This window comes from Pleurodeles waltl, chromosome 8 (genome assembly GCF_031143425.1).
Source record: "Pleurodeles waltl isolate 20211129_DDA chromosome 8, aPleWal1.hap1.20221129, whole genome shotgun sequence".
Taxonomy (NCBI): Eukaryota; Metazoa; Chordata; class Amphibia; order Caudata; family Salamandridae; genus Pleurodeles; species Pleurodeles waltl.
In genome coordinates this window covers 1,171,174,705-1,172,328,137 of record NC_090447.1, presented here as the reverse complement: position 1 = coordinate 1,172,328,137, position 1,153,433 = coordinate 1,171,174,705, and the positions used below count along the sequence as shown (strand labels likewise).

At 43.9% G+C, this 1,153,433-nt stretch overlaps 2 protein-coding genes across 2 annotated transcripts; one reads left to right on the top strand and one right to left on the bottom strand.

The window, feature by feature from the left end:
• The first annotated feature begins 244,395 nt into the window (after positions 1 to 244,395).
• Positions 244,396 to 1,142,035, top strand: GTF2F2 (general transcription factor IIF subunit 2). The gene is made up of 9 exons (XM_069205408.1): positions 244,396 to 244,610; positions 336,554 to 336,627; positions 339,230 to 339,248; positions 439,217 to 439,361; positions 558,954 to 558,989; positions 777,346 to 777,427; positions 1,014,531 to 1,014,630; positions 1,048,885 to 1,049,028; positions 1,140,932 to 1,142,035. Exons 1-9 carry the CDS (start codon positions 244,542 to 244,544, stop codon positions 1,141,049 to 1,141,051), a joined length of 789 nt encoding a protein of 262 aa, XP_069061509.1. The 5' UTR covers positions 244,396 to 244,541; the 3' UTR covers positions 1,141,052 to 1,142,035.
• Positions 726,899 to 728,710, bottom strand: KCTD4 (potassium channel tetramerization domain containing 4). Its single transcript, XM_069205409.1, has one exon. The coding sequence runs from the start codon at positions 728,387 to 728,389 to the stop codon at positions 727,616 to 727,618; it is 774 nt and encodes a 257-aa protein (XP_069061510.1). The 5' UTR covers positions 728,390 to 728,710; the 3' UTR covers positions 726,899 to 727,615.
• Positions 1,142,036 to 1,153,433: the final 11,398 nt, after the last annotated feature.

Below are 1,153,433 nucleotides of genomic sequence, written 5' to 3'. Positions count from 1 at the left end.
GTCCCCCTCCTTCTCTTCTCCCTCCTCCCTCCCAGTGTCGTCTACACACACACCTGCATGCACCACATCTACAGGAACTAGGACTCGCACCAGGACACCCAGCACCACAAGCCGCTCACCTGCACTCACCACCTCCACTGCCATTTACACGTCCCCTGTGTCCTCTCCCAGTGTGTCTGTGATGCCCCCTCCCAAAGTACCCAAACGCCGGCAATCACTCACCCAACATCCATCCACCTCACGACAGCCTCCAGTACCTGCACCTGCACCCAAGACACCTAAAGTGACACCTCCTACAACCACCTCCTCTACTTCCACTCCCAGACCCCCTCCAGCTACCCATCCCAGTGTCCGTCAGAAACTGTCCCTATGTCAAATTGACCTGTTTGCCCCCACCCCCTCCCTCCAGTTCATCAGTCCCGTCAGGAGGGCCCAAGTATCGTTACTGGTCAGGAGACCACCGCCCCAGGAGGGCCCAAGTATCGTTACTGGTCAGGAGACCACCGCCGGAGTCACAGCCCAGGAGGGCCCAAGTATCGTTACTGGTCAGGAGACCACCGCTGGAGTCACAGCCCAGGAGGGCCCAAGTATCGTTACTGGTCAGGAGACCACCGCCGGAGTCACAGCCCAGGAGGGCCCAAGTATCGTTACTGGTCAGGAGACCACCGCCGGAGTCACAGCCCAGGAGGGCCCAAGTATCGTTACTGGTCAGGAGACCACCGCCAGAGTCACAGCCCAGGAGGGGCCAAGTATCGTTACTGGTCAGGAGACCACCGCCGGAGTCACAGCCCAGGAGGGACCAGGATCCCACAGCCCCGCTGGGCAATGATGGAACGTCAAGCCACACACCAATGTCCAGTGTGGAGATCGTCATGCCACACACCAATGTCCAGTGTGGAGATCGTCATGCCACACACCAATGTCCAGTGTAGAGTTCGTCATGCCACACACCAATGTCAGTATCCGAACCGCCATGTCAGAGCACCGCTGAACAGGGCAAAGACTGCCATGTCAAAGCACCGCTGGACAGGGCCAAGACCGCCATGGTGAAGACCGCTGAACAGGGCAAAGACTGCCATGGCTAAGCACCGCTGAACAGGGCAAAGACCGCCATGTCAAAGCACCTCTGAACAGGGCCAAGACCGCCATGGTGAAGACCGCTGAACAGGGCAAAGACTGCCATGGCTAAGCATCGCTGAACAGGACAAAGACCGCCATGTCAAAGCACCGCTGAACAGGGCCAAGACCGCCATGGTGAAGACTGCTGAACAGGGCAAAGACTGCCATGGCTAAGCACCGCTGAACAGGGCCAAGACCGCCATGGTGAAGCCCGCTGAACAGGGCAAAGACTGGCATGGTGAAGACCGCTGAACAAGGCAAACACCGTGTGGGTATGAATAGTCCGCCACATCAGGCATCCTTATCCCATGTGCAGCTTAGACAGTGACAGGACATGAACTTTCACAGGGAGACTCATCCTGTCTGGGCACCAGTCCCACCCAGTACCAGTAGAGAACTGCAGATACTTGCAAAAATGTAGCTTTGCATTCCCCAGGATGGTCTAGTGGGCAACCCACCCACTGTAAAGACTTGTGAGACTGTGGCTTTGAACTCCCAGGATGGCACAGTGGGCAACCCACCCACTTGTGAGACTGTGGCTTTGCACTCCCCAGGATGTAACAGTGGGCAACCCACCCACTTGTGAGACTTGAGAGACTGTGGCTTTGCACTCCCAGGATGTAACAGTGGGCAACCCACCCACTTGTGAGACTTGAGAGACTGTGGCTTTGCACTCCCCAGGATGTAACAGTGGGCAACCCACCCACTTGTGAGACTTGAGAGACTGTGGCTTTGCACTCCCCAGGATATAACAGTGGGCAACCCACCCACTTGTGAGACTTGAGAGACTGTGGCTTTGCACTCCCCAGGATGTAACAGTGGACAAACCACCCACTGTAAAGACTTGTGAGACTGTGGCTTTGCACTCCCCAGGATGTAACAGTGGGCAACCCACCCACTTGTGAGACTTGAGAGACTGTGGCTTTGCACTCCCCAGGATGTAACAGTGGGCAAACCACCCACTGTAAAGACTTGTGAGACTGTGGCTTTGCACTCCCCAGGATGTAACAGTGGCCAAACCACCCACTGTAAAGACTTGTGAGACTGTGGCTTTGCACTCCCCAGGATGTAACAGTGGGCAACCTACCCACTGGCGAGACTTGTGAGACTGTGGCTTTGCACTCCCCAGGATACATCAATGGGCATGGAGCCCCGTCGTGGATCTGGCTTCGCATTCATCTGGCTGAGGTGCCCCCCCCCTTTCCTCCCCCCTGAGATGCCTGTAGTGTTTCTATCTGATGCCCCGGCAGTGTTCTCTCGGATTTTGGTCAGGTATCTATTGTGGGCCTCGCCAATGCATTTTTGGACTGTTGGTGCACGGACATTGTTGTGTACATATCTGCACTACTTCTTGTATTGTATATATAATTATGACAGATTTCGAGATATATATCAGTATTTTTTTATATGACATGTATATTAGCACATTACAATGTTTGACCGCAATTCGCTTTGTCTTTGCATTCTTCCGGGGGGATTGTGGGTTGTTCATGTGATTTTTGTGACTGCATTGGTGTGTATGTTGTGATATGCGAGGGTGGGGGTGGGGGTGTTTGGTGGGTGTCCCCCTAACTTTTGCCTCCCCCTCCCCCGTGTCGTAGATGCAGTACTCACCGGTATCTTCTGTGCCTACGTCGCTGTTGGTCGTAGAGGAGCAGAAAGACAAAGGCAGGTAGGATTTGGAGTTCCGGCTCCATGGAGTCGTCGTTCCTCGTGGAGTGTGTTAAGGTGAGCGTTTTCCCATAGCAAAAGCTGTTTCCGCCGTGTTTTTATCCACGGAGAATCCGCCCCGGAAAAGGTGGCGGATTGGCCTGTCATAATAGTGTGGGCGGTACATTGTCTCCCGCCTGTCTGTTGGCGGTGACAGCCGTGCTGTTTGTCTGTACCGCCGTGGCGGGCGATGTGTTAAAGTGGCTGTCTTTGTTGGCAGTTTCCGCCAGGGTCGTAATTCCCTTTTTTGTCCGCCGGCCTGTTTGCGGTATTTCCGCAGGTTTAACACCGTCCGCCAGCGTTGTAATGACCACCTATGTGGTTAGTTCTCTGCTAGGAACCCCACAAGCCCCTGACTTGAGATCACAACTGATCTTACCCCCATTGCTGGGACACTACAATTGCAGGCAATGCAAAGCCTGTGAACTCACCATTGAGAGAAAGGACTTTACCCACTCCAACCACAAGTATGCATTCAAACACCAGATGAACTGCAACAGTACATATGTGTTATACATAATCAAATGTCCTTGTGACAAGTTCTGTGTTGGTCAGATATGCCAAAAGGTGAAGGCCAGAAATCTCACGCATTGCTACAGGATAAGATATTGGTTGGAGGGAGTACCCCCCGACCCCCAGTCGAAAACTTTCATGCTATGGAACACCAAGCTGATAGTCTGAGGTGGTGGGTCTTAAAATCAACAATTTGCAATTCCAGAGGTGGAGGTTCTTTGTCCACCCTAAGTTTAAGAGAATGTAAATGGATACATACATTTGATTCTGTAAACCAAGGCCTCAAATATTGAATAATGGTTGAAGCTTTTTGTTTTCAATGCATATTTATGATTTTGATGTTCATTGACTTTCATGTACAAATGTATGTAAGACCTTATTAATCAATGATGTAAGCTGGGTGTGAGCCCTTTCATGTATTCCTGTATTACTACGCAAGTGTGTGGAAAGCCTTAGACATCATCTAGATTATTACAAGTTGAATTGTTCAAATTATGTATGTCTCTCAATTGGTTCTTGAAATGTTCAGCTAATAAGTAGGAATGATGATGAACAATGCACGCTGAAATGCCACGTTGTGTAGTACTTTGCTTTTTGTACCAGACGATGTAACTGTGTGTTGGTTCAAGATCTAGCTGCTCGTCTTGTTTTTAATTCTTAGCAATGGCTACAAATAGGAGAGTTATCACATGTAAACATTCTACTGATGCTAAACCTTATGTTTATAAGTGATCCAGCAATTTGTCAGTCTTATTGCACAAACTAACACACCACCGACTTTCTGGAGCAAGTCTGTAACGAGCGCTGGCATTGTAATGTGCGTTGTTACATTGAAGCTAATCCTTCACAAACAACCTAAGGATGTTTCACTCACGCTGACCCCAAGCTGGCAAATGCAGCTCTGCAACTCTGCAAAAGCAACTGTGTATCAAGTTTGAAGTATTCATACTTAGAGGGACAGCCCATGTCCCAACCCTGGTTCGTGCATGGATGGACCATTGTGTTCCGTCACAATGTAGTAAGCCTTTACCTCACTTAGAGATTGACTCTGTGACCTGACTATTTGTAGGTAAACCCCTATTTCAATTTGTAATTGTGGCTCACACTTACATTTACTAGTAGCCACAAGCCTCGCAACTCTAACTAGACCGCTACTTCCCGAGTGGCCATCTTAGTGTTATCTCTGTGCATGCTCACACAGCGGCCACCGTCCCCCTCTTGTCTCTCTCTGTCTGGTCTCCTCTGCCGCATTCTTCTGTGAACTGCAGAGGCTACACCATGCTTAAGTTAGCTGTCTATTGAGGTGAGCACAAGGGTTTGGGGGGCGTATTAGACAATCATTAGTGATTGTACTTTGGCATTTATAATTGCTGAAACCCACTTTAAAAATACTTTTAATTTATTTATACAGAGAATTTCATGTGGCTCTTGATGGAGTATTGCAGTTCCCGCTATCTCCCAACAGCCAAGGATTAGTAGTAGCTGCAACTTAAGGTAAGCAGCGAGATTTATGGCTCTTGGGGACAATTTGAAGGGATTGCTCTCTATTATGTAGTTATTTGCACACAACTGTCCCATTAGGATCTTTATGGAATTTTGCACTTTTTGTAATCCCCACACAAGTAATAGCAATACATATCTACATATCCCAGCGGTCCAAGATAGGGAGGGCTGCTTCATGTTAGTGCTTTCTTTTTATGACTATTCCTTTACTGGATCTATTGCACATGTATTTCATGCAGAATTGTGGACACAATTGAACCATTATCTATACTCCATCTCAACCAGGAGGGGTCCAATTTGTTCAAACACAGAACACCAAGTAATACACTGCTTGTTCACTATCTAGGTGAGTTGATTTTTTGCTCTCCTGTGACCTCCACACACACACTAAGAACAACACATAGGGCCTCTTTAGAGTTTGGCAGTTTCAGTCTCAGGACCGCCATGTTGGCCGTGGCGGTCATACCGCCAACAGGCTGGTGGAGACCGCCAAAGTATTCCCAACAGAATACAGCCAAATCACCACCTGCACCGCCACTGCGGTCAGACTGCAACAGACGATGGAAGGCACCTGCAAGCCAGAGGATATCCTGTGTCCGCCAGACAGATTACGAGACAGCACACCACCAAGGTTTCTGCCGCGGTCGCACCACCACGGAAACCCAGGTGGAAAGACACTGCATAAAAAGAGACACTAACCTTCAGGAAGCCAAACTCGTCTGGAGCCAACATTGGACCAGAACTAGACGTCATCCTGCTGCTCCTGCTCGTAAAAAGGCTATGGAATCTTCGCCGCCGCCGATGACAGAAACTGCAAGTACACGTGCTACTACACACTGACAGACACACTCACCTCACATACAGCCACACACACACCCGCACATACACAGTCCACACACTTCGGCCAACACACACACATCAAAAACACACACTTATGCACGAAAACACAGCACAGGCCCAGTCACACACAATGACACACATCACCACAACATGTCACAATAACACCACAACCACACCGTCGTCAATATATTGGCACGCACTCACAATAGACACTATACAGGGACACATCACACATACACCAAAACCAACAACCAACAGGAAACAAACACACACAATCACAAACCATACAACTTACCAATCGACATACACATCACACACAGCAGATCTTATCTATCATACCATGCACTAGTGCTTAATTTGTGCTTGTGGTTTCCAGTGCAGCGCACCAGCAATTATTTTTGAGGACCAGCTCTTATTTTTCTGCCTCAAGCATTTACTGCGTGCAAAAGAGAAATATGGGAAAGACGGAGGAGGAGAGAAACGAAAACGCATCACAATGGTAGAAAGCAGAAAGCTCCAAGAGTGAGCTGAACGGGCATGGATTGTCTTTAAATGGATTGAAGAGGCCCGAGATGGCTTCAGGAGTACGCTGCTGCAGTATTTTGTGTTCACCCATTTAATTGCAGAAGCCACATGTTTAAGAGGAGGGCCTTGAGCACTGGCACCTTTTTATTTACAAATTAAACACTACCATGCACTAAACATGCACACTGTCAAAACACACCAAGCCACACAACACAGCAATAAATGCATGTCAACACAAACACCCCCCAATAGCATGACAGCAAAATGTTTCGAACAAACACATTCTCATCACACAACACACACCCTATCACTGTGAGGCAAAAGCACTGCACACAACCTCAAATATTGCCCAAACAATACAGGTAGCACAAGCACCACACACACACACAAATACTGACACAAAACCAATGTCATCCAGGAACAACTCCATACTAGGAAAAGGAATGCATGACAAAGATGTAACCATTAAACCAACAACAGATTGGTTTTAAATGTATAAATAATTCTGAAATGGGAAACTAGGCCAGTCCTGATACAAACGTTGGTATGCACACAATGCACATATTTGTGCCCGAACTTGACCCCTGACTGCCATATAACCTACACAGGTAGGAACATCAACGGGGCAGGCAGGCACCTCAGGGATTATCAGAGGGCGGTGGCCGACGGGTGTGTTTGGGCTTAGGTTTGGGAGGGGGTCCTTTAGGATGTGGCTTGGGAGGGGGGGTTTAGCTTTAGTCTTAGGGGAGGGTTGGCTTTTTTGGGAGGGGTAGGCTTCTTGGCAGGGGGGAAAGCATGGTTACTTGCAGGGGGCAGACAAGGCCTTGGAGGTGGAACGGACGGACTTGGGGAGGGAAACAAAACATTTAAGGGTCTCACAGGGGAGGAGTAGGGAAAAGGGCAAACTCCAAAAGGAAGGCTTTTTTTGACACATGGGGACGGTCATAGCAAAAGGGTTTGGATGTGGAGGGAGCGGGATTGGTTGTAAGAGGTGTTGGTGTGGATGTCATGGGTGCATGTTTGTGCGAGGTATGCTTGTGGGTGCTGGGTGTCTGTTGGGTGGGTTAGCAAGGGCGTTTTTGTGTCTTAGGATGAGGGGGTGGAGGTGTTGGGGGTGCCATGTCAGGTGGGTGACTGTTGGGGTGGGGACTGCATGTAGGAGTGTCAGTGGTTGTGGTGTCTGTGGGTCTGGTGACTGGGGTGGATGTCTGAGGATCTGTTGTGGTGCTGTCTGTGAGTAGGATAGTTGTAGTGGCTGGATCTGTGAATGTTGGTGTGGTGTCTGCAGGTGTGTCAGATGTGCTGTCTGTGATGCTGGAGTGGTGGAGGTGTCATTGCAGGTTGTGACTGTTGCTGTGTGTGCACCTGAATGTTGCTTGTGTGCATGCCGGTGGTGTGTCTTGTGGTGCTGATGTCTGTCTGAGCTACCCTTGGGTGTGGAGGTGGATGCATTGCTGTCTGTTTGTGTGCTTTGGCTGGGTCTGGAAAGAGGGGTTTGGGATTGGGAAGAGGAAGGTGGAGGGGGGACGGTGGACAAAGGGTGACTGGCTGCCGTCAGTGTGGAGGCCAGAGCCTGAAAGGATCTCTGTTGGCCAGCTCGTGCAATGTGAATGCCCTCCAGGAATGCATTACCTTTTTGGATTCAAGTTGCATTCATAATGGTCGACTGATCCACAGAGATGGACCTCAGGAGGTCAATAACCTCCTCATTGAGAGTAGCAGGGCTAACAGTGGCTGGGGCAGAGGTGCCTGCGGCAAAGGAGATGCCCACCGTCTTGGTTGAGTGGGCACAGCCAACTGGGTAGGGAGCCACAGGGAGAACAGTGGTAGAAAGGGGGATGGGGGACAGAGATGGTCCTGGGGTGGTCCCAGATGGGTCCGCCACCACCAGGGAGTGTCCACTGGAGGAGGAGTCCGAAGATAATGAACTGGATCCTGTCTCCCCCGTGGCACTTCCCTTCGCCTACGGGTCACTGGGTCCCTCAGAATCAAGCTGTGCCACACCTCCTTTGTCTGCTGATGCTGAAACTGGAAAACAGAAAGAGAGGTAGGGTTATCATATTCTTTTCAAATACAAACATCACACTGTACACCTCAATCACATTACAACCACTTGTACTGCACCTCCAAGTAGAACCAGGTTAGTGCCAACATCATGTCACAACTAGATACCATCTACACCCCTATATTACAACAATGTCACACACCAGCTAAGCTACTTCTAGCACACCTACTATACCATAATACACAGTTGAGACATCATACTAACCATTCCATGGCAACCTGACTTGCTAACATGAATGTGAGTCCCGATCCACAGCAACATAGTCAACCAACAACCAAGCAATGGGAAATAGTGGTAACATTCATTTAAGCATATCACATACACAAAATCCACACATACCTGCATATATAGCTCATGTAATGTAACAGGAAAGGAACCTCAACATATGCCAAACTCAAGACAGCATGTTGCATACCAGTCAAAACCATATCATGTCACAGAGTCCACAACCTTCACAATTGACATTTGGAAACATGCCACAACTATATTTGCCTTTTCATATATTGGAGTGTGATAGAGTCTAAACACGTCACCAACACATCTCAATAGTCATGTAGGAAAGGATGAGACATACTTTGTGGAGCTATTCATCTTAGTCATTCTCCACCTGTAAACAAAGTCAAGTACACTTATAGGGGCCAGCTTAACACACATGATTTACCCACAGACAACCCCAGGGACCATATCAACACCTTAAATACAATGTATACCTGTCATGTGCATGAAGGCAACATGCAGTACAACTAATCATGATGAGTGGCAACATCAATAGCCCATCATGCAAGTGCCAACATCACTATCCACACTTCTGACATGAGCAATCTTACATCTGCATATGAAAATTACAATGCCACAACACACTTCTGACCTTAACATGATCGAGACATACACCTTGAGGCAAGCCAAATGACTGACTACCCATACAATTCCAACAACATGTGAAGGTGAGCTGCCACACCTGCAACACATTTAAGTCAGTACTAACAATCGGATTCCGTACCAAAAGCCTACAAAACGTATCCACAATAGCAAAAGTAAGTATGTTTATGTTGCATCACACTGTTGATATATGGCTGAACCTTCCATTGTACACATAATGTTGGCAAAAACAGTGTAGATTGTACCTATTACTAAGATGTCTCGGTCTATTTAGCATGCCCACAACACACTGGAATAGGAAATTGCTGTGTAGCCACTTACCATCTAGGGAACATGTACATGCACTAATATTCTGAGCTCTCATATCAATGATATGGGTTGCAGTATACTATCATGGTTTAGAATATGCAGGATGTCCATTCTGATGAAACATCATAGGTGCCAATGTTTAGTCCTCACTTACCAATGTGGACACCTCCTAACAGGCCTAAGTAAGTGTAGCAAGTGTGGCATGTGAAATGTCAGATTGAGATCATAGCCTCACAATAAGTTGACGCTCATTGGAAACCTCAAGAATAGTAGGTATGTTCTCAACTTGTCAGACTCTATGTTGCACATAGAGATAGACGAAGGGGCATTGGAATGGACAGAGGGCAAAGACCAGGAGAATGTACCATCAGGATATTGGGAGTATGGATCTGTAGGTAGCAAGGAACAACCTGCAGGGTATTAAGAGCAGTATAGTGGTACACACATGACACAGACAATGTGCATCATCATATGCTACTGTACAGAAGGCATGACATAGGTGAGTAATATGTCCCTATACACAATACAATGTGAACACCTATGTACCAATTTTTAAGGACTCTACATCTAGGTGTTCCTAGAAGACATTCAACCTTTTGCACTTATCACATTGTCACAGCTTAGAGTCTTTCACATTACACACTGACCTTGCAGAGGAATGTAAATTACTTTAGTTTGTACTCACCCCCTTGTGGCTGCTGTCCTGCTCTCAAATACCCATCCAACTCAACGTAGGCTGCCGCCAATATGAGGGCCAATAGAGGGGGTCGAGGTCCAACAGGCACCCCTTCCTCCTGGGGAGGACATCCCCAGCTGGGCCTCAGCAGTCTTACCGGCCCATCATCTCAGGTCCTCCCACCACTTTCTACAGTGGGTGCTCTGCCGTCTGTGGACCCCCAGTGTCAGCACTTTCTTGGTGATAGCACGCCAGATCCTCTTTTTCTGATGGGCGTTGACCTGCATGGATGACACAGAAAAGAGGAGAAAGTCATGAACACATGCTCCATCCCAAAACAAGTATGGTGAACAATCAAGCTGGTGCAAGTAGTCAAACATACCCTTCCTCACACTTCAAACTCTTTTTTCAAGTCACCCTCTCCAGTCAGGTCATGTGTGAAGTGGAGTCAGGCATACAACATGCATATCCAGAACCAGGTTTGGGCTAGAAACATATGACCAGACCACAATTATGTCCTTATAATGGTACATCTCTACAACTATTTGTCACACCAACATTGCTGTAAATGCTTTAGTGTACATATATGGATCAGGGCACATACATCACACACTGCCTACTATTTATCTGTGGTAACAGTCTTTCTATGCACATGTGCACACACCCATCTACCCATACATGATAGCTCAATCCTTCATTCCTTCACATTTCATCCACATCATTATACACTCTACCTTTCACCCATTGGTATTGCAATGGACTCACCTGCTCCTCTGGTGCACCATATAGCTGTTCATACAGGGGTAGGACCTCCTCCACAAGCTTGTCCAGCTCTTCTGGAGAGAAGGCAGAGGCCAAATTGCTCCCAGAGGCAGTACACAGCAGCACAAGTCATGGGGGTCTTGCTGGCAGCAGTGTCAGGAGTCAAGAGAGGGATTGTGAGGAATTGTGCAGAAGATGGTGGGCACGTCCACCACTTACATGACCGTCACCATCGGCAGACGTTGCCATTGGCCCAAGTCCACTAAAGGCAGCAATGTCTTCCAATGGCAATGGCAATATCCACTGCGGTTGTAACCGCCTACCGTCAGGTCACTTCCTGATGTCCTGTACAGTAAGCCAGGCAGCTGCCATTTTAGGGCTCATATATGTATGATGAAGTTATGAAAGTTGAGTCATTTACTTATATCTATGACAATGTGTTAAGTGCTCGCTTACTGTTTACAAGTATCAACATGCATGTCATTAGTAGAGGAAGTGAAATGAGGAATTTTGGGTTATGTACATGAAACAGTGTTGTCACCATGCAAATGACAATCAGAAGATGGTATAGGTGCAACAAATATGTGTTACATGTCAATTAGGTTGATGTAACTTCCACTGTCAGTGACATGTATCTCCATTTAGAGAAAATGCGAGGGTTTAGGAGATTTGAATCCGGTACACTTTCATATTTTGCTTCGCTATGTGCTGAATACCACATATTCACTGTTTCATGTGACATGATTTTTTAGATATATGTGTGACATTGTTGTGATCATACTCATGATGTATAGATTGAGTCATTCACATACATTCTTGTGTTGTCCCACATAGTTACCCAAGCCTGAGGAGAGCAAGACAACCTCCAGTGTACCGTCCACTAACAGACCTGCGGACCATGGAGGAGTGACATGTAATCTAAATATATTGCTTGTACAGGCATACAATTATGGGTCTATGTTGTCAGTTGGATGCCTGCCATTCTCAATCCCAATAGCATACCTCCCATCATTCAAGTCATGTCAGTGCTGCACTTCCTGGCCACTGGGTCCTTTCAGAATACAGTGGCTCTCAGAGCAGGGATGTCTTTGCCCATGTGCAGACTGGTTTTAAAGGCTGTACTGTCTGCATTGTTAAAACACCTGGATAGCTACATCAGATTTCCCCAACATGAAGATTTGGCCCGTGTGAAGGCAGATTTCTATGCTTTGGGACACATTCCACATGTGACTGGAGCTATAGATGCACCCCTGTAGTCTTGGTTCCCCCACGTGCTAATGAACAAGTATGTAGAAACGGGGAAAACTTCCACTCCATAAATGTCCAAGTGGTCTGTTTGGCTGACCTATACATTTCACACATTTGTGCAAGGTATCCAGGATCAGTCCATGATTCTTTCATCATGTGGAATAGCAAAATCCCACTGTTGATGACACGACTATACACAGAGAGGGCCTGGCTGGTTGGTAAGTCATATATGTCATGTGTGTCTGTAGCTTTTATCCAGCTACCATATCCGTGGATGTCCAAGAGTAAAGTTTGGATTGGTGTAACTCTACCTTACAGGGGACTATGGCTACCCAAACCATCCTTGGTTATTGACACTAGTGAGGTACCTAACCACGCCAGGGGAAGTCTGTTTCAGTGAGGCCCACAGAAGGACAAGGAGTGTTGTGGAGCGTACATTTGTAATCCTGAAGGCAAGATTTCAAAGCATAGACAAATCTGGAGGAGCCCTACTCTACTCACCCTACAAGGTATGTCAAATAAGTGTTGCCTGCTGCATGCTCCACAACCTTGCCCTGAGACGTCAGATAACATTCATACCAGATGAGGGGAAGCCAGCAGATCCTGTGGGTGGTAATGCAGATTTGCCAAGTGAGGATGAGCATCATGAGGATGAAGCTGGATACATCAGGGCAGATGTCATCAATCAGTACTTCAACTGATGCTACAATAGAGATTCCATGGGATATGGTTGAGGTTATGCATGTCATGTAATGTTGTTTTTACCACCATCACTGGGGTCTTAAGTGTCTCACAAGCCCATGACTCGGAATGTTACTTGGAGTTGTGTACAGAACTATTATGCGCATAGTCTATTGTTTAGAAAATGCACTATCAATGTCAGATTTGTAGTTATGTATAGACAATGTGATGTATGTGTTCCACTCTGGCCTATACTTTATCTTTGTCAATCAAGGATTTGCAGATTAGCTGTTTGGGTCATTCTATTTGGCAATCTCAGACAGTGTCACAGGCAGATCGGATTTGCAGACTGACATGAGAAGTGGACATGGATTAAACTAGGTACTGTTTAGCATGATATTTGTTGTGTGTGAGTTATATGCCCAGACTGTCAGGACAGTGGTTTGGAAGTGTCCTTTTCCACAAAAAAGACCTTGGTATTGGAGGTTGCTCATCTGGTGCCATGTGTGTGTCCATGTGTGTCTAACACAAGTCATAATGTGGTATCCAGACCCTCTATCATCATTATGGTTTGTGTTGTATGTGACTTAACTTGTGAATAGCTGTCAGTGTGTTTCCTCATTGCAGACCAATGTGCATGTGTCTGAAGACTGATATAGGTGAGTGGCATGCCTACAGATACCATGGTAAGTGGAAGGTTCCATGACTGGGGAAATTAGTACTGACCTCTGTCTGTTTCATGGGGTAGGGTCATTTTGAAGGATACGGTATGGGTATTTGATAAGGCTTTAGCTGATGATACATTGAACCAATCTGTCTGTCTCCTGGGATGGTGATGGTCTGACACGTGCCTAACTTCTGTATTCTGTGGGTTGGTAGTGAATGACACCTAAGCTGAAACACTGAAGTCCACAGCATGACTTCACAATGTGCTCATTGCAATTCTCCAAATAAATATGTGGAGATGTACAATACAGGTGTCTATGTTACAATCCCAATGCAATATGTATCCTGCTTGTCCAGTATATGTGTGATGACCATAACAAAGGTATAAAATTGAAGAGGAACATTTTGGTACAATAGTTGTCACGCATAACAGTTGTATATGGTTGATACATCACACTTGCACAGGATATGTGGATAGGTGGTATTTATTGGGGAGTGCACAACAAAATGAGTGATTGAAACGGAAATGACAAAAAGTTAATAGTGAAGGGTTCAGTCACAGTGGATGAAATCATCAGGGTAGTTGCTACACCATTTGGAAATACAAGTCCAGTGTCCTGCACCATAGGAAAATGGAGTTAGGTATCAGAACAGTCAACAGAGCTTATCAGTGATAGACAAGGGGAACCAATCAGGAGAGGTTCACTTCCTGGCAGTGGGGTTCGTCTTGGCATCTGCTCCTCCTGGATGTCTGGGTGGATGTTCACGTTTGCGGGGTGTTCTTCTGCTACAGAGGGTGGGGTGTCTGAGGCATTCCCTTCCCCTGGTAGGGCCTCCATTTCACCAGCAGCCACAGATGTTGAGGGGCCTGATGTCTCATTGCTAGTGGAAGAAGCCTGATGTTGGGTGCCAGACCTACTCAGGGTAGTGTCCATGTCCCTCAGCTACCCAGCAATGGAAGCCAGGATGGCATTTTGGGCCTACCACTGCTGCATGGCTTCCTGTTGGTTGTCCCTCTGCAGCTGTCTGATCTCCCCCATCATGCCTTGTGAAATTTGGTAGGCTCCCAAGACTTGGGAGATGGTCTCCTGGTCAGTTGTGTCCCTTGGAGCCACCATCCACTGGCCCACATCATCCCTCCCATTCACCCTATCCCAACGTACCTGTGCCCCTGGCACAGTGTGCCCACTCCCACTGGTGGCAGGACCATTATTGTCAGGGATGATATTAGGAGACTCACGTACCTGTCCCTGGGGGCACATGATGGAGGAGACTGCCCTTGGGACACAGGTTTGAGGGTGAATGTTTGCCTGTGATGTAGCTGCAAACAGAGCTCGGAGGAGTCGTTGTGGGCAGGATGAGGCTGACAGTTGTTGACTGACCAGTTGTCCCTGATGGGCCAGCTTCGCCCTCAGTGTCCAGATATCCAGGGGTGATTTGCTCACTGGGGCCTTCATCCTGAGAGGCAGTGTCAGTCTCTGTTGTCCTCTCCATGTAGAGGATGGCAAGGTTACCTGTAGGAGAAGTGGAACACACAGTTGGTGTAAGTGATGCAACAAGTGATGTATAAATTAGACACCTAAACATGGTATATGAGATGCACACACTGCCTTTACATGTTCCCCTGAAATGGCAATGACAGCTGCTACTTAATCTGGGTTAGTGCAATGTGGGACACAGAGATTTACAACTGCATACAGCATGCACCTAGCTCCTGGAATATGTTGGTGTTTAGATGGCTGATAATAGAGCCATCTGAATAGAGACAGAACAATGTACATTTCTCTCCTAGTAAGGTGTATGGCATCATTGAGTCAACTAGAAGCTGAACAATGCACAATGGTGTCAGAGCTGGCACACAATATAGATGTTACAATTTGACCTGGGCCTCTGGATGTACTGCAAGTGTGTCCAGTTTGCCATTTAGGTGATGCCCCCCAGGTGAGTATATGACATTATTATGGAGCTTTTCTCAGAGTCCAGTTTGGTATGGGACACAGCTGTAGCTGTTATTTGCTTGTAATGGTACTGATAGTGGGCCATTGCATAGCTGTCATTGCCATGAACTGTTAAATAGTGAACCATTCAGGATGGATTACTTTGATTGTTAGTTTCACCCGCAAGACATTTCAAATTTAGTGCACTGGTCTGGTTTTGTTAATGGTGGAACAGTGGGAGTTGTAGTGCTGTCAGTTCCCAGGACTTCACACGCCCTTCCCAAACACTGTGGCCCAAGCTGAGTTTACTTGACATGTGGCATGGCCGTGAGTGGTATTTGGAGATTTGAACAGAGGGGTGGTGGGTGGTTTGGTCATTGTGGTGGGGAAAGGAGATGAGTGAGCATGCAAGACAAAACTGTTTTGTGACATGAATGTTGTTGTGACTTACCCAACTCCACTCCCCAGGTATTCCTGACATGCCCTTAGGATGTCCAACACCTTCTCCCATGATGTTAACTGTGGAGGAGGAGGTGGGGGCCCACCACTATTCTTGAGGACCACCAGCTGGTGCCTGGATGCCATGGAACGTACCTTCCCCCAGAGTTCGTTCCACCCCTTCCTGATGTCCTCCCTTGTGCGTGGATAACTGCCTACTGCATTCACACTGTAGACTATCCTTTGCCACAACTCCATTTTCCTGGCTATTGATGTTTGCAGGACATGTGCTCCGAATAGATATGACTCTACCCTGACAATTTTGTCCACCATGAGCCTCAACTCATCATCAGTGAAACGTGAATGTTTTTGTGGGGACATGGTAGTGGTGGTAAAGACGGTGAGGTAGTGAAAAAAGGATGAAAAATGTTTGTGATGAGGTGTGGGTGCTGTGATGTGAGTGGGAGACTGTGGTTGTGTATTGTGTGGTTTTGAAAATTGTGTGATGTGTATATTGTGCAAATGTGGGGTGTGTGCTGAGTGTAATCTGTAGGGGTGCTTATTGTTTGTTTAGCTAGATTTAAATTTCTTTGCTAGTGTCTGGCGATGAGTGATGGTCTGGTTGCAAAGTCTTGTGGGTTGTGTGGGCATGTGTTTTATAGTGCAGTGTGTAGGTGTGTTGGGTGTGTGAATGTGTGTCAGGTGTAGGGTATTCGAACTATCCATGGTCTAGTGTTGTGACCGCTGTGAGTTCAGACCGCCGCCGATTGCACTGACAATGGTTTTCCACCATAGAAGAACCCCTCTTGTGATTTGTGGATCGTAATTTGATTGTTGATTTTTGTTGGACTGGCGGTGCGGGTGGTCGAACCACCTTCTTTCCGTCCACCAGTGTCCTGGCGGTTATGGGAAATTGGCTGTTTTTTGGTGGGCTGAGTTGTGTGCCTTCTAAGTTGGATGACTGCCAACATGGCGGTCTTTTGGCAGTTGCCACTGCGGCGGTCCTACCGTCAGACCGCCAAACTCATAATGAGGCCTATAGCCTGATACTGATTTTACCAAATCATTTGTACATGCATTATGTTTATGTCATTTGTTGTTAGTTGTTGCTAGATTCACATGATCATGTTGTGTCACAGTATCACTGAGTCACTTGTATGTTCCTTTTGTATAGCAGCCTCATTTCTAGACTTTCATTTTTATACTATTACATAACTTCAGTGTATGAATATACATATATACTGAATAACTACAGACTTGTGTGTTGTGTCAATCATTTATTGATTTGTTCAGTCATTTGATACGAGCATCATATTTTTTCAAAACAAATTAGTCTTCTCAACAGAGCTCACTGTAGCTTTGTAATATGAAATGCTAGCACCAGCATTTAATCCACTAACTATTCAATGAGTGGTAGAGATGATCCATTATTGCCCTTAAAAACATTGGAATAGGAGAATGGAACATTAATACTGAAAAGTATTTATATGCACCTAAACCTTCAACTAGAAATCCAGGACCAAACTGAAAGCATAAGCAGCAGACAACTGATAGTTATGTTACTGAAGGATGGTTTATGCTTTCACCTAATATATCCCCATTGAATTTCATTTATTCATGTTACTCAATCAATCAATCAATCAAATAATGCTTTATTCAACAAAGTAAAAATACTATCAAAGCACAAATAACAGTCATGTCAATAAATATTACAATATAAGAATACTGAAATCAAATGCATTTAATACAATGTCTTAGAACATTACCAAGGTACGACAAATAACCACATTTCTAAAAATACCTTATTGCATAACAAATGTTTAAAGTAGACAGCATCTGTAACTGCATTAAGGCGGGCTGCACCTGGTACAACCACATGCTTTAAGCAACAGAATTAAAAATCTGAAGAAAGAAAAAACTGAAAATGTACAAAAAAAAAGATAACGTGCAAAAATGATTGGGGTGAAGTTATGTCACATGGACAAAACAGATGGCATCAGAGCTGAGTTGCCTCTTAGGTAAAAAAAACGTGCAGCAAATGGAGCCCAACTTTAAGCAACAAAGGAGATGCTTCTCCTAGGGTGAAAAACTCCTAAGTGCCAAACGATTCCTGCAATAAAATGTACAGGAACCCTGTTTTATCTAACTTAACAGTGTTCTCTGGGTTAGAAAACAGAGACAATCGGCAAAGGTTGGTTAAGGAAGATTTACTAAATTTCAGCCACAGAATTTTACGTGCATTAGGGGAGCTACCTCAATCAATATTTATGGTCTTGTTAAGAGAGACTTTAGGGTTAGACCAAATTGATAGCTATAATAATACAGGAGTTAGCAAAATAAGACCCTTAATGTATGACAGGCCATGCTCCTTACAGCAAAAAATATGTTAAAAGGCAGAACATTTAGCCTGTAGTGGAAGTGATGTTCTTCTTGTTGTAAAGATAAACCCTAAATACCAGCATCATTTCACATACTAAGAACACACTTCATTTTGTACATTAGTAACACCTAATCAAGAGGTTTCTATCCCAGTTTAAAGGTGAAATTACAAACAGCCCCTGCAAAGTAGGCTAATTTTATGCACCCATGATTATGGCATGGAGACCTAGTACTAGCAGAATCAAACACAACTCTCAGATATGAGAACAGATAAACAGTCTTAATGATTTTGTTTTTAATATATAGAGTCCTCCTTTTAGTTATTTTTGGCCTACAAATCATCAAATAGGTTTTAGAAAGATTAGCATCAAAACCTAGGTTATCCATAAAGATGACAGAAGTGTCTACACTGTTTTTCAGACAGTTAGCAGTATGCAAAAGTAAAACAGCATAATTTCCATAAAGTAGTGTCGGCATAGCTCTATTGCCATTGTGAGGAGTATATATTGTCCTTTGAAGATTAATAAGGTTTAAGATTATTTATGTACAAAATGAATAATATTGGGGCCAAAACACTTGTTTAATCTAAAAGATTCACAGCATTCACCATTATCTCCAAATTTAACAGTAGCAGAAAAATCGGTATATAAACAGGGAGACAGTTAATAGGTGATATATCAAGACCTATAGAGACTAAAACCTGCCATACCTTAGCTCCATTAACAGGATCAAAATAATTACTCCAATCCATAAAAGCTAAATGGATAGAAGCCTGTTTAACACAGTATACTTGATGAAGATGAATGCAGACTATGACTTTGATACAGAGCCCCCAGGCTCTCCCTAAAGTCATATTTGACACCAGCAAAAATTTTATTTGAACATAATCAATTACTGAGATGGGTCCATGGCATTTTAGATCACTTTGAATACCCTTAATTAATCAGGGACAATAACTGAATTAGTCCATGGATAATTGGCAGAGTTCAAGATATTGGTAAAAAGTGGGTCTCAGAGCTCTGTGTTGGATTTAAACAGGGCCATGGGAATGTCACCTCGTCCAAAGGATTTACCAGACAGACTTTCAGAAATGGCAGCTACCATTTCCTCATATCTAAAGCTAAAACAAATGCTAACTTTTAAGGTCAAAGGAGAAAATGAAGAACGGTAGCAGCCAATGTTATTATAAACACATCTTCAAGAAGAGACACCATCCAGTTTCTTTGGCAGTCGTGTACTACAGACCTTTTTGCAGAATGCCTCATGCTCTCTGACTCAAGGCCTTTTCTATGCTTTATCTGCTTGGAATGTCATAATAGAAACTGATTTTGACCTTCTTAAAGCAAAGTAGCTGATTGAAAACAACTGTACGCAACACAAATATGCATGCTAGTGGTCACCAAACAACTAAGATTGACACTTTTGGTAATAAGAAGGTTTTGCTAGAGGTTAGAAAAGAGAGAAGAGGGTTTCATCGTTCATTGTTTTGATATAATGAACACCATCTGAAATGTTGCAATTTGTTTTAATATTTAGTTTAATCACGTTGTATTATAACGTATGTCATTTTTATAGTAACACCTCTTCATATTCTCGGCACTAGATCAGGGCATTCATTTTTAGTAATCTTTTAGATATATATTGTAGATATTTTGTTTGTTTTGACCCATGGGTAAAAGAGGCCCGGGAACACAATAATTCAAATATCCCTGTAGACTCACAGGACTTATCGTTACTCTATTTGCACCAATCTCAAGTAATGCATGAGAGATTAGTAGGTTACAGTCTGCCTCTGACATCCTGGCTGAAGGTGGGAGTTGGCTACGTCGGCACTTTCCAGAAGGATTTGGATGTCTACAACTGGGATGCATTTGTTGGTAAACCTGCAAAACATATTATTGCAATACCAACATGCACCATTCATAGGGATAGATTTCAGAGCCTCAGATTCATAGGCACCTTTCAACTATGTAGTTCTTTCATACCCATTTTCATTCCTTAGATTTTAACTTATAACTAGATGTGTGGTCGGTACACAATGAAAAATAATTACAGGCTGCAGCTCAGTTCTTGGCGCTAGGTATTGCATGTTTTCGTACACCAATAAAAAGTATGAAGCTAATTTAGAGTTTGGCTAATGCTTACGGCCCGCCATAAGCCTATTTTCCCATCCGCCACCACTGAATTGTGTCAGTTGGATGTAGAGTATGGAGGTCTGATTGTCAAACTCTATCAAACCTCAGTTACTCTGTAGTTTTTTATTCCTCTGTTGATGGAGTTACATTCCACAATGATGGATGGATTAATCTAAGCTGTTAGAAAATGGGTATCTAGTTGGCAGAGGTATGTACCCTTTCCAAGTAAGGAACAAAGGCCCTCATTCCGACCCTGGCGGTTTCAAACCGCCAGGGTGGAGGGCAGAGGAAGCACCGCCAACAGGCTGGCGGTGCTTCCCGGGCCATTCTGACCGCGGCGGTAAAGCCGCGGTCAGAAAAGGGGAACCAGCGGTTTCCCGACGGTTTTCCCCTGGCCCAGGGGATTCTCCATGGTGGCTTCTTGCAGCGCCGCCATGGGGATTCCGACCCCCTTCCCGCCAGCCTGTTCCAAGAGGCTGGCGGGAACGGGTGTCGTGGGGCCCCTGGGGGCCCCTGCACTGCCCATGCCACTGGCATGGGCAGTGCAGGGGCCCCCTAACAGGGCCCCACAAAGATTTTCACTGTCTGCTTAGCAGACAGTGAAAATCGCGACGGGTGCCACTGCACCTGTCGCACCCCTGCAAATCCGCCAGCTCCATTTGGAGCCGGCTTCCTCTTTGCAGGGGCATTCCCGCTGGGCCGGCGGGCGATCTTTTGGAGATTGCCCGCCGGCCCAGCGGGAAAGTTGAAATGACCCCGCGGTCATTTGACCGCGGTGCGGTCTTTGGGCGGTTTCCGCCCGGCGGGCGGCGCCCGCCACCCCCCGGGGTCGGAATTACCCCCAAAGTCTTAGTCAGGGTAAGTCACATGCACAACCTAAATTAACCTGTGCTAACCCTCTGGTAGTTTGGTACAGAGCAGTCAGGCTTAATTTAAGAAATAATGTGTAAAGTATTTGTGCAAGTCTTAAATTACAGTAACAAAGTAAAAAACTCCACAAAAAGACCCCACACCAGTTTAGGAAAATAGAGAAAAATGATCTGAGTAAAACAAGACCAAAACAACAAAAATCCATTCAGTAGCCCTCAAGATGTGATTTTTTAAAGAATAAACTGAAATGTTGTGCTTTAAAATCAATAGCACTAAAAAGGCTACTTGAGGTTATGTTAGACCGTGATACATCCAAAGTTTGGGCTGACTGCAATGGAAGGTAGACAGGCTACAGGACCTACGCAGGGCCTGTTGAAAAAGTACCTTGGATAAAGCAAGCGTTGGCGTTGAAGACTCCATGAATCAGTTCTATTTCATGCAGATGGATCAATGCATCATAGTCCAGCCTTGCAGTTGGGCCCTGCATCGGTGTTGAACCCCTTTTGACGCAGGTGCTGTATCGGCATCGACCCGTGCAGCAATATCTTCAGAACAGCGCTGTGTCATCATCGAACCTTGCAGTTGGGCCCTGCATCGTCATTGAATTGGCACTGTGTCAGCATCGAAGGGAACTGCGTCAGCACTGAGCAGTACAATGGACTCAGTGCATCAATTTTAGAAGAGAAACAGCTGCAGAGTCCACTCTCAAGGCCTAGGACTGGAATGCCACCTCTTGGCAAGGCAGGACTCACAATTGCAGAGTCTAGCAGCTAAGGCAGGGTCGAGGGAAGTCTTTGATGGCCCTGAGACTTCCATAACAGGAGGCAAGCCAGCAAGCCCTTAGAGTCACTTGGTTCTGTAGAGGATATAGAGAGTTAAGTCCATTTGTTCTAATTCCCAGGCAAGTGGCAGCAGGCCAACACTACAATGCAGTTGAGTAGAGTGGCAGTCCCTCCTGGCAGCACAGCAGGTCTTCTTCCTGGCAGAATGTCTTCAGATCCAGAAGTGCACTGATTTGGTGGGGTCTGGGGTCCATTTCGTATACCCAGTTGAGCCATTAAGGGGCATATTTATACTCCGTTTGCGCCGATTATGCGTCAAAAAATTTGACGCACAATCAGCGCAAACGTTGCCCCGTATTTAAACTCTGACGCCCAAGCCCGCGGACGACAAATTTCTGCCGTGTGCGTCATTTCTTGGATGCGGCAACCCGCCCTGCGTTAATGATATGCAGGGTAGGCGTTCCCGTCCAAAAAATGACGCAAACGGCCGTGCGTCGTATTTATGCTTTCGGGCAAAAATGACGCACGGCTGGGAGGCGGAGCCAGAAAATGACGCACAGCCCGATTTGCGTCAAAATTTAATGCCTGGGTCAGGGCAGGCATTAAAATGGGGCAAACACACCTGTATTTAATCAGAACACACAGAACAAACAGCAGAGCAGCAGAGCATCAGAGCAGCAAAAGGGAGACATGGAGGTGATTCTTATCCAGCGTGCACTCAGACGCAGAGCCCAGCAGCAACAACAGCAGCTACCACAACACCAGCAGGGACCCCAAAGGCAGCGCAGAAGGCAGGAGAGGATATTCCGCCCAAGAACAACCCTTAACGGCCTCAGGGAACACGACGTCATACAGAGGTACCGGTTGAACTGGCAGGCCATTCAGCAGCTGCTGTGAAACATTGAACAGCAGTTGGCCCCCACTTTGGTGACACCCCACACCATACCAACAGAAACAAAGCTGCTTGCCGTACTTCACATGCTGGCAAGTGGCTCATTTCAAACAACTGGTGCCCTGGTTGGCGGAATATCACAACCATCATTCTCCGCATTACTGCCAAAGTACTGGATGCCATCATTCGCCTGACACCCCGCTACATCTGCTTCCCTAACACACTGCAGAAGCAGCAGGAAACTAAACAGGGGTTCTACGCCATCAGTGGCTTCCCACACGTCCTTGGTGCAATCGACTGCACACATGTACACCTTGTGCCACCTGCTGCAACTGAACACCTCTACCGCAATAGGAAGCACACACATTCAATCAACGTGCAGGCCATTGTCGATCACCAGGGATTGATCACCAACATCGTGGCTAAATATCCTGGGAGTGTCCATGACTCATTCATCTTCCGTCACTCTACCATCAACCAACACTTCCAGGATGGACGGTATGGCAATGGACTACTTGTTGGTAAGTACAAAAACCTACTTATTTACACACTGCACAGCAGCCCTCTAGAACACACAACACATACACCACAACAGCAACATCTAGACAGGAAGACACTGAGGTTCTGACATCACTAGCCATGTTTCTTAAGTCACCATTGAACCTGTCACACATCGGAATTTACTGTACAGCCTAATGTGAAGACATTAATGAGTGTGGTAGCCGAAATGTCACCATGCAAATTGTAAGTGTCACAATGACCTTTACATTAATACACTGCCTAAGTCTAAAGGTATGGGATGTCCAGGGTACTTTCATATGAACGTGCTAACAACACTTATAAATTAAACTCTACATTGAACTATCTACTCACCCCAAGTGAAGACACAAGGACACCTGTATCACAAGTCACAATGTTAGGGAGGGCACACTGCACTGAAAATCACAAAACATACTGATGACAAACTGTTAGCAGACAAAAACGTGCTCAACCAAGGTAAAAACACAATGCAGATGGTATAGCCTACAAGTATAGGATGTCACATTAGTACACTAAATAGTTACAGACAACACAAGACAACTACTGCTATAGAAGGTCTTTTCAATAGTGCAAGCTACATCAACATGATCCCATTCTTATTTTCTTTCAGCTGATCAGGGTTATGGCATCCAGCCATGGCTAATGACACCATTTGGCAACCCGAGTACTGCTGCAGAGCGGGCATACAACGACGCCCATAAGAGGACACGCAGCATTGTCGAGAGGACCTTCGGCATCCTCAAGTCAAGGTTCCGCTGCCTCGACATCACTGGTGGTAGCCTACTATATTCCCCCGAGATGGTCTGTAGGATCATACTAACATGTGCAATATTGCACAACATTTGTGTCAAAAGGAACATTCCCCTCCTCGAACCAGACCCATACATGCCTGAAGACGAGGAAGAGGAGGATGCTGGCCTGCAACAGGAGGGGGAACAACCAAACACGGCTGCTGGAGTGCGTAGGCGCCAACACATTGTGAACAATTTCTTTTCATAATTATCACCATCACCACTTAATGAACTATTGTAAATAAACACTGATAACAAACACCACATCATGGTCTGGCCTATTCATTTCTGCACACCTTTAGCTTTAAATATCAGAAGAAGAATGTCGTCTCATGGAGCAATAATGATATAACAATCAGGACACAGAAAAACACACAACAAATGTAATGCCTATCATACAACGGTCACATACACACACAATGTAAATGACTGACATCCTGTACAGTTCACCTTTGAAGGGCAATAGCTGAGGACCACACATATTACACACATACATGTAGGAAACATGGTTCATCACAGCAGATGGCACACAACTAAAACACCATCACTCAACTAGGGGAAAACAGGTCTCATACATCAGGCAGTTGACATGCTTATGCTTAAGGAACTGGAATGTATTACCAGACTCTTGGCAGCAGTAATTCCAACTACTTACAATCTTTGCAATGACTATCTGTCACTAGAGTTACACATAAGCAGAACATACACACCACAAGTGCCACACATATGACAAGCATCCAGCACATCACATCCCATCTACATGTCAGCCTTACACACCCATGCGGCTGGTCACACCCCACCTGTCTGAAGAGGTCCCTGGAATACAAATATGTGTACCCTGAGATTCCCTCATCTACATACACACACTCACAAGAGTCATCCAGTGTGCCACACCCTTTCCTATGCCTACCATTGTCATAGTACCATCTCACTGCATGGAACTCAGCTCATATAATACACTGGCTTGGAGTTTTGAAGGCCTGGTTTCACCTGTAGATAGATTCTCGTGTGAAAGGTACTGTAGGCCATTTTAAGCTAATCTCATCCGACGGGACTTGTGAGACACTGATGGAGGCCACACCAGTGATCCCCTCCATGAACCCCACCCAAATTTACATGCCCCGTCCGTCCCTGCTGATGCCTCCTACAGCATTGATGTTGACATTTGGGCAATCACACCATTACGCATTGCTACTAATGTTGCTGTGTAACACTTTATCAGGGTTCATGTGTTACATTCAAGACAACACAGGACATACACAGTGTGACATGTCAACAGTCTACTCCTCCCTCTGACCAGTCCTAGTCAGACCACTGATCATGTAATTTGTGAAAGAGCTGGCTCCTGATTGACCCAGCATCCTGTCAGCATGACTGGCACCTGGCCGTGGGTCACCCTAAAGATACTCAATTTGCTTCCATGGGCCTGCTGCCAATGGTTTAGCATTACTGAATTTGGGAAAAGCCTGGATAAAGTTGCAAGTCAGGAACAGCAAAGCCCAGGGTGCGTGGGGCCTAAGTCCCCCTCTGCTGCACCACAAATATAATTTTTTTATGCACATGTGAAGCACACACATGCATAAGGCGCATGTGTGCCCTACATGTCAATAGTGAAACACATTTTAGATACATCAACACGTAAGTAGGACATGGTTACCCCCAAAAAAGGTTTAAGCGACAATTGCATTACCTAATTGGCCTTAATGCAACTTGAAATAGCTTGATACATGTGCTCACAATTTTGCTAAGGAATACATCCAGGTATCTCTTTCATATTTAGAAATTTACAATCAGCAATTACCTACATATGTGCACAATTATGAGTAATATCCATTCTGGCCAATCATTACTATTGCACTGTGAATACCTTCTATACATCCTATAAGGGACATTTGCTATAGCTAACCCCAAAGTTTATCACTTAGCACCATTTGGTCATGCAAAATTACATTACTCAGTTGGACAAAGGAAATACATATTTTTCATAATGCGTCATATTTTCACGCATACAGCTTATGCGTCAATATTTTTGACGCACAGGAGTGCAAATAATGCAGAGTCAATTTTTTTTTTCATAAATAGATATCATATTTGGCTGCGGCTTAATTTTCACCTCTAGAACTGTAAATTATGCCGCAAACAAATAGTATTTACCAAACATGAAAAATATTTTGACTCTGCATTATCTGCACTCCTGTGCATCAAAAAATATGACACACAACCTGTATGCGTGAAAATATGACGCATAATGGAAAAAAACGGCGGCCATTTTATGCAGGATGTGATGTAATAGGATATCCTGTTTACAGAATCTGTACAGTGGGTGTACTTTCACTTTCACTTTGCAGTCTCTGGTTATTCTAGACTGTGTGGCTGTGTGCAAAGTGTTGTCCTGTGTATTAGTGCTTTTGTGTCCAGTGTGCCATCTCACTTGTTGTTTTGTCATCATTATCTTGTTGTAGAATACTGTCTGAGTCTGTGTAATAAAAATTTGTCAAGTCCAGTGTCGTATATATTGTCTGTGGGAGTCTGTTGTGGGTACTGTGATATAGGGGATAGTTGGGCTCTTCTATTTGTTAAGTTTTCTTTGTATTTCCCCACTCTAACTTTCCCCATTTCCCCCTTTTCTTTTTTTCTACTACTTTTTCAACATTTTCAGTGCTTAAATGTCTGGTAGGCCACGGCTTTCCAGGATGGGTGAGGATGAATTGGGGGGGTTTATATGGCTTGTTTGCCATTTCCTCCCACTTATGCTGGAGGCTGGGGGTAGGGTGATACAGGGGTATCACACGGAGGCCCGAAAAGTCCGGTGGGGGAAGGTGCGCCATCACTTGGTGCGTCTATATGGGAGCCAACGGAATGACCATCAATTGAAGCACCGCTGGGCTGACCTGATCTCCAGGGAGCAAGATCTGATGGACCACCTGGGAATCAGGATTGGTGGCCATGTTGGTGAGTACAGATCATGTAAATGTGCACAATTTAAAGCTGTGTTGTGACATGTGATGATTGTTACCCAATCTGCCAGATAAGTAGCTGACTGTGTGTAATGCTAGGGAAACATACAGGGTAATTGATGCACTATGTGAAGGATGACAAATGCTAGCAGTCAGGCAGCTCATGTTTTCCATACATACAGGTTGCTTGTAGCAGAATGTAATGTAGTGCCACCTTTGTGTAGGACAAGTGACACATTAATGACGCAATCAGGACTCTACAGGTCACAATAGCCAGTGAAGTATGGATGTAGTAACATAATACCTACATATGTTGACGATATAGCTAGAATGATATTTGAAACCCTACATGATGCTGAAAATGAGTGCTGCCTTCACGTCAATTGAAGTTAGCAATGTGGCCCACACATATGTCACATGTTTGTCTGGTTAGTGTGTAGGGAAAATGTTCACGGAAGTGCCATGCCTTGTCGTGATAAATGTGCTCCTTCACATTTTATTGATACATGCCAGATCTGAGGATGAACCATATTTGTAAAGGACTCAAGTGCCCTCAACTAACAAATTAGACAGGTATTTATTGTCACTTGTGCCAAAATCAGAATAGGGATCGCAGTCCAAAGGTATGGACTAGGGTACAAACATCTATGTTTGGTGCCAATCACCATTGTTTGGAAACATCAATTTATGAAACTGTAACAACATGAGGTATTGCCAAAGTACCTGGCGCTCTGTACCATGTACCTATCTGTCACAAATGTGTCATGACCACATAGGCTGTTTGACAGGTCATGCAGTCCTCAAGTAACCAGCTTTTGGATGTCTCTCTTGGATGCACATGATGAGATGAATGCACACCTATATTGTTGCTGCATACTAATGGAGGTGCATCTTTGCCACCACATGACAGTCCGGGCCACTGCATGTGTGTAGAAGTGTGTGTAACTGTAGCAGGAGACCCATCCTATGTAAATGTTGCACATGAATATTTCCATGCAGTATGAGCATGTGTGAAAGTGTTTCATTACTCATGTCATATTATCACATTGTGTTTGTATATGAAATTGTTTGTCAGTGCACGGATTCTGAGTATATTCTTCCTTCCATGCTTTACAGGTGGACCTGCACCGTACACAGTGGGAGAGGTTGGTCATTCTGAGGACCCCGACACCTACAGTGAGTGTTGCATGTGTGGTATGTTTTGTGTTTGCTGGTGATGTGTGATGGACTACTGTGTGTTGAACACATTGCAAGGTTTGATGCGCTGCCCAATCATTAGTCTTGTTCTATTAGTGGGATTTCAGTTGTCACTTCATTTTGAGTTGACCTATGCTTATCCATTTGTCTGATTTTAGGTCTGTAGGCCATTCCTGTAGGGCCCGTTATAGGAAATGGGGTGAGTCATGTGGAATACACTAGTTAATGTAAGAGTTGCACTGGGACTCGTCTCGGACTGAGTCTGCATGTCAGACTGACATTCTCCCAGATAGCTTCTGCAAATGGCTTGTCTGAAATCTGCTGCTTCCCTAGTAACCGATGTACTGAGTACACTTTAGGTTGGATCTTCCGGGTGCATGTACTTCCACAAGTTGTACTAGACGTGTGTGGGACTAGAGTGCAATGGCCTAGGTGTGCATGCTATTCATGATCGTGGGTGTTCTTGCTCCTCTGTGTCTGTAGAAAAATATGCCTCACTGTAAGTATGTGATGTTGGCCTAGGTCAGTCCATTTTGACATGTGTGGACCTTGGATAGGACAAGGTTTAGCTGACTCCAATTTGTTGATAGCCCTTACTGGTGGTGTGTGTGTGGAGGCAAAAACATGTTGAGGTTTCTATCCACTCCTGGCTGTGCATCTATTCTGGGATTGTTGGTTGTTCTTCCCACCCCCCCCTTCAAAGACAGGCATGTGTTTGGGAATAGGGTACCTAGGACTGAAGCAACCAGTATGTTACACATACTTGTGACCATTTGAAACTTTGTTTTGAACCTAGTGTACACACTTGGTTATGGCACATGAGTTCTATACTAGCAAATCCCATTACAAATTGCAGATCTTGAGGTTTGTGATTGTTATCACATACACTGACATACGTAGTCCAGGCATTAGGCTGAGGAGATGCAGCATGATTGTTGGCTGCAATTGTAATTTTTTTGATGACAAGTTATTGGCAGTTGTTACCCATCATGTAGGTTATTGTATATGCTATGTGTGAGATGACCTTTGTATGCAGGCTTCCCATGTACTTCCTCTGAGACTTTCAATGATCTATATGGTGATATGAGCTGTTACAAGTACAGTAAATGTATTGTCAGATTGACCACTTGTGCTATTCCACACAATGCAGTTCCTATGGTAAATAGTTGCCCTTTGTCTTCACAGCTGCAAACATGAGTGCCGCACAGAGGCATGAATTTGAGAGGCGGGCCATGAGGTACCAACACATCCTGCAGGTGCAGTCGGGGTTCCGACGGATGGCCCGTAAATACCAGTCGGATCAGGCCTCCGGAGCATGGTGGGCTTCACCACAGGGTGGCCCAACGTTGCCCACTACAGCCACCACCACCACAACCACTGGTTCTCCCCAAGTGGCCCCAGCCACAGCGGGGACAGTTGTCCCTGCCTCTGCAGCACAACCAGGACCCAGCATTATGACAGCTGCAGGACAGTCCAGTGGGCTAGGCTCAACACCCACACAGAGCACCTCTGCCGGGACCCAGACAGCAGCAGCACCTCCAATTGACCCTGCGGCATTCCAGGCTTTGGAACGCAAAATGGACAAATTTATGAGGAAGGTGGACAAGCTGAGCCAGGATGTAGCCTACATCAAGAAGCGGGTCAGGTCTATCAGACGGACCCTCCGGAGGGCCAACCTCTAGGACTGATATGGTCAATGTACATAATTCCCTCCCCTCCCTCCTCTTTCCTTGTTATCATGATTAGTGGGCTTGGGAGATTTGTGTTAGGTTAGTATAGGTTGTTAGCTTAGTTAGTGTTAGGGAGGAGGATGGGGGGTCCTGATTCTTTCTACTTTTCATTATTAAGTGTGTGGGTGGGTGGGTGGGGGTCAATGTTGGGGTTCCTGTGTGTTTAAAAAATAAAAAATAAAAAAAATAAAAATAATAAAATTCAAAAAAACTTACAAAAAAATATATGATTGTTTAGGATAGTATAGTATGTGTGAAGGTTAGTATGTGTTGTCCTGCATGTGTCCTGTCTCATAATGGTGGGTGGGGGGTTGATGTTTAGATCGATTTGTTATATGTGTAGAGTAAGTTTAGCTTAGGTTAGTTAGGGACAGTTGTGGGTAAGGAGTAGTCAGGTTAGATTAGTGTAGGTATGACTTTTCCCTTAGTTGCCTCTGGTGTGATTACTTATGAATAAATATATAGTTAACCCTTTGCATTATGTGTTAACTGCTACTTGATCATGGCCTTGCCATCAGTGTAGGTGATTGATGTTCTATGACATTTGTGTCCTATGCTACAAACCAAAAAAAACGGAGCTTTAAAATGGCAGCTACCCCTGTGCTACCTTGGTAAGTATCCACCATTTGATAGAACCACCAATTGGAGCTTAAATGGATCACAAAGGATTTGTGTCGATGAGTATGTTTTCAACGGCACAAAGTGTGCTTCAAGACTTGGTATTGTGGGGAAATTTTTAGGTCGGACTGCAGTGTGATGTTCAGGGACATCTTTGAAGATGAGGTCTTGTTAACACTCTTGTCTTCTTGTCTTCATAACTGACATAGATCATTTGTGCAAAAATTCAGCATGATTACCTATTTGGATGTTTACTCAGAAAGGTTGATTGATGCTGTGTTTAGTTGTGTTTGCTTAGATTAGACTGCATAATTCAATGGGTTAGTATTGCATGGTGACAACATTTATCAGCCACCATTAGTTGACTTTGATTTCTCTTGATGAAGCATTATTCTGTCCAACACAGCATGATGGTGTGTGGTTTCTCACTTCATCAGTTATTCTCCTCAGGATGGGCAGGCTATGATGCAATCTTGGCCACTGCACAGATGTATCTGACTACATGATGTCAGGACAGTTGTATTGACAAGCTACATGGTTATCACACAGGCACTTTTGTGTTATCTACTGCACAGTTGATGTGTCAAATTACACAGAGACATATTTGGTGTGCAAGTGCTATTTATTGAGAGGTGCTGTAGTGCAATATGTACATTGTCCATGTTTGCTGAGTCCTTTATAGTTCAATCTTACATGGTGATCCTACAGAAGGGGTGTGGATAATGCTCCTGACATGCTGGGGTGATGTTACAGACAGTGCAGAGGGACAGGATTTGCCGATTAGTAGGAGAGAGACATTCACTGGCAATGCTGACAAGTTATACAGTGGTTAGCAGAACAGTCATTGAGTATAGTTGTACTGAGACTGGCATTTGACAAAACGTAGGACCTTGGTCAAAGTAGGCCATGGTGCAGGGACTAGTGCTTCCGGGTACTCTTCCTTGTGAATGTGATCTGTTCCATGTCTTCTTCTTCTGATGTGTGGGTTGCCTGCTTCGTCCTTGTTGTTGTTGGTTGTGAAGGGGCAACACACACCTCAGTGTTAGAAGACGTGGAGTCAGACATCTCGGTCGCTGCTCCCTGTGAAGGTCTTAAGGGCAGTACTGCAGCAAGGAGGGTCTGCTGGTTTTTGGGAATAGCAGCCACATCACGATGGTAGGCAGCCAGGTCGGCCCTGAGGGAGTCATGATTGCATTTGTGCATGCAGTGGAAAGTTTGGGGTGCGAGGTGTTGTGGCAACTCCCTTACTGCAGTTGTGAATTCCTTGACAGTTTCTTGTAGTCCTTGCAGTTTGGATGTTAGGGCTTGCATAGCTGCTGCCTGATCTGCAGATGACATCATGCACAAGCGCACCCCCTCAAGGCTGGCTGCCATAGTTTGCATCCCCACCCGCACCTCCTTGGCCAGCTCCCGCTGTACTCCAACTACAGTTCTTTCAAAGCTGGTGCCAGTGTCGCCAGAGTCCTCAGCTGTATAGGAGCTGGCAGGTCTTGCAATTGGGGTGGTGGGTGGTTCTTCTGTGATGGCTGCTTGTTCTGTGCTCCTCCTTGTGACTGAAGGTGGGGAATGTTTATGGGCTCGTCATCCATGTCATCAGGGAAATCTGGGACAGGCATATCGGCAGGAGATCCATCTTCCTCTGCAATGAAACAGGGTACAATTAGTGTGTCTGTGTTGTGACAATTTTGACGTAACGTGCCTGCCTTTTGATGAATTCACTTTGTGATCTTGTTTGGTATTGGTATCTGCTGTCCTTCAGATGGGCATTGTTATAGGCCTATGGCCCACCTGTGTGTCACATGTATGATATTGAGTTATCAGACTTGTCTGCCTAATCGCCTCTAGGTGTTGCTTTATACCAAATAGAGAATAGCCACCTTTTTGTCCTACTCGACCCTCCGTGTATATCCATTCTCATGGTGAGACCTTTCACTGGCTGTGGGTGTTCTGATGGTCCTGGCAGCACAATTGCCTCTCAGGACCTGCCCCAATCCCTGATTGTTCACACTGACTTAAATGTAATTGACATGTAGCATATCCTATGCATGGCAATGTTATGATGTGATATGGATGTTGATATTGTTAATGTGTCCTGCTGATGTTGGGTAATGTGTGTTACATTGGATTGCCCTGATTATCGTATCAGTGTCCTATTTCCCCCTCTGACTGTGCAGGTGTATTTCAGTGACCAGTTCCATGTGTCCCCTCCTCAATGCTGTTGTCTGAGCAGTTTGACTTTTGTGATGTTGCCTTGTTTGCCAGGCACAGGATGGACCCTGGCATATGCAGCATGGGTGTGTCCTTAGTGCTGTGTCGCTCCATTGTTGTTTACATTGGCTGATGTTTGCGGCAACTATGGGCATTGACATTTGAGTGTACTGGGGGCTTTGTCTTGTTTCAGGAGATTGTTGCAGCTGTCATCCTCACCCCCTAATTTAGGTATGTATGTTCCATGGGGAGGTTACTGCCATTGGCTACTTGAGCTGCACACAGATCAGAGGTGGTAGTGTCAACTGTTGTGGCAGTTACATTGCAGTTGTCGTTTTGGCTAGAGGATTGCTGATAGGGCCCTAGTTAATGTAGGAGATATGTTGGCTGACGAGTGCCAGGATGTAAGTTTGACGTAGTGGCCTTCCCTCCTGTCCAGGCTTTCCCTTTGCTCCATTGTTGGCATGACAGCATGCCCCCAAAGGACTGTTGTTGGTGTAGTGTGATGTTGTGCCCCAGCTTCTGTTTGTGCAGGGCATGCCCCCCTGCAGTACCCCTTTACCCATGCCACTCCATGTATATGATGACTTACATGCAATGTGTAGTAGGTATTTCCCCCCCTGCTTACAGTCAACATTATTGTATTTTAATTCCCCATGCGACTTACCCTGCATGTGCGTTGTCTCGTGGTAGTCTGCGCTGTCCTGTCCTTGAATCCCTGTGACGATCTCCTCAGGGATGACGGCTGCTACCATCTCCTCCATGTGGTCCAGGGCCTCCTGGTGTGCTGGACTCCCACCTCCAGTCTGCAGTGCTGCCTTCTTGTTCCTGGCCATGTTTTCCTTTGTCCTATGTTTGCAGTCATGCCAGCGTTTCTTACACTCGGTGACTGTCCTGAGTACTTCAGCCACACTGTTAATCTTGTCAACAATTTGTTGCCATATGGCCTCTCTCCTACTGATTGGCAACTTAGAGGTGATAAACAGTTGGTGCTGGTGTTCCGTCATCTCTTTAACCAGGATTTCCTGCTCCTCCGCACTGAAGCGACACTTTCTTTTCTTTCTATAAATGTCCTGGTTCTTGTATGGATCGTCCTGGCTGGTTCCTGGTCTGCTGTCATCTTCCTGGGGTCTGTAATGGCATCTGGGATCCATTTTGGCTCTCCTCTGCTGAAATGGCAGTGTTTGCGGGTATTTTTTGACGCTATTGCGTCAAAAAAAACGGCGCATATCCGGGTTGCGGTGTCGTAAATCAACCCACAGTCATTTATGCCACGTTAACGTCGTTTTCCTTTACGACTTGACGCCGCGATGTGCGTCAAAAATAATGACTCCCACCTGTTGATTGCGCCGCCGTGCGTCAAAGTATAAATTTGACGCCCGCACGGCGCTACGAAATGGCGTTAGCCGGCGGTAAAAATTTTTCCGCAAAACTGCGGCGCCGCAGTTTTGCGTCAAAAAGTATAAATATGGCCCTAAATGTGGGAGCCTTCAAAGAGAGGCCTTTGAAGTGCACTAGGTCTCTGCCCTTCTTTCCGTGGTTCCAGGCACTCTACAGGGGGTTATGCAGCTCTTTGTATGAGGACATGCACAGCCCTATTCAGGTGTGTCAGCTCCTCCCTCTCATCTAGCCCAGAAAGTCCCATCAACCTGGTGATGGGCTATCAGGATGCAAATGTCACACCCCAGCTCCATTTGTGTGTGTCTGACTAGAGGGAATGCACAAAGACTAGCAGTCACCCACCACAGACATATAAGCAGAGGCAGGCAGAGGCACAGAATGGTTAAAGTAAGAAAATGCCAACTTTCTAAAAGTGGCATTTTCAGACTTAGAATTTAAAATCCGACTTCACCATAGGTTCTGATTTAAAATTGTGAGCCCGGAGACACCAAACTCCAAATTTGTATTTTTTCCCAATTGGAAGTTACACTTAAAGGATGCTTCAAGGTAACCCAATGTTACTCTATGGGAGAGATAAGCCTTGCAGTAGTCAAAAACGAATTTAGTAATTTTTCACTACCAGGACATGCTAAACTTAAAGGTACATGCCCAATTTCTTAAACACACTGCACCCTGCCCATGGGGCAGGCAGATCCTACCTTAGGGGTGAACTATATGTAATAAAAAGGAGGGGTTGGGCCTGGAAAGTGGGTCCACTTGCCAGGTCGAAATGGCAGTTTAAAACTGCACACATAGGCTGTGCAGTGGAAGGCCTGAGACATGTTTAAAGGGCTACTGTAGTGGGTGGCACAATCAGTGCTGCAGGACTACTAGTAGCATTTCATTTACAGGCCCTGGGCACATATAGTGCACTTTATTAGGGACCTACAAGTAAATTAAATATGCCAATTGTGGACAAGCCAATATCACCATGTTTTAGAGTGCAGAGCACCTGCATTTTAGAAGTAGTTAGCAATGGTAAAGTGCACAGAATCCTAAAGCCAGCAGAAATTAAGTCAGAAAATCAGAAGATCAGCAGGCAAAACATCAGGGGAAACCACATCAAGAATGCCATGTCTAATACAAGCCATAATTCCACCTATCTTATTTAGAATTAGCTTTCTATCAAGGTAATCATGTTACTTGAACCTCCACACCTGAGGGGGTGGAAAAATGTATAGATAGCCAAACCCTAGACAAAACGACCATTAGAGCGAATAAATGGTCCTTGCTCCTCCATGGTGTGGGTCTCTATCTGGCACTGCTAGATAAAGAGCAATGCAATCCCCCACAAAATTAACCCGTTCTGTGCCCAGGACGTAATGGTTACGTCCTGAGGCACAGTGCTGCTGTGCCCAGGACGTAACCATTACGTCCTGGTCACAGAGCCCAGAGGGAGCGCTAGCGCTCCCTCTGTGGGGTTCCCCAACCCCCCCCCATGTGACGTCAGCGCGCGAGTGCACTGATTTGTCACAGGGTCTCCCCCATCGCGCTGGAAGCTCTGCTTCCAGCGCGATTGAAAGAGAAATGCTCAATCCCGTGGGGGAGGCCGGGAGAGGCTTCAAAGGGAAGGAAATGAATTTCCTTCCCTTTGAAGTCTCTCCCAGGGTGCTTTTGAAACCCCACTAGACACCAGGGATTTTTTTTTTTGTTGTTGAAATGGACATAAGGGAGCGACCCCAGGGAGGCATTTTTCTGGGAAGGCCATTTCTGCCCCCAGGGGGGGCAGAAACCTCTAGGTACCAGGGATCATTTTTTTTTTTTTTTTTTTTTTTATGTTTATTTTTTTTTTTAGGTGGGGAGCGACCCCTTAGGCAAGGGTCGCTCCCCTAGGGGGCAAATTATATTTAGGCCATTTCTGCCCCCCTTGGGAGCAGATTGGCCTATTTTGATGAGGCCAATCTGCCCCCAAGGGGGGCAGAAACCACTAGGCACCGGGATTTTTTTTTGTTGGCGCCAATGTCACGCAGGGGGAGCGACCCCGTAGGCAAGGGTCGCTCCCGGGGGGGTGAGGGGGGGCAATTTTTTTTAGGCCATTTCTGCCCCCCCAGGGGCAGATCGGCCTATTGTTATTAAGCCGATCTGCTCCCAGGGGGGGCAGAAACCTCTAGGTGCCAGGGCAAATTGTTTTTTTGTGTTTTTTTAATGTTTTTTTTTTTTTTTAGAGATGGGGAGCGACCCATTAGGCAAGGGTCGCTCCTCTGGGGGGCAAATTGTATTTAGACCATTTCTCCCCCCCTTGGGGGCAGATTGGCCGATTTTAGGTCAATCTTCCCCCAAGGGGACAGAAACCACTAGGCACCGGGGATATTTTTTTTGGCGCCAATGTCATGCAGGGGGAGCGACCCCGTAGGCAAGGGTCGCTCCTGGGGGGGATTTATTTTAGGCCATTTCTGCCCCCCCGGGAGCAGATCTGCCTATTGTTATTAGGCCGATCTGCCCCCAGGGGGGGCAGAAACCTCTAGGTGCCAGGGCAATTTTTTTGGGGTGTTTTGGTTTGTTTGTTTTTTTAGAGATGGGGAGCGATCCATTAGGCAAGGGTCGCTCCCCTGGGGGGCAAATTGTATTTAGACCAAGGGGGCAGAAACCACTAGGCACCGGGGATTTTTGGCGCCAATGTCACGCAGGGGCAGCGACCCCGTAGGCAAGGGTCCCTCCCAGGGGGGTTGGGGGACAAATTTATTTTAGGTCATTTCTGCCCCCCGGGGGCAGATCGGCCTATTGTTATTAGGCCAATCTGCCCCCAGGGGGGGCAGAAACCACTAGGCACCGAGGATTTTTTTTTTGCGCCTATGTCACGCAGGGGGAACGACCCCGTAGGCAAGGGTCGCTCCTGGGGAGGGTTGGGGGGGTGGGGGACAAATTTATTTTAGGCCAATTCTACGCGCCCTGGGGCCGGCTGAGCTAGAGGCCAGGTAGGCACTGTTTTCTATGAAAAAATGTGATGTGTCCACGTTGTGTTTTGGGCCATTTCCTGTTGCGGGCGCTAGGCCTACCCACAAAAGTGAGGTATCATTTTTATCGGGAGACTTGGGGGAACGCTGGGTGGAAGGAAATTTGTGGCTCCTTTCAGATTCCAGAACTTTCTGTCACCAAAATTTGAGGAAAATTAGCAAAACAAGTGTTATTGCCCCTTGTCTTTCTCTACATTTTTTCCTTCCAAATAAAAGAGAGTGTGTAAAAAAGACATCTATTTGAGAAATGCCCTGTACTTCACATGCTAGTATGGTCACCCCGGAATTCAGAGATGTGCAAATAACCACTGCTCCTCAACACCTTATCTTGTGCCCTTTTTGGAAATACAAAGGTTTTCTTGATAGCTATTTTTCACTCTTTATATTTCAGCAAATGAATTGCTGTATTCCCGGTATAGAATGAAAATGCACTGCAGGGTGCAGCTCATTTATTGGCTCTGGGTACTTAGGGTTCTTGATGAACCTACAAGCCCTATATATCCCCGCAACCAGAGGAGTCCAGCAGACGTAACGGTATATTGCTTTCGAAAATCTGACATTGCAGGGAAAAGTTACAGAGTAAAATATAGAGAAAAATTTATGTTTTTTTCACCTCAATTTCAATATTTTTCTTTTTCAGTTGTTATTTTCTGTAGGGAACCCTTGTAGGATCTACACAAATTACCCCTTGCTGAATTCAGAATTTTGTCTACTTTTCAGAAATGTTTCGGTTTCTGGGATCCAGCATTGGTTTCATGCCCATTTCTGTCACTGACTGGAAGGAGGCTGAAAGCACAAAAAATCATAAAAATGGGGTATGCCCCAGTAAAATGCCAAAATTGTGTTGAAAAATTGGGTTTTCTGACTCAAGTCTGTCTGTTCCTGAAAGCTGGGAAGCTGGTGATTTTAGCATCGCAAACCCTTTGTTGATGCCATTTTCAGGGAAAAAAACACAAGCCCCTTTTTCCCATTTTTAAAAAAAACGAAATTTTCACTGTTATTTGGCTCATTTCTTGGCCTCCTTCTGGGGAACCCACAAAGTCTGGGTACCTCTAGAATCCCTAGGATGTTGGAGAAAAAAGGACGCAAATTTGGCGTGGGTAGCTTATGTGAACAAAAAGTTATGAGGGCCTAAGCGCGAACTACCCCAAATAGCTTAAAAAAGGCTCGGCACAGGAGGGGGAAAAGGCCTGGCAGCCAAGGGGTTAAAGGCAACATTCATCATTTTTGTTTTATGCGAGCACAGTGCTTAATATCAATGCTAATAAATGCAAAGCTAAAAATTAAAGTTAACAAATTACAAAGTAGCCAATAATCTTGTATGGCCACATGTTTCATGTTGCACACCCATATCAAATATGTATCTATGTTATTTTTACAACTCCTCATGCCTCAAGTGAATTTGTGAAGTTACATTTTTATTAAGATCTAATGTTCACAATAACATATTAATGTATATATGTGAAAAGGTATTACTTTAAAAACAAAAAACCTAAAAAAAATAATAATCCACTGTAGGTATGACATGGAGCACACACATTTAAAAACCCATATTATGACCGACACATAAAAATCCATCACTATACAGACACACACACAAGTCCGCCAGCCCAAAGGTCAGTGATAAAATGGCAGTAGCAAAACCCACACCGTTACGCCATCAGAACTACGCCCACAGCATTATAACCCACAAATCACTGCGGCGGACATTCAACCATGGTAAACCATTGGTGGTACATACCGCCGCACTCAAAATACACATACACATACAAAACAACACCACATTGCACAATTCAAACTACACATACCTGACACACATACACACACCACACCCACACAGCCACCAATATAAAACACACACACACTACCCACAACCCTTTACGACTAAACAAAAAATCTACAACTGAGAGAGAGAGAGAGACACCAAGAGCTCCCACAGAATCAGAGCCACAGAACACCATCACCCATACACCATCCACGCACCTCACAGCACACATCCCAAAACATCAACCCACACACCCCTCACACTACACCCATGGCACCACAACGACACCCCAGGTTCTCTGAGGAGGAGCTAAGGGTCATGGTGGAGGAAATCATCCGGTCAGAGACACAGCTATTTGGATCACAGGTGCAGCAGACATCCATTGCTAGGAAGATGGAGCTATGGAGAATCGTGGACAGGGTCAACACCGTGGGACAGCACCCAAGAACAAGGGATGACATCATGAAGAGGTGGGATGACCTACGGGGGAAGGTGCGTTCCATGGTTGCAAGACACCAGATAACTGTACAGAGGACTTGCGCTGGATCGCCACCTCCTCCCCCACAACTAACAACATGGGAGGAGCAAGTCTTGACAATACTGCAACCTGAGGGCCTGGCAGGAGTAGCAGGAGGACTGTACTCTAGTAAGTCAAATCTTGACTACTTTCATCCCCCCTACCTGCATGCCATCACAAACCCCCACCCCTAACCTCACCACCATAACTCCACCACCTCACATACACCCCACCATCACAACCCACTCATCCGAGTGCCAAGCCCTGCATGCCCCACCAATGCATGGACACCCATCACAGACCTGCATGGACAACCATCACCACTGCATGCACACTGGAGACAATCACCTAGCCCAACAAATAACAACTCTCACTAAGGCCAATCTGCCATGACAATACCAAACATAGAGAGCAACGTACCCATGCACAAGATGACACATGCAGATACCATAACACTGCATTTACATCCCCACAGGTCCCCTATGCAACGTCACCAGAGAGGAGGTGCCAGCAACATCTAGTCCCCCCACAGAAGAGGCCCACAGTGATGACAGCAGCTCTGCACACCTGGATCAGGATGACCAACCTGGCCCATCAGGGATCTCCGGACAGTCGGTTAACCAGCCACAGTCCCATACCAAAACAGAGTCTACCCCCTTTGAAACACCAGCTTAGCACCCACCCACTTGGCCCATACCTCTGTCCCCAGGACACGTCAATCAACAGTGTGTCCACCACTACAGGGACCCCAGGACACCCCACAAACCCAGGACCATCAGGGACCTGGGGTCAGCGGCAGTGGCCACACGGTTCAGGGGACAGAGGCACAGGACAACAGGGAAGCTAGGAGGACTGCTGTGTGACAGGGGGAGGACAGGCCTAGGGAACTAACTCTCCACGAGGCACTCACCAACATCCTGGGACATACCACCATTCCCAGGAGACTATGGGCCAGATACTGGCAAGTTGCAGGAGACCCAGCGGCTGCAGGAGGGACAATACCTGGGGATCAGGGATAGGGGTGCTGGCTGACATGGCCAACACCGTGAGGGAGGCAGTGGCACACCAACAGGCCCCTGACAAAAGCCACACCAATGAACAGGTCTCCACCTCTGCCAAAGCTAGTGGACAGGAGGCTCCGCCACAGGAACAACAGGCCACCAGCACCGCACCCCCTGCAGAAGGAGAACCGCCACGCAAACAGTCCCTGTGATCCAGGCAGAAGCCAGAGAACATTGCCAAGACCCCCGCCAGGAAATAAGACTCCTGAATGTCAGCCTTGTGTCCCACTCTGTTACCCTGTCCACATTGAACTGCCATTGCTCCCCTTCCTATGCCCCATTGGACAATGCACCTGTGATACAAATAGACTGAAATCTATCCTGGACTTTCCTCCATCATCACCCTAGCCCATTGCACATCCCCATTTACTTCTCAGCACTGAAATAAACACCCTCTTAAAAGAATACAAGTATGGAGGTTGTCAAATGATTTAAGGATGTATTAGTTTAACAATCTTTAGACATTGCAATTAGACTGTACAGTTATGTATACATAGGGATGACCTGTAATGTGCTGCAGTCAATACACCAGGAGCCAGAGTAGGGCAAAAAGATCTGTGAATAGGCATGTCAAAGGGTACAGTGAGTGGCCATAGTAGTGGGAACAGCAGCCTGCCAGAGAAAAATCACTACTCAAAACTGCAATGGAAGGTGAAGTTACAGTGTCTTACCTGTGTGTCACTGGAAGTACTGTTGTACGATAGTTGTTCTGTTATCCACATCCTCATCCTCTGCCTCTTCTTCATCACTGTCCACAGGCTCCACAGCTGCCACACGCCCATCTCCAGCCCCATCCTCCTGCAGAAAAGGCAACTGCCGTCACAAGGCAAGGTTGTGCAACCTGCAACATGCCACAATGGTCTGGCACACCTTCTTTGGTGAGTAGCACAGGGATCCACCTGTCAGATGGAGGCACCTGAACCTGGCTTTCAGGAGGCCAAAGGTGCGCTCAATAATTCTTCTTGTACGCCCATGTCCCCTTGTCCTAGCATTCCTCACTGGGGTCAGTAGCCAGGAGAGGTTGGGGTAACCAGAGTCACCTGCAAATATCGAGGGATACTTGTTAGCCACACACTCACCCTTAGGGCCAACCCGACACCCAGATACCAACATCTACTGGGTGGGGACCAGGGCTCACCTATTAGCCACACCCTGTGCCTCTGGAGTTAAGCCATCACATTTGGGATGCTGCTATTCCTCAGGATAAAGGCATCATGCACAGACCCAGGATACTTTGCATTTACATGGGAGATGTACTGGTCCGCAAGGCACACTATCTGCACATTCATGGAGTGAAAGCTCTTTCGATTTCTTAACATCCTGTTCATTTCTCCGGAAGGGGACAAAGGCAATATGTGTACCATCAATTGCTCCAATGATTTTGGGGATATGTCCCATTGCATAGAAGTCAGCCTTCACTGTGGCCAAATCCTCCACCTGGGGGAAAACAATGTAGCTGCGCATGTGTTTAATCAGGGCAGACAACACTCTGGTCAGCACTATTGAGAACATTAACTGTGACATCCCTGCTGCCATGGCCACTGTCACTTGGAAGGAGCCACTTGCCAAGAAATGTGGCACTGATAGGACTTGCACAAGAGGGGGTATCCCAGTGGGCTGACGGATAGCTGAGATCAGGTCTGGCTCCAATTGGGCACCCAGCTCTTGGATTGTGGCCCTATCAAGTCTGTAGGTGAGGATAATGTGCCTGGCCTCCATTGTTGCAAAGTCCACCAGGGGCCTGTACTCAGGGGGATGTCTCCATCTCCTAATCATCCTCAGCGGTTGTAATCTGGAGGGCAAAACGGTGAGCAGCTGGTCATTTTCAAATATATCCTCAGAGTAAAATGCATTGCATGTTGTGACAGAAACAGTATGTTTACATGTAGTCCCAAATGTGCATATGTCTGCTGTGACGCAGTTATGTGCCATGGCCTGCCCCCCCCCCCCCCGAAATGGCGACGCCTGTCCTGTGTAGAGGGACAGGTGGAAATGAGGTAATTCCGCTGATGTTGTGCACTGTTGTGGGAGGCGTTGAGAACCGCTGTGCAACTCCTCAGTGGTTATCATTGGGCCGTATGGGGTACAGTAGCCAATGGCGATGTACACCGGCGGTGACAGTACGCACCGCCGCGGACGTGACCGCCATTTTCTATCTGTTCACTCACTTGCTACCTGACCTTCAACAGGAGAGGACCTACACTGCAAGTGCTGCTGTGACCTGTGTCTGGAAGCGACCATGGCACGAGTCTCTGGGGAAAGGGCCCCAGCTTTCACTTCGGAGGAGTTGGAGAGACTGGTGGATGGGGTCCTACCCCAGTACCGATTGCTTTATGGGCCTCCAGACCAACAGGTGAGTACACTGTGTGCACGAGTGCTGTGTGTGAAGGCCTCGAGTAAGGGGGGGCTGGTTAAGGGGTCCTGGGCAGAGTGCTGCATGTATGGTGGTCAATGTATGTGCATAAGGGGATGGAAGGGATATGGTGGGCCATGGGTGTAACAGGCCGGACTGTATGACTGATACCTTTTTTCTATGTTTATTTGTCTGCAGTTCAGAGCCCATCAGAAAAACGGTATATGGCGTGCCATCGTCAAGGATGTGCAGACCCTGGGGGTCTACGACAGGCGGAGCACCCACTGTCGCAAACGTGGGAGGGCCTGAGACGCTGAGCAAGGAAGACGGCGGAGGCCCAGCTGGGGATGGCCTCCCAACGAGGAAGGGGTGCCCGTCGAACCCTGACCCCCCTGAGGTTCCGCATACTGGTGGTGGCCTATGCAGAGTTGGATGGGTGCTTGAGGGCATCACAACAGCCACAGGGGTGTGAGTACAGTTTCCAAATCTGTCAATTGCGCACGGTGGGGTGTTTTCTGGGTAGGGGATGTAGGCCTGTGGGTGCCCTTAGTCCAGGTCGAACATTTCAGGGTAGGTTCCATGTTGGGCAGGGTCTGTAGCACTCCACCCCCAAACATGCTAGTGGGCATCTACTACTGGGGAGGGTTCTGTGGGTCCCATGTATGCTGCTATTGGCGTCAGGCATTATTCTCCCTGGCCTGGTGACTAGCATTGTGACTGGTAGTGCATCGCCTAGTGCATAGGACTGTTCCCTGTGTGTTGTGTACGCCAACGGTGGTGTTGTTGCTGGCATTGATCAAGTGTATCCTCTGTCTCTTCCCCCCCTTATTGTTTTGTCACCCTGTCCTTACGTGCATTAGCATCATCTGGCGGAGGAGCAGAGGCACAGGCAACGGAGGGAGCTGCATCCCACAGGGCCCATGAGGCCAAATCCACCGACGGTGAGGGCACCAGTGGGACGGAGGGCGAGGGGAGCACCACGGCGGAGTCTGGAGGGGACAGTTCTATCAGTGATACCTCCTCAGATGGAAGCTCCCTGGTGGTGGCGGACACCTCTGTGGCCACCCCAAGTACAGGTACAGCCGCCACCCCCGTACCAGCACCACCCTCCCAGCAGCCCCTCAGCATGTTTCCCGTGCCCGCTCAACCAGGGGGGTGGACATCTCCTTCGCCCCAGGCACCTCAGGCCCTGCCCCAGTCAGCCCTGCTGCCCTGAATGAGGAGTCTATTGACCTCCTGCGATCCATCTCTGTTGGGCATTCAACCATAGGGAATGCCATCCAGGGGCTGGCAGGGCATTTGCAGCAAACAAATGCATTCCTGCAGGGCATTCACTCTGGCGAGGCGGCCCAACAGAGATCATTCCAGGCTCTGGCCTCCTCCCTGATGGCAGGCATTGTCCCTGTTTCTAGTCTCCCCCTCAATCTTCCTCTATCCAGTCCCATTCCCTCAATCCCAGCCTATCCCAAGCACACCATCAGACCAGCATGCACCCAAGACAACACACAGGAGTGGCTCAGGCAAACACAAGCACCACACATCATCACACAGGCACTCACACAAACACCATCCAGAATCAGACATGCCAACATCCACTGCCTCCACTGTGTCCCCCTCCTCATCCACCTCCCTCCCACTTGTGTCTCCACTCACACCTGCATGCACTACATCCTCATCCACTACCTCCATCACCATCACGCCTATCACTACACACCCCTCACTGGCAGTCACCACCCCCACATCCATGCACATGTCCCCTGTGTCCTCTCCCACTGTGTCTGCGCACCCACCTCCCAAGGTACATGAATGCAAGCACTCAGCCACCCAACAGCCATCCACCTCACAACAGCATTCAGGCCATGCACCTGCACCCAAACACAGCAGACATACACCTCCAACCACCACTCCTTCTTCCTCCACTCCCAAACCGTCACCCTCTTCCCCCCCCAGTGTCCCTAAAAAGCTTTTCCTCTCCACCCTTAACCTTTTCCCTGCCCCTCCCCCCTGTCCTTCACTTTGGGCCAGGGTGGGCAGAACCCAGTCCACGGCCACTGTAGTTTCGGCAGCTACTGCAGGTGTGAGCAGCTCCAAGGAGACACCCATCAGCACTGGCAGTGTGCCTGCACCAGCTCCCAAGGGTAAGGCCAAGGAACAACCACCAGCTGCCAAGGGCAAGAAGGGACCACCAGCTGCCAAGACCAAGGAGGCACTACCAGCTGCCAAGGCCAAGGATGCACCATCAGCTGCCAAGGCCAAGGATGCACCACCAGCTGCCAAGGGCAAGAAGGCACCACCATCTGCCAAGGGCAAAAAAGCACCACCACAGGCAAAGGGCCTGCCCCTTCTGGCAGGAGGGACAGGAGGCCTGGTGCAGTGACAGGATCTGAGCCCCCACCACCAACCATGCCGCTTCAGCTGACCAAGGATGCAGGGGAAGGGCTGGAGCCTCCCCCCACCACTGGCAGCACTGCCACCAGCACCGCCAGCAGCACCTCCAGCAGCACCGCCACCAGCACCACTGGTAGCAGCAGTAGCCCCAGTGGGCAGCCACCCGAGGCTGCAGGAGAAGGGATGGAGCCTCCCACCACCACTGGCAGCACCGCCAGCAGCACCGCCACCAGCTCCATTGGCAGCAGCAGCAGCCCCAGTGGGCAGCCATCTGAGTCTGCAGGGGAAGGGATGGAGCATCCCCGCACCACTGGCAGCACCACCACCAGCATTGGCACTGCCACCACTGTGCAGCCATTGCCCCCGGCAGATGGAATGTAGTCCTGCCTCCATGGAGTGTCATGCATCCTGTGGATCTGACACCCAGGTGAGAGACTGTGACCTTGCACTCCCCATGTGCTGCATCACAGGGCACAAGAACCAGTGGAAGAAGGCATCCACTTACCCCCTCCTTGCCAGGATGAAGCACATTGGGCACAAAGCCCCCACCAAAACCAGTGGAAGAAGGCATCCACTCACCCCCTTCTTGCCAGGATGAAGCACACTGGGCACAAGGCTCCCTCCAGGACCATTGGAGAAGCCACCCACTTGAGAGACTGTGGCTTTGCACTCCCCAGGACCAAGCAGTGGGCAAACCACCCACTTGAGAGACTGTGGCCTTGCACTCCCCAGGCCATCGCAGAGGGCATGTAGCCCCCTCCAGGAGCAGTGGCAATGTACTATCTTCCGGCTGAGGAGCCCCCCTTCCCCTTCCCCCTGAGGTGCCTGTGTATTTTCGACCTGATGCCCCAGCAGGGTTCTCTCTGTATTGAGGTAGGAGTCAAGTGGGGCCTTGGCCTATGTGATATGGCTCTGTGGCCCACGGACATTATGGCCTGGGCAGTGTCCCTTCATTTGTATATCTGTAAATACTGTTTTGATTTTTGAGGACATATTTCTAGTATTTTATATTATTACACTCACTTTCTTAAAATCATTTTGTCATTGCATTATTCCTGAGGGGTGAATATGTAATGTTGTTGTAACTGGTTGTGTGTATGTTGTTGGGGGTGGGGGGTTTGCGTGTTGCGTGTGTGTGTCACTCTCTTTTTCCTTCCCTATGTGGTAGGCAGCAGTACTCACCGTGGTCGTCGTCGCCGGTGTTCGTATTCCTGGTGTAGGAGGAGGTAGACCAGCATGGGGAACACCTGCAGTTCGGACTCCATGGAGTCGTGGTTCTTCCTTGAGTCTCAAGAGGTGAGTCCTTTGCCTTCTGTGTACTGTTTCTGCTGTGCTTTTGATGGCATTGGTACCGCCCCAGAAAAGGTGGCGGATTGGTGTCTCATAATACAGTGGGCGGAACCTTGTCTTCCTCCTGGCTGTTGGCGGTTACCGCTGCGGTGCTTGTTGCTACAGCCGTGGCTGTCTGTGTTGGCGGTTACCACAGTAGTCATAATTCCATTTTTTTACCGCCGGCCTGTTGGCGGTATTACCTCCACTTTATCATCGACTGACAGGATTGTAATGAGGGCCTAAGTGTTAATGATAGTCTATGAAAGCGTTTGACTTGGACCTAGATGCCAGTTACAGCCAACCGCAGAGGAGCCCTGTTCAGATACACCAAATTGATTGGTCATAGTGAAAGCTTGGAAGTTAAAAACTGTAAAAAAGGTTTCTAGGTCTCAACATTTCAGCCTTCTTTAAGCCACTCATCAGGGTCACCTCTAAGGCTCCCAAGACCTCAGGGACAACAATTATGGGTCAGGGCTTACTCCAGCAGATATCACCTGCAAGGTCCAGTCCACATCCAGTTGCAATTGGTCAATTGGTCCCTTGAAGAAAAAGGACTTTTACCTATTTTACTGTCCCTGTACCTATACAGGAGGTCATTCAACTGACCATTGTAGTCCAGTTCTTTGTCCGGGGTACAAGAGGGAGCACATCCACTCATTCAGGTCTCCTATCAGGTCACAAACACCAAGTCAAGTCCTCTTTGTTCTTCTGCAGGTCCAGAAAATGTTCAGAAGAGGTGCCTGAGGGGGCCACGTGCATGCTTGGATCAACTAGTGATTGGCGGTTACTCCTGTCTCTTACATAACCAGTGGGGTGAATGTTCCTGGGGAATGATGAGGTTTGGGGGAGTGTTGAGTTTGCAGAGAATCAAAGGGTTTTAGAATCTGGAATTGTTTTGGGATATGTGTTGATTTTGATGGATGGGAAATTTTGGGAGTATTGGATGATGTATGACCATGGGTAAGTTTGGGAGTATGTGAGGACTGAAGTGGATAGGGGGCTTAAGGGCATGGGAGGATGTAGAAGCAGGGGATGGTTAGGGGGACGGGGTGGATGTAGGTAAAAGGGAGTGTTTGGTGGTATGGGAGTGTTTGTGGGTAGGAGAGAGTTTAAGAGTTTTAATTGGGCAGGTGCAATATTGGTGCAAATTGTAGAGATGGTGTGGGAAGGTGAGAATGTGATCGGATGTGGTCCGTGTTTCTGTGAGCTCTATTAGAAATGCTGGAAGTGGGGAATGTGGCTAGCAATGATAGTAGGGACAGATGTGAGGGAAGCACTGGCATCAGAGGAAGCTTTTGGAGTAAGTAAATCTTTCTCTGAGACAGACAGGGTAGGGTGCACGCCCTCCAGGATGGTGATAACTTATGTCAGTTGTTGACTGACACCCTGCATGGCATATAACAATGCCATCTGCCCTGCATAAAAGTGCTTTAACACTTCAAGGGCCTCTTCTGAGGTGAGCTCTGGGTTAATGGTGGCAGGAAGACCACACAAATAGACATTATTAAGGATCTCAATACAGTTTGGGTATACTGATTGCAGATTCACAAATGTCAAGGATGTGCTGCTACCCTCATTATAAGTCTCTTAATAATATTCTACCTATATTATTTTGAGAGGATTTATGTGACATTAGTGATGGAGAAATTCAGCAAAAGTTACCCCCTACGTTTAGAATTTTTTGTACCTCTGTAAACGTTATCCTAGCTAACCTTGAGTAAGGTGGCTATGCTGCTTTTTAAACATGAAAATACTGCTTTTTTCATTACTGACACATTTAAAATGCTGATAAGTCCTTAGTATATGGTTGTGAAAATGCAGGCTGGGCATGGACGTTAACAGCCACTTCTGGAGGGCAGCACCAATTGTTCCAATTGACGAAGCTTTTCATTGTGAACCTGTAAAGTCATTAAAGTATCATGAGTTCAACCTCTGTAGTAGGTATGACAATTAGCAGCAAGCTTTACTTAAGGCAATGTATAAATCTTTTAAGCAGGAACTGTAGGAGGCTGGTCTGGCTTGTAGTGGGTACCAGAGGTACTTACACCTTGTGCCAGGTCCAGTTATCCCTTATTAGTGTAGAAGAGGTGTCTCTAACAGCTAAGGCTGATAGAAGGTAGCTATGGCAAAGCACTTTATTTTTATGACAATATGCCAAAAGTATCTCAGTGAGTACCCTCAGTATGAGGATAAGATATATACACAAGATATATGTACACAAACCAAAATTATGCAGATAATAGCAAAAGGAAGTAATGCAAGCAATGTAAAGTTACAGTAGATTGCAATAGGAGCACATAGGTATAGGGGCAACACAAACCATATACTCCAAAAGTGTAATGTGAACCACGAATGGACCCCAAACCTATGTGAGCTTGTAGAGAGTCACTGGGACTGTAAGAAAACAGTGAGGGTTAGAAAAATAGCCCACCCCAAGACCCTGAAAGGTAGGTGTAAAGTGCACCTACTACCCCCAGAGAGCACAGAAGTCGTGGTAGGGGGATTCTGCAGGAAGAACAAACACCAGCAATGCAACAACAGTGGATTTCCGGACCTGAGTACATGTAAGACAAGGGGACCAAGTCCAAGAGTCACGACAGTGTCAAGAGTGGGCAGGAGCCCAAGAAATGCCAGCTGAGGGTGCAAGGAAGCTGCCACCTGTTGGAAGAAGCTTAGTGTTTTGCAAGAACGAAGAGGACTAGGAACTTCCCCTTTGGAGGGTGGATGTAACACGTCGTGAAGAAGCTTGCAAGGGTGTTTCCACGCAGAAAGACTGCAAACAAGCCTTGCTAGCTGCAAGGGTTCTGGTTAGGGTTTTTGGATGCTGCTGTGGCCCAGGAGAGATCAGGATGTCGTCACTTGGATGAGGAGACAGAGTGGGTGCCCAGCAAGTCAGGGAGCCCTCACAGAAGTAGGCAGCACCAGCAGAAGTACCTGAACAGGCACTTAGAAGAAAAGTGAACCGGAGTCCACCCGAAGTCACAAAAGGGAGTCCCACGACGCCGGAGGACAACTCAGAAGGTTGTGCACTGCAGGTTAGAGTGTTGGGGACCCAGGCTTGGCTGTGCACGAAGGAAATCCTGGAAGAGTGCACAGGAGCCGGAGCAGCTGCAAATCACACGGTACCCAGCAATGCAGTCTAGCGTGGGGAGGCAAGGACTTACCTCCACCAAACTTGGACTGAAGAGTCACGGGACTGTGGGAGTCACTTGGACAGAGTTGCTGAGTTCCAGGGACCACGCTCGTTGTGCTGAGAGGGGCCCCAGAGGACCCGTGATGCAGTCTTTTGTTGCCTGCGGTTGCAGGGGGAAGATTCTGTCGACCCACGGGAGATTTCTTCAGAGCTCCTGGTGCAGAAAGGAGGCAGGCTACCCCCAGAGCAAGCACCACCTGGAAACAGTCGAGAAAGCTGGCAGGATGAAGCGATACAAGGTTGCTAGTAGTCGTCTTGCTACTTTGTTGCAGTTTTGCAGGTATCCTGAGCAGTCAGCGGTCGATCCTTTGGCAAAAGGTGAAGAGGGAGATGCAGAGGAACTCTGGTGAGCTCTTGCATTCGTTATCTGGTGAGATCCCCAAAGCAGAGACCATAAATAGCCAGAAAAGGAAGTTTGGCTACCTACGAAGGAGGATTGGCTACCAAGAGAGGTAAGAGCCTATCAGAAGGAGCCTCTGACGTCACCTGCTGGCACTGGCCACTCAGAGCAGTCCAGTGTGCCACAAACACCTCTGTTTCCAAGATGGCAGAGGTCTGGGACACACTGGAGGAGCTCAGGGCACCTCCCCTGGGAGGTGCAGGTCATGGGAGCGGTCACTCCTCTTTCCTTTGTCCAGTTTCGCGCCAGAGCAGGGCTGGGGGATCCCTGAACCGGTGTAGACTGGCTTATGCAGAGATGGGCACCATCTGTGCCCATCAAAGCATTTCCAGAGGCTGGAGGAGGCTACTTCTCCCCAGCCTTCACACCTATTTCCAAAGGGAGAGGGTGTTACACCTTCTCTCACAGGAAGTCCTTTGTTCTGCCTTCCTGGGCCAGGGCTGCCTGGGCCCCAGGAGGGCAGAAACCTGTCTGAGGGGATGGCAGCAGCAGCAGCTGCAGTGGAGACCCCGGAAAGGCAGTTTGGCAGTACCCGGGTTCTGTGCTAGAGACCCAGGGGATCATGGAATTGTCCCCCCAATGCCAAAATGGCATTGGGGGGACAATTCCATGATCTTAGACATGTTACATGGCCATGTTCGGAGTTACCATTGTGACGCTGTACATAGGTAGTGACCTATGTACAGTGCACGCGTGTAATGGTGTCCCCGCACTCACAAAGTCCAGGGAGTTTGCCCTGAACGATGTGGGCGCACCTTGGCTAGTGCCAGTGTGCCCTCACACTAAGTAACTTTGCACCCAAACTTCACCAGGTGAAGGTTAGACATATAGGTGACTTATAAGTTACTTAAGTGCAGTGGTAAATGGCTGTGAAATAACGTGGACGTTATTTCACTCAGGCTGCACTGGCAGGCCTGTGTAAGAATTGTCAGAGCTCCCTATGGGTGGCAAAAGAAATGCTGCAGCCCATAGGGATCTCCTGGAACCTCAATTCCCTGGGTACCTCAGTTCCATATACTAGGGAATTATATGGGTGTACCAGTATGCCAATGTGAATTGGTAAATTTAGTCACTAGCCTGTTAGTGACAAATTTGGAAAGCAGAGAGAGCATAACCACTGAGGTTCTGGTTAGCAGAGCCTCAGTGAGACAGTTAGGCATCACAAAGGGAACACATACAGGGCACATACTTATGAGCACTGGGGCCCTGCCTGGCAGGGTCCCAGTGACACATAGACTAAAACAACATATATACAGTGAAGTATGGGTAGTAACATGCCAGGCAAGATGGTACTTTCCTACACAACCCCTCCCCCCCTCAAACGAAGGACGATAAGACTAGCCATGACCTGATGAATCTTCATTGTCTAAGTGGAAATATCTGGAGAGTCCATCTGCATTGGAGTGGGTACTCCCAGGTCTATGTTCCACTGTATAGTCCATTCCCTGTAGAGATATGGACCACCTCAACAATTTAGGATTTTCACCTTTCATTTGTTTTAGCCAAAGTAGAGGTTTGTGGTCTGTCTGAACAATGAAGTGAGTGCCAAACAGGTATGGCCTCAACTTCTTCAGTGCCCAGACCACAGCAAAGGCCTCCCTCTCTATGGCAGACCAACGCTTTTTTCTAGGGGTCAACCTTCTGCTGATAAAAGCAACTGGTTGATCCTGGCCCTCAGAATTCAGTTGTGATAAGACTGCCCCTACCCCTAATTCAGATGCATCAGTTTGAACAATTAATTTCTTCGAGTAACATGGGCTTTTTAGGACAGGTGCAGAGCACATGGCCTGTTTGAGCTCCTCAAAAGCTTTCTGACAGCTAGCTGTCCGCAATACCTTTTTAGGCATCTTTTTACTGGTGAGATCATTAAGTGGGGCTGCGATGGAGCCATAGTTTTTAATGAATCTCCTGTAATACCCAGTGAGGCCTAGGAAGGCTCTCACCTGGGTCTGTGTTGTAGGGGGAACCCAATCCATGATTGTCTGGATTTTCCCCTGAAGTGGTGCAATCTGTTCTCCACCTACCAGGTGTCCCAGATAAACCACCTTTCCCTGCCCTATCTGCCACTTTGAAATCTTGATAGTGAGGCCTGCCTTTTGCAGGGCCTCCAAAACTTTTCAAAGGTGGACCAGGTGCTCATCCCAGGTGGAGCTAAAGACAGCTATATCATCTAGATATGCTGCACTAAAAGCCTCCAACCCTTGCATGACTGTGTTCACCAACCTCTGAAAAGTGGCAGGTGCATTCTTCAAACCAAAGGGCATCACTGTAAATTGGTAGTGCCCTCCTATAGTTGAAAATGCAGTTTTAGGTTTAGCATCCTCAGCCAATTTGATCTGCCAATACCCTGCAGTCAAATCAAAGGTGCTCAGATACTTGGCAGATGCCAGTGTATCTATGATCTCATCTGCCCTGGGTATAGGGTGAGCATCAGTTTTTGTTACCTGGTTGAGACCTCTGTAGTCTACACAAAACCTCATCTCCCTTTTTCCATCTTTTGAGTGAGGCTTTGGGACAAGCACCACAGGACTCGCCCATGGGCCTTCAGAAGGTTCAACCACTCCTAGATCAAGCATTTTGTGAACCTCTTGTTTTATGCAGTCCCTGACATGGTCAGGCTGCCTATAGATTTTACTTTTGACAGGCATGCTGTCTCCAGTATCAATTGTGTGTTCACACCAAGATGTGGTGCCTGGCACAGTTGAAAAGAGTTCAGAAAACTGTCCAAGGAGATTTATGCAGTTGGATTTCTGTTCTGCAGTAAGACAGTCTGCCAAAACTACTCCCTCCACTAAAGCATCTTCTTCAGTGGATGAGAAGAGATTGAGGGAGAGGGTCAAACTCTTCTTCCTGTCCCTCATCTGTTGCCATGAGCAGGGTGAGATCAGCCCTGTCATAGTGGGGTTTTAGGCGGTTGACATGAATCACCCTAAGGGGACACCTGGCAGTGCCTAGGTCAACCAAGTAGGTGACCTCGCCCTTTTTTTCAACAATTAGATTGGGTCCACTCCTTTTGTCCTGGAGTGCTCTTGGGGCCCAGGCTCCAATACACACACCTTCTGTCCTGGTTGGTACTGGATCAGAACAGCCTTCTGGTCATGCCATTGCTTCTGGAGCTCTTGGCTGGCCTGAAGGTTTTTACTGGCCTTTTTCATGTACTCAGCCATTCTGGATCTTAGGCCAAGTACAAAGTCCACTATGTCCTGTTTGGGAGCTTTTAAAGGTTGTTCCTAACCCTCCTTCACAAGTATTAGTGGACCTCTTACAGGGTGTCCAAATAGCAGTTCAAAGGGGCTGAAGCCCACTCCTTTCTGGGGTACCTCCCTGTAAGCAAAAAGGAGGCAAGGTAACAGGACATCCCGTCTCCTCCTGAGTTTTTCAGGGAGTCCCATTATCATACCTTTGAAAGTTTTATTAAACCTCTCTACCAGTTCATTAGTCTGTGGATGATAAGGTGTGGTGAATTTGTAGGTTACACCACATTCCTTCCACATAGCTTTCAAGTATGCAGACATAACGTTGCTACCCCTGTCTGATACAAAACCTGGAAAAGATTCCCAGGAGGGCTTTTGCCACTGCAGGTGCTGTAGTGGTCCTTAGAGGAATTGTTTCAGGATATCTTGTGGCATGGTCCACAACTACCAAGATAAACCTATTGCCTGAAGCAGTAGGAGGGTCAAGGGGTCAACTATGTCAACCCCTACCCTTTCAAAGGGGACCCCAACCACAGGTAGTGGAATAAGGGGAGCCTTTGGTGTGCCACCAGTCTTGCCACTGGCTTGGCAGGTCACACAAGACTTGCAAAAATCTTTTGTGTCCTCTGACATCCTAGGCCAGTGAAACAGGGGGACAAGCCTTTCCCATGTTTTGATCTGACCCAAATTCCCAGCCAAAGGAATGTCATGTGCCAGAGTTAGGAGGAACTCTCTGTACTGCAGAGGAATGACCAATCTCCTGGCTGCTCCAGGTTTTGGGTCCCTTGCCTCTGTGTACGAGAGGTTTTCCTCCCAGTAAATTCTATGTGAGTCACTGACATCCCCATTTTGCTGTTTGACAGCTTGCTGTCTGAGACCCTCTAATGTGGGACAGGTTTGCTGTGCCACACTCAGCTCTTCCCTGGCAGGCCCCCCTCCATCCAAAAGCTCAGCAGTGTCTGCTGCCAGCTCATCTGGTGAAGGTTCTGCACAGGGAGGAAATTCTTCTTCCTCAGAAGGAGAATCATCTGTAGAGGGAGGGATAGTGGGTAGGGATTTATCCTTGCTACCCCTAGCTTTATGGAGCACTTGGTCCATTGTTCCAGGATCCAAGTTACCCTGCCCTTTTTGCTTTTTGGCCTGAGCCCTTGTCAAAGCACAAATATGCCCAGGAATGCCCAGCATTGCTGCATGAGCCTCCAACTCCACTTCTGCCTAAGCTGATGTCTCTAAATCATTTCCTAGTAGACAGTCTACAGGTAAATCTGAAGCAACCACAACTTTCTTTGGACCAGTAACCCCCCCCAGTTGAGATTCACAACAGCCATGGGGTGGCTAAGAGTGTTGTTATGAGCGTCTGTCACTTGGTACTGCTGACCAAGTAGGTGTTGTTCAGGGTGTACCAGTTTCTCTATTACCATGGTAACACTGGCACCTGTGTCCCTGTAGGCCTGAACCTCAACACAATTTATTAGGGGAAGTTGCTTGTACTTATCCATATTAAGAGGACAAGCAACCAAGGTGGCCAAATCAATGGCACCTTCAGAGACTAACACAGCCTCTGTGGTCTCCCTAACAAGACCAACCCCAACTAAATTACCAAAAGTGAGCCCAGCTACTCCCTTGGATTGGCTATTAGTAGGTTTGCTCCCACCGCCACTGCTATTACTAGGGGCACTAGAATTTGCAGTAGGGGTTGTGGTAGTGGGAGGTTTGGTGTTTTTCTTTGGACAACTGGCATCAGTTGTTCAATGGCCTTTGACTTTACACAAATAACACCAAGGCTTTTTAACTTGATTTGAAGAGGATTTGGACCCACCACTCCCACCAGAGGATTTTTGTGGGCCTGCTGAAGACTCAGATTTACTTTTGTCCGCACCCTTGTCAGAAGACTTACCATCCTTCTTCTTGCCATCCTTGGCACCCCCTGTATGAACTTTTCTGTTCACTCTTGTTCTGACCCATTTGTCTGCCTTCTTTCCCAATTCTTGGGGAGACGTCAGATCTGAGTCCACTAGATATTGGTGTAACAAGTCAGACACACAGTTATTCAGAATATGCTCTCTCAGAATAAGATTATACAGGCTTTCATAGTCAGAAACTTTACTGCCATGTAACCACCCCTCCAAGGCCTTCACTGAACAGTCAACAAAGTCTAACCAGCCTTGTGAGGACTCTTTTCTGGTGTCTCTGAACTTAATCCTGTATTGTTCAGTGGTTAAACCAAATCCATCCAAGAGTGCATCCTTCAAAACTGCAAAATTGTTAGCATCACTTTCTCTAACAGTAAGGAGCCTACCCCTACCCTTTCCATTGAAAGATAGCCACAATATAGCAGCCCGCTGCCTTTGAGGGACCCCCTGTACCATACAGGCCCTCTCAAGTGCAACAAACCACTTGTTGATGTCACCCCCCTCCTTGTAAGGGGGGACTATCTTGTGCAGATTCCTGGAATCATGCTCTCTAACAGGATTACTATCAGGAATACTGCTATTGCTGCCACCATGGGGTCCAAACCCCAATCTCTGTCTCTCCTTCTCCAGGTCTAGGGATTCCCTGTCTAGAGCCAGCTGTTGCTGTTTAAGCTAAAGTCTGGTCTCTTCCACTCTCAACTTTTTGATTTCCCTTTCTAACATGTTGTCTTCAGGGTGGGTGGGTTGGGAATGCTTGGACACAGAGGATACATTGGAAACAACAGAGGTAGATCTGTCCCTAACTGACTGGACTCTAACAACGTGGCCTCCAGGAATAAAAACATCCCTACTATGATGTGAGCTCCTATTACTACCAGCATTGCTAGGTGGTCTGCTAAGGGGCAGATTTGGAACAGAACCCTCCCCACCTCCCTCAAGGTTATCCCCTGAGTCAGAATGGGAGCCATCTATTAACTTCTCATTTGAAGTGCCTGCTAGGGACTCATCATTCACAATCAGCATGTTACATAGAAACTCTTTTGTGGGGTTCTTTCCTATCACTAAACCTCTATCTAAGCAGAGACTCCTTAGGCTCTTGTAATTCAAATTATCATAAGTAGTATTGACCATTTTAAGAGCAGACTCTGCATCAGACATGATAGAAGAAGGTTTAGAGACAGTGAGAAGAAAGAAAAAGTTTCAGAACTTTTTAAAGAACAGAGAAAAAACTTTTTCTAACTTTTTTGGAAACTTGTAAAAGTTTTAGAGTACTTTTCAGCACTTAATAGAAAGTGTAAGAGGAGAAAAGCAAAACTTTTTGGTTAGGTGTACATACACTGAACTTGTTTTGTATATTATTCTCTTATGAAAAGTACACAATGACAAAGTGGTAAGTAGTTACAAGTACTTATCCCACCGCTGCACAACCAATGTAGGAGGCTGGCCTGGCTTGTAGTGGGTACTAGAGGTACTTACACCTTGTGCCAGGTCCAGTTATCCCTTATTAGTGTAGAAGAGGTGTTTCTAGCAGCTAAGGCTGATAGAAGGTAGCTATGGCAAAGCAGCTTAGGCTGAACTAGGAGACATGTAAAGCTCCTACTATACCACTGGTGTCATATGCACAATATCATAAGAAAACACAATACACAGATATACTAAAAATAAAGGTACTTTATTTTTATGACAATATGCCAAAAGTATCCCCGTGAGTACCCTCAGTATGAGGATAAGATATATACACAAGATATATGTACACAAACCAAAATTATGCAGATAATAGCAAAAGGAAGTAATGCAAGCAATGTAAAGTTACAGTAGATTGCAATAGGAGCACATAGGTATAGGGGCAACACAAACCATATACTCCAAAAGTGGAATGCGAACCACGAATGGACCCCAAACCTATGTGAGCTTGTAGAGGGTCGCTGGTACTGTAAGAAAACAGTGAGGGTTAGAAAAATAGCCCACCCCAAGACCCTGAAAGGTGTAAAGTGCACCTACTACCCCCAGAGAGCACAGAAGTCGTGATAGGGGGATTCTGCAGGAAGAACAAACACCAGCAATGCAACAACAGTGGATTTCCGGACCTGCATACCTGTAAGACAAGGGGACCAAGTCCAAGAGTCGCGACAGTGTCGAGAGTGGGCAGGAGCCCAAGAAATGCCAGCTGAGGGTGCAAGGAAGCTGCCACCTGTTGGAAGAAGCTTAGTGTTTTGCAAGAACGAAGAGGACTAGGAACTTCCCCTTTGGAGGATGGATGTCCCACGTCATGAAGAAGCTTGCAGAGGTGTCCCCATGCAGAAAGACCGCAAACAAGCCTTGCTAGCTGCAAGGGTTGCGGTTAGGGTTTTTGGATGCTGCTGTGGCCCAGGAGGGACCAGGATGTCGCCACTTGGATGAGGAGACAGAGGGGGCACCCAGCAAGTCAGTGAGCCCTCAGAGAAGCAGGCAGCACCCGCAGAAGTACCTGAACAGGCACTTAGAAGAAAAGTGAACCAGAGTCCACCCGAAGTCACAAAAGGGAGTCCCACGACGCCGGAGGACAACTCAGAAGGTTGTGCACTGCAGGTTAGAGTGTCAGGACCCAGGCTTGGCTGTGCATGAAGGAAATCCTGGAAGAGTGCACAGGAGCCGGAGCAGCTGCAAATCACGCGGTACCCAGCAATGCAGTCTAGCGTGGGGAGGCAAGGACTTACCTCAACCAAACTTGGACTGAAGAGTCACAGGACTGTGGGAGTCACTTGGACAGAGTTGCTGAGATCCAGGGACCACGCTCGTCGTGCTGAGAGGGGACCCAGAGGACCGGTGATGCAGTCTTTTGTTGCTTGCGGTTGCAGGGGGAAGATTCTGTCGACCCACGGGAGATTTCTTCAGAGCTCCTGGTGCAGAAAGAAGGCAGGCTACCCCCAGAGCATGCACACCTGGAAACAGTCGAGAAAGCCAGCAGGATGAAGCAATACAAGGTTGCTAGTAGTCGTCTTGCTACTTTGTTGCGGTTTTGCAGGCGTCCTGAGAAGTCAGCGGTCGATCCTTTGGCAGAAGGTGAAGAGGGAGATGCAGAGGAACTCTGGTGAGCTCTTGCATTCGTTATCTGGTGAGATCCCCAAAGCAGAGACCCTAAATAGCCAGAAAAGGAGGTTTGGCTACCTAGGTAGGAGGATTGGCTACCAAGAGAGGTAAGAGCCTATCAGAAGGAGCCTCTGACATCACCTGCTGGCACTGGCCACTCAGAGCAGTCCAGTGTGCCACAAACACCTCTGTTTCCAAGATGGCAGAGGTCTGGGACACACTGGAGGAGCTCTGGGCACCTCCCCTGGGAGGTGCAGGTCAGGGGAGTGGTCACTCCCCTTTCCTTTGTCCAGTTTCGCGCCAGAGCAGGGCTGGGGGATCCCTGAACCGGTGTAGACTGGCTTATGCAGAGATGGGCACCATCTGTGCCTATCAAAGCATTTCCAGAGGCTGGGGGAGGCTACTCCTCCCCAGCCCTGACACCTATTTCCAAAGGGAGAGGGTGTTACACCCTCTCTCAGAGGAAGCCCTTTGTTCTGCCTTCCTGGGCCAGGGCTGCCTGGACCCCAGGAGGGCAGAAACCTGTCTGAGGGGTTGGCAGCAGAGCAGCTGCAGTGGAGACCCCGGAAAGGCAGTTTGGCAGTACCCGGGTTCTGTGCTAGAGACCAGGGGGATCATGATCAGAATGGCATTGGGGTGACAATTCATTGATCTTAGACATGTTACATGGCCATGTTCAGAGTTACCATTGTGACGCTGTACATAGGTAGTGACCTATGTACAGTGCACGCGTGTAATGGTGTCCCCGCACTCACAAAGTCTGGGGAATTTGCCCTGAACGATGTGGGGGCACCTTGGCTAGTGCCAGGGTGCCCTCACACTAAGTAACTTTGCACCCAACCTTCACCAGGTGAAGGTTAGACATATAGGTGACTTATAAGTTACTTAAGTGCAGTCAGTGGTAAATGGCTGTGAAATAACGTGGACGTTATTTCACTCAGGCTGCACTGGCAGGCCTGTGTAAGAATTGTCAGAGCTCCCTATGGGTGGCAAAATAAACGCTGCAGCCCATAGGGACCTCCTGGAACCCCAATACCCTGGGTACCTCAGTACCATATACTAGGGATTTATATGGGTGTACCAGTATGCCAATGTGAATTGGTAAATTTAGTCACTAGCCTGTTAGAGACAAATTTGGAAAGCAGAGAGAGCATAACCACTGAGGTTCTGGTTAGCCGAGCCTCAGTGAGACAGTTAGGCATCACACAGGGAACACATACAGGGCACATACTTATGAGCACTGGGGCCCTGTCTGGCAGGGTCCCAGTGACACATAGACTAAAACAACATATATACAGTGAAATATGTGGGTAACATGCCAGGCAAGATGGTACTTTCCTACAGGAACAAAACAGTGATAAAGTCAAATCGATAATCTGCAAAAATCCCAAAATATTTGTAATAAATATGTTAGAAATGGGGTCTCTAGTTGGCAGAGGTATACACCCTTGTCCAAATAGGGACCACAATCCTAGTCAGGGTAAGTCACACACAATCTAAATTATCCTGTGTCCACCCTCTGGTAGCTTGGCACTGAGCAGTCAGGCTTAAAGTGGAAGACAATGCGCAAAGTATTTGTGCAATAAATAATACAGTAACACAGTGTAAACACCCCAAAAATACAGCACACAGGTTTAGAAAAATATATGATATTTATCTGGTAAAATTAAGGTCAAAACGATAAAGTTTTAATAAGCACAATTCAAAATATCACTTTTGCAAGATTAAAAAGAGTATTAAATCTTAGAATTCAACAGTTGTTTCTTGTTACCCCAAAGTTCCTAGTTTGCATCAAAATTATCACACACGAAGACTGCAGAGGAGGAGATGTGTGGAAAAATAGGGTGTGCCTCAGATTTTTGGGTGCGGCACAGACTGTGCAAAGTTTCTTTCCATGCTGCAAGGGGCTTTGCATTGATTTCCGGTGCACAGACTTGGTTCCTCACTGCGATGCAGGAGACTTTTGATGCCCAGGTAAGATGCAGGGAAATCCTGGGCATGAGGGATGAAGTCACAGGCATTACGTTGATCCGGTATGGCAATGTGTCGAATTTTCTGTTGCACGGCAGGCGCTGCATCGATTCGTCACTCAGTAGTTGGGCTGCATCGTTCCTGTTCGGCTGTGTGTCGATCCGGTAGGGCTGTGCATCGCATTTCCGGCCTGAAGGCAGGCGCTGCGTCAATTCTTTATTCGGAAGTCGGGCTGCATTGTTGCGGTTCGGCTGTGCAGTGATTTTCTCTTCGCAAGACGGGCTGTGCGTCGTTTCCGGCAGGCTGTGCATCAATTTTCAACGCACAAGGAGTTCCTTGAAGAGATGAAGTATTTTTGGCCCTGAGACTTCAGAAAACAGGAGGCAAGCTCAATCCAAGCCCTTGGAGAGCACTTCTAAGCAAAGTCAGAGGGCAACAGGGCAACAGCAGTGCAGCGGTCCTTCACAGCAAAGCAGTCAAGATGGGTCCTTTGGGTAGCCAGGCAGTTCCTCTTGACAGGTCCAGGTACCGAAGTGTCTGACTTGATGGGGTCAGAGACCCAGTTTATATACCCAAAGATGTCTTTGAAGTGGGGGAGACTTCAAAGAGTGGTCTTGAAGTGCACAAGGTCCCCTTTCAGTAAACTCCTGTCTGCCAGGGTCCAGTAGGGGGTTTGGCAGTCCATTGAGTGAGGGCAGGCCACTAGCCTTTGAAATGTAAGTGTCAGACCCTTTCACCCTTTTTTTACATTCAGATTTTTTGAATAGCCAAAAAGTAGTAAACTTACTCAAAAGTCTAAACTACTCATCAGTCTAAATTACCTTTGTGAATCAGGCCCTACATTTTTACAAAATCAAAAAGATAAGAAAAAACAAATATGTATCTTTAGAATTTGATTAAACAGGTATGGTGTATGACAGAGGATAGTTGACTCTACAAAGAGTTAGATCCCTTTTCCAGGCACCAATCCATGAGTGGACAGCAAAAGTTGGGAAAGAAGGTGGATAGGATGATTAGTCCATGCATTGAAAGAAGGATTTTGTTCTTGATTGTGGGTTGTTGCATGTTGTCCTCACTCCCTCCCAAGGGCCACTGAACAGCATGAGTGAGTGTCACCTTCAGAGGTGATGACAAGTGCTCCATTGTCAACAGTGTCCCCCTTTCTGTGAAGCTGACAGCTGGATATGATTTTGGAAACAAGCTGGTAGCAAATGTAGCTTGAGCATGGAAATGGTCATCTAAAATGAACCATGTTGCACAAAATGACCAAATGCTATCTTGTATCAACCCAGAATGTAAAGTATAGACACTTATGCACAGCTCCAGTAGATCATTTGGGACCCTCTAAATCTCATCCTGCAACCTCCGAGGTAATACGGAGGTCTTAGAAGTTTTATAATCTAGTCCAGCTTTCCCTCCTGCAATGTAGCAGCATCTACCAGGTTTTGGCCAGTACAGGTAGCATTTAAAGTTGCACCTGAGCCTCCCACCGTGAAGCAAATCCTGCCTCAGCCCTGTCAAAGCATCCCTGTGACCTTGACTGGGTGTACACAGGTATTATCTGCCTTGGCTATGCAGCAGTATTATTGGCTGTTGTTGTCACAGGAGTGAGGACAGGCATGGCCACAGTTGATGGTAGTGTGGGGATACAGGGGTCTGGTGGAGGCATGGTTCAAAAGTGGACAGGACTTTTCTGCCTCTATTTTGTTTAAAGTTGTGATGGAGGAGGGTAGGCGTAGTCACATAAACCTAATGGGACTGGTTGCTATTCAATTGGCAGCAAAGCTGCTCCACCTGAACGCTACAGATAGTATTTTTGTATGGCAGAGTGGATGTGAGAAATTAGGTTGTTGGTTGACTGGGGTGTGAGCCCTGGTCAAGCAACAACCACAATAGCTTGCAGAGTGAACCAGAAAAATTAACCACTAAGCCACTAAATCAACCTGTGCTTTAACCTGGGTAGCTTGGCAAAAAACTAGGTCAGGCTTAACTTAGAGGCAATGTTTAAAGTATTCATGCAGCACACAAATAGTAATAATTTAAAACCACAACACAAGAAAAATCTCAAACCAATTTTAAAAAATTACGTTTTGATACATTTTTAACACCAAAATGAAAAAATTGAATCAATAGAGTAAAGTTTAACGTTCAAAATAGCGCCTGAAAGTTTAAAGCCCCAACCACGCACATCTGGTTGCGCAAGACCAGGTTAAAGTTGAAAGTTAAGGCCAACCACGACGGAGCAAGGTTTAGATACAAGAAGTGGATTTAGCCCAGTCAGCACTAACCTTCGGAGTTAGAAAAATTTTGAGAGAAAAATTTGTGAGAAGGTAGAAGTTTAGTAGGGCAAGGCTGCAGGAGTGTTGGTCCTCGGATGGCCGTGGAGTGAAGCCGCAGTGAAAATTTGCACCTTCGGACTTAGGGCTTGACTTTGACCCCGTCCACTGTATTACAAGTTCAATTATATCCTATGGAACTTGTAAAACGGTGGGCTTGATATCCGATACGTTTATGATGGAGTATCCCATCCGCCAAGCCCTTAGTTGTAGAAATGGAAATCAAAAATCTCCAGCGGGACAAAGCATAAGGCCATAGTCAGAAACAGTTCCACAACGTCAGATAAACCTTTGGTGAAGGACTGCTGAAACGGATTTGCTGCTGTGGACAAAAATGTAGCGGGAGGAGCAGTGAAGTCAATCCGACCAGCAACGCACCTTGGGCGGATAGGCGAGTAGGTGGTCTCAGTCTCCTCCTTGTTCTCAGGGCACTTTTTGGCCAACTCCTCAGTCCTCAGTTGTGAAAATTGGCCATCTGGGCACCTTTAGCACCACAACCACGGGTCCAGAAGTGTATGGAGACCTCTTTGGGGTTCAGGACTCAATCAGGCTGGATCCAGGTGTGGATTCATGGTAGAGTGAGCCAGTAATACCCCTGTGGCTCTGAACATGTTGTGAGCATACTTGGAGTCACTTCTGGTAGTCCTGAGTGCAGATGTAGATGCAGTGCTCAATAGAAGGCTGGCCTCTGAGGATTGAAGGCAGGCTCTAGCCAGCAAAGCAATCCTTCCAGGTACAGCAGCCGTCTGGTAAAGTGCCCAGCAGGTCACAGCAGGCATGCAGTCCCCTGAGACTCCTAGAGGGTAGGAGAAGTTCCTGGAAAGGTTCTGTGAAGTTCTTGGAATTTCTTGAGTCATCTACCCTGGATCCAAGCTGGCTGCAGTGACAATACAGGTTTGTTAGGTCTACTGTGAGGAAACAGGACACAGCCTATTCAGGTGCAAGTGCAGGTAAGCTCAACGCTGCCCCCCATCCTGCCAGTTGATGGCCAATTGAAGCTCAGCTAATCCCATTATTGTGTCACTACCCTTATTCTTTTTTTAACAGCTGGACCATATTCCACCTCTGATGTCCAACTTACTAGTGCCCCTCCTCAGGTACTTGCTCCCCAAAATCCCCCTCGGAATGCCAGTCCCCCCACACATTCCGTATCTAACCCCAATCCTGAAGTTTTACAAACTGATGCAAGCATTCATGGGATTTCTTGTTCCAATCGCTTCTCTGTTCTGGAATCGCAAGACTCTGATAACGTCCAACAGATTCTCTCTGTACCATTGCTCCCTGAACGTGTCCCCCCCAGAGAAGACCTATTAGCACTGGTGTTTAGCTTAAAGAGTGAAGTAGGTGAGCTGAAGCTTCTACTGTCCGAAGTTCTTAGGCTGCTTAAGAAGAAGGACCCACCTCCCTCTTGCGAACCCAAGTTAATTCCCTTGCCAACCAATCATCTTCCCGCTTCTGGGTCACCGCAAACTGGTTTGTCGTTGAACTCTGAGGTCCTTCTAGGTTCCAAACATAGGACTTATTATAGTAGACCTGCTGCGCCCCCTCCCAAAAAGGTGATGCCTCCTCTTTTCAATGCTGACTTAAAATGGGATACCACATTAGTACCCAGCCGGAGCCTTCATATGAACAACAACAATTGTATCTATATGTGCAATGTCCCTCTGCTTTCAACAAAATCGCGGGAAAACAATCTTTCACTTATTAACAAGGTTTCTTATTGGATTCGCCATGACAGAGGCTGTGGTTCAATTATCCATGCTGACATTGTATCGGCTGAATGGTTAAGCGGCCCACCCGCAGGGCGGGACACCATAAAACGTAATCTTATAAGTCCCCATCTGGTGACGGGCCTATTGCATACGGATGTACGTAATCACACGAGGAAGGAACATGATATCTTTTTTAGCGATAGTTGCCCTGTTCCAGGAAACATGAGGCCGAATTTTCCATCATGCATGACTATGCCGGTACCGAATAACGATACAGGACACCATGCCTCTAACAGGCCAACACCTGGCGTAGTTACTATGATTGACATGGGTTCTGTTCCCAAAGGTATCAATGAATGCGATCTTGAGCTTCAGGGGGCCACCTCAGATGTTGACTGACTACGCTCCCCTAGATCTTGCAACTCTAGCATTAGAGTTGACTCATCAGCCCCCTCACATTCAAAAATCTCATTGAGTCCAGGAGTTGCACTTTCATGAGAACATCAATCTGCTTTTACTACCACCCTCAAATCTGCATTCATGATGAGCAAACTAATAGCCACCACTTGGATGTTACATCTAGCGAACTCAATCATCACTCCGTACATCCAACTGGGAAGCTTCTGTCCTGGAATGTGGCTGGCATCAACAGTAAACTAACCGACTCTGAATGGGGGGTTTATGTTGATGATTTTAATATTTGTATGTTTCAGGAAACATGGGTCATGCACAATGTGTACAGACAGGGGTACTGCTCTTTTATAAAAAAGTTTTGCAGCCCTCTCCAGGCAGAGCAAAAGGGGGATTATGTACCTGGGTAAAAATTACAGAGGTGGGTGAAGTAAAGGAGATACATGTAGATTCTCCTGACATTTTAGTTATAGCAATACAGCCAACCTTAGGCATCCCTGTTTTGTGTATAAACATCTACAATAAACCAGGCCCGTTCAACCAATGGTCTGCCACCATAGATCTTCTGAACACTATAATTCTAGATCTCCGCACTAAATATCGCATTATTATTGCGGGCGATCTTAACGCGCCAATTGAACTCAACTCTGCTTTTATTGAGGCTACACAGACTGAGGATGAAGCATGAAGTATCCCTCCTCTTTTAACCCACCCAGTTTTATCTTCTGTCTGCAGTAGGGTTTTGCAGATAACAGACCTCATGATACTTCATGGCCTTCGTCTCGGCAATGGCCGCTTTCCAGCTGAAACCCCTGCTAGGCCAACTTTTTTTGGGGATCATATTGTAGTATCCTGGATTATATCCTCCTAGATTTAAGGGTATGGCATTATATAATAGATGTGAAAGTGGGCCATCCGTATACCAGCGACTATGCGCCTCTTCAAATTGTATATGACAGAGTCTTTTTATCAGGAGCTGTGTCTTTCCCCGCTCCGGAATTTCCTGCGGTCTTGAAGCAATCTAGCAATAGGCGCACAGTGAGATGGGATTCTTTTACAGAGGTCTAACAAGTTACGGAACAAACTCCGTGTATTAGTCTCTAGACACCAGCTCTTTGACGACCACCTTCTACTAACTCCGTTGGAAGTCATGTCCTTCCATTCGGACCTTTTTGTCGCGCTCAAGGAGCTGTTTTTTAAATCTGTTAGGAATCCAAGCAACTCTTTTCTTCAAACTAGCAGTAAGTGGTTTGACAAGAGGTGCAGAGAGGCTAAAAGTACCCCGATCAAAGTGTTAAGATCTAAAGATAGGTAAGACATCGCTAAGGCAAGAAGAAATTATGTCTCCATATGTAAGATGTGTAAATTCAAGCATGAGGAGAGACTATGGGGTGAACTGGCAGAGGCTGCAAGGGCCCATGATTCTAAACAGTTTTGGTTTCTGGTTGCTGAACCAACCATTTAAGTTAGAGTGCCACATAGCCCCGGACATCTTCCTCTCTCACTTTAAGGAGCTGTATGGCTCAAAACCTGACCTTAATGCCATCAGCTTTGGAGAGACGTTGTTACTCCATTCAGCAGCGATTCCTCTGCCTCCCCTCACCTTAAACAAAACTGAGTTGGCAATCATCGCTCAAAAAACAGGGAAGGCTCCTGGTCCTGACGGAATCCCCTCAGATTTGTATAAAACAGACTTGAATAATTGGACGTTGTATGTAAATAGGATCTTGAATGCTGTTTTGACTAACAGGTCCTACCCTGACTCTTGGAAGGAGGCAATTATTGTGCCAATATTCAAGAAAGGGGAGAGAGGTCTACCAGGGAACTATAGACCCATCAGCCATTAGATAACTTACAAAAAATATTTTGTTATCATCTATTAAGTAGGCTGAAGAAATGGATAGCGAACAATCAGGCACTAAGCCACCTCCAGGCAGGGTTCAGAGATAAGGTCAGCACTATTGACCAGGTTTTCTGTTTTACCACTATAAAGTGGAAGACTGTAGATGTGGACTCAGGCCATCTTTTTGTGGCATTTGTAGACCTGAAATCCACTTTTGACCTTGTCCCACGCCATAAACTGTGGGAAGTTATGAGTAAAGCAGGGGTTCCCTGTTCCATGTTAAATATAATCAGAGATCACTATACTGGCATTCGTGCCAGAATTCGTTGGGGACCGGAAGGTGAACTGACTGCAGAGTTTCCCACAGATCGTGGCGTAAGACAGGGCTGCGTACTTGCGCCCACATTGTTTCTCCTATTTATTAACGCATGTATTCCTTATCTTTTGGATTGCTCTAGTGATGCCCCAAAAATGGGAGGGCAGAAGATTCCATGTCTTTTATTTGCTGATGACACTCTGCTAATATCCCAAACAGCCATAGGCCTCTCAAACCTGCTTGCGAGGATGATGTACTTGTGCAAAGATCACGGTCTGGAAATCAATTCATTACGAACGAAATGCATGGTGTTTGGAGACAAAAAGCATAAGATGAGAAGACCTGTTTGCTTGGAGGGTGTCACATTGGAAAGAGTGGGCACCTTTGATTATCTAGGCCTCAAACTTGAAGACTCACACAAATGGCAAGCCCGCCTTCAGAAATCAACAACGTTTCTGAAACAAAGGGCGGGTGGTATTGTGAGATTTGCAGCTAGATCCCCAGATTTGCTTTGACTCCTGCAATTGAAATATGCAAATCTCAAGCCGGGCGGGGGGGCTTTATATGGGGCTGACTTATGGGGCCATTGCAATCTGGAGGATTTGGTAAGGGTGGAAAACTTGTTTTTAAAGATGTTGTTAAGAGTTCCTCCAAGTACCCCTTCCTTGCCCATTCAAATGGACTTAAATCGTCTCCCAATTAACCAGATTGCCGCCCTAAGGCCTCTGTTGTTTTGGATTCGCTTATGGTCACTAAACGCTCTTATTCCATTCAGATGTGGGCTTACTAATTTGGTGGGCTCTAACTTTACTCCTAGAATTAAGTGGTGTGCCTATGTTGAACAGTCTTTATCTCAACTTGGTTTGGGGTCTTATTGGACGGATCCTTCCTCTATTCTCAAAAACGGCGCTCAGATTTTGAAGGACGCATTCTGGCTTAATGTCCAAACTGTGCAATTGGCTGAACTCGCCCTTCTCTATGACTGATAGTTTTCTTCAAATCAAATGCCATTATGAGTTTGAGTTCTACATGGATGTAGTACTCTCTCCATTTGCGCGTGCCCTTTACACTAGATTTAGAATAGGGTCTCTTCCTCTGCGCACCCTAACTTATAAATGGTCCAACATAAACAGCAGGTCCAAGCTATGTCCGAAGGGTTGTGAGAATGAAGAGACTGCCACCCATGTTCTTTTTCAGTGTCCTGCATGTCGCAAACAGAGGGCACTCTGGATTATCCCTTTATGCAAACAATTGGGCTTTAGGAACTGCTTACCTGCTTAGAGAGTACTGAAGTCTGACTCATCTGCACAAATTGTGTGCCCTTTGGCAAAATTCTTTGAATCTATTTGGCATTTTAGACTTGGGATTCAAAAGAACAAAACTCAGTAGTAGACACTAGAACCGAGCACAGCAGAGCATAGCTGTAATACATAAGTGCATGGACACCAGCTTATTGCATTTATTATCCAGCTGAGGTTGCATATTTCCTCCATATTTTATATTCATGGGGAAAAAAAAATGTTAGCTACTGTTTTATCTTGTCTTAAACATCCCTGATTTTAGAGTTCGATTCCAATTTTACTTATTTTTATTCCTATTTTACTTCCTGGATTGTTTTGTACTGTGCTTTTATGGTATGTTTTTACCGAAATAAAGTGATGATGATGAAATAGCATAACAGTCATACATTTACAGCCTTCCTTAAACTTCACACTGAGACAACACAATTAAATCAGGATCTCCTCCTGACATCCTAAGAAAAGGAGGGAGCATTATAATAGTTGAACTGACAAATGCCCTCAACTAGTCACCAGAAAGCAGCATGGTTCCTTCAGCATGGAAACATGCAGTAGTAAAACCTCTCTTGAAAAAGCCTACCACCAGTCCTTTGATGGTGGAAAACTACTGCCCCATATCTGTCATCCCTGGCATGATTAAGGTTCTTGAAAAAAATGTGAACAAACTCCTCTCCACCTACCTGGAAACTCATTTGATTCTGCACCCTACCCCGACAGGGTTCAGACCAGGTAATAGTATGGAAACAGTTATATTAGTTGCAACTGAAGAATTAAGATCCGTCCTGGATCAAGGTGGCTCAGCAGTAATGATTTTGCTGAACCTGAGTGCCACCTTCAATATGGTATCCCACCCAGTCCTCATTCAGACAGGGAAGGAGGCAGCAATGCATGGAAATGCTCTCAAATGGCTTTAAAAGCCAAGAAGCTTCCAAGTCCAGGTGGACTCCGTCTTATGTAAAACCTTTGCATTAAAACTGTGGAGTGGCTCAGGGATTCTCATTGAGTCCCACTCTTTTTAACCGTTAAGTATGCCCTCTAGCATAAATTGTGCAAACACATGGGTTTGACCTTGTTTCATATGCAGAAGACACTCAGGTTGTCGTTTTGCTTTCTACAAATATAAAGAACACCTCGCAGCAGCTAAACGCTTGTCACAAGCATGTTACTAGCTGGATGACGGATAGTCATCTAAAACTGAATGGAGACAAAACAGAGGTGTTGGTGGTAGGAAACAACCCCTCCCTCTGGAATAAACTTAGCTGGCCAAATGAGCTAGGGCTGCTCCATGCACCTGCTTCCTCTGTGAAGGATTTAGGTTTCCGGATTGATGAAAGGCTCACTATGGAAGGCCAGGCAAAAAGTTGGCAGCATGTTGCTTTGGACTGCTTCGTGTCTTAAGAAAGTTTTTGAGCTGGCTTCCTATCAGCCCGAGGAGAATAGTAGCACAGGGCCTCATGGGAACTCCCTTTGCTTAGGCAGTCCTAAATATGTTAACAACTGACTGCAGATAATGCAGAATGCAGCAGCACGCATGCTTTTTAGAATCCCCAAACGCACCTCAGCTGACCCTGCACTGGCAGCTCTTCACTGGCTGTCAATCCAGAAAAGAGTACAATTCAACACCTTATGCATGGTCCCTCGAGCTGTACATAGAAAAGGAGCCTTGCCAATTCAGTGTCATGCCTCTCCCTATGTCTCCAAACGAACCCTATGTTCTGAAGGTCAAATCTTTCTCTGGGTTCCTAGGATTAAGAAAGTAAGGAGAGGTAGAAGCTCTTTTAGATTTCCATCTCCTAAAGTCTGGAACTGATCCCTTCCCACATTAGACAGGAGAAATCAGATATCTCCTTCAGGATGCTACTGAAAACCCATTTATTTTAGTGACTCATAGATATTATTATACAAAGCGAAAGTCTTACCAGTGCTGGGAGGCCCTTTGGGTAGCCAGCCATACGCTATATAAATCCTGGAAAATAGAAATAGGAGCCTATTTACCCAGTAATACTGAGGACTGAACAATTGTTAGTTTCATAAGACCACCATAAGAGACCAGCTTCATCATCACTCTGACGGGACCTACTCCCTGGGAACCCCTTCATTAACCCAGCCCCCACATCTTGCTGCATGCTGTTGTGGTAGTGGATCTTCTGATTTTTGCATTAAGTTTGGGATCTCCGATTTCAGGCTTACTACCGTTGCTCTTAGTCATCAGAGCCATAGATCGCGGTCTAGCAAAGGTCTGGACATATAGAAAGAGGAGACAAAGCCAAAGCAGGGGAGAGAATTAAGGAGACAATTATCAGACTTCATCTAAAGGAGTGGAGAAAATCTAAAGACCGGTGCTTTGAGTTTTTCACTGTGAAAAACAAGTTGTAAGTGGAATGGAATAAAAGATCAATTTCAAGTACTATCTACCTATACCTTATTTTAATAGTATGCCCTACACATCGACTTCACCTACACAGTGACAGTCAGTGTCTTTCCTCCCAGATTCGTACTCACCGAATTCAACATAAAATATTGTCATTATAAGACAAAACATCTAGATCCAAGCTCATGGCTTTATCCATGCTTGTTCAAACTTTACTTTGGTATCATTTAGCTGGTGGACAAGTGTAGCTTTAGCTTTCACATGTTTTTGAAAGGAATAAATAATGACATGAAGGGTCACCCTTTCCTTATGGATGAACTATTATTATTCATTTTGATTACAGGCATTGTAATAATTTTGAGCGACTACCAATCAAATTAAAACTGTTTACTCTTTGATGTATTTGTTTTCTTTCCTTCCCATCTTATCACAAGCACTTCTATTCAGCAATCCACTTGAGCACTAAGGAGAAACCATTGAATTTCAAATGTTGTGTGTGGATTACTGATTTCTAAAATAATTCGAATTTGTTTTCACATTGAGTCATTTTTTCCTATTTTGTTTCTCTCCTGTTGCCATTTGATTAACTTTCTGGCATTTTTTTACGGTTTTAGTGTGCAAACTAATCTGTGCATATTGGGTGTATGTTTCATGGGACTGCTGTGTTGCATGTATCACATTTAGAACCTTAGCATGTTCCGGCCCTTAGCCCTTTTGTGCCTGCAACCTGTCTATGGTCACATGTCAGTTAGACTTTTTGAATTCCTTTCACACAATAGAGGGATCAGGTGTGCCTTAATGGGCCACCTGGTGATAGGGTGGAGGGGTGGAGCTGAGCCTGGCCAGTTTGACCCTGAATAGCTTGTGCTCTGCCTTGACACAAAGGGCCTAATGACCCTGTATTGTTCTTTCAGTCAGCTTGGAGCAAGGGCAGTGGAGTCAGGAAATTCCAAGGCCTTCACGGGACCTGTCCAGAAGCTTCTCCCACCTTCCAGAAAAAGGGTATTAGGGTATAAAAATAGGACCTTCAAATCCACTCTTCAGTTCACAACAGGACCTGCAGAAGGACTATCAGAGCACTGCCTGCCGGTGTGACCTGCTGTGTACTCTGCCAGACTGCTGTTTTACCTGGAAGGACTGCTTTGCTGCCTGGAGCCTGACTTCAACCCTCAGAGGCCAGTCCTGCTGTTGAGCCCTACATCTTCACCTGCACCCAGGACTACCAGAAGTGACTCCAAGGACTAGCTTGCCAGCCTCCTGTTTAGAGCCACATGGACATAAAACTCTCCCACCATTTTGCACCCACACCTGAACCCAGCCTACGTGAGTTCGGGATCCATAATAGGTGTCCCACCAGTGCTGGACCCTTGGTTGGGGTGCTAAAGGTGCCCAGATGGCCAAAAAACAAAACTGAGAACTTCGACAAACTTTGGTTCAAAAGTGCTCTCAGAACCAGGAGGAGACTGGGACCAACCTGCTCACCTATCCGCCTGAGGTGCATCGGAGGTCGGATTGACTTCACAGCTTTTCCCGCTACATTCTTCCCTGCAGCAGCAAATCCTTTTCAATGGTCCTACTCTAAAGGGGTATCCAACCCTGTGGAACTGTCTTCGGCTACAGCCCATTTGCCTCATCCCACGAAGATTTTTGACTTCCATTTCGGTGACTAAGTCCAAACATAGACATTTTCACCACAGCTTTGACCCAAGGCCATTTGACATCAACGCAACCACCTTGAACACCTCCTTCAGCCCTGTCCCGCTGTACTTTACTTTCTCAGAAACTTTTTCACAGAATTTCTTCTAAGTCCGAAAATAAGCACTGGCCAGGCCCAGCCCATTTCTTGTATAAGACCATGCTCCATCGAGGTCCACCATATTTTTCGACCTTCAACTGCTCTCGCGTGACTAGATGGCTGTGGTTGTCACTTTGATCTTTTAGGCGCTAGTTTTCAGTAAAAATTAAAAAAAATCATAACTGTGTTATACTGATTGGATTTTTTTTGTTTTGGTGCCAAATAATTTATTTAAATTGACTCTATTTTTTTAAATTAGTTTGGAATTTTTCTTGTGTTGTACTTTTGCTTTATTACTGTTTGTGTGCTTCATACATACTTTACACATTGCTTCCAAGTTAAGCCTGATTGTTTTTTGTGCCATGATACCCAGGGTTAAGCACAGGTTAATGTAGTGGCTTTTTGTGGTTAACTCTGCAAGGTACTGTGGCTATTGCTTGACCAGGGTTCACACCCTAGTCAACCAACAAGTTCTCACAAAAGCAAAGACCACAAGGGCAGAAAAGCTCAGAGATATTTTTGGGGATGCTTGCCACTATTCCTGCTTCATAAATGTGGTCCAACAAAATATTATGAACATGCACCAGGATTCCAAATAAAATGTAACAATGCTGCAGTCATTACAATTAGTAATTTTGAGCACTTCTTTATACATCTTTGTTGTCTCCTGTATGGTAAAGAGACATGTTTCCCTGCATTGAGTACCCGACTGCATGTATCTGATATCCTGATTTTATATTTTGGCCGTAGTTTAATGAAAATATAATGTAAGCACTGAGGCCTCAGTCTGTCCTTGATATTGGGAGGTCCTGGAGTTTTCCTGTGACCTAGATGAATGCGTTTATCAAGTAGTGCAGTGTGGCATCATACCATGCTCTAAGCATTAGTATGACCAGACCTTTTTACCTGAATCACTGAAGTGGAGCCCTACTGGCCCACTTGTGTAAGACTTTGCTTCTACATGCCTGCCCAGTCCCTTGTACTAAAATCCTGAGTGTGTGTTTAGCATGTTGGTTTGTATGACTTTTGTGGTTGCATGCATTGAATGTATGAGTGAGCCAGAGTTATGGAAGCCAGTAGGATCACCTGACCTGGCATTGCACAATATTGAGGATGAGGACTGTGCTCTTAGAAAGTGTAAGTGTATTGCTCATGTTACTATAGCTGGAGTGAAGAGATCTAGGGTCAGATGTACGTAAGTATGGGTTTGCGACTCGCAAATTGCTAGTCTGAGCGACTCACAATTTGTGAGTCGCAAACCCAGATGCAGGATGGTGTCCCTGACACCATCTGCGAATCAGAAGGGGGTTGCAAAGACCCACCTCATTAATATTAATGAGGTGGGTCGCAATTTGCGACCCCCTTCCGATTCGCAGCACTCACAGGGATGGTGGCCTGCTGGAGACAGCAGACCACCATGTCTGTGACTGCTTTTTGATAAAGCATTTTTTTTTTTTTTTTTGCAACCCGTTTTCCTTAAAGTAAAACGAGTTGCAATAGACACGAAAAAATGAAACATTTTTGTTTCATTTTTTCAGAGCAGGCAGTGGTCCACTGCCTGCTCTGAAAAAAATGTTTTTAGAGCCAGTCACAAAGGGGAAAGGGTCCCATGGGGACCCCTTCCCTTTTGCAAATGGGTTGGCACCCATTTGATATGGGTGCTAACTGCGAATTGCTTTGTGACCGCGTTCGCGGTCACAAAGCATTTCTACATCGTGATGTGAATCGCCTATAAGAAGGGGAACACCCCTTCCTATTTGCGAGTCACATTCTCATTTTGCGAGTCGGTAAGCTGGTTACCGACTCGCAAAATGGGAATGAACTTCGCGATATGTGTTTTGCATGGCGCAAACAGCGAAATTCACTGTTTGCGCCATGCAAAACGCTTCCTACATCTGGCCCCTAGACCCTTAAAATAGAGGAATAGAGACAGGACTCCTTTGGATATTCTATGCAGTCTTTCGATTAGCAAGGAGTTGCTGATTAGCCTTCCTGTGCACTGCCATTTGGTGGATGGTAGGGGTGAAGGGTGGGATTGCAGATTCTCAGTGAAAGGTGAGGAAGCTTTCAGGTGAGGACTGCCCTTTTGTCTTTTTCTAATTAGGCCCATCTGCTGAGCTGACGACAGGTAGATGAAGAAACTTCATACAGTTTTGTGCCTCTGTTGTGGATGCTTCAGGATGGACACAACTGTACTGTGAGAAGCATCGTTCTATACAAAGTCCTCTCAAAGTCTGTGTCTGGAGGGCAACCTAGAATAGACACTTGAAAAAAGAACCACCTCAACAAGTTCTAAAGGTTGACACAGTGGATTTGTCGTAGGGGTCATACCATGGAGGTAAGACTGTTGGTTTGGGTGGCAGCACCACCACGTGTAGGTGACTGAGTCAGTCCCACACCATCTGGTAGCTATCAGCCTAACCCTTTTGTCTTGCTAGCAGCACCTCACCCAAACCTAGAAAGTAAAGATGATTTGTGGCACCCTGCGGCATGACACTTTGACTCCTCAGGGAAGTCGTGGTTGGCAGGTCCTGCCTCTTTCTGTTGTTAGCACAGGTCTCTCACACACACATAGGCAGACAATAGATGCAGGACAGTTTTCATTGTATTTATTGAAAAGACTGCAATCTATGATAAACTTTATGAGCTGCAATTATTAGGAAGATGAAACATAGCACAGTTAGAATTGTTACCATAAGTGAAAAGCAGATAAACAATCCCAGCATAATGTAACAAACCTGTGCCTAAAGACTCCTACCCGCACTTTCTATTGCCTACATAAGAGTTTAGCAGTGATAACCCCTCTCTGCCTGTACTCAGTCCATTGAAGGAATACCCGCCCCCATACCTCAAAAACAGGGGTCTGTCTGCCATCTCCTCAGGTGGCTGTGGAGACAGGGTTGAGGTCAGCAAAGTGGCAATGAAGTGGCATACAGCATAGGATGGCTCCTCTGGCTGGAATGACCTAACCTTCTTTGGCCTTTATAACCAAAATGTGTTGTATTCTGAGAAAAAGGCCTTGCGTGGTAATGTGCTTAAGTGTTGAGGTTGGCTGCGGACTCCTGTGGTAGTAATACTAGATGGATTATCATGTACAGCCTAGGGAGGCCTTAGGCAGAGGTACACAGTGACATGTCGTGCAAAGAAAGTGCTAACAACACTTTTGCAGAATAGCAGCTGACTAAAACATCCACACTAAAAGCAAGCCATGCTAATATAAATTAAAATGAATACATTAAATGAATCATGTAACCAGGTAAAAGGGCACAGGCCTAGGCTAAAATATGTGTGCCCAAGCAAGACACTAAAGTGAACTCACAACAGATTTACATTGTTAGACTGCTAGTTGTGTATAAAAGTGTTATTCTAACTACCTCCTTTGTTTCAATTATTAGTGCTCTATGACCAAGGAAGTGAGTGTACCGTGCAACCAGAGCTGGTTTCTGCCTGACAGTCCCCCAAATGAGAGGGGGCATCACCAGACATCTGAATCATGTACTAAAGTAGCTGTGAACCTGTCCTAAAGCACCGAGATACATGTCTGCCTGCTGAGAAAGGGAAGAAGCTTGTCTGCTATGTAGGTGGAGAGGCTGTCTAGGAAGGAGCGAGGTACAGTGGAACTTTGGTAACTGTGAGGTGCCCAGAAGAAGCAGAAAGCTGGATGGTGTTCCAGGAGGACCCAGCTGACAGAGAAGCCTTCAGACACTCCCATAGTTCTAGATGCTACAGCATGGTTTCATCAGAGCGATTGGGTTGAGATTGTGTGTTTTTAATTGGCCCTTTTTATGTAGCGAATTGCTGATTGGCCCATTTGAGGCTGCATCTGCCAAAACCATTGCTGACTCATGTGGGGCAGCATCTGTTGAATCTGTGACTGACCTGATAGGGGCTAGATCTACAGAACTCTTGTGCAAGACTGCACCTCATGAATACACAACTGGCCATCATAGAGCTGTATATGCTGAATTCCTGATCAGTTCATGTGGAGCTGCATCTGCTGAATCCATTACTAGCCTGTACAAGACTGTGGGGGTTATTCTAACTTTGGAGGAGTGTTAATCCGTCCCAAAAGTGACGGTAAAGTGACGGATATACCACCAGCCGTATTACGAGTTCCATAGGATATAATGGACTCGTAATACGGCTGGTGGTAAATCCGTCACTTTTCCGTCACTTTTGGGATGGATTAACACCTCCTCCAAAGTTAGAATAACCCCCTGTATCTGACAAATACCTGATTGGCCTGTCAGATGCTGCATCTCCGAATCCATGACTGCCGAGGTGTAGCTGCAACTACTGATGTGTCAAAGGCCCTGTTTGGATGGGTGCTGCATTGTCTCGTGCCCGGTCTGTGAGGAATGCCTCCCACGTTCCATGTAGGTGGTCAAGGGGTAGAGGGGATACTTTTATGTAAGAGGTGGACGGCTCGCATTCTGGCTGGCAGCTCTCTCTTCTTATTGGATGAACTCATGAAATAAAGAGTCTAACTATAACCTGGCCATCCTTCTTTCACTGGTGATGAGGAGGGCCAGTGGAGAGGAGAGCATCCTATTATAGGAGCTGGCAGTGGATAGCAGTGCTATTGACAAGGAATGAAGTTCCTCCAAGTTGAAGAAAATTGCTGTTTCTGCTTGTGGAGTTATGTGCAGCAGTTGAGACGGAGAGTGACATCCTGTGATGAAAATAAATGAAGGATGAGGCCAAATTCAGCAAAGTGATGGAGGGGAGACACAAGTGTGCACAGCTCATGCATAACTGTAAATATAGATTTTGCTCTCAATGCATCAAGTGAGCAGTGTCAGTCTTGTAGGCAGCTCGCCCATGACTGTAAACATTGATTTTGCTCACAATGCACCTTGTGAGCAGCGACGATCTTGTGATATGTTGCCTAGCAACATTGTGTGCGCCACAGCTTTTCTGTTGTGCTGCTTACGGTGACCACGGCCTCTCTCCAGCTGAGCATTTGCCAATATTGTGCAACCTGTGATAGTGAACTTGATGACATTACATGCTACTTATGCATGAATAAATAAAGGAGGAAAAAACACATAGAAAAACAGAGAAACATCCATTGAAATATTATTAACATCCTGACTAGCTGGAATTTTATTACAAGACCAGAGGATCTTATTATGTGTTCTTTTCTTACTTTAATAAAACTGCAGGCAAGAAAATCTACAAATCCCAGAACTCTGGGAGAAAAACTACCATATTACATCATAATGGAATAACCAATAACACGTCAAGTATGGACATAACTATCTTAACTGAGAGCAACAAGCCCGCTTTTGTTGCTGCTCGCAGTCAAGATAAGTATTCTGCTCGCCATTTCATATTTCTAATGTATTTTATTTGATTTGTTATGATATGTTTACATTGTTTATTCTTTAATACTGTATACTTTTCATTTGCGGTGAGCCTCGCGCTCTTCACGTTTTTTTCTGAACGTTTGTTAATGTTGGTTTTCTGGTTCTGGGGCATTCTCGCCTCGTCAGTGTTCCGGTGTGGTGTTTATTTTTAGCGCTTCCGCGTCCTTTGCACTGGGTCTTCTGCTTGGGCATTTCCCGACAGTTCAAGGCTCTTCTGCCTCATTACTGCATGTCAGCACAAGCAGTGAGGCTTCCCCAGCCAGGGGCCTTCTGTTTGGCTGGTTTCCGCCTCCGAACACGCCCCTTTCCAGACCCCTTTTCTCTGGCCCTCCCCCTTAGGATTTCTTCTCAGAGTTAACCCTTGCTTATCAGGTTTTCTCTTCTTGGGAAGCCTATTTTTGTTATTTCTACCATTTTCAGTCAAAGTTTCCTTATTGATTTAATTGTTTTGTTAGTTTGACTTTAAAAAACAAAAAATTATCTTTTATTATGTCTGGGGATGAACAGGCCCAGTCTTTGAAGGATAATTTAAAATTCTTCATCAAAGACTCTGTTCAACATGCTATTTCTGCATCTACGCTTGGCATTTCAAAGAACTTAGAAGCCTCTTTATCCAAAATGTTACAGAGCCTTAACGATGTTCCTTCTAAAAAGGAATGAAACATGCGGCACCCTCCTATGTTCCTTCCAAAGGGGTTTCTAGTAAATTTGGGCATCCCACCCGAGAGGCGGATCCTTCGGGGCTCCCTTCCTCCCCCTTGACATCCTTAAACTAAGGGACACTGACAGTGATGGGGATGATATTTTGGATGATGTCGCATTTTGTTCACATATTAATAATAACATTTCTGATTTTGGGCCTTTGGAGAAAAGATGGAAAATGTCTCCCTCTGTAGATTCACCCCATTTATTGTCTGATGATCTGGTTGACCTTACATCTATTCACCACCCTAACTCTCCTGAGTGGTTCCTTTCTGGCCATGTCTCTGACTATGTGTTGTTTTTTTTAGACATGCTCTAGATAAATCCTCTAGAAGCAAATTAAAATCAGAGTGCCTAGACCATCCCTTCCCTTTAAGGTGGCTGATACCCCCACTATTTGGGAAAGATCCCAAGAAAGGGGTCACTAGAGCCTGATCTAAATGCCAGGACAGACTTCTGGACCTAGTTGGCCCTTTAACTAGGATTTTGGATTTGGCCGAGGAGGCAAGAATGAAGGGGAACCAAGTGGACCCTGAAGCGTTTTTGAATTGGGTGCAGAGAGAAATCTGCATGCTGGGTAACGCTAATGCCTCCATCTCCCAAGAACGCAAAAGCCTTCTTTTTAAGATTGACCTGAAATTGAGTTTGTTGGCAACCAAAGAAAAAGGTCCCGAAGCAGAAGGTCTTCAGAGACTCAGAGACTCTTTTATTAAAGAAATGAGTAGATATGTTTCCACCTTTGCTTCTATTGACAAGGCTCAGTCTTCTATGAGGAGAATTTATTCCCAGCGTGTTTTTGGCAGGGCCGGCAAAGAAAGGGGTCGATTTGCCATCTGCTATTCATCAAGATGGCAATCCCTTGGCAGAGCTCCTTCAATCAAGGCTCCCAGCAGGATTTCTACCAAAGTTATAAGCCTCAGTTCTTTCCCCGACGCCTCCATGGAGCCCGAGCAGGGGATATAGATCCAAGGGAGACCAACTCGCAGGTAAGAACTTCCAATTCTGGCCTTCCTCCCGTAGCAGGTAGATTGGCAAATTGTTTAAATGCTTGGTTATCTCTCGCTTTGTATACTTGGGTTATTCAAACTGTCCAGGGTTACTGCATAGAGTTATATCAAATTCCTTTTCAGACTCATCTTCCCCAACCTCTTAATTTTTCGCAGGATCAGTTCCTTCTGGTTCAGGAGGTGCAGGCTTTACTAACGAAGCCAGCTGTAGAATGATCTCTTTTGACCCTTCACCATTCCTCAGTACCATCTTTCTTGTTTGGAAAAAGATCAACAAACATTGACCAATTATAAATCTAAAACTCTTCAACAATTTTGTGGTGTTCCACCATTTCAAGATGGAGACTATCCTTCATCTCAGGGTTCTTCTGCTTCAGAACGATTGGTTGGTCCGTGTGGACGTCCAGGACACCTATCTTACGATAGCCATTCATCCATCTTATAGGAATTTTTTTCAGTCCCAATGGGAGACTCTTTCTTCCAGTTCAAGACTTTTCTTTTCGGTCTTTCATCAGCCTTTTGGTGCGTTACCAAGATTCTCAAGCCTGTGGTAGCCTTCCTCAGAAGTCAGTGTGTCAAACTCATAGTTTATCTGGATGATTTTCTTATCATGTAACTGGACAAATCTTGCCTCTTGACTCAGCTGAATCTTTTTCGAGACATTTTGTAAAGCCTGGGTTTCCTCAAAAACCCTCAAAAGTCGGTCCTCGTCCCTTCCCAACGCCTCGAATTTCTGGGGTTCATAGTAAACATGGTCAATTCAATTCTTCAACTCCATCAACAGAAGGTGGATTTTATTTCAGAAGAGGCTGTCCAGTTTATCCAACAATCCTGGGCTCCAGGCACAACAAAGGTCTACAGGTCAGCTTGGTTGGCCTGGTGTAGCTGGTGTTTGGCCAGGGAAAATGTGACCTTGGTGGTAAATTTTCTTGCTTTCTTGTCATCTCAGGATAAGGCTTATTGTACAGTTAATACTTACAGATCTGTAATCTCGTTGGAACATATATCAGAGTGGATGGAAGACATGTTGGTGAACACCCGTTGGTTTGTCAACTTTTAAAGGGAGTACGTTTTACTAAGCCTCCAGCTCTTAAATGCAATGTTATGTGGGATGTTAATGCTGTACTTTGCCTTTTTATCACATGGCCAGATAATGCTGACTTATCACTCAAACATTTGTCGGCCAAATTGACTATGCTTTTGTTTTTAGTTTCTATCAAGTGTGTATCTGATACTAAGGCTCTGGATGTTTTCTCCTTCCAATATTCCTCTTTAGGTGTTTATTTTTAGGTCAATAGGCTTACTAAGACTAATTTATCATTTGTAAATTACCCTTTCTTCCCCTCTCAGTCTAAGTTGTGTATTGATAATTGTTTAAAGACTTACGTTTCTCGAACTGTAGATCTCAGAATTATCGCCTCTTCCCAACAGCTTATTTCCTTTCAGAAACTCCACAAACCTGTGTCGGCTCCTACTTTGGCCCACTGGGTTAGATGGCTATTGTCCCTGGCTGGTGTTTCTACCCTTTCTTTTGGTGCCCATTCGGCGAGAGGGTCTGCGGCCTCTCAAGCTTTCTGGGCGGGGGCTAGTTTACATGATATTCTCAGATCTGCAGATTGGTCAACCGTTAACACGTTTAGAACTTTTTATAGTAAACCTCTTGACCATCGCATAATATGAGCCTCCGATCTTGTAATAAAATTGAGATTTTCCTAGCCTTGGTGTCTGAAAGGCTAGATTTTAATAAAGACACGGAGGCGAGTATTATCCCACCGCACTTACATTAACCCTCCCTGTTCCTTCTTTCTGCAGTTCCTTTGCCTTCAACAAGCTCGGCTACATCTAGTTAATCCACATCCAGTTTCATCTTATTTGACTTCTCCGTGCCAAATTTCCTGGTGGCCATTTTCTCCTTCTACACTTCTTATGGACTCCCTTAAGGGTTTCTTATCCGCTTTATTGACTTTGTATATAGTTGTTATTTTGCTCTCTGAAACCTCTTCTGACTGAATCTCGCAAGAAAAGAGGGCTTGTTGCTCTCAGTCAAGATATTTATTTCCACACTCAACGTGGTATTGGTTATTCTATTATGATGTAATATGGTAGTTTTTCTCCCAGAGTTTTGGGATTTGTAGTTTATCTTGGCTGCTGTTTTATTAAAGTGAGAAAAGAACACATAATACTAGCCTCCGTGTCTTTAATAAAATCTAGCCTTTCAGACACCAATGCTAGGAAAATCTCAATTATCAACTTCCCTCATTGCCACAAAGATATTAAGAACTATTTTCTAGATTGCATAAATACATTTAACTGTAGGAAATATATTGAAAGGCATGATGGAACTTGTACATTTGTTGGCTCAAAATCTGTTGATTGAATTTCAAAGTGGTAAAACACATACATGGTAAAGCCAGAAATTGTAAGCATTTGTAACCATTTGGTTCTGCCAAAGACAAATGTAGAGACCAATTGCATATCATACAGTAAAACGAAAGGTGCTATAATGAGGTCAAATTGATTCAATATATAAATCTGGAAAATGCACTGTGCCACATTACAGAAAAGGAGAAACAAAAAACAATTAACAAAGACATGAATATGAACTACAGGTGATAGATTCAGGTTATAGGTGGGTATGCAGGGTCAGTATCTTATCACAGCATGCAAGATGTACTCCCCCCATTTGAGCAGTAGCATGGACTATGGTAAGGTAAGGTGTCCAAAATAAGATCAGTCAAAAAGCAGGAGTGCTAGCAGCTTATGGGTGGGTTAATGCATGTGAACACAATACAGGTAAGATAATATATCAGTGGGCACCAAACACATTGGAAAGTAGCCTTCATTCCAGTTAAATTATGGGAAAGCTGTTCCACTGCTAAGATATGCCGCAATTGGGTAAACCATTGCACCATTGAAGGAGGGGCTGACTTTTTCCATGTCAACGCCACAAGTTGCCATGGCCTTTGAAGTAGGTAGCTAATAAGCTTCCAGTGGGCATGGGTCATAGCTTCAAGGGCCAGGGGTCAGATTCCCAGGATGACTGTGAGATTTCAGGGGGCGGAGGGGATATCCTACAATGGCTTTTATTTGGCCCATGATCTCTTTCCAATAGGTGGCGATAAGACGGCAGGACACCAGATATGACAAAAGTCTCCATATGCCTTTCTGCATTGCTAGAAGAAAGGAGCAGAACCAGGGTTGATGGTGGAGAGGTGAGTTAGTGTGCAGTACGACTGAAACCTCAATTTCTCAATTTATATGTTGTCTACCTAAGAGAGAGACTACAATAGGTTTTGGGTATGTCCTGCCACAATATCCCACATTATTTGGGTGTAATGTCTTTCAGAGTAGTGCCATGTAGACTGGTAGGTGTAGTCGCAAACAGGTGCATATAATAAGTGTTAGGTATGAGGCCTCGTGAGCCATCGAATGTCCTTAAAAGCTTCTCAAAAGAAGTTTAAGGGCGAGTAGCCTCAGGGTAAAACAAGGGGTGTAAACCCAGTGTCTCAATTGGCAGTATTGAAGTCTGGCTGCCTTTCAGAGCTAGTATTCTGCCTTGCATTGGTCAAAGGACTTCATGGTGTCCCCAATGAAAAGATGTAAAATTGTTCTACAATCGCCAGTGCTTAAGTTGTGGAAAGAGATGGGTGACAGCGCTGGTGCAAAGTCAGGGTTCTCCGTGATAGGAGAGTTCGGGGAAGGAAAGGTAGCAAGGCATTCTTGATCATCACCCTGTCCCATATGTTCAAAACCATCCTGGTGGGAAGCACAATGTACACGCCGCATGGCTGGGCATGTTTGGGGAGCCAGGCTAGGTCCCACAGGGCTCAACAAGCTACTGTTCAATCCATATGGAACCAGTGCTTCTTGCTTTCCTGGACCACCCTCGCAGAGACTTAGTGCAGGTGAGCTGCCCAATAATATTAAAGAAGATTAGGGCGGGTCACCCCTGTCTCAGGGTTATATTAGTAGGGCGTTGGAAATCAGAGGTAACTTCCCATTGCAGATAAAAGTGCAGATATCTCTTTGCAGGCGCAGTATGTCATTTTGAGGGATCGGAGTAGGCAGCATTTGAAACAGATATAGAGCCGGTGAAAGCACTTTCATTTTTATAACATTCACGTGCCACAACCAAGAAATATGGACATGTCTCCATCATCACATGTCCACTAGGATGGAGCGGCGAAGCTGCGGCCAGTTGATTCAGGCCCAGGATGTTAACAAGTGGGTAATGTTGAGGCCCAGTTACTTGATTGCTTCTTGGGCATATGAATTTTAAAACCTGATACTGCCTCGTAGGCATGTAAGCATCAACTACCACCAGAAGACAGACCTTAGGCTGAGTGAGTGTGAGCAAGAGATCATCAGCAAACAAGGTGATCTTATGAGTCCGGCCCCCAAAGGGGATACCCATCACCGCCTCCGTGCGGTGGATAGTAATAGCAAGGGGCTCAACTGCTACAGAGAATCAAAGAGGCGAGACCGGGCACCATTGATACGGGCCCCTGAGGATGGTAACAGGTTCCGTAGTTTGCCCGTTCACACGTACAGTGGCCATGGGTGCTGCATATGAGGCCATAATTTTGGAAATTATACCTGAGCCCAGTACTATTTTACCCAACACTACCCTGAGGAAAGACCAGTTTAATCTATCAAAGGCCTTCTCTGCATCATGCAAGAGAAAGCATGCTGGGATTTTGTAGTGGTGCACCTTTTCAACCAGATGTGCTATACGGGGAACATTATCTGCCCCCTGCCTGTGGCGGATGAAGCCCACCTGGTCTGGGTCTATGAGGCCTGGGAGGTAGCATTCCATTCTTGTAGCCAATAGTTTGGTGAAAGGTTTGACATCTGCATTAAGAAGAGCTTTGGGGTGATAAGCGGAGCAATAGGTCAGAACTTTGCCAGGTTTGGGTATAAGAGAGATTTCTGCTGCTGCCACAGTAGGTGTAAGACTAGTATCTTGCATGAAAGAATTAAACAACTGCAGCAGATATTACTGCAGCTGAGGCAAGAAAAGCCTACAAAAGTTAACAGGTACACCATCAGGCCTTGGCATTTTGCCCAGTGGTAGGTCTGGGACAGCACTTAGCTCCTCAATGGTAATCAGTTAATCGAGAAGGGGGTCCCACTCGCAGGCATCTAAGTAAGTTTTAATCAGGTTGGGAGGAGAATCATCACATGGATATAATGCCTGATAATAATACTGGAATGACTTGAGTTTGTCCTTCTTTGTAATTGCCCATACAGACTCTCCCATCCGCAGCTTCGCAATGTGTGCTTTGGTCTGTGCCTGTCATATCCTGTGGGCTAAAACCATGCCTACCTTGTTGCCTCCTTCGTAATATTGTTGTTGCAGTACTAGGAGTGTGCACTCCCCCTTTCTCATTCTATGCACACATAGTTACCCATGCAATATAACTAGCTGCCATTTATTACAGCCAAAGGGGGTTACTTTGTCTTGCTGCTCCATCTTTTTAATTTCTGCCATCAAATTAGTTTCCATCAGACTCACTTCCCTTCCCCGTGCTGGGTATCAGCTTTGAATCCATCTCAAAGTATATGGAGGGGAGTTTCTGGCAGAGGAGTCACCCTCGTGGGGTGCAAGTCGCCAGGGTCTGGTCATCAGGTGGAGTTCAGGGTCGGAAGTTGGGGGCTAGGCAGTGAGTCTTCCCAGCACCCCCGGTGGCCCAGCACTGCAATCAGAAGAAGGGGAGGTAGATGGATTAAGTGTTATCATGTGTGAGTAAGCGTATCGAGATGGGACGAGATTCCTGCAGTCCCATTGATCCCACGATGGAAGGGGTTGGGGAAGTGTCTTTTCCCAGATTGCGCAGGTGGACAATATTGTCTTGTATTGTATCTTGCGTGGATGCTTCCATCTGCTGCATATCGGGGTCGGCTCAATTTCACCTTGGTCCAGATGGGTCATAAGTCTTCCCTATGAGACTCTATGGAGAGAGATCTTGGGAGTCTGCAGTGAATCCCAGTAAGTGTTTTGCCTCAGTTAGTGAGTGTATTGAATGGTGTTTGCACTCCCAGGTGAACAAGAGAGAAGAGGGGTGACCCCATTGGTAGCATATTCCCATCTCTCGTGACCTGTCAGTTACAGATTTAAAGTCTTGCCGCTTTCGCAGAGTAATAGGGGATAGGTCCTGGTAGAGTTGGATGGTATACCCCTGGCAAGTCATCACTGCCGTCTGCGCCTTTAGGTACCCCATCAAATGCGTATGTTGTTGTGGCGACTTCTATTTTCTAAATCCTCCTGCTTTCTCTGTAGTTCAATTTGCTGTTCTTCGATGGTTGTCGCACATCGCCACAACATCTCCTGATCTTCAGACTGAGCATCCACCATACGTTCAAGATCATCCACACGCCCCCTATCTCTGAGACATCTCTTCTGATATCACGCAGGCAAGCTTTAAATTCTGGTTTGAGTAATTCAAAGTCAGAGCAAATTTCTTGGAAAAAGTGATCCATGTATGCCTGCATGATGGGCACCGGGAGAGGAGTCTCCGATTCCAGTGGCTGGGGCGGAATCACCAGCAGTTTTAGAGTCTGTAGAAGAGGCCTTGTTCCAGGGAGATGTCACTGGATTGATTTTTGCAGATTTAGAACGCAGCACAATGGCTGCACTTGTTTGATCCACTATGAGGGAAAGCAGACGTTTCTACCCTTCCACACCATCTAACAGTTGGGTAGTGTAAAGCCAAAAGATACAGTTGCTAGTGCAGTCCCGGAGGGATAATGTGTCAGGTAAAGGCACTGTAGGTGAATGGGGTCCGAGATCAGTATGGGGGGGCATTTAGTATGAGCAGGGGCCCAATAGAGTCTGAAGTCACACAGAGTCAGAGTACCAGAACAGAGGTGTAAGGTTTGATTCCTTCCATAGCTAGTGTCGCAGCAGAGGTTGTGGAGTGCCGTGCTGCACAGAAGCTCAATCACCATGCAGGGGTGGGGTCTTCACCAGTAGTCACTACATAAATGGCCAGGTGATGTGTGCCATGGAGCGGAGTATAAATCTGCCTCAGATTGCTTCCAGGTGCAGAGCTGCCAGGAAGGTAGCAAGTGATCCACAGAGAGAAGAAGAAAAGATGGCAGGCAGCTCCTAGCACAGCAGCAGACATCACACCACACCCCTGCAGCAGCATGGCAAATAGGCAATGTCTCAGAGGTTGCCCAGCAGGTCAGCCGTGAGTATTGTTCAGAAAGCAAGCATTCAACAGCTGGCCTCAGGCCTAGTGGCAGCGTTATGTTTCTGATCACTCGGGCAGCCCCCTGTGGGAGTCAGGGGTCAAGTTTCTCAACAGTTAATTTACTCCACCAATTAATTCTCAGGAATGCCCCATTTACCCAGGTAGGCTGTATCCATCGCTTGTGGCTTTCAGGACAAATTCAGGCTGCCAATGCAACAAAACTAGCTCATGAAAAGGGGGCTGTGTGGCTTGTTCACCTCTTCATCTGACTCCCCGCTGATGAAGTCCTATTAAGGGAGGTGTAAAAACAGCTGCTGAAGGCCCCCTGCTAATAGGAGGGTCTGGGCACCAGCTGGCAGTTCTGTGGCTTACATTGGCCCTCCTGTAGCAAGCAGGCTGTGTAGTCTATTCAGGGCAGCTCTCACACCCCCCTGGCCTGCAGTCAGCATTGGAGATAATATATCCCCTTCAGTTGCAGGTAAGGATCACTGCTCCCAGCTTCAGGGCTAAGCGTTTCGATCGTCGCCAGTGCAGCTCACCACTTTCGAGAGGCCCTCTAGTGTCCATGCAAGGCAGTGGTACAGCAATGGAGATTGTCTCGGGCCGGCCTGTAGGGTTGTCTTCCCTCTGTCCTGGGTGCAGGGGGTTTAAAGTTGGACTTCCCAGTCATCGCCTCAATGAGTCCTTTAGAAGTTACAAGCTCTAACACAGGGTATGCAGGGCTGGATATCAAGTGTTGCTGCAGAGCGCCTCTCAAGCCGGGCAAAGTGGCAGCAGAGTCCACTATATTATTGCCTGAGTCAGGGCAAGGTGTGCAAATGTTCTCTTGCTAGTTGCTAGAGGCTCAGCTACATTCCACTGTCCATTACCAGCCTCCTTGGCAACTCCGGTGCTGTTGATGGTGCTGGAAGGCCCACAGGAGCCAGACAGCAGTAAATTCATGTCCTACTCCATTCTCATCTAAGCCTTGCCCCTCACCTGTACATTTTTTAAATATACCGGCCAAGCCTGTTACCAAGTGGGAATTTTGGAAAGAACGCTTTCAGGTGTATGTTGAGGCTGTTGGTGGAGATGTATTTACTGCCTCTTGTAAACTGGCCATGTTAAAACATTGTTTATGGACAGAAAGGCATTGAATTTATAAATATGCACCACCATTACCGGAGGAGGATGATGAGGAATCAGATAATGATTTTTATGAAATGGCAATGAAAAAATGTGGACTTAAACTATGGAAAGAAAAAGAATGAGATGGTGGCTAGATTTAAATGTTTGCAGAGAGCTCAAATGCTAGGAAAATCCATAGATAATTTTACAGTAACGTTACGAAAATTAGCATCCATGGGCAATTACCAAGGCTTCGTATATGAAATACTATGTGATCAACTAGCACATAAATTTTGCAACAAACGCTCACAAGAAAAGCTTCTGAACACTGAAAATGTGATGAAAGTGAAAGATATAGATATAGCAAAGAGGGCAGAGAATACTGAAGAAGGATTCGAGGAATGGCTTTGAGCAAAACAGGAAAAGTGGAGGCGGTGAAAAGTAGTTTACACAGTACTGCTAAGGACAAAATAGAAGTTATGGCTTCTTTTAAAAAACTGGTTTAATAGTGAGAAGAGTTATTCATGTTGCAAATGTGGGTTAAAGGGGCATTTGGCCAATGATCCCAATTGCCCGGAAATTGATCAAGTGTGCAGGAAATGTAAAATTAAAGTACATTTTGCTAGAGTTTGCAAAGGGAAGTGAGGTAATCTTCCTAAGTCAAGGGGGTTGGTTCACATTGTTGGTGAGGAAGGTTCAAAGGAAGAATTTATGTTACAAATCAGTGAAATTGGTAGTGCTGATGATAGGGTCCATCTGTATTAATCCAACAAAGTTGACACTTTGATTAGTAAGGAGTCTCTAAATAGATTTCCCAATCATGAGTCGTGTGCGTCGGACATCAAACTTGTGGCTTAAGTGTGGCCCATAGAGTTATTGGGATACCTTGAGGACACTTTGGAATTCCAAGGCAAAAAGTAATATTCCAAGGTATACATTGCCAAGGATGGGTCATGTCTGATGGGATAGCCACAACAAAGAGATTTATTGATAAAACTGGACCCCAATCATCCTGATCAGTTGAATTATGTGAAGGTAGTGTGTGACGAAAATAGGCAAAATAAGTTTCCCAATGTGCTCAGATGTGAGTTGCGGTTGCTCAAGGGTTTTGCTCACAAAATAGTGTTGAAAGATGGTATGTGTCCAAAGGTGCACAAGCCTCGGGCAGGGAGCCTTTAAAGAAAGAATTGTAGAAGATATGTGAAGCAGATATTATCAAGGAAATTAAAGTGTCAGAATGGTTAGCCCTACCATTCCGTGAGTTCTGTTGCCGTCCCGTAGGATGGCTGGGCCAACAGTCCTTCACAGGTTGCACTTCTTAATGGCTGTTGCAGCTTGAGCATATGTACAGCTGCTGAACATTCAGGTTCACATTGTGTGAGCGTTTTCCATGTGGCTTTCTGACCTTTTTTGCTGGAATTTAGCGGGCATGCTGAGGAGAACATCACACCCACCATTTTGATTTTTTTTTCTGATTTTGAGTTTGCTCGCCTCACACCATGTTACACATCGCTCATTTTCCACATATTTTCATCGCCTGATTTACTGCAGCACCTTTTAATAAATCATTGCTCCAAACTGTGACTCATATTAAACAATTGGAACATGTGTATTATACTTCTAAATCTAAAGTATGTTTGGATGAACTGATACAACCTAAATTTGCCTTTAATCAAAATTCAACAGAAATTGCCAATTTCTAGCTCCTTAAATCTAGTGTGAAGTATTATGGAGAACAGATTAAATCTGGAAAATTCCTTGCTAATCATCTAAAATTTGAAAAAGAAAAAACTAAAATAGAATCTCCCTCTCTGAAAATAACCTAGTTTATAAAAATGAAGATATTTTATCAGAATTCAATAAATATTTTATTATTCCTTATACTCCTGAGCCCCAGCTTCCAAGGAGGTGATTCTTCAATATTTATCTCCCATCAAAGCACTTCACCTTTCTGGTATAAATTTTTCTTCCCTAGACGAAGACCTTCTGCTATACGTTTAATCAAAAAAGGGAAGGCACCAGGACTAGATGGGTTTACTACAGAATTTTATTTGCATTTTTCTAGAATGTTAACTCCCACACTACATCAACTCTTTACTCATTTTATATCCTCCAAAATGTATTGTCCCCAAAGAGAATAAAGATTGTAAAAAGTGTGAAAATTACAGGCCTATATCTCTTGTTAATCTGGATTAGAACATTTTTGCTAAAATATTTGACTCTTTTTCCTCAGTGAATCGGTAAGGAAGAATTTGGATTTATTAAATGAAGACACCTTTCTGATAATACAAGATTATTCTTTAATGTATTAAATAAATCTAAACCGTACAAACGTTCTTTGGCAGCCATTGCATTTTATGAAGAAAGGCATTTGGTCGGGTCGATTGGTCCTTTGTTTTTTCCCACTCTCTCCAGGTTTGGTTTTGGTTCAAAATATATTAATTTAGTCTTGTTAATATACTCTTTTCCTAAAGCCTCCATTATTGTAAATAGACGTATATCCTCACCTTTTGAACTTCTTTGTGGTGTGCGTCAAGGATGCCCTTGGTCTTCCCTTTTACTTGTTCTGGCCCTGGAACCATTTCTAATAAAACTTAGTTTCATCTCAGTCATCCAAGGCTTCAAATATGGACATGATCAGCTAAAATGTTCTCCATATGCGCACAGCAAATGTCTTTACCGGCTTTCCTAATGGAAGTTGTCAATGATGTTACTGCCTCAAGATATACATTGAACAAGGAAAAATTAGAAATACCCCCTTCAAAAAAATATGTTTCATGCAGATTTTACTTCCCATTTTCATTGGAATCCAGAGAAGATCAAAAATGCTTTAATGCCAATAACAAAGATTACGTTTCAACTAATATGAAACAGATTCTTACCACTATGACTTCTCTGACGTCCAAATGTAACCCTTTATTTTTATCTTGGTGGGGTCGGTTATATTATATATGAAGTTAGTTCCGATAATACTTTTTTATCTATCAACTATTCCCATAAATATTTTTTGCTTTTATTTTAAAAAGATTTACTTGATCCTGTCCTCCTTTTTATGGAATAGCAAAACAAAACATCTTGTCCCTTGAAAACGTTCAACACCCTAAACCTATGGGAGGTGTAAACTTTCCAGATTTTAGTTCATACCATACTGCTTTTTTTCCTCAAACAAACCCCCTTTTTACTAACCGAAGGTGAATCTATTATTCCTCCTCTTTGGGTAAATATTGAAAAGTCTCTTCTTCATCCTTTTCCCTTCGAGAATTTTTATCTTTTACCTAGGAACTTCTCTCTGTGTCCTTCCCTATTCTAAAAAACACATGTCAACTCTTACGCCCCAGTTTTGTATTACATAATACCATTAAGAACCAATTTCTTCAGTCCTCCCTTTGGCACAATAAATATGTTAAAATCAATAATAAAAAAACTTTTGGAAATCTTGGCATATTAAAGGCCTGAAATTGATTTATCCGTTGTTTTATAATGATGATAGTCTTATTTGTCAAACAGCTCAACATCGATTTTCTTTTCACTCTTCCTACTTTACTAAATATCTATCATTAATCTTCAAGCACCTCATAACTAGCTCCATCATGACTCCAAGCCTACCTCTCCTAATGCCAAATTGGTCACAGCATTACTATCCTTTCCTTCAGCATCACAAATTTACAATACAGGTATTGCTTCTTCAGATGAATGAGACAAATCTGAAGTGTGATTCAAATGGGAATGTGAGTAGGCTACATCATTCTTAATTCCCTTATGGAAGACAATTTGGCTTAAAATACATAACCCCTCTAGGGCAACACATACTATTCAAACCTGATTCTTTATATATTACAGGTTATTAATTACCACAAATGCTTTACCCAAAATACATTCAAATCTCCCCTCCTCTTGTAGATCTTGTAACTTCTCACCCTTTACCCTTAAGCATATGTTATTTGAGTGCCCACCTACAAATTCATTTTGGTTGTAAGTCTGGAAACAAATAAATCTAATTTTTAACACATACATTTTTTTTAATTTCAAAAGCATATTTTTAGGCGGGCTCTTAGAGGATTGGTCTCTACATCCTAATAAGGTTGATATTGTTGGTTTACTTCTTGCAGTTGCCATTCAGCAGAGCACCAACTCATAGAAGAACTCTTCTAATATATTGTTTCAAGCATGGTGGTATGGTGTTTGCTGTAATCACAGGTTAGACAAAACATAAGTTAATCCATTATTTCTTGCTTTCAAAAGAGATCTCCTTTGGCTACCCCTGACAACTTTCTTTGAATCATCAACAAAATATGCTAACACACATAGGGGGTCATTACAACCTCCCCGCCGTGTGGAAGACCGGCAGTAGTGGCGGTTTGCCGCTCGGCATATTATGACTGTTAGCTGCTCTCCGTCGTTTTTCCAACGGAGAGCCGCCAATAGCCATACTGGCGGGCGGCGGGGAAGTGGAGGTTGCTCCACCGCCACGCCAACAGAACACCGCCCAGTGAATCACGTCCTGTGATTCGGCGCGGCGGTGTCCTGTTGGCGGTGTGGTGTCGGCGGAGCAGCCCCCATGGCTCCCGTCCCCTCCCGGAGGATCGACGGAACAGGTAAGTCGATCGTCCGTTAGGGGATGGGGGTGGGGAGGTGTTGTGTGGGTGCATGGGGGTGTGCGTCTGTGTATGTAGGGGTGTGTGAGTGCGTGTATGCTTGCGGGGTGTTGCGTGTTTTGGGAATGAGTGCATGTATGTCTCTAGGTATGTCTGTATGGATGTGTGCATGTATGTTTGAATGTGGGTGTGCGTGTCTGACTGTGTATGTGGATATTGGCATGTATGTCGGTGTGTGTGCGTGTATGTGTGTTGGTGGTGCCTGCGTGCGTGTCGTGTGTGTGTGAGTTATGTGATGTTGGGGGTCGGGGTGGGGAGGGGGGCCCTGTAGGAGGCTGGACTGGCTTGTAGTGAGTACCAAAGGGTACTTGCACCTTGCACCAGGCCCAGTTATCCCTTATTAGTGTATAGGGTGTCTAGCAGCTTAGGCTGATAGATAATGGTAGCTTAGCAGAGCAGCTCAGGCTGAACTAGGAGACGTGTGAAGCTACTACAGTACCACAAGTGTCACTTGCACAATATCATAAGAAAACACAATACACAGTTATACTAAAAATAAAGGTACTTTATTTTTATGACAATATGCCAAAGTATCTTAGAGTGTACCCTCAGTGAGAGGATAGGAAATATACACAAGATATATATACACAATAGCAAAAATATGCAGTATAGTCTTAGAAAACAGTGCAAACAATGTATAGTTACAATAGGATGCAATGGGGAAACATAGGGATAGGGGCAACACAAACCATATACTCCAAAAGTGGAATGCGAACCACGAATGGACCCCAAACCTATGTGACCTTGTAGAGGGTCGCTGGGACTATTAGAAAATAGTGAGAGTTAGAAAAATAACCCTCCCCAAGACCCTGAAAAGTGAGTGCAAAGTGCACTAAAGTTCCCCTAAGGACAAAGAAGTCGTGTTAGAGGAATAATGCAGGAAAGACACAAACCAACAATGCAACAACTGTGGATTTCCAATCTAGGGTACCTGTGGAACAAGGGGACCAAGTCCAAAAGTCACAAGCAAGTCGGAGATGGGCAGATGCCCAGGAAATGCCAGCTGCGGGTGCAAAGAAGCTTTTACTGGACAGAAGAAGCTGCGGTTTCTGCAAGAACGAAAAGGGCTAGAGACTTCCCCTTTGGTGGACGGATCCCTCTCGCCGTGGAGAGTTGTGCAGAAGTGTTTTCCCGCCGAAAGAACGCCAACAAGCCTTGCTAGCTGCAAATCATGCAGTTAGCGTTTTTGGATGCTGCTGTGGCCCTGGAGGGACCAGGAGGTCGCAAATTGGACCAGGAGAGAGAGGGGACGTCGAGCAAGACAAGGAGCCCTCTCAGCAGCAGGTAGCACCCAGAGAAGTGCCAGAAACAGGCACTACAAGGATGCGTGAAACAGTGCTCACCCGAAGTCGCACAAAGAAGTCCCACGTCGCCGGAGAACAACTTAGGAGGTCGTGCAATGCAGGTTAGAGTGCCGTGGACCCAGGCTGGACTGTGCACAAAGGATTTCCGCCGGAAGTGCACGGAGGCCGGAGTAGCTGCAAAAGTCGCGGTTCCCAGCAATGCAGTCTAGCGAGGTGAGGCAAGGACTTACCTCCACCAAACTTGGACTGAAGAGTCACTGGACTGTGGGGGCCACTTGGACAGAGTTGCTGGATTTGAGGGACCTCGCTCGTCGTGCTGAGAGGAGACCCAAGGGACCGGTGATGCAGCTTTTTGGTGCCTGCGGTTGCAGGGGGAAGATTCCGTCGACCCACGGGAGATTTCTTCGGAGCTTCTGGTGCAGAGAGGAGGCAGACTACCCCCACAGCATGCACAAGCAGGAAAACAGTCGAGAAGGCGGCAGGATCACCGTTACAGAGTTGCAGTAGTCGTCTTAGCTACTTTGTTGCAGTTTTGCAGGCTTCCAGCGCGGTCAGCAGTCGATTCCTTATCAGAAGGTGAAGAGAGAGATGCAGAGGAACTCGGCTGAGCTCTTGCATTCGTTATCTTAAGTTTCCCCAGAGACAGAGACCCTAAATAGCCAGAAAAGAGTGTTTGGCTACCTAGGAGAGAGGATAGGCTAGCAACACCTGAAGGAGCCTATCACAAGGAGTCTCTGACGTCACCTGGTGGCACTGGCCACTCAGAGCAGTCCAGTGTGCCAGCAGCACCTCTGTTTCCAAGATGGCAGAGGTCTGGAGCACACTGGAGGAGCTCTGGACACCTCCCAGGGGAGGTGCAGGTCAGGGGAGTGGTCACTCCCCTTTCCTTTGTCCAGTTTCGCGCCAGAGCAGGGCTAAGGGGTCCCCTGAACCGGTGTAGACTGGCTTATGCAGAATTGGGCACATCTGTGCCCAACAAAGCATTTCCAGAGGCTGGGGGAGGCTACTCCTCCCCTGCCTTCACACCATTTTCCAAAGGGAGGGGGTGTCACACCCTCTCTCAGAGGAAGTTCTTTGTTCTGCCATCCTGGGCCAGGCCTGGCTGGACCCCAGGAGGGCAGATGCCTGTCTGAGGGGTTGGCAGCAGCAGCAGCTGCAGTGAAACCCCAGGAAGGGCAGTTTGGCAGTACCAGGGTCTGTGCTACAGACCACTGAGATCATGGGATTGTGCCAACTATGCCAGGATGGCATAGAGGGGGCAATTCCATGATCATAGACATGTTACATGGCCATATTCGGAGTTACCATTGTGAAGCTACATATAGGTAGTGACCTATATGTAGTGCACGTGTGTAATGGTGTCCCCGCACTCACAAAGTTCAGGGAATTGGCTCTGAACAATGTGGGGGCACCTTGGCTAGTGCCAGGGGGCCCTCACACTAAGTAACTTTGCACCTAACCTTTACCAGGTAAAGGTTAGACATATAGGTGACTTATAAGTTACTTAAGTGCAGTGTAAAATGGCTGTGAAATAACGTGGACGTTATTTCACTCAGGCTGCAGTGGCAGGCCTGTGTAAGAATTGTCAGAGCTCCCTATGGGTGGTAAAAGAAATGCTGCAGCCCATAGGGATCTCCTGGAACCCCAATACCCTGGGTACCTCAGTACCATATACTAGGGGATTATAAGGGTGTTCCAGTAAGCCAATATAAATTGGTAAAATGGTCACTAGCCTGTTAGTGACAATTTGGAAAGAAATGAGAGAGCATAACCACTGAGGTTCTGATTAGCAGAGCCTCAGTGAGACAGTTAGTCACTACACAGGTAACACATTCAGGCACACTTATGAGCACTGGGGCCCTGGGTTACCAGGGTCCCAGTGACACATACAACTAAAACAACATATATACAGTGAAAAATGGGGGTAACATGCCAGGCAAGATGGTACTTTCCTACACAACCCCCCCCCAAACGAAGGACAATAAGACTAGCCATGACCTGATGAGTCTTCTTTGTCTAAGTGGAAATATCTGGAGAGTCCATCTGCATTGGAGTGGCTACTCCCAGGTCTATGTTCCACTGTATAGTCCATTCCCTGTAGGGATATGGACCACCTCAACAATTTAGGATTTTCACCTTTCATTTGTTTTAGCCAAAGTAGAGGTTTGTGGTCTGTCTGAACAATGAAGTGAGTGCCAAACAGGTATGGCCTCAACTTCTTCAGAGCCCAGACCACAGCAAAGGCCTCCCTCTCAATGGCAGACCAACGCTTTTCTCTAGGGGTCAACCTCCTACTAATAAAAGCAACAGGTTGATCCTGGCCCTCAGAATTAAGTTGTGATAGAACTGCCCCTACTCCTAATTCAGATGCATCAGTTTGGACATAGAATTTTTTAGAGTAACAAGGGCTTTTCAGGACAGGTGCAGAGCACATGGCCTGCTTCAGCTCCTCAAAAGCTTTCTGACAGTTTGCTGTCCATAATACCTTTTTAGGCATCTTTTTGGAAGTGAGGTCATTAAGAGGGGCTGCAATGGAGCCATAGTTCTTAATGAACCTCCTGTAATACCCAGTGAGGCCTAGGAAGGCTCTCACCTGAGTCTGTGTAGTAGGGGGAACCCAATCAATAATTGTTTGGATTTTCCCCTGTAGTGGTGCAATCTGTTTCCCACCAACAAGGTGTCCCAGATAAACCACCTTACCCTGCCCTATCTGGCACTTTGAAGCCTTGATAGTGAGGCCTGTCTTTTGCAGGGCCTCCAAAACTTTCCATAGGTGGACCAGGTGATCATCCCAGCTGGAGCTAAAGACAGCTATATCGTCCAAATATGCTGCACTGAAAGCTTCCAGCCCTTGCAGGACTGTGTTCACCAACCTCTGAAAAGTGGCAGGTGCATTTTTCAAACCAAAAGGCATTACAGTAAACTGGTAATGTCCTCCAATGGTTGAAAATGCAGTCTTAGGTTTAGCATCTTCTGACAATTTGATCTGCCAATACCCTGCAGTCAAATCAAAAGTGCTTAGATACTTGGCAGATGCCAGTGTATCTATGAGCTCATCTGCCCTGGGTATAGGGTGAGCATCAGTTTTGGTTACCAAGTTGAGACCTCTATAGTCTACACAAAACCGCATTTCCTTCTTTCCATCTTTGGAATGGGGTTTTGGTACCAGTACCACAGGAGAAGCCCATGGACTGTCAGAGTGCTCAACCACTCCTAGTTCTAACATTTTCTGGACCTCTTGCTTTATGCAGTCCCTGACATGGTCAGGCTGCCTATAGATCTTACTTTTGACAGGTAAACTGTCTCCAGTATCTATAGTGTGCTCACACCAAGAAGTGGTACCTGGCACAGTAGAGAAGAGTTCAGAGAATTGATCTAGGAGGTTTATGCAATTGTCTTTCTGCTCAGCAGTAAGACAATCAGCCAAAACTACACCTTCCACAAGAGCATCTTGTTCTGTGGAAGAGAAGAGATCAGGTAGAGGATCACTGTCTTCTTCCTGTCCCTCATCTGTTGCCATGAGCAGGGTGAGATCAGCCCTGTCATAGTAGGGTTTCAGGCGGTTGACATGGAGCACCCTAAGGGGACTCCTGGCAGTGCCTAAGTCAACTAAATAGGTGACTTCTCCCTTCTTTTCAACAATTGTGTGGGGTCCACTCCATTTATCTTGGAGTGCTCTTGGGGCCACAGGCTCCAAGACCCACACTTTCTGCCCTGGTTGGTACTGAACCAAAACAGCCTTCTGATCATGCCATTGCTTCTGGAGCTCTTGGCTGGCCTGAAGGTTTTTACTGGCCTTTTTCATGTACTCAGCCATCCTTGATCTGAGGCCAAGTACATAATCCACAATATCCTGCTTAGGAGCTTTTAAAGGTTGTTCCCAACCCTCCTTTACAAGTGTGAGTGGACCCCTAACAGGGTGTTCAAAAAGAAGTTCAAAGGGGCTGAAGCCCACTCCTTTCTGGGGTACCTCCCTGTAGGCAAAAAGGAGGCATGGTAGAAGGATATCCCATCTCCTGCGGAGTTTTTCAGGGAGACCCATAATCATGCCTTTGAGAGTTTTATTAAATCTCTCCACCAGTCCATTTGTTTGTGGATGATAGGGTGTTGTGAACTTGTACGTTACACCACACTCCTTCCACATGGCCTTTAAGTATGCAGACATGAAATTGCTTCCCCTGTCTGATACCACTTCCTTTGGGAAGCCCACCCTGGAAAATATTCCCAGGAGGGCCTTTGCCACTGCAGGTGCTGTAGTGGTCCTTAAAGGAATAGCTTCAGGATATCTTGTGGCATGGTCCACTACCACCAAGATAAACCTATTGCCTGAAGCAGTAGGAGGGTCAAGGGGGCCAACTATGTCAACCCCTACCTTTTCAAAGGGAACCCCAACCACAGGCAGTGGGATAAGGGGTGCCTTTGGTGTGCCACCTGTCTTGCCACTGGCTTGACAGGTTTCACAGGACTTACAAAATTCCTTTGTGTCCTCAGACATTCTAGGCCAATGAAACAGGGGAACAAGCCTGTCCCAAGTTTTCATTTGTCCTAGATGCCCAGCTAGGGGAATGTCATGTGCCAGTGTTAGGAGGAACTTTCTGTACTCGTGAGGAATCACTAATCTCCTGGCAGCTCCAGGTTTAGGATCCCTATGCTCAGTGTACAAGAGGTTGTCCTCCCAGTAAACTCTGTGAGAGTCACTGACATCCCCATTAGCCTGTTTAACAGCTTGCTGTCTGAGACCCTCTAATGTGGGACAGGTTTGCTGTGCCACACTCAGCTCCTCCCTGGCAGGCCCCCCTTCACCCAAAAGCTCAGCAGTGTCTGCTTCCAGCTCCTCTGGTGTAGGTTCTGCACAGGGAGGGAATTCTTCTTCCTCAGAAGTTGAATCCACTGTAGAGGGAGGGATAGTAGGAAGTGGTTTGCTTCTACTAGCCCTAGCTTTAGGGAGCACTTGGTCCATTGTTCCAGGATCCAAGCTTCCCTGTCCTTTTTGCTTTTTGGCCTGAGCCCTTGTCAAAGCAAAAATATGCCCTGGGATGCCCAGCATTGCTGCATGGGCCTCCAACTCCACATCTGACCAAGCTGATGTCTCCAAATCATTCCCTAATAGACAGTCTACAGGTAAATCTGAAGCTACCACAACTTTCTTTGGACCAGTAACCCCCCCCCAGTTGAGATTAACAACAGCCATGGGGTGGCTAAGTGTGTTGTTGTGAGCATCGGTTACTTGGTACTGGTGACCAAGTAGGTGTTGTTCAGGGTGGACCAGTTTCTCTATGACCATAGTCACACTGGCACCAGTGTCCCTATAGGCCTGAACCTCAACACCATTTATTAGGGGTAGCTGCTTGTACTTATCCATATTAAGGGGACAAGCAACTAAGGTGGCTAAATCAATAGCCCCCTCAGAGACTAACACAGCCTCTGTGGCCTCCCTAACAAGGCCAACCCCAACTAAGTTACCAATAGTGAGCCCAGCTACTCCCTTGGATTGGCTATTAGTAGGTTTGCTCCCACCACCACTGCTATTAGTAGGGACACTAGGGGTAGCAGTAGGGGTTGTAGTGGTAGGAGCATTGGTGCCTTTCTTTGGACAACTGGGATCTGTTGTCCAATGGCCTTTTATTTTACATAAATAGCACCATGGTTTCTTTTCCTTGTTCTGATTAAAAGAGGATTTGGACCCACCACCCCCACCAGAGTGTTTTTGTGGGCCTGATGAAGACTCAGTTTTAGATTTGTCCCCACCCTTGTCAGAAGACTTACCATCCTTCTTTGTGTTGCCATCTTTGTCACCCCCTGTATGAACTTTTCTGTTCACTCTTGTTCTGACCCATTTGTCTGCATTCTTTCCCAATTCTTGGGGAGAGGTCAGATCAGAGTCCACCAAGTACTGGTGCAACAAATCAGACACACAATTATTAAGAATATGCTCTCTCAGGATCAAGTTATACAGGCTGTCATAATCAGTAACTTTACTGCCATGTAACCACCCCTCCAAGGCCTTCACTGAATGGTCAATGAAATCAACCCAGTCTTGTGAAGACTCCTTTTTGGTCTCTCTGAACTTTATCCTGTATTGTTCAGTGGTTAAGCCATAACCATCCAGGAGTGCATTCTTAAGAACTTGGAAATTATTAGCATCATTTTCTTTCACAGTAAGGAGCCTATCCCTACCTTTTCCACTAAATGATAGCCATAGGATAGCAGCCCACTGCCTTTGAGGGACATCCTGTACAACACAGGCCCTCTCAAGTGCAGCAAACCACTTGTTAATGTCATCCCCCTCCTTATAAGGGGGAACTATCTTGTGCAGATTCCTGGAATCATGCTCTTTTGCAGGATGACTATGGGGAATACTGCTGCTGCCACCATGGGTTTCTAAACCCAACTTCTGTCTTTCCTTCTCTAGTTCAAAAGACTGTCTATCCAAATCCAGCTGTTGCTTTTTAAGCTTCAGTCTGGTTTGTTCCACCCTCAACTTATTGAGTTCCCTCTCTAACATTCTGTCATCAGGGTTGGTGGGAGGGACATTCCTAGATACAGAGGTATGATGGGAATGAACAGAAGGAGACCTGTCCCTTACAGAAGCCACCCTAACAGCTTGGCTAACAGAAACATTACTACCAGTATGGTGAGAATAAATGCTTTTGCTATGATGTGAGACAAAACTATTTGTATGGTGTGGCTCATCATCATTACCAACTATGCTAGACTGTCTAGTAATGGGCAGGCAAGGAACTTTCTTTCCTGAATCTTTTCCTGGGGGAGTCCCTGGATCAGATTGGGAACCATTTGCTACTTTTTCAACAGATGTGGCCCCTATGGCCTTATCTTGTTCTCTAAGCATATTAAGCAACAGTTCCAAGGAAGGATTCTTCCCTACACTCAAACCTCTCTCTATGCAGAGACTCCTTGCTCCTTTCCAGCTAAGGTGATCATATGCAAGTTTGGACAGATCAACATTTTGGCCTGTGCCAGACATTTTTAGAGAGAGTTAAAGTGATAGAAAAGAGAAAAAAGTTTTCAGAACTTTTTAGAAAGACAGAAAAAAACTTTTTAAACTTTTAAGAACTTTTTGAAAGTTTAGAAGTAATTTTCAGCACTTAGAAAAGAGTGAAAAGAGGAAATGCAAAACTTTTTGGCTATGTGTATATACACTGACCTTGTTTTGTATATTTTTCTCTTATGAAAAGTACAATGACAAGAGTGGTAAGTAGTCTCAAAGCACTTATCCCACCGCTGCACAACCAATGTAAGAGGCTGGACTGGCTTGTAGTGAGTACCAAGGGGTACTTGCATCTTGCACCAGGCCCAGTTATCCCTTATTAGTGTATAAGGTGTCTAGCAGCTTAGGCTGATAGATAATGGTAGCTTAGCAGAGCAGCTCAGGCTGAACTAGGAGACGTGTGAAGCTACTACAGTACCACAAGTGTCACTTGCACAATATCATAAGAAAACACAATACACAGTTATACTAAAAATAAAAGTACTTTATTTTTATGACAATATGCCAAAGTATCTTAGAGTGTACCCTCAGTGAGAGGATAGGAAATATACACAAGATATATATACACAATAGCAAAAATATGCAGTATAGTCTTAGAAAACAGTGCAAACAATGTATAGTTACAATAGGATGCAATGGGGAAACATAGGGATAGGGGCAACACAAACCATATACTCCAAAAGTGGAATGCGAACCACAAATGGACCCCAAACCTATGTGACCTTGTAGAGGGTCGCTGGGACTATTAGAAAATAGTGAGAGTTAGAAAAATAACCCTCCCCAAGACCCTGAAAAGTGAGTGCAAAGTGCACTAAAGTTCCCCTAAGGACAAAGAAGTCGTGTTAGAGGAATAATGCAGGAAAGACACAAACCAACAATGCAACAACTGTGGATTTCCAATCTAGGGTACCTGTGGAACAAGGGGACCAAGTCCAAAAGTCACAAGCAAGTCGGAGATGGGCAGATGCCCAGGAAATGCCAGCTGCGGGTGCAAAGAAGCTTCTACTGGACAGAAGAAGCTGCGGTTTCTGCAGGAACGAAAAGGGCTAGAGACTTTTCCTTTAGTGGACGGATCCCTCTCGCCGTGGAGAGTTGTGCAGAAGTGTTTTCCCGCCGAAAGAACGCCAACAAGCCTTGCTAGCTGCAAATCATGCAGTTAGCGTTTTTGGATGCTGCTGTGGCCCTGGAGGGACCAGGAGGTCGCAAATTGGACCAGGAGAGAGAGGGGACGTCGAGCAAGACAAGGAGCCCTCTCAGCAGCAGGTAGCACCCAGAGAAGTGCCAGAAACAGGCACTACAAGGATGCGTGAAACGGTGCTCACCCGAAGTCGCACAAAGAAGTCCCACGTCGCCGGAGAACAACTTAGGAGGTCGTGCAATGCAGGTTAGAGTGCCGTGGACCCAGGCTGGACTGTGCACAAAGGATTTCCGCCGGAAGTGCACGGAGGCCGGAGTAGCTGCAAAAGTCGCGGTTCCCAGCAATGCAGTCTAGCGAGGTGAGGCAAGGACTTACCTCCACCAAACTTGGACTGAAGAGTCACTGGACTGTGGGGGGCACTTGGACAGAGTTGCTGGATTCGAGGGACCTCGCTCGTTGTGCTGAGAGGAGACCCAAGGGACCGGTGATGCAGCTTTTTGGTGCCTGCGGTTGCAGGGGGAAGATTCCGTCGACCCACGGGAGATTTCTTCGGAGCTTCTAGTGCAGAGAGGAGGCAGACTACCCCCACAGCATGCACAAGCAGGAAAACAGTCGAGAAGGCGGCAGGATCAGCGTTACAGAGTTGCAGTAGTCGTCTTAGCTACTTTGTTGCAGTTTTGCAGGCTTCCAGCGCGGTCAGCAGTCGATTCCTTATCAGAAGGTGAAGAGAGAGATGCAGAGGAACTCGGCTGAGCTCTTGCATTCGTTATCTTAAGTTTCCCCAGAGACAGAGACCCTAAATAGCCAGAAAAGAGTGTTTGGCTACCTAGGAGAGAGGATAGGCTAGCAACACCTGAAGGAGCCTATTACAAGGAGTCTCTGACGTCACCTGGTGGCACTGGCCACTCAGAGCAGTCCAGTGTGCCAGCAGCACCTCTGTTTCCAAGATGGCAGAGGTCTGGAGCACACTGGAGGAGCTCTGGACACCTCCCAGGGGAGGTGCAGGTCAGGGGAGTGGTCACTCCCCTTTCCTTTGTCCAGTTTCGCGCCAGAGCAGGGCTAAGGGGTCCCCTGAACCGGTGTAGACTGGCTTATGCAGAATTGGGCACATCTGTGCCCAACAAAGCATTTCCAGAGGCTGGGGGAGGCTACTCCTCCCCTGCCTTCACACCATTTTCCAAAGGGAGAGGGTGTCACACCCTCTCTCAGAGGAAGTTCTTTGTTCTGCCATCCTGGGCCAGGCCTGGCTGGACCCCAGGAGGGCAGATGCCTGTCTGAGGGGTTGGCAGCAGCAGCAGCTGCAGTGAAACCCCAGGAAGGGCAGTTTGGCAGTACCAGGGTATGTGCTACAGACCACTGGGATCATGGGATTGTGCCAACTATGCCAGGATGGCATAGAGGGGGCAATTCCATGATCATAGACATGTTACATGGCCATATTCGGAGTTACCATTGTGAAGCTACATATAGGTAGTGACCTATATGTAGTGCACGTGTGTAATGGTGTCCCCGCACTCACAAAGTTCAGGGAATTGGCTCTGAACAATGTGGGGGCACCTTAGCTAGTGCCAGGGTGCCCTCACACTAAGTAACTTTGCACCTAACCTTTACCAGGTAAAGGTTAGACATATAGGTGACTTATAAGTTACTTAAGTGCACTGTAAAATGGCTGTGAAATAACGTGGACGTTATTTCACTCAGGCTGCAGTGGCAGGCCTGTGTAAGAATTGTCAGAGCTCCCTATGGGTGGCAAAAGAAATGCTGCAGCCCATAGGGATCTCCTGGAACCCCAATACCCTGGGTACCTCAGTACCATATACTAGGGAATTATAAGGGTGTTCCAGTAAGCCAATGTAAATTGGTAAAATGGTCACTAGCCTGTTAGTGACAATTTGGAAAGAAATGAGAGAGCATAACCACTGAGGTTCTGATTAGCAGAGCCTCAGTGAGACAGTTAGTCACTACACAGGTAACACATTCAGGCACACTTATGAGCACTGGGGCCCTGGGTTACCAGGGTCCCAGTGACACATACAACTAAAACAACATATATACAGTGAAAAATGGGGGTAACATGCCAGGCAAGATGGTACTTTCCTACAGGCCCTGCCACCTTTGGGGGTGCCAGGGGTGGTGGGGGGTTTAGGGGAGGGAGTCGTGGTGGGGGGTGGGGGAGACCCCTATCAGTGCCAGGGAAGGAATTCCCTGGCACTGATAGTGCTTACCGCCATTGATTTCATGGCGGTTCCTACTGCTGGAAATCCACGGCGGTAAGCTGGGTCAAAATACCAGCAGCGGTATTGTGATGGCCGCCGGGCTGGAGACCCAGGTCTCCAGCCCAGCGGTCGTCTCCGCACTGGCGGGCGGAACGGAGAAGCGGCGGATGACCATGGCGGTAACTGCCATGGTCATAATACTAAAAAAAAGATCGCCAGCCTGTTGGCGCTCTTACCGCCGCTTTAACACCGTCCGCCAGGGTTGTAATGACCCCCATAATCTTCAGATTGAAGCGGTATCCAAACCCCCATAATTTATTTTTAATGTTATGTACTATTGTAATAGAACAAGATATTTATCTATATTTGTATTTCATGTTTAGCATGAGAGCATATCTATTCATTATTTATGAGATATTCAACTTTTTCCCCCTGACCTATCTATGATAATTTTAACATTTCTCTTCCAATTGCATTGTTTTATTTTACTGTAATCTCAGTAAATGTTATATATCAAATGTTACTAAACTTTAACCTTCAAACTTAAAAAAAAAATGGTTGTGGTTTTGGCAACAAAAAAAAACAAATTAATTAATCAATCCAGGATTTGTATAGCGTGGCTAATCACCCATAGGGTCTCAAGCTGCTGAATGTGGGCATGCTGCTCAGTCAAAGAGCCAGGTCTTGAGGTTCTTCCTGAACTGCTTCAGTGATGCAATCTGCCTGAGATTGAGAGGTAGTGAGTTCCATTTCTGGACTGCTAGGTAGGACAAGGATCTTCCTTCTGATGTATTTTTTGGGATCTTGGGGGCGGCTGCAGAGCGAGCTGGGAGGAACAGAGACGTCTGTTAGGTACGTAGAAGTTGAGGCGATGGCTGAGGTAAGCTGGTCCTATGTTGTGCAGTGCCTTGAAGGTGTGGATCAGGAGTTTGTATGTGATGCGCTTGTTCACTGGGAGCCAGTATAGGTCTCTGAGATGGGAGGAAATGCGGCTGTGTCGGGGGATGTCCAGGATGAGTCTGGCTGCTCCATCCTAGACTCTTTGAAGTCTTGACTGAAGTTTCTTGGTGATACATGCATAGAGTGCATTGCAGTAGCCCAGTTTGCTGGTGATGAGTGCGTGGGTGACTATCTTTCTCGTGTCGGGGGGAATCCATTTGAAAATCTTCTATAGGAGTTGGTGAGTGTGGAAGCATGATGTAGAGATGGCGTTGACTTGGACGGTCATCGATAGAGAGGAGTCCAGGATGATGCACAGGTTGCGTGCCTGGTCAGTGGGGGCGGGGGCGTTACCCAGAGCGGTGGGCGACCAGGAGTCATTCCAGGCAGAAGGGGTGGAGCCGATCACAAGGATCTCTATCTTGTCCGAGCTGAGCTTGAGACAGCTGGACCCCATCCAGGCGGCGACTGCTCTCATCCCGTTGTGGAGATTCCTCTTGGATTGAGCAGAGTCCACAGATAGGGATAGGATCAGTTGGGTGTTGGTGTCGGTGTAATGGGGAGCTGAGGATGAGTGTGGATCTACACATTCTTAATAAGGGCATTTGGGTGGACAGACGTTCCTTACTAAATATTGGTGAAATGCTGAGAGCCATCAAGGGAGCAAAAATATTCTCTACCTTGGATTTGGCAATCTGACTCAAGACACCTCACATCATTTGTCACCCCAGAAGAGGCGTTCAGGTTCAAACAAAAGCTTTTTGGTCTGGTGTCAGCTTCAGCTGTGTTCCATAGGGTTTTGCACCATCTATGGGGGGAGGGAGAACAATGTAACCTATTTCCAAAATGGTATATTGATTTTTGCAGAGAGGGGGGAAAAGCTTGTTAAGGTTTTGTCCAAAGTGTTGAGGATTTTGCAAGAAAAGTTAGAGAAATGTAAAATTGTAGTCAAAGATGTTGAATATCTTCGACATTGGCAAGATGAGAGGGGTGTGTCAACAATGTTGAAGCTGGTAAAGGCCACTGAAGATGCCCCATCAGCAAGGGACAAAGATTAGTTGAGGTCCTTCTTGGGGCTTGTGTAGTACTATTCACAGTTCATCCACATGTTTGTGAACAAAACTGAGTGCCAGTGCATGTTGATGTTGAAGAATGCTAGATTTGATTGGTGTGCTGAGTGTAAGCGAAAATTTGAACAACTGAAGAAAGAAATTGCATCTGCTCCAGCACTCAAGCCTTTTGACACACATGACAGGAGAATTGTGTGCATGGATGCTAGTGCCGTAGGTTTGGGGGCTGTCCTTTTGCAGCACAGCTTACGCTTCAAGAATGTTGAGAAGTGCTAAGCATACATATTCTACCATCAAGAGAGAAGCATTGGCATATTGGTGGGGGGTGAATCACTTCAAGAAATAAGAACTGATTTCCAAATTCGCTCAGATCATCACCCCTAGGTTGAGGTGCTTGCCAATAAGGGGATGAGTCAAGCTTTATCCAGAATCTTGTGCTAGGATCTAAGAATGCTGAAATTCTCATATACTATGGAGTATATGCCTGGCAAGAAGAATGTTGAGGTGGACTGTTTGTCGAGGTTGCCAATGAATGACAAAAGCAACGAGGATGATGGGAGTGAAGAGATGATTGCTAGCATGTGCATGGTTATATAGGGCCACATATCTCATGAGGAGTGGTTGAAGGCTGTCAAAGATGACATGACTTTGCTGGAGGTTGTGGAGTATATCACAGTTTGGTGGCCTGCTAAAGGAAAAGCTTCAGATAAGGTGGGGTCATTCCAAAATATAAGTACGGAATCAACAGTGGAAAATTGAGTCTTGTTGAGAGGTGAGCTATTGGTGTTGCCAGAGGTGCAAAGAGAGCATATATTAGTTTTGGCTCATGAGGGCCACAGTGGCATGAGAACAACCAAGCGTAGAGTGAGAGCAGAGTACTGGTGGCCAGGGTTAGACAAGGATGTGTAGAGAATGGTGAGAGAGTCTTTGCCATCTTCTTGGAGCACTAAGGGGGTCATTCAGACCCCCGCGGGTATTCTGGGTTTCCCACTGGGCTGGCGGGCGACCGCCAAAAGGCCGCCCGCCAGCCCAGTGGGAAACACCCCTCCATGAGGATGCCGGCTCCGAATGGAGCCGGCGGAGTGGAGGATGTGCGACGGGTGCAGTGGCACCCGTCGCGTATTTCAGTGTCTGCAAAGCAGACACTGAAATACAAAGTGGGGCCCTCTTACGGGGGCCCCTGCAGTGCCCATGCCATTGGCATGGGCACTGCAGGGGCCCCCAGGGGCCCCACAACACCCCTCACCGCCATCCTGTTCCTGGCGGGCGGAACCGCCAGGAACAGGATGGCGGTGAGGGGGTCGGAATCCCCCATGGCGGCGCAGCAAGCTGCGCCGCCATGGGGGATTCCCAGGGCAGCGGAAAACCGGCGGGAGACCGCCGGTTTTCCTGTTCTGACCGCGGCCAAACCGCCGCGGTCAGAATGCCCTGCGGGGCACCGCCAGCCTGTTGGCGGTGCTCCCGCCAACCCCGGCCCCGGTGGTCCTTGACCGCCGGGGTCGGAATGACCCCCTAAATCTCAGAGGACTGAGGAGTACCCTCCTGTTGTTATGAAGAAGATGGATGCTCCATGGAACAAAATTGTTCTTAACATTTCTGGGCTGTATAATGTGTTAGGTTCTCACCCCAAGTATGCTATAGTGATTGCTAAGTTTATGGATCAAGTGACAACACAAGATGTAATCAGGTTTCTGGAGGAGCTGTGTGAGAGAGAGAGAGTTTTCCAGAAACCACTGTAACTGATAATGAGGTGCAATTTGTATCACAGACCATGAAGGATTTTTGAAGGTTGAATGGGGTGGAGCATATCAGATCCCAGAACAACAGCCTTTTGGAAAGGTGGAACAGAATGGTAAAAAAGATATACAGTTGGGTTTGTGTCATGGTGGATGGTGGAGAGATGCTGTGAGGAAATTGGTGTGAGCATAACCCCCCACGCCCAATAGTGTCACTGGTAAGGTACCATTTGACGTAATGAGGGGAAGAAAGGCTAGAACGATGGTGTTGAAGGGCGTAGTGAGAAAAAAGGAGAGCAAGGGTAAATCTGAAGGATCAAAGGGTGTTGTCACTGTACGATTCAAAATGGATAATTGGATGTGTGTGAAGAAGGAATGGAAGGAGAGTAAAAGGCTATCAAAGTATTCTAAACCTCTTCAGGTCAGGAAGGTGAATCGGTATACTGTGTTATTGAGCAATAGCACCCACTCCAGAGCCCCCACGGACACTTTCCCGCACCACATCTAGAGAGCCAGCACATCCATTGCTCCCGAGCTCCGCAACACGAATAACTGCTCTATCAACATTGCCACCTTCCCCGAGGACTTGAAACACGTCGAAGTACACTCCTCCTGAAGAAACCTTCGGCTGACCCATCAGAACCAAAGAACTTCCGGCCCATCTCACTGCTACCCTACCCAGCCAAAGCACTGGAGAAAGACATCAACACACAACTACGAAATTTCATTGAGGTCAACAACTCTCTGGACAGCTCCCAGTCCGGGTTCCGCAGCGACCACAGCACGGAGACAGCTCTTCTTGCAGCCACTGACAACATCCATCACTTCTAGAACTTGGCCACACTGCAGCACTCATACTCCTCGACCTCTCAGCGGCCTTCAACACGGTTTCTTACAGCACACTGTGCACCAGACTCCACGACATAGGAATACACAGAACAGCCCTGAAATGGATCCAGTCCTTCCTCTCCAGAAGGACTCAGAGGGTCAGGCTTCCTCCCTACACATCTAAACCCACAGGAGTCAGCTGCAGAGTTCCCCAAGGATCCTCTCTGATTCAAACTCTTTTCAACAAATACATGACACCACTCGCAGCCATTGTCAGAAGCCATGGAATGAACATTGTGTAGCAGATGACACACAACTCCTCATTTCCCTCACTGAAGACCCGGACATGGCCAAAAGGAATTTCATCTTTGGAATGGAAGCCAACACCTCTTGGATGAGAGAAAGCTGCCTCAAGCTTAACTCTGACAAGACAGAGCTCATCATCTTTGAAAATGCCACCTCAGCATGGGATGACTCCTGGTGGCCCACATCTCTCAGTACCCTGCCTTCACCGACTGAGCACGCCCACAACCTAGGCATCATCTTCGACTCCTCCCTACCTATGACCCGACAGGTAAGCTCAGTCACCTCCTCCTGCTGACACACCCTCTGCCAACTCCAGAAATGTTTCAAATGGATTCCAGCAGACTACCACAGGACAGTCACCCACACCTTAGTCACAAGCAAGCTTGACTACGGCTACACTCTCTACGCCAGCACCACGACAAGAAACATCAAAAAGCTGCAACTCATCCAGAATCCAGCTGCCAGACTTGTCCTTAACCTCCCACACCAAGAACATATCTCCCAGCATCTGAGTATCCTCCACTGGCTCCAAATAGAAAAACGAATCACCTTCAAGCTACTCACCCACACAAAGCCATACACAACGTCGGACCGGCATACTGGAACCACCACGTGTCCTTCCACATCGCTGCCAGATCCCTCCTCTCTGCTCAACTGGCTCTGGCCACTGTCCCTTGCATTCAAAAAACCACCCCTGGAGGATGATCTTTCACCTACATCGCAGCAAAGAGCTAGAACAACCTGCCCCTAGACCTCAGACAAAGCCCATTGCTCACAATCTTCAGGAAGAACCTCAAGACGTGGCTCTTCGGATGAGGCTCCACCCTCCCCCCGATCCCCAGTGCCTTGAGACCCTCACAGGTGAGTTGCCGTGCTTTAAAAAAATTGATTGATTGATTGATTGTGAAACAGCAAAAAAAGTATTGAAGATGGCAGATTCTTTGTTGAGAGAAGGTGAAAGCAAGGATGACTTGGAATTCTATGAAGACTGTGAGCAGGCAGTGGTAAGTCAAGAAAGGATTTGCTGTTCCCTAAGATGGTTTAATAATTACCTAATGGATTGGTGATGGTGATGGGAAGGAAATTGATTCATTTTTTTGTTGTATGTTTTTAAAAGGAAAAATGTTTGTTTATGAAATAGTTCTGTTTTATTAATTTTATGTATGGCACATTTATGCTTAGTGGTTTAGAATGTTATTTCTTTCTGTATTGTACTTTTGGGGAAAGGAGATGTGTTGTATTGTCTTGTGCCTATTCTGTGTGGAATGCCTCCCACGTTCCATGTAGGTGGTCAAGGAGACGGGGAATAGTCTATGTGAGAGGTGGTCGGTTGGCGTGCCAACTCCCTCTTCTTATCCGATGAAATCATGAAATAAAGAATCTTACTATACAAAGGCCGTCGTTCTTTCAGGGAGCTACACTTGTGGTCCAGCCAGCCCTGGTATGGGCTGCAAAAATCGACTGCAAGACCACGAATGATGTATACACCAATGGCCCTGGTGGAACTTCCACATCTTAGAACTGTTGTTCTTCGAGCAGCGACAAAGAAAAGGTTGAGTGGATGTCCTTCAAAACATAAGCCTGTTTGAAGGAACTCCTGAGTGTCTGGGCGCACCGTCCAAGGACCAGACACTAAGCTGTTTTGACAGTTGGATTGTGTAGTATTGAGAGCAAATGTGTGATTTTAGTACTTTCTTTCTTACAAAGATATGCACTGGGCTTGACATTCACTTTATTGAGTCTGTTGCTTGATTGTTGAGCTCCAAGTTCAAGCACTCCCAACCTTTCTCTGTGAGAAGACTGTGGCTGCTCGCCCTCACTACCCTGAAAGTCAAGAGAAGAAGGGTTGTACTAAGACCAGTTTGCAGAGCCATAGTAGGATGGGCTGTGGTCCATAAGAGGCAAACAACCTCCACCGACAAAGTCGAGGCTCTGTAGCACCCTGCTCGCCCTGTACCCCAAACGAGTTCTGACAATCTTCATTTATTTCACTTAGTAAATACAAATAGATAACACTGCTCAAACGAACTAGGTGGTATATAGGGACACACAATCAGAATCCCTCGGCTTTTAGTCAAGACCAATGTGCTCCTACGACATCATAAGATGCTCTTAGGCAAGGGTATACCATCTTTGAAACATTTGTCATATGCAGTTTCTACTATTTTCATTTTTGTTTTGCATATAGCATTTCGTTTCTTTCTACTTGTCTGTACCAATAATCATTGTGTGTCAAACAACTAAATGTAACACTTTCATTGGCAAGATGTAGTTTTCCTTGCATGCTGGAAGAAAATTGGCATGACCCTTAGATCGGAAAATATGCTGAGATATCACATCATTTGCTGAGAAAAATAATCCTGAAAGTAGAAAACATACTACAGTTACCAGGAATAATAAGGCAGGCAGTAATTAATCAAGTCTTTCAATCTTGCATGCCATGTAAAGGTCGCATTTTCTGACAGTTTTCATTTCATCTAACCAAATCTTAGGTCAGCAAAAAAAAGATATTTAGTGCAAGAAATATTTGAAAGAGCATATTCTAAAAGAAATACACGTCAACATTCAAGAATGTAAAATATATATTGTGGCGTCACTATAGAATGATATTACTAAACACAAAATATACATAACTCTATATTTTGTCAAGGTTACATACATACATTGACAAGGTTGGACCTCTTATTTTGTCCGACCTCTCCACAGGGTTTGACAGCATTGATCATGCAATATCCTAGACAGAACCAACATTTTTGGCTTTGCATTTTTTCTTAGGAGCCAAAAAATAATTACGTTCCACTCTACCCTATATGCAACCCTCCTTGTGTACTGGAGGGGTCTAGGAGGGTCATTATTATCCCTTCTGCTTTTCAGTCTTTACTTGGTCCCATTGGCATTGGCGTTAAAGGATAAGGGGGTGGCTCTATTCCTCTATGTACACTGACGATATATAAATGCTACTTAAACTCCATTCTACGAATGGCAATTACTCTTCTTTTCGTACGGAACTGGATGGCTTTTAATTTTCTTAAGTTGAATCAAAATGAGGTATTTGTCAAAAGAATCAGATAGAGAAATGGCAACCATTTTTATGGTTTGTAGTCAAGCAATCGATCAATCAATCAGCTTTATTGTTTCAGCCTGAAAGAACAGGCCATACAATATACTACACCGAAATCAGTTATACGATTAAACTAAAACATTTAACAATAATTGAATCTCCGTACACCAAAGTTTAAAAGAATCCTCCCTCTCAACCACCAATAAACCCACTCCTGTCTAAAAACACAGCTAATTAAATGTTCTTGTTTATAAATACAGCCGTGTAATAAAGTGCTAGTTTGTATCACAAGCACATAAACGACTACCTAACCAAAGTGCCATCTACCTGACTTGCTAACCACAAATAGGAACACATAATAAGTGCTGTATTGAACTAGGGCTTAGGGAATTCAGTGCTGGTAAAGTGCAAGTGTTGTTGCTTGGAGTGGTCAAACCAAGTTGTTAAAGAGTTGACCGGTTACTCTTTACAGGAATATTCCACCGCATTGAATCAGCACATCAAGATGTAAACATACACATAATAGCAACTGCATGATGGAACTTGAATGATGCAACAACATAGCCAAGAAAAATAAAACTCATAAGCCCAAGATATCAACTCTTGGTGGTGGCTTGCAGTCTAGTGGCCCTACTCGCTACATATATCTACATAAGAAGAAACCTAGTTGAAAATTTTATCAGAACCTGCGCACATGTAGAAAATCAAAGCCTCCTTACAAAGTCTATTGTTGTGAGTGATAAAAAGAGGGCAGAGGTAAGATCTTCTAGCATTCGAAGTAAAAAACCAAAGCATCATAAACTGAATGACAAATTCTACTCTCAAAACTAACAACTGTGGGTGGGTGGGCTACTGTTGGCATTTTTCCAGTAAATGTAAAACGTTTCGTTGGCAAAATGCTTAGACTAAATTCTGAGTAGCCTATAGCATTCAGTGTGACTACCAAATGATTGTATCAAGGTAGTTTTACTGACTTGGCACGAGACCAAAGTTCCCACATGATATCCAAATAGTTCCTCAGCTCAAGTTTTGTCCAGCGTCCTATCCACTATAGAAGGGTTGTAGTGCTACATGCTGCACAACAGATTTAAGGACCAGGTCAAGCCTCAGTGCATCCATTGAAGTCCAAAATGAAGGAGCTGGCATAAAAAATAGTTCTCATCTCTTGCCAGAGCCTTGGCCTTATTATAGGGCCACAACTCTGCCCTACAGGACCCCGCTGTCATGACTTGTACTCAGTATGCCTCAAGGGCAGGGCCTATTAATCTATGGCTCTGACTTTTAGCAAAACGGAGAACTCCGCTGGCATAGTGGCTCAGCGTGGCCTCACTTTTTAGTAAGTGGATGAACCACAACAACTACACGTCAAATTTCACCCCAAGGTAGTCATAATGATCCACACTCTCTAGAGCAATTCCATATATTTGAAAAGTTCTCCTAGGTTTAGCACTACCCTTTAGGATCATACATTTTGTTTTTTGAGGTGTGGTACAAAGCGTCTTGATGTTAGAAAATTTTTCAAGTGCCTTAAGGAGTTTATGCATAACGATCTCACTGCGTGACAAAAGCACTGCACATCAGCAAATAGCAGGATTGCCATTTTTTGAACCCTACTCATTATCAGCTCTGCTCCTACTCTTGTAACACTAGTAAAAGATCTGGGAATGTTGCTAGACTTCAAGTCTACTTTTACGCTGCAGATGAACTAGGTAACAAGAACCTGTTTCTGGCAGCTCAACAGCCTAAGGAAAATTCTACCATTTATTTGTGTGGATCTCTACAACCAAGTGGATACTTCTTATATCTAATCACAGTTAGACTGCAAAAACTCTTGCTTTTTGGCCTTACCTTAAAAGAGTTTGCAGCCAAGCTATACCAGGCTGATGAACCCTAACTAGGCAGAAACCAATCCTGAGTTACTTGTGCTTACTTGGGGGGGTCTGGCCTGACAGTTCTGTCTGGACTCTTCCCACTAGAGCATGGTCAAGACTGATTTGCATATGGCTGGGTCCCAACTGAGGTAGCATGGTGTGGAAAAGAATGATGGACTGGAATGCGGCCCTGCGTAATAACCAGTGGCTGAGATTAATTCAGGCATTCCATCCATCACTTTTTGTATACTGGTATGATATTAATTTGGTGCGTAAAAAGGTGCATTCTGTGCAAGTAATTGAACAATGTGTACAGAATTTGCATATTTCTGGGCCCCTTATGCACGTGTTCCTATTCCCCCTCCCATTCTTTATCCTTAAACTGTCTCCCAATCACTTCCTCCCACTTGTGGCACCGAGGCAGCAGTCCCTCAGTTACCTCCCCAAGTAGCATCAAATATAGCCAGGAGAGCAACTTCCTATATCCGTCAAACGTCAGTAGTACCTGCAGAAACTCATTTGTGGTTGGTTCCTGGAATGCTTCGCCCCATAAGTGTCTAATATTTCGGTCCAGCGTCCAATATGTCGGGAACTGCACTTTAGGTAATACATCTTCTTCAACTATGTTTTGTAAGTCCCTAAGCATCCCTTCAGCACAACAGTCCCCAATTGGTTTTAGGCCTGATGTGCTTCGTTCCTGCAGCTGTCTCCGTGCGAAAATTCTCCACTCCCAAACCCCTCGGGCACAGGTAAGCCTATCAACGAAAGGGCTGGTGCATTCAGTGGACCATCTGTTGTCTTTCGAGCCTCTGCATCCCAACAGCGGAGCGCTACAGCCGTCAGTCTTGTCTGCTTCATCTGGCAAAACCAAGCCCCCATCATTAGCACTATCAGTTTACCTTTATGTCTCCATGAACTAGTGTCCTCCATCTCTTCCATATTTATCCCTTCCAACCACCTTGCAAGCCATTGTAGCTATGCCACCAAAAAGTATAGCTCATAATTGGGATCCTAAGGCCAACATTTCTAGAGGGTTGTCTCAAGGTGACAAATGAAGCTTTTTGTCGACCTCCATCCCAAATTAGTTCCTTCAGGAATCAGGAATTATTCACCCTTGTAGAAAGTTTAGCAAAACAGTATAGTATCTTTGGTAAGAATATCATCTTGGAGAGGACTAGTCTAGCCATCATGGGTAACTCTGGAATTCGCCAAAAGGCAACATTCTTCGTCAGTGCTCTCAATGCACTTCAAGTTACCCTCCATGATGTCCCTATCAGTGTGATCGATATACTCCCAGATATGTAAGTGTAGTGGGTACCCATGTTATCCCCATATGCATTATGATAGCGGGTTTCCATGATCATCACGTGCAAGTGGGAGTGCACTTGTTTTTTTTCCCAGTTAGTACGTAATCCTAACCATTCCCCAAACTCTTCCAGAATATCAACACTATTAAGCTCCTGTAGTTGTACTTCTCAAGCATAGCAGCACATTGTCTCTGTATAGGGAAATCAGGTGCCCTGCATTCTGCAGAGGGACTCATCTTCGTCAGCTCACCACTCTTATCATGCTAGCAAATAGCTCCATTGCCAAGGCAAAGAGCATCAGAATGATTGGGTATCCCTGCTTTGTCCCTCTGTATATTGGGAAGGCCTCAGAGATGGATTGACCAGTCCTGACTGTGGCTGTAGCACACTAGAGAGCCTTTTCACAAACTATATTTTGCTGTACTTTAATAGTAGTAAAATAGCACTACTAATGTAGTACAAAACGCCTAAGTGTGGACGTCTATGCTTCTGTCTTTCTTAACTTTTATATGCGGAGATCTCTGCCCGAATGCAGAGATTTCCACACATTTAAGTATACATTTTAGTAGCTAATGTGGGAGGGGCAGAGGGAAGTAGGTGGACTATGGGTAATACTACTGAATGAATAGATTTAAGGGAGGAGAAAAGAGGAGTTCATAGACGGTTAGGAACGGGTTTATGTTGGGACATGCACCAACCCACCCACAAAAGAGTAAGCCCATTGCTATTTACAAACTGCCCCTCTTTAATTACTACAGCCAAAACAAGACTCAAAACAGTTGTAAATGTACTCTAGCTTAGTCCTAGTGTAAGTCCAGAACCACACAAGACCAGCCACTTGTATGGCAAGACCCTCCCATAAAAAGATAAGAGAGGCAGGAACTTCAAATAAAAGCCAATGGGAACCAGTGTGAAGTTGAATTGACTTATTTAAACGTTTTACATATAAATAAACTTAATTTAATATTAGAACATTATATATAAATACAGCTTGAATATTTGTGCATTTAATGTTAATAGCATTGTTTAATAGAAACATAAATGTAATGTTATCATTCAAAAATAATTAAAATATGTTAAATTTATTCTATACATAATTTTAAATAACTTTGTTACATGATAAATAAATATAAATGTTATACTTAGTTGGGATTTTGTTTTTAAATCTTAAGAAAAGTCATTGTAATTTAATTCACTATATTAAAAATAAATATTTAATTAAAAAAGTAAGTTACCAATGCTATAGCATTTTTTATTTTGTTCTGCATTTCAAATAAGTATATTAAATTAATTAACATTAATAATTTACTAATGTAGTTTCTTCCCTATACTTTACAACAGGGAGATCTCCGCCTCAGTGGTGGAGACCTCCGTCTACATATGTACAGCTATAAGCAGAAACTTTAGACTCATAAATTAGGCTCCCCCCACCCAAAATTCAGGGGGTGAGGACATTTAAGTCATGCTTTTGAGTAACTTTAGATTCATAAATAGTGAAGAGCCAAAGTAATACTTATACGTGTAGATTCATTCATATGTAAGTTTGCCTTTGTGAATAACCGCCTATGTCTCTAAAGACGGATTTAGTTTACATGCTTTTCTACTCCAGCAAACAACTGAATGTCTACTTCAAGTCTTACTTTCAAAAGTAAATAATTGCCATACCATATTCACCTGCTCTTTTCATTACCATATGTATTACGATTATTATTTTCTCTATTTATTCCCCTGCCACACTATTTCAATACATTTGCAGGATTGGGTGCATTAATAAAATACCTAAAATAGATAAGTGTCTCTTCTACTTTAACAACTGTTAGAAATTGGTTTATTAGTAAGGGCAGCGAGGTACCTACACTAAGGGCCCGATTACGAGTATAACAGTCCTAGGACCGCCATACCTGCGGTAGAAGTCCGACCGCTGCACACTTGATGGTCCAACCGCAAGATTAGGATGCTTGCGGTCAGACTGTCACAGGACTGCCGCAACTGCCAGGATCTTGGATCCCATGGCTGTGGCGGTGGGGAAAGCTGTGGTCACAATCTGCCTTTCCAGCAGCCTTTTCATGGTGGCAAAACTGCCATGAAAAGGCAGGCGAAAAGGCAGAGATGGGGCCAGATGGGGGCCCCTGCAGGCCCATGGCTATGTTTTGGGCAGTGCGGAGGCCTCCTGTCAGCACAGTTGGAATGCGCACTGTCTGCAATGGTAACAGTGTGCATTCTGACTGTGATGGCGGAGCAGACAGAGCAGCGGCATTGGCCCCAGCTCTCCCTTAGAGCCAAAGTCAATGGCGCCGCACTGTCTCTACTGTCTGGCCTTACGGGAACATCTTAACACGGCAGTGGGGAGTCCGCTGGCTTGGTAGTGTCCTCTTCCCTGCCACATTGGCAGTCGAGTGTTCGAACAGAAAATTTCATAATCAAGCCCTTAGAAATAAAGACACAATCAGAAATGAGGTCCATTCAAGGTCTCAGTAAAATAATCTTTACTCAACCCTTGGTAGCTTGGCCCACAAGCAGTTAGGCTTAACTTAAGAGAGAGGTGTGTAAAGCATTTAATATCAACCATACAGTAAATAAGTAAAACACAACACAATGAAAATTCAACACCAAATGTATACAAATAGGAAATATTTTTATCTTTAAAATGACACCAAAACTACAAAAATTCAAAGTAAGGAACCGGGGATATGAATTTTTCAAAAATAAATTTAAAAGTGCTTTATAGCGCTTAAAAGCAAAAAGCTCTAACTTTTGCTATCGGGTCACACTGCACCAGGTCAAAGTCAAAGCTTGAGGCCGACTGCGGTGGAGGCAAAGTTGAATACACTGAGCGGTAGGCATCGGTCAAACTGTTACCTTCTGACTTAGGGCCTGATTTAGATCTTGATGGTAATAGCACGGCAGCAGTCCCACGTACTCTGTCAAGCTGATTTTGTTCCGACCACCGTATTTAGATCTATGACTGTTCAGTTGCCATCCACGTCGATGGAGTGGACTCCGTTGTGCTAGCTGTATCCCGCAGCCGACGTGTCGGACTCCAACGCTGGCGAGTATTACTCCTTCACCGTTGGGACAGCAGCATACTGCCAAACATATTTAAATAACACAGTTCTGCTGGTGGTGTACCAGTAGCAGTCCCATGACGGTGGAAGTCCGTTGTGGGACCTGTTCAGGATTGTATTATGGCTGTGGCTACTGGATGGATGTTAGCAGCCACACCTGATGTATATTGGACAACTGTGAACACCTGCAAAACACAGTATGAAACACACTCCATTTCAGACCATGATCCTTTGCTATTCCATGGCAGCAGAGCATTTTGATGCAGATTTTGCCACAAAGGACACATTTTTTTCATTTCTTTTTCTCCCTCTGTATTTATTTTACTTTCACACAGCAGTTTTATTTTACATACATTTTTGGGGCACATGTAAAAAAAATTATACATTCACTATGGCATGGAGGAGGAATCCACATTTTACAGAGTGAGAATTGTCAGTCATGGTGGATGAAATTATTAGAGTAAAGCCACAATTGTTTGGAGCACAAGTACAAAATTCAACCATAACTCAGAAAAGGGAAATGTTGACCAGAATAGTGAACAGTGTGAACGGTGTAGCTAACAATCTGCGCACACAGGAGGAAATTAGGAAGACATGGAACGACCTGCGGGAGAAAGTGCGCTCACTGGCCTCCAAGCGTCACGTGGAAGCCCAGAGGACTGATGGACTCTTACCCTGGGAGGAGAAAGTCTTGCAGATCCTACATCATGAAGGCGTGGTGGAGTGGAGACTGGTAAGCTGAACTTTGTACTAACTCACTAACCATAAATTGACTTTTTGCACTTACATTGGCTGTTAAGAATGTTCAAGACCCTTGCCAAAACTTATGTATCTAACCTTGAGTCTCCGAAATAGCTTGTTTAATCCAAATTACTAGCATCATGGTAGTATCTCTCATTTTAACAATAAGCAATATGTTTTGTCAGATTGTGTGTTGTTCTCCATGGATCATCCCTTTGCATTTGCCTAGTCCCTTGGTTTATCTTGATGTGGGTTGTTGTACTCCAAAAAACAGGTTCCAAAATCTATCTATTTGCACATGAAGACATAGTGCTTGTAGGTGATATTTTTACCTATTCACATTATATACATGTGTGTACACATTTAAATGTGTGTTAATTTTCACTGTAGTAATTTAAATAGGTATGTGTAACCCACTTTTCAACAATGATTTGGAATGGTGTTAGCAAATGACTACAACTACCAGGATGCCCTGCTCTTGTCTCTGGAAAACATAAGTGCAATGTGATGTTCCTCGACCCTCCTTTTCTTCCATATATGCACAAATGTCAAAGTTTTATACATTGGTCATTCATCATTTCATGGTGTATATAAAAAAAATCATCTGCTGTGTTGATCGAGTATGTTGTCATCTTCTTACTAAATGATTTGATCTACTTGCTTGCATGAATCATACTTTGTTGATTCAAAGGTTTTGAATCATATTCTGCAGCATGCCGAGTATAAGTAGTATTGATACGCAATTAACTTTGCAGTGCTCATATGATGACCATTGCTATTAATGTTAAGAAATTTTATTATAGTTTGTAATTTAAATGTCTCAGCTTTCAAATCTCTCCTCTTCTGTGTTGAGTTGCAAGTCTGGTACATGTAATGCACACTTTCTAAATAACATTTTACATTTCAGGACATCACTCCATCATTGTTACTGAAGTTTGCATCTGTGTAAATTAACCTGCACATGTAAAAACTTAAAAATCACGCAAAGGCCTAATCGTTCAATTAGTTATATTTTTCTTTTTTTTGATTGCTTCATTTGCAGCTGAAGACACATTTGATGTAAAATACCTTTAATTTCATTATGTGTGTAATTCATCTTAGGTCCAAAACCCAGGGCCAGCGGACCAACCTCTGTAACAGAAGATACCTCCACTCCAGACCAAGATCAAGACTTCAGTGAGAACACCACCCCTGCAAGTCCAGAGGATGTGGATATGCCTGGTCCATCTGGTCTGTCTGGGCACAGGGCTCCGGTTAGTCACACTCGGCCTATACCTACATCTCACACCCCAGCTGCTACAACACCTCAGTCTCAGTTTTCTGTGTTCAAAGGAATATAACAACCAACTTGTGCCCCCCAGTCCTGGCTACTGTTGGGCAACCATCACCTCCAGCTGTGCCAAGACCCAGTCGGATGGGCCACACTGCCTCAAATGCACAGGGTAGTGGGGGTTGGGGTCATGGGAAGGAATCTATGGGCCAGCAAAGTGAGTCCACTGGCACCATTGACACCCAGACCACCGTTGACCAAGTCTTGGGAGCACTACTACAGTCCCAAGACATTATGGGCCACGTCCTAACAGAGATCCAGGACATTAGGTACATGCAGAGGAAGCACACTGCTGAGATGCAGAGCCACAATAAAAATGTGTGCTCCATATGTGCAGGGTTTTCCTGTATCATCAACCCCTGCCTGAGGTCCTTCAACATCAGGACAAAATACACCTACCTCAGACACAGACAGGGAGTCCCTGCCACAACAGGAAACTGCTCCATCCACCACAGTCCCTGCACATGTCCCTCCCCCTGTGTGTGTGGGGGGGGGGGTTCATCCGGGCCACCAGTGGAGGATGGCAAGACCTCCACCACCTCCTAGAGACACCAAACCTAATTTCCTGTCTACCTTCCTGTCTGTGTGTGTCTGCCAGTTACTCTGTGGACTATTTCATGGACACATTTACCTTTTTTGAGGACAGTTGTATTTTGTACATTGGACTCCAAACTAATTTTACTCAAGAAATATAGGGCCTCATTTACAAGCCCCTTGTGCTGCTGCTGCAGCATTTATTTTGACACAGCAGCAGTGCAATCAGTGCTCTACACTCCTCAGTATTTTCAAACTGACACATTGGGCCCAATGTGTCAGTTTGCAAAACCCTGCGTCACGTTTTACCTGTGCCAAGTATAATGTATGCAGAGTAGGCATTTCCATGTAAAAAGCCAACTAGAACCAACGCAGTGAAAGGTACAACTTTTCACTGCGTCACTCTACAACTTCACTACATCAAAATGTTAATGCTTTTCGCAGACCAGGCATATAATTGAAGCAGGGCTTTTTACAAGGGGACTCTCCTCTGTTTTGCGATGCATTCCTGGAGTTGGGTCAATTTTATGATGCAACTCCAGCAATGCATGACTTTATCGCCAACAGATGCATCAGAATTTCTGTATTGTAAATACTGCGCAACATGGCATCATTAGGGGATATGCAGCAGGCGCATAAAATCTGACACATCGATGCAGATGCGTCAGTTTCTTGTAAATGAGGCCCTTAATTTTATCCACCGTGATAGACTTTAGTTTTTTATTCGTGTTCTTTTTCATTCTGGTTTCAAAGATATTGCACTCATTTATTTTTTCTATGTCTTACCCATCCCTGGGTTCATATGTCTGCATGTAAGGAAAACAAACTGTCACTTAAAATAGTCACATAATATTTTCACAATCAACATACATCTTTTTGTGTCATATATGTCCACATCATTTTAAAAAGATTTTGCAACTTCAAATCTAAATTTTTTACATCTGACTTTTTTTAAATAAATAATGTGTAAATAAAACACTTGAAATTTATTATTTGCACTTTATTATTATTTGTTTTTTAATTGCCGTCAACAGAAGTATAACATACACCGATGTACTAGCGATATCAAACACAGTAACGGTACACTTTTTAATATGTCATATTTTGGCAAAAGCAGTGTTGTACGTATCTGACATTGATATACAAACTAGCCACCATTTTGAGTGCTGGTGACACACAAACAATTTAAAAATACACAGTTTCACATCCTAAAATGTGGGTGCCTGACCTTACCGTCAGGACATTGGCAATCAGGAGGCCATCAGCGGAAGTTGACCGCATAGTAGGTGTACCACTCCACAACGGACATTGACAGAGGCTAACGAAAAAAACTCACTTGCCTCCTAACACTGCTGCCCACAGAACACCTCCTCAACTTTTGCTGCTGCTACTGACCTCTGGGAACCAAGACGCCGGGCAGAGCAGGTGAGAGAGCCCCTAGCTTCTCCACGGAGGAGTAGAAACTCCACCATGGAGGTCCTGTCCCTGTAGAGCCAGCTCTATCGGGACCCAGAGGAACAGGTACATGTTTGAATGGGGAATGTTTCTCTAATTAACTTTTGTATTCTTCATAAACAGGATGGTATGTCCATTTTTGTACACATGTGAAGTATGGTGATTGGAGTGTAGAAAACAGAATAATTTAGCAAAGGACATACTGATGTTTGTCGATGTTTTAAATGTCTGTAAATTGAAATGGAAAGTCATCTGAATAAATGAGCTGATGTTTCAGTTTATTCTAGTCACAAATCCAGATTTTCATTTGACAACCTCCAAGCCCCTTCCTGCCAGTGGCCAATAGACACTGTACCAGTAGTATGGGTGGAGAATACAGACAGATGTCGTAATGAGATTGATGTATAGTGCAGGAAGAAACTTTCAAGTAATTAAGTAGTCTGATTTTTATGATTTCAGCTCAAACTGCATTCCATTTTCAGAATTTGAGTATATGTATGCTTTAGGCTTGTAAAGGTGCCATATAGGGGGCAAGGTATTAAGGAAACAGGCTCTCAGTCACCCAGACAAGTTTGTCCCATGACTACACACACACTTGTTCATATATCACCCAAAACCATGCTTTCAATTGCACAGATGGTGGCCTTTACAAACTGTCATTGTATGTGTATAAAACCATTGTATTTGCCCCTAAAAATGTTTTTTGCATTAGGCCAATGTAGCTGTGCATAGGGGTGTGTGCTAATATTGTACAAGTTGTTTATCCTTTAGTAGCTCACAATGTTTTTTACTGGTCAGGAGTGGCTCTCACTACAGGAAGGCTCTCAGACCCCTGGCCTAGATGATGTTTGTGGGCTGCATTGGTAACATGAGTATATTGCAACTGTTGAGGGTACTCAACTGGTCACTACAAATTTGTATACCCTAGGAAAACTTAAGTATTTCTAAATAATATATACTGACTTGCAAGAATTGCTTGTGGGTGGTGTGACAAACTTTTGTCACAGCAATACAGATAAACAAAACCTCCAAAACATTTTCTCTATCTTTTTTCTCATCTATACAGGTCAATGCCCATCAGAAAAAGCCGACATAGGAGGCCATCGCCAAGAAGGTGCGGACCCTGGGATCTAGCGATGGCGCAGCGTCCATCATTGCAAGAGGTGGCAGTACCTACGACGCTGGGCCTGAAAGTCATCTGAAGTCCAGCTATGCCAGTCATCCCAATGTGAAAAGCATGTGCGTCGCACCCTGACCTTCTTAATGGCCCGCATACTTGCAGTGGTCTTTCCAGACCCTGAAGGGCAGTTGAAAGCCTAACAGCAGCATCAAAGGGGTAAGTTCTAGTGTAAGATCAACATGTTTAATAACTCATGTTTTGCAATAGCCACTAATTTTGCAAATAACATTAAGGCTGACGTCTGTCCAACACAGATAGAGAGTCCTTAAATATGTACGTTTTGGCCAAGGTCAATGATGATGTGATTTGTAGGTTATATTTTGCTAAAAAGATGCCACCTGATTTGTGTTACCTGCCAAAGGACTGGTTTGAGCAGAGACATGCCTGCCTAAATAATAAATATACATCTGTTAAATTGATGGTATGAGGGACAGTGGTACTAGACAGGACACTGGTCTTGATTGTGTGAGGTGTTATGTTCCTTCCTTATTGTGAAAGATGTTACATTGGCCCTATGACAAGTGGCTTAGCAATACATGCTACCGTGACACAGTGGATGATGCAAATGTCACCTTGGTAAGTTGGTTCAATTGACACACAAGAGTAAACATGTGAGTCAAAATGACTATTGACATCAGGATAAATGGATTTATTTATGAATCCAAACATAATGCAGATGTGTTTTTGAACCAAAATACTTTTAAATTCATTTAAAAAATGACAGATTTGCATAATGAATTACTCCTTCAGACATATGCATGCAAGCCAGTCTGTTTGATAGGCATACAATTTTTGGTACAATACAGATAGGAATGTGTATTCATTGTTGACAGAGTACCACAGGCCCTTAAACAATTTTCAATATCCTTTGTTGTTGACAGATGATGTATCAATGATGGTGACAAAATGGGATACTTAAAGGGACTTGTACATAAGGGAGGTTCCAGACCACACATGTTGGAGTAACTCATCTTGAAAAATCAATATCAGGACCAAAACATGGCTCATTTTGTAAATATGTAAATGCAGCAAGGTGTCATGTGTAGCCTGGTAAACACTCTGTACAAATGTGTTTTTGTTTTATATCCCCTTTGGTGACTTAAGTTCACTATTCTACACAATAAAGGCCACCCATTCAGCGGTGTCATACATTTCTTGCAGAGAACTCCAAATGAACATGAGAGTCAAGGTCACACATAGGATGGGAGATATAATGGGAAATGACTAAACTGTGACCAAATGGTTTCTAAAAATGTTCCTCACATGCATGAGATAATGATGATAAGGAACCAAAGTTTGATAGCCTTGAAGCAGGTGAAATCTGGAAACTTTGCAAATGTATTTTCATGAATGATCATGAAAACTGTTGTATTTCTCATTTCAGCATCATCTAGGCAAGGCGAAGGGGACCCAGTGGCACAGAGTGTGGGGTCTGACACGGAGGAAACCAGCGATACATCATCATCTTCAGAGGCCTCCACAGAAAACCACTCTCTCGTGGTGGTGGACCCTACTGCAACATTACAACCTGCATCATTGTCTGTCACCCACAGAACCATCTCCATCCTCCTGCTTGCTCCCCCTGAAAGGGGTGGCATTACCTTCACTGCAAGCACTTCCCCCATGCCCCTGTCTCCCTGGCTGCGCTCAGGGAGAAGGCTGTTGACCTCCTGAGAAAAATCTCTATAGCTCAGAATGCACTACTGAATGCCATCCAGGGCCTTAGTGGCCCAATTGCACCAATGCTATGTTACCCGGGTGGCATTCACAGTGCCTTGTCCAGCCTATAGAGGTTTATCCAAGGTCTAACCATCTCATTGACAGCGGTCCCCCCATCCCAAACTCGTACCCCAACTCCCACCCCTTACCCATCCCAAATCCCTTAGAACCGGCCCTATCCAAATTACACTCACTCCTTTACACACACACACTCAAACACACACAAGCAGCACATCCACACATAAACACAGACACAGCAAAAAACATACCCATACAAATACAGACCCCACACCCACGTTCACAGCCACCACCACCACACCCCCAGATACCACATCCAAATGCACAGCCACCACCACCACCACACCCACAGACACCACACCCCCTACTACACAAACATGCCCAATCACCACCACAATAGCAGAAATCACATCCTCCACACACAAACATACACAACCACCACAATCACACATGCAGACACCACACCCACCACCACACAAACATGCACAACCACCACCACACACAAATGCACCAGCCCATCTACAGGCACCACAACTACACACATCACCTCCACAGCACACCCATCCACTCACACATACATTAGACATTACACACGCTGTACACAAACACTCACCCGAACAGACACCCAGAAAGAAACACAAAACAAAACTTACACCACATCCACCAGACCAACAAGCAACTGCACCATGAATGGACACTTGCACATCACCCACTGTCACTCCCTCTACTTTCCAATCCTAACACCCTGCCAACCATCTTACCTATTTTGCTAAAGAAGACCTTTCATTTGCCCTGGTCCTGACCCCTTCCACATCCCATGTCACTCCTCCCAAACGTATTACCAACCCACACACTCCAATCCACCTATCCCAAACGCAAATCCACCCCTCTCAAATCCAAACCCACCTCTCCCAAATCCAAACCCATCCCTCCAAAACCCAAGCCCACCACTCCCAAACCCAAAGCCCCCACCTCAACAGCAATCATTGAGGTGCCTGCTCTCTGCCCAATAGATGCACCTTCCTGAGAAGGTTGTACCTGGTAGTGAAATTAGGAGGCAAGTTCTGGGCCTGCTGTCCAGGCTTCACCTTGTGGACTATTTAGATCATTTTTTACCAAGTTTAATTTCTCATTCTAAATATATGAGAGAATGAAATATCTTTTATTTGCAATACCTTTGTCCTGGCAATATTGTTTTATTAGTAGTAATTGTTTGCTGATAACATTATTTCTGCTCATGTGTGTGACATGCACTTTCTCATTTCTGACAGTGACAAGCACAGGTTTTATTTTTTAGATATTTTTTTATAATGTTTTATAATGCATGCATTTGCTTTGTACATTTGTGATAGACATGTTATTTTTGTTGCACGCATTCATCATGTTCCTGGACACTTGCACCAAAGTTGTAAATGTTTCTCTTATTGTGCCTGGAGAATGCATGTGTGTTTATTATAACACAATGTGTTACTAATATACACATGTGCATTACACAGGGAAAATTACACTTTAGAGTTAAAACATATCTAATGTTTGACAGAAATTACACATACCAAGGGGACATGTGACCGTACATCTTTGACATATTTGGAGTTTAAAGCTAACATTAGTTGTATATTCTGTGTACACTCACTTGTGGCATTGTGTAGTGCAACTGCTACTTTATATTGGGTTTGTCATTCACATTAAGGGGGTCATTCTGACCCTGGCGGTCATGGACCGCCAGGGCCAACGACCGCGGAAGCACCGCCAACAGGCTGGCGGTGCTTCTGGGGCCATTCTGACCGCGGCGGTACAGCCGCGGTCAGAAAAGGGAAACCGGCGGTTTCCCGCCGGTTTCCCGCGGCCCCAGGGAATCCTCCAGCGGGAAATTAACAATGACCGCCGCGGTACGGTCTTCTGGCGGTTCCCGCCGCTCGCGGGGGTCAGAATGACCCCCTAAGTGTCCTGTTTATGTAAAGGTTATGTTGTTTTTGGTAAATTATTGCACACACCTGTAAGGACACATTTCTAATCAGGATTTATGTGATTTTTTGTTTAGGTGTCCATTGCCATGGAGGAAGTTAGTGCCAGATTGGTGGTTGATACTAATATATTGAGGTGTGTTTTTTTATTTGTATCAAACTATGATGTTACACACACATATGCCTTGAACATCATTGTGCTATTGCTTGCAAATATTCTTTGAACATGCACAAGTCCAGCACTAATGTACACTGACACCTTCTGTTCCTGCGATGACTTGGTCCAGGAGCAGCAGCAACGATAGGACTTGCATGCTCGGGTTAATGGTTGCAGGAAATGAGAAAACTCAACAAAAGACAAGTGTTGTGCTTTTATCCCTCTCAATCCTCCAACTCAGGTGTGGAGCTTTGGCTGCCACTGAGATGGTGGCAGTAAGCCACATCGCAATTGGCTCAGCGATAAAAGTGGCTGGAATCCCGCCGCCAGCCGCTTTTGCCTACGTCACCGTCAATGCAGCTGAAGATTCAAGGCGGTGAGGCCAGTTTGTCTGCAGTCTTTCATCTATGGGACTGCCAACATCTAAATTGAATGGGGGGACCACCAAGGTGGCGGATAGAAATCCGATGGGAAATCTGACGGAAAATCGATGGCGGGACCGTTACCGCCAAGATCTGAGTCAGACCTTTAGGGCCTCATTACGAGTCAGGCGGTCACTAGACTGCCAAACTTGCTGATGGTGATCGGACCGCCACAATACAACCCTGGTGACCGGGTCACCAGAGAACCGCCAGCTCCACCAGGATCAGAGATCCCAGTGGTCTGGAGGTTGGTGGTGGTCATAATCTGCCAGGGCAGCGCTGCAAGCACTCTGCTCTGGAGATTACAACATCATTCTCCGCCAGCCTTTTCATGGCGATAGCACCGCCATGACAAGGCTGGGCCAAGAACGGGTGCAGAGGGCCCCAGGGGGGCCCCCTGCACTGCCCATACCCTTGTCATGGGCAGTTCAGGGACCCCCTGACCAGCACCATCGCAATGTTCACTGTCTGCGAAGCTAACGCACCCTGCAGGCTACAGCATTGCGGCCGGCTCGATTAGGAGCTAGAGACAATGCTGTAGCCTGTTTCCCGCTAGGTCAATGGGCGGAAACTCTTAATGACACCGGAGGGGAGGTCGCTCCGAAGGCGCCGCCCACCCTGTTGGTAGTTTGGTGGATGAGCTTTCCCATCCGCCAACTCGAAATAGAGCCCTTAGTCTCTTTTTGGTTTGTTTTCCCCTCAACATCCAGCAGGCTGGCTTGTGGTTCGAAGATCGTGGCTTGCTTCAGCGCGAGGCCTCGGTGAAATCTCGGAGGTCTTGGTTCTAGTTGTCAACAGCAAAAAACTCCAGAACTTCAGTGGGGCAAACCTGAAATTCAGGCGGGGTCGCGGTTCGACGTCGCTGGCTTGACTCTCAATGACAGGTCGGTCACCTAATGGAGCTTTTTTTCCCAAAATGCTCCAAATGTCTCTAAACTTCTAGATCTTCTTCCAGAAGGTTGTTTTGGGGTCTTGACAGGTCTACAACACCAGCCAAGGTCCCAGAAGCTATGAGTTGCTCCATAGAGAGTTGGGACTACAATTTCCGCAATGCATCTGCTCAAATCCTTAAAAGTCCACTGGACGCTGGTCAACTGGGCTCTTCTTGCAAGAGATGTTGCATGAGTTCTTGCAGGAGTTGGGACTCTTGGTAGCTTATTTGTAGCTGTTGCTTACAGGGAGTCTACTCCTGGATCTTTTGAAGTAAGGAAAAGTTGTTTTCATGGCGAAGCCCAGAGTGTGCAGCAGGTGCAGTCCTGCAGAGTGCAGTCCTTATTAGTCCAGATCAGTGGTTTATCAGTGTGACACTTTTAAATGTAAATAACGCCTTCCCATGTTAGCGTATGGAGCTAATGTACTATAATGGGGGAAATTAAATTTGCAGTTTTCCCCTCACCAGGCCTTTATAATGTCCCTGCTTATAATTACAAGGTGCCCTACCCTTGGGGAACCTGGGACAGACCTTATGGGTGACTTGAATGTAATAATAAGGTAGTTTGAGGCTTTGAAAGTATTTTTAATTCCAAAGTCTGCAAGGCAGGGCTACCTTTAAAATGACAGCCGGCAACACAGCAGTGCACCCATAAGTGCCTTAATTCCACTGGGGTCCCTAAACCTACATGCCCTACCAGACTTACAGATAGGTTGTCAAAGCCAATTATAATTATGCCTAATTACCATGTAGCTTTTAAACAGAGTACTGGCCCTAGGCCTGGTTAGCAGAGCCAGGGGCACAGTCAGAGGCTGTCACCATCAGTATCAGTCAAAAAATGGGGGTGCTCAGGGCAAAAAGGATGACTTTCTCACCACAACATTAGGGTCACCCCTTACTCTGGAAAAACTACTTACCACCTGCCTTGCATCTGGTGTAGGAGTTATACATAAGTGTGTACCTCAACCTCATGGACTCACTAGCACATTGTACATTAAAATGAATTGAAAATGAGAATTAAAGTACATTTGACAATGTATTAACAAACTGAAGGATTAGTTGTTGGCAGGCCTTGTAAGATCCATGAAAATTAATAAAGTGTCTTTGGAGATATATCAGATATGTGCAAGGACTTCCAATCTAATTCCAATACTGAGACTTAGAATAAAGGTATGCAAGTAGTATAGCCAAATGCCACAACTCCTGTGGCTCTTCAATTTATCCTGGGTCCCCCTTAAGAGTCACTTGAAACACCTCTTAATATACCCTCATAGGTTCTACTGTTACCTACTTTTATCCACTAAGTCCTCATTACCACTCACATATCGTACAATAACATCCTATCCCTTCATCCTTGGGAACACTGGTGTCCTTACAAATCCAGCACCTGAGCCCCTCACACAGACTGTCAGGAGGTACCCTTCAATAATACTATTCCATCATCCCCATTCTACTCCCTACGGCAATGAAAAGGATTATGCATTAAATGGTGCCTCTGGCATAACTAAATACATTTAGTACAATAAAGTCACATTGTCTGGTTGAATTGCACATATTATCTGTCGTAATGATTCACTTGCTTTCTTGTACATGATTTGACCCAAATCACCTAATATTTTGTATTGCATTTTCTGTATTCTAATGATCATGTTTTCAGGCACAATAAGCAAAGCTCTTTATTTTCCTCAAACTGCACACATGGTGGATAAAACGTTCAATCCAGGAGGCAGAGACAAAATGCATACACCAACTATTTCCCAATCTCCAGTGTAAAGAACAATGGACACTCTCAGATTCTACCAACTTTATTGTGCAGTTTGACTTGTTGGATGTAATCTCAATCACTGTGAGGCATTATTAAATTTAGTTGGGCATATTTACTGTCATATTTAAAGAACCTCATTGTTTATCTTATTATCTGTTGTTGGCATTTGTATTTAGTGTTTTACGAGAGTGTGTCCTCTGTCTTGTACTGCAGAATTGGTTTGGTTTAGATCTTTTTTTTTTAAGAGTCCTTCTTAGGTTCCCTGCCTTTGTGTAGAGAATGATTCCCACAGCAGGTAGCATTAGGGATGGCTCTAAGCAAGAGTACCCACAGTACTCATCTGAACATCCTCTTAATTTCAGTCCTTTGCATGCCTCATCTCTCTGAGCTCAACCATCTCCAAAGTCAAGTATATGTTCTCCTTGATCCCTAGTATTGTATTTCAGAAAATTGGCCACGTCACACTTAAAAAATTACAACCACTCCTTTAAAAATCTTTTCCCTGCAACCCATGAATACCTAATTTCCTGTAGCTCATCTGTTTATACTGCCAGTCATTTACATGAATTCACATACCCACTGCCAATAAAGATCACACATAACTACCACTAAAATTCACACCTAACTCCCAATAATTGAATCTACCACATAGAAACTGGAGTAAATGCATGGAATGGTTTAGAGCACAAGACTAATCCAACAACCAACAATAGCCACTTAAAAAACACTAACCTTGGGTTCCGAAGCAGCCTGCTGCCCAGTACCAAGTGTTTCAATGCCTTGTCATGGTAATAAGTGCTGTTTTAATGCAGTTACAATACAATACAATATATTACTTTTGTGGCCCACATTGATAATAATACCAAGCATTCAGCAGTCGGACAGTTCATAAAGGCTCCATAATAATTCCCTTATACTAGATGACACTCTCACAAAAACAAAACTTCTATGGGTCATGTCCATCACCAAGTATTGTACCAGTCCACAGCAATAAACCATCCATCCAATCACCAACTGAAAAGCCATGGAAAAAACTGAAGGAATCTGCTACATGCTGTTGGCCAAAGGTGAACTTTAATTTAGTTCACCACTGCAGGTCGTAACAAGCTTTGTATTATGACTGCACCTTGACTTCTCACAATGACAGATATGGGATGATATTAGTAAAGAACATTCCAATAGACCCCTTCACCATGTCTTCCTCTAACTTATGTTTGCTCAATAAACTTAAAGAACATATCTCATTCCATTGCAGTATGCAGTTTGGGGGGTGTGATCATAAGAAATGCTATAAAGGGCCCTACAAAGCCGTTCAAAGCTACTACCTAACTGAAAGCCATAAATTGCAAGTTCTTCTCCCATACCTCTTCATCCATCACACTGCATCACAAAGACAGCACACTTACAACCCCACACCCTACAAGGTGTAGCATGTTTCTCATGTAAGCAAAGGTTTTTAGCTCCCCCTCATAGGGGTAGTTAGTGCTATATAAATATTGCAATACAATACATTGATTTGAAGGTGAGGCTCCGAAGTGTAATGTTTGCTGTAGATAGACCAATTTTGTAAATCTACTTGTGCTGTGTGTTTGTATTAAAGAACTGACAGTACTGCATTGCAGAACTACATATTTCTCGCTGTAGAAATGAGGCAAAGTAAGGAATGGGATGCAAAGGGCACTATGTTGTTGCTGATGCAAAATCTTTTTAAATAGGACAGTGATTGCATGGGCCTGGAGACTGCAGTGTGCCGTCTCCCAGTAAAACTAATTTGTTTATGCAGAGGCCAACGACTGGTTGGGCTTTGATATTAGTCATTCTTCTACTATGAATTTCATTTGATCAGCAAAGAGTAAAACAGTAAGCGGACATGAAACCTACCTCCATGCATCTGTTTACCATTTTGTGTTTCAGTTGCCCCTTTATTGCTTACTACGTGCCTGCTTGAGTGCTAGTTGACATTATCAGTTTTTTTCAGTATTCCCCAATTTCTGAAATTCAATGGTTATAAGTATTCATATATACTTCCCAAAAATTAGCTAAAGACTGTTTTTCCAGTGATACTAAAGACAATGCAGAGAACTTCACATTTACCATTTTTATTGTAGCAGGGCAACAAAGTGGAGTCTCTCCAGTTAAGCTCCCCTGGAATTTCTGGATACTCAGCCCATAAAGATCACAATAGAATTCTACAACCTGACTGTCATGACAACACAGTACACCCCTCCCAACAACTCTGTGACTCATTATCTGACTACTTCCACAGCAAGATTGCCAACATCTACAACTTTAACCATCAACCCACTTCGCTCTGCCTCGATAACCACTTCCAACCAGCGGACCCCATCCCAGCCATAACCACCTGGTCCCCTCTCAACGTCCAGACCACTGCTACCATCATGTCTTCCATCCACTACAGGGTACCCACCCACCCCTGCCCCCACCATCTCTTTAACCTTGGATTCAACATAATCAGCACTGAACTAACCAACCTCCTAAACGCTTCCATCTCCATAGCATCATTCCCAGACAGATGGAATCATGCAGACCTGAGACCCCTATAAAGAAGCCCTCAGCCGACCCCCCGCTGACATCACCATATCCCCCAGACTCAACATCATCTCCTATGCCAACGACACTCAGCTCATCCTCTCACTCATCAACGACCCCTCTATCACTAAAACCAACTTCTGCAACGCCCTGACTTACGTAGCTGACTGGATGAGAGACAGCTGCCTCAAACTGAACTCTTACAAAACCGAGGTATTGATCTTTGGAAAAGAACACCTCTGCCTGGGACCACAGCTGGTGGCCGAAAGAACTTGGACCTATTCTCCTACTGACTGACCATGCATGCAACCTCTGCATAATCCGTGACAGCCAACTGACCATGAAACAACAAGTCAATGTAGTTGCCTCCTCCTGCTTCCACACCCTCTGCATGTTACGCAAGATCTTCGGATAGATCTCAGTAAACACCAGAAAGATCATCGCACAAGCCCTCATCACCAGCCGCCTCAACTAAAGCAATGCGTTCTACACCGGTGTCTCCTCCCAGCTCCTCAGAACACTCCAGACAATGCAGAAAGTTGCAGCCAGACTCATCCTTGACCTCCCCTAGTGGACCCACATCACTCCTCACCTTAGGAAACTCCACTAGCTACCTGTCTAGAAAAGATGCCAGTTCAAGATGCTCACACATGCCTACAAAACCCTCCACAAACATGGATCGTCCTACATCAACCATCGGCTGAACTGTCATCACCCCTCAAGACACGTGTGCTCCACTTCACTCACCCTCGCACATGTCACTTGCATCCATCACACCTGCAGGGGGGCCACGCATTCTCCTACATTGCCACCAAAACCTGGAATGACCTCCACCTCCGAATGCCACCCTCCCTGGCAGACTTCAGAAAGAAACTCAAGCCCTGGCTTTTCAATGCATACTCAGCAAACTCAGTGCCCAGGTACCCCTAACGAGTGATAGGATTGATTGATTGATGGAGCTGCTTGCAACCCCCAGCTCTCCCTGCAGACTACAGCTGCAACTCTCACAAGCATGTTGACCACTGGATAATTGCGATGTTCATTATCAGTTACCATTAGGTCAGTGTCCCATATCTGGCATTTCAGACAGCTGCTTGCCTAGAGCTCTCCCACATCCCCCAAGAGCCAATTTGCTGAGAAGGCACCAATCAAACAGAGCAGAGATGCAGGCCCTTTTGAACTGAGTTTCACTGGTATTTGCTGCCCTTGGCAAAGGAGAACTACTGCACCTTGGACCGTCTATGACATTGATGAATTTGAAGTGGCATGACTGGTTTGTTATGCTCAACTAAGAATAATAGATTTTAGAGGGTATAGCTGTGCCTGCTCTGTAGAGTGAATGATGATGCTGCCAGAGTTTTAATCAACCTGCTGCGCCCGACCCACCTTAGGCTTTGAATGAAGCAAACCAGCACTCCTGCGCTGGCTGTGTGCCCATATTAGATTTGCGATCTGGCCATTATTTTACCAGCAGCAACAATAATTTCAGCGGGGATGCTGGTGCCTGGAATGTTTAAAGGCTGGCAAATCCTTTGCCTTGAATGTTATTTTGCGCCAGAGAGCAGAACTGGCAGTATTTGTTGCTATCTGACATTGTTTTCATAGTCCAACATAACCCTTTCAACATATTTTTGAAAATGGTATAGCACTGGGTAACCACACTGCGGAGGCGCCTTGCTGAAAGGTGGTTTTGCTAATTAAAAATCACCTACCGGCTGCTAGTGTACTTACGTTAATTGTGACCGTGGCTGCATAGGTGTCCATTGCATGATGTTAAACATAGGCCTCAAAATGCATGCCTGAAGTGCTGTGTTCTACCTGTACTCTGACTTTCCAAGTACCCATGCCCTCCTGCAGAATGAAAAACCACCTGTAGTGAGAGGAGACCAAGAGAGCTAAGATTTGTAACTGAAGGAGAAAGCAGTTACATTAAAAGAGACTTAGGGAGCAGTGAATGGTCTTTAAGACTACAAGGTGCTGGCCTGATCTTTGTAAAAAGGAAACTTACACTGCTGTTGCCGCGCAGTCAGTGGTGTCTCTAGAATAGTTTTATAAAGGGACTCACAAGAGACAGATAAAACTGGTGAGGCAATCGCATGTAGGGCAATCATGAAGAGTATGATGTATGTATTTCAGTAACTTTGGGTGTGGGTGAAGTGAGATTGCATATACCCAGCTCCATAAAGTATTAGCTTCCCACATTGTCACTTCCAAACCCACACTATGATTATTTTACAGTTATACTGAACATATGTTGATGGGTAGGTTACTCTACCATCTGCAAGAGGGCAGGTGTGTGTGTGTTAGTGTGTGTGGATTAGCCTCCACATCTGTCTGATCTTGGTCTTTCATGCCGGCAGTGTGGTCTTTATAGAACATAATAAAACATCTATAAATTATGAAAAGAACAGCATACTTCTTTTCAGACTGAGGAGATTGTATGTAGAGAAGTGAGATCAGAGCAAGGGAAACAAGGCCACAGCTGCTTGATTCGTGCATGTGAAATCTGTGCAAATCGTGCCTTGTGATACAAAACATTTGGTATTGTCCTGTATTTTTAAAAAGATGTCTGCATTTTACTCTGCCAGTTCCACTTACTTCATTAAACCTGTCCTGGAAACACAGTGTTGGGTGTATTCTATTTTCACACTGTGGCGATGTTGCACATTTCGGGTTTGACAAAAATAACCTCACATTGCATTGTCACAGTTAAATAATTACAAGAGGGGCGCACTAGAAGGTACTTTATAGTTAGGCAAGAAAGCATCAGACCTCTAAAAGGACTTACAAATCCTCTTTGCACTGTTGAGAAAACTGTTGGTTCAATAGCATTGTGCTGCGAAATGATGACTTAAAAAAACAACACTTAATAATTAAATCTATGCAGCTGTCAAATTTTCTGTCTTCACATGCTCCACATTGACTCCATTTAAGCAAAAATAAGAGTGCATAGCTCACATCCTGTTTTCAATCTGTGCCCTATCTTTAAATCTTAGAGAAGTAACCTTACCAAGATGCAGTAATAAAGCTCACTGGGTATATCAATTAGTGCTTAGATCCATGTGTGATTCAAATTCTAGCATGCTCAATTCAGCATCTCATGCTTCTTGATTTTCAATTGAGATGAGGTAACAGTATTTCATACAGAGGTGTCCCATGTAAAGTGCTTTGGACAAAAGTTCTATATAAAGAAAGTTATTGATACAATAAAACTTTCAAATATTCTTTCCACCTGCTACGTGTAATGTTTTAATTTACTGCTGGTATTTTTTCCTCAAGACACACAAGAAATGTATTTCTCCTTCACAGTCTTGCCACTCAATGATGTTGTGGCAGGAGGTAGATTCTAACCTCCTTAAAGTCTGAAGACGGTACGCAAGCTGTTAATGATGGTAGAGTCACTGTGCACTGTGCAACCTGTTTCAAGTACTCAACGATGTACATTTCGATATGCAAAAATGGCCCCAAGTTGGTTTAACTAGAAATTTATATAATAGTTTTAAAATTCCCATGTGACACTGCCATTGCTGCTGTAATCCTGGAACATTTTGTGAAAAAATCTTAAATGTACTCCAAATATAAGGGTAAACCAAAAGAAGAAATGCTACCCAATTCGGGGACTACTCACAGAGGTAAATTTGCATCTGGGTGAATCTATACTTGTTAAGATTACTCTTACACTTTTGAGGTACTTCAATACTTTTTCTTATTCACCACTTACAAGTGTAAAGTTGCTTAAAAGTGTAGACTTAACACATCTCCAGCCCCTGAAAAAGGGGACAGGTCCAAATATACAAGTGAGAAGTTACTACAGCCAGAAGGAGAAGTAGTAAGTCCAGCACCACAGATGGCAACAACTGATACTGCAACACCCTCCCATAGAAAATAATGGTGGTAGGGACTTAAAATAGAACCCCACAGGAAATAATGTTAAATTAACTTATTTTGACTTTTTAATTATATATAACATTAATTTAATGTAACAAAATGTAAACATCATTAAAATGTAATATTTTATGATAAACTATTTTAGTAACTTTTTAAATTTAAATATAAATGTAACTTTAACTTGTAAAACAATAAAACAATTTAAGTTAATTTCATATGTAAATGTTTGACATTTTTAATACATAATACATTATTGTAAACATTTTCTTTTAAGCAGGATTTTTTTAAACAAATCTTTAAGAAAATCTTTAAGGAAATATTAATTTCATTTATTATACAAATGTTAATTTTGTTATAGCATTTTTATTTGGTCTACTTTAAAGAATAAGTATATAAAATTAATGTAGATTAATATTCAACATAACAAAATGTTTACAACTTTTTCAAGTTTAATAAACGTTTTACATGTTTTCTATATTTTATCACAGGGAGATCTCTGTCCTGGTGGTGGAGCTCTCAATATGGTTAAGTACAGGAAAAGTAAAAAGGTTTATTAAACTTGGAATATATAGTAAATATATTTTTATGTTAATAAATAAAATAGTTATAAAATTGTATTTTTAATGTAGAACAAAATAAAATGTTACAGGATTAAGAACCTAATTTAAATGTACAATGTAATTATTTTATGTATATTAAATTAAATTAAAATACTTTTTCTGAAGTTTAAATTCTAAAAACAATTCCCAGCTAAAGGAAAAATGTTCTGAATAATAGTTATTACATATGATGTATGAAATTAATTAAATGTAATTTTATTATGTTTAAAAATTAGTGTTAAAATATTTTTTAAATGTTAAAAGGTTTTCAACATATGTTCATATAAAATAAAAATGTCTTCTTTTTAGATATTTTTAACAGTAAATTAAATTGAATTAATGTTATCTTCATTTCCTATGAATCCCCACCTTCATTATTTTCTATAGGAGGATGTTGCAGTACCAGTGGTTGATTATGTGTGGTGCTGAACTTACTCTAGGCTGAAGAACATTTACAATGTTTTGGGTTCTTTTTGGCTGTAGTAAATTTGATGTGCAGTTTAAGAATAGGAATAGGCTTATTCTTTTGCTGATGGTGCACTTCCCTTTCTAAGCACCTTCCTTAAAACCTTCTTACTTCTCCAATAACTCTACACCGTTAGTAGCAAGGATTCCCCATTTTCCAGCCACTCCTTCCTGACCCTCCCACATTTACCACTAAAACATTTACTTACATGTGCAGAGACTCTGCAGCCACAAAGGAGATCTGCGCTCTGAAAAAGAGGGGAGGCAAAGGCGGGACCTTCACATGCAGGTCTTGAAATATAATTTTGTAGTTTAGTAGTACTATTAAACATACTACAAAATGCAGTTTATGCAAAAGCCTTGTAGTTTGTCATTTGGGTCTTGTGCTCACTTCCTTCTCATATACAGTTACTCAATCTATATTATAATTTTCATAGAAAAGTTGTATAAGTGCTGTTGAGCCAAGAGGGGCTACAAACCCGAACTCCAACTTTTAAATTGTGTGATTCTGTGCTAATTAATGTATCTTCATTTGCCTAGGTATTTTTGTCTGCCGCAAATAAGAGTGTGTACAAGTGATTCAGTTTGAGGCAAGTGGGGTCTAAGACCATACCCATACTGCAGTAAGCCATCAGGAGTCTGAATGTGGTGGGTTATTACATCACAAAAATGATAGACATCCTGCTTGCCATATTTGAAGTGTCATTGGATATAATGTACTTGTAATATGGAGGACGGGATATCAACCACAGACAGATATGCATGTCTCTTGTAAACAAAAGAGGCACACAGCAACTGCACAAACCTGACTCCAGAAATAAATACATTATTGCAAGCAGTGAAGGAAATTTTGTGCATAGCTGTATTAGATATTCAATTGCTATTTACTGCCTTTTTAGAGTATTTTAATGACAATAACATTTAAACTGTGAATCCCAGAAGCCAACGATATGTTGATTAAAAGCCATGACTAGATGAAGATGTCACTTAAGATGTGCGTGTGTGTGTGTTGCACAGTTCTGAGTCATAAAACTACTGTGCACACTGTAACACAATGTATTTTCTTTCTCTCACACACATACACAGACTCGCCTCTCTCGTTCACTCCCCTCTTTCCCCACGAATATTGAACATTCTTAATTGGAATGCATTCACTTTGAATATCCTGTGACAACTGCTTAGGAATGGAGCTTAATTAGCATTTGATTAGTGGATGCGTTTTATTTTCATGATAGTGTACTTTCTCACCTGATGAAATCAGCAGTCACACTGGATTACAAGTGGCAGGAGTACATGATGCTCAGAGAAAGGGGAACACATACATTTAAAAAGTGGTACGGCATTTTCAATGCTAGGAAACAACAGGAGTGCCTAGCAAACAGAGGGTTAGTAACATGGACATAAATGTACCCTTGCCCTTTGCTCAGCAGCCTAGTACCACACTGTGTCAAATTTAAAAGCCTGACTTCTATTACAATAACCTTCGATTTGGTCGTACATCAATCTGATGAACGTTGTTCAATGACAACTGTATTTTTGACAATTTTTCACAGAATGGTGAGCCCCAAGTCCCATCTAAAAATGACTTGTGTTTACAAACCTTGTGTCCTCCAAAGTATCTTACCTTGTCCATATAGACATCTTACTTGGTTGCAGAAATGCTTTGCCTTCTGTACAATTATTTTGGTTATGTAAAGTGGGGAGTGAAGCAGAGGTTTTCAAAATATCTCACATTCAGGAGCTAATTAGCATTGAAGGGATGGCAGAAATAACAGGCAAAACCTCAGCCACTGGTTCCACCCTCTGAACCAGTACAGGAGGCACAGGGGTGCCTTGTAAGAGGCAGGATCCACAATGTCTGCACATTTCTTTCTCCATGGGTGGACACCTGTGAGGATTGTCAATTTTCACAACATATTGGTGATTACAAAATAGAGCGCCATCTACAATCTAAGGGGCTGATTATGAGTTTAGCGGTCTGACCGCCAAACCTGCAAAACTGCGGCAATGAGGCCGTCGTCAAGCCGACAGCCTCACCCCCCATCGTATTACAATGTTTCCATGGGGCTGACCGGCGGAAACATCGAATTATGACATTTCTGTTGGTCAGCCCTGCGGAAACAGTGTGGCGGAATTGTCCTGGGCTCCCTTTGGGAGTGCCATCGCACACCAGCACTCTCGGAATGTGCAGTGTCTGGCAAGGTCATGGGCAGTGCAGGGGCCGCCCTGTGGCCCCCAGCACTGGCTTTCCACCAGCCTTTTTATGGTGGTGACCCCACCATGAAAAGTTTGGCAGAACGTGGAATCGTGATTAGCACGACGGTGCCAAACTCAGCACAGCTATGGCTGACCACAACTCTATCTGCCGCTAACCCATGGGATCTATGATCCTGGCGGTGGCAGCGGTCTCCTGGCGGTCTGACTGCAAGGAACATAACCTGGCAGATGGACTGCCAGGTATGCCAAACTCGTATGGAGGCCATAAGTATTAGTGCATCTAGGGAGTCTATGATGGGTCATGTGAGTCTTTCAGGGTAGTTGCTCTATTGTCTCCAAAAACGTCACAGGTAAGACCAATGAGTATGGCAGCTACATGAATGCACCACATATACAACATATTCAACCTTCTTTACTTTGGTGGTAATTTCCAACAACGTGGGCTTGAGAGATAATGAGCAGTCCCGAGGGTAGCCCCAGTGACATTCATGCCTGTGTCTCCACTCTGGCCCTCATTAAGAGTGTGGCGGTCTTTAGACCTCCACACTCGTGGTGGTGGTTTAACCACCACGGACCTGGCGGTAAAGACTGCCGCCTTACAGGTCTTGCAGTTTGGCCAAAGCCAAACTGCCACCAATCCCACCGGTCGAGTCGGACCGGTGTGGCCGGTGGTGAGCTCTCCGAGCTGCTGGCAGGCCTAAGACCGCCACCCGATTAGGAGGCAGCAAACCGACAGGCTTTTTGCAGCAGTCGCCCCGCCACGAAAACACTAGAGGTAACGCACCCGGAGACAGGAATCCCCATTCCTGTCACCGGCACATGCACCCCCACACAGTCACACACTTGCAAACACCCCCCACTTGTCCACACACTTGCAGACACACACCCCCACCCGTCCACACACTTGTAGACACACCCCCCCACCTGTCCGCACACTTGCAGACACATACCGCCACTCATCCACACTCTTACATACAAACACCCCCACTTGCTCTGACACTGACATAAAAAAGGCCCCACTCCCTCTCACACTGGCATACAAACACCCCCACTTGCTCTCACACTCACATACAAACAACCCCACTTGCTCGTACACATACGCACCCCCTTCGCATTCATGCACACCCCCACCCCTTCTGCATACATTCACACACTCCCCCTTCACGCACACATACATGCACACACTCCCCCTTCATGCACGCATACATGTACACAATCCCCCTTCACACACGTATACAGTTACACACGCACTCACTCACACCCCTACCGCTATACATACACATACATGCACACACCACACACATGCAGACAACACACACCCCCACCACCCCCTTTTTGGATAGTCCACCTACCTGACTGAGGGAGGTGGTTGTCCGGGAGGGGATAGATGTCGGCGTTTCCACCACCAGTTTCACATCGCTGTGCAGGAAACGCCTTTTGGCATGGCACTGCTGGTGGTGGAACCGCCTCTCATCTGCCGTGGGTAAGGTCAACGGTGTCGGATTTCTGCCCTTAAATGGGCAGAAATCCTTGGGTGAGTCCTAATACGGCGGTCTTCAGACTGCCAAAACTGGTGGTCTTTGGGCGCCCGCAACATCGGCAGTCTTTCCAAAAGACCACTGAAGTCATAATGAGGGCCTCTGTGTTCTTTGCACCCATATAAATTAACATGGTGATCTTATTTACACCACAATGGCATTAGCCTCTCAGTGTTGACAGATGGCTCCTGTGTGTTATTGAAACCTATTTCAGATGTATTAGTAAACAGCAGGATAGTCAGCTATGGTAGGTTCAGATGTCTCCTTCTACAATTAATTTGTCTTTAGATTATATGCACAGTCAATGAAGGTCCCCTTCAGATCCAGCCATATGCACTGATTTTTAGCTACATCATGCTGACACCACCTTTCCTATACTGCCTTGATTTTTAAAGACATCACAGTGATCCCAAAGTTCACTTGAAAGATACATATCCCACTTATAACCCAATGGAACTTTGAAGTGAAAATGGTAGTGTTATAACAGATGTATCCATTGATGTCACTAGGTTGAGCAGGCTACAGGTGCACTATTTAGAAGCCCTTTGGCAGGAGTAAAGTCTCACATTTCTTATTAAAACGAAAGAGCTACAGTAGTTACAATCAATATGTTCACAGGTCCCTCTGAAAGCGGAGTACATGGGAACACTATTTTAATTTCACTTCATTTTTGATTTTTTTTTTATACCACTGGGTCATAACCAGGTTACAAGAAACAGAGTAAATGCTAGATTCATTTAAATAACATGTTGTAAGGCACAATTTAGCAATTAATGGAACAAAAAATCTAGAGCTGATTTTTCATTTACCACATTCAGTGTCGTACAAAAATAACACCTTAACATACTTTTTAGTGGGAAGTCAATTATATTCTGACTGCCATCATTGCCCCACATGCCAGTCAAGTTCATGCAATCTACCCAGCTAACATCCACATCGTCCAGGCAGTTAGCAGAGATCTGAGATTTGACTGTCAACATGTAAACTACAAAATCATTGATAAAATATTGTAGACCAGAATATCGTTAAAAGACGTAAGTATATTGAAAAAAATAAATATATATATATACACTGAAAAAAACAAATGTTACAGGGATGTTATATTTAGGTTCTGAATTTACTCCCACAGAACCTTACAAATTCAGCAGTTAGAGTTATTTGAAGTAACTATAACTCGCGCCATAAGGTAACTATAACTCACACCCTCGCCATGCACAGTTTTCTGATCAATAATTGTATTGAAAATGTTGCAGTGATAATATCAAAGATAAGTGATATAAAATGTGGAGTAATTAGCTGTGCATGGTGTAGGCACGAGTTATAGTTAGTTACCTTAGGGCGCAAGTTATAGTTACTTTAAATAACTCTAATTATAACTGCTGAATTTATAAGGTTTTGTGCAAGTAAATTCAGAACATAACTCTAAAGTCCCTGTAGCCGTTATTTTTTCCAGTGAAGTTCTGTGTTTTTTTTTAGCATGCACAGACATGAATATATGCAGTGCCGCGCACGGCCGGTGGGGTTTGGTCACAGGGCCTGGATGGCCTGGTCTGGCAGCCAACCCTTCTCCCAAACCCAAGCAGCGCACGGCATGAGTTTGGATACAGTGGGTGTTTTTCTTTTTCATTTTTTCTCTGGATTTGCAAAGCCTCAAGTGGATTCGCGAATCCAAGATGCGTGGGTCCATCGGTGGATCAGCGGATTGGATTGAAAAAAAAGGGCAATTTATGCCCACAGGGGGTCCCCAAAGGACCTCTCTATGTGTCTTATTAGGCTGGGATACCTGTACCCTGACCCCTTATGTGTTTTTTCTCTATTCTTTTCCTAACCTGAGCAGATGCGATGAACAAATTGGTGACCGCAACTTTTCTGTCAGGTTACGGCCAGCCAATCATATTCTTCGTGTGGTGCGTGGATCCGTAGATTGATCCACGTAGGATCTGCATCCCTAGACCTCTATTTTTTTGTCTTCAATTACTCCGCAACTACTGAACGGATTTACTTGAAATCACAAAAAGCGTGATCTGCGCAACAGAATCTACCTTTGTGCCAAATTTGGTGTAATTCCGTTCAGTGGTTCGGGCTGTAGGTGTGTCTAAAGGTCCTATGGAAAATTTATGGGGAAAATGCGCTTTTGAGACCCCACCTTTTTTCTCAGCCCCCGCTTGTCAGATCACCCTGAACCTTTCAAGACAGAAGATGAACTTAGCAAAGTATACGTTTTGAACATTTCGTGAACATTCATCAAATAGAGACTAAGGGCCAGATGTACGAAAGGATTTTACCCATTCTGTGTCTATGGGAAAAAGCTTTCGTACATATGGCCCTAAGTTATTAGCAAAATAAAAAGCGCTTTTTCCATAGAAACTAAGGCCCTAACCACAAGTTGGTGGGCGTAAAAGGCCGCCCACCAAACTCCAGCAGTCAGGAGACTACCAGTGCAGTCTCCTTCCCACCTGCACTATTATAAGTTTCCCGCCAGTTTCCTTCCACTGGTTCAGTGGAAAACACACAACAACATTGATGCTGGCTCATAATAGAGCCGGCGGCAATGCTGTTGTGCAGAATTTAACAGACTCAATTAGCAAGACTTCATATATCGTAGGAGGAAATTAACATTATTAATCAGTGAGTGACAGCACAACAGAAAGACAATACATACAAAATTAGAGCATGTTTCTAATGGCAAAGTTGTTTATGCCTCAATGGTTATCTCCTGTGGCAAGTGAGTGAATACATCCAAAACTGGAAAATATTGCCCAAGTGGACGTAATGGCAGCTGAGTTTACAATGTCGTTCAACTCTCAAAGGTGGCTTGAACTTATGACTGAACTTGTCTCCTGTGTCATGTACATACATGTATATAAAATAAAGGTGTACTGACAGGTCAGCCAATATCAAAATAGACAGCGATACTCCTTACAGAGTGTCCACCGAACCGGTGTACCTCCCAGGTAGGCAATCCCCTAATGCGCAGATAGGAGTATATCTAACGAACCCTGATGGCTCAATTACTCATAAGATGGTAAGTCTTGTATGTCACTATGTAGATCTCATAACAAGCTTTAAGATTTGTGTTGATTGCCTCCCATGTGGGCACCACTAAGCAGACCTGATTAAAATACACAAAGACGTAAGCAAAGTGGAAAAGCAAACTCAAAATCAAACACTCATGTTGCCAAACAACAGATCTTCTGCAAAAGAGTAGGGTTAGGCACCCATGACAGGACAGCCTCTCCGCCTCCATGCAAAGCCAGGTTTGGAGAGTCCCTTCCACTCTTCCTGAAAAGTAAAAAGAAAAAAGACATTAAAAACCATAACTGTCTACATTTGTCAATTAAAAGAACATTTCATCACAGACCTTAAAGGGAAAAACAGCTACACACAATAGAAAGGTCAGTTTAGTTCAAATGAATACGTAATTCTTCATCCAAGTTCAGTCCATGAGAAGACTTGGTTTTCAAATCAATTATGTAACACGATTCTCTCTTCCTGAGCTTGAGGATCCTGTTGTCCCTACTTGGATCAATCTCCACCTTCTCAACACCATGAAACTTCAGCAAACTCCGATTGCTGATGTGAAATTGCTCAAAATATTTAGCAACTGGGTAGTGCTTGTCATGACTTGAGATGGCTTGCATGTGATGTAACACTCTCTTATGTAGAGGATGGTCTATGCTTCCTATACCTTGGTGCGCATGGACACTGTAACACATGTAATTAACTGTGTCATTTTTCTTTATGTCTTAGTGTGAGGGAACTCATAATCTTTCCTATTCATCGAACTAGGACAAGACTGCTGGTTTTGGGCAGCGCCACCACTGTGAGTGAGGGACTGAGCCTTATCCATATCGTATGATAGCTGTTGGCCTAACTCTTTCGGCTAGCTAGCAGCACCTGACCAAAACACAAGATTACAGGTGATTTGTGGAAGCCTGATGCATGACACTAAGACTTCTAAGGAAAGTCGTGGTGGAACAAATCTTTGAGTGGATGGCTGAAGATATTACGCCAAAGACAAATTAAAAGATGCTGGCAAAACCGTAACCAACAGCCTTGAAGAAATGTACAGTGTTAAACGCATTGAAAATGTGACCAATCAGTTCACTTAAATGTTTTAGAAAGTTGGTATTTAAAAGGAATTGTATGTCTGCGGATGGCCTGGAGATCATGGGTCTCAAGGGCAGAGATGTAAGCGTTGCATGTTTTCGAAACGAAAGAAGCTTCAGTCTTCTCAGCTTCTTAAAATTTACATTTGAAGAAGCAATATGAAGCCATATTTCTGTTATTTTTTATCTTTCGTGTAGGGGGAAGCACGTTCCTGCAAAACGTCACCATTTGGGGGACCAAAACCATGTAGGCAATTCCCGCTCACATACCACAACAGCTTTCATCGTTCAGCATCAAATAACTCCCATTCGAGAGCACCTGGAATGCAGGATGAATCAAAGGTATAGGAACACCCTTCAGATAATGCTAAAATCTACTGAAGCATTACATGCTCCCTGCAAGGACAGCTGTTTGCAAATCATCGAATGGCTCACAGAAGTCTTGCATACGCTTCATGTAATTGAACCACTTGTAAGGGCTAGCTCCCACATTTCATGAATGTAACTATCTACTAGCGGCTCAAATCTGCCTACTAGAACGTGTTTCAAACTCAAGATGAATTGAAATGTGCAGATTAATAACCTCATGTATTAACCAAACTGCAGATGGTATTTCCGTCACAGTAAAAGGCAACTTCTCTAACTTTTCCATATTAAGCATGATGTAAAGCTTCTTTCTTAGCCATTAACTGTTGCTTTCCCGTCAAATTAAAGGGGCAAATAGGTAGTTGACTTATTGCCAGGGCACGCAACCGCTTTTCAGAACTTGTAATGTCTGACCTAACTGCATAATGGACCTTAGTTGACTGTCCGTGATGTAACATATTGTGTTGAATAATGCCAATTGCAAATAAAACAATGTTGTTCAGTGTGTAAATGCAGTTGTACAATGTGCTCATACCATTATCAACAATGGCCAGAGCTTTCTGCAAGTTTTCCCATCAGCCTCAACCGGGCCGCAGCTTTTTCTTGGGAAAACTTCCAAATCTCATTGTATATTGCACATTAGAAGCGCTTTGTGCGTGATTTTCTAAGACCTAATTTAAAATAATAAGACTCAGCATTTTCAATATCATGTCCACTAACATACAAGAACTTTTCTACATATGTTTTAGAACTCCCCACTGGCGGAGTCGGACAATGTTCCGATTGCATGTAATTATAAACAGTTCTGGTAGTGCTGGCTATGTGCAGAAAATAATGTCTGTCATGATGGGAACAGAACATTTCCCCATAATTCGCAGTCGTTTGATAAACATCTTCACTTTCAAGCATAGTATAATATTCAAGCTCAGAAAGCATAGAATAGAATCAACTGTTTTTACTTCCCAGTCATCAGAAACAACCCCTGGTGTTATAATATCATTCATAGAAACTTTGAATAAATATGGAATTTGAAAGATTTCTGTTGGCCTAAAGATATCGAAGGGTACTTTATCCCAACCATCCCATCTGGAATTGAAATAGCTGAAATGTTCACAAAGGACAAGTTTTTTCAGACCCTATGTGCGGACAGGTAATGTTTTAAAACCTCACCCACCAGTTCAATAGCAGAACGGTTAGGGAGATAATGACCATGTATCAGCAAAAAGAAAACAATGAAAAAACCAATCCAGAGAAGGAAGGCACGCAAAATGAAAAGAATCCACAGATAGTTCCATGGACAAATTAGATAGTTTTAAGCCAGTTGAAAAGCATAGGTGCTCTTGACACAGGTGCTGCAGAATGCACTGAAGAGTTAGAAAATAAGTTGTTGATGTCGGCGAAATATCCAGAAGCAGTTTGTGCAAATACCGGAGCAGATGTTGATGAAGGAGAACTGGCAGATGTATCCCTTGGTGGTTCATAGTAAGCAATTGCATTCTTTTGAGTTAAATTTGAATAGTATAATTTAGATCTCTGGACATTTCTTGTCCTAGATGTAGTGGCTAGGACTAAAAAAAGTTCATTTTCCACGCTCCCCAAGCTCGGGGAAATTTCTTCACCTTTGTTTAGTATTTGTACAGGCACATCCGGATTGGCAGTGGGAGGAGTGCAGGAACTACCCAGGAGTCCTCGTGGTCTACTGTACAGGACTGGCCACATGGTGTATCCTGACGTTGTCAATTTAAACATAGCAGTTTTCTTTAGAACCAGGCAGCGATGTTAGGGTGACAGTTCTGGTATCGTGTAATCCCAGGACTGGAACCAATGCTCTATATGATGGACCAAATTCCTTTTTCATAGCACTCTTTTCTCACAATAGATCCCCAACTTTTGGAATCCAACAGGTTGGTGTTGTTGGCAAATGCCTAATTCCCAAGGTGGCAGCACATGCAGATGAATTTTCATCACAGAACTATATTACTTTCTGCAAGACAGTGACACGTTCATTTATGTCAAAAGGTGTTTCTGCCACCACCCCCAGAGCCATCATGATCTGGGACATACACAGGTATGCTGAACAGAATCTTGTATGGGGTAGGCCCTTCCCAAGACCTTCTGGACAAATTATTTAGTGTTCTCTGGACTCCATGCAGGTGGTTAAGTCAACTACAACTAGTACCTAGTATTCTCACTGTTAAGGATTGCTTTAAATCTCGTTTTTTATGTTCGATGACCATGTTTCCCTCAGGATGGTAGGGAGACGAGAAAAGGAGTTTTACATCCATCGTTGCCATGGTATCCCTGAATGCTCTGGAGGCAATGGCAGGGCTCTGGTCCAAATGGAATGCTGCAACTGCATATATCCTGCGAAGACTTGCAAATCTTTAATAACATTTCGAGCGTCAGCTGATCATTGTGACCATACCCATAGAAACTTGTAGAATTGATTAACAGTGACTAAAATATATTTGTATGCATCATCAGGCGTTAAGGGACCACAGTGGTCCAAGTACACATACTGTAGTGGTTTGTTGGAAATTAGGAAGAGTGTCTGTTGTGGGCGTTTGACGGTGGACTCTTATTTGTTGACAAATGTCACAACTAAGGACATACTGGTTGGTCTGCTCATGCAGATCTGCCTATCTGTAACCTTTTTGGAGTAAGGAAATATTAGCTGCCACACCTGCACGGGCAGAAGCAAGTCCCTCGCTGCTTTTATGAGATCTAGTCTCTGGTCCTGGTTGGGGATTGCACGATCACCCACCCCTGGTACTGTGGCACATGCAACGTTTTGGGCACTTAAGTGGTAGGAATATTTGGCAGGATATGCCTCTGGTAAGGGCTTGCTGTCAGCTGAAGCCTTCACAGCAGCCAGTGTTTTACATTCCAATCTTGTATGAGCACGAGTAATCTCAGCAATATAAGCTGTAGGTACTGCTGATTTGAATGTCTCATCGGCAAAAAGTGTTTCCTACACTGCGTACTCCAAAACGTTGGTGCCTCAATATATGGACTATATGGACCTTTGGTAGCTTGTCTTTCAAATCTGCTACCTTTCCCAACAAAAACTTGTGTTTGATGGTGTTCTCTTTTAACTCTCTGAGCCCATTTGCGCGTCAATAATGTAGATAGTCATTGAAGGTCTGGACACAGTAGTATGAATCACACACAATCAATGTAGAATGTTCAGGATCCATTCCATTCAGATGTTCCAGTGCCAAAATTAGAGCCTTAAGCTCTGCAGGTTGTGCAGTGCAGTCCCCTAGGGTCTCTCTGTAGGTATTTGTAGGAGGAATTTGCCATCCCTCATTACCCTGCTCACCGCGGCAGAGTACTATTTGGTACCTACAGCTGGTTGAACTAAACCATCAGTGTAAATTAATATTTGGCATTGATCAAGAGGCAAGATGTTGGTAGGTATTGAGTATTCAAGTTCATACTGAAGTAATTCTTGGGGCTGAAGTTTTGGATCGAAAGCATAATCAACATCAGTGGCCATCAGAGATGTTGCCCATTGGATCCAACATGGATGTAATGTTTTTGTGTTTGGAACGCTGCTTTTTGTAACCGCCTCTAAGTCTCGTACTTGGGTCACAACAATAATGCGTTTTCCCTGGGCTAATGGTCTCTCTTTTTTGACAAACACCAGTCAGAATTTTTTCAGTGGGAATAAAAGCGTTGTTTAGCAGTGGAATACAAATGTGATTTTTATGCAATTGGGACGGTATTGCCTTCATTGAACGTTACTTAGGTGAACCTGATGGCACCAGCAATTACTCTAATGACCAACAGTCCGACCAAATTACATTCTTGGCGGGTGGACCCGCCTAAAGACCGCCATCCCCACCAGTAACATTGTTCCCGATGTGGTGATGGTGGTCGGGTTATAACCAGCCAGGGCGGCGCTGAACTCGGCACCGCCTGGCTAATTATAACCCCACTTTCCGCCAGCCTTTTTATGGCTGGGACCCCGCACAGGGGAGCCCCTGCTTTGCCCATGGCATGGCGTGGGCAGTACAGGGACCCCCTGCGCAGCACCTGCACTGTCTGCAAGTGCGCATTGCAAGGGTGCTGGTGGGCCCCCTTTGTGCTACAGTATAGGACTCGGCTCCCTTAGGAGAGCCGAGTCCTATATGGTAGCACTGTTCTGGTCAGCCCGGCAGGAACATTATAATACGCTCGGGTGAGACATGAGTTTGGCGGTCTTGCAAAATCGCCAAAATCATAATGAGGTCTCAAGTTTGTTTTGTTATCATGTGTGTGTAAGTGTTTTGCTTAGGGTATGTCCTGTTGCAATGTTCTAAGAATGCGTGTATGTTCAGGTGTCCAATGTTTGCCTGAAAAATCTGGACGGATTAAGTCATAAAGTGGTTTTATGCATTGTGCATAATCTGGAATGTGTGTTCTGCCAAAACTGAAAAAGCCCAACAATACTTGTAGCTTTCTAACAGTATCTGGTGGTTGTAACTGTGCTCCCTTCTCTAGAAAGTGGGGTGCTAGGCTCTTTCCCTCATCTGATAGCTCATACCCCAAAAATAGAACACTGAGGAGAGCAATTCTTGTTTTTCTTAAAATTAAATTTGTACCCCAATTCAGCAAATCCCAAAACAATGCGATCCACCCATTTTAGGTGTGTCCTGAAGTCATCTGTAAGGTTGATATCACCGACATAGGACAACTCCTCAGTGTCCATATTGTGTAATATTGATGTCAGATGTGCTATGAACAGTCTAGGACTGTTCTTATACCCCTATGGAAGTCAGCAAAACTTTCTTTGTGAGCCAAGTGCACTGAAGGTGCTTAAATCCTGACTTTCAGGCACTAGATTTTGTCAGAAAAAGCAATTGGAAATATCCAATGTTGTTTTGCATTTTTTTGTGCACTAAATAATTAATAAGTTCTGTGTGAATTTTGTATAGCAAATGTGTGTGTGTTACTGTATAGCTGTCTGTAATCCAAGACCATTCTATATGAATGATCCGGCTTAGCTGTGGGGAACAAAGTGTTGTTCATTGGTGATAAGTTACAATCAAGCTGAGCACACTGTTCCTAAGAAGAGAGAAGATGCATGGGAACTTCTAAATTTAGAAGCTAGAACCCTCACACATCCATTGGATGTCATGCTTCATCATTGGGTCTGCTCCTCGTCGGGCTGGCGCTCCAATGCCCGATGGGCCCCTGCAAGGTGGCTCTTTGCCAGAGATCTTTTATTGTAAGCGTGCCACGAAGGTAAGTAAGAGAGAAATCAGACCTACTATGAAGAACAGAGAGAACTAGAAATAAAATTTGGCTCGGGAACCACCAAGAGTCAGATTTATTAGGGATGGTGGACCTCAGACAAGATTAAATACACAGGGAGAGTAAGGAAATTGACGTTCTTATACTCTAACCATTGACATAAGTGGTATAGAGGACATTGGCTCTCACCCTAACTAGGTCAACATGTTTCACGCCTCAGCTGTCCCTAAGGATCAAATGGCGTTCGGGATCAGTACCACAAAAACCTAAGTTCCTCTCAAAAAACAAAAATGCACATTAGGCCAAAGAGAAACAAAAACGCACATGAACACCTACGCAAAAAAAGCCTCAGTCGGCGTAAACCCTCCTCAATTTAAGGAATGGGCACCATGGGTCAAGTGCTGGCCAAAGGACTGTGTCCCAAAAACGGACAGGTGCCACGTTGGAGCACCTACCCGTGCCCGCACACCCGATGAGGAGCAGACCCAGTGATGAAGCATGACATCCAATGGATGTATGAGGGTTCTAGCTTCTAAATTTAGAAGTGCCCATGCGTCTTCTCTCTTCTTAGGAACAGTGCGCGTAGCTTGATTGTTACTTATTGCCCAGGGAGACTGCACAATGGACCTGTTCATAATACTCCCGGTCCCTCATTTCTTGATATAGATGTTCATTGGTGATACGCAAGGTTCAATTACTCCCTGAGACTCAAGTTGTGTTAGTATTTCTCTCACTGGTTTTTAGCATGTTTAATGGGGTACTGTGGTTGAACCTCTGGTGTTGATTTAATTGTTATCATACGGTCAGGAGTCTCTTTATGCCATCATAAATGGTTGCGATACAGTGCTGGAGCCTACAACAATGCCCAATCTACGGTGTAAGCTTCTTTTAGTGCACCTGGAATGAGGACCGAGAAAGGTGACAAAATAAAAATGTTCCCTCGTGGGAGATTATGGACAAACTCAGGTGGCCAATCTTTTTCCGCCAAGAGAATATCATACCTCAATGTTAATCTTCCCCAAAATATTACTTTTATTGTGTGCTCTATGTCTCCCTCTGTTTGTATTTACGCTTTGTAAACCCTGTCTGGGGGGGAGACGCGCCTGTCCGCATTTTCAACTTCTAAAAAGTTGTTTGTTGTTATCATATCCAGAAGCTTTTGAAGATTCAGATGAACTATTGAACTATTGTTAATGTCAATGCCATGTCCTGTTCTTCAGCAAAGTTCTCAATATGTGTGGCATTTTTAGCTGAAATTGCTGCCACCTTTTTCTTTTTCAAATTGGGGTTTATATTGTGGAAGTTTCTTTTCCTTTATATTGAAACTTCAAATAAGCGCTGTGAATCTTTTCTTGGTTTCACACACTTGTATCAGTGTTCTGAATGCCCTCTTCTCTCACTGTGTTTATTCGATGAGTCCTGAAAGGAACAAGATTGGTGTGTGTCAGTATATTGATATCTATCAGGAGTTTTTAAAGTTTCCGTATTTTTTAACTTATAGCATTTTTCAAAGGTCTCTAGAGATTCTCCTCATTGGTTTGGACTAGCTATATCTTGTATTTATTTTATCCCAGCGTTTCTTAGAACCCTTTGGTGCTTGTTTGGTAGAATCCTTATTGGATTTACCCAGTAGTTGTGGTTTACCTAGTCTGGCTCCCAGACTATCCGACCTGTACTGGTATGGGTCTCAGATATAATCTTTGGTAGCTTGCGCTATTGATCCTGTTCAGGAACGTCCCAGAGCCTCTGGCGTACTGCCAATGCTACTGCCTCCCCTTTACAATTACTTAATATTATAGAGGATACTGTGACAAAATTACCCATTAATTGCATCCTCAAGTCTAAAGCCGGGGCATCCCTGTATTCGTCTTGAATCTGTTTTAACACTTCTGGAAGATTCGCAAGTGTTGGTGTACCGTGTGCAGCAGTGCAGAGTGCAGCAAATACTGCACCTCAAGTGGTACAGTTGTCCACTGAGGGAACCAGCCCAAATGGCAAGCACATTGTAAACATTCTGTGTTTATCTTGGGGTCCTTGATGGGGAAACACTGCTTCCAAAGGGCTTATTTTTTGTGAGTCAAAACAAAATGTCTTTCTGTTTGATGGAGACCTTACCCATTATTGAATGCACAGTGGCAGGATTAATTTCCGCTGTACCCACATGTGGTTGCTCTGGAGCAGCCCTTGCTGGGGCGGAGTTTAAAGTTCGCATTACAAATTGTATTATGCGTCTATATATTTCTACTAAGTTAATGAATGTGCACCGTGTGTCCACCACTGCCATGCTACCTGCATTAGGGTGTGGTGTATAAGTAGCAAATTCTGGTCATATAGGACTGTCATTACTTAAAGGACCTAGTCTAACATTTTGTAAAAAGTGTTGTAGGGGGCCATCAAGCCAATTTTGGTGTTCTTGATAAGCTAGTGGTATTTCTAAATATGCACATGGTCTGTGTTGTGTAGGTGTAGTGTAGTGTTGAAATGCATGCCATCTGCTGGTGTAATGGTGATCCAAGAATAAAATATTTCACTTCTATATGCTTCATGACCCTCGACACCAAATGTAACTTCTCCTCCCTCATATGTGAGGTCATGATTTTTTAAATGTGTTGTGAGGGGGAGCCTCATGTTTGCTGCAATTGCTACCCGTTGACGGTCAGTCATTTTTAAAAAAAATGGTCAGTTTAGAGATAGAAACACAAATTTGGGAAGATTCTTTTTTAATGTTCAAGCTTGAACAACCTACAGCATCAAGTTGGTACTACCTATCTAGTTGAGGAAAATATTCTCTAATTCCACGGACGTCTCCGTATAAGGTAGTTAGGGTGTCTTTATCACGTATGAGACAGAGATACTTAGAAGATCCATAATGTTAGTGCCTAACCAACGTTGGTGACACCATGTCATAGGATTCTCGTCATGGAGATGAAACTGCTGGTTTCAAGTGGCAGTGGGGGACTGGCCCACTCCATATGATAGCTGTCAGCCTAACCCTTTCGGCCAGCTAGCAGCACCTCACCAAAACACAAGATTACAGGTGATTTGTGGCTGTCTGACGCACGACATTCTAAGACTTCTCAGGGAAGGCGTGGTGGAACAGATCTTACTCCTTTCTCTCAGTTACATGAGTCTCACACATGCACAAGACATACAGAAGCAAGATTAGGCTGAATACATTTCATTGAAGAAACTGTATTCTTTGTAAAGATGCATGAATTGTGATTATTAGGATGATAAAACACACTATTACTGTGTTGACAAGGAAAGTGAAACAGATGAAAAGTCTCAGCCTTCTATATGAATCTAAATAGTTAATCTAAAAATCCCTACCTGCACTGCTAAAAATCTACACGAGAGCAATAGCAGTGTTAGCCCTAATGTGCCCGTCTGGTCTCTGCAAGGAAACCCAACCCCCATGCCTGTACAGTAGGTAGAGAAGAGGTCTGTTGGTCTGCTGGGAGCCCTCCCACATGGATGAAGAGAAGACGCAGAGTTTCACCAGAAACAGCGACAACAAGGTGCAGCATAAGTTAGTTGGCTAGCTGGATGGAATGTTCCCTCTGATTTGATGTGGGCAGTGTGCTGTTTTATAGTAAAATATGTTGTTGTTCTAGGAACTGCCCTGACATGACAATATGTGTTTTTTTTATTGTAGGGTAGACATTGTACTCTTTGGACCGGCAATACCCAGTAAACTACTGTGTGCAGCATTAGGTTGAGCCCAAGATGAAATGTTGCACAAAACTAATAACAAATTCTGCATCGAAGGGCAACTGATGAAAATAATAAAACATCTCCACTAAAATTACGCTCTAATAAAATAATAAGAAGAATAAAATGACATGTAACTAGGTCTTAGGGCACAGGCCCAGAGCTAAAATAAATGTGCATGTGTAAAATGCTAAAATAACCTCACAACAGAACTAGACTTGCATTTACCACAAACTTGGAAACCAGACATGTCAAGGTTTTGTTAGTCAATCTCATTTGTCACACAGGTTATGTCACTTTGCACTGAGAAGTCCCTCAATTATCTACTCCTATGATACGCAATGGCCGGTCTACACCCTATAAGGTTACCTCTCATAGTATCATGCTTTAGTAAATTCCAGATTTTGTACAACAACAATCTTCAGGCACACATTTTTATCTTAAGTCCAAATCATATCAAAATCCTTCATTCCGGTAATGTCACATATCCAATCTTTTATTGCTTTGCTGCTCACGGCCTACACGTGTTTTGTCATTCAAGTGTCTTGCTCCATGACTTCCTCAGGGCTAAAAACAGAAATAACATATTTTACAAACATAGGGTCATTCAGAAAAGCTACCACCTTGTGATAAAAGAAAAACATAATTACCACATCAAATTCAGACTAGTAGTCAGTGAAATCCCAACTAATACAGTATAGGATTACAAATACACAATCATGTCCATTTTAGACAATCATTGCATGATGCAAGAGTAATATACATCCATTGTGTCAATTATAATATCCACCTATACCACCACCAGAATAATAGCACACTTCAAGTGAACCAGATATGTGAGCAATCTCATCACAATATCTTGCAGGCACATGCCACCCCCACTGTGTTCAATTAATTCTCTCCAGAACACCACATATGTGTCAGACAACACACAGAGACTACATCTCATCGGAACGCCATCCATGTCCAGTGCCATTATATCTCCAAGATGTTATCATAACAACCCAAACACAAAACAAAAGATGGACAAGGAACCTTCCCCATTCCAACAGTCGCCATCTTAGAATCCTCATCAACCTATCATAAACGTTTTATTCTATACTTAGAATATCACAACAATGACAAAACACTAGCTATGCCCTCATTTCTGTAGCATTTCTCTGCAAATATCCAACATATGTATTATAGCAAGAACTTTTAAGCAAAAACTAAAAACAAAACCGACTAATTTTGCCATAATGTTGTTGTGAATTCCTCAATATCAAAAAACTCAAACCTATTTAAGCACATATGTTATCCATAGGGAGAATTCATTCTTAAAAAAGTGACTCATACAACAAAAATTCTAATTAAAGATCTATCCTATAACTAATGGGAACCTTTCCACATAACCTATATTGGAGAGGTGGCAACGGTACTATACATTATTATTACATGTGGTTTACACATATGTCACCCTAAAAAAATTCTTACGTAGACTCTATAAACTCAGAAAATGTCTTCATTGTACAAACAGGACGTTATAACAGATGGAAAGGCAATAACGCATCCATTAACATAGAAGAGGTATGAACCCCAGAAAATATTGAAGTTCTTGATCAACATTTAACCCTCTCTCCACAGCTTTTAGTTTCATAATCTATATGGCCTCACGTTGACGTAAACGTCTCTGTTGCCACCATTGGAGTCCCTGGTCACGTGATCAATACCATAAAATTAAAAACTTTTATATTATCTCTGTGTTTCACACTCCAAAGCATGAACAGCTATAGGGTGTTATGTACTGCCTAATTTTAGTGCTCGCATATGCTTGCCAACCCTATCTCTCAAAGCTCTCATTTTACTCCTCACATACATGCGATTACATATACATGCTAATAAATAAAATATGAACTTAGTGCCATAATTAATATTTATAACAATCTCAAATTCATCAATACCAAAACATCTGGTCCGGTCTTGGTCCCAACTACACAGACAACAATGGCCACACATAAAAAATCCCCCCGCCTTGTCCATCAACCAATTTGTCTGTATCTGCTGCCTAAAATAGCTCGGACTAAAAAATACTCTTAAGGGATCTTCCCTTCCGCAAAGTGATTTCTGGCCGGTCAGAGATGAACTCTCTCAGCCTTCTATCCAATTGCAGCAAATGCCAATGTCTTTGCAAACATTTCCGAAATCTGTATGAGTTTTTGATCCATTTTCAATATTCTATTTTTAGCTCTATGAATCACATATGCATCATACCTATATGTTTAAAGTTCATTTCCATGTCATCGAAGCATTCTCAAAATTCATGTTCCTCACTACAACATGGCCCTCGTCTTCTCTCCAAAAAGAACAGCATTTATCTGATATCTTGTGTATGAACTAGTTGCATGTAGGATTGAATTACAAGAAGTCAGCTTATGGAATAGCCTACTATTGATCTTATTATCCCTAATATAAAGCTCAACATCCAAAAATACAATTTGTTCATTTACATATTGCTATGTAAATATCACCTTAGAGTCATTTGTGTTTAGAGAATCACAAAATTCTTTCAAATGACTCTCATACCCTGTCCAAATCAGAAAACAATTGTTCATGAAATGTCTCCAGTAAAAAATCTAGTCACTCCATCCTGCACCACATGGACCCCAGATCTGCCCATCCTCCAGCCACCTCATAAGGAGGTTTGCATAAGAAGGGGCTAATCTGGAGACCATTGCTTTCCCCTGTAGTTGTCTAAACCAATAATTATTAAATAAGAAAACATTTTACTTACGTATAATCTAGGTCATTTCTAGCAACATTTCTGTAAGTTCCAATATATCTATTTGTCCACTGTCAATCATTCAGTTGTGTGTAAATCTCTTCATCATAGTCTGAACGATTCATGACTACAATGTTCCCCCCTTTTGTCCGCTTCCCTGATCATTAAATCCTGATCACGTACCAAATGCTTCAATGCAATCCATTCTCTTGGACTCAGATTATCTCTGCCCCTACCACCCTCATCATTTTCTTCTTATCCCATCGCTCTAGATCTCCAATCACCAGTTTATGAAACAATTCCAAGTTATTACCACTCATTGATTGCGAAGTCCACTTAAACTTACTCTTAAGCCACTGTCAATGATACAGTCTGTCGTGACATCCAAATCATCAAGGTTCTTAGAGAATGTAACTGGGGCCTCTTCATAATCAGTAATAGATAGTAATATAACTATGTCATAAACATCCCGAGTCATCAATTCAACCTTTGTGCTACACGGTTCATAGCAAAGTATTTTTTCAGTTTTAATCACCTTATAAATTTAAACAAATCAATTTTCACAGTACACAAGTCTCCACTCTTCCCCGGGCAAAAGCCCATCTCTTTCTTCAATAATGATTGCACATCATTATTCAATGTTTTGTTAGACAGACTGATAATAGACGCATCCAGATAGGTTGAATCCAATTCAGCCCCTATTTTGTTTTGTTCCAGGATCTCGTCCGAATCCCTCTTCTTTAGTTTGCCTGTTCTTCCACCATTTCTACTACTTTTAGTTTTCTCACATTGTCCATTCTCATACTCAGATGTTGGTGGCCCACTGTGATCCTATGCACTTTTCTTTAAAAAGTGCTACCACTGAAATTTTGATTGGAAGTACCCTGCCCCGCATCTAGTTCTGCATCACAATGAGAAGGATTACTTAAAGAGGTGGACCTCCGACTAATGGAAGATAATTCTTGGAACCTATTAGTTTCATCCTTTGTAATTAGATTAACATATCTCTTGGCACACGTAAAGACTATACCATTATGGTAATCAATTTCATCCCTTCATAACTTTCTTGCTTTCCTCTGTTTAATGTCTTCTTGACATTTGCTCAATATGTCATTCAAAATATCATAAACCTTTCTGGTAGGCTCCCAGAGATTCATCTCCTTAACCTCTAGCGCCAAGGTCCGAATATCTGACAGTAGTTTAGATACCTTTCTTTTAGCATTCTATACCAAGATGCCCATCAAATTCATCAAGCTTGTTGTGAGCTCCATTTCCCACTTTATAAGTAGGCCCTCTTCCAAATCATCATAAATTGGTAAGATCTGGGACCTCCGACTTATGGGAATTCTCTTCAATTTTAGATATTTTCTAAGTGTGGTACTATCCCACCATTTAGACATCTCATTTTCCCTCAGTTTCTCCAATCTGAGAAATTCTTCTCTTAACCCTTTCTTTCTCTGTGGGTTTCCACTACTGACCGCTTGTCCCATATCAAGGTTCCTAAATACATCCTCTGCTGTCTTATCTCGATACTTCCAGACACTCTTTTAGTTATGTTAGTTCTATAATCAGTCTCTGCGTATAAGGAGGTGCCACTTCCTGTGCAATAAAATCCAACAGGGGTGAAAAGAAAATTGTTGGCACTCACTAATCTATCCACACAGTATATAAATGACATAAATCACAAATGCCACAGTGCTCGTGGGGAGGGTGTTCACTCCACACCCTCAATCCACCCAAATTCCAGTTTTTAGTCAGGATATTTTCTACAATAGTGGATTCACTATTGAAGTTGGTGATGAGTCTTACTGAGGCTTTAGTGCTGGGACTAAATGATTTTTCATTTCTCAAACTCAATTTGACCTTCTGGACCAGCCTGTTCAGAACCCGAGCATTGTTTGAACATCTCAATCATAATGTTTTGCTCTATAAGAAAGTCTCATTGCTGCAGTTCTTTTTGGCTCTGACAAGTTCACCATAGGTTATACTCCACTTTAACTGGTTAGGGTGACTGCTCAGGACGCGGAGGAGACTGTCACCAGATGTGGGGTTTTCATGTAATTTCGACACCAATTAGACATTTTAGAATTTTATGGTTAAAGATCTCTTTTATAGATTTTGAAGAACATTACAACATCTCCCACCTACAAACATTGGCTGGTGGGGGGGTACAAAAAGAAGGAAAGATGAGAAGGAAGAGGAGTGTAGAGGGGGGACACACCTTATTTCAGTGGTTTGCTGTTGTCAGTCATAAGGCCCATCCAGAGCTCGGATTATCTGACGGAATTGTTGGTCAGGGGTAAGTCTATTGGTTCAGTCATGAGAATCTACTGTCCTTGTCAGCCACAGGATGCAGATGTATGAGGGGCTGGCCAGTTCCCTAAACTCTGCTGACATATATCTAAGAGCCGAGCCCCATGTTTTATCGAAGAGGGGTACTGTACCGGTCTCTGCTGCCGTCAGTTTTTCCATGCCCATAAGTGTCCACAAACTGTGGAACCAGTCAGTGTGAGTGGGGATGGACCGAGCCCCAGCGCGCCTGCAGTAGCTGCTTAGCAGCTCCCAGTGCCAGAGTAATAGCCCGGCCCCTAGCGGAGCTGAACGGGTATGTTTGGGGGTTGGGGAGACCCAGCAGAATATAACTAGGAAACTGTGGTATGTTAGTGTCGTAAATATCGCCTATTGCTTGGAGAATCAGGCTCCAAAAGGAGGTAACTTTCGGACAGTGTCACAACAAGTGAGTGAGTATGCCCTCCAGTCTGCATCCACGCCAACACCTACCATTTCTCCGCACCCCCCATTTAGCCATTCAAGTGGGAGTATAATACATGTAGTGGGCTATTTTTAGGAACATTTCTTTGATGGTTGTGGTGTGGACTGTCACTCGTGCCCTGTGTAAAATATCCCACCACTCTCGATCTGTAAAGCTGCGCTTGCATTTGAACTCCCATCTGCGTTTGCCTGGTGTGGCTTGAAGCGTGGTCGGCGTAACCAAAAAAGGCATAAATATCGGACAGGAGTCATTTGTCCATTTTCCTAGTTAGGAGCCACTGTTCGAAGCAAGTTAGGGGTCTGCTTGCATGCAGACGTATTGCGGGGTAGGTTACCCTGTGATGGACAGCCAGATATTGCCAGTACAAAAACATTCAGGGGGTGCACCACCCCAAAGCATCCAGCAACCACAGTGAGCAGGAAGAGTCCAATGCTGTTGAAATGATAATAAAGCGAGGCTTCTCTCAGTTGCCTTCTGAAGATATTTTATTGATGTAAAAAGCTTGTTGTAACGTAAGGTTCATAAGGAAAAAGCAGCCAACGCGTTTCTCCCCATACAGATGGACTTCCTCAGGGCTGGTGGTTCTTTGTGGGTTGTATCATTCCTTTATGATGCAGGGTAATACACTGGTGGCAGCGCAGATGAAAGATTAGCTCCCATCAAGCTGGGAGCTCAGAGTGTTTTCAATGCACCGCCAACTTGGATTCTGAAGCGGCATGTGTTCTTTTTTTCTTCCCTCGATCAACAGGTTCTCTAAAAACACTTGCTCGTTCGTAGGAGGGGAGTCAACCCACTAGAGGGAGGCCACTTAGTCCTTCCACCACTTGATCATATCGCCCAACCTCAAAAGAGACATCTGATGATTTTCCCGGCTCCTGAGGAGGGCACTTTGTCTGAACGCCACATATTGCCGGTATGCGTTGTCGGGGAGACCATACTCTACCTGTAGTCTGCTAAAGTCCATGACACATTTTTTCATCAAAGAGATCCCCGATTCTCTTGTACTGTGAGTCCTGCCATGTTAGATAAGCTGGCTCCCCAGTTGCGGGGGGAAATCGGGGTTGCCGATAAGCGGTGTCTGGGGGGAGATCGGCGTGGACAGCCCCTTTGCCGTCTGTACTCTGTCCCATGCTCCCATCGCAACCCACAGGACTCAGGAAACATACACTCCAGGCGGTCGGTACCTTCTAAGTAGCCATGGCACCTTCCTTATGTGCATATGTGCATTCCCAATACCACCTGGTCGATAAAACACCAGTATTCGACCATATAGTGCAGCTGAGGTGCATAATAATAGCTAGGCAGATGCGGGACACCCAGGCCTCCCTCTGTCTGAGGTAGGTATGTCTGGCCCTTCAACATTCTAGCCCTCTTGCCGCTCCAAATATACTCCCATATCAGCGCCTGCAGCTTGTCTGGCAGGTGGGGGGTGGCTGCAGCGGCAGTGTCTGCATGAGGTAAAGTATTTTAGGCAGAAGAGTCATCTTAATCGCAGCTATATGACCCAGCCACGAGAGGCCGTAGGCCCTCCATTTCGTCAGTTCAGTGTGAGCAGTATCTAATATCCTAGTGTAGTTACATGCTTACGTCACTTACGGCGTGGGATGTATTTTCAGGCCCAGATATGTGATTTCTTGTGCGGCCCATGAGAAGGGGAGCCTCGCCTCTAGAGAGCACCTCTCCGCCTCTGGGATAGTTACTTTCAGTATCAATGATTTGGTGAGATTGGTTTTAAAGCCTGAGACTTTACCAAATGTTATCAGTTCTGTCATGAACCCTGCCAGGGAGATTTGAGGTTGAGAGAGATGGAGCAGCACATTGCAAATAGGGCAAATAGTAGGGACGAGAGGGAGGCAGCCCTGACGTGTGGCCCTTGAAATAGAAAACTGCTATGACAATCTGTCAATCACAGATACTATACCTCTAGGTTTATCATAATTGCAGCGTATCCAGTCCCGGAATCTGGAACCAAGTCCGAAATGCCTCAGAACCTCATGGAGTTACTTCCAGTGGACCCGGTCAGAGGCCTTTTCTGCGTCAATAGAAAGAAGAAGAGCTGGGATTTGGGCACGATTTACCTTGTCCAGTAAATGCCATAATCTTTTAGTATTATCGCTACAGGAGTGCTCAGGGTTGAACCAAGTTTGGTCCGGGTCGATCCGGCCCTGCATGTATGGGTTCAGCCTGTGGGCCAGGACTCCCGTAAAGATATTAGCGTCCACTTTCAGTAATGTGATGGGTCGGTATGAAGAGCACAGGCGAGGGTCCTTCCCCAGCTTAGGGATAATGGTCACCACACCTAGTTGCATTGTGGGAGAGGAAGGGAAGCCGTGCTTATAGTATTGTATAATCGAGCCAGCACTGGCACTAGCTCAGAGGCAAAGGACTTATAGAATTCTGTTCCAAAGCTGTCTGCACCAGGCGCTTTACCCGGTTGTAAACTGTGTACAGCTGCAAGGATCTCCGCTGTGGTGATGTCCCTGTCCATTAGTTCACTGGCAGCAGGGGGGATTCGGGTCAGTGGGACGGAGTTCAGATGGCCTTCCACTCCCTCCTCATCAAGTTCTTTGCTGTATACAAGTCGGAGTAGAAATGCTCAAACTGGTGTAAAATGTCCTCCTCTTGGCAGGTCCACGTGCCATCAGGCAGTTGGAGCTCCGCCACACATCGTCCCGCAGCTTGCACATGGAGTCAGTGAGCCAGTAGGCAGCCCGCTTTATTACCTTCTGCTCTGCGCAGTATTCTTATTAGTCCGTAATAGGGTGTATTACGCCTTATCCCCGTCTAAGGTTCGTAACTGCTTACAGAGAGTGGTACGTTGTCTCCTCATTACCAAAGACCCGGTCCGGCCATGGGTGACTTCCATCCTCTAGCTGCTGGCGTTTCTCCCGTCAGGCCTTATTTAGTCTTGCCGCTATTGCTATAAATTGTCCCCAAATAACTGCTTTAAGAGTTTCCCATAAAGTGGCAACACTGACCTCAGGGGTATCATTTGAGTCTAGGTAATGTTTATCGTGTCCTAAATTTCCACTAGTGTGTCCTTGTATGTTAGGAGTCTCGTATTAAGGTGCTAAAGTTTTGCATCTGGGGTGTGCAGTGAAAGGGTGGCGAGCGACAGCGTGAGCGGGGAATGATCCGACAGGGATGCCACCCAAATCTTGGTCTTGGTTACCCGGTTGGTAACGCGTGGTGAGGTAAAGGTCAATGAGTGCGTAGGTCTGGTGCACGGCAGAGAAGAAAGAGTATGCCCTCTCCGTCGGATGCTGCTTGCGGCAGACATCTATGAATCCTGCCGCCCCCACCCACTCCCGGAAATCATTTGGGAAGGCACCCGTCTGGCCATATTTCTAAGCTGATCTGTCAAGCTGGGTGTCTGCCACTAGGTTAAAGTCTCCCCCCACCACAATGTCTTTGTCCGGGGTAGCCAGAACCCTCCCCAGGGAATCTCCTAAGAATCGTTCCTGCTGTTCGTTCGGACCGTAAATGGTAGCTACCGTCAGCCTATGGCCTCGAAGATCTATGTGAAGGGAGAGAAGTCTCCCAGGAATCTCGGCTTGTCCCCTAAGTACCCGTCCCGGGAACTTGGTGGCCAAAAGGATTGCTACTCCTGCCCGCCTCCTGTGGCCTGAGAAGTGAAATTGTCTGTCAAACCAGCGTGATCTCAGCCTTTTCCAGTCTGAGCGAACTAGATGAGTTTCCTGTAGCAGGCAAAGATCAGTCCTTACGTCTCTGAGCTGTATCAGTAGTGCTTGACGTTTCACAGCTGCATTAAGGCCCCGAACATTTAGACTAAGGATAGTGGTCATGGGGAAGGTGAGGCTTACCACTACGGTGTTGATTGAACCCTTCACCCAATAGGAAAAAGACCAAGGTATGTGTACCTGTGACTGGCTAGGGAGTAAGGTGTGGCCCCTGCAAACTCAGGATAGAGGGATAGGGAATAGGGAAAGAGAGAACAAACAACAAGGTATAAACTTGAGAAGTGTTCTCCGCCTGGAAACAAACGTAGATCAATCTGAGGGTGAGCCCAGTCCTCATTCAGTCGTCAGGTGACCACCACTCTTGAGGGTGATTGGCGAGGGAGTAAGGTGTGTCCCCTGCAAACTCAGGATAGAGGGATAGGGAATATGGAAAGAAAGAACAAACAACAAGGTATAAATTTCAGAAGTGTTCCCCGCTTGGGAACAAACGTAGATCAATCTGGGGATGAGCCTGGTCCTCATCCCATCGTCAGGCAACCACTACTCTCGAGAGGATTGGAGCTCTGCCACATGGCTGTCTCAATCAAGTGTCCCTTTGCCTTCACCAGATTGTGCTCTGCTTCTCTAACTGCCCATCGGGCCACAGTTCTTTGTCAACAAGAGAAATGTATGTGGATCTTGTGGGTCTTCATTGGTCCGAATCCACATTCGAGATGCTGTCATGGCTGCTTAGGCTTCTAAGTAATGCCACCCTCTCTTTTTGGCTCTCTGCCGTGTTGGGCTTATGATGTTTGGTTCATCTGGCCTGAGTTTTTGAGCACCCCCCCATCAGTTCGCGGTCGCTGCTCTCGTTCCCTTGGCGACTGTGCCATGTCTCCGAGGCGGGGTGGCATTCCCTCCATTGCCTTTGCCTCCTTCAATGTGCGGATGCTGCGAGTTTCATTTTGCCAGACGAAGTGGCGGCGGAAAGGATGGCCCCACTTATATCTAATACCACTTTCTCTTAGGAAGTCTGTTACAGGTCGGAGCGCTATACGACACTGTAGCGTCAGCGTCATCAAGTCCTGGAATAAGCCAACTCTAAAGCCCTCAAAGTCAATTAATGGTTGGTCTTGGACCGCTGCTATTATGATCTCCCTTTGTTTGTAGTGGTACAGGCAGGTCAGTATGTCCTGAGCTTGACCTGGTGAGCGGGCCGGGCGGCCAACCCTGTGTGTTCTGTCAAGCACAAGAGTCTGATTCTTTAGGGCCAGTGCCACGTGTTGGAAAAGGTGCACCACAAAGTCCTCTAGCACTCCCGGCACCGTTTGCGATGGTATGCCCTTTATTAGAATATTGGAGTGCTGTGACCTATTCTCCAAGTCCTCAATCTGGTATTACAGTTCTTGATTTTTGTCCTGTAGGGTAAGGAGCTCCCTCCTGTGGCAATCCAGTTCTTCCTCTTGCGCATCACGGGCTTGTTCTACTGTGTCTACTCGTTGCCCCAGATCCACAACTTCTTGCTTAAGTTCTTTGACCTTCGCCGCTATTTGTTGTTTCATGGTGGCAAAGTCTCCACTCAGGGACCCAAATAGCTGCTCCATGAAGGATCTAGTTAAGGGTGCTTCTCCGTCTCCCTGAGTTCCTTGGTCTACCAACTCTCCACCTTCCGTCACCGAGGGCTCAACTGGATGCGCCTTCTTGGCTGGAGTTTTATTGAAGAGGTCCTTGAGGGAACCATCCTTCTTGGTATGTCTCTGGGACGTCATCGCCGCTGTCCCATGAGCGATCACTGACCTTATTGGAAATATAGTCCATCAGCTGCATCCTCGGCTTGTTGAGTGTCTCTGTACTGTTGCTGATACCTGAGTCGTTAGGTCAGGTGTCGGCCCTTTGTTCAGTCTCTTGGCCATGCAGAACACCTCTTTCCTAGTTCCAAGTTTGCCCCCAAATTTGGCCTCTGTCGCAGTTCTTGTGCTGGGGTTAAGGTGCCCAGGAATGCCCCACGTCATTCACCTGCCTCGCTGTTGGTGGCCAACCACAGCAGCAGTCACGTAGGTCTCTGGGTCGGGGAGTCCGCTCACCCCTCCAGGGAGCTGGGAATTCTCTGGTCCAATCGGTAAGCCGTCCTATCCCAGATACTCACGTGGAAGGCCGGCTCGCGTTTCCGGTCACACAGTGCAACCGCTCTTATTTCATGTCTCCCAACTGGCTTGGTGCTCCCAGGTGGCCATGGACCTGTATTATGTCCCAAATGCTCCTTTCCTCGCCGAGCCCCGACCTGCTCCCGCTCTTTGCCATTTGATCACGCCACCTCCTACCTGCCCAGCAGCCACTCAAGCACCCACAGGCCCGTCTTGTCCTTCCTTTAGGCCAGCGCGGCTCCGGTGCATCTCCTTCGCCCGACCGGCGATCGGGGGCCGGTCCGACCACTCCTCAGCGTCAGGTTGGGTCTCGAAAGCCCTTAGAAGGCCCTGCGTCACACGCGGTCCTCCTCAGCCCACTTCTGCAGGCAACCGGTCAGCACCCCCAGCTGGCAGCGCCACACAAGGGCCCCCCAGCCCCAGGAGACACCCACCAGGCTGATTGGTCGTGCACCGTGGGGCGCTCGACATGACGTTCTCCCCGCAGACCGGGCCTCCTCACCCCTCCGCCGCCGGCAGGGACCCAGGAGGCCTCCGCCCAACTCACGACCTGCCTCGATCCCACTTTTGCTATCCGCCGGGCCACACTCCGGTTCTTCGGCTCATCTCAGGGGCCCTCACGGCACTGAAATTTTTGAATTTTAGGCACCGACTTTGAATCTGAAATGTCAGTGTCAACATCTCGAAAAATTATACTGGTTTTCCAATTGCTGCATGTGAATTCCAGATTATACTCATTGTCATTAAGCAGGTCTACCACTGAGCAGCCTTTTCTTCACTGCCCTACCAGATTAAAAATAAGTTGTCTATGAATCTGACCCACTTCACCACCCTTTCGATATCATTCATACATTCCTGAGCAAAGAACTCCTGACTCTACCACTAGCTCATCAGCAAGTTGGCATACCTATGAGCAGAGCAGGTGCCCATGGCTGTCCCCTGCCTCTGTTCCTGAGGGAGAAATCCATCATCTGCATAATCATCGTTGTGTAGGCATAGTAGCAAATGGAACGTGCCCTCAAAATATGCTTGCATGCTGCAATCCCATCCCTGTGTTAGATATTAGTATATAATGATTTTATATCTAATGTCATCAGAAGAAAATTATTCACCCAATTGAGGGAAGCTTTATTATCCTCAGTGTGAGAGATGACGGCACTGACAAGTTGTATCAAAACGAAATCAATATAACAAGATGTATTCTCCAGGACACTGCCTCTAGATTACACAATAGGTTGCCCAGGAGGGTTGACTAAGGACTTGTAAATTTTAGGTAACAGGTATAGCACTGGAAGTCTGGGATGTGAGTTTGAGAACTATAAATATTCCTCCAGTTCAATAAGACCCATCTCCTTCCACACATTGAGAGAATCACAAAATTGTAAAATTGCACTCTTGTAATCAGACTGGCTAATGACTTTGTAACAGTTGGTATCAATCAATTGTCTATGGGCTTCATGTACATGCTAATGGGCAAGATTACAATACTACCCCCTTATCAGGTGGTCTGATGATCACTGTCTTATCATTAATAAGGGATTAAAGGCTGTACACTGATACCAAGTGATGGACATTGTTGTGTGAGCAAGGCCATGGTGCCGAAATGCGTTGCATGAGCTGGTGTCTCTTCCGTTAATAAACAACACGTTTTTTGCACTCCTGAGTGCATGTATATTCATTCATATCCAGGCCATCTGCAACGTATCTGTTTGGTTTTGTCCACTCCCAGCACTACAAATACGCCACCTCCGCAAAATGGAGCAGCTATCAGCGGGCTTGTTTCTATATCCATATCTATCTATTTTATATATATATATATATATATATATTTTCTTTGATACAAATGCTCACAAATGAGCTCCAAACGGCCCAAGAGGGGTGGTGCAGCAAAAAAAACGGCAGAGCACTCCGGTTAATCTCCTTTCAACAGCAAAATTATAAAACAGCAGCACTCTCAGGAAATCAAAAGGAAGTAAATTTATTTAAACACAACGCGTTTCGGCTGACTAGCAGCCTTGATCACGTGAATGAGCCAACCTATCCATACACCAATATATACTCAGTGATCATGGTCATAGAAACAGGACTAAATCATGTATTCTTACAATTAATATAAATTTCAAAACATGACCATAATTAACAAGTTAGTCTAAAAATATGAACATCAAATTATACGCAATACAGAATATATACTATATTCATCCATATACACCCGTCTCTCATCATATATAAATAGAATAAATGTGATACAAATCAATAAATATATTATAAATAGATATAAATGACTTTAGAAAAAATTTATTAATTATGTATACTCCCATATATCGAAGGACAATAAATCTATAAATACATAAATAGTTACATAATTGTATAAATATAAAAGATATATACATATCCATATATATATGTAATGCCTATAAATCAAAACATAATTACAATTCAACCACCATCATCATCATCAAACAGACTTTATTCGGCTTTCAACAGGCCATAAAAGTATCAAGTAATAGTACATTGATAAATATGTAAAAAAAAGAAAATATTTTTTTTTATAAATAAATAGGGAAGATAATAAAACACATCGTTAATTCATTCAAGGACAGGTATATAAAACTTGATAAATTTACATCAGTGCAAAATCGAGTTCAATTACAGTATTTTCTGGAGAGTGAGGAGTTTACCGGAAATTCCAAATTTTTCAAATAAAATTAGTTCAGTACGCCCATAGACTTCCTTACAGAGAGTACTGTACATAAAAAGTTTGCTAAAATTCCACACATTTCAATAGAGGATAAAATCTGTAAGCTAAAATACGCGTCGCGGCACTGACGCAAATTAGTCGATCTTAAAAAAGGCAATAAAATACGTTTTCTTGGAATATCATAAAATTTACAAAACAGGACCACATGCATTGTAGATTGGGGAGCTTTTGCATCACATGGACATACTCTTAAGACTGTACTCCAGTCGCACATAATCGGAAAGGTTACTAGTCGATGGAAGATATTTAAGCGGAATCTTGTAAGGACAAATCGATGTCGGGGATTTGCCACGCTTACTAAGTAGGGCTGGACTGCATCCGTCGACAGAATTAGTTGGTTAGACATTACTGTAGATTTTTTTGATTCCACTTCCCATCTCTGTTCATCCAAGTACTTCAAAGTCGGGGCCCTCAGATCTCTCCTGGTTATTTTTTCCAGTGATTGTGGGTTTCGGTAATATGCTTCGCAGCCCATATTTTTAAAAAAGGTCATAATATATCTTAGCCAGGGAACTCTAAGCGAGTGTGTTAGATTCATGCAGTCGGATAGTATGGCCTGGCTTAATCCGGTATGCTCAGAGGTCCACACTTTATGCCATAATAATAGAGGCTGTATCTTAATTAGATCAGTTACAAAGTGGACCCCTAGTTCCGAATGGCTAATATATGATGACGTGCTATTTGGTGCCATTAGCAGGTATCTCAGGAAGTCATTTTCCACCAACTGAATCGCATGGCAGTTCGTATACCCCCAGATACATGCTCCATAAGTAGCCGCCGGGATACATTTGGCCTTGTAGATTTTTACCATGTTTGACGGGGAGATCCCCCCTAGTTTTTTGGAAAACATCTTCAAGGCCGCCGTTGTTTTAATAATCTGGTCTTTTTTTGTTTTCACGCAGTGTGCCCAAGTGGCCTGTTTATCGAACATTATGCCCAAATATGAGAAGGTGGGAGCTATCTTCACCTTGTCCTCGTGAATAGTGATTTTATAGGACTTGCTCAGTTTCCTGCCACAGTTCATTATGAACGTTTTCGAACGGTTGACTGTGAGGCCCAGGGCTGTCATGTAATTTATACAAGTGGTTAGGAGTTTCTGGAGGGCTAGCGGTGTCCTGGCCATGAGTACTGCATCATCTGCGTAAAGGAGTGCAGGGACGGGGCGATTGCCTATTTGTGGAAGGTCTTTACAATTGCTTATCAATTCACTTTCTAGATTGTTTATGTATAATGAAAATAGAAGTGGTGCGAGAACGCAGCCTTGGCGCACCCCTCTGTATATGCCAAAAGACTTAGGCCCTCATTCTGACCTTGGCGGTCTTTTCGCAAGACCGCCGAGTTACCGCCGCGGTGAAGACCGCCGACCGCGGCGGTATGCCGCTGTGCGCATTCTGACCGCTGGGAGCGTTCCGCCGGAAAACCGCCAGCAGCCACACTGGCGGTCGGCGGGAAAGTGGAGACTGGTCAACCTACACCGCCACGCCAGCAGAACACCGCCCACAGAATTACGACCCACATTTCTGTGTGGCGGTCTTCTGTTGGCGGTCTTCTGTTGGCGGTCACCTCCCCATGGCTCCTGTCACCTCCCGGAGGACCAACGCACAAGGTAAGTTGATCGTCCGTGAGGGGAGGGGGTGGGGGGGTGTTGTGTGATGTGTGCGTGCATGGGGGTGTGCGTGTGAGTGTGTAGAGGGGGTGTGTGAGTGCGTGCATGCGGGCGGGGAGTGCTGCTGTGCCTATGGGCAATGTGTTTAGTTCGGCGGGTGCGCATGTCGGCATGTATGTGTGCGGGTATGTGTCCCCGTTGTGTATGTGTGTGTGTAGGGGGGGTGTATATGTGCATGTTGGGGGTGTGTGCATGTCGGGGTGCGTGTATGTGCATGTCGGGGTGGGGGTGGGGAGGGGGTTCGTACCACCTCTGGGGGGTGGCAGGGGGGTGGAGGGTGTGGGGGGAGGACTCGGGGGGGCAGTGGGGGGTGGGGGAGACCCCTATCAGTGCCAGGGAAGGAATTCCCTGGCCCCGATAGTGCCTACCGCCATGGTTCGCATGGCGGTTCCCGAACGCCAGAAACCGCGGCGGTAAGCAGGGTCATGATACCGTTGGCGGTCTTGGGTCGACCGCCGGACCGGAGTGCGCAGACTCCAGCCCGTCGGTCATGACCGCCGTGGCTGTCGGAGTGGGGAAGTGGCGGTCGGTCGCGGCGGTGACCGCCGCGGTCAGAATGCCATTTTTAATACCGCCGGTCTGTTCGCGGTCCGACCGCCGCCTCTCCGCCGACCGCCAAGGTCAGAATGAGGGCCTTAGTGCATTCCCCTCTCATCCCGTACCTTACACTTGCTCTGCACCCAGTATACAGATCTCTTATGAAATGGACAATCGTTAGTTCGACCCCCATGCTTATTAGGATATCCCATAACTTTTCATGCAAAACACAGTCAAATGCTGAGGACAAATCTATGAAGGCCAGGTGCAAATTTCCCTCTCTGGTCTTCGTATACTTCCCCACTAGGATAGTTAAGTTCAGAGCCTGTTCCACTGTACCTAGTCCTGTGCGGAAGCCATACTGCACTGGGGATAGAATGTTATTTTCTTCCGACCATATTTGGAGTCTATTTAGGATTATTCTCCCCGCTAATTTGGCTGATGTATCGAGGAGAGAAATTGGCCTATAACAGGCTGGGTTAAGGCGATCCCCCTTTTTGTATATGGGTATGATGATAGAGTGGCGCCATGTTGATGGTGGGCCTTGTGTGCTAATGGCCCTCAGTACCTGCGTCAACAGAGGGCCCCATAAGTCGGTGTTGGTTTTATATAGGTCAATTGGAACACCATTGGGCCCTGGCGCTTTCCCGGCTTTGCTAGTGTTTATAGCTTCTACTACCTCCTCTAAGGTAAACTGAGGTGATACTGCTAGGTGTCGATCTTCCTCAGAGTCTGAGACTTTTGGAAGGTCCAGAGGAACTCTGCCATTGGGTTGACAGTATATCTTAGAAAAGTACGTGATCCAGTCCTCTTCCGAGATTGCAATTTCCATTCTAGGGGTATTATTGTCCCCTAGAACGGGAGTATTTATTATTTTCCAGAAGAGGGCATTGTCTTTCGTCAGACTAGCTCTGTGTAGATTGTCCCATAACTTCCCTCTCAAAGCGAGTTTCCTCTTTTTTGTGGCTGTCTTGTATGCCAGTCTGCAGGTACGTATTTCGGTCTGACATCTTATGGGGGCACTTACGGCTTTTTTTAGTCTTGTGTGCGCTTTCGTACAATCGTGGTCAAACCAGCCGGTTTCCCTTTTCTTGCCCCCTGCCCCTCCTGTCCTAGACGTGAGGGCTTTTTTTACGGCATAGGTTATCTGTTGGAAAGCACTTAGACATTGTCCTGGGGCCGTGTCATCACTAAGGCAATCAAGGAACACTTGGGTATGTTCACGTAATATATCTTTTAATAATGCCTGAGGGTGAGTCTGAGTCCATCTCAGTATATAACCATTACACGGGGCTAGTGTAATATCATTTACCATCGTTGCCTCTCTGGCTTTGGCCTGTGTGGCAGGGATTAATGAGAGTTCCAGGCTTTGAGGGAAATGGTCGCTTATTGCGATGTCGTGGATTATGTAATTAGTAAAATAGTGAACAAAATGTGTTGACATTAAAATATAGTCAATAACTGTATTTGCGCCCCTTCCATTAAAAGTTGGTTTAAGCTGTAGTTCTTTGGGAAATAGTTCATTTACAAGAGACAAATTATGTTTTTGGGCCACTGAATTCATTGCCTCTCCTTGAATGGTATGTGAAAAGTGCGGTCCTACGCCGATGTCTTCAGTATCCCAACCACACACCTTTCCTGTGGGTTCCTTGCAAAGATGTACATTAAAATCGCCCCCCATATAATAAGAGTCTCACGTCTGTTACTCGCACATATTTCCTCTAGGTCCTCACCCATCTCTGTTAAAATTTTGGGGACTTCTCTATGTGTTGCATTATTATAGAAGTTGATGAGTACTAGGTGCGTGTTATGATCCAAATTGCATTCAATCATTTGATAATAGGTTTTTGTGATTTGCATTTTTGGGTTACGTAGCCATGCCTTGTTTGAGATATATGTGCATAGGCCTCCCTTTGGCCTGCCGTGATTGGTCTGTACAGCTGGTGTATGGAATGTCTTGTACCCATTTATGTGGACTGGATTTAATGTCCAAGTCTCCTGAAGACAGATACAAGGAAAATCCTCAGTGAAATTCACCCAAAGATCGTTATTGATCTTATTAGTTAGGCCTGCCACATTCCAGTAAAGTATAGTTGTTCCCATATATTGATAGGGCAATTCAACCATATCATCTAACACTATTTTCACTTCAATAAGTTGATTATCATAGATATATATGGAACCAATATCATATTTTGAAAAACGAATTTATACAAGATATTTCATATGTATCATGCATAACATGAGCATGTTCTTAATCCCGAAAATTCAATAAAGTATTTGTTCCCTTATCTATTTTGTATAGTACACAAATAATGGAAAGAATACTTAACACTGTTTCTATAGGTCCAATATCCATCACCCTGTGAACAAACTAAACCATAATCACTAGTCAATACACAAATCTGGAATCCAACCAGACCCCATCATTCTGTAAAAGACATAAAATATAGAACAAAGCACATCATACTTAAAAAATTATTGAAACAATCACTTGAAAAATACATTAGGGAAAGAAATACACAATAAGAGAAAATATAACAATTGATTAAGACCAAGATCAAGTAAGCTTGCTATTCATATTTAAACCGCCTTAAGATCAAATCTTCGAAAATCACCAATTCAATATATATGGTACTTTATCATAATCACTGTCTCAAATCTCAAAATAGGTGAGTACATAACTCTTCGCCAATATTTAATCCATTTGGTATTTTAGTTTCTAAATCAACAATATATATGGATTCTTTTTTCCTTAACATCAACTCTCTATTTCCACCTCTATGATGGGATGGTACATGTTCAATACCATAGTAGGATAACAGGGTTGAATCAGAGTTGTGTTTCTCCTGAAAATGTCGCACTACAGGGTAATGAGAATCTTTTGTTGTAATAGCACGCATATGCTCTAAAATACGTTTTTTTACTACATGTTTCGTGCTTCCCACATACCTAAGGTGACATGGACATTCCAATACATATATAGTAAATGGAGTACTACACGTTATAAACTGTTTGATTTGTCTGTTAACTCCTAATTTACTCATAGGATATTCTTCTCTAGACACACTGTTGCGACAAGCTTTACAATGACCACAAGGAAAGAATCCCTGTAGGTTGTGCTCTTTTATTTGAGCGATAGAGGTTATATCATTAGATCTAAATCTATCATGAATATTACGGCCTCTTCTAAAAGTAATTAAGGGCCCCCTCTGTATCTCCTTACCAATAATGGGATCACTTTTCAGGATATTCCAATGTTTAGAGAAGATCTTTTTAATCTGTGCCGTATCCTCATTATAGGTTAAGATCAATCTGATATCATCGCCTTTCTCTTTTTCCTTTTTCTCAGTATTATCAAAAAGTGTATGTATTCTTTCCACTTTCTTGACCTTATCCATAGCCTTTCTGATTACCCAATCTGGGTAACCTCTTTGTTTGAACCTCTTAGTCATATCCTCCTGTTCTCTCTCAAAAGTCTCATCCATATTACTGATCCTTTTAGCCCTTAATAGTTCTCCATAGGGAATGCTCCATTTTAATTTATCCGGATGCCCACTGGTGGCATGCAGTAAGCTATTGCCTGCTGTAACTTTACGGAAAAGTTCAGTGTGGATCTTCCTATCCTTGATCTTAATCCTTGTATCCAAGAAATCAATCGAAGAGCAACTAATATCATATGTCAATTTAATATTGTACTCATTCTTATTGAGTTTCTCGATGAAACACTTAGCCTCATTCTCAGTACCTTTCCAAATTATGAAAAGATCATCGATATATCTAAGCCATAGTATGGCCTGATTGATTTCTGGATATTTATCTTCATCTTTGAAGATCCCTTCTTCCCATAAGCCCATAAATAAACAGGCAAAGCTAGGCGCAAAGCAAGTTCCCATTGCAGTTCCGAGAACCTGTTTATATAGCGTGCCATTAAATAGGAAAATATTATGCGTCAAGCAGTATCTTATCATCTCTATTAACATGTCCGTATGTGCCAGATATCTCAGAGATCTTGTCTGCAGGAAGTGTCTACATGCTTTTATACCCATCTCGTGATCTATAATCGTATATAATGAATTTATATCTAAAGTGACCAACAGAAAGTCATCTTCCCAGACAATAGCTCCTAGTTTACCTAGGAAGTCTTTGGTATCACGGACATAAGAGGGCAAATTCATAACAAATTCCCTCAGAAAAAAATCTACATATTTAGACACATTTTCTAACACATTCCCACATGAGGAGACAATTGGTCTCCCAGGAGGATTCTCTCTGTCCTTATGAATTTTGGGGAGAATATATAGGATGGATAACTTTGGATAATCCCTTTTCAAAAAACAGTATTCCTCCCATAATAGAAGGCCCTTGTCCTTCCATTCCATCAATAGGTTCCAAATTCCCATGATACTATTCAAATAGATGTCTTTGGTTACAGTCATGTAAAATTGGGAATTACTCAATTGGCGCATGACCTCATCAATATATCTCTGTTTTTTCCAAAGTACTATATTGCCACCCTTATCAGCAGGACAAACAATGGTGTCAATGTCCTCTGCTAATGATCTAATAGTTTCACTTTGGCTGAATGTCATGTTGCCTTTAGATCTAGGTTTAAACCATGTACGATGTCGAAAATGTGTCAAACTGTGTACTGCCATATCGTGAAAAGTGTCAATATTGTCATGTATCATATTTGGAAAGAAAGTGGACTTAGGTTTAAAACCAGATGGAGCTGCCAAGTCGTACACAATATCCAAATCATCTAAAGTTTGGTATAAATCTTTCTCATTAGTCAGTACTGATTGGTCTTGTTCTAATTCGTGAAGAGTTAGTAACGTATCAACATCACCTATAGATAACAGAGATTCATCTCTGTCTCTAATAGTAGAGGATTCCGGTCCATTACCTTTCAATTTAAACCATTTTTTTAATTTCAATTTCCTTATAAATTTAAACAGATCTATATGGGTTTCAGCATAATTAAACCGTACCGTAGGACAGAAGGAAAGGCCTAGACATAATGTTTTTTTATCATCCTCTGTTAACTGATGATCTGATAAATTAATAATAGTTTTATTCACCGTTTCACTATCCATTATGTCAATAGCTCGGAGCCATTCCTTGTTTTTCCCACTTGCTCCAAGTTTAGATCTCTTCTTAATACGGTTTCTGAGTCTCTCTCTCCTCTTTTGATTCCTGCTCGTCTTCCTCTTCGGCCCCTTGGTCTGCCCCTGTAATTCGACACTTCTCCTTTTTGTTTGTGTGAAACTTGCCTGCCGTGTCGTAGCAGGCGATACTCGTCTAAAAAAGTAGCCGGCTTGTTGGTAATTTCAGTGTTGGAAATTTCACTATCTGTTGAACTCAAGGAATCAATTTCTCTTACATTTTCCAATTCACTTTCGGAGGTGGAAGGTTGAGCTACAGGTGTAAGGTAACTTGACCCAGCCTTATATAGATGATCATATTTCCTGCTAAAGGTCAGAATTCTTCCACTTTCATAGTCACCTAGGTCTCTATGGAGTTTTTTGTTGTTTTTTTGTTTTTATATCATCTTCATATTTTCTCAATTTTATCTTCAATGTTTCATAGAAACCAGTAATCAGTTCTTTTTCAGATCTTGAGGCAAAATTCTCCTTCATTTTCTTAATATCTGTTAATAGGATTTCCCTATCACGCCAAGCATATTTCACCAAAATTTCAAGCATATGTTTGGAACTTAATGCCGAATTTTCCGCCCACTCTTTCAACATATCCGGATTAGATGTCTCATATGCTGGTGTAATAAAGATTCTTAATCCTCTCTGGACCGTATTTTGATCAATATAATTTTGTAAGGAAGTAGCTTCCCACCATTTAGATATTTCTTGTTTACACATTTTCTCCAATTTATACAATAATGTGTTTAAATCGCTGTTACCACTTGCATCATTCCCGAGTAATTTTCCTCTCAAAGCAGTCTTATATATATATATACATACACACATACACATACACACATATAAATATTTTCTTACAAAACCAAAGGTTACAGGGAAGTTGTAGTTAGGTTCTGAATTTACTCGCACACAACCACAGAAATTCAGTATTTATTGTTAGAGTTATTTCAAGTAACTATAATTCGTGCCCCAAGGTAACTATAACCCACGCCGACAGGGGCCCGATACCCAAGGAGGGTGGAGTGCACGCCACGGGAGCACCATACTGGCAAAGAAATGTCAATTCAACAAAAAATAAATGCACGCTCACTCAAAAAGCAGTTGAACAAACCTTTACCCCAAACACAGATGCGTTTCAGCTATCATTATGGCCTTGATCACTTAACCATCCTTGGTGTACACAGTGTATATAAACATAAAAATCAAAGAAGGACACTCATAATACCCCATAGTGATTTCATAGCGGGAGCCATATTGGAAGGGGAAATACAAATGGGAGAACATACATCATATTACAATAATATTAGGTAACAGACTAGACTGTGGATACAAACAGTAAAAATATCAACACAGATGAATAACAGAATTGTTTCTTAGATGTATTAAACATGAACTCCCAACTGCCCAAAGCCACATCTATCCTTATACAAGTAGTATATTCAACAATGAATCTACAATAAGACCAATCGGTAGCACGCACTCCCAAGTAAGATGAACCCCACGTTACATACCGTCTGCCCCCCTATATGTAGTAAAAAATAAGTGGGAAAAATATTTCCTCCACATGTTACATACCAAACATTGTAAAGTGCACCACTCAGTCAAGTGGGCAAATATTGCACAGGAAAATACCTCCACATTTTACATACCAAACATTGTAATGTAAAGCACTCAGTCAAGCCCTAGTGGGCAAATATTGCATAGAAAAAAGGATTCTGAGGGACTGTGTATGAGGTTAATGGAATCATACATAGATACAAAAGTAGACTTCACAGGATTCCACAAAGTAAGTGCACCTCAATGTATATACCTACACGATACTAAGGTGGAGGGGGGAAGAAAAAAATATACAATAAATATTCCAGGAAGACAGCGGCTTCTAAACACAAAGAAATACAGATCAAAGATCAATAAAGATATATGAAAACATGTGAAATCATTACATGGAAGAAAATACCCTGCAGTTCCAGACAGGTTTCCTAATAGCATACAGGTGTGAAACCCCTCAATATACAATATCCTTGGTGTCACAAGTCCATATACATTAAAGGCACTCTACCAAGCACCTGCTTCCCCCTAATATAGGCACCTACTGCACAACACCCCCTCTACCCAGTGCAAACAAAAGCAAAGTCGTATCTGAAAAGTAGTGCAGAACCATGTGTACTTGAAAAATGGGTAGAGGAACTCCTCCTGAGATTTCAGTGCAACCAATGGTGCCCTTTCCTTTCCTCCTGTAAAACAAAAGCACAATGAAAACACAACAGAGTTAAAAAGTGGTACTGTAGGTAAAATTCCCCAAAAATTCAAAAAAATCTTAATAGATCCGAACTACAAAATACCAAGTACAGAAATACAGAAACAACATAAGAGGACCATCTATATTTACTTAACTACTATTCAGATGTATACTAAGTTCCTCATTGAGGTTGAGACCCCCAGGACTCATAGACTACAGCAAAGAACCTCAACTTTGAGCGGTCTCCGCTGTGCTTCTCCTGAAAAAACCTGATATTTTTCATCACACTTGTCTATGGCCCTCAGGTGTTCAATAACTCTTTTCTTAACAGCACAAACAGTGATGCCTACGTAACAGAGGGCACATGGACATATCAGGATGTAATTAACAAACTGGGAACTGCAGGTGAGTCATTGTTTGATCTTGCGTGTTTCCCCCAATGGCAACATACTACTTAACAGACTGACTATTTTTACAAGCCTTGCATTTCCCACATGGAAAAAAGCCTTGAAGGCCATACTCTGAAGCCCTCCGTAACGATGACATCATTGTGAATGAGCTAATCTCTAAGGGTCTTGCCTCTCTGAAAGTAATGTAAAGTCTTTCTCCAATATCCTTACCAATAATGGGATCAAGTTTCATGATATCCAAATGCCTAGCCAGTGTGTTTCTAATCATTTTGGAAGCGCCATTGTAAGTCAATAAAACTCTTTTAACCATTTTGAGTATTCACCTTCTTGTCAATCCTAATGGTTTCTCTGTTGACTTGGGACACCCTTTTAATGTCCTTATTGAGGATCCATAAAGGATATGCTTGTTCCCTCAAAGGCACCGAACAGTCTTCTGTTGCTCCATGAAAGATACCTCTGTACTGCAATTTCTCTTAGCCCCAAGGAGTTCCCAGCAAGAAATACTCCATTTTGGGATCTCTGGGTGGCCACTCCCGCCATGGAGGAGGCTATTACTTGCTGTTGATTTTCTATGTAACCGTGTCCTTATTTCTCCCCTAGTTATCTAAACCAAAACATCTAGATATTCAGTTTGACTGTCACTGATGATATGTGAAAAGGACAGATTAATGGAGCTCCTATTGAGTTTAGCTACAAACTCCATCGCACTGTTCTCAGATCCCTTCCAAATGATGAAAAGGTCATCAATATACCTGAGGCACAGGATCAACCGTTCAAAATCTTTGGACAAGGTATCATCATTAAAGACCTCTTCCTCCCACCAGCCAAACAATAAACTCACAAAGCTGGGGGCGAAACAGGTCCCCATCACGGCCCCTGAACTTGTTTACAGAGTGTGCCATTAACCCCTTTGCTGCCAGGCCTTTACCCCCTCCTGTAGCAAGGCAGTTTTGGCTATTTGGGGTAGTTCGCGCTTAGGCCCTCATAACTTTTTGTTGACATAAGCTATCCACGCCAAATGTGCGTCATTATTTTCCAACATTCTGGAAATTCTAAAGGTACCCAGAGTTTGTGAGTTTCCCTTGAGGAGTCCAAGAAATTAGCCTAAATACAGATAAAATGTTGTTATTTTGAGAAAAATGGGTAAAAGTGCTGCAGAAGAAACCATCTGTTTTTTTCCTTGCAAATAGCATCAACAAGGGTTTGTGGTGCTAAAGTCACTATCTTCCCAGCTTTCAGGAACAGGAAGACTTGAATCAGAAAACCACATTTTTCAACATAATTTTGGCATTTTACTCGGACATCCCCATTTTAACTATTCTTTGTGCTTCCAGCCTACTTCCAGTTAGTCACTGAAATGGGTGTGAAACCAATGGTGGATCCTGGACAGCTAAACCTTTCTAAAAAGTATCCAAAATTCTGAATTCAGCAAGGGGTCATTTGTGTACATCCTTCAAGGTCTTCCTATAGAAAAGTAACAGTTGAAATAAAAAGAAAATTGAAATTGAGTTGAAAAAAACAGCCATTTCTGTGTATGTTTTCTTCTGTACGGTTTTCCAGTTCCGTAAATTTTTTTAAAGCAATATAGTGTTATATCTGCAGGACTCTTCTAGGTGCGGGGATATACAGGGCTTGTAGGTTCATCAAGAACCCAAGGTACTCAGAGCCAATAAATGAGCAGTACCTTGGAACGGGACTTAATTGTATAGCGGGTATACAGCTAATCATTTGGTAAAATATAAAGAGTGAAAAATAGGTATCAAGAAAGCCAAAGCATTTCCAAAATGGGCACAAGCTAAGGAGTTCAGAAGCAGTGGTTATTTGCACATCTATGAATTCGGGGTCCCCATACTAGCATGTGAATTACAGGGCATTTCTCAAAATGGCTTCTTTCTTAAACACGGTCTTACATTTGGAAGGCAACTATGTAGAGAAAGACAATTGGCAATGACACTTGTTCTTCTATTCTGTGTTCCCCCAAGTCTCCAGATAAAAATGGTACCTCACTTGTGTGGATAGGCCTACTGTCCGCGACAGGAAATGCCCTAAAACACAACGTGGACATGTCACATTTTCCAAAGAAAACGCACATGTTTTTTGCAAAGTGCCTAGCTGTGGATTTTGGCCTCTAGCTCTGCCGACACTTTGTGAAACCTACCAAACCTGTGCATTTTTGCGAACTAGACACCTAGGGGAATCCAGGATGGGGTGACTTGTGGGGCTCTCATTGGGTCTGTCACCCAGGATCCTTTGCAAACCTCAAAATTGAGCTACAAAAACACTTTTTCCTCACTTTTCGGGGCTGAAAAGTTCTGGAGTCTGAGGGAAGTCACATACTTCCTTCAACCCAGCATTCTCCCAAGTCTCCCAATAAAAATGGTACCTCACTTGTGTGGGTAGGCCTAGTGCCTGCAACAGGAAATGCCCCAAAACACAAAGTGGACACATCACATTTTCCCAAAGAGAACAGACATGTTTTTTGGAAAGTGCCTAGCTGTGGATTTTGGCCTCTAGCACGGCCCGCACCTAGCCTAGGACAACCTACCAAGCCTGTACGTTTTTGGAAAGTATATACCTAGGGAAATCCAGGAAGGAGTAACTTGTGGGGCTCTCACTGGGTTCTGTCACCGAAAATCCTTTGCAAACCTCAAAATGGGGCTAAAAAAACACTTTTCCTTTTTGGTGCTGAAAAGTTGAGGAATCTGAGGGGAGCCACAAACTTTATTCCACCAAGCGTTCTCCCAAGTCTCCCGATAAAAATTGTACCTCACTTGTATGGGTAGGCCTAGTGCCAGCGACAGGAAATGCCCCAAAACACAACTTGGACACATCACATTTTCCCAATGAAAATGGATGTGTTTTTGGCAAAGTGCCTAGCTGTGGATTTTGACCTCTAGCTCAGTCGGCACAAAGTCAAACCTACCAAACCTGTACATTTTTGGAAAGTAGACACCTAGGGGAATCCAGGATGGAGTGACTTGTGGGGCTCCCATTGGGTTCTGTCACCTAGAATCCTTTGCAAACCTCAAAACTGGGCCAAAAAAACATTTTTTTCTCCACATTTCAGTGCTGCAAAATTCTGGAATCTGAGGAGAGCCACATACTTCCTTCTACCCAGCATTCCGCCAAGTCTCCCGATAAAAATGGTACCTCACTTGTGTGGGTAGGCCTAATGCCCGCAACAGAAAATGCCCCAAAACACAATGTGGACATGTCAAAGTTATCCATTACAAAACTATCTATTTTTGCAAGGGGGGGCACCTGCATTTTTGTTCCCAGGGTCATCTAGTGAAACCTACCAAACCTAGACATTTCTGAAAACTAGACACCCTTGGGAGTTCAGGGAGGTGTGGCTTGCATGGATTCCCCCAACATTTTCTTACCCAGACTCCCCAGCAAAACTCAAATTTAGCTTAAAAAAAAAAAACATTTTCCTCACTTTAAAGCCACATCACGGCACCAACCCCTCTACAGTCCATTCATATGTGACAAGTACAAGACCATTCATGCCGCCAGCCGCGGACCCAGCACATTACAACACTCACATCAACAGACACTGCCATTCAAGGGCCCATCACTTTCATACGCCCAAATGCCTGACACAGCAATCACACCAACTGACGGAGTCTGCGGACAGGCGTTTGTCTTGTAGTGTGTTGCAGTGGCCAACAGCAAGTCACTATTTACGCCGCCAGCCAAGCGCCAGCTCACACACACTGTCAGCCAAGAGCCACTCCATGCACACCGACAGCCAAGCGCCACTACACGCACACCACCAGCCAAGCACCACTCCACGCACACAGTCTGCCAAGCGCCACTCCACGCACACCACCAGCCAAGGGCCACTCCACGCACACCACCAGCCAAGTGTCACTCTACGCATACCGCCAGCCAATCAGCACTCCACGCACTCCCCCAGCCAAGCACCTTTTCACGCATATCACCAGCCAAGCGCCACTCCACGCATACCACCAGCCAAGTGCTACTCCATGCACACCACCAGCCAAGTGCCATTCCATGCAAACCACCCGCTAAGCATCACTCCACGGACACCGCATCACTTTTTTAACAAAAAAGACAACACTAACTAAATACAAGTAAATCAAAACTACAAACACAAAAGCTCTAACTACATGCATGACAATAATGCCAACCGTGAAACTGAACAAAAAATATAAATCAATATAGAACAGGCAGTTCACTTTTACAATATTTCCCAATAATTCTTCTGGGTGTGGGAACTTCCAAAACAGCGGGCCACATACAGCCCAGGGTTAGAAGGATAATCGGGGCAGTATATACAAGTCTCCCTCCGGATACCTCTTCGGGCACAGACTCTACATTTCTTAACAGAAAAGTTTTTTTGGGGCATGGAAGGAATGTGATTAGGAAAGTGGCGTTCAAACCAGCCACATCCTCCACCACTGCTTCTGTATGAACAATTGCCTGTTCCACTACAACAAGGCTCTCTATCACAGACTTCTGAAACTTAACAAATGTCATATTTGACTCAGGAGAACAATCTTTGAACACAACAAAAGGATTAAAAGTTGCTAAATAGAAGAGATGTATAGCTAACTTCTTATACCAACCATAAGCCTTACGTACAGCAGATAAGGGTCCAACCTCTTATCTACTCCATCTATACCACTCATGTATTTATTGTAGTCTAAAATGCACACAGGTTTGCGCACTTCAGCAACCTGACCCCAAACAGTCACAGGTGAAGTACGCTCATCATAGATGGTAGTCAGCATGTAGACATCCCTCCTATCTGCAAATTTCACAGCTAGCATTTCAACATTTCAACATTACGCAAGGCGCTGCACTGTCCCCTCTCAAGTTTTTTACACACAAGCTCCCTTGGATAGCCTTTACAGTTAGAGCGGATTGTGTCACAAGCAACAGTGTCCACTTTGAACAATTCCCTGAACAATTGCACACCAGTGTAGATGTTATCTAGAAACAAATGGTGACCTTTGTTAAATAGTCATCTACCAAATTCCCACACAATTTTCTCACTAACTCCAAAAGTGGACGGACAACCAGGGGAGGTCAATACTGGAATCCCTACCAGTGTAGACCAAGAAATTATAGACATATCCTCTACTGCTCTCAGACAGCATATACATCTTAATTCCATTACGTGCCCTCTTACTCGGAATGTACTGCATAAAATCCAACGGCCCTTGAACAGGATCAAAGACTCGTCCACAGCTATTTCTTTCCCTGGAACATAGATTTCTCAAAACCTATCTATAAAGTGATCAAGGACAGACCGAATCTTAAAAAAACTGTCACAATCAGGGTGATCTTGTGGCAATGCTAAAGCATTATTAACAAAATGCAGAATCCAAAGATGGAGCAACTACCGATTACAACTCATGGTTGCAGGAAACATAGCCGTTGCCATCAAGGGACTAGTAGACCAATATGAAGACAGTGACGGCTTTCTTATCAGCCCCATCAAAAAAGTTATACCCAAGAACTTCTTTAACTCTTCCAGGTTTGTGAGTATCCACCAGGTAGCTCTAGAGTGTGGCCTAAGTCTGGCCTTGTTGTCCCTCAAATACTGTTCAGCATACGAATTAGTCTGCTGAACAGACTCTTCCAAAAATACATCGTCCATAAATAACTGAAAGAAATTGATAGGCAAAAAGTTGTCCGTATTCACTCTACACCCCGGGAGACCAGTAAAGGCAGGCAAAGTCGGCTGCTCCATGTTTGGGGCAGGCCAGAGTTCAGGTCTTCCAATGGGAAGCCTTTCAGCCCCAGGCTGCTGCACTATTGGCACATCAGTGTCCTCCTCTAAAACAGGCACTTCATCCGCACTGAGAGAGGCTTCATCATCAGATGATTCCTCTCAGACAGGAAATTCACTGCCAGAATCTTGCACTTCCTCCTCTGCTCAGATGCACAGTCAGTCTCATTATCATAGTCAGAAGAAGACTCAAAAAGCAAACCAACAACCTGCTGAGTGGTCATCCTGCAGCTAGGCATCATCCTTTTAAATAAAAGTAACTTGACAAATACACCAACAACAACCAACACTGGGTAAATTAAGTAATAAACAAAGTGTGGCTTTATCACAAAGACCTATTCACCCAAAAACGATACTACTCGCTTGCCTGAGACAGCTAGACTCACCAACACCTACTCTGCACAGACACAGCAAGCACCAATAATATCCCACTAAAAAGGAAAAACCATACAAAATTACACATAAGACAACACAAATATCATCATGCACAAATAAAAGGGCAATTTCACATACAATGAAACATAAGCTAATAGCCTGCATGTAGTACACCATTTACAAAAAAATCATTCATACATGGAAACAATACTCATTTGGAGTGAATAGTCCAAAAAGGTTTTCCTTAACAAACACATGAAACTACAAAAACTGCATATCTACCACTGCACAACCGCAAGGAGTCACAGCAAACGAATCAAAAGCTTTGACCTAGAACAAAAAGGAGAAATAAAACATTATGATCACAAATACTTTGCCAGTCTACAAACACCCCGCCATCAAACATTTACAAACTTTTAAATAATAGAAATAGGCCGATCTACTCCCAAAGGGAGCAGAAATGGCCAAAATGAATGCCCCCCCTACAGGGGGCGACCCTTCCCCAAGGGGCCGCCCCACCAAACAACAAAACAACACACACAAAACATAATCCCTGGTGCTCAGAGATTTTTGCCCCCCTTGGGGGCAGAGAGGCCTCACAAAAATAGGCCGATCTGGCAGAAATGGCCAAAAGTAATTTACAAAAACAAAGAAACAAAGAATACACAGTTCCAATACAGAAAGAAGAAGTGCGGTCCCTGCAGAATCCCAGCGGCAGGAAAAAGAGATCCCTGAGGTCCATATATACTGAAACAAGAGCCCTCATTCACCAATAGGTGACATGCTTCATCATTGGACTATGCTCCTCATCAGGCCGGCACTGCAATGCCTGATGGGCCCCACGAAGGGGGCTCTTTGCCGGAGTTCTTTTATTGTAGGAAAATGAAGGTTGATGTGTGTTGTATTGGTATAGAAGGAAGATGCAGTTAAAAATGGCTAGAGGTAAAAATGATAATTTATTAAGTACTGAACCTCTGTCATGATTAAAAACAAAACAATAATGAGGGGAAAAGAGGATAAGGTCTCGTCTCCCCTGCTTCAATCAAAAATCGAAACTACGCTACCCTAAATTCTGGGAGTGCAGTGTAAGCAAGTACAGGAACCCCTATACTGCTTCTACATGAAGGTCAACATGTTTCTCGCTACATAAGTCTATAAGATCTAATGCGATTCATCAGGACCAGAAAAAACCTACCTAATTCTAATTGTCACAGTACCTACAGTGTGTATTGCAGTATTTCGCAAGAACCCTCCTCGTGTGACACTTCCGGGAGCCTCGAGCTGGGTAGGCGACAACGGCCGCTGTGGCTGTCTAAGAAACCTTTTTGGACCACAGTAACTTGTTGCGTACCCGATGGGGCCCATCCCCTAATACGAGGAGGGTTCCTGCTTAACCCTTCGGCAGTCTAGCACAAAGCAGTCAAGCTTACCTTGAAAGCAATGTGTAAAGTATTTATGCAGCACATAAGCAATAATAAAGTGAGAACACAATACAAGAAAAGTCCCACACCAATTTAGAAAAATAAAAATGTAATAAATTATTTGCCACAAAATAGAAAAATACAATCAGTACAAATGGAGATATGCAGTTTTAAAGATTTAAATAAAAGTAGCAGAAAAACGTGCAAAGCACCAACTGAGGGTATCAGGTCGTGCTGGATTTGGACAAAGTCACAAGTTCAGTATAACCGCAATAGAGCGCAGGCTTGGCACAGTATCAAGCTTGGCTCGCTGAGAATTGTACCTTATGTCCTTGGAGCGAGGTCTGCTTTGCCTTGCTTTACGGGGCTTTGCATTGTTTGAGCCGACTTTGGTGGAAGCTTCAGTTGGGCTGGTATAGCATCTTTAACCCCACTTCCAAGGGTCCAGGACTTGAGTGGGCACCATTTCGAGGATCAGGACTCAATAAGGCTGGGTCCAGGTGAAGGTTTCGGATGGTTGGAGCCTATGGAGCCTTTTTCTGTCCCTGAGGCTCTATTCAGGATGCCAGTCAGATAGCCCTTGGAGTCACTATGGTAGTTCTGGGTGCCAGCAGATCTCATCTCAAGCAGCAGGGCATTCCTCTGAGGACACTAAGCTGGCTTCAGACAGCAGGCCTCAAACAGCAGGGCAGTCCTTCCACATGCCCGGAAGTGAACTGAAGAGTGGGTCTGAAGGGCCTTCTTCTATACCTGGTACTTACTAGCTTTGAAATTAATGTATGATGGAACAAGGCATGCAAGCACCACGTATTGTCTTAACAAGGTGGTCGGAACAACAACGTGTTGTTTCCACGCATGCCTTTACCACGCATGCCTTTACAACAATTTTTCATTGTAAAAGCATCCCTAGTAAAGGCATGTGTGGGAACGGCATGCATGGTTCTATCATTGCACCCCTCCCCACCTGCCCTAGGGCCCAAAAGTACCCCACTACTAATACTTAAACTACCCCGACCCCCACCCGCCCTAAAAACAAAACTACCTGACCCCCCAACCCCACCCCTAAAAACAAAACTACCCCAACCCTCCACCCGCCTTAAGGCCCAAAAGTACCCCACCCCTAATACTTAAACTACCCCAACCCCCACCTGCCCTACAAACAAAACTACCCTAATGCCCGCACCTAAAAACAAAACTACCCTGATCCCCCACCCCTAAAAACAAAACTACCCCAACCTCCCACCTGCCCTAAAAACAAAACTAGCCTGACCCCGCCCCTAAAAACAAAACTACCCTGACCCCGAACCCAAACCCCCACCCCTAAAAACAAAACTATATCAACATCCCTCTACCCTGAGCCCTAAAACCTTCCCCAACCCCCCACCCGCCCTAAAAACAACCGCCCCCCCACCTTCCCTAAAACCAAAACTACCCTGACTCCCAACCCCACCCCTAAAAACAAAACTACACCGACCCCCCACCCCTGCCTCTAAAAACAAAACTACCCCGACCCCCCGCCCGCCCTAAGGCCCAGAAGTACCCCACTCCTAATGCTTAAGCTACCCCAACCCCCACCTGTGCTAAAAACAAAACTACCTTAACCCCCCCACCCTGTCCCTAAAAAAACAGAACAACCCCAACCCCTCCACCTGTCATAAGGCCCTAAAGTACCCCACCCCTAATACTTAAATTAGCCCGACCCCCCACCCACCCTAAAAACCAAACTACCCGATCCCCCACCCCCACCGCTAAAAACAAAATTACCCTGACCCCCCCACCCTAAAAACAAAACTACACCGACACTCCCCACCCTGAGCCCTAAAACCTTCCTGGACCCCCCACCCTCCCTAAAAACAACTGACCCCCCACCTGCCCTAAAAACAAAACTATCCCGACCCCCCACCCCTAAAAACAAAACTACCCTGACACCCCCCACCCACCTTGAGCCCTAAACCCTTCCCCGACCCCTCCACCTGGCCTAAAAATAAAACTACCCCACCCCGCTCCTAAAAACAAAACTACCCCGACACCCCCACCCAACCTGAGCCCTAAAACCTTCTCCGGCCTCCCACCTGCCCTAAAAACAAAATTATCCCAACCCCCCACCCTGCCCATAAAAAAAATAACCCAATCCCCCACCCCAAGCATTAATCGACCCAAACCCTAAACCTAAAAACTATCTCCAACCCTGCCCCAGCAGCACTTACCTGACTGCTCCCTCTCCCGATCCACACAAACCCCCCGCCCCTAAAAAAAAGTGGCCTAAGCCCTTTTTCCACCCCACCCATAAAAACTACCCCCAACCCTGCCCCAACATCACTTACCTGACCGCGTTCTCTCCCAATCCACTCTGCATTTTTCTCTACCTTAACCACGCATATACGTAGTTCAGCACATGCGTGGTTAAGGCAGAGAAAAAGCTATGTGTTGTTCCGGCAAGCGTTGTTATGCTGCGTGGAAAACGTCTGTGTTGTTTCCAATGCGTCGTTCAGGACGTTTTCCCTCTGGAATAAGAGAAACTTCTGGAATTTTCTCTCTGCAGAGGTGTTTGGATTTTCCTTGCTCACTACTCTGTCTGCTGTCACAATAGGCTACTGTGAAGTTCTTTGTGGGTGAGCTAAGTAAGTGTCTTTGAAGTGCAAGGTGACAGCTCCACCTGCCTCATCACGTCAGGATGGCCCATCCTGCCATCTTTCAGGCCCTCTGTTGTAATTTTGTCTGGGAGTAATAAACAAAGGCCATCTGCCAACTACACCTAGTCATATGATTCAGGAAACAGGTTGCGGGCACCAAATGGTTAGTGCAAGAAGATGACAACTTTCTAAAAGTGGCATTTTCAAATTCGTGACTTAAAATTTGACATTACGAGTAAAGAAGGGTTTAATTTACAATTCCTCAGACAGCAAACATGACCTGCTCCCACACAAAAGTTATCACGTATTAAATGTAATAAGGTAACCCAATGCTATTGTATCAGAGAGGTATGCCTTGCAATAGTGAAAAAGAAAATTGAGAGCTTTTCACTTTCAGGACATGTAAAACTTAGAGGTACAGGTCAATTTTTTCAAATCCAAAACACCCTATCATATGTTAAAAGTACATATTCAACTTTTTAAATAATATGCACCCTATGCCTTCTTTCGGGCCTACACTGGGAATGACATATGTGTATTGAAATAAAATAAATGTTTAGGCCTGGCAAAACGTTTATTTTGCCAGATCGAAATGGCAGTTTAAAACTCCACACAATTGCTACTGTGGCGGATCTGAAACATGTCTTAAAGGGGTACTTAAGTAGGTGGCACAATAAGTGCTGCAGGCCCAATAGAAGCATTTAATGAACAGACCCTGGGTACTTGCAATGCCACTTTACTAGGGGCGTACAAGTAAATTAAATAGGCCAATTAGGTGTAAGTCAATTGTACCATGTTTAGAGGAGAGAGCACAAACAGGTTAGCACTGGTAAATTGTGCGGAGCCCTAAAACCAACAAAAAACGGGTTAAAAAAACAGGAGGGGATGAGAGAAAAAAGTGTTCAGAAGTGACCATGCAGAGAAGGCTAAGGCGAACAAACATATTTAAAATAAAAAGGTATTCATCATAGATAAATACAATTAACAGAAACTGAAAAATAATAATTTCATTTTAATTAAAAGAAAGAAACTGTATCATTAAATAACCTGGTCACCCAATTAACAGAAATACAACAAAAAATGAAAATGAGTAATATATCAAATATGGTAAACAGATAAATAGCAATTTACAAAAAATAATTAAGATTAAACAATGTCCTCCCTAGAAACCATGAAACTGATACTGATGTAAAAAATACTAATTGAATTATTAAAACAAAATAAACTTCATATTCAAAAATACAAACTATACTAAAATGATTAAAGTACCACAATTCACTTTTTAGGGGCTTTTCCAGTTGTTGGGACATGGTTGGCTTCATTACTTTGCTGCCCATGTGATGGGGGTTTCTAAGCAGTCTAATAAGCACTTTATGCTGTTTTGCACAATGTATTCTGTTTTTAAAAAGCAGTTTTTACGTCCTATTTTTAGAGAGAAAAGTTTTATAACACATCAAGAGGGCTTATTGATTGTACAGCTTTTAGAGTCACCAAAAATATGTTTTGCAGTTTTGAACTTCATTATTCAGACTTTGAGGCTAAGCAGATGATATGCTTAATGATTTATGACAGGGGTTAAATCACTGCTGTGTTTGTCACCAAATGATTTTATGATATTGCTGTATTGTTTTTATACTTCTTTTTTAACCTTGTGCTTTTATGGTTATACATGTAACCAAATAAAGTATGTTTAATTGATTAAAATAGCAATTAATCAGTTAAATAATTTGCATAATTATCAAATAAGAACTTAATTAATATAGAAAAAATAATGGGAAATAAAAAAACAAGTTATATTTTAAATAATTCCGCCCTAATCCCCAACAACTCGTTACTTTTCAAAATTACTAATTACATTTTTTTAAATTTCACCTTGAAAATTACAAACTATACTAATAACAATAACAAATGTTATCATAATACTGATACCATATAATAATACAATCACTAATATATATTAAATCAATTTAAAAAAACATTTTATACACCTATATTAAAGAAAACAATATTAGATACGTAAAATGGATACCCTTACCTTATATATTTTGTCCCATTATATTTTTGAGTTGACAACATTTTTGACACATTATTCTTGTATCACAGTTTTTCTTCCAAATTTTGGCAGAATGCAGTTCTAGTTTACTTGTGAACATTAGCAACTACAATCGAGGTTCCATATTCTACTGTTGCCTTCCAGGTTCCTCGCCTGCGCTATTATTCATCTCACCGACCCCCCTCGCTCTGATAGAAAGTAAAAGACAGAGTTAATAGAAAAGAAAGTTACTAACACTGTGGAGCTTTACCATGACTGAAAATGTCGTACTACATCTGTAGGGAGTTCTGCAACCCACAACAGCAGTCTCTGCACTCTCATACAAGGTTTACGCTTTTATGTACTCTCACATTTCCCCATAGACACAGAATGGGTAAAACCCCTTGATATATAAAGCCTTTAGTTCTCAGTAATACTATAGGGGCTGAGGTAATTGCATGGATAAATGTCTCTGAATTGGCATTTGAGATGGAGAAGCTAATTAAGAATGGGAAAGAGCCTGCTATACGGAGTAGACTTCCCTAGTGGCAGATGAGGTAGTAACGGGAATAAATATCAGCAGCATAAACAAGTGTGAATGTCAGTAAAATGCAAATATTGAACAATTTGAGCTGACCCTGGTTCAGTGCTACAAAATCTTTACATGTTCAGCCTTATCCATTGTGAACTGGGAGACATTAACACATGGTATTTATAAATGTTTGAATGTGTACGTGAAAGGGGAGCAAGTGACAACATTTGCGAGTTGTTTCAGTTGCTGCTAATTGAGCCTGTAAGGGGTGTGACCAGTACCACTACATCAGTATTTGTCTGATTTGCATATCAGGGATCCCATGGAACATTCCGCATGGGTGTACAAGTGCACAGCTAAATGGGCAGTAAATAATGACTAGCCAGATGGCAAAAGGCCACGATAGGCAGAGTAAGTCCAAGAAGACCCAAACCTTAAAAAGCAATTACAGTAATTCAAAGATGACTCTGCTAGAGAGAAATAGAGCAATGGGTTGATACTTCCAGGAAGATTACCACCAGCATGAGAATGCTGAAGGGAGGCAAGAGGTGATACAGACCAAACCTAGACACGGGGAATACAATAGTGGAGCCAAAGACCAAGTAAAAGGTGTCTAATTTATTGGTCTTCCTTGATGAGGGCTACTTTAGCAGGCCCTTCGAGGTTTTGTTAGTGTCAGTAAAACACTGGATGGCCAAAACAGTCATCAAATCTCAGATCTCTGCCAACTGCCAGGACTATGTGGATCTTTGCTGGGTAAATGGCACAAACTTGAGTGGCATATGGGAAAATGATGGTAGTCAGAATGGGATTGGCTCCCCAAAACAAAACGTATGTAAACTCTTTATTTTTGTTTCCAATATTTTCAACACAATATTACTATGTCACAACATTTTGTTAGACAATAGTTTGTAATATGACCTACTGGGACTGCTCACAGCTGATAAGCAATGAATGTGGTAAATGAAATATCAGCACTAAAATGTGCTGTGCCATTAGTTTCCAAGATCATGTTTTACATAATTTGTTCAAATCTATCTAGTGTTTGGCCTGTTTGATGTTAAGTGGTTTGAGCCAATTAACGAATAAACAAAGAAAAATTTACTGAAATGAAAATAATGGGCCCCATTATGAGTATGGCGGATGGAAAACTCAGTCCGCCAAACTCGCAACAGAGTTGCTGCCACCGCCTATGTGCGACCTCCCCGCTGAAGCTATTATGGGTTTTCTGCTAGGTCAGCGGTTGGAAACCTAAGTTTCCACCTGCTGGCAAAGCAGGAAACAGGCTACAGCTCAAATGTGTCTGGCTCGTAATCGAACTGGCGGCAATGCTGTAGCCTGCAGGGTGCACCAGCACCCTCGCAATGCTCATTGTCTGCCAAGTGCAAGGGCAGTGAAGGGGCTCCCCTGAGTCTGCCTGCACCCGTTCTCCACCAGCCTTCTCACAGTTGTACCGCCATGAAACCGATGATGGAGAAGGGGGTCGTTCTCCGCCAAACATATCACAGTGGCACCCCAATGAAACCCCTGGCGGATTAGGACCACCACCACCTCCAGACTGCCGGAATCTGAGATCCATGCAGAGCTGGCGGTTCCCTGGTGGTGCAACTGGCAGGGCTGTAATGTGGCTGTCGAATGAGACTGCCACACTAGTAATAAGGCCCTAAGTGTCCCCACCCAAAGTTGCCCCTGGAGGCTTCTTTTACAGCATCACTACACCTGTGGTTGTGTTTGGAAGGAAACCATATTGGTTCCATATATTGCTCTTTGAAATCAAAAATGCCCCAAGGGAATTTAACAAAATGATGGTTCTGTTAGTGCGCTTTTACATTTTTCAGGCATGGTGCATTGTCCTGTGCCTGGACAACTGTTTTTTCCATGCTCCCTCTAAAGAAAAAGCCCTTGATGATTTGGATGCCATTCAAAGGTGTCTAGAGTGGCACTGATTACCCACCAATCATCCAAAATATCAACTGACTGCACATCAGGACTAAACATTCAGAAGAGCCCATTTCAATCAATCAATCAGTGCTTGTAAAGCGCAACTACTCACCCGTTAGGGTCTCAAGGTGCTGGGGAAGGGGGAAAAAGAGTAGCGTATACCGGTGAGGTGCTTATAAAAAAAACCTTGTCTTCAGTTTCTTCGTGAAGCTGAGGAGGGAGGTGGTTTGTCTGATGTAGAGAGGAAGGGCGTTCCAGGCAGTGGCTGTGAGGTAGGAAAAGGAGCTTCCTCCTGTTCTGGTTTTCCTGATATGGGTTACTTCTGCGAGAGAGAGCTGGGCTGAGTATAGGGCCCTGTGGAGCACATGGAGGTTGAGTCGCTAGTTTAGGTAGGCTGGTCCGGTGTTGTGGAGGGCTTTGTGTGCGTGGGGGAGGATCTTGAAGGTGATTCTTTTTTCCACTGTGAAGCACGTGAAGTGTACGGAGGTGTTGCAAGATGTGGCAGTGTTGAGGTAGATCGAGGACTAGTCTGGCGGCGACATTCTGGATGTTTTGTAGTTTTTGGTGAGTTTCTTGTTGATTCCGGTGCGTTGCCATAGTCCAGTCTGCTAGTGATCAGGGCGTGTGTGACGGTCTTTCTATGTTCGAGGAGGATCCAATTGAAGGACTTGCGTAGGAGGCAGAGGGTGCGGAAGCAGGTGGAGGTGACTCAGTTGCTTTGCTGGTTCATGCTGAGGTTAGAGTCCAGGATGATTTCGAGGTTGTGGGCCTGGCTGGTGGGAGTGGGCGGATTTCCGAGTGTGTGTGGCCACCAGGAGTCGTTCCATGCGGTGGGTTGAGGGCCCATGATGAGTATTTCTGTCTTGCTTGCATCCCAGGGGCACTCCGCAGGTGGTGGGTCTGGGGTCTTCAGAAAAGACTTGAGGGTAGTATTCTTTCCAATGGAAAGAGCAGAGGAATAGGACTGGTATTTTCATCTTTGTTATCCTGATATCAAGCTCCAGCATGTCTTTAGCTAAAGGTTCATGAGCAAATGGCTGTGTGTGCTTCTGGTGCATTAAAAAGTATTTTATCGTTGACCACTTTTGGTACATCTGCTCATATATTTAAATGCTGCCTGCCTAAACTTTGAGAAACTAATTCCAATGCTATATTCAAATATCCATTCTTCTACAGTGGTGACTGAAACCGCATTCATTAGCCAGAGGCCCACTTTTCCACTCAGGTCTACCTCCGGGAATAATAACAGATGACAGTACCAAAGGATGAGGTGCAACCCTTCAGGAGCTTGCCATTAAAGGCTAATGGAGAATCAAGTATAGTTGGTTATCTTTGAACAGGAGTGTGAAGGGTCAGACCGGGCCGACCCGCACATCAGGAAGACTTGTGCTGACGCTGCCATGAATAGCACGGAAGCAACTCAGGACGCTGCGTTCTCGATTGGCCCCCAGCCGAAATTGCGCGGCTCAGAGACAGTTAAAGGGGTGGGACCACCCACTCAGGAGGTGTGTGAAAGGATTCCGTGGTGGACACCGAAGGAACCGGAGAAGGAATCGGTACAGCGGAGGACGAGCGAAGAGGGCAATCCGAAAGACGCCAGGACCTGTCGCTGACAACCTGGGGAACTGCCGAAGTCCGGAGTCGAGTGGATGCAACAGCGTAGAGAAGAGATCTGGCCCCGGGGAGCATACGAACGAGCCTGCCACGCTTCAGAAGAAGCGTGGCCGAACCAGGTACGGGAACTCGGGATGGGGGAGGAAGGAGCGGGTGAGGAAAGGGGACACGGGCACTGCACATAAGGGGAGGGGAGGGAGGTGGTGGAAGGAAAACACAGAGTGCACATAAAGGGGGGGGGAGGAAAAAGGGCAAGAAAATACAAGAAACAGTAACGTAGGAATAAGATATACAGAGAGCCAAGAAATGGAGCGTAGTAAAGACGAGGGAAAAGGAAAAGACGAGGAACAAACCAACGAGGAAGGAAAGAAAGAAAGAACAGTAAAGAGACATGTATGTCATACCCAGAATAGACCAAGAAAGGAAAGGTGATAAGAAGTAACCGAGGGAGAGAGACAAGAAAGAAGAGCAAGGAAGCCCACCAGCGCAAGACAGAGAGAGATAGAGAAGAAAAGGAAAACTAAGGGACTACAGGCATAACCAAAAGGCGGAAGGGAGAGAAAGCGGAAGAAGCACACCTGTAGAGAAATCCCCATTGTTAAAAGACAGAAGAGAGGAAGGGAGTAATAGAAAGGAAGTATGTAAAGAAGAATAAACGAACACTTACCACCCCTATTTCTTCTTCTATCCCCACACGCTTCCCGTGAGGCCCTTGAAGAAGAAGAAAGAAGCAGACGAGAACCCTGGACAAAGGAATACAGAGAGACACTAATATCTATCTACAAGCTAACCACCCTCAACCCCGTTAAAACTGTATAACGAATAATAAAAAGCACTTTATATATTACTCAATCCGGGCAGTCTGGTATATTCGTTCGGCCAACCTGTTACAAGTGGTGTCAGAAGTGGGATTCGAGGACGGCCTGCATATAAAAATAGAGGACAAACCCACTATGGTGGATGTTATAGCCCAGCTGGCGGAGGGACAACAACATCTCCAGTTGATGTGGGAGCAGAAGATGAAGGACTCTAAAGAGGAGCGTGAGGCCTTAAAAACCGCCCTTAAAAGTCAAGCCACAATCATGGCGAACAACCAACTCGTTCATGAGACTGCACTGAGTAAACTCACAGAGACCATCGCTCATACAAAGGTGCACCTCAATGTACTGAGTAGTGAGCTTCAGAAATTTCAGGATCAAGACGATCCAGACTCCTTCTTCCTGAATTTCGAGAGGGTAGCCAGTTCTGCCAATTGGCCCGAGGACAAGTGGGGTCAATACATTGCGCCACTATTAACATGACAGTTACAAGCAGCGTACCAAGCTGTAAACCCTACCGGTACTCTTCCGTATAAAGAGATTAAAAAGACCATATTAGAAAGGGTGGGACTGGACAGTGAGAGTTATAGGTCACGGTTCCGACATATGAAGTGGCTCCTGCCGGAAAGCCCCTGTAAGCTTTATTATCGGGTCCAACATGCTGCTGGGCGATGGTTGCATCCCACTGAACGGTCGAGGGAGGAGATGTTTGACCTCGTAGTATTAGAGCAGTTTTTGGATGCCTTACCCACGTCCACATGGAACTGGGTTCGCCAACACCCCGGCTTAAGCAATGAATCGGCTATTGAACTGGCCTGTGCCTTCCATAGGAGCCCTGATTTTAAGGCCATCCCCAGTAGACACCCGGTTCCCCCTCCTGTGCGTCATAATTTAAATAGAGGACTAAACCCACGGTCTCTGGGGTCCCATGAGCCAGAACGAGTGTGTGTACCACATCCGCTCCAAACCCCACTTCCTGCAACAGGACCTCAATGTTATCATTGTTCAGAATGGGGACACTTCGTGCGATATTGCCCACACAAGCAAAAAGATACTGAAGAACCAATGGAAATCGGTGTCACTAAACGGAGGGTGTTCTGGGTAGGTGAAACAAAACCTGCATACATCCTCCCCATCCTACTTAATGGAAAGGAGAGGATAGCATTGGTAGACTCGGGTTGCAGCCAGAGTGTTATTCGTAAAGACCTGGTGGAGCCTAGACAAAACATACCCCAGATTCAGGTCTTGATCGCCTGCGTCCATGGAGACCAAGCTTATTATCCGATGGCTACAATTATGTTTCAGTGGAGGGGTGAAGAGGAAAATCTCAGGGTAGGGGTGTTACCACACCTTGAAGAAGACATTATTATTGGGACAGATTATATTGCCTTTACTGCCTTACTGAATAAAGCAGGAGAGGAACATATGCTACATAAATGGTGGGAAGAAGTACCATACGACCCGGAAGTAACTGAAACCCAGTCACCTAAGGATCACTTAAGTAAAAGAAAGAAACGAATTCAGAAACAACAATACTGGGAAAAACCATGTGAGAGTAAGGAGACCGCCCCAGGAGACATCAGCAAGGTATATACGGTAGCCGGAGACTTTAGACAGAGTCAGAGGGATGATCCCTCCCTAAAGCATGCATGGGAGAGGGCATTGAGTAATGAGGAAACCCGGGTGGGACCAACATTTTACATCCATAACCACCTGTTATATAGCCTACCCCAGTCTAGGGATGATAGGCTAAAACAATTAATAGTCCCGTGGAAATACCGAGAACAGGTCTTGCAGTTAGCACATGGGGATCAAGGGGAGGGACATCTCGGACAAGAAAAAACCGAGGAGGCAATCCTCCGGAAATTCTATTGGCCTGGAATCTATGGGGATATACGCAGATACTGCCTAAATTGTCAGAAATGTCAACTTTATAACCTTGTCACCCAGCCTCCGGCTCCATTACAACCCCTTCCGGTCATAGAAACCCCATTCACTCGGGTGGGCATGGACCTTATCGGTCCCCTTACTCCCTCCAGTAGAGGAAGGCAGTACGTTCTTGTATTGGTGGATTATGCTACTCGATATCGCGAGGCTATACCCCTCCCCAGCATGCACACAAAAATAGTAGCCCAAGCAATGAATGAATTCTTTTCAAGGGTCGGGTTCCCTAAAGAAAGTTTAACTGATCAGGGCACCCCATTCATGTCAAGACTGATGACAGAGGTCAGTAAAACCTTGGGCATAAAACATATCCGAACCTCAGTATATCACCCCCAAACTGACAGTCTCGTAGAACGCTACAACAAAACTATTAAATCCTTACTCCGGAAGAGTATAGCTGAAGACGGAAGGGATTGGGAGAAGAAACTACCCCTTGTCTTATATGCAATACGTACCCATACTCAGACATCCCTTGGTCACAGTCCCTTCGAACTGTTATTTGGCCGACCACCCCGCACTCTTCTCGACATGTTGGTCGAACAATGGGAAGAGACAGATGAGGAAACAAAAGATCTACTGACCTATACGAAAGAATTGAGGGAGAATTTACACTCGGTCTGGGAAAAGGCCCATACCAGTCTCTGTGAGGCCCAAGATAAACAGAAGAGGGGATATGACACCAGAAGTGTACTTCACACTTTTAATGTAGGGGACAAAGTATTAGTCCTTCTTCCCACAAGTGAGAATAAATTGTTAGCCCGCTGGCAGGGACCATACGAAGTCTTGGAGCAGATTAACCCCACAACATATAAAGTAGCCCTTCCACATAGACACAATAGAGAACAGATTTATCACATCAATCTGTTAAAAAAATGGCATGAATCCGAAAACATAGAAAGGGTCCACCATATCACCACTGACCTTAGGGAAGACATACCATATCCTTCTTTCCCCTCTTCCATAAACCAAGAGGAAAGCAGTCCACAAATCAATAAATCCCTGTCAGAGGGACTTAGAACATCACTCACGCAGACAGTACATTCTTATAGGGATGTATTCTCTCGCCGACCTGGTCACACCCACTTAGCTGAACACAGTATCCGTACCAAGAATGAGGCAATAGCAAGACAAAGACCATATCGAGTCCCCGAGGATAAGAAGATTGTAATTGAGCAAGAAATTCAAAACATGTTACAGTCAGGAATTATCGAGCAATCCAACAGTCCCTGGTGTTCCCGTGTGGTATTAGTACCCAAACCAGATGGAACCACTCGGTTTTGTGTGGATTACCGGAGGGTTAAAGACCTCACATATTTTGACGTATATCCGATGCCTCGTATAGATGAGTTGTTGGAGAAATTAGGTCAGGCCAAGTACATGTCCACTTTGGACCTGGCGAAGGGATATTGGCAGATTCCTTTAAAAACAGGGGAGAAAGAAAAAAACGCTTTTGCGGCTCACTCTGGGTTATATCAGTTTACTGTCTTACCTTTTGGGTTACATGGGGCTCCTGCCACATTTCAGAGGTTAATGGACACGGTCCTACGTCCCCACCAAGAGTACGCGGCAGCTTATCTAGACGACATTGTGATATTTAGCACCACCTGGTCAGAACACCTCAAACATCTAACGGCAGTCCTACAGGCATTAAGAGAAGCCCGGTTGACTGCTAACCTAGAGAAATGTAGACTGGGGTGTACCACCATTAGATATCTAGGTTATGTCTTAGGTCAAGGACAGGTCCGTCCGCAAGTAGAAAAGGTGGACGCCATTCAACAGATCCTGGTACCGACCTCAAAAAAAGAAATATGTGCCTTTCTGGGACTCGTAGGGTACTATAGGAGGTTTATACCCCGTTTCTCAACCATAGCCGAACCGTTAACCAACCTGTTGAAAAATGACCTTTCTAAAACGTTTTCCTCACTACCAGAGGCCAGCCTACACAGTTTCACCTATCTCAAAAATGATTTGTCTACATACCCGGTGTTGTGCTGTCCCGACTTCACTAGAGCATTTTATTTACAAACTGATGCCTCAGACGTAGGGCTGGGGGCGGTGTTGTCCCAACCACAACAGGACGGTTCCCTCCACCCCGTTTTGTACATCAGTAGGAAGTTGCTTCCACTGGAACAACACTATCCCACCATTGAAAAGGAATGTCTGGCCATTAAATGGGCCATTGAGTCCCTACGTTATTATCTCTGTGGCCGTACCTTCACCCTCTTGATGGATCACGCACCCCTCACCTGGCTCGCTCGCAACAAGGATTCCAACTCTCGAGTGCTAAGATGGTTTCTCTCATTACAACCTTTTTCCTTCCAGGTGAATCACTCCCCGGGCCATCTTATGGAAAACGCGGATTTTCTCTCGCGCCACCCTGTTCCCGAGCGTCACCACCTGACGCTCTCTAGAGGGAGTGTCTGTGACGGGTCGGACCGGGCCGACCCGCACATCAGGAGGACTTGTGCTGACGCTGCCATGAATAGCACGGAAGCAACTCAGGACGCTGCGCTCTCGATTGGCCCCCAGCCGAAATTGCACGGCTCAGAGACAGTTAAAGGGGTGGGACCGCCCACTCAGGAGGTGTGTGAAAGGATTCCGTGGTGGACACCGAAGGAACCGGAGAAGGAATCGGAACAGCGTAGGACGAGCGAAGAGGGCAATCCGAAAGATGCCAGGACCTGTCGCCGACAACCTGGGGAACTGCTGAAGTCCAGAGTCGAGTGGATGCAACAGCGTGGAGAAGAGATCTGGCCCCGGGGAGCATACGAACGAGCCTGCCACGCTTCAGGAGAAGCGTGGCCGAACCAGGTACGGGAACTCGGGACGGGGGAGGAAGGAGCGGGTGAGGAAAGGGGACACGGGCACTGCACATAAGGGGAGGGGAGGGAGGTGGTGGAAGGAAAACACAGAGTGCACATAAAGGGGGGGGAGGAAAAAGGGCGAGAAAATACAAGAAACAGTAACGTAGGAATAAGATATACAGAGAGCCAAGAAACTGAGCGTAGTAAAGACGAGGGAAAAGGAAAAGACGAGGAACAAACCAACGAGGAAGGAAAGAAAGAAAGAACAGTAAAGAGACGTGTATGTCATACCCAGAATAGACCAAGAAAGGAAAGGTGATAAGAAGTAACCGAGGGAGAGAGACAGGAAAGAAGAGCAAGAAAGCCCACCAGCGCGAGACAGAGAGAGATAGAGAAGAAAAGGAAAACTAAGGGACTACAGGCATAACCAAAAGGCGGAAGGGAGAGAAAGTGGAAGAAGCACACCTGTAGAGAAATCCCCATAATTGAAAGACAGAAGAGAGGAAGGGAGTAATAGAAAGGAAGTATGTAAAGAAGAATAAACGAACACTTACTACCCCTATTTCTTCTTCTATCCCCACACGCTTCCTGTGAGGCCCTTGAAGAAGAAGAAAGAAGCAGACGAGAACCCTGGACAAAGGAATACAGAGAGACACTAATATCTCTCTACAAACTAACCACCCTCAACCCCGTTAAAACTGTATAATGAATAATAAAAAGCACTTTATATATCACTCAATCCGGGCAGTCTGGTATATTCGTTCGGCCAACCTGTTACAAGGAGGAAACTGTTTGCTGTTTTTGATTCATTGATTAACTTTCCGTCTTCCCTGGAACATCAACATGTGCAGTTTCAGACAAACAACCTAGTGACCATGGCTTATAAGGTATCTCCTGCTGAGAAATCAAGAGGAGGCAGCACATGTGATAGCATAGTTCTCTCGTTTTCCGATTGCTTAATAGAGAAATTTCCATGGCTTCAATGTGAGTATGACTGACATTCCATTACCTAATGTGTGACACTTTTAGTGGCACATTAAAGCGAATAAACCAAGCTATGAAGTTTATGTGAAGAGATAAACGTCACAAATTACCCCCTTTTTGGGGAATGTAAAGCTGTAGAAAAAGCTTTAAAACTGCTGCAACGCTCCTGAAATGGAAGGTCACTAACCTAATTTCCAACATGATTTCGCATGGTAAGCAATTATGGCACCATCATATTGAACAATAAACAAGTCTGTCATTGCTGAGGATCATGACTCTACCATCAGATCTTTACAGAGGGGGCTAGTCAATGGGGGAACCACAGACTCTCACAATAAGACATCCAAACCACCCAGAGGCCCTTGCGCAGGGAGCATTTGCAGAAAGTGCGGCACAAGTCCCAGCCTCTGATGCTACTGTCACAGAACATGACAGGGACTTCATTGAGGGGGTAAAGAGTGAACAAAGCTAGCTGCCTTTCCTGCTGAGGACCGTCCCATGAGGGTTTAATTAACTCATCTGGTTTCTGCTTATCTTGCGCCACATGTCTTAGGCCAGCGTCCCCAAAAAATCCCCCTCCTGGAATCCATCTCCCTCTTGAGGCTGCAACTCACAGGAGTTCACTGAGTGCCACTAGCTTCTGTCAATTCATTCATTTATTGTTGTAACATGCTGCCCTCATCACTCTGCGCAGCCACTCCTCCACCCAAAAGCTTCCATCTATTCATACTCCTACTAGGACTGAGTCTAAATAAATGTGCTGTGCACACTGAGAGTTAGTGAACAACCCAGCACTCACTGACTTACAGAAAGCTTCTGTTAAAAATAGGGTTCCTGCTTGGCTAGAATAGGCACTTCAGCCAGGCAGGGACCACCACTTTAGTCAGGGCAAAAGAGGTACAAACCCAAGATAACCCCTGCTAACCCCCTCAGTAGCTTGGCACAAGCAGTCAGGCTCATCCCAGAGGCAATGTGTAAAGCGTTTGCACAACACACACAACACATATGACACAATAAATACACCTCAAAGGAAACGCTATAACAAGTTATATAAAAATAAACTGTATTGCATGAAACATCATTAGACCAAACATGACATGTATCAGTAAAACCCTGCTACACAAGCAGTTGTCAGAACATCACATAGGTTACTAGTACTCTGTGAAAGCAAGCAGTAGTCAGGTGAACATATAGGTTATTGGTATTCTGCAACACCAGCAGTAGTCAGGTTGTCCTTTTCTCCAAAAATGCACGTCAGAATAACCATATTATCAGAAATGCCAAGACATCATCATGAATGCATATGAATTGAAACATTCCCAGGAGACAACGCCTTAAGGCATATGTCGTAACAAACACACCCTCCCCCTGCATGCCAGACTGGCCCTGACCCTAGGTACGTCTCCCCAACAGGGCAAAGACAACATAAAACGTAACCTCAGGTCATAAGATGCAGGAAAAATACAGAGGGTTAGAAAAAACACATTATTCATCATCCCTGGAGTACACAACTCGTTACTGTGATCATTACACACCATTGGTATTCTCAGAGGTACCATGACCTTGCATGAACCCACAGATCCAATGCTCCTCCACCTCTAGTATACATTGCATGGTAATGGTCATCAGCCAGAGGCTGCAGGGTTCCTTGCACGCCGTCTAGGATGATTACGGTTACTTCGGGGTGACTGTGGGGCACTGAGACATCTGCGCGTCTCCCAAAGTCATTACTGTAATGCTCAGATCAAACTGGCAGGATTAAAAATCGTCCCCCCGTCTACACCGGACCGCAATGAGCTCCCCAGCCCCATAGGCTGGCATCCGACTCTATGACAACATCTGGACTGGAGGTAAAAATCGCTCTGCCGTTCCAGGCGTCCATGTGAGAGAGCCACCATGACATCTCTGTCTTGGCTTCCTCTGACAGGGGAACCAACTCTAAGTACTGAAGACCCTTCTGAAGATGGAGAATCTTCAATCTCTGAAGGGCTCTGTAATGTAAAGGGCCTGGGAAAATCGCTTGAATGGACGATGCCAAGAGCCCGACTAGGCGAGCTAACGTCCTCAATGATATAGTTGGAGAGGCAAGCGCTCTCCTCAACTCTTTCTTGATCAAACTACGTTTGTTGGCCGGAAGAATTAACCAGGTCCTTATTGAATCTTTTTGAAATCCTAAAAATTCTATATTCTGAGTTGGGATTAAACAAGATTTCACTGAATTGATTACAAATCCAAGATCCTGTAACAATTGCATTGTCCAATTTAGGTGAAGGAGAACTAGCTGTTTGTCCTGAGCCATGATAAGTATATCGTCTAGATAAATAATCAGACGCACCTCTCACTCTCTCAAGAACTGGACCACTGGGCGCAGAAGTTTGGTGAAACACCAGGGAGCTGAGGAGAGACCAAAGGGAAGGACTTTGAACTCGAACCATTGGGAGCCCCATTGGAATTGCAGGAATCGCCTGTGAGGAGCAAAAATTGGGACTGAGAGGTAAGCGTCTTTGAGATCTAGACGTACCATCCAGTCTTTGTCTCTTAGAAGATCTCTGAGAAGGTGAATACCTTCCATCTTGAAATGACAATATATCATCCAAGAATTGAAAAACTTGAGGTTTAGGACTAACCTGGAACCCCGCCTTTCTTTTGGACTAAGAAGATTGTGCTGGCGAACCCCCGAGGGTGCGGAGAAGTTTGCACGATTGCCCCTTTTTTTAATAGAGAGATAATCTCTTTTTCTATGAATTCGCGATCTGCGAGGGAAAAAAGGAAAGGCATAGGAGGAGTCTTCTGAATGGGGGAGGCGTAAAACTCCACCTGAAAACCCTGAACAGTTTGAAGAACCCAAGGATCCTGAGAGATTTGCTGCCAGGCTGGAAGAAATAAATTGTATCCTGCCCCCCAAAATGACCTCCGAAGGGGAAATAATTCTCACCTAAGTTTGAGGTATCTTGGTTGGAACCACCTCCGCGATAACCTCTGGAGGAGCAACCACGCCCTCTGTAGTGGTTGGAGTAGAAGTCTTATTGATCTGCCGAACCACCTCTGTTACCCTGAGAGGCGTATCTGGAAGCCTGATACCTGCGGCCTGACGCTTGGCCTCTGAAGCGCCCGGCCCGGGCAAAAAGAGCGTTGTTGAAAACTTTCTTGACATTGGACTGGGCCTTGTCTAGAGCTGTAAATGTGGCCACATATTTGCTTAAATTGGAAATAAACTTGTCTCCAAAGAGCATACCATTGGCTGAAGAGCCCGCCTCATTAGTAGCCAATTCTGCCAATTTTGGATCTAAGCGAATAAGGAAGGAGCGTCTGCGCTCTGTTGACATGGCGCAATTGACATTGCCAAGAAGACAGATAGCCCTCTAAGCCCAATGCAATACCGCCTCCGTATCTATGGGCATATCCGATTCTTTAGATTGGATTGCTAAATACAAGATCTTAGTCGAAGGGCCGGAGACGTCCAGCAATTTGTCCTGGCAAGCTCTCCATGCCCGATCTAGACCTTTCTTAGGGTCCTTGGCAAATTTGCGAAGGAAGGTCGCCATGCTGGGGTCTAGTTCAGGCGTACCCGCTACTTTCCCCAGTAGAGGGGGACAAGGCCATTCGGATCTGAGGGTGTTGCGCACCTCTTTCTCAAAACTTTTACGCAGTCTGTCTTGGACATAGTTGGCCACCTCCGGAATAGGCACCCATTCAGTGGAGCATGGGTGAATAATATCTTCAGGCGTGAATAAGAGATTCTTACCCGCTGGAGGAGTGGCTTCGGACATAGAATGTCGAGACTTACCTTTCTTTTTACGTGGAAGGGAATCTGATTGAGATTCATCTGAATCTGATTTGGATGAAGAGGGATCTTGATAACTGGATTGGGAAAACAAAGATTGTTGGAAATTTGAGGATGCATCTTGAGAAGGAGGAAAACCCCCATAAGCGTGGTCGTGCAACACCGAGGTTGCCATTTGCGCCAATATCTCCACAGAGGAAGAACCTCCTGACCGTTGCAGAGGGAGTCCCAAATTCTCCTTGGGATCTCCTGATTGTAAGCAAGGTTGTTGACTGTTCTCGCCCAAAATCTCTCTTTTGGCAAAATTTGTCAAAGGTTGGGTAAAAGGCTTGAGGGCTTGAATCAGAGCCCAATTCACGGAGTCCTGCACATGATGACCAAGTGCCTCCACAAGTCTTTCCTCCATTTCATGCTCCAAAGGCATCTCTTGCAGCTCTTGGTACTGCTCGTCTTCATTGGCGTAGTACGTCATGATATGTATCTAAAAGGTTGTTGGAGGAGTTAACAGGGGAGGCAAAAAACCCTGAGCAGGTGAATAGTGAGTTCAAACAAAAGAAGCTAAAGCTGTATAACCGGCAGAATTTTAGAGTGGAGGGAGCCACCTGCTAATCAAAATTCAATATCTGGTAAGACACCAAGATTGCCCCCTGAGCAGAGCTCTAATAAGTATTATTTCAGCCCCTACGAGTGAACCAAGGCCGTTCAGTAGAGATTAGATGCCGATCGGTGCACATGCGCTGAAAACCGGCCGGAAAACCTCCGATCGGCTTACTGCGCGTGCACAAACATCGACATAGAAAGAGGACTGTGTCCTCTTTACACAGAGCGAACGCTCGTTTACTGGCCTGCTCCCGCTCCACACCGGTAATTAGGGAGAAAAAGGTACAATAAAATACAATAAAATTAGCGGAGCCGAAGCTCCGAAATCGCATTGAAATACACTGAAAACTGAAGCGCTAAGACTACGCGTGCTCGTTTAAACCAAACACAATAGCATAAACATTTAAGCACTCAGCACGCGACACTTAACTGGCTGCTGGAGCAGCAAAGAAAGAGGACGGACTTTGGCACACAGACTATTTATGGTCATCGTGGGGCTGTGATTGGTGGACTTAGCATCATGGGAATGGTAGTTTTAAGTTTTAACATTCATTATTGGCTGCTGTTTTTTGTCAGTAAAGTAAGAGAAAGCATAATCCGAAGCCTCCAATCCTGACATAGAATCGGGGTCTCCGATGAGGAATCCTCCCCGTCCTGCCTGCAGATCCATATAAAAATGTCCCCACAAGGTATGCCTCTAATCGGGGGGGGGCGTCCACCACAGAAATCTGCAGGGAGACCTCGCAGGGACTTCTGCAGCGCCTCCTACGAGCCAGGTCGGCGGCCTGAGAATGAGCACGCAGCGACCAGAAAGGCAGATTGCCCCATGGCTCCTGGGCATAACTGCAGCGCGTCAAACTTCTACAGACCGCTGCGCACGAAGACCAGATCCCCCCTGATCTCCTGTGGTCTCCAGCAGGACAGCTACTTCCCGCTGCTCTGCTTCCCCTCGCTGGGCCGCCCGCGCAGACTGCGCGGTCCCGGCCAAAAAAAATCAGTGAATGCTCAGATGGGCAGTCTCCCATGTTGGCGAGGAGACCCCTCAGGGTTTTACCCTCATGGGATCCTGTCCTTCGCTCCCACCATGTACCTGCAGGTGCTATGACTCAATCCCGCAGCACCTCCTCTGGGCCTTCGTGCTCTCTGCAGCTCACGCAGGGGTTTGTCTGGGTCCTCCGCCACGGCTGGATCTTTTACTCTTGGCGGCTGGGCCTCAAGGGAAATCCCGGGCCCGGCGGTGAAGTTGCTCCCATATAGATGCCGGCTTATGCCCTGGGGGCACCTCTAAGAGCGCACCTTGGCCATGCTTATTAGGTCACTACCAGCATCTCTTTTCCACTTATTCTGCGCTGGGTGTGCGAATCAGTACAAAGGGGTCCGAGCGTGCTCCACTTGTGCTGCCGCCCCGACCAGAGGGATAAAGTAGGCACTCCTCCGGCCGGCCACACCAGTAAATAACAGTGTGCTTTGTGCACTGTAACTGTCAGAAATAAAGCGCTCTCTCAATGCTAAAGCTCCGGAAAACAGAGCTTCCTTTGCGCTGGGAAAACAAATGATAAAAGCGCCCTTCCTGCGAATGAGTGAGGGGAATTGCAAGGGAAAAAGGGGACACACCACCCAGCCCCCTGGCAACAGCAGTGGGGGCACAGGGCTGCAGGGCCCCAGCAAGAAGGCCAGCACAAGGGTTCAAAGACAGTGGTAGTCCCTCTCTGTGACCTAGCAGGTATCAGGTCAGCACAACAGCAAGGCAGTCCCAAGGCGGTTCCTGGTGAGTCCTTCCAGCAGTATCCAGTGTCCAGTTCATTAGCCCATGACTGTCTAAAGATGTTGGGGACAGCCCCCTGTACTGATACTCATTTTGTGCAGCTTCCACAAAAGGGCGTTCCAACCAGCATTAACCAGTTCCAGGAATGTATGTATGTATGTATGGGAGTATTTGTAAAGCGCATTCCGGCCCGGGGGCATCGAAGCGCTAACTAAGGATAGGCAGCAATGTCAGTGAAGAGAAAGGTGCAGGCTATCGAGGAAAGAGCCAGGTCTTAACCCGTTTCCTAAAGATAAGATAATTATGCTCTTTTCTGAGATCCAGCGGGAGAGAATTCCAAGTCTGAGCGGGCGCTACAGTGAAGGCTTTATCCCCCCACTTCACCTTCTTAGTGCGGGGAACCTGGATAAGAAAGGTACTGGCAGATCGCAGCAACCGTGAAGATCGGTACCACTGAAGTTTAGTAGCCAGATACTTGAGCCCAATCGCGTGTGTGGCTTTATGAGAGATACAGAGAGCCTTAAAGGAAATCCGTTGGGCTATAGGGAGCCAATGAAGATTTCTAAGGCTTTCCTTAGCGGAGGCAGATCGTGGCAGATTCAATATTAATCTAGCAGCTGTGTTCTTCATCAGCTGCAGTTTTTTAAGAGACTGTTTATCCAGGTTAAGCAAGAGGGCGTTACCATAGTCCAATCTGGACATGACCAGAGCCAGACTGGCAGTAACTCTCCACTCTTTTGATAGATAGGGAAAACATTTCTTCAGTTTCCCTAGAGTCCACATGCAGGTTTTTATGGTCAGATTGACCTGAGGTTGAAAAGATAAGTGGTCATCGAAAAGAAATCCTAGATTCCTAGACGTGGAACCCGGTAGGGGCAAAGTGCCACACTCTTTAGGCCACCAGTTAGAGAACTTCGGTCTTATCACAGTTCAATTTTAGCCAATTGGCCTTCATCCAACTGCTATCCGCCGACATGCAGGCGTTGAACCGAGCGGCGACTATCTCCACATCTTTATTGATAGGAATAATAATCTGAGTATCATCTGCGTATGAGGTTGGGGTGAAGCCAAAAGAACGTATTAGTTCTGCCAGAGGGGCCACATAGACATTAAATAAAGTGGGGCTAAGTGATGAACCCTGAGGAACCCCACAGGGCAGAAGGTAAGCAGGGGACCTAAAGTCTCCGCTGCTTACTGTAGACCATCTGTCAGTAAGAAAGGACTCAAGAAGCTTCAGGGCCTGGTCCCTGATACCCACATGATGTAGACATTCTAACAGAATGTGGGGGGCAATGGTGTTGAACGCAGCAGAAAGGTCCAATAGGACCAGAACAACACCCTGTCCCTAATCAACCAACCTCCGAATAGTATCTGATGAGGAGATGAGGGCAGATTCCGTACAATGGGACTTCCGAAATCCATGTTGGGAAATATCAAAACCCTCTGAAGCTGACAAAAAATTGACCAGTTCTCTGTTGATAAAATTTTCAAACATTTTAGCCAGCAGAGGAAGCAGAGCTATGGGAAGAAGATTGGTTAAATCATCATGTTTCCCTGTTTCCTTCTTTTTTAGAGGAATAATAGTAGTTTCCTTCCAGGCAGAGGGATAGATGCTGGAAGTAAGAACTTCTTGGAATACGGGGACCAGCGCAGATGCCACCAACTCCAGGACCAGTTGCAGAATAGCATAAGGGCAGGGGTCTAACGGCGACCCAGATTTGCATTCGTGAAGCAGCTTGCAAATCATATCTTGGGATGGAATATTGAACTTGGAAAGTAGCCTATAGTTGTCGAGTGTGGCTGAAGGTGGAGCGGAAAGGAGCCAATGCAGGGTGGTGGCCGGGAAGGAGAGCCCCTGAGTCTTAGCTATGGTAAAGCTGGAGTGAATGTTTAAAATTTTGTTTTCAAAGAATTCTGCAACTTTATTGCAAATATCTTGAGATTTGCCCCCTTTCTCCTCCAGTACTGGCTCCAGAAATCAGTGGGGGGTAAACAAGTCCTTTGTGTGAGGCCAGGGCACAGCTTTTACAGATGCATGTATGTCCCACCTCTACCTCTCCCATCCCTGGAAGACCATTCAGTATGTAGATGTACATTTGTGACACCTCCACCCTCTCTGTGTACAGGCTGTCTGAGAAGTATGAACAAAGTTCGTCTGTCACTCTGCCCCAGACATGGATTTGGAGTCAAGGTGCAAAACACCAGAGTCAAAAGAACATGGAAATGCTCACTTTCTAAAAGTAGCATTTCTATAATGGTAATAAAAAAATCCACCTACACCAGTAAGCAGCATTTGTCACTACCATTCCAACCATACCAAACATGCCTAGGCCACCATTCATAGATCAGATAATACCACTTAGACATATGTTAGGGCATTTCGAATACCATCCTGTGACAGAAGTAGCACTCACAGTAGTGAAAAGCTAAATAAGCTCTTTGTCACTACTAGGACATGGAGTACATAAAGACATATGTACTACCTTTTATATACATAGCACCCTGCCTAAAGGGCTAGTTAGGGCCTACCTTAGGGGTGACTTATTTATAATAAAAGGGGAGTTCCAGGCCTGGCAAGTAAATTTACATGCCAGGTCCCTGTGGCAGTAACTCACACGCAGGCCTGAGACAGGTTTGAAAGACTACTTTTGTGGGTGGCGCAAGCTGCAGGCCCACTAGCAGCATTTCATTTACAGGCCCTGGGTATGAGGGATACCACTCTACAAGGAATTTACAGGTAAAATTAATATGCCAATCAGGTGTAAGCCAATCATACCAAGTTTAGAAGGGAGAGCACATGCACTTTAGCACTGATCAGCAGTGATAAAGTGCTCAGAGTCCTACTTCCAACAAAAATAGGTCAGAAAAATAGGAGGAGAAAGGCAAAAGTTTGGGGATGACCCTGTAAAAAGGGCCAGGTCCAACAGCTACAATAATTAAACTTAATTTTACACAGAGGTGGGTGAGACACTGAAGGCTAGCCAGATGCATGGTTACGGCTCAACCTTCTCGGACCCTTGAGCCAAAAATGAGCAGAGCTTTCACACTGTAAGCTCATGCACCAAGAATTAAAGATAAAACATTAACTTTTGATGTAAAACAGGAGACAGAGAAAGAGATGCCACTTTAGTGCACATTTGAAACCAAAAAACCTGGGGTCAATCACGGCTTCCACACTTGAGCAAACTGCTTGGCCCTAAGTGAATATTTTATTTCACTGAGCCTCCTTTTCCTTCATTATCACTCATTAGAGAGCCTTCAAATATGTGAGTTCAGGGTACTCACTCCAGAAAAAACCCTCTTTTGTTTGATTTAATGGAAATAATGTTGCTCCATCTATAATAAGAAACAAAGCCACATACAGGATACAGACAACCAGTCTCCTCTGCAAGTGTGAGGCTTTAGTGACTGCTGCAAGCCAAGCCCCATGAGGGATCCTAGGACTGTAACAGCCATACACGGGGCATATCACAAGCACCTCATTTATACCAAGTTCAGTAGAGTCTCAAATGTTTATACTGTACTGTGCTGCAGACATGTAAAAATAAAGTTAGGAGGCAAACCCAAGCTGTCAGCAGATGCATGACAACCTCTCCTTTTTTCGACAAGGGAGGCTCTGTTTGTATGCCGAGCCGCTGCAAGCTGGCAGTTCACACTACGAATCACACAACAGTGCTGTGAGAGCCTTAAACAATTCCGAGAGGCAGAGAGGAGCTGTAAATGCGTGACTAATGAATTTCAGTGCAGTGATGTGGGAACTGGCACTGAAATGCGTTTGTTTCACCTGTGATGCGTGGCACTTCGCAGGTCTGTGATAATGGTCCTTTACCTACGGCCTTGCAGACAAATAGCTCTCTGTTCTGTAATCCCAGTCTGTCTGTCTGTCTCTCTCTCTCTCTTTTGCCGACTTGGAGAATTCCATTCTTTCCCTTTCCTCTTAGAGGATCAGGGTGCTTTTCTCTTCCACACCTGTGTGTATCAATGTGGAACTGAAAGGATCATGCTCCAGAGTAGAGCCATCCGAGTCCATTTTACAAGAGGCATACAGAGATCTGAATGTACTCTACTCTAAAAGAAATGTGCAAACAATGAGGAAATTTTCAAAACTGGCATTCCTCTTCATATCTATCACATACTAACTATAACCTTTCTTCTATCCTACAACTTAATTGTACGGAATTTGAGTAGGGTTTGTTTGTTCTAATTCTTTTTGCTCAAAGCAAAGATGCCCATACCGCTCTCAGAGGGACTTCAGGACAGCAAATGGGCCCACGCATGGTACTAGAGAAATTAAGAGTGCAGGAGAGAACTGCAGAAGACCATGCATGGAAACACCCACAGATGTGCAAACAGGTTGTGGGGGTGCTTGTGCACATGGTGCTACATCAGAGGGTGGGAATCCCAGAAAGAGAAGGCCCACTGGATTAGCAGCGGCACAGAGGGACAATGAACACATGAGGGAAACACACCACACACACCAACTGGCATCGGTGTCCACTTAGCCAGGTTCTACAGGAGCAAAGACTATCCATCCTATCCCCAGTTGGTCCATCCTCAACACGTGAATTGAATAAAACAAGTATTGGCATTTCCCCCTTCAGGGGAAAGGAGGTTGGGGATAAGAGGGGTAGACAGATGATTTAGAGGGTCTCGGAAATCTACCCCGGGATTCTGATTGCATCAATGGGATTCTTCTTTGGTTCTCTGTCTTGTCTGTGAGGCGATCTGCCTGCTATCTTGTTTCTTGTGTGGCACCTTCATTGTACACTGTTGTACACATATGAGGAAACAAAAATGACATCAGAAGCATGCATACATCACAATACAGTTAAACCACACCGCAGCTCATGTTTGACAGCAAGCTTACGCCATAAGTCACTCACCCTTGTATCTTACAATATTGACTGGATCAGTGAATCTCTATTCAAGGCACAGATTACACTTGAGTTGCTCTAGCAACAGATGTCCTCGATGAAATCTGAGACTAACAACAAATCACTTCTATAGTCTGAAAATTATTTTTGTCCTTAAATTGGGAAAATTCCAAAACAAAGTCAAAGTCTATCATCTTATGGGACTAAGGTACAGTGCACTGACCTTGCGTGTGTTGATTGTTCCTTTGATTGCTGAGTAATACTACCTTATCTTTGTCTTTTAGGTGCTGTGATGAGGCGTTGCGGATGCCAGAACCGGAGAAGATGAAGATACTCACTGAGTACTGGAACAGAATGTGGCAGGTGAGAAAATCAGGAAAACCATCATGCGGTCTCTGGAGCACTGGAACTAGGCTGCTTGGCTCCTGTCTCTGAGATGGTCAGTAAGCCAATCAGCATCCTGGAGATTGAGCGCAGTATTTATTTACTGCACCCCAAAATGGCTGCAAAATCTTGTGAGCGCTCATCTCGAGCCTTGTTCTAAACCTTGAATGAACAGCAGCATAAGTCTGAAAGGAGACCTACACAGCAATAGGAGTGGGATTCGGAAATGGCTTTGGTGACCATGTTTTTAAGGAGTAGCGGTTAAGGTCTGGAGGGGCATTTTGATATCCTTTCAGGGGTAGAGGCATGGAAGATGTTGGGGGGCATTCAGTATTCTATGTCAATGACAAGATACTTGGTGATAAATGTTGTGCAGGGATATCAAAGCAGATGAATCGATATGCAGGGGTTTCTGGGTTTCCTCTTGTAGAGAACATAGGCAGAGTAGATCTTAAGACTTGGGGCAAAGGAGGTATGCAGCAGTAAGACAAGACATGCAAATACAAGGACACATGCTTTTAAACTGTTAACATGGAATATAAACTGACTAAGGAGACCAATTAATTGGGGTCGGGTGACTAAAGCCCTGATAAGATATGCAGGTAATATGGTATTTCTACAAGAGACACACCTAAAGTGCTCCAAATGTGGACTCCTGGGAAGAGGGAAGTACACAGTAGTTGACCACTCACCCTACACCACAGGATCCAAAGGGGTTGCAATCCTAGTGAAGAAACAACAGGGTTCCATGTAACGCAGGTCAGATCAGATGATGTATGACGATATACGGCAATCCTGGGAAACTGGGTAGGGGAAACATGGGCATTTGTGAATGTGTATGCACCACCAGGACTACAGGCTGGCACCCTACACCATGTGGGAAGTTTGCTCCTTGATCTGCCACAACCATACTAAGTGGAGATTGTGATATGATTGACCCCACACATGGGCAGATCCAACATATCACTTGCATGTAGACCACTGGCTGGAAAGCTAGAAACTTCACACAAGCAACTGGATTGGGTGATAGCTGGAGAACATTGCAGGGGCACACAGAGGCTATTCTTACTACTCAGTTGCTCATCTTATGTGCAGGTGTTATGCAGTTTGCATCTATTATTGTCTGGTCGCTATAAAGATGTGATTGCAGCAGCTGGTGGTGCACCCCAGAGTTCACTGTCACAATTTTTCCATGCTTTCCTTGATTCTATGTTAATGCGAATCAATTTCCACATATATTTGTCTAGAAATAACCATGAACTGCATACAACCAAGCTTCATTTTAACAGGATAGCAAAATTCCTAAATGTCATTGGATTGTAGATAGTATGCATGTCAATCTGCCCACTCTCCACCATAGAGTATTTATTCCGCACCAGGAAAAATACTCAATCTTTGAATATACAAGATCTGTGAAATGCAAACTGTGTGATCACAGACATAGTAGCATGCTTTGCTGGGAGCACCCATGATCCATTCATTTTCCAACACAGTGGCATCCATGCAAGGCTACAAAGTGGAGTTCAATGACTGATAGATTTTGGGTAATAAGCCGATGTTACTTTTTTTTTACAAAATGGAACATTGGTTTTAATTGTGATCTGTAACAGTATACATTGCTATTTTGGGCGAAAGTGTATATGCCATACACCCCTGGATAATGACTCTATTTATGATTCCCTCCACATGCAGTGGGCGTTGCTACAATGTGGTACATAGGAAAACCAGAAGTGTGATTGAGAGCACTTTTCAAATCCTGAAAAGTATATTCAGTTCCTGCACAAAAGTGAAGGTGCCCTACAGTACTCACCTGATATTTTATGCAAGATTGTTGCTACATATGTAATTCTTCACAATGTAACACACAGAGGTTTAACTGTTACTGTATCAGACTCTGAAACTGATGAGGATGAAGAACAGCTACCACCACATCTGCAACATGATGAATGGGGCGCAGAAGAGGGTCGAAGGTGCTGTGCCAACATTATTGAGAATTGTTTTTCTGTGTGAGTGAAATCTTGACAAACTAATACTAAATAAAACTTGAAGCTCCTTTATGCAAGTAACAAAAATTTTTACTTTAATCCTAATTTTTACTAGGACTGTAAGCATAGAAAATTACATTACTTCATGTCACCAGCATTACAGAAACATAACTTGACATATTTATGACAAACAGGATAATTAACATAAGCACATGGATATCAGACTATGACTTCTGTTGGTACAACCAAAAGTGCTGGCACCCAGATTTTCAACAGTATGATACTTGGTTTTACGCACACTTATGGTGTCTCTGACAGACATACTACTCACAATAGAGTGGTCCTTGCTCTCAGGATATACTACCTGAATTACACCTGCTAATTGAGTGTTTTGCAAGGTCTCAACAGCATTTGTGATCTGTACCAGTCCATGGGCCACATCCCCTCTGTAGTGTCCCATTTCAACCTTGAGGTTGACAGTATGTCTTGATAATACAGATGTTGCATGTGCAAGTTTGTTTGCTGCTCTTATTAAGCCATTCATACGGGCAGACTACTGACGTTCTCTATGTCTGTGTTGTATATGGTCTGCATTGATATTAAGACATAGGCCCTCATTATGACATTGGCGGTCAGCTGACTGCCAGGCCGGCAACAGCGGTAGTCCCGTCGCCAGCCTGGCGGCGAAGACCACCAAATTTTGACCATGGTGGTGATCCCTCCCATAGACAGCCAATGTACCACCCATCCCGCCAGTACGGTCCGTCCACTGACCACGGAAGTTGCCACCTTCAGGCTGGCTGAATACAACACACCGCCCACCAAATAATGACATAGCAGACTGCCAGGATTTCCGGGGCGGGACCACCGCCACCAAAAGCCTGGCGGTAACGAATCATATAAAAGGAGATATTCACCTCCAGGGACACAGAGGAATCCTCGGCCACCATGGAACCCGAACTGGAAGTCCTGCTATGCTGTATCACATGCTGGCAGCCCAGGATCAGCAACGCCGACGGAGACGAGGACGGTGAGGACAGCCACCTAGCACACAAGGGAGGGAGGGGAGAGTGACACACACAAACACAAACACACAACACACACCATACACACATACCACACACCGAGAACTATATGTAGAGAATTCCTACACCAACACAAGCCATGAGTAAACAAAGCCAGGACACATGCATTTTGTCCAACCTCTGTAATTCGGTAGACCAGCGCCCACAACTGAAGAGGCAACTATATACAAATGTCCATTGGCCAGTCCAATGTCAGGCAAATGCCACAGGGCAACATCCAAGGCCCAACTTGACTCCTGACAGCTCAAGTCACCCCACTGGGCAGGGCCATCATGGTGATGGTAGGCAGGCACCTCGGGGGGGTTTCTTCTTGAGAGGGGGGGTCCTTGTGGGCGAATGTGGTTGGTTGGGGTGGGGGCCAGTGTGCCACCCTTTTGTCCTTTAGTGGCAGGTGTAGCTGCAGGGGAAGGACCAGGAGTGGACTGGGAGCTGGAGTAACTGGGGTGGGGGAGCGGGATCTTCCTCTTAGGGGCAGGATGGGGGAGGGGAGGAGGGTAGAGGTTTGGGAGTGGAGTTAGAGGGAGTGGTTGTAGGAGGAGTAGGTGTGCTGGACCTGGTTGCAGGTGCATGGACAGTGTGCTTGTGTGAGGTGGATGGCTACTGAGTGTCTGAGTGGGAGCATTTATGTGTTTTTGGAGTAGGTGGTCAGACAGGGAGGGAGAGGACAAACAGGACGTGTGTATGTATGTTGTTGTGGTCTGTCCAGCATATTGGGGAATCCACTGACTAGAACTTTGCACCCTAACCCCATGGCAGGCAACAACATTTTAATACCACACAGTATGTACTCACCCCATTGTGGCTACTGTGCTGCTCTCAAGCGCCCATCCAGCTCAGAATTGGCCACAGCCAGTATGCGGGCCATTAGAGGGGTCAGGGTCCCACAGGCACCCCTCCCTCATTGGGAGGCCGTCCCCAGCTGGGCCTCCGTGGTCTTCCAGGCCAGGCACCTGAGGTTCTCCCACCGTTTCCTGCAGTGGGTGCTCCGCCGGCTATGGACCCCCAGGGTCCGCACGTACTTCTGATGGGTGCTGACCTGCATAGGGAATACAGACAAATGGACACCATGAACTCAACACTCCATTCTGTTACAGATGTGGGTTACATATTGCATCTATCCCACATTTTGAACACACATGACCCATACCTCTGCATACACATTGCATGCAGCCTACACCCCCCACAAATGACAAACTGCTAGCACACACATACATCTTCATGCAGCCATGTCTCATCCAAAGTACCCATGATGTACTCACTTGTTGGTCTGGAGGACCATACAACTCCCCATACAAGGTAGGTTCCCATCCACAAGCTTCTCTAACTCCTCCGATGTGAAGGCTGGGGCCCTTTCCCCTGTTGCACGGGCCATCACGGGTTCCAGACACAGGACACAACAGCACACACAGTGGAGGTGTTGACCTGTAGAGAGTCAGGAATCAAGTGAAGTGGCACAGAGAAAATGTCGGTCACGTCCGTGGCGGTGAAAACCGTCTCTGCTGGTGTTGATCATCATTGGTCCCTGTGCTCCATAGAGCTCCATGTTGGCAAATGAGGAGTTGCACAGCAGTGCAGACCGCCCACTGCCATGACGCCAAATGCCGGCGGAGTGAGGTAACTTCCACCTGTCCCTGCACACAGGACAGGCAGTTTTCAATTCCTAATGCTGGGACTCATGGTGGACAATTTAATGTGCATCATATGTATCGATGGTACACACCAAGACAATTCCAGTCAGCTACATACATACATACTCTGTGTACTATGATAATATGTGTCCATACTTCCTGTAGAAACACACATCTCATTTTTGGTTTACTTAGTTATCTACCACTGCGGAGGAGAAGGAGGCTAGCACCCGTGTACAGACCCCTAGTGGACTTGGCTACACTGGAAGAACACACACATCATAATTACCTATCGTCTGGACAGGGCCACAATTACTGAGCTGTGTCAACAATTGGAGCCAGATCTGATTCCTTGTAACCGTAGCACTACAGCAATACCCCCTGCAGTACAGGTACTGTCAGTGCTCCACTTCCTGGCAAGTGGTTCTTTCCAGATGACGGTGGGCTTGGCTGCAGGAATGTCACAGCCAATGTTTTGGATTGTGTTTAGAAGGGTTTTAGCTGCCTTGCTCAAACACATGAGCAGCTACATCTCATTTCCCCAGACTGAAGATTTGCCCACTGTGAAGGCTGCATTCTACACCATGGGACATATACCACATGCGATTGGGGCCGTTGACGGGGCCCATAATGCCTCGGTCCCTCCCATGGCAAATGAGCAGGTCTACAAGAATGGTAAGAGTTACCATTCTCTAAATGTCCAGGCGGTGTGCCTTGCTGATCAATACATCCCGCACGTCACTGACAAGTTTCCTGGATCTGTCCATGATGCCAATGTGTTGAGGAGTAGCAGCGTCCCACAGGTGATGGCACAACTACAGAGATAGTGTGGCTCATATGTGAGCTTGAGTCTTCACCCAATGTATGTCAGTGTATGCCAACTGAAGTTGTACTCCATGCCATTGTACATGAGTAATGTGTGTGCCTCACTACTTCCAGGTAACTCCGGCTCCCCAAACCTGTCCTGGCTGTTGACCCCAGTGAGGAATCTGAGGACAGGGGAAGAAAATCAGTACAATGAAGCACATTGCCATAGCAGGAGGGTTGTTGAACGCACATTTGGTCTACTGAAGGCCAGGTTCTGGTGCCTCCATTTAACAGATGGATTCCTATACAAGGCCCCTAAGAAGGTCTGCCAGATAGTCGTGGCTTGCTGCATGATGCACAATTTGGTCTTCAGACGCCATGTGCCCTACCTGCAGGAGGAGGGGGGAGACAATGCACATGTGGCAGCACAGGCCACTGTAGACAGTGAGGAGGAGGTGGAGGGGGGGATGTGGACAACAGGACACATATAATATAGCAGTACCTCCAATGACACTCAAGTAAGTCTGTACTTCTGTTCACATCTCCATTACAGTTGAGTGCTGTGTGCCTGGAGTGTTGTGCCAAGCACTACCTTTACTTTTCAATTAACAGTCACTTATGCTTTCCCTTTTTGCAGATGTTGGTGTGGTCACAACTGTGTACTGATGTGATGACTACAGACTGCTTAAACACATTTGTTGGATGGATTCACACATTACAGGACATTTGCACAGGATAATGCAGTTCAACACATTGCAAATTGGAGTATAATAAACCCCACTTAATCAAGTTGTGTTCGAGGGGGTTTATTTAGGTGACCTAAAAGATGGGATGGTGCAATAGAGTGTGGTGATGGAGGACAAAAACTTCAGTGTAGGGGCCCAGTTGGTTTGTAGCACAGGTCCATTATCCGTGGTGCCATAGGAAAAGGAACTCTGGCAGTCCAAAGTAAACAAGGTGACTCAGTGGCACACAAGGGGGACATTCTGGAGGGGCTCATTTCCTGGCGGTGGTTTTGGTGTCTGTCTGGGTCACAGGGAACGTTTGCGGGGTGGTTCACCTTCTGCAGGGGAAGGGGCGCTGGTGGCCTGTGAGTGGTTCTCCTGTCCAATAGCTGCAGTAGATGTTGTTGGCTGGTAAGTGGACTGGCTAGTGGAAGAGGCCTGCTGATGTGCTCTGTTCTCATGCATCGTGTTGGCCATGTCACCCGGCACCCCTGCAATGGAGGCCATGTTGGCATTTTGGGCCTGTAACTGCTGCATGACCTCCTGGTGGTGTGTCCCCTGCAGCCGCTGGTTCTCTTGCAATATGGTAATCACCTGGCCCATCCTGTCCTGGGATTGTTGGTATGCCCCCAGGACATGTGTGAGTGCCTTCTGGGCAGTTGGTTCCCTGGGTCTGGCATCCCCCTGGTGCACAGCTGCCCTCCCACTGGCCCTGGACCCCTGTGCCTTTGTCCCCTGAACAGTGTGCCCACTCACACTTACACCAGGACCTTCATTGTCTTGCCTGTGTGGTGTCAACTCAGGTCCCTGTACAGGTGGGCACACTACTGATCAACATGTCCTGGGGACAGAGGTTTATGGACATTGGCTGGCTGCTGTGGTTTTGAAGTCGGAGGGGGGTCCTGTGGTGGACTGGGTGTGGATGTGGGAGCCGACTATCCAGTGGTCCCAGATGGGCCACAGAGTTCATCCACATCGGGACATCCTGAGTTTGTGTCATCACTGAGGGCATATTCTGGTGGGAGGCTGGGTTGCTGTGGCACATCCTCACTACTGACATTGGCTGGGGCACCTGTGGGCATGTAAGTGATTTTTTTCAGTCATCGTCACATATTGCGCAATTCTGGCTTTTCATATGGGTTTGGTGTTGTCCTCCCACCTTTGGTTAGTGTATGGTGATGGATTGTGGGATTGGTAGTGCTACATGCTGCCCAAGCATTGCGATTGTGTGCATGCAGAGCTGGGAGGGGTGGGCTTGCAGTGGGTAAGGCATGCAGGGGTACACAGTTGAGGGTGTTTTTTGGGGTGGTGCACTGTATGGGATGGAGTGGGGTGTAGGGAGTCAGGGTGAGGGGGTGACATGACATGCAGATATCGGTTTAGGTAGGGTAGTAATGGTGACTTACCAGTGTTCAGCCCTCCAGTGACTCCAGTGAGGCCCTCGGGATGCAGGATTGCCAAGCCTTGCTCCTCCTATGCTGTCAACTGTGGGGAATGAAATGGGGATTCACTGCCAGTCCTCATGATGGCGACTTGGTGCCTAGATGCACTTGAACTCACCTTCCCCCGCAAGTCGTTTCACCTCTTGCGAATGTCATCCCTTGTGCGTGGATATGTTCCCATGGAGTTCACCCTGTCCACGATTCTCCGCCATAGATCCATCTTCCTGGCAATGGATATCTGCTGGACCTGTGCACCAAACAGCTGTGGCCCTACCCTGACGATTTCCTCCACCATCACCAGCAACTCCTCATCTGTGAAACGGGGATTCCTCTGTGGTGACATGCCTATTGTATGGTGAGTGTAGTGTGTGTGTTGTGCAGAGTGTGATAGGTGTTGAGGTATGCTGTGTGGTGTGTGATGCGTGAGAGGTGAATAGGTGGCTGTGATTTGTGTGTGTAGTTCTTGTATTATCTTATTGTTGGGCAAGGAGTGGTTCGTTTTTCGTGTTTGCAAAGGATTGTGGGTTGTGTGGGGGGTGTTTTATACTGCTCTTGGTGGGTGTGTACGGTGTGTGTATATGTGTCAGGTGTGGGTTTTTTCATCTGGCCAATTTGGCTTCTGTTGGGTGCCGAATTCTACTGCAGCGGTGTGCACCCCCAATGGCTGACCGCCATTGAGTGTCCACTGCGGTGATTTGTGGTCCATTATTTGGAGGGTGGTGTGTTGCTGGTATAGCAGGGAGGGTGGTGGGTCCAACAGTTTTTCGCCCAGTGGGGTCTAGCAGAATTGTTGTTGTGGCTGGTTTTTGCCAGTTTTTTGTCAGATTGTGTTTGTGTGTCATTATATGGCGTGTCTACACAGCTTCTGTCAGGTTATCAACCTTAGCATTCAAGTTCTGTTGATTATCAGCTAGAGTTACTGCAATGTTCACCAATTGTGTTGCCATGCTATTCTCAATATTAGTAAGTTTGTTAATAAACTGCTTAAATCCCTTCTGTTGTGGGCACTGAACTTTCAGCATCGATGTCTCCAAACCACCAAACACTGTAACATTTTGTGTGATGTCACCACTTTCAAGGTTTGCAGGGATGGATTAGTGAACACACGGTGAGTGCAATGTCTACGTCTGCCCCAGTGTTCTCACAGCCTGACTACAGGTTACTGGCTCAGTCTGAGTGAGTCTTGCACCAAATACATTGCATGACTGTGATTGTACTTTCACTGTGATGCTCAATTGTGGAATTGTGTCTCCACTATTATCAACAAGTAGCACTTCATTTATTCTATTTATTTATTATTTATTTATTTCATTATTTGAAAATGAAATAAGTATTATTTAACGTATTATGTCTGTGTTATATGAGTTTAAGCCTATAGTGTTGTTATATTAAATTTTTGGAACTTCACAGCAGCCTTTTGTGAATGCACTACATCTCGCATGATGCACTGCTCATGAACAAGGATATTTAAATCACACTGGCATTTATGTGTCAGCCACATATCATATGAATTTGGTATTTAATATACAGTTTGTGTTAAGAGAGACCACTTTGAGTGCTTTATTAGAAAAATGGAGGCGGTGGAGGCCCCAGGGGACAGGGCCTAAGTGGACGGAGGAAAGAGCAGAGAGTGCAGATGCCAGTATAAGGACAGAGCAGACCATAGTGTTAAGTTGTCATCAGTGATCAACAGTATGGCAGCATCACATTAATAAGCATGTATCAAGTATGCAATCTGTATCACCCATAAACAAATCTATTACTATATGTTAGATAGCTACTTAAGGATCATATAAGCAATGCATTAGGATGTGAATTCAGGCTGGTACCAAAGTGATGGTATTAATTACCAGGTGTACTATAGTGTGAGATATACATTCTCGAAGTTCATCAATTATGCACTATAATTTGCAGTATCATCTAGTAATATCCCCTAATAACTATTGCTAAACATCGGTGAGTAGAGAATGGATAACTGATTTCACCAGAACAGGCATTTCCCGGGAGTAATAAAATGTAACCTCAACATTCTTATAGTTCAGCAAATACAGGCACTAATGAACAACATCATCCAAACATATCCAATATATAATTATAGCCAATGGTAACTATTAGTAAACATCATTGAGAGAAAATGAATAGGTAACCTCAACAAATCAGGTATAACTATATGTAAATATATATAGATAACGCCTTAGTTGTTAAGGCATTGTCAGAACATTAGAAAATAATGTTAGTGAATAACTATATATTGAGGTCTCAGGTGATAATTGTCAGTAGACATTAGTTGGTTAGTGAAGTTACTTACATCATTGATGAAGTCTGGTGATTCAGGAGGCAAGACATGTTAGTCAAGGGTGTTTAACTCATTTGTTAGCTTGGGGACTAGTGGGGTAGCGTATGATAGCTAACTGAAAGAAAGAAATATCACATTTAGTGACACTAGGTGCCCATATACTTTTGTGAGTGGTTGCCCAGGAATGTTTCCAGCTCTCTTGGTTCATAGAAGTAGGATGTATTCCTATCCCTTGAGATTCTTATTTTTGCTGGGCACGTGAAGGAAAAAGAAATGGTCATTGCTTTCATTCTGTTCCTCTGAGCTAGAAATCCCTTCCTGCGATTGACTGCATCTTTCACATAGTCCTGTGACATGCCGATTTTGTGACCTTTCCATGTGAGTGACTTTATAAATCTTATTTGATTTAGGATTCAGTGGTTGGGGTACTTTGAGTTGGTGGAAAGTTCTGGTTGGGACTCTATGGGCTCTCTCAATCGCTAATTTTCTTTTAAAATACATTTTTAGAACTTGCAGTATCCAGGATTCTAAGGTCACACATGAATCAAATTTGCTCTCAGCTTGTTCAGGTAGACCAAAGAATCTAAGGTTTCCTCTTCAGTTTCTGTCCTTCAAGTTTGTGATTTATTTTTTGAGGATTGGTATCTTTTTTAGGTTGAGCATAAGAACTCAAACTTGTGTATACTTTTAGTATACTTCTTATGGCTTTAAGCGGATTCATTTGTTGGTTGTAGTGTATTCTTGCTCGCTAGTGGTCAGTTCTACCTTTTTCTCCCTCCTTTTTCTGTTTCAGAGCAGTTACCAACTACTGTATTATTCCACTTTGGTTTCTTTATCTGTTGCTGTGACAGATGTTTTTGTTATTTCTTTGTTGCTGCCCTTTCACTGTGGGTGTTTTAGGCTGGTAGCTGCCTGTTTTATTGCAGCATTCCGTTCCTCCAACCTCCTCCCATGTCGCTGACATTTGTTTTGGCTTTATTCCAGTGATGTCCTCGTTTACTTCTTGCTCCTAAAATAAGCTGATTTTACAAAAGAAAAACACAGTCGTTTAGCTCACTGCTCACGAAAGCCACAATATGCCCTTTCTGGTAGAATGTAGCTAAACCTAGAAGGAATGATGTGAAACTTGCCTTGCCTCAGAGTCTCTCACTCCAGGGCCTCTCCCTGCCAGCACTCAGGACATCACACACAGGGCATTGCTTATCTCCTTTATTGGGTTCATAAATCTTCTCAGGCTGCTCTACTATTGTTAACTTCGTCAGAGCATTGTTGAAATGCGAAGCAAGAACTCTTGCAAGACTTTTCATTGTGATTAAAAAACAAAAATAAAAAAAATTCCAGCCTTATTTTCCAATTTCTGTTCAGAGGTTTCTGATGCGAGTAGCTGCCAGTGGCCACCAAAACATGACAGGAGACAAAATTATGAGACAATATTGATCAATTTATATGGCAAGAAAAGTCCAGTTCCGTATTTACAATGCCAATAGCTCTAACTAAAGAAAATACTAGACCTATTACATTGCAAATGCTCGTTTTCATTGGCGCTGAGTTTTTTTCAGAGAGAGGAGGTCTGGTCTTTAATCCTACTGACTCTAGATTCAGCTTTGTTAACTCTGAGAGTTATACTTTGTAGTTCTTTGTTGAGCTCATGCATATCTATTTGTGGGATGTCAGTGTTATTCTTGGTAGAGCTTGTTAAATCATGTAGGGCATTCAGCGTCTCTAAAATAAGATCCATGTTTGCCCCTGATTCTGATCTACTCTTGATTGGCGAATCCTTGGTTGGGGCATTTTACTTTGATCTTTTTTTGTCCTAGCTTATGTTCCCTGCTATCTTTGGGATCTTTTTCCTTTGTTTTCTGGAGTCGGGGTCAGTACGTAATATGTATTTGGTGTGGTCATTAGAATCTTATAGTACACTTGCCTTGAGAGATACCTAGAATCTCAGAAGTATCAATAGTTCTGAAGCCACTGCCTCTGGCTCTAACATTGTTTCAACAAGTTCCTCAAATGTAGTGGTGATGGCAGTGGTGGGGGAGGCCTCCTCCAGTTCCTCTGGCCGCAGTTAGCAGAGTTGCAAGTTTTAACTTTATTGTGGATCCTAGGTCGTACCATCATTTTCTAATGTCTTCAATGGACCTCTGTGTGACTCCCACTGCATTTATTTTTTCCTGCATTCTCTTCAATATTTTACTTTTTTGGGAATCAAGCACAGTAAGGGAGGTTTCCCCAAACAGCTCATCGTGATGGGTCATACACTCCTTTGTCAGGATCTTCAATTCCTTTTCCAAAAACTTTAATTTCCGTTTTATGGCCCAACCCTCCTTGTCGGTGTCCTTATGTGGCATTTTCAGCTTCTTTAAGGGTGGATGGCAAGCCCTCAGGGAGATTGAGAGTCTCAACCATGCTTCCAACAGCAATACTTTCCAATGCTCACTGGTGAACTGCTTCCTGGATGTGATGTCATCCAGGCTGGGCATATGTAGCATTTGCTATGTGAACCAATTAAATAACTAATCGGTAATACCACCCAACCAATTTCTTAAATTCAATATTGGGATTACCTACTTACGAGACACAAAAACTTGGACATAGGTAATCGCTATTCTACTATTTCATACATATGCCCCTTTGCTTCACCCTTTAGATGCCAAGAGAGCAGTTTTGGTATATGCAGACAAAATCAATTAATTATTGCCATGGGTTTGTCAGATACTCCTCTTCGTGAAATATTTAATTGCATATCTTCTAGAGATGTTGCATCATCATGTACAGAGGTTTAAGGTATTTATTTGACAGAAATGTGTAGAGGATCTTCTTGGGCTTCTCCACATACTTTTGTCAACCATCATCATCTAATGATTAAGGGATGGAAGGTAGTTTCTCTGTACGAGTGGTTTTGAGTTCTGTTCTAGAATGTATTATTTTTTCATAATTTTTTAGCCGAAATACTAATAAATTATTTGATTTGGCATTATTAGTGTTTTTGTATAACAATTCTTATTTTGATCTTTGAATGCACTGGCTTTTTTATACCTCGAAAGTAATGACTCGGACGGGGATGAGGAATGTAGGTATAATGTTTTAATTACTTAGCGCTAATCTCCATTATCCTTTGTTGTTTCATTCTCATCGCAGTCATTATGACCCACCCACCAATCCTTGACTTTTGGCCTTCATACGTGTTTGTTAACATCAGGAAGAATGCTCAGTACGTTATATTTTTATAGTGCCCAGATGGATGGCAGGTTTACTTTAACATACTTCCTGTTCGTTCTCCTGACCAGAGGTGACATCGCCTCTAAGGTAATGACTGTAACCAGAACAAATCGGAATAAATATTATGAAAAGTACTAGTATGTAATTAGAATGCAAGGAAAAAACAGGACTTGAAGAGCACAGAAATATCAATTACATCTGCTGTAAAAACAAATGACATGATGTACTTGAACAGAAAACAACATTTTTACAGTATCAAAGTGTATCAGCCACAAAAAAAATTAAGTATCCTAGGACCTAACATAACTTCAAAATTCTCACTTTGTACCTTGTCAGGTGAGAAGTCTATTCAGTCATATTGTTTACATTGTATTCTGGTATCTGTAATTTTGCAGTTGTTGTATTAAACATACTGCAGGTACCTGTTTCCAAAGAAAGGAACGCAGGACATAAATAGGCAAAGTGCTGGTGGCTAAGCAGTTTCTCAACAGTAGCGTAATGCAAAATAATGAGGCCAGATTGCAGAATGTGAGGATAGGCCCCTGAGTCTTCCATATCTCACAGATGTTCAGTAGGTTTGAGCTTAATAGGGCGCCCATGAGGGGTTGGGACCCCTACAGGGTCAGGACCTCCTTTAGGAGGCCTTAACCCTTCAGGGGGGTCCCATTCAGCTCAAAGTTGTTGAACATCTGCAGGGGTCTGCGCCATGCCCATTTCCCAATAGAAGATAAGAGAACCTTGCAGGTCACTCACACAACACCAAAACGCTTCATACATAGGCACACTCATTGAGAAGCCCAATTTAACCACCCAGTCCCGTATGATTTGGTGCACCACCCTTGGGCCAAGATGCGCAATATAAATGTTACAATACAACACATTCCTGCACATTTCTTGATCAGCTGCTCATGATAAGGTGTCATTTAAGAATCAGTGACGCCTAAGTCATGCAAGCATCAAAGACCCTTGTCAAAAAGGAAGATCTTTCTTGAGTCATTCTGAAGTCATCTGATGACTTCAGCTGGGTTATTCCTGTAATTACCTGGTGAAGTCATCACAGGCCATCCTGAAGTATGCCTACAGGGTGAAATATTTAAATAAGATGACTCTAGAGTCTACTGTAGGATGGTGTTGTGATGACTTCAAGGTGATGATCATTTGCCACTGTAAGATGGCCTTCTGATTACTTCAGTGGAAAGCATGTGATGATCTTTTACTATTCTGGGATGATTCCTTGATGACTTCAGGGTACGCTAGTATTACTTCAGGATTATAATAGAATGATCTCAGCATGACTTCAGGAAGGAGTGTTACTACACCAGGCTTACTCCCTGATGACTTCAGGATGGAGTTTTATTAATCTAGAATGATAGCATGATGATTTAGGGAGGAGGCTGTTACTACTTCAGGGTGGTGCCCTGATAACTCCTCGATGTAGTTGTTTTATTCCTCGATGGTCCCATACTGATTTCAAGATGGGGTTGCTATGCCAGGATGATCTCAGAGTATTACTGGGTGAACACTTTTACGAAAATTATAAAACCTGTTTTTGTGTGAAAAGAGTGGATCATGGTCACAGAAACACCAGAACTGCTTTGTAGGCAAACTAGAAAAAGGAGTGAAGTCCCTTATTTCAAAATATAGGAAAACACGTCAAGCTGCCTGCATTACCTTGTGCTGCAAAATGATCCAAGAAGTCACTGGCTACCTACTATTATTCTGAAAAGTTTTCCAGTGGCTAATCATAACTATCTAGCAACAAATACCTGTACTGATTGGTTGATGGGAACCAATTTGATGTGTATAAACAGTAAGCAGTGCATTTGTTATACCCTTGTAATAAGCTTCTCAGAACCCATTCATAATAGCTCTTTTGCTACCTGCTCATTCCATCATGTAAACAATCTTGCAGCAACTCATTGTTCACTAGGGGATATAATTGGCTGTTGGTGCCTTTTCTGTGCATCATAATTGGAGGAGGAGGAGACAGAAAATAGCAGGTTCCCACTTACTATGCAAACTTCATCCAGACCCTCTCATGAGTACTGTAAGACATGTACCGTTACTTCAGGATGATTTGACAATTGCTAAGATCTATGACTACCACTCATCCTATTACAACATAAACGCAAATAAGTATTGTTAAGCTAATACACAGCAACAACCACAAACCCACATGTCACTTTTCCACTCCTTGTAATCCTGCCACCATATTGTTCTGTGACTCCTTCTCGTAGTAGTGGAAAGGCAGGTGGAAGTGAGTGATTGTAAGTGCCTGCGATAATGCAACAGGTGGAGCATTTGTGTGGGGAAAGTCAAGGTATGTGTATCTGTGTGATCAGGATTTTGTGACGAACAGTGGTTGATGCCTGTAACTGAGCTTCAATGTAATATTGGGAATGGCAAAGCAGGCTACTGCAATTAAATGGAGTTGGGTTTGAAGATATTGTAAAAGATTAATGTCAGTGGTGGGTGATTGGTGTTGTGGTGTTGAGTGGTTGGCAGTACTTGATGAAAAGTGGCTTGATCAGATGATGATTTCTGTGGTTCGCGATCATACAAGTGAGGAAAGAAGTGTTGGTGTGACTCAAAGGTATGTAGAGTGGTTTCAAAAATATAGTGTCAGGGAACTTTCATACATAACTAAGTAATATGGTTGAATGGCTGAATGCTGTGAGAACAGAGCGAGCCTCTGAGTATCTTTGGAAGAGTGGACATTGGTAGAGAGATGAACAGGTAGTGTTGTATGAAATGGTGGGTGTGCTATGAGTGGATGATAAGGTGAGATTTAAATGACTATAGTTTTGCTGTCGGGTTAGTCACAAACATGAAGGATATCCCGACCACCGTATTATGATTTCCCTAAGCTATAATGGAATCGTAATACAGCGGATGGGATATATCCGTCACATTTGTGACTCAGTAACTTCATCCTCCAAACTCTAAATCAAGTCCTAAGTACGATTACATGGTGCATGTGAGTAAAGGCAAAGCAAGTAATGTTTTGAGTGGATGGTGCGAGTAACTGAGCATGTGTCTAATGCAACAGTGTTGCTTTGTGAATCTGTATGAATGGTGTGGGTAACATAGAGAGCATTGAGTGATACAAGTAACACCGAGTAGTAGGAGAGGGGTTTGAGTTTATACGGTCTGGGGCCCCCCACCCAGAACTACAGGGGTCAGAGTTCTACCCCTTTGCCGAAAGAAGTTCCTCAATACACCATTAGAAATTAGAAATCAAGTTGGACTGCAACCTATACACAACCCACTGAACAAAGGAAGTGTTTCTGGTAACGACCAGCCCCAAAAGATAGGTTCAGCGACACAGTGGAAATCCAAAACCTCTTCCGTAAACAAATAAGACAATCACAAAAACACGAAGAAACAATACATGTATTTTAAAATGTTTATTTTAAAATCCAACCCAGTGCACAAAATATGAATGGTAAACACATAGGATGCAAAAACGAAATGCAACTAACCATGTCCTGATCAGCAAAACCAATACGAAAGTCTCTAACATGGATGTTTAGTTCTTTTCAACCTAACACCCTTAAGCTATTGCTAAGCGCTAAGCTAAGATGTAAAGCTGTAAATAGCTAGCCTATGTTCACGTTTTTTTAAATGGCTCACACAGCATACCCATTTTCATTAATAAATAGCAACTCAGCTATTCTCTACTGCAGCTTATTCTGAGCTTTGGTATAAACAGCGACTGGCCCAAGGCATATTCTTCTCCAGTGTTGCTTCAAATTGAGGCTGGTTGGTGTTGCAAACCAGTGTGACCTCTGATGTGATATGTCTGTAGGAAGTCCCTCTCCAACTATGGTCCAATATCTGGGTTTTTGTAGCATCTGATCCCCTATTTTATCTTATTTTGTTAAAATAAATGCAAGGCTTGCAGACAGTAAAGTGTCATGCTCCAATATTGTTGAAAATAACTAGAAATCACTAAGGCGGTCATTCCAACCTCGGCGGTAAAAGGCGCTTACCGCCGGTCAGAAGACCGCCATAACACCGGCGCGGCCGCGGTAAACCGCCACGGTCATTCTGACCCGCAACAGGCAAACCGCCAAAATACCGACATCCACAAAAGTCCGCCACACCAAAGGGCAGCGAGAAACTGGTGATGACCAAACCTCCACCGTCACGCCAACAGAAATACGCCCATACCATTACGACCCACGAATCCACGCGGCGGTCTTTCAACCGCGGTATTCCATTGGCGGTACACACCGCCACGCTCAAAATACACACACAGCTCCAAAACACAGCCACATTGGACAATTCAAAATACACACACCTGATACACATAAACACACCACTACCACACACTCAATACAATATAAAACACACACCCACGTCACCCACAAACCCCTACGACCACAAATTCAGAAAGAAGGCCAGAGAGAGACACCACCAGCTAGTACAACAGCATTCACAGGCACATAACACCATCACCCACACAACATCCACGCACAAAACACCACACACCACCACACTCACCACACTCATCACCACAAACACCACCCCACACCTCATCCACACCACCCCATGGCACCGCAAAGACACCCCAGGTTTTCAGACGCTGAACTCAGGGTCATGGTGGAGGAAATAGTACAGGTAGAGCCACAGCTATTCGGGACACAGGTGCAGCACACCACCATTGTCAGGAAGATGGAGCTATGGAGCAGAATAGTGGACAGGGTCAACGCTGTGGGACAGCACCCAAGAAATCGGGACGACATCAGGAAGCGGTGGAATGACCTACAGGGGAAGGTGCGTTCCATGGTATCCAGGCACAACATCGCGGTGCAGCGGACTGGCGGCGGACCCCCACCTCAACCCCCAGAATTTACAACATGGGAGGAGCAGGTCTTGGCGATCCTGCATCCTGAGGGCCTCGCAGGAGTATCTGGAGGAATGGACTCTGGTAAGTCAAATCTCAACTACTTCATCCCCCCCACCCACAAGCATGCCAACTCATACCCCCACCCTCCCCCCCACCCCCATCACACATCCTTCTTGCAAATGTCTCACCATCACAACCCACCCATCCCAACACCAAGCCCTGCATGCGACCACAAACCATGGACACCCATCACCTAAGCATGGCCACTGCACATACCCATCCCCCCCCAAACCACTGTCACAACAGCCCCCACAAGGGAATGCCAGCACTGGGGTACACGGGCACCCACCCATTGCACGCTATGGCACACACAGAAGCAATAACCATACTCTTATACCCCTGCAGGACCCGAACGCCACGTCACCGCGCAGGAGGGTCCACAAATGTCCACTCCACCCCCAGAAGAGGCCCACAGTGATGACAGCAGCTCTGTCTCCCTGGATCTGGATGACCAGCCCGGCCCATCGGAGACCTCGGGACAGTCGGTTCCCCTCAGACAGCCACAGGCCACAGCAGACCTACCCCCTTCTGGGAAAACCAGCACAGCACCCACCCAGCGGGCCCATACCTCAGTCCCCAGGACACGTCAATCAGCGGTGTGTCCACCACTACAGGGCATCCAGGTTAACCCACCACCCCAACAACAACAGGGACCTGGGGGCAGTGGGAGTGGACACACGGTCCAGGGGACAGAGGCCCAGGGAAACAGGGGAACTGGGAGGGCTGCTGTGCAACAGGGGGGGACAGGCCCAGGGAACCCACTCTCCACGAGGCCCTATCCTCCATCATGGGAGCATACCACCACTCCCAGGAGACGATGGTGATGGTCCTGGCCAGGTTTCAGGAGATCCAGCTTCTGCAGGAGGAACAGTATATGGGGTTCAGGGAGGAACTAAGAAACATCAGTTCCGCAATGGGCACCATCGTAGTGGCTCTGAATCAGGTAGTCACCACATTGCGGGACACTGTGGCACCACAAAGGGCCCCTGTCACTAGCATGGACCAAGAAATGCCTACCACCTCCGTCGGCGCTAGTAGACAGGAGGCCCAGACACAAGAACAACAGGCCACCAGAACCCCACCCCCTGCAGAAGGAGAACCACCCCGCAAGCGGGCCCTGAGATCCAGGAAGAAGACAGAGTAAGATGCCAAGACCCCCGCCAGGAATGGATACCACCCTGATTGTCATCCCACTGTCCCACATTGTCACCCTGTCCAACCTTAAACTGCCCCTGCTCCACTTTCCACAGGCATTTGGACAATGCACCTGTGAGACTGATAATCTGGACTCTGCCATGGACATTCCTCCACCATCACCCCTCACCCCTCACTGAATGGCAAACACTTACCAATTTAAAGCACTTTAATAAACACACTTATTGCACAAAACTATCTGGAATCTGGCTGTAATTTTGAACAAATGTATTAGACATAACCGTGGCAAATTGTTCATTTACATTGTGATGACAACATACCACTGTCACACAGCTGTAGTCCATGGGGAAACAAAGCAGATGTCACGCAGTGGGGCCCACATCTCTGAAATCGGAAGGGAAAGTCACAACTCAGTTACCATACACTGGGGGAAAAGGTCAGACAGGAGAGAGGTAGTAGTCTTAAAGTAAATGTAATATGCTGGGGTGGATTCTTACCTGTGTGTCATTGAAAATACTGCTGTATTACTGTGTTCCTGTTGTCTATGTCGTCCTCTTCGCCTTCCTCCTCTTCACTCTCCACAGGCTCCACAGCTGCTACAACACCACCATCTGGACCATCCTCCTGCAGAAAAGGCACCTGGCGTCGCAAAGCCAGGTTGTGAAGCATACAGCCGGCCACGATGATCTGGCACACCTTCTTTGGTGAGTACATCAGGGATCCACCTGTCATATGGAGGCACCTAAACCTGGCCTTCAGGAGGCCGAAGGTCCGCTCGATCACCCTCCTAGTACGCCCATGGGCCTCATTGTACCGTTCCTCTGCCCTTGTCCTGGGATTCCTCACTGGGGTCAGTAGCCATGACAGGTTGGGGTAACCAGAGTCACCAATTAGCCACACTCGGTGCCTCTGGAGTTGACCCATCACGTAAGGGATGCTGCTATTCTGCATGATGTACGCGTCATGCACTGACCCAGGGAACTTGGCATTAACATGGGAGATGTACTGGTCAGCCAAACAGACCATCTGGACATTCATGGAATGATAACTTTTCCTGTTCCTGTACACCTGTTCACTCCTGCTGGGGGGGACCAAAGCGACTTGTGTCCCATCAATGGCACCTATGATGTTGGGAATATGTCCAAGGGCATAGAAATCACCCTTCACGGTAGGCAATTCCCCCACCTCAGGGAAAACTATGTAGCTCCGCATGTATTTCAGCAGGGCAGACAACACTCTGGACAACACCTTTGAAAACATAGGCTGAGACATCCCTGATGAAATGGCCACTGTTGTTTGAAATCACTAACTTGCTAAGAAATGGAGTACTGACAGCACCTGCACTAGAGGGGGGATCCCTGTGGGTTGGCGGATGGGTGACATCAGGTCTGCCTCCAGCTGGGCACTCAGTTCCTGTATAGTGGCTCGGTCAAGCCTGTATGTCAGTATGACATGTCGTTCCTCCATTGTTGACAGGTCCACCAGCGGTCTGTACACGGGAAGATTTCTCCATCTCCTCGCATGTCCCAGCGGACGGTGCCTATGAAGGACAACAGCGAGCACAGAGTCAATCAACCCACAGGTACGTAACCACAGCTTGCACATAACACGATTTCCAATGCATTGAATGGGTTGTATGAGTGTAGATGCAAGGCCTAGGTATGTGTGACGCAGTAGAAATTAAGCCATGTGGGCCATTGAAATGGCGGCTGCCTGACCTGTGAAGTGCGACAATGGGATGTGAGGTCAATGCGCTGGCGTGGAACACCGTGGCGGTAGGCGGTCGAATACCGCGACGCAAAGCAGCATTGGTTAACATTGAACCCTATGGGTTTCAGGAGCCAATGACGATGTGCGCCGGCGGTCGCGGTACGCACCGCCGCGGGCGTGACTGCCATTTTCTATCTGCTTAATCACTCGATACCTGATCTTCCACAGGAGAGGACCTATACTGCAAGTGCTGCTGTGACCTCGGTCTGGAAGAGACAATGGCTCATGCGACTGGGGAAAGGGCCCCTGCCTTCACTGCGGAGGAGTTGGAGAAACTTGTGGATGGGGTCCTCCCCCAGTATGCGCTACTCTACGGTCCTCCAGACCAACAGGTAAGTACACTGGGACCATGCTTAGTGGGCAATGCCTGTGTTGAGTGGGGTGGATGAAAGATGGGGGGAGGGGACCGATTGAGGCATGCATCAAACGACAGATGAGAGCATGTGCCACATGGCAAGGGTGGGGATGGGGGGCCACTCACATCGAGCATGCAGTAGTTGATGACTATTTTTCTTCCCCTGTACATGTCAAATAGGTCAGCGCCCACCAGAAAGTCGCTATTTGGCGTGCCATCGCCAAGGACGTCCGGACCCTGGGGGTCCACAACAGACGGGGCACCCACTGCCGGAAGAGATGGGAGGACATCCGACGCTGGAGCAGGAAGACGGCGGAGGCTCAGCTGGGGATGGCCTCCCAACGTGGGAGGGGTGCCAGTCGTACTTTGAACCCCCTGATGTCCCGGATCCTGGCGGTGGCCTACCCCGATTTGGATGGGCGCGTGAGGACATCACAGCAGACACAAGGGGGTGAGTACACTATCATTCAGCTGACTTGGCGCGCAGTGGAGGTGTCTGGGTGGGGGAGGAGGGCTGTGGGTATCCCTAGGCCAGGGCGATTTCTGTAGGCTAGGCCCCTCCGTAAGGCATGGCCCTGTGCCCCCACCTCTGTAGGGTGTCAAGTACAGCTATTCATGGCCCTGTGTCATCTATGTGTGCAGTTGTCGTCCATAGGCTTGTAGGCCATGTCCCACGGATTGAGTAGTGGACCCCAAGTGCGCGGCGTAGTGCAGGGGGCTTCTGTGTCTGTCCTCTCCGCCAACGGTGTCGCCAATGCATGCACTCAACATGTCTTTAATTCCCCCCCCCCCTTTTTTGTGGTCTTCCTGTTCATGTGTGCATTCGCATCATCAGGCGGAGGAGAAGTGGCATCGGAGCACGAGGGAGCTGCATCCCACATGGCCCTGGAGGGCCATGCAACGGAGTCCGAATACACCATTGGGACGGAGGGCGAGGGGAGCTCCACAGCGGGGACTCGCGCAGACATTAGTGACAGCGACTCGTCCTCTGAAGGGAGATCCCTTGTGGTGGCGGCAACATCCGTGCCCCCCACAACAACAGGTACAGCCGCCACCCAGCGCACCAGCACCGCCCTCCCAGCAGCCCCTCAGCGTTTGCCCCGTGCCCGCTCACCCAGGAAGGTGGGCATCTCCTTTGCCCCAGGCACCTCAGGCCCTGCCCCAGTCATCCCTGCTGCCCTCAGTGAGGAGGTCATTGACACTCCTGAGGACCATCATTGTTGGGCAGTCTACCCTTTTGAATGCCATCCAGGGTGTAGAAAGGGAGGTGCACCAGAGTAATGCATACCTGGAGGGCATTCATTCTGGTCAGGCTGCCCATCAGCGATCGTTCAACGCTCTGGCCTCAGCACTGACGGCAGCCATTGTCCCTGTCTCTAGCCTCCCCACCCAACTTCCTCCACCCACACCCTATCACCTGTACCTCTGCCTATCCCAGACACACCATCAGACCAGCCTGCACACACCTCAACACCCAAGGGAAGCTCATCCAGACATAAGCACCACACATCACACAAGCATTCACACAAGCAACATCCACATTCAGACATACCAACACCCACTGCCTCCACTGTGTCCCCCTCCTCCTCGTCTCCCTCCTCCCTCCCTGTGACGTCTCCACCCACACCTGCATGCACAACATCTTCAGCCACTACGTCCATCACGAGCACACCCACCAGAACACTCCGCACACGTGCAGTCACCACCCCCACTACCATTTACACGTCCCCTGTGTCCTCTCCCAGTGTGTCTGTCACCCCCTCTTCCAAACTACACAAACGCAGGCAGCCACCCACCCAACAGCCATTCACCTCACAACAGCCTCCAGCCCAAGCACCTGCACCCAAGGACACCAGACTTCACACTCCTACAACCACATCCTCTTCCTCCACTCCCATACCCATTACACCTACCCGTCCCTCTCTTTCTAAATTGCTTTTCCTTTCCAAACTTGACCTCTTTCCAACAACTCCCCCACCCCGTCCATCTCATAGGACTCCAGTCAGCACCTCAGCCACCACAAAACCGGGACCTGTAAAGACTGTTTGCCATGGACTGTGGAGTCCCCCACCCTCAAGGGCAGCCAGTTCAGCTAGGAGCCAAGGCACGACCAGCCCACCCCCGGTAAAGCACCCGAAGATTGCCAGTGCCTGGCACAAGAGGCCAAAGACACCAGGGACCAATATCCCTACCATGGCTCCGGCAGGAAGTGGGGTGCCACCTGGCACACCGCCAAAGGTGGGAAAGGGCCAGAGGCGACCAGGGAAGGGTGGGAAGGGCAGCACGCCCGACAAGTCCGGCAGCAGGCCAGCTGGCCAGGAGGGCCCCACCAGCCCCAACCCAGGTGTGCAGGAGGACACCCACAGGCCCGGTACTGCAGCCCAGGAGGGCCCCGCAAGCCACATCCCAGGTGGGCAGGAGGACACCCACAGGCCCGGTACTGCAGCCCAGGAGGGCCCCGCAAGCCATCCGACAGATGGGCAGGAAGGCCCCGCCAGCCACATGTCAGGTGGCGAATGACCTCCATGCCATGGCCGGATCCGCTGACCTGGACACTCATCTCAAGCACCGCTGAACTGGGCCCTTCATCTCAAGCACCGCTGAACAGGGCACTGCTGTCTCAAGCACCGCTGAACTGGGTACCGCCGTCTCAAGCACCGCTGAACTGGGCCCTTCATCTCAAGCACCGCTGGCCCATTGGCAGAAGGGGCAGGCCCACATCTGTGTCGGGCAGGGCTGCACGAAGCACTCTGGGTACCAAGCCCCCTCCAGAACCAGTGGAGACTGTCATCCACTTGTGAGACTGTGGCTTTGCACCCCCCAGGATGTAACAGTGGGCATGCCACCCACTGTAGAGACTTGAGAGACTGTGGCTTGGCACTCCCCAGGATGGAACAGTGGGCAACCCACCCACTGTAGAGACTTGAGAGACTGTGGCTTTGCACTCCCCAGGATGGAACAGTGGGCAACCCACCCACTGTAGAGACTTGTGAGACTGTGGCTTTGCACTCCCCAGGATGGAACAGTGGGCAACCCACCCACTGTAGAGACTTGAGAGACTGTGGCTTTGCACTCCCCAGGATGGAACAGGGGGCAAACCAACCAACGTAAAGAGACATGAGAGACTGTGGCTTTGCACTCCCCCAGGAAGGTACAGTGGCCATGGAGGCCCCTCATGGATCTGGCGTCGTGGACTCATCTGGCTGAGGTGCCCCCCCTTCCCTTCCCCCTGAGGTGCCTGTAGTTTTGCTATCTGATGCCCCTGCAGTGTTCTCTCCGTTGGAGTCAGGTATCCTGTGTGGGCTTTGCCCATGTGATTTGGGCCCAGTGGTCCACGGACAATGCCTGCAGAAATTATCGGACTTTTAATATTTATGTATATAATAGTTTTAGATGTGTGATATATTTATAAGCCAGTGATACAATATATTCGACTGTTTATGATCATTTCCTTTTGTCTTTGCATTCTTCCGGGGAGGTTTGGGGGGTGTAACTGTGATGTATTACTGTGCATTGATGTGTGTGTTGTAGTGGGTGAGGGTGGGGGTGGGTGTGTCGCGTATGTGTGTCCCCGTAATATTTTCTCCTCCCCCCTCCCCTGTGTCGTAGGTGCAGTACTCACCGTAGTCTTCTGCGCCGGCGTTCGTGCTCCTGGTAGAGGAGCAGGAAGACAATAGCTGGGAGGATGTGGAGTTCGGGTTCCATGCTGTCCAGAATCCTCGTGGGGTGTATGGAGGTGAGTGTTTTCCGTTCGAAATGGCTGTTTCCGCCGTGTTTTTGTCAGCGGGGCTAGCGCCCCGGAAAAGGTGGCGGATTGGTGGGTTGTGATAGGGTGGGCAGTACATTGTCTCCCGCCTGTCTGTTGGCGGTGACCGCCGCGCTGTTTGTTTGTCCCGCCGTGGCGGTCGGAGTGTTAAAGTGGCGGTTTCCGCCAGGGTCGGAATTCCATTTTTTTTACCGGCAGCATGTTGGCGGGTTAGCCGCCGCTTTAACACCGACCGCCAGGGTTGGAATGACCCCCTAAATATTTGCAGATGAATCATACTGTGAGTGAGAGATGTTATAAAAAGCTGTGTGGAGAGGCAGTGAGTATGAATACTTGCAAGAGGTCCTAGGTGCAGGCTGTGACAGGAACAAGCCAAGTAGCACTTACCCTCCTCTATGTTGATATAAGGCACTGGTCATGTGCTGTGGCCACTTACGCTATCCAAGGTATCCCAGTCCCTGCTCTCTTGAGGCACACAGCTCTGCACTCTGTCTTTGAATGTTGCTTTGTAAAGCTCGTTTGATTTTGAAATGCAGCTTCAGCTTTGTATACAAATGTGCTGGAAGAGGAAAAATACTTTAGATGGTGACAGAAGTACATTATAGGTTTTCTACAAATGAGCATTCTGTACACCAAATCTTGTCACGATTACTCCCCTGATTACACACACCATCCTGTAAACAATTACACAGACTTGCTACATTTGTCTGCTCAGTATCTAGAATGACATCCCTAGCGCCATCAGGACCACCCCAACCATGCTTCAGTTTTGGTGACAGCTGAAGACACACCTCTTTAAAGAACACTACACCATGACAATAACAGTCCACCTCTACTGCCACAAGCAAGCTTTTCCTCCAATACAATCTTTTGACTGTATTCTTGCCTTTGTGCTATCTAAGCTTCACATATATATATTACGCCTGCAAGAAATTTGAATTACAGTGACATAATTCACTTAATTTTGGAAATTATGGGGGTCATTACAACCTTGGCGGTCTTTTTTAAAGATCGCTGAGGGACCGCCGTGCGGAAGACCGCCAGTAGTGGCGGTTTGCTGCTCGGCATATTATGACCGATGGCAGCTCTCCGTCCTTTTTCGGACGGAGACCCGCCAACAGCCATACTGGCGGGCGGCGGGGAAGTGGAGGTTGCTCCACCGCCACGCCAAAAGAACACCACCCAGCGAATCACGTCCTGTGATTCGCCGTGGCGGAGTTCTGTTGGCGGTGTGGTGTCGGCGGAGCTTCCCCCATGGCTCCCGTCCCCTTCCGGAGGATTGTCGGACCAGGTAAGTCGATCGTCCGTGAGGGGAGTGGGTGGGGTGTGGGTGCATGGGGGTGTGCGTCTGTGTATGTAGAGGGGGTGTGTGAGTGCGTGTATGCTTGCGGGGGTGTTGTGTGTATGGGAATGAGTGCGTGTATGTCTGTATGGATGTGTGCGTGTATGTTTGAATGTGGGTGTGCGTGTCTGCCTGTGTGTGTGTATGTAGGCATGTATGTTGGCGTGTGTGCGTGTGAGTGTGTAGGTGGTGCCTGCGTGCGTGTGGGTATGGGTGATGTGATGTTGGGGGTCGTGGTGGGGAGGGGGGCCCTGCCACCTTTGGGGGGTGGCAGGGGTGGGGGGGTAGGGGAGGGAGTCGGGTGGGGTGAGGGGTGGGGGAGACCCCTATCAGTGCCAGGGAAGGAATTCCCTGGCACTGATAGTGCTTACCGCCATGGATTTCATGGCGGTTCAAACCGCTGGAAATCCACGGCGGTAAGCCGGGTCAAAATACCGCAGGCGGTATAGTGACGGCCGCTGGGCTGGAGACCCAGGTCTACAGCCCGGCGGTCGTCTCCGCCCTGGCAGGCGGAACGGTGAACCGGCAGATGACCATGGCGATAACCGCCATGGTCAGAATTCCATGCAGTAAGACCGCCAGCCTGTTGGCGGTCTTACCGCCGGTTCTCCGCCTTCCGCCAGGGTCGTAATGACCCTCTATGTGTTATGCTTGCAACACGGAATTGCACCTACAATTGATAACTTGGAATCAAATTATAACATTTTGAACATTTTATCACAATATACATTGTTAATAGAAGTTACTATAAATAGAAATTATGTAATTTGTGTAAAAGAAAAAAACTAAAATAAATTTACCTATGACCTTTCTTATATAGTCTTATGAACACACTGTATTCCAGTTTACATTAAAAAAACGGATTTAATACCTATATAGTGTTCACTAAGTAGTAAGCAGCAAAAACAAAAAATAACATAGAGCAGGTTGGACCTTTCTGCCAAAAATGAAACCAAATAGTGGGCATATTCTCGGCAGGGTAATCAGCAATCAGCCTCAAAAAACATGAGGAGCAGTTTCAGCACGTTAAGAATAAATTATGCTTGTGGAATCATCAGATGTTTATTTTCAAATCATCCTCAAATCATCAAGAATAATTGGATCTGATGAAGTAATCAGATACTCATTTTTAAATCCTTTTAAATCAGTGGGAATAGTCACACCTTGTGAAGAAGTCAGATAGAAATTTTAAATCATCCTGAAGTCATAAGGAATAGTCACACCTTGTGAAGTAATCAGATACTCATTTTTAAACCATCCTGAAGTCATCAGGAATAGTCAAACCTTGTGAAGTAATCGGATACTCGTTTTTAAATCATCCTGAAGTCATCAGGTATAGTCACACCTTGTGAAGTCATCAGATACTCATATTCAAGTCATCCATAAATTATCCAGCACACGTTTCTAAACTTTGTTGATGACTTCCAGAGCTTGATGATGTCTGATGATGTGAAAATGACTTCTACAGTAGTTAGATGATCCTCTGATGACTCTGGGATGGCTTCCAAAGTAATCCTATTTGACATGGGAAGTCCCAGAGGAAAACACTAAAACGTCAAAGCAGGTGTTCTAAAAAACAAATCACAAACAGAACATGCTAAAGATTTGCCGGCTACAAACAAATGCAAATAGACCCGATTCCGACAGGAGAAACCATTTTTGAACCTAAAAATGGCTTTATTTTAGGTGTTTTCCACCTAAAATGGCCTCTCCTTCTGTAAAAGCCAATGGTGAAAATACATGATTCCGCCAATTTTCTTTCCAATATCTTGCATTTCCCAGTTTGAAAATGGTGACATGCATGCATAACAGATGGCTTTATTTTATTTTGAAGAGTAGTTGTTATAGAGGTCGTGCTGGTGATTAGTCTGGGACTCGTTTTAGGCCAATGAACCTTTTAACCCTGACTGGAGACACCTTAAGACGAGATCCCTGTCCAGCATGTCAATCAATAGATCAATCGTCTCATCAATATTCACATCAGCAAATCAATCAAATTAGTTAATCACATCAATATGAATTTGAAACGCAACGTGACCTTTCAGCCATGAATAACCAAACAAATTTAGTAAATTTTATGATATTTATTCCCTATTGGTTACACTCTACTAGCAAGTTTATTAGTCTCAACACCAGAAAACACATCAACAGTGTTATAATGTGGCAACTCGAATAAGATTTGAGCAAAGCGATTATTATAAACATTAGAACAAAACACGGCGTCAACATGTATCTATTTAGCAGAGTATCATTAGCGCATCTATTCAACACAGCAAAGATTCAGTCATTTTGTCTGTTTGCACCCAATATTAGTGAACTCCTTGACTAACCTCGAATTAGCATCAGCATGTTGGGCTTCATGCAAAACAATTTAGTAACACAAATTTGGAAAACGTCTGACTATGGTCTCTGTCAAAAGCAGTTGGTACCTAGAAAGGAAAGGCAAACAGACAATTACAATTTCATTATCATATAGTTACCCTCCGTAATGGGTCAGCATACAGAGTCAGTCTTAGTCCTCAGGACAGTAGTCGATCCGCCATCAGCCAGGATAGAACAGCAAAGTCTCAGCTAACGGGGCAGAAAGTTCTTCCCTCTTAAGGAGGAGAAGAAATAGATATCAGGCAAGTCAAGGTGAGGATGGTTTGAAGAATCAAAGCAGCAAAGGTAAAGATGGAATGCCAGAGTAACAACAGGGATGTCCCTCCAATGGCTGATGTCTCCTTGTGACAAGACATTAAATTGAATTTGCCAGACAAGTCTCTAATTTCCCATTGGGCGGTATTTGGTGCACCACTATCTCTATCCAATGGTTGAGTGGTCACCTTACTAGAATTTTCACCTAAGACAGTTCTAATACAGTTCATTGGCTCCTGTGATTTACATCTTCATCGGGTGAGATGGCAGGTAAGAAAAGTTACACGCACGACTTCAGTCAGTAGCTCCATTGTGTTTAGAAGTTCAGGCGACCTTGTGCCTGCTGTGAATTACACTGTTGCATTCAACAAGAATGTCTCCTTGAGCAAGTCGGGTCTCATTAGAAAGAATTTACTACGGCTACACACATCTCTAACTTCTGGAAAAGTACAGCTTTATGTCCTTCAGGAAGACAGCACAGTGCAGGTTAGAAAAACACATTTAATATGAGACCAAGCAGCTAGGCCCAGACTCTTGCTAAGGCCTAATGATTTATTCAGCAAAACCTTAACACATAACTCTTAATGCTAAAATAGAATCATACATTAGTACATTAATAATTCATTATTAGTTAATTTCATTAATCATTGTATACATTGATGGCCACTCCCGTGGGCACATTTCGAATGCGTACATTAGAAACATATTAATGCATTTTCTATGCAGCTTAATTACACCTTATTTTGCAAGCAGTTCATGTTAAATTTTGATTATAAAAGCTACACTCCAACAATCCTTCCTCTGATGAACCAAACCCTAAGCAACACAGAAGTGAATGTCATGTTTTTTTCTAAGCAAGTCTTAAAATCATCCGGTTTCAATTTGAAAAGCAACAGCACATCATTTTCATTCTTTGATGTAAAGCGTCACTCTATTGTTGCCAATGAATTGTGCACTATAAAAATAATCAGCACTTTGGGCTTCACAAGAGGTTAAAAATCGATATACAAATACTACCATACTATTTGTTCGGACATCCTTTCTTTTAAAAAAGACCTGCGTTTGTTTGGCCACCGTACAAACGCACACGGCTTTAAAACTGAAAATGTTCTTCGTTTCATGGTTCGCCGCATGTAAACGGAACGGCCATCTTGGGATGGCTGCTGATCAGATCAACAGACGTTTGAGAAAAACCCAATAGACACGTACTATTTCAGTGTTTTTGAATAATGAAATTTGTGGAAATATTTTAAGATGTTATCATTTTTCCTCAATTTAAACATAACAATTAGATTACTAAGGTTGTGAATTATTAATAAAAGTCATAATTCGAGTTCTTGCATTAGTTTCAATTTATATTGAACTCAATGTATAAACGAGCTTGCCTCGTGCTCAATTCTGAGGCGCGTGATATAACATCGATTGGTTTGATTCCAGTTCTACTACGGCACTTGAAATACATTCGAGTAGCGTCATATTCGTCCTTCTTCAATGTCCGTGGTCACAGAGGCTGTTCTCATGTGCCGGCGCTTGTACAACTCACTTTGTAGACCACATCCTAACTCCTACTGGGTGAACAGAAACGTGTCTGAACTCTTGCTTTCCCGGAACAACGAAACATTCACCCCAAAACACTGGGAGCATGGCAGAGAAAGGCTGGGAAGTGGACCTTACCGGAGCCAAGCAAAATACAGGGATGTGGCTCGTTAAGGTAAAAAAGACCAAAAGAATTATGGGTGGCATGAGAATTAGGAGATGGGGAAAAAAGGCACAAGTACCCAGGACCAGTCATATTCTGATGCTAACCGTGGATATCACATCAAGACCCGTAGTGTTAACATCAGCATTGACATTAGGACCTGGAGAATGGCTAGGAAGACGAGGGACAGACCACGGGAAGAGGAGCGATAAGTAGTAGTTGGGCGCTTATGCACAGTGGCAAGAGTTGGCCAGCTTTCTGTTGCCGCTCAGCAGGGCACGTTACTCTAGGAAAACACTTTGTTCGTACAGCGACATCAAAAGCATATTTTTTTTAAGGCGAATCAGCAAGAACGCTTTTTTTTTTTTTAAACTTTAATTGCATAATGCGCTTATTTAAATCAGTCCTGTCGTATTATTAAGAAATATTGCTGTAACAAGATATTGAGTTTATCAGGTATGATTACTAGATCATACTGTATTTGAGTTCAGTTCCTCTACCTCATGGAGTATCATTTGACAGCTCTCAAGTCGCTATTGCTATTCATTATAAGCAGGAGTTAAAAGAGAAAACAATGGGGCACCTTCCACCCAAGCGGCAAGTGTACAAAACGAATAACTCGGTTATTCCGTTGGAATGACAGTGTACCTTGGGGCCTAGGACACCAGTGGTAAACAATATCTGCCATGGCTACTGCAGAGAATCCACTTACTGCCCAGGACTCGAGAATGTCATAAATGTCATACAATACATGTATGTTTTTATCTCTTTATCTGCAGACATTTGAAGTACTTAGAAACGTCTCATGTGGGGTTGTGAATGCTTAAAAACCATTTACCGGGCCCAAACAACGCGGGTCATTCATTTCCACCGCTAATATATTTGGTATAATGGGTATTTTATGTTTAGCTATGGAGCTATGAAATATGACCTCTATGCTCGGCCGTACCTCTTTTCCAAAATGTCCATGTAATAAATATTTTAAGAGTATGCTTAGAAACCCTCCCTCCGTCCTTAACAGAGTGGTATTTCCCTACAAGGCGCAGTATTACGGCTCTGCCATTAGTACCAACCCAGCTCTTTTGAGGTCTAGTAGGCAAATTGGAAACTGGAATCCGAAGACATGGGATTTAATCCCAGCCTCTCCAATTTTGTAGTCTTGTCTGTTCACTTTGTTAAACTTTTCTGCTGGCATGACAATCCATCCACCTTCTCGCGTCTTAGCAGTTCAAGTATACTGACACAGCCATTTTATCGTTGTGGTTACAGTTTGGGAATGTGGAAGAAGTTAAGAGAGCTGGAAGTTAAGATACTGTAAGCATGCACCTCTGAATAATAATGTGCGAAGTTATATCGTTATGAAGCAGCATCACTAAATTGCTGAGATATATTGAAATGCTGTCTCGTGAGATGTTGAAACTTTATATGATGAAAACGCAATAAAGTTAAAAAAAAAAAAAGTTTGTGACAACTTGGAATCAGGCCCAAACATTGCCAGTAACTGTGTATTAAAGGGTCGGACTGCAATACAAATTTGATATTACCTTTGGGGAGACAGTGCTCAGCCTCAAAATCTAGTTGCTGAAATGTGCAATGCTATGAAAATTGAAGTAATTGGAGCAGTCATTACTGCTTTGCAATCTTGGTTCTCCTACTGTGAGCTAATCATACTCTCCCCGTTCACCTGTCCCCATATCTGCCAGTTTTTAAAAGCTTCAACAGTTCCTCAATTAAGGAAATGCACACTAAAGATGTACTAAAAGAACAGGCTTCCAAGAGGATTTCTTTCACCTAACATTTACATAGCCCAGAATTTGTGGTTGATAAACAATGTCCACCTGACCCCGAACCAAAACTGATTGATGAAGCAGCATCTAGTGTCGAGTTCTTGAACTTGAGAGTAACCTGAGACTTACTTGCTATTCTGTTAGATTTACATGTGTGAAAACATCGAACTTCTAAGACATTCTATTAGTGGAAAAATTGATTCCAGACTAATTCACTTACTTAACTCTGATCTCAGGCTATTTTTTCCAGTGATGATTGTCCGTTATCCTATCTGATTATTGCAAGACAGTAGGCAGCTCTTCGGTGCTAGTCCCTTGGTGGTTCTGTATATTTGTTCAGAATCGTCATTATCGTCTGTAAAAGTTAATTTGTTCCTGTTTTGATTGTACATTGCATCTTCTGTGCTTCAGCTACCCTTCCCAGTTACAGTGGTCCAAGATAGCCACATTTTTATGTTCTCAACATGTAGGGCTTAAGGACAAGAAGGGGGTACGTTGCCAAGCTTTTCAGCACATCACACCCTACCGATGAACGTTTCTCTGCTGAGACCCATGTGTGAATAGCAAAAGGTGTGAAATTTGGCTTGCTGCAGCAGTTGACTGAGGAACATAGATCCCACAGAAATCTGCATATTGGGTACCCCAGCAGTGGCGGCTGCTGATTTTACAAACTGATGGGATGTACATTTCCAACCAAAATTTGTGGAGCAAGCAAGTGCAGCAAAGGAGCATAGTCCTCAATGGTGGGGATGTTTTCTTTTTTCTTCAGGCCAGGCGGGGGAAGCATAGCAGGTACTTCTCTCTAGAAAATATTGTATGCTAAACAGCATATTTGATCACATGAGCCAAAAGAGCTCCAATCAAAAGTGTTAGACTTTATAGACAGTTACGAAAGTTTCTTTTCTTTAATTCCAATCGAGAAAAACAAATATTGTACTGGAGTCTGTCTGCCAGTAAATTGAGTTTTCATTAGTAGCATTAGATTCTGCTCAGATATGTCTCAATTAACTTTTCTTCAGAGTCCAAGGCTGTAATGTGTGTTGCTCTAGTTAGCTCTTTTTTGCTTTCTAACTCCACACAGTTTGTCTGTATGCCCAGGATCAAACAGTCTATTTTCCCCACTGTCCTCACATTTAAATTCTATCATACAGGATACATACACTGTTTCAGGCTATAGCCTTATGGGTGGTTTGTTTGCATCGTTTCAGTATGGCACATTGTGCAACTGGGTGTCTGCGTTAGCTACTACATTTTGTACATACAGGTATTTTTCTGGGAGAGAGGATAATTGACTTTTTTCACTTTAACTCTCGGCATATGTTTGGTTGACCAGGTATGTGGGAAATTAGGCCGATGCTTTGAATGAATAATCCCATATTCACTTTCTTTTTACCGTAGAATGCTTATGTTTGTGGGATTGGTAAAGTGAAAACTGTTGCCTTTAATTGGGGTATCATGGTGTTAGGCAAGTAAAGATAAAAACTGTTGCATAAAAACTAAAGAGCTCAAAAGACAGATCCAGCTTCAGCAACATATTTGCACAAATACCAAGGTTTTAAGGGCGTCCCCAAATCTGAGCAGATAGTATCTTTTCTAGGATGTTCCCGTAGTTTGTTCCACCTTCAAGTTGCAGGAATGGAAAAGTCCAAATAAAGCATCATTTTCTGATCTCAGAGACCAAGAAGGATGATACCACTTAAAGTGCTATGACAAAATAAAACCACTTGTAGGACAAACTGCCTTGTGAAACAGTCTTAACAGTTTATAGATAATATGCTCCTTCACAGACAGCTTATGGAGAAAGACCAAAGCACATGAAATGTGGTCTCTGGCTCTTTAACCTAGTACACACCAGCATAATTTTGGAATGGTTGCATTAGTGAATCAGGCAATTGGTTAACTAAGGATAAAAGGTGTTACAGAAATTTAGATGGGTTATTATGAATGCATTAAGGATCAGCACATTCTGCAAAAAAAAAAAAATAGATAAAGCATTATCTTCAAAGTTCGAAACTGCAATACCCAAGTGTTGACTACTAATTCGACCTGCTTACAAAGAGTTAAAGCTGAAAACAGTTTAAGTGTCTAATCTATATTTTAGAAGTCAGGGCGTTGTTCTATCAGGGCAACGGATTAAATACCTGCGCCGCTCTGGTAAAGGTCCTGACCACCAAATTTATAAATGACCGCCAAGCTGGCAGTCATTTGTAAAGCATTTACAGGAACCACATAACGGGCGTTCGTGTCAGTGCAAACCATTGTTTGGTTCAGGGCTATGTCAGCATTACACAACCCTGCACCAATTTTTTTATATATATATATATATATAAGTCCCAAGACAGGATTTTCTTTTTGAAATTAAAAAAAGTAATGCTCCCCTTGCCATGAGAGTCCGATGGTGGAGGTAGCATTGTTGCTTTTTACAGTCCGTCATTGCCAGGGTTGATGAACAGTGAAAAAATGGCTTTGTGTTTACCCATCCAGATTGGGAGGGGCGGAGGTGGAAGGGTAGGTGTTTCTCTGATGGCCCGTACTCTGTCTGAGAGATTTGACTTTGGTGCTGATGGAGTAATTGCCACTGTAGCCAAACCGAAGGTCCACCCGAATTTAAATCAGACTAGTTGACCTTCATGTTGGTGTGAGTATACTCTGTCACTGTTGCTACGAAGTGTACATACTTCCAACATATTAATCAACCCAAAATCAACAGGGAACTGGAATATGTTTTGGACCTAGTGGGGCAGACCAAAATGAAAGATTCTAAAATGGAGTAGCTGTTCAAGGGCCAGAAATCTCAGTTTTGCTGCCATCACCTTTTATTGATGGTTGGACATCCACTGTTTAACCTGTGGTAGGCAGGAACATTTTTGTTTTGCAGCTGTGCCAAAAAGCTCATTACAGAGCTTCAGTATGATCAGTGTGTCTTTTGCATACAAAATGGTGAAACCTGTGTGATTGAAAAAGCTCAACTAGCGGAGTCATATATAAGTTGAAATAAAGAGGGGACAATATTGATCTTTGAGGGATCCATCAACATATTGTGTAAACTGTAGATTAATTGGTGCCCAATCTTATTTGTAAAGGTCCACCCAATAGTAAACTGCAAAACCGTGGTCTTTTATACTGACATTTTTTTGGTTCAATGTTGAAGGCTGCTGAAAGATCTAACAAATAAATTGTTGGTCTCCACAAAAGTCGATGCTTTATGGAAGACTGTTCTTTTCAGCAGCTTTGCCAAAAAGGCTGCTGTGAAATTAGGCGATTATTAGAAAGGTCGTTGGCATCTAAAGATGTTTTTCTTTGAAAATGGTGTTACATAGGCACCTTTTGCGGCTACTAGAAACAACTCCAGAAGATAAGGAGGCATTGACAGTGGCTGTCAGGTGATAGTCAAGATGCAGTAATGCTTTAAAGATTCTGACTAGTAGAAGGCCTATGGGTGAACCAGAGGGTTTGCTCTCAAACACCAGTTTGAGGAAGTCCTCATCTCCTGGCTGAGCAAATTGCTGCATGTGACAACTAGTCTAAAATTTTGGACTGAAAGGCTGAGTACTCAGATGAAAAGAAACATACTGTGACATACTCTCCAGAATATTAAATATCTTATTGCCAAAGTAGTCAGCCATGTGTTTGTTTAGGCTGCGTTCTGCATTTAAGCTTCGTCTGCATTCCTTTGCCGTTTGTGGAATCGTTACTTTCTTGCTTTAAAAGTGCAAGCTTTTGGATGCATTATACTGTTGTTAGTGAATCAGTACTATTCCTACTATTCAAGCCTTCTGATGTAGTAGAAATAAGTAGAACTACAAATGCCTGTGCCCTGGACACAGTGCCCTTGTTGTTTATGACCATAATGTACACTGGTAACCTAGCATGAAATCCAGTTTTACTTTTTCAAAGATGCTTTAATGTTCCCTATTAAATTTCCACCTTTTTTAAATACAATTCAGACTACCAATCATAAGTGAATTTAGGATTTAAAAAATGTTATAGTGTGACGATACGTTCATATTTTCAGTGTCTTTATACCACATGGTATAGATTTATGTGCTTCCTGGGGTGCAGCATGCATCAATCTCTGTATAGCCAGAGTTGCTCAAAGTAAAACCAAATAGCACTTTACCAGATTTCTTATCAGTTTAGGGTAGGATCCATCCTTTTCCAATGAAATCAAGTGGACCATGATTGGCAAATCACTTACATTCCAATGAACAGTGGGTAACATTTGCAAAGCAGCCCATACTAAAGGAACCCTTTACAGCTGATGGGCCAGTAAAACAGTAATAAAGGTGAAATTATGTCTAAGCACAAGAAAAAGAGCATTCCTTAGATATTTTTTTTTTATTAATGATACAAGAAAGTGGGAACACTTATCACTCTTGAATTTTTAAAGGTTTTCCAAACACCGAAAAAACCCACCATATTTCGCAACATACAGACACTGAAAACACAAAATGCCTACCTGTAATGTTTCAGGCTTGTGGCATTGGTGAGGCAAACACGTAAAGCAACGTGTTTTTGTAATTGAAAAATTAGGTATTTCCAAAGTTCTGCACTCCACTAATCGGGACCATTGACAGCTATGTTTGTAATAAGGTGATAAATATCTTCCAGTCCACAATTTCACATAATCGGCTTTGTTGCTGCAACTGCAGTTAGCGTGGCTGCCTCTGTGCGTGCAGACATACTTTATTTCCACTAGCACGTTGAATACTATTGGCACATGTCAAAGAAATACTCACATAAATATTTTGTGGCGGGAAAGTGAGACATATTTGTTGTAACCTGCACATACAACAAGTAGCTCAGTTAGTTCAGAGGGATGACAAGGCTCAGAATCTGAAGGGGCACACACTGTGAACTTTTGCGCATGTTGACTCATTTTTTTCTTCCATTTGTAACAATAACAAAGGCCAACTTGCACTATGTCTCTACCCTCAAGTCATCTTTGCAGTTCATTTACTCAAATAATCACCGTTCCAACAAATTGAAATGGTCCAACACCAATATAGACAAGTTGCAGGTGCTGAAGAGAGGTGACATGGGAATTAAGGAAAGTGGCATGGCACTGGCACAAGAACCAGGGCCTGCGAGCCAGAAGAACCGCCACAAGCAATAGCTCATAAGAATCTTGACCAGGGAAGGGCCAAATTACCCTGCCTGAGATCCTTCTTGCCTTGTGTGAGGCCGACTAAGATCGCTAGACCCATAGTGAAGTTGGAGGAATTTGGATTTATAGATCCTGATATACTACCTCAAAAATTAAAGTTGGGAACATCTAAAAATAAGTCAATATACTGCCTGCAGAAGTGTACATGAAAATTGCAGTGATTAGACTTTCCTATTATGTGACTATTGTGTGGAGGCTAGAAAGCATTTATGGGCTTGTTGTATTTAAGAATACCCTCGGAACAGGTACGCAATTAAAAAATATATATTCTGCTTCATAGTTGCACCATATAGTGCCTTGTTTATCTGATCATGGTGACTATACTGACAACTGATATGATCGATTTAAACCATTTAGATGAATGAAGTTGCAGACAAAAGCGGTCATTGAAACCATGCCCACACATAAAGGCTACAAGGCTCAACAAATATAGATGTACACATAACCCATGATGGCATTGTGGACCACAGAGAAATGCCTGATCATGCCTACCTTCATGCTCAAATCTTGTCTAATTCCCTATTTACTTGCACACATAGATGAAGATGGTATCTATTACATTTTGCAGATTTCTGCCACAAATGGAATGTTACTACTACAAATCACCTAACATATGCTGAGACAGCAGTACGTTTGTGCAAGGAATGGTGCAATTTCACTAGGCAAGCAGAAGTGCATCAGGTAAATCAAACCGTATTGATGTTGGAGGGACAGACTCATCTTGGAATTACAAAAGATGATTGTCTACTGAGCTTAATCATGAGGCTACTGGAGTAAAAATGGGAAATTGATCTAGGTTATGCCGTAGAGGAATCACGTTGGTACAAGATGTTCAGTTCCCCATACATCTATTTTGAGAAGCACCCGATTTAAGGTCATCACTATTACACATCATGCCATAAGCAAATGAAGAAAATAGTGAACAACAGTCTAAATGTTCAACTGAAGCGGAAACGTAAAGATGTATGTAGTGAGTATGTCGTACATTTAGGGCAGAATTAAGAAATCATCTGAAGTTACTCCATAGCCTGTAGCCACTTACCCCATTTGTGTGCGTGGGTATTTATATAGCTGGGTAGCAACGGAGCACTATATATCAATTAGGTTTTCAGACATTTTAATTAGTCAGCAACATTTGCATTACATTTCTCTGTATTTACAATTGCATTACATTTCACGTGTAGTTTTAGGCACAGCAATCACAAAATTCACAGTAAAGTGCAGGCACCGGGATTGGACCCCAGATCTCTAAACAACATCTGTTTGTACAGCACTCCACAAATAAAAAAAAAAAGGTGAAACAGGTAACAAAATTGATATTAATGCGGACTGTGTTTCAAAAGCGATATATAGCTAAGTGCCGGAAGAAGGCAGGGGTCCCTCATTGAAAATGTAGACCTTGATTAACATTTTACAATTTCCTTTAAATAATATGCTGCAGTGATGAATGCAGGTTCAGTGTCATGACTTAATAATTACCTTTATCATGCCCAGAACTAATATTGAGTGAAGCAGTGAGCAGCTGCTAATTCCTGTAATTCCTGTATGTGTTTTGAAACAAATTACTGTTCCCTGACCAGTTGGGCTTATGGTTGGAGATAGGCTTTCTCTCCTTCAACTTTAGTTTTGTATGTACTAAAACACCAGGAATATGATTTATATATAAATAAAAAAACTACATCAGCCTCATATTGTGTGCCGCTATTGATTGAATGCCACATCAAATCATGCTAAAAAATGTTTTTAGTGATGAAAGCCATCTGTTTATAAAGGAGTTTTGTAGAACACTGCATATAGTGTTAGGGCTACATCAGAGCACTATGTGAGTACATAGAGAGGAGCCAATGGTGTAAAGAGAAGTTAGAGTCTAATCATTGAGGAGAGACCACAGGCTGTTTGATGCAACCCTAATGGTAGTTCAATTCATTAATAGGTTATGAGAAAAATTATAGTTTTTGCTTCTTCCTGAGCACTTTTAGTTCGGATGCCAGCTTCCAAAATGGTCTGGCTGCTTTTCCCTGCATCATGCCACACATTCCAGGGTCTTCCTCCATGTTTCAGCTATTTTCTAGGATGTTTGAGAGTTGAAGTGCGCAGTGGCTGATCGTTGACCCACCTCTGGTGAGGTACAAACATTATGGACTTCATTACGAAGACCACCAGGGCTGCGGTGGTGGTCGTATGGCCGCCAATGTGGTGGTCTGACAGCCACATTATGACCGTGGTTGTTGCGCCATGGTCGGACCGCCACTTCTCCTCCACTGAAGGGGCTGGCCGTGCTGGTGATCTTAATCCGCCAGGGACGTGCTCCCCTGGGGATTAAGAGTCCCCTTTCCATCGGCGATTACATGGCGGTAGCCCCGCCATGTAAAGGCTGGCGGAGACGGGGTGCAGGGTCACTTGGCATGGGCAGTTCAGGGGGCCCGCTGGCCAGCCCCATCATGATTTTCACTGTCTGCTTTGCAGACAGTGTAAATTGCAACGGGTGCTGGTACACCCTACGCATTACAGAATTGCCGCCGGTTGTTATGAGCTGGCGTCAATGTTGTAGGCCATTTCCCACTGGGCCAGCGGGAAACTCTTAATGGGAGGGAAGGGGACTGCACAGGCAGTAAACTGACCATAGGAGTTTGGTGGACTGCCTTTTCGGCCCACCAAACTCATAATGACCCCCTATGTGTGTAGGCTGGGCCCTTGTCCTGTTAAGGTCTGTGCACAGCATCGAAGATCCTGAATTTAATTCGTGACTCCAGTGGGATCTAGTGTAGCACTTTAGGAGCTAGTTTGAAATGATCGTCCCTGTAGTTTCAAGCTCCTTCTGCAAGCTAAAGTCTGGAGCCCTTTCATCCTATTGAGGAGCTTTTTGGGAGACCAGCATAAATGATATAACAACAGTCGAAGCATGTTATCACTATGGTTGTATTCAGTTAAACTCAGTAGTCTGTGAGGAGAATCGAGGGAATGTTCCAGAGCTGTAAATTGAGGCTCTTGGTCACTGCATTTGCTTGAGGGATGAAAGAGTTTGCAGTCACACAGTACTCCCAAGGCCCCCTATTTTTCAGCTGTAGATGTAATTGGGCTTATGTGAGGTTATCTGGGGCAACATTTCTGAATTACATGACTTCAGTCAGAGCTTTGTAGATGCACTGGAAAATGTATTTCATCTAGAAGAACACATTGTTCATACATGTGATGATGCTCTCTTAGTTAGATGGCTTATTTTCCAGATGAAAGTGGATTTGTGTGTCATCAACATACAACCAGAGGTTCACCTTGTATTTGTCTAAGAGCTAGGTACATGCAAATGTTAAATAGGAGGCATGACAAGACTATGGAGCTCAAAAAGGTATTTGTTCAGGAGGAATACTTCTCTGATTCTAAATTACTGGCTCCTATTGAATAGGAAGGATCTGATTGACTCAAAGGTGGTTCAAAACATATCGTCCCATTCCTAAAGCCTGCATATGAGAAATGTGGTCTGCCATTCTGTAGGCAGCAGATAGGCTGAGGAGTATGAAAACTGAGTTTTTGTTTTCATCCAAGGAGAGAATAATTTCTTCTCTGATAAATGCTCTGGTGTTTTGGTGCCTCCTTACAACCTGAAGTGAAGGATGTTGTTTTGTTCCATGAATGTTGGATGCTGTCATGTAACGTCCTTCTCCTTTATCTCGCTTGAAAAATGTAGGTCAGAGATTAGGTTACTATTTGTCAGCTCTTTTGAGTCAGCTGTTGATTTCTTCTGGAGAGGAGTGATAGGTGTGTGCTTCAGGAACTTTGATACAGTACCCTCATGCTGGGAAGCATTAATCTCAGCTGTCCTTAAAGTGTTTAAAGATAGAAGGAAGCCTTTAAGGTAAGTATCTGGTTGTGGCTCCATCATTATGTTGGAGGCTTTAGTATTGTTGGCTAGGATTGAAAACTCCACCTCCATTGCATGTTTAGTCCTGTGATAAAGGATTGATGGGAGGGTAAGGTAATGGGGCTGCAGTGCACTTGATGGAGACCAAAATATTTGTTGTTTAAGATTTTAAAATGTCAAAAGATTCTCAGAGGTGCTGTTGGGAAGTGTGTGTGTTGTTTTTAATGGCATCCAGGTTGATTGCTTTGTGGTAGATTTCTTTTATCCGATGTGTAGCATCGAAAGTGTGTTTGGCTAGATATTGCTTTTTGGTTCTTTTGATTGCACGTTGGTAACTCCTACAGAAGGTTTGGACAAGAGTGTGTCTGCTTCTGATTTGTGCCATTCACATTCAGGAGCGCTTTTTATTTTGTGGAACCACCTATATTTTGTTTCCTAATTTTGATCTGTACAGAGTTGAGGTTGTACCCATACGTCAGATATATCTAAGTTCTGTGTAAGCATGAGGTCCAGTGTGTGGCTAGCTGTATGAGTTGAGTCTGGCACGATCTCAGTGAAGCCTAGGCACTGCATACTCTTGACCAAGTCAGATGCTTGGTTGAAATCTCCTTTGTCAACCTATACCTTGAAATCACTTGCATTGTCTACAGTTGCAGCTTGAATTTGAGAAATGTCTCTTTGGAATGAGTGGTACAGTTCAGGAGGTGGTTGGTTTTTGCAGTGGGAGACAGTCTATTAAAAGGAAAACAATTTTCTAAACCTTGATACTGGAAATCCGCTATTGCTACATGCTTTCCAGCAAACAGGAAACAAAATAAAAGTGTAGAATCTTAGGCTAAGAATGCTCACATCATCAATTTGTCTTTAATGTTGATAAACTTGTTTCAAAATGATGTTCTCCTGCAACCTTAGAAGCCATAAACTGCTTTAGACCTACCCACAAATGGGCACGAAATCACAAACTGTGCCACCAAAATATGTAGTTCTTAAGAAACACTGTCTACAAACTCCACAAGTATCCTACTACATTTCTAAAACCTCTGCACAGCCTGTTGCACAGTATCTGCAATATTGCAAACCAGTTGACCAGTATATTTGAAAAGGTAGGAGTCAAGTGCTGTGCAGAGAGAGAGACGTGAGAGGTGCAAAAGCTGAGCGTGACAGCAACGTACAGGGAGAGAATGCTGCAATGACAACTATGCAGGAAGGTAACCAAATTCATTATCAACGAGTATTCATTGCTTTCCAGACTGGTTTGGCTATGTTTTAGGAATTCTGTGAAAATTCCAGTGAAAGAATATTTCTGATATTTTAACTGAGAGTACTAAGGTAATAAAATGTGGCTAAAGTGGTTCTACCTTTCATATGTAACAGCAGCATTCTTCCTTTATGCCTCCAACCTAAACTCAGTTGCACAGCACACATTGTTTCATTATTAGCACAGAGGAGAAACCCATCTGCTGCCAGTGCTCCTCTAACTTGTGTAACTTCCACTTCTATATTCCTTCCTTCTCTGTGACCCATACCCACCCACGTGCCAACTGTGTCTCTGCCCACTCAATTTTCTACCTTTTCCGGCTTGTAGAGCAGCTGCTAACCACTCACTATCTATTCCAGGTGCCTTCCTAATGCTCCATTCCTTCACTCCCAGCTCTTTTCCATCCTTGCCTTTCTGTTTAGGTCCTGGCTCTAGATGACATGCATGCACAATCTCGATCCGATGCATGCTGTATCTACAGTTTGGGCTTCAGCCCACCCACAGGCTGGCTCCACTGTCACTCTCCCATTGTTTATCACCATTTGTGCGTGGCATGCATTTGGTATTCCTCTTCCTCTGTTTACTTTTCCTCGAGAGCAGGGACTAAGTGCACAATCCCTCCACTATCCCTTTTTGTTTTTTTTTTTTACCAATTTAAGGGCTTCTTTTTTTCTTCGTTTGACAGCCCTCCTCAAGAGTGCTGGGGTTTAAATTCTCTCCATTTGCCTTTAAAAAAAAAAGAAAAATGAATTATTCCTTCCCGTTTTCTAGTTGCTTTGTTAAATATTGGCTGTGCATAGGGAAGGGCGGGGGCAACGGATTACGGCAGTGGTATGGTTTCACAATGGGAGTATGTCACACAGCGCAGTGGCATGGATCAGCTAAGGCATTTCTCAGCTCTTTCTTGTTTACTTTTATAAATAGCATATTTGTTTTCCCCATGGAAGAGCCCCATATCGCTTTAAAAATATTTAATAATTAAAAAACAAAAATGCTTCCAAAACAGCAGGTGCAAGTACAAAGCACTCCCCTCACCCACAGCTCACGTCCCAATCTGGCCTGCAGAGACTGTGCTAGGCATCACAAGAGCCACATAGGCCCGTCACCAGGGTGTGCGAGCGCACCAGGATTGAGCCCTAGTCTCCAATTCCATTGCATGCCCTTGTGCACTTCAAAGAGCTGCCGCTGTGCGTGACGAAGACCCGTATAAAGGGATAGGTACTGCCATAGGTGGCTGCTCAGTGCAGTAGGTACACAAACAATCTCCCCAGTAGTCATGTACTTTTGCTCTAGAGCGGCTATTGTTCTCACGGCACTCCAGGGTATCAGGGCATGTGGGTAATATTACCTGTGTATATCAGCATAGCTTCACCGTGTCTCTTTTCCAAATCTTTTAAACCTATTTTCTTCAGCATGTTTACTTACCTTTTCTCAGGTTACATCGTAAACATCTCCACTCCGTCTTCAGTCTGCCAAATCTGCTATGTCTCGCATCTCTGCTTATTTAATCACTTAGTAATGGCAATCAACCCTGCTTACCTTCCACGACCTACTGGCAGTTTTAGAGTGGACTGTTGCTTATCACTTTTGCAGACTTGGTTCTCCTTCCAGACCTCCAGGCATTTCATTTCTGCCTCGTAATGCTCCTCCAAGTCCTTCTGCACACCGCTTTTATTTGGTTTTCCCAAGGGGAGGTTTGGGGCCCTCTTCTCACACGATGCTCCACATCAAGAACTCCTTCACTCCCTTTACTCTTGTCACAGTAACTTCCACCGAGGGGGCCAATAGGACTCGGCAATCTGTGAGCTATAGGCGCTGTCAATGTTAATGCATTTGTGTATCAATAAAAACAGCCCCGAAGCTGTACACACATACATTTACATTGCCAACACCTATAGCTCTCAGATATCCGAGACCTATTGGCTTTGCCAATGCTTGTTTTATCTCTGTCTGGGCCTCTTCATTTACACCCATGCTTGCGCTCGCTGAGCTAGCAGTGGTGTTCCCCTGTTATGAATTTCACTAATCACTAGATTAGAGAATGCTGTGGTGAGTTCACTGGATTATTCCTGCATTCAGCTTCCACTGCTTTGATGAAGAATATAGACAGTAGTGTTTACGTAAACAGAATAACTTAGGCAAAGTAACTGTATTTTAGATATTTAAAATCCAAGTTCAAGGCTTTCCCAATGTGGAAACAGTTTCCCTAACAGTATTGGAGGGACTCTTTATCAGATGGCATGCAGAAAAAATGTAATGGTCTTTTTGACCACTGTACAGTATTTGATATTACTTCTTAGTGCTTGAAATTCTGGTTTCTGAGTTGTAGGATGGTGGGGAGAGGCTAAGCACAGCTGAATCATTTTAAACCAACAGTTTACTAGGTATTCTCTTGCATGACTGTAGCCTAACAGCGTTGTTTCCGTGTCCGTGCTTATACACTTGGGGCACGAAGTAGGAGTTGTGCCCCGAGTAGGAGTTCTGAAGAATTCAATTTGGAGATTCCATGGCCTCGAATTATCTATATTAGCCTGAATCTGTGTTTTTAAGATTCCTGCAATTAGGAGTTACACACCTCGAATTCGGGAATAACTACTTGGACCCAGATTTACTGGGCATAATTTCAGGAGGTATTCCAGACGTTATGAGCAGGTGGCAACTATTTTTAAGACACCGGGCCTGAAGTGAGGGCTGGGGATGGTGGTGGATGGAGGAGAAGAGCAGGTTGGGGAAGGGTAGGGGAGAGTGTTGTTAGATAGGGGTTTGCTGAGGATTGGGGAGGGATAGAAATAATGGGCTCAGACTGCAAAGCACCCCTTTCTTAATAGTAAATGTCTTCATATAACTCTTATGCCCTTGATGAGGCATTGAAGCGCTTCTTTCAGTGATTAGCATGCTACTCCAGAACCCAAGATAAGCGTTTTAGAGGCCAGGTTTTTTGGTGGTATATTTAGATCTGATTTTCACACACCCAGGACGTTTGGGTGCTTGAACTCTGGCCCCTTAAAGTGCATATTAGCATTCTACTGATAAATTCTGTCCTGTACAAATCATAAATGGGTCCTTGCTCTATAACAGCTGTAGATGTTCTGTATCCGTTTCTAGCTTGTTTGGCGTGCAGTGGGCTGATTGTACCCAGCATTTTAAAACAGTCACCGTGGACCACAACCATTAGCTGACTGTCTGAGATTTGTAGTCCTGTTAAACGTGCATCAACTGCCTGGCCCCAATTATTACAAGAGTGCTAGTAGGCGCAAGCCCAAATGGCTAGTCTTTAATGTGCTGATTTTTTACTACTGGAGTCCTGGGTTTCCCAGAGCAGGGCTGGGCAGGAATACAGGTCTTCCAAACACTTCGCGAATACTTGGTAGGGTTAAGTGGAGTGAAAGAGTGTGTTGGTTCTAAACACTTATTTAAATTTATAAAAAACAACAACAACAAAAAAACAACACAAAGGTAGGTTTATCAGTGATTGTTTTGTAGCAATGTGAGCGTTTCCCTGCAATTTAATCTTCAGATTCAATGTGTAGGTATGGGTTAGGTCTGAAGACTTTTCTTCTTTAAAAACAAAATCATGGTAGGATCATGTTGTTTTGTGGTTTAGTAGCAATGTGAGCATTTTCTTGTAACTGCATTTCCTCATTCAGAGCTAGAGCCTTCCCATGTACAGTCAGCCTACATTACTTTGAACACTCCATCTGGACTGGGGCTTTTAGGTGCATACTTTAAGTTTAGTTCCTCTTACACCATCAACATCACAATTTAGACAGTGAATGATGGCAAACCACCATACAACCTTTTACCACTTCATAATACAATGTTATGTATTGTTTTGTGGGTGCAAGTGCAAAATCCTTCACAACAGATACACAACTTGAGTAGTCCTGTTGCACGCAACACTACAATATATTGATAATATGAAAATGTATTTTATAATAAGATTGTGTTTGGGCAAGTTAATTGATTTCTGTATTTTGATGTTCCAAGTGTAAATTGAATTTCAACATTTTTATTTTAAATGTCATTCATACTTGAGGTGGCTTCCTGAGGGGGTGTACATTAACTTGATGCCGTACTGCAACTGTTTTTAAACAGAGCAAGTACTGCGTATGTGGTTTTGAGTTGCAAATCTCCGGGTAGTTTCAAACTTCAAAAAAGATTTTCCTTCTTGCAATAATTAAGGGAGAAATCGTGGAGAGTTAAAATTTGATTCCCTTTACGTTGCCTAGTTTTTACAGCTTCGGGTGATAATTCCTGACTGAAAAACTTAGAAAGTGTGACAAAATCTGTCTTGGTGGGTTAGTATTATCTTTGATTTTTCCCACTCTAGTGTTCGTTTCAAGTTCAAAGTTTGGATTGTAGGTAGCAGTTTAAGATTGAGGCAAAATTCTGAGATGAATTGATCTATCATTACCTCTAAATCAAGGTCAACAAGGCCAAACAAATATATTTTCCACTGATCCTGGGAGTTCATTGAATCTTAGATAATTTTCTCTAACTTTGCAGCTGATTAACTGACGTTTATCAGAAGTCTTTGCAGAGTCTTGCTTTTTCCTTTAAAAGCTTTATAATTGTCTTTAAAACCAGCTTCACACTTGGTTTTCTTGAACTCTTGTCCTTCAATCTAACTGTCCGATGTTTTCATCTTTTCTTCAAATATTAAGTATAAAGTTTCATTCCTTGCCATTCTGATGTTATCTTTTGCTTAAGCATAGTTTATTCAATGCTGATTATGATTTATGAGTCCATATTAGTGAGTTGAGAACCACCACCTTCCCCCTCCGGAGCGCTTAGCATTTTTTTGGCTATTTTGGGTAGTTCATGCTTAGGCATCCATAAATTTGTGTCCGCATAAACTATCCACGCCAAATATGTGCCTTTTTTTTCCCAACATCCTGAGGATTCTAAAGGTGCCCATGGGTTGTGGATTCTGCCACCAGGGACAGAGGAATTAGCCAAATTATAGCGAATTTTTTTTTTTTTTGGGGTTGGGGGGATGCGAAAAAAGTACTTCAGGAGAAAGTGTCTATTTTTTCCCTGCAAATGACATCAATGAAAGGTTTGCGGTGCTAAACTCGCCATCTTCCCAGCTTTGAGGAACAAGCAGACTTGATTCAGAAAATCAAATTTTCTAACACAGTTTTGGCATTTTACTGGGAGATAGCCCATTTTTCCTATTTTTTGTGCTTCCAACCTCCTTGCCAGATTGTGGTGGAAATGAGTGTGAAACTGATGGTGGATCCCAGAAAGCTATACATTTCCAAAAACTGGACAAAACTCTGAATTTAGCAAGGGGCCATTTGTGTAGATCCTTCAAGGTTTTCCCACAGAAACTAAGTCTTGAATTAAAAAAAATATTGAAAATTAGTAGGAAAAAATGGGCATTTGTGAAGTTTTCATTTGTGACTTCTCATCATGATGGCCAGTTCACAAAAGATATATGCCATTACATTTGCTAGGCCTTTCTGGTTGTGGGTACATATAGATATATAGAATTTATGGGTTTTCCAAGAACTCGTGGTACACAGAGCCAATAACTGAGCTGCACCTTGTCGTGGGTTTTCATTGTGCACCACGTATAGAGCACTTCATATGGTAAAATATGAATGGTGAAAAAAAGGTATCAAGGAAACCTATGTATTTCTGAAATGGGTACAAAATATGGAGTTTAGAAGCAGGGGTTGTTTGCAGATCTCTAAATGTGTGGGTAGTCATTCTAGCGTGTGAATTTTAGAGGGTATTTCTCAAAACTACTTCTTTCTTACACATTGTATTAAATTTGGACGGTGCAAATGCAGAGAAATACTATTGGTAATAACACGTGTTCTGCTATTCTGTGTTCCCCTTTGTCTCCCTATAACAAATGGTACCTCACCTGTGTGTGTAGGCGCGCTGTCCGCAACAGGAAATGACCCAGAACACAACATAGATGCATCAAATGTTTCCACTGGAAAGTGGGTAGCTGTTGTTTTTGGGCCCTAGCTCAGCTGGCATTTAAGGAACCCTCACAAACCTGTACATTTTTGAAAACTAGACTCTTAGGGAAATCTAGGATGGTGTCACTTGTAACACTCTCACCAGGTTGTGGTACCTAGAATCCCTTGTAATCCTCAAACCTTGAATTAAAAAAAAACACATTTTCCTCACATTCCTGTGATGGAAAGTTCTGGGATCTGCACAGAGCCACAAATGTCCTTCAACCAAGTGTTCTCCTAAGTCTCCCAATACAAATGGTACCTCACTTGTGTGGTGGGTAGGCTTTTTGCCCACAACAGAAAACAGCCCAGAATGTAACATGGATACATCAAACTTTTCCACGCAAAATAGAACCGTTTTTTGCAAAGTGGATAACTGTGTTTTTTGGGCTGTAGCTCAGCCAGCACTTATGGAAACCAAGCAAACCTATATGTTTTTGAAAACTAGATACCTATGGGAATCGAGGATGGGGTGACTTGCATGGCTCTCATGTGGTGTTTTCACCCACAGTGCTCTGAAACCTCAAACTGTGCCTGAATTTGTGCATTTTCCTTACATTTCTTGTGATGAAAACTTCGGGAATCCACAAAAGTCTTACCACTCAGCATTGCCTCTCTTGTGCCAATACAAAATGCTGTGCCACTTGTGTGTCTTGGCCTAGTGTCGGTGACAGGAACTTATCAAACATGGGGTAATGGGAACCCTTGCGCGGGAACTCCTAAAGACACCCATTGGATACGAAAGAGAGACTGTTTCCATTTTTTTTGGGGGGGGGGTTGGGTGCATGGCTAAGCAGCCCCCTCCGATAATAATAATAAAAAAAAAAACTAATCCCTGTTGTTAAGTAGGGTTTCTGCCCCCCCCTCCAGGGGGCAGAAAGACTGTTTCCCTTTTTTGGGGCGAAGGGGCGGCATGGCCATGATAGGCAGCCCTCACAGATATACAAAAGTAATCCATTGTGTCTAATGGGCTTTCTTTCTACCACTGGGGAGGGGTGCGTATGGGAGTAGTTGCCCCCATCTCCCACCCTGGGAACACAAAGATGGTTTCCCTTTTTTTGGGGGGAATGGGGGGCATGGCCATCCCCATGCTGGGCAGCCCCCACCAATACACATAATAAAAAAAGGTAATCGCTGGTGTTTAGTGGGCTTTCTGCTCCCCAAATCCCTTGGGTACAGTGGGCTGTCACACCCTCCCCACCTTGAGTGGCAGAAAGACTGTTTCCCATTTTGGGCAGAAGACTGGGGCATGGACATTCCCATGCTGTGTAGCCCCCATCCTTACAAATAAAAAAAAGTAATCCCGGGGGTATAGTGGATTTCTGCCTCAGCCTAAAAATATGGCCGATCTGGTGAGAGCCAAAAGAATCATCCCATAACGGGGAGCGGCCCTTGCCTTAAGGGCCACTCTCCGCTATACAAAGAAATCCCTGATGTCTAGTGGAGTGGGTCCCTGCTTAGGGATCACCCTTGTGCGATCCCCAAGCAGGGATCCACTTGTGAGAGGAACCATTGGAAATGGGAGATTCGCCCCTTTCCAGCGGTACTGCTCCTGTGTTATTTGTGCTCTCAAGCACCAAAGCAGTGAAAGTGAAATGAGCCGATCAACTAATTTCACTTTGTGTAATGACGTTAGCGCGCCATGCGTGTGATCGTCATTACATTGGAACACAAAATGCACCGGGCGGCTTCACCAGCTCCCAAGGCTGAAAAAGGAAATCCCTCTGCTTTGGACAGCAGAGGGATTTGGTGGTCGTGTACAGAGGATGGAAGGTTTCCGTTCTCAGCACATGCCCACCATGGTTGAGGATGGAACCGTTCCATCCTAAGCATAGAAGGGAATACATTATTTTGTAATGGGAATGTAAACCTGAAGGTCTTGAGCTGATCGAGCTCTGTGCTGCTTTGGTAGTCAAAAGTGCTTCGAGAATCGCTCAACTGTCTTTTAAACCATCTAATGAAATACCTATCATGTAATTGAAAAGTAATAACTACTGAAAGGAATCTGACATTTTATTAATGTTAAATAAGTGTTTAAATGTAAAATAATTTCTCATTTAAAAAAAATAACATAGGATCAGATCACTAACATTAATTTCAATTTAATTGTGGTAATAGAAAACTATTTAACCTAATATTGTCATTGGTTTAGTTTGAAGGTTGTGGGATTGCTGATTTGTTATTAATTTAGGTAAAGTGTTTTATTTTCTCTTGCATGTATTCTTATGAAGTTGTAAGCATCCTTGAGGTCTAATTTAGAAAACACTCAGGCTATTTATATTTGAGGCAGAGATTAAGAGGGGCAGATAGCAATCCTTTTAGTGAGTGTATTTAACTATCAATATTTTATTTAGAGACATCCTTGCTGTTAAGTTTCAGTCTGAAGAGAATGGGTGGCTGTCAGATGAATTTCTTCTTTATATTCTGCTCCAAGTATTCCTACAGGATGGCATGTTTTTTGACTGTGAGAGAATAAACCCTCTCATGAGGTATGTATGTATGTATATAGCATTTATATGGCGTGAACCTGCCAAAAGGCTGCGGAGCATGCTACAAGGTCAAAGGCAAATATAAAGTCAACAAGTGTTAAGAGAAGCCATTCCACTAGGATGAGGGAACTAGATGGTGAAAATAGCTAGTTCGATGGCATCTGTCGCTGTAGATACACATGGTATGCATGAGCGCTCGCCATCTGGTGTTGGGTCGGAGTGTTACAAGTTGTTTTTCTTCGAAGAAGTGTTTTCGAGTCACGGGACCGAGTGACTCCACCTTCTGTGCTCATTGCGCATGGGCGTCGACTCCATCTTCGATTGTTTTCTTTCCGCCATCGGGTTCGGACGTGTTCATGTCGCTCCGAGTTTCGGAACGGAAAGATAGCTGAAGACGGAAGATTTTCGACGGTATCGTTGCGATCCGGTTAGAGATAGACACATACGACGACGCGTTGAACATCGAAGCGCTTCGGTGCCCTTCGGGGTAGATTTCGGCACCCCGTCGGGGCCTAGTCGGCCCGACCGCGTGGAGGACAACGCCGATGGATCGGACCCCGTTTCGATTCTGCCCCGAATGCCACAACAAATATCCTTATACGGACCTGCACTCGGTCTGTAATCTGTGCCTGTCACCCGAGCACAGTGAAGAATCCTGCGAGGCCTGTCGGGCGTTCCGGTCCCGAAAAACTCTGCGCGACCGTCGAGCGAGAAGACTGCAGATGGCGTCCACGCCAAAAGAGCGTCGGCAGTTCGAGACAGAAGAAGAACAGGAGGAATCCTTTTCCATCCAGGATTCAGACTCCGACGAGCTACACTCTACAAGAACTGTGAGTAAGACGTCGAGATCAAACCTTAAAAAAGGAAAGAAGGCCCAGGGGACGCCACTGCCAACCGGCCATGGCTCCACCCAAATTCTCGGTGACCAACAATCGGCACCGAAAAAGGCCCATTCAGTGTCGAGATCGTCCGACTTCGGTCGAGACACCGGCACGCAGCCTCCTCGGGACCGAGAGAGTGCTAAACAGAAGCAGCGACACCGAGAGTTCGGTGTCGACACCGATCGACGCCGAGACAGTGGCGCCGAAGACCATAGAGGCCAAGAATTTTCGGCACAGAAAAAGAGGAAGGTTACCTCGGAGCCGAAAAAACAATCGACAGGGCTTTCGGAGCCGAAAAAAGCGACACCAGACCCTGTTTCCGGCTCCTATACCGAAGAGCATTCTATGTCTTCTCAAATGAAGAAACATAGATTTGAACAAGAACTGCAATCCACTGACGTGGATCACACGCAAAAGCGTATCTTTATTCAGCAGGGGACTGGGAAGATCAGTACCCTTCCACCTGTCAAACGAAAGAGAACGCTTCAGTTTACTCCTCAGCAACAAACAACACAAAAGGTAACACCTCCTCCCTCGCCTCCACCTGTAACTCCGGCTTCGCCAACTTACACCCCATCACATTCGCCAGCTCACACCGCCATGAGCCACGACGACCAAGATCAGGATGCGTGGGACTTGTACGACGCACCAGTGTCTGATAACAGCCCAGACACATACCCAACTAGGCCATCACCACCGGAAGACAGCACAGCCTACTCACAAGTGGTGGCTAGAGCAGCTCTATTCCATAATGTGGAACTACACTCGGAACAAGTAGAGGATGATTTTTTATTTAACACCCTCTCCTCAACCCACAGCTCCTACCAAAGCCTGCCGATGCTCCCAGGCATGCTACGCCATGCAAAGGACATTTTCAAGGAGCCAGTTAAAAGTAGGGCAGTGACGCCTAGGGTGGACAAAAAGTATAAGGCGCCTCCTACGGACCCTGTCTTCATCACCTCTCAGCTGCCACCAGACTCTGTGGTGGTAGGGGCTGCCAGAAAACGGGCAAACTCACACACTTCTGGGGATGCACCTCCCCCAGATAAAGAAAGTAGGAAGTTCGATGCAGCCGGGAAGAGGGTTGCTGTCCAAGCAGCAAACCAGTGGCGCATCGCAAATTCACAAGCGCTGCTAGCGCGATACGACAGAGCCCACTGGGATGAGATGCAGCATCTCATTGAACATCTCCCAAAAGATCTGCAAAAAAGAGCAAAACAGGTTGTTGAGGAGGGTCAAAACATTTCCAACAATCAAATACGCTCCTCCATGGATGCAGCAGACACGGCCGCAAGAACCATTAATACGTCGGTTACCATCCGTAGGCACGCATGGCTCAGAACGTCTGGATTCAAGCCAGAAATTCAGCAGGCAGTGCTTAACATGCCAGTAAACGAGAAACTTCTGTTCGGTCCGGAGGTCGACACAGCTATAGAAAAGCTCAAGAAGGACACTGACACTGCCAAGGCCATGGGCGCACTCTACTCCCCGCAGAGCAGAGGATCTTATAACACCTTCCGCAAAACACCTTTTAGAGGAGGGTTTCGGGGTCAGGCCACACAAGCTAGCACCTCACAGTCCGCACCGCCCACCTACCAGGGACAGTACAGGGGAGGTTTTCGGGGCCAGTATAGAGGGGGGCAATTTCCTAGGAATAGAGGAAGATTTCAAAGCCCCAAAACCACTACCAACAAGCAGTGACTCACACGTCACTCACCCCTCCCACACAACACCAGTGGGGGGGAGGATACATCAATATTACGAAGCATGGGACAAAATAACTACAGATACATGGGTCCTAGCAATTATCCAACATGGTTATTGCATAGAATTCATGCAATTCCCTCCAGACATACCACCAAAATCACAAAATTTATCAAAATACCATTCACAACTTCTAGAGATAGAAGTTCAAGCACTACTGCAAAAAAATGCAATAGAATTAGTACCAAGCACACAAATAAACACAGGAGTTTATTCACTGTACTTCTTGATACCAAAAAAGGACGAAACACTGAGACCAATTCTAGACCTCAGGGTAGTAAACACATTCATCAAATCAGACCACTTTCACATGGTCACACTACAAGAAGTGTTACCATTGCTCAGAAAACACGACTACATGACAACCCTAGACCTCAAGGACGCATATTTCCATATACCAATCCATCAATCACACAGGAAATATCTAAGGTTTGTATTCAAAGGAATACATTACCAATTCAAAGTATTGCCTTTTGGTTTAACAACCGCTCCAAGAGTATTCACAAAGTGCCTAGCAGTAGTCGCTGCACACATCAGAAGGCAGCAAATACATGTGTTCCCGTATCTAGACGACTGGCTAATCAAAACCAGTTCGCTCACACAATGCTCAAACCACACAAATCAAGTCATACAAACCCTCTACAATTTAGGGTTCACCGTCAACTTTGCAAAATCAAACATTCTGCCAAGCAAAGTACAGCAATATCTAGGAGCCATAATAGACACGACAAAAGGAGTAGCAACGCCAACTCCACAAAGGATCCACAATTTCAACAGGGTCATTCAACACATGTCTCCAAACCAAACAATACAAGCAAAAACAATACTACAGCTCCTAGGCATGATGTCCTCATGCATAGCCATTGTCCCAAACGCAAGACTGCACATGAGGCCCTTACAACAGTGCCTAGCCTCACAGTGGTCTCAAGCACAGGGTCACCTTCTAGATCTGGTGTTGCTAGACCGCCAAACTTACCTATCGCTTCTATGGTGGAACAGTATAAATTTAAACATAGGGCGGCCTTTCCAAGACCCAGTGCCACAGTACGTAATAACAACAGATGCTTCCATGACAGGGTGGGGAGCACATCTCAATCAACACAACATAAGAGGACAATGGAACATACATCAAACAAAACTGCATATAAATCATCTAGAATTATTAGCAGTTTTTCAAGCACTAAAAGCTTTCCAACCAATCATAACCCACAAATACATCCTTGTCAAAACAGACAACATGACAACGATGTATTATCTAAACAAACAAGGAGGAACACATTCAACGCAATTAAGCTTGTTAGCTCAAAAAATATGGAAGTGGGCAGTCCACCATCAAATTGGTCTAATAGCACAGTTTATTCCGGGGATCCAGAATCAGCTGGCAGACAATCTCTCTCGAGATCACCAGCAAGTCCACGAATGGGAAATCCACCCACAAATTCTGAACACCTACTTCACACTCTGGGGAACACCACAAATAGACTTATTTGCAACAAAAGAGAACGCAAAATGCCAAAACTTCGCGTCCAGATACCCACACAAGCAATCCCAAGGCAATGCCCTATGGATGAACTGGTCAGGAATATTTGCTTACGCTTTTCCTCCTCTCCCTCTCCTTCCTTTCCTAGTAAACAAATTGAGTCAAAACAAACTCAAACTCATTTTAATAGCACCAACGTGGGCAAGACAACCCTGGTACACAACACTGCTAGATCTGTCTGTAGTACCACACATCAAACTGCCCAACAAACCAGATCTGTTAACGCAACACAACCAACAGATCAGACACCCGGACCCAGCATCGCTGAATCTAGCAATCTGGCTCCTGAAATCCTAGAATTCGGACACTTACAACTTAGCCAAGAGTGTATGGAAGTCATAAAGCAGGCCAGAAGGCCATCCACTAGACACTGCTACGCAAGTAAGTGGAAAAGATTTGTTTGGTACTGCCATCATAATCAGATACAACCACTAGAGGCAACTCCAAAACATATAGTAAATTACTTGCTCCATTTACAAAAAGCAAAGCTAGCCTTCTCTTCTATTAAAATACACCTTGCAGCAATATCTGCATACCTGCAAACTACATATTCAACTTCCTTGTATAGGATACCAGTTATCAAAGCATTCATAGAAGGGCTTAAAAGAATTATACCACCAAGAACACCACCTGTTCCTTCATGGAACCTAAACGTGGTTCTAACAAGACTCATGGGCCCACCCTTCGAACCCATGCACTCTTGCGGAATACAATTCCTCACCTGGAAAGTTGCCTTTCTCATCGCCATTACATCTCTAAGAAGAGTAAGTGAAATTCAAGCGTTCACAACACAAGAGCCTTTTATACAAATACATAAAAATAAGGTCGTCCTACGACCTAATCCAAAATTTTTACCAAAAGTTATTTCTCCATTCCATCTAAATCAAACGGTAGAATTACCAGTATTCTTCCCACAGCCAGATTCTGTGGCTGAAAGAGCACTACATACATTAGATGTCAAAAGAGCATTAATGTACTACATTGACAGAACGAAGAACATCAGAAAAACTAAACAGCTATTTATTGCATTCCAAAAACCTCATGCAGGTAACCCAATATCAAAACAAGGTATAGCCAGATGGATAGTTAAATGCATCCAAATCTGCTACCTTAAAGCAAAAAGACAACTGCCCATTACTCCCAGGGCACATTCAACAAGGAAAAAAGGTGCTTCAATGGCCTTTTTAGGAAACATCCCAATGCAAGAAATATGTAAGGCAGCCACTTGGTCTACGCCTCACACATTCACCAAACACTACTGTATAGATGTGCTATCCGCACAACAAGCTACAGTAGGTCAAGCTGTATTAAGAACTCTATTTCAGACAACTTCTACTCCTACAGGCTAAACCACCGCTTATGGGGAACTAACTGCTTACTAGTCTATGCATACCATGTGTATCTACAGCGACAGATGCCATCGAACTGAAAATGTCACTTACCCAGTGTACATCTGTTCGTGGCATCAGTCGCTGAGATTCACATGGACCCACCCACCTCCCCGGAAGCCTGTAGCAGTTCAGAAGTTACCTTCAATTTTGTACATTTGTATATATATTACTTAATCCTTTAATAGGTACATACTTACATTTTTCATTGCGCGGGCACTATTACTATAGTACAACTCCTACCTCACCCTCTGCGGGGAAAACAATCGAAGATGGAGTCGACGCCCATGCGCAATGAGCACAGAAGGTGGAGTCACTCGGTCCCGTGACTCGAAAACACTTCTTCGAAGAAAAACAACTTGTAACACTCCGACCCAACACCAGATGGCGAGCGCTCATGCATACCATGTGAATCTCAGCGACTGATGCCACGAACAGATGTACACTGGGTAAGTGACATTTTCATTATAGCTTATAAAATCTTTAGTTGCTTGTCTCCTTGTCAGGAACCTTGTCTCGGCGGCCTGTTTGGTAAGCCATTTTTAGATCTCGCTAAGGCAGCCCCATCGCTGTCACTTGCGAGAGCTATTGTTTGCTATGAGGGGCTTAGAACTCACCCATTGCTCTCCATTCATTGGCTTCACTGTCTCTCTAATCTGCTGCTTTCTGATCAGTCGGAACATGCCAGTTTCATAACCTCCTCTTTTGTTTGGAGCATGGACCAAGTTTTGATTGCTTTGTTTCGATTATTGTCATTCCTCTGCTTGCACTGTGATTAAGGTACTCTTTTTCTTCCTTATTTCCATTGTCTTGCTTCTTCCTTCCCACACCAATTGTCAGTGTTGTACTAAAATCGTCCAACACACTCTTGTCCCTGTTGCATGAATACTGTTCCACCCCCTTTGTCCGTGTTGCTATGGCCACATCAGATTGTTTTTTTTTTACCATCCTCTTGCCCACTAATGTCTCTCCCATTGTGTGTATTGCCCACAATTAGCTGCCATAACCCCCCCAAAAAAAAAAAAAAAGGCCTATGACTCGGCCAGCGCTGTCTGCGGCATAGCACTTTTTTAAAACTTTCAGCCATGTTGCACAGCTGCTGCACTGTTGTACAACATGGCTAAAAGGCATTGTGAGAGACAATAGCTCTCATTGGCAAAACCTATTGCTTTTGCCAATGCTTGTTTAAAAATGGCTTGGGACTTTTCTAAAAATTGATCATTATTTGTGAGTTGTGGATCAAGGACTCGTATTATCAAAGGTGTAAAGCACAATAGCATTTTTTTGTGAGGTGTGAAAATATAAAAGTGATCTTTCCTGATCTGTTTAAATGAATGAGGCTGGGGAAAAGAAGTGTAGATTGGATTGTACTAATAATGAAAGGAAATAATGAGGATCTCCTGCAAATTTAACTGGTGATACCAATCTCATTACATAGGTTGAATCTCCTCCCCCTTTACTATCTTAACTATCAGTCCCCTCTAAAGTGGAGCCAAAACCTACACTGCCCCTCCCCATGCTACCTGAAGTGCTGGTCTGTCCCTTGTACTCTGCCAAAAGTTTATCAATTATGTGACAGTTTGTAAGAAGAAAGTTATCAAGAGTTCTACCCTTAGCATGAATGAGAATGAGGAAAGAATAGGTCTTTGACAAAATATGGGTTAATGGAGAAAAACTGGAGGCAGCTACTTCTCATCCAACAAGACTTCCCAGTCTTCAGTACAGGTTAGATGTCGGTGTGTCAGCCAGCCTGCTAGCTAAGGGAAGAAAAGGGAAGAAACCATGTGGAACCGAAGATGGGAAAAATCAGGTGTAGGTACATATAATCCGGTGTAAACTAGGTCAGGAGCAGAAAGGTGCATTTCAAGAGCTAAATGTTTGCCAGGTGCCTGCTTCCATGTGCAATTATTACTGGTACTGCCTCTTTCCTGGCTGACACAGAAGTGGCTTGTGTGACCTGCATTCCCAAGCCCTGACCATCTGATCCTCCTTAGCCACCACAAGCCCCTCCTCTAGACCTCCCACTGTTGCTTTATCTGTAGCTGTCTTATGTAAAAAATAAAAATGGAATGTGTTAGTATGTGACCTCCAATAGATGAACATGGACTTCACCGCCTGTAGTGACACACTTGCTTTCTGCTTCTGTAGGGTATCTCACATGTAACTGATAAACAAAGCCTAATTAGAATGTCCCTGTAACCTTTCGTTTTTTCAGTGAATAACTTTTTTTTTTTTTTTAATTTTTTTTTTTACGTATAGTAATTTTATTACTATAGGTTAATCCAACCACTGTCGCGTCAACCCCTTAAAAGCACCCAACTTTGCACCATGCACGCCTTTGCCCGTGCACAGCGGAGGTTGCCCACAAGACCTAGCCTGCAGCCAGACACTGTCACCAACCCCCCTTCCCCCCAGCTACCCAACTCCATGCTGTGCACAGCACTTTGGCTGTGCACGGCGGGAGTAGGCCGCAGGCCCTCTGGGTGTAAGAATAGGTGTGGGAGGGTGAATCTGCGGGGGGGATTGTCTGTCTGGGTGTGATAGTGCATACATCAGTGTTTTAGTGGGTGCTTCAGTGTGTGCGTGGGACTGTGAGTGGGTGTGTGAGTCTGAGTGAGTCTGTGAGTGAATGCGTAGCTGTCTGAGTGGGTCCGTGAGTTGGTGCATGAGGCTCTGAGTGCGGCTGTGAGTGGGTGCACAATGGGCTGAGTCGGTCTGTTAGTGGGTGCGTGAGTGCCTGTGCAGGTCTGTGAGTAGGTGCGTAAGTATAAGTGGGTGTGTGAGTGGGAGAAAGATTAAAAGAGTCAGAGGAAGCTAGAGAGTTTTTATTAGGCTTTGATGTGGGGTATACTTAGAATAAGATATTTCTGCACAATTTAAAAGACAAATACATTTTTTCTTTTCAAAAACAGTAAGATCACCTTTCAGTATGAGCCTTTAACATTTGAATAAAACAAAAAGGAAAGAAAGGAAGCGACCTTCACACCTGAGCTATTTCTTGTGTTTCATTTTTTTTTTTTTAGGCTTTTATGGGCTTTCTGGGACAATGGGGGGAGGCTCAAGGCGGTCCCTGTCCCGGGTGTGGGCACTCCGGGACATAGCAGGAGTCTAAAGGCCCACTGCAGGGCTTGGATCTGTATCCCTTGTGCTGATTCTCATTGACCAGGCAGCTGGGCTGACGACTACACAAGGCAGGTCCGCTCCTTTTCTTTGAGTGGTCTACAGCTATTCTAGTTTCTTTTCCCCACCTGGAAGGAAGCCAGCAATCAGATATCCTGGTTCGGGTGCTCAAATAAGTCACATTCAGCCTGCTGGGTGGATTTGGTCATTGGTTCATAAGAATACTGGCTCTCAAATCGCCCCTGGGACCAGTTTCAGGCAGCTCTTGATATTTTATGTGTCCCTTCCACAATGGTCAAGCCACAATGTGTCCTATGCTGTCAACAGGAAGAAGTGGTAGGAATGGAATCTCCTAATCTTGGCGACATAAAACAAACTCGGAAGTGGCAATTCTTCTTCTCTTGGCTACCTCTCCAAATTTTTGGGTTAACACTGCAGAAGATTGAAATAGGAGAGGAGCAGGTACTGTCCAAGCGCTTCAGAGGGGCACCCGTCTCCCTCCTTCTTTTCACAAAAGCTTGATCTGCTTTTAAAGACCTTGCAAATGTTCTGCAGTCTACATTTTTGTCTTGCCTGCTGTCTCCATCCTCCATCATGTATATGACCCATACACAGGAAATCCAAATTGGATTGCTGTCCACCATACAGTTAAACACACCAAATGCACTCTTTATTCACCATAATCAACACTCTGACCATGTACAGTGCACTCTTACTCTCCATACCATTCCCTCTGAAACATACCGAGCGCCACTTACCTTAGCTGTCCTTATGCAGTGGGCCTTATGTTGAAAGAAAGGTCCAGCCTAAAGCTTTAAGATTATGAACAATTAGTTTGTTACATCAATGATGTAATGCAACACAAAGGATTATGCAGGGGAACGCATGGTTCTTTTGTGTTGATAAAGGTAAGGTAATACCGATCTATTAAGTAAAATCACTGGTGCAGGCTCACAGTGGAAAAAATGAGCAGGTTACTGCATCTGTGATCTGAACGTTAGTCTCTTAACGGTGCCAGGGACTGTATCATGAGTATCTGTGCTGGCTCAGCGCTGTGCAGCTCATTTGTTTGTGTGAGGTAGGTGTCTAACGTTTTTAGGTATAATACAGAAATTCTCTACTATTGCATGCAATGCAGACAGCACAAGTCAGTAACAGTGAACAGACATTGCTTCTTTCTGGCGTTTGTGCATTTAACCCAAAAAACGTTGAGTTTTATATGTATGAACTTTAGACACCTCATTCATATTAGCAGGTGTTTTGCCTTGAACCACAGCAGCTCTTCATGATACAACCCCTTGTGTTGTAATGATTAAAAATTGGGCCCACATTCTCAGTTATAAGCCCCATGTGTGTGTGAACAGTAATCAGGTAACATTTACCTTCTCGAGTGCCTAGGATCAGGCTCAGGATCTACGTTGGATCAGCTTTTTGAAATGCCAGTTGAGCCGCAGATAGTATGGGTTTTCAGCATGGGGTGGCTGCAATCTCCAGTAGTACAGTTGAGGCTTAGGCTCAACCCCCCAGCCCATATTGTGAAGATCGACCACAAACAGGTCATTGGTGAGTTTGTCATGGACCTCTGTGTATCGGAGGTCTGGGGTGGGACCAGCACACATCCCAGTACTTTGTGCCACATTAGGAGGAAGACTGAAGAAGGTGGTCAGGATTCTCTTTGTCTGCACAGCAGACCAGATTCATAGGAGGAAACAAGGGGCCCCACTTCAGCTCTCAGGTTCGGCCTTCATGAAGTTCTCCTGTTGGGTGGGTGACCACAGGCAACTGTCACTGGATCATTACAGAGTGCACCAGGCTCAAATGTGGGAGATGCAGGGAGACCTACTCCAGCGGTTCTGCAATATCCTTCCAGTCTGTCTGCTCCTCTGGAACTTTAACTGTTCCAGGTTACTGAACACAGGCTTCTCCTATGGGCGGACTTCCTGCTGCAGAGGTGCTCTGCGTTCCCACCAGGCCAGATAGACTCTTTCAAGGCACAACCATAGGTGCCTCCACCAAGCAGTTGCAAGCTCTTAGGGTATGTCCCATTACTTCTGGGAAACTGGCTGCAGCATCATCAGTCCTGTACCTCGAGGTTTTCCCTGACTTTCTGTAGTGTCACCTTACTGGTAGATAAAAAGTCAGGCAACCATTTGAAAGGTTTCCGGCTTTCTTTTATGGTCCTTTTCCAGGCAAGGAATGTTGATTCCACTGTCACTTTTCTGGAACTAGTTTTGAGATGGTTCACTCAGTTCATGGTATCTCTCCTCTCCAAAGCATGCAGCCTTCGCCTTCAGGTGATTGTCCCACAGTAGGTAGTGGTTTGGGACGTGTGTTTCCAAATAAAGCACCCAATGGCACAGTAAGGAATGATGTCCAGGCATGAGACAGCCATCAGACCTTTTAGTAGTTCCTCTTGGAGGGACAGAAGGCAGGCCATGGCAGAAGGTTCCACCCTGCACTTACAGAGGAGACTGCTGTTTTTACATCCCCACTGCCTTCATCTTTGCTAAGTGGGAGTGTTCAGGAAGTAACAGTCAGACAGGCCAATGCTGAAAGATTGCTGCTACATTTCTACAGTAATAAGGAACAACGGTCCCTGACTAACAGTAGAGTAGACAATACACTGGGTGCAAAAAAATAATGTCCATGTGGTGTTGAATCCACAGTGAAAACCAAGTTTATTGTGCAGCACTTCACAAAAATAAATATACAGGGGAAACGTCCCTACAGGGTAAACCAAACACGTTTCACCACATACACAGGCAAAGTTTGCGTGGCACAATGAAAAAATCAAGATCAGTTTTATAAACACTAATGTATTCTTTGTCAAATCACAATCAATATTCGGTGTCTGAGTGTTTTAAATTTGACGACAGCTCGATCCTTTATTAATAAGAGGATAATCAGCAGGACAAACAATTGATTGTCTTTGAAAATAGATCAGCTAAATCAAATAAAAATATTTAATCTATAATTAACAAACCCTCTGTAGGTAAGTCATGAGAGCAGGGAGTATAGGGACCCCATAAGTACGAGGAGTGGGTGTGTTCTAGAATAATGAGAAGCATCCCTATTTAAATGCCAAGGAGAAACTAATCTCTACCAGAGAGAATAGGTCGGGGAGAGTTATCCTGGACTGCTAGGGTCACTGAGTGCCAGTATTAGGAGTTCCAAAACAGTATGTATGAAACCGATATGAACAGCTGTCACGATTCACCGCATGACTGGCCTGGTTGATAATGGTTGGTTATACTCTTCTCCTTGCACTGCTACCATAGACTCAGGATGTCAGCAGTGGACATACTCACTAAACTTTAGAGAGCGAGGCCAGTAGGCTTCTTGCTAGCAACTAACGACAGGAGAAAGTCTTGTCTGGTATTAAAGGTTCAAAAACCGAGTGCTGCCCCACTGCTAAGTGTCAACAAACTGATACATAGAATTTTTTTAATGTAAAAAGGAAGGCATGTGTGGTGTGCCCCTTCGGACAGTTGACGCCCACTGTTGGTCTTCAGTACCTTTACACATACACGGCTTGAGAACCTGTTAATCTTAAGTACTCTGGGCACTAAAAATAAAAAATGCAATAAATACTTGCAGATGGGTATCTCAGAGCATGGGTGCAGGATCCCAAAACCATGCATGGTACATTCCCATCCCAACGCCATGTTTGTGCACTTCCCCAACACCTCTGGTCTCTATCATAGTATTGGAGTATTTTTCTGTCTGTGTTTCTCTTTTTCCTTGTGTCTGTGTCTCCCTGACCAACGTACATTGAAGTTCCAACGCAACGTGTGCATACTTATGTTTTCTTTTAAATGTCTGTGTGTTTTGGTCCTGATGTCTAATTTTTCAGCCCCAATCTGGAACATTCCATTGGATCTGGACAATTGTGCTCTCTGATCACAGACTACGAGTCGATGTGATCCCTCGCTCTAATCTTTTCCCATTTCAAAATGTGTACCTCCTCTCGCCCCGGTGTATATCTCCCAACTCAAGTGAATCATTATCCTGGTTTTGTGTCTTTTGCCCACCAAATTTATTCATGTAGGCCTGTCGCATCTGCTCCCTTCTCCCAGTGCCTGTATTTTCCTACCTCATGTTGCTGCGTTGTAATATGGTGATGTCACAATAATCATGTACCTGTATTGTAGTGTTGGTGTATTCCCTGTTGAAGTTCCATTGGTTTCTATCTTCCCCTAGGTATCTATTTGCTCCGGTGCATGGGTCTTTTTCCACCAATAGGCTCTCCCTTTCTTAAATAACTGTGCTGCAGTATTCATCTTTACCTTGACCCAATGACAGTATGTTAGTTTGAACTTTTGACTGTGAAGGTACGGTCCTGTGATTGTAATTCCTTACTCCTTTGTGTATATTTACTGCATGAACTCCTCCCTGTCCTTTCGTTGTGATTCTTTTCTTTAGCTGTTACCTCTTATGTTACCTGATAAATCTGCGTGCCTTCTGAGCCAGTATCTGCAAACTCTTTTCATGTATGAGTTTGTTCCCACCAATGTCATGTCCTGACTAATGTATGTGACTGTTGTTCTGTTTCAGGGCCGGCAGCTCATGTGTCCTTTAACCGATCTGTACTCGTAGTACATTTCAGCAAGTTCTTGTTACTGCTGTCAGATTGGTTCCCTCTCTCAACATTTTCGAGTTCCGCGTCCCCCAGTATCACTTGAGCTGAGTTATTACCTGGCCCAGATTCAGAGTTTCTCCATCCTGCTGTGTTGTATTGCTGTTGTCGTCCTTAATTGTTGTGTTGTCCCCTCTGGTGCCTATAATATTCATAATGGCAGAAATCCAATGTAAAGGAGAAGAGTGATGACGATTGACACCGAATTAATCAATACTTGTACTTCACGAGCCCAGATCTGAACAGAGGCTGAAGGGGTAGTCCAGGGATTCATTCAAAGGTGCAGAGTATAAGAATTGACAAAATGTGAACCAAACGTGTTTGTGATGAGGTAAATGTCTCTGAGGGACTTTGTTCACCTTTCTTAAGATTTTATTATGCTTAGTTTTTTCTTCAAAAAAAAAAAAAAACCCATAAAGATGCGGCTTTTACGCACTTAAGTTTTCTGTACATTAACCTTCCATGAAAACTCCCGTTCCTTGCTTTGGTAGTATTAATTTAAATATTTCCCTAGATTTCCCTCACCTCGCTGATTGCTGGCTCTTACGGTTTTTTTCTTCCAAAAGAGGCTCACTAGTGTCGAATTAATTTGAGCCTTGATGTTCACGGCCTCGTCCAAATATGCTCTGTATTCTTTGTTGAACAGCACCAGATTTTCTATACCTCCGGTAACCATAGCACCCACAAGTTATATCAGTCTTTTAGCACTTCATATACACGCATTTTTTTTATTTTTATAAATGGCTGTTTGAAACTGTTTTAGTTTGTTTCAATTAACACCTTCTAAAGGCGTTTCTAGATGAGCAATGCTTGCACATTCAAGGTCTTAAAGGAGTAAACGCGCAAGCACATTCACTCTGCTACCCCAATATTTTTTAGGGTTGGGAAGAGCGGAGAAATAGGCTCTCGTTTCAATAAAATTCTCAAGTGTGTGCAGGTAATTTGGAGAGTCGATGTTTAAAAGAAGACAAAGGTGTGTGTTCTGAAGTGGGTGCAGTCCCTAAGAAGTCATATTTGGTATTGTCAGTAGAGTCATAGCCTCTTGTGAGTTCTGGCCTTTAAAATAAAAATTCAGGAGCTAAATAATTCACAAAAGGTACATGCCCCAAGGCATTTGTACTAGCCTAATTTCCAAAAACATTTTCTTCCATGCCAGATTTTACCAGCACCGCAAAATAAAATGATGGACGGAGTGTTGAAACTCTTCAAACGCTCACCTCCAGTCACAGAACTGGTTTTGATCCATCGTCATTTTGCTCACCACTTCACCCCAGTTTGGACTCGGCCAAATGCAAATCAGTCTTGACCCTGCTGTCCATGGCAACAGTCCAGCCCGAACTGCCAAAGCAGCTCCTCCTTGGATCAGAAATAATCACCCTGAGACCAGTTTCAGAGTATCACCCCTCATTGGTTAGGCAAGCTTAGATCCAGTGGCTCAGCGAGCATTGGACCGATGTCTCGGCATCCCCTAGCCACTGCTAATGCACCTCGGAATCCTAGCTATTATCTGCAGTGAATAGTGGATTCTGCGCTAGAGAACGATGGATCAAAGCAACATAGGTTTGAGGGGATGTCATCAATGAACGTCGTGAGTATCAACAAATGTTAATAACAATCAATATATTAACCTTTTTGATGCGGGCGTCGGCCACTGGCCGACGCCCACACACCCTCCCTGGTGCGGGTCACGACCAGTGACCGACACTAGGAAGGATATTAATAAATCCTCGGGTGCGTCGCACCTGAGGATTTTTTTTTTTTTTTTTTACCTTCCCCCGGGAGACACAGAAGCTTCCGTGTCTCCTCCCCACCCCCCACCCGCCCCTTTGTGACGTTTCAAAGGTGTTTTCCCCATCAAAGCAGGAAGCAGCCTTGCGGCCGCTTCCTGCTTTGATGGGGAAAACGGCCTTTCCCACGTTCGGGAAGGCCTCGTAAGAAAGGGGAGACTCTCCCCTTTCTTACGAGGCCTTCCTGAAAGTGTTTCCTGGCCCCCAGTCGCAGCTGTGCTGAGATCGGGGGCCAGGAAACACTTTCAGGTTTCCTGGCCCCCCGATCGCAGCACAGCTGCGATCGGGGGGCCAGGAAACACTTTCAAAAGGTCTCGTAAGAAAGGGGAGACTCTCCCCTTTCTTACGAGGCCTTCTGAAACTGTTTCCTGGCCCCGATCGCAGCACAGCTTCCAGGGGATTTTTTTTTTTTTTTTACCAAAAAAAAATAATAAAAAAATAAAATAAAATGACGGGGTCGCCCGTGGGCAGGGTGACCCCCTGTGGGGGCAATATTTTTTTTTTTTAGATGTTGTAGGGTTTCCCTGGGGGCCATTTTGGCCCCCAAGGAAACCATACAACAACTAAAAAAAATAGATGTATATATAGATCTATATATATATATATATATATATCTATGTAGATATATCTATAGATATATATCAATGTACATAGATATATCTATCTATGTAGATAGATATATATATATATATATACATATACATATATATATATATATATATATATATATATATATATATATATATAGAGGTAGATCTATATATATCAATCAAAGATTTATAAAGCGCGCTACTCACCCGTGAGGGTCTCAAGGCACTGGAGGGGGGGACGGGGGAGGGAAAGGGGCTGGGAGGTTCACTGTTCGAAAAGCCAGGTTTTGAGGCCCTTCCTGAAAAGAAGTAGGTTTTGGGTCTTGTGAAGGTGGGTTGTGAGGGCGTTCTAGGTTTTGGGTGCAAGGTAGGAGAAGGATCTGCCCCCGGTGGTGGTGTGTTTGATGCGGGGGACAGAGGCGAGAGAGAGGTCAGCTGAGCGGAGGTTTCGTGTGGGGGTGTGGAAGGTGACTCTCGTTGAGGTAGGCAGGGCCTGTGTTGTGGAGTGATTTGTGTGCGAGGATGAGGATCTTGAAGGTGATCCTTTTGTCAGTGGGGAGCCAGTGGAGGGATTTGAGGTGTGGAGAGATGTGTTCGTGTCGGGGGAGGTCGAGGATGAGTCGTGCTGCTGAGTTCTGGATGCGCGTAGTTTGCGCTTGAGTTTTAGAGTGGTGCCGGCGTAGAGGGCGTTTCCGTAATCAAGCCTGCTGCTGATGAGTGCGTGAGTGACAGTTTTTCTGGTCTCTGTGGGGGATCCATTTGAATGTTTTTCAGTATACGGAGTATGTTGAAGCATGAGGAGGGCCTAGCGTGGTGGGCCACCATGAGGGGTCGCAGGTGTTTTTGTGTGGGCCAAAGAGGATTATTTCGGTTTTGCTTGAGTTGAGTTTCAGGTGGTTGGCTGTCATATATATATCACTTTTGTCAATATGTGTGTGGTTTCCCTGGGGGGAAAAGGGTCCGACTTGTCTAGTGGCAGTTTTAGTGCCATAAAGAAGCGCAGAAGGCTTATATGCCTACTGCAAAGAGCAAATCTGTATTTTATGTAAGTAGCTGAGTACATTAGTAAAGTCAGCCATTACCTGCGCTATAATACCAATGAAATGTATGTGCGGGGTGGAGGGCGGCTATGGAGAGATGAAGGGTACTTTTGCTGGGTGGTAATGAGGGAATCCGAGGAGGAGGGAGTGGCAGCACCAATAATGATTGTTGGACTGGGCGCAGGAGGTGCTAAAGACTGTGACGAATGGTATGTGACAAGGTGTTTTTTGAGTGTCTTGAAAGTACGTGCTGATTGAGGGAAGAAGCGCAGGTAAGGTGGCCTCTACTGTTGCAAGTATCTCACACACACCTTCGATTTTGTGACTGTCTACGTAGGCTAGTGTTTTAGAGCAACAGTTTAGCCAATAGCAAAGATGGCATCTTGATGGATGACTGCTGCCTGCACTCGGGTTACAGAGGACCGCTCTGACATAGGATTAGAGACTGAGACATCAGATACTGAGACAGCATCTGAGGGATAGGACAATGGCGCAGACTCTGGGAGTGATTTTTCAGTCAGAGGAGTCCCATTCGATAACTCCTCTTCCAGTACATTATGAGGGAGGTGATGAGGACAGTCCTGCTGTCCCTTCGCAAGCTGTTTGTGCAACTGGGTAATAGTGGGTTAGGCCAACCCAGAGAGCAGGTGAATGCGGCGGCAAGCAGAGAGAGAGAGAGAGAGAGAGAGTGCTCTCTTGGGAGCTCCCCAATTTAGTTCAGCCCCAAATTCCACCACCCAAATCATATTGTGGAGACATCAAAATTATCTATGGCAAAACAAACTGGTTTTGTAAGGCAGGCACCTGTGTTTTTGGTCCTGGATTGGCGGCCATATAGAGAAACACACTAAACCCAAACATTTCTGGAAACTAGACATTCGGGGGAGTCCACAGAGGTGTGACTTGTGTGGATTCCCCAAAGTTTTCTTATCCAGAATACCCTGCAAAGCTGAAATGTTGGAGAAAAAAACTCAATTTTTCTTGCATTTCTGTCACACAAACTACAGGAATATGCTGGGATCCACAACATTCCTACCACCCAGTGACTCCTCACCTGTCCTGATAAAAACACTACCCCACTTGAGTGCCTACACCTAGTGCCTGTGTCAGGAATAGATCACCCCAGCGTCAACAGCTGCCTCACGTAAGGACCAACATTGACCGTTGTGTGATCTATTCCTGTCGCGGGCACCAGGCCTAACCACACAAGTGAGGTATCATATTTATCGGGAGACTTGGGGGAACGCTGGGTGGAAGGAAATTTGTGGCTCCTCTCAGATTCCAGAACTTTCTGTCACCGAAATGTGAGGAAAACTTGTTTTTTTTAGCCACTTTTTGAGGTTTGCAAAGGATTCTGGGTAACAGAACCTGGTCAGAGCCCCACAAGTCACCTCATCTTGGATTCCCCTGGGTTTCTAGTTTTCAAAAATGTGCTGGTTTGCTAGGTTTCCCCAGGTGCCGGCTGAGCTAGAGGCCAAAATCCACAGGTAGCCACTGTTTTCTATGAAAAAATGTGATGTGTCCACGTTGTGTTTTGAGGCATTTCCTGTCGCGGGCGCCAGGCCTACCCACACAAGTGAGGTATCATTTTTATCGGGAGACTTGGGGGAACGCTGGGTGGAAGGAAATTTGTGGCTCCTCTCAGATTCCAGAACTTTCTGTCACCGAAATGTGAGGAAAACTTGTTTTTTTAGCCACTTTTTGAGGTTTGCAAAGGATTCTGGGTAACAGAACCTGGTCAGAGCCCCACAAGTCACCCCATCTTGGATTCCCCTAGGTCTCTAGTTTTCAAAAATGAACAGGTTTGGTAGGTTTCCCTATGTGCCGGCTGAGCTAGAGGCCAAAATCTACAGGTAGGCACCTCGCAAAAAACAGCTCTGTATTTTGTCAACAAATGGGATGTGTCCACGTTGTGTTTTGGGGCATTTCCTGTCGCGGGCGCTAGGCCTACCCACACAAGTGAGGTATCATTTTTATCGGGAGACTTGGGGGAACATAGAATAGCAAAACAAGTGTTATTGTCCCTTATCTTTCTCTACATTTTTTCCTTCCAAATATAAGAGAGTGTGTAAAAAAGACGTCTATTTGAGAAATGCCCTGCAATTCACATGCTAGCATGGGCACCTCGGAATTCAGAGATGTGCAAATAACCACTGCTCCTCAAAACCTTATCTTGATCCCATTTTGGAAATGCAAAGGTTTTCTTGATACCTCTTTTTCACTCTTCATATTTCAGCAAATGAATTGCTGTATACCCAGTATAGAATGAAAACCAACTGCAGGGTGCAGCTCATTTATTGGCTCTGGGTACCTAGGGTTCTTGATGAACCTACAAGCCCTTTATATCCCCGCAACCAGAAGAGTCCAGCAGACAAAACGGTATATTGCTTTCAGAAATCTGACATCGCAGGAAAAAGTTACAGAGTCAAACATAAAGAAAAATGACTGTTGTTTTCAGCTCAATTTCAATATTTTTTTATTTCAGCTGTTATTTTCTGTAGGAAAACCTTGTAGGATCTACACAAATGACCCCTTGCTGAATTCAGAATTTTGTCTAGTTTTCAGAAATGTTTAGCTTTCCGGGATCCAGCATTGGTTTCACACCCATTCCTGTCACTAACTGGAAGGAGGTTGAAAGCACCAAAAATAGTAAAAATGGGGTATGTCCCAGTAAAATGCCAAATTTGTGTTGGAAAATGTGGTTTTCTGATTCAAGTCTGCCCGTTCCTGAAAGGTGGGAAGATAGTGATTTCAGCGCCAGAAACCCTTTGTTGATGGCATTTTCAGGGAAAAAACCACAAGCCTTCTTCGGCAGCCCTTTTTTCCCCATTTCTTTGGAAAAAACGAAATTTTCACTGTATTTTGGCTATTTTCTTGGTCTCCTCTAGGGGAAACCACAAACTCTGGGTACCATTAGAATCCCTAGGATGTTGGAAAAAAAGGACGCAAATTTGGCGTGGTTAGCTTATGTGGACAAAAAGTTATGAAGCCCTAAGCGCAAACTACCCCAAATAGCCAAAAAAGGGCTCAGCACTGGGGGGGAAAAGGCCCAGCAGCTAAGGGGTTAAACTCCAGTCAATAACCACACCAGTTTTATTAAGAAGAATTCATAGATTTATTTCTCTATATTAACAATGCTAATGTCACGAAAATAACTCTCAAACACAAATGATAAGCATATAAGATCAATAGTGGTTGGTAAAAGCATCTTGTATATCTCAATTTGATCAAGACAATTAAATCATCTCCAAAAGAATCACACTTATTAATAATATTAATAATACAAAGACCGATAATAATGGCAAAGTATACATTAGTTAAGCATCAAATGATTTCAAAACATGCCATTTCAAAATTAGTTCCCTCACTAACCACAAATTAGCATCAACATGTTGGGCTTCATGTGAAAAGAATTTAGTAACACAAATTTAGAAAAAAAAAAACTTTTTCTCAGTTAATGATTAAAAATATATTGTTAATATGCAGCAATTAAGTCATAACTTGCAGCTGGTACCTAGAAAGCAAAAGAGACACATATTACAATACAATGACATACATTACCAATGGTAAACGTAGAAACAGCAAGTAGCTTGCTTCAGCCTGGAGACACCATCATTTATGGCCTAACGTCAGCTAACCCACTCAGCCAATACGAACTTCATCTGCTTCAGTCTGCTCTTCAAACTCAAAGAATTCTACTCAAGTTGTTATAGTAAATCCTAATAAGCTTATGATTGGTCAGTCTATGGGATGGTTTCATTTCAGCCTATCAACAACCAAATTGATGACCTAAAACACAACAAATCTACGTTAACTATAACATTTTCTTCAAGAATAACTTTTCTTCTTCCGTCTCGTCTGTAGCTCCATTGTTTTACCGCCTCTTGAATACCTTGTCTCAGGTAGAAACTTTTACTGTTTCAACTCACTTCCATCCTCGAGGAAAGACCTTATATTAGTAACATTCTCAAACAATAGGATATTTCAACTTATTCAATGCTTGGTTAAAACCTGACCTTGTAAGACATAATGCAGCAACCCACTAGGGGTAGCTATGAATACATCTACACAACCTTCAAAAGCACTTTAATGTCTTTTGAAATATGGAAAATAACCACAGCTTTTAGTTAGATTTTCACTCAGCTAAGAACTGAAAAACAAAAGTTTTCAAAAGTCACTCGTTTTGCACGTTACTTCATTACACATTTTAGTATAAAAATTATTAATAAACATACTAGAAAATCCTCACCCTCACACCACTTAGGGCGCACATAGCAACACCACAAAAGTTTGTGGTGTGGATTATTTTACCAACCATGTATAAGCCTACTCTGTGTCTCACATCCTCTAAGCTGATCTTCTGATGGCCAGAGTTGGCAAGTTGTTGTTTACCTAAATAGAGACTGCAGCTATTTCATCTTAATACTTTTTAATCAAATGCAGTTATCTCACCATTTTGCTGGGTATTTGTTTGTCAGTATGCAGTGACTACACATGGCAGGCCAAGTCTGATGACAGCTTACCCCGAGCCATTGGAAATTTGGGTTCCTTGAGCACCTATACATTTGTAGAGCCTTACCAGTTCTCTCTGTTCTGGATCATCACTTGAAACTTTACCCCCTAGGATTTGGAAGTAGCTATCAAATTACCTAACCATACCTTTTCAAACTTTACATATCCTCTTGATATCATCAGGAGTTGTACATTCAGACTGGAAAAAAAGCAATGGTGGTGTCACTGCTTAAAAACCCTTTGTGAACCCCTCTGTTTCCAGCAGCTTGACACCTATTTCCCTTCTCCTTTATGGAGAAACATGTCAACAAAAGTTTCTCCACTTTTCTTGAAGACTGCTGCTTCACAGATCTCACAGTCCGCTCTACCTGACACAGTCTGCCTTCTGCCTGACTCACAGCACTGAATCTGCTTGGGTAGCCGTGCTAGATGACCTTAGACTGCCTGCAGGTAAGGGCCATTTCATAGCCTTAGTGCTATGTGACTTGTCTGCTACCTTTGATTCAGTAATTCTTGACATTTCGCCGTGAAGGCTAAGGGCAGTTGGCGTATTGGTGTAAATCCTACCATAAATGCAGAGCTCAAGCGGTCCATCGTCTGCCTTTCCAATCAAAGTTAAGGGAAGTTTGGGAGGGGGTGTCTCAGACAACAGGCCTCTTCACTACTGTCATACTCTGGTATGGGAGATGATGTCTTTCCAGGGGGTCCTGAAGGGCGGGTTAGGGCTTATCCTGCTGTGCTCTAACATAGAACATCAGTGGCTTAGGTAGGAATCGCACATCTTGTATAGTGACAGTATGGTGGGACTTTTCTTGGGTTTCACTTTCCTTGTTAAAATTCTGCTCCTAGTATATTTTATCATCCTAATTATCCAGTTCAAGTTATTTTATCTCAGACGCAGCTGATTCAAAAAAACTTATTGAACCATTCCCTGCTTCTGTTTGTCTTTATATGTATGGGACTGAGAGAAAAGGATGAGATCTGATGCACCACAATTTCCCAGATATGCGCTCAGTTGCCACAAAATCACCTCTGCTCTTGGGCATAGGTGAGGCGCTGCTAGCTGACTGGAAACAGATTAGGCTGGTAGTTGGCACATGGTGTGGGATCGAACTCAGTTCCCCACAATTCAGGTGATGCTGCTGATCAAATCCAGCAGCCTCATTAGTATAATGAGCCAACGTGACATTCCTATCTATCTAAAACCCCTGACAAAACTGCTCCTTAGTCTTGGAGTTAATTGTATGAACTACGCTGATCACACTCCTGTATAATTTTGTCAGTTGATCATTCCAGCCTTTTTCTACTGGAAGCCTTCGCAATAGCCTATGGGGCATCTCACATTGGTTATGATTGGACTTGCTTAAATTTAACAGGGTGAAGACGGAAATTCCTTGTTATGCTATAGTCAGACCGCTAAGCCCTTCATCAGTAAACTTCTAGCTGCTAGCCAGCAATCCGACACCTTAAGCTTCTACAGCGATGTGGAGTGTTGGTGTATACAAGAGCACAGATCTCTCCTTCTCCACTCAATCAATCAGGATTTATAAAGTGCAGGTAATCACCCAATAGGGTATCCAGGCACTTGCAGGTCCCAGAGGCTTATTTGAACAGCCATGTCTTTAGGGCCATTCGGAATTACGGACGTTAAGTTATGGTCCAGAGGTGCTTGGGGAGGCTGTGGGGAGGCCCAGGCTAATAAGCTCTCAATTTCCTGTTTTTCTTTAATGCGGCTACTCTGAATAATTTCACCATTTCTTTCTAATCCACACCACCCACAAGTGGTTCAGTCACTAATTTGAAGTCTGTTGGACTACAGCAACTCCTTGTTTTTTTTACATGCACCCCAGTCTCCACTACAGGTTGTTGTCAGCATCTTTGGAAAAACAGCATTAGCTTCCAATGCCCAAAAGTGTAAAGTTCAAGAGTCTGTGTTTAGTTCACAAAACTAAATATTTGGTTGGGGCTCGTTTTTTGGAATCCATATTTACTTGCTGCAAGCCTACCTGCATGCTTTGCATGACCAGCTCCATTTTGCGTATAGTCCCTAAAGTTGAAAGGGTACCAATTGGTGGCCGTGCATTGTCTGTGAAGGCTACACAGCTATGGAACTCTCCCTCCCTTCCCTTTCTCTTACACTCTACCAACAATCAAATTTCCTTCAGGAAGTACTTCATTGTATACTCTTTAGGCTGTTCTTTTCTTTCCGGTTTCAGGTTGGGTTTGCCCTACTTTAAGTAACATTAGTGCCAGGACACCATAGGGTAATGTTTGTGCTAGCTAATGGAATTAATAATATTAATTCTTAATTGAAGAGACTGGGGAAAGGCCGATATGTTCCATTGTGATTTATTGAAACAATCATAATCTTGCATAGAGGGAATGAGCTGCCATAATTCGGCAGATGAATCAAACCAAGGTAACCAGCAATATAAACATGGCAAGACAATGAATAATCCAACTGTTACGTGGTTCCTATTAAAGAAATAGGACTTCCTGTTTATGACAGCAGAATGTCAGAGTGTGGGAGACTGAGTCCATCCACACCATTAGTTATTGTCGGCCTAACTCCTGGCTATCTCAGTGTCCCACCCAAACTCTCAAAACCCGCCGGGGTAGAAGGTGATTATGGCAACCAGAACATGACACTCTGACTCCCCAGGGGAGCCGTGGAAACAGATCCTACCCCTTTCGTGTTCTTACTCATGCATGCCAAGGTGAGACATATAAAATGGAAGTTACGTTTTCAATACATTTACTACAGCAATCGCAGCCTAGCATATAAAAAGTGAGCTGCAATAGTTAGGCAGATGAAACAAAGCAAAGTATTCAGCATTACAAACATGGTAAAAAAGATGAACAATCCAACCATGGTGTATGTGGTTCTAGATGTTCCAGAGGTTCCTACCGAATCTGAAGTTTATTATGAGAACAGAGCCGTTGTATCCTGGCTGATCTAAGCGATTAGTCGCAATCCCTTACCTGGAAAGAGTGTCAGGAGTTAGTCTGATGTAGATAGCAATCCTCTCAGAGGGCTGGTAGATCATCGCCTGCCAAGCTGCATGTGGCACAGCCCGTCCCAGGATAGTCGTGGCCAGAATTCCCCCTTCCCCCTCTGGGTCAACGCACCTTTTGAATAATAAACCATACTGTGTTGGAAGTACAGTTGCAATGCAATGCTGTGTTTAGGTGTAAGAAGCTGTCTCCTAAACGGCAACACAACTAGCATATTGTATACAGTGTTCTTTAGCCTTGGACAGAAAGTACTGATCACATGTTGTGCAAAGGCTAACTCAACAAGCAGCTTGTTCCACATCTTCTTAGAATAAAAGCAAGCTGATAAAAATATGTCAAAATCGTCGCTAAAAAGCAGCCTTACTAAAATGAATAAAATATGAACTATAAGATGAACCTAATACAGGGGTGACCAACTGGGATTATAGAGGTCCTCACAACCCAACCATGATAAATACATTTCAGATGCTCCTACCAACCATAAGACTATACTAAGAGCAGGGCCTCAGTCCCCTACCTGGAAATGGAGTCAGCCTGTAGTGTGGATAACAATCCTCTCAGGAAGCTGGTAGATTAGCACTAGCAAAGCTGCATGCATAACACTGCATTCGTCCCAGGATGGTTCCACCTGGAAAGCCCCTCTGCCCCTTCCAGGTCGCTGCATCAATCATATAATAAAACCACACTGCTTTGGAAGCACAGTTCTGATGCAATGCATTGTCTTTATGTTAGAAGCTGTATCTTGAACTTGCAACACAAGCAGTAGGATATCATTTACTGTGTTCTTAGCCTTGGACAGAACATTCTGATTATATGTTGAGAAAAGGCTAACTAAAGCAACGCGTATAATATATTCCTAGACTAGTATCATGCAAACAAAATGAAATAAAAGTGTGTAAATGCCATTTGCTAAAACGTGTAATATATGAAATCTAAAATTAGCTAAGAAACAGGGGGAAACCAACTAGGGTTCCAGAGGTCCTCACGACAACATGAGATGGAAACACTTCCCATCGGTATTAATTTGGCTTTATAACATTATCAATCGTCAAAATGTTTATAGAGTTTGTGCGGTGGAAATGTTCAGGAAAAAGGCAGAGTAGAATTTTGTTTAATATGGTATTGACTGTTCATCATCTAAAAATCTAGCTGAAAACATGTTTTGCGCTTAAACAAAATACAACATGGTAGAATGTAATTTAGTCAATAGTGGTGCAAGATATAATCCAAAAGGAATACTCAAAAATTAGTTTTGTTTGGCTTAGTGTTTTCTTTCTTCCAGAAAAAAAATATAAGCCCATCAACTGCTTGGTCCAGCAACACTGCCAAAGTCTGAAAGAACTGGATTGTAAATCTGTGCCTCCTCCAACCCTGCCACCAATCCTACCAATGTGGCAAAAAAGAAAGAAGGGAGGAAGTAGCTACTTTGTTTTTAATATGAGATGATAGTAAGCTTTACCAAAAGCCAACATTTTTCCTAAAAGAGTTAAGAGAGAAAGCAAACTGGGTATGTTTGATTTACAACAAGCTTTCTTTTATTTAAAAAAATATTATGCGTTGGTAAAATTTGGATCTAAGAAAATGTGTGTGGACTACATCTTGAAAATTGTAGAATCACTCTCGCTTGTGTTGTCCCAAGCAGGTCGAATTGAAAGGATAACAGCTTCTTTTAACATGTGGCCGGTTTGTCCTGATTATTCTTGCTTTCACTAAAAGTAAAGGGGATAGCAAACCATAATTAGTCTAAAAATGGATACATTGAACCATTACTCCAACCTGGTGCATGGTTGGTGGATATGTGCAAATATGACCTGTCATAGTCGATTTCTACAAAATCCATGAAAATGAAAATAAAAACGTAAGGTAATCATCTAATATGTAATGCACTTATTGCACCTTACAACAACCTCTCACTTCCTCCCCTTATCCTTCTTTTCAACTTGACACAACTGCACTATATCTGATAGATGTAGGGATGTTATGCAATTTATATTAATGATCTATATATACATTATTAAAACTCCGGGCACGGATGGGCTGCCAGTCGAGGTCTACTCTATGTGGACGACCTAGCTCTTAGATTGGTATACTGTTACAAGGCAGCTAAGGAGACGAACTTGTTGCAGTCTTCTACCCAAAAGGTCATGATTGTGCCTTTATTGAAACCAGAACCAACAAAGCCTACCCACAATATGAAAGCTTACCGTCCGCTCTTGATGCTTAACATAGATTATAAGATACTTAGTAGGGTTTTGGCCTCTCAACTTCTCTGCCACATGCTGCACCTTATTCACTGCTATCAGGCAGGATTTATGCCTGCCAGCATATATTCGCAGGCTCCTTACGCGGTTAGAGGAAAATACATATGACGAAGGGCGAGCAGCAGTGTTTGCAATTGATATCGGAAAGACTTTGGGCCTACCTCTATAAGGTGGTGACATTGACCGTGGAAAGGACTTTATATCTTGGACCTGATTATTGTACACGGATCCATTGGCCAGAGGTTTCACAGTCAGGTTATATCACAAGGTTATGGAGTGGAACGGGGTACGCAACAGGGTAGCCCTCTGTCGCCTCTGTTCTTTGACCTTGACTTGTCATGCCAGGATGGGAGAGGTATACAGATGTATAGTGGTTGGAACTACAGAGGTATAGTGGTGGGAACACAGGAACACTATAGTGCATTGTATGCTCATGACCGCCTATGATTTCTTCATGATGTGGAGGAAGCGCGGAGGGGGCCTGAAAGCTTCTTGGATGCTTCGGCTCCCTATCTTGACTTGCAGTAAATTGGCAAAAATCATGTCTGTTCCCTGCCCTGGCTTGTAGGCAGATTACAATGGAAGCCCCACTGCCTGCCGTATCTAAGAGTTCAGACCTATTAGAGTGTAATGTAGGTAAGGCCATCAGAATGCTTTGTTCCAGTGTAGAGTTTTGGAAAACTGCTACCCCTCTCGTTGGTGGGCCGAGGTGCCCTGTTGAAAATGGTGGCCCTCTCTTGGTTGCTGTACTTTTGTGTTGTATTACCATTGTGGCTCCCTCAAGCCTTTTTTGGAGAACTCGACAAGTTGGTGACTGGGGTTTTGAGGGAATCTGGGCGTCGGAGAGTGGCACTAACTACACTTTAAAGACCGATGGAGGATGGGTTGGCTATTCCTGACTCCGAAACCTATTATTTAGCGGGCCAGCTGCAGTAGCTGACTCAGTGGATAACAGACAGGCTCACGCCTAACAGGGAGGTGGGTCCTTTTTGTCCCTGATAGCCATAAACTCGCTAAAGTACTCCTTAAACTCCACTGGGGGGGAAGACACCACAGAGCTGAAAGTGCTATGCCGGGTCTAGATCCGAAGCCTGCGGAGGGTATGGGTGAAAGTACAATATTCCCCTAACATCCCATTAAGCTTTCTGTAAGAACTCCCACATGGAAGAGACTGCTGGAGGTTAACGGACTGGGTGGCGGTGGGGGTGACGACCCTGGGGCACTGAGCAAGCAGTCCCCCGCAGAGCCTGTGCAGATGAGAATAGGAGGAGCAGACATTTATGAGAGACTGGATACGGTGTGCAGGGATAAACGGGACCACTTCCGCATGGCACATAATATTTTGAGACTTGGAACCGCTTAAGGCACGTAAATGGGAGGAAGGAGGAGGTTAGAAGGCTGGCATTTTCTAATATATATTTTTGTTATGGGCTGAGGGTGGACTACGCTATGAGACCTCGAAAGGTCAGAGATAACGCTCTGCTGTCGTAGAACATTCTTGACCCATTCCTGTCAAATTTTCTGTCAATTGAAATGTCAATAACATTTGTTCAAAAAACAAATGATCTATGTTTACATTTTGTGCCCATGATTTAAGACCTAGAACACTGTTTCCAGTTATAAATAAATGCGTTGGATGATTAAAAACAGAGAGATGAACAAGTAACAGACATCCTGTAATACATAATGTAGATTTTCTTAGTAATTTATGAAGGAAAGTCTTAATTTTATTAAAGACACGGAGGCGAGTATTATGCATTTTCTTTTCTTGTTTATTAAACAGCAGCAGTCAAGAAAATCCACAATTCCCAGCAGGCCATACACAAACAGGCCAATGACAGACGAACAGTAGTCCATAGTATCCACCAATCACTGGCCAGTATACTCCTAAATACCTATCTTGACTGTGAACAGCCCTCTTTTCTTGTGCGAGGGTCAATCAGTATGAAACAAAGGTAAAATGGAACAAATTATGCAAAAGGCCATAACCGAAGACAATAAGTCTTGACAAAAGTTGAATAACTGGACCTCGGAAGAGGAAAGATGGCCATCCAGATGGAGATGGTGATACTGTAGAAGAGAAGTAAACGGATATGAGCAGTGACGATACCCTGCAGGATGATGATCATGGTGCAGCCTGTGAAGGAGTAGCTGATGCTGAAAGGGAGGGAAAACAAATATAGAATTAATTGTTGAGGCAGGATAATACTCGCCTCCGTGTCGTTAATAAAATTAATAATTTGCTTAATAAATTACTAGGAAAATCTACATTTTATGGCAAGACCAGAGGCTCATATTATGCCAGTTTAAAGCGAATTAATAACATCTAAAGCAACATGTTGTACTGGTATGCAATAAAAGACATTAAACACATTATCATTAGACCAATCAGCCAATTTGAGAATATCCTCCAAACGAGAGCCAGCCCAGAAAGCTTTGGAAGCCATGGCACCTCTTGCAGAATGGGACCCGAAAGAGGAAGTGTCAATATCTGCTAAGGACATAATCCATTTGACCCAATGAGCTAGAGTTGGGGAGGAGACTGTTTAAAAGGTTTTTTGAAGGAAATGAGGAGTTGAGAAGCCGAGGATGATCTCAAATCGGTTGTTTGTTGTTCATATATCTTCAAACATTGACCTACACAAAGTTTAGGGTGGTCAGGAAAGTAGGGATAAAATACTGATGTCAAATTAGTTTTTGTACATCTATGAATATTAAATAGAACCCCCGAAGGGGTAAAATGACGGGCAGTGATATCAAGAGCTCTAACATCAGAAAGGTGTTGAAAAGAGACTAGGCATAGTAACAAAGCTAACTTCGCTGACAGTTTTTTCAATGAAAACATGACGTTATCAGCCCAAGATAAAAATAAATTAAAAACATTAACATCCCACAATTAACTGTATTTCGGTAAAGGAGGATTGGAAACTTTATTCCCTTCAACAGACGACAAACCAGAGGATATTCTCCAACCGGCTTACTGTTGATGTAAGGATGGTGGGAAGAAATTGACGATCTGTAAAGATTGATAGTACAATATGACTTACCTTTACTAGCTTCCGCTGCAAGGAAATTAACTCTAAACGTTACATCTGCTGAAAGGGGATTGATGTTTCTTCCCACGCACCAGCTATGCCATAAGGAGAATGCTGAGCTATAGGCCTTTTTGTCCCCCCGTTGCCCAGGAATGTTCAATGAAGTGGGAAGCTTCTGCTGAAATAGCCGGGACTGGTTGGGAATTCCCGACAATTTCCACGCTGAAAGGGAAAGCAGGTTGTCTAGAATAAAGTTGTGATGGAGACCGAAGGGATTGGTGAGAAGGTCCGGAAAGGAAGGAAGGAGAAAAGGGAAATCTATTGACAACTCTAGAAGGGAACCACAATTGAGATTGCCAAAAGGGAGCGATGAGGACTACTATTGCTCGCTGACGTCTGATGTGCGCTACGAGTCTGTTTATCATGATGAAAGGAGGAAAGGCGTAGTTCAGATATGCTGACCAATCCTGAGAAAAAGCATCGAAGGCTAGAGCTGACGGATCTGGACGCCAGATGAAGAATTGGGGTAACTGAGTATTGAGACGGTTTGCAAAAAGATCTATCTGGAATGGACCCCATTTGCAAGAAATAGCCTGAAAAATTGCAGGATGAAGTCTCCAGTTGCTGGAATCTTGAAGATAACAAGAATGTCAGTCCGCTATCTTATTGAGTTTGCCTGGGATGTATTCCGCCTGCACTGAAATCCTTCTTTGAAGACAAAACTCCCAAAACCCTTTAGCCAATTCCGCTAAAGGTTTGGATCTTGTTCCTTTCAGATGGTTGATATATCTGACTGCTGATATGTTGTCCATTCTGAGAAGAACTGAACAACAAACCCGGTCTCTTGCCAGGCTTTTGATCGCAAAGGAGCCGGCGAGTATCTCTAAACAATTGATGTGCAACTGTGACTCCTGAAGAGAACATAGGCCTCTAGTCGAGACTGTACCACACTGGGCTCCCTAACCGGAAAGGCTTGCATCTGATTCTAATACTAGATCTGGGGCTGATGTAAATATAGTCCTGCCGTTCCAGGCGTCTAAATGGTCTATCCACCATTGATGTTCTGCGCGAGAGTCTTGATCTAAGACAATATTGACCGTGTAAGCAAGACCTTTTTGAAGATTACGTATTTTGAGCCTTTGAAGGGCCCTGTAATGAAGAGGACCTGGAAAAATTGCCTGAATGGAAGAGGAAAGAAGGCCTACAATTTTTGCTAAAGATCTGAGGGAAATAAGGGACTTACGTAGAGTTTGAAGAATCTCGGATTTTATAGATTTTACTTTTGCGGAAGGAAGATGAAGGGTAGCTGAGACAGAATCCACGAGAAAACCTAGAAACTCTTATGCGTTGTACTGAAACTAGAAAATACTTTTAGTTGTTTATGAGGAGGCCCAAATCAGTGAGAAGGTTGCAAGTCAAGGGAAGGTGAGATTGAAGTAAAGCACGGTTCTGATTCACGATAAGGATATCTATCGTCTAGGTAAATGATTAGTTTGACACCATGAGCTCTGAGGAAAGCTATGACCGGTCTCATGAGTTTTGGGAAGCACCAGGAAGCTGAAGAGAGACCGAAAGAAAGGGAGGAAAAATTATAAGATTGGTTTGTCCATTCGAACTGCAGGAATTTCCTGGAGTCTGGGTCCATGGGAACTGACAGGTAGGCGTCCTGAAGGTCCAAACGAACCATCCAATCGTCTTGAAGAAGAGAATCTCGGAGATGGAGAATAGTCTCCATTTTTAAGTGGCGATAAACGACAAATTGGTTGAAATGTTTCCATTTGATGACTGGGCGCATCTTTTTGTTCTTCTTTTGAACCAGAAAAAGAGAACTCACGAAACCTGTGGGGTCTAACTGGCAAGGAACAATGGTTTGTTTCTGAAGAAGAACCTGGATTTCCGCCAAAATCGCCAAAGTCATCTCCTGAGAGAATTTGGGAGGCTGAGGAATATAAAGCTGAATAGGCTCTGAGTAGAGCTCGATAGTGTAACCTTGAACGGTGTTCATAACCCATGGATCTGATGTTATCGACTGCCATTTTGGAAGAAACAAAAGAAGACGACGCCCTACAATAGGAAGGCCAGAAAGATGACTTACCGGTTTGGGATGTGAGCCTGGAAGCTCGGTTGCCTTTGTTGCAGAAACCACATCCCCTTCCTGGATAAAATTGTGGCCTGTATTCATGATAGGAGGTGTTGAAGGCACCACGGGAACTCTGGTTGCTGTAGGAACGGCCGGCAAAGCAGTTCCTGCCTCTGCCGGCCTTGGAAAAAACCTGACTGTTGAACATATTTTTAAGAGACTGTTGTGCTTTATCCAATGAGGCAAAGGTTGACACGTATTTACTTAACTCCTTGATGAAGGAATCTCCAAAAAGGAGGCCTTCTGCTTTGATGTCTGGGTCCGATACTGCCAGATTGATGAGTTTAGGGTCAAGTTTCAGAAGAAGGCCTTTCCTTCATTCATAGGTGATTCCAGCATTGGCATTACCTATTAAACAAAAGGATCTCTGAACCCATAACAAGTCCACTGGATCAATGGGACAATTGTCCAGAAGGGCAGCTTTAGCCAAATCGAATATACAAGTGAGAGGACCCACAACATCCAAAAGCTTGTCCTGACATGTGGACCAGGCTTTGTCCACCCCCTTGCGTGAGTCTTTACCGAACTTGGTAAAGAAAGTAATAAGAGAAGGGTCAATTGCCGGGGTGGATGTAATTTTGGAAGGTAAGGAAGGTCGAGGGCATTCAGAATGTAGTTTGGCCCTGGTTTGCTTGTCCAAAGACGTGCATATTCTGGAAGCCACATAATCCCGAACGTGATCCGCAGGAAATCATTCCGTAGAGTTAGGGTGGTGAATATAATTTGGGTTAAACATAGGAACCCCTTCCGTATCAGATATTACCAGAGGATGACTAGCCTCTTGCGCCATAAGCTTTGGTTTCTTTGGAGGAGGAGGAAACTCAGAATCTGCATCATCAGATTTGTCCCCATCAGAGACAGAATCTGGACCACCATCATCATCAGTATCCGGGATACTGGAAATCACAATAGGCGCCGAAATATGTTTGGATTCACTGGAACATTTGAGAGACGATTTAGGTTTTATATTTGACAAACCCTCCTTTAAAGAAGCCTTGTGAGGAGCAGCGACCTCTGTCTTTTGTGAAGAAGCCTCACTAACCAACGCCTTTTTGGGGATATTTTTTGAGATAGGGCGTTTTCTGCTTTCCCCCGCAGATTGGGCCAAAATCGTTTGAGAAACCAAACTTAAAATTCAGTTTTCCAAATTTTTTGATAGTTTATTAATAGAGGCTGAAACAGCCTGCTCCACAGAACACTGAATAAAATCAGTCAATTGCTCATTTATTTGCTCATCCTCCTCAGAGGCATTCTTTGTCAAAGGGGAACCCTCCATTTCCCTTGTATATAATTGAAAACAGGCAACAAAAGGGTTAAAATTTCCTCAAGCAGAGGAAAGACCAACTTGTCTCCGCCCCCAGGGCAGGTCCCGGAAAGGATATTGAAATGACAAAGCCCAGCGTGAAGGCAGCAGGTAAAACTGAGATTCTCCGTGAGGGAAGCGGGTAAATACACAGAAACCGCCGTTCCTTTCAAGCGCCGACGAGCAATGAAGTCGCGCTTGAAAGGAAACGGCAGTTTAGAATGCCGAAAGCATAGCGCGCGTGAGGAAAGACACGCTCAAACTAAAATGCGGCTACGAGCTGACTAGAAAAAGGGGAACATCAAACTAAGCGTTGTGCGCATTAAACACATTAACCAAGCTAATAAAACAGAATAACATTCGCAAATAATACATAATGAAACAAGCCGAATTGTGCAATACTTATCTTGACTGCGAGCAGCAAGAAAAGAGGGCTGTTCACAGTCAAGATAGGTATTTAGGAGTATACTGGCCCGTGATTGGTGGATACTATGGACTACTGTTCGTCTCACATTGGCCTGTTTGTGTTTGGCCTGCTGGGAGTTGTGGTTTTTCTTGACTGCTGCTGTTTAATAAACAAGAAAAGAAAATGCATATTATGAGCCTCCGGTCTTGCTATAAAATTTTAGTATGGTCCTCTTAGCTATAGCTGCGGTTGTTTTATTGATATGTTGAACCACTGAAACGATGGTCTGATACAGCAGAATGTCAACAGTGCCTTTTTTTCCAAGCGTGATTATCTGGTTTGATTGTAGGCAAGTTGCATGGCACTGAGTAGTGTGCCATTAAAACTTTCAACATAATGTGGACTCACCTCTTACACCGTGTGTGAAATATTACTTGGATGCCACATGCCCTCAGAGGCTAACAATACTAAACGTTTAGGATGGACAGTCTAATGTTAGGGAAAAGTGACACTTGAAACATATGGTGTATCGATTGCTGTGTTTGATTTGAGATTTTAGAGCCCTTGTAAAACTGTCAGAGATATGGAAGACGGAAAACGAAAACAAGGGAAGGGCGAAGTGCAGGAGGATACAGTGGAAAAGTGAAAATAGAAAAGGTGAACTGTCATCAACACTGTTTAATGATTTTTTACGAGCTTCCACGCAGAGCATATTCACTCGCTAAATACTGCTTATGGAGTTTATTTTTAATTACACACTTAAACTTCCAACAAAATGTCTGAAAACAAATTTAAACATCTTTTTTCTTTTTTACGATTTATTCTCGCGGTACACACTTTAGTAACACATTTCAGGGTGACTACTAACCTGTCTGCTTAGCAGGGAACTCATGTCCCCTGACCCTCGGCTTTCAATCTAGCTTTAATAGGTTGGAAATGTCATCTGTGTTTTTTTTTTTTTTTTCCAAACAAAAATATGCTCTTCTGACAAAACATTTGCAGCATACACAGCCACAACGTTTACAGCAGATTTTGCCAATCACCGTTTCGAGCAACATATTAATAAACAGGAATAACTACATTGAAGGTTGCAGAAACAAACTCTCACTCATAAAAAATGTTTGCCTTTAAAAATTTTGAAAAGCATGAAAATCACAAACTGAAAAATGTAAAACAAGCTTTTCCGCGACTTTATTCATACCACTTAACCATCAGCTAGCGGTAAATAGTTTAGACCAGTGGTTCCCAACGTTTTGACTTCTGTGGACCCCCACTTTATCAGTACCGGGGCCCCCACTGTATCATTATTGGAATCTGGGGACCCCTCCCACCTCCAATAAGTCATTACTGAAAGTAGGGGACCTAATATTTTAATATTATTAGATTTTCTAAGCAGCCGCGGACCCCCTGAGGAGGCTTCGTGGACCATCAGGGGTTCCTCGACCACAGGTTGGGAACCACTGGTTTAGACTATTCCCAGAGACATGTTAACTCTTAATTGATACTAATTCCAGTGGGGGCGGAGGTCTTGCCTGCCACCACGCTTAGGAATTTCCTCCCTGTAAGCAGCCCTCTGCATGGTAGATGTTTGTGGTCTTCTGCAGTTTGGGTGGACGTAGGGCACCTCTGATGTCCATGCAGAGGATATATGTGATTAGCTAAACTAATTTCCGAAATTCTCGCTAGTTGTGTATGGCAAGCAGAAGCAAGGGAAAATCGTTTTTTTTTTTTTGTTTTTTTTTTTTTTAACTCGTAAGGCAGCATGGAAAATTAGCGAAGGCTCTGCTTCCTTGAAGAGCAAGGATGGGGCCTTGTCGCAGGGCAAAATAGCGCAATTCAAATCCATAAATGCCTTGCACAGCAATATGCAAAAAGACTGCCACCAGTAAGTTCTCCCTGAAAGAGGTTAAAAGAAAATTGGAGGGTCTTTCAGGCAGGGTACTGGAAGTGTAGCAAAGATTGGACCGAGTCGATAGAAAGATGCACAATCATGAGGCTTCGGTGAAGATTCTAAATGAGTGATTCAGGGACATTAAATCTTTTGATGCCAAAGCTGGGGGTACCCACGTAACCTTGCAGAACAGAACTTAGATCATAGGCAACGTAAGGAGAGGTTCACTCATCAGAATTTTGTGGGTCCAGACCGACTAAGGGCACAAGTACAATGGAACGTGGTGAACCGGGGAAGCTGCAAGATTGACACTATTTTCTAGACTGGATACTACAGACATTGGCTAGGAAAAGAGCTCTTGATGATCGATGTGAGCTGCTAAATGGAATGTTTACTATATCGGAGGCTGCGGATTGAGCAGCATGTGCAGCATTATTTTTATTTTTTATTAGAAGCATGGATTCTCTTATGGGCTGGGCTCTTACGTGGCTCACTATGTACACATCTGCGATAGCTGTACATAGGGGTGAGGGGTGTATTCGCTTTAGGTGGCTGTGAGCTGAGGTATAATTGGACTTTCAAGGAAATAGTTGTGTTGAATTCCTTTGTTCTTCTGCATCCATTTCCATTCACCTTTCCTAAGGAGTGCTGAGATATTGTCAATATTCATTTCATTCTGTACATTAATCTCTCTTCTTCTCTACCCGTGCATACCCTTGTGATTTGTCCTTAATTCGGATGGGATTGTTTGGTATGGTTTGTGGTCATTATTTTCTGATTGTTTTGATATTCTGTGTTACTTTCAGACTTGTTTCAATCTCAACAAAACAGATTTAAGTCTAAATAGAACAAAACACAGTATCCCTATATTTTACATTCCAAGCACCATGGACCTGGGTGCAACAATAATGTGTACGAGGTCACATTAATTTCTCCTACTGAGACTAACAACTAAATGTTTCCCGAATTAGTGTGGGGCTACGGGTTCACTAAGGAGCTACACAGTTGTATGGCACAGCAAACAGACAGCTGTTAACGTGGCATACACATTTACATATTAAGCCCTGTATTTGTTGTAGTCTGTTCAAGATCGGTATTTATGCATTGTAACATATCAGATAGAGGTCAAAGTGATGAGGACAGTGTATGACTCTCACCATGGAGGTGGGGGAACAAAGTGTAGTTTAAGGCATAAACAAACATCAACAAGCTTTGGCACAGCGAATAGATCTGACTAAAATGAGTTTCCAGGGTGGGCATCATGGCTCGGTGCTTGTGATGGCTCAGGGGAGTTTTGACAGGCCAGCAGGTGAGACTAACCTGGGGTTATTGTGCCATATATCCTAGAGTCTGACCTGATATTAAGGCCCCCTCATTTTAGATTTGGCAGCCGTAAGCTTATACAAAACATGCGTAGGCAATTGATATTGAGAAGTCGATTCAACATAGAACACACTCACAATATGCATTTTTACTCAGTACAGAAAGAAAACATAATAGTAAGAGATCACAACAGTTGTTCAAGGCATGCATCAGTATGGCTGGGTGCACCAAAATGTGAAATCATGCCTGTGGCATTGCCATTGTAAATGCATAACTGGAGTTTATTTTGCCACATTAATTCATCAACCCTGCAACATACTCTGGTCCTTTCTGCCACATAATTCCAGTGGCCCTGCATATAACTAAAGGGCTAGTAGGCCTACTGGAATAAGTTTTTAAACAAGGCCCTTAAAACACAAACTACCTCCAGGTGCAAAACATATTTACTCAGCAGTTGGTACAGGTGACATTGTCCGCAGGGCAATGAATAAATAATGGTACTCCAATAATGCGTTCTTACTGGATAACTGCAGTCTGGGAAGTTGAACAAAACACCCAAGATTTTTCACACTCTTGAAGAGAGCCACCTCACATGACAGTGATGATCCTCAGTCAGTCTTGAACTGAAATATTAGTTATAAAATATTGACCATTGTACGGCATAATCAACTGTAAGCTCTCCTCGAGGTTAGTTTTATAAATACTCGAACACACAGCTCAAGTTTCACAGACTCAAACATCTGTAGTTCATCCGGTCATGTTTCTGCTTTGTATTTGCAGCTTGTTTCACATTATGAAAATAAAAATACAAGTCCCAGAATGCTAAGCTAAAACAAACTAAATGAGCAAATCACGCATTGAACTAGGGAGCTGGACAGCTTTACAAATACTACTCCAAGGGCTGGTTTCCAGCTTGTATAACGTTATAAATACAAAACTACAAGTCCCAGAATGAATGTGTGTTGTAAAGAGCGTTTACTAAGCAGGTGAGAATACATACCATACATATAATGTAAAAATTTCAAAATAACTTTGGAGATAGAACGTACGTTTGTTAGTGGAAGTCTGGGCTCATTATAAGATAGCGCAGAGGCTTAATGTTGTTTCTGTAGAGAGAACAGACTTTTGTCTAGTGGATTCTTGGACTCATTATAAGGTAGCACAGAGGGTTAATGTGCCTGCTGCAAAGAACGTGTGCTAGGCAAATCACAAAGTGCATATAATGCAAACATGTCAAAATAACTTTGGCGATTTATGGTCTCTCTGGAGAGAGAACGTACTTCTGTCTAGAGGAAGCTTGGATTCATCATACAGTAGTGCACAGGGTTAATATGCTTGCTGCAAAGAACAGGTTTAAAGTATATCAGAGTGCATATAATGTAAAACGAAACAACTGATCGAGTTCGCACTTTGAGCGCTATGGCAGCCACAAGAGCATACTTTTGTCTAGTGAAAGCTTGACTTCGTCATAAGGTAGCGCACAGGGTTAATGTGTCTCCTGCAAATAACGTGTACTAGGCAAATCACAAAGTGCATGTAATGAAAAAATGTTAAAATAACTCTGGTGATTTATGTTCTTTCTGGAGAGAGAATATAGTTTTGTGTCGTGGAAGCTTGGCATCATCATAAGGTAGCGCACAGGGTTAATGTGCCTGCTGCAAAGAATATGTACTAAGAATATCAGAGTGCATATAATGCAAATACGGTACCGCCGATTGAGATCGCTCTGTGAGCGCCCTGGCAACCACGAAGCGCAGACAAAAGAAAAAAATAGTTTGTCCACACTGAAGTATATTGGGAATCGTGCAATTATTCCTGTCACAGGGTCAGTGTCCAAGGTGGCAACAAAACCGCCCCAAGGCGGGACAAACGTAAAGCATTTATCAGTGACATCAAGTGATTTTTGAAAGGCAAGCCCACAAACGAATGAAAGTGATGGGAGTGAGGTAGGTGTGGTTAAAAGCCCACAATACTTAGAACAGGTCAAAGTGTTTGCAAGCTCAATCTAATGACATCACATTTGGTTGCCAGCACCTGGAGGTGTACTATCATGCTTGCTATAATATCAACTTGAGAGTGGAATGCTTTTAAAAGCAGAAATCACAGATGTACATTCATTTGTAGGTACAAATCCACACTAAGGTGCAAAATAAGTAGTATGATGAAACCACATTCAAGTGCAAAATCATCACTGTTACCGCAATCAGCCTTGGTACAACAACCATCAGAGGTGTGGAAACCTTTGTGACTACAAATCACATTTAAGAGAAAAACACATCAAGAAGGAATATTATCACTGTTGCGACAGCAAAAAAGTCTTGAAACACCTTTATACGTAAAAATGTGCCTCTGTAGTAACGCATGGCTGCTTCACTGTCCATGAACTACAATGGGAAGCACTTTTTAAGCAGGTAGAAAAGTCCCAAAAGAGCAAATTGATGATCTTGAAGCACTCCTCTGGTCAGATTAAAAGCTCGAATTACACTTTTTCCCCAAGCAAAGAAGAAGGGGCTGACAAAAAGGTACCAATGTTTGAACACAGCTTACTCCAAAGCCCATTTCGGTGTATGTTTTGGGTGCAGATGACATAAGCTATAGTAAACTACAGCAGTTTGTAGCTAAGAAACGATCTGTGTAGACTGGCTACCTTGCAAAACCCCTTGAAGCATCACCAGGAGAAAACTCAGCTGTTATGTGAAGTGTTTTTACAGATCTTCATAAGTAAGTTTCTTGCCATTACACTTCACCTAATTATCTTTTACAGAATGTTTTCGCCATCCGCTATACTGCTATGCACATATAAATCCCTCCCTTTCTATCAAAATAAATGTTTCAAAACGGTGTGTAAGAATGTATTGAACACATCTTTCTTGCATGCATGAGTAATACAATGAAAGTGTGAGATCTCTTTCCATGACTTCCCTGGAGAGTCAAAATGTCATGTTCAGGTTGCCATAATTACCTTTCTCCCTGGCATGGTTAGGGGTGCAGGTGTGGCACTGTGAGCTAGCCAGGAATTGGACTGACAGTTTCCGATGGTGTGGAAAGACTCAGTTCCTCACAGTCTAACGTTCTGCCATTCTAAATATGCAGTCCTACTATCTTGGTAGGAACCATATAACGTGGTTTCTGAGTTAGCCTCCATTCCTCAAGCCCTTGTGACCAAAATCCTTCTGTCAGACAGCAACCTTTCAGAGCCTAATCTTTGGCACATACATTATGCTGGAAGTCCAAATAAATGATGTAGTCATATTGTAAAATTTTCAATTATGTTCTCTAAAATGGCTTTTTCTTCTACACACACAAAAGGTTTGTTGGATCTATTCAGAATTTAATTACTGCAGGTGACTCTGTTAATCTTCACTTGAAATGAATTTCAAAACTATAAAGAATTACAGATACTAGAGTATTGTTCTTGGGATGAGAGGAAGTGGGGGCCTTTGGAGATTTGTACATTGGTTACCTAGTGATGCAGCTGTTTAATAGAAAAGAATGCTTTTTACAAAAATATCTTTTTGCAGCTCTTGAATTTGCCATATTTTATTTGTATCACCGCCACACTATGGAACAGTCACAAAACATCCCAAGTCCTCATTCATAAATGCACCAGTTTTAAAAGTATAACACTTTTAATTGATTTGCTCAACAAAATCACCAAAGATAGAAATCTGAGGGTTCTACATAGTAAAGGGATAGGCAAGTATATGGCCCAGTGCTAGAGGAGCACAACTAGGATACCAGATACACACATGTGCTATTGATTATACAGAATTAATGTAAAACACTCTTCTTATGGACATCCTTTTCCTTGAATAATCCACAATTACATAATAATTATATATTATGAGGGACTAAATCATATGCAGACATTTACTTATCTTAGTTGCTTATGTCCTGATTAGGATGATAAATAGTCATCATTCTTAAATTTATCATTTCAGAATTAGTAGGTTCAATGACATAACAGATCAATTTAGATGAATATTAACATCTGACGTATGCCCATAAGAAGAATGTTTTATATTAAGTTTCTAGAAACCTGAACTTGTTAACTAGTCATAACAAACATAGCCCCTCATTATGACATTGGCGGGCGGCGGAGGCTGCCCACCAATGTCATACCACCATCTGGCCACATGGACGGCCTGAACCCCGCTGGCCCTATTTTGAGTTCCTCACTGGGGAACAGGGCCTTAACATTGCAGCTGGCTCCTAATGTTCCCCAGGAGCCGGCTGCAATGTGGGGGTGCACCAGGTGCAGGAGCACCCGCCGCGCATGCCACTGCCCGTAATCCAGGCAGTAGAATGCACGATGGGGCTGTGCATGGGGGCCCCTGCACAGCCCATGCCAAGTTTATGGGCTGTGCAGGGGACCACTAGCGCTGCCCTGGTGGATTACAACCACTGGGACCGCCAGGCTGCAGGCTAGTGGCAGCCTGGTGGTGTCGGCGGTTGGACCGTGGCGTTCGGACGACAAAGGCAGTCCAACCGCCACAGTGACCCTGGTGGTCTGGTGACTGCCAGAGTCATAATGACCTCCCTAGTCTGGGAAGGACCTGACATGATATGATTTGTGCTAAAATACCAGGGTAAAAACAGCTGATTAAATGGACATTTGCTTGACTCAAAATTGCCTTTTTCTAGTTATGTTATATATCAATGTACATATTTGATTAATCATAATATCAGTCTAAAGAATAGTAGTAGTGATGGGGAGCATTTGCTCCTTGAATAATTACTTTTTGTTGGACCTTCCCAATGCTGCATGATTTAAAGCATAGCTTTTACTGAGTACCCTGTAGCATCTTGAGTCCAACCAACTGTGTTTTGTTTTGCCGGTGCAAATTGTTAAGCAGGCCTGTGATTGATTGTGTACAATAACAGATCAATTATGCTGCAGTTTATGCTTGGTCATGGGGATGGTTGTTACTCTTGCTAAAGTACTACTGTCTGTGTATCCCCATCATCCAACAGAGTCCTGTGATTAATCTCTAAAAATGTGGATTACCTGTGGGCCTACCAGGAACACGAGTACACTGCACAGAAAAATATGCCAGGTTGGTCAGAATGGGAAAAGGAGTAGCAGGATGGGACCTTGCTACAGAGCCAGATTTGGTGGAGCCACCTGGACCTGAAGTTGGATGCATCTTTTTAAGAGCTCATGGTAGAAGTTTAATTCTACTCTTTCTTCAGCAGCAGTGACAGAATATGCTGTCGTTCGTTGGACCACCTGTGTGGTGACTAGTAGATTTCTGCTGGGTGGTGGGGAGCTGCTAAGTTTTGGGTGAAGATTACCTCAGCTGTCTGAGCCGCAAGGCATGTACTCATGATGGTCTTACTTTGTGGAGCTTGCCTCTTGGAGGTTGCTTTGTGTAAGAGCTGGAGGCAAAAAATGAATGGTATGGCTTGACAGAGGGCCAATAATACCCCAGTGAGCACGCTGGCTCTGTGGAGTAAAATCGGAGCTCTGATGGCAATTGAAAATATCTAAACTGTCAAAAGATGCATCAGTGGCAGCCAGAAGGATCTCTCACCTGGTCTTTAACATAAAGAACATAGTTGTCGTTTTTATTTCTCAACAGCTTGTTAGTGACAGTGATCTCTGAGGTCACATCAGGGAAAGTTGCAGAGCAACATCCTTTGACCTAGAGGGTCCAAATCATAATGGACTAAGGGATTGCCCTTAGAAAATTTAAACACAAAATGCACAAGGAAAGATGAGAGAAATAACACATACAATTTAAAGATCTGTGTTTAGTATTGAGATTAGGTAATATTGGAACAGCACAGTGAGTCTTTAACTGTCCTTGCAGTCATGTTTATGTAAGTTTGTCTCATTCTGTCTGGAGATTTGCTCACCGTTAATATGATAATAGAGATTTGGTAGTGTGGGGTTAGAATATCTGCATATAGTACTTCACCAGAAGACCATTCAGGCCTCAGGTTTTGCTATTTTCCAGATGTTTAACTGTGGTGGTCATGTATTAGTCCTGTGATGGTCCACAATGTTTGCTTGATGATATTATGGTGCTGGATGTATTTGTGAGGATGTGTTGATCTTTTGGGAAGTTGCGAGGCTTACAAAGTCTTATAGTAATTGTCAAACATTATATTTATGGACTTTTTGTTCTATTATATCCTCTATAACGAATGTCTTCATATACATAATAGGTTTTGACAGCTACATATGTATAACATGGTGGATTTAAACTCTCCCAGATTTATTTCCAAACTCCCAAAATATGTATTATTTTTTTATGTGCAAATATTGGCTTTCAAACATGTATTTTTTCAGTCACACTTGGTATAGGGTTTTCTTTAGACCAGGAGTCCCAATGTATTCTCACTCCAAGATTTTAATGTGGTCTTGCAAGTCTCTTTTTAAGCTGCTGTTCTTTTGCCTTTCTGTAGGACATTTTCTAAATGATCAGTCCTCTGATTATGTCAAATGCACATATTTGCAGATACTTACAAATGCATTTACAAAGGAGTTTTTGACACGGAGAGCCGGAGTGAAAAATCAATGACCAAAGGTCTGTTTATTTTTGCTGCAGCAAAGAGGACAGGTTTACCACTGGCATCCCAGGCCCGAAGTAAAGTGTGCTAGCATAAAGCGTTTAACAGTGATATTTATACTCATACATCAAAGGATACATAAAATGTGTAAATAATGATATACGTCATACAGATATTTTAAGGAGTTAATCAGTTTCCACACACCGGTTCCATTCCCAGCTTTGTCCTTGCCTCCCTTCTGCAGCTGCCTGACTCCCCACATTCTTGAGACCTTTCAAAGGATTACGTGGTTCAAAGGTATAAATATCAGCCTTTCCCTCCCCAAAATACCACAGCCGAGGTCAGTTAGTTATTTGAACACACAATTATAATGAGTACAGTGCCCCAGTTAGGGAAAGAAACCAGCTGCAAGCCTATGGCATGGAACCAGGCTTATTTTACCTAAACAAATATACATAAGATAACATATGTGATAGACAGTGCGTTCAGAGACAACAAAAGCTCAAACTTACACGTGTAAAAGGAACGAAGCAATTCAAAATGGATTCTAACAATCGACCCTTTTTGAGTTTTTTTTCTTCTGAACATAATCAACGTTTGAATAGTTCTAAATTTCCTCATATATGTTGAATTTTACTCCTACTTCCTTGTAATTTGCATTCATGGGGACATAAACAACCGATGGGTATGAGCAACCAGTATCTGTAGTGAGGATAGTGGGGTCAATAGCCATTAGAGAATTTATCTCTTCTCTCTGCATCATAGCTCGATTGGTTTCTAGTATTTTCACTGGCGGAAGTTTACACAATTTTAAACAGGAACAGAGAGCAGGTAAGCACTGTACTAATAAACAACTTAATACAATAGCTATTATTATAAAAAGTATGTCTTTAAACAACCAGCCCCACCCCCCAAACCAAGACCATAACCATGATAAACTCAAATCGCCTCCTTCATATTGGCCCCCCTTTTCAAATACCTGTACTGCTTCTTTTATTTTCCCAATATCCAATTCTATCTCTGATGACTTGTTGACAAAATAACAGCACTTTTGCTGGTACTGATGTTGGATTAAAACACATACTCCTCCTTGTTGTACTGTAATCAAGTCTAGGGCAAGCCGATTTTGTATCGCCAATTGGGCTGCAGAGTTTATCTCTATCTGTACACTTCCTATGGCCTCCCTGGTGGCATTAAATGCAATGGCTAATTCAGCTGATATATTCATCATTGCCAGTTGTAAATCGAAAATTCCAAATCCTGGAATAAGAACATGTAACACTTGAAATACCCAGTTCTTTCGCTCCTCCAGTATGGGTGTCCCTCGTTTGTACCTATGTGCAAAACTCCCCATGTTAAGGGGCTGGGAAGATGATATATTTGATATCACAGTAATGTTGGGTGCCAAATATGCCAGTGAACATATCCCTTCCCAGTTTAGAGGTAGTACTTTATATGCAGTTCTTCCACATACGAAGTACATGCCTCCCTGGATTTGTGAATTTATAATGCTGTATTTTATTCGGGGCAATCCTACACCCTCTGGGAAGATTACAAGTATTGCAATAATTCTGAGCATGACACCCCAGATTGTATTTAGCAATGATACATTTGCCCAGGGTGCAACATATGAACATCTAGCCGTCCAGAGGGGGCCAAGGAAAACCCGGGACAATATTACAGGTGAATTTTTCCCATTTCTATCTTGTTCTCTGGAGGGATCATATAACAATCCTTCTGGATCTACTAGAATCTCATTTTCTCCCACAGTCAGGTTCCAATAATTTACAGTGTAATTTTGATGAGTCCCATTAATTAACGCTGTCCAATTTCTGTCTATTTTCTCCTCTCCTTCAAGATCCCAATTCCCTGTTTTTATATCAAATAACAAAGTGTAAACACACTGTTCAGGAGGGATCTTTCCCATGTATTTTGCCTCTGGGTTTTGCCCATAAAAATAGGTACCAAAACATATGGGAAACATTTTAAGTGTGGCATTCTCTCCAGGCATCGGGGAGAGCTTGTATTCTGCCTGGGTATTAGGGAGCACCGCACACCTAGGGTACCATTGATATTCTTGTTGGTCACATCTCCAAGTGGTATTTGGTACAAGACACACTTCCCCTCTTTCATATTCGCTTGGTGATACTGGTACTTCATAAAGGCCTATAGGATCCTCGGGGTGTCTAGACAAGTGCCGGCAAATCCAGCAGTCAGTGAGACTTAATGTCTCCGCTAATTTTCCATGAACCTTTATCAATGGATGTAAGGTAGGATTTTGCAACAATGATGCAACACCACTGGACATTATACATATTAACATAAGGGTCACTAGGTACTTCATTGTTGTTTTGTAGAAATAGTTATAAGGCCACTCTTCCCTATTCTCTAGAGGGATATTTGTCCTGCCAAATGGATATATTTTCATAATTTTATTGTGCTCTCCTCCTTGGTCCTACAACCTTTCTATGATACCGTTTTACTCGTCTCAACCGCCTACGCGTGTTCAAAAATATACCCACACAATTTCCAAATATGTAAATGCAAAATATTGATATCACTATACTAATAATCATATACGTATAGATACAGATAAGTAAATTTTCCTTCAATGTTCACACCCACTAGGGTTCAGCACCGCCGTGCTTTCCACTCTAGCAGTTAGGCTGCACTGGTTGGTCCATGAACAAGTTTTTTTTTTCAAATACAGGACAATAGATGTTGGCTTGATCCTAGGTCCCTTATCTTCTCCTTTTCGAGTTTTAACTCCTGGTGAGTCTCAACTCCCAGTGAGTAAGTCGCGATACTTCAAAGTTCGTCTTCAGTATAGTTTGTCAGTTTCGTTCAGTGTCTCAGCAAAAATGAGGGCGGAGGCCAGCAATTTTCAACCAAATCAATGATGTGCTTGAGTATTAAACAGAAAAGGGCACCTTTTTTTTTTTTTACCGCTGGGACTACAAACCGCACCAACCCTAATGGCTGGCCGCTTCCGTAGAACTGGTACTTGGTTTTTCTCGCCAGTCACAGAACTGTTAACTCCATTTACCCACTGCTTTTAACACAGATAATAGCGTTGCACAAGCTGCATCCCACTATGCTTGTGTTCTTGTTGAGACAATTGTTCTAACCAATGTTCTGGTGTCGTTGCACAGGCTAGTCACCCGTGTTCCTGTTCATGCTGAAAATTTAGTCATCACAGTCATTTACAACCTCGTCGCCCAAAGTGTGCGTAACAACAGTGAGGATAGCTCGTTTTAATTCTGGTACATCAATGGCATCGGAAATGCCGGTGGCGGTGAAAGCGGGGAACTGTATTTCATGAAGGCAGGCGTGCCGTATTCTGCTGAGCAAAGGATTCCTTGGCCATTCAGAAAAAACCTCAGTTTGTAATTCCAAGCTAGGAGCTATCAGGGTGATGTAAATGTAGCTTTTCGTAGGGGTCACCACCTTACGCACCTTCAAAATTCTGTTCATTTAGATGGGCGAGGACGCAGGTTGTATCGATGAGTTTGTTGATCTTCAAACAGTAACTCTTCGTCACTGGGCTGCTGTGTCACCTCAGGAGCAGAAGTAGCACTTGAAACCTGTGGAGGTGTTTCCTGTCTCCCTACTTTTCTGTAATCAGGAGACAATGGTAATTCTGCTGTTAGAGTACTTTGTAGTGGAATTGGTGCACGCTTACAGTGGCTAGCATGTATCCAGTTTTTCCTTCCTTCCACTTTCACCGCTGTCTGTGTTGCAAGCAGTACCTGGGCTGGCCCCCGCCACCTGGGCTGAAGACTGTTGGTTCTTTGAAAATTCTTTGTCATAAGCCAATCCCCTGGCTTAAATGGGTGACCAGGGCCTTCAAGAGGAGTCGGTAGGCTGGCCTTGACCTGTTGGTGGATCAAACGCAAATCTTTAGTCAATTGTTTACAGTAATCTACAAACAAAGGATATTGCACTTCAGAAAGCTTCTTCAGTCGTGGTACCCCCCAGATATTGGCTGGCCTCCCCATGACAACTTCATAGGGGGATAATCGTGACTTGCTACTGGCAGTCATCCTGATGGACATTAATGCTAGGGGCAAAGCATCTGGCCATTTTAAGTTGGTCTCAGCACAAATCTTAGCTATTTTGCTCTTCAAGGTGTAATTATACCTTTCTACAAGGCCCGCTGATTGTGGGTGATTTGCAGCATGAAATCGATGTTTGATGTTAAGGGCGGTACAGACCTTCTCCATTACCTCATTAGAAAAATGACTGCCATTGTCACTCCAGACTAATCGTGGCAATGCGTATCTAGGAAAATATTCTTTTAGTAATATTTTTGCGGTAGAGAGGGCACCATTGTCTTTTAATGGGTAGGCCTCTATCCATTTTGAAAACATGCATACTACCACTAACACGTATTTCAGTTTGTTACACGGTTCCATGTGGATAAAATCCATCTGTATAGCTTCAAAGGGGAGATCAGGAGGGGCAAAGTGGCCAGGGGGCGTAGGGGTCCCTTTTCCTGCATTGTACACTGCACACACCATACAACTTTTAACCAGGTTATTAGCAGCTTTGGATATCAGAGGATTACTCCAAACATGGTCCAAAGTTGTCTTGATGCCTTGGGCACTGATGTGTGCAGGACTGTGGGCCATAGTAACCATAGCGTGTACATAACAATTAGGTAACATCCATCTTCTTCTGTCTGTGTCATCTGTGTAACAACCCTCACTGTCTAGTCTACCGTTCTTCTCCCACTGTTCCCTTTCCTCTGCTGTTGCTTCTGCTTGAATATCTCTCACACACTGCATGGTATTTTCTAGTACTTCGTTCTGGGGCTCTCCCTTGATGCTACTCTCAACATATGCATTGTCAAATGGTGCTCGTGCTGTTGCTTTCGCTGTAGCATCTGCAAAAGCATTTCCTCGTCCTATATCATCAGTAATTTTTTTGTGGGCACTACACTTAATGATTGCGACCTGACGGGCAGGCTGAGAGCAGTCAAAAGTGTCACAATCAAGTTGCCATGCTGAATGGTAGTGCCATGTGACGTGATAAAGCCTCTATTCGCCCAGAGTCGCCCAAAATTATGAGCTACTCCAAACGCATATTGGCTATCAGTGTAGATGTTAACACTAAGATGTTCACTTATTTCACAAGCTCTGGTGAGGGCAATTAATTCTGCAGCCTGTGCCGAATTTTGCGGGATTCTATGAGATTCAACCACTGTTTTGACTGTGGTGACGGCATAGGCTGCAGTGGTCGTACCATCTGGTAACTTGAAGCAAGACCCATCTACAAACAGCTCTCCCTGTGGGTCAGATAGGGGAGTGTCTGTTAAGTCTACCCGTCCCTTGGTTTCTTCCTCAGTGCAAAAATGCAATTATGATCAAATTCCACATTGTCCTGAGGGAGGGGTAGTAACGTAGCTTGGTTCAAGACATTGCACCGCTTTAAAGTAATATTTGGACTGAACAATGTTAATTCGTAACCCGTTAGACGAGCACTGGTGAGGTGCTGCGTCTGTGTCTTGTTTAACAAAATATCAACGGCATGAGGAACCATCACAGTGAGCGGATTGCCACCAACAAACCCTTCACTTTGTTTCACCGCAGCTGCTGCAGAAACCACTCCTCTAAGACAAGTAGGCAAAGCTTGCGCCACAGTGTCCAAGGTGGAAGAGAAGTATGCACAAGGGCGTTGTCTCCCACCTTGATCCTGTGTCAAAACAGACAATGTACAGCCATGCTTTTCATGCACAAATAAAACAAATGGTTTGCTGTAATCCGGATTACCCAATACAGGAGCAGAGCACATCGCCTTTTTTAAATCTTGAAAAGCCTCCTCACATTTGTCAGTCCAAGGTACAGGAGAGGGCACATCTGAAAGTGTCAGAGCAGTCAATGGTTTTGCTATAAGTGAAAAATTTGGAATCCACTGTCTGCAAAAGGATGTAAATCCCAAAAATGCTCGGACTTCAGAAGGGGTGCTTGGTGCAGTCATTGTATGAACCAGTTTAATTCTGTCTGGATGTAATCTCCTTCCCTCCTTAGAGAGGAGGTGTCCTAGATAGGTGACCTCCTCTCTACAATACTGCAATTTTGGAAGGGACACCTTATGGCCCAGAGGTGCTAAATGATGTAATAATGCAACAGTATCAGTCTTACATTGTATCATGGAATCTGAGGCAATTAAAATATCATCAATGTACTGCAACAATGCAGAGCCTGAAGGTGGATTGAATTGGTCTAATTGACGTTTAAGACATTGACTATATATGCTCGGGGACTCAACAAATCCCTGAGGAATTCTTGTCATCGCGAATGATCTACCAAAAATCGCGAAGCTAAACAAATATTGAGATTCTTCGGCAATTGGAATGCTGAAGAACGCATTCTTCAAATCGATTACGGTGAAAGAACACGCAGAGGGTGGAATCATGGTGAAAAGACTATTCATGTCTGGGACCACGGGAAACTGGGGAATTACTATTTTATTAATTTCTCGGAGATCAATAACTAATCGATATACTGTGTTATCAGTAACTGATTGCTCACCATCTAATCTATTAGCATCATTTTGTTTCTTTACAACAGGAAGGATTGGACTGTTACATGGGCTGCTCACTATTTCCTTTATGACACCTGCATGCACAAGATCAGATATGACTGCCTTGAGCCCTTTTTCGCTTGATTTAGGTAATTTGTATTGAGGAACACGAGGTAACCGGGCACCTGGTTTGATTTTTATTACAATAGGGTCGATATCCATAATGCCTACATCATTCTTGCCTTTGGCCCATAAGCGAGGGTCTATTTCCTTTAGCTCTGGGGGTAAGTCGTATTCCTGTGAGAACATGCACCGAGTAGGGGAAACACTATCCATAGTTACATAGACACCATCCATTGAACAGTGAATAACTGCATTTAATTTCTTTAACAAATCTAATGCAAACAAGTTTTCATTGCAACCTGATGTTAAAGAGAGTGGCGTGTGTACTGTAAATGGGCCTACAGTTACTCTCATAGGTGTTGAGATGGGGCTCACCACGGGGATCCCAGAAATCCCAATTGATGTGGTATGAAGCCCAGACAGGGGAGCCCCGGGGACTGCAGAATGTGCAATAGATGTTCTGGTGGCACCAGTATCTAGAAGAAACTTATGGCCCTCTCCTTCGATTTTTACATCAATGTAGGGACCATTCTGATCTACAGGAATACTTACTCGCCCCTGGCCCTGTCTGTGGCTGTCCTAATAATTGTAGGATTCAGAAAATAAATCATCAGCATAATATTGTCGTTCAAATGCATTGTCAAAAATATTAGTGTTACGCGGGACCTGATTCTCATTCTGCGAATTCTGATCAGTTCTACCTCTTCCTCGTCCTCGTGCATTACCTGCCGCGTTCCCTCTATGAAATGACATACTTTGTCTTCCTTCCAGTAATGGGCAAGTATCACGCCAATGTCCATCCTGCTTACAGTAGGCACATTGGTTGATATTTAATCGGCGGTCTTGGGGTGGTGCAGATGCACCGCGGCCTCGACCCCTTCCCCGTCCCCTTGGTGGGCCACCCCTTTGCTGAGGGGTTGTATCCCGCTGGGGGTATGCCTGCTGTAATAATACCTTTTTCTTCAATTCTTTTACTGATTTCTCATTCTTTTCTAATTCTTCCTTGTACCTGCTCTCATAGTATTGTGCCATCTGTAAAATCTCTGCCTGTCCCTTCGTCATCCACGAACTCTCTGTTGCTTTTAATTTTTGTGATATTTCAGGTAGAAGACCATTAACAAAGCGTTCTACAAATAGTGTGACACCTGTTACGGTGGCGAGGTCTTGACCGCTAAAATCTATGAAAGCTTGTTCAATTCTAGTAAAATAATCTGGGACATCTTCACCTATTTTCTGTTTATAAGTGGCAAGTTTTCCCCAATCCACAGTCTGAAGAGGTATAACAGTTTCTAACTTAGTCAATATCCGGTTAGGTAAATCTAAAATATCCTGATGCGGCAGGGTTCCTGGTGCCCTTTGTGCTTCCAGTGCTTCTAAACCCCCCCATGTATTTCCCAAAGTAGGTGCATCATCTACTCTTCTAATTTTATGCCAAACTTCAGGACCCAATAAAACACCAAAAAAATAGTCAATGTCTTTGAGTGTCATAGTTGTGGTGGAAATGGCAGTTCTAAGGTCCCGATAGAATCCAGCTGGATTCTTTCGAGGATCTGGCAAGTCTTTCTTTATAGCCATTACCTCCTCCCTTTTCCATGGTATATGAACAAATTGGGCCACAGGCACGGGAGCTGGTCGTCCGGCGGCAGCTGCTGCTGCAACTGCAGCTGCAGTGGGCATATCAGGGTGCACTTCCCTCATTGGGTACCCCTTGTCATATCTATTTAGAACATCTTCCCTGGCTATGACACAAATGCGTACTCCCTCATTTATGCTGTTACTATCAAGAATACAAGCCACACTGTCCCGCCATAATTGGTATAATTCTTGTTCATAAGGGAGAGGGGTAGAATCTGTAATACAAGACTTCCAATCCCTCTCCAATTTTTCAATCATATACAGCAGTGCTAATTGCTGTCCAAAATGTGACATCTGTTGTATTGTGCCCATAATATCGGTGTGGGTGTAAATAGGATGTGACATCCAGTTCTCTGACTGATTCTTGATAACCCATTTTTCCCCATCCCCAATAGTGGAGCGGGTACTAGGGGGCGAAATCGCCTTAATAGGTGTGCTCCATATGGGTGAAAGTGAGTGTGTGGCTCTGCACTGTCGGCGTTGTCCATTTGGGGTGTTAGGGGCAGGGGACATTATTGGTAACCTTGCAGTGCTGGCTGGTAGTGGTGGGGCAGGTGGCGGAGGGATTAGGACTTGGGCTATTGGGGTAGCTTGGGCTAGAGGCTGTGGTGGTTGTGGCACATGCTGCTGTAGTGGTGCACCTGGATTTCCCAAATTGTGCCCTTGCCCTTGCTGCTGTTGCTGTGCCCCCATGATAGGTTGGGCTACTGCAGGGGGTGTGTAAGGTGGAGGTGCAGTAGGGCTATTATCTAATAGCTGTAGCATTACCTCATCTTCCTCTAATGCATGTTTGGTTTCTGTTGGCTTTGATACATAACTTCCCTCCACCTGGGCCCTATGGACTCTATCTTCAGATTCAATCCCTTTCTGGGTTTGGGACTGGTGATAAAGGGCGGCCTTCTGCATGATGGTTCTCCTATTTTCCCTCTCTATCAGTTTATCTGATTTAATTTTTCTTTTATTGGCCTCCATTTCCCATTTTCTGTATACCTCAAACATATGTTGTCTAGCCTTTTTATGAAACAAACATTCCTGTAGGTAGGTTAGTTTCTTTAAATCAAAAGACCCATCCTCTGGCCACTGGAGGTCAGGACAATGTCTAGTATACCTGCGCCATATACTATTATACAAATTATTCTCTAAACCATAATCCTTTAACATGTCCCACCCTGGTGTTCCCTCTTTTGGGATCGGTTGCTTTTTATCTAAACGTGGCACATGATTTCGGCGAAAACAAAGACATAACCCTTGCCAACATTTCTTATTTCCCATATCTAACCTTTTAAATTTTCAAAAGACAACACACACCAAATTTCAAAATGTAACATGCACCAAAGAAAACCTTTTTCAAATGTGCACCAAAGAAGAAAAAAAACCCTTTTTCAAATATTTACCAACTTACAAATTGCTCCAGGCCTGGGCAAATTACTCAAACAAGAAAAACACGTGTAATACAAATTGTCAAATGGTACCTTGTACAAATGCAAATTTACCAAGAACTAATCATTCCCAAAAATGATAAGTTATCCAAAAACAATTATTCTCTCAAATGCAAGTTAAAGCAGACAAGTAGCCAGCGAGGAACAGTCTTACCTGACTATCTGCTTTTCCTGGATTTCTCTCCGGCCGCCCGTGTCAGACTAATCAGTCAAGATAAAAACCGATGTTTTCAGGGACTTCGCTGGGACATCATGAGAAAGCGGGGAGAGGCCTGCCCGGTGGATAAGATGCAGCTGCTTTTGAAACTAAGTCTTTGTGCAGGGGCCCCTGGAATCTACACCTCCGGAACGGCGTCCCCCCAATGGCAGCACGTCTCTTGACAGAGCTACTGAAGATATCCACTGGAAGGTCCCTGTTCGGGCGCCAAATTGTCAAATGCACATATTTGCAGATACTTACAAATGCATTTACAAAGGAGTTTTTGACACGGAGAGCCGGAGTGAAAAATCAATGACCAAAGGTCTGTTTATTTTTGCTGCAGCAAAGAGGACAGGTTTACCACTGGCATCCCAGGCCCGAAGTAAAGTGTGCTAGCATAAAGCGTTTAACAGTGATATTTATACTCATACATCAAAGGATACATAAAATGTGTAAATAATGATATACGTCATACAGATATTTTAAGGAGTTAATCAGTTTCCACACACCGGTTCCATTCCCAGCTTTGTCCTTGCCTCCCTTCTGCAGCTGCCTGACTCCCCACATTCTTGAGACCTTTCAAAGGATTACGTGGTTCAAAGGTATAGATATCAGCCTTTCCCTCCCCAAAATACCACAGCCGAGGTCAGTTAGTTATTTGAACACACAATTATAATGAGTACAGTGCCCCAGTTAGGGAAAGAAACCAGCTGCAAGCCTATGGCGTGGAACCAGGCTTATTTTACCTAAACAAATATACATAAGATAACATATGTGATAGACAGTGCGTTCAGAGACAACAAAAGCTCAAACTTACACGTGTAAAAGGAACGAAGCAATTCAAAATGGATTCTAACAATTACTGCCTTTAAAACATCCCTTGCCTTGTTGTCCAGATTTCCTCATCCCTACTTATGTAAATTAAATCCTAGATCTTTTCTCTCTATTCCTTCTATGTATGTATACATGTGACATTTATATCGCATGTGACCCAAGCTGAAAAGCAGTGGAGCACTGTGCACAGTCCAAAATAAGGACACAGCCAACCTGTGATTGGAGGGTTAGCTGGTTGCTAAAAGCAAATGTGGATTGTTACTGCAGCATAATGTTGTGTTTTTTAAAGTGGTGGGGTCGTCAGCTGTTTCTTAAATTGGAGCAGGGTGTGGCAGTGTTAATGGATATGGGAATTGTGTTCCACACCCTATGCGTATAGATGGAGAAGACATATTAACTTGTTTACTCTTTTTTTTGTACTTGTTGATCTCCAGTATAATAGTGCCAGGCCTGTGGGTGTGCTGAAAGCCAATAGAGATGATGAGCTTGCAGCCAGTAGACAGGGGTGATGACTTTATAGGTGATGCCTCTGGTTTTGAAGATGGTGCAGATTTGCATGGGCATCAAGAGGATATTTTTCAGGGAGGGGGTGATGTGGTATTATTTCTTCAGGCCCTTGAAGAGGCATGTTGCAAAATGCCCATAAAGGGAGCGGGAGGCAGTGTGTAATCTGTGAGGCTGTCAAGTAAGGCATTTCCAAAATATGGAAAAAACAGTATGAGGGCTTGTACTACAGTTCTGAAGTTGACTTCTGGGAGCAATGTTTTCACGTTAGTTAAAAAAAAAAAAAAAAAGGCTGGTACTAGGGCAACTTAATTTTCGTGGCTATATGTCCTTTGAGAGTGGGATCAGTGTCCAGGGTGAAACTCAGAAAGTTGGCATTGTGTGAAAGTTAATGTTCGAGTTCACCCTCTAGGTTCATGTTATTGAGTCTGTCTTGAACTAGTTGTTGTGTATTTTGTCTTCGCCACCAGCAGGAATTATGTTTTGCTGTGGTTTAGTTCCTGGTGTAGATGAGGTGCATGCATTGTTTGAGAGGTTGGATGCCCGAAGCAGAGAAATACTGTCATTGGCATATTGATTAATTTTGATATCTAAGTATAACCCTAACTGACTCCATGTTGTGGTTAAGAAGATGGGGGACAAGATGACTCCCAGGGGAACTCCGTATGTGATAAGACTTTTAGCTGACTTTGTGTACAAACTAGTGTTTGTTGAATAGGTAACTGAAGAACCAGGTCAACCAGTGAAGAACGTCTCCTGGAAAGTCATTACTTTTGTTCTCCTAAAAAGTAAATTAATGTACCTTGTACAAAATTAATGGTTTATGTTATCACCTGTTGGATAAGTTGCCACCACTGGAGCTGAACTATAATGACACTGCATAGAACATTCATCATTGAAAAGGTGTTATGCTTTAGAAAAAATGTGGCAATTTGTGTGGTTGAGGGGCTGCCAAATGGCTTCCAGACATTTGTCTTGTACTGTGTTCCAAAAAGCTCACTGTTTGTCTATGCCCACATCCTTACCACTTTTCCAGCCAACCCACCTCACAGCAATCACCAGCTCAAAAGGAACTTTGCCTCCAGAGGAGCTCAACTTCCTAAAGAAGGAAGCATCTTCTTGATTGAAAGTGAATACACATGCAAATGCGATCTCATTGCACCAGTTTTTCCAGAAACAATTACCCATGTGCCATGAATATCTGTTAACTTCAGTTGGTGTTGAAACAGTACATGACCCATCAGTAGCATTGCTGCTCTTCTTTTTTGACTCCTGTTGCACTGTATAATATATTGCCCTGGACGTCTGTTTCGTGTTTTTGTGTTCTCCTTGCAAGAACTGTTCCTCTGTTTTAGGTTTATTAAGTTTGTCCAAACCAGAGTCCTTTTAATTCAGTTATTCACTCTGTTAATTTTCCATTTAGCAGTTTTTTTTATGGGGAACCTATTAATTTCTTGCGTCCGTATTTGTTCATCTTCTCTCAACTGTGGGTATTAAGAGTAGATTGTCCTATGCAATATAACACCACTGCTGAGCTTTTGTACCATATTTCTATTGGTCATATCTAGGCTTATCCCAGTAGTCATTCTGCATACTCCCTCTTGGTTTCTTTTCCAAATCATCTGCTGTGCCTCCCCATTGGTTATCTTTGAGTCAGATTTTCAGATATTTATTCAAGTTCAATAATTTGTTACACTTGATGGTAATCTAAATGTGTAAAACACCAAGTATATCTAATGTCCCTCTTGTAGTTGTTTCTTCTCTCCTAAGGAGCTCTTTCTTTTATCAAATGTTCTAAGGCCAGGTTCCAGAAAGTACTATATTTTTGTGTTGTTCCTAGATGGTCTGTTTTGCCTACCTGGTGACAAGCAGAATATTTTCGCATATGTCTTAAATTTTACCAGAATTGGTTTTCTAAACAAGGTTGTAACCCTGTAGGTGCTCAGTCTATACCAGAAGCATCTTTCATCTGAAGCTTCAGTGATTCGTCTAGAAATGAAATTAGGCAATGTTTCAAATTGCCCACCTCTACTCTGTCCCTCTGTTCCTTCTGTCCAAGGTCATTAAGGCAGTCAGAGATGCCCTCCTCCTGCTTTATCCTATTATTATAATGATGTTATTCTATTTATTTATAGAGCTCTGCAAATATGAGTGCACTAGTACCAAAGGCACTGAGGGAGGAGCCAGGTTTTCATTTCGAAAAGTAAGATGATCACCCAGTAGCTCAATGTAAGTTGGCAATGAATTCCAAGGGCGACTAAGTTTTGATGCATTGTTACTGACCCAAACTGTTAACGCCCTCATGCAAGCTCTCAAATGGGAGAGACAAGTTATCAGCTGAGATGATTGAAGCTGTGTGTCATCTGCATAGTTCATGAAGGATAGGCCCTGGCTGTGGATCAGTTGAGCAAGTGAATCAGATTCTTCAGTTATTTGACCTCAGTGATATCCTGCTCCATGTATTGGAGAATCACTTAGATATTGAAAATACTGCAGCTTAACTCCAATGGGTATTCAGGTGGTTTTCGGCCTCTCCTCTTTCTGATGCTGGATTGATATAGGCAAGTTTGGAGAACGGAGCACATTCTTACATGTTTCTTAAACCTAGGGACCATTTAGGAGAACAAACCTGTTTATTAAAGGTAGCAAGTTATTGTTTATCTAGAGCTTTAAGAAGAACAGGTATGAGTGGCTTATGTTCCAAATGACCCAATTCAGAACCTACCCATTCTACATTGATTCTGATGATTAGTCATCCAGGCGGCGGGCCCAATAGGAAAACTCTACAATTATGGAAACACACTTCCTTGACCTTTCTGGGGGACAATTCTTAACATATAGGCAAATAGTGGAATCAGTATAGCGAATTTGTGGATGAGAGGGTATGTAATCACCCACTTACGAAGTGTTAAATTCACTGTCATGGATAGAGAATCAGGACAGGGGAATTGGACACAGATACTTAGAAATACCTTTACCATATCTATGAATTCCTGGTTTAAGCTGTTCCAGTTTAATATTTTGCACAGAACCTAAGAGGGTAGGCAGGATATACTCACTGGACGAGCCCAACTGCTGAACATTTCGTGAAAGGGGATGCTAGATTTTATCCTATACCATAACATTGCCCAGTTATTGTGGATTACTGAGGGACTGAAACAGAGGGTTTCACTGTAGTGACTGTGGGTCAGTTTGAATAAAGCTTAATCTTGCTTATCTCCCAGATAAGAAAAAGACAAATAGCATTAACTGATTTGGCCCTGGCATTAGCAAAAGGAGGCATTGTTATTGCATGAAAGTCAGTGTGCTGGAAGTCTGTATAGAATCCACTGTCCTACATGTGGAAATGAAGAATGTAACTATGGGTGCATCTGTAGATTATATTGTGGATGTAAGTAAAGTACTTTATTCGGCAGAATGCCATAAAAGCATAAATAAAATACCCATAATACCATAAAATAAAAATCAAGAATTAAGATTACATGAATAAAATCACAATCAACTAGGTCGCTTGGCCATGCACCAGAAACTGGACAGCTGTTATTATGTAAACAAGAGTCTTAAAAATCCAGGGTTCAAAGGCAACTCAGGTGGCTGGCATCAGATTCGCCTTTTGCCTAATTCGCCACATCTATAGTAAATGGCAGGCTATGGCAAAGACTAAGCTTTATTTGGTATCTGATTTTAAGATATGCAAGACCTTGGCACATCTCCTACCCCTAGATTCCCGCAAACCAAAACAAGCCATTTCTTCTGCACATTTGATAGGTTGGGCAGAAGAACAGGGTGTGCCTTCGGTTTCCTTTTTAGGCCCGCAGGTGGGGCAAGCTTGACTGACTTGCTTAGGCATGCGCCTCAATTTGGCAGTAAAGGAGGCAAGTGATAAAGTACTAAACCTAAACTGTAAATACAGCTTCCTGGCTTTTGGCGGTTCGATCTCCTGAAAATACTGCTCAAATATGAAATCATCTTTAAACAATAAAAATGAGTCAATAAGACTACCCCGGACAATATACACCTCTGACTGACACATTAAACCTGCCTTTGTTTCCCCTTCAGAAATGATATACTAAATGAGGCGGCACCCAGAGGATCATCCCACAAATTGCCACACTCCATCTTGACCAGAGTGTCTTTGAAATATTGTAAACGAGGGGGATTGGATGAGCCAACAATACCCAGGACTTCCTTCAGCCCTCTCGATACAACATGAGCTCTAATGTAGAGCAAATACGTTTCCACTTCCGAAATTGGCCAGAGGCTCAAGTCCAACATGAGGGGTAACAGTGGAGTACTGAACCTAGCGCCTGCTGTTAATACATTTGCATCTCTCAGGATAAGGGACAATAAAATGACCTATGCAAAGTTCAGGCCAGAACCCCAGTGTTTTGCAGCAATTTTAGCCTGCACCTATCCATATGGCACCTTCAGTCTAAATGCTCATTGAGTGTCACCCCAAGATACTCAAATATCTGCACTTGCTCTAGAGGAACCCCTAATAACTTAGGATTGGATTGAGTAGAAGTACAGGGGGTTTAGTGCCATGTACTTCGTCTTTGCTACATTTATTTCCAATCCTCTCTGGTTACAAAATACCTTTAAAAAAAATGTAAAATGTGCTGCAGCCCCAGTGGCGATTTAGATAGTATTAAAGTGTCATCTACGAACCTTAGGGCCAGAGCCTTAATGTTGGCAAGACAAGGGGCATCTCCATTGCAGTGGGTCAAAAAGGAGATTAAATCATTAACATAAAGCATGAAGAGGGTTGGGTCTAGGCCACACTGCTGCCTGACTCCTCTGCCGACAGGAAAAGGTTTTTTTGGCTCACCCTTTTGGCCACAGCGAACCTGAGCATATTTATTGCTATGAAGCTTTATAGTAATAGTCAGAAGTTCGTTAGGAACCCCCGTATCAGCAAGAACCCTCCAAAGAGGTGGCATTGGGACTAGATCAAAAGCCGATTGTAGGGCGAGAAATGCAACATATATTCGCCTTCCGCCCAGTACCACTGTTTCCAAACGATAAGCTGTAGTCTGAAAACTTGATCCACAGTGCTAGTACTTTTCTGAATACCTGCCTCCATGAGGGTTACTATTTCTTTTAATTAATCCAGGCAAATGACCCGTCAAGAAGGATTCTACTAAACACTTTCTGTGCGCAGTCAATCAAGTTTGTCAGCCGATAATTATATGGGTCAAGGGGGAGAACCTTTCTTATGGATAGAAGTTATCTCAGCCCCTGCCCAAGTCATTGGCATAGATAGCCCTTGCAGAACTGAATTAAACAACATTTGAAAGTAGTAGGGGCTCCAAACAACATGTTCTCCCAAAAAAAGGTCCCCCGTGATTTCGTCAAGCCCTGGCGCTTTGTTTGGGGCTATCTTGGCAATTGCTGATCTAACTTCCATCAGTGAGATCAATACTGTCTCTCCTGTAACTCTTTGTCTTCTTCCCACTAAGTGGTCCCCAGTCTCCCCTACAGGCATTCTACACCATTCACAGCCTATAAGTTAGAACAAGCATTTGAAGTGCAGTGGGTCTCGAGTTTACTCGGGTTAGAGCTGTAAATTCATTGTAAATTCCTAACTGGACTTTTCTTGCAACATAAATTGAAAGTGTAAAGTAAAACAGTTGACATAAGTGAGCCGATTCAAAACACCACAGCCGGCTTGAGCGCAGAGAGACACAAAAGGAAAAAAGTTTGCTCGCAGTCAGACGTATCGGCAAACGTGCAATTATTCACGTAACAGTGTCGAAGTCCAAGGTGGTAACAAAACTGCCCCAAGGAGGGACAAAGGTAAAGCATTTACCAATGATAACAAAGGATTTTTGAAAAGGCAACCTCATGAACAAGTGATAGTGATGGACGTGGTTAAAAGCCAACATAGATAACAACACGTTGGAAAAGCAGTGCGTGCGCGCTGTTATGCTTGACCTAAAAATGGGCAACCCAGTCTGCGGCAGGAACATTCTCAATTGGGGAAAAGCCTTCCTTACTTTTACTGGAAACCAAGTTCCAAAAAGCACGCTAGTCGCCTTCCCTTGCTGTATCAACCAGGCCCTCCCATTTTCTTATTTCCCGCTCCTGTTTTGCTGTTATGATGGACTTCTGGTATTCCTCCCTTTTTTCTTTTATAACCCCTTTATTTTGTTGTTGAATAGCAGTCTTGAGGTCAGTTGTGGCCATTCTACTGGCTTTATTATACCAAGACATGGGTAACCTTTTAAAAGTCACAAAAAAATTATCTTTTGGGCATTCAAAGAGAGTATTGTGGATAGCCCAGACTACAACTAAGTGGATCTCCTGATCTTTATTCCAGTCCACAACCTGACGTTCCTCTAGAATGTGCACAGCAAGCCTGTATACTTCCATTATCTGCCCCTGTGAGCTGGCCCCAAAGGACCACTTGACTGCCAGCCCTTTACTGAAGAGTTGCCCCTCTCACTCCTAGCAGGTAGCTCACCATCTAGTACCAGAGCATTATGATCACTATTGCTCCTATCGAGTACCACCATGTAACTCATGAATGACCACTCCCCTACAGCCACCAGAATGTAATCAATGAGGCTACTACCTGGGACTCAATTGAATGTATTTTTCCCATTCTTATCAGAGAGCGTCCTACCATTCTAGACACGCGAAACCTGGTTCATGGTTACAGCATTAATTTGAAGTGCCAGAGGAGACCACCTCTTTATTGGTGGGATTCTTAACATGGGAATGGACCAGGCACTGTCCTTATTGTGTGTCAGTGTGATTCCGCTGGCATCCAGGGGTTCAAACTGACCGTTGAAGTCCCCTCCCACAAACGTCCGTGCTTCCCCTGGGGCAGTATCAATATGAGAATTCACTAGTTCAATAGATGGGGAAGCACAGTGAGAGCCCTCTGGCCTTAGATGTTGTATATGGAGGCAGAAAGGAACAGAAAAGCTAATAGTACACAGAGGCTATCCTGGGAGGCAACCTGAATTTCTTGGGCCTTACATTCAAGAGCTGTCCCACCCAAGTTATTAAACGCCCTGATGGTCTTACCCTCCCTTTTGTAATAGCTGCATACCCAGAGCAAAAGACTGACCTAATAGACCATGTTTCCTGAAAGAGACTAATCAAGTCTAAATCTATAAACTCATTCCAGTCTAGGGGCTGAACTTTAGAGGCTAGGCCAGCTATATTCCACAACAACAGTTTCACATGGGAATCAGAATGTTTAACTATGGGATCATCGTGGTAGTCTGGATCAGATGACACAAACCTACTAGTAGGGGCAGGGCTTGCACAGCAGTTACAGAGGGTACATGTACATTTATGCATTTGACCCCTTTGACATTAGAAGCATCCCGCACTGGCCTGACACTGATTATCTAGGACCTGTACTACTGAGTCCTCCAAGCTTCCTAAAAAATATGGAAAATTCCAGCCCATGCCCATATTTGTATCTGCGGGAATCAGTTGCCCAACCAAGAGGTGAGCCTGGTTGCTAGCCTTATTTTTTGTGACTCCCCAACCCTCTAGCTCAGTTATTACAGGGCTCACCATGGGAGGTGGAGCTTTGTGAGGAGTAAGTCAATCTACCTCCTCTAGAGCATCAAAGTGTTTGAAAGCATGGATTCCCAATAAGACTAGTGGGCTATCTTGATGTTTTGAAACCGGCAGCATATCCGTCCAGGACGGGTTTGACTATTACAAACACATGTGGTGAGCCTCTGGACACAATTTGGTTTATTAAAGTAGCCCAGTGGTAGCAAATCAATGGATGATTCTCCTTTCCGGACCCCTAAGTAACTAAATAATAAACTTTGTACTAGCGGAGGGGTTCTGAAATTAACCACTATGCAAGCGCCCAGATGGTACACCTGCCCTGGGCCCAGTCAGCCTACCTTGCGAGTAAGTAATATACTGTTAGCTATTGAAGGAGGAAAGTTCCTGTGCCGGACAGCCAGTTCAAATATTTGATGGTAAGCCTGGCCTGGCCTTCCCTTCCCTCTGGATCTCATGCAGACGGGGAACACCTGCTAAAATGATCATGTTTGGGCAGAATGCAGGGAGAAGGTTTAAAAGAGGTTGCTTCTGTTTAGGAGTGCTCGCTTTCATCATATGCGCAGGCTTTCCCACGCGGCTTGCTTTATTTTCTGGTCCAGCAGAATCGTTATCAGTGCTTTGGGGGACATGCTCTCTCTCTCTCTCAATACAAAGGGGGTTGAGGTGGCAACAGTGCTATGTCTTTCCAGGGTTGCGCACTGCTGGGTGGTTGAACCTTCTAGTGCCAGTCTTGTCAAGCGATTTGAAATGTTATCATGAGGATCAGCAATAGCTGAGAGGGGAGGTTTAATTGGTTGGCTCGGCAGCTGCTTAATGTCCGCTAAGCCGTGCTCAATAGCCAATATCGAGAAAAGTTCTGCTAGCACAATGTCTTTAATTTTTACAAGACAGGCCTCCATTATATCATTCACCCATAATGGAGTGGGCATGACCTTTTCCCAGGCTAGTTGCATCCTGGGAAGCACAGGCTTGGAAGGGACTCTGTGCCAGTGGTCTTTTTAGCCAAAGCACTACATCTAGATTGTTTGGAATTTTTGATGTGTTGTTGCCATTGTTTTGGGATTGCCCCAGCAGCAGAGAGAGCTGGATGTGGGCTTATGGATTGCGTTTGAGTATCAGCCCATCATTGGGGAACATCTGGAAGATTAATGATGGAGGAGGACTTGAATAGATGAAGATTTGGGGACACAGGGGAATCGGCACCCAGGGGACAACTTGCTCTCAGGTAATGCAGTTTCAGTTTAAATAATCCCCACTGCTCACCGCAACATCTGGTGTATGCTTGTTGTGGGAGGTGGGGTCGTGGACGCCAGGCCACCTGGATACTTTCTTTTGCCCATGTCAGAGTATTTTAAAGTACAATGTCTTGGCTGATAACAAGAGATGGACTAGAAGGTTGTTTACAGGAGCACCGTGCAAGCTAAACAGGAATTCAGACTATCAAAAGACAGACTTGACGATTTAATCCTTAATAAAATGCACATTTCAGCACTCACCTCAGGAGCACTACGTCAGAGAATGGGCCCATCTGATCCTCGCATGGCTGCGGACAGGCGCAAAGGGGCCCGCTCTTGGCCCAGGCTTGTCCTGTGGCACAGGAGGTGGAAAGCACTTTAATGTGTGTGGCGTGGGATTACATGCTACAGTGGCCCCTCCTCCTCTTGGAGCGTTAGATAGCAGCAGGCTGGGACAGGGAGTCCCAAGGACACCAAACTCCTTCCTGAAGTACCCCCACACTGAGGGAGGTGGGAAGCACTTTAAAGTGCACAGTGCGGGATTATAGGCTGCAGTGGCTCCTCCTCCTCCTAGGGCATTAGACGTAGACCCAACAACTCTGCCTAATTTGTCAACATCCTCAGGGGCGTTGTTTTAATCATGTGCATGTAGCACCACTGTGTTGCTTGTAAAGTCATTGTACTGTATGCTTTTCAAGATGGATAGTGCCAATGTTTGACATGTACTTGATGTTACCAGTGCTTGTAGCACTATATAGTTGTTTTCAATGCTTGATGAACACAGTTGACCGTGTCAAGTCCTCCTGCTTCTAAAAATGTCAGGTTCACTTGTTTATTTGTTGCCAGGCAACCACCACTCCCCCAAGGTCTCCAGGGAGCTGGTGTTTTCAAAAACATGAGTCATGCTGGCTATAAATAAATACTTTTGCTGTGCACCTGACTCTTCTTGGCTTTCTTCCTGTCTGGCAGGGAAATCCCTCTGCACTGTGGAATTCCCTCCAGGCCCAACCCACTGCCCTCTGGCTGGCAGCAAAGAGCCTCAGCAGAGATCTTCTGGAAAGAGCTCACTTCTGTCAGCTAAGTGGAGCATGCTGTCTGGAATCTGTTTGTGTAGAATTTTATTATGGTTGCTTTGTTTTTTGGTGAAAGCTGAAAACTGAGACTGATTGCACTCTAACCTTCTTGAGACTTTGAAAGGCTTCTTGAAGGACACAGGCATGATTTGAGTGGGGACCTTGATGAGGGTTGAATAACAGATTTAGTGCGGGCCCTTACCAACTTTTGTTTTGTAACTGAGAACTGTGATAGATCTTCACTATCTTCCACTTGTTTATTTTTTGCACTAATAGTGATTATGCAGTTCAGTGGTAGGATTACTTTATGTGTGAGTTTACTTGCTTTTGGTATTGCAATTCATTTTAAGTTAATAGTGATTATGCAGTTCAGTGCTAGGAATACTCTATACGTGAGGTTTCTTGCTTTTGGTATTGCAACTCATTTTATGTTGTGGTATTACCATAGAAAACCTAATGTGAATGTGCAGATCCATGAAAGAGACTTGCAGAACTTCCTACTTTGTGTAGAGACATTCAGATTTTGTCACCTTTTGTATATTTTGATCCGTGAGAAGAGAGAGAGGTCCAAGTTGCTGATATTACCAGGTGAATGTGCTGTGATAACAAACTAGACAAATGTAATTAGATCAATGCATGCCTTTTTGAATTCTGTTTAATGAGACCAGTGCATGCTTTATTGAATGTTGTGAAACAGTCTCTTAATAGCACATAGCTTCACCAATACCGTAATTTATCACAGAAAGGCATCTTCCAGGGGCTGCACTGACAGTCCTCCATAGCCCGAAGAACTGCCCCCAGCTAGACCCGGTGAAAAGAAGTGCAGTGTTTCTTTGTCTCTTTTTCCAAATACCCTTGCCTTTTGGGGCTTGTGGTGCAATCATCAGTACCGAGAGGTGTCTCAGGAAGTTGGGAGAGCAGTCATCACCCCTGCAGACAGCGTGGTTTTCAGGTGAGTGGCTGCGCCACAACATTAGATAGCTGCAGGCTGGGACAGGGACTCCCAATGACACCAAACTCCTTCTGGAAGTAATTGTGCATGTTATTAGCATTGTTTATTGTTGGATGGGGTAGCTAAAGATGAAGAATGAGGTCATTCTTACTAAGAACAGTTCACAACGTTTTGAAGGCAGGAGTAACTTTCAAACATGCTAAATAAGGTGCCTCCAGCCTGTTCTACAATTATATGATTATTACTGTACTTAAGTGGCCAAGACTGTTCATTGAACAGAGAACCCGTAACCCACAACTGGATGCTCGCTCAGCCCTCCCCTCTTAAATACCTACATGAGCCCCCTCGCCAACATCGCTCGCAACCACAACATCAAAATCATCTCCTACGCCGACGACACCCAGCTGATACTCTCCCTCACCAAAGACCCAGCCACCGCCAAAGCCAACCTTCAGGATGGAATGAAAGACGTCGCACAATGGATGAAGCTCAGCCGCCTGAAGTTGAACTCCGACAAGACGGAGGGCCTCATCCTCGGACACTCCCCGTCCGCCTGGAACGACTCTTGGTGGCCCCCGGCCACCGCACCAACCCCTTCAGACCACGCACGCAACCTCTGATTCATCCTGGACCCCCTCCTCACCATGACCAAGCAAGTTAATGCCGTCTCGTCATCTTGCTTCCACACCCTTCGCATGCTCCGAAAAATCTTCCGCTGGATCCCCGCCGAAACTAGAAAAACTGTTACCCACGCCCTCGTCACAAGCCGCCTGGACTACGGAAACACCCTATACGCAGGAACCACCGCAATGCTACAGAAACGTCTTCAGCGCATACAGAACGCCTCCGCACTCCTCATCCTCGACATACCACGCCACAGCCACATATCCGCCCACCTGAAACACCTGCACTGGCTCCCCGTCAACAAAAGGATCACCTTCAGGCTCCTCACCCACGCATACAAAGCCCTCCACAAAAAGGGCCCAGAATACCTCAACAGTCGCCTCGCATTCTACACGCCCACCCGTCAACTTCGCTCAACCAGCCTCGCTCTCGCCACCGTACCTCGCATCTGCAGAGTCACCGCTGGAGGTAAATCCTTCTCATACCTGGCAGCCAAGACATGGAACTCCCTTCCAGGACCACCTCGCCTTCAGGAAGCGCCTCAAGACTTGGCTCTTCGAGCAGCAGTATCCCCCCCCCCCCCCCCCAGCGCCTTGAGACCCTCACGGGTGAGTAGCGTGCTCTATAAATGCCTTGATTGATTGATTGATTGATTGATGCTGCGTGATCTGTTTTTTCGATTTAAGTTTATTTTTCTGGTCTGGGTTTTGGGTGCTAACACAGTCATAAATACCCCAACAAAGCTAGCCTTGTGACAATCGTGTTCATATTTGGAAGAGGAAATATGACATCCTTTTTTAATGCTTTAAAATCTCTCCAGAGACAAATTTCTATATTGACTTTTTTTTTAGCAACAATTACGGATACCTACCACTACATAGCCTTCACAAGCTCAGTCACACCCATCGCATTTAAATGCTCCATCTCCTGAGTAACACCCTCTTGAACGCTCAGGGGCTCATTATGAATTTGGCAGATGGCGCAGGCCACCAGCCAAATTCCCACATCTGGATGACAGCCTATTTGGCTGTCCCTCCGCGAGCCCTATCACGAGTTTTCCGCTGGGCCCAGTGGGAAACTCACCACAACATTGACACCAGCTCGTAATCGAGCTGGCAGCAATGTTGCAGTGCATTGAGTGAGATGACATCCAGTTCACCAGCTTTATTGGAGCTGCTCGCTCCCGCCACCAAACACCTGGCAGAATAATAATGCGTGCCCACGCCTGATGAGAACACAATCCAACATCTAGTAATAAGAGGATATGGGAAAATGAGAAGAGAAGCAGTTTAAAGAACCACACTTTCTCCTCCCATTTTCCTCTGATTTTCCTCAAGCTCTCTAGATATTTATGGCACATTTCACCTCCCTTCTGCTGCCAATGCAGACATGGTTAGAATATGAGGAGAAAACTGTGATGACCAAACACACGTTTTCCTAACATTTTTCTGATGGATTCCACAATTGGAAAAACTATAAATGAGGGTGAAAGAGTTCCACTGCATTGCCTCTCCAAGGAACCCACGCAGGGACTCGTGCTACGTTTCACGTGGCAAGCTTATGTACACGTTTTGGCCTGAACGTTTGACTCTGATCACATTTTGGGGTACAGATTTCTTTCCACTGGCACATGTCCAAGGGCAATAAAAAGGCAAATGCATATTGTATGCTTTACGCCCCTCCCACCAGAGCTGTTTCTTCACTCGTCTGCCCATTGACTCCTCTTCTGCTTGCACTGAGGTTGATGGTGACAGGTAAGTTTTCACTTTTGTACCTGCTCCTCTGGCTGTTTAGTGCCTGCGCCTGGATTCTGCCGGCGTAAAACAGTTCTTACACTAAACCTGCAAACCAGGTGTCATGTGGAGGTGCTGAAACCCCTCATATTATTGTCACTAATGTAATCTATGTTGATGCGATTTTATCAGTTAATCTTTAAAGGCTATAAACAAAACCGGGATAATGTTGTCATCAAGAACATATGAGGCAATGTGTCCCTTAGGAGATTAGATAGTCAGCAATTAAATCAACATAGTCAATTAAATAAGCCTCATGTTTCAAGAAGTTTCAACGTTTACTAAATAATTAAAGTAAATTACAGATGGCAAAAACAATAGTCAAAATGCATGGTAAATCAATCTAGAGAATTAACATAAGGCTGAACCAAATGCAGCAAAGAGAATGACATGAAGAGGCTCACCAAGAACAGCAAGTCAACAAAGCATTTAGTTTCTGCACATGCTTCTGTGTGCAGGGACAGCGTGAGACAAACATATGGATGCATAAGAATACTCAGTGGAGTCGAACCTAGTTTAGGCCTTATCTGGCAACTAGGAAAACATGACTATGTAAGGTGCTGCATTTTTGTTTCTGATAGTAATCCCTCATGATATCGAGCACACATTGATTATTAATCAGAATCACCAATGTTTTAGAATCTTGCTATAAATAATGTCCACCAAACACTAGAGAGTGGCAGCAGTTTATATCCACACCTCAGCATTGAGGCCAGAGTTCCAACTGTCACCATAGACTTGAATCAAAATATTCTAAATAAGACTCCACATATTCTATAAGGAGAATCTTCGGAGAAGGGCTGTTTGAATGAACTTGGAAGAAGAAGCGGCCGTTAATTGGAGCATGAGGGGATGGTGGGGCCCACACTCACACCCATACATAAGCACTCACTCACTCACATCATGCACTCACATATACACACACCTCAAACATTAAAGAAAAACATAAAACTTACTAGCTGCAGCGTCTCAGGTGGCGGGAGGGAAGCCTCCGAGTTTCAAGGAGGGATGGGACTGCCACCACCTCTCCTTGGCTGACCTTTTGTCAGCCGATGAGGGAAGATAGCAGTTCCGTACTTGTCAGAGTGGTATGGAGGTATGAGGTCAGTGGGACTGCTGATCCCACCAAACTCTGTCATGAGATATCAATGCCAGACACTGGACCCAGGGCACTTTATAGCTTCAAAACTGAAGTGCCCAGGTCCAAGGCTATCAGTGACGCTCCCTCTTGTCATGTGAGCCAGAACATTTCAGGCACTTTGCTGAGCTGAAGAGGTCATGCCCACAGGGTTGAGACATCTTCAGCCCAGCAAAGTTCAGCTTACGCAGCAAGGTGCCTGCATGTATAGCGCCTGACTACCTGGCCTGAACATAAAGAATGTCAGGCTAACATTTGCTAAGCCTAACACGCACTCTTCATGTCAGGAAAAAGATAGAAGGGGTGCTTTGCCATTAAAGACGGTTCACTGCTGCCTCTACAACAGGCACATCACAGGATTATGCTGTAACATTGTGGTTTTCATGTTTGTTTCTGACTGGTAACTAAATGAGAGTCAGGGCTAGTGGGTGTTTATAGATCAGATACGATTTTATTGGCATTTATATCACTGGAAGAAGACAACAAAACAACAAACCCACCCCCAACCACATTTTTCCCACCCATGGGCTCACCCACTCTCCCACATTCTGTAAATGTAAAGAGGTATCAGTAGTGTAGGGGCGAATAGAGGAATAATAGAGATCCAGCTTGGGGTCGTCCCCAAATTTTCAAGGCCCTGAGCCATTTGAGCATGTCAACTCCTTGTAGTCTGAGTGAAAGAAGTCCAACAGAGGCCACCATTGTTTTTTACTGGGTATTTTTAGGTTCTAATTTGAACATTCTGTATTACAGTATCTCTGTTATACTACTGATTGATGGTGGAATAGTATCCCTTTTGGAATTGCACTGATGAATGGTAGCAGTTTCACGGTCCATGTTAACTTCTGTGTGTGGGTGAGATGGAGAAAATAGCTGTGTGTGGTTGTGTAGATATATTTTTGGGGATTAATGATATTAGTGATATTGAAAGGGTGAGTGAGTGACGTGTTCTCATGGAGTTGATGTTAGGTGGTGGGGAGTGAGATGAAGTCCAGGGATGTATTTGTGTGGATGAAAGTTTGGCTAATTGACTGATAAAGAATGAGTGAGAATTTCTTACACGCATGGCACAGTATTCTTGGCGGCTGTTATGATGTAATTGTACAGATAAAGTATTTAAATCAGTTTTGTAATGGTACAGTGTTTTAGAAGGAACTGTGATCACTTCAACCTCATTTAGAGAAAAGGCCAAATTACTCAATGAAACTGTTTTCACAATGACAACTACTTGGGGTTCCAGCTATGACAGATCCAAAGGTTCCTCAAAAAAATGTACGATTGGCTGCCAGCCCTAAAGGTATAAAATAATGCATTCTTACAGGAAACCTACAACTATTGTAATCTTTGCGCATGGATACCTTTGCACCTATTCATATCTGTGTCCCATGGCCTATTTAAAACCTGTGCACTGTTTTCATCCTGATTCATCTGGCATTAATGCATTTGCCACCCCAGCTTCCACCACGCTCCTGGTCGCAGACCCACTTCAGGGGCAGAGATATATAGGTAAGAGGGCCAGTGAACTTTGCCTACCACTCCCCTCTTGCCCTACCTTTCTGCCTGACTCTCCTCTATGTATCTGCCATTGGAATGCAAGATTAAATTCTCAGATGAGAAATATGAGATAATATTGGGGAGAGATGATTAAGGAGGAATGTTCTTGACAACTACCTTTGTTCGAACTTGAGGTCCGAGGATTGTGGTATCATCTATGATGTGGTTATCTTGATGTTGCATTGTGTGCTGGGTATTGCCTTAGCTGTTTTTGTGCGAATGCAGCAAGCAGCAGTAGGTTTGGAGTTGTGCATCTGTTTTAGGTCTATTACTGGTGTTTAGTGTAGCTTGTTAAATCAATACCATCCTTTAATAGCTCTTTGAACTTTGGCTCACCCAACTAAATTAAGTGCACTGTTAGTTTCATATGCCAGTTTTAAGTGAGACTGATGGGTTTCTGTGAACATTATCTTTTTGTGGAGGGGGCCGTTCCTCTCAATTACTGCCCTACACATAAAACTTAATTAAATTAAACAGAACTGTAATCGTCACCTTTTGACAAAGTGCTAATTCATTCAAGAAGCTTATTGCTTGTTATCGACTTGTTGCTTGTTATCGACTTGTTACTTTACCTCATCATAACTCTTAGGAAACTTTCTTTGCTTTGCTATTTAACGTGGTCATTTGTTGGCAAAGTGCAATTTTGCTTCGTGTCCTTTCCCATATGGCTAACTTCTTCTTATGGCAAATATGTTTTACACTGAACTAACTTCATTGAAATATTGTATCTTACTGCACATAGACCTTTAGCTTAAAACAAAATAAGGTATTTGATCCAGGGGTTGCCAGACCAGAGTTGTTTTAGGGAAATTAGAATTCCAAAGACGCAACAGAAAGAAATGCTTCACGCATTTGGAAATAAGTTTCCTTTTCCAGCTTCAAACGTTAACGTGTATTGTATATAAAACGTATGAGAAAAAATGTTTGTGAAGAGCAAACTAAAATTTGAAGTTAAGTGTTTTCTATATCTTTTTAATTTGTCTTGCTTTGCTTAACGATATGGGTGCTTTGGTGATAAAAGCTGCTTTCAAAATAAAGAAGTGTATTTGTGGTGCTGGAAGTTCCCATGCTTACATTTTTCTCTTCTGTTATGTTTTTTTTGCAGGTTCCCAAATACTTATCGCAGCAATGGGCGAAGTCTTCCGGAAGGGGCGAAGTTGGGAAATTAAGAATTGCAAAGTACGTTTTATGTTTTATTTTCCTTTATTCATGAATTGTGAGTTTAGTGCTGTTAAGCACTGCTAAGGCGGGACTGGCCAGACCGGCATCAGGCGTTTCCCCAGGAGGCTGAAAGGGTGGGCCCGCTTTTGTTACCTGGGTGCTGGTTTTGTAGCAGTGCAGCAGGTTTAAAGGCACAGCAGAGTTCTTTGTATACCCAACAGATTTCAGGCAGCAAATAAAAGTGCTAAGATAACTCTGATGATTAATGTACTTGCTAGAGAAAGATTTGGGTTTTGTCTAGTGGCAGCTTTTTAAAAAAATATTCTGTTTATTGTTTTCAACATAAAGGCAATGCAGCACAGAAAGCACAAAAAGAAAAGCATACAATAAAGTAGTAAAACAAAGATATATATCCATCTTCCTACAAGCGTTTATAGAATCCCCATATTTTCCTCCCTTGTCCCTTCCACCTTTTCCAATGCAACATGGTAATCAACCGTTGAAAAATCTACACCAGGTCCAATAGGTGAGGTTCATGGGCTATCTCTGTGTTCATTACACTTCCCACATATCTTTACCCACTTTTGCCTTCCCCCCCCTTGCCTTCATATACTACTTTTACAGCAAACACGCACGAGTCCATATCATCTTCCCAATCCCTCCGTAACGGTGATTGCTTAGCAACCCCCCCCCCCCCCTCCACAGTCGTGCAATGTTACGTTTAGCTACCATCAGCCCTAATATCACTCATATTTGAACCATGTGGGTCAGGCCCAACATGTCTCTTATGTTACGAAGGTACCATTTAGCAGTTGACTCCATAGTTTTGTTACCAATAGTGTTGTAATACTGGCAGTTCGACATAATATGAAAAAATGTGCCTGTCTGACAGCAGCGTCTGCGACACTGTTGACTTGTGGCTCTGCCAGTTTTCACCAGGGTAGTAAGGGGTTAATATGCTACTGTAAAGAAAGCATACCATGCAGATTGCAGAACAGTATTTTATGTGCATAGCTCAGTGGGTTACTGCTTTTGACTCAGAGATCCCTTCGTTGCTGTGTACGTGATAGGTTAAAATCATAATCTATCAGAGTACGCTATGAACTGCCATCAAAAAGCGGCATACAAACTGCATGGTAGAGGTTAGAAAGTTATTTTTTTTCCCCAGTCTTTGATTATCCTAATTTTGCTAAAGAGGGTTTGTTTAGGTAGAAATTAAATTAGTAAAGTCAACCCTAACCACTGCGTTATGTTCTGAATTCTGAGTTTATGCTTTCCCATCCTAGTACTAAAAAAAAATAAAGTGCCTACCAGTATGGGTGGCATGTGAATCTAGTCACATTTTTCTTATGTAGCACTTTCTATACACTGACTTATACACATATGAGTCATTGTCTCTGCATGTGTGATGTAAAGTGCTCCACCACTCTATGCTGGTAAGAGATGTGCTATAAAACAAATACAATTCATGTAAGAGGGTATATGGAGAGATGAGAAGCATTGTTAGAGGGTGAGGGAATCTTTGAAGAGCCCCAACAAAGATTGCTGTATCCAGGTTTAACATTTTACTATGCTTTAAAAGCGAATAAAATTGAATATACAATGAAAAATGTGTTGAAAAATGCTCAGTTAAAAAAAAAAAAAAAAAAAAAAATCTTCCACCGGTTTGATGATATGAACCAGCTTACTTGTGGTTCTGTCACTAAGCACAGCGGTATTTATGACTATGGCACTACTGCTGGGGCACCAGTGTTGGATGTGCGTATGGACATGTGGCACTTTTGATGGTAACTAATACTAGTAATTTGCATGATGAAATACTGTGCAAAAAAAACTTTTGAATTTGCAATAGTTTGCTTTTAATGGGAGGATTTAAATGCTTATGCCCTTAGATTTCATGTCCTGTTTCCATTACCTTATTTGCATCTGCACAGTAGGCACAGTCTCTGTCCTGCTGCATCACTAGTATTTAATGTGAATCTGAGACTAAGGAACGTTTAAGGCCTTTTGCTACTTGATCTGTGCTTTCCATGTTTCATGGCTTGGAGTTATACATACTGCGCTGAAAGGCATGTACTAAGGTCTAGTCATTCCTTGCCTACAGAGGGTGTACTTCTAGGTACAATTTTCTGCACAGAACCCTCCAGCTCAGTAACATTGTAGGAGACCCAGGCTACCTGGTCTCCTTAAGATCGTGAGGGTTGTTTTTCCACTGCTCCATTTGGTACAGCCTTGTCATACCACACCTCTTAGCTCTTGTAGTTCTGAATCAATGCTGCCTGCTTTCTAAGGTGAAAATCAGTGCCACCGACCTACATCTTATTGATTAGGGTGATATGCCTTTGTGGCCAACCCCGTAGGAGCATGTTGTTTACTGTGCTGAACATCGTTTTTTATCAAGTTGCGCATGTTATTCAGATGCAACTCTGCATCTGAAGCGTATGAGGTACTCCTGCTGTTCTATAAGTTCAAATATGTGTAAAACAGTTTGTTCTATGGCAAACATTTGGGTGCGACTGACAATTTTCTGATGAAGTCTGGTGTTTAAAACTGGTACTAGATTTAATATACAATCAGCCCTTAACAGTGTTTTACTTTTTCTTATCTTTTTTTTATACAGAAATCAAGGAAAGACCGAGGTGAGTGTTTTTCGGTTAAAATGTGATTTATTGAGACTGTTTTTTTTTTTTTTTTGCATAATGGTATCTAAGATATTTTACCACAGACTATAATTTTAGTATCAAGCCCAACATTCTTCTATAACAGCCCCTTGAAGGAATGAACTAATTTACAGAATTCGAACTCGCAAGTACATAGTTTCTATTTAATATGTTTGCTAAGCAGGGTGAGATTCTTGATGGGCAGAGCTGTTGACTGTTCTGATAAAATGCAGTCTGTCACGCGGTCTGCGATTCAGTAGCTTATTAAAGGATAATCTTAAACCTTGAAATAATTCCACATAATGTTGAAGAGATGTTGCTGGCTTTTTATATCCGTGTCCTCGAAGCAAAAAACTGTTTAAGGTATAACAAGAATTTTTACCGATGTCCTGTTCAGCTATCTTTATTTTATTTTGTAGAGTCGGCTATCTTTATTTTACTTTGTTAAAGACATTCTGTTTATCATTTGGCTGTACCAGTCTGTGCTCACTTTGTTTTTACTGAATAAAAACATAGATGTTGTCTTGAATCCTGTTTACAATTAATTGTGAGAACGTCCTTGAGTAACTGGGCCTTTGGACTTGCAACATATATATATATATATATATATATATATATATATATATATATATATATATATATGTGTGTATATATATATGTATATATGAGACGAATAAAACCACAGCACATCACGGGATCACGGTGAGAACACTTTATTCCTCAGTGTTACGTCAGGGTGAGAGTCCACTGATATCATGAAAAGCAATAGATGCGTACTATAGAAGCACTGTACAATTCTCATATCTGTGAGGAAACAGCCGACACGTGTTTCGTCATCATTGACTTTTTCAAGGCTGAAAACATATACAAAAATAGGATGTATCAATCGCAAGAAATGACAGTGTATTATAGTCAGATTGGATATCAGTGTATGAATGTGAGGAAATGTTGAAAGCAGTAAATCTAAAAGAGAAGCCCAGTGTTTTGGAGTAGTGTGTGAGACTACTGTGAGCACGAGTGAGGAGAATGTTCACCCCTAACAATGTGTTGAGTAAATAATAACAGGGTGTAACGTGGCAGTGCACGGAAAAAATATAGGTGCTCGTATGTATAGGAGAAATTGCAAAAATACAAACAATCATGCAAAAGACCATAAGTGCCAACCCTACGACACTGTTCCTGGTATTATACCAAACAAATAATAATCATCACCGGTGCAATGAGGTGAACCAAAAACAGGAGAAGGAAGGAAGAGGATGTGCCGTTTGTGAAACTGTAAATATGAGCAGAAAAAAGTAGGGGCATACCTTGTAGAGTCTGAACTAAAAAGTTACTGTTGGTAAAATTCCAAGGATCATGAGCTGTACAGCAGAGTGTACAGATGGTAACAAGAGCCGTAGTTAAATTCCAGAGACCATGGTAAGTCTGTAAGAAGAGAAAAATAGAAAAAAAGCAAAAGGAGGGTAAAACGATATGGGGTATGGCTAGCAAACTCATGCTAGAAAGATATATAAATGAAAGAATTATATAAATAAGAAAAACGAAATATAACTAGAAAAGTGACAGCAAGAATGCCATCTGGACAACCAGAACAAGGGAAGGTTAATAAGTGGAGGAAAATAATAATATATATAGAGCAAATGTATAGCCAAAACAGTGAGAGAAAGAGAGGGGCCTCAGTATGTGAGAAATATATGCTGGAATAATAAATATATTTTAAACGGAAATAAAGTAATACTAGACATCAAAAAGAGTAATCTTTTGAAATATTGCTCTTAGTAAGTGAAAAATGGAGGATTTAGTAAAAAACAAGGATATAAGTACACATGAATCGTATGTGGGAGATTTATTAATAGGTGGGTACTGGTCCGTTGCGGAGTCAGAAATGAGTCTAGTTAATGGAGGACTGAGAAACTTTTAAGTCCCCGAGAAATTAGCAATGTTACAAGTCATTTAAGGATTAGTAGACTGAGGACACCTCCTCGTGAACGTTCCGGGAAAACATCCAAAGTATGGTAGGACGGCACGAACATTTAGCGTTCGGCCGCCCTCGTGAGTGAGACCGGGAGAAATATTGATTGTTCTGAATAAACATGAAATTAATGACAAAACAAGAGTCAGGGACGCAAGATTTATGGGCAAGAGGAAGATCAGAACGATTAATCGTTGTCCGTGGATCAAAAGATTTTAAGGACGGTGAGCGGGAGGTCTTACCTGTGAAGTAGCCAGGTTTAGTTTGAGCCGTAAATGTATGGCGTCGTCATGGGTATATGTGTGTGTGTATGTATGTATATATATATATCTATATATATATATCCCTTTATAAGTAATTACAGCATAGACCCTATTCTTTTTTTTAAATTAATTTTCTTCCACCGGTTTGAAATGAACCAGCTTATTTGTGGCACAGTCACTAAGCACAGTGTTATTTATGACTATGGCACTACTGTTGGGCAACAGTGTTGGATGTGCATATGGGCATGTGGACTTGCAACTTATACTATTCTGCTCTTAAGGGGCTGCCAGTGTCTTCCCTTCGAACAAAACTAATGCCAGATGATGTTAATGCCTGTAGGAGGAAAGGGCTGTGGAATAGGAAGTAATAACGATGCAGGCTCTTGCGGTGGAGAAGCAACTCAGACTTTTCGGGGACAGGGAAGGATCCCATTGGCTTTCGGGGAGCATTGGATGGCCCTGAAGAGAGAATACTCAGTAAGCTGAATTTAGGGCCCTCTGGAGAACGAACGAATCAGGGTTCTGGAATTTTACAACATATATATTTGCACAAGGAATGTAATGTTCAGAAAGCTACACGTCCTGTAAAAAAAAAAAAAGATCCACTCGTCCCTTTTACATAGAATCGTGGAGTACTCTAGGAACATTATAAATAACCTCAGATTACTACATTTTACAAGGCTCGGCGTGCATGTTTTTTATTGTGGAACCACTGCCAGTAATACAAACTGAGATAACTCGATTTCCTTAGAGTGCACATCCTAATAGTAAAGATCTTCATCTTAAAAATAAAGGCTTTATAATAATGAACCCTAAGTACAAGTTTGAACAACGTATTCATATGGATATAAGGCTTGCAGAAATGACAAAGCATCTTGTGTTATCGGATCCATTCTGTGGCACTGTAAATAGGCTGCCAAAGGGGTTCTGCCGGCAGTTGTCCCTACTTTTCCTGTGCGTAACATAAACATGAAAAATTGTTCTCCGTGGCTCCAAACAATGTGAGCTGGGCATCAGGCAGTGGGAATTCCACACTCATGGTGAATAGTTGGTGTACTGGATTAACTGGGCAGCTGGTGTCTTATTTCTGTTCATTCTGCTATCTTACATTTATGATATTTGGGTGAGTAAGGTTTGGGGGAAAAGGGTATGGTGAAGAAATGAATGTTTGAAGATTCATGTTAGAAAACTGGGTTTTAAGTACCTGGTATTGCAGTTTGACATGTCGAGGAGTGCAAAATGCAAACATATGGGTCTGTTTAGAGACTACTTTAGCTATTGTCACCATATATGACCTTGACAAACAATTTGCACAAAAAGGAGCTTTGGATCAGCCTCTTCAGCCGTTGGTTGTTAGAAATGTCATGCACGTTTTGGATCACGCCAACGATAGTCATGTCATATAGACTATCAGATTACAGCAAGACTGCTGGATTTGGGGCAGCAGCACCTCTGCTTGTGGGCAACTGAGTGACTCACACACCAGTTGGCAGCTGTCGGCCCAAACCTCCTGGCTGTGTAGCAGCACCTCACCCCTCCCCAAATGGTAAAGGCGATTTGTGGCAGCCTTAGGACTGGAACTCTGAAAACCATGCAGGGAAATCGTGGTAAACAAGCCTTACCCTTTTCTCTCCACATAGAGGTCTCTTGCACACATTGACAAGAAAAGCGATGCAGAACAGTTCTCAATACATTTATTGAAAAGACTGCAATCTACAATAAAATACATGAGCTGCAGTGACTAGGATAATGAGGAATAACAATCAGGATTGTGAAAATCAGAGATGTAAATATGAACAGCCCCAACATATTGCAATGACATAGATATACAATTCCTACCTAAAAGTCTAAACTCTAGCCCCTTCACGAGAGCATGGCGACGTAAGCCAAATCTGTCTGTGCAGTGTCCATGAGAAGCATATTCCACCCCCGTAACCTTGGTACAAGGTCAGACCTCCAGCCTCCAGATTAGGCTCTGCAGAGACACAGTGGCTGCCCGCAAACAGGCATTAAGTATGGATGGAAAACCTGGCTGGAACCCGCTCTAATGCACTTTGTCCTACAAGATGTTTTTATAGGGGACATGTTTATGTTCTTGCACAGAAGCCTGATGCGGGTATGTACCTAAGCGCCGGACTCTTTACACAGTTTTGGGGCCGGCAATATAAAATATTATCCTGTGTGCCTCGCATTCCATTCTTGTGAATCTGAGGAAGAGAACATGATGCAAAGTATGTAATCCATAACATTGATAGTGACGCTCTCGCAGAATGGCGACTGATTATGAAAATAAAAACATTGTCACTAAAAGGAGCTGAACTAAATTGAATAAAAATGAATAATTGAATACAGAGCATGTTATTTAGGTAAAAGGGCACAGGCCGCATCCTACGCTAAGCAATCACTGTGCCCAGGCAAAAAACTACAAGTGGACCCACGACATTAATGGGGAGTAACAAGAGTATGTTGTGATTATAGAGTATGTCTTCTTTGTCAATTCAACATTTGATTGGCCAGCAGATGTATGAGTCAGTTTAGGGAGTGTTTACACTGTAATGGGCAGACATTGACACTACTATGAAGCTTCTGGTAATGTAATAGATTCTGTTCAGCATACATTTAGTGACCTTGATGTCTTTAGTATGCTAGGAGTTGAGGATAACCTTGGAAAATGGGAGAATATCTCTCAGACATTTAGCTAGGATAGTCGGCCTCCTTGCATCGTCCATATAAGCAATATTCCCAGGACCACTGCATTACAGGGCGGAGCAAAGGCTGAAGGCCATGCACCTCGGACAAGGGCTGACATTTGTGTGGAGGAATTGATCCTTTCTCAGGAGGCAAAAACAAAGATCCATTTGGTGGCTCCTGCAGGCCTAGCATGGCAGAACCATACTCTGCATGATGCTTGATCTCGCCATAGTCGATGAGGCTGATGAGCTTGTTGTGGGGATATTACCACAGAAGGTTAGAGTCCTTCACTGTGAGGAGTCTGATGGCAGAGTGTTCTGTTCCATTCCCCTAAAGATGGAACATGTATCAGCAGTCCGATACATAAACCACACAGGCAGCAGGAGGTCCAAGGGCTTAGCTGAAGTGGCCAAAGAGTTTTGGCACCACTACCTACCGCACAAACTCTACTTGATGGCCGCATTCTTACCGGGAAAACTGAACCTGATTGCAGACTTGAATTCCAGGCATCTGAGCGATCCCAGTCCTTTGAAGCTGGATCCAGTTCTGTTCCAGAAGCCAATGCACAAATGGGGTCCTTGCCCAATAAACGTATTTGTCTCCAATCTGGATCAAAACTTGCCATGCTTCTGCAGCTTACAACTGAACCCCCTGACAGAAGTGATGGACCCATTTTCGCAGGACTGTAGTAAGCCTTTCATACTTTTTCAGTGATAACCAGACTGATGCTGCAGGAAAGGAGGCAGGAGATTGTTAGTAATATCACTTTGCAGATCGCAAGCTTGGTTTCCAGATGTTTTAAAACTTTCTATGGGTTCTCCAATCCCACTTTCCAGTACTCAGGATCTATTGACTGATGCTCACTGCAACTTACACCAGTTGGTACAGGATGGAAACTCTTCCTTCTAATGCCTTGACAGATTACACTTTGAAAAACACGAAGCATTGCTGTTGATGTTCTTAAAGTTCTTAAACACTCACAAGGCATGTTGTCTGTTCATGTTGACAGTCATATGTGTTCATTGTGCTGCTGAATGGAATAAATGGAAAGAGAAATGCATAGTCTGAGCATTCATGTCCTTAATAGAACTGAAACATTTCTTCGCTATAGCTAGGAAATTGTGTAGTCACTCGAGGAGTAATAATCTCTCACAGTGAGTATTCTCACTTTGGTCCAAGCATCTCGATGTCTGCCCATAAAGTAACACTGCTTTTTAGGGAAGCCCACGAGTGGCAGAAAAGTGGCATATGGCTCTCTCAGACAGGTCCAGTGCAGCATCTCCTCCAGCATGTCAAAGATGTCTGCAACAGGCACAGATACTCCTCTGTGAGAAAATATGTGTGATAAACACAATTTGATTTTAAATACTGATGTTCAAATGCCTCCACCGATACTAGGTTCTTTTGCTTATACTGGTATTAGTCAAAAAATAAATTAATTGTTGACTTGTTTTCACCATTGATTTTAAACAAATTAACTGATGTTGCAAAGATGCATTTAATGAAAGTTATACATTATTCGTTGATGTTCAATCTGATCATATTCAGTAAAAACACGCTTTGCAGCCTAGTGGTGGCTAGTCTGGTTTTTTTAATCAAAAATGCAGTTAGTACATTTGGAAATAGGCAAAAAATATTAAATGAGCGAAGTTAAACAGGAAATATGTAGTGGTGGCAGGCAGTAAGCAAGCTGGAAAGAGCTGCCCTGTCCAGATACGAGTCCGTCTCTGCCGTTGTTACTGTGTTCCCATCCCTGTATAAGTCTGTTACGATTCTGGGAAAACTTAATTGATATCAACTTATGCATGCATAGTTTCTTCCTTCAAAATACGAATTTGTGATACCAGAGTACCCCTTTCCTTAGGTTTGGATCAACCAGGTAAATCATGCCTTATCGCCTTTTTTGTGGGAGTTCAAGTTATCCATTCGACATTGCTGAGCACAGGAGATCATGACAACAAGAGGACAGACAATCCACATGATACACAGATCGCAGACACCTTTGCTAAACACTAACAAGCCCACTTCAGGTCCCACAGTAAATCAACATCCACTGAAATTCATTACTTCTTCTTAGCTACATTACTTTACCAGGTCTCTCAGGGAAGGACAGGACTGAATCAGAGGCAGACGTAACTGAAGATGAGGCCACCCAAGCTATTGGAGACCTGCAGTAGGGCAAGACACTTGATCTGAATGGCCTTCCAATGGAGCTGTACCAACGGATTGTTATAAAATTCTCCCTTCCCACCCCAAACCAAAAAAATGATTACAAAGGCCTGTGAGGAGCACATGCTCCCATACAACTTGCGCCTCACCACAATAGTGACGATACTTAAAGAAGACAAGCAACCAGAGGATTGTGCCTCCTATATGCGTGGCTTCTCACTTAACATGGAGGTGAAAGACTGAGCATGGAGATGTTAGCGACATAGCTAAAAAGGGTGGCCACCACCCTGGCACATGCTGATCAATGTGGATTATGCCCCATAGAATTACCAGACTTAACTTGTGGTGATTATATAGCTGCATGGAATAAACAAGGTGGGTCATAGGAACAAGAGTGATCCTAGATGCGCCCAAGGCCTTTGACAATTTGGAACGGCCTTACTTGTTTGCAGTCTTGGAGAGGCTGGGATTCTGGCCTCATTATTTGCATTGTGTTGATCTGCTATATCGGAAGTAACTGGCACGACTGAGGGTCAGTGGGGCTTGGTCCACAGCATTCTAGCTGGATGAGGAACTAGGCAGGGATGTCCTCTTGTCCATTTGATTTCTGCACTGATGCTAGAACCCTTGGCATCGCTAATCCGAATTAATCCATTGGCGAAGGAATTACAACGGGATGATGCAAAGTTTTAAGAAGGTGTCACTGTATGCAGACAATGTGCTTTGTTACGTGGCACATCCCAGGTTTATGATTAAAAGACTGCTACAAATGTTCACGATCTTTGGCAAATCACTCTAAACAGGTAACCTGCTTTGGGCCTACTCACACACTTGGTTAGTCCGTGTTTATGGAGGCTCTTCCTTCTCCAATCCCCTCTCACTGAAGGATAAGTTACTACTACCAGTATGCCCATCCAAAACATGCCTTCTGAGCGCAAGGACAGGGTCAGGTGTGGGGTGACATTTTCTGCCAATAAATAGCAGCAGTCTCTACCACAGCTGCCGACAGCGGGCTGAGGGGGAACCTAAACAACAAACAGAGCACTCCCATCGTAGTGCATGGTAATGTAATACATTCTGGCAATGTAATACAAACCCCAGCAACATCATCTTCTGGGAGGGTGTGAAATCCAACTTGTACATGTTTATGATGAAGTCCAAGACCTGGAGAAGCGACACAGCCAATTGAAGTTGAACTGAATTCTGGTGCATCAATAGTATGTTGTCTATGTAGACTATCAGCCTGAAACTCTGAGTTCTTAGCCATTGTGTGGCCAGTCTTAACACTGTGGTGGAGGGCCAAGGTGTGGATGACAGACTGAAAGGTAGGCATGTGAACTTGTAGACTTGGTATTCCCATTCGAATTGAAGGAATCTGTGAGGTGGAAACATTGGAATGGGTAGGTAAACATCTTTCAGGTCAAGTAGTACCAGCCAATAGTTTGATAGAAGAATGTCCTTGAGGAGGTGAATGTTGAAATCTTTGAAATCTTTTCGATTGATCGTGATGCAATGGTCCTTTTCCTTCTCTCCATCCTCAGGGATTTATTAGCAACCTCTCGCAGGTGGACTAGACATGGGCATGAACTCTTCCTTTGCAATTGGAGCTTGTACTACCTCATCCACAATCACTGCATCAGTCTGAGTAAATCAGAGGAGATGGGGGAGAAGAGCTGGTGAAAATTCTGCAGACTCAAAGGCATTCCAGCCCTGGAACTATTGCTTACTGCTTCCTCCAGCCCCAGTATGTAGATGTGTGGAAAGGTAGCAAAATAAGGAAATTGCTATAGTAGGTATTGAAATTGCAGGTATTCAAGCCCTACTATAGTAGTAGCCCTGGCATAATCAGAGAGGCTATTATCAGAGCTCTTACATAATGAGATTGCTGCCATAATTTGTGACCACACTACATGGCACCAAAGGGACAAGTAGATTTTGTTTTTACAGGACAATTAAATCTAAGAAGCAGCCTGTCCCATGGACAAGTAGATATTTGATTAAATCCCACACATGTGATATCAGGGTCAATAGGATTGTTATTCTCTGGCCTCCTTGACCTTCTCAAATATTTTCTTGGGGGGGATCCTATCACATCAAACAACTTGTTTTTACAGGACTTTCATGAAGAAGCCAGGCACTTTTATTGGGTCCTTGATAAATGTAATCACAAAGGTTGCCATCTTGTTGTCAGTTTTGGGGGTGCAGGTCGCTTTCCCAGTTTTAAATGGCCACAGGCATTCCGCCTTCACTGTTCCTCAAATGTCTTTGTTCATTGGTTTTCTAAAACCTCTGCCCACATATTGGGCTGCTTTCACTGCCAGAGTCAAATCTGCAGAATGTTGATGAAAAATATTGTCAGGCTCAAGAATGTCCAAAGGCTCTTTGGATGCCTTTGGGTCTGTCCTTACCAGCCTCATCCACCCTAGGGTGTTTGGGTCAGCTCTTCGGCTGCCACAGCCTCAGAATCCACATAGTCTCTCAATGGGGACTAACTATCTTTCTCTGGAGTATCTACAAGGCATTGTTTTTCACCATGACTGTCCAGGGCATCCACACACCGATTTATGAAGCTCTTCGAAGGTGTCAGATTGCAGGTGCCATGGCTTTGCTTTTGCGCTTTTGGTCCAACTGTGTGTCTCCGGGAGAGCTAGGGTCCCCATTCCTCCCTCCAAGGGGGTTTCATGATGAATTTTGCATCAGCACGACAATGTGCCTACTCAGGGACTCCAGGGATAAGGGGTAATGACGCATCAATGGCATCTAGGAGATCCTCAGTAATGGGCAGGAACACGTCCACAGTCTCCACTGATTCATAACTGCCATGTTTGTTCAGGTGATCGAATTGAGCCAGTTTTCAAATATTCTATGTGTGGATGTCTAACAAATCCTACCTGCAGTAGGATGTTAAACTTACCAATGCCTGTTTGTGAACGAGCGCTGTTTCAGATGCCAATGCCTGTTGATAAACAAGTCTCACTAGTTGTTACTGTCCTCTAGATTATAATCAGTCTCTCTGGGATAGGAATACAGTGAAGGCATAAACAAGTTTAGCAGAATACCATACAGTACTTTATGGTCCTGTCATGTTCTGTGTCTGGAGATACCAAGAAAGGTCTTGGCTAATCAACATGGTATTCTAAGCCTATTCCTGCTCTACATGGTGATATGGGAGAATTAATGTGCACACTGGTAGCTATTGGGGCTTTGGTGATAGCAAAATCTTCTGCTGTATAATGAGGCAGCTGAGGTAGCAAAGTAAACCTAATGTCCTGCAGGATGCCTTAGTCTGTTTTCATGTACCTTTCACACCATGAATTAAGTTCATTTTATGTTATTGGGCCATGGGTATGGGATTTTGTTGTTTAGTTGAAAGTCAGTACCGGGACCGCTAAGAATAAATTTTTGCCACACGTGTGGGCCTTTGTTTATTTAAAAGCAGTGCTGGCCTGTGTTCCTGTCATAGTTCACTATTCTAATCCATTTTCCAACCTTGTAAAAAGAACAAGCGCAGCTCTTCAGTTCATTAAATATGTTTCTGTAGTTTGTAAAGATGATTTTGTCAAGTATCAGGCCTTGTTTCAGCACGCTGGTTCCGGGCTTCATTTTGACAGGGAGTTAGTAGGATTGAAATTTGAACTGCGTGTCTGGGTCTCTATCTTGAACATGTTCTACTTCAGTATGGAGGCTCAGAACTGCTTTCTCCGTATGTTTTCCCTAAAGTTGTGCTGTCCACAGTTCATGATTCCGAACTGCTCTTCCTGTAGCTCTAAACTAATTTCTATATTTCATTTCTTAATGTATGTGACTTAGGCAGGTCAAGTTTCAGCCCTCTTCTGGGTCTTGGCATGATTGGCAAATAGTTCTTGATATGGACCTTCTTTTTTGTTTTTTAAAGGACTGTTTTTTTATTAGAAGGTACAGCTTCAAAAGGCATCCTTATTAGACCATCTCCATAGCTTGGAACAGGACCTTGGCTGTAGAGCCGTTCATATGCTTAGTGATTTTTTTTTTTTTGCCACAATTTTGTTACCTGTGATTTCAGAAAGCAAAGCTTAGTACTGCTGTCAGTGAAGGAGAGGAATCAAAGTTTTGCTTACCCTTACTGAGACCCTCATCAAAATTCAGCTAGAAACCTGCTGGCCACTATACAGCAGCATGCATTGAAAAGTGAGCTGAAGCCATATGCTCTCAAACGGGAGTGGAAGTAGGTTACAGGGTCTTTGCGGAGGTTGAACAGGGCCTATTTAAGTGGCTTACCATGTCTTGAGTGGGTCATAGCAGGAGCATCCATCAGAAAATTGCTTAATAGTGGAGGCTGCACTTATACTGTTTTGAATTCAGAGGGCATGTTCCCAGTGATTCAGTGTAGGAGAATGTCCTGGTTCTGTGAAAGCCTTCTCAATATGACCAAAGTTGACATATATGGTTAAGAGGCGAATGAAATGCAGACTGGGGGGGGGGGGGAGGCTCAGCTCAGCCGCCTATACAGAATGTATCTAACTCTCAGAAAATTAAACAACGTACAGGACAGCTACATCATGCTGCTCCCGATGCAAGCATGTGAATGCTGTATTTTTTTATGGTCTGGCTTCTCAGCACAGCTGTCGCCAGATAATTATGTGAGAATCACCAGGAGAGGAGCTTTGACACTCCCCAGATGTTAGAAGCCAAGAGTACGTTTAGATTGGGCAGCAGCTGTGTTGTCCACAAAAAAGTGCTTGTTCTCTATACGACCGTAACCATTTTCTTTATTTATCCAGGTGCCTAAGCTTGAACTTTCAGGGACACCCACATGGCATTGTAATGATATTAAAGTGTCTTAGCTAACCCGATAAGTCAAGGTATTTTTCTCTGTCAGCAGCACAGATAAAAAGGAGGCAGTTATTTCCCTACATGGATTTTAAAGTCCGGCTTGACAATGCAACTGTCACCTTATCTGTTAACCTGCACCAATATTATTCTACAGTTCTTTGCATATATATACTTTCCCATCCTATCTACTTGTAATGCTTCACATTACCATACAACATTCATTTAAAGGCACACCTTTGATATTGCCAGTGCTTGCTTTAATATGGTCTGGGATGCCCCAAAGTGGCTAGCTTCCTTGAGGATGCCATATGCGACCTCAATGACACATGAGAAAGGAGACTTGTATAACCTTGGTATCTCCCTACTACTTCTCTCACCCCCGTCCAAAGAAAGAGTTACCTGGCTAAATTTGTGGACTTTGCTTTCTTGGTGGCAAAATGGGCAATTATTATGCTTGGAAGCGGTCTGAATCCCCCCACTTACATCAGTAGCAACAAACAGTGATCAAACCAGCCAATTATGAGAGTGTGACACGCATTGAGAATAAAAGAGGGTCCTACGTTGGTAACCCATTGATGAACTATGGTATGAGGTAATGCTTTAATTTTTCATTGAGAAAGGGAATTACCCTGAAAAATCTACCACTCTCAATAAGATACTGAGGACAGCTATCTAAGTGAGCATTGCGACACAGAGAGTGGTGCAGGATGGTGGTTGTGTAGTAGTGAGTAGCACTTAATATCAGCCCAGAGCTCCAGCTTGCCCAACCACAGAAGATGTAGAGCGTGAGTATGGTCTCCCAACCAGCTACCCATCAGCCTTGTTCAAAGGCCGAGCACAATCCCCTCCGGGCTTGGGCGTTGAGCCCCAACCTCTGCAACAGCCTTCTGGTCCGCCACTGCCTTCAAGCCATAACCAGCACCGCACCAGGGCTTTGTGTTCATTAGCACAGAGCATTTGCTGCTTGGCTATTCACTACAGAGTAAATCTGGTGGCAGAGTACCTTCCAAAAGCGGTCAACGATTTTGCATACTTGCTCAGCAGGACACAGCAACAAGTCCATGAGTGGGAACTCTGCCCACAACTCCTACTCCAATATTTCCGCATTTGGGGGTTGGCCGCAGCAAAGATTTGTGTGCAACTGCTGAAAACATCAAATGCCCAAGCTTTGCCTCCAGGTTTCCACATCCACAGTCCATGGGCAATGCAGTATAAACAAAATGGTCAAGAATATTTGTCTACGCTTTTTTTCCCTATCCCATTACTTCTGTATGTGGTTCAGGGGCTGCGGAAAACATCCCTTAACCTCATCCCGGTGGCTCCCACATGGGCCAGACAACCTTTATTCACAACCCTGCTTGGGTTATCTATAGTTCCTCATGAGAGGCTACCCATCTGATCAGACCTTTTTACACAACTCCAGGACACAATCAGGTACACCAACCAGACATCTCTTCCTTGTGATTTGGCTCCTGAGGTCCGAGAGTTTGGTTACCTCAACTTCCCTTTGGAATGTTTGCCCTTCCTTAAAGAGGGTTGCCGTCCACTGCACGTGCCTTCTATTCTGCAAAATGGAAAGGATTTGTTAATTACTGCCTACCTAACGTATTGATCCACTGAATCTAGCAGTACAAGACATTGTTTGCTACCTGCTTCACTTACAACATGCAAGCCTTTCTTGAACCTCCATTTGTCTTCATTTGAAAGCAGTTGCAGCTTGCTTAAAAAAACAGGGATCTCTGCACTATTCAGAGTTCCGTTCATTAGAGCCTTTATGGAAGGACTTAAAAGGGATAGCCCATCCTCAGTCCCTGTATGGAATCTCAATGCAGTCCTAATTAGAATCATGGGGCCCTCGTTAGAGCCCCTTCACTTGTACCCTCTCCAGATTCTGTCCTGGAAAGTAGCTTTTATTGGTGCAATAACTTTCCTCAGGCATGTAGGAGAGCTTCAAGCCCTTACACTAAAAGAACCTGGTGCTACTTCAAAAGCAGGCTTAGCTCATGGCTATACCTGCAAAAGCAATATCCCAATAATGTATATCTGTAAAGCTGCTACTTGGTCCAGCCCACACACATTCACCAAACACTATTGTGTGGATGTTCTGGCATGCCCACAAGCCCAAGTTGGCCAGGCTGTATTGCATACACATTTTTCAATCTTCTGCAATATCCTCTGGCTAACCACAGCTTTCAGGAGGAACTGCTTTTCTGTCTGTGCAAAGCATCTGTATATCTACAGCTACATATACCACAAACAGAAACTGTTACTTACCTTTAATAATCTGTTTATGGCATGTAGTGCTATTGATTCATGCATGATCGCAAACACAATAGAAATATTATTTACCTACTGTGTGTAGCTATAGATACAATTTTTTCAAAGAAACAGAGGAAAGTCTGGGGGTTTAGATAACTATGTATCGCCCTTAAAGAAATTGGCAATTATGTTGCTTTGGAGTACAATTTTTTTGCATTCTAGAATATTCAGAATAGATTGTGAGAACACTGAGTTAGCCTTGGTAGAAGTGAGCCCTACTGTATGCAAAGCAACCCTTTCTAGGAGATTTGCCAAGGCTGTGCTGTACAGTGGTGGCTTATACAGTAAAGAAGTAGACAGTAAGTTAAAAAGGGGTAAAGAACGTAAACAAGAAAGAATTATGGAACAGAAAGACAGTTGATATAAGGAAGTTGGGAAGTCAAGCAAGAAAACAATACAGTAGACTGGCAAAGAGAGCAGATTGTATCAATTGTTACAAATGTTATAGTGCACACCACCTTCAGAGCAGATACCCAGCTATACACTAGAAGTGCTTAGTTTCTGTGATTACTGGACACTGTAAGGCAGTGTTGAAAAACAGAAACATGGACAAAACGTCAGATGTGTGTTTGAAGAACAATAGACCAATAGTTCAGACACTGATGTTTCCAAGTATGGTGATTGTACGCTTAATGTTAAAGGGAGAGTTTTAGGGTGAATTTGTAGCGAAGAAAAAACAATCTATGAAATGAAAATAGAGGGACTTGAGCTAAGCACTGTAGCTGACTCTGAGCCACCCAGTACCAAAGTTAACAGAGGTGTTATGTTGTTACGAGAATTTGTTAAGTGTGCTACCACCTATGAGGTGGACTCTAAGAGACATTAATCTCTAGTGAGCCTTTTTTCTCCCCCGTTTTTAACCTTACCAACATGCACCTCCTTTAAAGTTTAATTAATTGATATAGGTGACCTATATGGTAATTTTAGTCTAACCCTATCTGGATCCCTGTTATTTATCCAGTAAGTTTAATTTCAGCACTCTCTCTTGTTCTAGTAGTATCATCTTACTTGGGTGGGGCTAGGTGGCCAAATGATGAAGCAAGACACTATTATGTGTGTGAGACCACCTAGTCTGTAAAGGAACTCCACCCCCCCTTATTCAACACAGCCACCCGTTCTAGAGACACACTCCACACACGCTCTCCTTCCATCACGAACCCCGACCCAACCGGTACTGACAATTGAGGGAACACTGGTCCAACTCCACCCTCAACCCCAACTATCCCACACTTGTAGTGGTTATATAGATTTCTCTTGGGAGCTCGTGTGGGATAGTATCACTCCCATTACTCTCTCTTTGTGTTTTAGTATTCTCAGGCAACCTAACACTTTAAGACTAAAAGGCTGGCAACATTTATACCCCCAGTGATTCCAGTTTTTAAGGATACAATTTGGCTTCTCCTCAGCTTCTGTGATATTCCTAAAATGAATGCGTAAAAGTTCTTAAGAGATGGAGAATGTCATTATTTCAAGATGACATACTTATCACTGAAAGAATTAAGGCAGAAAGTGGTACATGAATAATGCAAGTTTGGAAAATCTTGGAAAACGAAAGGTTGACAGCTGAGTACAAGTTTGCCTTATTTAGTGTGATTTACTAAGGCTAGTGGTTTGATGTTGAGCAAATAAGCCAATAAAATAGATAAAAGCAATCAAAAGGGCACCCCCACCAAAAAGTAAAGATTATCTAAAAGCCTTTTAGTGATAAGTAGAATGTTATTCAAAATGTGCGTACAGGTTTTTGTGTCAGGAGTCTTTTTATAAATTAAAGATATCTGTAAACTATCTGCTGTAAGCATTTGACCCAGAGGCAAAAAGGATTGTGATCACTTATGCAAGTGGTAAAGTGTTAGGAACTGTGCTTATGTATGTCTATAAGGAAGGGAAAGAAGTGTTGATTGCTTTCACTTTGTCATCCTTTACCCCAACTGAGGAACACTAGTCTGTAATTGAAAGAGAGACAAGGTGTGGGTCGGGCTCAGAGTACTTTGACCAGTTCATTTGAAGGTTGTCTGCAGTGTTAAGGAGTAACAATAAACCCCTCACGAAGGTACACACTAATGATGGAATGCATAATATTTTGCTGTCGATGAGGTTCGAAGACCAAAACTACTTGATGCAGTATGTGCCAGGTGGTAAAAACAAGGTGGATATTTTTTTATGAGGCCCCTGCCTTGTAAAAGTGTTACCACTTCATGATTGGAATGACTATTGAAGTGAAGGATTATAAGCAATGAGTTTTGAAGGCAAATGGGTATGAGGTGTGGATGTTGGGATATAAAGCAGAAGTTAAACACAATGAAGTGATGAAGTCCAGAATGGAATATTAACCAGGAAAGAAAAGGACGAGAGTACATTTTGGGTAATGAGGAATTAGTTGACTGTGGAAGGTGAAGATAAAATGGTGATGAGAGGTGGATGAATGCTGCCCTCAGATAGTATGACAGGTAGCATTTTAGATGTTTGCCCCCAAGGGCATTTAGGAGTTTTTTCAAACTAAAAGGCAAGTAAAGAGGTTGAATTGGTGGCCAGGACTAAGCATGGATATGGAGCAGAAGATATAAAATTCTGTCAAGTATGGTAATTTGGAACATTCTGTACTTCGTTGTTTCTCTGTATCTTGGCCATGTATGCTGAAGGAAAAGCTAGGGATTGATGTTACGAGACTAGTGCTGTAAAACAATTGGAAACACGTCATTATTTTAATAGATATTGGTCAAAGTAGCTGTCGTTGGAAGTGATAAGAAAGGTTGATGCTTAAAACATTATAAGTTTTTTGGACCGGCTGTTCTTAAGGGAAGCTTACTGAAATGTATTGTGAGTTATAATGGATCACACTTCAATCTGGAACATCTGGAAGAATTCTTATAGGTATGGCATTACACCCAGTCTCATGTCACTGTACTATCCAGGTAGAAATAGTGGAGTCGAAAGATTCAGCAGAGTTGTTAAGGTTGTCGTACGGTTGGCGAAAAGCAGTAACTTGAATTGGGAAGTAGAAATGTGGAAAATGGTGTGGGCATACAGAATTACACTGATTGAGATTACAGGACACATGCCACTTGAGACCATAAAGGATAGGCCTAATTTTCAAAGGGGAAGTTGGGATGGATGTCTAAATCCAGCCAGTGGAATAATCTATGGATGTTGTTGGGGGAATGTTACGAAAGCACAGTCCATTTATAAAGCTTATTGTGATGACATAGGTGATGGGAAGGTGGTTATGCTGAAGGTAGGACAGTGAATCAAAGTGAAGAAAGATGGTAAAGTTAGAAAATGGGAGTATGTTTATGAAGCCCTTGAGAGTGGAGCAGGTTTTGTGTAATTCTGCCTTTGAATAATGGTAGAGTGCACATTTGTAGACTGCTGTCTATTTGCAAGTGTGAAATGAGGAGTAAGGAGCTGAGAAGTGGTGCAACATTCATGGATTTTGAGTGGCTAAATATTGAGAATGAGGAGAGACGAATGCGCGGCTGACATCAGTGCATGTTTGCTTTTTGAAGTGTAATGCAGGGTATTAGAAAGGATGAGTTCAGAGCGGCAGAGATATGAGTGGACTGTGATGGCTGCTTACTGCGGAAGCTCTGCTGTGGTGCTGCTGCCCCACAACAGCCCGCTGCAGTCTGCCTTTCCCATTCTTCTGGCAATGGACAACAGCCCAGGTGACACAGATGCAGAGAGTAGCCTGGTTCCGGGCCATGAAGATATAAGCGGCTACACCCAGGCTCAGGTTGACTGCCGTTAACTTCGCTTGGGCTCAGCTGAGAGAGCATCCTTGATAACTTTTCAACTACTGTGGTTCATCTGATTGCACCCTATCTGGAGACTGGCTGGCACCTTGCTGGCATTTGGGTTGGAGCACCCTATTGGCCAAATCACTCTGACATGGTACTGTGTTTTGAGGCCCCCAAGCGTCGAGCAGAGCTAGTGACTCTACACTATAATAGGTATACTGCCTATTACATTCCACTGTAAAGTGAGGCCTGCAGTGATTGACTGAGGGGAGAATCCCCTTTCTTTGTCACAGCAGGGTAGTACCTATGAGCAGAGCCTCCACCTTCTCCATAATTTCTGCTGTGGGGATTCAATATAATTGGAGCTACACCTAGAGATAAGGACTGGAATAGCTGAAGGAACACTAGCCCTGAACTCTGACTGATACGGCCCTGAACTTCAGTGAATCCTACTAGTTTTGATGCTGCAGGCCATTTTAGAGCAGACTGACGCAGAGCAACTCTCCTATTTACGATCCAAGGGGCAAATGGAAGCTGGAGGCTGGATCGGTTTGTGGGCACCCAAGACATTAGAGTGAGGAGCCTCTTGTCCTAATGTTGCATAGTAGTAGGGCGTCAAGAGTCACCATGTCCCTTTGATCCTTCTCCCTGCACTATCCATTACAGGAATTAGAGACTGGAGGACTCTGCTACTTTTTCCTATGCCTTCTGAACCTTTCTTTCTATATCCACTGTCTCAAAAAGCTAAGGGTGTCGCCAAGTGAACTATATAATATATCTGTCCTCGCTCTGCAGAGGTGTGAGACCTGTTTTGGTCACACTGTGACGAAATGTAAACCAGCAACTGGCCAACTGCTGTTCTCCAAAGTGGGTAGCTGCACTAAACCAAGTCAGAAACCAACCATCCCTACACCATTGGATTCCAAGACAGAGACATTACTAAAGGAAATCGTGCCCATAGCACAAGCTGTGTTGGTCATGGACTTCAGAATGACAGACCTAATGACTGAGGTGAAGTCCATGTGACAGGAGTCTCTACTTTCCACACTAGACTGGATGTGATGAACAACTTTCTAGATTAGATAAAGTCCCGATATGATGGCTTGCTGGATTGATCCATTTTTGATCCACACGGTTACTGATCTAGAAGATTCATCACAGCACAATAAGGGTGCTGAAAAGGGAGATAACATGCTCTTTCTATGTGATATGAGCCACAGCTTCTCGATCTCCACCTTTCTGACCCTGAAGAGTTTTTGAGAGCTCACCTCCGTTAAATCTGGTTTGCTGTCCAAGAGGCATCTCTACACCCAATTTTTGCATGTGCCAGTTGTCATCAGCATATCAGAGCTGTCCTACAGTGGAGGGGTCCTCTTGTTGTTTGTTTAAAAAAAAAAAAAAAAAAAATGTGAGGTGGCCATTCTTATTGGATGGATTCTTCCCTGCAGGGTTCTGAAGTCCTGGGTGGATTGTGAAGGTCATTGGGCTTTCACTAAATAGGTTACTATGAGCAAGACAGTGATTGTAGCTGCCCTGAATGCTGATCAATCACAATTTTTCACTCCCCTCTTCTGACTCCTGACCTAATTTAGACACACGCCTTGTCTCATAGGTGGTAACTATAATTTGTCCCTGAATCCTATCATGGATCTCATCGGGAACCTGATTGTCATAATCGCTGTGACAGAGTGCTGCAGTGGGATTTAATGACTGCCTATGCACTGACAGATGTATAGTCTCTACTTCACCACATTACTAAGGATGTTACATTTTTCTCAAGCCCCCCACAGTACTGAGTCACATATTGATTGCTGCCTTCTCCGGGGATGGATTTTTCAAGATATGACAGGGTGCAATTTGTTGGAAGCTGGTCTAATGGACCATAGTCCTATCCGGTTAGATTTAGTTATTCGGATGGTGCCACCTCCCCGATCAGATGGAGGATGAGGGCATTTGCATAAATAATATCTGAACAAAACAAACAAAAAAAAAAACTACTCTGATCCCACATCACCGTGTATATCACATATATGTATACCACATATATTACTTACCCTTTGGGAGGCTGTGAATTCGACCATACAGGGGATGCTGATATGAGATTTGGCACTGCCAAGGCATAAGACTTGCTTTAACTGTGCATTGCTTCGAGCTGGAGGTCTTGGACCTTTAGGACTGTTACACAAGGTCACTCACATACATGCTTAAAACAGAGCTTGAGATAGCCCAATCACGCCTAAACTTGCAAATTACAGTAGCAGCAGAGAAGGAGCTGGTTAAGCTTGGGTTGGTAGAGATATGACCAGGAGTAAAAAGCAGACTATCTCCTGGCTCCGCAGTTACAACAGAGAGAATCCCAATTGACCATCCTAGTGATTTGAGACATTTGCAGTACTATAATAACTCATCCTGCTGAATTATAGACCGCTTTACCACATTCTGTTTCTCCCTTTATCCCTTGGACTTACAAGCTACACATGAGCAGGTTGATAAGGCCACTATCACCCTTTTAATGAGATCAAAGACTTCTAAGATTGTGGTAGTTACTGGCCCATTTATGTGATCAGCATTGATCTGCTAGTAATAGACAAGTTACTTGCAAAACCGGCTACGGAAGGCGATCCTTTAGCTCATCCATAAGCCTAAGGTAGGCTTTATTCTGGCTGCTGTTCTCAGAATCACCTTCGAACTTTTAGCACATATACTACGATGCATGAGAAATGATGTTGAAGACAAATAAACCCTCTCGCTTGACACTGAGAAAGCGTTTGATCATGTCAAATTATTGCACCTTGTTCAAGTGATGTCTCGCCTGGGTGAGGACTTTATAATGAAGGTCAGGCTCTTTTATAACCCCCCCCCTCTCACGGTGGACATCAGCTGTAGGGGCTTCTTAACACGCACCCCCCCTATCCACTGTGGTTCATGGCAGCTCTGCCCTTCTCCCTGTTCCTCTTCCCCTTAGCCCTTGAGCCATTAACCATGACATTATACCTTTCTCCGGTAGCAGAGGGCATATGGATGGGGGATGATGAGGGAAAAGTGTTGCTTTATGTTGACAATATTCTGTTCGTCTTACCTAACCCACAACTCAAAATCCTCAATCTCAGCTGCAATGTCCACCATAAGTACCTTCTCACAACTGTTTGGATATAAAATTAACTAGGCTAAATGTGTGGCACTCCTGAAGTCTTGGGGTTTCCACTGGCATGTGTGCGTGCATAGAACATGTAATGGGCCCCCATGAGTCCACATTAACAGAAGGCTTTCTGAAATGGTGAAAGAGAACCTCCTCTAGTTAGTGGTAAAAGTGAAGTGACATTTCCTTAATTGGTCCTACTGAACCTTTCATTATGGAGATGGTGCAAATAATAATGATGGTGGTGCCCTCCAGGTACAAGTACGTACTGGGGATACTGCCTTTACCGGTTCCTCATAATCTCCTTAAGCAAATTGAAATTGACAAAAGATTGTACATTTGGAGCGGTCCAAGCCACAGCTTCAGGCATCATGGCTATGGGCTTCTAGCATAGAAGGAAACCTTCACCTCCCACACATGACTTCCTATAGCTTGGCCTTCCATCCCTCTCAAATCTCGCTGAATTTGGGTGATCTGAGGATGTTCCAATGTTGGTGAGCATGAACACCAAATACTGGGGTGTCCCAACGTCTCTCTCCCAGTACATTTATCTATCTCTCATCATTCCATGTGCGAGAACCAGATTTTTTATTTTTCGTATGACTGCAATGGCATGGAGCATGGCACACAACCTGCTTGGTATGTCTCCATGTTTTCATAACACAGCACCATTGTGGTATAACAATGCTCTGCCAGTTGCCAAGAAAACATTCTACTGGGCATCTTTGTTTGATAAAATGGTAAGACACATAGATATACTATGTCAAGATGGCCTTCTTAAATCCTAGCAGCTGTTACAAGAAGAATTCAGTCTTCTGATTAGAGATTACTGGGAGTATCCGCTGCTAACTTGATGCCTCCAAGCGGTATTGTGCTCCTCACTGGGGGCATTGCCAATTCTTCTTATTAACCAATATCTGGGACTCTGGAGTCATTTCAAAGAGGTTGGCCTGGGGAGACTTGCCCTGCCTGGGTACTGGTATGAATAAGCCTTATCTGCTGCTGTGGACAATCTCTTCTGGGGCGATAAAGTATGTTATGCTTATGTTGATTTGTATAATTCACTAATGAGCCAAGAGGGTATCCAGATACTTGGGCATGGTGTGTCAGTGTGTGGATCCAAGGCGGTTATATGAAGAGCTGGTCTTTAGCTTCTTGCGGAACTCAAGAAGTGAGGAGGAGGAGGCTTTGATGTTCTGAAGGAGGTCATGCCATGACTTGGGTGTGATGTAGGAGAACGAGTGACCTCCAGTTTTGATTTTGCAGATGCGGGGAGTGTGTGACAGTGAGGCGCAGTATAGGTGTCTGGTGGTTGGTGAAAGTGTATGCGGCTGTTCGGGTATTCTTATCCTGTGTTGTATAGGGTTTTTTCTGTGTGCATGAGAGGTTTGAATTACCTACACTTGTGACTGGGGAGCCAGTGAAGTTTCAGCAGGTGGAATACCATGGGGAGATCTTGTTGCTGAAGACCAGTACTTCCATCCTGTTGGAGTTAAACTTCAGACAATTGGTTCACATCCAGTCAGCTACCATGGTCATGCAGTTGATAAAGTTGATTCTGGTGGTGTTTGTCTTGTCCGTCAGTCATCGGCGTAGGATGTGACAATGATGTCTTGTGTTTGCATGATTTTGGTGAGTGGTGTCATGTATATGTTAGCAAGAGTGGGGCTAAGGGACAATCCCTGTGGAACCCCCATATCAGTTTCTTGGTCTCTGATGTGAATGGTGGCAGCCTGACCCTTTGCTTTTCCTGTGAGGAAGGACCAGATCCATTTGAGAGTGGATCCTAGTATGCCAGTGTAATGGAGACTTCTGATAACAGGGCTCTCGATACAGTTTCTAAGGCCACGGCGAGGCCTAGCAGGATGAGGGCTGCTGCTTCTCCTTGGTCCAGGATGCTTCGAATGTCATCGGTGCCAGTAATGAGTGCTGTTTTGGTGCTCTGATTTGTTCTGAATTCAGATTGTGTGATGCCTAAGATATGGTGAAGTTCTAGTTGGGTTGTGAGTTGCTTCTTAATGGTCTTCTCAAACACTTCGGCTAGATAGGGAAGAAGGGAGTTGGGTTGGAAGTTGGTTGTTGATTTGAGTGGCACTTTTTCCACAGATGTGATGAACCCCAGGAATCGCAGGGTCTTGTCCATTCAGCATAAAGTCCCATGTATTCTTAAAAAGAAATACATGTCTTCACTCGCTTGTCCCCCACAAACTTAGTATCAGTTCTGGATTGAGGTCTGTATATACAAAGCTTTCCTACATGTTGATAATGTAAAGCAAGCTTCCCTTGTGTGTTAGTTACACTATGTGCATAGTCATTCTTGTAAGTGTGTTTCACTAAACCCTTCTCTATCTTCTCCTTCGATTTATTTCTTCTAGCATCATTCTGATCCAGGAACATTTTCTCAACTTGTGAAAGTGTACATGTGAGGTTGTTTCTGTGTGCGTAAGCTGTAACAAATGTTAGTGTAGGTTCAAAGAAACCTCCTACAATGTCAATGTTCTTAGCTCTAGCAATACTACTTAAATGTTGGTTAATTGGAACAAATGAAAAAACATCATCCATATTAGAATAAAGATATTGGATGTATTCTCGGTTATATAATCTTGTTAATAAAAGACTTCAACTCATCCCATATGTTAGTGGTAAGCATATGATATGTAATTCCTTGTACGAATGTAGGAATCTGTGCACACATATAGCACTCTAACATTCATTGTCTCAACATATTCATTCAATAAGCGATATAAAACATTAGAAGAAAGATCTTGCTGTGAGTTTTCTAAGTGTAAGTATTTCTCATCCCTATTAAACGTCTCTAATTTAGGAAGTGTAGTAATCTCTTGAGGAGGTGTATGATTAGTTTCAGCTTTATCAGAACGTACAATCAACAACAAACTTATCAACACACATGAAATTGCTAATCCAACACACATACACTTGCAACACCTATTGTTTTTAATGCGATTGTGATTGGAATCCATGCGCTGTAAAGAATCAGAAAGCGAAAGAAAAACATATTTAACTATGCAGCCAAACAAAAATCAAGAATTATCTTCAGTCTTCTTTCTGATTATTTACAGCATCTTTCAGACTTTTTCCAGAACTTGTCAAAATCAGTTTCAAATGTCTCTTGTTAAATCGTAATCGGGTAATCACTAACTATTACTTCCAGTGTGTCTCCCTTGTTCACTTGGCAGTTCGATTTCAAAACTCAGTTCAAATGTAATTTCAAGTTCCAAAATGCAAAACTTGATTCTCACGGTCAAAACAAAAGGACATAAACTTGTGGTCCCATTCATCAGCTGTGAGATATGCCCGTTCAGGGCCTGTGTATCTTCGACTTGCAACTTTCTCTTTGATCTTCGATTTGCACTTGCTTCTTCTTCACTCAGATCTGCTCTTTCTGTTGTTTCAGCTTCTTCATTTATTCTCAACAGTACATCAGGAACTTTTTCAAATGTGTGCCAAGTAGGCCACTTCTCTCCTTTTACAGTTTTTCTAGACAGTGATGGCAAAACTGGACTTATGATTCTTCCTTGTTCAGCAGGACTTTGACAAGCATTTCTTTGACTTTCTTCACCTGCACCATTAGCCACTTCAAGTGGAGTCAAATCTGAATGACTTTGATTCAACTCAACTCCACTTTCGGCTTCTTCAGGGAACGAGATCTGTGTAATCTCTTTTTCCCAATCGTCTGCTTCTGGAAGAGTCCTCATTAGACTTGACTCTCATGCTACATCTGTTTCTGATTATGCTGGAATATCAGGATCAACCCCTATTTCATCTCTCAGAGTTGTACCTGGATCTTCACCAATTTGCACTGTCTTTGTTCTTTCAGTCTTTACAGTCTCTCTTTTTGCTTCTTGAGACTGTACAACTTCTGCTGGTGCTCTCAGCAACACTGGATCTTCTTCCAGAGGATATGTCACTTTGCGAGTATGGGTCGCATGGACCCAGTTTGGAACTCCAGCACATTTCACAGCAGTCATCGTAACCAGAATGATCTGGTAAGGGCCTTTCCACCTAAGCTCCAAACAAGTCTTCCTTATGTGTTTCTAGATAAACATCCAGTCACCAGCTTGGACGCTATGACAATTGTTTTGGGATGATGGTACGGCTGTTGCTTCCGCCTGGTGAGACAGAGCGAGCCACATCAGCTAGACCCTTGCAGTAATCCAACACCAAGTCATCTGTTATGTTTACAAGTTCATTTGCAGGAACAGCTAGCAGTCTCGTTGCTCTGCCCATCAGGATCGCATGGGAAGAAAAATGAATCTATCTGTCAGGTGTACCTCTCGTGCTCATCAAAGGTAAAGCATCTGGCCATTTCAATTTTGTTGATGCTCACATTTTCACCAGTCGAGATTTCAGAGTTCCATTTGTTTGTTCCTCTATTCCAGAAGCTTATGGTCGGTAGCTACAATGCAGCTTCTGCTCAAAGTTTGAGGATGAACATAGTAATTTAATTACCTCATTGTTGAAGTGACTTCCTCTGTCTGATCCTAAAAAGGCTGGAAACCCAAAAAGAGGAATCAACTCTCTAAGTAACAGCTTTGCTACTGTGAGGCAGTCAGTTCTACATGTGGGGTAGGCTTCAATCCAGTGACTAAATATACAAACAATCACCAACACGTATCTCAAACCACCACACACAGGCATGTCAATGAAATACATTTGCATTCTGTTAAATGGAACAACTACTCTTCCAATGTGACTCAAATTGACTATAGTTCTTTTTCTCACACTCATTGTTGACATGTTGTGCGCCTGTGACAGATTGTTTAAACAAGCTGCTAAATCTAGGATTGAACCAGGATTCCTTAAATGTACAAATCATTGCATCTCGCCAATGTGTGTTTGACCATGATAGTATCTTGCCAATTTCGTCTGTAGACAGTTTGGCGAAACCACCTGCTCTTCATTTGAAACCCAGATTTCATCCAGTTCTCTTTGCGTGCAACCCAATATTTATGCAGCTTTTCTTTTCGTTATCTGGAACCTCATCTTGCATTCTTTTTACCTCCTCCCAACATGGAACTTTGACTTGTCTCATCAGTATTCATTGCACCAACATTTTCCCATTGTTCATCAAATGTTGTTCGTTTCAATATGGTAAATCTAGCAACTTGATCAGCATAGGAATTTCCCATGGAGATGAAATCGCTAGATCGCTGGTGTGCGGTACCCTTGACCACAGCAATTTGTTCAGGCAATTGTAGGGCTTGTAGCAAATCATTAATTTTATCACCATTTCTAACTGATGAGCCAGAAGAGGTCATGAATCCTCTCTGGGACCATAACTGCCCAAAATCATGCACTACACCCAATCCATACTTGCTGTCTGTAAAAAAACGTAATTCTAAACTGTGCAGAAATACAGCATGCTCTAGTAAGAGCCACCAATTCAGCCACTTGTGCAGAAAATACTCATTGAAGCCATGAAGCTTTGAATATGCCAGTGATAGTGCACACAGCATAACAAGCTCTCAATGTTCCCATGTTGTTTCTTAAACGGGAACCATCAACAAAGATTATTAGATGATTTTTCTCCAGCGGAATATTAGTTGCAACCTGCACTGGGTTCTGTGTTACCACAATTGGAGGTGGTGCACTTGGACTAGTATTAATAACTGAACTTGCCTCTCGTGGTGCATATGGTGGGGGACGATTTCTCAATAATTATGTTATAAATTAATCATCATCTGAATCACTATCATAAGTCAGCGATTTCTTAGTTTCATTAGACTTCGACTCAATTTCTTCTAACACTCTCCTCTTTCTCTTGTGTAATTGCAGGAGACATTCCAATACTGTGTAAGGTTTCTGTTTTCCTAAACTTCTGATTATTGTCCCATCTTGCTTCCAGCAATGTTTTCGTCTCTCAAATTTTTGTTTCCCTTGTTGTCTGGCTACTAACACCCAAATAGCTAAGGCTTCAAATTGTGCTGGACGCGGAGGGGGCTTTAATTCATAAAGTACTCTTCTCAGATTCTCTAAAATTCTCATATTAAAATTTCCATGAGCAGGAAACGCTAAGCTTCCTTCCTTATCTGTAATTTTGCACTTTTTCTTTAACCAAATGCATGTTGTTCATTGTATGCAGTAGAGGTAAGAACGAGTAAATGGATAAAAATAGAAGTAAAACAGCAAAGAAAAAGTACCAGCCAGTTGTGTGTGCGTTGGTATTTGCATAGCGTGAAACTAATTAGGAAGCAACTGGGTGCTAATCAAAAGTGAGTTGTAACTTGTGCCAAAAATTTGCAGTGAGGACCACTTCTTCCCAAATGATGAGAGGGTATTATTTGACATTGCAGTGTCCTGTTTGGAGTGAAAACAACATATTAGTTAGTGGAATAAAAATACTGATGATGGGAGTTTGTTAACTTTGGAGAAGGGGACTATTGAGCTACCCACGAGCAAGAAGTATTCATCTAACTGCCATAGTTAACAAAGAGCGGTCTTTATTTTTACAGCGCTGTTGTCCCTTTCCTATTTGCCACTAGACTCATAAATGACGGATTAAAAATTTACTTCTACTTCTAAAACATTCTCCTACATTAGCTCCACAATTACAATGATGACATCACCGGAGCCTTCACTTCCGGCTGGCAGTGGAACATTCTGCATAATAGAACTCACAGACACAAATGTTGTACAGATAAACAATAAAAACATTCTGACAAAATTATCTCATTAGAAAGCAAGGCAGATGTTGTTTTGAACTGTGTTCAGATTAATTGATACTAGAGACACTGTTCACTTTAACAACTATTCATGTCAAAGTATTTACATTTTCAGCCCCCACAACTGCATATTTTACCTCGTCAAAAACTTAAAAACAATATTTTTGTTTTCATTTCTTTATTCACCACATTTAGGTAATTCCCAGTTGAACACCTTTGTTTGGTAGTGATGACAATCTAGAACATAGCATACTCCCTGAGGTGTAACTTAAGATCTGATCCCAACAGGCTCCTAAAACAATGTCTAAACGTATCTGGTCTACCACACCATGTGTGGAATAGCCACACTCACTGTTTGCCTTGATGTTAGAATGCACAATTCTTCCAACTTTTTGTTGATGAATTATGCTGGGTACTGGCCAGGAACATTGCCTTTTACCTTTGGCCTTTTTAGTTTGTTTAGAAGGGTTCTGCCTTATTACATTTCTAAAGGTGCTTGAGCCGTGTACTGTCCTAAGATCACCAACATTTGCAATTCTGCTTTTTCTGGTATTGCCCTCCTGACTGTGAACAAATATGTGGTTGTCCTCTCCTAAAGAAAACGTCTGATTTATCCAATTCTCTGAACTATCCTCATATCTCACATCTCCTCACCCCTAAGGGAAGTGATGTTAAAGTGTATATCCAGCTGGCTTAAATCTTTCCTTAGGCTTCCACCTTCTGTTTCGGTCAAGCTGGATTCTGCCTTCACAGGCGGACTTAATCAGTCATAGTAGCGTCACTGTTTAACCTTTGTCTTCTATATAATGAAGATAACACTACTACACCAGTCGTTTTTGACCTTTTAACTTTTGAAATAATTCACAACCAGATTTTGCTTCAGCGTTTTGCAGGAGCAATGATCTTGAAGCTGGCCCTTTCATGGTTCTAGTCTTTGCCAATTTATTATACTCAGTCTTTCTCACTTTCGCCTTTACACCTGAAGCCATATTGCCTCATGTGGTGACACTCAAGTCCATGAGCTCTCTTCCAAATCGTTCAACATTTGTATTAAACCAGTGGCTTTGTTGATTTGGCCCTGTTGGGTTTCACACTAGTCAGATTGTTCTGCTTTCCTGCTCTTATCTCATAACCGAGCTTACAGAACCTCTCTGGAATGCACTTCTGAGTTTAAAGAAGACATTTATTGTTATTATTTCTTCACCGCAAGGTTCTTGAGAGACGAAATTAGTAGATTGGAAGCACACGTTCAAAAGTAGACTCAGCAATGAAAGCAAAATATATCAAAGTACTTCTCAGTTGCAATGTACACAGCAAATACGTGATTATATTATAGCATAACTTCAAAGCAAAGCATAAAAGTCAAAATTCATCACCGTAGGGCTTATAGCTCCGCTTCATCTTTCTGGGGTCTGCAAGTTGATGACTCCGGTCAACTGCGAGAAAGAGATTTTCTACCCAAACGGGAGACAGGCAACTGACGTCTACGTTCCTGTCTGAAGTCAAGCAGATTCCATCTACCCCTGCTGTAGCCCAGAGTCATCCTTAAAAGCAAACTCAGTGTGAGAACCGAAGAACCCTGGAGAGTGGCCAATTCTCCCGAGCTCACTCGCTCTCAGACTGGATTGCGAGGTAAACACAAAATCTACGTGCTCTTATCAGCTAAGGTCTGGTGTGAAGAAAACAGCTTGGTCCATCTTGTGGAAAAACACAGCTTGGAAAAAAACAGCTCCTCTGCAATGTCTCAACCGCAATGTCTAACCCCACGTTAAAGCCAATAGGCAGCTAACCTAAATATCAAATGTAATGTCTATTGTCATGTCAAAGCCAATAGGCAGCTAAACTGAATACAGAATGTAATGTCTAATGCCATGTCAAAGCCAATAGGCAGCTAAACTGAACACAACATGTAATGTGCTACTGGTGAACATTGAGCAACTAATATGTGCAATGGTGAAACACAGTCATTGGTCAAACACAATTAATAGCATCACACAGATGACACCGAAATCATATTCCACCATGATGGTGGTTATCTCTCTCTCTCAGGTCTTTTTATCACCTGAATATGTGTGATTACTAATTTGATCAGAGATCATTTCCTGTAGCTCAATGCAGAGAAATCCGATTTTCTGCTCATCAGAGACCATAAACCGACCTGGAGTCCATCAGTATGGCCACCTCAGTCACCTGTATGCTCTATCTCGCCATAGTATTGTTTGCTAGATCCTACTCTGCATCAGGTAGTAGCTCATACAGTCATCTCGTTGAGGCTTGACTGTTCCAGTGCACTGTATCTGGAGTGTTCCTGGCTTACCAAGAACTCTCAGCGTACAGCCTGTCCATAGCGTTCCATTAGTTGGCCTTATTGCCATTCTCATTGGCTTGCTTTTTATCGATGGCCTACCGTCCTCTTCTATTTGTCCCTCCCCTGTAGTATAACTTTACCATCCTTTTGAATGGTTGACTTACATATCTTACAAAGAACTACTACTTTCTTGTTGGTTAAGCACTCCAGGAAAGTGCATGTGTTTTCTCTTCCTTGTGTTCTTCTACCCCTGCCTAATAACCCCACTGCTTCATTGTCCCTTGGAGAAGCACTTTGGCTCTAGTAAAATTTCATTTTTATTTTTTTTAATTTACCAATCCACTACAGCAATGTGAAAAAAGAAATGGTGGAGAGGCGATGACCGTATCATCACCTTTTTTTATTTACGTTATCGTATGCTTCACACTATCAGCAAATAACATTGGCAGAGGCAATAGGTCCAAAAGGCACGACCTATTAATTTTGCCTGAGTTTGTTCTGTGCACACCTGTAAAAACCCCTTGTGATCCATCGCTGTCCCAATTTATAACATCCCTGCCTTCTGCAAGACTGACTATTATCCTCCCTTTTGGTCTGCCTTTCTTCTGCATCTTGTACATTCAGAAGATACTTCTGGTATACATTTACCAAACAATTATTTTCAATGATTTATTAATTCGTTCATTTTTTTTTATATTTTAGCTTAAAGCAGAGGAGAGCATGGGCCACTGTTTTTAGAATTCAATTTCTCAACTATTGTCTTTTGGCCAAGATTTTCTTATAGAGACTTTGTAAGGCTGTTTAGGCATGCATTGCTCTTGTAACAGGGTCAGTTTAGTCTCTAATATTTCTCTTGCCAGTGCTGTCAGCCCGTTTATGTTACTGAGCTGCAAGTAACTGCCCCCAAAACCTTGCCTTTAATCCATCCCACTAAGTTCCTATATCAACTCCTTTTATGCTATTTTATTCAGGTAGTATAAGATGCCCTCTTTTACTTCCTTAACTACTACTAGGTCCATCAGTAGTCTCTAATTTAACTTTTTGGAGCGTTTTGTGTAAGATGGCTTTTTGTGATTCCCCATCCGATGTGTAGGACATAGAACTCATGTTGCCTACATCTGTGTCCTTTAGCCTGTGCTTAAAGGCATTGCTGAAAAAGCAAGGATCTAATCGAACTCATCGGATGCCAGTTGAATGTAAAGTCTGTTTTCTCCACAAGTGTGGCTTTTCAGATATCAACTAGACTAATAGCATCCATCCATTCCTTTCATAGTCTTGTCATGGATCCTTTCCCAAGTACCCTTAAACTGTGTGTGGTCTCTCTCTCTCAGCTCATAAGAGGTTCGAATTTCTGTGTCATGATTTGGAACTCCGAGGAGGTCAAATTAAAATAAGAACATGCAAAAAGATCAAACAGGTGATAAGTACCATAACAAAGAAATTAAACTGCTTACACCTATGGTACATTCAAGTACAAAATCAGGAAATACAATTCATATGAGGAATTTCAATACATGTAGTAAACACATTTTAAAAAGTTAAACATTTGAATGCAAAACATTTCATTTGGGGGAGTGTTAAATATCAACTGCAGGACCCCAGAAGTTGTTTGCACTGAAAAAAGGGGGAGGGGGGGTCTTCAATCTTACGACGAAACAACAGCTGAGCGGGACCGAGAAATAAAATATGCCTCCAGTCCTGAACACCATTTTCACAAAGATTACATACATTTGCTGACCCTTGATCATGCCAGGATAAAATTCCCCCTCTCTACTAATCAGATCCCCCCTTGAACCTTTATGTAATGGTTGCTTATAACAGTCTTCTGGTTTAAGTTGGGAGTGTATGGATAAGCCACCATGAGCTTCTCAGTGCATTGTGACTGTACTTGAACTAAAATCTTCTTTTCAACCTTTTTGGTTGACTTTTTCTTCTAATTTATATGCCTCTCCCTTTATCTCCCTGGTCGTCTACTTTTCTCCTCATCCTCCCCTTCTATAATCGTTTGTTGTTTCTTCCTGGATTCTGTATTTAGTGGCTTCCTTCACCCATGTCAGCTTCTAAAAACACATTTTCTTGATATCTCCTGTTTATTGCTAATGTTGTGTGTTCATCTTTTTTAAGATTGTACTTGTTGCAAAAAGACTATGTAAGACTATTAAATAAATTAAATGACTGTGCCCCATTAGCAGGCTTGACTCCTTATTTCAAATCCCAACGTCAAGCCAAATACTGTTTCACTGGCAGCTCGTGTTGGATTCTTAAACTCACCGACTCTCTTCAAAAATTGCAGCTTGTCTTTCTGCACTTAACTTGTTAACATTTTTCACCTTCCACAGAAACCTCAAACTGAAGGGATTGTTCCCCAGAAAGTTTGTTGATGGGAGCCAAGATATTATTGCAATTGTTGCCTTTAATATCATCTCTTTGCCCTCTCTGATCTTCTAAACCATCCTTTACGTCTCATCAAAGAATTGTAACCATTGTCAGGATGTCTGGCAAATGTGGCCTCCTTTTTTTCCTTTGTGGTTATTCTCTAGGTATAGTCCAGAGTGATGGTGGCAGGTTTGGAAGTTCCTATTTGGGATGTCTTGTTGCAAGTATTTTTGCACGTCCTCCTGTACTCCAGGTCATGTTTTTTTGTAGCGCTCTATTCTTTTCTTTTAAAGGTTTAGCTCATATTTGATCCTGTTCTATCAGTTTATCATTCATACTGGCTCCAATTCATTCACTGATCAGCCCATAACATACGTCTCTCTTTTAATCCGTTTTGAGCACGTCTTCAGGTCAATGTTGATGGAGGTAGTTTTATTTTTATTATTACTTAGAGATTAATACATGTAGTCCCTGGTGATGACGTCCTCCTACTTTGAGGAGCAAGCTGTTTGATGGACTGAGTTGATTCGAGACCTGACTATCGCATCTTGATGTAGAGAGAATAAACTTACACGTGACAGCTTGTTCTCACTTGCACTTTTCTTCTGCCATGTCTCCTTAAGCTTTAAAATGGAAAGGAGCATACCCGAGGTTCTGTTGGATACTTGAAAAGTGACAGTCTTCTTCCTGCGAGTACTTTAGTGGTTCAGCATTTACCCACACAAGCGTTTCCCAGAACTTCCAGAAATACTGAGCACTGTTACCTTCTTTTTATTTTCCTCTTATGAGCTCCACTTCTCATCTCTTGTAGTCCCATAGTCTCTGCAATTTCCAACTCTTGTGTAAATTTTGACCAGATTAGCATCTGTTTAAGATTATGAACTGAGTCGTTGTACTGACAGAGAAGGAGTTGCTGTAATCGACCCTGAGATGCACGCTCTCAGTTCACCTCTGGTCTGACTGTGCTTTAGCCTTTGATTCCTTTTTTGATTCTTCCGGCCACCAATTTACTATTTTTAGCTGCTGCATACAAAACTCATCTGTTGCCCTTTCCGGTTTGTTGTCACTAAGGACATCCCAGTCATCCAACCCAATATCAGTAGCTGTACTTGAGTTTTTGTTAATATCATTTGTGGGTCAAACTATTTTGTGATTTGCATTTTGCTAGTAATTTCACCCGAAAGCTAGTTGTATCCTCTGTAACACCTGGTTAGTGCTGGTAACCCATGGACTGTCATTCCCCACCACCCTTGCTATTCATTCTGTTCCCAGAGGAGTTCAGATATTTTCATTCTCTTCCTCTGTTGCCCCTTGCAGTGATTACAATTGCCAAATATTTTGGGGATCTCCCGTAGTTGTAAACACTCCCTCCCACCCCTGCACACTGTTAACCTACAATCATGGGGGAAATACCCCTTCTTTTTCTTTTCTTTCCATCTTCTCTCTGTGCAGGCCTGGCACATCCACTCACAACTGGTTCATCACACCAGGGAGATCATGTCTACTGTTCATCACCTTCTGAATTCATGGCTCCTCTGCGGCTCCCTGTCTGATGCCTGTTGTACCCTCTGCAACAGAAAGCAGGATCCTATCCGGGTCTACAGTCTGGCCAATCTCTCTGACGCTACTGTGAGCCACTCTAGACCTGTGCTGCCCTTTGCTTCCTTCTGGAGACCAAGTACATGGGAAGGAAGTTTTCCCTGTGATGCGAGAGCTCAGTTCTTGCTGTCGCTTTACAGGTCCTTCAGATCGCTATCCTGTGTCGGATTCTGGCACCTACTCCACTTTGGTCACTAGCCCCACATTAATGCTCAACTGCCTTTTCACTTCACAATGTGGCTATGTCATTTCAGGATGGCAGCTGTCCATAAGTCAAAGTCACTGTAATTGGCCAGTGTTTCACAGCTCTGCATGAAACATTTCCTCTACTCAGCGTAACCTTATTTGTCTTGCAGATTTGCAGTGTTGCATAAATTGTAACAAATATTGACAAATTAGCAAAGTTATTCATATTTTAGTAAGGAATTGTGTTAATTGAATTTGTCAGATTGAGCTCTTATACGTCCAGTACATCATTCGTGGGGGCCAGATAGTTTAGTGTGGGAAATCTAGTCATTCAGATGTCAGCAAGTTTTACGGCCTAGTTTAAATCCCAAGTATTTTCAGACGAGGAAGGGTAATTTGTTTGCAGTTTAAAATGTGTTTTTGATAGTGCTAAAACTCTCGAAGCATTGTAAATGTCATTGCCAATTCAATGTACTTTCTCTCGGCTCCGTTAAGCTCCACAAGCATGGACTGTTTCATTTCATGGATCATTGGTTCACAAAAGCTTGCTCAATGCCCTCGAAGTGCTGCAGCCGACTGTCACTGGCAATCTCCCAAAATGCTTCATCGTTATCAGAGGTTCACACCGACGAGTCAGATATACACCCCTCTCTGCTAGGAGCTTGAGAACGGACAATACCAGTGGAGCCCGAGGCATATCAAAAACCAGCAGGCCGAAATGTGCTGGCAAATTTTCAACTTTCTTAAGAGGTATACGAAGATGACGAGCTTTTGCTATCAGTAGTGTTAGTCTAAATGAATCGAAGCAAGAAGATCATGGTGCATATGTTATGCAATTTATATTTGTATAGCACAGGTTACGGCGTATGGCATTGTGAGAGATTTCCTAGAGGTTCATACATGTTGGTTCCTAAACTGTGAGCGAGAAATGCTAGGCCCATTATAAAACACAACGCTCACTACTGAGCCTTGCTACCTCTCTGGCCGAGAGACCCAGTGGCATGGGTCAAGGTGGAGGGGAGAGGGGTTCATTTGGTTACACATCTTGCATTGCACTGCAGGTTTCTTTGTATGTAGTGGACGGGAGCAGATGTTGTGAGAGTCCACTCCTGCTACTGAGTGGGCCCTTTAGGCAGGGCAACCACAAGCATATACCCTCGGGCTATTGCTGAGGCAGTCTCCAGAGAAAGGAGAGTGCAGGTGTCTACTGTTTGAGGCAGACTCTTCGACCATTACCTACCACGGTGTGAGATTGTTCCCAATCAATGCAGGCAGAAAGCACATCAGAGAACCCTTGAAGATGTGTACCTGATCTTTAATCCTATAAGTAAGCCTGTCTAAGTGTCAGGGGCAGGTGAGCGCTGATGGATGGCAGTGGTGGTAGCATGTTGCTGCTTGCTTTTTTCTTGGGTATACCTTTCAGAACGAGTGCAGGGCTCAAAAAATCCAGTTGTTCTAACTTTGTAGGGTGAACTTCGTGACCTGCTGCTTAGAATGTAAAATAAAAGGATATAGGGTGTCAGGTTTTTCCTAACACACAACATTTAAATGACTAAATCAACTGTGTGAACATTTCAAAATATATTTCAGTAGTTGTGAAAGCCCTTTTTATATTTCTGTGTGATGAAAAAATATTTTAATAGGATGAAAACAAATCAGACTTTATCAGTAAAGCTGCACTATATAGCTTTATAAGGAAAGCTGTAAGTTAGTGGAGAGGTTTTTGGATATTTTGTGGAAAGTTACTGTGTGTAGATGACAATATGTTACCACATAATGGTTTAGTAATACCTTCATTAAAATTGAGTGTTTCAACAAACTGAGAAACACTCCTGCTGTGATGGCAATGTTGTTAGTAAACTAAAAAAAAGTCCTAGGTTATGTGGCCTAGACCTCACTGGTATGTGGGCTAGATTATTGTGATGCATGCAGCAAACTTTAGTCTAACAGGTTTTTTGTACTGCAGAAATGCTGAGCTCACACATTTGATTGGGCAATCATATGTGAGAATTAAGAAAATGGCGACTCTGTTTGCCTATTTGCCTAGGATCACACAATTTGAAACCCATTTACATGTCAAGTACATTAGTTAGGTTGAGTAGATTATTTAAGTTACTGGATCTTCGAGAACTGGAGTGCTTGCATCTAGAAGAAGAAGAACCAATTTGAATGTAACAGTTTCAAATCTTTTAGAGAGGATGTGATACTTTTATCCAGCTTTTAGAGAATCTGAATTTTCTTGTAAATTAAACCTGATTTTTAAAACATGTTTTTTTTATCCAAGTAATGATATAAAGCATTTAGTTTAGTATAACCATGCTAAATGCGTCAAATGCAAGCCTGTTTGTCTCTAAAATCATTGTAAATATGTAAGGCGCCTTTTTAATACCAATGAATGTCTGTCAGGATTAAGCTTTTAATTTGAGAATTCATGCACTACAGCATTCATCAGATGTGGTCAATAGAACAGAAAGGTTTTAAATGCCACAGCGAAGATTGTCTTTCCTCCTCCGCAACTAACATAGCATTTAATTAGAAACCCTTTGTATGGTCCTAAGAGCCTTTGTGCATATTTCATATTCTGTTTACAATTAGGAGTATTGCTCAAATGTTTTAGGCAGAATTCCTGTTAGTTTGATTTTAAAGTAGTGAATATAGTGAAGTGTGAACTTTAAACTTAGGTTGCTAGTGTTTTGTAATTTCTAAGCTATTCTCTTGACTAAAGAGTTTGCAGTCTATAACTTTAAGGGACCCCAGACCTGTCAGTTTGACAGCCCTCATGTATTTAGTGAAAGAGGCTTGCATCGCTCATCTTCAGACCCCAGGCGCTTGACATTTAATTGCTTAATGTTGCCACAAGCATTTGCTGTGTCAGTCAAGTGTTATTGCAACAGGTATCCCTGCAGTGCTAAATCTGGAAAATGCTGTAATGTACCTTCGTAATGTCTGGCATCTGAAAATGTATTTTATATTCCATGTATCAATGAATAGTGTCTCTTGTCATCTATTCCATGCTTTGGTATAGGACAAACAGTGAGTTTGTTGCTAGCAAAGAAGTTGCTGTAGAGTGCAATCTGTTCTGGTGCTAATTCTGTATGAAGCCTTTGAGGTGTTTCCTTTCACATGAGATGTTCTCTTACCCTTCAACCAATTCTTATTGTTTGTTATTCTGTCTCTCAGGGGTGCATTATTTTATCACATCATGACCTCCTCAGTAGTCACAAACCTAAACCGCTTTTTAGGTCAAGCGCTCAAGCGCTTGGATGTGTTGTAATCTGTCTGTGGGATTTTAACCACACCCACTGCACGCCCATCATTATCACTCTTTCATGGGCTTGCCTTTCAAAAATCCTTTATCATTGATAAATGCTTTACATTTGTCCTTTCTTGGAGCAGTTTTGTTAACGCCTTGCCTATCGACCCTGTTACATGGATAATTGCATGTTTGACGATAAGTTTGACTGCGAACAAACTTCTTTTTCCTTTTGTGTCTCTCCTTCGTGGTACTGCTCATGGCGGCTGTGGTGCTTAGAATTGGCTTGGTTATGTCAACTCTTTTACTTTTCATTTTCAATTTATGTGGCAATTTATAACACTAATAGCTCTAACTCGAGCAAACAAAGACACATTGCATTGCGAATGCTTGTTATTACTGAGTCTTTCCTTGAAGAGAGTGCAGCTCCTCTTTTTCACGAGGCAGTCCTAAAAGCAACAAATCATTTATTCAAATAGCCAGGTTTTTGCTATCCTCCACAATTCCGAACACTCATTGCCTAACGTCCCAGGAATCTCAACACCTTAATATAAAATGCTTTTTGTCTGGTGCCACTTCTCACAATATCTGCTTCTCTCCTTCCTTCTGAAATACAGATTCCCATCCTCTCCTTCCTGCCCCACCTTCACTAACTTCTTCTTTGACTTAATTTAATCAGTACTGCTTTACCACTGCTCATGACTAGAGACTTGAACAAAAGGGGGAGTGATAAATAGATCCGGTGCCAATGCAGGATCTCTCCTTCTCTTGCTAGAATCCCTGCACCTCCGCTTCCTAAAATCCCTCAGCTGTCACCACATCTAGGTCTTGCCATTGATGTTCACCAACTCTGCCCACTCATCTGCCCTGATGCCTTCACCGTGCTTTTCCCTATTAATGCATCTTCCAGAAAGGTTCCACACACCAATAACTGGATTAGCAGCCTCACCCAGCTCTGGGTCACTTCTGGCAATTCTAGTGTAGAAAACGTCCTGATGACATCAATCCATTTTTTCACTCTTTTTTTGTTCAAAAATATTTTACTGCCATTTATAGTATTAACAAAATGACTGCTTTTATGACAATCTTATCGGATATAGCTTGCCCCATCACTTTTTTGTTGTGATCATTGAATTTATTATCTTGGTCGCTCCTAGGTTACTGTGACCCTTTCTCCTTTAAGGGATGTGTCTCAGGTCTTATTTAGTCCAACATACCCTTGGAAGTTTATCCATGCCTAAATATCACAACAAGGGTATGCCATTCCTTTTAGAAAAATAGATGATGTATGGAATAGATACGGTTCAAGTCCGAGGTACTAGACGAGGTCTGGTCCCTTAGGAGCAAGTGCCCTCACACAACCAGAAGGGTGTCATGCTTCATCCTAGGGCATGCTTCTTGTCGGGCTGGCACCTCAATGACTGACTTGCACCCGCTAGTGGGCTCTTTGCCAGGTATCTTTTTTGTAAAATGCCGTTAAGTAAGGGTGTAGGGCTAATGGCGCAGATTGGAGGTACAAAGTTGTTAGTGTGAAGGAATTTGCAAGATAAAATAGACTAAGTGGTACTTAGTAGAATTTGTATAGAATAGTCCACCTGTATACTTAAAAGAATGGTCGCTATCTATAGATGCAATGATCTTTGATAGGTCAATGGGTTAACATGTTTCTTGCCATTCCAAGTCAATACTGATCGTATTGCAATTCTTCAGGACCAGTTGTTCTAATCTACGCAGTGGTTGGCATCTAAACATATGTGTTTCCAATAATTACCAATCGCAGATCACAACAACTTGGTGGAAGGTTAATACCTTGTAATTGTACGGAACCGACCTATGATAGAGAGACAAACCCCCATCAGTAATGCAGTTCGCATGTATCACAGCTCAGAGTCAAGCCTCTGACCAGGGGAGTACAAATCTTGTTGCGCTTACATGAAACCATAGGTGTACATGCATCAAACAAAGTGAAACCTTAAACGTATAGTAGCACCTGCCACAAAAAGCTCACATGAAATAACGATGGGAAACCATGATGCTCTGATTGCACACACTGTATTAAGAAGGGGTAACTCACCGCATTTGGGTATGAGTAGTGTCCGTTGATTAAGGGCAGTGCAAATGCTACTAAGCATGCTATGAAAGACAAATAAATGGGTATTAATCATGAAAATGGGTGCTTTTTCACAGTGGGAGTGCCTATAATGGATCGTACAGTTTTCTGAAAACGTTAATACTCACACGAATGTGGAGTGACGTCCAACGGGGCTGGAGCATGTCAGAGATCAGAAGCTCAGAAAATCATGGGTGCCATGTTGGTAGTACAGGGCGGCCCGAAAAAGATCTAAAACCAGGTGAGAGGGGTTCCAGTGTAATCTCTTTTGTAGTTTCAGTGAGGTCACAGACTGAACAAGAACCACATGAAAAATTGCCTCCTTCAGGAGGTAAATCCCATAGTCATCTTTGTGCTGGCCCCATGTTTTTCCATGGTCTTGTGTGTATCAATGCGTCCTTCACATTGGTAGTAGGTTTAAAGGCAAACCGAGGGAGAGGGATTGTAAGTGTGCCCGTTTATAAAGTGGCCCAATGTTTTCTGAGAATTTTCCTAGGAGTGGTGGAGTCTGGTGTAAAGGTGGTGACACATGTAAGTGCATCAGCATTGTGTCTTTTATGTGTCTCTAACAAGGCTGCTCTGTTATTATTCCTAGCACGTTTACGTGCTGTTATAACATAATATGGTGGATATTGTTGTGCCTTTAAATTCTCTGCCAAATGTTCAGATTGCACCTCAAACTCTTATGTGGTACTACAGTTTAGCCGCAGTAGTAAGAGCTGTGGAGACGATGGGTTAAACATACTGGTGTTGCAGTGTTGTGGATTTGGTTGTAGAGTGTGGTGCAATTTTAAGTAATGGATGAATTGAGAGTCCTAGTTCTCAAATTCTGCTTATATTTTTCAAAATGGTTTTAGGTGATCTGCTACAAAAATATCTTTCAGTACGGAGGTATCTAGCATGTCCATTCCTTTAGAATTTAGCTAATGTTGTGACCTGCTGTCAGTCTCCCCCCCACAGCCCCAATTAAATAGTATGCCCCTCCATATTCTCAGTACCACGTTGGTTGCAGGAGGAAGTTCTGCTGGCTGACTGCCTTTATATAGGAAGTGAATTATGATTTACCCCCAGTGCCCACAGTTTGCTACAGGATGCGGGGTTGTACCTTAGGTCAAGCATCCAGTCATTTATTACAATTAAATGAGAAGCTCCATAGTAGGCCAACTTATCTGCTGTATTTAAGCCACTTCCAATTGCTGACTTGCATCCCCTGGCTGGAGACACTAGGATGCTGATTCACAAACTGTTTTGTAGTACATATGTAGTACTGCAGTAATAATAGTAAAATCATAACATTCACAAACCTATCTTTTCTGTATGGGGATGTCTGCACACAAGTAAACTTCTTTAAATTAAATGTGGGTGGAACCAAGGGAGAAGTGGGGAAAATGGGAAAAAATGGGTGGGGCTTATTACAAATTTAAGGAGGTACAAAAATACACCCACAGAAGAGTAAGACAGTTGCAAGTCTCAATTCACAAAATACACTTGCAGAGGTAATACAGCCTTAAGTGTTACAAATAAAATCCGGTGTAAATATGCCTCAGTCCAGCCTTGGAGTTAGTTAAGCCTTTCACATGGTCAACTACTAGTACTGCAACACACTCCCAAAAAAACAATGGAGGTAGGAAATTAAAATAATACCTCCAGGGGAACTGATCTTGAATTATTTAAATTAGTTTGACATTTACATAATTTACATTATTTGTAATACACACACACACACACACACACACACACACACACACACACACACACACACACACACACACACACACACACACACACACACACACACACACACACACACACACACACACACACACACACACACACACACACACACACACTGAATACATATTAGCAGAGGTAGGTATTTTGAGTAGAAAGCAATATTTATAAATTTAAAATAACATTTAACTTATTTTAATTGTTAATAATCATTTGGGTCCAGCTAATGTGCTGTAACATTTTATTTGATTAGTTCTAGGTTATTAATACACAAATTGTGTGTGTGTGTGTGTGTATATATATATATATATATATATATATATATATATATATATATATATAGTGTACATTTATAGTTTCTATATATTCACCAACAACTGAAACATTACTAGTAATAACTTTGCACACATTTTGTTGCCTACCCTAATTTGAGGAGATGGAAACATGTAACTCCACACTTATGTGTAAATCTTTACTCAGAAATGTTGAACACCAAACAAAGGGATTGCTAACAAATATACATAGGAGTAGAGCTACACATGAGTAAATATGCACCTTTGTGAATTGGACCATAGCTCTCTTGTTACTCCACATGAACCTTCTGAGTAGGGAGTTAAGTCATGTAAAAGGTTTGGTGTCAGCCTATAAGAATACTTCTGAATTTTTATATAAGTGCTCTGGAATTGTCACCATTTTTCTCAGTGCAGTCTTGTCCTCTACAGAGAGCAGCATAATGGGACCAGTGCTGCATGTCTTTCTTCAATTTGTGAAATAAAAGGGTAACGTTTTTTTACCATATCTATCAATCCCCCCGAGGTTTTGGAAGCCCTTTTTAGCCACTGATAGGCCGGAGGCCCTTGGCCATTTCATCACTTCTGTCACACTCTCTACTGAGAACTTGGGATTTGGTCAACACTGCGAGTCCTGCCCTCTCTTCAAAGGCATTCAGTAGCTTGTCCAAGCATGTGGTCAGGGAGGACTCAGTTACTAAAGTATACCATTTTGCCACCCACCTAAATCCTGTAGAATCATACACTTTCCACCAATGGCTCTATCTCCAGTGCAGAGAACACATTTGTGGTGCCTTGTGTGGGATTAAATGATGTGGAAAATGCAACATCTTTACTGTGGTTTTTGGGCGATTGTATAGTATTTTTGCCCACAAAATGAACTCTGGGCCTATTTTTATCTGGTTTAAGACTGAAATAAGTAGTTTTAAAGTTTGCTATAAGTATTGTGAGCCATTTAACACGTGGGCCAAACCATTAGACTCATCTAATATTACGCCTAGTTGCCCTTTGGGGTATTAATTTGTTTTGAGCTGTATGGATTAATGAAAGAATGAAAGCTGTGAGTCTTTTGGCTTATATTACAGTTAAGGTTTAGGATTCTACATTTATTAATGCGATCAGGTTATATGATTCACATCTCGGATGGTTTGTTTGGTTTAGGGATCCCATTAATTAAGGTTTCTTTGAGTTTGTCGGGCAACTCTACTTCTTCTTTAGATTTTGGTTGGGGGTTGGGTAGCCATACTGTGTAGCATTTAAAGAATGGCACCAGAAATCCTGTGGGGTGCTGTTGTTTCCCTGATCATAGTTGTGATATCACATCTGGTTGTTGTTTTCCCCACCTTAAATTGTGTGGCTATTGAAGACGGTCTGTAAAGGTTCCCAGCCTTTCTTTGTGGTCCATCTGTTGTGAGCTGTATAGTGTGCATCAGAGGTCTGCAAACATTTGGGCTATTTCTTAGTATTCCCAAACCATATGACCCATGTCGTCCCAAAGGGTGCATATTGGTCTACTCTTAATTACCCCTTCCCTCAGCCAGCATTGCTGTTTCCCATTTCCTTGTTCATACACCCTTCATTGGGGAGTTTGCAGTATGAGTCTGGCTTTGTCTAGCAGAGTTCATTGGCAGTGCAGCTCAGAGGTTTCTTAGCGGGTCAGTAATTCCTGCTGATGGTATTCTTGACGGTGACTGCCCAAAGCGTTTTACTTTTTCTTTCCCTTCTTGTTTGATTTCAGAGATTAAGCTAATTGCTCTTCTCTCCGTCACTGGTGTTTAATGCTTTCCAGAGTGCCTTGGTTGAGGTGGAAATATTGGTCGGTCTATTTATTCAGGGTTTCTCTAACATTTACTTTAAGCCACTAAGGGCCAGATGTAGCAAATGGTTTTACCCATTCTGTGTCTATGGGAAAATGTGTTTGTACATATGGCCCTAAGTGTTTAGTCTCCAAAATCCTTGTTGGCAGAATGATTTCTTCATTGATTGTTCAACTAGTATGTGATCAGAGTGTCCTATAGCGTGTATTTGTGTATTGGTGACCCTTGTAGCGTCTATTTTTGGGAGGAGGCAGTAAAATTCTTGGTAAAAGGGTATTTTAGCCACAGGAAAAAGTATGTGCATATATTTGAGTGCCACCGTCGCATTAGATCGCATGTTCTAAGGGATGTTGCCAAAGCAGGGAAGTGGGCGTGGGTGTTTGTCACTATAGTCCCACTTGTATCCAGTGTAGTGTGCAAGATCCCATTGAAATCATTTCCTACCATCAATATGCTTTTGTTGCTTCGAGTATTACTGCTACTAGTATTTGTAGGAATTTGTTTGTCAAAGGAGAGGGGTGTTTGCATAATCAGATGTGTAAGTCGTCTTCATTCTGCACAATGACTCGGAAACCATTAAATAGCTACTAAGCTAATCTCTCCACTATTTGGAAGGGCAGTTGTTTTTGTAATACAATGCCACCGGCTCAAAAAAAGCTCAGAGATTTTTGTAAAAGAAGGCCATCCAATCCATATCTTTCAGCTGTTTTCTGGACTGCTTATATGGTTAAGTAGACAGACCATTTACTTTCCATGATAACAAAATGTATTTGAGTCATCCATTATTTGGAGCAGTTTATAAGTATTTATTATTTAAAAAAAATGTTTTTATTAATTATTATTATCATTATTTACCCTAGGTGACAAAAAATGTGGTGTTTGTGATGATTATCCTTATCGCAGCCATGAGGTAGAAAAATTATTTTATTAGTTAATAAAAACATAACAAAAAGAACACATCGTAAGAATACAAGTACATATATCTATTGACCTAAAACATGCAAACAATAAAATATGGACAGAAGGTAAAAAATAAAGCAAACCCATCTTAAATAAAAACAGGAGAACCCAATTACAATTAATACCTAAAAACCTATATTTTTAAGAAGGGAGACGGAATGAACTAAACTGATGCTGGGCAGGGCGGCCTGTTATCTAAAGGATGCATTCGGGGTAGACCAAGCCCCTACATCACTGATAGCTGACATCTGTGGACTGAATTCTGGTATTATCGGACTGGACAATTATCTTTTTTACTTAAGGGGTGCTAGATGAGTTTGCTGGCTCCGCCAGGGCTGTGAAGGTTGTCAGGAACTGGATTCATCTGGTGTTCAATTTTTTATTACTTGGGTCAAGAGCTGTTATAACAGCCGACCTACAGGGCCAGACTCCTAGGATTTTAAATTCATTTCTCAGTAATTCCCTTCTTTGGCGTCCCATAACATGGCATATGCAAAGCACATGGATTAGGGTCTCCTTAGTCGGATGACACAGTCTACAAACCTGTCATTGCCATCTTGCCTCTCTTTTCAATTTCGGGAGGAAATCCAAAGTTAGTAAGTCCCCCAACCTCATCCATAGGAGGGCCAACTTAGTTTTTCGTGCTAATGTGGAGGATAGGATGCAAGGTTCCTTATCCAGCACATATGAATTTAGGACTAGCCATCCATGGGATCGGTTCGATAGAACCTCTGTCTTCTAGCCAGCTTAAGATTTTAGCCGATTTGTTGGCTGCTTTCCTGAAAGCTAACGCTGGTAATGTGCTGTCCCACAAATCACCCAGTTTAAGCCGGGCTATGCTTTTTTCCCCCCAGTAATCCTTGAAGTTCATGTTACCCCTCACAAGATTGATTTCATGCCAGGCTAGGTTTTCTTAAGTTCCCATGGGAGCTGAATGAAGTTTGTAGCAGCCATTTACAAAAGCTGCTGACCTTGCCAATGATTGCTTTGTTATGGAAAATTCTAGTCTGACCTGGGCCCGAGAGGCCGATCTGGGTAGCTGGAATACTTGTTTATAGGATTTCACTAATAGCTTATCCAGTATAGCTACCTCCGCCCCCTCATTGTTTGTGTCCCATTTGCAAGGGTTGGCAGTAATTTTGCTCTCATGATCATGCTCATTGGTTTTAGGGGGCGCCCGAGAATGGATTTTGCCAAGTTGCTGAATGCCCGGTTTAAAGCTTGAGCCTTCTCTCGTATTGCTTCTTTGTGTGCTATGAATGTGCCTCTGGAGTCAAACCTGACCCCTAGATATGTGTATGCTGCTACCTCTTCAATATGCTGCCCATTTAAGAACCACTTGCGTTGTAAGGTCGGTTTGCGGTTAAAGGGTATTATTTTGGACTTCCCATAATTAATTTCTAAGTCGTTAGCTAGTGCATAACCTCCTAGGTAGTTCAAGAGTTTCTGTAGACCTACTCTGGAGTTACTGAGCAGCAGCAGGTCATCTGCATGGAGTAGGTTGGATACTTGATGATCCCCCTAAACTTGGTGGATGAGCTGATTGCTCATCCAATGCAGGGGATAGATCTGATATATACAGATTGAAGAGAAGCGGTGCTAATACACAACCCTGTTTCAGGCCGACAGTGGTTTTGATGGGCCTGGATAGAAAAGAACTGTATCCCAGTTTGATTTTAACCCTTGTATTAGAGTGGAGCATAATGATATCATTTAATAAATTCACCAGCAGCCCCCACTGCTGTAGTTTTGTCCATAATTTATCTCTAGGAACGCAATCAAATGCAGCCTTAAAATCCACAAAGCACATATAAAGGGGTGTCCCTGTGGCCCTTGCTCTGTTCATCACCAGGCTTAAAGCCATGAGATTTGTCAACGTGCCCTGTGTGCGTTTAGACGGTAGTTGGAAAGTAGGAAGGCCTTCCCTGCCTTGTAAATGGGGTGAATTATCGAGCCCTTCCAACTGGCTGGAGCAGAACCTGTTATTAGAATATGATTAAACATTGTGGCAAAGACGGCTGCCCATTTTGATGCATGCACTTTAAATAGGGCCTGTGGGAGGCCATTGGGACCAGAGGCACAGTCTCTGCGTGTTTTTTTCTATTATCTTAGTTATTTTGAGAGGACTGAATGAGATGGACTCCTCCGTCTCCCTGTTATCCTCAATTATCTCCCACGGGGGTATGTTGGTATCTGTTGAGGAAATTTCTTTGAAGTGGGATTTCAAATATCCCACCCATGCTTCCTCCACGACGTTTGCATTGTTCGCAGCTCTGGGACCTTTCTCGATGGAATTAATCAGGCTCCGGAACTGGCTCAAATTTGCCAATGTTGATGCATAGTGTAGTTTCGCCCATAATGTCTCCTGTTTTGCTTGTCTAAAAAGGCAGATGGCCCTCTTTAGCAGTTTCCCTTCTTGACGTAGAATTTCTAAAATTGATTAATCGGTGGGATGTTTCTGTAATTGTCTCAGGAGCCTATTTTCTCCTGCTTTCCTCCTTCGTATTATCGCAGCCATGAAGTGCCCTTTAACACCTAAGAAATCCCATTTCTCCCTATCCTTCTTAAACATGACGTGTTACTTTCGCATGTAAAGCAGCCTAGCCTAACTCTTCGACTAGCGAAAGGTCCTGATGTTAATTAACTGGATGAAGGTCATGTTGTGACAGTCCGTCCTTAATACAGGCAGTTCAAGCACCCTTCATTTCCGAAATGCAGTTGCCTGGGTGGATTCATCTCCCAGTATGTTGACCTGCCTTACCATTTGTGGCTGGTAGTTTCTCCATTGAATGACTCTCCAATGTATTAGTCGAAGTGGAATCATTTTCATTTTCTTTGGTTTGTGTCTCTTTGCTGAGATTTGCTCGCCCTTTGCTGTTATTCATGTCTTTGTTGATGTTCTTCCCATGTTGGTCTCATATTGCATCTTTTCTTGGAGCGTTGTGGTCTCAGTCTTGCTTTATCTATGGTGGCATGAGGGTGTTATTCAAGGCAATGACATTGCACCGTTTGTCATGAGAGATTTTAATTCTTCTGCTCAACCCCTTGCCATCTCTGGGGCATCAAAGAAAAGCGTTATTGATAATTGAAATATGACCTGGATAAATTTAGATATATCAGAGATTGATCACCCTTCGTTTCTGTTTGAGTCCCTCGAATGACTTGTACATCCATTGTGCTAGGCACGTGTAGTCTGGGAGAATCTACATGCCCTGTAACAAATTAACTGGTCCCTATCCCCTTAGTACATCAGATAAATGGGGTGACACTTAAACATTATGGGATTACTTATTTTCTTCAAATAAAACTGACTAACAGTATCAGTGCTTTCCAAAAATGCTAAAGTAAAACTTTATATTATTACTGAGAAAATTAATATCATCCTTAGTTGGCGAGAGGTACTAAAACATAGCAATACATGTTCTTGAATAACTGACTTTAGGCACCGCAGTCTGGACATCCTACATGCATGCTGCAGTAAAATAAAAAAAGCAAAAGAGCAGAAATTTTGTGTAGTTGCAAAGATACTGCCGTTCACCAAACCTTTGGAGTAGTTCTATATATTTTAGTTTCCTCAGTAAGGATGCATGTTGATATATGTATGAAGTGCAATATTGCGGCTCATCGTTTATCCTGCAAGGGGCATTGCTCAAATAGCACACACAGTGTGCTCCTTTCCAACTTCAGTTTCTAAATGCTCATCATGCAGTGCTAAAGGTTTAGGTTTTCCCACGATCAAAAACACATTACCATGCCAAATTCAAATGCCCCTATTACCTCAGTGCCCATAATGATGGGGAGAATGATTCCCAGAAGTACTGCTCAGTGGCAGGCATAAAGACAAGTTTGGGGATGGAGACCAACGTACATAGCTTTGTCTGTATCTTTTAACAGCGGAAAACATGAAAGTGTAGCGCTACATGATAACTCAAGGCAATTTGTTAACTGGAGCTTATGAAAATTTGAAATTGAAAACTCTTATTTCCACACAATTGTTTTTCTTCAAGCAAGTCAGTGGCTACCTGGCAAAAACAGCCATCCGATTTATTTTATCACCCTGTCACCAAGGCAGACCAGGTGTAGAGCAGCAGGACCAATTGCTTTTTTTTGATAGATTTGCGGTGAGAGCTTAAAATAAGTTGAGCTACAGTTTAGCAACTTACCTCTTGGATGGCGTTCCTGACACTGCTGTGACTTTGAATCTGCCATTAGGCGTATTGTGTATACCCTGATTTCACTGACATTAATTTCTTCCATCTGTTGGTACTCTGGCAGTTTGCCAAAATGTTGTTGATCCTGGTGTCTTACTAACTCAGACCTGGAGTTTCTCCTGCCTGCTTCCTTCACAATGTGCTATTTCCATTTGGACTTGGCTTATTGATTATCCACTGCACAAACACGCACACACCACCTGGCAAGGCACTCACAACCACGCTACACAGATGCACACAACCCTACCGAGTTCCACACATCCCTCCTTGCAAATGCATACCACAGTATGGATACATGCACATGCAGAAACACTCCCTCTTGCACAGATGCAGACTTCTACTTGTGCAGATGCAAATAAACCTCTAGACTGAAACCAACATCACCGATAGACAGTAAACACACACACACACACACACACACTTGCCCTGTAGGCAGAGCTACGCATCCTATGCACATACATATCCTCCTGCACAGGCCGACATACTTTCTAGTTTAGAAACATACTTTCACGTGTCACTGTCTGTCTGAACCCCTTTCAGCGGACCGCGGGGCCAGTAGGGGTTACCGGGCCCAACTGTCGTGGTTGAGGCCTGTTACTCTTAATGTCCCAGGGCCTGACCTACTATGAAACCTGCTGAATGGGGTCAAGTACCACTTCTGAACTTGACTGTAAGTGGTAGTTGTATTCGAGCAGTCAAGGCTCCCTCAGATGGGGTGTAGATACAGGTCAGTGAACACAATACATAAATCAAAGTGCAAACAGTTAGAACAATAAGTTAATGTCCAGCCAGATACTTGATTTTGTAAGAAATTTTTTATTTTATTTACAACTCTTTGCATGCAATGAAGTACGACATTCAGAAGCAACAACACAGTCCCCCCCTTGAGGTTGGGGCTCTAGTAGTTGTCAGGTGAATCCCTGTCCCACTCTCCTTTGTGTAACGTGTTCCAGGATATTCCCCATTCACTGGTGGAAGGCAAACTATTAGGCTGTACTCAAGAGTTCTCCCTTTGACTCTTTAGGAATTTAATCAAAAGTGTCTATGGTGCCGAAGCACTGGTAGTAGCAAGCCCCCAACTGGCCAAGTTCATGGTGGAGGCAGGGCAGTTCCCTCACAGCATGGATCGAACCTGCGGGTTGTAGCATCAGTTTCTCCTTTGTGGAGCGGCTCTAATCCTTGAGCAACATTGGTACCGGCAGACCTTGGTGGCAAATGGGTTGCCGAGGTATGTGGCGATACAGGCACAGACTCCTTCGTTCTCAGCACCCTGGCGATCACAAGTCTTAGCACTCCTTGAAATGTTGGTTTACCTGTGGCCCCCTCTGGCAAAGGGGTCACCACAGCACAGCAATACGGGCGTAACAGGATTTGCATGGCGCTCAACATACGGCAGTCCTTTCCTGGCAAAACAGGGGTTGCCAAAAGCAGTCCTGCAAAAAGGCAGCAGCTCAATCTGTGCACAGCCAAATCCTCACATCTCACAAAAGGAGTCCTCATGGTAAGGCTCCCCATGGGACTTTGCTCCCTCCAATGCTCTCCTATTCCTCAAAGGGCGCACTAGCCTTGACAAGAATGCAGACGCTGGTGCTCCAGGCTTGGTTTCACTGAGTGATGTCCCCTATCCCAGCATGGAGACCAGTAGACCTTGGCCCCAGTCTTGGTCACAGGCAGAAGTCTTGTAGAGCTTCCACTTCTCACACAAACTGTCTGACTGCTTGGCAGATGACAATTTTTGGGGGGGGCACAACATCGCCTTTTTATAGTATTTTTCCAGATGCCCAATGTAATTTAGCGTGCGAGCCTTCAAAGTATTATGTTGGGTCATGTTTCCTCAAGAAAGATGTCTGTTGTAGCAGGCATGATTCCAAAGCTGATTGACCCACAGTACAACTCATGGTAGTGACCGAAGTTCACACATGGATGTCCGCCACAGGGATAAGTGCATCAAAAGATTAATCCCAGCCCCTCAGCCCTATTCTTTGATTCACTTATCAGCCTCATCTCCCTTCCTTAGAGATGTCTAGGCAAGCAATCCACAAATCTGCTTGGGGAAGGGAATTCCTCTCCTTTTCATGACCTTAGCAGGAAGGCCTGGGCTTCCCAAAATTTAAATATACTGCACCCTTGCAGGCACATTTACTCAGTGTACACTCATGGCGCACTTACTGTCTATCAACAACTCCTCTATTGTTTGTACCTTTACACGCACACATGCATTCAGCCCACACAATGTCAGTGTTCACTGGTCAGCACGGAAACTTTTCAATCATTAACCAGCGTGTGTTATTTTTGAAACACACACACACACTGCCAGCACACACACTTGCTATGTGTGCGTGGCACAACACTTCACCCTTCATGTATTGTACTTCACACAAGCACACATACGCCCAGCACATACTTTTCCTTTGCACACACTGCATAGTACTACATCTCTCACGTAATGATTTTCTCTCAGACATACCTACACCCAGTACATGTACTAACCACACATGCTGCACAGTACGGCTTTGTCCATGTACTGTACCCTTCCCAGACACAAATACAAATAAAGCAGTTGCTACTCGTGCTCTGTGCAGTACTTTGTAGCTACCTTATGTAGGCCTACAGTTAGTTTAGCAGCAGAGCATTTTTAAAAAGGTCAGTGATCCTTTAGACTTCACACTAGTGTCATTGGGTAAAAAGGTCCTGTTCACTGCCACTGAGCATGATATCATGCCACCACTGCACTTGTGTTGCTTAACTCCTCGTGAAGGCAGTAGCTTTCCACCATGATGAGGGTAGTGCTTTGGGCACCCATCCCGGTGCAACAAGACTACAATATGTGAGACAGGCCTATGTCATGGCGCACACGCTTGATCCGTGTTCGCCTATGACAAAAAAAAATCGGCTTTAGGCATTCATACAGCAATACAGTTGGGACTCAGGGCATGGGTACACATCTTTACATGCAGAGGACTTCTCCATCCCAACACTATTTATACACAGGGCCGGCGTTAGGGCTGTAGGAACGGTGCGACCGCAGTGTTCAGCAATAACTTATGAAATTTGTGATTTAAAAGCTCCTACTGAAAAGTTCCTTGTGCTTCCAGCCTTCAGGAAGCAATTAAAATGCCTCTTGTGAATAATGTTCCTGCTAGGAAGAGAGATGGGAGTTTTGTCTAGCAGCAGCTTTGACTCTCAATAAAGTAGCGTAGAGGGTTAATATGCCTGCTGCAAAAAACAGAACTATATTTTATGGGAATAGCTGAGTGGATTAGTCAAGCCAGCCTTTACAAGCTCTTTAAAACAAATGAATGAATGTGAAAGGGGGGCTATGGAGAGGTATGGGGCACATTTGCTGGATGGTAGTGAGGTAATCTGGGGGAGATGGTCATGGGGTAGGGGAGGGGGTGCCAAAAAAGACTGTCGCACAGGGCACCACCAGTGCTAAAGCCGGCCCTGTTTATACACATGCCCTGCTAGAAAGCCACGGCTAGCTGAAGTAGCCCAAGTTTTCATAATCTTGCATGCTGTGCCATTGTAGGTGTGCGGGTCCACCTCCCTCCCCAGAGGGTTTGGCAAGTTTGATATGTAAGCTGTAAAAATGTCATGCCATCTTCCAGAATCCAGCGCCTCAATCTGCACAACCTCTTTTTCACATAAAAAGTGCCAATTGCAGTGAACCCCAATTGCAGCATTACGACAGAGCAACACTCTATATAAACTCGAACTCTATCTAGACTGAGCACTAACAATCCAAACTTAAATAGCTGCATTAAAGACTTCCAGACATCTTTTGCAGGTCCATGACCCTCCGTTTAATGCATTCTCATTATCGTCATTATAAAGGCCATACAATGCATTTTCAAAGGGACTTTTTCTGTCCTGGAGGAGCTCCCTTCTAGTATCACGATAAACAAATCTGGGCTCCTGTCAGGCATTTCAGCATTGTAAAACATAAATAAGTGGTGTTACCCATGAAGGTCCGTATTATTTAATCATGCAGTGAGAGACCATAAATTGAAAGCAGGTAATTGAAGACAGGTCCAGCGACCTGGGCCCGAGGGACAGGCATTAAAGGCGCATTTGTGCTTGGGGCAATGTGAAAGGAAAATCACTATGGTTAAGCAAAAGTACTAGGACGGGGCTACGGGGAATAGGCACCTGAAGGATCAGATGGCCAGAACTCTGAGACTTGAGACAGGAGAATCAAAGACCACATGTAAGGCATGGGGGCTGTGATGAGAGGCCTAGAGAACAGCAAGGACCTTAGTCGAGAGACTATCGGAGCTGGAATTGTAAGTCTTTTAACCCCTGCCCCAAGCCTTACCAGAAAGTACTGGAGGTATGGTGAAGAAACTGAGTTGTCCTTCTTCCCTCCTGTAGCTTCTGTCAGCTTGCGGGTGCAGTGTGTCCATCGACCTCAAGGAATTGCTGGCTGGTTTCAGCAATCCACGATCCAGCAGCTAATTCCAGCACATAGACTACCTCAAAGTCCTCCAACAGACTAATTTCCCAAAAGGCAAGGCATTGTTTTAGCTGTGGGTAGGCTCCGGTCTCTCTTGGCCAATCCCAGGATAGAGGCCAGCCATGGGCTTTTAAACAGTCACAGGTCTACACGCTTTCTCCCCATGTTAATGGGGTTTGTGTTAGCATTCCTGAGTGGCTGATAGCACGGACATGCCACAGCTCTGCCCCTGTTTAACATGATTTAATGTTCGTTATCCATTTACATATATAAATTGAGGCCCTCATTACAACCCTGGCGGTCGGTGTTAAAGTGGCGGTAATACTGTCAACAGGCCGGAGGTAAAAAAAAAAAAAAAGGGATCACGACCATGGCGGAAACTGCCAACACAGACAGCCACTTTAACACTCCGACCGCCACAGCGGTAGCAACAAACACCATGGCGGTACCCACCAACAGACAGGCGGAAGACAATGTACCGCCCACACTATTACAAGGCACCAATCCGCCAGCTTTTCCGGGGCGGTACCAACGTCACCAAAAGCACGGCGGAAACAGTACACAGAAGGGAAACCACTCACCTCTCGACACCCAAGGAAGAACTAGGACGCAATGGAGCCCGAATTGCAGATCCTACCCATGTTGCTGTAACTATTAATACACCACAAAGTGGAAAGAAGGCGGCGGCAGTGGCGACGATGACAGTGAGTACTGCACCTAGCACACAGGGGAGGGGAGGAGGGCAAAGAGAGTGACACACACGCGACACGCAACACCCCCACCTCCCACCCACAACAACATACACACACACACATCCAATAACATCACAGATACACCCTGTCACCCCCTTGAAGAACGCAAGGACCTAACGAAATGAGTTTAGTGTAATATTCAAACAATCTGATAGATCAAGAGAACAGCAAATAATCAGTATACACAAATATTTAAAGCAAGTACGCAAGTCCATACACTGTCCCATGAAATGTCCGTGGACCAGTGGTCCCAAAAAGCATGGGCGAAGCCCACACATGACACCTTCCTCAAAACGGAGAGAACACTGCAGGGGCATCAGGTCGAAAAAAATAAAAACAGGCACCTCCGGGGGAAGGGGAGGGGGGCACTTCAGCCGGATGATGGTACAACGCCGCTGCTCCTCGAGGGGGCTCCATGCCCTCTGACTTGTCCTGGGGAGTGCAAAGTCACAGTCTCTCAAGTGGGTGGGTTTCACACTGCTTGGTCCTGGGGAGTGCAAAGCCACAGTCTCTCAAGTGGGTGGTTTGCCCACTGCTTGGTCCTGGGGACTGCAAAGCCACAGTCTCCCAAATGGATGCCTTCCTCCACTGGTTCTGGAGGGGGCTTTGTGCCAGAGTGCTTCATCCTTCTCCACTGGTTCTGGAGGGGGCTTTGTGCCCAGTGTGCTTCATCCTGCTAAGGAGGGGGTGAGTGGATGCATTTCTCCACTGGTTCTGGAGGGGGCTTTGTGCCCAGTGATGCTGCACCTGGGGTGTGGCAGTTGACTTCGTCTCACCTGGGTGTCTCAGCCACGCAATGTACCTCGAACAGGTAGCATGATACTCCATGGAGGCAGAGACACACGCCATCCTGCGGTGACTTAGGCTGCCAATTGCTGGTTCGTGTCAGTGCTGGAGGTGGTGTCTCAAATGGCGGGTCCAGGGTCCAGGACGTCACCTGCAGACTCTGACAGCTGCACACTGGGGATGGGGCTGATGTCTGACAGAGGGACATCGGCTGTGCACGTGGCAGTGCTGATGGTGGGGCAGGTGGCGGTGGCTGCGGCGGAGATGCTGCCAGTGCTGGCCGTGGTGCAAGTGACTGTTGTGGTGGATGGAGACACCATACCGTCTCCGGCAGCCTCGGATGGCTGATCCTTGGGGAGGATGCTGCAGACTGAAGTTGTGGCAGCGGCGGTGCAGGTGGCGGTCGGAGCGGCGGTGGTGACTGTGGTGCATGTGGCTGCCATCCCTGATGATATGGTGGTCAGGAGACATCGTGCCCAGAGGTGATGTGCCCTTTGGCTTGTGGCCCTTCCCCATCCTGACAGTCGCTGTAGGGACCTTGGCACTGTCCACTCGGTGTTTGGGCGAGGCCTTGCTGGGTGGGTGGTGTGACTGTCCCCTGCTGGAAGCCGGCCACTGTTTGACCTTTGCAGGTGGTGGAATAGGGTGGTCCTTCTTTTCTGTCGGTGGCACACTGGCAGCTCTCACGGGTGCCTCCTTAGACTGTAATGGAGTAGCAGGGACCACAGCGGATGCAGATTTGGTGGCTGAGGTGCTGGGCTGGGATCTAGACATCCTGGCTTTAGGGGAAGGGCGGTGGGGGAGGTGTAGGTAAGAGGTTAATGTTTGCTAGGAAAATCTATTTTGGCACACTGGGACGGGAAGATGGAGGGGTGTGGGAGTGGAGGAAGAGGTAGTGGTTGTAGGAGGTGTACGTCTGCTGAGTTTGGGTGAAGGTGCATCGGTTGGAGGCTGTTGTGAGGTGAATGGCTGTTGAGTGGGTGTGTGCCTGCTTTTGTGTACTTTGGGAGGAGGGCTTACAGACACACTGGGAGAGGACACGGGGGACGTGTGAATGGTAGTGGGGGTGGTGATTGCACCCGAGTGGTGTGTAGTGATGGGCGTGCTGGTGATGGAGGTAGTGGCTGAGGATGTAGTGCATGCAGGTGTGAGTGGAGACGAGACTGGGAGGGAGGTGGAGGAGGGGGACACAGTGGAGGAAGTGGATGTTGGTATGTGTGCATGGGTATGTGCTTGTGTGAGTGCCTATGGGATGTGTGGTGCTTATGTTTGCCTGAGCCACTTTTGTGTGTTGCTGTGTGTGCATGCTGGTCTGATGGTGTGCTTGGGATACGCTGAGGTAGAGGGGATTGGGTCTGGGTAGTGGAAGTTGGAGGGGGGAGGCTGGACACAGAGACAATGGCTGCCATCAGTGCTGAGGCCAGAGTCTGAAATGCTCTCTGTTTGGCCGCCACACCAGAATGAATGCCCTCCAGGTATGCATTTGTTTGCTACAAATGCCTCTCGACACCCTGGATGGCATTCAGAATGGTTGACTGCCCAACAGTGAGGGATCTCAGGAGGTCAACAGCCTCCTCACTGAGGGCTGCAGGGCTGACTGGGGCAGGGCCTGAGGTGCCTGGGGTGAAGGAAATGCCCACCCTCCTGGGTGAGCGGGCACAGGAAACACTCTGAGGGGCTGCTGGGAGGGCGGTTCGGGTGGGGAGGTGGCGGCTGTACCTGTGCCCACCACCGCCAGGGAGCTTCCATCAGAGGAGTCGCCGCTGTCACTGGTAACCCCTCCTGTCCCCGTCATGGAGCTCCCCTCGCCCTCAATCCCACTGGTGCCTTCACCCTCTGTAGATTCACCCTCCAGGGCCATGTGGGATGCAGCTCCCTCCGTCGCCGGTGCCTCTGCTCCTCCGCCAGATGATGCTAATGCACACAAGGACAGGGTGACAAAACAAGAAGGGGGGGGAAAAGACAGAAAACACATGGTCAATGACAGCAAAACCACGTTGGCGGACACAACACACAGGGAGCAGCCCTATGCACTAGGCCATGCACTCGCAGTTAGTAGGAAATTCACCAGGCCATGAGGTACTATGCCTAACAACATTTGCTGCACACCTGGAACCCACAGGAGCCTGCCCGGTTGTAGATGCCCACTAAAATTATTGGGGCTGGAGTGCCTCAGAGCCTACCCAACATGGGACCTACCTACCAAGTTCACCCTGGCCTAGAGGAACCCACAGCCCACATCCCCCCACCCAGACACTTTGTAAAGATCGCAGAGTCAGCTTAATGACACTGTACTCACCCCCTTGTGGCTGCTGTGATGGCCTCAAGTGCCCATCCAACTCCGGATATGCCACTGCCAGGATCCGGAACATCAAGGGGGTCATGGTGCGATGGGCACCCCTTCCACGTTGGGAGGCCAGCCCCAGCTGGGCCTCTGCCGTCTTCTTGCTCCAGCGGCGCAGGTCCTCCCATCTCTTGCCGCAGTGGGTACTCCGTCTATGATAGACCCCCCAGGGTCCGCACTTCCTTGGCGATGGCACGCCAAATACCCTTTTTCTGGTGGGCGCTGAACCTAGAGGAAAGGTACAGGAGGAAAGGAAATTACTCACCCGTCCGGACTGTCATACTCATTGTCCATCAGTTCCCACCCATGCCCTGACGCACATACACTCACCATCCTCACATGCAGGCCTCAGCCCCCCCCATGTTTCTTCCATCCACACCACTCCAAACAGGCATTGCCCATGCATCATACTCACAGTGTACTCGCCTGTTTGTCTGGAGGACCGTAGAGTAGCGTGTTCTGGGGGAGGACCCCATCCATCAGTTTGTCCAACTCCTTCGCAGTGAAGGCAGGGGCCCTTTCGACAGACACTCGAGCCATTGTCGCTTCCAGACTCAGGTCACAGCAGCACTTGCAGTGTAGGTCCTCTCCTGTTGAAGGTCAGGTATCAAGTGAGTGAACAGATAGAAAATGGCAGTCATTTCCGCGGCGGTGCGTACCGTCACCGCCAACGTACATCGTCATTGGCTCCTGGAACCCATAGGGCCCAATGATAACCAATGCTGAATTGCACGGCGGTCTTCAACCGTCTACCACGACGCTGCACAACGCCAGCGCAGTTACCTCATTTCCCCTTGTCCCTCCTCACAGGTCAGGCAGCCGCCATTTCAGGGGGGCAAATGGCATGGCACCTAACTGCCTCACAGCACAATTTGGCAGATATACGGACAAACTACGCCACACACGGATTTACTCACATTACTGCAAACACACTTGTGCAACCTATGTGGTACATGACCCTCTGCTCACCATTCTCCTCCATAGGGCACATCCTCTGGGGCAGATGATGAGATGGCGTCATCCCCCGGTGTACAGACCCCTAGAGGACCTGTCTACAATGGAAGACAGACACATCATTATCACCTACAGACTTGATTGTGCCACAATCCGAGACCTGTGTGCCCAATTGGAGCTAGACCTGATGTCAGCTATCCCTCAGAAATCCCCCCTCTAGTGCAGGTCCTGTCAGTGCTCCATTTCCTGGCAAGTGGCTCCTTTCAAACTACAGGGGCCATGGCATCTGGGATGTCTCAGCCAATTTTTTCCTAAGTGTTGACCAGAGTGTTGTCTGCCCTGCTGAAACACATGCGCAGCTACATCCTGGTTCCAGGTGGAGGATTTGCCCACAGTGAAAGCTGACTTTTATGGCCTGGGACATATCCCCAACATCATTGGTGCCATTGATGGTACACATGTGGCATTTGTCCCCCCCCCGCAGAAATGAACAAGTATACAGAAATCCAAAAAGCTACCATTCGATTAATGTGCAGAGGGTGTGTTTGGCGGACCAATATATCTCTCATGTGAATGCCAAGTATCCTGGCTCTGTGCATGACGCCTACATTTTGAGGAATAGCAGTATCCCTTATGTGATGGGCCAACTCCAGAGGCACCGTGTGTGGCTAATAGGTGAGCCCAAGGTCCCCACACAGTATGAGTAGGTGTCTGGGTATGGGGTAGTCCCTAAGGGTTAGTGTGTGTCTAACAGGTATCCCTCGACATTTGCAGGTGACTCTGGTTACCCCGACCTCTCATGGCTACTAACCCCAGTGAGGAATGCCAGGACAAGGGCAGAGGAACAGTACAATGAGGCACATGGGCGAACTAGGCGTATTATTGAGAGGACGTTCAGCCTCCTGAAGGCCAGATTCCGGTGCCTCCATCTAACAGGTGGCTCCCTATACTACTCACCAAAGAAGGTGTGCCAGATAATCGTGGCATGCTGCATGTTGCACAACCTGGCATTGCAACGCCAGGTGCCTTTTCTGCAGGAGGATGGGCCTGATGATGGTCTTGTGGCAGCGGTGGAGCCTGTGGACAGTGAGGAAGAGGAGGCAGAGGAAGAAGATATGAGAACAACAGAACGAACATCATCATGCAGTACTTCCAGTGACACACGGGTAAGAGACTGTCACTGCTCCTCACATTTATGAATACTGTAAGACATTGTATAAGTCAGCCTCTTCACCTCTGTCTATGGACACTTGACAGTTCACTTTGGCTTTCCATTTTTCAGATGAGGGTACCTCATTCTGCCTTCTGCTATATGTACTGCTGCCCAACAACTGTCATACATTGGTATGAGCAAATTAACATTTACATTGATATTTGTTGGTGATGTTGTAATAATACATGTGTGAAAGAACAGACTGATTCCAGATTGGTTTGTGATTCAGGGGTGTTTATTTAGCGGCTGATGTGTATAGGGGTACGTGCAAGGGGCTGGGTTGATGGTGGAGGAAGGTCCATAGTAGAAACCAGTCTCTTGGTATCACAGGTGCATTGTCCAATGGGGCATAGGAAGGGGATTGATGGCAGTTCAAGGCGGACACAGTGACATAGTGGGACAGAAGGGTGACAATCTGGAGGGTCCTATTTCCTGGCGGGGGTCTTGGCAATGTTCTCTGTCTTCTGCTTGGATCTCAGGGACCATTTGCAGGGTGGATCTCCTTCTGCAGGGGGTGGGGTGCTGGTGGGCTGTTGTTCCTGTGGCGGGGACTCCTGTCCACTAGCGCCGACGGAGGTGGACGGCTGTTCCTCGATTTTGCTACTATCAGGGGCCCTTTGTTGTGCCACTGTGTCCCTCATGGTCTTGCCTATGTCATCCAGCACCCCTGCTATGGTGCCCAGGATGGTGTAGATGTTGGTGAGGTCCTTCCTGATCCCCATGTATTGTCCCTCCTGCAGCCGCAGGGTCTCCTGAAACTTGGCCAGTACCGTGCCCATGGTCTCCTGGGAATGGTGGTATGCCCTCATGATGTTTGATAGTGCCTCGAGGAGGGTCGGTTCCCTGAGCCTGTCCCTCTCCCTGTCACACAGCAGTCCTCCCAGCTTCCCAGCTTCCCTGTTGTCCTGTGCCTCCGTCCCCTGAACCTTGTGCCCACTGACCCCAGCTCCCTGATCGTCCTGGGTTTGTTGGGTTGCCTGGGGTCCCTGTAGTGGTGGACACTCTGCTGATTGACGTGTCCTGGGGACATTGGCATGAGCCTGCTGGGTGGCTGCTGTGGTGGTGTTTCCTGAGGGGGGAGATTCTGTGGTGGCTTGGGACTGTGGCAGGGGAACCGACTGTCCAGAGGTCCCTGAAGGGCCAGGCTGGTCATCTTGATCCAGGCTTGCAGAGATGCTGTTGTCACTGTGGGCCTCTTCTGTGGGGGGACTGGATATGGCTGGCACCTCATGTTCGGTGACGTTGGGTAGGGGTCCTGTTGGGGTGTAAATACATTGTTATTTTATCTGTGTGTGCCATCTTGTGTAATGGGTGTTTCCTTCTATTACTGTGCTTGCATTATCGCCTTGGCCCTTGTGTTAGTGGTGTTTGTGTGCCCTGGGTCAATCTCCCTATTTGATATGCTTTGGTGATGGGTGTCCATGCATTGTTGTTGCATGCAGGGCTTGGTTGTGGGAGTGGTGGGGCGTGATGGTGGAGTCATGGGATTGAGGGTGGGAGTATGTGAAGGCATGCAGGTAGGGTGGGGGATATAGTAGTAAAGATTTGACTTACCACAGTCCAGCCCTCCTGCTACTCCTGCGAGGCCCTCAGGATGCATTTTTGCCAAGACTTGCTCCTCCCATGTTGTTAGTTGTGGGGGAGGAGGTGGGGGTCCACCACCAATCCTCTGTATGGCTACCTGGTGCCTGGATACCATGGAACGCACCTTACCCGTAGGTCGTTCCATCTCTTCCTTGATGTCATCCCTTGTTCTTGGATGCTGTCCCACTGCGTTGACCCAGTCGACCATTCTCCTCCATAGCTCCGTCTTCCTTGCAATGGATGTCTGCTGCACCTGTGATCCGAATAGCTGTGGCTCTACCCAGATGATTTCCTCCACCATGACCCTGAGGTCCTCCTCAGAAAACCTGCTGTGTCTTTGAGGTGCCATGATGTAGTGTGAGCCATGTGTGAGGTTGATGTGATGTGTGGGGGTGATGTGTTGTGGTGTGTGGTGTGTCGTGCGTGGATGGTGTATGAGTGATGATGGTGTGTGCCTCTGGGTGCTGGTGTGGTCTTAGCTTTTCTCTCTGCGTCTTCAAAAAATTTTGGTGTAAGGGATTGTGGGTAATGTGGGTGTGTGTTTTATAGTGTTGTGGGTATGGTGTGTGTCAGGTGTGTGTATCTTGAATTGTCCAATTTGGTGTAGTTTTGTAAATGTGTGTGTATTTTGAGCGCAGTGGTGTGTACTGCCAATGGTTTACAACGGTTAAAAGACCACTGCGTTGATTCGTGGGTCGTGATACTGTGGGCGTATTCCTGTTAGCGTAATGGTGTGAGTTTTGCTATTGCCAGTTTGTCACTGACCTTTGGTCTGGCGCACTTGTGTGGGTGTCTGTATAGTGGCGAAATTCTCAGTGTGGGTCATAATACCCATGGCGGATGTCCACCGCGGACACGGTATGTTGGCAGCCATCGGCACGGCGGTCAGCGGGATTTACCACCAGGGTTGTAATGAGGGCCTAAATCTTCTTGTCCCTGCCAGGTTTCGGGATCGAAGATTGCTCTGGTGGGTCTATTCTTTGGCATCCTCTGCTTGGTCTGTTAAGTCATGTGATATAGCTGTTGATTTGCTACTTTATCTGGCAGGATTTGACATGTCTTCAAGGTCTGAGATTCAATTTTCTGCTTCTGCCACGTGATCAACTGCATTCATTATGTCTTTTCATGGTAGACAGACATCCTCACCACCCTAGCCTTGTAGCCTTGGGTTGTGTTATAGTGCTGCAGTCATTCTCCACTGGTTCCAGTCTCAGCCTCTTTGAGGCCTGGCGTGCAGTCTCTACGATCCCCATGTACCTTAGTTTCTCAGTTCAGCCTGTACTGCTCTTTTGTCTCTTGCTTATTTTGGGCCTTTAGTGAATGAGCAGCTGCCTGAATCTCCCTGTGCCAGTGTGTCTTGTCTGCATGGGTTGTCTCCTCTGCTTTGGCACTAGAATGGGTTGCGGATCTGAGGATTTTGAAGGATTTCCAGGCATTTGTCTGTAATGCTAGTAAAGCCTTGCTCTCCCCCGCCACCCCCAACCCCACCTCTTTCATTTTTGAATCACTCGATGACAGACCCATTCTAGCCCATGATGTGTCAGACTAGCTGAGCTGTCTCCATTGGCCCAGTGTGGTTTACAACATGGCTCTCTCTACTTGTACTAAAGGATGACATCCACAAAAGCAAATGTAAGACCAGCACCCAACATCCAGAGAACCTTCTGTGATACCTTTAAATAAGAATACACAAAATCTCAGTCAAGAATTATAAAGCGTGGACTGTCACCTTTTTCAAAGACCCTAACAGTTCCCTCAATTCAACATTTGAAGATGCTTTCTAAAGTCCACAACCTGGTAGTAAGCATACCTGAACCCATTGCATCACAACAATTATTGTTACTGTGTGCATTAAGCTGGCTAATTACTAAGGCAACTAATTTAACTTCATTTTCACCTTGCTGGAATACTGAGAAAGCTGGAGAAGTTCCAACCCATTTCCTGGCTTTCTCTTCACTTTCACAATATTCAAGTTATTTTCGTAAGTATCTGACACAAATTTCATAGCACTGGCACCCACCAGCTGCAAATGATCATTCCTTCCTAAACTTTCAGCCATCATCCTCAGTTTTGTAGGCAATTTTAACCATCCTGAATCTCTCCATCATTCCAGTGAACATCCCTGAATAATTTAAAGACCTTCTTGCATCTTGTCGCTCTTGGAGAAGGCTGCATTTAGCTAAACATTGTGGACAGCTATAGACTAATGACTGATGAACCATTCCTCACTACACTGATAGAAAGAACCCTGCTTAACTGACTTTTTGTATGACAAGTTTTGTTACTATATTTAAAATAACCTCGCAAAAAATGCACTCTTACATGACAAAACATCATAGGACCCACAGTAGAATATGTAGAGTTAATTCAGCATCTTCTAATCCCAACATATTATTACAGTATTGAGGAGCAAGACGTTTTTGCAGATGCCCAGCATTCCACAACACTGTCGACATTGTCCACACCAATGACTGTGGATGCAATAACTTCAGATTCAAAGTGGGCAAGAAAGGAGATGCCATCTTTGTAGTTCTGAACCTGTCTTCCTCCCATGACCTGGTTCCTCACTCTATATCCCTCACTCATTTCTACAACATCTGGATTCATGACATAGCTTTGAACTTACTTTCTTACCTTCAAACAGCACAAACATCGTCTTGATCTCACCTTTTCTCTTGTTTCCTCTTTTGATAAACTGCATACATACAGTTTTGTTACAGCTCTAGTCTTCCTTAGCATTTACTTACCAACTGTGCCCTATCTCATACAGTAATTTGGCTGCAACTCCCAGATCTCGCTGAAACTGGAGCTATATTCTGACAGTGACAGCCTCTGGTTTCCTAACAAAAGGGTGGTCAAGACTTCTTCTGTCAACTGAGAAACATTCTGAAGAATCTTTTAAATCCTGAGCTCCTCACAGAGACAAGGTGAATATCACCATCTGCTGTCACGTTTGGACTACTACACTGCTCTCTAACTGGGTGAACCTTCATATCTACTTGACAGGCTACAGCATATTCAGTAGAATGCAGTAGGACTTATGCTAAGTATTTTCTGCCGCAGCTTGAGATGTATCCAGCTGTTTGCATCCTACACTTGCTTTCAATTGAATGAAGAGTTTCCTTCACGGTCCGTTGCACTCCCCAATATTCTTTTCCATGGAATACCACCATCTTTTCTCCAGAAGAATAAATCTTCAACTTGATAAATGACCTTTTCAGTTCTTCTCAGATTAAGAAACTTTACAATCACTTTGGTTTTCATAAAGCAGTTAAATCCTGGTGGTTCCAAAAAAGCTGAGCCACAAGATGTGTCCTTCTTGGTAAGTGTAGCTTTGTGCACTGTGTAGACTAGGTAATTCAGATTTGGCTGCCCCTCTCACTTTGGTTCCTTTGCAAAAAAATGTTTTTAAACTGCACTGTTGGTTAATATACAGATATGCATTGTGTATCTCAGGCTGTGCCACATTTGAAACTAAACCTTTGATTCTCTTTGTCTATCTTTCTCCCCCACATCTCTTTCTCCCTCTCTCATGTTTCACTAGCAGAATTGCTTAAATTTAAGACTCTTCAATAATGAGTCAGACCGTTCGCGCAGAAATGGGAATCTCCAGCCAAAGGATAGTCTAAGACACCATGGTTACATGGTCCACCGTAGGTAGATATGCCTCAGCCTAATCATGATCAAAGCCACCATAGTAGTGGGGTTGTTGGATTCCTGAAGATGGACTGTTGCAGGATCCTGAGATTGAAGTACACCATTGTAGTGAAACTGAGTTACTGACCTTCTCTTGATGTAGTGAGGCAGGATCCGGGGTGTGTCACTGAAAAACTAGAGAACAGGAGGTTGAGTTTCGATATCCTGTAGGAGGACACTGTAGTTCGTTTTAAGGAATACTGAGTTAGGAGACATGGGGATGGTCTAAGTTTGGAACAGAAATAAGTAGGCTATGTTTGAAAAACAGATTCTGGCCTAGGCTTTCCCTGAATTTAACAATCCTTCAACAGGGGAGATGCCACAGATTCCCTACCCTTTACCTCAAAGCCCTAGGAGCATATAGTAATAGATGTGAATTAGAGCAATCGCATTACCTGAGGAGGCTCTGGGACCAGTATAGTAGTTCTTTTTTGATATTGAGACCATGGAGTAGTCCACGCCACAATAATTGGGACATCCTTGAAAGAAGTAAGCAAGTCTTCCTTCGAAAGAAATGCTGACCAATTGGTGCACACAAGTTGTTTCTACTATAGAACCTCAGTGTTCACTGATATGAACACATTGTGCCTCTGTTGTGAGACTGCATTCATAATTATTTCTAATATTTTGGGAAGCTACTATCAAAGACCTGCTTTTGGTTTCTGTGAGTTATTCCATAGAATTCATTTTTGGATTTCTTTGTTGTGAACCCTTTACCAGTCAGAGAAAGGTTTCTTTTTCATTTTCTTTATTGAAATGTTTTTTTTTTTTTGATTGATATAACCATAAGACTAAGAGCAAGTAGGAAACAAACTGAGGGAGTACCCTCAACATCAGTGGCAAAGGTATTAGCTTGACTCTTTCTAGTAGGGCTGAATTCTTCAGTCCTCCATTTTTGCCTTATATTGAAATAGAACTCCTTTTTGGACCTAGGCACCTGTTTGGTCAATGGCTTTTTTATCAAAGTGATGTGTTGGCTAGACAAAAGATTCAGTAGCAGTCAACATTGCACAAGCTACTTGAACCAGGTTGTGTAAAGGATCTGAAGTTTTAGTACTATCAAGCTTTCTATCACCAGTAAGTGACATCGCACATTTCCATTTGTTGCAGTTCCTTTTTCCTGTAAGAACACCCCCGTTCACTGAGCTATAGTGTTTCTGTGAAAGAAATATGCATCATGAAGTAAATCGCAATAAATGGCCTCAATCCTCTGTAAATATTAAGGTTTCTTTTGTTCTCAAATAGAAGATAGTTTGTCCATGTCACTTCAACCACACCTTAAATTGGCCTCTACATGAGCATTTCAAGTGTAGCTCTGTCAAAGGCTTTATTCTTCCTGCATAATAACTAGATTGGTATCACAGAAATCAACATACGCTGCTTCTCTGGAAGGGTCTCCCTACAATTCACATAATCTGACTAAGGCTCTACTTCCAGAATCTCAAGATCCGTTATTTTGACTAGCGCATGTGACAGTATTTCTTCTTCAGCCCACAATTCCTAGTGCGCAGGTCCAGTGGAATTGTGTACGTCTTTAGGAGTCTATAAGGATTGTGTTCCCATTGGGGTAACATTTTTAAACCATTTGTAATTTCGAATTTAAGGCCAAGATGTGATTTTCTTTTTTTTTTTTTCCACGATTAGTTGGTCATTTATTTTCTATCCCATGTGACTTTCACATTCTCTTCTGAATTGCTGCTCTGTCATTCATTGTTCTCTCCACTAAACATAAATAGAGACTGGATATGTGGTTTAGATAGGCAACCAACACATTCAGTACTTCAACACCTCAAAATCTCTAAGTTCCCTATTAAATTTTCTACCCATTTTTCATCTGTTATGGTCCCTCTTGCCTGTATTTTAACACCACGTTTTCCATTGTTTACCATAATACCCTCATATGAGAGGAATATATGCTGCCAAATCACTCACCCTGCTTCAAATGAACTCTGGAACTTCACCTGGTTTAATATATGAAATTTTAAGGGCAGTCACTACATTGAACACGCTGTATATTTCAAATAGAACAAGAGTGTTATCTGTCATGCCCTACCATACACTGTAGATCACACCCATCATGAGGTTAATCTATATCTGTATCTGTACATCTCTTTATGGGAGCCACAAAATGTACCTTTCCAAACACAGTCCTATGTTTTTGAGAACTAGTCATTGTTTACTTGTACCCTTAGATACACAGTAAAGCTGCTGTAACAGGGAAGCTTTACCCTAAGCCACACTAGAAAAAACAGAAAGGCCAACTTCCTTAGAGAAACATGCAGATCTTGATATCCACCCTGATGACTTTGATTTGCAAGATTTGCTTAGTGGTGGCCATGTGTTTTTTCAGAAAAAGTTTGCCACAATCGCAACAGACGACCATGTATAGACCTTACAATGCAGCATGATAATTGTTTTTAAAGTCACATACTCTAGCCTTGATCCAGAGATATGATTCCACCTCAATAAATGTTCCTTTAGGATGTACAATTTTTGTTGGAAGGACTAAATTCTGGAGAACTGTTGGGGGTCAGATACTGTTTTTATACTAACCTTCACTTATGTATTTCTTCATTTGCTGCTGTTATACCCAGTAACCCATATCCATTGTCTAGAGCCTCTACGGCTCCACTTATAATCAGCACAAAGACTTAATCAAATTAATGTAGAGATCCCAAATTACCTCTGATGGTCTCAGTTACCTTTGACATATCGATTAGGAAATTGTCTGCAAGAAAGTCAGTTAGAAGTGAATCCTGCACCCTATAAGCATTTGGTTTCTTGGATTTTAACTTAAGTTTGGATGGTGTCATTGAAAATGCTAGAAGGTGCTGGGGCAGGGGATCCCCTTCTATGTATCACTTTATTAGCTGCCTGACAGAAACCATTGAATAGGCAGCCCCATACCCTGGGATAAATTGACTAGAGTACAGTACCTCCTCATCCGTGTTGTCTGTACAAGAGCCAAAATTGTGTTTTACAGTATGAAATCTATTCTAGACTCACATTCTTTACACAATTCTGCCTTTTATTGGTTGAGTCCAGAAGTATTCTGTCTTGTACAGGTTTTCTTAGTTACTGAGTGGGCGTCCGTGTAGGAGGAGCCCTTACATGACATCTGCCATAATCGCACAATGTCCATGTGTATGCCCAACATCCTAGATTCATTTTGTCTGCTGTTGAGTACGGCGGTTGTCATATACCTCAAAGAAAAAAAGAAATTGCATGAAAGAAGTCAACAAGATCAATACTGGAGAGAAGATAATTGGGTTTTTAGGGGGGTGGAGGAGAATGTGACATAGTTGGAGAATGGCATCAGGTCAACGTGAGCATGCTGTTTGAAATCTACCTGAACTACCAAAGAAAATGTGCTCTAAATGACAAACACCCCATCCATGTTTTGCCTCTCAAGAGTCCATGTGTTAAAGGACTGTTTTCCGTGTTCACTATTTAACCACAACTCTCTTATGCATGAAGAAAAGATTCTTCTAGCACATTGGGTAACTCCAGACTTAAAAGAATTGTCAGAGCTAAAAAAATGAAGGCGGATGCTTCTTTGATGGAGGTGATAGGTTTCTCTGATGCAGATGTCAAGGCCAAGGAAGCTCAGGAGGAACACTGAGACATGACCCTCCTGAATATTTTCACAGGATATCTAAAAATATAAAAGAAGATAAAATCCCTAATCCTACAGTGTCTCATGCTGAAAGGCGAGATACCCGGCTATAGCCTAAGATGCCAAAGCACAGATCTTCAAGTGAAGTTGAATCACAAACTATCAAGCCCTTGACATCCAAAAAACACCAGTCTGAGGCGCTCAAGAGACTTCCCATCAGTAAGGATCTGCTGAAGGGTTTCTCCTCAACTTTGGAAGAAGACTGAGAAGGAAGGGTGTTGAAGGGTCAGACGCCCTCATGGGGAAAGTCCCGGGGGGGGGGACAATATAATCTCTTATATTGTAGTCAAGAGGTAAAAGAGGGCTTTGTATGAAACAATAAAGCTTTTGAGGAACGTTTAGGCCCACACAGGGATCCTAAGCTTTAGGTATTAAAAATAGTTACAAGACTCACAGAACAGGCGATAAAACAGAACACAAAGATGGTAGAAGAACTTCTGGAGGAGAACATTCCTTAGGAGGAAACCTTGCTGTAAGATTTTGAGGCAGACTATCCACAGGAAGAAGTAGATATGTGTACCTCAAGACCATCCCTTCTGGATAACATCTTGACATACCACAAGTTTAAGAAAGCAGGTGATACCTTCAGATGGAAATGGAGGTAGAGAGGAAAGAGACATGTTTTTTACTTGAAATTCCCGACCCAGTGTACAGAAATAATTTTTCTGCCCATCCTACCCAGCAGAGTCCAGCAGATTCAGTATGGTTTTGCTAAACCAATGACTCCTTGTGTAGAGAAGAAGTATGGAGCATACAGACAGGATCCAAAATGTATCCAGGGGCATGTCTAAGCAGAATCACTAATAGTAAGTACTTCAGGGAAATGGGTTGTGCCATCAGCATCCATGGGTGGGCCTTCCGACAGACAAAGAAAGCAAGTCGCTAGAATCAGTTGGTAGAAAAAATGAAATGAACAGCTGTCACATAGTGATGGATAGCCAGTTGAAATGCCCTATTAAACAAATATGCATACCAGCAGTGGAAGAAAATGGAGTACCTAAAGTTACATCTCCCAGTAGAGTACAAAAAAGCAAAAAATCTAGGTGAAGAAGACAAAAACATTGCCAACTCCTACAAGTCAGCCTTATTCGCTGCAGACCGAGATAGGAGGCAGCTTCCAACAAGGACAGTCATGTAGAGACATGAATGGCTGCGTATCTCTGGTTTCAAACCAGAGGTCCAGTTCAGTATCATTGACATGCCTCTGACATGAAATCAGCACTTTGGGGCAGGTGTAGTTCACACTCTGGAGTCAATGAAGAAAACAAACAAAGCTGAAAAAGCCATCCGGACCTTGCAGGTTGACAGACCTTTTTTCAGCAGAGGAGTTCCCCTTGACAGGAGGGGACAGGTAAGAAAGAATTTTGGCACATGAGCAAAATCAAGTAGCAGGCAACCAATTATACATCTATGCAAAGTGGCAACAGCAGTTGTGCCCCCGGTTCCTCACAGTGACTAATTGCTAGAATTGCCAAGCCCCCAAGACTATCCTCTCGTCATCAGGGCACAAAACACCAGTCAATGGATCTGATCAGTGACTTCTTAAAAAGCTGGAATTCTATTTTTGCTGACAAGTGGATTCTAAATATTATCAGACATGGCCACTGCATAGAGTTTGTTTAAAAGTGATCAGTTACTGATCTTTCAAGCAGAGGTACAAGAACTGCTGTTAAAGGCTGCAATAGGGAAGGGCCCTTATGAGGGTAGAAACACAGGTGTGTTCTGTGTTTATTTTTTAACCATGCAACCTATTCCAGACCTGATATTCTTAAGCGGGTTGATAAAAAATAACTGTGGTTTAAAACGGCAACTTTACAAGATTCCTTTCCATCGTTTGATAGGAGAGTCTGTGTAGCAACACAAGATCCCAAATATACTTACTTCCACTTAACTAAACACCCCACACAAAGACAATATCTGATATTTGTGGTATGTGGGTAGATTACTAGATTAAGGTATCGCCATTCAGCATAAAATCTATGTCAAGTGGATTCACAAAAGCACTGGCGGTAGTGGCAGCACCCATGAGGAGATGCAAAATATGTCTACCCTTACCTAGATGACTAGTTAGTAAGGCCAAACACATTCAAGCAACGTTGCCATTGGTGGTATCACTGCATCACTGCTACAAAAACCAGAATTCACAGTACATGGGGAAAAATAGTCTCCCACCATAGATGCAAAAAATATCTTAGTAGCTCACATCCTTCTAGTCCTGCACACACATTGGAGTGAGACGAGGAGGCTGCTGATAAGACTACCCACGGCCCATGAACATGCCCACACCATCAACCTATTTCCATGGACATGTAGATGTGTGGGACCACGTGGGACCCCTAAGTCTCAGACAATCAGCCGTCCCCCCCCCTCTCAGCTGCCAACAAACCTGCCATTTTGCAACGTCCTCCAAGTGCATTGAGTGGGATATCTGAGTTAAATGAGCCAGGTCAGCCTCTGTGGGAATTCTGTTGAAAACAGCTTTCCATGGAGTGGGGATCTGCCCCAGAACTACAGTTGGTGACGTTGCAGGACTGCACCCCATCCTTCATGCTCCCCAGGAGGACTGCCAACTGGCACAACACTAACTGTCCCGCAAGTTTGATATACTTAGGTCCTCATAGACTCTGCTGGACTTCAGGCAGTCTATCACCGGCGGGTCGTCCTTTCCTTCTGTGAAGCTCTGTAAACAGTGAAGCACTACTCTACCAGGAACAGCATATCTGAAGGGGATGGACACAGCTTCTCCCATCCATGGGTCCCTACTCACTCCTGCAACCCCTGCAATGACACATTGCCCTTTAGACTGCATGTGGACATCACTTTGTACATGACAAAGAGACTCTTCTTCTCTTTTACCACCTTTCCTCCAATCCGAGGTCTCAGTGGATTTCTCCCAGTCTTTGAGGAATATCTTCTCAGGCCTGCACAGGCCACACATGCAGCAAAAATGAGCAACCCCGCAGTTACTAACCTTCAACAATTCTCCTTGAAAGCACATACCATCTCACCAGAAGAATCCAACAGTTTCTTGAACAGCGGATCAAATGTTTTCATGCTCAGCCAGAACTTACCCTTCTTTTCACAGTTGAGCGGGTCTGTCCATCCTGGCCAGGTGCTCTTCCTTACTGTAATGCAGTTCCTGAACTCCAGCTAATTATCTTCATCAAGTCATGACTACTTACTTTGGAGACCCTACCTTTTCAGCCAAACTCTGTGATCTACAGGGGAAGTAGTGTGGACTCCCTTAGGGTCTCAACTAATGTTATGAAAGGTGGCTCCCTTTCACCTTCACACTATACACCCTCCTCCCAATATATATTGCTGGCCCAAACCAAAACCCCTTGTGCAACCACTGGATGGGCCATCCTTATTCTTCCCACTTTTACAAATGGCTAGCACTCCACTTCCTTTGAAGAAGTTGCAACAGTTCTTACACAAGTTTGGGCATCAGGCCAATAGTTTTCTGCTGGGATCTGTTTAAACCCATCTTCAAAGGTCCTTAAATGGCCATTACCTACTTGGTTTATTTCCTGCTCATGTAATGCCTTTTCTAGCATAAGTATTTACTACAGACAATGAGTTGTTCTGATTCAGCTCCATGTTAGCCGTGCTTAAATGACTGGGACTCTTTTGCAACTGAAATCTAGCTCTCACACCTTAATCTCTAGGAATATTCAGGGGATGCATGTAGCTAGCAGGCACTACACAGATGTACTCATTCATTAAACATTTAGGGATGCAAATGGCATTCCTTCAGGAGACACACTTGGCAAAATATAAGGGACCTCTCCTCCAGAAAAGGCAACGAGGGTATATTTTTTTCTACTAGCTGCTCTGCTTTTGCTAGATGTGCATTGATCTGGATCTGAGCAGAGAGCCCGTTCTCCATAAAGTCCACAATAATTGACCCAGAGTGTAGATTTGTTCTGGTGGAGGGTACCCTAATCTGGTTTCCCGTGCAACTGGCAGTATACATGCCCCAACCTGAGATCAGCCCACAACTGGGAATGCTCCATCTCTTATGAATTGGCTTAACCATTGGTCCCTGGTCAACGTTTGGAGGCAGGGCAACCATAAGCTTCAACTGTACTCCTACTATTCTCCCCCCCCCCTCAAAACTGTATTTGTGCCTCTACTGATCCCATACACAGCTTAACTTGGGTCAAAGTTCCCCTCCCCAGACAGCCTTGGCAGATTTATATCTGATCATAGTCATCTCAGAGCTGCATGCCAGTGGGTAAGGGCTCATCTTCCCATTCCCACCTGGTGCCTCCATAAAGGATCCCCCAATGTCGGATTCCTTGGTATCCTGTATTCATGATTATTTTGAGGTTAATGAATGTTCAACCATGTCCTGCTCCAGGTAATGGGATGCCCTTAAACTGATTATCTGTAGCCATTGCATACACAAGGTTGTTGGCATAAACAGAATCATCAAGGAAGACATAGGTAAAGCTGAAGAAACTGCCAGCAGTATGGATCTTCAGATAGTTGACCACTCTGGTCTATGGAACTGCCCAATACTCTATCTGAGTATCGGGTACATTTCCTGTTCACACACAGACTGGGACAAGTCAGACCGACTAGTGACATGGCTTTCTAATAACGAGTCTTGAGCATTACCTCTGCCCGCCAGTAGGTGGTGTCATCGGCTCTGTGCCAACGTCGTCTGGGATGGGAGTGATGTGTGGGTTGCCTGTGGGTTGCCTATGTAGGTGCCACTCCATTGCATTGACCTCCATTCCTTTATTTCCGTGCCAAGAGTGCAGATCCGGAGAGCTACCTCTTTTATTTTTGTCAACTCTTTTGGAGCTATTGCATCTGGTGTGCTAGGGACATGTCCCCCATAAACCTATAGGTTTTAAACCTTGTGGGTAATGTCACAGACAGATGTCTGTTTCTGATCCCCTTTTGGTTTGTCTTTGGTGCTTGGGGTCGGATCATGACTCCATGGCCTGTGCCTACTGTTGGTCGATATACCCTGAAAGCGATCTGGGAGTGAGCCATGAAGCTCATAGTGGCACAAGAAAGTGTTGTAAAGACTCGTGTTAGATTAACCAGACTGATGGATTTGGGCTGCAGCACCACTGGGCACGGGGAACGAGTCTGATCCTGCACCATGTGACAACTGTCAGCCTAACCCTTCCTGCCAACTAGCAGCACCTCACCAGTACCCAAGAGTAAAAGGTGATTTGCGGCAGTCCTTCGCATTTCATCTGGATTTCTCAGGGAAATTGTGGTGAAACAGATCTTACCCCTTTCTCTCAGTCACATATGTCTCACACATACAAAGGCAAAACAGAAGCAGGACGAGGTTCAATAGATTTTATTGAATCAACTGCATTCTATGTAAAAAGGCATGTATTGCGATTATGAGGATGATAAAACATAATTAAAGCAAGGCAGTGACAAGGAAAGTGAAAGACAGGAAAAGTCCCACCATACTGTCACGACAATGGTTCTAAAAATCCCTACCTGCACTACTAGGATTCCCTACAAGGGTATGGCATTGTAAGCCCTAATTAGCCCCCTGCCCCCCGCCCCCCTTCACCAGGAGAGCCCCATATCTTTGATTGTAGGTAAAGAAGAGGTCCGTTGGTCTTCTACCAGTTTTCCCACATGGAGGGAGGGACTGCATCAGGTCTCAGCAGAAACTTGCAAAGGCAACGTGGAGTGTACGATGGTAACTGGTTGTAATTCCCCTCTATCGTGTAGAAGAGAAGGAGGGGTTTTATAATAAAACATCTGGTGTTCTGAGAAAACTGTCCTGACATGACAACACATATATTTCTGTGTAAAAGAGTTTGGGACATGTTGAATGCTTTATACTGGCAATAATTCCTAACTTATCACATCCAATCTTGGATAGAGCACAGCATGAGAATGTTGTGCAGAGAAAAGAACTCCACTAAAAGAAGGATTCCTCTAAAAATAAATAAAGAGAAATACAAATTTATGCCTCAAAGTGAAAGGGCACAAGCTGCATGCCTAGGCTAAAACAACGTGCATGTGTAAGAGTTAAAGGAGCTTCACAACAAAAGCACCACGTTGTTCCCAATCCTACAGGAGATCTCTGGCCCAATTATGGAGTCAGTCCTGTGATAAGTCATCTTCTAAATTAAAGTAGTCATCAAAGTCAGGTTAAGTCAAGAAGAACAAACAGAAGTTGTTGAAGTGTTCTTTGTCTTCCCCCCTCTCAGCCTTGTGCTTCTAGGGCCTGCTGCTGCACTCCTCTTGCGGAGCCGGAGACAGGGTCCGTTCCCCACCTCCCTGAATTCCCTGGAACTGGAGTGACCCCTGACCAACTTAAGGAGTTCCAGCAGGTCATGGACTTCATCGTTAGACCACCAACTCCCTCTGGCGTGACATTGGGCATCATGGAGCCAAGAGGTACCCCAGCTGGGATTCCCCCTGTGAGCCCACTTTTGATGCCAGCTTGGCGTTGCCTCTGGATCCAGACTGACTCCAGACCTGAGGCCGAGTCCTACACCAGAGCATGTCCTCCTGATGTTGCTGCCCACCTCCAGTGGCATGGATCCCATTCTCCTGTGTAACCCCGAGATGGCAATGTTCCATGTAGTTTCTGGCACCAACCCTACCACATCAACCATTTGGTTTGGACACATTGCCTTTGTCCCTTAGCAGACCCATTGTGTATTTGGATTTTTGGGTGCAGCAATGATAATGGCTGCCAGTTTCATGATCGACCTAATAAACTGGTCAACTCCTGCAATGAGGACAACTGGTATGAGGAGCTGGGAGATGCCAGAGGACTGGACACGTCTCCTGATTCTGGCCTGGTCTCATCTCCAGGACCTGCTACGGAGGAACGTACATCCTTTGCTATGATGGCGAGGACGGCAGCAGATGTCCTTGACCTACAGCTCCTCTCCATCGAAGTCAAGACCAACATATTGACAGAATTACTTCAACTGGGGTGATCGTCTGCGGAGCAAATGTTTCTCTGCAGTGAAGCTTTCAGAGACATCCTTCTTGGGCCTTGGGCCAAACACTGCACAGGTGTTTCAGTGCACAAGATGATTGCCTGTCACCACCGCCCCATTCTGGGGACCCAGCTTTCCTCACCCAGCACCCGACTCCGGACTCTTGGTGGTACAGCATTCGGCCTCCAATATCAGTTCCAGTGTATTCGCTACCACACGCCCAGAAAGGAAATCCAAGATGCTGGACATCTGGAAAATAATTTTGATTTGGAGCTTCACATTACAAGTTGACCCATGTCCCACCTCTCTGTCAGAGATGCGATTGTTTGTGTTGTCTTTGGCTGGCAGGGCTTTGCCCTAGGCACTGTTAAAGGTTACCTGTCTGCCATGTTTGCCTTTGACAGTTGCTGGATCAGGCTTCTCTGTTAAAGTTGCCTGTTGTGACCGCCTCTTTAGGACCTATAGCATCTTTTCCCAGCTGCCCATTTTGTTATGCCCCAGTGGGACCTTAATTTGGTCTTAAAATTTCTTATGTGTCCTCCCTTTGAACCCATGCCCAGCTGCCCTTTGAGACTTCTGGCACTTCTTAGTGGCAATTACATCAGCCAGGAGAGTAAGCAAACTTCAAGCTCTTTCTGTTAACCTCCCCCATACACTAGCTACTTACCAAACTGGTTCTTCAGACTTCTGCTTCCTTCCTTCCTGCTGAAGGTAGTGACTCCCTTCCATGTCGTTCAAGACATCACGCTGCTGATATTATTCTCTCTGCTTCATCCTTTTAAGGAAGTGGAGAGGCTCCATCAGTTGGGCCCCTAAAAGATCCCTTTCATTTTGCATTGATTGCACCAAAGAACACCAGGTGGATGATCAGCTCTTCATTGGGTTCGCTGGAATGAAAAAAGGCAAGGTGGTGCAGAAACTGGCCATCTCTTTTGATGGATTGTACTCTGCATCCAAATCTGCCATACACTAGCTAAGAAGAAGCCTCCTGAAAGCTTGCAGCCTCACTCCACTAGAGCGAAGGCGGCTACTACTGCAGTCAAGTGGTGTGCTGCTTCTAAATGGGCGGCACTCCACACATTCCCAAAACACTGCTGCCTTGGACGGTCAGCTCTTTTAAAATGGTCATTTTGCACGTTCGGTCAACCAGGATTTTCTGGTTTAAGCCAGTTCACAGACCCACCCACTGGGAGATATTGAATTGATATCTATTTTAAGGAATATGTGGTTAGAGGGCTCTATCAGAAGAAGAAGTTGCTTACCTTAGTTAATGCTTTTTCTGATAGAGAAACTATCTAATGACATATTCCTCCTGACCCACCCATCTTTCCCGTTCTGCGTACATGGCTCTTCACCAGACTCTGCATTCTGGCCAGGAATCATTCTGACGTGGCTCCACATTTTTGGCACAGAAATAGTCACAATAGAATCTGATGCTGTGGTGGCACCTACATAGGCATTGCTCTCATCACTCAATGCAGACTACGTTGATGCGGAGCAGCTGATGGCACCTACCCGCACACAGATATACTGCTCAAGATTTTCCAGATCCAGTCTGATGCCTCTGGAATATTCTCAGGTAAAGAATCTGCAGTTAGATATTGTCTTCCAGGAAAAGCATTACTGAAGGTGTGTAACTTCTTCCATCACTCATGGCACCTCCCAAGCCCGGATTACTGAGCTTACGTGTCAGACACGTACCCTCGTATTTACACAAAGGCAAATTCTTCTCTTCTTATGTGATTGTTACCGTCACCTGAACAGCGAGCCTCTGGTTATCCTTTGCCCCAGATAGCTGATTTCCTCAGACATTTTGCTGTCCTAGGTTCTCCATTGCAACAGGGAAGAAATCAGTGCCCCCATTAAGCACTAGGTGTTCAAGGAGACCATTTGTGATCTCACAGCTGGCAAGATGGTAGGAGTTGATAGTCTTCCATTGGACTTTTAGCAGGCATTCCAGACGTCTTTGCCTCCAGACTTACTGAATTCTGTGAAGTGGCATTAGAAGAAGGTCATCTTGGGCAAACACTTAGGGAAGCCCTTCTTGTCTCTCTTTTTTAATTGGGGCGTCCTCCCTGTGACTTATCGTTCTGTAGGCCTATTGGAATTCTGAACTCTGACTATAATATTTTGGGGAGGGTTTTCATCTTGTGTATCTTACCACTCCTTTCACAACTAATTAATTCAGAATAAAAATTATTTGTACTGCATAGGAACACTTTGCTAAACCTTAGACTCCTCTATTGGGAACTGAATGCTGTTCCTCTGACTTGGCTGCTGTCCCTGGCTTGTAGTCTCCATCTCAAAAAGGCCTTTGACACCTTGCGCTAGGTCATTCCACGCTTCGACTTCAGAACTCGTATCATTTGACTCATCCAAGTACTTTACTCCCAGCCATCAGAGCATATTTGGGTTGTTAAACCAATTTCCCCCGCCTTCAAGAACAGCAGGAGGAAAGGGCAGGACTGCTTATTGTCCCCCATGCTTTTTGCCTTAGCCTTGGAGCCAAAACAGTACCCCACAGTGGAATTTCAGTGTAGTATTGCCTGGTTGATGAACACACATTTTAAGCCCAATGCCAACATCGCACTTAAGCACCTTATGTTGAAAACAGTCTTCTTGGTGGCATTGAGTCGTTAAGATTGGTAAGGGAAATATAGGCACTCGCAGTACAAGAACCATTCATATTCATACATAAGGATAGTGATAAGGACTCGCCCAACATTCTTACCAACGATCATATAACCTTTTCATGATAATCAAACTACCACCTTTCCCCAAAGGCCTTCCATGGCTGCTGAGAGAGCCTCCCACACATATCAGGAGACCCATTATGTACTACATACAGTGTACCAGAGACATCAGGAAAACCAAATCAATTTTTTATAGGGCATTCAATGCAGGCATTGAGGATATCAGTGACAAAAATACTATTGCTAGATGGATTGTTCAAACTATTGAGATGTGTTATTCGCTAGTACCAAAGCCCTTAATACCCAAACTAAAGCTGCATTCAGCTAGGAAAAAAGAAGCTACGATGGCCTATATGGCCAGCATTTCCATGCAGGGAATATGCAGACCAGCTACATGGTCTCCAGGACATATTTTCACAAAGCATTACTTTATAGAATTTCAGTCCCGAAAAAAGGTTGCAGTGGATCAAGAAGCAAGAAAAAAAAACATTTGCTCCGCTATCTCTTCTAACCAGCGTTCCTCGGGAGGTTATACTGCAACATAATCTGTACAAAGCATGCAAATCTAGAATAGGTTACATGCTGCAAAATAAACCACTTAGTTACCTATAATTCTGTTTTTTTTGTTTCAAAGTCTTCTAGATTAACATGCGCCAACCCCCCTGTCCCTTCCCCCTGCCCTCCTCCCTATTCACGAAGTTTCATGGAAGGGAGAGAGAGAAAGAAAAAAATGGAAAAATTCCAAGATGGTTGGCACACACAAAGACATTGTGAAAATACAATCAACGTCATGCAAGGGCTCCTTCTAGACTGACACCCACTCTTTTACCAAGAAGATTTTATCAGACACTTCTGGACCCAACTAATAGAATGCAGAATTGTGCAAAGCATGTGAATCTAGAAGAGTTTCCCTCTGCAAAACCATAATTACAGGTAAGTAACTGGTTTAATAGTTTCACTGATATTTATATACGGCCATTGCTGCCACCTCACAAATTCTACATGATTCCCATTTAACTACATCAAAAAGAATAATTGCAATCTGGTTGCACAGCCTTTGGCCAGGATCATCAAATTTGTGATTAGCAAAGACAGAGCTTGGCACAAAGTAAGACAACTGTTTTACATCCCTTGGCATAAGTTAAAAAAAATAGCTTCCCTCATTGTGGGAGAGAGGAATGATACCAATTGGAGCCTGTTTATAGATTGCTAACTTGGTTTGTGAGAAGACCATTTAATCTCTGAAGAACCACACTGTGAAACTATACCCCTGTGGCTTTCCTACTCAGTATATCTTTAATAACCCCCTTGACCTAAACTGGTATCACTGTGCATGTAGTTCATAGCAGGCTATTCTGACTATTTGTAGCAGTCTAGTTATGCAAAATACTGCCTGCTCCGGAACCATGGTCCCCGCTGAGTGCAATGACCCCGACCAACACCCCAGGCATGACGCCGTTGCAGTGCTTCCAAAGTCTGGCCACAGCATGAGTCCTGAATGCCGTGTCCCCAACATCTGGGACACCGACTCCACCGGAGCATCTGTGGCCCTGTGGTGTGATCTTGCCCTGCTGGATTCATCGGCTTCGCCAGATCATAAGGAACCTATGACCTGCCACCGATGCTGGATCACCTCCACTGCGACCGTAAGGAACCAATGCCTCACCGCCCCTGCCTCACAGTAAGGAACTAACGCCTCACCTCCCCAGTGGCAGTAAGGAACCATTGTTGCACTGGCTCCAGTAACTCCTCCCTGACTCAGTGTAACGTCTTTGCTGCTTACTTATTGTTTTCAAAGGTACTGTGCCTGGGGTCTGTGTGATTTGGTGACCGCCTTGCAAGTTGCGCCTAACTGTTGGGACGTCGTCATAGCTCAAGTTGGAACTATGGTGTGATTTTGTTGTTGTTTTGGACGTGTTTTACTCTGATAAATATTGGCTACTTTTCTAAACTGGTGGGGGGAGTCTTTTTATGGTGTTTTCACTGTGTTACTGCCTCTGAGATAAGCCTGACTGCTCATGCCAACCTACAAAAGTGTTGAGCAGGGGTTATCTTAACTGTGTGGTACCTCTACCCTGAGTAGAGTAAATGTCCCTACTTGGACAGGGTGCAAACCACTGCCAACTAGATACTCCATTTCTAGTACTGGTAATCTTTTGCTGCTTGCTCCCACTGGCAAACATTCACTTTTTATAGTAGCTTTGAACCCCAGTCATATCATGGTTCCTAACACATTTTCCTTTTCTTGAAAACAGTTTTCACCTAAGATATAGCTCATGTTTATTGTTAACATATCATAAATGATGCATTTTTGTTTGAATTTGTGTAAGAGGCAGTGGCAAGCTTTGTTTTAGGACCTTGAGCATCTCTTCACCACTCAAGACCTTACCTCCCTGGATGATGCAGTTCAATTGTTCTAGGCTAATGAGTATCCCTTTGAGAGATTAAAACTGAAGTTTTGAACCCGACCGTTGTAAAGCCCATTCCCTGATGAACGTCTGTTGTACACTTTAAAGCTAATTTTGATCTCCATCCGCCCAGAGTATTTAACATTGATGATAGTGATTATCCATTGAAGTCCTGATTACCTCATTCTAAGTGAGATGCCATAATAATTCTACAGTTGAAACCCCATTCATAAACTTGAATTATACGGTTCATAAGGGTCCCTGTCGTTTAATCTTAATGGCAAGATTCTTGCTAAAATTGTTTCTGTGGCAGCCCATGTCCCCATATTAGTAGATGTTAAAAGTGGGGTGCACAGGTGGTTGGTGCAAGGGTGGTACAGGTGGCAAGTCCATCTTGCATTGGCCCACCTGGCCTTCTGCTTCCAGTTTCTGGTGCTCAATGTAAATGGTGATGAGAGCTTCGTGCCTTTCAATAGGCTGTCAGATTTCCTGTGATATGTGTGAGGTGGATGGTTGGAGGTGATGGGTAATGTTATGATGGAGAGGTTCTGCACCACTGGCAGACCAGAACAGATTTGGTGAGTGTTCAAAGGTGGTAGGGGGCTCCCAGTTGGGAATCCCATGAGATTGCCATGTTTCAAGATGGAATGACTGTTGTACTTAATGGTTGCACGGGCAGTGACTGTTGCAGGGTCACCTAATGCCCTAAATTAAAGCACACTTTTGACTTTCATCACAGCACACTGTAGCACAGCCTTTCTTGGCTATGATCGAGCACATCTCGTCAACAGTTGATCTTGATGCTCTCTCTGGGCGGAATCCCCCATTGCTTCCTTCAAATACAGCTTCAGCTTTTTTTTAAATCTTTGTCTATATTGTAATGTAGTAGCTGACGCCTCGAGTCATTTTGACTCTGCTACATTTTGATAGGAAGTGAGAAAAAAGTGGGGGTGATCCATTTGGTGCTCAGGCATTTTGAAGATAGGGGTTGTTTGCGCAGAGAATCTATGTGGGGTGCAGTGCCCCAGTCTGGGAGTTCCCATACAGTTTTCCGTGAACCATAGCATTACCCTCTTTAGGTCTGGGTGTTTGATAACTAGCTTACGTGTAGTGCAAAGTTATAGTTTTGTGGCAGTGATAGTATAGGTACTTTATCCATTGATAACTGCTGAAAGAAAGCTTCAGAAAGTCAAGGTTCGTCTAAAACATGGTTGCCCCTTATACTTGAGTTTGAAATGTAGCCGTTGATGGCTAAGATCAATCAATCAATCAATCAATCAATCACATTTATAAAGCGCGCTACTCACCCATAAGGGTCTCAAGGCGCTGGGGGGGAGGGGTTCAGTGCTCGAAGAGCCAGGTCTTGAGCTGCCTTCTGAAGGGGAGGTGTTCGGGTATGGCGCTTTTGCTTTATGTTATCTCAGTCGCCAGCGAGGGTTCAAGAATCAGTCAAGTCAAAGAATTTTTCTTTTATTTGACTATTGAATTTCCCCAGCTACTTGAGTTTGTGAGTTGTTCATGCTAAATTCTACCGTTCTTTAATTGTTTTTGTGATACCCCAAAATCTTCTGAAGTTTGCCCTAATTCTGTGTTTGCTTAAAATTTTGCCCTCTCTTAATTTCATTTTGATCTACCTCCATGCCTCCTCAGCTTGAGCTTCTTCTTTGCCACTTCCGTTAGTGGATTGTCTTTCCCTTATTCCGTCGAAGTCATGGTCTGTCCAATGTTGGTATCCTTTTTAGGTTTGTGTGGAATCTTCACCCCTGTTATTGTGAATTACTTTTGTTTAAATATGATTGATGTTTTTGGTTTTGCTACATAACAGAAGCTAGATAAAATAAGATGGTGGAAAATCAAAGACATATCACATGGGATATTTAACTGTTTTACACACTTTTCAATGTCCTTTGATTTCCCCAATTACCGACCCATGTTGTTTCCATATTTTCTTGTTTCTACTGAACTCGTGTTCCCTAATTTATTGATTTGCAATGGTTACACGTTTCTGTTGATAAGCACATTTCTTAACTTATTACAGCTGCAGTTGTTCACACACTAGCCTTTGATGTCAATCTGTCATGTTTCTTTTGCCACGCATCATACACATGGTCCGTGTAGTCTCCTGTTCACCGCTTAACACTAGAAACCTTTGAAATGGGATTATGTTGAGTCAGTTCATGCTCCATATGAACGAATTTAGAATATCATTCCGTCCTAAGGTAATTGGTGATAATATGAACTATTCTCTTTTATTCCATGTATCTCCCAATTTTAACTTGCAGTTTTAGAGCGGGCGGCGCAAGCCTACTTTACTGTGAATTGCCTTAGGATATCTGAAGCTCCCCTGCTGGTAGTATTGCACCAATGTCTTTACATTCTGGTCTACATGGTCTCCTTTCATTCCAGACACAAAAAGGTGCAAAATATTCCTCACAGTAGGTATGGCGAAGGTTCGCTATCAGAGTGATGTCATAATTTATTTTCCTGTGACCTGTTATTATGGTGTATCTGCGACTTGGCATTTTTTTCACATATTCAAAGGGCTCAATTAGATTTAACTTGTATTATTCTGCTTTTCGATGGAGTAATCCTTTTTTAGAGAAAGGGTATGCAGACGGACTAGCAGATGGTTGCTGCCAGCTGCTGAGATTGGAAGTTTTGTCTCTGGGTGCCCCGATCACCATTGTAGACATTACAGGGTATATCAATCTCAATTCACAACTGTTACTGGTGAACTACTGAGATGCGATCTGGGTATGTAACACTCCTGCCAAACTGCATAGAATAGAATGGTCTTAATCTTGATTTTTGAAGGAAATGACTTTTTTTCCATACAGTTTGGCTGTGTGGCCAATAATTACTTTGTGAGGTTATTCACTTGCTTTCTAATATCCTAGGTGCCACAATGATGCCGGACACCATGAGTTTAATGTTGGATTTCTGTGATTGTGCTATTTCTCTGAATACCAACAATGATACCTTGTAGAAGGGTGGTCTGTTGCTCGGTGCTGTCCAGTGGGCTGGGGAGGGGCCCTACTGGTCTTCTGCCAGTGGGTTCACCCTCTGTTCCAGTCGGGCCTCTTGGATCCGTTGATGGATCTGGAGCGGCACCAGTCGAGCCACCTTGACCTTCCATGGAGCCTGCTCCAGTGGTGACGACCCACAGCGGCGTCATCTCTTACTCAGACACGCTCCGGTGCCGATGCAGGCGGACCCCTCATATTAGAGCCAGTACCTTATTCTTTTAATAGGCCTGGAGATGAGGGGGAATTAAAGGGTTCTCATGACCCTTATGGCAGAGACGTTGAGTACAACTTGCCTGAGAACTGGCAGATGCCAGTGGTTTGGTCTCCTCCCCAAACATTGGCTTGGTGTCTTCCCCTACCATGGCTTCAGAAGAAGGTGCCTTATATGCTGTGGTGATGAAGAGGGCGGCTAAGGTCTTGGACTTTAACCTGCCCTTGGTAGCCGTCAAGACTAACGTCTTGGCAGAAGTGCTTCAGCCGGGAATTACCCCATCGAAACCCATACTCCCTTTTAATAAAGCACTTACAGATGTCATTCTTGGGGCCTGGTTCAAGCCCTGCACAGGGGCTCCTGTGAATAAGACAGTTCTCCACTATCATCCCCCCACTCCAGGGGAATCCCATTTTCCTCATCTAGAGCCTCACCCCGGAGAGCCTGGTAGTTAAGGCAGCCAAATCCCAAGTTAACCCTGGCACCTTCCATTTTACTTCACCCACCATCGGATCCAAGAGGCAAGACACCTTTAGTAAAAGGTTTTTCTCTTCTGCAAGCCTAGCATTGCGATCAGTTAACACTGCATGCCTTTTGGGCGGATTTACGCACACGATCTGGGATTCAGTTGCCCAAGTGCTGCATATGTGGTCTTGGAGGAGGTCTGAGCAATACTGTCACAGCCAATTGCCGTTGACAGCAACGCAACAAAGCTCACCATCTGATGTGGACTGGACACAACCAACTCTCTTGGCAGATCAAGTTAATTATCAGTGGCATTGAGACTCCATACCTGGCTGAGAACCACTGGCTTTTTAAGGGATGTCCAGGCTTCTCTCATGGACATGCCCTTTGCTGGCACTCGTCTCTTCGGAGATAAGTAAGACTCAGTGCTGGAGAAATTCAAGGACAGAAGGGCTACAACCAGGTCTTGGGGCCTTTCCATGGCTCCACGTCACTCCCAGTCCACCCTTCGCCCCCTTTGTGGTCACAGGAAGGGCTTCCAACTGCATCATTACACGCCAAGCCACCCTGGCTAACAAACCACACATTCTTTTTGTGGCCTAGGTCGTGGCTCCCACGGATGTGGGACTGGCAGCCATAAATCAAACCACTCTGCCCCCTATCAATCCATCCAGGCAGCCACAGCTTCCAAGCACCTTTATTATGCCCTCCAACCATCATGGTCATCCAGTGGGGGGCAGGATACGCCATCACCTGCACCACTAGAGGTCAATAACATCTGACCATTGGGTTTTGCAGTTTGAGCAAAAGGGCTACTCCCTTCCCTCCCTTTGAGACCAGCCCCCCCACTTATGCCACCTACTTATGACAAGCTGACAGACAACAACTTTTCCTTACTCCATCAGGCAGTGATAACTGTCTTGGCCAAGTGGGCTATAGCGAAGGTCCCTGTATCAGAAATAAGTGATGGTTGCTGTTGTAGCTAGTTTCTGGTGCCCAAGAAGGACGCAGACCTTTGTCCTTTTCTAGACCTGCACTTTATCAATCTTTTTCTACAACAACAAAAAAATAGGAGAAACTCAAAATGCTCACACTGAGTCTAGTCTAACCTGGATCCAGGAGCTTGGAGGGTATTACTGGACTTCCAGGACCCTTTTTTTCACAATTGGCCACAATAGTTACCTGCGGTTCACAGTCAGCCAAGAGCACTTTCAGTTTAACATGCTCCTCTTCGGCTTTACTAATGACCCTGGAGTGTTCAGGAAAGGGATGGTGGGGTTGCAGCTCTTCTGCAGAGGAAAGGGATTCTAGTCTTTCCTCAACTATTTGCTTTTGAAGGTGTGCTCGCCCCAGGCATTCGTCTCCTACCTTTAGACTAAGGCGAACCTTCTATACTCGCTAGGGTTCACTATCAGCGTGCTGAAGTCACATTTTTCTCCTTCTGAGAGGCTACCTTTTATTGGATATGTTGTGGACATAGTGCTTTTTTGGGCCTGTTCCCTCAAGGGGTGAGTCTACGATATTCAAGATATGATACCGATGGTTCATCCTCTACCCTGGATTTCGGATGCTGTTGGGCCTCATATGCCACTGCATCCTTCTTGTGAAGCATGCCCTTTGGTATATGAGGGCACTACAGTGGAGCCTAAAGTTCCAGTGGGCACAACATGAGGAGAATCTTTCTAAGTAGGTCCAGATCCCTGAGGAAACCCCAAAAGACCTGCATTGGTGGCTAACGAACTGTGAGTGAGTCAGTGGCAGACCCCTGACCCTTCCCCAACGAGAGCCGTCTATAGTGGCAGATGCGTCACTTCTGGGCTGAAGTACCATCTGAGAGAGGTGGAGATCAGAGGACTCTGATCTCCGGGCCAAATCGGGACAGCACATGAAAGTGCTGGAGCTCTGAGCATTCTGACTTGCATTGAAGGCCCTTCTCCCTTCATTTAGGGCAGGGCTGGTACAGGTGTTATGGACACTACCACCATGTGATATTGTGGGGTGGGGTCGTGGACCCTTTATCTGATAGAGACTTCTAGTTGCTGATTCCTTACCTTTGAATTTTCCCAGGCGTCAGACTGGATCCGTATATTTTTCTTCGAGCAGTACCTCTGTGCACCATCAGGTGGCCTTGGTCGACTCCGCCGGCGTCGTGTTCGCCGTGATGATGCAGCGGTCGTATATAGGCACTACCCCGGCCCACTGACGTCAGTTCTTTTCTTTACGCGCCAGCCTACGCGCACATGCAGAGAAGAGCTACCTCAGTCATTTTTTGACTACGTCGACACTTTTGTCGAAGTTTTTGACGAGTTCGTGGATGCATCGAGGGATATCCCGCAAGACCGGATTCAAGCCTTGCGACTCCTGTCACCGAACTATGTCGGTGACGGATCCGCACCTCATGTGTCTTTGGAGCCTGGAGCGCGATCACTACCAGAAGTCGTGCTCTGAGTGTCAGGCCATGAACCAGAAAGCTTTGAGGGAGCGGTCCCTAAAGCTCATGGCGCCCCGACACTTGACTCCACGGTGCTCACGGTCTCGTTCGAGATGAAGGTCTTGAGATTGGCCACAGAGTCATTACAACTTCTCGTCCTACCAAGTCATCGGGACATTCGGGTCACAAGAAGAAGAAGTCGAAAAAGGATAAGCGTTCTTCGACTTCACCCCGTCGCTTGGACGACGCAGGAAGAGCGTCGGCGCTGTAGGCTCCGTGACCGGAGCCTTTATCTGGGTCAGCTCCGTGCTTCCCAGAATTCCCGGGAGCCACCCCTGCCCAGTTCAAAGAATTTTATGAGGCAATGTGCCTCATTTTTGGGCAGTCCAACCCACCTTCGACGCCCTCGGGCACAGGTGAGTCGGTGGGGGCCCCCTAGGGTTCAAAGTCGTCGGCTTCGGCCACGGCTCCGGAGGGTCCCTCCGGATCCAATCGATCCACGGCGACCTTCCCCGGTGTCGGGTCACACTTCGGCGCTCTCGACGTCGGTTGGGCCCGCAATCGGTGTTGATCCCATCCTCATACCAGACGACCCGGAGCAGGAACGACATCGATCAATGGCGATTCCGTTCTCTATGGGCTCTCCTGGGACAAGGGTTGATCCAGACCCTTATTCTTATGGGTATGGATACAGGGAGAGTATGGAGGGGATGCTGAACCGTTTAGAATACGAGCTTGACCCACCAAATGGACTGGGTGCAGGATTTGGGTGATGCCAGTGGTCTAGCCACCTCCCCTGACACTGGCATGCTCTCTACTCCTACAGTGGCTATGGAGGAAGGTGCTTCTTATTCCATGGTGGTGAGAAGGGCAGCTGAGGTCCTGGACCTCGAGCTACCTTCTGTGGAGGTTAGGCCTAAAATCCTAACCGACGTGCTTCAGCCAGGGTCTTCTTCTTCCGAGCCCCTTCTTCGCTTTAATGAAGCACTGACCGACGTCCTTTTGGGTACTTGATCCAAACTTAGCACAAGGGCTCCTGTGAATAGGACGATTGCACGCCGCCATTGGCCTGCGCCGTCATACCTGAAATTCCTCTCCCAACACCCCACGCCTGAGAGCTTTGTCATCCAGGCTTCTTCTTTATCTGGTGCATTCCCTGCCGCACCCCCGGTTAGGGAATCAAAAAGACTGGACAACTTGGGGAAGAAGTTGTTTTCTTCCAACAGTCTAGCGCTGCGGTCCGTGAACACTGCATGCTTTTTGAGCCTCTATTCCCATACTCTCTGGGATACGGTTGCGCAAGTGCTGCCTAGAGGTCTGGAGGAGGCCTATACTATCCTTTACCAAGCTGTAACAGACAGCAGGGATGCAGCGAAGGTCATGATGGTTGTGGACTGGATACGACGGACTCTCTGGGCAGATCAGTTGCATCGACGGTGGCATTGAGACGCCACGCCTGGCTAAGAACATCTGGCTTTTCAGGGGATGTCCAGCAATCCTTGATGGACATGCCCTTTGATGGCACACGTCTCTTCAAAGACATGGCGGACTCGGTGCTCGAGCTCTTCAACGATTCCCGAGCCACAGCCCAGTCCCTTGGCCTTGCGCCCTTTTCTAGACCCCAGCAGTCCCCCCTTTCGTGGCTAAGGAAGGGGCACCCAACCGCGTCCTTTCCCCCCTGGCCATCGACCCGAGCATGCTGTAAAGCCACTGCGCGGCCGTGGATGTGGGATCCCACGCACCCGGGGATCAGGGAGCCAGCAGGTTGCCCAGTCCACCCTCACTTTCTCCTCAGCCTCCAAACCTTCCTAGTCCGCAGGTACACCAGGAACCAGTTGGCGGCTGGATGGGCCATCACCTGCCCCAATGACAATCCATCACCTCGGACAGGTGGGTCCTCCAAATTGTCCGAAGGGGCTACTCCTTCCCCTTCGAGACACCTCCTCCAGCCATGCCACCTTCATACAATCGAATATCGGAGGAGCATATGGCGCTTCTCCGCGTGGAAGTCCAAGCCCTTTTGGCCAAATGAGCTATAGAGAGGTTTCCGTTGCCAGAAGTACATTGTGGTTGCTACTCCCGCTACTTTCTGGTGCTGAAAAAGCACAAATTCTTCGGCCTATATTAGATCTTCAGTCCCTAAATCTCTTCCTCAAAAAGGAGAAGTTCAAAATGTTGACATTGGCTCAGGACATATCTGCCCTGGATCCCGGAGACTGGATGGTAGCATTGGACTTGCAAGACGCATACTGACGCATACTTCCATATTCCCATTCTGCCGGCCCACAGATGTTACCTACGATTCGTGGTAGGTCACGAGCACTTTCAGTTTACCTTGCTTCCCTTTGGCCTTACCAGTGCCCCTTGGGTGTTCACGAAAGTGATGGTAGTGGTGGCAGCTCATCTGCGCAGGTTAGGGGTCCCAGTCTTACCCTACCTTGACGATTGGCTGTTGAAGACAAATTCACCCCAGACAGTCGTCTCCCGCATCCAGACTACGGCAAACCTTTTGCATTCGCTGGGGTTCATCATCAACGTTCCGAAGTCACACCTGACTCCTTCTCAGATGATCCCTTTCATCAGAGCTGTTCTGCATACAGTGCAGTTTCGGGCATATCCTCCTGAAAAGCGTGTCCAGGATATTCGGGCTATGATACCGATGTTTCAGCCTCTGTCCTGGATTTCTGTGAGAATGACTCTAAGGCTGCTAGGCCTCATGGCCTCCTGCATCCTGCTGGTTCAAAATGCCGGATGGCATGTGCGGGCTCTGCAGTGGGACATGAAGTTCCAGTGTGGGCAGCATCAGGGGAAGATCTCGGAAGGAACTGCAAGAGACCTGCAGTGGTGGTTAATGAATCAGGATTGGGTCAAGGACAGATCCCTCTCCTTTCCCCAAACAGATCTTAAAGTTGTGACAGATGTTTCACTCCAAGGATGGGGCGGCCACATGGGAGAGGCGGAGATCAGAGGCCTCAGGTCTCCGGCGGAAACCGGGCTCCATATCAGTCATCTGGAGCTTCGGGCAATTCGACTAGCATTAAAAGCATTCCACTGGGAAAGCAGTGCAGGTGTTCACAGACACCACCACCGCCATGTGGTATTGCAACAAACAAGGCGGAGTGGGGTTGTGGACCCTTTGTCAAGAGGCTCTTTGCCTCTGGACTTGGCTGGAACATCATGGCATTTCCCTGGTGGTTCAATACCTGGCGGGCTCCTTGAACACCAGAGCAGGCGAACTCAGCCGACGATGTATGGTTGATCATGAATGGCGTCTCCATCTGGAGGTGGTGCAAGGTTTCTTCCTTCAGTGGGGAGAACCTTGGTTAAACTTGTTCGCCTCCGTAGAGAACGCGCAGTGTTAGCTGTTTTGTGTGTTCGAGTTTCCAAGGCGGCACTCGCTCGGAGACGCTTTTCATCACAAGTGGAATTCAGGCCTCCTGTACGCCTTTCTGCCCATACCACTTCTGCCCAGAGTTCTGAAGAAGATCAGGCAAGTCCAGGTCCTAGTAATACTGGTGACTCCGAACTGGGCACGAAGAGTCTGGTATCCCGAGCTGTTGACCACGGCCATAGCTCCTCGACCAGGCTGCCTTTTCAGGAGGATCTTCTGTCACAGAAGCAGGGGAGGGTCCTCCACCCGAACCTGTCAACTCTACGGCTTCATGCATGGAGATTGAGTGGCGACAGTTGATGTCTTTTGACTGGCCGCCCGAAGTCTGTGACGTTATCTAGGATGCCAGGCATCCCTCAACCAAAACTGTATACGCCTGTTGTTGGAAGAAATTTATGGCATGGTGCATCAACAAATCTGTCGATCCTCTATCTGCTCCTCTTTCTATAGTCCCTGTCTTTATTCTTTCCCTTGCCCAGCAGGGTTCCACCTTGGGCACTCTTAAGGGATATCTTTCGGCTATCTCTGCTTTCTGGAGGTTACTAGATCAGCCTTCCTTATTTAAATCTCCTATAGTTGCGAGGTTTCTTAAAGTCCTCACACATCTCGTTCCTCCTATCCCTTTCATCATGCCCCAATGGGATCTCAATCTCGTATTGACATACCTTATGTGTACCTCGTTTGAGCCGCTTCATAACTGCCATTTATGGCTCTTAACTATCAAGACTGTCTTTTTAGTTGCCATTATTTCTGCCCGCACAGAGCTCCAGGCTCTGTCATCTAAGCCACCTTTCCTGGCCATCCATCCTGACAAAGTGGTGCTTCGCACGAGGGCTCCTTTTCTACCTAAAGGAGTGACACCCTTACATGTCGGACAGTCCATCACCTTGCCTACCTTTTATGCATCCCCACATCCCTCTCATGAAGAGGAGAGACTCCACCATCTGGACCCAAAAAGAGCATTGGTGTTCTATCTTGATTGTACCAAAGACATCCGGGTGGACAACCAACTCTTTGTGGGATATGTGGGTGCACAAAAGGGAAAGGCGGTGCAGAAGAGGACCATGTCACAATGGGTACTCTTATGCATCAAAATGGGCTACGCTCTGGCTAAAAAGCAACCTCCCGAAGGTTTACGAGCTCACTCCACCAGGACTACTGCTGCTACCACAGAGCTAGCATGGGGCGTTCCAGTCTTGGACATCTGTCAGGCAGCGACGTGGGCATCTCTGCACAAGTTTACCAAACACTGCTGCCTAGACAATCAGGTGCGAAGGGACGGCTACTTTGGCCGTTTGGTCCTGCAGGACTTCTTGGTGTGATCTTGGTTCGCAGACCACCACCCGGGATGGTATTGCGCGGGTATCTATTCAAAGTTAAGGAATCTGCAACTAGAAGTCTCTATCAGATGTACAAATTACTTACCTTTGGTAACAATATATCTGGTAGAAACCTATTCTAGTTGCAGATTCCTTACCAACCCACCTAACCCCCCCCCCCTGCCCCCCCCCCCCACTATGTTAAGAGGCGCTGCACCTCTAGATATGGCTGGAACATCAGAGCATACAGGACTTGAAAAATCATAAAAATGTTACAAGACCTGCGGGTCCAGTAAGTTAAATAATCTACTCGACCTAACTGTAATGTACTTGACACATAAACAGGTCTCAAATTGTGTGGTCATAGGCAAATAGTTTACAGAGTCGCCTTTTTCTTAATTCTCACATATGATTGCACTTTCATATATGTGAACTCAGCATTTCTGCAGTACACAAAATCTCTTTTGTTTGAGTAAGTAGACTAAAGTTTGTTGCATGCATCACAAGAATCTAGCCTGCATACTCATGAGGTCTAGCCCACATAACCTGGGACTTCTTTTAGTTTACTGACAATATTGCCATAAGGGCAGGAGTGTTTCTCAGTTTGTTTAAACACTCAATTTTAATAAATATATTACTAAACCATGATGTGGTAATATATTGTTATCTACACACAGTAACTTTACAAGAAATGTCCAAAAACCTCTCCACTAACTTGCACCTTTACTTATAAAACTATATAATGTATTAACAATCTGTGAAAATTGGGTTTCAGAAAACATATCCTTTGCACATCAACGTGTAAAGTATTCTGATTTGTTTTCATCCTATCAAAATATTTTTTGCATCACACAAACATAAAAAAGGGCTCTCGCAACTACTGAAATATATTTTGAAATGTTTGCACAGTTGACTTAGTCATTTTAATGTTGTGTGTTAGGAAAAACCTGATATCCTTTTATTTTACATTCTAAGCAGCAGGTCACATAGTCCAGGAACAATGCAGTCAGAAGGAAAATTAATTGTAAGAAAAATTACTTTTGACCTCTGTCTGCAAATACAGAGAAAATGTGACATAAGAACAAGGTTTAAAGGCAACTTTTATTGGCCCTCCACTTTTCAACTGAACAGAACACTTGTTCAGTGTCAACTCGACAGAAGGGATGAGTAAGTTTTAAAAATAGCTGGACCTGATCAAATAAGACTCGTCTTTTTCGAGCCATGGCATATCACTTGTTCAACACCTGGTGGGTTTTCTGAATGCCAGGACAGACAAACTCCTGTCAGTAACTTACAGATCATGAATGGCATCTCCACCCGGAGGTGGTGCACAAACTTTTCCAAGAATGGGGAGAGACTTGGATGGTTCTGTTCACCTCCGTAAAGAATGCACATTGTTAGCGGTTTTGGGCACTGGAGTTTCCAATCCAGCTCTTGCTTGGAGAAGCTTTTCATATCAGGTTGTCCTCGGGCCACCTGTACTCCTTTCCGCCAATACCACTCCTGCCCAGAGTTCTCAAGAAGATCAGGAATAACTGGGCTGTCATTCTTATGACTCTGGATTGGGCACAGAAAGTCAGGTATCCTGAGCTGTTGATCATAAGCACTGTCCTCCGGTCAGGCTGCCTCTTCGGGAGGATCTTCTGTCGCAGAAACAGGGCAGGGTTCTGCCCTCGAACCTGGAATTTCTTTGCCTTCATACATGAAAATTGAGTGGCAAAAGCTGACAGCTTTCGATCTTCCACCCGAAGTATGTAATCTTGACAGCCAGGCATCACTCCACCAAGATGGTATACGCCTGCCTTTGGAGAACGTTTGTGGCATGATGTACAGATAAGCAAGTTGACCCTCTATCTGCACCCCTTTCGCAAGTTATTTTGTTTATTCTTATTCTAGAATATTTATCTGCCATATCCGCATTTCTGCAATTGCCAGACCAGCCATCCCTTTTCAAATCCCCTGCAGAAAACAGGTTTCCCAAATGTCCTCAGCATATGTTTCCACCAGCTCCTTTCATTATGCCACAGTGGGGCTTTAATTTAGTTCTCACTTTTGTGATGTGTGCTCCTTCTGAGAAGCACACAGCTATGCTCTTGGGCTTACCAGGAAAATTGCCTTCTTAGTGACAATAACATCTGCCCATGGGGTTAGTGAGCTACAGCCACAGACATCACAGCCTTCATACCTTACCATATACCCAGACAAACTGGTCCTTAGCACTAGAGCATCCTTCCTACCGAAGGTGGTAACTCCCTTTTATATAGGTCTGTCCATCACTTTGCTTCTTTGCACTTTCTATCTCACCCCTCTGAAGAAGAGGAGAGACTCCATCGGCTGGACCCAAAAAGAGCGATGTTCTATCTTTACCATGCGAAAGAGTTTAGTGGATGTTCAACCTTTTGTGGGTACGTCAGAGCCAAAAAAAGAAAGGTCGGTGCAGAAACAGACCATCTCACGATGACTAGTGAGTGCTGGCCAAAAAGCAACCTCCTGAAGGTTTGCAAGCTCATTCTACCACAGCCAAGGATGTGACCACTGAGTTAGCTTGCGGAGTACTTTTCTTGGATATCTGTCAGACAGCAACGTGAGCTTCCCTTCATATGTTAATGAAGAACTACTGCTTGGACAGTCAAGTCCAGGTAGACTGGCGAATTACCTGTTCTGTCCTACAGAATTTTCTAGTCTAGTGCATGCTACAGCCCCACATCTGTAAAGGTATTGCTTGGGTATGTATTGTAAGATCAGGAATCTGCAGCTAGAAGTCTCTATCAGAATGACAAGTTACTTACCATTGGTAATGCCTTTTCTGATGGATACAACTACCTGTGGATTCCTCACCTTATGAATTCTCCCAGTGCGCCAGCATTCGACGGAAATTTTATTCCTAGCTCCCCACGTCGACAAGGATGTCACAATTGCATGGCTCCGCATGCGACTCTGTCTGACGCCATCGTGGCAATAAGAAGTCCTCGTCTGCGTGCTAACGTCCGTTCCCTTTTTTCCACGCCTTCGACAAAAACGTTTTTTTTTCCTACTTCTCGATCAGTTACTATTTCAAGGAGTTGTTGAGTGTTACAATGTCTCGAGCAAAAGAAAGTGGGATTTAAGTCTTGTGCAGGGGTTGGATGTCTGTGACAGATCCTCATGAGAATTGCTTGTGCCTGAGCTTGGACCACGACGTGGAGGGATGCGTGCCCTGCCAGTGGATAAACCCTAAGGCCTTGAAGGAGAGAGAGGCTAAGCTCTTCTTGGCAAAAGCTAAGAAGGAGAAAAGAGGTAATCGAAGATCAAAGGCGAGGGATACTTTGCATAAGTCCTTGAGGTCGCACAAGAAGCGACACCGGCACGAATCTCGATGCCGTTCTTCCAGGGATCGGTCCCAGTCCCCTCCGAGACTGCGTAATGCGGCGCGGGATATCAGTTCTACGGTGACTCCTCAGCCTCAGAGTCCACAGGATTCTCCGATGCCAACGTTGATAGAGATCTCTGAGTGCCCGGTGAACCCTATGGCTTAGTTTTCTCCTGTGTCCACTCAGGGTCAGGAGTCAGGTGTGCAGGCTTCAGAGTCGGTTTAGAAGCCTCAGGAGGAGCAGAGGTTTCCTGCCTTCCCAACCCCAGGAGCGGATCCATCAGCATTCCTCAATGCAATGTTTAGCATTTTTAACAGATCTGTGGCCCCCGCTGGTGCGCCTGCTGATCCCACTGGTTCGTTAGCGTTTACGCTGGGTTCGCTGGCACCGTACAAGGAGGTTCCGTTTGTGCCCTTCTCTCCGGGTGAAGGTGCTGGTTTGGTGCAGATGACTTCCCCACCCCGGATGATGCTGCCGACGGATCCAGTTCGACCCACAGTGTTTCTCCATCCTCTTCCCTGGAGCGTCCATCTGCTTTGAAGCTGGTGTTGTCGGCGTCGGCTAATTCTCTGTCAACGCCGCATTTGGAGTCCAGACTGAGGTCGAGGAAAAGGGCCTTGAGGCTCTTGGAGGAGCAGGAGTATCGGCAACAGCTGTTGGAGGAAGGAGAAATTTCGGAGCCTATGGGTGAATTTCAAGGCCTAGACTCTGCAAGTGGCTTGGATACATCCCCTGAGTGGGAATTCTCATCTGCTGGAGAGCTCACAACAGAGGCAGCTTCTTACCACAGTGTAATAAGAAAGGCTGCTGAGATTTTGGACCGTCCTTTGCCGGCATCAGAGACGAATACAAACATTTTAACAAAGGTGTTACATCCATCGGCTACATCTTCTGAGCTTCTCCTACCTTTTAACGATGCCCTTAATGAGCCCATTCTGGATATTTGGTGGAAGCCTGTCCGACTCCAGTGGTTTCCAGGACTGTAGCTAGGAGGTACAGAGTTGCTCCAGGGGATCCGCAGTTTTTCGCAGCATCCTACTCCTGAGAGCTTGGTGGTGCAAGCCTCTTGTTCTGCGAGGTCTGCTCCTGGTTCCTTCCCTGCGACTCCTTCAGATAGGGAGTCTAAGCGTAAGAAGCAACAGCTAAAAAGTTCTTCTCCTCGTGCAGTATGGCCTTGAAGTCTCTCAATGCGACGTGTGTGCTGGGGAGGTATATCCATGCCCTGATGGACTCTGCGAGAGCTGTTGTGCCAAGATTGCCTCAGGATGTGCAGGGACAGTTTGATGAACTCCTGTTGGGCAGTCAATCGGCAGCCAAGCAAGTTATTTAATCTGACTTGGACACAGCAGATTCAGTTGCCATGGGAATGGGCACATCAGTGGCAACCCGGAGGGATGCCTGGCTCAGGGACCACTATTATGGACCTTCCTTTTGATGGAGAGAAGTTGTTTGGGTCCAAAGCAGACTCTGCTTTAGAAGAATTTAAAGACAGCAGAGCTACTGCAAAGTCTTTGGGACTCCAGGCTTCATCGTCCACACCCCTCAGGTCCTTTTGAAAGTTCAGGGGTTTTGGCTGGGGGACCTCTTTCCGTGAAAGGCTACAATCCAGCGTTCAGCAGCCTCCCAACCCTCTTTACAGATCTTATAGAGGTCAGGTGAGGGTTAGGATGCGAGGAGCCATTCAGCAGCCTTCCACTTCATCCTCTTCCTCGGGGGAACCCATCAAGGATAGCAGCCCTAGTTTTCACTCCATTTTGCATCATGTTTCTTCCGTAGGGGGAAGGTTATCTCGTTTTCTCTACAAGTGGGAGTTAATCACGTCGGACTCTTGGGTGCTGAATATTGTGGTGAAAGGTTTTGCCCTTCCTTTTCGGGAGTTTCTCCCTCCCATCCCTCCCCGTCATATGTTTTGCACTGAAGATCATATCCTGTTGCTTCAACAGGAGGTGCAGGTCCTTTTGTTAAAAGGTGCAGTGGAGTTGGTTCTGGAGCAGAAGAAGGGTCAGTGATGTTATTCAAGGTATTTACTGATTCCCAAGAAGGATGGTCGATTGAGGCCTATCCTGTATCTGAGGATTTTGAATTGGTTCCCCAAACAGGAGAAGTTCAAAATGGTGACCCTAGCACAGGTGGTTCATGCGTTGAACAAGGAAGACTGGATAGTGTCTGTCGACTTGCATGATGCTTATTTTCATATCCCCATTCTGAAGTCGCACAGGAAGTATTGCACAGTAAGTACCTCTGGTTTGTGGCAGGGTCGCAACCCTACCAGTTTGCAGTACTTCCTTTTGGTCTTACTTCCGCACTTCGAGTCTTCGCGAAGGTGATGGCATTGGTTGCAACGGCCCTCAGAAGGAAGGGAGTATCTTTATTCCCTTACCTGGATGATTGGCTGATCAAAGCTGGGTCCCCAGAGCTCGTGCTGCATCACTGTACAAGTGACAACCCAGTTGTTGTTCAACCTGGGCTTTACAGTAAATGTGCCCAAATCTCACCTGGAGCTTTCTCAGCGCCTCCGGTTCATAGGGGCAGCACTGGACACAACATTGAATCAGGCCTACCCTCGTCCTCAGAGGATTCAGGACATTCAGGCGTTGATTCCAATGTTTCAGAATGGAGCGGCTGTTCAAGTCCTCAAGGTTTTACATCTGCTCAGTCTGTTAGCTTCTTGCATTCTGTTGGTCACTCATGCACGTTGGCACATGAGGGTGCTTCTGTGGTGCCTCCGCAAGCAGTGGTTTCAACACAAGGGGGATCTTGAGGAGTCGATAACTATCTCCAGAGACGATACAGTGGATCTATGATGGTGGGCTGTGGACGGCAACCTTTCCCAATGAAGGCCTTTTTGTCTACCACTTCCGGTGGCCACGGTCATAACGGATGCTTCCACTCTAGGGTGGGGAGCTCATCTGGGGGACCATGGAGATCAAAGGTGAATCTGGTAGAATTGTGGGCAATACGTCTGGCTCTCAAGACCTTCCTCCCGTCCCTTTGCTTTCAGTCAGTTCAAGTCTTGACGGACAGCACTACCGCGATGTGGTACATCAACAAGCAGGGAGGAGTGGGGTCATATCTTCTCTGCAGAGAGGCTCTGCAGATCTGGTCCTGGGCACAGGACCATCGGATATGCATAGTAGCAAACCATCTGGCCGGAGTTCTTAACGTACTTGGGGACAGTCTCAATCGCCATTCCTCGGGCGATTACTAGTGGTGTCTCCATCCAGACCTGGTTCTTTACATCATCCGGATGTTGGGATTTCCAAACATAGACCGGTGCAAGGTGTGTCGGGGGATGCGTTTCAGATGTCTTGGTGCAACCAGTTGCTTTACCGTTTCTCCCCCACCCTCCCCCCCGCCTTTGATTCCTCAGGTTCTGAGGAAGATTCGCCAAGAACGGGCTCAAGTCGTTTTAATTGCCCCAGATTGGCCAAGAGGGGTGTGGTACACAGACCTTCTTCAACTCCCACTGTGCCTGCTGCTCCGTCTCCCTTAAAGGGTAGACCTCTCATAGTTGCAGGGGCAGGTTCTATATATACCCCCACCTCCAGAGCCTGAACCCACATGCCTGGAGATTGAACGGGGCAATCTGAGTTCCTTTTCTCTCCCTCCAGAAATGGTGGATAATATTTTATCAGCCAGGCGACACTCCTCCAAGACTGTCTATGCCAACAGGTGGGAAAAATGTGTTACTTGGTGTAGAGAGAGGCAAATTGATCCCTTAAAGGCCCATTATTCTAATGTTTTGCTTTTTGCCCTTTCCTTGTCGCAGAAAGGTTGTGCAGTTGCGACTGTGAAGGGTTATTTGTTAGCGCGGTTTGCCTTTCTGATCAGCCTTCCTTGTTTAAGTCCCCTATAGGTATTAGGTTCCCTAAAGGCTTGACTAACAAGTTTCCTCCCACTCCGTTTGTCATGTCTGAGTGGGATTTGAATTTGGTTCTGACTTTTTTGATGGATTCACCGTTTGAGCCTATGCATTCTTGCCCGTTAAGTCTTTTAGTTTTAAAAACAGTTTTCCTAACGGCTATCACGTCAGCTAGATGTGCGAATGAGCTTCAGGCTCTTAATGTGAAACCTCCTTTTACAAGTTGATGATCAACTTTTTGTTTGATATGTTGGCAAGATGAAGGTCAGAGCCATCCACAAGAGAACTCTTTCTAGGTGGGCAATTCTTTGCATAAAGATTTGTTATTCACCAGCAAAGAAGGTTCCTCCTGAAGGTATTAGGGCCCATTCCACCAGGGCTAAGTCTGCCACTTTAGCCTTGGCTAGTGGTGTCCCAGGTGCTGAAATTTGTAAGGCCGCAACTTGGGCTTCCCTCCACACTTTCGCGAAGCATTATTGCTTGGACTAGGAAGTTAGGAGGGACGGCCATTTTGCAAGTTCTGTTTTGCAGGATTTCTTGGTTTGACCAGTCAGGCACCCACCTCAGAGTGCAGGACTGCTTTGGGATTCTGTTCATAAGGTGTGGAATCCACAGGTAGTTGTATCCATCAGAAGAACAAGTTACTTACCTTTGGTAACGCCTTTTCTGGTGGATACAGTAGTTACCTGTGGATTCCTCACAGTCCCACCCGCCTCCCCATCGCCTGTCTGGTCATACCAAGACTTCTTTTATTCTAAGTGTATATATGTTTTTGGTGTTTTTATATGAACAGATATTGTGGTTTATATTTGGATTGGTATATCTTGTTGTTGTGAGGATGGTATTCGCCTATTTGCCTCGAAGGCACGTAAAAATTGGTGAAACTGAAGTCAGCACGCCGGCGAGGACTTTTTATTGCCAGGATGACGTCAGACGGAGTCCTGACCCACCCATCCTCCCGGCTATGCAACTGATTGTTTCCTTTTTAGGGGCCCTAGTTTAACGCACCAGTGGTTGGTGGTGTTCGTGGCTCTGTTCATCTGGAATGGAAAGTCACGCAAAAAAAACCTGACGTCAGCGTGCAGGATTGGCACCTTTATAGGCACTGGGCACGTTACTTCCTGCGGGGGTGATGCCATGCAGAGCTGAACGACGCCACCTACCTGCAGCAAGGACACTGCTCACGTAAGTGGGGATTATTGCTAGATAGTCTCTACCAGGTTAGGCGTTACCAAAGGTCAGTAACTTGTTTTACTAACCTTCTGTTAAATAGTATGTGATATTTATATGTCTAATTGGTATTGAGGCCATAGCATTATGGTTCGAGTTCCGATACCGTGTTTAGGCCTTGAATATTTTTATTGAAAGGGTGCTGCAACTGCAGTTGGAATTGATCTTGAACTTTGGGTGCTCTGTGCAAGGAACATCAAAGTCTACGCATTGCCTAAAAATATATTTAGTGGCTGTTCAAAGCAGTCTTTTGCACAAAAAATAATTGATCTTTTTTTTTTGTTACAGGCTTAGTTGTATCTTAAGTTTTTCATTATATTAAACAACATTTTTTTCAGTTTACTTTATTGGTGTAACATCCAATATTTGTTTTCTGTTTAAAAACAAAATAAACATGTCTGTGAAATAGAGAAAATATCTGTCATTTTTTCCCTTCACTATAAATGAGTTGACAGAAGTTAAAAATAACAGATACAACTGTATCACAGTATTTTAATGATTTTTATTAAGTTGTTGACTTGCATAATTTCTTTCAGGTATCCTTCACTTTGAATGAAGAACTTGCAAGTATTCATGATACCACTGGAAAACTTGCTTCAGTCAGTGCACCCAGGGAACACCCATTTGTTTTACAAAGTGTAGGAGGACAGATGCTAACCGTGTTTACAGAAAGCTCGTCGGGTAAACTGCTTTAATAATCTAGATGCATTCTTGTGTTAACGTAATGCTTATGATAAAGTATGGCATGCTGTGTTGTTGCACTGTTCTATGTGTGAATTCTTGTATACATTGAAGCTTCTTGCAACAGCTTTAGCTGAGGCAATGCATGATATGTACTTGCATGCTTAACTGTTACAAGTGTGATGAATGCATTGAGAAACCTAAAGGACTTTACATGCAGGTGAGTAAGGAGGCCATACATAGCAAATATGTTTTGCTGCAGTACACAGCTATTCCTATTATGCTATCCATTTAGTTTGTATGTGTATTAATAAAATAAAAGTCTGTTTAGGTACTTCTAGCATTATCTTGGTTATTGTGTATTACTCACGTACTCTGTGTGCTATTGTAGCTAATGCGAACTGTGCATAACCCCAAGAGCAGAGCCATAGCAGGCTGCATTTATTGCAATTAAATCACTAAATAATAGTAGCACACATGAACCTACATACAAGATATGTCTTGTATATAGGTTTGAGTTAGAAGTAGTTTGAGAAGGTGTGAGAACTTGATATGCACAGATAGTATTGGGTCCTAAAAGGGAGAGAGATACTCAAGTGAGGGTAATGAGCAGAGGACGTGTAAGATATTGATATTCAATTATCAGTAAAGCATATGATATTAGTCAGTGTTTAAACTCCTCACCTACAGTTATGTTAATGTAATATGCCTTAAATCGGTTAACAGACTCGTTCCTCATATTTTTTTAGGGTATAATACACATCCATTCAATGAGAGTTTAATATCCCTATATGTAGTGCGACAAGATCCAATTTTTCCGGTTCGGGGTAACATAAAATAATGACATTCTAAGAGAATATTTGAACTCGAGGCAGTGCTAGTTCATATCATCCAATTGTATGAATACGTAATTCCATTTTGAAGAAAGGCATGGAAAAAGATCCCAGGTACTGTGAGGTTATGAGGACCCCTTAATAGTGTTTTTTTTTTTGTTTGTTTTAAAGATCCGGTTTGCCTGTGAAGGTGTTTAATGCCAGTGCTTCATTATTATACAAGATCCTGTGTACAGTGAGCATATAAAATAATAATCTGTAGGATAGAAACACAATCTTCCACATGATTTATTTTGTTGGATCCCTGTAGAAAGGTGGCTCTGTATATACTATCTCAAAGTGAGAGATAGTGTGCACAGAGTCCAAGTTGTTCCCCTTAGAGGTTGATAATGGCAAAATTAGATAATACTAATGCTCTATTTTGTGGTAGTGTGGTCGAGCAGTAGGCCTATCAGAGGGTAGTGTTAAGCATTTGTTGTACACACACAGGCAATAAATGAGGAACACACACTCAAAGACTTATTTTCTTAATTTATTTTTTGAACCACAAGATTCAAATTTGAGGTAAGTACATAAAATGCAAGGTACTTCACATAGGTATGATAGAACTTTGATTTAAAACAGTAGTACACACAGTTTTGGTTAAAATGGCAAATAGCTATTTTAAAAGTGGACACTGAAAAAATTAACAGTTCCTGGGGGAGGTAAGTATTGGTTAGTTTCTCAGGTAAGTAAAGCACTTACACAGTCAGTCTCCTGGGCATAGACAGCCCAACGTTGGAGGTTCAAGGCAACTCCAAAGCCACAATACCAGCAACACAGGGCCGGTCAGGTGCAGAGGTCAAAGGAGGGCCCAAAACACATAGGCGCCTATGGAGAACAGGGGTGCTCCGGTTCCAGTCTGCTAGCAGGTAAGTAGCTGCGTCCTCGGGGAGCAGACCAGGGGGGTTTTGTAGAGCACTGGAGAGACGCACACAAAACACACCCTCAGCGGCACAGGGGCGGCCGGGTGCAGTGTGCAAAGTAGGTGTCTGGTTTGACGTAGAAAACAATGGAGGGATCTGGGGTCACTCTGGCGATGCAGGCAGGGCACATGGGGGCTTCTCTGGCCAGCCACAGACTGGGCTAGGATGAGGGACACCTGCTGGTCACTCCTGCACTGGTAGGTGGTTTCTCTCGGTCCTGGGGGCTGCAGGTGCAGTGCTCGGTCCAGGCGTCGGGTTCCTTTCTTTCCAGGCAGTCGCAGTTAGGGGAGCCTCTGATCCTGTATGCAGGTGTCTCTGTGGGGGGGGTGCAGGGAAGTCGACTCAGGGTGTCCACGTCGTTGGACTCACCTGGGAGTCCTCTCTGCAGTGTCGGTTTCTCCAAACTCGAGCCGGGGGCGTCGGGTGCAGAGTGTGAAGGCTCACGCTTCTGGCAGGAAGTGAGAGTCTCTTTAAAATTGCTTCTTTGTTGCAATTTTGTTGCTGTTTCTGGACAGAGCCGATGTCCTCGGGAGGTTCTTGGTCCTTTAGGTGCAGGTCAGTCCTCTGAGTTCTCAGAGGTTGCTGGTCCCACTGGATGCGTCACTGTGCAGGTTCTTTGAGTCTGGAGACAGGCGAGTAGAGCTGGGGCCAAATCAGTTGTCGTCTCCGTCATCTTTGCGGGGCTTTCAGGTCAGCAGTCCTTCTTTCTTCAGGTTGCAAGAATCTGATTTCCTGGGTTCAGGGTTACCCCTTAATACTGCATTTAGGGGTGTGTTTAGGTCTGGGGGGCAGTAGCCATTGGCTACTGCCCTGGAGGGTGGCTACACCCTCTTTGTGCCTCCTCCCTGAGGGGAGGGTGGCACATCCCTATTCCTATTGTGGGAATCCTCCAAAATCAAGATGGAGGATTTCTTAAGGTAGGGGGTCACCTCAGCTCAGGACACCTTAGGGGCTGTCCTGACTGGTGTGTGACTCCTCCTTGTTTTTCTCATTATCTCCTCCGGACTTGCCACCAAAAGTGGGGGCTGTGTCTGGAGGGGGTGGCATCTCCACTAGCTGGGATGCCCTGGGGCGCTGTAGCAACAGGCATGAGCCTTTGAGGCTTACCGCCAGGTGTTACAGTTCCTGCAGGGGGAGGTGAGAAGCACCTCCACCCAGTGCAGGCTTTGTTCCTAGCCACAGAGTGACAAAGGCACTCACCCCATGTGGCCAGAAACTCGTCTGGTTGTGTCGGGCTGGCAGGAACTAGTCAGCCTAACATTAGGAGTCGGACTGGCATGCAAGGGGCATCTCTAAGATGCCCTGTGTGTGCATTTTGCAATAAATCCGACACTGGAATCAGTGTGCATTTATTGTGCTGAGAAGTTTGATACCAGACTTTCCGGATTTCAGTGTAGCCATTATGGAATTGTGGAATTCGTAATTGACAGACTCCCAGACCATATACTCTTTATGGCTACCCTGTACTTACAATGTCTAAGGTTTGGCTTAGACACTGTAGGGACATAGTGCTCATGCAACTATGCCCTCACCTGCGGTATAGTGCACCCTGCCTTAGGGCTGTAAGGCCTGCTAGAGGGGTGACTTACCAATGCCACAGGCAGTGGGATGTGGGCATGGCACCCTGAGGGGAGTGCCATGTCGACTTAGCCATTTTCTCCTCACCAGCACACACAAGCTGTGAGGCAGGGTGCATGTGCTGAGTGAGGTGTCCCCAGGGTGGCATAATACATGCTGCAGCCCTTAGAGACCTTCCCTGGCCACAGGGCCCTTGGTACCAGTTACAAGGGACTTAACTATGTGCCAGGGCTGTGCCAATTGTAGGAACAAAGGTACAGTTTAGGGAAAGAACACTGGTTCTGGGGCCTGGTTAGCAGGGTCCCAGCACACTTTCAATCATAACTGGCATCAACAAAAGGCAAAAAGTTACGGCGTAACCATGCCAAGGGATGCATTTCTCTACAATCCCAATCTGAGCATTTTTTAAACCGATAAATTAGTGCGGGCCTAGCAACTATTTTTACACATTTGCTTTTAAGTATGTGTTGGTATTCATTAAATTGTTCCTTTGACAATTAACTTGTCTTTCAACACAGTATGATATTTATTTTGTTATCAGCAACAATTATGCATATTTTAAACGTAAAAGCACAAAAAGGAAAAACACTGCTTTTTGCTGTGGGAAGACAAGTTTTTTATAATGCACATGTAAGTGCAATTCCTCCAGCACTGAATCTTTCACAGATTCACATGCTTGAATTATCCCCTGTTGCTGAGCAAGGATTCCATCAGTAGTCCGAGAAAGCAATGCAATGTTAAACTTAGCCTGGTCACATTAGCAGTCTTCACACATCTTTCAAAAAGGCCCAAACTTCAACCAATCTGTTAACGTCACGATAAACTCCTTGCCTAGAGGCCACTACACCTCTGATTTGTGCTGCACGTATGTCCCCTGATCTATGCTCAGTATTCTACAGAGAAGTCTATTTTATCAAGATACCTTTCTCCAAAACTAATATTTCTGATCCTACAGTAGCCTTCTGGCCTCAGCTGGCCGTTTGAGGAGAGTGGGCAGGACATATGTGATTCTTCTAAGAAAACCTTTTTCACGTCTTGTAGGTTCTGTTGGAAGCTAAGGGTCGATTCCAAAGCTCCCTTAAAGAATACATACATTGCGTGCATCCGTTCCACAAGGAACCGCAAAATTGCAGTTTTCTACAAAAGCCCTCAAAGACAGGGGCACCAGACATTTGATATGGCTACAAAAATGTAAAGCCAAAGATACCCCCTAGGGATGACTCTGAAGAGTCATCTGATATGCCAAGAAAAGCCTACAACTTGGCACATTTGGATCAATGTCACTACTCCAAACCCTCTTTTGGTGAAGTTCCTCCCACTTCAAAGAACCACCTAGGAAGATTCAGAAAAAAGTAGATCATAATGCTTCCAAAGATCAGTCTGTCATCTGAGATACTGGATTTTCCTAAAAACATTTCTTCATCGAAGGCCCCCCAGATAGACCTAAATCTGAGCCTCTTGCATAGCTAAACTAAAGAAGGCCTTATGAGGAGAAGCCCAACTATTTGGAACAGCCTATGGTCCAGGTCCATGCAGCTCTAGTTAAAGACTTCCAACTAGATTTCTGGAATTCCTGAGTGGTGAACCGGACTGACAGCCTTACAGGTCAACATTGCCTCCTCCACTACACAAGCTTATTCCTCTCCACTGCTCATTCCGGCTCCATTCTTTTCAAGACAAAGCCCCAGAGCATCTCTTCTACTCCAATCTCCTACTCCCAGAATGCCGAAAACTCCAGCACTGGATGACATTGGAGGTTTTCATTCTCTAATAGAGTGATCCAGGTTTGAAAGAAGTCAAGGAATTTTTCATTGGCTCAAAGTGAAAGGGGTGTGGAGAGGATGAGGGCTGTTTACTGTTGAATTAGAAATAATTGTTTTTAGATCTTTTCAGCGTTGAGCAGGAGTGCATAGATCCTATTTAGAGCTCTAGGGCAGGCATTTCATTTTAGATTCTTTAAAATTGTATTTGTTTGGCTTATTGAATCAGTAGTACTTTTGAGAAATTCTATTTACATCAACACCCCCTGCTTACTGGGAACAAAATATCCTGGCACCTTTCAATGGATCCTACATAGGCTCTAAGTAAGGTGGTTTGTAACAGTGGTGTCCTTATCTACTCCCTGCTGACTCTTGATCCTCACATTTTACAAGTCGACAACACCTGCTTTGCCCAATTGCATATTCTCAGAAGAATCCTCCTCTTGGTAATAGCCTTCACATTCTTGTGGCGAATTCACTCTTGATTGGACTAAGCAAACTCAGACTACCTGGCAGTGTCAGATAAACATTTTTGACACCTCTGACTGATACAGAGTGCCGCAGCACAGGTAGAAGTGGTCATTACATGATGGGTTTATACCAACTCCAGTCTTGAGGTCGCTCCACTGGTTGCTGCAGTTCCAGAATCCTGTTTAAGGCACTGACAACGGTCAACAAAGCTGTCAACATTAACAGTCTGTCCATGGTAGCTAGTAAATGTTCTCGTTACTGTCGGAAAATACAAGAAGAGTCTGTTTTACAGTCAGATTCTTGTAGAAATATGCAATGAAGTAGTGTAACTCTTTCCTTAAAGTTTGTTTGCAAAAACAAATCTTTGCTTTTTCAGGAAGTGATGAAACCGTGCTTTTTACATGTATATATTTGTGTTTTCTTTCCCTTGCCTGTTTAGTCACTTTGTAGTTATTCTTGTTTGTTTGCAGCATCAAGAAGCTCTGCGTTTGTGTGTTAAATAAATACAAATAACATTTAAAAATTAGCACATGGTGTTTCAGAGATGGCAAGGTAGTTCAAATCTGCCAAAGTTTCCCCCATGCTCTTCCATCATCAGAAAGGGCAGATTGTTCACGTGAAACGGTAGACCACATGGCTTCTTCACGGGGTGCTTTTCAGGGCCTCTAGATCGTGTAATCTACAGCCATCCAAAAGATCCATGGTAAAATTGAACCAGAAATACTTAGTTGTGCTGGGGTAGCTAAAATCTGTCATAATAGAGCAAGTGTGGGGGGCGTGGCCAGGATGGCGACCAGAGCAGACGTTTGAAAATTTGCTCCACTCCAGGCCCTAAGAACATCCTGATTATATCACCCCACCCAGACCTTTAAATCTTCTGAAATAGGAGCCCCCAGTGCCAGTTGCCACGCGATCACCTCCGGTGCAGGCGGAATACACTAGGCCAGCGTTGCAAGCAGAGGAGCATCACTGCGACCTGCTGTGGGAGCGCAGCCGTGGCATCTGATCGGGTGCCCTGTGGCTGGACGTCCTGTCGGGGGCCTGGGAGCGGGACTTCCTGGTAGACTCAGGCACCAGCTGGCGCTTGGAGCAGTGCCCCCACGGGGGGCGTGCAGTCAGTGGCTCCTGAGCTCCGCAAGCACAGGGGTGGACCTACCGGGGCCCAGAGTGGGGTGCACCGAGAGCGGAGAAGCACTGCAGCGGCCTTCATCAGGAGAGAGATTGCAGCATCAAGCCAGGGGGCTGCACCGAGAATCCCCGTTGCTGGACCTTCTATCGGGCACCTGGAAGTGGGTGCACCTGGCCCGACAAAACCACAGACCTGGGTGCCGGCTGGCACTCCCCAGAGCACTAAACAGTCGAGGGCCGCGGGCCGTGCGGTGACAGACTGCTGGGACCCAGAAAGAGATGTGCTGAAGAGAGCGCGAGGTGCACGAGAAAGGACAATGGAAAAAGGCACCAGAGACTGCTGTACAGGAGTGGGCAGAGCGCGCTCCGAGAGCACCCTTGCCCCTGCCCTGGGACAGCGAGATGGTCCCTGAGAAGCGGTGCGGGAGGTAGAGACACTGGGTACAGAGCACGGAGCAATGCGTCCCCTGCACCCACCACAGACAGCGCCCTGCCAGCTGGAGAGGACACAGACCAGGCAGAGTGCGACGCCAGCAAACACTGGCCAAAATTAAGGAGGACACAAAGGAAAGGGGTACGGGTGGCCAATGATATCGGCACGAGGCCACAGGGACGACATTATCATCCAGCAAAGAGCTGGTGAGGATATCCACTAAAAACCTGATACCCATCTGAGCTGCCCTGGTTGGCCTCCACCCTCTGCCCCTGCGCAAGGTGCAGAACGCAATAAGAGTGCCCCAGTGGGTGGAATCAAGCTGAGAGTTCCCTGACACACGCAGACCACGGGGAAGTACCTGTCAGTACACCTTCTACCGCGATGGGGTACAGCATGAACCCTTGCGGCGCCCTTGTCTCAGTACGATCCAACACACAAGACTAACAAGATCTTCTGTTTGGTGCTGATGAGTCAGCCACTGTAACGTTAACACTAACAATGGAACAGGGATCGGTCTCAGATGCTACCTCTCACATCAGGGCCTTACAGAGGGAGGTGGCGCAACTACGACAACAAGCGGAGGATCAAGAAGGCAGATCCCGCTGCAACAATATATGCATAGTCAGGGCTCAAAAAATCTACTCAACCACTCACTATGGCGAGTTTTATTTTACGAGGTTGAGCTATTTTTAGATTCCACTCGATCCTTCTGGCGAGTGGACAAAGAACAGGTGTTCTGTTCAGTCAGAAATTGAATTAGCAATTAAGATTCCTTTAATTCTTAATTCTTATACTTATCACATTTTCTTTGTGTTCAGAGACAGAGGTCAAAAGTCAGTTTGTCTTCCTTGTGACTGCAGAGTTACAGGATTTTATAAGGTGAACTGCCTGACCTATGTGAAAAGAAAGGCTCTTGGTATCAGGTTTTTCCACACACAACATTTATATAACTAAGACAACTTTACAAACATTTCGAAATATATTTCAGTAGCTTTGAAGGGCCATTCACATTCTGTGTGATGAAAAAATATAGTTTTATCAGTAAAGCTGCAAGTTAGTGGGAAGGTTTTTGGACATTTCTTGGAAATTTACTGTCTGTAAATGACAGTGTGCTACCACATCTTGCTTTAGTGATATATTTATTAAAACTGAGTTTTAAAGATAAACTGAGAAACACTCCTGTCCTGATGCAAAGCTATTAGTAAACTAAGAGGCAAGTCATGCATGGATCATGTGTACCCCATGTGTGTACTAGATTTATTATACATGGAGCAAACTTTTAGTGTATTTAAATCAAACAAAAGAGGATTTTTTTTTACAGCAGAAATGCTGAACTCGCATATTTGAAGGTGCACTCATATTTGACAATGAAGAAAAAAGCAACTGTAAAATACAATATTTGCCTAGGATCACACAATTTGAGAACCGTTTCCGGGTCAAGTACATTACATTACAGTTAGGTCGAGTAGATTATTCAGGCTGCTCGACCTGCAGGTTTAGTAACATTTTTATGATTTTTCAAGGCCAAATAGTGAGTCTTACGGAACGAGCGGAAGGCCCTATCGTGGGCTCATACATTGAAGAATGGCTTTCAGAAATAGTACTTCAGGGTAAGCATTCAACTTTCTTCTCAGTTGAGAGAGAGCTCATAGGGTGCCGGGCAAGCCTCCCCTCCTGCGCGCTGTGGTGGCCTGCCGCTTCAATTATTGAGATAATATACTACAGGTGTCCCGCGCGAGGAGCCTGTGGATGGTGCAGGACTCTCAGGTACATATCTACCCAGATTACACCTTTGAGGTGCAACACAAACGGTCCTCTTTCTTATTAGTCAAACGCATCCTCGGAGACCACAGTATTAAATATGCATTGCAGTTCCCTATAACGCTTCGAATCCTGCACGACGGAGTCACCATATTCTGCAACACCCCGGAAGAGGCATGGGTATGGATGGAAAACAGAGACATATCTAAAGGGACAGCTGAAACACCAGCTTATGTACCGGGGGGCCTGAGATGTGGGAACAGCGGACGCAGACGGGCCTTTCCAGGGAGCAGTCAGCCAGGGAAAGGGCCAGGCGATAGCAGAAGTAGAGCAATGGGTATTGCCCCCCCCATTGTCGTTATCCGCCCAGGAGCATGTAGATGATGACAGTTTACGGACTGATAGGGCCCTGGTAAATATGCTGCTGGGTGACGGCCCTCTAGTGACCCCACAAACAGCAGAAAAGATGATATAAGAACTGCCTGAACTGGAGACAAAAGAAAACAATCAGGGGAGCTCCACCTAATTATGCACATGATAAGAGATGGGGATTATGTCCGCATTCTAAGGGCTGCGTATTGTAGTACAAGATCTTAGAGGATATTCACATAGCCTTCTGACCTTGTTCCCCTCACATACACAAAAGGTGTATCCAAAGTTGATCAGTTGTTAACTGTTACTTGTGTGCATCATAGTGTTATTGGCTGATTGCCTGTTGGTGCAACAGCCTGGGATGGGGAGTTTGCTGCCACACTTGGAGTGTGGGAGGGGGACTGTTCTAATTGTTCAAAATATTTACAGTTGTTTGTACATATAGGGGTGTGTGATTGAAGCAGAACAGACCGGAGAAGGGCAGGAGGCTGGCGGGCGCAGAGAAAAGATCTCGCATGGTCCTGGTGATACATTACGAGACGCCTGTGGAACCAAAAGTCAAATATGCAAATGTGACAATACTCGTTTTTGCCATGGAATATCAGAGGGTTGTCTGGGTTGAGAGATACTGGCTGTATCAATTCTTCCGTAGATGTAAAATACATGTGGCGTTGCTGCAGGAGACCCACCTCACTACCCGGACTTGGAGAAGATATGCAAACGCGGGTGGTGCACACTGGTGGGAACCCCGTATTCCAGGTACGCCAGAGGGGCTCTTATTTAGGTGGCACTGGGGGGTGCCTCTAGAAGTACTACACACCCGGACCGACCCTGGGAGAATATATACAGTACTGGAGGGTAATTTATATGGAGCACCAATAGTCCCCCTATATGCCCCCAACTCCAACCAGGCCGTGTTTTTGCAAACTGTCACCACAGCGCTCTAATGCAGTATATTGGCGCCATGTTAATGGGGAGGAGATTACAACTGTGTCCCTAATATAGAACTAGACCTGTCACGCCCAGGAGTATCCGGGGTCTGGTCCAAGACTATCACACAATACCTACGACGATGTTCAACACATAACCAGCTTTTGGATGCATGGAGGGGTCTATATCACTCTACAGGTGAATATTATTATTACTCTGGGCTGCACGATTTACATACTAGAATAGACCTCTTTTGTTGTAACTCGGAGGCACTGATGAAGATTGGCAATGCAGACTACCTCGGTCGCACATTGTCAGTCCACGCTCCCCTGCGACTCTGACATGGAACCGAAGTCCCCCCTGCATACCCACGTGGAGACTTCCTACTCTAGCTCTGCAAGATGGAGCATTCAGGGACTCCATTAGAGAGCGCATTGTAACATTTTCAGACAAACGCTGGCTCGGCTACTGATGCAGGGATCGAGTGGGATGCGTTCAAGGTAGTACTTGGGGGCCATGCGATTAAAAACTGCCTATGGCGCCAGGTTAACATTACGCAGGGAACTTCAAGTGCTAGAGCCTGAACTGCGGCACTACAAACAGTGTTTAACAACAGACTAGTCAGCAGCAGCCCCCCCTAGCAAAAGCCCAAATTCCGTTTAAGGAGGCTCTAGATTGGCTCGGTAAGATAGACTACAAGGAATACCAAGCACGGAAACATTCGGAGGGTGACAAAGCTGGCAAGCTGTTGGCTTGGCTCCTGAGATCTGAAGCTACCTGTGTCACAATCACTGCTATTCAAGATGGGGTTGGACAGCTACTCAACACACAGATGGCAATTAATTCCAGCTTCTGCTTGTATTATTCTGAATTATACTCTGCCCGAAGAAGCTGAGGGTGACCACATTGGGCCTTTCTTAAACAGCATTAGCATACCACGCGTAGCACAGAAGCCCAAGATGCCCTGGAATCTCCTTTACAGATCTCAGAAATAGAAGAGGCAATCAAACACACAGCGCAAGATAAAACACCTACAACCGACGGGTGGCATACTGAATTCTATGCCTCATATCAAACGTTATTGTGCCCTGATTACTGGCAACATACAACACCGCATATACCAAGCAGATCCTGCCTGCATCCATGCGTGAGGGGACGCTGGTAGTGATACCGAATCTGGGTGGAGACCCATTACTGATGAGGTCCTACTGCCCTCTATCCTTCCTCAATACAGATTATAAAATACTCGGTAGAGTATTGGCAAATAGATTGACACCCATAATTAGAGGAATGATTCATCCTGATCAGAATGGTTTCATTCCGGTAGGAACACATTTATAAATCTTCATCACTTGTTCCTACTTCTGAGCTGGGCGAAAACCGAAGGGGATAAGGCTTGGGTTGCGTCACTTGATATAGAAAAAGCGTTTGTCACACTGGGCTGGGAGTATCTGATGATGGTATTAAAAAAATAAATAAAAAAAAAGGCCATTGGCCCCTGCTTTCTTAAATGGGTTGCCCTTCTCCACAACACCCCACTGGCACGAGTGAAGTTCGGTACCCTGATATCAGACCCACTCACCATCTAATGCGAGACCCGTCAGGGATTCCCCCTGTCGCCGCATTGGCAACGGAGCCCCTTGCAAACGCCCTCCAGGCGCCTGTGCCTGAATGGGGCCTACAGATGGGAGATAGCAGGCAGTTAATATCGTTATATGCTGATGGCGCTCTTGTATATCTTCGCTGCAAGATCAGGGTACTGCACCAATTGTTGGTTCTCCTACACCACTTAGGCAGGGCGTCTTATCTACGGGTAAACTGGGAGAAATCCTGCTTGTTTCCCCTAGCGCCTCTATCTGAAAACCAACGGGAATGATTACTACTCCTTCCCCTGACGTGGTCTTGTGATACCATTAAGTACTTGGGGGTTAGAATATATCACTTGGAAAGGGACCTTATGGACGCAAACATCAGCAGGGCCTTAACCGACATGAGGTCCTTACTGCAGTTTTGGACGTCCCTCCCCCCAATGGGCAGAATTGCAATTCCAAAATGCTGGTGCTTCCTAGGTTATTATATTTTTCTCAACCATTGCTCCCATGCAAAACGTTCACTGAAATGCGCTCTACACTGATAACGTTGATATGGGGTAAAGGCAGGAGACGGGTGGCTATAGATAAATTATATATGCATTGACAAGGAGAGGACTAGGTGCACCAAACTATGAGCACCATTATGCAGCTGCCCAAAATCAGTGGCCTATGCACTGGCTGGTATCATATAGCCAGAATGAATTAGGAGATAGCTATCGGAACCACCCCCCCCCCCCCCCCCCCCCAACTAAGATACTGAGGTGAATCATGAAAACTGGCCCAGACACCCCAGGGGAAGATGCCAATGTATTAATGACAATTAATCAAGAAATGCTGGACTACATATACATGCACCAAACACCACAGATTCCCATATGCACCGGGGCTGCCTCTCTGGGTACTACCAGGATGTGTAGACATGCATTCTGGGCCGGACACAGCCGCCTGGGAGAGACCGGGCATAACAGAGTGGAGAGACCTCTTTGTGGATCAGGTTCTGGTTTGATAGTTTCGTTGACGAATACGGCATATCCCCTGGCACTTTTCTGACATATGTCGCGCTTACACGATGCCTCAAGCACTACTGGGACAAAACACAAGGGGAACCGACTCCCTTTGCACTACTCTCCAGGTACTTTTGACTCCGGGAGTTACACGATGAGCTGTCACTAACATATAGTGGTGTACGTACATACAAGGCACAATCCCTTCAGGCGCTCAGAGCTTACTGGTAGTCCACCTTCCATATACCGCTTACAGATAAACAATGGTTTCAGAGCCTCTCAGTACACCGAAGATCATATCCACAAATACCATGCTTAGATATACTCTAATCAATTACCTGCATCATATTTACCTCACCCCCATAAGACTGGCGAGTTTGCACCTGGGAGCGGAGGATATATGCCGGAGATGTCAATCAAACAAAGCCGATTTTTTGCACATGGTATGGACATGTGCCCACGTGATTACCTACTGGGAGTCCATAACTGGGATTTTAAACCTAATAATAGGAGAACAGCTACTTAGGGAAGGGGCACATTACACAATAGGGATCACTACTCGCACAGCACAACACAAACCTATTCACAAATTCATAGACCTGGCATTGATCCTGGCAAAACGCTGACTTGCAATGTGCTGGAAATCAAGCACAGCCCCTTCTATCACACTGTGATTATCTGACCCGCGGACTGGGATACTTGCGGACCAACAAGTTGCACACACAGCTGGCACACCGGAACCCCCCCCCCCCCCTTCCAGGCTACCAGATTGGCAGAGACTTTTAGGCGAGGTCAAAAGACATTCAATCATGCAGGTGACCCAGGTGGGCACATCTCACAGAAGACCCAACACAACATGAAGCAACCCCCTTTTCGCCACCCCATGCCACATCATTATACATAAAGTATTGTTCACTCGCTAACCCTGACACACACACACACGCACACTCCAGAGTTTAAGGTTGTAAATATTTGTTGAACAGGTTGTTAAGGGTACTGCATATATATATATATAGGTAAGACTGTAGGAACAAGTGTTACAGCAAGCACTAATATGATGGGAAGTTACGGCATTTGTATTACAAGTGTGCTGTATATTGCTAATAGATCAATCAATAACAACGTGACTGTAAATCACCTGACGTATGCTTCTGCGACAACGGTAGCAAATATTTATTGTATTATCCACCCTTCTTGTTTCTTAAAACAATAAAGACTTATTTAAAAAGAAAATTGAGCAAGCTTGATTTTTAGTTTAATAATGCTTTATTGAATAAGTTAGCATACACTTGTACAGTAGAATAAATACATTTGCAACCAGAAGAAAAAACAATTAAAAAAAAGGATTAATCATAAAGATAATTATATCTATAAGAAACAATTTGTATACACAACCAGACTGTAATATTGTACCGTAGAATAATAGCATTTTTTTGTTATGTTTTAGTAAAGAAAGAAAGAGAAGAGAGAAAGGAAAGAAAGAAAAAGTAAAACAATGCAAGTTAAAAATCACATAGTTACAATAAAGCAACCATTAAGTATTAACAGTAGTATGTAAAGTCTTGTGTTGCGAAAGGAAAGAGGTGAGGGGAAACCAAAGCATGTCCCTTTTAATTAACAGTTGAGTAGTATTAGCATTTGCTCGATCCATTGCGTGATTATAACAGATCAGATTCCACCAAGTTACAACAGATATTTTCGTAGTATCTTTCCAATTAGAAGTTATAATTTGCAGTGCACCAGCAATGAGCAAATCAGCCAATTTACCAAGCAGTGGTTGGGAATACCAAATTGATGAAGTACTACCCAAAAAAACATGTAATACATTGAAAGGTACATTGATGGAGAAAATCTGATTAACTTTATCCCAAACTTGTTCCCAAAAAGTATGAACTGCAGGGCACTAAAAAAAAACATGTGCATATAATGACTGTTTTCTTTAGAACACGACCAACACTTGCTATCTGTAGTAAGTTTAAATTTATAAAGGTCTACAGGAGTATAGTACAACCTATTGTAAAAATAAAATAACGTTTGGGTTGTAGATGTTGAACGGTAGGTTGTATGGAGTTTTGACCATATTTTTTTCCATGTAGATATAGGAATGCTTTGATTGAAATCCTGCTCCCATGCTAATTCGATTTTAGATTTTGGTCTCACAAGAGTGGTATGTGTAAGGGTTCTGTATATAAAAGACGCCAGGACTTGTGAGGAAAAATTATAAGGTTGGGAATTAGGGTGTGTAGAAGAGGGATCCTCCAAAGATTGAGACAGTAAGTTATAGAGGATAGCATAGAGAGTTTGATATTTCACAGCGTAATAAGTGGCGATATGAAATGTCGGTTGAATATCTTGAAATTCAAGTACAGCATTATCTAGAATTAACTGATCTAAAGTTATAATGCCTTTGTGCATCCACTCTTTCCATACCAAAGTTCTATTATGAAATTTAATATCATTATTGTACCATATAGGAGTTTGCCTAAGGTTCTCCTATTAGGAGTGAGAGGCAAGAATTAATGGCCTGGCAATAGAAATAGACTGAGTTATTATCGGCGAGAAAAGAGATTTAGGGGGTTTTGAAAGCCGAACTGCATCTCTAACTGTAAATGGTGTAATTTGTGAGTGTTCCAATTGACTCCATAGAGAGATCCCTTTATGAAAAGTGGGAGAGAGGGACAACCATATTTGTTTTAAAAGTGATATCTTCTAAGGCACGGAAAATGTACACCTCCATTGTCTCTAGGTTCCTGCAATTTGACTAGAGATATACGAGATTTACGTTTGTTCCATAAAAATTTCATAAATAATGCATTTATAATTTTTAAAAAACTAGAAGGAAGTTTAACGGGAAGCATAGACAAATAAAAATTAAAAGTGGGCAACAACCTCATTTTAATCGTGGCCAGTCATCCCCACCAAGTTAAATAAAGAGGATACCATCTATCAAGTAATTTCACAATCCTTGACTCTACCTCTTTGAGATTAGTTCGAATAGTGTCTTTAAGAGAGTTGGAATAGGAAATGCCCAGGCATTTGATATGCTTAGAGTTCCACTTAAACCCAGTATCTTTAAACATGTCTGGTAGACAGTAAGCATTTAATGGCAAAACCTCTGATTTATCTACATTAAGCTTATAACCTGAGACACTTGAGTATGCTTGTAATAATTTAAACAATTCCGGAATAGTCTTGTGAGGATTAGAGATAAAAAGTAAAATATCACCATAAGCTGTGAATTGAATCTCAGTATCTTTGTGCTTAAAACCATAAAAATCAGAGGACCTACATATTTTCTCTAGAAGGGGCTCAAGGGCTAATATAAATAACAGAGGTGATAGAGGACAACCTTGTCTAGTACCTCTGTGTAGAGGGAAGTAATGAGATTGTTCACCATTGGGTGAAGAGTATAAAAGTCTAATAATTTTAATAATATGAGGACTAAAACCATGCCATTTTAATGCGCCAAACATAAAATCCCAACAAACTCGATCAAAGGCTTTTTCAGCATCTAGAGTTATGGCAGCTATCAGATCATTGGACTTAGAGGCAAGATGGATAATATTGAGAAAAGTTCTAGAATGATCTGTTATGTATCGCCCCTTAACAAAACCTGACTGATGAATGTCTATTAGGTCTGGGATAAAATGATTAATCCGTAAGGCTGGGACTTTTGCAAAGATTTTACAATCAACATTAATAAGGGATATAGGTCTGTAATTACCACATTTGGATAAATCCTTATCTTTTTTAGGAACCAAACACAACATAGCTTCAGAAAAAGTGCCCTTTGCTTGATCTTTTGATATGAAATATTGTATAAGTGTTAATAGCTTAGGAACTAAAATAGATGCAAAGGTTGAGTAAAATTCAGTTGAAAAGCTATCTGGGCCAGGAGCCTTATCTTTAGGAAGCTTGGTAATGGCATTTTTAATTTCTGCTTCAGATAGGTCAGAGTCTAATGGTGACAAATCTACTTTTTGTTTTGAAGGAATAGAGTGGAAGAAGGCATGCACTTCAGTCATATTAGGAGTATTTTCGGGAGTATACAAAGCATTCCAGGATTTCTGAATCTTTAGTGTGTCTATTTCCAAATGTGTCTGTGATAACAGTAATTTTAGACTTTTATTTTTTGATGTTTAAATAATTTGCCAATAGTTTACCCGCTTTATTTTTCCCCCCGTAAAATTTGGAATTTATTTTGAGTAGAGTTCCACATGCACTTTCCAAGGAATGTTTATTGTATTGTAGTTGAGCATCAGTCAACCTGGATAAGGTGTCTGGTTTGTTAGATGAGAAATATTCATGCTCAAGACATTTTATTTGTGTGAGCCGTTGAGAGGAAACTTTAGATTTTTCTTTCTTTTTAATGGCAACATAATCTATAATAAAGCCTTGAGCAGTAGCTTTAAATGCATCCCATATAAAATTCATCTGAGTTTCTGAAGGTAAATTGTGCATAAAAAATTATTTAGAAAACATTGTAAATTGTTCAATAAATAAATGATCTTGCAATAAGGTGTTATTAAACCTCCAGCAATTAGAAAAGGAGGAATTTCCTGGAAGGCTCATATCAGTTATTACTGGGGCGTGATCTGATAAGAGAATAGACCCAATATCAGCATGTGAAATTGTTTGTATAACAGTTTGTGTAGCAAATATATAATCTATTCTAGAATATGAGTGATGTACTGCAGAATAAAACGTGAATTCTAGTACATCTGGGTGAGCAATTCTCCATACATCACGTAGACCTCTGGAGGAGATTGCTTGATAAAATGTTTTTTGCATTTTATTAGGGATATAACGAGTTTGGGAGCGACGATCTATAAAAGGATCCATAAATTGATTGCAATCACCTCCTACCACAAGATTTTCAGAGTTGCAAGATTCACCCAAAATTGAGGCTCTACTCTAGTTGGACCATAAACATTGCAAATGGAAAACAGCAAACCATAAATCTCAACTGTCAATAAAATCCATCTTCCTATATCATCTTTAGTCTCCTCTACAACTCGTACTTGTAAAGATCTATGAAACAATATTATTACCCCATTCTTATTATGAGCTGCAGAGGAGCCAAAAACATGACCAACCCAATTTCTATTCAAACTTTTAAAATCCTGCTCTTTAAGATGGGTCTCTTGTACAAGAGCAACTTGACAATTCAATTTAGAGAGATGCTGGAGCACTCTTTGTTTCTTAACTGGATTACGTAAACCTTTAACATTCCATGAGATGATTCGAAGACTGGTCATTTAACTAGTAGAATACATTTAGACAACAAAGCCTTACCGAAACCTAAGAGACAAACAACATGTGAATCATAGAAGAAGGTGGAAAGGAAACATATGAACATATAGCTAAATAAGATTGCGTGTTGATGCCAATCCTGCATTGTAGGACGTAGGAAATAATAAAGGTAGAAAGAAAAGTAGAAAGAGAAAAAAACAGAAAGAGAGAAAAAGAAAAGGGTAGCAAAAGCATCCCATTGATAAAAGAAAGAAAAGATGACAAGAAGCCAAGAAACTTCAGTCATAATTGTCTTATAGAGAAGAAACATACTTTGCATGGGAGAAAGGGAGGAGCAAGAAAAGAAATAGAGGCCAATCAGCAACAGTACCCTGAGGAACTACAATGATTGAATAAAAGAGAGAGGGGAGACGAGGAAAAAAAAAATACATTACAATATGAACAACTGATGACGTGACTTACCAACAAGGGAAAGAACACTATGATGTTGAGATATACAGGAATATAGACACAATCGGAAAGGGGACTTTCTCAACCTGAGATTTCAATGGTTCTAATATCTGTAAAGAAGAAATAAATAATTTAAGAATTTCACATTAACCGATCAAGTCTTGCTGAGTTCCATTGCCTCCCCTTTGTGAGTATATATAACCTGTTTCAGATCATAGGGATTTTCAAAAGTAGTTGTTCTGTCCTTGAAGGTGACCCTAAAAAAAGCAAGGGTGAATTAGGCCAAATCTAGCATTCATAGATCTTAAGGCTGGTCGGAGATCCAGAAATTCCTTCCTTCCCTTCGCGGTCACCGTGGCCACATCCTGGCTAAAGAAAATCTTTTGGCCCGACCACAACAGTTGTTTACGTTGTTTGGCGGCAGTCAAAATAGTCATGAAATCTGAGTACTGTAGGAAGTAGGTGATAATTCCTCTCGGTTTTGATGGAGTAGAGGGACGAAAACGATGGGCTCTCTGGATGTTGAGAGCAGTAGTATTCTGAAGACCACCAATCTTTGGAATATGAGTTTGCAAGAATGTTATCAAATCTTGGCCTTCTGAACCTTACGGAATGCCATAAATGCAAAGATTATTCAGCCGATTGCGATTTTCCAAATCTTCTGTCTGTTTTTTAAATAGTGCGTCTTCCTTAGTCAAGGTATCAACTTTAGTAGTAGTATCTTGTATGTCACTAATCCTCTGTTCCACCTCAGAAAGTCTAGAATCCAGATGTGACCATTTCTCCTCAATTCACAGTAGCGCAATATTCGTCTCCATAACAAAAGGCTTTATTAGCTTGAGCTCATCCATAATGTCATCTAATGTGAGGGGCAATAGAGACTTAGTTGGAGAGGATGGGTCTTTTTTAACTCTTTTGTGGCCCCCGTAGTCTTTACGACCATTAGAGTTAGAGACAGAGGATACAGATAATTTGGAATTATGAGGGGCTTCCATTTCAGCCACACAGTATATATTTAGTACGATAGTTTAGTTAATGTTCCTGTAACGCCAATTAAGTCACCTCAGAGGACAAATGTTAAAATTTTTAGAAGAAAATCCAGAATAAAATGACTATAACAGCTTCAAGAGTGGCATCCAAGAGTGTCCAAAAAGTATTAGGATCTCCACATTAATTCAAGTAGCCAAAAGACGAAAAAAGAAAATATTTTTTAGGAATAAAAAAATTAAAAATAAATCCTCTCAAAATGGCGGCCGCATTCCTGTCAGAAAGGGAGCAGTAGGTTAACAAGATTAAACTCTGTAAAACACCAAAGTTTTCAAAGAGAAAAAACTCACCATACTGCTCCCTGCTTGTTCCAACATCCAATTCTGGGAAAAAAAAGCAGCCAGCTGTCAAAAATGTCTCCCTCCAATATAAAAACGTCCTCGGCAGCTCGGGAGCATTGCTATCGAGCGGCCATCTTAGCTGCTCCACAACTCTCCAATCGCAAGCTTGAGTTTTAACCAGTGTTTTGAAACAGAACTTCTCAAGAGACCGACTGGTTATGCAGATGCAACTCTGTGCGCTGAATTCCCATTTCAAGGCGGTTTTAGGGGATTTTAAGGGCTGCTCCTGGAAACCGTTCACTGTCACCAGACTTGGAACTTTACATCTTCTCTTAAATTTCATTTTACATCTATTGCAACCGTTTTATCCAGCCTCGTACACCATATGACAGTGACTGTGCCTAAGCCCTCTTCCCAGTTTGTATTTTATTAATTGGAGTACTTTTTCCTTCATCTGAGTAAACTCTCTGTGACTTGTTGAGTCATGTTCACTTTCGATGCTGGGTACAATGGCAAAGAACTTTGTTATTTTAAATAATATGTTCCCTTCGCAGGTTCTTCATTTGGCAAATGTTAGATTCTCTGTATGAATGTCTCATGAGTGCTGCCAGCCCTTATATTGAGATCAGGAGTGCCAGATATATCGGAGATGTTATCAAGGACAGTTCTTACAAATATATGCATTTATATTACCTCCCTATTGAATTAAAAAAATGTTTTTGAAAGAAATCCTTTGGGCGCATAAAATATCCGCACTTTTACTGACTGAAAGGGCATGCGTGTTTATTATCAGAAGAGCCTTCACTTTAACACCGTTGTACTGCAGCAGGACTGTTTGAAATTCATTACTATTGTTGTCTAGCTCGATACTTTATTATAAAGCAGCTTTCTTCGCCAGAGTGCACAGGTATCCCATGAATCATCCTTTGATTGCAGACATAGATTTCACCTTACGTTTTTAATTTCTACTGAGGCTGAATTCATAAGTGACGCTTCTTGGCGCCAGATTAAAACACATTGGAGTATGAAATGTTTGCACTTATGGGTGTTGATTCATCAAAAAGCCAGGAGAAGCGGGCATGACATCACATACCATGTGACCCCATGCCTGAAGTGACATCACATGAACTTTGACCTGGTGACATCACAGGAAGTGACATCACCTGCCCCGTGACCCACCAGATGATGTCAAAGGAAGTGACATTGCAAGACATTTGACCAGAAGGCATCACAGGCTGTGACATCATTGGACCTTTGGACCCAATGAAATCAAAGGAAGCGACATTGCATGACTTATGGCTTTGTGCTGTCACAGGAAGTGATGCATCCAACTTTTCGGTACTTATATTGCACACAGAGACTGGAAATCTCTACAGATTCAAAACAAATACCCCATAAACAGATATAATTTTAAAAATGCAGCTACGTACTCGTACTTCGCTTCAGGTAGTATCTTCAGTTACACAATTAAGATAATGTAGCATTGATTAAGATCCTATTAAAGAGTGTACAACAATACGCTAGTCAAGTTGAAGTCAGCAGTTATCAATATCAAATAACATAAAATGGGAATGTGGATGGGCCTTAATGCTCAAAACAAGCTCACTTTATCATTTGGCAAAGAATACTTACTTTACTAATGCAGAAGTTACAGCCCGCGTTTAAAAATGACTCCATTAATCTCTGCTCCTAAAGCAAAACTTTCCACATACTTTCAAAATTCATCACCCACACAGAGACAATGAATCATATGCGTGTAAAAATCAGTGTATAGGAAATGTTACATAAGGCAAAGGAGACTGCAATGTTAAGGACTCACATATAATTCATACTGGTTGTCCTTTTTGAGAGTGCTTGGTCTGGAGAAGCACAAACTCAGGGTTTTGAACATAACACAGTGGTTATGGTTGACTTTAATAATAAGAATTTATTTTTACCCAAACAAACCTTTCTTGTCAACATAAGGATAGTAAGACTGGGAAAAACCTAACTTTGTAACATGTACCATGCAGCTTGCTTGGAGCTTTTAGATGGCAGTTCGTAGCTCACTAAACTAGATTACAAATGTAACTTATGAACTGCACAGTAACAACAGAATCTCTGTGACAAAAGCAGTAACCCACTGAGCTACCCACATAAAATATTTTTGCCTGACACACTTTCTTTGCAGCAGGCATATTAACTCTCCACGCCAGTGGTTCTCAACCTGTGGTCCGGGGACCCCTGGGGGTCTGCAAAGCCTCCTCAGGGGTCCGCGACTGCTTAGAAGATTTAATAATATTAACAGATTAGATCCCCAACTTTCAGTAATGACTCAGTAGGGGGTCCCTGGATTCCAATAATGATTCGGTCGGGGTCCCCATGCTCCAGTAATGATAAAGTTGGTGTCCACAGATGTCAAACGTTTGGGAACCACTGCTCTACGCTACTGTGAAAACTGTCACTAGACAAAATTTCTATCTGTCTCCAGCAGGTACATTAATAAATCATGAGAGTTAACATGAAACTTAAAATGTTGCCCCAAAACTGCTGAATATACTAGGAACTTTGTAGTACTTTTAAAACTGCTGCACTGCTACACAAAAGCCACGCCCCATTAACAAAACCTGTCCCCCACTCTTCCACCCTCTTTGGAAAAACACCCACCCGCAGCCTGGAATGGCCATTCTGGCCCTTGTGGTCATAACCGACAATGTCTTGTTGGCCAGTCCACCAGCACTGACTGGAATGTGCATTCTGTGACTACACATTTGTAGTATTTGGTATACAACAATGGCAGTTAATGTGTTATTCACATTGCCTAAACAATGGCTAGACCGCTAGAAGGGTGGACCCTGAAATGTGTGCTCTTTAACAATCATTTCTGAAGTTTTGCATGACATTTTAAATTCTTGTATCAACTCTAAAACCAGGTACTCTTATTTTACTTTACTTGTTGCTTCATTTAGAGGTTTGCCCAGGCCTTGCAGCTCACAGGAGTCGCAACAGTCAGCACCACCGCAAGGGGAGTCGGAGAGTGGAGGTTTAAGTCAAGTTGATGTGACAACTTAGTCAGTCTCACTCTCGCACTACCTGCCCAGTGGCCCACCTGAGGTCCGTCCTGCCAACTCACTCAGAGTGACAGGTGAAGCGAATCAGTCGCAACCTGGTTGAGACTGGGAGTCTGTTCCTAAACTTATGTTGAAGTCAGTCGCTCTAGAGACTAGTGACACCCAGCACCTACGCCAGGCACACAAGCTCGACATCAAGGCCCCACCACGTGTCACACGTTCTTTGCAGCAGGTATAATAACCCTCTGTGCTGTCTTAGATAAGTGAAAACTGCCACTAGACAAAATTCTCCTCTATCTCCAGCAGGTACTATAGTATATCACCAGAGTTAACTTGACACTTTTATCGTTGCCTGAAAACCGCTGAGTATACTTGAAACTTTGAAGTACTTTTAAAGCTGCTGCAATGCTACAAAACTGGCACCACAGAAAACATGCTCCCCCCCTCCTAGCCTCCTGGGAAAACGCCCACCTGTTGCTGATGGGTGCATCCATCCCGGCCTTGGTGGTGTTCAGAACAGACAGTGTCTTGTTGGACAGTCCACCAGCACTCATTGACAGGCGTACGCATAATGTGGCTACACGGATGCAGTGTTCATCATAAAACAATGGCAATTTTTGTGTTATTCACATTAAGTAAGTGATGGCTAGACTGCTAGAAGGGTTGAACCCGAAATGTGTGCTGTTCTGAAGTTTTGCAGGGCATTTGAAAATCTTATGTTGGATCCAAAAACAGATACGCTTATCTTACTTTACTTGTTGCTTCTGTAGAAGTTTGCCCAGGGCCTGCAGGTCATGGGTGTTACAAAGACCGGCACCAAAACTACAATGGGAGTCAGAGAGTAGAGACTCTAGTCGAGTTGATGGGACTATTTAGTCAGTCTCACTCTAACACGACCTCACCTGCCCCGCGGCCTGTCCGAGGTCCAACCATACAACTCAGTCTGAGAATGACGAGTGGTTGTAGTTAAGAGTGAACCAAGTATTCACGGCAGGCCCCCATCGTCCCTTGATTCTAGTCAATCAGTCTAGAGTCTTCACACCTAGCATCCACGCAGCAGGCAGGAGTCCGACTGGACTCCGAGGCCTCTCCATGTCAGCGAAGCTTTTACTGCCACGCGGGGCCTGGCCAGTAATTTTTGCCAGGCCTGGCCTGTACTTTATGCCAGGGCTGTCATCGTTGGTAGCGCTTTCACGCTAACAGATTGACAGCCCTGGTCCCCAGTCGGCGGTCCTAAACACCGTGGTAAACATACCGCACCTGACATCTCCTCAATTAGGGTAAAGTGCAGCAGGTGCACGTTTACACTTACACATGTGCTGCTGGCTGCAGAATGTGTAGCTAGTCACTGTCCAGTCATTCCCAGCCATGCTGCGCACTTCATGCTCATTCGCTCAGCTCCCTGGCCCAGGCCCACAGCAGATATGTACAGTGTATCTGATAAAGGACTTGCAGGCCATCAGCATGTCTCTGCAGACAGAGCTTCAGCACAGCAGTGCAATCAAGCGCAGCTCACACTGCCTCTGGTTTTATGCCACCAGGGTGCTTGTCATGAATGACACAGTGGTGGCAAGTAAGGTAGAAGGGGTCCCAATGGGAGGCGTAAGAGTCGTTGCGACCCCTAATTGACATCCATGTTTGCAGTTCTCTTGTGCTGTGCTTCTTATTACTCAAACCCAGTATTATCCACTATCATAGGACATAAAAATACTGCTCAAAGAACTTTTGCTGTGAATCACTGGGTTACAAGATTGAATTGAACTCATCCATTTGTCTACCTAGTCTGTCATCCCACTTTTTAGAATGGCAAACTTTTGCGACCCGCCCACCTTTAATGACCATGAAGAGGGACGATTTTTGAACGTAACTAAAGCATAGTGTGATAGCGTATTGTCTTACAGACAGCACATTTTCCATTGAAATGGCTGCTAACTGCACAGATATACAGTTTTCTGATAAAACTGTAAAGTACTCAAATGATAATGTGTAAAAATCCCGTTTATGTGAAATATGTATGATTTAAGCATCATTAAGTAAAGTGTCTTGGTATGTTTTGATCCTATTAAAATCTTTTTCCAGCACACGTTAAAATAAAAAATAAAAAAATGTTCTTTATTTTTGCATTCGTAACTGCTAAATGCATACAGTTAATTTACATTTTGTTGTGCGTTTCTAAAAACTTCATCCTGCAGCAGTTCCTTTCATAATCCCTGGACTCCAGCAAGTATATCACATAATTTACTTTTAAAACGTCTATCATTTTGCAGTCAGCGAAAGAAAAGTAAACACCAATCCCCTGTTAAAAGAATAAGCAGCAATTTGCTTAAAGACGTAGCCTGACATTTAGCCACTGTCTTTGAAGCACCAGCAAATGTGACAAAATAAACACAGAATTTAAAGGCATCGTCTTTATGTATTGCTCTGACTTTACCAACCTACTAAAAATCGGCCTGCGACCAACATTTTGGGAACCGCTGGTCTAGTAGAAACTGGTATCACTGCTAGGGCTCTGGCTTCCTAGACTGCATCCAAGTTCGTTTCTGTGAAATCTGTAATTTAGTTACTAGTAAAGAAATGGTGCATACCCTCTCCTTGCTCGGTATGAAGATTAAATGTTTTAGGCCAGGATCATCTTGGCTGAAGCCAGCAAAGAGTCCTGTGATAATCAGCAAGAGCATCATCAAAGTGGTACAGCAGGCAGATTCCTATGCCGCATCACATATAACTCATCCCCAAATTGTGTATTCCGTAGAGGTGTGAGTAGATTAAACGTTTTGTTAAAAATTGAAGTATAGCCAGATACACTAGTTGGAAGTGCTGCCCCTCTGAGACCATTACCTGCATCAGCTGCCAACCGATCACTTGTTCAGCAACTTCTTAGTGTGGCAACGTTCTAAATTCTATAATTTACCAGGTAAATAGACTGAGTTCACAATACATATAATGATGATAACCCATGACTTAACATATTTCCTTTCCCTTTACAGAAAAGCACTTTTTAATGCAAATATATGTAATGCCAAAAACATTATTGCAAGATAACAAAATAACATAAGAAAACACCAAAAATAAACTTATGAACATTCAAATTCCTATGTGTTCCCCAGACATTTCATGTGTCTGGTGGAACAGCCTGTTGCACTTGTGAGTTTATGGTTATGCGATGATTGAATTTCAGGAGTACTTTTTTTCAAATGTTGCAACTGAATCGCCGTTCTCCAGGTAAACATTTCCAGATGACCATCTTTCTTCAGTTATACCATTGCCTGAATCAGGTACTGAAAAACCTTCTCCATGTTGCTAGATACAAGTCCATCCAACTTGCACATCCTCTGGTGAAATGCCCACTTCACTGTTCTCTTGAACAGTGTTAACGGGGATATCATCTCTCACACCAGTTGCTGGTTGATAAGACAGCAAGTACCTAATGTCAGATTCATCCATCACACCATCACTTTCAACTTTCTGCATACACATCTCAGAGGTTTTGTAATTATCCACTTTGTATCTTGGCCTCCTCGTCTTACTCCAACAAAAACCATGCTGCACTTGAACTAAATGTACTCATACACACCACTCTGTGTAATATCAGAAAACTTGGGTTTTAACAATGCCAAATTATTCCTAATCTTCACAAGTTCACCCACCTTAAACATATACTGACTAACCTAATGAGACTTGTCATACCTCTCAACAAATTCCTCTTGTTTAGATTTAATGCTGTTATAGCCAACTGTCAAATCAACAATACCATCTTTATTACATCAGTTTTGCTTATAGGCAGATACTAATTTGGAAATAGGGTCCTTTAAGCGTGGCAGTTTACACAGGCTTATATCTATTGTCGAGTGCTGAGTGATGTGCTAATCCACAACCTATCGCTTAATGTCTTTTCAACATTTATTCCCCTCCTGCAAACGCATCTTCCACCACGCAACAACTACGACCACAAGCCCACGCGCCATCAACCACCTCAAGTGCATCCTAGTCAACGCTCGCTCCGTTCACAAACACGCCGTTGAACTCTGGGACCTCCTAGACTCCACAGCACCGGACGTCGCCTTCATCACGGAGACCTGGATGAACACCTCCTCTGCTCCAGACATCGCCACCGCCATCCCCGAAGGCTACAAGATCTCCAGGAAAGACCGCACCAACCAAGTAGGAGGAGGTATCGCCATCGTCTTCAAAGACTCCATCAGCGTCACCACCTCCACTGAAGACTCCCCTCTTGCCGCTGAACACCTGCATTTTCAGATTCGCACCGACCCGAGGACCACCCTCAGAGGATCCCTCGTCTACCGTCCTCCCGGACCTCGCGCCCCTTTCAGCGACACCATCGCCGACTTCATCTCCCCGCACGCCCTCGCCTCACCGGACTACATCCTCCTAGGCGACCTCATCTTCCATCTGGAACAAAACAACGACCCCAACACCACCACCCTGCTCGACAACCTCGCCAACCTCGGCCTCAAACAACTGGTGAACACTGCCACCCACATCGCCGGACATACACTCGACCCTATCTTCTCCGCCAGCAAACACGTCTTCTTCAGCCACGCCTCCGCCCTTCATTGGACCGACCACAGCTGCGTCCACTTCACATTCCGACGCGAGACCCGCCACCTCCGCACTCAACCCATCCCTCGCCGACAGTGGAACAAGATCCCTGAAGAGCAACTCTTCGCCACACTCGCCGTCAACCAACCCACCCTCACCACCGACCCCAACGTCGCAGCCCTCAACCTCACAAACTGGATCTCCAACTGCGCAGACAACCTTGCTCCCCTCAAACGCTCGCAGCGACAGAACAACACCAAGAAACCCCTCTGGTTCTCTGACACCCTCAAAGAATCAAAGAAAACTTGTCGCGCACTTGAGAAAGCCTGGCGCAAGGACCGCACCGCTGACAACATGACCTCAAGAACGCTACCCGCAAACACCACCACCTGATCCGCACTGCCAAAAGGAATTTTTTCACCGACAGACTGGACAAAAACAGCCACAACAGCAGAGAACTCTTCAGCATCGTCAAGGAGTTCTCCAACCCCAGCGCCAACGCCGTCATGCCCTCACAGGATCTATGCGAATCCCTCGCCACTTTCTTCCATCGCAAGATCAGCGACCTCCACGACAGCTTCGGACACCAGACCCAACCTAACACCACCGAACCCACATCCCCGACCATCACCCTCAACAACTGGACCCACATCAGCACGGAAGAAACCAAATCCATCATGAACTCTATCCACTCCGGCGCCCCTTCGGACCCCTGCCCGCACTTCATCTTTAACAAAGCCGACAACATCATCGCCCCGCACCTCCAGACCGTCATCAACTCTTCTTTTTCTTCTGCTACCTTCCCCGAATGTTGGAAACACGCCGAAGTCAACGCCCTACTAAAGAAACCTACGGCTGACCCGAGCGACCTGAAAAACTTCTGCCCCATCTCCCTTCTGCCTTTCCCAGCCAAAGTAATAGAGAAGACCGTCAACAAACAGCTGACCACCTTCCTGGAAGACAACAACCTGCTCGACCCCTCACAGACCGGATTCCGAACCAACCACAGCACTGAAACCGCCCTCATCTCAGTCACAGACGACGTCAGAACCCTGATGGACAACGGTGAAACAGTCGCCCTCATTCTTCTCGACCTCTCGGCTGCCTTTGACACCGTCTGTCACCGCACCCTAATCACCCGCCTCCGCTCCACCGGGATCCAAGACCAGGCCCTGGACTGGATCGCCTCCTTCCTCGTAAACCGCTCCCAAAGAGTCTACCTCCCTCCGTTTCGCTCAGAACCCACTGAGATAATCTGCGGCGTACCTCAAGGCTCATCACTCAGCCCGACACTCTTCAATGTCTACATGAGCCCCCTCGCTAACATCGTACGCAAGCACGACATCATCATCACCTCCTACGCCGACGACACCCAACTTATACTCTCCCTCACCAAGGACCCCGCCAGCGCCAAGACCAACCTACAAGAAGGTATGAAGGACGTCGCAGATTGGATGAGGCTCAGCCGCCTAAAGCTGAACTCTGAAAAAACTGAAGTCCTCATCCTCGGCAACACCCCGTCCGCCTGGGACGACTCCTGGTGGCCCACGGCACCGCACCGACCCCCGCAGACCACGCCCGCAACCTCGGCTTCATCTTGGACCCCCTTCTCACCATGACCAAGCAAGTCAACGCTGTGTCCTCCGCCTGCTTCCTCACCCTCCGCATGCTCCGCAAGATCTTCCGCTGGATCCCCGCCGACACCAGAAAAACCGTGACCCACACCCTCGTCACGAGCCGCCTGGACTACGGCAACACCCTCTACGCTGGGACCACCGCCAAACTCCAAAATCGCCTGCAACGCATTCAAAACGCCTCAGCCCGCCTCATCCTCGACGTACCCCGCAACAGCCACATCTCCGCACACCTGAGACACCTGCATTGGCTCCCAGTCAGCAAAAGGATCACCTTCCGACTTCTCACCCACGCACACAAAGCCCTCCACGACAAGGGACCGGAATACCTCAACAGACGCCTCAACTTCTACGTCCCCACCCGCCCCCTCCGCTCCTCTGGCCTCGCACTCGCCGCCGTCCCTCGCATCCGACGCTCCACGGCGGGTGGGAGATCTTTCTCCTTCCTGGCGGCCAAGACCTGGAACTCCCTTCCCACCAGCCTCAGGACCACCCAGGACCACTCCGCTTTCCGGAGACTCCTAAAGACCTGGCTGTTCGAGCAGCGATAACCACCCCCTTTGTCCCTAGCGCCTTGAGACCCGCACGGGTGAGTAGCGCGCTTTATAAATGCTAATGATTTGATTTGATTTGATGCTGCATGTAGGTTGGTTGGTCTCCTTAACTGCCCTGTTTAGTCTTTTTTTTCTTTTCCTTTGTTACGTGGGCCATAGAGAGCCACTGTAAATTGTTTAGTGCCTGACATAGTTAAATAATCCTTCATTTTATGTGACATGAATGATTTGTTTAGTGCCTGACATAGTTAAATAATCCTTCATTTTATGTGACATGAATGGAACTGCATTGTCAGAGACAAGCACCTCCGGATAACCTTCAGTAGTGAAAACCCCTTCAATAAATATCCCAACATTATGAACGGTAGGCTCTCTAATGAGAGCATAGTACACCCATTTTGAGTGATAATCCATTAATACAATTATGTTTGTTTTGCCACCCTGTATGGGTGCCACAAAATCAATTTTGAGTGTCTGCCATGACATTTGAGGAACCTCAACTGGTTTAAGTGGACTATGTCTCATGGTTAAACTCTTAGTAGTGTGACACACACAACAGCATCCCACAAATGATTCTACATTCTTGTCCATAGAAGGCCACCTGTAATTTTCTTATAACCTTTTCTTAGTCCCCTGATGTCCTTAATGAGCTCGGAAAATTATTTTGGTGCATAAATTTGTGGAAGGAGTAGTCTTCTCCCCTTTCATTAATATATCACCTTCAATGTTTATCTCATCCTGAGCCTTATAAAAACATTGCATCTCACCTTGCTGATAATATTATTTGGACCAACCTTTTACAATACATTTCCTTACTTTAGCTTACATCTGGATTATAACATGCATTCTATTCTTGTAATGATATACCGTCATTAGTATGCATCACTCCATCCACAAGACCGACCACCCATTGTACATCATCCTCTTCAGTAGCAATATTTGAATTCGGGTAGTCAAAAGAGAATCTTGACAACGTTATCAAAATTGAAGTTCAATAGCCTTATTAAACATAGAGTTGCAGTACTGATACCTTTTGTCCCAATAGATATTGAAAAGGTTTGTGGTCCCTGCAAAGAACAAACTTTCTGGCCCAGTCCATTACATAGACATCATGAGGCATAAATAACAGTGTGTTCTTGATTAGATACCGTCTGGCTCAAAACAGCACCAATTTCGCACTCATTCATGTTTACAGTGATCATGCATGATTCCCCTTCCTGATAAGGTATTAAAGCAGGGGTCTCAATAATCTTTCTTTTTCTACAATTGAAGGATTGTTCTTCATCCTCCGACTGAACAAAAGGTATACATTTGTGTAAAAGTTGTTTCAGTTTCTCTGTCTTTCCCTTTTTTCTAGTATATGTAAGATCTGATCCACTATACTGTACCCTTCAGTGGTATTAGCATATATTAAGATGTCATCCTGAAAGTCATGAATGCCTTGGACATAAGAAACAAATGGAACATTAACTTTTGAAATACTGAGGCCGCAGATTCCTATTCAAAGGGAATTTTAAAATACCTGCACTCGCCAAAAGTTGAATAAAAGCATTTAATGGCATATATTCCCGAGTTAACTCATTTTGATGATATGCTGACCTCTGGTCAATCGTGGAGAAGAAACGAGCATTACTCAGTTGAGCAAAATTATGGATAGAGCATGAGAGTCACCCAAAATATTTTTGAGAGACCTGCGATTGTCACAGATTAATTTTGCCTGTTTTTTTTTTCTTAACTACAACCACTGGGACAACCCTAGTGCTTAAAGTTATATGAAGAAAACTGACAAATGGGACAGCAGTTTCTTTAAATATGATTTTGTGGACATTAACACAACCCAGTTTTTCTTTAAATACTTCTGAATGAGAATCCTGAATAGTTTGTAACTCACTATTCACTAAAGTAACTAGAGAAATAGTATGTGCAGTTCCAGGCCTGAGTACTATTCCCCTGGTTCCCTAATCTCTCCATCCAAGAATATTATACCCTTTTGTACCACAAATTGTTTTAAGAAAATCTCCCAATCTTTGAATTAAACTTTTCTCCACAAATAGCTAAACAAGTCAATCATGATGCCTCCATTAACTAATAATCTAATGTCGGGAGGAAGGAGAGCAACATTCCATGCATAGTGAAACAGTTTTTCAGAAATTATGGTAATCAGTCACCCAGAGTAAGTATAATTTTCAGTACCATATTACTCATCGTGATATTGTGCACAGGGTCATTTCTTTTTCAATCAGAGCCTTTGGCACCAACTGTTGGAACCTATTTAGAATTACTAATTTCATGACAAAGATTATCCAATTGCACATCTGTAACTTGAGCAGTATTGATATTCACCCTACATGTTCTTGCAAAATGACCAGCGTTGTAACACTTAATCACTTAATACAAGATTAAATCAGGGCAGGACAAAAATAATACTAATAATATTTATTAGTTAATAAAAAGCGTAAACCTACACAATAGCAATTTAAAGCAAGTGCATATCACAGCGAGATATCAGATAAATTTTAAAACCATACACAATAGATGTATGAACCTACAATTAAAGTCACACAAATAGTAATAAAATCAAATATACCCCATTGAAAGATACCTTTGGGGCTTTATACAGGCTGATTGAGATAAACAGGGACACCAGGTGCTTCCATAATGCTGCTACTTTAACTTCCCACATATAGCAGGTGGAGGCTCCTAAACTGCCCCTAGGATGTATAAGATATAAAGTGCCTGGGTGCCTCCGGTTTAAAGTGATAAATTGTTTAGAGTGTAAAGTGCCTATGTACCTAAAATTTAAATTGCCGGGGTGCATGTAACACAAACAATGTGTGGGCTAAAAACGTGTGCTATCTTAGTTGATCCAGAAACTAGACCTTGATTTGACGGGCTAGGGAATAACAGGCCATTTGTCCCCCCAGCAACACACCATAACATCAGCAATTCCCCACCTGAATATTACAACTTGTACATACTACGAAGTAAAAGTGCCAGAGTGCATATATCGCATATGGACTGACCCTCGATTTACTGGAATAAGAGATAGCAGGTATCTGACCCATTCCATTATGCAGGATGTGAACCTAATAAGACCTATATTTCTCTAGCTGCCCACTGTAACAAGAGTGTCTACAGCATTCTCCTGTTGGAACCCATCATCACTGACTTCTATAACCCCGGTTTGAATCACAGAGTTATTTCTAACAAGATCATAAAAAATATCCAGGAACTGCACCAGTCGGATGTTGAGTATCACATTCCTTGGGTCCAGTGATTTGATTACGGCCGATCTGTCCTGATCCCCAGGGCCCTTAACTCCTTCCTCAGCAAGAACCTCCACTGCTTCCCTAAGTTTGGGCAAATACAGAGGACATGCAGGAGCATCTGTCGACTGGTGGCATAAGCGATATTGCATATCTCCCTTACTTCTGTTTACCCGCCATTTCGGTGTAAAATCCAGAGTGGGCAACTCTGCCAGTCTCAATGTCAGAAATTTCAGTTTGACCTTCATGGAGTATGCAGCTTCCAAGAGAAGCTGATTCTTCTGGTTGTTATTAGAATTTGGCTCCAAGCACCTGTGAGATCGCTTGGCCACTGCTTCTTTGTCCTCTAGCCAACTTTGCTAAATGATGATGTTCTTTAGTAGCCTCGTGAACGCTTATGCAGATGTATTCAAGCTCCATAATTCACCCAACTCAAGTTTCTGTATACTCTCCTCCAGGAACTGTTTCTACTGGCTTTTTCCTCTTTGGAGTTTAATTTCAGTCCAGACCAAGTTGGCTAGTGAACCATTGGCAGCAGATCTCAACCTGTAGTAGCATTTTACGATCGCTCTATGCCTGGCAAGCAATTGTTTTTAACTACAACCTAACTTGTGTGGGTGATGCAAATTTTGGCAACCAAAATACTTGCTTGTACGCTTTTACAACAGTTTATCCAATGAGTTAGCATCAGCACCCATCATCACTTCACCTCCCCAGGCGAGAGAGAGAGGGAATCAATTTTGCCTTCATTATTTCAGCTATTGGTTTGAGGTTATGTCCCCAAATGTTTTTTTTGCTAATTATGAAAATTCAAAATTTATTGCTAACTAATTTTCCTTAGTCGCTTCTCTTTGAGGAGTAAACAAGGCTCTAGAATTGATCTTAACTCCCGGATAAACCTAAGCCAGTGTTTCCTCTATCATAGCTCCATTGAGGCGCCATCTTGCTGAATCAGGATACTGCGATTTAGCAAGACAACTTTAGTTTTCTTTAAGTTGATTTTCAGCCCATTATCAGCTGCCTCTGCAGGCCTTTCCTGGCATCACTAAGCAGAAGCAGGGAATCTGCATAAAGGATATTTAACTTCAGAACACCACTAAGGCTTGGGGGATGTGAATCTAGCTCATTGAGTGCCGGGGAGAGATCCGAGATGTAGAAGTTGAATAGAAGGGGGGCAAGAACGCACCCCTGCTTTAACCCCTTCGCTGCTAGGCCTTTTCACCTCCTGTGCCTAGCCTTTTTTTGGCTATTTGGGGCAGTCGCGGTTAGACCCTCATAGCTTGTTGTCCACATAAGCTATCCACTCCCAACTTTGCGTCATTTTTTTCCCAACATCCTAGGGATTCTAGAGGTACCCAGACTTTGTGGGTTCCCCTGGAGGAGACCAAGAAATTAGCCAAAATACAGCAAAAAAATTGTTTAAAAAAAAAACAAAGAAATGGGGTAAAAAATGGGCTGCAGAAGAAGGCTTGTGGTTTTTTCGCTGACAATTGCATCAACAAAGGGTTTGCGGTGCCAAAATCACCATCTACCCAGCTTTCAGGAACAGGCAGACTTGAATCAGAAAATCACATTTTTCAACACAATTGTGGCATTTTACTGGGACGTACCCCATTTTTACTATTTTTTGTGCTTTCAGCCTCCTTCCAGTTAGTGACAGAAATGGGTGGGAAACCAATGCTGGATCCCAGACAGCTAAACATTTCTGAAATGTAGACAACATTCTGAATTCAGCAAGGGGTAATTTGTGTAGATCCTACAAGTGTTTCCTACAGAAAATAACAGCTGAAATAAAAATTGAAATTGAGGTGAAACATACAGCCATTTTTCTCCATGTTTTACTCTGTAACTTTTTCCTGCGATGTCATATTTTCAAAAGATATATACAGTTACATCTGCTAGACTCTTCTGGTTGCAGGGATATATAGGTCTTGCATGTTCATCAAGACCTCTAGGTACCCAGAGCCAATAAAGGAGATGCACCTTGCAACGGGTTTTCATTGTATACTGGGCATACAGCAATTAATTTGGTGAAATATAAAAAGTGAGAAATAGTTATCAAGAATACCTTTGTATTTCCCAAAATGGGCACAAGATAAGGTGTTGAGAAGCAGTGGTTATTTGCACATTTCTGAATTCCGGGGTGCCCATACTAGCATGTGAAATTCAAGGCATTTCTCAAATAAAAGTCTTTTTTTACACACTGTCTTACATTTGGAAGGAAAAAGTATCGAGAGAGACAAGGGGCAATAACACTTGTTTTGCTATTCTGTGTTCCCTTAAGTCTCCCGATAAAAATGGTACCTCACTTGCGTGGGTAGCCATAATGCTTGCAACAGGAAACACAACATGGACACATCACATTTTTACATTGAAATCTGGTGTGTTTTTTGCAAAGTGCCTAGCTGTGGATTTTGGCCTCTAGCTCAGCCGGCACCTAGGGAAACCTACCAAACCTGCACATTTTTGAAAACTAGACACCTAGGGCAATCCAAGATGGGGTGACTTGTGGGGCTCTGACCAGGTTCTGTTACCGAGAATCCTTTGCAAACCTCAAAATGTGGCCAAAAAACACCTTTTCCTCTCATTTCGGTGACAGAATGTTCTGGAATCTGAGAGGAGCCACAAATTTCCTTCCACATAGCGGTCCCCCAAGTCTCCCGATAAAAATGGTACCTCACTTTTGTGGGTAGGCCTACTGCCCGCGAAAGGAAATGCCCCAAAACACTATCTGGACACATCAAAATGATCAAATACAAAACTACCTGTTTTTATGGGGGGGAGGGGGCACCTGTGTTTTTGGTCCTGGGCTCAGCAGCCAATATAGGGAAACCTACCAAACCCAGACATTTCTGAAAACTAGACACCTGAGGGAGTCCAGGGAGGTGTGACTTGCGTCAATCCCCCAATGTTTTCTTACCCAGAATCCTCTGCAAACCTCAAATTTAGCTAAAAAATCACATTTTTCACACATTTCTGTGTGGGATCACCGGGTTGGATTCTCTTTGAGCGAAAAGCTTGAGGGTTTCCACAGCCTTATCAGCCAGCTCTTTTGTGGTACTTGGGCTCCACTTCAAGCGCTTTACATTTTCAGAATGAGCATCTTCCAGCAGGGCCCTTGCAGACTCTAATTTATGCTTCCGGGTTCCAATCATTATTATTTGTGGGTGGTGATCGCTATCTGTCTTGTGGGAGACACTAAAACTCACTATGCTGGTATATAATTCATGATTGACCATTGTATAGCCTAGGTAAGAAACCGATGTATTAGATGACGTGGACCATGTTGGCTGTATGTCACCTGGTAGCCACCATTTAGCACAATCAGTCTGCCAAGTTAACATGCTCTTACTAGTTTCTCCCCAATCCTATCCTTTTGTTTATAGTGGGGAAGGCTTTGGTCTGTGAGGGGTCCAGTTACCTTGAAATTAAAATTTCCAGAACCTACTCAGTTTGCTGACTGATGTGTTTTTTTTAGCTGTAACATGTTAATGATGAACTTGTCCACTGTTATGGCTTTCTTCTTTGGATTAATGTACACATTTACCAATAGCAGTGACTCACCTAATTGAGGTGCCCAGCGATCCAGGTGCAAAACCAAAAGTCAGGAATCAGTCGTGGGTAGTTCTGAGGCTTTTATAAATACATTGGAATTGACTTGAACTGCCAGGCCAACCCTCGTCCTTACAAAGGGACTGCTTTTCTTTGCTGGCTTGCAGAACAACACAAATCCAATAAGGGGGACACGCCTGAACCCATATTTCCTGTATCATTATTACGTTGAATAAACTTGGGTATTCCACAATGGAGGGGTCTTCTATTTGTGAATGTAGACCTCTCTTGTTCCACACCCAAATGGGTAGACCACTCCTACTCCGTGACACAAGGCACTATTCCTTAAGACCCGTCCCAGTTAAAACAGATGGCAGCCAGCTCGAGCCAGCTTGATCATCTTGGATCCTTACTCTCCTTTGCTGTTCCACAGGTGCTCCCGCTCTGCTTATTTGTACAGTGAAGCCAGGGTGCTTGCTTCGCATATGCTTAGGGTTGAACAGCAGGTGGGTTATCCCCAATGCGCCTCGCAATATAGAAGTTACATGATCTTCAGCTTTGGACGTTCGCTTCTGTTCTATCAGCGGTGGGAGATACCGATCCCCCTGAAAGAGTGAACCTTCTATTCCCCATGTCTTCAGCAACTTCTTGTTCACCAGAAACTTTGCTGGCAGCTCCAGATTGGCAAACGTGATGAATGTCGGATCTGAACTCTTCCTTCTTCTTGCTAGCAGAAACTTAATGGAGTCAATATCTTCTGAGGTGACACAGTTCAGATCTGGAAGTGCCTTGATTAACTTTAAAACATTTGAACGATTTAGTACATCCTGCATTCCCCTGATTTTAAATTATGCGATCCTTAAGAGCTATGTCCCGTGCTCTCATTTAGAATTTTTTGCAAGTCATTTAATCTTGGCGTGTCGCTGAGCCCACCCCAAAGTCCTGTGGGGCTGCAGCTGCTTTTAACATTGTTTGGTGCCGGATTGCTGACTCAATTTGTCTCCCAGTCGCCCTTTGACAGGTGCAGGGGGCAGTCTTCCTACAAGGAGATGGCTTGCCATCCTTGGTGCGGCTAGTGATCTTTGCATGAAGACTCGTCTCTTCCTTACATGTTGCTAATAGGGTACCACCCTCCTTAAACACATTGCCTTGTGTTGTAATCACCCTTAGTACGTTTCTTAGACCCATCTCTACCTGGCTGAGGTCGTCTACCTGTGGGTTGTGGTTCTCCGTCTGGGCCTCTTCCTTCCTGGGAGTGGAGTGAATTAGAAAGGAGATCATGGCACCACAGGTCCTAGGGTTTGTTTTGTTTATGCCCTTCCTCACACGTTTGTTTCTCCTTTCCCAGCACAGGGTGTACTGGAACTGAGACCAGCGTGCATTAGTTGCTTGAGGGTCCACTCGTGGGCTGTAAGCTGCAGACAGCCTACCCCAATATCTATGGACTGCTTAGGTGATCACCCACTTAATGGGGCTCTCCTGAGGCACCTGACTCCTAGCCACAGCAGTTATCAATTTAAGGATGTATGGGGGAGCTTAGGTGGGCTCCCTTTGGTGTAAAGTTAACTTTTACTTTTCCAAGTATTCCTTCAAGGATCATTGGGAGGTGCACTAACTGGTCGACTACCTTCTTACAGGAACATATGGTGAAATCATTCTCCTTGTGCGTGATTGGGGTATTTAGTTTTTCAAGCTTATCATCAATGCCTGACATGAAAACTGCCATGGTATTAAGTAGATCCACTTGAATGTTAATTTTATTTTCGTGGTGGTTGAGGGCAGCAACCATTGCTTATGTAGAGTTCAGAATGGCTAGCCACAATTTATTTGTATCGATTGCACTTTGAGTGCCACCACTATGCTCTTCTGACCCTACCATGTCATGGGATGGCTGACCAGCGCAGATATGTTGGCACCCTTCGTGGGCTGTATGAGGCAGGTTTAACCAACTTCTAGCAAAGCCGGGTCCTCAGCTTTACTAACCCTGAACTCTGGGAAGAGAAGCAGTAAACAAATTGAGGAGAATTTGGGCTGTCAGGGGTAAGTTTGCGCCTGAAAGTAGATGGTAACAGTGTGATGTACTGGTTTGCTGGGCACTCCATCCTTTTAATTGTGACACCTTTTAAATCCTCTGTGCCTGACTCATCCCTAATGGCTCAGGAGGGGAGGGGACATTCATTCTTTAGGTTCACTACATTCGGTGATATAGGGTTCTGGGGTGGCCTCTCCATTAGGGCAGCATTATATCCATCATTTATAAGACCAAGAGCTGCTGGGTCAGTGACAACTTTTTCCTTCTCTTCAACGAGGTGGACATCACTCCTCCTGGCGGTGACTCTTCCATCTCCATCATCACTTACTGATTGAAAGACGTCTAGGATACTTTAGGGTGTGCAGGGTCCCTTGGCCCATCTGTCAGGCCACCCTCTGAAGGTTGCTTACCAAGGTAAATCCCAGCAGCATCTTTGTGCCTCTCAACTGCTATGTCATGGTTATCCCATAGAGAGTTCTTAACTATTGCGCCTTTGGCTCTTTTTCTAGGTGCTGTTTTCCCTGTCTTCGACTCCCACTTCCTTTTGTTAGGCCCCAGCTGGTCCTGGCCTCTCATTTTGACAGACCTCACTCTGGTTACACTGTACCGCAATATTGAGTGTCGGCTGAAGTTATCTGCAGGGTTATCTTGCAGCTTGTCAGCGGCAAGGTCCCTGGAGTTCCCAAATCCTATGTACAAGTCAGCCGAAATGCCCTTTTTCTGGTCGTCAGGTTGTCCAAACCCTGCATGGAGGGGGGCACGAGCATACTAGAAGCCAAAGGACTTGAAACAGCAAGGTCCCGATGTCAGCAATCAGAACTTTAAGGGCTGTAGGGGTTAATTGACTTCCACAGTTGAAGTCTCCTAGCCTCTCCAAATGCCACCAAGCATCACATCACCACCCACTCCATTCCTCGGTGCCCCTTGCTTGCTCGTGTGTTGCCAGGGGGAGGGGTGTGCGGGCACGAGCGCACTAGGGCCAAAGGCAGCACACTCCTGTAGTCCTTGTATCCTGGGTGCGATTGCGGGTATGACTATGGCTGCAGCTGCAAAGATTAGAAGGTGATGAAGAGGTGGATTGCACGGCAGTGTAGCCTGGGGAAAGCGGCCGAGGAGGACAGGGATATGACCAAAAACACACCCCTAGCCCAAAGTCCCACCACTGCATCCGCTCACCTGTTACCTGCACCTGTACCTGTAGCGTCTATTGCTGAGTCGTACTGCGTGTAGAGTATTAGTAATTACCAGTAGTTACTGCTCCCTTATTGTTCATCAGGCTTTTCCTAGTACTTATGGATATAGGCGGGGTACAAGCGGGGTCGGGGCGACAAGCAGCATACTGCAAGCAAACTACAGACCCCTCAGCAGCGCGCTCTCGCTGCCTAGGGTTACGATGCTGGCCGCCGCTGTCTCAGGTTGCTACTACAGAGAGAGGTAAGCGGGCGTTGCATGTTGGTATGGTGCACTCGGGGCTCCTGCTCAAGGCTCCCGTAAACAGGTTGTTTCCCTTGGGGCACAGCTCTGTGCTCTTTCGCCTCCTCCTCCTGACGCTGGGTGCCCAAAACCTTTTTAAACATCAACACCGGATCAAACACTTCCTTGGTGGAGTTTAGAACCTGGTAATATGGTTCTTTTGAAAAAAGAAATTCAGTCCCATGGTTTGGTTGTCCTCTTCTACAAAAGCATCCTGAGCAAAGTTCATTGCCAAAAATGTCTGAAAACGGGGTCGTTTCACGGTGTCTGTGTGAGCTTGGTTTGTCTGTGGTTGTTAGGTCTCGCCTTGTGGGTCAAGACATACTTGAAAAATAAAAACGTGACCAAAATGTCGAACAATAACAGTAAGAAGTGTGATGTGGATTATGCAAATGAGTGTTTGATAACTACCCAAGTAAGTTTTGGGGCTAGCCCCTATAAGGACATTGTGGCAAGCAGTTGGTCAAATCTACGTGTCCCTGAAGCCAGTCTTCATACTGTCACCTCCACAGAATTTACATGTGCGAATACGTTGTTTGACAGGTCAACAGTCTCGATACTACTTTGATGGCTTTTATTCTGATCTTGTTTTAGACACCTTCCTTTTAAAAGTACAAATTAAATTTGTTGTCTGAAGACTCTTTGCTCTCAGTGCAGGGTAGATCAGCCTTTTTAAACTGAATGTGCTGAAAAAATCTATATATGAAGCTTTACTTTTTTTAACGTACTGTCGTCCCTTTTTGCTTTCCTTCCTCCATTGAGTTCAGACGTTTCGTCTGCCTCATTCTAGAGAGAAGGTGCTTTAGTCTTAAAGAGTATCTTTGTTACTGAGCAAAAAGGATAGTTTAATTGCAAGCGCTACGTTGCTCATAAATTGCTTTTGTAGATATTGTAACACAATACCGAAAACTAAGGAAGACATTGCAATTAGCCTTATCAAGTCACTAGGATTAGCAGCTTTCTTCCCCCATCTTCCTTCCAACAAGTCAAATTAAACCAAATTAGGAAATGTATATTTAGATATGGAGCTGTAAGTTCCTGTAATATCTTGCTTGGCACCAGGTTGAACATGATTTTTCTCCTCCCTCTCCCTCTTACCCAATTTCTCTATGACTGTGGATTTAAACTCACCCATAATGGCACCCTACCTTTAACTCGTCCGTTTCAGTAATGAAAAGGTTCAACACCCTGAGATGGTTAGGACATGCAAGCCTTTAGGTGCCTGTCGATTAAATGTTCCAGAAGTTGGCCACAGATTTCGTTTAAGTGTTTGTACGTTTCGGAAAGTTAGTTTGATAGCTTTTCCATCACTAATAAATTCCAAAGTCTCGGGTGCCAGAGAGCTATCGAGGGAGACTTACTTTTCCCAGTGGGTGCCTATTGTGGTTTTTGCAGCTGCCAGCTAGTTTCACACCAGAAGGCAATTTGTTTTGGTTTGGTATTTGAGTATGGGATCCCAAGCCTAGTACAATATGAGTGGTCAGAGGGAATGGGGCTGACACAGTATCTCCCTGATGGCGGATGTCAACAAGAACTTTGACACTTAAAGACATAAGAAGGCACTCCCACCATACATGCTTAAATGTCCTTTTTTAAGGACCCCTGCAAGCAGAGATCACTGTGTGGGTAACATCTGTCCAACCTGACTAAGTATGAACACCAGTCCCATTTAACTTTATAGAGTGCTTATTTTCCTAGAATACAGCTAGTATTTTTATTCACATCACACCAAAGAGCCACCCACTGTTTAGTTTTGATTTCTCTCTTTTTTCAGTCCTCATTTGTAAATTCGGAGGGCTAAAGGAGTTCACCCTTGGTAGAAGCAGAGGAACGCCCCTCCCCCCCAACCTCACCGAGATGTTACCAAGGTGTCCACAGTAACAGGGGGAGAGGGCCCGACACTCCAGCAATCATAGCTTTCAAGTCATACAAATCCAAACCTAACAACCTGTGGCCTTCCCACGAGGCAGGCCTATCGGCCCCTGCATTTATAGGTTTGTCCTGTAACAATTCATAATCCTTGAACACCATCTTCCTAACATTCAGCTCAAAGCACACCACTAATCCATGGTTATGAATTGCACCAACTCTCCTACAATACCCACAGCCTAAGTCTCTTAGTTATAGAGCCACTCTACTCTAAACGATTAAACCTGGCAACTGACCGCACCCACTCTTGAATTGTTGACAGGGAAGGGAGCACCCACTTTATGCATATCTTGCATCGAGCAAGTAAGACCAATAAAAAGAGTAACAATTCTTGATTCTTACAGATTTTTTGGGGGTGCACCCAAACCTCCCCCAAAGTATCAGGGAGAAGCTTACCTTAGCATCTAGGCCCACCACTTCTGAAAGCACCTTACCAACATTATGCCATACTGCTGGAGCATGGAACACTGCCAAAACATATGGACATCAAATTTGGGCACCCACAATATTTTAAAAAGGTCAGGCTTAATATCCCGGAGGCTGCATGTAAGCTTTGGTACCAGGTTAGGCGATCATAAGGTGTACCTTATTATAGTAACTATGCCCCAATTTGGGATTTGCCCTGCTCCCCTGAATGCCTTCAGGACGCCCTGTCAATCACCTTGAGGAAGAAGGGAGTTGATAAATGGGGACAAAGTTTGGAAGATAATGTTTTACTTCTCTGGTCCTCACTCTCAAAGTATGGAAGGTGCTCTATTTGGGTTCAAATACTACCAGCTTCTGACCTGGGCAAGGGGTTTGCCCAATATCGGGAAAGGAAACCGTGCATGGGAGGAGAAGCTACTTGAGAGACTACCTCTGCAGAAGGAAGTGGCTTAGTGGTACTGGATGTTAGTGTAGGCCGGGGAAGAGACTTTTGACTTACCTTCAGGAATGTGGGGAAGGGACCTGCTGTCGCAGGTTATCACCACCCTTTGTCATGTATCGATGTCTATGTTATGGGTTCCAGTCAAATCCGCTGTTAAAGGAAAAAAAACATTTGTTTACAATACATAGGGTCTACTGGACACTGAAGAAGCTGGCGTGTGAGGAGAAGCGGCAGGGTAAGAAGTGCCCTAAGTGTGATGAGGTAGCTTCGATTTCTCTTGTGAGGAAAGTATTCCAGTGTGCCCTGTAGTGGTGTATGATCTTGGGAAAAGCATTGAGTAGCAAATTGTATTTATATGTTTGCACCAGCTTTTCCTGGGTCAGTTCTCTTAATTCAAGGATGCATTACCCAGTGCCTCAACTGTGAATAATGGAAATGCTTCTTTTAATCTAAAATAAATTTCCTCTTGTATACGTTGAATGCCAATGTATCATGGGCATTAAACAAATCATATATAGTTGGCCAATCCTTGTTTCCATATATCAAAGTGATTCTGTTCTAAGGTTGGAATGAAAGATGAGTTTTGATGTATGGGGATATTTGTTTAAGGAAAGGCGGTCATATCTCATATTTCTAATTTTGTGCTGGTGGGAGTCCTTATGTATGTGTTCAGCACTCTGTCCCCTTTAGGTTCCTGATGAGATCCTATATTCACCTGGCTGTTATTGCTCTAGCCATTTCTTTCTGTATGTTATCGGTCTCTCTTACTGACTATTCAGCAGCTACCGGGCAGAGTATAGTAAGATTTTTTTTAAAGCTAATGCACTTTATGATTTAGGGAGGCACAGCTGTTTGTAAAATTGTCTGGCTAGATTGCCTTGCCATAATAAATTTATGGTTGTTTTTTTTAGTTCTGCATCTAGGGATTGTCATCATAAGGCCTTGAAAGAGGAACAGGCCTCTTGGCAAGATGTTTGTTTTCGCATAATTTATTCTTCCCACAGGTGAAATCTGTGCCCGTCTGATATAGTCATTGCAAAGGGCTGTGAGAAGTTGTTGGTAGTTTGCCCTGCCTTTAAAGGTCTGCTATATTGGGTGTTATTTATGTGTCCATTTGAAAGTATTGGGTTCATAGGCGTTTCACTGTAGCATGAAGTATGAGGGTGAGAATTTCCGATTTTGTGAGATTCATTTCAAATCCTGCCACTCTTTTTTTATATTCTGCTGGTTGTATTTGTAACTCTGGGAGTGAGACATTTTTGGCAGTTGTTAACAGGACATTTTCCAAAAATAATTATTTAGTGCCTAAATTGAATAACTTTTTTTTTTGGTGACACCCCACCCCTGTCTTGTACCTCAGCCCCGTACAAAGGAGCGATAGTTTCCAGTTGAGGGTGTGTGTTAACCTGCTGTTACAATTGCTACAAATCTTTTCCAAAGCTGACTCCCTCCAGGGTCTTCCCAAGAAACCACCAACTCACCTGCTGAAAAGCTTACTCTTGACAAAACCTGCTTTGTCGGAGTGCACAAGCTTTGGAAAAAGATTGTCAGGTCTGCTGACCTTTATTTGTATAGACATGTGTGCATCTATATTGAAAAAGGCAATAAATCTATTTGAGTGGCATTATTGGTTTTGCAGTGTGAATCTTTTATGGATTTACATGCTTTGCATTATTCCTCCATCTAGTGGTTGGGTCTGGAATTCTCCATTATACTAATTGTCCTTTTTTTTTTTTTTTTTTTTGGTTGGACGTCGATGTTCCCACCATTTTGTGTCCCAACCAGCCTCCTCTGACATCATACGTTCTCCCCGGAAGCTCCTACTTGTGGTTTCCAGCATCAGATTCTTTTTTTCCGCCATCGGGTCTGGAAGTATAGCTGAAGGCTCTCCAATCTGCGAAAATAAGAAGTTTGACCAAAGTTTTGTTGAAGACAATTGGAAGAAGACCACCGAAAAGACGTACCGGAGTGGTTTGCTATTGATAGCCTGATAATCAGAGACCATATCGGAGAATGGCCGGACACGGGACCTCCTGCTCGCATGATGGAGAAAACTCTGTTCCAGTTCTGCATGAACTGGTACCACAAACTCCCAAAAAAGGATCAACATCAGATGTGCAGTCTGTCTCCTGTTCAACCATAGGAGAGATGACTGCGAAGCCTGTGCAGGGTTCAAGCTGAAAACGCTGAGGGAAAGGGACAAACAGAGGCGCACACACTAAGCCATGCAGGCACAAAAGCAAACGCCATTGCTTAAAGACCTGGGTTTGTCAGGCAACAATGAGGATAACATCGCCGAAGGGGCTGAAGGAGAAGGATCGGATGTTGAGATCAGAATTGTCAATATCGAGAGGGAACTGCTCAAGCACAAGTAAAAAAAGAGCCCAGGTAACTCAGAAAAAAAATTCACGGGCAGAGTCTCAAACACCAGATTCTAAAACACCAGATTCTAAAACACAAAAGCTGCCTCAATGTTAAAAAAAAAAACAAAAAAAACACTGATCGAAGGCAAGCAAAGACAGAAACAACACCTTGGATCCTTCCGCAGGGACACCGTAGGCAACCAAACCCCTGAAAAGACGATGTTGAAAGACAATCAAAGTTGAGAGATTTCAATGTTAAAAGGAGAAAGAACTCAGGCGGTGTGAAAAAAAAAAAAGTCTATCGACACATCCTCGACAGAGACTAGCGTTTCGCAGACATTGTGAGAAGGAAAAGGCGCCTCAAAGCAGAAATGGCATCTTTTATACAGAAGAAAAGGCATTTATATGCACCCCTTCAGAAATTCCGAATTCAGCAAAAGCCTTCAACACTAAAAGAGCAAGTCAAGGAGGTTGAAAAATTGGATCTTCCCATGAGACCAGAGCCACAAAAAGAGGAAGAAGATCAAGATTTGTTCTTTGAAGAGGATGACCCCAGAATCTATGGGTGTGTAGTAGGAGTCAGAAGGTTCAGAGTACCCTGAAACACACTGGCAGGATGGTTAAACAGATTCCCCTGAGGAGGAGATGACACTTATCCGTCTGGGCCTTTGCCTCCGGATGATATTGCAATGCATGGCCAAATCAGCAAAAAAGCAGCATAAAAATATATAGTGCAACTGGAGGAGGGGAAAATACAATCCTCCTTCTTCCTAGAAACTATGATGCCTTCACAAACAAGGAACCAATTCTTTCTGATTCTGCCCTGTGTCCTGAATCAAGGAAGAGAGGCACTCAAAGAACCTACACAGGCAGAGCTGTCACACCAAGGGCCAAGAAAAAGTAAAAACATTCATCTAAAGAGCCTCTGTACATAAGAGGAACAGTCCCAGATGGTTCCCTCATCGCAACCACAGCCAGGAAAAGAGCAAATACTCCTACCTCTGGACCCCTGCCAGACAAGGAAACTAAGAAAATGGATTTGATGGGCTGAAAATTGATAGGGGGCAGCAACTCAATGGAAAATAGCCAACTCTAGCACTTTCCTAAATTGATATCTTTACTAATACTGGGAAGGGATGACAGAGCTACTGAAGCACTTGCCAGGTCATTACAAGAAAAGAGCAGCAAGCCTGGCAGAAGAGGGGAAGAACATTACCAATTCATGCATCAAGTCTGCTCTAGATGCAGTAGACACTGCAAGTCCCCACATGATGGCCAGAACAACACTAAGGCGTCATGCACAGTTAAGGGTGACTGGTTTCATACCAGAGTTAAATGTGAATATCATAAATACAATGTTTAATGAAGAACAACTATTTGGCTACATGGTGGATGAAACCTTGCAGCAGCTCAAGAAAGGCAATAACACTGCTAAATCAGTGGGAGCGTTGCAATCCAGAGGAAATTTCCAGAGAAGAACCGCACAGGTCCAGAAGGCAAGCAGGAAGAGGAAATTCCCTATTACCTCCTCACATCAAGGGCTTCAGTCAAACATTGACATCTTCACAACACTGGCAGTATCAAATACAAAGAAGTCAGTCATTTCGGGATGTGCTTGAGGAAGATCACAGCCTCATAGGGGAGGGGCAGCGCCTGCAGGTAAGTGACTTATCACCCCATCAAAATCTCTCTCATGCAACACCAGTGGTAGGCAGAATAAAAGACTTCCTTCAGGAGTGGTGAAAGGAGACATCAGACAATTGGATATTAAACATCATCAAATTTGGATTTTGCATAGAACCACCTGCAGGGACACCAAATAAAACTGTTGACTCAAAAGAGGAAACATCCAGTCTACTCAAAAAAGTATAGGAGTTGCTAGGAAAGAAGGTTATAGAAAGAATGCCCAGAATAGAGATGAGTCAGGGGAATTACTCAACATATTTCCTAATCCCAAAACCAGACAGAACTCTGTCCTATACTAGACCTCTTGTTTATAAACAAGTTTATAAAAACGCAGAAATTCAAGATGACAGCACTTCAAGAAGTCATACCGTAGTTATAAAATGGGAATTACATGGTAACTATCGACTGAAAAGACATTTGTTTGCACATCCCAATGAATCACAAATACAAGAGATACTTGTGATTTGTAGTAGAAAAGACACATGATCAATTCAGCGTGCTGGCCTTCGGGATGAAGTCTGCACCAAGGGTGTTTACAAAGTGGCTAGCAGCAGTGGCAGCACATTTGAGAAGACTAAAGGTACAGTCCTAACCTAGATGACCGGCTAGTAAGAGCAAAAACTTTAAACTAATGCAAAACAGAAATACAAAATGTGATAACACTTTTCAGCCTGGTATTTTTTAAAAATATAAAAAAATCATCACCAAAACCATAAAAGAGAAAATCTTTCTGGGAGCAGGAATCAACTCAATAGAGGCAAAGTTATATTCCTGTGAATAGAGGATAGCGTCAGTACTTCAAGAAACTCGCCTTTACCAGAAGGGCCAGTCTCTGATAGCAAGGACTGTGAGGAAAAGTCTGGGGAAAATGGCCTTATGCATCCCTCTTATTCCATATGCAGGGCTACATATGAGACCAATTAAGGAATGGTTACAAAACCAATAGTCACAAGCTACTGGGAGTTGGTAAGATCTAGTGGTTGTCATGCAGAAAATACAGGAATTGATGGTGTGGCAGAACAGATCACATTTAACATTTTACACAACCGTCTCCAACAGTAACCATTGCTGCAAACACCTCAAATATGGTTTGGGGAGATCATATCAGCTCACTTAAGGTCAGAGGTGTTGTACTTAATCCTATCTTGTTTTAATGGGAAGCAGGAGTTAGCTTAGCCTTTCGGCTTGCAGACCTGTTCCCCCGTCACCCCCGGTGACTTTTACTACTTAGCTTGCTCTGTTTTAGTGCAATTATTTAATTATATCTTTCCAAAATGGCTGCATTCGTTTTAGTTAGGACAATGTTTGTTTCCCACTTTCAGTGCCACTCTGCTAAGGCGTCGCTATCAGCGCCAGAAGATAGATAAGATGTAGGTATTCACATTAGGTACTTTCTCACTTTGTGCTTTTGAGGAATTGTTTATGTAATGGCCGCCCCAAGCATGTCTTGTTATCTATTGTTTGGGAACAAGCCTACGTCAAGAGTCTGAGCAGATCTGAGCACCTTACATAGATAGATAGTCAGAGGTATTCCCACCAGATGCCGTCAACGCTATCCATGCTTCACGTCACCTTGACGCTGACCCAGTCTTCGGTGTCCCTACAGAGTCTGAGCTAGAGACCTCATTCCAAGGTAATGAGGATTGGGGGGCTCTTCCCATGGACAATGCATTGGCAGATTAGGTTTAACACACCTAGCTCTCTTTATGGTAGAGATTAGGTTCATCATACTAGAGTATTAGGACATAATTCATATCTCATGCCATTTTAAGTTATTGCAAGATGGTGGGGGTCTTTGTATTAATGACTATCGTGTTCACAATTCCGTTACTTGCATTGTTCATTTCTTATCATTGCAGCCCATGCAACTTATCGTAGATTGCAGTTTTGTTAAATAAAACCTATTGAAAACTTTACTGCATCTCCTTCTTTGCCTGTGTCTGATTGAGACATGTTATTCATGTGAGAAAGGGGCAATCTCTGTTTAACCATGACACTCCCTGGGATGTCAGTCTTGAGTCCATGCGTAAAGGCTGCCACAAATCAGCTTTTACTGTTTAAGTTTTTGGTGAGGTGCTGCTTGTGAGCCGAGAGGATTGGGATGACAGTAGTTCTTAAACCAACAGTCTTGCCTAGAGCAAGAGTCAAACTACGACAGTGTATGGAACGAACAAGAAGCAGTCCAACATATCAATGTCCTGGAACTAAAAACAGTGTTCCTAGCATTAAAGGCCTTTCAGAAAGAGCTGTGAGGAAAATCAGTATTAAATCAGACAGATAATACTATGCAAATGTATTATATCAACGAGCAAGGAGAAACACAATCCTTTGTTCTATCAAGATTAGCACAGAAAATCTGCAAGTGGGCCGATCAGGGACAAATAGACCTAAAAGCAATTCATCTTACAGGGAAGGACAATGTAGAAGCAGACAAGCTAAGCAGGCAAGCATCATCCTCCCACCAATTGGAACGTCATCAAGCAGTATTCAAACAGATATTCAAACGATGGTGAACACCAGAAATAGATCTATTTGCAACACCAATAAAAAGCAAAATGCCAAAACTTTGCATCCTGGAATCAGCACCACTAATCCTTAGGGAATGATCTGTCAATAAATTGGTCAGGGATATATGCTTACGCTTTTCCCCAATACCACTGTTACAAAGAGTAATGAACAAATGCAAACAGGTCAAGATTACGCTAATACCTATTGCCCCTTAGTGGGTGAGACAAACATGGTACTCTGAGCTAATAGAAATGGCGCAGGGCAACATTCAGAAATTACCAAGACAGCAAGGCCTGCTGTCAATGAGGTGGAGAGTTTCAGTTTGACAGTATGGCTCCTGAAGACTTAGAATTTGGACACCTACGCTTACCAGAAAACACAATGGGCATTCTCAGAGAAGCAAGAAAGTCAACAACAAGAAAGTGTTACATGGCCAAATAGGAAAGATACTCAATGTGGTGCCAAAGGATGAGCCTATTACAGGACAGTACTAAGGACAACAATCCTGAGCTCTTTCACAGACATACAAGACTGCAAACTAACTTATCCTTTGTTGAAAGTACATCTAGGAGTGATTGTGGCCTACACAAGTGGTCATATATGATGAAGTTTCTTCAGAACACCTGTAATAAAACAAATTCTAGAGGGAGCAAAAAGGTAGCACCGCCCAGACGAATGCTAGCCCCTACATGGAACCTAAACCTGGTACAAATACAACTAATGAGGTACCCTTTGAGCCTTTACACAGGGCTTCATTAAAAATGCTGACGCTGAAAACAGCATTACTAGTGGCAATGACATCACTTTGCAGGGTGAGTGAACTGCAGGCACTTACTGTTCAAGAACCATACCTACAATACCACAACGATAGAATAGTCTTGAAGACAGATCCACATTGCTTACCCAACAGTGTTCCACACTCCCACATAAATCAGTCAATTTAAATACCAAGTTTTTTCCAAGAGCCAAAAAATAAAGTGGAAAGTGCTTAACCACACTGGATGCAAGAAGAGCGATCATGAACTGCTTGGAAAGAACATAGAAAAGTAGGAAAATACAGCAGTTATTTATGTATTTTATAGCCAACAACATGGTTAAACCAATAACTAGGGGTCCAATCTCTAGATGGATCTCACAAACTATTCACTTGTCACTCAAGTGCAGGAATGCAGTTATATTCCAAATCAAAAGCACAAGCAACACTCAAAAAAGGAGCAACAATAGCTTTTCTAGCAAATAAACCTTTTCAAAACATGTGCATGGCAGCTACTTGGTCATCAGTCCAAACGTTTACAAAACCATATGTACAAATTTAAGCTCATCTTCATCCCAACCACCACAAGATTAAAACAATGCTTCAAAAATCAGTGCGCAGCATGTGCATTCAGAAAAGATTCACAAAACAAAATGGTTTCTTACCTATAGGAGTTGTTTTGCACCTTGAAGAACTTTCTGGATTCACAGGCAATCCACCCACCCCCTCTAGAAGATGGGAGAGAAATAAAAAAGAATCTAGAGATGGCGACGTACAGTGGGAGCATCCAGGGAGGGCGTATGACATTAGAGAAGGCTGGATAGGACACCAAATGGCAGGACCATCGATACACAACAACAACACAAACAAGCATTTACAATGCGACGGGTCTCGCGTTTGCTCATGTTAGAGCTGATCGCGTTGTAAACTCTTAACCCGACTTTTCACCTATCGGGCAAAAGTGTATTTATGTACACAACCCGAAAAAGTGAATTAATGTATGTAAAGCGCTCGACTTCTGCCAAGCGAGATCGCGCTCTAAATTAGAGAAAAAAAAAGTCCACGAGCCCGATGGAAAACAGCGAGCCTCGCATGTTTTCTGTACTTGGTCGCTGCGCTCGAGGAGGGCTTGCCACCGGAAAAGGCATGACATATGGGTGCCTTCGACTAATGAAAGCAAGAAGATTCTATTAGGGAAGCCTATAAAAAGCACTGACGTGAAGTTGACAGGGCTCGGAGCCCTTTTCTAAATACAAAAGATTCTCCCTGCGTTACGCATGCGCGAGCGCATGCAACGCAGGCTCGACCCTAAAAAGAGAGAGAAGGACTACTTGTATATTGTAGAATTCTGGACCCAGCCACTAGATGGCGGAATAATGTGCAACATGTGAATCCAGAAAAATCTTCAAGCTGCAAAAATACTCCTACAGGAAAGAAACAATTTCAGCAACTTTCCTTGGTTTGTTTTCACCTGGGAAATTGGGTGAATATAGCTCTTTACCACAATGAAAACTTTGAGTTTTTTATTTTTTTTGTCTTGCCATCGGATGGATAATATTTCCTACATAATTGTGCACTAGTCTGTGTCTCAGTTCCTTAGCTACATGAGTCGCTTCTTTTTTACCTTGTCATATTAGGTATTTCTCTAACCCGTTGGGTGCCTTGGACATAACGGTTACGTCCTGCACCAGGCCCATGGGGGGAGCGCTAGTGCTCCTTCCATGGGACTAGGGCAGAGATGGAAGGGGAATCACTTCCCTTTCCACCCCCACCCCCCAGTGACGTCTGATGAGGTCAGCGTGTGATCGTGCGCTGACCTCATCAGAGGTCGTCTCCCTTCGGGCCGAGAAGAAACAATTAGTTTCTCATCGGTATGGGGGCAGGGGAGGTCAGGGAAGCATGAAAAGGAAAGGAAAGGCATTTCCTTTGCTTTTCATGTCTCTCTGAGCATTCTTGCTGCCCGATTGCATAGCGGGAACATTGGGGGGTAAGAAATTTGTGCCAGTGTGGTGATCCCACACAGAAATTTGGGCTGAATTTGAGGTTTGCTGAGGATTCTGGGTAAGAAAACACTGGCGGATCAACACAAATCACACCTCCCTGGACTTCCTCAGGTGTGTAGTTTTCAGTAATATCTGGGTTTGGTAGGTTTTTCCCTAGATGGCTACTGAGCCCAAGACCAAAAACTCAGTTGACCCCATCCCATCCCCCCCACCCCTCCAGGGGCAAAAACAGGTAGTTTTGTATTTGATAATTTTAAATGTGTCCACGTAGTGTTTGGGGCATTTCCTGCTGCGGGCACTAGCCCTAGCCACACAAGTGAGGTACCATTTTTATCGGGAGATGTGGAGGACTGCTGGGTAGAAGGAAGTTTGTGGCTCCCCACAGATTCCAGAACTTTGCAGCACCGAAATATGAGGAAAAAAATGTTTTATTTGCCAAATGTTGAGGTTTGCTAAGAATTCTGGGTAACAGAACCTGGTGAGGGTGCCTCAAGTTACCCTATACTGAGTTCCCCTATGTGTCTAGTTTTCAGAAATGTCCAGGTTTGTTAGTTTTCCTAGGAGCCAGATGAGCTAGAGGCCAAAATCCACTGCTAGGCACTTTGCAAAAAAACCAGGTCAGTTTTCTTTAGGAAAATGTGATGTGTCCATGTTGTGTTTTGGGGCATTTCCTGTCGCGAGCACTAGGCCTACCCATGCAATTGAGGTCCCATTTTCATCAGGAGACTTGGGGGAGCACATAATAGAAGAACAAGTGTTAATGCCCCTTATCCTTCTCTACATTTTTTCCTTCCAAATGTAAGACAGTGTGTAAAAAAGACTTCTATTTGAGAAATGCCCTGTAATTCACATGCTAGAATGGGGACCTCGGAATACAGAGATGTGCAAATAACCACTGCTTCTAAACACCTTAGCTTGTGCCCATTTTGGAAATATAAAGGTTTCCTTGATACCTATTGTTTATTCTTTATATTTCACTAATTGAATTGCTGTATACCTGGTATACAATGAAAACCCATTGCAAGGTGCATCTCATTTATTGGCTCTGGATACCTAGGGTTCTTGATGAACCTACAAGCCCTAAATATCCCCACAACCGGAAGAGTCCAGCATACATAACGGTATATTGCTTTAAAAAATCTGCTATAGCTGTAAAAAGTTATTGAAGAAAACGTGGACAGAAATGGCTCTCTTTTTTCACCTCAATTTCAATATTTTTGTTTTATTTTAGCTGTTACTTTCTGTAGGAAAACCTTGAAGGATCTACACAAAGGACCCTTTGCTGAATTCAGAATTTTGTGTACTTTTCAGAAATGTTTAGCTGTCTGGGACCCAGCATTGGTTTCACACCCATTTCCATCACTAACTAGTAGGAGGCTGAAAGCACAAAAAATAGTAAAAATGGGATATGTCCCAATAAAATGCCAAATGAAAAATGTGGTTTTCTGATTCAAGTCTGCCTATTCCCGAAAGATGAGAAGATGGTGATTTTAGCAAACCCTTTGTTGATGCCATTTTCAGGGAAAAACCACTTGCTTTCTTCTGAAGCCCTTTTTTTCCCCCATTTTATTTTTTTAATGAAAACGAAATTTTAGCTGTATTTTGGCTAAATTCTTGGTCTCCTCCAGGGGAACCCACAAACTCTGGGTACCTGTAGATTCCCTAGGATATTGGGGAAAAAGGATGCAAATTTGGCATGGGTAGCTTATGTGGACAAAACGTTATGAGGGACTAAGCGCAAACTGCCCCAAGTAGCCAAAAAAAGGCCTGGTACCTGAGGGGGAAAAGGCCTGGCAACGAAGGGGTTAAAACACAATAATTTAAACTCTGCTTTCCTTGATGCAGTTGCATTAAGCTTGCCTCTCAAGGCTATTACTTGTCCCTCTAGGGTTCTTTTGGGTTGGGTTTCTTTGTGCCTTTTCTGCTTTGAGCTGTTCATCCTGCAGGATCTTGGTTCCTGTGCCATATCTTTTTGAGAGTAGCTATCATCCCTATACATGTACCTCATGTAATGGCTATAAGTGCTGCCCACATGCATGCACAACCTCTGTCTTCTGGGATGTTGAATTGAAAGATTTCAGTCATTTAGTTTAGGTTAATTCTTAAAAACTGATCTCTAAGTAGAACAGGATGGAATAATCACCTCCCTTTGGCAGTGTCTTTAAGTTTCAAGGCTATTATGTGTTGTCTCATATGAATTTTTGTGTGTATCTTTCCGTTGTATACTTGGGGCATTGGGACATTGCTCACTAAGGCATAATCTGTAATGGAGTAAGATTGAAGAATGTGACAGAAGAAGGAATATTTTTTTTGATCTATGTTCTGTCTCTTTCAGACGTCTCTTAAGTAGATAATCTTTAGCCTTTTTTTAGTGACTTTGAGAAAGCCCCTGAATGTGGGAAGTTGGCATTTGATCTGTCTGTGTGTGGGCCACAGACCAAATTAAAGTCTCCCAGAAGGACTATGTGACCAGTTGCAAATTCAGTTAAGGTGTTAATAAAGTTAATTCAATCAGTCTGACTTGAAAGTAACAGGTCTATATGAATGTACCATGATACCATTGCATATCTCCCTTCTTTATCGGGTTTTTGAACTTGGGATGTGATTTGTGATGTTCTTTCTGAAGATTAGAAAACAAGGGAATATAATTTGTTTCATACAATGTTTGTCTTGCTTGCATTGGTGTGTTTACTTTAAAGCTATCACACTGGTGTGCCCTTCTCTCATGTAGTGCTAAACATTTTCCTCTATTTAGGGGAGTTGAGGCCTTTACTGTTCAGTGAGAGCAGATTTATTTTAGCAGCCAAAGTGGGTTATGACAGAGTTATCTTCTGAGTTTGACCATTCTTGGAGATCCTCAGTGAGCCCCTTAGGGAGTCGAATATGCAGTCTCTATTATATCCTTTCCTTATCATGATAAAAGGGCCGGTGTTATGTAATGTCTTGCAAGTGTGGATGAGGAGTTTGAATTGTGCTCACTTGCATATGGGGAGCCAGTGGAGGTCTTTCAGATGTGGTGAGATATGAATCCGGTGTGGGAGGTTGAGAGTGATTCTGAATGCTCTGCAGCCTTCTGGGGAGTTTTTTGTTGATCCCGGCATAAAGGGTGTTCCCATAGTTGGGCTTGCTTGTGACGAAGATGCTGATTGGGAGCCATATGAAAATTGTCCTTAGCATCTTAAGGGTATGGAAGCATGAGGCGGGGACAGCCTTGACTTGGGCGGTCATGTTGAGTTTTCTGTCCATGAGATAGTGAGAGTCTTGACATGGGTGGTGGGTGTCAGTCCTAGCTCTGTTTTTCACCAGGTGCAGTCCTACGGTTAGATGTTCTCCCAGCAGATAACGATCTTGGTCTTGTCTGTGTTCAGCTTCGGACAGTTGGTCTTCATCCAGTGGGCAGTGTCACATGTGCAAGCATTGAACTTCATCCGGGTATTGGGCGTCTTGTCTGTGAGGGAGCGATTGAGTTAAGTGTCATCGGCGTAATGTTGATGTGAAAGCGGATGATGCTGGATAAAGGGATCATGTATGTGTTGAAGATGGTTCGACTCAGGGAGGATCCTTGTGCAACTCTATAGATGAGGTCTCGGGGTCCGAGTTGTACTTTGTCAGGCTGACTGACTAGGTCCATCCAGTTAGGAGAGAGCAGATCCTTTGGGTGTGCATGTCCTTGGATTCTGATGTTGTGTACACATTGGATGAAGATGGGGTAGGAAATCGTGCCACACTCTGTGGAGAGGTCCAGGAGGACGAGGACTGCTGTGTCTTCTCAGCACAAAGTCTTGCTGTTGTCATCCGTAGTGGCGATGAGGGTTATTTCTATGCTGTGATTGGGTCTGAAACCAGGCTGATTGGTGTTGAGGGACTGGTGGTCATTGACTCATTTAGTGAGGTGCCTGGTGGTAAATCACCCTGTAGTTGGTGATTATTGAAGGGTCACTGGAGGGTTTCTTTAGTAATGGGAGTACCAAGCATCTAGGGAGGTCTGGAGAAGAACTTGTGTGGGCAGGGGTCTGATTGGATGGACTTCATGGTGACGACAGCTTCTTCTGGGGTGATGACAGTCCATGTTTGTATGTAGCATTGGTCCTTTGGATAAGATCAGGAGGTGTTTGCCAAGGTCTGTCAGATCTATGTTGCTGGAAACGGCAGTGGTTTTGCTGCTGAAGAATTGTGAGATTGTTGTAGAGGTCCTGTAAGGATATGGTCAAGTTGGAAGTGGCTGCTGTTGAGGTGAAAACCTTCACAATGAAGAAGATTTCTTTGCTTTTGTTCAAGCTGACATCAATGTGGTTGCCAGAGCTGCACGTTTGGTGGTCTGGATCATTTGGTGGTAGGGTCTTATGGTGGATTTGAACTTGCTACTGTCTGTACTGTCCTGGCTTATTCTCCACTTACACTCCAGTTATGTGCAATGGTGTTTCATCAATTTAGGTTCCTCTGTGTACCAGCTAGGAGACAGAGATGCCGAACTTATGCGGGGTCTGTCCAGGAGACTGCTGTGGGCCTTTTGGTTCTGATGTTATTAAGGTTGTGAAAATAGGGTCAAGGAGAGGTGTTCAGGGATGTGGGTAAGTCCCTTTACTTGTTGGATGAGGCCCAGGCGTCCATGGTCTCCGATGAGTGCTCTACTGGTACTGCTTCTGGACTGTGCCAGATCAGTACTCTCACCTTATTCTTCTGCACCCTCTGCTGTAGGCAGTTATGGTCTATCTTTTCTCACCATCAGGTGTGCTGAGGTGGCGTACTCCGTACCCCCACCTCTGGTGTCTCTTGGTCGATCTTACCTATGTGGAATTTGGCCACTTTACTCCACTGGTTATGTGACACTTTTGGCACCTCTGAGCCCAGATCAGATTTCTTTTTGAGATCAGAGTGCCTGCAGCATTTCAGGGGTCGTGTGCATATTTTTGGATGGCTCAGATGAGTTCTTAAAAACCCAGATTAAAAAGAGATTCTGGGAGCCCTGGCAGAATCTCAGAGATTCATATCCTGTTGCCATTCTTGGTTCGTCATGTCCCCTCCTTAGAATGTTTTTTGTAAATCCTCCAGACATACATAGACTTCTAAGCTGTGTAAATCTTGACATACAATACCACCCCTGACTTCCTTCCGACTGTTGATTTTACTTACGCCATTTAATTGCTTACATTCTCCAGTGGAGTTGGCCTAGGAATGCAGTGCTTCATAGATTGATTTTATCTTATGGTTTTGTTCCCAGCCGTTGTTTCACTATCAGATTTCTCATGTTGACAGTAGTTGTATTTTTAAGGTGACAATATTAGGCTATAAACAGGGTAGGTTTCACATTTGCAGTTCCAGAACTTACGATTAATCATTGCTAAGCTGGACCCAAACTTGATCAGCTTTCAGTAGCAGCAGCTGTACTGCCATTGACCCACATGACCGTCATTATGATCACCATCGGCTGTCCTCCTTTTTTCTCATTTATTAACGTTAGTAAATTTGTCATTTACTGAAATTATTAAAATGACTCTGTCTTCCTCCTCTATTTACATCCCTGCAGCAGTTTTTACTGTAGAAGAATTAGGAAAGCAGTGAGGTCTGAAGGCATTGGTATCAATCATTAAAAGTATGTCATGTGATTAAGAGTGTGAGCCAGAATGTTGACACTCTTAGATCATAGCACAGTTCTTCTGGAACTTAAGTGCCTTAGCACTGGGAAACAAATCAGTATTATCTCATGTGTTAAGCATCTCATAGTTGGAAGTAAAACCTCTTACGATTTTCGAGTTGATTGGATTTTGTTAGACCTGACAGCCTTAGGGTGGTCACCCTCAACCTTTTGCCTCCCTCGCTCCACTTTTTGACACTGTTTTTGCTGGTTTTAGGACTCTGCAGACTTTGCCACTATTAACCAGTGCTAAAGTGCATATACTCTCTCCCTTAAAACATGGTGACATTGGATCATACCCAATTGACTAATTTAATTTAATTGTAAGTCCCTAGTAAAGTGCACTATATATGCCCAGGGCCTGTAGATTAAATGCTACTAGTGGGCCTGCAGCACCGATTGTGCCACCCTCCTAAGTAGCCCCGTCACCGTGTCTCAGGCCTGCCATTGCAAGGCTTGTGTGTGCAGTTTTAATGCCAATTCGACTTGGCATTTAAAAGTACCTGCCAAGCCTAAAACTCCCCTTTTTCTACACATAAGTCACCCCTGAGGTAGGCTCTAGGTAACCCATGGTGCTTTGTAGACAAAAGGCAGGACATGTACCTGTGTAGTTTATATGTCCTGGTAGTGTAAAACTCCTAAATTTGTTTTACCCTGCTGTGAGGCCTGCTCCTTTCATAGGCTAACATTAGGGCTACCCTCGTATACTGTTTGAGTGGTAGATTCTGATCTGAAAGGAGTAACAAGGTCATACTTAGTATGGCCAGAATGGTAATGCAAAATCCTACTGACTGGTGAAGTTGGATATAATATTACTATTTTTGAAATGCCACTTTTAGAAAGTGAGCATTTCTCTGAACTTAAATCATCCTGTGCCTTACAATCCACATCTGGCTGGGTTATTTGACAGCTCCCTTGCGCATTTCACTCAGACAACCCCAAACACAGGATGCTCAGTCACACCTGCACACACCTGCGTACTGAATAGGTCTTCCTGGGCTGGGAGGGTGGAAGGCCTGACACTTACATGTCAAAGGACAGTGGCCTGCCCTCACACAATGGACTGCCAAACCCTCTACTGGGACCCTGGAAGACAGGATACAACTGAAAGGGGACCTGGTGCACTTCTATGCCACTCTTTGAAGTCTCCCCCACTTCAAAGGCTCATTTGGGTATTTAAACAGGGCCTCTGACCCTACCAACTCAGACACTTCTGGACAAGACACCACTGGTGAGGAAACTCTGAACCAGAACTTGCAACCATCCAAGAGGAACTGCCTGGCTGCCCAAAGGATTCACCTGACTGCTTTTCTGCAAAGGACTGCTGCCCTGCTGCCTTGCTGCCCTCTGGCTCTGCTGAGAAGTACTCTCCAAGGGCTTGGGTAGAGCTTGCCTCCTGTTCCTTGAAGTCTTGGGGCCAAAAAGACTTCCTCCTGCAAAGAACTCCTTGTGCGACGAAAATTCAATGAACAGCCTACCAGAAATGACGCACAGCCTGCATTGCAGTGAGTAAATCACTGCACGCCGAACCGGAACGATGCAGCCTGGCTCCTCGGGTGGAGATTGACACAGTGCCAGCATTGCGACTGGAACTTCGACGCACAGTGCACTGGATCAACGTATACCCGAGCTGGAATGACGCAGCCCGAATTCCTGCGAGAAGAATCGACGCAGTGCAACAGAAATTTCCCTGCATATCCCACCGGATCGACGCAGCTCCTGTGACTTCGTCCAGCACACCCAGGATTTCTCTGCATCATCGTCCCCGGGGCATCCGAATACCCCGCAACCCGAAGAGGATCCAAGTCAGCGCACCGGAAATCGATGCAAAGCCTTCCCTGCGTGGTAAATTATTGATGCATCATCTGTGTGCACCCGAAGAAACCGACGCACACCTCCCTGGTTTCAACGCATCTCCTCCTGTGCGGTCCCTTGCAGAGAATTTGAACGCAAACCTGGTACTTTGTGCTTACAAGAGACAATTGTTGTTTTTTAAAGACTAAAGACTCTTTTTATAATTTTCTAAAGTGATATCTCAACGTGTACTTATCAATTCTTGATCATTTTGACCTGAATTCAAACAGATAAATATTATATATTTTTCTAAACACTGTGTGGTGTATTTTTGTGATGTTATACTGCGTTATTGCATGATTTATTCCACAAATACTTTACACATTGCCTTCTAAGTTAAGCCGGACTCCTCAGTGCCAAGCTACCAGGGGGTGGGCACAGGGTAATTTGGATTGTGTGTGACTTACCCTGACTAGAGTGAGGCTCCTTGCTTGTATAGGGGGTAACCTGACTGCCAACCAAAGACCCCATTTTTAACAGATTTCCTTCTAGTTTAACACTCTAACTACGCTCTTCGTTTTAGGGAAGGATCCCTTGAATTTATCTATTTCTGAGTGGAGTAAATAGTCACTGCACTGTTGCTTTAAACTTTGCATACAGGATTTTCCTGCTAGTCTTTTTAGCAGCACTTCCAAAATGAAAGGGCCAGTTTTTACACCAATGCTTAACTGCCAAAGATAGTATTGTCTACAGAGAGGATAAATGGTACTGTTACAGATGCCTAACAATTAAGTGGCAAACATTTATAATACCAAAAAAACCATAAATTCCTAACAAGTCAAGTCAATAAGTTACTTGAGAATGGCTTGAGGGAAGTCGAGTAACTGCTCAAGTGACAGCACTAACCCTACTCAAAGGACTACAGCCCTAAACTCCACCAAAGGACATCTTGAGAGCCTAGGGATTAGTACACACACTTTCCTACAGGGGGAGAAGGCAGCGACTGGAATGACAAACTGTTATTTGCTAAGCTCAAGAAGTGAGGCTCCTAAGATCTGAATGGGTAGTACAAGTAAACCCCACAAGATGCCTTCACATTTATCACCCACAGCTACTTCTATGAGTGGTAATCCCTTACAGGAACTGACCTTATCTTCTTTTGAACACATGCATTTGTGTCTCTTTATAGAATGTGCTCCAGGCTACCATCAGATATAAACTGCAATTATGCATAGGTAGGTAGGAATGCTGCTAGGTAGATGCATTTGGCAAAGATTGTAGTTATGACTTCTGTTGTTTGAGTCATAGGCTATGTGCTATAGGCTAAGAGAAAGCTTCAAACTCCGGTAGAAATAAAACAGAGTTGCAAGCTATGTCAAGAGGACTTACTAGTGCATAATTTGTGCCAGTGTTTGTATTTGATGGCACAGGTACTCATTTTTGGGGACTAGGACTTTTTTCCAATATCAGGCTTTTATTGACTTCAAGAAAAAAAAAAAATAGTAGTGGAGAGCGAAAGGTGGGAAAGCTGTGACAAACTGAGAAAGAATGTCTGAAAAAGAACCTGCAAGAGTGAGAGAAAGAGTCACAATGTAGTGTGATATGGAAAGAGAAGAGATGGAATCAGGACTACATAGCATTGTTATTTGGCAACCCTGGTGTTGGCCAGCACTGATGGCAGCACTTGAAAAAATTAAGCACCCTCTTTTTTTTTTTTTTTTTTTTTTTTTACAATCTGTTCACTTTCATGACTGAGGGACAGCAACCACTCACCAACATAACCTTCACAGCTACAACTGCTAGCTCCTGTTTCCACAGATATAATCTACTGAAGTCCGTGGTCCACAATGTGTTTTTGTATTGGTCTGTGTCCGAGCCTAACAGGAACAGTACCTCTGGCCACCAGAACTTGTCACAGTCACAGGACCAGCTGTCCACCTCTACGGTTTTATTTAAATTGGTAACTTTTTAGTGTTTCATTGTTTTGTAGTAAGAGATTGTAGGTATTGAAATTAGTATAACATCTTAAATATTGATTTGCAATTTTATATATTTGTAGTACTTTTTAGGAGGTTATTTTCTCAAGATTGTTTTCAGCAGCACTAAAAAAAAAACTCTTAAACAGTGTTTTTATTACAGAACCTAAAACCTGGGATAATGTGAATCAAGTATCTTGTAGACCTTACTGTCTCACCACTTAATTGAAATGTCGAGATTTAATTCTCCCTCCATGAAAATCCTAAAAAAGCTATGGATCTCAATACCAATTCTAGATTTCAAGAAGTCAGAAGTCGGCTGTCATGGGGTTTCTGATATTATGGGAAAAAACGAAGCCAATGAGCACTTCTGGAAATCTGACAGTCCTAGAAATCTAGGAGTTTTACAGGTTTACAAAATCTTCCCTTACGAATATTCCACTAGATAGAAAATCAAATCTGTGTGAGCAAATGAGGCAGAAGTGTGAATTTTCTTGTGTGATTTTTTTTTTCCAAGAGATAATATTGACCCTGTAAAGGATTTTCTTTTTCACCCCAGTGAATTATGGGGGCGCTCACTTTTTACTGGATTTGATTTATGTGTATCTCCAGGATGGTAATGATATGCTGTATGAAAATAATTTGTGTACACCCACAAACTGAAATTTTTGCTGTTTCCTGCATTTTACAGCGTCTTCCGCCAACACACCCTTTCCTTCTCTTACCCTTAACCTTACAGTGGTGGAAATAAGTGGTTGTATAATGTTTTCTGTAGCAATTTTGAGAATTAGGTCTAGAAGAAATAGTCTCTTGACAAGTTGCACTTCAACCCTCTTCATGTTTCAGGCAGTTGGCATAAAATTGTATGATGGTCCCTTTTTTATCTTTGTCAACAAAGATCAAGGAGATAAAAATGCTTGAATCAAACTTATCAAACTTGCCATCGACTATCATTTCTGGTCACATTCAAGAATTTTGCTTACTTTGCCACTCTATACAGAAACCACCCATCTGCTTGACAATCTTGGTCTTTCTCTAATTGGAACAGTCCATCAAAAACTTCTAGGCCTTGACATCTCCAGAAACGCAAGCAGCCACTGCCATTTTAGGCATACTTTGGTTTCGTCAGCGACGTAAAGCTTGAGTCATGTATTACATTGAGCATGGGACCCACGTTTGCTGTTAAAACTCGCACTCTGAAACAAACGATAGGGTGATGGAAGAAATGCTTGAATTATACACCACAGCTGGCAATCTCTACTGCATTTCCTTCAACACTTGGCCTAAATCGGCTGAAACCGGTTAGTGGCTTCTTTAAGAGTTCAGTAGTATTCCTCTTCTTTTTTTACTGGTCTGTACACACTCTTAGAAGACTGCAAGATACATTCCTGCTTCTTGAAACACCACGAAGAAGCATTACTTTATGTTGACTGCAAAGTATAAAATATTACAAAGGGCCACTGTTCTGTATTTCTCTGATGATGGCCTTGTTATTTCGTGCACTGCAATTGCATGGGCGTTTTGCTTTTCTTGTTTCTGAAACTATCATAATCTATTTTGAAAAACTCCACTTCCAGTCTTAGTATTGTGAAAGGAAGCTTTGTGTTTTAACTACCTAAATATGATATGATGAGTGTGATGTAAGCTCACTCACAGCTAATATGAGCTAGGTCTAGAGCGATATTTTTATAGGATTTGATTTTAATATATTTCTGAATCCCTTTCAAGCGGAACTGATGTTTGTCTTGCTGGCTTCACATTGCATTAAGGATACATTTATTGTGAAAACATACTAAGTTTAAGTTCAGCTGGATCAGCTAAGATCATAAAGTAAACAAACAATGTATGATGCAATTTGTGTTTGTTAGTACATTTCTCATTTAACTTATTGGCTTCCCAGCAGTCTCCCTTCAACAGACTGATAACATATACCACTTCATTTTTTACAAAATAGCACACATGTGAAAAATCGCCACATTAATTATTGTGCTCTCTTTCAAGATTTGTAGCAGGGGGTGGTATGCCTAGCAGCTGTACTAACATTTTGCTAATGAAAACGTACCTGAAGTTGAAAATGCGCAAACCAGGGCACTTTGCAAGTTTGTTTCTTGTTCTTTGTTTTAATTTTCTCTCACTATCACGCAGTTTGTTGAATGCAAGAACGGCTGTTGTGAGGAGATCTTTCTGACGTTTGATTTCGAATATTGTTGGTAATGGTGTATTACATTAGATGTTACATATGCGATTTTTTAATCTTGCAATTCTGCCAGACTTTACTAATTTCCTCAGTTATTTTCTGATTCGTTATTGTGAGCAGTGCTGAGGCTGCTACCCTATCCACAAAAAATACATGCAAATAACTTTTGCGTATTTTGGTGATATCAGACATTGTAATTAACAAAAGTTGGTTTGTGGCACGGCCAGATATAAACACAGTACGTTTATCCTTTTACTTCACTTAAACCTAAAGAGTACCAGAAGGCCCTGTATTTCACCTGGAGATATTCGACCTTTGGGGTCTGCAACGCCAACTCAGAGGGTCCACGACTGCTTCTAAAATGTAAATATTATTAGCAGAATAATAAAATGTATACACAAAAAACTAAGTATTAAGTTCAAATGTTTAAATGCTCTGTATGTGTGAAGGAATTTAGAGGTTAAAACTTAAGGATCAAATACAGCAAACAGAATCTAATGTGGATGATCGGTGACCTCACTTGAAGATGTTGTGACATCCAGTGTGCAGTAACTTAACGAAGCTGGACGGAGCATCCAAAGTCTAACTCCCTTTGAGGGTATACAAAGGCTCCTGAAGCGACCCGGCCGAAACTCTTATTTTTACTGCTCCTAGGGCCTGCCGTATGACGTCTGATGCGCCGGCCTCTAACTTGAAAGGCTTGAAAAGAAAATTTACAATGTAGTTCAGTTGCAAGGGTCAAACCCCTCTACAAAGACACCCTGATGGTTTTTGGCCACTTACCTTGTTTGGTGTCTCCGCTAGATTACCTTAGTCCTGATGATGACCCTTATTTAAGTTGCCACCTGGGTCGAAAGGTCAACAATTTTGTACAGTTGACTGGTTCTCTGAAGAATTTAACTAAATGATTTCAACACTTTCATTCTTGAGTGTTTGTTTTACTTCTGCGTCCATACCAGTTATTTGTACATATTTGTACTCTGTGTAGCATGTGCGCTCATTTATCTCACTCAGTCAATTGAACTGCACCATATCACTCTTAGGAGCACTTATGTTTACGTAATAGTTTGATATGAAATCAAAGTTTGTTTGAAAGAAGATCATTTTGTTACAAAATAAATTCATTTGATATATTACCCTACCAATTGGAGGTGTATGCTTAATCATTGCCATGGAAGTATTTTAGGACCAGTCGTGTGTTGGGGTATTTCAAAGCACAGGGCAAAAAACGCTTTGATGTTTTTTTTTACTCTGGATTTTCCCAAGCCCTTGTCCTTGTATTTGTACCCAGAGGGGGGATGATTAAACATAGGGAGGGGACAGAAAGGGCTGGAATAACAGAGGGCCATGGTACAATAAGGTGCAATAAAGTAAGTGGAGATGAGTTTGTTGGAGACTGTTTTCTTTCATTTATAAGGTCTCACCTACAAATGGCTTTTAGCTATCTGTTTGCAAAAGAGCTTGGTGGACCTTACCAAAAACTTAGTGACAAGAAAGTCAACTGATGGTAAGCAATGGCTGGGTATCAGCCCACTCTGATTTGTTTGCTTCTTATTTGAAGGTTTTCCTTCCTCTTCTTGTTTTTGTCCATCCGTTACAATTTAGGGCCTGATTTAGAGTTTGGTGGATGGGTTTCTTATCACAAATGTGACGGATATCCTGTCCGCCTTATTACAACTTTCATAGGCTATAATGAATTGTAATACGGCGGATAAGATATCAGTCATGTTTGTGACAGTTACCCCCTCCGCCAAACTCTAAATTAGGTCCTTAGATTCTTTACCATCTTTTTGATTAGGTTACTTGCATGCTTCCACTGCTCACATACAGGGAACTGCTTTTTTTTATTTTTCTTCGTACACCTGAGTGTATGCATTTTCTTACTCTCTCCTTCATGTATTGCTTCCCCTTGTCAAATACACGTCCCATGTAGTTAAGGCTATTCCCCTTCTCCCCACTCTCCTAGCTCCTTTTGCCATTTCTCAAACCCAGGATTTTTTACCAGCTCAAGCTCCTCTGTTGCTCCCCAGCCCATGTTCCTTTGCTCCCACCCCTGCATTTGCCTCTCCCTCTTTCACTCCCCATTACCCCGCTCCTCTATTGTTCCACCACCTCTCCCATCCTGAGGCAAAATGTTTTCATTTTTAACTCTCACCTGCAACAACCCATATGCTCTTGCTGGTGAGGGGTATTGTTTGCAATAAAGAGCTTGCACCAGCCCATCCACTGCTTACCATTTGTTGGCTTCATTGTCAATCTTCTTTGCTGCCACCTAATTGGCCAGCACGTGCTGGGCATCACTTCTTTTCTTTCTGTTGAGCATGGGCCAAGCGCAGATTGATTCAACCTAATTAGTGTACGTCCTCTAATCGTGCTGCGGTTGAGGTACACATTTAAGGACACTTCCGTTTGGTTTGAATTCAAACACATTTTTGGACATTGTTTTTCTATGCCTGCATCTTTTGGTTTACTCATACAACTAAAATAAAATTCCAATTTACTTGGGTTTGATTAAGCTGTTATAATGTTAAAATGCCACACTAACAACACATTTACACCTTCATGATGCTACTGAATGCCTATTTTTGGTGCCTTTCAATCATGCTTCCTCTTTATGCCTCATACCTTGGCGTTGATTTTAAGTTCAGGTCATTGTTTGTTGCTTACACTTGCAACTGTACTTATCTATGCCACTCCAATCCACTGCACTGCACTTTTCTCTGCAACACTACACTCTACTCTACTCTTGGCCACTCCACTCTACACCACTTCATTCCACTCTACGCCACTCCACACAACGCTGTACCTCTGGACTCTGTACTCTGTACCTCTCCACTATACTCTGCTCCACTCTGAGCTACTGCACATCCCTCTATGTCACTCTGCTGTGTGCTACTCCACTCTCATCTGTTCCACTCTATGCCACACCATTCCACTCTACTCTACTTAACTCCACTCTTCGCAACTCCACTGTATACTATGCCACTCTCCTTTTTTTCTCCTTACACCACTCTGGTCCACTCTACGGCAGGCTACTGCACTCTGCACAACTCTGTGCCACTCTGAGACTCCACTCTGTGCCACTGTGCTCTGTGACACTCCACGCTGTGCAAATTCCTTTCTGTGCCACTGCACTCTGCACTCTACTTCACGTCCGCTCTAAGACCTCAACACCACTCCACTCAACTTTAAATCACTCCACGCCACTCACCCCACTCTCCTTCACTCCCCTGTCTGCCACACCATTCCACTCTGTGCTGTACCACTCTATTCTTCGCTTCTCCACTCTTCACCATTCCACTCTTGGCCACTCCACTCTGCTCTTGGCCACTCCACTCTGCCCATCGTCACTCTTCTCTTTGCCACGCCGATCTTCTCTTTGTTGCTTTGTTGCTCTGCGTTGCTCTGTTGCTTTGTTGCTCTGTTGCTTTGTTGCTCTGCTCTTTGTTGCTCTGCTCTTTGTTGCTCTGCTCTTTGTTACTGTATGCCACTCTCTTCTGTGACACTTTTCCTTTACTCCATGCAACTGTGCCATTAACGTTTAGCACCATGAACTTTTAGCCATGCCAACATAGCTAAAGTACATTGACAAAACCAGTAGCTCTTGCTTTTGTGGACACAGCACCTGCTATTTGATGCCAGGCCACTCCATTTGGTAAAAAAAAAAAAAAAAAACGTTCAAACGAGTAAAAATTTTGGTTTTAAAAACAAATTCACATTCAATTAAATTTCACCTGTAAGCACGCAAATCTTTGGCTTGACACGCTCAAGCATGCCATTGCTCCTATTTTTCTTCTGTCACAATTTACGCGTTTTGAGATAAATATTGACACATCAAGCCTGGTAATAAGAACCAAAATCTGCTAGTTTTTCCCAAAAAGTTGTAATTGACTGGTGTTCATCTTACACGATAAATCCCGACTCAGTAAAGCAGTATTTTATCAGGTGCTGTAAATAACACACCATTTACAGTGCCTCTCCTAATGAAGGCCTAACAGTAGTTGTCTTTTGTTTACATATTTTCTGTTACAGAAGTTATTTAGGGCCATATGTACGAACACATTTTACCATAGACATAGAATGGGTAAAACCCTTTGCTACATCTGGCCCTTATTTACTTGCCAAATAAATAAAACAGTGGCTGAATTAATATATTTTTTCTCTGTGCTCTGTTTATCCATTATATTCATATTGATAACAGATTGTAGGTGCTTTGGCACAGGGAATCAGTGCTGCTCCTAGAAAATGATAGTCTAGAGGTACATAATTTGTTGAATATCAATTCTAGGTGGAAATTGGGTACCTAAACAGCAGAACGGATTGATTGTTTGCCGTCTACATGGAAGGAAAAAAATCACAATTATTGTTGCTTTCAACACCAACTTGCTTATAAAGCTTATGATTGATTCGGTGGGAGTTTACGGATCTGTGGTGAAATTACATCGTCCTTCCTTTATACTGGAGTAACTGACTAGCATTGCATGTGCCAGACGAAAAGGATTAGGAAGTGCTGTTCTAGGAAGTTGATGTTGAAAGAAACAATTATTGTGATTTAATCTACTTTGACACATTGTCCTGAGGATGGTCTCATGGCCAGTTTGAGATTTGGGAGGCCGAAACATCACCTTATACTCTCCATGACGCAATTCTTCGCATGACCTGCTGGAGTCCCTTAGGAGTGATTTCTGATTGTTTGAAAGACTGCATACAGGACTCAAACCTTTTGTGGTTGAAGAGTCAGGAGGGTTGGTGCTCTGCTTCTATCCCTTGAATGTAAAGGGATTGTGGACTAGAGGGGTCACCAGTGCATTTGTAAAAAAAACACAAAGAAATCTCTTTGTTGCTTTGCTATATTGATGGATATATTATTAACGAATATATAAAAATTATTCATTTTCTCAGTAACGAATTACACACTGTTTGAAGATTTATTCATTTATGGAATTTGATCTGTGGTTAATTACAGCATTAATAGTATTTAATATCGCTGAAATAATTGTATGCAAATGATTCCTCCATGAACATTCTGTGCTTTACAGTTTAGATTACCCAGTTCTGTGTGGGAATATTGGGTTACCCTGTTTATTTGTAGCGATGCATATTCAGTCACAAATGGTCACAAATAGTCATGAGCAATCTCGTCTTCCCCAAAGTTTTTCTTTTCAGATCCATGTTCAACACATTGGTGAGAAATTGAATATAAAGCTCCTCCTAATCAGGTCCAAAGACATAAGCCACTTTCCAAGAAGTGTTTAGTTTTTCTCAAGCGATAAAGCTTTCGAATCCGGCTTTGCATATTCCACGTCCCCTGCATCTCATGTTGATCCATCATGTACTTCTTCTGGAAATAGTTTATGGACATTCCACAAAAGCCATCCAATGAATGTGGCTTTCATAAGCATATCCAGGTTGATCACATTTCCGGAGGAGACTTGGACGCTGCTTTATCCAGGTTCTGAAAACATTACTTCTCTATATTTTGATTTTTTTTCCCAAACATTTAATTCAACATGTCTCTTTAAAGTCTGAACTCTCCCTGTGCTTTCTTCACTGCCCTTATATATTTTGCTAGAAAACTGTTCCAGGTCATTTAATATTGGTAATGAGCCTGGCACAAGAGCATGAAAACATTATTTAAATAGTAAGTCTGGAACGTTTAGTTACAGTGTTATCTTGTATTCACAGTTCCCTTGAACCCCTCACACCCAGCCTTTCTTAACGCCGACTGGTGAAAGCTTTTTATTATTATATATATATATATATATATATGTATATATATATATATATATATATATATGGACTTTTTTTTATATATGTTTGGTAAAAATTAAATAGCAAATTAAGTTTGCAAACACAAAATGCATGTTTGCGAACTTCATAACTACTGACTTTGCCAGTGATTGGTTAAATGTAGCATTGTGTATTAATCTGAGAACTTACCTGGCCAGAAAAGTATAATGCTTAGTTTAAACATTTCTTTGGAGGCTTTAGATTCTGTGGATAATAAAAATTATAGTTCTGGGGTAATCTAATTTGCTTAACAGAGTAGGGTAAAGTCCCTGTTAATTTGCATACCGTTGAACCGCACTGTTACTAATTTCAAGGATGAGGGTATCATATATACATTTATGTTTTTTCATTGGCCGCTTGATTTATGTATGTATTTTGCTCGCTTCTTTCGGTCTACTGTCTTATGGGCACACAATTAGAAGGAGCAGATCAAGTAAATGGATTCTTTGAGGGAAATTCTTGTCCATGGGAAAGTATTAGTACTATTGAGGGTGTGATAATCCATCATGGTTTGTATGATGTTAGTTACAGATTGCAATTACATATTTTTGCATTATAAGTAGAAATCACAACATATTCAAAATGAACATGCTACGTTTCCGTCTGTGAACTTTGTTGTCATTTATGAATTTCAAAATTGTAAGACGTACCAGTCTCTTTTCTTGACAATTTGTTTTCATACTAAAGTTGGATTTTTTAACATCCAGCTACTGAGATACTTGGCCAAATTTATATTTTTTTGTTGGATGCTTATACGTGTGTGTCCAGTTTTCTTTTTGCCTTAAGTACAGCAGTGTTCTGACCGGTGTTGTTCTTGAGTATTAGTAGGTGTGGTTTCTGTTTAGTGCGCCACAAAGTTAATCAGTTATCGTCATTCATGGACGTAGTGGGAACTCACATATGCCGCTTAACCCCTTCGCTGCCAGGACTTTTCCCCCCTCCTGTGCCAGGCCTTTTTTTGCCTATTTGGAATAGTTCTCGCTAAGGCCCTCATAACTTTTTGTCCACATAAGCTACCCACGACAACTTTGCGTCCTTTTTTTTCCAACATCCTAGGGATTCTAGAGATACCCAGACTTTGTGGGTTCCCCTGAAGGAGGCCAAGACATTAGCCAAAATACAGTGAAAATTTCTTTTTTTTAAAACAAAATTGGAAAAAGGGGCTGCAGAAGAAGGCTTGTGGTTTTTTCCCTGAAAATGGCATCAACAAAGGATTTGCTGTGCTAAAATCACCAGCTTCCTACCTTTCAGGAACAGGCAGACGTGAATCAGAAAACCCAATTTTGGCATTTTACTGGGACATACCCCATTTTTACGATTTATTTGTGCTTTCAGTCTCCTTCCAGTCAGTGACAGAAATGGGCGTGAAACCAATGCTGGATCCCAGAAACCTAAACATTTCTGAAAAGTAGACAAAATTCTGAATTCAGCAAGGGGTAATTTGTGTAAATCCTACAAGGGTTTTCTACAGAAAATAACTGAAAAAAAAGATATTGAAATTGAGGTGAAAACAACAGCAATTGTTCTCTACGTTTTTCTCTGTAACTTTTTCCTGCAATGTCAGATTTTTGAAAGCAATATACTGTTACGTCTGCTGGACTCTTCTGGTTGGAGGGATATATAGGGCTTGTAGGTTCATCAAGAACCCTAGGTACCCAGAGCCAATAAATGAGCTGCACCCTGCAGTGGGTTTTCATTCTATACTGGGTATACAGCAATTCATATGCTGAAATATAAAGAGTGAAAAATAGCTATCAAGAAAACCTTTGTATTTCCAAAATGGGCACAAGATAAGGTGTTGAGGAGCAGTGGTTTATTTGCACATCTCTGAATTCCGGGGTGCCCATACTAGCATGTGAATTACAGGGCATTTCTCAAATAGACTTCTTTTTTACACACTCTCATATATGTGGAAGGAAAAAAAGTAGAGAAATACTAGGGTCAATAACACTTGTTTTGCTATTCTATGTTCCCCCAAGTCTCCCGATAAAAATGATACCTCACTTGTGTGGGTAGGCCTAGCGCCCGCGACAGGAAATGCCCTAAAACACAACATGAACACATCCCATTTTTTGACAGAAAACAGAGGTGTTTTTTGCAAAGTGCCTACCTGTAGATTTTGGCCTCTAGCTCAGCCGGCACCTAGGGAAACCTACCAAACCTGTGCATTTTTAAAAACTAGAGACCTAGCTGGGGTGACTTGTGGGGCTCTGACCAGGTTCTGTTACCCAGAATCCTTTGCAAACCTCAAAATTTGGCTAAAAAAACACATTTTCCTCACATTTTGGTGACCGAAAGTTCTGGAATCTGAGAGGAGCCACAAATTTCCTTCCACCCAGCGTTCCCCCAAGCCTCCCGATAAAAATGATACCTCACTTGTGTGGGTGGGCCAGGTGCCTGCAACAGAAACAGGCCACAAACTTGTAGAGATTATGGGGATAGCACAGCGAGTTGATAAGCACATATTCTTCTTTTATACATCTTTAGGCATACTCTGCTTTGGAGACCCACACAAGTGAGGTGTCATTTTACTTGGGAGACTGAGGGGAATGCTGGGGAGTAGGAATTTTGTGCTGGAGCGGTGATCGTACAAACGAAAGTCAGGAAAATATGCTTTTTTAAGCAAATTTTGAGGTTTGCAGAGGAGTCTGGGTAAGAAAATGTTGGGGGATCCACGTAAGCCACACCTCCCTGGACTCCTTGGGGTGTCTATTTTTAAAAAATGTCTGTGTTTGGTAGGTTTCCCTAGATGAAGGCTGCACCCAGGACCAAAAACATAGGTGCCCAATCCCCCCCAAACACAGGTAGTTTTGTAATATATCATTTTGATGTGTCCACATACGTCTGTGATGTGCCAAACACTAAAACTGTGAAAAGAAACACACTTTGGTTATGTGAAAAAGACCCCTCACCCACCAACCAAGTTGGTGGCATGCTTCATCATTGGGGTCCCACCTGAGACACCTAGCGTGTCACAAGTGTGCTGCAACGCCTGATTACAGCGGAGCAGGATTTTTAATTTTTACCACACATACTGGTTGGATTTGGCACAAGGGTGAGTGATGGTTCAGTAGATCAAATTTTATTAACAAGAGATTTCCCAAAAGTGAAATGCACTGGTAATAACCTAAAGGCCGAAAAACTGAACCAATGACTCACAGCTCGCGAGCTGTAAAGCCACGGCAAGGCACCAACCGCTTTACAGTCCATTCACACACCTTTCATACATGACATGCACAAGACCATTCACGCCGCCAGCCACGGGCCCAGCACATTACAACACTCGCATCAACAGACAGCGCCAGTCAAGGGCCCATCATTTTCATACGCCCACATGCCTGATACAGCAATCACACCAGCTGATGAGTGTGTGGACTGGCGTTTGGCTGGCACCGCCAGCCAAGCGCCACCCCAAGCACACCGCCAGCCAAGAGCCCCCCCACCTATACTGCCAGCCAAGAGCCCCCCCACCTATACTGCCAGCCAAGAGACCCCCCACGCACACCGCCAGCCAAGAGCCCCCCCCACGCACACCGCCAGCCAAGAGCCCCCCCCACGCACACCGCCAGCCAAGAGCCCCCCCCCACGCACACCGCCAGCCAAGAGCCACCCCACGCACACCGCCAGCCAAGCGCCACCCCACGCACACCGCCAGCCAAGCGCCACCCCACGCACACCGCCAGCCAAGCGCCAACCCACGCACACCGCCAGCCAAGCGCCACCCCACGCACACCGCCATCACTTTTTTGTTGTTGTTTATAAACAACAAAGAAACCACTAACTAATTATAAAATAAGTACAAAACTACAAACACAAAAGCTCTAACTAAATACATAACAGTAATGCCAACCGTGAAACTGAACATATGAAAATATAAAACAGGCAGTTTACGCTCACGGTATTTCCCAAAATGTTTTCCTAGTGTGGTAACTTCTAAAACAGCCGGGCACACACAGCCTAGGCTTTGAAGGGCATTCGGGGCAGTACATCAGGCTCTCCCTCCGGATTGATCTCCGGGCACATACTCTACCTTTCTTTGTGGGCAAGTCTTTTTTGGGAGTGGGAGTAATGTGATCTGGAAAGTGGCGATCTTTCAATATAGCCACTTCCTCCACCACTTCTACTCTAGGAACTCTTGCCCGTTCCACCACAATAAGGCTCTCTATCACTGACTCCTTAAATTTAACAAATGTCATCCTTGACTCAGGTGAACAATCCTTGAACACAATAAAAGCCTTAAAAGTTGCCAAATGAAATAAATGTAGGGCCAACTTTTTATACCACACGTAAGACTTACGGAGAGCAGTGTAAGGTTCCAACCTCTGATCTACTTTATCAACACCACCCATGTGCCTGTTGTATTCCAAAATGCACGCAGGTTTGCGCACTTCCGCAACCTGACCCCAAACAGTCACAGGGGAAGTACTCTCATCATGGATGGTAGACAGCATGTACACATCCCTCCTGTCTGAAAATGTCAGAGCTAGCAGCTCATTATTCCGCAAGGCACTGCACTGTCCCCTCTCAAGTTTTTTACAGACAGGCTCCCTTGGATAGCCTTTCCTGTTAGAACGGATTGTGCCACAAGCAACAGTGTCCACTCTAAACAACTCCCTGAACAACTGCACTCCAGTGTAGAAATTATCTACGTACAAATGGTGACCTTTGTTAAACAGTCGTCTACCAAGATCCCACACAATCTTTTTGCAACTCCAAAAGTGGCCGGACAACCAGTAGGGTCAATACTGGAATCCCTACCAGTGTAGACCCGGAAATTATACACATATCCTGTACTGCTTTCTGACAGCATATACAATTTAATCCCATACCGTGCCCTCTTACTAGGAATGTACTGCTTAAAAACTAAACGCCCCTTGAAAAGGACAAAAGACTCGTCCACACTTATCTCTTTGCCTGGAACATAGACCTCTGAAAACCGATCTACAAAATGATCAAGGACAGGCCTAATTTTAAAAAGACTGTCACAATCAGGGTGATCTTGTGGCAAGGCTAAAGCATTGTCTACAAAATGCAGCATGCGAAGAAGAAGCAAATAGCGATTACGTGTCATAGTTGCAGGAAATATAGCAGTTGCCATCAAGGGACTAGTAGACCACTAAGAAGCCAGTGAAGGCTTCCTGATCAACCCCATCAAAAAAGTGAAACCTAAAAACTTTTTCATCTCTTCCATATATGTGGGAACCCACTGAGTAGCTCTAGACTGAGGCCTAAGTCTGGCAGCGTTGTCCCTCAAATATTGCTCAGCATACAAATTAGTCTGCTTCACAATCTCTTCCAAAAATACATCGTCCACAAACAAGTGAAAGAAATGGACAGGCAAAAGGTTTTCCGTATTGACTCTACACCCTGGGAGACCAGTAAATGCAGGTAACTGTGGCTTCTCCATGTTTGGGGCAATCCAGGTGTCAGGTCTTCTAATGGGAAACCCTTCAGCCCCAGGCTGCTGCACTCTTTGCACATCAATGTCCTCCTCTAAAACAGGCTCTTCATCTGCACTGAGAGTAGCTTCCTCATCAGAAGAATACTCTCGGACAGAAAACTCACTGCCAGAATCTCTCACTTCCTCCTCTGCCTCAGATGCAGAGTCAGTCTCATAATCATGGTCTGAAAATGACTCAAAGAGCATGCCAACAACCTGCTGAGCGGTCACTCTGTGGCTAGCCATGATCCTCACTAACAACAAATGGATTGCCAACAACAACTAGCACTAAAATAAGTAATAAACAAAGTGTAGCTTTATCACAGAGTTATGTACTAAAAAACTATACCACTCACTTGCCTGAACAAGCTACTCACCAGCAACTACTCTGCATAGACACAGCAATCACCAATGATATCCCACTAAAAAGAAAAAAGCAAATTAGACATATGACAACACAATTATCATTGTGCTCAAATCTAAGGACAATTTCACACACAAAACTGCATTTAGTACACCACCTACAAACATGTCATTCATGCATGTCAACAATACTCCTTTGGAGTAAATTGCTTTCACTTACCTAAAACATGCAACTATGCAAAACGCAGGACAACTACTGCCAAAACCGCAAGGATCCACAGCAAAGGAAGCAACAGCTTTGAACTAGAACAAAAAGGTGCCTAAGTGGCTTCTGCCCCACTAGGAGGCAGATGGGCCTAAAAAAAAATAGGCTGATCTGCCTCCAAGGTGGGCAGAAATGGCCATCACTTACGTGCCCCCTTTGGGGGGGGGTGACCCTTGCTAAAGCTGCCGCCCCTCCCCTACACAAAACACACGCACACACGATCCCTGGTGCCTAAGTAGATTCTGCCCCCCTTGGGGGCAGATGGGCGTAAAAAAATAACCTCGTCCAAGGCACCCTACGGGTTAAAAAAATTATTAGTTCTTAAATCTGTTTATTAAAGGGGAAGCAACCTAGACTTTAACATGTTACACATATGCATATACCTTGACAGAAATGTAGTTACCAAAGTGACTATGATACACCTGTGACAGGAATATGTATCCGATCTCAACTATGCCTCACAGGTCATAAATGAGCTTTCACAAAATAAGTCATCCCAAAGGTCATACGAGAGAAAACGATTGTGGTGAAAAAAAAGACTAACAATTGCTCAAAGGAATTATTATTAAGTTCCTGTTCTGCTTTCTGGAGAAGTTACCTCGGGTCTCCTACATCAAGGACTGATTTACCACCCCTTCCTCTGTGGCCAACTCCGCAGCAGTTCCAGTTACACCCAATATAGAGCAATCAAGCCAGAATTTGGCCTAGACTTTCAAGGAAGGACCTTGATGAGTCTAGGTGGGAGAGTACGAACATTTTAACCTGTAATCAACCTGCTGTTTCAAAATGTAAATCACTGTTACACTGTGTTTGACAGTTCCTACCTATTACACTTTAAAGCTATCTTCCTTCTGGTGTTAGTGGGCTCCAGTCCCGTATCTGCAATGGTCGCATGCCCCCCAGTATACCATTTTCTTTTCCACAGTTAACCTTAAAATCTGTTTGTTCAACTTGTCTTTACTGACAACCAACACCAGTGCCCTTTGTGGGTTGTCTCAATTTCGGAGATATTCAAAAGACCTCTATCATGTTATCTTGCCCTGTTTCCTCTTAAAACCTAATAACACCTAATAATATCTCAGTGATACTGCGAAGAAGGGCCTTAGTGTCAGCCTTCGCCAGAACTCTAGTACTCTAATGTGGATGTATATTGTCTAAAGTTTGAATGTTCTCTTCCCAGGTTGGCAGTGCCACCACAGTATTTGATTCATTCTTCAGCCTCGTCTCATCCTGTGCGCGTGTTCACCCAGCTTGGCAGACCCTGAAGCAGAGATCTGGCTCAAGACCAGGGTTCAAGTCCCGCTTCGGCAGGTCTTGGGCTCAATTCCCTTGGACCAGATATTCTCGCCTCGGTGCCTAATCTAATTAATGGGTCCCACTCTGCAACTCTGGGCAATAGCTTGCTTAATCTCCACAACGGCCCCAACAGCGCTTGGATGCCTGGCTTCACCATGGGGGTGCCCAGGAGTGGGCACCTCACAGGGAAAAGCCAGGAGGGGTTCCATAGCGGTATGAGAACAGCGCCTTGAGACCCTAACGGGTGAGTAGTGCGCTATACAAGTGCAAAATTTACATTTACATCTTTTCCTAGTTCAGTGTGCCGTCTGTTCCAGTGCTAATATTGTGTTGTACAGCCTATTCAGTTTCCTCTCCTGAGTTTTGAAGGCAACCATCTCCTGTCACATATTATGTAAAGCACTGATGAATCACAGAAGAGTCTTCTCACCTCGTGTCTTTGCTATCTCATTTTTTGACTAATAGGATCAGTGATCTCTAGTGCTTTTTGATGTTAGTCCTAGTGGCGTAAAAAGTGCCCCCCGCTCTTTCTTTTCCCAGACATGGCTGCCAGAGGTGAGGAGCAGTATGGGACAAGGAAGAAAAATGGATAACTCTACTTTCTTTCAGCAAGGAACCTACTTCACAGTCGGTTAAGTGGGCAGCACAGGTGATGTAAAGTATCCGGAGCGCAGCTCATTAGAGGGCTGCCAGTGTAGCAGACGTTCTTGATGCGCTGACAAAAAAGAATGTTCCTTCTTACATTATATGGGCCCCAGACCACCATCAGTCTGAGAAATATCATACTCTTGTATCTCGCTCCTGGTGTGCAAGCCCCTTCTCTGGCGCAATTGTACTTGTACAGCTGCCCTGGTTATACTGCGGCATCTCAGCCACTTTGCCGTGCCTTGTCTTGTCCTCTGCCAAGGTCAAGGTCAAGGACCAGGTCCAGCAGCACTTTCTGTCTCACTCACCTCTATGGGAAATAGAAAGAGTAACTGGAAATATAAAACATAGAAAATAAAAGGATTTGGGCGTATTCAACATTTTTCTTTTTCTGCTAGACTTGAAAAAGGTTGCTGACTACCTGACTGTAAGCAAAATACATGCTAGACAATTTCAGTCGTGCTTGATGTTAAATAAGCCTTCTCATAATACAAAGCCCTAGCTAAACTCACTGGAAATACATTCTTTTTTTAAAAAAAAAATGTTTAAATTATTTTTTGTCTGCACACCACCTCATAATAGAGCCATTTGTACAATGGTGATTGCTAGATGTACTGTTAGATACAATTTAGATTCATAATGCAAGAAAGAAAGTTACACCTAAAAGCTCACCACATGCACACTTTACTCTCAGGAAAAGCGCCACGCTAGAATACTTATGAGACATTCATTTTGGTGACATATGTAGGGCATTTATGTTGAAATCTGTCCACGTATTCATGAGACACTCTGTGTGGATATACGTGGTAGACGAGAAGCATACGTTGGTGACACAGTTTTAAATATTTTATTTGTTTCATGTTTGCTCATTTCCAGTCACCACACACCCTGCAGATTAGCAATAGAGACAACCCTGAAGAGGGTAGCTTCCACTTCTAACAGTGCGTAGGTGATACTTGATAAACCTTTTGGGAACTTCCAGTGGTCATTTAGCCCTGTCCTTTCAACTCTCAATTTTAGTGCAGAATATCCGTTTTATGTAGTTTTATGTGTGCTTTTAATTCCCGAAGCATATCGCCATGTCTCCCTTTGGTTCTCTGCTTCTGAATTTTTCTAGATTTGTATGTGATAACTGCTGGGCTGAATGGTCTAGTTATCATGCATGAGTAGGGCCTCCCATGAGGGAAAGGGGCATTGTAAAAGTCACTCAGCAGAGATGTAATATGTGCATTTTTTGGCTTGTGATAATGGTGAAGGGATCGAATGACCCATGCACCGTCCCCTCTACTCAGTTCAGCCATGTGTGCACGAATCAGAGGACAATGGCATTATTTTACATGTGCAAATTAGCGGTTTTCCCTTTGAAAATTATCTTTCTGAGGCTTGTCACAATTTATGACTTGAAGCTAAACAAATGAAGGTGGCAGGATGATGCAGCACACCCACACTGTTGTAAAGTGCTCCTTTTTGGATGGTCACCCCCCACTGACAGTTGCTGTTGTGTTTGACTGGTCAGTGTACTGAGGCTTGCTAACCAGGCCCCTTTACCAATGCTCCTGCCCTTAAATTGCATGTCAAATTGCATAGGCCAATTGGCAAGGCCCTTACCACCCCTGTAAGTCCCTAATCAAGGGTACCCAGGGCAAGGGTAGTAAAGAGGGTCACCAGGGCTGCAGCACTGATTATGCCTCCCTGAGTAACCAGAGTAAAAGAGAGACTGCAGAGCTGCCATGTCAGCCTGCACGAGTAGCCTGCTGCTCGAGTGAGACACTCCCCACACCAGAGGCAGGCAGAGTCCCAGTTACTGCCCATGGACAGGTCAGTCACCCCTAAGGCAGGCCTGTTATAGGCCAAAAGGCAGGATGCACTGCCCCATGAGCGAGGACATATGTGCAGGAGCACATATACCCATGTGTTGGCATTTAGAACGCAATGCTGGCCCGTGTAACTGGCGGTCCATTGGATAACATGTTCTGGCATCTGATCACTGCTCAGATGTGCAGCTCTGCAGTGGCCCGGCCGAATCCTGCTGTGTTTGGTATCAAAGACTGTGCTTTTTCACCCTGAACATGATGTCCATGTTTAGGATTAAAAAGCAGATGCCGAGGTGGCACCCTTAGAGGATGCCCAACAAGTTATCGAGTCCTGTACTGTTTTGACGGGCTCTCCCGAAATTCTGCACCACATACAAGAGTCTGACCTCCTGCTGGTGGTGCTAGCACCTTGGCAGGGCGAAAGATAAAGGGCCTGAGAAGGAAGAAGTTCACACCTCCTCCCTCCCAGACTGGCTAGTGAGAAAAGGATTGTGGCGGTGAGCCTCATAGGCTTCCCCTGCCTTTGATGTGTAAGTAGCTGTCCGTGCAGTGGAGGACAAAACCCTTCCCACCCTGCCCGGCGAGGCAGGTAGGAAATTAGCTATGCAGGAGGCATGCACCTCCAAAAGACTAGCCTCACCTTTAAGGTGGGCTAAGAGGGAGGTCTGCACAGCTGAGGGAGGGTTCTGGGATCTTGGCAGACCCTATGAATACTGGTGTCTGGGTAGAATAGTGATGCTGTCATCAGTTCAGGGGCAGATTAGCCAAAGGGGCTAGTAGCCCATTGGCCACTTTTCCTCACACCCTTCAGTGCCCCCTAAACCAGGGTTTAAAGGGCTCCCTTGGCACCAGAACTCAGATCTTTCCTGGAAAAGAAGAAAGAAGCGCAAAGAGATGTCTGCACCAACAACAGGACCCTGTGTTCCAGCCCCTGCGTGAAGAGAGAATACAGAGTGACCTAAGGAGACTGGAATTGAGAGCCTGACGTGTGCCTGGGCTGAAGACTCATTGGTCCCAGCAGAAAAGACCCCAGTGGACACCTAGAATCCAAGGAAGACTCCCCTGACTGGTGGTACCAGGCCCCTGTAACTTGCAGTAGGAGGGGCAGGCTGAGATCGAAGAACTGCCACCCGACAGGTTCTGCCTGTCTGAGCCTAAAGAAACTCTATGCCCAGCATCTAAAGAATGGGTGTAAGTCCCGTGCCAAGTTTCAAGCCTCTACTCTCTGCCCAATGACATCCAGCCACCAGAAAGCCCGTGGGCCACCCTTGCAGCTACCAAGGTTTGTCTGTCGCCAGCCTGTAAACTGACGGCCATACAACATTCACCAACTCCATAGACCCCCACCCCGCCCCTCAGCATAGAGATCAACATTACTAGCGACTCCTCTCCTGACGGTTTGCAGCCTGAAGGAAATGACTTTGACTGGAGCAGCAAAGCATCTTTCGCACGACTAGCCCTGTGATTGACAGCTAGAAGCCACCTGTGCACCTGGAGCCGCCAGGCGAGGTGGTGAAGATCCAACTATCGATTGCTGGTCCTGGCCCCCCAAAGCTCTCTACATCTGAACGGTAGAGTGTGGGTCCACCACAAGTCCAATTTTGGAACAGAGTGCAAAATGCACCAGCCACTGGGGACCATTCAACACCAAGGACAGCCAAGTCATCTTTGCAACGGGACTCCCTGGGAAGGTAATCAAAGTCTTACTGTTGAATCTTGGTCTAGGTCCTCGCAGAGCCTTAAGTTCCCATTGGTTCGTCGGAACTCACCCTACAAGTGCCCAAGTGTACACTGCAATCTTCCCCATTGACTTCACTGGAAGTCCTTTAAACCTACAAAGTACTGTATTGTCTAAGGACTTAAAAATTCATAACTCCGATTGTACAAAAGCCACAAAGTTCGTTTTAATATCTAAATTAAGATTACACTCTACTCTATTTTTCTAAATTGGTGTTGGATTTCTATTGAGTCGTGTCATTTACTTATTGTCCATGTGAAATGCTTTACGTATGTTCCTGTAAGTAGCCTGACTGCTCTTTGCCACACTACCAGGACTGAGCTTGGGTTTGCTGAGAGTGAATCCGAGGTCAACTACTGAGTATTGTGTTGATATTCCCAGGTAAGACTACCTAGTCATACCATATAATAGCTTCACCTTGCTACACACATTAAGTAAACACAAGTAAACTGAGAACACAATCATTTAAACCCAATAGTGATGGGTGCTTGAAATGGAGAAGAGCCACCAATCCTTCTTTTTTAGGAACAAGTCCGAAACACAAGCAAAATTTCAAACACTCCCGAAATAATCCAATGTATAGTTCCGTTTTGCATGCTCTGTCAAAATCCTTTATTCATGTGTAACGTTTCAGAAGTCTTTGATGTTTTCTAGCCAAGACGTGTTTCATCTATGCTGGAAGTACATCAACAGACTTCAGCAAGGCTACAATGACAATTGCACAAGCTCTTAGTTACCCTCATTGACACTTATCAATAGGAATTTTGCTCTTATTAAAGCTCATGCTCTCTACTCCCTTTCCTATCTTTCTATGTCTTTTCTCCATATCTATATACATCACACCTACCTGTGTGAATGAGATCATGAGGAGGAATAGATTATGAAACAATGTTGGCAACAATAGTACAGACATGTTTTTACTTGAAACTGTAGAGGAAGTGGGCATTAGCCCTTCACTTTGATTTTAGTTCGCAAGCAAGTAATCTTGCATGATATTTGATGACTCTGAGTTTAATTATTTAGTTTATTTTATTAGTTGATGTTTCCCTAAAGATAGTTACGGGGCGGGTCCTCTTGCTGACCTATGATGTATCAAGGATAATAATATTTATCCGTTTTCAAGATTGTAACCACACTTTTGAATCACTGGGAGTAGTCCATCTTGATGAGACAATGTATGCGGTACATGGCTAGTCCCTTTGCAATAACTATAAATAGAGACCAAGAATGGCGACAGTTCAGAGTGCCAATATGAGACTCATGGTACTCCATGGAGGATCGCCAGAGCACTCTCTGTGGGTAAGTGTATTTAGGAGTTTAGCCTACATTATGCTAACAACCTGAATTAGTTCATTGATTTTGAATTGGATGAGATATCTCAACTGAACTCCTGTCTGAGACTGGATGTTATAATGCATTTTCAGACTACTGTGCAAGGAATAGTTTATGTTGAAGCACACTACGTTGCTATTTGTACGCTTTTTTATTTATGACTGTGCGCTACTCAACCAATTCTAATTTGAGACTATGGTGCAACTCAGTACCTATTAAATAGTGTAACTTATTGTCGAAATGAATATATTTGAGTACTGGGATGGCGCTCACACATGGCTTTGAAGCATACATAGATACTATGTGTAAATGTGCCTGTTACTCCCCAGAATAAGATTTAGGCATAAGAACGATCTACTGCTGTGGGGTGTCGGGCCCTATATAACATGGACATCAACAATTTGAGGAGTCATTTTGACTGACCGAAATTTATACTATGTATTGCAGATATTGGACCAATATATTTTAAAAATTTGGAGCTATAATATAACCTGCTGATTGTATAATAGATGAACCTATATTATGTAAGCTTACTCTTTACACAATATTAGTTTGACTGGTCTTTTGGGGTGAATAATGGGATGTTACATATTATAGATATTTGACAACTTCGAAATCTTTGGGATTGTTGATTTGATGCTAGGTGAGCAGCTATCATAACAGATTATCTCTGTTATGGTGATGGATCTTGCTACCTCCTTTTCACCAATACTCTTTACTCTTCTTATATTTTTTTCTTCTCTTTTTTTCCTGGAAAACCTATATGTCAGTGCCAATTATCATTTAATTAATAAACTACAATCTATTGTATTCTCCTTTGGACACAACTATTGATCATCTTGAAAGTTTCACTGTTTAAATGTTTCCACTTATAGTGATTAGGTCAGTCTGACCTAGGTGACGGTTTTGCTATATACCTGATTTGGGAATAACTAAAAGCTTGTGCTATTGTCATTGTAGCTTTGATGAAGTCTGCTGGTGTATTTACAGCTTAAACGAAGCACGTGTTGACTATAAAACGTCAAAGACTTCTGAACGTTACACAAGAATAAAGGATTTTGGCAGAACATTCAAAATTGGAACTCTACATTGGTTTATTTTGGGAGTGCTTGACATTTTGTTTACAAAGTACGACTTGATTTGTGTTTTATCAAGCCTGGCTCCAAAGCAGCTTTTAACAGTTTGCCATGAATACTTCCTAACCCCTATCAATTTCTGTAGCGCACTTAAAGCATGCCAGTTAGGGATGTTAGATGCTTTACAGTGGATTGGAATGAACAAGGGTCGAACGATCTAAGGCTGCTTGGAAATCAGTATACAGGAGATGTCTAGATTTAAAAGCAAACATTGAAACATGCAGCCTTCTCAGAGAATGTGTATGATCTACAAATACAATGAACTAAAGCAGGGCATTCATTCTTCCTGCGTTTGGAATAGTTCTTGATCATCAGGCACCAGCTTTTTAAACGATTTGGCTGTGAAAATTACACTTTTTACTTAATGCTTTTCCTACAATATGTCATAACCTTGCTACCCCTTTTACAAAAAGCCTGCAGGTGTACTATTTATAATGTCACTATACTATTCTGCATCTTAAATTCGAAAGGCTTTTTGGAATCGATCCAAAATTAAATGCACACTATTGTTATTTCAGCTAACAAAATGGGTGGTAAATGTAAGAATAAGACAGAATGGCAGAATAGCCTATTTTTCAAATACTTTTAATGAATGCAAAAGATGATAGTGGATATGTAGCTTTCTGATAGGATCTTTTTTTTATACAGACTTTCTACACCTGTGGGCAGAATCCTGAGACACTTTGTAAGCGAGATGTCACCTTTTTTTTTCACCAAAGCTTATCAGACAATATTTCTTAAGTCTTTTTTTAACGCCTAGTAGTAAACCTTTTAAAAATTATTTGGTTAAGCATCCTTGAAGAGTAGGCTCAGCCTTTATTGTATTTTTGACAGAAATCGTATTTCACAACTTGGTCTTTAATTAAGCACTTCACGTTCATGGTTACTTTGAGGCATTTCTGTTGGTCTTCTCGAATAAACATAATTTGTTTCTGGCTGTTGTTTTACTACTGGGGACAGGAACTTTCAAAGCAAGAATGCCATTTATTTTTGTGGGATGTCATTCATGTTTTAACAAAATATAAACAAACTACAAATATGTCCCTTGCCTTTGTAGTTTTTCAGCAGGTGGTGGAAGCGAGACTTGCATAGAAGCCTGTCATTCTCTTGTTGCCAAGCAGATGTTCACAAAAAGCTACTGTTATGGTATTGTTCAGTGGTCATGCGAAATGAAATGCCAACATTGACTTCACTGTTTATTTATGAAGTCATCGCTGTCCACAGCTAATAAAGTCTCTTGCATTTCACCTGCTAGCCATGGATAGCCTCACTGGCATTAATGCAAGTTTGAAGACTGCAACACCATCATCTTCAACTAAATGTGCAGTAATGACTGCAAGAAGAATCAAGCCTGGATTGCATCTGTTGGCAGATAGATAAACGTAAAATAGACGTGCAAAGGGACATTTAGAGCTTACGTTGTGTTCTTGATAAAACCAGTTATGTAATATACAGTGTCGCCAACAATGTCATTGATGGTGTTCTTTCTGCAGTTATTTGGTTGCATTAATTGAAGCTGGAAGGCGCTATAATCACTTGCAGCAACTTGAGTTCACTGTGTTGGATACTTGAAGATGTATCCATCACAAGGTTCTGCCACACCGTCATTGCTTTTATTAATTTGTCTAGGAATCTGCTGGATTAGACAAAGCCCTTCAGAGCTTACTTTTTTTACTTGAGAAAGTGTACAGGCCCATGCAGATATTTAACCATTCTGCAGGAAGCCTCAAAAGAATATTTTTGGTGGCTCAGACAAATGAAACTAGCTTTGTCAAATGAACTTGTGTGTGAGTAAGACGGGCAGGCAAATAGGTGGCATGTATCATTGGCACTGGATTAACAGGCCAGCATGTTTCACTGTCAGCATACCATATCCTGGAACAACCATCAGTTTCTCTGGTTGCTCCACCCATGCATGGATATAGCAGGCATACCAGTCAGGGAAAGAGTCATTCTCAAAGTCTTCTTCTTGTCTTTTGAACAGAGCCAGGAAGTTTTGAAAGGAAATAAGGGACCAGATGTCTGCCACTGAGCATTTAAACAAGGTAGGGAGCTTTAAAATGATGTCTGTGATGCTCTCAGTGTTTTTGTTCCCTGTCCATCACTTAGACAAGGCTGGAGGGCTGGCAAGAGTGATGTGGAACTCATGGCTCACGATTTCACCTGCAGGAGTTGGTGCAGGTCAGATGCTAGCACGGGCAGGTGAAGGATAACCCTTTCAGGGTTTTCTGCCACCTTTTCCTTGGGGAAGAGGTGGAGGATTGTCATTATTGATCCGTCCCCCCACCTCCTTCACGATCCGGACCTAAGTAGGACATGGAGAGTGCTATAGGGAGTACTATATATTTTTTTCTTTAGAAAAAGGGATGGGAACATTTGATGCATGCCTTTTCTGCAGTAATTTGGATTGCAAATGTAATCTTTTTTCGCACTTGATTCTGTGTTGGCCCATCTAAATTGGCATTTTTTGCACATTTTATTCTTTTTGTTTTTTGGAGCAAAAGGACCTGTGGAGGCTGGGGACGTTTGAAAGTAGTGTGGCTTAAAAGTTGGGTATGACTTTTATGTAATGACCAAGGTAAGCATGCTTAATGAACAAATGCAGGGTCCAGGGTGGGTCCTTCTCCTAAGATAAAATAGAAAAACGATTGGCAAATGGTCCATTTTAAAGCAAATGATTTTAGTGATAAACCACGGCTTATAAAGCAGTGGGAAAGTATAGTCTTGAAATAATAAACACATTAAAAACTGCCCCATACCTTACTGTATCAATATGTTCAACAGTTACTTTAATTTGCAAATTGTACAGTGCAACAACTTCAGCCCTTTAAAGTGTGTGCGTATCCAGTGTCTTGGACTCCATGCAGCATGAAACTTGGAATAAAATGCTCTAACCAATCTTTGGGAAGCATCCACATCTGCTGGCTGCAATCAGTCAAATAGAAATACGTGCAGGCAAGTCTTTATTTGTGATGAAGAACGTGAGGGCTCTCTAAAAGGGGGACAAATTTAATAATTTTGTGATTCTCATAGTGTGCCACGCTACCAGGATTTTAGTTTCTCTATGAGATGTAATTGCATCCAGATATATAACACAACCACTGACGTACACGTGAAACCTGTCAGTACTGTTGGCTTTGTGGGTGGTTGTTCGCTGTTTAACCCCTTCACTGCAGGCGTCGGCCACTGGCTGACGCCCGCACTACCTCCCTGTGCGGGTCACGACCAGTGGCCAACACCAGGGAGGGGGTTAATAAGACGCACCCGAGGATTTATTTACATTTTTTTTATAACCCAGGGAGACAGGGAAGGAGGATCACTGTTCGAAAAGCCAGGTTTTGAGGCCCTTCCTGAAAAGAAGTAGGTTTTGGGTCTTGCGAAGGTGGGTTGGGAGGGTGTTCCAGGTTTTGGGTGCAAGGTAGGAGAAGGATCTGCCCCCGGTGGTGGTGTGTTTGATGCGGGGGACAGTGGCGAGAGAGAGGTCAGCTGAGCGGAGGTTTTGTGTGGGGGTGTGGAAGGTGACTCTTGTTGAGGTAGGCAGGGCCTGTGTTGTGGAGTGATTTGTGTGCGAGGATGAGGATCTTGAAGGTGATCCTTTTGTCAATGGGGAGCCAGTGGAGGGATTTGAGGTGTGGAGAGATGTGTTTGTGTCGGGGGAGGTCGAGGATGAGTCGTGCTGCTGAGTTCTGGATGCGCTGTAGTTTGCGCTTGAGTTTTAGAGTGGTGCCGGCGTAGAGGGCGTTTCCGTAATCAAGTCTGCTGCTGATGAGTGCGTGAGTGACAGTTTTTCTGGTCTCTGTGGGGATCCATTTGAATGTTTTTTTCAGTATACGGAGTGTGTTGAAGCATGAGGTGAGAGCGTTGATTTGTTGGGTCATCGAGAGGGAGGAGTCTAGGATGAGGCCGAGGTTGCGTGCGTGGTTGGCGGGGGTGGGTGCAGGGCCTAGTGTGGTGTATATATATATATATATATATATATCTATCACTTTTATATGTGGGTCTGGTTTTCCTGGGGGCCGATCGCAGCCCCCAGGGAAACCACACACATATTGACAAAAGTGATATATATATATGACAGCCAACCACCTGAAACTCAACTCCAGCAAAACCAAAATAATCCTCTTTGGCCCACACAAAAACACCTGGGACCCCTCATGGTGGCCCACCACACTAGGCCCTGCACCCACCCCCGCCAACCACGCACGCAACCTCGGCATCATCGGAAACGCCCTCTACGCCGACATATATGTGACAAGGTGTTTTTTGAGTGTCTTGAAAGAACGTGCTGATTGAGGGAAGAAGCGCAGGTAAGGTGGCCTCTACTGTTGCACGTATCTCACACACACACCATCGATTTTGTGACTTTCTACGTAGACTAGTGTTTTAGAGCAGCAGTTTAGCCAATAGCAGAGATGGCATCTTGATGGATGACTGCGGCCGGCACTCGGGTTATAGTGGACAGCTCTGACATAGGATCAGAGACTGAGACATCAGATACTGAGACAGCATCTGAGGGATAGGACAATGGCGCAGACTCTGGGAGTGATTTTTCAGTCAGAGGAGTCCCATTCGATAACTCCTCTTCCAGTACATTATGAGGGAGGTGATGAGGACAGTCCTGCTGTCCCTTCGCAAGCTGTTAGTGCAACTGGGTATTAGTGGGTTAGCCCAACCCAGAGAGCAGGTGAATGCGGCGGCAAGCAGAGAGAGAGAGAGAGAGAGAGTGCTCTCTTGGGAGCTCCCCAATTTAGTTCAGCCCCAAATTCCACCACCCAAATCGTATTGTGGAGGAATCAAAATTATCTATGGCAAAACAAACTGGTTTTGTAAGGCACCTGTGTTTTTGGTCCTGGGTTCGGCGGCCATATAGAGAAACACACTAAACCCAAACATTTCCGGAAACTAGACATTCTGGGGAGTCCACAGAGGTGTGACTTGTGTGGATTCCCCAAAGTTTTCTTACCCAGAATACCCTGCAAAGCTGAAATGTTGAATAAAAACTCTATTTGTCTCGCATTTCTGTCATACAAACTACAGGAATATGCTGGGATCCACAAAATTCCTACCACCCAGTGACTCCTCACCTGTCCTGATAAAAAACACAACCCCACTTGAGTGCCTACACCTAGTGCCTGCGTCAGGAATGAATCACCCCAGGGTCAACAGCTGCCTCATGTAAGGACCAACATTGACCGTTGTGTGATCTATTCCTGTCGCGGGCACCAGGCCTACCCACACAAGTGAGGTATCATTTTTATCGGGAGACTTGGTGGAACGCTGGGTGGAAGGAAATTTGTGGCTCCTCTCAGATTCCAGAACTTTCTGTCACCGAAATGTGAGGAACACGTGTTATTTTAGCCACATTTTGAGGTTTGCAAAGGATTCTGGGTAACAGAACCTGGTCAGAGCCCCACAAGTCACCTCATCTTGGATTCCCCTGGGTTTCTAGTTTTCAAAAATGTGCTGGTTTGCTAGGTTTCCCCAGGTGCCGGCTGAGCTAGAGGCCAAAATCCACAGGTAGGCACTGTTTTCTATGAAAAAATGTGATGTGTCCACGTTGTGTTTTGGGGCATTTCCTGTCGCGGGCGCTAGGCCTACCCACACAAGTGAGGTATCATTTTTATCGGGAGACTTGGGGGAACGCTGGGTGGAAGGAAATTTGTGGCTCCTCTCAGATTCCAGAACTTTCTGTCACTGAAATGTGAGGAAAACGAGTTTTTTAGCCATGTTTTGAGGTTTGCAAAGGATTCTGGGTAACAGAACCTGGTCAGAGCCCCACAAGTCACCCCATCTTGGATTCCCCTAGGTCTCTAGTTTTCAAAAGTGCACAGGTCTGGTAGGTTTCCCTATGTGCCGGCTGAGCTAGAGGCCAAAATCTACAGCTAGGCACTTTGCAAAAAACAGTTCTGTATTCTGTCAAAAAATGGGATGTGTCCACGTTGTGTTTTGGGGCATTTCCTGTCGCGGGCGCTAGGCCTACCCTCACAAGTGAGGTATTATTTTTATCGGGAGACTTGGGGGGACATAAAATAGCAAAACAAGTGTTATTGCCCCTTGTCTCTCGCTATACTTTTTCCTTCCAAATGTAAGACAGTGTGTAAAAAAAGACTTCTATTTGAATTCAGAGATGTGCAAATAACCACTGCTCCGAAGAACCTTATCTTGTGCCCATTTTGGAAATGCGAAGTTTTTCTTGATACCTATTTTTCACTCGTCATATTTCAGCAAATTAATTGCTGTATACCCAGTATAGAATGAAAACCAACTGCAGGGTGCAGCTCATTTATTGGCTCTGGGTACCTAGGGTTCTTGATGAACCTACAAGCCCTTTATATCCCCGCAACCAGAAGAGTCCAGCAGACAAAACGGTATATTGCTTTCAGAAATCTGACATCGCAGGAAAAAGTTAGAGTAAAACAAAAAGAAAAAAGGCTGTTGTTTTCAGCTCAATTTCAATATTTTTTTATTTCAGCTGTTATTTTCTGTAGGAAAACCTTGTAGGATCTACACAAATGACCCCTTGCTGAATTCGGAATTTTGTCTAGTTTTCAGAAATGTTTAGCTTTCCGGGATCCAGCATTGGTTTCACACCCATTCCTGTCACTAACAGGAAGGAGGCTGAAAGCACCAAAAATAGTAAAAATGGGGTATGTCCCAGTAAAATGCCACATTTGTGTTGAAAAATGGGGTTTTCTGATTCAAGTCGGCCCGTTCCTGAAAGGTGGGAAGATAGTGATTTCAGCACCAGAAACCCTTTGTTGATGGCATTTTCAGGGAAAAAACCACAAGCCTTCTTCGGCAGCCCTTTTTTCCCATTTTTTTGGAAAAAACGAAATTTTCACTGTATTTTGGCTATTTTCTTGGTCTCCTCCAGGGGAAACCACAAACTCTGGGTACCATTAGAATCCCTAGGATGTTGGGGGAAAAAAAGGACATAAATTTGGCGTGGATAGCTTATGTGGACAAAAAGTTATGAAGGCCTAAGCACGAACTACCCCAAATAGCCAAAAAAGGGCTCAGCACTGGGGGGAAGGGGGGGAGGGGGGGAGGGCCAGCAGCTAAGAGGTTAAGATGAGTAACAACAATGATTTGTTATAAATAATTAACATTGGAAATATTAAAATTCTGAAATTATGAGTCTTTGAATGAATAGTATTGAGGCTTGCAGTTGGAGTTTTGACCCTCAGTTATGTGCGCATTGTGTTAGATATATATGGTCTTTTTCTTTGCATATCTTGTCCATATACACATCTTCAACACTTCTCTTTCCTTTTCAGGACCCTCTTTTCACTCTTCCTGAAATGCACTTCCTCGCATTTCCCTCACTTTTCCACTTTGAAAAATACAGTCCACTCAATTGCATTTAAGGAGTTTATTTCCTTTTTCTTGTGCCTTAAAAATGTTAAAATCCGTGTACCCCCTTCCCACACATTTGCATAGAATTTCAATTGCAACTGGAATACATGACCATTGATCTGTATCCCATGCTGAGAGGCCAAAACACTGACAAGACCTTTAATTTTCCTTCAGCCTCAAAGTCAAAGCTTTCAATCAAAGCCCCTCATAAACAGCTGGCCCGGCTCATGTTTGCACTGTGCAAGAGTAATAAGATGCATAGAAAAAACACAGAAACACAACATGATGAAATAGCTAACACTCTTGTGGAATGCAAGATTAAGTAAAACGTGAAATAAGAGAGGAACTAAATCGCTGACATGCATTGCCTTAACGGTTTTTAACATTCATTGTTCGTAAATCAGTCCATGTTTTTGGCATTACTGTAATGTTAAGGGCATGAAAATAAGTCCATGTTTTTGGCATTAATGTTAAGGGCATGAAGATGGGGCCAGTTTTATCGCCACACATTAGATAACTGTCTTTACTATAAGCACATATTTCTCCCTTTGCACTTGACTAGGATATTTGAATCAGCTTTGCAAGGGAACAAAAACCCTGCCCGTCTTTTGGATCAATTTTGCGTGGGAACAAATACAGCAGTTCTACTTCTAAAGGGCCAGGGAAGTGCAGCCAGGGCCTGTGGTGTCACAGTGGGTAAGGTAGTGTGACCAGGGGTCTCAGTACAATATCCATAACACAAGATTAGTATCAAATTGCTTACAATTACTGAAGACAAGGCACCAAACCACATGTGCTTCCATTGAGTCCTACCTTTGATGAAGCAGAAGGGGTGGGATCTGTGTCTGTGAATGACAGACGGCTGCCCTCATGCAGAAACGGATACTCTGATGACTGAAACCGTGATGTTGAAAGCGTCACTGGCCTACAGCGGATCCCACCATGGACTTCAATGGCAAAGAAGGGCTTTAGAACAGAAAGCCCTAAGTTGTGCATCACAGTTCAGAAAGTTGATTTACTGCCTGGCTTCCGTCTCTTGCTTCGGAGCGAAGCAGGGCAGACAGCCCAGACTTAAATATATCGATTTGTTTAGAGATACAATCATATTTCTGAATAAATAAATACATTCAATATTTGTGCATGAATGTGTAGGAATTTCAGAGGGGTGCATCCTCTGAGCTCTAATCGGGAGACCAACCCTGAAAAGGACACTCCACTCTGCTCTGGGCATACACTTTTGATGTGCTGTGCGCAGCCTGCCCCAGAATGGTTATTTTTTTCAGGATGAGTTTCAAGAATCATGCACGCTTCATTGTAGCCTACACATCTTATATGTTCCTCGCCCCACCTGATCTCTTTCAATCTGAATGGTGTTCCCTTCACCATTTAGACTACAGTTTCAAGAATGTGCTTTGAGCTTCTTAAACCTTGTAATCACTATAAATTGCTAGGTCGAGCCTGCCATATAGCAAAGCAGCTGGTTGCAAAAGATTGCAAAAGACATATAATGGGGTGATCAAGAACATACAGGGGTATGGCGCCTGTCCATTGTTTGCCATTGGTTGTCTTTGCTGTCACACCTTTTTGCCTGCTTCTTTTGCGTGCCCCAGCTTGTCAGTCTTGTGTTTGTCTCTACCATGCAGCATGTCCTCTATAACATCTCCTTTAACTGGCTGTCTTCTATTCTTGTACTGCTTGCTTTTCAAGCACTGCCTGTTTCTTTTTTGTTAAGCACTCAATAAGAGTGAAGTGAGTTCCAGCTGTCGCCTTCGTATATGTCTCTTCCCCTGCACTCTGTGTTGCTCACTGTTGTCCATGTGTTTCTCCCCACACGTTTCATGTTCCATTCGTGTCATCCCCCTGTTGCTTTTTTATCCATGTGCTTCTCTTTTCCCTGCTCTATGGTGGTATCTCGCCCATTGCATCTCCTCCCCACCCACTGTTATGCTTCTGCAACATGCTCTCCATGTTGCTTCTCCCACCCACAACCTCCTTCTCTGTCACCAGTTGCTTTTGCTCCCCAACCCCTACCTTGCTCCAGCCACGCCATCTGTGTTGGTTCGCCCACCAGCACTCTATATGATTTTTTTTTTTTTTTACCTGAGCTTCAAAGAAACACTTTTGGACACTTTTTCTTTTTATTCGCAGATCCAACACAGTTCAGCAAATAAAAAATAAATAAAAAACAGTCAGCCACGTTATTTTGTGAGTGTGGTGCACAAACCTACAAAATGACACGGTCAGGCTGCGTAATAGGCTTTTTAAAGATTTGGGCATGGAGCATGGTTAAACCCATTGACAAAACTAGTTGGTTCTCAAAGGGGATACCTATTGGCTTTGCAAATGCCTGCTTGTTTATTCTAGTAATTATTTTTTAAATTCAGTTTGTGTTCTTCGAGAAGGTTTGAGAACCTTAATGTAAAATGGCACTGTATTTTTTCACCTCACAAGTTTTCAGAATCTTCTTTCTAGAAGTACCCCAAACCACAATTTAATCTGAAGTTGAAAAGCCATACTGTCCGGTAAAATTTGGTATAAATATTTCTAGTGTATTTTTTAGTGCCGTCATCAAAAGCTTCCATTGGATGTTATCCCCGACCAATCTGCCCCTAACTTGGAAAATAAATTTCGATATAGCTATCGTCTTTCATGCAGATTGGTCATTTGAGACTGAAGTTATTAGCCATCAAAATAACTCCGATGGACTAAACCTCCGAATCAGAAGTACACAGCCACACTTGTTGGCTTGATAATATACTCCTTGTTATTGCTTCTCATATGCCATATTTAGTTATTTTAGTTGCTTAGACCATATGAAAAGTGTTTTGATATCTGATAACGTTTTTCCCATTTGGTGAATCTTAAACCGGAAGTGCCCAGTTCTTGAATCGTACTTTGATTATCTTATGCTTAAGACTTTTATTACCAAACGTAATTTCACTTTTTTCAGGCAGCCCACATCACAGTGCCAGATTGCCCAAAATTCCAGTTCACCACTGGTGGGGAAGGTATGAGTGAATGTACGTCCTCCAGCTATCTTATGTTTTTTGGTAGTGACGATGTACATCGTATTCCAATAGAGCTAATGCCAGTGCCTCGCTTGTTTTTGGTTTGATTTAAATTTGTTTATACATATTTACTCTGCTCAGGGTTAAGACAATCCTCTGTATCTGGAATTAAACTATGGTTGTCAAGCACAGTCTCCTACAAATGTCCGGGCCCTTACCTGAAGGGGTAGGATGGTGATGGTACATTTTATTTTTTCAAGTGCCAATAATGCTGCATGGCAGGCGTTTTATTACTTTGGAAGAGGTACTACCAAATGCCACAGGGCAAGAGTTTTATTACTTTGGAAGAGGTAATTACTAAATGTCAAAGAAATTCTGGGAGGGAAAAAAGTGAGGACTCCTTGTAAAACGCAGTTTTTTACCTCTGAAATATTAGTTGCAGGTTCTGATGAGAGAGGACACAACCAGTGCTCAAAACCAACAATGTCCATCTGGCCAACAAGGAGTTCTTATTATACATTCCATATAGCATTCACAGGGTCCCTTCCAAAGTGTCAGACTGGATCTTTGATGTTTTCTTGTGCAGTATCAAAGCATAGATGCTAGGTGACACTGCACAACATTGTCCCTGGAGTTACTTGCTTGCCAGAATTGACAATCGGAGTGCATGTAAGGAGCATTGGGAGCCGGTGACATCAGTTTCTTTTTTTTTCCACAGCTCTTCAATGCAGGATCCGGAGCCTTTAATCTTTTCTCTGCTTGTATCCTCTGAGGAGTATCTTTTTGTGGTTTTCATTGTGTACACTGTCTGGGGTTTGAAAATAAATGTTGATTACCAACCCACTCAGTTTCTGTCTTCGGTGTCTACCCATAAGTTGGCCGATTGTAAAGCAAGTGTCATGGTGAACATAAAAGCCATCAGAGAGCAGGAACCCATGCGTACTCTGCCCTGTCCTATGGAACAGTAGCATTCTGCAGTGAAATCCCCCAACAGAAACTGTTACAGAGATACACAGAGCAGCACTAAAAGTGGCACTAGAAAAAAACAATCATCACGTCCCTAGCAAGTTGAAAAGCAGACACAAAATCCAGGGAGTGGAGAGTACCCACGTTTGCATCAACCCAATTTCCCCTCCTTCTGGAGGCTCATGGATCCAACTGAAGTCTTTCAAAAAGATGCTTGACTTTCTCATATGTTGTAAGGCCAGTTGTGGTATTGGTGGCTTTAACCCCAACTCTGGCAGCTTTATTCTTGCCCTTGAAAACAGTAGGAACTTTGGCCTCATGAGCACAGTTCACTCAGCTTTCATCACTGCGCTGCCACCAATGATGTCTGTGGTGCTGCCATTACCAGCACCAGTGACCGACCACATCAAGCGGCCTGCTCAGTATTTACGTAAGCGCCCAGATGTCAAAGTTGTCTAAACATGGCTTTCAAAGCATGCATGGCCTTTTCTCTTCTGATTCTGATGTGCTGCATTTTGAAAATGTCCACTTGTGGTTGAGGAAACTGGTGACAGAGACTCGGTCCAGACTGATTTCAGCCTTTCAACAGGACTATAAAACGCCAGAGTATTTGACACATCCCTGGAAACTGAATTCCATATTAATTACCAATGCACTCTGAGCACTCCTCTCTACTCTTCGCTGACATCTTTGTGGATTAACATGCTTCAGAGGCAGAGCTGCTGTTCAGTGAGGCCTTCCTTCCACACATTACAAAAGCATGGGATATACTACAGCTGGCGCCACCAGCGACTAACATAGCCCCAAGAAAATAGAAGATAGCTCTCCCTGATCCATTTTTCTCTTCAACTGACCTTATCGGTGTTATCTGCAAAATTCAGGCAGTCTACATTCCCTAAGGTGTGGCCACACCAGGAATCGATGAGATTAGATGCCTGAGCACGCAACGTTTTTGGCTCTGGTTGCATCATTTAACCTGCCTCGAATGTCAGCTGCCTGTTAGCCAGATACAGACATGCAGTCTGGAGGATATCAATGGAGCTGTTCCTAGTCTTCCTGAACCCATCAAGGATTTATTCAGGTCTAGGACGGTATGGATGCCACCAAAGTATCCATGCAAATTTGGCTGGATGTTAGACTTTGAAGCGCATTCATTGGGCCCTTGTTTTGTCATCCATAGATATGCATGGAGAAATGTTGCACGCTTCTCTGGTGACTTACAGGCCTGTTATATTGATTTGGCAGTTAGTTGCCAGAGACTATTTGTTGAAAGAGCAGAGGGCTTACTTGAGCGTGGCTTACTTGAGTGTTTTAAGCAGAGTTAGGTCACTGGTAGGTCAGTGGGGTGGTCTCTCCTTCAGAAGGTTTTCACCCGCAGTACGGGAAGTTTTGAGTATATGATAATCAATCTCGTAGACAGAGCCAATCCTCACAACAGCAGCCTTCTCAATAGCATGTTTCTTTCATCTTTTCTGAGGCAAGTGCTCTGACAGAGACAGGCCCAGTCTTCCTACTACTGATTGTTCTTAGTCAGTTGACCCAAAACCTTTCTCAGACCTTACCAATACATATTTTAATTGCACTTCTTAGTGGGTGGGTTGCAGTCTACCTCAGAAAATGAAATGTCATAACCTTGGACCAGTGTGTGCTTCAGATCGTTAGTTTAGGTTACTCACTATATTTCACCAGCAGCTTTTGTCTGGTACCCTACATTCTTCCATGTACCCCCACAATCTTCCTGTCCCACACATGCATTTTGATGCAGGAGGTTTACTTTTTACTGGCAAATTCAACTCTTAGGGTTTCTAGTTCTGCTGCTTTGTTGTGCCGAAAAACGATATAGGCTGGGTGTATCAACAGATGTGTGCTTCCTCAATAAGTTGTTTAAATGCGTAAAATTAAAACTGATGACACTAGCTGATGTTCAATGTGATCTGTATCTAACCCATTCAAAGGTTTTCCTCAGTTTACAGGAAGCCTATGTTCACGTCCTTGTTGCTGCTGAACATGCACAACAAATGAGCTTAGATGTGAGTTGATAAACAAACACTGTTCATTCGCTGTACTGTCCTTCAGCCCCTTCTCAGACCTGAAAGTGTTTCCAATTTAATGGTGGCTGCAGTCACCCACCTCCATTGACAGGGTATCCATCTTTACATTTAATTGAAAGATTGGTGGGTTAAGGCATCCTTCGAGGTGATTACCATTCAGTACCTCTGTCATAATAAGCCTTTTGCAAAATCTTAGGTTTTCTGTAAAGTTTATAAATTCAAGTTTGATTACTGCTCATTTATAAATTCAAGTTTGATTCCTCCTCAGAAGAAACAATTTTATAGATGTCATTTTTGACAACAGGGTGCTATAGGCCTTCCACCAGCTGAGAGGGTGCATCACAGCTCACCTGTAACTGGTATTGAGATATCAGTGGAACCATGTTCTAGTGTGTATTTTGACAAGACAGTAATACCTTCATCACTATTTTCATTGTTGGTTGGTGGGTGTCTTATCTCATTGTTTTGTGGGATCATCAGTTGTGATGGATGCCTTATTTTTGGAATTTGTAGCACACATTTGGATGATAAGCGTCTCCATGATTTCTAGTCTCTACTCAAAAGAGAGAAGGGCACATCAACTTTCTTAACAACAGAGCAATACAACCTGCTATGTGCTGTTTGATGCCCTATAGTCTTATCACTCAAAATGAAAGGCATTAAATTCACATACTGGCTTGTGAGAACAAGTAAGGAGTCCTCTCCTCCAGACCCCTGTGTAACGAAGCTGCTTTAATGTGCTTGCGATAATTGGACATTAAATTGGGCCATCAGCAGTTCAACATAATTTAGCAGCTGATCAGCTCAGTAGACTCCTATCGGTCGTTCAAGTGTTGAAGCTACACACCAATGTTTTAGACTTTATTTTTGCACATGTGAGGGTCCAATATATAGAACCTTTAGCATCCAAGTCCAACAAGATGTTTTGCAAATGTAGCACAATTGAACATCTGGCCCCTTGCTCAGGTTTGAGGGGCGTTGTCTCTGGACTGGACTTTTCCACTCCATTATGCCTTTCTACTAATGCCTCTAATCCAAATTGTTGTTCCCAAGGTCATACATTACGGCTCACATGATAATCATCTCTTCAGAGTGGCAGAGCTGGAAGTGGTATCCAGGCCTTCTTATTTTAAGCTTATAGCCACTGTTATACTTCCACTTCAGAAGGACCTTATTTATCAGTGTGGTGATCTCCTCCTCTCTCCTTTTGTCTCCTAGTTAAATCTTCACATATGGAGCTTGAAAGGCTAATGCTATGTTCTTGTAACCTCCCTGAGTAGGTGTTGGTGATTCTCTTATGTGCCTTTTTTCTAGAGCAGCAGGTGGTTGATTTTGTCTTCCTTGTGTATAGAGGTACACATTGATGCCCATGCCGTTTTTTTTTATTTTCTTTTTTTTACAGGTCCTCCAGTTCATGGTTGGGGGTGTGGAATTTAACAAAATATCTGCTTGTCCATGGGACAGGTTGCTTCATAAATCTACTTGCTCTGTAAAAAACTAAAATGTACTTGTCACTTTGGTGCCATGTAGAGCAGCACCAAATTATGCTAGCAATCACATTATGTAAGAGCTATGATATTAGCCTCTCTGATTATGCCAGGGCTATTACTATAGTAGGGCTTGAATACTAGAAATTTCAAGTCCTACTATAGCAGTTTTCTTTTTTGCCACCTTTCTCCAGATCTACATACATTGGCTAGAAGAAGCAGTAAGCTATAGTTCCTGGGATGAAATGTCTTTGAGTCTATGCAAACCTACTAACTTGTATGTTTTAAGGATTTTTTACCAGCTCTTCTCTAATCTCTTCCCATACTGAGAAATGAGGACATTTAGTGCTGACCAGGGCTGAGGTAGAAGGTCTTCTAAGGTTGGGGGAAAAAAGTGGTTGGAGGGAAAGTGAACTTGTGAACACACATAGAATTTTTGCATGAGCAAATCTACACATGCATATTTGCTCGGGCTAAAATACAGTGCACAAATATTTTCTGGGAGTACGATTTCCTGGTCTACTTCTGTATAGTCTTGTGAATTCATGAAAGCTACTGATGCAGAGACATACACCATGGGTGCACTTTTGTGACTGTATTTAAAGAATTGGACCCCCAATTACGCATGGCTTAACTAAGACATTTTTTTTCTTTATTGTATTTCTCTCTACATATTATCTATCAGCTAGCTTTGCAGTGAGTGATGGCATTCTGCTCTTCCACAAGGAGCATATTGGCACACAAAGTAGTTTTATTCGTTGCCAAGAACTACTGTGGCAATGTGTGCTTTTTGAAACCAAACATTTGTGGGTTTTTTTGCCAATGTTTGTTACAACGGTGAGGGCCTAGCAGCTCCCACAACAATAAAGTGTTACAAAAGCTATGTCAAAACCAGAGACGCATTGACAAAACCAAAAGGCTGACCACCAATGTTGGGTTGGTTGGTTTTGCCAGTGTTTGCTTATTTTCATGTTTCCTATAATCATGTTGAAAATGGATACACTGACTTTCCATTATGAATATTTTAAAAAACAAATCTGGCATGCATGAACACTTTTTGCTAAATGATGTTCAAAGAAATAGTGCCTAAAATGTCACAGTAATTTAGCAAAACATTTTTGCATTACTTGCATTTTTTTCTGAACATTTTATTTTGAAAGCAAAGATCATCAATCTTGCTTACAAGCTTCTGCAAACATTTGCATCTGATCAGAGAGCATTCTGGCAGCATTATACATAGCCTCATATTGTTAAATTTTTCAAATGTGCGTGTACACTTTTTTTTTTATTGGAACCGCTATCTGTAGTGCAGTGTGACCTTACAACATTTATTGGAGCGCTCACCCGAATAATAAAGACTTCGCATTAACGAACCATAAACACAAGTTCGAACAGCATTAAAGTATGGACACAAATATTACCTAAACTGGAGAAAGTTTCCTTTACTGTAAACTGGTAGCCAAAGGGTTTGTGCTGCTGGGGGTTGGGCCTACCTGTCCCAAGGACAAAAATAACATGAAAACATTTTGTCCTTGACCCCAAACAATATGTCCTTGGCGTCTGGCTTTAGGAATTCCACACCCCTGATGGGTTATCTAGCTGAAAAAAGGTCACAATGTTGTAACTGTTAATGGTGTCAGACAGCCATTTTGGCATGTACTTTTTCACTAGAGCAGAACTGTTTGTTGAAGTTACTATGGCAAAAAGTCCTTAGGGGACTAACGGCAAAGTTCCCCTCCATCCTCATCAGAAACCGCTCTGACATGAATTGTAGTTTTTATTTTTTTAATGAGGTTTCCTTTTCAGTAAATGTACTCATGTCGACTAACGTTTACCTGTTGGAAAAGGCTCTTTGTGGTAGCAATAACTTTGTCTAGAGGGGTAAAAAAAAATTACATGGGCATTCAGCTTCCCCACACTTCAATGTTTCTGAAAGACTAGGTTACTATTGTATTGTATTGTATTGTAATAGTATTTATATAGCGCTTATTACCCCTGACAAGGCGTCGAAGTGCTTTTCGGCGAGTAGCGCGCTACTCCGGAACCCAAAAGGAATTAGTGGTGGATTAGTATAGGGAAATATGAGTACAGTTTTAGTATTACTATGAGTTAATTTTAGCCGCGGATATGTGAGTTTGTTAGTTAGATTGACTGGAGTAATGTAGGGGTAGAGGAGGGAAGAATCCAGAAGTGTTAATTGGGAGTTTATGGTAATAGGATTTAGGCTTGGGATGAGTAAAGGGGGGATGGGGGAGGGAAGAGTCTGTGGAAAGGGTTAGGGAGATAGAGTATCAGGAGTAGGTTTGGATGAGGTAAAGGTGAGCTAAATGAGGGAGAATTTAGTAGCGTTGTTTGGGAGATCATGGTAGTAAAGTGAGGTTTGGGTGAGTTAGATGTGGAAGAGGAGGGAAGAGCTTAGGCAGGGTTATACAGGAGATGAAAGTAGTAGAATGGATTTGGGATGAGTCAGATTAGGAACAGAGGATAGATTGATTGAGACATGACATGGTGATGGGTAGATAGAGTGTGATATAAAATGAGAGCAGGGATTCATAAGTATGTAATATAATAACTTATCTAGGAGCTATGCAATGACCTATGAACATGTTAAGCATAGAATAACATACACACACACACACAAACACACACACACACACATACATACATTCACACACACACACACACACACATGCACACATATATGTACCTACATATACATATTTAAACCATGAGTAAACATACATTAGTTAAACAGGTTTAAAGAGTATGTGTGTAGTTTATTGTTATGACATAGTAGCGATACATATTTTCTAAAGAACTATATATAACTAGAATATACACATAATCAGATAAAACATATTTGTCAATATAGGCTAATGCAATCCATAGCTGTTTGAATATGGTGGTTATGAAGGAAAGAGCCAACTCTTGAGTAGTTTTCTGAAGACATCTGTGGCTCTTATAGTTGGGGGTAATGAATTCCATAGTTTGACTGCTTGAATAGAGAAGGGTGTACCACCAATAGTCTTTTTCTTGTATGGTGGTGTTCTAAGGCGGGGTGCCAATCTTGAGCAGAGGTTTCTTTGTTGAACGTATTTGGTATTTATGTCCTGTTCTATGTATAGCTTTGTGAGTGATACAAAGCAGCTTGAAAGTGCATCTCTGGCAACGGGTAACCAGTGTAGTGCTCTCAAGGCAGGGGAGATGTGGGCTTGTGGCTTTACATGTAATAGTAGCCTGGCTGTGGAGTTCTGAATACGTTGTAGTTTTTTCATAATAGATAGAGATGATCCATGGTAGAGGCCATTGGCATAATCCAGTTTGGATAGTACAAGCGAGATAGTAGCTTGCACCTTGTGTGGAAATCCAAGGTGGGGGAAGATGTGTCGTAGAGTCTTCAAGGTGATGAAGCTTGTTCGTGTTAATTTGTCCACTTGGGCATTCATTGTTAACTTGGAGTCCAGGGTGATTCCCAGGTTATTAACTTCCTTGGATAATTGAGGAGGTGGTCCGATATCGTCTGGCCAGGCGCACAGTGGGTCATACTTTTTCCATTCACCACATATGAGTATTTCTGTGTTGGAGGCATTTAGTTTCAGATGGCTCCAAGTCATCCACTGAACAACGTCTCTGAGGCAACTGAGGTGAAACTGCTTTTTTTGTCTCTAGGGAGTTACAGAATTCAGTCTATCTCACTGTTTCTTTACCATCTCACCATTCACCCTCTCACCCTTCAAAAAACAAAAAAGAATGGAGAAATACTGCAGTGGTCCCTAGATGCTAGTTGAGTCACTTTATCCATAGATCTGTGGTGTTCAGGTTAGCTGACAATCTGTTGCCTTTGAGGGCTTCTCCAAGCAAGGCAGTTAAAAAGCAAACTCCTAACTCACTGGATTTTTAAATGCGTAAAGCAGTGCTCTGAACTGTTAAGTAGGTATTCGCCTGGGGGATTTCAAGCACATTTTCTAAAAGGTATGATCGCAGTTTCAGTCTTCTTGTGACGAGTTCCAGTGCAACCAGAGTGACAGGTGGCAACCTGGGCTCTGTGCTTTCTTTAGCCCTTTATTGATGATCGAGTCTGAACTCCCAATTTGAGCATGCGGTCCTTCACATTATTTTGGTGTAATTTCAAGGACGCATCCTCATCCTTTTCCAGTGAACTGTTTTAATACAAACTTACTGAATGAGTCTATGGGCACCTGTATCTTCTTGAAATTCTATTTTTTGAGTTTATTGGCTGCATCTTTGTGGTTCAAGCTTTTGAAGAGTGTGGGAAAATTAGGGAGGAACTAGCATCACAGACTGCATGGGGCTCTTTAGAAGGTGCTCTCCCATTGTCGGATCCAGCGTGTGCGGGTCCTTTTCAGGAACCTACTGGAGCGGTCATATCGCTCATATGGATTGTTACCAATTAACTTGTTTTTCATATAAAAGCACCAATCCTACTCAGTCATAAGTATACTTTTTGGCTACTTATATCTTTTGTTTTAAACTAACTAATACTATGATCTATTGTTTTTGATTATCTTATAAGACCCATGCAGTGTATGCCCATGAGGCTGGGTGAGCCTGAGACAAAGATGGTTGCCTTACGATCAAGCATAAGTGACATAGGCAGGTTGAGTATAGCGAATATGGTTATTTTGCCCAAGTTTTTGTATCTCTTTATTAACCTACCTCTTGTCCTTACTGCGGGTTTCCTTAGACGTCCACACTTGTGACTCTGGCCTGGGTTGGTCGGCGGGCCATAATATCATGGGAAAAATTGACACTTCCGTTTGAACGGGGTGGGTAGGCGGCTCCGGATCTAGCACTATACTATCACTGTGCACAGCCACATTTTGCGCATTTTTGGCTACACCCTATCTGATATTTACCTCTCTTGGCTCCTGAAAGCGACACTGTGTCACCTGATAGACTACCGTGAATGCTGGTTGGCCCTTCCAGACCCAGATCGCGTGGGGTCAACACAGTGGCGTGCACAGGACGAGCTTGGACTGTGCTGTTGCAGCACGCGGCCGTGGGGGAGGTTGTCGGAGGATGCCCGGGTCTGTGAGTTTCTCTGTGAGTCCGGCTTATCTACCTTGGGAGCCTGGTTCCCTGATGAGAGGTTCATCTCCTCGCAGGTCGCTCTAGGTGGGGTACATGACAATGCGCTGCACTGACTCTTCTTTCTCAGAATCCGTGCTATACTCAGTGCACGTTACCCAGCGTTCCTGCAATGCCCACAGCGTGCAGAGCACTGGAGCTTCTGTATCAAACGTAATCCCCCCGCAGGCTTATTATGAGGTTATATGTTTGCATGCAGAACGAATTGGCGGAGACGGAGGTTAAAGCCAAGGCCCATTGGGAGGCAGACATAGGTGAAGCCATTCCGGATGAAGAGTGGTGACAAATGCATGCAAATGAGGGAGCTGTCCCCCAACTATAGGTTGCGCCTTATTCATTTCAGTTTCTTACATCGTTTGTGTTACACACCCCGAAGGTTGAAGGATCTGGGCCTCTGGGCTGTCGCATTGTGAGAGATGTCTGATCCCTGATGCAGATTTTTTGCATCTGGCGTGGAGCTGCCCGACGCTCCGTGTATATTGAACGGAAGTGCTGTGGGCGATTGAGGAGATGACTGAGCTCCAGCTGCTGCATACCCCTAAACTTGCCCTTTTGGGATACGTTGAGGGGTTACCTGCTGCGCGCAGAAGATTGGTGGGACTGCTGCTGCCTAAGCGTAGGGTTGCGATGTGCTGCGGGAGGCGTCAAATCCCCCGTTGAGTTGAATGGTTGCATGATGTTTCGTACTGTCAGGAACAACTAATGATATACTGGGATCTTATGCCGGAGGGCTCACGACCGAGAGATATATGGGCCCCCTTGCACTCCTTTTTGGAGGCTTGTTTACTGAATAATACACAGTAGGCCGGTGCCTCCTAGCGAATACGCAATAGACATACTCCCTTGCCATGGTATAGAATCACTGTTTACAGCTGAATTGGTGATCTGTCGGCTGCAATGTACTTATTCCCCACCCCCCTCTTTTTCTTGCTACATATTCTTACCTTCTCTTTCCCTTGGTCTGCTTCCTTTTCCTGCTCCTTGCCTATCTGACTTTGATGTCTCTGCCATCACATTGTTTTACACATTGTGAGGCTCCACTGGTGTGGTTTTTGATAACACTGTGGATAATGGAGATAGTCCGCCTTCTTCCTCAGTTATATGTCTGATGGATATAGACTCTGATGATCCTTATTTTGTATTGTGACTCCAGTGCGTTTTTAATGACCTCACTGATGTGTGTTTGGTGTTGTTATTAATAAACGCAAAAATAAATAAGGTTCCAGTCCTTTGGTTAACCTCTGCTTTGATGTCTCAGTGTGATCACACTGTGGTCCTCTCCAGCTATCTCTCTCCTCGGCCAATCTACAATATTCTTCAGGCCACCAGCAGACCATAAGGAAGAAGAATCCTGTGATTCTTCAGCCTAAAGGGAACTTTACTGAAGTTTGCCTGTCTTTTGAACTGCCTAGGAGACGCTAGAGCGTTAGAACAGTGATGCTGTCTGCTGACCTATCATGCGTACTGAGAATTGCTAGTAACTTAACATGCTCCTAGGCATACTGATGTCACGGATAGGGTAGATGGTGTGCTCTGCTCCGTCAGGAGGGGTCGAGGGCCTGCTTGAAGATATGTGCCCTGAAATCCAAATACCTTTGTTGTAAACTGAATTATATTTGAAAAGGCCTTTTCATGTCCTGTGATACACATTTGTCACTAACCACGTGAATATTTTGTTGCGGAGACATGCTAATTGGTCATCAATCAAAAATGAAAAGTATTATTTTGTAAAAGGAAACTTAATGAAATATGACATATCCTTATATTAAGCAATGTTCTTGAGCCTTAGCCAAAAAAGTTGAACGGCTTATGGGGAAAGATGGATCATTTTTTTTTTTTTTGATGATGATACACACTGGATTGAACATGACTCGGCTCTTCAAAATTTCTCATATTCCTCCCTTGATGTTATAGCCAACGTTTTTCTATATCAATTATGAAGATTATTTATTGGATCCCCTTATAGTTAGACCTCCAGTGCTTGTTTCTGTAGCATTTACATCATTCTTTTTCTTCCTATTTGAATGACTAGAAATTAGCAAATGCTTTTCTTACGTTTGGCCATACCTATACATACACGCTGTGGCAATATCTGTAGATCTGGCTTATAGCGGAAATTACCTCCTCAGTCACTGATGAGTTCAGACACTAGATACCTCTTAATGCATGCACTCTGTCTCTCATCCGTGTGCTCTTAAATCATTCACCCACCTATTGACTCATTCTTGCATTCACTCACTCAACTATGTACAATAAAATACACACACAAAGAAGCACAGGCAATATATTTGTAAGAATAGAAGTCAAAATTAGTGCTGCTTCATCAACATAGTGTGCACATTATGGACAATACCATGCCTAGATGGCTGCCTGGTTTAGAAGCAGAGACTCCTTTGGATGTGGCGCACCGCAGATTAAATGAGTGGTAAAAGAGAAGATTGGTGGCACTGTTGGGGGAATTGATAGCCACTCAGGGAAAAAAGGACAACATTAAAAGAAGAAAGCAAATAAAGGTGACTCATAAAATAGAAAATGGCTGCTGTACAAACCAAGAACATATATAGGCACATACTTTGATGTAAACTGCTATCACTCACAAGGTGATATAGCCAGTTTCTGAAGTGGTCTCATAAATTGACTCATTCCCATTGTGTATGCTGTCAAGTACAGAAACAGAATGTGACTGACACTCAGACTAGTGGCTGAAAATGCATGATCCAAAGGCCCCCTACGTACATATATGCATGGATGTATTTTTCAATTATTTCTTTTCTGCTTACGAAAGCCTGAAAGACAGCTAGAGATATCAGGCCAAACTGCAAAGTATGTTAATACTCACAGCATTGGGAATGTGGCTAAGTTGGGCATGGAGAAGGAGGCAGACCACTTCAGCTCTTCACCAAACCGGGCCTTACAGCTTCCAGAGCACCCATAATTTGACAGCTGCTGCACCAATAGTGTTCTTCCCCCTGAGGGTCCAGACTCTACTAAGTGTTAGTGCACCGCAAAATGAAGAGGGAGCTGGTGGCCTCATTGGAAGTGAAAGATCACAGCCAACATCTTGAAAACCTTGCACACCCGTTGCTGGCCTGGGCTTAGTGCCAAATGCCCAGGATGAAGCTGCTGTTTGAGTTATGGTCTGCTTTAGGGATCGGAGTGGCTGAGGAGAACTCAGGGCCTTTTATACATAGAAAGTAAAAAACATTTTTCACTATTTAACATGCTTGAAGATAACTCAAATATGATTTAAAAGAAATCATATAGCAGCTCCTGTTTCGGTGGAGTGTATCTTTAACGGCTTCAGTGATGATACTCACTGCAAGGTGATATTACAATATTCAAAATTAGGGGTGCTTGACATAACAAAGTATGTTTTAAAAAAGAAATCTCTAGTTCTAAACCCAACCGGGAACTCGGACTGAATTGTGTACCAGTGGCTTTTGTTGAAGTTTCATTCATTCTGTAATTTATTTTAACATCTCTGTTTAAAAGTATTGTTGTAATCTGATGTTAAATGATCTCTATCCTTTTTCACATTGTATGTAAAAATTATTTACCAGTGTTAATTCACTATATTTGAATTCATCACTAGACTATTATTTAGTAAGCTATTTTAGTGTAGTGTATATCTTCATATCAGAATGGTATGCTCCAGGAGTTTACCTTAGAATGTTGGACAATGGAATACACTGGAGTTCACCTTAGAATGTTGAGATGAGAGATGGTGTGCAAAGAGTCTGGTGAATAAACGTATGGTTCCCTCTTGACTTCAGCCTGATTATTACAGGAAAATTTGGCGATGAGGATGGGACTACTGCGCAGGGGACAGTGAAGACTCCTTGCCCCTGATTCTGTACCACCATCTCACAATTGGATTCCATAGTATTGTGAGTTGAATAATAGCAGGAGCTGCGAGGATCAAGGTATTGTGTACCCTGCTGTAGATGGAAGAAGATGAGCTTTGGTTACCGGCTTTTGTGAACTGTGTTAACCTAATCCTGTGGAAAAAAGAGCATTGTCTAACCGTACGTGGACTTGAAGGAGTGGTGGTGAGTGGACAGTAACGTGAGGGCATCGTTCAAATCGTCCCCGGCTTGAACAGAAAAGTGCTGCTACACTCACTGTATAGTCGGCATGGAAGGAGTGGTGGCGAGTGAACAGTAACGCTCATTGAGGGAAGAAAACAAAAAAAATAATATAAAATTTGATTACCCGGATTCGTTGGCCCAGCACGTTCAGCAGTGTTAGGAGATAGAACGTCCTAAGAGCTGAGCTAACGGCGCCGCTATAAGCGAAGCATTGAGCAGGCGAAAAGGAACATCCCATCGGAGTTTGCTGATGTGTGACGGCGTCAATTATAGGAACCAGGAGAAAGGAGCGAAGCATGATGTCGTGTGATGGGTGATCTATTAATTGTCATCCGGTAACAACGCGAAGGATGTCAGGAAAAATTAGGGCGCTTCTGTTTTCAGACGTAGGATTCCCCTGGCGGAAAGTGTCAACTCTGTTCCGTGTGAGGCTGAGCTTTGCCTCCTTGTCCTGTCACCCTTTGGAAAGAAGGATAGAGGCGTGTCTCCGCCGGCACGGCGTGCCAGTTAAAGGAAACAGGCGGAGCTCGGTGTGCAATACCTGGGACGGCTGCAGCGCTCGCTGTGCTATGGAGGGTTATATGTGGGCTAACGAAATTTGTGTGCTAATCGAGGGTTGTGAAGGTAACACCTGTATAAGGTTAAAGACAAATGCATCTAAGTCTCCACCATTATAGCTGACAAATTGTCATATTTAGGGTAACATTTGTAGCATTATAAGTATCTCTCCTCGCTTAAACCTATAAAAGACATGAAGAAAAGAGAACAATTGCCTGTGGCTAGTCAATGGTTGTGAGGGTAACAAGGGTACAAATGGTCAAAGGTTCCAGTGTATGAACTGCTTTTAATTATGTCTTTTCTGCTGTAGTTTACCACAGAATGTACACGACATAGTGCATTTTTCAGGCTTAGTAATTATAGTATTATTGACTAAGTGTAACCTTATCATATAGATCAATATGGCAGCAGCAAGTATGTCACAGCCTCCCCCGTTTGTTAATGAAATAGGTGAACCTACCCTACATTTGAAGGAATGGTCAAAATTGTTCAAATTGTATTTAATAGCGATAGGAGGGGAAAAGTTCATGGCGGTAAGGAAACAACATATACTTTTGCATAATTTGGGTATTCATGGGACAAAAGTCTACGAAAGTTTGTCAGATCCTGACAACGTTGAAGAGGATGAGGGTGACAGTCTTGATGAATACGAAAAAACACTCAAGCTGGAGAGACACTTTGGTCACAATGTTAATGTGGTCTTAGAGAGACATACGTTTTTTAATAGAACACAAGGAAAGAATGAAAAGGTGTCTAGCTATATTGCATGCCTTAGGGTTTTGGCCAACACTTGTGAATTTAGAGATCTGGGAGACTTCTTAATTTGAGATCAGTTACTGAGGTGCACTAATAATCCACGGGTGCAGGAAAATTTGCTGGCTCATAATCCTGCCTTGAAGGAAGCAGTAGACATAGCAAAAAGCATTGAGCATACAGCAGTGTATGAAGGAAGTGAGACACTCCACAGAGTCTGAGGTAGTAAAAGACATTAAAGTATGCTCTAAACAGGATGATAGAGGAATGAACCAAGAGGAAGAAATGGAGGTACATGAATTATCTGTTAAAAGGAATACAGTGGTTAATATTGAAGGTGGTAAGAATAAGTGTTTCAGGTGTGGCAATATTAGACACTTAGACAATAATCCTATGTGTCCAGATTGCAATTGTTTATGCAGGAAGTGTGGTGCTAAAGGTCATTATGCACGTGTTTGCCAGAATGAAAGAAGTGACAAAAAACCCATGCACAAGGTTGAAGAAGTACAGGATCTAAAAAACAAATTTGTATTACAAGTAAAAGAAACAGAGGTACGTAACCATTCAGATAACATGTATCCTGTCTGTGACATTGAATTGGATGGAATCTGTGTAAGGGTGTTTGCGGGCTCTCGTTCACCTTCATGGATTACAGTGTATTTGAAAACAGTTTAAAGAATAAGGGATATAAGTTACTACCTGCAGACATAAAGCCAGGAGGGTATAATAGTGATCCCATACCACTAAAGAGAATGTTAAGTTTGCATATTACCTTTAAGGATCGCCATACGAGTGGCAACGCATATTTTACAAATAAAGGGTCCAATTTGTTAGGGTGGAGGCATCAAAAAGAACTAGGTATCAAGCTGGACCCCAACAACAAGGAACAAGCATTACTAGTGGATACGTCTGCAACAAGGGAGAGTATATGTGAGGAATTTCCTAAACTATTTGAGGACAGGTTAGGGCTTTTGAAGGACTACCAACACAAAATTAAAGTAAAGGAAAATGCCATACCTGTGGTTCATAAAGCCAGATCCAACCCACATCTCATGCAGGAACCACTAAAACAAGAACTGAACAGATTAGTAGCTCAAGGGGTCATAGAACCTATAGAAAGCTCCTTATGGTTGGCCCCCATTGTGGTCACCAAGAAAGCCTGTGGTAGAGGTATACGACTATGTGTCGACTTGAGAGATTTGAATGCCAACATATGGGTTGATAGGTTTCCCTTACCCAGAATAAATGAAATGATAAGCATGATCGGACCTGCAAAATATTTCAGTGTAATAGACCTATCATCTGCGTATCATCAGGTTGAACTTCATCCTTCATCTTTTTCCCTCACATCCTTCATAACTCCACATGGAGCCTTCAGGTATTGAAGAATGCCATTTGGCCTTGCTTCAGCTGTAGCTGTGTTTCAGCAAATCATGCAAGGTATTCTGCAAGGGATCAACCAAGTAATGTGCTTCCAGGATGATATATTGGTTTAGGGAAATACAGAAAGTGAACATAATTCAACCTTAAGGAAAGTATTTAAAGCTTTGGAGGAAGCAGGTATGACCATCAGGAGGGATAAATGCCAAATCGGTGTAGAATCAGTGGAATACCTAGGTCACAACATAACCAAGGATGGTGTAAAACCTAAATGGGATTTAGTTGTTGCTGTAAAAGATGCTCCAGCACCCACTAATAAGGAAGCGCTTAAAGCCTTCCTGGGGTTAGCAGAATTCATGGCAAAATTTGTACACAATTTTGCTGATGTCACGGCACCTGTGAGACCCCTGTTAAAAAAAAATCTCCTTTGAGTGGAATTCAGAATGGCAAGTGGCGTTTGATAAAGTAAAGAGGCTATAGCCAAGTCTCCTAGTTTAGGAAATTTTGGCCCAAAAAGGAAAACTTTACTGACCACCGATGCTCTCGGGAAGGGTCTAGGAGCCACCCTATCCCAGTTAGTGGAGGGACAAGAGAGAATCGTAGCATTTGCATCTAGATCTCTTAGAGATGCAGAAATGAACTACTCCACAATAGAAAGAGAGGCCCTGGCATGTTACTGGGCTATAGATCACTTCAAATATTTCTGTGGGGCTTACCATTCAGCGTCAGAACTGATCACAAACCCCTAACTTTTATATTCACCATTAAAGGGAGAGAGCAGGCCATACCTCATATTGCCAAATGGATTCTTGGTTTAGAGGGCTTTAACTTTGAGGTGGAGTACGTCCCTGGCAAAAAAGATGTCATAGCTGATTGCTTGTCAAGATTACCAAGAAAGGAAGAGGAAGGGGAGAGACATGGCACACTTGAACCTGTGCTATATGTAGACTTGGCAGGTCTTCCCAAAGAGGAATGGGATACAGGAATAAAGAATGATCCAACCTTAAGGTTGGTAAAGGAAAAGATACTCAAGGGGTGGCCAGTAAAGGTCTAAGCACTTGGAAGAGGAGCTGAAAGGGTATTGGGAGGTGAGGACGGAACTTCATATTTCCAATGATATGGTGATGAGAGGAGAGAGGATAGTACCTCCTAGTGAATTATGGGACAAATTGGTGGACTTAGCTCACAAAGGACATTTGGGAAAAAAAACCTCACCAAAAACAAACTTAGGGCCACATATTGGTTCCCCACCATGGACAGGATGGTAGAAAACACAGTGAGAAATTGTGTTAAATGTGCTATGAGTGATAAAAATAAAGTTATACAAAAGTCTCCATTGTCTGCGGTTGATGTGCCAATAAAACCTTGGGACAAGTTGGGGTTAGACATTATGGGACCCTTTAGCCAATCCAATGTGAAAGGAAAGTTCATGCTGGTGTTTGTAGATTATCACTCACATTGGATAATGATCAAGTTAGTGTACCATGTGACCACCCAGGATGTAATTGAATTTTTAACAGATGCATTCATGAGGGAGGGAATCCCTAGCATACTAATTACTGACAATGGGGTACAATTCACGTCAAAGGCAATGAGAGAGTTCTTAAGGAAAAGTGATGTCCACCATTTTAGGACAGCGTTATACAATCCCAGAGCAAATGGTCTAGTGGAAATAGTCAACAGAATGATTAAGGATTGTCTGCAATTGTCCTCAATGTCCCGAGATTCAGGGGGAACTGGCTCTTAAACACATGTTGTGGTAATACCATATCATGCCCAATTTGGTTACTGGGATTTCCCTATTCCTTTCACTTAAGGGAAGGCTTCCTGGAACCAAACTCAATCCCAACTGGTTGAAGGGGGGGAACCCCACTGGGTGCAACGAGAGAAGGTTGCTGAATGTGTCCAACGTATTCAAGGAAAATACGGAAGTGGATGACAACAAATTTGGTGCTAAAAATAAACTATGGAGGGTCGGACAGTGAATTAGGGTAAAATTCCCGGAACCCACCCGAAAGGAGGGCAGCAAGTTTTCCGAACCTTTGAGTATTACCAGAGTACAAAAAAATGTGGTAACGCTGGAGGATGGTAGAGTGTGGAGCATGGATAGACTGTCCTGCAGCAACATTGGGGGAATAACAGCGATGCAGGAGTCTGAAGGGAACACAGATGAACTGCCGAACTGGGTGGTGATAATAGTCTTCCAAGAAAGAGAACGTGTCCATCATGGCACAAGGATAACATGTTTCATTATTAAGGAAGGGAGATGTGTTGTAATCTGACGTTAAATGATCTCTATCCTTTTTCACATTGTATGTAAAATGTATTTACCAGTGTTAATTCACTATATTTGTATTCATCACTAGACTATTATTTAGTAAGATATTTTAGTGTAGTATATATCGTCATCGCAGAATAGTATGCTCCAGATGTTTGTTTACTTTAGAATGTTGGACAATGGAATGCACTGGATTTCACCTTAGAATGTTGAGATGAAAGATGGTGTGCGAGGAGTCTGGTGAATAAACGTATGGTTCCCTCTTGACTTCAGCCTGATTATTACAAGCATATTATTAACGAGAATAAAAAACTTCCTAGCTATCGTAACAGAAAGCTTCAGTTCTATTAAGGGCACAGAGGATTATGCTTAGTCTTTTACTTAACTTAAATTTCCAGTAGCAGCCATTTTAACATCAGCTTAAGGAAAAACTAACATTCCCAAAAGGCTTTGGGCACATCAGCATCAACAGTATCCAATCAGTGTCAGGCAGTTCCAACGTAGCCCTTTGTCGATATCTGTGCTGCCTCTTTTCTTTACTCGAGCAACACTACTGTCCTTTGCTCACGAATTGTGTTTGGAACCATCATTGCCTAAGGTAAAGATGACAAATAAACAATTTTGAATGTATCTTTTCCCAGCGAAAATACAATTGCAACATACAGGAAGATGTTAATCAGTAGCCTTTGGAATGGAAAGTTCAAAACCATACAATATAACCATCATTATCCAAACAGAAAGAAACAACATTTTTAAATATTGACAAAATATTGTGTTCACCAAGATACTCTTTCTTACTGATAACAGGGAGGGATCGTGAGTTACTTCTCGCCAGGTGGCATAATCCTCACCTCCGTGTCCTTAATATATTTAAAACATTCTGTTACAATAGGTAGGAAAATGTTTCAATCTATGTCAGGACCAGACGGTCCGATTATGCTAGTTCAAAGCTTGTTTACCACCAGCTGGGCTGTGTTCACCACTGGTTTGAAATAGTCTGAGGACCAGCCCTCAACATTCATAATGTCCTCAAGACAGGCACCCAGGTGAAACGCTTTGGTGGCCATTGCACCTCTCTCCCCCTTGGTGATTGTGCTTCAAACATTACCACATTGATACCTGCTTCTTGCATGACCCAACCAACCGACCTAGCAAGCATGGGGGAGAACACTGCCTTATGTGCCCTCTTTAAGGCAATCAATAGCTGCCTCTCACCCGGGTGGAGGGGACGGAACTTCTCAGCTATCTCCTCATATGGTTTCAAGCAATGCACTACACACAGTTTGGGAGTATCAGGAAATGTCTGGTAAGAAATAATGCGGGTATGAGATTTAGTGTGTCTGCTGACAGTGAAAGAAACCCCATGCAAGAATACTCTACCTCTAATATCCAAGGCACAGATATCCAACACCTTATGACAACATACCAGGCATAGCAATGTGGCCAAATTGGCTGAAATTTCTTTCCTGAAAAAGAGCCTATTAGGTCGGCATGAAAGAAAAAGATTAAGAACTTGTTTGACATCCCACAAGGAGGAGTATCAAGGTTCCGGTGGCAGCAAGAACTGAGCTCCTCATAACAACCTTCGCACAAAGGTGTGCTTGCCCTCCGTGCACCATCTATCTGCGTGTGGCCCACCGAAATGGCAGATCAGAAAGTGTTGATCGATCTATATGCCAAACCTTCTGCCAATAACTCTGATAAGAAATTAAAAATTGGACTACATCTACAGCCGCGTGATTCAGGCCCCATTGGATGCACTAACCCATCCATCTTGTCCACTCTTGAAGGTGCTGTCTGCCTGGCCCTTGGACAAGATGATGTCAGCCTGCCTCGAAAGTCCCAGGATTTGCCGACGTTGCCAGTGATCCACCATTCCAGCAGTCAGAGGGAGCCTTCCATCACCAGGCGCTGCAGCATCTGATTCTGATCGAGAAGAATGTTTTGAAACAAGGGGAGAAGGATTGGAGAATCCCAAGAAAGTTCCATCAGAACTGGGAACCAAACTTGCAGTCTCCAAAAAGGTGCCACCAGCAGTGCCACGCCTGTTGCTTCTGCGACCCTCCTTGTGATCATTGCAAATGGTGGAAAACCATATCTTGTCTCCTGGGACCAGTTCTGGATATAAGTGTCTGTTGCCAGAGCTAGGGGATCCAGCCTCCAGCTGAAGAACCAGTACAGTTGACGATCCAGTCTTGATGCAAATAGGTCCACCAAGAAGGCCCCCACCAGTTTGCAATCCTCCAGAAAACTTCCTGGTCCAGTTTCCATAGACTCGTGTCATGGAGATATCAGGAGTGCCAGTCTGCCACCTGATTCACTTGACCTGGGAGATAGTCGACCATGACCAAGACGTGATGGTCCAGGAAATACTGCCAGAAATCCTTCATCAAGTCTGATAGTATTTTCAGTCTGTTGCCCCCAAAATGGTTGGTGTAGCAGACCACCGATACATTGTCCATCTTGAGGACACAAGATTGGATTCTGTCCTTGGTCCAGCATCAAACTGCAAAGAAGCCTGCCAGGAGTTTCAGACAATTGATCTGTAACTTCTGTTCTCGCTGTGACCAACTTCCTCCTGTGGAGAAGTCTCCACATCGTGCACCCCAGCCGGATCTGCTGGCGTCAGACTCTATGACAAGATCCGGAGTGGAGCCAAAAATTGCTCTCCCATTCCAAGCCTCCATGTGAGGAAGCTACCAGTGGGATGTCTCCTTTGACTTGTCTGACATTGCAGAGCCCTGTAGATCAAAGGTCTTGCGAAAATCGCTTGGTTCGAGGAAGACAGCAGTCCCACCAGGCGGGCAACCTGCTGAAGAGAAGTGACCGGTTCGGAGAGAGCTTGCCAGAGCTTGCCGCAGCTTGTGTAGAATCTTCACCATCGTCTGAGAAGGGAGACTCAATGTGACCTTTGTACAGTCCATCACAAAACCTAGAAATGTGGCAGACTAATACAGAACAAGGAGAGACTTGCCTTCGTTGATCACAAATCCGCACGCTATCTAGGAGATTCACCGCTGATTGCAGTTGGAAGATTAGTGTTGTTGGGCACTGGTTCATGAAGAGCATGTTGTCCATATAGGTTATAATTCTCAATCCCTGCACACGCAGGTGTTTCACCACCGGTTTGAGGACTTTTGTGAAGCACCATGGTGCTGAAGATAGCCCAAATGGAAGGGTGGTGAATACGAAGGTTTGGCTCTGCCAGGAGAACTGAAGGAAGCATCTGTGGAGTGGGAAAATTGGGATTGTCAGGTAGGCGTCCTTTAGATCTAGGCGTACCATCCAGTCGGAGGGTTGGAGTACGTCTTTCAGTATATGGAGTTGGTAAACTAACCTCAGAGTTTTATCACGAGGTGCTGGCCTCTGTTGTGCTTTTCGACCAAGAAGATGTTGAGGAAGCAATTGGGGTGAAGGATTGTAGAGCAGATAGCCATCTTTTTGAGGAGGGCCTCGACCTCTGTGTCTGAGATCGATTTCCGTCCTGGAGAAAGTGAGAGGGAGTGAATAGGTTATCTCGGGCATCTTTAGAATTCTTTGTGGAACTCTTGGACTGTTTGGAGGACCCAAGCATCTGCCGTGAGAGACTCCCATGCTGTTGAACCCAGAGCCAAACCTGCCCCCTACTTTTAGTTGGGAAGAAGGATGAACACTCTCCACTGGAAGAGGTGTTGAAAAGGTGTCCTTTGGTTCCCCCTCTGCCCTGTAAACGTTGACCTCTGGTGGGGTAGAAGGTCGTGAAATGGATCTGGTCCTACCCGCGCCTTGAGCCTTGTCCACGGGGGAGAAATTGCAAAGAGAAACAGCCGGTGTAGCGGCCCCTGCCATGGGTGGCCTCTTGATTAACAAGAGGGTTGAAGATTCGCTTGATTGAAGCCTGGGCTTTGTCGAGAGAGGAAAACTTAGCAATGAACTACCCCAGCTCCTTGATGAAGGGATCCCCGAAAAGACCCCCTTACGTGACCGACCCTGCCTTCGATGTCGCCAGGTCTCCTAGTTTGGGATCGACTTTAATGGGTAAGGACCTGCGTCACTATGTGGAAAGGGCACAATTAGTGTTCCCGACAATGATGACGGTTCTCTGGGTCCAGCCTGACAGGGTATCTGGTGAGATGCTTTGGCTTCCTCTGCCATGTCCAGTAACTTTGTCAACGGGCCACCACGTCAAGAAGTTTGTCCTGGCATAAGCACCAGGAGTGATCTATTCCCTTTTTCGGGTCCCTGATGAACTGTGCCAAAAAGGTGGGCATTCAGCACACAAGTGTCTGCGTTCTTCTTTCACTAGAGGCTTACTTAGGCAGCTAGCGATGTATTTCGCCTCTTTGTCAGCTGGAGTCCATTCTGCCGAGCGTGAGTGGATGATTTTGTCTAGATCGAGCACATCTGCTGGTGCTTTGGGGGCATCATCCAAGGCGAGAGGACACCAAGTTCTCCATGGGCCTGCCTCCTCATCCGAATCCTCTTGTGAATAGTCTGCTCCTACTATGTGAGGAGAACTATATGATGGGAGCTCCAGGAGCTTATCAGTGGACCCAGCTGTTCCCAGAGAAGGTTGACGTTTTGCTCGGAAGGCCCTTTTGAGGTGTCCAAAGGCATCTTGATCTGCCCCTGGAAGTTTGCGTTTTGAGAGTGGTGGCTCTGGTTTAAGAGCGGCTTGAAACCTGGCATACTTCTCCAGGACTTGTCTATAGAGGTGTTCCTTAGAGGCAATTGCTTCTGGCACAGCTTTGTGGATAGAAGCGTCTGCAGCCTTGTAAATTTCGTCAGCCCAGGGAAGGAGAGAAAACACCTCCTCCTCCTCATAACTACTAGAGGATGACTGCATGGTTTCCCTTGCTGTTGAGAGAATGTGGCGACAGCAGCACTGCTGATTGTGAGACTGGGATTGCCAGTAAATTTTCTGTGAAGGCCGGAGTCCTTCAGTCTCAGGGGGAAAAGGCGCCAGTGAAACAGCGTATTCATCAGGGTTAGAGGCTGCAACAGTGTCCCTTAGTTGGCCTCACGGCACTGACCCAGACGACGTATACCAACGGAACCTGAAACTGCAATATTTTAGTGGAATACAGCCCCTGCCGAGCATGCTGCACCAGATTAAAAGAGAATTCCCCCAGGGCCGACGCAGTTCCAATGGTATACAGAGCCAGCAGAGCAAGTGGGGTGCTGATAAACCATCGGCATTCAAAAACAGATGGTAATAAAGACTCTGAGCTCAGACGTAAGTCTCCATGCTCAGGGATGGCAGAAATCTGTTCCCGCTGCGCATTATCAATTTCAATTGAAATTGACAGGCACCTGACACGGTAGCTGATAGAGTGTAAGAAGGCCCCTCCCTACACAAAGAAGAGTGCCACCAGGCGTCGGAGGCCCGCACGGTATTGTGGCCACCACAATCGTCCCTCAGAACACGCACACAGCTGCATAAGGAGCGCAGGGCGTTCCCGCGGCAACTCAAGGGGAATCTGCCAAATCTGTTAGGCAACATCTGTTAGGCAACAAACGTTCCGTGTCAAATGATCTAGCTAGTAAGTCGCAACGACAACCAAGGCATGCCAAGCAGAGAAGGGAGTGACACTTATCTGTGGCTGCGGGCAGCTAAGAAAAGAGGCAGCACAGACATCTACAAATGATTATGCCGGAACTGCCTGACATTGATTGGATACTGTTGTTATTGATATGCCCAAAGCCTTTTGGGAATGTTAGTTTTTTCCTTAAGCTGATGTTAAAATGGCTGCTATTGGAAATTTCGAGTAGTGAAGTAAAAGACTAAGCATAATCTGAGCCTCCGGTCCTGACATACAATTATACCCATTCCAGGTACGGCTCAATAATACAGCCAGTTCATAAGAAGGGCAGTGTTAAAAACCTTCACAACTGTATATTTATTGCCTAAATGGATAGTGTGTGTATTTTTTTTTATATATATATATATATATATATATATATATATATATATATATATTGTATTTATATAGTGCTTACTACGGGGGCGTTGAAATAGTGAGGCCAAACCTTTTGCAAATAGATTATTAATAAAATTACAAGATTAGGTCAGCACCAAGGGCCTCTTACTATTCTCACAAACCACTTTCATGAGTCACTACTCTATAGATTCCATCTTTTCTGTAGATTTGTTATCTCATAAATATACCGTGGACCAACAGTGAATGTATTTCATTGTTTTATCGATTTTGTCGCAAGGTTTGACATTGTAAATTGGGACAACCTGTGGAAAAAGCTATACAACTGAGATTAATACAACACTATTGCACTTAATTATCCGAATGCACATGGTTCGAATGCAAATGGGGCCTAACAATGAACAGAGCAGATTCCTGCTAGTATTGACTTAAAACAAAACATAACTTTGGGAAAAACAAAAACCCTTGGGAACTGTGCCTTGACATGTCTTTCAGGTTTTACTTTAGTTAGGATTCCCATGAGTTTTCCAGCATACCATTTGCTACTACGTCTGGAGCTGAAACCCTTGATTACCCATGTACATTTGTATTCAGCTTGCTGTGCTTTACAATGCAGCTTTTTATACTAATTTTCGCAAAAAATAATTAGGAGTAGAATAATGGCATTAATAAAAACTAGATTGTGTTTTTATAAAATTCTAAAATCACAGGTCACTTCACCATATTTTAAATAATATTCGGGGGACGGGCAGATTTTTATTACCCTCTCCCACTTTTTTTTTTTTTTACTCACTGGTGGGATTAACTAGCCTCACATTCAAAAAATGATAAAAATTATTGCTATAGGTCTTTTCTCTACGTCACATGACTAAGGCACTATGCACCATTTTAAAATTTGAAAGCCGATGAGTATATAGTTTGTGTTGAAGCTTGATATGTTCCATATTTAAGAAGGTAACCTGAAGCAAAACATAGAAGCTAGCACATATTACATATAATTTTATGCGTGAAATGGTTCAACATTTTCTGACAAAGCAACGTAATGTTAACAAGAGTAACTTTCTACCAGGTATATTGCCTATATTTATGCTTTTATTTCACAGAGATTTTTCTTTTTCTTTTACAGGCACACCTGACGACAAATCTGATAGCATTAAAACCGGTATGTGTTCCAACAGGGCTACTTTATTTGACTTGATCATTTCTTGCATCTGTTATGGCTATTTTAAATCGTAAATGAATTCGTTTTTTTCTGTAATTTAATGTTTACTGTACTACTGTTAGTCTGTGAAAGTTTTTTCCTATTCTCTAATGAACATGGTAGAATTAATGTTTGCTTTATAATTCCATTCCCTGCTGTATTTCGATTCGCTTAAATTATTCATGTATTCAGAATTGCCAAATTTAATTGGGGGAATAGCATCTAAACTGAACCATTTTCTGTTTTTCATTGTTATAGGATTTGTGTATTTTTTTTTTTCTTTCTTATTACCATTTGACGAATTAACCTTTTTATTTTAGTTCTTGGTTAATTTTACTTGTGCTAGTGGCATGAGACTAGGGAAGGCTTGCTGCAGAAACTGATAGTGGAATGCTCCACCAGGAGAGGAGGGTGTGAGGAAGATGATGTTAAAGCAATGCTGCCTGGCAGTAGGAATGCAGCAAAGCTGTGCAGGCACACACATTGTCCCTGGGAGATTAGGTCGACTCAAAATTGCTTCAGCAGCAGCTCAAACGTTTTTGGTCTGACACAAAAGCTGTGGATTCTATTCACGCTGGTGTTGCACTTCCGCAAGGTGTAGCAGGCAGAGAGTTGCAGCTGGTACCTCTCCATCTAATGAGCTCTGGGATGACCAAGCACTAAATGGGTGATCGGGTCGCTGCTTTCTCCTAATCCATCATTTCTCATGGCTAGGTCTAATGACAGATTCCTCGCCTTTTTAATTTCCCCAGACTAGATCCAGAAATTTTCGAAGCCAAGGTTCTGCATGCCAGTAGGTCACACTGTTGCCTCTATGGCTAACTTGCTCCTTCCCAAGAAGTGATGACCTGGAGCCAAACAAGTGCACAAGGTCTGCCCACTGATGTCCGTTTCTTTCTTTCTGTGCACTTTATGAATTCAGAACTCTGCTCCCAGCGTTTTGCCCGTGTATACCAACTCCAGAAAACTTATTTTCTAGACAATTTGCTAAGACAAAAGTCTCCTAAAAGACCCTAGCCTTCAAACAGTGCAGTAATGTAGAAGGCAAATGTCAATCATGGATCCACTCAATGTCTCCTTGTGGTGTCCACGGTTTAGGCACAACTCCAAACTTTGCGATAAATGCTCCTTGATGCACTTGAAGACCATCAAGGAGTGGGAGGCAAAGTTGTACATCACTAAGCACAACATTTGGGGGAGGGCATGCGCCAGCAAATGGACCTGACCCAATTTGCAGGGCTTCTGCTGCTCCTGTTCCAGGTCCACCTGTCTCACATACGATTGCCATCCTCTGCCAATTTGAAAGCAAAGTTGAGAGCCACTTTTTGATGTCGTCCAACGAGACATGTCACGATCACAGTTTCTTCCGCTCATAGGAGAAGTCTTGCCATCGGCACTCAAAGACCCACCCTCTCTGCTTCCATCGCCTTGCTTTGAGCCCCTCCTGTAGCTGGTCTTGGCTTGCCCTGAGTTTCCAAAGCCAGTGTCGACCCTGCAGCAGGTAGAGGCCTCCCAGAAGGCCATGATGCAGCTTTTACGAATGATGCCGGCTCCCTCTGGAGCACCTTCGGTCCCATGAATCTGATGACTGACGGCTTTGTGCTGCTGTCCTGTCCTCTGTAGGCTCTGGTCTATATCTTCCCTCCTGCTTGGATTCAGAGAGGACATTGACTCATGCCAGCCCTATAACTTATTATGAAATTACCAAGGCTCAACCCTGAACGATAGACAAACCCCAGTCTATTCCATGACACCAGTATTATTGTAGGCTGAAGGCCCTGTTTAGTGCAGATTATGGTGCCCTTCAGGGACTTTAAGGTGCTCTATTTGATGAGGATGATGATGAAGAGGAGGGCAATTTACTACCCCCACCCCCCAATTTTTCCAGATGCTGGCTTCTACTTTGACTTAATGCCTGGGTATCTCACCTGAGTCAGGACCAGACCCCCAAAGCAGCCTCCCATTGAGGAGCATCTTTCACTGTAGCAGTCCACAGAGCAGTTGAAGTTTCAGATCTCGAGTTGCCTACCATAGAGACTAAGGCAATTTTTCAAGCAGAAATCGTGCTACCTGGTCTTGCCACTTCAGAGCCCTCGCTGCCTTTTAACAAGGCTTTGACAGAAACATTAATGGTGGCCTGGTCTAAAACATGTTTTTCTCCCTCTATAAGTGAAGTGCATAAACTTACTTCAGACAAATGGTGTTTCAGCCTAAAAGCAGCAAGACGAATCCCAATGCATTCCCTACCGCACCACTGTTTAGTCGAACCCCAATAATACATTCAGAAAAAGAGTATTTTCCTCTTCTGTCTTGGCAATGAGGTAGCTGGACATCGTATGGCATCTGGGATTCTACTTGCATGCCATGAGGGATATGGCTGCTTGGATTTTATAGCCCATCACTGCTGAATTTATGAACGTCTTTGCTCAGACAATCCAAGATAGACAGCATGCAGCTAAGTATCAATCATTCAGTAGTTATATAGTGCTGCTAATCACTCAATGGGGTATCCAGGCGCTTTCAGATTCCTGAAGGCAAAATCAGAATTCTTCAAGTGAGGTGATGGTCCAGAGCTGTGTGGAGAGGCTGTTCCATGTCTTTGCTGCGATGTAGGATAAGGAGCGTCCTCAACTTCTGCTTCGGAAGATGCCGGGAGTTTGGGCAAGTGAAAGGGAGGCAGAGTGTCGTCTTCTCGACAGTTGATGGAAGTTCAGGCGGTGGTTAATGTAGGTGGATCCTTGGTTGTGTAGAAACTTGTGTTTGTGGGTCAGTGGCTTGAATTCACATCTCTTCCGTACGGAGAGCCTGTGAAGTTGCTTGACGGGGTTGTGATGTGAGTTTGTCGGGGAAGGTCGAGGATGAGTCTGGCTGTGGAGTTTTGTTTGGTTTGAAGTCTCTTTAGGAGGTGTGCAGCGATTTTTACGTTGGGAGTGTTGGCATTGTCCCGTCGGCTGGTGACTAGGTCCTGTGTCACAGTGCATCTCATGTGTAGCGGTAGCAACTTGAAGATCTTGCGTACCATGCGCAAGGTGAGGAAGCAGGTGGAGGTGATGGCATTTTTCTGTGATTTTATGGTGAACTTGTTATCGATTTGTTGAACTGCTGGTTCTGCTCCAGGTATGTCGTAAGTTGTTTATTGATGGTCTTCTCCCGTATCTTGGCTTGGAATTGGAGGAGGGAGATTGGATTGTAGTTTTTGAGTTCACTGGGGTCAGGGAGGGGTTTGTGAGTAGTTATATGGTAAATATGGTTTAAGGGATGGCCTATACACAGTGGAATTTGTAGGTCGCTCCATGGGCACCAGTGTTGTAATCAGGCATCATTCCTGAATGTGGGAGCTGTTGCAGATACAACCTCTAGTACAGGCCATTCAAAATTCTGAGTTCCACTAAAAAACATAGGGTCTTCTGTTTGCTGTAACCAGAATCAGCGGTGGCAGTTGTATTGTCATGTATTAGAGTCAAAACCTTGTTAAGCTTCCAAAGTTGATCAGTAGAGAGGTGCATGCTACACCATTTAAGGGAGGTGCCTTGTTTGAAGAGTGTTGACTAAGTGTTGCTTTTGAGGGAAGCGTTTTGGTGTTGTAGCCAGAAAGGTGCTATTATCTTCACAAAGGTTGTTGCTATTAGGCATGTAATGGAAGGTAGGAGAATAAGGATTACAATGTATGCCCTTTACATTAATTTATTATTGTTATTTTGAAATGGTGTGGGCTGAGTGTCACCTGTGTGAGAAATGTTTTGGTCTTCTATGTGATAACTAGTCAAATTAAACCATCGTGTTGCTGCAATCGTGTAGCTGTGCCTCTGTGTGGAATGAAGTGGAGTGAGGGATATTTAAGCATGTGGACTTTCCAGTCATCCTACCCAGGGGTATGGTTCTGTTTTGTGGTTAGATTTGAGTGGCAGAGGAGCAACTGTCAGTATTCACTTGATTCATACTGTCTTGGAAAGTGATTTGAAGTAGTCCACCCAAGAGACCCAAACTGCAACTAGAGTCTCCCTGGGAGTGACAGTACTCACAGGCATACTAAGGCTACATGGAACCTGGGCCCCGAAGTCACGATCGGGCATATATATCAACAGGCAAATCGAAATATATCGAGGAAGCTATGCCCTATTGCCCAACTCTCACAAATCACAAGCATTTTTTTTTATCAGCAATTCACAGCGCCAGGCAGATTTCAGTATTTGTCTGCTAAGTTAAATGCTCTGTCAATTGGAGAGTGGCAACCCAGTTAAATGTGCTGCTTACAGAATTGCAGAATATGTTCCATAGTGTCCAACTAGGAGTCATGATAAAATACCCCTCAGGCAAGCACAGGAGAAACACAGCCATTTATATATGCCCTTCAGAGTCAATGAGGCTGAATAGGGCAGCCCGTCTCTGGCTTACATTAAATGCAAGCTGCTTTCAGCGCGCAATCTGTCTCCCGGTTACTTGCCCAATGCATGCCAGCGGCTCTGACCTGTAGCAGTGTAGTCCCAGTATTGGCTTTGGCGCTCTCAAACTGGACCCTTCTCTCTGTTGTAGGCCCTAAACATTAAAATGAAGCTATAATATTCTCCATAAGACTCTCCCAGGTTAAAGTTTAAAAGTTTACTTAAACGAATATAAAGCAGAGATTTATAAGGTGCACAATCAGTTAGTTAGCAGTAAAGTTCAGTTAAAATCCAGCATAGATGCGCCTTCTAAAGTGGGGATAAAGGGGCCTCCCCAACAATAAAAAGGCAGATCCTCTTATAAGGACTTTGGACAAACAATTTAATACGTTCACTACACACAAACCTGGTTCCCAGGATGTACGCCAGTGGTGAAAGAGCAAGGGGAAAGATTTTACTACAGAATACATTTGAAGATTTTCTCATAATACTGTTATACTGGTTTCAGACATTCTGAGAGTCTATTCAGGTAACGAGTTGTTACACAGTATGTAAGGCAGCCAGGGGCAACTAGGTTGTCCTTGGTTAGGTAGATCACGTTAAGTGTAACTGGGAAAGCTTCAATCATTCGGTGTAAAAGCTCACAATTCTTTATTACCGCAAGGAAAACAACAGCAGCAGTGATCATGTGGTGTATTACGACAGCCCATTCAAAATAGAAGAAAGCATGAAAGTGGCTTATGTTTTCATAGGCTTGATTTTTAATACATTAAACACTACAGTTAAATAAAACACAGATTTCACACAGCCATATTAAATGATCTGAGGCCACCTCAAGGTATAAACTCAATAAGGGGAGCTGCTGCACCTAATCTATATATTACACCCAAATTAACGAGAAAAGCACATGATAGGCAGCCAGGGTGCATGTGTTATGGAGCCACCCAAGAATGGTTGGGAAGCTCACACAGCATGCACTGGATGCGGTCAGGTTCTCTGTAGAGCCTGTTTGTGAGCCGTCTCGATGGTATCCGACCTTCACTAGTAAGAGGCTTAGCGGAGAGCGCCTTAGATCAGGAAGAATTCGCAAAAATTTAGATCAACGTCTATCCCAGATAAATGGTGTTATACTTTTTATTGAGAAGTCTAGCCCATTTCCATCTGAAGCTCTCCTGGATAACATTTAGCATGTTAAAGGTAGTGCCATCATTACAGGGAGCACAAAAATCTAGTAAATGGAGGTGGCGCCCAAAAGTGTAATGCTAATAATGACTGATGTCGGCCTAGCACACCTGGCGGTAAAAATAAAGAAGTACTTAAGTCAGAGCCCCCAATCCACACTTTATTTTGTAAAGAAAAGAAACACAAAATGAAAACTTTTAGTGTTTCTAAAAATTAGATCTACAGTTATAATGAAAGAAGTCACTGCCATATTTGAGTCTTAAGAAGTAAGCTACAAGTACGTAGCGCATACTGACAACCTACCACTCGCAAGGCTGGTATTAGAAGATGGACAAAGAGACGGGTAGTGCAGGAGCCAGTCATCAAATGAAAAACACTACGACAGAGGCAGAATATGATAACGTATTTCTGCCTATCGACATATTTTTGAACCGACTAAGAAAAATACCCTCACAATTAATCATATATACTGAAATAGCTGGACTCAACGTATGAAAATAATTTCTACGAAGTATATACCTCTGATTTCTCTTATCAAACTAAAACCCGGTGCCAATTTTAAAAAGGCATGGTTTAGGGTTACACATTCTGATGTATACACTCTAAGAGTTTTCCTGCAGTATTCACACAGCAGGATTTGCTTAATTCCAGTACCATATGCTTTCACAAACAATAATGCTGGGAAATACTTGAAAACGATGACTGCCGTTAAAACTGGTGATGCTTCATGTAAGCCTGCGCACGAACAAATACGCGATGTGCTAGCTGTCCGGCCTCAGCTGCTCTTGCGAGACCCTCACTTTTGCCTGCTTATCAGTGGGATGGGGATAAGGCAGATAGCCCTGAGGACCATGGCGAGATCAGAGCGGAGACCCAAGAAACTAATGATGTGGTGTGTCTTAGCCATCAATCACTCTCTTAAAGTATTGCTAGAAAATTTAAGATAATCACAAGACACATTGCAGGATTAAAGCACCATACAGATGGTGCTGGAGTAATGGATTCTTTGATAAAGTACAGTATAATTACATTCCAGGGAACGCATATCTGAAAATGTCAAGATAGAGAATTTCAGTGCAATTCAACTAGTAAATAGAGGGCACCGTGGACCTGGATTGCAAATCGTAGAATTCCTAACACTGATCGATGAATCACGAATCACAAAACGCACCAGCTGTTAAGTTAAAAATCGATATAGTAGATTGACCTGCCCTTGAGCAAAAGAATAATAATTGTGGTTTCCCTCCAAGGAATAGAATGAATGTTACAGAGCTCAGGCACATGCCATGTGGTAGTTTATCAGGATGTATACCTGTACTAATGAAAGAGTAATCGAAAGAGCAGTCTTGCTGATTAGTTACACTTTCATTAGTTCTGAGTTTTTAGCTTTGCACCGAATGTATGGTTAATCCCAGAATGTAGAGTCACAGTTATGAGCAAACAACGTAGTAAGACCTCATTGCTACCCGATGATCGACATATGGAAAATATCAGTACATAATATATTGTGTTAGTCAAGTTTGATGGAAATTTAAAAACAAGAGGAAATATATAAAAAGTCTGAGATGACATCTTTAAAAGACTAAATTTGTGGAGACTTTATTACTATTGAGGTAAAAAAGAATATATGGATGAGCTCTCACTCATATGAATGTTGAAATAATCCTATATGCTTTGAAAATTGTTTGGTGAGCCTAGCTCTGAAGTTGGCAGAATGAAACATTTTTATAAAAATATAATAACCTATACGAAGCACAATATTGAAGCAAACTTTAGAAAATGATGATTAAAGCAATCCGTTGTGGTAGGATTTGCAGGGGGAGCTAGTATTGCTGAATCCTGATGATTATGGGATGCACATGTTAAAAATAATAAAACCTTTGTTGTTCAGGGACATAGATAATTTACCTAATAACGGTATGAAAGGCCCCTACAGAGTTTAATTGTGCAAGAGGTGTCTACAGCTATGAAATATCTCAAATTATCTATAACGAACTATGTTGAATATTGCAGCCTTTATGTAAATTATAGAATGGTGGTCTCCCTAGTTCCCAGGAAATGCGGTGAAATGGATGAGTTACCTACTGTGTCTGATGAATGGTTGTCATCCCCCTCTTCCCGAGAAGGGATTGTAGTAGATGTAAACAAAAAACATACTGTTTATCACTGCTGAGCTTTTTAGTTAATATGTGCAAAAAAATTGTTAAGCAGTATGGAGAACTGGGCAATGTACAAGGCCCACCTTAGGTATCCCCCGGTTATTGGCTAAAACTACATCACCACTCTAGACCAAAATGTTTGTGAGTGAAAACATCCACAAAACGTGCAGGAAGTCTGCGTTGTCACTGTGCAAAGCAGGCAAGTCCCATTACACTGGGTATATTTTGCTAATTTTTAATTGCGCAAATACGTCCCATGGACATAAATTGAGTTGATTTAAACTTGGCATTGCCAGATACCCCTTTGACCCATGACAAGCTTTAACCTTATCCCTTACCTTGTCAGTCACTGGCTTAGGCCAATCTCTTTCCCTTCTGTTCCTGGATGTATCTTTATTTTTTGGTCTTGTTTTAAGGCTTACAATATAGCTTTGTCAGCTACCCACCTTGTACTAGCTTTGTCAGCTACCCACCTTGTACTAGCTTCACCATTATTGCCTTCATTCGCTGGGCTCCAGGACACTAGGGAATGTTTTCCATATCCTCCTAGCTGTGTGTGCTATTTGAGTGCAGTGTAAAAATTGACTAGCATGCACTCCCAACATTTCCTGTTCTTCTACCACTTGAGTACAAGTCTTCCATAATTTGACAGCTGCACCATGTCCATCTTACTACCAATCTGCCTTCGAAATGGTTGGCTACTCCACAGTGGTATGTCCACAGCATATTCTATTTACTTCATAACTACACTGATCATTCTGTCTTACACAAGCCTTAAAAAGCAGACCATATATATATATATATATATATATATATATATATATATATATACACACACACACACACAAGCCCCTGGATTTCTATCTGACCATGCGTTCCTTCTAATAATTGTTTCTTCCAAATACTACCATCTTCCAGTCACGTACTCGCATGTTTACAAATGGGGTGCCATATGTAGTACAGCTTCCTCTGGTAAATCTAGCAGACTGGGATCAGTAGGTAGTTTCAGGGTCTGCCATTCCACTCTGCACCAGTTACCGGCCAAAACAAGGACATATACAGCTGATGTAAATCCTTAAATGCTCTTTATGGCATAGCAGGCATTATATCCTGCAATATTTATCAACAAAGTGGCAAGGAAACTATTTTAGCTCTGGTCACCCTCCCCATCGACCACCAGCGACAAAGTGTTCAGGAATTCATGTAATGCTTCAGTTCTTCTGTTAGACCTGACAGCCTTAGGGTGGTCATCCCCCAACTTTTTGCCTGCCTCCTCCACTTTTTTTTATACTGTTTGTGCTGATTCTGCACACTTTACCACTGCAAACCAGTGCTAGAGTGCATGCTCTCTCTCTCCTAAAAATGGTAACATTAGTTCCCACTTAATTGGCATATTTAATTTACTTGTAAGTCCCTAGTAAAGTGCACTACATGTGCCTAGGGCCTGTAAATTAAATGCTACTAGTGTGCCTGCAGCACTGATTGGGCCACCCACATAAGTAGCCCCTTAAACATGTTTCAGGCCTGCCATTGCAAGGCCTGTGTGTGCAGTTTTAGTGCCAATTCGACTTGGCATTTAAAAGTACTTGCCAAGCCTTAAACTCCCCTTTTTCTAAATATGTCACCCCTCAGGTAGGCCCTAGGTAACCCCTAGGGCAGGGTGCTATGTAAGTAAAAGGCAGGACATGTACTTATTTATTTTACATGTCCTGGTAGTGAAAAACTCACAAATTACTCTCATAGACTAGCATTAGAACTGGCCTCATATACTTTTGAGTGGAAGATTCTGCTCTGGAAGGAGTAGCAATATCATATTTAGTGTAGCCAGAATGGTAATAGAAATTCCTGCTTACTGGTGAGGTTGGATTTTATATTACTGTTTTAGAAATGCCACTTTTAGAAAGTGGGAATTTCTCTGGACTTACTATCATCTGTGCCTTACAGCCTGTCTCCAGTCCATGTCTGGTCTGTGCTGGGTAATAACTCCCCTTGTGCATTCCACCCAGACAACCACAAACACCGGGCACACAGTCACATCTGCATTCATCTGCATTCTGAAAGAGTCTCCGTGGACAGGACGAGGGTGGAGAGGCTCTCACTTACATTTAAAAGGACAGGGGCCTGCCCTCACATAAAGAATTGATAACCCCTGACGGGGATTCTGGCAGACAGGACTAGACTGAAAGGGGAACTTGTGCACTTCAAAACTACTCTTTGAAGTTTTCCCGACTTCAAAGGCATTTTTGGGTATATATACTGGGTCTCTGACCCCACCAAATCCGACACTTCTGGATCTGCACCTGGACTCTGTCAGAAGAACTGCCTGGCTGCCCAAAAGGACTCATCTGAACTGCTTTGCTGAGAAAGACTGCTGCCCTGCTGCATGCTGGTCTCTGACTGTGTTGGAAGGACCTTCCTCAAAAGTGCTCTCCAAGGGCTTGGATTGAGCTTGCCTCCTGTTCTGAAGTCTCATGGACAGCAAAGACTTCATCTGCTGGCTTTTAGCTAGTTTTCAGCGAGTCCTGGAAATCGACAAATCACGTCTTGACCGCCTGGATCCATCAACCTTGCCAAGTCACTAGGACCTGACGCATCGCCACAGACGCCGCACCAGCTCCCCCTGCAACCGGACTGAACGGACTCCTCACCTCCCCCACCTCGCACTGCTAAACTGATGCCGCACCGGCCCCAGCAAAGCCTCTTCTCCCTGACTCTGTGCGACATCTTAGTTTTTTTGTTTTCAAAAGGTACTGTACCTGGGGGTCCGTGCAACTCCGTGACCGGCGCTTGGGGTGTCTCATTATCGGGAATGGCCGTGATAGCCCCAGTTGGAGCTATTGTGTTTCTAGCGCTTTAATAGGATTTAATTTTTAAAATTTCATAACTTTGCTTCTTTACATTGGATTTTCATAGTTTCAACAGTATTTTATTCAGCTAAATATTGTCTTTGTTTTCTAAACTTGGGTGGTATAATTTTGTGGTGTTTTCAATGTGATATTGTATACGTTTTTTCACAAATACGTTACACATTGCCTTCTAAGATAAGCCTGACTGCTCAGTGCCAAGCTGCCGGAGGGTGGGCTCAGGATAATTTGAATTGCGTTGTGACTTAGCCTGACTAGAATTGTGGTCCCTACTTGGGTAAGGGTGTATACCTCTGCCAACTAAAGACCCCATTTCTAACATCTTCTTCTAGCTTACCCTTGTTCGTAAGTAATGGGTTTCACTGGGTTTCTACATCATGTGCTGCCTGAATACCAAAGAATCTGAATCTTTGGGTTCCCCACTGAGTATCAACCATTTGGCAAGCAACAACATTCAAAGTTCTCAGTCAGCCAAGGGGAATTATCTACCTTTGCTGCAGTTGGTGTGCATCCCAGATACCATGCCACCTACCTGTATGTCACAACTGTTCCTCAGGCAACATCCCAATGGCTTCACTGAAATGGCAAAAATGAGGGCTAACAGGGAGACTTTTTCTTTGTTTCTCTTACAAGGGTTCATTTTTCTCTTATTTCTTGATCTACCCTGACTTTAGCAGTTGGTTCCAAGTAGAACAGCTTAATTCACTCCAAGTACCCTGGACCTAATCCCATATGTTCCACTCATATGATATGCTTAGGAGAAAACCCTAGACCATCTCAACACTGTGTTCAACCATTTGGCAAGGAATTACCCATAAGGGTTAACCCTGGCCCACACTGTGCATTTCTGAACCATGCTACAGCCTTTAACAAAGTTAATATGGGCATGCTATGCTTCACGTTGTTCAAGTAGGGCTATCCACCCACACCTGCTTTGCTCCTCCATGCGTCTTTAAGCTGATCCAGATCTCACATTAACTAGTATTGATTATATAGATAGGTAGACTAGGCACCTTTCTGTGCCAACAAAAAAAGGTGCCTTTGTGATAAGGGGTTTTTGATAGAGCAAAGTAAACTGGGGATGTGTTCTCATTCGCTTTAAAGTCTTGATCTCCGGTTGACTTAAATATCTCAGCAAGAAGCTTCTGTTTGGTGTGGGAGCACATCCCTGATTTTTACTACACCAGTTACAGACCATGCCTTTTGTATCCTCAAGCTGACCCTGGATTCACTGCTTGATCACTATGATAAGAATGGTCTTGCAGAGTCAGTGAGTACACAACCAAAGAAATGAATGTAAGGAACAATATGTGGGAAGATATGGAAGAAAACCAAGAGTAGTTTGACAGATACTATGAAAAATTGAGAAGAGCGGAATTATAACTCATAAATTAATATTGAAACCCCACATATTATTTTTTTGAAACCTTCATTTTCAGTTTTGTAAAACACAACAATATGGCAGTTGTTGGAGTGCATAATGTAAAGCAGAATAAGTTCACTTCAAGAGATCATGTCAGAAACCAGCCATCTCTCTGATACTTCAGCATCAGTCTGGAAGACAGCACATCTTCCCCTGCATACACACCACAAACATCCTCTTCAGTATGTGATGATCGTTTCTTTTCCTGTATTTGTACCAGCTTCCTCTGCATTTGTACCCTCTTCTCCATCATCACCAGAGCTAACACCACCTGTTGAGGACGTGTAGGCTTCAGGGGCTAAAAGTGTGTCACGCAGGTCTCTCCACACTGAGAGGTCCTCAAACGCCTTGTCATCCCGTCTACTGATCTTCTTGTGAATCTTTTCAGCCACTGCCCATCCCTGTATATTTCTATGCCATTGTTCTATCTCGGGTGTCCTCTGTACCATCCAGGTGATGGCTACTGTACACCTGGCCAACACTAGTAATACTAGTAAAAATGTATATGCCATTTTTCTACCCTTTGGTTGTTTAATATTGCCCAATAAACCGCACTGCCTGGTAGGTTTAATGTTCGTGTGTGGTCCTCCTGTTGTTACCGACCAGCTCAGTCCATTAATCCTGTATCCTTCAGCTCTGCCAAGCCCAATGCAAACAGTTGGCTATACGGTCACTGCATTGAGGACAACAGTCTGGGCAGATTGGGGGACATATGGTGCAGGTCTTTAGTGGTAAGGTAGGTTCTGTGGAGGCAGTTGTAGTGTACTAGCTTGAAGTGGGCATTACATGAAACTGAGGGGTGTTAGTTTATTGACCAGTCCCCTTCAGCTAGTGGAGCATCCAAGTCAATGTCCCATGCTTTACATGCCTGTGGTAGGGGCTCTGCTGCATCTGCGCTCATAGCGCTATATAACAGTGCGAACAAGTGACGGCCTGCGCCACAGGACAGTAGGCTCCCAAATGTTTGTGTGGGTCCCTGTGCGGCAGGGTAGGCAGACCAGGTTACCCTAGTTAGTTCTACCAGTCTTGCGTGTTGTAAGAAATGTCCAGGCCTGAGGGTAAATTCCAGACAGGCCTCTGCGAAGGAGATGAAAGTTTCTCCTGGGTATAAGTCTCCAAGATGAGCACACCCGCCCTCCCTCCATGCTTGGAAGGACATATTGTCCATCATCTGCCTGACTGGCTTCAGTGTCCAGACTGAGAGTTCATGGGTGGAAAGGTGCCTGTTTCAGCGTCATCTGAGCAAAAATGTTGCCAAAGTGTAGCTAGTTGTGGAACTATGTATGGTAAGTCTTTCAGGAGCACCGCACCCTCCATTAACAGTTTCAACAGCTGTTCTGCCACCACCCTCCCTGGCAATAGATGTTTTTCCAAGTTGTTACCTGGGTTCAACCATCAGGCCGCGTGTTGAAGATGTGTGGCATAGTTGTACAGTTCGAGCTGCCGGTCCTCTAATTCCCCCCCCCCCCCTCCTCATACAGTCTAGTCCAGGTCAACAGGGCCACCTTGCTACTCCAGCCCGCCCACAGGAGCGAAATGAGAATTGAGTCTAGCTGCAAAACCCTGCATGGTTGGTATGAATTAATATATCAGTCACTAGCCTGTAATTAAATCAGTTCAGTCTCAAATTTGGAGTGTTCCATTTTGCAAAGGCCCCTTTGCAACTTGGAGTCTCATAGAAACTGAGACAGAACAAAAGGAGAAATGTGGAAAAAAGTTCTACCTTCAGGGAAGACTTCTCTTTTGAATTTAATAAGAGTGGACGCAAGATTAAAATTAGCAAGCACAGTGGATTTTTGGCACCTTATCCGTGTGACCAGGGACATATTGCTTGCTGAATACCACAGGCGTCTGCGCTGTTTGCACTTTAGTTGGCAAGCCACATGAATTGATAAGTGCTACATATTGGTTCTAAAATTGTTGCAGTTGATTGTCATGTTGAATATTATAGATATATATACATGTTGAATATTATAGATATATTGATACTTATGTAGTTATTTTCTGATTTGCCTGTTAACATGAACTAATTAGTAATTGGAATGATAATGCAATAATGTTTAGAACCCAGTTTTCCGACGTATGCCAACTAGGCCACAGCAGGCATGGACTCCATTTTGTATCAGTTTGGCTGTTTCACAATATTCGTCATGCGTTATATTTTTCATTTACACTGCACTCATAAAATGTGCACCATTTCTTTTGTTGGCATGCTGTTCTCGAAGAGTTCCAGAGGAAGCCATTAGTTAATTTTCATGGCCCTTCCCGTTTGTTCACCGTATGCTATTTATCTAACAGGCTCTTCATTGTGTATATAACCGGATTTGCTCTGACACCACCAGTGACATTAGATCAGGGGTTCATAGTCACTTCAGATGTTTGTCCCATGATGGTGGTGTATCTGAGACACTTGATAATGATGTATTTTGATTTGCTGTTGTGATATATTTGCTGATCCTATGCGGACTCTGCAATTTCCATTGCTTTTTATGGTGAAAATGATTTTATATAAAAGTATTATAGATGGATAACAGTGACTTATGAGAATGTTCCTCACCAAGGGGTTCTGAGTGACATGAAATAGACAACAAGCGTGGCGTTTGAGATGTCAAGGATGCCACTCAGAAGCCTGAGGTGAAAAATATCCCCATAATTAACTTTTGACCAATCTATGATTTTGTTATATATGTCCAGTCGAACCCAGCCAATCTATCCCTTCTTTCAACACAGGGGCCGAGAGAAGTAATGGGGGAACCATACTTTACATGTCCTCTCCTCCCTGTTCCAGATTAAAAAACACATACCTGACCTCCTGTTGCCAACCAAAACCACCGTGTCTTCCCTTCCCTGCATTCCAGCGCTGCTCTGACAGGCTCTGAGAGCCCAGCTAGAGAAACCTGGAATTCCTTTATGATGGTGCAAAAGTGAGTTATGAGATATGTAACCCACTGTTGCTACATCACAACAGTATATTATCATATTTAGAATGTGACATTCATGCTAGTGGCTCTCAGCTGTTCTTGTAGACAGACCGTCCCCTACCCCACATTGGACGCTTTGTCTCAATCATGCAGATTATCACATGGAGTGCCTACGATGTTAATGAATTCTCCTTGGTCTTAGTTGGTCGATAAGAAAGAAATATGGAATGTCAAAGACATGACTATATGAGCTATTTATAAGGAAAAGTTACTTTTAAAATTCTGTGATCTGTGCCACTGCCATCCATAGCTTACATTGTTGAAAACGTTTGAGGACAGTTGTGAATATATGTAGATTCGTAATAGATAACTTATGTTTTGGGTATTTTTTTTGTACATGGACCAGGCTACCAAAGATGAAGGAACATGCATATTATCCGTAACTGGAATACATACAATTCCACTTATTCTGATGTGTTGCAAGACTTTGGGATTTTGTGTGATGCTTTCATTGCCAACATTGAAAGGAACTGTTATCATCATTTTAAACATATTCTTTGAAGGAGAACTTGAGAGTGTTAGGTTCTTAGCAGACCGTTTTAGGTAGTCTGTAAGGAGGCTCATTATACACCGTTTGTGCCCCCGGACTCCCATTCCTGTTTTATAAGGCTTCCATTTCTGATCCTGGAGATTTGCAAAAGATATGTATAATTTCCTTTTCATCGTTATCCGTCAGGGCTAAGGCTTCCATAAGAGTTTTATCAAAGTGCAAGGGAATCGAAAAATGGTACCTGTGGGGAAAATGATTTCTGTATTTACTACCTGGATAGCTAGCTAATGAGGATGAATCTTGTTAACCCAAATGTAAGTGACTGACAGTATTACTATTTTAATCTCATTTGAGCCCTGTTCCTTTGTGTGTTTTTCTGATGCCCAACGCCAGACTTCAAGGGAACGCTTTCTCACCAGTGGGGCATTGGATTCCCGTTGAATGCATTCTGATCATGGTGGAAATCACATTGTTTCCGTTGCTCCTTGGTCTCTATGGTTGAACAAAGGGACATCGACATATTTAAACTTGCTGGAAATTTGAGCAGACATTAGTTGGTGTCATTACAATTGGATGTCTCAGACAGTACTCAATGTTTTTTCCCACAATATAAAAGCACACGAATCTCATATTTAATCCCACCATGTTCTTGCTAAATTAACTGTCCTCAAACCCTTCTGTAATCTTACATCAGGATCCTGGGGTGCAGCTTCTGTGGGGCTGGGGTAGTGGAGGGGAGAGTGTTTGGGGCGCTACACCCCTCAATTAAATATATTTTCTAGTAAATATTTGTTTTGGGTAGGGATGCTTTCATTCAGGTATAGTGAGTTGTCTGATGGATTTCACCAGGACTTTTTCCATACACAGACAAAAACAGACACACATTATCTTCCTCTCTGTTTTGAAAGTATTCAAAAACATTGGCTACCTTACAAAATACTCTCTTACTTAGTACCCCCTTCCAATCCGCATGTCTCCCTTTCTACTGGCCCTTTAGCTCCTCTTGTCATATAATATATTTTAACATTGTATGTCAGTGTGATTTTTGTGAAATCTGAAGCCCTCGTTCCCACAGTCTTACTATGTTTTGCAAACAGCTTGACTGTCATGGACTTATGTATATGTCTGCTACATAACATCATTTTTTCTGGTTAGTGCCATGAGCGAATCACAGGTGCAATATGCCATATAAACACCTGTTTCCTACATTTAAATTATCTGATCTGAACTAAAAATTATCACGACTTTTCAGATCTTTAGTGAATACAGGTAGAGGTGATAAATGTCTACAACCTTCTTATAACTTAAAGTATATCAAATCAAGAAGCGTTATTATTCCCCATTCCTGCATGTGCTACGAAGTAGTGTTGGTGACATTTCTGCACCTTACAATTTAAATAAATAAACTATTATGAAATATTCCAAAACTAAACCAGAGAGATCCAAGTAGGAATCCAGTGCCTCTAACATGATATGAATTGCATTATCTGGCTACACATCAGTGGTCTATTTACACTTTTTAAAACTGTAGCTTAATTGTAGCCTTGTTGGATCATCAGATTTGTGAATGTGATCTATTTTGTGAAGCAGCTGATACTCAGTGACCAATGTTCGTTTGTGAAAAGAACACAATACGTACTGAGGGCCCTTAACCAATTGCTTTGACAATTCCTAGCTCTGTCTTTAATGTTATTACTCCAGTACTGACAGACAGCCAGTTTTTATTTGTAAGTGTCTGCATCACAGCAGTCAGGGTGGAATGAAGGATAGAGTACTAGTTCCTGAGAAACCCAAGCGTTGTTTTTGTGATCCTCAATGTTGTACTTGTAAGTAGCTACACATTGATGGAATGGTTGGTATCCTGGCAACGGTATTGCTGGGATACAGTAGAAAGGAACTGGGAACTAGGTGGGGGAAGAACACAGGTGGCAGTTGTAGGCGGAGATCTGCTAGGGGTTGGTCGCATGTATTGGCTTATGAATAAACTTAAGAATTCAACTTAAAGATGCAGTAGTTCTTTCAAAGTGGCGACGAGGATGGGATGTGCCAAATGCATCTACCAAGGGACCAACCCTACAAACTTATAAGGAGTGGATATGTTTGTGTAGTGTCAGTCAGCCAGTCAGTGCATAGGTAAAAGCCTTAAGTAACCTGAGGATGATCACCAATGTGGCAAGTACAACGTGCTGATTTTAGGTGTGCGGTGTGTGAAAAGGCAAAGTGTGGTAGCGGGACTCAATGCACGCAGCAATGTTAACGGATATTTAAGTGACACTGTCATTTGTTCAATACAGACAAGTGAATTGAAGGTGGACTAGCGAGTACATTAGTGAACTGGTGCCTTTCTACCGGCATCTTGCACTGAAGCAAACGCTTGGTTCGTAGCATTAATCAAATCGCTTACCTCGCGCTGAGTGAACTGCTCCATCAGTTTTAAGGCGTGCATTGGTTATGCGATCTTGTGTGGGATGATCCTGCACTCTTTGTGAAGTAACTGGGAAGCGAGCAGAACTTCCTATAGAAATTGACGTGGTTCACACATCATCTTGGAGCATGTTAAACAAGGGGATTTCCCCAATTAAAATAACACATTGGTACGGCCTCATTCCAAACAATGTGGTGACACACTTATGACGGTGGACGGGAGTATGGATTATTGATCTAAACGATGAGCAGGAGGAGAAGAGGTCCTATAAATACTGGATGACATGTACAGCATGCATCAATTTTCAAGCAGTAAGAATTGAACAGGAAACGAATAGCAAGAAGGTTGGAGAAGAGCACAAATTGACTACTGTGACTACTTCTTTGTTTTCAAATAAACTACTGTGACTACTTTCTTTATTTTAGTTTTTTTTGTTTAGTGTTTGTTCTTTTTGTCATTTGAGCAAGACTTCATAGCATTGGTCATTTGAATTAGTATAATTGGACCACCCCTTGTGTTTTTAGCTGCCCCAGGGCAACCGAGTATGTAGTGGGAGGATTGGTGGGAGGCTTTTGAAACTTATTTACAAGCCTTGGGAGGAGCCTTATTTGTTGCTAAGAGGAAATTGGCCTTATTAAAACATAATTTGGGGTGGAAGGCAGAAAAGCTTTGACAACATTACTGTGTGTGAGTATAAACAATGGAGAAGATAGGGGATCAGATGATAACAATGAAGAGGATGATGTGTATACTGGGGCAATAAAGGTATTGGAAGAACATTATGACAAAAAAGTTAGTGTGGTTGTGGAACGCCATAAATAGTTTTCAAGAGTGCAAGCCCCTAATGAATCTATTGACCAATAGGTAAGTGTGCTACGTACATTAGCAATTAAATGTAATTTCAGGGAGTTGCATGAAGAAATAATTAGAGATCAGTTAATAAATTGTACTAGAATTATGAAAATACAAGAAAAATTATTAGGATTAAAAGACCTATCTTTGGGAAAAGCCATTTTGGTTGCTAAACGTATAGAAGACACTTCATGTTATTTGAAAGAGTTAGAAAAGTATAGGTGACACTATGGTTCAAGCAGTGAATAAAACTGACAGTTACAAGAAAGTTGGGGTACCTCCACTAAAAGAAATGAAGAAGTTAAAAGAAAAGTATGTTACAGATGTGGAAGCATTAAACATATAGCGTCATCGCGTAATTGTCTTGCGATGAAAGCTAACTGTTTTAAATGTAACGGAATTGGAAATGTTTCAAAGGTATGCAATTTGAAAAAGATGTCTTACAAAAGTAGTGTGAATTTGGTGCAGGACAACACTGATGTAGAAACAGAGAGCTTATCAGAAGATGATCATATTCAAGTGTTAATGTTGTATGATGCAGCGGAAGAGCCGCAGGATAAGACTATGGAGGACGTTGATGGTAGTAATATATATATATATGTTAGAAAGTGATCAATATAGACCTCCAAAATGCATGGTATCTGTGAATAGGGTTCCAGTCCAAATGTGGGCAGATTCATGTTCGCCATAAACACCTATTGATCAGGAAACCTGGTGTAAGTTAGAAGAAAAGCAAGTTATCTACATCCAGAGTAGAATTGATTGGATTTGGGGGAAGCAAATTGCCTATTATAGGATGTTTTCATTCAATTATAACTTTCAAGCAAAAAGAAACTGCATGTTGGGTGTATGTACTTGAGAGGGGACAATGTTTATTGGGATGGAAGGAACAGAGAGCACTTAATAACATATTAAATCCTAACACTGATGAACAAGTATTAACAGTGATGCAAGAGGACACAGTAAAATGAAAGGAATAATTTCCAAAATGATTTGGAGATGAATTAGGATATTTAAGAAAGTTTCTACATAAAATCATCTTAAAAGAAGGTGAGGTTGAAAAAGCCCACAAAATAAGAAACTTAATTATGGTATTGAAAGATGAATTAAAGGTTGAATTAACAAAGTTGTTAGACATGAGGGTGATTGAACGCATAGAGTCCCCAGTGGTTAAGTCCTCTAGTTTTGGCCTTAAAATTGAATGACAACATTAGAATATGTGTTGATTTAAGAGATCTCAACAAACATATATCGTTAGATCGTTATCCTTTACCTAATATTAACGAGTTGTTAACTGAAATCAAGGGAGGAAGGATGTATTCAACACTTGATTTATCGAGTGCGTACCATCAAATCTGGTTACATCCTGATCCTAGACATCTGACCTCGTTTAAAACACAGGAAGGCGCAGTCAGATTCGTGCATATGCCATTTGGTCCTGCATCTGCTTCAGCAGTTTTCTGAAGGGTCATGCAAAATTTGTTGGGAGATATAAAGAATATACGATTCAAGATGACATTTTTGTATGGGGAAAAGATGAAAAGGAGCATGATGATTTCCTGAGAAACGTATGCAGAATTTTGGAAAAAGCGGGACTGACTGGAAATCAGTAAATGCAAATTTGTGTTCCAAAGTGTTGACGATCTTGGTCATACAGTATCTTATGAAGGAGGTAAACCCAAAGTTAAGCTGATGGAGACTATAGAAATGGTGTCATGTCCCATGAACAAAGATCAGTTAAAGTCTTTTTTAGGGTTGGCAGAATACTATGCTACATTTGTAAAAAAAAAAAAAAAAAAAAACACTTTGCTTTTTCGGTTTGGAAACATTTTACTATTTTTCTTTTTTTAGGTGGATAGAAACTCTGTACTTGGATCTTTGCCCCCCTTCCCAGTTGGACCATCCTTGCAATCTGACCCAGAGCCATTGAAACATTGTATCATTTTTGTAAGGATGCTAAATTCTATAATTGTTCTTTGGCACTCCTGGTACTTTGCTACAACATTCAATAACTATTTGCAAATATAGTAAATGGCCTGACTAGTCTTCAAATTCTCCCAACCAAAGGCCCAAGAGAAAAGACTAGCTTGAGCGCCTGTGGTTTATGTATTTATCTGTGTAAGTCACAATTAACTAGCACAAACCTAGCCAAATGGCGCTTAAGAGCTGGAAAAAGCTCTTGAAGTCTTATCTGTTTTGTGTCTCATATTTTAAAATGCGTTTGTAAGTGCTAGTAATATAAAAGTCAGGATCTTCTTTGAGATTATAGCACAGCCGAATGGACATTGTACTTGCGTGGTATTTAGTGTCTCAGACAGTATTCGAGTTTTAACCCCATCATTCCTCTTAAAGTAAGCTTTAACTAGCCAAATTCAACACCCAAGAGTCAAGTGCCTAAATGGATTAACTAGGTTATTTAATAGCAATGCACTATATTTATGGCCCTGAAAAAACAGTGGCAAATTACTGCACCCTGTATGATACTGCACAGTAACCACTGTCTGTCCTCGAGCCCAAGAAAATGCATCACACTCTGCACTACTCAAGCATTACGAAGAATGTGGCAAGTCTCCCTCATTGACTCATTATCAATCACCCAAAGACCTCCTACAATACAAAATAGCATGTACAGAAGTGGAAGGATGCATGCTCCAAATAAGTTAATAAAGTTCTGATTTTGTGCCCACTCTCCAAAAATAATGTTACCAGTAACACGGTTCAGATCTTCAAAAATAATGTTACGAGTAACACGGTTCAGATCAATAAGTGTTTTTCTGTAAGGCCTCACTTCAAGGAATATCTGAAACATTATCTGAGGCACATTTTCTTCGATCCATTTGAACCAGAGGTATTGGGCAGCGCTTGGGAGAACTATTTGTCTGTTCCCCTTGGACTTGGAGACTGGAAACCACTTTGCATCTTTTTTGGGATTTGACTCTTAAGGAGTAACGACATTGAACAGTGAGGGCTAACGTAAGAAACAGGTTGTGTAAATAGCGCGCATTGACTTGAACGTTTTTAGGACTAGTCATTTAGAAACTAAAGAAGATTCTGATTTCTTTAGGGTTTAGTAGCATAGTAACTGTGATAGAGTGTGCTCAGCGGAATCTTCACCTTACGTGGGGACTTCACCAGTATTTAGACACTCAAGCATGAATGTATATGTAGTTTCTAGCCTGAGGGAACACTGTAGAATTCATATTTCTGATGGATACAACTACCTGTGGATTCCTCACCTCATGAATACTCCCATGGCGCCAGCATTCTACGGAAATCTTCTTACTAGTCTCTGCACGTCGACGAGGACGTCACTGTCTCGCACGCGACGCCGTCTGACGTCATACAGGCAATAAGAGGTCCTCGACGACGTGCGGACGTCAGTTCCCTTTTTTCCGTGCATTCGAAACGGTTATCTTCGAGGGAGCAACTGTTACTCTTGCGGTTACAGTGTATATCTTGCTGCGTACTCTTTCTCTGTGGAAATAATGTCGCAGAGAAAGTCTGGATTTAAGCCTTGTCGTGAGTGTGGAGGCAAGATGTCGGTGACGGATCCTCATTCCGATTGCCTTTGGTGTTTGAGCTCCGACCACGACGTCTCGACTTGTGATTCGTGTCAGCACATGAATCCGAAGGCCATTAAAGAACGTGAGGCGAAGCTGTTTATGGCCAAGTCAAAGGAGAAGCATCACAAGAAAAAGTCTTCTCCAAGACATCGGCGTCATCGAGACTCCCGGCGCCGTAGAGAATCTCGGCGTCATTCAAGGGAGGCTCGTTCCAGGTCTCCGGATCGGCGCCGGAGGACATGGGAGGTCAGCCCCACGGTGACGCCGCATCCTTCGACGCCGTTGCTCTCTCCGGCGTCTCCAACTTCGCCTGGACAGGCGTCGGTGATTGAGGTATTGGAGCCTCAAGTGTTTTCTCCGGCGCAGACGCCGAGGCCGGCGTCGGGGTCGCCTCCGAGTCAGGCACCCCAGTATCCGGCTTTTCCCACCCCTGGAGCCGATAGTTCTGCATTCTTGAATGCGATGTATGCCATCTTCCAACAGATGGCTCCAGGGGGTGCTCCGGCTGGGCCTTTGGCCTTTTCTTTGGGTGATCCTGCGCCTCTTCGGCCGGCACCCTTTATGCCCTTTCTCCCGTTTGGGAACGTGGGCTCGGCGCCAGTGTCGGCGCCGGTGGCCGCTCCGATGGCTTCGGAGGGATTGGCCCCAGGGATTTCCATCCCGTCGACGTCGAGATTTCGGCCTGTGACTCCGGTGGGTCCATCCGTTTTATCTGCTCTTCAGTCGGCGCCGAAGTTACCTGTGGCGCCTGATGCGGCGTCGGTGGCTTCGGAAGATCGGCGCCGATCTCCGACTTCGGCGGAGGTGTTGTCGACTCCGCGGATTGAGCAACGACTGCATTCAAGGAGGCGTGCTCTCCGGGTACTAGAGGAGCAGGAGTACCAACGAGCCCTAGAGGAAGGAGAGCTAGAGGACTCGGGTGATGGGCTGCGTGGACTGGAGTCGGCCAGTGGGCTGGACACTTCCCCTGAGTGGGACCTTTCGTCCCCGGGGGAATATACCGAGGAAGCTGCTTCCTTTCATACAGTGGTACGGAAGGCAGCTAGTTTTTTGGACCTGCCTTTGCCGGTGGTGGAGGCGAAACAAAACCTTTTGACAGAGGTGTTGCATCCGGCCTCAGCCGCGGCGGAGCCTCTATTACCTTTTAATGACGCTCTGCTGGATCCGGTTTTAGAGGTGTGGAAGAAGCCGGCATCTTCCCCAGCAGTTCACAGAGCCGTGGCCAGGAGGTATCGGACGGCTCCAACTGATCCTGGTTTCCTATCTAGGCACCCTACGCCGGAGAGCTTGGTAGTGCAGGCCTCCTGTTCGTCCAAGTCAGCGCCTGGTTCTTTCCCGACGGTGCCTGGGGACAGAGACTCAAAAAAGCTAGAGGCGCAGTCGAAGAAGATTTTTTCGTCCTGCAGTCTGGCGTTAAAAGCCACTAATGCGACCTGTATCCTGGGGAGGTATATTCATGCTCTGATGGATGACATCTCCTCTTCGTTTACAGAGCTTCCCCAGGGTCTTTTGGATCTTGTCTCTGATGCCCAGGCTGCTGCGACCCAAATTATCCAGACGGGACTGGATACCACCGACTCGGTAGCCAGAGCAATGGGCACAACTGTGGTGGAAAGGAGACAGGCCTGGCTCCGTAACTCGGGCTTTTCGGCAGATGTGCAGTCCACATTGTTGGATCTCCCGTTTGATGGGAACAAACTGTTTGGGGCTAAGGCAGATTCGGCCTTGGAACGTTTTAAGGAGAGCAGGGCCACGGCTAAGTCTTTGGGACTCCAAGCTCCTTCTTCCACGGCCTCTTCCAGATTCTTCAGGAGGTTTCGTGGATTTGGGCGTGGCTCTTCCTCCTCTTCCTTTCGGGGAAGATATCAGCAACCTGCCTCTTCCCATCCCTATAGATCTTTTAGGGGGAGGGGTAGGGTCCGCACCAGGGGAGCCTCTCAGCAGCACTCTGCCTCTTCCTCATCCTCTGGCGGGGTGCAGCAGGGGAAGCAGCCTTAGGCTTCCACCATTTCCCACTCACTCCTCTCCTGTAGGGGGAAGATTACAGCATTTTCTCACCAAATGGGAGACTGTTACGTCGGACACTTGGGTTCTCAGTGTTGTGGGAAAAGGCTACACCCTTCCCTTTCGGGAGTTTCCGCCCCTCATCCCGCCCCGCCCTTCGTATTGTTCACAAGAACACCTCCTGTTGCTAGAACAGGAGGTAGAAGTCCTCCTTTTAAAGGGCGCGGTGGAGTTGGTCCCGGAGCAGGAAAGGGGTCAAGGAGTTTACTCAAGGTATTTCCTGATTCCCAAGAAGGATGGTCGTTTGAGACCAATTCTGGACCTGAGGATCTTGAATTGGTTCCTCAAGCAGGAAAAGTTCAAGATGCTGACCCTAGCACAGGTGCTTTTGGCATTGAACATGGAAGACTGGATGGTGTCTGTCGACTTGCAGGATGCTTACTTTCATATCCCGATACTCAAGTCACACAGGAAGTATCTCCGGTTTGTGGTGGGATCGCAACACTACCAGTTTGCGGTCCTTCCGTTTGGTCTTACTTCAGCACCTCGAGTCTTCACGAAGGTGATGTCGGTGGTTGCGGCAGAGCTCAGAAGGAAGGGGATAGCAGTATTCCCTTACTTGGACGATTGGTTGATCAAAGCCAAGTCCCCGGAGCTTGTGTTGCGTCCTCTGCAGTCAACAACCCAGTTGTTGTTCGACCTGGGCTTTTCGGTGAACGAGCCCAAATCTCACCTGGAGCCCTCTCAGCGCCTCCTGTTCATAGGGGCAGTACTGGATACGACATTGGGTCGGGCCTTTCCTCCGCCTCAGCGGATTCAAGATATTCAGGATTTGGTTCCAATGTTTCGAAATGGAGCGGTAGTTCCAGTCCTCAAGGTCCTTCGTCTGCTCGGTCTTTTTGCCTCCTGCATTCTGTTGGTCACGCATGCTCGCTGGCACATGAGGGCTCTTCAGTGGTGCCTCCGAAGGCAGTGGTCTCAACACAGAGGGGATCTAGAGGGTACTGTCAAGATCTCCAGAGATGCTGCTGTGGATTTGAAGTGGTGGATTGCAAGCAACAATCTTTCACAAGGAAAACCGTTCCAGCAGTCGCCACCAGTGGCCACAGTCATAACGGATGCTTCCACTCTAGGGTGGGGAGCTCATCTGGGGGATCTGGAGATCAAAGGTCTTTGGTCTCCAGAGGAACAGATTTTTCACATCAATCTGTTAGAGTTACGGGCTGTACGTCTGGCTCTCAAGGCCTTCCTCCCTTCCCTTCGTGGTCAGTCGGTACAGGTCCTAACGGACAATACTACCACGATGTGGTACATAAACAAGCAGGGAGGAGTGGGGTCGTACCTTCTCTGCAGAGAAGCTCTTCGACTATGGTCCTGGGCGAAGGACCATCGGATTTGCTTGATAGCAAACCATCTGGCCGGAGTCTTGAACGTGCGTGCGGACAGTCTCAGTCGCCACTTCTCGGCAGACCACGAGTGGCGTCTCCATCCAGATCAAGTCCGTTTAATCTTCCAGAAGTGGGGGTTTCCTCGGGTAGATCTGTTCGCCACTCGAGAGAACGCGCATTGTCCGTTGTTCTGCAGCCTTCAGTATCCGATGCAGGAAGCGTTGGGGGACGCGTTTCAAATGACCTGGTGCGGCCAGTTGATTTACGCGTTTCCTCCCATACCCTTGATTCCTCGAGTATTGAGGTAGATTCGCCAAGACCGGGCTCTAGTAATCTTAATAGCTCCGGATTGGCCAAGGAGGGTGTGGTACTCCGACCTTCTCCAACTCTCAACGTGCCCGCCGCTCCGTCTCCCTTTCAGGGCAGACCTCCTCTCGCAGTCGCAGGGGCAGGTTCTACACCCCAACCTCCAGAGTCTGCACCTACATGCCTGGAGATTGAACGGGGCAACCTGAGTTCCTTCTCTCTCCCGCCTGAGGTAGTGGATGTTATATTAGCGGCCAGGCGACACTCCACTAAATCTATCTACGCTAATAGGTGGTCTAAATTTGTTGCGTGGTGTGGAGAGAGGCAGATTGATCCTTTACATGCTCATCTATCGGACGTTTTGTCTTTTGCTCTATCTCTGGCGCAGAAAGGTTGTGCAGTGGCTACCATTAAAGGTTATTTATCGGCCTTGTCAGCCTTCATATGTCTTCCAGACCAACCATCTTTATTTAAATCCCCTATTGTTATCAGATTCTTGAAAGGTCTTCTAAATCAATATCCTCCAAAGCCATTCGTTATGCCGCAATGGGATTTGTCCTTAGTCCTGACTTTCCTTATGGGGTCCCCTTTTGAACCTATGCATTCTTGCCCCTTGAGGTATTTGGTTTTAAAAACAGTCTTCCTGATAGCTATAACATCAGCAAGGAGAGTGAGTGAGTTGCAGGCCTTATCAGTAAAACCCCCTTATACAACTTTTTATGGGGATAAGGTGGTGTTGAGGACCAAGGCTGCTTTCCTCCCGAAGGTTGTTTCACCCTTCCATTTGGCTCAGGCAATTACTTTGTCCACGTTCTATCCTACGCCTCATCCTTCCAAAGAGGAAGAAAGACTGCACCGTCTGGACCCAAAGAGAGCGTTGAGCTTCTTTATCGATAGAACAAAGGATTTCAGGCTGGAGGATCAGCTGTTTATTGGATACGTGGGCAAGAGGAGAGGAAAGGCAGTCCACAAGAGAACACTATCCAGGTGGGTTGTTCTTTGCATTAAAATATGTTACTCTTTGGCAAAGAAGGATCCTCCTGAGGGCATTAGAGCTCATTCCACCAGAGCTAAGTCGGCCACTTCGGCCTTAGCCAGAGGTGTTCCTGTGGTCGACATCTGCAAGGCCGCAACTTGGTCGTCCCTTCACACTTTTGCAAAACATTACTGTTTAGATTCTGAGGTTAGAAGGGACGGCCATTTTGCACGGTCAGTGCTGCAGGATTTCTTGGTTTGACCATTTAGGCACCCACCGCCGGGCGTGGTACTGCTTTGGGACTCTATTCATGAGGTGAGGAATCCACAGGTAGTTGTATCCATCAGAAGAACGAGTTACTTACCTTCGGTAACGACTTTTCTGGTGGATACATTAGCTACCTGTGGATTCCTCACGGTCCCACCCGCCTCCCCGTTGCCTTTATGGTCTTGCCAAGTAATCCTTGAGTGCGCTCCTCTTGATCTTTGAGGGTGCAATAGATGTATATATATAATATATTTATATATATATAGGTATATGTGTATATATCTTTATGTATATACTTGGTGTGTGTATATATTTTAAAAGAGAGAGTTTTATATATATATATATATATATATATATATGTACATAAAAAGATTTACAGTTATTCATACAATGTGGTGTATTTTTACAATATAATGGATGGTGCTTTGTTCTTTCATTGCATTGCCTGGTTGTTCTCATGCACGTAAAAAATGATTGGTACTGACGTCCGCACGTCGTCGAGGACCTCTTATTGCCTGTATGACGTCAGACGGCGTCGCGTGCGAGACAGTGACGTCCTCGTCGACGTGCAGAGACTAGTAAGAAGATTTCCGTCGAATGCTGGCGCCATGGGAGTATTCATGAGGTGAGGAATCCACAGGTAGCTAATGTATCCACCAGAAAAGTCGTTACCGAAGGTAAGTAACTCGTTCTTCTACAACAGTGATAATGCTGCATTTAGTGCAGACTGAGAACAGATATTTTCATTTCTGGGAGCCACATACAGTTAATTCTTGCTTGTATGTCCTGCACATGAGCAACAGTTTTAGACACTTCTAACTGCTTGCACTGGACCCATTACTGAGGTTTCAGGCATGTGTAAGCATGTGAGAATGTGAACAGGTGTGTTCAAGGTAACTTCCATGTAACGTCACGGCAGGTGAGGATTTGGTCTGAGTATGCTTGCATTACTTGGAAGACAATGCTTAAAAAACGGTCTTTTTTCCACACCACTTGGCAAAGGGAGTTTGTGTCAATGGTCATTGTAGAGACTGCAGGAGTGGAAAAGAATGTAAAAGTAATGCAGTAGTCTCAAAACATTAACCTGGCCTACATGGTCATGGGGGCTGTAAACCCAGCCTCCGGCTTCTCGAACCCTGCTGCCCAAAAAAAAAAAGTACAAATACACATGCAGGTTGCAGTGTTTTTAAGAAGTTTGACATGTACTTTTAACTTTTACGTGTGCTGGTAGTGAAAAACTCTTAAATTCTTTTTTCATTACTGCAAGACCTGCCTCTCTTATAGGATAGCATAGGGTTATTACATTTAATAAGTGATAACTTTCAATTGGGAGCAAGTAGGAAAGTCAAGTTTCGTCTCTCATGAATTGTAATTTAAAACCCTCTTTTAAAGTAAACTTGGATTTTGTTACAATTCAGAAAGTTGGGAATTTTTCTCCTAACCATTTAGTTCCTGCAGCCTTCGTCCTGGGTCAGATGACGAGGTGTAGTTCGGCAGTTGGCCTTTGTGGATTACTTCCAGACAGTGAGGCAAAGGGGGATAGGTGTCAAGATGGGTCATATCTATCAGGCTTGGTAGAAGGAGATGGCACCTAGCGCACTTGCGCATCACAAAGACTCTGCCCCAGCTCAGAGGGTTTCACACTAGTCTTCTGTGCCCACAGACATGCTAGGACAAGGGGGCAGGAAATTCCCGACACCTCTATAGAGAAGGACTCTTGAAGCTTCTCCCACTTCAAAGTGGGCCCCAGGTATAAATAGTGGGCCCTCAGACCCAACTAGTCAAATCACTTCTGGACCTGTTGACTGGCAGAAAGAAAGACAGCCCAGCTGAGATGTTTGCCCTGCTACTGAAACTCTGGTTTGCTGACCAAAGACTGCTGTTGCTGCCCCAGGATTCTTCTGCTGCTTTGAGGTCTTTTGCTGTCTCCAGCCTACCTCTGTAGACCCAAAATTTCAGAAAATCTCCAAGGGCCTGTCAACTGGTCCCCTGTTCAAAGCCACAGGGATTCAAAAGGATTCTTCATTGTTGACACAGCTCCTCACATCGCGCCACAACTCAAGACCGACACCAGCTCAGCGCACCACATCTCATCCATGGTACTGATGCACTACAGTACAAGGCCTTGCAAGCCCAGGTGGCTTCTTCGATGACACAGCTTGACACCTTCATTGGACCAGTACAATGCATCTTGTCGTTAGCGCAAACACAACGCAAGTCCTTGCGAGCTCCTATCAATGGCTCCTCGGTCTCACATCGCAAACACACGGCAATGGCTGCATCTACTTCAGCACTGCACGACGCATCTCCACGCTGGACCTCACATTACAGCTACTCATCGATGACTACTCAATTGCGGCCCACGCAGCTTGGCGCAAGGACTTTGCATCTTGACGCTCAGGCCACAAGGTACTTTGTCAGCAGACTGAACTCAGTCCTGTATCCAGCCCGCGCTCCATCGCAGACTGCCTGAACTTATGGCCTGGACCTGGTCCACTGCGACCAGATAACCACATTTGGAACTTTTCTCTTCTTAGCACTGATTTCTACCAGGCCTTTACAATTGCATATATCTGGTTGGATCTTTGTAATTTTGGTGTCAAATAATTTATTACATTTTGCTCTATTTTTCGAAACTGGTGTGGGATTTTCTTGTTGTGATTTCACTTTATTCTTGTTTTGCAGCACTGCATACATCCTTTACACATTGCTGCTAATTTAAGCCTGACTGCTTTCGTGCCAATCTACGAGAAGCTTAAAGACAGGTTAATTTGGGTTTGCTTGTTGTTTCACCGTGTCCGGTATTGTAGTTGAAGCTTGAGTAGGGTGTCACGCACCTCAATCGGTAACCCAATTTCTCTCTATTTAGCTATAGCTGCAGGGTTTGAAGACCCAGAGGCTGGGTTCACAGCCCCCAGAGCAGCCCTTATGACCATGTAGGCTAGGTCAGTGTTCCAGAAAAATATGGCAAGGGGTCATGGGACCCTTGCTGGACCACAGTGCCACTAATTTACATATACATAAATACATCTCCACAATGCTGCCCAACCGACTGGCACGCTTGTGTGCTGGTGCCTTTTTCCAGCAGGACCGGACCTGAATTAAAGTTAAACAGAGAAGAGTGGAACTCCCAGATATATTCTCCAATTCTAAATTTATTGATAGAATGCCATTTTGGTATTTTCAATGCCTATTTATTTTATTTTTTTAAATAAATCTCAGGTAATTAACTATTACTTAGTTTTCTCTTGTTTCATACTTACATACTCTTTTTCTGGGAGTTGTAGTGCATTCCTACTTGTTACTATCAATCATATGATGTAGCCGTGTTTGTTTGAACTTCTTGATCTCCTGCATCACCAACTTGTTGTCGATATTTAACTACTTTTACCCTCAGTGGGAGATTTGTACGTTTGCAGTTAACTTTTGCTGGTAACTGTGCCTTTTGAGAAATGAGTACATTCCTGTTGATCACTGCAGTTCTCATGGTGTTGCCATTATCATAACACCTTTGGTAATCATGTCAATCACCTTTTTAACGTTGTAGTTTGGCTGTGTCTGATTTTGGTTATGCCCTCAATGGCCGATTTTAGTAAGCCTCCTTTCCCATGTCTTTTTTTAAAAATATTTTACTTTAAATTTATTTTTGACGAACGATCTTGCATTCCTAGTGAACTATGTTGTGTTTTGCACTTTTTTCTATTAGATTATCCACTGATAGCTTGAAATATTCCCATAATCCTATAGTTCTCTAAGGGTTTTGTGCTAAAATATTTGAAGTTACCGATGTATGTGAAGTTCTTCATCATTGTTTAGTCTATATAACATCATGGTTCTTAATTTAATAGTGTACCTCGATTCTGTTTTTCTCAACTAATGATGACACATGAGTAAAAGCAGGTTGGGAACATTTAGAAAATATATGTTGTGCAATGATGCTTTGTACAGAAACATCCCTGGGGCACTGAATAAGCTTCCATGTGTTCCCAACCTGCTGTTATTCCACTAGCAAATAGCTCTTGCAGGACAAAGTCCCTTTTTGGGGATTTGCTGTCCATTGTGATGTATCAAATGTGGTCAAAATATGGACGCATTGATCCAGATGTAGATAATTTTGGCAGGTGGTGCATTGGAAATTGTGGTGTTGCCATTTGGCACTTTTGTCCATCGTTTTCCATAGTCATGCAACTCTGATGTCTAGTGAACTCTTTTCTAGAGACTTTGACCCTGTTATCCATAATAGTAGCTTTTATTAGAAGTAATACATGCTTAACTTTCCAGTGAATGCCTTTATGTGCTTGATGGGATATGAGCGGTGAACATTTTTGAGTGTGCCCAACATCTTGCAAACATCCAAAGTGAACGTGTTTTCCCGTCAGACTGTGAACCAGTACTTCTTGGGGTACTGGTAAGCCCAATCAAAGTTGAGCTTGAGCAAATAACAGTCTCCTGGTGCCTAACCAACATTAGCCAATGTCTACTTCTATTTCTGCTCACCTGCAAAGGAGTGGCCCACTTTTCTAATCCAGTGAGGTTGTTAATTTGATTAAACTTTCATAGGACTGAGATGTGGCTCATTAGTTGCAGAATGTCTGTCAAATGCAAAAGTATCCGTGTAGTGGAGTTTTTAGTTCAACTACAAGTCGAGTCCGGTGTGTGCAGGGAAGCACATTATTTTTAAGCAAAGTACGTTTTTGGAGAGCCGGCTACTCTGCTGAGAAAATGCTTCTACTTGGTAGTGGAGTTGGGATTTAAAAATTGAGTGCTGCTACTTGATATAAATGTATTGTCCAATCAGAAGCATCCTCTGTGTAAGTGTGCTTCCAAGAAGTTAGATGGAGCTCTGTTGTATGGAGGGGAGGGAATAGGGGGCGTGGGAGAACCTAATGGGGTAGGCATTTCTCTGACTGAAGCTCCAAAGCAGTAGTTTTTTTTCCCTTTTGTCAATTCGCCCATCGAAAACACACGTACACTCCAAGGACGGTTGATAACCAGCACAATACACGTCTCCGTCTCCAAGGTGTGCGATGCTGTGTGAATAGATATTTCATTTACTTCCTTCTTATTCCCATTGAGGCCTTGAATCGAGCGAGAATGACAGAAATTATGGACATATGCTTTGTTTTCCTCAAACGTCAAGGTTATTCCCCAAATGGAGTAATTAGCACGTATTGCCTTTGTTCACCATCTGTGTTTGTGTGAATGTAAGTGAAAGCATTTTTCAAGCGCTGGCTTTTTCTGTCGGCAAGTGTTTCTTGGCAACTGGAGAGAGTTTTTCGGTAAATATGGAGTGGGCAGATCGTTTTGAGATGTATGAAAATTAGGTAGCTGTGAGCAGCTTATTTTCTCGTTGGAATGCCACTTACCTTGTTTTAAGGCTTCAGAGTATCAGTGATATGGTAATAAGTGATTTTGCAGTACCATTACTTTGAATGCAGTACTGCTGTTCAGTTTAACAAGAAGGTGTGCTTAGAGTGTCAGGCTGCTTGTCAATGAATATCTCATAATTTACTATGGTGTTGGATTTTGCTGTTGTGTGAAATGTATTCCTGCCTCTGCGTATATTTTCCCGATCCTTTTGAGATTACAATTTACTTTTTAGAATTATAAATGACAAATTGTAAACTGTAAATTATCAAAATACTTTGTGTCATTAAGAAAGCAGCGTGTAATCTAATGCGTTCATGTCATTTTGGAGCATGAAGAGAACCGCTTGACAGTGAAATAGCAGCACGTTGGGTGTCAATGGTTATTAATAAGGTAATATGACTACTAGCAGCAGTAATTTGTAGCTTTCAGAAATAAATGAGGATTGAGTATATTTTTCACCCTCTTTTTCGGTCTGGCTTCTAGTAAATTAATTTATCTGCAAATGACGCACCAGTGTACGGTTGTTCAAAGAGCTGAAGTGGCTAAGCAGCAATGAACTGCAGTGGAGGCGCCCTTGCCGGCCTTGTGCAGTCTCCACTCGGACTTGCAGTTTCCTTGCCTTCAGTCTGGAATGGAATTACGCAGTAGAAATGATTGTGGCTTGGTTCTGATTGTGGAGTGTATTCCCAGGCCAGTAAACATAGACGCAGTAGTACTCCATTCTGCTTGATTCTTTTAAAAATCACTCATCAAGCTGATCCTGAAACCCGAATAGCTTAGCCCTAAACGTGAAAATAATCAACTAAATCCAATCAGAACCAAATGTAATTAGTACACTTAAGGGGGGAAATGCTAATTAGACTGAGTAAAGGTATTTCAAATTGTATTTATTCCTGTCCGCATTTGCCAAAGGCAGCGATAATAGAAATATTGGTACATAAGTAGATCTAGTAGCATTGCTGGCATTAAATAAATATCCCTGGCTGCAGTCTACAATCGATCTAGACAGGTTGTGATCATGTAAATACACTTTGGGAATCTTTGTTGTAGCTGTTTAATGCAAGCGCAAGGGCACTATTATTGGGCTCATTGTGGACACATTTAAATAGAAAAAGGCACAATGTAGGAACGCCCCTTTTCTCTACTTTTATTTAGCTTCCCAGTGGGGCTTTTGGTGAAATATTAGACAAAGTCTCTTTTTATACCAGACCCGGATAGTTCAGCGCCTCCCTGTGAAGGGATTTCCTACGTAATATATGGATATTTTGGGTCTATATGTAACTAGATAAGTCGGGCATAGTTACCACATAAGTCTAGCTTGGCAAGGCATTGGGGTTGTTGCCCAGTGAAGGGGAAAGAAAAATCTTTTACATATTTAGTTGTTGGGATGACATATTAAAAGGTGAAGAATTTTGTTGCATGTTCTATTGGCAGATGGCTTCGATTTTTGGTGTTTAGAAGGCATTACAGAGCTTTCCACAACTGATTAACAAAAAGGTTGTACAAACGCAAACAACCCCACCAGTGAATGCTTCAAAATTGATTGTTGGGAAGTAGTTTGAGGGCTTTGATTGCTACATACTACGAGGATTTTAAGGCTGAATTTCCTGCTATTGTGTCTCACACTTGAAGGTAAGAAGAGGTCATTTGAGTAACTTAGGTGGCAACTGATATTCCCACTTAGATCCATCTTTTGAAGCATTACTGCTGTGGAGATAGGGAATGCACAAGTACATTGGAAGAGTTGTATTTCTTTGAAAAATGATATAGTAGACATTAATATGGCAAAGGGGAGTCTGTTGCTTTCTGTGAGTTCAAATTCAGCTATAGATTGATGGTGTGTCAGTATGCTAGGTCATTAGATTGGGGTTATGTATGACAAGAGGCAAGTGGACATGTTTTCAGGCAGGGTTCAGGAAGGACCAGACTTGTTCAGGTTCATTAGTAGCAAGTGCTTTTCTGCTTTTACAATATACCAAATGACACCACTGAAACCAATGATTAGGAAATGAAACATACATTTTGGGTTAGCAAATTTGAGATTAAGCAAATAGATTGGGAGAGCACATATAAAAACTTCCACAAAAGTGAACTTTGGTGCAAGCTCCAGTGTGATCTTAAAATTTACTGGAAACCAACAAAAACTCTTTGCCTTAGCTTTGTTGGGCAGTTGGTAGGCATGCAATGTTACTTTTAAATATTTTAGCCAATGATTTATGTAAATCAGTCTGAAGCCTTTTAACCAACCTCTAGAGCAGTCAGTGGTTACTGGACTGCGTTTGGGGTGGGTACTGTTGTATAACAGTGGTGTCTCAGAGTTTCAGTCTGTATTGCACTCAGTTGAATGACTAGGTTATGCCCTGCATACATCTTACTCTAAAAGTGTACCTACGCCGTAGTGGTAGTAGATTTAAAGTTACAGTTTGACACAGTAATTACACTTCATAAACTTGTTGCCCAGGCAGGACTGCATTAACTCGTCTGACTAGACGGTGTTTAGAGGTGGGTAGAGTGTTGCATTTTGAAAAAAATCAGCAACACAAAAAATCCAAACAGCCTGCAGACCTTCAGGGGTTTTGTTTTGTGGCGTTTACACAGTAACGCACTATAATGAAAATACGATTTGGGTCTGTGTACAATTTATCCTATGTGCCAGAGATCTACTAGTGTTTGAGGAGCCCTTAGGCTTTCAATACTTCGATATGGGTATGCTTGTCAGTGACTAAGGCCCTCATTCTGACCCTGGCGGTCGGCGGAGAGACGGCGGTCGGACCGCGAACAGACCGGCGGTATTAAAAATGGCATTCTGACCGCGGCGGTCCCCGCCGCGACCGACCGCTACTTCTCCACTCCGACCGCCGCGGCGGTCATGACCGCGGGGCTGGAGTTTGCGCACTCCGGCCCGGCGGTCGTCCCAAGACCGCCAAGGGTATTATGACCCTGCCTACCGCCGCGGTTTCTTGCGGGCGGGAACCGCCGTGCGAACCATGGCGGTAAGCACTATCGGGGCCAGGGAATTCCTTCCCTGGCACTGATAGGGGTCTCCCCCACCCCCCACTACCCACCCGAGTCCTCCCCCCACACCCTCCACCCCCCTGCCACCCCCCAGAGGTGGTACGAACCCCCTCCCCACCCCCACCCCGACATGCACATACATGTACCCCGACATGCACACACCCCCAACATGCACATATACACACCCCCTACACACACATACACAACGGGGACACATACCCGCACACATACATGCCGACATGCGCACCTGCCGAACAGCACACATTACCCATAGACACAGCAGCACCCCCCGCCCGCATACACGCACTCACACACCCCCTCTACACACTCACACGCACACCCCCATGCACGCCCACATCACACAACACCCCCCCACCCCCTCCCCTCACGGACGATCAACTTACCTTGTGCGTTGGTCCTCCGGGAGGCGACGGGAGCCATAGGGACGTGACCGCCAACAGAAGACCGCCAACAGAAGACCGCCACACAGAAATGTGGGTCGTAATTCTGTGGGCGGTGTTCTGCTGGCGTGGCGGTGGAGGTTGACTAGTCTCCACTTTCCCGCCGACCGCCAGTGTGGCTGCTGGCGGTTTTCCGGCGGAACGCTCCCAGCGGTCAGAATGCGCACAGCGGCACACCGCCGCGGTCGGCGGTCTTCACCGCGGCGGTAACTCAGCGGTCTTGCGAAAAGACCGCCAAGGTCAGAATGAGGGCCTATATCTGCTAAACACACATTTTACAAATGTACTGTGATATGTATTGTAGTATCAAATGATCTATTTTCTATGTTCCTTATTTACCCATAGGTGTAATTTGAGGGAACATCAGTAGCTTTGAGCACAAATGGCTGAAACTAAAAATCCTCAGATAGCCTAAGAGCTTTCACCCGAACTGGCCTCTGATTCTTAAGCCACAAAGAGGTTCGGATCCACTTGTTGTTCGATAGAAGAGTTCTGACCTGGCACAATGTAAATGTTTCTCTGGGAATCAGTGTTGTATGCAACTGGAAACCATTTGGGGTATTACTGTTTGATCCATGAACATTTTTTCAGTGCTATAAACTATACATTTTCCTATAAACAATGTACGCGTTGTGTGAGTTCTTGGGATTAAGTGTGTGCATTGATTAAACTCGTTATCTTTTTAATTTAGCCTTTTTGCGCCCTTACCACCTATTAGTGATACCATTGTTAAATGTCATTTGATTATATATGGCCATTGCTTATTTACAATGATTACTTGTAGTTTGCGAGTGGGAAACCCAAAGTGACAAAATAATATCCAACCCCTCTGTCCTTTTGGTCATAATTGATCATGGTGAAAATGAAGTTTGCATTGATCATTTGTTTTTAAAACGTATCATAACTTCGGAAATAAACGTGTGGTGCATGATGCCTATTTCCGATTTGTTCAGTTAGATTAAATTACACTTGAGATCTTTCTCTGTGTATCTTCAGGCAACATTTGTGCGACCTTCGTGCTCTGTAAAAAAATTTTTTTACCGTGGCCCAAGCGTACTATTAATTTCTTAGACTTGGGTCTAGAACTGTTTATATACCCATCTAGTGTAAGATGCTATTTATTAACATTAAGTGTGGAGAGGTTCCATGTCTCACGGGAAGCAAAGCCTCGAGTTGGTCATGAAGCCCACCCCCTCCCTAATCAATGACAATAAATAGCATATTGCATTTTGTATACATGGTTTATGCCGAGGGATTTTTTTTCATGCGTGTTTTCATTTAAACATTAGTTAGTATTTAAACAAACTAGGTTGAAAAGCATTATATTTGTGCAGTGAGGTAAAATCGTATTGAGGACTTAATATAACTATTAGCAGAGATGTGTTCCTGTGTAAAGCCATTGTAAATGCAATAGTTGAAGCAGTAAACATTTTTTTCTTGTGTCAGTTTCCGTGTATTATGATAATATTAGTTTGCCCTTTACGTTGTAGTAATAAATGTATGAATTTGGAATTAAAATCACTGGCATGGTACACATTTCCCTTTGTAGAAAATGCTTACAACAGTATAATGTCTTAGTAGAATAAACAGAACTCCAAACATGCAGTGAAATAGCTGTTCTGGAAATCAGCAGCACTTGTGACTAACAATCTATTCCACACACATGCACTACTGCCCGGCAACGGACATGCCTACCGATTGGAAGCTACGTAAACTGTTAGATACAGCATTCTGGTGTTACCGCAACTAGTCACAGTTAACACACCTGTGTCACTTGAAATACATTCCCTCACACACTACAGACAACATGGCTCCCAACTAAATCAGTCTCTGCTCTACAACTGAAGCCTTATAATATTTTTTAAGTAATGTACAGACCATAAAAAGTACTACGGTTTGATACCGATGATCGATTAATTGCTGTATATATGCCAGTAAAAGTGTTTAATGCTGACTTCAAACAGCAGAAGGATGCATTTTATGCACTTTTCAGACAAGTGGCTAGAGCGTGCAGCACAACATTGTACAGTACCACTGAGGAACTATTTTACACACTTGAAATGCAAAATGGCAAAAATTAATATAGATCCAGTTCATGATGTGTAAGTGTAGGAAGTGCTGCAAAGATCTAAAGAAGAGATGTCTTCCAGTAATTCATTAGTGGCTGATTCCTTGGTCTGTAGAGATGTCAACCATCTTTGAGGACTCAACAAAACCATTCATCCAGCTCCGTTACAGCATCCGCAACTGAGAGATTCTAGGAGTACACAAGATGACTGTGAGACTCCAACTTTGTATAACTTAAGTTTACTTAATAGAGCATCTGTAGTCTGGTCTAGACCAGGAGGTAGTACTAAATATATCAATTGTCAGCTTGATAATAGCCTATCCATGCCGAAGCCTACATAGAGTTTGCAGCTCTGCTAATAATTTATAGTTATGTAAGTATAATTTGTAACAATGATGGAACAGACACATCTCAGGCGTTAGCTTAATATAAGGGGAAACATCAACCTAATTAAGTTAGGTAGAATGAGCCAACTACAGAGGGCAGAATTAAATAAGAGAATTACATTTAATTTAGGAAACCTGTAAAATACTGGCTCAAACAAAAAAAACAGGCAAATCTGTGAAACTCACACCTTAAACTCTGATTTACGTGAAGTCTGAGCTTCAGTAGACTCTTGGCAGACCCCTTAGGAGATTTGTTTTTTGGAATTGAAAGCTGTTAATCAGGATTTCTATCAAGGTACCATCTTTTCAGAGAGTTTTGGTCCTTATCAGTGCTTCCTAGTTCCCAGGACCCTCATGGAGATACGTATTAGAGGCACAGCCACCCCTAAGCCAATCCTCTTGACAAAATCCTACGTTGTTTAATTCTCTCCCACTAACTCGCACTCGGCCATCATTGAAATACATGTCCCATGTTATGTTATGTCAATCAATTAGCTCCCAACTAAGTAAACTCATTGAAGGGAGGAAGTCAAGAGGATTTGATTATGAATACGGGTGCATCAGCTTCCTGAGAACAAAGATGTAGGAGATCATAGCTAAGGAGCGACGGGTGATTTCTTGGGCATAGACGTGGCATAACTAGGAGCCAAGCCAAAAAGAGTAAAGATGTAATAAAGGTTTTTCTAGGACTCATGTAAAGTGGGGTTGTAGCAGGGGAGCAGACTCTTAAGGTTATATAGGGAATGGGCTAGTTAAATCTAATCTCCCCTTATATTGATATATTAGGGCATATTACTTCAAAAGTTGAAAGAATGTTAAAACTGATCGAGGTCAGTAGTGGTTTCAGCACAAAACCAAGTTAAATTGAAGTACTACTTCACCTAATCCCCCATCACTTATATACTTATCTAACTTTCTTAGTGTGGTTGTCTGATGGCATGCATGGGCGTTGGTTGTAATTTGGAATATCTTCTTATGTGCATAGGTGTCAAATTATGATCTTTGTGAATTGTGGGTAAGTGGGTGTTGAGGTGTTTGAGGATATGTAGTGTCTCTTATAGTATATATGCAGCTAATGGTATGTATGTGTGGACGTCTTATGAGGTTTGTGTGGATATGTGAGGGTAGGCATGTTGCATGCTTGATGGTTTGATTTCTTGTCTCTGCTTGTGGTTGTGTCTTAATCTCGCCTGATGTTCATGAGCAGATTAAAAGGTTGAAAAGAAGTCAGCGAGGAAAGACCTCTACCTTCTCCATCAATGGGGGCAGAATTCCATACTTTTTTGTCTATACCTGCCTTGCCCAATTGTGTAACCCATCTCCCCTCCGTCAAGGGGGAAGAAGTTGGGGGGGGGGGAGATTGGGGGTGGTGAGTGCATTTTCAGAATTTAATGCCCTGTGTTGCAGAGGAGGGTAGAGTTGATTTTATATATTGGTAGAGGAGCATTTTAGCAAGTACAGATTTGCCCTAATCTTTACCACTCCTTACGAATGTTAAGAGAGAGAGAAAAAACGTACCTCTGGGTGGAGGTGTATTTAAGGACCTGACACCACCTTGCACAATTACAGTGGGAGTGTGAGCATTGTACCCCATTAATCTCCTCTCCTGTCTCACCCAAAGGCAACAGGTGTAGTTTTGTAACTACCTCTGTGTTGCCCAAATGCGGGATTAGGTGTGTTGCTACCCCATCCCGACTCTGCATTTCTCAAAAACATTGAGGGGTTGGGACAATATTTCTCTTCAATCCCAGTTTCTTATCTAAGGGCACAGGAGGGTAATTTGGAACTAACCTACCTTGCCTAAAAGAACAGTAGGGTGTTGCTTCCCTCTCCTCGCCTTGCCCAATGGTAGAGAGGGTTTATTTATTCCACCTTTGCCCTAGCCAAACGTACGAGGATGAGCACGGTTTTGTAAGAACCGCTGCCTTGCTTCAAGGGTGGCAGTAGTGTGGACCCTACTCTGGCCCACGGTGCCAAAGGGTATGGAGGCTTTAATATCACAAAAAAAGAGGAGGGAATGGTTGCAAGCAGACCTGCTTTTCTTTAAACCGCCAAATGCTGTAGGCTGTGAGGAGCAGGTGAGCTCACATCTAGTAGCTGCCCGTTCCTTTGTAGACCTCTGACTGCTGCGAACCAGGGAGAAGGAAGGAGGATGAACAGTGCATTTTCAGCAATATTCAGTGGCATGTTTTATGACTCCCAGGCCTTGATAAAGCATAGTTTTTCTTTGTGTGGTTTAATAGAAAAGCAATTTCATAGAATAACATTACTGAAAACCCATCTCACCTAGACTGTTTATAGGAAATTTGCAAGATGAATGGCATTTATCATTTCATAGAGACCAATTCATAGAATGGCGTTTTGTACAATGAGTTAACTACATTTATGACTGACCAAGATTATGGAGATGAAGTAACGGCTGAGTAAATAAACTCTGTTGAATAGCGGATTTGGGCAAGTAGGGGAGGATGTGTGCAAGTAGAGGAGGATGTGTGCAAGTAGGACAGGATTGTGTGTGTGTTACAAGACCATCTTAACTGGTATAGCCCACTATGATGGGCTATAGTACATATTAGGTGTGCGTTATATAGTCCAGTTTCACCATCTCAGCGTTCTTGTGACAGTCACAAATCACTTGGTCTTTGGCTTCCTGGTTTATAAGGTCACCTGAACCTGTCAATGGCAATATTGGCCTGTGTTACATGGTTACCAGTTATATTCCCTCTATATATAATTACCGACTTTTAATGTGTACTCTTTCACATATTAATTTGGAGTTAATTTGTCCCAGAATTCCTCCAGGGATCCCTATATAATGTTTTGACATTCGCTTTTATAACATTCTGGAATTGCCTTGAAACTCTCAGCAGTCCATCCCTGTCATCTGACATCAAAGGTAATGACCTTGGGGTGTGGCGGTAGGGCGGTGGGTTCGAGAGAGGTGGTAAGAATCAGTATAGTGCCACATGGTGCATAGTGAGCAGGACCGTCAGATTTTTACCTTTTATTGTTACTTGAAGTGACATTCACCTTAAATATTGAATGGCTAATAGTAGTTATATACTTGTTCTGATTGTGGGTTAAGGTTGGCAGAGAAGTCACATCTCCCTTTCTGGCATTCGCTGAGATCCATATAATGAAGGCTGCAGCATGAACACCATAGGTACCTTCTATGCTGTTAGAGTATAAAACACTGGAGAAATTTATATTCATAGCATATGCTGGCTGCAGATACACATGCTATGCACACTCCTGCTATCTAGTGTTGGGCCTGGACTTTGGGAGTTTTTTCTCAAGGAAGACTTTTACTGTCAACGTGCGTGGTGTCTCCTCCTGAAAGTAATGTGCACGTTCAGCGACTCCAGTTAACTCCTAAGACTAAAGAAGGGCTGAAACGCTAGCCATCTTGGAACAGTAAAACGCACACGACAAATCAAAAACCTAAACTTTTTCAATACCTGACATTGTTCCTCAACTGTATTGATTTGAAACAATGAGGCTTCTGTTCAGGACACTACAGAGCGACATGCTAGGTCTCTAGCTGGGATGGCGCATGGTTTCCTATTATCATTGGTGAGTTTGCGACTGTTTGAATATGATTAACATTTAATTGTTAAATAATTATGGCACACTCGGGTAGCACATTGAGGTATTTCTTTTGATTTTGAAGGTTTTTATTAGTTCGATTTTTTATTTGTCTCCTTTGCTACTTAGGAGGAAGTTTGAACGGTTTACAATTATTAGTTCAACTACTTTGGGAAGCACAGATGAGGGATTACGTACAATAATTTTTTACTGAGCTCTTAACATCTACCATTATAAGCTATTGGTATTGATTTAAAGGTTATGAGGAGATGTACAGTGAGGAGCTACGCTGCACTTAGTATTCTTTAGACAGGTACTTACTGTTAAGGTTCAACAGATTTTGATATGCAGTTATAATCCAATACACTTTACAATGTTGATCACAACCTGTGTTAGGTTATTTAATTTGTTTCATCACCGCAGTTTATAGGTTACGAGCAATTACGTTTTATGGTACACAAGTCATGAGTGGTCATATTTTCCTGTATGTCACAAATTGCAATGTTGATTAAGACACATATTAGGCCTCCTGAGCATAGGTTTCAGTGATTGTTGTATTGAACACAAGTTACGAGTGATCATGCTATGTTGGTTGTGCATTTACTGCCAAGGGTGATAAATTCTTCTGTATTCAGTAACATGGACTTGTTGAATAGAACAAAGAAGTATTTAGTAGTATTTCATTACAACATTTTATTTTACTTTTGTGTTGTTTATTTTGTTCCAGTAACAAGAGATGATGGAATCCAATGTATGCACTTGAAAAAAAATTGAAGAGTAAAATACAGTTTCAGAACTGAACTTATTTGCAAATTAGACCATATGGAAATATAACGTTTGACTGATGAATTACTTAGATTGAATGGTTAAAGACTGAAACAAAGCATATATGACTCCCAGGACAGAATACCAGTGGTAGTGCACATAGGGGACGCGATTCCTAAGACTGAACAGCGCTGTTATTTTGTTATTTTCTAAGTGATTACACCCAAGATCAGATGTTGATACCAGTGTGCACACCCTTACCTGATTTACAAGTGTTTGCTTCTACTACCATTTGGTGTGCGTTGCCAAACATATTTTTGATGGCATTGTTTTTTTCCCGCAATCGGGCTCAGGTGGACTGCGTCGGAGCTCTGTGCAGCTTCAACACCATTGCAGCCTACGGACGCCTAACTGCTCGAACGAATCACAACTCAATGACAATAACAATCACATGGTTCCATTAAAAGGACAGAATTCTCCAGACTTTGACATCAGAAGCCTTTCAAAAACCCGTCGAGAATGTTTGTCTCCAGGTATTAGGGGGTAAAAAAGACAGGCTTTTTCGAAAGTGCCCTAAGAATGCATAAAAAACAGGACTGCGCCGCGTGCAACCTATTCAAAAATAAAAAGACCTTAAGAAGGAGGCAGGACCACAGACTGGCCCATACCATGGAAACTGAGTTCTCCCCAGAGAAAGCCCACCAGCTCCAAAACATCGAGGGCAAGGTAGATGCTGAAATTGCAACTGGAGATAGCTATATATTTTTGCAGCCATCACTACGGCGCCTCTGACAAGTCCAGTGAGGGAGAGGAGTCAAATGTGTTTGTTCAGGACACTATGCCCAAAGCTCCACCACCAGGGTCAGGGCCCAGAATGAAGATAATACCGCAGGCCGTTAGTACAATTGACCCACCCACACTAAAGACATTTAGTCCACCCACACTAAAGACATTACATAAACCTCCCCACAACACCAAGGTGTTCCACAGCCCTCGAAGTTCTGGCCGACACCAAGAGCAAGCCTCGGAGCTGAGACAGGATGAGAACATTCTCAATCTCAATCGGAATTAAGGCATAAGGAGAAGCATGGAGCTGACACCAGGCCGATATCAATGCCAAAACAACCATTGACCCTGTCACATACATCGACGCCAGCAAAACCTCAATGCCGCACTTCGGCAATAGATAAACATTCAGAGCTGCAGAAGCAACCGGTGTCGAGTAATACAAGGCCAAAACACTACCGGGAAGAGCATGACCACTCCTCAACGCCGAAGACCTCAACTCCTACGATGCTGAAAACAAAGGCTCCCTCATTGGCAACAAAAAAGGTGACTGAGATGCAGGCAAAAGTGCCACATACGCCCATGCTTCTAGAAGAAGAAGGCAATGTCTTTGAAGGCCTTCAAGCCTTGATGCAGAAACGCCATCAGGCACAGGAAGACCACAAACAAGAAAAAACTTACAAGTGACAAAGCCAAGAATTGGATATTCCACAGCCATTGTTAGAAAAGGTGACAATAGAGCACAGAATCACAAGCCTCATGCCACAAAGCTGCCCAGTGTCACCACACACTAGGTCTCTCTCGCCCTCTCACGGGGCAGAGGAATTAAACAGCCCCAGCCATAAGATTTACTACTCAGATTCACAGGGAGAAATCCCACAAAACCCAGAACCATTGGATGACTATGATGTGTTCACAGGGTCGGAAGGGGCCCACTAGGGTTTTGCGCTGGTGGCTTCAGCCCCGGCTCCAGGGGGCACCCATTGATCCCTTCCTGTATCCGAATTGACATCTGTTGTACCACTTCGACCTTCCCCAATGCCGGTTCTGATGTCAACGCTCCCAACACTGTCCATGACCCCTGGTGACGTCAACCCCATCCATGTTCATTGCCGACTCCGATACGGAGCTAGACCAGCTTTTGTGCCCTATGTCGGATCTTGACCCTTATTCTTATGGGCTGGGGTACGATGAGGAATGGGAGGGGTCACTGGGTCCTCTAGAATACCAATTACGGGACCCTATGGTCTGGCGTATGGACCTAGGTGAAGCCAGTGGTCTGGATATTTCCCCTGGCACTGGCATGCTTTATCCCCTACTGTGGCTATGGAGGAGGGTGCGTCCTATTATATGGTGGTGCAAAGAGCGGCCAAGGTCCTGGACCCGAGCTGCCTTTGGAGGCAGTCAGGACTAACCTCCTCACAGAGGTGCTTCAGGCAGGGGCAGGCCTTGAAAAATCTGCTCGCCCACTCGCTATGGTGAGTCGTATTTTATCAGGACCAACTCTCCCTTCTGGTGAGTTGAGAAAGAACAGGTGTTCTGTTCAGTCAGAAAGTGAAGGAGCAATAAAGACACCTTTAAATCTTGTTCTTGTCACATTTGCTCTATGTTCAGAGACAGAGGTCAAAAGTCGGTTTGTCTTACAATTCATTTTCCTTCTGACTGCAGCGTTCCAGCATTTTGTCAGGTTTTTCCTTACATACAATATTCAAATAGCTAAGGCAACTGTACGAACATTTTAAAATCAAAAAATATATCAGTAGTTGTGAAAGCCCATTGTTTATACTTCTGTGTGATGCATAAAACATGGTAGTAGGATGAAAACAAATCAGAGCACTTTATTTGGTGATATGCATAGAATAAATCTGTTTTCTGAAACCCAAGTTTCACAGATTAATACATTATATAGCTTTATCAGTAAAGCCACAAGTTAGTGGGAAGGGTTTTGGACATTGCTTGGAAATTTTCTGCCTGTAAATGACACTGTGCGAGCACATCATGCTTTAGTAGTATATTTATTAAAAGTGAGTGTTCAAACATAAACCTAGAAACACTTCTGCCCTGGGAGAAATACTATTAGTAAACTAAGAGGCAAGTAATGGCTCGTGTCCCCTATATGTAAGCTAGCTTCTTTTTATACATGGAGCAAATGTTTAGTCTATTTAATGAAATAAAGAAGATTTTTGTACAGCAGAAATGCTGAGCTCACATATTTGAAAGTACACCCATATGAAGAACAAGGCGACTCTGTAAACTAAAATATTTGCCTAGGATCACACAATTTGAGTCCAATTAACGGGTCAAGTACATTACAATTATGGTCCAGTAGATTATTCAAGTTTCTCGACTTGCAGGTCTAGTAACATTTTTATGATTTTTAAAGGCCTGTGGGGCTTCATCTTCTAAATCCTTATTGCCCTTTAATGAAGCCCTTACCAATGTCCTGCTGGGTACCTGGCCCAAACCCAGCAGAGAGGCTCCTGTGAACAGGACTATTGCCTGCGCCATCGACCTGCTCCATCTGACCCAGCATTCCTGAAGCAACACCCTTCCCCCGAGAGCTTGGTTATCCAAGCCTCTACGCTCCAGGGCAATGTTCATCCCTGAATAGGGAATCCAAACTTGGACCAACTTGGGAAGAAAATATTTTCTTTCTCTAGCCTGGCATTGAGGTCCTTGAACACCACATGCCCTTTGGGCCATTACTCTCACACACTGTGGGATACTGTTGCGCAAGTGCTGCCACAGGTCCCGGAGAAGGCCTGGGCTGTATTCTCTTAAGCTGTTGCTGATGGGAGAGACGCAGCCAAGTTCACATTCAGATGTGGACTGGACATGACCTATTCGCTGGGCAGAGCTGTTGTATTGACAGTGGCCCTGAGGCGCCACGCCTGGGTGAGGACGTATAGCTTTTCGGGGGATGTCCAAGCCAATCTTCTGGGCATAATCTTGTGTCAGACAGGTGGGTTTTGCAAATAGTCTGAAGGGGTTACTCCCTCCCCTTCAAGACTACCCCTTCTTCAATGCCACCATCCTAAGATCGGATGAGGTAGGATCACTTGCCACTTCTCCATGAGGAGGTTACGGCGCTCGTGGCCAAGGGAGCCATTAAAAGGTTTCCTGTGCCAGAAGTAGGTTGTGGTTGTTGTTCCCGCTACTTTCTGGTGCCCAAAAAGAAGGGCCTCCATCCTATCCTAGTCCTCTGGTCCCTCAATCTTTCTCATGTCCCTCAGGAAAAGTTTAAAATGCTCACTCAGTCTCAGGTTCTATCTGCCGTGGACTCAGGAGACTGGATGGTAGCATTGGACTTGCACGATGCTTACCTGTCCTGCCTGCCCAGTTGCTTGCGGTTTACGGTGGGCCACAAGCACTGTGCTCCCATTTGGCCTTGCCAACGCCCCTTGGGTGTGCACTAAGGTGATGGCTGTGGTTGCAGCTCATCTGCACAGATCAGGTGTTCCAGTCTTCCTCTTTCTTGACGACTGGCTGTTGAGGGGGGGCTCACCACAGGCTGTTGTCTAACACCTTTAGACTAAGGCGAACCTTCTGCATTCACCAGGGTTCACTATACATGTGCCCACGCCACACCTGACCCCCTCGCAGACGCTCACTTTCATCGGAGCTGTTCTGGACACAGTGCAGTTTTGGGCATATCCTCCTGACTGACGAGTCCAGGATATTCAGGCCATGATACCAATGTTTCAGCCTCTGTCCTGGATTCCAGTAAGAATGACTGAGGCTGCTGGGCCTCATGGTCTCCTGCATCCTGCTGGTGATACATGCCAGATGGCCTATGTGGGCTCTGCAGTGGGACCTGAAATTCCGGTGGGCCCAGCATAAGGGGAATCTCTCCAACATGGTCTGGATCTCGGAGGGGACTGCAAAAGCCCTGCAGTGGTGGTTTTCGAATCCACATTGGGTCCACAGCAGGTCCCTCTCCGTTCCCTGGGAGAGGCGGAGATCAGAGGCCTCTGGTCTCCGGCAGAGTATGTGCTCCATATAATTTTCTGGAGCTCCGGGCGATCAGGCTTGCGTTGAAAGCATTTCTTCCTTCTCTCAAAGGGAAAGTAGTACAGGTGTTCACAGACAATACTACCATCATGTGGTAATGCAACAAACAGGGTGGAGTAGGGTCCTGGACCCTTTGTCAGGAGGCACTACGCGCCTCTGGACGGGGCTGGAACATCAGGACATTACCCTGATGGTTCAACATCTGGCGGGTTCCCTCAACGCCAGAGCGGATGAACTCAGCCGTCGATGTACAGCTGATCACGAATGGCGTCGTCATCCGGAGGTGGCGCAAGGCCTCTTTCAGCAGTGGGGACAGCCTTGGTTAGATCTGTTCGCCTCCACAGAGAATGCGCAATATCAGCTGTTTTGCGCGTTGGCGTTTCCAAGGTGGCACTCGCTCAGAGATGCTTTTCGTCTCGAGTGGAACTCCGGGCTCCTTTACACCTATACCACTTCTGCCTAGAGTTCTCAAGAAGATCAGGAACGACAGGGCCCTAGTCATCTTGTTGGCTCCGGACAGGGCATGGAGAGTCTGGTATCCAGAGCTATTGAGCATGTCCATCGATCCGCCACTCAGACTGCCTCTTCAGGCGGATCTTCTGTCACAGCAACAGGGGACGGTTCTTCACCCAAACCTGTCCAACCTCCACCTTCATGTGTGGAGATTGAGCGGCAACAGTTGACGACTTTTGATCTTCCACGCGAAGTCTGCGATGTTATCTTGGCAGCCAGGCGTCCCTCAACCAAAACTGTATACGCCTGTCGGCGTAAATTTGTGGCATGGTGCACCAACAAATCTGTTGATCCCCTCTTTGCCCCTCTATCCGAGGTTCTTCTGTTCATTGTTTGTTTGGCCCAGCAGGGCTCTGCTTTGGGCACCTTTAAAGGGTATTTATCTGCTATTTCGGCATTGCTCAAGTTACCCGATCAGCCCTCACTTTTTAAATCTCCCATTGTGAGTAGATTTCTAAAAGGCCTCACCCATTTATTTCCTCCCACTCCATTTATCATGCCTCAGTGGGACCTCAATCTTGTCCTTACTTATTTAATGTGTACTCCCTTTGAGCCCATGTATAATTGTCCCATGCGGCTTCTCACATTCAAAACCGTCTTTCTTGTTGCTATCACCCCTGCTCGAAGGGTGAGTGAGCTTCAAGCCCTTTCATCTAAACCTCCATACTTGTCTTTGCACCCTGACAAAGTGGTGTTGCGCACTAAGGCTTTCTTCCTTTCTAAGGTGGTTACACCTTTTCATGTAGGCCAGTCTATCACCCTGCCTACTTTCTACGCACCCCCACATCGTTCTCATGAGGAGGAGAGACTTCACTGGCTGGACCCAAAAAGAGCGTTGGCGTTCTATCTTAATCGTACTAAAGATTTCAGCGTGGACGTTCAACTATTTGTTGGGAATGTGGGTGCAAAAAAAGGTAAGGCTGTGCAAAAGCGTACCATCTATTGATGGGTGCTTCTTTGCATCAGAATGGGCTACCCTTTGGCCAAGAAGCAACTCCCTGAGGGCTTGCGTGCTCATTCCACCAGAGCAACTGCTGCTTCCACTGCTTTAGTACGCACAGTTCCTGTCCTGGATATCTGCCAGGCAGCTACGTGGGCGTCCCTACACACGTTTGCTAAACACTACTGCCTGAACAGTCAGGTCCGTCGGGATGGCTACTTTGGTCGTTTGGTCCTGCAGGACTTCCTAGTATGATCTTGGTTCGCAGCCCACCACCGAGGATGGTATTGCTCGGGTATCTATTCTAAAGTAAGGAATCTGCAACTAGATATCTCTATCAAATGTACAAGTTACTTATCTTCGGTAATAAATTATCGGGTAGAGACATATTCTAGTTGCAGATTCCATACCGTCCACCCATCCTTCCCGCTTGCAAACTGATATCTAGGGACAGGGATTCCCCTTTCAGGTCCTTCGCTCTGGAGCACCAATCTCAGTGTTCTTAGCGGCTCTGCGCTTTGGCGTGGAAAGTCGTTAAAAGAAACTGATGTCTGATGTCACTGTGCGAAGGCGGCGTCTGTATACTACTCCCGATGTCATCACGGTGACTACGATGCCAACGACACCTGTGGAGTTGACCAACGCCACCTACTGTGCTCGCAAGGGTATTGCTCGAAGAAAAATCTCTGGATCCAGTCTGACGCCTGGGGGGAAATTCAAAGGTAAGGAATCTGCAGCTAGAATATGGGGGTCATTCTGACCCTGGCGGTAAAATCCGCCAGGGCCAACGACCGCGGGAGCACCGCCAACAGGCTGGCGATGCTCCCTTGGGCATTCTGACCGCGGCGGTACAGCCGCGGTCAGAAACGGAAAACCAGCGGTGTACCGCCGGTTCTCCGCTGCCCTGGGGAATCCTCCATGCGCCGCCATGGGGATTCCGACCCCCATACCGCCATCCTGTTCCTGGCGGTTTTGGCCGCCAGGCAGAGGATGGCGGTATGGGGTGTCGTGGGGCCCCTGGGGGCCCCTGCAGTGCCCATGCCAATGGCATGGGCACTGCAGGGGCCCCCGTAACAGGGCCCCACCAAGATTTTCAGTGTCTGCCATGCAGACACTGAAAATCGCGACGGGTGCTACTGCACCCGTCGCACCCCTTCCACTCCGCCGCCTCCATTCGGAGCCAGCATCCTCATGGAAGGGTGTTTCCCGCTGGGCTGGCGGGCGGCCTTCTGGCGGTCGCCCGCCAGCCCAGCGGGAAACCCAGAATACCCGCGGCGGTCTTTTGACCGCGCAGCGGTATTCAGGCGGTCCCAGCCAGGCCCGCGGCTTCCGCCGCCGGCCGGGGTCAGAATAACCCCCTATGTCTGTACCAGATATTTTGTTACCGAAGGTAAGTAACTTGTACTTTAGAAGCACAAAAGCTGAGGCAAGGAAGCAAGCAACATACTTATTCCTGTGTGACTGTGGGAACAGGCCGAGGAGAGAGGGTCACACTGTAGGGCATGGTCCATAAACTCTGCCAATGCCTGAATAATCTTGCAACCTTTGGGCAGCCCCAGACCTTATGGTAATAGTCTGTTACATCACAGGGGCACTGCAGGCAGTTTGAAGGGACTCCCAGAAAATGCGGTGTAGGCGTTGTGCGATCAGGTATGACTGGTGGATGTAATTAAATTGTGCGTATTTCGGGGAAGTTCTTGGACACGCTCTGTACCTGCATCAACGTCTGCTGCCATTGTTTATCTGTGAACTTTCACCTAAGTGGCCACGTCCATTTGTCTCGCAACTCCTGAAGGGTAGATGTTCGTGTGTCAAGCAAACCATCGTAAAGTAGCATAATTGCATGCCTACTAGAGCCATGTTCCAGCAGCGTCTGCAAAACCAGAGATGTGGTTAAGTACAATCCGGTCCCTAGGTTGCCCTATTAGCCTCCACCAGCGTGTTATAAGTCAAGAATTGGCCTTCAGGCAATTTGCATCTATCATGCAAATCTGAAAAGGGCATCAATAATTTATGATCATAGAGATCTCCGAGAGTGGTGACATCTGCTTCTGTCCACGCCCTCGAGCCATTAATCTCAGCAATGGTGCAGAGTACCAGGGAGCACCCATAAAGTTGCCACAGGGGTTTATGGGACTGGACCACGGCACGGGGACATGTTGCGATCCCGGCAGTGCTTGGCTACCTGGAACAGTCTGCTCAGCCGCCTGTTGGCACCTCCCTGTGTCGTCAGTTGGTCACCCAATTCACTTCATACGCACATCAGTTCGGGATTGGGGCCATCCCCTACCCAGCTCATGGGCCATTGCAATTGGGCAGAGGCGTAGTGTAATTCGTAATTGGGTCCACCCAAGCCCCACTTTCCATAGGAGCAAATAGTTTCCATAGTGCGACTAGTTTGCTACCGGCACCTCAGAATAGGGCAGTGAGGAGCCCGGTAATGCCGAAAAACGATATAGGAGCTGGGGCAGTATCAGCATCTTAGCTATAGACACTCTGCCCGTTGTGGACAGGGGCAGAGAGCTCCAAAATGTCTTCAAGTGACGTGCTGCAGCTAACGCTCTTCCGAGATTGCCATCTATCAGGTCACGTTCCTTGTGAAAGATGTTCACTTCAAGGTTACAGAAGGTGTTGAACTGTCACTATAGTCTAGAGTGGTGCGGGTCCCAATGTCGTTCCTCGGAGACACCCCATAGGGGAAATGGGCAGGACTTAGACTAATTCAGTCGCTGGTCCGAGGCCGCGTCAAAGCCGTCCACGGTCTCCATCCCTATTGGCAAGTCCTGAGCAAGCTCTCTAAGGAATATCGATGCAAGATCCACAGAAAGCAAGGCTGTTTTCGACTTGACGCTGCTACGCATGCCCCATTATGGGCCCTGCCGCCTAGAGAGGCCAGTCAGATGGTCCATGGCTAGGGCGAATAGGAGAAGGCAGAGTGGATGACTCTGTTGGGTGCCCCTGTGTACCGTGAAAGGTGGCGAGATGCCTCTACCTGTTTGCACTCCAGCAGTCATGTTCTTATATAACTGGTCTATCCAGTGCCTCAGAGCTCCCCGAAGATAGGACCAGCTCAGGTAATTGAAGGCCTTCTCTATGTCCAGTAAAAGTGCCACTACAGATGTGGGTATCAGGCCTTGCTCTGCCATAATGTGAAACAGCTGGGGAAGATTGAGGAATGTGTTTCTCCCCCAGTGTAAAGCCATTTTGGTCTGGTTGAACCAAAGTAGACCCGTAAGGAAGTAGGCAATTAACAATGATCTTATCCAAAATCGTACAGTCAGTATTAAGCAATGAGAGTGACTTGTAACAGTGCACCTCCAATGGGTCCTTACCAGGCTTAGGGAGCACTACTATGAGAGCCTTCTCATTGACGATGGAAGAGTGTCAGTTGTCTTAGCTGCATGGAACAAAGTCAATAGCTGTGGGGCGAGTGTGGCCCTTTAGGTCATAAAGAATGCCACAGGAGATCCATCTGTCCCTGGGGTTTTGTTGCGTGCCATTTGATCCATGGCCAGACGTACTTCCCTAATCGTCAAGGGGTGTCCAATATCTGGCAGTGGATAGGTTCCAGGTGGGGGACTGGTATGGCATCCAAGTATGCAGAGAGCTCAGGTTTGCCTAGCCCGACATCCTCCTGATAGAGGGCCTTAGAGTAATCAAAGAAGATCTCATTAATAGCCAACTGCGATGCAAGTAGATCGCCTGTTGGTGATCGGATGGAAATTAGCTTAGGTCATTCATTCTCTGAGCAAAGCAACCATGCCAGAACCCGCCCGCCTTGTCACCCTCCACATGTTGTTTAGCAGTGTAATCCGCGTATTCCATCTGACTCAGTATATCCATTACGGCCCTAGGATCAGTCTGGAGTCCACCAAGTTCCTCTCTGTAGTTGTTCCCCGTCCCCAAACAGGTCTCAATCTTGCGGATCATTGCCACTAGAGTCGTAAGCTTCCGGCATAACGACTATTGGATGCCATAGTCCGTTTTTATACAAAGGCCTCTCATGACCACCTCAAAAGTGTCCCACTTCACCCCCCTCCCCTGTTTGATGCTGAGCCTTCATTCAGCTATAAGTATTCTATTACTTGTGCGCCTGTGGTCTCCTGGAACTATGTGTCTTGCAGTGCATGGGCTGGCAATGCGGGGATAGGAGTCTGACTTCTACCCCAGTTCAAGGTGACTAGAAGGGGTCAGTGATCCACCTGAATAAAGGGGGTTAACCCGGGATTACCCAGGAGGAAGTCAGTTCTTGTGTGGAGTTGATGGAGTGGTGTGAGATAAAGTATTCTCGCTCAAAGGGGTATAAGGAGTGCCATATGTCCTGCAGGCTACTGTGGGTCAGCCAGTCCTCTAACGAATGGGTGACTCTGCACACTTGTGCACCCTCTAGGAGAGGGGTGAACCATTCTAGGTGTGGATATCATGCACGTAATCAAAGTCTCCCCCACCCCCATGCCCCACAAACTGGGGGCCTGAATATTGTGTAGCAGTGTGGGAGGGAGTTTAGGAATTGAGGCTGGCTGGAGTTTGGCCTATACAATGCCACCAGAGAGATAGGTGCACCATCAAGCTGGCCCTCAATTAACAGCTATTACCCTTCCGGGTGCACTCTTTGGGGCACAATCAGAAGGGAGACTGCAGGTGCCATCCATATTAATACCCCCCTGGCATATGCTGAATAAGCGGTGCCCTACTATCTGGCTCCACCAGCATCTCTGCAAGTGTTGCAGCTCCAGTGCTGTCATGTGTGTTTCCTGAAGATAGGCCACACATATATATTTGCGCCGAAGGTAAGAATACACCCGGAGGCGTCTCCTAGATGTCCAGAGGCCCCGCACATTCTAGGACATGAAATTATAGAAAGTTGGAGAGTCAGTAATTCTTGGCATCAATTACCAGATTGTGAGGAACTCTCCCATCACGTACCCCGAATCCTCACACACTTGCCCTACCCCCATGCAGCCCACCCACAGATGACCACAGACAGAAGAAAGGAACAAAATAATACATAACAAAAGCATGAGCTGCAACCCCAACTTCTCACCCCAGGTCGAGACAAGAACAAGTCCCTCACCAAAAACATTTCAAACAGCATAGTCAAACCAAGTCCACCATGGTAGTGAGGGTGTTGTGCTCGGATGGAGCAAGGTCATGTGCTACATGGCCCACCCACATTATACAGTTGATGGTGAACCCTCTCATTGGCGGGACACGACCAGTGGTGCCTCAGTTATTACAACAAAAAGGATATGGAGTTGTTGGTCAGATCACCAGCTCAGCAGTCATCACTGTCAGGGCTGGGCCCGCTCACATTTCAGGAGGAATGTCCACCTAGGCCTTTCCCCAGTCTCCTTCCAGGGAGAACATGCAGTGTGTAGAGGAGTCATTGGTGTGACTGTGGCAGGATTCCAGTTCGGCCACCTCCAGGCACAGGAGAGGACTGTTGCAACGTTGCCTGTGGGGGGTGCACCTTGTCCCACCAGTGATTGCCTCGTCTTGTGGTTACGGCAAGAGCTCCTTCGTCTCCAACCATTCTCAAGCTCCTGCGGGGGATGTAAAGAATCTGGTGGTGCTAGAGTCCAATACCCACAGTTTAGGAGGGAATATCAAGGAGTATTGTCATCTAATTTGACGAAATTGGCATTTAACAGGCATGAAGGAGCCACACTGAGACTGCAACTCTGCTGTATAGTCTGGATATATGTTCACTTGGCTGTTCTCCACTAGCCAAGAGCCCCTGGCATGGGCAACTTGCAGGATATGATCTTGATCCAGAAAATTAGAGTCTTGCCACTACTGGCCTCGATGGGGTGGGGCCGGGGATTTGGGGGGGGGGGGGGGGGGGGTGCTGCCAGGCACTATGTGTACTCGCTCCACTGAGAAGAATGTGGATCATCGTCCGTCAATGACAGTGTGAAGCAGGCAGTCCTCCAAGGAGAGATCCAATTTAGGACCATCTGCTCCCTCTGACAGCCCTATTAAACAAATGTTATTGTGTCTTGATCTGCCCTCTGCATCCTTCGCACGAGCGCGTAGCCATGTTGCCTATGCCTGGAGAGTCTGTAGCTGAAACTCCACATCAGATACGGAAGGGTGCAGCTGCGCCAGGTAAGTCTTGTAGAATTCCACTCAGTCTCTCAATTTAGCTTGATCCACCCACAGAAGGCTCATCTCGATTGTGAGGGCATCCAGCTTAGGATCCATTGTGGCCTTAACATCCCTGATGGACCCCCAAAAGCTCATCAGATCTGCTCATGGCTGCTGCTCCATCCGGCACCTCCTTTGAGGGTCCCACATTCCTCAAAATCAGTGTCGTCCCCCTATCGTTTTCAAGGCCCCTTGCTGCTTGACAATGTTCACCTCAGCATGGGGGGGCGGGGATCCACCAGGTGTGAAGTTAGGGTTGAGTGCTGGTTTGAAGGCAAAGACACAACCCACACATATGGTCCCTTGGATGCAAACAATGGCGTCCCGCCAGGAACTTACATCAAGTAGCGGCGGAGAGGGGGGTACTTTTTCGTTGAGAGTGCAACACAACACTAAGGACATGCTGAGTGAGAGCGGGGCACCAACCTATCCCCAGTGCTACAGAGGTCGCAGCTCCAAAGCTCTCCACGGTAAATGCATCCTCAAGGTCCACCATTAGTCAAAGGCAGAGCTGGGGGCCCCCTCTTCTCAATGAAGTGCACAGCTCTATAAGCACATGCGCCTCGGTGCCGCCTGTTGTATGGTCAGACCTGCCGCAAGGATCTGCGAGCCTACTCCAGCCCCTCAACCCCTGAGGTTGGCTACTTGAGGTTGTAACCATTTCTCAGCACAGACCTTTAACTCTTTTATCTCCCAGGTCTATCTTAACTACATTACATCCAGGCCATATGCTACATTGTTTACACTTTCTATTTGCCTCACGTTTCTTGAGAGACAACCATATCTTCAGATTTTAAGAGACAACAGAATGGTTAACTATTTCATCTGGTTGACAAAACTTGAAATCCATTCTCTGTGCCTTAAGTGAGGAAGACATTCGACAGGTTGCATTTATGTGGCACTTAAGCACAATAGGCACATTAGTCCTTTGGGCATCTGCCTACAGTCTTAGCTTTAACAGAAAAAAAAAAAATACAAGCCACAGGTTGGGATGGTTTTGCTTTCCCATTTAATTATTGCTGTTATGAACGTTTCTTTTGCCAATTCAGAACGTGAGTGGCAGCAAGGCAATTCCCCATTATGCTTCGCAGCATAGGTAAAGAATTACACTAGCAAAGCCATTTAAGCACGTCAGCAGATCTTTATAGAAAAGAAGATAAATACAAATAGCTCCCATAGACTTGAAAAAAACTGTGGTGCATATAGCAGAAACAGCCCGGTTTCCCTATTAGTATTTGTTTACAATAAACGTTCTGCATCAAATACGATCAGCTTAACATAAAGGAAAGGAGAAAAACGTGTTAGTGTGATAAGAGTGAAAGTGGAGTGAAGGGAGCCACATAGGCAAAACACACCTTTGAGGAAAATTCTAGGAGCAATAAAGTGCGTACATGTGAAATCGTGTCTAGTAACCATTGTTATAGCATTGTCCCCATTTTGAGGTGCGCATAGATAAATGAGGGGCAAATTGAGTACAGGGTGACTTGACTTTTTCAGGCAAAGGAGGCCACACGGGGGAAGGCTGAGAAAATATTGCAGGTAGACACTGAGCATTGGGATGCCTTGGCTAGAACGCAGTAGGCATGCCCCACATAGCCAGAGGACTTTTTTTTTTTTTTTTTTTTAATAGTCCCTCTTTTCTTTACTATGGAGGCACTTAATTTGGTGCCTCTCTTTTATGTCCCAGTTCGTCACGCTGTTTGCTTTCTTTGTACCACGATGATGTCTGGACTCTAATTTATATCCTCCTATTTTAGCTATTATACGTTGTCAGTAGGGCCGGTCTGGGGGACCAAAAACAGCTGTGACAATAATGCCTTAAACCAGTCCCCACTCCCTTCCACTTACCGTGCTCTCTACATTTCCATCCATTCTCTCACTTTTTCCCCCTCTTTCCACGTCCATCCTTCTTTCCTTCGCTCTCTCCTATTTGCTTGAAGGAGCTGAGGAACGTGGCAATGGCACTGTCAGCTTCCATTACCATTAAAAACTGACATCCAGTGGCTGCAGCCCACAGTGGAAATACCGGTTGGAATAAAAGGTCAGTCTGGCCCTGGTTGCCAGTATATTTTAATTTGGCCACTTTCCACCTGGCCTGTGTGACTCAGGTGGGGTCACTGATGTCACTTCCTCTCTTTCTGTTGCTTACTGAGGCCCCTTTAATGGAGGACTTGCCACTGGTGTGCAAAGTTGCACTAAAAACAAGCTTGCTGGTGGGCAGCGACCAGCGACAGAGCCCAAACAGCCAAATAATTCTATCTAAATATTTTTTCAACTAATTGCAAACTCAGCAGTAATAGCAAAAGATAACCTTAAAAAAGATGGTTTGCTACCAAGACAACACCAACGCACCATGATCTTAGACCCCTTCCTAGGCATACATTAGCTATAATCTCCCTCCTAAAACTGTTTTGCATTGGAAGGTAAGCTTATGTGATGTGAAATCAGCAATTAAAAATAGACATTATAAAAACGCTGTGATATTGCACAGGGATATCCAAATGGTGTTCCTTAGGGAAACCTGATTTTTTCCTGATCTCAACTCAATACTAGAAGGCTTAATACCCACAAATCACAAAATATTAAGAATCAACTGTCCTGACAAAAAGGTAGAGGAGTTGTGGTGATAAACCGGCCTTGTTAGATGTCATAGCTTTATCTAGCCCAAGATTTAGCAGGACGGAAACGTTCTTATTCACCTTGAATAAAACCATAGGTTGTCTTCTCTGGTCTTCTTCCTACTCCCATCTTTATTCTCAGACTTTTTTGATTGGATTAAGAGCAACTCTTCTATACCAAACTATGTTTAGATAAGATACTAGTCCTGTGAGATTTGTCTGAGCGAACCAACTTAATGTCTACCACACTAAGGCAGTTTTAATATGATGAAGGCATTTAACTTATTACAGTATGCCTCCAAGAGATGAACAGATCAATGATTAAAATGCCTTGAAAGTCAGCAAGCAAGGAAAACAAAAATGCACTGGAAGAAAATTCCATCTCAAGCTATTTCCTGTAAAATATTCCCATTAAGAACTTCTCCTTTAGACCCACCTATGAGTCTTTTCCTTATGAATTAGGTGAATCATTTCGAAGGCAACTTAATATAGTTCTAGACTACCTCAGGCCTCCTTGAAAGCCAAAACCATCACCAGAATCCATGTAGGCTGCATCTGGGTACCCCCATTATAAACGCAGAAAGAGTTCAAATTGCTTACTATTGAGGATTGTAAAAGACTAAGCGAAGTTTGACCATTAGGATCCCGCTGCCAGGCTATTTTTGAAAACTCATAAAGGAATCAGTATGTCCCTTCGTTTTAGATATTCTCAGTTCCTTCCTACTGAGTGAAAGTTACCAACCCTTTTGAACATGCAGTTGTGTGCCAATTATGAACAAGCCATCCTTAGACCCGAAGGATGCAGCTATCTTTAGGCCTGTCTTCCTTTAGCTTTTCCTAGCCAAACTGCTGTCGATGGTGGTTAATTCTCAACTTCAAATTGTCATTGTCAACCTCATCTAAACTTGTTCCAGCCTGGGTAGTAGTATAGAGCAAGTAGTAACCTCTGCCACAGATGACCTATGAAACTTCGAAAGTCGACGAAAGCAGCAAGAAAAGTTTTTTTTTTTTTAGACCTCTTAGCCAACTTTAAAACCATTGTCCTCCCCATCCACTTGCAAGAATTACAAAGTCCAAAGTATGTTTGTGGGATAAACTGCCCTCAAACGAATTTCCACATTGTCTCACCCAAGATATATCTGAAATCGGGAGTACCACAAAGGTTGATATTTCCCACCACCCCACACACAAAAGCACACACTTTTTAATCTATATTGCTACCTTTTTGCATGTATGCTACAAATAATTAATGTTAAAACTTATTTGTGCAGACAATACTTGGTTTGTCTTTAAAATCTGTCAACACTCTGTTCTTTGGAAAAGTTCTCAACTTGGTCTTTATCATGCAAGACTGAGAATACAAATATCCTTAAGTTAAATCCATCTAGGAGGGAATAACTTCCAGTCTGCAAGAAACTGTCCAATTGGAACAACTTTCTGTGACTTGTCCATAGGTAATAGCGCACCACCAGTTTCAACTGTTTGCAATCTGGGCATTACCCTGGGCACTCATTTAACATTTGAAGGCCAAATTGTCATTGTTTCAAAATGTTGCTTTTTCCAGCTAACCGCGTTGAGGAGAATCCGCCGTTTTTTGTGGTCTTCCCACCGAATTATTGTAGCTAATGCCTATATTCAATCAAAACTGGTTATTATTAACATTATCTACGTAGGTCTGTGCAAGAAATCAATAATGTACAATCAACACATTTAAAACTCCATTATAAGAATGTTAATCTTCCTAAAGAAGTCTGATCAGGTGTCATCATATAGGCAGACATTACGCTGTCTCGAAGTCTCTGATTTAATCCAGTTCGTGATAGCATGCTTACATCACAAACACTACCAAGGTTTCAGCTCTAATCTTGTTTCCCAGAAATTGCAAACACAGAATGCTAGATCTTTAAGATTGACCAATAAATTTCAGCTGATTGTTCACTAATAAAAATTGGACACATGGGACTGCTGGGCTTTCTCTTTTCTGCAACCAACATTCAGTAACTCCATCCTATTTAAATTAAGGGCAACCCCAATCTACTACAATTTAGGAAACAACTGAGAATTAGGCTGTATTCTCACTAATTACCTGAGAGAGCTGTGTTGCAAGGTTTCATGCGTTGCACCTCGTGGATCTGCACGAGGAGTAATGGTGCGCTTTACAATTGCCTTAAATAAATAAAATAAATATTTGGATTTAAATAAAGGAAAGGAAAAGCAATCCTGAACTAACCATACGTTCTTAGATAGTTCACCTGAAAGAAAAAGATGCATCCTTTCATCCTATTGCACATTACATTTTCTAAAGAATGTACGGTCAAAACAAGACAACACCATGTATTATATGGAATTTCATGGAATTCTGTGTGTTGTAATGGACTGCCGGGTCCCACGTAGTTGAATTATAACACTGTTTTGTAACTATTCCAACTTTATTTCCTACTTTACTGTGTTCAGTGCAGATAAAGCAGTATCAGAGACGCTGTACATTTTGTGTGCAAGAACCTTCATATTATTTGTACGACACAGGGGAAGCTACTCCGTAATGGCGGAGAAGCGTCGCCCCGCTGGCTGAGCCACCAGGTGAAAAATAAAACAATAGTTGTACTACTGTTTTATTTTTCATCTGCTGGCACAGCCAGCAGTACAGGGATTGGGTGGGGCAGGGCCCCGGGAGCTGTGAGGGAGGAGGAGGAGGAGGAGAGAGTGCACAGATGTGTGTTTAACAGCCGGGCTGGAGAAACTGCACAGACCCCAGGGTTGTGTCAGAGCGGCAGTCACTGCCACTCAGATCAATCCTGATGCTGCTTTCATGCTATGTTTAGCATGAAAGCAGTGCCAGGATTGCTGGGGAGCCTGTGCTGGTGACCCAGTGAATGCTGGAACACCACAAGAGGAGCGAGGCAGCTGCAGGCAACGAGAGACAGTTCGGTGCAACGTAAACTGTGTTTTTTTTTTTTTTTTTTTTTTTTAAATTTACCCTGTTGACCTATACCTCCCTCCCCCCCCCCCCAGCTTCCTTTCCCCTCCCTCCTTTGACTTTTGCGGCGGCCACCTCTTTCTCCTATGCCTGTTGTGTGTACACATGTTATATTGAAGGAGGTAAGAGGTGTAGTGGTCGACAGCTTGCATTTGTTTTCTTGGAGAAGTGGGTTGTAGAAGAAAATTGGTCACATTAAGAAAATTGTGTAAAAAGGTCTGTTGCCTGTGAGACGTAATAGTTAGAATGGAGTGTTTTATATCCATAGTTGGCAGAAATGTTCTTCTGCAGTTTGTAGCAGAAACAGGAATGCATTTGGTGTCAGGTTAGTTTGCTAATAGCCGAGTAACTTCCTTGAAAAGGTTTAACATGTATTTGATTGAATCAAGAAACTAGCAATACATTTAGGAACATAGTTTGCTCATGAAAAGGTCCCATTATTTACCAACTTAATTCATTGTCTCTAATCTTGCGTTCCTGGGGAAAAAATTTAAAATTATTCTTCTGTGGCACCTGGCATTTTCTTATCTAGAGATGTGGTTAAACACCCAAGCATTAGTCTGCTGAACAGTATCTGAAATGTGAATTCTTAGGAAAGCATGCAAAGTTAAAGGAGTATCAGAATCACGTTTTTGCCAGAATTCTGTACTGTCTGGTTTTTTTTTCAGATTTTATTTTATTAAACCATGTGATGAGTTAACAAGCGTACAACATTGGCATGGCATTTACATTATCCTTCATATAACAATAGGATCTAAAACGGTGTTCAGTACTAACAACAACAATTGAGTCAAGCGTGTGCCAATTCTGCCCCCTTGTGAAGGCTCTGCAAGTCTACCGGGGTTGTGATGTTGACCACTATCCGTGTGGTAGTATGTTACATACTTCTATTGAGATCAAATCTGGGTACGGGTAGGGTTGGTGGCTGAGGGTTGTATCCACAATAGATTGTTCCCATGCAAATGTCTTGGGGTAACTGCTATTAGATAGTTGTCGTGGAGGATGGGAGCACCCCACTGGTGGGTGTCGTACCATTGGGACAGCGGGTCCTGGGGGCTAGCGGGTTGCCTACGAGGGCTGGAGTTGGGCTTTTCCAACTATGACTTATAGCGGTTGTGCCGGTTGGTGTTGGTGGAAGTTGCAGTTTCTGAATATAGTGGATGCTTTGGATCAAATTGACAATGTGTCATCATGGGTGTGCCTCTGGAAGTGCATGAAGGTCACTGCCCAGTGGTTGGAGGTGGGTCGGCAGCGGAGGCCGCGCAGTTCTTCACTGCATAGCGCCTCTTCCTCCGCCGCCCTCCACATGAAATTGAACGTTCTTAAAATGTGAATTACGGCAAACTCTATTGTGATATGACTGTGCTAAATCCCACTCCTTGTCGCATAGTTCCCTGCTTAGTTCCACCTCCCAATAGTTCCGGAGTGAGATGAGTGGGGTTTCAGATAGCTGTTATTGCTTGATAGACCAAAGTTAGGAGGTGTCGGCCAGTGGACATTGTGTCTATGGCCTGTAGGACCATGTGTGGTGTTGGTTCTCTATGGGAAATGCGTAGTTGCCGATATGTGATGAATTGTCCCAGTGGTAGATTATCTATGGTTAACTGATCAAATGTGAGGAGTTGGCTGTAACCATAAATGTCCCTTGCAGTACAGAGGGTGCTGGCTGTCCAGGTTGTCAATCCGCGTGCTGTGTAATGTCCTAGGAAACTGGGGAGACCTACCAGTGGAATGTTAGGAGCATACCAGTGTCTACCTCTAGAGAGGCGATAAATTTCAAGTATGCAAGTTCGCACAATCCCCACCTGCAATGGCCAGGGGGAGGCAGGTTTTAGCCTAGGGAACAGGAGACTGTGTAAAGGTAATCATGTCTAAAGGGCCATTTGAACTTGTGGATTCTCCCATATAGCATCCTTCGTACAGATCCTTCTTGGAGTGGTAAAGTCAGATTCCGAGGTTACGTTTTGCCTTTGGGCTCCATTGGAGGTGTGTGTGGCCCAGTGTGATGATTTGGTATGTAGCCCCTGGGTGTAAAGGATAGACCGTAGATTTAGCCCAATTAATCTGGAGGCCGGAGACTGTTGCAAATTCCACTAGGGTGTTGCACAGCGGGGCGAGGGTTGCCTGGTTGTCTTTCAGGTAAACTAGCATGTCATCCGCGTGTAGGGAGAACGCATACACTCTGTCTGATAGTGGAATTCCCCAGTGTCGCCCCTCCTCCCAAAGTCAGATTGCCACTGTCTCCATCGCTAGGGCAAACAACAGGGTAAACAGTGGGCAACCCTGTTGTGTACCTCATCGAACAAGTCTGAGACTAAGGGACGCAGGCGTACCCAGGAAGAGGGGTTACTGTACAAAAGGCAGTTGTATGCCAGGAAGCACTGCCTGACTCCCATGTGGGCCAGCACCTGGAAGAGGTAGCCCCGTGAAAGTGAGTCGAATGCTTTCTCCACGTCCAGAACAAGTGCTGCGGCATAGGGGAAAGAGTTACACACCTGATCCTGAACGTGAAACAAGCGGCAGATGTGAGGGCCTCCTTTGCTTGGATACGTTGGGCAGTTATGTCTGCATGTGTTCTGTGGTGTCTATCAAGGGTGGCCAGGGATGATTTTGCTGGACTATTTTGCTGGCCAGTGTCCTGTGGACACCTGCTGTGCCTTTTATACAAGCTCCCGCGTTAGGACCTTGAATGCATCCCACTCTATGGCTCATCTCTCTGCGGAGTTGTGATTGTCTCCAAAGTATTGGTGTATATGGGTGTCTTGCATGTCCAGAAACGCTGGGTCATCTGTATCGTGCTGGAGGTGCCACAGGGACTGGCGGTCTCAGAGGCAACCAACTCATCTACTGTGTTCATGGCATAGTCTGCCACAATTCTACCCAGTAAGTCGGAGTGCCTTTCATTAGGGAGAAGAGAATGGGAGCCCAAAACGCGATTCAGTCGGATATATAGCTAGTGAATTGTAGAGTAAAAGGAATACAGTCTGTCTGAGGGGAATAACATGCACCATATATCTTGAGGAACCAGTGATTTACCCATGCACAAAGGTGTGTCGCTTGTTGGCATGAGAGCATGTAAGTTAAGGTGGGGGAAAACTATACAAAGTTGTGTTGGGAACACAATTATAAACTCCCTCAAGGAGCCAGTGGAGATGGGTCTTGTGGGCCCAGGAGTTCAGAAAGTTTCCCCCAAAGAAGGTGTTGATATGTTTTTTTGGGGGCGGGGGGCACTCCCAATAAATATTGGTTTACCATCTAATCTGCACTCCAGCAGTACATATTGGCCCTCTTTATCTAGAATTACCCCTGTTTCCCAAAAGGGCAGAACAAGTTTCACCCAGATCAAGGCTCCATGCGTGAATGCGGAATGGGTGGTAGCATGTATGATCCCTCGCCAGCAGCGATGTAGTCTGTGCAGTTCGACGGCGGACGTATGCATCTCTTGCAGGAGTATTATGTTAGCGTTCTGGCAGCACACGTATGAGAAGACTGTGTATCTTTTCCTCACTGCATGCATGCTCGTCAGGCAGGTTAAGTGTAAGGAATTGGATGTTCGAAAGTGGTTGCATGTAGGGTACTAACAAGTGGGGGAAAGGGAGGAACAAGATGAGGGGGTCCCATCTGTCCCATGACCCTCTGTTAATTCCATTAGTGTTGTCATTCAGTGCCTAGGTTTGTAGTGTTCAGCGCGGGATTCTTGGGGGGGGGAATCATGAACTGAAGGAGTGGAACCGTGCATGGAGTGTAAACAACCTAGGGAGCACTGCTCAGTCAGTGGAGTGCCCAAACGTTGGGTATCTTGTGTCATCTACCAACGTAGGGGATGGAGTGGCGCAGAAGGAAGTGTGGGTTAGCTTGCAGGCCTTGTATGCTGTTGCATGAATTTGTATAGCTGAGGCAACAGTACCAGGTGTGTCGAAGGAGGGGGACAGCCTGTAGGTGCCGTAGGACGCCAAGGAGGCATCTAGCGATCTATCAAGAATGAGGGGGCGGATCACGTTTTGCATTCTGCTTATTGTATGCTCTATAATGGTGGATCATCATTCTTTCCCCCCACCACTACAACTATATATTCACATCAGCTTAAAGAAGTGGAATGGATAGCTAGTAGGGGATGATAGTTGTTAAATTAAGCCATCAGCTGTTTATGGTGTAACTGCTGGAAGTGTTTGAGAGTCTTGAGGCGTGGTAGTCGCGTCCTCATCTGTTAAAAGGAGATGTGGTCCTGGGTCTCTATCTGTGGAGGCGGCTGCCGCACCTAGAGTGGCTGCTGGATCCAGAGCTGCCCTGTGTTCCTTAATAATTTGTACATCTTGTATAGTCTAAAAGCAACAGCACGGTTGCGTCTTCATATCTTAGCAGCGCTGCCACCCTAGCTGCCTGTAGGATGGCATCTGTTGCGGATGTGTAGAACATTGGCAAGCAAAGGGTGGTGAGGTGACCTCAGGGGGGTGGGTGGGCCAGAACCCTGTGGGTTCTTTCCAGATTGTAAAAGGGCATAAGATCGGAGCTCAGAATAAAATATTTATACCAGGTTTTGAGGAATGTCAGAGGGTCCTGTCCCTCTATCACCTCCCATAATCCAAGGATCCTGATGTTGCTTTTTTGGATGCACCCCTAAGCATCATTCTCCCACTCCTACAGTTTCTGAATTCTGTCTCTAAGGTCTCGTAGTAATACATGGTGTTCTGTCACCTGTGACTGCAATTTTGAGAGTGTTTTTTCCCCCTTCAGAGACCAATTTACGATGATCTTCGCGCAAGAGGCTGAGCTCCGTGGTTAAGGAACCCAACTGCGATTCCATGGATAGCCTGGATTGTGTAATGGGTGCTAGCACTTGATCGAGTTGAGCTGACATCAAACGTGTGTCTGGTTCATCCTTCGCTGGGATTGCTATGTCTATAGCTGATGATGGGCCTTATGTCACAACCGGGGGGCGGTGGGTGAGTGCGCAGTCTGCCCATGGCGATCTCAAGAATTACTCAGCGGGTTTTCCTGATTGTTCTCTGGGAAACTAGCAGCGGAAGTAGTGCGTTGGCCTCTCAAAATAAGTGGCAGCTCTGTCGCCGTAGTAGTGAGGTCGCCTAGGGGTTAGGTGTCCTCTGCCCCCCCCCCGTCCTCAGTGTGCCCGTCATGTTGCAGATGCGATTGTTTGGTGTCTGGGGCCTCCCTCTGTCTGTGCAGGCCTGGCAGGTTGGTGGAGGGAAGGGGTTTGATAGTTAGGAGTGCAGTCTGGTAGGCACCTGATTCATAGGATGTTAAGTTCAGTGTCTGGGGCTGCATGTGCTTCTTGGTGCTTCAGTCTCTGTCCCGTCCGCTCATCATAGGCTCCAGTGAGAAGAGCCCCCCCTCCTTGACCGGTGCCACACCTCCCAAAGCGAGAATGGGCTAATCTGAGTAGTGGCACTGCATATAATTCCCCTGGATGGCCCCTTGCGGGAGGGAGGGGGGCACAGTCTTGCAGCCCTATACCCCAGCAGCACCCCGTAAGGAGTGGTGCCTGGTGTCATCCATGCGCTGTCTTGACGTCAAAGGGGCCCTCATCCGGGCCTCATGCGGTGTGGTGATGCAGGGCAGGCAGGGCTACTCACACTTTGTAGGCAGGGTCACAGCCTGTGACATGGGAGCACGGGGGACCCACACTGGTGGTCTGGTGGGCAAAGCGCTGTCTTCTGATGCGGGCCCCCCAAGCACTTCTCACCTCTCTCATGGCATCAGGGATTGGTGGTTTCAGCGGTGGTATGGCCCCTTGTCTCTGAAGGTGCCTTCTGGCTCTGGCCCAGGCTGCCACGCCGATCACCCAAAGCCCGGGCCGTGACAGGCCTCAAGCAGCCAAAGGGGGAGAGGCTCCCTCCCGCCCCCAGCAAGCAATACTGAGTCCCTAAGAGGTGAGGCAAAAACGCCCCAACCGGGCGTCGCGGCTGTGAGCTGACAGGTTGTGTGGTTCCATCCAGTGCGGTGCCCCCGGGGCCACAGCTGCGATTCGGCTGCTAGCCCGCCCAGTGCTGGTGGCCTGCTCCGGGAACCCCCCAGTGCCAGAAGTGTTGACCTGCGTTGGCCCTCGGTAGGGAGTCTTTCTTTGACTCTTGGCACCCCTGCCCCCTGTCTCCTTCGCCGCTAGTAGCTCAGGTGGGGGCCCCCTCTCTCACACGGGCCACCAGAGTGTCTTGTGGCCCAGGCGAGCTGGCCCTGGCAGGCACCAGTGCTGGGGCAGCGGCGGCATCCCTCCTCGGGGCTAAATGTTTCCCGTCACCCTCTGGGGTTAGAAGGGCTACTGGTGCTGGTCATCAGTGCTGCCATCTGCGGATGTGTAAAGATCTTGTGCAGACCTGGAACAAAGCTCTAGATTTTCACGTCCACCATGGTACAGCCGTAGCCACGCCCCCATATGGTTTGAAAATATCAAAAGGTAAAAAAATATTAAATCTGACATCATATATATACTCCTCTCTAAAAGTAGGTGAATAAGCTACTCTGGTTTTCAACAAGAACATTTGACATTATTTACTGTTCCTTCAAATAATGAACACATTTACCATTCATGACTACTGCCATTATAATATTACACAGATGTTTGTCTGCAAGATGCATTGTGCATGTATAGTTTTGAGTAATTTTGTTATTGACTGAGGCTGAGGATTTCACAAGAAACATTTGCGAATTGATAGTTGTTTCCGCAGTGATAAAAACAAAACCGATTGTATAATTATCTGTACCTGAAGCCCAGTGTTTCGAAAGCTGCATGTTCTTTCACATCAGTCATTTGTTGTACAAGCTCCAATTCCCACAGACTGGTATATAGTCCTGGAGAGGCATAATGGGCTAGATTAATACAAAATCTGAGTCGCTGATAGTTGACTTATGTCCACTAGATGGTAGGTATTTTCTACCTATATCGTATTGTGGCATATGAGAAGAAAATGCACTGGGGCACACCGAAAAGTCAAAGAAGTCCACACTTCACTGTGCTTGCGAATCAGCGTGTAATGCATCATCAGAATATTATTCAACGTTGGCAAGTGATTCAAACCAAAATGACGGTAAGGCAAAGACAGCCAGACAGCCGACACGTGTTTCATCTAAAAGACTTTTTCAAGGCATAAACGAGAAAGCATGAATCAACATTACACAGGATGTGGCGAATATCCCATGCCCTGGATTTACCAAACGTCCAGTGTATCTCATGTATATAAAAAGCGTAAATATGCGCAGAATCACGTGCAATGCTACGACCTTGATAAGTCGTACGGTCGTGTCTCTTCTGAAATCCCAGGAAACGCGGGCACTGACTGAGTATTTTCTACCTATATCGTATTGTGGCACGACAGTCATTTTAGTAGGCAGTGGGTGCCTTCAGACACAGTAAAACGAAGTAATTGGTTGTAGTTCCAGATCATCCACATCGGAAGCTGAATTCCCTGGTGGGTACTGACCATGTAACATTTGTGCAACAGTAACCACATTCGTGGTCCACAAAATGAGGGTAAAATTTCAAATGTAATGCAAGTGTATATGCAGGCTGGAGAATTATTTTTGCCTAGACTTTTCATGATGTTGGCAAGTCTGATACAAACAGTTTTGTTACCATGGTACCCTGAAATGTAATGATATGCTGGAGAATTAAAGCAGACATAGAATGATGAACTTGTGGAGCTGAGGCTGTCACAACCGCACTGCTGAGTTCCTCGGTGGATTCTTCTGAATTTGGAGAAACTTTTCAGAAGGTACCATCCTTGTTCTTTGCCATTACTGTCAGACGAGTTATTGTCTCTTGAGGCGGTGCCTGTTCATTGAGGTGAATATCCTTTTGGGGACTGAAAGGCAGTGCATTGTCAGGGTTTGGCTTAAGAGAAGTGGTCACGTAGAGAGGCTTTAAAGAGTCAATCGATGCCTGGCAATTCTTTTTAGTGCCTGCTAACTGTGGCAAATTCACAGGTCTTGAGCTTTTACTCTGATCATGAAAACAGGACTGACATACAAAAGGCTAAATGGCTATTTCTCATAAATATGCTCATGAACGGTGTTACCTAGCTTTGGAGTCTAGCTTGCGCTGTTATAAGCTTTGTTAGTTTGTCGCAGAATGTCTTACAGCTCTGATATCTACTTGTGTAAGTCCATAAATAGATCAGGGAATGACTGTTCTTGACATACCAGCTTTCTCCGGAGGTCTGGCGAAGAGCATGTGGTAAGGGATCTTCTGTTGGATTACCTGTTTTAGCAGATTGTTAACCGCACGCTACATCATATGAGGCATCATATTAGGATGTGCCTAAACTAAGCACCTTTGAAGTCAGGGCTTTCACTACAGTTCCCTTTCAACAATTCTGTTGCTCTGAGGCCTGTTTGATGTGAACATTGTAGTTGTGCTCTGAAATCAGTTACAGCCTCACCTAAAGCTTTTGCAGGAACTTGTTGTTTGAATGAAAAGCTAAAAAAAAATTCACCCATCACTACTAAGAGACACAAATACTTTTCAACAACAAGAACATTGGCTGCTGTTGTAGATACACTCATACAATTTAGCATAAGCCCGAACAGCAACCAAAATATAGTGGTTGATGAAAGAGTAATGGCTCAACATGATCTAAATACACCACCTTAAAGGACTGTCAAGCTTTATTGTAAATAGTGGCCCAGCCGTACTATTTCAAGGTATTTCATTTACAAACCTGCCATGGTAAGACTTATGTCTTTCTTTATTTTGGCTTCAAAAGCCCCCAGTTTGTTTGTTGGAGCTAGGTCAGCATTGCGGTTGTTCCAATGTACACATTTTATCCTTTTGTGAGCTTTTCCTTGTCGTTTTCATGAATGCTGCACAATTCTGGGAATTCAAACTTTTGGTTTGTCCTAAGATTCCAGTCTATATTTACCGGGAAAACTTTTGTTGCGTTCTGGTTTGTTAATGTCCGTTTTGTTAATACAATCTCTGGATCAATTGCAATTTGTGATTTAGTCGTAAGTGCCGTTTTACAGGTTTTTTGGCAACTCTTGCAGCAAAAACTGTTTCAGCATTGCCCCTACAGTGATGCACAATTCTAAGCTCCACAGGAACAAAGGAAAAATAGTTTTGTAATTAATCCACCAGTTCCCGTAATGGTTTGTTAATACTGCACACGATCTGGGTTTCTGAGCGTGGGGTCCATACCAAACTGTACGCCTGATGCACTTCAGGTTGAGGCCCGGTTTACCCAATAAAGGTAGAAGTCTTTAAATGTCAAATGCTTTACTATTGCAGTAACTCCAAGTGTTCGTTTCGGAGAGACAAAAATGTTTTCCTTTACATGTGCTGTGGACCGTTTTTATAATGGCTCTCTGAACTGCTGTTGATATTTTTTTTTACAGTTGCAAAATTTTCTTTTGGACTGAATTGAAGGTGTGATCTATATGCAGTGGGTGGAGTTGAACCAACTTAATCACTAAATTAAAATAGTTATCTCTATTTTGCAACTATTTTGCAGCTAGCTCATCTGTTTACACTTCTCTCTAATCTGTAGTGCCCTTTCTTTCACTGTGCGTCTGAAAAGATGGGTGAAATTAGCAAAACCGGCTCTTCGCCCTGTGTAGATAGTGTGACAATATGCAATTCCAAAACTCAAGGGACTCATTGATGGCTAAAGCTTGCAAAACATCTTTAAGCCTACATTTTTCTAGGAAATCAAGCCCTGACCATTGTTGGATTATTCATAGCACATAAAAATGACTCTCTCAAATACAATTTAGATTTGTAAAATGTTTTTATAATCTGCACTAGAGAGATTGTCAAACACCCTATCCAGTTGTAGATGGTCTTCTAAACGAATACATTTGAAGGACTGGGAGATTTAAATTGGTCCAGTGCACATTCTCCCGAAAGTCAAATACAAATCAATTAGGTACACTGTTCCAAGGGGATCATCACACGTCAGCTAGGTACGTCTGCACATAGAAGCAAGTGCCCTCACACACCGGAGATCTTTTAATAATAACACACTACCTCCAGTCCTTCACTTCTCCGTGTAGGTTTCAGTGTACTACTACTACTGACTACGGCACTTAATAAAAGATCTCTGGCAAAGAGCGCCTTAAAAGGGGGCCGTCGGGCATTGCAGGCCCAACGATGGAGCATGACACCCATTGGGTGTGTTTAGGCACTTGGTTCTACTTACAGAAATGCCTAGCTGACCTGTGGTGTTCCCCTTCTAAATGATCTGTCTGATAAATATCATTAATAAAGGAACCTACATCTGGACCCCCATCTTGCATGAAATAATCCAGGGCTGTTTTTAAATGGTTGAGGCATTCTTGTGAACATAAATTGTGAACTGGCTATGGTAAAAAAGGTTAGATATTGAGATTCTGGCATCCATACTTTGGTCGAAGAAACCACACCTTTATCAAGGGTCCTTTTATATTTTTTGCAATGGCTTCAGTGCTGTATGCTTTTTTTTTTACAGCATGAGATCTTAAGATTTGAATGATTCGGTACTAATTTGTAGGTATTACCTCGCTTAACTACTGGAAACATTGGAGTGTTCAACGAAGAGTGACATGATACTATTACTCCCTGATAGTGAAGTTCTTTCAAAATATTTTTATATTCTCCTTAGACTCTGGCTTGAGTGGAAACTGTCCCTGAACTCAGTGCTCATCTCTTAAGGGAATAATGTGTGCTTTTTTCTTTATCCCAGTATGTTTGATTTTTAACTCTTGTCTAATACAGCACATGTAGAACTTTTGTTAGCTTTTAGTGGGCTTAGAGCCCACCAACTGCCTGTCGTTGGTAGGCTTAACTGTCATCAGCTTCCATAGACTTTCCTCCCTCTTCTTGCGATTGTCTCCTCCACCCCCAGAGCATGGATGTATTAATTGTGTCCTTCCACTACAAATTTTTCAGGTGCAATTTTTTTCTTTTTTCTTAAGCACTGCATGAGAATGTGTGTTTTCTAGCTGTCTCCCTCATGTACTTCTCCTTCCATTGGGGTGCCTCTTTGCCTAGAGTTGCCATTCTTGCTTCCTCCCCGCCCATCTTCCCTTGCTGCTCTTGCAAACCCCACCACACATGCTCACCAGCCCTCCATTGTCTGTTTGCTTCCCACGCATTTCTGCCCGCCCTCTGTTGTCCATTTTTCCACATCCCCTCCATTGTGAGGATGGTTCCCATCACCTCCCACCCATCCTGAGTTGACGGCTTGCCGCCCCATTTCCTCACACCCACCTTTTGTTGTCAGATTTCAGTCCAGTTTCCTCCTGTCAACCCTCCATTATAAGTTTGCTTCCTGATTACCACCCACCCTCAGTTGTCAGCCTGATTCCACATCCCCTTCCGTTCTCCAATGTCTGGTTGCTTACCCCAGTCCCTGTTCCCAACCCTCCGTTACATGTTTTCAGTTTGCTTCCCCAGTCTCTCCTGCCCATCCTCCATTGTCAGGTTGCCTCCCCAGCCCACCACCCATTGTCAGTTTGCTAACCCAACACCTTCCGCCCACCCTCCATTGTCCATTTGCATTGTCCACCCCCCTTTACAGCATGGCTAAAAATCATTGCCAAAGCCAATAGCTCTCATAAACGCCCTATTGGCTTTGCCAATGCTTGTTATAAAAAGAAGGGGCTTATTCTGGAGTCCGCCCATACTCAAGGTTATATATCAAGGTTATGTATTGCTGAGTGGCATAGGCACCACTGGAGGAATGCTTCAGTTTGAACACTCTCAAAACTGGATGTTTCTCAAAGAATTGCTGATGCCAGCCCACCTCGTTCAAAATTATATCATAAGGCTTTGATAAGTGAGACTAAAGTATTGTGAATATGGGTCTTTTTATATATGCGATTTACATGCCAATCTGGAGTTTCAATCTGAATATTTGTTGTGGTCAGGCTGTTTTTCACAAGCTTGTAGAGACTGTGGTGGAAATATGGTAATTTCTGCTGCTCTGTGGTTATCCAAGCGCTACCTGCTATAAGTGCTCTCTGTTTTTTTGAAGCATGCTTCTCTGTAGCCATCAGTACAGCAACCATTTTATCTTTACAAAGGTTTTTCTGATCTGACCTCTCTCTTCTATAGCACTAGCAAGTTCTGGTCTTCCTTTCTGGCTTGTCCATTGTCTGTAATCTCTGTTTAGAAACATACTCATTCCGGTAGGATTCGGCTTATTCACGCCTTCGATCTTCAGAATATCTGGGCGTTGGTTATGCACATGATCTTTTAGCTAATGAGAACAGTGCTACACCTTTCTAATTGTCTGAACATTATATGATCAGTTACATTAATAAATAATTGATAATCCCCATGCAACTTCCTATCCTTTTAGTACGAGATCTGACCTCTGTATTTTTTTTTTTTTTTCATTTAGATTTTTTTGTCTTATTCTACTTTTTTCTAGGGACACCCAGCCATCCAACTAAATTTTAGCTATGAGGTGAGATTTAGGTGGTAGCACTTCTAAGGTTGCCTTTCCAATGAAAGTATGAATGTGTGGTGTTATAACGGATAATTCTGGTTTTGTTCACACTGGGCCAACGGTGGCATGCCTGTGCCTAATAGAGGCGCTTTGTTTGTTATCTACAATGTTCTTGCAAGCTGTTTCATAATTCTCAATAAGCTGCATGGCACAATAGGTAGAAAAAGGTGCCCATGGTAACTCATGGAATTTATTTAGAAGCCCTAGGATGATTGCTGTGGATTGTGTTGTAGTGTAAATATTAGCGAATGTGCACACTCTGTTTGTGTAGTGTGATGGAAGTGGTAGCTTCTCTGTTAGAGGGCATATTGTCTTGATTTCTTCATAGCTTGGGGATGTACACTGTCTAAATGATGTGCTTTGTGTGTGCCCCAGAATGAAATTTCATCACTCAGTCAAACATTTTCCTAATCGTAGCAAATCTGATTTGTAGATTAATACCTTTGGGTATATGGGCTAATTCCCCATACCCATTGTTTGTCAGAAATACTACCTCAGCTGCCGGTATATACCTGTTAACGTCTCTAGCATAATCTGTGTTACTTTTAAAATCTGTTGTCCCATATCTGGGTGACGGATGTATCCCGCTAAGATAGTTCAGGAGGAGACCCATCCTAGTAAGTCATCTGACATATGATAATTGCATCGGAAACAACTGCATAAAATGTTATCTCGAAATATTAATATAGAGTGTACCATGCAGATAATTTAGCATGTATGTACCTAGTAAAATGTTCAATATTGGCAACTATCCTAGGGAATATTACCCATGTATAGAATTTTCCCCAAGCAACAATGCTAAAATGATCCCTCCACCTGGTGGAGCTATAAGGTGCATTGGAAATGGTTGCTGTACATGAACGAGCATATTTATAGTGGCTGTAGTTTAGAGATAAGTACTAATGGTTATTCAAGACTTCCTTTTTAACTGCTAAGCATAACGCAACTTTAAATAGGAAAGGTGCACGCTTTTTCCTCCAGTGGATGAATTAATGTAAAAGGTAGATGACTCAACCATTTTATAACTGTTTTAGAGGACTAAAATAAGGTCCATGCTATTTGGCCATCAGTGATGAGTCAAACAATTTTTTCCCTTATCAATCTACCCCTGCTCCACACTTCCCCGCAGATTTCCCTTAGCCGTTGCATCCGTTGAGGTAATCTGTAGATCTGCAGAACAGGAAAAAAGACCAGGATCACTAGCCCCCTCATTGACCAGGTAGTTGACCAGGGTGTGTTAGTGGGAAGACTACCTCAGACCTGCCAGAGACTCTGAGATGTCAAAGAGCAGTACAAATCAGTATATATATTTTATATTTTTTTTAAGATAACCTAGAGGTTAAGAGATGCAAGGCAACTATAGTGAGTATTTTGATAACATTAGCAGAGGCAGATACTAGCTTAGACCGTAACAGAGGCAAGGCTACTGTAGTGAATATTCAAAACACATTGGAGCAGGTGAATGTTAGAAAGCTGACCTAAAATGTTACTAAGAGATAGAAAACAAGAGCCAGAGCCAGAATTTAGATTTAGACTTTAGTAATCCTTCTAATCCCCTCATACCACTCCTTAGGTCAGCAACAGTGAGGTCTCAGTTTGTTAAGCTGATGTTCAGTTATAGGCAATGTGTAGTGTCTCCAGGAATCCAAACATTCCTCTTTGAGTGACTTAACCTCATGGCTTTTATACATTGCTTAACTCTAAAGACATGAGAATAGACTGTTACCTTCCTCAAAGTAAATCAGGCCGCAGTTTGAAAATATAACCTTGCATCAAGATATGACGAAAATGACTGTGTAGGCAACAAGACAGTATCGAGTGTTCACATATTTTTGCTGAATAAGAGAGACGAGTAATGGCAAACATTAATAGGGATAACTGCTGTTCACGTTGTGCATGCAATCAAGTAAAAAAAATCTTGAATTCACAGAAACCTTGCGGGGAGTATAAATGCATTGCTACATAACCATTTCATGTAATCCCACTGCGGAGTAAGGATCATCAGTCATAAATGATGATAATTTATATTCGTTAAAATGGATTACTAACGGTAATCAAGACCCTGTCGACCATAGATTCCTAATGGCATACAGAACCCCCACCCAATATGAAATGAAGTGTGTTGTGCCCCAGGAATGAAGTGCTGTAGTGTCCATCAGAGCATCATCAGGCTGCAGTAATGTCACAGAATCGGTTCCCCTTTAGACATTCTCCCAGCCCGCATAGAGATCTTACACAGGCTCAGGTCCCTCCTAGTAGAGCTATCCTGTGATAACACTGATGGCACATGTGCAGGCTTTCAGACTTGAGATATTGAAAGCTCCTCGCCACAAAATAAAATTTAATTCTCTATCTTGAATGTGCAAATGAAAACGTACACATATCTGATAGTGATTGTAGATAAAAGGAGCTCTTTCATCTGCAAAATATCCAAATAATGGCAAAATCAGACACCTTAACCACCGCATTTAGAAGGCTCCCAAGATCACTCAAGAGCCCCACATATGGCCCCTTACCAAAGATCATCCATTACGGGAGTGAAATAATGAGGGGTAAAGATTCAGAGCTTATTGACCGGCTAACAGCATCAGCGTACAGAACAATCTTCAGTCTCCCAAAATATTGATCCCAAACCCAAGTGCACCTTGGGTTTGGCCTTCCCAAACGAACTTGGCTGGCAAGACCCCTTCCCCAAGGTATGCCACCAGTTCAAAGCTACACAGCCTGGCACCAAGGACTACGTTATCTGGCAGGAAATTTGTACCCCACCCTATCCTCGATCTATAGAAATAGCTTTTGAAACTTCACTGTACAAATTACAAGCAATTGACCTCTGGGCGTCCCCTCTTTCGAACAACAAATTAAAAAAGACTAAGTAAACTTGAAGGCTTTTAATGTTGGGGGACAACATCACCCTAACTAAACGAGCCCACCCGTGACAAATTACAAATATTTATGTCACGCCCGAACCGCATGTCAATCTGAATTCTCATTACTCTCAGCATGTAAAAAGCTAATTTCTGTGCTACCATTTTGGGCTCCGTCTACCCCTTTGGATGAAACCGAACAGATAATACAGCATGCAGATTATGGGGCTCAGTGGAAGAAACAATAACTGATACGGTACGAATCCCTCCGGAACTTGTGAAAAAGTGCAGACACTTCTTAGGGAAATGATCAGCCGTCTTGTGATCCACACCAGTAGACATAGAGTTATTAAATGTTCGAACCTGCAAACACCATTTTGAAATTTGGACTGGTTAAGTTCCTGAGTTTCTTTGAAAAACGGATCGTGAGGTAGCATGCTGTTACCGAACCCTCACTATGTTCCTGTCCTGGGAACGTGGTTGTCATTGTAACTACCCAGTAGGAACATGGAGGGAACAGTTGAATCAAGTCCTTAACATTCTAGTGAATCTACCGTGAGCCTCACACACATGGACAACCAGATTATCCCTTTACCCCTATTGGACGGTATTTGATCTGTACATCCATTGAATTCTGCAACAATCGTGTTACTTTGAGTGTTGTGGACATCTTAATGGCTTCATAGAAACAAGCAAGCACCAGTCAGCCAAAATTTCCTTAATGCGTTTTAAATGAGTTTTTGTGAATTTTATGTGAGCTTTTATTGGAGTTTATTCGTACTTTATAATCCGTAAATGCCCCAAAATTAGCATTATGTAATGTAATTCACCTCTTATAAGAGGTCAGGGGTACTGCACCAACATAAGCTTACAAAAACAAAGGCACTATTAGAGCATTGTGGAGATGTTAACAGTCCTGTTTAAACTAGCTATAGCCAATTAGTTAAAGCCCCCCAAACCAAACACACTTTGAAATGAGCTTCGTGCAATGGACAAGTAGGTCGTGTCTCTTTTTCGGATCTTACTTGACAGATACATCACTGATTTTGCAATTAAAATGTTTTATTTTTGCTTTTATTCCAAGTTATTACGCATTTAATGGTTTTAACAAACTACACCTGTTAAAAAATCAATCAGTCAATGAAAACTCTGAATGTGCTTGGAGCATGAGTCATCTTGTAGTGTTTTTGTGCTTCACCATGGCACTGTGATGTAGTCCTAACCAGCTCCAAACATAACGATACTCGTGGGAAATGCCCATAGCTGCCATGTTTGCAGTTTGCTTATCTATAATAGTTCCATGGCTTCCATGTGCATATGACTAACATTCCATTGCCAAATGAGTGACACTTCGACTGATACATTAACACAAGTAAATCAAGCTATGGAGGCTATGCAAAGAAATAAATGTAAAGAAATTACTATTGGGGGGAGTTAAGGTCTAAAAATAACCCTTGGAACTGCTACAACACTCCTGAAATGAAAGGCCACTAACTTATTTCCCCTTTCTCCACTATGCTGTACTGTAAACAATTATGACACCATGATATTAAAAAATAACCAGGTCTGTCAGTGGCTGAGGATCTTGACTGTACCATCAAATCTTTACTGAGGGGTGTATCCGGTGTAAAGACATTGACAGCATCCAGAGGCCCTCACAGAGGTGGGTCAGCTGAAGAAAGTGAGGCACAGGGCCCATCTGTTGATGCAACTGCCTCGGGTGTTCATGGGGCATAGAGTAAATACAGCCACCTTCCTCTCATACTAAGGACAGTCACTGTGACCTGAGGGCTTATTGAATTCAACTGCATTCTCTTCATTTTGCTCTACAAGGTTTTGGCCAGTGTCCCCAGTAATGCACCGTGTTCGGTCCTATCTCACTCTTGAGGCCTCCACTCACAGGCAGTCAATGAGTGCCAATGCTTGCTGTCAATTCCCTGGTATTTCATGATACCCTTCTTACAGTATATGGCCTATGGCCACCTGCCCACCCAAGAGCTTCAGCCTAGTCATGTTCATATTAAGACTGAGTCTAAATGAATATGCTGCTAGCACCGAGGTTTGGTGACTGACGCAGTTCTGACAGATTTACAGAAAACTACAGTAATTAAGCTTACATTTGCATAGAGGTGAGAGAGCTACTGAAGTGTAGCCAAGCATAGCCTCTTGGACGCTCAGACCCAAAACAAGCAGAGATTTCTTTTGGCTTTTACCTACCACCCACACAGCAATCTCATGGACCAAAAATAAAAGACACGTTGAGGTAAAGTAGGAGAGAGAAAAAAATACCAGTTTAGTGACTGAATTGCAGAAAGTGAAACCAGAAAACCCAGGCTCAATCCCCGTTTCTTTACTTGAACAAATTGCATTATCTTAAGCAAATATTTTATTTCACTGAGCCTCCTTTTTAGGGTTGAGCGTGCAATGCGCTCTGTCCCTGTTGTTATCTCTCTATGGGCTTGTAACCACGCCCATCAGCTTGGTTGGTTTGTGGGCTTGCCTTTTAAAATTTGCTTGACTTGATTAGTGAAAGGCATGCACACGTCATGCCTTTTCCGGTGTTTAGCCCTCTTCAAGTGCACCGGCCAACTACTGAAAAGATACGAGACTCAATATTTTCCGTTTGGTTTCCGGACAACTTTTTCCATTTATTTCGTAGGCAGCGTGATCTCGCTGGGCAGTAGTCGAGCGCTTTGCGTGACAACGACCATGTTACATAGATAATTGCACTTTTGCCAGTTACATGGATAATTGCACTTTTGCCGATCTGTTTCACTGCGAGCGGACGTCTGTTTCCTTTTCTGTGTCTCCTTCACTCAAATGCGCGACCGTCGGCTCGCTTATGTGAAACTGTTTCACTTTTCATTTTCACTTTGTGATAAGAAAAGTCCGGTTAGTAGCTTATAACGCTAATAGCTCTAACTCGAGCAAACGCGAGACCCATTGCATTGCAAATGCTTGTTCTTTATTATCGCTCATGAGAACCCCTTGAAATATGTGAGTGCACTGTATCTAAAACTCGGGTGATTCCATAGAATATAATGTTGCTCTATAATAAGAATCTAGGCCACATGAAGGATGCACGTCACCAGTCGCCTCTGCAAGTATAAGAATTTTTTGACTGCTGTAAGAGCTCCATGAGGGATCCTACGATTGTAACTGACAGCCTTGTGTCAGATCACAGGCTCCTCATCTATACCAAGTCCAAAGGAGTCTGAAAAGTTTGACTTTCTGCAGCCAGTGACTTGTAGCAATAAAGTGAGGATGTGTCATGGCACCTTCTCCTTTTCTTGACATGGAAAGTTTTGCCTGAGTACCCAGCAGCTGCAGGCTGACAGCTCACAGTAGGAATTGTACAGCAGCACCGAGAGGGGCTTAGGCAGTTCCCCGGGCGCAGAGAGGAGCTGTAAGTGCGTGACTAATGCATTTCAGTGATGTGGGAGCCAGCACTGAAATACCTGCTTCTTAGTTATGATGCGTGGCACTTGACAGGACTGAATGCTTACTTGCCCAGATGGCTGTTTCCCAGCTAGCCAGTTTTACCCTTCGTGATTAGAAAGTGCCCAGCTAGAGGAAATGACACATCATCTCGGTGCTCTCTGTATTCTCTTCAGAAACATAACAACTGAGCAGACGGAGCACCTTTCTTATACTCTGCTGTCACTAACTATCTAAACTTGTAAGAATGAAGGTCACACTAGATTTCTTATTTTACCGAGTTTCTTACGCTTGTGAACCAAGCCCTGAAGAATGTCAGAGTGCATTATATTTGATCAAAAATATAACCGCCAAAACACTTTACATAGATACAAAAACGGCTGACACAGATTCAGAGATTAGTGAGCTGAAAGGCCCAACACTTACGGAGAGGAATAGTGTTGTTTTTTGGGCTAGGAGTAAGATTACAGTACATTTGTATGTTAAGTTTAATTAGGATAAGCAGTAGGGCTGAGGCTTAAAGGGGCTAGAGTAAGATTTGTGAAACTTAAGGTTAGTGGTTAAGTTAGGGTTAGGTTACGTTTGTGGTGAGGTTTTCTGTTAAGTATGGGTAAGGCTGGATTTTATGGTTCATTATGGGATTACAGTTGTGTTAAATTTATTGTCAATGGTGTGGTTAGCATAAATGATATGATTAGAGGTGATGTTGAATGTAGGTTAACAGTAAATGTTTGGTTACGTGCTTGGGCTTGTGTGTGGGTTGTTTTGGAGTTTGTCCACATACTCCTTGTGTTTACAAAATTAGCCTTGTTAACATCCGCAGTGGTTGCAACTTAGATGCATTCAGAAATGCACTGGGCATTAAGCCAGTCGCATTTTTACAGTGGGCTGAAGTCTTGGTATATAGTAAGACATTATGAGTTCATTTTTTGCAGATTCGAGAAGTGCGGTCTCCTCCCAGATACCTCTCGATAAATTAACTAGGCAGGAAGTTCACTCCCAGTGAAGCTATCAAGCACCATCAGGATTGACTGTGGAAATTCCTAATTTTAACTTGTGGGTTTTGGTCATCATAGTAGTTACAGGCCTGGAAATAAGATACAATGGATTTATTCCAAAGGGGACACATCATCAGCCTCAGTAAGTAACTTTCCAGCACCATTGTGCAACTTTCAGATCAGGGTGTGCTGCCTGGACCCAACCATGCCCCATATCCTTATTCTAGTGACAGCCTTCTGAAGCGACATTTAGCATATTTGCCAGGACTGATTTTGTTGCCCAGTCCGGTCCTGTAGGTATTAGCACATTGATGTAGTTGCATTCTTTGTCATCACATGCAACCAGTGGCAGAGGCTTCATGTAGACTTAGTCCTTTTCATCGCGAGAGCTGAGGCAAAAAGGACTAATTTTCACACGTCCTGACAAAAGTTAGCATGTCAGCAGTTCTAGCTGTATTTGTGGGAATATATTTCAAGAATTAACTCTGAGTAGTTTCTTGAAAAGTGGATACAATTCTAATATGAAAGTGCATGTAGTGTGGCTAGAGTTTTACAGCTAAAGGAGGAGAGCTGGCAAAATTATATTTTACTAGCTTTTAGCTTTCTCGAGGTATTCCTTGTTTGGATTTTGGTATGGTAGTTTTTCCTTTGCTCATGGATTTCATAGAATTTGGTATTATTAAAAATACAGCTGGGTGTCATGTACATACTGATGTAGCAAGACTCCTAGGTTTTTCAGAAGCTTGCCTGGAGGATTCACACACCAATTAAATAGTACAGTGCCAGAACCAAGCCTTGTGGCCCCCATATGGTACTGATCTGTGGGCTGAGAATGGGTCTTTGGTTAAAATTGTTGTTTGTTTGAGTGGTAGATGGTGATCTATTTTAGAATGAAACCAAAAAAAACGCTCTTGGCATGGAGGGTGCCAAGAAAGATGTTATGGTCTTTTATGACAGATGTAGCAAGTACATTGAGGTGAATGAAGAGCTAAGATTTATCTGTATTATAGACTCCTGGAGCATCAACAGTGATTTTGAGTGTGGCAATTTCAGTTAGATAATGTATTCGAAAATCAGATTGATGGCTAACTTTTCAGCTGTTTGATGTGATATTGTGGTTCTGCTTTGAGCATAAACATATTTAAAGGAAAGGAAGCCTAGTATTTGGAAATTAGCTGCTATTGACGTTGGTGTCATAATTGGCATTTTTCATTAAGGTTTACATGCCCCATTTCTTGGGTATTGAGTACTGTGCTTTGACATTGTGAGGCATATATAAAATGCATTCAGTGTGATGAGAAAGTTTGATTTGATTTCTCGTTTGTTGGGGAGTTATCAGATGGCTGAGACTTCATCCTGAAGTTGTTTTGGGGTAGTAGGTTAAACAAATTCCACCTCTGCTCAATATTATGGGAGGATAAAGCAGAGTGGAAGAGATGTTCTCATTCCTAATGTTCAGGACCATGGTGGTGAACTATTTTGATTATGATTTTCTGAAAGTGAACGGGGAGAGTTGGATTGACTGTTGATTACTTGACAGTGTTTCTGGCTGATTTTTTGGCATGTTATTTGACGACATTAAGGAAGACACATTTGTATTACTATGGTTGTGAAGTTTGTTTTCATTTTTACCGGAGGTATTTGAACTGTATTGCTATTGATACATTCCCCCATTTGTGTTCACTGCTTTTTAGGGATCTTCTTTTTAAGTTTAACTAAATGGTAAGCAATTTTGGAGATCTTTCAATTTACGTTTTCTTATGTGTTTTTAAATAGCTTTCTTTGTTGTGTTATTTAGAAATAAAACATATTGAGCAGAAAGGCTTAATTCAGAATCCAAGAGTTAGATACTGATCAATCTATAGTATTTATATGATATGGGATATACTCTGAAAAGGAAAAAGGAAATCACATACATGGAATGATCTTGGTCATGGTTGCACACTGTTCAGTATCTGTGGTATCATCAGAATATAATACCCACTGATGATGGCATTCTTTGGCTAAATGTGAAGGTATTTCAAAGATACATCTCTCCATGCCCCGTCCTCTTTCCTAGTGTGAGCCCTAGTCTCAAAAAAGTCTTCTCAGCCCTGTTGAATCCTTTGATGTCTAGTGTGTTCAGGAAAGCTAACTCAGGGTTTAACCTGATAAATCTCATACATATCATGCTATATGTTTGAAAAACCCCTTCCCAGATTGGCTGTAAACCATTGCATAGTCATGTGTGTGAGTGAAGTTATCTTGGCCCGGGACCCCTCTAGAACTTCCTTGTTAGGCTGAGCGCGCAAGTGCTTTGACCTGTTGTAAGTATTGTTTGCTTTTAACCACGCTCATCACTTGCATTCGTTCCTGGACCTGCCTTTCAAAAATCACTTGATGTCATTGGTAAATGCTTTACGTTTGTGTCATGCCTTGCAGACTGCCCCTGTTACATGAATAATTGCACAATCGCTGATATAGCGTGGGCGAGCTATTTCTTTCTTTTGTCACTCCCTTTCATGCTTCATGGCGGCCATGGCGCTCACAGTTTGAACAGGCGCATGAGTGTAGACTTGATCGGTGGTATTGGAGCGCTTGTCACGTTGTTAAGTTACCTAAGCAGAGTCATTTCTTGTGGCTTTCCCCTTAAAACTGGTAAATGCCTTACGTAAAACCAAAATCTTAAAGCAAAATCGGCTCTCCTGGCACAGCGGGAGAGTCAATAATACAATATTCACTGCACTCTGGAATCTCGCCCCGTAATGCTTTGCTTGGCATTACTTTTACTAAACATTTTTGCTCACAACTCAACCTGTGGTGGTCCTAGGACGATGGGACCACCACCAAAACGTTCAGCACAATGCACTCTAGGTCATCTCTGGGTCCCCACACTAAGTTAGTGGGGACTCCAAAAATAATAACCCCTTATACTATTCAGTGTCCTTTTAAGTGCTCTCATGGCTGGAACTTTTGTTTTACAGCAGGGAATAGCTTGTGTTATATGAGCCTTGTTTGTAATATCGCTGCTGTAGGCCTGCTACACCAGAAAATGTGTAATGCACTGTGTAATGCATATAGGGGCTAAATATATGGTTACACTGCATTATTTATTGCTTTTTACTTTTTGTGTGCTTATGCCCTCTAGGGGCTAATTATATAGTTACATGACCATGTTTCTTACAAATGCTATTTTCACTGCGGTGTTCTCTAGGGACTATTCTAAGCATTACAGTCATATCAACATTCTAAAATATTAATGGCACGGAAACTTGCCCCTTAATACTTTGCAGGGCAATCCTTTTACAAAACAATTGTGCTCATAACTCAGCCTGTGGTGGTGCTAGGTCAATGGGACCACCCTCAATACATTCACCACAATGTGCTTTTTTTGTCTGTCATCTATTGGTCCCCACACTACGTTAGGGGTGACTCCAAAATAATAACACCTACCACCATTCATTATCTTTTTAAGCGTTCTCATGGCTGGAACTTTGGTTTAACAGCTGGGAGAGGTTATTTAGTTAGGTGCCTTGTTTGTAATAATTGCAATAGGCCTGCTAGCCTTGAAAATGTGTAATGCACTATGCCCCCTAGGGCCTACATATATGGTTACTCTGCATTACTTTCTACCATTTAAAAAAAAAAAAAAAATTGCCATTTGGGTATGGTCTTTAAAGGCTGGCTGTATGGTTTACATGACCATATTTCTTCCAAATGCTATTTTTATTGTGATGTCCTCCAGGGGGCATTCTGAGCATTGCAGTAAACATACTATAATATTCGTGGCATGAAAACTCACCCATAATACTTTGCAGGGCATTACTTTTACAAAACATTTTTGCTCATAACTGTGGTGGTCTTTGGGCAATGGGACCACCTTCTAAATGTTCTTTCTGTCTACATCATCTCTGGGTTCCCACACTAGGTTAGTGGGGATAACCCCCTCCCACCATTCAGTGTCTTTTAAGTTTTCTTATTGCTAGGACTTTTGTTTTACAGCTGGGAGAAGTTTGTTTTAAAGGCCTTGTGTGTACTTGTATTGCAGTAGGCCTGCTAGCCCTAAAAACGCTCTCTAGGGGCTAAGTATGTAGTTACACTACATTACTTTCTCCTGTTTTTTTCATGGGGTTATGTCCTTTAGGAACTAACAATATGTTTACATGACCACGTTTCATACAAATAACATGTTTGTTATGTTGCCCTCTAGGGGGTGTTTTGAGCATTACAGTCTAATGCCAAAAGTATTTTCTGATAAAGTTTTATATGGTAATTGTATATGTTTTAATAATCTCTCCTTACTACAATTATGACCATGATTCAGGCCAACTTAACATCCTTATTGCACACTGTTAGAAATGTTTTTTTTGGATGGCAGTCAGGTTACCCCCTGTCCAAGCAAGGACCCTCACTCTAGTCAGGGTAAAGGAGAATCACCCTCAGTTAACCCCCACTCACCCCCTTGGTAGCTTGGCACAAGCAGGCAGGCTTAACGTCCGAGTCTAGGTGTTAAGTATTTGTACCAACACACAGAGTAACTCAGTGAAAACACTACAAAATGACACTACACAGGTTTAGAAAAATAGGTAATATTTATCTAAACAAAACAAGACCAAAACGACAAAAATCCACTATACACAAGTCAAGTTATGAATTAAAAAGCAAAAAGAGTCTTAAATCCTTAGAAAACAGTTCTAAAGCTGTTAGCGTGAAAAAGTACCTGGGTTGCGTCAAAATAACACCACACGGGCGAGTGTGCATCAGAAAAGGCCAGCGATGCATACATTTCGCACTCGCAAGCGAGACCGTGCGTCATTCCTCCTCCGGTCGGGTGAGCATGCATTGTTTTTCCTCTCTTCAGGAGAATGATCCGTCGATCCAGACAGGCACCTCGGGTCTGGGCAGGCTTTGCGTTGTTTTTCCGCACCCAGCAGGGTTTGCTTCGAAAATCCTGCTGCATGGTATCAGCAAAACAGCACTATGTGGGTTGCGACGTTATCAGCCTCCGTCAGCGGGTGTTGTGCATCGTTTCTCCAGCCGCGTGTCGATCTTCCTGCCGCAATGCAGGTGGAGCCTAGATTTCAGCTGGGCATCATTTCTCAGCCACGTCTCAGAAGGTGCACGGCGATCTGTGTGTAGATTTTCAGTCTTGGTCTGCCAGCTTCACCTTTCAAGGCCCCAGGAACTGGATAGTGCACCACTTGGCAGGGCAGGAGTCTCAGCAGAGAGTCCAGGTGCTGGCAGGGGACGTCTTTGATGGCCCTGAGACTTCAACAACAGGAGGCAAGCTCAGGGCAAGCCCTTGGACATTTCTTCACAAGCAGGAATGCACAACAAAATCCAGTCTTTGTCCCCTTGCACAGGCAGAAGCAGCAACTGCAGGATAGCTCCACAAAGCACTGTCACAGGCAGGGCAGCACTTCTCAGCTCTTCTCCAGCCAGAGGTTCCTCTTGATTTCCACAAGTGATCTAATTTTCCAGGGGTTTGGGTGCTCTTCTTACACCCATTTTGGCCTTTGATGTAGGCCTACTTCAAAGGAAAGTCTCTCCTGTTTGGTAGATCCTGCCTTGCCCAGGCCAGGCCCCAGACACACACCAGGGGGTTGGAGACTGCGTTGTGTGAGGGCAGGCACAGCCCTTTCAGGTATAAGTGAGCACTCCTCCCCTCCCTCCTAGCACAGATGGCTCATCAGGATATGCAGGCTACACCCCAGCTTTCTTTGTGTCACTTTCTAGAGAGAGGTGCAAACAGCCCAACTGTCAAACTGACCCAGACAGCGAATTCTCAAACAGGCAGTCACAGAATGGTTTAAGCAAGAAAGTGCCTACTTTCTAAAAGTGACATTTTCAAACACACAATCTCAAAACCAACTTTACTAAAAGATGTATTTTTAAATTGTGAGTTCAGAGACCCCAAACTCCACATGTCCATCTGCTCCCAAAGGGAATCTACACTTTAATCATATTTAAAGGTAGCCCCTCTGTTAACCTATGAGAGAGATAGGCCTTGCAACAGTGAAAAACGAATTTGGCAGTATTTCACTGTCAGGACATATAAAACACATTAATATATGTCCTACCTTAAACATACACTGCACTCTGCCCATGGGACTACCTAGGGCCTACCTTAGGGGTGTCTTACATGTAAGAAAAGGGAAGGTTTAGACCTTTCAAGTGGGCGCACTTGACTGGTCGAATTGGCAGTTAAACTCTGCACACACAGACACTGCAGTGGCAGATCTGAGCCATGTTTACAGGGCTACTAATGTGGGTAGCACAACCAGTGCTGCAGGCCCACTAGTAGCATTTGATTTGCAGGCCCTGGGCACCTCTAGTGCACTGTACTAGGGACTTACCAGTAAATCAGATATGCCAATCATGGAAATCCAATTACACATACATTTTACATAGGAGCACTCGCACTTTAGCACTGGATAGCAGTGGTAAAGTGCCCAGAATAACAAAAACAGCTAAAACAGAGTCCAGCACAGATCAAACAACCTGGGAAACCGAGGCAAAAGGTTAGGGGAGTCCACGCCAAGGATGCCAAGTCTAACACATTCTGTTTGAACACACTTGATATGTTTGGGTGACCCTTCTAGTTTATTTCTCTTCTGTGGCTGTCTTGTGACTTTTTAGAGGAATTCTGTTAGCCAGCCAGGAACTCTGATGGCAGGGTGGTGAAAGTGGTATTCTATTGGAATTGGCTTGGCAGATTTAAATTAGGATGCTAAATGGCAACATTTTCATTTTTTGTTGCACATATAGGAGAAAGGTAAATGGGAGTGCTTTAGTTATATGCAGGGCCACTGGAATTATATGTCCAAAAAAGTCAAAAGTATGAGGCAAAGTTGACCAATTTATGTGGCAAGACAAGTCCAGTTATGAATTTACAATGGCAATAACTCTAACTCAAGCAAATGCGAGACCTATTGCCTTCCAAATGCTTGTTTTGTATTATGTTTGAGGTAGCAGACGTATTTAGGGTTGCAGTCATAGTCTGCCATTGGCTGTTCTGACCACCCTTGTATGCTAGACGTATATGCCTTTGCATAAACTGAGAGGAGGCTGACATCGTACAGTTGAACGATTAGACGGTCTTTTGCAAGCTGCTTAGACATTTCTAAAAAGTGCAAATATAACCAGACAAGCCAAAATCGTACTTTTGACCACCGGTCACCGTCCTCACCCGTTCGTCCTCCAGCCACCCACTGAAGTCAATACTTCTGTGCAGTAGACTGTGTCCTTGCGAACTCTTAACCGCATTAGTTCGTGGAAATCTTTGAAATCCTTGCTTTGGCGTACGCTCATAAAGAGTGAATTATTCTGCTATTGAAGTTAAAATGTAATTTCTGGTTCGTTGTTGTGAGCAGGACTAAGGCTTCTTTTCTATTAAGTGAGAAAAAAATGATTTCCGGCCCGATTCATCCTTGTTTATGCCTGCAGAGAAGGACGAGGCAGTGTGCGTCCCATCCCTGGAATATTGCTTTCCTCAATTATTTGCAGTCGCTGGCATGTGACAAATAGTGGAGACGTGTGGCAGGAAAATGTACTAAAACAACCATTAAAAAAAAAAGATATCCTTGCTGTCTTGCTTCAAAAGCAAGGAACCTGGCAGAATACTTAAATACCATGCTAGGGAGTGATAGATGCCTCTATTCACAGAGCAGACTAATCACCTTTTATTTGGGCATTTTTAAATCATCTGTATAATTCCTTTAATCGCTCGTAGAGCATTGCTCTGATCATCTGAAGACAAGGCAGTCCACATAAGGCTATCAATTTGGGATAGAAATCGGCAATTATTACTTAAAGCCGTCTTAGAGCCTGATGTTACAGGCTGATGGAAGGACATCTGATGACAGTTTTATTTGTTTCATCTCATTATCACATTTAAAATATTCTTCTGTGCTTGCACATATTAGCTAGCAAAAGTTCTAACAATAACAAAGCATACCACTAAAAAAACATGACTAGTATTGCAACTTTCCCGAAAACATAATATGATTGCATTACTCATTTCATTATAAGACAATAAAATATTTTTTTGTAAGAGCAATAATTCAAGTGGCAGCCACAGCAGCATCAGAATATTTAATTCCACATTAAATGGCTATACCTTCACTGTGTCTACCAACACTAAATCTCTTTAAAATTGGGTGGAGAAGCGTTTATCTCTCCTCCTGTGGCAGGAAGTGGCAACCAAGGAGAATATGGGTTATGCTGCAATTAGCTCCTATACCACAAATAGAATGATCTTGATTTAGCTTGATCTTTGCTTTTAAACCTATCCTCCATACTGGGTCAGTTCCCTTTCTGACCAGCAGAACTTTTGCTGTTAGTTGTAAAGCTTGCAAACTGCAGATAAGCTGCATAAAAAGAAATCATTATTGAAATTAAATCACATGGTAGAACGGTTGTTCCCTGTTAGTTTCCGTGCGTTCCGATAACTTGTGAACCTATGTTTCCAAATGAGTGCAGAAGGTTATTTATTTTTTTACGATATATACGCATTTTAAAGTTACTTGTTGGTGTTTATGACGTCCCCTTTGGAATTAATTTGATGTTTTATTACAAGTTGGAGTTGCTATGATGTGCAAAACCTCTAAGATATAATTAGGAATTTCCAGAGCCCATCCTGATGGTGACTGATAACTCGACTAGGAGTGCCTTTCCAGCCCAGTTAATTTATCCAAGAGTGCATGGAAGGAGACAGCTCTTATGTAGTCTGCACAACATATTATCTGATATATTCCTTTCTGTAGATGGTCACTGTTGTTTCTCATAAAAAGTACCAGAAAAGTGGCTTCCCTATGTGATGAACATTTATTAACCTTGAACACCTTTGTCAAACATGTTTATACTCTGGCTTTTTGAAGCCTCTGTCTTTATGTGGATGAAGTTTGGGGTAATTACTAAATGCATCACAAAAGCAGACTTGAGCAGAAAATATTTAATATTTGTTGAAAAAGTCTGGGGTGCATGAATCCGAGAACCAGATTTTATGCAGGATCACAGAATACTTTATTTCATTAAACACTTACACCTAGCCTTACTATGAGCTGCTCAAGTTGGACCATAGATGTTGGGGAAGCAAACATTCACTAATATAAAATCAGTATTCCTCATTTTTAGATTAATATGCAGGAGGGAACTTGGGTCGTCCGCTAATGCCACTGTCTGCTGATATATTGAATCGGTTATGATTGAGATTAGCTGAGCCATGGTTTTTACACTTATTGTGCTTATTCAAGAAATTAATTGAAGAAAACCATGTTGGATTCTGTGGACTTTAAATCACTGCATTAATCAAAGATATGTAGAGATTTCTTATGTGCTGTGGTGACTGTAGGAAGTTGGCTCTGTATGCACTATTTCAAAGTAAGGAATAGTATGCACAGAGTCCAAGGGTTCCCCTTAGAGGTAAGATAGTGGCATAAAGAGATAATACTAATGCTCTATTTTGTGGTAGTGTGGTCGAGCAGTAGGCTTATCAAAGGAGTAGTGTTAAGCATTTGTTGTACATACACACAGGCAATAAATGAGGAACACACACTCGGAGACAAATCCAGGCCAATAGGTTTTGTTATAGAAAAATATCTTTTCTTAGTTTATTTTAAGAACCACAGGTTCAAATTCTACATGTAATATCTCATTTGAAAGGTATTGCAGGTAAGTACTTTAGGAACTTTGAATAATTACAGTAGCATATAAACTTTTCACATAAAACACAAATAGCTGTTTTAAAAGTGGACACAGTGCAATTTTCACAGTTCCTGGGGGAGGTAAAGTATTGTTAGTTTTAGCAGGTAAGTAAACCACCTACAGGGTTGAGATTGGGGTCCAAGGTAGCCCACCGTGGGGGGTTCAGAGCAACCCCAAAGTCACCACACCAGCAGCTCAGGGCCGGTCAGGTGCAGAGTTCAAAGTGGTGCCCAAAACGCATAGGCTTCAATGGAGAGAAGGGGGTGCCCCGGTTCCAGTCTGCCAGCAGGTAAGTACCCACGTCTTCGGAGGGCAGACCAGGGGGGTTTTGTAGGGCACCGGGGGGGACACAAGTCCACACAAAAAGTACACCCTCAGCGGCGCGGTGGCGGCCGGGTGCAGTGTGTAAACAAGCGTCGGGTTCTCTGTAGGTTTCAATGGGAGACCAAGGGGTCTCTTCAGCGGTGCAGGCAGGCAAGGGGGGGGTTCCTCGGGGTAGCCACCACCTGGGCAAGGGAGAGGGCCTCCTGGGGGTTACTCCTGCACAGAAGTTCCGTTCCTTCAGGTGCTGGGGGCTGCGGGTGCAGGGTCTTTTCCAGCCGTCAGGACTTTAGGTTCAGGCAGTCGCGGTCAGGGGAGCCTCGGGATTCCCTCTGCAGGCGTCGCTGTGGAGGCTCAGGGGGGAACAACTTTGGTTACTCACGGTCTCGGAGTCGCCGGAGGGTCCTCCCTGAGGTGTTGGTTCTCCACCAGTCGAGTCGGGGTCACCGGGTGCAGTGTTGCAAGTCTCACGCTTCTTGCGGGGATTCGCAGGGGTCTTTAAATCTGCTCCTCTGTAACAAAGTTGCAGTTCTTTTGGAGCAGTGCCGCTGTCCTCAGGAGTTTCTTGTCTTTCTTGAAGCAGGGCAGTCCTCTGAGCATTCAGAGGTCGCTGGTCCTTTGGAAAGCGTCGCTGGAGCAGGTTTCTTTGGAAGGCAGGAGACAGGCCGGTAAGACTGGGGCCAAAGCAGTTGGTGTCGTCTGTTCTTCTTCTGCAGGGGGTTTTTCAGCTCAGCAGTCCTCTTCTTCTTGTAGTTTCAGGAATCTAAATTCTTAGGTTCAGGGAAGCCCTTAAATACTAAATTTAAGGGCGTGTTTAGGTCTGGGGGGTTAGTAGCCAATGGCTACTAGCCCTGAGGGTGGGTACACCCTCTTTGTGCCTCCTCCCAAGGGGAGGGGGTCACATTCCTATCCCTATTGGGGGAATTCTCCATCTGCAAGATGGAGGATTGCTAAAAGTCAGTCACCTCAGCTCAGGACACCTTAGGGGCTGTCCTGACTGGCCAGTGACTCCTCCTTGTTTTTCTCATTATCTCTCCTGGACTTGCCGCCAAAGGTGGGGGCTGTGTCCAGGGGGCGGGCATCTCCACTAGCTGGAGTGCCCTGGGGCATTGTAACACGAAGCTTGAGCCTTTGAAGCTCACTGCTAGGTGTTACAGTTCCTGCAGGGGGGAGGTGTGAAGCACCTCCACCCAGAGCAGGCTTTGTTTCTGTCCTCAGAGGGCACAAAGGCTCTCACCGCATGAGGTCAGAAACTCGTCTCTCAGCAGCAGGCTGGCACAGACCAGTCAGTCCTGCACTGAACAACTGGGTAAAATACAGGGGGCATCTCTAAGATGCTCTCTGTGTGCATTTTTTAATAAATCCAACACTGGCATCAGTGTGGGTTTATTATTCTGAGAAGTTTGATACTAAACTTCCCAGTATTCAGTGTAGCCATTATGGAGCTGTGGAGTTCGTTTTTGACAGACTCCCAGACCATATACTCTTATGGCTACCCTGCACTTACAATGTCCAAGGTTTTGCTTAGACACTGTAGGGGCATAGTGCTCATGCACTGGTGCCCTCACCTATGGTATAGTGCACCCTGCCTTAGGGCTGTAAGGCCTACTAGAGGGGTGACTTATCTATACTGCATAGGCAGTGTGAGGTTGGCATGGCACCCTGAGGGGAGTGCCGTGTCGACTTACTCGTTTTGTTCTCATCAGCCCACACAAGCTGGCAAGCAGTGTGTCTGTGCTGAGTGAGGGGTCCCCAGGGTGGCATAAGATATGCTGCAGCCCTTAGAGACCTTCCCTGGCATCAGGGCCCTTGGTACCAGGGGTACCAGTTACAAGGGACTTACCTGGATGCCAGGGTGTGCCAATTGTGGAGACAATGGTACATTTTAGGTGAAAGAACACTGGTGCTGGGGCCTGGTTAGCAGGGTCCCAGCACACTTCTCAGTCAAGTCAGCATCAGTATCAGGCAAAAAGTGGGGGCTAACTGCAACAGGGAGCCATTTCTTTACAGTGACCATACATTCAAGTGATTTGAATTCTGTGTTTTGGATCTTTAAACATGGCTCCTTCTCAACATATGTGCAGTATGCAGTATGGTACCCTGCATCCCCAGTTTGTCCTCAGAACTTAATGAATGTTTGTAGTACATCTTACCGTCAGTTTGTGTCAGGAGTGTTTGCATGTTGCTGAGGTCCATTTTGATGAAAAGGACCTCCATTGATTAAGCTGAGATGGTAATAATGGAAGCCCCTGGGTTGAAGTATTTTTCCTTGTTAAGATCATTGCTTGGATTTATTGTTGAGGTCTCCCCGATAGGGGTGCTGTTTTTTTGTTTTTTTTTAGTTTTGCAAAAACCCTTAGTGAGTCCACTTATTATTGTAATGTTGACGCCATGGGGTCAGTGGCCTGTATTCTCTATGATAATGGTGTTCTTGTTCTTCTAATTTACTGTGCTTTTCATGGCTGAAATGTAATGTTCATGTTGCCCTCACACACCAGTGGTAACTTTCTATACACACTGGTTACTCGATAATTAAGTGCTGCTTAAGTTTGCAAGAGTTACCCTGTGTGCCCATATTGAGGTTATGATGAGAATAAACGTGGTGCAGTTCGAGCTGCTTCTAGTGTTTTAGCTCATTCTTCACGTCTTTTTCAGCTGGTGTTAGCTTCTTTGATGTACAAGTCAAGACTTTTGAACATATGGATGTGGACGCTCCTTGATGTGGATTTACTTTTCATTTGTTTGGTCCTCTCTACTTTTTGAAGCCCTTTTGTCGAAAGTGCTGCTGTCAACAGAACAATAACTTAGTTGGTAAACTGCCTGTGGTGTCTGAATTATTTCTCTTGGTCTCAATTTATTTTGCAACAGCTATCGTCTCTGGTCATGTACTTAAACTGTATCTGTGTGGGTGATAATGTGAGCTTTAATGATTGTAGGTTTTTATTGCTTGTCTGTGCCACATGGATAGATGTTGATTTTATGTTTCTGGTGCAGTTACTTGCCTTGATTAATCTTAGTACTTTATTCATTTCTGGGAAGTGTCAGTTTTGTGTATGTTTTGCCTGCGTGCATACATTCATGCTATGTTAAGTAGTAGGCTAATTTTCATTATGCCTCTACTTATGTTGTGTTTAATATCGTTTATGAAAAGGTTCCTGGGTAATTTCTCCATACAGCAGCTATGAGTATTTTTTGGATCAAATGAATGGTGTCCAAATAGTGGATAATTAACTTTCTTACTCTTGCCTTTGTGTTGTTATTCCTCCCAAGCCTTCAATTAGTTCCTACAATTAAAAATAGTTAAATTATATATGAATGCCTAATGTCTTAGCACCATTGTGTATCAAGCAAGAATTTGAAAGTTGCACACCTCAAAAATGCCCATTCCCACCCAGGTGTGACTGTCAATCAAGTCTCTCTTGAATTTTCTTTCGGAAATCTGACCTTGCCCCTCTCTTCCAGTGTGGTTAATCCTTTTTTTAATTGTTTTTTTCTATCTCTGTTCTCTCCTGTTTTGGCTTACAGTGTCTGCTGTCATCCCCTTTTCTCAATCTTCCATTCATTTCTCACACTTTCTCAATTGTCACTTCCTCTATATCTATACATATAAAACCTAGTGGCAGTCACCACTAGGTAGTTATAGTTAGGACCTAGTTTCTATAGAAAAAGCTTTTTTTTACTACTCTTTTTTTCTTTGGTGCCGGTTGATGAATCTTCACAAAAGTTTTCAACATTTGCCGCTCGTGTGAGCTGTTGTTTGGAAAGATTTGGGGTGATCCGTCAAGCAGGGGCCGAGAAAAGGTGTAGGGGTGTGGGTGTCCCAAAATGCTTTTTCCCCATTCATTTAATTCATTCATCACCACCTCCCCGGTGAATGGCCCCCTCGTGGAGCCATAGATGGCCCTGGGGATCGCTACTGCCAGGGCTGGCTCCTGCTATGTACCGGGGTGCCGCACCCTGGACATAACTGTTTGCTTTTGCTTGATGGGAGCTGATAGTCTCCATCAAACATAATCAACAGAACAGATGAAAACGTTGCTCCTGCAAGCAGGGGGTTGCTATTTAAAGCAGTTTCATGCTTGTGGGAGCAATGCTGGCTCCCAAAGGATGTGGTGAGCCGGGTAGGACCGCAGGGGCCACGAGGCTCCCACTCCCATAGCAGTCATGCCACTCAGCTTTCTCTTTCTTCCATCCCATCATGGGATGGAAGAGAGAGAGAGATTGTCACTGCAATGGTCTCTCCATACAATGACTACAAAGAGTAAAACTAGCAAGATGCTTGGTATGAATGGTATAGTTACGTTTGGATGCATAGCGGAACAGAGTCACTTCTGGCTTAATGGTCATGGTCTTGTGCTGTCACTCAGGAGGCTGAAGGTTCAAATCATAATATCACTTGGCAGTGTGTTTGTTTATATAGTGGTGTTTTGACTGTTAAACCTTCCTAGTGATGGAACATTCACATTTCTTTCCAATCACATGTGGTTTGACTGTCATAGGTAATGTCCGGAAACATCACAGTAAGGAGTCACCTATGGCCTAAAGGTTACAGTCACAGACCTTCGCACTAAAAGTTGACTCCAGGTGTGTCTGTGGTAATGTTCCTTCTTTCATTTATTTTAAACTTCAGAAGTAAGGGTGATCTCACTCTTTTTAACTGACAAAAACATTTTTCTTTTCAATTTGTCCAGAAATATCTCATTCTAAGTATATCATCCAGCAAAGCCTAAATCGCTCTCTCTCTCTGTCTCCCTCTCTCTGTCTCTCAGGGTTGGGTACTTAAGGGGCGTTGGCTGCAGGGCCTGGCCGTGTTCAGTGCAAGGTTGTGTGGTTCTAAGTGGTTGGGTACAGGGTCTGGCCGTAGGTGGTTGGATTAATGTATAGTAATGAAAAGTTCGATGGCATATGTTGCTGCAGATACACATGTTTGGCACAGTCCGCTGCCTGGTGTTGGGCTCGGAGTATTACAAGTTGTTTTTCTTCGAAGAAGTCTTTTTTGGTCACGGGACCGAAGGACTCCTCCCTCTTTGGCTCCATTGCGCATGGGCGTCGACTCCATCTTAGATTGTTTTTTTCCGCTGTCGGGTTCGGACGTATTCCTTTTCGCTCCGTGTTTCGGTTCGGAAAGTTAGTCAGAATCTCGGAAGAAAGCGTCGGTATTGTTCCGTTCGGTATCGGGATAGTTAGGTACATCGACACCGATCATCGGAAGACTTTGGGGCAGTTTCGATCCCCCATCGGGGCCTGGTCGGCCCGACCGCGTGCGACATCGAAGCCGATGGAACGGACCCCGTTTCGTTTCTGCCCAAAATGTCACAGTAAGTATCCTTATACAGATCAGCACTTGGTCTGTAACTTGTGCTTGTCCTCCGAGCACAAGGAGGATACCTGTGAAGCCTGTCGAGCCTTCCGGTCCAGAAAAACACTCCGGGACCGAAGAGCCAGGCGTCACCAAATGGCGTCCACGTCGACAAAACAACGTTTCGACGACGAAGAGGAAACATTCTCGGTTCCGGAATCAGAATCCGGAGACTCCGACGTCGAACAACAGCAACAAACTGTGAGTAAGACGTCGAAAAGTAAATCCATCGACAAACCGAAAGCCCAGGGGACGCCACTGCCAACAGGCCATGGCTCGACCCATAAATCAGGCGACCCGTCGAAGGGGCCGAAAAAGGGCACGCCCATAGCGAAGACACCCGACTCCGGTCGAGGGACCGCCATGGAGCAACCTCGGAGCCGAGAAAGCGGCTCCGAGAGACAAAAACAAGATACCAGCACCGAAAAACATCGGCACCGAGAATCCATGCCAAAAGGAACAAAAATTCTGTCGGTGCCGAAACCGAAAAAAGATTCTCTCTCGGCGCCGAAAAATACCACACCTTCATCCTACTCAGAGGAACAAGGACTAAGTGGCCAAATGCACAAATTTGGACAAGAACTCCAAAGTGTAGAATCGGACTACACACAAAAGAGACTGTGCATCCAGCAAGATACAGGGAAGATATCAACCCTTCCCCCAATCATGAGGAAAAGAAGGATCGGACTTCCAAAGGATGACACACAACCACAAGCCAAAGTGGTTAAAAAAGTCACGCCTCCGCCCTCTCCTCCACAGGCATCGCCGGCACAAACACCGCCACAAATGCACTCACCAGCGCAAACTACCATAAGTCATGACGATCAGGATCAAGACGCCTGGGACCTGTATGACACCCCAGTGCCGGACAATGATCCCGAGTCATACCCCACAAAGCCGTCACCGCCAGAGGACAGTACCTCATACTCGCAACTGGTGGCTAGGGCTGCAGACTTCCACAATGTCCAACTGCATTCCGATCCTATAGAGGATGATTTCTTATTTAACACCCTCTCGGCTACACATAGCCAATATCAATGTCTCCCAATGCTACCAGGGATGTTACGGCACGCGAAACAAATTTTTGAGGAGCCCGTAAAATCAAGAGCCATCACCCCAAGGGTGGATAAGAAATACAAACCACCACCCACAGACCCAGTGTTTATTACTTCGCAGTTACCACCCGACTCTGTGGTAGTAGGGGCAGCTCGCAAAAGAGCAAATTCACATACATCTGGCGACGCCCCACCTCCGGACAAAGAAAGCCAAAAATTTGACGCGGCAGGGAAGAGTGGCGTCACAGGCAGCCAACCAGTGGCGCATCGCAAATTCACAAGCGCTGCTGGCCAGATATGACCGCGCACACTGGGACGAGATGCAACTTCTCGTAGACCATCTTCCCCAGGAATACCAAAAAAGGGCGCAGCAAATAGTGGAAGAGGGACAAACGATCTCAAACAATCAAATCCGCTCTTCACTAGACGTAGCCGATACTGCAGCAAGAACAGTCAACACTGCTGTCACCATAAGGAGACACGCTTGGCTACGCACTTCAGGCTTCAAACCTGAAATCCAGCAGGCTGTCCTTAATATGCCCTTCAACGAGAAACAACTGTTTGGCTCGGAAGTGGATACAGCCATTGAAAAACTTAAAAAGGACACAGACACGGCCAAAGCCATGGGCGCACTCTACTCCCCGCAGAGCAGAGGCTCTTTCAGAAAGACTCCATTTAGAGGGGGGTTTCGTGGCCAACCCACAGACACCACCAGCCAACAATCAAGAACCACACCATATCAGGGTTCCTTCCAAAGGGGTGGTTTCAGGGGATTTCGGGGGGGTCAATTCCCAAGGAGTAGGGGAAGATTCCAGACTCCAAAAACACCTCCACCTAAACAGTGACTTTCAAGTCACGCAACCCCTTCACTCAACACCAGTGGGGGGAAGACTAAGCCAATTCTACCAATCTTGGCAACAGATTACAACAGACAATTGGGTATTAGCAATAATCCAACATGGCTATTGCATAGAATTCCACAACTTCCCACCAAACATCCCCCCCAAAACACGCAAAATGTCACAACATCATTTAGAACTTTTAGGACTAGAAGTTCAAGCACTACTGCAAAAGGATGCAATAGAATTAGTACCAGTACAACAAAAAAACACAGGAGTTTACTCCCTGTACTTTCTAATCCCAAAAAGAGACGAAACATTGAGACCAATATTAGATCTCAGGACACTAAATACCTACATCATATCGGACCATTTTCACATGGTCACACTACAAGACATCATTCCACTGCTCAAACAGCAAGATTACATGACCACATTAGACCTAAAGGATGCGTACTTTCATATACCAATACACCCTTCTCACAGAAAGTACCTACGGTTCGTATTCAAAGGAATACATTACCAATTCAAGGTGTTGCCATTCGGAATAACAACTGCACCAAGAGTGTTCACAAAATGTCTAGCAGTAGTAGCAGCACACATCAGGAGACAACAGATACATGTGTTCCCTTACCTAGACGACTGGCTAATCAAAACCAACACAGTAAAAAAATGCGCAAACGACACCACCTTTGTCATACAAACCCTTCACAAACTGGGGTTTTCCATCAACTACACAAAATCACACCTAGAACCGTGTCAAACACAACAATATCTAGGAGCAACCATCAACACATCAAAAGGAATTGCCACTCCAAGTCCACAAAGAGTGCAGGCATTCCACAAGCTAATAAGTGCTATGTTTCCAAACCAAAAGATACAAGCAAAATTTGCGCTAAAACTTCTAGGCATGATGTCATCATGCATAGCCATTGTCCCAAACGCAAGACTACACATGCGACCCTTACAACAGTGTCTAGCATCACAATGGTCACAGGCACAGGGTCAACTTCAAAATCTGGTGTTGGTAGACCGCCAAACATACCTCTCGCTTCTATGGTGGAACAGCAAAAATTTAAACAAAGGGCGGACGTTTCAGGACCCAGTGCCTCAATACGTTATAACAACAGATGCTTCCATGACAGGGTGGGGAGCACACCTCAATCACCACAGCATTCAAGGACAATGGGATATACACGAAACAAAACTTCATATCAATTACCTAGAACTGTTGGCAGTATTTCTAGCGTTAAAAGCCTTCCAACCCATAATAACACACAAATACATTCTTGTCAAAACAGACAACATGACAACAATGTATTATCTAAACAAACAAGGAGGAACACACTCAACACAATTGTGCCTCCTAACACAAAAAATTTGGCAGTGGGCGATTCACAACAACATTCGCCTAATAGCACAATTTATTCCAGGAATACAAAACCAACTAGCAGACAACCTTTCGCGAGACCACCAACAAGTCCACGAATGGGAAATTCACCCCCAAGTTCTGAACAAGTACTTTCAAATTTGGGGAACACCCCAGATAGATTTGTTCGCAACAAGAGAAAACTCAAAATGCCAAAACTTCGCATCCAGGTACCCACACCGCGAATCACAAGGCAATGCTCTATGGATTAATTGGTCAGGGATATTTGCGTACGCTTTTCCCCCTCTCCCTCTCCTTCCATATCTAGTAAACAAGTTGAGTCAAAACCAACTCAAACTCATACTGATAGCACCCACATGGGCAAGACAACCTTGGTATACAACTCTACTAGACCTTTCACTAGTACCGCATGTCAAACTACCCAACAGGCCAGATCTGTTAACACAACACAAACAACAGATCAGACATCCAAACCCAGCATCATTGAATCTGGCAATTTGGCTCCTGAAATCCTAGAATTCGGACACTTGGACCTCACACAAGAATGCATGGAGGTCATAAAACAAGCTAGAAAACCTTCCACTAGACACTGCTATGCATCTAAGTGGAAAAGATTTGTTTACTACTGCCATGCCAATCAAATACAACCAGTACATGCCTCTACTAAAGACATAGTAGGATACTTACTACATTTGCAAAAAGCAAATCTCGCTTTTTCATCTATAAAAATACACCTCGCAGCTATATCTGCATACCTACAAACTACTCATTCATCGTCTCTATTTAGAATACCAGTTATTAAAGCATTCATGGAAGGGCTAAAAAGAATTATACCACCAAGAACACCACCAGTTCCTTCATGGAACCTTAACATCGTCTTAACAAGACTCATGGGTCCCCCTTTCGAACCCATGCATTCCTGTGAAATGCAATATCTAACCTGGAAGGTCGCATTTCTCATTGCAATCACATCCCTCAGAAGAGTAAGTGAAATACAGGCATTTACCATACAAGAACCATTTATTCAAATACACAACAATAAAATAGTTCTAAGAACAAATCCAAAATTTCTGCCAAAAGTAATCTCACCATTCCATTTAAATCAAACGGTAGAATTGCCAGTGTTCTTCCCACAACCAAATTCTGTGGCTGAAAGGGCACTACATACATTAGACATCAAAAGAGCACTAATGTATTACATTGACAGAACAAAGCTAATCAGGAAAACAAAACAACTGTTCATAGCTTTTCAAAAACCACACATAGGAAATCCAATCTCTAAACAAGGCATTGCTAGATGGATAGTCAGATGCATTCAAACATGCTATCTTAAAGCCAAAAGAGAATTGCCTATTACACCAAAGGCACACTCAACCAGAAAGAAAGGTGCTACAATGGCCTTTCTAGGAAACATTCCTATGAGCGAAATATGTAAGGCTGCAACCTGGTCTACGCCTCATACGTTTACTAAACACTACTGTGTAGACGTACTAAATGCACAACAAGCTACAGTGGGCCAAGCTGTACTAAGAACATTATTCCAAACTACTTCAACTCCTACAGGCTAAACCACCGCTTTTAGGGGAGGTAACTGCTTTATAGTCTATGCCAAACATGTGTATCTGCAGCAACATATGCCATTGAACTGAAAATGTCACTTACCCAGTGTACATCTGTTCGTGGCATTAGTCGCTGCAGATTCACATGTACCCTCCCACCTCCCCGGGAAGCCTGTAGCCGTTTAGAAGTAGATCATAAACCTTAAACATCTGAACATTTGTAAATAATTATTAGAAACTCTTATCATACATACATATTCACTCCATTGCATGGGCACTATTTATACCAAACAACTCCATCCTCACCCTCTGCGGGGAAAACAATCTAAGATGGAGTCGACGCCCATGCGCAATGGAGCCAAAGAGGGAGGAGTCCTTCGGTCCCGTGACCAAAAAAGACTTCTTCGAAGAAAAACAACTTGTAATACTCCGAGCCCAACACCAGGCAGCGGACTGTGCCAAACATGTGAATCTGCAGCGACTAATGCCACGAACAGATGTACACTGGGTAAGTGACATTTTCATTACTTTACGATAAAAAAAAAAGAACATAGAAATTCACTGGAAAAAAAACAAAGGTTACATGGATGTTATAGTTAGGCTCACATTTAAGCATACCAAACCATAGAAATTCACCTGTTATAGTTAGTTATCTCAGGTAACTGTAACTCGTGCCCTAAGGTAACCATAACTTGCACCCTCGCCATGCACTTCTAATTACCCCACAAATATGGCACTCATGACTTCTTTGATAACATCATTGATAATAACAGTATAATATTTGCAGTAAAATCTTTGACGAAAAAACTGCGCATGGCGGGGCGTGAGTTAGAGTTACCTTGGGGTGTGAGTTACAGTCACTTGAAGTAACTATAACAGGTGAATTTGTATGGTTTGGTATTCTTAAAATTTGAGCCTAACTATAACACCAATGTAACCTTTGGTTTAAGTGAATATATATATTTATTTATTCACATTTCTAATGTGGGAAAATTGCTTGTCCTTGCCTCTCCCTCTAATCTACTTTCCGGTGGGATCCTATCAGTTCTCTGTCCAGTTGTTCCGTTCACTTTTCCTTAAATCGGATTCGGGGGAATTATAAGAAACAAAAGAAAACATATATTACAGGTCTGTTGTGGACAAACTAGTATTAAAAGAATTCTAGTTTGATGTCAAAAGAAAGCCATTTAGAAATGTATTTAGGAATTTTGTAAAACGTTGAATGTGCCACAGAGCTACTAAGCTCTGAGAGGCAAAAGTATGGATTCCAGTAACAGCGTAAAGAGAAAAAGCAGAATGCAACTGAGTGTGAGGTAAAACACTACATCCAATATTACTGCAGAACTCCTCTTTGTGATGCATTTGATAGAGAAATGTTTATATCACAAGTTTGTAGAAGTGAAAATTGTTAGGTTCTGCTTTTAGAGTGAGGTTGAACAGGGGTTAGAGTTTGGGGCCCTGCCTGAAGTTTTTTGAAGGTTGATTAGAAAGGTGCAGATTTTTCGATTTAAAGGTTCCTATTGAAAAGGTAGTGTGGAACCAGGCTTTGAAGATAGCTGTGCCCTTTGTTTCAGTAGGCTTTGTAGATAGTAAAATATTGTAATTGGGAGTTGGAGGAAAGTCTTGAACACTTGTTTCACATGGTTGTGTTTCTATAGATTGAGGCAAAGTTTGGCAGTATGATTTTTGAAGGGAAAACATTGCTTACAGCGATGTCTTGACAAAGAATGCCTTTACAGCGAAGGCGTTACAACAAAACTGTCTTAACCACAAATGTTTCTACAACAATTTTTTTTACCACAAGTTTGCCTTTACCACAGATGCCTTTACATCGAATTTTGTTGTAACAGCATGAATGTTAAAGACCTACTCGTGAAAATTAATGTGCATGTGAATGTAAGTATTTTGGCAAGTGTTAAAGGTAAGTAATACGTGTTTTAAGTAATTGAAATGTATACATTATTATATATATATATGTAAGGGTGGAAATGGGTTTTTGGGTGGCAAGGGTAATTTTATGGTTCAGGCTAGGTATGGGTTTTCGGGTGGCAAGGGTATTTTTAGGGTGGGTATGGGTGGTAAGGGTATTGTTAAGGTTTAGGATAGGTGTGGGTTTTATGGTGTTTGTGTGGTAAGGGTACTTTAGGGCTTAGTATGGCTATGGGTTTTTGGCTGGCAAGGCTAATTTTAGGGTTTAGGGTAGGTAAGGGTTTTGGGTGGCAAGGACATTTTTAGGGTTTAGAGTGGGTATAGGTTTTTGGTTGGAAATATATTTTTAGGGTTTAGAGTGGGTACTGGTTTTTTGGTGGCAAAGGTATTTGTACCGTGGGTATGGTTTTATTGGGTGGTAAGTGTAATTATTGGGTTTAGGAATTAAGAGTTAATAAAGTGATAGATATGTATATATAATATATTTAAAAATTGAATATTTAGGGTTAAATTTACCTATTCAATTTCTAACACGCATATGCCTTTACCATGCATGATTTTACAACGGAATTGTAAGTATTTAGTAAGTAAATATAAATCCATCACATATATAAACAGCTTATACTTACCTGTAAAATACTTATATTTTCGTGGTAAAGACATACTTGTTGTTAAAAAAAAAAAAATTCATTGTAAAGCCTGTTGTTGTAAATACATTGTTGTGGTTCCAGCGTTGTTTTAAAAGCATTTGTGATAACTGCCCTAGTTGTTCCATCATACATTCTTTTTGAAGTGTTTCAATATACCTTGAGTTTTTTTAAGAGATACACCACATTATCTCTACTTGACTATTGGTTTGCATTGGCACAAGCATGGTGACTGTTGTTAAGACTGAGCCTCGCATGTTAAAATTGTTAGCGTCCAAGAGCCTCAAAAGGTCCTTTCAGTGCTGTTGAGATATACGGGAACTAGTCATAAGAGCTTCTTGGTTCCTTAGCTCTTGCTTCGCTCTTGATGGACCTTCCAAGATTCCTTTATTTAAATTCATACCCAATTAAAACATTTGGGGCCAGATGTACTAAGCTTTTTTCCTGTGCACAAAAGGCCTGATTGCAGGTCGGTAATATGAAGGTGCGTGTCAAAGACTTCTCCTCTTAATAGCGAGTCGCATGGGGATGTAGGAATGTTTTGCGACTGGGGATGCAGTCGCAAAACACTCTCAGTTACCACCAAATTTAAGTAGGTGCAACCCATTCTCAAACAGGAAGGGTCTCCAAGGGACCCCTTCCCTTTTGTGAATGGGGGTGTAAACATTTTTAAGAACCACTGCCTGCTCTTAAAAAATGAAAAAAAAACTTTTCTGTTTTTCTTTTTGTAATGCATTAGAAAAAAATGCTTTATTTAAAAAGCAGTCACAGACATGGTGTTCTGTTGACCCCAGCAGGCCACCATCCCTGTGTATTTAGCCATTCACAGTGGTACTCAAATTGTGACCTGCCTCATGAATTTTGATGAGGCAGGTCCATTTGCGACCCACTGCGAATTGCTAACAGTGTTAAACACACTTTTGTACATCACATTTTCCGATTTTCTAATAGCGAATCGCTACAATTCGCTATTAGGACATCACAAACCAGCAATTTCATACTCTGGCCCTTTGAGAAGTAGGCTTTTTGGTATGTGTTTGACACTTTCATAACTTGTCCTTTGGTTCTTACACCGAGCCTTAGCGTGCATAGATAAGTTACCACCAAATTTAAGTAGGTGCAACCCATTCTCAAACAGGAAGGGTCTCCAAGGGACCCCTTCCCTTTTGTGAATGGGGGTGTAAACATTTTTAAGAACCACTGCCTGCTCTTAAAAAATGAAAAAAAAACTTTTCTGTTTTTCTTTTTGTAATGCATTAGAAAAAAATGCTTTATTTAAAAAGCAGTCACAGACATGGTGTTCTGTTGACCCCAGCAGGCCACCATCCCTGTGTATTTAGCCATTCACAGTGGTACTCAAATTGTGACCTGCCTCATGAATTTTGATGAGGCAGGTCCATTTGCGACCCACTGCGAATTGCTAACAGTGTTAAACACACTTTTGTACATCACATTTTCCGATTTTCTAATAGCGAATCGCTACAATTCGCTATTAGGACATCACAAACCAGCAATTTCATACTCTGGCCCTTTGAGAAGTAGGCTTTTTGGTATGTGTTTGACACTTTCATAACTTGTCCTTTGGTTCTTACACCGAGCCTTAGCGTGCATAGATAAATTGAACTGGAGACATTCCAAGTTGTTGCGCTCTCATTTTGTGTAGAATGCTTGTATACCGCTTTGTAAGGATTTCAGGTGGGCCACCTTCGTAAACAGTTAACTTAAATTGTGGTGCAAACTTTTCTTTAGGAACCATGAATTTAGAGGGTAGCTTCAAGCAGTGTCAGAATTAAATTTTTCTACTGTAATTTGTAATGTCTGTCCAGTGGCATCTGATCTGTGGTATATAGTGATTAAACATATTTGAAAGAGCGGCTGTGATTAACAATTGATCCATCTATATCTGGGGTTCCTCCAGAGGGCTTGTGATTTCAGTATTTTATATGAAGACCAAGTCTGGATTTTGGCCTCCAGTGTATATCAATCCATTGGCTATTTGGTTGAATCCTAGGGTGTCTTGGTTTTCGATTAGGTCTGATGATAGTTTGTAATCAGATTCATCGATACAGATGTTGAAGACGCCTATTAGTAGATTTTTATGAATGGTAGTCTGTAATAAGGCTAGTAACTACACGTTAAAAAAATAGTACCTGTGAGTTTTTTTGAGGTGGATGTGTTGCAGCAATGTACCTGTGTTAAGGTGAATTAGAGCATGCTATAATATAAGGATAATCACTGGGGGAGGGCTAGCTATCTCAGTACGTTGCAGTGATTCTGGTTATGACGGATTCACATGCCTTCCACAAAGAGGGGGAATCCTAAAATATTGGAGGTATCTTGAGTAGAGTACGTGTGGCTGGTAAGGAGGTCTCTTATGACTAACATGTTCCTCTTGTTTGTTGAGGCCATTTGTTGTGTACAAACCTCCTGCATTTGACCATTTTTATGATGCATTCAAATCAAGATCTGTGTTCATGGAGTCATTCTTTAATTCTTCTTTTAGAGAAAAAGGATGAAAATGTTCACTCATGATTGAGGTTTAAGGGGTATTGGATGAAATTGGATCCATAATGCACGCTACATAAACAAACAATAAAAATCTGATGAAATAAGATTACAGGGTTACTACGGTATCATCTTGTTCAAGATATACAAACATTTTGGTGGGGCAAACTGCATGCTGAAGTGTGAGGCAGTGTGCGCCTAACTGTTTCCTGTTTAAAAAGGCGCCCTTGAGCCAGCAAGCTGACAAGCTTTGTTTAATGCACCTGTGTGCCAGTGAGTGGTACTGAGACCTCAGAGGACCTTTGCAGCATTTTCAGCAAACCCAGAAAACAAAACGCTGCTCTCTACTTATGAAGGGTTAAACCCAGAAAAACGTGTCTAGAGGTATACAGCACTAGCTGCACCCACTAATGTGAAAAACTACAGATACAAAAGAAGTGAGCGCAGATTTGTATTGCATTTACCATAATGCAGTGGGGCAAACTGCATGCTGGAGTGTGAGGCAGTGTGCTCCCAACTGTTTCCTGTTTAATAAGATAATAGTGACAAATGGGTTTGTATTAGGTTAATAAAGGTGTTATGTTGAGAGGAAAAGTCTCATCACAAATGAGAAGTGAAAACTATAGATTTGACTGAATCTGTTTGCTAGCGCCATAAATCAAATTGAAATTTCACTGACAGATCTATTATTAAAATGTTAAACCTATGTGAAATGTGTTCTGTCGGGTTTTTTCTCTTTTCTTTGGGGTGGCTTTTATGATTTGAAATGGTGCTTTGTTAAGGAAATACAGAGGTTAATTAATTTGTTTTGCCATCAGATTCACTCCAATGTTTTTGCAACAAAAGATTTAACTTCAACTTCTAAGAAAGCCAATTAAGGTCATACATTCAACTTGATACACTGCTGTGAAGGATGCTCATTCCTGATCAAACTGTTTAGAATTTCAAAGAAGATGGGTACATTGTTGCTTATCACGGTGAAAAACAGCATGCGTCCTTTTTCCCTCTCCTTGATAACCTTTGCTTCAAGGTTGAGGACCAGATGTGGTGATTTAATTGGGATTTTTATGCCAGTCCTGATGCATCCTTCCCCGTGGTCCTGTAGAGGAATCGATGGAAACTAGCACCGATGACCTTTTGTTGTAAACAGAGAACTTTATCTGTTGTCCTTGTAGTTTAAACTCTAAAGAGAGTCATTAGATCCTGAGAAAAGAAAACTGATACACAGCGGCATCAATCTGGGCTTTGTCAGCAAAAAGAGGTTTTACTAGTGGAAAAGCTATAAAGCAGAGAAATGCCCAAGGTGGTGTGAGACGTTTACTGCTCGGTGGTGCTTGATCCAGTGGTAAATAGGGTGGCTAAGTATAGTTTAGTACTCATGGGATTTGGAGATTTTCAACTACCAATTTGCCAACCCACCTACATCTGCACAGGACTGTCTTCTGTTGAAATATATATGTCTGCTTAAATGGTGCCCTAGCTGAAAAACATCCAACTGTCGGGTCAATTCAACCCACATATTCTTTAACCTTTGCTTTTAAAGGTCGCAGAATAGTGTGCTTCATAAGACTCAAGATTTCAGCCTTGGTACATCTCATGCTTTAGCTAAGAACATAAAATTGTAACAGAGCAAAGAAGACACCAATGTGCCTAATCAGGGCAGTGTATTTTATGGAGCTGTGGTTTTGTAGCTAACCATAACTATCAATTTCCAGTTTTTCTGTTTAAATCGGTTTCTTAAACTCAACATAGCAGTGATCTGCCTTAACACAGCTCATGATAAGCTTTAACACAACTCACCAGTTCCACCATTAAAAATTATTTATGACTGTGAAAGTGTCACTTGTGCCACCTGTTGTCCAAGATTAAAACATGGAGACATTACAACGTAATCCAAAACCCAATAAATCCCATTCTTCTTCCCACAAAAGGCACTACTACACCACAAAGCGCCAGAGCAGTACTTACTCTTCGACCAGTAGCAGCACCCCCACCCCCACCCCCACCCCCAGCGCCTTGAAACCCTAACAGGTACGTAGTGCGCTATACAAATTTTTGTGATTGATTGATTGAAGATGCCACCCAAACACAAAGGCCACACGTTTTGCAAAAATATTATCCTGCACCTCTGTCGGCTCCTAATTGAAAGATGTGGCTGCCTGATATTGTGAAAAAACATAACGCTTTCCATCTGCAATCACTGTTAGCTGTACTGGGAAACCCATTGATGCCTCAACTCCACAGCTCATCTGTAAACATTAACAGTTCCTTCTTTGTGACCAGGGTGTCATGGCATAAGATGGCTTTTACGTTACACCACATTTCCGCTCACTCCGCTGTTCCCAGGAATCTCTCTTGGGAGCCTGCAGACTTCAAGTTGAACAACACAGACCCACCAACACCAGTGTCTCTGCATATTTAGGCGTTTTTTACCCCCAATCCTCTCCGAGGTGTACTGTAATTCCCCCTAGACTTCAAGGAAGTCACATAAGGATTACTAAAGAAAGATGAACCTACCTGAGCCAGCCACTCCTTGCGTTAGGCTGCACCTCCCCCCAGTCTCCTGGGAAGCACTTTTCTCCCTCATCCTTCTCACTCTAACATTAAGGTGCCAGAGAATGGGGTAAATATACTTCCAGTCAACCGAGTTGACAATCATGTATACCAGTGCTATCAGCTGCTTTTTCACCGGTTACTGAACTTTTAACCATGATACTTCTTTCTTTCCTCACTCCACAGCCCCTTCCCCTGATTAATTAACCTCTCGCCTGATCCAAAACTCCTTTTATACGGACAGTGGTAGCTAAATGGCGGTGCATGGGTGCTAGATCTGTCCCTCTGAAGGCAGCCTCTAGTCAGCAAAATCAGTTAATAGAGCTTGCAGGAATCTGTAGCTCACTTCTGTTCTACAGGAAAGGAACCTTTCCTAACTTTGCTTATCCTTGCCAAGAACCCCTAGTGAGTTTTGGCCTCCTTCCTATCACACGAATATTATGTTGTCTTGGGTTAACCTCACTGATTCTGAGACTCTTACCCGGTCCTACTGATGCTTACAATTGCAGAGACATCAAACGTAACAGTTAACTGCAGCACTTTAAGACTGAAAGTCCTCCGAGCCCTGCCAACTTGGACCTATAACTTTGTCTGGCAATGTTCTAGGTGCTTGATGCTTGTAGTTACATTAATCATTTTAATATACTATTTAATTACCGTTTGATTAAAGGTCAAGTTACTATTTAAAGGAGTAGCTCTTGCTACACAGTAATACTCAATATGTGCTTATATGAGTGCCATTCTGTTTCGAGTTGGTAGACTCTCGCCACCTCCTAAACTGTTATGTTCCTATTTTATAGAGCTGACTACCATTATTATGGCATCTTAGGACTTTCTGTACCTCGGTGTCCTTTCCTGCCAATCTGGGAAAACCATAAAATAACTGTCTGTTTTATGTGTATGAATGTCTGAGTTTGAAAAACAAGTTGTTCAATGTGTAAGTTAGAAACGGTTTCTCTACTGCTTTATATTGGTTGTGGTGTAAAGGATATGTTATGAATTAAGTTAAATGTTGTATATATTATCCTACATTTAAAAAAAAAAAAAATTCACACAAAAGAACTCTTCCTTAATGTTAATCGCATTAGAGTCAAAAGAAGACAGACACTTTTGTGTTATCCGCAAGGGTAGGGGCGAAATCTGTGATGGTGTAAAACCCTATTGAAAGGTGTCTGGTCTGAGGTCAGAGAAGGTGTTCTTGGGATAACAAGAGTCGCAGGCATAAAGTTTAATTTTAGATACTGTTATTGTTATTCTTATTCCATTTTTAAAGCCAAGCCAAGGGATGTTTGAAGGGTCTCTCATTAAGACTTTAACAAGTTTTCTCTATTGCTCAAACAAAATTTTGAAGCTCAGCCTGTATCCTGGACTGAGCCAAATGCACTAACCTTTGAAAATCATTGACTTTGCTTATCAATCAACAACCATAGTGTTGTCTTTCACTGTTTTGGCAGCAAACGTGCTTTAGAAACAAAACTAACAATATACAGCAGGTTGTCAACCGTGTCTCTCAAGTAGTTCAGATTACTGATTTCCTTTCAATTTTTATCTTATTTGCCAAACTGGACAGAAAGGTCTTTAACTGATTTTTATTTTGGATTTTTGCTCAAGATTTCGAAATAATTTAGTTTAATTTGTTACAATCCTGGGACTTATTTTGTTTAGTTTGTGTCTAGGAATCATTCGAGGCAGTAGTTTTCCTGAGCCCACCAGATCTTTCAGTTGACAGCTGCAATGTTTCCTTGCAGCTTATAAATGACGTAAATTTCGTTCTTCTGAAGACTAAAAAGGTGGCTTTATATTTATAGAACTCTGAAAGCTGTTGGCATTTCAGAGAAAACATGGTGTCTCCTTTACAATTGAAGACTGAATCAAGGAATATGGCCCCTTTTAGTCACCTGTAATGCCTGAGGGGAATCAGATTTTTATTATCAACATAGCCTTTAAACCTATATGGTTGTGCTTTGGAGTATATGTCGATTGATCTGATGTACATTTCGAAAATTATGATCTTACCCTGATGGACATGCTTGTGTCCGTACCCTTCAGTCAATGTGTTGTAGGAAAACTCTATTAGTGGTCAGTCCATGTGTGGTGGGCACAAATAGGGCATAGCTGACAACCTTATGTCAAAAATGGTATCTCAGAAAACATCAAGACTGGCAAACTATAGGATACGTTAGGTGCCTATATCCCAAAGAAGAAACCGAATGAAGAAAATACTGGAACAATACTTTGGTAATGTTTTATGGTTGAATAGGAAGCAATTGCCAACAGTGACTTTCCATCTCCTTTTTCTCTTCATTCGGCGTCCTCCTTTCTTACATGATTTTGCTAAGGAAATGAATTTCTTTTTTTTCCTTTCTGTCACTTTATTTCTTCTGGGTTACTTATATTGACTTGCATAGCTTGTTCATAGTCTTGACTTCTTCTCAAATCGCTTGCTCTCATGTGACTTGAAAAGCCTTACTCAGTTTGTGTATGATGTAGTCTTATCATGCACATGATAAAGCAGCAAAACTATAGAATGTGTAGAAGGCAATATACTGTACATTTGGAGGATTAAATACAGGGGCGTTAGAATGTATGTAGCCCGACTCCCGGGACATATTGCTTAGTCTCAAGAACAAGTGTTCATTTTGTGCAGTGGACGTGTAGGCCACACCGCTGCATCACAAGCTCTTTGGCTGCCACTTTACAGAACCACAGTACAGATCTTTAAAAGAGGATTGTGTAACACTAACGGCAAGATTTGAATCCATATATGTACGTTGTTCAGTCTTCTATATGTGATTCATTTATACTAAATAGAGTCTTTAGTTTTAGGGTGAGTGCTGTATAGAAACGCACTGAGCTGTAATAAGCTCAGCTTACTTGACTGATAGTGATTCCAGTATAAAAATATGTACATATATTTTTTTAAATGTAACAATTTGATGCTCCAGAATGCTCAATGGTTATATGCAGAAGCATAAAAGCAATATCCTTAATTGTTTGCTTTCAAAATAAAATGTGCACCTAAAAAATGTGCAACTTTGGGGAAAAACAAAACATTTTGCTAAACTATTACTTCTCAGAAGCATCATGCAGGAAACGTGTTCAATGCATGCCAGTATTAAAAAAAAAAAAAAAAAAAGAATAATAATGGAGAATGGGTGTCAGTCAATAATGTGCAAAATGAAAATTAAGTTGAGGCCCCGTTCGTAAAGAAAGTCACAGAAGTGCACCTGTAGGCATTGGCCCTGGAACTGACACATATTTACAGAGTTCAGGAATTCACAAATTGTTTACAGAAGCAGGCCTGGACTGCAAACTCCTCGCAAACTTGCTTTACATCTGTATATGTGCTAATCCAAAAGTCTGTTAAGCAGTTGCAAATTAACTTTCCCTGCACTATGTTCTTCCTCACTGTGGTAAAATGTTTAACTCCTACGTTTTTTAGGGCTGAATATTTAACTTTTCCAGTGTGGGAAGAGATTGGAGAGGAGTTGATGTACGTTTGTAGGTATACACGGACTCCTATGGCATTCCGACCCCGGAACTACCTCTTTCTGTCCATTTGTACCCCTTTGCAGAAATTTGTCAAACTCAGACTTCCAAGATTCTAAACCCTGATATAGTGTGTGCTCTGGCAAAGTCAGAAGACATTATCGGATCTACAATATAAAGAGAATACTGCCATAGTTTTGTCACCTCACTGTATTGCATCAAAAGGGACTATTGGAATTTTTGACAGGATAAGTAGTATTCTGAAGTATCTTGTTCCTTGGGCAAGAAAATTATTTTATCAAATTCTGTGCTCCTGTAAATATATTGTGATATGATTTTAATTGAGAGAAGCTCTTAGAGACACGATGTTGTGTTCGGTATGACGTTCTGATGTTCCATGGACGTAAGTTAATGATTATGTTTGAAAGGCGAGGATTCAAGAGGAATTATTGAGAGAATGTTAGCAGTGGACGTTGAGATATTATTCATCCTTTTGACATATATAAATAAATATCATCTCAAATTTACAGTTTACTTGTGCCACCTCGACTTTGTAGTATGTAGCTATGTAGTATGCCTCTGAAACGCAGTGTATGAAAGCTCATCACCATGCTATTGAGCTGCTATATTTATACCTGTAGGTCTCTAAATAAGCTAATGAACGATTTCAACACCAAAAAGAACTGGGTACTGTGAAGGTAAGTTCATACATGGGAAATATTTGAAGCGTATTAGGTATACATGTGGGCTTGGTGAAGGGCTTCTCTTTTTTCCCCCTCTTGGTTACACATTCACATATTCACATTCTATCACTCTCTCCCACACACAAATTCAGACACAAACTCACTTTGTGCCACCCTATCTCTCTGACACTATTTTTTTTGCAAAATTACAAAAATCTCTTTATTGCATTTCCTAAATTTTACACAAAACAGAAAATAGTGATATATCTACCAACTCCCATGTACTGCTAGTTAGAGATCCGAAATCCATTGAATCTTAACTGTGTTTAGCCGCACTTTGGCCTCTGTAGAACCATTGAACAACTTGCATATATACCATTCTTCACTTTGAGGAAAATGCCATTGCCCTTCATTGAAAAGGGGACGCCAGCCTTGCTGCCCCTCTCCCAGCATCTCAATCAAAGTCCCTACATGTCCTCAAAAATCCAGGTGTGTCCGTTCCACATTGGTGGTCAGGTGTTTCATTGCTAACACTGTCAATAATCTGTGGAACCATAATGAAAATGGGAGTGTTCACTTTTTTTTCCCAGTACGAGGCAATGGTGGTTTTGCTTTCCCGAAACATAGCAGGACCAACTGCCATGCCTGTTTTCCCAAGCTGTTGTAACCTGCATAGAGCAGTCGTAGGTTATGCAAACAAGAGGGAATCCTGTAACCCTAACCTGACCTGGGTTAAACAACAATACTCAAAAACAGAACGGTCTTAAGGTAGGGATAAATTCAATCAATATTTTTAAAGACCAGTGCTCAATACTGTCCTTATGGATAAATTACTTTCCATTATTTATTACAACTGGTTATATACAAGACCAGCAGTGGCTCATCAGTGAATTATATACAAAACACAATTATTTACAAGACAAAAACATTACACACATACAAATAGAATAACAATTTATTTTACGTACATCATACAAATAGAATAACAATTTATTTTACGTACAACTGAGGCATCCTTATAGTTATACAAAGTCTTAACACTGACAAAAATGCCAGAAGAGGATTGTGCCCAACAACATTTCTTTGATGGTGCTTACCATTAAGAGATTGTGATTGTTTTTGAGTATTGTTGTTTAACCCAGGTCAGGTTAGGGTTACAGGGTTCCCTCTTGTTTGCATAGCTTTGAGAACACCTTGTGAGGTGTGAGGATTGTATAGATTAATAAGACACGTGCTTCCCTCCCGAGGAACGGGAGTGAAATGAAATAATAAATCGGTATTGCCAGGCTTTTGGCGGCCCATGGTGTGTATATATATATATATATATATATATATATATATATATATATATATATGCGTTGAATGGAGATAGTAGATTTATAATTTTTGGGTGTTACTGTGCAAGATTGAGCATATAGTCAGAATCCCACACAGTTTGCTACACAGAAGAACAGATATCAAATCTTTTAGAACTTCCTTCACTACTTAGTGGAGAATTGCCCCCCAGTGAGATGCCTAAACTAGATAAAGTAGAAAAGTTAAAGCTTCTTAAAAAGAAAAATATACGGACACAATTGCACACACAGGTGCTACTAGAACATCTAAAGAACAACACAATCCCACAAGGATTGCAGGTGAGAAATATTCCTGTTATCTTTACAGTTGACCCTAAATATCTTACTCAGTTTAGCGGTGTTGGTACTAAATGCTCAAGGAATTGGCTAGCCCTTTCAGTTGAGACAGCCTTAAGGATCAGCGAAAGCGAACGTACGGAAATTGCTGAACTAGAACAGTAAATCGCCTTAGATAACACTATTCAGAATGCTCAACAACTTTTAGATACTGTGAATAAAACAATAGCAGAATTTAAAGTAAATACCATAAATCAAAAAACAACTAAATTAGCAAGGGATATAAAAAACTTTAATATCACTACAACATATCCCTATTTGAGAGCAGATTTTTATAAAAACAACAACCCGAATACTCTTAATTTACAATTTCAAACAAGATCTCGTAGGAGATTCATAACTTTTTCTGATACGTCCTCCGACTCCGAGCTAGAAACACAAGGATCATTCCCTACGGCACAACCTTTTTTAGGCAGAGGCAGCCGGAGATGGACAAGAGTGGGTGAGACCCCCAGGGGCCAATTTCAAGATCAATGCTTTTTCCGTACCAGAAGGAGAGCATACAGGAGACAATAAAAAAAAAACAGAAGAACCTATTCCTATTTACAATTTGTCTTCATATCCTCTCTCGCAAATAGAAAAACACATGCTGAGTAAAGGACTATCTTTTGTTCCGATTAGAAATCAGGACCCGATTGACAGCAAAATAGAAGTCTTGAAATTTCTTCGGAAAGTTAGACTAAGAGCTTTCTTCAGCTCAATGTCCCTGCAGGAAGAGGCCAATGATAGTGGGCTAAGACCAAAATCCACCTTCTTACCTGAAAGGAACAATATGCCTTCAGAGATAAGTCTTTGAAGATATAGTATTGAAAGAATTGGACCAACTTAACTCTAAAAAGATCTACTTTAAGGATAATTGACCTAAAATTGAAAAAGAAGCCATATGCAATTTGGCAGAGAAAAAAGACATTATACTCAAACCGGCCGATAAAGGAGGTGGGATAGTCATTTGGGATTTAGAACAATATAACGAAGAAGTTATGAGACAACTTAGTAATTCTTTACATTACCGAGAGATTGAAGCCAACACTCCCAAACAGGTCAGATCCCAAATTGAGGCTATCACATATGAAGCAAGGGAACACAGGTGGATCAGTAAAAAAAGAGTTTGAGTTTCTTAATCAGAACGAAGGCAGGACTCCATGTTTTTACATCCTGTCTAAGATCCACAAGAATGTAGAGAAACCCCCAGGCAGACCAATTGTTTCTGACTGTGGCTCTATTTTAGAACCCCTTGCTCAATTTGATGACGTCTATTTAAAACCTTTTGTGACCAAGACTCTTTCCTATGTCCGTGACTCAATGGATATCATTAACAAGTTAGAAAAATTGCCTTTTGATGAGGAGAGACAATTATTGGTTACCTTTGACATAGAATCTTTATACACAAATATCCCTCAAGATGAGGCAATAGAGATCATCAGAAAAATATTGGGTACTGACACTGAGTCAAAAAAATCCCCCCACAGAATTCTTAGTCTCGTTAGCTACATTGTGGCTGAAACTTTTTTTTTTCAGATATAATGAAAAATTGCATCGGCAAGTGAAAGGAGTAGCAATGGGCTGCAGTTTCGCTCCGGAAATTGCTAACCTTGTTATGGATTTTTTTTTAACAAAAGTGGATCTACCCACAATCTAACCCTTTTAAAATACACATTACTAAATGGTATAGATATATTGATGACATTCTAATGATTTGGGAAGGTACAGTAGAAGAACTGAATCTGTTCCTTAATTGGCTGAACCAGCGGACAGTTGATTTCAAGTTTACCATGAACAAAGATAAAAGAAAAATTAACTTTCTTGACCTGTGGATTTTGACTAGGAATGGAGAGTTAGAAGTAAGCCTATACAAAAAGCCCACAGACCGGAACACATTGTTACATTTTTCTAGTGGTCATCCTAGAACACTCAAAGAGAACCTTCCATATGGGCAGTTTTTGAGAATTAGGAGAAATTGCACTGACAAAGAAAACTACTTCTGTAATGCGGGTGAACTTACAAAAAAACTAATCAGCAGAGGGTATCCTAAAAAACTGGTGAAATCAGCGGCCAAAAGAGCCTGGTTTACACCTAGAGAGACACTCCTCATTCCTAAAATGAGAACAAAAGAAACCCCTTTAACATGCGTTATTACATACAGTCGAAAGGCCAACAAAATACGTTCTGTTATAGAAAAGAACTGGAAAATCATTAAAGATCTAGACATAGATAAACCACTTTTTGCATTTAAGAAAGCACGTAGTCTAAAAGATCAGTGGGTCAAGGCAGCCCATTTACAAACAGAAGAGAAAAATCTGAGATCAATGATACAACTACCAGCGGTCCAGGGCCACTATAGGTGTTGTAATTGTATTGCATGCCATTATACACAAGATTCTAAGGAAATAAGAGTAAATGGTAAAATACATGTACAGAATGATTTTTCGAATTGCAACACAAAAAATGTCATTTACTGTATAATGTGCCCCTGTGACAAAATCTATATAGGGCAAACTTCTCAGCTAGTCAAAACCCGCATTTTGCAACATCGGTCAAGGATTAAATGCGCAATAAAGGGAGCCCCGTTGGTGGAACACTTTATGGAGTGCAAACATAAAGCCGAAGATATTCGATGGACAGTACTGGCTGTGGCTCAGCCTAAACCAAATGGATTATCAACAACAAATAAACTTCTGAAATTAGAAGCGAGAATGATAGAAAAATATCAAACAGCCAAGAACGGGCTGAATGATCTCGATGAAGTGTGGACATTGATTAGTTGATGATGAAACAGCATCCAAGCAGTTGCGACCCGGATGTTACAAATAGACATTGTAATAGGTGCAAATAGAGTATAACATGGATTTATTTAGTCTCTAGATGGCTGTGATACCAACGATGGCCTATATTTGGATTACTTGTGTTACTTTTGAAAAATTGGGTACAATGGTGACATGCTTAATGAAGGATACTTTGCTCCTGGTTAAGTCTAGACTTTAACATGTGGTGCTGTGCAAATACATTTATGTACACATAATTAGAGGCAACCTTAGAGCTATGAAGTAACATTTTATATCTAGCGCGTTTTGCGTAGTACTGACTCTAAATTTTGAATTTAGTACATTCAGTGGTGTTCAGGCTATACACTGTAAACCTAAACTGGTAGGATTTTCCTTCCATGATGGCCGCCCGTTTGTTCCATGCATAGCATGAAATATTTTAGTCGAGTCTATGGCATGGCTTTAGTTTACTTAGATGCCTGCGCTCTACACGAACCGTATGGCACATACCAGTTCAGTCGAGACGCGAGGAGTTACGAGTTAGCATCTCATTTAGGCGGAATTCGATCCGCCAAGACGGCTATAAAATTGTCTATCTGCTGGTGCTCGTAAGCGTTCAAGCTGACGCAAATATAACAAGTAAGTGGCACCCCGTCGATATTGGTGTAGTAATGGTTCACCGGCTACCCGGGTTAGATAGTAACTCTATTCTGCTCTTATTTTGGCAGCCTCTACTGCTCACAAACGAGGTTTAGCCGTGCCTCACCGATACAATTGGTATTGAGGGATTCCGGTACCCTTTATAGCAAAGTAAGGCCTCATTCCGATTGATTTTTTTTTCTAATTCTCACTGCAAAGATATGCGAGTGAGATGATTGTTTCTGTATTTGTTTTTACTCAGCATCAAAAAGAACGCGGTGGCTCCTGAGTAATATTGATACCAACGCAAACAGGTATTGCCCAGAACTTGCTTTTTTGATGTGCTCTGAAGGTGCATGCTTGATAACAACATGTAGTGCTTAGATCACTATATACTTTTAATATCTTTTACCTTTTCTTCTATAATCACTGTCATTGGCACGGTACCTTACACACTTTTGTAGCAACTATGTGTGATCCACAGGAAGTGACAGTTTTGTGCACAGGGATTTACGGTGTAAGTTCAATACTGATGCACAGAGTAAAGCGCTCTTGTTGCAGTTATAGTTTAAGTATTTTTTTAGCCAATTGTGTTGTTTTAATTCTTGTAGAGGCTTCGTTGCCCCCCGATAGCCCTGATGAGGCCCTGACTGAAGAGGCCGAAACGCGTTGACACACATATCGGCGAGATTGTGTTCTCTAATTCAAGTTATCTTTACAAGAAATCACTTAATATGCACTGCAAAATACCTTTAAAAAATAAATAGGTATTTGCTAGCTGCTGATATATGAACCATCAATCATTGCAACCGAGTGGATTACAATCACAATCTCTTAATGGTAACCACCATCAAAGAAATGTTGTTGGGCACAACCCTCTTCTGGCATTTTTGTCAGTGTTAAGACTTTGTATAACTATAAGGATGCCTCAGTTGTAAGTAAAATAAATTGTTATTCTATTTGTATGTGTGTAATGTTTTTGTCTTGTAAATAATTGTATTTTGTATATAATTCACTGATGAGCCACTGCTGGCCTTGTATATAACCAGTTGTAATAAATAATGGAAAGTAATTTATCCATAAGGACAGTATTGAGCACTGGTCTTTAAAAATATTGATTGAATTTATCCCTTCCTAAAGACCGTTCTGTTTTTGAGTATAGAGCAGCCGTAGGAGCATGAAGCCTGGGTTTTTAGGCAAACAATTCCCCACGATCACACTGTAACACCTCCGTCACTGCGTTTTTAAGAATTATTGATTTCAATCAATGTGTAGCCTAGGCTTGATTGGATTTTCTTCCTCCCATCTAACTAGTCTCTTAACATGACTGTGCGTTCAGTTAATGACTGCCACAAAGCACACGTTCGGAATTTAAACATTGAATATGCTTACTTAGCATCATCTTCGTGAACGGAAAAACACAAGAAGATTCTAACGGCAAATAGGACCCATTGTTAGCTGTACCTTTGCGACAGTGATTTTGAAAATCTCTCACTGCTACGAGCAAAAAGGGCTTTGTAGCACAGCAAAATACGCTCACTTGCAAACTGCCTAAAATGAATGTCATATTAACATCTATAATTGCTAATGTTATGCTATAACCAAATAAAGCTTCTGGTGATCATCATAAACCTTTCTTTGTGATGCCCCTAAGTGGCATTATTGTGCCATATTACCCAGTTGCCCATTGATGTATGCTATCTCTGCCTCATTTTCCTCTTTCTGTATCATCACCCCTTCTCTCTTTACCTCCTGTCACACACATAGACACCTCCACCAACCCCCCACTCATTAATTTCTGACTGATACTTCGAACCACAAATTCCTCACCTGGTTCAAGGTAGGCCAGGAGCATTTCCAGTCTACCATGCACCCCTTTGGCTTCCCCAGTGCCCATTTGGTGTTTACAGAAGTGATGATGTAGTCGCAGCACACCTTCAGACTTTGGAGATACCACTTCCCCCTAGCTCGGTTACTGACGGCTGAAGGCGAGCTAACCAAAGTCAGTCATAGACCACCTCCATATTCACACCTGACTCCTTCATAGAGACTCTATTTCACAGGACTTGTTTTCAATACAGTGCAGTTCAGGGCCTTTCCTTTGTCACAGCGGATCCAGGACATTCAGGCTATGATCACTGTGTTTGAGCCTCAGTCTAAGGTTTCACTGAGAGGATCTCTGAGGCTTCTTGGCTTGGCCTCTTGAATCCCGCTTGTTGATTGTGCCAGGTGCCATAGGCTGGCCTTGCAGTGGGATCTGAGTATGTCCTTGATACAGCTTCCACTTCGAGGTGATCTTCTGTCGCAGCAGTAGGGATCTGCACCCTGTCCAGTGCAGTCTACACCTCCAGACATAAAGATTGAGCAGGGGGAGTTGACTGCATTCGATCTACCTCCTGAGGTCGTGGATGTAATCGTTACCATATTGTGCCCCTCCACCAAGTCTGTTTACTTCGGGCATGAGACAGATTTGTGATCTGGCGTGAAGTCCGCATAACAGACCTGTTAAAAGCTGAACTATCAGATGTCTTATTGTTTGTTTTGTCTTTTGCCCAACACGTTATTGCAGTGGCCACTAATGAATGTTATTTATTTGCCCTTCTGCCTTTTTACTTTTTTCAGCCAGTCCTTTTTGTTTAAATCACCTGCACTGATGAGATTTATGCAAGGTTTGACATGTTTCCTCCCTAGCCCTTTTGTGATATCACAGTGGTATCTCAATTTGATCCTGACTTACCTCATGTACTCCCTTTGAACCAATAACACAGCTGCTTCTTGCGTCTTCTGACTCTAAAAACTATTCCTCTTTGTGAGTAATAAAACTTGTCACATGAGTGAGTTTCGGGCTCTCTCTGTACAACCACCCTACACTACGTTTTTTTCCATACTGGGATTGAGGATCAGTACAACTTTTTTTGCCAAAAGTTGTGACTCCTTTTCACATTGGGCAATCAATCACCCAGCATTCTTTACTCTGTCTTATCTCTAGAAAGAGGAGGAGAGACTCCATCAACTTGCCTTCAAAAGACCCACAGGCTTTTACATCAGTGGCACCAAATATTATTGGGTAGATGAGCAACTTTTACTGGTGTTCTCTGGGGGCAAGGAAGGTTATGGGGGATGCAGAAAAGGACTTTGTCACATTGGCTAGTCCTCTGCATTAAGATGGGCATTGGGCTGACCCAGAAGCAGCCTGATGGCTCATTCTTCCAGGGAAAAGGCTGCTAGAACGGCGTTCGCAGGTAGAGTGCCTGTTTTAGACATTTGTCAGGCTGCAACGTTGGAGCCTGTGCACATTTTCACAAGGCCTTCTGCTTCAGCATCCAGTTCCGATGAGTAGGACATGTCATCCATTTGGTCCTGCAGGACATTTTGGTCTGAAACATTCCACAGACCCTCCACCTTGGGAGATGCTGCTTCAGTCCCTATTCTAAACGTGTGGAATCTGCTTTTAGAAGTATCTATCAGAATAACAAGTTAATTACCTTCAATAATGCTCTCTCTGGTGGACAGTCTATCTAACTGCAGATTCCACACTGCCCTCCAATGTCCCTGTTGTCACTGTTCTGTGGATTGTTCTCTTTTCCCATTCAAAAAGGTCACAAGCTAGAGATATGCACACTAGTACCTCTGATTGTTTTTTTGACTCCGCGTTCAAGTGCATGGACAGAGGGTTGGAAGAAAAGAAACTGATGTCAGGCAAAGGGGTGGTACTTATATGTGGCTCTTTGCCGTCACCTACAGGATGGAATGAAGTCAAAGGGTAGCTGTAAAGCGCCACTTGTGGCATGCGGGAGCACTGCTGTGAAAGGTTACATATTCAGTTTGGATTGGGGCATTGTGAACAGTGAGGAATCCGCAGTTATAGAGAGTAGCCACCAGAAATAGCAATACTGAGGGTAAGAAACTTGTTCGTTCATGACTTTTATTTATCTAAGGTAGACTAAAGTGTCCCTTTTTAGGTATTGGAATACTATATTGACATAAGTACTGTAATGTGTAATAATGCCCACATTTCGTGTAAGAAACACCAGAATATCACAATAATGGGCCCATCCCAAACGTTTGTTCCAAACACTATATCTCCACTGAGGTCCACACCTTCCCAGTACTGGATGGCTAGATAGGATGAAGTAAGGAAATCGACAAGTCTGCAGCTTTCACAATTTGTGTTTACACTCTTTCTGTTCAGTAAGGGTCAGACTCATGTGAAATGCTGAATCCGAGGTATGGGCATATTCTTGGGCTCTGGCCACTACAACAAATATATATCCAATATCGAAGCTCCAGCCCCATTGGTTGCAACAAATGTCTTCTGGTAGTAAGACGCTACGTAAAAGAAGGAGCTGAGAGGGAATTGGAAGATGGGTGCCCTCAATCAATCAGGGATTTGTAAAGTGCACTACTCACCTGTGAGGGTCTTGAGGTGCTGGGGAGGGGGGGGAGAAGACAGGGGGGGGGAGGTGCTGCTACTGCTGGAACAGCCAGGTCTTGAGAAGTTTCCTGAAGGTAAGGAGGTCTTTGGTCTGACGCAGGTGGGTGGGAAGAGTGCTCCACATTTTGGCGGCGAGGTGCGAGAATGATCTACTGCCGGTTGTAGTTCTGCGGACATGTGGGACGGTTGCAAGGTCGGCGGAGTGGAGATGCCAGGTCGGGGTGTAGAAGGAGAGTCGTCTGTTGAGGTATTCTGGTCCGGTGTTGTGCAGTGCTTTGTGAGCATGGGTGAGGAGTTTGAAGGCGATTCTCTTGTTGTCTGGGAGCCAGTGCAGGTTTTTCAGGTGGTCTGTGATATGGCAGTGGCAGGGGATGTCCAGGATGAGGCGCGCAGAGGAGTTCTGGATGCATTGCAGCCTCTTCTGGAGTTTGGCCGTTGTTCCTGCGTAGAGGGCATTCCCGTAGTCCAGCTTGCTGCTTACGAGGGCTTTGGTGACTGTTCTTCTGGTTTCGGTGGGTATCCATTTGTAGATCTTTTGGAGCATGCAGAGGGTGTTGAAGCAGGGGAGGAGATAGCGTTGACTTGCTGCGTCATGGATAGTGAGGGTGACAGGCCACCAGGAGTCATCCCATGCAGAGGGGGTGGAGCCAAAGAGGAGGACTTCTGTCTTGTCGGAATTGAGTTTTAGGCAGCTGCTCTTCATCCATTCAGCAATGGACTTCATTCCTTTGTGGAGGTAGGTCTTGGAGGAGTCCTTGGTGAGGGAGAGGATCAGCTTGAAGTCGTTCGCATACAAGATGATGTTGAGGTTGTGGGATCGGGCGATGTTAGCGAGTGGGGCCATGTAGACGTTGAAGAGGGTCGGGCTGAGGGACGAACCCTAGGGTATGCCTCAGATGATATCAATGGCCTTTGGGCGGAATGGGGGAGAGGCGGACTCTCTGGGATCTGCCGGTGAGAAAGGAGGTGACCCAGTCCAGGGCTCTGTCATAGATTCCAGCATTGCTGAGGCATGAGCGTAGGGTTTGGTAGCAGACAGTGTTGAATGCGGCCGAGAGGTCCAGGAGGATGAGAGCTGCGGTTTCGCCACTGTCCAGTATGGTTCTGATGTCAGTGGCTGTGATGTGTGGTTTCGGTGCTGTGGTTGCTGTGGAATCCTGGTTGGGAAGGGTCCAGGGTGCGGTTCTCCTCTAGGAAGCGGGTTAGTTGTCTGTTGACGGCCTTCTTGATGACTTTTGCTGGGAAGGGGAGCAGGGAAATAGGCCGGACATTCTTGAGGTGCTTTGGGTCCGCTTTAGGTTTTTTGAGGAGGGTGTTGATCTCTGCATGTTTCCAGCTCTTCAGGAAGGTGGCGGACTCGAAGGAGCTGTTGATGATCTTCCGTAGTTGGGGTGCAATGACGGAGCTTGCTTTGTTGAGGATGTGGTGAGGGCAGGATTTCGATGTTGTTGACGGGGGTCCAGGCGAGCAGGAGGTTGGTCGCAGGTTAATCTGTGGTGTTGGTGGTTGCCGGGGGGGGGGCCTGGGTGCTGAAGCTGTTGTGGATGTCTGCAATATTGCAGTGGAAGTAGGAGGCTAGGGAGTCGCAGACTTCTTGGGATGGCGAGATATCGTTGGCGTTGGAGCTGGGGTTGGAGAGTTCCTTCACAACGTTGAAGAGCTCCTTGTGGCTGTGTGCTCCACTCTCATACAGTTGCAATCAAAGAAAAATATGATGCTTCAGTGCCCAGCATGTTGGACTGTTTTCATAACCCTTTGGACGTCATTTATACAGCAAGGCTCCTAGGTCAGCTGTCGTCTGGTTCATTGTAGATGCAATTGGTTATATGAATAAACAGTGGGGTTTACTGTAAAAAAAAAAAAAAAATACAGGAGTCACCTCATGTAATCAATCAAGATAGCAATAATGGCTATTTTGATTTTTGCTGTAGCAGTGTTTTTCGTTCCTGCATTTTCTGTTTCCAGGATTTGTCCCTTTGTATGCTGCTACGCTAGTCTGCTCTCCTGTGATTTTGAAAGCACAGTTGGAGACCAGACAGTTTGGCAGATGCTCCCAAAGTCTGCAGTATATGATGGTTTGGAGAGCTACAGAATGCTCACGCAAGTGGGAAGGGAGGTGGCACTGTGTTGAGACAGTTCTGCTGATCAAAACTTATCATTTGACATTTTTTTTTATTTTTTTATTTTTTTTTGTGCGAGGGCCATACAAATAGTGAAAGTCGAAGAAGAAATTAAATCTCAATTTTCTTTAAGTCCAATGAAGTTCTGCAGAGATCTGGTGTTAGGGAAAAATTTAGGCTGAGGGATGTATCTAGCCAGCTTCCATGCCTAGAAAATGTAACGGGCCACCTTCTTAAACAAGGGTTCATAGTCAGACCGAAGGCAGAGTGAGAATGCCTCGCTGCATCTCCTTATATTATGTGCTTAAAACTGTGGATGAAGTCTGCCTTCCTACTCCCAGTGTGTGTGTGAACACGATAACATGAAATGAGGCACACACTTTTGGCCTCCATGCTTAAACTTACATAGATCGGTGCTGCGCGATATGGTTCAGAGGTGGTTGTGAATTTGATGATCGGGTAAGTCTAAAATAGGTGGCACTCTCACCTGCACCTGCTGTGCTCTGATGTAATCTGACTGAAGCTTCTCAATAGTCTTTGCGCTTTGTGTGGACATTGCTCCAGGGTTGGCCAAAACGTCAGTGCATTTTGTTTTTTTATGGTTGTAGCAATGTGGTCCAGCCAGGACAGCTTTATTGAGCCTGGGTTTTCTATAATATCCAAGAAAGCTGCTTTATAGTTGGCCAGGCACTTGTTGTTCCACAGGCTGGCCCATCATTGAGTTGCCTTGATAAAAATGAAAGGTTCTATGCTGAGACGGTCCAACTCGGTCTTGACGCCAACCATTGGTGTACTGGGACCTAGACGTAGTAGATGTAGCAACAGTTGTAGAAATGTGTTCTCTACCACTCATATGTTTCTAGCAGGCCTGTGGCCCCATATTACAGCCCTGTTGGAACTGACCAACAGTGCTTTACATTCATAGGTGCTAAAAGCTGACTCAGTATCTTCTACTGACGTTATTGGCGAAGCAAAAAGTTGCACCAGTGCTCTGGATAATTGAAGCCTCGCTTTCTCACGACTGAGTACCTCAATACAGCCTCTTGTCAAACCATATTGCCAGATAACTGAAGTTTCTAGCTATTTCCATGTTCGCTCCATGAATTTTAAAGGTTGATTTTAGCTTTCTTAGAAGGTCTTGACATGAATTTGGTTTGTTGATGTTGAGAATCATTTTTTTTTTATTGGAACAGTATCTTCCGCCCAACCTTCCTCCTATTATATCCTTGTTGTGGATGACATCAGCATTGCCCACAATTCCTTGCGCCGCCTCCTCATTTCGGAGGTCACGCTGCGTGACCCGATGTAGGCACCATTATGGGAGTGTTTCTTTCAATACCTACTTGTTTCTTTAGGGGAAACTCGTTCCCTCAATGCACTGTGGACATTTTTTTTCTGGCATTGATTTGATCTTTACATCTCGTCCTTCGCGCATCTGCTTCTGGAAAGGCAAAATTTAAATACTCTCTGGCATTTATGTCTCTCCGGTAGGTAATCTGCAACTTTTGTGTGATTGCACACCAGTTTTGCTGCCTCACCTTCTGAGTCGGACAATGATCCTTTTGCGTATATACAGCATTATTCTTCACCATGTGTGCACAAACATTTTTATTAAGTCCTCCACAACCAATTCTACCAGCACAAGGTGAATCTATTTTGAAATGGCCATAATGGAAGGAGTATTATCTTAATTACATTTAACTATTGAGGAAGATGATGAAGAAGAATTTTCTGTTATTAGGAAGAGGATAATCTTACTGCACACCTTTGAACCGGAAAGACTTAAGGTTGTATTAGCAAATGGAGAACAAACTGGGGCAGTAGATGAGATAGTTGTTTTTGCACAAGCACTAGAGGATTAAGGCAACTAATTTTCGCCCTCCATCTGTATATCTGTGAAAAGATATAACTTCTCTCAAATGCATCAAGATAACCAAGATTGATTGATTGACTTTGTCGCTGAAAAAAAATGGCCATACCCTCTAAATTTGGAGTTTTGCATGAAGATCTCATACAGCATCAAATTGTCATGCATACTAATGTTTCGAATATCCAAGAAAAGTTATGGGCCAGTGATGAAACTACTTTAAAAGAAGACATAAATATAGTAGAAAAAAAGGCTGAGCCGTCTAAATGTTGTACAAAGACAGCCCTAAACAGCACAGATAAAAAGAACACAGTTTACAGAATCAGTTCTGCTGCTTCTTCGTCTAAGTATTTCAAGAAAATTTAATGAGATTCTGTGGGCGCTTCACAATCCAGGACACCCAAGCCAATTAGACAAGATTAGAAAACTTGAGGTGCTTGGAGGTTGTATTACATATGTTGAAGCAAAGACTGGCTTATGACAAGCGCTTTCTAGAATTGAAGCAACATCGCAGGAGCTGTGGTATAAATGGGAATTATGCAAGAATCTTGACAAAAAAAAAATCTGTGTCCGTCAAATATGTAGACGGTGATCTGTATTCTTCAGAGCATGATGTTGAGAATGCATCATGGGTTTTAAGCATTGAATATATCATCCTAGGTTTAAGTACCAGTATACAAAAAAACTGTGTGTTTAGTATGTTGAGGGGGAATTTCAACTGAAATTGTCAGACTCCCCGTGTACAATTATCAATTGTTCTGTATGGGTGGAGAAATTTCAGGGCATCTTAGGTAGTGTGTTACTACTCTCAAACATACATTCTGTAAGCGTCACAGGACAGCCTATTCCTATTCCTATGGCTGTTTTTTGCAAACTGAACTTTGACATCAACGAGAGGAGGGAGGAAGAGAAACTGTATGTAGCCAAGAGGAGTCCATCTGTGTGAGGCTGGATGGCCATGGGAATCTTGGAATTCCCCTAGAGCAGATTTTACTGGAAGATTCTGCCACTGATTTTTCACAATCAATATATGTACATGTTCATGGGGGTCTTTTCATGTATGGTGGGAAAGATACAGGGATTCCAACACAGAACTGTTTTTAAAGACAGTTTTGTACCTGTTAATCATAAAATGAGAAGTATTCCATTCAGCATCAGGGGTGAGGTTAAGCATGAATTGAGAAATTGACTGAATTGGTGTAAGGAAATGCCTCCTTGGCATGGTTACCCCCTGACTTTTTGCCTTTGCTGATGCTAAGTTTTGATTTGAAAGTGTGCTGAAGCCTATTAACCAGGCCCCAGCACCAGTGTTCTTTCCCTAACCTGTACTTTTGTTTCCACAATTGGCACACCCTGGCATCCAGGTAAGTCCCTTGTAACTGGTACCCCTGGTACCAAGGGCCCTGATGCCAGGGAAGGTCTCTAAGGGCTGCAGCATATCTTATGCCACCCTGAGGACCCCTCACTTAGCACAGACACACTGCTTGCCAGCTTGTGTGTGCTAGTGGGGATTAAAAGACTAAGTCGACATGGCACTCCCCTCAGGGTGCCATGCCAACCTCACACTGCCTATGTAGTATAGATAACTCACCCCTCTAGCAGGCCTTACAGCCCTAAGGCAGGGTGCACTATACCATAGGTGAGGGTATAAGTGCATGAGCACTATGACCCTACAGTGTCTAAGCAAAACCTTAGACATTGTAAGTGCAGGGTAGCCATAAGAGTATATGGTCTGGGAGTCTGTCATGCACGAACTCCACAGCACCATAATGGCTACACTGAAAACTGTGAAGTTTGGTATCAAACTTCTCAGCACAATAAATGCACACTGATGCCAGTGTACATTTTATTGTAACATACACCCCAGAGGGCACCTTAGAGGTGCCCCCTGAAACCTTAACTGCCTATCCGTGTAGGCTGACTAGTTTTAGCAGCCTGCCACACACCAGACATGTTGCTGGCCTCATGGGGAGAGTGCCTTTGTCACTCTGTGGCTAGTAACAAAGCCTGTACTGGGTGGAGATGCTTATCACCTTCCCCTGCAGGAACTGTAACACCTGGCGGTGAGCCTCAAAGGCTCACCCCCTTTGTTACAGCACCCCAGGGCACTCCAGCTAGTGCAGTTGCCCGCCCCCTCCAGCCACGGCCCCACTTTTGGCGGCAAGGCCGGAGGAGATAATGAGAAAAACAAGGAGTCACTGGCCAGTCAGGACAGCCCCTAAGGTGTCCTGAGCTGAGGTGACTCTGACTTTTAGAAATCCTCCATCTTGCAGATGGAGGATTCCCCCAATAGGATTAGGGATGTGCCCCCCTCCCCTCAGGGAGGAGGCACAAAGAGGGTGTACCCACCCTCAGGGCTAGTAGCCATTGGCTACTAACCCCCCAGACCTAAACACGCCCTTAAATTTAGTATTTAAGGGCTCCCCAGAACCTAGGAACTCAGATTCCTGCAACCTAAGAAGAAGAGGACTGCTAAGCTGAAAAACCCTGCAGAGAAGACGGAGACACCAACTGCTTTGGCCCCAGCTCTACCGGCCTGTCTCCCCACTTCTAAAGAAACTGCTCCAGCGACGCTTTCCCCAGGGACCAGCGACCTCTGAAGCCTCAGAGGACTGCCCTGAATCTAGAAGGACCAAGAACTCCTGATGACAGCGGCTCTGTTCACCAAAGACTGCAACTTTGCAACAAAGAAGCAACTTTGAAACAACTTGTGTTTCCCGCCGGAAGTGTGAGACTTGGCACTCTGCACCCGACGCCCCCGGCTCGACTTGTGGAGAACAAACACTTCAGGGAGGACTCCCCGGCGACTGAAAGACCGTGAGTAGCCAGAGTTGCCCCCCCTGACCCCCCACAGCGACACCTGCAGAGGGAATCCCGAGGCTCCCCCTGACCGCGACTGCCTGCTTCTAAGAACCCGACGCCTGGTAGGGACACTGCACCCGCAGCCCCCAGGACCTGAAGGATCCGACCTCCAGTGCAGGAGCGACCCCCAGGTGGCCCTCTCCCTTGCCCAGGTGGTGGATACCCTGAGGAGCCCCCCCCCCTTGCCTGCCTGCATCGCTGAAGAGACCCCGTGGTCTCCCATTGATTTCTATTACAAACCCGACGCTTGTTGGCACACTGCACCCGGCCGCCCCCGTGCCGCTGAGGGTGTACTTTCTGTGTGGACTTGTGTTGCCCCCGGTGCCCTACAAAACCCCCCTGGTCTGCCCTCCGAAGACGCGGGTACTTAACTGCTGGCAGACTGGAACCGGGGCACCCCTTTCTCCATTGAAGCCTATGCGTTTTGGGCACCACTTTGACCTCTGCACCTGACCGGCCCTGAGCTGCTGGTGTGGTCACTTTGGGGTTGCTCTGAACCCCCAATGGTGGGCTACCTTGGACCCAAAACTTGAACCCCATAGGTGGTTTACTTACCTGCAAAAACTAACAAACTCTTACTCCCCCCAGGAACTGTTGAAAATTGCACTGTCTACTTTTAAAATAGCTATATGTGATTTATGTGAAAACTGTATATGCTATTTTGCTAATTCAAAGTTCCTAAAGTACCTACCTGCAATACCTTTCATTTGAAGTATTACATGTAAACCTTGAACCTGTGGTTCTTAAAATAAACTAAGAAAATGTATTTTTCTATACAAAAACCTATTGGCCTGGAATTGTCTCTGAGTGTGTGTTCCTCATTTATTGCCTGTGTGTGTACAACAAATGCTTAACACTACTCCTTTGATAAGCCTACTGCTCGACCACACTACCACAAAATAGAGCATTAGAATTATCTCTTTTTGCCACTATCTTACCTCTAAGGGGAACCCTTGGACTCTGTGCATACTATTCCTTACTTTGAAATAGTGCATACAGAGCCAACTTCCTACATTGGTGGATCAGCGGTGGGGTACAAGACTTTGCATTTGCTGGACTACTCAGCCAATACCTGATCACACAACTAAATTCCAAAAATTGTCATTAGAAACTGATTTTAGAAATTTGACTTATTTTTCTAAATTTTTAAAAGTCCTGCTAGGGCCTTGTGTTAGTCCCTGTTAGCATTTCTTTAGAGTTTAAAAGTTTTGTAAAAGTTTGAATTAAGTTCTAGAGATAGTTTTAGATTCTTAAAAAGTATTCCAACTTTTAGAAACATAGGCCCTCATTCTGACCTTGGCGGGCGGCGGAGGCCGCCCGCCAAAGTCCCGCCGTCAGGTTACCGTTCCGCGGTTGAAAGACCGCGGCGGTAATTCTGACTTTCCCGCTGGGCTGGCGGGCGGTCGCCTTCAGACCGCCAGCCAGCCCAGCGGGAAAGAGGCTTCCACGATGAAGCCGGCTCGGAATCGAGCCGGCGGAGTGGAAGCTGTGCGACGGGTGCAGTTGCACCCGTCGCGTATTTCACTGTCTGCGCAGCAGACAGTGAAATACATGTAGGGGCCCTCTTACGGGGGCCCCTGCAATGCCCATGCCAGTGGCATGGGCACTGCAGGGGCCCCCAGGGGCCCCGCGACCCCCCCTACCGCCATCCGGATCTCGGCGGTCCGACCGCCGGGATCTGGATGGCGGTAGGGGGGGTCGGAATCCCCGCGGCGGTGCAGCAAGCTGCGCCGCCGCGGAGGATTCAATGGGGCCGCGGTACACTGGCGGGACCCCGCCAGTGGTGCCGGTCCGACCGCGGCTTTACCGCCGCGGTCGGAATCCCCATTGGAGCACCGCCGGCCTGTCGGCGGTGCTCCCGCGGTCCTCCGCCCTGGCGGTCAAAGACCGCCAGGGTCAGAATGACCACCATAATGTCTAATGCAGAAGAGAGTGTGATGGAACTCGACCTCACACCTTACCTCCATCTTAGAATGAGGGAGTTAAGGTCTCTCTGCAAATTAAAAAATATTAAAGCTGGTTTAAACCCTACCAAACTACAGCTCCAGGAGCTGTTGGCGGAGTTTGCCAAAGCCAACCCCTCTGAGGATGACCTCCTAGAGGAAGAAACTAGTGATGTGGAGGAATTCCCACCTCCAGTCCTAGTTAGGGCAATCAGGGATCCTCCAACCCTGATTCCAAATGTGATAGAGATGCTGCTTCCCTCACAGGAGGGTCCAGCACCTCTGGAGTCACTGAGGATAGCCTCAGTGAAGATGACCTCCTGCTAGCCAGGATGGCCAAAAGATTGGCTTTAGAGAGACAGCTCCTAGCCATAGAAAGGGAAAGACAAGAGATGGGTTTTGGTCCCATCCATGGTGGCAGCAACATAAATAGGGTCAGAGATTCTCCTTACATGTTGAAAATCCCTAAACGGATTGTAACTAAATATGAAGATGGAGATGACATCACCAAATGGTTCACAGCTTTTGAGAAGGCTTGTGCAACCAGAAAAGTAAACAGATCTCACTGGGGTGCTCTCCTTTGGGAAATGTTCACTGGAAAGTGTAGGGATAGACTCCTCACACTCTCTGGAAAAGATGCAGAATCCTATGACCTCATAAAGGCTACCCTGATTGAGGGCTTTGGATTCTCCACTGAGGAGTATAGAATTAGGTTCAGGGGGGCTCAAAAATCCTCGAGACAGACCTGGGTTGATTTTGTGGACTACTCAGTGAAAACACTGGATGGTTGGATTCAAGGCAGTGGTGTAAATGATTATGATGGGCTGTACAATTTATTTGTGAAAGAACACCTATTAAGTAATTGTTCAAATGATAAACTGCATCAGCATCTGGTAGACCAAGGACCAATTTCTCCCCAAGAATTGGGAAAGAAGGCGGACCATTGGGTCAAGACTAGGGTGACCATGACTTCCACAGGGGGTGACCAAAATAAAGGGGTCACAAAGCCTCCCCAGGGGAAGAGTGTTGACACATCCAAAGGGAAAAATAGTAAAGAGTCTTCTACAGGCCCCCAAAAACCTGCACAGGAGGGTGTGCCCAGAACCTCTTCACAATCCAATTTTGGGTACAAGGGTAAAAACTTTGATCCCAAAAAGGCCTGGTGTCGTAGCTGTAATCAGCCTGGACACCAAACTGGAGACAAGGCCTGTCCCAAGAAAGGTTCCACTACTAACTCTACTCCAGCTAACCCTGGAATGGCTAGTCTCCAAGTGGGATCAACAGTGTGCCCAGAGCTAATCAGGTGTCACACTGAAGCTACATTAGTCTCTGAGGGTGGGGTGGATTTAGCCACACTGGCTGCCTGGCCCCCTAACATGCAAAAATACAGGCAGCAACTCTTAATTAATGGGGCAAGTGTAGAAGGCCTGAGGGATACAGGTGCCAGTGTCACCATGGTGACAGACAAACTGGTTTCCCCTGGTCAATACCTGGCTGGACAAACTTATCCAGTCACCAACGCTGACAATCAGACTAAAGTACATCCCATGGCTATGGTAACTTTAGAGTGGGGAGGGGTCAATGGCCTGAAACAGGTGGTGGTCTCCTCAAATATCCCTGTAGACTGCTTGCTTGGAAACGACCTGGAGTCCTCAGCATGGGCTGAGGTAGAACTGAAAACCCATGCAGCCATGCTGGGTATCCCTGAACTGGTGTCTGTCAAGACAAGGGCACAGTGCAAGGCTCAGGTTGAAAAAGTGGTGTTGGAGCCTGGAAAAAGGGCCCAACCTACCAAGAGGAAAGGAAAGACAACTGGGGAACCAGTTGCAACACAACAAGAAAAAGAGAACCACTCTTCCCAGGGAGAAGTTCTGCCCTCTGAGGGAACTGAGCCTATGGAGTTAGGAACTTATCAGGTTGAGCTCCTAGGCCCAGGGGGACCCTCAAGGGAGCAGTTGTGTAAGGGGCAAGAAACCTGTCCCTCTCTTTAAGGCCTTAGGCAGCAAGCTGCTGAAGAGTTCAATGGAAAGAAAACAGGAACACATAGGGTCTATTGGGAAGATGGACTCCTTTACACTGAGGCAAGAGATCCCAAACCTGATGCCACTAGGAGAGTGGTAGTGCCTCACGAGTTTAGGGAGTTCATTCTGACCTTAGCCCATGATATTCCTCTTGCTGGGCATTTGGGACAGACCAAGACGTGGGAGAGACTAGTCAACCACTTCTATTGGCCCAACATGTCCCAGAAGGTCAAGGAGTTTTGTGTCTACTGTGCCACCTGTCAAGCCAGTGGTAAGACAGGTGGGCACCCAAAGGCCCCCCTCATTCCACTTCCAGTGGTGGGGGTCCCCTTTGAAAGAGTGGGTGTGGACATAGTGGGTCCACTTGAACCTCCCACAGCCTCAGTGAACCTATACATACTAGTAGTAGTGGATCATGCTACTAGATACCCTGAAGCAATTCCCCTTAGGTCGACTACTGCCCCTGCAGTAGCCAAAGCACTCATTGGTATTTTTACCAGAGTGGGTTTTCCTAAGGAGGTGGTGTCTGACAGAGGTACCAACTTTATGTCAGCATACCTGAAACACATGTGGAATGAGTGTGGGGTGACTTACAAATTCACCACACCATACCATCCACAAACCAATGGCCTTGTTGAGAGATTCAACAAGACATTGAAAGGCATGATCATGGGGCTCCCTGAAAAACTCAAAAGGAGATGGGATGTCCTCTTGCCATGTCTGCTTTTTGCTTACAGAGAGGTGCCTCAGAAGGGAGTAGGGTTTTCCCCCTTTGAACTTCTGTTTGGCCACCCTGTAAGGGGACCACTAGCTCTTGTGAAAGAAGGCTGGGAGAGACCTCTTCATGAGCCTAAACAGGATATAGTGGACTATGTACTTGGCCTACGTTCAAGGATGGCAGAGTACATGGAAAAGGCAAGCAAAAACCTTGGGGCCAGCCAACAGCTCCAGAAGTTTTGGTATGACCAAAAGGCTGCAATGGTTGAATTTCAGCCAGGGCAGAAAGTCTGGGTTTTGGAGCCTGTGGCTCCCAGGGCACTTCAGGACAGATGGAGTGGCCCTTACCCAGTACTAGAAAAGAAGAGTCAGGTCACCTACCTGGTGGACCTAGGCACTAGCAGGACCCCCAAGAGGGTGATCCATGTAACCGCCTTAAGCTCTTCCATGACAGGGCTGATGTGAATCTGTTGATGGTAACAGATGAGGACCAGGAAGCTGAGAGTGAACCTCTCCCTGATCTCCTCTCCACAGACCCTAAAGATGGCTCAGTTGATGGAGTGATCTATTCAGACACCCTCTCTGGCCAACAGCAATCTGACTGTAGGAAGGTCCTGCAACAGTTTGCTGAGCTCTTTTCCCTAACCCCTGGTCAGACACACCTGTGTACCCATGATGTGGACACAGGAGACAGCATGCCTGTCAAAATCAAAATATTCAGACAGTCTGACCAAGTTAAGGAAAGCATCAAAGTGGAAGTCCACAAGATGCTGGAATTAGGAGTCATTGAGCACTCTGACAGCCCCTGGGCTAGCCCAGTGGTCTTAGTCCCCAAACCTCACACCAAAGATGGAAAGAGAGAGATGAGGTTTTGTGTGGACTACAGAGGACTTAATTCTGTCACCAAGACAGATGCCCATCCCATTCCAAGGGCTGATGAACTGATTGACAAACTAGGTGCTGCCAAATACTTAAGTACCTTTGACTTGACAGCAGGGTACTGGCAAATCAAAATGGCACCAGGAGCAAAAGAAAAAACAGCATTCTCCACACCTGATGGGCATTATCAGTTTACTGTTATGCCCTTTGGCTTAAAGAATGCCCCTGCCACCTTCCAAAGGTTGGTGAATCAAATCCTTGCTGGCTTGGAGTCCTTTAGTGCAGCTTATCTTGACGATATTGCTGTCTTTAGCTCCAGCTGGCAGGATCACCTGGTCCACCTGAAGAAGGTTTTGAAGGCCCTGAAATCAGCAGGCCTCTCTATCAAGGCATCCAAATGCCAGATAGGGCAGGGAACTGTGGTTTACTTGGGTCACCTTGTAGGTGAAGGCCAAGTTCAGCCACTCCAGCCTAAGATCCAGACTATTCTGGACTGGGCCGCTCCAAAAACCCAGACTCAAGTCAGGGCATTCCTTGGCTTGACTGGCTATTACAGGAGGTTTGTGAAGGGATATGGATCCATCGTGACAGCCCTCACAGAACTTACCTCCAAGAAAATGCCCAAGAAAGTAAACTGGACTGTAGAATGCCAACAGGCCTTTGACACCCTGAAACAAGCAATGTGCACAGCACCAGTTCTCAAAGCTCCAGATTACTTCAAGCAGTTCATTGTGCCGACAGATGCCTCTGAACATGGGATAGGGGCAGTTTTGTCCCAAACAAATGATGATGGCCTTGACCAGCCTGTTGCTTTCATTAGCAGGAGGTTACTCCCCAGGGAGCAGCGTTGGAGTGCCATTGAGAGGGAGGCCTTTGCTGTGGTTGGGTCCCTGAAGAAGTTGAGACCATACCTCTTTGGTACTCACTTTGTAGTTCAGACTGACCACAGACCTCTCGGATGGCTGATGCAAATGAAAGGTGAAAATCCAAAACTGTTGAGATGGTCCATCTCCCTACAGGGAATGGACTTTATAGTGGAACACAGACCTGGGACTGCCCATGCCAATGCAGATGGCCTTTCCAGGTTCTTCCACTTAGAAAATGAAGACTCTCTTGGGAAAGGTTAGTCTCATCCTCTTTAGTTGGGGGGGAGGGGGGGTTGTGTAAGGAAATGCCTCCTTGTCATGGTTTCCCCCTGACTTTTTGCCTTTGCTGATGCTAAGTTTTGATTTGAAAGTGTGCTGAGGCCTGCTAACCAGGCCCCAGCACCAGTGTTCTTTCCCTAACCTGTACTTTTGTTTCCACAATTGGCACACCCTGGCATCCAGGTAAGTCCCTTGTAACTGGTACCCCTGGTACCAAGGGCCCTGATGCCAGGGAAGGTCTCTAAGGGCTGCAGCATATCTTATGCCACCCTGAGGACCCCTCACTTAGCACAGACACACTGCTTGCCAGCTTGTGTGTGCTAGTGGGGATTAAAAGACTAAGTCGACATGGCACTCCCCTCAGGGTGCCATGCCAACCTCACACTGCCTATGTAGTATAGATAAGTCACCCCTCTAGCAGGCCTTACAGCCCTAAGGCAGGGTGCACTATACCATAGGCGAGGGCATAAGTGCATGAGCACTATGCCCCTACAGTGTCTAAGCAAAACCTTAGACATTGTAAGTGCAGGGTAGCCATAAGAGTATATGGTCTGGGAGTCTGTCATGCACGAACTCCACAGCACCATAATGGCTACACTGAAAACTGTGAAGTTTGGTATCGAACTTCTCAGCACAATAAATGCACACTGATGCCAGTGTACATTTTATTGTAACATACACCCCAGAGGGCACCTTAGAGGTGCCCCCTGAAACCTTAACCGACTATCCGTGTAGGCTGACTAGTTTTAGCAGCCTGCCACACACCAGACATGTTGCTGGCCACATGGGGAGAGTGCCTTTGTCACTCTGTGGCTAGTAACAAAGCCTGTACTGGGTGAAGATGCTTATCACCTCCCCCTGCAGGAACTGTAACACCTGGCGGTGAGCCTCAAAGGCTCACCCCCTTTGTTACAGCACCCCAGGGCACTCCAGCTAGTGGAGTTGCCCGCCCCCTCCGGCCACGGCCCCACTTTTGGTGGCAAGGCCGGAGGAGATAATGAGAAAAACAAGGAGGAGTCACTGGCCAGTCAGGACAGCCCCTAAGGTGTCCTGAGCTGAGGTGACTCTGACTTTTAGAAATCCTCTATCTTGCAGATGGAGGATTCCCCCAATAGGATTAGGGATGTGCCCCACTCCCCTCAGGGAGGAGGCACAAAGAGGGTGTACCCACCCTCAGGGCTAGTAGCCATTGACTACTAACCCCCCAGACCTAAACACACCCTTAAATTTAGTATTTAAGGGCTCCCCAGAACCTAGGAACTCAGATTCCTGCAACCTAAGAAGAAGAGGACTGCTAAGATGAAAAACCCTGCAGAGAAGACGGAGACACCAACTGCTTTGGCCCCAGCTCTACCGGCCTGTCTCCCCACTTCTAAAGAAATTGCTCTAGCGACGCTTTCCCCAGGGACCAGCGACCTCTGAAGCCTCAGAGGACTGCCCTGCATCTACAAGGACCAAGAACTCCAGAGGACAGCGGCTCTGTTCACCAAAGACTGCAACTTTGCAACAAAGAAGCAACTTTGAAACAACTTGTGTTTCCCGCCGGAAGCGTGAGACTTGGCACTCTGCACCCGACGCCCCCGGCTCGACTTGTGGAGAACAAACACTTCAGGGAGGACTCCCCGGCGACTGCGAGACCGTGAGTAGCCAGAGTTGCCCCCCCCCGAGCCCCCACAGCGACGCCTGCAGAGGGAATCCCGAGGCTCCCCTTGACCGCGACTGCCTGCTTCTAAGAACCCGACGCCTGGTAGGGACACTGCACCCGCAGCCCCCAGGACCTGAAGGATCCGACCTCCAGTGCAGGAGCGACCCCCAGGTGGCCCTCTCCCTTGCCCATGTGGTGGCTACCCCAAGGAGCCCCCCCCTTGCCTGCCTGCATCGCTGAAGAGACCCCGTGGTCTCCCATTGATTTCTATTACAAACCCGACGCTTGTTGGCACACTGCACCCGGCCGCCCCCGTGCCGCTGAGGGTCTACTTTCTGTGTGGACTTGTCACCCCCGGTGCCCTACAAAACCCCCCTGGTCTGCCCTCCGAAGACGCGGGTACTTACCTGCTGGCAGACTGGAACCGGGGCACCCCCTTCTCCATTGAAGCCTATGCGTTTTGGGCACCACTTTGACCTCTGCACCTGACCCGCCCTGAGCTGCTGGTGTGGTAACTTTGGGGTTGCTCTGAACCCCCAACGGTGGGCTACCTTGGACCCAAAACTTGAACCCCATAGGTGGTTTACTTACCTGCAAAAACTAACAAACTCTTACTCCCCCCAGGAACTGTTGAGAATTGCACTGTCTACTTTTAAAATAGCTATATGTCATTCATGTGAAAACTGTATATGCTATTTTGCTAATTCAAAGTTTCTAAAGTACCTACCTGCAATACCTTTCATTTGAAGTATTACATGTAAATCTTGAACCTGTGGTTCTTAAAATAAACTAAGAAAATATATTTTTCTATACAAAAACCTATTGGCCTGGAATTGTCTCTGAGTGTGTGTTCCTCATTTATTGCCTGTGTGTGGACAGCAAATGCTTAACACTACTCCTTTGATAAGCCTACTGCTCGACCACACTACCACAAAATAGAGCATTAGAATTATCTCTTTTTGCCACTATCTTACCTCTAAGGGGAACCCTTGGACTCTGTGCATACTATTCCTTACTTTGAAATAGTGCATACAGAGCCAACTTCCTACAATTGGGTATAATCAAATGTATTGAGACCAGTGAATGGTTTACCCCCCTTGGTTTTAGGACGCAAGGCCAATAGTAAGGTCAAGCTGTTGATTGATTTCTGCAACTTAAACTTTAATATCTTGGTTGACAAGTTACCACTTCCTGAAATTAATGAAATGCTTATTATCATGACAAAGGGGGGCAGTTTGTTCACCACTTCAAACTAACAGCATTGTGTCATTCGATTCCCCTGCTTCCCAATAGTAGACATCTTACTTCATTTATCACACCTAATGGTTACTTTCAGCTTACCTTCATGCATGTGGTCTTGCATCCGTTGTTTTTCAGTGTTTAATGTATCAGTTGTTCAAAAACAAAGAGTTAATGTTGTTTTTGTAAAAAAAAAAAAAAAATAGTCTAATCATGGACAGGAATAGAGAAGAATCTGATTCCGGACCCAAGAAAGCCCTAAACATATTCAGTCCAAAGGTATCAATGTAGATTTCTAAAAATGTAAGTTAGCTGTTAGTTCAGTGCCTATCTAGGACATGAAATCAGTGAGGGTATCTTTCCTTTGAAGGAATCAGTGGATGCCATCCGGGAAGCTCCATCTTGACGCTCAAAGGATGATGTTGCATTGTTTTAGGGTTTGTAGGATTGTATATCAAATTTATTATGGATTATGCAACCAAGGCATTTGAAATTAGTCAGTTGTTGAAAAATGTAAAACATGTGTTTGGGAAGATATTAGCAGTCCTGATTCGACTATATAAAAAAAGTTATTTGCAGTTCCATTTGCCTTCAGGATTTGATCCATATGATGTAACCATTATGACCACTGATGCCACAGGAAGGTGTCTCAGGACTTTGTTTTCTTAAAAGAGCATTGATAATGTTGAACACACCATTGTGTTTGCTTCATGTTCCCTTACCCCAGCTCAAGAGAAACATTCCCCTTTTGAGAGGGAAATGTTAGCGTGTCTGTGGGGAATTAGTAGATTCAGACAGTATGTATAGGGTTCTCGTTTTGTGGTTGACTCTTGTCATAAACCACTTACCCAAGTGCTGACCAGGAACAAACTTTTTTGGCAGGATGACACATGTCTAATGAGAGGTCAGACTTGTCAGGTGTGTATGTGTGTGTCATTAGACAAAACCTTGATCATGTTTAGACCACCCATGTCTCCAATTGTGTGCCCTGAAGGTCCTTGGGAAGTCTTGGCCATTGACGTTATAGAACCCTTTTTGAACATGGATTGTACTGCATGCTATGTAGTCTTGCTGGATTTGTTTACGATTCGGCCTGAACTGTGCATTTTAAAAGGGCTTGATTCTGCAGCTTTATCTAAATATTTTGTTGAGGTATTTTCACACAAGAGCATTCCCAAATTTTTGGTAACTTACGATGGGGCTCAGTTTATGTGCAAGGTTTTTCTACAATTTTCTACTCTGGAATAACCTGTTCGATGGCATGTGTGGCTGTAGATGCACATTCTTTGCAGAAGTCCGCCATCTAGTGTTGGGCTCGGAGTGTTGCAAGTTGTTTTCCTTGTAAGAATATTTTTGAGTCACGAGATCAAATGACTTCTCCTCTCTGTGATAGTGCGCATGGGGTTCGAGTCCTTTGTTAGATTGTTTTCTCTCTGCCGTCGGGTTCTGACGTGTTTCCTCTCGCTCTGGTGAATTTTGGTTCGGTATCTTTCGAACTCTAAATTTCATCCTTCTATCAACGTTAGTATAGTTTTCGATCGCATATTCCACACTTTTATGTATCGGTCAGAATGTCATCGTTTGGGTCGATTTAACGCCCTTAGGGGTGACCGCTCCCTTTTTGGGCCTACTTCAAGAACTGTAGTCGGAGAATGATTGGCTAATGTAACGTACTCCGTTTAGATTCTGTCCTCGGTGTCACTCCAACTTTCTGTACACCAATCAACACATGGTGTGTAATTTGTGCCTGTCCCTGGAACACAAAGAGGAGACCTGCAACACCTGTAGGTCTTCTTGATCAAAAAAGACCCTGCGGGACCGAAGAGCATGTCGATTAGAAATGGCGTCAAAGACAACAGATGACACCCCCGACATAATCGGAAAAGAGCACTCACAGGAAAAAGTCTGACAGCAGGCAGCCCTTCCAATTCAAGACTCTGAGTTGGACCAAGATTCGGATCCCGAGAATCAATCCATTCCAGCGGCGCAATATGTGAGTACACCAGCACCATCGAACCAAGTAAAGACATTCAAAAAGACTTCTAAATTGATCTTCGATCCTCCACTGCCCTCGGGCCATGGTATGATCTGAAAACTATATTTGGATGTCCCATCCTCTTTGGCACCAAAACTGATAAAGACCAAAATGCCTTTGGCACCGCCCAAACAGGCAACCACATCCTAATCTGTTTCGGCATTGAGTCGAACATTTGAAGTGACCATTTTGGCACCTAAGAAACAACTATTGCCATCTACTTTGAGCCAACACTTTTGGCTCAAAAACAGGATTTAGTACCGAAGAGTTCGGAGTCGAAAACTAGAGTGGGAAAGGATTCTACAGTTTCCTCTGAGGAGACTTCTTCTGTAGAGCCTATCTTGGAAGTGATGGACGCTAGACAGTGCAAAATTCACATACAGAAAGAAACAGGAAGAAGCATGGCTTCTCCTCCTGTCCCAATCAAAAGGAAATGTACATTCCAATAAACATTGAACACTGTGCCTCCCCCTAAAAAAGTCTCCATAGAAAAAGACAAGGCTCCAGAACAACCCCCACCTTCGCCACCTCATTCTCCTGTACTTCTCTACTCCACCACAATCACCCACATCCTTGATTCACCCACAATTTTCTCCACAAGCATCATCACCTTATAGAGATGATCTAAGTGATATTCCACAAGATGTGGATCCATGGGATATATACAATCCAGATCCCATTCTCCCTAATGACCCTGGCCTTTATCCAGCAAGGCCTTCTCCTCCTGAGGATACAACTTCATACAGACAAGGTATTGCAAAAGCAGCAGCTTATCATAATGTGCAAATGCATACAGACCCAGTCGAAGAGGACTTTCTCGAAGGGGACTTTCTCTTTGCCATACTAACCAATACACACAGAGTCTCAGTTTCTACCCATGCTAACAGGCATGCTCAGACATGCTGCTGACATGTTCAAAGAACCTGCTAGAGCAAGAATAATCACACCAAGGGTAAACAAGAAATATAAAGCTGTACCCTCAGAGCCAACTTTTATAAAAACACAACTACCACCAGAGATTATAGTGGTAAGTGCAGCATGAAAGAGGGCTAACAGTCAGTCCACATGAGATGCTCCTCCTCCAGATAAGGAGAGCAATAAACTGATGCAGCGGGCAAAGGTGTGGCTGCTCAAGCTGCAAATCATTGGAGAATTGCAAATTCTCAAGCTCTCCTGGCGAGATATGACAGGGCTCACTGGGATGAGCTACAGGAGTTATTAAAATATCTTCCACAGGAATATACAAAAAAAAGGACAGGAGAGAGATGCAGAAGGACAAGTCATCTCCAATAATTCAATCAGATGTGCTATTGATGCGGCTGACACAGCAGCACGAGGCGTGAACACTAGTATAAGAAGGCATGCCTGGTTAAGGTGTTCATGATTTAAACCAGAGATACAACAGGCAGTCTTGAACATGCCTTTCAGCATGGAGCATTTATTTGGCCAGAGGTAGCTACCACTATTGGAAAAAAAAAAATCAAGGACTCAAACAGCTAAACCTATGGGGCCCTTATTAACTAAACCCAATGGGGTAGTTTTCGTAGACCACAATTTAGGGGTGGTTTCAAAACAACAACCACCGAACCTTCCAACTCACAACAAAAGCAAGGAACACATTTTTACCACAGAGGTTCCTTTAGAGGATCTTATGGAGGCACAGATAACAGAGGGAGAAGTAAAACATATGCCTCTAGAGGATCTACTTCTAATACAAAACAGTGACTTTTTACAAATCCCCACAGCACATACATCTCCTGTGGGAGGAAGACTGGCAAACTTTTATCCCCAATGGTCCAATATCATGACCGACCAGTGGGTTCTATCAATTATCCAACATGGTTATTGTTTAGAACTCATTTCCACTCCACTAAATGTACCTGCTTGTTTTCACAAACTCTTGCAGGATCATCTCATTCTCTCAAAAGAAGTACAGTCCTTTCTTTTCAAAGGGGCTATAGAGCCAGTTCCCCTATCTCAACAGCGGTTAGGAGTATATTCACTATAATTCCTTATACCAAAGAAAGACTGTTCTTTAAGACCAATTCTAGATCTCAGGCCTCTCAACCTATACATACTTTCAGACCTATGGTTACTCTACAAGAGGTCATTCCTCTATTACAAGGGGATTACATGACAGCATTAGATCTCAAAGATGCTCATTTACACATTCCTATACATTCAGCACACCTCAAATATCTTCGATTTGTCTTTGCGGGAAAACATTATCAATTCAAAGTACTACCATTCGGGATAACCAAAGGTATTCACAAAATGCTTAGCTGTGGTAGCTGCATTTCTCAAAAGGCAACACTTCCACTTCTTCCCATACTTGGTCGATTGGCTCATAAAAGCCAATACCATTAAAAAATGCTCGCAATATCCCCAAGACACAGTAAATCTACACAAATTGGGAGTTACAATAAACTATCTCAGATCCTATCGTCAACATTCACAAATACAACCTTGTCTGGGAGCAATTCTTAATACTCATTCAGCATTAGCATATCCAAACCCAGTAAGAATTCAGGCTTTTCAAAATCTTCTAGTTCAATTACAGGAGAAGCATACTTATACAGTAAAACTAGTGATGCAACTATTGGAGATGATGGCCTCCTGCATTGCCATTGTTCCCCATGCAAAACTACACATGCGTCCACTACAGCGGTGCCTGTTTTATCAGTGGTCTCAGTCACTGGGTCATATTCAGGATCTAGTGTTGGACCACCAGACTCCCCGCTCTCTGCAATGGTGAAATCCCACCAACCTTTCAAACTGGTGGCCCTTTCAAGACCCCGTGCCTCAGATTACCCTCACAACAGATGAATTACAGATGGGTTGGGGAGCTCACCTCAACAACCTTACGATACAAGAGAAATGGGATCCCATTTAACAGACTTATCACATCAGCTATTTGGAGTTGCTAGCAATCTTCCTAGCGCTCAAAGCATTACAAATGTCTCACAGGGTGCTGTTGGTCCGTACAGACAACATGACAACTATGTATTACCTAGAGAAACTGGGGGGGGCACACTCATCTCAATTGTCCCTTCTAGCTCAGACAATTTGGAAGTGGGTGATTACAATCACATTCAATTACTGGCAGAATATCTCCCAGGAATGGACAATCAGTTTGCGCACCTATTAAGCAGGACGCAGCAACTAGTCCATGATTGGGAAATTCACCCACAAGTACTTCACCAATACTTTCGCCTCTGGGGAACACAAGAAATAGATCTTTGCACTGTAGAAAGCTCAAAATGCCAAAGGTATGCGTCCGGATACCCACACCCTCAGTCCAAAGGTAATGCTGTATAGATGAATTGGTCAGGGATATGTGCTTATGCTTTTCCACCCCCCCCACTCATTCCATTTCTGGTACGCAAATTGAAAGAAACATCACTCACCATGATCCTTGTAGCTCCCACATGGGCATGTCAATCTTGGTACACAACACTATTGGATTTGTCTGTGGTTCCCTATCACAAGATTCCCAACAGACCAGACCTTTTGACTCAAAAGAAAGGTCAAGTCGGACATCCAGACCCCAAAACACTCAATCTTGTGAAATGGCTCCTTAAGTCATAGAGTTTGGATATTTACAACTTTCTTCTGAATGTATGGACTAGGGCCGGCTTGCGAGCGGTGCAGTCGCATCGGATGCTGGCCTGGATTGGGCTCGCTGACAGGGGGCTCTGTGTTTAGCAATAACTTAGAAACTTGCGATTTAAAAGCACCTGTTGAAAGGTTCCTTGTGTCTCCAGCCTTCAGGAAGCAATTAAAATGTCAAGATGCCTCTTGTGATTAATGATTTAAGGGCGAGAGATGGGAGTTTTGTCTGGTGGCATCTTTGACTCACCATAAAGTAGCGTAGAGGGTTAATATGCCTGCTGCAAAGAACAGAACTATATTTTATGTGGATAGCTGAGCTTTCAGGCGTTTTTAAAACAAATGATTGTACCTAAAAGGGGGGCTATGGAGAGATGAGGGACACATTTGCTGGGTGGTAGTGAGTGAATCCGAGGAGGCGGCCATGGGGTGGGCCAAAATAAACTGTTGCAAAGGGCGCCACCTGCGCTAAAGCCGGCCCTGGTATGGACATTCTTAAAGAGGCACACAGACATACAAGTAGACAGTGTTATACTGCTAAATGGAAACGTTTTGCACATTACTGTCAACCTAAACACAATGATACACTCAAACCATAGGTACAAGACATTGTTATTTGCTACATTTACAAAGAACAAATTTAGCATACTCCTCTATTAGACTTCATTTAGCAGCCATAGCTGCTTACCTCCAAAACAGACAACATATTTCTTTGTTCAGAATTCTTGTTATTAAGGCATTTATGGAAGGGCTTACGAGTTATTCCACCCAGGGTTCCTCCAGCTACAGTATGGAACCTTAACATTGTACTTACTAGACTTATGGGTCCACCATTTGAAACCAAGCATTCCTTTTTTTGCAATTTATTTCATGGAAAGTGGCCTTTTTGGTAGCTATAACTTCACTAAGACGTGTCAGTAAAATGCAAGTGTTCACTTTAGAAGAACCTTTTTTTCCAAGTACATAAAAATAAAGTAGTTCCTAGGACAAACCCAAAATTTCTATCTAAAGTAGTTTCACCATTTCACATTAATTGTTACCTGTTTTTTTCTGACAACCAGACTCAGGTGCTGAAAGAGCTCTGCATTCACTAGCTGTTAAATGAGCTCTTATGTATTATATTGACAGAACAAAGAGTTTTAGAAAATCAAAACAGTTTTTTGTAGCTTTTTCAAAACCTCACAGAGGTAATCCATTTTCAAAGAATGGATTAGCTAGATTGATAGTCGAGTGTATTCAAACTTGTTAACTCAAAGGTAAAAGACAATTACCGGCAACTTCTAAAGCACACTCTACCAGGAAAAAGGTGCCTTTATGGCCTGTTTAGGAAACATTTCAATAGCAGATATTTGCAAAGCTGCTACTTGGTCTACACCACACAGATTTACTAAACAGTTTTGCGTAGATGTTTTAGCTCAGCAACAAGCAAATGTTGGTCAAGCAGTCCTCAGGGCATTTTTTCTAACTACTCCAACTCCTACAGGCTAGCTACCGCTTATCTGGAGGGGGACTGCTTAACAGTCTGTGTAAAGCATGTGTTTCAACAGCCACACATGCCATTGAATGGAAAATGTTAAAACCTCACCAAGGACTCGATGCCCATGCGCACTATCACCGAGAGAAGGAGTCACTTGATCTTGTGAGCCGAAAATATTCTTCAGAGAAAAACAACTTGTAACACTCCGAGCCCAGCATTAGATGATGGACTTATGCAAAGCATGTGAATCTATAGCACTACATGCCACAAACAGATGTCTACTGGGTAACTAATATTTTCCTTCTCAGAGATACATATCACTTTATCATCCAGCTAGCAATGGTGCTGTTGAACACTTTAACCGAGTTCTGATGGCCAGCGTTTATATGCTATTAAAAATAGTAAGAATTGGGAAGTAGAAATCAAGAAATTATTGTGGGTGTTCCCAAATTTGCACACGGTGAAACCTTATATTTCATTCAAGTTGTTGAGAGGCAGAGATCCTTGCACTAGAGGCAAGAAGAATCATATGTTGAAAACTAGATCTTTAGAGGAGGTAAAAGTCAACATTTGGTAGTTGCAGCTTCGTTACAAGGCATATTAAGATTTGAAGCATGGTTTGAGAGATGGCAACGTCAGCAGGGGTGAATGGGTCAGAGTAAAGGAACACAGTAAGAAGGTGGAAAGATAGCAGTATGTTCAAGGGTCCTTTTCAGTTGGTGGATTTGTTAGCCAGTTTGCCTTTACTAAGTAATGATGAAGTATCGCATCTCAGCAAGTTTGTGAGATGATAACACTCTTAGTGCTGATAATTCTGTTATTGGCGGTAAATATGAGTGATCTAGAGAAAGTAGCAGGAGTTGGCTGATGAACTATGGAGTTGTAGAGTCAAGGGTTTCCACGGATGTTCAGAAGGGAAGAAGTGTCAATCTTCAGTTACAAGGTTTTCCCACTATGTTGTATTCTCATGTCCCTGACTACTCAGTAAATGGAGACAATAGGGGAACAAGCATTGGCAAAACCAAAAGCTTTCATCTTTGTTTTTTCTTCTGCATACTATCTTAGTAACTGCATCATAATTATTAGAAAACGGTTATAATATTGTTTGTTTAAAATGTGTTAAACCATCAATATTTGTTTATGTTGTGATATATGTTGAATTAATATCCCAGGGAACCAAACTCACAATTTGTACCTTATTTTCTATGGCATTGTACTAGAGTGCAGTAGTGTGTAGTTAGTAAAGAGCCACAGCACCTGTTGCACCGTTCAAATCATGCCCCTTTAACTGTAAGGTAACCACAATTGTGACTGCCTGTTAGTAGTAAAATATAGCAATGTTTGGTGCATAGAGGAGCTATGAAAACTTTTGGCCCTGGTGCCACTGCACCTGTTGCACGATTCAAATCATGATCTAAATGCCTGAAAAATAACTGCACTTGTGACTGCCTGTTTAGTAATAGTCTTTAGCAATAATCTGTGTTTAGAGGGGTTCTGACACCTTGTGGCACCGGGGCCACTGCACCTACTGCACCATTCAAATCATGACCCTATTGCCCGGAAGGTAATTGCACTTGTGACTGTTTAGTGGTAAAATATAGCAATATTTGGTGTATAGAGGAGTTCCTAGAGCTTTTGGCCCCAGTGTCACTGCACCTGCTGCACCATTCAAATCAGGCCCCTTGTTGTCTGCAAGATAACTGTACTTGTGACTGTCTGTTAATAAGTCACTGAGAGGATAACAATTCGAAATAAAACATTGCCCAACTATACAAATGACTTTTCTTTCAAATGAGGGACTAGTGATTTTAGAAACAAACACACAAATAATTGTAATATTTGCAACCATTATGCATCAGAAATGTAATTATTAAATAATTAAAAATACAACATAATAAGCCCACTCACTGCTGGCTTTACATCTGCACTCCATGCTCCATTGCAAGATTGTCGACATTTTTACACACATTTCAATGCGAATTTACTTACGTTCAGTTCATGTTTTTGTGTACTAGCTCTACCAAATAACCATTCACCAAAAGCTTGTAAGGTGTACTTCGGGCACTCTCCAGTGACGGCAAAAGCAGAACAGAAAAGCAAAAAGTGACCCGCTAGCGAATAACCAGCAAGTAAATTCAAGCGTTGGAGCGACATTTGAACAAACGGGATGTAGGGGTGGGTTCGAAGTCCTTTTAAAGATTTTTATTAGTAACAAAAGACCTTGCAAGCACAGCACAAGCAAAACCTGAAAAGAGAAGGACGTGTTACTAAATCTTGAAGGCGAAGCAAATCCCTGACAAGTATAAGGACATTGTGGTAGGAAGTATGAACCAGATCTGTATTTAATTTGGGTTACATTGTATGAGGCTTTCACGTTTCCATCTCTTAAGTGCATTTTGTAATTTGCAAGTCATACAATTGAATGTGTTTCGGTATCCAGTGTCAACGTTGTTCAGAAAATATTGTATTTTTATGTTGAATTTATTGCGACTTTTATGTCAGCAATGTAAAATCCCCATTTACTCCACACGCGCACAAAAACAAACAAATGACTGAAACCTCCAAAAGTACAGCTGTCGCCCTTACAGCACAGGTCTAGCAGGACCCCGTGCTGGGACACCGTGGCAGCACCTTCCCCTGAGTTCGGTTGGACGGTTGCAGTGTCCCACTGTTGCTTGTAAGAATGCAGCCACAGGGAAAACCCAAAATTCCGCACAGCACCACTCGATGTAGCGTGTATGGTCTGACCATGTACACCCGCACGGTCAACAGTCCTTGGCCAACCCACAAACGCGCACACGTCTGCAGGGTTAAGTTCTATTGGGCACGTACTTGGGGGACACGAACGTACAATATGTCTGAAAAAACATATCGCCATAATATTTCAAATCCTTGGACCTGAAGTGCGCGCTTCACCCGCCTCCCCCACCCCTCGCACTTGAATGGCCTTCACTGCGCCCTGCGGTCCATTCTGTAGTACGCCACAACAAGCAGCTGAAATAACACCTTCTTCTCATAACATCACCGTTGGAGAATCTGCGCACGCCAATTAAGCACAAAACTGTGCAACTTTACGCAGGAAAGCACACGTGTTCCTTACAAGAGTCCTCAATGCTGATCTTATTCTCGAGAGGGCTGCCCCTCCGAGTCAGACTGGAGGTGCAGGGTCACGTGACACGTGTCCCGGGGGCGGCTGTGACTGGTATAATCCGAGATAGACTCCTATGTGGCAGCACAGTACAATATGTATAGAGCTCTCTCAGGAGCCCCACTGCGGAGTCTGTGGGCAGCATCACTGGCCAGCCTGTAAGTTACACAGTGATTCAGCGTTGTGTGGGCACCCAGGGTACACCACAAATAAATACATTTGCATTGAAGTGTGGCGATGTCACTCACTGTGCTTTAGCTGCTGCTGGTTTCCAAAAAGCTTTTAATTTTCAGACTGGTAACACAGAAATGCCTCACTGTTGGCATTCTAGCTGCACAACAATCTGACGTTTCTGCTCACCATCTGACATACAGAGGAGCCAGCATGGGTTTGCAGCCCTGATCAATGTGAAATGCTCCTCTAGAAGTGGAACATATTTGGGATGCTGGCAGGCTTCGACATACGTGAAGTTGTGAACTATTCCAGCCTCCCTGTATGCACGCCGCAGCCTCCTCAGAAGCCATTCATTCACTGCTGCTCGATGTAATCTTTATTTGTGTAATACATTGTGGATTGAGTGCTGGAATGAAAGCGAGCACTGTGCAGCCGGCTTCCCATGTGCGCCCCCCTAATTGGAAAGTGAAATGACTGCGCCACTATTCAGCTCTCCTCCCCAGCTCGCCGCAGGAACACATTTCTGTTCAGACCACTGCCAGACAGCCTTGGTGTTTAAGCCGCCTGTTCAGAAGCACACTGGCTGTCTTGCTGTACTTTGTCACAGTATTTTCAACGGACAGGTTGGAAACTAGTCAGTACCGATTGAAGTTAATGACTCAACAGGCCCTATCCGAAAAACCTTGGCTGTGCGATCCTGGACTTCAGGGCGCTGCGTGCTTCTTGGTTAATGATACTACACGGTTGTAAGTAATAGAACTCGAGGCGAAAGTTGTCTTGATTTCTGAGAAAATTCGTGGAGTTCCAACAAGTTACTGCCTCAGGGCTAATATTCTGGCTGATGAGTTAGTAGCCTGAGAGCCCTTCGAGCCTCCCAATGGCCTGTGCCTCTAACCAGAAGTACAAATCTTAAATCAGCATTGGCAAAGCCAATAAGTCTTCCTTTAATGTACCAACACACGCAAGCACAGGTACACCCAAATACTGCCTGTGTGCATTAGAACATTAAAGCCAGACAGATTAGCTTGCCCAAGGCTAGGTGCCCCAGGAGTGACAAGGATTCTCTACCCTAAGATAAATTATATTTTGCATTAGAGTCACTCCGTTGTTTCCACTAGCAGCAAGGACTTTAATAAGCACCTTGTTGCAGTTTGGCACCGTCTTGGGGCATCTGCAGTGGCACCTGCCTATAAGGCCTGACTACATAGCACCAGCCCCGGGTGACTCCATGCAGACGAAGTGTGGTGCAGGTGCAGCCATCCCTCAAGCAAAACTCCCAGTGCATTAGAATTGATGGGTGTTTGGCCACAGTAGCCTGTCCAAGATGTTCTCTCCTTCAACTCCACTAGAGGTGGGTGAGCAACTGAATGCTCGAGCCAGATGCCTGGCTCAGACTCAACTCGAGGTCCCCGTGGGCCTGCAGGCCCAAAACTAGCCTATCTTTAATGTAGCTTCGGCATTACAACCGGGGCAGCTGGTAGCCTTAGAAAGTGGTGGGGCAAGCGGAGTGCCCCACTGTAGGAGGCTGGCCTGGTTTGTAGTGGGTACCAATGGTACTTACACCTTATACCAGGTCCAGTTATCCCTTATTAGTAGAGTGTAGAAGTGTTCTAGCAGCTTAGGCTGATAGAGGTAGCTATAGCAGAGCAGCCAAGGCTGAACTAGGAGACATGCAAAGCTCCTGCAATACCACTATATCATATAAGTACAATACCATAAGAAAGACAATTCTCAGGGTTACTAATTATAAAGGTACTTTACTTTAGTGACAATGTGCCAAAAATATCTCAGTGGATATACTCCCTTGGGAGGTAAGTAACATACACAAAATATACACAAATAACCAAATCAGGTAAGTAAAACAGTCTGAAAGTAGTGCAAACACTGTAAAACACAATAGAATGCAATAGGCCTAGGGGCAACACAAACCATATACTAAGTAAGTGGAATGCGAACCACGAATGCACCCCTAGGCAAGTGTAGTGTGTAGAGTGTTGCTGGGAGTGTCAGAAAACACCAAGGGTATAGAGGAGACCCCACCCCAGGAAAGCAGGAGTAAAGTACTACTATTTCCCCCAAAACACACTAAAGTTGTGATAAAGGGTTTTGCAAGGACCACACAAGACTGCAAAGCACTGAAGACGGATTCCTGGACCTGAAGACCTGTAAAGGAAGGGGACCATGTCAGAGAGTCGCTAAAGTGTCCAGGAGGGCAGGAGCCCACTAAACCCCGGATGAAGGTGCAAAATGGCTGCCTCCAGTTGGAAGAAGTTGCTGGTTCTGCACCAACGGAGTAAGGTAGGAGGTTCTGCTTTGTGCAGATGTCCCACAACGTGCTGGCAGATGCAGGATGGTTTCCTTGACAAATTACTGCAAACAAGCCCTGCTGCACGCAAGAGTCGTGGTTGAAGAAAAAGGGTGCTGCCCGGCCCAGGAAGGACCAGGATGTCGCCACTCAGGAGGAGAGACAGAGGGGACCCTCAGCAACGTAGAGAGCCACTCAGAGGCCTCCAGAGTGTCCCCACACCTCTGAAAACAAGATAGCAGAGGTCTGAGACACACTAGAGGAGCTCTGGGCACCACCCCTGGGGTGGTGATGGACAGGGGAGTTGCCACTCCCCTTTCCTTTGCCCTGCTAGTGCGAGGGTGCCCTCAGACTTAGTAACTTTGCATCCATCCAGAATTGGATATATAGGTGACTTATAAGTTACTTAAGTGCAGTGTAAAATGGCTGTAAAATAGTGTGGACACTATTTTACTCAGGCTGCCGTGGCAGTCCTGTGAAGGTTTTGTCTGAGCTCCTTACAGGTGGCAAAAGTAATGCTGCAGCCCCTAAGGATCTCTTGGAACCTCAATGCCCTGGTTACCTAGGTACCATATACTAGGGACTTAAAAGGTGGTTCCAATGTGCCAATTCGAGTTGGTAAATGTAGTCACTAGCCTATAGTGATACATTTAAAGGCAGAGAGAGCATGAGCACTGAAGTTCCGATTAGCAGAGCCTCAGTGAAACAGTTAGGCACTACACAGGCCACAAACTATGAGCACTGGGGTCCTGGCTAGCAGGATCCCAGTGAGACGGGCAAAAACATACTGACATACATGTAAAATTAGGGGTAACATGCCAAGAAAGATGGTACTTTCCTATACCCACCTCTTCCTAAAAACCTAAATTAAACCCCTCCCTCCAAAAGTAAAAAACAACCCACTCCTTCCTCCAAAAGCCCCAAAAAAAACAACCCCTCCACTCTAAACCCCTAAAAAAAATGCAACTACCAAATTACATGCACAACCCATTCCTAATAAGTAAAATAAAATTGTATTTACCGACGAGCTTCACGTCCTCTTCGGTGTTCCTCTCTCATCTGATGCACTACTGATGATCTCCTAACCAATTCAGACGCTTCTCTCATGCTGTTAACCAGCAGGCTGGTGGCTGAAGTACTCCATAGGGAAAACAAAAAAGACAGTGAAATAATTTCATTGCCATTTTAGTTTTCATGTTTATAGTGCCTCGCAGGGGCAGGAGGCAATGCTTCCCCACCATAAAAAAGAAACCACCACCGATGCCACCCACACTCTCAGTGGTTTCCAACCTTTTGACTTCCGTGGACCCCAACTTTATCATTACTGGAACCCGGGGACCCCCACTGAATCATTATTGGAATCTGGGGACCCCCCCCCACTGAATCATTACTGAAAGCTGGGAACCTAATCTGTTAATATTATTTAATTTTTAATGCAGTCGCTGACCCCCTGAGGAGGCTTTGCGGACCCCCAGGGGTCCCCGGACCACATGTTGGGAATCACTGCTCTAACTTATATTGCCAAGAATTTTTAAAAAATAGCCTTTAATGTAAAACTGGAGAGAAAAATGGATACCATTCTAGTGGCACAATGTTTAATCTTAAATCCTAGGATGTTTCCTTACTTGACTAAATTGTGTGATCCTAGACAAATATTTTATTTCACCCTGCTTCCTTTTTAGGTCGAATGCGCAAGCACTTTGGCCTGTTTCTAAGTATTGTGGGCTTTTAACCACGCCCATCACTTTCACTTGTTCCAGGGCTTGTCTTTCAAAAATCCTTTATCATGATTGGTAAATGCTTTACGTTGTTACTGCCTTGCAGACTGCCCCTGTTACATGGATAATTGCACGACTGCGAGCAAACTTCTTTTTCTTTTTGTGTCTCTCCTTCGCGCTCAGGCTCATGGCGGCCATGGCGCTTTGAATCAGCTCGCTTATGTGAACTTTTTACTTTTCATTTTTAATTTAAGTGGCAAGTCCAATTAGGAATTTACAATGCTAATAACTCTAACTTGAGCAAACACAAGACCCATTGCATTGCAAATGCTTGTTTCATTATTACATTGAGAGCGCATTGAAATACGTGCGTTCATGGTGTGTGTTATACGAGCACCTCCATTATGTCTGATTTAAATAGGTTATGATGATTCTTCATGTAAGAATCTATGCCACATACAGGCATTGCTGTCTTGGCTGGGGATTATATGGTGTTTGTCGCAGTTTATGAACCAAACATTTTCAAGGCTCTGCTCGTGTATGGGCTCTTAGAGCTCAGGCAGACCCTTCTGTTGGCTCTCACTGTTAATTTGTTGATTTGGCCACCTCTAACCCCCATACGCGCACACATACCCTGGGGTCATACATTAGCATCCAACATAGTAGTGCAAGTTAAGTGTTCACTGCTGGCTAGCTGTTTGTAGTTTGTAAGCCTTCACCGTTTTCGCCTGTGATATATTGTGACAACTTGAACTGCTGCTTCTTGCACGTGTTGTCGGAGTGAGAAAAAATAAAATGATTGTCTTCTGTACAAAAACAGCCAGTAGCACGGGTTTAAGAAAAAGAATCCTCTAGGTGGATACATGCTGTGCATATCTAGTGTTGGGCTCGGAGTGTTACGAGTTGTTTTTCTTCGAAGAAGTCTTTTCGAGTCACGAGATCGAGGGACTCCTCCCATTTCGGCTCCATTGCGCATGGGCGTCGACTCCATCTTAGATTGTTTTCTTTCCGCCATCGGGTTCGGACGTGTTCCTCTTCGCTCCGTGTTTCGGTTCGGAAAGTTAGTTCTCGGTTAAATCTCGGAAAATTCGACAGTATTGTTTGCGTTCGGTATTGGGTTAGTTAACGCAGGTCGACACCGAAAATAAAGAAAAGCTCCGGTAGCCCTTCGGGGCTTCTATCCCCCGGCGGGGCCTGGTCGGCCCGAACGCGTGCGTCTTCAAGGCTCATGGAACAGACCCAATTCCGCTTCTGCCCCGAATGTCACAACAAGTATCCTTACACAGATCAACATCTGGTCTGTAATTTGTGTTTGTCCCCCGAGCACAAAGAGTATACTTGCAAGGCCTGTCGGGCATTTCGCTTGAAGAAAACGCTACGGGACGGGAGAGCATGAAGGCTTCAAATGGCATCGGCGCCGTCAGGACACCACGACGTCGAAGAAGAGGAGACTTTCTCTATTGCTGACTCAGACTCGGACGAGCCCGAAACGGAGAAGCCGCCGAAAACCATGAGTAAACCAGCCCCGGCCAAAACTCACGCCAAGATCATGAAGGCCCAGGGGACGCCACCGCCGGCAGGCCATGGCTTAACCCGTAAAATCGGTGACCAACCATCGGCACCGAAAAAAGGCACACACGGGTCGAAGTCATCCGACTCCGGTCGAGATCCCGGCACAGAGTATACTCGACACCGAGAACCTGGCTCCGACCAAACTCGACATCGAGATACCGGCTCTGAACTAAGTCTGCTCCGAGAGATCGGCACCCCGAAACCGAAAAAAGTGGCTTCGGAGCCGAAAAAGACTGTAGAAAAAGTTTTGGTACCGAAACACCCAGCTTCGGAGCCAAAAACAAGCTCCTACTCCGAAGAACAAGGCCTTTCAGCACAACTACAAGGCCATAAATTTGGACAAGAGCTAGAAGCGGGGGAGCCAGATTATACACAAAGAAGGCTCCATATTCAAAAGGAAACAGGGAAAATAAGAACTCTCCCTCCTATTAGGATGAAAAGGAAACTTGCTTTCCAAGACACAGAAAAACAACCAAAAGCAAAAGTGGCAAAAGAAGTAACTCCACCTCGCTCTTCGCCACAACCATCACCACTCACCGCAACTGTCACCAATTGCAACCCCCCCTATGATGCAATCTCCAACGCACACAGGGATGAGCCAGGATGACCCAGATGCATGGGATCTATATGATGCGCCAGTATCAGACAATAGTCCAGACTGCTACCCAGCAAGGCCATCACCACCTGAAGACAGTACTGCCTACACGCAAGTGGTGTCCAGAGCAGCGCCTTTTCACAATGTGGCACTGCACGCTGAACCCATTGAGGATTACTTTTTATTTAATACTTTGTCGTCGACACACACAGTCAGTACCAAAGTCTTCCAATGTTACCAGGGATGTTGAAACACGCGAAACAAGTATTTCAAGAGCCTGTCAAAGGCAGAGCCATCACACCTAGGGTGGAGAAAAAGTACAAGCCTCCCCCTACAGACCCTGTGTACATCACGCAACAACTGACACCTGACTCAGTAGTAGTAGGCGCAGCACGTAAAAGGGCTAATTCACACACCTCTGGAGATGCACCACCACCCGACAAAGAAAGTCGAAAGTTTGATGCAGCGGGGAAAAGAGTTGCAGCACAGGCGGCCAATCAATGGCGCATTGCCAATTCACAGGCTTTATTGTCAAGATATGACAGAGCTCATTGGGATGAAATGCAGCACTTTATAGAACATCTTCCCAAGGAGTTCCAAAAGCGTGCACAACAAGTGGTGGAGGAGGGCCAAAGTATCTCCAACAACCAGATACGATCGGCAATGGACGCAGCGGACACAGCCGCAAGAACTGTGAATACAGCGGTCACTATTCGGAGACATGCAGGCCAAGCACCTCCGGATTTAAGCCAGAGATCCAACAGGCTGTGCTTAATATGCCTTTTAATGGACAGCAATTGTTTGGGCCGGAGGTGGACACAGCTATAGAGAAGCTGAAGAAGGACACTGATACGGCCAAGGCCATGGGCGCGCTCTACTCCCCACAGAGCAGAGGCACATTTAGGAAGACACAATTTATAGGGGGGTTTCGGGCCCAAAGCACAGAACCCTCAACCTCACAAGCCAGACCCACATACCAGGGCCAGTATCAAAGAGGAGGCTTTCGGGGACAGTACAGAGGTGGACAGTTCCCTAAAACTAGAGGAAAATTCCAAAGCCCAAAGACCCCTCAAACTAAACAGTGACTTCAGTGTCACAAATCCCCAACACATAACACCAGTGGGGTGGAGACTCACAGATTATTACAAAAATTGGGAGGAAATAACAACAGACTCGTGGGTCCTAGCCATTATCAAACATGGTTATTGCATAGAATTCATACAATTACCACCAAACGTGCCTCCAAGGGCACACAACATGTCCAAACAACACTTGGATCAATTAAAACTAGAAGTCCAAGCGTAATTACAAAAAGAGGCAATAGAACTAGTACCCAAACATCAGAAAGGAACAGGTGTCTACTCCCTGTATTTTCTAATACCAAAAAAGGACAAAACTCTGAGGCCCATACTGGATCTCAGAACATTAAATATTTACATCAAATCAGATCACTTTCACATGGTGACACTTCAAGACGTAATTCCATTGCTCAAACAACAAAACTACATGTCAACATTAGACCTCAAGGATGCTTACTTCCATATACCTATACATCCTTCCCACAGAAAATACTTAAGGTTTGTAATCCAAGGAGTACATTACCAGTTCAAAGTGTTACCATTCGGGGTAACAACAGCACCAAGGGTATTTACAAAATGCCTTGCAGTAGTAGCTGCACATATCAGAAGACAGCACATACATGTATTCCCGTATCTAGACGATTGGTTAATCAAAACCAACACTCAAGAACAGTTTCTTCAACATACAAAATACGTCATAGAAACCCTTCACAAACTAGGTTTCTCACTAAACTACCAAAAATCACACTTACAGCCGTGTCAAATACAACAATACTTAGGAGCAACAATCAACACAAAAAAGGGATTGCCACTCCAAGTCCACAAAGGGTACAAGCATTCCAAAACGTAATACAAAGCATGCACCCAAACCAAAAGTATCAGGTAAAATTAGTGATGAAACTACTAGGCATGATGTCCTCATGCAAAGCCATTGTCCCAAGCGCAAGATTACACATGTGGCCCTTACAACAGTGCCTAGCAACACAATGGACACAAGCACAGGGTCAACTTCAAGATCTAGTGTTGATAGACCGCCAAACACACACCTCGCTTCAGTGGTGGAATCATGTAAATTTAAATCAAGGGCGGCCTTTCCAAGACCCAGTGCCTCAATACGTGATCACAACAGATGCTTCCATGGTAGGGTGGGGAGCACACCTCAACCAACACAGCATCCAGGGACAATGGGACACTCAGCAGAAACAACTTCATATAAATCAGCTAGAACTACTAGCAGTGTTTCTAGCGTTGAAAGCATTTCAACCGTTAATACCCCACAAACACATTCTTGTCAAAACAGACAACATGACAACAATGTATTACTTAAACAAACAGGGAGGCACACACTCATCACAACTGTGTCTCTTAGCACAGAAGATTTGGCATTGGGCGATTCACAATCACATTTGCCTAATAGCGCAATACATCCCAGGAATTCAAAACCAGTTGGCCGACAATCTCAGTCGAGATCACCAACAAATCCACGAATGGGAAATACATCCCCAGATACTACAAACCTACTTCCAAAACTGGGGAACACCGCAAATAGACCTATTCGCAACAAAAGAAAACGCAAAATGCCAAAACTTCGCATCCAGGTACCCACAGCCTCACTCCAAGGGCAATGCGTTATGGATGAGTTGGTCAGGGATATTTGCTTACGCTTTTCCCCCTCTCCCACTCCTTCCGTATCTAGTAAACAAATTGAGTCAAAACAAACTCAAACTAATACTAATAGCACAAACTTGGGCACGACAACCTTGGTACACAACACTACTAGACCTGTCAGTAGGGCCTCATATCAAACTACCAAACAGACCAGATCTGTTAACTCAACACAAACAGATAGATCAGACACCCGAATCCAGCATCGCTCAATCTAGCAATCTGGCTCCTGAAGTCTTAGAATTCGGACATCTAGACCTTACACAAGAATGTATGGAGGTCATCAAACAGGCTAGAAAACCTACTACAAGACATTGCAACGCAAATAAATGGAAACGATTTGTTTATTGCTGTCATAATAATCAAATTCAACCATTACACGCGTCCGCTAAAAACATTGTAAGCTACTTACTACACTTACAAAAATCTAAGTTAGCTTTTTCATCCATTAAAATACATCTCACAGCAATTTCTGCCTATCTGCAAATTACACATTCAACTTCACTATTCAGAATCCCAGTCATAAAAGCATTTATGGAGGGTCTAAAAAGGATCATTCCACCAAGAACACCACCAGTTCCTTCGTGGAACCTCAATATTGTATTAACGCGACTCATGGGTCCACCATTCGAACCCATGCACTCTTGTGAAATGCAATACTTAACATGGAAAGTAGCCTTCCTAATAGCTATCACATCTCTCAGAAGAGTAAGTGAAATACAAGCCTTTACCATACAGGGAGGGACCCTTTATACAAATACACAAGCATAAAGTGGTTCTACGCACAAATCCCAAATTTTTGCCAAAAGTTATATCACCGTTCCACTTAAACCAAACAGTGGAACTCCCAGTGTTTTTTCCAGAACCAGACTCTGTAGCTGAAAGAGCATTACATACATTAGACATAAAAAGAGCACTAATGTACTACATTGATAGAACCAAACCGTTTCGCAAAACAAAACAATTGTTTGTAGCTTTCCAAAAACCTCATGCAGGAAATCCAATATCCAAACAAGGCATTGCCAGATGGATAGTTAAATGTATTCAAACCTGTTATGTTAAAGCTAAGAGTGAACTGCCTATTACACCAAAGGCACACTCCACTAGAAAGAAAGGCGCCACAATGGCCTTTCTAGGAAATATACCAATGACAGAAATCTGTAAGGCAGCCACATGGTCTACGCCTCATACATTCACTAAACATTACTGTGTGGATGTGTTAACAACACAACAAGCGATAGTAGGACAAGCAGTACTAAGAACATTATTTCAAACAACTTCAACTCCTACAGGCTAAACCACCGCTTTTGGGGGAGATAACTGCTTACTAGTCTATCCACAGCATGTGTATCTGCAGCTACACATGCCATTGAACGGAAAATGTCACTTACCTAGTGTACATCTGTTCGTGGCATGAGACGCTGCAGATTCACATGCGCCCTCCCACCTCCCCGGGAGCCTGTAGCCGTTATAAGTTGATTAAAATTAAACCTGTACATTTGTAAATTTGTAAATATAACACTTTTAGTCACATTATGTACATACATACTTACTCCATTGCATGGGCACTATTACTATATACACAACTCCTACCTCACCCTCTGCGGGGAGAACAATCTAAGATGGAGTCGACGCCCATGCGCAATGGAGCTGAAATGGGAGGAGTCCCTCGATCTTGTGACTCGAAAAGACTTCTTCGAAGAAAAACAACTTGTAACACTCCGAGCCCAACACTAGATGGCGGGATATGCACAGCATGTGAATCTGCAGCGTCTCATGCCACAAACAGATGTACACTGGGTAAGTGACATTTTCCATATATATATATATATATATATATATATATATATATATATATATATATATATAAAGAATTGATAGCAAAACTGTCAAATCAGACAGAAACAAGCATCCCCAGGTCGTACACAAATAAAAATAATGTCTCAAGCTGTGAGAGTATTACTGTAAGCTGGTTTTCAGCTTTTTTCATGTTTGACGGTAATCATTGTATGTTTAAGGTAGCCTGAAAATATTGCATAGGATTCTAATTAACGCGTACCAAATATTGCAGTGCACAAGTCAGGGTACATGCGGGTGGACGGTGTCCCCCCACTGTTTTCCCAGGGTAGATGCTGTCCAGCCTGCCAAGAAGTTTGGCCCCATTGTGAATTTGTCCTGGTGTATTTTTCAGACACCGAAACACATTCAGCACAGCCTGCACGTTGTCTGCTTTCATGCAGGCAGGGAGGGGGCTTTACATATTCCATCTGGGCCCATAAAAAAGGCTGATGATTTAGTGGCCATCAGGCCTCCTTTTGTTGGAGTGTCCTTGGCTGGAACCTGTAGGGAGCCTCACACCTAGATGCAAATGCAGTGGAGAGGAAACCAAGGCATACAACTTGACAGCACTTTACACATACTTGAGTGCCCCGCCCCCCCTTTCGACTTTGTTCAGTCCCTGTTTATGAGAGAGATGCATGTAATGTAAGAATGTCAGGTCTGTCCCAGTATTTACACTTAATACCTACTTAAATACTGCTATTTTATTTCTGTATATAGCACTATTCATCAAAATGCAAGGTGTCAGAGTGCCTTACATCACACATACTCATTTCACTGACCATAAATCATACAAGTTTGTACATCAATGTTCAGGATATGTTACCTAAGGCAGTGAGGGTTACAAGGTGCAGGAGTCACATATCCTCCTTCATAGCTCAATGCACTTTATTAAAAGGATTACACTTTATGAACTGCAAGTAAGGAAAAGTATCTGTGTTAAAAGCAGTATCTCTTACCTATGTACATAAAATAAAAAATCTGTCATCTGCATGGTAGACGGTGTGCTTTGCAGGAGACACGTTAACCCTCAATGCTACTTTGATTCAAAACGGACAGTAGTCAAAACACAGATCTTTCCAGCAAATACATTAACCATCATAGTTATTTAACCATTATTATTATTCCCTCAAATGTACTTGGAACCCGAAGATCTTTGCAGCAGGCGCCCTCCACCCATAAGATATTTTAAAAGTCGCTTTTGCAACCAGTTCAGCAGAACATACTTACTGTCCTGTTTCTCCTTGTTGCCTATTTTTTGTGACAGAGTTTTTACAAAACAAGCCCCTTATTTATGGGCTTTGCGGCACTGAGCAACGCAGCAAGCCACCTTGCTGCACTGTACTGCGTCACAGGGAAAGGGCAGGAATGTGCCATAATTATCCAATGCAGCGCAAAATGTACTTTTGCCCTGCGCTGGCACCCTTTTGTCAGCCTAGCGCCAATGCAGGCACCCTTGCACCCTGGTGCAAGGGTGCCTTTGTTGAATGCAGGATTGTTTTCATGCAGGGAGGGACATCTTTCTGCACAAAAACAATCCTGAGAGGCTTTTTCCTCTTTCTATGTGTGCTGCAGCATGCAGCACTCATAGAAGGAGGTAAAAAGGAGGAAAATAAAGATATTTCTCCTTGTTACGCTTCTCCTGGGTAGGCATACGTTTTAGGCTCATTCCCAGGTTTACAAGTCCTTGTAAATATGGGGATGCATCAAAATCCATGGAAATTCCATGGGAAGATTCACTGAAATACCCATTTAACGCCTACCCAAGGCAGAGTAAGACAATGCAGCAATTTGCACTGAATTGCCTTACTCCATATTTTTGAAGCAATTCAAAGCCACATAATGTTGGCTTCAAAAATATGACCAAGTGGTGTGCGCAATGCATGTACCATGTTCCGTGGTGCAAACATGGTGCAACCCCCACATAAATATGCCCCAAAATGTATAACTTGAGGCACAGATTTGCAGATCTGTCTAAATCAGGCGTGTTTGTGTGTATACTCTTAATGCGCTCAAATGTACTTATGATAGGTCTGCTAAACATATGTGTGAAGTCTTAGTCTAATGTCACTTCTTATAATGTCACTTCCTGTAAAGTCATGGGTTGTGATGCCGCTTGCGATGTCACAGGCCATGATGTCAATTGCATACTGCCTACCTTGGTTAGTCCCCCCAACTTCTTTTTTTGAGGACTGTGCCCTGAAATATTGGTACTGTGAACACCACTGCGCTAATCACATCACACATTTGGTGGATTGTGAAATACTTATTTGCAACAAACATTGATTGCCAACATTTAAGTTTTCACATATTTTTCTCTTGAAATGTAATGCCTTGCCATAAACCCCATCTTGAAAAAGTTAGTGCAAACCTTTACACAAACATTTTCATCCAAGCCACAAGGGTTCTGGGTTCTAGAAAATGTGTGGAGCTCTAGGTAGATTAAAGCAAAAGCGGGAAAATAGTATGTAGTGGTTGGAGGCGGGTCTGGCAGGCCTGAACTGAGGCTTAACGATAGTTCTGAGTAACACACTTCTGTGTGCTAGAAACTAGTGTATCTGGGGATGTGGTATTATCTGGCCAGGCTCGAGTGGCGTTATCTTGTCTGCCTTTGAGAAGATGAGAGGGGTGTGATGATCATTCCGTCCTTCAGAGTGGCATGTGTCTGCTAAGGGGGTAGTGTGCAAGATCTGTGCATCTAAAAGGTTGCCTACTATCTACTCATCTTACTACCAGGATTACTGGGCCGATTGTTACTCGGCATTTTGGCTTAAGACTACAGCTCTCATGCCCAAGTAGCTACACCTGCATGTTTTCACCATTGTTATAGCATGTCTGCTAATGTTTTGGTCTTGTAACTACACGGCCTATCTAGTATGTTTGCTTCCACTTAATTCTAGCTTTTCTTGCAGAACAGAGCCAAAGATGAGTTTAGGATATTGTGATATTGTCATTCCATAGTCATGTGATGCCTGTTGCCTAGTGTTTAGAATAAACATTTAGTTGCAATGCCTGGTTATGTTAGATGTTTGGATGGCAGTGTCAATATGCCATGAGCGCGTTCGTTGTGAGTAGGATTGAGCTGCTTGAGGATTTAAACAGTTGCCTACGAATCTATCAGGCCTTTAAATAACGTTATAGAAAAATAAATGTTAAGCGAGCCATGCCCAGTGCAGCAGACTTGTAACAGATTCGCTAAAATAAATTCTGCTTCCAAGACTAACACCATCCATTACAGATTAGTATTTTACATACCAATAAAATGCCCACACTTAGCACACCAAAGTAAACGTGAAAATTATGCATGTAAAAGTGGACTTTGTTACAGTGGCCACCCCCCCAGGAGTCCAAAGAGCAGGCTATGCAAATAATGGCCTACACCAAGGGGTCGCCAACCTTTTCTATAAGTAGAGCTCCTTTTGTTCAGTGAAAAACATCCCGATATGTTAATATTATTAGCGTTATATTAGTGCCCATATCAGTTGCAGGGTAGGGCCATCAACAGTAAAGTAAACAAGTATTGGCAAAGCCAATAGGTCTCACCTGTACAAGAGCTATTGGCTTTGGTAATGTGTTTTTGCTGTGTTGTACACCAGTGTGGCTGCTGTTCAGCATATCTAGAAGTTAGTGGTGTGGAGTGTCCTAGAGTGGAGTGGGGGGAGTGAAGTGTCAGAGAGTGGATTTGTTAGAGTGGAGTAGGGGGAGTAGAGCATTGTGGAGCTTGGTAGAGGGAAGTAGAGTTCAGTGGCAGAGTGTCATAGAGTGTTGTGGAGTGGGAGTGGATTGAAATAGTGGGGTGGACTCAATTGGAGTATAGTCAGGTGGATTGTATTAGGGTAGAGTGCTCTGGATTAGGAGGAGTCGGGTGGATTGGACTGAGATGACTGGATGGGGTGGTTTAGAGTGGGGTGAATCAGAGTAGGGTGGATTAGGTGGTGGGCTGGATAGATTTGATTGGAGTGGGTGGACTGAACTGGGGTGGATTTGATTAGACTAAGCTAGAGTCCTGTGAATTGGAGTAGATTGGTCTGGAGTGGGGTGGATTGAATGGGAGTGGGGTAGATTGAAATGGGTGGGGTAGGGTTAATTGGATGGGAGTGGGGTGGATTGAAATGGTGGGGTAGATTTGATTAGGGTGGGGTGGAGCAGGTTGGGCTGGGGTGGACAGGAGTGGGGTAGATTGTATGGGAGTGGGTTGGCTTGGAGTGAGGTGGGTTGGATGGATTGGATTGGAGTGGGGTGGGCTGAAATGGATTGAGGTAAAGTCTGATGGATCGGACGAGATTGGATTAGAGTGGGGTGAATTGGAGTGGGTGGGATAGGTGGATTGGAGTGGGGTGTGATGAGGTGGACTGAGGTAGGTTGGAATTGGGGTGGGGTGAATTGGAATGGGGTGGATTGGAGTCAGTGGGATGGATTTGATGGGGTAGATTGGACTGGAGTGGTGTGGACTGGAGTACGATGGTGGTGGAATGAAGTGGGGTGGATTGGATTGGGGTGGGGTGGACAGGAGTTCATTGGATTGAACTGCAGTGTGGTGGAATGTATTGGACTGAGCTGGATTGGTGTGAGTAGGTTGAATTGAATTTGGGGTGGGGTGGGTGGATTGGACTAAAGTGGGGTGGGTTGGAGTAGGGAATTGGATTGGTGTAAGGTGGGCTACATTGGAGAGGACTCGATTGAAGAGGATTGGAGTGAGGTAGACTGGTCTGAGGTGGATTGGGGTGGACTGGAGTGGGCGGGGTGGATTGGATTGGAGTGGGGTGGATTGGAGTGGATTAGACTAAAGCGAAGTGGAGTGAGGAGGATTTGATTGGTGTGGGGGATTAGACTGGTGTGAGGGGGATTGGATTGGAGTGGGAGTTTGGATTGGAGTGAACTGGATTGGAGTGAGTTAACTGGAATGGTGTGGGGTGAATTAAGGTGGATTGGATTGGGTGGGTGGATTGGAATGGATTAGGGTGGGTTCGAATGGAATGGAGTGGGGCGGGGTGGAATGGACTGGAGGTGGTTGGATTACAGTGTGGTGGATTGGACTGGATTTGGGTTGTGTTGGGTTGTGGTGGAGTGGATTTGACTGGAATGGGGTGGACTGGATTGGATTGGAGTGGAATGGATTGTGGTGGATTTGGGTGAGGTGGATCTGAGTGGTGTAGATTGGATTGGGGTGGAGTGGAGTGGGGTTAATTGCGGTGGACTGGATTGGAGTGGGTGAATTGGGATGGAATGGGGTGGATTGGAATGGGATGAATTGGAGAGGGCAGATTGTAGTACTGCAGATTGTTTTGGATTGAACTGGAGCAGATTGGAGTGGGCAGTTTGTTTTGGTTTGGACTGCAGTGGGGCAGATTGGAGTGGGGCAGATTGCTTTGGATTGGAGTGGGACACATTGCTTTGGATTGGAATGGGGCTGGTTGCTTTGGATTGGAATGGGGCAGGTTAGAGTGGGGTAGATTGCTTTGAATTGGAGTGGAGCTAGCTGGACTGGGGCTGATTGGACTGGGGCCTACTGTTGTGGTTTGGAGTGGGGTCGATTGTTTTGGATTGGAGTGGGGATGCTTGTTTTGGATTGTTGTGGGACAAATTGGAGTGGGGCAGATTGTTTTGGATTGGAGTGGGGTGGGTTGAGGGGTTTGGAGCAGGGTGGGTTGAGAGGTTTAGAGCAGTGGGTTGAGAGGATTGGAGCAGGGTTGGTTGAGTGGTTTGGAGCAGGGTGGGTTGAGTGGTTTGGAGCAGGGTGGGTTGAGTGGTTTGTAGCAGGGTGGGTTGGATCGGGATGAGTGGTTGGGATTGGAATTGGAATTATCAGGATTTTAGCAGGGTGGATTGGTCTAGGGTGAACTGGGTGGGGTGGACTGAACTGAGTGGGTGGAATGGGCTGGATTGGAGTGGGGCAGATTGGGGTGTACTGCACGATTATGTGTTAAAGCATAATTTGGGAAATTACACATAAGAAAAAAACAATGTCACTTTGCAATATTTAGAACAAGATAATCGAGCAAATACAAAAGAAAACATAAGTGCAAAGTGAGAAAAAAAGACTAGGCAAACGAAAAGAAAAGAATTAACTATAGAAAATAATTAGTTACAATTATGTGTGTGCTGCCAGGCACGTTTTTGCATATGCCTTCTGTATGCAGGGAACTAGAAGTTAAGAAGATTACCTTAATCATGGGAACAGTGAAAGGGCACTGAGAAAGATGAATCAATCAATGCTTGGTCCCTGTTCCGCAGACAGAAATGGAAATAATAATATGTCTGCAGTGACCAATTACGAGGCTGTAAAAGAGTGCCACACAAGCCAACAAATGGTAACCAATGTGCTCCAAGCCCTTTTCTGTTTACAAAAGTGTCTTGCAAGCGAGATGCAGGCTCTACCCACTAAAAAGGCTTTGTCCGCTTGAAATGCCTATACATGGGTAGCACAGAACAGCCACAGGACTAGGGTAATAGGATTAGTAGTTAGTATCCTTAACACCAAATAATGTAAGATTCAAATAGCTTCAAATATATTTTGGAAATTCAGCTGTTTTTTTGCCCAAACATCAGCCTATGGGTTTGAAAATATACACATTTTCGTCTCAAACACTCTAAATTCTAGTATGCATATATTCATTTAGAGAACAAAATGCTTTTAGGTTAGTAGGGTGGACTGCACATAGGAGAGCTACTTACAGGTAGCTGGAGAGCTACCAATACCTCACGAGATACCCGAGAAGCCTGGCTTACACCCAATAAGAGTGAAATTCCAAATCGGCGCTCCTGATCTCCAAAACTAAGAACAAGGTCCATCCCTAATATATTTCCTACACCTGGTACACGTTTTAAACACGCATGCCAGGCAACAAACCTGGCACATTTGAGAAAACAATTGCAGATTCAGTATTTAATTCCAACTGCAGTAATGATTCCCACGTTGGTGAGGACCAGCTTTAAACACGAAGGGGGCAATTATTATTTTTTCTATTTTTAAAAACGAAAGTTATATTTTTCCTGTATCAATAAAAAAGGGCTGTTTAAACGGAGAAAGTATGACTCGTAGTGAATGTAATGAATAGACATTAGTTTCTTAGGCTATCTGCAAAATCCCTGCTAAGGGCGTGCAGCGGGTATGTGGCCGCAATGTTCCACCTTTGTGCTAAAGATACATTTTACTCCAGGTTAAACTCCTGGTGTAATTTAGTGCGATGTATGTGGCACAGCAAAACTAACTGCTTACCCTTAACAGTCAGTTCTTCAATATTCCATTAAGCTTTGCTGAACCCCCTTGGTCCCACTTTGGTAGTGATATTTCACCATACTTCCTGCAATTCATGACTTCCTTTGTCTCTCTAGACTTACGCACTTAAAAGCTTTTCGAAGCACTGCAAGGCAGTGTGTGTCGGCATTATATAATAAATCCAAATAAATAGACTTGCGTTTTGTGTTTTTAACCAGAATTGCTTGCTTACCAGAATAAATGCAAATTATAGTTCTACATACCACTTGGTGACATAGTTTAATAAGCATGCCATATATGAATATTACAATACTTTTCTGGAAGTAAAAAACAACTTAAATTATCAAAATTCGATGTATAAATCCAGTGGGTTATCTTTAAAATACATAAACTCGGCACGAGACCTGCAGTGTTAATTAAGGTCATTAGAGCGTTGAAACAATCGTCCATAGACTGGTGGTAGTCTCGCAATAAGCGTACAGTGCCACAAAGGAGCTTGGCTGCATGAGACTGGCGTGCAGGAATGTAGCAGGGATGCCCATTATGGTCGGGCTGGCAAGTGACAGTATGTAGGCAGAGCAGTCACTGCGCGGCAGGCATCGAGCCCCCCCAGCGTTAAGATTGGCATTACGTGATATGATCGAGTTCGGTGCATGCATCCCCTGCAGCGGGTGACTTTTTGGCTGTGTATGGAACTGGCGGCAACTTGCTGCTCCCATCACGGTCCAGAGCGCCTAGGGGAACCAGAGAGCAACATTGGCGGTCACCTTGCGACGATCGTGTGGGGCTAAGGTTTTTTTTTCTTGGGGGGGGGGGGGGGGGGGTGGAGGGGCGGGAGCCGTATTCCCATCAGTCCTGTTGGTAGTCACACCTATTGACAGACGCCTTCAGGTGTGAGGCTGCATGCCCTTAGCCCCCCGATCTGTCCCTTTGCTGGTGCAGAACCCAACCCGTAGCCTTTTCCTGCGACTACTTTCCTGCCTTTGCCCCTTTTGTATCCCGTCTCTTTTCTGCCCTGTCGCTGACCTCTGCTGGCAGCCCTTCTCCGTGATCGGCCTATTTTTTTTTCTTACGAGCAACAGGCCTAAAACCCCTTCAATCTCCGCCTCGTTAGCAGTGTCACCCTCGTTGGGATTTTCAGCACAGCAACAAGGGAAACGCCACCCTTTGACTTCAATCGGGTTACCTGCCCTGACCCCCTCCCCAAACATTTTGGATCTCCTTGCGTCAGTGACTACAGCAGCTATGATCTAAAGATTCTTGTAAACTCTTATTAAAGTTGAGGAGTGCCGTTCTCTTGCCCCAGCGCCTTAGCTGCCTTTAGCTACGATCACTGCGTCGTCTTAGAATAGTTCCCCGGCGACTAACCCCTCTCATGATAAGTCTGTCTCGGACCCCCTTCTCCTCTGGTCTTACTGCCTCCCTCACTATCCCCTCCATCCAAGCTGCCCTCCTTCCGTCCCCTGACCCGAGCCCACCACTTTACTGCTCCGAAGCTTCTGGCCCTTCCCTCCGCACTGCCCAGTCCCTCTACTTGATGAAGTGCAGCGCGTCGCTGTGCACGATGGAGCCCTTGGCGGGGTCGAGGTTGGTGAGCAGGCGGAAGCCCCCGCGCAGGGCCAGCATGATGGCCTCGAACTTGAGCGTCTCGAGCGTGCAGACGAAGGTGCTGTCCTCCTTCAGCACCAGGCGGGTGCCGTTTTCGGACTTGATAAAGTACTTGAACTGCAGCACGTTGGAGGACACCGAGAACTCCTCGGGGAAGCCGTCGAGCCGGCTCTTGGACACCAGCAAGATGCGCGCCTTGAGGCGAGTGATGAAGTCGGGCGCGCTGCAGAAGACGCGCAGCCCCTGCGCCCGGTCGTGCTGGTCCGTCACCTCCAGGAAGGTGCTCTCCCGCGCCGCCGCCTGCTCGCGCTCCCAGCGCGCCCGCACCTCCGCGGCCAGCGCCCGCAGCCCCAGGTGGTCGGCCTCCTGCGCCAGCAGCCCGTACTCGCGGAAGCCCTCGGGCAGCAGCAGCTCGCCGTTGCGCAGGTAGTTGAGGACGTGCCTGAAGAGCAGCCCGTCGCGGTCCAAGAAGAGGTGGCCGTCGGCGTCCACCGGGAGGGGCGTGCGGCCGCTCACCGCCCCCTCCAGGAGCGAGTCCGGGTAGCGCTGCACCGTCTGCCGCTGCGTTATGTAGAGGTAGCCGCCGACGTTCAGCGTGAGCAGCGAGGCTGGGGCGGCGGCAGGGGCCGCGGGACGCTCCCCGCCCGGCTCCGCGCCCTCCCCGTCCTTGTCCCTGCGGGCGGGTCGGCGCTCCATGCCCGGACCGGGAGCCGCAGCCGGTGCAGCCCGCGCGGCGCTCTGAGCCGGAGCAGTGAGCGAGCGGCGCCTCTCGCAGGAGCCTCAGCAGCGCCTCTCACAGGACGCGCTCCCCGACTCGCCCCCATTTCGGAGGCGGCGCCCTCCTTGTATCATCTTCACCCCCCAGACGAGCTGAGCGCCTCCCCGGGCGTCAGAAGGCGCTGCCCGTAGACTTCAGTGCCAAAGTTGATGGACTTGAGAGAGCTCCTTCCAGAGAAATGCCGAGAGCCTAAGATACTCGGTTTCATCAAACGACCTGTGCACGACTTCACCAAGACCTTTCTCACCCTGTCATCCTGGAACGCCACAGCACACTCTCATATGCCCCTCCCCACCCTACCTTCTACGGCTTCGGAAAATAGTAATATATTTCCGCACAGTTACATTCAGACACAACATTTTAATGCTAGTCCCCCCCCTGCAGCTTTCCTAGGCTGAGACCCGTGTCAAGCAGGATGAATCATCATAATAACAGATACCGAAGTTTTTTTTTAAACCAGTTGGAATGTAATCCTAATTGGACCTAGGAACAATGCCTACCACCCATCTCCTGGTGAGTTGCAGCTCTTAACAATATTTCCCCTCACTCAATCGACACCTTTACGTCTTTGCTTGCTCCTACGCTACTCCGTACAGCACAGGCCCTTGGATGGCTAAGTGCTGTATCTGCACTGCACCTGCTGGGACACCAAGTTGTACTTGATGCCTGTGAGACTGCAAAGGCCGGGGCCAGACTGGAAACCCAAAATATCACTGGCACGGGACACTGCATCTTTCACTGTTATATATTACCCATGTAAAGTCCCTGCATACATACAAAGCATTTTTTTTTTTTAGATTACCGCTGGCAACCCTGCCTGATGCACGGATGGCACCTCTGCTAGCAAGCCTGCATAGGGTGGTCATTAATATAATCTTGTCTGATGTGGTCACTATTAAAACTCTAATAGTGCTGGATAATTTGTATCCAACATAAGTAGCTCTTATTAATGTAAAAGGTTGGACACCCCTGTTTTACTCTAATTGTATATTAAGCCTCCATCTCACACAAGCAGATGGTGGCGCTTGGACCAGCTGGCTGGACTTATGTTGATTTCAGGATTGTTTGGCACTTGTGTTAGTTGCACGAGACCCTGGGTAGCAGTTTAGCTTACATACTCCACTAGTGTGAAATCACACTTATGACTTTTATCAGACTCTTACAACTTACCTTTGCTCTGTTGACAACCCACTGCCGTATAATTTCTGGCCCTTCTTCATAGGAACCCATTTAGAAATCCTAAAGAGGTATGCCAGACTGGTGCCTGTGTTGGTGAGAGCGAGCCTGTAGGTAGAGGATAGAAATGATTTAGGCACTTCAGAGAGTTATGGTGGTATCGCGCACCCTGGCCTAGTCATTGAGCACCTACCTTGATAACGAAGCACGAGTGCTCAAAGCCACCTTCCCTTGGGCAGTGACCACAGACCTGGAAAGTCCTAAGTACACTGCAATATGCTGTATACAAATCTTTAATTAACCATTCGGTCCGTATTTTGCAGTTTCCATGGTTCATTTTCTTCACAAGAAGAGACAGAGTCTGAAATGACTGTTCAGGAGTCGTCTGCACTCTCATGGTAAACATTAGAGTAAACGTCTGTACTCGCCATTTGCTCTGTCTGGGGTTTATTTGCGTTTAGTTCGGAAGTCAGATTCAGAATTTAAGCCTCGTGATGTGAAAATGTTTTTTTCCCATTCAGGGTCTGTTGATAGCAGCACAACTATCCTCTCACGGTGGATTTCTTATTAGTTCAGACCTGGAAAACTCTACTTTCGACATATTCACCAAGACTCACACTTGCAAATGGAGGGCAGTGGCCAGTAAGGGACTCTATTATCGTCGGCGCACTATTTCCAATATTTTTCCCTTTGGCCACTATATCCCGCGCGCTTCCGTCCGTGACATTCCTAACGAGGAGCGCACTCTCTCGCCGAGCGTCTCAGCGCCTGGTAAGGGAGGAAGGAAGCACTGTCTAAATGTAACCGCGGCGCAGTACAGCACGACGGGCGATACAGACTGTGGATACTAAAGCTCTTATTTATTCTTAATGGCCTTATGGAGGCACGGTAGGAGCCATAAAATATTAGGTGTCATGTGCATTAAATATTAAATAATTTCCTCCCAGTTCAAACTTGTGGAGAACGACGGCCACTTGGAGCTCTATGACGATGGCGGTATTTGTGCATTGGGCATCCCGCTCGACCACATCTCTTGTTTAGTTAATCCTAAATACGTCAATTTTTAATAATTACACACGGTACCGCTCTGGCCACCCCGAGCCGGCTGTAGTCCGAACACACGAGACATTTTTGTTCTACGATGCCTGCGGGGCTAAGAAGAGAGGACCTTAAAAGGGGGGGGGGGGGGGGCAAAGTTGCTGTTCTTCTGTTTTCCCATCAATCACGCTGGCACATTTTGTTAATATACAATATTTGTAAAATAACCAAAACATTTTAAGAGGTTCAAAACAAAGAGACGAGAGCGCGTATGTGTTTTCATTTGTGTGCATGCCAAATTCCTAGGTGAAATCCGATTTACGCCTCACCAAACCCAATTTGAAAGCACCTGTTTCCAGATATTTACTACATAATACATTTAGCCTCTCCCAAGGAGTGTTTAGCAGAGTGTTCCCTTAAATGGCTAAACACCTTTCAAAACTGCGATTGAAAGGGCACAGCCCTACAGAAAATGCAATTGTGAAATAATAAGCATTTCACTGAGATTATTAGCTAGCTGTCGGGAATGTGAGGTTTGAGGGAGGGAATATAGGATGAATACGCCTTATAAAAGAGACTTGTTAGAGCATCGAGTTATGACGCACATGTATAAATGTTGGCGCAGTGTGTGCACTTATCTTATTTCATAGAGATAGCAGTCACTTAAAATCGCAATACTAGATTTAACCAGCCAGATAATTAAATGTTGGAAGGTGCATTGGTTTATGGTTTGAGGCAAGGCATGCTTTTGTAGGTCATATGCAGCACGGCGTGAATGAGATTCTTTTCACAAACCTGGAAACGCTCACACTGATGCTGTTCATACCTTTAATAAAAACAAGTTGTTTTTTTTAGAGCAGTTGCAGTGTTCCAAGATGATGTACTGCTTCCTTTACACTACTGTGATTTTGAACACTGTCAGATTTGCACTTCGTTTTATACCGTTCCATGGTAATTAATGATCATATTTTATTTGCCCCGCTACATTTTTAATTGTGAATTTAAAACAAGAACGACTAGTGATCAGAGCTGCCATTGGTGAGAGTTTTCTCTGATTTTGCTCACCTTGTCCAGTTCTCTCCAAAACCCAGCTTTAGTCAAATATGTCTTAATCCTAGGTTTTGCATAGAGGTTTGGTTAAGCCTCTATACTAATGCACACTTGCACTGTTTCCTCTCTTCTCTGAGCTTGCTTGAACATTAAGCTGTTGAAAAAAAATTACATTTGTCACTTGGTAGCATCATTTCAAGATTGCCCTCAGCATACCAAGAATTATCAAAATTAAGCCAGGGCCAGTGTTATGGTAGGATAAGCATAAATATGCAGTGTATGCCCAACATGTACAAGGCATTAGCCTCGCAATGCTAGGGCCGACATTATGGCAGAATTCTGCAGGGGGAAATAGATTCCCACAATATGGCAATAATTACCACCACACAACAGAACCATCACTGTGCCATGAATGTCCACGTTATGCCAGAAATTACCACCATTGCACAACAGTGAACATTATGCCAGGGGCAGCTCCTTCGCTATGGCAAAGGAGCGTCGCCACACTGGCTGTACTAACCAATAAAACAATAGATTGTTCTATTTTTCTGCTTCTAGCACAGCCAGCAGTGCCATGAATGGCCACAGTACGCTGAGAATGACCACCTTTGTTCTTGTAATATGTAAGGTAAAATTGCTAAGAAGAGAGTATTATTCAGTAGCGAGTTCAAGCCATGAGTTATTAAGAGGATTTGATTAAAAGTATTATTCATAAGATCAAAGACAAAACAATCGAACAAAACCAACAAAAAAAAAAACTGGAAAAACATGCATACATAGAAACAAATGCGCAAGTCATATATTTGGATAATTTCAAAGTAATGAGATGAAGGGTACTCAGAAACACAGATAAACCGTACATACGTTAATTTTGTCACTCAAATCAAAAATATCTTTTCCAAAGTTCAGACTAATGCATGTGATGTCCACTATTGATAACATAAAACAGTTTTCATCCAACAGTTTAAGGATCCAGTCTGTAGCAAATGAGAGACGGAGAAGCGTCGATGTTTCGATTTCATAAGTCATAAGTGTGCAAGACCATCCTCAGGACCATAGATACTATTAGGGTTTTCGGTGACCCAATGAAATAAAATACTGATAAAAATAATTATAACAGAAAAAAAGACAACAATGATTAATAAAAGTTCACCTGTCTCATTTTTGGATGCCCGTGTATTCAAGTGAAACACGTGCTATACTGCAAACCAAATGGTAGCGTGCCACTCATAGCTACAAATCAAATCAGATCCTTTGTTTAGTTAATTAAAACACTAACAATATTGCTCATTGGATACAAATGTTAATGTCCGTGGAGTGCTCAATATAAATATGTTATGTGGTAAAATCATCTATACAAATTTACACCAATAATTATAGTAAAATTGTACAAATATTATAAAGTCTCTAAAATGTACAGCTTCTCATGAGTTCTTGAGTACTTGCCGTCCTAACAAAGGTAAACAATAATAGAAGTGAGCTAAAGTCAACGTGGCAACCGTGTCCGTGAGGCCGATGAGGCAGTCAGCTGAAAGTGAACAAGTGAAGACAACATAGCAGGTGACTGAATGACTGTCTGGAGTAGTTAAACAGCAGCTCTACCACACCTGTCACACTGTGACTTTCCCCTTGCAATGATTATTGATTGCTTGTTCAGGTAATGATAAATAATTCATCAGTTTAGTGTTCAATTGGGGATTAGCTGGGTCAAGACTTTTTGTTGCTTCCTTACATGTACGGATACCTCCGGCCTTAAAGCCTCTTTTTTTTAGCAGGCTAACACGAGCTGTATACAGATAAGGAAATATGCATATCTGGTGTAAAAAAAAAAATCCTCTTGCTTATAGCCGCAAAGTCTACATGAAGCATCACCACTATATTTCCAAGATGGCTGATCAGCAAGAGTCTGAAGACAGCCGAATTGGACGTGCATCAATTACCTTTTAATGTGCGCTGGGAAAGTAAGACTAAGATAAGATGCAGGTTTCAAACATATATAATATTTAAGCACGATCCATGTGTAAGATCACCCGCTAAAAAGTGTTCTTGTCAACCAAAAAGGAATGCTGTCCTGCTTTATTTATTATTTTCCTAAATGATGCAAATGGTACATGCATGTTCCATAGCACTGTTGTACTTGTTTCTTTTAACGCCTTGAAAAGGTACCTATTATATGCAGACTGGGGGTCACCTTCTAGAGCCAACAATGCTGCACTGCTCTGTTTAATTTGATCTTGTACCAACTTTTTATATCTGTTTACATTCTCCCCAGCTTCTCAGTAATGAGGTAGAATGCCAGGTGCACTTGCGCCAACGATGCATTTTGCGGGAGTTGAAACGCCCTCTTGTAAGCAATTGCCTGCAGTTTATTCAGTATGTCAGCGTCTTTTTCTTTGCAGAGCGATGCTTACATAGGCCTCTACTGGCAGAATTTTTGATGCCATTACTTAGCTCAACAGCTTGAAGGAGGGACCCTCCAGTTTCTTTGTTAACATACAGAATGCAATTACCGTAGCATTTCCTTTCTTTAACAGGTATTGCCTCTGTTCCCGGTGATTAAATCTATTGTCAATATATGTTCCCAGTACTAGTAACATATTGCCTTCTCCAGTTGGGCTCTGTCCAGCCATATTCTAAGCGAGGGGCCAGACAGGTGCCTGATTGACATTGTTTTCGTTTTTGCAGTGTTAATTTAAAATTTGTTGATTGAAACATAATTTCTCAATTCATTCAAAGACCTTTGTAGGCCCACTTTTGTTAAACTCATTAGGAGCACGTCCTCTACGTAGGATAGGTGAGTCGGTGGTAGAGAGCCCAAGCGCAGTGGATGTCATTTGACTTTATGAAGCTGTGGTGTTACGTCTGCCACAAACAGATTGAATAGGTGTGGAGCCAACACACACCCCTGTTTTAGACCCTCATTTGTGGAAATCCTTTGTGATATCCTTGAACAATCTTCCAGTTTAACACGAATCCAGGCCTCTGTGTAGAGTAGTTCTATTCCTTGTAGTACTCGTTCTGGGATATTCCACATTTGTAATTTCCTCTACAAGATGCCTCAGTCAACACGTTCAAATGCCGCTTTTAAGTCTACAAAACAGAGGTGTAGTTTTAGATGTTTTTGCTTGCATTTGTCCTCTATTAAGGAGATGGCTAGAATATTTGAGTTTGTGCCAAGCCCTTTTCGAAATCCTGTCCGATGCAGTTGAACAAGGTTACTTTTGTCTGACCACTCTATAAGATGTTGTAGGAGTAATGATGCATAGTATTTTGCTTTTATGTTCATTAGTGCAATTAGCCTATAGTTTAATGGGTTTGTACAGGCTCCACCTTTGTATATAGGGTTGTTGATGGAGCCACGCCAGCTTGATGGAACACATCTTGTTGAATCCACGTCTTTAAATTAGATTGATAGCGGGCATGTCCAATATTCCGGATCCCATTTAAAGATGGCCTGTGGGATACCATTAAGTCCTGGGGCTCCATCTCGTCTGCCTTTAATTATTATTGCTTTGACTCTATCTTGCGGATAAGATGCATGTATTTGCTGTTGCAGGCTTGATGATATTTCATTTTCTCTGGGACCTACCCCTTGTTCAGGACTATTACTGCCCCATCCTTATGTCGTGCCTGCAAGGTCCCCGCTGACAAGCATTGAGTCCGACGTGGGGCTACCCCTCAAACATCTTTGCCGAGTAGTCGACCCAAACTGTTGGCTGAACATTTTAGTTGTTTAGTGACTTCCCTGGCCTATTCAGGCCATTCACAATCTCCCAGAATGGTCTAGAATTGGGATGTTTCATGGTGAAGATGCTTCTTTCCTCGCATTCCTGTCATCCCATAGCTGTTTTTTGTAGTGCTTCCTCAGTTTCCATAGTTTGTCCCATAAGGCGGATTCGGTATCTGTGGATGTTAGCTCCCTGATGCCCTGTTTTAAGTCCCTTTTCAAGAGTTGACATTTCGCGAGAGACCTGTGGCTCCATTGCTTGCTATACTCTTTCTATCAGTGCTTGAATTGGCATGTAATATCAGTTGTGTGGAGAAATTTGTCCTAGCATTTATTGGATTGTTACCAATAGATGTAATCTCCACTAGTTCTTTTGCAGTGTTTTGCAGGCCCGGTAAGGAGGCATTTGACTATCTCAGGCATTTGAGGTTTGTGGATGTTAAAAACACAGCGTCTGCTAAAGCTACGTTATGTTTCGTAGGGCTTATCCAGAATGTTATCTATTGAGGGTTATTGTCACTAGCTTTAATACATTAAACTAAATAGTTTGCTAGGTGGGGGACTATTGTATAGTCCAGTATCTACTGCGTTTGTGGCCCACAATAAGTATATTTTGGAGGGGTATCATCAATCGTTCTTCTGTTAGTGACTCTCATACCTCGGTATCCCAGAGCTATTACTAGAATTTGTCCTTGGCAATCAGTTCGATTTGGTGGCAGATTGTACTGTGGCTTCACATTCCAGAGAATATTTTCTAATGTTAAGTTATCATCTTGATCTGGAGTGTAAATTAAATTAGCATTGAAGTCTCCTGTTAATATTTCATCCCAAGTGGGTTTGGCAAGTTTTAATTCAGTTACTGTTCAGATTATCGATTCTATGAGTGTTTGTTTTTTCTTCGAATTTGGGTGCACATAAGTATTTAGCATCAGTACCAGATTAGGGTTGTTTCTCTGCCAGTGACTGAACTTAATTACTTGCAGCCCTGGATCCTGAGATGCTAGTTGCTCCTCAGGGCTAAGGATACATAAACAGCTAAGCCGCCCTTTGGTCTTCCATAACGCTCTGTTCTTTCTGCCTTTACATGATAATGAACTTAGCCCTCCAGTGGTAATTCATCCATTGCCCATGTTTCCTAAAGTGCTGTGAATTCGCACCGCTTTCAGGTTCATTGTGGTATACCCTCTTGCAGCAGCAATTTGGCCCGGCAATATTCCACAAGAGGATGTGCAGGTCAGATTAGTCCCCCCCCTATGCACACCTCTACTCCAAAGGTTTAGTCATTCATTTTTCGGGGCATTTAGAGTAGCTGATAATCAACTCCACTGTTCCAGACATGTGTCACTAGGTGCACCCAGATTCGTCAGGGTCGGGCTTTGCTGATCCGTGCTTTGCCTTCTGCCTCAAGCACTCCTCAGGACTGAGTAAACTGAATCAATTTTCAGGCACCGTCCTGATGATTGTTGTGGTAGAAGTGGTCATGGATAGCATGGTTTTTCCTTTTTTAATTATGTTATGCCCCATGCTTCTTGGAGCTCAAAATGAAAAGTACAATCTCATCCAATCCCCATATTGTTAAGGTTTGTTCAGTCAACCTATTTTCTTTGGGGATAAACTCCACTAATAAGAGGTCTGAGGATTCTATGCATTGTAAGTCCTGTATTTTGGCAAAAAGTTGTAATTTGTTGCGTCACTAAAGGATGTTGTGCTGACCTTATGATTTGTAGTCTGGGATAAAACGAATTTGTGTAGGTATGTTAGCCTCCTCCACCTATATGGTGGTGTGCCACTCGTGTTAACAAAACAGTGCCAAATTTAACAAACAACTTTCAAAAACAAAGTAGGACATATCTTTAAAAAAAAAAAAGACATGAATTTATACATATTTGGAATGTGTACTGACATGTAGTAGTTTTAGGCCAATTTAAACCATGGATTTAAAGATAGGCTGAAATCATAAGTGAATGCAAATTGTAAATAAAATTAGCCAAAGATTATTTCGATTAGATAAGGAAAGCTCATGTTTTTGTAACTCACCAAAGCAAATGCATCAGTAACTGTCTTGTCATGTGAAGAGTCACTGGGGAACTTGATGATAATGAAACTAAAACATAAAACATAATAATGAATAATGAGGGAAACCTAGATAAATTGCTAAAAACAAACGAGAAAACTAAACTTACTCAAAGGGTCTTAACCTCTGTATAAAAATCAAGCATGAGTGCGAGTGCCATAAGGGACCGACTACCTAATGGAGAATAACTGTATTCTTATCTAAGAAACTTTAATTCAAGTGCCAAATAGAGGTGCACTAGCAGTAGACAGTCTACAATGTGGCCATATTAGGAGGGGTTTAGTGACAGCTGATAACACAAAGGTAAGGAATTCTACATTGGATTGGCTACAAAAAGCCTGTATATAAGCAATGATTTACGATTTAGCGGCATGCTAGCTTGCACAATTTTGATTGCAGGGTTGTGTTTTATTTAATTCTATTACCATTTAGGCTTATTTATCTGACTGCCACTCTCAACTTGGCCCCAGGGTTGACAATCTGGCTTCAGCTGGTTTTCGATTAAGTGCCACACTGGCTTGCAGAACTTCGGGGTTGTTCTTTTATTAATCCTTTCTTTAATTAATCCCATTCACATTGATTACATTCAGCCTTTTTTTGTAGTCAATCCAATGTAGCAATACTTTTGTGCCATTGCCTTTCATCAAAACCATTCCTAATATGGCCACTATTGTAGACTGTTTAGTGTTAGCGCGCCTCTGTTTTGTTGCCGTATACAAGTTTCTTAGATAAGAACGTGGTTATCTTCCATTACAACGCTTGCACTCATGCTTGATTTATATGCGGAGGTAAGACTCTTTGATTAAGTTTAGTTTTCTGCTTTGTTATTTAGCTAGATTTTCCTCATTATGCATTATTCATTTTTATGTTTTAGTTTCATTATTGTTAGTTCCCAAGTGAGTCAACATAAGAAATGCAAAAACAACTCCATTGTTTTTTTTAGCTACCATGTCACCTGAGGTTGGACCGAGCCATCTGCAAATAAGTTTTGACCCTACTCCTCATAGGAACAGTCAAGCTCGGACTGCCAAGTCAGGTCCTCCCTGAACCTGAACACAAGCAACCCAGGACCGGTGCCGTCCTAGATAGGGCTCCTCAGCTAGGTTTAGTGTGAAGAACCCTAATTAGGTCGAAACTGGTCCTAGATTGTTCGTGTTCTGGTTCAGGGGGGACCTGGCCTGGCAGTTAGGGCTGGATTCTTCCCATGTGGAGCAGGGTCAAGACTGATTTGCATTTGGAAGGGTCTAAACTGAGGTGGCATGGTGGGCAAAAAAAGATAGATTGGGATGTGGCCCGAGCGATTGCCAGTGGCTGAGATTAATTCAAGCATTCCACCCATCTTGTTCTATTTGTTATTAAATAACAAGGCCTCTACTGATGCATTCACTTTGTTGAGTTACAACCATATGAGCTTTCCTTATCTAGCCTAGATAATCTTTGGGTATTACAATTTACATTTACTGATACTTTTAACCTATCTTTAACTCCATAATTTAAATTGGCTTATAACTACTACATGTGAGTACAAATTCCACATTTATTTCAATTCATGTTTTTAAAAAAGTTATGACTTATTTTGCTTCTGCAAGTTCTTATTATGTTATAATTGGGCACTCTTGTTAACACGAGTGTTACAATTCACTGTTTGGTTTGCAGTATATCACGTGTATATGTCACTTGAATACACGGGCACCCAGAAATTTAAAAAAGCATACTTTTATTAATCATTATTTTCTTTTTTCATTTGTAATTATTTTTCTTAGTATTTTATTTCATTGGCTCATTGAAAATCCCTATTAATATCTATGGTCCTGAGGATGGTCTTGCATACTTACGACTTACGAGATCGAAACGTCAATGGTGCTCAACCTCTCATTTGCTACAGACTTGATCCTTAAACTGTTGGATGCAAATGGAGGACTGTTCTCAGTTATCAGGAAAGTGGACATCACATGCATTAATAGATGAACTTTGAACAAGATCTTTTGGATTTAAGTGATACGATTAACGTATGCACGGTTTTGTCTGTGTTTCTGTGTGCCTTTCATCTCATTTCTTTGAATAGTACCCAAATATATGACGTGCATATGTTTTTGTGTATATGGGTTTTTCCTGTTTTTTTCTGTTTTGTCTTTAATTGGCTCTATGATTAACACTTTTGATTAAGTCCTCTTGATAATCTATGGTTTGAACTCTCTATTAAATAACCCCACTTTCTTAGCAATTTTACCTTTCATATTACAGATACCTTGGCTTTAAAGATGTATTGAGTTGCCCATCTTTTCTTAAATGCACTATTCTTGGGCAATATATTTTTTTTTACCAGGGATAGGCATTCCATTACTGCTGACATGTTAGCAAAAAATAACACCATTGTGGACCAGCCAGCGTTTTACTGGGGTGGGCATCATGCCATGGATGCCCACAATTTGCCAAGAGTTACCACCATTAAGCAAAGTCCTGTATAGTCACAGTTGAGCAGTGAGCATCATCATGGATTCTTATAAGTTTGCAAAAATTACCACTATTCTTCCTGGACCAGCTTCTTACCAAGGTGGGCAATGGGCATCATTTCAAGAATGCTCACAAGCTGCCAAAATTTACCACCATTATGGCAATGTCAGCATTTCACAGACATTGTTGAGAATTAATACCATTGTGCGAAGGCCAGCATTTCATGAGAGTGGGAGCCCCCCCCACACACACACACACATTCTCTCCCTCTCCCTCCCTCCCTCACTCTCCCTCCCTCCCCCTCTCTCCCTCTCTCATGGACACTAGAACACACAAGCATCCAACATCAATATTTGTGTGTGTTCTTTTAAACTTACTTTTCAAGTTCACGTCCCTACTCTTGCAGTTGGCATGGGCTGCTGCTGTCTCTGATCTCCCTCCCATGACCAGCTTCTACTCCAAATATGCTTCACAGGAATGGATGGGAGGGTCTCAGCACCAGTTGGTAGGGGCGGGCAGAAGATCTTAAGTGACACAATGAAAGTGTCATGTGGAAAAACACAAAGTAGCAGTGTTTGGAGCAGTTTGCAGCAAGTGAAATTGCTGGGAGAAGGAGCATTTCAAGAAGCAGTTCCTTGGATGGGGAAAATGTACCAAGATGCGATGCCTAAGTAGTAGGTAGGATTAAGCAGGAGCACCTTGAGGGGAATGCCTGATGAAGAGTTAGGGGTGAGGGACAAGCCAGAGAGACTTGTATGGCATGGGCAGAGAGCCAAACCATTAGTTGTGTTCAGGTGACCAGAAGAAGGGGGTCTGAGCTCCAGCAGAGCTTCCACCTCCAGTAGAGGGATTCTTGTTTTCCCCTTGCTAGAAAGGCCATTACAGGAACTTTTTTTTTAACCTTATGCTGTGCAGATGGAAGGTTTCTTCCACATGCTTAGTACCCAGTTAGTGCGTCTTCCCTTAATGACGTGTGAAAAGTAATTTTGGGGAAACTACTACAATAGATGTACCTCAAGGTGGCACTGGGCTGTGCCCTTGAGATGGAACTTAAAACATTAAGGGGCAGATTTGTCATAGTGCTGCATTGTCTTGCTTCAGACAAGGTAACTCAAGGGCAACGCAACACTAAAGTCAGATTTGCCAAGTGGCAAAAGGCTACCTTGTGTGTCCCTGTTGTGCTTTGTAAATCTGGAGCAAGGCGGTGCAAATTGCTGCCTTGCGTTTCATTGCCCTGGGAAGGCATTCCATGGATGGAACGTGGGTGTTCCCACACATCCATCCAGGGATTTTGATGCATTTCCAGATTTACCATGAGTGTGTCCACCTGGGAATGTCTCAAAATGCTACTCCTTCCGAGGGAAGGTGTAGCGAGGAGAAATATGTTTATTTCGCCACGTTTTTGCTTCTTTTTACATGTGCTGCATTCTTCAGCACCCATAAAAAGAGGAAAAAGCCTCAGAGGATTGTTTTAGGACAGCAAAGTGTCCCTTCCTGCACAAAACAATCCTGCCTACAAAACAGGAACCCTTGTATCACAGCGCAAGAGTGCTTGCGTTGGTGCAAAACAGCACATTGTGTGCCAGCGCAAGGAGAGGACAGGAATGCACCATGTCATGTTAAATATGGCACATTCCCGCCTTATCCCTTTAATGCAGCACAGCAAGGTGTGTTGCGTTGCGTGAAAGTTTAATAAATCTGGGCCTAACTCTTTGAAAATTTGGACCTGCTATGTGTAATTATATATTTTTTAGAAAGCAGTATCACCTGTTAACCTAAAACAGTTTGGGAAGAGTGGGGGTAATATTTTTCGAAAATATAAGTAATAACGTAATTTGCTGTTTGCCTTTGTCTAGCATTCTGGTCTATTTTTTTGTACGTGATGAAATTACACCGACTTTTCATTGTGTTCCCAAACATGATATTGGTTGATGGATTCTGGCGTGCTGTTGGATTGAGTCCCACTCTCTTGGCTCAGAGGTCTCAGACAGCGATTGCATCCTGTGACCTAGTCAGTCTCCTGTGCTGGCCTCGATGCTACTGAGGTACCTCCCTCACTGTGTACAGCGCAGTAGAGCCAATGACTCCTTAATGTTTCGCCACAGAATAGTGCTTAGCTCCTGTCGGTTGATTTCCCACGCGTGAGTTAAGTGGACCCAATTGCCTCTGTGCTTTCGAGTTTTCATTCAACACTTAGTGCAAAACCAGCAGTGAAAGAGGCCTACTAGCACATTCATGCTGTCAGCAGAGTGCACAAAATGAATGCCGTCATGCCGTCTTAAAGACGGCAGGGGTCTTGTCCCTGTGGACCATCGCCACTTCTAGAAACAAGCTCCAGTCTGGCTCCTCCGCCTCGACTCTAGATTAGCCTCGTTTCCACTCGCACAGAATGCTAGTGAGGGAGGAAAGGCGCATAGATGTCACGAATTACCGGCAAGAGTTTGTTTTCTAGCGCGTTATCACTGGTAATTGTAATCTTGCCGGAGATTAATTTGTATGGCATGGCTCTATCTGGTTTTAATTGGCGAGGGGTAGTTTCAGTATTTCTTGAGTGTTTGAATGATATTAAACTGTTGAGTGTTAATTAGAAATCTTTTTTTCCTTCCACTTACAGCACTCTGCTGTCATTCATTTACCGAAGAATGTAAAAACAAATATTGCAAGTTTCTAATGCATGTTAATTTGAATCGATCCATTTAACAGCTCGTTCTCCTAAAAGGTCATCGGATCTAAAAACACTTAAGGAGTTCTCAAATTGCGTGTTTATGAGAAATGTCTTTCTCAGTAAGTGCTGTTGGAGTTTCCTTGCTTACAGTGTTACAATGTGGTTTGAACAGCTGAGTGTCAATTGATTTTTTTGTTTAAATTAGAAAAGCCATGTTTGATATTTGGAGGTGTTTTATATTGTGTACGTCTGTAATCTTGTTAAAATAACATACTTGCTATTAGAATACGATTAAAATTAGTGTTTTTGGATCTAGCACTGCGTTTGCACTAAATCATTCGTGTGTGACTAACAGGAGAATTCTAGGCGGCTTTAGGAGTTATCGGTAGTCAACATCGGTGCTAGAACTGCTTGAAGCAATCTCAGCATTAGCTCAAATTATCACACCCGGATTGAACTCCGTTTTTTATTCCCTAACCCTTTTTAATGTCTGTTCTACAGGCAGCAACTCAGTTGTGGTGGCTCTGGATCCAAATGATCAATTTACAGGAAAGGGCTATGTCAAATAATGGCGTGGACCCCTGCAATTCTCTGCCGCAGAGGGGCTTAGTGATATGAATGAAAATTAACTGGTAGATACAATACTTCTAATGGAACCTCTAAGCTAAACTCTTTATGATGTATGGCCGAAATCCTGCGTTTGGCTTTCCCTTCTACTGGAGAACTTTAATTCTTCATTTTAGATTTTAATATTCTTGACATGAATGATCGGGCATTTTAAGTATAGGGGAATTGGCCGCCATTCTGTGCCATATTCAGCTTAACAGTCGAACTGTTCATTCTTGCTTTTTGTGATCACTTAGTGCTCTCGTCTGTATTAAGACGACAAGTTCCCTTCTGGAGATGCAAGCTCTATCAGGGCTCACCTTCTCTTGCATACAGTAGGTGCTTTTATTCAGTTGCATCCTTTTCAAGAAGAGATACGCCAACAATTGAAGCAGGTGTCAAGTCACTTATGACAAGAATATCAGTCTAGATGGGAAAAAAAACTATTTTGGTGGTCTAAACACGTCGCCCAGGTTGCTATCCCTAGAGTCACAAGTGGAATATATTATGTCGAAGGTTGTCTCTTTCTTAGGCTGAGGAGTGCATTTCGGGATCATAGTGGCAAAAGACACGTGGTTTCCCTATCTGCCATCTTTGAAAACTACATTTACACATAAATAGCCCCTGGTTACTCAAAATGAAATGTAACGCTGCTCTTTTCTGGGCATGAAAGTACCACGGATTCAGGATGTAGGAGGCTGGACTGGCTTGTAGTGAGTACCTAGGGGTACTTGCACCTTGCACCAGGCCCAGTTATCCCTTATTAGTGTATAGGGTGTCTAGCAGCATAGGCTGATAGATAATGGTAGCTTAGCAGAGCAGCTTAGGCTGAACTAGGAGACGAGTGAAGCTCCTACAGTACCACTAGTGTCATATGCACAATATCATAAGAAAACACAATACACAGATATACTAAAAAATAAAGGTACTTTATTTTTATGACAATATGCCAAAAGTATCTCAGTGAGTACCCTCAGTATGAGGATAGCAAATATACACAAGATATATGTACACAATACCAAAATATGCAGTAATAGTATTAGAAAACCGTGCAAACAATGTATAGTTACAATAGGATGCAATGGAGACACATAGGGATAGGGGCAACACAAACCATATACTCCAAAAGTGGAATGCGAACCACGAATGGACCCCAAACCTATGTGACCTTGTAGAGGGTCGCTGGGACTATTAGAAAATAGTAAGGGTTAGAAAAATAGCCCACCCCAAGACCCTGAAAAGTGAGTGCAAAGTGCACTAAAGTTCCCCAAAGGACATAGAAGTCGTGATAGGGGAATTCTGCAGGAAAGACACAAATCAGCAATGCAACAACAATGGATTTCCAGTCGAGGGTACCTGTGGAACAAGGGGACCAAGTCCAAAAGTCACAAGCAAGTCGGAGATGGGCAGATGCCCAGGAAATGCCAGCTGTGGGTGCAAAGAAGCTGCTACTGGACAGTAGAAGCTGAAGATTCTGCAGGAACGACAAGGGCTAGGAACTTCCCCTTTGGAGGACGGATTCCTCACGCCGTGGAGAGTCGTGCAGAAGTGTTTTCCTGAAGAAAGACCGCCAACAAGCCTTGCTAGCTGCAAATCGTGCGGTTAGGGTTTTTGGATGCTGCTGTGGCCCAGGAGGGACCAGGATGTCGCCAATTGCGTCTGGGGACAGAGGGGGCGTCGAGCAAGACAAGGAGCCCTCTCAGAAGCAGGCAGCACCCGCAGAAGTGCCGGAACAGGCACTACGAAGTGGAGTGAAACGGTGTGCACCCGAAGTCGCACAAAGGAGTCCCACGTCGCCAGAGGACAACTTAGGAGGTCGTGCAATGCAGGTTAGAGTGCCGTGGACCCAGGCTGGACTGTGCACAAAGGATTTCCGCCGGAAGTGCACGGAGGCCGGAGTAGCTGCAAAAGTCGCGGTTCCCAGCAATGCAGTCTGGCGTGGGGAGGCAAGGACTTACCTCCACCAAACTTGGACTGAAGAGTCACTGGACTGTGGAAGTCACTTGGACAGAGTTGCTGGATTCAAGGGACCTCGCTCGTCGTGCTGAGAGGAGACCCAGGGTACCGGTGATGCAGTTCTTTGGTGCCTGCGGTTGCAGGGGGACGATTCCGTCGACCCACGGGAGATTTCTTCGAAGCTTCTAGTGCAGAGAGGAGGCAGACTACCCCCACAGCATGCACCACCAGGAAAGCAGTTGAGAAGGCGGCTGGATCAGCGTTACAGAGTTGCAGTAGTCGTCTTTGCTACTTTGTTGCAGTTTTGCAGGCTTCCAGCGCGGTCAGCAGTCGATTCCTTGGCAGAAGGTGAAGAGAGAGATGCAGAGGAACTCGGATGAGCTCTTGCATTCGTTATCTAAGGAATCCCCAAAGACAGAGACCCTAAATAGCCAGAAAAGAGGGTTTGGCTACTTAGGAGAGAGGATAGGCTAGCAACACCTGAAGGAGCCTATCCGAAGGAGTCTCTGACGTCACCTGCTGGCACTGGCCACTTAGAGCAGTCCAGTGTGCCAGCAGCACCTCTGTTTCCAAGATGGCAGAGGTCTGGAGCACACTGGAGGAGCTCTGGGCACCTCCCAGGGGAGGTGCAGGTCAGGGGAGTGGTCACTCCCCTTCCCTTTGTCCAGTTTCGCGCCAGAGCAGGGCCGAGGGGTCCCTGAACCGGTGTAGACTGGCTTATGCAGAAATGGGCACCATGTGTGCCAATGAAAGCATTTCCAGAGGCTGGGGGAGGCTACTCCTCCCCTGCCTTCACACCGTTTTCCAAAGGGAGAGGGTGTAACACCCTCTCTCAGAGGAAGTCCTTTGTTCTGCCATCCTGGGCCAAGCCTGGCTGGACCCCAGAAGGGCAGAAACCTGTCTGAGGGGTTGGCAGCAGCTGCAGTGAAACCCTGGGAAAGGCAGTTTGGCAGTGCCAGGGTCTGTGCTAGAAACCCGTGGGATCATGGGATTCCACCAACAATGCCAGGATGGCATAGAGGGGGCAATTCCATGATCTTAGACATGTTACATGGCCATATTCGGAGTTACCATTGTGAAGCTACATATAGGTAGTGACCTATATGTAGTGCACGCATGTAATGGTGTCCCCGCACTCACAAAGTCCGTAGAATTGGCCCTGAACCATGTGGGGGCACCTTGGCTAGTGCCAGGGTGCCCACACGCTAAGTAACTTAGCACCCAACCTTTACCAGGTAAAGGTTAGACATATAGGTGACTTATAAGTTACTTAAGTGCAGTGTAAAATGGCTGTGAAATAACGTGGACGTTATTTCACTCAGGCTGCAGTGGCAGGCCTGTGTAAGAATTGTCAGAGCTCCCTATGGGTGGCAAAAGAAATGCTGCAGCCCATAGGGATCTCCTGGAACCCCAATACCCTGGGTACCTCAGTACCATATACTAGGGAATTATAAGGGTGTTCCAGTAAGCCAATATAAATTGGTAAAATTGGTCACTAGCCTGTTAGTGACAATTTGAAAGAAATGAGAGAGCATAACCACTGAGGTTCTGGTTAGCAGAGCCTCAGTGAGACAGTTAGGCATCACACAGGGAACACATACCTATAGGTCACAACCTTATGAGCACTGGGGTCCTGAGTAGCAGGGTCCCAGTGACACATAACAAACATACTGAAAACACAGGGTTTTCACTATGAGCACTGGGCCCTGGCTGGCAGGATCCCAGTGAGACAGTGAAAACACCCTGACATACACTCACAAACAGGCCTAAAGTGGGGGTAACAAGGCTAGAAAGAGGCTACTTTCTCACACAGGACAGTACCAGCATTTTCAATCTGCGAGCGCAGGAGCTGGAACAACTTCCCTATATCCATCAGGGTGGCCTCAGTGCTTCTCCACTACATCACAATGAATTAACCATCCACAGCTCAGCATCCTCTCCTATTACTTAGTGACTTTTGCTTGCCTTTGACTATGTACAGCACTCCACTGCCTTTTGGCTAGGCTTGTGCTATAGAAATACCATATGCCATATAAATACAGTACCACCACATCGTTCTACATATGCAGATGAGAGGCACAACATTAGTTTCCCCTTCCGAGGAATTCCAGGAAATATGGCCATGATTTCTCAAGCCCAACATTTACCTTGCAGAGAATCAAATTTGTGTTATGAGCAGTGCCACTGGAGATACCATGAGCATAGGATTCCTGTGGTTGTAGTTCGCAAAGTGTTCAGGAGAGTACAACAGACGTGTCTGCCTGCTTTCTGCACCTTCGGGGTACCTTTGAATTACTTAAGGGGTTGCAGCCACTTGTGTAGCATCTTCTGTGACACAGATATCATAGGTGTATATGTAGCACTGACACTATTCTAAAGGACGTTCCCTTTATTTGCCTCTGTGCTCGTGCTGTGTGATGGATGCAAGCACAGAGATAATGACACCATCAAGGGTCACCCTTTCTGTGTACCACAGAGAGGTGTTGCAAAGTCATTGTGCCACTGAGGTCGCTCCTCAGGCGCAGGGAAAAGGGGTCCCTTGGACTCCCCATTCACTTACTGCACCCACCTGAGGTGGGACCTCTATCCTCTTGAAAGTGCAGGCTGGGTGTTGCCTGTTTTGGAAAAGGCAGACCTGCTGCTTCAATCAGCTGGTCTCTTTCACTGAAAATGCTCGTTCATAGCTGCTCTACATTGTAGCACATAATCCGTAATAGGGTGCACTGTCCCTTTTTTGCACCTAGCGCACCTGTTTAAAGGCATACTGTGACTCAAAAAGGAACAGAGCAGTCATATTGTAATACGTCCTGTGAGCGGTTGTAGGGGAGTTGAAGTGAAAAGCTTCACTTCCCAAGAGGCCATGAAAATAAAATTAAAGGAGTTTTACAACAGTCAGGCTAGAACCAGGTTTTGGTCTGAAGAGATCATAGTGTATCAAACTTGAGGAATCCGGTGTGAGCGACCAAATACACGTTTTACCACCTCAGAATACACATTGTTTTACCACCTTGGATCTCCAGGCTTCTTTTGATACACCCCAGTGGTGGCTAGGTAGGTCTTGGAGGAATTCATCTGATCCTTAATCAGACAAATTTTGGAACATCATCCACCTAGTAACTGAGTGGATGTATTCTCCCTCGGAAGCCCAAAGACATAGTTCCAGTCATTTGCTTGTATATTTGTGGAGGAGTTCCTGACAGTCACTAGGACACCCATGTTCTCAGCCGATAAGCCAAGGTGGGCAAAGGCATTTATCTCCTTTCACAGAGAGGAAATTACTTCTCTAGAGAGTATTGGAAATTATCTTTATGAAGTAGGCATACTAGATCCAAGAGTCCAACCTTGTGAGACCAAGTTAGAAACATCAAGTTGACTGAACAGCTTGAGTTGTCTCTAATCTTCTGATGAACCTTCTGCATCAGAGAAGTCAAAAGAAAGGAATGGACCCCTTTCTAGTAAAGTATAATACCAATCCCCCAACAATCAGTGTTTTTGGCCCATCCAGCATGAAGATTGTTTGCATGTGGAGGTCACATGAGTGTCAAAGGAGTCACCCGTTGGGCACTCATAGGCTCCAAGATGATGATGAGAATTTCCCATCTGAATCTTGCCCGCATGAGGAATGGGGAAATGCATACTCAAGTCTCTGGTACTTTACTGTCAAGCCCTGCAGCATGGGAGACCAGCTGTTTACTCACTAATACATTTCCACTACCTGCCAGAAGAGTTGACTGTCTGGTTGCCGGAATATGAACAAGGCCATTAATGGCCAACAACCTTGAGTGCCTCAGAACCACAAACCATGGTTCTTTGAGCTCACCATGCCTTTGTTACTGACATACTGCCATACTTTAACTTCATGTGGTTCAGCTCCAGCCGATGGCTGTTCGTACTTGACTAAAGCTAAGCTGACATTCACCTGTTGTAGAGACATGCAGGTTTGCTATCTGGTCTACTCTACGCTGGTTGTAGCCATGAGGTGCCTGATACTCCCTTCTACTACCGTATGCATTCTGTATGATTTTTATCTAAAGTGAACCTGTGACAGCAGTGGAGTGCCATGCAATAGAGGAGTAAACAATATATGTGCAGTCTGTAATTAAAGATAACTCAGTACCAGGCAGGTGGAAATGTAGAGTCAGGAGAAGGTAGGTAGAGGAAGTTTGCTTGCAGAGTTGGTCAGAGTATGTTTGTGGTAAGGCACAGGGAAGTCTGATTCAAGTGAGAGGAGAAATAGGGATGGAGTGGAGAAGGTAACGACATGAGACTCAAAAGGGTGGCATTTTTCTTATACTGTCGGTAACTACTCGGTTACCCTGCAGTGAGGTGCTTGAAGTGAGGGATATTGCGGTCTCATCAGATGAAGTCTGAAACACAAACTGTAGTAGGAAAAATCCAAACTTCTGAATATCTTTCTGGACTTCCTGAATTCTGATTTGGCGGTACTGCTGCAAAATCTCTTGCAAAGTCCTCCAGATGTCTTGATATTGGTTATCAAATATGGGGGAGATGTTGCAGAGCATGCAACAGCTCTTGAAGGTGGCGAGAGTTGTAAGAGAGAGGTGAAGTTTTCTGACCGAGGTATGATGTTCTTTGAGGTGGGCTGCTGCATAAAACATGCTCCATGCTCTCCAGGGCTGTTCAGTGGATCTTAGGGTGTCACTTGATATGGGAAATCTCTCACTCTTCAAAGCAAGGCTTGTTGGTGCCTGGCAGATTTGTTTGTGTGTGTGATATATCTTTAGCTGAGGCTTTAATTGGATTTGCTGCTATCAGTGAGTTGTGTTGCAGAGCCATCAAGATTCATTTAATTGAGCCATTGCTGGATGTGAATTTAGTTATTGGAGATAGTGATGAGAACAAACTCCGCTTTGGCCAGGTCCAGTTTGAGGTAGTCTGTGGACATCCAGGTGTTTAATGTTTGAGAAGCAATTCTTCAGCTAGGCAATATATTTGTCCAGATGTGACCCTCAGATAACGTTGAGTGTCATCCCCTTACTGGTGAATGCAATGTCATTGTTGGTTAGTAAGGTTTCGAAGGACTTCAAATACAGGGTTGAAGTTAGCTGGCAAGAGCATAGAACCTAGGGGACACCACCTGTTATGTAGGAACCTATCTCAACCAGCGGGGCTCTACCTTTTAAAAAATGTGTAGAATCGCTCTAAAACAATTTCATTGACACACTTCTGGACCTGAATTACAATTCAGACACACTGTCCCCGTTTGTGCCACAGAATACCCTTAATCGGATGCGCTGCCTGGAGATCAGGACATTGCATCATACTACAAAAAATGTGCAGTGCATTAGTAACAGCTAGACTTTATATTTATGCTGACTCAGTAAAGCATTTAGTGAAAGGCACTAAAAGATTAGCCCTACCTGAGCACTAACAGTTGCAGTGCTGATTCTCCTTTCTCCTACAAAATGTTTTCCACAGTCGTCCTATTAATTAGGAATTACACTACGTATATTTGCCCGCCAGTCTGTTGCAGTCCTACTCACCTGTACTTGCATGATCATTTTTGCCCGACAGTCAACTTTCTGTAAGATATGTTCTCCCTCTCTATAATTTAGGGACCTAGAGGACCTTAATATTTAAAAAAAATGACACATTCTTTTCATCTGGACATATATGTTGCATGCTTTTTGCCAATACTCTGTTCTTGTTCAGATGATGATTGCCTACTTACTCTTGCATTGAAACACCATAGGCATTTGGACTAGTTTTGACTCCCTTACAATTGACTCATTGGCTTAATTGATTTTGCCTACACAGTACTATGTTTGTGAATGGGTTTATGCACATACTTGTTTGCATACAAGTGTACATTTATTGCAGAGGTCTCTCCTACCGCTCTGCGATTACAAGGGTGCTGCTATCTGTTTATCCATACTCAAAACATTTTGAATCTTTACTGCACAATCTTTTTTATGAATCACATCAAACTATAAACTGTCAGATGATTGATTAGTGTTTAAAAATTGTTATATGAAATTGCCACAATTTTATTTGAGAGTTACCATATTGAAACATTGTTTACTCTACTTATAGCCAGGCAGTGGAAGGATGGATTGTAGCCATAAATGAGGGTGTTGCGTAGGTTCTCATTATCCTAATGAGGCTACTGGATTCGGGCGGCAGAATCACCTGAAATGTGGGGTACTATGTACAATTCCTCACCATGTGACACCTGTCGGCCTAACACAGGTTTTCCAGCTAACGAACAGCACCTCATCTCTGCCCAAAAGTAGGGATGATTGTGACAAATGCGCGCATGACAAGAAAGACTCGTCAGGGGAATTGTGGTCGATCAGATCTCACCCCTTTCTCTCAGTTACATTTAGTCTCACGCAGGCAAAGACAACCAGCCAGAATATTGTCCAAAAAGGGTTTATTGAAGTAACTGCATCTTAGATAAAATGGCATGTAATGCAATAACTAGAATGATAAAACACGATAGAAGCAAAATTGTGATAAGGAGAGTGAAACACAAAAACAGTTCCACCATACTGTCACTATGAGTGATATACATCTTTCCTACCTAAGCTATGTTAGAGCACAGCGTTATAAGCCCTAATCCTCCCTTCAGATGTCCCCCATGGGAAAGCATCATCCCCCATACCTGAGCAAGGAAGCGTGTGGTCTAAAGAAACACCATCCCCATAAAGGCCAGTGATTTGGTAGTCTAATTAAGCAGCTGTAGCAAAGACGATCAGCAAGCAGCATGCAATCGTGGTCATCTGGCTGGAATCTCCCTCTAATTTGTATGGAACAGAGAAGTGTTTTTATAATAAAACAATGGATGCTCTAGGAAAAATGTCCCCATGTAAGGATGTGTATATTTCTGTGAATTTTGGCGACACAGCGTGCTGCTTTTGCCAGCAATCCTATCTGACTGCAGCCTTGAGGAAAGCACAAAGTGAAATGAATGCAGTACTAAGAACATGATGCTTTACTGGACGAAAGAACAATTAGATAGAGAAAGTAAAACAACACCACAAATGTGGCTAATGCTAGAAAAACAAAGCAATGCTGAGTAAAATGTAGCTGGCCAAAGTTCACAGCAGCAGGCCTAGTTTGCTAAAATAACATGTCTAAAAATGGCTAAAATAACTGTATAAGAAGAGAATAAAGTAATGAAATTATGGATATGTGTTTTTGAACATGAGCTCTCTCTTGCTCTAATCCTCCTCTTCTGGGTTAAGCAGAATCAGGTCTTGGTTTAATCTTGTGCTGTGGCTAAAGAAATTTGGAAAGTCCTGTATGTTTTTCAGTTTAATTTTTTTTTTTTTATTGGTTCTCATACTGTATGTATGCAGTGTGCGGACTCCTGTTCTTATTCCTATATGTAGCTTCACTTGTGTTACAGTGTACATCCGTGTCTGACAGATTTAGGTTTGCAAGAAACCTCATATCAATTCTACAAAAAGGTACAATACGAATTGCGGAGACTGAGTGGGCTTTTGGTCAGGCCCATTCAACCTTTTTTTTCACAATAGAAGTCATTTAGGGCCCGCTGCGACCTCTGATACTACCATTGTGGCCCCTGTGCTCTGCGGTGGGAAAATCAATGCAAAGAGAATGGGTAGCTTTGCCCTCCTTTTTTTCAGCTCATATTTAAATAGGCCAACAGTGGATAATTGTATAATATTAATTAGGCTAATAGTGAATAATTGTATATTATTCACTATCCGTGTATTAAAAACTGGAGCATCAGGTAAGGAAAAATTGTTTTTTAAACACATTTTGTGTGCATGCTTGTGGGTGTATGTTTGTGTGAGCGAGGCAGTGTTTATGAGTAAATATGTGTGAGTTGTAGTGGTAGTCAGAGCTAGGAGTGGCAATAAAAGAGATTGAATGTCAGTAAGTCAGTATGAGTGAGCCAGGGTGAGTGAGACCGATAGAGTAAGACTGAGTGCAAGTTGGTGTGAGTGACTAGGTGTGAGTTAATCCATGTAAGAATGTATGACAATGTGTGAGTGAGTGTAAGAATGAGTGCGAGTGAGAATGATTGGGTAAAAGTAAGTAGGTGAGAATGAGTGTGAGTTAGTGAATTTAAATCACCATGAAAGAATGTGGTGTTATGCTTGTGAGTCTACTTCTGGCCCTGACAAAATACTGGTATTGGCATACTGGAAGCAATTATTACCAAACAGGGACCTGGCATTCTAAAGATAATACTTTGGTGCAGGCATGCTGGAGGTAATTCTTGGTATGGGACACCAATGGTAGAATCCTGGCGCCAGCACATTGGAGGTGATTCTTGGGCCTAAAGGAAGACAGCTGTGGTATAGAGGAGGGGGACTAAAATGACAAAATGCTGACTGTATCAAAGTAGAGGTAAATTTTGACATAAGGGTCACCGATGATATATGGATAACATTAAAAGTAAAATTCCAGGACTGACATATGTAATTGTTAGCCCAAGGGCCACCCATGGCATATAGGGGGCACACATAGCAAAATGCTGACCCTGGCACAGTGGAGGTTATTAGTAACACATAGGGGTACCCATAGCCCATTTTGGGAAAAAAAAGGTGGTCATCTCCTTTGGATCTACAGATTTCATTATCTTGGCACGCCATTAAAGGACTAATTGCCTGATTTAGAGTTTGGTGGACAGGTTACTTTGTCAGAAATGTGCCAGCTATACATCCTCTTTATTACAAGTGCACTGTTGTAGTTGGACTCTAGCTCCAAGGCGAGACTGCTGGTTTAGGGACAACAGCACTTTTGTTTGTAGGTGAGTAGGCCAATCCTACAATGAGTTGCAACTGTCGGCCCAACCCTCCCAGCTCACAAGCAGTACTTCACCAAAAACCCAAACAGTAAAAGGAGGTTTCTGGCAGCCTTTGCGCATGGACTCTAGAGTGCAACATCTCAGGGGAGTAGTGATGGAACGGAGATTACCCTTTTCTCACGTTAGTAATACGTCTCAGTCACACACAGGCAGTAAAGGAGAAGCAGGAAGGTGTTCAATTGGTTTATTAAAAAGACTGCAATCTACTGTAAAATGCTTGAGCTGCAATGATTAGAATAATGAACAATGCAAGAAACAGAATTGTAAAGATGAGAGTAGTGAATACAAAGACCCCACACCATCTTGCAATAAACATGAAATGTAAAATATCCCTAAAACCCTAGAGAACCTAATCTCTTCCTAAAGAGAGCTAGGTGTGATAAACCTAATCTGCCTGTACCAGGTCCATGAGAAGCATCCCTCAACCCTTGTTACCTTGGAATGAGGTCTCTAGATCAGATTTCGTGGTGACATGAAGGCTGGATCTGCATCAAGATGGCATCAAAATGGCATGCAGCATAGATGGCGTTGATAGCATTTGGTAGCAATCCCTCTGATAAGCTTGTCTGTGTGAAATGTATTTATACAGATCTTGTAGGACCCCTGATGCAGGTATGTTCCCAAACAATAGATAAGAAGCCATTCTTTTGGGGGGGGGGGCAATTATTTAAACAATTCCCTCCAAAACTACATTATGTTCCTGTCATACGTAAGTGGGAAAGGGACATGATGGGAATACCTACGTATCTCACTTAACTTTGCCGTTGATAGTGATACCTTTACAGAGTGGCACTGATAACGTAAAATCAAAATATTTCACTAACTATAAACATAGCAGCCATTTTGGAAGAAATAATTAAATAAATAAGCTAAGACAGAGCGAGCTAAGTAGGTTAAAAGTCACTAGGTGACAGGGGCGCCGGGCTGCAAGCCAGAAAGCTAAGCTAAACTCCTCATTCCCATTAAAACTAACTAGGATCCACTACAGCATTATATCCATTGGCACTTGTAATATGGCAGACTGGATATCCGTCAAGTTTATGATGAAGTAATCCATCTGTCATACTTAAATCAGGTCCTTACATTTCTAACAAGTGCCCTTTCAGAGGCCATGGGTTTTTAGTAGGCTTATGTGGAAAACGTTTGCTTTAAAATACACTATTTGACCCACTTTTGGTTTCAATTTTTTTTTTTTTTTTTTTTTGTGGGGAGGACCACTCAGCTCCAAACCCATTCAAGAGCTTTGGTTCGTTTGCATTGCTCAGTACACTTAAGGGAAAGTAGTGTGTTACAACCTACCACTTTGAAATATGTCAGGACCCTAATATAGGTTAGTCCAAAAGATAAATTTCTGTTGTATTTTTATGTTAATAACACAGTTATAATGTAACTTCAATGCTGTCAATTATTGCAGTATCATCTGTGTTAAGGTCAAGTGACCTAACTTCCATTGAAATTCAGGGTCAAAGGTCATATGATTTCACTTGCTTAGATGTCAATATAAGTTCAAAATAAGGTCAAAGGGTGTGTGATATCACTTCTGCTACCCCTGACATTTTGGTGACTCGACGTCCATGCCATGACTTTAATGTGGTTTTTCAAGGTTTGGTATTGTGTCCATCAAGGCCATGGCATTTTGTGTATGGATTTTATCCAGTTTCTGTACTCATTAGGTTTCGGTGATGGGAAATTAAATAGTACTTTTTTAGATTGCAGATGTGACATGAGCCTTGTGTGATCTTTGGTGTACTTTGCTGAAACAACGTTTATTCTTCCGATGCATGTTTTTTTGTTTAGGAAGGCCATACCTTTATGCTTTACCAGTGCAAAAATAATAGTCTTGTTGCATGGTTTAAGACCTGTTTAAGAGCTAATGTTCCTCCCAGGGGACATCCACTGCCTTAGTGTTAGGAGCTTTCACCAACCTACCGTACACTCGACCGCACACAAAGCTAATTCCTGTAATTTATAGAAGTGCCTTGAGCCTTGTGCATCTACTGTACGTGCCAGCCACCCTCTTCGGAGTCATGCCTGTCTGTATTTCATTGCTTGCCAACCAACCTTTCAGGTCTTAGACTATGGATGTGACCGTGCCCTAAGTTGAGTTCACCTTCTTAGGAAGAATCACCACATGTCTATAAGAAGTTTATTTCCCCTGCTGAGTCCTATTGTTAATTCACCTAGTAGCTCAGCTGCATCTATTATTGATTGCCTCTCTTTCGGTGACATGCCTGGGCTTTCAGTTCCCCTTAAGCTGTTTCTGCTTTGGTACTGCAAGTGTCTCTCTGTGGTCATTCTGTGACTTCTTAATCTAAGCTGCATTTATTATCTCCATTGTATTCAGAGCCCATGGGCTGTAGGAGCTGATGTTAGTGCTCTCTGCCACGTTCCAGTCTTGCTGTTACCCGCCGCCTCTGGGGAAAAAAATCCTCCCTTCTGTATGCTGCTTCCTTTAATCTGTGCTCTGTTATATGGTGCTGGAACCCGATCAGGACACATCAATCCATTTTTGGATAGGTCTAGCCTACCAAAGATTTATTTTCAAAACATGATTGAAAAAATATGCAGAGTGAAAGCTTTAATTATTTTTTTCACCGTATGATTGGGGATTGTTCACATTTCCCAGTTAACAAAAATAGTTCCACATGCCTAATGCCAGGTAATAGCAACCCTACCTTTCCTTCTATCAAATATAGTTAGTTCTAGTAACTTTATTTGGTGTCAGCAGCTCAGTATTGGTTTGTTTCTCTTTTTTTGTAGGCCTCTCTCCCTCTCTGAATTTCTCTGTCTCTCTCAGCCTCACACTTTTCCCATTTATTCTGTCACAGCTTCTCACGGCGTCTCCTTCTCTTACTCTCTCACGCATTCAGAGATGCACCATCTAACTCTGCTGGTTTATATTACCTCCTTTGTCGGCCTCCGTGTCTCTCCCTTAATGTTTCCAGTTCTCAACCTGTCAAATTCTCGTTGTTATTCCTCTCAGTGCCTGCCATTCTCTCTCACTCTCTCCTCTTCCTTCGCAATCGTTCCTCTCCAGTGGCACCCCTCAGACCATGCCACATGCAGCTGCGGTAGGAGAAGTAAGTGCCTGTGTACCCTTTACCTAGCAGGCCCCTGCTGCAAACATCATGAGGTCGGTGTAGTATGCAGCTGATTTAGTAGGTGTTTAAACCACAGTAGAGATTGGGGCCAGTAAAGCATGCCACAGAAAATTGCCTTTTCGACTCATGTAACAAGGATCACTGAGCTAGGAAAGTAAGAACCAGTCAGCAAACACCCTTGCGGACTGCATTATAGTTTGCACAAACGCAACCCAAGGTACTTGCAGTTGATTTCTTTGAACTTCGGGGTGCCTTCAAATGATCATTCTTGTGCGGAGAGAAGCACTTCTTGGGTGTACCATGGTTGGCTCGGAGATAGGAAGAGGACAGTGGCAGATACCCTTTCTAGGTCGAGCGTAGAAGTGTGCAAGCATGGCTTTCCCATGTGTTATCTATCTGTGGGCTTTAACCATGCCCACCTTATGCCCATCACTTTTATTCGTTCCTGGACTTGCCTTTCAAACATCCCTTGACGTTGTTGGTAGATGCCTTACGTTTGTCTCGCCCTGCGCCTGTTTTGTTACCGCCTTGCAAACTGAACCTGTTACATGGCACATTGCACAATCACCCATATACATTAGTGCAGGTGAAGTATTGTTCTCTTTTGTCTCTCCCCTGCGCATCCAGTGACAATGGCAGTTTCAAGCGCGAGCTCCATCTCCCCTTCGCGTCGCGCTCCATGACGCTTTCCAGTTTTATGCACTGCAGACTCACACGGAAGAACTGCAGTTGATTGTTTCCAGCTTTATTTGTGTCTGTGAGCATTGTAGTGTCTGCGACGGCCGGCACTACTATTGAAATAATTACGGCAGACAAGCTAGGTAAGTTTCTTACGGACCGGGCCTGCGCGTGTCAGCAGCTGTAGCGCGCCTACACAATAACTTATCGTGCTCGACGCTGCTTCACTGCGACCACGCCCTTGCCCTCCAACCTTTATTACAGTGGTCACGTCACCAAGGGTAAACCAACTTACACAGCCTTTCAGGGGGAAAACCATAGAGGGCTGGGGAGCCCAACACCCCTCGATCACCACAAGAATACGTAGTGCCCAGCGTCCAGTTACATCACTGGCGCAACACTACATTTCTCTTAAAAATTGAAAAAGAATAATTACACAAATACAGATCAAACATGTTAAACATCCACAACATGGTCACGGAGTCTCACAGGTGGGGCAGGATTACTGCGCAAATTGTACCTAGTACTCTCGGCCCGCCCTGCACTTGCAGAGGGGCTCAAGTCAGTTGGAGACACCTCACCGGACATGGATACTGGCGGTACACCAACCCTGACATCTGGACAACACCCTTCATTGTCCTTGCCGTTGCCAACTGAAGATAGGTCATCACTGGATGCATGGACTTCCGAATCCACCTGAGGCCCTTCGGAACAGTTGAACCTCTTGATCAACGACACATTCCGGGTCACTACGTCCACACCTCGTCGAGCCACCACCAATGACCCACGTCGCCTAACAATCACCCACGGAGAGGGATGAAAGGCAAATGAAACTTGCTTCCTGGAGATGTGGCCCTGAGTAACACCTGATCCCCCACTCTCAGATCGGATGTCCGGGCTCTCCGGCGGCGGCTGGTGAGCCTATTGGTGGCAGTCTAGCATTCCTGGACTTGAACAGGATCAATAGGACTAGGAACCCATGACTGATGATGAGGTATGGAGTCCATCACGGGTCTCCCAAACACGACATGCCCTGGGGCTCTACCAGTCGTGGAATGGGGAGTCTGACGGTAGTTTCTTAGAAAAGAATATATTGCATATTCACTGGGCTGACCGCTGGCATGAGCGATGCGTAACACCTTTTTTAAAGTTCGCATGAAACGTTCAACTTCACCATTTGCCTGAGGCCACCTTGGGGTGATACTTCGGTGGCGGACACCAGATTTTTCAAAGTACTCGGATAGTTCCCTGCTCTGGAACGGTGGACCATTGTCAGTCTTGATCTCAGCTATGAGGCCATGAGTCGCCATTATTTTTTCAAGGCGTGGAATTACCACTTCCGCAGCGAGGGAGGAGATTACTTTGACTTCCAGATATTTGGAAAAATCGTCCACCAGAACCAAAGTGTGTCGGCCATCAAGAAGGCTCTCGAAATCCAGACTAGCAGACCTCCAAGGAGATGTTGGGCTGGGCTCAGTTTCTGTCGGAATGGGGCGGCTTGATTCTCCCGAGCTTGACACCATTCACAGGTTTTCACTACCCCTTCCACCTGTTCATCCATGAGTGGGAACCATACCTTGGATCTTAGCCAGCTTTTTGTTTTCACCATTCCTTGGTGTCCATTGTGAGCCAATTGTACCACTCTGGATGTGAGAGACGACAGGATCACCAATCGGCACCCTCTGAGGAGACACCCCTCAGCATCTACAGTCAATTAATCTCACACGTTATACAAACTCCCCAGGACCCTTTGGGATGAGGGAGTCAAAGTGGGAATCTGTTTCTTTATCAAAAACCACTGATTGTCTCGGACGGCTCTTAAAACCTTTAGGAGGCATTCATCATTGGCCTTGGCTTGAACGACTTCACTTACTGACAGAGGTCTTGACCGGTCAGAGATCAAACAGACGTATTCCTCTATTTCCTCTGCGTCATTGATCTCGTTTTCTGAGGCGGCTCAGGGGTGCCTGGACAGGTAGTCCGCAGGATTGTCTGACCCCAGACGATACTCAAGCTGGCACCTGTAGTCCTGCAACTGGAGCATCCATTTTTCAATCCTCGGCGGAGGCTTTGAGGCAGTACCGTTGAACAGAGGTATGAGAGGCTTATGGTCGGTAGTGACTAAGAATGGATGACCAAATACATATATGTGAAAGTGTTTACAGCCCCAATGCACCGCAATGGCCTCCTTCTCTGTTTGGGAGTACCTCTGCTCTCTCTCAGTCAAAGACCTGCTTGCGAACGCCACCGGGGACCAGTCTTCACTGCTCTGCTTTTGAAACAGCACCGCACCTAACCCCTTTGGGCCTGCATCCACTGCTACCTTGGTTTCCTTCTTTGGGTCAAAATACCTTAACGTGGTGTCACTCGAAAGAGCATTCTTGATTGCTTCAAATGCTTCTTGCTGACCCGAGCCCCAGGTCCAAGGTTCTGACGACTTAGTCAGGGTTCGAAGAGGTTGTGTTACCAACGCCAAGTCTTGGATAAACCGGCCACAATAGTTGACCATCCCTAAAAAACTTTGGACCTCGGTCACACAGGTAGGGGAAGAGGCCCCCTTGACGTCTCGTACCTTGGCGGGGTCGGGAGCTACACCAGCAGCGGAGAACACATAGCCGAAGAATTGTATGTGGTTATTTAAGAATTCTCATTTTCGGCGATGGAGCGTGAGACCTGATTCTTGAATCCGGCATAGTACATTGCGGAGCCGAGAGTAGTGCTCCGCAATCGTGGGGCATGAATAAAAATGTCGTCACTGACATTAATCGTGCCTGGCAGATCTCTCAACAGTTCCTGTATAGTATTTTGAAACACCTCCGCGGCACTCGATATCCTGAAACTCAGATGTTTATAACGCCTCAAACCAACATGGGTGGAGAATGTTGTTTTGTACCGCTACTCCTTGGACAGAACTAACTGGTGGTATCCTGAGCGTAAATCCAGTTTAGAGAACCAATGTGACCCACTGAGCTCGCTATTAGGTCATCTATTGTGGGTGTTAGGTGTCTCTCGCGCTTGATAGCGGTGTTGGGGAGGCGCATATCCACACATATGCAGACTTCTCCTGGTTGTTTTGGTTTGCGCACCACCACTATGGGCGACACCCATGGCGTTGGTCCCATCACTCTCAATTATGCCAGCCTTTTCAAGCTGTTCCAGTTCTTTTTCCACTTGGGGCCGGAGGTGGAATGCTATCCTTCTGTGCCTGAGTGCCACAGGTTGAACAGTCTTGTTGATGTGTAATCTCACCTCCTTGTTCTTTAAACACCCAATTCCCTCGAACACCTCGTGATACTGGGCGACGAGTTCTGCCACCGTCTCCTGGTGTATGCCAAACGCAAGTGTGACTACTCCCAGGTCTTCCGCCGTCTGGCAGCCTAAGAGCATTCTGTGTCCTTCTTCATCTACATATATTTTTGCGCCAACTGTGTTGGACTCATGCGCGACTGTGGTTTGGAACATATCTTTTAAAGCAAGCGGGGTGTTCTGTCCATATGCATACACTCTGATTTTGGTCTTAGTTAGTACAGGTAGCGGGCTCATTCTATGGTATTCGCTGGCAGCGAGAATGTTGATAGACGCTCCGGTGTCGATAACTGCTAGGATATCATGAGTGTCCACCCTTACTGGGCATCTGGGTAGTCTCTTCCATGGCTGGGCTGTGTTTCCAATGGTAAATAGCGAATGAATGACATGCTCTTCTGCCCCATCGTCATCCCTGTCACTCCCATGTTCCGATTTACCTGCCGTGATGTTGACTGCTGCGGTGCCAATTCGTGACTTGCCTGATCGACATACTCTCGCAAAATGATTTACCTTCCCGCAGCCTGCACATTTTCTTCCTTTTGCCAGGCATTCCGTCGGTCGGTGTGGTGGGCCACCGCAGTATCCACATTGTTTCTGCTGCTGTCTTTGCGGGTGCGGCTTTGTTTTGGTCGTGGGTGCAACCACCATGTTTAGAGATTCCTCCTTGATAGGTCTCTGCAACGCTGCCTCCATGTGAGACGCTCGTGCCTTTGACAATTCCTTGGTGCGTCCCATTATGAGGATGTCAGCTAGGGACCTCCCTGACTCCTCAAGGATTCATTCACATAGTTTTATTGACGCGCATCCCTGTATTACCTGCCCTCGTATCTCTTCCGCTTCATCGGCGAACCGACAGGTACTGGCCAGACCGCGCAGCTGCAAGTGGAACGAGTCAATAGATTCCTCAGGTTGCTGTCGTGCTTGCCTGAAGACGAAACATTCGTAATCAGTGTAAGCCATTGGTTCAAAATGTTTGTTCAATGCCGCTATCAGGGTGTGATGTGTTTTGGGGGCGTCTTCTGGAAGGTTCCTCGATATGTTGTGAATATCCTTTCCACCTAAATGGATAATCATCGCTCGTTTCTGAGCGTCCTCCACTTTAGTTGCCTCAAAAAATAACTTGACCCTTGCCACCCAGTCTCTCCACTTTGGAGCCTGTGCTGAAGTAGCTCCTTCCTCCACAAACGGTTCTATGGGCGGAATAACAGACATGATGGACGATGGTGGATTTGGTAGTCTGACTACAGGGGGTCTGTGGTAGTACCGGGACACGGTCTTTGTAGCAGTGGAATGTCCTTGGCAGGCTCACCTGGAAAGAGAACTCCAACCAGTTGGAGCAGCACTCCTTTGCTTGGGTCCTTCGTGACTGACACGGCACAGATCTGAAACACTGGTCTTGACTGGGGCCAGAAAATGCTCAGCCGAGCAGCACAAAGGCCTGCGCGTGTCAACAGCTGCAGCACGCTGACACGATAGCTTATCATGCTCGACGCTGCTTCACTGCCGCCACGCCCTTGCCCTCCGACCTTTATTACAGTGGTCACCTGACCAAGGGTAAACCAATTTACACAGCCTTACAGGGGGAAAACCATAGAGGTGCCTGGGAGCGACACACCCCTCGAGCACCACAAGAATACGTAGTGCCCAGCTTCCAGTTACATCACTGGCGCGACACTACAAGTATCACGGTGTTTGTATACGTGTAAATCTGTTCATCTCCGCGTGTATGTGTGATGAATTTATATATTTATTCCAGCCTGTTCTGATGTAGTCCAGCAATCCCAAGTCGGAAGTGGCATTGCAGGCCAGAAGTGTTGTTGTGGAAGCTGCTGCTTGAAGTAAAAATGGCATCAGCACTCTTTTGTGCTGTTGCGAGGACGGGGGCGATCCTTCGGGCATGCAGGTAAGTGAACATCAGGACTCTGCCCTATGGCATGCCGGGACACAATGGACCGTGGGTGGCAAGTCCCACAATGCACCAAAGAGTCCCTCTTCTGGTGGGTACAAACGGAAGTCAACAGACACCGCCAGTAGACAACTTTTAGGCCTTGTTCACAGTGCGTTATTGTAAACAACGGGAATGATTAAACCTCCACGGTGTCTGTTTACTAGCTAGCGTGTGCGCACACACACAAAACACACACCTTCAGCTCAGGGCAAGGATAAGGGCAGGGACGCGGACGACATCCACACAGTTGTTAATCGTAGTTTTCTCCAAAGAGATGCAAACTAGACGGCAGTGTTTGTCACCGGGTCTTATGTATTTTCTTTTTCTGTTTGTAGTCCTCGTTATGTTGTTACTAATGTAGCACTGCACGTACCAGGATACATCAGAGCTGGACTGGATGAGTTGCATCCAAATCACACCCACACCTGCCCCTGTATAGTGAGGTTTTGGGAGACGAACAGTATTAAAGTTCCTGTCGCTGGATTGTGTAGAGTGGTATGCTGACAATAAATACAAATCCCACAGTAAATTGCTGTTGTTGCTGTACTCAGTTCAGGGAAGTTTACTCACATTAACCCTTTACTAAATGACAGATGATTTAGTCTATCATATTTTTTTCAAGGGATTGCTTTACTACATTTCAGATTACAGCAAGTAATTGCCCATGTTACATTCCTTTGTATTACAATGCGGAAGCAATTTACTCTATCAAGATCACCACACAAGAAGTTTACCGTGTTTACTTTACCCCTGCATTTAATTTCAGATTGAGACTACTTTGATTACTCTAGCATGCCATATATGCCAAGAGATTATTATGGTTGCTTTGCAGCATCCGAGATTACAGAAGGACTGTCCAGTTTACATTGTTCTGCCTTACACTGCAAAAGGGGATTGCTCTGATTAGATCTCCTCAGTAGGTTAAAATAAAAGTTACAGTCTGGGCTGGTTGGGGGGCAGATGACAGGCAGGGGCAAGAGGCCTTCAGCTTTGTTGTCTGCTTCTGCTGAAGATAAATGGAAGTGCCCCAGTTATATATAGGGCCACTGGAATTATGTGGCAGAGAGGACCAAATTATGCGACAGGGTTGACCGATTTATGTGGCAAGAAAAGTCCAGTTATGCATTTACAACACCAATAGCTATAACTCAAGCAAACACAAGACCTATTGCATTGCAAATGTGTGTTGTTTATCCCTGCATCTTCCATTATCATGACCCTTCAAAAGATCGGGAACTCATATCTGAGCCACAGCAGTGAGAACAATGGGATTGTAATGTGGTCTGTGAAACCAGACACTGGAAACTTTCACCTTTGACACCACCATCCTTCCTCCATTGGGAACTACTTGCTGTTTCCCTTCTGTTGGACACCGGTGATGCCAGTACCTTCACAAGAAAGATGGCTGCTATCATCATATGTGCTGTCAGGATGGATTTAATGTTTATGCAATATAAGGGCAAGTGAAGGAAGATAATAATTTTCTGTTAGACGTTATTGATGTAATTTCTGTTATAACCTTCCTGGGATAGATCAGGTTAAAGAGTCTTGCCAATTTTATGTCTGCCATTTCTATTGGTCTCAAAGGCTGTATGGATTTGTTGTGATGGTTGTCTTATTTGCCTATCTCAATTTGTTTTCTGCTCCCTAGTGGGATTCTACCTTGGTTTTTAATAACTTATGTTCGTTCATGTTCAGACATCCCCTACTATCTCTTTACATGGATTGTGTTTTCAGTCGAAAACATCCTTTATCATAGCTGTCACATCAGCCAATAGTTTATGCAAGCACCAGACGTTTATCAACCAATGGCCTTACATGAACTTTCATATGCTACATCACATAGTTTGTTTTGTTCTTAAAATACGGTCAGTTTAGCTTTTAGGACAGCAAATACATTTCCCAGTTATTTAAATAAGGGTTCAAGCATCCACCATAGAAGAGTCCTTGCATAATTTGGATGTTTCGGGAGCTCTTGCGTTTTAAGAATTGAGCCCATTGAGTTTTCAGACGATCTTGTCTCTTATGGTGGATTTTTTGTTGCTAATAAAGCAGGTCAGGCATTATCAACTGGGTTTCATTTATCCATAACAGCTTTAAGGTGTATAGAATTCCAGTTTATCAAATACATTATCACGTTAAATCAATTATTGTTCAAGCCTTTTCAAAGTCATGTTCCTGTCTTTCAAATTTGCAGGGTTTCCATGTGGGTCTCTTATGCTTTTTGCATGAGTCACTTTCAGGCTAAATCTGAAAAAGGTTTTTTTTTTTTTGGCAGAATTCTCTTTGCTGAGTATTTGGGTGTTTAATCTGCACCTAGCCAGTTGGTACGAGATAAAGCAATACACAAGTATCAAAAAATTCTTGGTGACTCCAATGCTTTTTCATCCCAGTACTCTTTCATCCCAGTGCTCTTTCATCCACTCAGTCTCCTTCATTCTCTATCATCATCTCCATATAGTGTCCTTCAGGTGTGCATTTTAGGGAAAAGATGTTCTGAAAGTGTGAGATGATGCATCATTCTGTGGGAAAGGCTGACAAGCGGATAATACATATTAGATTTTTTTTAGGTTTAGCGTAAGGGTTTGACCTGGTGTATAGTTAAGTATACTTATTTAGGTTGAGCATAAGCGCTTGTCCTGGTGTATACTTAAGTGAGCATAAGCGTTTGACCAGGTGTATACTTAAGTATATTTAAAGCGATTTCATTTGTTGGTTGCAGTGTCCTTTAAAAGTTCTTGCTCGTTAGTGGTCAGTTCTGCCTTTTTCTCCCTCCTTTTTCTGTTTCAGAGCAGTGACCAACTACTGTATTATTCCACTTTAGTTTCTTTAATTGTTGCTTTGACAGACTTTTTTTGTTATTTATTTGGTGCTCCCTTGTCACTGGGTATTTTAGGCTGGTAGCTGCCTGCGTTTTATTGCAGCATTCCGTTCCTCCCATCTCCTACCGTGTTGCTGACATTTGTTTTGGCTTTATTCCAGTGCTGTCCTTGTTCACCTCTGGCTCCTAAAATAAGCTTATTTTACAAAAGAAACACCCGATCGTTTAGCTCACTGCTCACAAAAGCCACATATGCCCTTTCTGGTAGAATTTAGCTAAACCTAGAAGCAATGATGTGATACTTGATTAGCTTCGCATTACATCTGGGAGTCTCCCCCTCTAGGACGCCTCCCGGCCAGCACTCACGACATCGTACACACGCCATTGCTTATCTCCTTTATTGAGACCATAATTCTTCTCACGCTGCTTTGCTCCTTGAAATGCGAGGTAAGAATGCTTGCAAGATTTTCATTCTGTTAAAATAAAAAGGTAGGAAAAGATGAAATTATGAGACTGGGTAGACTAACTTATGTGGCAAGAAAAGTCCAGTTCTGAATTTACAATGCCAATAGCTCTAACTCAAGAAAATGTGAGACCTACTGCATTGCAAATGCTTATTTACAGTGAAAGTATTTTCATGAATACTGTGTATTTGAATAAATCCAGTTGCATGACTTATAAAACAGAATAGTAACAAATGGCTTGCATAAAGTGGAATGTTTCACTTTGTTTTTATATGATTGTAATTCTTCCGAGCTTTAATTTTTGTATGTTGTGTAACTTTTATAGGTTTTTTTAAACCACTAAAGGAAACTTGATGTTAAACACGGAAGCCCACAGTTAACTTGTTAGGATTTATTGCAAGATTGATGTGAGGAATATAAGTTTGCAACTTTGGTCACAAGTCTTGCATAGCTCTGATATTAGCTTTTTTGTTTTTTGACACATCTGTTTATTGTTTTTGGAATGCCGGAATAATCAAAACATACCCAAGAGTACCTTGATTACAGCAAAAGAGCAGCATTGCGCAAACACAGATTAGCGCAAACATAAAGCTTGCTGCACCCAACTTGGAGGCATGAAGGATTTTATTGCTAATATACTGAACTCAGAATTTAACCTATGAGGGCGTATGCAACATTTATAAAGGGAAGCTCAGCACACACTTATTTTGTTGCATGGCTACTTGCGTACCTCTTGCGTACCTCATACGATTATGCACATTTCTCTTGGGGTCCTGCTACACCCAGTGTGGAGGCATATGCGAGTTTATCAGTGTGAAACTCCATCTTCTCATCATAGCATGTAGTCCTTAGTGTTATAGCCAACCAAAGGAGGAGTTAAAGGCTGCATATCGTAGTTTGTGCAGTAAAAGGTATCAACACCTGCTGTTTTTGGACTTGAAAAAAAAGATACAGGATGTTTCCTTCAATAATTCACATATTGCATGGTGTGAGGTGTGAAACAGTGATCCATATACCATATTGTCATACTGTGCACTGCACATATTCAATGATGAACAAAGGGGTTGTCTGATACTGCTTTTGTTTTAAATGTTTCGAGTTGTAGAGCTTAGCTTTCATAACAGTGTTGTATGTACTCAGTCAGACATCCCTACCCGATGTCCGTAAAAATACATTTGCGGCGACCAGTCTTGGATGCAGTGTGCTTGTTTATTGCTCTCCACGGCCCACACCACAAATTTCCTAAGGGCCTGAAAAAAATTATTTTGATATAGGTTTTACAGTTCTGTAAATGTTCATTTGATTTACTGCTCCTTTAAAGGTATGTTATGAGGGGCTGCTTTCTGAGTGTTCATTGCTTCTTCTCAGCAGATGGCATTTTTGTTTTCATTTTCTTACTTGAACTATATTTATGACATAATATATGGAGTAGTGGAATATTGCATTCATAAAGAGATAACCAGTCTGGGCCTCTTTTATATATTTCTTTAGAATAACTATGGACAATTGAAATTCTCTCCCTGTGGATATTTCCATCTTCAGTGTTTTTAGGTCATTAAAGACCAGCCTTACATTTTTCAACACACTTTTCAGTAATCTGTTTTTAATATTAGTAGTTAGAGTCTGATCTCTGATGATTCATTATTTAGCCTGTGTTTTCACTCAGTATTCCATTTTGAGTTGTCTTTACAACTAATTGCAGTGCTCTCCCTCTGATTCCGTTTAGTCTTTAAGCACTACTGTGTACAGACATTTATGAAAATTACAGCAGACATACTTGGTTAACCATAAGTAACTATTCCCATTAAAATCATTCCATTACAGAACTCTTTCTACATATGTGTGTGTGTGGATGAGTGTGTACATAAATATGTATAGAACCAGAGGCAGCAATCTCGCCACTGTCGTTATGGTTAGGTTAGGTTTCTGTTTTGCTTATAAGGTTGGCACAGTTTGACAAACCTGTACGAAATGTTCCAAAAACATTTACTTGGACTTGGCATGGCAAGCTTCATGTAGCTCTATAAAGCAGAGCCAAAAACAAGAAGGAATGGAGGGGCAAAAAAATACATTTTCCATTTCAATTGCCATAGAAAGCTGTTGACAGAGCTACAGAAAACGTGGGGTGAAACGCTTACCAAGGAAGTGGCCTGGTTTGGTGTCAGTCTGTACAGTAGGTTTCGAGAAAATATTACAAAAATGTGTTGTGTTGGCTAGAAATGGCTAAATCTTTAGAGATATCTGCACATTTAGGGCCTGATTACAGGTTTGGGGGTCCCAATGCAGGACTGCCAAACTTGCTAGTATGACACCACAGCCATGGCTGTGGCATCACCCCACGCCCTACTGAAAGGTTTCTGCCAGTCTGACCTGGCTGACTGGGGGAAACCTTGAAATAGAGCGTTCCCGCCAGTCTCACTAGTGGGAACAGTACTTCCAGATAGCACTCAGCTCCCCTAAAGGAGCGGATTGCTGTCTCGTCACACAGAGGGTGCCGACCAGCACCATCGGAATGCACACTGCAAACCAGACAGTGCACATTCCAACAGTGATGCGCAGGGGGAGGCCCCTGCACTTGTTCTCCACCAGCCTATTCATAGTGGGGAAACCACAATGAAAAGGCTGGCGGAGAACAAGATTGTAATCAGCAGGGCCGTGCTGAGTTCAGAGTTGAACCAAGACCGCCGTCACCTTGTTGGGATGTTGGTCTTGTGGCCGCCAGACTTGTAATCAAGCCCTTAGTCTGTGAACTGTTCTCAAATCTAGGTTCAGAGTAGTTCACAGACCCAAATTTAGGAAAATAAAGAGATTTAATTTGATGAGTGAGCTTTTTCTTGTTGTCCATTTTCAATTTGTGTACCTAGTGCTGGGGTGCGTGGCATGGCCCCTATGTCCCTTAAAATAAATAATGTAGTGGCTACAGAATGGAACAGGCTGAGCACCCTTTACTGAGCCTAGGTGAGCAGAACCTCTCGTCCCCAAACCAAAATTTAAAAATTAAAAACAAACAAAAAATAAATAAAATAATTCTGTCGCTGGGCTTTAAACAAACCAAACTACTGAAATTCACCAATTGAAGTTATGTCAAGTAAGTATAACTCGTGCCCTTGTCATGCACTACTAATTACTTCATATTACATCATTCATAGCATGTTCTGCGACAACATTGATAACATTACGCCAACATCTGAAATTACACAATTGATAACAGGATTGTGCATGGCGAGAGTGCAAGTTATAGTTACTTTGAGGCACAAATTGTAGTAACTTGAGACAACTAGAACTAGTCTATTTCAGTGGTTTAGTTAATTTAAGACGGTATGATTTAACTGACATGTTCACCTAACTATAAGAACCCTTTAACCTTTGTTTTTTTCAGTGAGAGAGAGATTGTGTGTGTGTGTGTGTGTGTGTGTTCAGTTAACCATTAGAATTTGGTGAAATGTTTAGTAACAACTAAGTTGTAAACTAACAAATACACAGAAATGTACCAGTTATAGTTATCTCAAATAACTACAACCCATTCCCTAAGGTAACTGTAACTCGCACCACTGTCATGTAAAGTTTTTTCATCTATAATTTCACTGCAAATGTTGCAGTGATAGTACGAATGATGTAATTGAATATGTCATGAGTGCTGTGATATGTGTGGTAATTGGCAGCGTTCCCCCCCCTCTCTTATTTACATTTCAGTCCCGGGAATGGGTTCCCAGGGCCTAATAAGGCTCCTGGAGGCGTCCACGTGCCTCCTCCCACAATATAATATTACTGTCACCCCTGGGCCCTACCCACAACATGTTTTTTTTTTTTTTATTTTTTTTTTATTTTGCTGCAGATTTGCAGATCCTCCAACAGCAGGCCTACGACGTCAGGTTATCCCTACTCTGCCCCCCTTTTCCTTTTTTTAACCTTTTGTCTTAAGACTCAGGACTGCATCCTGAGTCCTAAGATGGCTGCCCCCACTTCCTGGTTGATGTAGTGGGAGCTAATCAGATCTCAGCTTGCGATTGGGTGGCTCTGTGGAGGCTCTGCATCCCTAGATATACAAGGTTTTTGAGCAGTAATTGCTCAAAACCTACTGAACAGAGTTACACCAAATCACAAAAAGCACTATTTCTGGACCAAGATCGAACGTTCTGCCAAATTTGGTGTAAATCGGTTAAGTGGTTTTGGCTGTAGCTGTGTCTAAAATTCCAATGGGGAAAATGCGTTTTGACCCCGCTCCCACCTTTTTCTCGGCTCCCACTTAACAGATCACCCAACACTTTCCATTGTCAAACGAGTCAACAACTAGCACCTTTTGGAAGGTTACATGTCCTACAGCGCCAAAGCTATTAACAACACTGTGTAATATGTGTACTTATATGTTCACTACACATATTGCCCTTTAGGGATTGCTTATATAACATGGTTATTTAAGTGCAGATAACATAAAACAATGCTTTTGTTTTAAAAAGAGAAAGGTTTATTGAAAACACTGTTCTGCTAGTAAGACAACTTAAATTGGTGCCAATTGCCATGGGAATGTTCAGCTTTCATGAATAGACTGTTGATTAAACAACCATTAGTGTTTGTGCCCAGAGCTAGTTGAACCTGCTGCAAGGATGACAGACCTTAGAATTGGCCCAAATTGTATTAAACAAATTCAGCTTTCACAATTAGACTGTTTGTTAAACAATGGATAGGGAATATTATTTTCAAAACAGCTGCTAGCACTGCAGGGATAGCAATGCACTTTGTTTTCATTTAGAGAATAAAGGTTTTTCTTGGCTTTTATACTAGACTGATGGACACTATTTGCCTGATGACTCGTGAGTTTTGGAATTTGAGCCCTCAAACCTGGGCTCATCGCTGCAGGATCAGCAACCTATTAATGGGGTTCTAAAACCAAGACATGGGGTTTGTGAACCCCACAATAGAAAATTCTGGGCCACCACCTATGTGCCAGAGGTCATGGGAATCTCTGTGTGGCCCCTTTAATTTTTTTTCTTTTTTTGCAGACCGCAAGACCGAGTCCTGCACTTGTAATTGTGGCTGCAAGAGAAAAGTTTCTCTTGTGGCAACCACTCAGAGCCTTCAAGTCAAGTCTGTTGACCTAACTTTGGGTTGGCACACCCGAAATGGACAGTTAGAATCAAGGTACCTAGTCTTAATGACCTTTCTTTAGTTTGAGAATAGGATCTTCAAACTGTCCTCGAACCTTGGTTCAAAGACCGTTTGAGGATTTAAAAAGGCAAGATATTTTTAATTTCTAATTCTTTGATGCGCACTCGAAACATTTTTCAAACACTGTAATGCAGTTTTTGCTGAAGCAAAGAGCAGAATTTCTTACATGAGCCCGATTTGGAAAATCCTACTTTTTTTCCATGGACAGATTTCCATAAAACTTGTCATTTTGACCTTCAACCAGTATCACATTTGGATGCACGCATTTCTTGCACGTTTGTTTGAAAGCACCAAAGTTATTAGCACCCTAAAATGCATTTTGAGTGGAAAATGTAGCTTAACTCATGGGACCTGACATGATAACCCAAAATTATAAGTTGCATAGAGCGGAACATGAAAATGATCCCTGTGTTACCCTCAACTTCAGACTTAATTTAAATGTAAAAGGTGGCAGTGAATCAGTGTGAGAATGGCCTGCTATTAAAGGTGGCAAAAACTAGGGACCTGAATAGCCTAGATGTATACAACTGAGATGGTGGAGTGATGGATGGTGTTGAACTCTGCTGACAGGTTGAAGAGAACCAGGACTGCAAAATCCTCCATCAATTTCAAGCCATTAAACGCCACCAATAAATGTAGTGTTCTGATGAGGCCTAAAATTAATCTGATCGTCCGTCAGCAAGGAGTTCAGCTCAGTAAATCACAAAGCTGTTGTCATTTGTGAAATTAATGAGCTTTCTAGATGCTGATATTAGATTTCTTAAACACGAAACTTTTCTTGGCAGTGCCTAGGGAAATCCTTTTCTGTAATGATGATGCAAATGCATATCCATGAGTAGAAGGAACCTGGTCAAAGACAGATGAGTTTGTCACTTGTAATGTACAGAGGTCATCACATCCACAAGGTAGTGGAAAACCTGCTCAGAAGTTTGACTAATGTTTACAAAATTTAACAGAATTCCTTCACCAGATGTGTAATTTGATCTCATTATTTTACCAAGACAATCTGACTCTACTGAGAAAAGCCTGCTTGTGGGATTCATTTTAACAAATAATTTATCTTTCCTCTAATCAGAAAAGTATAAAACAATAGAATAGACAGCATCTGTAAGAAGCCAGGTCAGAGCCAGAACAGCAATTTTATTTTATTTTATATTTTTTATATTCCAATGATATATTAGAAACTACACCTTTTGCCCTCATTTTTTCAGCATTAGGATCCGGGGTTCATGTTTCTGTGGCTCAACAGGCCTGCTATCTTATAAATAGAATCAATGATCCTGTCACAGGTTCTGTAACTTATGATAGGGACAGAATTCATCAGGTTTTCAAGGAACAGCAAATAAAGATGTTTTTCAAACAGATTCCATGGTGAGTTCACAGGAGGAAATATAGTGTTTGTCTAAAATCCTAATACCCTGTTCAAAGCAAGCATTAAAAGAACAGTTATGTACTCCTGGAGCTGACGTAGCCATAGCAGTTATTGATTTGACAGCTGCTAAGGCTTGTCTAGAAGATACACCTCTGGTCAGAGGGTATAAAACATTTCCACCCTATTAAACTTCCATATTGACAATATTACTTAACAGCATACCGGAGGTGAGATTATTCAACCTTTTCTCAGGAATGGACTTCTAAACAATTTTCTTAAAACAAATAAGTTATTTTTAGAGCCTGGATCCTATTGTCCAATAACATTATGACACAGATTGTAAGATATTTACCTACATTCTGGCCATCTGGCTGTTTAATTCTTCATCTACCTTAATCCATAAAGATAGGACTGGATGTCTCCTGGAACGTTATATAGCCTCCTATGCAACATATTTGTCAGAGACCTCTGATTTATGTGAAACATTAAAAGTTTCTACAAGTATTTTATTGGACGCCAAAGATCTTTCAACCTTGTGATCTATTACCTGTTAGTTTTCTATGTTATTTATTTCAGTCTCCAGTGTATCAATATGTAGGATGTTTTCATGATTCAGGGGTTCTCGCTTCATATGCCTTACTTATTGGTTACATTCCTACCTTGTTAATGCAGAAATATTGTTATCTTTTTGATTGAGATGTGCTAATCCTTGTTTTCTATTTGTATGATGTGAATAAGTATTATGAACTAGGTCACAATACTTGGGCATGCTCTTAGGAATCTGCGATTTGCCGGGTATATGACATGTACTATTGTCTGTGGCTTTGTATGCTGAATTTAATTTATCCTTACTTTTTATGTTCTTATTCTACTGATCTACTTAGTATGTGACTTTGTCGGGCCACCCCATTATTCAACCCATACATTATCTGGACTGCTAATATCTACATACACAGATATCACTGGATGCATCAGGTCACAGCCTGATGATTCAATGTTTTTATTTCATTCAGTTATCTGTTTGGACCACCAATTCTAACATATAGGCATATTATTGGTGGTGTTAGGTTTCAACCCTGTGTATCCATTTCTATCTTTTCTTCTTTGACATTATCCCATTCTCCCCAGGATGGCCGTTGCTGGGATAGGTTGTGCACATTTTCGAGTCCTTTTTCATTGTTGATGGCTTCAGCCGAGCGCATATATTTATTCTCATTTCCTGAGAGCGCATGCGGTTAGTATCTGCGGGCGCTACGGTTTGAGTGTGTGTGTGGTTTTTTTTTTCCCCTCACTAGGTGTTATCTCATTGGTAGCGTTTCCATGCCGCTCAGTTTGTATTCTCTTTTGTTTTCAGATTGCGTACTTTTGCCATGTATGCTTTTGCCCTTTTGGACAGTAGGCCCTCTATTCTAATTGACATCTGCTGATCATATGGCAGTTTGTTCTCTATGGAGACGGCATCCATAGGTATGCAGTTATTCTAAGAACCTATGTGCCATTTCTTAGTACCAGTTGCTATGGTAAAGAATTCATTTGTTGGTTATTCTGTTTCAGCAGTTTACATGGTCATATTATTAATTTGGTTTGAGGACCTTTTCTTCGGGCCTCATGTCTGGTTTGATAGAAATTCCCCTGGGGCCTGGGTGGTCTTCAGGGTGTTTTTTCCCTTATTTAGGTTGGAGTGATTGCTTCCTTTTTGGTAGGTGCCATATTCCGTGTGCGTTGTTCACAGTACTTAAGCATGTTTATTGAATAGCACCTTTCTGCACTAGTTTTGGAACTGGAGTAGCATGTTATGGTATTTATTTCTTATGAGGTTTGAGATTCTTAGGTTCTATACTCTCACCTTTGGACAGGTGGATACAACATGGAAAGATTTTTTTATGCAGGAGTTCTTATACACAATTGTTTTCACCATACATACACGGTTTTCACTTATTGGGCAATCATTATTTGATTTTCTCCTTTTTATTTCTTTCTCTTCTTTCCTTGTTCTTACCTTCCCTCCCAATCCCTTTTTTGTAGGTTTTCTTTTATTACCACTGTGCAATTACCCACAGGCATGCATTACTATGTCCTGATGATGATCCTATAATTTAAAGAGGATCGAAACATCCTTGACATAGACACTATGACGCTTTTGATTATGTACAATTGATTATGGGTGCTAAGGTGTCGTACTATGTACACTGGTGACTCTGTAATTTTGAAATTTTTGTCATACATTTATGCTTGAGTGACTTCTTGTGTGCCCCGTGCGGTGACTTACCCTACAAATTATTTTAATTGTATCAATAAATACATGGATTTAAATATTTGATTTAACAGAGTATCTTTGGTATCATTTTTCTCCCAGTGTATCATTTGCTATATATTCTACTTAGGGACCTGTGTTCCTTACAATACCTCCTGTTATGGCACATATCAAAACTTAGTTTTGCTGCAAACACCCTAGTTTTTTACAGGTAGATTTTGGCAGGTCAAACGTAACAAAAGGTACTAAGGGAATAATGACCAGTAAATACTATAACGTAAATTTTGGTGTGGAAAACATCCAAGTCCTCATGTAAGCCCCATTTGTCGGGCAAAACTCTCTATGGTTTACTCCGTGCACCCAGTGAATTCCAGACACTGAAGTAAGTGTTAGATTTGATCAGATGTGATAAATATTACTTGTTCCTCCGATCCAAGCTTACTCGGGACCTCCGATAGGATGTAAGAGCCCTATCTTTGCTAAGCCCAACAAGAGAAACTTGTCACATTCTGGATTTTTTGCATTTTTTTTGTAACAGTGTCAATCAAGATGTGAAAGCACCACCCCTTTCAATTTGAAGAGAAACACACAAACACCTGTAAAAAGGGGTATTGAGGGGAGAAAGTTCTCATGGAATGTTTTAGATCCAGGAACTTCGTTTAGTCCGGCTGTAGTTAGATTTATATTTTTTACTTGGCGGACACAACCTTCTTGTTCTCAGGGTGCTGTACAGTCAAAAAGCTGTGCAGCACTGTAAGAGGCTGGAAACAATTGAAAAGAATGGCAAATAACGAAGCTGCTGGGATGAAATGACAAATGATTGCTGAAAATGGTGACCATGTACAGCACCGTATCAGTACAGGAGTGCTGCATTTCCACAGTGGCTGGAGCTCGACAGACATTCATATCTACTTGGTAAAATCAGAACATTACCAACCTAATAAAGGCCATGTTACCTAGCAGTTTCACACATGGGCGTTACCCTCCACCCTGTCTTAAATAGTTTCTCTTTCGTAATTTGTCTTGGGGTCCATACTCAGTAGCTTCACATGACATTCACTCAATCACAAAGCTTTCTATTCCACTCGTGGCCATTAAGCATTAGTCTACTCTTTAGGTTGAGCATGGCAGTGCACAAGCGCTGCTTTTCTGATGCGTTGGTACGTATCTAGGCTTTTAACCACGCCCACCGCACACGCATCACTAATACTCGTTCATGGGCTTGCCCTTCAAAAATCCTTTATTTCCGTTGGTAAATGCTTTACGTTTGTCCCTCCTTGGGGCGGTTTAGTTACCGCCTTTGACATCGCCCCAGTTACGTGTCTAATTGCACTTTTGCCGATAGGTTTGACTGCAAGGGATCTTCTTTTTCCTTTTGTGTGCTCCTTCACGCTGATGGCGTGACCCTTTGAACCGGCTCGCCTATGGAAAAGTGTATTACTTTATATTTTCCATTTATGTGGCAAGAAAAGTCGGGTTAGGAGTTTACAATGCTAATAGTTCTAACTCGAGCAAATGCGAGACCCATAGCATTGCAAATGCTTGTCACAGTTACTCTCACTGTGGTCCAGGCCTTTGCTTTTAAACATGTTGCTTTCTTTGGCAGGGGTGTGGAGGGCTCGTCGCAGCATGGAGTGTCTGTCTGGTCTGTGTACAGCTGCTTGTCTTGCAGCACAAATACTACATTGCGTTCCGAAATGTACTTCTTCATGCTATTCAGCCACAATAAATGTCAAGATAGCCACAAAGTTTGCAATATCGCATGGAGTTTTTACTGTGTTGTTCCTGGTTGGTTGACACCTCTTGATACCACCGAGAAGATGGCAGTGCTCTCAAATGTTGAGTAGAGAGGGCATAAGACCTAAAGTATTGTGTGTGTTTGCTGCATAATGTGATCACCTTTTCCATTGACTCTTTTTTTTTTTTTTTAACTTCTTTTAAAATGTTTCATTTTAAGTATCACATTCCATAATGAATTTTGTTTACATTAGTCTTGCAAATGGCAAAATCCCAATCTAGTTGAAAATGAATAGAGCAAAAAGTATTTTCAATAAAGGAAGTTGTATTTAGCATCTAATGCCTTAAAACCTTCTGAATATTTACATAGTACAGTTGGGTTCATTGCATTTATTCAAATTGTTTTTTCCAAATGGCATGAATAGTGAAAGAAACATTTGTAAAGTTAATACATGTATCTGTGTTTTTTCCTTTAAAGATAAACTTGCAATGGAGGGGATCGTTGTACAGCGGGCTGAGTGCAGGGCAGCTGCTAGCGAAAGCTATATGAAGCTCAAGAGGTTGGTGTTTTCATTCTGTTTTTTCAGTGTGTGTGTCGGTGTGTGTGTTCATGACTATCTTTGTTTATATCTGTGTGATTGTAGTGTATGTATAAAAAAAAAATGTATATATATATATATATATATATGTGTGTGTGTGTGTCAGTGGGTTCTGGCTAAACTAGCCTTGATCATGACACCGGCCGCAATATTCTTTTATTTTTATACAAAACATGTGAAACATTAGAAAACAAAAAAGCATACTTCCTAGGGTTACGCAGTGGACGCTATCTTAGACTATACAAGAGTTCATTCATTCTGAACTTGTAAACACATTACAACTGCTACCAATCAACATAGCACCACTTTCATAAACATAGCAGTGATTTATTTTCACTTCATTACTCCAATTTTCATTGGCCGTATTTGAAAATATATAAATGTTCTCACTATCCTAGTGGGTTCTTCTTAATCAATTTGCCAAAAATCCATTAATCTAAGTATGTGCATAGAACTACATACTCTAAAATAATTGGTTATTCCACTTCAGTGCATGAATGTAAATGTGCCAAAATGCCAGGGGTAGCAGAGGGGGCATCATCATTTAACCTTTACTTTCACTCACACACGCTTGCTTACACATACACACACATTTACACATAAACACACATGTTCTCATATAAGCAAACTCACCTGCTAGGGCGCACATAATATATTAAAAATCATTTTTCACTTACCTCTGCTGCCAGGGGGGTCATATTTCAGAAGATTGTAATCGTTATTACACCAATTGTGCATAATAAAATAATATTCACTCAGTGTAATAATGAATTGACAAAAAACAAGGACAGTGGGGCTGCCTTTGTATGCCTGCCACTGTATGCCTGCCACTGACTGTGCCACCGCTGAGGCCAGGGGTTGCAAAGACAGTGCCAGGAATCTCATGGGGCAAGCCAAGGGTCGTGGTTGTGACCCCTGAATGACCTCTGTGCTTTAGTGGGCTCCCATTTGTGTCCAATGATTTCCTCACTCTATACACTTTAAATTGTGTCTCTTAGGTACCCATATTCTTCCAGTTGTTATTCTTAAAGCATATTAAAAACTCTGAAGCCATACTGCAACGTTTTTAACTCCTTTATCAAATTTGATGCAAGGACATGTCACCATATACACTGTAAAGGGAAGTGGCGAAACGCTGGCCAAGATGGCTGGGTAGAGCTATTCACCAGTGCCCAGGATATTCTTTTTCAGTGTCCCAGCCTGCTGCTCACCTCAGGGAATCATATATGAGGCATTGTAGGCTGCTGCTGTCCTGAATGGCTGCTGCTACCACTCTGTGTGGCTGGGACTAGCTCGGCCTATAGCTGCTATAACACCTTACCAGTCACTTGATGACGGTCACAACGCTGGAGACAAGGCTGTGCTACTCTTAGGGATGGCAAAGGGTTTCAGTCGCTTATCCCATCCCAGTGTCTGCCTGTGCCCCACAAAACTCCCAGAGGCCTTGGGGGCTGCTCTGGACCATGGATAGAAACATAGACTAAATCCTATCGGGCGTGGCAGGGCTAATAGCCAAGAGGAGGAGAAGCTGAAGAGCCCTTTCTGAGAACTATGCTGCCTGAGCCATTGCGAGGTTGACCTATTGCTCCATGTCGGATCTCCTTACAACAGCCCCCAAGCCTGACTTGCAGTCTTTGCACCACACGCTGACTACTTGGGAATGTGGTGGCCCCCTGAAGATGTGGGCTGAGGCGTAGCCCAACGATCCACCAGGTACTGAGGAAGTCTCCTCTACTGCGTGCAGGTACTGATGAGCTGGCACTGGGGACGGTGCTGCCTGATGCGTGCATTCTAGCCACTGAAGCCTGACTGCTCGCTATGATTCTCCAAGCAAAACCTCCCCTACCCTACTGTGAGATCATGGTAAGGTGGCCCACTACAATCCTGGAACTCAGAAACCTAACGGTGGAATTCTCCTGGTGGTGGGTCGCTCAGAAATATGAGGCATGCGTCTGGGTCCTGCAGGAGCTGGTAAAGGATTAGTGCTGCTCCATACCTGGTACGATCTTGCCACATAGGTGGCAAGTTCTAGTGAGTGAATCCAGGACTTAGTTTCGCCCTATGACAAACAACATCTACAGAACCTCACCCAGACATTAGTATGGGGACCTCAAACAGGGTAAGTCCCCTTTGAACAGAGGTAGCAGACCTTGGCAAGGGCCAAACAGGCCTCTCAAGTAATGCCAGACACTTGCGTGAGTGAAGATGGGGGGGCATTAAATTAATCGTCTTGGAGATTAAATCTAGTCTCAATGGAATTGACACCAAAATAGACCATCTCAGTGCTAGAAAGGACCTAATGAATGACGGGCTCAATAAACAAGGTGAACACATACAAATGGCTGAATCTAGGATGTTGACTTTAGAAGATGAGCACCCCATTGTTAAAGATACAGTACAACGGCTTGAGCAAGACCTTATGAAGGTAATGACAAAATAAAAAGACTTGGAAACTAGATCATGTGGAAATTATTTGCACATGGTGGGTCTCCTGGAAACTACTGCCAAGACTGATTTGCATATGGCTGGGTACAAACTTAAGTAGCTTGCCGAGCAAACGAATGATGGGTAGGGATGCTACCCTGAGCGATTGCCAGACAAATTACAAGCATTCCTCCAATCACCTTTTGTTTGTTTGAAGATAGAATATACTCAACGGTGCATGACACATACTCCCGCATAGATTTCTGGCTTTCCTCCCAGGGGTTTCTCCCATGAATCACAGAGATCCAGCATCTATCTTGTATACTCTCTGACCATTCTCCGGTGGTATGTGTGTTTGAGCTGCCTAGGGATGCCCCCGCTTCTTGAGCCTGACGCCTTCCCAACAGTCTGCTGGAAGATGCAGTCCTCATCAAAGTTTACAAGATATTACCTAATTTTTTTTAACTTAATGTTGGCTCTGTCCCCCATTTGCGACAATATGGGAAACTTTCAAGTCCTACATTAGAGGGTTCACAGCGAGCAAATATGTTGGAGTTCTGCACTCCATTAGGGCACGATTACTCAATCTAGAGACAGAGATGGCATGACTGGAAAACACTTATGCCTCGAGCAAGGATCCACATACACTTTTCCAATTAGCTGACATCACGCGGGAGCGTAGGGATCTACTGGATAGCGATACACAATTCTTGGCTAGGGACATCAACGCCAGTAGCAGGTTCGCTTTAAACCGGTTTGACAGTCCTACTTCTCATCAAGCCCAAACCTAGAGGGAGGAACATTTACTTTTAACATCAGGTGTGTCCCACCCTGAAATGTTTTCTGGGTTGGGCAGAGCTGGTACTGAATCGCCAAGTATTTATTTCATCACTGATACAGCTCAGAATTTCAGCACCTGGCCAGACTGCTCAGCTTCAGATACGGGCCTCCAGTGAAGCGCTAAAGATGCGCTATGGTTCCTACTGTTAAATCTACCATTTCTTCAACTGTTCCAATGCAGCAAGCACCTGCTGTCAACTAGTACCAGTTCCGTGTGTCTGGCACCCAACCCTCTGATGGTGGTGACACACTTTCCGCCAAATCGATAGACAAACTTGTGGCCAGATTTGTTGATGGTTTGGAGTCTCTCCTATTACCAGTTCTAGAACATCTAGGGGTTATAGAGCAGAAATTGCTGACACCCGACGCAAACACACATCCTCCCTGTCAGATGTATACTGATGTGCATTCACCTATAACCAGTAGGCCCTGGCAAGAGCTGTGTGATGTCAGGGCCTCTGTTTCCGTGATGGGGCTTTTCGTGTGTAGGTGGGTTAGTTCCCCATTCTTCACTAAACTCTGCCTCCTATCAGTTGCATTGTGCTCGAATGGCAGGGGCTGCTGTTAGAGGGAGGGTCAATCCAAGAGGCATTGCCACATCTCCATCTTGAGATCTTCTGGGACCTGCCAATGTAAAAAAAGGGGAGTTGTGACGAGCGAATAAGCAGTACAATGGTATATGACCCTTAAAATGTTGTACTTAATCTTCCACCAGCGCCCAGCCAGCACACAGCAGTTAAGGTGACTGTTCCTCCCCTTATATGGCCCAATCATGCCCACAGCTGAAAAATAAGGTACTATTTTGGCTCCACTCTCAAAGTAATTTTTCTCTTTAGGAGGCCCATAACATTCTGATGGTTCGCAGGGTGAAATGGATTTGTTCTTCCAATGAGGATTTAGAGAGTGACTGTGTGGTAATCCATTTTAGACACGAAAGTTTGACACAAGATCTTCTAGTCAAACATAACCTGATGAGCATTTTGCTGAGTTCTATCACATTATTGCCACAAGGGTTTTCCACAACTGGAATAATCACAGGTGCACAGCTCCTGATCTTAACCACAGTCCTCACCCTGCTAATCTCATACAAATTAGTTCTTGGAATGTGCCTGGTTTTACGAGCAAGTTATCTCCAGATCGGCATAGTTTAGTGACATCTGCACATATAACATGTATACAAGAAACCTGGAGCCTGAATGATGTCCACATTGAGGGTTTTTCTTAAGCAACACTTTCCAGCTCAGATGGAGCTAAATGCAGCTTAGTCGTATTACTAGGTACCCTGCTTCTAGTCAACATCATTAAGACATATACAGGTTCCCTGCATTATAAATGTGTTCTTATATCACACAGGAAAGACTATTAATTGTTAATTGCCAATTTTTATACAACTTTTTAACTTCCACACGTAGTGCAGTACTCACAAAATTAGAGGAAGATCTGACCACTTTCGTCCGTGCACTGATGAATTTGGGCTAGACCAGTTACACTTACTGCATAATTCATACTGCAACACTCAGAATAGCATATTATTCAGATACAGATTAAAATTCCTGGAAGATGAACAACACTACCTCTTGTCAACAATATTTGCTCATAAGTAGGAGAGCTAAAACCACCATTGATTATATTATATTATCTAAAACCTAACTCAGTCAGCAAACCATAACCGGTTGGTCCTCACCTTACGACTTCAAATTAGTAAGCATGTTCTCCACAATATCATAGGTGAAATTGGTGTATCCAGGATCAAATGGTCCACGTTTGAAATGGACTAGCGTTGAACCCTGCCAGTTCTTTAAAAGATTAATAGAAACCAACAAACAGGACTTCAAGTCCTGTTTATCCGAGATAATTATAGGGCTATCCATACAGCTTTTCGAAACCTCACAACCTCTGTTATTACTCCACTTTCACAAAGACCTAGGCCAGCCGGGCTGATGTGACCAATCCTGTCTCAAAGCATCATCAAAACAGCTACGATTAGCCCTTAATGCATCCCTCAGAGACTCTTTTGATTGAGGTTCTTAGAAAACTATATATGGAGGCACTATATGCTAGAAGAAAAGATGCCACAGGAGGAGGCCTGGGCACGCTGGAAGAAGCTGCTGTCACTAATAGTCTTGTTCTGGAAGACCATCAACTCTCCTTTTTTGAAAAATAACACAGCCACAGATTTAGACTTGCATGTACTGATGTAGGCATGGGTTGATCATTTTTCAAACATTGTTAGTCCTTCATCTACACCAGATCCTTTATATAAGAATTTAACCCAAATGGGCCCAACTCTCACTGAGTGCAAGCCAATAACGTTCAGTTTAGATAAAGTCATTAGTGCCATTGAGAAAAATGCCAGGGGGAAAGCAGCAGGACCAGATGGCATCCCAGTCAACCTGTTTTATCCTTTTGCCGGACTTACGGGCCTCAATTGTAACACAAGTTTTGAATGCAGCAGTAAATAGTTAGAATCCAACAACCTGGGTAGAATCACTGGTAATTTAGATTTTGCAGAGGGCTCTAAATGTGATTGCAAATGCTACCACACCATTTCCCTCCTGGACTTATCTGCCAAGATTCTTGGTAGCGCAGTCTTGGAAAGGCTAGAACAGTGGTTACCAACCTGTGGTCCAGGGACCCCTGGGGGTCCGCTAAGCCTCCTATGGGGTCCGCTACAGCTTAGAAAATTAAACAGCATTAACCGATTAGGTCCCCAGTTTACAGAAATGATTTAGTGGGGGATCGCCATACTCCAATAATGAGTCAGTGGGAGTAATCATAAAGTGGGGGTCCACAGAAGTCAAAAGGTTGGGAACCACTGGGCTAGAAGATTGGGCTGAGGCCAACAGTGTGCTTACATGTCCCAATATGAGTTCAAGAGGAGCCTGGGCGTGTGCAACAATGCATCAACCTAGACCTTCCAATAGGGATATATATGAGGACCAAGACTGACCATCTTTATCCAGTTTTTTTATCCAGTGCTTTTGATTTGGTAAATCATTCAGTTTTGTGGCAGACCTTGTCTTCCTGGGTGCACCGTCTGAAATTCTGTCTTTACAATCTCAGTTTTATAGGAACCTATCTGCAGCGGTGCACTATGGACCCAATGGGGGAGTGATCCTCATCATTCAGTATTCGGAGAGGAGTTAGGCAGGGGTGGGTGCTGGCTCCGTTTCTCTTCTTTCTTTATAGAAATAATGTGGACAGAGTGCAACAGGGCGTGGCTGCTGACTTTCCACCAGCAAAAGGAAGGGCATTGACGGACCTCCTGTACATCGACGAGGCTGGGCTAATGTGAAAGACCGTTAATGGCCTTCAATGTCTAATGGATAGCTTCACAGAATTTATGGAGGAGAGGGAACTTAAAATAAACCTAAAGAAAACGTAGCAATGATCTGTGGAGAGGGTGTGTGTAAGTCACAGTCACTAAATTAATGGCACACAGATCACAAGGGCCACATCATTCTATCTGGGCATTCTTTTTACTTCCAGTGGTTCCTGGACAAGGCATATTGAAAACCATTGGCTAAAGATGGTGCAGGGCTGCAAGGGAATTTTTAGGTTTGCCTCTAGATTGCGTTGTAAACCAGTCAGGGAAATGGTCACAATTTACGGAGCCAAATGTATTTCTGTGGCCTCTTATGATAGGCTTTAGGATTATGAAAAACACAACATTTTGCAAACCCAAGAGAACATTTTTCTTTGGTGACTACTTGCTGTTCCTTGGTATACACTGGTGGATACAGTATACACGAAACTTGGCACGCTACTCCTGGAAGACCTCTTAATGATGAAACCTGTACAGTTGTGGCACTGAATTTGGAGCAAAGAGGAGACTGGGTTTACAAATCCATTTTTAGGGTCGAGCCTGTGATAGCATGTGCTAGTGCATGTGTATCGCTAGTGAGATGCTGTTGTAGTTGAAAAAGGGCTTGGAGCCCGCCTGTAGCTTAACATTTGTTGCCTTGTCTGGCACTCTTCTTTACAGCCGAATAATTCATCACTGGAGGTCATACCATCAATTTAGTTCCCGTCTGTGGAGCAGAGACCTAGCACTAATTGATTAGTGCTCCTCCACTGCTCCAGACAGGATTGAGGCACTATTTTGTTCTTTTAACTTTTAGTGCCCTGCAAACTGAAAGTACGTGACTGGCAAAAACATGCCCAGCAGGAGGAAAAAACCTAAAAAGTTGTATTTTCTATAGTGTACTTTTTGTTATTTTATCAAGCCTTCTATCACTTTGCACATGTTTTGTTTTTGTTCGGGGCACTGTTCTCCATCATCTTGTTCTAAATATGGCAAAGCAACATTGTTTCTTCCTTATGTATAATTGTTGAAATTATACTTTAACACATAATCGTGCAGTGTCTCCCCATCCACCCCACTCCAATTCAATCCGCCCCATCCATTCCAAACCACACACCCCTAACACTCCAGTCCACGACACTCCAATCCTCCCGACCCATTCCACTCCAATCCCAAACAATCCACCCCACTGCAATCCAAACAATCTGCTCCACTCCAAAACAATCTGCTCCACTCCAGTGCAAAAAGAACTGCCCCACCCCAATCCAAAACAATCTGCACCACTCCAATCCAAAACAATCTGCCCACTCCACTCCAAAACAATCTGCCTCACTCCAATCCAAAACAATATGGCCCAATCTAAAACAATCTACCCCTCTCCAGTTCCCATACTCTAATCCAGTCGTCCCCACACTAATCCAGTCATCCCCACACTAATCCAGTCGTCCCCACCCTAATCCAGGCCACCCCATCCCAATTTGCCCCACTCCAGTCCAAAACAATCTGCCTACTCCATTCCAAAACATTCTGCCCCACTCCAATCTAAAGCAATCTGGCCCACTCCAGTCTGCCCCACCTCACTTCAAAACAATCTGCCCCACTCTAATCCAAAACAATCTGCCCCACTACAGTCCAGAACAATATGCCTCACTACAATCTCTCCCAATAAAAATCATCACAACAATCTGCCCCGATCCAATCTGCCCCATTCCAATCCAAAACAGTCTGCCCAATCCAATCCCATACCATCTGCCCCACTCCACCCTGCCCGCACCAATTAAAACAATATGCACCACTCCAATCCAACAGTCTACCCCACTCCAGTCCACCCAACTCCAATCCACAACACTACCACACTCAATCTAAAACATTCTGCCCCACTCCAATCCAAAACAGCCTGCCCCACCCTAATCTAAAACAATCTGCCCCACTCCAAACCAAAACAATCTGCCCCACTTCAATTCCCCCACTCCAATCCAGTCCACCCCACTCCAATCCAGTCCATCTCACCTGAATCTGCCCCACTCCAGTCTGCCCCACTCCAGTCCAAAACAATCTGCCCCACTCCAGTCCAAAACAATCTCCCCCACTCCATTCCAAACCAGTCTGCCCCACTCCATTCCAAACCAGTCTGCTTCACTCCATTCCAAACCAGTCTGCCTCACTCCATTCCAAACCAGTCCTATCACTTCAGTCCAATCCACCCACCCCAATCCAATCTAATCACCCAACTCCAATCCGCCTCATCCCATTTAAGTCCACCCCACTCTACTCCAATCCACCCCACTACCTCAGTCCACTGCAACCCAAACCACCCTTATCCACTGCACGCCACAACACTCTTTGCCAGTGAACTATTGAACTGTACTCTTTCACTCTTCCACTCTGACACTCCACACCACTAAATTTTAGCCATGCTGTAGAGCAGCCACACTGATGTACAACATGGCAAAAACACATTTCAAAAGCCAATAACGTTTGTATAGGCAAGACCTATTGGCTTTGCCAATGCCTGTATTGAATTGTTTAAGGTTAGACAAGGTACAGAGAATCCTGTGGCTCTTGGGCATTTCCAGAGAGCTGGCCCAGCTCAACGATCCCTTGTTAGATGGACCAGACAGTACAATGCACTTCAGTAAGAGGGAACTAGATTTGATATTACTCAATCACTAGACGTGCCAAAGGCATCCTCAGGCCCTCTGTAGATACATACCTATCTGTGGCACCAAACAAAGGTTTATAGAAGTACCTGTTAATTACATCAAACATTAAACATTGTTTTGTCCTGACATGATTAAGCCTGGGCACAGTCCAAATGCTGGTGGCCTTCCCGAAAATGAAGGTATGTCCAGAGGCGGCTGTAAAATGTGGTTGTGACGAAAGATCGTCCCAAACCACAATGCATTTCATTTTATTTTGTATCTCTTAAACTGATATTAGGGCATTATGTCTAAAACCGTTGTTTATAGCTAAAATATGAGGAAGGTTCTGGTAACTTACCTGTTTCTGTGTTTCTTCCAGGATTTAAATATGTGTTTCAGAGTTTCTTATTTAATTTGGAACGCTGTTCATATCAGGGAACATAGGAATCCTTTGTAACAAATTTCTCTGCCTTGAGACACTTGTGGATCTCTTGTTTATTTTTTTAAATTGTAATATCAGGCTAATCACCTTGTTTTACATCAACATTGTGGACCCTAATTAGAGGCTTTTGTTGCATAGAATATAGAGGTTTACCTGTTCTTTTTTTTTTTTTGTATTTTTTCTTCAACAAGAAATTTATGGGATGGGCTACTTCGCACAATATGTGCTCTTAGGCATGCCAAGCTCCACCTGAATTAACAAATACGCAATAGCACTTTCTCTGACTCTATGGATCTTTGTTACTTGCTTGTCTATTTGCTTATATGGTTTTGCACCTTATGCTGAGACGAAAGACTTAACTTCTTGTATATGACATTATTTGTATGCATTTCAATCATGATGACCTTTGAATTGTCTTCCTATGAACTGCTATATCTTGTTTTTTTGGTGATGATTCAGGTTATCCATTGGATTGCTGTTAAGATGAGGACTGTTTATATGTAACTTGGAATTGCTGCATGCTCTTTTTTTTTTTTTTTTTTTAACCAAATAAAGAATAATGTGTGATTTTGCAGAACATCAAAAGTAGTTTTCCAATACATCATTTTAAACCCCGGAAAGGGTATTGAGCTGCATCTGACTTGGGCAAATACCTATCAGCAGTTTTCGCTGATAGGTATTTGCCCAGCACCTTGCACGTTATGGTTGCGTCTCCAGAACCAGTCAGGCATACAGTAAGCCTAGACGTTTGCCCTGTGATGGCTTCTCTGTACAATCTATTCTGCCACCTTTGCTATGTTGTAAGTTCTATTTTAGTATTAGGAATCCAATATTTTTACCATTTTAAAGGGAACTATAGACAGTAGAAACAAGCTATGTTTTATTTACAGTCACTACCCTTTGTGATTGCTTGTCTAACAGCAGTTAATTCAGTGTGTAATTAAACACAGGAAATACGGCTTCCGGAGAAATTCACCTGTTTGATGCAGTTTATTTTTAAAATTGTACGTGTTTTAATCTGTTATCTTAGCCTAATGTTCTCATTCAATCTTGTGATACGTATTTGTGGATCAATTATTTTTTATTGTTATTGCACCTGTCTGTTATGGCCTTTCTGGCCAAATAAATTTATTTGACTGACTTAATATTCTTGGTCAAAACTGTCTCAACGAAGCAATACCAGTCCTGATTTTACATTCCTTTACTTGGTTTAGGTATTTGTACCTCATTCTTGAATTGTTGATGTTTGAGGTGTCATTTTGCATTAACCTGTTCCGTGCGTCAGACAGCTGGGAGCTGTGGGTCGGATGGCTGGTAGCCGTCCAGAGTCACAGTGCTCGTGTGCGTGGGACGAGCCCCAGCCACCCTCGCATATGAGTCAGGAAATCCCTTGGGGGGGGAAGGGGTTGGGTTACCAGAGGGATTCACTGCTGCTGAAAACAGCCTCAGGAGGTGGGGAACAGCTTCCCTACCGTCCAATGCTATTTTTGTTTTTCAGAGTTTTTTTGGTTTTTATGGAAATGACAAATAGGCGCAATGACATAATTTCTCTGAAATTGAAAGTGACCTAAACCGATTGGCTCATTTCACTTTCTCTGTATCGGTGCTCGTGGGGCTATCTCAGCCCCCCAAGCACCAGTCCAGACGGGATATGTATTGTTAGATAGGGGAGAATCCCCCCTTTCGAATGGTACCCCTTCCAATTGGATTCCTGCTTGAGGATCACCCACGGAGGACAATCCCCAAACAGGGATTCACTCCATTAGGCACCAGGGAGTAGGAGAGGCCCCTTGGGCAAGGGCTTTTGCTCCCCCTATATTTTTTGGGTATAATTCAGTCTTTCTGCCCCCTGGAGCAGAAAGCCCACTAGACACTAGGGAAGACTTTTTTATTATTATTATTATTTTTTTTATTTTTTTAAAAGAGGGGTGTGGTAATGTAAATGGGGATAAAGTCTTTCTGCCCCGATAAACAATTTCGATTTCTCTACAATATGTTTTGGGCCCTTCCCTGTCATGGGCACTAGGCCTATCCACACAAATGAGGTACCAGTTTTATTGAGAGACTTGGGGGAATGCTGGGTGGAAGGAGGTTTGTGGCTCCCCTCAGATTCCAGAACTTTCCATCACAGAAATGTGAGGCAAATGTGTTTTTTAGACACATTTTGAGGTTTGCAAGGGATTCTGGGTAACAGAACCTGGTGGGTGCCATGCAAGTCACTCCCATCCTGGATTCCGCTGGGTGTCTAGTTTTAAAAAATGTACGGGTTTGCTACGTTTCGCTAGGTGCTGGCTCAGCTGGAGACCAAAATCCACAAGCTAGGCACACTGCAAAAAAGAAAGTCCATTTTGGATGGAAAAATGTGATGGGTCCATGTTGTGTTTTGAGCTGTTTCTGGTGCCGGGAACTAGGCCTACTCACACAATTGAGGTACCATTTTTATTGGGAGGCTTGGGGGAACACAGAATAGTATTATTACCAATTGTCTTTCTCTGTATTTGCGCCTTCCAAATGTAAGACTGTGTGTAAGAAAGAAGTCATTTTGAGAAATACCTTCTAATTCACATGCTAGTTGGGTACCCCCAAATTCAGAGATGTGCAAAGAACCACTGATTCTAAACTCCATTTAGCAGTCAAGAAATTACTGGTGATGGAGTTTTTGTTTTCCTTTTTAGGCGCATGGAGCCACTGGACCTTGTTTGTTTTGAGAGGGTGGGGGAGTTTGTAAGATATTTGACACAGTCGCCGAAGAGCATTTTCTCTACCAGTTCCTGGTAGGTTCTGATGAAGCTTTCTAGGTCTTTTGGTGCATTAAGCCTCTGTGACATTGGGGCCAGCTTCTTCTTGATAGATTGGTGTTCTAACATCATAGAAGTTTGCCATTTTTTCTATGGTGATCATTTTATCACCGCAACCTGTTTTTATCTCTGACTTATAGTTCTACGCAGTAGCACGTTTTGTTAATTGTGTATTGTATGTCAAGCAAGAATGAACACCTGGGCAGCAAACTATTGTCTTAAATGTAGTCAGTCACGGATTGAATCCTGTGGGAGTTGAATATTGGTGTGAGTGTCGTGAGTACCAGGATAGTGTTCAAGGTCTGAACGAAATTATTTTCAAGGAGCAATGGTTCCAGTACTGTGCGCTTCTAAACTTCCCTTTCAAAACCATGTGAATGGATCAGGGCACCCTTTGCTCTTCAGGCTTCTTGGTAATCTGCACAGTTACACCCCATTCACTAAGTTTTGCATTAAAATCTATGCGTATACAGATGAGACAGTGTTAATGGTTTGCAATGTGAATTTTCATGTCCTTGTGTGAAATAATAATAATGAAATAGAGTAAAAGTTATTATGTCATCACTGCTGCAGTGGTTCTGGAAAGGACGTATCAATGTACTCGAAGAAACAACCAGGGAGATCACCAGGGTTGAATTCACTGCATGGTTAGTTCTTGTTGACTGACATGAACACCTGCCAAAGTCCTCCTGCTTTTGTTTTAGATAGCTTGTAAAGTGTGACCGGTGGACTCTTGAGGTTCCCAAGTTGATAGTAACCCGGTTTCCTGCAAGCCCATGATTGAGTGGTTATCAGGTTCCTCTTTTTCTGTAGATCCTGTGATCATCAATGAAATCAGGGACCCATTTCTATGCTTTTCCTGTCATCCATGAAGTTGCTTATGTTGCTAGTCCGGAGCTAGAATTTGGTTTGAGCTTCAAACATTTGGTGGCAGTTGCAGGTTTAATAGATGCAGAATTTCACTGGTTAATTGTTGTGAGTTACTGACTTGTGAAGATTCTGTTCATTACTCTGAGGAGGCTACATCTCAAAGCCACGGTTCTCTTGTGTGGCAAAGCTTTAACCTTTACTTGGCTCCTGGTTTACATTTTGTTTTTCCTGTGAGCAGGACACTCTGGTATTCATCCATGTCTGATGTTTGTTTGTTGCCACTGTTTTACGGCTGGTTTATTATGTACTTGGAGACCAAGACTCTTTTTACCTCTTTAGTACATTGTATCATCTCCATACTGCCTCTACAACTGTGTGGGTCTGATATTCTGCTTTGTAAATCTTGGGCCCGTAGATACTTGCTCCTGTAGATTGCTTCCTGCTGAATTGACAGATTTTCCTGCAATGAAGACAGCTTATGCTTTGCTCCCGATAAGGTTTCTAGTGAGCTGGTGAATGGCTAAGTAATTTTTACTTAGCTGATAAAAGTGCTTGGGTCCGTGCCCGCCAATACATAGTTTGTGTCTTTGCTCACTGTGTTTTCCCTTATTGGTCCTGCTTAGACAATCAAGAATCAGAAGTTTATTTCAAAAGGATTCCTTGTTCTCAGGCTTTGTATTTACTGGCACATTGATGAAATTTCTTGAGTCGTTAATATTTGTAAGGATTTTCCTTGTTTCGTCTCCATGGGTGAGGGAGTTCAATCCAGTATGCACTCGGGTTGTAATCGTTTAGGCTGTAGGATAACTTCATCTGACAGTGATGTCTAAGAGTAATCTACTTTTTCTATGTACATTGCATTTACTAGAGTTTTTATCCTGGCATCACCAAATATGAAATGTTTCTTTTCACTCCTAAATTACAACTCCGTTCTAGGTGTTACTGTGATCATCATTGATCTCTGGCTGAATTTAGTGAGTCCTTTGAGCCTGTGTGGGTGTCTGTTGTTATTGCTTTCCAGGTCTTTCCTACTTTTTGTCATCCTTGCTCATTTTCATTCAGTGTTTGCACTACTGTTTTTTCATATGCTTTCGAAAAAGTCTTCGTAGTGTCTTTCTGAGTGAATTTCCAATTTATTGTGTTGATTGGATTAGATTCTTGATTTTGAGATTTTCTGTGTGAAGATTTACATCTTCTTTCACATCATGTACCCCAGTTTTGATTTTTAGGAGTAGATTTTGAATATCACCGATTGCGGTAGGACTCCCTGGAGAAGTGAGCCTTTGATTTTCAGCATCAGTTAATTCTGGGGTCACACCATTTTTGACCAAAGTTACAGATGGGTTCTTTGATTGCCATTAAAAAATTAGGCCTTATTTTGTGAAATTCTCTATTCCTCTGCAATGACTTGTGACGGTATTGTATTTTGATCACTATGAGGCTGTCTGTTTGCATCAAGGAAAGAATGTGTATATTTGAGTAGGTCCTTAATGATGAGAGGATTGTGAGTAATGCCTAAAGTGGTCGCTCATTTAAGGGTTGCTTGATGTTCTAAGCCACCAATGTCCTCTGGAGGCACTGTCCTGAGCCCTGTGTGATTTCAGTTAAATTTCCCTTCTTATACTCTGTGGCTGGTTTCTAAGGTGTTAGAGAACTAGTAGGCATTGATTGTTGATTGGTTGATCCCTCAGACTCTGGCTCCTGATGGTTTGCATCTTGATTCTGCCATTCATCTTTGCTGAGTTTCCATGCCTGTTGCTCTTCACTAGAGGGATGAGCCCTAAGCAAAGGTATAGATTTTCATTTTTTTTGTGTTTTATTTCTGTGAATCCTTGAAATTCTAATTCAGCATCAAGCCGGCAGCAGGTCTCTCACACAATGGTTTCTTTTGGTCCATGGAACAAGAATGCTCTCCTGTTTGATTTGTCCTGTTTTAATCTGTTATGTTCAAACCATAATTGCCTGTTAGTTGATGATGTGGATGTTCTATGTTCCATGCCAACTGCTGGATCATTCTTTTGCATGGGGCTTTTGTCATGCACTACAAAGTCAAGTTTCTTGTCTACTGCTGGTCTGTATTGGAATATGCCTGTATTGTGGGCCAGTGGTTTTACCACAATCACCTTGTTTATTTCTCCTTTGTTTTTTTTCCTCCATTGTTCTCCAGCCTGTGTCTACAAGCTCTGTGATTCCTCTCATGTCTGTGTCATGGCTAGTTGCGCTGTATTATCCTGTGCTGTGGCATCCATCCTAGGCCCAGAGTGCGACTTCAGAATCTAAGCAAGGTGACCTGCAATAATGTAGCCCAAAACATTTGCAGCTTGCATTTGCCTCCTTATGCATCTGGGTGCCAAAGTCTAGTGCTATAGTTGTCTTGGTTTATGCATGGGTCTAGAGATAGGCTAGTTGCAAGTCTTTCTTCGTATTATTGTCATAATTGTTTTCTGGCTTCCAGTGCCTCATTTGCCATACTAAAGGTCCATTGTATTTCACTTTGCAATTGGCTTGTTGCCTCATTCATGGAACTTCCCTGGAGTACTGCAATTTACTAGTGTATTTCACCCGTATCCTTGGGCTCTCACATTAGTATCACCTGATGTTGACAGGTCAGAGGAGCAGACTGATATAAATGCTAATGTAGATGCTATAATAGATGCTGTAACCCTGCTCTTCTACTTCTCTATAATGTTTTGCCCTGGTGGCCAGAGGACCCCCTCCCCTGGGCATTAGAGGGTGAAGGCCGCGTGCCCCTGGGCATTGGAGGGTAAATGCTGTGGAAGCTGGAAGGAGCAGGACTTATCAGACGAGGAAGGGTACAATGTGACACATGCTAAACCTGCAGCTACTCCAGGCACCCCTACTGTCACCAGTGACCACATCTGTTGTGGTGCTACTGCAACTAGTCTGAGAGTTTACTGAGGGTTCACATTGTCGCTTTTAGTAGCATAGTACAATTCAGAAATCTGTGATGCATAGTCATTCTACAAGCCCTGACCCTAAAATAATTTTATTTTGAATAGTACAGTTTAATTAATATTTCTAAGCGCTTATCTGAACCCTATTTTATCCCTAACATTTATTACGTTAGCATACTTTTTAATATTCTTATCTTTTAGTGTATTTGTTATTTTGTAAACATTAAATAGTAAAATAATGTTTCTCCAGAAAGGGCTGTTAAACCTCCCCAGCCCCTACAATTTTAGTTATTTGTAAATTACAATATTACATTGCCTTTTTCATGAGCAGAACCCCCTGTGCACCATTAGGTGGTGTCGATCGACTCCACGTCCATCGTCCGCACTGGAAATGATGTTGCGGGTCCTAACTAGGCGCCACCCTGGTGCTATGATGTCAGTTCTATTCTTTCCACTCCAGCTAGGTGCTGATCCGAAGAGAGCTACCCCACACTCGAATTTGACTGGCTTTGATTTTGACTATTTGTCAAATATTTTTTGAGTTTACTTCTGGTGCATCGAGGATGTCTTTAGAAAGACAGGATTCAAGCACCTCGAGTCCTGTCATCGAACGATGTCCATGACTGATCCCCATATCATGTGTGTTTGGTGCTTGAAGCATGACTATGACCCAAAGTCGTGCTCCGGGTGTAGGGCCATGCATCCCAAGGCTTTAGGAAGCAGTTCCTGAAGCTGATGGCGGACTAGTGGTCAACTGGACGCAAGTTGAGATCCTGGTCGTGAGGAAGGTCCCAAGATCAGTTTCTGACTCCGAAGTCATCACCGTCCCAAGTCCCCCGGACAATCAGGTAAGTCAAGGCTCAAGAAAAAATCCAAGAAGTCAAAGAGCTCCTCGATTTCTCCTCCTCTGTCGGCCGACAAGACGAAGGAGCGATGGCACTCTAAGCCTCGTTCTAAAGAACCTGGTCCGACTTCATTCCTTCCCAAGTTTCCGGGAGCCAGAGCAACCCCAGACAAACCCCGAGAGTTCTATGAGGCCATGCACCTAATTTTTGTGCAGCCCGGCACCCTCTGGAGCGCCTTTGGGCTCCACAGAGTCAGATAGGACGCCATCGGGTTCTGCGTCCTTGGCTACAGCCTCGGCTCCAAGGGGTTCCCAGGGATCCAGTGGGGGATTTAAACTGGCACCAGTTGTACCACTTCGACCTTCCCTGACACCTGTCCCGATGTGGCACAATCCCCATTGTCATCGCTGCCTCTGACACGGAGCTGGATGGGCGTCCTCTGACTCTGGCGTTGGCAGGAACTTTGCCTTGATCGGATCCTGAGCTCTTTCGCTGTGGGCTAGACTTCTGTAATGAATGGAGGGGTCCTTGGACCCTTTAGAATACCAGCCCCAAAAAGAAATGGACTGGCGTGAAGACATGGGTGAAGCCAGCAAACCGGATAGTTCTCCGGATACTAGTATGCTTTCTCCCCCTACTGTGGCTACAGAGGAGGGAGCCTCCTACTCCATGGTGGTAAAGAAAGCAGCTGAGGTCCTGGACCTTCATCTGCCCTCGTTTGTCGCCAAGACTGTCTGGACAGAGGTGCTGCAACTGGGAGTTTCCACCTCAGAACCCCTTCTCCTGTTCAGTGAGGCCCTCACTGACGTCCTACTGGGTACCTGGTCCAAACCCAGCATAGGGGCTCCTGTGAACAAGGCGAATACCCACCGCCATTGCCCCAAAGTAGAGGATCCAAGTTTCTTGATGCAGTACCCCACCCCTCAGAGCTTGGTGGTCCAAGTCTCTACCTCCCAGGGCACATTCCCTTCTGCTCCCCCAGATAGGGAATCCAAAAGACTGGACTCACTTGGGAAGATGATGATTACTTCTGCCAACCTTGTATTGTGGGCTGTGAACACTGCATGCCTTTTGGGCCATTATTCCCACACGCTGTGAGACATGTCCCGGCCTGTACTCTCAGGCTGTTGCTGATGGTAGAGATGCAGCAAAATTCACAATTCGTTGTGGACTGGACACCAACTTGCTAGGCAGGGCAGTTTCATTAACAGTGGCACTCAGGCTTGATTGAGGACATCTGGCTTTTCAAGGTATGTCCAAGCTTCTTTGATGGACATTCCCTTTGATGGCACCCATCTGTTCTGAGACAAGGCAGACGTGGCGCTTGAACCCTTCAAGGATTTTCAGGCTATGGCCAGGTCCATGGGCCTCGCGGCGGCCCCATGTCCCCCCAAGACTGCCTCTCGTGGCTATGAAGTGATCTCCAACCGCGATCATCCCTGGCCTGCCACCTTGTCATACATGCTGCCCAGCCTCTGCGTGACCAAGGGCGAAGGACCTTGTGGGTCAGGTGGCCAGCAGTCTGGTCAGTTCACACCCCACTATGCCCCTTAACACTCCCCCCCCCCCCCGCATCCTCTAAATCTTCCTAGTGTGACTCACCCCACCTTGGGCAAGTTGGTGGCAGGATTCGCCATCACATGCTCCACTGGCAATCCATTAAATCTGATAGAGACTTCTAGTTGCAGATTCCTTATCTTAGAATTTTCCCCCAGGCGTCAGACTGGATCCGGCGATTTTTCTTGGAGAAATACCCTTGCGCGTCAGTAGGTGGCGTCGGGCGACTTGGCAGGCGTTGTAGGCGTGGTGGTCGCCGTGATGATGTCGGGAGTAGTACATAGACGCCGCCCTCGTGCAGTGACATCAGCTTTTTTCTTTCTGCGCCACGCGCTGATCCGGAGAGAGCTACCCTGGCAATTTTTTGGGCCGAATTCGACCATTTTGTCGAGGTTTTTTGTGCACGACTTTGGTGCGTCGAGATGTCCCCGAAGACCGGGTTCAAGCCTTGTGAGGACTGCCATCGGACGATGTCGGTGATGGATCCTCATCACGTTTGTCTGTGGTGCCTCGAACGCCACCACGACCCGAAGTCGTGCTCAGAGTGTCGGGCCTTGCTCCCGAAAGCTTTGAGGGAGCGGTCCCTAAAGCTAATGGCGGCCTGGCACTCAGCTCTGCATAGGTCTCGGTCTCGCTCGAGAGGAAGGTCTCGATCGGTCACAGAGTCATCACCACTCGTCTTCTTCGAAGTCCTCAGGTCAAGGTAAGAAGAAGAAGAAGTCGAAGAAGTCCCATTACTCTCAGACTTCACTCCGTCGCTCGGCCGACGTTACGTGGGACGAGCATCCACCCACTAGGCCTCCGTCCTCGGCGCCTGCGTCTGGGTCGACGCCGTGCTTCCCAGAGTTTCCAGGAGCTGGAGCGACCCCGATATGGCGTCTTCGGGCCCGAGGGGTTCGGCTGAGGGGCCTCTCGGGTTCTGCGCTGGCAGCTTCGGCCCCAGCGGTTGCCTCGTGATCCGTGCGCAGATCCGCACCGATGCCGGTCGCACCTTCGAGACCTTACACGGCGCCGGGTCAATTGTCGACGCTCCCGACGTTGGTAGTGCCCACTATCGATGTCAACCCAATTCTTATCCCCCACGACTCGGAGTCAGAGCCTCGTCAGCCGACGACGCCATCGGCTTCGGTGGGCCCTATTCGCCCGAGGGCGCCCTGTCGTGTCCTCTACCCAGCCACTGTGCCACGCACGCTGGACAGCCTATGTATGGCTGAGGACACAGAATCCCACGTGGCCGTGGGACAGGGAGCTAGAGGCCTGTCCAGTCCACCTCTGCTCCCGCTGCAGCCTCCAAACCCTCCTAGTCCGTCCCCTCACTCCCACCCAGTTGGTGGCAGAATCTGCCATCACCTGCCCCACTGGGAACATATCACCACGGACGGGTGAGTTTTGCAGATCATTCGGAAGGGCTACTCCCTCCCTTTCGAATCTGCACCACCACACATCCTTCCATCATCTTCCGGAGGATCATTTAGTGCTTCTCCACAAGGAAGTCGCGGCTCTCTTGGCCAAGGGAGCTATAGAAAGGGTCCCTGTGCCAGAAGTAGGTTGTGGTTGTTATTCCCGCTACTTTCTGATTCCAAGAAGGACAAGGGCTTACGTCCTATCCAAGACCTTCGGGGCCTGAACTACTTCCTGAAGAAGGAGAAATTCAAAATGCTCACCCTGGCTCAGGTTCTTTCTGCCTTGGACCCAGGAGACTAGATGGTAGCGTTGGACTTGCAGGACGCCTATTTCCACATCCTCGTCCTGCCTGCCCACAGACGTTACCTACGATTCGTGGTAGGTCATGAGCACTTTCAGTTTACCGTGCTCCCTTTCGGCCTTACCAGCTCCCCTCGAGTGTTCACGAAAGTGATGGCGGTGGTTGCAGCTCATCTGCGCAGGTTAGGGGTCTCAGTCTTCCCCTACCTTGACGACTGGCTGTTGAAGGCGCCTTTGCCCCAGGCAGTCGGCTCCCATCTTCAGACTATGGCGAACCTCCTGCACCAGCTGGGGTTCACTATAAACGTGCCAAAGTCACACCTGACTCCCTCTCAGAAGCACCCTTTCATTGGAGCTGTTCTGGACACAGTGCAATTTCGTGCTTATCCTCCCGACAAGCAAGTCCAAGACATTCAGGTTATGATTCCGATCTTTCAGCCTCGGTCTTGGGTTTCGGTGAGACTGATTCTGAGGCTGCTGTGCCTCATGGCTTCCTGCATCCTGCTAGTAACACATGCCAGATGGCATATGCAGGCTCTGCAGTGGGACCTGAAGTTCCAGTGGACGCAGCATCATGGAAATCTCTCCGGCATGGTCCAGATCGCGGAGGGGACTGCGAAAGACCTGCAGTGGTGGCTTTCAAATCCAAATTGGGTCAACGGCAGATCCCTCTCCCTTCCCCAGCCAGATCTCTCTATAGTGACAGATGTGTCACTTTTAGGTTGGGGTGGCCACATGGGGGAGGCGGAGATCAGAGGCCTCTGGTCTCTGGCGGAGTCGGGACTCCACATAAATATGCTGGAGCTCCTGGTGATCAGGCTTGCGTTAAAAGCATTCCTTCCCTCGCTCAAATTGAAAGTGGTGCAGGTGTTCACGGACAACACTACCGCCATGTGGTACTCTAACAAACAAGTCGGGGTAGGGTCCTGGACCCTTTGTCAGGAGGCACTACGCCTCTGGACATGGCTGGAACATCAGGGCATTACCCTGATGGTTCAACATCTGGCGGGCTCTCAACACCAGAGCAGACGAACTCAACCGCTGACGCACGGTCGATCACGAATGGTGTCTCCATCCGGAGGTGGAGCATGGTCTCTTTCTCAAGTGGGGAGAGCCTTGGTTAGATCTGTTTGCCTCCGCAGAGAACGCGCAATGTCAGCTGTTTTGCGCGTTGGAAATTTCAAGGCGCAACTCGCTCAGAGACTCTTTTCGTCTCGAGTGGAGCTCCGGCCTCTGCAGCTAGAATATGTCTCTACCAGATATTTTGTTACCGAAGGTAACTTGTACATCAGGCAGCTGGGTTTTGCAGATAGTCCAAAGGGGCTACTCCCTCCCCTTCGAGACTACCCCTCCATCCATGCCACTATCCTACAGTCAAATGATGGCAGATCCTTTGTCCCTTCTCCACGATGAAGTTGCAGCTCTCTTGGCCAAGGGAGCCATAGAGAGAGATCCTGTGCCAGAAGTAGGCATGTTTGCTATTTCTGCTACTTTCTGGTTCCCGAAAAGGACAAGGGTCTTCATCCTATCTTAGCCCTTTGGTCCCTCAATCTCTTCCTCAAGAAGGAGAAGTTCAAGATGCCCTCTTTGGCTCAGGTTCTCTCTGCCTTGGATATAGGAGACTAGATTTTAGCACTGGACATGCAGGATGCTTATTTCCATATCCCCGTCCTTCCTGCTCACAGACGTTACCTGCGGTTCACGGTAGGCACCAAGCACCTTAAGGTCACTGTGCTCCTCTTTGGCCTTACCAGTGCACTTTGTGTGCACTTCATCTGCAGAGATTGGGGGTTTCAGGCTTCCCCCTATCTCGATGACTGCCTGTTAAAGGCGGGCTCGCCCTAGGATGTCATCTCCCACCTCCAGACTACGAGAGACCTCCTGCATTTGCCAGGATTCACTATAAACGTACAGAAGTCATATATGACTCCCTCTCGGATGCAACCTTTCATCAGAGCTGTTCTGGACACAGTACAGTTTTGTGCCTATCCTCCTTAGCAGCAAATCCAAGATATTCAGGCTATGATACCGATGTTTCAGCCTCTCTCCTGGATTTAGGTGAGAATGACTCTGAGGCTACTGGGCCTCATGGCCTCTTGCATCCTGGTGGTGGTTCAGCTGAAGTTCCAATGGGTGCAGCATCAGGGGAATCTCTCTGACAAGGTCCAGATTTCAGAGTGAATTGCAAAAGATCTCTAGTTAACAAGCCATGATTGGGTCAGTTCCGGATCCTTCGCCCTTCCCCGACCAGATCTGACAATAGTAACAGATTAACAGATGTGTCATTCCAATTATGGGGCGGCCACCTGGGAGATCTAGAGGTCAGAGGCGTCTGGTCTCCTGATGAAATGGGCCTTCACATCAACCTGTTGGAGATCTGTGTGATCCGGCTGGCATGAAAAGTCTTTCTACCTTTTATCAAGGAATAGATGGTGTAGGTGTTCACAAACAACACCACTGCCATGTGGCACTACAACAAGCAGGGCCGGGGTCATGGACCCTTTGTCAAGAGGCTCTGTGCCTGTGGATGGGGCTGGAGCAGCAGAGCATATCTCATCTGCATGATTCAACATCTGGCGGGCTCTCTGAGCCCCAGAGCGAACCAACTCAACTGACAATGCCCAGTGGATCACAAATGACTTCTTCATCCGGAGGTGGCGCAAGGCCTCTTTCAGCAGTGGGGAGAGCCTTGGTTAGATCTGTTCACTTCCACATAGAACGCGCAATGTCAGAAGTTTAGTGCGTTGGAGTTTCCAAGATGGCAATCACTCGGAGACGCTTTTCATCTTGAGTGGAGTTCAGGCCTCCTGTACCACTTTCCGCCCATACTACTCCTACCCAGAGTTCTGAAGAAGATCAGGAATGACTGGGTCCAAGTAATTCTTGTGGCTCTGGACTGGATGGAGAGTCTGGTATTCCGAGCTGCTGAGCCTGTTCATCAATCCTCCTATCATCCTGCCCCTTTGGGAGGATCTTCTATCGCAGCAGTAGGGGAGGGTTCTGCACCCGAACCTGTCCACTGTCCGCCTTCGTGCATGGAGATTTGGCAGCATCAGTTGACAGCTTTTGACCTTCCTCCCGAAGTCTGTAACGTCATCTTGGCAGCTAGGCGTCCCTCCCCAAAAACTCTACGTGCCTGTCGTTTGAAGAAATTTGTGCCATGGTACACACATCTGTTGACCCCCCCCCTTTCTGCCCCTGTCTCTGAGGTCCTGTTGTCCAGCAGAGCTCTTCTCTGGGTACTCTTAAGGGATATTTGTCAGCTGTTTCTGCTTTTTCAAGGTTACCTGATCAACCTTTTTGTTTAAGTCTCCAATTGTAGGTAGGTTCCTCAAAGGCCTTACACATCTGTTTCTTCCATCCCATTCATCATGCCCCAGGGGGATCTGAATTTGGTTTTGACGTTTCAGATGTGCACTCCTTTTGAGTCGCTTTACAATTGAAGACTATCTTCCTTGTGCCGATCACTTCTGCCTGCAGGGTGAGTGAGCTGCAGGCATTGTCATCTAAGCCACCTTACCTTTCCATCTATCCACACAAAGTGGTGCTTCGTACTAGGACCTCGTTTTTTCCAAAAGTGGTCATGCCCTTTCTTGTAGGCCAATCCATCACCTTGCCTACTTTTCACGCACCCCCGCCTCCTTCTAAAAAAGAGGAAAGGCTCCACCGCCTAGACCCAAAAAGAGCGTTGGCATTCTACTTTGATCGTACAAAAGAGTTTCGGGTGGATGACCAATTCTTTGTTGGGTATGTGGGTGCGAAGAGTGGCCAGGCAGTGCAGAAGCAAATCATCTCCAAATGGGTCGCACTCTACTCCAAGATGTGCTACGACCTGGCCAAAAAGCAACACCCTGAGGGTTTGCACACACATTCTACCCGAGCTAAAGTTGCGACCACTGCGTTAGCACATGGACTTCCAGTCCTGGGCAACTGTTAGGCAGCAATGTAGGCATCTTTGCGCACGTTTACCAAACACTACTGCCTGGAAAGTCTGGTCTGTAGGGACAGGCACTTTGCCCGTTTGGTCCTGCAGGACTTTCTAGTCTGAACTTGGTTTGCAGACCCATCTCCGAGGATGGTATTGCTTGGGTATCTATTCAAAGGTAAGGAATCTGCAGCTTGAAGTCTCTGTTAGATGAACAAGTTACTTACCTTCAGTTACGCCTTATTTTGTAGAGACTATATTTAGCTGTAGATTCCATACTGACCCAGCCATCTTCCCAGCTCTGTGAACTGATTTTTAGGGGCAGGGACTCTCCTTCAGGGCCTTAAGTTTGAAGCAGCAGTAGTCACTGTTTTTCATGGCTCTGCGGTTCGGGTGAGGAAAGTTGTGTGAGAAAAAAAAAAAAAACTGACGTCAGCCCGCCGGGGTGGTGCCCATATAAGACCTATGACTGATTAACCAGCGCAGACCATGCCACCGATAGAGACCGAGCCGATCAACACCACCTAACACGTGCAGGAGTACTGCTCATGAAAATGTTCCAGATCCACTGTGACGCCGGGGAGAATTCAAAGATAAGGAATTTGCAGCTATAGTCTCTACCAGATAAGGTTTATTAACTTTAAATCTCGATTTTTTCCCATTTTCGTATAAATGTAATTGGAGAAATTAAAAAACTTGTGGGAAATCCCCCCCCCCTCCTTTTTTAATTAAATGTAATTAAATATTGAGCATGGCCTTTAATAAATTACTTAATCATATAACTTACCTTCAATTTATTTTTTATTTTTACATGACTCACTTTCCTTGGTCGATGGAATTGTGTGAAATGTTGTGGCTGGATTTGGTAATAAAGATGAAGTGGGGGCTGTACCTTTGTGTGATTAACTTTAGCTTTGTCGTAGGAAGTGCTATGGTTTTACTCATTCCTAACACCAGTGCACTAAAATATGTTCTTTGTCTTTCATTGTACCAGCATGGCCACTGCAGTAGAGGTTCCGTTTCAATTAATTTTAAATTAATGTTCTAATGCATATGTGAATCTGAAGCTTTGTCAGAATTGATTTTGTGCATTATGTTCGCGATTGATTTAAAGATCTACAGCAGCTTGACATTAACCAATGCATAGCTAATCATTAAGATGTGATTTATGGCAATTCATTTTCCTCTAAATTATTAAACATATGCTTTCCAAACTGGACGGGGGGTTGGTTGTGACCAAGTTTTGTTATTTAAAGCACTCCTAAAGCTTTCTATGTTGCCAGGGTTATAGCCATGAAGGAAAAACTACCACTTTTGGATGTTTTTGTAGTGGCAAAACAGAACGATGGCCCAACGAAAACCACAACAAACCAGGTGGATATATTCAAACTCTTCCAAACGTTTCAACATTTTCTTGGCACAGGCATTACAGAACCTATTGAAGTAGTGAAAATATCGTTGTAACCCTCTCGGTAAAGCGGTAATTGCTAGGAATCTGTGCGCCAAGGTAAAATAGTTGCAGGTTAAATTAAATTGTGACTATTTGAGCATAGATGGACACGAAATTATCAGATCCCAGGAGATGCATTGAACAAGTGGTAGTTGGGAGCCAAAAACTATTTATTGCTGATGTTCTTCAGCGTACCTGAGCTGTTTCTCACCTTCTCATTGACGCCTGCAAAAAAGACGTTAGCATGAATAACGTGTTAGTAAAGACTGACATACTGTTAACTAATTTTGCGCCTTAGGAACAGTTGCCTTCACAACAAGAAAGTAAAAAATCAAATGAAATGTAATAGTTCATCTTCATGGCAATACTTAGTCTCCTTTAAACTACACGTGCATTTAAGTATACTATATAAAATACAGCATGATTTATTTACAAAGGTAACAATGATCTTAAAAACTGTATACCTGAAACAAATATTATCTATAACAACTTTACAAAAGCTTTTATCTACATCAGGAATTCTTCTGCACCCTTGCTTTTAAAAACATGTTTAAATATTCTTAAGAATAAAGGTGGCGATCTAAACAAAGTGTACATAATATCTTACTCATTTTATACTTTACCTGAATGTTTTACAAGCCCTTAACTAAAATATATAGAGAAAACATTTTAATTTCAAGAAGACTTGTCCTAGGAGGGAGGGTATTCCACAGATACACTGACCTGCAGAAGTATTGGAGTATGCCTTTATTGTGGGCCATTGGTTTTGGGTTGATCTCTGCACTACAGTGTCCTTCAACTCATGCAGACTGTGCAAGCCCACACTGCAGAGACCTCAACTTAATCAAGGACAGGAGTGAGTAGCTCATCCTTTCCTGTGATTTTTGCTAATGTTGGTGGGATCACACTTATCCCCTTCGCTGCCAGGCCTTTTCCCCCTCCTGTGCCAAGCCTTTTTTTGGCTATTTGGAGCAGTTCGCGCTTAGGCCCTCATAACTTTTTGTTCACATAAGCTACCCACGCCAAATTTGCGTCCTTTTTTTCCAACATCCTAGGAATTCTAGAGGTACCCAGACTTTGTGGGTTCCCCTAAAGGAGACCAAGAAATTGGCCAAAATACAATGACATTTTTGTTTTTTTCAAAAAAATGGGAAAAACGGGCTGCAGAAGGCAGCTCGTGGTTTTTTCCCTGTAAATGGCATCAACAAAGGGTTTGCGGTGGCAAGATCACCATCTTCCAAGCTTTCAGGAATAGGCAGACTTGAATTGGAAAATCCAATTTTTCAATACAATTTTGACATTTTACTGGGACATACGCCATTTTTACTATTTTTGTGCTTTCAGCCTCCTCCCAGTTAGTGACCAAAATGGGTGAGAAACCAATGCTGGATCCCAGAAAACTAAACATTTCTGAAAAGTAGACAAAATTCAGAATTCAGACAGGGGTCATCTGTGTACACCCTACAAGCTGAACCCTAACAGCTGAAATAAAAAAATATTGAAATTGAGGTGAAAAAAAACAGCCATTTTTCTCCACGTTTTACTCTGTAACTTTTTCCTGCAATGTCAGATTTTTTAAAGCAATATACCGTTACGTCAGCTGGACTCTTCTGGTTGCGGGGATATATAGGGCTTGTAGGTTCATCAAGAACTCTAGGTACCCAGAGCCAATAAATGAGCTGCACCTTGCAATGGGTTTTTATTCTATACCGGGTATACAGCAATTCATTTGCTGAAATATAAAAAGTGAAAAATAGGTATCAAGAAAACCTTTGTATTTCCAAAATGGCCAAAAGATAAGGTGTTGAGAATCAGTGGTTATTTGCATATCTCTGAATTCCGGGGTGCCCATACTAGCATGTGAATTACAGGGCATTTCTCAAATAGATGTCTTTTTTACACACTGCCTTGCATTTGGAAGGAAAAAATGTAGAGAAAGACAAGGGGCAATAGCACTTGTTTTGCTATTCTGTGTTCCCCCAAGTCTCTCGATAAAAATGGTACCTCACTTGTGTGGGTAGGCCTTGCGCCCACAAAAGGAAATGGCTCAAAACACAACGTGGACACATCACATTTTTTCACAGAAAACAGAGGTGTTTTTTACAAAGTGCCTACCTTTGGATTTTGGCCTCTAGCTCAGCCGGCACCTGGGGAAACCTAGCAAACCAGCACATTTCTGAAAACTAGACACCTAATGGAATCCAAGATGGGGTGACTTGTGGGGCTCTGACCAGGTTCTGTTACCCAGAATCCTTTGCAAACCTCAAAATTTGACCAAAAAACACTTTTCCCTCTCATTTCGGTAACAGAAAGTTCTGGAATCTGAGAGGAGCCCCCCACCCTCTTATTTTTGAAAAAAAAAACTTCCCTGGCATCTGGTGGGCTTTCTGCCCCCCCTTGGGGGCAGATGGGCCTTCCAAAATAGGCCCATCTGCCCCCAATAGGGGGCAGATATGGCCAACAGTAATGTGCCCCCATGGGGAGCGACCCTTACCCAAGGGGCTGCCCCCCTAAAGAAAACACGCATACACACACACCAATCCCTGGTGCCTAAGTGGTTTCTGCCCCCATGGGGGCAGATTGGCCTAACAAAAATCGTCCGATCTGCCCCCAAGGGGGGCAGAAATGGTCTAAATACAATTTGCCCCCCAGGGGAGCGACCCTTGCCTGATGGGTCGCTCCCCTTCTCTAAATAAAACAAACAAACAAAAAAAAAAACACAAAGAAAATTTGCCCTGGCGCCTAGGGGGGGAGCAGAAATGACCTAAAATAAATTTGCCCCCCCTGGGGAGCGACCCTTGCCTACGAGGTCGCTCCCCTTGTGTGACATTGGCACAAAAAGAAAGATCCCTGGTGCCTAGTGGTTTCTGCCCCCCCTGGGGGCAGATTGACCTAAAATCGGCCGATCTGCCCCAGGGTCGCTCCCCTTGCGTGAAATTCACGAAGAAAAGAAAAAACTCCCTGGTGTCTAGTGGTTTCTGTCCCCCTTGTGGGCAGATTGGCCTCATAAAAATAGGCAAATCTGCCCCCAAGGGGTGCAGAAATGGCCTAAATATAATTTGCCCCGTAGGGGAGTGACCCTTGCCTAAGGGGTCGCTCCCCACCTCTAAAAAAGCAAAACAAAAATAAAAAAATGATCCCTGGTGCCTAGAGGTATCTGCCCCAGGGGGGACAGAAAAGGCCTTAAAAAAAAATGGCCCCCTTGGGAACGACCCTTGCCCAAGGGGTCGCTCCCTCATGCCAATTTCCTTTTGTTAAACAAATCCCTGGTGTCTAGTGGGCATTTCAAAAGCCGGATTGCTTTACAATCCGGCTTTTGAAATGCTCAGAGAGACTTCAAAGGGAAGAAAAATCATTTCCTTCCCTTTGAAGCCTCTCCGGCCTCCTCCACGTGATCGGAAGAGAAATGCTTTGCATTTCTCTTCCGATCGTGCTGGAAGCTGAGGTTCCAGCGTGATGGGAGGAGGCCTCTGTGATTGTCAGCGTATGATTGCGCGCTGACGTCACGGGGGTGGAAGGGTCGGGGGTGGAAGGGGAAGGGCTTCCCCTTCCATCCCTGCCTTGGGGAGGTGGGGGGAACCCCATAGAGGGAGCGCTAGCGCTCCCTCTGGGCTCTGTGCCCAGGATGTAATGTTTACGTCCTGGGCACAGGAGCACTGTGCCTCAGGACGTAACCATTACGTCCTGGGCACAGAAGGGGTTAGATTGGCAAAAGAAAAACTGCATGTACTAGAACGCAAAATTAAACAATAATTCATTTTAGAGCTACGATACTACATCGTAGCTCTAAAATGAATTTTAGACGTAGGGTAACAACCTACTTATGTGCCTTCCGAATTGGGTCTTTGGCGAATGATGCCACCTTAAAGAGTGGACTGGCTAGGCATCTTTGTGTATGATAGCTAAAGAATAATTCGGAGTCTGTATTGCACCTACTGATGGATGGTCTGTATTGCACCTACTGATGGATGTGATTAAATCATACAAACCGGAGAGGTCTTTAAGAAATAAGGGAGATGCTAATTAGTAGTGCCATCAATAATATTTAGTTCGCCTAACCTGAATGGCAATTTGTGTATTTCTAGTCGACAGCTGTTTATTATTATGCTTACCCACAATATTCTCTCTAGCCACCTCCACAGAAATATTTTTCTCTGCCTTGAAAACAAGTTTACATGTTATAATAAAGATCAGTGAGTATAAACATATCTAGCTATCGTGTCAATGAATTTCCAATTCTGTTAAGAACAAGAAGGTGAGGATTATGCTTTCTGTTACTTTACTGCAAAAACACAGCATCCAATAAAAAAAACCCATCTCACAATGAAAAAAATAATTTCCCATGAACACTTTTTATGACATCACAATACTATATACCAATCAGGCCCCAGAGAGCCCTATAAGATGTGTTGATCCCATATTCCTTCCCCTTTCTTTATGAGAGCCCAACATTGACAATTAGGAACTTTCCAGCACAAACTCCATCAGAATTGCAGACATTTCCATTCAAAGATCTTATATGGGACTCATGGAAGACGCTTGTATCACCATCTGTAATGAAGCTAGAATCAAGTGATCTTGAACTTTAACCAGAACTTCTTGACAGAGAACAGTGTACAACCCCACTTTCCTTCAGGTCCTTAAAACAGAGTACACCATGTGAGCAAAACCAGAACATACTGTGCAAGTAAATCTAAGAGTGGGCAATAATATATAAACCAACATAGAACATCTGAAACACTTTACAAATGACATATGGCAGAATATTATGTTTAGGTACATACAGAAAATACATGGGTGGGCTAATCATTGCCTCTGTGTCTTTAATAGAATTGAAAATTATTTGATGCAATAGCTAGAAAATGTTATATTCTGTGTCAGGACGAAAGGCTTGTTTAAAGCTGACCTCAACCACAAATGCAGCATCAACAATTGGTTTATGATAAAACTCTTTCAATGAAGAATCAGAAGACTATTCAGCCACTGCCACGAAATCCTCCAAATGAGATCCCAGGGGAACAATCTTAGAGGCCATAGCTCCACTAACTAAATGTGAACCAAATTGAGAAGGTTCAATTCCTGCCTCAGAAAGCAACCACCTAACCCACCTATACAAGGTGGCAGATTTTACAGGCTCAGGCTTCTGAAGGGCAATAAGAACTTCACCAGGAGACTGGCTCAATTCCTTGGTACAATCTTAATTCGTTTTTAAACATCACACAACACTACGTATTTGACTGTCTGGAAAAGAAGGGTAAGTTATACATCTAGAATGAGTTTTGCTATCATTACAAATTCGGAAAACCACTCACATAGGAGAGAATACTCTACCCATGAAATCCAGGGCTCTGAGATCAAAAACACACCTACAAGAAACCAGGCACAGCAACAAGCTGAGCGTTGCTGATAACTGCTTCCTGGACAAATCTTCATTAGCTAGCCAGGCCCTTAAAAACCTGAGAACAGCCATCACATAAAGTGGAATGCAGTGGCTTTGGAGGTTGAATCGAACGAATACCTCTTAACAGTTTACAGACCAAAGGACCCACTGAAATAACTGGTCGATAGTTGCTAACCGATCTGTAGGAGAGATTCTGATCTGCCAGTTGGAATAGGAAATTAATAATTAAAGACAGATCATGGACTAAGGGATCCACACAACAACGTCACACCAACAAACCCATCTCCTCCAAGCTGAAGAATATCGTCGGTGGGTGCCAGGGGCCCAACATTTTTTGAGGTAGAAGGAAGACCATTTTGGAAGACTTGTAATTTGCCACCATCCCCCCAAACCCTCCATGCTGCTAATACCAGCTGATTGGACAGTACCAGAGGGTGAGAAGATCCCTCAGGATCCAATAGGTCTTGGAAGCTGGGAGTCTGAATCATCTCCAGAAACAAAGGAAACCAAGGTTGAGTTCTCTATACAGGGCAGACAAGAATCAATTCTGCCATTTCCTGACGCATTTGCGAATTCCTTCTGATAATCATAATGAGAGGAAATGCTTTATAGCAGTTCCCCTACCAGGGCTGCAGAAAAGCAACCAATCTTGCTGCTAGGGTATCTAGTCTGTAGCCAAAGAATGTTGGAAGTTGGGCATTGAGGAATGATGGGAATGGATCTACTAAACAGGAGCCCCAGATCAGGTTGAGTTGGTGAAAGGTCTGTGGACATAGCTTCCAATCACTGGAATCCCTGAGGAATCAAGAGTTCGAGTTCACTGCCACATTCGATCTCCCCGGAAAGTATTCCGCAATGACTGAAATTTTGTTCTGGAGAAACATTCCAAAAACCTTTGGCAATCTCCACCAACATAAGACATCTGGTTCCCTCCCAGGTGGTTGATATACCGACCGCTGACACATTGTCCATCTGCAGAAGAATTCAGCATTGTAGCCTGCGAGGGGACGTGGTCTTGATCCCAGAAGATCCTGCTAGCAGTTCCAGGCAATTGATGTTAAGGTGAAGTTCATCCTGAGACTACTGCCCCGTGAATATTGGACCACATCTCAAATCCTAGCATGCAGTTCTATCATCTGGAACACAGTCAAAATGGCTCTGCCGTTCTATGCCTCCATATGGTCCAACCACCAAGATATTTCCAGTCTGTCCTCCTCGAATAGAAAAATAATCTCCAAGTAAGACAACCCTTTCTGAAGGTGGCAAATCTTCATTCATTGAGGGACACGATAAAGTATTGGTCCCGGGAAAATTGTCTGAATAGAGGAGGGTAATAAGCCCACAATCCTGGTTGGGGTTCTCAAATATACCATCAAAGATGACAGAGTTCAGCTCAGTTCCTTCTTAATGGAAGAAATATTTTGGGAAGGAAGACGAAGTAGAGCATGAGCAAAATCTATCTGAAACCCCAAGAAATCCATCTGTTGAGATGGAACCAGGCAGGACTTGGGAACATTGATTATGAACCCCAACTCCTGAAGTAACTGAATTGTCGTTTGCCGTTGCTGCAGCACCTCTTTGCGTTCCTGGGCCATAATTATAAGATCGTCCAGATAAACTATCAGTGAAACACCCTGAAGTCTTAATGATTTGTCCATTGGTCTCATCATTTTGGTGAAACACCAGAGGGCTGAAGAAAGACCAGAGGGGAGGGCCGCAAATTTGTACCATGTGTGATCCCATTGAAACTGAAGGAAACGTTGATGAGGGCAAAATATAGGAATTGTCAAGCATCCTTCAGATGGAATCTAACAAACAATCACTCTTTTGCGAAAGATCTCTTAGCAAATGAATGCCCTCCATCTTGAAGTGGTGGTACACTACCCAAGAGTTGAATTACTTTAGATTGAGGAACGGGTAAGAACCTCTGCCCTCCTTTTGCTCCACGAACATTGTGCCGAAACCCCCTGGTGAGTTGTCTGCATGATTTCTCATTTGTGCAACAACTGAAACCTCCATATCGATAAAAGCTTTCTCTTGTTAGGAAAAAGACAGGGGTAAAGGGTCTGTCTTTTTGGAATGGGGTGCAGTAGAATTCTATTTTGAACCCCAGAACCCAAGGGTCATTTCACAAGTGCTGCCAGTTGGATAGGAAGTGTCCTACTGTGGATCCTAGAATCACCCCTGAAAGAGCAATAATAGGTATGTGAATAGGAGGAATCTCCTGCTCCTGACAAGCCTCCGTGGTAGCTGGACATGTGGGAGCGTCTGCGTCTTTGTCTCTGCCTGATAGGATAGAACTTTCCTTGATTGGAGGCATTATTGCAACCTCCTCTCCTCTCAGTTGATATCCTTGGAATAAGGTCTGGACAAATACACATCCTTGCGCTCAACCCCTACAGTTCCTGGCCCTGGTAAAACGTGGAGTGTGAAACACCGTTTTAAGTGAAGTTCTGCCTTTATCCAAGGTGGAAAATGTGGCCACATACTTGCCCAGATAATTTAAACATCTATCACCAAAGAGCTGCTCATTAGCCAGTGGACCTGCCTCAGACGTTTAAAAAAAACACCCGTCAACCTTGTTAATAGTCTTTTACAATTTTATTTTTGTCTGGTCAAGCAGTATTATGACTTTTATTTTCTTGTATTCATTCAACAACAGACAATTCAATTTTTCCCATAAGAAATGTATAACATAATCATTTAAAAAATAAATAAATAAATAAATAAATAAATAAATAAAGCCTCATCCTGTGAAGCATCAGATTTAGAATAAGTGGAGAAAGCCTTATCTGGGTCTATTTCAGAAAGCACTTTTGCAGTAGAAATGCCAGGAGGGTCAAGGGCCCCATAACTGTGATCGATCAGAGTGTCATGATGCAATATCTCCTTATGTGGCCAAGAAGGTTCAGTAGTTTTTGGGAATAGATAGAGGAGGAGAGGTGCCGGATGCTCCTTGACACATTTCACTTAGCGCATAGCGCTGTAATGGGTGCCTGAACAGCCACAGCTAAAGCTTTATTAACAGACTCCCTTGACGGGAGTTATCAACAGTATCCACAGGTTGCTCCTCCAGCTGATATTCTGAGAGATCATCATACTCACAGAAACATTTAGTCATCGTGGATAACATTTGCCATTTTAAACATGGAAGAGTGAAGTGCCTTACAAGCACTCAAAACCACATAGGTGGAGGAGACTAGGGGGGAGCACATAGGTGGGGGAGACTGGGGGGGGGGCAACCTCAGGCAGGCTAGAAGCACAAGACAATAAAGAGAATTGTTGTTGAATAAAACATAACTGCCAAGTTTCCCAGGTCCATGCTTGATGTGCTGCTCAAGTCCAGGCTTTTTCCTTTGAATTCTGGGACTTAGTCATGTTTTATAATGGGGCAAACAAGACAACAAGTCCCAGAATTCTAATAAAAATCCTGGACTGGACTAGAGCAGCTCATTGCACATGGTCCTAGGAAACTTGGCAGGGCTGATAATAAATACCGATGTTAGTCTGGTGGGGAGCAGAGCTAATTTTGTAATTATAGCAGCCCCCGGAGGGCATAGGAGAGTGTTTGCAGAATAAGCATTGCATTCAAGGTTGAATGTGCTGGTTTCTGGCCCTTCAAGTTAAATAATGGAGGATTCGATTGCGCAGAGGAATATGTGCTTGTTTCTGGTGCGTGGTAAACATAATAGAATTCTATCACACAGAGGAGCGCGTGCTAATAGAGTTGTGCTTGCTCTAGGATCGCTGCCCCCACTCTTCATGGGGCCTGTGTGAAAACACAAAGTATATTATTGAAGTGTTCACCTTGGCTCGTGTGTAACAGGTTCAAGGATCATCTCTGAGTGGGATGTCCCTGGAAGCAGACACTGAACACAATTAAAGGTCTGCAATACAACGAAGAAACTCATTGGCAAAAGAGCTTTAACTTTTAGTGGGCCAAACCAGTGAAAGGAGGAATCCTATTGGTCAACAGTTCGATCTATGCAAAGGTTAGAGAAAAAGACAGAAAGGGGACTTTAAGTGAAAGAAGGCTCCTTACTGTTTGAAGCTTTGATATATTGGGGTGTTTGGCCGGACACTGGAGTTTTCGGGTGTCAAGTTGGGCACCAATTAAAAAAGTAGTATTTGAAAGTAATTTTTCTTCAGTTAGAATATAGTAGTGTAGAATTATGAAATGCATCTTGACATGCTTCGCTTACAGTAGCCCTTAAGGCTTTTGCTATACTCGTATTGTTTGGAGGTTATTTCTGTAAGTGGGTATTTTATTAAGGGGGTTTCCTGTAGCCCTTCAGGCCGTAGGCGTATTACGCTCTAAATGAGGCAAGTTGAGAACATTGAGAAAATAACTCCTCCTCCATTTTTATAATGTCACCAGGTAAACCAAATTTAAAATTGGTCAAGTGGAAAAAAGCCTTTTCACACTATGCAAGTGTTTGTGGTGGGACTCTGAGTGTGGAAAAGGAAAACCTGTTTCCTTCTTCATTGTTTCGGTCTGGAGGTGCAAGACGTGTTTGAACACCTCCCAGAGCTTAGTGAAGAGGAAGCAGAAGAACTGAACGAATTTGAATGTGTATCAAAAACTTGTCAAGCATTACTTTGGTTGGAGAGTACAACATGCACAGAAGTTGGTAGAGAAGTACACTACCCACTTAAGAAAATCGGGTCATCGTGCAAATTTGAGGGTAGTGTGAATGAGTGGATCAGGGAACAACTTACATGTGTATCATAGAGAGGATAAGGGATGAAATATGGCAGATAGGTGAGTCGAAATGAGATGAGGTAATACTCGTTGTGAAGAAAATAGAACATTCACTAACGTGTGGATATAATCAAGAAAGATAACCATAAAGGGAGTGGTCACACACACCAAAAGAACAGGTACACAGTGTTGTGAAAAACAAAAATACGAGCCCCTTGAAGAAAAGGTTCACAGGAAAATGTTTCAGGTGTGGAGTGGTTGATCACATGGACAATGACAAGAAGTGCCCTGCTTTGGGTGTAATGTGCAAGTCATGTGGAGTTATGGCCACTACGCAAAAGTGTGCAGGTCAACAAACAAGAATATAAGTGAAGTAGGCGGGCATTGAGAAGGATGACCTTGATGAATGAGTGTGATGAGCTGGAAGTAGGGGAAATCGCTCTGACGGTGAGGGAAAAAAGTTGTGTGTATCCCAGAGGCCATGGTACATGCAAATGGTCATGGAATGAAAATGTTGTTTGATTCAGGGGCAAAAATAACATTGATACCCAAGGGATGTTTTTTAAAGAAAAGCTGTCAGGAATGGTCAAGAATACAAGCCGTACATTAGGCCTTTTGCGTATGGTGCCCAACCCATTAAGTTGGTAGGTTATTTTGTGGGAGAACTTGAATATAAAGGAAGGATCATGGCGGGAAAAGTCTGTGTGTCCTGCAGAGGAAACAGTATAATAAGTTGGCACCAACAAGCAGCTTTAGAAGTAATGTTAGATCCCAATAGTACACCTCTAATTTTGCTAAAAGAAAGAAGAAATCAGAACTCACAGATTGGAAGTCAGAAGTGTTTAGTGCAGTGATGGTAGGACAAGATGATGAGAAGGGACAATCAAGAAGCAGTTGGCAAAAATAATTTCCGGAGGTATTTTGTGATTGGTTGGGATGTCTCACAGTATATGCATAAGATGGTTTTAGAGAAAGATGCTAAAACAGTTGCAAGTAAGGTGAGGGTAGTTCCTTTTACCATGAGGCAACCCGTGAAGGATGAGCTAGAAATATTGAGCAAATAATGGATAATTAAAGAAGTGGCGGTGCCAGAGTGGGTATCGGCAATGGTGTTAGCGAAAAAGGCGACTGGTGAGATTAGGTTTTGTGTGGACCTGAGCGGGTTGAACAGGAAGGTTATGGTGGACATATTTGCTTTGCCAAATATCACAGACATGCTTACACAACTTGATAAGGCAAAAATATTCTCCACCTTAGATTTTCGGGCAGGGTATCACCAGATTGAGCTGGCAGAACAATCCAAAGATGTAACGGCTTCCACCAAGCCCTTTGGTGTGTTTAGATTTACCAGGAAGCCCATTGGATTGATTTCAGCAGTCTCTGCTTTTCAAAGAGCAATGGAGAGTGTGTTGAAAGGTGTAAAATGTATCTAGACGATGTGTTGGTCTACGGTGGTACCCAGGAAGAACATGATCTACATTTAAGGAGATACTTGAAAGATTTAAGCAGAGAGGTCTCATGCTGAAAGAGAGTAAATTCAAATTTGGATGTAAAGAGATAGTTTATTTGGCACTTAAATTGATAGGAGACTACATTTTCCCTAAAAGGGAGTTGGTGGACACCATCAGAAAATAAGCCATTCTTGAGAACAAGGAGGACTTTTTCAAGTTTTTGGGGATGGCGGAGTACTTTCACAAGTTTATACCCCATTTTGCAGCAAGGGCTTATAACATGAAGTTACTGAAAAAATGGAGGTATGAGTGGACAACATGGTGTGATGAGGAATTTAGGATCTCAAGAAGGGACTGTCAAGGGGGCCATCCTTAGGGAGTTTTAACAAGCATTATAGGTCAGTACTGATCACAGGTGCCAGTGCTAAGGGGCTAGGAGTGGTCTTAAAACAGGATAAAAAAGAGTGAGCAACACACCATAATGTTTGTATCTAAGAGTTTGAGGGGATCTGAGAATTGTTATTCAGCAATCAAAAGGGAGGCCTTATGCATATTTTGGGCTACTAAAAGGTTAAAAATAATTTCTATGGAGGAACAGAGTCAGAATAGATCAAAAATCCCTCCAAGAGATTTTTGGAAAGAAAGGGCTGATTACAGTATCCAGCAGTGTCTGCAAATGGGTTATTTCTGTACAGGGCTTTTTTTAAGGTGGAATATATCCCTGGGGTTGAAAATAGGGTAGCTTACTGTCTATTGAGGTTGGTAGAGACAGAAGCAATGTCAGAAAATGTGGAAAATCAGCAAGAAAATATAGATGAACTTAGTCTGTGAAATCACGGACGATATGGTGAGTGAAGATGAATGGAAGGAGGACATTGCAAGGGATAAGGAGTTAACATATGTCAGCAAACTCATCAAGCAGGGTCGAGGAGAACGCAAGAGGTTGGACCTATCATAGCAGGGTTTCTGGATAGTGAGAAATGAGTTGCTGGTTCACAATGGTTTGGTGTGCAGAGGCTCAAAACGGATCCCTCCAGTGGTGCTGAGTTGTAAGGTAATATAATTAGCAAAACAAAGGAAAGGTTAAGGTTACACTTCTAGTGGCTAGGCTTAGCTACTCAGGTGAAGCAAGTAATCAGAGAGTGTTTGGACTTTAACAATAGTGATAAAGTGTGCAAGACTAGGACGCATCCCATGACAATACAGGAGCCACCAGAGAAGTTCTGGGAACTGCAAGCATTAGATATTTTGGGACCTGTAAGCAGTAAGGCTGGACAATTCTATGTTTTAGTATTGATTAACCTATACTCCAGGTGGCCTGAGAGGAGGATTACCCAGGGGGTAGAGACAAAACATACTGAAATTACTCAAGGACATTTTTGCCAGGGAAGACAAATGGGAGTCCATACAGACAATGGAGCACAGTTAGTCTCTTGCAAAATAGAGTTTATTGCATGTTGCGATATACAACACAAGAAATGCACACTCTATCATCCTACCTCTAACGGTGTGGTAGAGATGTTTAATAAGGTACTCAAAGAAGTCATACTAATAGCCAAACAAGAGGCAAGAAACTGGAGAGTGGTTATTCGAACAAGAATGGAAATGTATCACCTTACACCGCATGAAGTCACGAGAAGGGTTCATTTTGAGTTATTATTCAGAGGGAGGGATCCCATTTCATTGTTGTGTCCTGCTTGGATTAGTCATTTTAAAGAAGAGACAAAGAATGTAAAGGAAGATTGGAGGGCTAACAACAACGAAAGTCGATCCAGATGAAGGAAAGATATGATGGGAGAAATTCGGTAAGGCGAAAGGTAGTTGCAGTAGATGAGTGGGTCAAATTTAAACTACCCACAGGGTTAGTAAATCCTCGAAGTATGGGAATCTACAAAGAGTGATTATAGTTTTTAAGAATGAGGCTAAACTTGATAATCATATTTAGAATTTAATTAGGGTGGTGGGGGTACCAAGGAAAAAGAGAACGAACATCAAAGAGAAAAGGAGGATGTGGAAAACCCCCAAAAGAATTGACATTTCTGTATGTGAAAGAGAACCACGTTTCAGAAGCAGAAGACTGAGTCTGCCACAACATCTGAAAGATTGTTATGTAGGAAATTATATTTTGTTTTCCTTTTTGTAAATAAGACTGAGGCAAGGTGATATTTACTGTTGTAATTTAAGCAGGGGAATGCTATTATATTTTTCTGTTAAATCATATTTTTTCTATTAGTATTTGAACTGTTTGCAGAGTAATCTCTTCCCAACTTCTCTTTTCTCTTCCCCAACCCTTTCCCTATCTTACCTTTCAATTACATTGTACTATCGGTTCCTCACTACCCAGACGTCAAGGACTGCGAGGATCTCATACTCAATGGGAATGCGATAGATCTGTATTGTGAAAGGGTGAACATGTTTAGTATCTAGGATACCTTATAGAATATAAAGCGTGAGTTCCTAGAGTTCTAGGAAAGGTGGTTGGAAGAAAGAGAATGGGACTAGCAAGCAACGAGATAGCTTAACTGCTAGGCAGCTGTGGCGTTTGTTACTCTTAACCTGCCTAAATAAATAGATTATAATCTCATCCGTGTTTTGGAGTTACCTTTCCACACCGATGGTGGGAGTCTGGAGGGAGCAGCCTGCTGAACCCTAGAGTAAAGTTCTTTTGTAATAATGGCAGCCCGAGGATTGCATAGGGGAGCATTTGCAGAGTAAGGGTTGCACTCAATAAAAGTTTTTTCTAGAGTGCGTGTTAAACAGCACGGACCCCCGTAGTAGAAATAAGGGGGGCCGTGCATGTGAGTGGTCAGCGCTGCTGCATAACTGGCTCCCATTACAGTCGGTAGCACCCCAGAATCCCTGAAATGTAAAACTTAAACAATGGAAATCTTTAAATAATTAAAGTGCCATGCGGGTGCGGTGCAAGTGAATGCCAGAACTGGCCGCAGACCGAAAACCACCAGACACCAAACGCCTACAATGTCACATGCCGTCTGCCCACAAGCTGGTGATAAATAGCATACAAAGGCAGCATAATCATTTAAAGATGAAAACGAGCACTTAACTCATGGCTGTTGAGCATCAAAGAAAGAGGTAGGACTATGGGGTCAACACATTTTATAGGGCTCTCTGGGGCCTGTTATCATAAGAAGTGCTCATGGAAAATGAAGTTCTTTCTTTGTGAGATGGTTGTTTTTTTATTGGCTGCTGTGTTTTGCAGTACATTAAGAGATAGCATAATCTGAAGCCTCCGGACCTGACATGGGGTTGACCAGATTTTGCTAAAATAAGTGGGTGTCAAATTCCCTTTGTTATAGTCCTTCCTTTCTGATTAGTTCATCGAAATTATGTAAGGACCACGGTGAAGGCTCCATTTCCACCTGACGGTTCTTTTTAATAGTAACAAAAAGAGGACTGGAATAAAGGCTTAGGTACCCTTTGTACAGTTAGGCTTTTCGATTGTTTGGCTTTAATGTGCTTACACTACATGTTAGCACACTAAACCCAGAGTTGTTTGCTTTGCTAGTGCTTGTTTAATAATTTGCCTAAAATCGTAGCAACATGTTTCCGCCATTTATGGGAAATTTTTGTTGTATAGCTCCTTGTAAGCTTATCCAGGAATTCATTATCTTGTCCAGTTTCTCATTTTTATACCCACTTTATTTTTGTATTTGCAGAAATTCTCACCATAGCCTCTCTGCTCTTGAACTAATATAGGTTTTTAATTGTTTTATTTAATGCCACTATATTAACCTCATGTTCCTGTTAAGAACGGTTTCCTAGCATTAGGTAAGTGAGCATCTTGTTTTTATTCCCTTGGGTGGTGGTAGATTCAACCAAATACTAAAATGTGTGGACTACCACTATTGTTTATGCTCGCTGGACCAATTTTAACAATATTAAAGGTGCCCTTTCCTGAGGCAATTGTAATAGCGACTATGGCAAACTAGTGTTGCACATAAATCAATACTTCAGCAGATCTATGGTCCCCCAGAATCGATTGATTAGTGGAGAACTCCGAAAACTATGTAATCCAGCCAAGGAGAAGGGTGCAGCATGCATGTTTCCCATAGGGAGATGATGTCCATCTTCCAAAGATTTAAGAGTGCTTCTTTTTTATCACCTCACAATTTCAGGTCCCTTATGTTCCATGAGCATACTGTTATAGAATCCATACAGTTGGTGGATTTGAGATTAGAGTCCCTGAGACTGGGTACCTGGAAACCATGCCCAATCAGTTATTGTTGGCTGGCTTAACCTGCACCTTCTTTCGAACTCTGGCATAGGGACTTGATTATTATTTCACCTGTGGCTGCAAGGGGCTTATTGGGGGCACCTTGTGCATTGAGAAGGACAGGGGTGTGTTGCTGTTTTTATCCATGGAGCCAGTGCCCAGCAGGGGGCTCCTGCTAGCTGGGGGACCATCCTGCAAAAAAACTACTGGAATGTTCAATAACTTCCACTGAGCTAACTGAGGCATTCTAGGCCAGGGAGAGTAGAGCAGAACATTATGATGATCCCTGTTTTCTGGAGTCCCATTTTCCATGGGATACATAGTCGGGATAGAGGATAATTTTATTTTTATTCTTATAAGTTTTATTGTACTGCTCTCAGCAAACGTCTGTTCAGTGTCGTGGGTACACTGGGCTTGGCATCTAATGTAGGTATTTGTTTATTTTCTGAGCAACTCTGATGGTTGCCATCAATGATTCAGACACTCTCGTTGTAGTCATAACATCTAATTTGGGCTCATTTGCACCCAGTCTCTGACTCTGGAGTGACTACCTACTATTAACTCCGGGGGCTGGCTTGGATGACCCGTCCAAATCATTTTCGGTTAACTTTCAGAATGTCGTTTGTGTGCCCACTGCCTGCTTATTGTTGGCGGGGGTGGACAGGCTCGGGCCCGTCTTTGGATATGATCCTGTAAGTAGGCTTGTCTGAGTGAGTTTGCTGGCAATTTTTTGGGCCCCTCAGAGGCTAGGACCTTGTTTGGGCTATTATTATCTGGAGTAACCCTCAGATTGTGTTTCTCAATTTCGTTGGCACAAAGAGTGGAATAAGTTGTAATGAGGTACCGTCATTCATTTTTGGTATCTTGATGCCAATGTCCTGTTCTTGTTTAACTTCTTTAATAGCTTTTTGTTCTTAATAGTAGCATACTCTGGGTGGAGGATAGCTTGGTGACCTTAATTGCCAACTGAGCCACTTGTCTAGGTGCTATGTCCAATTCCCACACATTGGACAGTAAGTTACGTCTTACCCTTTTAAGATTAGGGCTCTTGTCAGTTTGTTTATTGACATTGTAGGTTTCTTTCGGGGTTGTGTTTTGTGAAATTTTGTGGAAGCCACTATGTGAGCGAGGGAATGACCATCTTTGGGGAGTTGATGGCAGCTGAGGGGCTGGAATCATAATTATGACTATCATCTTGTGCTGCAGTGTCAGAGTAATTGAGTGGACCCAGCTCCTTTAACCAGGCCTCGAAAATTCATAAAAATGTTACTAGACCTGCAGGTCGAGTAGCTTGAATAATCTACTCGACTTAACTGTAATGTACTTGACCCGGAAACGAGTCTCAAATTGTGTGATCCTAGGCAAATATTGTATTTTACAGTCACCTTTTTCTTCATTCTCACATATGAGTGCACCTTCAAATATGTGAATTCAGCATTTCTGCTGTGTAAAAATCCTCTTTTGTTTGATTAAATGCACTAAACGTTTGCTCCATGTATAATAAATCTAGCTCACATATAGGGTACACGTGATCCATGTATGACTTGCCTCTTAGTTTACTAATAGCTTTGTCATCAGGGTAGGAGGGTTTCTCAGTTTATCTTTAAAACTCACTTTTAATAAATATATTACTAAAGCATGATGTAGTAGCGCACTGTCATTTACAGACAGTAAATTTCCAGAAAATATCCAAAAACCTTCCTACTAATTTGCAGCTTTACTGATAAAACTATATAATGTATTAACAACAATCTGTGAAAATTGGGTTTCAGAAAACATTTGTCATTTGCACATCACCAAGTAAAGTGTTCTGACTTTTTTTTCATCCTATTAAAATATTTTTTTCATCACACAAATACGAAGAATGGTCTTTCACAGCTATTGAAATATATTTTGAAATGTTTGTAAAGTTGACTTAGTTATATGAACATTGTGTGTTAGGAAAAAGCTGATACCAAAAGCCTTTCACTTCACATAGGTCAGACAGTTCACCTTACAAAATCCTGGAACTCTGTAGTCACAAGGAAAAGTATTTGCATTGCAAGAAGACAAACCGACATTTGACCTCTGTCTCTGAACACAGAGCAAATGTGACAAGAATAAGATTTAAAGGCATCTTCATTGCTAATTCAGTTTCTGACTGAACAGAACATCTGTTCTTTGTCCACTGGCCAAAAGGGCCATGGTGAATCTAAAAATAGCTCCACCTCATAAAATAAAACTTGCTAATGCAAGTGGTGGAGTAGATGCTTTAACACTGTAACAAGAGGCACAGTGGGGCAATTTAGGCCCAGTGGAAGAACCTGGGTAGCAGGCGGGTCGAGCTGGGTGTTAGCTGCTGCATCTCTCAAGTCATCAATCATTGTTGACAGTATGTCTGGGAGCGATGACAGTTTTTCAGTTAGGGGGCTACGGTGACAGGTGACCCTCTCCACCTGAGCTGCTAAAAGTTGAGCTTCTGCTAGCAGTTGATTTAGCCAATCCAGTTTGCTATTGATGCCCATGATGAGGGTGGATAACATTTGCAAAACTGCAATTAGAATCTCTAGTTTGTCAACGTGCATTGAAGCAGCCTGAATGTCAAAACCCTTTCCATGGCCTGTCACCCTGGTGTCACATTGATCTCGCCCATCTCAGACTTTAAAGAAGGTAGAACAATATTATTAACATGTTGGTTTGGTATCATAACCATTCGAGCAAGGGCATTTGGAGCGGCAGGAGTGACCGTACTATCAATCGGGTAGGCGCACCTGGCTATTTGAGAAAGCCAGGGTATCTACTTTATGAGCTGCGGATGTACTTAAAGGCCTGTGCTCATTAGGCCATGGTCTCTTGTCAGACAAGCCACTCTTACCCTCAACAAGACCTCTCTTACCCTCGACCATCCCAGCCACATGTGATGCAGTTGTTGTCTCCGCCGACCTGGTTATAACCTTGTTGTCTCCGTAGCTGTCTTAGATGGAGTCGACCACCGGTAGTGGAATAGCCCAATGGCTGCCTGAGGATTTAACAGATATCTCCGAGGCATTTGCCCCATTTACCATGGGGAAGCACATAGGACTCCAGAAGGTTGCGCTGTTCACCTGAGACTGCCCTGCGTTGACTGATATTAGATGAGCCAGGAGGGCCAAGAAGAAACCTCACACATTGCTGGCCAGTTAGTTTCTATTATTAAATTAGGGCTTAGAGAGTGAGGAAACTGCTGGCACTCACTGCCTCGTCAGAAGATCAGATCAATGGCATCTAAATTAGCGAGGCAACCCGTCAAGCATGTCTGCCCAAAGCTAACAATAGATGTGATGGACCCTACTTGCTCATTGGGCCCTGAACCCAGATTTTTTTAACTCGCTGTCACTTTACGATCTCTTAGTCCTTCACTTACATTTACTAGTGGAGAGGGGGTGTTGGGATTGTAAAAAAAAGTATCTGCGAAAATCCTTTGTTGTTAAGGATCTTGGCCGGAGGAAATATTTGTAAGACTGCACAGGGGTAGCCCCACTTCCAGGTCCTGTTGCTCATGATACTGCTACTCCGTTCATGTTCACCTTGTTGTCCTGATTGTCCGCTACCAATTTTGGCACTTCTTTGTTCCTTCATCTGTTAGTGGGCTCAAATGTGAGCTACGCATTCTCATTTTCGTTCCCCAGTTATATTGTGACGACGTAATATCAATGTCTTTATAATATCTTTTTCTTCTTTATCACCTGTAAAGCCTTTATAACATCCGTGGTTGTTAGGTTTATAACTTTTAGCACTTTAACTACTCTACTTTTGAACCTTTCAGCTTTGTCACTAGAGACGCTTCTATTGACCTTACCTCCAATCAAATCCACCAGTCAAGACAACCTTTGACTTTCAACAACTTGCTAGGTTATGGCTGTCGAGTGGCAGATGACTTCAGTGACTCAAGTATGCGAAGAATCTGCTGGGGCTGCTGGTGTCGGACTAATGTCAGGCTCTGCTGCTACTTAAAGGAGTCCGGTGGGTTTAAGCCACAATCTTCATGGCAGCACCTGAGTTCACCCAGAGCAGAGTCGAAGTAGGGTGGAAATGCTGATGCGTTGGTGGGGGTGGTTTTTGGCGGGCGGAGGGAGCACAAGCCTCACTGGGGCCGCCTGCCCGAGTATGCCTGACAAGCCTTACAAGGGAATACACACTCGCCCTGAACCCCCACCTCACTCAGCAGAACGCAGTGAGCAGTGCGCTCAGTTTGCCACTGCAACAACTTCCCACCCATTGCACAAAACCACCCGGTCCGAACTCACAAGTGGCCTCTGCTGCTGCTACAGTCAGGTGCTGGATGAAGATGTATGAAGTGGTAGAGCAGACTTCTCCAGCAAATAGCTTGTGAGCTACTGGTAGCTCCCCAGCTACCTGTAGGTAGCTGTCCTGTGTACAGCCAAGCATAATAAATTAGAAGCGTTTGCTTGGTTGAATAAATTTATGTATACCAAAATTGATGTGTGTATTTCAGATGAAAATGTGTGTATTTTCATAACTCTTGGGGAGATGTATTTATTAATAACCTGGTGTCAGGGGCATTGCAGCTTAGGCAGTTATGCATTACCGATGTAGAGACATTCCACATTGATAAGGTACTGGCAACCGTGTCGCATGCACTGAGGTGAGCACTGCTGATATTGCATATTACCTCCCGTCCCTCCCTCGCCTTCCTTTTAAACCAATGAGGCCTCCTGCCTCCCCCTAGACCCTCCCTTCCCCTTTTAAACCCCCCCCACCCTTATCTCCTCCTGTTTCTTTTGTCTAGCCCACGCTAGATGTTTTCTTTTTCCCTTACCTGCACGGCGGGGCCTGGAGGTCTACGATGGAGGCACTCCTCGGGACGCGGTGCTCTGCGAGGAGTGCTGCAGCTGGTCGCGTCCTGTGACGAGCAGCCGGGCTGCTCGGGAAAACGCGGACTGAGGGCCGGCTGACGGGGTCAGCCGGCCCTCTGTGGCTGGGGTGTCGATTTCCGGGTTTCCGCGCTGCAGAGTGCCGGGGAGCTGCGGAACGGCGATTTTTGGAAGGTTCAGGTAGGACGGGCGTTCTGCCTGCTGTTTTATGATGGGGGCAGTTATGTTTGACCTTTTAAAGGATTGGTGGATTCCTAGGGACAATTTGGGTTTCCCAGTGTTTCAACCTTCAAACTCAGATTCTCACTTATTTCCACAACATCGGACACCTGCCAAGTTTGCCATGCCTTTTCAGGGCCCTGTGAAGGATATGGTATTTCGAGAATGGAAGGATGTGGATAAAGCTCAGGTTCCACGCTTCCTGCAGAAACTATATTTGCTTGAGGGCGAGGAGGTGTTACCTCCTTCGGTCCGCCTGGATTCAATTCTGGCTACCCTGATTGGCAAAACGGCAGTGAATCCGGAGGATTGTGTGCCGACGGATACCACAGACCGTAAAGTGGATTCAGGTCTTAAAAGGGCGTTTGCCGCTGAGAATCTGGCACTAGGGGCAGGTATATATTCGGCTTATGCGGCCCAGTCGTTGGTGCAAGACTTTGATAAGCTGGCGGTGGCTGTTCAGGAAGGGGCAGAATGTTCAGAGCTCCTGGCTGGTATGGAACAGCAGGCCAGATTGTTGGCGGATGTGTCATCGGATGTGGTCCGTACTTCGGCTCTGGCCTCGGGTGCTTTGATTGGGGCTCGTAGGTCCCTCTGGTTGCGTTCATGGAAAGCTGACCCAGGGGAAAAGGCGGCCTTGCTGTGACTGCCGTTTGAAGGTCGTAGCCTGTTTGGGGAGCAGTTGCCATCCATGCTTTCCAAGGCATTTAAAGAAAGGAAGCATGCCTTGCCTTATAAAGGGGTTTCTACTTCCAGGAAGGGGTGGAAGAAGCATTCCCTATCTTCTCCGGATAGGGATTCCAAATCCTTTTCATTTAGAAAACGTCGTTTTCAACCACGTTTTTCTCCTAAGAAGTCAGCTCCTACGAACCGGGGTGGGTTCAAGAAGGGGTCCTGACAATCACTGTGGGCCTGGCATAGGGCCGGTTGGGGGAAGGCTGAGTCACTTTCTTTCAGCTTGGGAGGAGAGTGTCAACGATCGTTGGGTACTAGACATTGTGGCCAATGGTTATGTCATCGATTTTGGGGTAGTACCTCCAGATTCAGGGGTACGTCCCTCCCCTCTACCTTCAGGGGGGTCACGGAGAAGAGCGTTATTGGACGGAGTTCGGGACTTGCTAGTCAAAGGGGCCATTTCCCGCGTTCCGCTGGAGGAACGAGGTCTTGGCACTTATTCGGTCTTGTTTCTTGTGCAGAAAGTTTCAGGGGGGTTTCGCCCAGTGCTCAATCTGAAGGATGTGAATGCTTGGATCAGGACGGTGCATTTCCGCATGCTGTCTATTCAGACTATATTTCCATTGGTCAGGCAAGGGGACTTTCTAGTGTCGCTGGATCTGCAGGATGCTTACCTGCACGTGCCTGTGGCGAGATCTTCTCAGAGGTTCCTGAGGTTTGCTGTGGATCAGGATCACTACCAGTTTTGCGTTCTTCCTTTCGGTCTAAAATCTTCTCCTCGAATTTTTACGAAGGTGCTGGCCCCCCTGATGGCTTTGCTACATTCAGAGGGGGTGTTTATTCATCCATATCTGGACGACATCTTGATTCATGCTCAGTCACGGGTCCTGTTGCGGAAACAGGTGGCCCGAGTTCTGGGGGTCCTGCAATACCACGGGTTTTTAATCAACTGGGAGAAATCAGATTTAGTTCCGTCCCAGGATCTGGTTTTTCTGGGGGCTCGATTTAAGACTCTTCCAGGCTTAGTGACGGTGTCAGAGAAGAGGTTGGGTGTACTCCAGTCCTTGGTAAAGAAGGTGGTATTAATGACCGCACCACGAGCTCTTCTATGGTTACGTCTGCAGGGTCATTTGGCGTCGGTGATATTTCTGGTTCCTTGGGCGCGTTTCCATCTCCTGTGCTTGATGACGTTGTTCTTGAGAATGTGGGCGCCGGGGTCCGGTTCTCTGAAGGACAGGGTTCAGGGGTCCTTGGTGATTCACAGGGAATTGCAATGGTGGTTGGATGCAGATCATCTTCGGGTAGGGGTTTCTTTGTCACCTCTGAGACCCGTGGTGGTGACTACGGATGCCAGCCTCTCCGGTTGGGGGGCGTCAATGGGATCTGCTCAGGTTCAGGGATTTTGGTCACCTCGGGAGGCGAGTCGGTCGTCGAATTTGCGCGAATTGAGAGCGGTCTTTCTGGCTCTGGTCCATTTCCAGGGGTCCCTGAGGGGGGAGGCGGTTCTTATTCGGACGGACAACTTGGTGGCCAAAGCTTATGTCAACCGTCAAGGAGGGACCAGGTCAAGGGCTCTGTTCAGTCTAGCCAGGGAGATTTTTGTGTGGGCTCAGGAGTGGGTTCCTTCTCTCAGGGCTACGTACATTCGGGGGGTGGTCAATGTTCGGGCGGATCTACTGAGCAGGGTGATTCCTTCCTCTCAACTTTTCTCCCTCCGGAAGTCTCTGTTTCTGCATCTGGTTCGGCTTTGGGGGCTTCCAGTGCTGGATGTGTTTGCGTCCGCAGAGAATGCGAAGTTGGATCGCTTCTGCTCCCGGTTTCGGTGTCCCCAGGCCTGGGAGGTGGACGGGATGTCATGTCCTTGGCCGAGGGGTCTTTTGTATGCATTCCCTCCGTTTCAACTTCTCAGGGCGTTTCTATTGAGGGTGAGGGATCTGGGATCCAGGGTTATCCTGATTGCGCCACTTTGGCCGCGGGCAAATTGGTTCCCGTTGTTAAGGCTGGTGGCAGACGGGAGGATGTGGCCTCTTCCTCTTTGTCCGTCTCCCCTGGAGTTTCCCTGCCTCCCAGTGGTGTCGTTGAGGAGGTTGCACTTGACGGCCTGGAAGTTGAACGACGAGGCTTGACGGGTCTGGGGGTACCGGTTGCTTTGAGTTCTACATTACTGGCTTCCAGGCGACATTCCACTTTACTTTCCTATGGTAGACAGTGGCGGGTTTTTTCTTCTTGGTGTTTGAGTCATGAGTTGGATCCTACCTGCGCGTCTATCTTTGAAGTGATGCAGTTCCTGCAGGACGGTGCACAATTGGGTTTGTCGGTAGCATCTCTGAGGGTACAGTGGGCGGCGATTCAGGCATTCAGAGGTCCATGGCGTAATCTTAAGGATGAAGGGCACCTGATGCCTAGATTTTTTCAAGGTCTGGTTAATTTATTTCCTCGCCCGGTTCGTGCTTTTCCTTCATGGGATCTTTCTTTGGTTTTGGATGTTTTGACGGAGGCCCCATTTGAACCATTGGGGGACTGTGATTTGTGCCATCTGTCCTTGAAGACGTTCTTTTTGGTAGCCATTACTTCGGCTCGTCGGTTGGGGGAATTGGGGGCCTTGGCCTGTTCATTTCCTTTTTGTAAGGTTTTTCCCGATAGGGTAGTTCTGGTACCAGTGCCTTCCTTTATTCCAAAGATCAATTCTTCGTTCCATTCCCGTCAGGAGGTTATTCTTCCTTCATTTTGTCCAGAGCCCTCCTCTAGGGAGGAGGTCTGTTTGCATTCGTTGGATGTACGCAGGGCTTTATTGGAGTACCTGCGGGTGGTGGCTCCTTTTCGTAAGGGGGATTCACTTTTTGTTAATTTCGGTCCGGCACGTAAAGGTGAGAAACCTTCCACGGCTTCCTTGAGTCGGTGGGTGAGATCTTTGATTTTGTTGGCCTATTCCTTGAAAGGGGTGGTTCCTCCTCAAGGGATTCAGGGTCGGTCTACCAGAGGTATGGCGGCTACGGTGGCCGGACTTCAGGGGACTTCCGTGGTGGAAATTTGCAGGGCCGCCACTTGGGCTTCACCTTTGACGTTTGTGCGTCATTATAGGCTTTCGGACTTGGGTAATTTGGAGTCGGTTTTAGGGCACCGAGTCTTATCCTCTATGAGATAATAGGGGTAGGGTGTTTTGGTGTCCTTGGTGCAGGATATGAATAAAAGTTCCTGCAACTCTGTGTTTTTCTTGCTATCTCTCATTGGTTTAAAAGGAAGGCGAGGGAGGGACGGGAGGTAATGCTTCCATTTTCTTACGATAATGGCATTACTCCTAGTCCTACTCCCTCGCCTTCCTTTTCCGTTCCCTCCCGCCCTCCCGGTACGGACTGTCCGAGTTGCTGCTTGGGCTTGGTTTTTGTACAGGAGGAGATAAGAGGGGGGGGGGGGGGGGGGAGGTTTGTTTAAAAGGGGAAGGGAGGGTCTAGGGGGAGGCAGGAGGCCTCATTGGTTTAAAAGGAAGGCGAGGGAGTAGGACTAGGAGTAATGCCATTATCGTAAGAAAATGGAAGCATTGTAGGCACTAAAGTTATCTTCTCTGATGTGTTCAGTATTAAGACTCTAAGCATAATTGTAGCTTGGGTTGACTTTCACTGAACTGAGTGGCTCTCACTGTGCAAAAAAAAATAGTAGCCTGGGGTGACTCACTGAGTATGAGTAGCTCTCACTATGCAAAAGGTTGGAGACCCCTGTAGAGCGACAAGGTAGAAATATGTTTCAATGTGTGACGGTAGGGCAAGACAACCATTAAAAAAAAAATCTGGTTGTTCCCAGTCTACGTCTTTCAACATACACACGTACAATGAAGCGTATAATGTAAACTGTTGTTTAAAGGGTGAATACTTGTCTTGATATTCTGAGTTTTTTCGACATGGGGGAAGGGAAGGGTCCCTCAGTATATTCTATGAAACAGATGAGCATGGGATTACTCTTTCAGTGGTTTGCAAAGGGTAAGATTCGATCTGTAAACTGTAAAACTTTGCACTTGTATAGCGCACTACTCACCCGTTAGGGTCTCAAGGCGCTGTACTCATACCGCTATGGAACCCCTCCTGGCTTTTCCCTGTGAGGTGCCCACTCCTGGGCACCCCCAGGGTGAAGCCAGGCATCCAAGCGCTGTTGGGGCCGTTGTGGAGATTAAGCAAGCTATTGCCCAGAGTTGCAGAGTGGGACCCATTAGTTAGATTAGGCACCGAGGCGAGAATTATCTGGTCCAAGGGAATTGAGCCCAAGACCTGCCGAAGCGGGACTTGAACCCTGGTCTTGAGCCAGATCTCTGCTTCAGGGTCTGCCGCTCTAACCATTGTGCCACACTTCTCCACTAATCTGTGAGTTTGCACTGTGGCCCTTCCCCCGTCCAGTCAGGCAGCTGTCCTTTTACACGATCAGACAGCTATTTACCTGGTATAGGGTTTGCACTTATAGCACGTTAGCCTGTGTTTAGTAGCTTCCCCAGGTGTGCTTAACTCCTCTTCCGATCCAGCAACTTCCAGTTCATGGTTGCCAAGTTGTATTATTTTGCACAGGATTTGTACTTACAGCACTTTAAAGTGTTTAAATACCTTTGTTATACGGGCTTCCCTCCTCTGTGCTCAGCACTGTATCACATTGCTTGCACTTTAAGTCTCAAAAGTTTTAGAGTGTGTCCCTTTTTGTAGTGTGTTCATTGTTTCCCGCATGGTCTGTCATTGGTTTTTATGTTCGTCCCTGTCCTGCCGCTGGACATTTGACTTTGAATGTTACCTAGGTGGGGGAAGGTGGGTGGGGTGTAGAGCCAAGCTGTTAAAATATTGGATACAGAGCAATCAGTGCAGTCCGACCTGCCTACATCGTCTAGTTTTAGGAGAAGCCCCACTATTAATACTTAGGTGTCTGTATTCACCCAATTTCATGCTCAATTTTAAGCATTGTGTTTGTCATGTCTTATTGCATTGTCCTGTATGTGTTTGCTCAGTTTTATGCATTAATGGATTTGTGATCTGTTGTAATTATTTTTAATAATTGTACAATCTACTAATACATTTGAATTTGAAACCTCAGCTTCACATGAAGCAAATTAATAGAACATTTGGTGTGAAAAACATTTTGTAACCTACGTACAAGCCTAACCCCCATGTACGTGGTATATCCGGAAGTGGAATGAAAGGGAGTATTTTTTCAGGATTTTCAGCTTCAAAAAACAGTAAATTAGATCTTATAGACTTGAGAAGAAAAGGAAAGTTCTTGATAAAAAACAACACATGGTTTTGATCACAGCAACAGCGTAGGTAGAGGGCCCCAAGTAATGATGGACTGAACTCTAGGGAGCAGTAACCACTGTCTTTTACAATTAACAGGTACTCTATTTTGTTGCCATTTTACTTCAGGAATTCCTAGGGATCCATTTCTGAATCACAAACAAGCAAGTCCTAATCTTATCAATAAAACGTGAACCACACATCTTGCCATTTAATGTAAAAGTCCTGAAATCAAACAATTGTCTGCTTCCCCAGAGGCTAAACCTATCAATTTTTCAAAATTTATGAAAGGATTGAATCCTGAGAAACCGTACATTTCACCATTTCAAATTAGCAAAATGGAGGGAGGAAAACAGTTGGAGTGGCCTTCTGCAAAGAATCGAAACCACTGAGACCTCTAGAGCTGTGGCAGTCAGGACGGTCATTTTATACAGATCTTTGTGTATACAACTGTACTAGATACATCACAGTGTGCATAACATACTTAACTGATAACTCTCACATTACATGTATCCTCATGTATTTTTCAATTGACTCCCCATACACTCCTACTAACCAAGGACATATTTAACATATCAGCAAAATGTAATTGGGAATGCGCTCGCCGATTTTTTTACGAGTGTTATGCTGGATTTGTTTGGTTACCAAATAAATTGATCCTTAGTTACAGATTCCGTCTCTAAACAGCTTTTTAAGGTTATTTCATTTCCGAGGTTGTCAAATTTGATATTTAAATTATTTTATAACTTTTTGCAAGAAGATGTGTTCTTTTATCCAGGCAGAACATATTAATTTAATAATTGACATGTGCTTCAAATTCCTATACATAGTAGTCATTGAACTGGAAAACACGAGTAATTGGTGCCCTGAAGTATTGTTACTTGAGTTTGGTGTGTTTTGCTAATCCTTTCTCACCATTCTTGCTTTGTGAAATGCATAAAGCCCCCGTGGGAATCGTTCACATGCTTATTACCTTTTTGCAAGTTTTTACTAAACAGTGATGCTATGAGCATACGACTATCACTACCGTGCTTAGTGTGTATGTATTGTTAACTAAAAGCTTAAACACCATAATCGTGATGAGGCCGCAGACAATCTTTGCCCCATATCACTGCCTCTGTATCTCAAGGTCACTGTGGGCTGGTTCATTGGAATCCATGGCTACTTACTTTCCATGGGTTACATTTCACTAGATCTGCTTCAGCAAAGGGAATCAGTCAGTTTAACAGGCAGACTGTGCTGAAAACATGGCGTGAGGGTGCACGAAGGTCAGAACTTCGAGGAGTATTCATCTCTTGGAATGCAGGGCCTTTCCTGTCATTAAATAGTTCTTCATTACTACAGCTGCTATACTATTGTATGCTTTGGCTGCCGTTCGCATCTGAATTGGCAGCTATAGGAAGTTAAGAAAAACAATGAGTGATAAATGGAATATTACATTTTTTTTCTTCCTTTTCTTTTTTTGTAAATGTACATTTTTTTTTATTTCCGGTCTGCTATACGATGCACAGTAGGTTGTCGTATACTGTGCACAAATTATAATTTTCCTTGCTGACATTTGGATCTTTTATATAATACTCTACATGCATGTGTGCTGCATAGTGAGCGATTACGATAGTCTTCTACAGTTGCAGTTCATTTTCTATCAAAACATCTTGTCTTCTCGCCACCCAGTAGCCCCTTTACTCGAGAGACAGGATGCAATAAAATAACTTGTCCAGCTAATCTGGGATGTTCTAGAAGACAAGGGTGTTGGCAATCAAATTGGAGGTTTAGACTAATGGGTGGCACAAAGTTAGTTTAGAAACTAATGTCGCGGCACTAGAGGATGTGTTAAAGGGATCAAGTGGACATTTATTAATGGGTTCCTGTGCTCCTAAAAATGATTTTCGGTTGGTTGAAGATTACAACTAGGCGCTCATGTCATGAGTGTCATTACTTTTTCAGCTGTATTTGGGAATACCTGGTATCATACGTTTAGTAATTTACTCTTCTTGAGGCCTCATCTAGAGTTGAATTCTGTGTTTCACACAAACTGCAGTTTCTCAGGGGTGCTCTTTGGAGAAACGTCAAGAGCCTTTTTACTTTCTTCTATCTCCTTCTGTGATTGTAGTTCTTCTGGCTGCAGTGCTTGAATCCCATCTTGGTCAGCTCTGCTTTAATCTGCTAGGGTGCTTATTTAGCGTTCAGTTCTCAGAAACCCCTTTGTGCCACTCTTTATTTTCTGCACTTTTTCAGTGAAGTTGCTTATTTGCCTCCTTCCAACCAACTCTGAGATCCCTTATTGCTAATACCTGCAACTTGATAAGTAGGCTACTGTAAGACACTATCTGTGAGTGAGGTTTTTTGTATTGGAGGTGGCCATATTAGATTCCTTTCATTCATTTGCCAGATTTGGTCACATATGGCTGGTTATTGACGTTGTGGTCCAGTATATTAGCCTTATTACCAATTGAGGTCATCACATATTTTCACTATGATTTGTTTTGACTTGGCATCTCCAAGTCACCAAAACGGATGCAGCTTAGACTGTTTGGAAGGTCTTGGCTCTCATTATATGCAGTGATTGCAAGCACTTCTAGATGATGTGAAGTCCCATCTAATTGAGTTGTCTCCTCCATTTCTGTGCTGGGCCCTCTGCCATTTTGATTCCTATCTGGCCTTTCATTGCTGAAGTGGCAGGATGTCTTTCTCTGATTTATATTCACAAGATGAGTTTTTCTATAGCTCTGTTTTCAAGGATATGATAAAACACACTTTGCCCTGGGTGGTCTCAGCTCTGCATCTCTACTTAGCATGAAAAATATAGCTTCACAGTCCATAAACCTTATCATGCCAAACCTTAATTGGCTGCATCCTATTCCTCGATTTCCTTTCTCAGTCTTGGTAAGCTTTCACTGAGAAAGTTTACACTGTGACAGCCTCTGGAATTTCAGCTTACCTCTTTGGCCTCATAAGGAGGTGGGTGCAGTTCCAGCATTGTGACCACCACTTTGCACTGCTGTCCTCCACTCTAGCAGCTGTAAAGGCGCAGGGAAATGCCACCTTTGTTTTTCTTTTCTCCGTGGTCTTTCTGCCTCGTAAAAATGTGTCTTTCTTGTGTTTATTCCTTTGTTTTATAGACTCAACTGCCCCACAGCAGTACTCAACTTCTGGAGTGGAAACCCCGGCACTTGTCTCTTTCTTGAGGCTTTTTAGGGATGTCCCCTGTAGCAGCCGTGAAACCATCCTTGATTGTCACTGATAGTAACCTTGGTTGCATTTTATTTCACTTTTATGCTAGTTTATGATATTGCAGATGCCCTCTCAAGTACAATAAAAACGGAGGAGTCCATCCTGAACTACAAGAACATGTCCTTTCTGCTTGGGACCACAAGCAACCCAAGATCTGCTGTAATCCTATTAATTTAGGACTCCAGTTTAGTGGTATATATATTCCAATGAAAGAATTTGCAGCACTCCACAAAGTCCAATTTCATAGTCTTTATTTTCAGTTTACACTGCTAAGAAATTGGACTTTGAGGAGTGCTGTGAATTTTTTCATTGGAATATATTATCACAAGTATGGTCTCCTCCATCACCGGCAGATGCTCAAACAACTGACTGATTTGTTATATATATATATATATATATATATATATATATCTACACACACACACACTCTCTCTCTTTCTCTTTCTTTCTCTCTCTCTCTCTTTCTTTCTCTCTTTCTTTCTCTCTTTCTCACTCTCTCTCTCTCCATTTTCCAGCCTGTTTGGATATCTGTCAACATATATTTTTACTGCGCCATGCAACAAGGAAACAACAACCTACATTTATATTTTTCAATAAATTAGTAATCACCATATTCCAAAATTATATTTCCTGGCTCTTTGATCATATGCATCCAGTCATGGCTGTAATACATCATATTCGTTCCATATTCTGATATTGTAAACATATACGTTTGCTATGTAGCCCAAATTTTAATCACATTTAAGTATCAAGATTTTTTTCTTTTATAAATCTCTTTCCAAAGACCACTTCACTTAACGTGAATCATGATATAAAATCCAACCTTCTTCATTCAAAAGTGTCATGCATTATAATGAGAAAGCTCCGATATACACATTGTTGCATTAGTTTCTTCAAAGGTTCAATATCCAGTTAAAGTACACCAAATTCCCAAAACCAGGTTGCACACTCCCTTAACAAAAGTATACTGTGTCCATTCAGAGAACAAATATGATGTATCTTATTCTTATGAGATAAAAGGGATTTTCATTCTCATTGTAATCATGTTACGTTTGTTTGAAGAATTAAGAGATCGATGCATCTCCTCAAGGTAGCAAAGAGCATAGTACATTTCTTCCCTGAAGTTAACTGCAAAGAGAGATCATACAGTTAGGGGGATCCCATGTTTTTAATGTACTGCTTGTGAAAGAGATAGGGTGCGTCATATTCCTGTATGTAAAGGATAACGCCCATCACCATTATACTTATATTGCACTTATCGATAAAATAAAGAGCATTGTGCTTTCCATAAAGGAATTAACTGCAAAGAGGGATCATACAGCTGGGGCGATTCCATGTTTTTAATCCACTACTTCAGAAAGTGATAAGGTGCATCATATTCCTATATGTGAAGGAGAACTTCCATCACCATTGTACTCATGTTGCACTATTCGATCAAATAAGTACAAGTGAAAATAGTTCATTTCTTTCCTAAAATTAACTGCATAGAGGGATCATACATCTAGGGAGAGGATCTCATACTCCTATTGCACTCTTTTGGAAGGGAATAAAGTGCATCATATTTTTATATATTTAGAGGAGAACTTTAATTGCCAAAGATCTCATCCTTCTATTGAACCACCCGAACAAGACACATGTGTTCATTTCATTTGTGTTTGCATTGCACTATTCTATCAGTAACCTAAAGTGCATAGTACTATCGCTCCTAATGTGTAAATAACACAGTAAAGTATAGGAAGATGATTTGCAAGGTATCAAAGGATTTCATAATCATATTACACTTTCCCAATGTGGAGGTAAAGTGTGTAATGCTTGTTAAAAGAAGAAATTCATTCAGGCACCATGTTCCTTCCCAACATATCAGCGATCATCTTATTACAACATCAATTCCATATATGTGCATTTACAGATGCACATATAGTTCCGCATCCATGTTGTGCCCCTAAGGTACCTCTGTGTCTAGGGTAAGAATCAATCTAGATTCTTGTCTTCTCAGTTCCTTCTCTCTATTCCCTCCATTGGGATGCAATTTTATATGTATGATCCCATTTACACTCAAGTACGAACATTAACGTATTCTGTATTAAATGTTATCTTATCCCATATGGGATTGTCAGTCTCTCAAAGGTTTTATAGCTTCTCTGATTTTACCCATACTGGCATGACTTGCAGTTGTTACACTTAGTAAAGCCTTTTCCTCTGTCTGGAACAGAAAAGCTCGGTGTTAAGATGTCACCCAATGATTTCATTTTTTGAAAGGTTATTCTGGGATTTGGGCCAATATATTTCCTTAAATGTTGATCATGTTCCAAAATACGCCAGTTCCTTTTCAAAACCTTTCTAATATATGTTTGTGATAAATCAAATTCCAGGAATAACCTGCATACCTTGTCTTTTTCCCTCCATCAAATTTCTGTTCCTAATTCTCCTTGGTTATGTCCATACAGTGGGGGGGTTGTTTTTCATGAGCTCTCTTCATAGCATTGTCAAGGGTACTCAAGGGGTAAACATGGTTAATAAATCTTGTTATCATTTTTGCTGCTTCGGATTAAACTCTTAGTCAGTGGAGCAAATTATTTGCGCTCCTAACATCTGCCCATATGGTACACTCCTTATTAACACCTTTTGATGACAACAATTGACATGTAGTACCAAGTTGGCTGATGTTGCTTTTCTGTGGACGGTTGTCTTTAAATTGTTACTATTCACATTTAATTCAATGTCTAGGAACTTGTTGTGTTGTTCAGTATGTGTTTCAGTGAACCGACTGTTCAGCTCATTAGTGTTTAATTTCATTATGAACACTTTTAATTCTTGTTCTTCACCTTCCCACAAGATAGATAACATTGATAAATCGAGTCTAGAGTACCACATTCTCCATATACTGCTCATTCTTCTTGGCCCAGGCTACCTTCTTCTTCCACCACCCCATGAATACATTTGCATAGGTGGGGGTGAAGGCGGACCCATGGCTGTCTCCTGCTAGTGTAGATAGATCTTACTATTGAAGATAAAGATGTCATGTGTAAAACAATAACGTAACAGTTCCAATATCATTTGAGTTTGCTCCATGTACTCAATCAATCTGTCTCTCTAAAATTAGCGACATGCAGTCAATCCATCCTCATGATTGTTCTGTCCATTATAGCTGGTACCCACCCATTTCGGATGGCTTTGATATTAGGGAGTTGTTCCTTTTCAAAGCAAATATATCCTGAAAATAAATTGTTAGGATTGAAGTTCTCTCCATTCCACCATTTCTTTTTTCCTTTTTAGCTCATTCACATCTTCTGCCACCAGCTCGTGTAAGAGCTCTATCTTGTTGCCTGCTGCTGACTGCAGACAGAATTTACTTTTTGGTATCATCCACTAGATATTGTCAAATCTGTAGTGATTCTCATTCTGTTTAAAATTTCAACTTGTGTTTTCCCCCTTCAAGTTAAGGCAATTTTTCCTAATTTGGATCATTTATATCTAGCAATTCAAGAACATTTGGGACCATGAAATGTGATGCTTTATTCCTTGCCTTGGTTCTTCAACTTGCCTACTTGGTTTTGTCTCATAATATATATGTAGTTTCAATAGTCTAGTGAGCCTATATATTTCAATTCGGGCCTTTGAGAAATCGGGTGCTAATCATGAATAGCAGGTCAATCTCATAGATAATGTCCTTTCTCGATTCACTGTCGGTTTGGTAGAGGATATGTTAATCACCACTTGTCTTTCTTGTGAATCCTTGTTTCCTTTCACCATTATTATTCCCCATTTTGCTCTTTCCTATCCTCTTCCATTTCACTGACCTTGTCCTACATTTTCTCTGTGGTGATTTGCCTATTTGTCTCCTTCGCCCTGTCGGGTTGACATGCATAGGAGGTGAAATTCCTTGTAAAAATACATCTTTTCTGTGGGGCTGTCCTCAGCACTGGATGCAGCCCCCTAAGTGAGAATGGTTTCACTTTTTACAGCCATTGTGGGTTTGTCCATCTTTTCTTTCATTCTTAATTTGTCAAATCTCTTTTAAAGGTATAGATTGTCCCGTATTGGTAATCCGGCTTGTCTCTAAGAAACTTCCTAGACTTTCTCTCCATGATTTCCTCATTGTATGTTTAACGTTATTTCCATTTTGATCTGCAATACCTTAACTTCTTTATTATCCTGTATTTTTTCTTTCTCCTTCAATAGAGACTCTACCTTTGCAGTGTGTTGCTCCATTTTTCATTTAGCATGCTTAATAAGCGTGTTAATTTCATAGAGCAGTCCTAAGTGTTTGTACACCACTCATTGATCAAATCCTCATCCAAATCTTCATACGTGGGTAGCAGCATAATGCGTAAGCCACTTAGGGCCTGATGCAGGAAACGATTAGCAAGTCGCAAACGGCAAAAATTGCCGTTTGCGACTCGCTAATCGCATTTCCCGATGCAGAAATGCATATTGCGAGTCGGGACTGACTCGCAATATGCATTTCAGAATCGCAAATAGGAAGGGGTGTTCCCTTCCTATTTGTGATTCGGAGTGGCATGCAATACCATTTGCGACCGCAAATGCGGTCGCAAATGGTATCGCAGTTACCATCCACTTCAAGTGGATGGTAACCCACTCGCAAATTGGAAGGGGTCCCCATGGGAGTCCTTCCCCTTTGCGAATGGACCCAAAACCATTTTTTCAGGGCAGGTAGTGGTCCAAGGGACCACTACCTGCCCTGAAAAAATACCGAAACTAAAGGTTTCGTTTTTTTTTTTTAAGTACAGCTCGTTTTCCTTTAAGGAAATGGGCTACACTTAAAAAAAAAAAAAAAAAAAAAAAAACTGCTTTATTGATAAAGCAGTCACGAACATGGAGGTCTGCTGACTACAGCAGGCCTCCATGTTTGCGAGTGCCTAGACTCGCTATGGGGCCGCAATTTGCGACCCACCTCATTAATATTAATGAGGTGGGTCATTGCGACCCCATAGCGACTCGCAGACGGTGTCTGAGACACCGTTCTGCATACCAATTTGCGAGTTGCAAATTGCGAGTCGCAGGGACTCGCAATTTGCAAGTCGCAAATTGGCATTTTCCTACATCTGGCCCTTAGTGTCCTACCACATTCCAGACACTTTGGGAGGGATGTCATCTCCCACCAATTGTTTTTCTTTCACCCTGCTTTTTCCATGCCTTAATTATTTGTTGGTGTTTTATTCATCTGCTCATGGCTCTTTCCTTCTTTGTTGGTATTCTCTGAATCGCGAAACGTGTGTTTAGAAGCTTAATACCATCTTTTTTAGTTTGTCCTCCATGTTTATTATGTATTTTATTTTCTCTATTTAAGTGTGAATCAAAGTTTATTCCACCTTCCAATTGTAAAATGTTCTTATATGCCTTTGTATTTGCACTTAAGCCACAAAATCAATAATTTTCTTTTTCCAAGAAATAGATCCTTTGTTCATGCATAGGTTCTGTTATTTTGACAATTTTATGCACATACTCCAAGTGCATCTATTTCACTATGTTTCCCCAAATCCATTCCTATATTTTAGTTTAAAATTTTATGGATTGACTTCCCCATGGTATTTGATGGACCACACCATTTCCCTTTTTGTCATGTATACATATATACACACACACATGCATACACAAATTACTTATTGGCGGTTGCCACTGGGTATTTATAGTTAGGATCTTAGGATCAGATTTAGATAGGAAATGCATTTTTTCGTGTTGCTAATAACTTTGTCCCCATTTGATGAATCTCCGCAAGATGTTACTAACAAGTGCTGTTTTTTTTTTGCTGATTTGTGCAGGAAAGTTTCATGGAGATCCGTCAAGCGCAGGTCAAGAAAAAGTGGGGTCTCAAAACAAGTGTTCCTCATTCATTTTTCCATAGAAACTTGAGATACAGCTATAGCCGAAAGCGCTGTATGGATTTACACCAAATTTGGCAGAAATGTAGAATTTGATCTAGAAAGAGTGGTTATTTTTTTTAGGTCTTGGCTCTAGGCACAGTGCACACACTGTCTCAAATAGAGACATGCTGTATCTACTGTTGTGGGCTTCAGGCCCACCCATAGGCTTGCCAATTGCTGGTTCCCACCTCACTCCGTTCTTCCTTCTTGCCATTGGTCCTTGTCATGCATGCGTTGTGCCTTTTCCTGACTGTAGCCGTCCCTGAGCACAGCGACCAAGTAACCGCTAAACATACACAGCGGCCATTTTACCACATTGTTTCAGGACTACTTTTTATTCCTGTAGCCCAGGCACGCAGCTTCATTTCTTTCGCCACTTCTTCCCATCATTCATTTTGTGGCTTGTTTCATTAGCAAAGTCATACTACCCATTACCCACCATCAGCACTTCCAACCCACACCTTTCCTCTCCTCCCTGTGGTAAGCTTGTAATAGGCTTCTATAACCACTATTGTAAATATGATAGAATGTTAGGGGTTGGAATGTTGGGGGTGATGGTTGGCTAAGGTCGATGAATGAGCGGTGGACACGGATGGGTGTGAAGCTGCCTCTTGTCTTTAAATACATCTTACCTGCAAAGCTTGGTCCAATCTCTTCATTGTTGGATTACCACATTTATTGTGGTGATGAGCGAAAGACTGGAGGAAGTGTTTGTCCAATTATCATCGCATTGCATGTTGTCTCCTTGCGGGACCAGTAAAGTGCGGAAACAGAGACCGCTGGGAATTGCACTACAGTGGAGTTGGAGTGGAACTTCGGCAAAAACAATCTTCTGGTTGAGGAACAATCCTTCATTTTTCATTTTTGGGTTGAGGAGCGTTTCTCTGTCACTTTTGCAGTTTGGAACTAGCAAGGCCCCTCTCCTTTAGAAACAAAGGAGTATGTTTCTAAACAAGCTCTACTTAATTTAGAAAACGCTCTGAGCGTTTCTTCATTGCGGCCATTTTAAAATTGAAGACAAATAAGCTAATCTGCTATGCAAACAAGCCCCATTGTTGATTAGTAGATCCATGGCAGCCATCTTAGATACATTTGACATTACATTTGGCAGACATCTTGGATTGGGCACGATTTTGAAAATCCATATTTTTATTTCCTGTAATTCATTGTGCACAGGATGTATCTACAGCGGTCAGTTTGAAGTGTGGCAAAATTTACAGGCTTCTATGCAATTCTCTGATTTTCCACAGTTTGGATTTGAGTTTATTATTTTGGAAACCATTTGTTCACTTAACTATTTACATAACAAGATGTGAAATATTGTGGCTCCTAATCCATTTTTGCAAGTTGCAGGTGAACCTCCTATGGAGTGGGAATTAGGGTTTCTTGTTTATGGATGATTTAGAGGACAAAGATTGCTCTCCTCAAAGAAAACTCGCTTTACTCAAGCATTGTTTAGGAGGAATGGGGCTGAAAGAATTTAATAACCTTCCTCCTTTAGAACACATAGGGTGAAATAGATGTTTTGGAGCAAGCAGTGGAGAAATTAAAAAAAGAAAAAGATTTGGGGAAAAAAATAAATACAGTGATGGAAAGATTCAAATGCTATTCTCGTTCTTAAAAAGAAGATAAATCTATTGTAGACTATGTTTCAGTATTAAGAGCTCTGGCTGTTTTTTGTGAATTTGAGATGATCACATATCATCAGGTGCTTTGGGATCAAATAATGATGAAGACGAAAAGTAAAAAAAAATCCAGGAAAGGTTATGGGCTGGTACAGAGACTCCGTTGAACACTATAATAAATATTGCAAAAGGTATTGAACAACCGGAAAAGTTATTGAGTGAGATCGGAGGCCAACATCAAAAGACTATCAATGTCAGTGCAGAAGTTAATGTAATAAAAAACAAAGTCAGTGTTAAACAGAAAAAAGATTTTAGAGGTACATATAGGAAGACAAATGGCATGTTATGTTACAGATGTGGTAGTTAGTACCATGTAGGCAATTTTAAAGGGTGTCCAGCTTTAGACCAATTCTGTTTAAAATGTAACAAAAAGGACATTTGGGAATGGTGTGCAGAGCTATTATGTCCAACAAAATTAACTGTGTTACACATGATGAGTTTGACTGAGAAACATTAAGTGGTGGTTCTGTACTTTGCGTTTCTGATAAACAAACCAAAGGGTATCCTAAATGTACTTTGAAAATGGACGAGAAAAGCATTTCTTTGTTGTAGATTCTTGCGGATGATATAGCATAATTGTGAAATTGATATTCAACGACTTATGGAATGGTCGGGCGTTATATCCTCCAGATGTACAACCTGGTGGTTATTCTGGGCACAAAATTGATTTGGAAGGATACTTTTGGTCTGACATTGAAATGAATGGTAGAAGAACTAAAGAAAAAGTCTATGTGGGCCAAAAGGGAAATTCCATTTTGGGATGGCCACATCCGCAAGAGTTGTGGATGAAGTTAGATTCAAGTGCTTTCCCAGCTGTGTCAGTTATCACATCAAAGGTAGACAACATTGGTTTTGTGAATGGCTTAAAATGTTCATTTCCAAATTTGTTTAAAGATGAGTTAGGGAAATTTGAAGAATTCAAACATAAGATTATTTTGAAAGAAGGTGCTGTTCCAATTAGACGTAAAGTCAGGGAGGTGCCTTTGGTATTAAGGACAAATTAAAGGAGTATTACCTGACTTATGTCTCAAAAAAGTGATTGAACTGATTGAATACTCTCCTTGGGTATCTCCTGTTGTGATTTCGGTTAAAAGCTCAGGTGAGTAACGCTTATGTGTGGATTTGCGCAATCTAAATAATGAGAACTTGATTGATAGAAATCATTTACCTAATTTGCATGAGATGGTTTCCACTCTTGCAGGTGCAGCGGTGTTTTCAACTATTGATTTAGCAAGTGCGTACCACCAGATTGAACTGGAGATGGAATCCAAGTATCTTACTGCTTTTATAAGACTCAATGGAATGTATCTGTTTCTGAAGATGCCTTTTGGTTTAGCGAGTGCCGCTTCGGTGTTCCAGTGTTTGATGAAGGTTACTTTAGAGAGAGGGTTACCGGTGCGGTGGCTTTTCAGGATGATATTCTAGTGTTTGGGAAAACGTATGAAGAACACTACAAAAATGTACATGTGTTGTTAAAAAGACTACAGGAGAAGGGTTTGACTGTAAGCATTCTGGGATGATCTTTAAAACACAGTCGACCATAATGGAGTTGCTGCACTACTTCTCTTGGACCTCTCGGCTGCCTTTTATATGGTTGACCATGACACCCTAATTCAAAGACACCACGAAGCCGGCATAGAAGGGACTGCCCTCGAGTGGATTACATCCTACCTTCAAAAAAGAACTAATATCTTCTATTCTTCTCCCCCACCCCTTTTGCGCCCAAACCCTACCTCACAAAAGCAGGGGTCCCCCAAGGATCAATCGTCTCACCTTTGCTTTTCAGCATCTACATGGTATCATTACCAGAACTGATCAATGATTCATTTCACATGCTCCAACTATGCAGATGACGCACAAATGCTACTTAATTTAGAATGCCCCAAAAACATTGAAAACTCAGAAATCTTCAGTTGCCTCAGAGCCGTTGATCAGTGGATGACCTGGAGCCATCTCAAACTAAATGCCTCCAAAACAGAAATATTCATATGTGGTGACTGGAAAAGTTATGACCCATTATGCGCCTGGCCTGATGATCTCTGACTACCTCCTCAATTATTCAAGGAAGTTAAAAACCTTGGAATCACCATGGACTCCAAGTTATCTATGAATGCCCAAGTGGACAAATTAGCATGAACATGCTTCATCACCTTGAACACTCTACGACGCATCTTCCCCCACCTCGGATTTCCACACAAGGTGCAAGCTACTATCTTGCTTGTACTATCCAAACTGGATTATGCCAACGGCCTCTAACATGGATCATCTCTATCTATTATGAAAAAACTACAACGTATTCAGAACCCCGCAGCCAGGCTACTATTACATGTAAAGCCACAAGCCCACATCTCCCCTGCCTTGAGTGCACTACACTGGTTACGTGTTGCCAGAAGATGCACTTTCAAGCTGCTTTGTATCACTCACAAAGCTATACATAGAACAGGACATAAATACCAAATACATTCAACAAAGAAACCTCTGCTCAAGATTGGCACCCCGCTTTAGAACACCACCATACAAGAAAAAGACTATAGGTGGTACATCCTTCTCCCTTCAAGCAGCCAAACTAAGGAATCCATTACCCCCAACTATAAGAGCCACAGATAACTATCTTGTCTTCAGAAAACTACTCAAGAGTTGGCTCTTTCCTTAATAACCACCATATTCAAACAGCTATGGACTGCATATGCCTATGTTGATAAATATTTTTTTCTGATAATGTGTATATTCTAGTTATATATAGTTCTTTAGAAAATATGTATTGCTATTATGTCATAACAATAAACTATACACACACTCTTTAAACCTGTTTAATGTATATTTACTCATGGTTTAAATATGTATATGTATGTTCATATATGTGTGTGTGTGTGTGTATATATATATATATATATATATATATATATATATATATATATATATATATATGTATATTTATATATATGTTGTTCTATGCTTAACATGTTCATAGGTCATTGCATAACTCCTAGATAAGTTGTTATACTCGATACTTATGAATCCCTGCTCTCATCTTATATCCCACTTATCTACCCATCACCATATGTCATGTCTCGATCAATCTATCCTCCATTCCCACTCTGACTCATCCCAAATCCATTCTACTACTTTCATCTCCTAAATAACTCTGCCTAAGCTCTTCCCTCTGCTTCCACGTCTAATTCACCCAAACCTCTCTTTACTACCATGATCTCCCAAACAACCCTACTATATTCTCCCTCATTTATCTCACCCTGCTACTATGATCCCCCTAACCCTTTCCACAGACTCTTCCCTCCTCCATCCCCCCTTTACTCACCCCAAGACTAAGGGCCTCATTACAACATTGGCGGGCGGCTATTGCCGCCCGCCAAGCTGTAACCGCCGTGCGGCCGCCAATGCGGCCGCACTCCCGCGGGACCCATTTGGACATCCCCGCTGGGCCGGCGGGGATGTGGGCCGCAACATGGGAGCCGGCTCCAAATGGTGTTTGCGGCCGTGCGACGGGTGCAGTTGCATCCGTCGCGCTTTTCACTGTCTGCACAGCAGACAGTGAAAAGCCGCATGGGGCCCTGTCAGTGGCCCCCCAGGGGCCCCACGACTCCCCGTACCGCCAGCCTTTTCCTGGCGGTTCAGACCGCCATAAAAAGGCTGGCGGTCGGGGACTCGTAATCCAGCGCTGCCCTGTCGGATTACAACCGCCAGGGCCATTGTGGCGGAAAACCGCCGGCCCCGGCGGTGCAACCGCGGCGCTACCGCCGCGGTCAAAATACGCCCGGAGGCACCGCCAGCCTGTTGGCTGTGCTCCCGTCGTTTTGGTCCTGGCATTGTAATACCGCCAGGGTCATAATGACCACCTAAATCTTATTACCATAAACTCCCAATTAACACTTCTGGTTTCTTCCCTCCTCCACCCCTCCATTACTCCAGTCAATCTAACTAATAAACTCACATATCCGCGGCTCAAATGAACTCCTAATAATACTAAAACTGTACTCATATTACCCTATACTAATCCACCACTAATTGCTTTTGGGTTCCGGAGTAGCATGCTACACGCCAAAAAGCGCTTTAGCGCCTCGTCAGGGGTAGTAAGCGCTATATAAGCACTATTACAATACAATAACTGTTGTTTCCAAAGAAAAGTTGTTGGATATTTAGGCCATGAAATTTCAAAGGAGGAAATCAAACCCAAACAATTCATGTAGGGTCAATAGTTAATGTTGCCATTCCTACTTCTCAGGAACAATTGTTGTCCTTCCTTAGGTTGACAGAATTTTAAGCAAAATTCGTGCAAGATTATGCTACGAAAGTTGATCCTCTCAGAGCTTTGCTCAATAAAAGTTTGAAATTTGTGTGAGATGAGCTACAGCAAAGATCATTTGATCTTTTAAAGAAGGAAATTGTTCATTCTCCTTGTTTTAAACCTTACATTGTTGTTAAAGAGTGTGTAGTGGCAGTGGATGCAAGCAATGTGGGTTTGGGTGCTTTTCTTATGCATATGCTTTGCGCACTCTTACGCTCTCTGAAAGAAATTATGCTGTAATCGAAAAGGAGTTATTAACATGTACATTGGCTGTTAAACATTTTAGTCAATTTTTGAGGGGAACAAAATTTACAGTCAAAACTGACCACAAACCTCTAATTAATATGTTATCAGCAGGTGGTGGAAGAACATTGACAGCGCGTCCTGCTTGTCTAGCTGCGAAATTGCAAGAATATCAATGCATTGTACCATATGTTCCTGGTAAAGAAAATATTCATGCGGAATGTATGTCACGCTTTCCGTTAATTGATGCTGAGGAAATGGAGGAAGTAAATTAATGTGATGTGGCATATACTATTGAGGATTTGAAAGATGAGTGTATGGCTGGTGAATCTTTGTGTGCAATTTCTGAAGATATGTGGACAGAATCTTTACTAAAAGATTAGGTGCAAATTGGTGAGTGAATATTTAGTCAAAGGTTGGCCAGAAAAAAGGACATTAGAGAGGGGATTTAGCTTCTTTCTACAAAGTCAATGATGAATTAATGTTCAATAAGGGCATTATTTTGAGAGATGATAAAGTTCATCATTTAATTGCATGATTACTTAAAATCTTCGCAAACAAAGAGAATTATACAGGAGACAAAACGTATGTTTTGAAAATACTCTCCAAGAGGCAATCATCCACACATGGGTTTCATTAAGTATAGTAAATTTTTAAAACGAATAAAAACCTAGACTGGTTGCCTTTCACAGACACTGAATCAAAAACCTAAGGGCCCTCTGTGGGCAGTCAGTTCAACTTGAACCAGCTTGATGAACTTCCCAAATTTGGCCAGGTCAGCAGGTTCTTTTAAAGCGAACACCAGAGATTTTGCCTCCGTGCAAGTTCTTAGATTATGACGAAGAAAGAGAGGTTTTAGGAGGGAGCGACATGCGCCTGTTAGGGCCAGACAGTAGCACAATAGGTGGATAAAGGTTTCAGATTTATATTCAGAGCCTGCAACCCCTGATGATGGTAAGGGAGCTCCATTTTGGCTTTAGCTCTTTTGTCCTCAGGCCAAGCAATCTCGCAAAAACAATTTGTGTCACACAGATTTTCCTAATGGGATGAGTAAAATATGGCTGTGGTGCCAAGAGCTGTGTGGTGTTTTTATAAGAAGCAGCTAGTGCTTCTTGCGTGGTAGTCTTGTTCGTTCTTTCAAGATCACATGCCCGGGAAGGCGTTTTTTTCTGTCTTTTGATCACAGATTTGATTGCCATTGCAATGGGCCAACCCGATCAGTTCTGCTTGATCAATATGGAGATTGTTTAGAGCTGCAGTTAAATATTGAGACCAGGAGTTTGTGTTTGTATCAAAAAATTTAGCGGAGGACTGACTTCAGAGTGTTGGGTGGGGCTATGACTATCCTGTGGTAGTATTTCAGTAAGGCCCCCATCAAGGCCCAATGCTGGCCCTCCAGGCCAAATTCCAGCCTTATTAGGTGACTCATTATATATTGTGGCAGCTTGAAAACTCTTTTGTTGTTTTTGACCTGGAGCTTTTCTATCAGTGCGGCCGATTGTCCAGGGAATGCTTCATGACCATAGTTCATTGCCAGGAGGATGTGGCTTTGAGAGTTTGAAGGATTCATTTTGCGGAGGGGCTTTCTATTGAGTTGTTTAGTTGGCATATTCTAGCTATTACTTAGTCAGCCATTGCCTTCAGATGTTGAAGGTGGGCTTTGAGCGTTCACTTGGCTGAGAGGCAAATTCCCAGATGGTTGTACACATCTGTGTTCCAGATGATAAGTGGCCCCAATTTCCAGCGAAAATGCTGATATTTCAGTGACCCTCCTAAAATTACTACTTTAGTTTTAGTAGCATTTGCCTTAATTTTGTTTGCCGTGTTGTAGCTGTGCAGTGCTGTTAGTGCCTTTTGTAGGCCGACTTTGGAGTGGTCCAGCAGGACGATGTCATCTCTGTATTGTAGCAAGGTGATTTTTTGATTACCAATTTTTGATGGTATAAGGTTAGCTTGTTTTAGTGCCTGTGGCATATCCTCGGTGTAGAGGTTGAATAGAAACGGTGCCAAAACGCAGCCTTGTTTTAGCCCATTGGTGGTAGGAATCTCCCTGGTACCTGTAGAGGGGGACAGCTTGACCCTCACCCAGGTAGATGAGTATACCACTGTTATTGCCCCTAGGAGGTTTTTTGAGATGCCCCAGTTTTTTAGCTTGTTCCATAGCAGATTCCTGTCAACGGCATCAAATGCCGCAGAGTAATCTACAAAGCATGTGAAAAGTGGGGGGAATTTTTTGGTCACAGCTTCATGAGCTAGAAAGGAAAGGGCTACTATGTTATTCGTGGTTGATGGAATTCACCCTATAGCCAGTTTAGTGGCACTACCTCTTTAGCCTCTGCCCAGGTTTGCAGTTCTTCCAGAATGACTGAGGTGAATCCTTTTGCTTCAATGTCCAGGAGTGTGATAAGGCAATAATAGTGAGGTTCTTGCCTATCTCCCTTTTTGTAGATAGGATGTAGTAAGGAGCCTCTCCAGTTCGGTGGTACTTCCTAGGAGACAAGGCAGGAGCAGTGCAGTGCAGAAAGGATTGGTGAACAAAGGTTCAGATCTTCCTTATAGATGTATGCAGGAATTCCCTTTGGACCGGGAGCCCCTGATTACCTCATTCTGGGCAGAATAATGGCAGTCTCCCGTGGAGAAGGAGCAAGTCCCATGGCTGTTTAATATTCGTTAATGCCCGGTTTGCCCTCTGGTAGTGCCTGGGAGAATTGGTCAGTTGAATATAGTTTTTTTTACATGTTCTGCCCAGGAAGCTTTGTTTATCGCGTTGTTTCGTTGGTAACTCTTGCTAATTTTGCTTTTGATGTATCTCCATAATTCGCCGTGATTGTGTTTTCTTGTCAGAGAGTAGATGGAGACAGACTCCTTTTCTGCATGTTGGCGTTTTGTGGACCCAATCAGCTGCTTGTGTTGTTTGGTGTTTTCCTTAGTTTTGATGCTAGTTCATTTTTTATTATGGGGTCGCTCGTTTTGCCGAGTGATCTTCTCAATCTGGTAAGATTCGACTTACTCTCTCCTATAGAATTGTGATGAGGGGTTTTTATGAAACACCGTTGGGGCATGCTGGAAGACCGTGCGTGTTGCAGGAGATCGTAGGTGACATCTGACCATTTGGTTTGGAGTGAGTCACTCGTTAGTGACAACAGAGTCGGACCATTGACGTGTGACCAAAGGTTATATGCTTGGGATGCAATCGATCCCCATTATATTTGTCTGATTATTTGCATTTCTTCTTCCCTCTGGGGCATGCCGATTGGTTTATACATTTCCGGGCGCCTTGGATGCATCTCGAAGGTTGCTATAAGGGGAAGATGGTCACTTGCCTTAAGTATTGGGATTTCAAAAGATGTTAGATAGTCAATAACTTCCTCAGTGGAGAAGATTTAGTCTATGGTGCTCTTATTCTGAAACGTTTTCGGGAACTGTTGTGCGAAGGCACTAATTTTTTTGTGAGTGCTGAATGGAGACCTGGCCATGTTTTTTAAAGAATTGTTGAAGTTGATGGCTGGCAGGACATTCCGGACGGACCAAGTCCACTCTTGTTCCCAGCGATCTAAGATTAAAATCTCCACAGATTATAATGCTAAAGCCAGTGTGATCACAGACTGCTTCATCCAGTGTGTCAACTGGTTGTGCCATGTTTTCTACCTTTGCTTGGCCAAATACTTCAAAGTAGAGGTTGATTAGGAGAAATTTTTACTTGTGAGTTTTTGATGTCAGGATTTCCAATCTTATTAATTGTAGCATTTGGTTATTGGTAGGTACTGTACTAAATAGAAAGTCTAAGTTGATGTTTAAGTAGATTGAGAGACCTCCAGAGAATCTCCCAAAAATGTTTTTTTGTAGCAGGCTGTTGAATTTCATGGAAACCTGGGACAGCCAATGAGCATGTTGACCAAGTTTCTTGTAGGCATAATATATCCCTGTTTATTATGTGTTGTTGGGCTGTGTTGTGATATAGGAGTCTCTTCAGTCCTGCAACATTCCAAGAAATGAATTTTAGGTGGCATTCACTGATCTCTGGTTGGCTATTGTTGTTAGGCATAATGTTGGGTTGTTCTGTTTGTAGTGTTGGCACTACAGTTTGGACTGCTTGTGTTCCCGTAATCAAAAGACACATGTCTGGTGCTGCTCGTCGGAGTATAATAAATACAGGATATAGAGAAGTTGGTGTACCACTCCTCTGCCTTATGATGGGCAATGCCTTTTAGAATGCTGTGGGTGCTGGCTTTTTGTTGCAAAGTTTGACTATATTTTTTGAGTGTGTAGAGGTATTTCTGTTGGGCTGTCGGTTCTATCTTGTGCCCCATTCCTCTAGATATTGTTTATTTGTCAGGACTGTATCGGCGAGAGCCGGAGATCTTAAGGTCATTATAGTAGCGTCACATTTGTTACTGTGCTCAGGCAGCACCTTAAATGCTATTCTCACAATGTCATCCAATTTTATATTTATCGCCTCTGTTAGGGCCTAAAGCAGCCTTAACAGATTTGCACGATTCAAGATGTCATGATTAACTTCAGAGCGATATTGGGTTATGACGACTAGCTTTACATGTGGGTGCACTACTTCCCTGTTCGATTGCACCCTGGGATTCTGCATTGGAGAATTCTTGATTTATTCCTAATTGAGGTGGCAAATTTGGGCTCGTCTGATAATTGATCTTGTCGTCCGTGCGTTTCCACGTTGTACTGGTTGAGGTCTGAGCTTGTCCTTGCAAAGCTGACCAGCTTTGAGTCCGGAATACTTTCCGTGGATGTCGAATTATCAGGAGACTCACTTGATACAGCACTTGTAGCGCCGTTTGAAATTTCTTGGGCTGGTGTCTTTGGGAGTCGATTATCAACTGGCTGGGAGGCTGGGTGGACAGAAGGATTGCTTGTTTGTGTGTCTGTGTTATTGTTATTGTGTACCCCCACAGGGGCCAGCGATAATAAGTGGTGGTTGACCGTTGTTTCGAGAGCTTCCAGGTTGCCCTGAGTTTTTTTCCCCATCTTTGTATATTTAAAGATGGGATATGTACTTCGGTCGTCAGGGGATGCCATTGTAGGACCCCTTTTTGCTGCTGCCAGTCGTGTCTCCCTTTTTAGTTTATTCTTAGCCTTTTTCAACCTTTTTTGGCTCTTTTTGAAAGTGTTTCTGGCCCGCTCCAGGTGTTGCTTTTTGCTGGATCTTTTGGATCCATATCACACCTACTCATTTCCACACTTCTTTGAGGCTCTTGTGTTATCATTGAATCGTTATGTGTGCGCGTACTGGCACTTGTGGTAATGGGCAAGCTTTCTGATTGGATCAACAATGAGACAGGTGGGACAGGCAGAATGTTCCATCGGTGGGGTATGCATTGATTGTCTAGTTAGTCACTCCATGAGTGTTGGGGGCGTGGCCAAGCTTGAGTGATGCAGGGCTGCTTTCCATTCTGTAATCATACTGGTCAAAACTTCCAGTAATGATGACAGTTTGTCCACTAGTGGTGTACAGACGCATATGCAGACACATGCAGGTGCTATAGTGTCGGAGTGTTGCCCCCTTTGTTCTATGGCTGTTAGCTTTGCTTCTATTTTGATGATAGAATTAACTAGTGCATGTATTAGATCTAGTTGCATTTCTAGTTTTTCTGATTGCCATGTGAGGGCACTAATTGCGGCTGTCAGGGTAGTATTGATTGAGGCCAGTACATTGTTGTGGTCTATGTTAGTTTGAATTGCCAGAGGGATTGCCTCATCTGGGCGTTGGTTAAGTGCAACTGACTTTCATTATCTGGCAGATGGCGCTGATGCTTGAGCTACTGCAAGTTCTTGCTCTAGCAGTCGTCTGTCTACTTCCTTCATCAGATAGCACTGCGGATGTGTAAGCCAGTGGTTCCGATGAGCCCCCATAAGAGCCATGACAGGCTCTTTCCGGTAGCGGGCTGCTTTTTTGCGGAGTCGGCACAGCAAGGAAGGCAACTGTGGCTGCAGTCCTAAACGCCTGATTGTTTGAAGCAAACACTGAGGCTGTTTTGTTCAGCAGGCTAGTCTGGGCAGCATCACCGGCATCGCCGCCATCATACTCAATCCAGTCTTCGTAGTTTGTGTGGTTTTCCACTCTGGCTGGTGTATTATCTCTAACAGTGTTTGATGATAATTCTGTAATTGTGCCGTCCTTCGGGTGGTTGGTATTTGATGATAATTCTATGATTGTATTGTCTTTTGGCTGGACTAATCTACTCGACCCCTGGTCCTGACATGTTGACAAGCAATGGTTGGCAAAATTCTTGATGCTCGGGGAGTTCCCTGTAAGACCTGTTGTTTGATCCAAGTTTGGTAGATTTGGTAGTCTTGTTTTCTGCACTTTTATGAAGAAGTCTAGAACCGACTGTTGGGCAGTTCCTTTTATTGACTTTCTGTATTTTGTTGCTACTTTTGTTTCAGGTGTATTGAGGCCTGGTGGATCAGGATTCGTAGCACTGTGCAGGGCTGTTGGTTGCCTCGCCGGTGCAGTTTTGAAATGCCCACTCCTGTGTGCTCTAGGGTTGTTGGGTGTCTTCTGGGCCTTCGGGGGGTAAGGGCATGCTGATGGTGTCTAAGGGTGCACCCCTCCATCTCTCACTCCGCCATCCCCCTTCTCGTCCTCCCTGATGCATGTTGGGTGGTGTCTTTGTTGGTCTGGGGGGCCACCGTCCCCTTGATATCTTACTTTAAAGTACTTTATCGTTTCTGTATTTTGTCGGCTGAACAACACTAGGCTGGAGAGTTTCCAGGTGAGTGACTATGCAACTGGTCTCATTGATTGGCTCGGAAGCTGGTTGGAGCTGGAGCTGAGGCTAGGGCCTCCGGTATAGCCCCTGATATTTTTGATGGTGCTCCAGGCCTTGTGAGCTGCGTTGAATCATGAGTGAGGTGCGGCAGAGTGGGTGTGGCAGGCGGCAAGACATCACGGTGATGGTACGGATGTGTGGAGAGAAGCGCCTTCCCACCCAGCAGTCTTGGACAATCCTGGATGCACTGTGTCTATGGCCCTCAGTCCTCCAGGGTCCAAAGAGGCTCATGGGCTTGACGGCTCAGGTGGACTCTGGCCCTCCGCGCCCCATGCTCCAGGCTCTAAGCCCTCGCAGCAATGCATCTCGCGTCACGTCTTGCTCTCGTATGTCCTCTGGAATATTACCACTTCCATTGATAAAGTTGTGCCTCCACATAGTTTGTGGAGAACATTTTTTACTCAAGCTCATGTGGGACATCCAGGGATGTCATCTACTAAAAGAATTTGAGATTTCTACTGGTGGCCAAAAATAGATGACACAATAGACCATTGGGTGAGAGAATGTATTCCTTGTGCGGGCAGTGATAAAGCTGCTAAAGCACATGTTGTGGAGAATGAATGCATTGAAGTGCCTGCAGGTCCCTGGAGAAAGCTAGGTATCGCTATAATAGATCCATTTGCGGTGTTATAAAAAAAATCATCCTTTGCTCTTGTTTTGATTGATTATTTCTCAAAATGGCCAGAAGTAAAAATGGTTGAGAGAGTGGATTCTAATGTGGTGATTGAATTCTTGGATTCATTTTTTTGTAGAGAAGGTTTACCTGAGAAGATTGTGTCGGACAATGGCCACAATTCATTAGTAGTGAATTTGAGTTGTTTCTTGCCAGATGTGGTATTATCCACCCAAAAAATCTCTAAGTATCATCCCCAGGCAAATGGTCAGGTAGAAAGGTTCAATAGAGTAGTGAAGGAATCTATCCAATTGGCTGTCAAGAGTGGTATGTCATTGAACAAAGCATTACAAGCGACCTTGTTAACATATAGGACATCTCCCAATTCTGTCACTGGGGTTTCACCTTTGAATTCTTACAAGGTAGGGAGCCAGGATGTAAACCTATTCCTTGGTGGTTAAGAGAGAAGTGACAAAAACAATGTTCTAGTGGATTTTTCTGCTTCTAGAAGGAAAGTGATGGAACACCAAAGGAAGGTGACAAGAGTGAGGAAAGACATTCCGAACTAGTTGAGGGTGGGGAATTATGTAAGAATTAAGATTCCAAATTTAGTTGGGTAAGGTTTTCCCAGGTGGTCTGAACCTAAAAAAGTGGTGGAAATTTTCAGCAAAGCTGCGCTTGTGGAAGATGGGAAAATTTGGAATTTGAGAAGATTACCGATGTATAAAGGAAACCTGAATATGGTTAGAAGAAATTTGTATAATGAGTTTGACACAAATGTTCATTTCAATGGGGACAGTGTTCCAAATAGTCTTCCCAATGTGGCCACCCTAACTCTGTCCTCAACTGTGCCCTAACCTGGAACCCTTTGGGAGACTTTCACCTGCATGTCGATTTACAAGGGACACAAAGTCTAAACTCACTGTCCATCCTGTCCATGGTGCCTGTGCTGGTAAATGGCCAATGACAAATACGCAGGATGCCTTCTGCCAGGCTTAAATGCCAACACAACTCATTTTCCAGTCACAAAACGTGCTCCGCCTCTTATCGGTCATGGTCAATTCCGGCCCGCAGGATCTCAATATGCCGGGGGCCCATCGAAAGCAATAGAGACTAAAAGTGCTCACTGGACGTGCCGCGGTGGAAAGTGTCAGAGCAATTTTTTAAACTCTGCAGTGTACATTTAAGGCCCGCATTGTGATGCTCATTTTATGGAGTCTCAAAACAACAAAGAAATTAAAATTAATTTATTCTTTTTTAAAGTCAACTTGGCTGCATTTTACTTTTTTTTTTTTCTTGCTGCATGTGTGACTCGCATTTCAACAGTGCAGATTACTGGCGAAAGCTAGTTTTGCTTTACCGAGCCCCAGATGAAAATACACAGGACCAGAAGTGGCAATAACCAGGAAAGTTAGAAAGTCCTCCCAGTTTGATCTCTAAATTAAATATCAAGTATTTGGTTTGGGCATTAGGAGGCAAAACTAGGCAGATGCTTTTCACTTCATAGAACCTTCAAGGGCACGAGCGAAGTATGCTGCTGTCTGGCAAATGTTGAATACAATGCAACACAAATGGCACTAAGGCCTGGACTTGGTCAGGAACATGTTCTTTTCAGACCCTTGCATCACTAGTTAGCTTGACAACTTTGTCAGGTGTAAACCCTCTCTACAGGCTGACGTGTGGGTGGGGGGGGTGGTCACAGTGGCAGCTCCTCTGCTATGGCAGAGGAGCATTCCCTAAAGCAGCAGCAGCAGCTGTAAAACATTTACAATAAAACCATATTAAACTATTGGCGTGGCCACGGGTGATGACAGGGACAGAGAGGGAGTGCACAGCACTCCTCAGTGTGCATTTATGTTTGGCCAGCCATCTTGGGCTGGCCAAACACACATACGCACTGAGCTGTCACCAACCCGGCACTGTGTTGCTGAGTTGGAGAAAGCAGGCAGAGGCTCCCACTCTGCCTCGGTGTGCCAAGCCGGGGTGCTCCGTTTAATCCTTATGCTGCTTTCATGCTGCCAGCAGCATGAAAGCAGTGTTGGGACTGGCCACAGGGCAGGCTGGGAGCCTATGCCTGCAGTGAGGACAGGGGCGGGCGAGGAAGGTCATTTTTTTTTAATTAGTATTTTTCTTTTTGTCGTTCCCCGTCCCATCCCCCCTGCCATGTGAAGCCTTGACCACCCCCCTGGCACCCCTCCCCCCCCCCCCCACGCAAGCTGCAACATATGCAGTAAACTGTCTCCTGAAGCCTCTTATTGGGAGCACTGCCACGTGTAAGTCCCTCCTCCTGTTTCTCTTTAACCACAGGCAATCTCGAGAGGCTCTCCCCACTCCTAAACCCTGAGAATCCTGTGGCAAGTCGTTGTAATGTAACGTAGTTCTACTAGCATGAACTGGCTAGAACAAAAGTTGTCTGTAAAAAAAAAAAAAAAAAAGCTTTAAAATGTTAGTTCCACGATATTGGTAAATACCACGACCTCATGGTATGTTTAAAGCCCCAATTTAATGCTTAGGCCTCACATCCTCGGTACCTTTCACCATTCCAAAGCCTTGTTTAAAATTAGACCTGTAGACGGGTCTCGGCGACCGCGTCTTCCCTACCTCGGAACCGCCGTCATTCCTCAAGTTCCCTGGATACGGCGTTGCGTTCCCCTGGCAACGAGAGGACGATACGTCACGTCAGCAGTATCAACTTCCTGAAAGCGGAAGTTGAAAAGACGACGGACTACGCTTCTGCGGGGGTGAACGCCACGGAGAAGACGCCGACCGGTGGAGCAACAGAGACAGCGATTCCGAATACGTGGGAGCAGTTCAGCGGAGCTTGCAACCAGATGCCGAGCGAGTCATTAGGAGAGACACAGAAGACGCGAGATTCCCGCCACGACCCCGGAGGGTCGTGGCTTTGGAAGGTACGGTCCCTCCTAGGGGCAAGGGGGTCACCGACAAACGCGGGCACTGGGGAAGGGAAACAGGGAGGCGGGAGAAAGGGAGGAGAGGGACACTAATACACAGAAAGGGGAGGGCGGGAGACCGAGGAATTAAACGGCACCAGAACCCAAACCCTTCACCGTAACCCCCCCCCCTCCTCACCAACCCACCCTGCTTGCTCCCTTCCCCCTTTAGATAAAAGTAGCAGACACCCGACCCCACGGAAGGACTTACCTGTTCTTTCTTTTTTTTCCATGCTCCCGGAAACCACCTGAGGGGTCCACGTCCAACACCATCACGACAGCTCTGAGAAAGGACAGAAGAAGAAAGAAGAAAATAATTAGAACAAGTGACAGGAAGAATTAATTGTAACCTAACCATAAAATTACCGAACAAAGTACTTTCCTCTGTGAGCACGAAACAGAGAATAAAAAACAAATACGATAAGACCTGTGTACCACTTCTCAGACTCAGTTTTTATATACGCTCGTATACCACAGCCTACCACAGTGGTGTCAGAAGTGGGATTTAGGTCCCTGGTAGGCTAACGGGCCGTATACAACATGAGCGAATCACCCTCCCTTGAGGACATGATTAAACAGCTAGCAGAAGGACAAAGACACTTACAGTTGGTGTGGGAAGCACACCAAAGAGAGGCTAAGGAGGACAGGGAGGCTTTACAATCTGCCTTAAAGAGCCAGGCTACGATTTTAGCCAACAACCAACTGGTACATGAAACTGCATTGCAAAAGTTAACCGATACAATAGCAGCCAGTAAAGTCCATCCCAACGTCCCTAGCTCGGTCTTACAAAAGTTCCAGGAAGGCGAGGACCCAGACTCCTTTTTTACGAACTTCGAGCGGGTAGCCTCCTCCGCTCAATGGCCAGAAGACCGGTGGGGTCAGTATGTGGCACCCCTACTTACTGGTTTCCTACAAACAGCATATCAAGCCGCCAATCCTGACGGCACCACTTCCTATAAAGATATTTAAAAAAAGTATTCTTGCCCGAGTAGGTCATGATACGGAATACTATCGGTTAAAATTCAGGAAAGTGAAGTGGGGTACGAATGAAGACCCTCGCTCCTTCTACTTCCGGGTGAAAGACTTGGCTCTGAAATGGTTGGGACCTGTAGGGACAACCAGGGACGATGTGATTAAGACTATTATTTTGGAACAGTATTTGGATTCCTTACCTCCTAACACCAAGAATTGGATCAGGCAACACCCAAAGGTGGACACTGAGGTCGCTATAGATTTGGCCTGTGCTTACCATCGGTCCACAGAAGTCAAACCGATACAACCAAGGCCATTCCTTAAGACACCTCCGCCAAAACCAGTTCCCAGATACCTTCCAGAAGAATCACGGTTCCCTAAACCAGTGGAACATCACCCTATGCAGTCCCCACAATGTTTCCACTGCGGTGATTGGGGTCATATTGCAAGGGTGTGTCCTAGGAAAACAGAAGGGCCGGAACCCATGGAGATTGGGGTCACTCGTCGTAGAGTCCTCTGTACTGGAAAGGGAAATGAGAAATTTAAATACATTGTCAAAATAAACGGACAGCCCGTCTCTGCGTTAATAGACTCGGGATGCAGGCAATCGGTAATCCGGAAAGACCTAATAAGTCTGAATAACCTAACCACGGATAAATGGGTTTCTATCTGTTGTATACATGGAGATAAAGGAAATTACCCCCTGGCACTGGTCAAACTTGAATGGGGTCCATTTCAAGATCTTATCCCAATAGGGGTTATGGATCGATTAATAGAAGAGTGTATTATAGGTACTGATTATGTCCGATTCCACGACCTCTTAGATCAGACCCGTGTCCAGACCCCAATCCCAGAGTGGTGGACGGAAGCACCTTTCTTCGATTGTAATATTGAATGCCCTCCCAACCGTAAGAGACTCAGTCGAACAGAGAAACGACGAGAGAAGGCACGATATCAGGAAGGCCGAGAGACAAAGGGAGACCATAAGATAGTGGCAGAAATTAGCAGCGCACCCATGTCCTTTCGAGCTAACCAGAGAGAAGACCCTACCCTCACACACGCATGGAACTCGGCCAAAACAGAGATCACCAATGAGGTGGGTCCTTATTTTTTAGTCAAAAAAATTCTCCTTTATAGGATAACCACGACAGTCACGGGAGAAACTAAGCAACAACTAGTAGTTCCTGAGCCATATCGAGCACAAGTACTATTTTTAGCCCATAACCAACCCGGGGGAGGCCATTATGGCCGAGAAAAAAACGAAAAATATCTTATGCAGAGATTTTATTGGCCTGGGGTTTATGCACAGATAAGAAGATATTGCTCACAATGTCCTAGATGCCAACTCACAGAACCGGGAATGCCCAGGCAAGCCCCTCTATACCCTTTACCCATTATTGATGTCCCTTTTAGCCGGGTGGGTATGGACCTAGTTGGACCACTACTCCCCTCCTCTAAAGGACACACCTATATCTTAGTGATTGTGGACTGCGCGACTAGATACCCCAAAGCCATTCCCTTGTCCAGTATGACAACAAAAACAGTAGCGCAAGCCATGATAATGTTTTTTTCCCGAACAGGTTTCCCTCAGGAGATACTGACAGATCAGGGTACACCTTTTATGTCCAAACTCATGAAACAGATATTAGGAATTACCCAATTAAAGACCTTGGTCTACCACCCCCAAACAGACGGGTTGGTAGAACGATATAATCGCACTATCAAGACATTGTTAAGGAAAACCATAGACGATTCCGGTCGCGACTGGGATCAAAAGCTACCCTTGGTCCTTTATGCCATACGAACACACGAACAGTCTTCTACGGGTCACAGTCCGTTTGAATTGGTATTCGGGAGACAACCCTGTTGTCTCCTGGACATGGCAGCCGAGACATGGGAAGAGGAACAGGAAGAAGGGAAACCCCTCCTTGACTATGTCCACCAGCTAAAAAGCCAATTACAAACTCTATGGGAAGACGTTCATAAACATTTAACGACGGCTCAAACACAGCAAAAGACCTACTATGATAAGGGAAGCAAACTACGCTCTTTTCTCCCAAATGAACAGGTTCTCATAATGCGGCCCACGTCCGACCATAAATTAATTGCTAAATGGCAAGGACCCTATAAGATCATTAGAGCAGTCACTCCTGTTACCTACCTCATAGAGTTAAAGGCCCATCCAAGAAAAACTCAGATTTACCATATCAATTTACTAAAACAATGGAGACCTACAGAGGAGGCAGAGAATCAACCAGTCACTGGTTGTTTTGTCGCACCATCCAAAGAACTGGATATAGAACTATACCCTTTAATAAAAACAAATCCAGAAGGGAATCCCGGTATCAATCTGGCTCTATCCGAAACTGAGAAACACCAGCTATACACACTTTTAAAACAACACCCCCACTTCTTCTCAGAAATACCGGGTAAAACTCCTCTAATCCACCACAATATCAAGACACCCGCAGGACACATTGTACGCCTTCTGCCTTATCGTATACCTGAGGCACAAAAGCCCATAATCGAAGACGAAATCAAAAAAATGTTGCCACTGGGTGTAATTGAACCCTCTAACAGCCCCTGGAATTCTCCTGTAGTACTTGTTCCAAAACCCGACGGTTCTATTAGATTTTGTATCGACTTTCGCAAACTTAATGATATCTCCCTATTCGATACGTACCCTATTCCCCGAGTTGATGACATCTTGGAAAAACTAGGGAAAGCCCGTTACTTATCTACCCTTGATTTGACCAAGGGGTATTGGCAAATTCCCCTTGCACTAGACGCCAAGGAAAAGACAGCATTCTCAACCCCATCCGGCCTCTACCAATTCACAGTTTTACCTTTCGGTCTCCACGGCGCTCCTGCGACATTCCAGCGCCTGATGGATCAAATATTAAAACCATTTCAGGACTTTAACGAGAGGACGATACGTCGCGTCAGCAGTATCAACTTCCTGAAAGCGGAAGTTGAAAAGACGACGGACTACGCTTCTGCGGGGGTGAACGCCACGGAGAAGATGCCGACCGGTGGAGCAACAGAGTCAGCGATTCCGAATACGCGGGAGCAGTTCAGCGGAGCTTGCAACCAGACGCCGAGCGAGTCATTAGGAGAGACACAGAAGACGCGAGATTCCCGCCACAACCCCGGAGGGTCGTGGCTTTGGAAGGTACCGTCCCTCCTAGGGGCAAGGGGGTCACCGACAAACGCGGGCACTGGGGAAGGGAAACAGGGAGGCGGGAGAAAGGGAGGAGAGGGACACTAAAACACAGAGAGGGGAGGGCGGGAGACCGAGGAATTAAACAGCACCAGAACCCAAACCCTTCACCGTAACCCCCCCCCTCACCAACCCACCCTGCTTGCTCCCTTCCCCCTTTAGATAAAAGTAGCAGACACCCGACCCCACGGAAGGACTTACCTGTTCTTTCTTTTTTTTCCATGCTCCCGGAAACCACCTGAGGGGTCCACGTCCAACACCATCACGACAGCTCTGAGAAAGGACAGAAGAAGAAAGAAGAAAATAATTAGAACAAGTGACAGGAAGAATTAATTGTAACCTAACCATAAAATTACCGAACAAAGTACTTTCCTCTGTGAGCACGAAACAGAGAATAAAAAAAAATACGATAAGACCCGTGTACCACTTCTCAGACTCAGTTTTTTTATACGCTCGTATACCACAGCCTACCACAAGACCTTTAGTGACGTCTGAGGCAACTCAAATAAATATACAAGTGCACAACAGCATTCTCTTGCATTCTGTGGGACGTGAAAAGATGGAAGTCTGGCGCATCATGGGGAGTTCTTACGTGTCTTTTGCAGAGCACTATATCTGAATTCACAGCTATATGGATGGCGCTGGCAGCTGTAGTGCCCACAACGAATGGAGATTTACAATGAGCGCTATTAAAACAATAATTGGAAACATATGAATATAAACACATGACCGCATGTGTCTGCATAGACGAGTCGCTGAGAAGGCTGCGCCGTGGGCAGAAGCCAACGTACGAATGAAAGTGGAACCACACATGTGAAAGTTACAGTTTTTTGGTCAGCGGTTTTAAGCGTGCGCCACCCCTTGCACCAAGAAGCCCTTGTACCACGTGATGGTGCCACCACCACCTGTCCGTCACTGGGAATAAATCACAGCAGAAGCACGCCTCATCCAGGGGCATAGCTTCCATTGATGCAGCAGGTGCAGTGCACCAGGGCCCTGAGACTTGACGGGTCAACTGAACTCTATTATTGCTGTATTTTTATAATGTAAACAGTATAGGGGCAATTTCCTTCCTTGCAATATGCCTGTGACACACTGACTAGCCACAGCCTTAAAACAGCTGTGCCTGACCTCGCCACCCCCTCCCTCCGACACAAACCAGCCCCTGCTGCTCAACAGGGACACTCAGCCACCGCTCGGGATCTGAGTGCAGTTGCCATGTTCGGTTAGAGTGGGGCTACAGTACACAGGCTGTAAACCAGTCCTCTGTCAATATTTACAACGATGCCATTCAGACACGACTGGCTGCCCTCGCCTGTCAAGGCATTATGCATGAATCCGATGCCCAGGCATGCGTGGCACAGAGGCACCTGGCCGTGTGGCATTTTTTCGCCGTTCTCGTGGGCCCATCCTTTGTATTACTTTTATTTGCATAAAGCTAGTTTTGCTTCGGCTTGTAGGGCATTCGACCCGTTCAGTGTAAAATTTTGTCTTGCTACTGGTACGTTGAGCCAGTGCAATTTATTTCAATTTCTAGATTGCATAATTTGCACCTGTGACGTTGGTCGTTTGGCTTGAGGGCGATGTCGCTGCACGTGTCTTTTTTAACTTGAATGGTGGTGCAACGCTCGGTGGAAAACTTCTCCGGCGCCAGTGCTCACAATGTAATCCGGAAATGTTGGTGGAAATTCACAGCTGTGCTATCTATACAATATCTCAGCTGTCATTCTTAAATATGTCAAGCATTTTTTTACACATACAGGTCATGAGTGCAACCGGACCCCAGGTGACATTCACTTTGGCACAGATCACAGTGAGTGTGGTGTGCGCTGTACTCTCTTGTCCTGAGGGCCAATAATTGCGTCAAGTGATTTAGGAGGGCAATCAAAGATTATCAATCCCCACTCAACACCCACAAAAAAAAACTCACATGGGAGACTGCAGCGTTAAACAAAAAGATGTCACACAAATCAATACACAAATGCACACACACTATAAGCACACAATGGCAAATGCGCGTACACACACATTTCACGCACACCCAACGCAAACACAATAAAGCATACACAATATGCATAAACACAACCAAACATGCAGATTTGTCAACGCGCATATGTGTTCTAACGTAAATTTACAAATAGATGAATATGAACACATGCAGACAGAGAACTATAAGCACACACTAACATATTAACAACGCGAAAAGCTCATAGATCGACCATTGCCCGAGACCTTTTGGCTTTGGAAATTTGCATATAATTTCCTTCTCTTCGCTGCGTTGGTCGCTGTCACAGCCCTGATTCCTGTCCCAAGTCAAGCCCCTCACCCACTCAGCAGGTCTCCATCTCTGTCCCTTCCTACCTCTGCTTACTAGCAGTGCAGTAATAAGTAATAACACACACATTTGAACGCAGGCACACATGACGTATCCGCAGCCTCACAAATATAAAATTAAAAAACATTCACATTGACAATACCAAAAGCTCAGAGCTCGGCCATTGCTGAGATCTATTGGCTTTAATCTAGAGTGTGTTTTTTTTATTTTGGTGTAAATCCGAATAGTAGTTTTGGAGAATTCATGTATAAAAAAATTGTAACTAACGCCACAGAGACTGTGCTATGCTGACAGATCTCAAACGGGGATCTGATTGGTTGCCACCACCTCACCCAGGAAGTGATGGCAGACATCTTAGGACTAGGTAGTCAGTTCTGAGTCCTAAAAAAAAAAAAAAAATCCACCTGGAGTCAAAACCATTACAAAAAAAAAAAAGTCTGCAAATTAGCTGAGGATGAGCAGCGAATTAAAAAAAAAACAAAAAAAAACCTTGGGTGTACCAGGGCCTGAAGAGACAATGCATTTTTTTAGGGATGGGGTGTGTCCCTCTTTCTCTGCACTGTTTTGGGCCACGAAGACCCTATCCCTAGGGCCCGAAGTATTTTTCTTATTTTTTTACTGAAGGAGGGCATGAGGCCCATCCCACTTTTATCCCTGCAGAACCCATCCCCGGGGGTCCAATTTAATTATTTTGGGAAAGGGGAATTGTGCCCCCTTTCCCAGGGTCTGAATTAATTTTATTTTTTTACACAGAAGAGGCACGCGGGGACCCCATCACCTGAGGCCCTGTCTTAATCAGGGCAAGGGGGCATGTGGCCTCCTTCCTGAGCCTTATTCAGCCCCTGGGACCTAATCTCTGGGGCCCAAACTATTTTATATGGGAAGGAGAACGTGGCCCCCTTCCCCAGGGTGTTTTTCATCCCCAAAGACCCCATCCCTGGGGGCCCAAAGTATATTTTAAGAAGTTGAGGGCTACATGGCCCCCTCCCAGAGCCTCAAATGGCTCTGGGGACCCCATCCGTGCGCACCGGTAAGCCCACCCCTGGGACACAGCAGTTTCTTCTGTGTGCGTGTGTGTGTGTGTGTGTGTGTGTGTGTGTGTGTATATATATATATATATATATATATATATATATATATGATTTTCAAATGGACGGTGCAATTCGGTCACACACCAAAGGGCTGCACAATATCCAGACGAGCTCGTGAAATGAGGAGTTGAAAATCACTCGTATGCAATATCATTGGCTCCAATTTATTGAAAGGGTTCAAATATTGGTTAAATTGACACCGCATAAAAAAGTATAAATAAATAAATGGCACTTATAAAGGTCTCTAAAGTGCCTGCAAAGAACAAACACACGCTGTCCCAACCAAATGTCGACGCGTTTCGGCAATAGCCTTCAACTGGACATTGGCAGACATTTTTACACCCAACTATTTAAACCCTATAGTCCTTCTTTGCTATTAATGACATAGCTGAAAAGGAAAGTGCAAACAGAGCGGCCATTTTGTAACATAGCATTTTTAAAATTCAAAATAGAAAATATTAGACCCTGTGCTTGAATGGGATATGAACTCTTAAATATAACATTATGTATGTCTTTTGTGTTATCATGTAGCATCATGTTTATGATATAATCACCTATAAATACATAAATAAATATATTTTCTCAATTAGTAATTAATAAATAGAAGGAGGAAGACCACCCATATATAGATATTTTTTCTCTGGTATGGAAATACTGTCAACCCTTAACTTTGCTATTCCAAATGCTTAATATATGAATAAATAGATAAATATATGTACTCTAATAAAATATTTTCAATTGACAAATACAATCAATATATATAAAGGCTATAAATAAATGGAATAATTCCAACCAATATATATCGAAGAATGACAATAAGAGATGTATAAAAAGGACAAATACAAAAATAATAGATCTAAATCGCCAAAAATCTGTACAATTTATACTGACATATAAATATCTCAATTCATCTTGGTGACAGTGTTAAATTCAATTATAGATAAATAATTAACCATTCTATAAAAGGGTAAAGAGTCCTCCAGATATCAATGTTACATCAACTGAAAAAATTATTCTATCCATGACACAGACAAAGATACTGTCAATATGAGAATGTAAAAGGAAAAACAGACACCCCATCAAATCCAACAACAGGGACATATATATGGAAACCACTAGAAAATCCCTCAAAAAGTGATAATAAAGTGCAAGACTGTTAAATTAAGTGTAAAAACCATAAAAGAAAATTAATGATGTGATATATATATTAACTGTGTCCAGGTCCGGACATATTGTTGACCATTATAGGATCCCAAGGGAATCTTCAATGCAATTTTGATTACTATTTAATGCAAAAGGAATTTCATGATTTTTGATCTAAAGATGTAAAAATGTAAAATTTCACAGATGTACATGGAGTTCTGCATCCAAATTATGACCCCAGGGGTTTTCTGTGCCTAAGAGTAGAATCATTTTCGATTCAATTTGTCTTAAATGGGCAGTTCTATTACCCCCCCCTCCCCCCGGGGATGGGCAACGATGGTTTTAATGCCATAAAATGTTAAGGAACTGCAATATATATATATATATGTGTGTGTGTATCTATAAAACCTACTGACGGTCGCAAGTAGGTAGGTATAGTTAGGATCTAGTTTCCATTGAAAAAGCTTTTTTTGACTTGCCTAAATCTTTGGCATCGTTTGACGAATATTCACGAAAATTTCCAAAAAGACTGTGCCAAAGAATCTTGTTGTGCATGGGAAGTTCATGAGTGATCCACCAAGCGGGGGCTGAGAAAAAGGGGTGGTCAAAAAAGTGCATTTCCCATGTTAATTCCCATTGGAGATTTGAACACCACTACATCCCGAACCACTGGACGGAATTGCATCAAATTTGGCAGAACGGTAGCTTTCAGTACGCAGATTACACTTTTTGTTATTTGGTGTGAATTCTATCAGTATTTTAAGAGAAATTGAAGGAAAACCAAACTTGTATACCTAGCCGTGCAAAGGCTTTGCAGAACCTCATGATCTTGTGCAGAGATCTGATTGGCTGCCAGCACTTCAACCAGGAAGTGTTGGCAGCCATTTTTGCACTCGGTTTCAGCCACGTCACCGAAAAAAAGATTTAAAAAAAGTCAAGGGGCCAGGATAGACCTCTTAGCTTTGGTGCTCCCTTCCCCCGGGCAAAAGAACCTCACTTTTTGTTAAAAAACAAAAACAACTTTGCCCCAAATTCGCAAAAACATCGCAAATTCGAGAATTTCTTCTTCTTTTTTTTTTTTTTTTTTTTTTTGAAAGCGCGGTCTCCAACACCAGTTTTAGTGAAACCCCTAGGTGGGCCAGGTCCTGGGGGCATATAAAAATAAAGGAGGGGGCACATGGGCCCCCCATCCTGTGCTGGCTACTGCTATGTCCTGTGGTGCCCACCCCAAGACATAGTTGTTTGCTCTGACTTAGCAGGAGCTTTGACATCTCCCGCCAAGTCAAATTAAACACAACTCCACACCCAGGAAGCGAGAGCTGTCAAACAACTCTCGCTTACTGGGAGCAGAGTGTTCATCTGTTTCCCTGCCTGCAGAGATGTGGGTAGGGTGACAAAAGGATTGCTCTCACAGACAGGGAGCTGCATGTTTAGCAGCTTCATGTCTGTGACAGCAATGTCGGCTCCCACAGAAGGTGGGGAGCCAGCTGGGACCACTGGGTCACTGATGGTGATTAGACGTTCCTGGGGGCACCCTGGTGACATCGCAGGCCCCTGGGTATCAGGTCTCTGGGGCCATGATCAGCCCAGAGAGGGGAAGCCATAAACATAAGATAGTTTGAGGCCGGGCCCCGGGTGATGGGCTTGCGACCCCCCCTCCTCCCACATTAAAAAAAAAAAAAGAAAGAAAATTTGAGGCCAGGTACCGGTGGATGGGGTCCCCGTGGCCAAAATAGGTCTGGGGGGCTGCGCGACCCTCTTCCCACATAACAAAATATGAATATACAATTTGAGGACGGCCCAGGGGGATGGGATCCCTGGGGACGAAACTTGCGCCCTCGCCATGCACTGCTAATTACCACAGATATTACAGCAATCATGAAAATTTCTATAACGTCATTAAAGATATAAATGCAACATTGGCAGCCAAAATTATTAAAAAGCATGAGCACGAGTTATCTTTAACTTAGGTAGAGCACGAGTTATAATTACTTGGAATAACTCTAACTATAACTGCTGAATTTCTATGTTTGTTTGCAAGTAAATATAATGGCCCTGTAATCTGTTTTTTAATTGAATATATATTGTGTGTGTATATGCAGTTATATATATATATATATATATATATATTCGATGGCATGTGTAGCTGCAGATGAACATGCTGTGCATTATCCTGCCATCTAGTGTTGGGCTCGGAGTGTTATAAGTTGTTTTTCTTCGAAGAAGTCTTTTCGAGTCACGAGACCGAGGGACTCCTCCCTTTCGGCTCCATTGCGCATGCGCGTCGACTCCATCTTAGATTGTTTTCTTTCCGCCATCGGGTTCGGACGTGTTCCTCCTCGCTCCGTATTTCGAATCGGGAAAGTTAGCTAATTATCGAAAATTCTACGGTATTGTTCGCGCTCGGTACTGGTCTAGTGTTAGTACATCGACACCAATAGTAGAAGTGCTCCGGTGGCCCTTCGGGGCTTCCACTCTTCAGCGGGGCCTGGTCGGCCCCACCGCGTCCATCGTCGAAACTCATGGACCGGACCCCCTTCCGCTTCTGCCCGAATTGCCACGCCAAGTATCCTTATACGGACCAACACTTGATCTGTAACCTGTGTCTATCACCGGAACACAGGGAGGATACCTGCGAGGCCTGCCGGGCATTTCGATCGAAAAAGACCCTACGCGATCAAGAGCCAGAAGACTGCAAATGGCGTAGACACCGACAGAACAGATCGACGTCGAGGAGGAGGAAAGAATCGGACTCGGACGACTCCGAAAGTGAGCTACTGCAGAAAACTGTGAGTAAAACTGCCCCGTCTAAGACTCACTCCAAAATCATAAAGGCCAAGGGGATGCCACCGCCAACAGGCCATGGCTTAACCCGAAAACACAGTGACCAACCATCGGCACCGAAAAAGGCCACACAACAGCCGAAGACATCCGACTCCGGTCGAGATACCGGCTCCGAACCATCTCGGCACCGAGAGTTCGAAACACCCAAAGTAAAGAAAGTTGTTTCGGAACCAAAAAAGACTGTCTCCAAACCTTTGGTACCGAAAAAGGCAGCCTCGGAGCCGAAAGTAAGCTCTTACACCGACGAGCACGGACTTTCCAGCCAAATGCAACAACATAGGTTTGAGCAGAAAATAAGTATGGGGGAACCAGACCATACTCAAAAAAGGCTGCACATCCAGAAAGAGACTGGAAAAATTCAAACTCTTCCTCCAATTAAAAGAAAGCTGGCATTTCAAGGGTCAGAAATGCAGCCAAATGCAAAGGTGGCAAAGGACAAAACACCACCACCAAGGTTTTCGCCACAGCCTTCTCCACTGCATTTACCACAGCTGTCCCCGGTAACAACACCCCCAATGCAGTCACCAACACACACGGGGATGACACAGGATGACCCGGATGCATGGGACTTATATGATGCACCGGTCTCTGACAATAGTCACGATTGTTACCTGGCAAGGCCGTCACCTACAGAGAACAGCACTGCATATATGCAGGTATTATCAAGGGCAGCTACTTTCCACAATGTAGCAATGCATGCGGAGCCAATAGAAGATGACTTCTTATTTAACACCCTGGCATCCACCCACAGTTCTTATCAAAGTTTGCCAATGCTCCCAGGCATGTTTAAGCACGCAAAACAGGTGTTCCAGGACCCAGTAAAAGGCAGAGCTATCACTCCTAGGGTGGAGAAAAAATACAAACCTCCCCCAACGGACCCTGTGTTTATAACACAGCAACTGACACCAGATTCGGTGGTTGTGGGAGCAGCAAGGAAAAGGGCAAACTCCCATTCATCAGGAGACACACCACCGCCTGACAAGGAAAGTCGAAAGTTCGATGCTGCGGGCAAACGAGTGGCAGCACAGGCAGCCAATCAATGGCGGATCGCCAACTCGCAGGCTCTACTGGCTCGCTACGACAGGGCACACTGGGACGAGATGCAACATATAATACAGCACTTGCCCAAGGAACACCAGAAACGTGTCCAACAGGTTGTTGAAGAAGGACAGCTATTTCCAACAACCAGATAAGGTCTGCACTGGACTCGGCAGACACAGCAGCACAGACAGAGAACACTGCGGTAACCATTCGCAGGCATGCATGGTTACGGAGCTCAGGTTTTAAACCGGAAATCCAGCAAGCTGTGTTAAATATGCCGTTTAACCCGGAACAATTGTTTGGCCGGAGTGGGACACGGCAATAGAGAAGCTAAAGAAGGACACAGACACGGCCAAAGCCATGGGCGCGCTCTACTCCCCACAAAGCAGAGCCACTTTTAGAAGACCACAGTTTAGAGGGGGGTTTCGTACCCAAACCCCAGAGCCTTCCACCTCACAAGCTAGACCCACCTATCAGGGGCAGTACCAAAGAGGAGGGTTTCGAGGCTCTTAAAGGGGTGGTCAATTCCCAAAAGCAAGGGGAAAATTCCAAAGCCCCAAAACAACTCCAGCCAAACAGTGACTTCAATGTCACAAACCCCCAACACTTAACACCAGTGGGGGGGAGACTTACTGCATTCTACAAAAACTGGACAAACATAATTACGGACGCATGGGTCCTAGCCATTATCCAACATGGTTATTGCATTGAATTCATACATTTCACACCAGATGTGCCCCCAAGAGCACACAATATGTCCAAACAACACTTAGACCTGTTGCAGCTAGAAGTCCAAGCATTGTTACAAAAACAAGCAAAAGAACTAGTACCCAACCATCAAAAAGGAACAGGTGTCTACTCACTATATTTCCTAATTCCAAAGACAGACAAAACGTTGAGGCCCATGTTAGACCTCAGAACGCTGAACCTCTACATCAAATCAGATCACTTCCACATGGTAACACTTCAAGACGTGATTCCCTTGCTCAAAAAACAGGACTACATGTCAACGTTAGATCTCAAGGATGCATATTTCCACATACCCATACATCCATCTCACAGGAAATACTTAAGGTTTGTAATCCAGGGCGTGCATTACCAATTCAAGGTGTTACCGTTCGGGATAACAACAGCCCCAAGGGTATTCACAAAATGCCTTGCAGTAGTAGCCGCTCATATAAGGAGACAGCACATGCATGTATTCCCATACTTAGTCGATTGGTTAATAACAACCAGCACTCAGCAACAGTGTCTTCTTCACACGCAATACGTTATAGAAACTCTACACAAACTAGGGTTTTCTAGAAATTACCAAAAATCACATCTGCAACCATCCCAGATACAACAATATTTGGGAGCAACACTCAACACACAAAAGGCGATTGCCACTCCAAGTCCGCAAAGGATACAGCGTTCCAAAATATAGCATTAAACATGCAGCCAAACCAACACTACCAAGTGAGGTTTGTAATGAAACTTCTAGGCATGATGTCTTCATGCATAGCCATTGTCCCAAATGCAAGATTACACATGCGGCCCTTACAACAGTGCCTAGCAAAACAATGGACACAGGCACAGGGTCAACTCCAAGATCTAGTGTTGGTAGACCGCCAGACACACTTCTCACTTCAACGGTGGAACCATATAAATTTAAACCAAGGGCGGCCTGTCCAAGACCCAGTGCCTCAATACGTGATCACAACAGATGCTTCCATGATGGGGTGGGGAGCACACCTCAACCAGCACAGTATACAGGGACAGTGGGACAATCAACAAAAACAACTGCACATAAATCATTTAGAACTGTTGCCAGTGTTTCTAGCATTGAAAGCATTTCAACCACTGATAGCCCACAAACACATTCTTGTCAAAACAGACAACATGACAACAATGTATTACCTCAACAAACAAGGAGGGACACACTCGTCACAACTGTGTCTCTTAGCACAAACAATTTGGCACTGGGCGATTCACAATCACATTCGCCTAATAGCACAATACATCCCAGGCATTCAAAACCAATTAGTCGACAATCTCAGTCGAGATCATCAACAAACACACGAATGGGAAATTCATCCCCAGATCCTACAAGATTACTTTCGACGCTGGGGAACACCAAAAATAGACCTATTCACAACAAAAGAAAATGCAAAATGCCAAAACTTTGCGTCCAGGTACCCACACCCTCTGTCCAAGGGCAATGCGTTATGGATCAGTTGGTCAGGCATATTTGCTTACGCTTTTCCCCCTCCCCCTCTCCCACTCATTCCTTATCTGGTAAACAAACTGAGTCAAAACAGACTCAAAATAATACTCATAGCACCAACCTGGGCTCACCAACGTGGTACACAACACTGCTGGACCTATCAGTAGTACCTCACGTCAAATTACCAAACAGGCCAGATCTGTTAACTCAACACAAACAACAAATCAGACACCCGAATCCAGCATCGCTCAATCTAGCAATCTGGCTCCTGAAGTCTTAGAATTTGGACACTTAGACCTTACCGAAGAATGTATGGAGGTCATTAAACAAGCTAGGAAACCTACTACAAGACATTGTTATGCAAACAAATGGAAAAGATTTGTTTACTACTGCCACAATAATCAAATTCAACCACTTCATGCTTCCACAAAGAACATTGTAAGTTACTTATTACACTTACAAAAGTCTAAACTAGCATTCTCTTCTATTAAAATACATCTCACAGCAATATCTGCCTATCTGCAGATTACACATTCTACATCGCTTTTTAGAATCCCAGTCATTAAAGCATTTAAGAGAATCATACCCCCGAGAACACCACCAGTACCTTCGTGGAACCTTAACATTGTATTAACACGACTCATGGGACCACCATTTGAACCCATGCACTCTTGTGAAATGCAATACTTAACTTGGAAGGTAGCCTTCCTAATAGCTATCACATCCTTTAGAAGAGTAACTGAGATACAAGCGTTCACTATACAAGAACCCTTTATACAAATACATAAACATAAAGTGGTTCTCCGTACAAACCCCAAATTCTTACCAAAAGTTATATCACCATTCCACCTAAACCGAACAGTGGAACTCCCAGTCTTCTTTCCACAACCAGACTCAGTAGCCGAAAGAGCCTTACATACATTAGACATAAAAAGAGCACTAATGTATTACATTGACAGAACAAAACAGTTTCGCAAAACAAAACAATTTTTTGTAGCGTTCCAAAAACCTCATGCAGGAAATCCTATATCCAAACAAGGCATTGCCAGATGGATAGTGAAATGTATTCAAACTTGCTATATTAAAGCAAAAAGAGATCTACCTATTACACCAAGAGCGCATTCCACTAGGAAAAAAGGCGCCACTATGGCTTTTCTAGGAAATATACCTATGACAGAAATTTGTAAGGCAGCCACATGGTCTACGCCTCATACATTCACAAAACATTACTGTGTAGATGTGTTAACAACACAACAAGCCACAGTAGGACAGGCTGTATTACGAACATTATTTCAGACAACTTCAACTCCTACAGGCTAAACCACCGCTTTTGGGGAGATTACTGCTTATTAGTATATGCACAGCATGTGTATCTGCAGCTACACATGCCATCGAACGGAAAATGTCACTTACCCAGTGTACATCTGTTCGTGGCATGAGACGCTGCAGATTCACATGCGCCCTCCCCGGGAGCCTGTAGCCGTTATAAGTTGAATGAAAATTGTAAATTTGTAAATAAATACTTTTTAAATACATATTATGTACATACATACTTACTCCATTGCATTGGCACATCTAGTATATTCACAACTCCTACCTCACCCTCTGCGGGGAAAACAATCTAAGATGGAGTCGACGCCCATGCGCAATGGAGCCGAAAGGGAGGAGTCCCTCGGTCTCGTGACTCGAAAAGACTTCTTCGAAGAAAAACAACTTGTAACACTCCGAGCCCAACACAAGATGGCAGGATAATGCACAGCATGTGAATCTGCAGCGTCTCATGCCACGAACAGATGTACACTGGGTAAGTGACATTTTCCATATATATGTGTGTGTGTGTATATATGTGTGTGTGTGTGTATACATATATATATAGTATATATATATATATATATATATATATATATATATAGTTTCTAGGATTTTGTGTGTTTTAAATGTGAGCCTAACTATAACGTCCCTGTAACCTTTGGTTTTTTAAATGAGTTTCTATGTTTTTTTTTTTTTTACTTAAATTTATTGTTTTTACTTTACGTTATTCCAACCACCACCGTGTATAGCCTGCGACCATACCTGGCAGGGGTTGGCAGAGGGCCAGGTCTGTGGCCAGGCACTGCAGCCAAACCCCTTTAACGACCCAATCCCCCATTGTGCATGTGCATAGCTGGGGTTGGCAGCCAACTATCTTTAATCACCCAACCACTTGCCTTGATTGGCCTCCGGCCATGCGCAGTGGGGGTTTGCCTCCTCCGGGAGCCAGCATTGCTCCTGCATGCAGGGAACTGTTTGAAATGGAGGAGAGCATCTGATAGCAATACTTTCATCTCTTTAGGAAATATATGCCTTCAGGAAGCGGGAGCATTTTTACAGCTCCCGTTTGCTGGAAGCGGAGTGCTTGCTTTTACTTGGCAGAAGTTGTCACACTTATATGAAGAAACTACACTTATCTGATGTAACTATAACTCATGCTGTTAAGTAACTTTCAGTCATGAGTTATAGTTTCTTAACAATAGTGTAACTTTAAGTATAACTACAGCTGATGAGTTCTGTGGTTTTGTGTGGGTAAAATGAGAACCTAACTATAATGTCCCTGTCACCTTTGTTTTTTTCAGTGAATGTGTGTACCAATAAATATTTATATACATTCACAGAAAAAAAAAGGTTTCAGGGATGCTATTGTGTTTTATATGTATGTATCCTATCATATTTTATTCAGCTTGGTTGTGGTCCTAGAAGGGGTAGGGGAATCACTAAGCATTTTTTGTTATTTTGTTGGGGGGGGGGGCTTCTCGGAGGGCAGCAGCACCCCCACCAACCAAAAACATTGAAATTCCCCTTGGCCAGTGACCCCAGGAGAGCTTACCATGGCTGGAGCTCAGTGCTCTTCGGCTGCTTAGCCCCCTTGTGGTTAGTTCTATGACTGCACTTCGTAACTGAAAAATATTAAAGGGGACTCAAGATTTGTTGATGATTTTGATTTAATAAAATATCAATAAATTTTTAATGGCAATCAATTTTACTAAAAGTTGATCACTGAGTTATTGATATATATTCCATTATGATTAATGGTCATTTTCTGGCAGAACCAATACATGTGCTTTATATATGTTGATATTCTGACTCCTTCATAAAGCCAGTAGGCCCATTTTTTAATTATATTTTTGTGTTCTGACCCTTTGACAACATCTGTAGCTCTGCCTTACTGGAATGACACTCTTATTTACCGACATGTGCGCTCATTGGAGTGTGGGTGCCAGGCCCTGTGGCTAACCTCACGCAAGGCACAGCAGAAGCCCTAAAGTAACTATAACTCATTTCATCACCATCCACTGCTAATTTCTTCCCATATAACAGCACTCATGACATGTTCTTTGACATCATCGATAACATGACTGCAACATCTGAAATTGCATCATTGATGACAACAATGTGAATGGCGAGGGCGCAAGTTATAGTTACTGTAGGACAGAAGTTAGTTACTTGAGATAACTATAAAAGATGATTTTCAGTGGTATTGTTTGTTTAAAATGGTATGTTTGTAACTGACATTTTCACCAAACTATAACATCACTTTAACTTTTTTTAAGTGACTTTCTGAGTTTTTTTTAATGCATTACAGAACAGTGAATTAGCAAAGAGACAGTGAGCCAGTCCCCTTCAGCCATTAAGTGTGAGCTACGGTATACTACTTTTCCACAAGGTGTACGCCCAGATACAATGTAGTTTTTTTTAATCAAAAACATTTGTGCCGTCAGTCACTTTTTTTTAGATTGATAAATGCCCACGAGCTTACCCAACAAAAACATTTTACAAAAACCACAAACCACAACAGAAATAAACAAGAATTGCCAATGTTAAGTCTGGTGGACAGCACCTGGCCTCTTGGATTTGACAATGCTTGTTGAATTTTGAAGTCCTGTCTTCATCCTATTTGGGTCTCCACACTCCAGACACAGGCAATATACTTCCACTGTCTAGAGAAAGTATTCTTGTTGTCTCTCTTATTATACTAAACCAAGAGTATCCAAAATTAATCTCACTAGTTCTTGTACTTACATTCATGCCACACACAGTCTTACTACCATACATGTTCTGTGCACTTGACATGAACCCCTTGAAACGTCACACAAGAGTGATCACTAGGTAGCACTCTTGCTGACACTGAGCAAAAGGTCTTGTCATACTAAGGATTCATAAAACACAGAATGCTACCACCATCGCTTAATGTGTGTATAACATCCTTTTAACTTTTTTAAATGACTTTCAAAGGTTTGTTAATGCAAAGTAAGATATCATTAACATACCTAACTGCAATTTTACTTTAACCTTAGTTTTTTAGTATACATACATACATACAATACCCTTTCAGGCTTAGAGTACTTCTAAAATGATGCAAAAGTTAAAGCAGGGAACCCTGGGAAGTACCCACGTTTAGGTGGAGAGCATCTCCTTTCTCTGGAGCACCCTAGGTCTCTATCAACACTCTCAATCTGCTCACCTCAAATGTCTGTTTTTCTAGCAAAGTTTATAAACATAGGATTACTGCAGTGTCATCCACGCTGAGCTAGAAAGTGACAAAACCTTTTGCCATTTATACAGCAAAAGCTTTAAATATAGGATTAGCTAGTGCCATCCATACTGAGGTGAAAAATGATAAAAGCCTTTAACATTCAGGCACAGCTTTGTAATTGGTATACCATGCAAACCAACCTGGCACCTAACCCCTTCTGTGCACAACCTTAGACTGCATTGCATGGGGTTAATCGCAGGCCAGGCCCTGCGCTTAACCCCCACAGCCTGACTATGTGATGTTACTATATAGAGAATGTTATTTTATGTACAGCTGACTTACTAACTTAGTTGAAAGGTCACAACACAAAAATAAAAAAGTGGGCCTAATGGCTTTATCAAGGGGTGACCATATCAACATATATAAAGCAGACCTATCATCTTTGTAAAAAAAAAAAATTACCAATAACTTTAAGCAAATATATATTTCATTAATTCATCCAATGTAATGTTTAATATGTGGTTATCTTAAAAGAAAATGTTAAGTAAAGTTTTTATTCAGGAAAAAATAATATCGCTCTGAGTCTCTCTTTTAACATTTTTCAGCCCAGAAATGCAGTCATAAAAGCAACCACAAGGGTTCCCTGCACTCCAGCTGAAGAGCAATGAGCTCCAGCTAGGAATGCCTTAGGAAACATGGTAAGCTCTCTTGGCGTCATGGGAGTAAGTCTCCTGAAGATCGAAGAGACTTTTTTTAAAATGTTGCTTGGGGGATCCTGCACACCCCCAGTTTGATGGTTCATTCGAACTTTCGAGGAAGGAGCTGAAGTGGAAGAACATATTTTTTTGTTTTGGAAAGTGTTGCGAAAATTCATCAAATGGTGCTAAAGTTATAACCAAACCAGAAAATGCTTAACTGCGGTCTGTTGGAGGACATAATGAACCCAAAATCCTTGCCCACAAAGGCAGTCTGTGAGATTTCATCTAACAAAATGCATGTTTTCAGGCTTAAAACAGAACAATAGCAATCCCTTAAAGGCCTAGGTTTAACCTATGTTTTTCGTTATAAATAAATGAGGCATTTTGCCTTTGTTATAACTTTTATAGAACAAGATCAAAACTATGGCTTCATTTTTCCCAGTAAAACAATATTTCATACAACCTTTATCCATTTTCTTGTCATCATAATCTACTCAGATGTATTGTATTGAGCATCAGCTTTCCCACAAGACAACCATCAGGTGCACAGTGCTAAAATTAAAAATATGTACACAATTACAATTGTCAAAACCATATCCAATCCCTCTTAGAGGGCCTGATAAGAATTATCACTGTGCACATCTTATATCTCCATGGTTTGTTTGAGTAAGTCACCAACACAAAAAACTTTGACTACTATTTTAATCTGTGAGATTCCATTTAGCAAAATACCTGCCTGCGGGCTTGGACCACAGCCTAATAACAATCCCCTATTAAAATCTTGTTGTCTGTAGCATATGCTTTTGGAATAATAAGTGAAGCCTACTGGATTTCTGATAACTTATCACAAGAAGCAGATCAAACCTATGAAATCTGGCATAACCTTTGCAAATGTACCATTAACGCCTACAGCCTATGCCATTGATTGGCTTGATAATATAACTAATGCAGGCTTACTAAACAGTGCATATGCTAGAAACCCTCAAGCATACAATTAAAAATGTACACATATAGGTCGAGTGTTGCAGTTGGCAAGACAATATACAGCCCCTCTCAAAAGGGCCTAATAAATTATACCAACAACAACCATCTACCCCCAAGGTTTGTCACAGGGAAAACCCCTAGTCTAATATGGTAATCTGTGAGATTTGTGTGACAAAATACTTGTCTACAGCCTTTAACACAGTGTGATAGCAATCCACCATTAAAGGCATAATGGATTGTCGCGTAGGCTCTCATTATTCTAATGAGACTACTGGATTTTGAGTGGCAGAATCGCCTTCGGTGTGGGAGACTGAGTCTGACCCACTACAGGTGACACCTGTTGCTCCAATCCGGCTTCTTCTCCGGCTAACCAGCAGTGTCTCATCTCCACCCAAGGGTGGGATGATTGGGCAGCTGAGCGCATGACAAAATTGATTTCTCAGGGAAACCGTGGTCATTCAGGTCTCATCCGTTTCTCTCAGTTACATTAGTCTCACATGCACAATGACAGACAGAGGCAGTAAATGTTTCAATAAGATTTTAGCGAAGCGACTGCATCTTAGATAGCAAACCATGAGCTGCAATAACCAGGACGATACAGCATGACAAGATTCAAATAGTGACAAGGAGAGTAATGCATAGAAATAACGATAGCATATTGTCACTAGTCAATAGACTAATTCCTACCTAGACTATAATAGAGCACAGCGTGTTAAGCTCTAATTCTGCCCTTCAGGTTCCCTTGGGAAGACATCATCCCCCATACCTGAGCAAAGGCCTGAAGTCTGCATTAGCCGCTGTAGCAAAAAACATTTAGCAATCAGCATACAGTCGTGGTTCACTGGCTGGAATCTCCCTCTAACGTGTAAGGGACAGGGAAGTGTTTATATAATGAAACAGCCTATGTTCTAAGAAAATGTCCCTACGTAAGGATGTGTGTTTTTCTATGAATGTCAGAGACAAAACTTGTACCATGTTCACTGGCAATCTATCTTACTGCAGCCTTGGAAGAAGCACAGAGTGAGCAAGAATGTATTGTTTGAGAACAGAATGCTGGCCTAGGCAAAAACAGTTAGCTAGAAAGAAATAAAACAAGACCATAAAAGTGGTTATTGTAACAATAATAAAATGAAGCCAAATAAAATATATCTAGATTAAAATGCACAGTGACAGGCCTAGTATGCTAAAATAACATGCATGGAGCTATAGCTAAAGCTTTTCAGAAAATTTGAGCTGCATCTTCTACTTTTGTCATAAAGTTTTCTATTGATGAGATCAGACCCATGCCTTCAGGTGTAAATTTTAGAAGTGAATCAATGAGGTCTGTCTGCTTTATCGTTGGCTTGTCACCATAACCAGTTCAGGCCTATAGTATTGAGTGTAGCCCTTCCAAGAGGGCAACCATCAGGCTTACAATCGCAAAATTAGATATGTAAACTACATTACAGTTGAAAAAAGCAAAATACTAGGTCACCTGAGAAGGCTTAGCAAGAATTCTCACAGTGCAAATCTACTATTACGGTGTTTTTTCAGAGGGGCGTACAATGGTAAACTGTGAGATTCCATGCACCAAAACAAATCTGTTCAGATTTTATTGGAGTAACAACAATTTACCCTTAAATGCGTATTGGCTTTAATATATCCGTTTCACAGTGAATTAGTCAGGTACACTAACTTTATCATAACATTTCATAATAGAAAGTTCTAGCTGCCACCATAACCAACAAAGCCTTGTATAGAGCTGAAGCTTTCACGCATGGTAGTCCGAGAAAAACAAACACCATCAATATCACAGAGTTGTTGTTTAAAGTTGTCATACTGGCATTTGTGCAACCTTAAAGGGCGAGCTCTTTCCATCGTTGAAAGTGTGTGAGCAAATGGTCAAACGCACTATCTTTGATATATAAAGAGCCTACCCATGCAACGTGATAAGCAAATTATCGCAGCTGGTTGGAAGGTAAGCACTCTTTCTGTGCAAGCACATAACCTTTGACAAATCAAAAGCTGTACTCAGATGAACTAAAATCAGGGCAAAGCTACAGTCCCTTTTTGCAGTATGCATAAAAGCTCTCTTTTTTGATCATATAAGGTCTGGTGACAGCTACTTTACCAAGTCAGACCTGAAGATGAAGCTGCAAACCTTTTCAGATGTTCAAAAGCAGTTTGTCAAACGTATTTTGCTTTTCTCTTTCACAATAAACGCCCAGGCCTACTGTTTATCCCAGACATACCCCTTCCTTGTTGGCACAGTGTTTCACACATCAGTCCTGGGAATACCAGCTGAGCCATTTTGTGGGTCCTTCTCCCCATCTGTTCGCCCATCCCTTGCAGCCTGTCACCTCATAGGATGCATATACTGCTGACGCCCATGTAGTACCCAATCCTTGTCTTAACGTTGCCAGAAAAAAGTATTTTATCAGTGTAGGCTCCAAACAATTGGCATTGACAATGCACATTTATTAAGTGTTTGACTCGGTGGTATACAGAAGTGTCTACAAAGCCACATAAAAGTAAAAGCTATAGTGCAGGAAACAATATCTTCTACAATTCACCATGTGAGATAACTTCTGAGCACTTTGATGCCATAACTGTAACTATATTTTGCTGTTACTGTTGTGATTTTGTTATATTTCACGCTCATTATTACTGTTTGTTTTCTCTTCTCGAAAATCAGAGAGCATTGGCTTTGACTATTAGATTATAAAATTGATGCACAGAGTACTTTGATTTCCTGGCTGTGCATTAACATCAGTCTGTTACTTTTTTGGCTTCTGTGTTATTGAAACTCTAAATTGTAAAGCATTAAATTACACGCTTAAGCGTTGAGGAAGAAAATACCACCCTGGTTCACAGAACTGAACATTTTCCTGCATAGATATTAATTATTTTGTTCCACGCTAGAAAGTTATTCAAATATTTTTTGTATACATGCTCTTAAAAAGGATCCGGAATGATAATCTGACATTATGATTGCTGCAATCATCACACATGCATTTAGTAGACAGAAGTATGGCCAGTGCTGTATTTGAGCCAGTGATTGCTATTGGAGCCCATTGGAACTAATTTTAGTGGATCAGCACTTATTATTCCTCATCAGACTTTGACCCACAGCGAAAAAAAAAAAAAAAAACACAAAAAGGGGAGAAGAGGACTAAAGGAAAGACGGAAAAAGTGAGAAAGAGAGTAAGGAGCGATGAAAAAGAGATCGGAAGGCTGAGGTAAAGAGGCAGGGAGTGTCTGGTGGCGGATTAAAGAGGCATTTGGTGGAATCAAGACTACGCAGTCTTGGTGTTCAGCACCACAACCTTCAGTAGTGTTGGCCGGGGACTTCTGAATAAACGTTGGCCCCAGAGACTTATTCCTTTAACCAATTAAGCACTGAGAATTGGGGTGTGTTCAATTATTTACAGTGCACTGGCTCTCGTTATCACTATCCAGTAGACGTTTTATGCGGTGTCCCTTGATGTTACAATAAAATATACTTTCTCTGAAAATGTTATCAAGCTAATATAATACCTAATTTAAGGCAGCCTTATTCCTACTGCATTATACCTTAATACATAATACTCTATTTGATGCCCTAAAATATAATGAGTTTAAAGTTTATCTTTAATCGGTGACCAGATTTATTATCTATGGCGCCTGTTTTAGAAATGCTTAAGGGTGTCGGGGACACATTGCTTTAAGGGTGGGTGAGTTTTTTTCTGTCAGTTTCTAATCTGACTTTAAAAATTGGAACAAAATAATGGCAGTCTCTTCTATTAGAAGTGGAGTCCCTCTGTGCTCAGGATACCGGGCCACAAATTTGGTCATCTTCATTCAACTTGAAACTATCACCGACTTTAGAACAAATATATTTCTTCGTTATTCATAAAGCATATTGGACCATGACAAAGTAGTCATCTTCTTAACAGACTCATGCTAGAATTGCCATAAACTCTTTGAGGAATGTGTAGATCTGGTGTTTGCTTGCAAGTAACTACAGTTCTTAAGGCTTGAGAGCACTAAATACATTAACATAGCTTCCCGCTTCACCCCCAACTATGTTTACTTAGCAACCCTTGTAATGCATAATTTGCAACAAAACTAAATACTACAGAATTCAATCAGAATGTAATTACAGAGTTGTAATCTAGGTTTCTATTCTCTACAAAATGGTACTTCCCTGAAAGTATTCTTTCTCCCTACGAAATCTGGAGATCTATAGAGGTATCTAATCCTTTTATTCCCCAGAGTACCGTGGCCGTAGGCATCGATTTAGCACAGGTGCAGATTACTTCAAGTATCCCTACTGATCAATTGTACAACTCAGTTCAAAGTTGTTTTTTTAACCTTTTATATTGACTCGAGCAACTAAGTCTCAAGTCCATGCATCAAACTCTTCTGCACATTCTCGTTTCTTTTTTCTGGTTGCTGTTTTTTTTTTTTTTTTTTTTTTTTTTTTTACTTGTTGTTCAACTTTGCGATTCTATTGGTGCTGCGGGGGCAATTTGCTTACCTGATTTGTGCTTCATTTCCGCTGGGGCTTCTTTGTTGACATCCCATAAAGCTGAACAGCACTTAATGAAGTTGGTGTGGCACACCCAGCCCTGCCAAGTGTCACACATCAAGTGTTGGACTAACGCATTTCCGGTCATTTTCCCGCATTACCGCAATGCCTGAGATTGTCACAAATAAGAACCTTCTCCTGAAGTGCGGTAAAACCTCTTTTTCCAGTTTCTCAAGCTCCGAGTAGTGTTTATCAAAGACCACAAGTTGGTGCTGGAGTACATCGGGAGGTATAGGATTCTCAACATATTACGATATTTATGTGGTTCCCTCGTCTTCATCGCTTGATTTTACTTGCGAGAAAGTGGCACTCATATTTGTTGAAATATCACTCATAATTACACTGAAATTATGAAAATGTCTCATAGCAATATGAAACCTTGGCAGCTATGCCCACCTGTACAGTGGCACTCTTTTGACAGTGTCTGCCTCCCTGGCTGGGTGGTGAGACATGTTTAGTTTCAGAAGTTATGGCCCCCTGGCTGTTCACAGCATTCTACTTCGGTGGCAACGCAGCTCCTCTTCTCAACATCGATGTAGCAGTCCTAGTCTTTCAGGCTCACTTCTCCCAGTGGACTGCTGGGCAAAATGCAAAAGTCTTAGTGCGGTCATACAAGACCACTCAGGGAAACCGGGGAACCCCTCACACCACAGATCATTAGTTGCTTGCTATCTGTGATAGTGCGCTTTCTTTAAGTGCTCCTATGACCAGGTGCATGCTGGGTTTCTCCTGGGTGGTCCCTTCTCCTGAAGGACCAGGCATTATCTTTCCTTCTCTCAGTAAACAGGTTTCCATGCACATTAGACAGATTCTCTATGTTGACGTGCAGACTTAAGATGATATCCTGCCCCTCTTGGGGACTGGCTGTTTAATGCAGACACCAGCCCCAGTTACACATCAGCTCTTAAAGTACTTGGCAGTCCTGGACTTCTATACGTGAGAAGAACATGTAACTGAAGCAAAGTGGGGTGGTTTGTGTCCTGCTGTTTTACACATTTTCTAAATAGAAGGTTTGGATCCACTGTCTAAAACTAATTTGGGCTGTTCTCTGTAGGAAAGTACCATCTTGCCTGGCATGTTACCCCCATTTTCACTGTATGTATGTTTTAGCCCCTGTGTCACTGGGATCCTGCTAGGCAGTACCACAGTGCTCATAGTATGTGCCCTGTATGTGTTCCCTGTGTGGTGCCTAACTGTATCACTGAAGCCCTGCTAACCAGAACCTCCGTGTTTATGCTTTCTCTGCTTTCTAAATTTGTCACTGCAGGCTAGTGACAAAATTTACCAATTCTCATTGGCACACTGGTACACCCATATAATTCCCTTGTATATGGTACTTAGGTACCCAGGGTATTGGTGTTCCAGGAGATCCCTATGGGCTGCAGCATTTCTTTTGCCACCCATAGGGAGCTCAGACAATTCCTACACAGGCCTGCCACTGCAGCCTGAGTGAAATAACGTCCACGTTATTTCACAGCCATTTTTCACTGCACGTAAGTCACCTATATGTCTAACCTTCACCTGGTGAAGGTTGGGTGCCAAGTTACTTAGTGTGTGGGCACTCTGGCACTAGCCAAGGTGCCCCGCATCATTCAGGGCAACTTCCCTGGACTTTGTGAGTGCGGGGACACCATTACACGTGTGCACTATACATAGGTCACTACCTTTGTATAGCGTCACAATGGTAAATCCGAACATGGCCATGTAACATGTCTAAGATCATGGAATTGTCACCCCAATACCTTTGTGGTATTGGGGGGACAATTCCATGATCCCCGGGTCTCTAGCACAGAACCCAGGTACTGCCAAACTGCCTTTCCGGGGTTTCCACTACAGCTGCTGCTGCTGCCAACCCCTCAGGCAGGATTCTGCCCTCTTGGGGTCCAGGCAGCCCTGGCCCAGGAAGGCAGAACAAAGGATTTCCTCTGAGAGAGGGTGTTACACACTCTTCCTTTGGAAATAGGTGTGAAGGGCTGGGGAGGAGTAGCCTCCCCCGGCCTCTGGAAATGCTTTGATGGGCACAAATGGTGCCCATCTCTGCACAAGCCAGTCTACACCGGTTCAGGGATCCCCCAGCCCTTCTCTGACGCAAAACTGGACAAAGGAAAGAGGAGTGACCACTCCCCTGACCAGTACCTCCCAGGGGAGGTGCCCAGAGCTCCTGCAATGTGTCCCAGACCTCTGCCATCTTGGAAACAGAGGTGTTGGGGGCACACTGGACCTCTCTGAGTGGCCAGTGCCAGCAGGTGATGTCAGAGACCCCCGCTGATAGGCTCTTACCTTTCTTGGTAGCCAATCCTCCTTTCTTGGTAGCCAAACCTCCTTTCTTGGTAGCCAAACCTCCTTTTCTGGCTATTTAGGGTCTCTCCTCTGGGGAATTCTTCAGATAACGAATGCAAGAACTCACCCGAGTTCCTCTGCACTTCCATCTTCGACTTCTGCCAAGGATCGACCGCTGACTGCTCCAGGACACCTGCAAAACCGCAACAAAGTAGCAAGACGACTACCAGCAACATTGTAGCGCCTCATCCTGCCGGCTTTCTCAACTGTTTCCTGGTGGCGCATGCTCTGGGAGTCCCCTGCCTTCACCCTACACTGGAAGCCAAGAAGAAATCTCCCGTGGGTTGACGGAATCTTCCCCTGCTAATGCAGGCACCAAAAGACTGCATCACCGGTCCTCTGGGTCCCCTCTCATCCTGACAAGCATGGTCCCTGGAACACGGGAACTCTATCCAAGTGACTCCCACAGTCCAGTGATCCTTCAGTCCAAGTTTGGTGGAGGTAAGTCCTTGCCTCTCCACGCTGGACTGCAAACCTGTGTACTGCATGATTTGCAGCTGCTCCTGCGCACTCTTCCAGGATTTCCTTTATGCACAGCCTAGCCTGGGTCCCCAGCACGCCGTCCTGCAGTGCTCAACCCTCTGAGTTGGCCTCCGGCGTCGTGGGACCCTCCTTTGTGACTCTGAGCCAGCTCCAGTTCACAAATCTTCTACGTGCCTGTTCTGGTACTTCTGCGGGTGCTGCCTGCTTCTGTGGGGGCTCTCTGAGTTGCTGAGCGCCCCCTCTGTCTCCTCCCCCAAGGGGCGACATCCTGATCCTTCCTGGTCCCCAGCAGCACCCAAAAACCTCTACCGCGACCCTTGCAGCGAGCAAGGCTTGTTTGCGGTATTTCTGAGGGGGAACACTTCTGCAACCTTCAGCACACCGTGGGACATCTTCCATCCAAAGGAGAAGTTCCTAGCTCTCTTCATTGTTGCAGAATCCTAAGCTTCTTCCATCTGGAGGCAGCTTCCTTGCACCGTCATCTGGGGTTTCCTGGGCTCCTGCCCCCCCTGGACACTATCGCGACTCATGGACTTGGTCCCCTTGCCTTTCAGGTCCTCAGGTCCAGGAATCCGTCTTCAGTGCTCTGCTGGTGTTTGTGGTTTTTGCAGAATCCCCCTATCACGACTATTGTGTCCTTTTGGGGTAGTAGGTGTACTTTACTCCTACTTTTCAGGGTCTTGGGGTGGGGTATCTTGGACACCCTGACTGTTTTCTTACAGTCCCAGTGACCCTCCACAAGCTCCCATAGGTCTGGGGTCCATTTGTGATTCGCATTCCACTTTTGGAGTATATGGTTTGTGTTGCCCCTAGACCTATGTTCACCTATTGCATCCTATTGTAATTCTACACTGTTTGCATTACTTTTCTTACTCTTACTTACCTGTTTTGGGTTTGTGTACATATATCTTGTGTATATTACTTACCTTCTTACTGAGGGTACTCACTGAGATACTTGTGGCATATTGTCATAAAAATAAAGTACCTTTATTTTTAGTAACTATGAGTATTGTGTTTTGTTATGATATTGTGCATATGATATAAGTGGTATAGTAGGAGCTTTGCATGTCTCCTAGTTCAGCCTAAGCTGCTTTGCCATAGCTACCTTCTATCAGCCTAAGCTGCTAGAAACACCTCTCTTCTACTAATAAGGGATAACTGGACCTGGCACAGGGTTGTACGTACCACAGGATAGCCACTATAAGCCAGGCCAGCCTCCTACATTCTCCTTCAAATGTCATTTTCTGGCTGCTCCGCAGAAGCAACCTTTGTGCCAGGTAGCAATGTCACTGTTTCCAAGCAGGAATATTCAGTTCTCAGTGAACTGTGACATCGCTGCACCTGACTGTCGTAATCCTTCATGAAGCAGCAATCGAGTCATATTTATAACCAACTTAGTCTGTATGTCAAGCTTGCATGGCTTTCTAGATTGCTTTTAGTGCTCTTGTATGTTGGGTTTATATACACATTTAACTTCTTATATTGCTGATTTTAGCACTGCCGTTTACTTCTGTCTATCTATCTATCTATCCTCGCTGGCTAAGTAGCTACACATTCCTCTCTGTTTTTGCAAGCCTTCTGTTTGCCTGTAAAACAATGAATTAGCAAAGAGACAGTGAGCCAGCCATCTTCAGCCATTAGCCGAGTTCACTGTGAGCTACGGCCTAATACTCTTCCACAAGGTGTCCATCCGCATACAATGTAGTTCTCTTCAGTGCCACAGACTGTTATAATAAAGTGTGCTTTCTGCATACCAAAAACATTTTTGCCGTTAACTATTTTTTTTAGATTGATGGGTGCCCACCAGCTTACCCAACAAAAACCACAACAGAAAAAGCACAAGAAATGCCAAAGCTAAAAGTCTGGTGAACAACACCAGGCCTCTTGGCTTTGCCTGTCTTCGTCCTATTCAGGTCTCCGCACTCTAGACACAGGCAATACACTTCCACTGTCTGGAGAAACTATTCTTGTCCTCTATCTTATTATGCTAAACCAAGGGTATCCAAAATGAATCCCTCTAGTCCTTGTACTTACATTCATGCCACATACAGAGCCTAACTACCAAACATGTTCTGTACACTTGACATACACACAGTGAAACTTTACACTAGAGTGGAAACTAGATAGCACTCTTACTGACACCGAGCAAAAGGTCTTGTCTTACCAAGGATTCATAAAACACAAAATGCTACCACCATCGCTTAATATGATGTACACAGGGCACGTACTATATCAACTGCCCACTACGAGGGGACGATTTGTTCACCCCTGCAGGTTACAGTCTGTTTCTGGACCTCGCATCACACTTACTGCACACACGTGCACTTGACAGGCACCCAGAATGTGAGTGCAGCATTCTCAGTTTCACATAACTGTGGAACTTTACGCTGTTCGTAGGCTGCACTCTCACTGCCACTGAGAAAAAGATCTGATCACACTAAAGATTCACAACACTCAGTACACTGCCACCACCACTTTATCTGATGCACCTAGTGCAATAGGTCAATGCACCAAAAGGGCATAATCTGTGCTCCTCTCCAAGTAACAAACAGCGTTTAGACCACACATTACAACTGACAGGCCTCTGCGCACATGCTAGATGAGCATGGCACTAGGGCCAAACAAAAAGTCAGGAAACCAGTTTCAAATGCAGGTGGCCACTCATGGCAAAGGTACTTGCCAGCTTACTATAAAGGGACATTCCCATCCCTACAGGTAGCGAAATGACTCGGTTGTTTTCCTCCTTCCTTTTTTTGTTGTTTGTTTTTTATGCTAAACTCTTTTAAAAGCTCGCTCAAACTTTTTTAAATTAAACAAAAAAAAGAAATGCTAATGAATCGGCTTGGCACGGTCTATTAAAAATGTGTATTTTATAATGGGTGAACTGAAAGGTATCTGAAGTTTAAATGAGATATAGCAAAATACTAACATATAAATCTAATGATCCTTGTGACAAAATTGCTGTGAGGTGCCTGAACAAGCAAGGTGAAGACACTTAACCCACCTAAGTTACAAGCATTGTACATGACGCTATTATATGGTAAGCGCAACATTACCTTGCTCACTGTCTATCTGACAGAATTAACCATGGAGAAGGACAGACTTGAACTGCCTTTTCGTGCCACACGAGTGCAAACAAAGTACTATGTTGATAAACTATGTTTGAAAGGCGTGGAAATTCTTTCATGTGAACACAGCTTCAGATGCTCCCAGTTTGCTTAATGATTGGCCACAGTTTAAGGATTTTTACCGGACTTTTGATTGCTTTGTTGTTAGCCACACAGATTTAATTGTTCAGTTTCAAAAGGGTAACCTTTAACTGTCTTGCCTGCCTCATGTTTTCTGTAACAATAATAAACAATGCATAAATATATGCATAAATACAGGTGCCATCTCAATCCTCTTATCCATTGCTCTGTCAGGTGTGTCACATTTTGCTTTAGCCTACTGTAGTATACAAGATGGGGCGGTGCGTCAACCTAATTCAGCCATTAGCTGTCTTACACTGTGAGTGACAACATTTTGACTGATCACAAATGCACATTGGACAGAAGAGGAGTGCAATTTAGTGTCAATGTATGTGTGAGTGGGCTGCTGACCCAGTCCTTTTTTCTAATATTTTTGCCAGGCTTTACACTGTAGGGACTTGTACACTGGATACCCAGTTTTTCTTTGTGTTTAGAGAATTTTGCTGGGCTTATCAAATGTACAAAGGTGTTAGACCCAAGAGTGGCTCGTGGTGCTTAATAGGGGCGGGGCAACGTGCATGGGTGGGTGGTAATTAATTAAAAAAAAAAAAAAAACGTACCTGTATTGTTGTCGTCGCTCCCTCCTTCACCACTGCGCTGCTTCCTCTTCTGCAGACAGGCTCCCAGCCCGCCCTGCCCCCAATCCTCACGTTGCTCAGACCAACATTAGAATTGGCTGGCAGACTGGGAGCCTGTGCCTGAGATGACCCCCCCGACCCCCCCCTAGTGATTATCACAGCCTGTGGCCCGCCCCTTTTACCAAAAACCGATAATAAACATAGTTTGGTAAAAGGTTTGCTGCTGCTTGCGGAGAGGGTCTGGGGGGTGTATGGCGACGCGCCTAGTTAGACCTGTCATTCCAAGGATGATCTTCCCCCAAAGTTTTTGCCTGTTTGCCTCATATTTCTGCTGATTCTTTTTGCTGGCCTTAGGTCTCTGAGCACTTTATCACTGCTGACCAGTGCTAAAGTGCTTGTGCTACTCCTATAAACGTGGTAACATTGGTGTATACACAACTGGCATATTTATATAACTTGTAAGTCCCTTGTATAGAGGTATACCATATACCCAGGGCCTTTAAATTAAATGGTACTAGTAGGCCTGCAGCACTGTTTGTGCCACTTACTGAGATAACCCTTTAACTATGTCTCAGGACTGCCGTTGCAGGGCCTATGTGTGCAGTTTACTGCCACTTCATCATGGCATCTAAATCTACTTGCCAAGCCTTAACCTCCCCTTTTATTAGACATAGGTCCTTGCCAGGAAGAGCCATCAGAATGCAGATGGTTGCTTAGGCACACCTACCCTTCCTGTGTTTGTGGCTGTCTGGAGGGAATGCATAAAGTATAGCTGTCGTCCACCCTAGATGTGGATTGGAGACAGGCTGCAAAGCATACAGAGCAGTAAGAGTGGAGAAATGGCCACTTTCTAAGAGTGGAATTTCTAAAATTGTAATGTTAAATCCAACTTAACCATTTATCATTAGCATTCCAAAGAAATGAAAAATGATGCATCTATCCATTTCTAATCAGGAATTAGAACTTAAAAGTGTATTAAGAAATTCCCAATGCAAGCTATGAGAGGAATAGGCCCCCCAGTAGTGAAAAACAACTTTGGGAGTTTTTTACTACCAGGATATGTAAAGTTTAAATGTCCTACTTTTTATTTGCACAGCGCCCTGCCCTTAGGGCTACCTAGAGCCTACCTCAGGGATGTCTTAAGTGTAATAAAAGGGGAGGTTAAGGCCAAGTCTAAGTGGAAGTAATGCAGTGGCATGCCTGTGACATGTTTAAAATGCTACTTCAGCGGGTGGCACAATCAGTGCTGCAGGCCCATTAGGAGCATTTAATTTACAGACCCTGTGTATATGGTGCACCACTTTACGAGGGACTTAAAAGTAAATTTAATATGCCAGTTGTGTATACACCAATGTTACCATGCTTAGGGGAGTAACACAGGCACTTTAGCGCTGGTCACCAATGGTAAAGTACTCCGTGTCCTAAAGCCAATAAAAAGAATCAGCAAAAATATGAGGCAAGCATGCAAAAGGTTTGGGGGGAGACGTCCCAAAGAATGACAGGTCTAACATGTGTCCCCCCCCAGCTGAAAGTGGGGAGATCTACCCAACCTCTAAGGAGGCTGAAAAACCTGGATAGACCGTCAGCATTGATGTGGTCTACTTCTGGTCTGTGTCCCACCCTGAACTTCATACCCTGTAGGGGAATGTACCATCTCAACAATTTTAGATTCCTACCTCTCATTTGTGTGAGCCACCTTAGGGGGGCCTGTTGTCAGTCTTAATCAGGAAGTGAGGGCCAAAGAGGTGTGGCCTCAACTTGTTCAGTGCCCAGACCGCATTAAAAGTGTCTCCTTCTATAGCACTCCACTTTTTTCCCTGGGGAGTAAATTCCTAGTGTTGAAGGCTACAGGCTGGTCTAGGCCCTCTTCATTAAATTGTGAAAGTACTGCTCCTATGCCATGCTCTGAGGCATCTGTCTGAACAATAGATTCCTTCGAGAACTCAGGGGCCTTGAGCACAGGGGCTGGTTACATGGCCTGCTTAATGGAGTCAAATGCTTTTTGGCATGCCTCTGTCCCAATCACATTTGTGGGCTGTTTTTTAAAAGTTGCCTCTGTCAAGGGGAAAACAGTGGTGCCATATCCCTTGACAAACCTCCTGTAATACCCAGTTAAGCTTAAGAATGCTGAAGCAAAATCAGTGCATCGATCTCGGAACCAATGCTTTGCCTTCAGAGCTTAACACATCGGAACTGGGCTTCATTGCCACAGCAGTCAACGGAGATAGACACATCCCTCGACTGCATGCAGAAAACCAGCGTGTCGCACTTTGGAACCAATGCAGACTGCCCAGCGCTTGTCTAAGGAACTGACTCTTAGGCATCAGTGCTTGGGATAGATCGACACATCGCCAACCCTGCAAGGACCTGATTGACACCTCTCCCTGTTGCAGCCAGGAAAGGTACTTCACCAGGGCCTGCGTGGGTCCTGTAGCCAGCCTGTACTCCATTGAAGTTGGTCCAAACATTGACTTTGCCCAGGTCCAGTCTACCTAAAGAAACCTCTAAAGCACTATTTGCTTCTAAGCGTTAGAACTCCTTTATTCTTTAAATGATTCATAACTCAACTTCTACTTATCAGATTTTGTCATTTTGATCTTGATTTACATACAATTGTGTGTTTAAAACTATGTGGCGTCTTTTTGTGGTGTTTTCATTATGTTACTGTGTGTGTTTGTGTGTTGCACAAATACTTTACACATTGCCTCTTTAGTAGGCCTAACTGCTCTGTGCCAGGCTGCCAGAGGATGAGCATAGGTCATCTCTAAGTGTGTGCGAGCTTATCCTGACTAGAGTGGTGGTTCCTGCTTGTACAGGGTGCATACTCTGACTACCAGAAACCCCATTTCTAAAACTTTCTAAAACAAAAAAAAGGGTTCTTGGCACGGAAAAGTAAGAGAACCCCTATGAACTGGTTTGATTACAGTCTAATCTAAACAGAGGCCACAGCCTTGTTAATATATTTGATATTATGGAACATTTTGCTAGAAATCGCAAGGCCAGCTGTAGGAAGGCAATAGTAAATATAGTGGGTGAAGAGCAAGAGATGGTGAAGGATGTTAGCACTCTGGTTCATAGTGTCAGCTCAATGTTGCCAAATGTGCAGGAAATAGCAAGAAATTTCAGTGATTCTGCAGCGCAATCAAACTTGATGGAATTGTGCTAGACTTAATGATTGCTTTTTGGGCCCCATCACCACCATTTCACATGAAGATTTTGAGAAAATATGGAGTGGTTAAAAAAAGAAAAAAAATCTTTGCTAACCATATTTAACTTAAGTAGCCTACAGTAGATTAAAATATTATTTATTAGATCATTTTCAAGTGTGGATGGAATTCTTCCGAAAACATTTTGGGCAAAGTTTATGTAACCAATAAAGAACAATACATAGTGGGATGGTACTCTTAGACCCAACATCCTTGGTGTGGTATTCCTCCAAACATTTTGTCTTCACTCCCTAACTTTACTGAAATTGTTTTGCTGTCATTAGCACTCTGTGAACTTTACCCCTCCGAACCAGTGGTAAATTGTTTGTGCACTCTCCTTTAAAAGTGGTAAAATTAGCCTAGATTAGCCTATACTTATGTGGCACATTTAATTTACTTAAAAGTCCCTAGTAAACTGTACTAAAGGTACCCAGGGTCTGTAAAATAAATGCTGCTAGTAGGCAGCAGCCCTACTTGTGCCACTCACTAAAGCAACCTTTTAATCAGACCGACCACTGCAGCCTGTGGTGCAGTTTTAAACTGTCATTTCAGTCTGGCAAAATAAACCTTTAGTAAGGGCTCAACATTCCTTTCCTGTAGCCTAACCCTGAGTTGCCCTATTATATTTAATAAGTACTAACTTTAGATTGAGAGCAGCTAGAAATATGTCTTTACACTCAAATGAATTGTACATTTAAATACTTTTAATGGTAAGGTCAGATTTTAGGTTACTGTTTCTAGAAATGCCCTTTAAAGTTTTCTTGTCTAATCTTCAAATACCTTTCTGCCAGTGTTCTAGGTCTCATGACTGAATGGCTCTGCTATTGGGGTTTATGTATTGCTTCCAGACAGTGAGATCAAGGAAACCCAGGTGTGATGGGACCTTCATGACAGGATGGCTGGGGAGGAGCTGTCCCCTACCCTGATCACATTTTGAAGGGCCCTGCCGAAAGCACATCTAAAGGAACCTGGCACCACGTCTGCCCTGCCTTTTGTTACCCTAGACAGTTTGGAACCAGGGAAAGGGAAAGAACTGTGCACTGAGATCAAGGGTTTCTTATAAGCAATTCTTACAGGAAATTCCTCACACAAAGGCTGGCACCAGGCATAAAACCACTCATCGGAACGCTCCTGGGCCTGTTGAACTTTTAGAAGAAGGGCTGTCCTGCTGCCAGAAGAACTGACTTGCTGCTGAAGGACTGCTTTGCTATCTGAAGACGGAAGATTGGACCTACTTGCTTTGATCTCAGGCTATCCAGTGCGACTCCAAGGGTCAGTTAGCTGACCTTGTCTGTGAGCCTCGGGGAAACAACAAGCTTCCAAAGGCCTTCCTGCAATTGCCCAGCTGACCTCGACCAGCCTGAGCCTTGCTGCTGGCCTCTCCTGATCCCGAAGAGGTGGCACCCAGGTTCAGGTCCCTTAGTTTGCATCACTGAGAGCTTCTCCTTAAGAAAAATATGAAAATCTTGAAGTTTAAGCTTCATGTGACAGAGAACAGTCCTATTTGTGTTAAGACTCTGCCATCCCCGATAGCTGCATTGCGAAGTTCCACCGAGACTTGCTTCTTGCACTGACAGCAACCGTCTGCAAAGCCAATAACACAAGACTTGCACTTCACACCGACATCAACCATCCTCGATGATCCACCACTGCGAACCTGTAGCAAGAACTGGAACTTCATGCTAAATTGATGACTGTCCGTGATGCAAAACCAGCTCTTCGCACCAAATCCTCCTCTTGGAATAGAACATTCAGAAGATGTTGACAGTGCACAGGCTATGAGTGAGTGAAATGGCACACAGCTGAGGGTGTTGCTCATGAGAGTTTGATAAGGAAAGATAGAAAAGTGTTTTGTGATGAAACATGGATGTTTAAAGATTTTGAATTGATTATTATATTGGTAGGGTGTTCATCCCGTTAAGAAGAAGTTGAGAAAAGTGCCATTGACAATAATGGAAGACTTTTCCAAAATGATAGATAAAATGCGTAATGAAGAAATTATTGCTCAGACATAGTTTGTGTGGTGGTGGTGGTTTCATACAGTGATCAAAAGAAAGAAACAAAAAAAATAATAACTTGCATGTGTGCTTTGACCTTAGGAGTATAATCAAAGCTACATGAGTGGGCTGCTACCCATTGCCAATATTGATGACGGGCTCCCAGTAGTGAATGGGGAGAATTTATTCAAGCTGGATGTTAGTTCATCATATCAACAAGTTTATTTCTTACTCAGGAATCACACCATTTAACTGCATATGTAATACTTTGTATGCATCAATTAAAAGGTATGTATTTGATCTTGCATTTATGGTGTCTGTTATTGTTTTTAAGAAAGAGGAGGTATTTTGGTTTTTCAAGATAATGTTTTTAGTTTCGGGAAGACAAATGAATAACATTTTGGAGGACTGGAAATGTTGAAAGTACTGAAAGGGAAAGAGGTTCCACTCAGGTGTGACAAATGCACGCTCTTTATGAGCATTGTGGCGAATTTGGGATATGTGATTACAGAACATTGAATGAGCCCTAGGTTAAGGGTTGATTAAAGCATTGGCTGATTCAACTACCCCTAACTGCATGGAACAAGTCATGGTTATTTAGGTCTCCAAATGCTTTACTTTAAAATCCTAAACAATTTTATGTCTTTGGAAAAAGCTATTCCAAGACTACTTAACATAATGGTGCAGTTTATTTGGGGTGATGAATGAGGGTAAGCTTTAACTGCTATAAAAATAACTAGCTGAAGCCCAGATATTCATTCATATATCTCAGGCTTACCAGTAGTGATAATGATGGATGCCAGTAGGCATAGATTAGACATGGTTCTTACTCAAAAGAAGGAATAGTGAGAATGTGGTTAATTTTGCCAGGAGAACTTTAAAATCAACCGGGAAAGTATATTCCACCATTCAGGAAGAGATATTGGTGTTTACATCTGCTGTGAACAAATTTGCAGTGTGTGTGGGGGGGAACACTGTTAATTCTTTGCTCTGACCCCAATGTTTTATTTACTGTACATTCCTGATGAAACCAAATGTACATTCCAAGAGCACAATGTTGAGCTGGATTACATTACTGGTTCACAGAATAAAAAAACATTGTATTGAATCGGAGGAGGGTATGGAACTGGAATAACAATGGAAGTGTTTAGCAGCCAGTGTTTTGGTGGCTGGCAAAAGTTGTATTTCAGAAGAGGAGTCGAGAAAATGGAATGGGGTTGGATTCTATTATGCTGAAAGTCTTGGATTATATTCAGGTTGGGTATCTAAGAGAGAAATATCTCCAAGGTGAGAATCAGATGTAGTTTTTTTGTGGCAGCAAAACCATACTCCCAAATTTACCTCATTTGGTTCTGCTACAGTTTAATGTATCAGACCCAGTGTTAAACCTCTATTTCGTCAGTCTACGTGTCCATGCATTAAGACATCTCACAAACATCAAATCAGCAGAGTAAAAACAGTTCAGTAAGTAATTGGGTCCACCCAATAATTTAGTTCTAGATCAATGAAAAGGTGTAAAGGGTTTTATTACAAGTATTCAACATAAGAGGTACAGAGTCAATGCCATGAAGTCTTCCAGATGCAAAGTTACAGAGAATATGCCAAAACAGAAAATATTCTAAGGTCCAATGTGCAGCAAAATCATTACTAAATCAGGCAGCATATCTAGCTCACCACCAAAATCAAGGGGTTCATATGACCAGTTTTTGCATAGGAAATTAGAAATTCTACAAGATAATCATGAAATCAGAACGCAAGAAAAATATGTAATTGCCTCAAGACATAAACACATGCCAATTCTTAAATATATATAACTATTCCACACTTCTGTGCTAATGTCATCCAGCGATGTTTGAACGAATATGAAAGATTTAACTGCAAGACTTAACTGCAAGACTTTCTTTTAGTGAACAAACGAAAGTGAACAAACGACTGAGATAGTTGCAATCTTACATCTGCGCCATAGATAGTTTATCATGAGCAAAATAATACAGCACTGAAAATTAACTAATGTGACCTTAGTTTAACGGCGTGCCTTTGAGTCTGCTGGGAGAGGAGGTGCATGGATGTCCAGCAGGAGTGAGTGACCGAGATGGCATAAATTTTGACTAAAAATGGTGCTTTCGGGGAAATATGGCATAACCAAAACACATTAATAAACACACTTCTACACCCCATAGGAATTTAGTTTCAATTGCATTGCAATTATGTTAATTAATTCTGTATATTTAAAAACAAGTGTGAAAAAGCATATTAATCGTCTTTATTAATGCATACAGTTTAACCCTGAAAAAACTATTCCACACAACATTCTTCTGAAGTAGTCTTTTGAGTGCAGGTTATTGATGCAGGGTGAAATTTGATACCTCCATTTGATGTAAGAAGTACATTATTGGGTTTGACATTTCAAGTTCCCATGCAGGAGAAAGTGCAAGAAGAGATTGAAAAAATCATTTAGTGGTCTTCTCTAAATGTGGAAGTGGAGTATAGAGCAGGGAATTGCCCAGTACGCTGGTTGAAGGTAAAGCATTTGTATGCCATTAGTCTCCCATGCCTTCTTCTAAACGCCAGATATTCTGTGATTGAAATTGGGAATTGATTTCTTGATATGCTTACCAGTGACTCAAAAGTAGGTTTTAATTGTCACAGACTTCTTTTGAAAATGGATGGAATTCATGTTTGTGGGGCATTCAGACACTGTTTCTCTGATTCACGTTTTTGAAAAAGTCTTTGCTCAGGATGGTTTTTCAAAAACATGGATATTGGACAATGGTGTTAATTTAACTTCTGGTGAAATGGCAAAAGGTATTGAACACAGAAACACAGAAGGCGTGGTCATTAGCAACCTCTTGGAACTGCTTTGGTAGGGATAGTTAGCCATCTATTGTGTATAAGTGTAGGAATTGCTCTACAGAATATAATGGATGTGCAGAAATGTGTGAATGAAATGTTGAATGTGTTTAGATGCATCCGACATTTGTCAACCATAGTTTCACATTTAAGGTGCTTAGAAGCTGTGTGGTGATGGATTGATGCAGAGTTGGATGCAGAATTAAGGAGAGGTCATGAATTAATGGCAAAAGTGCAAAGTGAGAAGGATGAGAAAAGGTGTGGAGAAAGTGCAAGATACAAGCAGAAGAAGGCATGATGATTCAGGAATGGGAGTACAATATGGGAGACAGGGTTAAAATAAACAGGGAAAAATAACCACCATAAAGGAGATTTGGAAATCAATCAGAAAGAAGTGGTAACAGGTCTTTTCAGATCTGCAGTTGCTCTGTGACCAGGGAAGTGGTGTAATAAAGGGATAGAAGTGAGAGTAAAGATTCCTGCAGAAAAGAAGAGGAGCGAGTGTTTTGAAAGAAATGCCTTGTGCATTAATTTCTTATTGTGAGTCGTATTGTGCTGCTGAAGCGTTAGAAGGTTAAATAGATTGCTCACTCCACTTATTTACATGTAATGTGTGCATTAATTTGACATTCCCTATAGGAGAAGTTTTCTTCTGTCAAGAAACGGGAAACTTAGCTTTGACTGCTGTATGTTTTTGATGCTTTATTCTATGCATTAGTTTGTACGAAGCTTCTTTAATTTACTGATTGTGTATAGTGTGTGATTGTTGTATGGGTAGTGCATTCTTCTCTTGGTGCAGGGGGGTTTCATATGATCTTCTAAAATGTTCTGATGTGCTATTGTGTGTATAATTTAGACAGCCTATTATCATCTGTTTCAGAGTCTGTCTCCTGGTAGAAAGCAAGCAGTTTATCTTGTCTATACATTATTTTGTATTACATTTATGTCTTTTATGTTAACATGTCAAATGTCATACTCCTATGGTGCATCTAATGATGTTAAGGGTCTCGTTTTCAGTTTGTGTGTTGAGAATTACAGTGGACTTTTTACGTTGTTTCCCAGTGTTTTCAAAATATCTACAAGTCAGTGGGTATCACCATTTACTTTGTTTTGTAGCATCAGAAACCATGAGGAAAGTGTTTTTCCTTGTTTAGAGGCATAATGTAATTTTTCCACTTTGCCTTTTGCAAGTTGGTTATTGGTCAAGTAAGTGACTGAGAATTTACTGGGGAAAGGCAAGGTAGTAAAGTGAAAGGAAGTGAAATGTACAAGTGAAAAAATGTTATTATGAAAATGATAGGCTACTGACCTGGGAAACAGTTTTTTCGGTGTTACCTGCATCATCCATGGCTTTAGGATTTTTAAAGGAAATTGTACTGTAACTTCCATTGGTGTGACTGTAGGACTAAAACCTGTACCCCAGTATTTTATAACACCCTAGAACCCCACCAAATTTGCCTCATACGGTAGACCCAACAGAAATAGTTGGGTGAAAAGACCCCCTCTCCGACATCAGTTTAGCAGAGTATCAAAATAAGTAACTGGGACCACTCAATAATTGAGTTCTAGATCAGAAGAAAAGTTAAAGGCTTTTATTGCTAAAGGCTTAAAATGAAGCAGTACACTATAAATGCCATAAAGGCTCAAATGCAGAATTATTACAGAGTAGTCAGAAATCACCCCCAATGAGCAATAAAATCAGGAAAGAGTAGGTCAGCATCCCTAGTAGATCAAGAAAGCTTTCTCAAGATCTGTAAAAATGTGTCTCACCCCCCAAAAACAAGAGGTTCTTATACACAATTCTTGCCTAAGAAATTAGCTAACACAGCAAAGTCATCATAGCATGATCATAAGTAACAACGCTTTTGCAAATCAGAAGATTTAATGTCATTACCTTAACATATAAAAACTATCCCATTCTAAAAAAGCATAGAGCATCTTCCATGCTACTACCATCCGGAGATGTTCGAACATAATATGAAAAATTCTAGCAATACCAGTTCACACAAATGAATGACTCATTTACCCAGTGGAACTACAGCAGAAAAACATTGATATTGCAACGTTACAGGCACCCTAGAAAATTAATCGAATGCCTTGTATTGTTAACAGAATTAACAATTACATCAGCTATCTCTTGTGCAGAACTTGTGAGGAGAAACGATGCACAGGGAATCATGATGGGAGGGGTTGAATACTCTAATGATTGACAGAAACAGCGTCCATTTTATCCAAAAAGGAGTTTTCACATAAATGTGGCATAACTAAATTATGGTAATTAACACATTTCTATACCAATTATTAAACAAGTATCAACTGTAATCATATTAACAAATCGTTTACGTATTGGATCCAACTTAAAAACTATTAATACTCATTTGTTGCACAACAATATACATTTAAAAAACTCTTCCACAGTTCCCCCAATTACATTATTTTATAATGACTAAAACCTGTTAATAACTTTATTATTCAATAAACTCATTCAGGCAATACATATTTCTGCATCTTTCTGGAGTTCTCCTTTGCCATCTTTAATTGGGTGTAGACTATCACTGGGTACACTTTTTGTACCATCAGAAATCACTAGGATATTGTTTTCCATTGTTTAAAGACATGTTCTATGTTTTTTCACTCTGCCTTTTGCAAGTGCATTATCGGTCATAGTAAGTGACTTCGAAACTATTGGAAAGAAGCAGGATGAAAAAGTGAAAGGAAGTGAAATGTACAAACATAAAATGGTATCATGGAAATTATAGACTACTGCCCTGGGAAGCTGTGTTTTCTGAAATGCCTAGGTCAGCCATGGCTTTTTAGGAATTTCAAAGGAAATTGCGCTGTAACAGGCCTCCAAAAATGTACTCAAGGACATTTTTTAGCATGCAGAGCTATTTTTAGGTTCTCCTCGCCCCTTTTGGTGGGTACTGTTCAGTCAGAAATTAAAGTAGCAATAAAGACCCCTTTAACTCTTAGTTGTCACATTTGCTTTGTGTTTAGAGACAGAAGTCAAAAGTCAGTTTGTCTTGCAAATAATTTCCCTTCTCATTCCAGAGTTCCAGTTGTAAGGTGAACTTCTCTGGCTTGGCTTGTTGTAAAAAGAGTTATTTAAATGTTGTTTGTTAGGAAAAACCTGACACCATACAGTCTTTAATTTCACAGTAAGTCAACTGTACAAGCATTTCAAAATATATTTCAGTAGTTATGAAAGCCCATTTTTTGTACTTGTGTGATGAAACAAATAATTTAAAAGGATGAAAACAAATCAGAACTCTTTACTTAGAGATGTGCAAAAGATACATATATTTTCTGTAACCTAATTTTCACAGATTAATGTTAATGCTCTATTTTTTCATAAATCTTTTTTTATTACAGTTTTTAAATCTTAAACGGCTTCGCACCAAACATTTTAGACATAACAAGTGACAGTCAGGGATACATCCCTGGCAACCGCTAGTCCTACCAACCCACACACGAACGTACAGTACATGTGTGTCCCCAGTAACATCTAATACAGTGTACATAGATGGGAGTGTAGCACGGCCGCAATAGCAGGGACCCTTACAGCTCCAATCATCAAAGCACGTGTTAGTGTAGAGTGGCAGTTGAGTCTTGGTAGTTCCATGATGGATAACCATTCATAGCAGAGCAGTTGCAGCATAAAGAGAAAAATATTTATTTTCTTTTGTATAACTTGGAATAACAGGTGGTAACAACAATAGTTTCAACAATTATGACCAGAGCCCATGCCTATAGCCTTACACATATTTCGTTCCCCTGCTTCCCTTTCTACCCATCCCATTCAGACACTCCAGCACCCCAGCGACAGAGCCAAGACAGGACTGAACCCTCCAGAGCCCTGCAGTTCTTTACAAGGGGGACACAAGCTGCCCATCTAGCACTGCACAACTGTGTAAAACATCATGCTAGGCCCACGGCTCGCCTTCAGTCTCATCCAGCAGCATCCTAAGTTCTGTCAGCATGTCTTCCCAGCTAGAGAACACTGGGTATTTATGCAGACCCATGTTATCCTCCCTACGCAGCGCCGCCCCCTCCGCCTGCGTCCACACTGAGATGGAGTGCATCCATGCTACGACTGATTGGGGGGGGGGGGGTTCGGAGACCTTCCATCTTTTGATAATGAGGCGCCCAGCTGCCAAAAGGCCTAAGTCCTATAATTTAGAGGTTCCCTTGTGCTTCTTAGTTCGCCCGAATAGACCCCATATGCATGCTTAACAGTTTGGTAGTGACGGGTGCGCCGTGCAGACGGAAAGGTGGGACGTCACTCCCTGCCAGGGGGCATGACCACAGCATATGCAGGAAATCTGCTGCAACCAGCGCGCATTTGGGATAAGTCACATCAGTGCGATGAAAATACTTGTTAATCTTTTCAAGGGTGAGATAAGCCCTGTGCAGTATATAAAATCGAATCTGGCAGAATCACGCATTATGCAGGATGCAGGTGGGACTTTCTTGGGCCATCGCCCACTCCTTGTCCGTAAAGGGACGGCCAAGATCACCTTCCCACTTTGCACGTAATCCAACATGCGCAGATGCTGTGTGTGCTTGCAACATGCTCGCTAGCCAATGCACCAAATGCCTACCTTGGCCCATGACTTGCAGGTATTGTACTGTCAAATGAGTTGGCAGTTCTATTGCTATGTCCCCCCCCAAAGGTGTTAGGGATGCCCACAAAGACTTGTAAAGAGGGAACTGTCCCAGTGGTAAATCAGTCTCTGCTGCCAATATGTCAAAGGGGTCAGAGTGCTGTCCTGTTACAAATCACTCAGTGTGTGTGTGTAGTCCTACTGCATGCCAGGTCTCCAACTCTGCTGCAGGTGTAAACGTGGTGCTCCTGGGAATACCCAGTAAAGCCAGGGCTGGCGCATAGGGAGTCAGCGCTCACGTGAGGTAAATACTCCTGCGATAGCTTCGGTGCGCCATGCTTAGGAGAAGGGGCTCCGGAGCTCTAGCCCGCATGTTTGGGTGGAATAGGTTAGACACGCTGGCTAAGGTCCATTGTGGCAGCGCTGTAACTGTGTCCAATAATTGCAGGCCAGAGATCCATATAGCTACCCATTGTAATTGGGAGGCCAGGTAATAGTGTTCCAGATTAGGCCCCGCCAAGCCGCCCTATCGCGCATAAAGTTTCACTAGTTCAACTCTGCATCGGCCTGTATTCCAAATGAATTCCCTGTTCCTGTGTTTGAATTCCCTAAATAACTTGGCCGGAACATAAACAGGCAGGTTTAGAAGTAATACAAAAGTACTTCCATCTTCAGAAGGGCCACTCAACCCATCACCGATACAGGCAATATCTGCCAGAAGGATATTTGAGTGCAAATGGAGGTGACCGTGTGTTTAAGATTTCCATCATGCAGGTCAGTCAATGAATGATATATTTGGACTCCAAGATATCTAAATATTCTAGGTAGCCAAAAGACCGGAGCACCAGGGCTGTGTCCTGCGACTCCTGGTTAAAGGGAAACAAGCATGATTTATCCTAGTTGACAAGCAGGTCAGATAGGGAGGTGAAGCGTCGTAATACTTCAGCAGTGACATCAGAGATAGTTCTAAAATAGAGGCGAAGGTTGTCTGCGTTTAAAGACACAACATGGAGTCCGTCTCCTAGCGGGATGCCACAGCTCGCCCCCCCCGACGGCAGAGCACTGCTGCCACTGGTTCGATTGCTAATGAGAGTAGGGGAGAGAGGGAACAGCCCTGACGGGTTCCCCTACCTATTGGGATTGGTCCAGATATGGCAGAGCCAGCTTTGACTCTGATCAAAGGCTACGCATATAACAGCTATACTAGTCACAAAAAGTGGGGGCCATAGCGGCGCAGGACATGAAATAAAAAGTGCCAATCCAGCTAATCAAAGGCCTTTTCAAGGTCGAGTACCAGGCATCCAGCGGTAGGCCAGGCCTCCGTGGAGTATTTCTTGACATGGAAGAAACGCTGGAGGTTCAACGATGTGCTGTGCGCTGGTACAAACCATTCTAGTCTGGGTTAACTAGTTTGGGGACCAGAGGTGCTAAGCGGACCACCACTGTTTTAGCCAGAATTGTATAATCTGTGTTGAGCATAGCCAGCGATCTATAGGAGTTCAGCGCTGTTGGGCCTCTGCCAGGTTTTGGAAGGGAAATCAACAGTGCCTCACTTGAAAAGCAGATAACGTGGCCACAGACAGTGCCTCCTCATACACACATAGTAGACGAGGGACAATTGCAGGGGCATAAGCCTTATAATATTCAGCTGGGAGGCCATCAGGACTCAGGGTCTTTCAGGTGGTAAGAGCACGTATACTCTCCTGCAACTCAGTCAGTGTTAGTGGCTCCTCCAGTTCCTCCCGATGCTCACCTATAAGGCAGGACAGGGGGAGTGAGGAGAGAAATGCATCAAAATCCACAGGGTATGCCGACAGCGTTGATTGGTACAAGAGTGTATAGTGGTGCATGAGCTTTCCCATTGGGTGTGCAGCAAGGGGCACTCTGCAGAGTGCAGCGCCAGTATTGTGTAGGTGGAGTGTTCCTGACTGGTCTGCCGTAGCATGCTTACGAGCCGAATGTGCAGCATAGCTCAGGCAAACTACCAAACTTCACAGTTCTGCCCAACTAGGAATAAGGAAGAAAGTACCTATAAGGGGGTTTGTCAAGAGGAGTGCAACTGTGGAGGTCCCATTTGAGCAGGCAAAACAGGGGAATGTAACATTGCCTTGTTTACAGCATCACCCATCAGAAATATACACCATTGTAAGCAGCAGAGAAAGGAGGAAAGGGGTGGAAAGATAACAGAAAGCGGGGAGGCCAGGCAGGGGAGGGCAGGGTCAAGGACAAAGACCAGGAAAGCATTTTCCAGAGACCTGGAGCATTACAGGTGATTAACTGTAATGCAGATTTATAAACCTGTAGACCATAACAGTGGTTAGTAGATTTAGCGTTAGTAAATAAGCAGTGTTGAGGAGAATTGCCATCTCAAACAATTTCATCTGCTGTCTGCAGAGTCACGTCCGGAGGGGCCACAGCCTCCGAACGATCACCACTCAGGAAGTCATCCTCACTGCTTGCCTCTCCAGAACCCTCCTCCGGGTCTGAGGTCAGCGCTGGCTCTCCAATAGCTGAAACGGTTTGTAGAGCACAGCATCGATCCTGTATGACCTGTTTCAGGTTAAGAGCAAGAGCCGATCGCCAAGAAGAGGCTCTGTGGTGTCCCCGGTTCCGCCAACAGCCAACCTGTGTGTACACTGTGTCCCACATCGAGTGTCGGGCGTCGCTGTCCGTCAGACCTGGCCCATCGACTCTAGCCATTCCCATGCAGCCTGTAGCAAAGAATCTCGATTGTCCCTTTGCCACTACACTGAGCTTCGTGGGAAAAAGAAGAGAATACTTCCAATTAACATTCTGCAGCTGACACTTCACAGATAAGAAAGAACTCATTTGTTTCTGTATAGCCATGGTATGATCGGGGAACGGCATGACCTTGACATTGTCAACTTGGGAGTGGCCTTGCTTCACGCAATATGGAGTTTCTGTCTGCATCACAAAAGAGGGCATGGGCCCGTCCCTGGTGGCGGGGATCGAGTCGACACCCAACGAGCCCGCTCCACAGTGAAGAATGGTGTGAGCGCCCCGGCAGGGATCAGCTTCCTTATCCACCTTTCCACGTATGGCACAGGTTTGCCTCCCTCAACCCCCTCCGGTAGGCCCACCACTTGAATGTTATTTCTCCTGGAGCATCCTTCAGAGTATTCCACTCTGCGCTCTAGGGCAGTTACCCGCATAAGTAAAGACTGCACAGAGGTTTCCACTCGTTGAATCTAAGGGACAAGTTTCTGTAAGGTGTGTTCCATGATGTGAGTCTTATCAGCCAGTTGGCGGTGGTCCTCATGAATCAAAATGAGATCAGCCGCAACAGTGTTGATCTTATGCTCCAGAGTTGCACCAAGACATTCCACTGCCACAAATACTACATCCAGTTTACGGTCCGTCGATGTCAGAGAGTCAGACTTCAGGGCCAACGAGCCACTGCCCATCCTGGAGCAAAATCACCCCATAGTACAGGCATCTGGGGACAGGCCACCCCGAGCAACGCATCCAAGCAGGGTGCTGTTTATTGTTGTCAGCTGCGACCGGTTGCTCAGCTCTCCATTGCTGCCCAGTCGCATTTACTTAATCGCCAAGGTCTGTGGGATGGTGTGACCCAGACACCACTCCACCACCCCCCAAATAGGTGTAGCTAATCAATAGTTACCACTTCAGCTACTCCATATATGTCACAATAGCAATAATTAACATGGTCTCCATCACTGCCTGGGACAGTATCATGCCAAAGGGTGAGCAGGCACAGGGCCAGCAGTCCGCCTCCATATCCCGTCACCCCTGACACCACAATGCCCCCAGAGTTCCTCATCAGGGTGGAAACAGCCCGCACCAGGCTGATCCAGCGCTCACCCCCTCCAACATCTCTTCAAAGGGGGTGCAGGCAGGGCATCCTCCAGTCACTTGTCGCCTCGCTCACCCACTCACCAGCAGCGGGACTCCCCATTATCTCACGCCAAAGGGGAATGGGGCCCAGGATAAGCAGGTCCCTCTCCTGCTATCCTCAGCGGCCAAGTCATGTTCGGGGTGGGGGAGCGTTCACCAACAATGCTCTAGGACCATGCAGCCTCCAATCTGTTGCTCAGTTCCAGGTGTGGGCCCTCCACCCCTCTATTAAAGAGATCACTCTGACCCTCTCCTCTTCCAAGCCTCAAGAGGCAGATACCGCGCCACTCACAAGGGGGTCCTGCTGAGCCCGACAGGAGCAGGTCGACGAGGGAGATCCCAAGGCTGCAACTATCCCGGCGCGCACCCGCCGCGAGTCCTCATGCTGCCTCCTTCACACCAGCGGCCCCGCGAGTGCACCCGAGTCAGTGGCCGCATCCACAGAGACTGCGGCCGCTGCCTGCTATGTGAGAGCGTCACCTCTGACCCCCTTCTCTGCCACTTCATTGATCACCTTCCCTTGCAGCTTCTTCCTCTCGCGTGCGCCCACAGGCCTCAGCAGCATCAGTGTTCTTGGTGCCACAGGTCGCAGTTTCCTCCCTCTGCCACTGGGATTGCACCAGAGGCAGCGGCCACACCTGCGGAGACCGCCGCCACGGGGAGCATTGCCTCCGACCCCCTTCTCTACCACACCTACACTCACCTGCCCCGGCGGCCTCCTCCTCTCTTGTGCACCAGCAGGCCTTGTTTCTCAGCAGCACCTGCGTTCCCAGCAGTTCCCGGGTGTACCGCTGGCAATTCACCGTCCTGCAGCACTCAATGCAATGCCTGCAGACGGATAAGGGAAGGGTAAACTGGCCCTTGTGGCGGAGCTTCTTCAAAGCCTGCCCACCATCTTGGCTCCTCCTTATTGTTAACACTCTGTATGGTTTTATTAGTAAAGCTGCAAGTTAGTGGGAAGGTTTTTGGAAATTTCTTGGAAATGTACTGTCCATAAATTACAGTATGCTACCACATCATGCTTTAGTAATATACTTATTAAATGTGAGTGTTTAAACAAACTGAGAAACACTCCTGCCTTGATAGCAATACTATTAGTAAACTAAGAGATCATTTGTCCCCTATATGTGGACTAGATTCTTATTATACATGAAGCAAACAATTTGTCTATTTAATCAAACAAAAGAGTTTATTCTGTGCTGCAAAAAAGCTGAGCTCGCGTATTTGAAGGTGCACTCGTATGTGAGAATGAAGAAAAAGACAACTCTGTAAACTAAGGACCCAGGATATGGGTCAATTACATTACAGTTAGGTCGAACTGCAGGGCTAGTAACTTTTTAAAATATTTTTTTGAGGCCCGTGTAACCTCATTGGTCTGTGCATCCATAAGCAGGTGAGTGGCTCTGAAAGTGACGCAGTAGCTAGAAAGGGTCTTGTGTGCCGCCAGACTGTCTTTTTGCATTGTGTAGTTTGATGCACATAGTAAGGAAGGTCCAAACCTGGGCATCAGTGGACACAGCATGACAGTGCAAGCACTACTTTCCTTTCTTATGATGGCCCTGGCCAAAACAGCACCTAGTGGTGAGGTAATTGCCAGGCTCTGGAACAATTCTCAGTGGCAGCTGTAATACATTTGCTGTATAGTTTACACTTACTTATTCTTCATTTTGTGAATATTATGAAAGGTGTTTCAATGATCTGAAAGTAAAACAAGGTCATGCCTTTACATTTGTTTTACTGAGGGTTCATGAGAAAATGAACACAATCTATCTCCAAGGTGAAAGTGAGCTGCAGACGTTTTTTTCTTCTTGTCCATCAGTCTCCCACTATTCAGCCCAGTTGCAAGCACCACAAAATCAACAACTTGCCTTCGGGTTGACGATAAGAGGAGACACATTACCAGGCTCCTTTCTTGAAAGACATCTTCTCCTAACATCTGGTGTTTTTGGAGTAGAGGGAAGGTGGTGTGGTAGCAAGAGGCTTCACCTTTGCAGAATTACCCAGGCACGTGTATATTTAGAATATCCAGTCAATAAAGATTACTTTTACTGAAACTTGTTTATGTAGTGGACAAACTGTTCATGTTCATGGCATTACCCCTGCAGTGCAGAGGACAGGAATGGTTCATCCACCACACTAATCAAGAAAATATGGATGTGACAGAACTGCTCCAATGGCAGTCCAGGTTTTGTTTTTCTTTGTTGGTACGCTGTGTGGCAATTGAAACTAAAAGCATTCAATGCCATTATGTGCCAACTGATTTCAATCTTCCGCTTTTAGCATCTTAGGTAGTCCTTTAGTAGTTTTTTGTGTGTGGTTTTAAAACCTGTTGGGGACTCTCTCTCTTGTAGTGAAGCACTGAGAGTAGTTAAGTATGACTATGTTACAAGAATTAGAGAACACAACTCTTTAAGTGTACAAGGGCATATATTGACGGGGAAGCAATAGTTTTTGCTGATGGTGACTAGTTCTTGCAGTTGTTGGGGTGTGATGAATTAAAGAAGCATAGTGTTAGTTGTGGATATTCAGTTGACTATATCACTGGAGGATTTTCTTTTGCAATGATCTTTTATAGGTTGGTCCCCATGTTGGTGCTTTGGTTATTTGATTGTGCAGTTTGGCAGTTTTTAGTTCGAGCATAGGCAGCGCGCATGCATTGTCTGCGACATGTTGTAATCTACTTCTGTGGGCTTTCACCACGCCCATCTCTCACACCCATCACTTTCATTCATTCATTGGCCTGTCTTTCAAAATTCCCTTGATTTCATAGGTGAATGCTTTACGTCTGTCCCGCCTTGAGACTGTTCTGTTACCACCTTGGGGGCTGACCCTGTTACATGGATTATTGTACGATCAGCCTTATTCTTTAGTGTGGCACACTCATTTTTTCTTTTGCCTCTCCGTACTCTGTAGTCATGTGTTGTTTCTTCCTCTTCCTTGTTTTTGGGCATGCCACTGTTTCTTTGTGGCATCTGCGTCCAAAGGCTGCAAGCTGTAAGGAGGTTCTTTTTTATTTTTTTATTTGTTTAATTATTTATTTTTAAGTTTCATATAGAGCGAACTCGATCGGAGGAGCGCTTTACATGAGTACCACTTACGTACAAGTTTAGCAGTTGAAAAATATACAAACTGGTGCGTTTAAAGCAGAAAAAAGCACAGAAATCCTCAATGCGGCTCTCCTGGCACAGTGGGAGAGCTGATACTACAATATTCTCTCCACTCGGCGAAACTTCCCCCATACTGCTTTACAGTGCCTTTCTTTTTCGAAACATTTTGTCCCATAACTAAGCATGTGGTGGTCCTACAACAATGGGAACACCATCAAACCGTTCAGCACAAGGGGGGGATGGGGGGAACAGGGAGGTGGGCGAAATAGTAACCTGTCCGACCTTTCAGTGTCTTTTTAAGCTCTCACGGCTGGAACTTTTGTTTTGCAGCTGGGAGTAATTTGTGTTTTTAAGGGCCTTGTTTGTAATATTATTGCAGTAGGCCTACTAGGCATGAAATTGTGTGAGAGACTGTGCCCTCTAGGGGCTAAATATATGGTTAACACTTCATTACTTTCTGCTATTCTCTTTTCATGTGGTTATGCCCTCTAGGGGCTGACTATGGTCACATGACTGTGCTTCTTGCAAATCCATTTTTTATTGTGGCTGTTCTGAGCATTACAGTCAATATACTGCATTATTCGCTGCACTCGGAAAGGCGCACTATAATGCTTTGTGGGGCATTCCTTTTACAAAGCATTTTTGCCAATTATTCATCGTGTGGTGGTCCTAGACAATGGGACCACCATAAAAACATTCTGCACAATGCATTCTTTCGGTCTGTTATCTCTGGGACCCCACTCTAGGTTAGGGAGACCCCAAAATAATAACCCCTACCACCATTCAGAGTGTTTTTTAAACTCTCTCATGCCTGCAACTTTTGTTTTACAGCTGGGAGTAGTTTGTGTTTTAAGGACCTTGTTTGTAATATTATTCGAATAGGCCTGAATATGTGTAATGCGCCATACCGTGTAGGGGCTAAATATATGGTTACATTTCATTACTCTCTGCTATTCTCTTTTCAAGTGGTTATGCTCTCTGGGGGCTAACCGTATGCTTATATGACCATATTTCTTACTGATGCTGTTCTTATTGTGGTGCCCTCTAGGGGCTGTTCTGAGCATTACAGCCAAGATACTATAATATAGTGGCTGCACTTGAAAACTCACCCAATAATGCTTTGCAGGGCATTCTTTTTACAAAACGTTTTGGCCTATAACACACTCAGTGGTGGTCCTAGGACAATGGAAGCCCAACGAAATGTTCAGCACGACACGCTCTTTCAGTCTTGGCAATGTCTGGGTCATCACACTAGGTTGGAGGAGGGGGGATCCCAAAATAATAACCTCTCCTACCATTCAGTGTCTTTTTAAGTTATATCATGGCTGTAACTTTTGTTTTACAGCTGGGAGTAGTATGTGTTTCAAGGGCTTTGTTTGTAATATTATTTTAGTAAGTCTGCTAGGCCTAGAAAATGTGTAATGCACTACACCCTCTAGATGCTAAATATATGGTTACACAGCATTATGTCCTGCCGTTCTCTTCATGTGGTTATGCTCTCTAGGGACTCACCATATTGTTACATGACCATGTTTCTTACGAATGCTATTTTTACTGTGGAGTCCTCTAGGGGCTGTTCTGAGCATTATAACCAAGATACTACAATATTCGCTGCACTCAAAAACTCACCCCATAATGCCTTGCAGCGCATTCCTTTAAGAAACCATTTTGGCCCATAACTCACTGTGTGGTGGTCCTAGGACAATGGGACCACCATCAAAACTGTCAGCACGACATGGTCTTTCTGTCTAGGTCATCTCCAGGTCCTCACACTAGGTTGGGGAAACCCCAGGATTATAATATAAAAAGATATATTAAATAATGGCAATATTTTTATTTTTTGCGGCAGATAGAGAAATAAGGTAAATGGAAGTGCTTTAGTTATATGCAGGCCACTAGAATTATGTGGCAGAGAGGACCAAATTATGCGGCAGGGTTGATCAATTTATGTGTCAAGAAAAGTCCAGTTATGCATTTACAAAGCCAATAGCTTTAATGCAAGCAAATGCGAAACCTATTGAATTTCAAATGTTTGTTATTTTATGAAGTGATATACAAGATGTCTGCAAATGATTTGTGTGTCTTGTGTGCGCGCTGAGTTTCTCATTTTTAGATTGGTTTAAAAAAAACGTTTTCTTTGTTAGTATTGTGACATTCGACCTTCTGTTTGAGTAGTGGACCTTTGTAGCTTTGTGTATTGCAACACTATATTATCTTGTGTGTCTAATGCCAAGTAAGCAGTTTGGGAACAGTTTGCTTTACTTAATGGATTTATACAATTGGAACATTTTATGAAACTGGTCTTTGATGTAACATCGCTGGACCCTTCTCTTGGTTATATCGATATTGATGGCATGGTGTTCACACAATGATAGAGTAAAAAATGCTTCTAGTTTGAGCACACCAGCAGAACTGAAAATGACCTATAGTGTGTGCCGTAATGAATGGGTTAGAATCCTTGAACAGTGGTTTGAAGTATAGGGCTTCAAGGCTCTTTGTTAAGTAATGGATTGACTCCTTGTTAGATAGCTAACAGATGTTGAAATCTCGTAGAATGATAAAAAAGAATGTTGGGGAGTTTCGGGGAAGCAGCTTTCTGGCTGCACCATAACTTGGAGGCCACCTACCTATATGTTCAACAATTTCACAAGCGCAGTAGATCACAAGCAGAAGAAGAAAGGCATGTTATGAGACTCCTCATTCAACTTCCACATTGCCACTGCCTCCTTTATTCACAGACTTGAATGATTCTCTCGTTTGTGGACCTACAACCATGCATTATTGGATCTATCTTACATCGATTTGACAGATTTTAACACTGTTGGCAATCACATCTTGTTGTGTACTCTTTTCCTCCTTTTGATTGCTATGCCCAATCTGTGTCCCTCTCTCAGCTTGAGGTGCCACCGGTCTGAAAACATTCCCATTATGTTCTACCATCTTACCCTGAATTTCGGTGCCAATTTGATGCTTCTTTTTTTATCTTGAGAGAACGTCTGGCATCAATCCATCCTCTCCAAACATTTACATTTTGTTCAGGAGTGAAATCCTAGATTTCAGGACTCTCCACCAATTATTGAGCCACTTTGTATCCTATGCCTTTCTTTTGAGCCTTTGTAGTTTGAATTTTCTGGGCCTATGAGCTATCCTGATTGAACGTCTTTGATGTTCACCATCAGCACAGGAGTCAAAAGTCACCTAGGGCATGAACTGTCTGCTACAATGGCACAAATTAAAAGGAAAGCAAAAATTGTGGTGGTGTTGAAGTGTCTTCTTCGAGATGTCAAACTTATTTTATAACTTTAAGTTTCCCAGCAGGTTTTAGCCTTCCATTAGTATTTTCTGCTAAATCACCCTTTGACTGGTATTATCAGAGCAAGAACTGTGAGCCTAGCTAACTACATTGTAACGGTCCACCATCATCAGCACATTATCCATATGCATCTTGTGTGTGTTTTTCAAGATCTGATTGACATTTTATCTGTAAAAGCTACTTAGCCAAAAATAGCTTCATTAATATTGTGAGGGTGAGAGAGGATTATAGTAGTCATTGTGTTGAAGAGCACTTAATTGTCCCTGTGATTTGGAAATTTGCAAATTATGATGAAGGTGAGAGGTGACAATGGAAATGTATGCTTCCCGTTGTGCTTGGAAAATTTCAGTCTATTTTGGTGTGTGCTTTGTTAGGTGGTGCTTAACTTATATAACAGTGCAGAATGTCCTGTTGGACTATTTGGCTGAAATCATATCAAATCAGGTCTCTGATGGACAGGTATTCAGTAATTTGAATGTTGGAGACCATACTGTCAAGTGTGCATGCATTTAAAATAATTTCACTTGTTTTTGTAGGTTAAGCTCTTTTTCCCACACTTTGATTCTGTGTAATGGTTCTAGGTATGGGAACTATACATCTACTCCTATAGTAGCGAGTGCCCTGTTTCAAGTCAACCAATCTATGTTTATTTCAGGGATACGCCCCGTACAACACATAAATAAGTTAAAAAAATTCACAAATATAAATATTTTAAAACAGTAATTATGACAGGATGCTTTTTAAAAAGCCATTGGTGCTATCGTCCGTCGAAGCCAAACAGCCTACACAAATTTATTGAGACTAAAATACTGTAGCAGCACTCCAGAAGACATGGCATAGTGTCTGATTACTATAGTCAGTCAAAGTGGTCATCACTTTCTCCTAGCATGCTTATAAAGTGAACAGCAAAACAAAATATGAAAAGCATATGCCAGTGCATTGATACAAGTCAATTATAAGTCACTACGCCCTTCCCACTTACATGTAAAGCTGTTACTTAGGTGTTCCATGTCTCAACATAGTGTTTTGGCCTGTTTGAGAGAGAGAGAACATCCATGAAGCTTTCAAAGCAAGGAGTTGGCGTATGAGCAAAAACTTATGCTTTAGACTACTGCTTCTCACAGAGCGATAAGAATGGTGAACTACATGGCTCCAGAAAGCAACAACTACAGTCCCCCCTCAAACCTCTTGAAATCGGCAAAGGGTTGTGCCAGACTGTTTAAACCCAGGGTTCTCATCCAGGCTTTTACGTGGGCAAGCCATGACAACTTACGGTCTTTATCTAAAAATCAAACTTTCTTCAAGACCTTTCCTAGAGGTAAGCTTCTACGTGGGTCATATTCAAATCCAGAAGAGGAGGAGTCTAAGAGAAGCCAAATCCACAATCCTGTTTGGCGCAAAATCAAAATACCATGTCATGGATTGAGTACCCTGTGGCAAATTCAGCCAAGATCTTATAAAATCAGCCTCCCATTGAGACAGACCAATAGTGTTGATTGTTCCCCATATTTCTTCACTAAACATTGCAGCTGTATCCCTCCAGCAGCCAATGATAAAAGACCAAGAGGTTGTTGCTCTGTGCATTATCCTCACCGCCTATGTACTATGAGGAAGCAGTGCTTTACTTTCCTGTGCTTGTACTTTCCACAAAAGTGAATTATCAGTCCTGATCCCCAGGTAGTAAACATATCTGCCCTTTCCTACAAATGTTCACCCATCATCACACCCCTCCCTTAAAAAATGTGCGTGCCCCTAAAGTCATATATTTGGTCTTGGATACATTAATATACAAACCTTTCAGAGCACAGCAATCAGCAAATTTATTAAGTAAATTCTGAAAGCCTATGGGAGTATGTGATATAAGAAAGGTGTCATCCCCGAATAAAAGTGCAGATACAGAAATACCATCCAGTATAGGAGCGTCGTGAACGCAGTTGTTTAAGAGGTCTGTGGCCTCATTTATATAAAGAGAGAAAAAGGTTGGGGCAATGACGCACCTGTCTTAAACCGCATTCCACAGGGATCTTGCTAATCAACTGTCGGGCAAATATTTTCTGTAAATGATATATAAGACTAATTGGTCTATACTTGACTGGTTAACTCTTTTCACCTTTCTTAAATATAAGAATTATTTCTGCCCCTGACGAAGCTCAGGTATATTAACTCCATAAAATATCATATTAGCCACTAGATTTATTTATGGGCCCCCACATCCCATGCTTTCAGCTCTGGTCTGTAAAGGTCCCCAGAATGTTATCCAAACCTGGAGCCTTCCCTGTTTTTACAGTTTCTGTTGGTATTTTAAGTATCAGACAGTGGAAAAAATAATATTGAATCCTAGAGTCAGAACTAGACGATGGTAAGCTATGTCAATATGGACTACGGTGATTTCACTACAATCATTAGACTAGAGGTTTGCAAAGTAGTTTTCCTAGACTTGAGGCTGTATACTATGTTCTGTGGAAATACTGCTCTTCCGGCTTCCATGTGCAAGAATGTGTTAAAAGGATGTGTTGTCATTCTTTTTAGCAGCTTCAAAAAGGTCTGTGCAGTCTTCTTCTTCCCAGTTCCTCTTATTGACATCTAAGACATGTCTATGCTTAGCTCATGCTTCTTTAATAGCAGAAGGCTTACATGATTTTACTCCAATAACCATAACTGTGGTTTATCCTTATTACAGTCACCGGTATACCATGGGGCTAACCTCTATGGTGATTGATGGGAGGTTTTTTGGTCATCTTCGTTCATATTTTTCTCAGAATGCCAAATAAGGACTTATGGATCTCTCTGATGCCAATGGCACCATTGGGAAAAATAATATAGGAAAGAAAAAAGATTTGAGAGGATTGATAGTTTTGCTTGAGAATTGCTGGTTTACTTTTTAGTTTATTCCACTTTCTAGAACTTTACTGGTAGATCACAGATCACAACTTCGGTCAAAGTAAGTTGGAGAGCGTTGTGATTGCTATTCTCTTTCTTTAGGATCCTAAAATCAACTAAATATTGCCAAAGCTGTATGCCTAGAATAAAGTTGTGTAATCTGCTTTTGTAGGAATCTCCAGTAAATGTATATGACCTCTCCTTATCAGAAAATGAAGAACCGGTTTCTAGTATTTCAGTGACCTTGTAAGGAGGGATGGGTATAGAAAGCACTTGTATTGGTTTGCATAGTGGCAGGGATAGTTTCCCATGTTTTTTTTTTTATTTTTCTATGAAGTGGGTCAATTACTTATTTGGGAAAGGACTACTTGAGTACGTTTATTTCCTTTTTGGGTTTAGTGATGTATGTATGAGTGTATATTGATTTGTTGAGGGTATCATGTTGTAGGAATGGTGTTTGAATCACGGTGTTCATTTGCAGTTACAAATATTTTAAGGTTCGCTTAATATGATCAGCTGTTACACAATGGTAGGTGAAAGTGTTTAGTGTACTGCTTTGTGTCCTGACTTGCGTCATGGATTTGTAATGACCTTAGTGGTGTTTAATGTATGGTGTAAAATATGTAGAGCTGCTTGAATAGGAGTGTGAGTTCATGTGATTGTTATGCTGACCAGGGTGCAGTTTGTTTTCTGCTAGTGATGTTGGTAAGCAGCTGTAGTATAGAAAGGGCTGGTTGAGGTGGACATAGCTTTGAGGTTACCTGTGAGAAAACGTGTATGGGAGGTTTTGAGGTGGGGGTTGGTTGGGTAAAGTAAACCCCTTTGCATTTTTTGCCCATGATGTGGGAAGCAGTAGATAGGCTTTGGCACACTCTTTTGTACATGGTCTGGTATGAGTTTCCTGTGCGCAGTGCTGGTTTTCCAAGAAGTTTGTGTTCTACTTGCCTCTCGCTAAACTTTGTCACAATATTATCTGGTAGGAGTAGTCTGTATTTGGTACTTTGCTTGTAGGTGTTTGGTGTGTCAATAGTGTGGTGGGGGTGTGAAGCAAATTCCACAAAATATGCGATTAAGGATGTAGGGTATTCGTAGTGTTAGTTTGTGTGTGCTTTGCAGTGCATTTTTGGTGTGTATTGTGATTAATGTTGTAGAGAGACATGGGTTGAAAAGCATTTGATTGGCGATGGTTGGACACAATTTAACAGGGCTGTGAGAAAGGTCATACTCACATAATGATATTATGCAAGTGGCCTTCTTTGAGGTGGTTTACTTGGTATTAGTGGATGTTTTATATCCATTTTGGTAGGATCTGCTTGTGAGATATGTAATATTGGCAATAATTGGGCATGGGGTGTAAAGATTAGTTGTTACGGAGTAGTTTTCTCTATTTTCTAATGGGTCCATTGAGATGTGTTAGTGTCCGTGGGTTTAGACAGCTGCTGGGATCATGTTTTTACCTCTTCTCTGCTTGCGTACATTGTGAATGGTTCATTATGTACTAACAGTATGCCAGTATTTGGCTTTGGGAAATTTGTGCAGGGGTTTGCTGTGGTGGATTGTTTTATTGCTTTTTGGTGGGCATATGTAGGCCTGTTGATGTAAGACTCTTTGGATTGTGAAGGAGGCCCTGGTTAGTTAGATAATTTTGTTTAGATTATGAGTGGAAAGAGCGGGGATAAGTTTATTTTATATAGGCATATTTGAATAGTAAAGATTTTGCATAAGCTTTGTTGCACTTTGTGCTTAAAGTTTAAGATTACTTGATTTAGTTGAACAATAATTGCCTTGTCAACAAGAAAGCACAGGAAAAGGAGAGGGAGAAATGTTGGCACATATGTTTTATTACCCATGCTTTTGTTTAGGTCTTTTGTTTAACGTCTAGAGATTTTGATTCTTATCAGGGGTTTCCTATCCAGTACGTCTTAGGCATTATGCCAGACAGTCTAGCAGATATTGAAAGTGTGTGAAGTTTTTGTTTAATAAGCCCTGGGTTTAATTCTTCTTTGTACTGAAGGAAGATGGAATATGGCTTATTTTGTGCTTCTCTGCTAGACGTGAACCTCTTCATTGGATCTTCCCAAATTCAGTGAAATGATCTACGAACGCAGCGAGTGACCCACATCCGCCTGCGCATCATAACCAAAGTCAACAACTGTAAGGCTGGTAGTGACACTGGTAGTCACATAAGAAATTATGCAACTGCACTATGCAGAGTTGAATTCATAAATTGTTCACTCAAAAGATTCACATAACAGCTCCATGGCCCCCCTGCCTGCCGCAGGCAGCCCTGCACGCATTCTTGAGCCTGATTGCAACAGCTCTGTCTGCATTCTTGAGCCTGGTTGCGACAGCTCCGCGTGCATTCCTGAGCCTTATTTCAACAGCTCTGCCCGTATTCCTGAGCCTGATTACGTCTGTGACTCCTCTGCCATTTCCTCCTTCGCGCCACGCTGCTCCTGCCTCCCACCCTGGCCCCTCCCGCCTCCCCCAACATGTAATGGAGGCCATAGCACAGCCACGCCAAAGGGAAGTCCAACTGCGCCTGTCTGCTCCTGGACCATAACCAGCGCCAGGACCCATGGCCCTCCAACCGCTACACCACCAAGGAGCTCCAGGCCTTGATAGTTGGACACCCCATCAACAACTGCTTCACGGCCTTCCCACGCTCAACCAAAAGACCCTTCACCTGCCTATACTGCAATTTATCCTGCAATGCAGGCCCACCTGCTCACACTAACAACCGCACTACACCCACACAGAAGACTACAAACAACCAAGCACCACTCCAGTGCATTCTGCTAAATACCCGCGCCTTATACAAGCATGCCACGGAAATCTGAGACACCATCACTACCCACGACCCGGACTTCACCTTCATCAACGAACCGTGACTAACACTAGCATGCAGACCCCCAGAGGCACGCCCAGCCTTCTGCAACGCCATTCTTATTGCCCCCCCTCGCCTTTGACTCCCTCCACTACATCCTACTCGGCAATCTCAATTTCCACCTTAATGTCAGGGAGACCAGATCCTCGGGGTCTGCGCACGTTCCCAACATATCCACCACTAGACAGCTCCAAAACTTTGATAGAAAAATAACAGAGCCTGAGAGAGTCCAAGCGGGGGAAAAGGGGATTAGGATGGGAACAGCTGGGAAGGAGACCTGCAGGAAGCAAAAGGTTAAACCACACAATATCAAGATTTTATCACATTGCTTTTCACTAGACTATGATTCTAAGCATTGTCCATACTGTAACCATGGATAACGTAAGAAAGGACTATAACTAGGCCTCAAGACGTCTGGGTACATGGGAAGGAATCAAGAACGGTTAATCCAACTTTTCATATGAACTTTTCATGAAATGTCACATATTGTCTAGGAATATAAAAACCTTCTAGAATTATGTTTCCAGAACAAACATTGTCTTTCTACATGAGGACAAAAAGTAATCTGAACATTCCCTGGAAAACAATAGGAATTGTACTAAGGTCTTAATATGCACATATAATGTAAATCCTTGAATTTTAACACCTTGGCAGAAAATTCAAAAGCCCTGGATAGTTGTGTGCACTTCAGGAAACACTACACATCAAAGTTTTAATTGCCATGAAATGATCGCGCACACTGTAATCGATCTGAACATCTAGGTTTAAATGCTGGAAATGATTCGCACACACTGTCGATTCCAACAAGTATATGCAAATGCCATGAAATGATCGCGCACACTGTAAGCGATCTGAACATCAAGATTTGAATGCAGGAATGAATCGCGCGTCTTGCCGATTCCAACAAGAATATGCAAATGCCATGAAATGATCGCACACTCTGTAAACGATCTGAACGTCAAGGTTTGAATGTGGGAATGAATCGCACGTCTTGCTGATTGCAACAAGAATATGCAATTGCCATGAAATGATCACGCACTCTGTAAGTGATCTGAACATCAAGGTTTGAATGCGGGAATGAATCGCGCGTCTTGCCGATTCGAATGCCACCATGCAAATGCCAGGAAATGGTAGCGCACAATGATTATCAAGGTTAAATGCTAGGAATGAATCACACGTCTTGCCGATTCGAATGCCACCATGGAAATGCCAAGAAATGGTAGCGCACAATGAGTATCAAGAATTAAATGCAAGGAATGAATCGCGTGTCTTGCCAATTCAGAAGTCAATATGCAAATGTCAAGAAATGGTTGCGCACACTGTTGCCGACCCGAATCTCAAAAGTCAAATGCCAAGAATGAATCACGCGACTTGCCAATTCGAATATCAACATGTAAATGCCAGAACCCACAAGCACATTCACACGCACAAGGAAAAATCTTTCAACATGAAAACTAGGCCCAGAAACTCAAATGCCTTTGAAAACGGGGTTGGGGGCCCAGCCCGACCTCTGTCTTACCGCCCTGTTCAAGGATCACTAATACAATGAAGGTCAAGGCCTGGAAAGGTCAAAGTAGGCCTCCGGAACAGGAGCTCAGGAAGTTACTGCTGCTCTGCACTGGGACCTCTGAAAAGTGAGCACGTGGAGCTGGGCTGGCTCCCTTTATATAGAGTCTGGCCCAGCCCACAAACCACACCCAGTCATGCTGCAGGGAAAGCTTCTAGAAAGGTACCACACCCTAACACACTCAGTAAGTCTGCAGCAATACATTGCAAATGAACAGTTATTGCAAACATCATTAATAGTGTTTTTCAAGGTTAAAGTCTGCAATGCAAAAGGTTAACATACTGCATATAAATACAATGCATGATTTAGGTCCTTGCATAAAGGTTGGGTTTTTGCATTTTAGTCGCCCATAGAGCGCGCACTGCCCTGATGTTGACACTTAATGACCCCAGCGACACCAACTCCATTTCCCTCATAGAGAATCTCAGCAACATCAGCCTCACCCAACTCGTCACATAACCCGCGCACAAACACAGGCACACACTAGACGCCATCTTCACTTCTAGCAAAAGAATCAATTTCACCCATGTGACTGAACTCACCTGGACCGACCACGACAATGTCCACTTTACCATCTTCAGTTCCCAGCACACCACCTCCAAACACCACCGCACCCCCCATTGAAGCTGGGGCAAGGTAACTGAGATCCTATGGGCACAGGCCGTAGGCACAGCACAAACCGAGCCCATGGCAGACCTCAACCAGACCGTCCAAACCTTCACTACATGGATCACTAAATCCCCCAACAAACACGACAACCCCTCCAAACAAGTGAGATGGTACACTCTGGAGCTCAGAAACTCCAAACGTGACTGCCACTGACTCGAGAAACAATGGCGCGTGACCAGGGACCCCTCCAACAGAACCGCCTACACGACAGCCCTCAACAACTGCCACCACCACAACAAGGCAGCAAAAAGAACACCAGTCACTGCCCGCATTGACACTGCAGCCAACCACATGAGAGAACTTGTCTGAATCATCAAGGAATGTTTCTAACCCGATAGCCACAGAGACCACTATCCACCTATACAAGGAACGTTGCTACACCCTCATAAGCTACTTCCACAGCAAAATCACCACCATATACAACAATTTCAACCCCCACCATTCCACCTTCTAGCCTAGACAACATCTCTGAAGCAGCAAACACCAGCCACACGATAATCTCCTGGTCCCCAATTACAACACAGACCACAGCAGCCATGATGTCATCTATCTGCTCTGGGGGAACCCACTGACCCCTGCCCCCACTGGCTTTTCAACCTCGGCGCCAACACTATTAGCATGGAACTAACCTGCATTTTTTTCAACACCTCCATCTTCACAGCAACCTTCCCGGATGAATGAAAGTACACAGAGGGCAGACCCCTCTTAAAGAAACCTCTGACCCCAGCGACCTGAAAAACTATAGATTGATCTCCCTGCTCCCCTTCCCAGCCAAAGTGCTTGAGAAAGCCATCAACCAACAGCTCACGGACTACCTCAGAGGAAACCACCTTCTCGACATCTCACATTCAGGATTCCGGGCCAACCACAGCAGCTTCTGTTTTTTTTTTTTTTTTTTTTTTTTATAGAAGTGCACTGGGACACTGATAACCAGGTCCCTGTGTGTGTACTCTGGACCCCTGAAACATGTCAAAATTGGTTGTACGCCTGATTGGCATATTGAGCGTACCTGTAAGTCCCTAGTATATGGTACAGAGTGTACCCAGATCTTGTAACCTAAATGTCACTAGTGGTTTGTAGAACCTATTGTGCCATCCACTACAGTGAAAACATGGCATCATGCCTAACATTGTAGCCTAAACCCTTTAACAGACCTAAATATTATTTGGTCAAATATTAATAAATCACTCTGACTTAGACTTTAGAGCCTGTAAGGCAGGGTGCATGGCATTTCAAAGTAGGACATGTAGAAAGTATTAAAACACCATCTCAGGGACTAGCACATATGAGCTGTGTTCAGTAGCAAGGCTTGCTGTTCCATAGAGAAACACTGAGATACACTGTTAAATGTAATAATGCTGTCTTCTACTAGGAAGCAGGTAGGAAATGCAACTTTGAACCAAATTTACTGGTGAAGTTAATTTTTGTAATACTATTAAAGGAAATCTCTTCTTTTCCCTGCCTGAAGATGCTGGAAGCAACTTTTCATCACCCTCCCTCCCCCCCTCATGCTGCTGTCCTCTGATCAGTGAAGCCTTGAATGAGGTGTGAAATCTGCTCCCAGATCAGATACAAAGAGTTGACTAAGGGAAGGTGTTGTTCTTTCTCTGCCAGGATGATTATCTGGGCTATACCCAGGAATCTGATTAACTTCAAACAGGCTTACGGTCATAAACAAATGTTATCTGACACCTGGGCTGGTCCATCTCTTTTCCCCCCAGTCAGGCAGGCTCCAATCCTAGTGTGAACTGCTTTGAACTGACTACAGAGGAAGCGTTGTCCCGTCCACACCCCTGGAGTGGGCATACAAGCTCTGCACAAGAAAAGGGTTCCACTGTCTTCAATTCAGGCAGCGAGTGGCAATGTGGGATTGTTTGTGGTAGGGAACACAGGAACTACTGTAAAAGGGTGTATGATTACCCCTAGGGACTTTTACACTATTGATTGAAGGCAGAGTCATCCCTAACCACAGGTTTGTGCTAGGCATTATTGCGACGCCCCTGGTTGTCCTCTTCAGAGCACTATGGACCTGTGGAAGAACAGAAAAAGGACTGCAACTGCTGTGTGAGACCTCTGAGAAGACCTGAAGGGCTGGGCCTGTTCCCATTTGTACACAGGACGAAGAGGTGGACTGCATGGGTCAGTTGGATGACCTGTTAAGCCGTAGGGACACAACAAGCTGCAGGAAGCCTTTTCCTGGAAGAGCCCAGCTGACTAATTTCAGCTGGACCTGCCCTAATCCCTGCTAGTGGCTTCTGCTTCAGTATGTCTTGACCCCCTTGTGCTGTTCCTGAGGTCCTGGGACCCTTGACTGTATCAAAGTGTACTCCTCTTAACATCCTGAAAAACCTGGGACTTAAAACATGATTTGCACCAGAGGACCAGGACAAGCCTGCCAAGTTGACCCAACCACGTTGCTTTGCTGCTAGGATGATGATTCAGGTTTCTCCCACTCAGAGCTTTTCCATAGCAGCAAATCTGTTTCAGCTGGACCACGTAGAGAAGATAGCTGCTTCGGGCAGACCTCTTCGGCTACAGCCTGCAGCTTTGTCTCACTGGAGGAACATGACATCCCAAAAAGTGATTAAGTCCGAGCACAGGAAACTTGAATGAGCAATGGTGCCAAACGTATCCAGCCAGCAAGAGGGCTTCCCTGGGTGCAAAATGTGAATTTTACCACTCCGGGCTTTCCTCGCCCAAACTTGCGGCTTCACCAGGACGTTGTCCATCATCTATCCAATGTTGTGAAGCGCTTCTCGGATATATCCTGCTGAAGCACTTGAACTTCCAGAAATAAGAATAAGTCCCAAGGTAGAGCCTCAACCTGTGTCAAATCTTGTTGGTGTATCTGACCAACACTTTATCGTGGTTAGCCTAAAATCACACCTGACTCCTGGGTTATCACATCTAGGTGACCCACATTAGCACTTAACACTTTTTGGCGCTATTTATAATTAATAATATTCATTTCTGATTCCCCTCGTTGGGTTTTTGATGTGTTGTCATTTCGTTCATTAAATTATTTTTTCAAATTGTAGTGGGATTTTTATTGTGTTGTGTTTTCAACTTTTAGCTGTTTTGCTTTACACATTTTCTTAAGTTAAGCCTGTCTGCTCTCTTTCATAGCTACCATGGCTTGAGCCCAGGTTTAAATTAATGAAACCTCTACTGGGTCTAACAAGTTAGTGACATCATTATGTGTGGTGGACTTCTATCCACCTCAACTAGTAATGCACTGTGTCATGCAGCGCATGGTCAAGTACTGGGCTCATACTGGTTGTACTGTTCTTCATATTGTTCCTGGGATCTCGAAGTCCTCTCCCTTAAGGTTCACTCTTGTGGTATTGGTCCAGCCTCCATAGAGCAAATTCCCTTCCACCACAAGCTCAGTGGACATGTGACTCAGTGGAATAAAAGGGAGCAACATGGAACAAGGCTGATGAATAACAGTGGGTGTTTTACCACAGGGGCTAGTGCCAATATTAAAAGCATCGTGGTCATAGAGGAGCAAACTGAGCAACTATGCAGAACCGCTAAAGAGGATCCTGTCGGTGAGGTAAACGTGGGAATAGTAGAAAGTCTAAAATTCAGGGAGTCATGGGAGTAGTAAGCTGTGACCCTGGGTTCATCCCTGTGAGTAATAAATCTGTATGTGTCATACTGCTGCTTGAAGGCTTCTAAAGCACCATTCGTTCCCCATAGGGATTAGAAGAAAGCATGGAAGGTGTGTGACATAATGAGTCCATTTTGCAAGTAGGGCCGCCAGGAAAACTGTTGGTGAGGTCAAGAAACAAAAGTTAAGGAGCAGGTTGAAGTGAGTGGTAGAACAAACGGAAACGGAGAGGAAAGGCGAGGCAAACTGCAGTACACCTGTTGGCACTAATGGAAGTACCGGCTCTGCCGCCACTGGAAAAGCCCTGCTTACAGAAAGAGCAGTGCACCATGTACATCATTTAGGGGTCGCCAGGAGTCGCAGCTGCGACCCATGGCTAGCCCCTTCTGACACCTGCCACTGCCTTTGCAATCCCTGACCTGAGAGGTGGCAAAATCTGTGCCAAAAACACAAGGCAGCTCGTCCTCATGGACATCGGTTAGGGCTTCAATTTCCGTGTTTTCTCACCGTATTTTAATACACTATTAGAACATTGGAATGTTGGTAGCTCCATTGAAAACAATGAAGTGCTGCGGGCTTTTACTGGCCGGTAAAAGCCCGCAGCGCCAACATTCCAATGTTCGCTTTGTTCACAGCAACAGCTGTGAACAAAGCCTCACAGACCGAGGGGGATTTTAATCCCCTCGGGCTAAATGTACATTTTTTTTTTTTTAATAGAACATTCTGGCCTGAGTGGCCCTCGCCTTCGGCTCGGGCTTTTAACGCGGGAGCGGGCCTTTAAAAGCCGGTAGAGCCCGCTACGGCGGGTTCTAAGGCTATAATAATGAACAATAGATTATTCACTATTAGCGTAATGAAGAATGAAGTACAGCTATCTGTAATACGACCCTCCCTGGCAGCTAAAGTAAGTAAAACATGCTTTTAAATTGGTGTTGTGTGCGTGCTTGCATGTGAGAGTCTGTTTCTGCGCGAGTGGTTGTGTGAATGTGTATGTGTAAGCATGAGTGTGTGCGTGAAAGTAAAGTTAATATGGTGTGTGATGTCACTTCCACTACCCTTGGCGCTTTGGGGAATTTACGTTCTTGCAGTGCAGAAGAGGGTGATTGAAGGAGAGGTGAATGCAGCATGACGTGAGTGCTGCAAGAGGTAAAAAAAATCTGACGGATGGAGTTTGCTGGTGGCAGTTGTGCCGGCAGCCATGTTGTCAGAAATGAGTGTGAGCGGTGACAGCATGGGGCAGTGGGTTTGATATGTATTGGTTGGAACAAAGAATATAAGATCTTTTTATTTTAGTGTGTTCTTGTTTCCTACCACACCCAATGCCCACTCACTGCGAATTAATAAATATGTATTTATTGTTATGATTAGTGCTTTGGCTTAGTGTTGCATCCGAACACTAAGCCAAAGTGGCATAGAAGTGAAAAGACAGCTTCAGTCAGTTCGAGTCCGCTTGGGTGCCAGGATGAGTCCCTTATCTGTAATTTTCATTGTTCTAACCTGACAGCTCCTCCCGGCGCTTTAGAAGGAAGAGTTACTTTGAAGAGAGGCCGGAAGGGTTATGGGCTATTATGCGCAGTGTTAGTGTTTCATAATTGCTCTAAATGGATTGCTCACCTCTATTTGACTTCCGAGCGAACCATCCATTCACAGAGAACCGTATCAGTAAGCTGGGCGTATTAGCCTGCATGCGTCACCAATTTGTCTGTTGTTAGATCAAAGGTTGCTGTGCCCCTCGCTGGGATAAACATACTATGTGGTTTTTTACAGAAAACAATGCAGTGAACTACCAATAAAATAACGTAATGAACTGACATGCCAGTGATAGGAATGCAGGAATCTTTGAACTGTGATTTGAAACTGAATGAGGATTTTTGTTTGCTGTCAGTGCATGGTTCACTGCTAAACCCAGTCAAATGCTGTAGTCTCATTTGACACATTTCTACATCTCTTCAGACTAGACCTAAAACTGTGTCCTTGTGCTTGCATTGCATGTATTTCAGTATGTTCATCAGCCTATTTTAAGCAAACCTCCACTTCCATAAGAATTTAAAATAAGTGGTGGTATTTTAAAAAACAGAGGCCTAGACAAAAATGACCACACACCTTTGGCACATGTAAACAAATATATATGTATGATATTAGAAAATTCTAATAATTGTAAGTGATCATTAAAACTCAACCCTTAAGAGGTTGCAACATTTATATTCAATTACTTTTCGGCATTCTCATTGTAATTCAGTTGAGTCATTGTTTCCAAATCTTAGTCCATTGCCAAAATCTGTGGTCAAACCGATCAAATCTCCATCCATTTTGGGGCTTACAAGTTTTCAGAAGTAAATACGGTTTCATAAAATATACAAATGTATCCCAAAAAAACTAGCGGAACCCAATTCAGTTAAAAAATGTTGAATGTTAGGTTTTAGTTATATAAATATGGCATAGATTTTCACCTCCAATCATATTTAGTGCACATTTGTTCCTTTGGTGAATCAAACATTTAGAAAACATTAGTTAACTTCTGTCTCCTTAGTCTTGAGTGTTATAAAGTCTAGCAATATATGGTGGTTCCCCAAAGCTCCCTAATCAACCCAGGATTTATAAAGCTATTCGTGCTCAGTCATCATAATGTGATAGTCTGTCTGTTCTTTCAATTGTGGTCCATGTCCTTATCCCCTCATTACCTAAGACATACTGCCAATATCAAGTCTTTGAATAAGCATAAATACAAACAGTTGATTGTAACATAGAGCTTTAAAGGCTGATTACAGAGTTTGCAAAATACCTTTTTTTTTTTTTTGCATACAAATGGACACTCGCATTCAATTTAGTTGCTAATAAAAGCAAATCATTTCAAATATCCTCTGTTCTGGAGTTTTGAGGCACCACTTGTCAATGTAACAAGCAAATTTGATTTCTTACCTAAGCCAGTTGGTAGATCTACGGGGCTACATAATGTAGGTTAAATCAGTAAAACACATTGGGTGTTTGGGGTTTTTTGCGATCCAGTCCACATATTTTTGAACTATCTTGTCAGCATCCTTTGAAAATGTCTGTTAGACGCAAAGTGTTGCTGTCTTTTTTCACATGTGTATTATAAATTATCCAGTATTCAATTACTGGTATGACACAGCAGCTGTTTTAGTTGATGCTCCAACGCCTGGTGCTTTCATCATTGTTCTAATCAATTGAAAATGAGGAGAACTAATTTTTTAATCGGTTGCTTTAGTTTTCTTTATTCCATCGGGCAGTAAACAAAATATGTATACTAATTTCAGTTAAGAGTGGTTGCTTTTGTTCATTTGATACAGCATCTCGGAGACAACAAAAATACTACACAGATGTTATATGAAACAATACAGATTTTTTTTTACAGTGCCTTGTCACATAACACTAGATATGGAGAGGCAATACAATTTGGGATAACAGAGGGGTCCACGGAGTTAACATGTACTTTCTAAGTACTAGTGTGTTTGGTTGTTGCTGATGGTAAATGGGGCAGAAGTAATGGTTCTTTGTTCAGTTGGAGGAGGCGTTTTTTGAAGGCTTTTCAAGGGATAAAGGCACGCTCCAAATCTTGGTAAGGCACTAGAAGGAAAGAACCTGAATTTCAAAGTAGCAACTGAGGTGATTGTGGGTGGTGATTATTTTTTGAGCGGATTGAATGATATAGGGTGAAAATGGCGGGACTGTGCAAAGTTGGAGGTATAGGAACTAGGGCGTGGGCAGATTTGAACACTTGCGAGGGACGTGTGCTAACCATGAGTTGGGCCTCTTGGGTGCCGGAAGTGTGCAATGGAAGGCAAGGATAGTGGCGTTTTCATAAGTGTTAGACAGAATCCTTGGTTAGATCCATGAAGGCCGTCTTGCAAACGTCACATTTCATGATGAATCTTTCATTAATCAAAGCCCTATACAGAATGTGCAGTTTTGAAGCTTTCTGTGAGACTGTCTTGTCTGAACAGGAAAAACATGCTGAACACACGTGTGGCCACTAGATCACTCCCCACGCATACAGCGACACCCAGCTGTCCCCGTGTCCCCCCTCCCCGCCCTCGCTGCTTCCTGCTGGTCATCCCTGGTGTCTAGTGGTAAGCGCCTAACTTTTGTAGGACTGTAATTGCTGTGTTTACCTTGTCTTTTGCCTCGTTCTTGTTGCGCCTGTTTTTTTTTCTTTTTTGCCGCTCTGTGTGACCCCTTGCCCCCCCCACCGCCTCGGCTCCCCCAAGCCGTCTCCTTTTCCCGCCGCTGCGTCCCTGCGGCCCCACCCCCCTCAAGCCCCCATTCGTTCACGCCTCCCAGCTGCTCCTCCCCTTCTTAATGGTGGTTGCTGCGCGCTACGGAGAGTGACCTTTGAGGCCACTTGATCACTACCCACGCGTACAGCGACACCCAGCTGTCCCCGTGTCCCCCCTCCCCGCCCTCGCTGCTTCCTGCTGGTCATCCCTGGTGTCTAGTGGCAAGCGCCTAACTTTTGTAGGACTGTAATTGCTGTGTTTACCTTGTCTTTTGCCTCGTTCTTGTTGCGCCTGTTTTTTTCTCTTTTCTGCTGCTCTGTGTGACCCCGTGCCCCCGCGCCTCGGCTACCCCGAGCCGTCTCCTTTTCCCGCCGCTGCATCCCTGCGTCCCCGCCCCCCTCAAGCCCCCATTCGTTCACGCCTCCCAGCTGCTCCTCCCTCCCTCCTCCCCTTCTTAATGGAAGTCGCTGCGCGACCGCACTGCTGGCGCGCCAGAGGCAAGCCCGTCTGCGCCCGTCTGTTCCTGGACCGCGCCCAGCGCCACCCCCCCCTGGTCCACAGAACCCCCGCAACTCCAGACGCCGTTACACTGCCAGCGACCTCAACGCCCTCAAACCCTGGCCGCACCGCAGCATGCTTCCAGTCCTCACCGAGGAACACCCACGGACCCTTCTCCTGCCACACCTGCAGATTCACCTGCAACAGAACCACCAAACCTCCAAAGACCAGAACCAACCACCTCCACTGCATACTCCTTAACACCCGCTCCGCATGCAAGCACGCCATCGAGCTCTGGGACTTGCTAGACACCACCGCCCCCCCGGACGTAGCCTTCCTTACCGAAACCTGGTGGAACGACTCCTGGGTGCCCGACATCACCATAGCCATCCCGGAGGACTACAAGATCACCTGCAGGGTTCGCACCAACGGAATCGGAGGAGGAATAGCCATCGCCCACAAGTCCACCCTCAAGGTCTACACCCACACGGACAACAACCTCAAGACCGCCGAACATCTGCACTTTCGAATACACTCCAACCCCAACACCACCCTCAGAGGAACGCTCGTCTACAGACCCCCTGGACCACGGGCACCTTTCAGCGACTCCATCTCTGACCTCGCCAGCACCCACGCACTCGCCTCTACGGACTACATCCTCCTCAGGGACCTTAACTTCCACCTCGAGAACAACAATGACACCAACTCCACCACCCTAATCGACAACCTCGCCAACCTCGGCCTCGGACAACTCGTCACTGCACCCACCCACGCAGCCGGCCATACGCTTGACCCCATCTTCTCCACAAGCGCCCATGTCACCTTCAACCACACCACCGAACTCCACTGGACCGACCACCACTGCACCCATTTCACCTTCCAGAAACAGGTCAAGCACCACCGCACCCTACAACCACCCCTCCGCCACTGGAGCAAAGTCACCAAAGACCAGCTGACCAGCGCCCTTGCCCAGAACCCGCCTACCGACCCCACCGATCCAGACGCCGCCGCCCACAACCTCAGACAGTAGATCAACGACTGCGCCAACTCCCTCGCACCACTCAAGAAGACCACCAACAACCAAGCCACCAAGAAAGCCACCTGGTTCACCGAAGAACTCCAGACCTCCAAGCGCAACTGCCAGAAACTTGAGAATAAATGGCTCACCGAACACACACCTGACAGCCTCAGGGCCCACAAGGACGCCACCCGCAGACGCCACCAACTCATCAGACTAGCCAAGAGATCCTCCTTCAAAAACCTCCTAGATAACAATGCACACAACAGCAAAGAGCTCTTCAGCATCGTGAAAGAACTCTCCAACCCCAGCGCCAACGTCAACGACATTCCACCCTCTCAAGAACTCTGCGACTCACTGGCCACCTTCTTCCACCGAAAGATCACCGACATCCACGACAGCTTCAACACCACAGCCGCCCCCACCACACCAGACACCACCCCCGCAAACACCACCCGCACCAACCGCCTGACCTCCTGGGCCAACGTCAGCGACACCGAGACACACAAGTTCATGAACTCCATCCACTCAGGATCACCGTCAGACCCATGCCCTCACCACGTGTACAACAAAGCCGACGCAGCCATCGCTCCCCAACTACGGAAGGTCATCAACATCTCCTTCGAAATAGCAACATTCCCGGAAAGCTGGAAACACCCCGAAATCAATGCCCTCCTTAAGAAGCCCAAGGCAGACCCCCAGGACCTCAAGAATTTCCGAACCATCTCCTTACTCCCGTTCCCGGCGAAGGTCATCGAGAAAATAGTCAACACACAACTGACCCGCCACCTCGAAGACAACGACATCCTGGACCCCTCCCAGTCTGGTTTAAGACGAAACCACAGCAGCGAGATCGCCCTCCTCGCCGCCACAGACGACATCAGACGCCAAATGGGCGACGGCGAAACGTCAGCCCTCGTCCTCCTGGACCTGTCAGCCGCCTTCGACACGGTATGCCATTGCACTCTAAGAACACGCCTCCTCGAAGCCGGAATACAAGAGAAAGCCCTCGAATGGACCACATCCTTCCTCTCCGGCAGAACCCAGAGAGTCCGCCTCCCTCCCTTCCATTCCAAAGCCGCCAACATCATCTGTGGCGTACCCCAGGGCTCATCCCTCAGCCCAACATTATTCAACATCTACATGGCCCCCCTCGCACAAGTGGCCCGCCAACACGACCTCAACATCATCTTCTACGCCGACGACACCCAGCTCATCCTCTCCCTCACCAAGGACCCGCACACCGCCAAAACCAACCTCCATGAGGGAATGAAGGCCGTCGCCGAATGGATGAGAAGCAGCCGTCTGAAACTGAACTCGGACAAGATGGAGGTCCTCATCCTCGGACCCAACCCCTCCGCCTGGGACGACTCTTGGTGGCCAACATCTCTAGGAACCCCACCGACCACGCACGCAATCTGGGCTTCGTCCTCGACTCCTCCCTCTCCATGTCAAAACAGGTCAACGCAGTCTCCTCCTCCTGCTACAACACCCTCCGCATGCTCCGCAGGATCTACAAGTGGATCCCGACAGAAACAAGAAAAACAGTGACACAGGCCCTCGTCAGCAGCAGGCTAGACTACGGCAACGCACTCTACACAGGCATCCCGGCCAAACGCCTCCAACGCATCCAAAACGCCTCCGCCCGACTGATCCTCAACGTGCTCCGCCACAGCCACATCACACCCCACTTGAGAGACCTTCACCGGCTCCCTGTAGACAAGAGGATCACATTCAAGGTCCTCACCCATGCACACAAAGCACTCCACAACACCGGACCTGCTTACCTGAACAACAGACTCAGCTTCTACACCCCCACCCGACAGCTCCGCTCCACAGGCCTCGCTCTCGCCACCCGCATCCATCGAAAGACATCCGGCGCAGATCCTTCTCCTACCTCGCCGTCAAGACCTGGAACACTCCCCCTACCAACCTACGACAGACCCAAGACCTACTCACCTTCAGAAGACTCCTCAAGACCTGGCTCTTCGACCAGTAGCAGCAACCCCCCCCCTCCACCTTGAAACCCTAGCGGGTATGTAGTGCGCTTTATAAATGTGCTGATTGATTGATTGTGTTAAAAATCAGTCTACTGTTCTAAATTACGCTATGCTTAATGTAATGTCCATTGCATTTTACAAATATGAACGATCACGTTAAAATGATTAAGGCATTAAACATGGATGCACATGGAAGCTTTACAAATTTTAGGAAAATGCAGATTTCATGACCCAGTACAGTTTGAAAAAATATGCAGTTCAGAATACTAAAAAGGAATACTTCTTTTTGAAATAACATGTATTTAAAAAAATTCTTCGTACGTGATCAAATGCTTTTAGAAATGTTGGAACGGGTTTTCATCTTTCTAATGCAGCTTATTGCAGTAGTGGGATCTGAGTGCAAAGTAATCAGTAGCATCAGAAGTGGTGCTAATTAATTCCCCAGAGTTTTCCCTTTTAACAAATTCTGTGAGGTTGATTGACATGCAGTGTAAGATGCTGGCAATCAAAGCTTCATATTGTGCCTCACTTTAAACATATTTGTACGTAGGGAAAATAAGCTGGTAACTGGAGCCTGGATTTTGAATCTGTCGTTTTCATACTATATACAGATTCTGTAAATTGACTTGTTGGTAATACATTGTTACAGTGTTTGGAAGGGATGTTAAAAGTGGCGCCCTCGTCCTAAAGAAATAAAATCTATTCCTTATATTTATCGGTTCATTATATTTAAAGGTTTGGCGATCTTACGCTATCTAAAGTATTTATCTTACCTATAGTGATGCCAATTTCGTGATCTACCTTCAGTTCCCGAAAAGTAGAAATGACATCACGGGAGTAAAAAAAGTACAGTTTCTAAATGCAAAGGAAATTGTTGTATTTTATTATGGGTGGGAAAAAAACTGCCCTTTCTTTTTGAGCCTTTGCTACTGTAATGGGTGTGTATGTATATGTGTGTGTATATGTATATATATATATATATATATATATATATATATATATATATATATATTATACACACATATATATATGTGCATGTGTGTGCGCTCTACTTCCTGTCCTCCACACCAGCTGACTGACTTTTAATGAAGCTTCTATCCATGATGTAGGACCAAAAACATTGTACCAAACACAAAGTCAACACTTATTTCTGCTCGTAATCGAAGCCGAAATGTGTGTGTAATCATCCCACAGACTTCCTAGCAGCTTTTGCCACAATAAGCTAGAGTGCACTGGTGGAAGGATGTGCATTGTGTAATGGAATCTGAGTGTCTACCCAACCCTGGTTTGCATCCTTTCACAAATACTGCACCATTGCAATCAAACTGAATCTACACCCCTTAGCTATGGACACAGTCGTTGAATCATTTAAAATCTGGGGGAAGTGACACCATCCTCCCATTGACCTGTGCAGACATTACAGGAAGAGACATCACTTTTATACCCTCGGTGGTATTATTTGGTAGCTGTTTCGTGCTGCAGGTGCAACATATATATGCACACTAGTATAAAAGGAAAAAAAACGAAAACCACTTAGTGTGACTACAAGACTGTGACAGCTGTTGGCAGGCCAGCTCACAGTACCAAAAGAACAGCTAGCGTCTACTAGCAATGGAAGCCCTGTATAGGCTATTGACAGTCCAGAATAAAAAAACAGAACCTGCAGGTCATGTATAATTGGCTTGCTGGCGTGAGGGTTGTCTTGGGAAGAGTGTTTCTACGCAACACCTTAACTGAATACACAAGTGGGAAAAGTTCTATCTTTCAATTGTATTCTGTCCCTGTCACATGCAGCCTAGAGCAGCTTTAGTATTTAAAAATGTTTAATTTTCTATAATACGCGTAACACTACCCATTCAGGGTTTCCCCAACTCTGACGCTGTAACGAGCTACACAATGACGCCGTCCTAAAAAAAAAAAAAGCAAGTTTTAAGAATTTCCCTTAAGAGAGCTACACTGGAGCTAAGACAAAGCTGAAGGCAAAAAGAGTTCTAGAGTTTGTAGGTCAAATAGCTAAACATCTGCCCTCCTAGTCCAGCTCTCCTAAACCTGGGTTGAATGGCTAAGTCAGGCTTAGGTGACTGGGGAGCCCTAGATGGCACATACGGCTAAACAAAGCCTCTGCGGAACCTGAGACCAATGTTGGAAAATGTCCTGAGGTAATATATAATGCCTTAAATTTAATCAGCTTCTCCAGGGGAAGCCAGTGAGTGAGGGCAAATGATGGGACACTCAGTAATATCTAGGTATATTGAGTAGCAGCTGTGCAGCAGTTTTATGTACAGTCTGCAGTCATCTGAGGGAGGACTGTGAGGCCCCCAGATAAATTACATTGCTATAGTCTAGGTGAGCAAGGATGTTTGCCTGGACTATGGTCTTTTGTAGATCTGGTTAGGTCCACAAGATCCTTTTCAGGCTGTGCAGTAAGTCAAAGCAAAATCCAGATAGTTTTTTAATCTAGAGGTCCAGCTGTAGTTCTCTACCATGCTAGAGCCCTAGTTCTTGTAGTGCAGGTTTAGATGAGGGGAAGGGACTAAGCTATTTTGGCAGCCGCACCGCAGACCAGAGTGCCAGCTGATTCCCCACAACTAACACCTCCGTTTTTTCCTCCATTAAGCTGCAGACAATTAACTCCCCATGTAGTTTGAAACAGCTAGGAGGCAGGATCTAGGACACACCACTGTGCATCCATGCTCAGGGGAAAGCGAGAATACTAATTGTGTCATCACGTAAATGTTTTTAAGAGAAAACTTCAATATTGTTTTTATTTAAACAGAAAAATGTCTCAGTTCCTCTGTTCCTGATAATGCTGTTGCAACCTGAGCCCCGGGGTCTCAAGAGCAGTGCCATGGTTGTAAAGAATAAGCAGGTGTCACAACTATGAGCCATGGTGGCCCTTAGAGGACCTCCCTGGCTGCAGAATTCCACAAGGAGGAGCCCTCTCGCCAATACTGCTAACTCTTAAAAGGTTTCACGAGGCAGCATGCGTTGGAAAGGTCCTTCAAACTATAATAGAATGTGCACAACCGGAGTGAATTGTTGGACAGTGACATGTTTTTAATTTCAAAGCCATTACAACTCCAGTGATCCTTAAAAAATAGAATTAAACATAAGTCAGGGAGCTGTGGCTGAGCAGGCAAAGATGGCGGCTGCCTTGGGCACTGCAGACCCATTTGGCATGGAAGCCCGAAGTAATTGCTTAAGTCTACAGCCTAACTGCAAGATTGGAACAGCACAGATCCTGGATTGCCAACTCCAGGGAAGTCCACAAGGAGCAGAGGAGGAGCAGTAAAACTGTTGGAGGGCAAGCCGTCCGACCATCTCTTTCTCATTTTCCCCCAAATCCCTACTGATGACCCCCAACCCCCCGGATCAATGAGAGGTTTCCCATGAGGGTGACTGAGCATCACATGACAGATGGGCCTGTACCAGGAATAAATGCACATCTGATGCTGATCTACAAAAAAAAAAAAACAGCTGGGTGGGCCGGGGTAACAGTCATGGAGGGATAGGTTGCCAGAGAAGCATTGGAGGAATCTGCTCAAGTAGGGGAGGTGGCAGCATTCACCCACCTACCCTACATCAGTCTGACCTCACTGAAACTACTGCACAGACTGCTATTTGGCAGTGGGCTATCCTGGCTGTCAGGCCTCTCGTGCCCTCTGGGTCATGTTCAAGGCAACATATTGGATGAGGTGGGTTAGATTACTACTTCCTACAGTGGGACTCCAGGCTGGGCCGGACTGCCCACCATCCACTGATATCCACAGACCACTTCGGGTTGAGGGAGAGCGCTGTTATTGCATATAGAGTGTGGGTCTTTCCATTCCCCCACCGACTGTGGTGAATATAGGCATATGCTACTGCCTTCTTGGAAAAACAAACTGAGGGAAAAGTTCAATGGTGAACCAAAGTCGCTCTGCAAGGAGTACAGTCACAGTCTTTTGGGAGGCATAGAGTGGGGGGGATTGGTCCCCCTGGGAGTAGACACTCATAAGAGGGAGTGCTGCATGATTGGGCTCTCCCAGGGGGTAACTCTTGCCCCACATATACGCAGCCAGGTGGAGTGGGCCACATTCAGCTCTGGATTTCACTCATCTTAGATTTTTAAGTTAATGGGTCCAGCCCCACCTATGTAACCTCCTTGCAGTGAAATGGTGGTGTGCAGAGCAGTCGCGGCTCGCGCGAAGCAGAAGGGTTCGGTTCGGTGCGGCACAGCACGCGGAGGAGGGGGGATGGGATTTAGGACATAAAATAAAAAATAAATAAATAAATAACAAAAACACCTTACCGCCACGTGCCGATCCGCTCCTCAGTCTCCTCACTGCAGGCACAGGCTCCCAGCCTGCCCTGCGCCTATCCTGACGCTGCTCACAGCAGCGTCAGGATTGGCTGGGAGCACCCAGTCAGTGTGCTTCCAGACAGACTGGAAGCCTGTGCAGGCTCTCTCCGGCCCAGCAACTGTGCTGCTGGGCTGGAGAGAGCCCTGTGTGCATAGGTGTTTGGCCGGCCTAAAACACATGCGCTCAGCGGGGTAGTGCTGTGCACTCCTTCTCATTGCTCGTCACCCCCGTGGCCCCACCCCTTTCCTCAAAAAAACGATAATAAACAAAGTTTATTATCATTTTTTTGGGAAAAGGTTTGCTGCTGCTGCTGCTGGTGGGGAAGGGCGACGCTCCTCCGCCCTTATGGAGGAGCCGCCCCTGGTGCAGATCCAAGATGAGCTCTAACATGAAAGTCCTCCTCCAATAGAGCAGCACTCTGCCAAAACTTCACATGGAAAGACCCTGGAAATTCCACTTGCAGAGACTGAGGCGATGGACTTGGTAGAAGCCGACAGAGGATCTCAGGGACTTAATACTGCAAGTCTTTCAAGACATCAAAACTGAACTCCAGAATGTGAAATCGGACCTCCGTGGAGATTTGAAAGAAATGAGGAGAGAGGTTACCTGGATCGGAGACTGAACCAATGCCGTTGAACACAACATGTGTGAACAGGTAAATGAACGTAAACACTTGCCATCCCACATGTTGGCCTTTAAAGTATAACACACCGTATATTATGCAATTTAAATGAGCTCCTGGACTTAGCCATGGAGCCTTGAAAATTGGGGGTGGGGGAAAGGGTCTTGAATGTATTGATAAGAGCTTCTGCTATTTGTTCTCGACAGAGGAAATGTCACTGGTGCGAAGGTTAGAGCTTGAAGATATAGAGTTAATAGGTGTTTGACGCTATAGTCTCCCATTGCTCACGACTTCTCACACTTTTCAGCATCCCATAATCCAGATGCATGATTCAATATTTCCTCCTTGAAAGTGCTTAGTTGGGGATCTCGTTTTAACTGACCAGGGCCCCCCCTCACCCTTTCTAACCACGACCCCATCTTAGGGATGATGTTTTGGTGGTTCCCAGTGACTGGGTCCCAAGAAACGTATGGCAGCTAAACAATTCAAATCCCTAGTTCATGATCCTGTAATAGTTGGGAAGATCCACATCCAAATTATGGAATACATAAATCTGAATAATACAAGGGAGACTGCTTTATGAGTAAAATGAGATTACCTTAAAGCCGTAACTAGGGGGTCTTTTATTTAGGAGGCTCCCTACCTAAAAGAATTGGGAGAGGCCCTTGTCAAGGCAGAAGCTGCACATCCCTTTCTAAAGTGAACTGGAGGAACTAAATAAGGGCAGACAAATTTGATGAAGAAAACTATGTACGCAAAAAAAGTTGTGGCTAATTTCTAGGAAGAGGTCAATAAATCTGGTAGACTTTTAGCAAGGAAGTTATGAACCCTAAAAAAAGTTAACATTTTTACCCCAAGGTCTGGAATAATAAGGCGCCTTCCAGGAGCTCTTCTCTGGCCTCTCTTCAAGAGAGTATTCCATTTCAGCTGTATGGAAAACTTCTCTGGACTCTGTCAATCTCCTGGGTATTTCCTTTGGAGATAGAGAGGAAATAAAATCCCGATTGAAGTGGAAGAGAGCCTTACCATAGAGAGCCTTACCATAATCAACAACTTAGCATCTGTGGGCAGATGACCTGTTGATTGTGTTTTAAGAGTTACTCGCTCCCCAGTTATACCAGCAGGGGAGGTTTCCCTCTCAAACCTGTACACCAAAATGTCTCCAGTTTCAAAATCCAATAAAAGCCTCTCTAATGGCGGGCTGTGGACCAATCTTTCACGATAATGTTGCACCAAGATCTTAGCAAGATCTTGGGGAGTAGGCTAGACAGGCTTCTCTCTTCACTGATCCACCTGCATCAATCTGGTATGATGTCCTGAAAAAGCACAGAGACAATACCAATAAAGCAGGGACAAAGACAATAGGTTGCATCTAAAAGACCTATTGCATTTGAGTTTTAACTATGCTGTAATTCCGGCGGAAGGGGCTGGGGAAAGCAAGCTGACTATGGAGGGTGGAAGGGGTTGGGGAAGTAAGCTGATAATGGAAGGTGGGGGAGGGGCCGGGGAAGAAACCTGACAACGGAGGGCAGGCAGGATGAGCTTAGAGCTCAAATGCCAATGGAGGGGCTGGGCTGAGAGAGTAATTGACAATAGAGAGGGTGGGCAAGAGGGGCTAGGGTAGCAATCTGACAATGGAGGGCAGGGTAAGGGCTGGGGCAGCAAATTGACAACAGAGGGTGGTTGGGAGGGGCTGGGGTAGCAATCTGACAGCAGACGGTCCACAGGTTAGAAATCTGAGAAACAGAGGGCAAGAGGGGATAGGGAAGCAAGCTGACAACAGCAGTCAGGTGCGGCTTGGGCACCAAACAAACAATAGAGGACAGACCGGAGGGGATGGGGAAGAATATGGGCAACGGAGGGTAGATGGTAGGGTCTGGGGAGGCAAAAGGGCAACAAAGAATGGATAGAAGAGTTGGGAAAGCAAACAGAAAACAGGCTAGTGGGACTAGAGAAGAAAGCAGACTAGCGGCTGGTGGGGAAGCAAGAACAGCAAGGGAATGTGGGCGGGCAGGACGCAAGCAAAGCAACAGAGAATGTGAGAATGAAAAAAGGGGGGCGGAATTACACCTCGGAGACTGCTGGAAAACATTCTCGTAGACTCCTTAAACAAAAAGAAAATAGTATTTTCTAAAGAAATGAGCAGTAGAAGGACTTAAATAATGCGTTCATGCTCCAGGACAGGGACAACGCAAGAAGAGGATGGAAACCTTTTGGAAGCTGCTAAATAAGAAGAAAGCAAATGATGAGCAATGGGCAAGCACCAAGCCAAGTGTAAGCTACCAATGCATCACAATAATGACCTAAAAAGCACTCCACCTCACTTATATTGCTAGGAACAGGAGAAAAATGCTGTTTTTCTCTCCCTGGATGCTGAAAAGAATTTGATATGGTGGAGTGGGAGATGACAGCAGATATGCTAGAGGCTGTGGAAAGAAAAAGTCTCTCACATGGTGACAGAGGTGCATACCTGCCCTCACTGCCCCAGTTGCAACGGTGTTGGGATTCCTAATGTTAATTTTTAATCATAGGCGAACATGGATCATGCCTGTGCGCCTTGGCCCTCCTAGATCTGTCTGGTGTACTGTAACCTTGACCGGGAGGGACACCTAAAGTGCTACTCTTATATGTGTAAAGGGCTACTGCCCTTACCAAAGAGTTAAGTAGTATGATCACGGAGGTGGCAGCATATCGTGTTTTAGTAATGATGATCAGTATTGGGAACAGCTTTTTTCTCTTTTACCTATATTACTAGTGTATGGCCTACTGCCCCCCTCAAGTAAAGTTGTGTGCTTAGCTCACCTTTGGCCTACATGGTGGTAGCATGTAGCAGTGAGCATGCGTGTACTGAGGTGTGTATGTGTGCCTGTTAGTGACATAATGCAGGGAGTCCTGTGGTTTCGTATTGAAGCCTGAGTTTTTAAGGAAGGCATGTGGAGTTGGAGGAGCCCCCCAGACAGATTTGTGCATTGTTGCGTGGGACAGGCACTGGAGAAAAGGACAGCAAGCCTCTCCCATGTACTTCAAAAGGGTTATTTGATTCGTCAAAAATCACTGGTCAGGGGTCCTGGGCACCTATCAGGAAATAGGGCTGATAAGGGACTCATGACCTTTGTAACCTTTTGTTAGGCAAACATCAGTGAGGCTGACATTCAGGTGTGATTTGCAAGTAACTCCCATGGCCTTTGTTGTTGAGCTATTTGGGTTAGAGTCGCTCCTGCTGTGGTAAACTGCTTCCTGGGCAAAGGACAGGAGAGAAGTGTGCATTTCAAGGGAGGCAACCCCTGCAGCACAAACTTCAAAGCATGAGATACTAAATCACTTTTTGTGTCTGCAAATGGATTATAGAAAGTGGAGCTGGAAGCTCCCAAACTGTCAACTGTTAAGCAGCCTGCCTGGGCTACTTCAGCGTAGAGAAGTTTAGCTACTGTTGTGCCTGTGTGACCAGGAGCAGGGCTTAAGGCCTGCCAGTGTCCCCGCTGGGTGACGGGACATCTCCCAGAGAATTCATGCACCAGCTGCCCTGAAGCCAGGAGTACGTGGTGTGTCAGGAAAGAGGGCTGTCACTGGATATATTATGTAACCACCAGGATGCAATGGGTTCTGACTCGACCCATTCACCCAGAGCCCCGACTGAAGCACTCGAAGATGAGTCACTGGACCAGAGGAACTTACTGCATCATCTAAAGGAGCGGCACGGGCAACCAACTGCCTGGTCTGCCACGGCAATAATTCCACTCAACCCTAGTAGGTGCTCCAGTCCACGTGCAATAGAGCGCTGAAAGTTCCTTTGTCTTCCATATCGCAACACTAGCAGACATGAATAAGACTATTCTCTGAGTTGCAGAACCCAGGGAGAGCTTGCTCTGCCTCATAGCAGATTTATCAGGTTTGGCAATGCGGACTACCCTTGATTGAAAGCTGTGGGATTTAATTCTACTCTTTCTTAAACTTGCTTTTGAGTGTGGATTGTTAGACACATGTCTTGAGAGAGGTTTAAGATGGTTTCCTTTCTTTCCTTTTACGCTACTGGGTTGACTGGATGACAGGTAACATGATTAAAAAAACCAATATAATTATTAAAAAAGAGACATAAGTTAGAAGGAAAGATTTATATTCACTTTTTTCCTCAGCATGGACAAAAAATGTACATTTAGCCCTGCCAATAGAATGAAACTGCGAGGCTATGCCATGCATAATTTAGTTAATCAAAATAATGACATTCATTGATTACACAGACTGGAAAAGGTCACATCACACAAATTATTCATAAATTTCAAAGTCCGAACCATCCTATCCCACAAGCATTTGTTATCACATCAAGCTAATAGAGCCATTTCTGCACAGAACCACACATTCCCATAATCCTTCTCAGTTCAAGTTACCCCTTCCTTACTATTGTATTGTGAGCATCCCTCCCTACACGATCATGTATATAAAATTGGATCAGTTAAAAATATGAACAAATAGTTCAAATCCAAATGATGTACCTGACTCCCCTGTCTTAAAAAAATAAAGGAGCCCAACCAGTTTCACACTCAACAAAGCATCAGATTATTTCCTTGCCACCATCATAACGAGTAGTGGAGAAGGCTGTCAGGCTACAGAATCCATGGTCCTCACCAGCCCCCAAAAGCAAATCTGAATTAGTTGCAGATTTGGATGATGATGCATCTGCACCACTGGCATGTGCTGGTGTTTTCAATTTATTCATTGCTGTCGCCAGCACTGTTGCTTGTTCTAAGTCTGGTTGCTTCCTGGTTGGTGGACCCCTGCCTCTGGACCTTGCATTTGGTGCAGGGGGTTTATTCTACCAACAGAGTAGCAACATGGTCTAACCCCACCTCTGCAGCCCCTGATTTTGCCTAGCCCCAAGCCACTTAGGCCTCAGTGAAAAATAGCAATTTGCCACCAGAAGTTATCTTCAGTTTGTACTTCAGCTTCGTAGATAGAATCATCCTCTTCACTTCCACAAATGAATGTCTCTCTTGTTGTACTCTCATTATATAGTCTGAAAATATCAACACCTCACACTTATTATTTCAAAATGGCCCTTTAAGTCTAACATATCACAGAATCCCTTCCTTGTCTCTCTAATTATGAGGTTTGGGGGAATGGGGCTGGTGGTTGTGACAGGGAAATGTTATATGTATTTGTAAAGCTCAATACCACCACTGAGCCTAGCCCGGCCTGTAGTTGGTTAGTAGAAAAGCCATGTTAGGAGCGATGTATGAGAATGCCCGTTCTCCTGATCTCGTTCTGTTTGTGTGGGATGTGTGTGAGTAGGTGTCCTGCAGAGCAGAGATGTCTGGGCGGTTAGTTGAAAGAGATTTGACTGTCTAGGTAGGTGGGGTCTAAGTTGTTTAGTACCTTGTGTGTGAGAGAGAAGTTTGAAATTGGTGCATTTGTGTTTAAGGAGCCACTGGAGCTCCCTGATGTGTGGTGTGGTGTCAGTTTTATGTAGGAGGTTGAGGATGAGCCTGGCTAGCGATTTCTGAATGGCTTGTAGTCCTCTAGTGAGTTGCTTGTTGATCCTGGTGTAGTCCAGCCTGCTGGTGACTAGTATGTGAGGGACAGTTTTTCTTGTGTTGCTTTGGAGCCATTGGAAGCTCTTCCTCAGTATCCTTAAGGTCTGGAACAGGCTGCAGTGACGGTATTGACTTGTATGGTCATGTCCTGTTTGCAGCTGCTGATTATTCTGAGGTTCCAGGCATGGGCGCTGGGTTTGGGCATGGATCTGAGTTCAGCTGTTCACCAGTTAGAGCACTGTGGTGAGGTGTACTTGTTGAAGATCACTACTTCTGTTTTGTCGTTGTTGAGCTTGAGACATTCTACTTTCATCCAGTTAGTGACTTTGGTCAGCAAGTGGTGAACTTCTTGTTTAGAGGTCTTGTCCGAGAGAGAGAGAAAGTATGAGTTGCGTGTCATTGGCCTAGGAGACTATCTTGATGTGTGTGTGTGCATTGGCTAGGACGATCATGTATGCGTTAACGAGAGTGGGGCTGAGCAATGACCTTTAAGGCAGGCTTCTGAGGATTAGGGTGCCAGGCTGACCGCTTGTGATATATTTGTTAATCAGGAGCATATCCAGCAGAGGACATCCTTTAATGTCAATCTCATACAGGTGCCTGATGAGGATTCGGTGTGTGAGAGCACCAAATGCTTCAGAGGAGGTCCAAGAAAATGAAGGCTGACGCATCATGAGGATGTTGTCTGTTGTGGTGATGAGTACTCTTTTTGTACTGTTCTTGGCCTGAATCTGAACTAAGTAGCATTGAGGAGCTGGTGGTTGCCAAGGTGGTTGGTGAGGCGCCAGTTGATTAGTTTCACTAAGACCTTTGCCAGATATATCAGAAGGGAGATGGGTCTGTAGCAGGGACAGCTGGTGGATTTTAAGTGTTGTGGCGGAAATCTTCGACTCTAATCTGTGAATGCAGCAAGCAAACTTTAAAATGGAAAAAAGTGGTAAGGAGAACTGGGGGGGGGCGGGGAGGAGATATGTGAACGGGTTCTTCGCGAGAAAAGTTTGAACATTTTTTGATGTTAATGGTGGTTTTTACAGCATACATTTACTACAATTGTTTTTATGAAAAATGGTCACAATAAGGCATTTTGCAGCTCTAAGAAACATAAGAAACAGACCAAGAAATGTTGCCGGCATAAAACTGGTCTGTTTGCAGAATGCTGTAGAACCCCAAGCACAACCACTGCCCACAAAAATAGGCATCCCAAGTGTTTCCTACCTGTAATACACCACTTTACCTTATTGTTTGACCAAGCCGTAAACAGAAGGTGACAGCATACATGGTAAATACAGAACAATGAGATCCTGAGAGACAGATTCATCAATAGTATGTTACATGTGTGCTTCTGGTCCAACAAATGAAAATAATATTTTAGTTTGTGAAATATAACATTTATGTAGCATAAATATACATACAAAGAAGAACCATGTAACACAAGTCGAGGTACAAAGCATTGCAATTCTGACCAACATTCTGGGGAAAAAACACAGATATAATAAAGGGGACTGATGTTTACAAAGTGTCTCAAATGTTACAATACAAACAATTCATGTTTAACAAAATGCGTTTAAGTTTAAAAGAGGAGCAAATAGTGCACATCTATTTAACATACAATAGAAAAGATGTAAACATTAATGCAGCATTAGCAATAAACATAAAAAACACCCTTGGAATAACATGATAATTAAAATCAGTTAAATAAACACAAATATGTTAAAGTGACATATCTTGGTTTCTAATGTGCTTGCAAAACTTTCAATTCAAAACAGTATTATTAAACAAGGAGCCTGTATTTAAAAATGTTAATTTATAGACAGCATCAGCAAATCAAAAACAAACATCTCAGACACATACACCTACAACAATCCAAATTAAGGAGACACATGAAGTGTTAAAATATTTCTGATGAATTAAAAGAATATAGCAGTAACGGGATGCGATTTCTAAAGCTTTAGATCTGGAACGATTTAAAGTGTTTAATTCTGATTTAGCTTTAAAAAACAAAAACAGGGCTATGGGATGTCGATCATGTTCCCTTCTTGTACAGAAATGTAGCATTTCTGTTATTAAGAATGACAAACTTCTCTATAGTGCATTTGTTAACATCTGGTAAGTTCCTTTGCTGTAGACAACATGGCAAATGCATTTAGGAGGTTCTCAACCATGGTGCTCCTTAAGAACTTTCTTGTGCTCTTCAGAGTTAAAAAAACACTGCTCAGACTCTGCTGTTGTCATGGGTGTTGTGCCCATAATCCTCAATAGACTCAGTCTCTGAAAATGGTTCTTGTAGATTATTTTCAACAAGTAAACCAAATAAGGGAATGGCACCACCAGCTCTCTGTAATTCTGGCCTCCCATATATGATTGATAGTTCAGCATTCAGATTTTCCTTATTCAGCATGGGTTATTCCTTTATAGTTTCCTTCAATATTTCATCTGGAACCAATCTGTCAGGTCTTTTAAAGTGTTCATTGTGGAGCAAGGTAGCGCTTATAAGATGCTTGGTAAAGGCAAAGCACTCTTTCGTGTGGACAATGACAGTATCACAGACTTCCTTGGTCACCTTGACTAAAACCTTTATTTCAGTTCTGTGGCTTGAAAACCTAGATTCCACTGGCAGTCTAGAATCTATATTATCAATGGATGCCCTGATATGGGTGATCTGGATGACAAAATCTGCTGTGGTTCTTTGAACATATAACACATATATTGCCCAGTTGTGTACTTGGTTGTACAATATATCCACATGGGGCAGTATGTCATCAAATTTAAAAAAAAGAAACTTCCTGTCTTCCAGTATTGTGGTAAATTCGTTGGCCTCAAGTACAGCAACAGATTCAAAATGACTGCTACTTTTGATGGTCCTAAAGTATTGTATCAAGGCTTCTCTTTATTCATAGATCATATTGACAGTTTGAATGTGGGAATTCCAGCGAGTTAGGGCACCGTTTGGGAGTCTTTTAGCTGCAATATCTGGGAGAACTTCAGCTTTTTTTGGCAACCTTGAAATAAATGCTGGAAACCCCCCAAAGTAGCAAATAAATGACTTGAGATCCTTGATACTGCTTGCTCCATAACCAACTTTAATGGATGTGCATAGCATTGCACATAATGCCCATTGGGGTATATATCTCTAATGTTTTCTGTACTCCTCCAGAGGCTCCACGCATCACTCTAGAACCATCATAGCTTTGAGAAGTAAGTTTAATTTTTTCACTGGGCTCTGGGAGCGCTTGGTTAAGTTCCTGAAGCAAAGCTGTAGCAACTGAATCTCCAGATGAACCTTTAAGATTATTAAAACAATGAAAACTAGTACAGACTGGGTCTGTATTCCAGCATAGTTTCCAGTAGCTCATTCTTGATGGTTTTGGAAGCGCCTTTAAAAACTGTTACTGATTTCATGAGTGTCTGTTGCACTGTCCAAGATGGCAACACAATCCACAAGGCCTCTAAAGATTCCCTTATGTGAAGAGCCTTCCGGCTCATCATGGTCCCATAATGCCAATTCATAGGCTCCACAAAAAAACACACAATCAATTAATTTAGACAAAATATATCTGTTTTTATCAACTTCTAGGTTATGTTCTTTTATTTCAACACGATAGCGGTCTTCAAACTGTGCAGCAATATTCACTCTTCCAAACATGGCAAGCTTTATTATGCTATCTAGATGTTATTTACATACCTCATGCTACTGTATTAGTTATGACAGGTGTTTTAAATCCTTAACTCCTGTTTCTGTCCATGCTTCTTCACCACCATTGAGCAAGCAACAGGAATAGAACAGTGATATGTACTTGCAGTAAGCCACGATTTCACTGTACACCAACTAGAACCGAAATTTCTAGAGTAATCTCCGCCCCTGTCTTTTGCAGGCTGTTCAAATTTGATGTCAAGTTAATCAGGTCCTAAATCTTTTTTCTGTATCTTCTCTTCTTCTTTCAATCTAAAAAACAGCGTGAGGAGTAGCTAGTCAAATAAATTAATTTTTTTATAAAATTCAGCTAGGGATTGGGTAGCACAGCACTTCGAATCTTGTAGCACGGCTATATTTGCAGCCAATTACTGGGTCATCAATAACCCTTGTTGATAAGTAAAAATGAGATGTATCTTTTGACACTAGATGATAACAAACTGTAGTCACCATTGCAAAATTAGGAAACCTAACCTCAAGGTAGCACAGTGTGTCAAAATATGCTGACGGCTTATTTCTGAAGGCTTCCAAATATGTTAGTCAGTACTTCACTGAAAGAGTATGTAAGCACTGCAAGTTACAACAGTTAGGCCCATACCTATATCATATGCATGTTAATGGAGTGTATGGTAGATAGAAAGGCAATTAAGGGACGCAAGCAGAGGATATCAAGTTGGGAGCATTCACTGTAATAGCACTCTGACAGCACCTGCCACTCCATATGTAATGATGACATTTTAGACCAGGTTTTTGATCATTGCTTACTTGTCTTACACAAATGTGTGTGTTTTAACAAGCCTCTATGCATACTGCCTCTGCCATAAAAAATAACCTTTTTTTAAAGGAACCAACTCCTACTTCACACCACCGTAAGGCTCACAACCTCACATCTGTTGGATAAAATAAAAGCCAGTCAGGAGTTAGACCTTATTAGTGGAGAGTTCAACTGATAAACCATATCTTCAAACAGTGCCATATATAGCCCTGGAAGATTAGGATTCCTCGGGTAAACAGGGAATGCATGGCATTAAGAGAAAACAACATACCTTAAGGCTCAAGGCATTATATTCCCATACAATTCAACAGGTAGTGGGCAGCTGTTGATACCACTCCACCTCAATCCAGAGAGTGGCTAGACTTCCTTACTTACATACTGCATCCCAGACCTCCAACAAGAAAATAATGTAGAACAAAACACCTATTTGTTTAATTCCTAGATATGGTTGAACAAGTTTTCCATGTTCTACAGTCAGTCAGGCAGCTCAAGACTGGAAGTAGATAGCTGGCAAGAAATATGAAGATGCATAACACCTCAAGTCTTGACAGTTAATTAACTAGTATAGTTAGTGTAAATCAGGGGTCTCCAACTTCGTTCATGATAAGAGCTACTTAAGTTCAATAAAAATCATCCAGAACTACTAACAACATTATCAGAGTTATAATAGAGACCACATCAGACAAAATTGCATTAGTGGTCAGTGGTCCAAGATTACCAGAAGTGATGACCTTGGTGCCTCAGCAGTTATGTAAAAAAACATACTTTATCAGTTTGGAATGCCTCATTATGGGTGACACATAACAGCCATAGCTGCAATGCCCATGGCTCCAAAGCAATACAATTAGTGATACATTTCACCAGTGCAGCACAATTTATCATTCGAAAATCAGGTTTAAATATATTTTGGAAATTCAACCATTTTTTCTCTTAACATCAGTTTATACATTCTTGAAATAGAAACATTTAGCAAATTACGCATAGCGCAAAAGCTTCTCATTTAAAAGACTGGTCTACACCGAGGGGAACTACTTACTGGTAGCTGGAGAGCAACCAATAGCTCACAAGCGAGACATTGGAGAGAAGCCTGGTGTAAATATTGTACAAAGTTGGGTGTTTAGCAGCTCCACATTCAAGAGATGACAACCTGTACAATTATCAGTTAGGAGTCCCCCATTATGGGTGACACATAACAGCCATAGCTGCCATGCCCATGGCTCCAAAGCAATACAATAAGTGATACATTTCACCAGTGCATCACAATTTATCATTCGATTTACAACTTTAAATATATTTTGGGAATTCAACCATTTTTCTCTAAATATCATTTTATACATTCTGGAAATAAATACATCTTGCAAATTACACATAGCGCAAAATCTTCTTATTTAAAAGACTCAGCTGCACAGAGGGGAAATACTTACTAGTAGCTGGAGAGCAACCAATAGCTCACAAGCACTCACTGGAGAAGTCTGGTGTAAATATTGTGCAGAGTTGGATGTTTAGCAACTCCACATTCAAGAGCTGACAACCTGTCCACGAACGAGTCTATGTGAGTGAAAATTCTAAATGTGGGTTTGCTCAGTGCCCTATCATGACCCTCCAGACTATTAGCTCCATACTTGACTAGAGCACCAGCTTCTAGGGGACATTGTAATGTGCCTGGCATCTCCAACTCAGTTGTTATATAAAGCATAACTGGATTTTAGCAAGCAAACATTTATATCAGAATCTGGACGAGGGTTGCCAGGCTTGAATGAAAATGGATCACTTCATTGGGGCAGGGGGATGCAAAGACAACATCACAGGTTTGCTACCACCCCCACCGCCCCAGAATGCTAAGGACATCATGTGAAACACAAGAGGCCTTTTTGCAAACGTGAACAAGAAAATGAGAATCTGGAGCTGGAATGCCAGGCTTGACTGAAAATGTCCTGATTGAAAGCGGAGGATGCAATGAAACCATTGTAGGTTTATTAACAACCGGAACCCTAATGACAGCATGTGACATTCATCAGGACATTGGCAGATATAACAAGGAGATCATAATCTGTGATGGCAAGCGTGGTTTAAGGTGGCTCACTTCAAGGAGGCAAACCATCAAATGGGTTTACCAGGTCCTGAACCAGTAGCCAGAATTGAAATAGTACACACCTGGTCTTTAATGTGCTCTCCTATACACTTTCAAAGGTGCCAAACGCAGCATGCTGACAAAACCTATTTAGGCAATGTGCAGAATTAATTCTCTCAACTCAGGGTTAGGCCAAGAATTTAGATAAAAATAGTTTTATCTTATCAGAGAAAGTCACATGCCCAGTTTCACATAGTGAGTAAAAATAAAATAATAAGCTAGTGCAGTATGTTAAGTACCAAAAACAGAGATCTGCAGTCTACAGTTTACTGGCGTGAATGCCAGAATGGGACATCCTCACATGTTGCTACCAGAAGTCCCATTTGATTTAAGGGATAACATATGTCATTGCACTTGGAGATAGTATACTTTATAGAGACCTTCATCCCAGACCACTCTGCTTGCCTCAAAAACATACACACACCGTATGTATAGGTAAAAAAGCACACAGTCCAAGTTCGGAGTTGAATAGGGGCAGAAATTGGTGAGGCTGGATGCAGTCAAAGTTCCAAGCACATGGACTCCAATATAGGTTCAGGCAAGGACCACTCCATGACTGATTTTCATGCTAACCACTGACAAGGTAAAAGGCATTCACTGAAAATGAATGTGATCTGCATGTTACATGTTGGGCTTTGGAGCATGCACATTAACCTGCTGTTTTACTTTATGATGGCTAGAACTGTGCCTTAGACGAAACGAAAGCCCAGCCCTTTACTGCGGGGCTAATCCTCCCAGCAAAATTGGAAACTGTATAGTTTCCTTAGAAAATCTTCACCCACTAGGGTTACCAATTGGTGGCATGCTTCTTCATTGGGATCCTTCCTGTTTCACTGGGGAACGGGGCATGCTGCAACCGACGAATTACGTGGAAGCGTTTTATATATAATCCACTGCGATGGTGTGGAATAGGAGTGGGGGATCATAAAAAGAACAAAAATACCTTCCTCCGAGGTAAACTAATGTTTTAATATCTGCCCTAGTGACGGTATGGTTAAAACAGGGTGAATGGAAGGGGGGTGTTCAATGAACCTGCCTTCCCATTATGTGAGTTCTACATGTTTCTAGCCTACCTCTCAGCTTTTCATCAGGACCAAGAGTGACTCCCTGGTGGCACTCCTTACGAGAATGTATTACTGCATAAACATACTACACTTAGTTACTGGGGAGCTTAGGTACATTGCCTGTAATATATAAAAAGAGAGTTAGCCTGCCATCATATGGCAATATTTTTATGCTTGCACATTAATGCTGTGCCTTCAAAACCAATACAACAACCCAAGCGTGAGATTCACACATGATTAATATCTTGAATATAATTTGGGGTGATAACCCCTTATTGCTCTGAGCCCCAGGGCAGCTGCACCAATGGTAGCTATGCCCCTGCCTTTGAGGTTATTTCTGAGATGGGGCGTGTCCCACAATTTGACCATGCTCACTAGTAAATTCTACCAGGAGCTGGGCAGAGAACATATTCAAGAACACCCCCGTGGCCTCCCTGTTAATGTGTCATTCACTGAGGTACCAATTTTGATTTTCACTAACTATAAATTGAACATTATTGTATCACAATCTGTGGATTATTCATAATTTTACCTGAAATTTACGCAAAGGTGTAATTCTAAATGTTTTGACATTTTTTGTTTTTTCCTGAGCTTCTGACTTTCTTTTAGGTCGGTTGTGCATTTCCAACTTAAAATAATTCTTACATCAGCAATTTGGTTAAAAAAGTATCAAAACGATGTGCGTTTTAGCTACTGTGTACAATGGTATTAAAATTTGTTTTTTTTATATTTTAATTGAATAAAGCATTTGAAAAGGTATTTTTATTGATATTATTTTAAAATGTGCATCAGCTACTCTTCTTATCTTGATTTGACATACACCTAATTAGCCAAGATTTTGATTATCTATGTGCATCAGACACTGCTGATAGAGGAAGGTCAGTGTGCATATGGCCCATATCTCTTCCCCCCCCCCCGGCCCCCCAAAAAAAACAAGTTTGGCACCATTTGCATCACCTCCCTAAGCCTTGCACTGTCTGGCAAAGTGACAATAAACATGAATTAAGGCAGAGGTGCATCCACAGGGCACTGCAGGGAGCCTAATGGTCCTTTTCTGCACAGGCAGACAACTGGCGCCGGAGAATGCCTTAGTGTCCTGCAGTGACACACAGTAAGACAGTCACGAACTATAAGTAAAGGTGACACTTGAAAAACAATGACCTGAAGTTTGCCCAAAGCGGCGAATAATTTTGAAGCACTTAAAAAAAAAAAAATGGAATTAGGAAACAAAGGGTAAACGTCAGATCATTGTTCCCAATGCATCCCCATTATAGCAGTGGCGTAGCAAGCAAATCATGGGCCATAGTGCAAAGAAAAGGGGCCATGCATCCAGAATTTTAAAAGAAAAGCCAGCCAGAAATTTTAGTGCAGTGGGCCCCATTAACTCTGGGCTCTGGTGTCACAGTACCTGCCGCGCCCAGCACACTGCAGCCTCCCACGTTTAAGTTGTTCTTTCGCATACTAGTCTCCCCTCTTAAGACCTTATTTCTTCCCTCTTTCACTCCACTAATGTGTATTGCACCATCTATTTTTCTGAACTTTCTTTCTATCCTTACATTTGTTTCTCAGTGTAGCACCCTTCCTCATCTACTTACAGGGAGCTCATGCATTAGGCTGCTTTTGAAGTGCTGGCCGATTTTCCTTTCCAGTAAATGACAAAACTGTAATGGGGGTGCAATGGCTTCTTTTCTAGTGAAAAGAGCAGGGATCACGAACGGTATGTCGGTACCTGTTCTCTGCCTGCAGGAGGCTTTGTACTGAGCACCCTGTTCTCTATCGGCTGCAAATGCACATACTCGCAACATGGCTTATGCATGTTAATCTCCTGGAAGGCTGCAGGCACTACATTAAAAATATGCAGCGTATCTTTTGCATTTGGGCACTTGGCACCTTACATGCACCTCTCTGCCACGGTGCCACTATACCGGCTGCACAGTTGATAACTCTGTGCCTGTGATTTATAAAAACGTTTTTCACATCAAGACTGACGCCCTGGATGTCAAGTCCATTCAAAGCAGTGTTGATTGCAGTCTGTCTGAGGACTGAGCAGAGTGATACTGCTCTGCAAAGAATGGTTCTACTCACCGACTTTATCCTCCTGGCAGCAGCTGGTGATGAGAGAGCTGACGTGGACGGGGAGTAATTCTGTCGGATGGCTTCAACCTCCAAGTATATGTGCTTGCTTGTGGTGGTTCAGTGGATACAACTCTGTCTCTTGTAACAGGAAGAAGAGACTAAGAATTAGTATTGGCCTTAGCCCACGGAGGCAGCAATTTGCAAGAAACTGACACAGCAGACAAGTTGCTGTTATGGCCTGGTTAATTTTGTTTTTTTCTCCACATCGACCTAGAATCTATAAGGCTGTCAGTGGTACACAAGCCACTGAAACAGACACACCAAATATGTGGTGTAATGGCTGCCTATGCCTGCTGCCCTCTAAACTTTGTTGTTGGCAGGTCACGAATAAAGAACGACAGGATTCAGTTTGGCAAGTAATATGAGCATTTATGAATAACGACCGGGAGGACAGCACAGCTCTAAGTCTGAAACTGCCCTCAAAATCATCAACTCAAGCAGCCCTTTTTATATACTTTTGCTACCTTGAATGCATCTGATCACTTGTCATGCATTTTGATTTAAGTGCTCACGTGGTACATTGTGTCACTGCTTTCGTCAGCATAAAGCCGCATTTCTCATGAGAAAGCGTCTAATTACACATTTGCAGAAAAGCGAAGGTTACATATCTATCACGTGCACATTTATTGAAAAACAGCAATACCTTTATCTCACGTTCTAAAGGCTGTCTGTAGCTCCTCCTTTCCTAACTCCAGGCTTGGAGCCCTCCCCGACTGTCTGACCTCCGTCACACAGCTGCTGACCTTCTAGCATCAAAGCTTTTACATTCCTGTCCAGAAACTCCCTTTCCTCATTAACGTGGATTTGAAATGCGTGCCTTTCCTGTAACTATATTATTGCAAGCTTCTAGGCCTTTCTACGTGTAGCTGCTTTGTGGATAACTATGCCTTTGTCTCTCTTCTCTGTCTCCTGCACTGGCCTTTTACTTGGATGCCATGAGCACTCGGGGCCTGTATTTCTCTCTGAGCATATATGATTCTGCACGTTTTCCTCCCAACTCTTGCTTTAGCAAAAATGGGCCTTCTCTCTCCATGTTTTCAGTAACATTCCCCCCCTTTAGTTGAACTTTCAACTACTATTCCACCCTCTCTACTACATTCATTCATTTGGATATATATGTGATCCTCATCCTCCTTTACGTCCCTGGCTGCCCTAATAGTGAACATCCCACCTATCTTCTGGCTAACCTTCTTGCAGCATCCTACCACTAACTGAAAGGTACAGAACATCAATAACATCACCACAAGTATCAGGAATAACCCCTTAATCAGTCCTGATAACCAGGATGGTATCCATGCAAACCATCCTGAAAACCATTCATTGGGGGCACCCCCTTCGTCTGCCATCTTCTTCCGCGAGTTATGTAGAGTGTGCATCGTTGGCATGTAAAACAGGCAGTTCCGATCTTGGCACAGACCCCACCCTCCATGGCCGTCATCAAGACTAGCACATACCTATGTTGCATAAGCATCACTCTCACAGCCCGCATCTCTTCCTTGACTGCATTGAATCCATCTTCGGTTGCATTAATTGTCTTCATCAGTTCCCATCGTGTTATCTGCAGCCAGCGGGCCGTGGCCTTTGTTTGAAAGATGCTCCCAAAGAACATTTGGGCATCATTAAACAACCTGTGCTCTTGTGGAATGTCTTCCCAGGTTGTAGTACCCATATACTCTGCATACCTCTTTTTCCGATGACGCAATAAATTTGTTGGACGGCTCATGGGGTGATCATATAACTTTGAGATGTCCACCCCTGGAATCATCAGGGAGGGGGTGTGCACAGTTACTAAGGAACAGAGACCTTTCCATCCGGAAGGAAGTCGTGAATATAGCCATTCTCCGCATTGCCAATAATAGTCCATCAGACTGGAGGTGCCCCATTGCATATCAGCATTGTACTCTGTGGTGATGCAATTGATGTTCCTTACCACAGGGACTGTTCCATTCCCTCTGAAACATAAAAAGAAAACAATTGGTGTTCTGCCTGCTTGGAGAGTTGTTGGTGTTTCCACCCATGTTAATCTAGATATATTTTCATCCCATATAGCCTGACACTTCTTCTGGGTGCTATTATCAGTCTGATTTCCCTTCCAGAGAGAGAGAGCTCCACATCCAAATATTGCACCGTGGTACCACTGACCATGAACATACACTGATCCATTTACTCGAAAATATGGTCTTTCCTGACAATCTTGGGGCATGGGTGAAGCTGAATAATTCTTGCAGAAAAGTGTAGATCTTGATATTCCCAGGAATCCCTGTTCTATTATTTTATTCTTCCAATTCCTACTTTTATATTTCAGTATTCCCGTCTCAGCCATCCTCCCTAATTTCACCACTAATTCCTTGCGATCTGTCAAGATATTTGTTATATCGGCTAATTCCTCCTCATATTGTGTGGTGTTTACTAGAAATGCTCCCAGTCTTATCTGCAAGGGCTGCATTCGTGCTCTCATCCTGCAAAGGTACAAGTGCAATAAACATCGAGTAATATTTGGAAATACTTCTTTTGATGAATGTAGCCTATCTGTGTCACTAGCATGTGGAATCAAAGAACAACGGAAACATGATTCATTAGTAATCTGCATGCCTATCTCTGTCATGTGCTGATACCATACATTGTCGAATAAGCTAGTATGAATATTGTGAGATATATTTTCATATTTATATACTTCTCTCTGTAAGCTCTTAGTATACTGACACATTGCCATGCGTGGACTAAGATACCATTGAAAGGTAATTGCTAACATAACAAAGCATGAACAGAAAAACAAAATCGAAATACATAACTGTCCACTAGTAGTGTCGAGTAGAAGTTCTGCTGGCCTCTTTAGGAAGGACGCTGTCCTTCGTCTTTGTCTTTGTCTTGCTGTAAATGTTCCTGTGAAGATGGTGATGTATGACATGAAGCCGGGGACAATCGAACGTCTGATAGGTGTATCCATGGCTTCCTGCCCTCCACCTTCACCGCTGTGGGGGTGCTCTGGGTCACTAAGTAAGGGCCCTCGAACTTGCTGTCTTTCCATCGTCGCACAAAATTGCGGATGTACACTTGCTGGCCCACGGATATTGGACTGGTCTGCTGGGCTGCGTTGGTGCACTTCTCTTGTCGTGCCACCTGTTTAGAGAAGAACTTGACAGACTTCAATAACTGAGATAGATAGCTACTCATTTCCTGTCCTAGGACCTCAGCTGTCTTTTGAGCATCTGTTCGGTGTCGAGCTATTGTTAAGGGAGTTGGCATAGGCCGTCCTGTTCGTAATCATTTCAGATAACTGCGTAATGAACCAGTCTGTCTGTAATGTGGCAAGAAGGTATTCTTTGGCAGTGTGTGCAGGGAGGTGTAGTTGTTCAAGGGCAATATACAGCAGGGCTTGAGGCATCACTGGCTTGCCTGTACTTTCTTGCCTATAGATAAAATCTGTTGGTGACTGTATACACCCTCGCTGCTCCCACAGCTCCCTTTCATGAGGTAGTGCTTGTTCTTGCAATTCGCGTAAATGCAATCGTGCCCCATAGATGTCTTTTGAGTCAGTACTGCTGTCAATGACAAAAGAGGTAGAAAGGTTTTTGTAATCCGGTGTAGCTAACACTGGAGCATTTGTAATTGCTTCTTTTAGCTCCAGGAAGGCTGTTTCCCTGTCATCGGTCCAGTCTACTTTATTTGCGTGTGCGTGGGACTCTTTTAAGGCAGTGAGAAGTGGTGCAGTTAGGGTGGCATAATCAAATATCCACTGTCTCACATAATTGCAGAGTCCTGAAAACTTCTGCATCTGTTTAGTGGTTGTGGGCTTAGACATATTCCTAATACTCTGTACTCTGTCTGGTGTCATCCTCCTCCCTGTCCTTTCTTTATGTCACTTACTGGTTATCCCCCTGGTGTCTGCACCTGTACTGGCATAGTGACGGACATTGGTGGTACAGTCACGAGTGCCCCTTCTGTGCTTGGCTTCTTAAGCTTCTGTTGCACCAACTTCGCTGCGGCCATTTCTGCTTGCTTTGTCCTCTCCTTGTCTTTTTCTTGTATGTTGAACGAATGTAAGTTAATGTGTGTTCAACTATATCGTGGTCAAATGTCCCATCTTTTGGCCATGGTTGAGCGTGGCCCTCAGTGCCTTTATGCCACTGTTTGCAATATTTTTGTATTGTTCCCTTGTCTGAAGGGAAAGTTTTCATCAAATGGTCCAAAGGGGTATCCATGATCCCCATAGGACGAATGTTTTCCTATGCATACCTCTAGCAGCGTAACTGATGCGCTCTTTTTTCCCTGTCTGTTATCTTGTGAGTATTTTAATTATGCCACTGTCACTAACTCACAACAGTATTGTGTAAAGTCAGTCCTACTCAGTATTACCAGACTTCACATATATTGTTGTAAGACCGTATCTGTGGACATCAGCCATGCTTATCGCTAGTCTGTGTAACACTTCTTCTATGGTGATGTCTGGGGCAGGTGAATTGATGGGTGGTCTAAGTGGATTAGTAGCTGAAGCAATGCGTGTTATCACGTTGTCATGTATGTAGATGAGTATTTGTGGTGCTCGGGGGTGCGTTGAGCCATTCATTATTTAAAGTAGTGAAGGCACGAATATCTGTGAGGAATGCATCAAGAAGAGCCTCTAATACAAGGGGTGATTGAGTTATTATTTCAAACCTCGGGGTGTTGCATGGGGGTTGACCGTGAGCCCACTTAAATACTAATTTTAGCTCAAATGTATCTGTTTCTTGCCACAGAGAATTATTAGCCTCACTCATAGGGATTTATTATCAAGTTTTACTTGCTTTGGTGTTATTTATTCGGGCCTCCTGCGTTTTATTTTCACTAATTACCGCCCCTTCACAGAACTCTTTAAGGGTGTCTATTGGGATGTCACAAATATGGCAGAGATCTCGCACCCTCTCTTCTTCACTTATATCTGACTGCGTGACAACTGGAGGGGACACCTGCCACTTCTCTATAACCTGACCTTTATAATTGTAAAACACAGTATTATTTTTATCCTCCTTTTTTACTCATAAAATGCATTCACTAGTCCCTATTGCGCTTTGCAGGTCTGCAACCAGGGGTCTGACTGTACTCGGACTCTCACTAATATTTCAGCCCTGGTCGCTTCCCCTCAAAGACGCCTTCCAGAGGTTAGTAAATCTGGGAATCTGGTGAACCGGGCGTGTGACTCAAAATGTGCACACTTGTTACTCGGTCCACTTCACTATTTCCTACTCTAACCCCTCTGTTCTAACCGGAATATCTGTTAGGCATTCCCAAATGAATGTCTCTTCCAGGGGCTGTCCCCTAGGTAATGCACTACTTTCGTCCAGGGCTGCCCCCTGGGTAATACACTGTTGTCATCCAGGGGCTGCCCCCCTGGGTAATACTCTGTTGTCTTCCAGGGGCTACCCCCCTGGGTAATACACTACTGTCATCCAGGGGCTGCCCCCCTGGGTAATACTCTGATGTCTTCCAGGGGCTACCCCCCGGGTAATGCTCTAATGTCTTCCAGGGGCTACCCCCCTGGGTAATACTCTGATGTCTTCCAGGGGCTACCCCCCCTGGGTAATACTCTACTGTCATCCAGGGGCTACCCCCCTGGGTAATACACTACTGTCATCCAGGGGCTACCCCCCTGGGTAATACTCTAAAGTCTTCCAGGGGCTACCCCCCCTGGGTAATACTCTGATGTCTTCCAGGGGCTACCCCGTGGGTAATATTCTAAAGTCTTCCAGGGGCTACCCCCCTGGGTAATACTCTGTCTTCCAGGGCCTACCCCCCTGGGTAATACTCTAAAGTCTTCCAGGGGCTACCCCCCCTGGGTAATACTCTGATGTCTTCCAGGGGCTACCCCCCTGGGTAATACTCTAATGTCTTCCAGGGGCTACCCCCCTGGGTAATACTCTATAATGTCTTCCAGGGGCTACCCCCCTGGGTAATACACAGCTCTCATCCAGGGGCTGCCCCCTGGGTAATGCACAACTGTCGTCCAGGGGCTGCCCCCTGGGTAATGCAGTGCTATCTATTACACCAGCTAGTCTTCTGGTCTGACCAGGGAATCACAGTGTAGTAATAACATACCATCAAAACATTGCTTTAACCCCCTAGCTAGTCTTCCGGTCTAACCGGGAAATCACAATTTATTTTTTAGCACACAGCATAATATTGCATTAAAACATTTAAACCCCACATAAATCATGCATGCATTTTGTCATATTATAGTTGCCAAAAAGAATCATGCAATTAAAAATAATAAGGTACAAGCCTGACCTCTCTTTACCCCTTTAGCACTGCAACATCTGGAATCCCCGACTGCCTTGTTGAATAGGCAGGTGTAATCTCACCTGTTTATGTTGCGCGCAGTGTTCTATTCAAGCAGTACAGACAGATTTTCCTTCAGCTGCGTCCGGAGAAGAGAAGGAGGGCTCCTGGCTTGGCTGCGCCAAATGTTGTTAGCAGGTCACGAATAAAGAACGACAGGATTCAGTTTGGCAAGTAATATGAGCATTTATGAATAACGGCCAGGAGGACAGCACAGCTCTAAGTCTGAAACTGCCCTCAAAATCATCAACTCAAGCCACCCTTTTTATATACTTTTGCTACCTTGAATGCATCTTATCACTTGTCATGCGTTTTGATTTAAGCGCTCACATGGTACATTGTGTCACTGCTTTCGTCAGCATAAAGCCGCATTTCTCATGAGAAAGCGTCTAATTACACATTTGCAGAAAAGCGAAGGTTACATATCTATCACGTGCACATTTATTGAAAAACAGCAATACCTTTATCTCACGTTCTAAAGGCTGTCTGTAGCTCCTCCTTTCCTAACTCCAGGCTTGGAGCCCTCCCCGACTGTCTGACCTCCCTCACACAGCTGCTGACCTTCTAGCGTCAAAGCTTTTAACATTCCTGTCCAGAAACTCCCTTTCCTCATTAACGTGGATTTGAAATGCGTGCCTTTCCTGTAACTATATTATTGCAAGCTTCTAGGCCTTTCTACGTGTAGCTGCTTTGTGGATAACTATGCCTTTGTCTCTCTTCTCTGTCTCCTGCACTGGCCTTTTACTTGGATGCCATGAGCACTCGGGCCTGTATTTCTCTCTGAGCATATATGATTCTGCACGTTTTCATCCCAACTCTTGCTTTAGCAAAAATGGGCCTTCTCTTTCCATGTTTTCAGTAACAACTTCAAAGAAAAATCTGTGCTCTCAGTTTCACCACTGCAGCCTCTCCCCCATTGTAACTGGGCCCTTTAACATGGACTTGACTGGAAATCCATGCATAGTTTTCTCCTTAAACTAGAAGGAAGTTGCAGGACTCCTCCCTACTCTCTCCAGCCCTCCTATCATAAGGCAGGTGCTGAGTGCCAGTGAGGGAGCAGAGGTGAATTCCACACCCATTCCTAACTTATCCCCATTGATCTGCCCCGCCCCAACCCTTTTGCTTAATGGGGATCATACAATCCCGCCTGGGGCCATTGAAATTACTGCTCCAAGTGAACATCTGTACCTAGCAGTACAAGGCACTGCACCCACCAGTCTCACACCTGCCCTGGTTTATCCCTCCAGGGCGAGGATGGCCTCGCCCAGCCACACACATGCAGGAGGACAGGCCATAATCCCACCCCTCGGACCACCCCCCTAAACAAATAAAAAAAGATTGACAACTTCATCACAGAGCAGCAACCATCATTTATTTTCAAGCTGGTTGATGTTTGTTTCTTCTCATCTGTTAATTTTTCCTCCAGGAAGGGTGGAAAGGCAACTCCCATGAGTCTCTTTAATACTAGCCACCCATGGTCTGTAGTTCCGGTGGTGATAGGTCTGTGGTGGTGCACATTGAGTATGCTGAAAATGACAAGGGTGTAGTCTGTCGAGGTCATAGTTGCTGGCTTGTTGACAGTGATGTTGCTAATTGAGAACAAAATCAGGGACAATAAGTGTCTGGCGGTGTGGGTGGGTTTGGTAACCTGCTGGGTGAGGCCAAGGTTTAAGAGATTTCTAGGAGGGCCATAGAGTTTGGGTCTGTGCTGCCTTCTAGGTGAAAGTGCAGGTCTTCTAGGTGAAAGTGCAGGTCTTCAAGGAGGATGAAGGTGCTGTTGTTGATGATAAGGGGTACTACAAAGTCTGTAACGTTGCTTGTAAAATTGGTGGAGAGTCTTGGTGGTCTGTATATGAGGGTTCCTCCCAGGGAGGAGTTTGCTGTGATGCGTATCTTTAATCTGAGATGTTTCATGTAGCTGGGGGGTCAGGGAGGTCTTGTAGATGCTGCAGCTCATGGGATGTTTGAATATGATAGCGACTTTACCTCTAGGTTTGTGCTGATGGTCTTGCCTGGTGATCTTGTAGCTGGCAGGAATGGCTGTAGTGATGTCTGCTGCAGAGGTTGGGTTTAGCCACGTTTCTGTGAGGAATAGCAGCTCCAGAGCCTAGGTGTGTAGTAGGGTCCATATCTCAATGCCTTGTTTGGTGAGCGAGTGGGTGTTGAGGAGAATGCTTGTGAGTGTAGCATGTTGTGTGGGGTGGTATTTGGTCTGAGCATGTGAGTGGGTGGCTACTTAGTGTGAACAAGTGGGGTGCTGGATTCTGTTGCTGTAGGAGTGTGGGGAGTGGGAGAGTGCATGAGAACTTGTAGGATGCACATGTGAACGCTCCTTCATTGTGTGTAGTGTGGTGTGGAAATCATTGCACAGTGGGCCCTTTCAATAGAGGAGAATTTACACAGGGCTTTTGGGGACAGTCTGTTAAGCAACCAGTCCTACAGATACAATTTCAAACTTAGCTCTTTTATTTATTTGTGTGTCCTTCCAGCAATTCTGATTTTGTTCTTTATGGATAACCCTTCTGCATCCTCTGTGCACTGTTCAAAGCTTTAATGCATGCTAAACACTTATTTACGGACTTCTGCTTTTTTGGAATTCGGAGCAGCCTATTTCAACAGTATCCATTCTTTCCAGCAACTTTTGTTGGTAAGTCTTGAGAAGGCCAATGTCTGTGGGGACCACTTCAGTCTTAGCCTCTGCAAGTAGAGTATTCAGTAGTGCTGCTTTCCATACCACCTCCTTAGTTCCAGGTGGTCTTTACCTCCTTGGTTTATTGCCACAAGCTTCAAATCCTTTGTGACTACCCGTGGGTGCACCTCAGTTTCCTCATGTCATGAGTGCTCCTTCAGCATCTGCCTTGCTGCAGTTAGAGGGCCGTTTTCTTACCTTTGAACCACACAGGAAACTAGATATTAATGTACACGTGACGTAGTGTGCAATGTGCACCTCACTGTTTGTACATTGCAAGTAAATCTGAAACATCGAGACACCAATACATGAAGAAAGCACCTCCGTGATGAGGTTCAAACATCATCTGTTTCATCTGCTTTCTTTTACTCAGGGCAGAGGACCTGGGTAATGCATTCAATATGTATCTCCCCAGCACATTCATCATTAATAGGCAACCCACACTGCAGAGGTCTCTTACCATGTGCTACTCTTGGACAACACTACTCGCACCTCATTCCCTCAACTCAGTGTCTAGTAGTTACTCTTCTCTTCCTTGTTCCGACAGGGACACTGAATACTGCTCCACACAAGCCTGCTGCTTTGCTGTCTGTACCAGTTGTGCTAGGCTCACCATTTCAGACACCTCCCTGTCTCTGTCTTGGGAGATGGGAGTGTGTTTTAAAAACCCATTCAGCAGCACCTCCCAGATCTCTCCCAAAAATGCACTCTCCATGTTGTGAACCGCAGATTTTCTCTCTTCCAGGATCGCTGTCTGCTAGTAAGCCTCACTATTCTCAGTATGACCTTCGTTCTCCGCCAGGCACTGCTTTCTGCTCATCTCTTCGTCTCTCTGAATGCTTTAGGGCCTCTGCCACCATAAGTATGCAAGTAATTCACCAGACCTCAGTACACCACACCATGAGAAGTTGAAGGTAGGCCCCTGCTCTAGTGTTTCCCTGTAATGGAGTGGAAGCTCTAGATTCAGTCTCTGTCATTGTTCTGTTCCAGCTGTAAGTAGTGCAGAATGCTTTAGGTCATTTAATAACACACTGATTGATTTGCTGCTTGTTTTGGGTCAGTGAAAACTCTGGACTCTAATCGAGTACTCCGGGGATGTGCTAATGTGTCCAAAAGTACAAATCAACCATCCTGGCAGCCAAAACCCCAGACGTGACAGAATGTTTGATTCATAAATCTGGTAGATTGTATAATGTTTTGTTATGGAAGACCATATATCATTTTTTAATTAAGTGTATGCTCTTTTTAAGTCAGTATACAGTGGTAAAATGGAAGTCTCACAATGAGATATAAATAATTTTGTTCAAATATCCTCTGTGAGAATCATCGAAATAGTTTAGTACAATGTGTACATTTATTGAAAACCAATGAGAGGAGAGCAGATTTTCCTGAAGTGCGGATTTAGGAGTGACCAGGACCTATGAACTATTTTAAGAGCGTTTCATTGTGTATATGTAAAAAAATATTTTTGTTGATTTATTTATATTGACGTTTTAATCCAAGGTATGAGAACAAACAACTGTACCAGACAGAACTGAAGTTGTGGTTGACATTTAGAGAATAGGTATGTGGCAGCCTGAAGCAATGCCGAACCTTTTACAAGCAATCTACGTTCATTGTTCTGGTGATGCAAACACGTTTTTGGACGTCATTAATAGTGTCAGAGAGAGCAGATGAAAGAACAAGCTCCAATAAATAATACATCACAAAAAATATCTAAAAATTGATTTGTTATATCCTTATGGCCAAAGATAGTTTCATTTATGACCTATCCTTAAGCGTTAGTCTTTGAAAGATTTGACTCTGCCAGTTTCACCTGAAGTTAAATCATCTTTATAGTGTTAGTATGGGTCACCTTGTTGCAGAGTAAACGTTTTCTGGTGGATGATGCTTTAAATACTTGAACTTGATTTGGCTTCACATTGAGAAAATGAGAATCAGGTTAGTAAAGTGAATTCTTTCCTTGAAAGGAGAAATTATCCCTATAACTCTTTGAACTGATGGCTAGGTTGATTAAAAAAATTCAGCTGATTGGAAAAAAACTTTGTGTGCGTTTTTAAAAAGTAATCATTTGAATTGATTTAAGTTGGTTAATGTCTTTTCCCCTAATTTTAAAGTGTACCTTTGAACAATATATGCAGTCTTTGCAATATATTCACTAAGTATGTTGAGATAACTTATCAGTATACCACATAAGAGAAAACTCACTAGTATCAGTGGGATTGTTTCCATTCACACATTACCTTCGGGTGCTTTCCTTCTTACAAAAAGGACTCTGACTCACTGGACCATAGGATCTTCAAATGAGAGTTCCTGTGTTAAGTAGACACCAATTTCTTTTAAATGATTTTCTTAACTTGATTAGATGCAGTATTGTGGGTTGTGACACGTCAATTTATTATTATTGGTATCTCTATGAGTAGTTTACAGCAGGGCTTCCCTATTCTGGTTTCTTGCTCTTTTTTTTGTTTGTGTATGACATGCCCTGAGTATCCTTGTTCCCTTAGTACCTGAGGCAGCAAATGTGCCTGATTTTTAGAGTCTGTGACTGTACTACAATTCTGTCAGGGGAGATAGAACTGCATATGAGGCAAATTCTTCCTTAGTGGTCTATGGTAGAAACTATCAAATTTCAAAAGGTTATTTTTTGCTTTTTGATTGTGATAGATATCCAAACGGAGACCACCTTATTCAGCGAAAACCCACACATCCAGTATAGTTAGTTCAGCATTGCTAACAGTGTGGGTAAATTTTGTTTAGCCATGATAAGAACGACTCAATAGAGTTCTTGTCACCCTCACAAATTAACAGAATATCATCTATAAATCTCTTCCAAATGTCTATTCTGGATCTAAAAGGATTTATATCAGTCAGGATGAATTTCTGTTGAAAATGATACACATACAATCCTGTTATGCTGAGCGCAGATGTGCTTTTCATGGAAGTCCCATCGGCTTGTCTGTGTAGAATTTTCTCAAATTTGAAATAATTCCTGATCAGTGCTAATCTAGCACACTCCAATATGAAGTGTTGTGGGTTGTGTATTCCCAGCTAGTAGAAAATACTATCTCCTCTAATACTCTGTGTGTCATCTTGAGGCGGTTTAGTTTAGAGACTTTCGATATCAAGACTGACCAAAAGATGTTTTGATTGGTCAAACTCCATATCCTTCGAAAAGACCAATAAATCTTTTGGTACCCTTAAGGTAGGTGGATGTGTCCGGAATTAGTGGCGTGAAATAAAAATCCCAAAATGTGGACAGAGAGCTGAACCTATCCCAGGGAGAGGGGGGACTTTTTTGGGAATTTTAGGGAGGGTATGAAGGTACGGTATTACTTTATCCGCTTTTCCTAAGGAACGAAGCCTCATGACTTGAGATCCACCCTCTTTCTTTAGCTTCTTCTGTCATCACTCTGATCTCTCCCACTAGACCCTGAGTGGGTTCTAAGTTTATGACTTTGTAGTTTTTCCATCTCCCAATAACCGCTTATGCTCTCTTCTTTAGTTGGAGGTTATTTGGATGACTATTCCCCTGCCCTTGTTCACTGCTTTGATTGTAATTTCAGGATTTGATTTTGGTTCATCTAAGGCGTGTTTCCCCTGATGGGACATATTGTGAATTGTTTTGATCTGTTTTATGTCAGTGGCCTCTACCTCTTTGAACAGTGCCTGCTAAAGTGCTAGGATCTCAATGGCTGTGGCTGTGGGTGTGGGAGGGGGGGCAGAACGTTGACTTTTTCTTAAGTCCTGTATTACCTTTCTCCTCTCCACAGTATCAGTGGTATTTGAAAAAAACGCCGTTAGTTAGTTTTTTTTCAGAAAAAATTGGATAATTTGCAATGTAACTGAAATTTGTCAAAATGAGTAGTTAGCACAAAACCTAAGTCCTTATTACAAGTTAAATCTGTGTAGGTGTTAAATCTCTATTGTGAAGCTTTACCAGCGATTGTGTTTGAGCTCATTCCCATTGGGTGCAATCTCTGTATATTGTCTTCCCACTGTATTTCTGTGTCTTGTTTTCTTTCTTCGATTTTGGATCCGCGACTCCTCCTTAAAACAGGGAATTTGTTCCTACCTGGAAACATCTGTGGAAATTCTTCAGTGTAGGGGAACCATCATCCAAAGTTTGAGGGGGCAGTGGAACAGGCTGTGGGAGTTATAGGAAAGATGGTGCCAAGGGCGAGTCTATAATCTTCCCCTGTACCTGCCTCTGCTCCTCCCTCTGTGTTCCTTTCCACTACTCCATCCTTCAGAATCAGATGATCCCTCATCTGAGGTTTGAGTATTTGATTTGTCCCCGCTCTGTGTGACAGATAGTACATAATCTTGAGACGGGCATAAAGTTTCTCAAATAAGAATCTCTTAACGTCCTTTGGGAATGTTTGTATTTTTCATTTGGGTTAAGAAATCCTTGTATCCTGTCAAATCTTTATTGATTTCTTATAATCACTTCTAGTACTTGTGATCATCATTAAAGTCTTATGTTGGTCTTCACTTATCTGAATTTTAACAGTTAGGGTGTTAGACAATCTCTTGGCTGTTTTAATAATCATAATGGGCCAATCCGGGATACACTACCATGCTGTCATTGCCTTATCTTTTCTTGAGGGTGGATCCTCCAAACAATATATAGTGTTGGTTGCTAACAGACCTCTTAGTGTTGAATTGGCGCTCCAATTTTAGGTCATGATTATCCCATGTAGTATTATTTTAATCTGATTAAATTTAAACTCAGTCTGTGAATCCCGGTCCTCACTAATGTTTCTCAAAGTATAGCACAGACTATAAACCATTAAGGGTGGACTTGATAAGATGGAGTGTACATTCTCATCAATATAGGAAAAGCCTACATTTTCTGTCATTTTGTTGGAGAATTTATCTAGACTCAACAAGTGCAACAGTGTATGTGTACCTAATAATGTTAGTGTTTTGGTCCTTAATGAGGATCCATATCAAGGGCTGTTGTAACTCTAACAGTGAGCTGACTTGGGTCCCTTATCAAAAGTATGTTTATTCCGGAAACAAGTGTGTCCCACAGCTCTACACTGCTTAAGTGTACTAAATCAAGGAAAGGAGATTAAATGGTTTCTAAAGTGGGTTTCCTCCACTTCCACCTCAACTACCTTGTTGAACCACAAGGGAGATTAAAAACAAACTTGCCACATGATACCATAATAAATACTTCTTTGGGGTATTCTTGGAGACAATTTTAATTCACTAACCTACCCAAAGCTCCCTATCACAAAAATAGCTGCCTCTGATTCAAGGTTGAGTCTTCCCAGCCACAGCCAGTATCTGGGTGAGGACGCAATGATGAATAATGCCACTGGAGTTTCCAGTGAGTGAGAGTCCTTTTTATAAAAGGGAAACCCCCTAGGGTAACGTGTGAATGAGAGACAACCACACCAATCCTAGGGAGTTCCCTCTTATGTGGTGTATTAATATAGATTAGTAACTGGAGGGAACTCACTTTAGAAACCTTCCAAATCCCCTTTCCTTGATTTGGGACACGTTATCAGTCATTTTATCACTTTCGATGTATAACCAACCAGTGGAGCAGGGAATGTGGAATAATTGCTATTATTTTTCACTTGCATGTGAGGTTTTCTATAAAAAAAATATTAAAAAAAATGTAAGGAAAAGTTAAATACCAAGTATAGCTTTCTTAACTCTATTACAGATCGATATGTAGGCAAACATCTTCACAAGTTAGAAAGCCAATTTTTAGATACATTGAGGAATTTGTTCTCCATGAGACCACTTTTTGACATTATCCACACAATGGCGCTTTCATTGGTTGTGGACATTCACGCCAAAACGTTGTTGAATTGGGAGGGTTTTAGTTACACATGACTTAGAGAATTAATACATAACATTACATTTTCTGAGTGCAATAGCGCTGTTCTAAGGTGTGTGAAAAAGTATACTTTGATGAATAATTTTGTATCTCTTGTCAAGGTATGAGGTCGAATAAGTACAGGCAGTTCTGCAAGTAAAAACATATATTGAAATATTTAACTTTCTCTATAGCTTAGTTATAAGTATTTCTAGAGAAGCAATCTATAGTTGCAGTACGGTGTAGTTTGGAAGGGTACCAAACCTTCTGCAGCTCCTGAAATGCTGGTGCACCCCTGGGTCAATTCCATTTCCGCCTATATATTTCCATCTTCCACAGAGCTTTGTTAGCTTTATACCATTAGGTGAAGATTTCCTCTTACTCTGATTTTCATACCATTGATATATATTAAAGATGTGGTTTTGAATAATCGGTATAGATTTTTCCTTCTTCCATGGGTGCATTTCAGGGAAATAGTCCTCAATCTAATCTGGGGGATTGCATTGGTTTGTACAAGAGAGGCCTTTAAGTTAATGAGTAAGGCCCTGCGCTGCAGTAACTAGAAGAACCCAAGTTCTTCCAGATAGCACTTCTTATTGAACAGTTTTCTGGTGCATGTGAAAAAGAGTTGAAGCCGGGAGGCACCTGAGTTACACATAACCATGCTCTCCAGCTATCTAAAGCAGATTGAATAGATAGTTTTTCCATCTCTGCCTTGCATTCCTGATCTCAGGAGTAGATTACCCTTACAGTGGCTGTTTCCATCAATTCTTCAGTATGAAAGACGCGGTTTATTAAAACATTTTATTGATATTCATCTCATAATAAAACACACCAGTACAGCACCTGATTATTTTGCAAGTGACACATTGACAAATTAATCAGAGCATATATTGTTATTCTGAACACTAGGTCATAGCCTTTTTCCACTATCTTGTGGAACTATCACATTAGTTGCACAATGCAGTCATATCCATCCCAGTTTGGCAGGAATGGCAAAGCTTACATATATTATGAACCCCCTCGAAATGTTCCGAGTGAGCATTTTACCTAAATAGTCAGTACTACACATCCCTTCCATTTTTTGCTGTATTTTTATTTGCTCATACCAATCACAGAGACTCAAGTTTGGTCTTAATTTTATTTTGCTTTTTTAACTACTATTAAACCGAATAAGCAAAGCCTGCGAGAAGGCACCAGAGACAAGCCTGCCGTGTCTTAGGGAGTATGTTTTTTCATCTGCCCAAATGGTATTCATCATCCTGCAAGACCACCACGGGTAGGATGCAACGTGCATCCTTTCAGATCTGGGGCACTTCTCTTCTATTTCTCGATTTTATACATTATTTGAGGTGCCATGTAAGCCCCTTGTACACATTTGTAATTTATAAGCTCAAACCTGACATCGGTAGCGAAAATCCTATGTTCGACACACACCCTTTGCCACAGTATGTATTACATATCTGCCCTGTAATATACTCATTGTGTCAGCTGTTGTCAGGATGCATACATGCCAGGGACCCCAGATGATGTGGCCCAAGTTTTTCACTGTGTGCAAACATAAACGGATAACACATTTATTTTGATCAAGCAAAGGAAGGCTATTGACAACAGAGGTATGATAGGGACCACACCTTTGATGGAAATGCAGGAATCTACATATCATAGTTTGAGTGCTACATAATACCCCTTGAAATCTGGGATAGACCTAACGCTCTTCCAACAGGAGTACAATCGTGTTATCCAGGCTGCCACACAGGCAGGAAATCTAGTTGTTTGAATATTGTATTGATAGTCTCCATGGACGTGCACTGCAGCACATATAGTAATCTGTGAATCATGAGCATTTTTTCAAATGTGGTTTGGCCCATCACGGACATTAAGGAGCTCAACCAGAACAGGACTGATTTTTCCAGCTTTTTGAATTAAGCGTGATGCTGATCCACAGATTCAAAATCTTGTTGAAAGAGATGGAAGCTATGTTACTTCTTTGCCCCTCCGACTCTCTGTGATTCCTCATTAGATCCATAGAGTATCAAATTATATTGCACACCCCAGCTTCTTTGGCATCAGGCTTTCTCAGACTTCAACAGGCACTGATCATGCCATTGCTAGTGATCCCAGCAACATCATTTCCAGTACTCGCTGTGCCATTTTTTTAGACACTAGCTTCAAACTGATCGCATTCCAGAAACTCCCACAGGCCCTTGCAACCCTTTGTCAATATACATCCTTCTAAGAAGATTTGCTTGGATAAATATGATATCAGGCCTCAATGAATTAACTTGGCAGAAACATATTTCTCGTTCCTGGTGGGGTCTTTGAAACACTGTTCCTGTAAGCACTGCCCTGTGCTTGGAGAATGAGGAATTGTATACAATGGTAGCTTCGTTGGCTCCCCCATCTGAATCCTTGCTCCTGGTAGTGGCCCAGCATTGACACTTAATAGGCACAAAGGTTGTTGCGGAACCCACATTATTAGCCGACAAATTCTATGACTGCACACCCAGTTGGTCGGCCACTAGATTTGACACCATCTTTGCATATATTATCCTAAAGCAATGTATTTTGTGGTGATGACGATCTCTATGCATTGTATGGTTTTGTTCTCTTGCGTGGAAAAGTACACCAAAAGTGTTAATATACAAAAAGACGTTAGACCAATAGATTGATCCTTCGTTGTGACAGATTAACACAAATGCAATTGCGATCAGCTCTGGACTCTGTCCTTGGCCTGATTTTGAATGGTATGCATCCCTCTTACTTACATACTGCCAAAAAAGTATAAAACAATGCCAAAAATTAAGCCAGTTATGGGCAAAAGGCAGCAGATCAAACACTGCTGATGACCAGGGACCTTGCAGTTGCATGGACACTGGTCTACGCATGCACAAGCAGGGATGGCTGAAGTCCTCAACAGCAGGGGTTAGTTAGTTACTTGCCCTCTGATGTAAAACATCAACTTGATTTTGTAAACAGATTGAGGCACTGCATCAGAAAAGGACTGGTGCTGCCACAGGCAAATCACTCATCATCATGATAGTAATGTTTATTTTGGAAAACAAGCTCCATAAAAGATAACAATACATGCACAATCAGCACAAAATAGTCATTAAAAACCACAAATGCCTTAGAAAAAAACAAAGCAAACCAAATAAAACATCCATCAAACAAGTTATGAAACATCAATCTAAAACACAATTAAATACCCATAGGTATTATTTTTACTTATAGCACCCCTTAAAACTCCACAATGTGCAAACATATGCGTTCATTGGATAACAGCAACAGAAAGGTGATAGCAGGCCTCACGTGCAAAACATTCATACCTTTAAGAAGGAATATACTAAACTTACAGCACAAATCTGAATAAAACACACAGAACATGACAAGATGGAGGGCATCTTTATAAAAAAAAAAAAAAAGTACCAGATCTGCAAGGTTCGAGGCCTTTAACCAGGGACCACCCTTGAGGAACAGCCAACAAATTATGTACAAGGCCAAACCTGAATCTTATAAAAAGATGATAATGATAATTGTTACCAGAATTAAATAGGACTGCCAGTGTAAAAAAAAAGTACTACAAGTTGAGTTGAGGTCCTACGTGGAAGCATTAGGGGTATAAAGATTCTGTACAAAATAATTGTTACAATTCCAAATAATTAAAGTGACCCCTAACAAATACATGGAGCCAATGTCACAAAGATTTGCCTTGCAACCCAAATTATGTGAGACAATGGTGGCGAGTCCACTCTTGGCCCTACCAGGATTTCTCAGAGTAGCAGGTTTAAGAATAGAACTAAAGCCATTAACACACAGGGAATTAGGAAGATTCCAAGTTTCTGGGCAGCAAACAATACTAAAGCTTTGAATCAACTTTACCCAAAAGGAATCATTCGGTTTGCAACTTATCCTAGCTTTGTTCCAAATTAGAAGCACAAGCTTGTCCTGAACAAGAAGGTAATTTGGGCAAGAACCATTAGAAAACATTGCATGTCAATCATTATCTGTGCAGCTCAGAACTTGGAACCTGTTTGACGTTGACCCAAAGGACTCCTGTAAGCGTGAGGAAGACACTTTACCTATAGAATATCTAGTTGCAGTGGGCAGAAAAAGGCAATGGGTAGGCCTGTATCCTTGACACACCCATAAAGGCCTGGGCAAACAGTAAAACCAGCTTACCAGCTAGCTCCAGGAAGTCAACATTAATAACCACACAATCTCCAATCACATTCTACTCACCCTGGCTATCCCACCCAACTCTTCTAACCATGATTCTGTGCCTGAATAAAAAAGATTCACCACTGTTGTGGCCACAACACCAGTGTGCCTCTTTATTTTTAACCTGGTCAACATTTTCGAAAGCTTCTTCTCTTAGCTGTGCTATGTTTGTATCAACCATAACATATGTAGAAGCATTGGGGAAAAGATCTAAAACATTATGGGTGCAGGTACCATTCACTGAAAATGGTCTGTTCTACTGCCATCCTCAAAAGAAACAGTAAGACTAGTGGGGATGGAGAATAGAAAAAGAAGGCATACCAGGCTGTGAGTTGCTAAATGACACCTATGTGGCACAACGTTCTAAGCTACATTCAGTCTAGCTAGCAGTTGCTGGACATTCTGACAGCACCGGCAAGGCTGCAACTTTCAAGCCACCCATCTGCCTTTGTTCGTCAGTCTCGCCAAACTTGGGAATAGGGAATAGAGAGGGCAGCAATAATGGACAATGGTAGAAGGAGGAACGCTTGCTGAGTGAGAAGCTAGACTGATATGATTAGTTTATCAGCAGAGAGCCTGGCTAAAAATGTATTATGTGAAGTTTTAAGACTGTCATCCATCTTGCTGTTGTCCATCTTGCAGTACAAGTGGGGCAGCAACCGGTCATAAATTAGCTTCATTCCTCCAGGATCAATACCACTATGAGGACAAACCCAAAGCCATCCATATCAGTCCCCACACCCCAGAATGTTCTCCATCCGACCCCAACACCGGTTTGCCTACCCTGAGGACAAGAGTTACTGGATTTCTCTTTTTCCGCTTACAAGCCAGAGGATCCAGTTCCAAGATAGGTTACGCAAGGAAGCAGTGAGCATCCACAGAGAGAATCAGTCAAGCTGGCGCCTTGGTCTAAAGGATGGAATCATTGATCTCCGAGTTTGCCGGAGTTCTTTTAATACTAGATAATTTATCAGAGCTCCTCATTGCTTCCACAAATATAGATATGTCCACTCCAAGTTCTTCATTCACTGTGAGGATCTCATCAGAAAGAGCCACAACCGCTGACATCAGATAAGACAAGATTGAGGACGTCTGGCAAGTGCACCTGTCTAGATGACTTTTAAGATATGACACAGTTTGTCGCTTACCCATGATGTCATACATGCTAAACGAAAGACAGAAGCCCCAGCTCAGCCTTTTTCAGACGCAGACTGGCCTGCTCTAGGCAGAGTCTTAGCCCAGGCATTGCCTAGGTGCATAAATGCCTTAGGCTCTATGCAACGTTTCCAAGTGGGCCTCTGGCCCTCCAAGGAAAGAGAGATGCTGGGAGATTGAGTTCACTTCCCAGTAGTTCCACTAGTTTAGTAGGGCGTCCCTAAATCACTCACTTCTATTCGGTCTGATCCAGACAGGCCCCAGCCCTCGTACAATCCATGAAGGTTTTCATGTCTTTTAACCCCTGACCTCTGACTTTACCATACAGTGCATGAGTTGACTCTTCTTTAAGAGAGAAAAAAGCAGTCTCTGTCTACTGATGCCGCTTGTCCTCGTTCCTTTATTTTACTCTTCCTGTGGAATCTTTTGGCAGATTAGGAGTAGCTGAGGCCTGGAATGTAGAAGTCAGATAAATGTATTTGCTTTGTAATTCTTATTAGTACTAGCTGATGTGGTGTTTGTACACCAAACATCTCAACTAGCACTCTGGCATTGGCCATAATCTAATTGATTGGCTGCATTTCAGTAGAGGACGCTTGTAAGGATATGTAGCTGTGAGGATGTTTACATTTGAGCCACATATTAGTTGTGCTACACTCCCAGTACTAGTTAAACAAAGCTATAAAGTGAACAATTTTTAGAAGCAGTTTCTCATCTCTCCACTAGGTGCGAGGGTGACCCCAGACTGGGTACTCGAGCGGGAAGTTTATCATGTCACCATCAATGCCAGCCGTGTCATTTGATGAAAACGTAATGTAAAATGTTTAGTTGGGGATATTAGAGAGCAGTAAAACAACAGGCAGTATACTATGCAAACCATATCACAAAGCAAAAAGGCAAGAGCAATATTAAACATTTCGCATAAAACATCTTTTGCATAACACTACCGGCTGAATAATAATAATAAAAATAATTTAAAAAAAATAAAAACGACACTTCCAGATCCCTTAGCAAGCAATTGAGAGCAATCTCCATCTCCTCATATACTCTACTTTTCCTTATTTTACTAGGTTACCGCTTAAATAAACTTAAGAAACGATCCAACTGGCTAATAAACTTAAAGCTCACAATGTACTGATAGAGCTATACTTCGTCAAGAAATGTGTACAAATACCTACATGAACAGCACCGACTTCATCAACACATCTCTTAACAATGGAAGATTCCCTGGCTAACTGCAGTGAGCAATTGTTACACTTCTCCTGAAGAAAAAGATGGCTGAGCACAAACTCTTAGCCAACTGCAGGTCAAATTGAAATCTTCCCCCGACTTTGTTAAAAGTCTTAGTGAACTAAGCCAGAGGGCAACTGTTGGTGTATGTGAAACAACTCAAATTACTCCACGACTGCCAGTACGGTTTCAGGCCCCTTGCAGGAGCAATCACTACAGTAGCAAACATCCAAGAGGACTGCCCCATTGCCTTGATAAAGAATAATAGACAGATTTGTTTCTTCCAGACATAAGTGCACCTTTTCTTTAATACGAACATCTGAAGGTAAAATAAATATAATGTTATTAGTATTGTAATAATGACCACATCGGACAAGATTACATTAGTGGCCTCCTAGCATGCTAGTATATGAAAAATGATCACATCAGTGCATCTGGCAGACTTGCTACCAGTAATCTGAAAAAGGCTTTCTCAATTTGGAATGCCTCTACATGGGTACTACACAACAGCCATAGCTACAGTGCACCAAGATAATAAATCTCCCCAATTCCAATTAATGTATTGCTCAAATATCCCCTTTAAATATAATGTGTATTTGTAAAGTTGTTTCTTAATCAACTGAATTGGTTTTATAAGAATTTCAACTCGAAATTCTACCATTTTAAACAGACATCCATTTATTTATGAGTTCTAAAAAACACACACATTTCCCTCTCAAATACACTCTTCTCAATGTTGCTATACATATTTTAATTCAACATTACAGAAATTTCCAATTTAGTGGGCTGGGTTGCACACAGGAGAGCTACTTGCAAGTAGCTGGAGAGCTACATGTAGCTCACAAGCTATTTGTTGGAGAAGCCTATAATAGACAGTGGTATCCCAAAAATACCGAAAGAGTATGTATTATCGTTATTCAGGTTCTTGCAATAGATCGAGCCATTCTGCAACCATCCAAATTACTGATTCACGTCCTTGGAATAGGCCACGCCATTTTCCAACCATCAAAACCACTGAATAGGAGTAGTGTTTAATAAATACCATCAAAGAGGGGTCCCTGGCACCATGCCACATGCGTCAGCACAAATGCCACTCCTCCGTCATGCCTGTGAGGCTTTAACCAAGCTTATTGAGTAATGCCACTTAATATTTCATGTGTACTCAGAAAATACCTAACTAAACCTCTGTCTTGTTAAAAAACTGGGAGTCAGACCAACAGCACAAACTGCGTGAACCATATGTATTGTGAGGGAAAACCTCAAACCTGTTTGCGTGGTACCAGAATGGAGGTTCTGGTGCTTGGACACACAGAGGATGACACAGTTCCATTTTCAATTACATTTATCTTAGCTTACAACTGCAACTTCAGTACACAAGGTCAGACGCAGAAATTAAAAGCATCAACTTCCAGATCGCTGTGCTCTGCAAGGTCCAAGTCTTGAACTAAACAAACCAGTGAGTGCATTAGAGTGAAGGTCGTAAACATTTGATATCCCATAGTCCAAGCCATAGAGAGCAGCCCACCATACACACAAGTGAGGACTTGAGACCTCACAACCACAAATAACAACACAGCAACTGAGTAGCAGTGAGTCAGGGTAACTGCTTGCAGTCATCAATGTACTATTCAGCATACTATATACTTAGTATAGGTTACCACTTCTACCACACTCAAATGTTTTTGTTGTGTGCCCCCTTAACTGTTCAAAAAGCGGAAGGCCAAGCATCAAAGCATTCCTTTGTATGCCACTGTGATTCCGGTCATCGCCCACCCAAGATGGCGACTTGATTTTTGGACGTGAAGGCGATGTGTTTGGTGCTACCGAAAGCACTCCAATCATATATAAAATGCTACGCGTCTGTGAGCTAAAATAGAAATGGACATACTAAGGAATCAAACTAAAATCACTAAATGCCTGAAACATCTGTCACGGAAAGGGGGAGTAAATTAGCTATTGTCACAGCACTTTATATGTGTGGTATTCTTCCTTTGTAGTGCCTTTCATAGCCTGGCACGTGTTATGTTCTATTCCATAGTTTATGTAAGGAATGATACTTCTGCAGCATGTTTTTGCATATTCCCATGAAGCTATTAAGCTGGAGAGATTGATTGGGAGTACATTGTAAAAATATGTTGGCAAGTTGTTAGAAAATGGCAGATGGCAATACTTTCAGCAGTTCCAAATGACACGAAAGTGTCCTGTGTCATTAAAAAAGATTTTACTCTCATTAAATATTTCCAATTAAGCTCAGTTCAAGAATACATGAAGATTGGAATCTTATTCATTATAATAATTCATTGCAAATTTGAGCATGTTTCATTCAAATCTTTTTTACAACTTAATAACATTAACCATAAAAATGCCAATGCAGTCACTTAAATAACCGTAAATGTGAAGTGAATTAATTGCAATTTAAAACATGATTTGAACTAAGACATGGAGGTCAATATCGTGCAGTTTCTAATTTACTGTCTTCAATAAAATGGTTACATTTGAAGAATAATTTGAAACACGCAAATTGTCTTCATGCTATGTTAAAAAAGTCTTTTCACTAAGAAACAACGTTGCTAGATATATACTTTTTCTCTTTTAAGACCAACAACGAACCAAAATAAAAAAAGACTTTACGACATTCAAGTGAAGGGATGTTATGTTTACAATTCAACACATAAAAACTTTTTATTTTCCCGAATTAAAATACGATGTTGAACTTTTTCCCCCATGGATTTCTCTTGACCTCCGTGTCAAACGGTATGTAGCAGTACATTTCACATTACACAAAATAAATGAGGTTGTAGTTGAACTCACATGTGCTGCGTATCCTAAAATATGTTATACACAGTTGTAAAGCTGAAGCACTACTGTCATCATCTAGATCAGAGGACTTTGGGCTTTTTTGCTCTGAGCTCCCCAAAACAAAATGTTTTGTAGTGGGGCCCCTTCCAAAACTTCATGGCAAAGCTTAGAGGAGTGGAAGAGGCAGTGCTGGGCGCAGAGGGTGGGTTTTTGAGATCATTTCAGCTTTTTCTGTAGCTCACAAGTTACACAAAATGTGAGACCTACAAAAGAGCAAATTGATGAAAAAACACAATCGACAAAAAGCACCACTCCCCATAATTGGGGTGTTGAGAGCAATTCTTGGCCCCAGTGCATCTGTACCTTCTGCACTACTGGTAGCAAAACCCCTAAATAGCAGGCTATCTTATCCACCTCTTTCACCCCTTCCCCGCCATGCCTTACTGTAACTCCAACCTTGAAGCAGGCTGTCTATCCCATTCTGGAAACAAAGAGTTCCCAAATGTTGAGCTTCTTTTTTTGCAGCAAGGGTGTCATCTGCCCTAATGCTAGCAAGGTAAATAAGGTCATAATTATGATGCCCTGCATCCCTCCGACACATGGTCTAAGTGCTGCTGCACCTGCTTCACTAATGATAGCTTCTGCCTTGTGAAGCAGCCTTTCTTCCCTGACCTTTGTAAAAGAAAATGGGCCCCCATCTTGCTCTGTCCACCACTCTGCTATCTTCTAGCACCCACACTAAATTGCCTCTTCTGATTCATTGTTTTCCTTCTTTGGGAAATTGCTCCGAGGCCCAAAGCCACACTGCACAGAAAGTGGGCACTGGGCCCTAATTCAAGGATGGAAAAATTGTAAAACAGCTATAGCTGCGTTCTAGTTGGCCCATCATACAACTGGGCCTGATCGGACTGCACCTGCAGCACCAGGGACACCTGCAGCTCGGCTAACCAAGCTGCCTTCTCTACCCTCTCCATTAAGTACATAGCCATCTGAAAACATGTTACCTTCTCAAAATAATTTAGAAATATCAGTCAGTTGATTATTTCTTATTCTCCCTCCATTGCAACATTGCCAAACCCCATTGTTTGCATATATCTTACCAGTATTCACAATCATCATCCTAATACACAGATCACCCTTGATACATTTCTGAGACTTGTCAAATTTACCATATTCTCCACCTCTGATATTATGGCTTTAAAACTCTTTGGTGGTATGCCCTGTCACTTATACTCAGTAGTATCTTAATATCCACCACCTCCTACAATCTACTCAAACTCTTTCACTCTATTTCAACAATTAAAGATTCCATTTATTGATATCCATTTGTGTTAAATCACCCTTCACAATGCTGACCTTAGTCCTAAATATCCATAGTTATTCTTTCAACATATTCACAAAGTCCATTACATTACATAATAGCAGTAGTATGTTTCTGCTGTCCGTTGTCATATTTTGCTTCTCACAACCTTGCACTTAGAATTGCCAATGTATAAATGAGTGATAAAACCTCCCTCAATAAGCATTTCATGTCGGACCCGCCTAAGAAGAGTCCAAAGAAATCCTACCACCAGTTCAGTTGATACTTGCCTCATCAACTTTACATCAAACCACGTGCTGAACAATCTATCACTATAATTATAAATGACTTTCCTTACCATCAAAAGTTACTTAAGTATTCATTCCTCTTTCTGCCATGAACTTAGATGAACCTAAATGAGATTTGAAGTCAGAGCCCATGATATATGATGTTTATCAGTCTGCCTGCACACCGCTGTTGATTTTTCACTTGCTTTATCTTTTCATTCATATGTGCTTCCCAACGTACTCCCTTTGGTTTTCCCCAGTTAACTGTGTCCTAAGGGTGCCTCATGAAATACTGAGTCACATAACTATAGGTGCTTTGTATTAACATCGGTTTCCTTGCACTGACTCACCTTTAGCCTTTTACCCTTCTAAAAATTATCCCTCACCTGGTTAACACGCCAGCTTCCTAACATGCATCTTCAATTGCCACATTCACCCCATGAACCCATGGAATCTAACCCCAACCCCCTATTTAGTCGCAGCTTTCTCTTCTCCTTTAACAGGGCCCTATCTGTCACAACATTGTTCTTGTTAGAAACATACTCTCCCATAAATTAATACTAGTATACATTAATCAGTTATCCCCCAATTAAGCATAACCTTTTCCTCATCAGCAAATTAATTAATGGATTATATTTAATGTAATTAGGAAAGGCATATTCCATATAACGATAATAAAATGATTTGCAGCTCATTGTCTTGCCAACACCTCCCTTTTTAAATATTTTCCAAGTTCAATGCCCGTTGTGGGAAACCCACTGCCACTTCGCCTCTTCCTATAACTGTGTGAGAAGAGCCCCTCATCTTTCATACTCTCATTTATCTTAATCTTGGTTTGACTTCTTGCATCAGATGTGTAATTACTGTAAAACGTAACTGCAAACACAGACTTCATAGGGTGAAACATGGTCAGCAGGAGAAGTGTGAAATAGACTTCTATTTCACACTTCTCCTGCTGACCACGTTTCACCCTATGTTAAATTGACCTTGGTACTTTGGAAACTCAACTGTTGCAACATGGTCTGTGTCAGAGCTGACAAAAAAGCGATTGCAAAACTACAGAATCAAGCAGCCAGGCTCTGCAACATAAAGATATCAACTCACTTCTTTCTGGCCCAAGGATACTACTTGGCCCCCAATAACACAGAAAATAAAGTTTAAATTTCTCTATACCATTTTCAAAGGCCACATGGGTCTTGAGGAAAAGGGGCCGAAGGAGGTAAACATGGTCATGGATCTTGTCTTTGTTTCCCTCTGTAGACTCTGCCACAACACTCCCTAGTTGGAGAAAAGGGATACTTGCATATTACTTGCTGGGCTTCAGTGGTGATACTCTGCTTTGCATCACAAGCCAGCACTGTACAAAATTTTAATTAAATCATATCTTTCATCCCAGAAAATATTCTTCACACACTTTTCTTCGTTCATCAGTTTTCCCTTTCTGTAGTAGTTGCTTTATAACCTACATTATGAGAAAAGTGATCAATGAATCTGGAGTAATATTGCACAAGCCCCAGATACTGTCTTGATATTTGTATTATGGAAATTTTTAGGGGCGAGCGCAAAGCGCTCCGTCCCCTGTTGTAATCTCTTTGCCTTTTAAAATCTGCTTGCTTTCATTAGTGAAAGGCATGCATATGTCATGCCTTTTCTGATGTTTAGCCCTCCTCGAGCGCACCGACCAACTACTGAAAACATACGAGGCTCGATGTTTTCCGTCTGGTTTCTGGACTACTTTTGCTCCTTATTTCGTAGCGCGATCTCGCTGGGCATGACATCCATCCTGTTACATAGGTAATTGCCTTTTTGCCGGTTACATGGATAATTTCACTTTTGCCGATAGGTTTCACTGCGAGCTAACTTTTATTTCCCTTTGTGTGTCTGCTTTGCGCTGATGGCGGCCGTCGGCTCGCTTATGTGAAACTTTTACTTTTCAGTTTATATGGCAAGAAAAGTCCAGTTAGTTATGGGATACTGTTTTACTTTAATTTTTCAATTTATGTGGCAAGAAAAGTCCAGTTAGGAGTTTACATTGCTAATAGCTCTAAATCAAGCAAACGCGAGACCCATTACATTGCAAATGCTTGTTTAATATTGAATCTACTTTCTGGTCTTGTAGCTGCCTTTGTGATTGTGATATTCCAAATATGTGACAGTTCATAATGTTATTTTGCATACCTCCAAATTGATTTTAATATCCTTTCCAAACCACCTTCCTGCTAACCCTTAGCTCTATATAATGCAAATTCGCTTTTTCGACATTTGGCGATGTTCTCACTTGAGCCTCAATAACGTTTTTCCACAAAAGATCCCTAGACCAGATGTGTGTATTACTCTTTTTAAGGTCAAGCCAACTAGATAGCCCATGAACTTTCTGTTACAAGGCATATTGTGTCTTTCCAAGAACATAGAGAAGCTCTGAGCCCACCCATTACATTCTACTGTCTTGCTCTCCTTGGCATTCTAATTTGCCTGCTTTGTATTTGTATCACAGCTTGACAATCTTGTGTGAGTCTTTCCTATGGAGCATTACTATTGTACAATCTCTTTGATTGGGTGGCATCTCTTCATCCACAGTTTGCTTTTAAAGCACTACTTTTTTCTTTTTTGTAAAGAACTCCATTACAGTGTGTGTATTAAAGTTGTTTCCCTCGTATAAATCTTTCACCATGCACTCAATGTTAATCTCTGTGGCCCAATTATTTCTCCTCATCCTTTTCCTTTTTGCTTATGTACGTCTCCCAATGGCTTTTCCCACCCGCGCATCCCATGTTGTTTTTTTCCCTCCCCATGTTGCCTTTGTTCCTGCCCTCCTCCTGGTATTGCTTTCTCATTACTTCATCCTGCCTCCCCTGTGTTTTCAAGTTCCCTTCTGTGTTGTTTTGGATTTTCAACCCAACTCGGATCGGTTAGTAACAAGAAATAAAAGGGCCCTCATCTTGTAGATGCATGCATGTATGGTGCATGCTCCTAAAATGACACAGGCAGCCACATTAGAGGCTTTTTTTTTTTTTTACTTTAGCTACACTGCACAGCATTGCGGCTTCTGTGCAATGTGGAGAAAAAACATTAGCAAAGCCAATTGGTCACAAGTGCAAGGCCTATTGGCTTTAGCAATGTTTTCTCAACTTCTGGGAATTCTGGTACCATAGGGTTGTGAATTCCCGTGGAGGGAGGTAACCCAGAAAATAGCTAACGTGCAAAAATGTTTTTTTGTTTTTCTAAGAAAAATGGGAGGGGGGGGAAGTACTGTGCAAGAAAATGTGTGTTCTTTAAAAAGAGCAGTATTTGTAAATATTTCTTGCTATTGTAGTTTCTGCGTACTTTGCAGCTTGCGAAGGAAAGAGGTATGAATTCCCTGGTTGAACTCACAGAAAGCCATAGATTTCTGAACAGTCAACGACATTTGGAATTCAGTGAAGGATCATTTGTGTAAACCACTAATGTTTTTCCTAAATAAATTAATTGACGAAATAACAAAATAAAAGTAAGGAAGGAAAACTTGAAATGTGTGACATTGTTTTCCTCTGTAACGTTTTGCAATGAAGGATGGCCTACAACATACACCATTCCGTCTATCAGAATGTCCTGGTTGCAGAGATATGTAGTGTTTGTCAGTTTTACAAAACACATGAAACCTAAGGCCATCAACTGAGTTAGAATTTAAGATTTTTCATTGTGTTTTGACAGTGCATCAACAGTCAAAACAAATAATCCTACTAGCCTATTTTAAATTACTTGACGAAAGAATTGAGGAGTTCCGATCAGAACACCGAAACTCAGCTGGAAGAAGTTAACCTGCGGCAGAGCTAGAGGTTTGCGTGCAACGGAAGCACTTGACAGGCAGTGAAAACTGATCAGGGCAGCTGACCGACATGGAATACCGATTTGGGGAGGTCACATACGGAAAAAAGAGGACCGCCATTAAAGATCAAACATATACTTAAAGTTTTTAATGAATTATCTGGACTACCCTCATGATGGATAATATCACGAGGAGTTCTGTGGAACGTTTCAATTCTGATATTTTTATGAGACAATGCACCTCATTGCAGCGACTCACTGCGCATTAGTATACATTCCTGTGTTTGTCCGGCCGTTTTAAAAACAGTATGTAAATCAACAGTGGTCCTGAAGAAGGTAGTAACGATGGTGTGAATCCACCGAAAAGTACGTCGATGACAGTTGTCTAACCCAGTTTGGTGACAACACCACAGAAGGAGGAGAAAATGTTGAGCCCCATCTGTGTTGTGGGGTGTACAATACTTCTGAAATGAGTGTAAGTTGTGTGTTATGTGGTATGAATGGTGTGATAGAGTTAGGAGTGAACTGGAAGGGACAAATGGAGTTGTGATTTTTGGGATGTATCAGTGATAATGTACAGATAACAATTTGGATAAAGGTGGCGTTATTTGGTGTTCGGGCAATGTTTGTCAATTTTGATATTTCTGTACGAAATTGTGGTATTCATGACATTAAATTGTATGAAAATTGTAAAAAAATGAAATGAAAAAAATAATTAGGTTTAATGTGAAAGTATATAAATTGTAAGTTGGGTCTTTCCACCGAGGATTAATTTTCATTACGTAATTTAAAACAGGCTAGTGGGAGTTCCCGAGCCTGTGCAGTAAAGTAGGCTTTCTGTAGGGGGGCCTCTTGTTTATGTAAATTGACAGTGCATCAAAACGTAAGGTATGCATTTTTTGCAATGTGTCCAACATTTTTGAATTTATCACAAGTAGGTGTTTGTATAACTCTGAGCTTGGGCTTATTTATAATATCTTGGGATTTTTAGCCTGTTAACTCTTGGCAGACCACCTTGAGTATGTGGGTTTTCTTCCTAAATCCATAAAAAATATCATTTTTGGAAGATGTGCTTTCCTAATGTTCCCTGTCTCTTGATTTATACTTGGAGCTTTTTGCACTTCCTTACAGAGTAGGCTTTAAGTTAGTCTGTCTGTAGAGTTCCGCTGGCTTTTAAACTAAACATACTTTGCTATGGTCTGTTTATCTACCTAATACTGAGTCTATTTCGTTCTCTATATGGAAGCAGACTCCTTCAGACCTCTTGCTGGAATATACTTTGATTCTGGCTGCTATACACCTTATGTTAATTCTCTTACCTTATTTGATTTTGACTAATTTTGAATGCAGATTCTCCATGATTTAACTAACACATTTTGCCTTCAAAAATGTACTTAATTTTGAAAAATCCCTTATGACCATCAGCATGGCGGTTCACTGGATATGACATCACAGGTCTTATATAGGTGCCAACCCAGTGCACTGACATCAGTTCTTTTCTTTCTGCGCCAGCCTATGCGCAGCTCAGAAGAAGAGCTAGCCCCACTTTTTCTTTACTTTTGTCAAAGCTTTTTTGACATTCTGATGCATCGAGATGTTGTCACGGAAGACCGAACTCAGGCTTTGCTACTCTTGTCACCAGATTAGGTCTGTGACAGATCAGCACCTCATGTGTCTTTGGGGTTTGGAGCACAACCACAACCCAAAGTCGTGCTCTCAGTGCCAGGCCATGAACTTGAAAGCTTTGAGGGAGCAGTCCCTAAAGCTACTTGCATCCCGGCGTAAGGCTCAAAGTCGTTCCTGGTCTCGGTCCAGAGGAGGGTCCAGGGACAGCTTGTGGAGCCCACACTGTTTGTCGTCCCACTCTTTAAGTCCTTGGGACATTCAGGTAAGCACAAGAAGAAGTTGAAGAAGAGCCAGCTTTCTTCCACTTCAGCCCGTTGGTCAGATGACGTGACATGGGAAAAAGAGCATTGTCACTGAAGGCCTCCATCCTCTGAGCCTACTTCTGGGTCGGCTTCACACCTCCCCGAGTTTTCAGGAGCCAGAGCCACTCCTATCCAATTGCGTGAGTTATACGACGCCATGCACCTCATCTTTGGGCAGTCCGACCCTGCCACAGTGCCTTTGGGTCCCGCAAGCTCGGTAGGAGCCCCCTTGGGTCCCACACCAGTGGCTTTGTCCTTTACTCTGGAGGGCACCTAGGGATATGTTTCCAGATCCGAACCGGTGTCAGTCATACCACCGCAACCTTCCCCGCTGACGGTTCAGTCATCGATGCTCCTGACACCACCCAGGCCCATGGTCAGTGTCAATCCTATACTCACTCCAGACTCCAACACGGAGCTAGACCGGCATTGCTCAACGCCGATTCTGACTTCGACAGGGATCTTTCTCCCTAGATCGGATCCTGGCCCTTATTCTTATGGGTACAAGTACGGTGAGAGTATGGAGTGGTCGCTAGACCATTCAGAATACCAGCTTGATGACCCCATGGACTGGGATCAGAACCTGGCAGAGGCCAGTGGTCTGGACACTTCTCCTGATGCTGGCATGCTTTCTCCCCTATCATGGCTACGAAGGAGGGAGCTTCTTATTCAGTGGTGTTTAGGAGAGCAGTCGCGGTCTTGGGGCTAGAGTTGCCTTCGGTGGCCCCCTGGACTAACCTCCTGACGGAGGTGCTTCAGCCTAGGGCTTCCTGTTCAGAACCCCATTTGGCCTTTAATGCAGCCCTCACTGAGGTCCTGCTGGGTACTGGGTCCAGACCCAGCACAGGGGCTCCTGTTAATAGGACAATTGCCCACACCTTAGACAAGATCCTAATGATCCAGTGTCCTGGCGCAATACCCCACCCCTGAGAGCTCAGTTATCCAGGCCTCTACATCCCCAGGCACATTCCCTTCTGCCCCCCAGATAGGGAATCCAAAAGACTGGATCACTAGTCTGGCATTGTGGTCTGTGAACACTGCATGCCTTTTGGGCCGCTATTCCCATGCTTTATGGACAAGGTTGCGCAGGTGCCTCCGCTGGTTCCGGAGTAGGCCTGGGCCATTCTCCCTCAAGCTGGTGCTGACTGGAGGGATGCAGCAAAGTTCACAATACGATGTCGACTGGATATGACCGACTCACCAGGTAGATTGGTTGCATCAACAGTGGCCTTAAGGCACCACGCCTGGCTGTGGACATCTGGCTTTTCGGGGGATGTCCAAGCCACGCTTATGGACATGCCCATCAATGGCATCGGTCTATTCGGAGACAAAGCAGACGCAGCGCTCGAGTTCTTTAAGGAGTCCAGGGCAACGGCCTGGACCTTGGGCCTCGCAGCTGCCCCTCGTCCCCCTCAGTCTGCTTTTTGCCCCTTTCATGGCTTCGAAAGGGGTGCCCAAACAGGTCCCTTTCCCTCCAGACACAATGCCGTGCATGATGCCCAGCTTCTGCGTGGCCGGGGATGTGGGATCCAACGTCCTTGTGGATCCAGGGGCTAGCATCTGCTCATTCCACCATCCCTCCATCTGCAGCCTCCAACCCTTCCTAGCCTGGCACTTCTGCAGCCGGAAGGGACTACTCTCTCCCCTTTGAGACTACCCCTCCATCCATGCCCCCATTCTATGATTAAATGACAGAGGAAGACCTGGCACTTCTCTGTGGGAAAGGTATGGCTCTCTTGGCCAAGAGAGTCCCTGTGCCAGAGGTAAGTTGTGGTTGTAATTACTGCTACTTTCTGGTGATCAAAAAGGACGAGGGCCTCCTGTTCTTCTAGATTGTAGACCTCTAGTCCCTCAAACTCTTCCTAAAAAAAAAGAAAACTTCAAAATGCTCACTCTGGCTTAGGTCCTATCTGCCCTGGACCCAGGAGACGGGATGTTAGTGTTGGACTTGCAGGACACATATTTCCATATTCCCATCCTGCCTGCCCACAGATGTTAATTGCGTTTAATGGTAGGCTACAAGCATTTTAAGTTTATCCTGCTCCCCTTTTGCCATACCAGCGCCCCTTAGGTGTTCACCAAAGTGGTGGTGGTGTTTGCAGCCCATCTGCGTAGGTCAGGGGTTTCCGTGTTCCCCTACCTCGACAACTGGCTCTTGAAGGCGTTCACTGGGGTTCACTATAAACGTCCGGAAGTCACACCTCACTCCCTCTCAGAAGCTCCCTTTCATCTGCGCTGTTCTGGAAAGAGTGCAGTTTCGGGCCTATCCTCCCAAGCGGCTAATCTAGGATATTCAGGTTATGATACCAATGTTCCAGCCTCTATCATGGATTTCGGTGAGAATGACTCCGACTGCTGGGCCTCATGGCCTCCTGGTGGTGACACATGCCAGATGGCATAAGCGGGCATTGCATTGGGACCTAAAGTTTCTGTAGGTGTGGCATCAGGGGAATCTCTCTGACATGGTCTGGATCTCGGAGGGAACTGCACAAGATCTGCAGTGGTGTCTTTTGAACCACGATTGAGTTAGAGGTAGATCCCACTCCCTTCCCCAACCAGATCTGACAGTAGTGACAGGTGCATCATTCCTGGGATGGGGCGGCCACGTGGGAGAGGCAGAAATCAGAAGCATCTGGTCTCCAGCGGATTCTGGGCTCCATATCAATCATTTAGAGCTCAGTGTGATCAGGCTATTATTGAAAGCATTCCATCCCTCTCTCAAAGGGAAAGTTGTGCAGGTGTTCACCGACAACACCACCGCCCTTTGGTACTGCAACAAGCAGGGCGGGTGTGGATATGAAACTTTTGTCAGGAGGCTCTGCGTCTCTTCACATGGCTGGAACATCAGGGCATATCCCTGCTGGTTCAATATCTGGCGGGCTCTCTGAATGCCAGAGTGGACAAACTCAGCGGTCAGTGCCTGGTTGATCACGAATGGCATCTCCATCCTGAGGTGGTGCAAGGTCTCTTTCAGCAGTGGGGAGAGCCTTGTTTAGATCTCTTCACCTCTGCAGAGAACACGCAATGTCAGCTGTTTTGTGTGTGGGAGTTTCCAAGGCGGCACTCACTCAGCAATGCTTTTCCTCTCGAGTGGAACTCAGGCCTCCTTGACACCATTATGCCAGTACCACTTTTGCCCAGAATTCTCAAAAGGATTAAGAATGACTGGTCCCTAGTCATTCTTGTGGCTCCGGACTGGGCATAAAGAGTCTGGTTTCCCAAGCTCTTGAGCATGGACATAGATCCTCCGATCAGACTGCCCCTTCGGGAGGATCCTTGATCATAGCAGCAGGGGACAGTTCTCCGCCCGATCCTGTCCACTCTCCTCCTCCTTGCGTAGAGATTGAGGGGAGGCAGTTGACAGGTTTTGACTTTCCTCCCGAAGTCTGTAACGTTATCTTGACAGCCAGGCGTCTCTCCACCAAAACGGTATACACCTGTCGTTGGAACAAATTTGTGGCATGGGGCACAGACAAGTCTGTTGACCCGCTCTCTGCTCTGCTATAAGAGGTCCTCTTGTTTGTTGTTTTGTTAATCCCTAAAGGGTTACTTATCTACCACCTCTGCTTTCCTGAGATTACCTGACCAACACTCCTTGTTTAACTCTTCTGTTGCCGGCAGATTCCTGAAGGGTATTACCCATATCTTTCCATCTTAACCATTCATAATGCCCCATTGGGATTTGAACCTGGTTCTTATTTTCTGATGTGTGCTCCTTTCGAACCACTTCATAACTATACACTTAGTTTTCTTACTCTGAAAACAGCCTTCCTTGTAGCCATCACTTCTGCCCCCAGGGTCAGTGAGTTTAGGCTCGTTCATCAAAGCCACCCTTTATTTCCATCCATCCTGAAAGATGGTGTTTCTACCAGGGCTCCCTTTTTACCAAGGAAGAGGAGAGACTCCACCACCTGGACCCAAAAAGAATGTTGCTGTTCTGTCTTGATCGTACTAAAAGGTTCTGGGTGGATAATCAACTCCTTGTGGGTTATGTGAGTGCGAAGAAAGGTCAGACAGTGCAGAAGAGAGTGTTTTGCTTTCACCAGTGACCGAGCTGACAAAAATCTCTGGAATGCACTTTGTAGTTTAAAGAAGACATTTATAATTACTTCATCATAAGCTTCCTGAGAAAGGAGATTAGTAGGTTGGAGGCACGCATTTAAAAATAGTCACAGCAATGAAAGGAAAATATATCAAAGTGATTCTCAACTGCATTGTACACAGCAAATATATGTAATTATATTATAGCATAATTGCAAAGCAAAGAATAAAGTCAAAATTAATCACTGTATGGCCCGTCACTGCTCTTCATCTTTCTCATGCCAGCAAGTTTATGACCCCTGTTCAACTGCAAGAAATCCTGACTGAAGTCTCAGAAAATTCCTCTCGCTGCTGCCCAGGGACACCTTTTATAGGTTAAATAATCATGGGAAAAAGCCTTCTGAAAGGCCCTTCCCTCTCAGATGTGAATTATTAAAAAACGCTGGCTTCTGGTAACCCTTGACAGGAATGTGTTGAAAGCTGGACATCGTTTCGAGACACGCCCCTCAAGGTCAGAATGTTTTCTGCACTAAAGAAAAACACAAAATATGCGCTTCCTTATCATGCTATCGTTTTTGGTAAGAGAAAATACGAAAAACACAAGCTCAGTTTACCATGTGGAAAAACACAGCTCATCTGCAATGTCTCAACTGCAATGTCTAACGCCACGATAAAGCCAATAGGCAGCTAAACTGAATACAAAATGTAATCTGCAACTGGTGAACATTGAACAACTAATATGCACAATGGTGAAACACAAAAGTCAGTGTCAAGCATACTTATTTTCACTACAGAGGGGCATCTCCAGATGGGTTGCGCTCTGCATTACAATGTGCTACGCATTGGCTAAGGAGCAACCCATAGAGGGTTTGCATGCTCATTCCACCAGAGCAACAGCTGCAACCAATGTGTTAGCAGGCAGAATTCCAGTCTGAGACATCTGCCAGGCAGCAACGTGGGAGTCATTGCACATGTTCACCAAACACTACTGCCTGGACAGTCAGGTCCGAAGGGACGGGTACTTGGTTCACAGACCCACCTCCAGGGATGGTATTGCTTGGGCATCTTTCCTAAGGGTAAGGAATCTGCAGCTAGAAGTCTCTATCAGAGGAACATGTTACTTACCTTAGGTAACAAATGATCTGGTAGAGAAATATTCTAGTTGCAGATTCCTTACCGACCCACCCATCCTCCCAGCACTGCAAACTGATTTCTAAGGCTTTCTCTTTCTGGGCCCTAGTTCTGACACACCAGGGTCAGTCTTCTTAATAGCTCTGCACTGCTGGTGTGGAATGTTGTGAAAAGAAGCTGATGTCAGCATGCAGGGGTATATATATATATGTCTTGCAATGTCATCTCTGGCAAACATGATGCCGACAACGGACACAGTCGACCGACACCACCTTAACGGTACGCAGGGGTACAGCTTGAGAAAAAATCTCTGGATCCAGACTGTTGCCTGGGGGAAATTTTAATGTAAGGAATCTGCGACTAGAATATGTCTCTTTCAGATAAGTTATTATAGAAGGTAAGTAACCTGTTCTTCGAGCACGTTAGTTTAGTACAAGAAATCGCTTTGCATACAACATGAGAAAGAAATAACACCAGGTGACTATAATGAGTAGAAAAAGTTCTGCAAAAACAGAAAATTAACCGAACAGCCACTTCAACCACACCACTATCTCAATGGGTGATAGAGACTGACAAACATTAATGCAGAATACTTTCAAAATAAGTTATTTGAAGAGGATAAAGTATTCATTGTCCTAAAGGCAGCATAATTCGACTAAGGCGGAAGCAAACTGAGTTAGAAAACTGGATGGACCACAGTCACTCCAATACGAAGGAAAGGATAGTGGAAAGTGCTACCTTTAGGTTTAATCTTCATTTTCATAAAGTGAGGATACCCCCGAAGTTAAAAGAAAATAATTACTAAACACATAACAAGAATGTAAATAAGAAGACCCTGTTACGATTCACATCATAATGTAAACTTACAAATTAAAATATACATCTGAAATCTTGTGGTTAGTAAACTTGCACCATTGGACCAAGTATTTTGCTTGAAGAACGCTAAACAAAGTCATTACATTCACATGTGACCTGGACCAGTACAAACTTCCGCTCTGTGAACATGCAAACCATTCATTCCTCCTTTCCTCAGAGTATCTATCACCAAGACCCCCCACCCCCCACTACAACTTGAATCATGGGGTCAGGCAAATGAATGAGAAACTGAGGAAACCGCAACTATGCCACCATTAATTTGTCACCTTGAGACACAATGACAGCCAAGGATGTTGTCTTTTTTCAAATGATGGAGTCTATGGTAGAAAATCACCAATTCCACTTTAAACAAGCATTTGCAATGCAACTAGCCTCGCATTTGCTCGAGTTAGAGCTATTAGCATTGTAAACTCGTAACTGGACATTTCATGCCTCACAAATTGAAAGAAAAAAACGAGCGCGATCGCGCTATGTAAAACCCAGCGCGATCGCGCTGCGTGGAAAATAAAAAAATAAAGTAGTCCGGAAACTATGCTGAAAACATGGAGCCTCGTATGTTTTCAGTAGTTGGCCGGTGCACTTGAGGAGGGCTAAACACCGGGAAAGGCATGATGTATGCACGCCTTTCACTAATCAAAGCAAGCGAATTTTAAAAGGCAAGGCCACGAACCAATGAAAGTGACAGGTTTGACATGGGTGTGATTAAAAACTCAATGAGAGATTTCAACAGGGACGGAGCGATTGTGCGCTCGACCCTAAAAAGCGTTGGCCAAGCCTGTAGGTCTCAGCAGTGCGAGATCTATTGGCTTTGTCAACGTTGTTTTATCTGTGTTGTACGTGCTTTTTTTATGAGGCTTCCTTCAGCCTAGCTCGATTGACAGCCTGGCTGTCTGCAGCAACTGTAACCAGTGCTTGCAGATGCAAGGTCAGTGTAAGCTCCAAAAGCAGATAACAGCATCACATGGTCTGAGGTTGCGATATTAACAGAAGGGCATGGAACGTTATAGAAGAACACCTTCTGTTTTGCCAAAACAGTGTTGTCATAGCCAGTCAGGCCAGGGCACCTAGTGTGGCTTTCTCTAATGTGGGTTGTGAAATATGGCTGGGTGACCGGTGGCTGTGGTCCCGGGATGTGAGTATGAAGTGGAAGACATGAGTGCCCAGTTATGCTCCCCAACACTGGGCCTTCCTGATCCCCCCTCTATCTACTCTACCCCCCTCCTTACATGGGGACTGCCTGGTGGGTGGTGGCCTCCTCCCCCCCTTCTCCCCTGACCGACAAATGGAGCATTCATGGTAGCGCACGAGTTCCCCAGGGACATCATGCCACGGTAACACTGTTTACATGTATATGTAAGTGGAAAATTAAGTACATGTAAAAATCATTTATTAACATCCCCATACCTACAAAAAAAAAATTAATTCAGCCTTGTGTAATATTACTGTTGCTCCTGTAAAAGCGCGCGGGTCATGTCCCATCTATATAAAACTGCAAATATAAACACAGAGTAGATGGAATCGGCACAGGTTTGATGTGGGCAGGAGGGAAAGAACTGGAGACGCTCACAAAGGAGGCAGCAAGAGACCGGGGAAAGGAAACAACACAAAGGCGTGTTAAAAAATAAATACAAACTTTACATCTGCAACTACATTAAACAAGAAATATTAATAGCACCTGGTTTTGAGATGAGGACATTCTTTTCGTTTTTCGTGGTACTACCCCAGCGTGTGTTGATTTGTGTGACGTGAAGTTGATGCTTGTTCAGCTGCTCAGAAATGTTTCTGCGTCTGTTTTTGTTCTGGCTGCCTGCGCCATTGGCGTAAACGAAAGGGACAGGGGCATGGAGAGGCAGTGGAAGAGAGAGCGCGGCAAAGTAGGAAAGAGGGAGGCACAGATGGGCACAGTGAAAAGGACAGACACTGCATGCACACAAAGTGAAGGAGAAGCGGGCAAGCACCACCGGTACATTAATGTAAAAACTAACATTGTACAACAGCGTGGCAGCTGTGCAAAATGGCTGAAAGTAAAGAAAACAAGCATTGACAAAGCCAATAGTTCTCTCCTATACAAGAGATATTGACTATGGCAATGTGTTTTGCCATGTTGTAAACTAATGTGGCTGCTGTCCAGCATGGCTAAAATTTAGTAGCGTGGAGTGGGGAAGTAAAGTGTTGTAGAGTGGATTTGTTTGAGTGTCGTATGGGGAGTAGAGTGTTGGCGAGTTGAGTATAAGGGAGTATAGTTCAGTGGCAGAGAGTGTTGTGGGGTGGAATAGGATGGAGTGGATTGAGATAGGTAGGTGGATGTGAGTAGAATGGGTTGGATATGAGTAGAGTAGGGTGGATTGGTGTGGAGTGGATTGAAATGGGGTAAAGTAGATTGGATTGGGGTGGATTAGACTGGATTGGTTAGGTGGTTTGGATTGATAGGGGTGGGGTGGGTTTGATTGGGTGAATTAGATTGGATTAGAGTGGGTGGATTGGACTTGAGTGGGGTGTGCTGGATGGATGGGATTGGAGTAGGGTGGGCTGAACTGTGATGGGGTGAGGTGGATTTCATTGGGATAGAGTGGAGTGGGGTGGATTGAAATGGGGTGGGTGGACTGGATTGGGGTGTGGTGGGCTGTAGTGTGATGGGTTGAGTTGCAGTGAGATGGGGCGGATTAGATTAGATTGAATTGGGGTGGATTGGAGTGGGGTGGATTGCATTGAGTTGGGGTAGATTGGATTGGCGTGGGGTAGATTGGATTGGCATGGATTGAATTGGTATGGAGTGGATTGGATTAGTGTGAATGGGATAGGAGTGGGATCGATTGGAATGGGTAGCCTGGATGGATTGGACTGGAGTGCAATGGAATTAACTGGGGTGGGGAGGATTGGAGTAGAGAGGGGTTTTTGAGGTGGAGTGGATTGAAATGAGGTGGATTGCGGTGGGGTTGACTGGGGGTGTGGATTGGGTGGGGTGGGGTGGATTGAAATGGAGGGGGGCTAGAATGGGGTGGATCGGATTGGGGTGGGGTGAATTGGAGTGAGGTGGATTGAGTAGAGTGGGGTGGGATGGATTGGATTGGAGTGTGGTGGATTGGATTGGAGTGTGGTGGATTGGATTGGAGTGTGGTGGATTGGTTTGGAGTGTGGTGGATTGGTTTGGAGTGTGGTGGATTGGATTGGAGTGTGGTGGATTGGTTTGGAGTGTGGTGGATTGGTTTGGAGTGTGGTGGATTGGTTTGGAGTGTGGTGGATTGGTTTGGAGTGTGGTGGATTGGTTTGGAGTGTGGTGGATTGGTTTGGAGTGTGGTGGATTGGTTTGGAGTGTGGTGGATTGGTTTGGAGTGTGGTGGATTGGTTTGGAGTGTGGTGGATTGGTTTGGAGTGTGGTGGATTGGTTTGGAGTGTGGTGGATTGGATTGGAGTGTGGTGGATTGGATTGGAGTGTGGTGGATTGGATTGGAGTGTGGTGGATTGGATTGGAGTGTGGTGGATTGGATTGGAGTGTGGTGGATTGGAATGGAGTGTGGTGGATTGGGATGGAGTGTGGTGGATTGGGATGGAGTGTGGTGGATTGGGATGGAGTGTGGTGGATTGGGATGGAGTGTGGTGGATTGGGATGGAGTGTGGTGGATTGGGATGGAGTGTGGTGGATTGGAGTGGAGTGTGGTGGATTGGAGTGGAGTGTGGTGTGGTGGATTGGAGTGGAGTGTGGTGTGGTGGATTGGAGTGGAGTGGAGTGTGGTGGATTGGAGTGGAGTGGAGTGTGGTGGATTGGAGTGGAGTGTGGTGGATTGGAGTGGAGTGGAGTGTGGTGGATTGGATTGGAGTGGAGTGTGGTGGATTGGATTGGAGTGGAGTGTGGTGGATTGGATTGGAGTGGAGTGTGGTGGATTGGATTGGAGTGGAGTGTGGTGGATTGGATTGGAGTGGAGTGTGGTGGATTGGAGTGGAGTGTGGTGGATTGGAGTGGAGTGTGGTGGATTGGAGTGGAGTGTGGTGGATTGGAGTGGAGTGTGGTGGATTGGAGTGGAGTGTGGTGGATTGGAGTGGAGTGTGGTGGATTGGAGTGGAGTGTGGTGGATTGGAGTGGAGTGTGGTGGATTGGAGTGGAGTGTGGTGGATTGGAGTGGAGTGTGGTGGATTGGAGTGGAGTGTGGTGGATTGGACTGGAGTGTGGTGGAGTGTGGTGGATTGGAATGGAGTGGAGTGGAGTGTGGTGGATTGGATTGGAATGGAGTGGAGTGTGGTGGATTGGAATGGAATGGAATGGAGTGGACTCGACTCGACTTGAGTGGATTGGACTCGACTTGAGTGGATTGGACTCGACTTGAGTGGATTGGACTCGACTCGACTTGACTCGACTTGAGTGGATTGGACTCGACTCGACTTGACTCGACTTGAGTGGATTGGACTCGACTCGACTTGACTCGACTTGAGTGGATTGGACTCGACTCGACTTGACTCGACTCGAGTGGATTGGACTCGACTCGACTCGACTCGACTTGACTCGAGTGGATTGGACTCGACTCGACTCGAGTGGATTGGACTCGACTCGAGTGGATTGGACTCGACTCGACTCGAGTGGATTGGACTCGAGTGGATTGGACTCGACTCGAGTGGACTCGACTCGACTCGAGTGGATTGGACTCGACTCGACTCGAGTGGATTGGACTCGACTCGAGTGGATTGGACTCGACTTGACTCGACTCGAGTGGATTGGACTCGACTCGACTTGACTCGACTCGAGTGGATTGGACTCGACTTGACTCGACTCGAGTGGATTGGACTCGACTTGACTCGACTCGAGTGGATTGGACTCGACTCGAGTGGATTGGACTCGACTCGACTCGAGTGGATTGGACTCGACTCGACTCGAGTGGATTGGACTCGACTCGACTCGAGTGGATTGGACTCGACTCGACTTGACTCGACTCGAGTGGATTGGACTCGACTCGACTTGACTCGAGTGGATTGGACTTGACTCGACTCGACTCGACTTGACTCGACTCGAGTGGATTGGACTCGACTCGAGTGGATTGGACTCGACTCGAGTGGATTGGACTCGACTCGACTCGAGTGGATTGGACTCGAGTGGATTGGACTCGACTCGAGTGGATTGGACTCGACTCGACTCAAGTGGATTGGACTCGACTCGAGTGGATTGGACTCGACTTGACTCGACTCGAGTGGATTGGACTCGACTCGACTTGACTCGACTCGAGTGGATTGGACTCGACTCGACTTGACTCGACTCGAGTGGATTGGACTCGACTCGACTCGAGTGGATTGGACTCGACTCGAGTGGATTGGACTCGACTCGACTCGAGTGGATTGGACTCGACTCGACTCGAGTGGATTGGACTCGACTCGAGTGGATTGGACTCGAGTGGATTGGACTCGACTCGACTCGACTCGACTCGAGTGGATTGGACTCGACTCGACTTGACTCGACTCGAGTGGATTGGACTCGACTCGACTCGAGTGGATTGGACTCGACTCGAGTGGATTGGACTCGACTCGAGTGGATTGGACTCGACTCGACTCGAGTGGATTGGACTCGACTCGACTCGAGTGGATTGGACTCGACTCGAGTGGATTGGACTCGAGTGGATTGGACTCGACTCGACTCGAGTGGATTGGACTCGACTCGAGTGGATTGGACTCGACTCGACTCGACTTGACTCGACTCGACTCGAGTGGATTGGACTCGACTCGACTTGACTCGACTCGACTGGATTGGACTCGAGTGGATTGGACTCGACTCGACTCGAGTGGATTGGACTCGACTCGAGTGGATTGGACTCGACTCGAGTGGATTGGACTCGACTCGAGTGGATTGGACTCGACTCGAGTGGATTGGACTCGACTCGACTCGAGTGGATTGGACTCGACTCGAGTGGATTGGACTCGACTCGAGTGGATTGGACTCGACTCGAGTGGATTGGACTCGACTCGAGTGGATTGGACTCGACTCGAGTGGATTGGACTGGAGTGGATTGGACTCGAGTTGAGTGGAGTGGAATGAATTGGAGTTGGGTGGAGTGGAGTGGAGTGGAGTGGAATGAATTGGAGTTGAGTGGAGTGGAGTGGAATGAATTGGAGTTGAGTGGAGTGGAGTGGAGTGGAATGAATTGGAGTTGAGTGGAGTGGAGTGGAATGAATTGGAGTGGAGTGGAGTGGAGTGGAGTGGAATGAATTGGAGTGGAGTGGAATGAATTGGAGTGGAGTGGAATGGAGTGGAGTGGAATGAATTGGTGTGGAGTGGAATGAATTGGTGTGGAGTGGAATGAATTGGAGTGGAGTGGAGTGGAATGAATTGGAGTGAAGTGGAATGAATTGGAGTGGAGTGGAGTGGAGTGGAATGAATTGGAGTGGAGTGGAATGAATTGGAGTGGAGTTGAGTGGAGTGGAATGAATTGGAGTGGAGTGGACTGAATTGGAGTTGAGTGGAGTTGAGTGGAGTGGAGTGGAATGAATTGGAGTGGAGTGGAGTGGAATGAATTGGAGTTGAGTGGAGTGGAGTGGAATGAATTGGAGTTGAGTGGAGTGGAGTGGAATGAATTGGAGTGGAGTGGAGTGGAGTGGAATGAATTGGAGTTGAGTGGAGTGGAGTGGAATGAATTGGAGTGGAGTGGAGTGGAATGAATTGGAGTTGAGTGGAGTGGAGTGGAATGAATTGGAGTTGAGTGGAGTGGAGTGGAATGGAGTGGAGTGGAATGAATTGGAGTGGAGTGGAATGAATTGGAGTTGAGTGGAGTGGAGTGGAATGAATTGGAGTGGAGTGGAGTGGAATGAATTGGAGTGGAGTGGAATGAATTGGAGTGGAGTGGAATGAATTGGAGTGGAATGAATTGGAGTTGAGTGGAGTGGAGTGGAATGAATTGGAGTTGAGTGGAGTGGAGTGGAATGAATTGGAGTTGAGTGGAGTGGAGTGGAATGAATTGGAGTTGAGTGGAGTGGAGTGGAATGAATTGGAGTTGAGTGGAGTGGAGTGGAATGAATTGGAGTTGAGTGGAGTGGAGTGGAATGAATTGGAGTTGAGTGGAGTGGAGTGGAATGAATTGGAGTTGAGTGAAGTGGAGTGGAATGAATTGGAGTGGAGTGGAGTGGAATGAATTGGAGTGGAGTGGAGTGGAATGAATTGGAGTGGAGTGGAGTGGAATGAATTGGAGTGGAGTGGAGTGGAATGAATTGGAGTGGAGTGGAGTGGAATGAATTGGAGTGGAGTGGAGTGGAATGAATTGGAGTTGAGTGGAGTGGAGTGGAATGAATTGGAGTTGAGTGGAGTGGAGTGGAATGAATTGGAGTTGAGTGGAGTGGAATGAATTGGAGTTGAGTGGAGTGGAATGAATTGGAGTTGAGTGGAGTGGAATGAATTGGAGTGGGTTCGATTTGAGTGGATTGGGGTGGAGTGGGTTCGATTTGAGTGGATTGGGGTGAAGTGGATTAGATCGGAGCGGGGTAGATTAGCTTGTGGTAGATTAGATTGGGATGGATTAGATTGGGATGGATTAGATTGGGATGGATTAGATTGGTGAGGGGTGGACTGGATTGTAGTGGGGTGGATTGGTGTGGATTAGAGTGGGGTGAATTGGGATGGAGCTGGACGGATTGGATTCTGGTGAATTGGAGTAGGCAGACTGTTTTGGATTAGAGTGGGTTTTTGGGATTGGAGTGGGGCAGCATGCACTGAGGCAGGCTGGTGTGGGGAAGATTGTTTTGGATTAAAGTGGGGCAGATTGGAGTGGGGCAGACTGAAGTAGATTGGAGTGGGGCAGAATAGAGTGGGGGCAGTTTGGAGTGGGTCATATTGTTTTGGATTGTAGTGTGGCAGACAAGAGTGGGGCAGATTGTATTAGGGTGGATTGGAGTGGGATAAACTCGGATGGAGTGGGGTGGATTGGATTCGGGTAAAGTGGATTGGATTAGTATGGGGCAAATTGGAGTGGAACGGATTGTTTTAAATTGGAGTGAGGCAGATTATTTTACATTGAACTGGGGCAGATTGGAGTAAAGTGGATTGGCGTGGGGCTTGTTTTTTTAATTGGAGTAGGGCAGATTGTTTTGGATTGGAGTGGGCCAAATTGGAGTGGGGAAGATTGTTTTGGATTGAGTGCAGCAGATAGGAGTGGGGCAGGTTGTTTTGGATTGGGGTGGGGCATATTGTTTTGAATTGGAGTGGAGTATATTGTTTTGGACTGCAGTGGGGCGAACTGAAGTGGAGCTAATTAGGTTGAGGTGGGTTGGGAGGATTGAAGTGGGTTGGAGTGGCTTGGATTGGTGTGGTGGGATCAATTGAGGTGGGAAGAATTGGAGTGGGATGGATTGGGGTGTACTGAACAATTAAGTGTTAAAGCATCATTTCAGAAATTACACATAATAAAGAAACAATCTTGATTTGTAATATTTAGAACAAGATAATCGTCATGTTTTGAGAACAGCGCCCACAAGCAAAAACAAAAGAAAACATGAGTGCAAAGTAAGAAAATTTGACTTGGCAAAATAAAAGCAAGTTAGCTATAAAAAATCAATTTTGTTTGTCCGTCTGGGTACGATTTTGACAGTCACTCACCTTCTGTTTGCTGGGCCCTAGAAGTTAAAAAGATCAAAATAGTTCCTCACTCACGTCAGGAGAAGTGGATGGGGCACTGATAAGGTTGAATTGATCAGTGCTTGGTCCCAGCTACACAATGAGGAATGGTAGTAATGCCAGGCCTTCAGTGACAAATTACGAGGCTGTAAAGCAGAGCGCCACGCAAGCCAACAAATGGTAAGCAGCAGGCAGGCCATTCACATGCACACTGATGTTAGCGCTGAAAGGTTGAAACTCATTCAAAAACAAGGACCCACATCGTAGGTATGTGCAAGCACCGGTGGAGGCGAACAGGAAGTGGGCATTGGTTCCCATTCGCAAGATATGAAATTGTTGCTGCCCCACAAACTATTGTGGATGCCAGATAAATACAAAAGCCCAAACATTGAAAGGGCATGATTTCCACTTTATTTGGGGCAAGGTGAAGGAATTTCTCAGGACTGAAAACAAGAGTTTCAGGAAACATAGATTAAATTACCTGAGGCCAGTTACTTTTACATGCATCATCCAAATGTTTGTGTCCCAGGATTGCATGAAACCTGGAGCAAGCCTGATATTGCCTAAAACCAGCAAAATCCCATGACAGTAGGAAAGGCACGAGGCAAGCAGCCACAAGGGTGCGGGAGGGAGCAAGCGACAGTGGGAGAAGGGTAATTGGAGGACGGGAAGGTGCTGGATCATAAGCATTAACACAATAGATAACAAGAAACCCAAGAGACAAAGAAGACAAGCAAGACAATGGGCAGCAGGAGGAGGAATTAAAAATCTCCCCTCAATTTGATGTCAGCGAAAGAAAGGTAAACAGATGTCCTTGGAGAAGAGCGTCTGACATTTGACCTTGTTCTTTGAATGCACAGCAAATGTGACGACATAAGAGCAGGGAGTAAGTGAAACTACAGGAGCTCCTGTGAAGTGCTCAAAAAGAAGGAAAAAAATGGTTCCTAAAACTTATTAAAATGGGAGCAGTGGATGGATAGTAGTAATTGGTTCATTCTCTCAGCGAGGGCTAAAGACAGGAAGAGATATGATGCATGCATGGCCAAATTGGGGAAACAATATGAGAGTTACAATGAAGCCAGCAAATGGGAAGCCTGTGGGTGGGCCGAAGCCCACTGATTGAATACAACATATCTCTTCAAGACAGCGCATCCGCTGTCTAGCCGAGACCTAAAAAAAAAAAAAAACAAGACCTTGAAACTAATACTGCTTCTGGCAACTGTTACTAGCACCATCTGGAATAACAGGGCAGTCAAAATGCGTGAGAAAGATATTTGTTGCTTGAATGTTAATTTAACCTGTAAATACAAAAGGTATTTGGCAAAACAGGAACGGTCCATTTAACTAAACATTACAGCTGGGAGAACAGTTACAGATCCAGGGTTTGAGAACATGTTCTAAGCGGTGTTTTGTACATTTGTTTGGGTAAAGTAAAACAATTACAGCATTCCTTTTGAGGTGAAGAATGTGGAAAGTTGTCATGGAGTCCTAAATAAGGTCCTAATAACAAATGTAGGCAGGCCTTGACCTTACATGGACACAATGTGTGACAGTGGGAAACGTGTCCAAATGTCAGGCCTGAGGGGCGCGTGATCACTGTGTGTTACTGTGCGTGCTGTGTTCTGGTTGGTTGTGTTCTCTTAACTTCATGTGGCATCTGACTTTATGGTGTTTGGGAAGGCATGCACCCCAGTGGCCAGGAGTGTTTTATTGTGGCCAATCTCCTGAGATCATTGTGGTGCCGCTGTGTCTATCTGTGATCTGAGTTTCTTGTTCACACGTTTGTCTGCCAGCTGGGGGTGCTGCCTCACATGTGACCTATCAGTCAGTAATCTAAGGCCTTGATCTCGGTGCTTGCCTGATCATATATCTTGGAGTCGGAGTTGATGGAGAGTTCATGACGGGTAAACTTGCTAATAGAGATGTGATTTTGTTGGTACATGTGTTGTACATGTGTACTTCTTGGCAGTTGCATTTCATGGGTGTAGACTGTGAGAAACAGTCAAAAGCAGGGGCTTCCTCTGCACAGACCCGACCATTCAGGCCCATTCAAAAAGCTAATGCCACGGGCCAATACAAATATCAGTGTGTGACCAACAGCTGCCTGTTCCTCCTTTCTCTTTAAAAATCTGCTAAATAGAACCTAGATAATGAAATATAAGAAGCCTGTAAGAGCATAAATGGTTATTATGACTTTTTAAGTCCAATGTCTTGCATCACACACACTATTTTACCAAAGCCATTTGAACTATGACAATGTGTCCTCATCTAAATAACATCTACAAAAGATGAAAAAGAAATGCATCTCTAATTAACCCAGAATCTTATAAATAAGACTGAGTTGTTATAGGACATTGCATAACAATGTGTTTCGTGGTACATGGTAGTATTCCATGTTTTTCCTTCCTGACTTTATTTTGTTTGAGTAAATCTAATAAAAAGAAATTAAAAAAGAACACATCTCCTTCCCTGTCACAAAAAATGTAGTTCACGGTAGACCACAGTTTGTACCAATGAGGAGCACCATAACAGCAGTCCGAAAGTAAAAAAAAAAAAAAAAAAAATCCCCAAACAATAACAACAACAAAAAAACATCGTATTGCAAAAAGAAAGAAAACAAACCTTAGTCTTAAATTTTCCCAATCACCAGCTATAGGCGCAAATTGACAGAGTAAAGAATAAAAAACATATCAAACAAGTTCACCACACCACAGAATCCTATTAGGAAGGAAAACTGACCCCAACACTGCCTTCTCCCCTACCCCCCCTGCCCCCCCCATATAGATCCACACTCTCCTTCTGAAAGGATCCAAAAATCTTAATTCAAAAGAACTTTTAAGGCCTCCCCATGCAAGAGGGTGTGAGGTCTGTGACGTGGGCCTCTCTCGTCCTCTTTATTTTAATTTTCTTTTACCAAAAACAATATTCTGTATATAACAAGTAAGTTTTTTTTTTTTTTTTAACCTCTTGTAGCATTGTGGGAAAGAATAACATGTGTGTGTAATCCAAATCAATAGTACTCTTTTTATTTACTTTGAATGGAAATCTTACTAAACCCACAGGGGTGTGAAAGTGACCTTGATTTCAAACATAGATTGACTCTGGGAGTGGTTGTGTTAGACCACTGAGCCACTAGACCTAGCGGTGTCCATATCAAAATCACTAGTCTAGTTGCCATTTAAACTTCCTGGGAGCTAGATCAAGAGCAAAACGGGTAGACCTGGCCCCAGTAATCCAAAATGCAATAATTGAAATCTTGACAACAGGTGAGGAGTGAAGCTATGTGGCCAGGCAGACCCACAGCCAACAAAAGCATACATTCAGATTTTTAGATTCATGGTGTCTAGCATAGTAGAAATGGTAGAAATAGTAGGGAGGAGAAATGTACCGTATTAATAACTCCAAAGCACTCGGGAAAATGGCCTGTGACCATCTGTCTAGAAACATTTATAATTGTTAGGAAAAAAAACTTGGTGCCTAGTGGCCATCTTGACCTCCCAATGATGGATTGCAGGCAAATAAAACCAATCTACCCCCAAAGGTAGCCAAATAATAGCTTTAAAGTCATGTTGGCAGTTTTTTTATTTTTTATGTATTTATGTATTTATTGTATATTAGAGAAACACAACCTACAACAATACAGAAACAAAGCAGCCCGCAGAACTGAGTACACAAGTACATCAAATTCGAGCCCCGAACAGTCCTGGGCCCCACCTGTGAAGAGAAAATGCAATGATTCACTGGTCCGAGTGCCGAGCGAGACTCTCCGCACACCACTAGGGGCCCCAGTCGCAGCTAGATTAACATGACCATGACAACCTGATCTCAGGGCAGTTCACATCTAGTCCGTTGGGCTAGCAACTAAATAGAAACAAGTAAATAGGAGGAATAAAGGGAAAAGAAGCAGGTAGGAAGAAAACATAGGAGCACACACAATAACAATGCCACACTTCCACTCCCAGAGAGAAAGCGAGGGCGCACAATGCTCCTAGACGTATAGGCGATCTTGCATGTTGGAAGGTTGAGAGTAAGGCCACACGACGAAACTCCCTTCCACCAAAAAAAGCAAAAACGTAAAACATATATGTCCATGTTGTCTTGTGGCCACTTCCTTGGGGCCAGATCAGGGTCAATACCGACAGTCAGGTTCTAGGGGAGTAGAAATGTTGTTGCTGTTTATAATACATCAGGTAAGATAAAATGTACTGAATAGTTATTAAACACCATTTCAACATAAAAAAAATAAAAGTGCAACCTAAAATAACCTCATAACAGCTTAACAAGCTGCTGTCTAGCTATATTTGTATGTTTTAACTGCAATGATATGAAGCACCTGAATGGCTTTGTACAATTAATGTCAGACTTTAAACATTGCTTATTACTACAGTAGTTCTGCAATGATAAACTGTGTACCATGATTTTCTATGAGTGGCTGTCTACACTGCCTCTAGTTTCACCCAGCATATTTGAGGGATAATGTGCTTACATTTATTTTTCAGTACTCGTTTCAGTGATAATTGCCCTTTTTTTTGGTATTAAGTCTAAGAGCTGCTGTACGTGCTGGGCTACAGTGCTACTTCAAAAAGAAGTATTCTTTGTCAAATACTGTGAAGTGCAAGTAATCCAGTTGAACGTTGTGTGATAATTGTATGTTAGGCTTATATATTTTTTTTAGATGTTTTAACCCCTTAGCTGCTGGGCCTTCTCTCCCTTCGTCCTACAGCGCTGAGCCCTTTTTTTGATATTTGGGGGTAGTTTGCGCTTGGAACTCTAACTTTTTTCCGCATAAGATATCCATGCCAGATTTATGTCCTTTTATTCCAACATCCCGGGCATTCTAAAAGTACCCAGGATTTGAGGATTTCCTTGGAGGGGGATGGAGAAAATAGGCAAAATATAGCAAAATGTTGGGGTTTTGTGTAACAATCGGAAAAGGTGCTCTTTTTAATGACACCAATGAATGGTTTGCTGTGCTAAAGTCACCATCTTCTCAGCTTTCAGGAACATGCAGAGCTGATAAAAATTTTTACAAAAAACTTTATTACCACAGTTTTGGCATTTTTCAAAGAGGTAACTGTCTTTCTATTTTTTGTGCTCTCAACCTATTTCAGCCTGTGGTGGAAACCAGTGTGAAACCAATGGTTGAGCCAGAAAAGCTATAGATTTCTGAAAAGTAGACACCGTTCTAAATTCAGCAAGATGTCATATGTGTAGATCCCTCAAGTTTTTCCCCCCAAAAATATAGAAATACTGAAACTGAGTAGGAAAAAACTGCAAATTGTGACAACGTTTCAGCTGTAACTTTTTATCACAATGGCTGATTTACAAATGCAATATACCATTATGTCCTCTAGAGCCTTCTGTTTGCGGGAATATATAGGGTTTGTAGATTTTCTAAGGAACCTAGAACCAACAACTGAGCTGCACTGTTTATATGTACCTAGTATAGGCCAATTCATATGGTGAAATATGTAGAGTGAAGAATAGGTATCAAGGAAACCTGTTCATTTTTTAAATGAGCACAAGATCTGGAGTTTAGGAGCAGTGGTTATTTGTACATTTCTGAATTCACCAAAGTGATGTAAAGTTCCAGGATCAGCAGGAATCAACCAAATTCCTACCACCCAGCATTACCCCACTTGGGCTGATAAAACCAGTGCCCTGCTTGTGTGGCTGCTCCTATTGCCCTTAACAGGAACGGATCAAGCAAGGTCTATGGGAGCCCTAACATGGGAACTCCTATTGACCTGAGTTTGATCCAGAGTGACAGGGTGGTAGGAATTCTGTGGATTCTTGCTGATCTCTGAAGATCCTATCATTGATATGTAAGGAAAATGCATGATGTCAGGAAAAGTTTGAGGTTTGTATGGCATTGTGGGTAAGAAAACCTTGCAGGATTCACTCAAGGCGTGCTACCCTAGAATCCCTTGTTTATCTATTTTTTTAAAAAGTCTGTGGTTTGTAGGTTCCTATTAGTGGTTGCTGAGCATGGCCCCAAGTACTGCAGTTAGCCCTATTACTGATATCTACACATAGCACTTTAGCGCCTTGTTTGTCAAGGTCTCATGGCCCACCCACACAAGTGAGGTACCATTTTTATCAAGAGACTTTGGGGAAAGCTGTGTGGTAGGAAATTTGGATCTCCCTGCAGATTGCAGAAGTTTTCCTCACAGAAATGTGAGATAATATGTATTGTAATCAGCATTTGAGTTTTTCAGGGCATTGTGGGTAAAAAAAAAAAATGATGTGGGATGCATGCGAAGCACACAACATGGGACTACCCCATATGTCTAGTTTTCAGAACTGTCTGGGTCTGGAAGATTTTTCCAGATGGCAGCCTTCCGAAACCCAAAAAGTGTAGCTGTTCACCGCTGCAAGTGGAGGTATATTCCGAGTTAGCCACACTCTCCTAGCCCATATGTAAAACAAAACCCAAAAGAATCAAATGCCTTCTCGCTTGCCATTGGGATGGAATGCTTTAGTCTGCAGGGGCAGGGGGCAAAAAGGCTGTTGCCTTCTTTAGTTTCAGTGGGTGCATAACCATGTCAATAATGGGCAGCCCCCAGGTAAATTCAGCTTGTTTCAGTTGAGGTTGCGGCCAGCGGGCACCCATTTCATACGTATTCCATTTGACAGTGACACAAAGTTGGACACCCAGCCTCTCCAGTCAGGGCTTGTAAAGCAGAGCATCACTGCTTACATTTTCCAAAAGGAAAAACACACTTCTCCAAGAACATGAAACAAGCCCTCCATCCATTCTTAATTCGCAAGTGTTTACTGGCGAAGAGTATAAGCCCCAACTCAAGAGGCTGGGTGTCCATCGGCAGGCCTCTGTGGAGTAATGGGAGGCCTGCCAGGATGTATTTGTTGAAAGATAATGAGATGGCCAGGGTTTGTTTTGTACAATTTCCTAAAATGACTGAGGGTATACTCTTGGGGCAAGGGTAGAGGCAGGAAGTTTTGTGTCTCTGCAGCAGCGGGAGGGTCTGTTGCCTTATCAGGCTCTTTTAACTCTTGGTGCCTCAAGGAAATGTTGTGAGGCAGATTCCTAGCAGGCTTTTTCCAGTTGAACTTAGAGGCCATAAATTCAGGAAGACCTTGGTACATAGCTCTGTGGACTATCACCACAGACCTAAACATCGCCCATCTAGGAAGCCAGTGGAGTTTTGTTTAAGACTAAAATAATGTCATGGCATTTTGGAACCTTGATGATTAATTGGGCAAGAGTATCCTGAATCAGATGAAGGCAATTCAGTTCTCGTTCAGAGGCTGATAGTCAAATAGTATGTCCTAGTGCAGTCAATACTGGACAAGGGCATTAACAATAGGGGCATGCAATTCTTTGTCAATGTAGAGAGGAATATGCTGCAAACCCTTCATTTGGAAAAAGCAAGTACTTGCAACTTTTGAGATCTGTGACTCAAGAGATAGACTGTCCTTGGTGCATATATATCAAGGTGGTGGATATATGAGAGGGGATAGAACATCAATCCATATTTTCTGGCCAGTGGTAACTACGATGTTAGCCTATCTGCTGGTGAACACGAAGCTTTGGTTGATGGTATCAAAGAGTGCAGAAAGAGCCACCAAGATTAGGATCTCCACTTCACCCTTATGTACCAGTCTAAGAAGATTATTAAACAGTATCTATCACTAGTTCAGTGCAATGGCTGACTGAGCTAATTAGTTGTACAGTTCCTCTAAACTTTAACACGAACATCTGTTTTCATACAAAGGCATATGAAAACGTATGCATCTGCAGCTCTACCCCATTTACTATGATTATCTCATGTACTGTCCTCTTGCATTCGCTTTTTTTAAAGAAAAATGTTGCTTGCTATTGTCACTGTTGGGTAAGATAGCCCCAACATACTCTTGAAAACTGGATTTGCTCACCCTAAAAAACATGTCACTTACTACCACTTTGTCAACACGTCTCTTTGTTAGCTTGACACTCCTTTGAATTCCCCGGTATACCGCACACAATATGTTCACATCTCTTTCTCTACCCCTCACATCATCTTGATATATATATATTTTTTATGAAACGTTTTCCCCTTATTAACCGTTCCATTGTACTTCTCTGTACACGTTTCTGTTTTTGATCGTTTGTATATCAGTTTTAGCATGTGTATGCTTAAGAAATTTGCTATATATTTCTATATTTTACACTGTTGAAGTTATTTTAGTAAAACGAGATTCTTTTCAGTCTATAGCTCCACTTGTTTTGTTATTGTGGATATGCATATCAATAACTCATCTTTTAATTGCTAAGCCTACAGGGCTGTGTTTTGGGAAGAGGCCATTAAGGCTACAAAGTCCTTGTCTTGTGACCGCAATGTAATTGGTGTTGTCCCACCCGGTATCTTAAGCTCTGCTGGTCTGCAATCTGTATCTGCTGGTCTGCAATCTGTATTTATAGTCAGTGCCATTGAATAGAACTGTGCTTTAAGCATTCTGCTGCCTATTGCAGTCACCATTCCATCCCTTCTCAAGTAAATTTGCACGCCTGCAACCACTCGGTCTTTACCCTTATCCCACAGTCCTTCTGTTCATGCCTTTTCCTATCCGTCTTTCTCCAAAGCATTCGATACTCTTTTGTCCATTGCAATTTCTCTGTAAAGTCGCAAATGGGTGTGCTTGTTCCATGTTCAAATGTGGTCCCTTCACCTTGTCATCAGTCTTGCATAATTCAAGAAAGTCTATAATTTGATTGTTATAGAGCTTGATTGAACAAACGGCCGAGTGTCATAAACATCTAATTTCTCAGGCACCTCACAGATATGATAATTGATACATTCCAGGCATGCACTTGCTGTTGGATTACAGCACTCTGATAATCCAGTGCTCCCCCTGTACGTAACTACCGAAGCCCTTCTGTGTTGTCACTTTCGCATGCTTATAGTGTCTTGAAGCCTTCTGAAGAGACCAAAATGCAGCATGTTAGTTTTGTTTATGCCTGAAAAACTATCCGTGAGAAGGGTAAAAAAAGCAGACCTTGCCTTGAGAACGGCAAACCTTGTGCATATGTGTTGCAGGTGTTTCATTCTAGTGCTGATTTCTAGTAAATATCCGGTCAATTCATTATTAACGGAAAGCAAGGACTCGTTGGTTATGAAAATTCACAAACGGCTGAGGCGCAAAAATGAGAACTGCCCCATATATTTTTGAGCTAATAGGTATTGCAAATGGTAACGGAGGAGATGGTCCCAGTAAACACATTGTTGTACTTGCTTTAACCAGGTAGCATCTCCGCTCTTCTACCTTTTAGCAAAAACTGTACTAGCTAAAGAGCCAGTGAATATCAGAATGTCAGTTGTGACCCAGTAGGGATGTGGGCTTTACCATGTTGTAACTCTCATCCTTTGAAAAAACAAAGTAGTACATAATTGTTATTTTTTTCTCCTAAAAGCAGTTTCAGCAACCGAGGTACGTTAACATCAAACCCAGGTAGCTTCCCGTATATGCCAGCCACTTAATAAACTCCTTGACGGCAGAGTGCTGCCATCCTGATTTTGCCAGTCATTACAGTTAAGCTTCTCAAATGATATGAAGCAATAATGAAGGCTATTTAGCATAAATGAGACGTGAAGCAGAAGAGCCGAAGTAAAATATATTTGCATAAATGAGAGTGATAGCATAAAACAGACTTCATTCAGGAAATACATGCCTCTTTGAAGGAAACACAGACACAAGGTCCCCATCAATGAATTATTAATTTCTAAAACCTTTTATTTAAAGCGCGTTAAATATGACGTTGACACAGTGTGGCATGCTGAATAAACGAAAAGCCTTTTGTATTCTTTCATTAAAACCTTTTTTCGTTCGTAAAATTTGCTATTCTCTGAGACCCAAAGGACCTGCAGAAACAAATTCAAGACGGGCTTGACAGCCATGGTTGAAAGGTTAGTAGACCGAGGAGAGCAATATATAGCAAAGTAGAAGAAAAATACACCTTTTCAGCAGTAAAGCTAATCCACAGTCCTGCATTTTCTGAGGTTTAATAGAAACGTTTTGTTCTAACGTTATTGCTATAATTTTTCAGATTTTTTTTCTACCTGTATATTCACAAATGTCAGGGTGATTCATGCTTTATTTTAGCCAAGAAAATCAAGTAAAATGGAATCTAGCTTAGTCACTAACTGCAACCCAACCAAGACCGAATTCCTATTATTTGCCAGGAGCAGCCAACAAACATGGCTTTATGACATGAATCCTTGACTTTTTCACACGCCAACTTTCACGAAATGCCAAGTCACTTGGATTCACCATGGACACCAACGTCACAGTCAAGAAACATGATATCAAAATAAACAAAGACCGCCTGTTAACAACTCTTCGAAAGAAAGCCAAACCATTTCTTTCAGAAAGCAACTTCAAAACTGCTGTTGAAGCCCTCATGTGTTTAGTACCCCTGCATGCCGAGACTGACGCTCAAGATGCCTTTTTTTGGACTTTTTGTTGATGTCTTCTTGAGGTTTTTCCTCCTGGTGTGGCAGGTATGTTATCTTGAAAGCCCTGCGATGCTTGTCAGTGATTAGTGTCTGTGATGGACCTGCATCTTGTATGGCTCTGGTGCCTCAAGCACAACCACAACCCGAAGGCCTGTGCCGATTGCCACGCCATGAACTAAAAGGCCTTGAGAGAGTGATTCCCCAACCTCCTGTCTGTAGACTAGAGCGAGCCCCATCCAACTGAAGGAGTTCTATGAGGCCATGTGTCTCATATTTGAACCCCTGCTTTGCTCCGGCATGCCTTTTGGGCTCGAGCGTTCAGAAGGAGTTCCTTTGGCTTAAACCTTGGTGGCAGTCGGGCCCCAAGGCTCCAATCTTGGATCCAGATTGATGCTGATCGTGCCATGTCAATCTTCACCTGCGCCAGTCCCGATGTCTGCAGCGTTCCAGTCCTCATCCCTGAGTCAGACACAGAGCCGGAAGGGTTTCAACCAATGCTGCCTATGGCGATGACTGGAACCATGTTTTCCAGGCCAGAGCCTGAGCCTTATTCTTATGGGCTAGGACTCGGGGAGAATTGGGAGGAGTCTTTGGACCCTGAGGAATACCAGCCTTACCATTCCAACATGGATTGTTATGAGGATCTGGGTGCGCCAGTGGTCTGGACACTTCTCCAGTTACTGGCATGTTTTCTCCTCCTACTGTGGTTACGGAGGATGAGTGAGGTCCTTGACTTTCAGTGGCAGTTTAAGATTAATGTCCTGACAGAGGTGGTACAACCGGTAGTGTCCCCCTCAGAACCACCACTCCTGCTCAACAAGGCCCTCACAAATATCCTACTTGGGGCTTGGTTCAAGCCCAGCACACGGGCTCCTGTGAATAGGACGATTGCTCGCCGTCAGCGACCCCTCCAGGGTACCCAAACTTCCTCAACCAACTCCCTCCCTCAGAGAGCTTGGTAGTCCAAGCCTCTACGTTCCAAGTAAATCCTGGTCCATTTCCTACAATACACCCTGATAGGGAAGCCAAGGGGCTGGATGCCTTAGGGAATAGGATTTCTTCCACCAGCCTGGCACTGTGGTCGGTGAACACTGTTTGCCTTTTGGGCTGCTGTTCCCATACTCTGGGGTATATGGTTGCACAGGTGCTGACATCAGTCCCTGAGGAGGCCTGGGCTGTCCTCTCCAATGCTGTTCTTGATGGGAGAGACACAGCAGAGGTCACTGTGAAATGTGGGCTGGACACAACTGACTCACTGGGCAGAACAGCTTCGCTGACAGTGGCCTTACCGTGCCATGCCTGGTTGAGGCACACTTGCTTTCCTGGGGATGTCCAATCATCACTTATGAACTTGCCTTCTGATTGCTTCCATCTCTCTGTGGATTCAGTGCTGGAGCACATTAAGGACAGCAGGGCTACTGCCGGGTCGTTGGGCCTTTGCATGGCCACTCATTAACCCACATTCTGACTTTCGTGCCACGCATGCTCCCCAGCCCCTGCATGGCTAAGGACCCACAGAATTCATGGGACAGCAGCCAGTGGTCAGGACAGACCTACCATCCCCCCAGCAGCCTCTAAACCCTCCTAATTTGTCTTATTACCATTATAGGCACCCAGTTGGCTGCAGGATTTGCCATCACCTGCCCGCTGGCGGTCCATAACATCAGGCTGGTGGGATTTGCAAACCATTTGAAGGGGCAACTCCCTCCCATTCATGTCTACCCCTCTCCCCATGCCACCAACTTACGACACACTGATGGAGGATCACTATCCCTTCTCCGCCAGGAAGCCGTAACTCTAGGCCAAGGGAGCCATAGAGAGGGTGTTGACGCCAGAAACGGGTCGTGATTACTATTCCCGCTCCTTCATGGTGCAGAAAAAGGGCGTAGACCTTCATCCTATCCTAGACCCTCAATTTCCTCTTCAAGAAGGAAAGGTTTAAAGTGCTCACACTGGCTCAAGTCCTGTCTCCCTTGGACGCAAGAGACTGGATGATAGAGTTGAACTTGCAGGATGCTTACTTTCATATTCCTGACCTGCCTGTATTACCTGCAGTTCACGGTAGGCCACAAGTGCTTTCAGTTCACTATCCTCCCCCTTGACTTTACCAACGCCTTTCGGGTGTTCACCAAGGAGTTGGCCGTGGTTGCAGCTCATCTGCGAAGATCCGGGCTGTCAGTCTTCCCCTGTCTCAACAACTCGCTGTTGAAGCCAGGCTCACCTTATAGCGGATCTATTACACTCGCTGGAGTTCACTATCAACATTCCAACGTGACACCTCACTCCCTCTCAGATGCTCCTTTTAATTGGAGCTGTTCTGGACATGGTGCAGTTTCTGGCTTCTCCTCCTGAATGGCGAGTCCAGGATATTCAGGATATGATACCAATGTTACAGATTCTACCCTGGATTTCGATGAGACTGACTCACACAACACCCCATATGGTACTGCAACAAACAGGGTGAGTTGGGGTCATGGACCCTTTGTCAAGAGGCCCTGCCCCTCTGTACACGGCTACAGTTGAGAGCATTTTACTGGTGGTTCTACACCTAGTGGGCTTTCTGAATGCCAGGGCAGACAAACTCGGACGAAGATGCCTCCCGGATCACAAATGGCTCTTCACCTCGAGGTGTTGCAAGGTCTCTTTTTGCAGTGGGAGAGCCCTGGTTGGATCTGTTCGCCAGCTCTGCTTACGTGCAATGTCAGCAGTTTTTCACACTGGAGTTGCCAAGGCGGCTCTCGCTCGGAGACTGGTACTGTTTTGAGTGGCATTTCTGCTCATACCACTCCTGCCCAGAGTTCTCAAAAAGGTCAAGAACGAGAGGGCGCAAGTCAACTTTGTGTCCTTGGAATGGGCACCGATAGTTTGGTTTCCTGAGCTGTTGAGCCTGACCATCAGTCCTTCAATCAGACGGACCCTTGGGGGAGGATCTTTTGTCGCAGCAGCAGGGGAGAGTCCTCCACCTGAACGCCTTCGTGCATGGAGAATAAGCGGTGGCAGTTGACAGCTTTTGACCTTCCTCCCAAAGTCTGTGATGTTATCTTGACAGCCAGGCATCCCTCCACCAAGACGATATATGTCTGCGGTTTGCAAAAAGAATTATGGCATGGTGTTCAGAAAAAGAAATAAATCCCATTTCTGTCCCCCCCCCCCTTTTCTCAAGTTCTTCTTTTTCTTTTTTCTCTTACCCAGCAGAGCTCTGCTCTGGGCACTCTGAAAGGCTTTCTCTCTGCTAGCTCTGATCTTTGTGGTTGCCTGATCAGCCATCCCTCTTCAAATCCCCTGTTGTAAAATGTTTCCTCCTTCACCCTTTGTTATGTCTCAGTGGGACGTGACCCCCTGTGTTGACATTTCTAATGTTCGCTCCCTTTGATCCACTTCATAATCACCCTCCCAGGCTACTTACCATCAAGACAGCGTTCCTTGTGATGATAACGTGCCCAGAGGGTCAGCGAGCTTCAGGCTTTATCATCCAAACCTCCTCACCTGACTATATATCCTGATAAACTGGTACTGAGCCTCCTTTCTCACAAAAGTCAATACTTCATTTAATGTAGACCAATCCTTCACCCTGCTTACTTTTTACACCGCACCGTATCTTTCCAAGGAAGAGGAGCAACTCCACTGTCTGACCCAAAAAGAGCATTGTCATTCTATCTTGACCGCATATGAAAGTTAGGGATGGACGACCACCTCTTCATGGGGGGGTATGTCAGAGCAAAGAAAGGACAGGTCGTGCAGAAGCAGACCATCTCCAGATGGATCATGCTCTGTAGCAAAATCTGCTTCGCATTGGCCTAGAAACAATAGCTTGAGGGACTGCAAACTCATTCCACCAGAGTTAAAGCTGCAACCACTGCATTAGCATGCAGAGTTTCAGTCCTTGACATCTGCCAGGCAGCAATGTGGGCCTCTTTGCACATGTTCACGAAGTGGTACCACTGGACATTCGGGTCCGCCCGGATAGGCACTTCACTCGTTCAGTCCTGCAGGGCTTCCTCATCTGAAATTGGTCCACCTTTGGGGAAGGTATTGCTTGTATATATATCCTAAGGTAAGGAACCTACAGCTCAAAGTCTCTATCAGATGAACAAGTTACCTTTGGTAACGCTTTATCTGGTAGAGACTATATTTAGCTGCATATTCCTTACTGACCCACCTATGCTCCCCACTCTGTGAACGGATTTTTAGGGACAGGGCTAAAACCCTTTCATGGCCCTAGTTTTCCACACCAGTGGTCAGTGTTTGTGGTGCTTCGCGCTCCTAGTGTGGAAAGTTGTGAAAAGAAACTGAAGTCATCCCGCCTAGATGGCGCCTACAGAGGCACTGCGAACGTCACTTCTGGCATGGACATTGCTGACGACAGCACGCAGAGCTAAACAATGCCACCTACTGGTGCGCAGTGGTATTGCTCACGAAAAAAAAAATCTGGATTTCTGGATCCAGTCTGACACCTGGGGATAATACTGAGGTAAGGAATCTAGATACAGTCTCTACCAGAAGGTGTTACTGAAGATAAGTAACTTGTTTGTCTCATCCAGGGCCTGAAGAAATCTAATCACATCACCTCCATTCTGGTGGAACTCCATTGACTCTTGCAGACCTGCACAATTTTCCAAACCAGCTGCATCATTTACAATGCCACCTGCACTCTGGACACCTTCATACTAAATGTGTAAAAACAAGACAGCAGGCCTTTCCATCTCTGCATCCATCACGACTGCCCCAAACACTACATCACAATACAGTAACCGTCCGCAACCCAGCAGCCTCTCCTTTTACTCATTGACCTTATAGTGATCTTTGACCATGTACAGCTCTGCAATGCCTTGTTTTGATTCGTGTGAAACAGTCTTTTAGCAATGTGCTGTGAAATAGATATAACATGTTCTGAATAGTGGAGCACAATGATTCATTTAAGTGCATGGTGGCTTTAGGTCTAAAAGTAGTTCTTTGTTTTTAATTTCACCAATACATATTAAACGTGTGTTGCAGGCGAGTGGGCAACTGATTTCAGTGTTCCTGCTTAGAAAGGCAACTAGCAGGGTAAAAGAAAAGATAAAGAGCTCCGTGTATGTTGTGAAGTGTGTCAGGTCCTTCATCTTCACTTCCAGGCTGGCTTCAAAGTAGGCAGTACCAGCCTGCTTCAGGCTCACTCATGCAAGCCAAGATCTGGTTTTAATTGTTAAAGCCGATCAATCACTGGATGCTTTTATGTGACTTCTAATTACAGATTGTTAAACATCTATTAAAGGCCATCCAAATGTCAGCCCAGACTTTATATATTTTGTGTTTGTCAGTATAAGTAGCATAATGGCTGCAGATATAAACCCTGAAAACAAATCTCAGCTTAGCTTATTGCAAAAAATGTTGGAAGTTTGAAAAAACTGGTGTAGCTAAGGAATATCTATCTGCTCCTGGCTTCAGTCCACTCCCAAGGAACTGTTTCCAGTTGTTTGGTGCACCCAGAAACCATATGGTGTCTACTTTGTGGGCCTGGTTGTGTACTTGGCTCTGACTCTGGGGCATTAACTCCCTCTTCTGTAGTGGCTTACTCATTTGAAACAGTTCTAGCTTTTTAAAAGTATTATGCACTGAAGCCTGGGCTTTGAAAAATGTGAAACCCTGTTGTTGACATCTATTTTGGGAAGCTCATTGGTAGCACTCGAAACAGAACATAAAAAAATATATGTTGCCAAAAGATTGCTTCACCAAAGAATTCTCATGCAGACCCATTCAGGATAAACGGTAGTCTGAGTCTGTAGTTAGTAACATTTTGATTTCTGTGGGCCACCACTTAATACTGGAGTCTGGGGACCCCCACTTAATCTTTACTGGAGTCTGGGGACCCTCACTTAAACATTACTGGAATCTGGGGACCCCGCCGAATCATTATTAAACTCCGAGGACGCCCACAGAGTCATTACTGGAGGCCAGGGACCACACCCTAAACAATTTCAACCGCAAAACAATACACAAAAATACAGACAGAAGCATTCATCTTATCAATACACATGATGAAATAATGTATATAATTTACATACACATATAAAAAATAAAACGTTTAATTTTAATGGGAAGGTTGGAGCTTTTCTAAATTCAATTGAAGCCGCCCGTTGCCCCTACTATATTCGGTTAGATGCACTTAAGCTGCTCCCTTGAATCAATCGAGGATATCAACTTTTATTTTTAGCTTCGAATGTCAAATTCCTTACATTTACAGAACGTTTTAACATTTTCATTTGACATTTTGCTTATTTTCATAAATGTTGTTAATATGTTAATATTTCATTTTCAGAGCAGTCGCGGACCCCACGTATTTCCCAACCCACAGGTTTAGAATCGCTGGTCTGAATCATTGAGCCTTTGTTACCAGCCAGTTTGTAAATAACATTTGGAAGAATTTCATCTTGTCAGTCCAGTTATATTGTGAGCTTACATTATATACTATGGTATCCTGACACCACCAGGTCGCAGAGAAAGCAGCAGCCAATAAAGAAGAAAGTAAGGGAACAAAAAGAAAAATGGAAGAGGAAGGAGGCTTGTGAATAAAACGAGCTTACTGTAAAAGCTAGTCTCCCAGCAGATGGAAGCGATAGGGCTTAGTGGGTCTGACTGGCAGGGAAAAGTGGCAAGGAATGGTGCATGAGAGTGACCACCAGAGAAAAGGTTGCCTGACTGAAAGTTCAAAATCTTTTGACATACTGTGTAATTCAGAGATCCCTAGGAATCGAGGAGAAGACACCAACCTCATAATGTCTGCTGTTATTTCTCTCTTTCTCCTTCTCCATATTTTGTCGGTTTACATGCAGGCCTGTGGTTAAACGGAGAATGATTGGGGAGTAAGGAAATCTGCACTGAACTCTGGTATTAACATTGTCAATGAAAAAGGTGGGGGTTGGGGTGGTGCTGGTACTTTTTGCATCGCTTATCATCAATCTCTGTTTACATATCTTACACCTTACCACCAGTCTTTCTTATTTGATTTCGCCCTCTTTATACGTTTCACGTCTTTTCCTTTTTAATTCTGGTTTATGGAAAAAGGTGATTACTAGGATTATGATGAGGTCAAACAGTTCATTGAATTGCCTAAATACTTTCATGTACAGTTATCTGCAAATAAAAGCTTTATTAAATCGAATTTAATGGATGGTTTAAACTACGGTAATGTGGAACCTACTACATACGTGCGTGACCTAAATCGGCTGGCTCGTCTTTTTTAACTTGATTTGTTGGAGACTTTTTTCATATTTAAAAATATATACTTGTGGGTGTAACCAGATTTTGTCTTTTAGAGAGCCTCTTTCTCTGAAATGATCTTGAATGATTATTTTCTTTATTTCAGAATGCACATAGAAATAACCTCCAAACCAGTAAGATTGTCAAAGCAACTGGACAAAGCCGTAACAACAAACTATAAACCTGTGGCAGACCACCAATACAATGTAAGTTAGCCATACGTTTTGTCAGTAAAATGTAAATTCCTGATTAGCACAGTGTTCTCATCTGAAGTCTGCGTATTTGTGGACTGCTGTCTGTAGCTACAGGTTAAACATTACCTTGCAGAATATGTAGAAAATAATTTCATTTGAAAGGATTGACATTTAATATATGCATTGTAACCTTGTCAATAGTATAGGTTTTTCTTTGCTCCTTTCATATTAATGTCTCAGTTCTTCCAAACATCATTCTGACTAGCCTCTAATTTGATTTGCAAAGCTTACTACTTCTGTACAAATTATGGCACAGAGTAAATCATTATAATATTACCACTAAACTTACAGGTCACTATGTGAATGTGCAGTTGGGCATGCCTTTGGTGTGCTAGAGGCAATCCTGTCTGTGCTTGAAGCTTGCCCAGTGCCAAGAACCCTGGCCTGACTCATTCTCACAGATACACCTCCTCGGACCTTCGTGCCTTAGACCCTGGACGCAACTGCTGCCTCACATCACCACCGATCCACAACATGACTCATCACCTGCCTCCACTGTCAGTACTCCTTCACCCCGGGACTGACCACCTCTGCGTTCACCAACACCTCGCTGACCGATTCCTCCCCAGAACAATCTGGATGCCTCTAGCTCAACGCTAGATTGCTTTGCAGACACTCAACCGAAGTCTGGGACTGCATTGCCACCCTTGCCCCCGAAGTAACCTACATCACTGACACCTGGTTCATCCCCACTTCGACCCCGGACATTGCCACGGCAACACCCACCACCTACAAAATGAAACACCATGACCGCTCCAACAGAGACGGAGGCTACATTGCCATCATACACAAGGAATCTATCAACTGCACCACCTCCGATGAAACCATGCCAATCCGGGAACACATGAATTTCCAGCTCCATGCTGATGACAACAAACCATCAAAGGCTTGCTTACAGACATCCAGGACCAAGAACTGGCCTCAGCAATGCCATCACTGAATTCATCACCCCTCTCGCTCTTGAATCTGAGCACTACGTCTTCCTGGGACACCTCAACTTCCACGTAGGCGACACCACTGACAACCAGCTCCATCAACCTCCTGTAAGAACGGCCTCAAGCATTTGGTCAGTGACCCCACGCACAAAGCAGGATACACCCTGGACCCCATATTCCCATGCAGCAACAGAATCAGGTACAGTCACACCTTGAAACTCACCTGGTCAGACCACTTCATCGTACACTGAACCCTCACCGACTACCCCTTCCCCCCCCTCCAGCTCCGTCATCCCCCTCCCCCAAACAGACACTGCCCCCATTTGCCACCACGCCCCTTTCCATAGCCAGACCAAAGTCACTCAGTAACTATGGACCGATGCCTCTACACGCATGCAGCTCAACGTCACTACCAACTTGGATCAAGCAGTACGGAACTTAAACAGCTGGATCACCAACACCACTGACCTAGTTGCCCAACCAAACCAGCCAAAACCCACAGACTCTCCAAACAAGCCAGCTGCTACACCCTGGAAATCAGCACATCAAAACGCAGATTCAAACAAATGGAAAGAAGGTGGCGCACCAGCAAAAACCACACTGACCAAACTTCCTTCAAAGCGGCCTTCAACGACTCCCATCACCAGATCAAAGCTGCAAAAAAAGAGGCACTGACTCACTGGATCAAGACCAGTGCCACCCAAACCAAGGAACTCTTGACCATCGTCAGAGTTTGACTTCCCATCAGCCACTGAAAACTCCTTCCCTTCCTCATAGGAACACTGTGATGCCCTTGCCGACCGCTTCCACAACAAAATACAAAACATCTACAGAAACTTTGATCCCCAACCCTGCAGCCTCCTCAGCATCCCATCACCCACCTCCGCTGACCACCCGCTAACCGCATGGGAACAACTCAGCACACCAAACAAGACATCACTCATAAACTCCATTCACTCCAGAGCACCCACTGACCCTTGCCCCCACAGGGTTTTTAACCTCGGAAGAAACAAGATCAGCCGCCAGCTCACCCCCATCCTCAACACCTCCATAACCATGGCCACGTTTTCTTAAGCCTGGAAACGTGCGGAGATCAGACCCCTCCTCAAGAAATCCTCTGCAGACCCTAGCAAGCTCCAGAACTACCGCCCTTTCTCTTTGCTCCCGTTTCCCACCAAGGTCCTGGAGAAGGCCACCAACCTCCAACTCCCCAAGCCCCATGAGAGAAACAATGTACTGGATCTGTCCCAGTCAGGCTTCAGAGCCAACCAGAGCAGTGGGACAGCTCTGATCGCCGCCACAGACGACATCTTCACCCTTCTCGTTAGAGGAGAAACTGCTGCCTTGATCCTGCTCGACCTCTATGCAGCCTTGAACACCATTTTCAACCACACACTTATCAGTCGACAATGCCAGATCGGTATTATAGACGATGTGCTCAAATGGATGGCATCCTTTCTCACAGGGGTCACCCAGAGAGTCCGCCTCCCCCCTTAACCTCTCAAGCCATACACACCTTCTGCTGCATTCTCAAGGATTATCCCTCAGCCCAGCACTCTTCAACATCTACACGACATCAATCACATACATTGTCAGATCACACAACATCAACATCATCTCCTAAGCCGACGACACTCAGCTCGTCTTCTCGCTATCAGCAGATCCCACTAGGACTAAAACCAGCTTCCACAACTGTATGAAGAACGTATCTGCGTGGATGAGGGACAACCGTCTAAAGTGCAACACGGACAAAACAGAAGTTTTGATTTTCGGGAGAAATGTGGCCCTCTGGAACGACCTCTGGTGGCTATCAGAACTCGGACCCATCCCAAAGCTAAAAGATCATGCCCTAAACCTCGGCATCATCCTCAACAGTGAACTTTCCTTGAAACGCCTGGTCAACGATATCTCCACAGCCTGCTTCCACACACTTCATATGTGCAGCAAAGTCTTTAAGTGGCTACCCATCTGCACAAGGAAGACAGTGACACGGGCCTTCATCACCAGTCGACTGGATTACGGCAGTTTACTCCATGCAGACACCACCACCGAACTCATGCAAAGACTCCAGACTATCCAGAGCACAGACGCCAGACTTATTCTCAACCTGCCCAAGAGAACCCACATCACCCAGCACCTGAAGGATCTCCACTGGCTCCTGATCCGGAAGAGAGAGCATTTCAAATTCCGGACCCACACCTACAAAGACCTCCAAGACCAAGGACCCGCCTATCTGAGCCACCGCCTGCACTTTCACCAGCTCCTCAGGGACCTCCGCTCGGCACACCGCAAAGATACAGTGCATGCGCCACTGCCATTCCTTAGGATGCTCCTCCACATCGCCTCCAAACCCTGGGACACCCTCCACCTCTGCACCTACCCCTCCACACCACACCCTCAATGAAACGTTTCAGGAAGGGACTTAAGACCTGGCTTTTTGACTAACACTGACAGCAAGCACCTGGATACCCCCTCGGATGACAAGCCATGCTATAAAGTACTGACTGATTGACAAAACTGATTTATTTGCAGAAAGCTGGACATGAACTGAGGTTTTTGAAGATTCTCACCTTAGCCTTATTTTGAATTATTAATTGAGAGGTAAATAAGGCACTGGTTCTATAGCTAAGCTGTGGGGATGCATTGGATGGGCAGGACAAGAGGAGCATCAGATGTTTTTGGTTAGAGGCAGTGTATTAATTAAACGTTAATGGCCCATAATGCAAGTACCTGATCCTCTGTTTAGGTCCCAACAGTAATAGAAAACATTATCCAAAGATTCAAGAAAGTGCACTCTGAGAGTCTCTCACTGACCCATGTTGTCAAAAGATTCCTCCCTGTGAGAGGATGCAGTCACTGATCTTTCAATTTTTAGCAGCTGTGCAGTGCACCTTTCTCCCTCAGCTGGCCTTACTTTGCGTGGCTTGGGAAAAAGATGCGAAATTCCAAATCCACTATCAAAACACAACAATACCTTCCTATGTTTTTTTATAACTGTAACATGCCTTTTGATTGCTTCACATAACTGTTGATTTGATGCTTGTATAACTGTATGAGGGGGCAGCAAATTGTAAGTAACTTGATTACATTTGTGACCAATAGCAGCAAATGTTCCTCTCCAACCAGCTGCTCCATGCAGTCTTCTGTCTTTTCAAAGCTTTATGACACATATTCTATATATGACACATGGAGACATCAAAAACTAACATGCAGCATAAAAGCTAGCCTTCCTCCAACTGTTAGTCACTGTTATTAAAGCCCTCCACATGGCGTCATTTAAATAGTGGAAGTTAAGGACTCCCTGAGGTGACTTTGCTGTATGAGCCTGGAAATGTCTTGTGACCAGAAAATCCTGCTCCTCAGGTTAAGTGATTAAATGCATTAAAACTAACCACTGCCTCGTCTGTGGTCCACATTATTAGTTTTTGGATAGATTAATTTGGTTTCTACTATTCTGAGGTTATCACTAGGGCAGCAACATATTCCACTCTATAATTGGACTCTATAGATCTACTACTGTGTTGTATGTGGTCCTGTAGAACTGAAGCCCATAGACCCACCATTGTGGGTTCTATCATGTATTGACACATCTTCACTTGGGTAGACCTCATAGATCTACTAGTGCAGCTTCTGTGATTACTTCTCAGGTAATAACAGCCTTGCATCGGGGTAGACCCATAAAACTACTACTGTGGGTTGTGCAGTTCTGAGAATATATCTAGGGTATCAGCATCTTCACTTCTGGGTCAGCCCTATAGATCCTGTGCTGTGTTTTTTTCGTATGACCTGTTAATTTACAACATTTGTGTCCTAAGGTGTATGCTGTAAATCTAATACTGCGGTTCTTACTGGTAATTTTGTGGTTTGCCCTTCTGTAATTTTTAAGTGAATGTTATGTTATATTTCTCCTAGTTGTTTAAAATTGACTAGTTGTTCAAGAGTCCTTCCAGTGGCTGTGGGTTGCCTATTTAGCACTCGGATGGCAGGTCTGCTCCTCCTGAGTAGGCCACAAGAAATTCTGTCATTGTCCATCCAAAGTGCCACCCATTTGTTTCTTAAGCATGCTTCTTATCGATTATCCATCAGTTGCTTCTGGAAGAACACTGTATGAAACACTAGTGGCTTCACAGTCCTTTGAGGAGGAGACCATCCATCACTCCTTGGTAAACTATATACATAAATCCCTGCTGGGTGGTGTGGGCTTGCCATTGGTTGCTCCAGAGTAAATATTATTACAATATTTCATAATTAATAGCTGCCTCAAGAAGGTTGAGATTTTCTTATTTAGAGGTTCAACTTTCAGTTGCACAAACTTGGGGTCATGACTGTTCTACCAGTGTGTAATGACTGACTTTACTGGATTGACTATAGAATACACCTTTAGCTGAATCACCCCGTGAACCTTAGAATTGACAAAAATAAATATGTGCACAAATAACCAATATCTTCAAGAGACTCTGGTAGCTGATCTTACACTCTGCTAAGCAATTGCCTGAACATGTGCTTGTGTGAACTCTGTGCTGTCAACAAATTGATTAGAAACTTCTAGCTACACAGGTGGCTACGATAACTAGCTTTCACTGCTGGAGAAATGTCACTTAAAAAGCAACATCTTCACACTAATAAAATACCATCAAAGAGCAATCAGCAGCAAGGACCTGAAGTATTTCATCATCCTGTAGCTAGACTGCCATTGTTCCAGATTAATCTGTGTTTATTACAAAGCCAGAGATTCAATCAACACATCAAATATCACACAAGTTATTTTCAGTGGCAATGATTTCATTAGCCAAGGCAAAAGTAACCATCATTCATTCTACCATTTGGAACTCCCGTCATTGCCAACTTTGTCCACATGAGCTCCTGTCTTCATGTGCCACAACGGCATCACTTACTCTGCGCTTACATCTCTACCAACGTCTACTTGCTACTATTACTCCCTCATCCATGCAAGCTTCCTACCTTTAGTTAACTTGCCTGACTCCACACAGCCTCCTTCTGTGTATTTTTCCTTCATTCTCCTTCCCCCTCATCCATTCATTAATTTCACTGGGGCACTCTGCCATATGTCACCAGCCACAGTCCAAACATTGCATACTCTTCCAGACCACAAACCTTAATAGTACTCTCCAGTGTTCTGCTACTCCCTTGCACTCTGCCCTACCTATCACCATCCCATACACTGAAGCCTTCCAACCTCCTATCTTCTCTCCTCATCAACTCAATCACCCTATATAAACCTAATGCATTTCTGCTATTTGTTGGTCCTTGGTGGCACCCCATCAATAAAGATGAACACCAAGCTCAGTTGTGCTCTGAATCCTGACCTTATGCTATATTGTCCTTCACACTTTTTCAGCAGTTCTCAAGTCAAATCTCTACATTTCCAATCACCTATCAACATTAACCTCCCTTACTCAAGTACTAAAATAATTCCTTAAAATACACCTTTCTCCAAAGACAGTCAGGAATTTCTCTAAGCCAGCCAAACACTGTTGAATTGATATTCACCCTTCTTGGAGAACTTGCTCTCACTATTATTCCAGCTCAGTATGATAGGTGATCACATCACACAGAACATCTGCAGCATTATAAATGAGACAAGAACAATAATGACATTAACAACTAAAGAGGCATCTAAGTTGCTAAGCTGCTGGACCACCCCAATAACAAAGGCCCTCACCTGACGTTCACCAGTCTCCATACCATCCTTGATGACTCAGTCCCGCACAACAAAGGTGTGAAAAGAAATCCATGATTAGACCTTAGCTGCCACTCCACCAAAGATATTGCTGGAGGATTAGCTAAATTATTCAATAACAGAATCTGGACCTCTTGAGTACCAGAGAATCACAGTCCTACATAATTGTCGTTTATCCCTCATCACCACCTTGCCAATAAGAGCTATCATTTCCTTTATTTAACCAATTAAGGAATACACCTTCTTTCAACTGAGTGTCCCATATCCTAATTAATGCCAGATCACTAGGAAACATCATTATACATATCGAAGATGTCCTAGCTGGCCCCAGCTCCAACCACATATTCATCAGCAAAACATGGCTAGGAGATGATGCTGCACTCACATTGCAGGAGACTTGTTGACCTGTTCCTGGTTCAATACAGAAATCACCTGCTCAAAATGAGTGATGCATGGCTAGTGGTTGGTCACAAAAGTCCATTGTAGAAGAATATACAGTCATGGTATGTGAATTATACTTGGTCACAGCTCACCCCCTTAGCCTTCTTCCTCATATGTTGAGCACCTTCCACCTTAGATCAGTTATTACAGCTGACCACTCAAACATCTGTATCTTAGGCGATCCAAACAACTTGTTTGATATACCGGCACTACATCAAAGCCCCTTGCTACCCTTGAATCACTCGACTTCCGTTAGTGGATTAGGAGGCCACGCTTGTGGCAGGCCGTACTCTTGATTTTATTTTAGCACCAAAAGTTATTTCTTCACTCTCTGGCACAACTGTACAACCTGTCATCCACTTTAACCTTGATTTCTCCTGTGTAATGCCTTCACAAACAGGAAATAGTTTTAGGATGTCTGCTAGACCTGTGAAAAGCCTTGACATAAACTACTTGAGGAGAAAACTTACTGCTAAGATTTATTGAGCTCTGCAATGATCGTAGAGCGTTTCAGCATGTGGTGGACAAAGGCCTTTGAAGTGATAGTCTCTACCAGCATAAATGCGTAACTCTAACCAGGAGTTATGCACCACCTTAATAGCTCACCTCATTAAAAAATTGACAGCTCTGAAATGCATATTTACCTAAGGCCAGATAGTACAAACCCTCCATGACAAATCTTGCTGAAACATGCTTCCTCCAAGGTACAATATGTCAAAAGCTTCCTCACCTGCCTAAACTGAAAGAAACTAACAGGCTGGTCAAAGTTATAAACATAGCAGGACCTACCACAAACACTTGCCTTGAAAATATATATAAATGCATTCATCAATAATACTCTGCAAAGACATTTGCCAATGCAGCAGTTTGTTTTTATCAATAGGAGAGTTTCCAAAAGTGGTTTCCATTGGAGGACACCAGCACTTATTTTTGGGGATGTCACTTTTTTTCTGCATCAGGCATTTACTGCGAGCAAAAGACACATATGTGAAAGACGGAAGAAGAGAAGCATGAGAAAGCGCCACAAAGAGAGAAAGCAGAAAGCTGCAAGAGTGAGCTGGGGGATTTGCCTGTAAATGGATTAAAGAGGCCCAAAATGGCTGTGGGATTACGCTGCCTCAATATTTTGTGCTTGTATATTTAATTGCAGCAGCCGCAAGTTTCGAAGGAGAGCTTTGGGCACCAGCATGTTTTTATTTACAAGTTGAGCACTGGCCCCATCCAGTTCCTCTCCATTCTTTATACCTTCTTGTTAGAAATGGGGTTTTTGGTTGACAGTCAGGTTACCCCCTGTCCAAGCAAAAGCCCTCACTCTAGTCAGGGTAAGTCACACACAATCCCAGATTATCCTGTGCCCACCCTCTGGTAGCTTGGCACGAGCAGTCAGGCTTAACTTAGAAGGCAATGTGTAAAGTATTTGTGCAATAAATCATACAATATCACCATATAGCACCACAAAAATACACCACACAGTGTTTAGAAAAATATATATATAATATTTATCAGGATAATTGTAGGTCAAAAAGAATAAAGTTGCAATGGGAAATTTGTAGAGATATCACTGAAAAGTGATATAAAGTGTCTTAAGTCTTTAGAATATAAACAAAGTCTCTTTCAAGCACAAGTACCTGGTTTGGAGTGAAAAAAACTCCTCAGAGGGCCACAAAGGAAGAGGTGCGTGGAAAAAGGATGTGTGTGTCGATTTCTCCCCAGCACACACGGACTTGCGTCGTTATTTTCCACGCGGGGAAGTCGTGCGTCGTTTTCCGGCACGCGGACAGTCTCTTTCTGTGGATCGCGGGGATTACCAGATGTCCCGGGTCTGTGCGGGGATTTTCCTGCTTGTTATCCGGCTGCGCGTCGGTCTGCGGGGCTGCGCGTCAAAAATACGATCTCACGGCAGGCGTCGCGTCGATTTCTCCTCTAGAGGTCGGGCAGCGTTGTCCTTGCGAAGCCGTGCGTCGGATTTTCGGTCGTCCCAAGAGCGTCGCGTTGATCAGCGTCGGTGTGCGGCGTTTTTCTCGCCGCGGAACAAGCTGTGCGTCGAACTTTTCGGCGCACGGAGCGTCCAAGTGAAAAAGAGAAGTCTTTTTGGTCCTGAGACTTCAGGGAACAGGAGGCAAGCTCTATCCAAGCCCTTGGAGAGCACTTTCACAGCCAGACAAGAGTTCAGCAAGGCAGCAGGGCAACAGCAAGGCAGCAGTCCTTTGTAGAAAGCAGACAGGTGAGTCCTTTGAGCAGCCAGGCAGTTCTTCTTGGCAGGATGTAGTTTCTGGTTCAGGTTTCTTCTCCAGCAAGTGTCTGATGAGGTAGGGCAGAGGCCCTGTTTTATACCCAAATGTGCCTTTGAAGTGGGGGAGACTTCAAAGAGTGGCTAAGAAGTGCACCAGGTCCCCTTTCAGTTCAATCCTGTCTGCCAGGGTCCCAGTAGAGGGTGTGGCAGTCCTTTGTGTGAGAGCAGGCCCTCCACCCTCCCAGCCCAGGAAGACCCATTCAAAATGCAGATGTATGCAAGTGAGGCTGAGTACCCTGTGTTTGGGGTGTGTCTGAGTGAATGCACAAGGAGCTGTCAACCTAGCCCAGCCAGACGTGGATTGTAAGGCACAGAAAGATTTAAGTGCAAAGAAATGCTCACTTTCTAAAAGTGGCAATTCTAGAATAGTAATATTAAATCCGACTTCACCAGTCAGCAGGATTTTGTATTACCATTCTGGCCATACTAAATATGACCTTCCTGCTCCTTTCAGATCAGCAGCTGCCACTTCAACAGTGTATGAGGGCAGCCCCAATGTTAGCCTATGAAGGGAGCAGGCCTCACAGTAGTGTAAAAACGAATTTAGGAGTTTTACACTACCAGGACATATAGCTACATAGGTACATGGCCTGCCTTTTACCTACACAGCACCCTGCTCTAGGGGTTACCTAGGGCATACATTAGGGGTGACTTATATGTAGAAAAAGGGGAGTTCTAGGCTTGGCAAGTACTTTTAAATGCCAAGTCGGGGTGGCAGTGAAACTGCACACACAGGTCTTGCAATGGCAAGCCTGAGACAAGGTTAAGGGGGCTACTTGAGTGGGTGGCACAACCAGTGCTGCAGATCCACTAGTAGCATTTAATCTACAGGCCCTAGGCACCTGTAGTGCACATTACTAGGGTCTTATAAGTAGATTAAATAGTTCAATCAGGTATGATCCAAAGTTACCATGTTTAAAGGGAGAGAGCATATGCACTTTAGCACTGGTTAGCAGTGGTAAAGTGCGCAGAGTCTAAAAACCAGCAAAAACAGTATCCAAAAAGTGGAGGGAGGCAGGCAGAAAGTTAGGGGTGACTACCCTAAGGCTGTCAGGTCTAACATGTGTCCCCCCCAGCTGAAAGTGGGGAGAGCTACCCGACCTCCTGGGAGCTCTCATCGCTAAGGCGGAAGTACCTGGAGAGACCATCAGTATTGGCGTGGTCAACCCCTGGGCGATGTTCCACCGTAAAGTCCATCCCCTGTAGGGAAATGGACCACCTCAAGCGTTTTGGATTCTCACCCCTCATCTGCATGAGCCATCTGAGGGGCCTGTGGTCTGTCTGAACCCGGAAGTGAGTCCCAAACAGGTAGGGTCTTAGCTTCTTCAGTGCCCAGACCACAGCAAAAGCTTCTCTCTCAATAGCACTCCACCTCTGTTCCCGTGGTAATAGCCTTCTGCTAATAAAGACTACCGGTTGGTCTAGGCCCTCCTCATTTAGCTGTGCTAGAACTGCCCCTATGCCATGCTCTGAAGCGTCCGTCTGCACGATAAATTCCTGGGAGTAGTCAGGGGCCTTGAGCACGGGGGCCGTGCACATGGCTTCCTTCAGGGCGTCAAAGGCTTTCTGACAAGCCTCTGTCCAATTCACCAACCTAGGTTGTTTCTTGGACGTGAGTTCTGTCAAGGGCGACACAATGGTACCATAGCCCTTGACAAACCTGCGGTAATATCCTGTGAGGCCTAAAAAGGCTCTCACCTCAGTCTGCGTTCGAGGTGGTTGCCAGGCCTTGATAGTTTCAATCTTGGCCTGGAGTGGCTGCACCTTGCCACCACCCACTAGGTGTCCCAAGTACACCACGGAACCCTGCCCAATCTGGCACTTACTAGCCTTGATGGTCAGGCCTGCCTGCTGCAGGGCCTGAAGCACCTCCTTGAGGTGAAGCAGGTGTTACTCCCAGCTGGAACTGTAGACAGCTATGTCATCCAGGTAGGCTGCACAATAGGCATCCTTGCCAGCTAGGACCCCGTTAACCAACCGTTGGAAGGTAGCGGGGGCATTTTTCAATCCAAACGGCATCACCCGGAACTGGTAATGGCCATCAGGGGTTGAAAATGCGGATCTTTCCTTAGCCCCCTCAGTCAGGGCGATCTGCCAGTACCCTGAAGTAAGATCAAACGTACTCAGGAACTTGGCAGCGCCCAGCCTGTCAATGAGCTCATCAGCTCGGGGGATGGGGTGAGCATCAGTCCGTGTGACTGAGTTGAGACCCCGGTAGTCCACACAGAACCGGAGTTCTGGCTTCGCACCTGGGGCAGTAGCCTTAGGGACCAACACCACTGGGCTGGCCCAGGGACTACTGGATTTCTCGATAACCCCTAGAGTCAACATCTTGGAGACCTCCTCCTTGATGCTGGCCTTCACCTTATCCGACAACCTGTAAATTTTGTTCTTCACAGGGAGACTGTCACCGGTGTCAATATCATGAACACAGAGGTGGGTCAGTCCAGGAGTAAGGGAGAACAGGGGGGAGAACTGCTCCAACAGCTCATAGCAGTCTCCTTTCTGGTTTAGAGTCAGGGAGTCAGACAGAATGACCCCGCTTACTGACCCATCACCTTCTTGGGCAGAGAGGAGGTCGGGGAGAGGTTCACTCTCCTCTTCCATTCCTTCATCTGTGACCAGAAGCATGTTGATCTCCGACCTCTCAAAATGAGCTTTTAGTCGGTTCACATGGAGCACCCTTAGGGGATTCCTAGGGGTTTGGAGGTCCACTAGGTAAGTGGCCTCCCCTTTCCGCTCCTTTATTTCAAATGGGCCAGACCAGCGGTCCTGGAGAGCTCTGGGCTCTACTGGCTCCATTACCCACACTTTGTCTCCAGGTTGAAACTCTACCAGGGTGGCCTTCTGGTCATACCAGTGTTTCATTACCTCTTGACTGGCCTCAAGGTTACTTTGGGCCTCTTTCCAGAAGCGGGTCATCTGGTTGCGGAGGGCCAACATGTAGCTGACCACGTCCTGAGGGGGTGTCTTTGGAGCTTTCTCCAATCCCTCCTTGACAATGCTTAAGGGTCCCCTGACAGGGTACCCATAGAGAAGCTCAAAGGGACTGAACCCTACCCCCCTCTGGGGGACCTCTCTGTAAGCAAAGAGAAGGCATGGTAAGAGGACGTCCCACTTAAGCCTCATGGCCTCAGGGAGGCCACCAATCATGCCTTTCAGGGTCTTGTTGAATCTCTCCACAAGACCATTAGACTGGGGGTGATAGGGTGTGGTGAACTTGTAGGTTACACCACACGCATCCCACAGAGACTTCATGTTTTCAGACATGAAGTTAGTGCCTCTGTCAGACACTATCTCCTTGGGGAATCCCACACGGGTAAATATCCCCATCAGAGTTCTGGTCACCACCGGTGCAGTTACGGTCCTCAGAGGGATTGCCTCTGGGTAACGGGTGGCATGGTCCACCAAAACCAGGATGAACCTGTTGCCTAAGGCAGTTTTGGGGTCCAAGGGACCAACAATGTCGATGCCCACCCTTTCAAAGGGGGTGCCAACGACAGGAAGTGGAATCAGGGTTTTTTTTAACCCTTTTTCCTGCTTTACCACTGGCCTGGCAGGTAGGACAAGATCTGCAGAACTTATCTGAGTGTGTCCTCATTTTGGGCCAATAAAAGTGGGTGACGAGCCTGTTAAAGGTCTTGCCTTGCCCCAAATGTCCTGCCAGGGGAATGTCGTGAGCCAGACCAGTAGGAAGGTTCGGTAACATTGGGGGACCACCAGCGTACGTGCTGCCCCAAAGGCCGGAACCTTAAGCTCACTGTAGAGGAGATCATTCTCCCAATATAGGTGGTGATCAAGCGTCACCTGCTGCCTGGTTTGAGGCTTGTTTCCTCAAACCTTCCAGAGTGGGACATTCTTTCTGCGCCTTGCAGAATTCCTCACTGGTGGGTCCACCCTCAACTTGCCAGCCAGCAAGCTCAGGTAAGTCACCTAGGGTGGCAATGTCTTCCCCAGTTGGCTCGGGAGCCTCCTCCTCAGGAGCCCCGTCAGCCACTGCGGAAACCTCTGGGGCCGGTTTCCCGCGCCCCTTGTCCCTCCTCTTGGCACCTCTCTGGGCCATCGTTCCAGGCTCCAGATGCCCTTGACTTCCCTCTCGGTCAGCCATGGACCGTGTGGTCATGCAGACCCACTCAGGCAACCCTAACATCTCCAGGTGAGACTTGAGCTCCACTTCTTTCCAAGCAGTATGCTCAAGATCATTGCCTAACAGACAATCTACAGGCATGGCAGGACTCACAGCTACTTTCAGAGTACCAGAGACCCCCCCCCCCCACTCAAAGGGAACCAGAGCCACCGGTAGGTGACTCTCGCCATTGTCAGCGACTATGACCTGGTGGAATGTATTAGGGACTATCTGCTCTGTTGACACCAGCTGACTCTTGATAGTAGTCATACTGGCTCCTGTGTCACGCAGAGCCTCCACCTTCTGCCCATCAGTGGTGACCCACTGCCGGTACTTGGAAGTATTTTAGGGCATGCGGGCCTTGGGCACCATTTCTCCTTCTCCCAGGGACCCTAGGGAAATCTCTACCTGTTCCCCAAAGCTATCTGGGTCCATCTCCCCCCCAAGAGCACTACACTAGTCAACCCAGGTGCCTGTCCGGTAGTGGACGGTGCCCTCTTGGGGCACTGGGGATCGCCTTTATAGTGACCATACTGGTAACACTCCATGCATTTGGGGTTAGATTTCCCTGACTTGTCATATGTCCCTGTCTTTTTCCCAAATCTGGAAAAGGAAGGGTTGCCACCCCCTCCCTGGGAATTCTTTTGGGGGCCTTTGGAGAGCTCCTTATCTGCAAGTTTATCTCCCCCCTCTTTCTTCTGTTGGGAACCCTGACCACCTTTGTGGGAGTCCCCCCCAGGTACCTTCTTGGACACTCTGGTGCTAACCCAGAGGTCCGCCTCCTCAGCAAGCTTCCTGGGATCAGTCAGCTTACTATCCACTAAGTGCTGGCGCAACTCTGTATAAGTAGTATTAAGCATATGCTCTCTCAGAACCAAGTCATATAAACCTTTATAATCAGCTACTTTGTTGCCCCGCACCCATCCATTCAGTGCCTTACTGGAGAAATCAAAGAAATCTACCCATGTTTGTGTGGTTTGTTTGGTGCTGTCCCTGAACCTCTGACGGTATCCCTCAGGGGTCAGCCCAAACTTGGCAAGGAAAGTGGCTTTCTGAAGTGGGTATGTGTTTTGATCAGGTGGATCCAATGTGAGGAGTGTATCCCTCCCCAATGGCGGTACATAACCCCACATAGCTACCCCCCCATTGCCCTTCAGGAACCTCATGAGCCCTTAGTGCAACTTCATAAGCAGCTAACCATTTATCTATGTCATCTCCCACCACAAAACTGGGCACCACATTTTTGGGTATACGAACCTTCTTTTCTCCAGCAGGTCCTGTCAGTATGCTGCCACCATTATTGCTGGATTCAGACTGTCTCGCCTTGATCTCCAGCTCCTTGAGACTCAGTTCATGAGCCAACAATAGTTTCTTTTCAGCCAAAGCTCTCTCAGCCTCCACCTGTTTGGTTGCTCTTTCAGCTTCAGCTTGTTTGGCTTCTCTTTCAGCTTCAATTTGTTTCGCTGCTCTTTCAGCCTCAGCTTGCTTGGCTTCTCTTTCTGCCCTTCTCTCCTCCTGTTGAGCCTCAATTTTCAGTTTTGCCATTTGCAATTGGAACTCCCTTTCTTCTCTCCTTTCCTCTGCGGTCAGGCTTTGCACAGAGACACTGCTCCCTGGTCTGGAAGGGGGCACAATTGCAGTGGTAACACCATCCACAGATAGTGAAAATCCCTCTGAGGGGCCATTTTCTGGCTCCTCTTCCTCATCATCCTGTAAATGGGCTTCTGCCCAGGCCCTCAGCGCCACTTGAAAGTCCTCCTTTCTGGAGGCCCCTTGGGTGGGTACCCTCAATGCCCTGCAGAATCCTTTTAGTTGTTTGACCGTATATGTATCCAACTGGACTAGGTCAAAGTCCCCTGTCTGAGACCCAGTCAGAGACATGTTGAGTGAGGATTTAGTTTTTGAAAATTGTCAGGAAAAAACGAATTTGCAAAAAGAGATAAAAACCAAGTTGACCTTCAACTGTGGGTAGGTAGTGAAATACTTAGCTACTGTATGTCACTGCACAAATACAAGTCCTATCCTCACCTCTGATCACCAATGTTAGAAATTGGGTTTTTGGTTGGCAGTCAGGTTACCCCCTGTCCAAGCAAAAGCCCTCACTCTAGTCAGGGTAAGTCACACACAATCCCAGATTATCCTGTGCCCACCCTCTGGTAGCTTGGCACGAGCAGTCAGGCTTAACTTAGAAGGCAATGTGTAAAGTATTTGTGCAATAAATCATACAATATCACCATATAGCACCACAAAAATACACCACACAGTGTTTAGAAAAATATATATATAATATTTATCAGGATAATTGTAGGTCAAAAAGAATAAAGTTGCAATGGGAAATTTGTAGAGATATCACTGAAAAGTGATATAAAGTGTCTTAAGTCTTTAGAATATAAACAAAGTCTCTTCCAAGCACAAGTACCTGGTTTGGAGTGGAAAAATCTCCTCAGAGGGCCACAAAGGAAGAGGTGTGTGGAAAAAGGATGTGTGCGTCGATTTCTCCCCAGCACACACGGACTTGCGTCGTTATTTTCCACGCGGGGAAGTCGTGCGTCGTTTTCCGGCGCGCGGACAGTCTCTTTCTGTGGATCGCGGGGATTACCAGATGTCCCGGGTCTGTGCGTGGATTTTCCTGCTTGTTCTCCGGCTGCGCGTCGGTCTGCGGGGCTGCGCGTCGAAAATACGATCTCACGGCAGGCGTCGCGTCGATTTCTCCTCTAGACGTCGGTCGGCGGGGCTGCGCGTCGAAATTACGATCTCACGGCAGGCGTCGCGTCGATTTCTCCTCTAGAGGTCGGGCGGCGTTGTCCTTGCGAAGCCGTGCGTCGGATTTTCGGTCGTCCCAAGAGCGTCGCGTCAATCAGCGTCGGTGTGCGGCGTTTTTCTCGCCCCGGAACAAGCTGTGCGTCGAACTTTTCGGCGCACGGAGCGTCCAAGTGAAAAAGAGAAGTCTTTTTGGTCCTGAGACTTCAGGGAACAGGAGGCAAGCTCTATCCAAGCCCTTGGAGAGCACTTTCACAGCCAGACAAGAGTTCAGCAAGGCAGCAGGGCAACAGCAAGGCAGCAGTCCTTTGTAGAAAGCAGACAGGTGAGTCCTTTGAGCAGCCAGGCAGTTCTTCTTGGCAGGATGTAGTTTCTGGTTCAGGTTTCTTCTCCAGCAAGTGTCTGATGAGGTAGGGCAGAGGCCCTGTTTTATACCCAAATGTGCCTTTGAAGTGGGGGAGACTTCAAAGAGTGGCTAAGAAGTGCACCAGGTCCCCTTTCAGTTCAGTCCTGTCTGCCAGGGTCCCAGTAGGGGTGTGGCAGTCCTTTGTGTGAGAGCAGGCCCTCCACCCTCCCAGCCCAGGAAGACCCATTCAAAATGCAGATGTATGCAAGTGAGGCTGAGTACCCTGTATTTGGGGTGTGTCTGAGTGACTGCACAAGGAGCTGTCAACCAAGCCCAGCCAGACGTGGATTGTAAGGCACAGAAAGATTTAAGTGCAAAGAAATGCTCACTTTCTAAAAGTGGCAATTCTAGAATAGTAATATTAAATCCGACTTCACCAGTCAGCAGGATTTTGTATTACCATTCTGGCCATACTAAATATGACCTTCCTGCTCCTTTCAGATCAGCAGCTGCCACTTCAACAGTGTATGAGGGCAGCCCCAATGTTAGCCTATGAAGGGAGCAGGCCTCACAGTAGTGTAAAAACGAATTTAGGAGTTTTACACTACCAGGACATATAGCTACATAGGTACATGGCCTGCCTTTTACCTACACAGCACCCTGCTCTAGGGGTTGCCTAGGGCATACATTAGGGGTGACTTATATGTAGAAAAAGGGGAGTTCTAGGCTTGGCAAGTACTTTTAAATGCCAAGTAGGGGTGGCAGTGAAACTGCACACACAGGTCTTGCAATGGCAGGCCTGAGACAAGGTTAAGGGGGCTACTTGAGTGGGTGGCACAACCAGTGCTGCAGATCCACTAGTAGCATTTAATCTACAGGCCCTAGGCACCTGTAGTGCACATTACTAGGGTCTTATAAGTAGATTAAATAGTTCAATCAGGTATGATCCAAAGTTACCATGTTTAAAGGGAGACAGCATATGCACTTTAGCACTGGTTAGCAGTGGTAAAGTGCGCAGAGTCTAAAAACCAGCAAAAACAGTATCCAAAAAGTGGAGGGAGGCAGGCAAAAAGTTAGGGGTGACTACCCTAAGGCTGTCAGGTCTAACACTTCTCCTCCAGTAATGTTCTATGGAGTTGGGAGAAAGAACTCCTGCACAACTTCTCGTATCACCACTGCAGAACACTAGCAACGCCTCTGTTGCAGAAGCATAGATAATAAGACAGATAATTATTGCTATTTATATTGTCTTTCAAGTCTGATACCTGCAAGGGTGGATGGTCTTGAAGTTCTAATCATTGCACTTAGTCGGGTAGCTTTCATAGAGCGGAAAATTTCAGATCTCCATTTGGTTAGGTTGGCTAATGTCGACTTGTAGCTATTAAACAAATATGGAAATCACGCATACAGACACTGTTAGTTTCACCACTCAGGATATTAGTTTCCTAAGGCACTAAGCCCGATACACAAGACTCGCGTTATTGCTGTCATGTTCACAAACAATCACGCCCAGCCTGTATGTAACAGTCCAGGCTTTTGTCAGGAAATCAGTGCCGCACTCGGCAGCCTGCCATCTCAGAGTTTTTGGATATCAAGAACTAGTCTTCAAATGAAAGTCCAGTCTTTTGTTTCGGGCATTTTTGCATAATCTGAACATGAAGTCTATGTATCCACGCACCAGTGGCCTTGACTCAAGCTCTTGTACCAGAAGCCCAGGAAAAGGAAAGCCACCCTACCCTTGATATGAAGAGACTTTTTGATCCCTTAACAGCTGAGGTCCTTCGGCCATGCCAGACAGACACAAGGCAAATAACCAAGTACCTACCAAGACCACCTATTCTTTGCCAAGACCACCTACTCTTTAGGAGTTGTGAATACTTTTCAGTCTTTTAAGGCTGGAGATTACCTTTTCTCCAATATCTTTATCACAAAGCAGTTAATTGGAGAAGAAATGTTGCAGAGGGGAGAAAAATTCTGCTTCACCAGCCTCAACAGAGGCTAACACGTTCCAGTGATGTAGGGGCCAGTCTTTCTCCTCAATGCTATCTTAGAAGGCTTTCTCTTGACAGCCAGCAGGTCACCACTAACTGCTATGCCACACCCCCCACTGAAAAGGACTGCAAGCAAACCATTTTTTTTTGCCCTGTTGGATCTCATCGGAGAGACAAAGCTAAATGGTACAGGTACTTGGAACCCACACCTTGTAACCTAGATTTTTGTTTTTCTATAGCTTCCAATGCCGTTCAGGCTACCTCGGCCCGTGTCTTCTGGGTTGCAGGTTTGAGCTTGTCATTGAGCCACCTCATTTATTGCATCCTGTGTCTCCTTTTGTTTTGTTGCTCAGAAATAAAGGTTCCCTGTAGTACCCCGCACTTCTACCCCACCCCTAATCTATGGGCTCTGCAATGTTTCCCATATTGTTTAACCTATACATACAGCCTTTATGAAGGCTAATTTGCTCCTTTGCCTTTAACACTTTGGCCCTCATTACAACCCTGGCGGTCGGTGTTAAAGCGGCGGTAATACCGCCAACAGGCCGGCGGTAAAAAAATTGCAATTTGGACCATGGCGGTTACTGCCATCCAAATCTGCCACTTTAACACACCGACTGCCAGGGTGGTAACAGCCGCTGGGCTGGAGATTTCGGACTCCAGCCCGGCAGCCGCCACAATCCCACCCTCGGGATTAAGACCCGGCCTACCGCCATGGTTTTTGTGCCAAATATACCGCCACGAAAACCATGGCGGTAGGCACTATCAGTGCTAGGGAATTCTTTCCCTGGCACTGATAGGGTTCTCCCCCGCCACCCTTCCCTTCCCCTCCTCAGAGTTATCCCTACCCTCTGCTCCCTCTCCTGCCCCCCGCACATATACACACCCACACGCGCCACCATATACACACATGCATACTCACCACCACCCGTGCATGCATGCATACATACCCACACACTGCAACACACACCAACATACCTTGTCACACACATGCATTCACAACACACAACACTCACAATCACTTATTCACGCATGCATCCTACGTGACTCACACACGCATGCACGCATACCAATACATACACACAACACCCCCCACATACACACAACACCTCCCACCCCCCTCTCCGGTCGGAGAACCTGACTTACCTGCTTGCAGGGGGTCCTCTGGCTGGAGACGGTCCACGGTGCTGCTGTCAGCAGCAGCGTCCGCAAGCAAAAAACCGTAAGGCCGTATCATTGGTCATGTTACGGTAGGCGGTGTTTTGCTGACGTGGCAGTGCTGCTGTCAGCAGCGCTGCCTTACCGCCGTCTGCCGCCATGACCGTCGGCGGTGTTCCACCAGAATTCTGGCGGAATTCCGTCACGATTATGATACCGGTAGACGGCTGGTAGCCACGGTGGTGGTATGTTGGCGGCTGTGGCGGTAGGCGGACAATACCGCCAATGTTAAAATGAGGGCCTTTGTCTCCTTCTAACATCACCCAGCTCCTGCTCATAGTCTTCCAACTGAATCAGGCATCTTAAAGATTTTCTGCTGGTTATCAAGAGATGGACCAGAGATCGTGCTAATTGATGGTGGCACTTCATGGACCTTTGACAGCTCCAACTTGGCCCTCTTCCTACATCAATTGTGAAGGATAATAACTATACATGTGTTAACTGTAACCTTCTCTAGCTCAAATTCGAAACATCTGATGTTCTGGCTATTTCCAGCTCAAAATGCTGAGGGATATTCTTCCACCTATATCAGTAGTTGGGGCTTTCTTGTTATCCCACTTAAACTACTGCAAATCTTTATACCTTGGTTATCTGGATTGCTGCGTTCCTAAGCTTGAACAACTCTAGGACATGGCGGTAAGGCTTATATGTGCACTGCAGAAGTGTAATGAAGTGTTGCAGGCCCTGCGCTCCCTCCACTGGCGTCTAGTCAAGCAGACAGTTAATTGTAAAGCATCTGTCTTTGCATTCCAGCCTTTCAAAGAACTGACCGGACTTTGTGTTATAAACGTTGTTTCCACACGTCACGATCAGAACCCTGTTTGTCACAACAAGAGATATTGAAGCAGGCGTAGAGCTTTCTGGGTATTGAATCCCCTGCTTTGGAATATCTTGCCTTTAGAACCTACGTCTTTAATTTCTGTCAGTTCAAGTGTGTCCTTAAAACACGCTCCTTTGTTGTTGTTTTTCATTATTTTCTGGTTCCTCGCATCAGGGTGCATTTCAGTGAAATTGTGCTCTATAAAAATGTAACCCTGAGGTATATGGGCTTCTATTATTAGTGCTAATCAAGGCTGCCTACATACCAGAAAAAAGGTCACAGGTGCTATTCCCACTATTTCTGTGTAAGGAAGAATGCAGGAGGGCTCTTGCAAATGCAAGCTGTCTTTTGTCCCTTTCTGTATTTATTTTACCATAAACTTTCACTACAAAGAAAACAACCACCTTCATTTTTAGAAGGCAAGTGGGACACGTTTGTATTCTGTTGATGCTATTGGTGACTTTTCCTCGAAAAAATCCACGAAGATTAGACTCACATAGTCTGCAGTGCTGGTCAAAGTGTGGCAAATGGGAGATTAGATAACCTCAGTAGACATGCAGGATTCTATGTAGTTTGCCTCTGCAGCTTTGAATGGCCGATGCACCACATACTCAACCTGTGCCTCTTATGCAACAGTTTATCCTTCCTAGTTAACGGTGTACTTGTGCTTGAGCATTATGCTTGTGTGAATGTGGGTTAGCTGCTACGAGTGCATTGTGAGGGGGTCTGCCTGTGAAAATGCAGGATTAACATTGTCTTCTTTGAGTGCCGGGTAAGTGGTCTACAGCTTGAAAGTTGTGCTTGCGTGAATGCAGGCTGAGGCATGTGCCTGAGCGATTGCAGCACGAGGGATATGCCTATGTCTGAGGCTAGCAGTATGAATTTGAGTTCCTTGCGTGGTGTGTCTTTGTGTGCATGCACTTTACAAGGTCCAAAGCTATTGATTTTGTTAACGCTTTTAACGGATATTGCTTTGACCTGCAGAAATACAGTGATACAATGGTGTGTGTGTGAGAATGGAAGTGAGTTTTGATAAGGCAGATGCAAACTCTGTCGCAGGATGTTGAGGAGTGTCAGGGCAGCTGGACATTATTTTAATTTACCTCTTATATGCCTTCTTTTACATTTTTTAATTTTCAATATTTTATTCCATTCTATCTTCCATTTAAAATGATCTGCTTTCCTTTATTGCTCACTCGACCCGTTTTGTTGCACCCTTCTTTCTCTTCCTGTTTTTTCTTCATTCATTCCTTACGTTTATTTTTCAGTTATGTAAGCAGCCTACACTACTATGCAAGCTAGAGGTAAAAATGTTAACATAACCACATAGAAGAAAATGAAAACCTAATCTAAAATGGGCACAGTATCAAACATGCCTCATGTGGACAGTTTTTTATATTTAGTTTGCTGTCCTAGTTGTCCGTCTTATATTCACTCTCCCATTTCTCTTGCTCTTAGGCAGTGTTTTCCCCTTCTGATACTTCTGTGTCACTACTTGAACCTCCCACCAGTCACATTGGCTCCCTGTTTGTCAGTCATAGTATCAGCCAAAGAAAGGGTGTTGGGGGGCAAAGGGGGTATTGCTCATCACAGTTGCCAGTCACTGCTGCCTAAGGCTCTAGCTGATGAGTCTGTGCAGGAGAGCCTCTCCCGGAAGGTCAGTTAGGGGACACCAGTGTCCCTTCACTTAGAGCCTGATCTCATTTTACACACTTTTATAAACTTTAGAAATGAGAATGACCACTGCTTCATTAAATTCCATACAACTAAACCAGTGCATTTTAGTAGATGGTTTGAGTTAGACTACCATTTTGTTATTGATGAGCCCTCACAACTTGAAAGAATTAACAACTGATGCTCCCCACTGGCTCTGGAGCTTGATGCTTAATGTCTGTAGTATAAAAAAAAAAGGTTTCACTAGCACTTGTCTATGATGGTGTTTTATATAGTGCTAGTGCAGCCACATGGATGTAAACCTCTTAGAGGCTTAACAGATTGTGGGCTTCTACATACTCCGTTCTGTAGGCTTTTTGACTTCAATTTGTAGTAACTTCCCGAAGACCATGTCAGTGTGCTATAGGCAGTAGAAGGGCTTTGTAATGGATGGAGCTCTGCGAGTGAAAGGATCTTCCTCAAGTTGTTTGTTTCTTGGCAGGATCAGTATGAGGAAATATTAAAAGGTTGCATGGCAGGCTGGATGATCAGGTTGTATGACTGAGACAGTTTGTACAAATATATTTTTTGCTGAACAAGGCAATATGGACTGGAAAAGTGATTTTTATTTTGTCCCACTATTTAATTAACAGTGAGTGAACTGACGATGTAGATGAGATATGATCACTTCTTCTGAAGCTAAAATTGAGTCATGCTGCAAAGGTTTGGGCTTGGTTAAACTTGATCATTATCTTTTGTGGAAGGCCACCATCGACAGTGTAGAAGTAGTTGCTGACAAGAGTGCCAGTGTGAAAAAAAGATTAATTTGGAGGAAAGACACATCTTTGTTCACAATCATTACCCATTGGATGAAAGACAACTGTAAATCAAAGTTGACCCCAGTATTCCTGAGTATGTACCAGAGAACCAGAAAAGCACAATTATTTTAGGAAATCAGTAGGAGCATCCTGAGGTCTCCCAAACCCGTAAGCAAGATCCCAGTTTTAACTCTGTTCACGTAGTGCTAGTTACACCTCATCCACTTTTCCACATGGTAAAAGCAATCCCGGGTCAAAAGGCAATTTCCTCAATCTTTAGGAATCCCGCTTTTGCATAAGGAACAATGGTTCCAATGGGTCCAATTTAAACACATTTACGCATAAGGGATTACACTTGTTCTTCCCCATAGTGAACAATTAAACAGTCTAACAAGTTATACACCTCCTCTGCCTGTGTAGGTTTCAGCATAATATAAAAAATGTTATAAATCTAAAACCTTCAGCAATGAATAATCAGTTCATTTATCAGACCATAAACAGCAAAATCTGATCACGCTTAATTTACTTTCATATCACTTGATACATCTAAACAATAGTGCAGTTCTTAGTGTTTGGCTGATTACACAATAATGTTTCAAAGCCCAACTGCAAGCGGCATGTATGTGTGCAATCAAAAGTAATGATACAGAGAGAAATTAATATATACATGAAGTCCTATGAGGTACATTCAGTGGTACATTAACAATGGTGTTCTAACTAATTCTTCTTGTAATTGTTGAAGATCAAAATCTTTAGGTAATCATCACGACAAGTGAGTGCGGTCAATTGTGCTTGACTTGTCACTGGACAAGGCCAGAAGGGCCCAACATAAATGTTGTCTGTAGGAAGTCTTATGCTATGGTATGTAAATGGACATTTGCATAGCTGACAACTAATCTTCAGAGCAAACTAGGAAAAGTTCACAAAGGGGGATATGCAATTGATATATCAAGCAACTCTAGTGTTTAGTATCAGTGTAAAGCAGAGCAATTCTTTGTCAAAGGTGGCATGCAAGAAGACCATTATAATCTGTGTCATGTGTCCTAGGTACCTGGAAATTAATTCTAATAGCACTAGATTCAAAGGTTTTCTTAGAGAAAACGTCAATTTTTCAGGCCGGAATGTTTGGAGGGTAAGGGAAAGCAAAGTGGACTGTAAAGAACATGCAGCATTGAGGATTATTGTCCTATGTTTCATGCAGATTAGCTGGTCTTGAGGAAGCAGTTTTGCATATGTGCTCCCTCTTTAGAAAGGTTCCCAGAACAACTTGCTCTTTGCTTTTGTGTTAATGCTGAGCATGAAGTGGTTTCTGTCTGGCCTGACCTTTGTGATGTTCCTGGTGGCAAGTGGTGCATCCTATGCCATCATACACCGTTTGTGGAAGTTCTCGTCTGCACTTTTTAACAGCTTCACCCTGACTCAAAATCTGGCAGGTAAGTAGCGATAACACTAGACTGATGTAACTGTAGTTCTAAGTCATGAAGTGAGGTCAGGCGAAATAATCTTTGATTAGGGACCATCTATTCCATATTAATGTGACAGTGATCAATATTATTCGTTGATACTGTTATGTATTTGGAAAAATTGAAGCTTTTAATTGAGTACAGTATTCAAACTTAGCAATTTTATCTATCAACCGAGTACTAGGACCAGCTTTGAAGAGTTTAGAGATTATTTTGATCTCATTCTCTCCTAAACATTTCCTGCTAATACCCTGTCGGTGGGCCAGCTCAGCAGGGGTTTAACATGTAGAAGGAACTGACCTGAATGGGCAATTACATCCTAAACCGAATTCGTTGTAAGTTAAGGAAAAGGGCCAGTAATAAGAATCCAGAAAAACTTTCCTTAGTGTAGTGTGTCCCTGCCAAAAGTGCCTGTCCCTGTGAGTATTGTCTATGACGATGTGATAACTCAAAATCTGAGTTAACCACTCAGCCAACATGCATATGGTTTTTGCCAGAGGGGAACAAGGTCCTACGTTGATGGTGAGAAGCCAAACCTAGAAAGGACCCCCTCACCCCAGTTGAACCATATTTAATATAGAAGAGAGAACAGAAGTCTGTGAAAAAGAATGACTGTGAGGCAACAGAGAAGCAAAGTGGAGCATCAAGCACTCAAAGAAAACAAGAGTTTTCCTGTGCTTGATACCCGATTGGCCCAGGAGATCAGAATATCGCTCACTCAGCCATAACTCGGGAGCGGTAGGGCTGTGTGGTGATGCATTTCCAAATAAAGTGACAAGCCTGGTCTGGCATGGCTAGGGGGTACAGTATTTCTTGCTGTCATCATTGCAAAAGACTTCATAGACCATTTTCTCAATGCAGCATAGCTATGTGAGGGTGTACCTAAGTGAATCCATCTTGCTTTTTACACCATCGCAAAAGCCTTCATTTTCAGTGTACAGGTGCCTGTCAATATTGTATGTTATGTGGGTTCTTTTGCACTCAGCTAGTTAAGATCCATCCACTTATCCTGCACTTTATTTGCTCCAGCGGCTGGAAGGGGATGGGGAGATTAACAAGTGATTGTGTCCATGCTTTTGATTTCATTTTACTCTGTGTAAGCTTGGATCTCAGACACGACCAAATACCAGTGGTAAGTGGTAGTGGTTTCTTTTATTTTTCCTTTTTATTCGCTATACGTAGTCTCCGTTTTCCAACATTGTATAGTAACATCTGTTGAAACAAAATAAATGGAGAAAGGAAAATGAGATCTTCGGCCTGTCTGTTGGGTGCACGTCTAGATTTGGGTCTGGTCTTCTGTTATGATACTATAAGTATGTTATTATCGTGTAGGATTACAAAGTATGTTGATTCACTTTATACAGAAAGAGCTGCTGTTCATGACAAACTAGTGTAAATAGGTTTTAGAGAGAAACATAACTAAAGCCACTTGGTTCTTTAAAGCGTGACTCACAAACCTATACTTCCCATTAAATGCCTGTTTGGCTGAAGCCAATAGCAAGGTGGTAGGCACAGCCCAGTGCAGCAGGTTACAAGTTACAATGCTAATAAAGCATTCTGCAGTATGAGGGCTAAATGCCCTATTAACAAGGACATTTATGGTGATTCAGGGAGTGCGTGACACCATCATGTTACTAACTGTTCCATCATTTTTCTTGCTGTTCCAGTTGGAATTATAATATGTGCAAAATAGGCAGTAGTGGTGTGTATATCACACCTCCAATTTAGCAATCAGTGTCAGTAGGTGAAGTATATCAAATTATTATATGTGGCTCCGAGTGTGCATGGGAGGTTACATCTCGCACTCTTTCTCAATCTGGAGGGATACTAGGAAGGGTTGCTCACCCATAATCTTAGCACTGGCCATCGTGCGTGGCCAAAGTGGTATTGAATAGATACATGCAGCCAGGATGATTGGTGCCTCCATATGCACTACAGCTCCCTCTTTGGACCTACCAGCCACAAGATTGCTCTTGGAAGGTCACAATCCCACTTCATCGTAGGAGGAGGGACTGCTCCAGTTAGGCGACCTTTTCGAAGATGGGTCTATACAATCATTTCAGAAACCTCAGGATGCCTGTGGCCTGGGAGCCGGTTTGTTCCTGACTTACCACGCTCTGAATAGTTAGGGGCATGTGGTCAATGGGAGACACTGAGCCTACACATCATCAAGGGTTGCACTGCTTCCTTAGAAATGGGGTGGGTCGGAAGGCTATATCTTTTCTTTATGTGGCTCTCCTGGCACCAGGTGTGAACCGAACACTTAGGGGGAAATCTAGATGGGAGGCAGATCTGGGCATTACCTTTACAGTCACACAATGTACAATGATGCTAGGTCACATCAAACAGGTGTCCCAGAATGCACGCCTTAAATGTACACAATTTAATTATCTCCATCAGACCTACCTAACCCGACACTGATTCCATGTGATGTTCTTGGGGACTCCTCCTACCTGTCCCAGATGCGGACATGCCATCGTCACATTTTTGCATATGGTTTGGAAATTCCCACCACTGACATGTACCTAGACCCAAGTACTGGAACACCCCTTTGCAGTGATTGACATACAATTATCCCCTGATCCGTTACTTTGCTTACTGGAAATCACTAAACGTTTAAAAAGCTCTAAACACTATTTAAGTAGAGTAAACTTAACGTTAACATTTAAAAGGGTGACAGCCATGCAAGGCAACTCAGGCACCTAAGGTTTTAGTGTGGCTTTGTGTGACACATACATGGGTGGTGGCAGAAGTTGGATGCTTTGTCGTCTGTTCCATTAGGTGAGGAGTGGGTGCTGTCATGCTCTGGAACACATATGTCCAAAAGCTTTTCAACAAGTTACAGCCTCCTCCTCCTTAATGTGTCTTCATTTTGGCCCTTCCATGGCTGCTGACTACGCAGACTAAACCTGTGGGTGCTATCCCTCCCAATCCTAGATACTTTCAATATTACAGGCCCTATTGAGACGCTCCCCACATATTCCATAAGGTAAACCCCCTCGCTCTCTTCATGTTTCCTCAAGATCATTGTTGTTGTTTATATTGCTTCCTGTATTACTCTCTCTACATCAATAGGGAGGTCTCTCCCACCCAGAAGCGAGCGTCACACTTGTTACTGTTGATATTGTTGTTCTCTCTTGGTTTTGCCAATGTATGAAAAGTTTGGATACATCGGCTTGTAGGTGAAACCCTGTCTCGTATAGACCATTAAGTACCTCAGCTCCTTGAATGGTTGCCGCCGGGAATTCCAATATGACCCACAAACAGAGCCTGACATGTCAAGCAGGCAGCATGCTAGACCACAAAGGGGACGCATATCTGCTGAGCGATGTTGCCGAGGACGAGGGGAGAGCAACGGAGTTGAAAGGACCATCGCAGTACACCTGAAAACAAAATTGGAGCAGGAAAAAATTGGAGAGGCGAAGATGCCAGAGAAGGATGAAAAAGGCACGCTGTTAACAAGAGCTGCACGGAGCGAGGTGCAACTCCAGTCGGGAGAACAAGGGGACATGGACAATGCAGACGAAGTGCAAACGCCCTGGGGGAAGGAGAATGCTGTGGAACCTAAGGTTACATCAGGAGAGGAACCCTGAGGTCCTGACAGCCATGGCTCGGTCCCAGGGCTGCAGCCAAAGACAAGTATTCTATTACCCTTTGTTTGCATGCCTTTAGGGTTGGTAGCAGTTTGCAGGACTCCACAGTAAAATGGTGCTTCACCTCACTATTCCTTACCTGTATTCGTTGGTTGTTGGTGGGGGGTGTGCACTTTTTAAAACACTACCGTACTAAGGCGAACACTATATGAGTCACGATGGTGGATCATTTTCAGTTACATAGAGTAGAAACCTGCACAACAGCAGCGCAAGTCTTTCGATGTTGTCAAACAGAAGCTCAGACTTATGTCTTTGCAATATATGCTGCTCTTCCTGGCATGTCTATAGGTCATCCATGGATCCCGCTTCCACTTCTTTGACACTCCAGAGGCAGCTTGGGAATGAGTGACGGAAAAACAAGCACTTCAGCGATACGATCCCCCAGACGGTGCTACCCAAGGGGTTCCATACCCTCTGAACTCAACTGTCACCCATTTTCAGGCCTGAAATCATCCCAAATGCAAACATTGGGGGTGATGCAGATGCTTTGCTGATTCCACAGAGGCAGACCCAGATGGAGGTTGAGAGACCCCTCTCTTCCCTGAAACCTGCAGAAGCACTGGAGCCCACTGACGAAGTTGCCTCTGATGAGGGAGATCTTCTTACAGCTCCTATGTGATCTCTCCACACCCCTGCCATTGATATGTACTATCCCTGGACGCCTTTCCTATTTTTTGACTTATACATATAGATCCTACATAGGGGAAGGTCTACCTAAAATACTTCAATGTGTCTATTGTTTCTGTTGTTGAGGGGCATAGGGTTGACGGATGCTTCAAGAGTGGAAGTGCGGAGTGGGAGGATGCTATTGTTGGGAAATATTGAATGAGGTTTTGCTTTCTATTTTTTGTTTTCCTTTGTTCTGATTGTTCCCGCATATGCCTTGTGTCACTCGCTGCACTGTCTGTCGTGGACTCGCTTGCTTCCCCGGGCCATTCCTACCATGGAGCTTAGTCTTGTCTCATGGAACATAAATGGCCTATTAGACCGTATTAAGTGAACTGCAGTCCTCAAGCTTCTTCGCTGCCATCAACCAGGTGTTTTCCTTCTGCAAGAGACGCATCTCTTAAGTACTCTATGCACATTCCCATGCAGCTTTACTAGAGGGTCCAGAGGGGCAGCGATTCTTCTTCACAAAAACTTTCCTTTAGTGGTTACTCAGATCTTCCACAACTTCCTGGGTCGATACGTGGGGTGACTGGGACTCTGGAAGGAAAATCATGTAATATGCTCAGTATGTACATATTTCCCCATTTGCATGGGCAGACTCCATGAGACCTGACCTGAGTGATCGTCACTTTACCATACAGGGTGTCACTCCTTGGGGAGGGGGTCTTTAACGCTGTCTCAAATCCAGGCCTGAATGTTTGTCTGTTTCTCGCAAGACCGTCAAACCCGTTCCAAGACTCTTGACGCCTGGGCAGAGTCCCTGGGGCTCTGTGATGTTTGGAGGGTGTAAAGTCTGCAGGTGAGAGCTTATACTCTTATCTTGGCGTCTATGAAAACTATGTGTCACATTGACTGCATATTTCTCCTGGCCGTGGACATATCTTCTGCATCAAGAGCCAGCTTGCTCCCCTGCTGCATCCCGACCACTCCCCCTTACTGCTTCTTCTCAGGGCTCCATTGCGTCATAAAAAATCCATGTGGCATCTGAAAGCCTGGTTCCTCATAGAATGAAGGGCTTGTGGATAACCTGTCGGAGGAATCGCGTTCTGTTTTGAGTCCAGTGAGGGAATGGTTCCGAAGGCTGATACACTGATTGGCAAGTAAACCCACAATACGGGGAATAGCTAAGGTGTATCTCAGGTGCATAGATAGAGACAGACACCAGCAGATTACAGAACCAGAAATCCACATACTCGGGACAGAGACCGAGGTAGCAACAAATGCGAATTAATCACTTACTCAACAATTAGAGATAGGTAAGACGTCCCTACATGACCTGGCTTTCCATGATGTTAGCATGCCTCTACCCAAAGTATTTAAGAGTATGGGGATCAAAGTAGTGTGCTTCTTTATAGGCTAGCCAATGGAAATGTCAACTCCCAACTTTTTCCCACCCTTGAAGAAGCGAAGGGTCCTCGGTCGCAACATGGGAAGATATTGCAACAGTGTTCGTAGATTATTATGAGCATCTATATGCCTGTCAGCCACGGCCTCCCCTGAACTTGCCAAACCACTGCTCTCTGACATGCCACTTTTCCATCTGACACAACTCCAACAAAAGACCCTAGATGCACCAATCACAGAAGATGAAACCTAGGTGGCGACTCTCGATTTGAAAATCTATAAGACCCCGGCCCAGACTGCTTCCCTCTCGAATACTACTCTAAACTCTGAGATAGTGTAACCCCACTTCAGGTGCAGAGTCACTTCACTCCAGAGCACAACCTTGCAACCATCGTCGTCATCCCTAAATCGGACCAGCCATCAACAGACCGTGCTTCCTATTGAACCATCTCCTTATTTAACACAGATATTAAAATATACACCAAGATTTTGCTGACCTGGCTGCAGCCAGCCCTCCACTCCATGATCCACTCCAATCGGTGTGGGTTTATGCCAGACTGCAGCACTAGACACTGTAGTCATCGGCTACATGTAGCTCTGGCCAATGTTGGAGAGGTCACAGTGGTGGCAGCTTTGTTGCTTGCCTACTCTGAAAAAGCCTTCAACACCATCGACTGGATCTCCTTGGCTTACTGCTGCTACTCCAGATGTGCTTTGGACCTCGCTTCCGTCCCATGGTGGCACTTCTGTATTCACAGCCAAAGGGCAAGGTACTTGTCAATGGCTAACTCTCTCGCAAATTCCAAATTCGGCAAGGACCTGGCTGGGGTGCCCCCTTTCTTTACTTCTTTGCTTGCACCATCAAACCCTTGGCCTGAATAATCTGCTGTGATGCCCAGATGCGGGGATGGAGATGAAGTGGAGCGGAGTATGGGAGGACAGGATTCACTATATGGAGATGATGTCCTCCTGTTTCTTGCCGACCCTGTGGTTTCTGGCCCTGTATGCTCCAACTTTTCAAAGAAGTTCCAGACTTTGTACAAACAAGGGGAAGTCACTCCTCATTTCTTTAGGGGAACCACACTTCACTTGACTGGCAGTCCGGTATAGCTGTTTGCCGCATAAGCTTCAGATACTTAGAAGTCCACATTTCCAAAATACTGGAGCTCACTCGCATTCTTAACCTTACTCCCCTTATTAAGGGGACTGTAAATAGCCTAGCTGCGTGGCAGGATCTCCCTCTTCACAACTTGGGCAGAGTTGCATTGATCAAAATGATGATACTCTCACGGTTCCTCCATATTCTTCAGAACTTCCTGCTCCAAACCCCCAATACATGGTTTAGCGAGTGGGTAGCACTCTTTCTGGCCTTTTCTGGAGGGGACGCCTCCCCTGCATCACTCAGGCCAAGTGTCGCCACTCGGTATATAAGGGTAGCCTTGGTGAGGTGGACATCCGTTTGCACTACAGGGAGTCTCATTTACTGGTTATAAAGTAATGATTGGCTGACCGGTGGGTGGATCAACCCGGCATACCAACTTGAATTGTCCTACCTTGGTCTCGATGGGATGATGCATTACTTATATGGCCATCCAGTCCCCCTTACTCTCCCAGAGGTCACCAGCATGATATTCCTGGTGTGGAGGGCAGCAACATGATTTACTGGCTTGGATAGGTGCCTATCTCAGCAAACCCCCCTTTGGAAGGGACACTTGGTGGACCATGTGGCCCGATTGGAGAGTTTTCGCCATTGGGATGGTATCAGCATTACAGTATTAGGAGATATGTGGCATGGATCTTCCATTCCATTACTCCTTTGCTGACCTCCAAACTCAGATTACCCTTTCCCACACTCAGTTCCACAGAAACCCACAACAGCACCATGCCCTATGTCGCAACAGCACCCGCTCACTGGATGTGCCGCATTTCAGCTCCTTTGAGGCGCTACTGTTGCTTGGAGGGCTGTGTCAAGAGGGTATCTGCCAGCTATATCGGACCCTTGTTTGTAACACCCCGGAGACATTAGATCCGCTCAAGCGAAGATGGAAGGGATGGGTGGACGAGCTGGAAAAACTTGAATGGCACGAGACCTGTATGGCACCTATGGAGCTTGTGACTGCAAGGCTCTGACTAATCCATCTATACTACATGCATCAAATCTGCATGAAGCCCCAAAGACTCTAGCATGCATGTATTCTCTCTGAGCCCATATGTACTCAGTGTCACTCTCCCGCAGCAAACTTATTCCACATGGTCTGGCAGTGTCCTGTGATCAAGCAGTACTGGTCCTGCATAGGTGACATCCTCTCTGCAATTTTAAATAGACCAGTCATGCTTACCCCAAAGATGGCCCTACAGGTCTTCTAGATGAGTTTGGTGGGACAGAACGCTTTGTGAGGTTAGCAGCCCCAATAGCCAAAAGAGACATTGCACTCTCCTGGAAATTGCCACAACCACCTAGCTTGAAACTGTAGTGGTCTGGAATGGACTGGTGTGCCAAGCACGAAAAAACTGTCTATATTGCCCTGGATGTCCTTGGAAATTCCATACAATTTGGAGCAAGTGATGGGAATATTAAGGCTGTCTTCCACACTGGAGATTGAACCTTAAAATGTTGTTTTACATGTGTTATTTGCTGCACATGGGATCGGGTGGGGAGATGAGGGCTAGGTCAGGATGCAGTGTTTCTGCTTATTGTATTAGCTAGATGCTTATGGAAACCATTAAAATATTGTTTATTAAAAAAAAAAGTCTGTCAAGACACCTAACCTCCTAATTTAGGCTTTCTATGTGCAGGCATGCTTCAGGATGAATTGTGAATTTGACCTCAAAAGTTGATTTGTACTGAATACTATGCAGTGATATTCGTTCAGTCCTGTCGTGTGCTGCTTGACGGTCAGTACATGGTAGTGTAGTTCCCCAAACTCTGGAACCCTGGCTTCAGTGCAGAATCAGACTTCGTAAAATTAACTGTGCACAGTGTCGCCCCTAGAGGGCGAATCACACAGGCAGCAACTGAGTTATCCTGCTCAAGTCTGACTGCCCTTGGTCTTTCTTCCATTGTTTTCCTTATAACCAAGGGACTAGATTACCATACAATGAAATACAACACTTAAACCTCAAATTAGTTAGCAGTTTAAGGGCATTGTCTTCATTATAGTTTCTTGTTCATAACTGATATGCAGCGAAATTTAATTAAGAAGTAGAATGAGAGTGGCCATAGGATGGTTGGGTGTCAGAGCCCCCTTCCTCGCGCTGTGGTGAAGGGGTGTGGACGAGTGGGCTATCGCCGAAGAGGTACATATGAAACTCACCCGTAGGGACCACGAGTTGCAGGAGGACCTAGAGACCGGAGCCACCGGAGAGAATTTGCACACAAAATGGGAGAGGAAGGGGATACGCAAACCCAGGACACGGAACTCGTACCGAACGGGAACCCACAATTGTTACCAAGTGGGGGTAATGGGGGGGGGGCAACAGGAGGAGACACTCAGGGCCATGGTGAATGAACCCAGGGGATGTGGGGAGCGAACGAAGGAAGCAAGTAAACCAGCTAACGAGCGACGCTGGTATACACCTCTGAAGACTACATAATACTGCATTGAAGACATAAGGGGGCACTGAGGAAAAGGACAAAAGGAGCTAGACAAGTGACTGTATTCCTTGAACTGTATTAATATTGTGGATGCCGAGAATGCCAAGCAAAATGACCGTACCGTTTAAGGTGGATACTGTTGTTTTGGTTGCTGTTTTCTTTTTCTTAATATGTGATGGCGTCTTATGTATACATGTGTGCCACTGATGTGCTTTATACTATGCCCCATTGTTGGGCACACTGTTGATTGAAAAATAATAAAATGTTGTGTTTTTTTTAAATAGAAAGTAGAATGTATTATAAACGATGTACACCTAAAAGTAGGTAACCGTAAATTGATTTATATATGCCGTACGAAATAATTTATTTCTGATTTACAGATTGAGAGTGAAAGGAGAAAGAAAGAAGAGGGAAAACGTGCTCGGGCAGAGAAGCAGCAAGTTCTGAATATGTTGTTTTCAGCATTTGAAAAGCACCAATATTACACCATTAAGGATCTGGTGGACATCACAAAACAGCCTGTGGTACGTACGATCCCATTGCAGTGTGTATAGATTCCTTGTAATCTTACTTGCTTTGTTTGGAACCACTTCCAGTTACCACGTCTTTCCACAGGTAGTGGTACTATTTTGTTCGAATCCTGCACCATGTAATAAAATTAAGTGTTTCAGATGTCAGCAGCCACAGTGCCTTTCAATAAAGAATCACTAATAGAAAATGACTTACAAACAGGTTTATTTGTGATCGTCCAAACCAGTGTACTTGCATATTCGTAAGTCTGACTTCAGGAAGATTATTAATGTGATGGGTAATTATGAGTTTGCGCACCAACATCGACGACCAATATTTTATTTTTGGGGCAGTGGGACGAGCCCTTTTGTAGCAAAGTGACAGTTGCCTTTCACCTTAATTGTTGCATGAGCAGCCAAGGCACTGAATAACGAAAGGGCGCCTAGTGCAGCTCTGCTACCAAATTTGATGGGGCAATTTAGTTGGCGGATTGCTGGGATTTTCTTTTTCGAAATACACACCCTTCTGAATAAAAGGAGCTGATATTGTTATCAAGGCGTTTACCTGCCGAGAGTGCTGGAGAACACGAGTTGTAGATAGATAATAACAATACCTAGTTAGAGAAGCACTTAGCATACTATTAATAAATCATAACTCTCCACACTTTAGTGAAAACATTCAAAGAGCTCTCAAGTTGCCAAAGCTTGAGTAGTTCAGATGGACCAGTTTTTAATCTGCGGTGTAATTCTGATTTTAAAATGTAATAAATAGGATTACAAATCCCACAGTGCCATGAAAAAAACCGCTGGATGAGTTATTCATGCCTACAACAAGGAATCGTGAGACCTCTGCACTGCAGTAAATGTTCTCCTAACAAGGACGTATTTAGTAATTGATTATGTGATGCTAAAGACCCAAAGAAAAAAGTATTGCCCCTCTTTTTTTTTAAATAACTGGTGTTAGCTGCCAGCCTTAGTTCCTGTTTTTTTTTCCTGATGGATTTTGCAGAACTTCGTCACAGAAACTGCCAGGCCCTCATCAGGTAAAAGTAATAACAGTTTGAGGGAAAAATGTTTTTGATCTAAAAAAAAAAACCCCAAAAAACCACACTCATTACCATAGTAGACCCTGTTGCTGAAGGCAGCTACTTTTTGTGTGAGTGGCATCCTTATGGAAGGGTATCATGCTGTAACTCACAGTGAAGTCAGCCAATGAAGTGGGCTGACCCATTAACCAACGATGCATGCTAGAGTCGGTGGAAGAAAAACATGAATGACACAACTGACTAATAAGTTACCTTTGGTTGAAATCCCGTAACTATGTTCTACACATTATTTTAGTAGAATCCAAAGGTCTTGACTAACACCAGTCCAAAAAATCTAATTGTCAGATGTTGGATGCCAGTCTCATGCCTTTGTAAAAAAAAAATGTTTGCATTGTTTTTGTAAATGTTTATAATAGATAGATAGGTTAGAGTTATATTGATAGATAAGGTTGCCAAGCTAGAGATAGATGGATATGTAGCCTGGCAGAGCGATCAACAGGTAGACAGACAGCTAAGACTGGTTCATAGACAGATTTGCAAAGATAGAGTTTCAAAGGTAGCTGGGTAGAGTTGTTAAGATAGAGTTAGATGGATGAGGTGGATAAGATAGCGATAAATGGATAGGATTGTTAATAGATAGAAGAAAAGGCATCACTTCATTTTAATAATCTAATTGTAAAATGTCTATATAAGCATGGCACACGAGCACTGAAGCAAACTAGAAAGCCATATTAGCAGGGCATACGGAGTAAATTGGTTTACAAATATATTTGTAGTCCTCAAAATGCATACCAGCATGGCAAACAGTAGTGCAGTTATAAGTGCACTTCCTTGCGTTCATACTAAATAGAGGCTAACATAATGAAGAACAGTCTCAAATATAAACACTCTGATATGCAGAGAAATAGCAGTAGTCAGATAAAAAAAGTTCACTCCAAAAAAGAATTCACAAGTGCATTAGCAGGAGACAGGATCTGATAAAGCTCTAATGTGCCCTGTGCTTACATCAAAGCAGCATTCAAAGTTGGTAGAAAGCGTCCTGCTATCACACCAGGCTTTAAACACTAAGGCAACACTAAATTAATAATACATTAAAACCAAAAATACTGGCAATGAAGGATTGTGAGTGGCTGTGCTCCTTGTAAAATAGAAAAATGAAGTCACTCAAAGTAAATTTAGCCAGTGGTGAAGTGGGCTGACCCATTATCATATTGTGTAGTGGGTGGAAGCAAAATATGAATGATGCAACAGTAGACCAATTGATGAAGAGAGCCAACTGAAAGGGGCTTTTAGTAAGTACATTATTATACATATAATTCTTGTAAAATCAAAAGGCCTTGGCTGTCGCAAACCTAAGAAGGATGGACAGAAGAGCTAAAGAGGATAGAGTGAGAAGAGGAGCAGGAGAGTCAGAATTATGTTTTATAAAGGAGGGGAAGATAAAATAATGTAGGTATTGTGAATGACAAAGGGCAATGGACAGTGAAAGAATGGGAGAGTCAGGAATTGATGGAGTAAAGCAGGGGTGTCAAAGAATCTGTTAAGAGTTCAAAAGAGAGGCAAATGAAAGGAGAAAAAGCAGGCAAACTAGATAGGGAATTTGATAATGTAAAGAGAACAAAGAGGGAGGATAATACAATCCAATCCAAAATATGTTGAAATAAATAAAAACACTGTTAGGATGGCCCATGGATCAGAGTCCTGGGATTGTATGATCATTCTCTTGTGGCATGGGTGTGAAAGCCAGAGTATCCCAGCAGGCCAATGATAGTATCAGATGTTGACCGAAAATTGGTGAATTTGGCTCCCATGATTTAGTCTCCTACAGTCTTTGTGTGGGTTCCCTGGCCTCAACATCAGAAATCAATGTTAGGCCTGTCAACCTTAGGGTGGTCTTCCCACAAACATTTTGCGGGCTTGCCTCCAGTTTTGCTGAATTCGTTCTTTGGTGGCCTTAGGACTCTGCACTTTATTACTGCTAAGCACTACTAAAGTGCTTGTGCACTTTCTCTTAAAACGTGGTTTGATTGGTATATACCTACTTGGCCTACTTAATTTACTTATAAGTCCCTAGTAAAGTGCATGTGCCCAGGGCCTGTATATTGAATGCTACTAGTGGACCAGCAGCACTCTGTGTGCCACCCACTTAAGTAGCACTTTAAAACATGCCCAGGCCTCCCATTGTAACCTGAATGCAGTGTTACACTACCATGTCGACTTGGCATTTAAAACTCCATTGCCAAGCCTTAAGCTCCCATTTTTATTACATATAAGTCACCCTAAGGTTGACCTTAGGTAGCCCATAAGTGCTGTGTAAATGCATGTCTTGGTAGTGAAAAACTGTCAAGTTTGTTTTTCACTACTGAAGCTTACCCCTCTCATAGGATAACAATGGGGAATTCGTTTTACCGTTAATAAGCTGTAATTCCTGACTGGGAAGGGGTATATCTATTGTGTTGTGTAACTATGGAATTGTAATGATAAATCCTCTAAATTGGTAAAGTCAGATTAATGGTTAAAATTTTGAAAATGCCACTTTTAGAAAGTTGGCATGTTCCTGTTCTTTAGCCCTTTGTGCCTGCAGGCTGTGCCCAATACACATCTGGGGTAGGTAACAGTTGGTCTTTGTGCATGCCCTCTAGACAGCCACATGCAAAGGACATAGGTTTGACTGATGAGATATCAACATCCTGATGTGCCATCCTGGGTTTGATGGGAGGGAGGAGCTGGGCATAGCCTTGCACTTACACCTGATTAGTCAGAGTCATGCTCCACACAAAGGACTGCTTAATCCCCTGTAGTGAGTCTGGAGCCAGGACAGGAATGGAGGACCTCTGTGCACTCCATGGCCCTTCTTTGAAGTCTCCCCCACTTCAAAGGCACCACTGGGTATAAGAACTGGACCTTGAACCTACCAACTCAGTACACTTCTGGACCTGTGGATACTGTGCCTTCCAGGAAGGACTGCTGTGCTGCTACAAGGTTTGCCATTCTGCTGGACTGCTGCTCCAGAAGAAATGTTTTCTTGCTGTGCTGACCTGCTGTCTGACTGTCCTGGGTGAGAACGACTGAACCCACATCACTTGAACCCAAAACAGAGTGAACGCAAGGGCCTGCTGGCTTGCCTCCTGTTTTCTGAATTCTGAGGGCCACAAAAGACTTCAAACTTAACTCCTACAGACAGCACCTGGACTCTGCCACTGTGAGTCATGTCAGGTGGTGCCAATCCAGTCCTGGACCCATGGAAGTGGATAAAAATGCTGCTCCATTATAGAATCAACACCATTGCGCCTCTTGGGCTCTCCATTGACGCAACGCATTGCAGCTGCAGGGAGGATCGAGGACAATGGCGCAGTGCATCGCTTCCATTTCTGATGCACCTTCAACATTGTTCGAACTGGAGCTGACGCATCACCTACATCCTAATGATCGATGACAACGCATCGCCTTCTCTGCTCCTGGCATCTCTGTGGATGCAAACAAGGTACTTTTTCAGCAGGCCATGGCTGGTCCCTGTATTGGACCCATACTCCATGGCAGTCAGCCTGACTACCGAGATTTGTCCCTGTCCAGTGCAACCAGGTTGCCCCGGTTGGAGCTTTATGCTTTTAAGCCCTACATTTTAGTTTATTTGATAAAAAATCATATGTCAAGTTCTACTTAATTGGATTTTTGTCATTTTGGTTTTATTTTGTTCACTAAATTAAGTTGTATTTTTCTAACAAGATGTGCTATCTTTTTGTGTGCTGTTTTACTGTTTGAAGTGTTGCACAAATACTTCCCACATTTACACTTAATTTAAGCCTGACTGCTCTGCGCCAAGCATCCATGGGGTGAGCACAGGTTCATTTAGGTTGTGTTGGTGACTTACCTTGACTTGGATTGTGGTTCCTGCTTGGACAGGGTACATACCTCTGCCAACCAGAGACCCAATTTCTAGCAATCAAGCTTTCTTCTGTATTCTCCCACCCATCTTGCCTGCCAAAATATTATAGTTGTAGAATTTGTAAATTCACCATTTCCTTTGTAGCCTTTGCTCTCCTTCGGCCACAAGACAAAGCCCTTAATTCTGTTTTTGTAATTCTATGGATCCTGAGATAATAGCTATTTTATCTACAGTCTTTAGAGTGGTTATTTTTCATTAGCTTGTGAGTCTACGTTTTCTTAAAATATATTTTCATTTTAATTGCTACTTGTTAGTCTCTGTGGTATAACTTGCTCAATATTTTTCTGCGGCCAAGTACCCACATTTAGTTTTTCATAAAAGTCCAATAAGCTAAATCTCTCTCACGATTATAATTCGCAATCACCACAGGAAAGCAGGAGCATTATTACTTTTGGCAGGAGATTGGCTAAAGCCTTATTTTTACAGCACCGTTTATGCCGTAGGCTTGTTTCCCTGTTAACTGTGGTATGATTTTTTTTTATTTATTTTGTTTCACTACATTTCTTGAGACATATTCGAAATTCACTTGCAATATTTTTTTACGTTTCTTTATTGGAGTGCATTCACAGTGGATGTACTACAGTAAAAGGACTTCATTATTATTTTATCTCATTACTGGTCTGGACACTCTTTACCTACATTTCATTTTGTAACCTATTCCTTTGCATGATTTTTTAGCTTTAAAGTTGTTGTTTCTACTAGTATTCCTTCATCTTTGACTTTACACTTACTGAACCTTCCTTGATCTCGGACTTACTACTTTCCTACTCAAGATGTATCTTGATTATCTCAAGTTTCTGCGAAAAACTTCAAACATAAGCTCATGATTGCTCAGACCAGTATAATTCTGCAAGTGGTCCTATTAAACGTGACCTCTAATTGACCTTCCTGAATTGAATATCACTCGCAACTCTCAAATGCCCTTCTTGATTCTCCTGTGTTGTTCTTTATAGAAAATCATTTGTTCTCCATCTTCATAATAGTCCAGGTCATGATCCAAGCCATTGATAATGCTAGGCGATGCAGGTCTGGTTATAAATACCATGGGTTCCTGGAGTGGTCAGGGTGCTGCAAGTGCAGACGCCAAAACTCTTCAGAGTGATTGGGTGTGCCCCAATCAAGGACTGCCTTTTCAGTCCTTAACTCTTGGGAACAACTGCACTTTGGCAGACCACAATCTCACTATAGAACGAGTAGTCTAAGAATATTGCCTTGCTCCTGTGGCATCGATGTGTAGCGGACCAAGTTCATGTCTCTTATGGTACTTGAAACTCTTTTTCTCATGCTAAAATAAATATTTTTGCATGGAAAACCTTTTACGTTGACAACATTTTTTCCAATACAGAAAATTGTGCACTGTGGTTAGGGCAAATGTTATTCTTTCATTCGGTATCTTCCGAGTCCAAGATGGTACTTGATTGTATTGCTGATGTCACTTCCTGTTGATTCCATGTATAGGAAAACCAGAATCCTGGAAGGGTGGAGTGAAACACATTTTGAATTGTTACTTTCTTTGTGCACATCACTCCCCTGTTCTCTGTTTATGTCCATTATTTTCCCCATGATTTCTTCACACCTTCATCCTGGATAACAACCTAGTTTTCAGGACCTGCTCTACCCTACTCAGCACGTGGTATCCTTAATCAGTCCAGCTTATTACCATACTGGAACACTCAGATCTTCTAAGAAGGTTTTTAAAGGTTTTTTTCTTCCTTTGTCTGCCCTTTTTTGGGTAAGACCTCTTGGTTTACACAAAAGTTGAGGTGTGTGGGAGCACACTGGCTTCCAGAGACTTAACCTTACTTCTTGCAGTATAAGCAAAAGCAGAATGAATGCCCTCAGCAACCACTCTTGACAGTTGAGAAACTAGGATAGTTTATCCAATATTTACATACTTGTCTCTAAATAATGCCCTCCACTAGAATCCTCCCTCACTTCTTTCTCCATTGTCCACAGAACTCTTCCCTGCCTGTTTCTGCTTCTCTAAACTTTCCACACTCCTTTCCTACACTGTGCAGCATCCGCTCTACACCTCAGGAAGGCACACCATGTGTGCACTTTACCTAGCTAAGGGACTGTCTCACAGAACTTGAAGATAGCCTTTATTCAGCATTATGAACTTTAGTTTCAGCAGCATACCTTATGTATAGCAACTAAGGGTTCTGGCTTGAGGTTTTACATATTTGTCAACTCAGCTGTTGCAATTCATAGAGTAATTAAAATGTTAGATTTAGGTCTTTGTTCCTTTTTGTGGCCATCTGTAGCTGCTTGTCCAGTTTGTCAAAAGTTCTTATGTTCAAGTCATTTGGCCATTTACAAACCTTTGGTGTGTCTTTTAAACCTTGGCACATTATTTCTACTGATTGTATAGTAGGACTGCACAGAGCTAAAGGATACAGGATGATAATGTTGACACTTTCTCTAAGATTGTCTTTCTGTTATTCTCCATACCTACTTCTACAGTTCTGACCCTAACATCTAGTACTGAGATCACCATACCTCTCATTCTGGACCTCTCAACCCCACCTCTTCCTCTGCTGGCTTCATCTTTTTGCCTACATACCAGGACATTCCAACACTGCCTCAGAGTACTATCCAGCAAACACTGATGTCTACCGCTGTCTCACTCTGGCCAGTGCCTCTAAGGTGTTCCCTTCAGATCCAAATTCCTCACTCTTCATAGAAAGGAATACTCAATTTCCTATCTTGAGCCCTAAATAAGGCACAATAGGGACATAAAAGACTCCCTTGTTTGCTTGGCCACTATTTTTGAGACTTAAACATAGCTAAACCTAGTCTTCGATGCAGTTCTGTGTAGAGACCTCCACCGCGTTCCCTCTTTGAGGACTTACATCATGGTATAGCCATCACACTTTAAAAAGTACAAAATGCTTCAATAGAGTACTCTTGTCTGTCTCAAAACATCTGCATCACCTCGTTCAAGCTTGGTACTTTCCTCAGTGAAGTATGATCACTATCCACTGCATCTCTAGCTCTCATCCTTCCAAACAGACATGTCCACTAAGCACATGATGGAATTCAGATCTTACAGTGACGGAACCACAGCCTAGTTGAACTGTGTCACCTATGTCCAGGAAAAAACATGAAACACTGTAGGTTGGACCATATGAAGTGCTAACCATTCTTAAAGTTGAGGGCATAAGGAAAAGAGCAACATCATATATCTGAAAGGTTGTTCACCTAGACAACCTGAGAGACATGAAAAACTTTGCAACTTCATATAGTATCATTGCACATTTCCTCCCTTAAATGCCTCCTGTCTTTTAGTCAAAATAAAATAAAATAAAAATCCACTTGCTCCTATTAAGACTCATGCCATCCTTGCCTGTTAATTACGTACATTTGGGAATCAATTGGCCACACTCTTCACATAATCCTTTTAATCAACTTGAGTAATAAAAGTTTCCTAGATGACTTCAACCTTCACTAGGGAGGTAAAAAGAAAATGACTTGTTCATATTTGCAGTTGTCTCAGTCAATTATGTTCAACCCTCGTGCACACTAAACACTTCACTCTGACTTCCTCATATAAAAAAAACGTAGGGGGGGTCCATGCAGACCCCTCCCCCTCAGGGAACATCACCTCATTAAAAAATATGTGGGAGGGCCACAGGGACACTCCCCCAACCCTTTCCTTCCCACCAACAGGGACCACCACCTCCCCAGGGCTAATTAAAAACATATTTATAGAGGGGGGGGACCCCGGGCATCACCACATTTTATGTGGGCCAGCCATATATTAATTGGTGCCCAGGGTACCTATTACAACTTATGCGGACTGCAGGGGGAGTCTGAAGGCCCCCACAGTCCCACCAGCTCCCGTCTCCTGCAGGAACCAGCATTGCTTCTGTAATGCAGGGAGCTACTTTGCTTAAAATAGCAAACCCCTGCGTGTTGGAGTAATGTTTTCATCTCTTTCCCTGCCCGCATAACAGTGGGCAGGGAAAGAGATGAGAACTCAGCTTTCAGCAAGCGGGAGCAGTTTGACTGCTCCGCTTGCTGAAAGCGGGGAGTTTGCTTTTGCAAGCAAAAGCAAACAGTTTCCTCCCGAGGGAGCCAGCCCTGGGGGTGGTGGTCCCCAGGCCATGTATGGCTCTGGGAAGGGGCCCGCACTGCCCCCCTGCTTCTTTCGATTTGGCACCAGAGAGGTGTTGTTCCCCGAGAGTCAGCAACAGACCCCTTCCTCTTTACACATTGTAGCCCTGGGGAGGTGGTGGTCCCTGGGGCTGGAGGGTATCATGCACGGCTCCTATGTATATTATAATACTGTAGCCACGGGTAAGGTGGTGGTCCCCAGGGTTTTGATACGCCCTAGGAGGGGGGCCTGCACCCCCTCCTATGTTTTGGGAATGCCTCTGGAACCTGGCACACCTGCAGGCAAAATGAAAACTAAGCGTGGGAGACCGCAGTTGCTTTTTTCTTTTTTTCTTTTTTTTTTTTTTTTAAATCCATGGCGAATATTTGTGAATTTCTCCATGAATTGTAAAAAAAAAAAAAAAAAAAAAAAAAAAATGCTTTTTATCCCTGGTGGGATTCAGGAGGCCCCTGGACCAAGACTAGGGGGTTAGGGTAACTACCCTGCCCCCTTTTTCTTTTTTTCTTTTTTTCTTTCATTCTTTCATTTTCTTTGGGGGACTCGGCTGAGTCCCAAAACGGCTGCCAGCACTTCCCTAACAGCCAATAAAATCTATACACAAGACCAGGCGTATTCACAGTTGTTGTAACCCTATATGTAAGAATTTGGATTTCCTTTCATTTCTCTTAAACTACTGACCTGATTTACACCAAATAAGAAACCGGGTGATCTGCGGACCAAAAGCTACCTTTCTGCCAAATTTGGTGTAATTCTGTCCAGCGGTTCGGCTGCTAAGAAATCTATGGGAATTAAAATGTGAAACACATTTTTGCTGTGACACCAATACCATCCTTAGAGGCTGTTACAAAAGCTTACGTTCCAAACGCAAAAGCATTGCATTCACATTGGATTCAATGGGCCACCTCTCTGACTGCCAATGATGTTGACTGTTTTTGAGCCAAAACTTCAGACCCAGGAATTCCTTCAATTTGAACTTTAATACTCAATACATGAAACTATTTTGCCTCTTAATCGATACCAAACAACAATACCCCACCGTTTGTGCGGCTGAGTGGTTTCTTAAGAGATGGTAAATTCCACCCTCAAAACCCATACATGCAGACCTTAGGGGACTGCACAGCACAACTGGCAGAGCGTAAGGAACTAATCCTGGCTCTGGAACATACAGATCCTGAACTACTAACACTGACTGTGTGTGATTTGCACTGTTGTATCCAGTCCTTTAATGAATATCTGCATTACTGGCACCAAAATGGGTTCAGAGATTCAAGAGGAAACACCATCAAACACAGATTCCTGTGGGTGAAAGTAGAAGACCTGAAGGAAATGCTACCCAATACCCATGTAGTGCATGCTCTGGGCCATCAGCATTTAGGAGTATATGTTGTAGGGAACACTTTGGCTGATGAAGCAGCCAAGTCAGCAGTAGCTACGGCTTCTGTTGTTGCAATTACTTGTTCTCGTATGAGGTTGGAAGCTGGAACACTGGCTGCTGTGAAAGCTTCGGCTGATGACAAACCCCAGGCAAAGGCGTATCCTGCCAAATATTCTTAACACCTGAGCGCCCAAAAGTTTGCATTTGTAAGTATACCATGGGTGTGTGATCCCCAACCAAGAACAAAGATTAGAGCTCATAAAAGCAGCGCATAAGGGGGTTGCTTTTGCCCATGCAGGTGTGGTGGCTACTATTTCCTTACTCCAGAAATCGTACTGGTGACCAGGTTTATAAAAACAGACCAAACAGTATGTCCTTTGTAGTGACATCTGTCAACAAATAAGAGTCCACTGTCAAGCATCCACAGCAGACACCCCTCCTAATTTCAAACAAATCACTACAATGTATGTACTTGGACCATTGTGGTCCCTTAACTCTTGACTACTTTTTAGACGCTGTTGATTCTTGTTCAAGATTTCTATGGGTATGGCCACAACGATCAGCTGATGCTCAAGCTGTTATTAATGATTTGCAAGTCTTTATCGGGAAAATGCCATTGTATCATTCCATTCAGACCCGGGCCCTGCCTTTGTCTCCAGGGTATTCACAGACGCAATGTCGACAATGGGTGTCCTACTCCACTTCTCATCTCCCTACCATCTAGAGGGAAAAATGGCAATGGAGCAGAAAACAGTCCTTAAAAGCAACAGTACACAGTATGGGTCGTAGTTGGCTTAACCTCCTGTATGGAGTCCAGAGAGCACTTAATCATCTGCCCAGAAGGTCTTTAGGAGAGCATTCCCCTATATGAGGTACTGTTTAGCATACCTGTGTATGTTCTGGATCTTGATGGCTCCATTGCAGTGGCGGCAGACACACCTTTTGATGTAAATGAATGTGTCACTGTCTTGCAGGAATTAGTTCCTTGATGAAAACTCATCTGTATGTGTTGCCACCTTAGGAATGAGAGATTAACCAACACCACCTTCCACTGGATTCCAAAAGTTGGGGCTTTAGTGCGAGAAAAGATTGCTGTAAAACAGGAATTTGGCCCTTCACATCAAGCACAAATTCAAGTCCAGGGAATACACTGTACCTGAGCTGTCATCATACCACCATTGTCTGGTTCCAAAGAAAAGTACTTTGTTTGAGTTGACAACGTCAAGTTACACCATGTGGCCAGTCCTACACAGTAGACCACGTTGTCTCCTGGGTAGTTCCCGAACCCCTCTTAATGCCAATCAGGATGTGCCTCTACAAATTATAAGCAACAGTGATGAGACTTACCTGAGCCTGGTGAGGGTCGAAAATGAACTTTCATTAGTACCAGTCACTGCATCTACAACAAGAAATGTCCAACGTTCTGACTTGCCTTATTCAAATTCTACACAAACGGATGGCATTGTATTCTATGAACCACCAAGGGATACATCTGCAAGTTTTTCTCCTCCTACACCGGCTCCAGTGCTTGCACAAACTGCTTCTGGGTATTTTGCAGACATCAACGACACTTCTTCAAATTCTTCAGCATCTTATATCAAAAGCACGTAAGCTATTCAATTGGCTTAAAACGATATAATTTGCCCCTAGAGTTACCTGTGGAGCTGTTAACTCTTGCCTTCATCCTTCGATTGGGTTTGCCATTGTTTTCTTTTTACAGATACATGGTCATTATTTTCCTGAACGCTCTGCTCTTGAACCTTGGATGTGGTTTTGAGGCCTTACTTATCCTCACATAAGATCCGAGGAGACTTGTCCCTAGTGAACATTTCAGCTATTCCAATTCCTGATGGGATTGTTTGGGATAAAGTGCCATTTGATCTATTCGGACCCACAAAAATGTATTCAAAGTTTCTGTATATGATATAACACCAGAGGTTGTTTCTGATGACTGGAATATAAAACCAGTTGAATCTGATAGGGACTTCTAGTAGCAGATTCCTTACCTTAGAATTTCCCCCAGGCGTCAGTCTGGATCCAGAGATTTTTCTCGAGCAGTAAATACCCCTGTGTGCCATCAGGTGGCATTGGTCGAATCTGTGTCCCTTGTTGGCATCGTGCTCGCCCGATAGGACATCAGGGGTCGTTTATAGGTGCTGCCCGGGTGCGCTGATGTCAGTTGTTTTCTTTACCTCCAGTCAACACGCAGATCAGAAGTAGAGCTACCCAACAGTCACTTTTTGACTTATCTTTTCGACATTTTGTTGAAGAATTTTGACTTTCTGGTGCATCGAGTATGTTGCCATGGAAGACCGAATTCAAGCCCTGTGACTCCTGTTGTTGAATGATGTCCGTGACAGATCCGCACCTCGTGTGACTCTGGAGTTTAGAGGCAACCACGACCCAAAGTCATGCTCCGTGTGCCAGGCCATGAGCCCTAAGGCTTTGAGTGAGTGGTTCCTAAAGCTTTTTGCGGGCCAGTGCTTGGCTCCATGTCACTCCCGGTCTTGGTCGAGAGGAAGGTCCCAAGACCGCTCGTAGGGGCCACACTCGTCATCCCATTCAAAATCTTCAGGACGCTCGCGTAGGCATAAGAAGTCGTCGAAGAAGAGTAAACGTTCTTTGACTTCCCCCTGTTGGTTAGACAACACAACGTGAGAAAAGGAGCATCATCGCTGTAGCCCTCCATCGTCCAAACCTACTTCGGGGTCAGCTGTGTGCCTCCCTGAGCTTCCGGGAGCCGGATCCACCCCTGCCCAACTCGAGGAGTTCTATGAGGCCATGCCTCATATTCGGGCAGTCTGGCCCGGCAGGAGCGCCTTCGGGCCCTGCTGGGTTGGCAGTGGCCCCTTTGGGTTCTGCGTTAGTGGCTTCAACCTCATCTCATGAGGGCACCCAGGGATCTGTTTTTGGATCCGCACCGGCATTGGTCATGCTACTGCGACCTTCGGTGACTCCGGTGCAGACGTTGACGCTCCCGAGGTCCCCCTGGCCCGAGGTCAGCGTCGATCCCATACTGCTTGCCTACTCAGACACTGAGCCGGACTGGTGTCGGTCAGTGCCAGTTCAGACTTCGACAGGGACCATGCTCCCCAGGTTGGATCCTGACTCTTATTCCTAGGGATAAGGGTAAGAGTATGGAGGGGCCCTGGACCCTTTAGAATACCAGCATGATGACCCCATGGACTGGGCTCAGCACTTGGGTTAAGCCAGTGGTCTAGATACTTCCTTTGATGCTGGCAAGCTTTCTCCCCCCTACTGTGGTTATGGAGGAGGGAGCCCCATACTCCATGTGAGAAGAGCGGCCAAGGTCCTGAGCCTCGAGCTGCCTTCTATGGTCGTCAGGACCAACCTCCTGGCTGAGGTGCTTTAGCCTGGGGTTTCTTCTTTTGAACCCCTCTTGCTCTTCAATGAGGCCCTCACTGATGTCTTGCTGGGGACTTGGTCCAAATCCAGCACAGAAGCTTCTATAAACAGGACAATCTCCCATCGCCATAGGCCTGCGCCTAATGACCCAAAGTTCCTGATCTAATACCCAACTCCTGAGAGCTTGGTTATTCAAGCCTCTGCCTTCTCTGGTGCATTCCCTTCCGCACCCCTGTATAGGGAATCCAAAAGACTGGATAAATTTTTTAAGAAACTATTGTCTTCCACCAGTCTGGCATTGCGGTCCATGAATACCGCATCCCTTTTGTGCCGTTACTCCCATACTTTATGGGACATGGTTGCTCAGGTGCTACCACAGGTTACCGAGGAGGCCTGGGCATTATCTCCCAAACTGTTGCTGATGGGAGAGATGCAGCCAAGTTCACAATCAGATGGGGGCTGGATATGACCGACTCACTATGCTGATCGGTTGCATCAATGGTAGTCTTGTGGCGCCACACTTGGTTGAGAACGTCTGGCTTCTCGGGGATATCGAAGCAGCACTTATGGATATGCCCTTCAATGGCACCCGTCTCTTTGGAGACAAAGCAGACTCAGAGCTTGAGCACTTTGACTCCCTGGCTACGGCTTGGTCCCTGGGCCTCACTGTTGCCCCTTGCCCCCTCAGTCTGCTTTTTGCTCCTTTCGTGACTACAGAAGCGGCGCCCAACCACATCCTTTTCCCTCCAGCCACTGTGCAATGTATGCTTCCCAGCCTCTGCGTGACAGGGGATGTGGGATCTAACGCCCTCATTTATCAGGGAGCCAGCGGTCGACCCAGTCCACCATCCCTCCTGCTGCAGCCCCCAACCCTTCTAGTCTGACGCTTCCCCATCAGGGACCAGTTGGAGGCAGGATTTGCCATCACCTGCTCTGCTGGGAATCCATCACGTCTGATAGATGGTTTTTGCAAATAGTCCGAAGAGGCTACTCCCGCCCCTTCGAAACTACCCCTCCATCCATGCGATCATCCTACGATTGGATGACAGAGTATCACCTGGCACTTCTCCCCGAGGTGGTTATGGCTCTCCATGGCCGAGGGAGACACAGAGTGGATCCCTGTGCCAGAAGTAGGTTGTGGTCATTATTCCTGCTTCTTTCTGGTGCCTGAAAAGGACAAGGCCATCTGCCCTATCCTAGACCTCCGGTCCCTCAATCTGTCCTCAGAAAGGAAGTTCAGAATGCTCACTCTGGCCCTCTTTGACCTGGACCCAGGAGACTGGTTGGTAGTGTTGGACTTGCAGGACTCATCTTCCCATCTGGCCTGCCCACAGATGTTAGGTGCAGTTCGTGGTTGGTCACGAGCATTTTCAATTTACTGTGCTCCCCTTTGGCGTTACCAGCTCTTCTTATGTGTTCACCAAAGTGATGGCGGTGGTCGCAGCTCATCAGCAAAGGTCAGTGGTTTGATTCTACCCCCTACCTCGACGACTGGCTTTTAAAGACAGGCTCGCTCCGGACTGTCGTCTCCCACCTCCAGACTATGGAGTAATTCCTATATTCACTGGAGTTGACTATAAATGTGCCAAAGTCACACATGACTCGTTTTGATCGGAGCTGTTCTGGACACAGTGTAGTCTCGGGCCTACCCTTCTGAGCAACGAGTCCAGGATATTCATGCAATGATGCTGATGTTTCAGCCTATATCCTGGATTTCAGTGAGAATGACTGAGGCTGCTGGACTGCATGGCCTCCTGCGTCCCTGCTGGGGACACATGCCAGATGGCATATGTCCAATCTCATGGGGATGTGAAGTTCCAGTGGGTGCAGCATCGGGGTAATATTTCCGACATGGTTCATATCTCTGAGGGGACTGCGCAAGATCTGCAGTGGTGGTTTTTGATCCTCGATTGGGTTCAAAAATCCCTCTCCCTTCCCCAATCAGATCTGACAGTAGTGACAGATGCGTCACTCCTGGGATTGAGCGGCCACATAAGGGAGGCGGAGATGAGTCACCTGGTATCTGCAGAGTCTGCACTCCATATCATTCTTTTTGAGCTCAGGGTGAACAGGCCAGCATTCAAAGCATTCCTTCCCTCTCTCAAAGAGAAAGTGGTGCAGACAACACCACCACCATGTGGTACTGCAACAAGCAAGGCGGAGTTCAGTCGTAGACCCTTTGTCAGGAGATTCTGGACCTATGGGTATAGCAGGAACATCGGGGCATATCCCTGGTGGTTCAACGTCTGGCAGGTTCTCTGAATGCCAGGGCGGACAAACTAAGCCATCAATGCCTGGTTGATCATGAATGGCGTCTTCATCCAGAGGTGGTGCAAGGTATCTTTCAGCAGTGGGGAGAACCTTGGTTAGATCTGTTTCCCACCACAGAGAACGTGCAATGTCAGTTGTTTTGCACGCTAGAGTTTCCAAGGCGGCACTCGGCCGATGACGCTTTTTGTCTCGAGTGGAACTCAGGCCTCCTGTATGCCAAAACCACTTCTGCCCAGAGTTCTCAAGAAGATCCCAGGTCATTCTTGTGGCTTCGGACTGGGCACAAAGAGTCTGGTATCCCGAGTTCTTGTGCATGGCTGTCAATCTTCCACTCAGACTACCTCTTCGGGAGGATCTTCTGTTGCAGCAGCAGGGGACGGTTCTCCACCCAAACTTGTTCAGTCTCTGCCTTCTTGCATGGAGATTGAGTGGGGCAGTTGATAGCTTTTGACCTTCCACCCAAAGTCTTTGCTCTGGGCACCCTCAAGGGTTATTTGTCTGCCACCTCAGCTTTCCTCAGATTGCCTGACCAACTGTGCACTTAGGCTTCTTACTCTGAAGACAGCCTTCCTTGTAGCCATCACTTCTATCTGCAGGCTCTTTCCTCTAAGCCACCTTTCCTCTTCATCCATCCTGACAAGGCGATGCTTCGTATCAGGGCTTCCTTTCTATCTAAAGTAGTCAAGACCTTTCATGTAGGCCAATCCATCACTTTGCCTACTTTTTATGTGCCCCCCACATCCTTCTAAGGAAGAGGAGAGACTCCACTGCCTGGACCTGAAAAGAGCATTGATGTTCTATTTTGATCATGCCAAAGAGTTCTGGGTGGATGATCAATTTGGTGTGGGTTATGTGGGTGCGAAGAAAGGTTGGGCAGTGCAGAAGAGAATCATCTCTAGATGGTATTTTTTTCTATGTGTTCAAATGTGCTCTGCATTGGCCAAAAAGCAACTCCTGGAGGTTTTGTGTGCTCACTGTACCCGAGCACCAGCTTCAACCCCTGCGTTAGCATACGGAGTTGCAGTCCTTGACATCTGCCAGACAGCCACATAGGCGTCCTTGCACACGTTTACCAAAAACTACTGCCTGCACACTCTGGTCCAAAGGGGCCAGTACTTTTCCCGTTCTGTCCTGCAGGGCTTCCTAGTATGATCTTGGTTCACAGACCCTCTTTCGGGGATGGAATTGCTTGGGTATCTATTCTAAGGTAAGTAATCTGCAGCTAGAAGTCTCTATCAGATGAACAAGCTTTGGTAACAAATTATCTGGTAGAGACATATTCTAGTTGCAGATTCCTTACTGACCCACCCATCCTCCCTCATCTGTGAACTGATTTCTAGGGACAGAGACTTCACTTTCAGAGCCCTAGTTCTGATCACCAGGATCTGTGTTCTTCATGGGCCCGCACTTGTGGAATGGAACATTGTGGCAAGAAACTAAAGTCAGCGCTCCGGGTGGTGCTTAAATATGACCAACAACATCATACCTGGTGAGCATGATGCCAACAACAGATGACTGACACCACTGGAAGGCGTGTAGGGGTACTGCTCGAGAAAAATCTCCAGAGTCAGACTAATTCCTGAGGAAAATTCTAAGGTAAGGAAATCTGCAACTAGAATATGTCTCTACCAGATAATTTGTTACCAAAGGTAAGTAACTTGTTCTTTTCTTCTTTCTGAGCTTGAATACTATGTTTGTTTGAAAGTGAAGATGTTTATCAAACAAGCAAATTATGGGGAAATGTTCTGTTACTATCATCACATGAATCATTTTATACATAAAGCCAACACCCCGAGAACTGTTTATAATTATACACAGTGGGAATATTGCCCAACTCCGCCAATGGGAAGTTCTAAAACATATGTTTTGCATATTTTACTGGGCATGATGTAAAAAAAAATGACCCTTGTTACATCTCACAACAACACTCTGACATCACCACATATAACGTGGGAAACATATGTCAACGATGGTTGACATTTTCCACATTAACAGCCATTAAAGATAATTTTAGTCTCCTGTCAGAAAACACAGACTTATCCCACCTCTTACCCCCTTGCGGAATCACCAGCAGACCCATTCTCCAAGAGTAGGTCCTGGAGTTAATAATCCTCCTATGAATACTGGTGCAGGTATCAATTCCAGTTTACAGTTCCTGGGGTCACAGAAGCCAAGGGGGCCTCCCACTTCCTTGAGAGATCTTTACAGTGGGGAGGCACGGATTTTGAGTAAGGGTGGTAGAAACGATACAAACAAATCTCGTCCTCAAATCCCACCAGAATGTACACTGTATATCATTGGGTTGGAAGATGTCCTTAAAGTTGAGTTCTCTTTGCTGGAATCACATGCCTTCCTGAGAAATAAAGTATCACATTGGCTGTGAAAACATTCAGGTTGGCCTGGCGATCTCTCAAAAGAGATTATCACCACGAGGAGGGTTGGCCCACTGCCTAAGAGCTCACAAGGTGAGTGTGTGATATTTGATTTTTAGAAGATTTAGGGCCTAATTACAAGTCTGGCAGTCTTGGGACCGCCAGACCCGTGGTGGCGGTCGGCCTGCTGCTGTTGTACCCACATTATGGTCAGTCCGCCAGTGGACCGCAATCTCTGCCAGGATCGATGAATCTGATGGGCTGACAGCAAGTGCAGGTTGCAATCTGCCTGGGTCTGCACGCTGCACCATCTTGCTGATTACAACCTGGTTTTCTGCCAGCCACGGCAGCATTGCCCCGGCTTGTAATGCTGCTGCCACTTTCCCGCTAGGCTGACAGGCAGAAACCTTGGTTTCTGCCCGTCAGCCCAGCGGGAGGGTCATAATATGTTCAGCATGGAGGACGCCACTACAGCGGCAGCCACCCTGTCATGGGGTTTGGCTGCCAGGTGTTCCTGTCCCCCAAAATCGTAATCAGGGCCTTAGGCTAAATCGGGCCCTTTTATACACTCTCAGCCATACTTCTACCTACCTGGAAGGCATTAGAGCTCTTTCACTGGGCTTTCTTTATCCACCCCAGGCTCCAAAGGCTGCACGTTAAGGCGTACTGACAGTCGAGTTTAGTAAGGAGTAGATAGGCACCTCATTACCCTTACTAAAATCCTACTTTGCCTCTTTCTAGTAGGTTTGACATTGCTCCCTCCTGGAGCAACTGGACTGACTACCTATTGAAATGTCTTATTGTTTAACCACCACGGTAATCACAAATAATCCTCTTGTGCAGGTTTTTTTTGGGGGGGGTCTAATTTCATGGAATGTGGCGGCTTACGCACAAAACAGGAGGCCCTAGAGTGGCTGAAAATAGAGGAACACTACCAAATAATTTGCTGCCAGGAGATATGGTTATTAGATCTACCGTATAGAAATGGGTTTATTACCTATCATGTTCCAGCTATCCCCTCTAATTCAGTAGCCTCATTTTGTGGAAAATGTGCCGAATTTAACCAACCGCTTACACATTTTAAACATACACCCTATGGTGATTCATTAAATAGGGTCACTTCTGCAAATAATTTGACATCTGCCATAGATATTGATCATGTGCTTATCTTTAAGGAATGATTTGCACTAATGACATGCAAAGTTGTGGCCTCATGTATAAGTGATCACAATCCCCTCATGTTAGTGCCTAAGTTAGCCCCAACTGGGGACATGCGGAAAACTGTCCAACATGAGATAAAATATAGCAGTAACAAAGAATTGAGTATTAATTGGGAGAAGATAAAGAAGCTTTCCATAGAGATCTTTAGTTGCACAATTACCTATAGATTGACAAAGTCCTACAGTAGAAGTAATAACTGCATATACCAGGTTGAATAATTATATGGCTGATAGATTAGCCAGAGGTGCCCAAAAAAATAGGGGAAACCCAATGTGATTTAATAGCACTTGCTATAAAGCCCATAAGCTCCTAAAGCTTGCCTTAAACACCCGCTGGATCATTCAAAAGTAGCCCAGGCAAGGAAAATCTATAAAGAGGCAACCCTAAGAAGAAAGGTAGAAATCAAGGTATAGGCCTGGGAGGATTTAAGAACAGCAATTGAACTGAAGAATTTTAGAACCTTCTGGCAGGTTGTAAATTCTTTGAATCCCCTAGGCGAGGCCTTGCCAAAGGTTGAATGTGTCACCCCCAGTAAAGATTGGGTGGCTCATTTCTCCAACGTTTTTGTTCCAAAAGAGCAGTTCTCCAATATAGGCATTGGAAACGAAGTTATTTGTGATTTGAGCTCCAACCTGGCATTATGTATCTCAACCACAGTATCTGAGGTACTTTAGCTATTGAGAACTGTCCCCCAGGGAAAGCTCCAGTACCTCATAGAGACCCCTTGAATATTTTTTAATCTTTTCCACAGCTTTGGGCACCTTTACTAACTAATGTTAAAAGAAGCACAATAAAGGGCCCTTTGGTTAAAACCTCGCAGGAGGCTACTGTTATTTCCTATATTTAAAAAAGGAGAAAAGAGCCAACCTTACTGCTATCGCCCAAGTTCCCGTCTAGACAGTGCAGTGAAGATCTTAAGTAGGGTAATCATGACCAAACTGTAAAGTTGGGCAATAGAGTCACAGGACCTCTCAGACTTACAGTTTGGGTTCTGACCAGGTTTTGGGACAGTTTGAACAGTCTTTAAATCTCTGTTATTGTCAAAAATACACCAAGGCCAAAAAAAGATGTGTCTATCTCACCTTTATAGACCTCACTTGCGGTTTCGATACTGTAGACCGTCCAGAGTTATGTTGAATAGTGTTAAAGTTAGGGATTGATAGTGCAATCATCTCCCTGCTCAGTAGGCTTCATGCACCCACTACAGCCAGAGTCCGATATATCAGGAGTGGAGATCTTTCTGGTGAAGTTCCATCAATAACCAGGCTCAGGCAAGGCTGTGTATTAGTACCCTTTTTGTTTTTAATCTGGGAAAGACATTTCTAAGGTGAACTCATACGAAATTCCCATTCTGCTCTACGCAGATGATGCTGTTCTTATTGCTCGAACAGCTAATTGCCCTTCAGCTCTTGTTAGGTGCTTTTTTTAGACTAGGAAATATTTACTTGGTGGTGAGGAAACTATGAAAAACCTCATTTTACATATCTGGGGATTCCTGTTGATGTACATTTTAATTGGAAGTTTTTACTTAATGTCAGAGTTATGCAATTTCAGCAGGCAATTGATGCAGTTTTTAGATTCTCCAAGCGACTGGGTCACAAGCCATTAAGAGAAATTCTCTGCGTTTTTAAAAGCAAACGCGCTTCTGTTGCTACATTTGATGCGGGAGTGTGGGGGCACACAAATTGTAAAGTCCTGCAAATTATGGAATTTTTTTTTAAGAAGGTTGTTGGCAGTCCAATAATCTACTTCAGCGACTATATGACACAAAGAGGTTGGGCTTGTTAATATAAAAGTTTGTCAGACTCCAGACACTATTATTATGGCATTGAGTATGGAAAAATCCTGAAGCACAATTATGTATGCTGATGAACTGTATGAATTTGGATAATCATTTAGACATTCCATGGTTCAATTATATTAAAATGAGGTTTGAACGGCTCGTTACCCCAGCATTCTTCCACAATCCTGATAGCTTAGCTACTATTCCTTTAAGCCAAACCAAAGAGCTTTTCAAACAACACCCCTGAAGGGTGTGGTTAGAGATTAGACATGATGGGATGGAAAACATCCCCATAAATTACCTGCATATCTGGAACTTTGTCTACAAATAATCACTAATGAGAGACCCATGTTTTTGTTGACAATGTTTAATCTCAAAACCATCTATTTTCTGTTGGCCTATCCTGTAAAAGGTACATGGTTTTCATCTCTTCACCCCCTTGTCATTGCGAAGCACCCAGCAGAACAAAGCACCATGCACTTCTTGCTATTTTGCACATTTTATATTGAACAAAGAAGGCAGTTCCTACGTTCAGTATTACAAGCATTAGAAACCAGATCCTATATAGCTGCTTTTGCTCATTTGCACCAGTTGGGTAATGAATCTGCTATTTATGCTGTTTTATATCTTAAGTGATCTGAAGTTACGATCTAAATACTGAGTGCTATCCCTAAAATGAGGATGTTTTCTCTTTAAAATGTTTTTTTATTTTTATTATGTACCATATTTTATTTGTTTTAAATTGTTGCGACTTTTATGGCTCAGTAGTACCGGATAAAGTATTTTGATGATGATGATGCCCGCAGCTGCTGTGTTGGCGAGGTAATTTGTGAGAGGTGGGGATCAGAGGACTCTGGTCTCTGGAAGAAACCTGACTCCTCATCAAACTGTCGGAGATCCCGATGATTCGCGTCTCACTAAAAGCCTTCCTTCCGTCCATCGAGGGGGAAAGGGAGCAGGTTTTTACAGACAGCGTCACAGTCATGTGGTACTTCAACAAGCAAGACTGAGTGGGGTGGTGGATCCTGTGCCGAGAGGTCCTGCACCTCTGAAACTAGCGGAGTAGGCAGGGCATCTTCTTGGTTGTAGACCACCTGGTAGGATCTTTGAATGACAAGGCAGACAAGCTCAGCCAGAGTTTCTTAGTGGACTACAAATGGCAGCTACATTCAGAAGAGATCTAGGGCGTCTTTCACCATTGTGGAGAACCCTGGTTCAATCTTTTAACCACCGCTGTGAACGCCCAGTATACAAACCTATTTGCATGTTGGAATTTCTAAGGCAGTTCTCGCTTGCAGATGCGTCTCTTCTTGATTGGAGCTTGGGACATCCTATATGCCTTCCTGCCTCTACCTCTCCTGCTCAAAGTTCTGGAGAAGATCAGGAATAACTGGGCCCAGGTCTTCCTAAAAGCACCAGATAGGGCCAGGAGATTATGGTACCGAGAGCTTCTGGCCATCTACATTATTCTTCCAATCTAGCTTCTGGACTATTTTCTGTCACAACTGGACGAACCTTTACAACTTACACCTCCATGCTTAGAGATTGAGTGGCAATGGCTGAATGCTTTTGACCTCCCTCGAGGTAGTAAATGTCATTCTGACTGCCAACGTCCTTTCATCAAAACCATATTTGTTCGATGCTGAGAGAAGTTTATTATTTGGTGGTGTTCTCAGAATATCCAACTCTTACAAGCCCAGTTGTCTGATGTTTTTTACTTGTCTTCAGTCCAACGAAGTCTAGATGAGGCAACAGTTAAAGGTTATTTGTCTACCTTGTCAGCTGTTCTATGTTTGCCCGTTCAGCCACCTTTGTTTTAAAAAACTGTTGTGATGTGCCTTTTTAAAAAGGCTGATCCATATGTTCCCTCCCAAAAACTTTGTGATGCCCCAGCGTGACCTCAATATTATCACATTCTTCTTTTATTTTATTTTTTTGACTGCTACATTCTTTATTCAAAAAATAAATACTTCACGTTCTTGCCAGTGTATTTCAAATTACAATAGCAACAAGAATGTTATTTTGGCGGCAGTGGAGAAAGATTTGTCAAAATCGCACAAAATGTTAGAACAGAGATTAAAAAGTTGATTTCAACAACAGGCTTTTCTATTCTAGGCGGCACAGCTTAGAATCAACTAGTGAAAATTCTGAAAGGCACGTGAGTGGCCCCATAGCTGGTATGGCACATTTTTTTCGATCATATATTTTACAGTGTAATATTCACGAGAAAAAGACCAAAAACATCAAATGAGGTGATAATCACAGGGGCCCGCTCCCATGATTTCAAAGGGATTAGGAAAAGAAGGGCTTGTTTTGGCTTTTTTCTGTAGCAGGGGTGAACAGATAAAATATAGTTAAGAATCGCATCACTGTATGACGCTTGGACGCGTCGCTACGTACACAAACACAACGATCAAAGCGACGACGATGGCCAGCGTTGGAAGTACTACTGTCATAATCTGTTGTTGCGCCTCTTGCATGGCCTGTTTATTTTCCTTTTTGTCCTTGGATGATTCTTTTTTGGGTTTTCCGTTTAGTTGTCTCATTTTCTTGGCACAGTCTTGGAGGAGCAGGAATGATCTGTCTGAAAATTCAAAACTACAAGATGTCACCAAAGGCGAAGCTACTCCTTGGACTGAGTGGCAAATTCTTTTTTGACCGGCTGTTCTGCAGCTGCCCGCAGCCCGGCGCTGTCCTCTGCTCACAGGCGGCAGCTAGCGCTCGGACAGCCCACCTTCTGCTCCATTTCTATCACATTGTTGATGTGCACCCCATTCGTGCTTATGCACAGTTGTCCTCTAAGGTTGCTCATATTTTAACAGAGTTAACGTTGCAAATGGAAGTGTTGATGGCACTCCTAGGATATGTGAAAATGGTACCAAAGCTGAATAGGAAGTTTGTTGATATAGAGCAATCGATGAGTAAGAGGCAGATAGCCATGCCGTGAGCTAGGCGGGCAGCCCCTAAAGTGGCAGCATGCTTAAGAGACTTAGCTCTGTGTAACACGAACTTTGAACTTTATAAGACATTGTTGCCACAGATGTCTCGTCACAAAGAAATATTGGGCCATTACAGGCGCAGAAGGACGTACCCAAGAGTTCAAAATTCCTATCAAATGTGTAATATGACATGGAGGAAGAGTATAAAAGTGTTGGAGGGTTGAATGGCTCGGAACATGTTACAGATTTGTTACAGTAACTAGATACAACATGCCAAGTGGATGCACTTTTTTTTAATCTCATTTGTACAATGAGTACAGTTGGAGATGGCTACAATGCTTTATTGCATAAATGATAACATTTGAAAAAAAAAAGGTTGCTGATATTTAGAATCATGTTTCTCATTACAATTACGTCAGGCCATTGCATGAACTACAAGTAATTTCTGTCCAGCACCCATACGCCATCTTCTTTCCAGACAAACTGGTGCTAAGGACCAAGGCAGCGTTCCTCCCAAATGTTGTATCATCTTTCCACATTGAGCAATCGCCACCTTGTCGACATTCTTCAATCTTCTGCAGCCACCCAGGAAGGAATAGAAGCTCCATCGCCCAGAACTAAACAAATCTGTGCATTTTTCCACTGATTGCACTAAATATCACTGGATGGAAGATGAGCTATTTGTGGATCGAAGAAAGAAAGGAAGAAAAGTACTGAAATGAACAATCTCCAGATGGATTGTGCTTTATATTAGGACAGGAATCTCCAACCTTTCTGTAATACCTACTAATGTTAACTAAAAATAATCCCGATCTACTAACACAAACTATCAGTGTTGTAATGGTAACAATTTCAAACAAGATTCTATTAGTGGCAATTGTATACTGGATTACTAGCAGTGACCATGTCGGTGCATCAAGCAAGGCCACAAATAGCAATGTCAGCAAAAGCTTTATCATTTTTAATTTTTAATCTCTCTACATGCCATAGCAATAATAAATGCAGTGCACCCTAGCGCCTAGGAAAAAACAATAAGACTCCACAGTGCAGTATGAATTACCATTTAACTATCAGCCTTAATTTTATTTTTCTCTATCCAAGAGTTCTCAGTTTTGAACATATGCACATTTTACTTAAAAATACATTATTTTCAATTTTGAAGCATACCTAAATCACCAAACAAAAGCTTTTCATTTACCATGGTGGGTTGTTCAAAGGAGAGCTACCCACAGGTAGCTGGAGAACTACGAGTAGCGCCTGAGCTCTTTGTTGCAGAACCCTCTATTACAAGATCTGCTATAGGGTGGCTAAGAAACAACACCTGGAAGGCCTGCCACCTCATTCCACCAGTGCCAAAGCTGCTGCCACCACGCTGGAGTGTGGAGTGCCTGTTTTGGACATCTGCCAGGCTGTGAAATGGGCATCAGTTCACACGTTAATGTAGCACTACTGTCTGCATTGCCAAGTCTAGTGGGAAGGGGACTTTTCCCCATTCATTGCTGCAGGATTATTTGGTCTAAGCCATTCTACTGACCCACCACGTAAAGATGTAGTTCTTTGGCATCTATCCACAAGGTTAGGAATCTGCAGTTCTAAGTTCCCATCAGAAAAAATAAGTTACCTTTGGTAATGCCTTTTCAGGTGGATACTCTGTATAACTGCAGATTTGTCACCGACCCTCTTTCCTTCCCTTTGTGTGGAATGGACTCCTTTGGTCCCCATCAAAAAGATTGCAGTTACAGATCTGCGCAGTGGCACAATGTTACTACTAGAGCTCTGCGTTCAACGGCATGGACAAATATCACAAAGAAACTAATGGAGATGCAGAGGTGGCAATTATATCGTGGCTCGAACATCATTTCCAGGGTGCGATGCAGAGCAGCATGACTACCTACTGGCGCAAAAGGTAATTGCTGAGAGGGTATTCACATGCTGAATAGTCTGCGGGAAGAACGAGTATCTACCAGTAAGTGCATTATTGAAGGCAAGTAATTTGTTCTTTAAAATATGTGAGTTGCTGTCTTCCATGTGCTAGCTTTCACTAATAACCCTATGCTACCTCTGTTCAAGTATTAACAGCAGTTGTTTGTATTCTGTCACAATCCAAAGTGTCTGCTTCATCTTTCTCCAAATAGTCCTCCTATCGTTGTCAGTATATTTATTGTGCAATAATTCTGTACACAAGTCTTTCAGAAGATCCAGTCTTCAACATGTATTCCTTTCACATCATTTTAAATGCCTAATCTGTTTTTTTCCAACCATTAAATCTGCTTGTGTTAATTAGGTATCCAACCTCTTTTTTTATTTATTTTTATTTTATAACATTTTTGGTCATCTTTGATATCCCTTAATTATTTTTTAACATGGCTGGTTATCTTGGATATCACTTAACAACTTAGTAGCAGTGCATCTGTCGCCGATGTTGGGATCGAGCTATCAGTATTTCAGCTATGGCTTTTCAGGCACAAGCAGTGTTTTTGTGCTATTTCCTCGTATCTCAAAGAATATGCCTATTTCTCTGGATACCCGGGTATTATCTTTTCTGCCAAACCCACCTAGTTTAGTGGTAATTGATTCTAGTTCTACAGGTGTATGATTTCAATACACAAACTCCAATCTGACTTCTCCAAGAGCATAATTGTAACTCCTCTTCTCATTGAGTATAAATCATTAATTTATAGTTTTTTAAATATGTACAAGGCAATATTGATACTTATCCCTAATTGGGTCTGTTTAAGTGTTAAGCACTGTAAAGTATGTTAAGCCGTACAATGTTGCCCAGTGTCTTAAACTAGATTAGTTGGACACTCTGGAGCACTATGGGCAATTCATTTATATTTGAAGCCACACCCCTTGACTTTCAGCATAAGGGAAAGTACAGGTCATTTGTGATCGCAGTAATGCTAGAAAATGCTATTTATATCATTTACTTGTTAAGAAGTTTTGATGGATGCTGTATGTCAGCTTTCAGTCCCTCTTGAGAAATCTGGTAAAAGGCAGTATCTGTACTTTTGAGAGGCGGGAGAAGGAACCCTTTGTTATCTTTTGGGACTAGTTATATATGGTTGCCTCCCCTGGTTCAGGAGCAGCTTCTACTAACCCACATTGATCCTGGACAAACAACAGCCTCATTGATAGCCCTGTGGCAGGGGGATACACCCTCTGTTAGCACCCAAGTCTGTCACTAACATACAGTGCTCGTCCCAAACCCTGATCCCCTTCTTAGGCCTCCACTTTATACCCACAGGATCATATGATGAACAGTTCGACCTTCTGCCTCTCATCTGTTCTCCCGCTGCGGTCATCGTCAGGCTTCTAGTGTGCCATTCTCCTTGTAGGGTCTGGACTGATTGGGTTGACCATGTTGCAAGGTTGTTGAACACCTGTGCTCTATCTTTTAGTGGTCCAACCACATGCTGTCTGGCATGTCTGTAACTGCTCCCTCCCCACGTAGTACATACATCTCAACTTGGCCTCTTTTGAATGTTGTTTCCTACATTTGAATTATCCTCCCCACCTCCTAAACATTATAAAAGTATGTGGTCCTGGGATTCCTCATAAAATATTAAGGTTCTGAGATGCCCCATAAATGAAACAATTTGAGAAAACAGGAATCCTATTAGCAAATCATTGGTGATTGGAGAAAATTAATTATTTTCCAGACCATTTTCTCCTCCAGCATGGCTTTAATGATACTGACTGCAGTGGTTCCAGTAGTGCCTGCAAAAAAAAAAGGTCACAGCTGGTCTTGTTGAATTCTTCCATCTAAGCCCATTGATATCTTCTGTTGGGTCTCATTAAGACTACTCGGTTACCTGTCATTTTCAGTACGTAAAAGGAATCACTAGGAGGCCTGCTGTCAGAGAAGAGCATTACAGATTTCCAGTACAAAGCTGATTCATAACTCCATCCTCATCTAGTGACAACATTGATTGCCTTGCTAGCTTTGACGTTAAAAATGTTAGACGTACCTCAGATTGAATCCCCATTAACACATTTGCTCATCACCAGTGTCAGCAAAGAGCAGGTGCAAGATTTTCACTGCAAGAGTAATCTTGACCGATTCACTGCCAGTTAGTGCTTCTACATCAACAGCAACTTCAACTTCAAGACCTACACACAAGACAAAGACACTTTGCCATCAGATGTATCTCTTCTTGCCCTGACAGATTTCCAAACCACTATCTAGACGTTAGCCTTCTATCTTCTCAACACAGGAAATGCATTTCTCATTGGACTCTCAAAGATTTCTGACTCACTTGAAGAGCATTCTCTATATGGTGATTCTCCACCTCTAAGGTATCCATAAATTCAACAGGGTCAAACCAACCTTCACATTACATCCCTTTCACATTACATTCAAGGTCAAGTTCACTGTCTATAAAGCAGTCAGTTTTGGAGTCCAAGACCTCCTGTGAACCACACATGATATGCAGCAACAGCATCACAAGTCTGGCGTTCAGGAAATGTAGGAAAAAGAGCAAAAGATGACAGTTAGTTATTCTTAAGCTATACATTAACGATGTTGAATGGTATTCCAGATAAGCCAGACCCATTTATCTTCACTTACAGAATAAATCGTAAATTCACCTATTTAAGTAACATGTACTCAAAATGTAATCATGCGGTTACCGAACCCCAACTAAAACGCCCCCACGCCTCCATCCTCTTCTCTGCCACAATCATCGCCCTGTCCATACCATAATATATCTAGATGCAGGTGTCATATGTAGCAAAAGGGCTGTACAGTGATAATATAATTATATTCATCATTGTGAATGATAGGACTGCTTGATTATAGGATATTATCAAAATAGGATGGCACATCATAGATACACAATGGTATTTCCCAGGTCTATATAGGTGAGGAAGATATGAACTGCAGGAAACAGACTGGCACCTTCTTTGTAGAGTGATATATTGTAATTGTATTTACATAGCGCTTACTACCCCTGACAAGGTGTAGAAGCGTTGTAGTGCGAGGAGCACGCTACTCTGGAACGTAAGGTTGAATAGCAGTAGGTTAGTGTAGGGGAAAATTAAATTGGTATTGAGTGGCAGAGGTGTGCCTTCTATTTAGATGAATAGGATAAAAGAGGTAAGAGTTTGGGAAGAGTCAGGATAGTGGAGTTAGGGGATAGTTTGAAAGCAGTATATGCGTCGTAGTAGTTTGGGGAGAGTTGTAAAAGTTTTTTTTTGCCTCAGTGTGTGAAAACGTATACAAATGTATAGATACTTACCCACCCATGAAAAGCATACATACTTAGAGATGTTAACACATTACACATCTGCAAAATAATCTAGAGGTATAAAATTGTACTATGTGAAGACCCATATGTACATGCATGTATACGTTTTTACAAACTTAGGCAGTCCAGTTTTTGCTGTTGATAAAGTTTATAAATATTTGTTTTATATATTTTTTTGCCCGCCAGTATTTCGGTAGTAAAGCACCTATAGATACAATTGCTACAAACATATCTATACTTTCTGACCAATGTGTTATCTTAGAAAAATAAACCCAAAATCATACACTCATTACCAAATGTTGTTATGGATTGATCTACTTATATATGGATATAAGGTTACAGTTAATATAAACCCCATAAACACTTTTTATATTTTTTATGGGTTTGTTTTTTTTGTTCCTCCAGTAAATTTGAATATACATGTGTGTATGTATGTGTGTGTGTGTGTGTGTATATATATATATATATATATATATATATATATATATATATATATATATGTAGGTAGGTAGGTAGGTATAGTTAGGACCTAGTTTCCTTAGGAAAAGCATTTTTTGCTTTACCAGTAACTTTGGTGCCGTTTGACAAATCTTCATAAACTTTCCAAACTAATACCACAGTCAGTTCATCTGGTGTGTTGAACTTTTCAGGTTGATCCGCCAAGCGGGGGCTGTGAAAAAGGAGGGGTCCCAATGCAATTAAAAAAACAAATCCCTCCATTCATTTTACTATAGGGACTTTAGACAGGATCACAGCCCGAACCACTGAATGGAACTGCGACAAATTTGGCAGGAAGCTATATCTTGATTCTCAGGTTATGCTTTTTGTTTCTTGGTGTAAATCCATTCAGTAGTTTTGGAGTTATTGAATAAATAAGAAATGTAGGTACCTGGGTGGAAGCCTAAGCATGGATCTCATGGTGAGCTCTGACTGGCTATTAGCTCTTCAAATATGAAGTGCTGGCAGCAATCTTGGGACCAATTTATATGATAGCACCTCGTTAAAATTGCATCGTAGTGAATGGCAGGTTTTGGGGGTCACAAAAAGGAGAACATATAAAGGGTGATAACAGATTTTAGTTGCAATATATATCATTTGTTGATTGTACCATACTAACTGTATGAATTGTGGTGTGTTATAGGGTGTTTTTACCCTGTGAAAAAAACCTGTTTGTATTTCATGAATCATGTTTGAGAGAAATCAGTTTTCTCATGATTTTCCCTTAGAGGTTATGGAAGATAATCCAAAAGCTAAAATGAGAACATATTTTCTGTAAATTCACACTATCTTTGTGAGAATGAAGTCTGACATTTTGAGTAAAACATTTACTTACAGCAGAAGCAGCCAGTTAGTTGATTCCATTGTGTTCTTCTGCAGTCTCCCAGAGTGTTCTAACGAACAACAAAAGTGCTAACAGTCTTACTTATGACAAACGTGTGGCACACCTGAAGCCATTTTGATTGAATCAAACTGTTAAAACTTGAAACAGTTACTTTTGAAAGGAACAAAATGAAGGTGTTCATATTATCATAGAAATTATGGTTAGTGCGGTAGAAAGAGAAATTAGGGCATGTTTTGAGTGAGTTCTCAAATATCTTCCTCTTGTATTTCATTAAAACATTCTGATATGCAGACTGAAACATGCACGTTCAAAACCAGCAGCAGACTGCCAGTTAACGTCCTGGTGATCAGAAGCTTTACTAGAGTCTTCTAATGAGCAACTAGAGTGCTAACCTTATGTTAACCTATGCCAAAAGTGTTGCACATCTGAACGCCATCTTGATGGAATCAAAGTATAAAACTGAAAGCATTTTCTACTGAGGATACGGCAATAAATAACAAATAAGTCTCCCAAGATGGCCACCAGAGAAAAAAGAGCCCGAATGTAGCACCGATATCACCTAAATGTAGCCCAATAACAAAAGTGTGCAAAACGCTTAATTCTTTAGTCTTTTTGCAGTTTTATAGAGCACAGGCTTGACCTGACGGTATTTGAATTCTTTACATGAGCATTAGTTACATTACACAAGGACAGATTAATTTTGGTTTTAGGCATGAGAAGATTAAGTGATTTGCCCAGAATCACAAGATGTTGGGCTAACGCCAAAACTCAAACCTGGCTGCCCAGTTGCAAAGCCTGCAGGTCTGGCCGTAACAGCACATCCTCTGCCCTAAGTGTAACATATAATCAAGTGATCACCTGGGTAAAAAACATAAAGATAGAAATAATTTTAAAAGTGTTTTGTCACTATTTGAGAACTTAGAAAATATGTCCTCATTTTAGTTTTTTTAGAGTACTAACCATAATTTCTAAGGGAATAAGACCCTCTCATTTCTATAGTTTCTAAAGAAAAGGATTTAGGTATTACAGTTTTGATTACATCAAGATGATGTCAGGCGTGCAACACTTTTGTAACAGATTCAGAATGTTAGCAATCTAGTTGTTCATTATAATACTGTGGAAGGCAGAGGTCAAGGGCACAGACTCTTATAATTGAGGGCAGGGAGGAGGGTGCATAGGCAACAAGTCGAACACCTGGCCAGGGGGCAGGGGCAGTGGCAGCACAACAGACCACGGAGGGCAAGGAGTAAGGGGGCCAGGGGCAACGAACCACCCATCCAGGACAGGCATGGGCAGCTCTGACAATATACCAAACCATTGAGGGCAGAAGGAAGTTAGAAGCTTTGGTAGTACAAACATACATGCCAACAGACCTGATTCAGGCAGGAGCCTCCCGATGTTTTCAAGCCCAAAAGGGCTTTAGTTTAATCTGTCTCCCGGGAAAAATCAGTACCCCAGTTTTGTTTTTTTCAAAATCTCCCTCTTACCAAGTTCAAAAGTTTGGCAAGTATGGTACATTGGATCATGGAGGGCAGGAGGAATGGGGTAGAGATATGAACTTGGATAACAGAGGGCAGGAGGGAGATGGGCAGGGACACTAAACTGACTAAAAGCATCAGGGGGTGCAGCAGCACTATACACCACAAAGGGAAAGCAAGATGGCAGTGCAGCACAACGCACCATGGAAAGCAATATGGCGGGGCACATCGACAAAAGAGAGCAAAGGGGAAAGATGCAAGGACAGCAAGCTGACCGGACAGACAGGGGGGACAGTTGCATCATAACAGACCATGAAAGGTAGGAGGGATGGTGCAGGTAGGGGCATGACCACAGACCAGACAAGGCAGGAGGGAAGGGGTAGGGGCCTGCACATGGAAAACAGAGGGCAGGGGACAAGGAGGCAGGAGCAGCAAGCTGACCATGAAGGGTAGGCGGGATGGGCACTGGAAGCACAACACACCATGGAGGGAAACAGTGAGACTATAATGGCATACACAGAAACAACTGAGTGGAGGTGGGAGGGCGCCAGGGGCAGCAAGCTGACCACAAAGGTCATGTGGGAGGGGCTGTGGCAGCACAGAATACCATGCATGGCAAGCAGGAGGGTTAGTGGCAGCACAACAGCATGGTGGGCAAGAAGGATGTGGCAGGGGAATGCACAAAGCACCATGGAGGTCAGAAGGGAGAGGTATAAACTGGACAGAGACAACACATTTTATTGAGTTTTACAATAAAGAGCAGCTAAGGCAGTAAAAAAAAGACAATAATAAAGCTCCAAGCACATCATCCTGGTCCCACCCACACCCCAGCCTATCCCTGGCTGCAAATCAGATTCTGCGACACAGCAGAGTCTACTGACGAAGACAACCCAAAATATTCTCACCATTTACCCCACATTTTGAGAAAAATCGCAAGACATTCATGTATAATGTAGATTGGTTCTTCTTGTTGTGTGCACCAATCCATCCCTGCACTCCATTACTTTAATTTTGGATGGGAGGATTGACTCCAAGCGTGGGCTATGTCTCTCTTAACCACCTGGAATCCTGGTCCAATCAAATCTCTATTACCTCTAGACCCACCCAATTTGTCTAGTACACCCAGCAGTGACACCTTCGAAGTTAGTTGTTTGAGAGTCACCAGGACAGTCAAGAGGGTGGCCTCAACCAGGGAGCAATATCCGGCAATCTGGGGACACAGCCAAACCATGTGAAAGGAGTCGCCCGCTGGGGACTGGCAGCCGGTGCATCTACAGTCTGCCAGGATCTTCATGTGGCCTCATTTCTGGGGAGTCATATAAGTTTGATGTAGGTAGTGTAGCTGAACCAGTCAGTCGGGAAGAAATCACCAGCTCTCTGGGAGCCATACAGGCCTCCTATTCATATTCCTACAACTTTCCCAGCCATCCCTCCTACCTCTGACGTAGGGCCTCCAGGGTCCTAGGTGAATTATTCGCCAAAGCTCAGAATAGTTGGGAAAGACCACCCTTACCCATTCTTCCCATCAGTAGGTGGGCCTCCAGGGGTTAAAGTCTGGAGGTTCTTGTAGATTAACATACGTTTTAACGGCATGGTGTACCTGTAAATATTGGTGAAACAAAGTGGAGGAAAGAGAGAACTGGTCCTGGAGGTCGGCAACAGAATACATGGTGGAGTCACACGAAACACCATTCAGTGTGGAGATTCTGATTAAGTCCCATTGATTGAACCCCTGGAGTCTCGTCAGCTGAGCCAGCTGACATTCGCTCCACAGGGGGGTTTGTCACAGCAGGTGACCATTCCAGTCTATAAAAAAGAGAGCCCCTCTCCATATCAGAAACACATTACCTCTGGGATAGTAATGGGGAGGAGTCGACGACCATATAAGTAATGAATAACTTCATCAAGTCCTATGTTGCAGAGCTGCAGTTGGTACGGTGGTTCGTCCTATCCACCTGTCATCCATTCATTTATAGCCAACAGCTGGGATGCCCAATGGCATAGGCAAATGTCTACTGCCCTGATGTCACCCTCGTACACCGAGCGGCACCATGTACTCTGTGCTATACAGGGAGGACATTCGTGCCAAATAAAGGAGCGATGCCACCTCTGTAAACCAAGTGTTCGGGATAAAAGGTGGGAAGTTCTGTAATGTAAATAGAAAATGGGGTAGAATCATCATCTTTATTAATGCCACTTTGCCAAGCAGGTTTATCAGGAGATATCGCCATGCTGCAAGTCTGCCCCTGGTGCTGCTCGGGAGTGGAGCTAGGTTGAGAGCCCTTGTGAGGACTGGCACTGTAAGTATGTGCACTTCCAGGTATTTAAAACTGAGTTGACAGATAGGGATGCCCTCCCTCCAAGCGGTCGGCAGTCGCCCCTCAGAGATATCAGGAGTGATTTTGCTCTATTGAGGCACAACCCTTAGGCCTCTTTGAAGAGATTAAGTATCTTTAGAGTGCGGGGCCTGAGCTTGTTGGGTTAGCAAGATATAGGAGGACATGGTTTGCGTACAGTGCAGTTCTGTCTTTAGAGGCCTCCTCCCAATGCTAGACGCTGAGCTGTGCGTCACATCTAATCAAGCATGCCAGGGGCTCAATGGCTAGGGCAAAAAGTAACGAGGAAAGGGGGCATCCCTGCTGGGGAATGCATTGGATAGCACCCCATTAATTCTAACCTGAGCCATCGGGTGGGAATTTGAAAAGGAGATCGTTGCACAGAAGCAGGCCCTGAAGCCCATTATGTGCATGACCAACGCACGGTAACTCCAGTCAACTGTGTTGAAAGCTTTTTCAAAATCAACAAGCAGCAGAACCACGTCCCTGGGCAGAGTGCAGGCATCTTATACAGTGACAGGTGCTGTGGTTTGACATGAAGCTGCATTGGTCAGGGTGTGTTAGGGAGGTGAGGACAGTTGGAGCCAGGATTGGCTTATATCTTAACATCATCATTTATCAGGGAAATGGGGTGGTAGGACCCGTAGTCTGAGGGTTGATTGGTTTTAGGAATGACAACAATGATCTCCAGGTCTAGATTTCAGGGGAAAGAGCCATTGTCTATGGCCTCGCACAAGTATGTCCCGAAACGTGGAATAGTATTCGAGGGGAAAGCCGTCCGGGTCTGGAGTCTTCCTGGGTTTCAAGCCACTAATGGCTGCATGAATTTGATCTCAGTAACCTTTTCCTCCAAGGCCCTCCACTGGGTCTGAGTCAGTAAAAGGAGCGGTATGTGGTCAAGGAGCAGTTGAGAGGACTCAAAGGGGGGTCGCGGACTTTGTGCATAGAGCTGTTGATAATAGGCAGCAAGTGTTGCCACAATGATAGGAGCTGCAGAGACCACAGTTCCCGTTGCATCCCTTACTGCGGGGATACGTTGTGAGGCGGTTCCTCAGGTCACCAATCAATACAGGAGTGAGCCAGTTTTGTCACCGTGTTTGTAAATGCATTGGTGGTTAATGAACCACGATTGGGTCAGAGGCAGACCTCGCTCCTTTCTCCAACCATATTTGACAGTATTGACAGATGAGTCACTCCTGGGATGGGGCGACCAACTGGCAGAGTAGGAGGTCAGAGGCATCAGGTTTCCGGCGGAGTCCGGACTCCACATTAATCTGTTGGAGCTCTGTGGCGTGGGGTGGTGGACCCCTCGCCAGGTGGCTTTGCATATCTGGACGTGGCCAAATAGCAGGACATATCCCTGGTGGTTCACCATCTGATAGGCTGTCTGAATGCCATAGCAGATAAACTGAGCCGAAAATATGCCAGATGGAGATGACATCTCCAGGTGGCGCAAGCTCTCTTTCAGCAGTGGAGAGAGCCTTGGTTAGATCTGTTCGCCTCCTCAGAGGACGCGCAATGTCAGCAGTTTTGTGCGTTGGAGTTTCCAAGGCACAAATCACTTGGAGACACTTTACCACTTCTGCTAAGAGTTCTCAAGATCAAGAACAACTGGGTCCAAGTAATCCTTGTGGCCTCAAACTGGATATGAAGTGTGGGGTATTGTGGGCTGTTGAGCATGCCAATCAATCCTTGGATCAGACTGCCCCTTTGTCAGGAGCTTCTGCAGCAGCAGGGGACAGTTCTGCACGCAAACCTATCAACTCTCTGCCTTCTTGCATGGAGATTGAGCAGCGACAGTTGACAGCTTTTGAGCTTCCACCAGAAGTCTGCAACGTAAGCTTGGCAGCAACCCGTCCCTCCACCAAAATGGTATACAGTTGTCAATGGAAGAAATTTGTGTCATGATGCACAGACAAGTCTGTTGACCCCAGTTCTGCCCATCTGTATGAGGTCATGTTGTTTATCCTTTCCTTGGCCCAGCAGAGCTCTGCTATAGGGACTCTTAAAGGTTATTTGTCAACTATTTCTGCGTTTTTGAGATTGCCTGATCAACCATCCTTTTTTTTAAATATATATTTTTATTGACATTTTAAGTTAATCAAAACACACTACGCCCAGACGAGCAAGGCAGCAATAATTACAATAACAAAATACATTAGAATTGATACCAGATCTGCTAATAGTCGTTAACCCCATCTGTTTGAGCAAAGAAGGGATTCCAGTATACTTTCTTTAGTGGACATGAATAAGACTGTGTGTCCACGCTTAAGTGTTATGTTCAATTAGCGAGTGGGCTAGAGTGTCCTGCAGGTCATGGTAATACTTACATGCACCCCACACCGTATTAAATTTTTGTGGGCATCTGCGGGCCCGTTAAGTGACCCTTTCGGCCATCAGATACTGATCCATCCCCGCCTCCGCTCTGCAGACTTGGGGGACCCCCAGTAATTGGCTATGTCTTTCTTCGCCACAACTAGACCTAGATTGCTAAAAAGGAATTTGGCACGTCAACCCCAACCTCACAAAAGCATGGGTCCCCCCAAGGATCAATCATCTCACCTATGCTTTTCAACATCTACATGATGTAATTGATCAATGATTTTCAACTCGCTTGCTACAACTATGCAGATTGCACACAAATACTACTTAAATTGGAATGCCCCAAAGACATTGAAAACTCACAAATATTCAATTGCCTCAGAGCCACTGATCAGTGGATGACTTGGAGCCATCTCAAACTGAATGCTTCCAAAACAGAAAACTTTTCATGTGGCGATGGGAAAAATTATGACCCTCTGTGTGCCTGGCCTGACGATCTCAAACCAACTCCTGAAATATCCAAGGAAGTTAAAAACCTTGGAATTACCATGAAACCCAATTTAACAATGAATGCCCAAGTGGACAAATTAGCACAATCAAGCTTCATCTCCATGAAGACTCTGCAACGCATCTTCCCCCCTCACCTCAGATTTCCACACAAGGTGCAGGCTACTATGTCTTGTACTATCCAAACTGGATTATGCCAGTGGCCTCTACCATGGATCTTCTCTATCTACTGTGAAAAAAAACTACAATGTATTCAAAACTCAGCTGCCAGGTACTATTACATGTAAAGCCACAAGCCCATATCTCCCCTGCCTTGGGAGCACTACAGTGGTTACCTGTTGCCATAAGATCCACCTTCAAGCTGCTTTGTATCACCCACAAAGCTATACATGGAATAGGACTGCTTTTCATCAGAAACAAAATACATTCAACAAAGAAACCTCCACTTAAGATTGGCACCCTGCCTTAAAACACCACCATACAAGAAAAAGACAATGGGTTGTACATCCATCTTTGTTCAAGCAGCCAAACTATGGAATTCATTACATCCAATTATAAGATCCACTGTAACTATCTTGTCTTCAGGAGACTACTCAAGAGTTGGCTCTTTTCTTCATAACCACCATATTCAAACACCAATGGACTGCATATGCCTTTGCTGGTAAATATTTATAATCTGATGATGTGTATATTCTAGCTATGTGTAGTTATTTAAGAAATATGTATAGTCACTATTGCATAATAATAAATTATACACATACTCTTTAAGGCTCCTGGACCCATACCAACGACGAAGTCACCATCAAAACCATGAGCACCATCTACTCCAGATCTCCATCAGACCCCTGCCCCCACCATGTCTTCAACACAGTGAGCCCCATCCTCGCCCCCAACTCCATATGATCATCAATAGCTCCTTCGAGACCGCCACCTTCCCAAAGAGCTGGAAGCATGCCGAAGTTAGCGCCTTACTGAAGAAACCCAAAGCGACCCCGAAGACCTCAAGAATTACCGACCCATCTTCTTCCTCCCCTTCCCGGCGAAGATCGTTGAGAAGATACTCAACGGCCAACTGACCTGCTTCCTGGAAGACAACAACATGCTGGACATCTCCAAATCAGGATTCCGTAGGAACCATAGCACCGAGACCGCCCTCCGCGCCGCAACCGACGACATCAGGACCATGCTCGACAAAGGCAAAACCGCGGCCCTCATCCTCCTGGACCTCTCGGCTGTTTTTGACACCATCTGCTACCACACCCTCTGCACTCGCCTCTATGACGCCGGGATCTACCACAAAGCTCTGGACTGGATCACTTCCTTCCTCTCCGGCAGAACTTAGTCCGCCTCCCTCCCTTCCTGTCGGGGGCCACCAAAACCATCTGCGGCGTTCCCCAAAGATCTTCTCTCAGCACAACTCTTTTTTTAACATCTACATGGCCCCGCTGGCCAACATCGTCCGATCCCACAACCTCAACATCGGAGAAGATGCGGTTAAACTTAACTCGGACAAGACAGAGATCCTCATCCTTGGCTCCAACCGCTCCGCATGGGACGACTTCTGGTGGCCAGCCACCCTAGGAACTGCACCAACACCCGCCACCCACGCACGCAACCTAGGCTTCATCCTAGACTCATCACTCACCATGACCCAGCAAGTCAACGCCGTCTCTTCTTCCTGCTTCAACACCCCCTCTGCATGCTTCGCAAGATCTTCAGATGGATCCCCAACGAAACAAGAAGAACGGTCAACCACGCCCTCGTCAGCAGCAGACTGGACTACGGCAAAGCACTCTACGCAGGAATCACAGTCAAGCTCCAGAAGAAACTACAACTTATACAGAACGCCTCTGCACTCCTCATTCTTAACATCCCTCGCCGCAACCACATCTCAGTCCACCTCAGAGACCTTCACTGGCTTCCTGTCACCAAGAGGATCACCTTCAAACTCCTCATCCACGCTCAGAAAGCTCTTCACAACACAGGCCCAGCCTACCTCAACGAGCGACTCACCTTCTACGCTCTCACCCGCCAACTCCGCTCCGCCAACCTTGCCCACGCATCCTTCTCCCACCTCGCCACCAAGACCTGGAACACCCTCCCCGCCCACCTACGACAGACCCAGGACCTCCTGACCTTCAGGAAATGCCTCAAGACCTGGCTATTCGAGCAGTAGCATTCCTTCCCTCCCCCCCTCTCAGCGCCTTGAGACCCTAGCGAGTGAGTAGCACGCTTTACAAATGTTTGATTGATTGATTGTTTAACAAATGTATATTTACGCACAGTTAAATATATATATTTATAAGTGTATATTATTCTATGCTTAACATGTTTATAGGTCATTGCATAGCTCCTAGATAAGTTGTTATATTAGATACTCATGAATCCCTGCTTTCTTTTTTTATATCACAATGATCATATGTCATCTTAACTATTTAACAGCAAGCATTTCACTATTGAAAAATTTAGGAAAGATAAGTGAATGTTAGAAAAGTACACTTATTAACATCAAATATTACAAATCTTGAGAGTCTGTGTTTATACAGAACTACTTTACCTTCTCATATTATTATACCCATTATTATAGTCCTTGCACATGTATTCCCTTACTATGTATTTACATATCTATTACTCTAGTCCTACTGGACTAGAGAAAAAATAAAATTAAATCTATAAATACAATTCAAAATATAAATAAATAAATAAAATAAATACAAAATAACATAAATTGTATTCTCTTGTAAGCTTTTCTCTGTCTCCCCAGCACCCTACATCTCTATAAATCTATCCTCCATCCCCACTCTGACTCATCCCAAACCCTTTCTACTACTTTAATCTCCAAAATAACCCTGCCTTGGCTCTTCCCTTCTCTACCGCATCGAGCTCACCCCAAACCTCAGTTTACTACTATGATCTCCCAAACAACCCTACAAAATTCTCCCTCATTTCTCACCTTTGACTCATCCAAAACCCCTCCCGTTACTGTGATCTCGCTAACCCTTTTCCACAGACTCTTCCCTCCTTCACCTCTCCTTTACTCATCCCAACTCTCATCCTATTATTATAAACTCCCAATTAACACTCTTCCCTCCTTGATCCCTCCATTATTCTAGTCAATCCAACTAAAAGCTCACATATCCTCTGCTCAAATTAACTCATACTAATTCTGTACTCCTATTTCCCTATACTAATCCACCACTAATTTCTCTTGGGTTCCGGAACAGCGTGCTACTCTCCGAAGAGCGCTTCAACACCTTGTCAGGGTTAGTACATTTAGTTAATAATACAATTTACTGGTTGCCCGCCAGCAGCAGCATGTCTCACAAGTAACTAGTTGTCGCAATGCAGTTCTGTCTAGGTCAAGCTGGTGGGCAAACGTTTCAGTAGCGGCTCCAGTCTTTGCGGACTCCCCGGCAGGTATACACGCCTCTAAGTCCATGACATACCACTGTCTATCCTCCTCTCTACGTTTAATGTAGCCTTTCGGCGGCCCCTGAATTGTCAGTTTGCTAGCTGCCCAAAGGGTACCAAAGACTAAGGACTGACCCTGTTTCAGCTTCAAAGTAGAAGGTGAGCCCCTCCGATAGATGTTCCACCAGACCCTCATCCACCAGCAACTATGCATTCAGACGCCACATAGGGCGGGCATGACAGTGTGAGGCGCCCAAATAAAGAATTGGTGGAGAATGGTCCGATATACCCTGAGGGAGCATCAGAGTGCCTGAAGTGGCGGGCATGTCTACAGCTGAAAAGATATAATCATTCTGGGACATCGACTTGGTGGAGGCCAGTGTGTGAGAGTATGCCCTAACCTGTGGGTTCCAGACCCCCCCAGACTACTTAGACCAAGAGAGAACAGCCAATTAGTCAAAAAGTGGGCTTGAGTACAGCGGTCATGAGAAACAGGGTCAGACACGTCTAGAAGCAGGTTGAGCATAGCATTGAATCTCCCCTAAGTATCAGGGTACCAAAGGGCAGGGTAGGCAACCAAATGAGTCAGGTCATGTAGAGTCTGTGTCTTTAGGTGGGGAGGAACAAACTCACTAAGGAGAATGTAGGATTTCCCTTCCAGTTCATGAAACACTTCCACGTATCTACCTAAAGTGTCATATAGTCTGGGTAACCACCAGAGAGAAGACATAGGGGGTTATTACAACTTTGGAGGAGGTGTTAATCCGTCCCAAAAGTGATGGATATACCACCAGCCGTATTACAAGTCCATTATATCCTATGGAACTCGTAATACGGCTGGTGGTATATCCGTCACATTTGGGACGGATCAACACCTCCTGCAAAGTTGTAATAACCCCCATAGTTTTTAAAAAGTAGCCCAGAGGATGTGGTGGTCCCTGGGGCATGGTGGGTCCGCACGGCTTCCCCATATACTTTTTTTTATATAGACCCAAAGAGGTGGTGGTCCCTTGGGGCTGCTGCCAATCCCCGTTGTGCACAGCCAAAGGCTGTGTGTGGTGCGCGGTTGGGTGATTATAGCAGCATTAGCGGCAGGGCTTGGCCACAGACGTGGTGATCCCCTGGGCCTGTGGCCAATCCTCGCAGCGCACATCCAAAGCCCGTGCATGGCACAGGGTTGGGTGGTTATAGGGGGTTTGGCTACAGGGCCTGGAACAGGCCAGGCCCTGCAGCCACCTCCCACTGTGCACAGCCAAAGGCCATGTGTGGCCGTGGTTGGATTAATGTATAGTAATTTAAATCACTTTACATTAAAAAAAAAATAGAAATTCCCTGAAAAAACTAAGGTTACAGGGACATTATAGTTAGGAAATAGATTTTTTTTTTATAAACATAGAAAATTCACTTAAAAAAAACAAAGGCTACAGGGACATTCAGACATGTTGTTAAGCTCACATTTTAAAGTGCAAAACCATAGAAATTGACCTGTTATAGTTTGTTATTCCAAGTAACTATAGCTTGTGTCCTAAGATAACTAAAAGTTGCTCTCTCACCATGAACTGCTAATTACCCCAGATATTACAGCACTCATGACATCGTTTATAACATGATTAATAATATCACTGTAACATATGGTGTAAAAATATTCATTAAAAAACTGTGCATGGCAGGGGCGCAAGTTATAGTTACCTTAGGGCACGAGTAATACTTGAAATAACTCTTAACAGGTGAATTTCTATGGTTTTGTATGTTCAAAATATGAGCCCAACTATAACGTCCATTTAACCTTTGTTTTTTTTAATTTTTTAATATATATACATATATATATATATATATATATATATATATATATATATATATATATATATATATATATATATACACATATAGAAAAGTAATTATTTATGTATTAGTATTTGTTCATAATTTATAATTTATTTGTTTAGGATTTGATTAAGTATTAAGTGTAGTGAATAGTTTAACATTTAACATTTACACATACTTTCTGTATAATCATGTTGATATTTTGTGATATTTGTCATCCTAATAGAACAGCATACTCCGTCCATCTAGTGTTGGACTTGGATGTTTGAAAATGGTTTTTCTTCAAAGAAGTCTCTCGACTCACTAGATGTGGTGTGTCCTCCTCCTTTCAGAGTACATTGCACATGGGCACTGACTTCCTGTTAGATTGTTTTCCGCACAGTGGGTAAGAGGATGCATGTAGTGTGATTGCCTTGTATGATGCAGCAGCGCAATATAGAGCAAATATTGGGATTATGAGATAGATGATCTGCAAGAGAGAAATGCATCATGGAAGTAGAGGGAGTGCAAGTGAATCTACAGCTGTACGTGCTACAAACAGATGCTTACAGGGTAAGTACATTTTAACACATTTAATACACTGGATCATATGTATTTGAGATAAAATAATGTACAAAAAAGGTACTATTTTATAGATAATATAATGCTACGTTAGGTTAGTCTAGCATTTATCTTGATACTCTTTTCCAAGTGAGTCATCTCTTCGATTGTTGTCTTTTGGAAAAGTCCATCCCTAATAGCCCATATGAGTTAAAGTCCAAGAATACATAAATGATTAAACTCTATATTCAAAAAGTGCAAATTTAGAGGTGGAATTCATTAGTCAGTCTTAAGGGATCTATAAAGAATGAGTGATTGAAAAACGTGTTAAGAGCATCCCAAAAGGGCAACCGGGTACAGAGAGAAAGGCATAACAAGCATTAGTTCCATATTCCTTGTGGTAGATTTACAAAAAGTTCTCGCTACTGTTCAGCCCATCTGGTTCATAACTTTCAGTTTAACTTCTCAGGTAACTTTTTTTTGGTTCACTTAATACCCTGTTGATACCACAGTGTTGTACCTTGGTGCAGTCCCTGTCATGACTGTAAAGGAAATGTCTGGCTAATGGATGTTTGTTGTCATTATTTGTAATGGCCTTCAAATGTTCCAAAATTATTTTCCTACCTTACAGGAACTAGAGTATTCCTATGTTATGTGCCTTTTATTGTAAGGACATGTTATGGAATATATAGCATAATCTGACTTGCAACTGATGTATTTTGTAACTGTTAACTTCTAATTTTGGTGCAGGCAGTCATAGAAAGGGTATTGAGACATTCAAGAGAAAGTAACTGTAAAGATGTACTAAGAGAATTAGAATCTAGGTTTAGCATCGTACAACAAAGCTTAAACAAGTGACATTGTTAATCAGTTCACATCATTTTAATAAGAACCAAATTTCAGCCAGTCGCAAAACAGCTCCTGAAACCATGGGACTCCATCTGGTGGGTGGTAGTGCTAAAACCAATCCCCACCCCCCTTTTACCCACACCAAGAATCATCATTAACAGCAAACACTACATAACTGCCAAAGTCAACACTGTCACCTCCTCATGCTTCCGTACACTGAAGATGTTAAGAAAGATTTCTGAATGGTTCCCAGTCTGCACTCGGAAAACTGTCAAGTTCACCCCTGTCACAAGCACCCTGGACCATGGTAACACTCCCTATACCAGAAATAACAAAAATCTAACAATAAGGCTGCAGAACATTCAAAATGCAGCTGCTACAATCACTCTGTCTCCCATTCTTTACTCTCATTACACCACAGCTGAAGGAGCTCGACTGGCTCCCCATTCATAAAAGAGCACAATTCAAACTCCTCACCCACACTGTCATGGCACTACACAACACTGGCCCAGCATACCTCAGCAATCACACCTGCTTTCACAAACCTTTCAGACACTTCTGCTCATCCAAACTTCTACTTGCACACATCCCACACATATGGAAAACCAAATCTGTCAGTCGAGACTTGTCCTACATCACTCCTAAGGAGTGAAATGACCTGTCACGACAAATAAGATCGTTCTCCTCACTTCTTGAATTCCGCAAGAAGCTGAAGACCTGGCTTTTCGAGTAGTCCCACAAGGCCCTAGATTTGACCAGACTCACACCTGCCCAGTGCCAGAGTACCATCTTGGGGGATTGGACACGCTACAGATCTGTATAGCATACCTTAGATTTCTCAGCACAAATGTAATGGTAATATAGAAGAGGTATTAAATGTGGTAAGCTCCAATCACAGAGGAAGGAGGGTTGCATGTGAGGACAGGTAAGTAACCATTTTTTTCTCCAGTATTGAAACCTTTATAGATTTGGATTCTTGGATAGGAATAACAAGCAGTTTTCAACTTGACAGAGTTCTCTGTAAGCAGAGGTGGGAAGCAGACATTGAAGATAGAAGAGTTATACTGAGATCATCACCTATTTGAAAAAGACAGCAAAGGACTGCTTCACCCACTTCTGTGTAATTTTTCACTCTGGCATCCAGGCAGTAATGCAGAGTTAATGTATGCATGTTACTCATTGGAGTGGCTCTACAGATGCCTGGCAAGAATTCTCCAGGAAACAGAGCAGTAGAACTAGGTACCCCTCTCGTGGAGTGTACTCTGACTTTTCCATCCAGATGACATCCAACCTTCTGGTGATATAATACTATGACCTCATAAGCCAGTTGTGCATTAATATGTCTCAACAGTGTATACCCTTTTCTTTGAGGGCCATAGGCTCTTACATGTTAAGTTATTCTGAATGTTTTAGTTTGGTCCGTATAAAATTGATGACATTGAGATTATGAAGTACTCTTTCCACTGTATTGGTAGGATTTGGGGAAAAAAGACTATTGTTTCAATTAAGTTAAAATCTGATGGGACTTTTGAGATAAAACGTACGTTGGTTCTCAATAGCACCCTGTATGTATATGTCCTTTATGGTAAAAGCTTGGATTTCACTAATTCTCCTTGCAGAAGTTGAGCCAGTAGTAAAGCCAGGTGCTTGATAACCAATTGATGAATAGGTTTGAAGGGGTCCTTCGTTAACTCACATAATGATATTTGACTGCCAAAAAACAGGTGTTTTTTTTTTTTAACTAGGAGATACGTTCTAAAAAGACCTTTAAGGAAGTCCTTTACCAGTCTACTAGAGTAACTAGACCATAGCACCAATTATATTGATAATCTTTTAATGGGGGACATCGCTTTGACTGAATTATGCAAAAGCCCTGAATTTGCCTGGTTTAAAAACTATATTTTAAGAATTGTTCAGGTGGAAACTAGAAGAAATGTGTATTATTCTTAGAGCAACATAGTCAGAAACGAGTCCATTTACCTTTATAGGTTATGTTAGTAATTTCGGTTCGGTATTTTGCAAGGATCTTTCTGCAATCATCTGAAATATTTAAGACATGGAACTCATTATATTCAGGAGCCAGGCTGAGAGAGACTGTTGTTGGGTGAACAATCTGACTTTTGTTCTTTGTTAAAACTGTAGACACTGGCCTGAACGTAATGTGCTTCTGTTCTGAGCAGATAAGTAGCTCTGTGTACCTATTGTCTTGGCCACGCTGAGGCCTCAACGGTTATAACACATAGTTCTCTTTTAATTTTGTTCAGAATCTGGAAACTAATGGGGGGGGGGACGAATATTCCTGTCATCCTGATACCTGTGTGCCTGCCTTCCGTGTTATTTTACATCCCTCTGTGTTTTAGTCAGGCAGCACGGATGTCAGAGGCCTTATAATTGCGCTTCGGGATTGTCGCTGGAAAACATGGCGTGTTCAGTAACTGCCTTTGTGCGAGAGACGTTGTGACCCAGCCCATCACTGCCCATCTCCCCCAGTGACTGTTGTTGTTCCCTCCCCCTCAGCCACTTGTCAAGAGATTGACCACTGGCTACTCGACCAGGGTATTGCTGAGCAGCAGGGTCCAAGCACGTGTGTCCCAAACAAAGCTCTGCATTCTACAAACACTGTGCATGTCGAGAACAGAGTTGATGTTGCACTTGACTATAAAACTAAAAATTCAAACTGTACAATAATGAGCAACTGATCTACACTGGTATGAGGGTGTGGAAAGTTACTCGTCTTTCGTTGGATGGACAAATATTGGCAACTCTATCGCAGACGTGACCTTTCTCTTGAGTAGCGTTGGGAATGTCACGTTCTCGTATATTTTATTCCCTTTCCGGGATCATGTTAAAATGGAAGGTAATGGTTCTATGTTTTTCTAAACTACAAGAGAGGAGTATTCTCCTTTGTGCGCATAGGTGAATGCAGTCTTTAGAGTTTGCAGGAGTTTCCCAAAAGTATATGAAATTTACAGCACAGTATGTATGTAATAGTCCTGCTCCCTGTAAGTAACCGCACCCTCTGGGAGTCCTCCATTTTGCACATTGCTATTGCATGTAACTAAAAAATTACATTTTTCTGATGAGACTTTAACAATGGTAGATCCCACTTAAGAATAATCAACTTCTTTGTTTACAAATATGCGATGGCTGTTGATCATGATTAGATAAACACTTATTGTGGCAGAGTGCTTAATTTGATTCTAATAAAAATGTTTAACTCCCACAAAAATTCAAATCCATCTTTAGCTGACATTAACTATTTTTACGTGAAACTAGAATATACAATATCGTATTATATCAACTGTTGGGCACACATATCCGTCTCAAGAGCAAATTGATTCTGAGGAAGGCTTGGGGATTACTGCTCTGTGTTCTCCAAAGTCCAGGGGCTCACACTCGAGCCGTGGAAATTGCAGCTTTTTGCAGCATATTTGATGTGTATTCTGGTCATAGCTTGCACCTGTTCCTGCTTCGCTCTTATTATATTTGGACATTGACGGCACCAGGGATTTCTGAACAGTAATTCCCGAAGCTCTGTAGTGTGGACAGGATATTTTGCAGCAGCTGCTCCATACGGTACAACTCATATTCCGTTTTTGGTTCTGTCTGGTGGGATTTTATGACAGCTTCCAGCAAAGTGTGCGAATTTAAAAACTACCAATATGGAATTGTTGCATGTTTCTATTTCAAACGATGGACTTTATGTGCATTTGTTCTAACCGTCTATGTGTGTTGTTGTTTCTGTAGTTGTGGCTGTTGTGTTTATAAGACTTGGAAGCACTGGCATTATCAGTGTAATTGGTGTTGTTTTCCCTTTAGGGAAACGTCATGTCTAACCTCTACCATTATTAAACCTACTTGATATGACCGCATTTTTGTGCAGTACATTTACCCATTCAACAACGTCCAATCATAAACTTGGCTACTTTCCTAAAATGTGTAAGGACACTCATGATGCCACTGTAAGATGCACTAGATACATAAGATGCATTTATGTACTAATCAAAATAGATATAATTTACATATTGATTGGTGTTCGTGAAAATCTGATCTGCATATGGCCCATAAGTACTGTATTGGGCTTCCTTGCTACAAATTGGTAGCAAACTTTCATTCTTAGTCGCGATTGTGCTAGGATTTGGGGATAGATTTATGGTTCTAGTTCAAAATATCAGGTCTTTTATATCGACCCTGCACATACATCAATGACGTTGACTACCAACATATGGTCAAGGTAGGTATATAAGGGGAAATACTGATTTCGTATTCTTAATTCAGCGTCTTCTCTGTAGCTTGTAAAGGATCTTCTCTGCAGGTTCTGAAGTGAGCAACTTATGCATTATGGTCTTTACGAATGTATGTTCCTATCCATTATTCCAGGGTTAAGCATAGTCTGAACACAATCAGTTATGTTTTGAGAGTGTTGTATAATACTCAACCAGGACGGTTTGCTTGATAATTGTACATTCACTTTAGTGGTTGGTGCTGTGGTTAGTTCCCACTCCTTCAACCTAATGATATTATCGGTTAGCTTAATTCTACTTAACTACACAGTTTTGACCTGTTTTGTCAGCATAGCCTGTTTGTCTACTCTGATAAATGCCATTAGACACAGGATATTATTAAGCTTACTGGTTGGTTTAGCAGCTGTTTTTGTTCGTTTTGGAGTGTTTAGGTGTGTGTTTACGTTTTGGTCAGTTGTTGCTGACCTTAAATTAAAATATCTCATTTTTAATGTGAAACGTTGTGCTTTTACAGTATTTTTCAGTTTTTCCTACACATGCAGTTACATGGTCTTCCTCATATATAAGTATGAATGAATTGTGTTCTAATACAATTATACACAATTGTTATTTTATTTAAATTTAACATTTTTACTGCAGGTATATGGCCACCACATCTAGACAACACCATGTTCCCTCATTTCTATGTGGTATATGCTTGAAATTAAAGAAAAAGTAACCTTTGCACAAATTTGCTAAGGCCAGACCTACTGGCTTTTCCAGTGCTTGTTTAATTTTCCCATGGGAAAGAAAAGCCTTTTCCCAATCAATCGTCTCTTAGCATTACACTGTTGTGTCCAAAGATAGCATATTTATGGTCTGTTGCAGTGCTTAATTTGTAAATATCAAGGTGCCGGTGCTCAAAGCTCTCCTCTTAAACACGAGGCTGCTGCAATTAAATGTAGGAACACGGAATATTGAGGTCGCGTAATCCTGAAACCATCTCGGGCCACTTCATTCCATTTAAAGCTGCCCCTTGTGCTCACTTTTGCAGCTTTCTGCTTTCTCCGATTGTGACGCTTTTTAGTCTTTCTCTTCCTCTGTCTTTCCCATATGTGTCTTTTACTCGCAGCAAATGCTTGGGAACGAAGAATAAACGCCGGCCCTCAACAATAAGTGCCGGTGCTCAGCACCGGAAACAACAAGCACAAATTAAGCACTGTTCTGTTGGTTTGCACCCCCAAGATTTAACTGGACACTGATTATTTCTTATTACCTTATAGCTCCTCAAACTGTGATGGGTGCACACAATAAAGAACAGGTTGCAGTAGACATATAAGTCTACATGATTGTTATCATAAGGGTTGTGGGTATTGGTATCACCATTTCGTGATCTTATTCTTTTTCTGCTTACAGATAGCTGGCAATAGCCGTGTATGTCACCCTTTATGTCTATCCCGTGAGACGAATGTTGGATCTCTTACATTCTGCCCTTATTTAATTTTAAAATTTAACTATCATCCCCAGTTTTGTATCAGTTAGCCCATCAATGCAATTGTATTAAGCTGGACATTAATGCAAATGTTTCCCCAGTCATTGGTCATTTATGCTTTCAGTGGAAATTTAGTTTACTTTGCTGTGCTTTAGCAACGTTCCCTCTCACTTTACGGTTGCTAACATTCTACACAGTTTTATCTATGCAGAAATGTTAATCATTTTCCCCTTTGCCTCTTTAAAATACTTCTACCAGAGCCTTCTAAATCCACCATGGTTCGACACTTCCCCACACTAGATTCAGATCCCTAGGTCATGCATATATTCATCAGCTTGTCTAGCTTGGTATGTGGGTCTTACTTTTTTTTGTTTTCCAGAACCCAGTAATAGAACAGCCAGGAAGGTTATTTCTAAACATCAAATTTTGGAACCAATAGTTCTTTTGCACCTTAGTTTCCGTGTCACTCAGGCACACACGCTCACTTGCATCAGTTAGTGACGCGCTCTCTCTCGTTTTCAAGGATTAATCACTCAGGTTTTTAAAGACTGAATACATGTATTGTAAACTAAAGCTCTGAACTGGAGAATTTCACTTTTGCATGACTTACCTATTTTTATGTTTGGAAAAATGACCTTGAGTTGTCAAAAATGAAGGTCTGGTTGCTTTTAGAGGGTTGACCTACCAGCCCTACTTATGTGCTGCCTGCTTTGCAGCAATGCTGAATAGATTCTAATAAAGTCAATAGAAACAATTCAACAAAGCTGGTTGCTAGGTAATCTTATCTTCAAGCACTCACATTGTGCTCCTGTCTTTTGTCAACTGTTCTGATAAAGGGACAAATGAAAATTAATTATTTTATTTAATTTGATTATTTAAAAATAATCTCCTCAAATGAGTACTATGTTGGTAGCTGCTGTTGTACGAATTCCACAAACATAACAACATTATTATAATAATAATTTGCATACAATGAAGGGGATATTGTGGCCTCAGGAGAAAATCCCGCATAACACGGAGAATTTCATCAGAAAAGATCATGTAAATGATTATGAATCTGATTTGAAAGCAGACTTCACTTTTCCTGAAACCTTTTTCATCCCTTCCTTATATACAGAGTCGTTTGGTTTAGCTAAATTTATTGCAGTGTTTCCCCATTAGATTGTAATCCACATCTGTTGGTACTGGTTAAAAAAATTCCAGGGGGAGGCACAGGGTGTTGGTGCTGGGTAAACAAGGGAAAAGCATGAAATCCTAATACAGAGCAAGGACATCAGAGTTAGAGGAACGCTAGAGACTATGTATTTGTGTGTTTTTGCTGCTATCAGTTTCTGTGACCTTCCTCTTTTAAACACATAGCCCAGTGGTTCCCAACCTTTTGACTTCTGTGGACCCTCACTTAATCATTACTGGGATCCGAGGACCCCCACTGGATCATAATTGGAATCCGGGGACCCCCACTGTGCCATTACTGAAAACTGGGGACCTACTCTGTTAATACTTTTAAATTTTATAAGTAGTCGCAGACCGCCTGAGAAGGCTTCGTGGACCCCAACGGTCCCCGGGCCACAGGTTAGGAACCACTGACATAGCCCTTTTAGAGCTTGTTACTCCTGTGCTTACAGATGGGACCTATCTTTGATTTGATGTTCAGATGTAACGATGTGTAAGCTTCCCCTCTCCTTTAAAAGTAAGGCAGAATTTAAAGACTGCATTTCTTATATTTGTGCATGCATGCTTTTGTTAGCTTGATCCTTGCAGCATCAAACCAGGCTGTCAGATTGAAGCTTCCTGAGATCCCTGTGATGCAGTGCAATGTGATGGGCGAGTGTCCCTGGAATAAAGTGCAGTTTCCTGGGTTAGTTTTCCTTTCAATGTCATGACTTGGTCCCACCGGATTTAAGGAAACAGTACAGTGGTTTAGTATCGATGTTATGTGATACACTGTAGTCAGAGGGGCGCCTTTAGTTTATAATGTAATGTGAAACCTTGGGTTCATGGGATATGCTTCACTTTGGTGGTGCAGTTTCCTTCCCAGTGCAGTGGGCTATCATCTCTATGATGTAGATTGGTGCACTAATGCCCATAATGACGTAATGCATTTTGGTGGACTTGCTCAACAGAACTCTATATAGTTTGGTGGTTTATCTTCTGTCTATAGTTTGGCAGTGTGGCATGATTGTTTCCTTAGTCACACCCCCTGAACCCTTACTTCCATTCAGTGAAGCTTTATGTATGTCCTACTTGGGGCCTGGTCTAACTCTTGCACAGGGGCTCCTGTGATTAGGATGATTGCCCCCGCAGTTGTCCCCACTCCTATGGATCCCAGTTTCCTTACCCAGCACCCTACCCCGGAGAGCTTGGTGGTCCAAGCCGCCTCATTCTGCATTCACCCTAGGCACGTTCCCTACCACCCCACCAGATAGAGAATCGAAGAGTCTGGACACCTTTGGAAAGAGAATGTTCTCTTTCACCAGCCTGGCACTTTATTTGGTGAGCTTCGTGCCTATTCTGCCATTATTCCCATACACTATGGGATTTGGTTGCGCAAGTGCTGCATATATTCCTGGTGAAGGCTCAGACCATGCTCTCTCAGGCTGTTGCCGATGAGAGATGCAGCAAAGTTCTTCTACAGATGTGGACTTGGCCCAACTGGTTCGCTGGGTAGAGTGATATCATTGCCGGTGGCCTTGTGGCGCCACATCTGGCTGAGACCATTTGATTTTTCAGGGGATGCCCAGTCCCCCCTCATGGATATGCCCATTGATGGCTATCTCCTCTTTGGAGAGGAAGCATGTCTTGAGCATTTGAAGGGGAATCCAACCATGCCCATACCCCCCAGCCACTAAGACCAGCAGGATTCCCAGCCTTTTTGTTGCAGAGGGCTCAGATCCTAGAGAACACGTGAGACAGGCGGCCAGTTGTCAGGTCAGTCCACCCCACTCTGCCCTCTCCACCCCCTTTCTGGCAGCCACTGCTGCCAAACCTCTTTAGTCCACCCTCAGACCATCATGGGCACCCAATGGGAGGTAAAATATGCCATCACCTCCCCCATTGGCATTCAGTAACATCAGACAATTGGGTACTTCAGATAGTACAAAGGGGCTACTCCCTCCCATTTGTGACTCCTCCCCCTCACCTCCTAGGCCACCTACTTAAGTTCAGCTGACATAGGGCCGTCTCTCCTTCCTCCATAAAGAAGTGCAGGCTCTCTTAGTCAAGGGAGCCATAGAGAGGGTGCCTGCTTCAGAAAAGGTCATAGTTGTTATTCCCACTACTTTTTGGTGCCAATGGAGGATGGAGGACTTCACCCTATCCTCGATCTGCACCTTCTCAACCTCTTCTTGAAGAAGGAGAAATTCAAAGTACTCATGCTCTCTATACTGTTGCCCTAGATCTGTGAGACTGGATGGTAGTGTGGGACTTGTAGAATGCATATTTCCACATCCCCGTTCTACTGGCCCACGGATGCTATCTGTGGTTCAAGGATGGACCACAAGCACTTTCAGTTTGCTGTACTGCCTTTCGGTCTTAGCAGCACCCCTCGGGTGTTCACCAAGCTGATGGCAGCGGTCACAACTCTTATACAGAGACCATGTATTTCAGCCTTCCCCTACTTTAGCAGTTCGTTGTTGAAGACGGGCTCGCTCCAGACAGTTGTCACCCCCCTTCAGTCTATAGAAAACCTCCTGCACTCACTGGAGTTCACTATCAGCAAGCCAAAGTCACACCTCCCAGATGCTCCCTTTCATCAGATCTGTTCTGGACACGGTGCGGTTTCTAACCTATCTTTCCGAGCTGGAGTCCAGGATATTTAGGTTATGATACCAATTTTTTAGTCTTTATCCTTTATTTCGGAGAAACTGACTCTGAGGCTGTCAAGCCTCCTGCATCCTGCTGGTGACACATGCCAGATGGCATATGTGGGCTCTGCCTTGGGATCTGAAGGCCGAGTTGGTGCACTACCAGAGGAATCTCTCTAACATGGTCCAGGTCTCAGATGGAGCTGCAAAAGGTCTACAGTGGTGGCTAATGACCCGCAATTGGGTCAGTGGAAGACCCCTCTTCCTTCCCCAATCAATTATAATAGTGGTGACAGATGCACCCACTCCTGGGCTAGGCTGGCCTTCTGCGAGAGGTGGAGTCCAAGTTTCACATAAACGTGTTGGAGCTTTGGGCGATTCGCTTGATGATAAAATGCTTCCATCATCCAAGAGAAGACTGGTGCAGGTGTTCACAGACAACACAACCACCATCTGCTGCAACAAAAAGGGTGTTGTAGACCCTGTGTCAAGAGGCCCTGTGCCTCTGGACTTAGCTGGAACGTCAGGGCATTTCCCTGGATCTCTGAACACCAGAGCAGGTGAACAAAGCTGGAGATCCTTAGCGGATCAAGAACGGTGTCTCCATCCGGAGATGATGCAAGGCCTCTGTCAGCAGTGGGGATAGCATTGGTTAGGTTTGTTCATCACCACTGAGAACGCGCAGTTTCAGCAGTTCTGTGCTCTGTAGTTTCCTAGATGACTTCCTCTGAGACGCCTTTCATCCCGAGTGGAGTTCCAGCCTCCAGTACCCCTTTCTGCCAATACCACTCCTGCCCAGAGTTCTCAAGAAGATCAGGAACGACTGGGCCCAGGTCATTTTTGTGGCTCCAGATTGGAAACAGAGATTCTGGTATCCGAAGCTGCTGGTCCACCAGTCAGGTTACCTCTTTGGGAGGAATTTTATCACATACACAGGGCAGGGTTCTGCACCCAAATCCACACATCCTTCACAAATATGTATGGAGATTGAGCAGAGACAGTTGATAGCTTTCGGCCTTCCTCCTGAAATCTTTGATGTTATTGTGGCAGCCAGGCGTCCCTCCATCATGTCGGTGTACGCCTTCCATTGGAAGAAATTTGTGTCATGGTGTGCTTCCCACAACATGAATCCCTCATGTGCACCTCTCTCATGAGCTATCTTGTTTGGGTTATCTGTGGCCCAGCAGGACTCTGCTTTGGACACATTAAAGGGTTACCTGTTTGCCATCTCAGCATTCTTCTGGTTGATGGATCACCCTTCCTCAAGTCACCTGTTGTGGGTAGATTACTTAAAGGCCTGCAGCATATATTCCCACCTACACCCTTCATCATGCCTCACTGGAAACTCAACCTCGTCCTCACCTTTCTCAAGTGTGCACCATTTTAGCCTCTGCACAATTGCCCTTTTAGACTATTGACCATCAAAACTGCCTTTTTAGTGGCCCTAACATCGGTCAGAAGGTTTGGCAAACTACAAGTGATCTTTGTCCCCCCTCCTTATACCACTTTTTACCCAGACAAGCTGGTTCTCTGCGTGCCCCCTTGCTTCTGAAAATTGTTATTTTATTCCATGTAGTCTAGAGCATCAACCTACCTACTTTATTTGCTCCACCTCATCCCTCCTAAGAAGAGCCGAGGCTCAACCTACTGAATCCAAAAAGGCGGCTGTTGTTCTACCTTCATAACAATTCTGGGTGGACGATCAACTCCTTGTAGGCTATGTGGAAGCAAAGAAAGGGAAAGCTGTACAGAAGAGAATCATCACACAATGGATTGTCCTGTGCATTAAGATCTGCTACGCATTAGCCAAGAAACAGCCCCTTGTGGGCTTGTGGGCTCACTCTACCAGAACCAAGGCTGTGACTACTGCATTATTGCACAACGTAACTCTCCTAGACATCTGTCAGGCACGATGGGGGCATCACTGCACACATTCACAAAACTTTACTGACTGGACAGTCAGGTCTGTTTGGTCCTGCAGGACATTTTGGTTTAATATAGTTGGCAGACCCACCTATAGGGAGCTAATGCTTGGGTATCTATTCAAAGGTAAGATATCTGCAGCTAGAAGTCCCTATCAGTTGAACAAGATACTTACCTTCAGGAACGCCTTATCTGATAGGGACCATGTCTAGCCGCAGATTCCTTATCTGACCCTCCCATCCAGCCAACTCTGCAAACTGGTTCAGTCATAAGGGACACCCTTTTCTGTGCCTCAGTGTTTTCCACACCAGTGGTCATTTCTCATCATAGCTCCACGCTCCCGGTGTGGAAAGTTGTGAAAGTAACTGACGTCGGCCCGCCTAGTTGGCACCTATGTAGCTACCGGGCAAATTACTTTCAGTGCGGACGCCGTCGCTGATGCAGAGCAAATGACACCACGTACCGGTGCGCATGGGCATTCTTTGAAAATCTTCCAGAACTAGTCTGACCCCTGGGGGATATTCAAAGGTAAGGACTCTGCGGCTAGATAGTCTATATCAGATAAGGCGTTACCTAAGATAAGTAAATTGTTTGTCTAAATTTGTTTTGCCAGGACAAATCTACTGGAGGTATTACATAGTAGAAGTTCACTAGTAGAGCACCTGTCTATGCCGACCTTTAAGGGCACCCAAAATTGCTTCCACTTTCACTTATAGTTGAAGGGCTCCTGACCCCTAATCCCTAACCCAGGCAATCTTGACAATGACATTAGGTAGCATTTAATATCTGAGTTCTGGAACAGAGGCCTTTTTATCAGTACTTTTGAAATTTGTTAGGCCCTCCATACCAACGAGGCCTTTCTGCCCACTCGCTTGTGAGTGTGGCATGATTCATTTGTATTGTAGGTGTCAGTTAACAATGGACAGGCTTTGCTTAGAATACCACAAGACTTTCCCTGGAATAACATTTGGTCCATGCCTTATTGCCCATTTGAAATTATGCTTGGCTGGGATATGAGTTCAGATGTAGCTTAAACTTAATTTGTCCCTCTCATATCACCAGCGAAACTTGTCCTAAAGGCTAGTCTGCTTGCGCTTTGTATGGAATTTAAAGATAAGCTGTGTGGCAGCAACACAGTGGGATATTTTCTAGTAAAAATATATTGGTGCTGTGGAGGGTCTCTAACAACTAGGACCAAATCTAGGCCTTATGAGGAAGACAAGACTTTACTGTTTGGCATTGAAAGGAGCAGGCCCCTAATGTGTAGGGCAAAGATCAAGGTCGGGCAGACTGAAGCCTACATAGAAGCTATATCAAAGAAGTGGGGCACCCAGGAGCCATGACATCTTGAAATTTAGGTTGGCCAAATCTTTCCCACGGACCTCTATGTATCAAGTGGGTTGGCGACTGTGAGGGTGCATTCCAGCACTGCGAGTCCCCCCTTCTGAACAGTGCCATCCCTAACATTGTGGGAGCATATATACCCTTATTTCCACCATGCTTCCTCCTTTACTCAGGTTGATTACAGTAATTCCTGAACCATCTGAACACCTGTATGGGCTGTGTGGTTCGGGAAGATTTGCTGTGTGAAGTTGCTGGTGACCAATTACTCTAAATCGTCGTTTGAACTGGTGAAATGAATAGCTCCATTATGGGCAAGTCCCAAGGGTAAAACTTGTATATGAAATTGTAACTGTTCCTTTTATGGGCTTGCTTGACAGCGCAGGGGCCCCCTGGCAGTTATGTGAGTATTACTAGACAGGGGTTTTGGCTTCTCACATTTTGAGATCCATGAGTACTTTTTTATATTGGCCAGACTTTCTGTTCTTCACAAAAAAAGTGCTTTCCTTCCACACAGCTGTGATGGCTGAACAGCTCAGCATTTACCAGACAGTTATGTGAGCATCAATAGAAAAGGGCTTTGGCTCTGCCCATATGTTGAGAGCCAGGAGTACTTGTTTTGATTGGGCAGAAGTTGTATGCTTCCACAAAAAAGTACTTGCCCTCCACCCAACTGTGATCAGCTTGTTTATTTATCCAGCTACATGATCTTGAACTTTCATTGTAATTCTTGACATTGTAATACGATTAAAGTGTTTTAGATAACTAGATAATTTATGTTGTTTTTCTCTGGCAGCAGCACAGATGGGAGGTGGACAATCATGAACGTACATGAAATTTTAGGTCTGGCTTGCCAGTTCAACTCTTAGGTGATCTTTTAACACACACCAGTTGTTTGCTTCCACACACATGCATATTCATCCCTGTGCTATTTACTTGTAATGCGTTGCATTACCATATAACATTCTTTTAACCCCAGACCTATTGGCATTGCCAATGCCTGTTTAAATAAGGGTTGTTGAAGTATGATACCATTTGGACTAGTCTTTCCCTGTTGAGGCACGAGTAGTCCCTCTTCCTGATTACATAGACTAGTTGGGATAGTAATGTGTTTGCCCCTGAACTGTGTCTTTATCTCCAGAAACCGACCACCAGACCCCAAATGGCCATGTTGAATCATAAAGCAAGCCCTTAAGTAGCATTCCTTTGGTATCGTAAGCCACTTGTTTATGCTAGAATAGGATCCCTGTTGCTTATAGGTCGGGAGTTTTGATTCACATACAGATTTTAACAGTCAGATCTACAAGTTGGTCTGGTACTTAGAACTGATGAGAAACTAGAGTGCATGTATAATTGCCAGCATGTTAGAATGCAGTATTCTCTCTTGCTCATTTGCCCATGGACCAGGACATGTAAACACTGAAGCAATATAGTTTGCCCCCAAATGTTTCTAAAGATAGCACAGCATGCCTGAACCTTACCTCATAGGTTCACAATGGCTTCAGAGGCACATGTTGTTTTGAAATACAGTGCCTTAACATATGAGCACTGTGTTTGTATTGGGATCTTGTCTTGCTCCAGAAGGTGCTAGACAAAAGTTTCTGTGCATTTGTTTATTTTAAACTGCCTTGCTTGCTTATTTATTTTGCAGGAAATATCTCTTACACAATCTTTGTGGTGAGTTGGCGCATCAAACGTGCAAGATCAATTTTAAAAGTATTTTGACTAGTGCATGCTAAACACATTCATCTGATAGGGACTTCTAGCTGAAGATTCCTTACCTTAAAATTTCCCCTAGGCATCAGACTGGATCCGGAGATTTTTCTTTGAGCAAAACACTTGCGCGTCCGTATGTGGCGTCCGTCGACTCCGCAGGTGTCGTTGGCGTCTTAGTTGCCATGATGACGTCTGGAGTAGTACATGATGCTGCCTCAGCGCAGTGACGTCAGTTCTTTTCTTTCTGTGCCATGCTGTGATCCAGAAAGAGCTACCCTAGTCTCTTTTTGACGGACTGTTTTGTCGAGTTTTCAAGTGAGTTTTTGGTGTGTCGAGGATGTCCCGAAAGACCGGGTTCAAGCCTTGCGAGGACTGTCACTGCATGATGTCAGTGACGGATCCGCATCGAGTTTGTCTTTGGTGTCTGGAGCGCGACCACAGCCCGAAGTCGTGCTCCGAGTGCCGGGCCATGCATCCGAAGGCCTTGAAGGTGCAGTCCCTCAAGCTCATGGCAGCCCGGTGCTCGACTCCGCGTAGGTCCCAGTCTCGCTCGTGAGGAAGGTATCAAGACTGTTTGTGGAGCCATCACCATTCGTCTTCCTCAAAATCTTCAGGTGCAGGTAAGAAGAAGAAGAAGAAGTCGTTGAAGTGGTCTCATCGCACTTCGACTTCGCTCGGTTGACACGACGCGGGAGGAGCGTCGACGCTCAAGGCCTCAGTCCTCTGAGCCTGCGCCTGGGTCCGCTCCGCGCGTGCCCGAGTGTCTGGGAGGCGGAGCGTCCCCCACCCAGCTTAAGGAATTCTATGTGGCCATGTGCCCCATCTTTGAGGGGACCGACTGATACGGCACCTTCGTGCCCAAGGGGCTCGATTGAGGGGCCTTTGGGTTCCGTGCCGGCGGCTTTGGCTCCGGCCACCGAGGTCCCCTCTGGATCCTCTCACGGATCCGCACTGGCGCCGGTTGCACCACTGAGACCTTCCCCGGCGCCGGGTTGATTGTCGACGCTCCCGACGTCGGTAGTGGCCACTATCGACGTCAACCCGATCCTTATCCTTGCTGCGGCCTCTGTCTTCGATGGGGCCTACTCACCCCAGGTCGGATTTGGAACCTTTTTCCTATGGATACGAATTCGGGGAAGGATTGGAGGGGTTGCTGAACCCTTAAGAATACCAGCATGACCCATCTTTGGACTGGGCAGAGGAATTGGGCGCAGCCAGTCAACTGGACACGTCTCCAGGCACTGGCATGCTGTCTACTCCTACCGTAGCTAAGGCGGAGGGAGTGACTTATGATATGGTGGTCAGTAGAGCAGCAGGAGTTCTTGGCCTTGAGCTACCTACTGTAGAGGTCAGGTCCAACCTCCTGACGGAGATGCTTCAGCCAGGGGCTTCCACATCTTGAGCCCCTTTTACCTTTCAGTGAAGCCACCACCCCTTTTGGGTACTTGGTCCAAACCCAACACAGGGGCTCCTGTGAATAGGACTATTGCACGCCACCATCAGCCAGTTCCAAACAACCCTAAATTCCTGTCCCAACACCTGAGAGTCTTGTTATCCAGGCTTCCTCTTCCTCAGACGCATTCTCTTCCGCACCCCAGGATAGGGAATCAAAAAGGCTGGAACAGTTTGGGAAGAAGTTGTTTCCTTCCTCCAGTCTCGCGCTGCAGTCCGTGAACACTGCATGCCTTTTGTGTCGCTATACCTGCTCTCTGTGGGATACGGTTGCGCAAGTCCTGCTGAAGATACCGGAGGAGGCCCGTGCTATCGGCTCCCAAGCTGTCAACGATGGGAGAGATGCGGCGAAGTTCACTATTCGATTGGGCTGGACACGACCGACTCTCTGGGTAAATCGGTTGCGTCGAAGTGGCCTTGAGGCACCACGCCTGGTTGGGGACATCTGGTTTATCAGGGGATGTCCAACAGACCCTTATGGACATGCCCCTTTGATTGCATCCGTCACTTCGGAGACAATGTGGACTCAGTGCTTGAGAGGTTCAAGGACTCCGGGGCTATGGCTCGGTCCCTCTGCCTTTCGACTGCCCCTCGTCCCCAGCTCTGTGGGATACGGTTGCGCAAGTCCTGCTGAAGATACCGGAGGAGGCCCGTGCTATCGGCTCCCAAGCTGTCAACGATGGGAGAGATGCGGCGAAGTTCACTATTCGATTGGGCTGGACACGACCGACTCTCTGGGTAAATCGGTTGCGTCGAAGTGGCCTTGAGGCACCACGCCTGGTTGGGAACATCTGGTTTATCAGGGGATGTCCAACAGACCCTTATGGACATGCCCCTTTGATTGCATCCGTCACTTCGGAGACAATGTGGACTCAGTGCTTGAGAGGTTCAAGGACTCCGGGGCTATGGCTCGGTCCCTCTGCCTTTCGACTGCCCCTCGTCCCCAACAGTCCGCCTTTTTCCCCTTTCGTGGCCATGTAAGGGGCTCCCTGTTCCATCTCTTTCCCAGCCACCGTACCACCCAGGCTGTTCAGCCCCTGCGTGGCCGGGTATGCAGCATCCCAGGGGCTCGTGGGACAGGGAACCAGAGGTCTAACCAGTCCACCCCTCTGCCCCTGCTGCATCCTCCAACCCTTCCTAGTCCGTTCCCCCATCCCAGACCAGTTGGTGGCAGAATTTGCCACAACCTGCCCCACTTGGAAAACATCACTACGGACAGGTGGGTTTTGCAGATCATCCAAAAGGGCTACTCCCTCTCCTTCGAGACTGCCCCTCCAGCATTGCCTCCATCCCACAGCCACTTACCGGGGGATCATCTGACACTACTCCACAAGGAAGTAGCCGCTCTCCTGGCCAAGGGAGCCATAGAGAGGGTCTCTGTGCCAGAAGTAGGATGTGGTGTTATTCCCGCTACTTTCTGGTGCCCACAAAGGACAAGGTCTTACGTCCTATCCTAGACCTTCGGGCCCTCAATCTCTTCCTCAAAAAGGAGAAGTTCAAAATGCTCATGCAGGCTCAGGTCCTGTGTGCCTTGGGCCCAGGAGACTGGATGGTAGCATTGGACTTGCAGGATGCTTATTTCCATATCCCCCTGTAGCACTTTCAATTTACCATGCTTCCCTTTGGCCTTACCAGCGCCCCTCGGGTGTTCACAAAAGTGATGGCGGTGGTTGCAGCTCATCTGTGCAAGTTGGGAGTTTCAGTCTTCCCCTACCTCGACAACTGGCTGTTGAAGGCAGACACGCCCCAGAAAGTCATCTTCCACCTTCAGACTACGGCAAACTTCCTTCACACGCTGGGGTTCACTATAAACGTGCCGAAGTCACACCTGACTCCCTCTCAGATGCTCCCTTTCATCGTAGCTGTTCTGGACATAGTGCAGGTACGGGCCTATCCTTCTGAAAAGCTAGTCCAGGATATTCAGGCTATGATTCCGATATTTCAGCCTCATCCTGGGTTTTGGTGAGAATGACTCTGAGGCTACTGGGCCTCATTGACTCCTGCATCCTGCTAGTGACAGGATGCAGGATATGCGGGCTCTGCAGTGGGCACATCATCAGAGGAATCTCTCCGACATGGTCCAGATCTTGGAGTGGGCTGTGAAAGACCTGCAGAGGTGGCTTTTGAATCAGGATTGGGTCAACAGCAGATCCCTCTCCCTTCCCCAACCAGATCTGACAGTAGTGACAGATGCGTCACTCCTGGGAAGGGGCGGCCACATGGGAGAGGCGGAGATCAGAGGTCTCTGGTCTCCAGCAGAGTCTGGAATCCTCAAAAGTCTTTTGGAGCTCTGGGCGATCAGGCTTGCATTGAAAGCATTCCTTCCTTTTCTCAAAGGGAAAGTGGTGCAGGTGTTAACAGACAACACTACCGCCATGTGGTGCTGCAACAAACAGGGCGTAGTGGGATCCTGGACCCTTTGTCAGGAGGCTCTGCGCCTCTGGACATGGCTGGCACATCAGGGTGGTTCAACATCTGGCAGGCTCTCTGAACGTCAGAGCAGACAAACTCAGCCGTCTCTGCATAGCCGATCACGAATGGCGTCTCCATCCGGAGGTGGCGCAAGGTCTCTTTCAGCAGTGGGGAGAGCCTTGGTTAGATCTGTTCGCCACCGAAGACAACACGCAATGTCAGCTGTTTTGAGCATTGGAATTTCCAAGGAGGCCCTCGCCGGCGACACATTTAGTCTTGAGTGGGACTCAGGCCTCCTTTATGCCTTTCCTGCCTATACCAATTCTGTCCAGAGTTCTGAAGATGATGAAGAACGAACGGGCCCAAGTAATCCTGGTGGCTCTGGTCTCGGCCCGGAGAGTATGATATCCAAAGCTACTGAGCATGGCCACCGATCCTCCAATCAGACTGCCCCTTCGGGAGGATCCTCTGTCGCACCAGCAGGGGACAGTTCTCCACCCGAACCTGTCCAATCTTCGCCTTCATGCGTGAAGATTAAACGGCGGTAGTTGACAGCTTTTGACCTTCCACCCGAAGTCTGTGATGTTATCTTGGCAGCCAGGCGTTCCTCCACCAAAACGGTATACGCCTTTCATTGGCATAAATTTGTGGCATGGTGTACCAACAAGTCTGTTGATCCCCTCTCAGCTTCTCTCTCTGAGGTTCATTTGTTTATTCTTTCTTTAGCCCAGCAGGGCTCTGCTTTGGGCATCCTTAAAGGTTACTTATTGGCTATCTTAGATTGCCTGCTCAACCTTCCCTTTTTAAGTCTTCTACTGTTGGTAGAGTCCTTAAGGGTCTCACCCATTTTTTTCCTCCCACTCCATTTATCATGCCTCAGTGGGACCTCAATCTTGTCCTTACTTACTTGATGTGTGCTCCTTTTGAGCCGTTACACAATTGTCCGTTACAGCTCATTACTTTCAAAACTGTTTTTCTTTTTGCCATCACCTCTGCTCGCAGAGTGAGTGAGCTTCAGGCTCTTTCTTCAAAGCCCCCATTTTTGTCTGTGCATCCTGACAAAGTGGTGTTACGCACTAGGGCTACATTCCTTCCGAAAGTAGTTACATCTTTTCATGTTGGCCAGACCATCACTTTGCCTAATTTTTGTGCACCTCCACATCCTTCTCATGAAGAGGAGAGACTCCACCACCTGGATCCAAAAAGAGCGTTGGCTTTCTACCTCAATCATACTAAAGATATCTGGGTGGATGATGAACTGTTTGTTGAATATGTGGGTGCAAAGAAAGAGAAGGTGGTGCAAAAGCGTACCATCTCATGATGGTTACTTCTTTGCATCAAAATCTGCTATGCTTTGGCAAAGATGCAACCCCCCTAAGGGCTTGTGCACTCACTCCACTAGAGCAACTGCTGTTACCACAGCATTAGCACGCGGAGTTCCTGTCCTGGATATCTGCCAAGCAGCAACGTGGGCATCCCTACACACGTTTACACAGCATTGGACAGTCAGGTCAGCAGGGACGGCTACTTTGGTCGTTCAGTCCTGCAGAACTTTCTATTATGATCTTGGCTTGCAGCCCTCTACTGAGGATGGCATTGCTTGGGTATCTATTGTAAGGTAAGGAATCTTCAACTGGAAGTCTCTATCAGATGAACAAGTTACTTACCTTTGGTAACAATTTATCTGGTAGAGACATATTCTAGTTGCAGATTCCATACTGTTAGCGCCCCTGATCCTTAATAAGTAAACTTTTATAAGGGGACCCGTATAGGTCGATGAACCTTTTGATTCGCATGGAGTACCCTGGCTATGGTGTAACCAATGTTTCTCAATAATCAGTACACAAGAATTCAATAACATTAATCTAGTCATTAATCAATGGTTAATAAACGCCACACCAAGACCCTTTGGTCATAAAAATCACAACTCAAGATATGTTTTAGCAATTTTATTTCCCTATTAGTTACAATACTAAGTCATGAGATTAATTCAAAACTTTATTCGCATCAGATCAAGAGGAATTCATTAATAACCACCAATAACATAATCTAATCAAGACTGGAGACAAAATACATTCTAAAACATTAGCATAAGTCAACATATGAATCAAAGGTGAATACGTCAACATGAGTAGCAGAGTTCAGCAAATCAGTCCGTCATTCATTTGTCACTGTATATGTCCACGTTTTTAGGATAGGAACCTGATCTAACCCAGATTAAAATTAGCATGTGGGACTTCATACGAAAACACTTTAGAACATGAATTTGGAAAACATCTAGCTAAGAGAAAACTATTAGACAGCGCAGTTGGTACCTAGAAAGAAAAGGCACAAAAGTAATTCAGTCACACTGTCATAGCTACCTATACTCAGTATGGATCAGTAACAAAGTCAGTCTTCGTCTTCAGGTCATCAATCGATCAGCATCGCTTCAGGCTCTCAAGAGCATGAGCCCCATGACAGAATCTCGAATCTTCTTCGATCTTGCAGTCTCCCCCCTAACATCTGCATCTAACATTTATCTCCATCTGAAGTTTTCTCCCTTTGTCACGTCATTATATCAAAGTCACCCAGGCTATCCCCCAATTCCTAATTGGTCAATGAATGACACGTTTTTTCCATTAAACAATAATCTTTGCTTTTCAAATCTATGAATTTTAACATTACACAGTTCCCATTTAGTTGATTGGTTCGCTTTACGATGTCTTCATTATCCGGCTCGTCAGGTATCGAAAATGTTGCATCATCTTTACCACTGAGTGTCTCTATTGTTCGAGTCCTGGGAAAGTACTCTGAATGCTTTACACAGTTTTCGCTACAATTTTGATTCCATCATCTCCTGTCCGTCGGTTCATGCAAAGGATCCTAGCTAAGCAGATTTGATTGAACAATGAGCAGTTCACGGTTAGTTCAGCTCGTCGGTGGCTTACATTGAACGTTAACATTCAGCTTCTACATGAGGCCTGGCAAAACTAGGCCACAACTTGGGCTCAGTTAAGCTCTACAATATAATGCTAAACATAAGTTAGATCTCTCAATATGACATACTACTACATTATTTTAATACATTTCCAATAATTCACATATATTATTTGCTCTTTTAATATCATTTGTGAGTCTTGGTGGTCACTCTCCGAGGGCACATTTTCAAACGTCCATATTATTTTTCTACGTTAATTATTTTCTACATTTTTTCATTATTCAGAATACATAAACATTCATTACTAATTAATATATTTGTGTTAACAATCCCTCCTCTGATGACTAAATATGTCGTCAAACTACTTTACCATCAACAGTTTTCACAGCTCTGTTTCATCAGTATTTTGTCTTTTTCTCAAATCTTTCCTTTAGATTCTTTCACTGTTTCGTTCTTCCCTCCTCTTATTATTTTTAGACCTTTTCAATTTAATCTTTTGACACAATTTACATGGACCCCATAATCCCAATATGAAAGCGATCAGAATTAATATTCCTTGTATGATTTTTAATAATACCCTATTCCAAATATTACTAAGCCAATTTTCCACTGAAACAAATCCTTTTCCAACTTTTTACCAAACACCTGGTTCCTTTAATTCTTTCAAATCCTCACTTGAGTTAGTCAGGTTAGTAAGTAAGTCTCTTATCTCCTTACTGTTATTCGGTATATATGAGCAACAATGCCTAGACTTAATTATTTTACAGACTCCGCCATCCTCCTCTAGAAGGATGTCTAAAGCAAGACAATTTTGAAGAGTCATAGTTCTATCCGCAGCCAATTCAGTATCTATCAGGAGTATTGCCCCTGTAAAATTTGTCAACATGTTATCCATAATAGTAGACAACTTTATTATCTTGATCGAGTTCAGGATGACTCCCAGTTAAGGAATCACAGCACCAAATATATCTCCCACAACTGTAGAAGAGGATTCCCTCCTCTGTCGTTTATGATGTAATTCAGTCAACTTCAGAAACTTTTTCAAGTCATCTATTTTGATAAATCTTTGGGAAAACTATCCCCAAATAACATGTCCCATACCATCCTCTTGGAAGACGGTAGTAAGCATTAAGTCCACAAATATAATAAATTCCTGGAACCACAGGGTCCTCACCATTCAACATAAAAGTCCACTTACTCTGAACATCAGTATGACCTATGAAACTCTTCTCTAAAGGTGTAAGCAAGCATGTGAGATTATTTCTGTGTGTATATGCGGTTCCAAACGTTAGTGCAGGCTCAATGAATCCTCTAACTAATAATATATCATGATCCTTAGCTACTCTACTCAGATACCTAATAATAGGAACAAACGAAAACACTACATCATATTTAGAGTAAAAATACTGTATGTACTCTTGATCATAGAATCTTGTTAGTAGCAGGCTACAGCTTATTCCATAAGTTAATGGAAGACTGTGATACATAACTCCTTGTTCTACAGACAAAGGAATTTGCATACACACAAAACAATCCCTTGCATCCATTGTCTCAACATACTCACTCAATAAGCGATAGGAGACATTAGAAGAAAGTTCTCCTTGAGCGTTAGTATAGTCATGCAAATATTTCTCATCTAACTAAAAACTCTCTAAAGCCGTTAGTGTAGTAGTCTCAGAAGCAAAAGTACGATTTGCTCCTTTCACATCAAGAACAGACATTCCTACAATCAAAACTATAAACAAAATTCCACACATAATCGGCAATCCAACGCTCATATATTTACAGCGCCTAGTATTCCTAACTTGACTATTTAACTTAGCCATGATCTGTAAAGAATCAGAAAGCAGAAGTCATTCTTATAAAGTGCAGCAAAAATAGGAAAGTTCTTCTCTCGCAGTTCATTCTCGCTTCCAGGAACCCCTTTCCTTTGTCAAAATCGATTAGCAGCTTGTCACATCCAGTTTTTAATGTCAGATCAGGTTTCAATCTCTCTTCCCGTTTATTTTCGACAGTCTCTTTTCTTAAGATATTCTCAGATTGTTTCACAATTTAGCTCCTTGCTCACCTTCAGGTTACATCAATATACTGTCTCGGAACCTCTCTATCAAAACAAAAAGATATAAACGTGTGTTGCCATTCATTAGTAGTTGCATATGCCCATTCAGGACCTGCGTATCGTCGACTTGTTATTCTCTTTCTTTTCAACTTTCGATCACCACGTAGTTCTCCTTCACTCAATTCTTTTTTTCTTGTAGTATCTACTTTTTCCTCTATTGTTTCATTTATGACCACTTCCTTTCTTTTCTCTACTTGCAATTCAGGCCAATTATCGCCTTTCCTTTTCTTGATCCTTCTGTCTATATTCTTTTCAGGATTGGACTCTTCTCCTCTTTCTCTGTGGTGTTTTCTCGTGATGAACCTGCAACAGGCTCAGGAGGAGTCGGATCACTTTGACTTTGACCCGTCTCAACTCTTTCCCCTTCTTGGTCTGGCACTTGCTCTGCCTGCTTCTCAGCACCGTCTGCTTCTGGGAGAACCCCTACTGAGCTAGGCTTTCCTGCTGTATCTGTTGAGATTGATTCCTCTACACCCTCTTGTAATTCTTCACTTTCATCTCTTACAGGGGTAATTGTACCATCTTCCACAAGCTCTTGTTCAATTTCAGGCTCTCTCAGTTCTTTTTCTGGTTCAGGTGCGGCAACCTTTTTCACATTTGTGGGTGCTCTCAACAACGCTTCTTCATGATCCAGGGGACACACCACTTTCTTCGTATGACTTGCATGAATCCAGTTCAGTAGTCCTGTACCCTTCACAGCTGTCGTAGTTGTTAGAATCACCTGGTAAGGCTCTCTGCAACGTGGCTCCAAACACTTCTTGCGAACATGTTTTTTGGACAACGACCCAGTCACCGGCTCTCAGGTTGTGCCCTGGATCGTGAATTGGCCTCCTCCTGCTGAGATAAAGAGCGAACCACATCAGCCAGACCCTTGCAGTAGTCCAACACCATATCATCTGTAATATTTAAAAGTGCATTGGCTGGAACTGCTGGTAATCTCATTGCTCTACCCATAAGGATCTCGTGGGGCGACAGTCCTGTCTTCTTGTCAGGTGGATTTCTCATTGACATCAATACCAAAGGCAATGCATCTGGCCATTTCAGATTCGTAGCTACACACATCTTAGCAATTCTTGATTTCAAAGTACCATTCATCTGTTCCACTAGTCCTGATGCTTCAGGACGATAGCTACAATGCAACTTCTGCTCAATGTTTAGTGCTGCACACAAAAGTTTAATCACCTCGTTATTGAAGTGAGTTCCCCTATCTGATCCTAAAGAGATCAGAAACTCGAAACGTGGTATCAACTCTCTAAGCAACAACTTCGCTACTGTGAGGCTATTATTTCTTTTTGTGGGGTATGCTTCAATCCAGTGACTAAAAATGCACACAATCACCAACACATAATTCAAACCTCCACACGCAGGCATCTCCATGAAATCCAGTTGCAGTCTGCTGAATGGACCTCCTGATCTTCCAATGTGGCTCAAATTCACCACAGTCCCTTTCCCCGCATTTAATTGTTGACAGATAATACAACATAGCATACTGCTTCTGCTGCCTGCCTAAACTTGGGATTGAACCAGTCAATTTTGAACAATCGAACAATCGAACCATGGCATCCCTCCCAATGTGTGCCTGACCATGGTAATACCTGGCCATCTGTGGCAGCAAACTATTTTGCAAAACCATTTGACCCTCTTCTGAATCCCACAGCTCGTCCTGTCTCAATGCATTTCATTTTCAACAAGGATTTCTTTTCCTCCCTGTCAACATTACTCTGCAATGTTTTCAACTCTTCCATGGTCTCAATCACCCTTAATGCAAACCCTGTGCATGTAGTTTCTTCCTCCGACATCAATTCCCACTTTTCCTTGAACGATATACAGTTCAATGCGCAAAACCGTATGACTTGATCCGCATATCCATTTCCCAGTGACTTCCCATAATCCTGTGACTTTAAATGTGCACTGCATTTCACCACGGCAACATCCTCAGGCAGCTGTATTGCATACAGCAACTCTTTTATTCTTTCCCCATTTCTTACTGGTGAACCAGTAGAGGTCAGGAAACCTTTTTGCAACCACAATTGACCAAAATCATGAACAATTCCAAATCCATATTGGCTATCTGTGTAGATAGTAACTCTCAATCTGGCAGATACATGGCACACTTTAGTAAGAGCTACTAATTCTGCTACTTGTGCGGAATATACACCTCGAAGCCAAGAAGCTTCTAGAGTACCTGTAATTGTGCACACAGCATATCCTGCTTTCAGTGTTACTGTACCATCTCTGAGACATGAACCATCAACAAAGACAATTTGGTCATTTTCTTCCAATCGTGTATCTCTGATATCAGTTCTTGTTTTTGTGCACAACTCTGTTACCTCAAGACAATCATGCTCAATGTCTTCTTCCCTTTCAATTTCAACAGTATCACTTGGAAGTAATGTTGCCGGGTTCAGCACTGTACATCTTTTCAATGTTACATTTGGAGCACCTAGAATGCTCGTCTCATACCTTGTCAGTCTGGCACTCGTCAAATATTGTGTTTTCGTCCTTGTCAGTAAAATCTCAACAGAGTGAGGTACCATTACCGTCAGAGGGTATCCCTACTACCTCACACTGTGAAAGGCTTTGACCAACTGCGGCAACTGCATGCAAACAACCCGGTAAGGCTGCTGCAACTGGGTCCAAGGTAGCTGAAAAATAGGCTACTGGGCGATAAGCACCTCCATGGACCTGTGTCAAGACAGACAAAGAACAAGCATTACGTTCATGACAAAACAATGTGAATGGCTCTGTGTAATCAGGCATTCCCAACGCTGGAGCCTTGCACAAACTCTCTCAACTCAGTAAATGCTTTCATCTGGTCCTGGTCTAATGTAATGGGATCTGTAACATCCTTGTGTGTCAACAGCTTCAATGGTTTGCCAATTTCAGCAAAATTTTGAATCCACTGATGACAATAAGCTACCATTCCCAGGAACATTTCTGTGAAGTCGGGGGGCTTCTCTGCAATATCATTGTAATCCTTTCTCTGGAAATCCTCCTTGACCCTTTCTCAATTTGGTGTCCCAAATATTTCACTGACTTTTGACAATACTGCAATTTTAAAGGTGACACCTTATGTCCAAATTTTTCCAAATGATTCTACAGGGCAATCGAGTCATACTTACACTCCCCCGTCGTTTTGGATGCAATCAGTATTTCATCAATGTACTGCACCAGAGTCGATTGGTACTGTAGTTCCAATGACTCAGAATTATTTTTCAAAATCTGATTGAACAAAGACGGAGACTCTGTGTACCCTTGAGGAAGCCTGCACCAGCTGTAGACTCTGTCTAGGAATTTAAAACTAAAGAGAAACTGACTATCCTCATGAAGAGACACAGAAAAGAAACCTTGTGACAAATCGACCACAATGAACCATTCTGAATCGCATGGAATCTGAAACATTATTACTACTGGGTTTGGCACTACAGGACAACACTTAACCACCATGTCATTCACTTTTCGCAAGTCCTGTACAATTCGCACTTTCCCACAAGGTTTCTTCAGCCCTATTATCAGTGAATTACATGGACTACTCAGCACTTCTTTCAAAACCCCTTGTTTCAGGAAATCTCCAATTATTTGTGCTACTTTCATCAGAACATCTTGTGCCATGTTATACTGTGGAAGCTGTGGAAACGCTGCATTCAGCTTTAAAGTGACCTTAATTGGCTCCACTCCCTTAATCAGACCCACTTCTTTACCTGTTAGGTTCCACATATTTTCCTGCACTGTCCCCTGCAAGTCTGCATGCAATTCTTTCAAAGTAAACATCGGAAAAAACTCGGTCAACGGGTATTCCTCATTAGTGATTTCATTCTCAATTTCAGGAGTTTGTTCATCCTCATTGTCACTATTCGCCTGGATCTCTATTCCAGCAGTTGAACAATTAATCGAACATCTGGTCTTGCACAATAAGTCCCTTCCCAGTAGGGATACAGGACTTGAATCACCGACTACAAACCTATGCAGTCCCTGGAAGTTGCCAATTTCAATCTGTACTGGATCTGTGATTGGATTTATCAAATGCTTATTCGCTACCCCTACAACCTGAACAGTTCTGCCTGAAAGAGGTAAGTTCAAAACTTCTGAACTCCTCACCATAGAGCGTGTAGCTCATGTGTCCACCAGAAATTAAATCCTATGACCCATTACCTTACCTCACAAAAGGTCCTCTTTGATCTGCCTCTAAGGAGGCTGCAAGCATACATTGATCCTCATCCGAACTATCACACATCCATTCACCACTTATTTCATTCTCACTATGTAATGGAAATTGGTGCACTGTGTCACTACTTCTATCTTGTCTCTGACCTGTGACCTGCTGAGTAAGCATCATCTGTTGCTGTTCCATCGGGCCTGAGGTATCTGCATTTGCTGTCTAGGTACCATAGGAACCTGCTGCTGCATTGGTTGCAACTGTGTCATTTGCGCACAAGGCATACTGCATAGGTTGAAAATTCTGCACTTGATTCATGTTGTTCTGAAAATTCCGATTAAGTCCTCTCATTCTTGGGACTTTCACATTTTGAAATGTATTGACATCACCACTTTGCTGAACAACACCATCCTGTACCATCATCGGACACTCCCGCTTCCTGTGTCCCACATTCCCGCGAAGATGACTTGTTAACATTTTCTTCATCCCTTGCACATCGTTCTGAACCACTACTGTACTCAAATCCGCTCTGCGATTCATATTGACTCCACGTCCTCTACCTCTAGCCTGAGGTTAGAACATAACCGTTTCCTGCTGCTGCGGTATCTGCTGCACATAAGCTCCCTGCACTTATGTTTGGGCTGCTGTAATCTGCATCACCATCGCTTTCTCCTTCAACTTTTTCTGCTTCAATTCAATCTCGTCACTACAGTATTTCGCATACCTGAACACCTCATCAATCGGTTTCGCTTGCCAACAAATCAAATGACTTTTAATCATCTGACCTATTTCAGGTCTCAATCCTTCCACAAATCTGAACACAAAGTGCATCATGTCTTTCGGCTTGATTGCTTCCTTACCACTGTACTCCTTGAATGCTTTCAACCATCTCTCATAGTATGTATGTATCAACTCTTTTACTTCCTGTACTGTCCTGTGAATTCTCTGCCAATCAATATTGATAGGCGGAAATCTCGTCTTTAGGAACTCAATCACCTTATAATAATGTTTCATTACTTCGGGTGATGGTGCACATGTAACTCTATCCCTTTCTGGTTCATGTGTTGGCCAATCTACTGCCCTCTTGCATTCAACCCACAAATCAGCTGGGACCACTACCTCCAACATAGTATTCAAATCTTCGCTCAGACATTTCGAAAGATTAACAAATCTGTCTGTCTGCTAATACCACTCAACCGGTTTCTCCCCCAGCTTCGGATAATCATTTGTGAAAGACAAAATATCACTCCTGTGCCAAGGAACATGAACAAACTGCTCTCCTGGAATTTCCCTCATTGGTAAAATTTTCACTGGATTCTTTTCTTTTTGTACACTTTTGGACCCTTCTTGTGAATCTCATTTCCGTTTATCCTCCTTCTTTGCCCACCTGCCTTCCCACTTCTCTAATGTTCCCCAAATCTGAGCACTCTTCAGTAGTTCTTAGAGATGCGCTTTCATTCCGGCTAACCTCATGTGTTCAAAATCATTTGCTTCAAAATCTAACCTGTAGCACCTTTTCAAATGCTTCGTTTTCGCAATTTCTATATCATGTTTCTCTGCCAAATCTGCCAACCTCTGATATATCTTGCCCACTTCTCTCGTAATTCTTGGACATAAGTATCTCAGCTCTTCTTCAGTATAGGACTCTAACCTATTCACTCCCATTGACCCCTCAATTAATTCAGTTATTTCTGTAGCCAGCCTCACGCAATCAATCTGCTCTTCACCCTTGGATGCATTCCGAGGAGTATTCAGACTATCTAACCACTCATTTAACTGCTGTGCGGTCAATCCCTGTAATGAAACATTACTTGCATTTTGCAATGGCACTGTTGTACTACTGCACCTGGAGTTTGTGGTGTCAAAAGCTTCAAGCTCTGATTTACACTCAGGCCATTTGCGGCATCTGGAAGTGCAACAAGTGGACTAAGATCCATTATTGGCCTAGATCCATCAAAGGTCTGTCCCATAGACGAAACTACCTGCACATGTTCTCTCACCCCCCTCCTCAGGAGGCTCTGTGACATTTCGCCCTGTTCTCCTGTAATTGGCTTTTTTGGGGCAAATAATGGTACTACTGGACCAATAGTAATTGGTAGCGATATTGCATCTGGTGCCGCTCTGACACCCTCATTCTGTGGAAGGGCTACTCCCATGCTCTGATTCATCACTGGTGTCACATCTGACTGTGTCCCTGTCATTGGGGTAAATTTTGGCAAACCCTGTGGCTGTGCCTGAGGTATCAACATTGGAGTCGGTTCAGTCTGAACTAACAATGGCCTCGGAACTGCTTGCTCCATAGGAACCACTAAGTTTGAAGTTGTCTGAAGAATTGGTATCTCTGGATAAATTCTCTGTACCGGTGGTGGATGCATCTGCACTTGGATTACCAAAGTAGTCACTGCATTGGGAGTACTCTGCATTACCCCTTATACCTGTCCAATGTCAGTTTGCGCTGGTCCCGCTGTCCCCGATACTTGAGCTGGGGCAGTTGGAGCAGAGTCTACCTTCCTTATTCTCCTCTGAAACTTTATCTCTTGTTGCTGTCTCGCTATCAGCTCCCAAACCGCCAATGCCTCAAACTGTGCTGGTCTCGGAAGAGGCCTTGTGTCATAGAACGCCATCCGCAACGGTACCAAAACTCTCAAGTTAAACGATCCATGCTCAGGAAACGCTAAAACTCCCTCTTTCTCTGTCATTTTGCACCATTGCTTTAACCAAAGACATGGCGCGACACCTCGCTCCTCCCATCACAATATATGCCAGGGAAACCTCCGGTGGGGTTGGCTCCCCCACTGTCGCCTTATCACCCTTAATGGCACTCTTAAACGCTTTGAAAAACGTCATCTTTCTGTGATTTTTTTTTTTTATTATTCGAATCAAATCAGGAAAAGACTTCTACTCCCAAGATTCCTTTCACCAGTTTTCTCAACCAATTGCCTTTCACGGACAGCTGCCAATCGGCTCGGGACTCTGCTTACTAACCAACCTATCCCAGTGCAGCTCAAATGGCGTCACACTCGCACACACACTGTGGCTGACAAAGTCTTGCGGCTCGTCTTCCTAAACTTGAACTCACACAAAACTAATGCAAATTATTGCGAGAACTAACCAACAACCAAAACAAACCTGCTGGTTTACTACAGGAAGGTACACAATCGCTTCAGAGACCTTACAGATTTTCAATGATGGCCCTTTTGCTCATGCAGCTATTCCTCTTTCTCAGTCTCCTACATTCGCAAGCAAAATTTGACCCGCAAATTTCACTCTCAGCTGATCAATGGGTCTGTCCTGGTACACCTCGGACTCACCAAATCTCAGTTGAAATGTTCTCGTACCCAATTAACTTACACACCGACTTGTTGACCACGCCCGATCAATCTAAGCCAGACAGCTTACAACATATAACCAAGTGTCTCCTACACTTGTCAATATACTCCGGAGTCTTAGACCACGCAGAGTCCGTACATCACCAACAACCACGTGGACAATTTTTTAACACAAAGCGCCACACACGTGAAGTTTGGTGACTTCTCTACTCTCATACTGCGGAGTACGCACACTCCTACTAAACTCTCAACTGGAGTACACAGACTCGCTATTTTCCCTCACATATGTCCCAATTCACCTGCGATTTGCATAAGCTTCTACAAGCGCAACCTACCACTTTCACACTATCACTAAAACGCCGAGAACATACACAACTCTACTAACAGGATCCAGGGTCTGGGAAAGTCATTTCTGGGCTTAAGGGGACATCATTCTTGCAAATATTGCCATTACGAAAAACAAAATCCAAATCACAATAATAAATGATGATCAACTAACCTTAACTCAAACTACCACCATAACCATTGGTTACCACATAACTAGTTCTCCAAGGAAACTAACCATCAAGCTGCTACCAAAAACAGTTAGCACGCCTGGTCCTCAATAAGTAAACTTATAAGGGGATGCATATAGGTCGATGAACCTTTTGATTCACATTGAGTATCCTAGCTACGGTGTAACCAATGTTTCTCAATAATCAATACACAAGAATTCAATAACATTAATCTAGTCATTAATCAGTGGTTAATAAACACCACACCACAACCCTTTGGTCATAAAAACCACAACTCAAGATACGTTTTAGCAATTTTATTTCCCTATTAGTTACAATACTAAGTCATGAGATTAATTCAGAACTTTAATTGCATCAGATCAAGATTAATTCATTAATAACCACCAGTAATAATTTTCAATTATTTAACACATCCCTTTTATCAGAAATTGTGCCATCCTCATGAAAACAGGCCAGACTTATTCCGCTGTTAAAAAAACAAATAAAAATAAAAAAATCAGCGGATGGGCCTTACTTGGCAAATTTTAGACCAATTTCCCTGTTTGAGCTGTTTCTAAAATGCTTTTATCAGAAATTGTGCCATCCTCATGAAAACAGGCCAGACTTATTCCGCTGTAAAAAAAAAAAAAAAATCAGCGGATGGGCCTTATTTGGCAAATTTTAGACCAATTTTCCTCTTTGAGCTGCTTCTAAAATGCTGGAAAAACTGACCAATTTCCAACTATCCGCATACTTGGAGCACTTCTGTTTAGTGCACCCATCACAATCTGGATTCCTGCTTTAAAATAGTATGGAGACAGCACTTACGGAGGTGATATTACTAAACATCCCACAGTGGTCGTCAATTTCTCCTTACTTGAAGGAGCTTCACTGGCTGCCGATTAAGGAGATAATCCTCTTTAAAAATCTTGTCCAGACACACAGAGCTTTTCTTGGCCCTTTAAGCCTCTCAAACAGACTTGACCACTATGGTCCTGCTAGGGCTCTCCGATCAACTGATGGAGGTTTGCTTTGTGATCCTAATATTAAGTGGAAGAAATGAGGGGGGCTCTTCCTTCTGTTTCACTGCAGCACATGCCTGGATTTGCCTCTCTTTGCAGATCCTGAAGATCCAAAATGAGCGTCTTTTCAGAAAGTTCCTTAAAACTTTGTTTTTCAGGATAGCCCATTGAGTATGCTTTTGGTTTGGTTTTTGCGTGGGGTGCTTTTGGAGCACCGGAACATTCTTTGGAGTTGTTGTGCGATTTAGAAATTTGTTGATTGATTGGTCTTGCTAGATATAGCTTTAGTTGTCGTACCAGCCCCATATTATTATGAAAATGTATATATTTTATAGATAGATACATTCATAGATAGATATCCATCCCACTGGCAGCCACCACTGGGTAGTTAGTTAACTCTTTTGATTTGCTAATATATTTTGAAGTCGATAGACTGCACTTATTAAAAAAAAAAAAAAAAAAGTTCATCCACTTTTCGTTCCTGGAAAGGTGATCCATCAAGGGAGGTATCTCAAAACGCAAAATCCCCATGCATTTTCCATATGCTTTTTTAGAACATGATAGCACAAACAAAAGCTAAATGGAATTATACCAAATTTGGCCAAAAGCTAGCGCTTGGTCCAGAAAGCGTACTTTTTGCAATTTGGTGTGAAACCATCCATTCTGTAGTTTTTGAGAAATTAGGGTTAAAAATATTTGGATATCTGGATAGTTGGATTTGAGGGACTCTCGAGAAAGTTCCACAAGCCCAAGCTAAAAATGACAGGACTTAGTTCTCTGTTCCGAGATGGTTTTTAAAAAAATATGAGAGGTCAGGATAGGGAAACCCTGCTGCGGAGGGGGGGGGGGTTGGGGGGGGTGCGCGCCCGCTGGGGGGAACCACAGAGATTTCACCTGGGGCCACTATTAAAAAAAAAAAAAAGTTTTTTTGTTTTTTTTTCTGCCGCGATCTTGCCGGACTCCTGCAAGATCCCGAAAAATTATGCTTCCAACCCTGGGGCTGAGTTCTTAAAAAAAAAAAAAAAAAAAAAAAGCGGAAAGGGCCACTCGCCTCCCATCCCCATGCTGGTATTCACCGCAGGGTCCCCACCCCCGGGGCTCAATACTTCACTGTGTCCCTGGAAGCCTACTCCCCGGACACTGGTTCCCTTTCCCAGAGAGGGCAAACATACCCTGTCCGCACTCTCCCGGACAGGAAACTAAACTTTGTTCTTGCCCAGCAGTAGCAGTTACAAAATGCTGCTCTTGCCTGGGCAGGAGCAAAGACAAAGTGCAGGCTCCCGCCAGAACACAGTATGGTGGTGGCTGGGGAGTTGGCAGGAGCCTCTGGGATGCCCCCACGGCAGCCAATATCACCAGTAGTGTAGGTGCCGCGGGTGGGCACCGGGGCACCTATCTAAAAAAAAAAGAAGTGTTGACTTCTGCAAGGGGAGTTGGCTGTGGCCATGGGGTACATGGAGCTCCCCTCACGACCCCCAACAGACCCACCCACAAAAAAGAATGGCCTGCTCCTGCATGGGGAGCTGGTTTGGGCTGCAGAGGCCTCAGACTCTCCTCTTGTCACTAATGACCCTAAAGTCTCAGTACTCCGGCTGTGCACCAGGGCATCCACTTAATAGAAAATATTACAGTTCCTGCTGGTACACACCATGGGTGCTGGCAGGGCCCAGGGCCCCCTGGAACTCCACCCACGGCCCTCAAATGAAATTAACCATGTGGGTGTCCTGGGTGGGCTCTGGGACACCCACAAAAAATATACATATATTTTTTAAAGTGAATAATAAATGAGCTGCATGAGCTACTCATTTATTATTCACTGCTCTTTGAAGTAGTGCTTAATAATGCCCTGTGATGGCTATTTACATTTTTCTGTTTTTAGCTTGGAAGGAAGTGCAGGAGCCCCTGGTAACATTAAAAACCAAGTAAGACTCCTGGGTCATTAAATCCATGACACCAGGAGAACCTGGCATATTTTTAATCACTCCTAGCTGGAACTATATGCTCTTCACCTGAAGTGCAAGGCTCTTCTGGGGTTGTTTTTATGATTGCATTTTGAGGGCTGAAAAATATTAAAATGTAGACTCAGAGATATGTTGGTTTTATTTTAAAATGTCTCTGTCTTTCCTTAAATATTTTACGTCCTGCATTATTAAAAACAATGTTAAAAGGAAGGCTCATAGACATGTCTCTTATTAAAACTTTGTTAAACATTTTTATAATAATCACTATTATGTGTTGCATTGTGTCAACTACTGAAATACACAGATTAAAATATTGATGTCTTTTGGAGAAACATGATAGATCAGCTTTATATTGATATTGATATGCTCACACCTTGAGTAAGTCATTAGGTTCACTTTTTTTATTTTGTTGTTAACTCTTTGACAAAGTCAGCAATCCTGCTTGATTGCGGCCATCCTAACGGAGTGGAGAGTTGGCATTACGTATGTTAGTAAAATGTTGCTTTATGTTAACAAAAAAAATAAAAAAATAAAAACTAGACATTATTTCACTGAAAAAACAACGGTTAAAGTGGCATTATAAGAATTGTAATTATATCTTACTTAACATTATAAAAAAAACACCTTAAAACTTCACTGACAAGACCGAAGGTTAAAGTAACATTATAGTTAGGTCAAGGTTTCAGTGACAATGTAACGTTTTAAACAAAAAAAAAACACTGAAATTCATCATTTACATTTAGTAACTGTAACTTGTGTCCTAAATTAAGTAACTTGCGTCCTTGCCATTGACTGCTAGTTACCCCACATATTACATTATTCGTGACATGTTCTTGGACACCTTTGATGACATCACTGCAGCATCTGAAATTACTTCATAAAAGACAACACTGAATGATGGAGAGGATAAAAGCTATAGTTACATCAGGGCATAGTATACATACACATATATACAGAGAAGCTTTGGTTTAGCTCACTTCATCAATTGGTCTGTTGTGTTATCATCTACCTTTTGGCATCTACCCACCATAGCATCCAGCTTGTGACAACGGATAAGCCTACTTCAGCCAATTGTTCTATCACATGAACATCCCAGTAGCGGCGCGCTGAAGGGGCGGGAGCTAGAGCAGCGTCAGGATTTTCTGGCGCTCCCAGGCAGACTGGATGCCTGTGCATGCTCTCTCCAGCCCCGCAACACAGTGCAAGGCTGTAGAGAGCACTGGGTGCATATGGGTTTGGCAAGCACAAGACGGCCGGCCAAACATACATGCGCACTGTGGAGGAGTGCTGAGCCACAGCTGGAACATTCACCCATTAAAAACGTGCAATGTAGTTCCAGGGCTATCTTAACATTCCGTACTTGTGCCACAATTTGAGGATGGGACGTGCTGATTTTATCCAAAAATTAAAATCTTGAAGTTGCTAAGACATATTGTATGTCTTATGTTGACAGTTGATTGGCCTGATATAATTTTAGTTTCCATTTAGAAGTTCAATCTTTATAAGAGATAATTTCTTCCCGCGAGGGTTAGGCCTGCTCTGCTATGTAATGCATTTCTGGCTGTTGTTTGTCCTGTACTGTGTCTCGGTATGTATTACTCGCATTGTGTTCTTAGTTAAATAAAAATGATAGTTTGAGTTCGGATTTTTTAGGGAGAGTTATGATACCTTATTATGTGTGCCACTGTCACTTTGTTTCAAATTAAGATGATACACATTCTGTTGTAATGTGAGCTAACATTTTAATCTTAAAATATCCAGTATATCAGGAAAATATAAGCTTGGGGCAGAGGGAGTAGGGTTTGTAGTAAGATTGGACTTGTGGATATGATCTACCCAAATATAACTGATTTTGCCAAGTGACAGTAATGGGAAGAAATCTGCACTGTCGACGAGCAAACTGAGAGAAAGGGTCCGAAAATAAACAGGGAAAAAGAATCGTTTAGGTGAGTGATTTGATAGCGGAGATGCACTTAGTAAATGAAAGCCGTATGATTTTGGGTAAAAACGGTACATTTTTTTCAATACATACAGATATTGATTTCGGGGTGCCTGTGTTTTACGTGAGCATAAACTCTACAATGCGAGTAGAAGCACCGCCTTGCATTTGTTAAGCCTGCGAGCAGCTGGTTTCCACACGTCCCCATACACAATATCTAGCTGTTTTTGTCGACACATCGCCCCCCTTTGAAAGATCGCTTTATAACGAACTCCTTATTTCTGCAATTACATTTCATCTCGCTAACAAGGCCCAGGGATGCGTTTTGACTGCTGAGGGTTTTTTCCTTTCAACAACCAGATGAAAGTAGGGTTACATTTTAACTACCAGATCCCACACGCTAATCAGTCGTGCTGTTTTGCTACCATTATCGGGTTTTCAGATATATTTGTTGCAAAGGAAGCTTGGGCATTCTCCATCCTCCTTCGCTTGTCCCCCCGAGTCACATTTGATCAGTTGCTGTCACCGATGCGAGTGGGGCCAGTCTGGCTTGAATTAATCAACTGTTGTACTTTGCTCTTTTAATCTTACATCTAAATCTGTTCGCTCATGGTGGTCGCTCTAATGCAACTTAGTTGTGCATGTATTTTTTACTCTGGGAACATGATATTCGTAAAATGAAAATAAAATACGGGGCTGGAAAGTGGAATGAATGTTTGTCTCCTCGATTTTTTTCCTCTGTATCCATTGTTCCTGTGTTGTGTTTCTTACATGAAGAAAGGTTACTTACGGTTTCTCACAACATTTTAAGCCCCCTTTCTTATGTACCTGCTCGTATACCTAGCATGGTCACATATAGTTACTTTTAGTGAGGATGCCCTGGTTGTAGGTACAGAGCTCAAAAGACCCAACATTCTTTGTTAAAGGTCTTAAAGCAAAAGTACTTTAGTGCTTGCCCACTGACTCCTTTTCCATCCACCAGCAAGCACCTTCGCAATGCAGAAATATAAGCTATTTCTTTTGGGAGTTTCTACATGGCACTGGTGTTGCTTGTAGTACTGCTGGTCGTTTATTTTCAATTTGCTATCAAATACTTGAGACGTTTTGGCTGTCGCACATGTATCTGTGCAAACCAGTATTTCTTTTCAGATGATATCATCTTTCCTGGATTGCTCTTGGGGTAAGTTGTTTCATATTAAGCCACATTTTCCCGCACGTGTGGCACAGAAAATAGAAGCTGTTGACCATATGTGGAAGTAAAGGCTGTCCACAATATTGCTGCCTGCCCTGTCTCCAATTCGCACAGGAAGTGAAGCTTAGTTGCTTGAAGTGCTGCACTTTATCTGAAATAGTCATGTTTGAAATATGCATCAAGAAGTTCCAGGCTAACTCAACTATCACAGAACAGTGGAGTCAACTCCTCTGGAATAACTTCTAGCTGTAATTAGGGATTCCATGTGACATGACCAACTCCTTTTGTACCTGTGGGGTTTGGTTGTACCCCTGAAGTCTAGCTCCTGCTTGGCTTCCAGGATGGAGAGCACATAAATGTGAGTAGTGAGCTGAGGAGGAAAGGCCAACAAACCCATCTATCACATTACAGCTTTTACAACATATCTGCCCTATTTTTTTTTATCACATAGTGTCTATTGAAAAATTCACCAGTTCTTTAGGTGGTTAGTAGGCGACCAGGCATGAGACTCGCAGTGTGACACCATTTTATCATATGAAGGTAAGTTGCCCTGACTACCAATATCCCACTTTTAGATTTCGTATCATAAACTTCCCTAGCCATTATTTGTTTGTGTACCTCTTGTTCGTTCACAGGATTCTTAAATTGCATGCCACAGATGATCTCATGCTCGACAGCCAAAGACTTTATGGAATAAACAAAAATCCTTTTCTTACATAGAGTGCTGGTTGTTTTCCCACATCCTCTGGCATGGAGGCCTCATAGAAATGGTTCATCATCCAAGCGGAAAAATATGATTTTTTAAGTAATATGACTTGTATGACTAAGCCTTCGTGCCAGGAAGAGCTGCAGGCAAAGTAGGGCATACATTGAGAGAGCCTGCAATTTTTGCTAATATAAAAAGTTGAAGTAAAATATCGTCACCAGCACTTGTTGAGTTACCCGAGCTCTAGCTCTATTCCCTGTATCCCTGCAGCCTGAGAATCATTTGTCCCTCCTTAGGCATACATAAGGCCAAGCGTATGACCTCTGATTTCAAGATCAACTTGTTGAACTTCCTGTTCAGCCCCTCTTGGAGCAAAGATCAGCTGACATCCTGCCTCCCTAAGTTGCATCAAATACATTTCTTCTGGCAGAGTGGGCTCACAGCCTTTATTTAAGTTTAGTGTGTCCTCTTTGCAATTCTGCCCTCCCCTCTCCTCGAGATATTGGGAAGAATGCACCTACCCCTATCGATTGTTTTGCCTCGGCTTTCTCTCATGACTAGGTTTTACTTGGTCTGCACAATCAATCTTTGTAACATTCATTGCTTTTTCTTTATTGGACAAACACTCCAAAGCCCAAGATAAAGTGGGAGACATGCACTATATCTACTGCACAATTTAAGGTAGGCGGATATTGTGGCATAATAACCTACCACAATCACTTCCCCAAAACACAGCAAATGGCATTATTAAATGTTAGCCGTATTGCCAACAGACTGCTAGATAGTGTGCATTTACATTTAGTTATCTCCACTACTTAGTGTATCCTTCATGTCTGCATTGACTAACAAGCATTTGCAATGCAATGGGTCTTGCATTTGCTTGAGTGAGAGCTATTAGCATGGTAAATTCTAAACAGGACTTTTCTTGCCACATAAATTGAAATGAAAAGTAAAACAGTTAACATAAGCGAGCCGATTCAAAGTGGCATGAGCGCGAAGGAGAGACACACAAGGAAACAAAAAGTTCACTCACAGTCAAACGTATCGGCAATCATGCAATTATCCATGTAAAATGGGCAGTCTGCAAGACTGTAACAAAACCGCCCAAGGAGGGACAAACATTTACCAATGATAGCAAGTGATTTTGAAAGGCAAGCCCACGAACGAGTGAATATGATGGCATGCGGTGGGTGTAGTTAAAAGCCCACAATACTTACAAGTCAGAGTGCTTGCGCGCTTGACCTAAAAATGAGGTCTCATTTGAAGTCTTTTCTGACCCATCATATAGTGCCTAGGTAATCCTCATTGCTAATTTTCCATGTTTTTCCACATAATCCTTCTAAATTTGGGTAAATCCGTTTCTAAATGCTCCCATCTACGACACACACTGGAAAAGAGGCATGGCTGCAAATTAGTTTGCCCAAAATCACAAAATTAGTTCTATGGGAAAGCCAAGTAAAATTTTGGTCTAATTTTTTCACTGATGACAGCGAAAAATAACCACTGTGACACAGTCACCCCTAAAATTAAGGTTCTAATATTGATGAGAGTAGTATAAAGAATGTATTAAATATTCATCCTTCAGCTGATGTAGTGCTTTAATCCAATACATCCAAAACTGATGAACCGGTATTCAGTGAGACTTCAATGGTGGTGTCAGAAAAAGAGTGGAAATTCTTTTGCAAGCACATGCCTTTCTTCCCTAAACACCATATTCCAAAACCTAATGAACTATTTTATGCAGCTCCGTGCGACACCCTAGGTGTAACTGGTGTACTCTGATATGGATACTATGCTCCGGTGCCATAGGACTCCAGCTACACCCGACTGAAGAGGGCCTACTAGGCAAAAATAGGCCTTGGGTTTCTTGTGTTTCCATTCAGATGGAGCCTGTTGTGACAGTTCGGCTGGACTATTCCTGTTGGATGAGAATCCAGAATGATTTTCTTATGGCTGGCTCCTGTCTGAGGTGGCATATTGGGCAAAAGAATGATCGAAAGGAATGCAGCCCGGCGTAATTGCAGTGTCTGAGATTAATTCATGCATTCCATCCATCACCTATTTTTTGTAACTTTATAGACCCATATAGCAAGATAGAAACGTGCTTTAATTTACAAAAACGTTTATTATTAAGTCTAGACTAAATGATTCTCTCAAATGAGAAAGTGCTGTTGTGCTTTTTGATATTTTCATACACCTGCAGAAAAAAATAAATTACCTCTTATTTTTGCAAGAGATGCAATAAAACATGCACAATAATTTATTTTCAAATTAAATGTAGGCAGCTGTCAGACTGGAGTTTAGGATATGTTTGTTTCATTATCATTAATGGTCACAAATCTGCACTGTCGACCAGCAAACAGAAGCATGTTGAGGGGATATATGCTACTTTGGAATGCACTTTGTAACAATGACAAGTACAGTGTTCCTTGCTGTTTAATTTTAACTGGAAGGAATAAAATGCACCAAAGACGTGACACTTTTATATAGCTATGCAGTCAATGTTATTTTAAAACATTTTTGGAAATCTATAGGCGAAGTACAGTGCCTAATTAGTTTCCACAGCTAGTCTGCGTTCTCTAAACAGCTAAAATGCATGAATAGGAAACCACACTTATATTTGCTTTTGTTTGAATACCACTAGATTTTCCAGGTATAACTTGAGAAGTTTTTCAGAAACTTTAAAGTAAAATTGTTTTTTTTAAACTTAGGTACATCCTAGTAAAAGTTCAGCATTTTCTCATTTAATAGCTTTTATTCTACTGATAATATGAATGCATATGTCCTTGCGGTGCCCTACGCATGTCTCAACATGTCCTTTAGTCTCATGGCTTTTTGTTCAGTGGGATACATCTTGTCAGCAGTAAGACCATCCTTTTTATGTAAACCCACTTACCCACTCACTACTAATGTAGTCGTTACATCTTCATCTTTTATAATGGGTTCTGCTTGGACCTACTCTCCAAGTTGTGTTGACAGCAGGTGCAGACTATTTAGAATGTAAGCCACATGAGGATCCATTGCTATTCAGACTCGATGTTCTCACCTGAAGAGCCAGGCATCCTCCACGTGGAGGGAGCTGACACCGGTCTTCTGAGACCTCAAAATATTTCAGGCTTTAATGAAAGGGAAAGCAGTTCTGAATTGCTCTGTTAACATGGTTACAGTTGCACACATCACTCATCACGGATACACCATATCTTCAGCCGTAATTCTCCCTGGTTTCAATTGCAGAGCTGTACAGAAAATCTGATGTTGCTGAGGGCTGTTCCTGTTTATTTTCTGGACAGTATACAGTCCTGCAAATCTTCCCTAATTCTCAGGACATGACGGTTTGCAGTACCAAGATATTGCTCCATATTTTGGCATCTGACAGATTCATTGTAGATGCCATGTCTTCTCCTTGGCACCAGGGAATCCAGTATGCCTTTTCTCTAATTCCCCTTTTTACTGCAGTTGTTAGCAAGAATTTGGTAGGAGTCAGTGGTGCTCACTCTGTTAGTCCATTTCTGTTCAAGATGCACTTGGGTTTCTGTATAGCAGACGCGATTGGCCCTCCTTTCTTGGAGATGTCCTCTTCTTTCGTATTTCCTCCAGCCCTAGGGATCATTGGCCCCTCTGAGCCTGGTGCTTTTCATTTTGAGGGTGCGAGTGTGGGGCTCCAGCTGAAGGGACTTTTTCCATTCCCTTAGCACAAGCAATTCAGCTCTCTCACTGTCTGTTTGCTCGTAAATAATTTCCCTATCCTCAGGCGATGTTTCACAAATGCTGTTCTGCCAGGTAGCTTCCTTCTCTATCCTATTGTTCCTTATCTATTTTATGTCTGCATGATGAATTTTCTTTTCTCTAGCAAGCTTATTTGTGTTTCTTGCTCTGAACTGCGCCCTCAGGGCAGCAGTGGGTGTAGTGAACTCTGGAAGGTCACATTATAGCCTTAGAACCCACCGTAGCAGGCTCTACCGGCTATTTAAGGCCCACTCCCGCGTTAAAAGCCTGAGCCGAAGGCGGGTTCTAAGGCTATTAGAACATTCTGCCATTAGAGGGCAGAATGTTTTCCTAAATAAAACAAAGATTAAAATCCCCTCAGGCTCCACGAGGCTTTGTTCACAGCTGCTGCCGTGAACAAAGAAGATTGGAATGTTGACGCTGCGGGCTTTTACCGGCCAGTAAAAGCCCGGAGCACTTCAATGGAGCTGCCAACATTCCAATGTTGTAATTACTATTCTAACTCCAGACTTAGAATATCTAGGGAAAGAGCACCTTTCCTCCAAATATTCCAGGAGGCTTATTTACTATCCTAACTCCAGTCCTGGAATATTTCGGAGACAGTTATAAATTCCCCAAGTATTTTTAGACAGTGTTGAAACGTAGTAATATTGAATTGCAGGAAGTGCTGCCCTGAGGGTGCGGCTCAGGGCAGAAAACTAGGAATGCCATCTACTAGTAAGAGAGTGTTCTGGTGATCACCTGGTGGCTCATTTGTTGAAAGGGTTTTCTCTTTCTCATTCACACTGTCACTTGTCTTTTCTTTGGGTTTTTCTCTAGTTCTTTGAGCTGCCAAGATCATCCCTTTGAGCCCGTTTTTACAGTGTGTCCGAAAACTGCACACTATCAAACTGCCATTTTTGGTAGCCATCATTTCAGCCTGTATTGGCTGATCTTATGTAGGGAGCCTCGTTTGTCCATTTTTCTTGACAGCCTAATTATTTCCCCAATCCCTTTTTCTGCTTAAAATTCCTTTTATTTCCATCACAGGAGATGTTTCTCCCTTCTGTCTTCCATAACGGATGTACATGGGTTAGAACAGTTGAAACATTTCTGGATAGCTAATATCTGTTTTGTGATCACGGAGATATCTGCCATGTATAAAGTGCTGGGGCGCCTTTCATTAGTAGATGTATCAGGTTCACTGTTGCTTTAGCTTATTCCCTGGAAGATATTTTCTTTCTATTTGGCATACATGGTCGTTCAACCAGAAGTATTGCAGTCTCATGGGAAATTGATAAGAGTTCTAATTTCTGAGATTTCCTTTGCTGCCGCTTCGGTGTAACATCATATTGGCATTTCTCAATACTGCCTATAAAATCTGGGGAGATGGTCTATATTGTACTTTTTTTGGGGGGGGGCTTGCTATAATCAATTTTTTCATGAGTTGTGTACTGTTTGATTAGTCCTCTTACATTGAACATACTGGGGGTTGCAGTATCTTTGCCATTATGTATATGTCTCTGTATATAGTGAGATTATAAGCTTGATTGTGTGTTGTCTTTATTTTAGTACACCTCCCATTGTTATGACTTGTACATGGAGGTAATTCCAGGATTATTTAACAGTTTTATATATCAGTAATATGTATTATTCATACTGCTAATCTACCTCATCTCAGTCATTCACCTGATCTACCATCCCAGGAATGACCAGCCATCAACTGGCTTTGTAAGTTCAGGATGATGCTTGGAATGCTAGCCTCTTTATGACACCAATTAGGCTGGCGGGCTACGATTCTCAGCATTTGACCCTGGAATTCCTCCCTTGGAGAGCGGATTCACTTCCTGTTGTTAAGACTGAGGCTAGGAAGACTGGGACTAGTAGTACTGAAAAGTACAAGCAAGTAACCCAGGCCACATGTCAAATGAATTGTCTTTAAGCAGCAAAGACCTCCACTAGTTGATCAGGTAGCACTGCCACTTTAACAGGTAATTATTTTTCTTCCTGGGTATTCAGAATTTAGCATGGGTGAAATTTAAATTATGCTGATGTAATTCTCTTAACTTTAGTCATTTTGTTAACGCTTGTTACACGAAATTCCTGAAATTATGCAATTTTGCATCGCTCCACATCCTTTGCAGTGAAAATTTACCACAAACGCATGGGAGCAACAGAACTCTAGCTGCTGTAGTTTGTGGTGTTTTTGTTTAAATGTGGCCATGTGCCAAAAATTGGCATGAGGACGCAAATTGTGCTAAAGTGAGGCACAACATGACAGATTTGCATTTCACACTAATATGTACAATTTTATGTAATTTTGCTGTAATGTCACTTAATTATGCAAATTTTACACACCCTTATTCAAAATCAAAGTTAAGGCCTTCCGGCCCTACAGGGCTGTGCAGGGTGGGACACTATTAGTATCTTGACTCTGGGAGATGTTCTGAATAATGGGATACTAAAATCCTTTCAGGAGCTATAGGAAGAGTATGCCCTCCACACTCACGGTTCTTTCATTACTTTCAACCCTGCCATGCACTGGTGCCAATGCTGTGGGCGGCTTCGGAAATTCTGGAGTATTCAGCACTGGAGGCTAAGCTCCTCCTGACAAACATGAAAGAACATAAATTATCTCAGACATGCAAAATGCTGTTATAGAATATGCCATACCCAAATGGAGGCGGTACACAGGGCCTGGGAGAGTGATTTAGGAGAGCTTGGGGATGACAATTGGAAAGAGGTGTTGGAGGCACCCAGGGATGCAGTTATAGCAGCACAATTCCGACATATTGAGTTAAAATTGCTCCACCGCACATGTTATACTAGGGATTGGCTCCATCGTATGGGTCTTTTCCTGGTCAGTGAGTAATTGCGATGTGCGAGTGCTCCTGGAGGCTTGGTACACACATTTTGGCCCTCTCTATCTTTTGAGGGGGATTCCTGGGGAGGCTAGGGGGAGTACGGGTCTGGATGTCCAGAGGGACCCTAATTTAGTTCTCCTACACATCACAAATGAGCTTGGTGGCACACAATACTAAAGGGCGCTCTTGTGGTTCAGTCTTATAGTTGTTAAAAGGGATATTGCGAGGGCCTGCAAGGAGGAGGCCACCCCCTTGGTTGAAGGTTGTTGAGCTAAGGGCATGAATTTTTGTTTGGGGCTGGAACAACCCATATATAAGGCACAGGGATCCCCAATGAAACACTACAAAATATGGAAAGGATGGGAAGAGGTACAGGGAATACATTTGGAGCCAGGCCCAGATGAGCCATGGGAAACAAACTAGGGGAGATGCCTGGGATCCCTGGGAGACAACAAAGAGACTAGAAATCTTGGGGGTGGGGGCAGATGTGAACTGTGCTCTGGACTTGATGACTCTCCAGTTTTTGCCTGTGAAAAATACGAGTTTGAGACATAGAATTGTACTGCAGATACGTCTGCTGCTATATGTCATGATGGTAAGGTATGCTGTTAATACATTACACGTGGGGAACATTTAATAAAGAGTTTATTTAAAAAAAATCCAACTTAAGCAGCCATGGCCAGCCTCTACTTTCGAGAAGTTGGGTACATAGCCGGGTCCCAAAATTCTCTCTCTCCATCATGATCATTAATCTTTTATCCAACTTCATTCTTTCTGGCCTCTCTCTTCAACCAATATATATTATCTTTTTTTCAGCAGTATTTTAATTTAAGCTTAACCACAGTCCATGAACCTATTCTTTCCCCCTCTGTTTACGAAATGATTATCTACTGGAGCAAGCTTCAATTAAGGACATACGTCCACTTCCTCGAGTTATTGCGCTGTATTTCATATTTTGCCCATTAATGCGGTCCTTGCCCCTGGCCTCAGACAAAAGTACCAATCTTTAACTACTCTAATTCCTAATTTAATTGAAGTGCGGGAAGTCTGAGACGTGATTTCAAGAGAATGTAACTGCTGAATAGAGTGTGACAGGAACCAGCCACGCACGGTTCCCTTCCAATTTACTGGAACGGATTTCACCTTGAAGTATTGTTATGCCAGTTAAACACTGTTGTAATGAAATGTACGTTCTAGTGTGTTTACTTTTGTGTCAGGCGTGCGCCAGTAATGGAATTATGTATGTGTTTCAAACTTCCACATGTTACTTACTATCTTTATATTGTATTTTTTTGAATATGCTTGCTCGTGGCTCGTGCTCAAAGACCTGCGCACTCTGAATGCAACTTAAAGACAGTTGCACAGGACGAAGACGCTACGCTGTGGGCTCCTTTCTTCACTGGAAATAAATAATCTTCTAATTAACAGCTCTTTGTCTCTGGACCCTTCATTCCGTATCTTTTCACCTGTTTTGATAATCAGTCTTTAATGCAAAGCTGGTGAACTGTTCGCTTTGCTTATTCATAGACCAGACATCTGAATGTTTTCCCCATATTTACTATGTACTTAATGGACTGACTTAGTCTTGATTTGCAACTTCACATGGAAAACGTCTTTACCAGAGGCCTGTGTTTAATCCCAGAACATTTGATTGTTAACGTACATCGGTCTGCATGTGACTTCATTGTTACACTTATGAAAATAGATTGTATCTGATTATAAGCTAATCACTTTAAACAATGAACGGATGATCTTAATTTTCGGTCTGAGATGTCTTGGCCAATCCATAAATGACAATTACTGAAATTATACCTTTGCTCTAGCACAAAATGAAGGAACATTGTGCTGCACACTCGACAAATAGAGAAATGACTGAAAGAGTTAATCGAAAAATAGAATCAGAGTTAACAAAATATGGGGATATTAATTCAATTACATTCAGAAATTATAGAAGTTAACCAGAATGGCATTTTAGTTATATGTGTTTAGAGAATGGGGTGTGTGTTCAGTGACACACTAGGATGGCCCGATATTCACAATGCAATGGCTGTTTTTACACTATTGTAAAATAGTGAAATTACCCTGAATCATACATAACTAAATACTTTCAGATTCGTGTACAATCCTACACAATTGACAATTGTTTTGTCCATAGTTTGTTTTCTGCTGAACATTCATCAGGAGAACAAAGAATTATACAAAGATGTTTCAAACTGATATTTTAAATTGATAGATTGTAAAGTAACAAAAATCTGGTTATGGAAAATAGATGATTTTAAGCAATCTGCCTGATTACAATTGTTTTTGTTTACTGATAATTTAAGTATGTAGCCTCTTTCACCTTGACCACTCTCTCTCAACATCCCCGACTCACCTCGTACGCATGCATCAATCCTTCATTTTTCAAATGAGGAAGAAGGAGAAAAAACAGAATGCAGAAGAGCTTTGCAAGTGTGAATCCTATACTTCGAAATTAACTTGCTATATAGGCATGATGTTAAGTCTTGCTTTTTAAGATTTTCCCAATCTGCTATTAGTAAAGACCGTATGTAAGAAGAGTACTGGGATTTCTGCAGTGGGTACCTTTTTAGAGATCTGGTTGCCTTCTTTACAGATCTGTCTTTTCAGAAACCCATTAGTATCACATACAAATATAAAGTTTCATAAATGACACAAACTGGAATGAAATGATGCATTATTACAGGTAGGAAAACAAGGATTTGGTACCTCCTCTTTCATTGATGTTATTTATGTGACAGGTTAGAACACAAAAGAGTTGATGGGTAAGGCAGTGTTTTGTGAGCAATGGATCTTTTATGAGCGGTGTGATGAAATCATTTTTATTTGTTTTCCAGAATTATCTGAAAGATATTTTGAGAGAAATCTGCACCTATAATGCTAAAGGGACTCACAAAAGTACCTGGGAGCTGATGCCAGAGTATAGGCATTATCAAGCTGGAGAAAAGAGTGACTAGCAGGAACCATGCTGGGGAGATCAGCAGAGACTACAAGATGTAACTGCACTGAACAAAGTCTGCACGTGTTCCAGTCATGAAAGACCAATCAGGATCACCTTACTACAGTGTGTCTAAAAGACCTCCACGTTTCTACCCGATTTTATTTTTTAAATGCATTTCGTGACGTGTATTTTTGACAGGAAACTTTTTATTTATCAGCTTACTTACTGTTCGATCTTTGATTACCCTTAAGTGGAAAGGCTAGCTGTTCACTTTAAATTGTAGGAACTGTTTTCTAGTAATACTTAATTGGTTCCCTCTGCTTTCTACAAATTTTGAAAAAAAATGGTTGAAAAAGCTGAGATCTGACTTGCAATGCTGGCATCGTCATCTAGCAGCCTTTCCTGGATGCCATGGACTGGACATGTCTGACATAGCATCCGAAGTGATGAAATGGAGGATGAGTTAGGTTCATCCTGACTTCACAACCACACTCATGTCATGGAAGGAAACCTTCTAGCTAAAGCCTTTATCACCCTCATGTTTGCCCTCTATTATTAAATCTCAGCGTGGCTGAACAGTCATAAGTTGGTTTTGCAGTGACGTCTCCTTCCCCTAAAGTCGTCTGCCCAAGCTGTGTGGATTCTTGATGTTTGGAGAAGCGTATGTGTTTTCTGTCCTGAAACAAATGATTATTTTTCATTTCTGCGTTTATTGAACATGCCCCGGATATATCATAAGTGTGGATTTACTTCGCAGGCTATGGTCCATGTGCTGTTACCGTTATTAGCTAGTACTGTCAAGGGAACCACAATTTTGTGAGTCTTAACATTATGTTTGAATTTTTCATGTTTTTATTCTTTTATTCTACTGCCGGACATGCCTCTTATTTTCATCCAGCATTCTTCTCAAACCTATTCCTCATTTATGCGAACACATTTGACAGATAATGTTTAACTATGGATGAAAACATTGAAATAAAAGTAGTTTGATAAAAAAAAATACATGGCTCTGTATTTATAGTTAGGGCTGTGTTGATGCGAAAAGTCAGTTTGATTTATTGGAAAGGCACAATCTGTTTAATTATGTATTTTACCTCCTTGCACATTTATCATTGCGTTAGTCGTGTCTGTGTGGGTACGAAATTCCTTGTATTTTTTATGACTCTAAATAATGTCTTAATGAAAAAATAATTCTGAGGAGGAATACGGGACAGTTGTGTGAAAAGGATAAAATGATTGGTTGGATTCAGACAATGTACCATAGACCCGTGCTTTTCTCTTATAATTCGTACTGTGATATAATTTGGTAAGACAATACCCTCTAAGGCTGGAGCCCCTTTTTGTATATTCAACCTAATTCCTTTTTCACACATGCTCTATATTTCGGAATTGCTTCTGAGCAATGTCAGACTATTACATAGTTGATTTATCAGTTAATGAGCTACGCCAAATAACCACACATTTTATAACAAGCATTTGCAATGCAATAGGGTCTCGCATTTCTCAGAGTTATAGCTATTAGCAGTTGTAAACTCCCAATCGGAATTTTCCTGTCACATTGAGTGGAAAAAAACAGCGTGATCGTGCTGCTATAGTTCACTCGTGGTGAAACCTATTGGCAAAAGTGCAATTATCTACATAACCGGCAAAAGTGCAATTAACTATGTAACAGGGTCGACGCTTGACTTATGCCAAGCGAGATCGCACTGCGGACAAAAGATAAAAAGTAGTCCACAAACCTGATGGGAAACAGCAAGCCTTGCAAGTTTTCAATACTTGGTCGCTGCGCTCGAAGAGGGCTAACCACCCGAAAATGCATGACGTATGCGTGCCTTCCACTAATGAAAGCAAGCAGATTTTAACAGGCAAGCCCACAAACCAATGAAAGACACTGACGTGACATGGACGGGGCACCGAACCCTTTTCTAACTCCTAAAGCATCTCACAAGCGAAACACATGCGCAAGCACATGCAACGCAGGATCGACCCTAAAAATGCTACATACCAAACTATAAAACATTTTCTACCCATAGTCTCCATATTTGTGATAGATTCTTAACTGCCAGTCTCTCTCCTTATGAATTTCCCCAGGAGCTTGACTGGATCCAGAAAATGTCTCTGCTGTATCGCCTTCACAATCAGTACGTGGCATCATCAGTCTTGGTCGCAAGTTCATGCACCTCCAAATGTTACACCTTGAAGCCCTTTATAGGTGCCAACCCTGCATGCTGACATCAGTTCCTCTTTTTCATGTCCTACTACATGAACCAGGAGTTAAGCTCCTACAGTTTTCAACATTTTTGCTGAAGTTTCCAGCAAAAAGTGTATGTGCAGGGATGTCTTCCCTTAAAACGACAGGTTTTAAACCATGTCACACCTGCTGGAAGCCCCCTAGGTAATTTGGCACCAAGCATAGTTAGTCATCATGAGACAAGTAAAGGCCATGAGGGAAACAAGTGCTCCCTAATGTGCCTGAAGGCCATCAGGGGGTTGGATACCAAACTCTACGTCACTGAGCTCAAGAAATGTGGTCTGCTCCACTCCAAGATGTTGGACCATTCACAGACCCACTTCTGTTCTCAGTCCTTATTCAAGTCAAAGAGAGGCCCAAAAGTCCAAATGTGGTTCTTCGCCCCTCAATACTCCAGCTCGAGGGAGAGACACTCTAAAGGCCTGAATCAAACTTCAATTTGGATCTTATTCAAGTCCTGGTACTGCTTCACTGTTAGTTCCGTAGGCCATCCTCTGCTCTCCAGTAGTTATAGCCATCAAGGAGGCCATGCTTCAACAGTTTAGGATTATTCTAGACCCCTCTAGTATGGCTCTGGTGTGCCTCCTTTGAGCCTCTTTGTTTTGTCAGGGCCTTCATTTGGACATCAGATAGTGCAGACTGACCCTGTTACACTCCAGCATTTAGCGCCAAGCTGACCTTCGACCCTATTGCCAAAGGTCCCACGAGTTGTAACATCGGCTCCCACTAAAATATCTGTTCCAATTCTTAACTGGCTTCAGCCAGGGCTTCCTCTATGATGTGCTACACAAGGTGCAACCCCAATGTAAAGCTGACTATCCCCCTGTTCCCTTACCTTGGAGGCAGTATTAAAGTCGGATGGAGATACTCTTTGGTTTAAACAGTGGCGCTATCCAAAGCCTGGAAAGTGTTACCCACGATGAAGATAACAAAGAGGTGGAACATTTGCTACCCCTCCATGCATTGATGGTGGCCTATATTTAGAAAAATAAAATGCTAATAGGTTAGACATGTCACATAAAATAGTTTAAATTGGCATTAGGATCCCCCCACAGAGGAAAGTGTTTTTTTTGCAGTGAAAATTCGTAGAGCCATGAGGTGCTGGATTAAATTTGGCTTTAGTTTCTACTTTAGACAATCTGTTAACTAAGATTTATGAATGAACGAGTCCCTCAATATCTCCAAACATTTTTTCCCTGCCACCAAGAGGGTCAATTGTGTATCTACAGATGGTGGCACGAGGGGACACAGCATGTCACAGTACCCTTTCCTAGAGAGTTTTGTTGTGCAGTTCTGTACAAGCAAATGTAAAATCTAATGCTGTCCTCACTGGTCCACCAGACAGGCAAAAGTGTAGACACTGGGGGTAAAATAGCCAGCTTGGCACATTTCTCATTAAATGTGGTTTGTGTTGTGGGCGGTTACACTCACTCCCTGTGGGACATAGCCAGTGAGTTTTTGCATACCCAGACCAACTATACCGGGTGGCCACGATGCAGCAAAATATGTTGTGAAATCCAGCCTGGACTGTGAGTATCAATGTGCTCATCAGTATGCATGCATCCCTTTGTGCCATTGTGTTTCCTGTGGATGTCCAGGTTTCAATTATGGACATGTCCTTTAATTGTGACTATTTGGTAAGAAAGTAGAAGCAGCACTCATTGGCCTGTTTTCTCCTGCCAGCCAATTCCATCAGCTCTACTAAACATACCATAGATAATCAAATGATGTTGCCTCACGCCAAAGGTTCTCCTTGCAGACCACTAAGCACCTCATTTGCCATTTTGTGGCACCAAAGGCAGAGGCGGAGTTAGCTACCAGCAGCTGCAGCAATCCACTGCTTCCTCTTCACCAGGCATGCAGCCAAAGCCAAACCTCTTAGGTTTCTATCCTGCAACTCACTGATTTTAGTAAGGCACAGGACTCTGAAGTACCTCTCCATCTGCCATTCCATTACTTTGGTCAAGAGGGTCCTTCAGATAATTCACTTTGGTTACAACCTTACCCTTTTAGATGCTCGTCCACATGTTCCACCAGTCTTTGTCCAACGATTTGTGACCCATGCTGGTATTATCTCTAAGTGCAGATTTTGCTAGCCAATCATGCAAAAAAGTTTTTGCCCAAGTGTTGTCTAACTTCGGCCCTTCTGATGTTGATAAGAGATGTCAGTGGTTGTAACTCATTTTTGCAGGTCGAGAATATATATCTTTTCATTACTCGAAGACTGGCTGTTGAAGCTGTTCCAGACTCAGTTAGTCTCTGACCAGCTTCAGATGAGGGTCTGGCTGCTGTTCTCCCCGAGGTTCTCTGTCACCGAGCCAAAATCCCATTCTCAGCCTGTGCAGAGAATTCTGGTTATAGGGGCCATTCTGGACACTGTGTCAAAGGACTATTCACCCTTGCACTGAGTTCTGAATATTCAGGAGCTGATCATGATATTTCCGATGTGTACCTGTTCTGGGCTTGGTAGTTCTTCTGCGCTCCTTGCTTTGTGCATCCTGATGGCATATGCCAATTGCCAATGTGGGACTGTGCAACCTTCACCTATAATTGCCCAAATATCGAGGTTGCCTTTCGCACATCATCCACAATTCGAACAAGGCGACTTAGGATCTTCAGTCGTGGATGTTGCATGCTAACCTGCTCAGCTGCTGGCTATTGTCCTTTTCTGCACCTAGAGCTCACAGTAATGACAGATGCAACATTCTTATGTTCTGCAGTTTACCTGGATGTTGTAGCAATCTGAGACCTGTGGTCCCCAATGTAGCAGCTGTAACATACCAATCTTCTACAGCTGTGGGCCATTTTGTTACCAATGACAGCCTTCTTGCCTTCCATCAGGGATATGGTTGCCCAGATTCTGATGAGCAACATAACTGTCATGTGGTACTGCAACAAAGAAGGCGGTGTTGGGGGGGAAGTCTCTTTCTTTTTGGCTGGAGTCTGAGGCTCTAGCATTGGCTGGTTGTTTGCAGGATTTCCCTGACAGAGACGTACAATTTGGTTGATCAACTTTATGTTGGATTTTGCAGTGCAAAGAAAGTAAATGTGGTTCAGAAGCAAAACGTTTCCCAATATATATATTGTCCTCTGCATTGGTTAAAAAAGACCCTTCTAAGAGCATTCAGCCTCTTTCTACCACAGGGAAGGCCTCAACTACTGCTTTCGCTTGGGGTAGTCTACATAGCTATGTAGCCATGTGGGCATCTATCCATACTTTCACAGTGTACTACTGCATTGATTCTAAGTCGGCATAGAGGCAAACTTTGCACCCTTGGTTCTTCAGGACTTCTTGATGGAAAGCCCACTACTTGCAAAACTCAGTAGAAAGGGCATTGCTTTTGTATCAATTAATACGGTGGGATGGTTAGAAGTATTCATCAGAAAAATAAGTGACTTATGTTCGGTAACACTGTTTCTGGTGTTTACTCTGTTTAGTTGCAGATTCCTCGTTCTATGTTCTGTTTACTGGACCTTTAGGACTTCATAACTTCCCAAGTTAGATTTCACACACTGTTGTTTTGCCAATCTGCTGTTATGCTGTGCTACGTTTCATGCATTTGTATGGCTCACAACCAATGTTCCCTCTAATTTGTTTCCACTGTGTGTGGCAGTGTAAGGTCTCTGTGCGCTGCAGCCAAGGATACGTGCACCAAGAAATTGACCATTCACGTGAGCGCAGCGCATAACTACCAAGATCTTTGGCATTTGCCTATCTATAGCTTTATATTACCACTAAAGCAAAAAAGGGATATTTGTATAAACATTGCTCCATGTAATAAGGCATTAAGGCAGTTTTGTGACCTGGTGACACACCCCAAGGACATGACCTATTGAATGCCACCTACACCCCAGTTAGAGGAAACAGAAATCAAGAGGTTGAACCATTATGAAACTTTAATGAATACTCTCAGTGTGCTACAGAGGGCCATGCACATCAAATAAGGCATGTTGTACAATTATTTACAATTTGATGAACACCCTACTGATAAATGCCATGAGGATCCTGCCAAGAGACAGGCTGAAAAATGTTCTTACCCAACCCACATATGGGCTGTAGGAGGAGCTGCATCAGAGTTTAGACAAGTCAGGTGCCAACATTAGATGTATGACATGTCTTTTCTCTCGCCGGTCCTTGCCATTCTTCCAGTGCTGATAAACTCGGTCTAGGTCATTATTCCCATTTGAAAGGTAGGACTTTGTCCTCATCAGCATATCTAGGTGACTCTCCTCGAGTCTGTTTCTTAATTTGGACTTGATTGCATTCATGAGGCTGAATCCTCGTTCACAGTCTGCAGTTGAAGCCTGGAACGTTGCACAGACATCAACAAGCTGAGATACAACACTATACTGTGCAGCATTCCGCAGAGTGAAATTCACCATGTCTTGAAAGGTCCTAAACAATCCGCGTTGTATATGTTCTGCCACCACATATTTATAATCTCTGTATTGCTGAACATCATCATCAGGGGTGTCACCATCACCTAGGACCAAGACCTTCTTGTACTTTTCAACAAGTCTTTGTACATTCAGTCCCCAAATCAAACTGTGATTGTGTTGTTACTACATGGAAATCAAAGCTTGTCCATTCCTTCAATTCATCTTCTGGGAACATTCTTTCCACGTGCTCATTAAGAAGTTTTATGAAAGATAACATCAGCTCACTATCATACTCTCGGTCCTCTCTGTACAAAGCCATCAGATCTCTTACTGTGTTGCTCCAAAAGACAGTGTCGCCCAAGTACTGCTCCTTTATTTGACCAATTTTTGCTCTTGCATATTGTACAGCTTCAACATTGATCAAAGAGCTTTTCTGAAACAACCTGCACAAAGATGCAAGTTCACCCAGAATGTCATTCAGTGCTGCAAAGGAAATATGGTAGTTGGAGTCAGATAGGTTTTTGTAGCAATATTTAGCAATTGGGTCATTCTCCTCAACTCTTTCATGATCAAAGTATTTCATAGTAACCTCAGAATTACGCAAGAGTGCACCAACAGCAAAATGCCTTGAAAGCCACCGCACTTCATTGAGTGGCTGAAAGGAGACTGCGTCACATTCAGTGACCAAAGCAATTTCTTTCAGCTTGGACTTCCTTACAGGTGAGTGGGAGAACATAATGTAGACAATCCTCCGTAATGTTTCCATTTCCCTGATCATCAGCACTTTTTTACAGGCATCATCCACTCTCAAATCTTCTCTGTGCGCAACACAGTGCTGTTCAACTAGATGGGGAATGGATTGTTTGAGGCGGGTAGCAACACCATTGTTCTTTCCCAGCATCCCTGATGCACCATCTGATGTAAACATGAACATTTTCATAAGATCCAGCTTATTGGCTGTGTAGAAGTCTTTTACAGCTATAGTTATAGCCTCCGCATTGCATGTACTCAAGAGTTACCAGTCCCCTAAACACTGTTTTGTGCTCTGTTGATGTCACAGATCTGAATTTGAAGTAGAGGATGAGCAGTTTTGTAACTGAAATATCTGTGCTCTCATCAATTATCAATGTGTGATACTGAGTACCGCGCAGTTCTGTCATGAAGTCAGAGCGTATCACACTGTTGATTGCCTCCAAAAAATCAAAGACATTGTTCTTGCTCCTCCAGCTGTCTGGTATCTTCACATACAATGCGACGTGGTCATGGATGTCTTAAACAGATAACATTGAAGTGTTCATTTTGACTGCTAGCAACACATGGTTGATGATAATCTTTATCTCCTCAGGCAGAGATCTTTGCCGTTCAACCACTTCTAGTCTGTTTGCTCTGTCACTGGTTGTTTCTGTCAGCTTGGTGCGCACTCCAAAACCCAGCCTGGCAGCTGCACTTTTATTTCTTAGAGTCACCAAAGCAAATTCATGAACTTTGCTACATAGATGGCGTTTCAAGTAGTCCAGCTTCCAGCCATCACTCCATTTCTTCCCAGTAGAAAAGTCCCCTGTGATCTTTGCTTCTGCACATACTTTGCAAATCAGGCCTACTTCTGGATTGTATAGAAATAGCTCTCCCAGTTGTACGTGAACTTTGCTTCGTGACTTCTGTGTCTCAGTCTCCACAATTTCTTTCAGCCATTCTTCTTTGAACACAAAACAGCATTTCTTCCTTTGTGGTGAAGCACTGCTCTCTGCAGAAGTCACAGCTTTGCAAATGGTGGCAATTAGTCTGAGCCTAATGTGCGCTAAGCCTGCTAAAAACAAAAGAGGAAATTTTTTAAAGTGAGGAACATTATTTAAAGTTGGTTGTTATGCTATTGAATGCAGTCTACCAGACAAGTCTGAGCTATCTCTTGTAAAATGTAGCAAGTAATTACCTGGGCCTTTCTGTTTGTTCTTACACCTGGCTGTAGATGTAACACTGTCTGTGATGTCTGCAATAGAAGAAAAAAATGGTTACAGCACATGCTTATGTTCCAATGTTTCAGATGTACTACGAGGAAAAATTACTAAATAATCACCTGGTCTTTCTGCTTGTAGTCACTTCTGCCTTTTCTAATCTATGATTAGCACTGTCTAAGAAGCCTTCAAAAGAACAAAAAAAGGGGTTAAAGAATGTTGTAATATTATAATGTACTGGGTGCATCACAAGTGAAATCTACCAAATCATTACCTTGTCTTTCTGCTTCTACTCACATGTGCCTTTTGTAATCTATGAGTAGTGCTGTCGGAGATGCCTGCAAGAGAAGAAAAGGTGATTAAAGTAGATTGTCATATTCCACTGTACTAGGTGCACCACAATGGAAATCTGCAAAATTATTACCTTGTCTTTCTCCTTCTACTCATGTGTGCCTGTTCAAATTTATGTGTAGCAGGGTCTAAGATTCCTGTAAAAGAGGAAAAATTGATTAAAGCACCTGATCGTTTCAATGCCTCATATTCACCAGAAGGAAAAGCTAGCAAATAACCTGCTCTTTCCGCTGCTACTCCGGTCTGCCCGTCCTCCTCTATGACCAGGTCTGTCTGAGATAACTGCAACAAAAGAAAATATGGTTAACAGTTGGTTACAGCATGTTGCCATATTATAATGTGCCGGGTGACCCAGATGGGGGACCTACCAAATAATTACATGGTCCTTATGCTTCTACGCATCTCGGCCCATTCAAATCTATAACTTGCTCGGTCCGACAAACCTGTAATAGAAGCAAAGGTGTGGATCATAAATGTGATTTATCTAGAGACCCTTAATCCCACCTGTAACGTTTATAGAATTACCTGGTCTTCCTTGGGACTCACACCTGCCCGTTAAAATTCAAATGTTGACTGTCTCTAATGGGAAAGAAGATATTTAGCATAGGTTATAGGAGTTAAAAAAACATTATGCATGACCGTTCCAGAGCTATTGAATAGTTACCTGGGGTTTCAGTTTAGACGGACTCTGATCTGATATTATCATCCGTTTAGAAACCTACATCATGCTTTAGACCTTCGATGATGCAACCTTTACATGCCTCAAGTTATCTGCTTGCCCACTCGCTATGACTAATCGGATTTTATAAGGGTGGGCTAACACACCTCCTGGGCGCTTTCATCATATAGACGTTCAGCAGAGTTGGGCTTAGAAGAAACCTGAGAGGCACCACATCATAGTTCTTGGAAAGAAGAGCATTTTGGGGGGAAGTTACACTGCTTTGTCTCTTTTAGACAAAAAAAGGCTTGAAACCAATCAAGTGCTAGACCACCTACTCCGCAGTCCTTCCATCTGCGGGAGACCATACTGAAGTACACTGTCAGGTCCAGGAAAACTAACACTATGACATCCCCTGTATCTAAAGTGATATAAACATCATCTAATGGCACCAGAAGATACTTTATCTCACGACAGTAAAATGTGTCGGGAAAGAGTCCAGGAGACAATGTTGCTAAAGAAAGAAAGTGTATTAACCACTGCTTCAAGAATATTAGCAGGAACTTATTATATAACACTGTGGGCCTGTAGTTAGAAAGAATAGCTGGGGCATTAGATTTCTTAATAAATGGAATCATGTGTGCATGTTTCCAGTCAAGATGAGCATGACAGAAAAACATTGAGGGCAGAATTATGAAAAGCGGCCCTGCACTTAGTGCAGTGCCACTTTACTTGACCCCCCCCGCGCCACCATGTGTGCACCGTATTTAAAGTACGGTGCACCATGGCGGTAGTTAAGGAACTAGCATCATACATTTTTATGCTAGTTCGGCGCTTTGCAGGATTAGCGTAAAAAATGTTGCCTCTAATCCTGCAAAGCACACAGAGGTCCATTGAAACCAATAAGATACTCCTTTTAATGCCTTCTCTGAGCAGGCATTAAAAGTCCTGGACAAAATGATGCAAAGAAAGCTGTTAGATTTCTTTGTGTCATTTTTACGGCCCCCCTAACCGGGGAATGCTCCACATAGAATTTGGCAGTGTGTAAGCAAAAATTTACATGCTATGTAGTCATCTTAATATTCAATCCATTGAAATTCTTAAGCACCCAAACATTCTCAAGTTGATCATTTTTAGGTTGAGCGCACAAGTGCTTTGACCTGTTGTAAGTATTGTGGGATTTTAACCATGCCCACCTCATGCCCATCACTTTCACTTGTTCGTGGTTTTGCCTTTCAAAATTCCTTTAATGCTTTATGCTTGTCCCTCCTTGGGGAGGTTTTGGTACCGTCTTGCAGACTGACCCTGCTACATGGATAATTGCACAATTATCGATATGTTTGACTGTGAGCTAACTTCTTTTTCCTTTTGTCTCTCTCCTTCACACTCATGCCCATGGCAGCCATGGTGCTTTGTATCGGCTTGCTTTTGTCAACTAATGTTTGACTTTTCATTTTCAATTTATGTGGCAAGAAAAGTCCAGTTATGAATTTACAACACCAATATCTTTAACTGGAATAAATCCGAGACCAATTGCATTGCAAATGCTTGTTAAACATTTGTATTAAGAACAAGATGTGGCTACCAAATACAGAGCTGTTGATGATAACATCTGTTGACATACTTCAAAAATGTTGCTACTGTTTCAAATTGCAGATCAAACATTTGCAACTCTTAAACTAACCTTTGACTTAATCATTACTATGTTTCAATGTATTTTTTTCAATAGTTAAGGAATTTGCATCACAGATATTTTGCTTGGAAGGGTGGTTCAGATAATTCCAATTTTGACTTCCACAGCATATTTTGCTGAACAGCAAAAAGAAGGCCAGGTTTAAATAGAGACTAACATTTTGTAGCCTTGAATTACACTGCCGCCCAGTGGCCGCAATGGGGGAAAAGGATTAAATATTCTCTGTTGGTGGTAGAGAAGTAGGTGGTAAATAGGTTTGGGCCAAATTCCCGCACGGTACATGAAATGGAAGGGGCCTTTTCTGTTTTGCACACGCAGAACTAGAGCTGGACTGCTGCTCTCTAGGAAGGAAAGAAAAGCCAAAAGCTTGGTTAATATTATAAGCACTGTGAAGGGCCGGACAAGGTATTCAACCACATGCTTATTTGTTTAGGTTAAATAAATTGCTCGGACCCCTTACTGCACACTTCAAAACAAGTTCCTCAGCAGACAAGTTTGTGTGCTGCGCTTGCCTGCACTGTCCTCCTTACCGCTTTACAGGTTTGGGTCACAGACCAGCTGACCTGCTAAGAAAGTTACTTTTAAAAGCACCACCTGGGCAGGCCTGAGCAATACTCTAATGTAATTAACCAGGGAAATTACATCGTCCAGCTCCTAAAAGTACTGTTTTTCTTTCTGTGCTTTCCTCACTGCGCAGAACGATGAACTCTCGTCCTGCAGCGCCTTTCGCTTAAATTCCTACTTTTGTTTACAGTCCGCATCAGGCTGATTTAATACAGCAGCAACCGCGGAATTGTACCCATTTTCAAATCCACATACCATGAGTTGAAAAAAGACTTCTATTGCTTAAGTTATTTTGCTATCTTTCCCCTCATTTGACCATTCATTAATATAGAGCTATTAATCCCTTGCAAGCCTTCCGCTTCCACCATTCCCCACAAGTTGTCAGATCTGAATCCCAGCGAAGAAAAACTGGCGACCGAGTCCGGGGCCTCAACCAAAGCTTAATTTGTGACTGTGATTGAAGATGGCTGGAATGGATAACTCACTTTTGGGGACCAGGATTTATCGTTTGTCACGCAGAATAAGAGAGAAAGGCAGAAAGAAAGAAGG

What these genes read in the sequence shown, in the direction of transcription:
- GTF2F2 (XM_069205408.1), top strand. Translation starts at nt 244,542, where the DNA reads ATGGCAGAGAAAGGCTGGGAAGTGGACCTTACCGGAGCCAAGCAAAAT. An exon ending in GTTTACAGAAAGCTCGTCGG is followed by an intron (nt 439,362 to 558,953) that starts GTAAACTGCTTT and finishes TTTCTTTTACAG; the next exon opens with GCACACCTGACGACAAATCT. An exon ending in ATCTGATAGCATTAAAACCG is followed by an intron (nt 558,990 to 777,345) that starts GTATGTGTTCCA and finishes TTTCCTTTAAAG; the next exon opens with ATAAACTTGCAATGGAGGGG.
- KCTD4 (XM_069205409.1), bottom strand. Translation starts at nt 728,389, where the DNA reads ATGGAGCGCCGACCCGCCCGCAGGGACAAGGACGGGGAGGGCGCGGAG.